This window comes from Panthera tigris, chromosome F3 (assembly GCF_018350195.1).
Source record: "Panthera tigris isolate Pti1 chromosome F3, P.tigris_Pti1_mat1.1, whole genome shotgun sequence".
NCBI lineage: Eukaryota > Metazoa > Chordata > Mammalia > Carnivora > Felidae > Panthera > Panthera tigris.
In genome coordinates this window covers 14,109,899-15,263,331 of record NC_056678.1, presented here as the reverse complement: position 1 = coordinate 15,263,331, position 1,153,433 = coordinate 14,109,899, and the positions used below count along the sequence as shown (strand labels likewise).

At 39.8% G+C, this 1,153,433-nt stretch overlaps 10 protein-coding genes, 3 long non-coding RNA genes and 2 other non-coding genes across 44 annotated transcripts; 6 read left to right on the top strand and 9 right to left on the bottom strand.

Moving 5' to 3' along the window:
• Window positions 1-21,169: 21,169 nt before the first annotated feature.
• Window positions 21,170-29,708, bottom strand: FASLG (Fas ligand). The gene is made up of 4 exons (XM_007084017.3): window positions 29,084-29,708; window positions 27,989-28,034; window positions 23,333-23,389; window positions 21,170-22,109 (listed from the first exon to the last, which is right to left on the bottom strand). Exons 1-4 carry the CDS (start codon window positions 29,432-29,434, stop codon window positions 21,715-21,717), a joined length of 849 nt encoding a protein of 282 aa, XP_007084079.1. The 5' UTR covers window positions 29,435-29,708; the 3' UTR covers window positions 21,170-21,714.
• A 38,775-nt stretch (window positions 29,709-68,483) lies between these two features.
• SUCO (SUN domain containing ossification factor) lies at window positions 68,484-159,480 on the bottom strand. 3 transcript variants are annotated; one of them, XR_006213788.1, is made up of 25 exons: window positions 159,319-159,480; window positions 132,449-132,557; window positions 128,853-128,963; window positions 126,296-126,450; window positions 124,389-124,526; window positions 124,013-124,163; window positions 121,120-121,243; window positions 120,301-120,437; window positions 119,193-119,260; window positions 111,917-112,024; window positions 109,715-109,820; window positions 107,370-107,390; window positions 107,128-107,183; window positions 106,552-106,643; window positions 105,815-105,880; window positions 99,668-99,736; window positions 98,788-98,878; window positions 95,143-96,303; window positions 92,352-92,439; window positions 89,415-89,519; window positions 87,255-87,409; window positions 86,683-86,774; window positions 86,309-86,399; window positions 71,692-71,747; window positions 70,504-70,521 (listed from the first exon to the last, which is right to left on the bottom strand). XR_006213788.1 is itself a non-coding variant. In XM_042975631.1 (24 exons), exons 1-24 carry the CDS (start codon window positions 159,378-159,380, stop codon window positions 70,078-70,080), a joined length of 3,753 nt encoding a protein of 1,250 aa, XP_042831565.1. In that variant the 5' UTR covers window positions 159,381-159,480; the 3' UTR covers window positions 68,484-70,077. The 3 variants fall into 3 exon arrangements, 2 of the variants coding, with proteins under 2 accessions (XP_042831565.1, XP_042831566.1); XM_042975631.1 differs by lacking the exon at window positions 86,309-86,399 and having other exon boundaries at window positions 68,484-70,521; window positions 120,301-120,425; XM_042975632.1 differs by lacking the exons at window positions 86,309-86,399; window positions 107,370-107,390 and having other exon boundaries at window positions 68,484-70,521.
• A 15,517-nt stretch (window positions 159,481-174,997) lies between these two features.
• On the bottom strand, window positions 174,998-195,864 carry LOC122235753. Of its 2 annotated transcripts, none has more exons than XR_006213793.1 (3): window positions 195,444-195,864; window positions 176,503-176,696; window positions 174,998-175,778 (listed from the first exon to the last, which is right to left on the bottom strand). It is a non-coding gene; the product is annotated as an uncharacterized LOC122235753 (long non-coding RNA). The 2 variants fall into 2 exon arrangements; XR_006213794.1 differs by lacking the exon at window positions 195,444-195,864 and adding an exon at window positions 177,394-177,550.
• Window positions 195,865-204,454: 8,590 nt separating this feature from the next.
• CF3H1orf105 (chromosome F3 C1orf105 homolog) lies at window positions 204,455-260,558 on the bottom strand. 6 transcript variants are annotated; one of them, XM_042975652.1, is made up of 8 exons: window positions 260,204-260,554; window positions 253,233-253,356; window positions 246,333-246,418; window positions 242,444-242,531; window positions 235,243-235,317; window positions 229,030-229,097; window positions 226,076-226,143; window positions 204,455-204,746 (listed from the first exon to the last, which is right to left on the bottom strand). In XM_042975652.1, the coding sequence occupies exons 2-8, from the start codon at window positions 253,326-253,328 to the stop codon at window positions 204,469-204,471; spliced, it is 759 nt and encodes a 252-aa protein (XP_042831586.1). In that variant the 5' UTR covers window positions 253,329-253,356; window positions 260,204-260,554; the 3' UTR covers window positions 204,455-204,468. The 6 variants fall into 6 exon arrangements, with proteins under 6 accessions (XP_042831586.1, XP_042831587.1, XP_042831590.1 ...); XM_042975656.1 differs by lacking the exon at window positions 204,455-204,746 and adding an exon at window positions 211,122-211,265 and having other exon boundaries at window positions 260,204-260,557; XM_042975654.1 differs by lacking the exon at window positions 204,455-204,746 and adding an exon at window positions 222,487-222,858 and having other exon boundaries at window positions 260,204-260,552.
• Window positions 218,130-218,236, bottom strand: LOC122236035. The gene has a single exon (XR_006214244.1). It is a non-coding gene; the product is annotated as a U6 spliceosomal RNA (small nuclear RNA).
• On the top strand, window positions 247,405-250,143 carry PIGC (phosphatidylinositol glycan anchor biosynthesis class C). Of its 3 annotated transcripts, none has more exons than XM_042975651.1 (2): window positions 247,405-247,501; window positions 248,792-250,143. In XM_042975651.1, exon 2 carries the CDS (start codon window positions 248,967-248,969, stop codon window positions 249,858-249,860), a length of 894 nt encoding a protein of 297 aa, XP_042831585.1. In that variant the 5' UTR covers window positions 247,405-247,501; window positions 248,792-248,966; the 3' UTR covers window positions 249,861-250,143. The 3 variants fall into 3 exon arrangements, with proteins under 3 accessions (XP_042831585.1, XP_007084082.1, XP_007084081.1); XM_007084020.3 differs by lacking the exon at window positions 247,405-247,501 and adding an exon at window positions 247,526-247,789; XM_007084019.3 differs by lacking the exon at window positions 247,405-247,501 and adding an exon at window positions 247,526-247,833.
• Window positions 260,559-262,276: 1,718 nt separating the features above from the next.
• Window positions 262,277-827,346, bottom strand: DNM3 (dynamin 3). Of its 19 annotated transcripts, none has more exons than XM_042975642.1 (22): window positions 827,034-827,346; window positions 736,997-737,070; window positions 681,858-682,007; window positions 680,531-680,734; window positions 627,142-627,240; window positions 626,389-626,549; window positions 622,269-622,411; window positions 619,069-619,204; window positions 616,709-616,776; window positions 613,318-613,456; window positions 598,086-598,172; window positions 591,873-591,943; window positions 571,229-571,280; window positions 570,386-570,415; window positions 527,997-528,110; window positions 423,672-423,781; window positions 376,471-376,582; window positions 368,503-368,514; window positions 303,032-303,196; window positions 294,412-294,638; window positions 293,491-293,730; window positions 262,277-262,386 (listed from the first exon to the last, which is right to left on the bottom strand). In XM_042975642.1, exons 1-22 carry the CDS (start codon window positions 827,192-827,194, stop codon window positions 262,374-262,376), a joined length of 2,568 nt encoding a protein of 855 aa, XP_042831576.1. In that variant the 5' UTR covers window positions 827,195-827,346; the 3' UTR covers window positions 262,277-262,373. The 19 variants fall into 19 exon arrangements, 17 of the variants coding, with proteins under 17 accessions (XP_042831576.1, XP_042831572.1, XP_042831582.1 ...); XM_042975638.1 differs by lacking the exon at window positions 262,277-262,386 and adding an exon at window positions 263,286-263,463; XM_042975643.1 differs by lacking the exon at window positions 262,277-262,386 and adding an exon at window positions 267,064-268,287.
• On the top strand, window positions 399,330-407,128 carry LOC122235752. The gene is made up of 3 exons (XR_006213792.1): window positions 399,330-399,748; window positions 404,545-404,930; window positions 406,395-407,128. It is a non-coding gene; the product is annotated as an uncharacterized LOC122235752 (long non-coding RNA).
• On the top strand, window positions 511,160-517,327 carry LOC102953524. The gene is made up of 3 exons (XR_001510520.2): window positions 511,160-511,564; window positions 513,690-513,783; window positions 515,331-517,327. It is a non-coding gene; the product is annotated as an uncharacterized LOC102953524 (long non-coding RNA).
• Window positions 827,347-870,614: 43,268 nt separating the features above from the next.
• On the bottom strand, window positions 870,615-884,495 carry METTL13 (methyltransferase 13, eEF1A lysine and N-terminal methyltransferase). Its single transcript, XM_042976693.1, has 8 exons — window positions 884,067-884,495; window positions 882,000-882,759; window positions 880,501-880,700; window positions 878,365-878,560; window positions 876,602-876,769; window positions 875,118-875,333; window positions 872,403-872,534; window positions 870,615-871,087 (listed from the first exon to the last, which is right to left on the bottom strand). The coding sequence occupies exons 1-8, from the start codon at window positions 884,217-884,219 to the stop codon at window positions 870,813-870,815; spliced, it is 2,100 nt and encodes a 699-aa protein (XP_042832627.1). The 5' UTR covers window positions 884,220-884,495; the 3' UTR covers window positions 870,615-870,812.
• Window positions 884,496-938,131: 53,636 nt separating this feature from the next.
• VAMP4 (vesicle associated membrane protein 4) lies at window positions 938,132-984,412 on the top strand. 2 transcript variants are annotated; one of them, XM_007088730.3, is made up of 9 exons: window positions 938,132-938,528; window positions 943,936-944,067; window positions 960,717-960,836; window positions 967,628-967,674; window positions 971,236-971,286; window positions 977,962-978,062; window positions 978,995-979,074; window positions 981,721-981,772; window positions 983,689-984,412. In XM_007088730.3, exons 3-9 carry the CDS (start codon window positions 960,771-960,773, stop codon window positions 983,715-983,717), a joined length of 426 nt encoding a protein of 141 aa, XP_007088792.1. In that variant the 5' UTR covers window positions 938,132-938,528; window positions 943,936-944,067; window positions 960,717-960,770; the 3' UTR covers window positions 983,718-984,412. The 2 variants fall into 2 exon arrangements, with proteins under 2 accessions (XP_007088792.1, XP_042831850.1); XM_042975916.1 differs by lacking the exons at window positions 938,132-938,528; window positions 943,936-944,067 and adding an exon at window positions 957,579-957,741.
• A 17,327-nt stretch (window positions 984,413-1,001,739) lies between these two features.
• On the top strand, window positions 1,001,740-1,001,878 carry LOC122236073. The gene has a single exon (XR_006214274.1). It is a non-coding gene; the product is annotated as a U4 spliceosomal RNA (small nuclear RNA).
• Window positions 1,001,879-1,016,915: 15,037 nt separating this feature from the next.
• On the top strand, window positions 1,016,916-1,031,418 carry MYOC (myocilin). Its single transcript, XM_007088729.2, has 3 exons — window positions 1,016,916-1,017,559; window positions 1,027,753-1,027,878; window positions 1,029,830-1,031,418. The coding sequence occupies exons 1-3, from the start codon at window positions 1,016,998-1,017,000 to the stop codon at window positions 1,030,612-1,030,614; spliced, it is 1,473 nt and encodes a 490-aa protein (XP_007088791.2). The 5' UTR covers window positions 1,016,916-1,016,997; the 3' UTR covers window positions 1,030,615-1,031,418.
• A 9,564-nt stretch (window positions 1,031,419-1,040,982) lies between these two features.
• On the bottom strand, window positions 1,040,983-1,043,181 carry MYOCOS (myocilin opposite strand). Its single transcript, XM_042976868.1, is given in 3 exon segments — window positions 1,040,983-1,041,124; window positions 1,043,085-1,043,112; window positions 1,043,115-1,043,181. Coding segments are annotated over 3 exon segments (237 nt in total).
• Window positions 1,043,182-1,058,203: 15,022 nt separating this feature from the next.
• On the bottom strand, window positions 1,058,204-1,153,133 carry PRRC2C (proline rich coiled-coil 2C). The gene is given in 36 exon segments (XM_042976750.1): window positions 1,058,204-1,060,173; window positions 1,062,264-1,062,500; window positions 1,063,403-1,063,529; window positions 1,063,915-1,064,018; window positions 1,064,661-1,064,879; window positions 1,065,920-1,066,027; window positions 1,066,248-1,066,479; window positions 1,068,723-1,068,859; window positions 1,069,225-1,069,337; window positions 1,071,023-1,071,226; window positions 1,074,048-1,074,249; window positions 1,076,981-1,077,082; window positions 1,080,796-1,080,888; window positions 1,082,265-1,082,516; window positions 1,082,645-1,082,722; window positions 1,082,724-1,082,834; window positions 1,087,582-1,087,667; window positions 1,088,070-1,088,850; window positions 1,090,170-1,090,324; window positions 1,094,345-1,094,553; window positions 1,096,600-1,098,849; window positions 1,100,816-1,101,026; window positions 1,102,013-1,102,271; window positions 1,102,725-1,102,894; window positions 1,108,332-1,108,953; window positions 1,113,552-1,113,605; window positions 1,115,364-1,115,508; window positions 1,116,785-1,116,872; window positions 1,116,953-1,117,086; window positions 1,117,749-1,117,831; window positions 1,121,416-1,121,639; window positions 1,123,368-1,123,493; window positions 1,124,582-1,124,691; window positions 1,126,406-1,126,583; window positions 1,127,933-1,128,094; window positions 1,152,905-1,153,133. Coding segments are annotated over 35 exon segments (8,574 nt in total). The 5' UTR covers window positions 1,128,045-1,128,094; window positions 1,152,905-1,153,133; the 3' UTR covers window positions 1,058,204-1,059,915.
• Window positions 1,153,134-1,153,433: the final 300 nt, after the last annotated feature.

Below are 1,153,433 nucleotides of genomic sequence, written 5' to 3'. Positions count from 1 at the left end.
CTGGAGTTCTTTTTCTTTCTTCATTTCCTCCCTGCATTTTTTGAAAGGTTGTCTGTTTCCCTCTCCCCCATTTACTCACTACTAAATCTCTCCCTAATCACAGGCACTCAGTTCCAGTTCATGCCAGTCCACTGAAACTAGCTTCTCAATTGTCCCCAGTGGTTCCTGGTCACCAAGTCAGATGGCTTTTGCTCAGCTTTCATGCTCCCAGTCTCTCATTAGCCAGAGACACTCACAACTACGCCTACACTCGCAGAATTCTATCCGCCTTAGCAGGCAAGAGACTGTATTGCCACAATTTCCCTACTACACATGCTCATCTTACTCTTTCATTGGTTTTACTTCCTCCTTCCTTCTGCTAAATTGGGTACAACCCAAGGCTCAATCCTCAGCCTTTGCTTTTATCAGTCCATGTGTTTCTCTACCACCTCTCAGAGCTTTAAAAACAAGAATAACACCCAAATCTGTAACGGTGACCCTGACGTCTCCCCTGTGTGTCAGTCCTGTCAACTGGACACCTCTACATAAAAGTCCCCCCAGACCTCAAATTCAGCATGCTAAAAGACAAACTAATACCATGCATCCCAATACTAGTTGACCTCCATAGATACTGAAATTCAGTGTTTCTAAAATTAAACGCATCATCTTCTCCATAATTAGCTGTCTGTCCGAACTTCCCCCTTTCTATTAAACGTCTGACTTAAATGAATGAGTGTCAAGTCATAATCTCAGCAGAGGAAATGACACTCTCTTTTTTCTGTCTTTTCTGCATAAAGTAATTCATTCGGGTTTGTTCCTCATGAGAACAGGAAGTTGCTCTGAAGGGTTGTCTGGGAGAAAGAGCATCTGCAACCCACTTCATGAGGTTGGTTTAAATATAATTCTGTGTCTGTCTCCATCAAGACTTGGAGCAGAGGCTCCAGGCCCCACCAGAATAAAAGCATTTTTGTGGTCAGTGATGCTACGGTGGTTGTAGCAGTTAACAGGAACTGTGGTATTTAAAAGGAAGGGGAACATTATATTACTGGCAAACAATAACAACAAACAAACAAAATCTATGTACCTGTAGAGTTGGTACACAAGAGTAAAAACAACAGTTAATCCTCTTCATAGTACCTGAAGGAATCAGAAAATGTCATTACCAATGGCAGCGAATGGCAGAGTTGGGGGGTGAGAGGGTAAGGGCTTAAGGAGAAGAAAAGGAGAGAAGAGGGAGTGGGGAAGCGGGAGAGGGGAAAAGAGAGCACTAACATAAAAATGGAAACTAACCCTTGAAGAATACAACTGACTTTTCAATGCCATAAAGGAAAAAAATAAAATTTTCTCAACTGGCTATTGAGGAAAGATGGATAGAAACTGACTAATCAGTCTCTAAGACTGACATACAGAATGGTTTCTGATGGAAATAGACCTACAAGTCTGAAGAGATGTTTTGCTGTGGAAGCAGAACCCCGCCAAGAAAACAAGCTAGAATGGAAAACCAAGAGAATTAGGATCCATTTCCCTACAAAATCAAATGAAAGACCTACCCTGGGAGGGAAAGTGTTTTATTCAGGAAGAAATGTACAGATTGCTATTTTATCTTCTCTAGGTAATCCAGAGAATCCATGTGCATATTATAGCTCTAAGTGATTGGGTGGCATATACAGGGAATTATTATAGTAATACATACCCTCATTTATATCCTAAAGTACATAATATCACAGAATAAAGAAATACCTTCAATACTCAGAACTGAGCATGTCCAAATGACAAATGGTCAGTATGTGAATATTTACCTAAGGTTCTGTCTTTGGCCCTTATTCATTTTCCCTTTGTGATCTTCACTTAATTTTGAGAATTGCACATAACAACTCCCTACTACATATTTTCATTTGTGTGACCCTCAGGGTTTTTGTTTCCATCCTACTCCCAAATAACACACTACCATTCAATAACACATAACACATTCAATGGCAAAAAACACTGATTCTCATGCTCATGAATTTGCAGATTGACTGCAATTCAGCCAACCTAGACTGGGCTCGACTAGGCAGCTCTGCTCTAAGCTGTGGTTTTGGCTCAGATCCACTCCGTATGTGTTTGTTCTGAGTCCCAGACTGAAGGGACCTTTTATTTTCATGGTAGGGATTGGATGCTCCTTCCCTGAGTAGAAACACAGAGTTCCTCTTATGGCTTAGCCTTTGAAAGGGCACACTATCATTTTTATCCGTATTCTGTTAGTGAAAGCACATCATGCAGCCAAGCACAACACCAAAGGCTCAGAGAAGTAGTTTTCTCATAGAAGCTAAGAAAGAGGAAGTGCAGACCTGCTGAATGATCACTTCATCTACTACACTTCTCAAACTCAATGTCTCCAAATCTCTCATCTGCCTTGTTTTTCTCTTTTAAATGACTGGCATTGTCATCTACCCAGTGAGAAAACCAAGAGTCATTCTAACTTCTGCGTGCCCTCAGTAACTCTTTATTGCCAAATCTTATTGGTTCTCATTCCTAAATTATGCAATTATCTATACTTAATTTAGGCCTGCAGAAAAAATTGTAATGATTCCCTGACCTCCTACTGACCCTTTCCATAGCTAGTTATTCTATTACCCTAAAATGAAAATGTTAGAATAATCAAGGAAACCTAGATAATGACAAACTTAAAAAAAGTTCCTTTATTAAAAACAGAACTCCAGCTAATAAATGTGGACACAATTATAGAATGTGTACACCCTAATGAAACAGTTAATTCATAAATATTTGAACTCATCAGATCAGGGCTTCTAAACCTCAGCATTACTAACATTTTGCATCATCAGACTTAACTGTCTTTCTTCAGCACTCGGCCATCTAAGTCCATCATCCTAATGATTTCACATCCCTTGAACATTTCAAATGCTTGAGATACTGCACCTGCCAACACATTCCCTTCAACTGCTTTCCATCCCAGTTCCCCACCAGCAAAAGATTTAACAACTGCACTACTATGACATGCCAGGTCTTAGAACTCCCCTCCCACTGGTCATGGGATCCTTAGTGCCAGCTGGCTGGTGAGCTATTCCACTCTAAAATTCTACTTTATAGTCTGCTTCCTCAGACCGACTCTCTTATGTTGAGTTCACTGGGAATAGACATTAAGAGAGAGACGTGTGGAAGATCTATTTATTGGGGTTTGCTCTCAGGAAGAACACTTGAGTGAAAGAAGCTAGACTCTACACAGAGAGAAAGTGAACTGCAGTGAAGTTGCAGCAAAGGCCACTGCCTATCCCGCGGGAGCTCTGGAGATAGGATGGCCCTTTAAAGTTGTTGTGGCAAAGAGACAGCATACTATCCTATTAAGCGGTCACTAGATGCAGGTGCCTACAAAGAGGGTGTGAAACCCTGCACAAGGCAGCTTCCTTCAGCTGAGGGCAATCTTCTTCAGCTGTGAACCCTCCGTGGCCAACATTTTCAGATGCTGGGAAATGATTACCTCAGTCCTGAAGGGAAATGTGGGCAGTGCACTACATTACCCACTACACCTGTTAAATGTGTTCTAAGGTTTGAACAGAATCAGGTTCACTTTTTTTTTTTTTTTGTATTAGGGGAGAGGGCGGAGGGCATATGACATCAGGACAGTTGAAGCACATAACACCTTGCTCCACCCTAACAACCTTTTATCTCATGCAGTGGTTCTCCACAGGGTCAACTTTGCCCTCATGAGCAATCATTTGGTAATCTCTGGAGATACTTTTGGTTGCCACAACTGGGGAGAAGATGGGGTGCTACTGGCTCTGGTATGTACATGCTAGTGATGCTACTAATCATCCAACAGTGCACAAGACAACACCACCCCCAACAAAGACGGATCGTGTCCAAAATATTAATAGTGCTGAAGAGTGAGAAAGTCAGGAGGCCTCTTGGCAGCATCAAAGAGACTCTAACCCCTAAAGTTGGAGGACAGAGCCATCTGAACATCAGGTCTAAGTTAACAGGCTCCAGAGAAATTTAATCTCAACTCTGGCAAATCCACTATGCCAGAGCAAGGACCCAGGTTGGAAAAAAATGGCACCCTGAGACTGGGAAATGGGACACTTGGGTTAAGGCATTCAAAAACCTCAAAACACCAGATTCCCAGGCCCGTTCTGGGCCTAAAAGAGGCCTACTCCTCCTTATTAAAAGTTAACATTCCCCTTGCTTGAAGATGACACAGAGGCCTCTGCTTTGCAAGAAAACACTTGCAAATATCAAAATTTACTTCCACCTCCCTCCTAGCCACCTGACAGATAACTAGGGTCATTCGCAACCTAACACATTATAGTGGGGAAGGCCAAACTCCACCACCAATCACCCTTCAGCCAAGATAGTAAATCAGAAACATTACTGCATGCTGGGAACAATGGCAGGAGTGGCAGTCCTCATCATATCTCCATTTAATTCACCAGTCTGACTCTTGAAGGAACCATGTGGATCCTGGAGGATGACAATGGACTGCTATAAACTCCATCAATACTACCTCTAAGTGCAGCTGTGGTGACAAATGTGAGGTCACCACAGCTTTGTTAGAGCAGGTTAGTGCTGTCTCAGCTACAAAGTACAAGCTGTTGATCTGGGCAATGAGTTCTTTTCTGTCTAATCAAGACAACAGATCAGACACAGTTCACATTCACATATGGAAGGGACAACAGTCTTTGTGTATGGCCTTGCCCCAAAGCTATAACTCTCCCTCTGTCATAATATACTCTGAATGGGCTGGCACACCTGAGCACACCACAGAATATCACTTTAGTCTATTCTACAGATGGCACCAAGTTAATCAGCCAAGAAACGGCAAGTATTTTGGAAGCCTTGGTAAGATACATGCACTCCAGAGGGTGGGAGAGGTATCTCATGAAGACAGATCTCATCAGTAAAGACTGTAGGGGTCTAGTGGCCTGGGGCATAATTTCCCAGCATCTCCATCTCCCCTTGCAGTTATCCTTCCACCAAATTTACGCAGACTTCTAATCACCCCATTCTTTATGTCATGAATGACACCAAAAAGCACATATCTAAAACTCAACACCGTCCCCAGAGACCCTGCTCCTCTCCTGGTTTTTATCTCCTGTCAAATGTCTCTACCACCCACCCACTGCCCTAACAGGAAATGTGGCTATATGCCCAGGCTTTAACTCTCCCTTTATCCCCACATCCAATTAATCACTGAATCCTAAATATCTCCCACGTCAGGCTTCTCATGTCCTTCTCCACTACTACTCTCATCCAGGCCTTCAGCATCCTTTTCCTGGGCTGACAGTGGAGACGAATATTTGAGTGGAAAGGATAACAATTTTGGAAACTTGTTGGTCATCTGACTCGTAGGTCTAGCCACCCCATAAGGCTGGTATGAGGAAAAAAATGGAACAAATGTGTAAGGTGCCTGACAAAAAGGTAGAAGTTCATAAATGACAGCAATCTGCAACATGGCTGTAAGTACTAGGGGTCCAAAAGCCTTCCCTGCTGATCTCACTGCCTTTAATTTCAAGTCTGGTTTACCTTACCAAAGTGATTATTTCAACAGGTAGATCTGGTTACGGTGCTGTGTTGCCCCCTTGCTGAAATTTTTTCATTGATTTCTATCTAACGAAATGAAATTCCTTTGCGTGATTAACAAGTTCATTTATGACCTGCCCTGTATTGTCTTTACACATTCCCCACCCTGTGCTACCACCACAACATCTTCATTCAGACAACACTAAAACATTTGTACATCTCTCAACAACCAATACTCTCTCGCGCCTCAGTGCCTTTGCACATGCTAGTCACTCCACCTAAATGTTCACCTGCCCAGCTCCTACTCATCTCTTATGTTTTGGCTAAAAGCTCTTTCCTCCAAAGAGCCACCACTGAATCCCTCGAATAGATTTAAACACTATCTAAAGCTCCCATGAAGTTTATACTCTGCTCCACTCTTGCAAGATCCCATTATATCCCCCTGTAACTCTATTCATGCTATTCTCCCCAACTTTACTGTGCAACCCTTGAGGTCAGGGAGTCTGTCTTATTCATATTTGTACCTCACCTCACTCTCTACATGTGGTACCTAGTAAAAGCTGAATGAAGGAATGATAGCCACCATCTTGTGCATAAGTAAGTCCATATTTAATAACATAATAATGATAAAAATAGCCTAAAAATGCAGGAGTGTGCAAATACACCTTTATTTTATCATTCATTTCAATGTTTATTTTGTGTCCTCATTCCAGTGCTGCAGGAAATTTAGTTTTAATTTAACTCAGGGTTTTCTTAGTTAATTCCAGATTTCTTTTCCCACCCTTCCACCTGGATACATCTAAGTATCTCAGGTTGTAAAGTGTACCAAGGCAAGGGTAAGCGAAGGAGAAAAACCTGGCCCTTGGTGTTCACTTGGGTCCTTTAGCATCAGCTCAGACACCATCAATTCCAACTAATTTATAGTTGCTGGGCTATAATAGGACACAGCTACATTCTCCTTGCCCTACCGATTATGTCTCCTCAGGTTGGTGTCCATCTGTCTGTCAGTATCTCTCTCTCTCTCTCTCTCTCTCTCTCTCTCTCTCTCTCTGCTACATCCAGAACATATGTAGTTGTTTCACATGCTTTATGGGGCAAAAGGAAATTCTACACGGTCTTTCTGCTTAACTATTGCACATGGTCCTGTCTACTCCACTACACCCATACTATGCAGAGTGGAGGGAAACTTCTATAAAACTGTCACTACTCCTGGCTCCATTGAGATTATAAGCACAGTTATCATCTGCTCTCTGACCCCCCTGACTTCATATAAGATTCTTATCATATGTTCCTCCCATCTCCAGACTGTGCCTGAAGAGGGGTATGGAAAAGGTCCCTTTTCACAAACACATATCAGCATTTAGTGTTCCAGTGAACATCACTGCTTTCCATCAGGGTACATCATTTCCTCAAAGGTAAAACAATCATCTAGTCTGGTATACAAAAAACTATCTCTAACTGACTTCTGCTTTTCCAAATCTAGAATATTTGTCTTTAACTTGATGACCTGTGCCTTTGGGACATGAGCTATTGAAACTTCAGAACATGGGTCCTTAGAACTCAAAATAAGCTCTTGAAACACAACCACCAAGAATCTGATTCTTTTCTTCATCAATTCAACAATCACTGATTAAGTACAAATAGGAACTATTGCAGGCTTTGGGGACACCTGGAGATAAGTCCTTTCCTTAAAGAGATTAGAGTCTGGTGGAAACTTATTTTCCTGTTTCTAGAACAGCCTGTCCTAGGGCAGTAAACATAGACAATCCTAGATGATTGTAGCATGGAAGGATGGTTCCTAGGCTCTAGAAAGGGGGGAAGGTAGCACATCAGTTAATGTGTAACTAAATGCTATCTCACTATACTATGTAAAGCCCTTCATGAGATACCCTACTTCTAGACTACCTTCTGTTTACCCCCACAAATATTCTATACTCCAGCCTTACACAGTGCTGACAATAACCACAATGGGTCATGCTCTCTTACCTCTTCATGTTTTTACCCTTTCTTTCCCAAGCAACTTTTTAAGTAGCTTCAACTGGACCTCCCTATTAAGCCTTCCCTGCCCACTACGACTAAGTTAGGGGCCCTTTACTGGTGCTGCTACAGTATTTGTGTTTACTCCTTTCCCAGCATTTGTCCCAAGGAATTAGCTAGGTGCTGGATTTTAATTTTAGCACCTCATCATTAACCTGTGAACCCCTTGAGAACAAGGGCAGTTTCTTTTATTTCTGTATCTTCATGCCTAACACACTGTAGATGCTCAAAGCAGATCTGTTGAATGATATGTAGCTTTTAAAATTAACATATTTTCCATGTAAAAATTTAATGTAGGTTGAAATTAAAAAGAAAATCATTGCAATGGTTTAGGAAATGGACAAATAGAGATAGGAAAGGGAAGGTGTCTGTTAAAGCAAAACTATGACAAAATCGGGAGATGGACTCCTTCACGAGGACTGCAGTAGCATCACAGGTAAAAACAAGTAACCCATAATGACTTCTTCCTTCCTCAGCCCTCCCTCCAGTCTCTCACCAGTGCCCCAGAAGCCTGGGCAATGCAGCCTGAAAGGGTCAAGGCAAAGCAGAGGAAATGAGCACTCAGCACGAGGGCAAATAGGGTAAGAAATGAATGCCATTATCTAACTTCCCAATTATCAGCCAACACCTTAGTTAACGGCTAATATTTTATTATGTGTTTCTGGATAACAGCCTGAGAGCAGAACCTTTCAGAAAGCAGTATTGGATGGTTCTAGCTTTGACAAAGCAGTATTGGGTGGTTGCGGCTAAAGGAGATAAAAGCATCAAAGAGTAAGAGAAAAAAAAACTAATTGTTTTAAGTCTAGCCCATTGGGAACTAAGGTTTCAATAACGTAGCTGGATATAAAACTATAAAACATATAGAAGAAAGTTGAGAAATGCACAAGCCTATATAAAAAACCTGCAGTAATTATAAGACATAAACATATCTGTATACAACTCAACATAAAAACAATAACAAACAATCCAATTAAAAAACGGACAGAGGACCTCAACAGACATTTCTCCAAAGACACACAGATAGACAACAGACACATGAAGAGGCACTCAACATCACTCATCATCAGGGAAATGCAAATCAAAACCACAATGAGATATCACCTCACACCTGTCATAATGGCTCTTATTAAAAAGACAAGAAATAACAAGTGTTGGTGAGGATGAAGAGAAAAGGGAACCCTCGTGCCCTGCTGGTAGGAAAGAAAGCACAACAATGCAACCACTATGGAAAACAGTATGGAGCTTCCTCAAAAAAATTAAGAATAGAACTACCAACCAATCCAGTAATTCCATGACTGGGTAATTACCCAAACAAAACAAAAACACCAACTTGAAAGATATATGCACCCCTATATTCACTGCACCATTATTTACAATAGCCAAGATATGGAAGCAACCGAAGTGTCCACTGTTAGAGTAATGCATAAAGAAGTTGTGATATACATATACATATGTGGTATACACGTATGGTATACATATACATGTACAATTCCAATATACAATGGAATATTATTCAGCTATAAAAAAGAATGAAATCTTGCCATTTGTGGCAACAAGGATGGACCTAGAGGTTATTATGCTAAGGGACATAAGTCAAAGAAAGACAAATACTGCATGATTTCACTTATATATGGAATATAAAAAACCAAACAAAACAGAAACAGACTCATAGACAGAGAGAATCTGGTGTTGCCAGAGGTGGGTGGGGAGATGGGCAAAATGTGGGAAGGGGATTTAAAGGTACAAACTTCCAGTTATAAAATAAGTAAGACATACGGATGCAATGTACAGCATAAGGAATATAGTTTATGATATTGTAACAACTTTATATAGTAACATGGTAGTGGTGATCACTTCATAATATATATACTAAACACTGAATCACTACATTGTACACATTAAAATAATATAATACTGTATGTCAGCTACACTTCAATAAAATAAGTAAATATCTCAAATTAACCTGTTCTACACCTGAAATTTACACAATATGACATGTCAAATACGTGAGAGAAAAAAAAAAGAAAACTGTAACTTTCCTGAAGGAATATAAAAGAATCAGTAAGTGCTGAGCCATACCATATTTTCTTATAAGGGTAGACTACGTAGTGTAAAGTGGTCAAATTTCCCCCCAATTAAACTATAATAAATTGTATGTAATTTCAATCAATTCCAACACTTTTTCCAATTCTACTTTTCGATCCTGGAGAAAAATACTAGCAGAAATGCACAGACACATATATAAACATGACCTTCCAGCATTTTTTTGAAATAGCAAAACTCTGGGAAGGAACTACATGTCCCTTAGTAGAAAAATGACTTCAGCAATGTGGTGATGGGTCTATGTACACAGCCACTAGAGAGCAAGAGGTAGGACTGTGTTACGGGGTGAAGGGAGTGTTCATTGCGCTCTGTTCAATCATTTACTCAACACATGTTTATTAAGCACCAGAAGAAAAAGTAGACATGGATCTAACTGGAAAAATACACAAAGGAAGAAAAAAAAGACTAGGAAATAATTACAATAGATGCTGTAAAGGAAACAGTAGAAAACAGTGGGTGTAATCCTTGATTCATCTCTTTTCCATGCACCCAACACCCAATCAACAGGCCTGAAAATTCTTACTACCAACGTGTAGATCAAATGTTTCCACTTCCCTCCAATTCCCCTGTATGATGCTTTTCAGTGGCTTCTCATAGTACTGACCAGAAACTCCACAGCCCCCAGCCCAGTTCAGAGAACCCTACCTGATTCGGGCTCAGTCTACATCTCCAGCAGCTCTCCCGCCACGCTCTGCCTCACAGGCCGTCGCTCCTTCTGTGCTACACGAACTGGCTCCTGCTTGGAGGTCGGCGCCTGCCTGGGGGCTTTCAACACGGAGGGATGAAAGAGCCACCCTCAGTGGCAAGTTTGGAAATGTATGTGGGACACATCCGGCTGCCTCAAAGGATTTCAGCCCGAGAGGACTTCGAAGTCAAATTGAACCGAAGAATAGAAAAACACGGAATCTCAAGCATGAGCCCTCAGGAGGCGGCTAAGACCACGCGAGACTGAGGTTCGTAGATGCGTGATTTGTAGCAGACTGACGCTTACTTCTTGACCAATGAGCATCCGCCCAGAATCTCTCCCCATCCTTAAGCCAATGAACGTACTGCTTGGACTCTGACTGGACTTCCCGCTCTTTGCACTCTGCCCCATAAATGCAGCCTGACTCAAACTCTGAAAGGACCGCTTGGAGCTTGGTGCGGCACGCCTTTGACAATAGCCATTGCTCTGCAGCTCTGCAATCAACTGTATTTCTGCAGACTTGAATTTGTGTGAGTTTACCTGTTCAGTTGGGTTGACAGTTGTCTCAGTAATGAGGGAACTTAACGGCCCTTAAGCACTTAAAACTGCTATGCATATTGCTATGTGCATTACAGTCCTGCACAATAATGCATTATGCATTGTTTTGTCCAAAATAACATGAACAGGCTGTCATCGCTGCCCGAGACCTTCTTAGCCTAATCTTTGTATTCCTGGCTCTTGTCATTTCATATATTTTTATATTTTTTTTAATTTTTTTTTTTTTTTTAGGTAATCTGTATGCCCAAGGTGGAGCTCAAACTCACCACAGAGATCGAGAGTCACTTTAAATGGCACCTCTTGTGTCTCTTGTCATATTAAATGGCACCCCCTCAGAGAGGCCTTCCCTCTAATGTAGTTATCTAGTCTCTATCTCAATAACTTATTTTAATACCCTACATTGTGTTTATCAAATGATAATTTGTGTATTTTTTTGCTTGTTTTTTTTTTTTTTTTTTAATTTTCTCCACTACCACCACCATCCCTGCCCCTAACTAGGACATAAGTTTAAAGGAACAGGGAACTTACCTGTCTTGTACACCACTGTATCCCCTAAACAAAGCATGGCACCTAGTGGGTGCTTAGTAAATGTTTGTAGAGGGGCGCCTGGGTGGCTCAGTTGGTTGAGCAGTAGACTCCTGATTTTGGCACAGATCATGATCCCAGGGTCCTGAGATCCAGCCCCCAGTAGGGCTCCACACTGAGTGTGGAGCCTGCATGAGATTCTCTTTCTCTCTCTGCCTCTGCCCCTCTCGCCTGCTCATGTGCTCTCTCTCTTTCTCGATAAGATAATAAAAATTTGTAGAATGAATGAAGAATATTGACATTATCAGTTCTGTCAGAACAGAATTCTCCACCTGCTGAAAAACAGGCATACAGTTTGTGATAGTTGCCTATTATTTTTTTAAACATTGCTATATAAGCATATATATTTATAGAAAATTAAAAACACAAATGGGAGTAAGACAAGTTATTGTTATAGAATTAATCATCATAAATTGTGAAGTGTCTAATATCCATCTCAAGCTTTTATCAGGAAAAAAAAGGATAACAGTACTGGGCAACTGGGTGGCTCAGTTGGTTAAGCACCCAACTCTTGGTTTCAACTCAAAGTCATGATCTCAGGGTTCATGAGTTCTAGCCCTGCATCAGGCTTCATGCTGACAGTGGGGAGTCTGCTTTTGATTCTCTCTCTTTGTCTTTGCCCCATCCCTGGCCTCTCTCTCTCTCTCTCCAAATATAAATAAATAAACTTTTAAAAAAAGAATAACAGTACTGAATTCATGATCTTGGTACCTATTCATGAAAGATAGTCACTTTTTCCTATGAAATAAAAAATGCATTGATTCAATTACAGAGTCTTAAAAAAAAAAGAATATTGACATTATAATGGGGGAGTATGAACCTGATTTAGGTAAGTTTCCTTGGTTCAGAAAAAGCCTGGTATTGAATTCTGTTTCTGCTACCCTGTGACCTGGGGAAAGTTACTTAACTTCTCTGAACCTAAATCAGTTTTTTCACTTACCAAATGGAGTTAGTAACACTTGACTTACAGAGTTCTGAAGATTAGTAAAAATAAATCTAAGATGCTTTGCATAATCCTTACAAAAAGGGAGTCAATAAATTGCAACTATTATTGTTATTTATTGACTTCATGGATTGGCTTAGGGCAGGAATAAGTCCTGTAATAAATGTCCCGTTTTTTTAAAATAAGTTGATATTCTTACCCATTTTGTAAGCCATAAAGTATGGCAACGTAGGCTTGGAGGTAGGGCAGAAAAAAACATACCCCAAGTTCACCTTCCTTTCAAATGTGGATCCAGCCACCTCCTCTACTGACTGCACCTCCACTCACTTCCCAGAGCAGAGAAGTCTTTTCACATTCTTCTGGAAAGTTAGAAAGAGCCAATTTGCTATACCAGTCAACACGATCAAGTAACCCAAGAACAGAGTGCTAAAGTTCCCTGCATTGCAGTCTTTTCTTTGCCACCTTCCCAGAACTCTGCAGCAGCCTCCAGACTTTCTTAGAGACCAGAACACAACCCACCCAAACGATGCAAAGAGGATGCTGAGGTTTGAAATATCTTCCCTTGCAGCTCACACCTTAGAGTTCTGTTTAACACTTCTGTGTCTCTTGCTCATTACTGAGTCAAAGCTGTTTTTTCTTCTCAATGAAGACACAGTGAGGAGAATAGAACACATTTCATGTTACTGGAACCTCCAATTTCTTCAGTCTGCAATCTTTAATCTCTGTTATGAAGCTCTAGAATCGTAGTTCATTTATTTAAAGCCAGAGACCTTTGTAACTTCCTGAATCTTCCACCTGCCTTCTCTTCCAATCAGGAACAAGTTCTAGAACCTTCCCTTCCAGAAAATGTGCACCAAGTTCCCTTCCACAGACTGGAAGTGGTGCGGGTGTGGTGTTAGGGTTGTGTGTGTGAGAAAACTAAGACCTAAACCAAGTGAAACTAAAAGATCCTTACCCAGAGAAGTATTCGAGATAACAATAGATGCCCATCTGACTCTCCAGTCTCCTTTGCAAAGGTGCTTATCTAGTATATGGTGCCTTACATGTGTGGACACTTTCAGAGTTCGATAACATCAAGGGTGCCTCTTACTAACTCACACTCTTTGAAGTGGTTTACCCACAGAAAGCCAAGGCTATGACATGAGAACCAAGAAGTTCTATCCCTTCTGTAATGAGCAGCTGGAGGAGGGGGGATTCCCTAAGCAGCTCATATCTCCCAAGACAAGCCCAGGTTAAGCTGGGGGTTTTAACTATATATAAGGACAACAAAGAACATAAAGTATTCTCTCTCCCCAGGCAAATGTTTAAACAGTACCCTATTTAATTATATGTCATGATTTAAAACATAGGCACCAAAATGGCATCACACAAGGCTGTAAATATAATGAGCACAGAAGGTATTCAATATATTTAGTTAACATTTCTAGAGAAGCTGACACATGCCAACTGCTTTCATGTGTATTACATTATATGTTTAAAAAAAATAAAAGCAAAAGTCATGTGAGAAAAGTTTTAAAAGCTATGAAAATGTAAGATATACTTTTATTTTTATACCTCAGAATCGTTATCTGTTGTTTCTAACTGGCGTTTTTATGTTTGATGGCATTCATACATAATATTATAGGATTATGGGTGATTGATTTTGTACAAACTAAAACAGCAAGTAAGAATTTTTTTTTTTTTAACAGTGACTTTATCAGGGGATGGCTGACTGGCTCACTCAGCACAGCATGCGACTCTGATCTCAGGGTCATGAATTCAAGCCCTACATTGGGCATGGAGCCTACTTTAAAAACAAAACAAAACAAAAGGTAAAGAGTTTATCAGGAGAGTTGCTGAGGAATATAACAACTCCACTGACCTATTTTCAGAAGTACCATTCCTCACAAAGTGGCTTCATTCCATTTAGCATTAACAATATTCCTATAAAATCATAAGAATAGGAATTGGTGTCCTCATTTTAAGAGGACACAACTGAATCTCAAGATATTCCCTGTCACTTACTCAAGGTCACACACATAGCTAGTTGAGTAGCAGAGGCTGGACTCAAACCCAGGCCTTCTGACTCCAAGTTCAATCTCTTTCCTTCTCACTTTGTTAAAACTGAGGCCACTGATGGCAGATGAGCAATAAGGGTGATTCAGATAAAAGACAGTAGAGAGAAGAAATGAAAGAAAAAGAATCTAAGAACAATTTCAACTATGACCTCTTTAGGGTTGTGGTATCAAAGATGTTTTATATTATATTTATTATATTATGCAGAATGTGGGCATTAACCAAAGTGAGATTTAAACTAAAATGCAAAGTGATAAGGAGTCACTGAAAATTAATAAGACTCATCTTGGGTGCCATGATCAGTGCTAAGAAATCTCTCTGCATGTGGAAAGAACGTAAGATGTAAGGTTTTAGATGACTGGGATTTAGTCTCAGCTCCACCACTAATTGGTCATGTCACATTAAGCAAGGCTCATAACTTTTCAGTGTCTCAGTTGTTCTTATGTATAAAATGAAGACAACTATCTACCTTCTGAAGTTGTAATGAAAACGAAACAAGATAAGGTACATGAGAAACTTTATGTTATAAAATACTATAGGAATATTAAGCAGGAAAGAACTGTGACCAATGTGGGGAACTTACAATGCAGAGGATTTCAACTAAATCTGAAAAAGAACTTTCTAAAATGTAGTATAGTCCAGTGCAGTTATAGGCTCCCTTACATTTCAGCAAGCCCCTTACCAGGAAGTTTTCAAATTAAGGATGTGTTAGAAATGTGTTCCACCTGTTGGAAATGTGGCTATGAAAGCTTCTGCCTTGAAAGAGCAGTTGCTTTATATTATTCGTAAAAGACTTTTTATAATGTGGGCTGCCCAAGACAATGCCTCCCTGAAATTCTCGGAAAACTTGGAGAGAAGATTTGACTTCCCACAGAATGTGATATTGACTTCATGTTATTCAATTGAGATGTAGAAGAAAAGATGATCCCATAGAGCTGAAGGAGCTTCCAAATGGGATAGAAGAGATATCTGCCTTGTGTTTCTCTCTGAAGATAAACAGTTGGAAGGAGGAAGTTTTGGCAACAGTGAGAAAGTCATCACTGAGGCGATGCTTTCCTATCTTCTGGGTGAGCTGTAAGGAGCAGAATACCCACTTAGACGTCTGTATTTCCAAAACTGGTTGGCCCTTAGGTGAATCCCAAAGGCTCCTGGCTACCATCAATAGTGTAAATATTTCTGGGGGTGCTTAGGTGGCTCAGTCAGTTAAGTGGCCAACTCTTTTTTTATTATTATTTTAATGTTTATTTATTTATTTTGAGAGAGAGAGAGAGAGAGAGAGCAAGCACTTGTGAGCAGGGGAGGGGCAAAGAGAGAGGGAAAGAGAGAATCCCAAACAGGTTCCAAGCCCAATATGGGGCTTGAACTCACAAACCACAAGATCATGACCTGAGCCAGAATCAAGAGTCAGATGCTTAACCCACTGAGCCACCCAGGCGCCCCAAGAGTCTGACTCCTGATTTCAGCTCAGGTCATGATCCCAGGGTCCTGGAATCCAGCCTTGCGTTGGGCTCTGTGCTGACAGCATGGAGCCTGCTTGGGATTCTCTCTCTCTCTCTCTCTCTCTCTCTTTCTCTCTCTCTCCCCCCTCCCCTGCTTGTGCACTCTCTCTCTCTCTCTCAAAATAAATAAATAAATAAATAAATAAATAAATAAAACTTTTTAAAAATTAAAAAATATATTTCTGTGTAAGGTTCATTTCTCAGTCTGAAGACCCTAAAGAATGGGGTTCTAATTCTACTTTCCTAGGATCACCTCATTCTGTCTGGATGACTCAAAACCCTGGCAAAGGGGAAAATAAAACAAAACAAAACAGAAAACCAGAAAGTAAAAAATTTATCTCTACTAATACCAGAACTAAAACAGACCCCTTAGTAAAATGTAATTTAACATACAACTGGCACACTTTCAGATAAGGACCTGCAAATATCTGTGGCTTAACCCTACGGAAATCTTACAGTCTGGCTCGAAGGAGTCAGGATTCTCTCTCTAGTGCTCTTCTTCCAATGATCTATCAGTTCAAATGAGCCACACTAAAAATGATGGTCCCTGGTAGAGCTATTTTCCTACTAAGCTGTGGTAAGTCAAAACCTACTTCAGAGAATACAAGGTCACCACTCTGGGGGGCTAAGGAAAAACACGGGTTTTGTGTGGTTTTGGTTGTTTGAAAAGAAAGAAAACCTCAAACTACTGAACCAGAAGTAATCTTCATCTTCTCCTTTTTTTTTTAAGTGTTCTACTTTGAGTCTATCATTTCACAAAGTAACAATGGCAGATCCCATTTTAGTGAGCTAATAAAATATATATATATATATATATATATATATGTGTGTGTGTGTATATATGCATATATATACACACACACACACACATATATATATATTGGCATTCTTATGTTCCTACAGAGGTAAAGAAAAATAACTCAAGATTCCTGAAGGAACTGTTAGCATCTCTTTCCTGGAACAAGTACTTAAACCATGGTAAGTTATGGCTTTATCTTCAGAAAATCCCAAAGGCATCCTAATAGAGCTTAGACTTGGAGGGATAAAAGTGCCAGTAATACCACTACTAGCTGATGGCCTTATGTTTTCTCAGGATGCCCCAGTGCCATTCCTACTTCCTTTTTGCTCTGGTACCATTATCTAGAAGGGTCCATTGATTTCAAAAAAAAAAAAGGTCCAGTAAATTTCCCATTACGCTTAGAACTGGTGTACTTGATGTTTGGAGCCAAAAGAGGAGAAAAGGGATAAGGAGGGTTTCATCATGAAGGCTAGGAATACAGACAAGCAGCCAAAAGAAGGGTGAATATATACCTCCCTGACTTTCTCCATGACATACTGGTCAGGAAGCAGATGAATCAACAGAAGAGTTTTGTTTTTTTGTTTTTTTTTTTTAATTTTTTTTTCAACATTTTTTATTTATTTTTGGGACAGAGAGAGACAGAGCATGAACGGGGGAGGGGCAGAGATAGAGGGAGACACAGAATCGGAAACAGGCTCCAGGCTCTGAGCCATCAGCCCAGAGCCTGACGCGGGGCTCGAACTCACGGACCGCGAGATCGTGACCTGGCTGAAGTCGGACGCTTAACCGACTGCGCCACCCAGGTGCCCCTCAACAGAAGAGTTTTAAGGAGAGCAGGTGACACACTTCAGCATGCATCTTTGGTTTTGTTCATTAATTTATTCAACAAATATTTATTGAATATCTTCTAAGGGACAAGTTCAGCTCTAGTTACCCAGCAGTTTTCCCTCAACAGTCTCCTGAATAACTCCTGGTAATGCCACACACCAAATAGGTTTTTCTCATTTTCCAGTGCTAAGAATTAGGATGCACGATTTCTTCCATCTGTAGCCTCAAATTCCCATTAGATAACCTACTCAAAGCTGGATAAACACTCACATACATTCATGAGACAATACTACGACTAGTAGTGAATATATTCATTAGGCTGAGAAACATACACATATGCCCCAAACTGAGAAATATTTGCTTTATAATTAAGGTTATTGAGTCAACAGCTATCTATTGAGCTCTTAATATATGCCAGGCACTGGGTTTGGTGATGAGGTTACAGTGGTAAACAAAGCAGAAAAGGTCTTGCTTTTGGAACTTTTATTCTACTGGAAAAAACAGATATTTTGAAAGTTGTCAAATAAAGAACATAACCACAAGTTATGCTAGTTACTAAGAAGGAACTAGAGAGCAATAAAATAATGAGAAAAAGATGAGGCTCTAGAAATGGTCTGAGGAGGTGACATTTAAACTAAGGCCTGAACGATAAGAAGTCAGTTACATGAAGAGCCTGAAGAAGGCCATTCCTGGCTAAGGAAATGGAGCCCATGTATGTGGAGACAACCTTCTCAGATGTTTGTCTCTACCAGGAAAATGAGAAATGCAGCCATCACTGGAGAAGAGGAAAGGTAAAGAAAGGTTTGGGATCTTTTTAGTTTGGGTTGGGCTGTCTTTTATTGAAAAAGGATACTTGAACATATGTACATGCTGATGGAAACCATTTCATAGACAGTGATGGTTTGAGAATCCAGAAGAAAGAACAATTTTAAAGAGGCAAAGTAGGGGAGAGGAAAAGGGTCTAGTGCACAAATGAAAAGATGGCCCTCTTCCTCCACTATAAGGATAAAAGAAAGAGATCATGCAGATGTGGGTGATTTGTGTTCTGGTGGTATAAGTGAGGTTCCATAGTGGGAGAAGGTGATATGGCAGGTTTGCAAGAGGAAAAGATAAGACATAATTGTTTCAAACAGTGGAAAAATGTGCTTGGCAGGGAACAGAAGAAAAAGTTCTAGGTAGGATTAAATGATATGTGACCACTAATACAAAGCAGTGTTCTCAATCAAGTAGAGCTGATTATGTCTTCCCACCCCCAGCTTGGGAACATTTGGCATTGTCTGGACATATTCTTGTTATCACACATGGAGGAGGGAGCAATGCTACTAGCATCTAGTGGATAGAGGGCATGGATACTGCTAAACATACTACAGTGCACAGGAAAACCCCCACAACAAAGAATTATCCAGCTCAGAATGTCAATAGAACCAAGGTTGGGAAACCCAGATAATAAAGTGATGTCATACTTACATATAGACCATCTCCAGAAAGCTACAGAAGGAGACAGTGATACACTCTGTGGGCAGAAATGGGACCATGGGGCACAATGAAAAGAGGGTTTACTTCCATTCTTATACCCTTGTGTGCCTTTTAACATTTATATTATATCCATGTATTGCTTATTCAAATCAATCAAAAGATAGAAATAAATCAGTGATAAAGAGTAATCTATTTAAGTAGACAATAGATAAAAAATAAACCAATCTGTCTGTTTGGGTAATTTTTCTCCAGCAATGTTCAGCTTTTAGGATGCCAGCTTAAAGAAAATGGGATTTTTGCAAGGAGAATACAGTGAAGGAAGCAGAATATTCTGGAGTTGAAAATTTTTCCAAGATAATGATTGTCCTGATAAGGGTAGAATCTAAGCTTATCAGAGAGAGGAGTAAAGATAAAGAAGGAGCTGATGGATATGTAAGGAATGATAGTTTATTGGAGGTCTCAATATGGTAAAAATATACATATTTTAGGAGAGAAAACGTTGAAGCAGTTGAGCTGTAATAGTAAGAGGTGATATTGTGAAAATAAGAAATCAAATTGTAAAGGAAAACCATGATTTTTTTTTTATTTTTAAAAGTGGGTTTTTTTTAATGTTTATTTATTTTTCAGACAGAGAGAAACAGAGCACGAACAGGGGGAGGGTCAGAGAGAGGGAGACACAGAATCTGAAACAGGCTCCAGGCTCTGAGCGGTCAGCACAGAGCCTGACGCAGGGCTCGAACTTGCGACCACAAGATCATGACCTGAGCCGAAGTCGCACGCCTAACTGACTGAGCCACCCAGGCACTCCAAGAAATACCATAATTTTTAACAATAACAAAGTCTAAGGAGAAGCCATGGTAGTGAATAGTTGAAAAAAAAATAGGGAAAAGTCATTGTGAGTGAAGAACAGAACAGTGTAAGAGACCAGGGGTTTGGATGGATCCCTCAGGTCAATGGCTTCTTCTGGAGCATGAAGTGCCTCTCACAGAGTGGCTTATTAATAAAGATAGATGCCATTGTTTAGACAGATGCCATGTATCAATACTTTATGTACATATCAGCCATTTTTGTCCAAGAGAGGTCAAGTGACTCGCCTAGTGATTACACAGTAAGTAGAGGAACAAAGATTGAAGTTCAGGTTTTTCAGTCCAAAGTCTTGCCCCTTCCACTCTGGTATGGCTCTGCCCCTTGGGGGGTGGGGGGAAATTGTCATCAAATCTATTGCAAGTTGGATGAGCTTAATACTGGCAATAGCATAGGTAATGAAAACTTTGGATAATGGGAAAGAGGCTGAGGGAGAGGGATGTCTGGCAATGACAGATTTGCTCCACAGTTCTTCTCACCCCAGTGAGTTCTTCTTAACTTGGCCTTAAGTCAAAATAAGTGAGGAAGCCATGGAGGAGAGAAATAATAAGGAAAAAATCCAAATCTTAGTGATTTCCAAAAAGCACATTCATAATGTTTACCTGTATTCTAAAATGTAATTTTTATTACATGTATTCTTTTCATTAAAATACACAAAATGTATATAAATACTGATTATATTATAGGAAAACAGCATCAACAGCTGACAATCAAAGAGTCTTGAGGACTATTTTGAGGACAGCTGAGTTCGTTGCCGAGAAGTACTCAAAATCTACCACTGAATGCGACCCATGTTTTCCTAACATATCCTTCCCAATCTCCACATTGTCCCTACTTAGGTAACTCTTCTAGTCACATGCATGTGAACATGTGCACATGCATGCACGCACACACGCACGCACACACGTGTGCACACATACACACCTCTACAATTGCACTGAAAATGTACATGCTGTGTAGGGAAAGGACCAACTTCCCAAAAGATCCCCCTTTCTACTCTGTTAGCATCACCTGGTAGCTCAGGCTATGCATTTAGAAATAAAGATGCCGCTGGGGTGCCTGGGTGGCTCAGTCGGTTAAGCGTCCGGCTTCAGCTCAGGTCACAATCTCGCGGTCCATGAGTTCAAGCCCCGCGTTGGGCTCTGGGCTGATGGCTCAGGGCCTGGAGCCTGCTTTCGATTCTGTGTCTCCCTCTCTCTCTGCCCCTCCCCCGTTCATGCTCTGTCTCTCTCTGTCTCAAAAATAAATAAACGTTACCAAAAAATTTGAAAAAAAAAAAAAAAAAGAAATAAAGATGCTGCCAATGGGACATTGGCCTTTTCGTCTCTTTAGCTTATCATGCAAGCCTAGTCTTCTTTTTCCATCCCTTATACACTCATGTCACATCCATATATCTGAAAGGCGGCCTCCCCTGAGGTAGACAGTAAACTCACGCCAAGAGGTGAGTTAATTGTCCTTTCCAATGGGCCAAAATGCTTTTGGCCACTTAAGATGAGTGTAGAACACCTTGGTAGCTGCTTCTCCCTGCCTCTGCATCTTCACATGGCAGCGAGAGTCTCACGTTCTTCAGTCATATTCCCCCTCCTGTCTGGCACATGGACCAGACAGATGGACATCTACAGTGAGATGAGGAACTGTAGACCTGCTGGACCCTGTAGTCTCAAGGTCTACTTGGCTCATGTCTTCTCACTTGACCTCAAGTGGGCTTAAGAAGACTCTCATTCAAGATCATATTCTCAGTGCCTGTAACAAGGAACCATATGGAGAGAATCCCAAAGTGCTTTTCTTAGAGCTTATATAAGCCAAAAAATGTCTTAGATTCCTCAAAACTGACCAGAGATAATTCAGATACATTGACATATAAATGGTCAGCACTGGTGAGATTGAATACTGCCCCCAGGTAGCTGCTGCGGGCCCACATCTGGCCAGTAGTGCAGTAGTTCATGATCTTCCCTTCCATCAGCACCAGGTCCTGGGGATACTTAGAGTTCCTCATATAGACCTTGTGGTTCAGGGGTTGGTTGTTGCAGGACTGACCCCTGAAGTTCACTTTGGAATATACAAAGTACATCCCAGTGTCATTGATCACAAGGCCACCCTTCTTATACTTCACCCCAGAGACAAGGGCAATTCCATATGTGTCTTCCCATTCCAGAGGGATGGATCTTGAGTTGGGCTTGCCTGAAATCAAATCAGAGAGGAGTGTTCAGCCAGGAATGCTCATGTATCCAACAAAAGAAGCTTCCAAGGCAAAAACTGTGGGCCTTTCCTTGAGCATATGACCAAAGTGATATAGCCCATATAGAACAGGCCAATGGGTCAGACTTGATCCATTACTGAATTCCTTCAACACCTCCATTAAATTGCTTGCCTCAGCTTATCATCTATACAACTGGGACAATAATATATATGCTAGTCAATTACAATGGGACATTATTGAGATTATTTTAGCTCTCTGGAACAAAGATTCTATAGTCGTCAGAACTAACACCAAAACTTCTAGGCTTCGAGGTCCCCCCAGTGAGGAGGAAAGCCAAACCCAAGGAACTCTGAAATCCTAAAGTTGGGAAGAATCTTTAGGGATCACCAGGTCCAACTCCTTGCCTACACTAAGGAGTCTTCAGTCCCCTACTTTGGGCTAAAATTCCCTTTCTTTTATGTCCCCACAGCTGTATATACATACCTTCACCAGAGAACACTCCCCAGTACTTAAATTACTGCTTATGTACCTGTCTTTCTCTATTAGACCTTAAGTTCCTTGAAGGCAGACACCATGTGTTATTCATCTACATGTCCCCAAGACTTGGCACACAACATGTGTTCAATGAATATCTGTTGGTCCAAACTGGATCATTCTACAGCCTCTGCCTAAATAATTCCAGGGGCAGTGGCACATCAGTTTCTGTGATACTTTTCCACTTTCAGATGTTAGTGGACTATACCCTGGAAATGCCCATACCACACTGTTATCAAATCACTTCACTCCACTACGTGACCACATGCAGGAAGTCCCGCAGTGCCAGGACTGGGCCTTTCTCTTCATTCCCAGTTCTACTCTTGCAGAAAGCAGGGTGAGGCTCTTCCAGAAAACCAGAAAAGCACTTACTCCCCACCTTCCCAGATCTCACCTCTTATGCCCATGCCCCAAATCTCATACAGTTCTTTGGAATTATTGAAGAGTGGGCTCCTGGTTGAGCTCCATTTCTCTAGTTCAGAATATGGCCTAGACCGCGGTAGGGGTTCAGTCTGCGTGTGAGGTTGACTTGACTAGAAACATAGGACCATTCTTGGGTGTCAATACTGTCACCAGAAAGTAACAACTCCCTCAGAGCACAGTACCCAACCAGCTATCCAGCTTTCTGTCAAAGGCTTTCCCAAACCCCATGTACCTTCCAGATACAGACCTGTTAAATGGGCCACTTTTCTCAGCTCCTTTTTTTCAGAGGGTGGATTGAGTTGACCTGTATCATAGACAGATGAAAAATACATGTAAAAATGAGACACCAACCATTCTTTTGTTGGGACTCTGAACAGATCATTTAAATAAAAGTGATTTTTTAAAAAACATAAGTGACAACAGTCTGACATATACTAATCATGCAAATCGAAACCATAGAACTCACAGGAACCTGTATTTCAGAAACAAAGAGGTCAAAAATAAACCAAATTGAAATAGACATGTGCATAGTTATAATGTCACAATAAAACAATAAAAAGGTTGATTTATAAAGAGCTATCAGATCAGTTACTGCATTTGAACTTGCCACAACCCTTTGAAGCAGACGTTATTGTTCCACCTTATAGATGGCTAAATGAGCTTAGAACTTGGGTGGCACTGACCCAGCTACTCAATATCAGAGAAGGATAGACACTCAGGTCTCCTGACTCCAAATTAGGATTTTTCTACTCTGGTTCTGCTGTCTGTAGCACTCCTCAGGACAGAGGCCAACGAAGACTGTGATTTCACCTCCTGGCCATTAGGTCTCCCCCCAGGTGGCATTTGACAGTCTGCCCAAATTAATCATCTTCAGATCTCAAATGCCTTGAATAGCTCCTCATTGAATATATAATTGTGTAAAAGTTTCCCCAGCCACACGATCTCTGCCTGTCTGACCAGCCTCATCTCCTCTACTTGCTCACATTGGCCAAGGCTGCACAACACGAGTTCTGATATAACCTGAACACACCCAGCTTCCAGCCCCTGTGCCTTTGCTCATGCTGTTCCGTCTGCTCAAAACGCCCTCCAAACAGATCCTTCTGGAAAATTCCTATCAATCCTCTAAATACCACCTACAACACCTCTTTCTTTGGGAAACCATCCTAGGCCTTTTTAATCAAATATTTCTCCCTCCTTTGAAACCTAGAATCACTCTGTCTTTACCTCTCTTGTCAGTTGTGACTCCCCGTTTCTGAGGTGCCTGTGTAACTTGTCTTATTCCCCTCAGATAAAGGGCAAATTTCTTACTATATATTTAATCTACCAGAGTACTTAGCTCATTTTCTGACACAGGGCATATAGCCAGTAAATATTTGTTAAATTTAATTGGAGGAGTTAAAATAGACAATAGTTCCCAAAGTAGACATTGTGTCTCTGACTTCAGGTATTTTCATCAAACTGAGCTACCACTTAGCTAATGAATTCAGCTAAGGCATTCAAGAAAGATTCATAGAAAGGCACTCATCCACATCAAGTTCCTTGTGATTAGCCTGTAAGACTCACATATGGCATGAGAATGCCCCAGTCAACTCAGAATGTTACTTGACTAATCATTACCTCTCTAGCCACCCAAGACCACCCACAATGAATGAGGTGTTAGTGAACAGGAAAGGCAAAACTGAGTCTCCTCTACATTCCTATACCACAAACCATCTGTGCAACTCGTCTGACATTCAGCCAAGTGCTGACAGGAAATGGAACAGAGAACCACATGTTGCGTATCTTTATATCCCTCACAGAGCCTTGTACAGTGTTATTCTCATAAAGGGTACTCAATAAAAGTATCTTCTGGATAAATATTGAAATAAACTGGAAATATGTCCTACGCTTCAGTGATGAATGTTTCCTGCCCCCAGGGTCTTTGCACATGCCATTCTCACTGCTGGAATGTTTTCCTCTATCCTCCCACTGCACCCGACACACATGCACACTCATACATACACATGCACACACACAGACACAACGCCTCCTTAGAGGGGACTTTCCAGACCACTCTATCTTATGTTGCACTTAGTACAATTTGAAATTATGCCGTGGCTTGCTTGCTTTTGTTTATCCTTTCCAGCTTGCTGAAAGCTCTGTGCAGGCAGGACCCTTGTCTCTCTTGTTCTCAATCATCACCCAACACCCAGCACCCAACCTGGCACATAAGAAGCACTCCAGGAACATTTGTGAATGAATAAAAGACTTAATGAGTTAACTGTGGGAAAATGGAAAGTGAAAAAGGAGCAAATAAGAATGTTTAAATAACTAGTCCTTCTAGTTCTTTACTAAGAATAAAAAATATGCATATGCACTTATATAGCCAATATTAACCTAAGCATGCTGTTTTATAACTTGTTTTTCTAACATAGAATGCACAGTCTCCATGACATTAAATGTCCTTCTAATATATGGATTTTAGTTGCTGCGTATTAGGACCTCTGAATACACCATAATGTATTTAATCTCCTGTTAAGAGGCATTTAAGTTTCTTCTGACTTGTTTATTATAAATAGCCTAATAAGGAAGTGATGAACATCCTTATCTATGAGATTTTAGGTAATATCTCTGATTATTTTATCAAGATAAATTCTTTTTTTTTTTAATTTTTTTTTTTAACATTTATTTGCTTTTGAGACAAGAGAGACAGAGCATGAACGGGGGAGGATCAGAGAGAGAGTGAGACACAGAATCCGAAACAGGCTCCAGGCTCTGAGCTGTCAGCACAGAGCCCGAAGCGGGGCTCGAACTCACGGACTGCAAGATCATGACCTGAGCCAAAGTCGGACACTTAGCCGACTGAGCCACCCAGGCGCCCCTCAAGATAAATTCTTAGTGATGAGGTTGCATGGCAAATGAACACTTTTAAATTTTTGGTACATTTTTCCAACTGCTCTTCAGATAAGGTATAGCAATTTACCTGTTCCCTGGCTGTCAACTAATGTTTAAGCAAACTTTCTCTCACATTTTGCCAATCTGGTTTTTTTTTTTTATCTTTACTAATTGGATGGATGAAAATGGGTATCCTCTTGTTTTAATTTGCATCTCTTATCTTATTAATAAAGTTGCTAATTTGATTTCCATGGGATAATTCACCAATCTCTGGCCCATCTGGGTTGATGTAAAGAAGATACTTGTTTACTGGAAAAGGTAGACCTGACTCATCTGTTCACTTAACTTTTAGTTACTAAAATGATCCCAGAGAGTGGGTGAAAGATGAGTAATTAGGGACCTGTTTCACCAGCCACATTCCACTGATTTTCAAAGCTATTTTATTTTAGAAATCCTCCCAAGGTTTCATTTTTCTAACAAATATTTCTACTCTGCTTGAATACACCTGGACTTTCTAACACTTAGGGACTTGGACCTAGAACTAGAGACCAGAGCATCCAAAGGATGGCTCCTAAAGAGCCTGCATTCTGGAGCAGTAGGATGACTTGGGTCACCTACGATAGGCACATAAAATTTGGAAACAGCCTCCCCTCATTGGATGGCCAGTGCTGTCTTCTGTTTGCTTCCCAATTTCTAAGGATGAGATTTACCTATTGTCTTTGCAGACACATCTTGCTTCTCATCTTTATTTCTCATTCCATGGCCATCATAGACAGATGGAAGTTTCCCTATTTCCTAAGGCACCAGTCTATATACTGGAAAGCCCTGTAGTTGACAAAGCATCAGGAGCCTGTGTTCCTTTCCTTCAACCCCAGTTCTACACCTGTGGTTTTGGGCATATCCCCTAATCTGTCTGGTATGTTGTTTCTTTTCTGAGAAGTGAGATGACTGGACTAGATTTGCTCCAAGCTCCCTTCCAACTCTTACCAAATCCAAAGTTCAGTGAACTTGGTTTAATAAACCAGAGCATCCTAAATCTACCTGTCCATAGTTTCCAAACTATATCCCAAAACTTCACAAGGTCAGTGTTCAACATTTTCATCTTCTCCCTTGCTCTGAATCTCACATAAAGGACTTTCCTTTATTATTGAAGGTAGCTCATGATTGCCTTTGTGGGGGAAGTTGGACTAGCCTTAGAAAAATGCCTAAAGTCTTTCCCCAAGTTTGCCAGTGAATGCAAAAGATCAACCCCAATGTGGATAATTAATTGCCTACTTTTTAAAAAACTTAAGGGCGCCTGGGTGGCTCAGTTGGTTGAGTATCCGGCTCTTCATGTTGGCTCAGGTCATGATCCCAGGGTCATGAGACCAAGCCCTAAGTCGGCTCCATGCTGAGTGTGGAACCTGCTTAGGATTCTCTCTCTCTCCCTCTGCCCCTTTCCCCTGCTCACACTCTCTCTCTCTAAAAACTAAAATAAAAATAAAAATAAAAATAAAAGCTTAATTATATAATATATCCTATAAAATGTATATCCTATATATATCCTATAAAATATATCCCCAAAATTTTTTTAAATAAAGCTTGACTCTTGAGTAAACTCTTAGAGAATTTAAAGAGGAGAAGACTTTTCCCAGAAACATCTGTCTGTTCCCCCACCCTGCCCCCCTCTCTCTACGAGTTATAGCCACTGCCCTGTTCATGGAAAGCAGGAGCCCTGAGGAAGGGGACAGGCCTGGAGCCAGCTGCTTAGGGGACAAAAGTTGTATATGTGTGTCTCTTTCCAAAGCCAAATGGAAATTATTTTGAATTGTGTGCAATATTCAGTTATATTGGTTTTGAATGATTAAATTCACTTCATGTTTAGGGCAGCTCAAGGAACCAAAATGACTAGAGATTCAGAATTAGCCAGGATTCCTTTTGTAGTATACAATTATCCAAGAATGAGATGGAATTCAAGGCATTCCACCAACGTGGTTCAGCAGTGAGGGCTGTCTTTAGAAACTCAACATACATGCATGAAAGAACTCACCTATTTGTTTCTCCAAAGATGATGCTACGTGCTTTTGGCTGGTGGACTGGCAAAAGAGAGAGAAAGAGAAAAGATATATAATAAATATGAAGTTCTTTATGCTTAAGGAGGCAAAATTGTCAAATAAACCAAATAAACCTGAGAAGGGAATCTAAACACCTCAGAACCTTTCCTAACTCAGACTTTGGCCATGCAATTGTTCTTACCATGCCTCCATTTGTGTGTGTGTATGTGTGTGATTTGGAATAGTTCTAATATTTTTAGGTATTTTCAAGGAAATTTAGTTTGGTCATTTAAACGAATTCACTTCTAAGCAAGACCTCAAAGTTCCTTTTCTTTTTCAAATCACTAAGCTCTAGGGAGGGAGGGGTTCAGCAGACTGACTTGCCCACTGAGAAAGAAAGAACCAGAACTGCCAGTCCTATTTTGGCCCCGATCCTTTCCAATATAGAAAGTATTCCTTTCACTCGTTGGAGCTTCCATTTCTCTGCCTACAGAATAGAATCACTGGAATGATCCATTTCTTTTTTTTTTTTTTAAGTTTATTTATTTATTTTGAGAGAAAGAGAGAGAGAGAGAGCATGCACAAGCAGGGGAGGGGCAGAGAGGAGAGACATAATCCCAAGCACGCTCTGCACTTTCAACACAGAACCTGACATGGGGCTTGAACTCACGAACTGTGACATCCTGACCTGAGCCGAAATCAAGTTGGACAGTTAACTGAGCCACTGAGGCACCCCTAGAATGATCCATTTCTAAGACAAGAAAAAAGGATTAAAAACTACTTCGCGGGGCACCTAGGTGTCTCACTAGGTCAAGCGCCTTCCTCTTGGTTTTTGGCTCAGGTCGTGATCTCAGGGTTCATGAGTTCAAGCCCTGCATTGGGCTCTGTGCTGACAGCACAGGGTCTGCTTGGGATTCTCTCTCTGCCCCTCCCCTGCTCATACTTTCTCTCTCTCTCAAAATAAATAAATAAACTTAAAAAAATTTTTTTTAAATACTTTGCAAGTGAGACCATGATCCCTGTGGGCCCCTGTAGTCCCCCCCACCCCTGCCCCGTGGCTTCAGGGCACAGCCATCCACACAGCAGCTTACCTCTCTGAGTTCAGCCAGCTCCTTCTGGAGGTGGAAGAGCTGAAACATCCCCAGCCCCAGTCCAACCAGGGCCACCAGAACCATGAAAAACATCACAAGAAGACACAGCCCTGTGTTGTGGTCCCTCCTCGTCTTCAGAGGTGGCAATGGCAGTGGGGGCAGCGGTGGTGGCGGTGGTGGTGGCGGTGGTGGTAGTGTTGGTGGTGGTGGCGGTGGCGGCCTCCTTTGTCCAGGCCTTCCTGGCACAGAGGATGGACACGGGAGGACCGACCCAGGAGGGCCCCAGGGAGAGCTGGCCCTGCTGTCCACCCAGTAGATTTGGGGGTATGGGTAATTCAGGGGCTGCTGCATGGCAGCCTGTTCCTCGGGCTGGCCCCCAGTGAAGATGTCAAGGCCAGGACCGCTGTTTCTGAATGCTCCAGGGAAGAAAAGCCGGCTCTGTCTTTATAGAGTTTCCATAGGCAAGGGAAACACCTCTCTCGTTCTCTCTTTCCTTCTGTCTTTCTGCTTCTCAAAGAGACACCCACTCACTTTGCGTCTGAAGCTGAGAAGCCTCAAACCGGCTCAGAGCAAACCCCGGGAAGTTTCCGCCCACAATTTTCTGGTGAAAGCCTGCAAGGCCCCAGCAGCTGCTGCTGTGTTCCCTGAGATGCCTGTAGAAGAGCCTTGTCTTCCTTGGGCCCTGCGAGAGCAGGTGGTACTGGGTGTAGCCCCATGGGCTTTGTCCACTGCCCAGCACCAGGGAGAGTAGCCAGTGGGGTCTGTCCAGGCCCCCAAGGGCAAGACTGTGGAGCCTCAGCCAGAGGAATTGCTTGCACATCTTACCTTTCGCATGAGGGACTCACTCCCTTGCTGCTGTCCTTTCCCCACACCCAAGTACTCACACTGCAAAGCACTGTAACTCATGGGGTAAAAGTCTGCCCCACCCCCTCCCTAGAGATTAGACCCCAGGTGGCAACCCAGTGGCTGATATGCCTTTTGGACCCCATTGACCTGCTTTGTTCATGCCTCAAAATGTTTTTTGTTTCTTTTCACTGTTGTCCCCTTTTAAAACCTGGGATATTCCAGGGACACCTGTGTGGCTCATTTGACTGAGCAACCCACCTCGGCTCAGGTCATGATCTCCAGGCCCATGGATTTGAGCCCTGCATCAGGCTTTGTGTGGTCAGTGCAAAGCCCGCTTCGGTTCCTATCTCCCTCTCTCTCTGCCCCTCCCCAGCTTGTGCTTTCTCTCTGTCTCAAAAATAAAAACATCAAAAAATATGAAATAAAATTGGATATTCCACATTAAAATCTACATTTTTTTATTATTATGTTTTGAAACATTACAATACTGGCATCCAGACCTGCACTGCTGCGGTCCTCTCAGAACAGACAGAGCTGCTCTAGGCTGGCCACCTGCTCCCCTCCCCACCATGCTTCACACCCCCCTCGCCCTGTGAAATGGCCTTCCTGGCCCCTGCAGGCATGTGTTTGCAGCCTGTGTTATGGTTGTCAGATGTAGTACTTGGTGCCCAGATAAATTTGAATTTCACATAAATAATTTTTAGGATCAGTATGTCCATACACAATGTGGGCAACACACACAAAAAATTATTTTCTGTTTATCTGACATTCAAATTTAACCAATTGTCCTGTATGTTTTTTTACTAAAGATGGGAACTCTACCTGGACTGACATCACCCTTTTCTCTGGCTTCAAATACTATTTATTTATTATTTTTTAATATATATTTTAAAGTTTATTCATTTAGTTTTGAGAGAGAGAGAGAGAGAGAGAGAGAGAGAGCAGGGGAGGGGCAGAGAGAGAGGAAGAGAGAGAATCCCAAGCAGGCTTTGCACTGTCAGCACAGAGCCCAATGCAGGGCTTGAACTCATAAACCGTGAGATCATGACCTGAGCCAAAGTCAAGAGTCAGATGCTTAACCGATTGAGCCACCCAGGCACCCCTTCAAAGACTCTTGAAATGCCAGTAACTCCCAAGTGCTTGGCTCCAGTCACAATCATGTTCCCATATAACCCATAAAAACCTCTCACAAAACCCATTTTCCATTTTACCAGAAGGCTCCACGTTTCAGATCTCATTAGCATTTATATCATGCTTTGACATTGCTGTGGCTATTCTGACTCTCCACCTGTGCCAAACCAATACCAAACTTATTTCCCGGCCACATTCTGCCCACCCACCTGGGTTCCCATACTACCTGTTTCACTTGAAACTTGTTTCAACTTGTTTCACTTGAAGTTGTCTTTCTGGTGACAACTTCAACTCCTCTCTCTTTCTCTTCTGCAACGTTTAAGCCAGGACTATTGATTTTCCCCCCAACCTCCTTCTCACATGGGCACACCCTGTCCTGTATTCTTCCTGTCATTGCCTTAGGTCACACTCTTATTATCTCTCACCTGCAATAGTGCAAGGGCACCCTGACTGCTCTCCCTCCCACCAGCTGTCCCAAGCACATATCACCCTGAAAACTGAGGCAAGAATCATGCTTGTGACAACAAACTCAATTATCTCACTTTCTTGCTTAAAACCTTCTGTTGGAAGGTTTGATACCAGAAGTCGTCCAGATTCCCTAGCGTGACACATGCATGGACCCTTTCCAGTTAGACTCCAACAGCTGGCACTGCCTCTTCCCCAGACACTTCTGCCCACATCCTACTCTCTGCCCACGAGACAGTGTGACAGGTAAGAGCAGAATTGACCGCACAAGGTTCTCACTATCTTTCAGAGGTGGGTAGGGTTAATGTGCTTTCAAACTCACATATGGCTTTATTCATAGTCATTAAAAATGGCAAGTTTAAAGTTCATAATCATCAAAATATATCATTTTAAGAACTCCACCGTATACAACAAAAAACCCAACAAACAAAAATGTTGAAAGTATCCTGAAATAACTCAAACAAAAAAATTGTAGAGTCATATTTTTAAACTGTAAAAATTTTACTGAAAATGGCAAAGATTCAAATAAGTGAAAAAACACACTTATTTTTCTGTCCTCTGGGGAGGACAGAAAGTGTTGCATGATGCTTAGAGCTTTGTAGTTCTACCTGGGTTCAAATTCCAGCTCTTCCACTTATTAGCTGTGTGAACTGGACAGGTCACTGTCCCTCCTCTGTGCCACAATTTTCTCATCATAAAAATAGGCATGGTCAGCAAGCTGGTGCAGCCACTCTGGAAAACAGTATGGAGTTTCCTCAAAACATTAAAAATAGAACTACCCTACAACCCAGCAATGGCACTACTAGGCATTTATCCAAGGGATACAGGTGTGCTGTTTCGAAGAGACACATGCACCCCCATGTTTATAGCAGCACTATCAACAATAGCCAAAGTATGGAAAGAGCCCAAATGTCCATCAATGGATGAATGGATAAAGAAGATGTGGTATATATATATATATATATATATATATATATATACACACACACAAAGGAGTATTACTCAGCAATCAAAAAGAATGAAATCTTGCCACCTGCAACTACGTGGATGGAATTGGAGGGTATTATGCTAAGTGAAATTAGTCAGAGAAAGACAAATATCATATGACTTCACTCATATGAGGACTTTAAGAGACAAAACAGATGAACATAAGGGAAGGGAATCAAAAATAACATAAAAACAGGGAGGAGGACAAAACATAAGAGACTCATAAATATGGAGAACAAACAGAGGGTTACTAGAGGGGGTGTGGGGGGGAGATGGGCTAAATGGGTAAGGGACATTAAGGAATCTACTCCTGAAATCATTGTTGCACTATATGCTACCTAATTTGGATGTAAATTTAAAAAAAGTAGAATTAAAAAAAAAGGGGCATGATCAGGTGTGCCCAGGTGGCTCGGTCAGTTAAGCATCCAACTCTTGGTTTTGGCTCAGGTCATGATCTCACGGTTCAGGAGATTGAGCACTGAGTTGGACACCATGCTGACAGCCTATTTGGGATTCTCTCTTTCCCTCTCTCCCTTTCTGCCCCTCCCCCACTCACGCTGTCTGTCTTTCTCAAAATAAATAAACACTGAAAAAATTGGGCATGATCACAACAGTACTTATTTCATAGGGCATTGTGGGCACTAAATGAGCCAAAGCATTTGATATGCTTAAAATAGTCCCTAGCAGCAAAGTAAGCTCTTATCAAATATTATTGTTGTAAATGTAGGAAATCTTCCCACATGTAATTCATCTGTAGACTTAAGAAACTGATGGTCTTCCACTAAAGATAAAAGAAGGTGGAGACAGGTTGCAGGGAAAAGCACAAGTCGATGCCCAACAATCAGTATCTGGATATTCTACCGGTGGACTGACTGATGGACTGATGGAACCCTCTGTTTCAGACTAAGATCCCCCTTGCTCTTCTCTCTCAAACTCCCACAGAAACTTCTAGCATTCTTCTATCAGAATTATGCTATACTTTCACATCTCCCTCTGCCCTGCTTCTTGATTCATTCTGTAATCGGAGGAGGAATAAAAATCATAATATCTGCCCCCGACCCACCCAATGACCCCTAATCCTGGGAGAACCTGAACAGAAATAGAGGCCGAGAGCAGTCTTTAAACACCACTATTGCTCTTTGATAATGCCACCAAACATCGTATGTCCGCAAAATCATGGAGAAATAAAAACCATAAAAAACAAGAATAGGGACTCATCACAGGGAATACTATTAGAACCTTGCTAATTAGCAGAAACAATCTTTTCAAACCAGATTGCTGGGGCGGGGGGGGGGGGAGACATATATATTTGCGTTTGAAAGATGCACTGAGGGCGCCTGGGTGGCTCAGTGTGTTAAGCATCCGACTTCAGCTCAAGCCATGATCTCACGGTTCATGAGTTTGAGCCCCGAGTCGGTTTCTGTGCTGACAGCTAGGAGCCTGGAGCCTGCTTGCGTCTCCTCTCTCTTCCCCTCCCCCGCTTGTGCGTGTGCGTGCTCTCTCGCGCGCGCTCTCTCTCTGTCTCTCAAAAATAAACACTAAAATTAAATTAAATAAATAAATAAAAAGGAAGGAAGGAAGGAAGGAAGAAAAGCACTGGAGGGATGCCTGGCTGGCTGAGTCGTTACAGCATGCAGCTCTTGATCTCAAGGTTTGTGAGTTTGAGCCCCATGTCGGGTGTAGAGATTACTAAATAAATAAACTTAAAAAACAAAAGGTGCACTGAATAAATAAATCAAGGGGCCAGCATGCTGGCAGCTCCCATGTGTGGGAAACTAATTGAGGAACTTTCTCATCCTCACCTTATCCCTCCTACTTCCTCTGGCAGCATCTCTGATTCTGGAACCAGGGTTCCTTGAGGATGGACGGGGCAGAAAGATTCAGAACTGGGATTTCTTTCAGAAAAAGGTAAAATTGCCAGTTGTAGAGATTTAATGGGACGTGGGTGAAACTTGAGAGCAAGTTTAAGTGCAGAATCAAATCAGAGAACGCTCCTTGTACAAGTTGTTAGAATTTTATAGGCATCTTACCTCATTAGATGAAATTCAAATTATTTTTAATGATGGTCCCTCTAGCGTTGTAATTCTCTTCAGAAATTGTCCTGACTCTTTAGTAAAAGAATTCCAATGATCTTTCCCCAGTGTGCCATGTTAGCTACATGGAGGTTAAGAGGACAGAACAGGAAGCAGAAGGGACCCTTCTTTCTGGCCTTCCAGTGTTTAAGCCAGAGAGCTGACTCAGTGGACTGTGGCCTGAAGCTCTAGACGTGACTCAGCAGTAGCCCAGAGAGCTCCATGGTGGACAGCAGCTAACTCTTCCCTGGGGACAGGGAAAAGACTAAAAAGACAGGGATAACTGAGTACTAACAAATTACATGTGGTACACGGTCTATACTGTTCACTATCACTGGGTGAAAACTCAAGAAACATATGTTCGCTGAGCTAATAAATACAGAAGAGTCTGAAGTCAGAAACAGGACTCCTGTGGGAATTAAGATTCTTCTGGAACCTCACTCAGTGATGCTGTGTGTTCCTTCTCCTGATGATACTCTTCAGGTGTGGTTGGCCTGCTGTTGACATGGGGGAGCACAGCAACATTGTCCTTTCCCCTCCTTTCTCTGAGGCCAGCCATGTCACTCCTTCAGTTGCCATTGATGGAAATGTAATTCAGATTGTGTCCGTCTGTTTTTAAAATAACACTTCAGGGGGTGCCTGGGTGGCTCAGTCGTCAAACATGGGACTTCAGTTCCAGTCTTGATCTCATTTCGAGCACCACAACAGGCATTCTGCTGTCAGCACAGGGCTCGCTTTGGATCCTCTGTTCTCTCTCTCTGTCCCTCCCCACTTGTGCTTTCTCTCTGTCTCAAAAATAAATAAATATTTATAAATAAATAAATAATAATAAATAAATAAATAAATAAAATAAGACTGAGCCTGGATGGCTCAGTCTGTTGGGCAGTCGACTCTTGGCTTCAGTTCAGGTCATGATCTCAAGGTCGTGGAATTGAGCCCCAAGTGGGACTCCCTGCTGAGTGTGGGGCCTACTTGGGATTCTCTCTGCCCCTCCCCTGTGCTCTCTTACTCTTTTGCAAGATAAGTAAACATTAAAAAAAATAAAAAATAATAGTAAAATAATACTTCAGTGGCTTCCCATTGTCGTTAGAATAAAGTCCGGTATCTTTAGATTGACTTCCAATCCCCTCGTTATCTGGGCTCTTCCTTCCTCTGCAACTCTCTACTCTCTTCCTCTCATGACACACTGTGGCCACACAGGCCTTTCAGTTCATTAAAAGTTCTTGCCCACCTCAGGGCCTTTGCCTGAGATGCTGCCATTGGCTGGAATGTTCTTGACCCCACCTCTGCCCTACTTTATTTATTTATTTATTTATTCACTCATTCATTCATTTAGAGAGCACAGGGAAGGGGCAGAGAGAGAGAGGGGAAATAGGGAGAGAATCCCAAGCAGGCTCCGTGCTGTCAGCACATAGCCCAACTTGGGGCTTGAACTCGCAAACTGTGAGATCGTGACATGAGCCGGAATCAGCCACGCAGGCAGCCCACTTCTGCCCTACTTTTATATGACCAGCTCCCAGGATCCTTCAGTTCTAAACTGAATATTACTTCTTCAGAAAGGTTTTCACTGGTCATTCCATTTAAATGAGAGAATCCCAGTAGTATTCTCTCTTATAATACTCTGGGCTTTTTAAACTTTTTTGGTACTTATCCCATTTTCATAAATAGATACAGGTACAGAGTCATGTCTATCTTCTGCACTCTATTGTATATCTAGCCCAGCATGGTGCCTGATGACTAATGTGCATGCCATAAATAAACGTTGAAACAATTCTTACCAGACACCCCCTACGATAGTTGATAGCACTCTCAAATTACAACTCATTCACTTTCTCAATTTCTCATCAAATTTTGGCTCTTAAACCCTGAGACAAGTCAGAAGGCATTAGAAAAAAACCACACAGGCTTACACCAAAGCCATCCATCCTGTTAATAATCCAACTGGATCTCAGAGCAGCCGTTGGTCTTTTCTGCCTCCAGATGACTTCCTTGCCACCCAAATCATGTCCCAAGAAGGCAGGGAAAGTCTGTCTTCCCTCCTGACTCAAAAGTTTTAATACCATCCAGTGCAGTCACTGTTTCTTTCAAGAGACTTACCAAGTTGCGTGCAGTTAGAACCCTGTTAACCCTGACATGATAAAGTTTAGGTGGCGGCTCAGCAGATTGACCATCTTTTTTTTTTTTTATAGTTTTATTAAAGGGTAGTTGACACACAGTGTTACATTAGTTTCAGGTGTAGAGCATAGTGATTCAACTTCTTTATATGTTATGCTGTGCTCCCTACAAGTGTGGCTACCCTCTGTGACCATATAATGTTGTTACAATACTACTGACTATATTCTCTATGCTGTACCTTTTATTCTGGTGACTTATTCATTCCACAACTGGAAGCCTATGCCTCCCTCTCCCCTTCACCCATTTTGCCCATCCCCCCATCCCCTCTCCTCTGGCAACCATCGGTTTGTTCTCTGTATTTACGGGTCTTTTTTTGCTCTTTGTTGTTCATTTGTTTTGTCTTTTAGATTTCCTGTGTAAGTGAAATCATACAGTATTTATCTTTCTCTGTCAAATTTATTTTACTTAGTATAATATCCTCTAGGTTCATCCATATTGTCACAAATGGCAAGATCTCATCCTTTTCATGGCTGACTAATATTCCAACACACACACACACACACACACACACACACACATACACACACACACGGGAGCATGTATCTTTTCAAATTAGTGTTTTCATTTTATTTGGGTAACCAGTAGTGGAATTACTGGACCATGTGGTATTTCTATTTTTAACTTTTTGAGGACCTCCTTCCTGTTTTCCACAGTGGCTGCATAAATTTGCATTCCTACTAACAGTGCATGAGGGTTCCTTTTTCTCTACATCCTCACCAACACTTATTATTTCTTGTCTTTTTTATTCTAGCCATTGTGACTGGTGTGGGGTGATATCTCGTTATAATTTTAATTTGCATTTCCCTGATGATATTAAGTACCTTTTCATGTGTATGTTGGCCATTGGTATGTCTTCTTTGGAAAATGTCTATTCAGGTCCTCTGCCCATTTTTAATTGGATTATTTATTTTCTTGGTCTCACATTTAGGTCTTTAATCCATTTTGAGTTTATATTTGGGTATGGTGTGAGAAAGTGGTTGTCCATTTTCATTCTTTTGTAGGTAGCTGTCCAATTTTACCATTTATTGAAGAGACTGCCTTTTCCCTACTGTATATTCTTCCCTCCTTTGTTGTAGATTGACCATAAAAGTGTGGGTTTATTTATGGACTCTATATTTTGTTCTATTGATCTATGTGTTTATTTTTGTGCCAGTACCATACTGTTTTGATTACTACAGCTTTGTAGTATAAGCAGACTGACCATCTTTTCTTCTGAGTCCTTGTATGCAAGCGCAATAATACATTGGAACCACTGGAAATATTGGTTACTAAATCATATGAGTGACTAAATTGCCTGGGTTTCTGACCATTGGAAAAGGAAATGGCTAATGTAGAATCTAGAATAGAACCTGGTATTAAAGGCACTCAATAAATAACTGTTGATGAGATTAAAAACTAACACAAATAAATTAAGTGACTTGCCTAAGGTCACACAGCTATTGGTATTTGAGCCAAAATTCTAACCCCAAAATTGCAAAATGTGAAAGTGATTAGGAAACAAGAATGCTTGAGACTACTCCATGAGTAGCGCCCCCAGGTGCATAGGGCTGGGAGCCAGCTGCCTCTAGGGCAGTGAGGAGGTGGGACAGGGTGTGGGACACACCCTAAACAACATCTATTAAGATTAAAAACACCGTCCGATGCCTGGGTGGCTCAGTTTGTTAAGGGACTGACTTGGGCTCAGGTCATGATCTCACGGTTCATGAGTTTGAGCCCCGAATCAGCCTCTGTGAGGACAGTTCAGAGCCTGGAGCCTGCTTCGGATTCTGTGTCTCCCTCTCTCTCTGCCCCTCCCCCACTCACACTCTGTGTGTGTGTGTGTGTGTGTGTGTGTGTGTGTGTGTGTCTCAAAAATAAATATTTTTAAAAATATTTTTTAAAAAAAATTGGAAATGCCTGGGTCTTGTGGGTTCTTTTATGAACCCCTTATTGATGTTTGAAAAGCTTCATCACAAAAACACATGTCATGGTGGGTTTGTGGGAAAGGCAGATGCACCAAAGACTGACTCAAATGTCAAAGTCGTTGTTTTTGTCACCCACTGCTTCCTTTGAGTGTCTAGCAGATGTTGGGGAGGGCTGTGCAGCTGGATGCCTCGAGAGCCTTCCATCCTCAGGGTCTCATGAGGGGCAACCTTTGGCACACAGCCTCTGAGTCTGTAATATGTTTGCTGCCTGGGCCTTCGGACAACAGGAAGAGGTCAACCTCAGTCCAGTGAGTGAAGAGCCCTGAGTTCAGGACCAGTGTGTCAATCTACAAATGAGGCTCTCACCTCTGAGCCTTGTTTGCAAACCAGCTGCAATACTGTCGTACCAACCCCAAGCCTTTACACGGCTCTCAAATCGCATGGCTTGAATAATGTGGCGGTCATCCTGCTATGCCCTTTATTTCACTGATGTGGGCCTGAGCTCCAGAGGTGAGAGGATTCTCCCGAGACTATAGCCAGTGCATGGAAGAATGAGGGTGCAAACCTGTCTTGTCTCCTGACCACTGCCCCACCATGTTGTAAATACCTGGACAGGAAAAAACAGCATTTATTTCTGTCCAATTCTATCTCTACATTCCTGAGCACCAGTTCATGCAAAGCACCATGGAGGGTGCATAGACATACCTGTGACCGTGGCACAGTTCCTTAAGGAGCGCCTCGGTGGGTGGGATGTCCCTGCTGTCTTCATATGCCCTCAAATCCCCACCAGCCTTTCCTGGCCCTCGTAGTCAAAATGCTGACCCACTGTTGTGTTGGGATGGCTGGTGGGGAAGAGGAGAAGGAAAGGAACATTCATCTCGAGACTACTATATTCCAGGCACTCTATACATTCTCATATTTGCCTCTCAAGCCACCTTCTAAGATAAGTACCGTTACTTCCATTTCCAAATGATTAAGAAAAGTTGATGGACCCAGGAAGTGGCTGAGCTTAGATTTGAATTCAGGTCCTTCCACCACACCACACTGTCACTCTTTAGCCTTCTCTTCTTCCCTGAGCCATCCTCCGGTCCCCTCAGATGCTCACACGCCTTAAGAACCTTTGACAAGAAAGTTCCCCTCCCCCAGAACATAACACCAAAATCCTGCCTTGTCATTCTAGGGAACCTGGATTCTAAGCTGAAGGTCTTCCTTCTCACTTCTCAATCTCCACACTACCACCCACCCCACCCTTCCATGCCCCTCCTGTTTTTATAACATCTACTTTCCTGTGAAGCCACACTCTCAACCATTAGCTATACCCCCTGCCCCCGCAAGGCACTGTATTCCAGGCACTGAGGCTTCCCAGACCCCACTTTCCCCTTCTCCTCAACCTCACCTCCAGACAGGCAGCCCAGGTATTGTCAACTCCTCTATTGACAGAAGAGGACATGAGAGCCCAACAAGGCTGTCCTTCCAGGAGGATTTCCCTGCCCAGCCCACACCTCCACTCTTCAGGGTTCCTGCTGCCAGACCTCACTGCACCACACTGTGTGTGGTTCCCATATCATGTTGCTTGGGTTGTTCCCTTTCATTCACAGCTAATCCTATTTTATCTTATTCTAGCTGCTTAGCTTAGCCCAATATTTCCAAATTACACCTGGGAATATCCTCTGCCCGCAATGTCCTTTTGTCTTCCTGGTGAACTCTTCCTTCCAAAGTCAGTTCAGACAATAGCCAGTTTGTGAAAGCCTTCCCTGGGTACAATGAATCCCTCCATCCTCAAGGTACCCACAGCCTGTCTATTGTAACACAACACAGAAAGTCACTGGGAATCTCTCCTATTTCCTAGACTCAAGTATCTTCACTAATGGGACACTTTTTTCTTTGTCAGTTTTGCAATCTGCAATCTCTAGCCTAGAGACTGATGCACAGGAAATGTTCAGTAAATATTTCCTGAGTATTGCTTGTCTATATATACCTGATGGGGTAGAACTAGAACCAAACAGTGGAAGGTTCTGCTCCACTAGACTCCAGGTTCCTCAAGGGCAGGGAGACAACTTCTTCCATCAGTGGATTGCCACTGTGCCAACAGTCCAAGTGCTACAAATGCAGAATGAGCCACCCCAGGCTATGATCAGTTCCCCATTCCAGGGGATGTCTAAGCACTGGATGCCTTAACAGAGTCACTGATGCCTTGACAGAGATTTGGGTCAGGCAGCTGCACAAGGTATTTCTGAGCTCCCTTTTAGCCCCAAAGACGATGCTTCCATGGTGAGCAAGAGGTTGGTTTATAGATCAAAAGACGGACAGGAAAAGTAGACGCAGAGGAATGGAAGAGAAAGAGGCACAAAGGTGGAAAATAAAGGGTCCGTGAGGAAAGGGAGGCTGAACACTGGTGAAAGGGAGGAGATTGGAAAGATTGGATGGAAGAACAACGTAAGAGAGTGGGGGCTCATTAGCCACAGGGAAGTGCTTGCACACCATCATGACCAGCTGCATGAGACCCCTGCTAGTCCAGAGGCAGGAGTCGTAGAGAATGTTAAAGCTGACATGCTGAAAGCCACTGCGACAAGAAATCAGCCAGAAATGGATTTCATGCCCATTCCACCGAAACAGGAACCTGAATCCTAGAAAATCAGTTGCAATTGACAAAAACCAAGCCATACAGGAACACAGGGAAAGCCCTTACTGCCCAGTGCCATCCGGCTCCTCTTGACGTGCTGCAGCCTGGCCAACCCTGAGTCGACACGCCAGGAGCACCAGGCCCGGTACAACAGAATTTGCAGAGGGCAACCCACCCCCAGCTCTAGTGACCACTGGCTTCAGAACCCATCCCTTTCCCAAAACATATTGCACATGACAGGCGGTGAACCGTAGGCTGAGCTCTGGGACCAGTCCACCTGCCAGACATGAAATAACAGGAGACCTGTACTCATGTGACTTCCGCTGCAGATCCTGCTCTACCTTCATTCCCTGTTCTTACCAACACACAGCTACCTGGTGCCCCAGGACCGTTTACAAAGTATCTGAGTAGTCATGTTTATAGAGTACCCATTATGTCCAGACACTGAAGCAGACCCTTATGTGGATTCTCATGCTGACTCCTCAAAATAAGCCAATAAATATCATCACTGGTAGATAAGGAAACTAAAGCTCAGAAAGGTTAAATAATTTTTCCAAAATTACACACACAACTATTAAGTGGCAGAGCCTGGATCTAAAGTTTATTTATTTACTTACTTATTTTTTGAGAGGCTGGGGAGAAGGGGTAGAGAGAAAGAGGGAAAGACAGAATCCCAAGCAGGCTCCACACTGTCAGTGCAGAGCCCAATATGGGGCTCAAACTCAGAAACAGTGAGATCATGACCTGAGCCGAAGTCAAAGTCAGATGCTTAACCAACTGAGCCACCCAGGTGCCCCCCCCTCCCCACCCCAGTTCCAGATTTAAACCAGTTCCAGCGCCCATGACCCAGTGCCATCCAGGAATGGAGACTTGTTCCCCTATCCCCTATCCCAGAATCCCTGCCCACATGTCCCCTCCTCTTCCGCTCAGGCCCTGGTTTGCACACTCCTGTCTTCTAAGTCTCACTCACCTGCCCCAGGCTCTCCTCCCTGTGTCATGCCCTGGCACCTGTGCCTGAGCCCCTGAGGCAGCCGGAGGACAGGTGCCGGCGAGCCTACCCAGGCACCTCCCAGCTGTCTCCTGCCCGCCGTCTCACTGCTGTGGGGGCGGGCCTGCCTGCCCTTTGATTGCCAGCTTCAGAAACCCGCCCCCATCACCACTACAGAGGTTAACCTTTGCATCTTGCTGTCCACATCTCTTCGGTCCTTCCCCCCACAGAGCTGGTTTGAACACACACTGAGACCTGAATGCATCCCCAGGCAGCGACTGACAGATGGCTGAATCAGCTTCTTCGCTGTAATCGAACCCAGGAGCGCCCTCCGCCCTACACTGAGCTTACACTTGCATGGCTCCCTTACCACGGTTACTTGACTGTAAAGAAAGGGAGATCTCAGCCCTGGGTCTGGCCCTCCTCGGACTCTGATCCTCTAAGTGGGGGCGGGGGATGGATTTCAGCTGCGGGATTAAAGGCCTTTCACTGTGCAGCTCTGAATTCCCTTACCTCACAGCTCTGCACCTTCCTCATGGCTGTGAGGTGAGTGCTCCTCCCACACCTGCAGCCTGCCATGTGCGCATTGTGTGTGTGTGTGTGTGTGTGTGTGTGTGTGTGTGTGTAACCTCTTGCCCGGATGCGCTCCGGTTAACCGCTGCACCACGCAGGGCAGGGGGGAACCTGTGGGGACAGGCGCAGAGAAGAAAGACGCCGATGAGCCGGTACCTGTGGTCACTAAAGCAGCTTCGTTTTCCCAGCACTCCCTGGGTTGATTCACTTCCAGCTGCAGCTCCACAGGGTGAAGCAGGTCCTGAGGAAGTGGTCAGAGGGCAGCAGAGAGCGCTTCCTTTCACACAAGGCCTCCAGGGCAGAAGCGAAGCCTCGTGACATCTCCATCCAAAATCTCTCCTGCCCCACAGCCCCTGTCTCCGGTTTACAGACGCACATTTTCTGTGTTGTCCATTTTTTCAGATCCTCCTATACCTGTGTAGAGTTTTCCTTCCAGGTGGGAGATCCCTGTGTTTACAGTCATGGGAGCTGGAATACCTCTTAGCACTCAGCTCTCTGCTCGCCCACGTGTTCATGTGTTCACTCGGCATCCACCATGTGCCCTTGGCACAGACCCTGCCCTTGGGCTTCACACAGTGTGACCATGCAGCATGACCTCCTCATTGTCTGTCCAGCTGGAAATCTGAGGAGAAAGACCTTCCCGAGCCACACTGAGCATCTCTTGGCTGGCGGCATAGCATTTCCAAAAATAAAATCTCACAGAGCAATTACATATTAAAAATGTTATAGTCACAGGTTTCTCGTGCATGGATGTCTCCTTCCCTGCCTCATGTTCTCGACGCTTCAGGCACGCGGGGGGCATCTTCTTGCATTGGTAGGCAGCTTCGTGCACAAAGTCAGTGGACACCTGATAGTTGATTGTGTCCCAAGAAACTAAGTCCAGGCCACGCTAAAGATATCCATGTGCCATGCGGCACCTCTCATCCTGAAAGGAAGGTTAAATGTTATTGTCACTCTGACACTCCTCTTGAATCAGGCAGAAAGCTTCTTAGTTTTATTTTAATCCTAAATTCTGCCACCTAAAACTTGGGGAAGGTACAACCCATATTATTAAGGATTTGAACTATCAGCTAAAAATCAGCTGCTACGAAGGGAATGGACTATACCAGAGAGAAAACACCTTGCCCCAAACCTAAGGAGAACACTGAGAACCAGGGAAAAAAGTGAGTTAGCCTCCTTCAGGTTGCTAGTGGCAGAGCCAGGGCCAAAACCTCTATTCTCCCTATATCAGTCAAGGTCAGCTGTGTCCCACAGCAGGCTGAGAACACCCTGACCTCTCTGGCGATGTGGCTCAAACCGTGTGACATTTTAGTTCAATTCAGACAAATCTATCATGTTTTTTTGTCCCCAAGGTAATTGGTTTTAGCAACTTTACATGTGTCCCCATCTAGGAGTAGAGATTGGATTTCTTGATTATTTTGCTGGACTGGAAAAAGTGAAATGGTATTTGCCCTCTGGATGATTTCCCTCCACGAGAAAATATCCAAATTTCTAACAAAAGACAAAACAAAACAAAAACCACCAACACCCAGCTCTTATAATGGAACCGTGAAGGGAGTGGAAATGAAGAGACCCAATTTAGGAGCCCAGCCCTTAAGGCTTAGGCAGAAAGAAGGGTTTCTATAGGAACACTTACATGTAGGAAGGATGCAAAAATCCTTATAGAGTGACTGTACTTGCCCACTGAAATCTAAACTTGCCCCCCCCCCCACTGCCCCATAGTTGGTAACAACAATCCAATTTTCTTCGAGGGACCACCTGCCCTCCCTCTCTGTCCAAGTGGTTCAGTTGCAGCTGATCCCACCTAGATGCCCTCCTAACCAGTCATTAAAACCATGAATCCCACTGGCCCCAGTGATTGGAGCTGAGAGATGGGCCAAGACAGATTCTTGGTGATATCATCATCTGAGTATCTGAATCCAGCAGGGCCTTAATCTTGGAGTCCTACTCCTATGTTTTACAAGTTATGGAAGCCATAACATTTCCTTCCCTTCCCTTCCCTTCCCTTCCCTTCCCTTCCCTTCCCTTCCCTTCCCTTCCCTTCCCTTCTCTCTCTCTCTCTCTCTCTCTCTCTCTCTCAGTATAAGCCCATTTGAGCTGGATTTCTGTCACTTGGAACCAAAAGAGACCTACCTAATGAACCCACAGCAAGGACACTGAGTGGGTGCTCAAAGAGAATGAGAGCTTCAGTGAAAGGGTAGTGACAATATTTTGGGCACCTGGCCTGAATCCTGCTAGCTCCTGAAAGAAGGAAAATTCAGCACCACCCAAATGGGGGTGTGGTGCAGGCCCTAAGGAGGTGCCCTGGTGCCACAGCACAGCTCACCAAGATAGCAGAGCTCATCCTGAGCTGACATCTAGTCCTCCACCCACCTAACCTTCCAGTGAGATTCAGGGTGAGAATATGAAACTGCTTTTGATGAGGTTTCACCCACTCTGACTCCTACAGTGCTTTCCGGGTCCCCAGAATATAATTTTTCATTTAGAGGCACCCAAAGATGCCCAAACTAGAGTTCATCATCAGCCACACTTTTTTCTATTGCTGAAACCCAAGCTTCCTCCATTTATAATAGACATCTATCCCAAAGTCCTTCTTTCTCTGTGACTGCTGTCCCTCCCCGTGTTCGCCCGGCACAAATAGGGTGGACATCGGCCCTTTAACAAAAGTGCAGTATTAGACCTTCATGACTTACTGCAAATCCTACCTTTTGAGTAGATGCTTTGATTTCTTGTTGCCTTTCCTGGTACATTTCCTGCTGATCCTTCCTTCCCATCTAGAGTCGGAAAGAGTAGGTACGTTACAGACTAATGTGCCACCACACAGCCATGAGCTAATCAGTCATTCTACCAACCTCTGCTGATCATCAGGCACCACACACCACTGCGAGATACAGTGGAACACACCATATCCCCTGCCCTCAAGGATTTTACCCAGCAAACCATCAGAGGGGAACTTATTTCTAGCTCTCACATTGCAAAATGGGCAGGCTAGAGACACAACACCTCTTTGAAGCCCATGCCATGCTGTGTGTTCTACCTATCTGGCCTCATCTATTCAAAACACATTTACAAGATCTGGCAAAATTCCCTTCCCAGAGTGTGACCAATGCAGGTCGCCAGTCACTGGGAGTGGGCAAGGGGAAGGTGCGAGTGTAGGCGTCCTTGGTTCTACATTTGATCTTTGAGACCCTTGGGGCCAAGCTCTGTGCTGCCTCCAGACCTCAGAGCAGGTGGCCCAATCAGAACAGGGCACTGAAGCAACGGAGTGATCACGTGACTGTAACTGATTTGCAAGACCAAGGATGGCAAGCACTCTAGATGCCTCCAAATTAGCCCTGGGGTGAAAGGGAGAGAAGTCCTATTTGAGTGAGGTTGGGGGAATGGACAGAGAGGGGGATTGAAAAATTTAGCTCTTCTTGTTTATTTCAACTCTATGTTTAAAAACAAACAAGTAAGAAATTGCTGCGGCTGAGGTCAGAGAGGTTTTTTCCTGTTTTCTCCTCTAGGGTTTTGATGGTTTCCTGTCTCACATTCAGGTCCTTTATCCATTTTGAGTTTGTTTTTGTGAATGGTGTGAGAAAGAGGTCTAGTTTCATCCTTCTGCATGTTGCTGTCCAGTTCTCCCAGCACCATTTGTTAAAGAGACTGTCTTTTTTTCCATTGGATGTTCTTTCCTGCTTTGTCAAAGATGAGTTGGCCATACTTTTGTGGCTCTAGTTGTGGGGTTTCTATTCTATTCCATTGGTCTATGTGTCTGTTTTTGTGCCAATACCATGCTGTCTTGATGATGACAGCTTTGTAGTAGAGGCTAATGTCTAGGATTGTGATGCCTCCCGCTTTGGTCTTCTTCAAAATTACTTTGGCTATTCAGGGCCTTTTGTGGTTCCATACAAATTTTAGGATTGCTTGTTCTAGCTTCGAGAAGAATGCTGGTGCAATTTTGATTGGGATTGCATTGAATGTGTAGATAGCTTTGGGTAGTATTGACATTTTAACAATATTTATTCTTCCAATCCATGAGCACGGAATATTTTTCCATTTCTTTATATCTTCTTCAATTTCCTTCATAAGCTTTCTATAGTTTTCAGCATACAGATCTTTTACATCTTTGGTTAGGTTTATTCCCCGAAGTCAAGGGAATTAAAAGCAAAAATGAACTATTGGGACCTCACGAAGATTAAAAGCTTCTGCACAGCAAAGGAAACAATCAACAAAACTAAAAGGCAACCAATGGAATGGGAAAAGATATTTGCAAATGACATATCGGACAAAGGGCTAGTATCCAAAATCTATAAAGAGCTCACCAAACTCCACACCCAAAAAACAAATAATCCAGTGAAGAAATGGGAAGAAAACATGAATAGATACTTCTCTAAAGAAGACATCCAGATGGCCAACAGGCACATGAAAAGATGCTTAACCTCACTCCTCATCAGGGAAATACAAATCAAAACCACATTCAGATATCACCTCACGCCAGAGTGGCTAAAGTGAACAAATCAGGAGACTATAGATGCTGGCGAGGATGAGGAAAAACGGGAACCCTCTTGCACTGTTGGCGGGAATGCAAACTGGTGCAGCCACTCTGGAAAACAGTGTGGAGTTTACTCAAAAAATTAAAAATAGACCTACCCTATGACCCAGCAATAGCACTGTTAGGAATTTACCCAAGGGATACAGGAGTGCTGATGCATAGGGGCACTTGGACCCCAATGTTTATAGCAGCACTTTCAACAATAGCCAAATTATGGAAAGAGCCTAAATGTCCATCAACGGATGAATGGATAAAGAAATTGTGGTTTATATACACAATGGAATACTACATGGCAATGAGAAAGAATGAAATATGGCCTTTTGTAGCAACGTGGATGGAACTGGAGAGTGTTATGCTAAGTGAAATAAGTCATACAGAGAAATACAGATACCATATGTTTTCACTCTTATGTGGATCCTGAGAAACTTAACAGAAGTCTATGGGGGAGGAGAAGAAAAAAAAAAAAAAAGAGGTTAGAGAGGGAGAGAGCCAAAGCATAAGAGACTCTTAAAAACTGAGAACAAACTGAGGGTTGATGGGGGGTGGGAAGGTGGGTGATGGGTATTGAGAAGGGCACCTTTGGGGATGAGCACTGGGTATTGTATGGAAACCAATCTGACAATAAGTTTCATATTAAAAAAAAAAACAAGCAAGCAAAACCTTTGGGCCCATTCCATGGAAAGATCATTTGAATGAAGCTAGCAAGCAATTAGCAAGAAGTTGTCATCAGGTGTGTGACTGAATCTCCGCTGCTCAGTGTGCTCAGAGTACCCCCTCCACCCCACCCCACCCCCAGAATTGTCCCTGAGCCCAAGCCCCACTGTCCTCCTCCTCCAAGCGACCCCCAGGGCTGCTCCATCCGGGAACACACTCCCCAGCAGCTGCCTGCTGCCTGGGGCTTTTGTCTCCTGGCGCGGCTGCAAGCCTGGTCACTTTGTTTGGGGGAGGCTCTGACACAGCCTGAAAAGTCATGGTTTCCAGAGTTGAGACACATCAGAGGCTGCTGTGCCCACACGGCCCTGTGCGGGCTGGGCTGAGATCTTGCGTGTTCCGAGCGCAGTGGAACATGTGCGCTCCCCAACCACCGCCCCCCCGCCAGTGACAGCCCTCACCTTATTCCACAGGGCGGCCGCAGGGGCATAGAGGGAGCCCCAGCCATGGGTCTTCTAGAAAACCGAGCCAGCCTCCAGGCCGCTGGTGTCCTCAGAATCTTAATGGAAGCGAAACACCCCTGAAAACGCAGGCATCAGGAGCCAGAAGGAAGCCCTGCAAACAGAAAAGTCAGAGATGCTGGTCTGTGATCAGGCTGTGCCAGGAGCAGCTTCTGGTGTTTGATGCTTGTCAATTGTGAGTGTGCATCCTGTTTGCCTAAGTTGCCTAGAGCAAGTGCACGTGGTTAAGTCTGTACACACAGGGGATATATTCTTCATCTTGCGTGCATGAATGTGTGCATGAATACGCAAATGTGCATATATGAATATGCAAATAGAAAGTATATCAGCATCTTCTCACGACCAAGTAAAGTAAGCTTTGAAGTTAGCTTTGGCTCCTTGACTCACTGATAATCTAAGACAGTATTTCACACTCATTAATAACCTGTCCCTAAACCAAAGGACATAAACAACATCCTTTACCTTCTTCATTTTCCAAGTCACCAAAGCACAGTTCTGTGCTTCAACAGCAGAGGGAAGCACTTTTCTTACTGGAAAGGGAAAGAAGAAAACAAGTCAGGAGCATTTGCCTCCCCCCCCCAGCAGCTTCCTCAGGAAAGATCTTCACAAAGAGGATGTTCCATTGATCAACAAAGATTTATAGAAAATGTAAAGAAATACAGAACCCCCCCAATTTACTCACTGTCTGGTGGGAGATACTGAAAAGTAAATACCAACTTAAGAAACAGTTATAACCTCACAGTAAGAGCAGGCACAAGTGCCCTGGGAGCCAGGAGGAGGGTCACCAGTCTTATGGCACAGAGAAAATATTGCAAGGTTGTAATGCTCAAGCTAAGTCTCCAGTGAGAGGTAGGAAGCAACTAGGCTACAAGGGAGGGAGAGTCATTCAAGGCAGACAGAAGAGCATGACAGGAAAGCAAAGGCATGTCCTGTAACCAACCATGCTGGAGCTCACCCTGCTTTATTTTTCTCTATGACACTCAGTGCCATCTGACATTTTATACTTTTATATGTGTATTGGCTGTCTCTGCCAACTAGAATATAGAATAGTCCCCTGAGGGCAGGACTTTGTTTTGTTCTCTGCTATATATCCCCAGCATCTAGAACTTGCTTAACATGTAGTACGAATCAATAGATGTTGCTGAGTGCATGCATGCTGGAGAGGAGTGAGAAACGAAGCTGGGAAGTTCAGGTAAAGTGGCCCCCACGAACACTGGGGCCTTGTGTGTTACGCTTGCGAGTGTGACCATTACCTTGGAGATCCAGCACAGACAGGGTTTACAACCTGGCAGCACACAGACAAAACACATGCGTGTTTTGCTTGACTGTGTACTGTGGTTTGAAAATTGGGATATTTTGGGGTGCCTGGGTGGCTCATTCTGTTAAGCATCTGGCTTCAGCTCAGGTCACGATCTCACTGTTCATAAGTTCAAGCCCCACATCATGTTCTCTGCTGGCAGTGCAGAGCCCTCTTTGGATCTTCTGCCTCCATCTCTCTCTCTCTCTCTCTCTCTCTCTCTCTGCCCCTCCCCTACTTGCACAAGCATGCTCTTTCTTTCTCTCTCAAAAAAAAAAAAAAAAAAAAGGATATTTTATAAATATATCTGGCTTCCCTTAAAATGCAGAAATTTGGGACCTGAAGTCTTGAAAGACAAAGTTGCTAGTGCCGACAGCACATGGTCCTTTAAATAAGACCTGTGCTGTCTTGTTCACCTCATCTTCTCCTCCAGCACCTGTCTTGCATCAGGGCTTCCTTCCTCATATGTCACCTGCCTCCTCCATTTAGATAAATGGGTTTGCAAACTGATGTGGGAAACAAAGGCAAAAAAAAAAATTAAATGTCCCTATAACATACAGCCCATTAACAAGTCCTTGAAGCAGGCAGAGTGACCTTCCTCTGAGAGCTCAGCTTCCTTGAGGTTGACACTTTGCAAGGCAAAAGGCCATTTTAGCTTAACATTATCCTGACATCCCAGGATCCTGTGAGTCTACTCTAAAATATAGAAATTCCTTTGGAAATTTCCTTTATCTCTTCATCCCAAGATATATGTTAGCAATCATCCTCTAAGCATATGGCCCACCGATACACATCTGAAGGATCTTATGACTGAGGGTTTATTGAACAGTAATAAATGACATTTTCCTAACAATAGCTAGCCCCCTCAGGGTCCTAGAAACCTTGTTTCCAAATACCTTGGAGGCTTGTGCAGTCTCTGACCCCCTCCCAACCTGAAAGTATATACTGTAAAACCTTGGATTACAAGGAATTTGTTCTGCAAGACAAGCAAACATTTCTAATACATTTTAACTTGATAAATGAGTGATGTCTTGCAATGTGAGTAGTATGTGACACCGAATGTCACATGATCACAACCAAGCCAATGGTTCTTGAAATTCACTTTGATATATGAGTGCTTTGAATGGAATGAATTTCATTCCATTTCATTCCATATCTGGAATTAATTATGCTCGCAAACCAAAGTTTTATGTAATCAGTTACCCCTCACAGTCCCAGTGCAGCTCTTTCTACCGCTGGATCCTGTCCCCGTGCTTTAATAAAACTACCTTTTTCGCACCAAGGATGTCTCAAGAATTCTTTCTTGGCCGTTGGCTCTGAATCCCAACATCTCCACATCACAACCACTAGCTTAGGTTCAGAATATCTGGATAAAAATCATATCATGATAGGGACACCTGGATGGTTCAGTCAGTTAAGTGTCTGACTTTTGATTTCGGCTCAGGTAATGATCTCACAGTTCCATGAGTTTGAGCCCCACATAGGGCTCTGTGCTGACAGTGCGGACCCTGCTTGAGATTCTGTGTCCCTCTCTCTCTGCCCTTCCCCTGCGCTCTCTGTCTCTCTCAAAAATAAATATTTTTAAAAATCCCACCATGATAGTGAGTCTCCAAAATAATCCCCCAATGAGACACGCCTTCCATTATTTATGTCCTCCACAGTGAATCTGAGCTGGTCCTGTATAGCTAATAGAATGTGAGGGAAGTGACACTGTGTGACTTCCAAGGCCAGTTCATAAGACGCCAGTCACCACAGTCAGGAGTCTGAGTATGCCAAGGCCACCATGCTGGAAGCAACCCTAAACTAACAGTGTGGAGAGGCTGTATAGACAGAGAGAAGACTGGGCAGTCCCCAAGTGTTTCAGGCATCCCTTCTGAGATGCCAGACATGTGAAAGCCATCTGGGACACCCAGGTCAGCTGTCACCTACCTGCAACAATATACAGTCATATGAGAGACTCCAAGAGAGCCATCCAGCTGAGCCCATTTGACCCACAAAATCATGACAAACAATAACAAATTATTTTTAGCCACCATGTTTGGGGTGGCTTGTTACACAGCAATAGAGAACTAAATATCTACATTACTTACCACTTACTAGGGATGTGGCTTGGGGCAAATTATTTAGCATCATTAAGTCTCAATTTTTTTCATCTTTAAAATAATGGTGATAATAGTACTGCTTCAGAGTTGTTTGAAATTCAAATTCGATCATGAATGGAATGTACTTAGCCTTGAAGCTAGCATGTCATGGTGCTTAATAAATGTTAATCATTATTTTGTTTCAGTTCTCATCAGTATTGTTGTTGAAGACTCTATGGTGGGTAGTTATCTCTCAAAACCAGCATGCCAAAAAGGGAGCGGAGGCAGGGAAGTTACTGATGGACAGATGACAGTCAAGGAGGGTATACATGTAGAAGACAGGGTGGTGTGTATATTTTGATATCCCAAACTCTGAAACACCAGGCAGTTGGCTATTTATTTCATTTTGGTGTCTGTACTAAGGATTCTGGTGAGTCCTATCAAATCACAATTCATTAATCCAAACTCATTCAAAAATATTTATTGAGCACTGACTGTGTCAGGCACTGTTCTAGGTGATCTGGGAATACAGCAGTGAACAAAACAGATAAAGACCCCTTTCCTCATGGAACTTCCATTCTAGTGTCGAGGGACACATACCAAACAAATAAGTAAGTAAAATATATAGTATGGCAGATGGTGATACGTACAATGGAAAAAAAGTTAAGAAAGGTAATGAGTGTGGCATGGGAGAAACTAGATTGTAATTGTAAGTAAGTAGGTCAAAAGAAGGCCTCCCTGAGCATGGTGGAAAGTGAGCAAAGAACTCTGGGGTGGGGAAGGACCATCATATAGAAGGATCCAAACATAAAAAACAGCTGGAAGCTCATATTGTTCTATCTACTGATTATCAATCACACTGGTGGATATATATGTTTTCTCCCAATGATTCTGTAAGGCAAATGTTATTATATGTTATCTTTAACTTACTCAGACACTTGTTTATCCTACTGTACAATACATCTCTTTCAGCTACTTTAACTTCTTTTTGGGAAAAGGGAAGATGATGTATTGGTCAGGTTAAGTTAGGTTAAGTAACAATCCCCAAATCACATTCACTTATCACAATAATAGTGTATTTCTTATTCACAACAGCCCTTAGTGGCTGGACTCCATAGAGCCTTCATTCAGAGATTCTTCCAGCTGAGGCACACCATTCACATTGCCAATCACAGCAGCAGGGAGGAGGAAAGATGGAAAATTGACACCCTGTCTTAAATGCTGGAAGATACAAGTCACTACTTCTCTCCTATTTCATTGACCATAGCAGGTCATGTGTAGCTGTGTGTGTGTGTGTGTGTGAGCACGCACACACACGCATGATCATCCTAAATGCCTAGAAGTAAAAGGAAATAGATATTAATGAATACTTTAATGTCTACCATAGATGGATACATGGATAGATAGAAATGATAGGTGACAGTAATGATAAATAATAGAGATAGATAAAGTAAATAAAAGGAAACAGGCTTAGAAATGAAAAATAATTTGCCTACTATCAAGCAGTAGGTACAAACAGCAGGTACTTCCAAACAGTTTGTAAATAGCCAAGTCAAGATCATAACCCGGATTCATTTAGATTTCATTTTTTTTCATGTTTACTTATTCTTGAGAAAGAAAGAGACATAACATGAATGCAGAAGGGGCCAAGATAGGGAGACACAGAATCCGAAGCGGGCTCCAGGCTCTGAGCTGTCAGCACAGAGCCCAACATGGGTCTCCAACCCACAAACCGTGAGATCATGACCTGAGCCAAAGTCAGATGTTTAACTGACCAAACCACCAAGATGCCCCTGTAATTCCTCTTATAGGAGGTCCAAAATAGATTAGCAATAATGTCCCTCAGTGGAAATCTTGAGAATGAGGAATTATTTCCTTAAATTTCATTGAATTGTCTTTTAGTTACGTGACTTCCCTTTCACAAATATTGCAGAATGGAAATACAAACCATAATCGGTTTTCAAAGATGGGCTGACGATTAATTTGTCATAAATAAAAGTTTATGAATCAATATAGTCACCATAGGACTGACTGGCTTGGACTGTCACTCCTGATAACATCCAAAGAGGCTCACTCATCTTTTCAATCAAGTAGCCAGTGGAGACAGCTCTAAACTGATCTACACTATGGTGTAGACCATAATAAACATTCTAAAATGCCCAGCATTATTTATTTGATGTAACTATAATTAGGCAAACAGCAATGTGCCAGAGTGAGCCTTGGATAGGCAATATGGCCCTTGGTAAATATTTCAGGTATTTCTGAGCAACTCAATGAGCCGAGTGGCTCTGGGATACAGAGACAAACCGATCAGAGCTCATGAGGCCGGGGTGGGGATCATGTGAAGGGTGTTCTGGGGCAGTGGGGGGAGATCTTAGAGTCTTGGGGGAAGAGGAGAGCCACAGCTTCCGTTCTCTGCTGTGCTAGTAGTTGTTATTCTTAAAACAGAGCCTCTTTGATGTGCTGTACATTAGCATGTCATGCTCCCTCAAATCAATATTCTTTTTCATGTGGGGATTTTGAGTCATTTTTATACTTCCTCTTTTAAAGTTCCTTAAACCCCAATAAATAAAAATACTGATTGCCTGCTCTTGGAGAACACAAAATTTCTATACCAATGATACAAATACTCCTTGTTTCTCCTCATTGCCCCCTGGTTCTTGGAACTGGATTGTGTAGACTTCCTGACCCCTTGAGGTTAAGGGCTGTGGCCATTCCCACCTAATCAATAGTGTTCATAAAATATTTATTTTACCTCACTGAACAAAGCACCTCTTTGGTTTTTTTTTTTTAAGTTTATTTTTGAGAGAGACAGAGACAGTGTGAGCAGGGGAGAGGCAAAGAGAGAGAGAGAGAGAGAGAGAGAGAGAGAGAGAATCCTAAGCAGGCTCCACACCATCAGCACAGAGCCTGATGCAGGGCTCAAACTCACAAAGCCACAGATCATGACCTGAGCTGAAACCGAGAGTCGGATGCTTAACTGACTGAGCCACCCTGGTGCCCCCAAAACACATCTTTGAAAGAAGGATTAACATATTTTTATCTGATAACTACCTGCTACACATATTTCTGGCACATTTTTTTCTACACTGGACCTTTTCTTTTAAAGAACATACTTCAGGCTCCCCATTCCCCAGACTAAACCAAAACTTTTTTTAAACCGAGGTATAATTTACACACAACACCATATTACTTTCAGATGTACAGCATGATGATTTGATATTTTTATGCTTGCAAATGAACACCACAATATGTCTAATTAATAGTCTGTCACCTTTCATAGTTATAAGAAATCAAAATTTTTACCACTTTTCCATAAGAAATTTGGTACCCATAATTTTTTCAAAGAGTATTATGGGTTTGATTCCCCCCAAGAACTACTGGAAAACATAACTTTGGAACTTTTATGATAACTAACTTTTTTTTATTTAAAGTAATACTGAGACAGATACTAAATGTGACATTCTGTCCCAAATAGGTGTAGAGAGTATAAAGTTAATGCGTTTCTGAGTCTTAGGTCTCACCAGGCTGTGAGTACAAAATAAGAACTTTACAGGACAAGTCCAACCAGCCTGGTGCCAGAAAGGGGTGCTTCAGTGAGTGGTCCCCACCTTCTGGGTTCCTCAGAGGGTTCCTCAGGTAGTGTCCCCCTGTCTCCACCAGGAGGCGCTGCAGTGTGGTGGTTAAGAGCCTAGGCCTTGAAGTCCTACAGACTGATGGGCTTGAACCCTGCTCTCCCACTTACTGACTTTGTGACCTGTGCCTCAGTTTACTCATTTTAAAACTGGCACAATAACAGTACTTACAGATTGTTAAAGAAGAGGATATGTATACAGGATCTGGTGTTGGCACCCAGTAAGAACAACTCCTATCACATGGGAGACTTTTGGCAAGATGTAACACAAAAACCAGTTGAGAATGGCTTAAACATGAGGATTTATTCTTTCAATTAACAAGGAATCCCCAGATAGGATGGCTCCAGGACTGGTTGATTCAGTGACTTAGAGTGATATCAGGAGCAACTTCTTTTTTCTACTCTTCAGCATGTCAGATTTTCCTCAGGCTGCCATCGTGTATGAGAAATTTACGTATATCATCCAGACAAGAGATTGCCCAGAGAGAAAATGTCCTGCTTTTACTACAACTTGATTTTTAACAGCAAAGAAGCCCCTCTCTTGGCAGACTTCATTTACCTACACCAGTTGCTAGTGAGGAGAATGGGTTTGCCATGATTGATTCACACTAACCAAGATTTACCTCTAATCTGGGAATAAGATCACTTCCCCCAGGAGTATGTGCCCCTGAAGTTGGGGGAAGGAGCACAAAAGACTTGTGACTGAATCCCACCTAGAAAATTAAAAAGTTGAGAAACTGGCTTGCTAAGGGCTCTGACGGTGTGTGCAAAGTGTCCGTGACCTGTTAGGATACAACAGCATTCCCAGGGTTTGTGGCTGAGGCATGTTTTCTGGGGACAAAATATGAACCACACATGACCGCCATCTGGTGAGGTTGGGTTGGACGCTCTCCAAAAGGCCTGCAAAGAATAGAGTTAGGGTGTGAGAGGAATGAGCTGGGAGAGTAGTCAATGCGGGTCAGAGCTGGATGCTTAAAATTGGTACCCAGGATTATGGATATTGGTAATGTCAAAAACTAGGATTGAGGGGCATCTGGATGGTTCAGTTTGTTAAGCTTCCAACTTTGGCTCAAGTCATGATCTCACAGTTTGTAGTTTTAGCCCAGTGTTAGGATTCTCTCCCTCCCCCAATCTCTCTGCCCCTACCCAACTCATGTTTTCTCTCTCAAAATAAATAAATACACTTAAAAAAATCTTTAAAACAAACAACTCTTAGGGTTTAAGTGGAAATAAGTGGCCGATATAGGCTGGAGAACAAGATCATTGGAGAAAGAAGGCAAGGACCTGAGAAACTAGAAAAAAATAATGTAAAGTGGACATTGAAATCCTCACAAACTGTGACAGAAGCAGTCCTGGAATGACAGGAACCCCAAGAGTAAAGATGAGAGAGGGCAAGTGAAAACGGGTTCATTTGCAACCAGGAGAAATAGTGGATGATATGGTTTGTTGATGTAAGATTCAGAGAGTGACTTTTAGGGCATGGAAGATTAAGGGGACTGTCTAGTCTCTCTCCAGGCTGAGCTGTGTGAGGGGTGCAAGAGAAAACTGACCTGGAAAGGATTCAAGGGAAGTAGTTTTGGCTAGAACAAGGAGGTGAAAGAAAGGTGGAAACAAGTTAAAGATTTAGGAAATTTTATTGTTGATTGATTTTGAGTCCAGAGGGCATAGTGGAAATGATTGGGAGTGGGTGAGGGAATATGGAAGAATATTCCAGAAGGAAGAATGTGAAAAGCGATATGGAGATTTTTTTTCCAAAGGTGATTTATTTATTATTTATTTTGAGAAAGAGAGAGAGAGAGAGTATGTGTGAGCATGAGCAGAGGAGGGGCACAGAGAGAGAGAGAGAGAGAGAGGGAGAGAGAGAATCCCAAGCAGGCTCTGCACTGTCAGTGAGGAGGCTTGAACCCACAAACCGTGAGATCATGACCTGAGCCAAAATCAAGAGTCACACAGTTAACCGACTGAGCCACCCAGACACCTTTATAGGGCTTCTTGCAGTGATAAAATTAACAGGAGTCAAGGGCATGTGAAATTAGCCTTAATGGTTTTGAGGAAGAAAGTTGTGGCAAGGCTTTATACCAAGAGGTAGAAACAGGTGACAAGGCCTTTCCAAGAGTCCTGCAGAGTCTGGAGTGGCTTACTGACCCCTGTGATGAAAGCATTGAGGGCGTTACTCCAAGCACATTGGGCTTAAAGTTCCCTGCTGATCCTGCATTACACCATTAGGTGGTGTAGACTGAGGCTGGAGATGGTAATTTTAACCAAGCATAAGCTCCTCTCTTGACCTGCTGGTAGATACTCAGACACCAGGGAAGAGATAGAACTTTGAACATCCAGACGTTAATAGCTAACATTGAGTATGTAGTATATACTGGGTACATGATAGTTTTACATGTATTAGCACACTTGATCCTCAGAATGATCCTCTCAGGGAAGTGCTATATACCTATTAACAGGTGAGAATTCTGATGCTTAATGAGATTGCAACTTATTGTGATCTGTCCAGTGCCATCGTGAGAGATGGAGAGCAAATATGAAACCAGACAGTCTGCTCTTAAACTGCCTCACTTACCTGGGGAACTTTTTAAGCCATCCTGGGTTTAAAATTTATTTTTTATCCCTTATTCATTTAAAAATCACAAATGCAGTATTTACCAAAACAAAAAACAAAAAAATGCTCATTCAAAAAGATACCATGCACCCCTATAACTATTATGTTATTAACACAAAGATATGCAAGCAACCTACATGTCCATCAATAGAGATGAATGGATAAAGAAGATGTGGGACAGATGAAGGATGAGAGATAGATAGATAGGCAGGCAGACAGGTAGACAGATAGATACATATACATACAATGGAATATTAGTTATAAAAAAAAGAGTGAGATCTTGCCATTTGCAACAACATGGTTGGGTACCTAAAGGGTATGGCACTAAGTAAAATAAGTCAGGTAAAAACAAATACTATGATTTCACTTATATATGAAATCTAAAAACCAAAACAAATAGGCAGAAACCTATAAATTAAGACTGATAAATAAAGACAACAAACTGATGGCTGCCAGAGGAGCTGGGGGTTAGGGATTGGCGAAATGGATGAAGGGAGTGGGAGACACAGGCTTCCAGTTACGAAATGAGTAGTCACAGGGATGAAAAGTACCACACAGGGGATGTAGTCAATGGTGCTGTAATAGTGCTGTGTGGTGACAGATGGCAGCTACACTTGTGGGGAGCACAGTACATGGAGTTATCCAATCACCATGTTGCATACCTGAAACTGACATAACATTGTGTGTCAAGTATGCTTCAATAAAAAAGGGGGAAATAGGGAGGAGCCAAGATGGCAGAACAACATGGAAGTTTTTTGTGTGTCTCATGTCCATGAAATACAGCCAGACCAACACTAAACCATCCTGCACACCTAGAAAACGTATCTGAGGATTAACACAATAATCTTCACAACCTGAACCACAGAACTCAGCAGGTACGTGGTGTGGAAAGGTGAACTGGGGGAGAGACAAGCCATGGAGGGCAGGGAGCCACTTTTGCATGAGGAGAGAGGGCTGAGATGGGGGGGAAGAATACAGGAAAAGTATCCCCCCCACCAAAGCAGCTGGAGAGAAAGTGGAAACAGCCACAGGGACTGAACTAAAGAGGGAGAAAGGAGAAAGGAGAGGGTTTAAATTCCATTAAGACTATAAACAGGGGAGCACAGAGGCTGAAACTCTGCAGCTCAATAGCCGGTGGCGCTCTGGTGGGAAGGGTGAATCCCCAGGAGTAGAGTGGAGTCCAGGGGTCTTCAGGCCACACAGGGAGAGGCGGTTCCCTTGCTGGGAGGACACGTGGTAGAGGCTGTGTGGCCCCTGCACAGGCAAAGACCCCAGTGGACCCAGGAGAAAACCACATTTGCTGGTGCTGGAACGAGGTCACTGAGGGTGAAGCCTGGTGCCAGATGTGTGATGTGATTTTCCATATTCCCTGAAATGCTGCTGCTACACAATTGTGCAAACTTTTTCTGGGATGGGCTGGCACCCAGCCGCAGTCTCTGGGTGTCAGCAGCAGCACAGTCCCACGAACGTTCCTGGGTGCAGCCAGCACCCGGCCATTGCTCAGTGAGACCTTCCACAGAGGGGCAGAAAGGGTCAAAGCCACAATCCCTCAGAAGTAAGGGGTCGAGAAGCACAGCCTCATCTGAGACAAAACTCAGGAGGAAGGTTCTACCTAGGGCTTGGTCATGGACTGTGTAAAAGCGAGGAGTGGAAGGAAGCTGAAGACAAAGGATGGGTGCACGATTGCTAATGAGGGAGAACAGAGTTCAGATACTAGAGACTGGGTAGCTGGGTGACACCATTTTCACCACTCCCACGCGCGCGCACACGCACCTACGAGCGCCACAACAATCTGCCCCAGGAGGGTAGCAGCACCATCTAGTGGGGTACAGAGCCATTACACTAAGCCCCACCCAACTGGGCCAACCTCGCTCTTCAAGAACACAAGTCTCCACCTGCTTAGTTTATGGACTATAAAAGGCTTCATAGTTTGACTTCTAGGGGAAAACCAAGTAATTTCAGTTATATTTCAATCTGTTCACTGGACCATCTATTCAATTTTCTTTCTTTCTTTTTCTTTTTTCTCTTTTTCATTTCTTTTCATTTTCTTGAATACGGAAAGAGAAAAAATTCATTTTTATTTTCAATTTTTATTAAAACTATTTTTCTTTAATTTTTTTCTACTATATTTTCTACTTTTGTGTAAATTTTTTTCAAATTCTATTTTACTTCCATCATTTCATTTTAGTCTACTTTAGTGTCAAATTTTCAAATGATTTCTTTCCTTTTTTTTTCTTTCCCCCTTTTTCTCTAATCAAGCCCCTTTCAACACCCAGACCAAAACACACCTAGGATCTAACAACATTTATTAGACTTTGTATGTGTGTGTGTGTGTGTGTGCTTGTTTTTAATTTTTTAATTTTAATATTTTTTCAATTTTAATTTTTTTACCTCATTAATTCCTTTTCTCCCTTCAAAATGACCAAATGAAGGAATTCATCCCAAAAGAAAGAGCAGGAAGAAACGACAGCCAGGGAATTAACCAAGCAAGAGGCAGAATTTAGAATCACAATAATAAGAATACTAGCTGGAGTTGAAAATAGAATCCCTTTCTGCAGAGATAAAAGAAGTAAAAGCTAGTCAGGATGAAATAAAAAATGCTATAACTGAGCTGCAATCTTGAATGGATGTCACAGTGGCAAGGATGGATGAGGCAGAACAGAGAATCAGATATAGAGAACAAACTTATGGAGAATAACGAAGCAGAAAAAAAGAGGGAAGTTAAGGTGAAAGAGCACAATTTAAGAATTAGAGAAATCAATGACTCATTAAAAAGGAACATTAGAATCATAGGGGTCCCAGAAGAGGAAGATAGAGACATAGGGGTAGAAGGGTTATGTGAGCAAATCATAGCAGAAAACTTTCCTAACCTGGGGAAAGACACAGACATCAAAATCCAGGAAGCACAGAGGACTCCCATTAGATTCAACAAAAACCGACCATCAACAAGGCATATCATAGTCAAATTCACAAAATACTCAGGCAAGGAGAGAACCATGAAAGCAGAAAGGGAAAAAAAGTCCCTAACCTACAAGGGGAGACAGATCAGGTTTGCAGCAGACCTATCCACAGAAACTTGGCAGGCCAGAGAGGAGTGGCAGGATGTATTCAATGTGCTGAATCAGAAAAATATGCAGCCAAGAATTCTTTATCCAGCAAGGGTGTCATTCAAAATAGAAGGAGAGATAAAAACTTTCCCAGACAAAAATTAAAGGAGTTTGTGACCACTAAACCAGCCCTGCAAAAAATTTTAAGGGGGACTCTCTGAGGGGAGAAAAGATGAGAAAAAACAAACAAATAAATAAAGACCAAAAGCAACAAAGACTAGAAAGGACTGGAGAACACCACCAGAAATTCCAACTCTACAAGCAACATAATGGCAATAAATTCATATCTTTCAGTACTCACTCTAAACGTCAATGGACTCAATGCTCCAATCAAAAGACATAGAGTAACAGAATGGATAAGAAACAAGACCCATCTACGTGCTGTTTACAAGAGACCCACTTTAGACCTAAAGACACCTTCAGATTGAAAGTAAGGGGATGGAGAACCATCTATCATGCTAATGGTCAACAAAAGAAAGCTGAAATAGCCATACTTATATCAGACAATCTGGACTTTAAAATAAAGACTGTATCAAGAGATGAAGAAGGGCTTTATATCATAAGTAAGGCGTCTACCCACCAAGAAGACCTAACAAATATAAACGTCTATGCGCCAAATGTGGAACACCCAAAAATATAAATCAATCACAAACATAAAGAAACTCATTGACAGTAATACCATAATAGTAGGGGACTTCAACACCCCACTCACAGCAACGGACAGATCATCTAATCAAAAAATCAACAAGGAAACAATGGCTTTGAATGACACACTGGACCAGAGGGACTTAACAGATATATTCAGAACATTTCATCCTAAAGCAGTGGAATATACATTCTTCTCCAGTGCACATGGAACGTTCTCCAGAATAGACCACATACTGGGACACAAATCAGCCCTCAACAAGAACAAAAAGATCGAGATCATACCGTGCATATTTTCAGACCACAATGCTATGAAACTCAAAATCAACCACAAGAAAAAATTTGGAAAGGTAACAAATACTTGGGAGACTAAAGAGCATCCTACTAAAGAATGAATGGGCTAACCAAGAAGTTAAAGAGGAAATTAAAAAGTTCATGGAAGCCAATGAAAATGATAACACCACAACCCCAAACCTCTGGGACGCAGGAAGGCGGTCATAAGAGGAAAGTATATAGCAATTCAGGCCTTCCTAAAGAAGGAAGAAAGATTTCCTATACAGAAGCTAATCTTATGCCTTAAAGAGCTGGAAAAAGAACAGCAAATAAAATCCAAAGCCAGCAGGAGACAGGAAATAATAAAGATTAGAGCAGAAATTAATGCTATTGAAACCAAAAAAACAGTAGAACGAATCAATGAAACCAGAAGCTGGTTCTTTGAAAGAATTAACAAAATTGATAAACCACTAGCCAGTTTGATCAAAAAGACAAAAGAAAGGACCCAAATGAATAAAATCAAGAATGAAAGAGGAGAGATCACAACCAACACAGCAGAAATAAAAACAATAATAAGAGAATATTATGAGCAAGTATATGCCAATAAAATGGGCAATCTGGAAGAAATGGACAAATTCCTAGAAACATAAAAACTATCAAAACTTAACCAGGAAGAAAGAAAATTTGAACAGACCCATAACCAGTAAAGAAATTGAATCAGGAGACTATAGATGCTGGAGTGGATGTGGAGAAACAGGGACCCTCTTGCACTGTTGGTGGGAATGAAAACTGGTGCAGCCACTCTGGAAAACAGTGTGGAGGTTCCTCAGAAAATTAAAAATAGATCTACCCTATGACCCACCAATAGCACTGCTAAGAATTTACCCAAGGGATACAGGAGGGATGATGCATAGGGGCATTGTACCCCAATGTTTATAGCAGCACTTTCAACAATAGCAAAATTATGGAAAGAGCCTAAATGTCCATCAACTGACGAATGGATAAAGAAGATGTGGTTTGTATATACAATGGAATACTACTTGGCAATGAGAAAGAATGAAATCTGGCCATTTGTAGAAACGTAGGTGGAAGTGGAGAGTATTATGCTAAGTGAAATAAGTCAGGCAGAGAAAGACAGATACCATATGTTTTCACACATATGTGGATCTTGAGAAACTTAACACAAGACCAGGGGGAAGGAGAAGGGGGGAAAAAGTTACAGAGAGGGAGGAAGGCAAATCATAAGAGACTCTTAAATACTGAGAACAAACTGAGGGTTAATGGGGGCTGGGGGAGAGGGGAAAGTGGGTGATGGGCATTGAGGAGGGCACCTGTTGGAATGAGCAATGGGTGTTGTATGGAAACCAGTTTGACAATAAATTATATATATATAAATGAAAGAAACCGAATTAGTAATCAAAAATCTTCCAAAACACAAGAGTCCAGGGCCAGATGGCTTTCCAGGGGAATTCTACCAAACATTTAAGGAAGAGTTAACACCTATTCTTTTGAAGCTGTTTCAAAAAATAGAAGTGGAAGGAAAACTTCCACACTCTTTTTATGAAGCCAGCATTACCTTGATTCCAAAACCAGAGACCCCACTAAAAAGGAGAATTATAGACCAATTTCCTTGATGAACATGGATGCAAAAATCCTCAACAAGATATTAGCCAACCAGATCCAACAATACATTAAAAAAAATATTCACCACGGCCAAGTGGGATTTATACCTGGGATGCAGGGCTGGTTCGATATCCGCAAAACAATCAATGTGATTCATCACATCAATAAAAAAAAAAGGACAAGAACCATATGATCTCTCAATAGATGCAGAGAAAGAATTTGACAAAATACAGCATCCTTTCTTGATAAAAACCCTCAAGAAAGTAGGGATAGAAGGATCATACCTCAAGATCATAAAAGCCATATATGAGTGACCCAATGCTAATATCATCCTCAATGGGGAAAAATTGAGAGCTTTCCCCCTAAGGTCAGGAACAAGACAGTGATGCCCACTATCACCACTGTTATTCAACACAGTATTGGAAGTCTTAGTCTCTTCAATCAGATAACACAAATAAAAGACATCCAAATTGTCCAGGAAGAAGTCAAACTTTCACTCTTTGCAGATGACATGATACTCTGTATGGAAAACCCAAAAGATTCTACCAAAAAACTCCTAGAACTGATTCATGAATTCAGCAAAGTTGCAGGATATAAAACCAATGCACAGAAATTGGTTGCATTCCTATACACCAACAATGAAGCAAGAGGAAGAGAAATCAAGGAATCGATCCCATTTACAATTGCACCAAAAACCATAAAATGCCTAGGAATAAATCTAACCAAAGAGGTGAAAAATCTATGCACTGAAAATTGTAGAAATCTTATGAAAGAAATTGAAGAAGACAAAAAAAAAAAATGGAAAAAGATTTCATGCTGCTGGATAGGAAGAACAAATATTGTTAAAAAATCAATACTACCCAAAGAAATCCACATATTCAATGCAATCCCTATCAAAGTAACACCAGCATTCTTCACAGAGCTAGAATAAACAATCCTAAAAATTGTATGGAACCAGAAAAGACCCCGAATAGCCAAAGCGATCTTGAAAAAGAAAACCAAAGCAGGAGGCATCACAATCCCAGACTTCAAGCTGTATTACAAAGCTGTAATCATCAAGACAGTATGGTACTGGCACAAGAACAGACACTCAGATCAATGGAATAGAATAGAGAACCCAGAAATGGACCCACAAAAGTATGGCCAACTAATCTTTGACAAAGCAGGAAAGACTATCCAATGGAATAAAGACAGTCTCTTCGGCAAGTTGTGCTGGGAAAACTGGACAGTGACATGCAGAAAAATGAACCTGGACCACTTTCTTACACCCTACACAAAAATAAACTAAAAATGGATGAAAGACCTAAATGTAAGACAGAAAGCCATCAAAATTCTCGAGGAGAAAGCAGGCAAAAACCTCCTTGATCTTGGCCGTGGCGACTTCTTACTCAACATGTCTCCAGAGGCAAGGGAAACAAAAGCAAAAATGAACTATTGGGACCTCATCAAAATAAAAAGCTTCTGCACAGTGAAGGAAACAATCAGCAAAACTAAAAGGCAACTGACAGAATGGGAGAAGATATTTGCAAACGACATATCAGATAGAGGGTTAGTATCCAAAATCTATAAAGAACTTATCAAACTCAACACCCAAAAAAACAAATAATACAGGGAAGAAATGGGCAAAAGACACGAATAGACACTTCTCCAAAGAAGACATCCAGATGGCCGACACATGAAAAAATGCTCAACATCACTCATCATCAGGGAAATACAAATCAAAACCACAATGAGATACCACCTCACCCCTGTCAGAATGTCTAACATTAACAACTCAGCCAACAAACAGATGTCGGCAAGGATGCGGAGAAAGAGGATCTCCTTTGCATTGCTGGTGGGAATGCACACTGATGCAGCCACTCTGGAAAACAGTATGGAGGTTCCTCAAAACATTAAAAATAGAACTACAACCCAGCAATTGCACTACTAGGTATTTATCCAAGGGATACAGGTGTGCTATTTCGAAGGGACACGTGCACCCCCATGTTTATAGCAGCACTATCAACAATAGCTAAAGTATGGAAAGAGCCCAAATGTCCATCGATGGATGAATGGATAAAGAAGATGTGGTATATATATATACAATGGAGTATTACTCGGCAATCAAAAATAATGAAATCTTGCCATTTACAACCACGTGGATGGAACTGGAGGGTATTATGGTAAGTGAAATTAGAGAAAGACAAAAATCATATGACTTCACTCATATGAGGACTTTAAGAGACAAAACAGATGAACATAAGGGAAGGGAAAAAAAAATAATATAAAAATGGAGGGGGATGAAACGTAAGAGACTCTTAAATATGGAGAACAGAGGGTTGCTGGAGGGGTTGTGGGAGGGAGGATGGGCTAAATGGGTAAGGGGCATTAAGGAATCTACTATTGGAATCATATGCTAACTAATGTGGATGTAAATTAAAAAAATAAAATTATAAAAAACATTTTAAAAAGGGGAGAATAATAAAAATCACAAATGCTTATGTTTGCTCAGATTTACCTACTTTATATATGTTAACAATTGGCATTTGGTGGGTTTTAATACATGCTTTATTAAAAAATGTAACACTCAGTTGGTAGTCTAGGGTGTATGACTTTACAGTCATCACACAAGTGATTGTACTTTAGAGTACATCACACAAGTGATGAACTCTGTTGGAAACAATCTAAAGATTAATTTTGAAAGTAACCTATTAAGTGGGGTATGATGCAGTGGTCATGAATACATGTTCCCGTAAGATATTTTTTAATGTCTTAATGTTATACAAACGGATACTTGTGGGTTGGGATAAAATTTAGCAACAGTATGAACACATCACTTGAAAAGCTCTTAGTGCCCACTTTGGTAGCCCATACACTAAAACTGGAATGATTCAGAGAAAATAAGCACAAGGAAGACATGCAAAGTCATAAAGCCATCTGTATTTACTTAAAAGAACCTAAATAGGGGCACTTGGGTGGCTCAGTCAGTTAAGTGTCCAACTCTTGACTTTAAGGCTCAGGTCATGATCTTGCGGTTTGTGGGTTTGAGCCCCGTGTTGGGCTCTGCCCTGGCAGTGCACAGCCTGCTTGGGATTCTCTCTCTCACACCCTCTGTCTCTGCCCTTCCCCTGCTTGTGCTCTTTGTCTCTCAAAAATAAAATAAACTTTAATTAAAAAAAAAAAAAAGACCTAAACAGACAATACAACCAAATGAACCTTGACTGGACCTTGGACCAAAAAAACAAAAGTGTCCACAGAAGACAACTGGAAAAATCTGACTACAGACTGTGTATTAGATTCTGGAATTATTAACTTTCTTAGGCATGATACTAGTATTGTGGCTACCTAGCTGAATGTCCTTATTGTTAGGAAACACATGCTTAAGCATTTAGGGGTGAAGGGTCATAGTGTCCCGACTTTCAAATGGCTCACCCAAAATAATGTTTTGTGCATGGCTGTGTATGCAAATAGACACACACACAGACACACGCACAGAAAAAACAAACTAAAAATGTTAACTGCTAGATCTGGGTAAATGTTAACTGCTGGATATTCAACTTTTCTATGGATTTTAAAATTTTCAAATTAAAAAGCTGGGGAAAAGCATGAGGTTTTTAATAAATTTGTTCTATGAAATGCAGATTCATTCATTCATTCCTTTTTAAGTAGGCTCCATACCCAGCGTGGAGCCCAATGGAAGGCTTGAACTCAAGACCCTGAGATCCAGAATTGGACACTTGACTGAGCCACTCAGGCACCCCCTATGAAAATACAGATTTTAGAAAAGCAGTATTTCTAAATTGACATGTTACTTCATATACTGCAATCTTACGTAGGTTTGTCCAAGTAGGTTAACAAATAGATCTACTTCATATTCATGTATGTAAGCTTATATATTCAAACTGAGAACACCTCTTAAACTGGAAAACCATTAAGTGGGAAAATAAGACAAGAGCCGAAAAGGATGCTGTTGCAAAGCAAACAATCCTTGGTGGGGAAAGGCAGTGGTGGGGTGGGGGTGGGGGTGGGTGTAGTGGCAGAGAGTAGAGAACCGCTGTTTTCCCATACAAGACTTACAAAAAACTAATTCCTCAAATTGTATGTATGTGTAACACAGTGTTTTTAAAAATCCAGTTAAAGGAACCGCTTTACTTGGCATCTTTGCTCTTAAAATCCCCCAGTTTCCTTTCATTGTATGCTGTTTTAATGCCTAATGTTACAAGAAATAAAATAGAATGAGGTTGACTCTCAACGACCTCTGAGAGCATATTATGTATACACTGCTTCTTACCAGGTGCAAATCTACAAATGGCAAGAACTTTTTTTTCTCCTCATGTGGGCCTAACCTCAGAGAGGAAAAATAAACCCCAAATTGCAAAATGTGGGAACAACGAAAAATTAATCGTCCTCAAGATGGCACCTGGTAAGAGGAAAACACAGACATGTATTCCCCTGAATAAAGATCAAAACTGTCCTTTTTGTGTTTCAAATGGTGAAATTTTGATTGTACAGGGAACAAAATGTTTATGTGTAAGTTCAGTCAGTTTAGAGTTGCCTTAAATGTGATCAATTATGTAATGGGATGTTGGTGTATTTAGTTTTCAAAGCGGCAAAACTTCAATCTGTGTTCAGAGTGAATACATTTGTAAGTTCTCCTTCAAAGAACAGAAGAGCCAGTAATTAATAAAGACAAGTGTTCGGATTTATTTGGAAATTCACAGTTTCTAATGGCACTACAGCTCTGTAGTTACATATTGAAAGTCATCTTTCCACAACACTGGGTGCTGACACGGATGTGGAACTTCCCGCCCTCGCTCCGCTCCCCTCTGGACCTCTTTTCAGTGAGTTTCTATACAATCAGGCCCTCTTGCTCTGAATGGCTAATTGTACAGACTGGAAAAAAATTTAAATCATCTAAAACATACTGTTAACCTAAAAGCAGCAACTTAAACAAACAAAAAAGGCTTTAAATAGGTCACATTACAAACAATACCCCCAGAAAGGTATTAGACAGATTTAAAAACAGTTATTACTAAAAGTGCTCAATAAGTTATAACTTAAATCTTACAACACAAAATGGTCAATTCGCTCCCTTTCAAAAAGAAACTTTCCACTTTCACTCATTACTGTACAAACACACACTAAGAAATCATTTTCTTCAAATACAGTCGCTGCCAATTATTTTTAAAGAAAAAAAAGACAAAATGAAGACAGACACATTGACATCGCACATGTATACCTCTGCACATCTGTAGCCAATACAAAGCAAACATCAAGGAATAATAATCCCTTTAGACTTGACCAATTAGACAAGGTTTGACAAACTCACTAACTGGTTCCGGGTATATGGACATAGGCAGTGATTATATCACATGAGACCTGGGCTCATTTGACAAACCTTCAAATGTTCCATCTGCAGTAACAGGAAACACTGACCAGAAAGTCTGGAGGATTAGTGCTTATTGTGAATGTTTAAAATGTAATGTAGCTAAAGAAATCCTTTACAAATGGTTAAATGTGTCTAAAAGGTGAATTTATAAAAAATTTATTTGCAAATACCAGTCACTTGCAAGAAAAGATCTTGTAGGCTTTTTTCTCATTTAGTAACTAGAGAAAAACTAGTGTGAATAAGTTAAATGAAAATACCAGTATCGCCATTTACCGAAAAGAGTAAGACTTAAAAATTCCAGCAATTTTTTTGTTTCCAGTGAGTTTGCTAAACAGAAGTCTAGTCGGCAAGTCTGTAGGACTTTACACTGTCTGACCCACATTACTGAACTTCAGGCACAGATCACCTTAAAGCCTTGTAGTGTTTGCAGCTTCAAAAAACTAACAAAGTTATAAAAGAAATCAAACGACAGAAAAAGTTCTCCCTCCTCTTCCAGTGGCGTTATAAATAGACGAAAGGCACATAAATATGGGAAGGTGCAAGAAATAGGAACAAAGCTAAAGGAAGAGGTTTAGGCTTTCATTCCTATCCCACCCAAAGGAACTGGGCTTCCAAATTATGTTTGTCCCAGTAATTAATCTGTGAAAAAACATCTTTATAAAATGTCTACCATTGTCCCTGTAGGAAGTGATCAGCCTTGTAAAACTGCAGCTCATTAACCAAGATTGACACAATCCCACCTACTGTTTTAAAAAGGCAGAAACCATAATTTCGGAATACTTTTCCCATTAATATTTTCTCCCTCCCGCAAACCCTTCAAATACCACAGACTGTTCTTCAAAGAACAACAACAAAAAGTCTCCAGTATGAAAAGTTCTCTTCATTTTAGATATGTCCCGAGACTGCTGTGACACCAAATGTTCCCACGGTGATCTCTTTGTTTCCTTTGATTATGTCATGCAGGCTCGGCAATGATCCTGACTTAGTCTGTATTAGAGTTTTTATCAGTTTTCCTTGGTCTTGGACTTTAGATCGCCTTCGTTTTAAAGCCCTCTTCTCAGTTTTTGTCTTTTGGGACTGTCCATTGCACAGACTTGTGCAAGCTGAAATGCCACAAAAATAAGACTCTTCAGACTGTGATGATGTTTCTGAGCTTCCTTCAGATGGAGGGCCCTTATAAGAAGAGTGATAAACTTCGCCCATATTAGAAAAGTCTCTCTGGTTCATAAAGGGCTTCCTTCCTCTTAGGTCTCCATTGGCTACCGGGTGCAGTGGGTCTGCCGGCTTTATGGTTTCAATTTTTTCAGTTTTGTACTTGCAGCGTTTTTTCTAGAACACAAATTTTTAAAAAGGGTAGTTATTAGACTTCCAATAGTTAACCTCTCAAAACACCTAGAGAGCTGAACTAATGGAGGAAAGTGCCAGCTCCCAGTGAAAAGTGAAACAGCATTATGAACAGCGTGACGCCCTGTTATGTTCTGCATAGATACCACCATCACCTTCTCATTTTGTAAATATACTCAGTCAAAACTCTTTTGGGGTGCCGGAGTGGCTTAGTCAGTTGAGCGTCCGACTTCGGTTCAGGTCATGAGCTCACGGTTTGTGAGCTCGAGCTCTGCACTGGGCTCGCTGCTGTCACCCTGTCATGCTTCAGATTTTCTGTCCCCCTCTTTCTCTGCTCCTCCCCCACTAGCACACACTCGCGCAGGCTCTCAAAAACTAAACACAACATTAAAAAAAAAAAAACCCTCTTAGCTGCCACCTCTGACAATAGATTTAGGGGGTGATAACTAACAGCTGTGTACCTACTAAGCCCCAGGTACCACACAAGTTGCTTTCAGGTGTATCTTCCTTACCAACCCTGAGAAGGGGGCACTTTATCCCTGGTTACTAAATGAGAAAACCAAGGTCCACAGGTTTGGTTCTCTGCTCAAGTTACAACACAGCAAGTGGCCAGGTTGGGATTGAATCCTGGGTTTATTTGTCTCTCAAGTCCAAGTTCTTTCACCTAGAGACCATCACCTCTAATCAAAAAGAGTACAACTTACTTTGAGAGGCAAAACAGAAAAAATCATAGTATTATTTTGAGTTTTGCTACTCATTTAATGGATCATTCCAAGACGACAAAATCTCCGAGTTTCAGTTTTCTCACATAACTTGCTTTCTCACATAAACTTGCTTCACAGAAAAGCAAACCTTTTCTGTAAAGGGCCAGGCAGTAAGTATTTTAGGCTTTGTATTTCACATACTGTCTCTCTTGCATATTCTTTTTTTATTTTACAACCCTTTAAAGATGGCTCCAGGCCCATACAAAACAGGCCACAGGCCAGATACAGCTTGTGAGTCATAGTTTGCTGACCTTTGTGACATTTATTTGTGTTATTACTATAACTGAAAATAAACAGTAGAATTTAAGGACCAGTTATATCAAACCTTTCAAGCTATTTCCTCATCTAGTACCAAGCAATACAATATACTTAAAAAGGATCAAAATATTACCTTTTTTTCTGGAGAGAACTTGAGGGGTTCTACGATGTACAAATCATTTGGGTCTACTATAAGAAAAAATTTTAAAAAAAGATTTAAAATGTAGATTATGCATGATAAACACTATAAAATATTATATATTATCCTTTAGTGATTACTTTCCTAACAGATCCAATGAATTTATAATTATACCAGATTAAGCATATATTTATGCATTTTAAATTAGTGAAAAGTAACAAGGTGGGAGATGGTACCATTCTTATTTTGGGCTTGACTGGTCACCTTCAAATAACTTCCCTAAGTTTCTAACTGACAGACAGCTAGCTATCAGCCAACACAATAAGGATCCTTCCCTGGGCCCAGCCCTAACCTCTTACCTGATGAGAAGTATAACATCACCAGGTAAGCTAATAACAAACCTACAGATCATTTGAGTATTTCCCTAAAAGACTAAACTACACTGTGTCACAAATGTGGGTTAATCATGTACAACAAGCAGTTGTGACCAGGTATGAAAGCCAGTTAAAAGAGCATACACACAAAAAACAGATTTAAGACGCTTTTTCCACTTGTATTTTACTGTGACTGAAACTATGAACTCCAAAATCTAAAAATAGCTTAAGCATGCAATATAAATTATAAGCAATAATGAATACATAATTATAATTATAATAATGAATATAATCATAAACAATAATGAATAAATACTTCTGGCAAGGTGAGTAAATTAGAAATATTCATTTTAGGTTTCTAAGATTTCATTACTTTAAGCACATTCAAGACAGCTGTATACCATTCTGACACTGACAAGATACACATCTTGACAAGACATTTGACTGACAAGATAAATGAGATTTCAGACTCATTCATCCCATTAAAAGTAAACAATGTATGGTCTGACAGAGCCAGAAGTTTGTAAGTTGCAAAATTCCCTATAAAACTTCATATACTGCAAATTAACTAATGACATGATTCAACCAATTCGTTTTTTTACATTATGTCTTAGAAATCTGTTGACAAAGTCATCAAACACATAAAAGTATCAAAACATATAAACTATATCAAATTCATAAAAATATACCAAAAGTATAAAGACATTCCTCTTTAGTCATTTCTATCAGATTACTAATCTTACTCAAGTCAATTTTTTTAAAAAAATGACACCTACTTCTAGAAATGGTTGTTAACTGTTACTCAGATCACCTTCTCTGCTCAATGCAGCTAAAATATGGATTTTAAAAAACAAAAATCACTAAAAGCTCTGAAGAGCGGCCAAGATCAAGTAGGTAATCTCCATCCCAAATGTGAATGAAAAATAGGAATCCCGATAGTCAAGTGGAACACAAAAGTCACTTCTGTCCTGACGGCATTTGCCAATGCAAGAGTATGTGAACTTCAGGTCTAATGGTATCAAGGTAATGAATCAGAAATCAAACCTTAGGGCCCACCCAAAGTAACAGTCTAGTAAGATACCCTGACTCTCCTCACAGTAAGCTGGGCCTCTAAAGAACTATATACCCTCAGAGAAAGAATTAACCCATGCGATGCAGGGACCACCTGGTGGTCCAAGTAACCTCATGGCATAAACATAAAGTATTGTGAATGTAAAGCAAACATAAATTCTCTCTGGAATAAAGATCTACCTTTTAGCTCTCAAATTATCCCTACAAATAATTTTTCAAAGAGAAGGACCAACACAAAGCACAGAAAGACACTAAGCACCTGAGCAAGAGGCTGCAGAGACAATTAATGAACAGACTCACAAAGATTTAAGATATTAGAATTATCAAACACAGACCACAAAGGCAGTTATACTTACTATGTTTAAATAAAAAACAAGCTTGAAAATATCTGCAGGAAACACAAAAGGGACCTAGATGTTCAAAAAAATACTAAAAGAATTCCTAGAAATGGAAAATGTAATAACTGAAATTAAAACCTCAATGGAAGAATTTAACAGCAGACTACAGATAGCTGAAGAATGTGTGGCCTGGAAAAGAGATCAGAAGAAATCATCCAAATATAGCACAGAATGGCAAAAAGAACAGAGTTTAGGAGACAAGGGGGATAAACTGAGAAGGATTTAATTAAATGGAGACTCTAAAAGAGAATGAGGTAGAGGTAATATTTTGGGGGGAAGTGGTTAAGAATTTTCCAGTATTGGGGTGTCTGGGTGGCTCAGCTGGTTAAGCTTCTAACTCAATTTCAGCTCAGGTCATGACCTCACAGTGGTGAGATTGAGCCCTTTGTTGGGCTCCGTGCTGGGCATGGAGCCTGCTTAAGATTCTCTCTCCCCACTGCCCCCCGCCCCCACCGCCAACTCGCACACAAGCACAGGAGCATACTCTCTCTCAAAAAACAACAATAACAACAATTTTCCCACTATTGATAAAAGATACTGAATGAGAGATTCAAAGAACTGAAGAACTAAGAAATCAGTGTATCTGTGGATAAATGTAAATGAACGCTAGTGTAAAAAATAATAATTGTATACCAAGCAAAACAAATAGAATTTAAATACACAAAACAGTAACATATATATCAAGCTGGGGATAAAAGATCTTTGTATTATCCAAGAAAAGGTAAAAGAACGGGTTAACTGCAGACTTCGATGAGTACTTGTAAATTCTAAGGTACCAGAAAATGTTAAAAATAATGCACAACTTCTATTCTACTGATAGCAAAAAAGAACGTCCTTCTTCTCCAACAAAAAGTTTCAAGGAGAGGGAGGAATAATAAAAAGTCACTAGATAAAAGATACATGAATACCTTTATGCTAATAAATTTTAACATTTAGACGAAATGGAAAAGTTCATGGAAATTTTTAATTTAAATTGACAAAAAAAGTCAGGTTCCTATAACCTGAATTAAAAGCCTTTTACAAAGAAGATTCTGGACTGGACCTATGTGACTAATAATTCAAAAAAGAAATAATTATAATTTTAAACTCTTCCTGAGAAAATAAGAGAGCACTGGCCATCTGGTTTTATAATATAAGCTTTATACACAACAAAACCCAACAGTCTGAGAAATAAAAAATTATATACTAATCTTATTCATGAACAATAGACAGCAAAATTCCTAAGTAGTATCAAACAGAATTACATGAAATTAACAATACAGACACAAAAAACACACATGTAAATAACATATCATGCCAACTTGTATTTATTAAGAATGTAATAAGAGTATGACTCCAGAAAATCAATTAGTATAATTAATTTTAATAAGAGATTAGAAACGATCATCTTAAAAGAAGCTGAAAAAGTATTTGGTAAAATTAAACAGAGATTCATGGGGGAGAGGAACTATCAGCAAACTAAGAAAAGAGAGAGGGAGGTGCCTGGGTGCCTCAGTTCATTAAGCCTCTGCCGCTTGATATCAGCTCAGGTCATGGTCTCAGAGTTTCATGGGATCGAGCCCCACATCAGACTCTACGCTGACAGCAGAGCCTGCTTGGGATTCTCTCTCTGCCTCTCTCTCTGCCCCTCCCCAACTTGTGCTCGCGCTCTCTCTCTCTCTCTAAAATAAACTTTAAAAAAAAACAGGAGAGAGGAACTTCCTTAGATGATAGGTATCTACAAAACACCTATGACACACATAATCCTTAACACTAAGAGTTTTCCCTTTAAGAATGGGAACAAGACAAAGGTGCCTACCAACCACTTCTATTCAACATTTTAAAAATGCCAGCCACTGCAGTTAGGGAAACAAAGGAAATAAAAACTATACGGATTGGAAAGGAAGAAACAAAATTCTCTTTAGTCTCAAAAGGTGTGCCTGTATTCACAGAAGTTGCCACTCTGTCATAACAACAAGTATAAGACTGAACAAACTGAAAAATAACTCTTCTTAGATACTTCAGAGAAATGAGGTCACAAGGAAAACTACTGTCACAAAACCTGGAGATAGGCAGATACAGACAATCACAAATTGCCTGGGCAGAAACCTCTGTGGGAACAGTGCCCAGGTAGGAAAACCTGAACTACAATTGATAAATTGCTGGATGTTCAGTGTGGATATATCTGTAAGTTAAGAAGTCCCAGGGGGGATGGCACCTGGGTGACTCAATTGGCCAAGCTTCTGACTTTGGCTCAGGTCATGATTTCTCAGTCTGTGAGTTCGAGCCCACATCAGGCTCTCTGATGTCAGCTTGGAGCCTGGCGCCTGCTTCGTATTCTGTGTCTCCCTCTCTCTCTGTTCCTCCCCTGCTTGTACTCTCTCTCTCTCTCTCTCTCTCAAAAATAAAGATTAAAAAAAAAAAATTAAAAAAAAAGAAAGTCCAAGGGGGACTCCAAGAGGGGAGCCCTAACAGTTTTGTGAGGTTTTTAATTTTTTAATGTTTATTTATTTTTGAAAGCGAGCCAAACAGAACACGAGTGGGGCAGAAAAGGAGACACAGAACCTGAAGTAGGCTCCAGGCTCCGAGCTGTCAGCACACAGCCCAACATAGGGCCAGAACTCATGAACTGTGAGATCATGACCTGAGCCAAAGTCGGACACTTAACCGACTGAGCCACCCAGGCACCCCATCTGTTTTTCTTAACAAGGTCTGACTTTAGGAGATCTATTTCAGTAGAGTCGCACCTACTGGTGTTTTATTGGAGCCTAACCTGCCTAAGGGAAAGGGGAAGGCTGAGAAGCACTGGTGAAGTTTACAGTCAGGAACAAAAGCTCACCAAAAGCCTGAGGCCTAATCACAGGACTACAGAATGCTTCCTTTACCACCACACCTCACCACTATGTTATATCCCACCTTTCAACAAATAATTACACGGCATTTTAAAAATAAATAAACAGGGGCGCCTGGGTGGCACAGTCGGTTAAGCATCCGACTTCAGCCAGGTCACGATCTCGCGGTCCGTGAGTTCGAGCCCCGCGTCGGGCTCCGGGCTGATGGCTCGGAGCCTGGAGCCTGTTTCCGATTCTGTGTCTCCCTCTCTCTCTGCCCCTCCCCCGTTCATGCTCTGTCTCTCTCTGTCCCAAAAATAAATAAAAAACGTTGAAAAAAAAAAAAATTTAAAAAAAATAAATAAACAAAATTAATAACTCAGGCAACAACAGATGTTGGCAAGGATGCGGAGAAAGAGGATTTCTTTTGCACTGCTGGTGGGAATTTTTGCACTGCTGGTGGGAATGCAAACTGGTGCGGCTCTGGAAAACAGCATGGAGGGTCCTCAAAAAATTAAAAATAAAACCACCCTACGACCCAGCAATTGCACTACTAGGTACTTATCCAAAGGATACAAGTGTGCTATTTCAAAGGAACACATGCACCCAAACGTTTATAGCAGCACTACTGACAACAACCAAAGTGTGTTAAGAGCCCAAATGTCCATCAACTGATGAATGGATAAAGAACATGTGGTGTATACATACAATGGAATAATACTTGGCAATCAAAAAAGAATGAAATCTTGCCATTTGCAACAATATGGATGGAACTAGAGTGTATTATGCTAAGCAAAATTAGTTGGAGAAAGGCAAATACCATATGACTTTGCTCCTATGTGGAATTTAAGATACACAACAGATGAACACAGGAGAAGAGAAGGAAAAATAAGATAAAAACAGAGAGGGAGGCAAACCATAAGAGACTCTTAAATACACAGAACAAACTAAGGGTTACTGGAGGGGTGTTGGGTGGGGGGATGGGCTAAATGGACGATGGGCATTAAGGAGGCCACTTGCTGGGATGAGCACTGGATGTCACATGTAAGTGATGAATCACTGAATTCTACTCCTGAAACCAACACTACACTGTATATTAACTAACTTGAATTTAAATAAAATCCTGGAAAAAGAAACCACACACACAAACACAAAAAGCAAAGAAAAAAAAGACAGAAAAAAACCCCTAGAATTGAATATCCAAAAAGTGCAGGACAACTACAAAATGTGTAACATGTGTGTAATGAGAATACCAGAAGGACAAGAATAAGAGAAAGGAAAAGAAAGATCTGAAGTAATAAAGAATGAGAATTTCCCCCAAATTAATGCCAGACACCAAAACACAGATCTAGGAAGCTCAGACAACACAAGGCAGAAAAAATGCCAAAACACTACACCTAGGCATATCACATACAAACTTCAAAAAAATCAAAGATACAGAAAAACTCCTGAAAAGTCAGAAGAAAAACACACCTCACTAGAAGAGCAAAGACACGTTACATCTGATTTTTCCTCAGAAATCATGCAAGAGAGTGGAACGAAATATTTAAAGTATTGAGAGAAAAAACAAACCAATCTAGAATTCTATATCCTATGAAATTATCCTTCACAAGTGAGGGAGGAATGCCTTCTCAGACAAGCAAAAAATTGAGGGAATTTGTTGCAATAAACCTGCCTTAAAAAAAAATGTTAAAATTAGTTCTTCAGAAAGTTAGAGAACAATATAGGTCAGAAACTGCTATCTACATAAAGAAAGGAAGAGCTTCAAAGATGGAATAATTAAAGGTAAAAATCAACCTTTTTCTTAATCTTAATTGATCTAACAGATAACAGTTTGTTCAAAACAGTAATAGCAAAAATGTACTTGAATATGCTTATGTATATATATGCTTCCATGGAAGTGAAATGAATGACAGCAAGGGATGGATGGGAGAAATTACAAATATTTTGACAAAAAAAGAAAAAGAGAAAAAAAATATTTTGTTATTATAAAATAGTTGTACTACCCATGAAGTGGTATAGTGTTATTTGAAAGTAGACTTGAATGAGTTGTAAATGTATATTGCAAACTCTAAGGCAACCACTAGGAAAAGTAATAGAACCGAGAAAATATGGGATTATGTACAACGCTGAATTAAAAGCACAAAAGGCAGAGAAAGTACGAAAGACAAAACTGGTGGGGGGGCACCTGGGTGGCTCAGTTTAAGCGTCCGACTTCGGCTCAGGTCATGGTCTCACGGTTTGTGAGTTCGAGCCCCACACTGGGCTCTGTGCTGACAGCTCAAAGCCTGGAGCCTGCTTCGGATTCTGTGTATCTCTCTCTCTTTGCTCCTCCCCTGCTCATGCTATCTCTCTCTCTCAAAAATAAACATTTTTTTAAAAATTCAGAAAGACAAAATTGGAACAAAGAATAAGGACAACAAATAATAAACATGGTAAATATTAATCCAACTATATCAACAATCACTTTAAACATCAACAGTCTAAATACACCAATTTAAAGACAAAGATTGTAAGAGCTGATCAAAACACAAGATGCAACTATATGTTGTTTTCAAGAACCTGGTTTAATTTTTTAAAACATTTATATACAGTGTTATATAAGTTTCAGGTGTACAGTATAATGATTCAACAATTGAATACATTACTCCGTGTTCATCAGGTATACTCTTTATCCTCTTTACCTATTATACTCATCCCCCATACCCATCTTCCCTCTGACAACCACCAGTTTGTTCTGTATATTTAAGAGTCTCTTTTTTCTTTCTGTTTCTTAAATTCCACATGAGTAAAATCATAGGCATTTGTCTTTCTCTGTCTGATTTATTTCACTTAGCATCATATTCTTCAGGTCCATTCAGGTTGTTGCAAATGGCAAGATCTCATGCTTTCTTACAGCTGAGTAACATTCCATGTATATATATATATATACTCCACATCTTTATTCATTCATCTATGGATAGACACAGGTTTTTTCCCATATCTTGGCAATTGTAAATAATGCTGCAATAAACATAAGGATGCATATATCTTTTCAAATTAGTGTTTTCATTTTCTTTGAGTAAATATCCAGTAGTGGAATTACTGGATCATATGGTAATTCTGTTTTTAATTTTTTGAGGAACCTTCATACTGTTTCCACAGTGGTTACACCAGTTTGCATTCCCACCAACAGTGCATGAGGGTTCCTTTTTCTCCATATCCTTGCCAGCACTTGTTGTTTCTTGTGCTTTTGATTTTAGTCATTCTGACAGGTATGAGGCAGTTATCTCATTATGGTTTTGATTTGTGTTTCTCTGATGATTAGTGATGTTAAACATTTTTTCATGTGTTTGTTGGCTATCTGTAGGTCTTCTAAGGGAAAATGTCTATTCAAGTTCTCTGCCCAATTTTAATTGCATTATTTGGGTTTCATGGTGTTGAGTTGTATAAAATCTTTATATATTTTGCAAATTAATGATCACTTGGAAATATCTTCTCACATTCAGTAGGTTGCCTTATCATTTTGTTCATGGTTTTCTTTGCTGTACAATAGCTTTTTATTTTGGTGTAGTCCCAATACTTTAATTTTGCTTTTGTTTCCCTTGCCTATCTAGACTATCTATCTAGAAAAATGTTTCTATGGCCAATGTCAAAGAAATTACTGCCTATGTTCTTTTAAAATATATTTTTTAGGAGTTTTATGGTTTCAGATCTCACATTTTAGAACTTTATTTTCAGTTTATTTTTGTGGATGGTGTAAGAAAGTAGTCCACCTCCATTCTTCTGCATGTAGTTGTCTGGTTTTCCTAGCACCATTTGTTGAAAAGACTGTCTTTTCCCCACGGTATATTCTTGCCTCCTTTGTCATATATTAACTGACCATATAGGCATGGATTTATTTCTGGGCTCTCTACTCTGTTCCATTGACATGTGTCTATTTTTGTGCCATAACTATACTGTTTTGATTACTATGGCTTTGTGGTATATCTTGAAATCTGGGATTGTGATACTTCCAGCTTTGTTCCTCTTTTTCAAGATTGCTTTAGCTATTTCGGATCCTTGTGGTTCCATACAAATGTTAGTATTATTTGTTCCAGTTCTGTGAAAATTGTTGTTGGTATTTTGATAGGGATTGCATTAAATCTATAGATTGCTTTGGGTAGTATGGACACTTTTACAATATTGGTTCTTCCAACCCATGAGCATGGAATATCTTTCCATTTGTTTGTGCCATCTTCAATTTCTTTCATCAGTGTTTTATAGTTTTCAGAGTACAGGTCTTTTAGCTCCTTGGTTCAGTTTATTCTTATGTATTTTATTATTTTTGGTGCAATTGTAAATGGGATTATTTTCACAAGAAACCCATTTTAAATATAAAGGTATAGATTAAAAGTATAGGGATAAAGAAAGATATACCATGCTAACACAAATAAAAAAAAAGCAGACTTAGGTATATTAATTTCAGACCGAGCAGATTTCAGAAAAAGGTAATTATCAGGGATAAAGACCAGCATTTCATAATGATAAAGAGGTTAATACTGCAAGAGGATATAGGTAGAGGCTTTAATACCTATCTATCAGAAATGGACAGATCCAGGGAAAATGAATAAGCACACAGCTAATCTCAATAATACCAAAATCTATTGTATTTCTACATACCAGCAATAAACACACACACACACACACACACACACACACACACACACACACACACACACACGATAGCATTTACCAGCATCAAAAAATACTCTAGGAATAAAGCTCCCAAAAGTTTGACCTTTTTAGAGTAAACAGAGATAATGCTTATATCCTTCCCAAACTGATATTCAGTTACTGTAATCTCAATTAAATTTTGTTTGTGATGAAACATTTAATAGATAATTCTGAATTTATATGAAAACATAAACAGTCAATAATGGCCAAGAAACCCAAAATAAATGAATATATTTATATAAAATTTTACATTGGAATTCCTACCGAAGGTCACATACAAAAAAATCAATTCTAAGTAGATTAAAGAACTAAAAATAAAAACTGAAGTAAACATTTAAAAGAAAATTATAACAGTATCATCCATAAACCTGGAGAAAAAAATTCTGTTTAATAGGAGATAAAAAGCACTAACCACCATTTTTTGAGGAATGGGGGGCAAAACCCATATATTTGATTACATTGAAATCAAGAGGAGCTTCTCTTATTTAAAAGACTCCAATTACAAGACAAATCTCAAAGTGAAATAAAATATCTGCAACATATTTAACCAACCAATGAGTATGATTACAACCTTAAAAATTATAAACCAGTACAAAAGAGATAAACAATCTAACAGAAGAACAGGCAAAAAACTTACAGTTGTCCAGGAAAGCCAAATGACTAAAAGGCATAAGTAAAGTTGTTCAACTTCATTAGTAATCAGGCAAATGCAAATTATAACTGTGATAAGATTAACGAACACTTTACAACCTGGGAATCCGGTGTTTGTTGGCAAGAATGTAGAATAATGGAAATTCTCAAGGCACTAGTAGAAGCATACTCTGTTATGACCACTTTGGAAAAGTCTACCATTATCTGTTCACTTGCAGATAAACATGACCTACAACCCAGCAGTGTTAAATATAAGTAATATTCCTAGAGAAACTCATACAACTATGTTCCAGTATACAAAGGAATGTTTACAGCAGCATTACCTATAATAGCCCCAACTGTAAGTAGCAGTAGAATGGATAAATACACTGTGAACTGGTCAGTTACTGAAATACTATACAATATTGAAATGGGATGCAATCATGTATATGAATCTCCTTCTCTCTGCCCCTCCCCCACTTGTGTTTTCTCTCTCTCCCTCCCTCCCTCAAAATAAAGAATAAAAAAAAAAAAATTAGAATTAATAAATGGATTTAGCAAAGTTGCAGGATACAAAATCAACACAAAAATCAGCTGTATTTCTATACTTTAATGATGAACAATCCAAAAAGGAAATTAAGAAAACAATTCCATTGATAAAAGTATCAAAAAGAATAAACTACTTAGGAATAAGCCTAAGAATGTGTAAGAAAAGTACAAAATATTGATGGAAGAAATTAAGGAAGATACAAACAAATGAGAAGACATCTCACGTTCATGACTGGAACACTTAATACTGTCCATACTAAACAAACTACCAAAATAATCTACAGATTCAGCCTAATCCCCACCAAAATCCCAACAATATTTTTTTGTTGTTGAAATAGAAAAATACATCCTAAAATTTATATTGAATCTCAAGGAACCTCAGATAGAAAAAGCCATTTTGAAAAAGATGAATGGAGTTTGAGGGCTCACGCCCCTGATTTCAAAATGTGTTACAAAGCTACAGTCAAAACGGTGTGGCACTAAGAGAGATAAGTAGACCAATGGAATAAAGAACGCAGAAATAAACTCTTACACATATGGTCAAATAATCTTCAACAAAAGTAACAAGACCAGTCAATGGGGGAAAAAACAGTTTCTTCAACAAATGGTACTGGGAAAACTGGATACTGACATGCAAAAGAATGAAGTTGGACCTTACCTTACACAATATATAAAAGTTAACTGAAAATGGATTAAAGATCTAAGGTGTAAAATTATAAACTTCCTATAAGAAAACACAGGGGAAACTTCATGACACAAGACTTGGCAATGATTTCTTGGATATGACATCTAAAGTATAGGCAACAAAAGCAGAAATAGACAAATGAGACCTCGTCAAACTTAAAAACATTTGTCCATCAAAGAACAAAATCGAGAGTGAAAAAATGATCCAAGGAATGGGAAAATACATTTGCAAATCATGTATCTCATAAGGGATTAATATCCAGAATATATAAAGAAATTAACAAAAAATCCAAATAGAAGGAAAAATAAAATAAAAACAGAGAGGGAGGCAAACCATAAGAGACTCTTTTTTTTTCTTAAAGTTTATTTATTTTTGAGAGAGAGAGAGAGAGAGAGAGAGAGAGCAAGCTGGGGTGGGGCAGAGAGAGGGAGACACAGAATCTGAAGCAGGCTCCAGACTCTGAGCTGTCAGCCCAGAGCCCAACACAGGGATCGAACCCATGAACTGTGAGATCATGACCTGAGACGAAATCGGCCACTTAACCGACTGAGCCACACAGGTGCCCCTAGACTCTTAAATACAGAGAACAAACTGAGGCTTGCTGGAGGGGAGGTGGGATGGGCTAAATGGGCGATGGGCATTAAGGAGGGCACTTGCTGGGATAAGTACTGGGTGTTACATATAAGTGATGAATCACTAAATTCTGTTTCTGAAACCATGATTACACTATATGTTAACTAACTTGGATTTAAATAAAGTTAAAAAAGAAAAATATCAAATAAAAAAGTTTTTTAACTGGGCAAAGGATAGTTCTCCAAAGATGATTTACAAATGTCCACCAAGCACATGAAAAGACGCTCAACATTTCTATCTGAGAAATGCAAATGAAAACCACAATGAGAATTCACCACACCCATTAGGATGACTACTATCCAAAAAACAAAAACAAACAAACAAACAAAAACAAGTGTTGGTGAGGATGTGGAGAAAATTGTAACCCTCGTATACTGCTAGAGGGATTGTATAATAGGCAGCCACTATAGAAAACAGTGGAAAGTTTCCTCAAAAAATAAAACTACCAGGGCACCTGGATGGCTCAGTCGATTAAGTGTCTGACTTCAGCTCAAGTCACGATCTCACGGTTGTGAGTTCGAGCCCCGAGTCAGGCTCTGTGCTGACGGCTCCAAGCCTGGAGCCTGTTTCCGATTCTGTGTCTCCATCTCTCTCTGCCCCTCCCCTACTTGTGCTCTCTGTTTTCCTCTCTTAAAAATAAGCATTAAAATAAATATTTTTAATAAAAAATAAAAAAATAAAACTACCAGATGATATAGCAATCCAATGTCTGAGTATACATACAGAAGAACTGAAAGCAAGGTCTTAAAGAGATATTTGCACACTCATGTTCGTATCAGCAATATTCACAATAGCCAAGAGCTGGAAACAATCTAAATGCCTATCAACAGATGAAATAAACAAATTGTGGTGTATCTGAAAACAGAATATTACTGAGTTTTAGAAAGGAAGGAAATTTGGTCGCATGTACGTGGATGAACCCAGAGGACATGATGTTCAGTGAAAAAAACCAGTCACAGAAAAACAAATACTTTATGATTAATATATTTCCATGAGGTACATAAAGTAATAAAATTCATCCGGCACCCTAAGTTCTCCATCTTAATCTGGGTATTGTCATACAGGTGTGTTCATTTGGTTTATGAAAATTCATCAAGCTTTGGCTAACAGACACATGAAAACATGTTCAACAGCACTCATCATCAGGGAAATACAAATCAACACCACAATGAAATACCACCTCCCCCCTGTCACAATGGCTAAAATTAACAATTCAGGCAACAACAGATGTTGGTGAGCATGCGGAGAAAGAGGAACGCTTTTGCACCGCTGGTGGGAACGCAAGCTGGTGCAGCTACTCTGGAAAAGTGTGGAGGTTCCTCAAAAAATTAAAAATAGAACTACCCTACAATCCAGCAATTACACTACTAGGTATTTATCCAAAGGATACAGGTGTGCTGTTTCAAAGGGGCACATGCACCCTAATGTTTATAGCAGTGCTATGGACAATAGCCATATGGAAAGAGCCCAAATGTCCATTGACTGATGAATGGATAAAGAAGATGTGGTATATATACACAGTGGAGTATTACTCGGCAATCAAAAAGAATGAAATCTTGCCATTTGGAACTACGTGGATGGAACTAGACTGTATTATGCTAAACAAAATTAATCAGAGAAAGACAAGTATCACATGACTTCACTCATACGGAATTTAAGATACAAAACAGATGAACGTAAGGGAAAGGAAGCAAAAATAATATAAAAACTGGGAGAGGGACAAAACATAAGAGACTCTTAAATACAGAGAATAAACTGAGGGTTGCTGAAGGGGTTTTTGGTGGGGGATGGGCTAAATGGGCAAGAGGCATTAAGGAAGGCATTTGGGATGAGCACTGGGTATTATATATAGGAGATGAATCACTGGATTATACTCCGGAAATCATTATTGCGCTATATGCTAACTTGGATGTAAATTTTAAAAAAATAAAGTAAAATAATTAAAAAAAAAAGAAAATTCACCAAGCTTTACATGTAATTACATTTTCTTACATGTAACACTTCAATAAAAAATTTCAGTTATAGGGGTGCCTGGGTGGTTCAGTCAGTTAAGTGTCCGACTCTTGATCTCGGCTCAGGTCATGATCTCATGGGTTTGTGAGTTCAAGGCCAACATTGGGCTGCACACGGTCAGTGCAGAGCCTGCTTAGGATTCTCTCCCTCTCCCTGTGTCCCTCCCCTGCTTGCACACACACACACACTCTCTCTCTCTCTGTCTCTCAGAATAAGTAAATAAACTTAAAAATAAATTAAAAATTTTTTTTCAGTTATAGTAAAAAATCAGCCAACAGAAGAAAAAGAGAAAAAGGCAGGAAGAAAGAAGAGGTTTACTAATCGTAAGTAAGCACATATGTAATGGGTTAAATCAGTAAAGCTTTGTGATAACAGTAAAACCAGTGATGCTCAGCAATGATCACTCAAATGAGTTAGTCAGCTGAAACATGCTGCTGCATACTAAGTCCTAAAGAAAGGGGAGCCAATAATTAAGAAAGCATTCCTAACTGAAATATATAATTAATTTGGCTATTTTAATACTGCTATAAATATGTCTCTTAATAACTACTAATTACAAAAAATAAGTACAAATTACAAAAGAACGGATACAGAAAAACAGCCACTCAGTACATATTCATTCATTTGAATTTAAGTATTGAGTGTCAGACAATGGAACGCTATTATAGACCCTGGCCTATAAATAAGAGGTAGACTAGATTTTTTTTCAGAAAGTGCCTCATGGTCCTAAACTAGAGACAAAAGGGGTCCTACCTGTACAAGAAGAGGAGGCAGATAAGCACAGGATGCTATGGGAGCACATTCAGGTTTTCCAAATCTGTTGAACTTTCTCAAACATCTCTTTCTAAAAAGAAATACTTCTAAACAGGAGCAGGTGCAAATAAAGCTACCAATGGCTAATTAAACTAAGCCCCCCTTCCCCACCCTCTAGGCTTTTAGGAATAAAGATATATATATATATATATAAAGTGTGAAAATGATAAGGCAGCTTTGACACAGCACAAACACAAAGGTTACTTGTACCCACTATTCTGTTGCAGATGGTTTCGAACACAACACTGACATTATACTTACGCCAGAAGTAAACCACATTCATGTGTATGTATACGTATTACACAAAAATCTACCTTCTTTGCCAGTTAACTGTAGAGACTTGGATCTGATGAGTGGGAATGAGGTTCTCCTTTTCAAATTCATATCATCATAGGAAGAGAAACACCTAAAACATGAAGAAAAACCAACACTGAGAACAGGGTAAACTACATATAATTTACTTTGCGGTTGGGGCTTGATGGAAGCTATTGAGAATTAAACACGCCCCAGAATGCTGATCTCTAGTGTAACACTCCAGTTATTGTTTATTATGTGTAAAAAAAAACAAACAAACTTTAAAGGTCATTCTCTAAAAGGTGCTATATTAAAATATCTATTATCCTCTCCCTTTGAATTCCACATTCGAGCATCCTTTACAACCAAAACATTTCAAGGGTATGCACTTCCTATTAGTGTTTTCTCTTTAATCCGGGCTACAGAACCTTCCAGGTATAGGACCATCTCTCTAGTTCCAATGATGTTTTAACACTGCAGTTGTAAGACAATCATATGGGGGAAAAATTATCTCAGTATTCCTTTATTCTGTCAAATTTCTCAAAAATGTAAAAAACACAGTAAAAAATGTGAAATAAGATGCTGATATTACCTTTTAGGGCTTGGATATTGATTACTTTTAGGAAGTTTTGAAATATAATCTCCATCAAATTGAGAGGGGTTTCGACAGCGCTGCATACAAAGCATCAGTCCCAAGACAACACAGAGAACCAAAGATATGACAAGATAGCTCTGTCGATCTGAAACCTGATGGAAAAGGATTTAATAATTATTACATAGTTTATATATTAAATATTATATTAGCATTAAATTTTGTTATATTATTATTATAGTATAAAAATTATACTAGGAAAAAATATAGTGGCATATAAAAATCAAAAGACAAATCATTTTTAACATTTTTAAAATGTATTTCCAAATGATAAAACGTAGGGCATGTTCTTAGAAAACGTACTACTGTGAGGCAACGTCTTTTTCTTCTTTTTCCCCCCCAATTCTTTGAACGTTTTCAAACCTAACGAAAACTTTAAAAATTAGCACAATGAACATATTCATGCCTTTCACTTTATGTTCACCAAAGTTAACATTTTGCCACATCTGCTGTGTCTTTCCATCTGTACTATTTCCTCAGGGAGGGAAAAAAAAATCTTGCTCCTGCCCAGTCTTTGCCGTCTTACAATACTGAACCAGCAATCACCCAGTTATTTAAGCCAAAAACGTGGGGATCATCCTTAGTTGCTCATCCCACACATCCAATCTTTCAGTAAGGCTTGTCATTCTCTTAAATATTTCCTGAACACAACTTCACACTGTTATCCACTTCCAACAGCTCAGTCCAAACCAACATCACCTCACTCAGGTTACTGAAACTGCATCCTGACTGGTTTCCTCCTCACTTCTGCTCTTGCTGTTCCCCAAGAGGCAATTCTCCACAGGACAACAAATGGGGAGCTTCTCAAAGTGTTGTCAGTGAGACGACCCATGTCACTTCTTAATTCTTTCCAATGACTTGCAATGATCAGAATAAAATTTAAACTCTACATTGCCTACTAAGGCCTACATGACTGGATCCCTGACCCTCCTTCCCCTCATTCACTCCGCTCCAACCATGCCAACTTTCCTTCTACCCTCAGACACATTACACTATTTCTTTCTTTTTTTAATTTTAGTTTATTTTTTTGAGAGAGAGAGACTGATTAGGGGAGGAACAGAGAGAGAGGCAGAGAGGATCTCACACAGGCTTTGCACTGTCAATACAGAGCCCAAAGCAGGGCTTGAACCCACGAACCATGAGATCATGACCTGAGTCGAAATCAAGAGTCAGACACTTGATCAACGGAGTCACATTACACTATTTCTAATCGTGGGTCCTTTGCCCTAGTTCTGCTAGTAACAGGTTTGTTCGGACCCTAGGCCCATGTGGCTGCTAAGTCTTCTTGAGTACTCAAGTTCTAACACCACCGCCTCAGATAAATAAGCCTTCCAAAATCACTCTAGCTAAAGGAGCAACCCTTACCATGCCACTCCACACACACACATTTCATTTCTATCCTACTGTCCCTAACATGTATTTACTATATATATTCTCTCTCTCCCCCAGGAGAGAGGCACTTATGTGGCCAGGGACTACTCACTGCTGTATGCCCCGAGGACTACACAGCTCACACTTCATATGCACTGGATGTTCAATAAATACTTAACAATTCAACAAAATTTTTGCTTTGTTAAGCAACTGAAGAAGACTTTTTGAGCTGAAAATGAAGTATCGGTGGTCTGAAAAAGGCCTAACAGAATTGACTTATAACCGTATTTTAGGTAAGACCTAAACTATGAATGCCTTGTTTTCCAAAAGATTATCATTATTAATATATAAACTTTAAAATGCCACATCCTGGGGGCCCCTGGGTGGCTCAGTCGGTTAAGCATCCAACTTTAGCTCAGGTCATGATCTTGAGGTTCGTGGGTTTGAGCCCCATGTCGGGCTCTGTGCTGACAGCTCAGAGCCTAGAGCCTGCTTCGGATTCTGGGTCTCCTTCTCTCTCTGCCCCACCTGTGCTTGTACTCTCTCTCTCAAAATAAATATTAAAAAAAAATTTTTATAAAATGCCACATTCTGGTGTTGTGAACAAGTTCTCTATAAATGACAATTTTGTTTGGTTAAAGATCTTAGACACTACATTCTTAAGAATCTTGTCTTTATGACAACCTCTACATATGCAGTTTGTCTTACAACACCAGCAATAACAATTACCTCACGTTGTAATTCTGCTACTGTTGTCGATAGGTTTGAAACAAGCTGTGTCATGTTGGTCAATTGTGCCTGTAGTAACTGGATGGCTTCAGTTTGCCGCTGATCCTATGATAAAGAAAGAAATAAGTATTATTTTTGAGTGTGTGCAAGTCTCATCTGTACTTTAAATATGCTGTAAATTCAAGTAAAAACACCTGGAAAAATTACTAAGTTCCTCAAGAATTAAAAAAAAAAAACATATTAATAGCAAGCTCTTAATGAATGAATATGGTAAAGTGTAACCAGAAATTTAAAAAACAAAACAAAACAAAAAAAGAATCTGAGACTGTTGAACCCTCCTTCCCCTCTCCCTCCAAGAAATCATGTTGCCATTTACTGCTACCATGTAGAATACTGTCTAATAGAAGTTAATAAAATACTTTTCAAGTTAATTTGGGCTCCATATGTATAAACCAGCATATACTCAGCTATATGCAAAACATTTTGTCAAATACGTGTTTTTGCTTTGCTTTTCAACCAAAGCACAAAAACATGTTGAAAATTTTTTGAAAAATGTTTTTGTATATAAAGCAGGCTCACAGAAAGCTTTTAAAAGTTCTATTTTATTGCACATTAGGATGGAACTTAGGATGTCACATAATCAAAAAGCCACAACTGATGAGCTAGTCAATGCTAAACTAATCCCCAATGAAAATAAATCAATCAAAACACCATCTTTCCAGCTTAGATAATCAACAAACATGTCTTTATTTAAAATATCATTTGCATGTATATTTTAGGGAAATATGCATCATACTCATGGTCAGGAACCTATATTAGGGACACTGTACTGAAAATTTCAAGTTACTAATGAATTTGGGGAAGAGGAAAACAGGACAGAAAGTAAAAGAAATCTAACACTCTGTAGGATGCTGTATGAAATAGCCATATAACCATTTATCATTCCAGAGTAAGTTTCTCGAATTTAGATTTAAATAAATTTTTCGAGGCACCTGGGTGGCTCAGTCAGTTAAGCATCTGACTTCGGTTCAGGTCATGATCTCACAGCTCGTGGGTTCGCGCCCTCCGTTGGGCTCTGTGCTGACACCTCAGAGCCCGGAACCTGCTTCGGATTCTGTGTCTCCCTCTCTCTCTGCCCCTCCCCTGCTTGTGCTCTGTCTCTGTCTCTCTCTCAAAAAAATAAAACAATAAAAAATTAGATTTAAATAAATTTTAAATCTCAACTGCGTTGGGGGGCAGTGGGGGTTGCTTGGGGGAGATGGATGTATACAACTGCAACAAAAAGTTTCACTTCCCTTACTGTGATACACTGATACTTTCTATCCTACTTCCATCTTCTTAAGATGCTAAAGGTAATTCATTAAACTGTATCTTCTGACTCACATTTGACAAATACTGATAAATTCCTGACAGTTACAAACATTTAAAGAAAAAAAAACTTTGAAATTTAGTAAGTTGATTAACACTTCTCATCAAGACTGATCTTTAATACTGTTAATAATACACAAATTATTTACAAGTATTTAAATAAGTCTTTGAGACATAAGGCACAGATATTATATATATTGTAAAGAGAAAATACAGATGGGAAATCATTTCAACCATTAAAATCAATGAACAACTAAATAAATACTGTGTTCATGGGTCAGAAGACAGTATGTTAAGATGTCGATTCTCCAAACTGATCTATAAATTCCAACAAAATCCCAGTTAAAATGTAAACATGTTGTTTTTGTAGAAATTGACAAGCTGATTCTAAAATCTGTATTAGCCAAAACAATTTTGGAAGAGATGAACAAAGTTGGAAGATTCACGCTATGTGACTTCAAAAGTTCCTATAAAGATACAGGAATAGTTAACAGTCTGGTATCAGCATAAGGACAGATGAACAGAACAAAATAAAGGAATAAAGGAATAAAGGAATATTCATGTTTTTCCATCCCCATCCCCACCAAAAAATAACTTTGATCCTTACTTTCCAACACGTAAAAGTTAAAATCAATCATAAACCTAATGTAAAACAAAAGCTATAAAACTTTTAGAAGAAAAGAGAGGAAAAAAATCTTTATGACTCTGGGTTAAGGTAAGATTTTATAGAGCAAAGACAAAATGGGTAAATAGGCTTCAACAAATTAAAAACTTCTGCTCTTCAAAAGATACTTTTAAGAGAAATGACAAAACAAATAATGAACTGAGAGAAAATATTTGCAAAGCCTATCTCTAATAAAGGACTTGTATTCAAAATACGTAAATAACTCAAACTTCAATGAAAAAAAACCGCTAAAGGAGGAAATTTGTATGGAACCACAATTGTAATGTGTCAGGAACTGAGAGTAAGATGCTACTCAATTCTGAAACCTCAGGCCTCCTCACCTCATCTCATCATCCCCTAGTCCGGGATAAACTTTAGAAAAGTATAGTGTTTCTTCATTGTAGTAACACACTGTAAAAACATTTAATAAACATTTGAATACTGCAATACTGAAACTGTTTCCTTAAAATCAACATGACAAGGCAATGGCCACTATTCTATGGCATCAATGCATAGCTCCAGGCAAGAGATAGAGAAAAAAAGAAATGAAAAGATATGAGGATTAAAAAGAAGCAACACAGCTGTTCTCATCTGCAATCAGTCAGACTGTGTAGAAAACCACAGAAGATTTGAGTTTAACAAAGTCCACTGCACTTCTACCACATACACACACACAAATTTTGAAATGTAATAGGAACAATGCTCAAGAAAATTCTCTCTATAGGAGAGAGATGCAGATGCTAATAGCTAGGTAATTTCCCAAACATGACATCCTCTAACAGGCTTAATCATCACCTATCAGGGGAAGAAATGAACAAATACTACTTATTCTTCTTACCAGCAAGGGCCTACAGAATTCGGAAGAAATTTATATAAAAAGTAAATAAGGCTTGAAGATGACCAACCTGCTCCTCTGCTATTCTCGAAGTATTCTGAAGTTTTACTATTGTTTTATTGAAAGCCTTCTGCATTTCTTCCATTTGTTTTCGGTACCTGTGGAGTAAGAAATGATTTAAATTAGCTTTAATTTCTTATTTATTAATTTATTACTGCAAACACACTTCTGATTTCAATATTTGAGATAAATCTACTTTTTTGAAAATGACTTTGTTGAGGCCTGAAACACTTATAAAAGTAAAATAAAGAAGCTCCTTGAGCTATTTGCTACCTTAACATCAGTTCTATGCATCTCACTGCTATCCAAGATTAGTCACGTTTTTGTTCAATTAATTTATGACAAAGGAACCAAGAATATACCATGGGGAAAGAACAGTCTCTTCAATAAATGGTGTTGGGAAAACTGGACACCCACAGGCAAAGGAATGAAAGTGGACCACACTCTTACACCATCTACAAAAAGTAACTCAAATGGATTAAAGACTTGAATGTAAGACCTGAGATCATAAAACTCAGAAGAAAACACGGTGGTAAGCTCCTTGACACTGATCTTGGTGATGGTTTTTCGGCTTTGACAACAAAAACAAAGACAACAAAAGCAAAAATAAACACGTGGAGTCCACATCAAACTAAAAAGCTTCTGCACAGCAAAAAACCCCATCAACAAAATGAAAAGGCAACCTGCCAAGTGGGATAAAAAATTTGGAAATAATGTATCTGATTAGGGGTTAATATCCAAAATACATAAAGAACTTCTACCACTTAAATAGCAAAAAATTAAACAACCCAATTAAAACACTGGCAGAGGATCTGAATAGGCCTTTTTCCAAAGAAGAAATACAGGTGGACAACAAGTACATGAAAAGATGCTCAAAATCACTAATCATCATGGAAATGCAAATCAAAATCACAATGAGAGATCACCTCATATCTATCAGTATGGCTATTACCAAAAATATAAGAAATAACATGTGCTAGTGAGGATGTAGAGAAAAGGGAACCCCCGTGCACAGTTGGTGGAAATGTAAATTGGTACAGCCACTCCAGAAAATAGTAGGGAGGTTCCTCAGAAATTAAAAATAGAACTACTATATGATCCAGTAACTCCACTTCTGAGTATTTATCTGAAGAAAATGAAAAACACTAACCTGAAAAGATATCTGCACTCCCATGTTCACTGCAGCATTATGGACAATAGCCAAGACATGGAAGCAACTTAAGTGTTCACCAAAGGATAAATGGATAAAGTAAATGTGGTATCTGTATACAATGTATTTTTCAGCCATAAAAAAAGGAAATCTTTCCACTTGCACAAATGAAAGGATGGAACTTGACGGCATTGTGCTAAGTGAAATGAATCAGAAGAAGAATATTGTATGATCTCACTTATATGTGTAATCTAATAATAACAGTACCCTCAAACACATAGATACAAAAAAAAAAAACAACAAAAAAAAAACCCACATAGATACAAGAGAACAAACTGGTGGTTGCCAGAGGTAGGAGATGGGGGATGGGAGAAATGGATAAAGTGGGTCAAAAGGTACAAATTTCCAGTTATAAAATGAGTAAGTAATAGGGATGTAATGAAGAGCATGATGACTACAGTTAATAATACTCTACCGTATATCTGAAAGTTGCTAAGAACAGATCTTAAAAGCCCTTATCACAAAGAAAGAAAATCTTGTTAACTATGTAGTAAGTGAACGGTAACTAGACTTAATGTGTGGTCATTTCACAATATATACAACATTACATTGTATTAAATGTACATTGTATTAAAACATTACATTGTATACCTGAAATTAATGTTAATTATATCTCAATTAAAAACAAAAAAATTATTAGTAATTTCTGTGGTTCCCTTAAGGCAGCTGATGGGTCAGGGAGAAGCAGGTGTGAGGTACCTACCTATGTGGGCATGCATGCACATGCACAAACAATTTGCCAATAAATTGTATATATGGATTAGGAGGAAACACACTGGGACAGAATGATGACCTCAGTGACATCTCATTAGAGGCATCTTGATTTAAAAGGAGTAGGGAAAGGTGGTGTTTCAGATACTCTGGACATTTATTGCCTAGGTGTTTATAAAATGTTGGAAAAGAAGTCCTGAGAAAACCAGACAACTTAAGGGATAAAAAAGAGCAAACAAGTACAGGGAAAAGGGAGAACTATGACTGGGGTTCTAATCACTGCATAAGCACACTGGCACTTATGAGCACAAGAGCATAAATTATCACAACTAGAACTAAGATTCTAAGACATATGAAAGACTGCAAATGTTGCCTAATCATCCAGTTCAGTCCACTTTAGTCTTCACTTATTTAAACTCTTAAATGACATCTTATCTAGTTTCACTAAGAACTGCAACATCCATAGTTTATATAGGTATTACATATACAGTATAGATACACATGTTATAGAATACTATAATGTCCCCATGAGTACTGTGGGAACCAAACAGTAAAAGTGGCTGAAGTTAAACAGAAGAAAGGAGAAACTGATTAAATTCAAACTTGTTGTCACCCTAATATATATATATAGATAGATAGATATAGATGATATAGATATAGATATAGATATAGATATAGATATTACATCACTTAGTACTTCTAAAAATCAATTCTTTAAGTTCTTGATCAATATCCAAATAACTTTCTTTCTCCAGCTAAAATGGCACTGACTACTATTATATCATGAGATAATTAATCCTCTCCTCCTCTAGTCACAGATCATACTATGCCTCTTACCTCACAGTGCAAAGTGGACTGTGCTAATTATGATAAAGCTTACCTTTGGCTAAGCTCCTCCAGATAGCGACCACTGAGAGACATGTTAACTTCTAAGGCTTTTATACGATTATTAAGTCTCATAAATACTGACTCCTTTTGGTTTGATCCATGTACAAGATTTCCATTAGTGTATCCTAGATCTGTGGAATTTTGCAGTTCAGCATAAAAGTCTGTAGCCGTCCTCTGTAACCCTCTTAAAAGGGCATCTTCCGGAGATTGTTCTTCCTCTTTCACTTCAGGTAATGAAGAAGAATCCGTAACGGGAGTCAAAATTTGCTTTGGTGTGTCAGCTATGTTCATTTTGGCTTCCCCATCTTCACCGTCTGGCATAGTAGCAGTGTTTACAGGTGGCACTATTGTTTCAGATAGCTTTGTGATAATGTGCATGGAGTTTATATCTTCTTTTACAATATTATCCATTACTTCATTAAGTTTATTTGTTTCATAGATCACAGTTGGCTTCTCTATAGAACTAAAACTCTCAGACTTTTTTTCTGTTTTATTAACAAGCTCAACAGAACTCTCCAGGGGGATCACTTGAGATGGTGTAGGTCCTGTCTCAAATTTAATAGGCTCAGATACTTCTATTTTAGATAATGAATTGATTTCTGGAGTAACATCTAAGAGAAGAGATTGAGAAAGAGTTTGAGGATGGCTTGGTTCAAGTTCAATTGCATCTGCACTGTGATTAATCAAATCACCTTTGTGCATACTACTTAAGTCACCTGGAACAATAGTTTCAGCTTCCTTTTCATTATTCTTGCTGTCCATTTCTCCACTTGGAGGTGGCAAGACTAAAACATCCACTGATTCTGCAGGTAGCAGTAATGGCTGAGCTGACACAAGATGATCTTTTTCTTTCTTTACAGCAGTTCTGCTACGTTGCCGATAAAGAGCAACTCTAACTGAACACCATTTATATATATATTCAGAAAAACTAGAAATACAACAAATTGTAGATAGTTCACTGCAAAATATTTGTGTCTCTGACTCAAACCAGGGTGATGATTCATCCTCCTGTTCACCACTACCCAGAAGGGTCACTGTAGATGGACTTGCCTCTTCTTCTTCCTCTTGAACTAGCTGTACAATGGGACTCTCTTTTGGAGTCTCTGGTGATGATAGCTCTGTATCGTGTATGTGTCCTTCAGTGGTTACAAACCTAGAAATATGTATCATAATTACACATCACTTTAATTAGAAATCTAAAGTTAAAACTGCATTAAAAAATCAATGTTTCATACATAAAATAAAAGGAAGGCTGAAAATACAGAAGAAACCAAAAACTTTTTTGGATGAATTTTTCCCTACAAATCATTTTCATTATAAAAAGAAGTATTACTCACAAATGGTGACAGAAAGGCCATTCATTTATCAGAGATCAGCCAGATGACTGAAATGACCATACTTACTAAATGAAACTTACTTTTTAAAAATATCTATTTAAGAATTGCTTGTACGTGGATTCTAGAACTAGAATCCAAGGTTCTAAATACTTATGAACGCACTTTGTGTTTAGGTATCATACTTTTGAAAGGTAGCTAGATTTCTCAAAGAAAATTTTTCTGTGGATGATTAGGGGATTTCTAAGGTAGCATTACACACACACATACATACATACACACACACACACGATTATCTGCATCCTTCCCTCCCCAACTCCCCAAAATGATCTTAATATCATCTGGGCTAATTATCTATTACTTAAAGGCAAATACTTAATCACTCTAATGAAAATCCTGGCTAATAATAATAGTGCCCCATCTGTAACTCAATCCCATCTCTAAGCCCTAGAGTATGTATGTAAGGCAGGGGAGTGTGTGGGGTGGAACGGGTGGGAACAGTGTTGTAAATTATAATCTCTGTGGTTCATTCCAGGAAAAAAATAATGAATTTCCAGGTGTAGCCCTTACAGCACAAAAGGTACAATCTTTTTTTCAAATAACGCAATTTGAATACCAAAGAAACATTTTCATATACAATCTTCCTACTTTGAAAAATTACTAAGAATGACAGGAAATGTTTTTGAATAAAGACTAATATCACAATAGCAAAGGTAGGAATGAAACAGTACCTAAAAAGCTAGATTTTCATCTTGTTGACAGTGAAACAGTAAATTAGATTATGTTCCTTTAAATAGACGATATATAGATATATAATCTCTAAACATCTTCTACTGCTTACTATGTACCATATAAATTATGACAGTGAAAATGAGCAGAATCTGAAGAAGGGGAGGAAGAAAAACTAAAGTGAATTAATTTGGTACAAATTAAATTATATACCATCTGTACATGCTCTAATCGGAGCTATACTTTAAAAAACTCAAACCTGGAAAAAGAAAATCAGTCGTCTTTTCATAGTAACTCAACAATGACACCCTATCATGGATTCTTTCATTTTCATTTATTTTCTTCAAAGAAATTGCCATATAATCATCAAAAAGAATTTAAAACAAATAAAAAAAACATTTAAAAGCAAATAGATTTTATACAAAAAAATCTATTAAAATCAAACTCTAATATAGAAAAGTAAAAACTACTACATTAGTGTGATGTGGTATCTTTCAACATTCATGTGTGTGTGTGTCTGTGTGTGTACATATATAAAATGAAATCGGTTTCATTTAGTTTTGAAAAATAAAGACATACTATATGTTATTAACTGAAGAAGTCTAGTTACAAAATTAGAACTAGCAATCACAGTAGATTTCTTAGTATCTTCTAGGAATCAATGACAAGTAAGGCTATATTTTCTCTCTAGTCATCCAATAAATAAATATATTTAGTCTCTTTCAGAATGAACACAGGATACAAATTTGTCACTGTGCCCTTCAAAGCACAAAAAATCTCATTTCTGTATCAGTATGGTGTTTAGGAATTACAGCTCAAACCATACGCACTGCAGGTTTCATTACATAATTCCTGTTCAAAAATCTTATCCCGTTAAGCAGAGTTCTGAGAGAGTACATCTACTGAAATATACAAAATTTACAGAAACAATGCCCAATTATCCAGTCATTATGAGCCTATCTGTTACAGATAAGAAGCAGAGGTGGCAAAAACCCTTAATCATCTTTGGTAGAAAAGACTAAAAAAATGAGGATATTTTATGTTAACTACATGACAGATATTCCTGCCCAAGGTGCCCCACTGCAACCTGGGGAAAGACCTCTATCAAATTCAATTTAAGAAACTAAACACTCTTAAGAGTTTGCTGTGTGACAAACACGTAATTTAAGAATCACGCTCTAGGTATTTCAGGGTACCCTTTATAGCTTTCTAGGCACAACACATATACTTAATCAATGTTTTTAAATTTGAACTTAATAAAAGCAAGCTTTTAAAATTTGTCCTCAAACCTATACCTGTGGAATTAGGCCAATTATTTGTAATAAGGAAAAGATTTAGTGTTGTGAATAATAAAAGTAATACATAATTTCAAAACAACAAACATGTGGTCTGGGGTAAAGTGCATTCCTAGTACCCAAAAGGCAACTCACAGATATTTTAAGTGGTTGTGGAATGCCTGCCCTCTGATTCAGAGCTTTCTATAGATTATCATTTCACACACAAATCCAAAGTATCTTTCTATGTATACTTAGCTCTCCATTTTAACAGAACTCTAATATCACAATAGAACTTACTCAGGTGATGGAACAGGAGTTGAAACAGGAGCTAAGTCAGGCATTTTAGGTGCAGCTGTGGCAGTGGCATTCTCAGATATACTTTTATTTCCTATTTTAAGAAAGATACCCACGTTGAGTTTAAAAAAGCTATACCATGAAGATATTTCACTATAACAAGTAAAGAACTTTAGTTTCCGGGGAAGAAAAAAAAAAAAGTCAAACAGGTTTGCTACTGCAGACTTTATTTTCTTCCATCAAAGTTCTTTTAGAAAGAAATGATCATACAAAGTCAGAGCTACAAATAATGCATATTCTTTCTCAACTTCTCAGATAATTAATGCAAGTCAAATGACTATTAATTTCATGTAATCTTATATGATTAACATGACTTCTAGACACCTAAAGGAGTTACGAAAGAGAATGAAAAGAAACGTATGGGTCATTTTAAGTTTGCACTTGGAACTAAGTACTTTCTAAGAGCAAAAAAAAAGCAAGATGGTTTCTCCTTGTTACTGACATTCTTACTTGGCATTCTGTAGGGGAAAAAAAATCACCTTCTAAATTGGGTAGTTGTTTGATAAATAAAAGAAAAGCATGCATGAAGTACCACTGGGCCATCAAAACCTCAGGAAAGAAATAAGTGGTAAAATTATTACTTCTACAGCAGGGAAGAGTCAAAAAATAAATTCATGAATTTCATATAGACAGGAGGATCCTTATTGTAAGAATTTGTGAAACTCATATAAACAATGAATAACAGAAGACTGGTAAGTTCCTTTGCATCATCTCTTTATTTCTAAATGAAAAATCACACTGCTTGGCTTATTAATTAATTTTCGTAACGAGAATGACCCCTTGAGTATCAGAGATTTAAAAGACCCATAAAATGATGAGGTACCTTCTGTCAGGTCTTCAGTTTTTGCTCCCAGAATATTAGCAGCAATATTCACCATATTTAGAATGGCATCTAAAACAAAATTCAATCAGAAAAAATACCAATACACCTAAATATTCTTATAAAGCTTAATATCAGATAGTCAAAAAACCATTTTTAATGGTCTTTTTGCATTTTCTGGACTAATTACCTTTTTGTCCAGCTTACTATAGAAGTCCAATATAGGACACAAATTTCAGCCAGAAAGTATAAATCTGAATTTTTATGTTCAGAAACTTAATTATACTTTTTTGGTAAAGCTTCCCCGAAACTTCTGCCAAAACACTATCTTTAGCATATTACAAAATTCAAGTAAAATTCAACATACAGCCTGGATTTGGACAGGGAAAAAAATGTGACAACCAAAATTAATATTGTACAGAAAAACTTACTTTTTTAAAGGCTTTTACAGTTTAGAACAAAAACAAAAAAAAAAAGCGTGAAGAAGCAGTTTCCCTCAACAGGTGATTTTTACAGGTATAAATAAACAAAATGGGAAGATTATTATCTGAAGGACAGCAGAAAAATTTTATTTTCAACTATGAACATATCTATTGATAATATGGTTAAATCCCAACATGACTGCTTTGAAACAAGTGTCTTTGATAACTTTTAATAATAGATAATAAATGGTACCAATTCTTTTGTGAATTGGGTGGGTATGGGAATTGGCAGGTGAAGTCAAAGTCACAACACCTTCAGCATTATACATAAAGCAATCTGCATACCTGCCAATTCTGCCTCTCTTTCTAAAGAGGATATTTGGATGATGAGTAAAGTGGTACAAACCTTAGTACCTGAATAAGCAGCCAAAGGTACAGGTGTACCACAAAATACCTAACTCCATAAAAAGCTGGTGCTGAGAACAGGTGGCTTCCTTCTATGATGTAATTTTAAGGAACATTAACTTCCATTACCAATCTAATCTTGGATATTCCACTAGAAGTTAATTCACCAGTATCAGGTATTTCTCCTATTAAAATATTAAGATCTGCAAGGGCTACATATTAAGACTCATCAGTTATTTCTGCCTTGGTTTCCTTTCCTAAGAGATGCAAAGGGTTTTCATCACACTTTCAGCGAAAACCACAGATGTAAGCAGGAAAGGCTGTAAGGGAAGAAAGCTGGCACACGATCTAGAAAGTTGAGAAGAAGCCAAGCACTGTCATCTGGAGCTGATCCTATGTAGATACATGTTTTAAGGCAGGAGAAAGTAGTAGGAAATTTCAGACAGTTTGAAAAGTGATGACTAGTAGACAGTCATAAATTTTGAACTTTACATAATTATGGTTCTATATATGAAAGACCATAAAGGAGTGGTACTTTGTTTCCAATCATTAGTATAACACACAAAAGCTTTGTACTTGCTTCATACATGTCTAGGATTATAGGTTGCCCTTGCCCTTCGACCTGACACATTGGTAAACAAAGAAGCAGGGTTGATTCTTAGGCTAACGCATGGGAAAAAACAGGAATGAAAAAACCGTATTTCCTCACAAACGAAGGTAAAGTAGCAATGGAAATTCTGTTATTTCCCATAAACCCACTTTTAACATCAACCAATATTCCAACAGTAGAAAAGATTTGCAAATCATATATCTGATTAGGGGTTAATATCCAAAATACGTAAAGAACTATCGCTCAACAGCAAAAATTAAAAATCCAATTAAAACGCTGGCAGAGGATTTGAAATAGGCCTTTTTCCAAAGAAGACCTACAGATGGCCAACAGACCACATGAAGATGTGCAACATCACTGATCCTCAGGGAAATACAAATCAAAACTGCAATGAGATATCCCCTCACACCTGTCAGAATGGCTAAAATCAACACAAGAAACAATACGTATTGGTGAGGATGTGGAGAAAGGGGAACCCTCTTGCAAACTGGTGAGAAAACAAATTGGTGCAGCTACTCAGGAAAACAATATGGAGGTTCCTCAAAAAGCTAAAAATAGAAATACCCTATGATCCAGTAATCACACTATTGGGTATTTACTCTCAAAATACAAAAATACTACCATCAAGGAGATACATGCACCCCAATGTTTGTAACAGCATTATCTATAATAGCCAAATTATGGAAACAGCCCAAGTGTCGATCGACTGATGAATGGATAAAGATGAAGTACACACACACACACACACACACACACACACACACACACACACACAATGGAACACTACTGACCCATAAAAAAGAATGACATCTTGCCATTTGCAACAACATGGATGGAGCTACAAAGTATTATGCTAAGCGAAAAAAAGTCAGACAAAGACAAATACCATATGATTTCACTCATATGTGGAATTTAAGAAACAAATGAGCAAAGGGAGGAAAAAAGAGAGAGGGAAGCAAACCAAGAAAGAGACTCTTAACTATAGAGAACAAACTGATGGTAACCAGAGGGGAGGTGCATGGGGGGGATGGGTAAAATAGGTGACGGGGATTAGGTACACTTGTTGTAATGAGCACCAGGTGTTGTATGGGAGTACTGAATCACTATATTGTACACCTGAAACTAATTACACTGTATAGTAACTGGAATTTAAATAAAAACTTAAAAAAAAAAAAAACACCCAGGAATGGAAACACCACATTTCCTCACACACCAAGATAAAGGAGCAATGGAAACTCTTGTTATTTCCTCATAAACCCACTTTTAACATCAACCAATATTGCAATAGTATCTGATCTTCTACTTGGTCTGCCAGCCAAAGTTCAGTTAAAACTGACTGCTTCACACATTCCAAATTTTGGAGTCAAATCTATACTCTAAAATCAATCTTAACTCAGATACAAAATTTTGGGGGCACTGAAATCTGGGGGCATTTATTGTTACAGAATTCATTAACAAAAGCAAAATTTGGCAAATTTCTACATTCTCAGCCCATCCAACCATAAGAAATAATTTTGCTACATTCACAGAACACTGCCAAATGTAGTCTTACTTTGTCTTTTGAGAGAAAGCAGCTTTGTGAATATTCAATTCTGACCACTCCCAATTTGTATCCAAACACGTGACAGCTTGTCACAATGATAATCTGACCACTAAAAATCCTTCAGAATAGGCTAAAGTAATAATTTGGAATACAGTACCAAACTAGATACCTGTCCTTAATTTCTCCCAGATTAGCCAACTCCTTTATCTTTGAGCTGGGCACTATTCATCCAATCTCATTCCCTCAGGAATGAAATTCTCCCAGGGATCATCAACATGTTATCCTTAGTCTCCAGCACACTCTGGCTCTTTTGGATGCAGGAAACAAACTACCTATGATACCACATAACAAGACAAACCAACAAAATAACTATTTCCTCCCATGTGAATTCAGATACCTCTGCTGCATGTCCACCTTCGTTCTCTCTTCTCTTGCTAGGTCCTTAAAATATATACATTCATAAAAATACTTTGATGTAAAAGAAACCAAAAACTGTATACTATCTTAAACATACACACAGAAACCTGGCCTTTAAGTGATTCTAACAAAATGCAGACCGTATTTAGGAGTAAAGGCAGACTTGCAAGAATATTAAAGTAGAGAGTGGTCTGGAAAGGTCATGTGACAAAATACAAAAAAAGCAGAGTAATGTGAAGAATTTTTGTTGATGTAAAATATTTAAATGCTCTGGTTCAAAAATGTAAATAAAAGAATCAGGCAGAAGAGCTGCCTAGCCGGCATATACACAAAATCAAGAATGTTGCTCTAACATAGTAGTTTCTCCCTTTTTGGCAATTAAGAAAATTATATCAAGAATGTCCAAATATATGGTATGTATGTTCTTTGATAACCAAGTCCTAATAGAAGCAATGTACTCTGGTGACATGTATTTCCTGTAACTACTAACTAACTGTTCAATACCAAAAGGAAAAAGGAGTTTCTATTAAGATTAAAGCCACAGAATTCTGTTTTGGAGACGCTATGTAAATATAAAAAGTAAGTCAGGCCAACTTCAAGCTAATTCACAACGTGTGATGAGAACAGTTAAATTCAGATATTCTAGTGCCAGAGACTAGCTCTTTGGCCTGATTCCATTCTGTTATTTACTCCTTAAATGTTATACCACCTTGGAGGTAGTAGCAAAGTCAGGCTCAGAAATAGTCCCAGACTCTTCACAGAAAACTAGGAAGAACAGGTATAGACGACAGCAGTGTTAGGTCATGTCTATAAGCTTTATGACACCAAAGTCTTATCAGTCAGGTACTATTGCCTCTCTTTTTTCTGAAACATCAAGAGATGGACATCTTTTTAAACTCCATTTTCTATGTTTAGGCTTAGCTGACATCCTCCCACCCATCTTGTCTCACTAAACAAATTCTTTCAACACTAGAACACGGGAAGGTAAATAGACTACCTTTCCAGAGATCCATAAAAAGAAAACTAAATATGTTACCAAGTAACACATCTTCAAGGAAGAAGATCCCAAAGTAGGATATAAATAAAGAAGATTCTGTATCTAATTAATTCAAATAATACCTTGGTCAGAGAAGTGATTACAAATAGGGAAATGTCCTCCATTGAGATATAACTGGGCTTTAATGGTGTCTAGCAGTTAATCCCCTAAGAATACAGAAAAAGAAACCAAGAATATCAACAAGATTTCCTTTATCTAATACTATGGTAAGGTACCCTAAGGTGCCCCTTTCCTTTCCAATAACCATCAGAAGTGAGAGATCTTTCAGTCTGGGGCTATTTTCTGACTCTATAAAATAATAACGCTGCCTCATAGCTAATATAGCATCACTGAGCTATGATGATTACTACATATCAGAATTTTTCATATGAATTTAAGGACATGAGTATGAATATCCACATAGATAAAACAGCATCATGTTTTTCACTCCTAAAAAACTATGTCCCACAGCAGTGAATGAAGCACCTATTTTTAATTCCATCATCAACTAGATAGCTAAGTTTTCTACTTAAAAGTAGTTTCTAATATCTAGAAAGTCAATTGACTAGCAGTAGAGTGAAAAAAGTATATTGAGTTAATATGCAACAAAGTTAAATGCTACATAAAAGGATTCCTCTTATGCAAGTATTTTTAACATTCTTCTTCCTATGCCTTAAAAAGTCTACTGAAGACTACAGTTTTCTATGGAGAGCATAAGGGGAAGAAGGGAGAAGAAAAAAGATAAAAACAAAACAAAAAAACCGACGTGACTCCTAGCTTCCTATACTGGAGCTTACAAAATATCTACTTAAGTATATAAATTACTGGTTGAGTATCCCAAAAGGTATAAAGACAACATACACCATAAGATTGGGATGCAAGGAACTCTACTTACTAAGAGCAACAAGGGAAATGCACAAGAAACTAGTCATCTATTCTGCTAAGATTTACTTTTACCATATTAATCTCCAAATAAAAAGAAAACTCCTTCCAGTATTTTATATTCTTTAGGAATAACCAAAAATAACAAGCATTAAAGTATACCTACCTGCATTATAACAGTAAAAATAAAGTGTCAGTTGGTAATGGTCTTTCCAAGAGTCTCCTTAGCCAGCCTACCACTAGGCAGGCATGACAAAAACTGAAGCACTAGTATTAGTCATTATTTCTTCAGTTTACAAAGAGTATATTATTATTACTATTATTGTTACTGCTTGAGAATCTTTATTATTATGAATAAGAACAGCTTTTACATTTTGTAATTACATCAGAAACTATATCCATAGATAGATAAACCCTTGTTTGCTAGGATTTCACTCATACATACTACCTCTGCAACTACCATTCGAATTCCCTTCCCATCTAGCATGACTATCCAGATGCTTCTACGCATATGGTCTAGGATCTCTTTAATAATTCTTTCCCCCCATAAATTCACAGCCCATTCTTCCAAGGAATCCGCTTATCAACATAAGCACTTAGGGTAGAAGAAACAACTTGTGCTTGCATTTTTTTTCTCTTCTCTTTCTTTTCGTCCACGTTTATTTTATTTCTATGGAAATATATTTCAAAGGCAGTATCTTTGATTTCAACTCAAGTTCAATATTGGGACTAGGAGCTTCCTAAACTATACCACAACAAAATATCCACATATTTCAGGGGAAAAAAAAGTTGGGAAATACTTTAGTAGTGTCTAGGAAAATCCCCAAATACTCACTTGTAGCAGAACCAAAAAGATTTTTTGTGGATTTATCCTCCCCAGTATTATAATCCAGTGGATAATCTGTTCAAAGAGAAAATGAAGGTCATTAACTAAAACTATCCCTATCAAAGTCAGCTGACATTTAAAGCATATTTTATTATAAATATTCACTATAATCTAAAATATATTCACAAAAAGTTTATGAGATTCAGAAGCTGTTTATCAAACAGATGTAAACTAAGGAAAATAATTCCAATGCTTACCAAAATTTTAATCACATTTATAAGACTTTTTATTCAAGCTTTCCATGTACTTTACCAACCCTTAGTAAATGTTTTCATTTTGCTTATAGGAAAATTAGGGAAGGGAAAAATTCAGTTTTTCAGACTATGGTTTAAGACATCTTAAAACAAGGACTTGGGGCTCCTGGGTGGCTCAGTTGGTTAAGCATCGACTTCAGCTCAGGTCATGACCTTGCAGTTCATGAGTTTGAGCCTTGCGTCGGCTCACAGCTCAGAGCCTGGAGCCCGCTTTGGATTCTGTGTCTCCCTCTCTCTCTGCCTTTCCCTTGCTTGCACTCTCTCTCTCTAAAATAAACATAAAAAAAAGAAAAAACCAAAACACAAGGACTTGATAAAGTAGAAATGGAGGGTGTCATAAAACCTTGTCCTACCCCTTCAGGTTATTAGATTTTAAAAAACAAACAAACAAAAAAACCATATATAATAGTCACATGTCTTAAAGCCACTTACCATAGTCTTCATCAAACAGTTCTTGACGTTCTGACTGATACTGGGAATCGGCAATCTCTTCATATTCTTCCACCATGCTGGTGCCAAATACCCTATTAACAACAATTTCATTAAAGACTTTCAAAACAAAACAGAGTTAAGACTCATCTCTTCATTACAAATGACAAAATACATTAACTTTGGTCATTTTTTGAGGGTCATTAGCTTTTAGACTTCAAAATAATGGCTGTTTCTTACACTGTAGTCATCCATCCACTGTGTCCATTAAAATGCTTTTAAGACATTTATAAATGTAATCAACAGTTTTGATATCAGTCTAAGATTTTCCATATATTATCATCATAGCAAAATAGCAAGCAAGCTAAGCCAGACGCATATAATAGTTATTTTTTCTCAGAGCAAATTTTTACATTTTTCTAAAATGGATTTAGGAACAAGAAAGGTTTAACAGCTTATATTTCTATAGTATTAACTTCATAAGATAGGAAATTATTTCTTCACTCTAAATATACTGGGATTTTTGTGTATCACTTTCTTTTTTTAATCACTTAGTAAATGTATGTTGTTCTTTAATACCTTATAAGGCTTAATGGACAAAAGTGCTCTGATCCAAAATGTGATACCAACTCCACCTAAAGAATAAAAGCACAGTGCATGTGAGATTATCTAGCAATGTATTCAGTTTCTTTCATTATAACATTTCTAAAAATAAAGTCCTCATTTCCCCAAAAATCAATAATGGTAAAATTTTGCTTTTTTGCCATGCAGTAATATGCCATGCCTTGTTATTCAATATTGCAAAAGAGAAGGTTGCTAACCTTTATGTACTTGATGAACATCTGAAGCAAGAGAAAGGAAAAGAAAAAGAAATCAGTTCCAAAGTCTGGATAACATGCCATAAGCAACATTTAATATTTGTAAATTATACTGTATAATTAAAGTATAGAAAGCAATGTACTGTGATGGATAACATTGTAGTACTCTTATTTCTCTGCAGAAATCAAATCAATGATTTAAATTCTTACCATCACGACTAGAAAGTATAATTGAACTGTAATGAACTAAATTAACTTTAAGGTTATGTTGCTTAAGCTAAAATTCATTGCTGTTGTTTTATTTATCTGTCAGAAATAAAAGCATTCTAAAAGTAATAAAGAGAGGAGTCTGGGTGGCTCAAACTGGTTAAGTATCCAACTCTTGAATAAGGCTCAGGTCATGATTTCATAGTTTGTGGGATCCAGCCCCACATGGCACTCTGCGCTGATAGCATGGAGCCTGTTTGAGATTCTCTCTCTCTCTCTCTCTCTCTCTCTCTCTCTCTCTCACTCTCTCTCTCTCTCTCTCCCCCTCCCTCCCTCCTTCTCTCCTTCCCTCTATCTCTCTCTCAAAAATAAATAAATTTTAAAAAATACATAAAATAAAGAGGATCTAGAAACAGCCTGTGTCTTATATTAATTCAAAATTATAGATACGTATCATATATGTATCTATATATTATTTATATACTGATACATATGTGGATATACACATATACATACATAATGATAAAAATATTAGTAAATACAAAATAATATTTATTCTTATATAATACCGTATACAAATTTTTTTAGGGAAAGCATGAATTTTTCACATGCTATGTTATTTCAAGTATAACTTACAGAACTAAAAGATATGTATAACCCACTGTTAAAATACAAACTATTAAAAAGCAGTTTGTACATCTGGGTTTATTTGGGGATAAGGAAAACCCAGGTAAACTTACATAATATTTGTTAACATTGGACTTAGAATTAAATGTTTTTTGCTTTTAGAATACTACCAAAAAGAGCATTTTAGACAGCTAATCATCAAAATGCTCCATAGTGTCCCACCATAAAAAACACAAAGTAGGGGCTGGCATTTTTTTGCCACCAATAAAATGTTCTGCCATTATTAATAAAGTAGTTGGTATGAAGAATGATTCTTGGAACTATTTCATAACATGTGCATTGTCTTAATTATAAAATTAAATGCAATTGTATCACCTGCCAAATAATTCTTACAATTTTTCCTTTTCCTAGTATAAAAACTGCTATAGGAAAAGGCCATTAAACAATTATTTCAGAATTCACTTTAAAAGAAACTGAAAATATACCTTCATTTTTCTGAACACTGTTTAACTATTTATTAACTATATTTTAAAAATAGAATTTAGCATTTTTAGATTGAGACTAGGAATACTACAAGTTTACCCATTCATAGAAGCCAATTTAATACATGCTTAAAAAAGATACACATTTAAAGAAGAAAAGACAGAAATTAGAGCTGCTGTCATTCCAAAAGGTCATATTACAAACACAATGGTACTTTAAGGTGTGCTATTATTTTAAGGAAAAAAAAGAGAGGAAGAGAGGTATAAGAAATTCCCATAGGTTTGCCTAAAATCCAATTCAAGAGTGAGAATTCTATTTGGTAGAGATTTCCACCTCTACATTGTGGAAGAAGCAGCAGGAATACTGAATATAAGTGTTTTTAAAAGTTTATTTAAAATTGACATTTGGACACAAAATAGTTCACTTGAATATACAATAGAACAGGCAAAAGTTATAATATTAAAATTAAAATAATCTAAGAATCAGATTCTAAAAAAGAAAATCAGACCTGCTTAAAGACTTCAGTGACTAACAATAATCTGGGCTTTGAAATAAAGATATGATACTATAGGGTGCCTGGTTAAGCATCCAACTTCGGCTCAGGTCATGATCTCACAGTTCGTGAGTTCAAGCCCCACATCAGGCTCTGTGTGGACAGCTCAGAGCCTGGAGCCTACTTTGGATTCTGTATCTCCCTCTCTCTCACACACACACACTCTCAAAAATAAAGATATGATACTATGAAGATGACATTTTACATAAAGACTCAAAAAAAATACTGATACAATTTTAAATTTCATCAAAGCTGCAAATATCAAAAAATTGGCCTAAGTTTCCAGGTATACAAAAGGGAATGTATTAATATTTGTCTCATAAAATAACATCCATGTAAGAATTTTATCAAAAAGAATATTGCATTAAATTTCCTCTTAAGTTTTATGATTTCTAAAAAGGTGGGGTGAGGAACAAAGAAGTATAAGTAATAGGTATGTTTTCATTAAAAAACATAGTCCTGTATGTATAAACTTTACCTTCACATATTTTGCATACATCTGTTCATCCAAAGGGAAACTCTGGACATTCCTCTCATCTCTTCCATGGAAAGTACCCAGCTTAATCCACTTATTTGTGGGATATCTAGGAAATAGAAACATTTAAAAAAAAAAAATCATAAACCACATATTGAGAGTTCCATCACATCTTCAAAATACATCCTGTTTGGCTTTTTGTCCCCTCTCTGGGTGAACATCTCACTTAACATAGTTTAAATATGAGTAAAATATTGGGTTGAATAAATACATTTCCTTTTCCAACTAAACTCTGACAGATTCCTCTTTACAAGGGAAGAGTATCTTGAAAATCACACCATTATCAAACAGAAAGCAAGAAAAGGAGAAGACAAGGTAGAACCAAAACTGTTTGTTGGGCTTCTATCCAAGTACAATGGAGGTTTTAAAATAAAGAGTAACCAAGAGATTATTTTGGAAGAAGGAGGTTCTACTCTTCATGTACTGAAACGTATGTGATGATATAAAGTCTAAGTAAAAGTACTGGTGGAAAGGGAATCAGAAAAAATCCTTTACCATTAGATTGGAATTTCACAGATCTTACATAGCTGTTCCCCCTCTTTAAAAGGAAATCTAACATAAAAGCCTACAGGTATTATTTTTTATTATTACAGCATTTTAAAAATCCCTCCAAGTAATGAATGCTCTTAAAATTACAGCTTAGAGAAAAAGAAGGGATCAGAGCAAGGTTATTATATGAAAAATGGTTGGAATTCAAAAGGTCTTGAGAATTAACTTCAATAACTGTATATATGCAGTGCTGAGTGTGAGATGGGAGAAGAAACAGCATGGAAAATAAAACCACTAATGATCAACTACAGAAGAATGTTTAAATGAATAGCATTCTACATGTCACATTGGGGACACTCAAAGTATTTATGGAATTAACAAATACCCCTGGGGGGGGAAAATTTAAACTATTCATTAAAAATGGTATATTTAATGTATAGAATTATTGAATCAATATGTTGCACACCTGAAACTAATACAACATTGTATGTTAATTATACCTTAATCAATCAATCAATCAATCAATCAAGAACTTTAAAATTTTCTTTTTTCAATTTTTTTTATTTATTTTTGGGACAGAGAGAGACAGAGCATGAACGGGGGAGGGGCAGAGAGAGAGGGAGACACAGAATCGGAAACAGGCTCCAGGCTCCGAGCCATCAGCCCAGAGCCCGACGCGGGGCTCGAACTCACAGACCGCGAGATCGTGACCTGGCTGAAGTCGGACGCTTAACCGACTGCGCCACCCAGGCGCCCCTCAATCAAGAAGTTTAAATGGTGTCTTTAAAAGACAAGGATATTTATCAGGATGTAAGCAGTAAAAACTCATTTTTTAATACAATTAGTAAATATATAAATATATAGAAAAGACTGGAAAGAATAAATTAAAATGCTAATAAGTTATCTCTGGTTGATTGGATTGTGGTTCTTTACCAAATTCCTTATAATACATGTTTATTCTTTTATAATCACACACACAACACAAAGTTTTTAAAATATACTTTAACAAAAATACATTTCATGATAAAAAATGAAGCACTCATGAATGTTTTTAATAACTTTTTAAAGAAATGTTTGGCAGCAACAGGTTAAAATTAAAAATAAGGGCTCTGGGGGCACATGGTGGCTCAGTTGGTTAAGCATCTGACTCTTGATTTCAGCTCAGGTCATAATTTCAAGGTTCCTGGGTTCGAGCCCCTTGTTTGGCTCTGCACTGTGACAGTGGAGCCTGCTAGGGACTCACTCACTCACTCTCTCTCTCTGCCCCTCCGCCTCTCATGCTCACTCTCTCTCTCTTTCTCTCTCACTCAAAATAAATAAATTAAAAAAAAAAAAAAAAGGACCTTGAAGTCATACACATCTAGGTTGGAATAAGTCACCTGACCTAGGCAAACTACTTAACCTCATCTTATAAAGGAATAAGATCATAGGATGATTATAAATAAGATCATAGGATGATTATAAAAACTATATGAGTTAATGAAAGTAACCTGATTCACAAGTGCCTAATACTACGGTAGTAGTATTATTGTTCTTACAAACTGATACATTAAAATAAAAGAAAGAAAATTAAAGTTTTTTAAAAAGTGACTCATTTAAAAATTTTTATTCTGGAGATCTAACATAAACTCTGTAGAAGGCAGCTTTAGAATTTACCTGTCACTGATAGAAACCAGAAAGTCTTTCGGAGTAGAAGAAAACAATTCATAATTTGCAATATCAAGCTGTTTTACTTGAATTGGTTCACAAAGTTCAATAACAAACCTTTAAAAAGAACACAAGACAATTATTGAGATAAACCAACCAAAATAACAGTTCATATGAAACATAAAGAGTTTGCATAAAATAGACTTTCACTAAGTTACTCATTATTTCTCTAGCATATCATTAGTTGGGGGGGTGGGGTAACTATAAATAACACAAGATATTTATATTGACTATAAATAACACAAGACATTGATAACAATATTTCAATGACAAAGCACATTCTTGGAGAAGGAATGACTTCACAAAGGACAGTTAGTAATAGTGTCAACTGACTAGTCTAGATGGCAGTTTGGCATATACGTGGCTTCAAAGGGTAACACAGCCTTTGATCTAGCAATACACTTTTAGAAACCTATCCTAAGGACACATAGATCCAAACATTCACCCCTGTACGTATATACAGTGTAACATAAAGGCACAGTTTATAAGAACAAGGGGAAAAAGTCAACCTAGATGTTTAGCATAGAGGATTCAAGTATGGTCCACCCAAACAATCAGATACCAACAGGCATTAAAAATGATACTAGAGGGGCGCCTGGGTGGCTCAGTCAGTTGAGCATCCGACTTCGGCTCAGGTCATGATCTCGTGGTCTGTGGGTTCGAGCCCCGTGTCAGGCTCTGTGCTGATAGCTCAGAGCCTGGAGCCTGTTTCGGATTCTGTGTCTCCCTCTTTCTCTGACCCTCCCCTGTTCATGCTCTCTCTCTGTCTCAAAAATAAATAAACGTTAAAAAAAAAATGATACTAGAAACTATACATACCATTTATATAAAAATCTAGGAAATGTAAACTATAGTGATAGAAAACTGATCTTTAATTATTGTGGGGGCAGGGTTTAGGAAGGAAAAGTTACAAAGGAGCATGAGAAACCTTTTTAGGAAGGTGGATATGTGCATTATCTTTATTGTGGTGATAATTTCACAGATGTATAAATGTCAAAAATTATCATATTGCATATTTTGACATGTTGCAGTTTATTTTACATGTGTATATATATTTTTATGTCAATTACGTCTCAATAAAACTATTCTTTAAAAATGATGCTAGTGACCTGTACTTATAAACATGGAAGAATCCCATAAAATACTGCTTCTTAGGAAAAATTAAAAGTATGGTGTCATGTGTGTAAAATAAAACTGCATACAGTATGGCATTTGGGGAAGAGAAATACTCATGACATCTACACTCTAATCAATACTAATTACTATACTATAATTACTATATTACTATAATGTAGTAACTATACCAAATGTTATTATATATATTGACAGTGAAATAAATCAAAAACATTAAAATTAACATATTGTGTTTAATTTATGACAGAGCAACAGAGCCAAGTTCTAAGAGATGGCAAAAGCAATCAGGTTTTAGAGAAAAGCTCATGAAGAGAAGCAAACTAACTTGCTAAATGCTTACTCTGGGTCAGATACTATGTTAGAGGATTTACAACCATCCTTTAATTCTTACAACCACACTGCAAAGAATATCATCTCCATTTTATAAAACAATTCAATAAACACTAATTGGTTACTTCACATTCTTCTCTTCTATCTTTTAATAAGAAACCTCTCCTCCAAGATGTAGCTGAGCTCTTACGGCCACTGTATTTCTCAGTCTTGGCCATACTGCTTAGTTGTGGAGGATGGGCTGTGAGCAGAAGTGTCAAGGGCAATTTTCAGGTCAAGCCTTTAAATGGGAGCTGCTACTTCTCCGATTGCTTTCTACTGCCTTATAGGCTGTAATGAGAATGTGGGAGGAATAAATCATTTCAGCAACCCAGGCAGGGTCAACACCTGCAGGGGAGGAAAAGGAACATGACAGAAGGTGTGTGGGTCCTTCCATTGTTCTTTTACACTCCTGTACTACCTACCAGCTCGAGCTTTTACATCAAAGAAAATTAAATCTCTTATTTAAACCACAGTTCCACGGTCTCTGTTAAAGCAGCAGAATCAAAAGCCCTAACAGTCATGCAGCCAACAAGCAGTGAAGCTAAAAGTCAAAATCCAAATCCACCTGCTTCCAAAGCCTAAACATTTCCCATACCACCAAAACAACCTTGGGAGAGGGAACTAAAGAAAATCAAACTGAGACTTTACTTGTTATTTACAATGACAATACTCTGAAAGACTATTAAGAAGAAAATAAAAAGTTAATTCTCCCCACTTCTTTCTTTTATATACAATGTTCTCCACTTCTGAGAAGACATGAGCTATATATTAATATCAGAAAAAATAAGCTTTCAAACAAATATATTACCAGGTATAAAAAGTAAATTCACTGCTTTGGATTCTGTGTCTCCCCCTCTCTCTCTCTGCTCCTCCCCCACTCACGCTCTGTCTTTTCTCTTCTTCAAAAATAAATAAACAATAAAAAAAAAAAAGTTTTAAAAGGGGTGCCTAAGTGGCTCAGCCAGGTAAGCATCCGACTTCAGCTCAGGTCATGATCTCACATGTTTGTGAGTTTGTGAGTTTGTGAGTTCGAGCCCCTCATCAGGCTCCGCGCTGACGGCTCAGGGACTGGAGCCTGCTACAGATTCTGGGTCTCCCTCTCTCTCGTCTCCTCCCCCACTCACGCTCTTTCTCTCCTTCAAAAATAAATAAATGTTAAAAAAAAAAAAAAAAAAAAGTAAATTCACCAAGAAGATTTAACAATTCTAACATGTGTATGCACCTAATAAATAGCCACATGATACATAAAATGTAAATAGGTTGTAAGTACTCCTCAGTTGATTTTAAAATGCTTTTTCATTTTTCTGCCTCATCTTTTATGTTTTCTTAGAAGCAGAGAATATTCTGCACAAATTAACAGAACTACATATAAAAGTTGACAAATCTAATTTCAACATGCTTCTTGTAATTATTTATAGGTCAGGAATTTTAAAAGATCTGAGATCTAAAAAAGAAAAATTAAAAAAAAAAAAGATCAGACATCTAAACACAAAAGCAGTGTGATAAAACACCATGTATCAAGATTTAGTTGATATAATTAAGAAGGAAGTTTTATAAACTTAAATGTGCATATCTCAAAAGAATTTAGTTCAATAGATTAAACTTAAAGAAAATATAAAATAATAAAGTTTCAAACAGAAATCCATAAAATAGGAAAAAATAAAAAGGTAAGATAGAAGTAAAAGTAGACTGTGGGGATTAAATAGGAGGGATAAATTAAAATATTAGGATTTAAAAAAAAATTTTAAAGCAGTATACTACAAATAACTTTATTATAAAAACTTTAAAAATGTATTAAACCAATTCCTAGAAAAGTATAATTTACCAAAACTAATTTAAGAATAAATAGAAAACCTAGTCATATAACTATTTGTTTTAAATGTAGTTTAAACATTTAAACTACATGCCATCTACTCACACCAGTACAAAATTGTACATGCACAAGTTTATTTACAGTAACACTGCAATGGCAAAAGATTATAAACAACCCATATATCCAACATCAGAAGACTAGTTAAGTCATGGTACAACCATATAATGAAATTTTATACAGCTATCAAAAAGAATGAAAACGTTTTCTATGAACAAAATTGAAAGATGACCATATACTAAGTTAAAACTTAACTCAAGGTGAAAAATAGTGTGCATAATATACTATGTTCTGTGAAAAGATGTATAAAAATCTATATTTGTATATATTTGTCTATATTTGCATAAAGAAACTGAAAAGATATCTAAAAATTTAACATTGAATAAGAAGATGGATGACAGAGGTTGGAAGGATATTTCTCATTGTAACTCCTTTATCCTTTTTGGGTTTGAACCATGTGAATGTATTACTTAGTTTTCAAATCACATGCTTGAAAGAAAATTAGTATCTTCCCATAGGCCCAGATGAGTTTATAGTTGAGTTCCAAATGTATAATATATCCAATGGTACAAGGTTAGATGCAATGCCTTCAAAATAAGGAGTAAGAGGATACTGCCTACTATCTTTCTATTCACAATTTTCTCAAGGAACTTGCCAGCATGAGATGACAAAAAGAAAGTAAAATACAATGAAAAGGATTAAAAAAATTTTAAAGAAGAAAAATTTGCAGAGAAGCTACAATTTTCTATACAGAAATCCTAAAGAATAATCCACATATTATTAAAAAAACAGAATATAAAAAGGTAGCTGGGTGTAAGATCCACATATAAAAAACTGGACATCTATACACAACAAAATATAATTTTTAAGATATATTTACAATAGCAACAAAAAATAGCTTCCCAGAAATGAACTTAATAAAAGATATACAACCATGAAAATTTTTTAAAATAATCTTACTGAAAGACATTAAGAGACAATGAAAAATACGTCCTATTTATGGATAAGAAAACTCAAAATCTGAGTCATCTAAAGATTCAATAAAATTCCAAACAAAATTTGACATGACATTTGGGGAACTCAACAGGATAAGTCCAAGATTTATAGGCAAAAGCAGAGCAGAAGAATAGCCAAGTCAGTCCTGAAGAATATGAGGCAAAAACTTACTCTACCAGGTACTGAGATCCATAAAGCAAAAGGAAGTGTGGTGTTGCTACAGGCATCGATCAACTGGCCAAAAGAACAGAACAGGGAATAGAGAAACAAACCCATGCTTAGAAGGAAACTTTGTGATAAAGGTACATTGTAAATCAGAGGGGAAAGTGTGAACTACAGAATAAACAATTATCTAAAGAGCAAAATGGTGAGGGAAGAATGAGTCCCTTCTCCATACTATATTAAAAAAAAATCCAACTGGGATTAAAAACCTAAATGTGAAAGGCAAATATTTTGCAGAATTTTAAAATTTGAGTTATCTTTTTTTTTATGCCAAAGAAATCTGACATATAACAAATCCAAAATTGTATGACAGGTAAGTACAACTACATTAAAATTAATAGTTTCTATTCATCAAAAGACACTGATAAGAAACTGAAAGGATAATTCACAAACTAGAGAAAAGATGTGCAACATATATAATTTATATGTTCCATCCAGAGCTAAGATAAAATGTTACATTGTATCCATTTTCTAAGATAAACAACTGCTAAATTAGACTTCTACTAACCAGTTAAAAAAACAAAGCTTATCAATAGAAAACATAGGATAAAATAAGCATTTCAGAGGAGAGGAAAAACGGGTACATGAAAATATGCTCAATCTCACTGGTGATCAGGGACTGACATCTTTCTGGATAAAAACTCCACAATGGCAGAGATCTCAGTCTATTTTGTGAAACAATGTTATTCCAGCACCAGCAGCATCACTTAACATGTTCAACCTAACATGCTCAGTAATCGAATGAACAAATGAATAAAGACTCAAAATCCTAGAATGTCAATTATCCTTTAATTCATCTATAGATTTGATACAACCAATAAAAATGCCAGCATTTTTCACAGAACTCAAGAAGATGACTCTAAATTTTAAAATAAAAAAAAAAAGAGAGACAAGAATAGTAAGGTATAACCTCTATAAATGGAGGTATAAGCTTATTCTACCAGATATTAAGACTTCTAAAACTACAGTGAGACTGTGTGGTCTTAATATACCTTAGGAGGAGTAACCTACTTACAATCAGGTGAAATCAGTTAAAGGTGTTCTAAAGTTACATGAAAAGACACATACGTGAATGAGCAAACACAAAATATGCAATAAACACATATACCTCAATACATGCTGTTTGGCAGAAACATTAAAATACAAATGGGTAGCTATGACTACTTCATACAACTTCATCCCAACATGTCTTTGCTTGAAATTCAAAATTTTGGAGTATAAACACTTAAGCTGTCTGTTACTGACTACAGAGGCTCTTACAAATAAAAACAAAACCCCCAAATAACATTTTAATTACAATTGCAGACAATCATTTCCTCAAATTTAATATATGACATAAGGAAAAATGAGCTTTTAAAATTATCCCTTAAAACACTTTAATAATCTGGTGTTCATTTTCAAAATGAACCTAAATGTACCAAAAGGAGCAAAGGCCGACAGTAGAAAATAAGCACTCTCTTTAAAGTTTAAAGAGTTTTTCCTTAAAATAAGAAAAAAAAGAATATATTTTTAGTAAATCAGTATGATGGTGATTTACTCAATTCTTTTTTGAACAGCTGCTTTTGAGCAATTAAATAAAAAAATCTAATGAAACTATTGGTAGAGCACACCTTATTTCCCCCCATAAATCTGTTCCTTTGCCTATGTTCTTAGTTAACAGCAGAATTATAGAACCAAGTAATAGTCAAAATCCTGGGAGATTTCCGAGATAACTCTCTCCACATCCAGTTACTAACCAGGAGCTGCCAATTTTATCTGCTATATTTTTCATATCCCCCTCTCTTCTGTATCTAAACTGCCAATGCCTTAATTAAAGCAGGTTCCTAACTGGTTTCCATGCTCCCAACTGCATTCTGCTGTAGGCCATCCTTTGAGGACAAGCCTTCTTAAGACACCACTGATCTCACGTTACTTCCTTACTTAAAACAAACACTGACCTCTGTGGTCTTTAATAAACTTCAAAAAATTTTAAGCTAAGGGGCTCCTGGGTGTCTCGGTTGAGCATCCGACTGTTGATGTTATCTCAGGTCATGATCCCGGCCAGGGTCGTGGGATCAAGACCCGTGTTGGGCTCTACAGTCAGCGTGAAGCCTGCTTAAGATTCTCTCTCTCTCCCTCTGCCCCTCACACACACTTGTGCTCTCTCTCTCTCTCAAAAAAAAAAAAAAAAAAAAAAAGAAGAAGAAGAAGAAGAAAAAAGAAATATGCTCCTTTTAGCATGTCTCCTTATTCTTACAGTTCCTGAATGCCTTTGCCTTCCTCATTTGTGACTTCTTATGAATCCTTCAAGATTCAGCTCAGGAATTACCTCTTCTAGGAAACCCTCTCATCCTCTCTCACAGGTATATATCATCTCTGTTCCTACAATAATCTTTCAGCAATACTTCTTACACTATTTCATAATTGTTTAACTAGACTTATTTTTGTGTGTGGGTGTGACCTTAAAAGGAAAGGCATTTTATCTTCAATTCTGTATCCCAGGACCTAATGTAATTATACTACCAGCACCTGTCAATCATAAATGCTTTTTAAGTGACTACATGAACAAATTAATCCTAAATAAAAGCTTACCATAATATATGTACATACATAGATTAAAGTACATAATTTATTAAATTTTATATTACTTACCAAATTTTAGTGCTGCAAGGATTCAACATATAAAGATCCATATTTTCTATAAGAATAGCAGATGTGCTCTGTTTTAAAAGGGGGGAAGGGAATAAATTACTTATGGAAAAATATTTATTTCAACTCTAAAGACTTCTAGGATTTCTACATTTTTAGATCTTCAAATACTAAGACTCTAAAACATTCATTTGAGAAGAAGGCATAAAAATGGCTGAAGTTTACCAGTTATGTCTGTAAGTGTTAAGTTAGCCTTATGACAAAATGTTTAAAATTAAATGTCTGTTACCATAAAGGAAAAATGATTTTCTATTAGCTATTTCCTTTTTAAAATCTCAAACAGGTTTAAAAGTTAAAAATAAGATGAATGCCCTTCAGTAGATGAACAGAAACTGTGGCACATCCAGACAACAGAATATTATTCAGTGCTAAAAATGTGAAGTCAATCTGAAAAGGTTACATATGGTATGATTCCAACTATGTGACATTCTGGAAAAGACAAAACTATGAAGATACTAAACAGACTGGTGGTTGCCAGGAGTCAAGGGGAGGAGGAATGATAGGTGGAGCACAGAGGATTTTTAGGGCAGTAAAAGTACCCTACATGATACTATAATGGTGGGTACATGTCATTACACATTTGCCCAAACCCAAAAACCATATGGTAAGATGAACTCTAAGGCAAACTATGGACTTCAGCTGATAATAATGTGTCAGTGTAAGTTAATCAACTGTAGCAAATGTTTCACTCTGGTGGGAGGTATGTTGATAATGGAGGAGACTAAACATGTGTGGGTGTAAGGGGTATATGAGAAATCTCTACCGTTCTTTCCATTTTGCTGTGAATCTATAACTGCTCTAAGAAAATAAAGTCTTTGAAAGAAAAAAAAAGTACAATGTATCAACCAACAGAAGAATTCATACAAGAAAATGTCTCTAAAAGCATAATCCTGCATTTATTAGTGAATCAGAAAAATAGCTCATGTTAAAATATAGTTCTCAGCAAAATAATATAGATATAGATAGATATTTCTGAGCAAACAGTTGCCTTTATTTAATCAAGTTAGTAGTTTCTTATATATACATATATAAGAAATTTATAGTTAAGTACCTTGGCTTCTGGATTAGCTGCCAAAATTTTGGCACCACATTCTACTGAGGCATAATTATTTCGATTTTTCTGGACTTTTTTTGTCGCATGTAGACCTCCATTAGAAGATGGATGCATTGACTGACCTGCAGACAAACCTTATTATAAACATATATATATGATGATTATGATTAAAAATACTCCCAGGAAACAATGATCACAAAAGCAGTAAGTTGCTGTCTAGTGAAGACCAGGTTTTAATGCTTAAGAGAATATTTTCAAAACCCACTAAGCAATTCAAACTGCTTTAATACTTTAAAATATTTCTAAAAAACAAATTACAAAAATCCACATTACTTGATTTATGTCTACTCTCAAAATGAAACTTATCCATGAGAATCAAAATACTGTGCATACATATTTTATTAAGGATGAATGTTGTCCTTCTATCTCTAACATTAAGAATTTTTAACTCTGAAATAGCCAAAAGAAAGTGTAATATCTTAGTCCAACTCCATTTACAGTTTAAAGCTTTATAACTCAAAAGTTTCCATGCCTCAAATTTCCTTATAAATTGAAATAACACCACTGCTCTGCCCACTTTATCTTATTTTATCCTCATTTAGTAATTTACAAGAATGGGTTTTAATTAAGATTAAAATTATATAATTATACACAGGTAAATTATATATGTGAAACCAACAGTATCTTGGTAAGTTTCACCTTTAAAAGGCTTTCAAAAGCTTTATTTTAACAACTGTAGACAGAAATGCACATTTAAATCAGTCCTCCCCCTTCAAAAAAAAAAAAAAAAGAAAGAGAATCACAACGCTTCCATACTTTTTTCTTTTTCTACTTCCATAACTTTCTTCTTCCATTCATCAAATGTTGGTATATCTTCTGGGTCTTTGGGACTTGTTACAGATGTATGGTCAATTTCCCCTGGTTTTGTATAATCAGAACTCTGAAAAAAAATGCAAAAGAATACACAAAAAACAGTAAGTCATAAAAGAATATACAAATGTTTTTGTGAAATTAAAGTCCAATTTTATATTTGATAGACAGTATTTCAAAAAAATCAAAAATGTAAAAAGAAAAGGTTTGGTTTACTTAAAAGTTGAGTTTCTCTTGAAAAAATTGAAATCTTTTACCAAAGCATCACAAAATATATTCTTCACATTTGCAATATAAGCTAGGCTGTAAAAAACTTTATAATATACCCTAAGCAAACAATTACTTCTACATAAACCATACAAATTAGTAAGTACTATAGTTGTAATGCATCCACCTTAAAATCTAAGTTAAAATAATATATGCATTAAAGAAAGCTAACTAATTTTAGATATAGCATGTTGTTTCTAAAAATTCCTTAACAGGAATTACCACTTTTATAAAAATTTTAAGGTGGATTTAAAAACAAAGAAACACACAAAAATCTAAAGAAAAACAAAGCTTTTTAAAGAAACTATAGAAAAATCTTCATATAAAAAAGGATTTAACAAGATGAAGAAAGAATAAATCATTAAAAAAAGGCTGATACATTTGGCTGGATTAAAATTTTTAAATTAAACGTATCACAAAACCATAAACTACATGGTACAATAAGCTGGAAGAAGTATTTGCAATATATGCAACCAATAAAGGATTACTACCAACTATAAAAACTACCTACAAATCAATAATGGAGGAGAGGAACAATAAATACAGCAAAGAAAAAATATAAAATAATCGATAATCAAGGAATGCAAATGAAAAGCAGAGACAATAAATTATACCAATCTGATGGAGGTTCAAGTGTGGCATGTCTGTTGAACCATAAGACACCTATTAGACTGCTGAAGGGAGTTCTAAATTTAGCAGTACTGAGGGCACGTGGCTGACTCAGTTGGAAGAGTATGTGACCCTTGATCTCGGAGTCATGAGTTAAGAGCGCCACGTTGGATGTAGAGATTACTTAAATAAATAAGTAAACTTAAAAAAATTTTTAGCAATATTAACTGAAGATGTGCCTACTCTATGAGCCAGTAATTCCACTCCTATATATTAGTATCAGTGAAAACATGCGCATGTGACTAAGAAAGTATGCAGGAATGCTTATGGCAGCACTGTTTATAATATCCAGAAATTAGAAACAACCTAAATTAGAAAAAACCTGAAGAACAGATAAATTGTGGTAGTGAAATACAACAGTGAAAACAATTAACAGACAAATCTCAAAAACAATGTTGAGTCATATAATAGTTAAGAATGAGACCATTTTATACTGCTTCAAAATATGCCAACTAATAGTATGTATTGTTTATAATAATACAGTTTTGGAAAAAGTTTAAAAACACATTCTTAAACACACACACACACACACACACACACTGAATTTTAGATACGTGTTCTATCTGAAGGGAAGAAATATAACTGGGGAAAGGCAAAAATTCAATTTGTAATTTTTTTCTGTAAGCTGAATAATGTATGCAAGAATGTTTATTCCATTATTTATTTCTGTATTCCTAAAACAATGCATAACATATTTACAAACAGTTCCTAGAGAAGTGCACAATATTTATTTAGACAGCTTACTCTGCCAAATAGCACAAGTCTCATATAGTACACATGTGCTATATGGTATAGGGCACATTTTCCCTAATACGAATACTCACTATATTAAAGCCAACTTTTAAGGACTGACACTAGTATATTAGAATTACACAAATACAAATACCCATAATCTCTTGATTATTTTAGATATTTTCTTTGCTGAATATATTGTTCCTCTCCTCCATTACTGATTTGTAGGTAGTCTTTGTAGTTGACAGTAATCCTTACCGGTTGCATATATTGCAAATACTAAGGAAGAGTTAGCAAATTGGTTCCCATACAACCTCTGTGTTGGAGTGTTTTGCAGAACAAACTAACTGACTAATAAAGTATGTGGCTATTAAAAATATATATAGCAGAAAAGTATTACCACTAATTTAATTTAAAAATTAAATAAAAACCTACTATGAACACAATTTATAAAAATGTACCTAGCTGAGACACTTTTTTCCAGGATATTAATTTATTTAGGAGGTAATTAATACAGTTAAAAATTACAGCCTTTTATCGGTTAAGCGTCCAACTTCGGCTCAGGTCATGATCTCACGGTTTGTGAGTTCAAGCCCCACCTCAGGTTCTGTGCTAACAGCTCAGAGCCTGGAGCCTGCTTCGGATTCTGTGTCTCCCTCTCTGTCTCTTCCCCGCTTGCACTCTGTTTCTACCCCTCCCCCGCTCATGCACATACACGTGCACTCGCTCTCTCTCTTAAAAAGTAAATAAATATTAAAAACAAATTTTTTTTGATAATTCTCATTGAAGAGCCTAAATTTAACACTGTATATGGAGTTAAGCTTATATACTGAAGATACTCGAATTTAACAATCATACCTTCTTCTATATAGCTCTCCAAGAAAATGCTTAAATGAGGGCTTTATATAGCTGGTATCAAACAGCTGATGGTAGCAGAAAACCACTTAATTATAAAATACCAAAGACATTTCACATTTGGAACAACTTCATGTATGAACAATATACTGAAGACCACTTGCTCTCAGAAAGCACAGCTCACTCCTCAGTTCCATATTCCTCATTAACTACATAATCCCTGTTTTTATGGCAAATATGGTTAGCAAATTGCAAGATTAACACAAAATGAAAATACATATAATAAAGTAGGAAATAGTGCAAGTTATATACCTACCTCATTTTTTAAATTATCTGAAGCATTCAATGCAGATTTTGGATCACCACTACCCTGCTCACTTGCTGAAACCTTTGATTCAAATTCTGATTTTGTTATTTTTCCTTTGCCATGTGAAGATGACACATTTTCTATATGCTGGCCAACAAGGCTATTTGAAACCAAAAAGACATATTAAAACATTTCAGCTGAATAACAAGTTTATGCAATCTAATCTGTTACAACTATCATGTACAAAGTAAACCAAGAAAGGAGCACAAAGGGATTAGCTTTCTCTCAATCATAAAGTGGAATTAAGTACGCACCAAAGTCCATTCAAACATGACACTGCTATTATTACAGAATTATAAAAGGGAAAACAATGGCTCACACCCACCTTTCAGGTGGACTAACAAAGGAAGGCTGGTCAACTGGAGTATTTGCATCAAGAACCTCACCAACATCGCAATCAGTTTCAGACTGCTCAGTTTCACTCGGCTTGGTTATAGGAATAGTACCAGACTTTTCTATTTCACTAAAAATAGAAACAAAAAATACAATCTGGCAATTCAATGAACATAATGTGGCATAAGTTAAAAATGGTATTAGTGATTTTCAAAACATAATCTAAGACAGGAGAATTCTTTACAGTTTGGCAGGCTGTTTTCAAGAGTTCACTTATTTCAAATCACATAAAGTCAACTGCTGACTCTTGATCTGTTAATGCCCTTGGCCTTTAAATAGCTAACTGCTAAGTTTTAAAACAAAATATCATACATTAGTGTTTGGTCTCATAAAAAATAAGATTTTAAAATTATTTATTTTAACTGCATCTTCCTAATGGGTCCTTTCCAGGTTAGTATATTCTACCAATATTAGTTGTTGCCTATAGTATCAAAAAATAATCTATTATCTCTATTAACATTTCAACTGAAGTTCTTAAGACACTTTTAGAATTTCACTTAAAAAACACATACCCTAATATGTTCTGCTACTCACTTCCAATTCACGAAGCAGTCATGTTCAGGATAAAGGGAAAATAAGATGTACTGTCTATATATATAATATTTAGCCTTAAATTCTTTCTGGAATAAGTATTATTAAATACTGTCCATTATTTCTAAGCCTGTCTTCTGTTTATTTCTTCCTTACCTAGGATAAACACCTAAATGAAAACTCTAACATCTTTAAGTAAAACTCCTTCACCCCAGCCCCCTAAGTTCTTGAGAAGAATAAGTGCTTTTAAAAGTACTTGTGATAGGGCACTTGGGTGGCTCAGTCTGTTAAGAGTCCGACTTTGGCTCAGGTCATGATCTCGCAGTTTGTGAGTTCAAGCCCCATGTCAGGCTCTGTGCTGACAGCTCAGAACCTGGAGCCTGCTTCAGATTCTTTATCTCCCTCTCTCTCTCTGCCCCTCCCCCACTCCCTCCCTCTCTCTCTTTCTCTCAAGAGTAAATAAACAGTAATAAAAATTTGGTGGGGGGGGGGAACCTGTGGCTCAGTCAGTTGAGCGTCCTACTTTGGCTCAGGTTATAATTTCACTGCTCGTGGATTCGAGCCCCATGATGGGCTCTGTGCTGATAGCTCGCAGCCTAGAGCCTTATTTATATAAATAAACATTTTTAAAAATTTTAATATTTTTAATAAAAAAATAAAAATAAAATTACTTGTAGTTAAAAAAAAAGTAATGATAATAATATTAACTGACACACATATTTTTACTATGTACCAGATACTACCCTATCCAATTTTTAAATATATATTAATTCATTTGATATAGGAAATGATTAATGCAGTATGAAGGGAATTTGTGCTTTGTAGTGTTGCTGTAAGGAGCTAGAAGAGTACATAATCGATTTTCTAAATTAAAGAAACCTTAGATCTACAAATTCTGAGTATTTACAATCAAGTTTGAACAAGGGAGCTATTCGCAAAAAGACAGACCTACCAATGGAATGCTGCAGTAATACTTGATGGAAGTGAATAATCTGACATTTGAATCTTTGATAATTATAAGGAAGATTACTCAAATAAGCAGTTACTTAAACAAGTAGAACCTCACTTTATGGGCTATAGATTTCATAGCTAGGATCTACTTCACTGAGTTTGGAAGCAGAATAAACACTGGTTATATCATAAGACCATTACATTAAAATAAAATTATTATGCAAAACAAGGCATCATAACTTAGGTCTGCTACATAGCCTAAACTTCAAATCTGAATTTCAAGCTGCCTTATGTGATAAAGACATTTTTCCATCATTAATCTAATGAGAGTCTCTTTTTTTCTTTGTAATGACTTACTCAAGCTTTGAGATTGGAGTGATCTCTGAGGTAGATGAGCTGGAAATATTTTCAATGTTTTCACTGCCCACAGTTACACTGGAAGAATCTTCATGTAGATCAACTGGAGGGAGTGTCTCAATCACAGATGGACTTAACTCTTCTGACTCTGCATTCTGTTTAAAAAAAAAAAAGTTACATTAAATGTGGAGGTTAATAAATTATCTCTTTAGCTATACGGGATTTTATAAAATTATGTCTCAAAAGTGACAGTACCAAGAATGTACTTTTATAAAAATCCTTTCTTCTAACATTACCCCCCAAGGAATACATTTCATATTAAAATACAAGCTCTAGCCATTTTTCCTGGCATTTCACAAACTAGGACAAAGAAACCTGTCTTCCTTCTTTCCTATTTTCTATCAGGACCCACATATATTTCCCTCTTACTGTAATTAATGCTAGCAGCAACACAGAAATCATATGTAAATATGAAAAATAGTACAATACATACTTCTTGCCCTACAGCAGTTTAGAAGATAACGTGCATATAAGTGAAATAAGTCATACAGAGAAAGACAGATACCATATGTTTTCACTCTTATGTGGATCCTGAGAAACTTAACAGAAGTCCATGGGGGAGGGGAAGAAAAAAAAAAAAAAGAGGTTAGAGAGGGAGAGAGCCAAAGCATAAGAGACTCTTAAAAACTGAGAACAAACTGAAGGTTGATGGGGGATGGAAGGGAAGGGAGGGTGGGTGATGGGTACTGAGGAGGGCACCTTTTGGAATGAGCACTGGGTGTTGTATGGAAACCAATCTGACAATAAATTTCATATAAAAAAAAAAAGATAACGTGCATAAATAAAGAACAACACAGAGCATGTACACACAAGTACACAAGTACAATTACAATGCAATACATGATTCTCACTGCTCCTTCAGTGAGCAATGATGCTCTGGGCCATTCACCCCTCCAAAACACAATCTGAAATGTACCTAATACCACTCATATTTGAAACCTCTATCAGCACATTCTCTCCCACAACCAATACTAAATAGAATTAGCCTTTCCCTTTCCTCTATGCCTCCACTATTCTCTTCTATACAGCACCTCAAACACCTCAATTGCCTTATTTATGTCTCTTCTTCTTCAAGTATACTATAAACATCTTGAGTAAGAACTGTGTTCTCTTGATCTTCATGTTCCATAGCACACAGTAGACATTTAATGCTTATTAAGTGTCAAGTGAGAGGTACTCAAGCTCAGTTCAAAGAAAACAGAAACTATGGACTATTACAGACTAGAAGAAAGAGGACTGTAAAGAAAAAGAGGACCAATATGGGAGCAGAAAGGAAACAAACGGTATAGAGTCCAAAGAATACAAAATATGATCATTTGGGGAATTATTTACACTGAAATGAAAAATTCACAAAGGAATACAAATAGTTTGTATTTTATGGTGGAGGCCTTGAGAAAAGGAATATTAACATTATCATTTTAATATGTATTCAATGTAAAAAAAAAAATCAATGAGATAGTTTATACTTTTTTTTTTTTTAATTAAGTCTCCAAAATCCAATATGTATTTATAACAAGTCTCTATTTGGACTGGTTGCATTTCCAGTGCTCAAGAGCCACGTGTAGCTAGTGGCTACTATACTGAACAACACAGGTCTATAAGACGCAGTAAGCACTTCAAAGTATTTGAACATGATTACACCATGATAAAAATTCTAGAGAATGAACAATGGCAGGACTGTTCAGGAATAGTCATATAACCAGAAGGGTAACAGAGAACACTTTCTTACTCTATTGTACAAACATCTTCCAGAATCCAATAAAATGAAACACTATTTGTACTTAGTCCAATTAAGTCAAAAAATAACTCTAACTGTATTTTTAAAAAAAAGAATTCTCCCTCATTTTGAGCTGAAGTTTGCTTTTGTTACTACTTGAGATACTTAGTTTTTCCTTAGTCTTTCTTCCTCCAGATCAAATATCCCTAGTTCCTTCAGCTATTCCTGATATTAAATGGGTTCCAGATGCTTCAGCATTCCAGTCAGCTTATATTCTTGTCTAGTTTTTCATATCTTTCATAAAATCTGGCATATAAAATAGAAAATAATATTCATGATGTAATATAAAAGGAAAAGGGAAAACATATTTTAACCTATAATTAATTCATATTCCACACTGAGTGACAAAAGTTTGGTATAAAAACATTCTTTGTTTTATATACAAATACTTCCTTTTAAGTTAGAAAACAATTTCCTGACATCTAAAAATCTAAAGAGACAAAGATACATTACAGTGAGCCAAAATGGAACCTAAAAAGAAATGAGAACTTATTCCCAAACTTTTACTACAAAGAAAATGGTCACATTTATTATTAAATCTGCAATTTTGCATTTTCTCAAAAGCAGTACTCTTAGCAGGTGAACAGTATTAAGGCCAACAGCACAACAGTTCAGAAAGAAAAAATAAAAATTCACAATATGATGACCAAACAGAAGTTTTCTACCTTGCAAAGTAGTTTTAAAAGACACATCATCAAAAATCAAAGCAACATAGCTTACTTGTACATCCACAGCAGAGTCATCTTTCAATTTATGTTCTTCTGGAGGAATAGGTAAGTTTGAACCCACTTTTTCCGATAATTCGGCATTGATAGGTCCCTCTCTTTCATCCTATATCGCAACAAAGAAAAAAGGCTAACTGATAAAATTGTTTCACAAAACAGTCCTAAGCAATATTATATACTTTACAACCACAACACTGTCTTGTATGCGCTTGACTGTAATTACTTTTATTTGTTTACACAGTTATTGTCCATCTTCCTGCATCCCCTTCCTTGCCACCACAGTGAAAACGTACACTAAATGAATTCAAGACCCTCATTTGATTTCTTAATAAGCACTTTAGTCCTACCACCCAGCACTATGTATGTGGCAGGATCTCTAATAAGTGAAAGTACATACAGCTCTTTGTGCCATCTCTTTTGACACTTACTTTCAAGTTAGGATTTCAGGTTCAAATATATTTTCTAGCTATACATTTCATAAAAGCAAAGTTCATATTCTTTGTTTATCTAAACAATATATACCAGGTACCTAAACGTTTGCTGAGTTATGTTTCCCCCCTAAATGTTTTGCTTATATTTACTCTCACAACATTTAAGTCTTCAAATTTCTTGTCAGAGATTAGATCGAAGTCTCATAGACTGTGGGTGAAAGTATGAAATTATACTCTTCTTAAAGAGATACTCATCATTTGACATATTCAGCTTAATACAGAAGAATTGAAAATGAGGACTGGTAAATAGTTGTTTTTCATAAATCTTTGACAATTATAACTTCATCTATTAAAAGGCGTATAACATTCTGATATAGCGTTCTCAAACATCACTCCATCACACACACACAGACACACACTCTCTCACACAGAACAGGATATTTGGACACAGAAGTCCAAGGTATGTTTTTAGTTAACTTCAGCTACTTTACCTCTTATTCCTCTATGAAAAATCATCTCCTTTTTCTTCTACAAAATTTTAGTTCCATTTTTTCCTAATAATTGCTACTAGACTCAGAAAACACACATAAAAAATAATTTTGCCTCAATTTTATTTTTATTTATTACAGAGAGAAATAAGGGAATATTAGCATTATTATTTTAATTTGGGGCGCCTGGGTGGCTTGGTCGGTTAAGCGTCCGACTTCGGCTCAGGTCATGATCTCACGGTCCGGGAGTTCGAGCCCCGTGTCAGGCTCTGTGCTGACAGCTCAGAGCCTGGAGCCTGTTTCAGATTCTGTGTCTCCCTCTCTCTGACCCTCCCCTGTTCATGCTCTGTCTCTCCCTGTCTCAAAAATAAATAAAATGTTAAAAAAAAATTTTTTTTAAGGAAAAATGACTCCCTTTGTCCTCCAGTGGCTCTGTTGAGAGGTCTTTTTGGTTATACCAATGTATGAAAAAGGGCATTCATTACTCTGGATGAGTATGTAATAAGAATTTTTGTTTTTAGTATCTTAAAAGGTTGCTTGGCCCTATAAAAGGTAGTCTTCAGAGAGGAGACTGATCATTCTTGGGTGAATATAGGCTCCAATACAGGAAAATACCGTGGGACTATGGAGCAACAAGTGTGAAATGCCAACTTGGACGGGGAGAATGGACTCTCATTCGTGGGCTCAGATTAAAGTTATCTTTAAGAATCATTAGAAAAATGACTAAACATGAGAATATGAAATAAAACAAGCATGTCTTTAATATCCAATTCACAGGGAACAGTGACTGTGTGGCCAGACACTCTTGTAAATACATCTATCTCCTCCAGAGCTCTCCTCTTACCCCTCTAGTTAACTGGAGGGACTAACAGCATTCAAAATAAAAACATTTACAATTTAAAAAAAAAATAGAGAGAGATTCAGCAGCAGTCTTCAGAATTTTAAACGCTCCACCACAGAAATATATCCTCGTTAACTCCAAAATTTGCATAATCCACTCTAAATGTCATGCCAACCATCCAGGCATGTAATTATAAATCTGTATTTCCACACACACACGCATACACAAGCACATGTGCATATACATAGCTGAGAAACAATGCAAAAGTTTGTCAATAAAGAAATATTTAATAAATTATGAAATATCTATATGAATGAATAAAAATGTAGCCATCATAAGAATATAACATAAAAAGGAGTCCATGAGATATTACTGGGGCAGAGGGAAAAGTCAATTTGTAGAATATTTATAATGTGACATTTCATGGAAAATAAAAATATTAATCTGTGTGCCATATAATGGCATATAGATAACTACAAAAAAAACTGTCTCAATCTTTTCACAAGAAACAGTAAATTATGGCTCCTTTGGAGAGGAAAATAGAATATAAACATAAATATTTTATAGTTGGTATAAATGACTTCTATACAGTTGATCCTTAAACAATGCAGGGGTTAGGGATACCAAGCCCTAGCACAGTCAAAAATCTCTCTATAACTTTTGACTCCCCCAAAACTTAACTTCTCATAGCTTGTTGTTTACCAAAGCTGTACCAATAATATAAGCAGTAAATTAGCACATATTTCGCATATTATACACAGTATACATTTTTACAATGAAGTAAAAGCTAGAGAAGGGGTGCCTGGGTGGCTCATTCGGTTAAGCATCCGACTCTTGATTTTGGCTCAGAGGTCATCATCTCACAGTTTGTGAGTTTGAGCCCCATGTGGGGTTCCACACTGTCATCTCGGAGCCTGCTTGGGATTCTCTCTCTCCCTCTGCCCCTTCCCCACTCACACACAAGCATGCTGAAAGAAAGAAAGAAAGAAAGAAAGAAAGAAAGAAAGAAAGAAAGAAAGAAAGAAAAGAAAGGAAAGAAAGAGAAAGAAAGAAAGAAAGAAAGAAAGAAAGAAAGAAAGAAAGAAAAGAAAGGAAAGAAAGAGAAGGAAAGAGAAAGAAAGAAAGAAAGAAAGAAAGAAGAAAGAAAGAAAGAAAAACTTAAAGAAGCTAGAGAAAAGAAAATGTTAAGAAAATCATAAGAGAAAATACATTTACAGTACTGTACCATAAAAAATCTGCATATTAGTATGGACACACACAACTCAAGCCCATGTCATTCAAGGGTCAACTGTGTTTTAAAATACATATATATTGATAGGGGGAAGCCAAATCTAGTCAATACTCACCTTTTATCATTTAAAATGATATAATAATAAATGATTTAAAGATCTGGTCTGGTTTTTTGGACTCTCTATTCACTCCATCAAATTATATAAAAAACTACATAACCACTGACTGCAGACTCTCCCTATAATCCTGATTTCTAAGTTCTTATAATAAAACTGGTGTTTCTTTTGAAACCTTTAACTAATTAGAGCATTCAAAAGTGAGCCACTGGTTTTCAGTTTTCTGAATAGGTATTATTTTCCTCCTTACTCTAGGACTAAGGATGTTAGAACATTCTAAACATAAGCAAAAAGAATAAATATATAAATATTTCAGAGATAGCTTACTTTCATAATTACCTGAGTAACTCTTCAGATTACAGTGAGAATTACAAATCACCAAAAATTATGACATAGTATTTCTGAAATTACTTTTATTCCGAATATTTTGAGGAAGTCTTAGAAAGCTGACACACAAATTACATTGTCAACTTTATTTAAGGTACCTTTTTCTGGAATTGTACATCTTCATTTTCTAGTGCACAATTGTCATCTTGAGAGTAATATGATGAAGCTGAAGAACTCTCTTTACAACATACACGCCAACTGGGAAGCCTGTAAAACATCCACCACCACCAAAAGAAAGAAAGAAGGAAAAGTTGTTAAGCCAACACATTCCCTACCATGGGCTAGAATTTGAGGCAATAAACAAATAGATGGCTCTTACACTAATGCCCTAAAGAACTTAACAATTTAATGAAGACAAATATACATAAGACGAGGGTTTTTATTTAATGCCCTGAAAACAAAAACCATAAACAGTGTGTTATCAGCATCCCAAATTAAGGCATTATGAATTTCATAAAGGTGAAACAGTAAAGCCTTCATAAAAGGAGTGTCTGAAAATTATCACAAAAGGAACAGAAAAAGTTGTCAAAGGGCTAACACCCTCAGAAAGTACCAGATGCCAATAATATTTGAAATTTTACTAAATACTTAAGAAGAGATAACTCTAAGCTACCTAAACTATTTCAAAGCACAGAAGTACAGCTTCCAAAATATTTTTATACAGGAACATGGTAGTGATATCCAAACTTAAGAGAAAGAGCACACACAAGTGAATACTACAGGTTAATACAACTTAGGAAATAGGACACGAAAAGTCTAAATGAAACAATAAAAAAAAAATAGTCTTTAAGGACATACCAAAGAAATACCATTGTTATGATCAAGTAGAGTTTAGCTCTGATAGTCAAAAGTGGTCAAAATAATAGAATCTGTTTATTTAGTTTACCATGCAAAAAAATATCAAGGAAAAATACGATTATCTTCATAGTCACTGAAAGACATCTGATAAACTTACACATCCATCAAGATTTTTTTAAATAGGAAAAAGCAGATGTTTACCATGGAAACATATATTCATAATATACAAGCCTGAAAGTCAGTACCAAACTTAGTGAAGCAACTTAAAAATAACCCTATTTATGGGGCGCCTGCGTGGCTTGGTCGGTTAAGCGTCCGACTTCGGCTCAGGTCATGATCTCACGGTCTGTGAGTTCGAGCCCCGCGTCGGGCTCTGTGCTGACAGCTCAGAGCCTGGAGCCTGTTTCAGATTCTGTGTCTCCCTCTCTCTCTGCCCCTCCCCTGTTCATGCTCTGTCTCTCTCTGTCTCAAAGATAAATAAATGTTAAAAAAATAAAAAATAAAAAATAACCCTATTGAGATCTGAAACAAGACAAGAATGTCCATTATTGCTAGTATTACATAATATGATAAAGGATATAAAAATGGTAAAAGAGACAATAAAATCATCATTAATTGCAGATAATGAGTTTATACAGGTGGAAAATTAAAAAGAACCACCTATTAAAAGATATCTTGGGTATAAAAATTATATTCTTAGGTATAAAATTAAGAATCGGGGGTGCCTGAGTGGCTCAGTAAGTTGAGCATCCAAGTCTTGATTTCAGCTCAGGTAAAGATCCCAGTGTCGTGGGATCTAGCCCTGCATCAGGCTCTGCACTGAGCATGGAGCCTGCTTAAGATTCTCCCTCAGTCCCTCTCCCCTGCTCACATGCTTACTCTCTCAAATAAATAAAATAAACAAACAAACAAACAGAATCAACTCAACTCTACTAAAACCATCACAACCAGTTACAAGATGAAATAGAAGAAAAATACCCATTTGTAAAGAAACAATACTAAAATATACACTTAGCTACAAATCAAAACCACAATGAGATACCACCACACACCTGTCAGAATGGCTAAAATTAACAACTCAGGAAACAACAGATGTTGGTGATAAGCAGATGCAGAGAAAGGGGAACACTTTTACACTGCTGGTGGGAATGCAAACTGGTGCAGCCACCCTGGAAAACAGTATGGAGGTTCCTCAAAAAATTAAAAATAGAGCTACCCTATGACCCAGCAATTGCACTACTAGGTATTTATCCAAAGGATACAAAAATGCTGATATGAAGGGGTACATGCACCCCAATGTTTACAGCCACACTATCAACAATAGCCAAATTATGGAAAGAGCCCAAATGTCCATTGACTGATGAATGGATTAAAAAGATGTGTATACACACACACACACACACACACACACACACACACACACACACACACACACACTGGAATATTACTTGGCAATCAAAAAGAATGAAATCTTGCCATTTGCAACAATGTGGATGGAACTAGAATGTATTATGCTAAGCAAAATAGAGAAAGATAAATATATGATTTCACTCATATGTGGCATTTAAGAAACAAAAGAGATGAACATAGGGGAAGCGAAAGAAAAATAAGATAAAAACAGAGAGGGAGGCAAACCATAAGAGACTGTTAAGTACAGAGAACAAACTAAGGGTTTTTGGAGGGGTACTGGGTGGGGGGATGGGCTAAATGGGTGATGGGCACTAAGGAGGACACTTGGGATGAGCACTGGGTGATATCTGTAAGTGATGAATCACTAAATTCTACTCTTGAAACATTACACTGTATGTTAACTAACTTGGATTTAGTAAATTTAAAAATAAATAAAATAAAATATAAACTTAGCAAGAAATGTTCTATTAAGTAGAACTGCTTCAAATTGCCAATATTTGACAATTCTCTGACATGGAAAAGTCAAATTATATGATTCAAGTTAGTATATACAGAAGATTTGAAAGATATTTAAGAGCTAAAGATGTTTTTAAGGAGACAGGCTGACTCTAAAATTTATATAAACAGTTAAGAATAGTCAAGAAGATTTTAATTTGAGGAAACTAGATGTCTGTGAAACCACAATGGTTACAACAATATGGTACTGAGATTAGAGGGGGAAAGGGAATCCCCAGGGTGACTGGAAATAGAAATCATAGGATGACAGCTATACACAGAGAACAGAGGGCAATCTGTCTAAATTGGAGGTAATGAGAAACTCTTAGAAGAACCTTCTTTCAGAGGATGAAACTGACAGCATACCTGACAGGTCTTTGAAAATCTTAACTACAGATTTATGTAACTGGCAGACAGTTTGTAATTAAATAGAAACATAAAGGGTGCCTGGATGGCTCAGTCAGTTAAGCATTGATTTTTGCTCAGGTCATGTGATCTTACAGTTGGTAAGACTGAGCCCTGAGTAGGGCTCTGCGCTGACAGCTCTAAGCCTGCTTGAGATTCTCTCTCCTTCTCTATGCCCCTCCCCCACTTGAGCGCAAACACATGAGCACTCTTTCTCTCTCAAAAATAAACATTTAAAACATAAATTCCTTGAGAACCAATTCCTAACCACTTTAACCTCACCCCACAAAGCCAAAACTTGCAAATATAAGGTGCTTAATAAATATTTGTTAAATGAATGAAAGGTCTGTGGAGAACTGTTTTGTAGCACACACCAGAGGGAAATTCAGTCATTTTTTATTCCTCTCCCATCACCATGTCACCTCACCACTACCACTCCCCAAACTCATCCACCCACCACTTCATCACACACATAAACTCAAAAAAAGAGAGTCTGGAGACTAAGAGGATATTTATCCTTTTTTGTCAGCTTCTCCCTACCAATGTGGCATGGATTTGCCATTCATAAAGAAAGGTATTAACTGTATGATTAAACAAAAATCACATTTGAGTGCCATTTAGGATACCAAGCTTTACACACTTTAGTGAAACAAGAGTATCATACATGCTAGTTATTATGCTTACAGAAAATACTAACATCCAGTCTGAAAGCCTTACTAGTCACAAGTACCAGTAGTTATAAAGTATGTGTGTGTGCATGCTTTTCAAAGAAAAATGACCATCTGACATCTTGAGCAAGAAAAATGTTTAAAGGATTAAAAACAGTAAATCTATAACAAAATCAACCAAAGTAGAATCTACATGGCTGAAAAATCATCTTTTTTTTTTAATTTTTTTTTTAACCTTTATTTATTTTTGAGACAGAGAGAGACAGAGCATGAATGGGGGAGGGTCAGAGAGAGAGGGAGACACAGAATCTGAAACAGGCTCCAGGCTCTGAGCCATCAGCACAGAGCCTGACGCGGGGCTTGAACTCACGAACCACGAGATCATGACCTGAGCTGAAGTCGGACGCTTAACCGACTGAGCCACCCAGGCGCCCCGAAAAATCATCTTTTTTTTTTTTTTTAAATTTTTTTTTCAACGTTTTTTATTTATTTTTGGGACAGAGAAAGACAGAGCATGAACGGGGGAGGGGCAGAGAGAGAGGGAGACACAGAATCGGAAACAGGCTCCAGGCTCCGAGCCATCAGCCCAGAGCCTGACGCGGGGCTCGAACTCACGGACCACGAGATCGTGACCTGGCTGAAGTCGGACGCTTAACCGACTGCGCCACCCAGGCGCCCCACCAAAAAATCATCTTTAAAAGAAAACTTACGTTAAGCAGATTTTAAATTTAAAATTTTTCTTTACGCAAACTTGGAAAAGGAATTTTTTTGGTAACTTTATGTACTTATTATCTTATCATTATGGTAGTATCACAAATGTTCTGCCAATCAAACTGTCATTTCCTTTTACATGTAGTTGATGTTCTAATCTAAATGATACAACCAATCAATATACTTAGAAAACCTAGCAAAGGCATATGGCAAATAGTCAATAAATACTCAAGTGATTTCTTCTTCCAAACTTTTTAAAAACCATTTTCAACTAAAAATATGTGTATGAATATGTTCACATATATATATACATACACATATGTATGTGTGTGTGTGTATATATATATGTATACATATATACATACATATATATACACACACACACACATATACACTGAATATGTAGAATATTCTTATGGAAAACAAATCATTTTCTGGGTAGGAATTTTGAGGGTGAGGGTGGGAGGGGTAAAAATACCCCAAATCTAGCTTTGTGTTCTCTAGCTTTAGGTTATCTTTAACAGAGAACTACACACACACACACACGCACAAACCCAAACAGCTTCTCAAGAACTAAGAAATATAACAAATCAGTTTTATCTATACAAGTAACTGTACATTAAAAAAAAAAAAAGTTTTGCAAACAGGGGACCAAATTACCAAAGATTAGTACTATTCTCCAAAACTTAAAACATGAAGAAAAACTTACAGGAACCATTAAATCAATCAACAAATTTCATAAAAATTTAGTCAAAACCAAAATGAGATCAAATTTCAGCTGATAGTTAGAATGACCTAATTTTTAAAATTTTATTTAAGAGCTGAAATTGCCACATAATTTCCTCAAGACCTTTAAACATCAAAGAATTCAAAAGCTCTGGACTTCAGCAAATAATTATTAGGGTCTGATGGGAGGTGAAAAATAATAGAAATAAAATTTAAGTTGGGATAGCATTCCTGTTAAGAACATGCCTAGTGTGTGTGTGGCTATCTTTCATGGACCTTCTTTTATTAAAGTACTTCCGGGGGCAGCTCAGTCAGTTAAGCATCCAACTCTTGATTTTGGCTCAGGTCATGATCTCAAGGTTCGTGAGATCAAGCCTCGCTTCGGGCTCTGTGTTGACACTGTGGAGCCAGCTTGGGATTCTCTCCCCACCCCCTCTGCTCCTACCCTGCTCATGTTTGCACTCTTTCTCAAAATAAATAAAATGAACTTAAAAAATAACTTCCTGGTAAAGGGCCTAAAAAAGTCATAGCCTTGATAGATAGATAGATAGATAGAGCAATAGATTGAAAGATCTCCACTACATCAGTTATGTTATGGTGTAAAATTACAATTACTACTATAAGTTACAGGCAAGGTTTCAAGTCATGACCACCAATGTTGAATTTAATACTCATTATAACTATTAGTGGAGAAAAAAAAAATAAAATTTCATAGAAGGGATGTAGTAATGGAAATCTTTCCATTCCTTCAGGAGGTCATGATAATGGAGGTATACAGCAAAGATGTGCAGAGGTGCATAATATTACAAGATACATTCGACTGTGACAATTCGCTAGTTGGCCTAGCATAATGGTTAAAAGAATGAGGTCCAGAGTCACACAGCCTGTATGATCTTGGGCAAGCTCATTAAATAAACATTTATTTCTCTGTGCCTATTTCCTCAAAATAGTATTACCTATTTGAGGGGACTGTTATAAGGATTTGATGAGCTAGCTTAAAGCCCTTAGAACTGTGACAGCACATAGTAAACACAATATTAGGCATTATGCTTACTAAAACAAAAAATATTTTAATTCTAAGAGAATAAAAACAGGTATTTTGGGGTTGGAACATGGTTCAGTAACAATAACAAACTGATGTAGAATGTCAATTTTTACTTTTGAACTATCCCTAACATGTTCTTTCATCTCTTGCCCACAGCTGATCAGATATAAAATTATTACAAAATGTCTTTGACACTCAAAATTTATCCTATCTTCTAAGTTCTATAACCTTGAATAAATAGTTAATTAAAAAAAAAACCCTTTGGGGTACCTGAATGGCTCAGCCTGTTAAGCATCCAACTCTTGATTTCGGTTCAGGTCATGATCTTACAGTTTGTAAGTTCAAGCCCTGTGTTGGGCTGGCTCTATGCTGACAGTGCTTGGGATTCTCTCTCTCTCCCTCTCTCTGCCCCTCCCATGCTTGCTTCTCTCTCTCTCTCTCTCTCTCTCTCTCTCTCCCTCTCTCTCTCTCAGAATAAATAAACTTTAAAAAATTGTCAAAAAAACACTTTGGAGATTTTTTATCTATCTGCACATGATTTCTTGGTCAGTTCACTTGATTATGTTGTTAAATGGTGGGTTCTTTTTTTGTTAGGTTTATTTATTCTGAAAGAGAGAGAGGGAGAGAGAGAGAGCGTGCTCACAATGGGCTAGAGAGAGGGGGAGAGAACATCCCAAGCAGGCTCTGCACTGCTCGTGTGGAGCCCGACATGGGCTCAAATTCACCGACTGTGAGATTATGACCTGAGCCGAAGTAGATGTTTAATGGACTGAGTCACCCAGGCGCCCCTAAATGCTGGGTTCTAACCAACATGAACAGAATTACACTGAGGAATTTAAATCAGTGTGCAATTAGGCTGGCATCCTGCATATGGAAATACCTCCACACAACTGCCTTCAAAAAAATGTGTTCGCTTTTATTGAAGTATTTATAAGTACAATTGTAGAACATTTTAGTTTAATACTATTCCACTACTTGATCCTCCCCACAAAAAATTGCTAGGCAAAGAACTTTTATGTGTGATGTAAAAAGCATGGTCCATGTGCTGTACTAATTTCTTTCGACAAATGTAACATGATTACATGTGATGTTAATATTCAGGGAAGTTAGGTGAAGTGTATGTGGTTAACTCTCTGTACTACCTTTGCATATTGTCTATAAATTTAGAATAATTCCAAAATATAAGTTTCTCTTAAAAATAAGCACAATCCATGAAAGAAGTAATTGATAAACTGACCATCAAAATTAAAAACTTCTGTAAAACACACTTATGAAATGAGAAGGCAAGTTACAGACTAGGAAACAATATTTACAAAGCATATACTTGATAAAGAATTTGTATCCAGTGTAAAGAACTCTCAAAACTCAATTAAGAAACAACCAAATTTTTAAAAAACAGGCAAAAGATTTTGATAGTCATATCACCAAAGGAAACCTAGGAATGGCAAATAAACACGTGAAAGATGCTTAACATCATCGTTATTCTTAGAGAAATGCAAATCAAAACCACAATGAGATACCACTACATACCTAATAAAATGGCTTAACATTTAAGAGACTGAACATACTAAGTGTTGCAAACAATATAGAAGCACTCTTATATGGTGGGAATCTAAAACGGTACAACCACTTTGGAAAACAATTTGGCACTGCCTTAAAAGTGAAACAGACCCAAATAATCCAGCCATTCCACCCTTAAGTATTCACTCAAGAGAAAGACACAAAAGGTCACAGCAGCTCTATTTGTAATAGTCAAGAACTGGGGGAAAAAAAACAACCTCAAATATCCATGAACAGGTACATAGATAAACAATTTATACTATAGACATGTAATGTAATACTATTCAGCAATAAAAAGATATTAATCTGAAACACAACATCCTGGACAACTCTCCAAATAATTATTTTCTGTGAAAGAAGTCAAACCAAAAAAAAAAGTATATAATGCATGATTCCATTTATACAATGGAATTTATATAATACAAAATATAATGCATTTATATAATACAAAAAATGCAAACTAAACTACAGCTACAGAATGCAAATCAGTGGCTGCCTGCAGGAAGGAGGCCAGAAGGCAGGGATTACAAAGGGACATGAGAAAATTCCTGAGGGTAAAGGATATGTTTGCTAAGTTGCTTTTGGTGAGAGTTTCATGGATGTATACATATACCAAAAGGTATCAAATTGTCCAATTTATGTAGTATATTGTATACCAATTATGCCCCTGAAAAAGCTATTTTAAGAAGTGGAGCAGAGAGAAATAAAACAAGAATGACAAGAGATTGATCATTATTGAAGCTAGGCAACAGGTGCCTGCCTATTGCACTCCTTTCTACGATTTGATGTCTTTAAATTCCCATGAGAACAAGTTTCGGAATTCTGCCCACTTTTAAACAGGAAGAAAAAAATAATTCAATGTTGTATCTATTTGCAACATATATTATTGTAATACCTGCCTGGGTATAGTTACCAGAATAAAATTCTTCAAAGTGGACAAAAATCATATGCATAAATTATAAGCTGTATAGAGCTCAAAAGCAACAGAAACATTACAAATTGTTGAGCACTCCATTTTAGTTTCTTATTTACATCATTAATATGTGTATCTTTTTTTGTTCACTCTCAAAAATAGGCTGACCATATATTAATAGATTAAACATATATCCATCTATTTTAATGACAAATATTTGTTATTTGCCTATAATTTCCACAAAAGCTCTTTTAGATATGGTCTTAATGGTTATAGATTAAAAAAAAAAAGTACCACAATACAGAAGGAATGAATGTCTGCATCCAGATGACAGTACATAGTCTTTTCTTAATGGACAGATTCAACCTGAATATGCAGTGGGTGAAGTTTTTCTTGCAGTGGGAACCTACAGTTTAATGCTGCCAGGCACTGTACTATTTTCAAGGGTATGTTACAACTATAGATTTCAAAAAACAATTGTTAAGATTTAAATGTTAGGGTAAAGGAACATCAATTAACTCTTAACAAAGGGAACAGGTGGAGGACTCAGGAATTTTTTTCTGTAGGATACAGCAACTAAATTAAGCCTTGAAGCTTGTTTTACAACTGCCTAGTTTAGAAATACTGAACTAGCTACCTTTACAATTACTTTTTATAATCTTATCAAAGAAATCTAGCAAAATAATGTAATAATGAATTCCAGGACACATTAATGTGCAATAAAGAATATGCTAATATGCAAATGAGCCAAGCCTAATAATTGCAGAGGTAAGGACAAAACTAAACTGAAGTCTATTAAACTTTCAAATGAGTTCATGTCGTTTCCCTCTGAGTTATACTGAAGAAACTATATAAGCACTTAAGACTACCAATACATACCAGATATTATGTTAGATACAGAAGCTTATTAGAAAATGTTAGGTATAATTTTCAACTCATTAAAAATTTCAGTAAAGATACATTGAGAAAACATTAAAAAAAAACAAAGCAGACAAAACTGAATTAAATTGATAAACATGTCACTAACAGATTTATTATTTATTTTAGTAAAAAGATACAATGATTATAAACATATATGCACCCAAAAATATCATTTTGAAATATATAAAACCCCCAAACCTGCATGTGGAAACAGAATAATCAAAAATTATGGTAGCCTATTTTAAATTATCTCTTACAAAATAATACACGGACAAAATCTAAGAAAACATGAGATTTACATTATATATAAGAAACAAGCTTGACCAAATATATATAACTTTATAACAAATACAAAATAAACATTCTTTTTCAAGCACACATGGGATATCTCCCAAATACTAACCATACACTAAAACTTCAAAAGAAGACTCAAATTCCAAAGGCTGAAGATCTAATAAACTATACTCTCCAACTACCCTGCAACAATTTTTGAAGTAACAAAAAGATTCCCAACAACATCCTAAGCCTGGAAACAAAAATTATGCAGCAGAATCATCCTTCCATTAAAGAGGAAACAATGAGAAACTTTAGGAAATATTATAGTGGAAGACTACTATTGGTAGGATGAGATGCAGATAAGACAAATTGGTGGGATGCAGATAAGACAACGGCAGGAAAACTTTATTTCCAAAGAAGAGCTAGTTTCAAAACAAGAGCTAATCTTTCAACTCAAAGAGATAATAATGTAAATCGGAAAAAAAAAAATTACAAAAAAAAAAAAAAAAGAAAGAAAGAAGGCTATAAGGACAGAAATCAATGAAATAAAGACCAAAGGCAAAGATTAAGAAAAACAAAACTTACTTCTTTGAAGAAAATGTTAGAAAGATGAATTTCTGGCAAAACCAATCAAGGAGAGTTGGTGATGTGAATTAACATGGCACAAAAACATGAAATACCACAGACAAAACAGATTTTTTAAACTGTAAAATATTACAAACTATATAAATACCTATATATTTTAAAATTTACAAGAAATAGATATTTCTAGAAAAACAGCAAAATTGGCACAAAGTAATAATTGTAATAAACTAATGATAATTAAGGAAATTTGAGTGGATAAACCAATACTGCACATAGGAAAGGGAAAAATCCCAACCCAGGGTTGTTTTCTTCTTCTTTTTTTTTTTTTTCACTTTTTATTTGGAAATAATTTCAAGGCTTCCAAAGAATTGTCAGCACAGTACAAAGAACATCCACAAACTCATTACCCATATCAAACTATTGGTAACATTTTGCCCCATTTCTTCCATCATTTGTCACTTGCTCATGGCATACTCTCACAACCTCCTTCCCACACTCTCCTTTCTCTCTCTCCATGTAATTTATCTCTAAATACCTTAGTATGTATTTCCACAGAATAAGGATATTCTCTTACATAAACACAGTGCAGTTGTTAATTTCAACAAATGTTACATTGACATAATACTTTAACCTATCATCCATATTTGCAATTGTGTCAATTAATCTAATAATGTCCTTATAGCATTTCCCCTGTATTACACCGAAGTACAGAATTGAGTCTAGGATCATGTCCTGCACTTATCATGTGTCTTCAGAGTCTCCTTTACCCTGGAATAGTTCTTGGCCTTTACCTTATGTGGCACTGACATTTTTGATGAACACAATCCTTTTATTTTTAAATAATAGGGTCCTTATTTGAGGTTTGTCTGATGTTTCTTCATGACCAGATTCAGGTTATGTATTCCAGGCCAGAATCCTCCATAATAAGTGATGTTGTGTCTTTCCAGAAGCATACGATACCCATCTGTTTCAGCACTTGCAATTCCACTTTTAGGTACTTCAAGAGAAATGAAAACTACATCCACAAAAAGCATTATACAAAAATGTCCCCAGTAGCTTTTATTTCTAATAGCCAAAAACTGGAATCAGCCCAGATGTCCAAAAGCAGTGAAATAAACAAACTGTAGTATATTAATACAATGCACTCCTAATAAAAATCTAAGAGTTACTGATTAATGAAACAACATGGATAGATCTTGGAAACATTATGCTTGCTGAGTGAAAGAAGCCAGACACAAGAACATACTGTATAACTCCATGTAGATGAAGTTCCAGAATTAGCAAAACTAATCCACAGTGACAGAAATCAAATCACTGGTTGCTTCAGCTGATTCGCTAGAAAAGGACATGGAGAACATTCTGAGGTGATACAAATGTTCTACATTTTGATGGGGTGCGAGTTACACTAATATCTGGATTTGTCAAAACTGATCCAACTATATACAGAGTTAATATATGTGCATTTCACTATAAATTATGTGAATTTCACATAATATATGTGCATTTCAATGTAAATTATCTTAACTTAAAAATTTAAGAAACAGGGGCACTTGGGTGGCTCAGTTGGTTAAGTGTCTGACTCTTGATTTCAGCTCAAGTCATGAGCCCACACTTCATGAGTTTGAGCCCTGCATTAGGCTCCATGCTCACAGTGTGGAGCCTGCTTGGGATTCTCTCCCTCTCTCTCTGCCCCTCCTTAGCTCACACACAAGTGTGCTCTCTCTCTCTCTCAATACACTTTTTTTAAAAATTTAAGAAACAAAAAAGTCTGTATTTTCCTCCCAGCAAAAACCAAACAGAAAATAAGCTATTAGCAAGAACAAATATTATAAAACAATTTAGAAATTAACTGAAGAAAATACACAATCATTTACAGATAAAAATGTTTAACTCTAGTAATGATCATAAATACATGAGGATCCAATATGTTCATAAATGGAATGCTGGGGACAGCAATGTAAAGATAGTAATTCATCACTCAAATATGACTCCTACCAAAATACGTGAGGATCCTATTGCTCTAAATATGATATGGAAAACAACTGGCCCAAGAATAGCTAAATTAACAAAAAAAGCAAAGACATGTGGTTCACCCTGCCAGATAATTAAATTTATTACAAAACCACTTTAATTAGACTACAGTACTAGGATAACAAAAGACAGGCAACTGGAACAGAATACTCCTAAATGCATTTGTTGATATATAGTCTCTCTTTAGAAGTCTACACACAAAATGCACAATGAATGAATGGTAACAGGCTTTCCTGAGGACATCTGCCACAACATTAACTACTTAGAATTCATTTTAATGATGACTCTAAGAACTAAAGCAAGTAAAAATAAAAGTGTTAAAGGACAAGTAGAAAAAAGAATGAGATTAACAGCATCATACCATACCATTTGGTATCATACCATACCAAAATCTGTGTGAATTTTATAATATACAAGCAAAACAAGACTATTTTGGAAGAAAACATATCAAATACATGAAGGCTGACTGGAAAGACATCATATATACTCTAAGGTAAATGGCTAAAATGGGGGGAAAGAGGAATGAAACTGAAGGAGTAATCATGTAAAATAGAGTAAAAAAGGGATCCATGCAGAACTCTGTATAAACAGAGTATAAGCAATCCAATCCTAAGCACCTGATGTCTCGAGAAAAAACTCATGCATTTGTTTATTTATTTATGAGAGCGTGTATGCGTGAATGGGGCAGGCGAGGGGCAGGAGAGGGAGGGAGGGAGAGAGAGAGAGAGAGAGAGAGAGAGACAGAGAGAGAGAGAGAGACAGAGAGAGAGAGAGAATCTTAAGCAGGCTCCACACTCAGTGCGGAGACTGATGTGGGGCTCAATCTCACGATCCTGGAATCATGACCTGAGCCAAAATCAAGAGTCAGATACTCAAGTGACTGAGCCACGCAAGCATCCCTGGGTTTTGTTTTGTTTTGTTGTTTGTTCAGACTTTTAGGTGAAAGTAGTAGTCTAATTTTTACAAATAAAGAAGCTAAAGCTCAGCAGTTAAGCTGCCCAGTTATTCAATTTGTCACTGCAAATCTCGATTTCTCCCTCTCCAAAGCCTATCATCTTTCTTTACTGCTGTATTTCATATTTCATATTCTCTGGTCAACAGATAAAAGAAAAGTGAGATAACAATCTATTCACTCAACAATTGATGGTATTAGTCAAGGTCAGTTATAGCATAACAAAAATATAAGAACTATCCCAGAAGAGGAATAATGTTTACTTCTCTTGCCAACAGGAGATAAATATGAAGTTTTGCAGCACAGTGACTAGTACATGGACTTAAGAGTCAAGATCCCCAAGTGTTATTCCCAGGTCCTCCATTTATTAGTTGTATGTTCTTTGGCAAATTATACAACCTGCGCGCCTCAATACTGATACTCTAAAATGGAGTTATTACGAGGAAAATTAAATGATGCATGTGCTATGCTTAGCCTGGCATAAAATATGCACTCAAATGTTAGCTACTGTTATCAGCTATTGTGCTCCTGTCCTATCTATCTTCTTTTACTTATCAAATTCCAGAGTCGTTTATACTTGTAGTCTCAATTTCTTTACCTTCTACTTAGCCCTCGGCCAGGTGAATTCTAGTTTCTGCCTTCATTAAACTACTGAAATGAGTATGGTAGCAGCAGAATTTACCTTTTTTGATTTCTCTGCTGCTTCCATTGAAACCCTCTTCTCCTCTGGTTTGTCAAATTACACGTCTGCTTCTCATCCCTCTCTGAAGACTGCTGATATGCTGCTTCTGCTGACTACAGATTAAAGTCTGGTGCTTCCAGGGTTCCGTTCTCACTCTTCCCTTTATACTCTACTTCATTTCTAGGGATATTGCATTTACTCTCATAGTTTTTGGCTAATGGCTACTTTTATCTTGAGCCCTTATTATCTTCTTCAAACTGGTCCTTTTCTTAAAAACCCTTCAATGATGCCTATATTAATGTTGCAAAAAAATTAACTTCATTTAAAAATTGAATCTCTCCCCCTTCATGTTCCAAGACATCTCCAAAACAACTAAATCCAAACTTGAACACAAAAATCTTCCTCTTCCAAATCTCCCCTTCATATATCCTTAATTTCATCATGTGATACTGCTATCCACCCAGTTCTCAAGTTAGGAACCTGAAAAACAGGGGTGCCTGGGTGGCTCAGTCGACTTGAGCATCTGACCTTTGATTTCAGCTCAGGTTATGATCTTGCAGTCGTGGCAATGAGACCCACACCAGGCTCTGTGCTGAATGTGGAGCTTGTTTGGGATTCTCTCACTCTCTCTGCCCCTCTCCTACTCATGTGCACTCTCTCTCTCTCTCAAAATAAATAAACATTAAAAAAAAAAAAACCTGAAAAACATCTATACTACTCCTTTTCCTTCACCCTGACTCCACTATCCCCAGTTAATTTTACCTCAAATTTCTATAATCCATTCCTCCATCCGTTATGACTGCCTTCAGCTCAAGCCCTCATGTCTTACTTAGAGCAACCTCCTAACAGAGTTCCCTAACTCCGATCTTACCACCTCTGCAAATCAACCCTTCAGAATGCCAAGAACCTAACACTAAGTTGTCAGACTACTGTTCTCCTGCTTAAGATCTTTTATTGACTCTCCATGACAAAATTCAAGCTTCCCTGCTTATTTTTAAATATCTAAAATTCTTCTATTGCCTAAGTCTTCAGCTTCATACTTTCTGCCACTCCTTGCCTCCCACATCATGCTTCAGTGATACAGAACTACTAGTAGTTGTTCCTTGAACACATGCCATGCTGCCTCATGCTTCCAAGTCTCTGGCTCATGCTGCTCCCTCTTCTAATACTGTTCAGCCCCTTCGCCCACTCCTCACCATCCAAAACCTGACTAAATTCTTATTCTCTTTTCTGGGGGCAGGAACAAGTTAGGGATTGGATTAGGACACGTTCGTGCCTTCGTCAATCTAGGGTTTGGCCACAACCCTTTGGCGTATCTCTGTCTGAGCACTTTCTACAGCCCTGAACTGAAATTAACTGTTTACATTTCTATTCCTCACATGACACCGAGCACCTCAGGACAGAGAACTTACTGCCTTGTTCTCAGCACAGCAATCTACTGAGCTCTTCCTTTGACCGTGGATTGGAACAGCTTTTGATAAGAGCTTAGAAAAGGGAGAGAGCCCAGTAATCACAGAATTTATGGTGAAAGAAAAAACAGAACTGGGCAATGAAGAATTGCTTCTTAAATACAGAAGTATGTATTTAATCCCTAGTATGAAAACATAGTGCCAGCCATTCAATTATGGCAGTGTGGTTAAAGTAATGCCCTGCCCACATCCTCCTTCACAAACAAACCAAAAAGGCATTCCAGGAAAGATACCTATGAAACAAATAGGTGGGAAAGTAGAACTTAACTTTCAGGCAACAGTGAAAATTGTGGTTTTTGGACATTACTGCCCGGAAATTTGAAATTCTAAATACAGGGAGACTTGTGGGCAATGGGTAAATATTATAGAAGCCATTTTGATCAGAATCCAAAAAGACCAAAAGATCACTGGGCCTCCAGTGCTTTTGCTTAATAAGCCTCATACTTTCTTTCAATTACAACGTATTAAAAGACAGATATTCTTCTTAATCTGTTATCAGCTTGGGAGTTCTTTTAAGGTTGCTTCTCTTCTGCTAGGTCTACCTGCTGATAGGAAGAAGTCAAACTGTGTGTGCCCCTTTCTCCTCCCAATTTTTATTCTATTTGGCTACCGCAGCAATCTCCAATCATATCACATGGAACTATAGAGCTTAGCTGAAGAAAACTCTATGTTTGCTTCTCATCAAACCTTTGAATTTCAAAAGTTCTGATCTTTAATCTTCATTCTGATGTAGGATTGGTCTTGTATTCTCTTAGCTTAATTATCCCATGTATCAAAATCTATTAGAGGACTGTTTCACTAAAATTGCCTGTACTTTCATGGATCCAGCATGGGATAGCACTTATTAAACAATATAGTATGTCCTCTTTTTACATCTTAACATACCATTAGAAATTCAGCCAGTGCAACTGTCCTCAAAGCTGCTGAAAATAATCATATACTAAACGTACTTGATAATGATATATTTTAAGAAACTTTCATCGGGTATGTATTTAGCCTATAAAACCAAGTCACAATACCTTTGCTACCTTAATTTTCAACTCAAAACTACAAAGACAGTTGCCACAGAAATTACTACAAAGCTAACAGGTCAGCCACGCTATAACAGAAAGCCTATCTAAGAACAGTGAAAAATAAAACTACAAAAGTAGATTTGGGTCAGACTTCAGGCCTTTCATGTAAGGGTTAACATTTCAATGTTTTACTCTTCAGGAAAACGGGAGCCTTTGAAAGATGTTTTAGCAAGAGACTAACATAATCAAAGTTGTGTGTTAGTAAGATGAATCTAGTGGCTCTGTGTAGAATGGGGTGAAGCATACAAGCATGAGACTACTCTAGCCTATCTCCCTGGCTGCCAAACAAACGCGTTGAGAACTCACGCCTACCACCTCTCCAAATGTCTTTTATTTTCACTCCCATAAACTTTTACCAATTACTTCCCTCTTTTGAAAACAAGACCCTTTTCTTAGTTTTCAAGCTTTTCAGCCTTATCTGAGACATTTTATATTGCTGACCACTCGAATGACCTCCTTAAACCTCTTTCCATCTTTCATTTCAAAGTAAAGCTCTAAAGAGAAAGGAGGAGCTTTACTTTGCTTGGCAGTTTTCTTTATTCTGAGTATCTGCAGAACTCCATGTTTAGTCAACTGTGCTGTTTCAATAATGATCCCCTCTATGAGGACAGCTCCAGCCCAAACCTTATCCGCACTCAAGTCTACATTTTTAAGTGCCTATACAATGTCTCCACTTGGATTATTCCACTCTGTCTCAACAGTTCCTTCTCCTATCAAATCTTTTGCAACTCTTCCATTTCTTTTTGACCATGTCCAATTATTCTCGTTGCCCCAGTTTAAAAAAATCAATAACTTTTCTTCTCTCTTTGAATTTTATTGCACAGATTTGTAATTTGAGATCCTAGCATTTATTCTCTCAACTACAGTATGCTCTAAGAAAGCAGCTACTTTGTATTATCCACCAGAATCCTGCACAGAACTCACCACATAGAAGCCTCAGTAAACTTATCTCTTGACACTAAGGATGACAGAAAGGGGGTACTGAAGAACAAGAGCTTGTTAGAGGCAAACTAAAACCCAGTTCTCTTCTGAATCCTAGACCAATGCTATTTCTACTAAACTGCACTGCCAATGGCCAATCTACCACCAAACCAGATGATTTACTTTCTCAAAAATTCTGCTCAATGCACCCTCTTCGTTTTTACTACCAAGTCCCTGTTGTGACAAACTTCAATTACTCTAACTGCTTGTTTTCAGTATTCATCCCTCCAACTCACTCTTCTCTGAAATATATCTAGCACAATGATGTCGAAATACCATTCTTGGAACTCCATTTCTCTTGCTGAATCTTTAGTGTCAAACTCCTTGGGTTGGCTTGTAAAACCTATCACAATCTCCGAAATATAGCTTTTAGTTTCTACTCAGGTTTGTCTGCTTACTATCATGCCCACCTATATCAAGTACATTATCTCATTTATTCTCTTTCTCCTTGACAATTAAGTAGTATCTACCCACCACACACACACACACACACACACACGGAAAAGACCATAATTCATATTAGCAGCACGAGTACTTCTTATTTCAGTTCATGAACCACCTACATTTGACAGAAGCAAAGTTTATAAGCCACACATCATATTCTCTTAAACCCAACTCAAGTCTTTCCTGACAACTCCAGGCCTAATTTTTCCCTTCTTTAAGCACCAACCGAACAATTCAGCTTTATGTATTGTTCGCAAATGTTCAAATCAGATATCTCAGAATGTTAAAAGTACAAAACAATCTCGGAATTCATCTAATCTAGCAATAATGACTGGAATGAACAAAAATATCCCAAACCTACTGAGACAGAATCCCCAAGGTAAGAATCCTAGGCATGTGTATTTTTTTTAAGCTTCATGAATAATTCTAATGTCCATTCCTAGTTGAGGCAATCCAGTCAGCCCATTTTCAGATAAGAAAACTAACACACAAAGAAAAGGTAGAGAAACTTACTTAAGTCCATCTACCAGACTACCTGCAGCACAGTGTAGTGGTAAAAACACAGGCTCAGACTCCGCCTACTCAGGCTTTGGCTCATTGCTTAAGAGCTGTGAGAACTTGGGCAAGTTGGTTAACTTTTTTGTGCCTCTCTTTCTTCATGTTTAAAATGGCGTGTCTATCTTAAAAGAGTTGTAATAAGGATAAAATAAGTTAGTGGATATTAAACACTTAGAACAGAAATAAACACCCAAAAAAGACTCACTATTAATAATGCAAAAAAGTATTACAACTGAGGTCTAAGTTAGTTTTATTCCCTCTCCACTACACTAGTATGTATGTATGTACGTGTATTTTGACAACCAGCTTGTAAACTCCCGAGGGCAGAGCTCAGGTCTCCTGCCTCTTCAGTATTCCCCACCACACCATATACACTGTTGGTAACCAAATAACACTTTGAATGAATTTATGGATTCCTATTTCTGAACCCTGACACCTCTGCCCTTCTAACTGTACCAAAGCACCCAGACAGAATGAATAATAAGAACTCCTATAACAGTGCTTACTATGAGCAAGCCACTGTTTTAAGCACTTTACATATTTTCTCCTGTTAGATTACAAATATCCTATAACAAGAAATACAAAACTAGCTTATTACCTATGAGCCATAAAACATTTCTATGTAAAGTATAAAGTTACTTCTATGTAAAGTATAAAACCATTAACCATGATTCATTACAAAATAAAGTCCTAAAATAAAATCAAACTTTCTTTCAAAAGAATTTGCATTTATGAAGTAAGTTTATCCCAAGGGATTAACATTCTGATACTGCAAACACTCAAAAGTAATTTCTCATTTCTCTGTAACATGAACAATTTTATTTTTTGAAACTACTTTAAAATATGGCCTTGAAAAACAAAACAAATAACATACAATTGGCACTAAAGTGTAATCTGCAACGTATTATGTTTCAAATAAAGAGTTCCAGTTATGTATAAACTACTGAAGTATCCCATACATGTTTCTACTTGAAGAAGGCTTGAAAGAATAAAGCACTAAAATTTTTTATAAAATGTTCTCTCCCCTTTCATTACGTGCACTAGAATGTTAGCTCTATGTATTGACCTATTTCTCTATTCAGACAGTTAAAAAGGGGAAAGAATAATTTAGGAGTTCATGAACAATGGAAAAATGAAATAACCAATGTCCAAAGATAAGTTAGGTGTATCTTTTGCTTGTTTTCACTGCCAGCCAACTCAACTACCTGCATCCATTCCAATATATCCTCAAATATTTAACAATCTAAAGAAGTTGTTATAAAATGCATCCATCTCTTTTAAAACTAATTCAAAGGATATTATAAATAAAGTATTTGCCATTTTTTATTGGACACAAGTGTTGGAGTTTTACACAAAGGTGTTGTGCCTCCCTGTCACATCTTCTTTCACAGATTTTTTCCCTTAGGCAATCTGGATTCATCTAAAAACTTGTCTGAAAAGATCTGACACTGCTTTTAATAACCCAATACCTCTTTTAAGTGCCAGACACTTTCTTTGGAATGTATATCCCAGAGCAAAGATAAACTTTACTTCCCAAAGTTTACCACAAGAGAGACTTATTTAAAAATTGAGATACAGCTGGCATATCATATTATGTTTGCTTCAGGTATACAATATAGTAAGTGATTCAATATTTGTATAGACTGTGATATGATCATCACAAAGTACACCCACAAAACACAGTTACAATTTTGTGTGTGTGTGTGTGTGATAACTTTTAAGACCTATTCTCTTAGCAGCTTTAGGATATAGAGTATCATTACTTAGAGTCACAAGCAAGAAAGACTATTAAAAAAAATGTCATCAAATGATTTAAACAGGGAGTTTTTATTATTTATTTTGAATATTTATTATTTTATTCAGAAAAGACTTATGGTCTTAAAAAAAAGTTACAGAAACAAAACAAGAAAATAATTTCTCTAGATGAAAGACAGAGTTGTGATTTTCAAGGGTATTTGTAATCATTATCCTAAAAATGATAAAACTGATTATATATTTTTCTTGTTTCTTGTATTTCTGCTCACTTATGCATATTAACAAATGAGCAAGAAACCAGCAAAATTATCAGAGAAAAAGCAAGATAAGAGGTACAGAAAATCACAAACCAAGAAATATCACCTCTAAAGTCTATGAAAACTGGATGACACACTCAGAAATATTTCTACTAAGTCCAAAAAAGCCACCGAAACAGACAACCTTGATTTAAATATTTATCAAGTCTCTCCAGTGTGACTGCCACATTAGGGCTCCCAGTCTCCACAGTCTGTCACGTCCAATCTACTCTATCTCCACAGCGATCTAATTAAAAGATCAATCTGACCTCCTGCTCTTGTTTAAATTACTACACTGGCTCATCCTCTTAGCCAGTTTAACAGTAAGTTCATCTACACAATAATCAAATCCCACCAAAACCTGGCCTAGCTTCCCTTCCCATCTGGCCCCACATATACTGTAGGAATCTTCCCTCTGCCTGAAACAAAATACTCCCATCTTGAACTATCCATCTCGCAAACCATTTTTACAGGTGAACTGAGACTCACAGAAATAACTTGTCCAACGACATACAGCTAGTGATAGAACCATATCTAGAATACAAATTCTACCCTTGGTGTTCCTAAAGACCTTTGTAACTATTTTTTGTAACTATTATATATGTTAGATGCATGTTAAAATGTCAGATTTTTCTCATTAGCACTAAATATGAACTTCTCCAAGAAGATCCTATTGGGTGCAAGAATAGATTTTTTTTTTTTTTTTTTTTTTTTTAGTCTTAAAAATAAATCAGGGGTGCCTAGGTGGCTCAGTTGGTTAAGTGTCTGACTCTTGAATTTGGTTCAGGTCATGACCCCCCAGGGCTGTGGGATCGAGCCCTGTGTTCTGCTCTGTGCTGAGCATGGAGCCTGCTTAAGATTCTTTCTCTCTCTCTTTCTCTTTCTCCCTCTTTCTCTCTTTCTCTCTCTCTCTCTCTCTCTCTCTCTCTCTCTCTCCCCCTGTGCCCCTCTCCCTTGCTCACACACACACACTCTCTCTAAAATAATAAGTAAAATAAAATAAAATAAAATAAAATAAAATAAAATAAACCATTCTGGTAAGGGATGTTGATTAATGGAAGAGGCTATGCATGGGTGGGGACAGAGTATATAGGAAATCTCTGTAACTTCTACTCAATTTCAATTTTGCTGTGAACATAAAATGGTTCTATAAAATAGTGGTTTTTTTAATTAATCAAGATTTACTAAGTTTAATATAAGGATTCACACTTGTTCTGAAGGTCAGCTGGTCACACATCAATAGCAGCAAGGATTATGTAGTCAGAAACCTAAGGAAAAAACAGAAGTTCCACAAACAGTGGGGTTTACTTCCAACACACTGTGATGCACTGGTGTTTACATGTGCCCAATTAAGTACAGTTAGGGATTATATTATTTAGTTTTAACTAAACTGACTCTCACAACATGGAGAAGTAGCTTTAAAAAAATTCCTGCAAAGACTGCAACGATAATAACTACACAAGTACAAGCCAACAAATTGCAGGGCTAAGACTCTTAACTAGTACAAGCTATTCTTCAACCACATCACAATGTAAAATAATCTAGTCAGTCAATCACAACGCTCTGACCAGAAATTATTACTTGAGAATAAAAAAGTACTATTAACAGAAAATATTAAGATTGTTCATTTTTCTCATCTTTTTTAAACATCTAATTTATGTAACTTATTAGTATTCTATTATACTAATATCATACTGGCACACGCATGTAACTTATAAACATTCAAGCACATATTAAAGGTGCATGCACATGGTTTCACTGGGAGAGGGGCACACTAAAAAAATTTTGAATATCCACTGCTTAAAGCACAGATTAAATCTTTTTCCCCTATAGGACAATGATCAATCTTCAGTTTGCCAGGCCCAGTATATTAGGCTGCAAGATGCCTCCCAGAGATATTCCAGTCCTAATCCCTGAATATGTTACTTTACGTGCTAAAATAGTCTTTGCAGATGTGATTAAATTAAGGATTTTGAGATGGGGATATAATCCTGGATTGTCTGGGTGGGCCCAATGTAATCACAAAAATGCTTGAAAAAGGAGGCAGGAGGATCAGTCCACAACAGATGTGAGGACTGAAGCTAGAGGTTAGGATGATATGAGGAAGGAGTCATAGAACACAGGTAGCCCTGGAAGCTGAAAAGGTTCAAGAAACAGATTCTTTTCTTTTCTTTTTAATTTTTTTTATTCTTTATTTTTGAGAGAGAGACAGAGAGACACTGCGAGCAGAGGAAGAACAGAGAAGAGAGGGAGACACAGAATCTGAAGCAGGCTCCAGGCTCTGAGCTGTCAGCACAGAGCCCAACACAGGCCTCAAACTCACAAATAGTGAGATCATGACCTGAACCGAAGTCGGACGCTTAACCCACTGAGCCACCCAGGCGCCCCAAGAAACAGATTCTTTATCTCAAAGACTTAAGAAGGAACCAACTCTGTTGACACCTTGACTTAAGCCCAGTTAAGCCTTATTTTGGACTTCTGGGGTGCCTGGGTGGCTCAGTCGGTTGAGCATCTGACCTCAGCTCAGGTCATGATCTAGCAGTCCATAATTTCGAGCCCCGCGTCGGGTTCTGTGCTGACAGTTCGGAGCCTGGAGCCTGCTTTGGATTCTGTGTCTCCCTCTCTCTCTGCCCCTACCCCACTCATATTCTCTCTCTCTCTCTGTCAAAAATGAATAAACATTAAAAAAAAATTTTAATATTAAAAAAAAGACTTAATTTGGACTTCTAACCCCAGAACTGTAAGATAATAAATGTATGCTGTTTTAAGGCACTAAATTTTTGACAACTTGTCACAGCAGCAGTAGGAAATCATACAGGGAATTCCTGGGACATAGGACTTTGAGAAAACCAGGATTAAGTTGGTTACCCTATTTTGAGGTTTTCAATGCCCATAACAATGTATGATACATAATGAGCATGAGAAAAATCTTTGTTGAATATTTTATGATGAAATATATAGATAATATACCCTTACTATTTTATAAAGATCTGTCATACATATGATCTCATTTCATCCTTCTAACAATCCCATGAGGCGTGAATGAATTATTTTCCTACTTTTAGGATATACGAATTAAGGTTCAAATAAATTACATACAATGTGTAAGGACACATATCTAGTAAGCAATGGAGCCATACCTGGAATACAGGCCTTCTGACCTTTGACAACAGTCAGGATCCTCTACCGCGAGTCAGGCTGCCTGGATTCCAATCTAAGCTCCTAAACTTTGCCAAATTACTTAACTTTCCTACTTCCTTAACTATAAAATGAAAAATGAGGTTTACAATAATACTTACCTCATAGGGTTGCTGTGAAGAGTGAATGTGCTAAAATGTGTAAAGTACACATCATAAACTAGACACAGAGATAGAGGACAATAAATATCAGCTATCATTATAACTCTGTACTGCAGGTACAGTGCATTTATACCTAAAATACTCTGTAGTACTTGATAAAGAACCACATAATATATGCAAAAGTAAAAAAAGAGCAACCAGAATGAATGGTAAGATGGAAGGATGGCTTTCGTGTGAAAGTACTCTAAGGTTAGGACTCCAGGCTGAAAAGACAAAAGGAGAAGGGCGACATAATCGAGACCTATAAAAATGTGAGAGTATAAACAAGGAGATAACAAAATTCAGTTATATTGGAGAAGGGAGGAGAACCTTAGAAACTAGAGTACTGTAGTATGAGCACATAGCATTCATAAATTACAAAACGATACAATGTAAAAACGAAACGAATCACAGAATTTGAGACAATTTATGAATGACAAAGAAGACAAAAATGGCTACTAAGAGGAGCTTAACTCTTCTGTAAACATCTGTTGAACACCACAATGGCTTACCATATCTATTACTGGTAAAGGGGGAATAGAGATGTTGGGAAATGACATACAGACCACATGGTAGCAAGAATTAGACCTTCAGTTGAATCAGTGCAATAATTTCAATATTTCATTATGTCTCAAAGACAACATACCCTCTGCCCATCGCTACCATGTACCACTGCTCTTCTCCAATCGCATCATCACCCTACCAAGAAAATCTCAAGTCTAAATGTCCTCTTTTCAATGCCCTTTTAATGGCTTCAGTAAAGAATAATTAAAATATCCCTAAATTTGGCAGTCCAAACTAATCTCAAAATATACTACCTCAATTGTTTCTTAACCTAAAGTTTCTTAAACTTTTCACTCTTTATTGAAACCCTCAACATCTATTCTTCACTGTGAGAGTCAACACACTTTACAGAACTTTATGACTACTACTTTCAATACTAAGCTGACTGATTTTTTTCCCCCCTGACAGGTCATGATATTCTCAGTACTGCTAATGAATAAAGCTGAGAAACCATACTTAAGTAAGCCTAAACAAAAGACAGCCAGAAGTTACACCAAGTAACAGAAGCATTGTTAATTTAAATACACAAACGACTTTAGAAAATACATTGTAATGTTTGATCTCATCTCTACCATCCATTAAAATTGAAGAAAAAAAAATCATGTTTAAGGATACAAACTTGCAACTAATAGATAACTAAGTCCTGAAGATTTGGTGTGGGATATAGTGCATGTAGACAATGATACTGTATGACAATCATTAAACTTACTCTGAGACTAGGTCTTAACTACTCTGACCACAAAAAAGAAATGATCATTTTACAGGACAGGATAAATGTAGTAACTATCACTACAATGGCAATCAAATGACAATATACAAACGTACACCTTTACACAATGCTACATGTCAAATATGTTTGAATTTAAAAAAATCACAGATACTGATACATTTTTAAACTTGAATGAAAAGCATACCCTTTGTCCTAGGAGCCTTTTCAGAAAGTGCTGGCGAAGAATAACATGGTATAAAGATGGGCAAAATCAAGGACAAAGAGGAAAGAAACGACGTATAACCCATACACTACCAAGCAGCCCCCAGGAAAAGGTGGATAGGAGCAAAAGGGCTTGGTATCTCACCTGCAAATTTAAACTTAAAATGCGGTGAGTGGACTCATCTCCTGCGTGCACTTCTTCATACCCAACATGATACTAACAAGCAGAAAGAGGGAAGGACAGTGCTCCTGTTAAAAGGGTTTGGAATTAAAGTCAAAAGGCCAAATGTTTTATTCTGTAAAACTTCTATCAACCTTCCAATCAAAATTCCTCAGCCAGGCAAGGGCTTTCCTTTTCCTCTTATTTGTTTTTTGATGTGAGCAACAACTCTCCAACTTCAGAAACTTTGGAATCCATTGGGCACCGGTAAAAATGAAGACATTGTTGGTGTTTTCCAGAAATAAACAACACAAGGAACTTAGTTTATCTCGACTTTAATATAATAAACAGCAAACCACTGACTGAAGAAGCATCTTTCCAGTCAGCTAACGTCACACATCTCTGAAGAAATTCCGTCGGAGGGGGGAAATGTCTTTTCCCAGTACGATGACAGCAACCCTTTTACTGACACGCTCTTCGCGCCTCAAAGACGCCCCAATACGCCAAGGATCAACAGAAACTCCACAAACTTCAGGAACAAAGCACCCTTCCCGCCTTCAAAACACAGGGCTTATCGTCCCATTACGAGGGGACATCAGCAGAAACTGCCGTACACACGACACCTAAGACACTCTACTGAACCAACGGCTTTCCATCATCTACCTCTTGACAAAGTGCTTCATAATGTCCCCCAAAGTTTCCAGAACAGCAGCCCGAAGTGCACCCGAGGCCAAAGACAGCAAGAAACGGCCCAAACTACTGCTTGTACATTACTCTCACCCTCGTGACAATCACGTTGTTTTAAAATCGCTCGTCGGGAACACACCACATCCGACACGCTTTCTGCCCTTCTCACACTACGAAGGCGAGTGGCTGGCAGGAAAGCCGAGCAACTTACCTGGCGTCTGTCTGAGAACTGCCCAAACGCCCCACCGTCTCCCAGCGGCACCGTCACTGAGTACAAAGGCACTCAGGTGGTCCATTCTGCTCAGGCACCTTTCTCCCCCACTTTGCACATTCTAAAACACACCGTGAACATCTCCCAGAGCACAGCCAGGCCGGCCAGCGGGAGAGTCGCGAAGTAATCCGTGTGTCGCTCCGTAAGGGCCTTGGAGACCCGCACCCTAACAGCCAAGACGATTGGGGGGGAGGGGGGGGGTGTGACCCGGGCTGCTCCCCTCGCCCCTCACGGGAAACTCCCATATCGTCGCGGCAACTCACCAGATCAGGGAGCACAGAGACAGGCAGGAGACCAGGGCCAAGGCCCGCCGGTACTTCTTCATCTTCTCCTCCTTCTTCCCCCTGCCAGAAGGCGGCACATCCTCCCGGCAGCCGCCACTGCCGAGGCCAAGATGGAGGAGCCGGAGCAGGAGCGCGAGGATGGGACCGAGAGTCCTTAGGGCTGCGGCGCTCGGGGAGCGGCTCCTCAGCGGCTCGCGTACTGGCCGCCCTCTCCGAGGGGCCCACGGCGGCGCCGACAGGGGCGCTTCACAGGAGGACTCCTGGGACCGCCGCTGCTGCCGCAGCCGCCGGCTCGTCCGCGCCCGCCTCCTGCAGCCGCCGCCGCCGCCACTGCCGCCCCATATCCCCCCCGCCCGCCCCGGCTCTCCCTCCGTGCTGCCGGCGACCAACGGCCGCAGCGTACTCGTCTCCCAACAGCCAATCGCCGGCGGGGCCGCGCCACCTCACACACCGCTGAGCTGGAAGAAGACGCGTCACCCACGTCCCGCGGCGCTCGCGCCCCCACCAGCCTCCGCGCGGGCCACGCCCCCTCCGACGTCTCAGGCGGAGCAGCCGGAGCGGGGAGGGCACACAGCGCGAGAGCCGGTGTTGCCGCCGCCCCGCCCACCTCAAAGTCCGCGCGGTCAGTGGCTCACATTCAGGAAGTCGGAGAGGACCCTCGTGACCCTCAGCTGTCTTTTTCGCCTTGGTCCGCCCCTTCGCCCAGGGCGTGCCGAGTCCGCGCAAGGCGCCTTGGGAGTTGTAGTTTGTCCTCTGGAACGCTCCTTTCCCATTCTCTAGTCCTCATAGAATCACAGTTTTGATGGAGAGGTCTATAGTTTCACTTCTCACCGCCAGAATGACCAGCTTTGGAATTGTTACACTCAGTTTTCCTCTTTTGAGCACAGTTCGTGGGATGGCCTAGAATGACGGAGGGGAAAAAAAGCTATACTAATAAAATTTAAAAGGTGTTTTCCCGGTGTCGATGGGCCCAGCCCATCGAGTTAGGTGCTGATTGGTAGGAAGAAAGGGGTGTGCCCAGATCCCCTCTCACCTGATTGGTTGGGCGGAAAGTCTCTCGCTTCTTCTATGCCTCAGGGAAATTTCACCGTCCTGGATTCCTCTTTTGGGGCCGGTGGGGTTGGTAATGCATTCTGTTGGATTCGTGCTTCGGGTGCACAACGAAGGAGCCTGAAAGGAAAACGTGGGCTCCTGTTGAGGGAGTTGGAATTCACCGAAAGCGAGGAAGGCGGTCACGTACACACGCGTATTGCTACTGTGCGGAGCAAAAAAGTGTCTGGTTCTCAATCTTTAGTAGGGAGCAGTGTGGCCACCCTGGATTTTTATGCCACTGGGGTCCCTAAAGATCTCTCGGTAGCTGGTTTCTGCCTGAAACTTCAAAATGCTTGACCGCCTTTCGTCTCAAGACCCTCTTGTAGCTCTCTTCTCTTACATGGCAGAGAGTATAGAGGAAGAGGTATTAGCTTCTGCAAAGGGGAGAAGACGATGTTTGGCCGCTGGCCTAATGTGTTCCTTCATCTCTCAGGTGATATATTCCTTTCAGACTGACACTGACAGGAAGTTAGTCTCTACTGAGGGATACTTCTTTTATTAGATAAAGACATAAAAGTATAACTCAGTAGTGTTTTCCTTTTTATTGTTTTGGCTGTCAGAAGACTCAAAACTGTTTTCCCCAGAAAGCACCCAGACAAATGCTCTGTCTGTGCTGTGGATCATGGCATAAGGTTTAGTGTAAAAAAAAAAATGTTTGAAGCAGATATTACTTTTTAATGTTTGTTTACTTATTTATTTTGAGGAGGGGGAGGGGCAGAGAGAGGGAGACAGAGAATTCTGAGTGGGCTCTGCACACTGACACTGCCGAGCTTGAGGCAGGCCTCCAACCCACAAACGGTGAGATCATGACCTGAGCAGAAACAGAGAGGAGTCGAAATAGAGTCGGATGCTTAACTGACTGAACCACAGAGGTGCCCCTTAAAGCAGATATTATTAAAACATGGGCCACACATATTGCCATGTGTCGTAGGGGAAAACATGAAACACCTTAGTAAAATGCCCTTCTGATGCTTAAATTTGAGCCACGAAATTTCCTTATAAACCTTTTAAGTTGAATTGTTGTTAATTGTATTCCAGGGACCTGAATGATTTAACCCATTCTAAGAGACGAAATAAGTCAACTGGATGTATTTAAAAAATTCTATAAATGGTGATTTGCTTCCAGAGGAGTTTACCCTAAACTAATTTTCCTGGCAATAATTAGGTGGCAGTTCCAATGATCTATTGATACCACTCTTAGTATATAACAATAAGATCCTTTCGTCTCTATTTCTCCTTACAATAGGTGTGCATTTATTTGCTCAAGAGCAGTAGCAAATGATGATATGAAAGTTAAAAAGAAGATAGGGACAACAGAAAGATGGGGATTATTTGACATTCTTTACCATGTTAGGCACCCTTTTCCTTTCGTTCCAGGAATTACTTTATTCAGGATAAGGAACAGTTGCTCTTCAGGTGATCCTCAGTAGAGTACAGCCAAGGAAGTCCTATGAGAATACATGCTTATCTTGGGGCGCCTGGGTGGCTTAGTCGGTTGAGCATCCGACTTCCGCTCAGGTCATGGTCTCGCGGTTTGTGAGTTCGAGCCCTGCATAAGGCTCTGTTCTGACAGCTCAGAGCCTGGAGCCTGCCTCAGATTCTGTGTCTCCCTCTCTCTCTGCCGCTCCCCTGTTCATGCTCTGTCTCTCTCTCTCTCTCAAAAATAAATAAACATTAAAAAAAAAAAAGAATAGATGCTTATCTCAAGGCTGGCAAGTTATCAGGCACCTTTTCAATCCCCTTTCTCCAAACCACAAGCCCACCCACTACTTTTCCACAGGTCCCTACAATGATCTTTTCTTTTTTTTTTTTTTTCCTCTTTTTTTTAAATGTTTTTATTCATTAATTTTTTTTGAGACACACACACACACAAACACACACACACACAAAGTGTGAGTAAAGGAGGGGTAGAGAGAGAGAGGGAGGCACAGAATCTGAAGCAGGCTCCAGGCTCTGAGCTGTCAGCACAGAGCCCAAAATGGGGCTCCAACTCTCACGACTGTGAGATTGTGACCTGAGCCGAAGTCAGATGCTTAACTGAGCCACCCAGGCACCCCCCCTAGAATGATCTTCTAAAATATACAGCTGGTAGACAGAATTCTCCTCCCCTTCTTTCCTTCCTTCCTTCCTTTGTTCCTTCCTTCCTTCCTTCTTTCTTCCTATTCCTACTGTTGGGCTTTATTGATACCCCTGTGGTAGGGTTGCCTTTCACCTATTCAATCATTAGCTTTATTTCAATCAATAAATATTATTTTTTCTTTCTGCCTGTTTCATTTCCATAGCTCTGTGGTAAGGCGTAGTCTTCAGTTCTCTGAGCTTTTTCTTTTTTTGGATACTTCATAATTCCAGTTATTAGCTATACTATTGACTCCCAGGTCTATAGCCAACCTCTCTTCAAGTAGTTGCTTGACATGACATTTAGATATTCTACCATAACTGCAAATTTCCCTCAGTAAAATAGAACTCATCTTCCCCATAAATTAGGTTCTTCACCTGACTTTCTATTTATGATAGTTTGTCCTTGTTTTAAGACTGCAGATAGTGAGAATAAGTGAAGTTCCATGGAGGTGAACTTTGAAAACCTGGATGTTTTCTACATGGTTGTTAAATAAAGGAAAAAAATATGTTATGACTCAATAGATAAATATAACAAGAAAATTAACTTGAATTACAAAATGAATTTAGTATAGAAAAATGCTACCATATTTAAAGCACAACATATGCCAAAGAATGGCAAAGAATATAGAAAACATGTATGTAATCTTTAAGTCGTGGGCTAAGTAACCACCATCTACCACCTCTTAACTATACCACAAGGGTACTCAACCAGGGGCAATTTTTCCCCTTGGGGTGGGTGTGGGGGAATGGCAACATTTAGAGACATTTTTGGTTGTTACAAGGGAGGAAGTGCCACATCTAGCGGATAGAAATCAGAGATGCTACATCCTACAATGCACAAGACAAAAAATTATTTGGCCCAGAAAGTCAAAAGTGCAAAGCTTGAGGAAACTCTGCCATAACAGAATCTCCCAAGTCAATAAAGCCTGTAACTAACTGACCACGCATGTGCACGGCAGATCCTAGGATTATTCCAGAAGTCACCAAGGACTAAACTGCCTGATGAACATGAGTTCTTCATTCCTAAACATGGTCGGAAAAACTCTGGACAGCTCAAGTCTCTGCCCTGATAAAAGATCAGATACTCTGCTGATAGTGAGAAAGAACAAGCAGATCTCAGAAAAGGAGCCAACACCTCTGGCCATCTCCCTTTACCATTATTCACATGTAAATCATATTTAAGAAGCCCCTGAGAAAAGATATTTGTCCAGTTTAAGTTGGTGACATTCGATAGGGGAGCCATGGCATATTTTGAATTGAAATGCTGTCTGCCTCTTTCAATGCTGAGATACTATGTATCTCTAAGAGGAACAGGTGAGGCTCAATGATATCAGCTGCTTCCAGAGTGAAAGCCAGTTAGGACAAAAGTCCCCTTGAAATCAGTGAAAGAAAGGTCAGGGATTTGAGAAAAGACGAATAGGCAATAAGGGGGACTAAACCAGTTGAAAAGAACTATGAATGTGGCAATCAGCACTTAAGATGTTAACTACATGTAGATACAGTACAGAATTTTCTCCCTGTTTGTCCCCACTCCATTTGTTGCTGCTTTCTTTGAGTGTGTGTAGCCATGAGCACAAAATACCTTATACCTGTTTTATTTAGTTACTCCTTATTTAAAGAGAGCCTAAACTATTTTGTCAAATCTATCTTAACAAAGCACTGACAATGTGGCCGCTTCAGGAGGTAAAGGTAGAACTAGGAGGAAGATAAACTAAATAAACTCCTTCTCTAGGACAGCCTGAGAACTCAGTCCCTTAACAGACAGAGGAATCAAAAACTGCAATGTTGGCTTGTTCACTTCTGTTTATACTGCAAGCAACAGAATATAACATTTCCCTTTAAAAAATATTCTACTTTATGATCCCAAATTTAATCTTCTATCACTGGCTAATATGTGTCTATTTTGAGGGTACATGAGTTTCAGTAGGCTAATAATGGAATCAGCCAGAGGAAGGATAACTCAGGAAGTCGGTGATAGAAAGGAAGAAATCAAAGATGGTTTCTAGGACAGAGTGCGGTCTTCACATAAATAGGAAAGTGGGGAGTTGCAGGTTTGCAGGGAAGTTTAGTTTGGTAGTTTAGTATTGAACATTTGGAGTTCTGGTACAGTATTTAGCAAGAGTTTACAAATACAAGGGGCGCCTGGGTGGCTCAGTCGGTTAAGTGTCCGACTTCGGTCATGATCTCGCCGTCTGTGGGTTCAAGCCCTGCGTCTGGCTCTGTGCTGACAGCTCAGAGCCTGGAGCCTGCTTCAGATTCTGTGTCTCCCTCTTTCTCCACCCCTCCCACGCTTGCGCTCTGTCTCTGTCTCTCAATAATAAATAAACATTAAAAAAAAAAAAGAGTTTACAAATACAAGATTCCAAAGAGGGAGAGAAAAGCAGCAACTGAAGACAACATATTGGGGGCTCTCACTGCTGTGTCCTTCAGTACCTGCTGAATACGTCTCAGATGAAGCTTCCTAAAACATTACCTACATCAGGTCCTTGTTTTGATAACAAAAATCTCCCTTAGATCTTAAATATCTGTTGAATAAAGTCTTGCCTTCTTGGCCTGGCATTTGAAGCTTTCCATAATCCAACTCAGCTGAGGGTTCAAGACTTATCCCCCACTATTTCCTTTTGTGTCTCAACCTTCTCACCAAAGTCTACTGCTTGCCATCTCCTGAAACACCTGTGTTCTCTGTTCTCATGACGTTCTGTCTCTCTGAACAGTGTATAAATTCCTTATGCAAGAGGTCATGTGTTATATATACATAAAACACAACGATTTTTGTTTTATTACAGGAGCCCAAGAAATACGTTTTAACTTCTATTACTTCGTGTGTCTACTCATACTGAATTACAATTTGCCCTGTAGTTGGAATTCCTGTGAATAGCAAGCCCCTAGGATGGGAAGGTTGAGGCAACTATGTAACAAACTAGCCCCTAGCCAACTATCTCTTCCACTACAAATAGCCAAGTTATTTTTTTAGCATAACACTGTTTGATTTGTATGGGGCTAGAATTTTTCAGGTTTAAATTACCCCCTGAATAACCTGGAGAAATAATGTGTTCAACAAATATTTATTGAGCCTTTCTCTTGTGAAAGGTACTGCAACAGTTTTTGCCTCCAGGAAATTCACAGTACCTTAGCAGGTTTCTTAACCTTCTGGTGATGCCCATGGATTCCTTTTCAGAATGCTTATAAAGATGTAAAATAAAATAATAGATTACAAATGAAACCAATTATAGTGAAATATAATTATCAAAATATTACAAAACAAATTTGTGACATGGCAACAATGATGCTTTTTAAAAATGCTAAATAACAAGACCTGGCGGCAGGTCTAGTAACTTCAATAATTCCAAAACACTGATGAGTATAAAAGATATTTCAAGCGTCCTATAATATGTATAATGTGATATGAAAATATGTGAGTTTTTATTAGTGACAAAGCTATAGATATTGTTAATACTGTTAAGATTACTTATCTTATATATTTGTAAGAGGAAATTCTAAATTTCAGCAAGAAGTCACTGAAAATAAAGATGTAATTATTTTTCCACCCAAGTTCATGGACCAGTGAATTGTATACATGGATCCCAGGTTGGGAAGCACTCCACTAGGGCAAAGTTTTTGTTTTTGTTTTAATTAAAAAAAATTTTTACTGTTTATTTTTGAGAGGACAGAGACAGAGAGACAGAGTGCAAGCAGGGGAGGGGCAGAGAGAGCTGTCAGCACAGAGCTGGATGTGGGGCTTGAACTCACAGACCGCGAGATCATGACCTGAACTGAAGTTAGACACTTAATCCATTAAGCCACCCAGGGGCCCTTAGGGCAATGTATTTTAAATTGTAGTTCACAATTCATTAGAGAGTAAAGCAATCAATTTTTAGGAAGCCCATCAGTACTTTTTAAAAAGTAAAAGACAATAATTTAAAAAATATCAGAGTGTGTCTCAGTAAGAGGAAGTATTTTTTCAGGTACTCTTGCTTCAATGATATATATATATGTGTGTATAATATAAATTGTTTATAATATAAATTGTGAGTGTCACAAGATTTTAGGGGAAAAGAAAACTCCTTTTTTTTTTCTTTTGAGGAAATTATAAGAGGGACTTGAAGGAGAAGGAAGATTTGAGGTGGACCATGACAGACGACTAGAATTTTCACAGATATATGAGAAGCTATCTCAAGTATGGAGAACAATACATCCTAGAATCTAATTAAAAACTATCTTAACAATCATCATATGTCTTCTTTTTTTTTAATTTTTCTAATGTTTTATTTGTTTTTGGGTGTGAGGGTATGGGTGGGGAGGGACAGAAATAGAGAGGGGAGCAGAAGATCCAAAGCAGGCTCTGCACTGACAGCAACAAACCCGATGCAGGACTTGAACTCACAAACTGCGAGATCATGACCTGTGCCAATGTCAGATGCTCAACCAACTGAGCCACCCAGGCGCTCCATATACCCTCTATTTTTGCTTTGCTTGACACTTACTTGGTATTTTGTATGATATAAACAATGATGGTGAGCTCTAATCAAATCAAATAAATAGATATTTGTTAAACTCATATAAAATGCCTCACTTTAGGTCATGTGATGATTTTAAAGAGAAGTCAAGGCATCGAAGAACATTAAAATAACAAAGTATGGTGCAAGTACAGAGTGCAAGTGAGTTTAAGATAATTAACTTGGGTAGAGATAATGCAAGTGAGCCATTATTTTTACTTTCAAAACGCTCATAAAACAACAGGAAAAGGTTTGTTTGTTTGCAGATAAAGCCATAAGAACAGGGCCAAGCAGATGAAGGGACTAGAAGAACAAGGCTTTGAAGCTGGAAAGCAGATAGGAAACGACTTCCTAAAGTAGTCATATGTTCATCTTCCAAGAACAATCCTGGTTTACCCGTATTAATAGTCCTGGAATAATTAATAATAGTATCAGCTTTTACTTTCAAATGTGTTCTGGTTTGAACAATAAATAATATAATCATTCTCAACACAGAAGACATGAGAAAACTGAGTCCTAATTTAGCAATAGGAAATGACAAAAACTGACCCAACTTGTGATATAGAATCCCCAAAAAGCTAATTTGGGAAATGATAGCACCAAGTACCACTGGAAGTGAGGTTAAAGGTGTATGTGTTTGTTGATGGTGGTAGTGGGGAAGGGGTTGCAAATTAAGAAATAGAGAAATAAGTTCCTTTTTAAAATGTTTTAATATTTTTCCATTCTGTCCATCTATACTGAATATATGGAACAGAGGACACAAGTCTGCTATGATGTTTCCATTTTCCAGTTGTTCCATTCAGTCACTAGACTTGAAAATTGGAAGAGAATGTGAGAAGTGAATAAAATGTGGAGATGTGGGGCAAATGGACACTTCTCTAAGGATTACTTGTCTCTTTCAGAATAAGAGAGTTTCTAGAACTTTCTTTGCTGCCCCTGCCTTCAGAACCACCTATTTAATGTTTAATATGTAATCTTTTCGTTGCCTGATATTTTCTTCTTCCCTCTGTTATTTACATCTATTTTAAAATCATCTTTCTAATCATTCTATAAAGTGAAGCAATTATCTGGATAGTTGAGGAACACTTACTTTGCCTCCAATTGTTCAGTCAATATCCTGTTTTGGGGCTTGAACTGTGAATATATGGATCAAGTCATTTTTACCCTTCATTTTGCACAGGGAGAGAATGTGATATTAAAGTGTATCAGTCTGGAAACCGTCAAAGGACCTGCATGACTGAGATTTTAGGTAAACTGCTATCAAAGAGCCTCTGCTGTTTCCTTCCATTGTGCAACTTTCAGTTCCTTACACTGAAATCACGCAAACAATTGAACACTTTGGGAAAGTCCATCCCATAGGAAAGCATTAAACATTAATCATTTCACATCACCAAATAATTAATGAAGGGTAACAGTGACGTTTCTAGGGAAGGTTAAGAACCTGTTGAGAATATAGAATACAGAAACTTTGTGTAAGCTAACTCGAAAGTCAGTCTCGAAAGTCAGACTTCCCTATGAAGTCTGATCCTGTTGCAGAACCCTCCTTTGCAACCCCTCCTTTTTGTGAACTTCCGGAGCATGGATTATTATCTTCTCGCTTGCACTACGGTTAGTGTGTCCTCCCCTGGAGGGACAGGAAATGTATCTTCTTTCATCTCTGTATCCTCCACAGCATTTGGCATTATTCTTGGCACAAAGGAGCCATTCAATCAAATGTAACTGCGAGGATGATCATGATCGTGATGGCGATGATTCAAGAGACGGGATATTTAAGTGTTTTGAGCATCTTCTACACAGAATTAAAGCTTTTATGTGCATTCTTTCATTCAAAACTAAAACCAAAAAACCCCAAGTCTAGAATTGAGCCCTGCAATCCTTGTTATATAACTTGTGAGATGGGATATTGAAGTCTGACGTATTTGAATGCTTAGAAACATTCAGCCCTAATTGGACTTTATCAGGATTGTCAGTAGTTATAGTCCAATCTCCCAAGATGCAATGGGAAAGAAAAATTACAGCCTAAGGAGTTTGAAAGGAAAAACAAATGCTTATTTTGAAGAATAAGGATGGGGAAGAAGTGATTTGTGATCACTATAAGTAGAATTTAAATTTTACATCCTTTAAGATAATTTTGTTTAACCTTAAACATTGCACGCTTTTATTTTTTTTAAAGTGATCTCTGCACCCAACATGGGGCTTAAACTCACCACCCTGAGATCAACAGTCAGATGCTCTACCAACTAAGCCAGTCAAGCGCCCCTAAACATCACATATTTCTAATTTCACCTTTTTTCAGAACCTACTAATAAGCTAAAAATTTAATGTGATGCATTTATCTGCACAATTACAATAAACTATATCTACTCTTCAGTCAGAAACTCATGCTTGCTGGGAAAAAAACCCTTAATAGATGGACAGAATATTTTAAAGTAGTTTCTTTTTTATTAATTTTATTAATTTCTTTTTTTACATTGCAATGTGGCCAGTGTAGATTTAATCTGTGAAAGGTGCACAAAATACCTAATTAACTATTAGCTAATAGCTAATTACCTATTTCTTTTCTTTTACCTGCACGAGTAGTTCTTTGGGCTTTTGCTCCACCGTGGTCAATTGCAATTTCTCCTAAATCTCAATTTCCCATATTTTCCTTATAGTAGAATCCTCTGTAAAAGTATAGTTTCCTAACCCCACCCTAGATCCACAGAATCAGAATCTTCAGGAGACTGGGAAATCTTTACTTAACAGGTGACTTTTATGGTCAGATGAGTTAGGAAATACTGTTCTGAAACATTCCTCTGGTCTCCTTGAGACAATATTTTCACAAGACTAAATAAAACATCTCCATTGTTCTGTACTAAAAGTGTGGCTACAGGAAAGTTCAGTAAACACTATTCTGCACCACTGCTCTGATTGACAACTCACATTCACGTTTTAGGGTGAAAAAATGAAATGTATTATATATATGGATCTCTTCTGACTCCCTCAACACAACAAGGAAACTTTGTGAGAGCAGAGTATCATTTTTTTATTTCACCCGTGCTCCTCACAGACCTAACATAGGCACATAGTAAGTGTGAAATACGTATTTCTTGAGTCAAAAATAAATCAAATTGTATATTATTGACAAAGCAGGAAGCTAATGATAATTATGTTGGCTGAATTCATTTTGTTGTTGCGTGAAGGTCACTCTGCTATCTTCTGCCCACCAAGACCCAACTACTATCATCCAAGATTTCCCACTTGGTAAAGGTGAATGGAAAATACTAGAAAAGCTCTTGCCATCAGTCCTCTCTCCCTCATGCATTCCTTCTCTCCTGCTTTTTTCCCCCAATCTCCTTCTGTTGAGTCTGTTTTGTCCTCTCACACCCAAGTAATGGCTTTATTTACCAATATAGAATGTCAACTTCAATGAGACAGTCACTCTCTCAGCAAAACTTTCTTGTCTTGGTCAGCATATTAATAAAATAAACAGTATTTCTCAATCTATAAACCAAACCATTTCAATGATGAAGGTGGGACATGTCATTCTCTAGTGGGAAAGCAACTTGCAGCAGATACTGGGTGTCACTGAACCAAGAGGTCTCTTGCCATCTGAAACAGCTCTGGGCCTGAAGATTTGTGGCTCATCTGGCCTTTCCGGCAATCACTGGGTGCAACTGGCCTAGTTGCAAGAGAAAGTGTGACAATGGCTGTGGTAGATTGTGTTGTCCGAAAATTCTCACCAAAATTTTTCCAGTCCCATATGCTCTTCTGGAACCTTGTCACTTCCCCATCAAGAGACAGTCTGTCTCTCCTCCCCTTGAAACTAGAGGAGGGGCAGCATGGGCTTTGTGACTCCTTTGACAAATAGAATGTGTTGAAAGGTTGTGTGATTTCCAAAGCTCAGTCATAAAAGATCATAAAAGGAGATACGGCTCTGCCTGGATATGTCTCTTTCTTGGACACTCACCCTTCAAAAATGGCCTCCATATTATAAGTGAGCCCAGGTGATATGGAAAGGGCACATGTACATATTCTGACTGACAGCCTCAGTTTCTGTTCCAGTCAACAGCCATCATCTCCTGCCAGAGGTGAGGGAATGAGCCTTCAGATAATTCTGGCCTCCAGCTGTCAAGTTACCCCAAACCTTTTAATCTTCCAGCTGAGGGCTCAGACATTATGGAGCAAAGACAAACCATCCCCCTGTGCCCTCTGTACACCTGACCCACAAAACCCTTAAGCATAATTGTTTTACACAACAAAGTTTTCGGATAATTTTATCATACAGAAGGTAATGGGAACAGTGGCTAATTTGATAAAAGGAACAGAATACAAAGGTTACCTAACCTTTGCCGAACAAAGTATTAATCATGGAAATATGCCCCCACATTTCTGTGAGAAAAACAAAAATAATAATCCAGTGCTGTGTTGTAAGCATAAGCTAGGAGAGATAATCCTGTCTTCCCGTCAGAAGGTTTATGAGCCAAATGCTGATAGGAAATTGATACATTATTTCAAGTTTTATTAAACACTATTTTTTAAAATTAGCGATACTTAATTTGGAAAATACAAACACCAAGAAAACAATAATTCCACTGCTCAAAACCATCCACAGCGAATTTTTTTCTGTATTTCTTTTCTTTCTCTAAGCATCTGGTTTTAAACATGATCAAGATTCCATTACTGATGCAAAATTTTAATAACATATACAGTCTTTTCATCCTCTTCTTAGCTTAGTTCCTTCCGTCAGAAGGGCCCTGTGCTTCTCTTTCCTGCACAGCTGGAGATCCTCCTCCCCTGGGAAGCCTTCCAGGACCACCCAACCCACAGAGATGTCTACCTCAAAATTGTAGCACTAATTGCCAGCACTTATTGCTGTATAATCACATATTGCCTCATTAAATTGTATGTATGTATCTTTACATGTCTGTTATCATTCATATAATCTATTCCATTATACCTTATCTCCCTAATTAAATTGAAAGTGACTTCAGGGCAGAGGCCACTTTTTTAATCTTTCTAGTCCCTACACCATTAAATATATACTTACCAGACACTAAATATTTATTGAGAGAAAAGAGGAGGAAGGTTTTATTTCTAATACTTTCAATTTATTTCAAAATTCTTTCATCTCAAAATAACACTAGTTATTGTCATATATTTGACATGTGTATGCCTATGTGTGTGTATATATATATATATATATACATATATATATATATTCATATCTCTCAGATTTTATCTGGAAAAGGTATTACAAGGTCCACAATTTTTCCATTATCTTTCACAAATATGCCTTTATTATAGATGCCAACTCAGGTATTCACAATTGCTTTTTTAATGCCCACATTTTATTTACAGAGTATTTTATTACAACATTCTAAGAGTATGCACATACGTGATTAGAAAGTGAAGGTTCTTGGAGGCTTTGTTTGCTGTGTCAAAGGTTTTGGTGTACATGCAAACTGCAGGATGAGATGGAGACTGTCTGAAATTGTTTTCATACCAAGTTAGAACTTTCAGGAAAGGGCTGGAGAAGGGAAGGGAGATTATAAACTATTCAGTTTTTTGTTTTGGTCAAGAGCATACAGGAGGAGCCCAAAGCAACACTTAGGAGGTTAAATGCAATTTAGGGGACATTTTGTCATTTTGGGGAGAAAGAGAGAGAGAGAGAGGTGGTGATCTCTCCAAATTGAAGAGATGTTTTTTAAATATTGAACTGGAGTTTGGGAAGTCTTGGTGTGTATCTAGCCTTTATAAGACTGACAGTTACAGGATGAAGGCCAAAGTGGAGAGAGTGGAAAATTAACACAGCTGTGTGAGAAAGCTCGTGGAAATGGGTTCTGTAGGATATGTGATTAGGACCAGAAGGTGATATTTTATGTTCATCACCTCACTTAATTATTCTCTCCGTGGTTTTTAAAAAAATTTTTTAATGTTTATTTATGGGGAGTGAAAGCAGGGGAGGGGCTCAAACCCACGAACCGTGGGATCATGACCTGAACCGAAGTCAGACACTTAACCGACTGAGCCACCCAGGCGCCCCTCTCTGTGTTTATCACCTCTGTTCACCACCCTCTCAGCCATGTTATCTGCCTTTAGCTCTCTAAGACACAAACACATACACACATACACACACACACACACACGCTTTTTCAAAGCCTGGTAAATTTTATCAAAAGCATCATATCCAGTTTCAGCTCCAGTGTGTTTTCTCTTTTTTGTTTTCTTTTTTTTAAGTTTATTTATTTTGAGAGAGAGAGAAAGAGTGTGCACACATGCACACGAGGGGGCAGAGAGAGAGAGAGAGAGAGAGGAGGGATGAGGGGATGAGAGAAAGAATCCCAAGCAGGCTCTGTGCTGCCAGCATGGAGCTGGGCACGGGGCTCAAACCCACCACCCACGAGATCAGGACCTGAGCCCAAACCAAGAGTCTGATGCTCCACCAACTGTGCCACCCAGACGCCCCTCCAGCGTGTTTTTGTGATGGAGATTAATTCTTGCCTGACTCCTATAGGTGTCGGGAGGAGAAAGGGAGGGATGGAACAACCCGAACTCCTCAAGGGAAGCAGAGGAAGGACGGGCCTGGGCCTGGACCACTAAAGGACAGATGCATTTTTCTCACACAGGAGGCGGCAGCAGGGGGCAGCTGACCCTCCCTTGTGTGCCAATCGTGGTTCAGGTGTGGGATGGTGCTGTAGGCCATGGGAAGGGCAAACAAGCTAAGGTCTGAGGCATGCCCTTTTACGAACAGAGAAGAAAGATCAATTTACCTTGAGAGAAGGCTACATACAGGTCAGGGAGTTTTAGAAGACAAGGCTGAAAAGGCAATTTGGGGCAGCGTAAAGAAGGCCTTGACTGCCCTGTCAGCTCCCCACACTCGTCCCGCTCTCTCCTTGTCCAGGAGCAGCGCCCTGGGCAGAGATGCTTCTATTTCCTTCCAGAGAGGAGCCGACACAGATTCTCAGCCTTCATCTTGAAAAAAGCACCTCATGAGTCTCTTACGTCTCGAAGACCAGCAGATGGTCACTGCACTGGAGGAGAGCTAATTTGCCTGACTGACGAATGGTTTCCTCCCAGAGAAGAAATTAGTCATCAGAGAACTAGGAAAGCCAACGAACCACACTCAGATATGATTTCCTTAAACATAATATTCTCACCACCTTAAAAACCTGTCCAGATAAAAGGGGTGGAGGGAGAGTAAGAGCAAGGGGCAAGGAGAGAGAAAGAGGAGAGAAGGAATTGCTGGAGAAGAGGAGGGAGTGATAGAGGAACATGACAAGTCCTGCTGCTTTACGGTCATCGTGCTGACCCCTTGAAGCCACGTCTCTGTCCTCCCTCATGGGCCAAGAAAAGCCACATTTGAAGGGTTGACCTATAGTAAAGGAAGCCCCAAGAATGGTGGAAGAGATCCTCTATCTTTCTCCTTTCTCACTGATTTTACTGGCAGCATTGAATGTGCAGTTTTTGGTGTGACTTTTTTTTTTTTAAGAAAAGAGGAATTTATTAAAAATGGAAAAACTAGAAGCTGAGTTGTGATAGGGGCAGTGGGCTGATAAACACACTGCATCGGAGGAAATAAGGCCTAGTCCCAGCCTTCCTCTTGCAGTTGCTTAAGAAACTGAAAATGTATAATCAGGAAGCATTCCCTGGGTTCTTCCTTCTGTACCAGAAATGACTGGGGTGAGCCAGGCGGCGGAGAGATGGTCTTCCTTGGCACACTTACTTTGTTCTTAGTATGTTTGTTTGAACACCCAAACACCATCAGGGAGTACACAAAAGGACAGACAAACACCATGCAATCATGCTCCTGAGGGCCACAGTCTTGCAAAATAAAATGCAAAACGAGGTTATTCCAACTCTTGCAAATTGCCACTTGCCAAGAGACCACAGGAGCCAAAATGATGCATTCTAAAGACAGTGATGTCCTCAGGAAGGTCTACACAAAAGTGAAATTAGCCTTATTAGTAGGGTGATGTATTAGGGATAATTGATTTTTGTTCTTTAATAATGCACTTGACTATTTTAATGTTAGATAAAAATAACAGCATGGGTCTATCCTATGTTTCCCTAAGAGAACCTTTGTATTTGCCAAAAGGACATTTCATGTGAAGCTGGCACATATTGTATTGACTGGGACAGACTATGCGGGAATATTTCTTATCTTTAGGTCCCACGTGGGTGCGTGACTCCCTGATATCACCAATGTGACGTGGCTTCTGCCGAGACACTGTTGTCTTTGGACACATGCTACATAGGACTTTCGATGAAATCCCATGAGCTGGGGGACAGCCCACACCTATATACTCTGTAATTCAAATCTGCTGTGTTCACCTTTCACACCTTTCTATAGCATGGAGATCTTGTTTACACTGTAAAAAATTGAACACACACACACATACACACACACACACACACACACACACACATAAAGACATGGGTTTAAACAAGATCATGATTCATGACTACTCAAATTATGGGTTGCTCTGTTCTCTATTATCTGTATGCAACTGCCTGCTTTTTGTTTATCAAATTGAAGTTAGCAAAGAAGAGTATTTTTTTTCTTACCCTCATTGCTACTTAACATCTAAGTGTTGGTGGGTTTCACTGACTCTGATAACATGGAGACAAGGGTCGGTAGAAGCAACACAGGCCGTGATATCAGAAAAGAAACCCAGACGACCACGCCAGAAACCCAGCTCCTCACTCAACACTTAGGAGGTCGTAGGTAAGGCTCTTCGTTTCTCCAGGTGTCTGTAAAATGAGACCAGTTAGACTCTTCTGAAGGAGAAGCAGGAATCAAATGAAGTAATAGGAACAGTCAGCAAAGTGTCCAGCACAGGGCAGGCACTCGTGAACATTAGTTGAATCTGATTCTGAACCAGTGAGTGGGAAAGAACACAAAACACCCATCAGGACTATTTTTAATCCTAAGAGCATTTCTGTTAGCTGAGGAACATGTTTTGTGTGTTGTACTTACTAATCTGGAGGTGACTAGTCAAGTCCCTTCATTTTCTCAACAATAAAACAATGAATTGCTGAGCTTTTTCCATTGAATCTTTTTGGCATTCCAGCTAAGATTTGCACACAATAAATCAGACACAAGCATTATTCTTTAAGTTCATGTTGCCTTCCTTCCATGTACATGTACTTCCAAGAACATTGCCTGTGTGATCATCCTTATGTTCTGCTTTACTTCTAAACATTCAACGACTACTTTTGCAAATTCCTTTCATTAATGAGAAAAATATCCTTAACCTGGGGGAAATGTGCTAATTCCTTTAAAATATTTAAAGTTGAGAGATACCAGTTAGACATATGATGTCTATGTTTTAGGATGTCTAGATGTCCCCATTCTCAGGGCTGGGGAGGAAGCAGGTCCTCACTTTCAATGAGCCGTGGAAGATGAAATGATAGCTCAAAGGCTGTGTCAGCCAACCAGTTGGAGCTCAAGCTTCCCGTTCCTCAGCTCACTCACCATGACTCTGCAGGCAGGGCCTCCCGCGATCACCATGAGTAATCCAGGTGAAGACAGGGCTGAAGCAAGCACAGTCTTGCTGCTCCAAGGTAAATTTGTTCTGAGTATTTCCCTACCACTTTGTGTGGGGAGGAGAAGCTGCGTCTTGCGCGTGTACCTGGAACACCCCTCGTCTCAAACTGCTATTGGTTTGTCTACAAAGAACAAAATTGCAGAACAGCAATAATTACACCAGAAACCAAATCCAATTCTTAACACGGTAACTAGAATAATTTAGTACCAAGATTGGTAATAGAACCGACTCTATTAGTTCTGACTCACACAGACTGAGTTCATCTAATGTCTCTGTGTCTCACTTTCCCCATCTGTAAAAGAACTGACTGCACTTACGTAGACTCTTATTTGTTTCTGACCATCAGTCCCTCTTCCTCCGAAATAGCATTCCCTTGTCAGGAAACTGAAACCCCCCACCTTGCCCCAAGTGCAAGCTGACCACATCCTCCTTGGGAGTGATTGATCCCATGTGTGGGCACAGGACCCAGTTGGTGCTTTCTGAGTCTTTCCCTGGGATTTTCAAACTGGAGTTTGGGAGAAGTTCTGTGTGTGTGTGTGTGCGTGTGTGTGTGTGCGTGTGTGTGTGTGGTAAAAAAGGGACGGAGACTGACATAGGGCTGCTTGTAGCCTGGAGTAGGAGCAAATGAAGTCAGCAGCAGACAGAAGAAGAGGTAAGAGAAAATCCTATCAAGTCAAGACTGGGGGTTCCAGTTTTCCCAAGGTGGTTACATCTCTCTCCTTCCTGAGGTCTGTCTGTGTGAGACAAGGCAATCTTCTCTTACCTAAGTAGTTCAAGTTGGGTTTCTGACTCTTGAAATCAAAAGAATTCCAATTTACCTGCTTTATGTATCCAGAGACAACCTGAAGAATTCCTCAGGCGAAAGGAGCAATGTATATATTTTACATGATGGAGCACTGATAGATAATTTTTTTCAGCATTATAATCCATTTCTTGAAAGTAATTAGAAATGACAAGCAATGCTGTTGCTGACTCTATTTGACAGGGTGCACAACTCATAAGAGAAAGAACCGAATATTTGTTAACAACCGACTTCCTCTGCAAAATCCAAAAATTTTAAATTACTTCAAACAAAATTATTTCCCAACCATTGAACCCAGTGACTGTTTTCTTCCTTCTCTTATGTCTCAAGTTAACTTGTCCAGCTGTGTCTATAGAGCCCTTTCTGTTCCTTGGGAAATTTTACCCCATTACTTGCAAGTTTCCATCCGTTAGATTCATTGTTTCTATATTCTGCCTCCATTTCCACTGCTCCCTTGCCCTCTGCTCCCGGTGTCCTTATGCCTTCCCTGCCTTAATAAAAGCTCCCCCTACCCACATTCTCTTCCTGAGATACAGATAAAAACTATTTCTTTCCGCTGAATCAAACAAACCTAGAGTAAGAGGCACAATAACCTGAACAGATCTAAGTTTGATCGGAGTTTTATCAGTTTCAGATTATCAGTAATGTGACATAGCAAATTAATGTGTACAAATTACAACTGTCCAGTCTCTGTTGCAATTTGCTCATCTGTAAAATGGGGATAATAATACTACCTACTTAATAGGGTCTGTGCAAGGAGGTAAGACAGGCCAAGTGTTTCACAGAATTCTAAATGCACAGCTACACTCCCCAATAAACATTGGTTGTCATCAGTATTATCATAACCTGGTCTCCATTTCTTCCCAGGCTTCTTTTTCCCCTTAACATGCTGCCCTGTGTCTTTTCTCCTCCCAGTCTGCTCTGCCCACCGGTTCTAATCCCTGAACCCAGTTCTTCTCAGCTGTCACAGACCTCTCTTCAGCATTTGGCCTCCTGGTTCACCATCTCCTGTTGGCATCTCACTCCTCCTTTAGCCTCTCTGGCTCTCTTCCTAGCTCTTAAATTCTTCTCTGTTTCTTGACAAGCTTCATTTTCTTCTCTAATGGAGGCTTTACTGCTGTTGATTCATTGGTCCTCTTCATCAGTGGAAAGCAGGGCCATGTTGAAACTGGAGCCAGAACCCAAGTGCTAAAGGCATGTGTTGGGCAGGTTTTCAGACCACAGATTTCTCTCACCAAGATAGGCAGATTTTGTTTGGTGCTCAAAGATATAGTGGAGCAAAGGGCTACAAGGGTCATAGAAGAATGTAACAGACAAGGCTTCATCCATTCAGCGTTTAATATCACCAGACTTAATCTTGGCCAAATTATAACTAGATATTATAAAAGAAGATTTAAATAAACTTAATAACACAATGGTCAAAAACTTGAGATCCATCTAGATGTTAGCTTTTTAGATTTTTTTGTTTAGATTACCTTTACCCTGATTAGTAACATAATTGCTGTAGAATGAATACCTAGGTTATTTATTTAGTCGAGTCCTCATTTGTTGATCTGCCATATGTCTTCCATTACAAATCCTCCTGAAGTTGTACATCCATTTCTGTTATTTTCCAGTGTCTCTCTAAAATTTTCTATTTTCTTTTTTCTTTTTTTTAAATATTTGTTAATTTTTGAGAGAGAGAGACAGAGTCTGAGCAGGGTAGGGGGAGAGAAAGAGGGAGACACAGAATCGAAAGCAGGTTCCAGGCTGTCTGAGCTGTCAGCATAGAGCCTGACATGGGGCTCAAACTCATGAACCATGAGATCATGACCTGAGCTGAAGTTGGACGCTTAACCAACTGAGCCACCCAGGCACCCCTAAAATTTTCTTTTTTTTTTCTATGTCTTACTGCAAACTCAATTATTCTTGGAACCTCACATCTAAGAAAGTTTGGGAATGAAATTCAAGACATCTCCAACGTGAGCAAGGAGCTCCTTTATTCTGGGTGATCTATTGTTTCACTCTACAAGAAATGAGGCCTCACACACGTCGTTGAGTGATGGGAATAATTATTCAGCCTTTGTTTAAACTTGTCATCTAAAGTTTCTTCATCCTGATACAATTAACTAATAAAGATCTCTCTTCCTTCATTGTCCGTCTTGTGAACTGTTTTCTCCTTGAAACCTCTGAAAGGGGTCACTTCTCTGCAGTTTTCCTTGAGAGTAGGGACTGTACTTTTTTTATAAATATTTATTTCTTTCTTTCTTTCTTTCTTTCTTTCTTTCTTTCTTTCTTTCTTTCTTTCTTTCTTTCTTTCTTTAAATAATCTCTACACCCAACCTGGGGTTCAAACTCACAACCCCGAGATCGAGAGCTACATGCTCAACCGACTGAGCCAACAAGGTGCCCCAGGACTATGCTTTTTTCATCTTAAAAAAATTTTTTTTTAATGTTTATTCATTTTTGAGAGAGAAAGAGAGTGAGCAGGGGAGGAGCAGAGAGAGAGGAAGACAGAGGTTCTGAAGTGGATTCCATGCTCAGAGCAGAGATCCCAATGGGGACCTCAAATCCACAAACCATGAGGTCATGACCTGAGCTGAAGTCAGACGCTTAACCAACTGAGCCACCCAGGCTGAAGCCCAATGTCTTTCATGAGATAATTACCTAATACATGTCTGATGTTCTGGACAGAGGCAGGGGAATATGCTATGGGGCTTCTTTAAAAACCCACCTTTGTAACCACCGAGCTCGTATTTAGTGGGATGCTGAGCCAGTGACACCACATTACCTACCACTTCTTCCTCTTTCTTCACAGGACTCACCAGAGGAAAGCAGTCTCCCTCACCTCGCTTCCCTCCCTCTAAACATACTTTCTGTGAACTGGGAGATGGGGACACTGATTATGGGGTAAGGGGGGAAAGATAGCGTCTACATTGTCAATTCTCATTATCTCATTTGGTCATCTCTACCACTCAGTGAGGTAGAGAGATTAGATCTAACCCCATTTCACAAGCAAAAGTCTAAAGCTTAAGACAGTCAAGAAAATTCCACAAGCTATTTCTAGTGGCTGTATAGTCGGCCTCCAGACTCCTATCCAATCACATGAAATTCTCATGGCCATAGATCTTTAGAGGTCAGTGTGTAACAACAGCTATGCTTTCCCTTTACAAATGTAAAGGCACTTTCGTAAATATTATCTGCTGTCAATACAGAAATGAACCACCAAGATTCCATGCACCAACTCCACCAGTTCTTTCTAGTAAGTAGAAAGATGTAACTAAAGCTTACCTGATGTATTCATTCTGTATCTCAGTAATTGCTTTATACTTTCCCTAAGATTTTAGGGGAACTTCTTTTATGAAAATAAATGTATTTGTATCCAAACCTCACAGCAGGAATTTGATCGTCCAAGTAGGCAACCTCAGTCCTTGGATGTATTTTGATTTAAAACGAAATCAAATTACTTTTTTTAAAAAAATTTTTAAATGTTAATTTTTGAGAGAGTGTGCACGCATGAGTGGGGTAGGGGCAGAGAGCAAGAGGGAGACACAGAACCCAAAGAATCCAAAGCAGGCTCCAGGCTCTGAGCTGTCAGCAGAACTCAAACTCACAAACCATGAGATCATTACCTGAGCCAAAGTTGGAGCTTAACTGACTGAGCCGCTCAGATGCCCCTCAAGTGAATTATTAAATTGAAATATGATTGATATTACACTGTGTAAGTTTAAAATATACAATGTCTTGATCTGATGCATTTATATATTGCAATATGATTACCACCTTAGGTTACCTAACACCTCTATTATGTCACATAATTATTTCTTTTCTTTTTTGTGGTGGGAAAAATTAAGATACAGATTTTTAGCAACTTTGAAGTTTAAAAAATTGCACTGTAGGGGCTCCTGGGTGGCTCAGTCAGTTAAGCGTCTGACTTTGGCTCAGGTCATGATCTCGCAGTCTGTGAGTTCAAGGCTGGCGTCGGACTCTGTGCTGACAGCTCAGAGTCTGGAGCCTGCTTCAAATTCTGTATTTCCCTTTCTTTCTGCCCCTCTCCCGGCTCATGCACGCGTGTGCTCTCTCTCTTTCAAAAATAGATAAACATTAAAAAAAATTGCACTGCAGTCTACAATCTCTATGCTGTGCAATAGATCTCCAAGACTCATCTATTGGTTGTAGGTTTGTACCCTTAAACAACATCTCCCCAATTTCCCCACTCCCCTGCCCCTGGTAAGCACCAAATGACATTTGAAGAAACTCCACTAAAGTTTCCAGTAGGCTACTGATGAGGTTTCTGGGGTGACAGTGGGGTTTGTGGGGTCCAGAGCTGACGACCAAGAAAGAATTCTTGAAGACGTCTTTGGTGCAAAAGGTGATTTTATTAAAGCATGGGGACAGGAACCGTGGGCAGAAAGAGCTGCCTCGGGATCATGAGGAGAGACTGGTTATGTACTATGCAGTTGAGGCAGGTAAGGTCCAGGGGAAGTTTCCAGTGAGATTTTCATATGCTAAAAGGGACTCCCAGGATAGTGGAGGCCTAGCTATTGTCAAGCTAAGGTTGTTTTTCCCTCTAGCAAAGCATTAACATTAAGACAGTAGGGAGTTCCCGGAGAAACGTTTTACTCTGCCAGCCTCAAGTATTTGTCACTGGGCTGCAGGTTTATAAAGAAACTTAGTTCTTTTTGCCATTTCTTTCTGCCTTTGTTTCCCACATTACTGTGGATGGGGGGATGTCGCAGCTCCAGGATTGCCTTTTTCTTGTGATTTACTATGATATTTTCAAATAGATGGAGACTCAGGTCCTGCAGGACTATGATCAGTTAACCCTTTGTTTTCCCCTTTCTTTTGTTCTTGGGAGTGCCCTAGGAATATCACACATATCCCACCTGGGAGTGGGAGCAGGGATGTTTGTGGCCTATCAGCTTCCCTTATGTTTCCTCATCAGCTACAACCCCTTAAGGGCAGAGAAATGTTTTATTTACCTATATACTCAGCCCTGTAGCACTCTGCCTGGCATATACTATATACTCAATAAATATTGAAATGAATGAATGAATTCATAATTTTAGTTATCATCTATAGAAGTTCACTTCCAGATCCACCAGTTAACTACCTCCTAACTTCCAAGCTTGGGGTTTTATAATTGCCTGTAATTTTGGAACCCCTATGTAAATAATTATAATTCAGTAAGGAAAATCTAAGAGCAATACAATGGCAAACTTAGGGGGGTAATAGATTAGAACATCAAGATAGATTTAATCTCTAACAAAGACCATAGTCGCAAATACACGTAGGCTCAGCTATGACTAGAAAACATGTAATGTATCTAAAACCAAAGAGCACCAAGGGAAGAATTCTGCCGATAGAGAAAATTGGAAAGAGAAGACAAGCACCATAGCAATTGGTATGCTCTGAGATTGGTGTGTATTTTCTGCTCAAGAAGAATTAGGTAGTTTTAGTACATCACCTCTTATTTTGCCCAAGTGGGGAAGATTGCACTTTTGTGAGTTTTGTAAAGACCTACTTGTGCTTAGGGGTGCCTGGGTGGCTCAGTCGGTCAAGCACCCGACTTTGGCTCAGGTCATGATCTCGCGGTTTGTGAGTTCGAACCCCGCATCAGGCTCCGTGCTGACAGCTCAGAGCCTGGAGGCTGTTTCGGATTCTGTGTCTCCCTCTCTCTCTGCCCCTCCCCTGCTCATGCTCTGTCTCTCTCTCTCTCGAAACTAAATAAAACATTAAAAAAAAATTTTTTAAAGACCTCCTTGTGCTTAATTTTGATGGAAGTCAGTGGTAAAAGGAGGCTCAGGACCCAGCCAGGATGGAAATTCAAATTCAATGAAGAGTCAATAATGGTATATTTCTCTTGTATAGGAAGAATTTCCCCAAGGAACAAGAAGAAACAATCTCTTATTTGCTCAACAAGGAAGTTCAAAGATCTTGTTCCTTGAGGTCTGCTCTCTACAGAGGAGAACCATTGTGTGAAGCAAGGAGAATGTGGAAGGTTCTAGTACAGACTCTGCCATTAATCTTTTGGTGGCCAGGGATGGTTTAACCTGGGACGGCTGCATGATGTAGTGGAGAAAATCAGACCTGTGTTCTAATCCTGACCCTGAGTCCTAATAACTGTATAAATGTGGACAAAGCCTTTCTAGGCCTGTTTGCAGGTTTTTTGAAGAAAGTGACCTATTCTTTCTTCCTACTCCAACAGAGAAACTGCTTCAAACTTGTTCTGAGCCCCAAACCGCTTTCCAAGCAGCTTGCCTGGCTGAGGTTACCTTGTACTGGGGACCACTTGTTTATTGTGCAAATAAGGCCAAGGTATTTGCCCAAGGCCTTGCCTCAGCAGAACGCTAAACTCTGTTAAGCCCTTTGTGGGAGTTTTGGGGATAAATACAATTTATTTGTAGCCATTTCATCACTGCATGCTTGACCTGCTTTATATAACTATCTATCCCAGTAACTCATGCAGTCCAATCATGTCTAATATATTCATAGCCAAGTTACAAAAAATTCTCTTGCTGCTGTCCTTGAAATATCTTTTTACTTCAAACTTAACTGACTCTCTCAAATGAATATCCAGGGCCAGGAAGTAAATATTGAGATTATCAGGAACAAGTTAAGGCTGACTGCCTCCATTCATTGATTTAGCAAACATGTTATTGAGCACTGTTACAAAGGAGACAATAGGCCTGTAATGGAGTCACTTGTGCTAAATCGCATGTTTGCAAATCAAGACTCAGTACCTAACCTAAGTGCAGTTTCAATCCCCACGCCCAAATGTAACCTATAATCAGTCCACATGGAAAGACTTGGTCAACCCTAGTGAGATAATCCACCCGATAGACCCCTTCTGTTCCTGTAGGAAGGCAACTTTACCTGAAACAATGCACTGTGTGCTAATAATTTCCTTTTCCCACCTCCTTTCTGCCTTTAAAAACCTTTCCTTCTCTACAGCTTTGTAAAACTTCTTCCTTTTGCTAGGGAGGCTTCCTGATTCATGAAGTGTTGGAAAAAAGCCAACTTGATCTTTAAAATTACTCAGTTGAATTTTTGTTATTTAACGGCAACTACACAGAACTACATCATTCCAGGCATTGTGCTAGACACAGGATACAGAGATGGAAAGTGTGACCCGTGCCTTCACACTGGGTCATGGTGAAAATTTTGGTGTAGGGGTGAAAAATCAGATTTCGAGTCAATAGACCTGTGTTCTGATCCTGACTCTGCCTCTTATTAATTGCATAAATGTGAATAAAGTCTTTCTGAGCTTCATTTTTCACATCTATAAAATGGGAATCATACTACTTCACATGGTTGGTGTAATAATTAATGACATAAAGCTGGAACATAGGAAGCATTCAATAGATGGCATCTGTATTGTCATTGTCATCACCATCCTGGGGACTGTCAAGTAAATTAGCAATTACAGTATCACATGTGACATATGAGGATAGGGAGAAGGTACTATAAAGCAATATCTGGGCCAGTGATGAGGAAGAAGACTCATGAAAAGAGAGGAACTGATACCAAGCTGAGCCCCCAGGATAAGTAGCAGGAGATCGGGCAGGGGAAGACATTCTAGGAAGACAGAGTATTAGCATCTATACAAGCCTAGAGGCAGAAAAAAAAAAAAAAGAAAAAAGGCAGGCACTTCAGGAAACTGCAAATAGTTCTGTTATGTGTGGACTTTGGAATATATGTAGGGAAGTGGTGGGAGAGTGGTGAGAAGAGAGGGACCTTGCTGTCACCCTTGCAGTTGCCACAGGCCCTTGCTCCCCACCTACATACCAGGTGGTCCCAAAAGACCATTTCATTTGGCTTTAGGCTTTAGAGGTATGGGTGTTTTGTTGTTGTTGTTGTTGTTGTTGTTTTGGTTTGGTTTGGTTTGTTTTTTTGTTTGTTTTTTCAGCTTTCCATTTCTTCCTATGCTTCCTAGGTCAATGTAGGTGTCATAAGGGAGGATCAGAGCTCTGATATAATCTTCAGGGGTTTCCCTAAGAGATGTGACCCACCTTCCAATACCAGAGCAGCCTATAAGTTCATTCAACTCCAGATTTAGGAGGAAGTCTTTACGTCTGGGAGAACAGTAAGAAGAAAGAAGTATCAACAGTATCCGGCTACTGCAGAAGCCATTCCTATGGCCAGTATCTTTCCATCAGTGATGGCTTTGACCTAGATATAGCTTAGAGGGATGGGTTTTAATCTTAATAAAATGTCCTATGGGCAAGTTCAGTCAAATGAAGTCAACGGGCACTAACTTAGCATTTACTTTTTGTCTAGGACTCTACTAGGCACTGGAAAGACTAAAGCAGTGTACTGAGACTCAAAAGGATTACCTAAAGGCCAAGTCCATGGTTATAAGCAAGCAGGCACAGCAGAACTGGAAACCCAGGTCTGTAGAACTCCAGAGTCTATGCTGTTTCTTATACATTATGCTGCCCTTTTGGCACTAAACACAGCCAATTTAGCTCAGAGAGAGCTAGGAAGTAAAGTACAAGCCATGGACAATCATGATTTTGCAGATCTGAACCTGAATGAGCCTGACACAATAGACATCTACATCCAATCATTGGAAGAAATATTGATTGGCCTTGGAAAGGAGGAAGAAGTACAATGTGACCTGGAAATGCTTAACAAGCCCAGGCGACCTTGAAGAAGTCAAAGCATAAGCTGCTAGTCAACTGAGCTCTGGGAAAATCAGTTGAAACCATAACTGACCCTTGCATCTGCCTTCAGGGTAAGTAAAATGATCCCTAAGGAGCTCTGGGGCAGGAGATCAGTCTGTTACAGTGGGCCATGAAGAACAAAAGGAAATAGTAGTAGTTGAGGAGGTTTGTGAACTATTCAGTTGCCTTCAGTAATCATTATCTGGGACTATACATCGTGTCTTATTGGTGCATGTGGTGGGGAGAGGAACAGAATAAAGAGAGAAATTGATGGAATCTGAAGGCAGAAGAATCCAATAGACAAATGGAATGAACTTATATTAGACTAGAAATTCACTTTAAGAGCCACTTGTCATTTGGCTCTGCTACCTTTAGACACAAAGATTTCATTTCAGGCATCAGTGAGAAATATTTGTGTAACACTAAAAGGGCAGATATAACTGGTCCATCTTACCAAGGAAAAAGGTGAAGTAGTTTGAAATCCAGTTAGTTCCCTGAAAGTGATAAACATGTACAGACTTACACAGAATGGGAATTGGGGCAGATGTTAACAACAAGGATTGGCTCTAGAAGAGATAGCTGAGGTAGAGAATTCCAGCTAGTTCACTAGTGGGATGTGGAATTAAGACACTCTCACTCCCTCTATTTTGGTTTTCCTACCTATATAATGGAGATGATGATAGCTTCCCTGAAGCTGCCTCATAGAATTATCAAAAATATGAACAATGCAGCATATTAACATACTTTGAGGTCTTTGAAAGATGCCTTTTGTACGTACTGGACATGATTTTGTCATTATCATTATTACCTTATCACTGCAGAAAGTCATGCTTAGAGAATTGTGTTGGCCATTTGACATCAATTTATGGCTGAGTTCATCTTCCTCCCTGATTTCTTTCCATGCTGATGGACATTAAGCCAATCTAACTGGTCTACTCAACCTCTCTAATATATCACGAGGATCCTAACCTTTGATTCTCTGCTCACGTTGTGCCTTCTGAATTTTCTTTCTGTTCCTCTCCATTTTTCTGAAACACTCCTTTCAAAGTCTAACTCAGGTTTCCTCTCTTCTGTTTCATGACTGTCTCTTTTTCTTATTCAGCACCATGTTAGTTAGGCTTCTCTAGAGAAGAGCACCAATAGGATATACAAAGTATATAGAAAGAGATCTATTACAAGGGACTCGCTCATGTGATTACAGAGACTGAGAAAGCCCACAGCCTACTGTTACAAAGCTGGAAATCCAGTGGTGGAGTTCTAGTCCAAACCCAAAGGCCTGCAAACTGTGGGGAAATAGGTTCTAGTTACATAAATGGGTTGGAAAAAAGCTTAGGGCAGAAAGCTGCCACCACAAGGTGAAAGCGTCTGAGGTTAGCTAGTGAGATATTGTAATGGGATCATGAGTTACTTGTTATATCACCTGCAGGAAATTACTTTCCATCTTGTGCCAATGTACCTTGATCACAAACTCCACTTGCCCCCCAGACCCTTTGCTTCTTATACACACAAGTTAATGATTACTGTCTGATTGTTTTTGCCATGTTCACATGTGTAAGATCTTGTTTTCTTTACATTCACCATGTGGGTAATATCTTGAGAGCTCAATAAATATGGAGAAGAAACCCCTGTTCAGGGATTTTGTCTCCTCCCAGACATTAGCCTCTCTCGTATTCAATTCTGTGTCCACTCTCTTGCTGGACAAGAGAGAACTCCAGACTCATAGTCTGTGACAGTAAACCAAGGGAGCCAATGGTGTAGGTCCAGGTCTGAGTATGAAGGCCCGAGAACCAGAGATGCCAGTGTCTGAGGACAGGAGAAAATGGATATCCCAGTTCAAGCAGAGACCAAATTTATAACTCCTCCACTCCTTTAGTTCTATTAAGGCTCTGAATGGATTGGATGATGCTCATCCACACTAGTGATGGAGATCTTTACTTAGTCAACCGATTCAAATGCTAATGACTTTTGGAAACACCCTCACAGAAATACCCAGAAATATTTTACAAACCATCTAGCATTCTTAGTCCAGTCAAGCTGACATGTAATAATAACCGTCTAAAGCGCACATCGTCAATAAACACTTATTGAGTCCCTACATGTAAGTAGGTAACTCTCTAGGCACTGAGGATGTAGCCCTAAGAAAGGACACTGCCACTGTCCTCGGGAAGCTCCTGGTCTCCCTCAGTTTCAAAATTTCTTGAGGTAAGAAATATATTTTACAACATAATCCATCACACAATTGTATATTTGTGTCTTTATACACACACACGCGCACACACACACACACACACACACACGTTTCACAATACAATGTCTATGTATGCTGCCTTCTAATATCTTCTATTTTGTCTTAAATGATGCTGGTTGTGACCCACTGCTATGATTTTAACATTCCTAATGAGTCTTGACTCACAGTTTAAGTAACACTAGTCCCACTGAGATATAGAAGAGGAAATAGTCATATAAATAAATAATTACAGTATTGTGTTAGAAGCATATACTTTTTATTGTTTGCCATTGTATCTATGAGACTCACATTACCTATTCCAGTAGGGACTGTGGCCTATATCTCTTTGTATGCTTCCTCTGTCCCTCAACCTTTGTATAGTACCCTCCACAGAGAATGCAATAGATCTATTCTTGTTACTGAGAAGAACATATTGCTTTTGCTAATGATTATGCTAGTGCAGGTCCTCTTAGAAGCAGATCCAAGGATGAATTATATGTGCAAGAACTGTGTCGGGGTCAATGCCTATGAAGGATAAAGGGGGAGGTGCAGGAGAAGGTGGGGAGAGCTTTCAGGCCATGATGCAGATCTGACTGCAACACAATTCCAGGGAAGTTTGGCCAAGCTGATAGGGTGTCCTTGAGCCAGAGCCACCTATTGGGCGAGTCCCAAATCTTGCAGGAATAGGTCTGTGCTTCCTCAGTGGCTAGCAACAGTCTGTAGGGAGTGCAGCCTCAGTATGAACATGGTGGGGGATCCAGATGGGCAGCAGCTGGGGTTGTCGGTCAATGATGCTCCCTACACAGTTATGAGTGATGTTAGTTTTGATATCATAGGCTAGGTTTCCCTTTTCAACTGGAAGCAAGTGGTAAACAAATTTAAGGCAAGTATCTGTCATTTTCCAGCTATACTTTGTTGCAGATTCCTCCCTCATACCCCACTTTGGCTGTAGAGATGAGGCCCTCTCCAGCTGGCCCTTCACTCTCTAGCCACCCCACCCTGGGAGAAGCATTAGGGGTTTCTTCTGACCCTGTTGTTCCAGGTTAGTGTTCCTTAGATGTGAGGTGGGGAAAGGGAGTTAGTGCTCAAAGAAGCATGGAACAGAAGACACCTGAGAAAAACTGCTGACACCAGCAGGTCCTACACAAAGATGCTGGATCTTTATAGCCTCAAACCCAGAGACTCAAATGAATTATTCCCTATTAGTGACTCAGTTTCCTCCCTCCATCCCCAGTCCCTTATTTCCACGGCAGCCTACATGGCCAATTTAGGGACCTTGAAGAGGCCTCTCATCACATTTTAATTGAAACACTGCACTTTGTGCAATAAAGCTTTCTTACATCTTCAACAGGTTGTGAAGTTCCTGGGAGCTGGGATCAGTTCTATTGCTTCTAGTCTTTTCCATCATCTTGGGACAGAACTTCCCAGGCTGGGTCACTGCCTGGACACCCTCTGATGGCCTCTCCCTATCCACTGGAAACAGGACCTCTTAGTGATCTGAACTTAGACGTGACATAGCTTATTCATAACTGTCAGAGCAGATTGGCAAGATCTACGTCTGTGATCACATTTTTAGGTAAAGGAGCACCCACTGACTTTCATGGCTCGATAGCTCATAGCGGTTCCAGTTTCGGGACTGGTTCTCATGATATCACTGCTCATGAGTAACAGTGAAAAGAAATTTCAGTTGAGTTAAATAATTACTATACTCTGTTTGTCCAGTGTTCCACTTAGCAGAAACTCAAGCCCTGTACAAGCAAAATCTCATTAATCCTCACAACAGTTCTGGGAAAGAATTGGCGATAAGCCCATTTTGCCAGTCTGGGAATAGGAGACTTGTAAATTAAGACTGACTCAATCAGTCAAATAATAGTAAGGCACCATTAGTGACAGTGTGGCACTTGGGAAACCAAGGAGACAGAGACCGAGTCTGTGAGTACATCCTCTCTAGGCCCAATCAAGTTGGCAACCTCTAGACATGGCCTCTGGTCATTTAGAAGACCATCCAACTGAAATCTAACTTATACATTATTCACTTAATTTTGATGGAGAATTACAACCTCTGTCTTTCTATCTCCATGGAAGGGTCAGAATAGAAACTACATATACTGTGTGTACCATTGTGATAGTAGTGGGGTGGCTTTGGGGAAGCCAAGCTTCAGAAGAATGGCTGATCTTTTAGGTACAGGTAATGGCTGCTACAGAGTAGAGAAACCATCTGAGCTACCTTCTTCCTGACGTTGGACAATACCCTGATTTATTGTACCCAAGAAGTCTGCAAGGGCCTGATTTAGCCCAATCCAACTAAATCTCAACTTAGACTTATGGGAAATAGAGTGATTTGACATCAGTGGGCTAAAAGCCTCTATTCTATTCCTTCTTTTCTCAAAGATGGCTTTCCAGTTTAATAGCCATGGGCTTCCTAAAAAAAAGAAAACATCGGGGCGCCTGGGTGGCGCAGTCGGTTAAGCGTCCGACTTCAGCCAGGTCACGATCTCGCGGTCCGTGAGTTCGAGCCCCGCGTCAGGCTCTGGGCTGATGGCTCGGAGCCTGGAGCCTGTTTCCGATTCTGTGTCTCCCTCTCTCTCTGCCCCTCCCCCGTTCATGCTCTGTCTCTCTCTGTCCCAAAAATAAATAAAAAACATTGAAAAAAAAAAAAAAAAAGAAAACATCCTCATATTTCCTTAAGACCCATTCAACACCACATCGACTGCAGCATGCAAGGTGATTCCCAAACAGCATGCTCCAGAAACATGAGCCTGAGCTAACTGTCATCATACCACCCATTGAGGAATTTATTGTTGGTTCTGGTTTCACAACTCAGAAACACTTGGGCTTTGCCCAAATGCCACTGAAGCTTCTACAATTCACTGTCCTATGCTCTTTCGTGTTTTTTGCTGTCCACGTGGCAGGCAGTGTGGTGTGAGCTTTTGTCAGTCTTAGATGACTTTTTTATTGCCCCTGAAGAAGGTGACCTTTTGACTTTGTACCCAAATGTCATTTTGAAAGGTGCTTCCCATCTATCTGTCACTTTTGGAGGAAATCTCCAGCCGTTACATGGAGGTGCTAAGAAAGGATCATTCAAGCCCACAGGACAAATGCAAAGATGGGGGACAAGAATGAGACATTGAGAGGGTGGTCCATCTTTTAAAATCCTATGCTTCTCCCAAGATCTTTATTATTCTTAACTAAACGGATTTTCCTCTCCTTTGTATTTCTATACACTTAGTACTACTCTTATGACATTTACCAAATTTGTTGTGTCACCAAAAATTTCATAATTTATTAGTAAGTATGAAAACCTTGCATTTACATAATCTTTTATGGTCTCTGAAGCTCATTAACTCATTAACAATGAGTTAGCGCTGCTGTTTTGAGTCAATGCTATCTCATTTTGAGTCACATGCTATCTCATTTGACTCTTCCAACACCTTAGATAAATTACTTAATCTCCATAAGCCGCGTTTTCTTCCTTTATAAAAAGAGTTGTATCACCCTTTCTTAAAAGGATTGGCATATTTTGTCAGTCTAGGAAAAGAAGACTCATCCAAATGAAGACTTATAAATCACTTAATCAAATAATGCTCTCCAGGTCATTGTGAGGAGCAGATTAAACTAAGGGATGTGACGACTGATTTGTAAAATGCAAAGACACATACAGGTATAGAACAGCAGAGACTATAGCTTCTAGCTTTTGTGACTGAGTGCCAAAACAGAGACTTGAAACAATGCATGAGAGAGGGAAGATTTATGTGTTGTAACTGAATATTTGATAAGATAGTTGTCTGGTCAGTTGGACTTTTGGGCTGGTGCTTAGAGGAAAATGCCAGGCTTAATGAGTGTGAGAGTCAATGGCATGGAGGCAATAGTTGAAGGAAGGACCATGGATGACACTGCCAGGGAGTGGGTATAGCATGAGAAGAGGCCAAGAAAAACCTATGGAAGGTCTTCTATGGAAGACCTTCTATGGAAGGTCTACATGAAGGTCCATGTGGAGTCCATGGAGAGAAGACAGCTGAGGAGAAGCTGGACTGGCAGGAAAGCCAAAGGGAGGAAGAAATTCCAAGGCAGATACCAGGAGCCAAATGAAATGAGAAGAAACTTTGTGTCGGCAGCTTAATAGGCCACTGACAGCTTTGAAGGGGGTGGTTTCAGTAGCAGGTTGAAGGACGAAAGAGACATGAGGAAATAGAGGCAAGTAATGGAGAATGTGCATTGGAAACCATCCATGTGACAAGTTTGGTGACGAAGGACAACAGACAGATCAGTAGCTCTAAGAAGGAACAGGACCAAGGGAATGAAAGAAATAATAATAGATAATTCTTAACATTATTCATTTTAATTAACAAACACTTCCATAGCATTTATGTGTCAGGCACTGTCCTAAGTGGCTTACAAAAATGCACTTATTTAATTTTTCAACTCTACGTGATGAGATAGTTATTATTATTATCTCCACTTTTACACATGAGGAAACTGAAGCATAGAGTGGTTCAGTAAGTTGTCCACAGCCACTGTTAACAACAGCAGAACTGGCATTCAAACTACAGGCAATCTATGGCACCTGGCTGGCTCAGTCAGTAGAGTATGTGACTCTTGAGTTCAAGACTCATGTTGGGTGTAGAGTTTACATAAAAATAAAAATCTTAAAAAAAATTAAAAGTAAATATTTCCTGAAGGAATCCTTGACATTAAAAACAAAACAAAACAGGGGCGCCTGGGTGGCGCAGTCGGTTAAGCGTCCGACTTCAGCCAGGTCACGATCTCGCGGTCCGTGAGTTCGAGCCCCGTGTCGGGCTCTGGGCTGATGGCTCGGAGCCTGGAGCCTGTTTCGGATTCTGTGTCTCCCTCTCTCTCTGCCCCTCCCCCGTTCATGCTCTGTCTCTCTCTGTCCCAAAAATAAATAAAAAACGTTGAAAAAAAATTAAAAAAAAAATAAATAAAAACAAAACAAAACAAAACAAAAAAGCTGTAGGCAATCTGGTTCAAAAGTCCTTATTCTAACTCACTTATTTCTTTTTTGGAATGGTTTGGTAGTAGCTTGAGGAAGAAGCATCAGGACTTTTTCTTATTTTTAATGGAGAAGACTTCAACTTGATTGGGTGCTAAGAAGAGGAAGCCAAGACCTTCAGAGAATAAACAAGAATTTCTGAAAATTTCCAAAAAAAAAAAAAACAAAACAAAAACAAACCACCCCAGGATCTGAGAGCCTGTGAGTGGCCATGATGAGCAAGTGTGTTTTGGACAAGAGTTAGCATGAATTCTTCTAAAGTAGGAGGGAGATGGGGAAAATATTCATTACATTTTGAAGTGATAAGAGATAAAAATGAGAAAATTCATTTCAGATGGATCCTAACAAGGTTTCTACTGAGAGAATGGGGAGGGGAGGTGGTTCATGGCTCAAGAAGAAAAAGCTGCAGCTTCCTGGAACTTCCTGGAACCAAGGAATCAGCTCTTACCAAACAGCACTGAAGGTTGCCGGTGTGATTGCCTGGTATGAATACTGGCATCCTAGATTCAGAGCCGCATGCTGAGACCTCAAGCCTCCTCTGTTGAGGTCTAGGTCTGTTCAGAATGCTACGGGAGATAAGATCAGTGAGCACTTGTATGGTCTAATGTTTCTATGGCGCTCAGAGGAGAAAGAGCTCTGTATACCTCAGAGGACCCGGGAAAAGGCTGACTTGAGCTGGACCTCAAAAATCAGGAGAATGTGAAGGACAGAGGAAGAGACACAGTTTTTGGTGTTAGAAGGAGTGAGAGGAACAGAAGGATCAAAAGAAGAGAAGTGGGCATTAGAAGGAGCTCTTGGTCAAAGTGTAGAGGCTGGGCATGAGGGGAGCAGTGGTGTTCCCATCAGAAGACAACCCTACCCAGGGCACCTGGGTGGCACAGTTGGTTAAGCATCCAACTCCTGACTTCAGCTCAGGTCAAGACCTCACGTTTAGTGGGGTCAGGCTCCGGGCTGACAGCACGGGGCCTGTTTGGGATTCTCTCTCTTGCTCTGCCCACCCCCCTCAAAATAAAGAAATAAACATTAAATTAAAAAAAGGAGAAGGCAACCCTACCCAGTGACCTTCTCCTGATTTGCGTCCCTTTGGGTCCTCACATCTCTATCAGCCTTCTTGGTTGTCTCCTCCCTTTGTTTCGCTTTTTTTTTTCCCCATAGCAATTATCACTTCCCAAAATGTCATATTTAAAATTTGTATTTTATTTATTTATACGTGTTAGGATACAGGCAGGTTTCCTGAGAGCAGGGATTATTGTCTGGCTCACTAGTTTATCTCCAGGACCTAAATCAGGCCTGGTCGATAGAAGGCACTCCCTCAAGATTTGCTCAATGAATGAGTGCACCTGCAGCTTCAGGGTTAACCGAGGGTCCTTCCAGGTGTAGGCTGGGAATCAGGCCTCGCAGCCTGTGAAGAAAAGCCTGACCACCTCCTTCTCCAATGGGCAAATGGGCGTTCTTTAACACCCAGGTGAAAAGCAAGCTCACAAGAATTAAAGGCAGAGACTGAGGACTGACTGAGGAAAATATCCTCTCACAAGGAGGCAGGAGAGGGGAATTATAACAGATTTTAGGCCAATTGACCCAGAATGGTTTTGGTGGGAGGACAAAGCCCCTAGTTGGACTTGACAACTTTGGAAGGCCTCACTGGTTGTGTGGAGCCCTCAGCTCCTAGTAATCTGTTCCTGAAGCTCTCAGAGGCGACCACGTCAGCCCTGGTCAAAGGGACAGTTGTATTCCAGAGTCCTCTTGTGGGTATGGAATCTTTCCTCAGATCCTGGTCTAGGGAACAAGGGTTCTTTGTATCCTTGCCAGGTTTTTTTAGATTGTCTAATAGGGAAAAACATGATCTTTTTTTTTCTCCTACATACGTTTAAGTTTAAAGCTGGCCTCAAACAAGGCAACAAAACACACTCTGTTCAGAGGCCAGGAGTTACAAGCCTGGGCCCTGCCCAACTGTGGAGCTGATCCATCATAGGTATTCCCACGTGCAGAAGCATCAACAGTCACCACAGGTCCTGTGCCCACCTCAAGCTGCCAATTCCCTCGGGCATTCGCATGGGGGTAAAAGTGAGTCAGCTCCACTGTGAAGGGGTGACCCAACTCATCATATTCCTGCATCTGCAGAGGGAAGGAGATCGGATCCCACATATGAAATACCTTGTGCTTTTCAAAAAGAGGCAACTTACTTTTCGTCAGCGGCGCTGCTGTTTTGAGTCAATTGGCCACTTGTCAGGAGAGGTTATTTGTCAGGTAGGCTGAGCTGGCAGTTTCCTGGGAACCCTGGCGGGTGCCTCCACTCTCCCAGGGAGAGAGACCTGTTGGCTTTTAATTTCCTTCCCCCAGAGAAATCCAAAATGTGGTCTTCTCTCCCTCTGATTGTCTGCTAGGAAAGGGTGGGCACTGGGGGAAAACCCGGTTACACCTGTCGACCCAGCCTCCTTAGCTGAAATAGGCGTCAAGGAACAACCAGCCCATCCCTCGGGCCGGGATGCCTGCTCAGAGCCCGTTGCCTACTGAGCAGAGAGGCAGGCAGGTCCTGAGCCAAACTCTCCATGGCCAGGGAAACCCTGCTGGTGTCTTCTGGAGCTCTGGTCTCAGCTGGGTCTATGCAACACAGCGCTGGAGGGCTGGACTTTGATACCTATATCAGGATGCTGCCTGGCAAAGGCCTGGATGTGTCATCGCTGCTTGGCTCTGATAAACAGGCTGTGGGTGTCACCCTCCGGGCCAGAAGACTGATAGAGCAGAGTTGGGCTGAGAGGATCTGGCTCCAGAATGAGCCGAGAGCCTTGTGTTTCTGACAACGTCCTCCCTACTCTTCCTTTTTTCTTTCTCTTGTGCCATGGACTTAACCCCTGACAAAGAGGCAGAATGCATCACGAGACTTGCTCTGTTCCAACAAAGCCAGGGTTCTAACCCCGGGTCCACCACTGGGTAGCTCTTTGTCCCTAGGCAAATTGCTTAATTTCTTTGTGCTTCAATATCCTTAAATCCATCTATAATAGAAGGATGGCGAAATGATATGAACTCCAAAACCTATGAGAATTAAGAGTTAACACACGCAAAAGGAATAGGGTCTGGCATAGTGCTCCATAAATGACAGTACGACGGTACTTAGTGGCCACAGGAAGGTTCCTGTAAGGCCTCTGGAAAGTTGCTGCCACAGACTGAGCCAGGGAGAAGGCATTAACAAACATTAAATTGCTAAAATATGTTATTCAGTCCCGTTCCCCGTCCCCACCCACGTGCCATTCTTTCCGCTTGGTGATCCTTGGGGGAAATTGTGTTACTTTTGTAACTACCTTTATGAACCCTCAGAATTGTTCTCTGACCTTGCAGATCTCCTACTTGACCCAGCACTTAAGGCTATGGTGACCTGATATGTACCTTGACAACCCCCACACCTCACAGATACACACTCTAAAGGGCAAAATTCATTTGATTGCTTTTTAGCTTTTCTGGCCCTTAAACTCTATTTTCGGTGGATTTTGGGTGGGTAGGTGGGGACCATTAACCACCACCAAAACCCAGGTACCAAATCTATTTTTTCTATCCATGCATGACCTAGTGTTTTCAAAAACTGAGGTCTCCAAATAATGTAGCCATGAGGCTGAATCACTTCCATTTTTACATGTCTGTTTCTTCAGAGGATTGTTTCTTTAACCAGTGGAGGGAATATTAGAGAAGGTGAGACCCCAGAAAGTCCCATCTGCTCCCAGAAAAAACGTTGAGGGCAGCCAGGAGGCCCTCTCCTAATTCTTTTCTAAACCTCCCTCCCCAAGTTGTGTGAGAGAGGGGTTGAAGAACATCATAATGTGGTGAAAACAACCTGCAAATCATATTTATCTGTGGAGCCTGAGCACATGGTAGCCAAGAAATAATGAGAGCTGAGAGCCAATGCTGGTGCTCCTGGGATCTTAGGGTACCTCGGAATCACTTAGACGGCTCCTGCTAACAGTATGCTGGGTCTCATCACAGAGTTGCAGCTTCGGGAGGACTGGAGTGGCCCTGAGAATATTCCTTTCCATTCCTGGGAAATGCTGAGGATGCTGCTCTGAGACCCACTGGTTTCTCCAAACCAAAGGGATTCTCCAGCTTCTCTCTAGCAACCCAGAGTCACTGGTTCCTTGCCACTACTTCATTCCTCTGCAGAGCTGAGAGGCTGGGTGGATAGTGCCGCCATTAGGAGGAGGTCAGGCTGCCTGGGTTTGATTCTCGGCCGCCGTTTATAGGTTGTGTAATCCTGGTCAAATCACTTAACCTCTGGACCCTAGATTCCTCCCAGTAGTAAATACAGCCGATGCTCGAACAATGCAGGGGCTAGGGTTGCTGACCCCCCACACAGTTGAAAATCCAGGTATAAATCCCCAAACTTAATACTAATATCCTACTGTTGACCAGAAGTCTTATTGGTAACATAAACAACACATATTTTGTGTGTTACATATATTATGTACTGTATCCTTACAATAAAGTAAGCTAGAGAAAAGAAAAACGTTATTAAGGAAATCATAAGGTGGGGCGCCTGGGTGGCTCAGTCTGCTAAGCGTCTGACTCTTGATTTTGGCTCAGGTGATGATCTGATGGTTCGTGAGTCTGCTGATGGTGCAGAGCCTGCTTGGGATTCTCTCTCCCTCTCTCTCTGCCCCTACCCTGCTTGTGTTCTCTCTCTCTCTCTCTCTCTCTCTCTCTCTCTCTCAAAACAAATAAATAAACATAAAAAAGATTTTTAAAAAGAAAAGCATAAGGGAGAGAAAATACATTCATTGTATGGTATTGTCAAAAATCCACATATAGACCGGCCCGTGCAGCTCAAATCTGTGTTGTTCAAGGTCAACTACTAATATTTCCTGAGAGCTTACTACGTGCCAGGCACGGTTCTAATGTATTCACTATTTATTTAAATTCTTATAAGACTATGGGGTGTTACTATTATCCCCAATTTACAGATGAGTAAGTTAAGGCACAAAGAGGGATAATAATAGTAAATGCCTCATGAGATTATTATTTGCATTCAGTGAGATAATTCATGTCAAACTGTCATTTGAACATCGAAGAATGTTAGTTACTTTTATTATGGAAGCAAGGATCTGAAGGTCCTCTCCTTTTGAGAGTTTTAAGGATTTGCCCAAGACAATCATATCCGTCAACCTATCCCACCTTGAGGTTTTCCCATAGGAGATCGTGCTCCATGCTTGCAGACTGTCTGTCTCCTGAGAGCTGCCCCAGTCCTAAGGGCCCCAGGGCATGCGTGGGTGGAGAAGTGGGAATGAGGGGGGCAGTGAGGAGGAAGTCTACGTGAAAGCAATGGTGTGTGTGCGCCTGGGTAAGCAGGGAGTCCCGTATGAGATCTGACAGGGATGGCTCTCGGGAATGCAGACAGTTTGCAAGCTCACCAGACCAAAAGAGGAGAGCAAGAGAGAAGAGAGAGAACGCCCCAAGCTCCTGAGCTGCACCAGCACATTCCAGCATGATTGACACTTGCTAGTGGCCTTTGTTTTCGCACCAGAGCTGGAGGGGAGGGGACAGAGACTGGGCCGTTGCTTTTCCTGACCTCAACACATTTTAAGCTTTCTTTTCACAGGTCAGGACAGAGGGTTTTCATTAAACCTAGGCCGAATATGAATACGAATTGGTATTAATCATCATTGTGAAATGAAGGGACAGGTGATGATTAAACCTTTGGAACTTTCCAGCAACGAGAAAATATTCTGAGATACAAGTTCTCATCATTTAGTTCTAACCCGTGATCTATGCCTCCCAGTAGTTACACGGGTTACTGAGCCTCCCCTCTGACCTCACACTCTGGCCTGTCTCTGGAGCAGCTCAGGCCCGCTCAACTCTTGCCATGTCGCCTCTCCTGGATGGTTCCTGATTCCCTTTCCCAGGCACCACCCTGGCCCAAGCTGGATGCAGTGCCCACTCTCAGCCTTGTCACAGACCCACCTCTTATCCCATTATTGCCCTACAGCTCCCTGACTTGTCTGCCTCCTTCCCTCAACACAAAGACACGTGCATCTCACTCGCTTCGATTTCCCAGTGCCGTGCACAGCACCAAGCTGTAATAGATAACCATTAAATATTTACTCATTTAAATATTTAAATATTTTGTGCACACCCACCCTCTCCTTGCCGTGCTAAGTGCAAGGGGAAGGATTGATTTCTTCACTCTGAGAGAACAATGAAAGGCAGGAAACGATCTCTGACTAATCCAGTTTGGTTAGCGGTAAACACTGAGGTGGAAACATGTTTGACGTGCACCAGCCTGGACCGAGGGAGAATTGGTTGAGTTGAGCAAACAAGAGGCACCTGCCCAGTGTGTGAACCTTTCCTAAGTGGACAGATGACCGAGAACGTGTCTGAGCTGAGACGAGAGAATGCAAGGTCACACAGCAGGCCTCACTGTCCAGTTTGATGGCCTTCTAGATACCTAGTTTCTCTTGTGCTCCCAAATCTAATAAGACCAGCCTTCCAGAGAGCCTTCACCATGATGAAGCGGTTAGGAGTGCCACAGGCTGGCTAAGCAAGGCACTATAGGACTTGCCATCTTGTAGGGGCTGGTCTAAAGATATCCTTGGCAGACAGAGATCTCTGGACCCACTTCTCAAAACCCATAATTGCAGACTTTATTTCCTCTTCCAGTTGTTTGGTCCCAAATATTAACCCTTGGTCATAAGGGGAATCAAGATTAAAAAGGTATTTGGGTGGGTGGGGTACACGTCTTTGCAACTGGACAGATACCTCTAAGGTCATCTCCTAATAAGTCAGTAGGGCCCTCTTGTTGGGAAGGCAGATAGTCTGCGGAGGGGTCCAATGTGTGCACTTGCTACAGAAGGACTCTGTAGTCTTTAGCACTGCCCCTCGTGACTGTCCAATCGTTTTTGACTCTCTGTCTAATCAGTTTTGCATTCTTACTTCATTAGGATGAATACATGTTCATTGAGGGCAGGTACAGGTTCTGGTGCTTTAGCACAGTTCTGGGGACTTGGGAGAGAGGGAGGAGGAGAGACAGTACTTACTGAAATACAATAAAAATCAAGAAAGGCATTGGACACAAAACCCCTGGTCTATCCATCATATTTCCAATCCAAAAGCAATGCTCCTAAATTTAGTCCCCTGATTTTATAAACTTCGAGACACAAGCCTGTGTCAAACTTCTATAATATGGAAACGAGCCCTAGCAAAAAATGTGTTGCAGTCTATTAAGGAAACTGGTGAAGCTTCTCAGAGGCTGCTAGGGAGCTCAGGCATCCGCTGAGGGGAGCCCCCTTTTCCCTCCCCTCAGGTGACAAACTTAACCAAGGTCGGATCTACTTCTTCATTTTGGAGTGAAATTTGGCTCTACCAATCAGCACCCTTCCCTGAGCAGTGGAAGCCAGCCAGATTCAGCAAGCTAGCACAAGGCAAACTCATCCCCGGGAACACTTCCTTTTTTCCACAAACACTAAAATTACTTTGCTTTTCCTCCAGCTCTTCAAGCTGAGACACCTGACATAGCAAATGACCTATCTGGCATTCAAGAAGAAATGACTGAAGGAAAAGAAGTCGGTTGTCTTGAAACATCTGAAAAAAAAAAAAAGATACTGGAGAGGGGTGGACTTGTCCTGCCCTACTTACTGTGCAGGAGGGTTAAGAGGCAGAAGCCTCATGGAGAGCGATTTCAGCTCAGCGGGAAGGCCAATTTCTACAAATCCCAGCCATCTAAAATGGAATGGGCTGCTTTGTGGGGTAATGAGGCATTTTTGAAATATTTAATACTTTTTTGAACAGGTAATAAATGCCACAGGATGGAATTCAAAATGAGTAAAACTATATGAGTGTTAGTCTCCTTCTTCCCCGTTTCCCAGACATTCCTTTCTTCTTCTTCTTCTCCTTCTTCTTCTTCTTTTTTGGCTTACTTATTTTTGAGAGAGAGAGAGACAGAGCTCGAGCAGGGGAGGGGCAGAGAGAGAGGGAGACACAGAATCTGAAGCAGGTTCCAGGCTCCGAGCTGTCAGCTCAGAGACTGATGCGGGGCTGGAACTCACAAACTGTGCACAAACTGTGAGATCATGACCTGAGCAGAAGTCGGTCGCTTAACCGACTGAGCCACCCAGGCACCCCGTTTCTTTTTTCTTCTGAAGAGGCAACCTCTCTTACCTGGTATTTGACCAAAGGCCAAACAACTCTCCATAGGGAATACTGTAAATGGGCCATAGTTTCTGGCACTGGGCAAAATGACTTCGGAGAATCTTCCATCTCTCAGATCTTACCGTTTGTGTTTCCAGCTCATACTCCTTAAGGCGATACCATAAAGCTGAATTTGAAACAGTGAAATACACATTCGCTGCTGGAGGGTCAGGTGGAGGACTTAAGACTTGGCCATGGGAATATTGGACCAGCTCTGAGCAGCCCTTATAGCAACAGGCAGATCCCAACATGTGACCAAAGAAATATCAGAGAGAAATGGACCACAGACCCTGTGTCAAGCCTGTGGGAACCCTTTGCCAAGTGTACTCCTTCCCCCATTTGGTACTGAAGAGAACAGAGTGTCAGGAGATTGAGGAAGGGTCATGACTTAGAGGAAGGGCTGGGTGTGGGACAGGGAGGAGATAGGCTGCGGGCTGAGAGCAATGAAAAGTTCACAGTGCTGCAGGGACTGCTGGGAGCCCTCACACTGGTGACCTGGGCAGTGACCTTTCCTGCCATTGGAAAACCTCAGGTGTTCCTGTTGGCCTTTCTTCCTGGCTGTCCCCTGCCTTCTCCAGTCTCTCAAATGCCTCTCGAGTCTGTTGTCAGAGTACCTAGAACGTATGGTTTCATTCCTGACATACAGGGCTATACACGACTGCGTACATGGAATCTCTTTTCATGTACTTGGAAAATCCAAGGGCATTTTCGATCTTGAAGGTAAGCTCAAAACTCTGCTCCTGACAGATGAGTCCGGCTGCAGTGTTCAAGGGCATCCAGATCTGACAAATCCAGGCAGCATCTGTCCTATTTTAGGAGCTTGGCTATTTCCCCAGAACAAATGGAGAAAAGTAAAACAGGTAGGGCTTTCCAGCAGGGCTCTAGACTCCTTTAATTACAAGAAGTATAAGAGGCCATCTCGCCTATCCCTAATTCAGCTTCTTACAGGGGAAACAAATAATAAAAACATTCATTATTGTCATTGTTATAATGGCCATCATTCATTTTAAAGTCCAAGTAGTCAGTGTTTATTGGGGCGCCTGGGTGGCTTGGTTAGGTGTCCAACTCTTGATTTCGACTCAGGTCATGATGTCATGGTTTGTGGGATCGAGCCCCACATCAGGCTCTGCACTGGCAGTGAGGAGCCTGCTTGGGATTCTCTCTCTCTCTCTCTCTCTCTCTCTCTCCCCCCCCCTCTCTGCCCCTTCCCCACTGTACACACACTCTCTCTTACTCTCTCTTTCTCTCTCTCTCTCTCTCTCTCTCTCAAAATACATAAATAAACTAAAAAAAGGGGGGCTGCCTGGGTGGCTCAGTCAGTGAAGCGTCCGACTTCAGCTCAGGTCATGATCTCATAGCTTGTGAGTTCGAGCCCTGAGTCAGGCTCTGTGCTGACAGCTCAGAGCCTGGAGCCTGCTTCAGATTCTGTGTTTCCCTGTCTCTCTGCCCTTCCCCAGCTCATGCTCTGTCTCTGTCTCTGTCTCTCTCTCTCAACAATAAATAAAACATTAAAAAAAAATAGAGGGGTGCCTGGGTGGCTCAGTCAGTTAAGCGTCAGACTTTGGCTCAGGTCATGATCTCACGGTTCATGAGTTTGAGCCCCACATGGGGCTCTGTGCTGACAGCTCGGAGCGTGGATCCTGCTTCGGATTCTGTGTCTCCTTGTCTCTCTACCCCTTGCCCACACACTCTCTCTCTCTCTCTCAAAAATAAATAAACATTAGAAATAATAACAATAGAAAAAGAAGTCAGTGTTTCTCAAGTATAAATTGAAGAAAAGGCTTCTATTTTCTAGACATACTTTCATATCAGCAATAACAGAGCACAGGGCAAACAAAATAAAAGGATCATTAAGGATTTTCGTATCTAAAATAAACTCGCAGAACATCTCAAGGGACAGATTATCACACAGCTCTGTGCTTGGAGGTACACTTGGCCTCCATTCTACAAGCTCGGGGATGTGAGCCATGGGAATCTCTGGAGGTAGAGCCAGGCTAGGGCTGGGGTGTGGGTCTCACCCAAGACACTCGAGGCAACGTTGTGCCATGAAAACTCCACTTCTACCAATGAGAACAATAGTGTCAAGGACAGAGGTAACATCATGAAGGGCTGACATATTTAAGTATCTGCCACAGAGATAGTTGCTAGGAGTTTGGCACATGTGTTCTCACTTTTGCTTAGCACCACTTGTAAGAAAAGGGCTCATAGCGACCTTGTTTTGCAGATGAGGAAGCTGAGGCTTAGAGAGGTCAAGTCGCTTGCTCAAAGTCACACAGCTGGCAAGTGAAAGGGTCAAGGGCCAAACCCATACCCCTTGACTTCTCAGATCCTTCTGTTATCTCTTTTGCCAAACTGAGAAGAGCCAACCCAAACGTGGCAGGGGGATTCCAAAGAATGATCTTCGGTAAAAATGAAAGGGAACAATTAGTAAAGTGAAGTCTAGGAAAACCAAGGGTAGATCTCCAGGGATCAAGTGACATGCAAAAAGTTGATTGAGATGAGGGATGTAGAAGAGAATCTGTAAAGAGAAAAGTAGTCTGAGACCTGTCCAGTTTTATTTTCTTTTGTTTCAACTGAAGCATAGTTGACATGAGACCCGTCTTTTACATGATGCTTATTTGTGTGGTAGGGAAGGTATGTGCCTTAGAGAGCCTTGCTGGCTTGGCTCTCACCTTTCCCACCCCATCCAGGGCTCCCACCTCCCAGACAGGACAGAACTGGGGAGGAAGTACACGTGCTGCAGGTGGAACGTGGGCCCAGGGGCATTTGTGCACTCCATAACCAAAACCCCTGCATCAGGCTCCAGATCCATCCAGTGGGCAGTGGAGAAGATGTATTGGCTGAAAGGACTCACAGTGGCTGACTATGTGTGTCTCTAACAAACACATCCCACAGAACACCCATCCTAAGCACTCACAAGCAAGGAGACCTATTAATTTAGCAACATGGGAAATGGAAAAACTTTTAACAAAAACTCTATGAGTGATGTAAATTGTGGGAGAATGGAAATAATGATCTATTTGTCTTAACGAAGAATGTTTATTACCAAAGAGGAAAGGAAAGTATTCCTGGTATTGATACACTGTTTAAGTAATAAGAAACAACCCTCTTTGGTCTATCCTCCACATTACAAAGACATTTTAAGTTGGTGACTGTGATTTGAGCACACTCATACCTGGATGAGGGTTTCTTACTTGTTCGCATGAACCTTAGCCCTGTTGAAGAGGGTTTGTGAATTCTCAGGTTCCTTTCTTCTTTGCTTAGAGGAGGAGGCAGGCAGCGTGCAGAGTAGGGGTCGATAAGCACTTCTTCAATTTTTCCTAGTAGGTCGAGACAGAAAACTATTCTGACCCCTGGCAATTTCCACAGGACACCACCGATGTGCTTTTCTATGCAAGATGCATCATCATATTGCAGAATTTCTGTTTGCAAGCCACCCCCAACTTAATCCAGGACCCTCTTTTTCCCCTCTGAGAGCCAAATACATTGAAAACACTCAGTACTGCCCTGCCTGTGTGTACAAAGAGAGCCAAGAGCGTACTGCCCCAAGTGTGCCGGAAACAACTCCTATTGGTCATGAAAGCTGATGGTTAAATTTTTAGAAAATTGATAAGCTTGTTGTTAAGCTTTAAAATGGCCATGTGTGAGGCACCTGGGTGGCTCAATTGGTTGTGCATCCAACTTCAGATCAGGTCATAATCTCAGTGCGTGGGTTTGAGCCCCGCATCGGGCTCTGGGCTGACAGCTCAGAGCCTGGAGCCTGTTTTGCTTTCTGTGTCTCCCTCTCTTTCTGCCCCTCCCCCAATCCCCACCCTCAAAAATAAATATACGTTAAAAAAAAATGATTTTTAAATGGCCATGTGTGAGGTGCCTGGGTGGCTCAGTCAGTTTAGCGTCTGACTTTGGCTCAGGTCATGATCTCGCAATTTGTGGGTTCCAGCCCCACATTGGGCTCTGCACTGACAGTGGGGGGCCTGCTTGGGATTCTCTCTCTTTCCCTCTCTCTCTGCCTCTCCCGCCTCATGCTTTTTCTCTCTCACACAAAATAAATAAACTTTAAAAAGTTTTAAGAATAAAATGGTCATGTGCGGAGTATTTACACCATTGGCAAATTCTACAATAATTTTTTTCCCTTTGAGAACTGAAAATAAGAGACCATGATTCCTTCTCTGGACATGCCATGCATTCACAATTTTTTTTCAGCTAAAGTTGGTGAACACCTACTAAACAACAGATCTTGTAGTAGTTATAAGAGCCCTAATGATAGGTGATACATGATCTCTGGATCAGAGAGACCTCATTGAACCACTTCCTGACCATCCTACTTACTGCTAAGACAGATGAGAAGCTTTGGGTCTATCTGCACTTGAGATTGAAATAATTTTTTTTAACCTTATTTATTTATTTTGAGAGAGAGAGAGGGAGAGAGAGAGGGAGAGAGAACAAGCAGGGGAGGGGCAGAGAGAGAAGGAGAGAGAGAGGAGAAGGAGAGAAGGAGAAGGAGAGGAGAGCCCGAGGCAGGGCTTGAACTCACAAACCATGAGATCATGACCTGAGCCAAAATCAGTTGGACACTCAACTGACTGAGCCACCCAGGAGATCCAAGATTGAAGTATTCTGAAATCTCTCCCATTTGCCATGATCAAACATCCTAACAAAGGTATTTCAGAAGCTTGTAAGCAATTCATCTGAAAATGAAATCTTTACTAAATGACAGAAAAAATCAAGTCCTTATCTCTTTAGAAATACTTTTCTTCCTCTATCTCTTTTCCTAACTTTTACCCTGCATCCTTGGGGGGTTTCACGCCAAAGAAAGGAACATAGTACAGAAATTCCCTTGGGTAGTGCAAGGCATTTTGCTTTTGCTAGAACCTTCTGGATTTCTGGGAACAGGTTCACAGAGATTTCATAAATGCTACTAATCTTTTGTTTATTTTTTAAATCTTGTTCAAATATATGATTTTCTCATCATTATCTTGCCTCCTGTTTCAGTTGAATTCCATGGTTGTGTCCAGAATGAAAAATGCCAGGAAAAAATAGACTGACTTGAGTTACGACAGCCTAGTTCACCTGTGGCTGGAGCTGGTATGACCCCTTGGTTCTGCTGAATGACCTTGAGCTATCACTTTCCCAATAAGTGTGCAACAGGATGGCATTTCTAACCACAGGAACATTTAAAGGATTAGCTGTGGCCCCCGAGGCTTTTTAGAAAAGGTAAAGGCAATTAATTCTTACTTATCCAGTACTGGATAGTTTAAAAGACAGACTCTGCATTGTCTAGATTATGGAAAGCCTTGGATCCCTTACTTCTTAGAACCATAATCAGCTTAAAAAGGCTTGAAGCTGTGAGTGCTCAGAATTTCCTGTTGAGGATCGGCGCTGACGCTGTGGTTGCTCCCAGGAAATGAAGCAGGGTCAGGTAACAGCCTCAAAGACCTGGGTCACGGAGAATGTGACTCCTGACAACATTCCCTTAAGGGGAACTTGAGAATGGAAAACAATAAAGGAGAATCCTGGGCCCTCGCGTGTGAGGGTACAGAAGTGGGGTGAGAGGTAAGGGCATTACATAATTTTGTCTTCTCGATTTCCATCTCTCGTGGCTTCAGTTCTTTATCTCTGCTGATCTTTCTAGGATATTTCATTTGTAAGCCTCCTCTATTATAAAGATACTGAGCATTTTTTGGAATACCTTCTCTGGGATACATGCTGGAGATACTCTGAAGAACAAGATGTCGTTTCTTCCCCAACAAGGAGCACACAATCCTTGGTTGGGGGGGGGGGAGCAGGGGAGGTGGGGAAGAGAAGCCAAGATGGAAACGTGATGCACTAGAACTCAGGGATTGTGGGAGGGGTCCCTAAGCCACCCTAGTCATGGTAGTGGGGGAGCTCCCTGGAAGAGATGGGATCGGGGCTAATTTAGAGACAAATAGACACGATCCAGACAAGTGAATGGAGAAACAATATTTCGAGCAGAAGAGAGAGAAAATGTGTAGAGATGTAAAGGAACAAAATACTTCGAGGAGCTCTAAGTAAAACTGGAGCTTAGGGTTTGATCAGGGAGGAGTGGTAGGAGATGAGTAAGTAGAGGCCAGCCCTGGAATGTTCTGTAGGACATGCTAAAGGACTTGCAATTTAGCTAGGGGAATAACGAGAAACCAGTGAAGTATTTTAGCAGTATTTAGCCTTATTACAGCTGTGACTTAGAAAGCATTTTAAAATAAGAATAATAAGATTCATTGATAGTTGCTGAGCACTTATAATGTGCCAGGCAAATTTGGGGTATTTTTCTTGATGTGACGCATGTCAGTGCCACAACAGTCTTGGCTCAAAGCCACATGGCAGCAGTAAGGTGTAGTGTCAAGATACAAATCCAGCCAGAACACCACCAGAGACTCTGTTTTCAGCTGCCAAGCCACAAACATATCTTATATTGCTTTTTTTCAGTCACAAATGCAATGTAATTCTCATTGTTTATCTTCTTCTTGTTTTTCAACTTGAAGCCAGTTTACCCCAGCAATCCCCATGCATATGCAAGGGGTCTCTCCTTTTGAGAAACCCCAGATTTCTATTACATAAGGCCTAGGGAGTTTACAAATTGGAAGGAATGCACAGAGAAGTCCACATTGACTAGACTTTTTGCCCTTCTATGGTGATCACATAGTTCCTCAGTGAAGATAACTCTGCAAGACATTTTTCCATTGTTTCAATCGCAAGTTTTGCTGGGAATCCCCAGGAATCCCTAGCCTACGCTCAGTTTCTAGATCCCAGAATAAGTTACTCCTCCTTTTCTCTATTTCACTTGGGGCCAGTTTTTTTAGAACCAAATTCCTTGTTAACGAGGAGCACAATTAAGAAAAATCAAATCAGAGTTAAATGAGGGATAGTTAAAAAAAAGCAAAAAGGATTTCTTTCATTCCTAGAGGGCCAACCTCGTATCTTTAGGAAGGCCCAGATTATGCACAGCACCTTAGATATGCTTGCAAATAATCAAACGTCACTTTTATTCCGTCATCAACCCAAATTACCAAGTACCTGCTATGTGCCAGACACCATGCTGGCTAGCTATACAGAGATGGTTAAGTCATGGTTTCCTCCTTCGTGCCTAATAGAGTTGCCCAAAGTCAGTCACTGATACTCGTACAATGTGGGTGTTTATTGTCTTCATTTCCCTGAATACCTCCATCTCCTCCGTGATTCTTGCCACATGCATCTTTTGACTTGTAGGACATCCTAAAACACATCTTCCCCTGAAATGGTCCAATTCTACGCAGCTACTCTGGTCCAGGGAGATGAGAGATGGCTCCTGATGTGGGTCATCTGACTAAACCAGTTCTCACCAATGCATTACTTAACTTTCCCATTTGACTAACAAATGACTAGGCACACTCTAGCCTGTGATGTTAAGGCCTATTTGGGAGTTGTTGGGCTATGGTCATTTTCTTTCTTTCTTTTTTTAAGTTTATTTAATTTATTTTTTTTAGTAATCTCTACACCTAACATGGGGCTCAAACTCCCGATCCAACGATCAAAAGTCACATGCTCTTCCAGCTGAGCCAGCCAGATGCCTTGGGCTGTGGCTATTTTCTAAAGGGAAAGGTGAAGAGTTTTGATTTCAAGTCATCAGGGAAGAATCACTATTACTTTAAGCACCGAACATGGAAATATCTCTAGAAGAAATGTCAGCCCTTTGGAAAATCTCTGAAAAGCCCAGCTATGTGATCATAAATCCATTCCATCCCTTTCCGAAACATACAAATTTCTCCTTGGGAAATTGTAAGTTTTAAGGGCCTAAATGCAATGCCTGAGGATCAGTCGTCATGGAAACAAAGCTAGGGCATGAATAACTCATTCAGTCTCGTACCCCCTTTCACACCAGGCACTGCTCTGGGGGATATGCTGGGCAGACAGCCGCAGAGCAAAAGGGACAGTGTGCGATCGGAGAGTCCCGGATCAGAAATCTTTATCTCTCAGTATTTTTGGGGAGAGCCTATCGTTCTCATTTGTGAATGGCGGAAGACATGGAGAGCTGAGAGGAAGTGAACTTTCAAATTCATTTTACATTAATTTTTCATTAACTCCATTAACAGCACTCTTCTCCTGTTTTCTCTTTCTTTTCTTTCTTTCCTTCGTCCATCTACTCTGCTTATTTCCTACTTCATCCTGGCCATCCCCAGGCAGTGTCATATTGACCTCTTTTCCAGACGCCCAAGGGTTGACAAACCAGTTCCCCAAGTATCGCCTTCACTTCCACAGTCATCACTAACTGTAAGTGACAGGTGAGCCTTCTGAACTGTACAGACAGCATGTGCCTTGTGCAAAGAAAACGAGGGCAGCCTTGTCAAAGAGATGCCAGTTTCCGCTGCTCCTAGACACAGCATTTCATTCAGACTCTCTGAGGAGATCATTGACGGCATCTTTGTGCAGTGCAGCAGTTGAGGACACCAGCTTTTACAGGTATCAGAGTTTAGTCACCTTTGTTTCACAAGCGGCTAACCAGGACCTAATACAGTGACAGGACCTGATGAGCGAGTATGGTATTGCCTACTGAGCCCCACCCAGCCTTTGAAAACTGTGTCTCTCTCCTCCCACCGCTTTATCTTTATGGAGTTCTTATTTAATCTTACCCCAGTGGTCATAACTGATTGCTTGATGATAAGATTCCTTTCCAAGTTTGGTTAGGTGCCTTGTCCTGGATTTTGGGGCTTGGAATTACAGTGGCTAACAACTGTGAAGGTAAATATTAGAAGATGCGTGTAGTTATTATTATACCATTACGCATGTAGTGGTAAAAGATTTCCACCACATGGAAATAGATGGTCTGCAACAGCAGAGGGCGAGAGACCCAGGAAGAAAGAGATGGAGAAAGAATCCACACCGTATTAGGTCCCTCCCTTCAATGGTTCCTGAGGTCTGCTGCATCTCTGGCCTTTTTGTGGTTTGGTTGCTCTGGGAGAAAGCCCAGGATCCTTCGAGTGTGCTTCCATTTTCTCTTAAGGTATACATTGAGTTTTTGTCACCTGCAATCAAAAGGATCTTGACTATTCCCTGGAATTTAGCAGCACTCTGTAAATGTTTGCTGAGTGATGAATGTGCAGATTTTCAGACTCCAAATTCAGAACGCCATAAGACTTGAAGATGTTAGAAAGGCCCTTTGGTTTGTCCCTCATTCTGGGTGCCAATTCACAGGCACCACAGCCAGGGAGAAAGTGCTCTTGGTTTTAAAGCCCCCTGGAAGAAGATTTTATAACCTCCCTTGATGATTTAATAAAGCAGATGAGAAGAACGTGGATAATCGTGACACCTTGAACATCTCCTTTTCCCTTAAATTCCTGTATTCCATTCCTAGTCTTGACGATTTTCCACTTCTCATTTTTAAGCTATTATTTTAAATCTTTAATTCTTTCATCTCTTTCAATTTTTCATACCATCTAAAATCTATTTGATTTCCCAAACTTTTTTTTTTTGGTTAATAATATCACATTTATCATTGTCCCCTGATGACTAGCCTTCTCCCTTTTCCAGAGAATTCAAGCAGCTCATCATTAAGAGACATATGATGTACACTGTTCCATCCAGCAGACATTTACTGAGAACCTTGTATAAAGCAGGCACTATAGAAATATCACAACTAGATCCCTCGTGGAAAGAAATTACTTAAAGTCTAGTCGAAACCTGATAATAGAATTTCATTTGTCTGAGATTGAAATTATTACAGCTATTGTCCTTATTTTCTTCATTGATTCACTGTTCAGTCATTCAGCACACAGGTTTGAGTTTCTATTCGGGGCTGGGTACTGTCCTGGCTCTGGGTTTATGAAGTCGAACAATGTTTCTATATTCTGGTGGGAGGACAGAAAGCAAGCAAATGCACAATTAACTAATTATTTCAGATGATGATGGATAGTGATAATTGTTATGACTAAAAGGAGCAGAATAAAGGATTAAGCATCCTGGGTTGTAGGTAGGCTATTATAGATGATGAGATAAGCAAGGGGTCTTCTCTGAGGAGGTGGCATTTAAACAGAGACCTGAGTTACACAAAAGGTTGAGCCATGCAAAGATCTAATGTGATAGCAGCCCTGCCAGATGGCCCAAGGAATTGGACTGGATGGTCTCTGGGGTTCCTTTCAGCAGAAACACTTAGAATTCTACCCTCTCCGCCTAGTTTCTCTTTTACAACAGTTTTTATGTTTCCTCTCAAAACCTTTGCCAACATGCATAACTTCTGGTTGTAGAGCCCAGGGTTAGTCCCTAGGGAGGTTCTGTCAATAATTAGGACTCCTGGCCCCAGCGGCTTATGATACCATCTAGCCCTCCCTCATTTCAGAAAGAGCCCAAGATGCCAGACAGAGACAAGTTCTGATCTTTCAGGGAAAAAGAAATGGTTTTGGGGAGCACTAGATAGCATCCTGGTGCCATGGTTAATATGCTATGTAAACCTTAATTTCTCCATCTGTAATTTTTTAAAAAATTTTTTTAATGTTTATTTATTTTTGAGACAGAGAGAGATAGAGCATGAACGGGGGAGGGTTAGAGAAAGGGAGACACAGAATTCGAAGCAGGCTCCAGGCTCTGAGCGGTCAGCACAGAGCCCGACGTGGGACTTAAAATCACGGACTGTGAGATCATGACCTGAGCCGAAGTAGGATGCTTAACCGACTGAGCCACCCAGGCGCCCCTCTCCATCTGTACTTTCGAAATGGTCACAGTATACACAATATTGTCTTTATAATTTAAATTCATAAGAAAGAGATCAGAGGCCAAATTCCTATGCAATGAAGTATACCAGATGCCTGGTGTCCTTTGGTCACATTAGAAATGTACTGACTTTGACTAATGCTAGAATAGGTGGGCCGTCACACGGGCATTGTGAACCTTGGTTCTGAAGATTTACTTTTGCTTCCGCCAGTCACCCTGATACCACTTCAGATTAAATTCTCAGATTGAGAACATTTGAGCCACACTAGTCGTGTGAACTTCGACCACTTGTGTGAGTGCCAGCTTGTAGTTTAACTTCTCAGATGAGATGTTTCTCACCCTTTCTCCACCAGTGCCACGACAGAAACATGCCAGATTGTTTTTGCTGTCTCTCCCTGTTTGGCGAGTTTATTTCTCGTTTACCTCTATAGTGAAGGTATAGCCCCCCTTTTAAAAAAGTATATTTATTTATTTTGACAGAGAGAGAGAGAGAGAGAGAGAGAGAGCACAGGAGGGGCAGAGAAAGAGGGAGAGAGAAAGAATCCCAAGCAGGCTCTGCACCGTCAGCATGCAGCCCGATGTGGGGATTGAACTCATGAACTGTGAGATCATGACCTGAGCCGACATCAAGAGTTGGGCACTTAACCAACTGAGCCACCCAGGTACCCCTGAAGGCATAGCCCTTAGATGTCTCAGCTTTATGTAGGGGTCCCCCCATTTGATTCCTCATCCTGGACATTTTTTTCTTAATTAGTGCATAAAATAATGGCACATTTTTAATTGATGGCATTCTAGATTGAGTAGCATCTAGTAATTAATTAGAAAGCCTAGAACTTTGGGAATAAAATGCAAGATGGGTATGTGGAATGAGGGTGGCACAGAGGGAGAAAGCCACTGAAAAGGGACATGGGAACAAACAAAGAGACTAATTCATCATCTACGCTCAGAGAAGAATCAGAATCTGACTTCACTAATAAAGCACTGTGATTATTGGCTACCATTTGGGGCCTGAGTGCCTGAGGATGTGCTATGACACCAGTGAGACCTTGGACCTTAGGGTAGCACATCAGAGTCCCAAGCACAGCTAGGAGAGGGGATCCAAGAGTTTACACTCTTATGGTTCATTGGGTTGGGGGGGGGGGGCGGCAAGTTCTTTTTCTGAAAGAAAGGTGACTGGGAGCCCTTGCCCATCATTTATTTATTCTTTATCTCCCTACTATCTGTAAATTCCAGCAAGGGCAGGCACTTTGGCTTTCTTCTACATCAGTGTCTTCCAATGCCTAGACACGTCTCTGACTTATACCCGGGGCTTAACAAATATAGGTCACTGTTGGCACCTGCTAGAGGTGATGCAGGGGCTCAGGCCTGCGTTCACAGTGACAGACCCAAAGCAAACAGGCAGAGGTACAGAGACACTAGAAGTAGGAGCCAAGATGTGAAGCCAAGTGGGTCAGAAAGGAGAGGAGCTGATGTGTGAGGCGGAGTAGAGCAGGCAGAGGAAAGGATACTGGAGGAGTGCCCTGAGCTAGAGAGCAGGCTTCTCTTCAGTCTTCCTTGTGGGCCCTGAGCCTCTGGTGTGGGTGTGCTGAGGCCAGGGAGAAAAGCGAGCACGGGGCGAGTAGCCAGGTTGCAGGCAACACAAGAAGATACATTTTTAAGATGCTGCCCATGAAATTCCTAAACCATAATTTTTTTTTTTTTTTTTTTTTTTTTTACAAAATGTCTTATAGTAAAAGCAACTCAGAGACAAAGCAGTAGAATGCTCAGGTGCCCATGGGCTTGGCTCCACCTACACTCTTTTCTCTCCCACATCAGAGGTATCTATTCCTCATCCTCGCCTCTGCTCCTCATCACCAAACTTCCTTCTTTCTGCAACTCATTGCAATCCCAATTCTTCTGGAGCCCCCAGTGCTGTGACTGGCTTACTAGCATCTTAATTATATCTGGTAACTCTTTTTCCCTCCTTTCCTGTTGGACTTCCCTGTGTTATCTGGCACCCCCTGGGAACCTCCTATTTCCTAAAACTCTGCCCTTGGTCTCTGGGACACTTTCTCCTGGTTTCTTCTCAGTTTAATTGTCAACCTTCTCTTTCTAATCCTTTGTTGACATTCTCCAAGCCTACCCACTTGGGTCCCTCTCTTTACACACTGCAGCACAACACCGTCTCCTTGAATTATCTCATTGATATCATTAGCTTCAAATACCACCATCAGACTGTTGACTCCTAGAAATGAACCTCCAGTCTAGTCTCTCTTCATAGGGTCCAACTGTATATTCAGCTAGAAGTTAAAAAGATTTACCAACCTTGCCTGGATTTTTGCAAAAGCCTCTACCTGGTCTCCCTCCAACTGGTCTTTCCTCCTTCCACTCAGCTGTTTGTTTCTCAAACCCAGTTCTGGTCATGTTTTTCTTCAGCCTGCTGAGTAAGTATTGCACATCCACATAATATCATAGCTGGTATTTTGTACGTGCCTTTATGATTACACCTATCATATGGTGTTGTAATGCTTTGTTTGCATATCTGTCTCTCTCATTAGACTGTGAGTTCTAACTAAAAACTATTATCTATAAATCATCTTTGTAAAGCTTCCATGAAGCATAGAGTCTGGTATGTTTTAGGAACTCAGAGAATGAATGAAATAGTTAATGAATGAAAGCAAATGTTGGGTTGGGCTGAGATCCCTTCTTGTTAAACATTAACTCCTTTTAAAACCAACACTGCCACATTTCTTACTTCTTTGTCAGCTCCTTAATACATTATCCCTATTGACTCTTGTGTAATATTCTACAAGTGGAGACACAGAAAACCTTAGACCAGCTTTGGAAGGGAATCTCTAAGCATAGAAAGAACCCTAACTAAAAGCATTCCAAGCACAGTTTCAGATCCGTCAGGTCATACTACGTTTACAGCTAGTTAATAACTAATATTTACTGAGAGCTATGTGCTCAGGTGCTGTACATAATCACTCCACTTAATCCTCACGGCAACCCTATGTGGTAGGTATACTAGCACCATCTTGATGGACGTACCGTCTTATCCATTCTTGTGCCCTGGTACCATCATGTACCAAGATGGAAGTACCATCCCAAGGGAACTCCGCCAACATGAGCGCAGTGCCCATGCTTGTATCCGCTATGGTTCATCCCCCGTAGAGGCTGCCCCTTTGCACTAAAGACAGTAGCAACGGCTCTTTAAAATTAGCTTATGGACAATTGTTCTAGGAAACCCTGTAGCTCAGGCTAGAGACTCCTTCCTCTCTCCTGTGCATACCTCCATCACAGCACTTCTAACATGTCATTGTGATTATCTGTCAGCCTACCTCTACTGTCCAGTTAGATCACAAACTTGTCAAGGACAAAAAATGATTATATTAATTGTTGTATCTACAGCACCCAACGTGATGCCTGTTGCTTGGTATGTTTTCAGCAAATATTTATTGAATTAAAGTAAATCAAATGGAGAAAAGCCCTAAGCTAACTGATGGCCCTAGGGGGCACAGAGGCCTGCTCCCAGAACTGGACACCTTCTATTTCTCTTCTGTTTCTCAATACTGAAACTGATGCCCTCTTTAACATAAAAATTTTACAGCCCCTCTGATAATCACTAATATGGAAAAGATAATAGTTTTTAGCTACAGTCCAGTTTCTGCACATCCTCACCAGCTAAAAAGACTTTATTCAGATTGACTTTCATTATTTTCTACTATTAACGTAGTTATGTTTGTTTTAAATGCATGTGTATATATGCAAAATATTTCAATATTGAATGCAACTTCTTCAAAAAAAATTTTTTAAATGTGTATTTTTGAATATTAAAAATAGATCTACCCTATGACCCAGCAATAGCACTGCTAGGAATTTACCCAAGGGATACAAGAGTGTTGATGCATAGGGGCACTTATGCCTACTTTCAACAGTAGCCAAATTATGGAAAGGGCCTAAATAAATGTCCATCAACTGATGAATGGATAAAGAAATTGTGGTTTATATACACAGCGGAATACTACGTGGCAATGAGAAAGAATGAAATATGACCTTTTGTAGCAACATGGATGGAACTGGAGAGTGTTATGCTAAGTGAAATAAGCCATACAGAGAAATACAGATACCATATGTTTTCACTCCTATGTGGATCCTGAGAAACTTAACAGAAGTCCATGGGGAGGGGAAGAAAAAAAAAAGGTTAGAGAGGGAGGGAGCCAAACCATGAGAGACTCTTAAAAACTGAGAACAAACTGAGGGTTGATGGGGGGGTGGGAGGGAGGGGAGGGTGGGTGATGGGTATTGAGGAGGGCACCTGTTGGGATGAGCACTGGGTGTTGTATGGAAACCAATTTGACAATAAATTTCATATTAAAATAAATAAATCAATGTTTATTTTTGAGAGGGGGGAGGGGCAGAGAGAGAGGGAGACAGAGGATTCAAAGCAGACTCTGCACTGAGAGTGGAGAGCCTGATGTGGGGCTCAACCTCACCAACTGTGAGATCATGAACTGAGCTGAAGTCAAACATTGAACCGACTAAGCCATCCAGGTGCCCTGAATGCAACTTCTAAATGCACCTCCCTACCCCCAGAGATCATGATATGGCCCCACTGAGAATTCCTGGGTTTCCCAGTTTTGCTCTGGTCAGCCCCTTCCTCAGGCAGCCCCTTGGATCTCGTCTCGTGACTGGGCTTTACCACAGATGACCAGACTTCCAAGATACTGAACTCCTGCTCTTGACATTTCCAAGTATCTCTTTCCCCATCTCCACACACATCTCTGCCTCCCTCTCTACTGCTGCACTCCACTTTGTTAGGACTCCAATTGCTGACCAAAACTCTAGGGCTGACAGGTATAAGACTTGTTCACTGCCTTTGCCACTCTCTTGGGTCTAGTCTGCCTTCCTACCCTCTACCACCCACCTTGGAAGCCTTGTCTATCCCGGTGGGCAAGCTTCACACCAGGACCTACCTCCTCTGGCTCCTCTCTGCGCTATCAGTCCACAGACATGACACAATCCAGTAACCTCGAATGTCTAACAGGCTAAAAGAAGAAAGGCCTCTGATGCCAGCACGTGTCATTTCCCACTCTGGGAAAACCCAACACGATGAGGCTGGGTTTTGTTTGGTTTGAAGCCAGTTTTATCCCTCAGATGGTAGAGGATTCCATGGAGAGAACTGCTATTTTGAACATAATTCTAACAAGGTTGAGGTGATCGGTTGATAGGAAATCTTAGATATTGTGTTGACCAAGAGATGGACACTGTTCACAATCAGAGGCAGAGTAGGATAGAGGAAGGAGCTTCCGATATGTGCTCAGAAAGACCCAAGTTCAATTTCCGACTACATACTCAGAAAGACCAAGTTCAAGTTCCAAAGTGTGAGTTATTTAGCCTTTGTGAGACCCAATTTCTTCACTCATATTTGGAGATAATAACCCTAACCATTCTGAAGGGTTATTGTAAAGATAAAATGTGAACTCACTAACAGTGTTGACCATGTAGTAGAGAACACAGTAAAAACTTATCTGATTACCCTCTTTATCAGCATCCAGTATGAGGTTGGTAAATGTTAGTTTATCAGATTTCCAAATGTTAAATGAAAACACGTGTTTGCTCCTGTGGTCAGAGACTCTAAGTGGAAACCTTGAGCACAATTGTATCATTTCTTATAAGATTTTTTTTTTTTTGCCATCTGAATAATTAAACATCTTATTCTTTAAAAACTAATGGGTCATGATAGAAAATGGGTTTAAAAGCTAAACAATCACAAAAAAATATATATGAGGACTGTTAAGCATATGAAAACAAGTTCAGTCTCATAATTAGAGAACTAAAAATTTCAATGACACAGAGATATTTTTCATCTCTAAAATTAGTTTTAAAATAAAAATTATTACAGTCGTTGTTGAGGCTGAGAGTAATAGGCACATGCATGCATTTGTAGTGGTAATAGAAATTAGAAAACTCTTATGCAGGGACATTTTTCAATTTCCAATAAATGTACATATGAGCTTAGCTTAAAAAATATGGGACACTTCACAAATTTGCATGTCATTCTCATGCAGGAACCACGCTAATCTTCTCTCTGTCCTTCTAATTTTAGCACATGTGCTGCTTTTACTAAGACGGGGATACGTTTATCCTCATTATGTGGCACAGGAAACCAGGACTCAAAGAAGTTAAGTAACTTGACCAAAATTATACAGTTATAAAATATCACAATTCTGGGTTTATCTCTGCAATTGCATCAACCCAATATGGTAAGGATGTTATCTCATACTTATCAGAAGGTCTAATAGGTAGTTACATACAAATTTGATGAACAAAAAAGAAAAAATAATAATTACTCAGTAAATGGCCTTTACTTGATAGCAGCAGTTGAAACGAACAACGTGAAGAGGGGTGGTATTTAAAGAGGTTTTGGTTTTTTTATAAAACAATTATCTTGGCCTTTGCAGCAGGTCAATGTCATGAAAAAGAAAGTTGGGGTACAGTTCGCTTAGATTAAAACAAGCAAAATTGCAAAGTGTCCTCCCTGATTTTTTTTGGCTTTGAGAAGACCAGCCATAATAGACATGTTGGGAACAAACTGGGGAACTTGAATATGGACTGAGTGGAGATAAAAATAAGGAATTATTATTCACTTTTCGTTGTGTGTGATAACAGAAACTGTCCTTTAAAGGAGAATTTTCTTTAATTAAAAAAATAATTTTTTTAAAAAATTCTTTTACTTTGGAGCTACATGCTGAACTATTCAGTGGTAAAATGTCATGATGTCTTTATTTTAAAATGGTTCAGTAAAGCGATTTGTAGATAGAGGGAATGTGGAAAAATATTGACCACTGCAGACTCTAGGTGGAGGATATATAGGTGTTCTTTGTGGTATTATTCTATTTCTCTGTCTGCTTGAATATCCTCAGAATAAATTACATATGAAAGAAGAGGCCCTTGGGAAGCTCTGATCCAAAGGGAGGGCTCTAGAATTGTTCCACGGGGCTTGGTTCCTGGCCCTGTTCCTTACAAAGACTGGGAGGACTAACACTCACTGAAACCTAGGTTTGGCAAGATGGTCACTGGCTGGAATCTGGCTAAAGGAACCTTAAGAAGAAGAAGGTAGGGTCGTGTGTACGGGCTTGAAAAAATGAACAGCCTGAGAAAAGCTGTTAGAACAGCAATTTTCACCAAAAGGGCAAAAAAGCGTTAGTTGGTGGCAAGTCATTGTGAGAATGAAGTCACACAGCTGCCAGGAAAATGAATTTCAGGTCAGTCTGCATTTCTGGAAGCAGATAATCCAGAACGAGGGGGGTTGAGAGTCCCTCAGGCACATCGGGCCAGGTGTATCTGGAGTTTGAGATTCCACTCTGAGAGCCTTGTTTTGAGTGGCCCTGTGTGGGTCCAGAGAGGTTGACCGGGTCGTGTCATATTGGCCAAAGAACCTCAGGATCAGAAGTTTAAAAAAGACTAAGAGGAACATGGGTGGCGCCATCAAATATTTCATGGGTTTTGTGCAAGACGGACTAGCCCTGTGTAGGCAGCTTCATAAAAAAGAACCAGGTACACTTGTTACACTAAAATGAAGACTTTTTGTAAAGATGCCAGGGAAGGACTGCCTTTGCTAAATGGAGAGCATTGTGTGCACCGTTCATCGTTCATCGCTCTCCTTTTACGCTAAGAGAACAATGGTAAATTTGAGACAAAGAGAGAGGAAAAACAAGACAAAGTTCTTCAGAAGTTTGAAACGCTACATAAGCTGAAGCAAGGTTTCTATTTGCCGGTACTAGCATTTTGATAGCAAAATTTCCAAGGGCTGGAGATAAAATTTATCTTTGCGCTGGATGCTTGCCTAACGTTTGCCGTTTGCAAGCACGGTGTTGTCCATGTTCACGAAGACAAATAATTACATTGATAGTTTATCCAAAGCTAGATAGCCCTGGTCACTTTTCAAAGTTTTTATTTGTTTGCTTGTTCCATCTTGTTTTGTTTTTGAGTCAGTGAAACATTCATGTGGTTTAAAATTCAAAGAATAGGGGCGCCTGGGTGGCTCAGTCAGTTAAGTGTCTGACTCTTGATTTTAGCTCAGGTCGTGATCTCACGGTTCTTGAATTCTAGCCCTATGTTGGGCTAGACAGTGTGGAGCCTGCTTGGGATTTTCTCTCTTACTCTCTCTCTCTCTCTGACCCTTCCCTGCTCATGCTTTCTCTCTCTTAAAATAAATAACCTGAGAAATGAAATTTAAAAAATAAAAATAAAATTATTTATTCAAAGAATAAAGGAATACTATGAAATATCTCCTCCCTCTGCCAATTTCTGTGCTCCAGCCATACAGTCCCACTCCTCAGAGCCAACTAATGTTAGCCAAAATCTTGTTGTTGCATGCATGCCTTGCTCTTTACCTAATTTTCTCAATGTGAGAGTCTAGGAAGCAAGGGTTTCCTGACTCTTTGGCTATGTGACCCATAAGATGCTTTCTGTTACACAGGACCAAGTAGAAGCCAATCCCAAGGGATTTAGGAACAAGTATTCCCTGAAACAGCAAACACCAGCAAATGCCTAACTCCACTATTCTGCAGTTTACTGGCCAGGAAGTGAAATGCCTCGCCAAAGACTTTGCAAGGGAAAGATAACATCTGTGGGGGTAAATATGGCTATTTCTTCTCTGACCAACTTTTCCGGCAAAGTTATACAATTGCATCTTTGTTCTTGTCCAGAGAGCTGGGCGGCTGGTGCTATGGAGCACCATATTATGTGTCATATACTATTGTTGGTATCACTGGGGATTTATAGTGGACAGTAACTCATGCTTATTTACATATTGGCCCATCCACATGCTCTTCATTTATGTCTCTCTGTGTTATTTCTCCAATGGAAACAAGTTCCTAATACCTAATACCACTGCCCCCAATTCAGGGAACTCAAGCTCCTATTTTCTCATATTGCTTGGCAACTGGGAATGGACTTTTCTTGTAAATATCTTTCAACTATGCATCTGGGAGGCTCCTGTGGGGATATGCTGTTAGTATGAGATATCATTCTCATCCTCATTAAGTGATACATTTTTCTAGAGAGACAAGAATTACATGTATGAAACAGGGATTGTACTTAGGGCTCTCAGTCTTTAAGAGTGTAAAAGTTTCCTACGATGAAAAAGTTTGAGAACCACTGATATAGACTATTGTTCTCAGTCACCACACTAGAACACTGGCAAACACCAGAACGTTATTCTTCTTGATGAGATTTTGGAAACACCCTTGTACTCCAGATGGGGACTTCTTGAGACTTAGGAAGCAGTCTATCTGACTAAGCATATAATATTCAAATTACCTCAAAAACTCCAAATAATTGTGCTTGGGACATGTATTTCTCCCTAATTCAGGGGTACAGATACCCCAAATCCTTTTACTGGATATGTTCATTTGCAAAGCAAAAAAGAAGAAAGAAACATTTTTATCCATGGTTTGTCTGTCCTTTGGCAATGATCTGAAGTGGAATCATGATTCATGTGTGCTCTGAGAGGAAGTGCGTATTACTTCCGGAATTACTGACCCCTAACTGAACTGAAACCAAGAATCATAGCCTACCAGAAACATAGGGCAATCGATCAAGTTTTACTGGTTTTGGGGGGGTTTGTGTGTGTGTATAAGAAATGAGGTCAATTTAGGTACCAGGCCATTTGTTAAAGATTCCTGAAGCCTGTTCTTCAAATACAGTCAGCACAGAGGTTGGTTCTCGCATGTTGGCCCAGCGTCCATTTAGCCAGGATTTGGGGATTCTACAAGGCTATTGCACCCTAAAGAAGGGAAGGGACCTTTTATATATGAGCCTGAAGGTGGGTATGGACCACTTGTGCCTATAAATACAATATTTGTAAGCCTAGAGTTTTCTTCTGTCTCCCTCACACTGCTGACACATGGACCAAGACAGAGCTGAAGGTGTACATTCTCAAACCAAAGTAACAAAATGACAAAATACAAGCACATGGTTTAGATACGATGGAGCGAAGATTAGATGAATATCTGATTACACACAGGGCGCTAAATGACATCACGTGAGCGGGGCAAGGCACGGTTCCTGTCCTTGACGGTTGCAACCACTAACCACTTGCCATTTTCCCCATTGCATCACAGTATCCTCTTGTCATCTGCCAGTTAACTGACAGAGATAAGGACAGAAAGGTGACCTCCATTTCCCTTTCATTATGTATTCATAATAGGTTAACCCCCTGAGGGACTTCCCAGAGCCATCTCCAGCCGTCTGCTCTGAAGAAGAGCTGAAATAATTTTCACAGGAAATTCACGTCTTAGAAACAGAAGGGTGTTGTCTATGACACCACAATTATGAATCCTAAAAAAATAAAATTAATGACTCTTGAAATGTTCCACTTGAATCAGCAAGTCTTTATCATCTTGTAAATGAGACCACTTGTCTTTAGGAAAAGTGAGAAGAAGATTGTCAAGAGCTAGAATTCTAGCAACTCCCAGGAAGGCAAAAGTGAGTCACCTTTTTGGCGACAGGTGGGTATTTATGAGAATGCGCTAGCGTCAGAAACAGGCTTGGTTAACTTGTTTTCTCTTGGTGAGTCTGGAAGAGGATGAGCTCCAGCCACTCATTGCCTCATTGTCTTGCCTACCGGCTCCTTTCCGGGCAAGGAAGAGAGCTGTGTCTCCCGCAGAGATTTGTAGGTATCTGCCAACAGTCCGTGGAAGACAGCTGTCCTGGGGCCCAGAATGGGCAGTCTGTAGTGAATGCTCTCTGGGGGATGGTGCAAGAAGAAGGAAAAGCAAGGGCTTCTTAGAATCTATTTTTAAAGAAATTCAAAGTATCTAAAGGTCACCAAAGGCTTTTGTTCAACCTTATAAAACAGATTCAAAGTTCACATAAGAATTCCTTTTAGGAGAACCATCTTTAGGCTTCTACAAATCTTGTCAAGGAGGTCAGAAAAGAGTACCTAGAAGCAAAACTCAAGTATTAAAAGTCGTGGCCAATTAAATACAAAGTGAATATAAAATGTGTCTGCAGTGGTAATGTGAGTCAAAGGGAAAAGAGGATTCGATGCTTAGAAGACTTTTCAGGGACACTTATATGGTTCTGTCTTCAAACAAACAGACTCACATGATCTTACAAAAAGTTGCAATAGTACTTGCATGTCAAAACGAACCTTCATTTTATGAAATGATTTAATTTAGCGTTCCTTAAATTCCTCATCATCCTGGCCTCTTCTTCAAACGTGATTCTAGTTACAAAAAAGTTGGTTAATCTTCAACTTTTCCAAAAGACACATTGCTTGAAGGAGAGTAAATTAGTGCATGAAATAACATCTTTCTATTGGAAGTCACTGAATGTAAGGGACTTGGGAGTCCTGAATTCTCTGGAAAGCTCCTCGCTCCAGCTGAGTGAGAGCTAAGAGATGTCACAAGACCACAGACCTAGGATCCGGTTCAGTCTCGTCACTGGAATGAGGAAACAGAGGTCCAGGGTCACAGGCACTGATGGACTGAGGACCAGAATCCAGCTCTCTTTAATCCTAGCTCAGTGTCCCCTCACTGGCCAGGTGGTCGGCCAACTCAGGGGGTTTGCATCTCTACCGATGTTTACCGACAACAAGAGCCTGTGTCATGAAACGCCAGAGTCAATGTAAGTGAATCTAGAAGAAATCCCCATCACTTCCAGAGATAGGCTCTTTCCGTTTACTTGGTTCTTACCAATAATTACTGATAACACATAAAGGTTAGCTGACTCCAGAAAAATACTAGAAGTCGCGGTTGTCATCGATGAGAAGAGTCAGGCAGTGACCGGCAGGAACGTTCACGGGGATGAGTCAGCCGTCTGGCACTTGGAGCGTTTCCACAGGCGGTGTCACACAGGCGGGCGGCAGCTTCGGCAGCAAGCAGCAAGCGCTTTGGCAGGGACGCATCTCAGCTTTACAAACCGCTGGGGCCAGAGCCCTGTCAGCAGTTGTTCTGGGCTGATCAAAGGTGAAGGCTGCTTGTACTGAGTGTCTGACTCTCAGGCGCGGGGGCGAGGTGGTGGGCAGGCAGAACGCTTCTCTGGTTTTACAGGTGGGAACACGGAGGCCCAGACCGTTTAAACAATTTGGCCAGTCCTGTACAGCAAGCCGAGGCTCTGAAGCCAGGCCTCGTTGCTTCTAGGCTGGTGCTTTTACAAACACCTCGGGGAAGGTTAGAATAACCGAAGTGAAGCTTAGAGATGTCACAGTAGGTCCACCAGGCTTTAGCTCATAGCCAGCTCCGTAAGCACTCTCCCTGAAATCCTCCTCCAAGACTGCTGCCCTTGGATGGACTCTAGGGGCAAGAGCCATAATACGTCCAAGAACATAATGTGCTCATGTTATGTACACAAAGTCTGGCTCTTACATCGGTAATTGAAATACACTCCCAGCATTAATAAATTGATGAAAGGCATCTTATCGCACTGCCCTATAGAATTACAAAATAAACATTCTTGCTGAGGGAAGGGCATGTAAGTGTGTGTGTGTGTGTGTGTGTGTGTATTACTCCTTTGTGAGGCAGGCCTGAAAAAGTCCAGGTTCAGGGTAAACTCAGAACGAGTGTGTGACTGGAACAGAGAACACTGTGACCGGACGCACATGTCGGTCACCCAGTGTTCTTCTGGCTTCAAGAAAACGACGTGGTTGCGAACCGGTGAACAGCAGAGTGTGCTCTTTCCTTGGGTGGATGCTCTTAGCTCGAGGCTCTTCAGACCCTGAGGCTAAATGAGAGCCATGACCAAGGCCGGTATTTGTGGCTACCTAAGAAGGGGTTCACTGGGACTTGGCAGCCTTTGGCTGCACTCACATGAATGTCTCCAAACCTCAGCTGTTTACCTTTTACCATCCCAGCAGGATACCCCTTCTATCTTCACATTTCGGCTCTGGATGCCTTCTCAGGCAGTTCTGGCTCTAGTGCCCCTGAAGCCTCCCAAGATGGAGCTCAGACTTTTCCATTTGAATAAGCAAAGAAAGTGATCCTGATTCGCCTTACTGTGTGTATCAAATGAAAGAAAAATTGGAGGTGGCTTCAGTTAATACGGGAGCATGTGAGACGATGGATAAAGTCGCTAAAATGATAGCCTATGCTGCACTAAACCCCTGAGTTGTACCACCCCAAGGAATGACCCACCCCCACCTTCACCAACCCAGTGTTGGCTTCTCTAGAAGATGAGACACAGGTCAACACTGAAGCTGGAGTTAGATGGTATCCTTTTTTTTCTATTAATAGCAAGTGGACATAAGAATAACGCAGGGCTGCTGCCAGGAGAAGGCAGGTGGTTTAGGAAGCCTGTGGGGTGGAAGGTTCAGGCCTTCGGCGAGGCCATTCCAGGGTTGTGGGCATGCAACTCCTTCCCCACATTAACTGGTACTGTTAGGACTGCCTGAGATGGGATGATCTACTTTGTGCCCCATTTCCATGAAGATTCTTCAGCAAGTAGATTACGGGGCTCTTTAGAAAGAATGAGGCAGGGCCGTATGGCATGGAGAGGACCCAGGAAGGAAAATGGCATAGATAAAGCCAGTGAAGCCTGGGGAGGGGACAGGTGGGCTGGTGTGAAGGGAGCATGTCAAGGCCATAAGCAGCATGTGAAAAGAGAAAGGGGCAGACAGTGGGAACGTGTTCAGATAATTTAGAACCTATTTTAGGGATTAAACTTTTCATCCTACTACTGTGGGGGTTGTATGTCCCCCAATACAAGTACTCTAAAAATGCAAACCTGGGGCGCCTGGGTGGCTCAGTCGGTTAAGCGTCCGACTTCGGCACAGGTCATGATCTCGCGGTCCGTGAGTTCGAGCCCCGCGTCGGGCTCTGTGCTGACAGCTCAGAGCCTGGAGCCTGTTTCAAATTCTGTGTCTCCCTCTCTCTCTGCCCCTCCCCTATTCATGCTCTGTCTCTCCCTGTCTCAAAAATAAAATAAAAAATGTTAAAAAAAAAAATTTAAAAAAAAAAATGCAAACCTGTTGAGATGTCATTACAGGAATGTTTGGATTCAGTCTTGGCTTTTGGTGGAGGAAGACTCATCATTCTGTTCGGAAGAAGCAAGAAAACACATTAGTTATGTGACCAAAGCTCAGTGGAAAGGAATGTACCTTTACACATTTTAAAACACAGATGCTGTCTTGAGTCTGGCACCTGTTAACCTGGCGCTTAGACCACTTGGCCGCAGTGCGAGATGACTGGACCAGAGGCTGCTGCATCTCAGGTTCTTCTTGCTTTATGGATTTTGATAAAAACTTCATTGAAGAAAATATCTTATTCACTGTCAGAACATGTATGGTCTAAAAACAGAAGGAACCAAGAATCCTCCAGTGTCCAGAAAAACATAACAACTCTTCCAGATCAGTAATCTACCCTCCAAGTGCAAAACAGAATATTTTGGTTAGAACCTTCGTATTTCATCTCATCTCATCTCATCTCATCTCATCTCATCTCATCTCATCTCATCTCATCTCATCCCATCTCATCTCATTTCATTTCATGTATTTTTGCTTTAAAAATCCCTTTTTATTCCCATCAATATAATTCTGTTTGACTAATTTCTCTACTTTTGAGTGTTACTAAAGCAAAACAGAAACCATTTGGAAACACTTTGTTGTTAATCCAACTTCGATTAAGTAAAATTTTATACAGATTTTTACAGTTTTTTTAGGTTTTTTTTAAAGTTCTTATTTTAATCACCTGGTGCTCATCACAACAAATGCATTCTTTAATCCTCATCCCCTATTTCACCCTCCAATTTTACAGAAAATGTCTTCACCACATCCTATTTCTCCCGGCAGCTAAGGCTGTGGAAGTGACCCTCGACCAAAACTCATATGAGCCCAAACCATTTCTATATTAAATTGCTTAATTTCTAAAGGCTGACAAATCTGTAAACTTTGATGGGATATCTAAGTCTCTACACTCATTTCATGGTTTCTATTTCTACAAAGATTTTCCAAGATTATTTTTACTTTGTTACCAAAAATATGGCCCATCTGGCCAGTTTATTTTACTCAACTGTCATTAGAGGATTCAGTGGGACTAAGAAAAAAAATCCCTTCTATCACCCATGTTGAGCAAACCAGAAGGTGGTATTTGTCAGACTGAATAATTTAAGGTTTGTTTGCACTATAATTCAACAAATATATATCCCTCCACTAATATTTCCTCTCTGTCTTTCTTTTTCCCTCTCTTCCTTCTTTCTTTCATTCCTTTCCTTCATTCCTTCCATTTTACACACATCCTTTAATTTTTACAATGGTTACAATTTAAGTCACTTTTGTTTTGAGAATGAGAGAGAGAGAGAGAGAGAGAGAGAGAGAGAGTGAGAGAAGCGGGGCTCACTCAAAGCAGGACTCAAGCTCATCCCATGTGGGACTTGAACTCATGAACTGTGAGATCATGGCCTGAGCCAAAGTCAGATGCTTAACAACTGAGCCACCCAGGCACCCTAAAGTCACTTTTTAAAAACTATTTTTTCAGTAAGTACAATTCTACCTGAGACTCATAAACTGTGAGGACCAATTTAATAAGCTACAGACAGAACCAGGATCTTACTTTATAGTCACACTAGCTAAATCTCAAACAGAAGTGGTCTGTTTTCCTTCAATACATTGAAAAAAAAAATGACCAACCTAATAATACTTCAGGTTAGTGTTGACATGATTTTAGGGTTGGCTCAACCCTTAGTCTAGCTCAAAAAGAATAAATCGGCTAATTGTTTAAAATCAACTAATGATTCTGGAATTTGGGACTTTATTTAAAATACCAAACTTGCAAGATAAATAAACTGGGGCAACAAATTTCAAAAATTCTTTCATTGGAGCGTGAAACTTTTGCTCAGAAATCTCAGACTTTAGATATTTCAGTTTTCCATTTAAAGTTGATAAATAATATTTAGTCGAATTCCTTTTATTATGGTCTCATAGGAGCCTTTTAAAAGTATGGAGTCAGTGTAGGTCAATGTTATCAGTGCTGGAGCCTGTCGAGTTCAAATACACTACCCATTTCCTCCCTGACCATATCTCTTGGGGCCAGGCACCCAGGACATGGGCTTCGTGCCTCTGAGTCCACATCTCAGCTTGGAGTGAATTTCATAAAAGGAATCATAGCATCTACTGCTGTCCAACATAGGGTTACCAAAAACAAACAAACAAAAAACCCAAAAAAACCCACAACTATTTGTTTTCCCATATTATTTCCCTCTATATGGGGAAAAAAAGTTGAAGATTGTCATTAGATCACATATAACTTTTTTGATTAGTCACATTAAATCTGACTATGACTGTAAAGGAAGTCTACCTATATTGGTGCCTTATCCAGGATGAGTTTGCAGTTTGAGTTTTTTAATGAAGTAAAAACGGAGTCTTTCTTCCCTTTCTGACAGCTGAATACAGAATAAAAAAAAACATCCTGAAATCCAACTCATCAAAAGTCTGACTGGATTTTATTTTTTATGTACTTGACCTTGTTAAGAAAGCAACAAATGACCACCACACAAACTGATGACAGCAATTTTTTTTTTTTTTTTTAGTAAAAAGTAGCAGAGGATGTCCTGGACTGAGAACAGATTACGTGGGATCTCCCATACCTTCTCAACACAGAAGTCATCTGCATGGAGAATGTGTACTCAGTTCTGCCTGAGTTACCAAAGGAATCTTCTTTCCTCCCCCTCGTACTGTTCTTGGGGAGGTGGAAAGGCAGATTATACTTTCCACCATAATTTCAATAGTTGTTCAAGCAAAAGGATGAAAACAACGATTTTGGTCTAACTATCTTGTTTAAACAGGAAATGAAACCGGTCAAGAAGCCTATTCTCTAAGCATTCCCTGAACATTCTACTTCCTATGTTTCTCAATCCACTGTCCTGTGTCCCCAAACTGATGTAATAAGAATTAAAATGATGTCCACATTGAAATCTTAGACTTACCTATGACTCATTAAATTCTCAAAGGATAGCTTCAGATTATGAGGGATTATCAAAGTTCTTGGTTGTACCTGAGGAAGAAAGTCTCATTTAGAGCAGTGCCCCAACCTGTATTCCAATTTAAATAAATAATCCACCACCTTAGCGAACTCAAGTTGTATCTAGTATTAGAATCATTCACATATTCTTTTGTGACATGAATGAACCAGAGGGGATCACCTACCCACAACTCATAAGGTCTATGCTCTTCCCAGGTTATCAGATTTTAAGGTTAGAAACCTCAAGATTGGTAAACCCTCCCATTCTCTTCGTGGAGCTCACCTCCAATATCCTTCAGGTCTCAGAGCACCTGTCAGCCCCTCACAGCCCCTCACAGACACCACTGACTCCCGGACCACTGTTAGGTAGTCCTCTACCTTCCATTCTCACTGTTCCCTAGGCTTCCTCTATCAGAATATTCCTAAGGTTTTTATTGTATTTACTTGCTTGATGTCTGGTTTCCCTCATAGACTTTCAGCCTCACCAGGGCAGAGACCATGTCTCTGTTTTTGTACTTCCAGGTTCTAACACAGTGACTGTTTAAGAAGTATTTATTGATCAAATTTGTGAATGAATGAACCCCCTTTGAAGCACACTGGAAAGTTTTAAGTGTGTCCTTCACATAGGACTAAAATAAATTATACGGTTACAGTATTCCCGATTAAGACATTATTTTCTTGAACTTTTCCAGGTTTGTTACTAGCACTAGACATTGGTTTTCTTTGGGGGCTCAGGCTTTCACTGAGAATCATATTCCCCCCTTATTTCTCAAAAGGTATTGTAGCCATGACAATGAAAAGACAGTAACAAAATGTGAGTGCAGATGTTCAGCTGGGCTACTCATTGAGTGACTTGCGATTTAAATTCATGACAGAGCAAGGGTGCCTGGTGGCTCAGTCAGTTAAGCGATTAAGTGGTAAAGTGGTTAAGCATCCACCTTCGGCTCAGGTCATGATCTCAAGGTCTGTGAGTTCAAGCCCCATGTCTGGCTCTGTGCTGACAGCCCAGAGCCTGGAGCCTGCTTCAGTTTTGTGTCTCCCTCTCTCTCTGCACCTCCCCTGCTTGTGTTCGTTCTCTCTCTCAAAACTAAAAAAATAAATAAACTTATGACACAACAAAACTGCAAATTAAGGACCTTCAGAAGTGCTTGCAAATAGAGAAAAATCTGAATATTAAATCTATAGAAATGCCAAGCACCTACTGTATTTAAGCAGATTGTTGTAACTCTTTAGTTGAGGGAAAGTGAGGGGAGGGGTAAGAAGGAATGATCTGGTAACAGGAGCATCTGGGAGGGGTGAGGGCAGCAAAGACTTCGGTGAGAACCTGAGAAGAGGTTTCTAGATACATAGAAGGGATGAGAATGAAGGAGACACACTGCTTTTTTCCAAGTTTCTTCTGAAGTTGGCTCCGTTCCAAAGAAATATGGGGGAAACTCTCTACCTTCTCCTGATTAGCATGACCCCTTTTCAAAAGCCCCTAAATCCAGCTAGTACTACTGTATGCATGACTGGGCTACAGGGGCTCCCCCAGAACAAAGCTACCATTTTGTCCCTGAGAAGAAGTGCGTCATGTGGTCAACTCCTATTCAGTCTTGAAAACCCTGCATGGTCTTCTTGGAAGACTTCCTGGATATCCACTTTCCATGCTCGGCCCACCGGGTCCATTTCTGTTTCTATTCATCATTTTATTGTCATTATTTGTTTATCTGTTGGCTCCTTAAAGGCAAGGCTTATGTCTTATTCTTTTATTTACTTATTTTGCCTTCATAGCCTAAGCACCTGGCCCATGGTAAGCAATCAATACATATTTGTTTCAATGAACTGAATTACATAGACTTTTGAAACCAGTTAATTTACATATGTTAGAGAATGCCTCTAACTTCCTACAGTATGTTCACCTTGACATCCTACTCTGAAGGGGCTTGAAAGTGTGTATTAGAGAACAACGCAGATAACAGAAGGACTACAAAATAGATGTTTTAAGGGGAAGCTCAGCTGTTTGGAGCAGAGAAGTGGCAAGAGACAGTTTACATAAAAGTTAGGCGGATACCCCTGGTGACTCACAACCATAACTTTCAGTAGGCATTACTTCCACACTAAATAGTTGAGCTCCTGGTGTGGGGTACTCATGCAGGTATATTAGTAGTTTATACATGCCAGGTCCTGTTTAGGATTTTTCTGTTTTCGGTATTCATCCACTTTATGCTTTTATTTTTTTAAATATTTTTCTAGTGCTAATCTTTTTGTAAATCCAGACACCATAAGATTCACCATCTCAGCGTACAACTCAGTAGTTTTTAGTAGTGTCACAAAGTCGGACAACCATTGCCACTATCTACTTCCAGAAGATTTTCATCAGCCCAGAAACTCTGTCCTCATTAGCACTCATTCTTCAAGTCCTTGGCAACCATTACCCGTTTTCTATTTCTATAGATTTGCCAATGCTGGACATTTCATATAATGAAATTAATATAACACGTGGCCTTTACTGCGTGGTTTCTTGTACATAACGAAATGTTTTCAAGCTTTATCCAGGTTGTAGCATATAGAAGTACTTTCTTTTCATGGCTGAATAATATTCCATTGTATGGATTGAATCACATTTTGTTTAAGCATTTATCAGTTGATAGACCATTGAGGTATTTTCATTTTTTGGCTATTATGAATAACGCTGCTATGAACATCCTTGTACAAGTTTGTGTATGGACATATGTTGTCAGTTCTCTTGTGTATATATCTAGGATGGAATTGGTGGGTCATACGGTGACTCTACAGTTTGAGGAATTGCCAAACTGTTTCCTAAAGCAGCTGCATTCTTTTACATTCCTGCCATGTGTGGGGGTCCCAGTTTCTCCATATCCTTGTCAACACTTGTTGTTGTCCACTTTTTTAAATTACAGCTGTTCTTGTGGATAGAAAATAATATCTCATTATGGTTTTGATTGCATTTTCCTAAAGGCTAATGATGTTATGGATCTTTTCATGTGTTCATTGGCCATTTATATATCTTCTTTGGAGAAATGTTTTTTGAAATTTCTTGTCCAATTTGAAATCGGGATGTTTGTTTTTTATTGTTGAGTTGTAAATAGGGTTTTTTGGGGTATATTTTGGATTCATTTTTTTTCCCATTCTGTGCATTGTGTTTTCATGTCCTTCATGGTGTTCTTTGCAGCAAAAAAGTTTTTAAGCTTGATGAAGTTGAATTTATGTATTTTTGTTGTTATTTGTGCTTTTGGTAACATATCTAAGAAACCATTGCCTTATTCAAGGTCATGAAGATTTACCCGTTTTCCTCTAGAAGGTTTATGTTCCAGCACTTACAATTAGGTCTTTGATCCCTTTGTAGTTATTTTTTGTATATGATGTGAGGAAGGGCACAGCTTCACTGTTGTGCATGTGAATATAGAGTTGTCTAGGTACCATTTACATTAATTTATGTAAATGTAAATTACGTTTATATTAAATTGTCTTGACACCTTTGTTAAAAATTAGCTGTTTGGGACCTCTTATTCTAATTCTTCTGGAGACCCCGGATGTATGTAATTAAATTTGATTTTCTCCTGTTAATTTTTTTAACTGTTCAAAAATGTAAGGTTCTATTTCTGGACTCTCAATTCTGTCCCCATGATCTATATGTTTATCCTTAGGCCAGTACCACAAAGTCCTGATTACTGTAGCTTTATAGTAAGTTTTGAAATCAGGAAGTGTGAGTCCTGTAACTTTGTTCTTCTTTTTCAAGATTGTCTTAATTATACTGCATCTATTGCATTTCCATATGAATTTTAAGATCTGCTTGTCGGTTTCTTCAAAAAACTCATATGAGATTTTGAGAACGATTGTACTGAACGTGTAGACCAATTTGGGAGTATTGCCAGCTTAACAATGCCAAGCATTCCAATCTGTAATTATGGTTTTTTTTTCCATTTGTTTAGGTCTTTTAAAATTTCTTTATATGATATTTTATAGCTTCTGATGTACAAGTCTTGCATTTATTTTGTTAAATCTATTCCTAAGTATTTTAATTTTGTGATGCTATTGTAAATGGAATTGTTTTCTTAATTTCATTTTTGAATTGTTCATTGCTAATATATAGAAATAGAATTGATTTTTGTATACTATCTTACATCCTGTAACTCTGCTATACTCATGTATTAGTTTTAATTGTTTTTTGTGGGTCCCTTAGGACTTTATGTATATAAAATTATGTCATTTGCAAATATAGTTTTATGTCTTCCTTTCTAGTCTGGTTGCCCTTTATTTATTTATTTTTTTTCTTGTCTTAACTGCCTTAACTGGAACATGCAATACACGTTAAACAGAAGTAGCAAGAGCGGACATCCTGGTCTTGTTCCTGATCTAAGGGGAAACTACCCAGTCTTTCTTCATGGAGTATGACGTTAGCTGTGGGTGTTCCAGAGATGCACTTTATCAGGTCAAGGAAGTTGCTTCTATTTCTAGGACTCTTTCTCTATCTACCCCAGCATCTATGTCCAACCCCCTCCTGAGAAAGGAGGGTGGGGGTCTCAGTGACTCCAGCAGCTGTGCAGTACCCCCAACCCCAGGAGGAGCTTGAGGCTCTATTGCACATAGTGAAGCAGGGATATTTCATGCTCATTTTCTAACTTTCTATAGTTTCCTACCAGATGTGCGTGCACTGGTTCTGACTTTCGTGTTTGAGGTCCTTCTTTTGGGGATCTGCAGCAAATGGTAAAACCACAGCGTGTGGTTCTACTCCAGTCAGGTCCGGGCAAGGGCAAAGGTCAAAGAGGTCTTGAGAAAGAGAACAGTGCCGAAGTCCCAAGTGAGCCAGCTGGCCAAGCCGGCTGGGGCCCCAGGGTCAGTGCATTCTAAATGTGGACACAGTGATTCCAGGAATAAGACCAGGAGAAGTCCCAATCCCAGTCTCCCAGATTCTGGTGGTGCTAACATTGAACACTGTGATCCTCATGAAGTAGAACATGAACACAGATTGTAACATTCAGATACACTTCTGTTGGTAGCTCAGTTACATTTCCGAATCCCACACAAAAATTTCACAAAACTGCAGGTCTCTTTCATATCCCAGTAGTCAAAGCACTTTCGCCATTAACATGTCGAAGGAGCCTGTCACCTGTTTGTCTTCCACTCCTGGCCCTTCCTCTTGTTGCACATCAGCCCAGAGTCAAAGGAGAATCATCGGATATCAGAATGGTAGAGACCCTGCTCAACTCCTACCCTAAACCTAACCATTTAGTGAAATTAACCTTTGACCCAAGCCGGACTGGCCCTAACCGTAACCCTTAAACCGACCCAAGTCCTAACTCTGACCTGTATGGCATCCGTGCGGACACGGTGCGGACACAGGCCTCTTTCTGCGGCAGCTCTGACAGATGGTAGGGCTTTGTCCTTGTGTCCTCCATTTCCCCTTGCTGTCCTCTTTCTTTTCTTTTTAATTAAAAAGATTTTTTAAGTTTATTTTTGTTGGGGGGGGAGGGGCAGAGAGAGAGGGAGAGGGAGAATCCCAAGCAGGATCCGCACTGTCAGCGAGTAGCCTGACTCAGGCCTGGAACTCACGCACCATGAGATCATGACCTGAGCCGAAATCAAGAGTCAGATGCTTAATGGACTGAGCCACCCAGGTGCCCCTCCTCTTTCTTTTCTTAATACTCCTTCATTCCCCACCATTCTGCATCCCCAGTTACAGACACCTCCCACTAGCTAGAAAGTACTATAGAATCTCTCCTTAGCCTTTATGCTGAGGTGCTGGTTGAACTGATAGACCCAAAGATTAAGCTGCTTGTTTCATGACTGTAATGGTAGAGGCAGATTGTGTATGTGTGTGTGTTGTGTTGTGTTATGTTGTGTTGTGTTGGGGAAATTTGAGGGGGGAGAAGTTCCATAATCTCCTGAACCACTATAGGTATGAGGTTACCTTAGGATCTCAAAGTAAAGTGACTCATCTCATCTCTTTCCCTCTGACTCATCTGCCTTAATTTATCTTTTGGTTTGTTGAAAATGGGGAGGGTTTATCATATCGTGTCAGGTAATAGTGCCCCCAGGGCCAACAGGTACTTATTTGCAGCCCTTATCAAGCCCTTCCCTGCAGAAAGCATGGTCTCGCATCACTGGGCTCTGGTGGGGAAGGGGTATTGCTGTGCCCTGGGATGCCCCAGCTCCTTCTGTCATCCCACTGACCTACCATTTTTATTTCTTGACATGTGGAGCATAGCTGCTTGCTTCTGATCAGCATGGGGTTACTCTTGTCCCTCCCGGCCTGAGGAGAGAGAGAAACAGAGAGAGGTAAGGAAATGGTGGGGGTACCTGGGGCAGCAAAGAAGGGGAAAGGGGTGGAGGAGTAAGAGAGGTAATAGTTATTCCTTCCATAAAACAGAGAGGGAGCCTCTGGTCTCAGCCCCATCCCGGGTGGACACAGAGTCCAGGCTTGGCTGCAGCTGGTAGGTTCAGAAAGAGTTGAGGCAGGGGGATGAGCCACAGACTAGTCAGTGACCTCAGGACCCCTGCATACAGTAGTACAGGCACAGCTTACCCTTTTTCACTCACACTGACCTCAGAGTCACGAGGCAGGTTCATAGAACGTGTATAATATGGGGGAGAGGGGTCACAGGGACAAACAGAAAATGACTATGAATTAACACCCTTTCCTGTCATTTGATTGTCTGTTGACCTGTTAGTACGTGTGTGTACACCGTGCCCTGACCCCTTCCTGCTGCCGGGAGGGATAGGAAATGGGAAGAGGAGGAATACACCTATGCAGCATAGGGGGGTACCTGGGGTGCGCTCCTAAGACCCTCAGTGGACTGGTCCACAAGTGGCTTCGTCCTCTGAGAGACATAAAGCGTTTGGACAAGGCATTATTACTGAAGGTTTGAGGACTGAAAACTAGGTACAAAGTTGGATTCTTTTGACAAATATTTAAAATACATTTCATTTTTATAGGCCATTTAAAAAGAATCAACTGAGTATTACAATGTTGTGGGTTGGTATGTTAAAGCATGAGTGTGAACAACTCGACTCATTCATTCAACAACAGGCATTTATTGTGAGGCCACCCTGTGGAGGGTGCTGGGCTGGGGCCACAAAGATGAATAAGACATTTTCTGGCCCTAAGGAAGGCCAGGGAAAAATACAAATTCATTCATTTGTCCATTCATTAGGTACCGGGGTCCCTGAAGCAAATAACACACAGCTTCTGACCTCAAGGGGCTTACCACTTGGCAGACTGTGTTCGAGGAAGCACACGGTGTGGAGGGTGTGGTGACAAATATGTTGAGGCCACCGTGAAACTGAAAAAAGCCATAGAGCTCACCTGGATGGGGGTGGGGTGGGGCATAGAGGGAATGGCTGAGACGGGCTAAAGGAGCAGGCAATTCTGGGGTAGGTGTTGGTGGGTGAACAAGGTGTGGGGAGGGCATTCCAACCCAGGAAACGCCACAACAGCAGGGAAGAAGGACCCATCAGATTGGTTCGGAGAACTGAGGCTAGCTGAGAGTGGACTGTTGTCTGGTATGGGGAGTGGGGAGTGAGAGAGGCCAGAGACACAGAGACTTCTGGGCTTCTGGCAGATTCCACCTTCTGCCAGATCTTCCCTGAGACCCTGGGGGTGGTACCTCTGGGGGCTCCTCCTTCCCTCCCTCCCATCTGTGAGCTCTGAGACTAAGATGCATCTCTGAAGCTGTGATCCAAGGTTGGACGCACTAGATATCACAGAAGCAGTGATGATACTCCTGGGCCTTCAGAAAAGAGAGACCATGTCCCACAGCAGGAATGGGGAAAGGCTTCAAGAAGTGGCATTTGCACTTAAAGGGTTAGGGAAGTATGCACAGGTGGGCATGGGAAAGGGAGAATCCTTGGGCAGGTTTGTTTTTGGTGGCGTTATAAGCAGACTCTTGTCTTTCCCACAGGACATTCCTTCCCCTTTTCCAGACTTCTGGCTTCTACATTAGAGTTCATCGCAAATCAAGCAACAAACATATTTGAGAGATCTCAAAGGTGCATAGCAGGGTCTTGCCAGGTTAATGACGACTGCAGATGTGACTGCAGAGTTCCATAACCATGATGACTGCCATCCCCTAGAATCTGAAGACAAAATGGTTTATATATTGTCCTGCCCAGCCTTGTTAGCTCCTCATCCATTAAGACATAGCTTCGGTGTTACTTTCTCAGAAAGTCTTTCTCCTGACCCTCTTACCATTTTGCATACCCTAATCTGAGTTGGGTGCCTGCCTTTCTGATTCCATCACAGACTTGATATAGCTTTTTTTTTTTAATGTTTTTAAATTTATTTTGAGAGAGAGAATCCCAAGAAGGCTCCATACTGTCAGTGCAGAGCCTGACGTGGGACTTGATCTCACAAACCGTAAGATCATGACCTGAGCCGAAATTAAGAGTTGGACACTCAACTGACTGAGCCACCCATGCACTCCGAGTTGGGTGCATATTTGCTTTTTGTTGCATTTTGTGCTGTTAGTCTTTCTTTCTTTCTTTCTTTCTTTCTTTCTTTCTTTCTGCTGCTTCTTCTTTTTTTAAATAGGCTTATTTCCTCCACCAGACTGAGAGTTCTTGAAAAGCAAAAACATGTGTCAAAGATCTTTGCATCCCTAGAGCCCATCACAGAATCTGGCACACAGTAGGCATTCAACACAGGATGGCTGAATGGATGAATCACTGTAAGCGTTTTAAAGTATCACCTATACATACACACATGTGTGTACAAGGAAGTCGATGCAAACAATTTGGGATTCCATGCCCTGTAGGCCCCAGCTTCCTCCTTCCTGCCGTGCTTTCCTTCCTAGCCCTGGAAACTTCTGTAGCATCTGCTTCTCACTCTTGGTCTCCTTAAGGCCAGCTCAGCAGCAGTAGCAGGACTGGAGAGTGAATTGTCTGGTGGTTCGGAGCACAAGCCCCTGGTTATGTCATCTGTGGAGTCAGAGCCACCAAGAAAAGCAGCTCTGAAATGTTAATGGGGTTCTCATTTTCCAGGCAGCTGCCCCAGGATAGCAGATGGAAGCTGTGATGAGAAAGTGAGAGAAACCTTCTGTAGCCCGGCTGAGGAATGAAGCACCCTTGGGCTGGGGCCCAGAAGCCCCGCTTCCCATTTCACAACCGGACACATCCTGATATTGGAGGTTAATATCTGGTGAGTTTCCTAAGCTCTGGCTCATCCCCCAAGTCCTTGGCCTCCTTGAATCTTTGATAAAAAAACAGAAAAGTATGTTTCCCTTCCTCTCCCTCTCTCCACCTCTCTCTCTCTCTCCCTCTCTCTGTGTGTGTCACACACACACACACACACACACACACACACACACACACACCTCTCCACATAACAAAAACCAAAAATGTAAGCACCCGATGGTCATTTTAGAAACAGCTATCAGAAGCATGTCTGAGGAGCACTGACAAATTTGCCTCCAACCTTCCTGCCTTTTGACACCTCTGTTCCTTTTCTCCTTTCTGCTCTTGCCTTAAATGAGAGACACCTCATTGGTCACCTCTAGTTCAACTCTTTCAATGGATGCAGTGAGGAAATTGTGGTCCAGAAGGGTTAAGAGACTTGTCAGCCCATGTATTTAGTTTCAGTAAGTCAGAATTTCCTTAGATAAAGGGTCAAATGAAGACCATCTTTCCTCAGGGACAAAGTGGACTCTTAGGACCCATATGAAGGCATAATGATTCCTACATCTCTTTGAAAAAGGTGGTGATCAGAGAGGTATTTTCAATATTAAAAAAAAACCTATGATAATTACACATTTTCCTGCTATCTGATAATAACAGCCATCTCAATTAGAGAATAAAGCTGAATATGGTTTTTAAAAATTTTTTTAAATGTTTGTTTATTTTTGACAGAGAGAGAGACAGAGCATGAGCGGGAGAGGGTCAGAGAGAGAGGGAGACAAAGAATCCGAAGCAGGCTCCAGGCTCTGAGCTGTCAGCACAGAGCCCGACACGGGGCTTGAACTCACAGACTGCGAGATCATGACCTGAGCCGAAGTTGGACGCTCAACTGACTGAGCCACCCAGGCGCCCCCAAAATAAAGCTGAATATGGTTTTTAAAACACTCATATGGTTGACTAGGAAACATTTCAAACATACATGAAACATTGTCAACAACTGTGCACCTACTGTCCAGACTTACTAATTTTGGGTTTTATTTCAGGTCAGTGGTGTCATTTTTAAAATCATTTTTTGTTGTTACATGTGCTTGATCAATATAAAGAGGAAAAGGACCTAGGAGTATGCAAAGTAGTTTCTGTGGTGATCACAAGCTTTCAAAATTTAAGATTCAGTGAGAAAGAAACACTCAAACGAGTCCTTGGTGGTAAGAAAACCGTAAGTTGCCCTCCTATACATTCTCCCAGCTGAGTCTCTGCTGCTACAGTGTCTTTAACGGGGGCTTTTTGTCACAGGTCCGCTAAAAGCAAAAGAGGTACTGCTCTTGTCTGGACTCGGACTCATTAGGCTAGAACAGCAAACCCAGATCAAAGAGAGGAGACAGGGAGTGGGGGGCAGGCACGGAGAGACTGGGGTGGCATTTTCTGCTCCATTGGTAACCAAGAACTTGAGCTCGGTGACACCCAGCCCAGCAAGTAGGCCAAGGGGTCCCAGGGGGACCCCAGCTGGAGTCCCCAGATGGCCCGATCCGTCTGCTCTGCCTTGCAGGGAGCTCTGAGCAAGGACCTCTCGGCCTCAGTTGTCCAGCTACTGGAATACCCTTGGCTGCCCACGGCACCTGGAGAAGTCACGAGTGGATGCCTGCAAATGGCAGGTGAAAGTCGTGCCTTGTAAAGACCCCGCTCCAAGGAGGATGTTTACATGGGGCCGTGTGGAGGCTGCTTTCTTTGTGTTCATTTTCTACTTTTCTTCTTTATTAGCTCTGCCTCTCCTCTTGTGGTTCCTTTTTCTGGTATTTTGTCCCCCTCCCTACCTCTGTTTCTGTTTTGCTGTTTGTCTTCCTCTTCCCGGGTCTTTCACTCTCTGAGCCTCTGTTTCCTTTCTGTCTCTCTTTAGTGAGAACTGCTCCAGACACACAGACCACGGCATCTGCTCCAGGACTGCCCCTGGGCAGGGCAGGAGGGCCACTTGGAGTGTGGATGTTCAGGGTTCTGCCCTTTGACCTGTGACTGGAAGAGGAAGGGAGCCAGTTGGCAGGACCTTTGCACCTGTGCCCAGAGGCCAGGGCCCCTAGCTGGCTGTAAGGCCACCGCAGCCTCCTGGCGGGTCCCTGATTTAGAGGATAAAAGAAGCCATAGAGTGTCCACAGGGCATTCCACTCCCACCAGATACTTTCTTTCCAGAAAGGAGCAGCTGCGGGCTGAGCCCAGGTTCACCTCACAGGGGACACGTGCTGGCCCCTCCCCCCCCCCCCCCCGTGGTGGTGGCCAACTCTGTACAATCCTGTGCACACAGACCTCGTTGAAATAATTTTTATCTTCCTTTAGCCTCCCCGTCTATTTTAGGTACTTTCCCGCGTTTGGCTCTCTCTGTTCAACACAGCACAAGACATTCAGGTTTTGCCACTTCTTTGGGTCTTCATTTCCTTGTGAGGTCTCCTGTTTCACGTAAAACGTATATTAAATAGATTTATATGTTTTTCTCCTATCAACTTAACTCTCAGGCGCAGCCAAAACCCCTAAGACGGCAAAAGGTCCAATTTGTCTTCCCTACACCTACTTGCCTTTCTAATCTGTAGGGGCAACTGGCAACTGTGTTTCACACGCAGACACAGGAGGAGAGCGGGAGCAGCGGGGGCGTTTTGCTTTCACCGCAGGAGTGATGGATTTGTGATCCCCCAGGGCTGCCTGAGACCGGCCTTCTTGGCTCAGCCTGCTCTTGCCTGCCTCCTAGTGGCCACTTCTGAGTACTGCAGGCACGAATTCTAAGCCCTGCGGAAGATTGGCCTCCCACCTGCCCCGGTCGTTATCAACGCCTTCCTCTCCCGCCTTTCCCGGCCAGCGGGTCTGGGGCTTAGAGTCTTAAAGCCTCGGAAGAGGCTCAGAGCAAACGAGGGATGAGGAGGCGCTCGGTGGCCGGAGAAAGGCTGTCTACATCAGAGGTCCAAAGAGACAGTGACTGAAAGGCTTTTTGCCGGTTCTGCAGCAATTGTCAGGTGGATCCTGTCCCCGCTCAGAACCCCCGGCGCATGTCATGGGGTCACTCGTACCTACATGCCTGTCCAGCGTATTGGGGGATTAGTGCCGTGACTCTCAAGCACAGCCCTGTCCCTGTCGGTCACGCGCCGAAAACCTGCAACGTCTCCTCGCTGTTCCTCGCCCTGGGCCCCGCTGCCCTCCCGCTGGACCCACCCGTCTGCTTGGTTCCCTTCCCTGCAAGCCCGCCGCTGCGGCCTGATTCCTTGACGTTTACAAGCCCTTCCTGCACGCTCAGGCCCCGCGTCTTTGCTCCCCGGGCGCTTCCCTCCACTGTGGAAGTACCTTCCAGATCGCATGCGGACGCCACTTCCTCTGGAACCACTCCCTGGCGCTGTCGGCTCACCCCTCCTTTCCCTCCCACCGCCTCGCCTCTCGGGGACTTTGCCCGCCTCTGCTGGCGGCCGTGCACCTGTGCGGTCCACGCACCGTTCGCGGAGGCCGTATCTGATTCACTCCTCTCCCTATCTGCGCTCAACCACAGAAGGGCTCCGTAAGCGGCTGTCTACCTCTTGACACGAGGGCCGACCCAATGGTGGCTCGCAGAGCGGAGCTGTCACCACGGTGGGCGTCACCACGAGTGGGGCACTGTGCCAAGTGCTCAGGAATCCCGCCCTGGCACGCTAGCAGCCGCCCCGTGGGTACGTGTACTTTTCAGCTGAGAAACTGTTGGGACGCCAGGGGAGCTCTCTCCCTGGGTCTCAGGGCGCCGCGGACTTCACCCGCATCTTTAAGATAGGAACCCTCTGGGCGGTGGCATATAGGAGTGTCGCCTGGCAGCCGGTCATAGTTGATTTCTGTGAGGTGGAGGGGACATGAGGACAATATGAAAGTTCACGGGTGTAGGTTGTTGTAGGTGGGACACATGAGGGATCCAGGGCGGTGATGGGACAGTGTCAGAGGCTCCAGACACTGGGACTGGCTCTGGACACCAGCTGAGAAGTCCTGAAGGCGTTGGGGCATATTTCTCAATAGGATTTGCCCCGCCCCCCGTCCCCCCCCCCCCCCCCCGCCGCCGCTTTTTGATGATTGTAACCTTTATTCTCAGTGCTGGTTCACTTAAGGTGGGGCGAGTGGGTGGTGCTTATTTGTTTCATTCGGCGAATATCTATGGGACAGTGATGACATTCCAGGCTTACGATCTGCTAAGGACACAGGAAATGCCTTTACATTTACATTCTATGTCATCCTAGAGCCACTAACGGTTTCTTTTCAATTAAAAAAAAATTGAGTACCTTAGATAAGACATCTGGAACTTGAAACAAAATAGGCAAATGCGTATCCTTCTTAGATGAAACCAGAAATGCAGAGGCGTGAGGAGACCTGAAGTAATCAAAACAAGAGCTAGTTAGATCATAGTCTCTGGTTTGAAGAGTCAAGCTGTTGGTTGTTTCAGAGATGCCGGGGTCCAAATGAGCAGCCCAAAATGTGCCACTTTGGCACGTAGATTATTTTGAGCTGTTAACAGTCAAGGCCCAAAAGACTCAGGAAGAAACTTTGACTTTCCCCCTAAGCGCCTAAAAGAGTTTAGATAGAGACCCTGCTCCAGGAAGAGCACAGTCACCATAGATACCTACAGTATAATATGAACTAAGGGAGGCAGACAGGCAGGAACTTGGCAAAGTCTGTTAAAATTCGTCTCCGTGTCTCATGGTTTCTGGACGGCCCCTCAAACATTTGTTTACTAAACATTTACTCTTTCCATTCTTCCTATGAATTGTCTTCCTTCCCTTTGAAATCCCCAACCCCTGCCTCCTTCTCCTTGGTTCAGGATGACATATATACCTCATTTGGCGTGACTGTCTTTGGAATCTCATGTGGGTTCCTGAATGTAAAAAATTAAGTTTGATTTTCTCTTGTTAATATGTCTTATGTCAATTGGAGTCTCAGACCAGCCAGAAGAAACTTGAAGAATAAAGGACACTTTTTTCCTTTCCAACTGAGATAAACCAAGGGACTCCCTGAGAAGTTGTTTTCCATCCCAGTCCTAAAGGGTGCAGGCCAGTTGGCAGCTTTTAAAAGATGGCTTTGCCCTTTTAAGTCACTCTGGCTTCTCTGTCCCGTTTGTATTGAACTAACCAATGCCACTTGTGGACTGTCAGAGACAGTGTACAAATTAAGGCAGAAAAAAAATTGTTCAGGGCATCTGGGTAGCTCAGTCAGTTGGGTGTCCAATTCTTTAAAAAAATTTTTTTAATGTTTATTTATATTTGAGAGAGAGACAGAGCGCAAGTGGTAGAGGGGCAGAGGGAGAGGGAGACACAGAATCTGAAGCAGGCTCCAGGCTCCGAGCTGTCAGCACAGAGCCTGACGTGAGGCTTCAACCCACAGACCCATCATTACCTAAGCCGAAGTTGGACGCTTAACCGACTGAGCCACCCAGGCGTCCCAAGTGTCCAATTGTGGATTTAGGCTCAGGTCATGGGTTCTGGGATCCTGCCCTGCATCGGCTCTGCTCTGGGCATGAAGACTGCTTAAGATTTTCTCTCTCTCTCCCTCTACCCCTTTCCCTCACTCACACTTGCTCTATGAAATGAAACAAAATGCTTTAAAAAATTGTTCATCAAAGCAGATGTGTAATGGGTGAAATGCCCCCAGATCTCCTTCCTGAAAAGACCTATGGAGAAGTTATTCATGAGAAGTAAGTGCAGGGTTTTTTCATGCCTGGACTGCTTCCTTGGAGTCTGTGTCCCTGGATGCTGAATCCACTCATTTCTTCCCGTGGAACATATTCTTCCATCAACCGCTCTGGAACATTCTTTCTTTCTAGTCAGGGGGTGAAGCCGTGAAGCTGCAGGGATAGTATCTGTTCTCTTCACAGGTGTGACCTGCCTTGCGGCTGTTGTGGTTCATTTTATTACAGTGTAAGAGGCCAAGGCCAGCAGGGGGCCTGCACATCATAAACTGCCTGTGTATGCAGCGCTGTGCATGCCCCTGGCATTCCAGAAATGGAAACTCGGAATGCCAGGAACACCTCTCCTCTCTAATGAGGAAAGATTTCATTGTTCATTGTTCATTTACAACATGGGCACGTGAAAGGAGTTTGGGGTCCCCGAGGCATTTATGGTTTCATTTCTCCTCACCATTTCCCTGGGCCCTGGGAGAGCAGGGGAGGTGGGTCTGACCCAGCTCCTTTGCTGCCTTTTGTTTGATTTGTGAACAGCCTGGCTTGAGCTTGACACGCAAATGCTGACCAAGAGACACCTTAGAACTGCTTTAGCACTCAATCTCAAAGAAGTAGGGGCTCAGTGTGACCTGAGGGCTCTCGAGACTGACGATGAGTTTGGCTTCAGGTCAGGCACTGGTGCGGGGAGCCGGGCCTCACCCGCTGCAGCCCTGCAGGTGCGTTTCAGGAGTTTGCGGATGGGGGTGCGCTGAGTACATTTTGCTAGCTGTTTCTGCCTCTTTTTTAGGCTGTTCCATGTTAGAACTGCTCGTCCCAAAGTAGGTTAATACTTAAAGCACATGTGTAACTTTCTTACCGAGATCTTAGAAGAGGGTTTTGCTGGAAATAAACAGCTTGGAACCCAGGGCTTTAGCCAGAGAAAGAGTTGCTGATCTTGAAGAATTGTTTGGTGCTACTCAAACCAACCATTCTTTCAAAGACTTTGTATTCCTGTTGTCTTCCTGAAGGCTCAGGGCACCACACCGCTGTTGTCCAGTCAGCGTCTTTGGAGGTGGGGAAGCATCATTTCTCTTCCAAAGGGCTGAGATTGCTGCCCAAATACTCCCAGTTTAGAAATGAGTAGAGCTTCGCTGACCGCTTAGGTCATTTTTCCCTGTGACTAGCTTGAGGTTAGCTGGCCAGAGGGAAAACTGACCCTTCCCTTCCCAGCTGGCTGCCAATAGTCTGGCCCTTCTGACACTCCAGGACCCGGCTGTGAAAGGGAATAGGCCCTGGGGGGGTACACAGCTGTATTCTGGGTCTGCCTTTTTCAAGCCCCCTTCCTGTCCCCTACCCCTGTAGGTACCCCAAACTGTACAGTCAAGGACTAAGACAGCTGGGGTGACAGAGCCCCGCCAGGGAGGCTTTACTTCTGGCTGCAGGGGCAGGTCTAATGAGAACAAGGAGGAGGGTGGGATGGAAATGGTGGACTGCTACCCTAATCAGGTGTCAAACACGGGCCATTTCACATGAGCAAGACACGAGCTAGAGTTTAGATACAAAGTAAAAATAGCAGATCGGAACAAGCACTTCATAGGTGCTCTGAAAACACACACATCTGTCTCTTTGCGGAGACTGTGGCTTTGAAAAAGGGCAGCAGATAAAGCAAAGGTACATGTTATTGAACAGGGGATGTGGGGAGAATGTCCCTCATGGCGGTCGCTTATCTCTGGGCCGGAAGGTATGTGACCCTTACCAACAGGAGGAAAAACTCCTTTCGAGACTCCAACCTTCCTAGCCAACTGTCGCACGTGCCAGAGAGCCGGCCCTCTTCACCTACGAAGTGCTTTCGAAGTTGCCTCCTGACCTGCTCTCTCCTTACTCTCCCTCTGATCGCTCCCGTTCACTATTCAGCCCCACATTACCTCACGCTCCCCCTTCCCCTCCCCAGAGCTGGGTATATCACCACACCCAGGGACCAAAAATGCAGGAGGAGTGAGGAAGCCCGCTCATTCCGCGTGTCGGCACTGAGATGCTGCTAACACACAGGCACCTCCTATTTCGAAAAAGAGAAACATGTTCCATAGCAGTTTGTTGGGACGTGTCAGGCTTGGTGAGATTGGAGAGTGTCTCAAAGTTCTACACAGGCAGCTGCTACTCTACAAAGACAGGAATGTATGGTTCTAGAGTTTTGGTGGTTAAAATTAGAAAATTCCAAACGAAAGCTGAGGAGAAAAAGTAAGATGCCGAGGGGGAGGGAAGTGTGTGGAGAACGCTATCCACGGGCAAAATTCTTCCGTGTTGCTGCGTGATGGTTGCAGAGAGGGAGGTTAATTAAGAGCTCGTCCCCCTGCCAAGACTATCCTCAGTGCCCACTTTTGTCCGAGAAACCCAGGCCATTTCTGGTTTTAGAGCTCTCATCTTGGGTTTCTCAGATTTGCCCCTCTGAGAACTGCCCCAGCAATCACCTTCCGTGAGGACTTTGTTGAAACCTTCGCCCTCAGGGGCTGGGCTGTTACCTTTTGGGAAGGCTGAGCACCAGTGGCTTGTTGCTGCGGCTGGCCTCACTAAGCCAAGGGATCTTGTCAAATTTTGGCACAGAAACCTGGAGGGAAATGGAAAGAGATCGGTTTGCAGAATTTATTGCGTTCGAGCATTGCCATCAAAACCAGGACCAAAGTCGGCTAATGGCAGCTCTACAAATGCCAGCACTTTCCAAAACATTTTTTATGATTTATATTTGAGTCTTTTGAGTCTCCCGTAAAGTCTCCAAGAGTAAATAGTGTTATCTCCACTTTACAGATGAAGAAAATCAGAGCTCAGGCATTATGATTTGCCAAGTCACACAGCTAGTAAGTGGATTCGGGTTTTCTGACTTTGGTGCCCCCTATATCTTGTATTCTACTATCTCTATCCCTTTGCTGTTTTATTACTTCCATCTGTTTATGCATCCTCTGAGAGTTCTACGAAGTCAGCTGAAAATCAGCAACCTCCTCTTCAGTCTCCGGCTGTTTTCAGCCACAGTGTCCTCCACCCCAATTCCTTCTAGGCAGCAAAGAGGAGAGAACCACACTTGGAAGCTACAGACAACTGGATGTTAATCTTGACGAACCCGTTTTTCAGCTGTGTGGCTTTGGACGCATCACAACCTCTCTGAGCCTCAATTTTGTCCTCTGTGAGGAGATCTATCATCACTTTACAGGTCAATGCACAAGACACAAAGCTCCAGGAGAGCAGGGATTTTTGTCGTCTTCATTCACTGTTGTATCAGGAGCACCTAATACAGTACCTGTATGTGTCCAGTGAATTCACGGATGCATGGGAAGTCTCTAGTTGAGGGACTTAGTAACCGGAGCTCAGTAAAAGTAGGCTTTGTAATCTCTCGTTACCAGCCCAGCCTCTACCCCTGGCGTTGTTCGGACGCCAAATCCTGTCTTTCTGTTGGGGACTGGCTTTTTCCTGGACTCTGAGCGGTGCGTCCTCAGAGGGGAGCCGGGAGGTCCTTGAGCAGCCAGGAGGGGGCAGCAGCGACCTCGCAGTCTCTCTAGCCGGGGAAGGGCGCTCTTGCCGCGGAGGCTGTGGAGGACCCGGAAGCGCTCGGCCGCCGTCGCGACCCCCGGCGCCCCGGATGGGGAAGGAGGCGGGCGGCCGCCCTTCCCGGCCGCGCAGCCCTAGGAATTGCGGGCAGGTGGGTTCCGAGCGGGAGTCCGTGTTTGCGGGCCTCTTTCTCCTCCGTCATCCTCACCGGCGACGGGCGCGGGAGGCCCCGGAGGGGGAGTGGGGCGCCCCCGGGGACACCTGCCCGACCCCCGGCCCCACGGAGGGGCGTTGCCCTTTCCGGCGCCGCGGATCCTCCAGCCGGGGCGAAGCAGTGAGCTCCTTGGGCCGGGGTCCTTGCTGCAGTGAGAGGGGCTCCCAGGGTGTCTCGTCTCGCTTGTGAAGCAAAACCTAGCGCGGGCTCTATGGAAGAAATAAGGTCGGCAATAAGAATTTTCTTCGCAGACTTGCAGCATGACCCTGGTATTTCTCTTAAATTTTCATTGTGAAAAAGGGGTCGCTGTGTTCGAACCTCCCAAGAGTTTTTCCGTTATAAGTGGAGTGATAACTTTTTAAAGGATGTTACGCTCAGTTAATGGATTAAGAATCTTTGAGTCCTTGGTTTTGGTTGAATGAACCTTGGAGCCCATACCGTTTTGTTTTGTGCAGTTGTCGTTAGACTGGTACCTTCTTTCTTTTTTCTTTTTTCTTTTCTTTTCTTTTCTTTTCTTTTTCTTTCTTTCTTCCTCTCTCTCTTTCCTTCCTTCCTTCCTTCCTCTCTTTCTTTCCTTCCTTCCTTCCTTCCTTCCTTCTTCTTTCTTTCTTTCTTTCTTTCTTTCGTTCGTTCGTTCTTTCTTTCGCTCTTTCGTTCTACACATGCCTTTGAGAACTCCGTAAATAAAAGCTCTGGATCCTATCCCTAGAAATTTGCACCAAGTGCAGCTACAAGCATACAGCGACAGGGAGGGCTTTGGGTGAAGCCTCAGGGATATGTGAACCCCTGAGCTAACTGGTTTAGAGGGAGACGTGATGTGAGGCCCAGGCTTTGGGGTCAGACATTGGTTTGAATCTGGCTCCAGTGTTTATCACTGTTAACTTGGGCTAAAGTTACTTTAAGCACTTCGAATCTCGGGTTTTTTCTTGTTTACTAACTAAAGTGGAGCTAATGCTAACTTGAAAGCATGCGGGGATTAAATGAAAGAAGCTCCAGAAGGCACTTGACGCGGAGTAGACACTCAGTACGTACTAGCTACCAGATGTCTGTTATCATCCGTGGGATTATAACTTAAAATCTGAAACAGAGGTTGAATGTCCACGGTTATTAAATGGCCACCGCACACATGTTGCTCAGACTTCTAATAAACTGGGTTGCTTTGACTTTAACCCTATTCTTCCCGGACGGTTCACAGCTTTCCGAGGTTCATGGTGTGTCTTTTTCCAGGAACTTGGCCTAGCCTGGGTTGCCGCCTTTGCAAGCGAGGCAGGTCGGTGCAGTGTCAGCCACCACCCGGCATGGGATTTCCAGAGAGGTCTTATTTCAGAACTTTGTAAGGAACGAGAACCACGTGGACTTCTGCGAGGGAGACTGAGCTGGCCTGAGCTTGAGGGAGAGGATCATGGGGACCCAGCCTGTAGCTGACACTGAGGAGGCCAAGTGGCAGAAGGTCCTGTACGAGCGACAGCCGTTTCCCGATAACTACGTGGACCGGCGTTTCCTGGAAGAGCTCCGGAAAAACATCCACGCCCGGAAGTACCAGTACTGGGCCGTGGTGTTCGAGTCGAGCGTGGTGATACAGCAGCTGTGCAGCGTCTGTGTGTTTGTGGTCATCTGGTGGTATATGGATGAGGGCCTTCTGGCCCCCCAGTGGCTCTTTGGGACCGGCCTGGCCTCTTCACTGATTGGCTATGTTTTGTTCGATCTCATTGACGGAGGTGAAGGACGGAAGAAGAGTGGGCGGACCCGGTGGGCTGACTTGAAGAGCGCCCTGGTTTTCGTTACTTTCACCTACGGTTTTTCCCCAGTGCTGAAGACCCTGACGGAGTCTGTCAGCACTGACACCATCTATGCCATGTCAGTCTTCATGCTTTTGGGCCACCTCATTTTCTTCGACTATGGCGCCAATGCTGCCATTGTATCCAGCACGCTGTCCTTGAACATGGCCATCTTTGCTTCTGTCTGCCTTGCCTCGCGCCTGCCCCGTTCCCTGCATGCCTTCATCATGGTGACTTTTGCCATCCAGATATTTGCCCTGTGGCCCATGTTGCAGAAGAAACTGAAGGCATGTACTCCCCGTAGCTATGTGGGTGTCACGCTGCTTTTTGCATTTTCAGCCTTGGGAGGCCTGCTGTCCATTAGTGCTGTGGGAGCCATCCTCTTTGCCCTTCTGCTGTTTTCCATCTCTTGTCTCTGCCCTTTCTACCTCATTCGCCTGCAGCTTTTTAAAGAAAACATTCATGGGCCTTGGGATGAGGCTGAAATCAAAGAAGATTTGTCCAGGTTTCTCAGCTGAGTTAGGGACTTCCATTCGGTTCTTAAGGGAAGCTGATAGACTAATCTCCCGGCTCATACAAGATTTGAAGGCAGAATCCCATTCTGGAAGCAACATACTATTGTGGGTAGGGGAACAGAGATCAAAAGAAAAAGCTAACCAAGGGCGTGAGTGGTGAAGGTGTTTTTCTTTCTGTTACTCTGTGGATGAAAAAGCTTTCTGGGACCCTCTTGAATTACTGCCTCATTATTGCTGTAACAAAGGAAGTGATGTGGTTTCTATTAAAAAAATAACAACACATCCATTAAGTTGTCCCATGATTTTTCTGTAAGCAGAAGGCTGACAGAAGGGGCATGAAGAGAATGAAAGTATGTGTGTGTGTTCAAGTCACTTCTCTCCTTTGGTTATCTGGAGCTCGAATCCTAGATGCTGTGACAGTTTGTCGCCTAAGATCACAGAATTGGTTATTTAACCTTACCTCAGAGTTTCTACATAGTTCTTAGTGAGGCACGTGCACACTGCCTGGGACCCGGATGTGATGTGTCGCAATACATAATCAGAATGCTGAGGGAATTCAGAGGCTGGAGGCCAAACTGAATTGGAGAAACTAGGAAATAGTTATTAGAGGAGATGGCATTTGAGCTTGGTCTTGGTGGTTAGGTGAGATTTCAGTAAGTAAAAGATGCTTTTAGGGCAAGGTGGCAAAGGCCTTTAGGAATCAGGTCAGTAATATGAGCAAGGCATACAAGTCACACGAGTCATACTTTGTGTGGCTAATGGCAGCTGAAAACTGGATGGAGCTTGGCCCCGACCAGGGAGGGCCATCACTACTCTGCTCCAGCTGAGTGTTTCTAATCAGAATGTAGGCCTGGCTGCAGAGCTGCAGATTTCTGATGACATCTAATGATTTCTAAATGAAGTCTCAGGAGCTGTAATTGTGATTTTTAATGTGAAATCTGACTTGTAAATTCTGCCAAATTTAAATCTGGACAAAAGCCACACTTGCATGCAACATGTGGCTGCCTTTGGGCCACGTCTGTTTTTTAGGACAAGCACAAAAGTGGGAAGGTGTTTCATGGGAGATCAGGGTTCTGGGGGTTTGAGGGAAAGTTGGAAAGGAAGGTTTGAGTAACAAGTAGGGGTGTGAATGTTCAGGAATTTGGGCTTTAACCACAGGTCATTGGGAGCAATCCAGTTTATCTAAGGAGGGAGCAAATGCTTGGATCTTGGGTTATCCAACTGCTCTGTGTTTCAGTTTTTCCATCTGTAAAGTGGGAATGGAAGTATTTACCTCTAGAATTGTGATAATTAGATGAGATGTATGAGTGCTTTGAGGAACTCTGGGCGCGTAGCAGAGGAACGGTAATGTTTGCGGTTACTGCTGTATCAGGTTGATCTCTAGGACGACTTGAAGAGGGACAGAGATGAAGTATAAGATGCATCGGGTGCCTCCCAGAATATCTGGTAACTCATGACATAACTCATTTGGGGCAAGTCCCTGCACCATCCCTTCTCACTAGAAATTAATTTCAAGTCAGAAACTAAGTAATGCTTGTATTTCTCTGAACATAGATTTCTCAAAAAATGTCTTGAACAGGACTGTGAACTAGTGTCTTCAGCTCTTTGGACTGATAAGAACAGTGTTTCATTAGGATGGGTAGTTTTCCTTAGGGCCAATTAGATTGCTTTCCTAGTCCCAAGGACACTGGCCAGAGGGGAGAGAAGGATCTTGGAAACTGACTTGTGGAGCTCAAAGCATCGATCCTGCATTGGGTGTGGCCATTTCACCCCTCGTGAGTGGGCAGAACTGGCTCATAGTTACTGTATAGTTCACATCAGGAACAGAGCAACAGTGGTCGGAGGTAGTAAAGAATTGTATATGATTGTGCTTTTTTTTTTTTAGTGTTTTAGTACATTTGCCCTATTTGAATAGGTATGTGATTATCAGCTTTAGGGAACTCACGTAAGCAGCAACATCTGTGTCAATGAGCAGAAAGTTCCCCAAATTTGAGCCACTTGCAAAAACAGTTTCAGTGGGACGAATTAATGTGCCTGTGCTGTCATTTTTCAGCTCTTCTCTGTCACACTGTGTATAGTATTTGGAGCCCCCCCAAGACCTGACCATATTTGGTTTGGTGGTTGTAGAAGTTTGGTGTGGAAATGGGAGGGGGACAGAGAGTTGAGGGTTGGATGATGTAGAGTGGGGCTGCCAACTCAGTTCAGGTGGAAAGATGGTGAGAAGGATATTCCAACCAGAGTGAACAGTATGTTCAAAGTGCACGGGGACCTGATTTATCCTGGCAGTGGACAGAAGCACAGGATAGATGGGCTGCAGGGAGAGGGTATGGGGTCTGAGAGTGCTGAGTACTTTGAATTCTCGTATCCTGTAGTCAGTGTCAATGTAAATTGAGGTTTTGAAAAGGGAGACAAGATTTCCACCACACACACTTTCATGAGTGTGTATATCTATGTATGTGCATATATATGTATATATATAAATACAATTCTGGCACCAGTTTTCGGGCTGAGCCTGGGGAGCTCTGTGGCAATAGTGAAGAGTGAACGTCTGGACTAAGGGTGTGAGGCCGATGGGTGTGGAGATGAGAGGCCTGATTAGAGAGGCTGTCAGAGAACTTGGTAGACTCATGTTGGGAAATGGAAGGGACTGGAGGATGACCGGCTTCTGCCTTGAGTGGATTTGTGTACCATGAAAAGACAGAAGTGAGAACAGGTTTGGAGGTGAAGTAGATAAGAAAATAAGAATGGGACACATAAAGTTTGAGGTGCCTGAGATGGTGCACTCAGGCTAAGTGTTCCAATTGTAGTATCTGGAGGACGTTGGTTCTAAATTCTGGGCGTAATCTGGAAGGGTATTGAGATCTAAACAGAATCTAGTGCTTTTGCACTTGGAATTCTTTGTACAGAATTGGTTGCCTCATAACCAGGAACATAGTGGAATTAGAAATGGATCACAGAAAGATAATTAAAAAATCAAAATGGTAAGAACCAAAGGGAAAGACTGGCCCTATGAAAACAGATTAGAGAATAGAACACCACAGCCCGGAAGGAAGGCTCAACAGAGATACAACATCATCACCTATAAAACTATAAAGGGTCGAAGTGAATCTTGATTTGTTTACCAAGTCATGAGTTACAAAAGACACCCTTTGAAATTTGAGCAAGGCAAGTTTAAGACAAATGAAAATACAATTTTATACACTTTCTGCAGTAACTCCAAGAAGTTTCACAGACCGAGAATGTAAATGGATTCCAAAAAGTTTTGGGGTAAAATGCAAATAAAAAAGCCATAAATATTTTGTAAGAAAATGTTAAGAAACTCCAAGCTTTTAAGTGGTACTAAGAGCTCACTGCGGGATGATGAGGCTTACTTACGGCACGCTGCTTTGAGTTACTGCTGGCGGCATAGGGAGGCAGGCCTAGATAATGATTGGTATGACCTGTGTGACAGTTGTTGGGAAAGTTACTCATCACTTAAGTAACGTGATGCGGTCAGTCTCTGAAATTTAAACAACACAAAGTGTGCAAGCAGAATGTTAATGATTTAGACTTTTAGAGAATACTATGATGTGTGTGTGGGAAGGGAAGGGGGAAATGGAAGGAAAAGGCATTACAGTAGCATTGGAATTAAAATCCCAAACAAAATCTCGTTTGTGTAGGAAACTGTCAGCCCTCCTCACTCTGCACCCCTTCCTCCCGGCTCTGCTTCCTGTCAATCTTCCTTTCAGTAGATATGCTGGACAGTGGGTGGTGGTGGTAAGTGAGGGCAAAGAAGGAGGAATGGGGAGGCAGCTTTGCCTGTCCTTCCAAAATGGTGCCAGGGATTGTAGTTGGGAATGGAAGGGATCAGGGAGAGGTAGAGCTGTAGAGCAGCAGGTGTGCTTTGTTTTGTGGCCTGATGTGGCTTCTGGGTGATTGGCAGGCAGCTAGAAGGCTGTGCAGGGATCTGAGGACAGCAGCACATTGGTTCTGTGTGGTGGCCAGATTGGTGTCAGTGGGATGCCTGCATGCTGTGTCGGTACTATAAACTTTTGAGTGAGGCTTTGGGCAGCTGGCTTAAATTGTGGATATAAGAATCCATGCTGAGCATTTTCAAGGAAGCATGGAGCCATTAAACATCTTCTAAGCCAAAGGCCCAAGGTCAAGAAAAACAAAAGCCAGCAGAGGGCATCAGTCACACAATTTTACAATATTTCAAACCCATCGAACGCAGGGAAACAGGGCTGGAACACAGTGCCGTCCTGTGGAAGTTATCGATACTCCTTTTTGTGATGAAATTCAACAAAGTCTTGGAATTCTTGATGAGTTGTGGTTTGAGAAATAACCACACCGTTTGAAGTCCCCATAAATTCAGGACACAAATAGTACATTGGGATTTGATAAATTATAATTGCTACATTTTCAAGCACCCAGTGTGTACCAGGCACTGTGTTAGGCACTTTATATACACTATCTTATTTACTTCTTATAACAATCCTGTAATTCAGGTATTATTTTCATTTTACAGTTGAGGTGACTGAGACTCATAGTGAGTCAGGAACTTGCCTCATGCTGTATTGCCAGTTTGGGCTGATGGTTTGCTTTTCTGACAGCCGAACTGGATCCAGGGCCAAAGGCTAACTGGTAAGCAGTTGCTTTTAATGCTTTCTCATATCCCTCATTATCTCTTTTATCCCTTATTCCTACCCCCAACATCTAGCAAAATATTTATTGTCCACCCAGGCTGATCTCTAGTCTCTACCATTCACATTTTATGATGTTTGGCCTCAGGAATTTATTCATTCAGCAAATATTCATTGAGCACTAACTATAGGACATAGTGTTCCATATATTTGAAATATGTCTATGAACAAAGTGGACAAAGTTCTTTGACCTAGTAGAGCTTACCTTCTAGCAGGAGGAGACAGACAACATAAGTGGAAGTAAACGCTATGGGAAAAAAGAAAAAAAGTAGCAATGATATTAAATAAGGGGGTCAGGGTAGGTCTCATGGAAAAAGGAGCATTTGACCAAAGACTTGAAGGAGGTAAATGAATAATCCAGATTTCCCAGGGGGAAACCATTCTAGGCAGAGGCAAGAGCTGCTGTAAAAGTCCAAGCAGAAGACCCCAAACTGCCTGGCATGTTTGGGGTGTCGCAAGAAGTGGCTGAAGTGACCAAGGAGAACAGAAGATGAGGCCAAAGAGGTTATGTGGGAGCTGGATCATGTGTGACATTACAGGCTATTAGAAGGACTCTGGCTTTTACTCTGAGATGGGAGCCATTAGAGGGGCTTGGAGAAAAAGAGGGGCATGATTTGACATACCCTTTGAAAGGCTCATTGTAGTTGCTGTGGGGCAAGACCAGAGCAGAAAAAAGCATTCAGAAAAAAAAAAAAAAAAAAAAGAAAGAAAGAAAAAAAAAAGCATTCAGAAGCTCTTGTGATAATCCAAGCAGGGAATGATGGTGTTCAGAACAGAGTGATAGCAGAAGTGGTGGAAAATAGTCACATTCTGGATATAATTTGAAAGTTTAGTCAAGGGCTTCTTGACATATCAGACGTGGGATATGAAAACAAGAGAAGAATCACAAATGACTCTTCAGGGTTTTGACCTGAGCAAATTGAAAGATAGAGATGCCATCAATTGAGTTGGGTGCAAAGGGGATATAGGTGGAGATTTGGGGGAAGAAAATCAGTTTGAGGCATATAGGCTATGAAATGCTTTGTGGATATCCGGGCTGAAATGTTGAGCAGGGGGTCAGAGAGGGGAGTTAGGATTTTAGGAGCAATGTATGGGATGGGAATGTAAATTTGGTAATCACTGGTATTTAAATGGTATGAGACTGGATGAGATCATCCAAGAAGTTGATATAAACCAAGAGGACGGAGAACTCCAAATTAAAAGGTTGGAGAGAAGAAGAAGCAAAAAGATTTGGAAGGCACGGCCATTGAGGCAGGAGGAAAATCAAGAGTTGGGAGTTCTGGGAACCAAGTGCAGAGGACTCGGGATGGGGGGGAGGTGGTCAACTGTGATCAGATGAAAATCTGGTCAATCAGGGGAGCCTGGGTGCTTCAGTTGGTTAAGCATCTGACTCTTGATTTCGACTCAGGTCACGATACCACAGTTCGTGAGATTGAGCCCTGCGTTCGCATTTGTGGGTTCTCTCTCTCCCTCTCTCTCAGCTCCTCTTCCTCTTGTGTTCTTTCTCTCAAAATAAATAAATAAAAAAAGAAAGAAAATCTGGTAGATCAAGTAAGATAAGGGCTGAGAATTTACAGTTGGATTCAGCGAGGAAGCAGCCATTGGTATCCTTGAACAGTTTTTGGTGGAGTGGGGGGCATAAGAACCTATTTCGGGTGGGGTTAAGTGAGAAAGGAGAAGGAGAGTTGCAGAGGCAAGTATAGGCAACTTTCTGGAAGTTTTGCTTCAAAGGGGAGCCAGGAAACCAGACAAATTGAAAGCAAGAGGTGAGGACAAGAAACTTTGTTTCCGGGGGAAAGACGGGGGGGGGGGGGGGGGGGGGGGGGGGGGGGGGGGAATGATACCATGTCTGTAGGCTGATGGAAGTGAAACAACAGGAAGTAGTAGTTGATGTGGGAAAGGTAGGATTACGAGTGAGCATTTGAGAGGAGAAGGGGTCTAGTGCACCAGTTGGGGGGCTGGCTTCAGACAGAGGACAAGATAGTTACTATGGTAACAGGTGGGCGGCAGAGTACATAAGATACAGACGCTTGTGGAAGGGTGGCTGCTAAGTGGGTAGAGGAGGTGATGGGGATTTCCAGAAGTTCTTTTCTGAGTGCTTCAATTTTCCTAAGAAGTAGGAGACAGAATCAGCTGAGAGTGAGAACGAGGGATGAAATGATGGGGGAGTGAGGAGAGAGAAGGTAGGAAATAGTTTAGTACTTCGGGGCAGTGAATGAACTAGGGATGGCTAGTGTCATTGCTCAGCAGGATTAAAGGCTCACTTGAGCATGGAGATCATGACTTTAAAGTGAAACCAGTTAGGGTGTTGTGTGTGTTTTCCAGACCATGTGCAAACCAGAGTGGATGGAGAGTTGAATGTCTCTGGGGTGGTGGTTTTATCAAATTGAGAGAAGGACAAGGGAGAAAAGTATATGTGCATGGGCACGATTATAACGATTGACCGTGGCATTTTAGTTGGGTAAGAAGGAGAGTGAACCTTAACAGGGGCGAAGGACACTCGTCCCTGAGGAGGGACGGGGAAGGTCGATGAATTGGAGGTTCAAGCAGCTAGAAGGATAGGAAGTGAAGATCAGAGAATAAAGACAAGGTTTTAACTTTGGGAGTGAGTAGCTGAGGTAGAGTGAAGGACAATATCAATGGAGAAATTAAGACCAAGAGAAAAGGCGGGATGGATGGGGTGGGATGTTGCAAGGATAATTTACACACATGTGAAATCCCCAAGAATGAAGACAGGAAGAGTACTGGAGACAGTGGCAGGGCAACAGGAGTTAAAATCCTCAGGGAATCGGGGAAAGCGAACTAGGGGCTGGTGGGTCAGAGGAACAGTGAAGGGTAGTATGTGCGATAGTCTGATGCCATGAGGTTCAAAGCTGAGGGTTTTAGGGAGGAGGGAGGAAGATGGTGAAAGAAAAAGTGGACAACAGGAGTGCCTACCCCACTCGGGTTCAGCAGTGTGAGGGGCTGTGGGAGACGAGAGGGCTGCAGGGGGAGCCGTGCCCTGAGAAGAGATTCTGGTTGTGTTAGAGCAAGGAGATGGAAGGCACATCCACACAACAGGTTGAAGATACAGGGGATTTTGCTGACCGTGGCAAGCAGATTACAGAGGGCACGGTGTAAGGGTTTCCGAAGTTGAGGAGGGCGAGAGGGCAGCACAGGATGGGTGTGTACGGAACTGTGTTGAGAGTGCTGGGGAGGGGGGTGACCTGGCCGTCTTGGAAGACTGATGTAGGCTGGGTAAAGGACCCATAATGAGAGTCCTCGTGGGTTCAAGACAGATGGTGTGGAGAATGCATGTGTTGGGGGTGGGGGCTCCTGTTTACCTTGAATGGGGTGCGGTCTTAGTGCACAGGCTTCCTCATGTCATCGTGAATATGTTAGTATTGCTTGCTAATGGAGTTAATGTGCAAATTCTCCAGGTAATGGCACATTTTAGCAAGAGCCTTTTGGGGGTAATGACACGAACCTCCTGAGAACTGGGTCAACTTCCGACGGTGGGGCGGTGCCATTTGTAGTGTTCTAGAAAGTTTGATTTTGGGGCGCCTGGGTGGCTCAGTCGGTTAAGCGGCCGACTTCGGCTCAGGTCACGATCTCGCGGTCCGTGGGTTCGAGCCCCGCGTCGGGCTCTGGGCTGATGGCTCAGAGCCTGGAGCCTGCTTCCTATTCTGTGTCTCCCTCTCTCTGACCCTCCCCTGTTCATGCTCTGTCTCTCCCTGTCTCAAAAATAAATAAAACGTTAAAAAAAAAAAAAAAGTAAGTTTGATTTTGGGTAAAGTGAGCAGAGCGTAGATGAGAGCCAGAGTTTGATCAAGGTCCTGTGGACAGTCGGGCCTGAGGAGGCACCCTGCTGTGACCACAGGGAGGGCTCTGGACAGCTGAGCAGCGGGGCAGAGGCGGAGCAGAAACCACTGAACACCTGTAGGAGCAGCTAGCTTCCACCAGGCTCATGCTTCTGGCCGGTGTTTTTTTTCTTTGCCAGCTCACAGGTGTGATTAATGGTGGTTTGTTTACCTTGGGAGACCACAGCAATCACCAACCAAACCAAAATACCATTTCCTTCCCAGATACATCACTGTGATTGACGAGGGATCCCCCAGAGATGAGGTAGTTAGGAAGCATCTGTTTCCCAAATGCCCGGCATCTGCTCAGCACCAGGGGCCTGGGACCACCGTGGTGCCCCTCACTCCCATCAGGTGACACAGGGGCAAAAGTGCCCGGGGAAGGGGCTCACACGGGCAAGTGGTTTTTCCTGCCACCATGTGGCACCAATTGGCACCTGGGTTCAAATGACACCCAGGATCAGCCTGAGGTCCTGTGCCCTACACAGACTCGCTCTACAATCCCTTGACCATATGTTGCCGGGACAATGGAACGGATTGATTTTGCCAATGCCGAGGTCGACGGAAACTGTGGTCCCTCGGGTCCCCGTAAAAAGCTGGCTCGGTGGCTGCCTCTGCTTTCCCAAGCTCTGCGGGCTCCCCGGTCCCCACTCCGGGCCGGCCCTGTGGCCTTGTGCGGAGCCCAAGTAACATTTGGACTCTGCTCACTGAGAACACTGTGGGCCTCCCACTCTTTGTAAATTGCAAAATAAACAGATCTTCAGGCCCCGGGCGGCTTTTGTGTATGCAAGCTGAGAGTATTTTTGTCTTTAAAAGAGAAAAAGGCGCAGGCAGAAGGAGCTGTCTCCTTGGCTCTGACTTGCTCTCGATGCCTTCTGAAACGCACCCGCAGCAGAGACAGGAGCTGGGAGAAGATACAGACCCGAAGAGCCAGAACGCCTGGTTTTTCAAGTGTCATATGAAGCTTCAAAAATATACTTTGTTAGCAACTGTTTTGAGAGAGAAAACCCACATCAGTGTCTTCCCCATTACTGTCTTGAGGATCCTTAAGTCTCATTGACGCCCCGGGGAGTTTGCTAAGGCTTTGTTTGCTCTCTGCCTGCCCAGGGCTCTTGTTCCTGAGGTTCACTGACGATGTAGACTGGGGCTAGAAATCGGGATCTGGTATAAAGTACTGTGAAATTCGATTTGATTAGAAACAGTACGGGAGTAGCAGATTAGTCTCGGCTCATCCCACAGCCAGCCATCTAATCCGCTTCAATAGTATCTTATAGTATAATAAACCAAAACTGTGGGTCTAGTATGCTGGCTAACGTGTCCTGTAAACGGGGGCGTCTGGTAGTGAAGTGTTACCAGCTCCATTTGATTTATGCAGATTGAGACGCTGTAGTATTATAAAGGGATACAGAAGTTACTATTTTTTTTTTTCCAGCAATCTTTATCTTCCGGTGGGTGAGGTTCATGTTTTTAAAACGGACTCGCAGTTGTAAAGGTTTACTTCAGAATCTCATGGAGCTGGATGAGAGACCCCAGTATCAGTTGAGGGTTTTATTTTTTTTTTTAATCCTACTTCATGCCGAGTTATGAAACAGATGTTAAAACAATTTTCAAACTCTGTGTTAAAAGAGGATCAAAATGTATCCTGCTCCAAGCCCACCGAAAGTATCCGTGTCTGTAAAGGAAGAGTAGACGTTATTTCGTCATGTCCTTTCGGCTTCTAGTGTCAAGGCCATTTGGTGAAATACCCCTCCGTGTATATGTGGTCTGCATTTATTTACCAGTGAAACTCCCCAAGGGAAGGATTGCAAGTTTTATTTTTTCCTACCTTCAGTTCTCTTTTCTCCATCTCTCAGATGTCCTGGATTCTTCTAGCTGGAGACTGGGGGGACCTCCCTCACTGCTTCCAGTAAGGGTGCTGCCTTCTGATTCTAAAGCCTTTCTGTCAGAAGCCAAGGCAAAGGGCACGGACTACTTCAGTTTCAATTCCACTGGCCTCTCCTCAGCCAACACTTAGAAATGAAAACTTTGGTTTCTGATTGGCCGAAATGAGTTCTGTTGTTCCTTTCTTTGTCAGAGGTCAGAGTCACCATGTTCTGGAATGTTAGCTTGCACTGGATAATTTCGGTTCTAGAACCTAAGTGGCTTCTTCAGCACTGAAGTCAGTAACAGTTCTCCCTGGGAAAATGACTCACATTTTCTCCTGTCATAGCACCATGCAGTAATAGCTTACTGCTATTTTGTAAGCTGCTTTTATCCTGTTACTTCGCTGGGTGCTCCCAGACCACTTAATAGGACACTATTATGAATCCAAGGAATGTTTGACACATAAATATTGGGACGAGAACATTTAAGAGATGGTATGTTTGTAAAAGGTAAAACGTCTTCTCATGATGATCCCGAGTTATGTTCAACTCTGAAGAACGCAGTACTTTTTAAACCCTATCAAATATTGAGGGTGGTGGTGGGGGCCGGGAGAGTTGGGGAAGGGTACATCATGAAACACAGAAACACTAAGGATAGTAAATAAATATGAACAAACCTTACCACAGTTTAATGTTACTGCAGGCTGCTTCTGCCCCCAGCCCTACCCTCTACTCACCCCCTTTTTTCTTGCCTATTCAATGTGAGGAAGGGACTGCACTTTTGTTGAGACTGTGCAAGATTCCTAGGGAATCATTTTATTCTGTAATTTGGGTTTTCCTTTCTCATTGTTCATCAGGTCAACTTAAGCTTTAAACATCTAAACTGTGTAACACTGTACATAAAAGTAAGATCATGCTTAGGACAAAGTGGAAAAGTACCAAATAACCTAAAAAAGATGAATTGGTGAAAAACCTTCCCGTTGCCAACCTCTTTTTTGTTTGTTTGAGGAGGTGATATGAAATAATCAGGGAACATTGTCTCTGTTGGGATGGGGATGCTGGCCAATATTATTTAAAAACTCAAATGGCTGGGCTGGAGGTGGAGGCTGGAGTGGAGGCAAGGCCAAGGGCTGCACACTGTGCTTCATTCTGCAGCAACCCAGTCACCCCCAGGAATACTTGAGCCTCAGTTGATTCCCTGTGTGGGGGCCTTGGAAGTTTCTTAGTTGCCAGTGCTTCTAACTCACAGTCACTGGACCTGGCGTATCAGTAAAAATTGATGGAATGTGCTTTGTGCAATTTTAATCAGAGAAACTAGTTTCGCATTTTTGAGTGGAGCGCATCGTGCTTATAAAAGATTTTCACGGTCCAGAGGGAGAGCACTGTGAGTGAGGGGTCTCCATTTTCTAATTGGAGGGTCCTGTCCACATCTACTTTGCCTGTCCTCGCTGGGGCCTGCCTAGGTCAGACACAAAGTACACGGAAACCCCCATTCCTGACGAATAATTTTTTACTTTCCTGTCCTGCATTTTTCTGTCTTAATATGGTAAAGTGAGACATCTACAGAAGTGATCTCACCTAGTAGGAGATAGTTGTAAATTGTAATTTAGAACATATAAATCTTCGAAGAGAAAATTCTGAATTAAATCTTAAATCTTTTTTTAAAATCTGAGATCACAAATTTGGCAGATGTATTTATTACCTTAATAACAAACACTTTATTTGGATAATTTTTTTTAATGTAGCTTAAAATTTCAGTGTTGGAATCACTATTTGAGGATTAATATATAAAAAAAGTTCTGTTCCTCCAAACTCATACAGATTCCATTCTTCCAGTACTTTACTGACACATTAAGAAATCTTTCTTCTCAAGGTGGCAACATTTCCTTGCACTTTTATTCTGAAGAATATATTTTTTCCCTGAATTTGCTGACTAGAATGTTTGAGATTTTTGTGCTTCAGACCTATAAAATTTTCCATGATCTTACATAATTTATCTCCTACAAAGAGTGTTTAGAAAAATAATAAAAACAGGAAAAAATGTTTTGGTGAATAACAATTATTAATGAGATACCTGGAGGCAGGTTGCAATTATGTCTTCTGTGTCTTTTCTAGATTTCTAGAAGTTTTACTTCATTTTTTTGCACTTAAAAAAAATACAGTATAGTTAGCATACAGTGTTGTATTAATTTCAGATGTACAATATAGTGATTCAACAATTCTCTACCTTACTCAGTTGCTCATCACAAGTGCGTTCCTCAATCCCCATCCCATATTTCACCCACCGCCTGCCCACCTCCCCTCTGGTAACCACCAGTTTGCTCTTTAGAGTTAAGAGTTGGTTTCTTGGTTTGTCTTTTTTCTTTGTCCATTTGTTTTGTTTCTTAAATTCCACATGAGTGAAATCATATGGTATTTGTCTTCCTCTGACTTATTTCACTTAGCATCATACCCTCTAGGTCCATCCATGTTGTCGCAAATGGCAAGATGTCCTTCTTTGCTATGGCTGAGTAATATTCCATAGTATGTATGTATATACCATATTTCTTTATCTGTTAACGGACACTTGGGCTGCTTCCATAGTTTGGCTATTGTAAATACTGCTACAATAAACAGGGGTGCATATATCTTTTCAAATTAGTGTCTTCATATTCTTTAGGTAGATATTCAGTAGTGCAATCACTGAGTCATAGGGCAGTTCTATGTTTAGCCTTTTAAGGAACCTCCATACTTTTTCCACAGTGGCTGCACCAGTTTGCATTCCCACCAACAGTGCACAAGGGTTCCTTCTTCTCCACATCCTCGCCAACACTTGTGTCTACCTTTTCATGCTTTCATTGGACAGACATTTCAATTGAAGATAATTATTCTCCACCAAATAGCATCTTAAATAACCATGCTTTAAGAACTTAAACATAAGTATTTTTCAGTTTAAGTTCCTTACAAGATCAAACTACATATTTTCACCTTACCTGGTTTTAGTTGAAAATTATTTTCATCTGGGTCTTCTTTAGAAAATGAAACAGAACACATTTCATTTTTATATAGAATACACTTTGTTTTTATTATAGACATGGATCAAAAATAAAAGTTTTTATGTACATATGACATGTAGTGCAAATGAAAGGCTTTTAAATACCACAGATAGATATGTTGTTGGAAACAAAAGGAGATGAATCATGGGGGTTAGGATGGTCGTCCTGGAACGGCAGGAGGGGGTCGCCTAGTGAAAACAAAACAAAACAAAACAAAATAACAACAACAACAACAAACAGATGCAGAGGAAGAAAACAATGTTTAAATTAAAAAGAAATCCAAATAAGAGCATGCAAAATTATCCCACAAAAGTCAAATTCAAGTCAGACAAAAAACATGCAGACGTGCAGGGGAAATGAGAAAACACCACACGGCAGAGTTCGCGGTTCCCAGGACTTTTCCTGGCTCTTGACATTGTGCTAGGTACGAAACATTTGAGCCCACCCCCAAATCTGATGATTCTGTACCATGGGATGATAAACCCATGCAATCATATTCAGGAGAACTGGAAATAGTACCAGAGCCAAATACCTTTATAACCTTGAGTATTTTGTTTCTGAGCCCTGATTTTGTGACATTTGGTTCCTTCTAAAGATTTCGGTAAATGTTATAAAATCTCCATAGGGAGAGCAGAGTTGGTATAGAAATACGATAGGTAAAAAAAAAAAAAAAAAAAAAAAAAAAAATTTTAAGATGAGGGAAATTAGAAGGAGTCACAAGATCAAATGAGCCATGTAATCATAATGCAGAAAATGTCAGGGGTTGAACTTGTAAGTAAGAATCTGCTCCCGGTGAATATCCTGGTATGATAGCCTTTCCAGGCGAAGGGAAACTACAAGGCTGGGCCTGGTCCATGGGACCCTGGGATTCCGTCTCAGAGTTGTATACAACTGAAGTTCTGATTTATTCTGAACTGGGTCCAGGGTAAATGAGATGGAGTTTGCCAGATCTTTCTCCATATCCCTAGCCTGACTTGCATCTTGTCAGGCCTGCGGTTGTGAAATAAGGATCCAGAGTTGTGCTTCATTTTGACATCAGCCTCTCTGGATGATTTGCTGCTAGAAAGTAAACTCTACGTTGCACTGAACAGCCCTGTAAGTAGGAAAACAGCAGGCCAAATGAAACTTTCCCACTGGTTTCCAGCAGAAATCTGTACTTTAATTTCCTCTTTCTAACCAAATTGGTAATGAACTCAACATTCCGGCAAGTCATGGACCTGTGAGGTGAGCTCCGTACCCTACCCGCTGTGGGACTTCTCTCTGGCTATTCATCCAGGTGTCGGACAACACGCACACTTCCCTCTTACTCTCATAAGACTTCAGTGAGTGGAGCAATGAATTCTACAAAAAACAAAAACAAAAACAAAAACTTCTTTTTCATCTCCTATGAAATGTTAATGGAGCAAAACTGTTCTATTTCTGAGCAGTGGTAAAAAATCTTACCTTCCCTGAAGTCTGAGACCAATTTTTCTTTGGTCCAATTTAAGCGGGCTACGCTAAGGAGGCCTCTCATCCATTTAAATGATGAAGAACTTGTTTTTGGTAACCTTTCAACTGCGGGGGGTCTGCAAGCCTTTAGCTTTAGAGATCCAGGTAATGGGTATCCCTGGTGTTTTCATGAAGAAAGTGTAATTAAATTCCTGTCAGGCTCAATGAGATTTATCACCCGCCCAGCAAACAGAAACTATTTTTGAGTTCCGAAGGGGCTTTAGAACACTTTAATTACCTCAGCAGGGTGGGGAGGTGAGCCATTAACCTGAACAGCAAGTCCATAGTGCTCAAGAGCCATTCTGTTAACATATGCCAAAGCACTTTCCTGTTTGAGCTCGTTTGGTGTTCTAATCCAGAAACAGGATCAGAAACTCTATGTCTTGGAATATATTTCACCTGACAGCTAGGATGTTGGCTTCCAACATCAGAGTGGCATTTATTCCCTCAGGCAGCTCCTTTCTTTTCCTCTTTACTTTCCAGGACCAACTTCCCTCTCATTGCCAAAAATGCACTGTCAATGATGACAGATGCGGTGGCTCAGTGAGTTCTATCACGGATCGTGGCGGTTTGGGTTTTCACTACCTTTCCAGAATTGTCTATATTACTTACACAATGCTGAAGTGCCTGAAGGCAAGCGCTGAACGTATTTGGGCTTTTTATATGAAGAGCTTTAAACATAGTACCTCACACTGCTGCTGCTTCTGACATGGACGTTCGAATACTGAATTGGAACACGGAGCTGAAATACTGTGTAGCTAACAAATTTTAAAGGTCAACATGCTACTAGTCACCATACAAGCAAATCTGCCTGAGATTGTAGTCTCAGGTTATACTTTACGTTTTCTGAAAAATAACTTCAAAGAATTGAAGGAACAGGAGGGTAAGGAGGCAGGAAAGTATGTATGAAACATGGGCATAATTCATATATGAAAGACTCAATTATCAATAAGAGTGATGAATTACCCACATCCTCTTGGATCCACCTACCTCAACCCTACAATCCTTTCCTAGGGTGACATTCCTCTGGCGGGGTTCCTGGGAAGGTCTTAATGACTTTTTTCATTTCTGTTACAATCTCACCAAACATTCTCTGCTTGCTTTCTTTGCCTGTCATTTAGATAAACCTCGTATCTGAGATCAGTGGGTGAGTCTGAAGCCTTGGGAAAGTAAGACAGGAAAGTCAAGAAGGACAGCCATTCCTATTTTTCTTTAATCTTTAATTTTAAATCAACCTGGATCCATTCCTTTATAAGAATATAATGGGGTAATGTAATTAATTTAAAGGAGCTCTTTTTTGGAGAGTGAAAGAGAAAAAAAAGCTGATATGGAAAGTTAGCTGCGTCCTCCACAGGCTTACCAAGACTTGTTCCATGTATGTCTCCAATCTGCCTTCACGCCTCCTGATCTGATGGGACCTTCCTCTTTGGGTCCAGTGTACTGCTCTGACCAAGTCCAGAAAGGTGGTCATGGGTTGGGAACTCTGGTTGCTCTTACATTTGATTTTACCACCTGACTTTGTGTTAGTGACAGTCTGTACTGGACTAATCTCACTCAGTGCCTTTTCTCTCTCACCTAAAGCCCCTGAAACAGTCCTCACAACACTAGTCCTGTGAGGTGCTTTATGAACAAAGCATTGATGGTCAGATAAGCCTGAGAAACCTGTAGACACTGACACTCTTAGAGATTCACAATGCAATCTGATACTAAAGCTTCTGTAAAATCTTAGTAAAGAAACATTTAATTTTTAATCATCATTTCCCAAGTATATTTAACCAAGAAACCCTTGTGTTTGTGTAATGCCTACTAAAATCCCACGGAATGAACTTTGGGAAGCTCTGAATTAAGACTGTAGTTTTAGTCAACATCTCTTGTATGTACTCTAATTATTAGGCTGCCACAGTGTCAAAGAACATCAACAAACGGTCTTAAAAGTGGCAATGCCAGGTATGTGTTGAAGTACTAGGAAGTAGGGTATGAGATCCAACCCAAATACCAGATAGGTTTCTCAGTATGAAATTTAAAGATTCTGCTAATAAGCAGAAAAACAATCTTGAAAACTGAGGAGTTATTTACACTGATGCCAGAGCTATTTAAAAAAATTTTTTTTTTAACATTTATTCACCTTTGAGGGACAGAGAGAGACAGAGCAGGAGCAGGGGAGGGACAGAGAGAGAGGGAGACACAGAATCAGAAGCAGACTCCAGGCCCTGAGCTGTCAGCACAGAGCCCGACATGGGGCTTGATCCCATGAATTGCGAGACCACGATCTGAACCAAAGTCGGACACTTAACTGACTGAGCCACCCAGGCGCCCCTGTGCCAGAGCTATTTTAAGACTACAAATGGTAATTTGCCAAATAGTTACCAAATAAGTAGTTCGCTAAATCAGGTCCTTTGGTTTTGATAATTTCCAGTTAGAAATGATTCGGAATAAAGAATCATGCAGTAACACACACACACACGCACACACCACAAGTGTACAGCATGATTCTCATCCTCTCTTTTCCAGTAAAGAGTTTCCTTTGAAGGCACTAATGTCTCCATTCATGCAAGATGTACAGATATGAAAAAGAAATTACAACAGGAAAGCATGAATTAATACAACAGCTTTTGCAATTCATCTTTTCACAATGAATGTATCCTGAACACAGAGAGGAAATAAACCAACATTCCTCTTCTCCCATTCCCTTCTTGTCTTCTGTTTTTGGGCGGATGGTTCAATCTGGGACTATGTACGTTGATACAGGACATATCATCAAAACTCTGTAACAAAGAGTCTCTATGCTCTGGAAACTGAAGATGAGGATGAGTTTAGTAACTACTGTTTAGTACTCTCCTATTCCATTTTCTTAATATTAAGGAAACTTAAGGGGTAACTTCTCCTCTCAATGCCCAATGAATAAACAATGGAGGCCAACTGTTGAGTCAAGAGCTCATTTTTTTTTCTGGTAAGAAATGCCTTCTGTGGACCTAACATTTGGGCAGAATATTTTCTTTCCTTCTGCATCCCAGGGTTTTTCATGAACATTTCCTTTTGATTAGCAAAATAAGATGGTGCCTCTTGTCAACGGTCACATTGCATCCTCCAACTGTCTAAGCCTTGTGTCCTTTTTTAACCTAGTTCAACACTGACTTTGAATCAGAAATAAAATGTCTCTTACTCTCCTGCCTTTGATTTGTCCAATTTGCTCTCTTTAAAAATCTTGTCCTTCCCCAAATTACTGACAGTAATGCCAAATGCTATTCTCCATTTTGTTAATTTTGGGCCAATTTGACCAAAAGGGTTATAAGTATTTAGAAGCCTCACATTTTACTGATTTGCATGGATATGACTCAAATATATTATACAAGAATGAGGAAGGGGGGAGTCCTTCAAATGTTATCATTTATTTCAGGTTCAGAAATAACAGCTTCACATTTTCACAACAGGTACATATGACCTTCAAGAATGATACAGGCTTGAGAAACTTGCTTCAAAAATTCCATTCACAGAGTCCATCCATATATCAGCATTAAGAAATCCTGAAAGTGCCAAGAAGACAGTGGAAAGTATTCTGGCTCAAATTAATTAAAGAATCAGTAGAGAAGGTTAAGATTTTGCTTCTATACACTGCTTCTTCATAAAAAAGCAAAAGAGGAATTTGATTCAGAAGAGGGAGAGAAAAGAAACAGACAAGCAAAACAAAGGCTATACATAGGAAATTAAACATACATCAAGTAATGGTGAAATTTCTGGACAAGAATAATAATTTTTTTTTTTTTATCAAACAGGCAGCAGACAATGCAAGAGGTTGACAAGTAATTTTTACCATAATTTTTAAAACATTACACAATGAGCAAAGTTTAAGGAATTCCAAGGGTAAAAATTAAAAAAAAAAAAAATGAATGCCTTGAGCTGAGCCATGTGTGAAACTCCAGACCAGAGAGGTGAGAAGTCTCACCAGTATACCAGTATGAACAGGTCTTACGACAAACAGGAGACTCTTGTTTGAGTTCCCTCTCTCTTGCTCTCATACATATGCACATTCTTACACATATATACAGATAGCAAAGCATATACTACGTATGTTTCAAAATATTCTTCAAGTTTCACGATACAGAGCACCACGCAATTTTAAGCATACCAACTAGACAGGATGACTTAAGATTATCTAGAAGACATATTTGAGCTTTTAAGAAAGGAATGAGTGATCTAGCAAACTAATTATCGTTTCTCTACAATCATCTAGTTTTATTCACATTAAACTCTGAGCTCACAGGTAGCAGTCCTCTTGGTGGAATGATTTAAAACACTAGGCTTGAGTCTCATATATTATCTCCTTTCACTGGGTTCCTCAGTTCAGAGACCTACTATTTAGGCTTTATTTTCAGTGGTAAGGACATTACTGTCAATTTCAAATACTTATCTCGTTTACCAAATGAGAAATGTTTACCTGAAAGAGGGGGTGGATGACCTATCTCTGAAGTATTAACTTCTTCCCTGCATTTCTAGAAAATTTACTCAGAAAAGTCCATTATTTTTATTATATTGCTGTCCCTCCACTTTATTTTTTGACATTTACTATAGAGAAAAAATGACTGTGTAGACCAATTTAGCTTTTTTTAAGGTTCAGCTCAGCAATCCAAGAATAAATTTATAATTTCAATCAGACTTTAAAAGTGGGTTTCCAGATCTTACACTGCATTTGGCAAAAGTAATTTCTTCTTAGATAGCAGTGCTGTGGACTTAGGTCCAAATGTCTGTGGATATTACTCTACCGTGTTATCACAGTAATTCTGAGCTTTGTGCCTCTCCTGGACAAAATTTTGTAGACCTCATGTATGTTATCACAGTTATATGAACCGCTGTCATCACATATTACGGCAGACCCTCCAAAGCGAGCTCTTGTATTAACACAGTTTAAAAAATATATTCGTACCCACACACACAAAGCACGTGTACACATATTTACACCCATACATAGCATATATACACAATGCACAAACAACCACACACATGCTTGTGGCATTTTAACAAGTGCTCTTAAACCTACCCACCCAAAGGGGCACAAGACACATGTACTTACAGAAGTGAATCTACCATGTATATACTGTACACACAGAGACACATGCATAGAAAATACGTTTGTACACAGAAAACATCAACATTTATCACATACTGGTATTAGGTCCCATTTCATATTTGAGAATTATGGCTACAGTCTATACTAAAAAGTCATAAAATTAATCTACATGACTACTTTTCAATTCTAAGTTTAGAAGGCGTACAGTTATATCACAGGAACTGGTTTCCTTAGAATGTTTTGGAATAGAACAAGTTTGTATCTGAACAGGTAGGCAATTTGCTAATAACAGACCCTACTTGCTCTTCTGTGTTATAAATGACAGCTAAGATTAATATTCAGAAGAGTAATCTTGGTAGACGACTTCTGGAAATGCAATGTATCTGTCCTAAATCAATACTATTTCAATAATCTGTCCACAATTGAGTAAACGGTTATTCCAATGAGTCAATAAGCATGCAATGTTTAGCGTGTGACAAGAAGTGATAGACCTATCAAACAAACATACACAGTTCACTTTTCCAAATCCTAAAAATACTGTTATGTTTTATCTGATTATGCTAGGCATCTACTGTGTAGACAACATCAGAGCAATCAGTTAGGAGGAAGCTACACAAAAGATGAGGGGTGCTACGGAAAACTCTCAGAAAGCTCATTAGGCTACATTCCCACCTTAAGGCCTGGTATCAGTGCACTTTCCCCACCTCTTAGAGCTTCCGACTTCATTCACACTGACATCTCCTTTTAGCAGGATGCAAACCTTGGGGACATGGTATTCATACTAATTGTATGACACAGTACTGCAGCAAACTGAAAGTATTCTCCAACATGACTTCTGAAATTCCAAGGGAAGCTGGGTTCTGTTAGAAATAACTCACAAGTAAAAGAACAAAAATGTGCCTACAAAGAGAGACAATTGGGACAGTGAAACTGTAGGATTATAATCTGGGAGCAAAAGCCAAAGGCGACAAATGCCATTGTTTATGACTATATAAGATCAGTGGAAAGAAACTTGGAAAAACATCTCCAATTTTCTTTGACATGGTTTGTGCTGATCTAAGAACACACCAGTGGTTATCCACAATATTTTCCTTTAACAGAAGGAAATTTTTGAAATACAGCAAAATGCAAAACCACATTTAGCACAAAGCCAAACCCTGAAGTATATAATCCGTTAGCTGCCTATTTTAGAGAATTCAAAGGAAGAAGCAAAGGAAATCCTAAAAAGAGGGAATTTTATGAAAAGACCTCACTGTAGATAATTTGTTTTACTGTGGACATTTACTTAACACATTTCCATTTAGCTGCAGCTATTTTAAAAATACATTATGTATCTTGCACATCTGTTCCATTCACAAAAGAGTTAAAGAGTTAAGATTTTTTTCAAAAGAGAAAAAAAAAGATGTCAGAAGATTTAGGGTGGTGTTCTTTATACAATCACTTGTAACTTAAAAGTTGAAATGTTCTTTTTGTAAATCTTGTATTCTCTGATTTTTCCCTATTGTAAGTGGGCTAGCTGTAACCCTTTAGAATAACCTCAGAACAATGCCATTCAACTTGGCAAGTTCTCTTTTTAATAATGGTTGAAAGTTTTTACTTCATAGTTTATGGGTGTCTGCTTTGGGTATAAACTACACAGGAAATTAAAGTTAAGTTAACATACAAATCATGTTTGCTGCTTTCAAAGGGAGACATTTCAGTTGGTGAAATCTGATTTACTTCTGTAGAATATGAAATAGTGTCATGGGACGCCACTATTCAGTGAGTACTTGCTCTGCTGTCTGGGAACAGTTAGCAGACAGAATTCCACTTGGCTTCTGGCTGTTTCCTACATGCTAATCATCTGGTCCTACATGGTCCAAAACTCAGCCTCAAGACTGAACTATTAACCCCCAAGCTAAACTGATTTTGTAAATTTTAGAAATGTTATTAGCATTTGCCAAGTTGCTTTAGATTTCAATGTCTTAATACCATTTGAAAAAAATTTTTTTTTAGAATGACTGGTATAGAGACTCTGAAGTTGTACAACTGTAAAAGTGTGAGCTCTGCTCTTAAACCATGGCATCTCTTACTAAATGACTTCTATTTTCATTCTAGGGCTCCCTTTAAAAATGGTTATCCCAGATAACCATATCTCAAGATCTATTGAGAAAGCCTAGAATGGATAGGAAGTTACATTAAACAGGTTTTAAAAGTAGGATAAATTCTTACACGGGGGAATTACAAATTAGTATGGAAAGAGAAATTTTTGCTCCAACCAAGTAAATAAATAAACAAACTGGAGTTAGTGTCAAAGTGTAGTTAGCCATGCCTAAAATGAGATCAGTACAAAAATTAAATATTTTCCATGTCAACCTTCACTGTAATCTATAAAGAGGTGAATATATTAGTGAATGAAAAAATTACATATTTCCAGACACTTCTAGAGATGTGAAATTTTGCTTCTTCCTTGAACTCTGAAACTAGCCAAATCTACTCACTGACTACCAAAAAATTAAGCTTCGATTCACTGTTGAATATGCTTCTAGCATGAAGCAAAACACAGTGGTATGAGGAAAAGCTCTCTAGAGCAAGCAATGCATTAACTTTTCCTTTGCAAACTACCTTGTGCTTCTGGAAAAGTTTTATTCTTAAGGAGTCCTAATTAAAAAAAAAAAAACAAAAAAACAACACTTCCTAGCAGTCCTATGAAATAAAGCAAAAGGAAAGAGGATAGATCTATAATGGGTAATTATAGAGTAGGAGGAAACATTAATAATAGACAACATAATTTTTGTCAGCCAAACAGAATGTGGGAAAATAAGTATGTATGGCTTAGGTCTAAGCCCACCATCTCATAGCTCTTAAGAATTATACTTAATGGGCTACCTGGTGGATAACCTGGGAACTTGTCCAAAGCAATTTCGATATATGCCAGGGTAGGCAAATGGTCTCCCACTACTGGGCTGCTATACAAACCTACCCTTGGTCAATATACGACATATAAAGCCTCGAAGGGTTAGCAGTTTTCAAGAGTCAAACTCCAAAGGTCCGATACACCATGAGCAAAGAAGATGAGCAATAATGCATTAGTAAAACTGGTTACTTGCCTACTGATGTCCACACATGCGACTACTCATGATTTACTGATCAAATATGTTGCTTTCGCATAATTCATTAGTAATTAATTGCCATGCCAGACACTTCATTTAGTCTAACAGGGAGGATTCTAGTGGACGGATTATAGTGGGACGAGTTGGTGATGGGGGTGGTCTCCGGCTAGAAAGAGAGAAAGAGAAAGGTAAAGAAACAAGTAGAATATCTAGCAGAAGGCTGTCCCAAAGACACTGAGAGAGTCATGGCACACATGCTCATGCACAGACAGGCCAGCAGGAGTGGTTGCCATCTGTAATGATTTTAACAGTGTCACCTCAGTCATCGAGCATTTTTAAGCAAAAATAAGCTAATTTTTTCATATGCAAATCTTTCTCAAAACTGAGGCTGTCCCTCCCAATACTCAAATAATAATTAAATCATTTAAAAGCTATCTGAAATATACTGCACATGTCTTCGCCAATAGAGAATGATTACATAGGGTGAACTCTGTTAGGTTATGCCGACTCCGGGAACGTATAAGATATACTAGGCTTCAGGCTGGGTTTTGAATTTTTATTTCCCTTTAAACAATATTCTTCCTCCTTTTTCTCACTGTCAGAATGTTAGTTATCACTTCTCATTGCCTTTAGCAGTAGAATTCTCCAATTTATTCTTTTACTTCTAATTTGCAGGGACCTAGAAAACCAGAGAATCAAGGTTTTCGAGTTCTCTACAATAAGTGTAAACAGGCTCAGGATGAGTATCACTCAGTTTCTGGTCAGTAACGGTGTTTCTGAGGTCAGCTGAGGTTGCTGAATGAACTCCAGAGAATGAACTATTACTGTACGTGAGAATCTCAAATTTACCATGTAATATTCTTTATTTTCTGAACCCCTACATTTACTTCCTAAGTGTATTAGTAAACTTCGTGTGGACTTGATTTTGTATGTAGTATCTTGGGGAGTAGTTTTTGTAACCAGCAAAATTCAACAAATTCTCCAAAGCTAAACCTTTCTTCTTGATAAAACTCTCCCATTGATTTTTTCAGAAAGATTCCTTCTGAAGTATAGTCATGTCTTGCAGTTGTTTCCGCATTGGAAACACTAGCATGATTAAATCAAACATCCCTTCTCAGGTATGAAGAAGTGAAGATAAAAAAATTAAAGAAAACAATCATAAAATGTTTAAAAATCACAAAGCTATAAAACAAAACTAGACGGTCAAGGAAAAAATAAAAGCAGAAGAGATATTGTTGACCAGTGGTATAAATACCATTTAGGCACAAACCCATAGATATTGGCAGATATCTATGGTCCCTGCACCTGAAAAATGTCCAAGAGGCTTTAGAGGAAAGATTTCCTTGGGAAGGTGCACTCCAATTTAACCTCTTATGCTGGTCTTATCATTAGGCAGGCACTCTATTTTATTTATTTATTTTATTTTATTGTTTATTTATTTTGAGAGAGAGAGAGAGAGAGAGAGAGAGAGAGAGAGATGGGGAGGGGCAGACAGAGAATCCCGAACAGGCTCCGCGCCACCAGTGCAGATGCGGGGCTCAAACCCATGAACTGTGAGATCATGACCTGAGCGGAAGTTGGACACTTAACTGACCGAGCCACCCCGGTGTCCCCAGGGACTCAGTTTTTTAAAGTGTAACTGGAGATTCCTTACAGGCACAGTAACCAAATTAAACCGTTCAATACTAGTTGTTTAATTTGAGTAAACAAATAAGTCCTCTTTTTTCCAGAAAGGCTACTGGCTACCATGACCACCTGAAATGTTTTGAGTATTCCCTGCTAGGAAAAGTCCTCCCAAACCATGCGAAAGCACCTGCCTTTCCACCACCATACTGCTCGTTTTCATTTAAAAGGACCATATTTATTTAGCTTATGTCCTGAATCTTGAACCTGAATCATTTTCTCCTTTGATGTGAAGTTTCTAGAGGCCAGAGGTCACATCCACTTAACTGGCCTCATACAGTGTTGAGCGTGATATTACATGCAATTACGTCCTCAGTGCTGTTTTGTTCATCTGCTAGGCCTGCTCTCCATCCTTCAAGACTCACCTCTGTGATGTCTTCTCTGACCTACTTCCCCCATCTTGATACAGTTGCTTCGAAAGCATCTCAGCATATTTCTATTACAACCATCACACTGAATCCTAATTAGGTTTGTATGTTTACCTCCACTGATGAGAAACGGGCTGTATCTTACTCATCTTCCTATTCTTACAGGGTGTGCTTATCATTCAGCCACTGAACAACTGACCACTGACAATTGAACAAATTAAAGTTATCCCCAGAAGTAAGAAGCAATTGATGAATACAGGGTGCCCAGGTGGCTCAGTTGGTTAAGCATCCAACTTCAGCTCAGGTCATGATCTCACAGCGTGTGGGTTCAAGCCCCACGTGGGGATCTGTGCTGACAGCTCAGAGTCTAGAGCCTGCTTTGAATTCTGGGTCTCCCTCTCTCTCTGCCCCTCCTCCTGCTTGCACTCTGTGTCTCTTTCTCTCTTAAAATAAATAAACTAAATAATAAAAAAAGTAAAAAGAGAAGCAATTGGTGAGTATTCACTGATCTTTACATTACATAAAGATATTTGTTAGTCAATCATTGCTGCTGCAGAAAGAAAAAAAAAGCTACAGTGACATGTAGGATTTTGACCTTTGGAAATGTTACCTATAACATACATACTCAATTTTTTAATAGATGTTTGGAGTAAGTATTAAATAATAGGCCTCCTGTCCTCAGCGAGTTTGATAAATAGTCACATAACCCATAGAAATGTATTCTTAGCAATTAAGCAGTTCTGGGAGGTGAGGAGGGAGTTGGCCAGAATTTGAACTTGAAGGAAGGAAACTCTACCAGAAGATTCAATAATGGGTTGGACTTAATTAGGGGATTTTTTTTAAGTGGATATTAAATTACAAATTCAGTGAGAGGCAGGATACAACATGGCATGGTGGGTTGGTAGCTGTTTCCTGCATGCATGATAGCTTGCACCAAGGATTGTAGCAAAGGGAGAAACGAATACAAACTAAGTTCTCTTCTGATCCTTTTGTTCTTGGCTGAAATGTCATTCCCCAGTGCTTCCTGACCATCCTATAGTTTCCAACCACCCTGCCCCCAGTCACTTCATGGTATTTGTGTATTTCATAGCACTTAATCCTGTTTGTAATTATTATTTATTCACTAGATTATTGCCTATAGTTTCTGATAAATTCCTTAAGAGCAGAGACCACATACATATTGTGTATTTATTATGTATATTCAGCATTTAGCATAATGTGATTATGCAGTGAATAAAAGAAGGCAGTGAATAAAAATTTATTAAATAATGTACAAATGAATGACTGAAAAGTGTCTAAACAAAGATGTTTGGCTAGGTTAGAGTACAGGCCAGATCAGAGGGGACAGATCCAATGGGGCCAAGAATAGTTTTGAGGTGTTTATCTGCGAGTTTCCGCTGATAGAGTACTAGATCTGGAGTCAGGAGACATGAATTCTAGCTCCAACTGCCAATTTGTACCTTCACTAACCACCGGAAGTTCTTTAGAGAACTTCCTGAGTTTCCCCATCACAGGCATAGGAGACTCAGACTAGATGATCTATAACATGCTTTCTAGTTATACGTTGCATGCAAAATTTATTGAGCGTCTACTATGTGAACTGCATTATGATGCATGATTTTTAAAAACTCAGAATCTATTCAGAGTGGAAGATGAGCAGGATAGACAAGTATGCAAGTGGTTTTTACTATCGCACCTCATTTCAAGTGGAAAAAGCAGGGGCAAATATGATTTCAACTGCAATATATAAAACTTGGAAGATGTAAGAGAATGTAGGTCTATAATGAGGTTATAAGAAATTAGAAATTATGTGATGAGGATGGGAGGGAGGAGGTCAATCATGGGGATAGAGAAGGGAGAGATTTAAATGTTCTGATGGCCCAACTGCTGCTCATTAATCTCGTCCCCAGTTTTGGATCATGCTGATGGACCAAGAAAAAGACAACGGTAATGGGCAAGTGCAGAAAGGAAGCAAGGCAGGACACTAGGGGAACGTAACTGTCTGCTCTGTGCTGGCACTTTTGTCTTTTCTTGTCAAACTTGCAAGATCTTTGGCTCGTGGCATGGTTTTTAATAAAGAAATCAGGAGAATCTCTCCATTATGAGCTCTTTAAAAGCGTCCCTTAGGGCCTTGCATTAAATAGGCACTGCATACCTGCGTGGTGAATCAATGACTAAAAGGATAAAGGACAAAATTTCCATCATGTACTTTCAAAATAATTGTGACATCTTTAAAATATGCGCCATTTCAGGTTAAAGTAACCCATATATATATATGCTTAGTAATTAAAAATCCTGAAAGATCCCCCTCCCCACCCTCCTAGAAGGAATAGGCATCATTTTGTTTCTAAAACAAGAAAACTCTACTAGGAAGCAATTCAGGAGGAGCATTAAGTTGTTCAGTGTGATTTTCTTAATAAGCGATGCTGTTTGCCAACTTGAAGACCAGAAATGCATTTAAGGTTTACTGTTAAGACCATTTCATTGGTCTACTTCCTAACCATTCAAAGAGTTTCCAAAGACATTCACCTCATAAGACAGTTTGTTTTGGGCAAAGCAAAATTGTTTTGTACCAAATTTTGCTCAGTTGCTTTGTTTAGTGATGGGCTTCATTAAGTAACCCATTACATGGAACTGGAGCATCTTGCATCACTTAGTGTTTATTGAAACACTGTGTTGTGTGTGGGCGGTTTATGGTTATGATAGAAGAGCCATGTTTCTGCTTCCAAATCAAAGGGAAAGATGTAATACTTGCAGTTGCATTTGTAGCTGCAGGGATGAACCTTTTACAGTCTTTTGGACAATGACAATTTTTGTAAGAAAGTCCAATGCTCATGCAGGGTGGGTGGCATTGAGGGCGGGGGTGGGGTGGGGACTGGCTTTACTGATAAGAGAAAAATGCATTATTTGTCTTACTGTCTCTTTCAGTTCTCTTCTAAGAAGGGAAGAACTAAAATTTCATCTGCTCTGCTTTGAGTTAGCTGGTTTTGAGTATTCATGATGTGAGGCCTATCTTAACAGGGGTTGGGGGAGAATTCTATAGGGCAAATTGCTTTAGTGTGGGGTGGTGGTGGAAATAAATGACTGTTCCTCTAGTTTCTTGCCGCCAGGTACCATAACACTGATTGTTGAAATGGCTTGGTCTTTCTGCCCCTGCCTTTATTCCTTGTTGGGTGGGAAGTGGGAATTATGAGACTGGTAAATGTATGAGCCAGACTGAGTCTACGCAGCTCAGTTTCCTTCCTCCTCTATGTTTAAACTAAGATTTCCTGACTCCCAGGCCAGGATTCTTTCTACTGGACAGTTACATTAGCATGTGCTAAGGCAATGGTTCTCAAATTGGACCATAAGTCAGAATTCCCAGGTGGGCTTGTGAAAACTGAGATTGCTGGGCACCACACAGTGTTTCTAATGTGGTGAGACATTTCTAGCAAGTTCCTAGATGCTGCCGATGCTGCTGGTCCTGGGACCAGGCTCTGAAAACCATTGTTCTAAGGTATAATAAGTGATTTTGGTCTTACTTTATTAGCAATTCAATTCACTTGCAGATAAAGTATGAGCAAAAAGAGAAAGTACCGAAAAAAAAACTCTTAAGAAGGATGAAGAAATGATTATAGAAATACTTTGACACGTTTGAGAATTAGATGTAAGATGGGTCAGAGAGGTGTTAGGTTTATTTTGTAAAGACCAAGATACTATATATCTCTGGTAGTTTTCTTGTTAGTCATCACCAGAAGAATATACTTGCTTAGGGAAGCTTGTATTTGCTTACGATAATGTCAGTAAGTACAGAAAGTAAGTATCTATGAACATGCATTCCAAATTGTCATCTTTGGAGAGGGTTAAGACTGAAATCCAACCTGAATTAGCTAGGTGAACCACCCTCCCCCCCCCCCAAAAAAAAAGAAAAGGAAACACTCAAAAAAGATATACAAACATTAACACATCTAGAGGAATGAGATATACCTACCAGGGTAGTATTTGCCTAGAAAAGGATATGCAACAGGCTTCTTTATACCACAAGTTCTCCTTATTAAAGATAATTGAGGCTTTAAAATACTTCTGTCTCAAAAATTCAATTTACATAGAATTACATCAGGATGATGGTAGAGTTACACATCCCAGTTTCTAGGAGTCTCAGGATCTGATACCAACTTGCCCAACTTGTTTATCTTATTGATGAAACAGGTAAAAAACAAAACAAAAACAAAAACACCCTTTTTTAAATGAAGGGTTTTGTGTACTGAACCATAAGAAGTAAGGCTACATCTGGGGAATTTCTTAGAAAACAGAACAAAATAGAACTAAAACAAAAACTGCTTCTGAGTTTTCTAAAATCATAAAGAGCACCTCCCACAGTGGGCTCTGCTGGGCTTGTCTCGAAAGCAGCCCCAGGCAAACATGGCCCTGGTGGATCAGCCGAGTCGGGGGTGCCCATAGTCTCTCTCCCTTGGGAACTGTAATGCCTTGTCTCTCCATGGTCCTCCTGAATTATGTCATCCTTGCATTGTTTTTCACAGTTTAAGGCATGTATATATAGTTTATACATAGTTCATCATCTGAATGACATTAATAAACTTCCAGTGAACCAAGATTATTATTTTTTTTTTTTTCCAAGATTATTCTTTATCCTGCTGACAGTCCTCCACAGCACCTGCAGAGGGCAGTGTCCCAACCAGTAGTTCAGTGGATGGGAATGAATGAATATGCCAAGGACAAATCAGGAGAGCACCTCTGGGTGAAATGGAACAGCAACTAACTAAGACCTTCCTCTTGCAAATGTCTGCTCTACCAGCTTATGAGACAGTATTTTGAACACAGTTGCATTTGTGCTTTGCTTCTTATTTTGAGCATTTATTAACAAAACAGATTTTTGCATATCTATAAGCTATGAGGCTGTTTTAAAAAATGCTATGACGGTCAGGATATTGACCACATGGAAGATAGTAGTTTGTAATTTATTATAAAAAATAATATAGGCTGCTATCCAGCATATTTTTGGCCTTTTCAGCGTTAGTAACACAATGAGCCAATACTGTCCAAGAATAGTTTACAGTAGATGTTGGAAAGAACAGAGAACTTGGAGTCCACTTAAAGGGTTTAAGAATTCTCTAATATGATTCGTGCTACATATTAGAGCCAGTTTCTTTCCCCTGTGAAAATGAACCCATGATTTTATAACATATGTCATTGGGAAAGTATGAATCAGTTGATGGAATCTGAAGTAAGAACATAAGGGGAAAAATAGTCCACAACTGTTATTTGATGATATAAACATCTAATATCCTGTATAAATTAGTCCCTGAGATAAATGGTAATTTTAATTTCCCTCCCCACATGGATTTCATTCATAGGGACAGTACAGATATACCCACTTCCGTGACTCCAGCAAAAAAGTAGCTTAAAGGATGATTTGCCCACATTAACTCTGCTCACTTTGTGATTTGTACAAAATAATTTTAAAATAGCATTCAGGCAGGCAAGCGTTTGAATAGAACAGAACAAGAGAGAAAGTATTTGTGTTTCAATTCTTAAAAAAATTTTTTTAAAAATATTTATTTACTTTTGAGAGAGAGAGAGAGAGAGAGAGAGAGAGACAGACAGACAGACAGAATGCCAGCGAGGGAGGGGCAGACAGAGAAGGAGACACAGAATCTGAAGCAGGCTCCAGGTTCTGGGCTTTAGCACGGAGCCCGATGTGGGGCTCGAACCCACGAGATCATGACCTGAGACAAAGTCGGATGCTTAACCTACTGAGCCACCCAGGAGCCCCTAAATTGTTTCCTACAGTACACTAAATATTGGGTTAATTCCGAAATAAATTTCGATTAAGTGCTGCACATCAACTCATTTTGTATTCTTTCATTTCCCAGTAAGCCCTGTTTATGTGCTACGTGCTGTGTTAAGTCAGAGGTACGGAAACATAATCACTGCCTAGGAGTTTCTATTCGAGATGGGGCAACAGTGTAAGTGCTCTGACAGGGCTGTGCCTCAGGAGTTTCAGGGACACCTGGAGTCTTAGCCTGGGATTGGAAGGTTAGGGGGTTAGAAGGACTTCCAGAAAGCAAGGGAAGTTGAGGGGACTGGCAGCCCAAGAAATAGGAAATAGTATGTGTGAAGGAAGGAAAGCTAGAAAAAAAAAAAAGCACTGTCAGTTTGAGAAACAAAATGTTGTCTTGTTCTTTATCACAAGTGTCAAAATTCCTTGTTTTGCTCTGAGTCCTAATTCATAAAACGGAGAACTTAGAGGGTTTGGGGTTGTATTACAATATGATTCCTTAACAGCATTATTTTTGAGATTAAAAAAAACCCATGGTTTAGCCTCTGGACTGTTATCACTGACAACAGAAAAGCTGGGTGGAGGGAAAGACTCAAAGATCCGCAAAGAAGCAGAAGGTGAGAGGGATACAGTGGTAAAAGAAAGGATGTGGTTTGAAAAGAGTTTTACACGCACATGGCTATTGAATGAAGTTAGGCAGTGTCCCTTCCGATGATTTTCTTCCATTTCTCTCCCTTTCTCTCTCCTCTTTTCTCCCTCCCTCCCTCCATCCCTCCCTCCTCCTCTCTCTCTCTTTTGAGAAATCCCCAAAGAGATCTCCAAGAACTTACATGATGTAGAAACCTAGTCCCATTGATGTTGCTGGGGCACAACTATGTCTAACCCTCTTCATCTTCTTCTGTCCTCTTCTCCCTGCCCTCCCCCTCACTCCCACCCCAGGCACCAGGGGAAGGGGTTGGCCAACTCCGCCATTTGGGGGAAGGAGGAGAGGTTGGGAAGGAGGTGCTAAGAACCAGCTACTGGGAGAGGAGATGCACATTCCTTTGTCATCTCAAGTTAGTGAGAAGAGGAAAAAGAAGCAGGGATGGGGAGGAAAAAGGCTCCCCTTTGAATCTCTACATAGAACTGGAATATTCGTTCCTGGTTTGGAAAGACAGAAAAGGCTTTTTGTCCCTCTCTGATAGAGGGCAAGAGCCTTGCAGCCATGAGTATCTGACTTGGGGCCTTACCTCAGACAGGGCAAATATGTGACTAGAAATATTGATGGAAAAGTTAACTTTCTAATTCCTTTTATTTTAGTAACAAAAAAACAGAGATCAAGGAATTTGAAGACTTAGGGAAGATTTATGTTGCACCAGTGTTTCACTTCTGCCTGACCGTGATACCTGGTGAATTAAAAGGCCAGTTTTAAAAGCACCACGTGATATTTTTTCTGGCCACTTACACCTATAAGTCCAAGTGGCAGAAATGGAGACAAAGAGTTACCGGTTTACTAATTACAATCCCAGTGATGATTTAAAAAAAAAAAAAAAAAAAAAATCCAGCAGGAGGAGCTCTAACATGCCTTAGAGCTCAAGTTTTAAAAACAAAAAAGTTTAAAGCAAACAGGAAAACAGAGAGGCAGTGTGCCTCACAAGCTGCCATGTGAGTGAACAAATATGTGACTAAGTCCAATTAAATGCTTAGTGCATAGCCAGGTGATGATCCTGGTGGAGACAGAGTGGCCAACATTCCCCCTTCCACGAGTCTCCTTGTTCTGATACAGCTAGACTGGGATTGAGCCATGGCGTTAGCTCTCACAAAAGAGGGAGCAAAAGGCCGATTTCTAGGCAAGTCTACAAGTAATTATTTTCCTCTTAAAGTGTCATACTGTTTCTAAACGAGTCTTTGATGCTGGCTCAAAAACTGCATTTAAAAACAGAATTTTTATCAGTGGCTGAAGGTACTACAAAAACTCCCAAATGTTCCATCTCCTTTACTCGACGGCTTGATGGGTGCTTTTATTTTTTTTTTACTTTTATTTTTTTTTAAATGAGGGAAATGCTGTGTTTGTAAAAATTGGTGCTAAAAGGGCAAGGAATCATATGTCCCCTGGGCCATGTAAAGAGTCTGCAGAAAGAATTATAGCTTTCTAACACACGCACACACATCAACTGGAACACAAAGAATTTACTCAAGAAAACTGAAAAGTATATGAATTTAACAGTTATAGGATTTGAGGGGTAAGCCTTTCCATTCTGGACAGTGTTGTGGGAGTGGAGTGGACGAGTGGGCATAGAGGATGGTCAGAATTACTTAACCTGAAGGAAACTTTCAACCAATCCCTTTTAATCTATTGCCAATAAGAAGTCAAACTTTTTGTTTTACACCTTAATGGTATGCCCACATTTAAAATTTTTATACAAGCTTCTACAGAAACTTTAACTAGACCAATTCAGACCAAAAGTCACTAAATAAAGCTAGTCTAGACGGAAAAATCTATGAAAACCATATGTCTTTTAGGCATCTGTCTTACGAAAACTGCCATCATCCTGGAGGAATAGTTCACAAAATATGCTTTTAGGAAAACACTGCTGTAATGACCACGGAGCTGTGCTTAAGAAGACGGCTTGACTTGGAGAAAGTGAAGCCAACATGTTTACAAGTGAAAGGCTCTCATTTCTACATACATCTGTCTGTAAACATCATGGAAAGGACAGGCAAAGGAAGATATAATTTATATTTCCATTATCTTAGAAGGGATCAAAAGAGTTAGTTTGTTCCTCCACACTCCTACAGAACCTGTTAGGCCAAGGGATCTCAAAGCCACTCTGTTCTCACTCACAGAAAACTGTTTTGGATAATGTTGTACGTGGATGAGGCCAAAGAACCAGAACATTTTCTTCTGATTATTACCTCATCCTGCTGGCCTGCCAAACACTAGAAGCTAGAAGGCAGGTGTCCGACATAAGTAACTAAAGGAAGACTGTCTTGTTGGCTGTAGGGCTCACCTGAGGGACAAGGGAACTCAGGATTGGGGTACAAAGCAAGAGTGCAATGAGAATGCAGCAAAGAGAAAGGTTCTAAGACCTCGCTTTTCTGATTTAATATTGCTTTCTCAACTGGAGACAGTGGTCAGTGCTACCTTCATTGTTCTGGCTTCGTATTTTTACCTCTCAAAATGCACACTTAATAAGCAGCATGAACTCCGTAGGAAAAAGTATAGAAAAGCAAGCTTTACTCATAAAAAGAACAACACTTTAACTGAAAGCTGAACAGTCTATGGAGATTATGAAAGTATTTACAAGTTGCAAGGACTCCTTGTGACGCTCACAAATATTTTCTTCTTGCTCAACAGGGAAGGGGACTTTGGAACAGTACAGTAACAGTGGCTATTGGCACGAGTGCCCCATGTGTCGTTCAGTCACCTAGAGGACGGTGAATGAACAACATACATCAAATAGCTACATATGGAGAAAAGGTCCTGGGTTGGAGGAGGCAAGTATGGTAAAAAAAAAAAAAAAAAAAAAAAAAAAGAAAAGAAGGAAATTTATAAGATGCAGTCAATTATACACCAAAGTTTTAAGCAAAAAGGAGAGGCACTATTTCAACATGTCTATTCAAAGATACTGTGCTTTAAAATGAGTTTTCAAGTATTAAGATGGTAATGGGATAATTTAGAGTGTCTGGAATATTAAAAAAAATCAAGTAATCATATCAACATGCCTTGTTACAGATTCCTACACTGAACAATAGGGCATTTAAGTAAGTTAATCAGTGTCTAATGATGAGTCACAGGGATTTTTGTGGTCCATTAGTTTCAATCCTGAGTACTCTGACACTGCTATTGTCGAGCTAAAACTAGACGTTTGCTTTCTTTCAAATAATATGTGTGGCATGGGTTTTATTTTGACCTTAGACTCAGATATGTGGAGGGAAATTACTGTGGTGGTTTCTCTAGTTAACACATTTACTAATGTTTCCTTAATTTTCCACCCCAAGAGGCAATAATTAAGGTAGAATTTGCCTCACATGAAGTTTTATTATTTTAGTTACTAAAATATTTTCCAACACTACCAAGAAGCAAAAAAGAAATTCTAGTTGTTTTAAAAATAAGTAGACATTTTCCTCAGGTTTTATAGCTTTTCCTCCGTGAATGGTGGTCTAAAGGTGGAGCAGTGTATAGACTTTCTGGCAAAGTCCCTTGAGCATGATGCTAAGGGTAGATTTATTTGAGGGAAAAATTTCATTCACTCTTAAAATTGGCTTTGAGAACAATCCTAATATAACCTTAAAAAAATACACATGGTACAGAATATATCTTATATAAGCATCCATGCCCAAGTGAAATAATTTCATTTTAGACTTTCTGGGCTGCAAAATACCTTTGAAAGTCTTTTCTCATCTACTCTCACAAGAGGTCTCATTCTAGATCAATGTCATATATACTGACTAAAATAAATTTAGATAATGCTGCCTCATGGAAATCTGAAACCAAATATAGGTAATATTTACATGGTGGAGACAACTGCTATATTTGACCATAAAATAAAATCACTTCCCAGATCATATTCAAAACCACCTGAAGCCTTCTTCTCACACAGTCTCACTTCCTCTTGGTTCTCAGACCTGCCACGGAAGCCTGGGGACTCTTGTGTGGCGGTGCGGCTACTTTGTCCCAGGTCTCGTTAGTCTCCCTCTCCGCTGGGTTGTCAGCCCTTCCGCAAAGGAAGCAGGGGAGGAATGGAGCTTATTTCTGTTTATTTTTATTTAAAGTTTATTTGTTTACTTTGAGAGAGAGAGAGTGCACGCGGGGGGGGGGGGGAGGGGGAAGGAGAGAGAGAGAAAGAGAGAGAGAGGGAGGGAATCCCAAGCAGGCTCCACACTGTTAGTGCAGAGCTCAGTGCGGGGCTCCAACTCACGAACTGTGAGATCACGACCTCAGCTGAAATCAAGAGTCGGATGCTTAGCCAAATGAGCCACCCAGGCGCCCCGGGAATGGAGCTTATTTCTAAATTTTATATTAACTTGCACATTTACTGGGTTCCCAGTATTTACACTGTTTCCTAATTTTTGATGTGAAACTAATTCCAATGGGGGAAAACATTGACTTGATGAAGGTTTGGAACTCTCCTTATGTCTGAGCAATTGAAGTAAGTCAAGAAGGCCCAGCCTTGACATTGACCATGAGTGATTGAGAATTTTGCCATTTGCCATTTTGATTAACCATTTTTTTTTTTTCTGATCCTTGGATGGAATGTGTTCTCTCTACAGTTCATGTGAGCTGATCATTTTGGCTGGAACACTAGGAACACATTTCCTAGTGTTTATGGGAATCATTAAAAAAATAATTCCAGAAATTAGGGTACCCGCTATTTGTGGGTTTGCTTATCACGTGGCTCTGATGCCTAAAAAGCAGCCAGAAGGAAAAGAAAGTACCATGCCATGATGAGGCTGCCTAAATACCTTGTGGCTTTAGACTTTGCCCTAGGTAGGAATTCTTCTATTTTTGATCAGAGTTGCCAAGTGATCTCAGCTTCATCCACGTACAGGTAATAGGGCATCAGTACACATACAGATTCTCTCAAGCCAATGCCCTCCCAACACTGTCCCCCTCCCCCCACACTTAAAAATACCGGCCAGACCAAAAGTGTAATATTCTTTTGGCAACAGCATTTAGTAAGCCAGATGGATTTCATTTGGCAACTAAAGGGTGGAAATACGTGTTTAGCTTCAGAGGTTCCCCCAGACAATGGTTACAGTATGTTGGCTCTAGTGAGCTAAAGGATTTCGGTGTTGGGCATTTAAAAATTCTGTGTTTAAGCAGCAATAAAGTTATGTCAGGCAGACAAAAGCCATCAAACCCTCAGCTAAGTCCTCAACTCCCTTTCTCATACTGCTGGAGGTAAGCATTTAAGGCACATTCTGAGTGAAAGATGCAGTGTTTACAATTTCATGTTTAATTTCCTGGCTGTTTATCAGCTAAAGCAACTCTTGTAAGCTAAATTTCGCCTCTAGTCTTTCACAGTAGCTGATAAGTCAGAGGGGAGGAAGAAGCACCCGGCAGCTCAGGGCCATGAATTGTGGCTCTCTCACCTCTAAATTTTATCCGAGCAGCACACTCCGAGAATGAGCTGTTCGTGCTATGGATCTCTGAAGTCACTGAAAAACATGCCATCTAACCAGAACTGTCTGCGTGTGAAGGATTTCCCTGGAAAACCACTCTTCTCTCACAGCGAAGGAGACAAAAGAGGGCACGATGAAAGAGCAGTACTAGCTTGTGTGCGCCCGTCTGCTTACACCGGGTGCAGTTCGCTTTTCTTTTCCTTCGCTCTTCTGCTCTGTTCTTTTCTTTTTTGAGCTGACATCAACTTGTATAGAGGAACATTCAGCAGATTCCAACCGGTGACAGTTTGCTGCCGACTGGCCACAGGAAGAATAATCATCATTTACTGTGCAGTTTTCACTGGTCAGTGGCTCTTGTGCCAGACTCCCGTCTTGGCTGTCTTCCTCTATCAATCAGGTGAAGCCCAGGGCAGGGCTGGGTATCTTGAAACTCAGAAGGGCTTTCCCTGCAATGGCTGAAGCTTAGCAACTTAGAACCCCAGAGAGAACAATGACAGAGCTATTTGCTATTATTTGTCACGGGACGTGGAAACAGTTGTATTCCGTTAACTTAATGCCAGTTACCACTGGGCTAACAGCGGCATATTGTTATATTTACCACTGCCTGCAGCCTGTCTGCATTTATGTTGCCTGTACTTAGTTTGATGTAGATCGTTCCTTCTTTTCTTTTTTCTTCTATCCTCCTGCCACATCGGATGTTTGGAAAAGTAAGATAGGGGACACATCGAAAACAGAAAGGCAATCTGAAGTCCGCCTCGACACCTCTGCAAAACTCCCAGATTCTGACCTTCAGAACCCTTGCAGTTCTGTTCCCGGGCCTCACCTACACACGCTGCCCGTCATTCGCACTGTGGCAGGATGGAGATGTTTGTGTAAAGGAGACTCAAGTTTGCTAGACCCAAGAAGGAAACCACCAGACTAATTTTACCTTCACTTAAACCAGATTGAAACCGAGACTGAAGAATGAAAAACTTTGCCATTAACCATCGATTCACCTCAGTGCAATATTATGTTACGACCAGAATCGTTGTGGAATTTGAATGATTTTGATGGGATAGTTAATTGAGGGGCTTAAATTAAATTGAATATTTTATTTAGTGAACAGTTTATGGCCGCATTTCTGTTTTCATTAAAATATATGAAGCATCATGACAACTCATGTTAAACCTGCAACAAATTATTAATTACATTTGGGATTTCAGTAACAAATTTTGTGACACAGCAGCCTCATGAAATGCATTAAGTATTAAGAATCGGAAAGAATACCTCAAAGTTGTTTCTATTCTTGGCATTTATACTTAAAAAAATTTTTTTGCTTAACTTTTAAATCCAGTCGCTAAAAATAAAAACTGTTCCCTGAAAAATCAGACTACCTAATCATAAATTTATTTATTTGTTCTTTAAAGGGGAAGGACAGTAAGGAAAAAAAAGAAACCTCATGGCTGAAATCAGAAATCACAAGGAGAATTCATCATTTGTCCAAATGACACTCAGCTGCTAAGAGAAGTCATACTTTTAGAGGGCTCTTGAAGAGGGAGCAAATCAGGATGTTTCCAGGACATGATTGCGGGAGAGTCGGACACAGGCTAGTCCCCAAAGTCGCTTAATTGTCCATGTACCCTGAGCCCATGACTTCAATTCTCAGCAGCTTCATCCTTCATGGCACCAAACCTTCATGTTAGGGATGCAAAGACACACTTATAAGAATCGTGGGTTTGTCCTTACTCAAAATTTGGGGGACTGGCTGAAAAACAAAACAAAACAAAACAAAACAAGGAGACCTTCTCCCTAAGTGAAAGGGGTTCCGTGTCAACTGTCAATTAAATCAACATATAAAATATGTAAAAGAGATATAGCACAGCAGGGTATCAACGTCAAATGTCTGAAACAAGATTAAATTGTAAAGAGAACCAAATGGATTTTACTTCCTTAAAGAAAAGACCACGAGTGCAACAATTATCTCCTTGTGTGGAGGGATTTATGTATCTTTTGCCATGGTTGGTTTAGCAGTAAATTATGGAGAATGGGGGACCGGAAGGTGCCATAGCACAAGGGTGCCATGTCAAGTCGGGGGAAATGAATAAGTCACGGAATGGGTCCGAGTGGGAAACCCTGTGGCAGTGCTGATGCCCCTCCGGGGCTGCGCACGCAGAGCAGGGTGCCAGCTTTGCGATGGCACTCATCAGAGAGTCCTCCGATGGAGCGTTTCTTGGTTTCCATCTTGTGTTTCTGTCATGTGGAGGAGTTGGGGTAAAAGCCAAATCCTTTCCTATGATTCAGTTTTGCCATTTTTAAAAGACACCATCAGACTTGGTGACAAGGGTAGTTAAAAGAACATACTTCAGTTTTTCAATATATATTTTTTTAAAGAGAGGATTGAGTGACGAGGCAAATGAAGTTTGCTTTTCCTTGGATACAGACCCTTCCTCCCACCCTTATCCCCTTTTGACTGTTGCAAAATAGCTTAGTCCAAGGAGAGGGGAGAAGACAAATGAGTAAAATAATGCCAGAATCAGCTGTTGCCAGGAAAAACACGCTCTGCTTCAGTTAATTTGTTCTGTTAATGTCAAAGGCTGTGATTCCCAATTAACTAATTTTAAGAAGCTGTGACTGAAAATAGCTACATCAGCCCCAACGTTAGTATTTGATGAAGATTGGGATCTTCAAGTAAGAGAATAGGGCCCCTAAAGAGGTGGTGATGTCTGCTTAAGATCATCTTGCTAAACAAGAACAAAACTGGCTGGGATTTTCAAACTGGGCTTTAGCCCCTTCAGAGGAGTTGAGTGGGGCGAGAGGGGAGGGGCACGTCAGATATTCTGGCGGTAGAAAATGTTCCACAAATCAGATTTGTGTACACTGAACTTACTAATGACAGGAGCATCCCTACTGGTGAGTCTCTTTGGGACAGAGATGCCCCCCCAGCTCAGGTGGAAGTAATTAAAACAGGCATGTAGCTCGCAGTATTTCCAGCTTCCTCACCGAAAGCCTCCACGCACATAAACCAGAACAGCTTGAGCAGCTGAGAAAAGTGGGGCCAAAAATGACTCCACCCGCCTCTCTCCTTCCTCTTCCTTTACATTGGAATGGAAATATATAATAATTAAAAAAAAAAAAAAAGCAGAACGCTCATGGTTTCTGTCCAACTGCAAGTGCTTTCATTACCTTTGAATAGGGTTAAAAGTATATATGCTCTTAAAAGTCAAAATCATAACTTGCTAATGAAGTTGCAAATTATCCAGAAGAAAGCTACGTGCAGGCACATGCCGAATGGCGGAATATTTTGCCTCTAAAAGTTCAGTTACTGCCTCTGTAATATTAATGCCCAACAGGGAGCCGGCGGGACATGGTTTGTACTGTCTTGTCACGTTATGAGTTTCTGGTTTCAGATAAAGGAAGAGAAAGGGCCCTTAAGAAAGTAAAGAGCTAGGGAAAAAAAAAATCAAACTTCCTTCTCGGAAAGCTAAGGGTTGTTTTCCTGGAGATGATGGATAATGGCATTTCATTTTTTTTTTTTTTAAGTTTTTAATAGAGAAAATGGAGGCAACTCATAGAGGGAAATCAGAATATATAAATAAACAGAACAAGGTGAAGTTTCAACAAAAGCTTCCTCAACTTTTTTCTTTCTTTTTCCATCTTTGTCGTCTCTTTTTCTCTTTCTTTCCTTTTTTTTTTTTTTTTTTTTTGAAATCTTAAACCCCATTTCTGGCTTGCATTTGGTAGGATTCCTGCTCTGGCTTTTATTAAAAACAGACTTTATGTGGTCAGAATTCTTCATCTAAAGCTAAACTTTAATAGGCATAAAGATCCTGACAGAGTCTTTCTTGCTCCCTCTCAGGTGACCCCCCCCACCCCCCCCCAGAGGGGTTTCCCTCCCGTTGTGCTGAACTGGCGCTGAAACTTGAAGGCTCAGCACAAAAACCAACTTTCCTCTTTTACTCTGAACTCTCATTTCTGTTTTACATTTGAGACTCTTTTCAAGGCCAGGGCAAGTTAGATCTGGCTCCAAGCTGAGAATATTCTAGAAATTTTGAATAACATAACTGCTGTCCTATAAATTCCCCAACACAGATGCATTAAAGCTGGTGATTCCCCTTCTCTAGCGCAAGCTACCAATTCCTGCCTGCTACCTTGTGCGCAGGAGCTTGGGAATACCAAGGGCGACTCCATCCCACTTAACAAACCGATTCAGCATTCAACAGAATCTCTGAAGGGTATTGGCAAGCCAGCTTATCTGAAACAAAGAGGTAAAAAAGCCAAGCAAGCAAACAAAGACATGCATGTTCATTCCTGAGGAAAGGCACCACCAGGTTGCTCTGGTTCCTTCTTATAGCAAAACAGACAAAACAGCCGACTCTTTATGGGACTCCTGTCTTCCCACTCTCAACGCCCTTGCCCAGTGGCCTCCATACCTTCCTGGCACAATGGCAGACACTTTCCCAGTCAGTCTGAAGTTTCCTAAAACAGTAATTTAATCTGACTTGCAGTGAGACTCAACAATGATCTTTTAAATTTATTTTTTACACGGAAGGGAAAAATCTCTGAAATACCGTAGTGCAGTGGTTCTCAAGGAGAGGGGGATTTTACACCCCACTCCCCACCTCCCCAAACACGCTGGCAATGTTGCCATTTTTATAGTTGCAACTGGGGGGGGAGGGGAGGAGTACGACTTGACATCCACTGGGTAGAGGCTCCGATACTGCAAAACATACTGAAGTGCGTGGGACAGCCCCCCACAAGGAAAATGCCAGCAGTGCCGAGGTTGAGAAACCCTGGTATTGTGGTCAGGAGACTGGGCTCTGGAGTCAGACTGCTTGGGATTAAAGCCCAGCTCCATTCGGATCTGGTCGAGCAGCCTTGGGCAAGTTGTTTAGAACTCTGTGCCTCATCTGTAAAGTGGATAATAACCTATCCTTTTGGGTTGCTGTGCGCAGTAAACAAAAATGTACCTGCAAAGCACTTAGGACAGTGCCTAGCATACAGTGAGAGCACAATAAATATTAGCTATCACTTTTACTATTATTACTAGAAATTTAGCTGTGTTCCAAATGAGTTATAAACTGAACCTATTTTTAAGAAAAAAAAATAGGTTTGAGAGTACATATATCCTTTCTGATTGGGACCAAAGTGATGATAACCCTAACAACCACAGTGCCTTGCAGTTTATCAGGCTCTTTCAAACACCTCATTTCATATGACGTGGGCAACGACCTTGGTGAAATCGTTCCTCTTTCATTGATGGGGAACCCCTAGCTCAGAGTTTAATGAGTTGTGCGAGGTCTGTGACAAACAAGGTTTTCTGATTTCACATCCTCTGCCATTCCTGCTACACCACCCGTTGTTTACATGTTTAAGTTGCCCCTTCTCTTCATTTCACCCAAAAGTATGAAGATCAGAATAAATGTAAGGCCCGCAATCAGAGGGTGAGGTGACTCAGGCTTCGTGGGCCGGAGGAAGTCACTTCTGTTTTATGGTACATGCATAGTAAGGTTTTCCTTCATTAAGCATACAAATATTTTAATCCTCTGAATTGAATTAAAAAAAAAATTAAATTTCTGTATGGGCTAATGTTCTTTCCTTTGAAAATTTATGATGTTGAGGACAAAACCTCCTAATTCCTTCTATTTTTAAAATCTCTATGGGGCGCCTGGGTGGCTCAGTCGGTTGAGCGGCCGACTTCGGCTCAGGTCATGATCTCGGGGTCCGTGAGTTCAAGCCCCGCGTCGGGCTCTGTGCTGACAGCTCAGAGCCTGGAGCCTGTTTCAGATTCTGTGTCTCCCTCTCTCTGACCCTCCCCCATTCATGCTCTGTCTCTCTCTGTCTCAAAAAAAAAAATAAACATTAAAAAAAATTAAAAAAACAATAAAATCTCTAATTATACATATTGTACATATTTGACTGTAAATGCACAAAAGTGAGAATATAGCTTCAACTGTATACGTTTCAAGTTTCGTTTACTTATTCAGTATTTTGTTTCACAAGCCTGAAAAATCTGCTTACACATGCCAAGGTGTATTATTCAAATGTACAAAGTTCCATCTCATGTATGGTTAGTGACTGCACACAGCAATCATCATGTGCGTGTTAAAATTTCTATGCGTAGTTAAAAAAAAAAAAGGTTGCAAACTAATCAGTCCGGTTTTTACTCAGGCTACATTAAAGTTAATAATATTGGGCTTAAGGGTTATAGTTCAGAGGGCAGATGGATAATATTCCTTGAAGTTAGTGGTTTTCTAGAACTCCTTTGGTAATAGAGAAGGCAAGGCCTTAGCTCCTGATACTCTCGGGACCTATGGCGCACACAGCTTGCAATAACCCCGCCACAGCTCTTTCTTGCCTTTCAAAGTGCTCTCTCAGATTCTACGAACAGCTGCCCAAATGTCATTCATTTGGACCCAGTTTTCTGTGGTCTCATTAAGTGTGTGCCAGTTGGTAAAGGAGAGGTTTGGACCACATATTGGTTTTTAAATGGTGTCACAGGCTCCACCATTTGCCCACAATACCCTTCCCGGGTGAAAATCGCAAATGTGTAGGATAATATCTTTGCGATTTTCTTTTCCAAATAAACTCTGTCTGTCATGCTATGAGAAGAGAACCGAAGAGCACACACCGGCTTGCGCTGCGCGCAGAGCACTCACCTGGGGACACTGGGCGGGGCCCTGGTAGGCCGGGAGGGCACTTGCGGGGGCGCTCCGGACCAGTCGCTGCTGCTGCTGGGGAAGGGGGGCAGCGGGCCGGGCCGGAAGGGCACGGGGGGCGCCCCCGAGTGGGGTCCGGGAGAGGGAATGGCCGGTGCGGGCCCTCTGCCGGAAGCGGGCCGCGTGAGGGGACCGCTCAGGGTCAGCCGCCTCTGGGTGGTGGGGCTCGGAGGGGGTGACCTGGGGAGAGACAGAGCAGTTTCTGTCTGAATTCATCTTTAAGAGAGTATTTTATAGCTTCCTGGTTGCTTTGTAAAAATTACACTTTGACTGCTTGCTGGCTTGGTGGGAAGACTATGCCGCTCTTGAGCTTAGGGTCCTGGGTCGGATCCCCATGCTGGGTGTCGAGATTACTTTAAAAAAAACTTAAAAAAAGAAAAGGTATACAAGGAGTCAATGGTGGAGAGGAGGTTCCCTCCTTCCAACCGTGCACTCTGTGGAGACAACCAGTAGCTGTTTCTTGTGTATCCTTTTCAAATACCTTCTATAATACAACACAATAAAATACAGTGCCATATAATGCAATGTTCTCTCTCTCTCTCTCTCTCTAAATTCCTTTTTTGTACATATTAGAACACAACATTCTACAACTTACTTTTTTTTTTTTAAAGCTTCACATTAATTTGACTATCTTTTCATTTCAGTATAGAACTTATTCTTTTTAATGACCACATAACATTCCACTGTAGGGATGTTTTGTGCTTGTTTTTGAAGGGGGTTGGGAAAATCTGACCTCCTCTTTCACTCCTGGACTTACATTATCCTTTTTCTTCAGGTTCATATTGGTTTAGGGAAGCAAACTCAGAAAATGATACCGGATGAGCTTGGCAGGCCTCCGGTGACATGGGGCCATTTTCCTACCTGCGGGAGTGCTGTATCCAGGAGTCATCCACAGGAGGCGGTGCAGGGGTGAAAGTGGTGGCGGTGTTGATGTCACCAATGATCACGAGGGCCTCTTTAAGGGCTTGGTACATTCGGAGCATCTCATCCCGGCGCTGCGCCTGTTCAGCAGATTCCTCCATCAGAGTGTTCTGGTCCTCCGAAGAATATAACTGTGCTAGGAGCTCCGAATTGATGAAATCTTTAACCTGTCAGGTCACCACAGAAAAATAAAAATGGGAACACACGTGCGGTCAGATGGCATAAACTGGCTCAGAGGCTGTGGACAAAGTCTACAACAGCCCACTCTGGGAAAAGGTGCATGATGCGTGAGGTATGCAAGATGTACAGTGTGTATGCATCTATTTACTCCTAGTTTCCTCCTGTCCTCCCAGTTCTCAGCACCAGTGCAGGAACAGTTTTTCCCTCTGTCTCATGGCTGTGGACTAAAGGAAAACCTACATTAGTTGAAAAGAGGGCTAAACCCTGCCATCGCCAGAGCAGGGCCTGTTGGCTACGTAAGCATTTCCACTATGTTGTCTGAGGCTGCTTGGCTTAGAGACGAGGCAGGTACCAGGAGGGAAGAAGCAGTGTTTTCAACAGAAAACACTGATGTAAGAAACCTATATAATACCACAAGCCATCCACTCCTTGGTATTCCTAGCTCTTACCAAAATCACTGAAACACTAGCAAGATCCCAGGATGCAGTGTCATCTCAAAAGTGGAATTAGGACCAATAAGTGAATTTTTATTAAACACAGAACCTTCTATAATTATGCAAGTTGATTTACCAAAAAAAAGTGAGAGTCTCCGCTTTCTAGAAGTTTCCAATAGAAGCTACTTAACAGTAATGAGAACTGGCATGAGTCTCCATGGTTAGCAGATACATGAAAAAAGACTTAAGTCCCAACAATACGTATGAGTCTTAGGGGAGTGGCATTTTGTAGCAGAACGAGAATGGAGAGGATGCATATACTGCACCACCCTGCGGGAGAGAGCACTGGCCACCATATTTCTCCAAGTCTAAGATACCAGTAATTTGAAGACACTATAATTTTCTGGGCCACAAAGAGAACACACCATCAAGTAAACTATGACAGAATGCCAAGATGCCATTGAGTGTGACATGCATCTTCGGCGTCAGAAATATTAAATGTGAAGTGAATGTGAGGATCGGTGGAATATGGTGTGTCCCAAGTGCCTTCAGAAGTCTTCTGATTTAATTCTCACCACACACTTAGGAAATGTATTATGATCCCAATTTTTTTAATGTTTATTTATTTTTGAGACAGAGAGAGACAGAGAGAGAGCGAGCGCACGAGCAGGGAGGGCAGAGAGAGGCAGAGAGAGAATCCCAAGCAGGCTCACGCCTGTCAGCACAGTGCCCGATATGGGGCTCGAACTCACCAACTGTGAGATCATGACCTGAGCTGAAATCAAGAGCTGGATGCTCAACTGACCGAGCCACCCAGGGGCCCCTATGATCCCAATTTTACAGATAAAGCAATTGAAGTTCAGAGTTTAAGTACGTTGCCCAAAATCACATAACATTAGGTTGAATCCCAAATCTTTTGACTAAAGGTCTGGTGCTCTTTCCATTACCGTCTTCCCCACTTTGAGTGCTTAGAAAAGACAATTTGGGGGGTGCCTGGGTGGCACAGTCGGTTGGGCGTCTGACTTCAGCTCAGGTTGTGATTTCACGGTTCATGAGTTTGGGCCCCGAGTCGGGCTCTGTGCTGACAGCTCAGAGCCTGGAGCCTGCTTCGGATTCTGTGTCCCCCTCTCTCTGTGTCCCGCCCCCACTCACACTCTCTCTCTCTCAAATATAAAGATTAAAAAAAATTAAAAAAAAAAGACAATTTATGTTTAAGCATCATTATTTTAGAGTGGCAAGGAAGTATGCTAATTGACTTAAGCCTAGAAAAATAAACCAACCTGGATTTTTCAGTTTCTCTGTTAAATGAAACTAACCCTTATCTAGAGTCACTGGGTCTTTCTAAGAAAGAGCAAAGGCCAGTATATTTAATTGTTACAAATTCAGGCAGACAACGGAATAGCTGTCAGATGCTCAAAATTCCTGGGTTGTGGTTAAATACATAACCAAGAGATAAGAGTCTAAAACACATAGCTTTATTATTTTTTAAAGGTATCAAACTATGTAAATAGTTTAGAAAATTCAGGTAAATCACAGCTTCACTGTGGTGAAATAAAAAGTATTCTTTGCACATATTTTGTAAACCAAGAGTGACTCAAATATGGAAGTAATCTAGTAGACAGGATGTATTTGGACAACTGTCTAGTAGGGTAGGTTTATGTGTGATAGTTGTGGAAGGTAAATGTGGCCAGGTCACCTAGGGCCAGATGTGAAAGCCTTGAATGCCAAAGAAAACTATTTGAACCTTATCCACTTGGTAATGGGAAGCCACAGAAAACTTGTAAGCAAGTAAGTGAAATGATAAAAGAGAGATTAGGGAAATTAGTCTGTGATTGGAAAAGAATTTGTAAGGGTGGTAACAGCGATAAAGAAATCTGTTATAAGACTAATAGATCATTTATGAGATGGTGAGGGTTTAATCTAGCAAGATTGCAGTGGAATAGAAAAGATGGGCACAGCTAAATTACATTATAAAGGAAAAGCCAACTCGACTTGGTGGTGTTTTGATGTGACAGGGCAAGAACGAAAGGAACAAGGACACCTCAACCACTGAGGTTTGGGTGAGTCGAAGAGCAGAAAATCCAAAGTCAGGAAGGAAAGTTAGACTTCGAGGAAAGACAGTAAAGTTAGCTTCGGGAATATTTCATTCCCCCTTTTTTGGAGAATTATTCACTTTTCAGCACACTTGCAGGAGTCCCAAGGAGTACCCAAGGAGTCAGGGACATTCACACAAATCTTCCACGGTTGGGTGTGTGTGTGCACTCAGATACATGGCGCAGCTCAGAACTCAAAACCAGACAATTTTCCTGGCATTGAACAGCAGTCGAGTTCAGCTAGTCTGAAGCTTTACCTCTAACTGGAGCATCACTTAGAATCTATTAAACGTAATTTAAAAGAAGGTCCTTCCAAGAATAGATTTAAAGCAGGTCTGAAGTAAGAAGCGGCTGTCAAACCACGAAATAAAATAATAAGGGCTTGTTTCAGCATTCTGATAAAAGATCTGCCTTGAATCAACTCTTCCACATCAAATGTTACACACCAAAACTTGCCTACTGTCCCAAAGATTTGGCAAAAGCTCTGAATTCATAGGAGTATGATTAGCATGGGAGAAAACGGCGGTGCAGCACAGTGGTCAAGAGCTCAGGCTCTGGGAGCAAACAGCTCTGAATCCGAGTCCCAGCTCCCACGCTTCCCGTTCTTGGGCAAATAGCAACCTCTGTCAGTCTCAGGTTCCTGATCTGCAGAATGAGGGCAGCGGTTGTAGCTGCGTCAAGGGCTGTCCTGAGGATCATAAACTGCCTCGCACAATGCCTCGCATTTCGTTAGTGCTCAGCACACAAAAGCTATTCTTGCTAAAGCACATAGGCCAGACTGGCGTTAGGTGAGCAGACACGCAAGAACAAAAGAGCAAGCTATCGCAATAGTGCAGGCATCAAGTGACATACAGAGTTCAATACAGAGCGTATGCAGGTGAACATTTTATTTTGCACTGGAACAAAACTTTAGCCTCTACTCATGTGCTAGCTTAGCGCGGTGATGCTACAACTGGAACAAAGGTAGGGGGGACTTCAGGGAATTTCCAGACACTTCAGGGACTTTCTGAGCAGTCCGTGTGTCCCTGGTACAAATATGTAAATCAAGGATTCTGCACGACAATTGAGGCCAAGTAGATCTCTTTGAGATGATGGCATTTGGAATGTACCTCACGGAAGGTGACATAGACGAATTATACTTGGATGTAAGACTTGAAATAATATTTATGTTTTTAATTAATTGTAACACCTTATAACCTATACATCTTGGCACGGTCCACAAAAAAAATCCTCATACGCAAAACCTCACTGCAGCTCAGACTCCACATGCTAGATAAACAGGCATGACTGTGCCATGTCGTTCTGCTCAGTGTAGAGGAATGTGAGGTCATTAAAAACCTTCCACATGTTTTCCCCTCTTTCTTACTTTAACCCTTCTCTATCAACCTGTGATAGGTTTGCAACTTAGACCTTTTTTTGTCTTCATAACTAAGACCATTTTAAGGCCTTCACAAATGGAAGGGACATTCCCAGAATTGTCACACAATTCTGTTACTAAGAAGACCGTTTCCTTAAGGTCTCTCCGTCTCTAGACGGGAGGGCTGCAGTCTGTGACTGCTCGCGGTCACACGGGTAAGTATGTAAAAAACGTAACTGAGAAGTGTAAACGTGCTTACTTTGGGAAAAGGGCTTGGTGACAAGCTTGTGATTTTTTAAGCTCTCACAGTTCTTTCACGTCTGCTTTAGCTCCCTTTCCATTTCTCAGGGATTTAGTTCTGCTAGAGACCAATGACGTTTCCCTTCTTTAAAAAGCAACATCCTTTGACTCACAAACATAACGTCAAGCAGAAGAAGTTAGACACCAACAAGCACGCACTATATATGATTCCATAGTTCTATGGAACTATGGTTCCATAGTTCGAGAACAGGCAGCACCCTGCTATGCTGTAAAAAATCAGGAGAGTTACCCTTGGGCGGGGGGGGGATGTGTGGGGGTGGGGGGGAGGGGAAACACGAGGGGGACTTCTGGACCCTGGTCCCGATCTGTTTCTTGAGCAGGATGCTGAGTTCTTGACCCACAGAAACAAACTCAGTGTCCTGGTATTTAAGGTGTACTTTCACCTCAAATAATGAACATTTGAAATAACACTCTACTTCATACACACGAAAGTTACAGTGAGTTCTGAAACTAGGGCACATGTTACTAATTTTCCAGCAAAGTGCCAATGGCCAAGGAGAGTGGATGTGGATCTCCGGGGGTCCAGGAGCAGCACACACTCCAAGTGTGAAACGCCTCTAGGCTTCATATTTGGTTCTTAAAAAGTTTCATAAAAACTTTATGTTCTATTTTGTATTATCTGGGTTTGCTTGAATTTCTAGTTAATATGTAAAACATTGCTTCTCATATGCAAACAACCTAATGAAATCTTTGAGTAAATGAACCTTCTGGGAAGATACACCAGGTATGTGCTGTGGGGATAGGAGTCCCCCAGTTTGAGAAGGTTGAGCTGTATTTAGTTTTCCTAACCTCGCCATATGCATTAACGGACGTTAAAATGGACAGACCCTCAGACTGCAAATGGGAGGATCTGGATTTTCATCTGGACCCTGCCAGCCCCAGCTGTGTGACCCTGGGAAAGTCACTTAACCTCTCGGAGGCTCAGTTTCTTCATTTATAATCTGGGCAAAATAATGGGTACCCAGTGGGTGGCTGTCCTATGGGTCCCAACACAGAATTGTGGACCACTTTGCCAGTCACACTTTTACAATCAAGCTGGATCCCCTTTCTTGATTTTCTGATGACGAATCTTCCGGTGGAGTGAGCTGCGGAGGAGAGGCCATCAAACTGTGCTTGCCATGGGGTGTTAATGTGTGTCCTGAACAAAAGTCTGCTGCTTCGACTGTAGCCTGACCAGAAGGACCGGCTGTCATAAACGTGCTATTTCTTTGTGCCGCTGTTACCTAGTATGCTTAAGCAATGAAACAGCTGCTGCCCTTCAATAGACAAAGGCTTACAGTATGTCTGAGGCAAGGCATTTATTGCTGGCTTTAAACTTCTTAAATAATTCCATATGGAGACTTGAGTGGCAGAACACTTAATGTAAACTTTCAAAGGAAACTGCCCACCAAATTCTGAACTTTATAAAAGTTGGCTGAAACATATTCTTTTTCAGAAGGCAGAGCAGCCATTCGCATTTCAAAGAGGAAAGGCCACAGCACCACCTTCCATGGTGACTGTCCACAGGCAGAGGACCCCGTTTCAGGCATTTATCGGTTCTGGAGCGTCTACCCAGAGCCATTTCCAGAAACAGCAGGGTTAAGTGAATGGAATTTAGAATGAGCAGTCAAGGTATTTGTTTTCTAGCTGTGATTCTATGATTAATTCTCTACCTTGAAGACCTCTGCACCTTAAAGTGAATAAAAAATCAACACATGTGCACGACACGGTGCTGGGCGTCCACCATGTTTCTCTTCCCTGTACTCAATAGAACACTTCCAGAATGAACAAAAAGGGCTCAGACATTCTGCACAAAAAGATGCTATGAGAATATGGCACTTAAAAATAGCCATTTTTTACATTTTTACATATATAATGATCAAATATATAAAAAACTATATATTCTTATATACACAGTAAAAACATAGATAAAATAATACTCAAGGAAAAGTGGTCATCTGAGATACGTAAAACTATTTTCTGACAGATACAAAAAGTTAAATTTCAAAGAAAGATAACCATAATTTCGTAAGAATCTGGCATTACATGATGTTTCCGTTTTCTCCGCATTCCTATTTAATCTCCATGTCAAGGTCTGACCGTGCCGATCAGGTCGGAATTGAAGTCTTCGTTCTCATCATTCTGAAGGTCTCTCTCAAGACAGTTCCAAGAGCTCTGCCTCCATGGATTATGCCCTGGAGGTGGGGGGTTAGCCATTTCATTAAAGCCAACAAGCACACCGGTGAGGGGTGAGGGCAATTACTCCCACATTTCTTTGTGTATGTGTGTGTGTGTTTCTTGAGAAGGTGAAAGTAGGATGGATTTGTGAGAGAGTCATTTTTTTTCCTCCTTTTAACTAATTAGTGTCAGGCTACTCCTTACAGCTCTAGACAGGAAGTGCTATTTCCTGTGCTGATGATTTAATATAGCGCAGAGCAACCTAGCGTTTGAACTGATGGCAGCACTAATGACTTACGATAAAATCGTGAAAAGATAAATGATACTTAATCAGGAAAATGTTTAAATAAGCAAGTGCCTGGATATACCACGGCAAAACAACCTGAACTCATTTAAGCAAAGTTAAGAGGGTAATTTTAAAAATACACAGACTATTTGTTTACTACTTTATATTTTTCAAAATGGCATATAGTTGCATTTATTATGTTCTCTGACAATACAGTGAGGCAGCTCCTTGTTCTTACCGTAATTTTAGAAGTGACTGACTTCAGTTCAGTGGGCCCAAATAATTTGCTTCAGGTCACACAGTAGGCTGCTGACTAAGCTGAAGAATACAATTCATAGTTTGCAAATTTCCAATATATTGCTTACCAACTGCTGATACTTCCAAGTATCCTACTAACCTTGGTTGAATATGCAAAAATGTGTCTGGGAATGGAGTTAGGTAAAAACCATGGGTGCTTAGGGTTTCTTCAAGAAGGGTTTCCTTCAAGGGGTTTCTTCAAGGAAACCTTTATTCAAGGAATGAATAGACCATGAACAACAACAGAAGGTCATATTTACAAACACAATTTTGAAATAAATCCTGAAATATGGATAAAGGCTTTTTATAGTTCTTATATAGGCAGCCAGCCACACTGCTTTCTTACAAGTATATTTTTCATCGTATTTCCATATATATTATCTTCTGGAATAAAGCCCTAAGCCGGGTACTTTTTCTATGATTAGTGTTTTACATATGGAGGACCTAGATGCAAAGAAGTTAACTGATTTGTCTTTAGGTCAATAGAGTTCGTAGCAGAGCCAGGCTTAGAATACAGGTTTCTCCTAAGTTCTAGCACGGGGTTCTCTTTAGTACCTTTGCCAGCTAATTTTTATTTGTTACAAGCAAATGCTCATAATATATCATTGATTTAAATAAAAAGGTGCCCCTAGAAGATTGCTAGAACTAAAAATGCTGGTATCTCCTTTTCAAGAGTCAGAAAAGCCTGTTATAAGGCACCCCATTACAGCCTATCTTATCTAAAAGATAATTTCTCAAATAACTTGGGATATAACTTGTACTTTAATAAACTAGCTACCCAGAAAACCAAACTAGACCATAATTTAAGTATCATATCCTGACTACTATAAAAATAACCATGAAAAAGGAGAGATTCTACATGATACAGATCGATCGAGGGCTAGTGTAGCAGGCACTTTAAGATCTGTGGCAATATCATCATTACTTTAGAAAAGTTGACTGACTTTTAATCCAAGGGGATAGGGCAAAAAGCCATTTCCCAGGTTAAAATAGCATTCCATAGCTTTTAGAAGGTGAAAAAATAACCATGTTAATATATTTTATGTCTATGTGTGTAGAAAAAAATAAATATCTTTTGCCTTTAATCTCAAAATCTAGGAGCCGGGGCATCTGGTTTTATTGTTGCCTTTGCAATTATCTTACACCCGACTATAGCTACAGTATTCTTGCTCGGCTTTACTGTGAGCAAATGCATACTTTTCAAGAGATAGGCAGTAGGAAATACCACAGCACTGTGGCTAGAAGTTTCATGTTTGCTTTCCTGAATCCTCTTTCTCTGGGTAGTCACTTAACCAATTGTAATAGAAAATGATGAACCCGGGTAATAGGTATTTCAACCATCCAGAAAATAGCATAAAGAAACTGATGAGACTATGAGCAGTTTCCATACTAAGATAGGTTAGAAGTTAAAATGAGACAGTTTATAGTCACTTACATTGTTGATCATAAGGTGCATTATTGTTTTTGGAATTAGATCTCGGATACATTTGTTGATGATAGACATGTAGGAGTCTACGAGGTTGCGAATGGTCTCCACTTGCCTCTCCAACTGTGGGTCCATGGAAAAGTTTTCTGCCTGGCCATTCTCATCATTTTCAGTCTAACAGAAAGGAAAGAAAACATGGATTGTTTCACATTCGTTCAGAAGAAAAAAATACCATACATTATCAGATGATCAATTTCTGATGACTATATTTGGAGTTATATTACTAGATGGTAACATCTTTATCTTAAACATACCCATTAATTCCGAAAAAAGATCAGAACCAGGAAGTTATTATTCTACTTTCGGCGAGCCACAGCCTAGGAAAAGCAACTATTCTAGTTCTGAGTGAATACTGAGATGAATAACCAGATAAACAGTGCACCTAACAACATACCTCTAGAGAACAATCTAATCTTCAGCCATTTGCAAGCTGGCCAAAGAACTGAATCCAAGTGAATGATGCGGATGTAAACCTCTGGGAGCGGTCTCTTAGGGATTCAATAGATTAGAAATAACCTTGGTGTTGTTCTGGAACTCCTAGGTCTGTTCTGGGATGGATCAGCATTTGGATCGGCCCAGGTTTTAAAACTAAATCTCCTAAGCCTGGCCCGGGGCCAAAGTAAGAGATATAGAGAATAATTCATTTTTCCATGCACTTGCTGGAATTTGTTCTGTAAATTCATGCTTCTGTCATCACTACTAAAGGCTGGCTCCATTGTGGAAAACTTACAATTTTAACTTCCAACTTGTTATTCTTTGAATAAAACAGAACACATCTATACACAAAGAATTTACTTGTGCAACATGAGAGAAGCATCTGTTTTCTATACTATGGGACTTGAGTTAATTAATTTTGGCTTATCCACCAGAGGCTGGGCTGAAATGGCATCTTCATCATTAAGGGCTGACCTATTGGCTTGGCATTGAAATCAATTTAGAACAAATGGTCTCCATTTCAAGTCAGGTTGGAGCATCTAAGCCCCAGAACATGATACAAATATTGTTAGTGGTCTGGGTACTTTCTAACATTTGGAAAGATTTAATTACAAATGCAAAAAAAAGGGGGGGGGATAATTTATTGCTTCCATTGTAGACACGAAGTACTTTTCTTTGGAAATGTACATACTTTGATCTGCCAGGTTTTCAATCATCCAATCAGTTCTACGCAAAGCACTGTGCTAAATGGCTTAAATGGATGTATAAATGACAAACTTTATTTTTGAATCAATAAGCATGTGTGAAAGGCATATTTGTACACTACAAAGTCAACAATAACAAAGATAGAAATTGGTTCTAATCATTTATATAGGCTTCTCTGGCTCAGAAATATCCAGTACTTTTAAAAATTATTAAAATAATGTACTCAGTCTAAAACACAACAGTCATTTTTCCAGTCCTGAGAGTATGACCCCATGCTTCCGGGTGATAGTTTGAGGACATTTTTGAGGCATCCGACTCTACTACAACAAGGTAGAGGAAGTTTCAAAATGGACAGTTGTTTTAAATGGTCTTTGATCAATGAAAGAAAGAACTAAATCAAGTCTTATGTAGTTATTTTTATTATTAATTTGCGATATGCAAGCACAATAGGATCTGGGATAAATAGGCAAAAAAAGGCCATAAAGTGATAGAGGGCCGATAGAGGGAAGGTTAGCCATGGCAGTGAAAAAACAGTCATGTTCCCAAACTTCTTTCTAGGGTATAAAAACCACTGCAAATGTGCTCCATGCTGAGCTCAAACTGTCAGAGTCAGTGGTAACTGCAATGTCATGTTAAGGATATTGTATGTGAAAGTGAAAACTGTAGGTTCAAATTCAGGCTCTGTTGTGTACAGGTTGTGTGGTCACACTTCAGTTACTTGATGTAATTAAAACCTGGCTTCCTCCCTGTCTTTAAAATGGGGACCCACATCCCTGGAAAACTTGTGGAAGCTAAAAGAGATAACACATATGAGATGACCTAGCCAAGGGCCTCAACGAATGTCAGCTTCTTTCTTTCTTTTCTCAATATTCATGGAATAGAGTTAGAGAGCTGCTGGACTCTCAACATACGTTATGAAAATTCAAGGTGAAAAATTTGAGCATAAAACATTTTCAATTCAAGCAATATAAAAATGGAAAATGTATTTTTCTTTTACACCTCCATGTGTTCTGCAAGCTAGTGCCCTTTGCCTGGAACCCTCCCTGCCACCTGTGAAGAACTTTCATCTTTCAGAGCCTTGCTCCATCATCACCTCTTCCGGACAAGCTCCTGATGGCCCCCAGACCCCCAACACTCCCCTGCTCTGTGCTTCCTCTGTGTCTTGTATTCACTTTTACTATTTAATATCCAGCCTAGTTTTATGCTCCTCCCCCTACTGGGCTCTGGGGTCTTATTCATCTTTCTCTTCTCAGCACCCGGCACAGAGCCTGATGCATGGGAGGAGGAGTTAACAACTGCAAAAGGGTTCACCGAAACCAAGGAGGCTGCTCTGGTGCATTTCAGGGTATCCAAGTGTGCCTGCCCATGTGTCAGAGGAATTGGAGACCAGAGAAACCCCAGGGTGATGAGCTGGGATCCATTATGACTTGATAACAGTGAGAATGATAAAATGATTATGAAAAAAATATAATTATAATATAATATATACTATATGTTATATATAATATATACTATAATTATATATTATATAAATATATATAATTGTATATAAATATATATATATATATATATATATATATATATATATATATATGAGAACAGATGACCAACAGCCTTGTGAGGAAAATACCTTTTATACAAAACAATACAAACCTCCATAATGGATAAAATACAATTCAGTTTGTCTCTCTGATCTGAAGTATACTGGGATTTTGTTATGGTATTTAACAGTCAGAGGTGATGACATTCTAGCCTCAATATTCCACCTCTCCCAAGAACATTTATTGAGCACTTGCTGTGTTCTAGGTACTATGCTAAGCACTTTATATAGAAGACCCACACTGCTACCTTAGGAGGGAGGGGCCATTGTTATTGTCAACCTATAGAAGAGCATGGTGAGTCTCTGAGAGCTGAAATTTGTTCAATAAATGTCAGAGGCATTCAATTTTAACAAATTTCTTTTTTTTCCTTAAGTATAAAAAAATCAAGAAGTATTATGAAACAGTGAAACATCCATAGTACATCAACTTAGTTTCATAGATAAAATAATAAATGTAAAAAAGAGTTTCTAGGAAAAAAGGTGTCAGTGAAGTAGTGATATTTATTAAAAACCAAATTATTGAAACAAAAGAGGAAAGTAGAATAAGTAGTATTTTTAGAAGAACCTGCAGAAATATGAAACACTAAGAAAGTTACATCATCATCCATACTTTTTTTTTTAATATATGAAATTTACTGTCAAATTGGTTTTCATACAACACCCAGTGCTCAACATCATCCATACTTTTATATAGAAACACTGAATTTTCCCATTTCACACTTTTTTTTAACATTTAGCTTTACTTTACTCTTTACACATCAAAATATGCACAAGACGTTCACTTTCACTTTTTCAAACCAGATGCACTTAATAAGGGAAAGTGTCGGAGTGAATGGAGAACACTGAATGGTTTAATTCTCAACACGGGAAAAAAAAAAAAAAAGAGAGAGAGAAGTATTCCAGAAAACCCATAAAACAATTTGAAATTCTCTTTTGCTTTTGGAAAAACATGCGGTCACATGCAAACCTGAACTTCTCTGATAATACCACGGACATGATGGGAGTCACGAAATTCACAAGGCAAACTGAATTTCTTTCCTGAGTTTAGAAAGAAAGAAGAAACACTTACCCTCTCTAATATGTCTAAGATAAATGGGGAAAATGTGCATACATGGCCTTTCTCTTCTAACTGAGTAATTTCAGACAGCAAATACTCCCTCTTCCCTGACCCAGTTCTAATCAAATTCTCTGTTGTGCTCTTTTCTGTATGTATACTGAGTATGACTATGGCTTTTCTCTTTGTTTAAATTATAGGATTGCAATAGGATTCTTTGCAGTCCAAGCACTGAAGTGACAGCTGTTTATCATTATCCTCATCAAGGGAATGTAAAATAAAAATAGTAATTTGTCTCTGATCTTTGAGGCAAAAAAGAATGGTCTGCAAACATTTAACCTTTTATGTGCAGGTTCATTGATGCTGTTTACAAAATGTGAATAATATTGTGAAAACCAGCTTTCTTCTGAAAAATACAATGGACAGGCCTTCCTATTACAATTTTTTTTCCAAATAGCTTTTGTGAAATCTAATGCAACTTAAACAATAAAAAAATAGCAACTCAGCACTGTAAATTGTTTATAAACAATACTGTAATTTTCTTTCTTATGAAACTACTTGCACAGTATTCAAAAAAAGTCTGTTTTACAAAATTTTAATTTAAAAGCTTTTTCCTAAAGACTTCCTACTTTAACAGGTGAGAGGACTAGAAATAGTTGAATTGGAAATAATTCCCACCATACCTTAAAGCAGCCATTATAGAAGATCTGGGCTTTATGGCTTTAAGGGGATATTTATTTTTCATGTGTTTTGTTTTTGTCTCTTTCCTTTCCTTAAATTTCTTACTGAATTATGTGATAGGTTCCTTGGAAGATCACTGAAACCATCCATATAAGATTATTTTCTTAAGGTGACTGCAACTCTTTAAAGTGGAACGACAGAAACGCACATTATCCTGGCAAAAATATGCACATAAACATACTGGCTAATTGCTCAATCTCTTCTCGCCAACGGAGAGCATTGTACAATGCTACAGATCTACACAAGCGATTTTTACAGGTAAGCAATGCTTGCCCCTTTCTAAGCATCTTACTTTTGTTGTACAATTCTCTACTACCTTAAACAAACAGTAGAAAATATCGTTTAACTTTTTCATAGTGAATCAGGTCATCATTATGAAAATAGGGTTACCATGGTAATGCAGCTTTGAATTTTCCAGCCTCACATTATGAAGAATGTCTCACTGAAAACCTTTCCCCACTTCCAGTCATGCACTTCTTCTCATTTGCAGAGGCTAATTAGAGGCTAATTTGCAGAGCCAGGCAACCAAACTTGTTAAAAAAAAAAAAGTATCTATGGGAGAAGCATGCTCTGGAAAGCCTTTGAGAGTAGTACAGATTGCAGTTTGGTGCCTGGTGACAGGTATTTCATTAATTAGTTCAACAAATACTTGTTTAGTGTCTCAGGCGAACTGTGCGAGGTACAAAGGAAGTCTAAAAACACAGGGCTTGCCTGTGAGCTTATCCTCTGATGGGGAGGATCCAGTGTAAGATGCGTTGGTAAGTCAAAGGATGAGTTCAAGGGCGGTGGGCTTCATGGGGAGTCCTCAGGGATGGTCAGATGGTCACAGTAGAGACGAACCGTAAATGTTGGGTGAGATTTCTGACTGAGACTGAGGGGATATGCTCATTGTTCTATCCTTAGTACTTAGCACAGTGCCCTACTTATAGCAGGAGCTTTGTAAATATTGTGGAATTAATGAAGAAAAAACTAACCCAGGCCACCTCCTGAGGGATTAGGTTTCTGTTTTGAAAGAACCTAAGAGACTGAGCTCCAGGTCACTGAGGTGTTGCTGTATGGTGAATGTGAATAATTGCTTGGATTCCTAGAACTGAGTTCTCCATGTAGAGCTTCTTGGTCTGGGCAGGATAAATGACTATCTGTATCCAGAATGATTTTAGTTGCTATAAAGATGTTGATGACTCTGTCGAAGGATGTCTACAGATTGGAGCTGTGATTGTAATCAAATGCTGGCATCTATTTACATCTGCACTCTGTAAGAAATATCCATAATACAGGACGAAACACTGAAGCTTGGGGCGCCTGGGTGGCTCAGTCGGTTAAGGGACAGACTTCGGCTCAGGTCATAATCTCACGGTTCGTGTGTTTGATCCCCACATGGGCTCTGTATGCTGATAGTGCAGAGCTTGCTTCGGATCCCGTCTCCCTCTTTTTCTGCCTCTCCCTACTCATGCTCTCTCTCTCTCTCTCTCTCTCTCTCTCTCTCTCTCTAACACTAAATAAACGTTTTAAAACAAACAAAAAACCAACCCACCAAACAAAACAACAGTGAACCTCATCTGATCCAGTTAGTGGTGATCCACTAGCCAAAGCAGGCAGGACCCAACTTTGTGTGCTTAGGTTATTTTCATTTTTTTTCTTCCTTCCCTCTTCTCCTTTACCTGTTACTAACTTTTTATTCTCCCTACAGCTTTTACTCTCCTTTCATCTCTACATGACATCATAATAAATTACAAAACTATGTAATATTGCAAAATTAAACAGCCATTAAGAAAAAAACACACACACACAGGATTTGAAAGATACTTACTTGATAACCAACAACAATAACAACCCTATCTTAATTCTGATGTTTCTAACTCTCATTTAGCCCAATAGCTGCGAATAGTATATTTCTGTGTGGTACCAGTGTATGTCCACATCTCCAATAAACAACTTGGATGATAACAGCAAAGAATAACTGGGATCTGGAGGAATAAGAGGAAGTGCCTCTCCTATAACTGACAGGCACTGAATTTGCATTTAAGATGCACTGAAACAAGAGCTTTTATCTGCAACTGTAAAAACAAATGTGGATATGAAGATTCTTAGAGAAATCTGAAAACTTATGTACTCTGTCCTGATGTCCTCCTAGAAGTTATAGTAACTCCAATCTAGTTTGTAATCTATCTAAAGGCCTGTACTGCCTGCTAGCAGATAAGTTCATGAATATTAAATATTCATATATTTTAAATACATTATTGAATATTGCTATTTAAACAATCTTAACTGAGAATTTTTTCTAGATTTATGAATATTTATTTTTGAAAAATTTCCATCTTGGGGCGCCTGGGTGGCTCAGTCGGTTAAGCGGCCGACTTCGGCTCAGGTCATGATCTCGCGGTCCGTGAGTTCGAGCCCCGCATCGGGCTCTGTGCTGACAGCTCAGAGCCTGGAGCCTGTTTCAGATTCTGTGTCTCCCTCTCTCTGACCCTCCCCTATTCATGCTCTGTCTCTCTCTGTCTCAAAAATAAATAAACGTTAAGAAAAAAATTTAAAAAAGACAAATTTCCATCTTTGTATACTGAGTTTTGCATAACAACCTTTTGTGTAAACAATAGATGGGCTAAGCAGAACAATTAAATGGGTTTCTTTAAAAATAACCACTTGCCTCACCACAGTTTTTGGTTTCAGATAATATTAGTAATTTTGAAAGGGCCAAAATTATTTTGCAAGTATTGACTACTGGCAAAAATATTTGTTTAAAATTTAACTTTGTTAATTAAAATAAAAAGAAAACCCCTTTTCTAAAAAGAACTATAATTAGAATCAACTGATACAAATGTCCTTTTTAGTGGGAAAAAATCACAACATTTCTTTGGAGTAGCAAAACAAGCAATAGAATATTTCCAGAGAAAAAATTTCCAGAAAATAGGATCAAATAAAATAAGGATAAATATAAAAACAACTTGTGATGGTTAATTTTATGTGTCAACTTGACTGGGCCATAGAGTACCGAGATATTTGGTGCAAACATTGTTCTAGGTATTTCTGTGAGAGTATATTTGGATGAGATTAATACTTAAATTGGTGGGCTTTGAGTAAAGCAGATTGCTGTCCATAGTGTGGGTGGGCCTTATCCAATCAGGTGAAGGCTTGACGAACAAGAAGACTGGCTCTCCCCAGCAAGAGAGAATTCTCTTTCAGACTGTTTTTGGACTTCATCTGCAATGTGGCTCTTTCTTATTCTACAGAAGACTGCCTTTGGACTTAAACTGGAATGTTCAGCTCTCCTGGGTCTGCAGCCTGTCAGCCCACCTGCAGATTTTGGGCTTGCCAACCTCCATTATTATGTGAGGCAATTACATATAAAAAATCATTACCTATGTTATCTATGTATCTGTCTATACACACAGACACACACACACACAGACACACACACACACACACACACACACACACACACACACACACACCCTATTGATTCTGCTTTTCTGGAGAAGCCTGACTAATAAATACACAGCCCCTCTATAGATCATAAAGCAGTATGTGATTCAATGTTACATTGCTTAGTGGAGTTCACAGGTGCTGTAAGAGTTCAGAGAAGCAGAGGATCAGGAAGGGCTGTGATGGAGAGTAACACTGGTCCTACTCTAATTATTTACCTTTACTTCACAGCATTCTCTAAAGGAGAGAGAGGTGAGTCAAAAGAGAATCCATCTTTACTCTCCTTATTCTATCACAAGGTCTTGCTATGCTTCCCCTGTGGGTAGGGGGAAGACACATTTAGACAGCCTCCTCTCCCCCACTCTCAGCCCTGTTGGTTAGATGGAGCTTCAGAGATCAGGCTGATCTATCCACCCACCCAGGCTAATCTCTGTGATGACACAGATGGCACGTGACCAAGCAAAGCCAATCACAGCACATTTGTCAGAATTCTTAGGAAGGAGAAGCTTCATTTAGGAATGAAAACTTTCTAAGTAGGCCTGAGTGCAGGCTTGTCTCAAAATGAAGAGGAGTCAAACCTGTGTGCAAATGAAGTCACCAAAGATGCATTCGAGCGCGTGCATCTGGCTGTGCAGACGTCTCTGCCTCTGGCTCGTGCAGTTACACCAGCCAGTAAACTGTTTTCCGTTGTTTCTAAAAGTTGGGTTGGCTTGAATTTAATTTCTGTTGCCGCTATCCTAAAGAGCTCAAATGAATAAATCATTTATTCAGGACGTTCTTGCAACCGAAAACTTTTTTCCAACTCCATCTGTTCGTCCTTCCTGGTTTAGTGCATGGAGCACAACTTTGGATGCCGCAGCTAAAATACAGCCCCTGTTCTTCCTGCATCTGAACGTTTCCTTTGTCTTGCATCGTAATTAGGTGTACACATGTCCATTTCCCTAACAAAAACGAAAGGCTCTTGAGGTAGATAATCCTTCAAAGTTCGGTGCAAATACAGTATCACTTGCTTTGCATGCCAAAACTTCTTAGTAAAAAACAAAAGAATGCAATGGCTTAAAAACACACAAGGGTAAAACTCTGTGGGTAGAATCATTACTTGTTTCATGAGTAGAGAAACAAAATGAAGCTTTTAAATAAGCAGCTATATTCAAGGGTTTTAATTTTTCCAAGGTCCTCTGAGCACTGTAGTTGACAAAGCTGTCATCTGGATTCAACTGCAGAATTCCCCAAGTAATTCTCAAAATAACTTTTTCAGCCATCCCTATACATGAATTCGTGAGTACACCTTTGTCAGGCTTTCCAGGGCCCAATGGCCTTACCAGATGATCCAGATAAAAAATATAAAAACTGTTTTAGAAAATTTAGGTTCATTTCTGTTAATAAGAAAGATTAATGTAAAATCGGAACAAATTTGCCAGGTTGAGCTGTTGTTTCTAAACCTCTTGTTTAGAATATTCAACCTCTTATTTCTAATATTCAAAGAGAGAATATTTCTGGTGATAGCACTGGACCACATCTGTTCTGGGTCACCAAACAGCCAGCATGGATATGCCCCAGAACTGGAAATGTACTTCCAAAGCTGCCAGAAATAGAATTTCTGTCTTCATAATACTCATTCCCAATTAAGAGAGAAACTAAAATGTAAAGGAATTTGTTTCACTATAGGCAAACTTTTAGTTTGCAGAAAATAGAAATTCATGAAGATGGTAAGATCAAAATATACTGAAGATGAGTTTTGAAAATAAGATTGATAGGACAGAGATCTACATGCTGGAAGTAATAACCATTGGGTCTGGAGTTTATTTTTTTACTTCTTTCTATTCTTTTCTTGAAATTGTGTGTGTATGTATGTGGGGTGTGTATGTGTGTGTGTGTGTATTGCCTGTTTAACAATATGGAGGATGTAATATATAGAAAACAAATATATATATATTGCTTCAAATTATGCCCACTTCTCACAATGTGGTAAAAATTAACAAAGGCAAGATTGCTTAAAGACCAGCAACTTATGGCAGCATTTATAATAAAAATCAAAAGTACTCTAAGGTAACCTTGGTAGGTGCAATTATTATTAGAAGAAAATCTGTAGTATTTTAAAATTTATATACATAAGACTGTACTGAGGGCTGTGTTAATAAAATTTGTAAATATGACTCGAGGTATAAGAGAAAAAGTTGACGTGGTTTCTTAAAAACTTTCTTCCTCTAGACTGTTTTTAAAGTAGTTTAGATGCAGAAATCAGACTATAACCACTACTAAACACTGATGAGATTATAATTTCAAATAATGCTTTTTATGACGAGATCAAGATGTTCCTGTATAGAATAACAAGGTAACTTTAGATTGAATATGTAAATATTGTTAAGAAAACATATTACTGCATGTATTCACAATTTCCCCCAAATTTCTTTTTTCCTAACCATGGCTTCAAAATTCCTAGAAATGTTATTATTAGTGAGGACTATAATACTGTCCCTGGCAATTGTTTATGTCTACTCAATCCACAGAAATTCTTTCAAATTAAAATAGGTATAATGATTTCTGAATTAAAGAGTAAAACCTCTTTGAAATTATCATCATGAAATTTCATACTACACTGGTGGCCAAAGGCATCAAAAAGAGATGTGGCAACATTATCCATCTGATTCAATACAATTTCTAGCAATATTCCACAATTGCTTATAAAATATCTGGGAATATGTATAAAATGGAAAAGGCATGATACCAATTTTTGGAGGGCGAAAAACTGAATGCACATGGCTTAAGGTAGCATCTAAAGATAGCTTTACACAACATCAAGATGATATGTGTGATTAAGATTTAAAGGGCATTAAAATAAATGAAATAATTCTGAATAATAATTCCTGCCATTTCAACAAAACTTTTTTTCTGATTTAACCATAGTTTCCATGTGACTGTAAGTAACACATTCTACCAAGTCTATAGAACTCCCAAATCAAAGGAACCACAAGAAAAATATCTGGATCAAACACATGTTTGTAGCATTCCTCAAATACAAGTTTAAAAAAATCTACCTGACTCTCGTAGATTACCCCGTTTCCAAACCACTTCCGTTTGAGCAATGATTTAGAATCGCAATTAAGACTATAAACTATGGAATCAGATGCCCTTATTCATATCTTGATTTTGTCACTAATTAGCTTTGTGACTTCGGTAAAATTAAAGTTAAGAAGTTAGTCATCCTCTCTAGGCCTTAATTTCTGTTCCATGAGAGGGGGTAATATTAGCATCAAACACATTTTATAGGGCAGAGCAGGTGTAGAGACCAAATAACGTAACATAGAAAAGGTACTTAAGCATGGTGCCTGACATACAGTTAAGTGCTCAACAGAAATTAAGTGTGTAACTTGAGATAATTGATGTAAATGACATAAATTACTTACATGAGGTTACAAAATTCATAAATATGAGCTTGGTTAAAAAAATGCAGGGGTGCCTGGGTGACTCAGTTGGTTGAATGTCTGACTCTCGATTTTGGCTCAGGTCATGATCTCACGGTTCATGAGATCGAGCCCCACATTGGACTCTGTGCTGGCAGTGTGAGGCCTGCTTGGGATTCTTTCTCTCTCTCCCTTTCTCTCTGCCCCACCCCTGCTCGTGCTCTCTCTCTCTCTCTCTCTCAATCAATAAATAAACATAAAATTTTTTTAAAAAATTCAAAAATTGCCCTGCAAACTCTTTCTTTGAGAGTGTTTTCTAAAACAGAGAGAGAAACTGGGCTACAATCTTACCAATAAATATTTATCGGCTTATTAGACTAAATGCGCCAGGTCCTTCACTGCCTACCTGAGTATGAGAATCACTGACTTCCTCTCTGGAAGCCCTTTCAGCTCTAACATTCTGTGACCATAAGGAAAGAAAGGTGCACGTAAGCTTAATATAAGCAGTCAGAGCCATTCAGAAATGTCATGTGACTGGGGAGCACCTATTAACTACAAAAATTCGAGCAAACTCTTCTGGGCATGCTGGAAAAAATCAGAGCTACAATGAGCAAGGTGAACTAGAATGGATGACTTTTGAGAATCCTTCCAAAGATTCTGTGATTCAATAATGTGTCAAAAACACAGACACAGTCACTTCTTTTAGCTCTAAAATTATCAGGCAGTCAAAGAAGATAAGTAGATCTGCTAGTCAAAAGAGAAAAACAATAGCTTTTTCTGTAATATTTCCATGAAAAGGCAAAACAATTAATGGCCAATAATTTTTAAATGTGCTCGCACACACCATCTCAACTGGTCCTCAAAAGAATCTTACAGAAATAGAAGCATATGAGGGAATAAAGGATGTGACAGAGACCACTCGGTTCCATTACTTGTTAACCCTGGGAACTTGGATAGGTTGATTAATCTCTGTGTACTTCAGTTTTCTGTCAGATAGAGTAATAATTGTACCCATTATAATTATTTCCTCTCAAGGAGTATTGAGTGGATTAAATAAATTGCCAGTGTAGAAATTCAGAAGAGTGCCTGGCACATAATAAACACTCAATAAATGTCAGCCATTACTATTATTTTTCTTTAGGAAGAAGGAATGAAAATACAGAGAGGGGAAAGGATGTGCCTAAAGATAATAAAGACAGTAAGACTGAAACAGAACCCTGTCCTAACTTCCCCTGTGTACATTTTCTGCTGTTTATACACCACCTCACTGCTTTTGTTCATTAACAATTTCTCAGTGAAACTGAGTACTAAAAGTGAAATTAAAGATAAAGTGAGAAATTTTTAAAAATTAGAACTTTTTCTTACTCCTCCAACAGGTAATGATAGTGTTTTAACATCCCAAAGAGATAAAATACAGCACTGTCCAGTAGAAATAACGCGCAAGTCACATTTCTGTAGCCGTGATAAAAAAAAGTAAAACAAGCAAGTGAAATGCATTTTTATAATGTTTATTTTTTTAAATATTCATTTACTTTTGAGAGAGAGAGAGACAGAGAGACAAAGCACGAGCAGGGGAAGGGGCAGAGAGAGAGGGAGACACAGAATCTGAAGCAGGTTCCAGGTTCCAAGCTGTCAGCACAGAACTTGACGTGGGGCTCGAACTCAAAAACCGCGAGATCATGATCTGAGCTGACACTTAACCAACGGAGACACCCAGGTGCCCCTTTTTGACATATTTAAGGGCTGAGTTGTATCCACCCCAAATTTGTTAGAATCCTAACTCCAAGTCCCTCAGAATGGGACTATATTACGAAATATGATCTTTTAAGAGGTAATTAAATTAAAATGAGACCAGTAGGGTAGGCCATAATCCACTATGACTGGTGTCCTTATTTGGACACAGGCGTACACAGAGGGAAGGCCATGTGATGACACAGAAAGAAGTTAGCCATCTACAAACCAAGGATGGAGGCCTCAGATGAAACCATCCCTGCTGACATTTTGCTTTGATCTCAGGTTTCTAGCTTCCAGAATTGTGAGAAAATAAATTTCTGTTGTTGAAGCCACTTTGTGGTATTTTGTTACAGCAGCTCTAGCACACAAATGCAACATATAATTAATATAAAAGTCACTGATGTGATACATTCTTTTTTTTTTTTTTTTTTTTTTTGGTACAGAGTACTGAAATCAAATAGGTACTTAAAGCACATCTCAACATGGACCATCCATGCTTCAAGGGTTTAGTAACCATCTGTAGCTAGTGGCTATTGCCCTGGACAGTGTAAGTACGGAGTAGCAACATGATATTATATCTTTTACATAAAATGGTTTTTTAAGTTCTAAAAAAATACATGTTTATGTTTAAAAACTTTATGAATGATTACTTAACAATCTTATTCTTAAGTTCCAATTCCACTGCTAAAACAATATTGCTGATTCATTCTGATAAAAATGTTTACATTAGATTCATATTCTCAGAATGGCTACCTGATAAATCCTATGTTTCCTAGGTAAGTGTTCAGATTTGTATTTTCCTTTGGTCTTGGCATCAAATGAGATATTGAGAGACCATAAAATGATCTCATTAATAGGTTGTACAGAGAATTTTAATTTTGACTGAGATATTGTCAGTATAAGGACAAACTTCAGTGAACATTTATGACTTTAGGATGACAAGAAGATAGAGTTATATGCTCTACAGGAATCCACCTGAAATGACGATGGTGTTGGTAGCACACGTCATTCTTCTCCCTGCACAAAGGATTCTTCTAACTTATAGATTTTCCAGACCTTCAGCTGGGATCTGATATTAGCTTAATGATCATTTTGTTGCTCATGAGTATCTTAATCACAGAGACAAGATCTCCTTCTTCCCCAAATCAGATAAGTTTGCTAATAATGCACGGTTCATTGAAAATTTTGTCAGAGGGCTAAGGATGAACTGGTATTGGGGAAAGCTTGAAGGTTTTAAAAACCGTAGGACTGTTTACGCATGTCTCGATGCACAGCCATTGAGGGCTGCTGTTAACTGGAAAAAAACCAAATGGTTTTGAAAGCCACTACTCTTGTGACAAATCCTGTACCTTTAAGGACTATGAGTACTCGCAACCCAGTGTTTGGTTGTTTTTACTCTTCTGTATGTACTCATCTACAGGATGCATAACTCATAGTTTTATTTGGAAATAGGTAATCTTTAGGTAAAAACAGGACAGGCCTTATATAACCTAAAGGATTATTGTTTCTTGACTTTTGGGGTTTAGGGATGTGTTCCTGGGGATAAGAAATTTTTTCAAGGGGCACCTGGGTGGCTCAGTCAGTTAAGCATCTGACTTTGACTCAGGTCATGATCTCACGGTTCACGGGTTCAAGCCCCTCGTCAGGCTCTGTACTGACAGCTCAGAGCCTGGAGCCTGCTTCGGATTCTGTGTCTCCCTCTCTCTCTGCTCCTCCTCCACTCATGCTCTGTCTCTCTCTCTCAAAAATAAATAAACATTAAAAAATTTAAAAAAATAAATAAAAAAGAAATTTTTTTCAATGACAATGTAAACATTTTGTGTTTTTGTTTACTATATTTTTTAAAAACCACAGTAACTTATGAATATATTTCTATCATTTCACACATTGATATTTCAGTTAGTATTTTTTAAATTTATTTTTATTAAAACAAAAAAAATTTTTTAAATGTTTATTTATTATTGAGAGGCAGAGAGAGAGAGACAGAGCATGAGTGGGGGAGGAGCAGAGAGAGAAGGAGACACAGAATCCGAAGCAGGCTCCAGGTTCTGAGCTGTCAGCATAGAGCCCAACACGGGCTTGAACTCATGAACCCTGAGATCATGACCTGAGCCAAAGTTGGACGCTTAACTGACTGAACCCCCCAGGCAGGCCTTCTGTTGGTATTTCTAAAAGATAAGGACTCCTTTTCAAAAAACAACCTTAATACCATTGCCACACAAAAAATATTTAACAAGAATCATTTAACATCAGTGACTACTTTTTAAACCTTTGATTTGGGAAAATTTAAATTTATGTAAAAGTAGAGAAAGTAAAGAGAATAACAGAAATTAACTTCTAGGTGCTCATTACTCAGCTTCAACAATGAGCCACATGGCTGTCCTTGCTCCCTCTATATTCCCCAACTACTCTGAGGTAAACTCCAACATCGTGTCATTTTATCTGTAAATATTTCAGTATGCATTCCTAAAAGAAACGGACCCTTAGAAAACATAACCACAATACTATTATCACACTGAAAAATATTAATCATTTCTTAACTTTACGAACATAGTTGACCCTTGAACAACACTGGTTTGAACCATGTGGGTCCATTTATACACATTTTTTTTATAAACACAGTATAGAATACTGTAAATGTATTTTCTCTTCCTTATAAATAATATTTTCTTTTCTCTACCTTACTTTGTTGTAAGAATAAAGTATATAATACACAGAACATACAAAATATGTGTTAATTGATGGTTTATACTATTGATAAGGCTTCTACTCAACAGGTTATTAGTAGTTAAGTTTCTAAGGAGTCGAGAGTTATACTGCACAGGGTGCATGGTTCCCCTAAGCCCCACTTTGTTCAAGGGCCAACTGTATTTGGTGTTCACAGTATACTTCCCCAACTGTCTTTGAAAAAACTGATTTAAAGTTTATGTGTTGGAACTGGAATCCAAATAAGTCCATATACTATGAGGGATAGATATATCTCTTAGGTTTATTTTAATCTATAGGCTTCTCCTCTAACTCATTCTCTTTCTTTTTGCCTTGAAATCTATTGTTTTTGTTCAAAAAGGCGGGAGGAGCGGGAGTAGGTCATTTGTCCTGTAGATTCCACTCAACTTCCCGGTTTGGATTTGACATATTTAATCCACCTGGATATCATTTCATGGGTTCTTCTACCCCCTGTATTTCCTATAATGTGGTACTTTGATCTCTAGACTCAATTATTACTTTTTTAAGAAGTTTTTTTAATGTTTATTTATTTTTGAGAGAGACAGAGTGTGAGTGGGGGGAGGGGAGAGAGAGAGAGAGGGAGACACAGAATCAGAAACAGGCTCCAGGCTCTGAGCTGTCAGCATAGAGTCTGATGCAGGGCTTGAACTCATGAGTCATGAGATGATGACCTGAGCTTAAGTCGGACGCTTAACTGACTGAGCCACTCAGGCACCCCTACTCAATTATTACTTTTTAAGTGACTCTTTTTGAGTTAGGGAGAGGCAACTACATCAAAATTGATATGCAGACTAGATACTAATATTGTAGAGTAGAAAATGAGCCCCTTATACACAGCATAAACACTATTTCCTGTTGTCCTCTTTGTAGAGTATTTATCTTGGTCTAAACTGGTTTATTAAATAGATAACTGTTACACTTAATCTATGCTATATATTAAGCATATAACATAGGATGAGAAATGTACTAGGTGCCCTGAGAAGTTAAAGGGAGGAACACAACACAATTTGTTCTCTTAAGAAGTTTACCATCTATTTGGGGAGGAACAGATTAATAGGCAAGACACAAGGTGTCGTAATCACAGCGTGCAATAAATGCTAAGTGCTAGGATAAAGCCTCTTAGTGTAATCAGTTTTCCAAGAAAAGAGTGATTATTCTAGAATTTTCAGGAGCCAGACAGAGAGAAAGCATGTGAGACTTGGCCTGGTTGTATTGGGACATGCAGACATCCAGAAGACATGCAGGCAAGGGGAACAAAAGGAATGGAGGTAGACATTAGCTTGATATATTTGGGGAAATATTTGGGAGTGCATGGTAAAAGCATGTTGCGTGGAAGGAGACATATTTGAATTGTGAAATGAGTGGCCTGTTGTGGAGAGTTCAAGTTAGGCCGAAGAGAGGAGATGCGACATGGTGGGCATGCAATGTCACCAGAAAGGATATGATCAAATGGTGTTTTAGGAAGATTACTATGGCGGCTGTTTTCAGGCTACATTTATGTAAGGAGGGAAGGACTGGAAGCAGGGAGGCCAATTACGGTCTACGGTAGAAATGGCATGGTATATATCCAGGTACCTGGTCACAAAATGTTTCTTATAGGGGAGGAAAGACATGTGTTTAACATGAAGTTAAAAAAGGGAGCCAGTAGACAAAAGGTGAAAGATACCAGAGAAGGCAGTTGTGTACATGAGATTTTAGATGGTGTCAAAAGCAAATGAGATTTAGTGTATTGGTAAAGGAGGAATATTTAGAAAGATCTTCCTTCTATATCATATTCCAGCTATACCTAGCCATTCACTATTTCCAGATCAAACCACGCACGCCACAACCTGGTGCCTTTGGCCATGCTGCCCCTTGAATGTGAATGCCCTTTTGCCCAAAATCTGACTGCTAAAATCTTTCTATTATTCAAGGTCTGGTCTATATGTCACCGCCTGTGTGATATAACCTTCCCTAGAGAAATTAATTAAAATTGATCTCTCCTTCCTACATATTCATAGCTTATTTAAATGTTTCTTCTTCTTAAAAATTCACATTTTTCCCCATGAATATTATTGATTGCTTTCTACTAGGCTTTTTCCACTGTATTTTAATGCACTGCAGTTACTATTCTACAGTGCTCGATAAATGAAAGCGGCATCTTTCTTCTTGAAGGCTTAAGGGAAGGTCAAGAAGAGAATGGGGAAGAATGAAGATAAGGGTATTGGCAGCTTCATCCGGTTCACCTCAGTGCTCTCCCAGAGAAAGAGGCGACATGCCTGCCTAGAAGGAAAGTGAGGGATGGATGTGAAGGGAAGATCGGATTTGGAGCAGGTGCCAGGTGAGTCAAAAAGAGGTAAGAGGAGGAAAAGTTCCTTTAAATGTTGGGTACCATAAATTTGTAAGGACCAGGTTTTTGCAGCAAATTTTCTTTTAGTAGGAGTTCATAGTTGGAAGGACAGAGAAAGAAGACAGCATAAAGACCAGTCCACAATGCCAGTCCACAATGCCTATGAGCGTTACCATATTCAGTAACAAACATTTAACATGGGAGGGTGGGGGTGTGGCACAATGATGCCTCAGAGGACACTGAGATGATGAGCCGGCGTTCAGGTTGAGGAAAGAAACTAACACAAGCTGTCAGGCCAGGTTCTCAGTTCGGTTGCCAAGAATAGCCTGGTATGATTTTGAAGGATACTGATGCCTGGGTCCGGCCCACAGAGACTGTGATTTAATTGATCTGGGCTGAGGCCTGGAGCATCTGTGTTTTTAAAAGTGTCCCCAGGTGAGCAACCCTGCAGTAAGGAGATACAGATGGGGAAAAGCAGAAGGGGTTAGGGGACTGAAGGTTCTACTGAGGATAGAGTACAGGATGAAGTAAAAATGCTATTTATGGTCTCAGGTCTGAAAATTCCCAGGAAAAAGAAGGATCTGACTTTACATAAAAGAAAGTATCTATGTTTTAGGATCCAAATGTGATCTCAGCTAGTTTCCACTGGACAGACGTCATTATTCCCTGACAGTCATAATTGGCACTGTGGTAGGCAGATGGTTGAACGGTAAAAGAAACTTTACAAGAAAAAAAGTTATTTCAAAAAGAAAGTTGCCTACCCCACAACAGACTTGCAGGGTCTTTCTGAGGCCAAGTGCGACAGAGGAGAGACAAGTGCCGAGAGGACACAGGATGCTCAGGAAATCTCATCTTGGCCAGACCCAAGGTCAGTCATTTCAGCTGATCACAAGAGACCTCCTGTGGGAGGCCTTGGAGCACCTCTCTGACTCCAACTGTAGAAATCAGGCTTAGCCCTGGTTTTCTTAGTAGCCATTTATGGCTCTCATTCATAAATTTGGTTAAGAGGTTTTTGAATTCATTTACATTTCCTGCCAGCACCACCTTTTGGGACCAAAGAGCTCCATAAGTTTATAACCTGCTGTGTGAAGTAGATTTCCTTTCATTTTCCCTAAACTTACTTCACTGTGTTTTAAAGAGTGCCCTCCTTGTCCTAAAAAGAAAAAGTAAACAGGATTATAAGATGAGGACAGATTGGCTGAAGTAAGCAGGGCAGAAAAAGAGCTAGGTGTTATAAGGAACCACAGACTACCTTAAATCCGAAGTATAGTTTTAAAAGACAAACATGGCTGGAATGCGTGACCAAGAGGGGAGCTGAGTGTGCCACACAACAATGGCTCCATTGTTCTCAGAACCCCCTAGACCCTTCCAGGGGCTCTGCATCCTGTTTGGGGCACCACTGCTCAAATGAAAGGGAGAACTTGAATGTTTAGCAGATATCAATAATACTGATTAAATCACTGGAAAAGAAAGAAAAATTCAACAAATGTGGATTTTTCCGGTTAGAGAAAAGAAAACTGTTCCATACAAACGGATCTAGGATATGATGTATAAAATGGAAAATAGTTGTTCTACCTTTGAGTTAAAACACAAAGAGAAGGAACCGGCACGCATCAGATGGTCGCTCAGCTTTGCCATGAGAAGGAAGCTCCCGACACTGGCAGTTATATGTAGGACTGAGAAAACTATGCATTTCTTAAAAATTCCTATTTCCAGAGTGATTTGGGGCTCATCTTGTCTTTGCACTTGCCTCAACGGATTTTAAAGACAGCTAACTGAGTTATTTACCTAAGATGCTTAGGAAATAAGCACCTTAGAAAATAAAGGAATTTGTGGTTAAAATATTAATATGTGTAATTTTTGGAACTATAAGGAAACAACAAGTATTTAAAAAACATATTAATTTTAGTGGGCCGAATAGTAAACCAAACTATCTGTTGCATTTTTTCCTCCAAGGTCTTAGTACGAAGTTGATTAAAGGAAAGTTTTGTGTTTTAATGGAAAATAGGGCAAAGGTTATGTGTAACAGGAATCCAGTCATGTAAAGCTTGCAGAACGCAGGTTAGGCTCATAAAACTGCTCATTAAAATGCTCTGTTCTGAAGCAAAAGCAAATAAATGAGCTCAAGGAAAAGAGCCACAGAAATCATCTAGAAATATTTCCATGAAAGACTGTGAAAATAGTCCTCCCTAGTCATAAGAAATGTTCAGTTATTGCTTATACAAATAGCCACACTTAAAAGACTTTTAAATACCTTCCCTGCAATGCTGGTTTTGACCTTCTGCCAAGAGCTACTTAGTGTTTTTTTTTTTTTTAATTTTCTGAATAGACCATATGATGAGCAAAAAATAAAAAGGCACACACACCAGAAGTTTTAAAAACAGCATTAGCAGAATAGTTTAGTTATTAACCCCACCCCCAAATTCTGGTTTAAATTTAGCAAATTTACAAGTTCTACACTGGTTTAAAACCCCAATCCCAAATTATAGAAATGAAGACCAAAAGAATCTTGAAGATTTACAGAGCTAGAATTCTCTATAGTTCATTATCTTCTAGTACAGAAAACGTAGATGGAGGAATTTAAATTAATAATGGTAATGTCTTGCCGGCAGAATAATGAGCAGCAAGAGAACTTCTAAGAAGGCAGTTAGCCCCAGAGCAATTCAGACAGACCGTGCTTACACAACGGCTGGCCGGTCTGTAAGGCCTCAAGCCAAAAACAACACCGACTGCCAGCAGTGCCCATCACTTACAGAGGGAACGGCACAACTTGATGCTGATGAAGTGTGTGTCGGGGTGGGGGGTGGGGTGTCCAGACACGTATCTTATTTTTAATGTAAATTCGGCGATGCCCTCTTCCCTGTCTGAGTCACAGAGGGGCGACCTGGTGCAATCCCAGCATGTCAAGGGATCAACCGGAAGGAGGCCAGCTTACCGAAAACAAAACCGCTCCAGAAAGCAGCATCAGTAGTGAGGCATGTGGTCTGAATTCACACCCTACTGCTCTATCTGTGGCTTTTCCTTGCACCATTTCCATAGCCTGATGCTCCCGGGAGGGAGTCAACAACAGCATGGATGTTCTGCCCACTCATTTTCTGTTTTTGTTTTTTGTTTTTGTTTTTTTGAAGTAGAAGGAATTACCAATGGCAATACTCTTTTTTTCACTCCAATCTATCTTAAGAAAAGAAGTCTGCAGCTCACTGGTGAGACAAGACGCATCAAACTGAGAGATTCCTTTTAAAAAGCAAGGCTGGATTGCAACAGGCTTCCTGCCAACATTCAATCAGGTTTTGTTGTTGTCCTCCTCGCTGCTGCCGCCGCTGCGCCTTTTCACTTTGGTGGGGAGGGAGCTGACTGAGAGCCTTGGCTAAAATAAAAATACAGAACTATTTTATGCAGCTAAACCAACTCTCACATCCTGTGAGATAGCCTAGACATTTGATAAACACATCTTGGCAACAACAGCTCATCTCTTCAGAGTTAGCTATGAAAAGGGTATTTCCTAATTCACCCCATGCTAAACAAAATCATCTGCTCTCTTTTTTCCCACTGGCCTCTAACATACCTTATTCTGGAATGACGCTTTCCTTTGCTTGGGTAGATTTTGAAAATCAGCATTATCCTTTCCACAGTGGTAGTTTACATTTTACCTACACACACACACACACACACACACACACACACACACACACACGCATTCTTGCACAAGTTAGCAAGATTTAAAGCCTCTCATTTTTTATTCTTGAAACCCCGAAAGGGAAACTGTTCTTCATGTGCCAAGGAATACAGCCATTCATTATTTTTTCTTCCTTTCTCCCTGTATATCCTCCCAATAGGATTAAAAGCAGTCTGGGGAGTGGAGTATGGAGGTAGAGGGAGAGGGGGTGGGAGGGAGGCACTTTAATAGCCTCTACTACACGGATTCAACACAGTAGGGACCTTGTGCTTCAGACTCCAACTGTTTCCTTCCTTTTAAGCCTTGCACTTGGCCCTCTTCTACTGAAGCCATACACTGATATCTCTGGACAGAGGAGGTAACTAATAAATGGCCTTTCTGAGAATGAGGGAGGATGGAGAGGCCTAGGAAAACTATCACAACCCTATCTTTGATTTTTTAAAATAAATTTCATCTTGAAAGAATTTGTTTTACAAAAAGGTTGCAAAACTAATACAAAGAATTCCTGTATACTCTTGACCCAGATTCCTTAAACGTTAACATCGTCTGAAACCACACAATCATGGTCAGTCAGGAAATTTTGAGAAGTATTGGCCAGTTATTTTATGGGGTCTCTCAGTTCAAGTTTATCTGATGTTTCCTCATAATTAAACTTAGGTTATGCATTTTTTTTCCCTACTAAAGCCACATAAATGATGTATCCTTCTCAATGCATTACATCAGGAGACACGTGATATCAGTCTGTCCTGTTGCTAGTGATAGTTAAGATGGTGTATACCAGGTTTCTCCATTGTAACATTTCCATTCTTTTCCTTTCTAGAATTAAGAAGTATTATTTGCATGCTACTTCGAGAGTATGTAACTATCCTGTTTCTCATCATACTTTCACCTACTAATGTTAGCATCCATTGATGAGTCTTGAGAGAAACAATTACTACTACGGTGTTTTGCAAATGGGGATTTTCTAGCTTCTCTTCTAATAGTATCACTTGGAATTATACGTAAGGAAGAGCTTTCCCTTCTTCATTTAGTTATTCAGTTATTGATTTACAGAAGTATAGTTTCTTATTTTATTCTACGGGTTATAATCCATTACGGTCATAATTTTTGTTGCCGACATTGTCCCGGATTTAGTCACTAGAAGCCTCCCTCAAGTTGTCTCCTGTATCCTTAAATATGTTCCCATCATTTTTTGAGTACTTCTTTACTTTCTGACAACATAAGGTATCCTGTGGACTTTTTGTACTTTCTCCAGTCCTGAATTTCTCCAAGAAGCTGTCAGTTCCTTTAATGGGAAAATAGGATAGGGGTGCCTGGGTGGCTTAGTCGGTTAAGCGTCCGGTTTCAGTTCAGGTCATGATCTTGCAGTCCATGAGTTCAAGCCCCACTTTGGGCTCTATTCTTACAGCTTGGAGTCTGGAGCCTGCTTCAGATTCTGTGTCTCCCTCTCTCTCTCTGCCCCTCTCCGCTCATGCTCTGTCTCCTCTCTCTCAAAAATAAACATTGAAAAAAATTTTTTTTAATAGTATAAAATAATTCTACCTTTGCTTGTCAGTCAGAGTGAGTCCATAAGTCTCCTAGTGGTAAAAAGTCACCACCATGTGGGTTGGGAGAAACAAAGGCTCTGAACTTCCAGTGTTTTGGGGGATAAAATTTTCACAACTATAAACTGCAATAAAATATGTCTTTCCCACTTCACCCTAAATTGGAAATCCCTGGTAAATAATAGAACTCACATAACTGAATGCTCAGGATCAACAAGATATATATTTTTTGAAATCGGAAGTATTGTGAAATTGTGATTTCTAATAAAAAATATACGTTTGGTCTTGGTCTTGTTCTTGGCACAGAGCTCCCAAAACCCTTAGAATTTTCTAAGGGATAAGAGTTAGACACAAAAGTGTCCTTTGTTATTGACAACAAGCCCCTTTCAACCACACCTGTGTTTATATTAATGAGGAGGCTTTTGGAAAGCACCTAAGGATGGGGGCTGGTTACCAGTGGAACGAACCGTGATTGATTACAGGGTTGGAACTTTCAGCTTCATCCCCCTCACCTCCGGGGAAGCGGGGGGTGCTGGAGATTGCGTTCATCGCCAATAGCCAACGGCCAATGATTTAATCAATTGTGCCTCTGTAATGAAACCTCCATAAAAAAAGGGGGTGGGGTTTGGAGACTTTCCAGGTTGGTGAATACGTGCAGGTACTGGGAAAGGGGCATGCCCAGAGAGGGCAAGGACACTTGGTGTCCTCCCACATACCTTGCCCTGTGCATGTCTTCCATCTGGCTACTCCTGAGTTAAGTCCTTTTATAGTAAACCACTAATCTGGTAAGTAAACTGTTTTCTGAGTTATCTGAGCTGCTCTAGCAAATTATCAAACCATAACAGGGGGTTGTAGGGACTTCTGAATTATTTGGCAGGTTGGTCAGAAGCACAGGTGACAACCTGAACTTTTGATTGGTGTCTGAAGTTGGGTGAGAGAGTGGAGCACTCTTAGGGAACCGAACCCTTAATCTGTGAGGTCTGACATGCCATCCTCTGGTAGATAGTGTCAGAATTGAGTTAAATTGTAGGACCAATCTGGTGTCACAGAATTGCTTAATGGGTGGAAATTGCACACATCTAGTTTCAGATGCAGTGATGTGCAGCAGAGTTGTGTGAGAGTAGAGGACATGCACAGAGGAGTGTGTTTTCTTCTTAGAGATACTTATGGATATTTCATTGTAAACTAAAAACCCACCCCAACTTTTGTTATGCTTACCACGGTATAATTTGGACTAAAACAAGTAAATCTGTTACTAAAGTGCTTTAACATTGTTTTTCTGATTGTTTTACAAGGCACAGGTGAACAAAAGACAATTAAAACTAAGTGGTAATATAATTAAGTACATAATAAACTGTTTAGTTTTGTGGGGAAATAAAACTCACTATTCACATGGCTTTTAATTACCAGACATTATTATTATTATTGTTTTCATGTTGGCTTAGATTTACCTAAATGTTTATCCATTTCTTTGTCCATATTTTCTTTTTTTTAACAATTAGTTATTTTTGACAGAGAGAAAGTATATGTGAGCGAGTGAGTAGGGGAAGGGCAGAGACAGAGGAGAGAATCCCAAGTAGAGAAAGGGAGGGAGAGAGAATACCAAACAGGTTCCACACCATCAGTACAGAACCCAACACAGGGCTGGAATCCATGAATCGTGAGATCATGATCTGAGCTGAAATCAAGAGTTGGACACTTAACTGACTGAGTCACCCAGGCACCCCATTTTGTCCATATTTCTTATGGATCATTATCCTTCTTCCTAAAATACTTCTTTAAGAAGTTCTTTTCGTGTGCATATGTTGGTGGTAAATGCTGTTTTGTTGTTTAAAATGTCTTTATTATACCCTCACTTTAAAATAATGCTTTAATTAGGTTATTCAATTCTAGGTTAACAATATTCTTCTCTCTATACTTTGAAAATTATTCCAATATTTCTGGTTTCCATTGTTGCTCTTAAGAAGCCTTCATTTTTGTTCCCTGGAAGTTTATCTCTCCTTTTTCTCTGGATGCTTTTAAGATCGTCTCTTTGTCTTTGGTGTTTGGCAGTTTCATTACAACATATAGCTGTATGTTATCTGTGGTTTTCCTAGATCTTAGAATTCACGACTTATATCAATTTTGGAAAAATTTTAGTTACTCTCCCATTCTCTTGTAGAATGACGATTAAACATGTGTTAGACTTTCTCATGCTATCTTTCATGTCTCATATCTTTCCTATCTCTCTGTCTCTCTATGCTGCATTCTGGGTGATTTATTCAGTTATGCAGCCAGTCGTGTGTAGGAACTAGCATGTGCCAGCATATGGGAACCAATTGACAGCATCTATTCCCAATTCTGCATTCACTGTCATCACACTGGTGATTTAAATTGGCCATTGTAGGAGTAGACACAGAATAGAAACTGGCAATGTTAAATTACAGGGACTTTTTTCTACTTCCCTGGAGAAATAATTATTAAACATTTATCAGCATGCTACTGTATACAATCTATTTCACTTAGTCTCTCTTGAGCTGTTTAATCTACCTGTGAAGTTTTAACTTCAATCACCATTTTTCATTTCTAAAAGTTCTATTTGGTTCTTCAAAAAATATACATTGTCTTTTTTTTTTTAATTTTTTAACATTTTATTTATTTTTGAGACAGAGAGAGAGCATGAACAGGGAGGGTCATAGAGAGAGGGAGACACAGAATTTGAAACAGGCTCCAGGCTCTGAGCTGTTAGCACAGAGCCCGACGCGGGGCTCGAACTCCCAGACCATGAGATCATGACCTGAGCCGAGATTGGATGCTTAACCAACTGAGCCACCCAAGCGCCCCTACACTGTCTTTTTTTAAAAGTTGTTCTTGGGGCGCCTGGGTGGCGCAGTCGGTTAAGCGTCCGACTTCAGCCAGGTCACGATCTCACGGTCCGTGAGTTCGAGCCCCGCGTCAGGCTCTGGGCTGATGGCTCGGAGCCTGGAGCCTGTTTCCGATTCTGTGTCTCCCTCTCTCTCTGCCCCTCCCCCGTTCATGCTCTCTCTCTGTCCCAAAAATAAATAAAAAACGTTGAAAAAAAAATTAAAAAAAAAAAAAAAAAGTTGTTCTTTCCTCAAGTTTGTGATTTGCTCTATTTAAACATTTAAACATAATCCAAACTCTTTTCTATTGTTTGTTATTCTCTCTTATTTTAATAGATTTTTTAAAGTTTATTTATTTTGAGAAAGAGCATAGGAGGGGCAGAGAGGGAGAGGGAGAGGGAGGGAGAGGGAGGGAGAGAGGGAGGGAGAGAGGGAGGGAGAGAGGGAATCTCAGGCTCCGTGCTTCAGCACAGAGCCTAATGTGGGGCTTGAACTCATGAAACGTGAGATTATTACCTGAGCTGAAGTCAAACACTTAACCGACTAGGCCACCCAGGCACTCCAGTTTGTTATTCTCTTGACTCACTCATGATGGTTTCTTTTTCTCTTTTGTCTTGTCTTGTTTTTTTTCTTTTCTTTTCTTCCCTTCTTTTTCTTCCTTCCTTCCTTCCTTCCTTCCTTCCTTCCTTCCTTCCGAGTACTTTTAAATGCTGGATTGTGTATTTAGGTTCAACTGGGCTTTATTTGTGTGAATCCTATTAGGACTGGTGTGAGGCTGTGTACCTTCAGAGAGTATTTATGTTTCTGTGGGCTCCCAGAATGGCTTCCACTCAGGGCCACTTTACGTTAATATCTCAGTTTTCATTCTGCTTGACCACTTAAGTGGTACAAACTTGACCCCCAAATCATATGGATTCTCTAACAATGGATTCTCAAAGATGTTTGTTTACCCAGAATTTAGGGTGAGATAAATAACTTTGTTTTCTTCCATTCCTGGCAGGTAGATTCTTCTAGCAGGGGTATATCTTGGAGGGTCCTGCTTACTGCAGAAGCCTTGTTTTCAATTTTCCGACTTGTTCTGGCTGACGTCTTTTCCCCTATCCCCATACGACTGTGTAAACCCAAAAGCTCTTGAGTACAGTGATGGCAAACACCCCAAGGGCAGCTGTGGCCTCACCATAGTCTTAACCCTCTACTTTCCTGTTCCCTCTTTATTTTGGCCACCACAGTGTTTTCTCATCTTTCTAGTGCGCTCAATTAGAAATTTAAAAGAGCACTTCTCACACTGTCCTCAAAATTTCTAGATGTTTTGAAGTCAAGACAGCTAGTCTAAAAACTGCTGAAATCAAAGTCCACATGCCTGTAAAAAAGATCCTTTCCTAAGCTTAGAAAAATTTAGAATTATAAAGATTTGAGAACTCTGATTGGTGCTAAGTCTTTTCTTTTACTTCAAAATATTCTATAGCAAAACATTTATATCCCACAGACAGACACACACACACCCATCGACACACTATACATTAAGTACTACGATGTGCTGACACTATTATTAGCTATTCAGAATAGCTACTGAGACTTGCAAAACACTTTGTAAACCATGAATAAGTGGAATCAGAGGTTGATACTCAGAGGAATTTACATCCTAACCACCAATTTTTTTTTTGCCAAATTTTACTTGGGTTCCAAGTACTTTAGACCCCTAGATTCATTTGATGCTAGCAACAATCCTGTGTACTATTCCTATTAATATGAATATATACTTTGTATAGAGTAGAGGTATACAATTTTCAAATTGTTTTACTTATATAACTGGTTTTGAGTTGTTTTTTTTTTTTTTTTTTTGAGAGAGAGAGAATCCTAAGCAGGCTCCACACTCAGCACAAAGCCTGACGTGAGGCTTAATCTTGCAACCCTGAGATCATGACCTGAGCTGAAAGCAAGAGTTGGACACTTAACCGAGTAAGCCGCCCAGGCACCCCAAGGTTTTGAGTTTTCACATAGACAGACTTACTTAGACTTATTTCCTTTTTCAGAAACCAAGAGTCAAAACAGATGCATGATTTTTTCCAAGGCCATACAATATAAGTTGAAGAGGTAGAATAGAAAGTCAGTTTTCAAAGCTCTAAGTTCAGTGTGATCAGCACAGATCAATCAGAAAAACTGGGGCATTTCCCAATCTCTATGGGGAAGAAAATCCTATTGGAACAGAGGACTCTGGGACTAGGTCGGGGGGCCACATGGATATACATTTGTAAAACATGGTTCCATTTTAGTTCAGTTTTAATCGTTTATATGTTTTTGAGGTGTTTTTTTTTCTCCCCTGAGGTAACCCTCAGGAATGCTATAGTGATTTAGGAAATGTTTAGTTCAAAGAAGTTCTACAACAGAGATACTGGTACAGAGGACTGGTATGCTAACGGCCTGCTCATTCCCTGCCTTTCGATTTCCAATTAACATTCACATAAAAAAATCAGTAGTTCACTCATTAAAATGACTTTTTCATTTTGAATGCAATAACAATTTTCAGACACTGTCTCTGTACCTTCATAGGCAAATCCTTACAAACCAGTAAACTGGGACTCTTCATGAATTCTTGCACTCTCAGTGAGATTTGTAGTGACAGTTTTCGGTTCAAAAGTGCATTCTTGTAACTAGACTACATGGGATCATCCAGTGGAATGAAGTCCAGTATCACATACACAGCTGTACTCTGAGAAGTAATTTTAGACGTCAAGATAATGTATGTCGAAGCTGTGCAAAACCACAACCCACCAGTGGATCACGATGCCTTTTGGCAAATGCTGTTTATTGTGTTAGTCTCTGGCTGTACAATGATCTGGAAAGCTGAACGACTGGAATTTGTCACTTAAGCCATTCATCCTCAGCTGCCAAGAGGTGGGCACATTCTGACCTCTGGAATTAAAGTTGGGCAGAGTTCCATACACTATCCTACTAAGAATGTGGTCACTATAGCTCCAATAAAGACATCCTGTTTCAGCAATACGGTGTAAAGAAAACTTCACAGCTATCAAATGGTTTGGATGTTTTCCATTCATTTTTAGTTGGTAGACGTCCATTTTCTTTTTACTTATGTCTAAACTAATTGTGTGTCTTGATGTTACATTTTTTTCTATAGCTCTAACCTAAAAACAGCTGAAGTTATTTTCCTGAATACACATAAAAACTCCTGAGCTGAGACCTGATATATCAAGTTTCAGCCTGAAGAATTTTTTTGAGCCGATGGTTTATGCTGAAAACGCTGACAGATGTCGAACAGCCTCAGCAAAGCAATCTTTAAGGGAGTTCTGGGCAACAGCCCATGTGGCTGCTTTGAAAGTGCTAAATTCTTGTTGCTAAATAATTTTATTTTAAAAAAAATCCTATGATTTATTATATTAATATTTTAACAGATATTTGGAGAAAGCCATCAATGAATTACTCTGTCGCTAAATTTTGGAACTTGTTAGTTCTTATTTTGCATTTTCTTTGGGCACAAGAAATTCTATATTCATCATTCTAAAGGGCCAGATAAGAGCCAGGCTTCAGAAATTATGACCTTTAAAGCATAAAGTAGATACAGAAAATTTTAAAACTGCTGCAAGAAGTCCCCGAAACCAAGAGAATCTAGATGGTAAACATCTGCTAAATTTGTGGCAGTGATTTTTCTTTCCTGGTATTTTCAAATATGAGTCAGAGGACTCAAACTATAAACTACATACGTCTGATCAGAAGCAACTGAATGTTTATAAGTATTCTACAGGGGGTTCGGACTGTCCCAGGAGGGTAATATTTTAAAGGACATCAGTGGATGCAAATGAATTTCAGCCATAAGAAGGAAGAAGAGGTGAATAGTACTTTTGTCTCTGGGAGACTTGGAATTTCAGACAGGCTCCATTTTGGAGAATTCTATTTAGCTTGCCTGCATTTGCTGATGTTGTTTCAGTTGGGAATGGGAGAATGATATTCCTTATCCCTGCATCCTGAACTGTTCAGCAGTGTTATGCTATGCTGTTAACAGCTGGCAAGTTCCATGGATATGCAGATGGAAGAGTTCCCCGCTGATATAAAAAGATCTTATGAATTGTGTCTTGTGTAAAAGAGAGCAAAATCCTTTTTACAAAGTAAGTATAACATGAGTAAGAACTGCAATTTTTTTCTTCCCCTGTTGGTCTCTAGCAAACTCTCATCTCTGACAGTCTAATACACAATCTAGACACTTTACCGCATTGCTGTGCCCCTTGGAAAACTGTTTTTACATTTTTTTTCTCCAAAGCTAAGCACTTCCTTTCTTCCTTTCTAGTTACGCCATGGTAGTTAGCAATCTTCTAAATGTCTGAATGCTGCATAAATAATTAAGTGGCACAGAATGTGTTGTTTTTCAAAGTAAAAAAAAAAAATCCACCCATCTAGATTCATGAGCATATTAAGTCATTAGCAAGAGGAATATTCCACCTACAAGAAATACACTGAGGAAAAAAATGGAAGGGTGTGAAAAATGTGAGCAACTTTACAATGTTACCACCATACCAGAAAGCCATAAGAATGGAAAGGCCAAGTCAATGGCCACTCAACATGCAGAAGAAAAAAGATATTCTATAACAGCTTTTATTTATCTTCTTTGTTTGAAAAAAAATGATGGAGTGATTATTTGTAATGTAAAATATAAAAATATCCACTAGGGTTATCATTTGGACCATCTGAGAAAACAACAGGCCTTTTTATTTTCAGAAATCTATACCAATTTAGCATTTTGTATGTATCATGTACATGCATCACCCGATGTACATGTTTACTGATTTAGTACAGTGTTTTTTCTGCCTCTTCTCCTCTCTCTTCTGGCCTCAGGACAAGTTGTCTACATACATGTGGATTTGGTGCTTTGTGTTTCTAACTGCTGACACTATAGTACTCCTCTTAACATATCACTCTACCATTAAAATGATTGTGCACAATCACTTAATTCAGTATAATAAATCCTGAATGCAGAAATACTCTTTGGCCAAAATGCCCTAAATCACATGTGTATTCTTTTTTTAAAAATTTATTTTCTAATGTTTATTCTATTTTTGAAAGAGAGAGAGAGAGAGAGAGCACGCACACGCATGAGTGGGGTAGGGGCAGAGAGAGAGGGAGACACAGAATCTGAAGCAGGCCCCAGGCTCCAAGCTGTCAGCACAGAGCCTGACACGCGGCTCGAACTCAAGAGCCCTGAGATCATGACCTGAGCTAAAGTCAGACGCTTAAGCAACTGAGCCACCCAGGCGCCCCACATGTGTATTCTTTAGAAGTTTAATGAACACTGTCTTCATTTATTCCATTCTACTGGATTTGACTCAGAAGATGAATGTTTGGGAATTTTTTTTTTCATCTCAATTTAGAAAATGGGTATTTAGTAATGTATTACTACTATATCTATCTATATTACCTTTATATGAAATTCAAAACAGAATATTTTATGATTATTTTCTTGTTAAAATGATCTACAATTAATAACAACTAGGTTCGAGACGAAATCAGAACACAATCAGCAGACTGAATAAAGACGGGTCACTTACTCTTAGGCAAATGAGGAAGGGAAAATGAAATGACTGAGCTTGTACAAGCTCTCACTGTACCTGTAACAGATCTAAGGTTGGCAGCAGCAATCATTTACAGAGAACTTCTAAGTGCCAGAGATGGAACTAAGGGCCTTACTGATTTTATTTTCTCATTCAATCATCACAGTAATCCTCGAGGGGTGTGTGTCATTTCCCCATTTGCATATGAGGAAATTGAGGTTCAAATGTATTTGGTAATTTGTCCAGAAAGTGTTAAGAGCCAGCAGTCAAAACCTTTGCACCACTAGAAAATAGCCAGTCTACTTTAGATGGATAACCAAACATGTGGTGGAGGAACTGGTGAAGTGTCCAAGGGGAAAGGTGTAGAGAAGGGCAAAGGAAGAAATGATATCCCTTGGTGTGTGTGCAGGGTGAGGACCCCCAATATTGGGAGTGGTAGTATTGGAGGGCTAGCCAGAAAGTGTTCTGTTTGGAGACACCAAACAGTTAACATAAATGGCATTATTCATTTATTAAAAATGCTACTGAGAAGATGGGAGGGTTGGGCAGGGCTGATGGTACCTCTCCAGAGTTTGAATTTAGCATTTACGAGTGCTGTGAATTCGGGTAAGTTGTTTCACCTCTCCCAGCCATGATCTCTGACACCACATATCTGTTGTGATATCATAAATACATTGTGAGGACTGACGACATTTTAAAAACACTAGCACAATGCTTGGCACATATTGAGGCATTAAGCAAATGTTGCTTCCCTCTTCTGTACTTAGTTAAGTTTTACTGAAATTTTCATATGTTAAACAGATGACTAATTTTTTTCCCAGCTTTTAAAATTTTTGAGTTCCTTGATTTTGTTATTTTTCTGGTTTGCATTAATTACAGTGAACAAAATATTCTATACAAGGATGTGTGATAAATTTGATAAAACATGATAAAACATGAGAATAATAATCAGAAGATATGAACCTGAGTCCTGGCTTTACCATTTATTTATACAATGATACTTACAGGTTAACTGATCAATAGACTAATTTTACTTCCTTTGTAGGGGATCCATCCTGGTTTCTTTTCAGATCTCTTTCTCCTTGGTGTACCATGATTTCACTATGATATGCCTAGGTATGTATTTGTTTATTATTTAATCTTATTTAGGACTTGTTATGTTTCCTGAATTCAAGAATCAGTGGACTTGAACAATTTAAAAAAATTCTCAGCCTGCCTTGTCTCCCCCCAGGGTACTTCTAGTATACAGAATTGGATGAACCATAACCCTTGGTTCATGTCACACTTTCAACATTGGTCAATGTACAGACCAATTTTATTTACTTATTTATTATTTAGATTTTTAACACTAGTTATTTTTAGAATGAGATAAGCACCAGTGAATGCATTATCAAACCCCAAAGCTAGGACTTTTAAAATACGCTGCGTCTATTCGTATGGTACCTTACACCAATCAACTCGTCATCTCCCTGCCTTTGCCACCACCTGAGGTAAGGATCAGTGAGAATAAACATCATTACCTTACTTTCCTTCTATTATTGTTTTATTGCATCTATATGTAGTTTTAAAGAGTTATTTTATCTTTTATTTTTAATTTCATAAAAAAGAGTAAGCAATATACAATCTCTCTCACTTATATTGCTAATTAGTTAATCGCCTGTGGTGTAGAGCTCAGCAAGATATACCACCTGTCTAACACCCTGTTTCCCTCAGCCTCCCCTACACGTCTTCAAACAAACTTTATGTAGTCACCCTCATTCACCTTCAGTTACTTCAATACACCGTCATTCCTCTGAATTTTTACATATATCGTTCCTTTGCCTGGGATCCGCTTCCCTTTCCCCAGCCTTCTCCCAGATTTTTACTTCTACCCTTAACATTTACCTCAAAAGTCACTTCCTTTCCAAAGCATTTTCTGATCTCCATTCTTGCTTGTCAAAAAAATAATTAGATACCTCTCATCTTTACTTCCTAACATAATTATTATAGTAATTATCATACATGGTGATGATAAATGACTTTCTTATAAGTCTCCCCTACTAGATTGGGACCTCTTTGAGGACAGGGACTCTTTCCTGCTATATACCTAGCATTAAGCATAGTGCTTAATTAGCACAAAGAAGGTGCTAATTAAATGTCTGCAGAATAATAAGTGAATTAAGTGGGCACAACTACACTTAAAAGTTTGGTAACTTTGACAAGGAAGACTTATTCTAATGATTAACAGCCTGTGTGTGTGTGTGTGTGTGTGTGTGTGTGTGTGTGTGTGCATGCACACACACGTTATGTGTGATGCGTGGTTTAGATGATCTGCTCTCTAAAATTATACACGATTTTCTGACTTCCCATTGATAAAGAAAACTGAGGGCTAAATTTCCATTCACTGTGCCCTATAGATTTTGAAATGCTTAACTTACTACCATTCCCCCCGCCCACCCCCAAATGCTTTTGGAACCAGATTAATAGGGAGAAAAGTAATTCACTTAGAAAGCCTTCAACTCACAGTTGTCTGAGATGGTTTTGTCCACAAACATTATTTTCTCTAGCATAATCAATTTCTCTTTCTGAAGGAACCTCAAATAAGAAAGCAAGATTTAGCTGAGAAATTACTTTTTGAGAAACAAACATTTTTAAACTTGATGAAACTAAACCTTTGTGTTCAGGTTTTTAAAGGATGCCAGTTTAGCAAACATTCTAGACACATCTGATTTGGACATGAGACCCTACACATTAGTCATCAATAGACAATGGAATAAAGCCTTTATAAGGATATAAAATGTGAAGTAATCTGAAGGCTTTTGGTGGAATATAATGAAAAGAATGCTAACATCTTTGGAAAAACACATTTTGTGGTATGTTTACATGTATCCTTTTGTGGGCTCACACACACGGGCAACAAAATTAGAATTCCATGGCTATTTTGTTTCAAAATTTAAACCATCAGCCATTAATATTTTGAAGTAATTCCTATTCTATTTCCAGTTTGAGCTGAGTCCATCATAACAACACTGTGAGAAAGGAAACAAACTGCATAGATTCCATCTGGCAAATCAGAGGCCTGTAGATCTGACTGTGGTTCAGCCTCTGGCGCCATCAGTTGGGCTCAAAATCAAAAGCTGTGGAAGGAGGTAATTAGCAGGGACTCTAGACCACTCAGTTGGCAACAGCAGGCTTCTTATAGCCACTGGGAAAGTGGGTGGGAAGGGGTTCAGAAATATTCTCTAAAATAACATTGTTCCTTTAGAATGGACGATTGCAATTATAGAGCTATTTTCATGAAAGAAAAGTTGATTTTGATTAACATTCACATCGACACATTTGTTAAGGTGTCAATATTTAATTGGAAAGTTCGACTACCAGCAAAGACGATTATTACAGATTTTTATTTAATAAGAAAACAAGTAGAGGACAACACCTTCTAACTCACTCACAAAGGTAAAAGGGTAACCCACCACCAATTCTTGGTAAGAAAGGGTGACCTTTCCCATCCCATTAATTTCAGCACAAATTAAACCGAGGAGAGGCATTTTGCCAAAGCAATGAAAATATAATTATGTAGGTCACATTCAGAAGATAGTGTCCTCTGAATCTTGCCTGACCAGGCTGTTGATTTCTTAAACTTCAGTGTTAAATGGAAAGAAATTGGCTACATTTAAGCCACTCGATTTGGCTATAGACATGATCATTTACAGATGAAGGCGAAGCAGCCCCGAAATGAACAGAAGATGAGAAGACTGTGTTCCAAATTGACCAGCTGAAGGAAAGTTTATATTTTAAAAAAACAATCACTTGGTCAGTGACTCATGGGGAAAGAATTCTTAAGCTTTCTTCAGGGAAACCCCAGTAAATAACATGTATAATAAAATGGAGATGGTGTTGTCTGTTTTGTTGGGCCGTTCAGTCCACATAATAAACCATTTGGCAAAAAAAGGAACATTCTGAACACGATTCTCTCTGGGAAACCCCCAAACAGCAAGAACTACTGTGGCTTCCTTACAGTTTTACAGAATATTTTGTATCTCAGACTCGCATGTGAAATAAAAACTTGGAAGAAATGTGGAAAAAAATCTGCTTTTTGTTACAGAGTTGAGGATTTTTCAGCCGGGTGCTTCCATGATTCACACTGCACTCCACTCTTCTGAAACTCAAAACCACATATCATAAAAAGCAACACTGGCTCGGTTAATTCTTCCTGCTTTATCCCTAGGAGAACCAACCGCTCTAAGTGTGCCCCACATGACACACAAGAGAAATGAATGAAAAGTTTTCGGCCTGCATCAATTTACTGGAATATGGTGTAAATCATATACTTTCAAAGAGATCTGGAGTCTGAACGTTTTTTTTTTTTCTAATTTGGGGTTTAACTGACATAATCTACAACAGTTTCAGTTCCTCTCATTTTAATTAGCAAAAGCTTTTGGAATTTTGTTGTTTTGGTCTCCAAGAACATCATGGAAGAAAAAAAAGTTGAGCAAAATGAAATGTGCTTCTAAATGATTAAAGAAAGCCCTGTTTGTTGGGGATAGGAATGGTCAGAGTTCTCTATTCTCCAGTCCCCTGCCCAGAATGCTTTGTTCAAGCCACACGGTGCCTAATCAGCATGTCTTTAGATTATTTTATGTTAATTAAAATTATGGTTAGTTTCAGAGGTTAATGTATACATGTTCATGTGGCTTCAAAGCCTTCCCAAATTACTGGCTGAGCTCCCTTGCCTTGGGCAGGCCTGATCTGTGATAAAACTGACCACATTAAACTAAGTTTATTGCTATGGAGTTTTTTTTAACTCAATGGAGAAATTACATTTTGCAGGTTTCTTAAAGAATTTCCCGTTTTAAAACACTCTCTCCTGATACCCCAAAAAGGTAAGAAAAAAGAGAAGAAATGTAAAAGGAAGGGAACAAAGGAACTGGCTTACATGGGCTGGTGGGGGGGGGGGCAGCTTACTGAGACAATAGATAAGACACAGAACACGACTGATAGATCGCAACTTCTCCATGCTTGCTTTTTGTTGTTGTTGTTGTTTTTTAAACTACAGAAATGCTCCAATTCATTGATTTATTGAGGAAAAATCCCACCAAAAATTCATCAAAAATTGGTTAAAACAATTTCCTCTAATTTATTTGTCACTTTCTGTCATATGGATGGTAAGCCCATTAAGTGTTCAATGTCTGTCAGTGACTGTAATTAGGGAAAGTGCATTAAAATGGACAACATAATCCCTGATGGTCATAGCTATAGGGCAGCCTGGTGATGCTAGGCAGGACACCATCTGGGAGCCAGGAACAAACAGAAGTTGGGACCAGAAATGGGGACAGAGAGGTGCTTCTCCTGTGGAGGAGAAGCTGGCAACCCATGACTTATAATGCAAGTGATTGTGTCAACCTACATCTCGTTCTGATCACACACTAAATCCCCAGGACGAATCTAACCCAAAAGATTTGAAAGGGGCACATTTTTCATTTATATCATCATCTATTCCTTAAAACTCTCCTTTGTTCAGGCCCTTGCCACCTTTCTCCTTAACTACCATGAGAATCTCTTGACAGGTCTTCTGGCCTCCCGTTAAATTCATCCTTCACATGCTGCTAGACTAAACAGTCTAAAACACTGCTCTGATCTTTCATAGTGTTTTGATGGCATAGGATGAAGTATATCATCCTCGGTGACCTATCCCTTGCCTGATTAGGTAGAAGTCCCACCATGTCTGATCTAAACAAATCAGGTGTTACCCATTAGGATGCCTTCCTCACCCACCCACAGGCAGCCAGGTGCTCCTTTTGAGCCACTGAACCCTGAACATACCTCTTATCACCCTCTATTATAAGCTTCTGTTAGATAGTGAGCTCTTTAAAAACAGAAATCATGGATCACTTAGTAATTTTTGCATTTTTGGTACCTAGCAAGTGCTTAATAAAGGCTTGTTGAACTGCACTGAAGTGAAATGAGAGAAACAATAAAGAACATCAAACTCCAACAGACAGGACAAGCAGGAATAATGTATGAAAGAAGTCGGTCTCACAGATTGCATTCACCTATCAGAGACTGGGAGGTTGCCTGGGAAAATCCAGGAAAGTAGAATGGCTCCCTAAAGTGGGGGAAGATTCAGGAAGCTGTTGCCCTAAAATGTTGCTGAACATCAAGTGTTTGTTGTACCTCTGGGTGCTTTGGCCTATAAGCACGGCATGGCATAATCAAACCACAGTATTTTGATTGAGCAGGTAAGCTGCCAGGCCAGGTCGTCATTGGTTTCTGAGCAGATGACTAATGCTGCAAATAGGGAACGGGCAAGGGTGATTGACGGAGATGAGGTTTCCAAGGCAGTATGAACCAATGCAAATGTTCTAGAAACAGAATGGTGGCAAAACAGATGGAAATAGATAATATGGTTTGGGTAAAAATGTTCAAGAACAGCATCTTTACCCTTTCCCTATTGCCCAAGGGTCGCAAATGCAAATTTTCAATACTGTCACAAGTCAGGAAGGAAATTTAGTTAAAGGTAGACTCTAAAATAGTCCCAAGAATGAAGTAGTCTCTTACACAGTGAAAGGGAACAACTTAACACCAAAATATTTCACAGCCAGAGATTACCCTCAACTCTCCTTTAAAAGCAACCAAACTTTATTTTCTATTTAGAAAGACAAATGTCAATGAACACCATGGTCAAACTTGGCAGAGTACAACGTAAGAAAATCACCAAACAAGGAAAATGTGAATATACCTTTTAACAAGTTAATATTATAAAGCAGAATAGTTCTAAAAAGCAAAAAAGATGGAAAAAAAACCCCTAAAACTATAAACCTGTACAAATAAACCTTCTACCATTTATATGTGTCAAGTTCAGATCTACTTTCACTCTGGATTTAAAACCAAAATAAAGTACTGGCTATACACTGAGGCTCATCTGAAACACTCCATGGAAGTTTTCAGAGCTTCTTAGCACAAAAGTACAAAGAGATATGGTAATGACTTCCCAGAACAAACAAATATACAGAAAAAAGTGAGTTGGTTTGAGCTCTCAGGGCACACCCGGTGGCCTGTGGCTGCTCTCATCCTGTGCCATGAAGAAATGTATTAGGCCTCTCTAGATCATCCTTCCAGCCTGGGGACCGCCGACAGTTGTTTTCAATGAGGAAGGAGAATAATTCCCCACCACTAGTGTCAGAGTTGCAAGCTGAGTCCATTCACAGTCTCCCTCACTACCAGCAAAATGATTTGCTATTGATCATGGTTGACAGGGACTTGAGAAGGGGGGATGGTTAGAAAGCTGAATTCTAGTAAACCCAGACCTAAGGCAAGATTCTTAGCATTCCCTCAGTCTATCTCACAGTACAGTCCATGGCTACAGGTGTAAACTCTCCCTCAATGGTGACAGAATGGATACATTAATAGTTTTTGTACCTTATTCTATGGCTACTGTTAGTACCGAGAGTAGTAGTTACAAATCCTTCAGGTTATCAAAATTACCCTGGCAGCTTACTTGAAATGAATATTCCCAGGATATTCTAATTTAGAAGACTTGGGGATGGACCAGGAGTTTGCATTTTTAACAAGCAACCTGGGTGTGTCTCGTGCAGGTCAAATGGACCATACTGAGAAACCCAGAGCTAGAGGCTGCTCCCCTTCTTTTGCCCATCCTGCAAGAATGTTTCCCACTGAACACTGATACTACTAGATGGTGACAGAGATTGTTTAAAAAATAAGGCAGGGGGAGGTGTTATTATTTGAGAAAATAAATTCAAGAATTGCAGTGTCAAACACATTCACATTCCAGTACTCTCAAATTTTAAAAAAGGCTAATGTGCTGTGTCTAACCAGAAGGGAGATACAGAGTACAATGGAACCCAAACATTTCTGATAATTGAATCTTCTTATTTAAATAGGCTGAGCATACTTTGGAAATATTTCTATCTAGAACTTTTATGCCACAAAATATAAAAGCAGAGAACTACTGAGGAGGATAATAATACCTAGATTGACATGGGTACCTAAGAATGCTCTGGAGCAAAGATGCCAGGCTATACACAAATCCTGAATGTAAAAGCCAAGCAGTGGCTCAGCAATAGGTAGCTTAATTGATGCCTTTCAGACTGTTGGCAAGTGGTAAGGCCCTTGGTAAACACTGAGCTTGGAAAAGAGATGATATTTGGGGAATGAGGATGATAATTGGGAATCAGAGCAACTCTGGGGTCCAGAAACATGGCACTTTAACAAAGCTTAAAAGACCATGCCAATACAGAAAATAATGATAGTGAAGACAGCCAACACCTTTTGAGAATCGACTTTGTTCCTGGCACTATTCTACATACATCACAAGGATTGCCTCATTTAGTCTTTGTGAGGTAGAGATTATTATTTCACAAATGAAGAGAGAGACTCAGAGTAACTTGCACAAAGTCACCCAGCTAATTAAGTGGCAGAACTGGGATTTGAATTCAGACTGGAGTTTTAAAACTCTGCAACTCCCTCTAATCAGAACGGTTAATAGGTTTGCAGCTAAAGGAGACAACCTGAGCAGCAGATATATATATCGATATATCTATATAGATATAGATATATCGATATATCTATATCTATGTATATATAGATATATCGATATATCTATATCTATATAAAATATATATCTATATATCTCTATAAAATCTATCTATCTATCTATCTATCTATCTATCTATCTAGATATATTTTCCCCCCCTTAGGAAAGGCAAACTGGCAAGGATTAGAGAAGCTAATTGAAAACTGTAACGCTCATTGTTCCTCATGGTTAGGGGAGATGTGAATTGCTCTGGCTTTAAGGAATGTACTCTGGTGGCATAAATCAAAAACTCTATTCATTCTATTTGATACCAATTCTACTTCTATAAACCTACTTTAAGGAAATAATCAGAAGTGCATAGGAATAATCACGCACAAAGATGTTTACTATAAATCTGCATATAACAAAAAATTTGTTGGAATTGAGCATATATTAGAAAGTTCACCAACTCTAGATTCACCACTAGGTTTGAATTAAATCCCGATGCCTTCACGTATTAAATGTGTGATCTTTGGCTACCTTGCTAACTTTACTAAGCCTCATATTCTCCATCTCCAGAATGGAGAAGATAATGTTTACTTTATAGCAGGGATTCTCAACAGCAGGAATCTTGACATTTAGACATTTAATTCTGAGCCTTAATAGGATTTTTAGTAGCATCCCTGACCTCTACCCACTAGATCCCAGTAGCACCCCTCAACCCAGTTGTGACAGTCAAAAATGTCTCCAGATATTGCAAAATGTCCCTAGTTGAGAATCACTATCTTCCAGAATTGTTGTGAGGATTCAATGAGCTAATTTAAAGATACTTGATGGTGAAAGAGAGAAATAAACAGTATTGAATGAGAAAGCCATTAAGAGTGTGTGTGTGTGTGTGTGTGTGTGTGTGTGTGTGTGTGTGTGTATAAGCAAAGGAGATAAAGCCAGTAGGAGACAGAATGAAATCCAAGAGCAAATCAAAAACAACAATGAGGCATCACCTCACACCCATTAGAATGGCTAGCATAAAAAAGATATGAAATAACAAGTGTCGGTGGATTAATGTTTCCTATCTAGTACTAAAAACTTAAATACTGCTTTTTCACCATTTGGGAGGCCTTCCTATTTGTTAAGCAGTTGTAATACAATGTGTTTGTTAAAGATCTTTTCTGGGACCACAACCACTATGCCATTTTACAGAATCCAAGCTGAAATTTAGACATCCACCACTCCCTGATGTGATACTTGTATTCTATAAATCTATATAATACTATAAATTGTATACTTTAATACTTTCATAATTTTACTTATATAATTTTATATAATATATAATTATAACCCTCTCAGCACTTCCCATGAACTAGAAGTATAAAATTGTTACTAGCCTTCATAAGACTTGGCTTCAACAACTGACTTCAGTAATTTTGTCACATTTGAAGAAAATCAAAGTATCCAAGTTTATTTATCAATGACTGAAAAACTCTACTTCTAAATGGGCTGAGAAAATAGATGTGGGTGGCTTTATCTTCGGGTTTAGGTGTACTGGCCACCTTAAAGTGACTTTTAAAAAAATCTTGATTGGAAGACAATACACAATACATTCCATACTTTGGTCAAGAAAGTTTTCTCTTTGACAATGTGTGAGTTGAAACATTGGACCACGTGGAAAGGGACGAATGATGATGTTTAGGTTGGAACATTAGAAAGGGGTTTTTTTTTTTTAATAAAGGCTCATTTTTATATCTTATTTTTATATCTTATAATGCTTAAATATAGAAATACTTTAACTTTTCTGTTTTCATGGAATTCTAATTTTGAAATTGGATTTTAGTGGAAACACATAGTTACCCAACTTTATAAAAATTGGGTTTTACTTATTTAATGAAAGACATACATTCACCAAAAAAAAAAGTTAGGAAAGGCAATTCTTTGTAACACTCACAATCCTTGACCCTGAACCTCTTGACCAAGTATGCAAGTCTAAGTATGAAAATCTCTTCAGTTTTTGTCATACTTTCTAAGGCAAACCAGCAAATCAAAGGACAGGGAATATTCTTCACATGAAGCAGATACTGCAGAGGCATAATGGCAAGTGTGGACTGCGTACGTTCAGAGTTTGCAGTCTGAACAGACTCCAGTTCTTCAACCAATCCTAAGTAAACTGGGCTCAGTTGAAGATCATAAGTTCAAATCTTCACAGGTTAGATTTTATTATAGGGGGATCTTGCATACTTATTTCAAGATAGGTCAGGGTTTATCAACCTTGACATTATTGACACATTTGACTGGAAAATTCTTTATTATGGAGGCTGTCCTATAAATAATAGGCTGTTGGTTTCTACCCACTAGATGCCAGTACTACCTCTCCAATCTGACAATCAAGAAGGTCTCTAAATATTGCCAAATGTTTCCTGGGGAGCAAAATCATCCCTATTTGAGAACCAATGATCTAAGTGGAAATAATACTTTTTTTCCGGTTTTTTATTTGAGGGAATAATTACAGTGATAGAAGGACTTCAACAGGTTAAGCCTTTTTTTAAAGGTATATTATGTTCTTTGCATAAGATTGTCTTTTTTTGTTTGTTTTGCGTAATTCCTTGAAGTGTCACCAATTCTTTGAAGCCATGTGACACAAAATTAAAAAAAAAAAATTATGAGACTAATGGCTAATTACTTCAAAGAGGAAAATGAAAATGTCCCAATCAGAACTTTTCTTCACTTAAAACTTGGTCAATAACAATAATTGTGCTGCAGAATATGTGTTGTTTTTATGTAAAGTTGGTATTTAATATCCTATTTTGTTATACAATTAGATATTCCTAAGTAATATTAGTCTTCGAATTTAGGGCTGATTCAGTTTGTATGCAACTAATTCAGTTAGTATACAACTAAAAACATTTCCTAAAGCCTTATTTAAATACTATTCTGTTTTCTTTTTAGAACTTTGTATATTAGATTTTGCTTATCCTAATAATTAAGAGAAATCCATTCCTCACTCTGGACTAAAATAATATGCATCAAATTGGGACAAACACAATGAATATGCTTTAGAAAAGAACAATTATAAATTAAAATATTCTAGTCCCCCTGTGCAGTTTCTTTAAAAAAAAAAAAAAAGAGTCCTAAATAAGTAACTTATTTTAGGTTTTGTTCTGGGATACTTATCTACTGGCTCTATCTATTCAGATTATTTAATTTTTAAATACAAGTGTATGGCTTCTATGTAACAATTATCATTACCAACTGGGTTCAGGCATCCACTCACATGGCCTTCTAGCTTCCCATAAAGGGCCGTATACCTGCTTGTTCAGCCTACTTAAATGTTATTGCACCTCCCCCAACTTCAACACACAGTTTTTGTATAAGTATCTTCCTTACCTTATTGGATTTCCAAGTTTATAAAAATAATATGAGTACATTAACAAATCAATTAATACATGGGTGTCTAAAAAGGTTACAAATAACCTATAACTTTTCTTCAAGTCCATTTCCTACACCTTTCATTGTGCTCAGATAAACGCATGCAGAAACACGTGCACATACACAAGGCTCATCTTTCTCAGTCTCCGCAAACGGTTTCTCTTCCTCTACTATTCTTTTAAAAGGACAGATAATTCTGTCCTCAGCAATCTTCTTTTTGGTTTCTCCATTTAATCCCTACCTGCCAAATTTTAAATATCTAACAACTTTCAAATCTCTGTCTGAAGCTCTCTCCTCTCAACTTAGATTTACATATTTAACTGCCTAGAAGATATCTCTAATTGGATGCTGAGATAGTCATTCAAATATCCAGTTCTCCTCCAAGGACTTGGTAACATGGTACTTTCCTGCCCATTTGAGCTTAGATGTGGCCATGTGGTTCACTTTGGATAATAAAAAGGGTATGGAAATGACATATCACATTTAGACAGAAGCATTAACAGCTAGTGTGTGAATCTCCACTCATTCTTTTCCTGTGATCAGCAATAATATGACCAACCTGAGTGCTAAAGTGAGAATAACGAGGAGTGGAGGCCCAGACAACTTGAGATGGGTATATAGCATGATGAAGAAATAAATCTTGTAGTCTGAAGCCACCAGACTTTGAGGATTGTTTTTTGCAGCAGTATAACTTAATCTATCCTGACTAAACACTGATATGTCTGAGGCATCCTAAATTAAACATGGTCAAAACAAATGACCCATCTCATTTTCTCCTTTTCCCATATTGCTCATCTTTTTATTTTATTTTTTTTATTAAAAAAAATTTTTTTTAACGTTTATTTATTTTTGAGACAGAGAAAGACAGCATGAACCGGGAAGGGTCAGAGAGAGGGAGACACAGAATCCGAAACAAGCTCCAGGCTCTGAGCTGTCAGCACAGAACCTGAAGTGGGGCTCGAACTCACAGACCTGAGATCATGACCTGAGCCAAAGTCGGCCACTTAACCGACTGAGCCACCCAGGTGCCCCTTGCTCATCTTTTTAAATGGCACTAACATATGTATCTGTTTTGTAAGACTCAATCACCTTTTTTATTTTACTCTTTCTGTCACTTTCCATGTCTAATCCATCAGTAAATCTTAAAGGATTGGCTTTACCACCAAAGTACATCCCAAATTCAACTGATTGTCAGTATCTCCATTGCTGTGACCCTAACCCAAGCCATCATATCTCTCTGAACCAACACAGCAGCCTCCTGACCTTCCTTATAAACCCCACTCCCATTTTTTGTTTTTATTATTGTCTTTTACTATTAATTTGTAAAAACGCTTTAAACTTTGGCAAATAAGATATTAACTCTGTCTGTGATAGGTATTATATAAATGTCATTTTCAATTTTAACTTTTTAAATATAAATCTGGCTCAGTCTTCAGAGTCAGATTAAGTCACTGGTTTTAATTGCCATTAGCCTTAATCAGATTAGAGTGCCCAGTAGACTAACTAGTAAACACATTACTGTTCAATAGTCAACATGACTCTCTGAAACCCAAGAGGAGTATTTTCTCCCCAAGAGGAGTATTTCTTGAGACTCTAATTCTGATCTCAGTACTTCAACTGTCATCCTGCTTTTCAATTTTCAGATTATACATTTTGTTGCATAAATGAATAAATTCAAGGCAAATGAATCAACTTTTAAATTTAAGTTTTACAGAATTCTTTTCATTAGCTTAATATTATATATTATCATTTTTAAACCTCAATTAGATTCCTAAAATAGTAGAAGATAAAGGGTTAGAAATTAGGCCATGAAATGACTCCCTGACAATCCTCGGATATTATATATTTTTGTACATTACACACAGCATAGTCACAGTGGGCAATGGTGCTGACAGGTATAAACATGGAATTGAAGGAAAAAAGATTGGTCCAGAAAGATGGGGGAGGGTGGGTACCATGGAATTTGAACATCTGAAAGAAAGACATGATTGAGGGTCGCAGGCAATGAGGGAATGTATCAGAGACTCACAGCATGGTCCTTCAGCAATATGTAATTTAGTGAAAAAAATAACATTGCAAATATAATAACAGACAGGATTACATAATTATACCACATTTGTAGAGTTTCAGATGCTTAATTTCCATCATTTATATTATCTTTGACTTTCCTATAAAGTTTAATCCATTTATATTCAGTATTTTTCCTTCTGAATATTATTTTCAATATTTTGTATTTGTTTCTTTCTCACCATCCTCCATTTAAAATCTCTTTCTCATTAAAAATATTTTATTGAAATAGTAGACATACAGTGTTATAGTAGATTACGGTGTGTTTAAAACCTTTTTTTGAAAATTGCACAGAAGACAGTTATCAAGGAAAATGAGAAAATGATACAGGAACAAAATTTAAAATTGCCCATACTATTAACATTTTGGTGTGTATCTTATCAGGATTTCTATGTGCAAATATATAAATATAAATATCATCCTGTATAAGTTTTTTAAAGCAAAAATGGGATTATGTTATCCATGGTGGGTTTTTTTCCCGCTAATTTATCATGAAAATTTCCAATGCAGTTGATATATACTTTTTAAAAATGTGCTTCAAAGCATTTCACTGATATACCATACTCTACTAAACCAATTATTTATGACAGATATTGATGCTGTTTTTAAATACGTAATTATGAACAGTGTTTTGAAATGAATTATGAACAGATACCTTTGTACAATTATTGAATTATTTGACAAAAATACATTTTTAAGAGCAAACTTTCTTGGTCAGAAGGTTGGCGCATAACCAAAGCATTTGATACATAACACCAAACTGGCCATCTTCCAGGAGGGCCGTGTATACACTCTGCCACGTGTAGTGCACAAGGACAGCTTCCTCAACACTACATATCATGACCATTCTTTCACATTTCTCATAATCTAAAGGGTCAAAAATGATGTATGGCTGGCTATGTGAATTTACAATTCTTGGTTGCTAGTGAAACTGGACTTTATAGCAGTCTTTTTTTTTTTTTTTTTTTCTTTTTGGGTATTAAATCAATGTCTATTGATTTGGCCAGCTTTCTTTCTTCTTAGGTTTTTGTTGTGTTTTAAGTGAATCAAATAGAAACAGTTCTATTTTGAAGATATTTAATCCCTTCAATGTCATACATGCTGAAATATTTTACTAACTTTTAATTGTTTACTGTCTTCTATTCCACACAAAGTTTAAATTTGTAGGTAGCTTAAGCTTTCATATTATTCTTTCATTATTTTCAAGTTCATTAATTTTTACTTTAATCATTAATTCTTTCTTTCTTTAGATTTTGTGTTGCTCACTTTCTAATTTTTTTTTTAATGGAGAGAGAGTGGGGGAGGGGTAGAGGAAGCGGGAGAAAGAGTATTTTTTTTATGCCGGCTTGTTCCCACAACCCTGGGATCATGACCTGAGCAAAAATCAAGAGTCTGACACTCAACCAACTGTACCATCTAGATGCCCAATCTCTTTCCAAACTTTTAAATTAATTCACTTCCATTAAAAATAATAAATCCATTTAAAGTTACTAATTTTTCTCTGTGTATAGCATTGGGTATACCTTATAATGTTTCCTGTTTAGTGTTTTCATTGTTATTATATTCCAAATAGTCTGTTAATTAAGTATTTATTTCCATTTGGATCCATTTTGGAGTGTATTTTCTTATTCCCAAAAAGATCAGCTTTTACATTTAAAGTTTGCTACGGGGGTGCCTGGGTGGCTCAGTCAGTTAAGCATCCAACTTTGGCTCAGGTGCCCTCCCCTGCTCACACTCTGTGTTACTCTCTCAAAAATAAATAAGCATTAAAAAAATTATTTACAATTTGCTATGTATACATAGTTTTCTGTAACCTATTAGATAGCAAATATTTATATATTTAAAAAATACACACACACACATATCTTTTGAATCAATCTTATTTCTTACAGTAATCATATTCTTTGTAATTTTAGTTTTTGTCCAGTTGATCTGCCAAGGATAGGGAGAAAAATTTTAAACTCTTAGAACTACAATGATTCTGGTATGATTTCACTGTCCAATATGATAATCACATAAAGATAAATAAAAAATTAATTTGTACTTTTTGATAAAAATGCTTCTGTAAGGTCTTAAATTTCAAAATAAAACTAACCACATTGGAACTTCTAAAATCATACTTGATCATAACATGTTTTCAAAAGAGAGGCATAAAAACTTTCTTTTATTTTGGGGCAGTGTTAAATCAATTCCATTCATATGAGAAGATATTTAAAACACTGTGAGAGACACTATTGGGGGGGGGGCACGGTGGCACAGTAACAGGGCCCTAGGATCACCTCACCCCATATATACAACTAGGTAACACTCACATTGGTGCAAATAACCCAGAAAATGACCTGAAGACTGGCAGAACAAACTCAACAACTAAAGGTAGAGTTGAAGCCCTATCAAAGAGAGTAGTAAGGATGGACATGTGGTAGGGAGCTAGATGGACTGCAATGGGACCTTCTGTGGGCAGGAGGGAGCCTCAATCAATAGTGGAAAAGGGAGAGAAATGGATTATCACACCAGGGAGCCCACACAGAGAAGATGAATCACCAAGAAATTTGGCTTTGAAAACTAGAGCGGCTGAATTTCATGAGTTCTTAAAACCAGTGAGCCATAAATCCTGGAATTTTAAAAATCAGAGTGCTTGGCTTTGGGAGAGCCCAGACTGGTGATAGGAAGCTGTCTGAGTCCCCACCCTTAAAGAGACAGGACAACAAATAGCTTGTAGGGATACAGCATGGAAGCAGCAGTTTGAAAAATGCTTGGTGCATATGGGAGAGAGAATTATTTACTCACCTCAGAGCTTGTCCCAGAGAGGCAGGAATTGCAGGGAGAACCCTCTAGGAACAAGGGAACTGGAAGGTGCCATTTTCTTCCCCCACCCAGCATAACCCCAGCACAAACACCCGAGCATAAACACTCAGCCACCTCACTATCTAACTTGCTTACACCAAGCCCTGCCCCACTGCACTTTCGGCAGATCGGCTCTTCTCAGTCACCTTTGTCTCAATTTGGACTGCACGGTCCCCTCCCCCTAAAGACTGGTGCAAATCTTGCCAAACCAAGACCTGACCAGTGTATTTTACAGGGCCCTTGGTCCTGGAAGCAGCTGTGGTGGCTGTAGGCCCTACAGAAGGGTGTAACTTGTTAAAATTGCTTGCCTTTCCCACATAGCCCCAGTCCCTGCAGCAGCAACTACAGGTCTCATTTTGAAAACAGGCCAGGTCGTACCTTGTTAAAACTACATGCCCCACATGGCCTGGGGACCAAACACTGACCACACAGGCAAAGAAAGCCTCTGCAGATGACTGGACTGAAGGAAAAAGTGGCTAGGACACAACAGTAGGGAACAGGCAACACACATAGGAGACACCTCTAAAGCATGAGGTTCTGGTGAATAGGGGGACATTGCACTGAGGGGCACTACAGGACTCCTTCATAAGACCATTACTTTCAAGAGCAGAAAATGTATCTGACTCTCCTAACACACAGTAACTGACACAGGAGTTAGACAAAATGAGACAGAAGAGTATGACCCAACTGAAAGAACAAAACCACAGTAAGAGACCAAAGCAAAAATAATATGCCTGATAGAGAATTTAAAGTAATGATCATACAGATATTTACTGGATTTAAGAAAAGAGTGGAGGGCATCAGTGAGACCTTTAACAAAGAGACAGAAAATGTAAAAAAGAAACAGATGAAGAACAAAATAAATGAAACTAAAAATACACTAGATGTAATAAATAGCAGACGAGAAGAAGCAGAGGAATGAATTAGTGACCTGGAGGACAGAGTAATGGGAAGTAATCACGCTGAGCAGGTGAGAGAGGAAAAATTATGCACAATGAGAAGAGACTTAGGGAACTCAGCAACTCCATCAAGCATTATAACATTTCCATTATAGGGATCCCCGAAGAAGAAGGAAGAGAAAAAGGGACAGAAAATTTATTTGAAGAAATAAATAATAATATAAATAATAGAAACTGAAATAATAGAAGAAATAATAGCTGAAAACCTCCCTAATCTGGGGAAGGAAACCGATATCCAGACACAGGAGGCACAGAGATCCACCAACAAAATCAACCCCAAATCAACCAAGGCACATAGTAATTAAAATGGCCAAAAGTAGCAATAAAGAGAGAATTTTAAAAGAAGTAGGTGAAAAGAAGACAGTTACATATAAGGGAAACTCCATAAGGCTATCAGCAGACTTTTCAAAGTGCTAAAAGGAAAAATCTGCAACCAAGAATACTCTAACTAGCAAAACTATTAGTCAGAATAGAAGGAGAGACAGTTTCCCCGACAAACAAAAGCAAAAGGCATTAATGACCATTAAACTAGCTCTACAAGCACTATTAAAGGGGACTCTGAGTGGAAAGGAAAGACCACAAGTAAAAGTAAAAAAAAGTAGGAAGTACCAAAGTAGTAAAAATAAGTACATCTGTAAAAATAAGTCAAGGGAATTATAAAATAAAAGGATGTAAATTATGACACCATATACCAAAAATGTGGTGGGGAGAGGAGTAAAGAATGGGCACAAACTTAAGTGACCATCAACTTAATAGACAGGTATATGCAGAAGATGTTATATACAAACCTAATTGTAACTACAAATCAAAAACCAGTAATAGATATGCAAAGTAAAGAGAGAAAAGAATCCAAGTATATCATTAAAGAAAGCCAACAAACCATGAAAGAGAGCAAGAGAAGGATCAGAGAACTACAAAAACATTCACAAAACAAGTAACAAAATGGCAATAAATATATACTTAACTACTTTGAATGTAAATGGACTGAATACTCCAATCAAAAGACATGGGGTGACAAAATGGATTAAAAAAACAACACCCATCTACATGCTGCCTACAAGAGACTCATTTCAGACTTAAGGACACATGCAGACTGAAAGTGAGGGGATAAAGAAACACTTATTATGCAAATAGATATCAAAAGAAAGCCAGGTAGCAATACTTACATCGGACAAAATAGATTTTAAAACAAAGACTGTAACAAGAGACAAAGGACACCATGTAATAATAAAAGGGAGAATCCAATAAGAAGATGTAACAATTGTAAATATGCCCCAAAATGGGTGTGCCCAAATACAAAAAACAGTTAACAGGCATAAAGATACTAACTGATAGTAATACAATAACAGTAGGGGACTTTAACACCCCACTTACATCAATGGACAGATCATCCAAACAGAGTATCAACAAGGAAATAGTAACTTTGGATGACACATTAGACCGAATGGATTTAACAGATACATTCACTGCCGCCTGGGTGGCTCAGCTGGTTAAGCGTCTGACTTTGGCTCAGGTCATGATCTCACAGTTCGTGGGTTTGAGCTGTGCTGACAGCTCAGAGTCTGAAGCCTGCTTCAGATTCTGTGTCTCTTTCTCTCTCTGCCCCTCCCCCACTCCTGCTCTGTCTCTCTCTCTCTCTCTCTCTCAAAAATAAATAAACATAAAAAAAAAACCCCAGACAAATCCACAACATTTCATTCTAAAAGAGCAGAATACACTTTCATTTCAAGTAACATTTTCCAGAAGAGATCACATATTGGGCCACAAAACAAGTCTCAACAAATTTAAAAAGAATGACGTCATACCATTCATCTTTTCTGACCACGCTATGAAACTAGAAATCAAGAAAGTCTGGAAAGAGCCCAAATACATGGAGGTTAAACATGTTAGTGAACAATGAATGGGTCAACCAAGAAATCAGAGAAGAAATAAAAAATTACATGGAGGGGTGCCTAGTTGGCTCAGTCAGTAGAACATCTGACCCTTCATCTTGGGGTCATAAGTTTGAGCCCCACCCACATTGGGTGTAGAGATCACTTTAAATTTTTTTTTAATTACATGGAGAAAAATGAAAATGAAAACACAATGGTACAAAATTTCTGGGATGCACCAACAGCAGTTTTAAGAGGGAAGTTTATAGCAATACAGGTCTACCTCAAGAAATAGAATAATCTGAAATATACAACCTAATCTTACATGTAAAGGAGCTAGAAAAAGAAGAACAAACAAAACCCCACATCAGCAGAATGAAGGAAATAATAAAGATTAGAGTAGAAATAAATGATACAGAAAGTAAAAGAAACAATAGAACACACTGATGAAACCAGGAGCTGGATCTTTGCAAAGACTAACAAAACTGACAAACTACTAGCCAGTCTCATCAAAATAAAAGGGGGGGGGGAGGAGGGAGAAGGAGAGAAAGGACTTAAATAAATAAAATTACAAATGAAAGAAGAGAAATAACAACCAACACCACAGAAAGGATTGTAAGATAATATTATGAAAAATTATATGCCAACAAATTGGCCAACTAGAAGAAATGGATAAATTTCTTGAAACATAACCTACCAAAACTGAAGCAGGAAGAAGTAGAAAATTTGAACAGACCGATTACCAGCAGTGAAATTGAATCAGTAATGAAAAAACTGCCAACACATGAAAGTCCAGGACCAGATGGCTTCACAGGTGAATTATACCAAACACATAAAGAGGAGTTAATACTTATTCTTCTCAAACTTTTCCAAAAATAGAAGAGGAAGAAAAACTTCCAAATTTATTCTATGAGGCCAGACTTACCCTGATAACAAAACCAGATAAAGGTACCACACAAAAAAGTAAACTACAGGCCAATATCCCTAATGAATATAGATGGAAAAATCCTCAAGAAAATATTGGCAAACCAAATCCAACAATACATTAAAACAAGCATTCATCAGGATCAAGTGGGATTTATTCCTGGGATGCAAGGGTAATTCAATATTCATAAATCAATCGATGCGATACATTACATCACTAAGAGAAAGGATAAAAACCATATGATCATTTCAATAGATGCAGATAAAGCATTTGACAAAGTACAATATCCATACTTGATAAAAACTCTCAAGAAAGTAGGTTTAGAAGGAACGTATCTCAACATACTAAAGGCCATATATGAAAAGCCACAGCTAACATCATACTCAATGATGAAAAAATGAGAACTTTTCCCCTAATGTCAGGAAAAAGACAAGGATGCCCACTCTTTCCACTTTCATCCAACATAGTACTATACCTCCTACCTACAGCAACCAGACAACAAAAAGAAATAAAAAACATCCAAATTGGTAAGGAAGAAATAAAACTTCCACTATTTGCAGATGACATGACACTATAGAGGGAAAACTTAAAGGCTCTGCCAAAAAACTAGTAGAATGGACAAATGAATTCAGTAAAGTTGCAGGATACAAAGTCAATGTATAAATATCTTCTCCATTTCTATACACTAATAATGAAGCTTCAGAAAGAGAAATTAAGAAAAAAATCCCACATATAGTTGCACCAAAAATAATAAAATACCTAGGAATAAACTTAACTAAAGGGTGAAAGACCTGTACTCTGAAAACTACAAAACACTGATAAAAGAAATGGAAGATGACACAAAAAAATTAAAAGGTATTCCATGATCATAGATTGGATGAACAAATATGGTTACAATGTCTATACTGCCCAAAGCAATCTACACATCTAATGCAACCCTTATCAAAACACCAACAACATTTTTTACAGACTAGAGCAAACAATCCTAAAATTCGTATGGAACCACAAAAGACATGGAATAGTCAAAGCAATATTGAAAAAGAAAAACAAAACTGGATGTATCACAACACGAGACTTCAAGTTATATTACAAAATTATAGCTGCAGTAATCCAAACAGTATGGTACTGGCACAAAAATAGACACATAGATCAATAGAGCAGAACAGAAAGCCCAGAAATAAACCCACAACTATATGGTCAATTAATCTTCAATACTCTTCAATACTCTTCAATTAACCTTCAATAATGTGCGAGAGAGACAGGAGGGAAGATGGCGGCGTAGGAGGATGCTGGGCTCACTGCGCGTCCTGCTGATCACTTAGATTCCACCTACGCCTGCCTAAATAACCCAGAAAACCGCCAGAGGATAAGCAGAACGGAGTCTCCGGAGCCAAGCGCAGACGAGAGGCCCACGGAAGAGGGTAGGAAGGGCGGCGAGGCGGTGCGCGCTCCACGGACTGGCGGGAGGGAGCCGGGGCGGAGGGGCGGCTCGCCGGCCAAGCGGAGCCCCCGAGTCTGGCTGGCAAAAGCGGAGGGGCCGGACGGACTGTGTTCCGACAGCAAGCACGACTTAGCGTCTGGGAGGTCATAAGTTAACAGCTCTGCTCAGAAAGCGGGAAGGCTGGAGGACAAGGGGAGGGAGAGCTGCTGAGCCCCCGGACGGCAGAGCTCAGCTTGGCGGGGAACAAAGGCGCTCGCCAGCGCCATCTCCCCCGTCCATCCCCCAGCCAAAATCCCAAAGAGAACCAGTTCCTGCCAGGGAACTTGCTCGCTCAGCGCAAACACCCAACTCTGTGCTTCTGCGGAGCCAAACCTCTGGCAGCGGATCTGACTCCCTCCCGCTGCCACAGGGCCCCTCCTGAAGTGGATCACCTAAGGAGAAGCGAGCTAAGCCTGCCCCTCCTGCCCCCGTGCACCTTGCCTACCCACCCCAGCTAATACGCCAGATCCCCAGCACCACAAGCCTGGCAGTGTGCAAGTAGCCCAGACGGGCCACCCCACCCCACAGTGAATCCCGCCCCTAGGAGAGGGGAAGAGAAGGCACACACCAGTCTGACTGTGGCCCCAGTGGTGGGCTGGGGGCAGACATCAGGTCGGACTGCGGCCCCGCCCACCAACTCCAGTTATACACCACAGCACAGGGGAAGTGCCCTGCAGGTCCTCACCACTCCAGGGACTATCCAAAATGACCAAATGAAGAATTCCCCTCAGAAGAATCTCCAGGAAATAACAACAGCTAATGAACTGATCAAAAAGGATTTAAATAATATAACAGAAAGTGAATTTAGAATAATAGTCATAAAATTAATCGCTGGGCTTGAAAACAGTATACAGGACAGCAGAGAATCTCTTGCTACAGAGATCAAGGGACTAAGGAACAGTCACGAGGACCTGAAAAGCGCTTTAAACAAAATGCAAAACAAAATGGAAACGACGACGGCTCGGATTGAAGAGGCAGAGGAGAGAATAGGTGAACTAGAAGATGAAGTTATGGAAAAAGAGGAAGCTGAGAAAAAGAGAGATAAAAAAAATCCAGGAGTATGAGGGGAAAATTAGAGAACTAAGTGATACATAAAAAGAAATAATATACGCATAATTGGTATCCCAGAGGAGGATGAGAGAGGGAAAGGTGCTGAAGGGGTACTTGAAGAAATTATAGCTGAGAACTTCCCTGAACTGGGGAAGGAAAAAGGCATTGAAATCCAAGAGGCACAGAGAACTCCCTTCAGACGTAACTTGAATCGATCTTCTGCACGACATATCATAGTGAAACTGGCAAAATACAAGGATAAAGAGAAAATTCTGAAAGCAGCAAGGGATAAACGTGCCCTCACATATAAAGGGAGACTTATAAGACTCGTGACTGATCTCTCTTTTGAAACTTGGCAGGCCAGAAAGGATTGGTACGAGATCTTCAGTGTGCTAAACAGAAAAAATATGCAGCCGAGAATCCTTTATCCAGCAAGTCTGTCATTTAGAATAGAAGGAGAGATAAAGATCTTCCCAAACAAACAAAAACTGAAGGAATTTGTCACCACTAAACCAGCCCTACAAGAGATCCTAAGGTGGATCCTGTGAGACAAAGTACCAGAGACATCACTACAAGCATAAAACATACAGACATCACAATGACTCTAAACCCGTATCTTTCTATAATAACACTGAATGTAAATGGATTAAATGCGCCAACCAAAAGACATAGGGTATCAGAATGGATAAAAAAACAAGACCCATCTATTTGCTGTCTACAAGAGACTCATTTTAGATCTGAGGACACCTTTAGATTGAGAGTGAGGGGATGGAGAACTATTTATCATGCTACTGGAAGCCAAAAGAAAGCTGGAGTAGCCATACTTCTATCAGACAAACTAGACTTTAAATTAAAGGTTGTAACACGAGATGAAGAAGGGCATTATATAATAATTACAGGGTCTATCCATCAGGAAGAGCTAACAATTATAAATGTCTATGTGCCGAATACCGGAACCCCCAAATATATAAAACAATTACTCATAAACATAAGCCACCTTATTGATAAGAATGTGGTCATTGCAGGGGACTTTAACACCCCACTTACAGAAATGGATAGATCATCTAGACACATGGTCAATAAAGAAACAAGGGCCCTGAATGATACATTGGATCAGATGGACTTGACAGATATATTTAGAACTCTGCATCCCAGAGCAACAGAATATACTTTCTTCTCGAGTGTACATGGAACATTCTCCAAGATAGATCATATACTGGGTCACAAAACGGCCCTTCATAAGTTTACAAGAATTGAAATTATACCATGCATACTTTCAGACCACAATGCTATGAAGCTTGAAATCAACCACAGGAAAAAGTCTGGAAAACTTCCAAAAGCATGGAGGTTAAAGAACACCCTACTAAAGAATGAGTGGGTCAACCAGGCAATTAGAGAAGAAATTAAAAAATATATGGAAACAAACGAAAATGAAAATACAAAAATCCAGACGCTTTGGGATGCAGCAAAGGCAGTCCTGAGAGGAAAATACATCGCAATCCAGGCCTATCTCAAGAAACAAGAAAAATCCCAAATACAAAATCTAACAGCACACCTAAAGGAAATAGAAGCAGAACAGCAAAGGCAGCCTAAACCCAGCAGAAGAAGAGAAATAATAAAGATCAGAGCAGAAATAAACAATATAGAATCTAAAAAAACGGTAGAGCAGATCAACGAAACCAAGAGTTGGTTTTTTGAAAAAAATAAACAAAATTGACAAACCTCTAGCCAGGCTTCTCAAAAAGAAAAGGGAGATGACCCAAATACATAAAATCATGAATGAAAATGGAATTATTACAACCAATCCCTCAGAGATACAAGCAATTATCAGGGAATACTATGAAAAATTATATGCCAACAAATTGGACAACCTGGAAGAAATGGACAAATTCCTAAACACCCACACTCTTCCAAAACTCAATCAGGAGGAAACAGAAAGCTTGAACAGACCCATAACCAGCGAAGAAATTGAATCGGTTATCAAAAATCTCCCAACAAATTAAGAGTTCAGGACCAGATGGCTTCCCAGGGGAATTCTACCAGACATTTAAAGCAGAGATAATACCTATCCTTCTCAAGCTATTCCAAGAAATAGAAAGGGAAGGAAAACTTCCAGACTCATTCTATGAAGCCAGTATTACTTTGATTCCTAAACCAGACAGAGACCCAGTAAAAAAAGAGAACTACAGGCCAATATCCCTGATGAATATGGATGCAAAAATTCTCAACAAGATACTAGCAAATCGAATTCAACAGCATATAAAAAGAGTTATTCACCATGATCAAGTGGGATTCATTCCTGGGATGCAGGGCTGGTTCAACATTCGCAAATCAATCAACATGATACATCACATTAATAAAAAAAAAGAGAAGAACCATATGATCCTGTCAATCGATGCAGAAAAGGCCTTTGACAAAATCCAGCACCCTTTCTTAATAAAAACCCTTGAGAAAGTCGGGATAGAAGGAACATACTTACACATCATAAAAGCCATTTATGAAAAGCCCACAGCTAACATCATCCTCAACGGGGAAAAACTGAGAGCTTTTTCCCTGAGATCAGGAACACGACAGGGATGCCCACTCTCACCGCTGTTGTTTAACATAGTGCTGGAAGTTCTAGCATCAAAATTGGCAAAGATGAAGTCAAGCTTTTGCTTTTTGCAGATGACATGATATTATACATGGAAAATCCGATGGAATCCACCAAAAGTCTGCTAGAACTGATACATGAATTCAGCAAAGTTGCAGGATACAAAATCAATGTACAGAAATCAGTTGCATTCTTATACACTAACAATGAAGCAACAGAAAGACAAATTAAGAAACTGATCCCATTCACAGTTGCACCAAGAAGCATAAAATACCTAGGAATAAATCTAACCAAAGATGTAAAAGATCTGTATGCTGAAAACTATAGAAAGCTTATGAAGGTAATTGAAGAAGATATAAAGAAATGGAAAGACATTCCCTGTTCATGGATTGGAAGAATAAATATTGTCAAAATGTCAATACTACCCAAAGCTATCTACACATACAACGCAATCCCAATCAAAATTGCACCAGCATTCTTCTCGAAACTAGAACAAGCAATCCTAAAGTTCATATGGAACCACAAAAGGCCCCGAATAGCCAACGTAATTTTGAAGAAGAAGACCAAAGCAGGAAGCATCACAATCCCAGACTTTAGCCTCTACTACAAAGCTGTAATCATCAAGACAGCATGGTATTGGCATAAAAACAGACACATAGACCAATGGAATAGAATAGAAACCCCAGAACTAGACCCACAAACGTATGGCCAACTCATCTTTGACAAAGCAGGAAAGAACATCCAATGGAAAAAAGACAGTCTCTTTAACAAATGGTGCTGGGAGAACTGGACAGCAACATGCAGAAGGTTGAAACTAGACCACTTTCTCACACCATTCACAAAAATAAACTCAAAATGGATAAAGGACCTGAATGTGAGATAGGAAACCATCAAAACCGTAGAGGAGAAAGCAGGAAAAGACCTCTCTGACCTCAGCCATAGCAATCTCTTACTCGGCACATCCCCAAAGGCAAGGGAATTAAAAGCAAAAGTGAATTACTGGGACCTTATGAAGATAAAAAGCTTCTGCACAGCAAAGGAAACAACCAACAAAACTAAAAGGCAACCAACAGAATGGGAAAAGATATTTGCAAATGACATATCGGACAAAGGGCTAGTATCCAAAATCTATAAAGAGCTCACCAAACTCCACACCCGAAAAACAAATAACCCAGTGAAGAAATGGGCAGAAAACATGAATAGACACTTCTCTAAAGAAGACATCCGGATGGCCAACAGGCACATGAAAAGATGCTTAACCTCACTCCTCATCAGGGAAATACAAATCAAAACCACACTCAGATATCACCTCACGCCAGTCAGAGTGGCCAAAATGAACAAATCAGGAGACTATAGATGCTGGAGAGGATGTGGAGAAACGGGAACCCTCTTGCACTGTTGGTGGGAATGCAAATTGGTGCAGCCGCTCTGGAAAGCAGTGTGGAGGTTCCTCAGAAAATTAAAAATAGACCTACCCTATGACCCAGCAATAGCACTGCTAGGAATTTATCCAAGGGATACAGGAGTACTGATGCATAGGGGCACTTGTACCCCCATGTTTATAGCAGCACTCTCAACAATAGCCAAATTATGGAAAGAGCCTAAATGTCCATCAACTGATGAATGGATAAAGAAATTGTGGTTTATATACACAATGGAATACTACGTGGCAATGAGAAAAAATGAAATATGGCCTTCTGTAGCAACGTGGATGGAACTGGAGAGTGTGATGCTAAGTGAAATAAGCCATACAGAGAAAGACAGATACCATATGGTTTCACTCTTATGTGGATCCTGAGAAACGTAACAGAAACCCATGGGGGAGGGGAAGGAAAAAAAAAAAAGAGGTTAGAGTGGGAGAGAGCCAAAGCATAAGAGACAGTTAAAAACTGAGAACAAACTGAGGGTTGATGGGGGGTGGGAGGGAGGGGAGGGTGGGTGATGGGTATTGAGGAGGGCACCTTTTGGGATGAGCACTGGGTGTTGTATGGAAACCAATTTGACAGTAAATTTCATATATTAAAAAAATAAAAAAAAAATAATGTGCGAGAATATGCAATGGGGGAAAAAGACTGTCTCTTCAACAAATGGTGTTGAGAAACCTGGATAGCTACATGCAAAATAATGAAACTGGACCACTTTCTTACACTGTACATAAAAATAAATTCAGAATGGATAAAGGACCTAAATGTAAGACCTGAAACCATAAAAATCCTAGAAGAGAGGACAGGCAGTAGTTTCTCTGACCTTGGCCCTAGCAATATCTTTCTAGATACGTCTCCAGAACAAGGGAAACAAAAGCAAAAATAAACTCTTAAGACTACATCAAAATAAAAAGTTTCTGTGCATCAAAGAAAAACCAACCAAAGTAAAAAACAACCTACTGAATGGAAGAAGACATACAGATGGCCAACAGACACATGAAATGATGCTCAACATCATTCATCATCAGGGAAATGTAAATCAAAACCATGATGAGATATCATCTCATGCCTGTCAGAATGGCTAAACTCAAAAACTCAAGAAACAACAAGTGTTTATGAGGATGTGGAGAACAAGGAATTCTTGTGCACTGTTGGTGGGAATGCAAACTGGTGTAGTCACTGTGCCAGACAGTATGAAGGTTTCTCGAAAAATTAAAGACAGAATTAGCCTACAATCCAGTAATCGCATTATTGGGTATTTACTAAAAGAACATGAAAACACTAATTTGAAGGGATATATGCACCCCTATGTTTATTGCAGCATTATTTACAATAGCCAAACTATGGAGGCAGCCCAAGTACCCACTGATAGATAAATGGATATAGATGTGAGATATATATATAAATATCGCACATCGGAATTCAGCCATAAAAAGAATGAGAAACAAAACAGCAAACAAAATGAAACCAAGAAACAAACTCCTAACTATAAGAGAACAAATAGTTAGTAGAGGGGAGGCAGGTAGAGGGATGGGTGAAATAGGTAAAGGGGATTAAGTATACACTTAAATTGATGAGCACTGAGTAATATATGGAACTGCTGAATCACTATATTGGATCTCTATACTATACACCTGAAATGAATATAACACTGTATATTAACTACACTGGAATTAAATTAAAAAAAAATAAAATACTGTGAGAGAAAATATGTCAAAGCTGTGAAGACAAAATTATTCTCATTCCTCATTAACTAGAGTGAAATCACTTATTTTGGACACAACAGAGGAAATAAAATATATAAATAAGCCCCAATAACACTTCAGAAGTCCCTGTTCTATCTGTGAGCTTTCTGAGCAACGGAACAATTCTTGCTTTTCTGTGAGTCTATTTGGCAAAATTAATAAATTTGGGAACATAACATAGATTCCAACTCACTTTCAAAGTCTTCTGCCTCCAACTGAACTGCCCTTTTATCCAATGGATTAAGATTAAAGTCATAGAGTTCAAAAACTAAGCATTAAGCAATGCTCTTTTAAGACAGGTTTGTCAAAAAGAACCAAAAGTTTATTTGTGTTGCGAAGGTTGAAACAGACAATTCATTTTTAGATGCATATGGAACTGAAATTAACACTTTGAGGCTAGTGAGTTTTCATTTGTTCTTTTCATTTTAATAATATTCTTAATTGGGTTATGCATAAAGTAAGCAAATTTGATGGGCTCTCCTTAAATCCTAGGGAAATACATTCGCTAATCAGCTTCTCTAAGAAAATCAAGGAAAGCATATACATTTTTCAAAGAAAATAAATAGCCCTAATTGAGCTGACTATATCTACACTTAGAGTGTTCTGATTTGCACTTATGCATTTTAAATATTAGAAAGGAAATGTACATTATGATACTGTACTGTTTGCTTCTTTACAGGTTTGGTAATGGGTTTTCAGTGCCTATCTACGGTCTCTCACATATGACCTATGGCAAAAATTTAGGAGTTGAAGGTTGGCACAGGAGACGAGACAAATTATCTTGGATTTAATATCTATGTTCTTCAGTGTGATATATTTTGGTGACATTTGATCTGGCACACTCTATCTTTGTAAATGACTGCTAAAATCCAGTGGATCACCAAAAGAAATACTCTAGGTAGTAACTACTTTTCCCATTAATGGAGACCAACAATGTCTAGACATTGTCTACTTGTCTTCTGAATGTTTAGGAAATCACTAGACAAAGTACTTAAATGTAAAACAAGAGTTTAAATCTGATTTTTCTTTCTTCTCTTCTTATATAGCAAAGCCCTCCAATGTGTACAACATTATTGCATTTAACCTAACCAGGAGTTAATAAAGAGTTTTTAAAAAATTGTTTTAGCATGTTTGGTTCTATTTCTCCTTTTCAAATACTCCTTCTCTCTAGTCAAGGCAGTCAACTTAATACTTATGCTCGGAGAAATTTAAGAATCCTTTACTTTAAGAAGACTGAAGTAAAATGGGAGTAAATTTCTCTTTCAAAGGTAATAAAATATTCATAAGAGAAGAGATTAAATACAGTTTCTCCACATAACTTAAAATTTTTTGAAGCATTCATTGCTGAACTTAGGATTCTTTTGATTAGTTTTCATTTATGCTTCTGTACCAACATCATTAAAAAACTTGAAAGCTTTTGTTATACAATTTTATTCTTTATTATTTCTCTACCTTCAATTTGCCTAATATCATAGATATTTAACAAAGTTTTTAATACAGAAATAAAATTTAAGTCTCTTAAATTCCTTGAAATGCCTGCCAAGACAGCGCATCAAATTAAAGAAGGAAATTAAATGTCTACTCTCTAGGACAAACCATGGAGATTACTTTTTACCTGAAGGCCTCTGTTCTGCAAATGACATTCTGACTTACATTTGTGTACAACAAATTAAGAAAAAGAACAAAAAACGACCCCCGTTAATGTATGTATTTCTTCACATTCCCAAAACTGACTCAGGAAATCCTAGACTCTTGTCTCCCTCATGAAGACATGGGCTTGGAATCCATGGTTCAGGGAAACCCCTCTAAGGAGGAGACAGACTCTACCCTAACCAATGTAGAGTATCACTATGCCAACAGGAAAACATTTTCGAAAGGAAAAATAAGTAATGGGCCTGGAAGGAAATTTTTTTTAGCAACTGTGATCTCCTCACGAAAGGAAAATTTGCTTTGCTTTTTAAGGAAAAATAACAAAATACATATAACTGTTCAAAGAGAAATGTGAACCTTGGTGTTTCATTCCATCATGATATAAATCTAAATGTGCATCTATTATAAAAGTTTGTTTCCCTGGAGTTTACAGGTTTAGCTCCCAAATTCTAAGCATAATCTAAACGTGGCTAAAGCAGATCAGTCTAGTTGTTATTGAGAAAATGAATAGTAAAGTTGTTCCATACACCTCAGAATATACATGTGTGGATGTGTGTGCATTACATCTAATGTACGTGGGAGGATGAATCCATTCATCCTGTTCATCTAAAGAAACATTAATTTAGCAGACTTCATTCTCTTCAGAGTCTGGTTAATATGATAAATAATAAAATGCCATTCCATAAATAAACAATTAGCTATTGTGAGTCTAAAATGAGTCACCTTTTGCAGCTGGCTCACGTATATGGCAGGCAACAAGTTAGGTATGTTGCCTTGGGGACAATTCAGAATAAGCATTCCAGAATTAGAGGGAAAAAAGAATCTCATATTCTCCTTTTGAAGACTCCAGACCTATACTCTGGAGACAGCACAGCTTGTATTCCAGTGTTTTCCATTTATACTGAAACTCTAAGCTAAAGGAAAATAGCATGCAGATGTGCTGTTTGTGATTCGAGGAGGCTCTTTCGTGCCAGAGTACATGGTCAGTATAATGATCATATTTTAAAAGTATTAGCATTACATTTTTTCACAAACTATCACTTATTCCTAACATAAACAATGAAAAATTAAGGCCTAAGGGCAATAAATACCAGCACCTCCAATGTAGCCACTCTTCAATTAAAAATCAAAACAGTCAGGGCTTGCATCTTTAATGCTCTTCAACTGACACTCTGGCACCTGAAGATACTCCCTCAGCATTAGACCAGGTTTTCATGATGCAGGTGGTGGCTCCAGGTGCCTGAAGACCCTCTAGGATGAAGGCGGCTTCCTCCTAGAAGCTCCCTTATGAGCAGCAGCCTTACAATTTGGGGGTTTTAGTGCTCACTGCATTATAATTATTTGAAAATCAGTAAACTCAATTAAACTGAACACTGCCCAGAAGAACTTGACCAAGCAAGACACAATAAACGGAGAACTCCTGCTATGGAGAAGTGTTTTCTTTGGGGAATTTTACAAATGCCTTTAAGTCATCAGTGAGTCACTAGTGAAAGAGGCAAATCATAAATGCTTTTCCAGTGGTCTAAGGGTTAGCACCTCCCCCCAAATGTCAGCAGCTGGTTCCCTGATCTTCAGCATGCACAGGCTGGGTATTCGTGCACTCACAATTAGCTCGTGGTACTTAACAAACAAACAAGAAATGCAGCATATGAAATTCTAGATAGAGACTCAATGTAAGTGAACAGACCAGACCAGACATGGTTATTACTCAAGAGCTGAAATACATTATATGGTATAAACACTAAACTGGGGGGTTTTATATTTTGTCCAAAGGTTTTTTTCTAGTAGTGGTAGTATTAGGTAGAATATTATCCTTAACTTTGTGTAAGAAATCTCTAATTAATTTCGTAAGCTACCTGCTATATTTAAAAAGTGACCTATTAGTGAGCTGAGTTCACCACCTTGCTTCTTCACAAATGTCTATCTTGTACTTTGCTTGTATTATTTTTAACTTTATTAAATATTATTACTTGGGCCATAAGTAGTTATATCCAGATATAAATTTATAAAGTGACACATTTTCAGTACCAACCATTTACTTCAACGTATTCCATAACAGCACATTCCATCAAATTAAGCTGCAAGATTTCCCACATTTGTTTTACATTCTATATGTATGGCTTATGAATAGCAATTTTGATGAATTCCAGCTGCTTTAGATATGCAGGCAGCCCCTTATAGAACAGATCTTTTCAATTCTTATTGTATTCAATGAGGCCCATTTTATTAAGTGGGCCACCTGGTAGGATAAAACACTAATAATTCTCCACAGAAAAAATGAAAAACAAATCACCCGGCTAAACTTAAGACCATCTTCCCTGACTATGTTAGTATCATATAACTAATATAAGTGAGAAGGAGTTCTAATCCTTTGGAAGAACTGAATTTAAATTTAAACAAGCCAGCAACCTTATGAATCACTCAATTGCTCGTTTATCTAATTACAATAACAACATTAAGATAATTTTCACCATTGGTGTGTGTTGCCTGGTCTCACAAATCTATCATGCACACTCAGTCTCCTCCTCCATCCCCCACACCCTCCCACTTCCGTCCAGCTGGAATACATCAGGGTGCAGAAGCCAAGTCAAATGTGAACCCCACCCTCCTCCATCCATTTTAAGGCACCTTCAAAGCCAGAGTACTGATCTAGTTCAGTTTCACCAGCAAAGCCAGCCATCCTGCTATTTAAGACTCCAGTTTGGGGTTTTTATAACTGCACATTAACATGAGAGCTTTGATTTTTGGTCAGCAACTTCAGCTGCACTGGGTTTCATCAGACTGTTGTACCCTTTCTGCAGAAGAGTCCTTATTATTAAATCTTCATAATCTTTGCTCTCGATGTCGACCTCTTTCCTCATACCATCAACCTTTCTGAACTACCATTCAATAACCAACCCTAAAGAGCGTAACGTTTCCCTTCCAAAAGGTCAAAACGGAACCGCCATTATGCATGTTTTCTCCTTTGCACACCCTGTATCATTTGTGCACTGTCGCAGACAGCAGTCATTTCAATGTGCACAGAAACGCTCTGGCCAAGATACATGCAGCGGGGGAGGCGGGGTTGGAGAGAAAGAGAAGCTGCGATAGGACAAAGAACTTACTTTGTTGTTCCCCTGTGCACGTAGCCGCAAGGAAAAAAACAAAAAAGAAATACGTTAAACATAAACTTATTTAAAAATTGTAAGGTTTTTCATGCTAGAGCAAAATCAAAACAAATAATTTAACTATTCACTGACATCCCAGACACACACACAGCACCCCGAGCTCATGGACAAGTCAAAGAATCCACTTATATTAAATGAAATCATGTATTTATAACAGCAGAAAATTATGACAGAGATTTCCTCCCTTCTTTCTGCTCGGAATCCTTGGAGTATGGGGACCTGGCCAAAAAGCACTGGTTTGAATTGGTAATAAGTGAACTGTTAGCATGAACGGCAAAATAGTATGTCAGCTTGCCCTTTCCTGACAGCCCCTCCTCCAACATGCCAAGCAGTGGAAAATTTCATCAGCCAATGCATTTTTAAACAAACACTGCATCCTTGGTTTCAAAGAAGGTGGAAAAAGAAAGGAAAAGAGAGCAGAGGAAAGGAGTGGGTGGTTCTGGGGAGACAGGGTAAGCAGACCAAGTTACGACCTCCATCTGTACCATTCCTCTACTTCATAAATTATGCGTTTTGTCTTGGGTTGGCATGGGAAGTGAAAGCTGTATAGTGGGGATGTGGCCAAAATAAACACTGGTCCACATTCAAGAAAATGGGTCTGGAAAGGTTAGTTACAAAAAATGTAGTCGTTTCTAAAAGAGACACTCTGGATAGAGACACAGAGAGCAGCCAGCGACAGGCGGCGGGCAAATGGGTCTCCTGTTTCAAACCGGAGCTGCAAGAGTATGATTTATATCAAACAATTTAACGCACATATGGCTTAAAAAAATAAAATGGTGATTCATTACTCCCAGGGCAGCCGAGTCCTTGCAGGGTCAGATCCTGTGGGGAAGACATGATGGGATATGGGCAGGGAACAGATCTGAATTCGTCTCACAAGGGGCCCAAAAGGAATTTCTCGCTGAGATGCGGAGTTGAAGAGAGCTGGTAGTAAAGTGTGTGCATCTGTGGAGGAGGCTTAACACAGGGTGCAGTAACAGGTTGGGCTGGAGATCTGGCATTTACTTTTAAAAGAGGATGTGGAGGGAGAAATACTCCACACAGAAATTTTCGGGAGAGGGCAATGCCAACTGGTGACCCTGGGGAAATGTCTAATCCACGGACCATCACGGCCATCATATTTAACAATGATATCAGTTTAAAGACACCGATACAATAGTGTAGAGAAGCTTCTTGGCATTGTGAGTTGCCATGATATAACTGTTAACATCACTGGCTTCTACGAGACATAAATAACGGTATAAGAATGAATGAAGGGGGGAGAAAAGAGTCTGTAAGGAATCTGCCAACCGTTCAATAATACAGTAAAGATCCCCACAGGGAGTTTTATCAGGAATAAAATACTATTTTAGAGAATAACAAGACCCCGGTTCTCCAAAGAAGTGCAATATTGCTGAAAATACCTCAAACAGATGGAGTTTATTGAATTCCACAGCAGTGCAGCTTTTGATCTACCAAATAAGTTTCAGGAGTTCAACCAAGTATTTTTGCACATTAGGGAATGACTGGCTTCTCTGCTCGATGGCAGATGGTTCTGTTTGTGGTGGCAACAGTGATGTCACAGAGTAGGGGGCCTTGATCCTTAAATATGAGAAACATCCAAGTGGAGGACATGGTGTGGCTTTGCCATTTCTTGTTTCCTTCAATCATTTCCCAATTGTCTATTCTGAGAGAGGCATAACAGTCATGAATGGTGAACCATAAATGTTTTATAATTCCTTCCACTACACTGTGTGGCAGCAGTTTATGTTTAGATCACGGCAAGTACCTCCACTGAAGAAAAACTAAACTCTTCAGAATTGGTCATGTGGCCGCTCGATGTTCTGTGGGAAGCACTGCTGAATAAGCTAAGAATAAAGTGATGTGTAGTCGGACTCAGCACGGGCATCGTCAGTCTTGTGTTATTAGATGGCTGAATAAATAAATGCATAGGAGTGGTCATCCCGTACTAATAAATATTTACGGAGGTCTGGAGGCATTCCTCTTCTCTCCCTAGAATGACACAGAGACCCTCCCCCCAGTTGTTATTTGCCACAGAGAAAAGTTAGTTTTAGAGTCTATCCAAAAGGAATTTCTGAAGTCCCCAAAGACTTCATTTATTGAATGCTTTCAACTTCCAGAGCAGTCCTATTAATTATAACTGGGAAAGTCTTGAATTCAGGGGTATATGAAGTTTCAGGTGTTTCACTTTCTACTGCCATTTTTCATCACTTAAGAAATCATACCCTACAGGAGCCTGGGTGGCTTAGTTGGTTAAGCTTCTGACTTGGGCTCAGGTCATGATCTCACGGTTTGTGAGTTTGAGCCCTGCGTCCGGCGTAGGGTCCGTGCTGATGGTGCAGAGCCTGCTTGGGATACTTGCTCTCTCCTTTCTCTCTGCCCCTGCCCCACTTGTGCTTTCTCTCTTTCAGAATAAATGAATAAACTTTAAAGAAAGAACAGAGGGGCACCTGGGTGGCTCAGGTCATGATCTCGTGGTCCGTGGGTTTGAGCCCCGCATTGGGCTCTGGGCTGACAGCTCAGAGCCTGGAGCCTGCTTCGGATTCTGGGTCTCCCTGTCTCTCTGCCCCTCCCCCACTCACACTCTGTCTCTCTCTCTCTCTCTCTCTCTCTCTCTCTGTCTTTCAAAAAATGAATAAATGTTAGAAAACATTTAAAAAAATGAACAGAAATCATATCCTCTAGGGGAGGACCATCTATCTATACAGTCAATGGAAGTCTCTTAAGAAGCTCTGCAGTATTTAATTTAACAAATAGGCAATACTGAATTTGCACCAAATTTATTTCCAGGGCATCCACTACTCTACAGTTGGCTGCTTTCAGATAGCCAGCTGGCCACTATCTGAGGGCAGGCTTGTGAATTCTCACTTTCCCTGACAGCCCCTCGGGCTCACTCCTGACTGACAGATTTCTAAGCCAGCCTGTCCACAGGGCAACATGACCCCTGTGGACAACAACTCTGCTTCCTTAACCAACAGGTAAGGAAATTCTCCCTCATTTGCCTAAGTCCCACTAATCCTTTGCAAAGAAAAAGTAACTACTAAACTGGGGAGTGCAGCTTCATGGACCATTAATGATTTTCAGCAATAATAATAAAGGCTACGTGGCATTGAACACATTCACTCAGTTGCAGGCACCAAGCTAGATGTTATATGCAATAGTTCTCATTCAATCCTATAAAATCACGCAGAGGAAGGTATCGTTATTTTGAGTTTAAAAAAGAATACACAACTGACGAGTTAAGTAATTTGCCTGAACCACAGGGCTAATAAATAGAAGGACTGGGATTCAAATATGAGATAGATCTGACTTAAAATCTACTTCATTTCACTGCACACAAAATGTTCCAAAGAATTTGGAATCCTTTAATGTTTATATATACTTTAAGTCCTACTATTAGCTGACAAAACTGTGCCAAAAGATCAGTCATTTTTTATACCTTGTTCTTTAGATTTTAATCAAATTTCCATTTATTTGTATTCACACTTACTGATGCATGCACATAAATTTTTACTATAAAATAACTTTTAAAAGTTCTTTAATTGTAGCCTACAATACTGATATACACACACTTTTTATCTGTTTCATCAGTTTAAAAAAAAGAAACCAAACCAAAATACTATTAACTAATTCCATTAGAAACATCTTTAATTTGAAATTGTAGAACAATTTAATTATTTAACAATATAAAATTTTATAGTGGTTATAATTTCAATTTAATGGCCAAAGGAAATAGAAGTTAAAGAAATAAAATTCCGCTAAATCCAAATTCAGATTTACATATATCTTTAAAGTATTGTGGCTTCTCAAAAAGATCAGGTGACTGGTAGAATGCTAAATTTGTGGCTCAGAGAGGTTATGTGTAAGTTCAGTGTCATATTGGGAAACTGAATCCAGGATGCCTCATTGAGGGTCACATATTATACTGTTCAAATAAGAAGTCTACATTTTGCTTTGGATCCAGAACGATTAAGGGGCAAAAGGTAATTAGAAAATCCACATGGGAATATAGATGGGCTGTTGCATTTTATACATTCGCTATAGTTTCTACCACATTGTAATTATTTAGTTGCATCCCCCATTTCCACTAGACTTGAAACTCTTATAAAGTAAGAACTGCATGTTTTTTATATTCGAATTTCTAGAGACCACCATAATGGTGATGGATGAAGGGAAGGAAGAAGGGAGAGAAGAGAGTGGAAGAGGAAGAAAGAAAGAAAAAAAATCTGTAGAAAACTCCAAAAGAAAAAAAACAGGTAATAGAACATTATGATATGAATGACATAAAAATATTCTTCATGTGGACATGATAGAAAAGATATGATGGGGAAAAGCGTGTAATAAAAAAGTGTGCAATCTTAGTTGGAAAAAAAAATGTGTCCAAAAACAAAATGTGGAGGATGGCTGTTTATCTAAATGAGGCTGAAATTACACAATTTTTAAAAATAATCTTTGTAGATTTTTTCCAATAAAAATCTTGTATAAAAAGCAGAAAGTTTTGAGTCTTGATTTATGTCCATGTATGACAAATGTTTCATTATTAGAATAGAGATTGATTTGCTGTCAACTCAATGGTTTATTGATACAAAACCCAAATGACCCTCCAGAAGTCCTAAAAATTTACTTACAGAGAGACATCTGTTACTAGGTTAATCTGACTTTTTCATCAAATCTTTCTAAGTTAGGAATAACTGTAGCTAAAAGTATCCGTCCCTCCAAATCTAAGCATGTTCACAAAATGAATGTTTACATAAGCATTCTACTTAGATTGCTTTCAGTAGTTAGCTGCCATTTAAACATCTGAAAGTCAAGCAATCGTGTAATATAACCTCTACAACTACATGGTGCGTAAGAAATGCAAATGTTGTTTATGATGAAAACTGAGAAAAGCAATGTTCATGGCACGCTGCCAAGTTTAATTTCCTGTCATGTCTTTGGCATACAGTAAAAAACCCCTTTGTCTTGATCGTCCAAGCAACTGTACCAAAAGTATACTTATAAACAGAAATGATATTAAAACAATCAAACAGATCATGTGGGACAACCCTAGCTTTGCTTAAAATTGAGCATTCTGATAAAAAATAGCAAATGTTTCATTGAGCATCTTCTTTCTGTAGAGCTATGGATACATGAAAATCCCAATTTATAAAAACAATTCACCAGGGATAGGTAATTTTGCTTTGCAAGACAGTTTTCCCTCATAAGAGATGTATTGCATAATTTCTTTAAATACCAAAATTGTCTAGTATATTTAAGATAAGTTTGGCAAAATCATGACTGAAGAAAACATTTTCACAAACATTACAATTGCATGGTAGGAAGACACACACACACACACACACACACACACCACTAATATATTATATAACCAATATAATATTTTATATAACCAATTTTCTATTATTTGGTAGATAGAAAATAGCATAAACTATTTATGATCTCACTGGGATACATTATAATATTTACAGTGTTTTAGCTCTCATCTTAGTAGGCTGTGATGAAAATGATAATTATCATCATCATTATAAATATACACTTATTTATTTTAAGAAGAGGGAGGGGCAGAGAGAGAGAGAGAGGGAGAGAGAGAATCTCAAGCAGGCTCCATGCTGTTAGCACAGAGCCCAATCTCAAGAGTCTAACACTTAACCAACTGAGCCACCCATGTGCCCCACCATCATTATTATTATAAATAAAAAAAGAGTGCTTGCTTGTGTCCACCATATTCAGTGCTTTCCCTGCATTCTCTCACTTTATCCTGTCAACAAGCTATAGGGGACTCTTGCTATTTCCATTTTAGAAATGGGAGTTTTGAAACCTAAAAAAGCTAGGTAACCTTCCTAAGATCTCACAGCTTCTATGTGAATTTCTGGAATTTCAGTCTAGGTAGTTTGACCCTAAAGCCTGTGCTTGAACACACATGCTCTACACCTTCTCATAATACCCAGCCTTATAAGACTTTTAAAAATGTAAATCTTATGTCAGTAACTGGCTTGAAACCCTCTAATGGCTTCCCATCTCACTCAAAATAGAATCAAATGCTCACCACTTCCTTCAAGGCCAATACAATCTGCCCTTGACCACCCTCTTGGAAACTATCAACCACTTCTGTCCTCCCTCATTGTGTTCCGGACTCACTGATTTTTTGCTGCTCCTCTAAGACACTGAGCTGGCTTTGCACTTGTTAGTCCTCTCCACAAATATTCTTCTTCAGACTTCCATTTCATTTACTCAACTCTTCACATGGGGCCTTCTCTAATCATCTTTACTAAAATAAAGCTTGCCTGCCCTTTTCTCACTGTTTGTCCCTTTAATATTCTTTATTTTTTTTACAGACTGTATCGTGCTCTTAAAATCCCACTATATAGTTATACAGTTATCCATTCACTTGTTTAATGTGTGCTCCTTGGGGGTACGACCTTACTGTTCACCTCTGTTGCCCTACTGCCTAGAGTGGTGCCTGGCAAAAAGCGTGTGCTCAATACGCTTTTGTGGAATGAATGAATTAAAAATTAAGTATATGTCCATTTTTAATACAGAATGTTTGTGAAATTGAACACACTACCATCAATGGATAGGGAAGAGTAATAAGAAATGATCAGAATTAACAACAAAAGTAGAAGTGGTACTCTGATTTTACAAATGATTTCTCATGTGCAGTTTTTAGAGTAGCATATAGCTATGTAAATATGTACGTACACAACTGATAAAATTTGGACAATTATGGAAATCATATAGATACCTCTGTACTTGGATATCACTAGGAAAGGGGCTTGTTGCACTTCACATGGGAGAGCATAGGGTTAGTGTGGGGGAGGGGTCATTGTTTTAGGTGCTAATCAGACAAAGGTAGGTTGGGATAGGGTTAAGAGGTCTATGTGTGAGCTAAATAACATCAATGAGAAGAACATTTTGGCATAAATCCTCAATCACTTACCTCTGGAACTTGGTTAAATTCCAATGTAACCTCAGGGATGTGGTCAAGTCTAAAGTTCCCCCAGAGACGCCTCATTTCCGCCCCCCCCCCCCCCCCGGCACCGGTGCCCATATTTCAGGCTCTCCTGAGAAGACTCTTCGTATTTGGGGCCTAGAAATGACCTGACTTGTCCTATAAACTGATCTAGAGCCAAGTAAGCACCAAAAGGTCAAGCTGGACTAAATCCCCAAGGCTGAGTCTCTGAACTTTTGTTCTGAGCAGACACCTGGATAGTGCAGCATCTCAAGGGGAACAGTGAGTAAGCAGTGAGAGCCACTCATTCGCAGAGTCTGCTTAATGGTGTGTGTACATATGTTGGGTGGGACTTTTGAAATTTAAATCCAGACGTTTTCCAAACAAATTCTGTTTATTAACTTGAACAAGAGAAGTGACTTCAAATACTTGAAGTGTATTTATAAAGATAAGTAGGAATTGCAATATAATGTTTTTCTTCTTTCACACTCCAAATGCCATTAATCAGAATTTGAATGCAGATATAATTTTGGATTCAGGTACTATAGACATATTGAAAGGAATTTTATAAAAATAAGTATATTTTTAAGGCTATGAAATAGTGTTATGGCATGATATATATGCCATGGCTATATGAAGAATGTTATAATCCACTGTATGACTACTGGGACAACTGTGGAAAACCATAAAAAAGCCATATAAGGAAAATAAAATTTTAAATTAAAACAGAGAAACTCTCTTTGTCTGAGATTGGATATATTATGTTTTATGGCAGAGTAGGACATTTTCTCTAACAAGTATACTGATAAACTTCTTAAAATAGAACCTAAGGGAGAAAAAGAAATATTAAGCGAATTAAGTCAAAAGAGAACTAGTTTCTCCAGTATATAGTATGTAGAATTATGTCTTCTTAAACATGGTTAATAATTGTAAAATAATAGTTATATGCAACTTACTAAAGATTTATCAGGATAAACCCCAGCTCTTAGTAGAGATGCCTTCCAGCTGTCCACATCCTCCTGTGAGTCACATGCCAGCTCAAGGAAGCGATAGTCTTTGTATACATTCCTGGAATTAAAAAAAAATCATACTTTGAGTTCTGAACCAAATTCAAAATGATTTTATACCGCTACAGACAACGATGATACAAATGACAGTCCACGTGGATACTTCTCTGACAGTCACTGGAGGAAAACAAAAGCAATTCACTGTGTTTAAAATAATTAGCACATTCCTATATTATTATATAATCCTTTTTAAACTTTAAGGAATTCAGAGCCCCTTGTACTGCTAAGCAATAAGCAGTGAAGGAAGCGCAAATGCTCTCAATATGACACACTGGATGCCAAGTGAGAGGTGTTCCAGGGGAATGGATTTGCTGTTGCCTAGTGATTAATCGATTTTCTCAAACTATTTTATAAGTCTAAATGGCTCATAACACTGTAAAAGGTATGGCAATAATCTTACAAACTTAAAACACTAAATTTGATTCAAAACAGAAAGGCTCATCGATACTGTGAAAAGAAAAAACAAAACATCAATCAGTATTTAACAGACTGAAATGCCTATAAAGTGCATATTTACAACTGGGACAATCCTGTAATTTTCTTTCTTTTCCTAACAATAAAAGGATACATAAGATGAAATACATGCCCATTTAGAAAGATTTGGAAACTGGATAAAAGTCTAAAAATGGTGACAATCATCCATTTTCCACTGTTGATAGATAAACATTTCTTTATACTCTTGTTCTATCAATGTTTCACACAGTTGAGGTCTCCCCTACCCACTTCTGTCTCCCTTTCTCTCTCTCTCTCAATTTTGTGTCCTTATTACTATTATTACATTATGGCCATTTACTTATGCCATTACATCTTCATAAACATCAAATTAGAATGGTATAATATTCATTAATATAAATGTATGATAATCTACTTAACCTCTTTAAATATTAGATAATTAAGTAATTTCTTTTTTTATAATCATAAATAATGCTTAAGTGAGTATTTTTATCCATAAGCCTTTCACATCTACTAATATTATTTTCTGAGGATGGATTCCTATAAAAAAGTTACAGGATCAAAATTACAGTCATTTTTTAAGATACTCATATGCATTATCAATCACCTTTCCAGCAGAGATCATCCAATTTACATGGATATTAGTGGTATACAAAAATTTAAAGTCTTTTTCTCTTCTTCTTATTCTATCCCAAGGTATTCTCACTTATGCCTAAGAGCGTTAGTTTATACTGAAACCCAGATAGCTAACAAATTTATCTCTTTTGCCCAGGACTGCCCTAGATTCACAGTGTTTACTGACTCCTCCACTTGAGTATCTCAAGGGCACTCAAGGGCACATTGACATGAATGACTGAATTGGTGATTTTATTTTTTTCAACGTTTTTTTCTTTTTTTTTTTCTTTTATTTTTGGGACAGAGAGAGACAGAGCATGAACGGGGGAGGGGCAGAGAGAGAGGGAGACACAGAATCGGAAACAGGCTCCAGGCTCTGAGCCATCAGCCCAGAGCCTGACGCGGGGCTCGAACTCACGGACCGCGAGATCGTGACCTGGCTGAAGTCGGACGCTTAACCGACTGCGCCACCCAGGCGCCCCTGAATTGGTGATTTTAACTTGACTTCCCTACCTTCCACACTCTTATATCCTCTTTCATAAACCACCTAAAAGTGTACTTCCTGTACGCTGACCACCATCTCACTGCCACCCTCCCTCAAACATTACAGTAGCCTCCTCACATGGCTCCTTTAAATTTGCTCTCCACACTTGGGGTGCCTGGGGGGACTCAGTCAGTTAAGTTTAAGTGTCAGACTTTAGCTCAGGTCATGATCTCACAGTTCGCGGGTTCAAGCCTGAGTTGGGCTCTGTGCTGACAGCTCAGAGCCTGGAGCCTGCTTCGGATTCTGTGTCTCCCCCCTCGCTGTCCCTCCCCCACTTGTGCTCTGTCTCTCCTTTTCTCTCTCAAAAAACAAAACAGTGTGGAGTGCTCCCCACACTGAATCCTCGTGATCTCCTGAAAATGTGAATCAGATATTTTTACCCATGGAGTAAAACGCTCCATTAGTCACCTGCTTTTAGGGAAGGACTATACTCTATCATGGCCTATAAAACCCTGCAGTCTGGCCCCTTACTATTACCTTCCTTTCCAGCTTCTTTTCACACTCTGCTCTCCTTTGCTTTTTCTGCTCCAGCCATGCTGACTGTCTTTGGCTTCCTCAAATGTGCCATGCCTACTCCCAAGGTCTTTGAATACACTGCTCTCTGCCTGTAGTTCTTTTTTTCTTCCCTCCTTGCACGTTAAAGCTTATTCTTTCTTGGAATCTCAGATCATATTTCTATTCACCTTTCCTTCATAGCATTAATTACAGTTGTGAATTCAGAATTATAGGAGTTTCTTATTTATTTATTTATTTATTTATTTATTTATTTATTTATTTATTGTCTATCTTTCCAACTAGCCCACAAGCAACATTAGGACAGGGAATGTATCATTTTCATGTTTATTATTTTATTCCCAGGGGATTCTGGAAAGATGATGACTTAATTGTGCTCTGCTTCCTCTCCACTTCTAACTTAGGTCAAACACATCCTTTTTTCTTAAGTCGAGCAGATATCAGGACTGGTACTCAGGTAGAGGGTGTGAACTAGATAGTTGTACTTTCTTGCTCTGTGCTGAACAAAGCTGTGGGGCCACAGCAAGAAAAGTCTAAGGCAAGGACCAGCACGTAGGAGCTCTTTGGTAGGGCTGTCCTTCAATGATCACAGGATCCTGGGTGTGCCTGAGTTTTCTCTACCCTAATGTAGAAGAAAGGCTACCTCCTGGTGTCTCAATGGGTAACTGGCAACTTGCATATTTTGGGCCATGATGACTGAGATGTCTGTGCCCTCCCACCTTCATAGGACCAGTCCACTTGAAGTATCCAGCAGTTGGACCTGTGCCACAATGAACAAAGGAAAATAAAAGGACATCTAATAAGGAGGTATAATAGCCAGAGAAATCATGAATGAAGAGAGAAATCAGAACAGTATATCAATACAGAACTGTCAGGGGAAGCAGAAGAATAGTATTTGAAGAGGTAGAAGTACAACATTAAGAAAAAACTTCCTGGAACTAGACAAAAGATTTTAAGTTAAAATATTTAGTAGATGGAGGAGAGGATAATGAATGTTGAAACCAGAACTGGTAGAGTTCACGATCTAGTAGGAGAATTTTAAAAACTGAAAAGAGAGAGAAGTTGTGAAAGTGTGGAGGAAAGACCCAGAACATCTAACCTGTAAATAAAAGGAGATTCAGAAAAAGAAAAGGAAGGTGAGGGGAGAAAAATAATTAGAAAAAGAAACTACTGTTTATAAAAGAATCTTATCCTGGTTTTTAGAAAGATCTGAATCTACACATTTTAAGGGCTGTTTCATGTATACTTGATGAGCAAAGATACCACATGGACATATGTTAATACAATTCTTGAGCTCTGAGATAAAGAAAACATGTTCAAGTCTTCTGTAAAGAGACAGCAAGTTGCTTAGAAAGAAGAAAGAATTAGACTGGCACTGACTGAACGCTCAAAAGGTAGAAGGCAATGAAGTAACACTCATGGACTCTTAAGAGGCTGCAGAGACCTACAACCGGCTGGGCTATCACCACACACCTCACCTGTGGGAGTTGCCTAAGCAGGGATGAAGTTACAACAGCACCAAATGAACTCGCAGAGCATGTTCAAGATGAGGGAAGACAAAGAGGAGAAAAACAGTGGTGAGCAACAGCACTGGCGACATCCACAGAGTCAAATAAAAATAAATAATGATAGCCCATCTGAGAATATGCAGTGTAAGGGCTAACGAAAGACTCTTAAAGTAAAAGAGACACATTGCAACAGGAATTCAAATAGTCTAAAGGTTGGGGGAGGGTAGGAGGAAATCAAAAATGCTCCCCAGGTCTTCTCTGATGGGTGCAGGCTCAGAGAGTAGGGCAGCAAAGGGGTCCCAGGGGTCTCATTGTTAAAAGTGGGTGTGGGGGGAAGTAGGAGAAGGAAGGGTTTGGAGGAGAAATATTTGGTAATTTACCTCATGGAATAATAGGACTATGCACTGGTGATGAATGTAAATGTTAATGAAATAAAAAGTACAGAAAAAAAGGAGAAATTAATAGCCTTTTGATCAAGTAAAAAAAATTTAAAAAAAAAGAAGTAACAAAATAAGAAATTTTAATAAGATGGCAGGAATAAATTTAAGTATATTAATTACGAAATTAATGACAGACTGAATTCTTTCAGCTAGTCAGTTAAATTAGGTTTATAAAAGTTACATATTATTTGGAAAAATAAAGAAACAGGCAAAAAGAAACCAGGCACAAAACAAAGAAATACAAATTCAAGAATGGCAATATTAATAACAGACAAGATGGAATTTAAAAGTACTGAACAGGATAAGTAGTTTAAAAGCACTAAACAGAATTAATAGAAATATTATTATACAATAGTATAAAATACAATTTGTGAAGACTGGAAAATACTCATAAACCTTTTTTGCACCAAGTTACATAGTAGGTAAGGAAAGGAAGCAAATGCTATTAAAATTGCAAGATGAACTTGTAGTTATTATATGTATACAATTAGTTAAAATATAAATATAGAAAAAAAAACTAATATGACTCTTTTCAAGTTGTGCAAATGTAATGGACCAAAGTAAGTAAGCAGATAGAAGATAAAGATTTTTCATTAGCCATAAAACATTTACAAAAATCACTCTTACACTTGTACCTACACACATACACAATACCAACCTTAAGAAACTTTTAAAAAGAGAGATTATATAGATCACATTCTTTAATCAAAAAATAAAAAAAAAGAAAAAGAAAAAAAAGAATTTCTAAAAAAAGAGACCAAAAAAAACCCCTTAAAACATATTCTTAGATAATCCTTGTATTACAGAAGAAACCAAAATTAAAATTACAAATTATTTAGAAAGCAATAAAAAATATAAACGCATTGTATGCAACCAATGGAACACAGTGAAGGCTACAGGAAAACTTAAGGCCTTAAATATTTTCATCAGAGAGAGGAGGAAAAAAAGTCAATATTCAAAAAAGAGTTGATATTCATCTACGGGGATTATAAAGTTACGATAAAAAAATAAGCCAAGAAGAGGAATTAACATAGATTAAAACCAAAATTAATAGAAAATATAAAAATAACATAAAGGATAAAGACATCCACAAGAATTTTCCCCTTAGAAATAGATAATATAACACTAATTAAGGGAGAAAACAAAAGTATACAAGATCACAAATAAGAAAGGATAGGATACATAATCACAAATAATTGAGGAGATGGAAAAAATCAAATATTATATGCAAAAAACCTATGGCAAAAGTAAGAGCCTAAAGGAAACTAATAATACTCTAAAAAATATAAATTACCAAAATTAACTCAAAACCCAAGTGGCTTTTACAAAACACTACTAGGCTATACTTCCAATAACTTAGATATGGGAGAATATTCCATTCATGTTAGGAGAAAGCCTATAGAAAACATAGGAATACATTTTTTAAATTAAGAAAATGGAAAAATCTTAATGAATAACATAAAATAAGATCTTCATAAATGGAAAGTCATATTTGACTGTATTGTTTTGATTACTCTATGTTGTTAGGTCTTACAAAGTGACCAGTGCTAGTAGGTATTCAATTAGTATTTATTGAATAATGAGTATCATCACACCTATAAAAATACTGACCATCATCCTTAAAATACCTTTACAAATTTTATAATATAAAAGTGATTTTCCATCAAGGTTTAATATTTTTGCAAGGGGGTGGGCATTTTTACACATTTATGCCAGTGATATTCTTTGTTCTGATTTCATTAAGACATTTTTTTGTATATTATTGGAATGATTTCTCACTTTTAATTTCCATTTACCTGACATATCTTTGCCCCTTCTTTTACTTTTATCTATTTGCTTTACTGTTAAAAAAGATATATTGGTTATAAATGCCAACAGTATAGTTGGGTTTTATTTTTCATCCCAATCTGAAAAGCACTGCCTACGATTAGGAAAGTTTGAATCATGTTTATTTCTTGCCATTGTTGTATGCTTGGTTTTAGTTTTGTCATTTTGATAAATGGTCCTTACTATTTCCGTTGCATATGTTGATTAATGAACTGTCTTTTTGGCTTCTATATTTTTTTAGTGGCTTTCATTTCTACAAGTAAATGATTATTTTCTTTCTTTCTTTCTTTCTTTCTTTCTTTCTTTCTTTCTTTGGAAAATAATTATCTTTAGGTCTTCCAAATCATTCCTGAGTTCAATTATATATATATATATAATATATATAAATTATATATAATATATAAATATATAAATATTAATATTAATATATAAATAAATATAAATATAAATAAATATATATAATATATATAAATTCCTTTTTGAGGAATTTAGAAGTATTTACTTCCTGCCACTTTATCTCCTGCATTTGCTAATCTACCTAGAAATACTGACCTAGAATATTATTTCTGAATTATTGTTTTCACATCTCTTTAAGAATCTTTTTGTTTTTGTTTTAGTATTTTATTTTGTTACACTTAAGCAATTATTTAAATGGAGCTCTATATGTTTAACTTGAATAAATATTTATCGTCAGGCATTTTCCACCTGGACTTCCCCATTTGTAAATTCTTACTTGGATTCACTTTTGAATTGGCTTCAAAGTAGAGTTGGCTATTTGGATTTTGTGTTGGCACAGTATCCACATTTCTTTCATTGATTCAGTAAGGAGAATAGAAGTTTCTTTTCGTTATCTTCCTGTTTAGCTCCATTTTTCTTAATCAAGGTAAAGCATGCAGTGGTTACTCATAACATTTCAATCCAGTTTGCTCCCATGAGTTTTGCAAATAGTTGATTAACATTGCTACTTTCCATCTCCGTTGTATATGATCTTTTGGATATAGCAATGGATGGAGAAGGGTAAAAGAGAAGCTTCTAATTTTTCACTGTCTTAAAAAGAGAAGTCATCTCATTTAAACTCCATTAGCCCCTGCAAAGTTGGTAACAGAGCTGTTTTACAGTTAGGAAACTGAGATTCAAAGAGATTAAGTCAAGATCACATAGCATACAAAAGGCACAATGTGGGCCAACCACAGTCCTTGGCATATGGCCTCCGCAAAACAAATATTTGTCAAATGAATGGAATGAATGAATAAATGAATGAATGAATGAACAAATGAACGATGGAATGAACTTGGACTGTGCTTATCTTTAAAACTAACTTTTTTATGTTTGATAGAATCCTTACCTTTCCACAGAAAACCTAAGATAAAAAACTTTGAAGGGACAAAGCACAACCAGCAGAATGAGTACTTTTAATTAAAAGTGGGACATATTTAAAGGAAATATAGTCTCCAAGTACGAAGGTTTATTGTTGAAAAATTTGAAAGGTCGTATCTTTGCTACAGGGCAGAAAGGGTAATAGATTATCTTGATAGAAATCAAAATTCACCAGTTTTTAATTTTCTAATTACCTCTACCATAGCTTTTAAGCTACTACTTAAGTTTCCATTTGAGGCATTTCAACTGTACAGTATGACTCCCTTTAAGATGTAAAAGGTATGGGGAAGGCAAATCTGGACAAATGCCATGGGGGTTCCTGGCCAGCTGGAAAGCACAGAAAGTAGCAAGGGTGCAGACTTTCCACATTCTCTAAGCAGATCTGAAGAATTCAGCTTTGGCCCATTGTCATTGACCTTTCTCCAGAGTATTTTCTTTCAGGGGCTCTTCACATGGAAAAATCTTGATTTTTTTTTTTTCCCTCAAAGGATAGCCAAATTCTTGAGAGGGAAAATAATTATCTGGTTGAAACATTAGAAGAGGGTCAAAGGCTTCTGGTGGCTTTGGCTGCTTCATTTTTACCCATTTTTGAAGCCTCATGTTAGGCTGTGTCTAGACATCCAAGAAGAGTTGGATACAGGTCTAAAACACTGAACGGAGCTGATTTACTGGAAGTCTCATAAATTCTGTGGATGTAGCTTCCAGGTTCTCACCACATGCTGTAGCTGTATAGATAACCCACAGCAATTTGTACTGACTGAATTTTTTTGTTTAGTCTATTTCAACTACCATCATGCAGATATGAGCTTCTGAATGATTTCGCTATGAAATCAAGCTTAACTATGTGTTTTATAGTTTGAAAAATAAAAGTTACCTCAACATTAAAAATGAGCATGAGAAATTTTATCCCATAGGTAAAAGGTTTTTAAGTGCTACACTGAAGAGAACATGACCACATGATGGGTCCGTGTTTTGATTAGATGTATAACTTTCATTTACATGTCCTAAGAATGTCTTTAGGTATTAAAAATATAAAGTTTAATTTGTTTACCTATGGCAGCTCTTTAAACATCTGGGACCAGATATTATCTGTCCCTCAAGTCTTCTAAGTCTCCAAGCTGACCTTTCTGCCAATTTTTTCAAATGTTTCTCATATGAAGACATTTCTAGATAACACAACACTCTTATTACCCTTCTGTGGATTTGCTCTATTTAAAAAGGATTTTCTGAAAATGATGTGCCCACAACTGATCACAAATCTCCTGATACAATATTATCCAGATGGAAGGAAGAAATTTGGTGGAATTTTCCCCTACTTTCTGGACAGTAAACTTTTACTAATGTAAGCAAATAGCATGTAGTAGAATATAGTAAAGACCATGAAAACACCTGCTGAAATCCAGACTGTGCCATTAATTATCCTATACGACACTGGGTAAGGTAACCTCTCTAAGTTTTAATGTACTCATCTATAAAATGGGGAAGATAGCATCTATATCAGGCTTATAATGATAATAAAATAAGGTTACAAGTGTGACATGCTTATTTACACAGTGCCCAGAATCAGGTAAATATGCAAGCAAAATATACACAATACAAAAACTACTATTATTCATTATTCTCACGGCCTTTAGGTCCTTTGGGCTTGACCTCCTATAAAACCAGACTTCTCCTGTACTGAATACGTACAGACTTTAAAAAAAAAAAAACCATAAAGTATAATTTATATTTGGCATTATTACATTTCATTTGGTTAGTCTGGCACATTTCCCAATTTGCTCAGATGTTCTGAATTACAATTCTGGCAACTATCAGACTCACAATTCTTCCGGTTTTGTATTATCTGTATATTTATAATAACATAATATTCCCATGTCATTATCAAAGATATACTATAGAACTAAACAGACCTCAAAAGATCCCATGCCAGAGTTAATGTTCTGCTAACTGGTACCCATTGGTATCAACAGTAAAATGACACAATCACAAATCCATCATATTTGTACTACACTACCAAGTCATGTCCCTCTATTTTCTCTCATGTATATTCCAAAAGAGTATACCAAGATCTAATTACATATCTGCTAAATTCTATTAAAAAATTGAAGTCAGTTTGGCTCAACTTGTTTTTTAAGATTCGAAGCAAGTTCCTACTGATCACTGATTTCCTTTCTAAATATTTAACTATCAATTTTACAATTAATTATCAACTTACAGAGCAGGGCACTGATGACAAACTCATCGATCAAAATTTCCATTTGGTCATCCTTTTTGAAAATCTGAAAAACCACCTCCATTGTGGGCTTTTACTGACCCACTGATCTATCATGTTCCCACTCATCATCATGTTCCTTATGTCTTCTGTGCAGACGCAGTTCAGTACTATAACTACTATCTTGCAAACCTGTAACTCCCTTTCCTGTTTTTCCCTTCACCATTTTACTTACCTAATAAAACTCTGACTGAATTATTTCCTTACTGAGTTCCTACATCCAGGTTTCTAAATAATGCAAGAGAAAAACTATACAGTTGTGCTTATTGCACTCCAAATTTATAACTACAAATATCAAACGGGCACCTAACTTTCCCAGACCTCCCTACTATAATTCTGTAGTCAAAATGGTTTATCACTATACTAGATAATTACTACATAACTTTTCTTCCATTAAATCTATAATATGCCCTTTGCCACTAACACTTGGCTGATAATCTTGCTTCATACTTCATAGGAAAAACATATACAATCTGATGAGAATGATCTATATTCTTTCCACCAAATACATCCGACTACCTGCATTTGCAACCACAGACTCTGTCTTTCTCTTGTACAAGGAAAAGCCAAAACCTCAACTTATATACTGAGTTCCCTCTCTTCTAATGTCTTTATGAACATCCTACAATCATTCCCTTTTTCTTTTACTTCCACAATTGCCTCTTTTCTACTATTGGATCATTCATATGGCATAGCAAACATCTTAAAACACACACACACTTTCTCTTGACCCTTTCCACACCCTAAGAATTGCCCCCATTTCTATTTGCTTTTACAGCAAAACTCCTTGAGTTATCTTGAATCATTTTCTCTATTCTCTCCTTTCTCATTTCCCCCTCAATTCCCCCCAGTGAGATTTGTGATCCTACTACTTTATAGATACAGGTCTTTTCAAGGTCATGTGATCTACATCTTCCCACAGCAAATGTTCAATTCCCTATCTTCATGTTACCTTGCAGCAGCTGATATATTGACCACTCCCTCTGTCTTCAGTCATTTTCTTCTCAAGACTTCTGTAATACCACACTTTCCTGACTTCCATACTTCTACATCACTGACTATAGCTTCTTAATCTCTTCTGATGTCTCCTCTTCTTTTGTTACACTTTTAAATTCTGGAGTGCCCCAATCTCCTTCAGTGGTCTACTTCCCTCAATCTGTGCTTTTGCCAAGGTGATCTTCCCTATCTGGGAACCTTAAATACTATTGACATGAAGATAACTCCAGATCTTTACAGACTCCTATATCTAAGCCACCATCTTCTCTCATTTGGATGACATCTCTTTGATATCTTTCTTGCTCCACTCTCCACACAGAAGCCACCATGATCATATATTATATCCCCACCCTGTTTAAAATCCTCCAATGACTGTGCACTGTAAGTAGGAAAAAATTCAAACTTTTAACCACTGATTTATCTTTCCAACCCTCATCTTCCCTTGTTTATGTTCCTCCAACTACAATATAAGTTCAATAATGGGACTTTAAACGTTCATCAGTGTATTTCTGGCACTTACATCATACAGTAGGTACTTAATAACATTTGTTGGCTGACTGGCTACTATTTAGGCCTTTTGTCAACATCCAAAATACTTCAAAGACTGTTGACAATGAATTAATGATACCAAGATGGTATATTATCATAAATTAATAATTAAACCTGTAAATTCAATAATACTAGTTTAATAAACTAGGGCTCAGAATTATTTTTATATCTTACAGAAAATATTCCTGATTTCTTGTACTGAAGATAAAAAAGTGCTGCACTAAAACTAGAAATTATGATAAAAGTTAAATTATGATAAAATTTCCAGTTAAAGTAGAAATTATGATAAAAGTTAAACCACAAAACCACTTAAAATAAAGTAAAGCTTCCCCCAAAACTTGTGTCAAATTGGAACTCAAAATTATAATAGACATTATTTACTAAACACACAAAATAACATTACTCACTGGATTGAAACTCAGAACATGCAGCCAAACTTTTATTCAGAGGCAAAATCACGGTCATGTATGTTTTATTATTTTTAAAAAAAGACAAAAATACATAGCATTGACTTTAAGGAGTTAGAAAATTGGAAAACTAATCAAAGCAGAATACAGGATATAGTTAAGTTAGGACCTAATTATGGAAAATTAAACTATCATTGATAAATTTAAGAGTCTATTCTTTGATTAATCAATGAAACAGCTCTGTCATATATAGTAAATATAAGATAAAAATAATCAAAATTAGAGATGATACATATGATTTAACAAAGAGAAGATTAAACTTTTTAGAGATGTTGAGTATACTTTTATGATAGTGGATTTATAAAGTATCAATGTTGGATATAATTTCTAAAACAATATGAAATCATAATTATAAAAGCTTACCTGACCAATATCCACAGGATAAATTGGAAACAAAATTAAAACTTTTATTCAAAATAGTTCTGATCTCAGAGAGTTTTATTGGTCTTTCTTTCCAAATTTTAAGAGAAAGATACTTTTATGAAGGTCATGTCAGAAATATTAACAGACCAGTACACATTATAAATCTCCAAGAAATAAACCTGTTATGCATGACTCACCAAACTCACTTGACCCTAGGATCCTTTTTTCTTTGAATTTATCATATGTAAGACCAAATTTTGGGATATGTTCCTATAAGCCAATCTCACTTATAAATGAAAATATAAATCTTTTAAAAAATATATTTGGAAATCGAATGTCACAAAATTTTTAAAAATATGAACTTGAATAGCCAAAACAATCTTGAGAAAGAAGAACAAAGCTAGAGGCATCACGCTCCCTGATCAAAGCTATATTAAAAAGCTGCAGCAATCAGAACACTATGGCATTGGCCTAAAGATAACAGAAATCAATGGAACAGAGGAACTGAGATCCCAGAAATAAGCCCACATATATATGGTCAATTAGTTTATGGCAAAGGAGCTAAGAATATACAATGAGGAGAAAGGACTTAACTAAATGGTGTGGGTAAAACTGGACAGCTGCATACAAAAGAATGAAACTGGACCACTATCTTGCATTACACACAAAAATTACTCTGAATGGATTAACACTTGAATGTAAGACCTAAAACTCTAGAAGAAAATATAGGTTGTAGGTAGCTATTTGACACTGGTTTTGGCAAGGATTTTTTGGATTTGACAACAAAACTGTATCAAACTAAAAAACTTCTGCACAAAGGTAACCATCAACAAAATGAAAAAGCAACCTACTGAATGGAAGAAAATATTCACAAATCATATATCTGGTATGGGATTAATGTCCAAAATATACAAAGAACTGATAAAACTCAATGGCAATAAAACAAAATGATAATCTGATTAAAAAATGACCAGAAGAGGAGTACCTGGGTGGCTCAGTTGGTTAAGCATCCGACTTCAGCTCAGGTCATGATCTCGTGGTTCATAGGTTAGAGCCCCACACAGGGCTCTGTGCTGAAAGCTCAGAGCCTGGAGCCTGCTTTGGATTTTGTGTCTCCCCTGCTTTCTGCCCCTCCCCTGCTTGCACTCTGTCTCTCTCTCTCTCTCAAAAATAAACATTAAAAAAAATGATCAGAAGATCTGAATTATTTTCCAAAGTAGACATACAGATGGCCAGTAGGCACATGAAAAAGTGCTCAACATCATTAATTATCAGGGAAATGCAAATAAAAACCACAAGGAGGTAACGATTCACATCTGTTAGAATGGCTATTATCAAAAAGACAAGAAATAAGTGTTGGCAAGGGTTTGGAGAAGAGACAACCTCTGCGTATTGCTGGTGGGAATGCAAATTGTTGCAGCCACTATGGAAGACAGTATGGAAATTGCTCAAAAAATTAAAAATAGAACTATCATATGATCCAGAAATTTCACTTCTGGAATTGATGCAAAGAAAATGAAGACACTAACTCAAAAAAGATATATGCACTTCCGTGTTCAATGTAGCATTATTTAGAATAGCCAAGATATGGAAGCATATATTCCTCTGCACAGGGAATGGGTGTAGGGGGGACAAAAGATACAAACTTTCAGTTATGAAATAAACAAGTCATGGGGATGTAATGCACATCATGGTGACTATAGTTATAATATTATATTGCATATTGGCAAGTTGCTAAGAAAGTAAATCTTAAAAGTTGTCAACACAAGAAAAAATATTTTGTAACTATATATGGTGACAGATGTTAACTAAACTTATGATTGCTTTGTTACATAATATCAAATAATTATGTTATACACTTGAAACTAATGTAACGTTATATGTCAATTATACCTCAAAAGAACAAAAATCCAGCTACCACGACTATGTAGGGTTTTTCCTAAAAAAATGTTCTATAAGGAGTTCTATCAAGAGACCACTTGCATTCAGCACCATGTATAAGCTGACCACCCACAAATCCCAGAGTTCCCTTCTAAGCTATAGTTGCATTCTGGATATTTCTATTTCCGGATCTTGGTTTTCTCTTAGATCTTTTCCTCTAAAGTTTCCTGGTATTAGTAAATGGTATCTCTTCCCACCTAGGTGCATGTGCTGGATACCTAGGTGTCGTTTCTGACACCTCTTTCTTTCCCACCTCATTTCCAAGCAATCATTTCTGTCAGTGCACCCCCTAATAAACCTCCTTTACTCCATCTCCACTACCTCTGTATACGTCCAGGTGACCATCACCTTTCACCTGGATGGCTGCAAAACCTCCTAACTTATGTATTTGCTCCATTCCTCGTCTCCATTCTACAGTCAAACATGACCTCATCAGTGGCTCCTCACTGCATTAGGATAAAGACCACCAACCTCAAAATGGCCTATAGGGTGGTAAATGACCTGGACCTCTTGCATGTTAGACTCTAGCTGTCAGTTACATGAGCAACACAAAGCTTCTTCCTACTTCGGGGTCTTGGTATATACTGTTTACTCTGCCTGGAACAATCGTCCCTTCTCCCTTCACCTAGTCTCTATTTTTAGTCTTCTAGTGTTAGCTTTAACCACTCCTAAATTCCCCAAACGCTGGGGTCACTCTATTATAAATTCTCACAGCAGTTGTCATTAACAGTTGTAAGTAAGTAATTATTTGCTATCAGTCTCCTTCCTTGTACTGTAAATTCCAAGAGAGCAGAGAACATATTTCTCTTGTTCACAGAACTTAAGTATAGCACCCAGTACATAGAATATGCTCAGTAAATAATTGTGAATGCATGAAGGAATGAATGACTGAAGCAACCACCAATGACTGAACAGCTTAGAGCCCTTCATTTCCTTAAAATATATTTGTCTTATAAATTTCATATATTGAAAAATAAAAATAAAAATAAATTACTTGAGAGAATTCCAAAAAAATAAAATAAAACATATTTGTCTTTGGCTTTCAAGATCAACCTCGAAGATCAGAAACAGGGAGGCAGAGAATCTCAAGCAGACTCCCCACTGTTAATGCAGAGCTTGAGCTCACAAGGTTGAGATCATGACCTAAGCCAATACCAAGAGTCGGAGGCTTAACGGACTGAGCCACCCAGACGCCCCTCAATGCAACAATTTTAAATTGGAGTTTGGCTGTTGTCTATTGACTCAAAGTGTTATGATTCATTGCCAAGGGGACAAGTTCCTTTAGCCTGACTTGACTTGATAGTCTTTCGATACTTCCTTTTCTTGACGTAGTAAAGAGCTAATTAATTAATTAAAATTTGAAAAAAAATTTTGTTTTAGTTTTTAAGGAAAAAAATATTTTAACACATAAGAGCGTTGCAAAACACATTTACTGTAAGTGCAGCTGCAGAATCAGCTGAGTCACCACCAGTCCTGACTTTCTCTGGCTGCCAATGGCCACAGCGCCAGGTCTGTGTCAGCGTTAATCACAGTCATGAGCGAAGAGCTAAATGTGTGAGTTTTGGTTGTAAGTGTGGGGTCTTATTTATGATGAAAAAGATCATAAAGAAGGCAGATTACAATTTAAGTGGTGGAAATTCTTACGATGCAGAATATTTAATACCTAAATATTCTTCCTCACACCCAGATGCTAATGTAATGCTGATGTAACATAAATTAAGAAGGTATTCAAAGTAAAAATAGGAAGGTTTGCAGTGACGCGTTAGTGGGAACTTGATCTCCTGGCTTCTTGTAGGGCTTTTGGCTCCTGGCCTCTTTTCTCCAGACTTCATTGTTTCCTCCCCAAAAGAGGAGGAGAACTGACTGATTTGATTAGTGAGTTATAAAAGAGAAATTGAGCAAGCTTGCGCCCGCAGGACACATACATTTCTCTCCCGTTCCAAGAAGCTGTGCTGAGTGCTGCCCTGTGGTGGAGGCCTGTGGTTGCTCCGCTGGGGCTGTGATCGCTGGGGGCTGAACTATGAGCAAGACATGTGGCCACAGATCTCCAGCCGTTTGTTCATGCCTTATCTGTTTGTTTCCTGGGCCTCTGAGAACAGCAACAACAGCACATTTTAACTAGAAAGGGCAAGAAAAGTGTGCGGTTTATTGACCCCTTAAAATTCCAACAGTGAGGAGTGGCTTTGAAGAAAGGGTACTGGATTTGGTTTCGGATGGGTTAAACAGGAAGTGACAGAAGGCCTTAGGAGTGAAAATGCCCAGTAGGCAGTTGGGGATGTGGAACTGGTGTCTCGGGATAATGAATACTAAGCATACTACATGTGGCTGTGATGCTGGGTGCCATGTGAGTTTGTTTATTTTATTTTAATACAGCTTATTAGCTTCGTTAAGCCTTTTCCCATAGGAGAACAACCAAACAGCCACAGGTCCTGTGTCCACTTGGGCATAACCAATAGCAGGCAAATGAGCCAGTATTACAATATCATTGAAAAAAAAAATTGTTGTTGCAATCCAAACTTCATTTAGCCCAGAGCAACGAAAGACTTTAGAAGGGAATAAAAGGCAACTGGTGAAGAAAGCAGAGAGAGAACCACAATTATTCTCAGTCTGTCTCATTTATTAGGTCAGAAGAGGTTGTGGTAATGATCTGCTTAAGCTCAGCATTTCTAAAATCTGAGGAATAAGTATAGAGTGGCTATTGACCCCTCCACGCCATGCCTTATCATGCGCTAGGAAAGATTGCTGCCCAGTCTACATTAGCCTGGACTCATTCCCTTCAGCATTTGTTATTTGAGAGTCACCCCCTGTGGGACCTTTCATTTGAGTTACTGAATAACTAATAATAATTATTATTATATGAATTTTTTAAGAACTCATTTTGAAAGACCTAAAGAGTAAGATTTATGAGGAACCAACAACACAGGAGAAGTGACACCCGATTCCAGAAGGCAGAGTGTTGATCAATAAGCCAAAAAAACAAAAACCAAAAAACCAAAAAAACCCCCAAAAACCAAAAACCAAAAACCAAACAACCCCAACAACTAGGAGATAATATGGAGTTCTGAATTCATGTTAGCCCTGTAACACCTAGAGAGAGTTTGATGAGAATTCTTAAAACCTAGGATTAGGCTGAGGATATTGGTGTAAATTTATCAGTATGGGGATACTGCGAAAGTGAACAGGGTAGAAGGAATTTTTAAAAAAATGAAAGGGGCTGGCATGGTTGTGGTATGAATAACGTTTTACACAATGGCTCTCCACAAAGTTAGCCTTTCAAATTATTTTTAAATGACTATTTGTTGATATGATGATGATGATGATGGTGATGATGATGTCAAGTTCTATCAAAGTCAGTTCCTTGAAGTTATTTTGGAAAGTTTTATATGTATCTTTATCATGTAAAAAAAAAAAAAAGGTTTTCAGGCCTCTGTTCTGTCTGAGTCTAAAAAAAGATGTCCTGGTGCACTGGGGAAGTTTGGGCTGCTCTGTGAACAGGGCCACGGGAGATGGGCTCTGACACCCCGGCCCTCCCCAGGCTATCAGCACTGCCCACATTCTGGCTCAGCAGCACCTCACTGGTTCCCCCTCAGTGAGACCAGGATTGGGGTGAGCAGTGTACAGTGAAAATCAAATACAATTGTTTAAGTCCCCAAATCCATTCACACACGTCAGTCTTCTTATTGCAAACAGTTTGTAAAGATCTGGTCTGCAGGAAGCTTGGCTATTCAGTGACTTGTTTGTGGATGCCATTTTAGGTACACTCAGCATAATGGATAGAAGTGACTCTTCAAAGAAAATAAATCAGACTGGAAAAAATCTAGCACTTCAATGGCAACCTGTATCTTGAGTGAAAGAGTAACGTTTAAGCAGAAAGTAGTGGTGATGATAATTTTGCCAACAGTGATGAAGGTGATGGCAATGGTTCTATGGCCAGGGGTTCATCGCATGCCATTTCACCCTTCGGGCCTTCCCACGCATGTTACCACTGCCCCCTTGGCTTCATCGCCATTTGGAGAACTTCCCCCATCTTTGCAGCCTTGACTCATACGTTCCCTCCTCTGAGTCTTCTCCCAGGTAGCATTAATTGCTGACATTACTCTCTCCTTTGTGCTCCCATAATGCCCTACTTATCCATCCTTTGATTTGAACTATAACTGCCTTCTATTTATGAAAGTTATTACTCCCAAGAGTTGGCAAAAATATAAACAATGTCAGAGGTGATTTATATCACAACATGGGTGAAAGATCCATAACGGACTGATAATAACAGGAGAGATTTTTTAAAAAGTTTTTAAGTTTATGTATTTATTTTGAGAGAAACAGAGAGAGAGGGAGAGAGAGAGACAGAGAGGGGACCCTAAGCAGGCTCCACATCCTCAGCGCAGAGCCCAGTTTGGGGCTTGAACTCACAAATCATGAGATCATCATCTGAGTCGAAATCAAGAGTCGGACCCTTCACCAACTGAGCCACCCAAGCGCCCCAGAGAGACTTTAAAATACACCTTTCAACCTCAAAGTCTGTATTAAGGAAAACTTCCTTTCCAGGTATCTCCATAAAAGATAACAGAAGCATGGGTGAATTATGTATCTGGTTGCACGACATGTCATTCTATATAATGGTACTTATAGTATTCATTTATTGATTGACTTAATGAACCTTTGTTGAGAAGCTATGTGCCAGGAATCGTGCTAGGCCCTGAAGGACACATGATGATTAAGATGGACAAGTTCCCTTGCTTGTATTCTGGCACTATGTATAAAAGTTGATAGTGAACAGAATGCAAAGACACTAGCAATCAATTATTTAGACTCCACTGTCAAGGTATCAAGTAAATCCTAATGTCCCGACGGCATTTCCCTCTTCCCCCTGAACAACAAAACAAAAAACAGACATCTGTTTTATTCTAGTCAGTGTCATCACTTTAACAATTACTCAAAAGACCAAAAATAATTCATAACCCAGATAAAGGAAATCTTTACAAAGCTCCTAGTGGTTTTTAAAAAATTGCTCTTTAAAAATGTACACTACAAAGAAGTTTTTGACCAGACAGCTGTTTCAAAGAACCATGATTTCATGTTCTAAGACTAACTTTAAAATTGAGATGTCTTTGCCTTCCAGGAAAACTCAGCAGCTGTGGAGATTATTGCACTTCTCTTTCTTTCACATTTTACTGGATTTAATTTTAAGGGGGAAAAAGAGATAAAAAAGAGAAAATTGCATGCAACACAGAACAAAACCTATTGCAAAACAAGCAACTGTGCTTTTTTTTTAACTACAGGAACACAAAGGCAACCCCAGATCTCTTTTTAGCTGGCAAAGAAGACAGCTTAGCTCTTTCTCAGTGAAATTTACCTCTTTCTTTGCTAAACTCAGAAAATGACCCCCTCCGTCTCAATAAAAACAAGGTGAACCTGGTTTCCTAGAAGAATAGAAAGTATAAACTAAAATGGCTTCAGGAAGTAGCAAGAGGGAATTGGTTATGAAGAATATAAGTAGGTGCTGCCTTGTACTCTTTACTGGTCAAGTCTTGCCAACCACTGTGCCCAATTCTGGAATCCAACTAAAGAGATGTGGCCCATTCATGAAGGAGCTGGGGGGAGCCTCCGAAGTAACTAAAAGAGAGGCAGATGAAGTTAAAAGGCCAGGGAAGATGAACCTAATAGGCAAAGCACTGTTGGCCAAAAGCCCCTTCCTTTTAGCCATTGCCACTGAGGGAAAAAAATGAAAGGAAACTAACAACAAGGCCCAGAGACATGAGGAAGAATTTTCCGGTAATTCAAACAAACCTCTGATAATCAGATCTCCCTAGGTGGCTACCAAGGATCTAAGGTGGCTAGTACCTGGGAAAGAAGCAAGTCTGGAGTAAACCGATGCAGGATGATGCCATGCTGCTGGAGCTGAGTAGGCATAAAAACAGGTCTGACCCAAAGGTGAAGGCTAAAGCCTGAGACAGCCGCAGAAGCTCTTGGGGTACAGGGGCTGGAGGACTATACTTTTCTTCTCCCTCCATTTGAGGGACACATATCGGTTTCCACTGGGGGTGAAGTTACCAGATAAGAAGGATGAACTGTATTTATAAATAAGGCATCTGAGACTATCTCCAAGTAGAGTTAAGCCTAGCACCCCAGCGGTCTAACAAAAGATGCTTCCCAATAAATTCAGAGAGACTTTTAATATGTGGAGTAAGTTAGCAGCTATGTCCTACCCATAATATCCTTATCCCTTCTCAAAACTTTTACCAGTCAATGTTTCTGGCAGTTTCATTCTTTGGAGTCTTGAGAGCTTTAGGTTTCTACAAGAATCTGCACGATGTGACAGAAAGAGCATAGATTTTGGAATCAGAGAAATTCAAACTCTGGAATTTGTTAATTATGTTTTAGTTTTGTGACTTGGCCAAATTACTCAAGTTCTCAGAGCCTCAATTTACTTGTTGATAAATAAGGGGAGTACTACCTGAGAGGGTATTTAGGGATTTGATATATGCAGAGCATTTAGCATCCTGCTGGGTAGGAATTACTATTCAAATGCAAATGTTCCTGGAGAAAGTTACTAGCTCACAAAGCAATTTCCCCATGATGTAACTGAGAAAGTAAGTAAGAAGGAGGTGAACAGAATTTAAGCAATGAGGATGAACAATGGACAGGATCAATCACAAACTCCTGCTTCTCCATCTCTGTGCCCTGAGCTTGGTAAAAACCCTGGGATAAATAGTCATGGAGGCAAGTAAAACAGATTCTCATCTTGCTAATATATTTTAGATATAGTTTTGCGTAGAGGTGAAATATGATATCTCTTGGTCCCTTTCAATTCCAACATTATGTAATTCTAAAATTTCAGAGCAAGGAAATGGGATGATCAAAAAGCACATTAGATTTTCAAAGTATCAGTGAGGAAGAAACAAGCACAATACTGCCAAACAAAAAAAGCTAACATTTAAGAACAGAACTGTAAATTATGGAGTTGGGTCTGCAAACCAGCTTGACTCATAAGATACTATGATGAAACTTGTTAATGTATGTTTAAGATGAATAGTAATTGTGGGGCACTGCGTAGCTCAGTGGGTTGAGCATCTGACTCTTGATGCCCTTGATGACTTTTGGCTCAGGTCATGATCCATGGTTGAGAGATTAAGCCCCATATTGGGCTTTGCGCTGTGTGGAACTTGCTTGGGATTCTCTCTCCTTCTCTCTCTGTCCCTTCCCTGCTTGTGCTCCCTCTCTCAAAATAAATAAACATTTAAAAAATCAATAATAATTGCTTATATTAAAGACAATAGCTGTCTACAAATTAATTTACAGTGCTAAACAATATGCACCAACATTTTGGGCTCCAAACCACTTTGTGGGAGCAAAGAGCTGACCCAGGGAATGTGTCACCTTCTAGCTTGGCATGTTTTAAGCATGCTTACATTAAGGAAAATGGGGATGTTGACTAACATTAGGGGGCTTACCGAATCTCAAATTGGGTACCATTTTCCTGGTGACTGTCCTCTTGAGATTTGCTATTTGTGGACCACAGAGAAAAGAAACCCAACTTCAAGTGGATGGTTCATCTGGGACCCTGTCATTTTATCTTCTCTGAACATTTCTATAACCTCCCCGGCTCCTTTCTGTGTATCTCACCTCACCTCCTTTTGGTCCCATTGTGGTTCATTATAGATAAATTCCTCTCCATACGATTGCCAGCTCCCTTCTAAAAATCTGGAGGAGTTCCTTGCTCCCTAGCTCCAAAACTCTTCAGATCAGCTTCAAAAATTCCCATTACTTACTTCTGCTAAAACATTCTCCCTTTCCATCACCACACACAGAGAAAATACTAAGTTTTCAGAACTTCTACGTATCAATCACCTCTGTCCAGAGAAAAAAAAACTTGCAATTTTTGAACACAATTTTCTGTCTTTGACTATGACGTCCAGTATTCCAGTCTTCGTATGTGGAATAACACTTTCATGTCCTTTCAGCCCATTCACAACAGTATTTCAGGAGAGCTTAATTAATGCAGCTTGGATTGAACTACTCCTCTTGTCTCATTCTGTGTGTGTGTGTGTGTGTGTGTGTGTGTGTGTGTAAAACTTGGATACTATTAATTTCCATAATTTTGAGTTTAGTGGCTGTCCTTATAAGCTTTCATGAATGTTTTTCTTGTTCCCTCCTAATATTAACCTGGAATTTCTTTTGGATGGCTTCCTAAATGTTTAACACAGGAAGATAATATATGTAAAAATGAACTGTAAAGTACAGTAGTCTCTCCACTTCATATGCCCTGTGGAAGGCATATGTTTCAAGACCCCCAGCGGATGTGTAAAACCACAGAGAGCACGGAACCCCAGATATACTATGTTTTCTCCTATACATGCATGCCTATGATAAAGTTTGATAAATTAAACACGGTAAGATACAACCACAATAACATAATGAAATAGAACAATTATAACAATATACGATGATAAAAGTTATGTGAATATAGTCAGTCTCTCAGTCTCTCTTTCAAAATACAGTACTATACTCACTCTTCTTGTGATGATGTGAGATGATAAAATCCCTTTGTGATGAGATGAAATGAGGTGAAGGATGCAGGCATTGTGACCTAGCCTTAGGTTACTATTAACCTTCTAATGATACATCAGAAGGAGCGTCATCTGTTTCCAGATCGCAGTTGACCGTGGGTAACTGAAACCATGGAAAGTAAAACCATGGATAAGGGGGGACTACTGTATGAAGTTCTATATGATTGTTCAGTACCATTTTTTATATCCTTACAGAACATGCAGTTACCATTAAGTAAATGTTGAGTAAGCTTGAGCCTGAGGAAGAAAATCCATCAAGCAGCAAGCTCAAGGATATTAATAAGCCATGCCAAAATTCATTCACTCATTCACTCACTTTTTTCACTCACTCATTCCTGAATAGCTCCTATATGCCAAGCGCTGAACAAATGAGATTAAGTTGCCTTCACAGAACTTATACTTAAACAGGCAAGAGAGAAAACAAACAAAAAATAAACAAACATATCAGGAAGTAATAAGTGTTACGAACAAAACTGAACAGGAGTAGGGGACAGAATGGCAGAAGTGCCTCTTTAGAGGGAACAGTCAGAAGATGAAGTGGTGACATTTGAAAAGAGACATGAAATGAAGACAGAGATGATTCATGAAAATTTCTGGAGGAAGGACATTTCTGGCAAATAAAAAGGCCCTCGGATAGGAATAAGGTCAACATATTTAAGAAACAGTAAGGAAGCCAATATCACTGGAGCAGGGTGAACAATGAAGAGTTGTCAGAAATGAGTAGCTGGAAACCAGGTAATGGAGGGCCTATATGACAGAATAAGTTTGGACTTTGTCCTGAGTGTGCTGGAAAGACACCGAAGCAGGTTAAGCAGAGGTGTGTAATAGGATCCGATTTACTTCTTTTGAAATAGTTGTCTGGTTCCTGTGTGGAGAGCACACTCACAGTAGCATGTAGTGTAGCAGGAACAGAAAGGGCCCCCAGCCCGGGGAGGTGGAGGCAGCAGGAAGAGGTTGAATTCTAAATATATAGCTCTCTTCCGAGCACGGGCAATCATATTTTTCTGAGGAACTGGTCACAGAAAGTGACAGTAAGAAAGGAACCAAGGGTGATTCTGAAGTATCTGGCACGAGCAGCTGGGAGATTGGAGGAGGGGAGATCTGGAATTCAGTTCTAACTTGGGGTAGGTAGGTAGACTGGATACAAATCTGAAGCCCAGGACAAAGAGTAGAGTTGGATGTGTACACTTGGGATCCCCAGCATATAGATGGAGCAAGGGCACTCTCTTAGTATTTTCACGTGGTGATAGTGGTGATCAAGGTATTCAGGGTCTCACTGAAGATGGAGCCTGATCTGACAACAGCAATAGGAATGGGCCAAGGTAATAAGTTTGCTAACGGTTTTGTGCTGATTTGGGAATTATTCGAGTACAAATACCCACACGCTAAACTGTGCATATGTGGTGACAGAAAAGGCCCTGCACTGAGTATTTATTACACTAGTCTACTATCCAAAGTTACTCAAATATTTTATAAGCGTGTGTATTTAAAGTGTGTGTATCTTAGTATACACATCAGTGTAGTAAAAGGAATTAAAGATGCTCCTAATTTTTTTCAAGCCAATATAAAATGATTATGTTCAAGCTTTCTCATAACTGAATTGCATCCTTCAAAGGTGACAAAGCATCAGTCCTTTCCTGCACACACACACATTCATTCATTTCCTACCCCAAAGGGAGAAAAATGACATACAGTCTGGCAGGATTATGTTTATAAAACCAGATTGCTAGTGAAAATAAGCAAAGCAAATTTCAGCCATAAGAAAACTGCACCACCTCCCTGGGTTAAGCACGGGGAGACTGATCTCATAGCTTAGGAAAAGTCACAGTGATAGCAGAAACTACCAGAGAAAGAACATTTTAACCTCCAAATTAAATCAGTCACTACAGTCTGCTGGGGTTCTAAGCCAGTCAGCATGTGCTGGGGTTTACTACGGAAACACGGGAGAGCGTTAAAGGCAATGAAGTCAATGGTGCAATGTGACACAGGCTGTTTGTATACTTATGCAATAAGTCACATGCTGATACTCCTGATTTTTAACAGAAGGCAGGACAAAGCAGGGGTGTTTATGAGGAAAAGGATAATGAATCACAGAAACATGGCTTCTCTTCCATGGCATGTCAAAGAATGAGTAGTGAACATCTCCCTGAAGGCAGCTGTATTTGCTACCTCTTATAAAACACTAATGTCAACAGGCACCCATGCAAAATGGCTATAAATCATGAACTGTGATAAAAATTTAGGAAATATTCACCCTTAGCAAAGAACAGAGCCATTTATATATCTAAGGAAAACAGACTACAGAGCACTTTTTTGAGAGCACTTTGCTGTTTTAATTCTATTTTACTTTCAACAGGGTAAAAAAAAAAAAGTATAATGTTGGGTCAAATCTTAGGATCCATCACAACAGTATTCCGTATGTGAGAGAGAAAGCAGGAAACACATGAACAAAGGAAAAGAGGTCTTCCTTGCAATCAGTCTCTGAGCTCAGAGATGCTTTCCTTCAGGTATATGCTAATTTCATATAGATAGCTTGAGGAAGATCTGCACCACCTCTCAAGGTTAATGTAGGCTATTAAAGTCTGTAGTTGACAAAACTGCAGTGCATCCTCTATTTTTATCCAAGGGTCCCTCCTCATTCTAGCAGTTTAAAAGTTCATGGGGCAAAATCATAGTTACATAATCAAATGACATTAACACTTCAAAAGCATCTCTCATTTTTTTTCATAATGAAATATCCTAATCCTTTTTCTACGATCATGCAAGGTAATTCTCTTACCATATCAGTTGTTTTAATTTTCACCTTCAGAATCTGCTCTGGTCATATTATGCCTCTTCTTGCAATTGACTGAGGGGTTTTTAATGTAATGTTCTAGGTGATAAAACACCAGGCAGGATTTTGTATAAAAGCACGATGTTTTCTATTCTTGATATGTCCACTTGACCACATCAACACACTGGGTAGATACTTTCAACTGTACACTTCAACTCTAGTATACAGAGACCCTGAGATCCTTTTCACTCAGTGCACTTAAGCAGATTCTGAGTCTTTTTATTTAACATTTATTTTTTAGAGAGAGAGTGAGTGAGGAAGGGGCAGAGAGAGAAGGGGACAGAGGATCCAAAGCAGGCTCCTCACGGACAGCAGCAAGCCTGATGTGGGGCCCGAACTCATGAACCGTGAGATCATGACCTGAGCTGAAGTCGGAAGCTCAACCAACTGGGCCGCCCAGGTGCCCCCAGATTCTCAGTTTTCAATAGAGTTTGGACCATTTTCCTCTAAATATATGACACCTTATGTTTTTCCACATTGCAATTACTTGCTACTAAAAGACCTGTGAAGTGTTCTGAAGATTGTCTTTTCCCTGCCCAAAGGAGACAGACCTTCAAAGTATGAGTTTTTGTAATGTATTTCGGATTATTTACACAGATGTTAAGACTACTTTGTGCATTGGGTATTTAGGAAAATAAGATGCTAGGAAATCTCATTTATTATACTATACCATTGACAGAAATGCCCATCTCTTTCTATCTCTATACTATGAAAATCGTAATGCAGACTAGCTCTATCGCAGACACAAGCACATAATAAGTTTTCAATAAAATACTTACAAGTTGGATAATTTCTACCCTCTACCTGCTTTCTTGGAGAGAGCATCCTAACTACATTAAAAAAGAAACTCAATTCTATTAACTTCATGGTAAAATTCTGCTAATGGAAATTTGAAAACTTAAATATGTAGATATCCATTGATTATTCTCTATTGCCATATATTCAACCTCCCAAAGGTTTCTGGAAATATTTCTGGAAATATGCTGATCCTCCAATTCATAAGAAGAATCCCAGAGACAAGTTGAAAGTGTCAATAATAAATAGTAGTATCACATTTGAGACTGTCTTTGTAAATAACACAAACTCTCACTCAAGGACAGTTGGGGAATGGGATGTTATGTTAAGCAATTTAGTTTATGTATAAATTAGAATGTGTGTGTTTGAGTGTATGTGTAATTTGTGTTTACAACATTAAAAAATTATAATACAATTTACATATTGTGAATCTTGCCAAACAAAATTTAAACTCTAATGCTTAATAATGCACTTCAGACTTCACCCTATTTGGGGAATATTAACAAAATAAGTAATCATAAAAAAGTATAAAGAAATAGTTGTGCATAAAACAGGTTTTATTTGGTTAAGTTGGGAGGTACCATAGAGGTCACCCAAGCCAAATTCCCCTCAGCAGGACTCTCCTCTATCATCACTAGCAGGTAAAATTCATCCTTTTTTGCCTGGATCATCTCTGTTTATTGTCAAGTGTATCAGCATAATCATTAACAGTGGCCCCCTTTTATCCTCAAGAGTAAATGACAAGTCATGATTACCCTGTCAATACAATGATATCTAGCTTCTGCTCAAAGTGCTCTGGCTGATGGAGTGGCTCCATAACCCACAAGTTGCCCATTCTAGTTTTGAAAAGACAGAGTGGAAATACAGAATCATTAAAATATAAAATCTTAAAAACTCATTCTGATGATGAGCTTCCATCTTTTTGAGTCCCTTGTACCCATTACTAATTTGATCCTCTGTAAAGACACTACAGAATGTGAGTCCTTCAACTCCATAAGACAACTGCCATGCCTTCCTTAAACATAAATAGTTCAACATAAAATGGCTCAGTAAGGAAACACTCTTTGAGAAGAAGTGTGTAGGAGAATAAATATTATGATACAATAATAGATGATTTTTAGGGAACTATGTTACAGGTGTTTTCATGAGAGCTCTAAAGAAATAACAGCAGCTGATCATTGCCTTTCTCAGGTCTCTCACTCAAGTGCACTATCTGGGTTTCCATGGGTTGGAAACCAATATATATTTTCATAATTTTATACCAGCCAAGTCACATGGAAGAAAAAAAAACTGCTCTGTAGAGAGAGGCAAAAGAAATCAGCAGGGTAAAGTGGTTTGAAAAGAACTAGAGGGATGCCTGGGTGGCTCAGTCGGTTAAGCATCGACTTTGGCTAAGGTCATGATCTCATGGTTTGTGAGTTCGAGCCCCATGTCAGGCTCTGTGCTGTCAGCTCAGAGCCTGGAGCCTGCTTCAGATTCTGTGTCTCCCTCTCTCTCTGCCCTTCCCCTGCTCACACTCTGTCTCTCTCTCTCTCAAAAATAAATTAAAAACATTAAGAAAAAAAAAAAAAAAAAAAAGAACTAGATAGTTGAAATATCAGTCACTGCTTCTTTCTCAGGTTTTCTCCTCAGCAATTCAGGTATAAGAAGAAGCCATACAAAAAGGGTAGAGATTCCGCACTGCAGTAAAATTCAGATATTTTCCAGGTAGCAGAAGAAATTAATTAAAATTAATTAATTACTTTGAAAAGAATTAATGGTAGTGATTACATGTTATAGGGTCTGTATACTCTTGTTTAATAAATACTCATTCAGATGATAGTTTCTTTGTTAAAATGGAGATGGAGTTAATTGCCATGCATGTGATCTAGCTAAGAATTTAATATCCTTCTGTATTTTATAGGAAAGGCCAAAATCAGTATCTGGACCCTGGGTACTAATCTGAGATGTAAATGATTCGACCTGTTGAGCCCACACAACTGTAACCAGCTCCACTGTGGCATCTGGCAACAGCTACACAAATGACAGGCCATAGTTGTCTAGGAACAATTACCCACTGCTGGGAAGTGTGTTTGACAAATTCAACCCTATGTTTGTAATGGCCAACATCAGAGCAGTACTTGAGGTCTGAGAACTGCTCGTTACCAGTCTACAAGTATGTAGGTATAGAAACTGACAGAAGCCGCTGGAAGCTTTTATAGCAGTCTGACACTGTATGACATCGAAGCCATGAGATACCAGTCTAATGAATAGGGTTTGGACCAGTTTAGGTGGTGTTGAACTCGTAAGGTGAGTCACGTGTGGCTCAGGTCATATACTGGTTGCACAAGGGATTGAAACAATTGAAAAATTTGAAAAATTTGAAACATTGAACAATTTGAAAAATTAAAAAAAAAATCTTTACCATAACAGTTTGAAAAGCAGTGCTTGAGGAGAAAATTCTCCACTTTAAACTTCTGTTTTGATTCAAGATGAAGGCTATTGACCAAATAACCCTTTCCATTTAGTAAAAACCCATCTAACATAGTTCAGGAGTTCCTGTCTTTCATCACTTCCCAAGCCTATCACAGTGGAGGGGAAGGTAGAAGAAATGCATATATCTTTTCCCCAAACTATTAAAGGGAAGGTCTCCCATTTGAGATTGAGACTCTGTATCCTTTCCCCTTTGTTGGTGAAATAGGGTTGCTCTCTTTAGTCACATCTGCATTTCCATACTTGCTTTTTGGAAATCAACACATTTCCAAAGTTTTCATCTCTTTTCCAACTCTAAGCTATTTGATGATTTCTCTTGCTGACACCCATCTACAATAGCATCATCAATGATAAAAGAATAATAAAAGATAAGGTGGGTAAACAAATGCTTGGGAAATTCCATAACTGTTTTAGATTTTATTCTAGGTGTAATTAGTACAGGACAGAATGACACGGCTTTTATTGCTAGAATAAATCTATCGTGCCCCCAGATGAGTCTGTCTTTCCAGATGTGTTCTGTTTGCACCTTCTACTTTAAGACAGTGTGTAGAACATATAAAAATCTAATATGGTAATCAGTAGATTCTTGGTTCTTCAAAACCAAGAGATGCAACCAATAGACTTACTGGTGCAACAAGTATCTCCATCATTGCATGAAAATAAACCTTAAACTGATGCCACACCAATAAATCAGCACATCATGTGTTGCCTAACTGCTACAGTTCTCAAATCATTGTCTAGGGACTCCTGGAATCCTCGAAACCCTTTCAGGCGGTTCTCAAAGTCAAACTATTTTCGTAATAATATTAGTTTGCTCATTTAGCTTTCATTCTGTTATGAGTCTACAGAGGAGCTTTCTAGAAGTTACATTACATGTAGCTATCATCACTTAGGCAGTTAATGGAAAGTGAGCTTGTGCACTGTCATGTTTCCTGGAGTTTTCAAAGGCGGCTTGTACATTTTCAGAGATTAACTCATTCATTCTTAGTATTTCTACTGTGCTCCCAATAACTATTTTCATTTGTACCTGCTGCCATCATTTCTGTAACCTCATCATCATCTAATAAATCGCTACTTGAAATCCTGAAGTTTACCTCTGCTCACGTGGAGACAAACAAATGTATAGGCATACATTTTTGTCTTGTTTTGCAATACCTCACTCAAAAAAAAAAAAGACTTTTTCTAAATTTAAGATTTTTTATCTAAAATACTATTTTAGAGTTTAATGATTTTTTTCTAAAATAGAAAATGTATTTGTAACATACTTTTCTTATGTTTAAGGATGGCTCATTGGCTTAAAAAAGGGAGACATTTGAAGATTAAGTTTCTCAACCTTTATCTGCAACAGCTACATCTAAAGATGCTAAAAAAGATGAAGACTCACACTTCACAGAGCACTCTGACTCCTGGAAGGAAGGAACCTGATGCAAAGAAACAGGACAGAGCTACAAATATGAAACAAAACTAGGATGAAAGGTCTTCCTTTCTCTTGGCTTTACTTATGTTTATAATTTACCTTCTTTTCTAGTGCAACTGAATACTTTTGAGTAGCATTATAATGCCAGCTAATCACACCACCCTTTGAGAATGTTCATTGAACACTTAAAGAAAAAGGAATCATATGTCTTAAACGTAATTATAATGCATTCTTTGGAAGCCAAGTACTCTTTGTTAGAGCTTTCCAAAACAGAAATGAAAAAACCCTTGAAGCATTTTATGGGATAAGTCTTTGTATGCCAATGGCTGGAGAAGTGCCCTGTAGCTAAGAGATTAATAAATAAAGACATTTTACACTTCACAGTAATGAATACCTGTTGGATAAAAAGTCAGTAAAAAGAAATTACACTGTCATTTTCCCATGATAGAGTAACTTGTCTAATTAAAGATTTAGCTGTCGACATGAAGCATGAGTTAAAAATCTCGTCTGCAGAATTACACTCTTGCCTTAAGATGGGACAAATCTAAAGAATTACCATACTTGTCTTGATTATATTTGTCCAGTATCAGTACTAAGTAATCCTCAAAGACCTTCACTTAAACGAATGCTTACCAACAAACAAGTGTTGCTAAAATAGTCAAAGTGTAGAATAATTTTTTTTTAGTTTCACAGTTTCTCTTGCAGCAAATGTGTTAACATTTGCACTGATGGTGCAGAAGTAAAAGTGTCTTAGCATCAATCAAGACAAAGTCATAAAGCTGGATTGATAGTCATTGTATTCTTCATTGCTATGTACTCACAGTTTTTCGAAAAGCCACCTTCACTTAAGGGTATCTTGATGAAGCAGTATAAATATCAATGTTATTAAACCTAGAGGCTGAGTACATGCATCTTTTGAATGTTCTATGTCACAAAGCGGTAAGTACACATTCGCACTTGTGCTGCCTACTGAGGTGACTGTCCTGAGTGAAGGCACTTGGGCCATTCAACTGCAAGTTAGAGTCAATTTTTTTACATGGGATGCTATTCTACTTGAAAGTCTGACTGATAGTCCATCTATGCTTATGGAAGCCTGAGTTTTTGGCAGAAATCTTCTCAAAAATGGACAAAATGAGCCTGTCACTTAAAGGAAGACAACTGACAGTGTTTATGACCCATGATGAAATTCGGACTTAGAATTCTGGAAACTGTGTATTTCCACCATGGGTTTGAAAGCTTCCCCCTTTCTGATGATATTGGTGGTAATATTAGGAATGCAATTTTTAAATAGTATATAATAAAATGTGTACACATTGAGAAGATCAGTGAACCAATATTTTCAAATGACAAATGCATGATGCTGCGAAATCACTCATAAGTAAAAGATCCCCTTGAATTGCATGAAAAGGGCACCTGGGTGGCTCAGTCTGTCAAGCATCCAACTTTTGATTTCAGCTCAGGTCACGATCTCATGGTTTGTGAGATCGAGCCCACATTGGACTCCACACTGACAGCATGGGGCCTGCTTAGGATTCTCTCTCTCCCTCTCTCTGTCCTTCCTCCCCCCTCCTCTGTCAAAATAAATACACTTAAAAAAAAAAAACTACAAAAAATGCTTGGAAGACCAATGGATTAATGCAGCAGAATATGAAAAGTTAATTCCTATGATTTCAAATTCCATACTGCAACTAACTTTTTGGAAACTATCACTTGTCAAGTTTTGGTGAGGTATCAAAGAAGAAAATCTATAATTATCTGAAAATACTATTAAAATACTCTTTCCTTTCTAATTACATGTCTGTGTGAGACCAGATTTTCTTCATATACTTCAACCAAAACATATTGCAACAGATTAAAAGCAGAAACAGATATGAGAATCCAGCTGTCTTCCATTAAACCACACATTAAAGAGTTCTGCAAAGTTATATATATATAAAAAAAGAGCCACACTTCTCACTGATATTTTAAAATGTATATTTTCCCCATAAAAACATACTATTTATGTTAACATGAAATAGATTTACTATTACTTTAAATGATTTAATAAATAAGTATTTTTTAAAATTTCTCATTTTAAATTTCTGACAATGGATATAATTGGCAGTATGCTAATAAATATTTAACAACTAGCTATCCAGGAAAAAAAAAACATGGTTTGTAGAATTTGTCAATTTCCATGGAATAACTATCTCTCACTAGCCAATTTTAAGCAAGAATGTGAAGCCAACTAGCTCACAGAATTTCTGATATAATGCACACAATCCACATAAACAAAAGCTCTTTAAAGGTTTCAACAACTTTTAAGAGTAGAAAGAGGTCCTCAAACCAAAAAAGTTGAGAGCCACTGGGTATGGATCTTATGTGGCCAATTTATTTTGAAATTCACAATATAACCATCAAATCACAGAAATATTTTAACTACCTTATTGCGCTGATAGAACAGCATTTACCAATTTCCAAAGCATTTATCAATTGATTTACTGTGCAACCAACAGTTGCAAAGCATTTACCAATTTCCAAAGCAAAATCATCCTATGATATTAAAACAAGTACACGCTAGTATCTCTAGAACTCATACTTTGGCCTATAAGAGATTTATAGGTATGGAGTGAGGTATGGGTGTAACAAACACACTGGCAGCAAAGGCAGATACTGTGTTTGAGTAGTCCAAACTACTCTCTGCAATCGCATTTTTTTGGGACTGTACCTTTTTATGAACAGTATTTTCCTCAGATTCTAAGAAATAAACATAGGCAGTTTCAAAATTAGAAAAAGAAAAGAAAAGGAAAAACTCGCTCCAGTTAGTCTCTGCAAATATTTTCTTTATGAAACCATGCATCTGCTCAGAGTTAGTTGCAGAGTGTGACTAACATTTTCTACCAAACTTGTGCCGTGTCAGTTCTCTTTACTGATGCTGCATGTGTTAATTAAAATTAATTACACATGCCAGTAAATAGTTTCCCTCTGAATGCAGCAAATAGAAGCAGAATAATATAATTCATAACTTATATGCAAGGTATATAATTAAAACCTTCATAATATTTTCTCTCAGCAGGTACAGTCACTAAGGACATTCTTTATGGGTAAGTTGGTTGCACAGTAAATCAACTGAGGAAAAATAAAAATATGTCACACATGCAACATTGGGTCCCCCAAAGACTCCTGATTTGTAAATTGATATTGTAAAAAGCCAGGCTTGTAATTAATATTCTTGAGTGCATGATTTGAGGGAGTTCAGTGATCTTCATAAAGCTTTATATATCTCTGTGTTAGTTTGATTTAAAGGCTTTTTTTTTTCAGACTCAAGAACTCTGAGACAAGGTGTTACTGCTTTAGTAATAAATCAGGATAGTACATGGTGACATTGGTAATAATGGAAAACACTGTGCCTGCCAGAGAGTGCCATGGATAGATTCTTCAGTATAACTGGATTTAAACAGCAACAGATTTGACTAATAACCCTCTTTGGACTTATTTCTATTTATTCTCCTATTTCACATAGGGTTTTTTTGTGTCAACATGCAGATTGTTTTACAATATTCTATAAGTCATCTCTAAAAACCTGATTATTCCAATAGTTAGTAAAACATACCCTTAATTTTCTTTATTTTTGTTCTTCGGAGGCCTCTAAGACTGCCAAGTGAAATTTAGGTGTTTAGAAATTTCCCTCAGGCTCGACCCAGGGAGGGAAATTTTCACACCCCTGCTTATTCATTTCCTAAGAGCTCTTCCCGGCAGGTTGCTGACTGAAAGACCGGCACTCTTGGCTCTCTCCCTGCTGGCTTCCACTTTGGGGGGGGGGGGCGGTATGCTGTCACAGAATCACCACTTTGCAGTTTAACCCATAGCACACAACTCACTTTAATTTTATTCTTACCACAAAAAATGAAACTGTAAACTCACTCTTTAAAATAAAAGCTTGAGACAAACCAGTCAATATCTTGAATACGGTGATTTAGAATGACTAATTAGTTTTCAAAAAGAAAAGCTAATTTTTCAGCCAAGACTAGCAATACAATCTTATTTATAAACAATCACATGTTTAAAGATATTGGATCATTAGTACCAATCTCTTTTAACGATGATCTGTCAGACTTTCTCTTGCAACCTAAACACTACAGCGTCTCATTTAAAGACTGTAGCATAGAACAGAGCACATATTTTTCTGTAGCATGTTTGTAACCAGTGATTGTTCCCTATCATTAATGAACACAGCTGGGGCCATTTTATGGTCCCCAAATGGAGGCTGTCCCAAGCCACAGTGTTTGTGTGAAGGGGTGGGAGGGGGGAGGGGATTGCCCATCAGCAAATAGTTATTCCAGGAAGTAGGTGGGGAGCAGGCAATGTATTTGTTCTGAAATCCTAGAAGAAAAGTAAACTTGCAGTGAAGGACATAATTTCTTTTTGTTCTTGAACTTTACACAGCCGTAGTGGGCTCATTCATCACGAGTGCCCTTGGACACAAACCTCCAGAACATGAATGCCTCAAACACTGAGCAAGATCCCTGCTGGCGCTACTAATGGCTTAAAATACAACCCCAGTTTAAATCCTTGGGAAGAAAGGAACTGAATGGAAGTTTGCTGATTTTATCCTATCAGTCCCTTTGTTTGAAATACTCAAAGGGAGCACAAAGTCTAATTCCCCTAGAAAAATGGATATGGATTACACACAGGTGTTTTAAGCATGAAGAATGTCTCCAAAGCCTTTTAATGACATTTGAAAAAGCTAAAAAGCACCAACTTGTTATTTTTCTCCCTCAGAAAAGGCAAAAACAGTCATCCAAGTAGGGCATCATACTTCTATTTCACTTGAGAGTTTAATTTGAAAACCAATAAGAGACGAATTTAAATTGATTGCTTCAAGCCACAGACATTTCATACCCAAGCAATTATGTTGGCTTTCATGAGAATTTATCTTAGCTGTGAAATCAATTGTCACAGACTTAGTTCACAAAAATATTACTAAATCATATTTGATTTCTGTCTTGGTGTAGTCGGTGAATCAAATCAAATGGGCAGACAATGTTAGTTCTCTAATCCAACTCTCCCCAGACTCCCCCTTTGAAAACATTTTCACCACTCCCCTCTGGTGTACCTAGGATTTCCTAACAATGCTATTTCACAACCAGAGAGACACTCAAAAAGGGAAAAGATGCAGTAGCAAGAACTGGGAAACTATTGTAATATGCAGGATCAGAACCATATGACAACAAATATCTTTGCAGTGAGAGACTGGAACAAAGGAAGAGAGCAGACACAAAAACAGAGTTCTCTGATTCAAAGATTTGCATTTAACAGCTTTCAAGATATAAAGTTTCCTTTTATTGACTTGCTAAACATGTATTTCTATTCAACTCCTTGACAAGGAAAGCATAGGGTTTACCTTTTTAGATTTGTAGTGGGAAATAAACATTACTGTCATTTATGAACTCGCAATCAGTAACTCTGCAAAAGGCCTCAAATCTCTGTGTGACCCATGTGAACTTAATAGATCTAGCAGAACCAAGAAGGACCAAAAACCTATCAATAGAAAACTAAAATCCTATCTTCTGGCTCTCTACCTTCTTTACTTTCCAAAGTTCTATACATAATAGAAGACCTGGAATTTGTTAAGACCTTGCTCCAGCTAAAGAAGTGAAAATTTATAAGGCCAAATGTAGATATCTACAAAACATCCCTGAATAATAAAGGTAACACGGGAACAAAGAATTTACAATAAGACATGTATTCTATTTTTTTCTTACAGTACAATGACATGGAATATTGTTCTACTAAATTCAAACAAAACTTATTTATATAGTTTGTATAAAACTGCAAATTCTCAGGGTTTTTTTTTGTTTTGTTTTATTTTGTTTTTGTTTTTGTTTTTTTTGTTTTTTTTTTTTGTTTTTTTTTTTGAGAGAATGGAAGAGAGAGAGAATCCCAAGCAGCAGGCTCCATGCTGACAGTGTGGAGCCCGACTCGGCACTCTACAAGGGTGAGATCACAACCTGAGCAGAAATCAAGAGTCTGATACTTAACCAACTGAGCCACCCAGGCGCCCCTGGTTCTTACTTTTTAAATGAAAGATTTGTGTTCATTTTCTCTAGGAGTTTTCCTTCATATTTCCATTTTCAGCCCACCCAGATCTAAGGTGCTAGGCTTCTAGGGCTTAACTACAGAATACTTTTTATTGGCAATTGGTGTTATTTATATCTTCTCCATATAACAGAGAAGAAAAGTTTAATATCCACACATTTATTCATTCACTCATGTTATTCAGCTCCCATAATTACCAGGTACCCTAATAGGCCCTGGGGATAAAACAATGAACAAGGCAAACAGCATCTCTCCCTCATAGAAAGCAGTCTAGCACATATCAGATAAAGGGTTAGTATCCAAAATCTACAGAGAACTTATCAAACTCAACACCCAAAAAACAAATAATCCAGTGAATAAATGGGCAAAAGACACAAATAGACACTTCTCCCAAGAAGACATCCAGATGTCCAACCGACACATGAAAAAATATTCCACATCACTCATCATCAGGGAAATACAAATCAAAACCACAATGAGATACCACCTCACACCTGACAGAATGGCTACCGTTAACAACTTGGGCAACAATAGATGTTGGCAAGGATGCTGAGGAAGGGGAAACCTTTTGCACTGTTGGCCGGAATGCAAACTGCTGCAGCCACTCTGGAAAACAGTACGGAGGTTCCTCAAAAAATTAAAAATAGAACTACCCTACGACCCAGCAATTGCACTACTAGGTATTTACCCAAAGGATACAAGTATGCTGTTTCGAAGGGGCACATGCACCCCAATGTTTATAGCAGCACTATCGACAATAGCCAAAGTATGGAAAGAGCCCAAATGTCCATCAATGGGTGAATGGATAAAGAAGATGTATACACACACACACACACACACGCACACGCACACACACACACACACAATGGAGTATAATGTGGCAATCAAAAAGAATGAAATCTTGCCATTTGCAGCTACATGGATGGAACTAGAGGGTATTATGCTAAACAAAATTAATTAAAGAAAGGCAAATATTATATGACTTCACAATCATGAGGACTTTAAGATACAAAACAGATGAACATAAGGGAAGGGAAGCAAAAATAATATTAAAAACTGGGAGGGGGACAAAACATAAGAGACTTTTAAATATGGAGAACAAACAGAGGGTTGCTGGAGGGGTTGTGGGAGGGGGGATGGGCTAAGTGGGTAAGGGGCATTAAGGAATCTACTCCTGAAATCATTGTTGCGCCATATGCTAACTTGGATGTAAATTAAAAAATAAATAAATTATTTAAAAAAAAGGAGAAAGCAGTCCAGCAGTGGAGACAAGTATCAGTCACATGATTACATTTAAATTAATAAATTTATTTGTCATTGTGTTAAAATGAGAAAGTAGTATAAAGTGTTAAAATGTTGACTTAGCACATTCCATTACTTAAACACATTATTTAAGTGTTCTCACAGCAATATCACTGACATCTGATTCATACCAGTTTGCTCTATGTGCTTCTCAAGACAATGCATCAGACTTCAGTTAGTCTCATATCGAGTGGCATTGTTTTGATACTAAGAATACAGTATGGGGAAAATCACACGTTTATATCCTACCTGAAGTTACAGAGAGAATGCAATCAACTGGCTAAGATAAGTGAAAGTGATAAAGAGTTTTTAAGTATCAAATTGATTTTTTTAAAATCTATCAGGTACTCATAGAGGGTATTACAAACACACCTACACACAAAGATGACCCACCAACACTGCATGGGGAAAGGTAGGATAACACACATTTCATTACCCAGCTTGGACTGGAAGACTGGTTACTAACTGACTGAATCTTCACCTGACAAACAAAAATTTTCTTGAATCAGAATATTCAGAAGATAAACAATTCTCACTTAGTATTCTATGAGGCAAGAAGAAATGCCTGGAACATTCTTTTGACAACTGTGGGGTAAAATGAAATAAAGTAACTTCTTCGGGTGTCAGGCTTATGTCCCAAAGACAAGCTTCATTGCACTGTATTCCTTATGCAATACTTTATTTCCCATTATGAAACACTGCATATTTTTACTCTACTGAATTTCCAATAAATTTGAGTCTCTGCCATCCCTATTTACAGAAGAGTAATTGTTTGCCTTTTAACATAGATGTGACACTCCACCACATCCAAGTGAGACATGACCTCTTAGACAAGGCATTGTGTACCACATTGTGCCCAGCGTATTTGTCTAATTAAGTACTTTTTGAAACAACTTAAACTCCAAGCACATCTTAATATAGAAACATAGCTATAAAGGTATATAAATGGAAAACCTGACTCCAATTCCTTTCCAGCTAACAAGTGGAAAAATGTACCACTCAACAATGAGAATAAAGAGCCATTCTTTACAGAATGCCTAAAGTGCATACACTAGCTACGGTGACGTTTATTGAGTGTCAGCAACGTGCTGGAGACTAAGTGGAGCAGTGAGACATCCTAAAATCACTTTCTGCAGGAAAACGGGGGAGGAGGTGAATTGGAACACTTGGCAATGTTGATAAACCATATCCTGAAATGAAGCTGCAAAGCAGCGCCAAGTAAAAAAATGCCTTATGTTAAAAGAAAACAGAGCTGGACAACCCCAAGGGGTACTCAGAAAATACCATGTGGCTGCCCTACAAGCCCCCTGGACAGACACAGATCTCTGCTGGTTACCGGAGCTGACATACCTTGGACCAAATGGGCCTTAGCATGACCTTAAAAGTGAAGGTCTGCCTGGGGAGAGCAAAGACCAGCACAGTGAAGTCATTATCTAGACATGCTTCTACCAGAGAAAACATGACATTTCTAACAGAATCAAATGGAACAAAAACCTGGGGGGAACATTCCAATCTTAGTTTAGATCCTGCCACAAAGAAGTTTAGGAATCTTATGACTTAGATTTCAAAATGATTTGGCGATGTGATGAATGTGAGAACAAAGTATTATAACTTATCAGTCTTCCCAGGTATCTGGGATATGCTCTTTGAAAGCCCCAGAGGAGGGCTGGGGGCTGCACACTCTTACCTGGAGTTTTTGGAGGCTAAATCAGTCTAGGTGTGAAATTCACTCTCCTCAAGCGCTGAAGTCACTGCAACTAGTAACAATTCCTTCCATTTATAAAAATCTAAGCACTAAAACACTGTTTAGAATGGCTCAAAAATCTGGTCACCAGACTCATAAAGATCATATTAATTCACCAGGACACTGAAGGCTTTTTAAAGAAGGATGTTAAATGTATCAATTCTTACACACCTGATGACTGGGAATTACAGAATAACTGTTTTAAAACTTTATAGTGGAAAATTGAAATAGCAACTGAATGAGCTCTTAGGAATAATGCTGTGGTACAAGTAGCAATGACTAATATAGTTTTTTAAGAACTATAGCAAGGGTACTGGTCAGGTCTATGTTGGGCTTTGCAAATGAGACTAAAAAGCATTCCATGGAAATTTGTAAGACCTAAGAACAAATTGAAATACCTCCACGAGAAGTTAAAAATCTCTTCATCCCTGCTCTTTTGGGAACAATTCCAATTAAAATATTAGGTAGAATTCCTGTTCCATAGTTAATATCAAACTGTGGTATCAGAAAGAGCCCTGGGTCAGGAGACACCTGGCCTGGGTTCCGGTTCTGTCTCTGTCATTAACGGCTTCTGTGACACGGGGAAGGCATTTAACTGTTAAGGGTGTCAACTCTTTAACCTGTGAGATGAGGACAGACAAGATTATCTCTAAGGTCTCAGAGAACCCTAGAAATCCACGACATTTTATAATTACATTGGTGATAACCCCAGTGTTCACACAGGAGCTCTTAGCTCCAAGCCAATACATCTCCCATGGGTCTGCTGAATGGCTGAATAAATTGATCCAAAACACTGCAGTGGAAGACAGAGATGAAGCATACAAATCAACAGAAGCATTTACAAAATCTCTTCTAAAATCTCTTGTACATCTCTTCTGAAATGGATAAATTACCAAAAGCAAGAATAGAACTTTCCTTACAAGATCATGTCTCAGAAGAAAGAAAAAAATAGGAACATAACCTCAGAATCACCCTCAGTGGTGAAAAGAATATCGTTTAAGTATAGCTGATAGAATTATGCTAAGCATATGGGCTTTTGAGAGATGCAGAGTTTTCCATCTACATAAAATATTAAAATACATAAACTTACATGGGAAAGTCCAGTTCAATAAACTCCGTGGAGGGAAAAAAAAGAATGTTTTTATTTTTTAAACTAGGGCTCATCTTGCCTTTGAAATTAGCTTCTTCTCCTCCAGAACAGTCTGGCAACAGATTAAGCAACATTTCCCAACCATTTGCTTTGACTAATACTATTTCCTCTTTGGGATACTCTGTTCAATTTCCTCTCCATCAATTCATGCCAAGACCCAATAGGAGTCACCTGCCATGCTGCTAACTACTGCTTGTGGGACTTCAGTACTAGAATGAAATATGCTTTCATAGATCTGGTTAAATGTTTCCTTACACACTATAACCCATTTGTTTCATGTATAATATTCTTTCAACTAGACTACCTTTTCTTCCTCCCCCCCCCCTCTTTTTTTTTTACTTCTTCATTGATTCTTAAATTTTCTGTCTTAAGATTAGTGAAAAGTGAGGGGTGCCTGGGTGGCTCAGTCGGTTAAGTGTCCAACCTTGGCTCAGGTCATGATCTTATGGTTCGTGGGTCTGAGCCCTCTGTCAGGCTTTGTGCTGACAGCTCAGAGCCTGAAACCTGCTTCAGATTCTGTATCTCCCTCTTTCTCTGCCCCTCCCCCACTCATGCTCTGTTTCTGTTTCTCAAAAATAAATAAAAATTAAAAAAATTAAAAAAAAAGATTAGTGAAAAATGAATGTTGTATGACACTCATTGGTGATTACAAATGTCATGCAAAACAAGATCCATCTTGTATTTCATTTAAAATACCAATACTGACATGTATAGCTGATAATGTGGAAATGCCTAATAAACACTTTGGAGTGAATAAAAGAACAGGTATTTTTTTATTGAGAGATAAACAGGAGAACAGGAGAATAACAGCTGCTTTTCTCTAATTGGTTTGTAAAAACATTCATGTTTGTAAACACAGGGAATTCTTCCAGGTTCACTTTTATCATAATCTTTACTTCTTGAGGGATTCAGAAACATAGTTTTGTGTTTCAATGTAATGGTAATGAAAGGCCATGTCATTTTAACCAAAATGGCAGAATACGAAATTTTAAAACTCTTTCCTACAAGAAATCAAATATTGCTGAAAAACATTATTTTAAGTGCGTAACCTATTTCTGAAATGAAAGAAGTCCTTAAGAGGAAACAAAGACTGTCACTTTTGACGCTAGGTGGTCTCATTTTCAGTAACCAAAAGGCTTGGACTATGGTAGCCCAAAAGAATGGGAAACAAGATCTTGGGATTTATGTGACAGCCAGCACTCTCCAAAGGCCACATTCTCAGAAAAAGAATGGACTGAGAAAACAAAATCTGTCCATTAGCAAAGATGACAGACAAGTTGTTTTGGCCTGGTCACAGATGAAGAGTGAACTGGAAGATGGCACTAAAGAAATGACCCAAAATGAGGTACAAAGAGACATATATGTATGAAAGAATAGGATAAAGTGGCTTAGTATATGTCTAATAGGTATTTTTGGAATAACAAAAAGGAGCAGAGAACAGACAAAAGAGAATGATATACAGTTTTTCAAACTTTATGAAAATTATGAATCCTCATTGGGAAACACAACAAATCTCAAGCAGAAGATATAAAGCAAAACACATATAAACACATCATACTGAAACTTCAGTATACCAAAGGCAAAAGGGATATTGAAATCATTCAGTGAGAAAATACAGATTAACTATAAAAAGGAGCAACAGTTAGATTATTTCTTAAAAGCTGAAGCCAGAATACAGGGGGAAAATGACTTCAAAGTTATGAGATAAGAACCATGAATATACAATTTAATATCCAACAGAAGTATTATTCAAAAATGAGAGCAAAATAAAAACATTTTCAGGAAAATAAACACCTGAGAGTTATAAGCAAGTGGCACACACTGAAGGGATTTCTAAAGGATGTACTTTGGCGTGAAGGAGAATGAACCAAAATCAAACGCTAGGATGCAAGAAGAAAAGTGAACAAAGGAATTGACAATTGTGTTAATATATCTAAACAAACATTTCCTATATGAACCAATTTTAAAAAGGTGGTAAGAAAGTAAGATGGAATTCAAATACTGGGTAACAATAATGTGGAAATCAGGAGAGTTAGTGGACTTAAAGAGTTTCAAGGTCATTTTGGAAAAAGAGTAGAAAAGACTAACTTCAAACTCAAATAAAAATGAGGTATAAACAAAGAATTAAAATAAAGAATATAACTACTAAGGTAGGCAAGGAGAAAAATAAATTAACCTGAATTTAAAGAAAAAGACGTCAGGGCGCACTTGGGTGGCTCAGTCAGTTAAGTGACCCACTCTTGATTTTGGCTCAGGTCATGATCTCATGATTTGTGAGTTCAAGCCCTGAGTCATGCTCTGCACTGACAGCACTGAAGTCTGCTTGGGATTCTCTCTCTCTCCCTTTCTCTTTGCTCCTCCTCTGCTCACCCACACACACATGTTCTTTCTCTCTCTCTCTCTCTCTCTCTCTCTCTTAACAAATAAACTTAAAAAAATAAAGAAGAAGTCAGGAAAAAAAAGTGGGGAGGGTGGAAAACAAGTATAGAAAAGGCAGGATAAGAGAAAGACTAAAATAAGATGTTCAAATAAATTCAATGAGTCAGTTATAAAGATATAAATGGACTAAATTCACTAGTTAAAAGAAAAAGATCTTACATGAGATTAAAAACAAACAAATACAGATACATGCTAGTATAAGAGAAGACTTAATAAAAATACAAAATGGTTGGTGGCAAAAAGGTAAAAAAGATAAACCAAGCTGGGGTGCTTGGGTGGCTCAGTCAGTTAAACATCTGACTTTGTCTCATGTCATGATCCCATGGTTCGTAAGTTCAAGACGTGCAATGCAGAGCCTGCCTGGGATCCTCTGTCCCCACATGCTCTCTCACATGCTCTCCCTCTCTCTGAAAAAATTGATAAACATTTTTTTCAAAAAAAGGATAAACCAAGAAAATATTAACTAAAATAAAGGTAGTATAGTTATATTAAGAGTAGACAAAATAAATGTTAAGGCAAATAGCACTGTTAGGAATAAAGAGGGTTGTCACAAAATTATATACATAGTATATATATACAGTATATATACACAATATATATATATTATATACACATACATACATATATATGTATATATAAAGAGAGAGAGAGAGACATCAGGAAGATAACACAATTCTAAACTTGCAAGAACCACTAACATAGATTGGCCTCAAAATACATAAAACAAAAATTGACAGACTACGAAAATAATCAAGCTCATAATCACAAAGTGAGATTTTTAATACCCCTCTGATAAAGTGAGATTCTTTATGGCTTTCTTTTATCTGTCTCCCTGCCAACACCCTTCTCTGGAACATAATCTACAGTGTACCATCTTTTTTGTCTATTTTATTTGCAATGTATTTTAAGTACATAGAAAAGTATCTGGCACATAATGGCTGCCAAATATAAACTTGCTGAGTGTTTTAATTAATATGAAAAAAAGATAGTAACTATAGAGATTGAATAATGTAATTAACAAGCATAATCCAGTAGACTCTCATGGAACCCCACACTCCCAAATCAATACATTCTTCTCAAGCACACATGGAATATTTATGAAAATTCACCATGTGCTAACTGTATTCTCTGACCACAATACAATTAAGTTAGAAATCAACAACGGCAAACCAATAAAAGTCCATGCACTATAAAATGTAAACATATTTCTAAATGATTCAGAGAAGAAATCATAAAGAAGAAACAGAAGATTGAAGAAAACAGAACTTAATGATAATAAAAAATATTATACCACAAAATTTGTGGTAAGCAGCTAAAGACTACCTAGAGGAAGATCTATAGATTTACATACATATATAAGAAAAAGAAAGGACAAAAATTGATGAGCTACACATCTAAATTAAGAAGTTAGGAAAAAATACTACAAAATAAACATAAATACAAGGAAGAAAATATTGAAGAAAGGAGCAGAGATTATAGAAATCTCTGTGTATGGAAAAAAATCTATGTGTATAGAAAAAATATACACAATAAAGGATCAAAAGAGTCAAAAGCTGCTTCTTTGAAAAAGTAAAAGTCTGGCGAGAATGATCATGTTAAAAAAGACTTAATATTAGAAGTAAAAAGGGGTCAAATTTCAGATACAGCAGAAATTTGAAAAAATAGAACCTTAAGAAATACTTGAGGCTAATGGACTGAAAAATGAACAGAATGGATGATTTGCTAGGAAAAATACAGTTTGTCCAAACTGACCCATGATAAAAATAGAAAACCTAACAAACCCATAAGTATTAAATACGTTAAATCACTAGTTTAAAGCTTACTTACCAAAACTGTCCACTAGGCCCTGATGATTTTATGGGCGAGTTCTACCACATAATCCATTAACAGTTAATCCCTATCTTATACAGAATGTTCCTAAGAACAATGAGAACTTCATCCCACTTCAATTACAAAGCTAACACAAACTTGATATGAAACCAGGCAGGGACAGCACAAAAAAGGACATTTACAGGCCAATATCACTTACAACCATAGTTGCAAATGCTAGCAAACAAGCCAGGAACATATCATAAAGAACACTACTTCGTGATTTAGCTAGTTTAATCTCAGGAGATCAGGATGGTTTTTTTTTTTTTAAATTTTTTTTAACGTTTTATTTATTTTTGAGACAGGGAGAGACAGAGCATGAACAGGGGAGGGTCAGAGAGAGGGAGACACAGAATCCGAAGTAGGCTCCAGGCTCCGAGCTGTCAGCACAGAGCCCAACGCGGGGCTCAAACTCACGGACCGCGAGATCATGACCTGAGCCAAAGTCGGCCGCTTAACCGACTGAGCCACCCAGGCGCCCCTAGAATGGTTTAAGTATATTAGAAGGCCTATTAGTATATTTCATTACATGAACAGATAAAGAAGAAAATCATACAATCTCTGTAGAGACAGAAAAAGCGCTTGATAAAATTCAACATCCATTCATGATAAAAACAGAAACAGAAACCAAAACCTTAGCGACTAGGAACCCAAGGGGTCTTCTTTACCTGATATCAGTTACCTATCAGAAAGTACTTAATTATAAAATTATGAAATAACTTTCCCTAAAATACGAAACAAACCAAGGATGCCCAATTGTATTCAACATTGTACTGGAGGTCCTGGCCAGTACAAAACTAATTGAAAATAATCAAGATTTCAGGCCATAAGACAACAGCAAATATGCCTGTAGATGGGACATCCTCGTACTCACAGAGGTCTCTGAGAAGTGGCTGAAGAATTTAATACCTTCCAAGAACCCTAGGATTCCAGAATACCCAGAATTTTAGAGGTCCAGAGTTATCTTATTTTGGTGTCTTTTGCTCTCTTTAAAATATAAGTTGCATTTCATCTAAAAAAGCTACTCTACCATTGTCTGATTTTTTTTTTTTTAATTTTGTACCAAGCCCTTTTATAACCTGCACTTTCCAGGTTGATGAAGACCTCAAATTGACCTCCTATATAGTAGTCACACTTCGACTCTGCATCCAGGCAGGAAGGCCGAGCACTTCTGTAAAGATTCCTTCAGGACCTCCCAGCTACCCACTGTGAGCAAAGTATGTAAACAGTACTGTTTGGCCCTAGTATGAGGACACCCTACTGCTCTCTCCAGGAAATCTTTTTATTCTTTATCATCACAGTGTTTTTTTTCATAAGCTACTCTCAAATAATACTAGGTCTTTAAAAACTCCCATCTCAGTATTTGGTAGGGGAGTTATATTTAATTTTCTTTCCCCTTGATCCTTTAAATGACTAGCTCTTGTGGTTTTTCTAGGTATTTTTGTATAATGAGTCACTCTGAGCAACTGACTGGGAATGTAGGAAGAAGACTTCTTTTGCTATTTTAATGTACTGTGTGATTGACCCTGGGACGGTCATTGAACCCAATCAAGGAACTTCATTCATTGCTAAATAAAGATAAAAGGCCTGAAGAGATAGGTTAAAATTAGACCCTGCCACCTAATGACTCAGTCTCTTAATAACTGACTCATAGAAATTAATTAGCTTTTTCCTATAACATTGCCATTTGGAAAAGATCTCCTTGTTATCCTTGTCTCTTTGTAGCCCTTTTACATCTCTCTATTCCATCCTCTGTTACCTCTCCATTTGTTTATATTTAATTTTACTGCTTAACTTCAGTGAGTAACCGTGGCACTCCATGATAATCAGCCCCAAATTAAGTTTCGATGTTGTAGGTGAGTGGCAGTAAAAAACAACAATAATAAGACACAAGTGGAAGGAAAAGTGGATTTAGACACAGTAGTCCTACTTCAGTTTTAAGCTTTCTCATATACTAATTTTATGATCTCAAGAAAGTCAGTTAACCTCTCTGAACTACAGTTCTACTTTATGAAATGGTAACCACACTACTCTATCTTTCTACCTTATAAGAAACTGTTTTTAAAAAAATCAAACAATGAACATGCACAGTGCTTTGAAAAACTGGGAAGTACTACATATCTGTATTTACATTAAGTGAATCATTCTATTCACCAATGCAAAAATGCCCTCCCAAAATATATAAGGTCTTGAGTAATATCCATCCATGCTGGACAGACACTATCAAAAGTTTTAACTGAGTAATTTGCAAGTATGTATGCAATAAATTGAGGACAAGAAAGACTTTAAAATAATAAAATGTACTTTAAGAATGAAAGCAGCATGATTTGGGTGCCTGCTAGAAGAACAGGGAATACTTGAAGATCCTTCTTATTCTAAGTTTTAATCCTGTGAACCCATAACCTATGGTGAAAGCTAAACATACAAAATAAAAGGAAAACTAAAGAGTTAACAAGTTTCCAGGTGGGTCCAAAGGAACTCTTGTAAACATGGTCTCTAGGTGACACAGAAATTCAAGTAAAAAAAAATCTAAAGACAGAAGCTGCTTCATTTTCTTACCTTTGTTCTGTATTAAAAAGTGCAAAGATGTGCTTGCTAGACATAAAGCTTTTTTCCACATCCCGAACTTTCAGGTTGTCCAAGGGAAGCATATACTTCTTTTCTTTTTCCTATTGAGAGAGAAAGAGATGGAGAGAGAATTGGCTTTAATAAAAGATCCTGAAGGCTGCCAAGGGCAACTCATCACCTGAGTTGTCCAACATTTGATTACAATATTTTGATACCAGCTACCAAGGAATAAAAGCTATCTGAGAAAAGAGACTCCAATGATTCTCAACACACGGGTTGCAAGGATGAGGGGAGGAAAAGTGTGGAGGAAGGAAGGCCTCAGTGATAGAGAGAACACATGGTCCTCCACCCTTTCTTCCTCATGTGGGTCCCCTTAGATGTTTTAAAATGTTAGTTTGATATTAAGAATTTAGCCATCTGTTAATATTTAGCAAAAATGTTCTGGTCCTAATTCAATGAGAAATGCCAGATGGATTTCATTTCATATTTTATTTGCAGCCTAAGCAGTTTTGATAGCCAGTGCTGGCAGGGACGGGAAGCACAGGACCCCAGTATGAAATACCCCCTATAAACTAGATAAAGCACAGCAAAATATTTCCTTCATTTGGGTCTACAATAAAATGTGGGTCCAGAAAAAAGTGATTCCATTAAATTGTCGACCTCTTTGAGAAACGAAAGAACCCATTAGAAGTAAACTGATATTAACTAGAATAAATTCTCTTTTAAAATTAACAATTCTTTAGGAAGAAAATGGACATTGGGTGGGGAGGAAGGTCTGCAAATGGGGCCAAACTGGTCTTAGTGAAACATACTGGATGCTAAAGAATTATGAGAAACATTTACATTTAGGGATTGGCCCAGGGGCAATATTATCATATGTATAAATGCCTAATGATCAGTCTAGGAGGAGAGAGCCAAACACTCAGCTGAAGAAACCTAGTCAATACCTATTACCAGGGGTATTCTAGCACAGTCCTTGTTCAACAGTAGCCCTGTGTATGGCCCCAGCCTATATCTCTTGTGCTGGTCCTAAGAAAAAGCAGGACTAGACTCCAGAGGAGGGAAGCATAGAGACTTACTCACAACTTTTAATAAACAACTATTAACTGTATTTCCTGTCGAAAAGTATATGTGCTGTACAAACATGTTTGACATAAGTCTTTTGGTTCCTACAGCACTAGGCTCTGTAGTGTGGAGAAGAACTCTGTGTGTGTGTGTGTGTGTCTGTGTGTGTGTGTATGTCTGTGTGTGTGTGTGTGTGTGTGTGTGTGTGCTTGCACATGCTCTCTAGCCAGCTTGTGGTAGCCATGTTGTCTGCAGACCCCACAGAGAGTTATTGCCAGGAGAATCAGCTTTGCCACTCATTACTCTCAAATTAATTAGAGAAAATCTGGGCAGAACACATCAGATTAGTGAGGCAGAGAGAAATAGATGACTAAATCAGTTGAAGGAAGCTTGTTGGAGAACAAAATGGCTGTCCTGGCAGACAATGTCATGTCTTCAAAGAAGATCAAAAAAACATAAAAGAAACTAAATGGAAGTGAGAGAAGCCTAAGAATAAACATGAAAAAGCAAAGCGCTGAAAGAAAATTCCAACATATCTTGTACAAAAATTAATAATATTTCAGCAAACACAAGTATATTCTAAATAGCAAAATACATAATTTAAGTTACTGAAGTATCATAGTTGAGTCTAACTTCTTTGAAACACTTGTCAGACTATTTTAGGATAGAATTCTAACAGGCAAGATCACAGATTGAATGAAAAGCTATCCAATACATAATCAAATGAAAATGCTTGAAACCCAGGGAACATTTTTTTATTGGATGTTTTTCAATGCCCTAAATTTAAGCAGCTGGACTTTTTTAACGCACCATCCTATTCAACCTTTTGAAATGATGGATTCGCCTTTTAATGGGAAATCTGCATTTCATTGTAAAGAAGGAACACAATGTCCTTGGCGTGTTTTCTATAGAAGTAGGCTCCCTTTCATATTGCGTTCTTTAGCCTATAGTGAAGACCAAAAATCCAGCAAGTTTACGTCAGACATTAAATGCTGGAGAAATACACACATATGCAGACAGGGGGACATGAAAAATGTAGCTTCATTTCCAAAATACTAAGTGTCATTTATCCATGGTTTTTGAGGACATATTGCTAAATTATTTCATAATCAAGAGTTTTAAGACTGACAAAGGGAGATGAAAAAGAAGATTCAGACTGATTTGTTCAATTAAAGTTGTAAGTCAGGTGAAGAACTACAGCCATGAAAAACTCTCTCTCATGGATATTTCTAAAATTCTTGGTGCTCTGGGGAAAGAATGATGTTCTGTTAAAAGAACATCTTTAATACGAAGCAGCTAAAACAAACAAAAGGAATTGAGGGGGAGAAAGAATAAACAGAATTATAATTTCCAAAATACAGTGAGTCTTAGCACTGTGAGTGCCAAAATACAGTGAGTCTTAGCACTTAGCCTAATTGAGACATTTGCTACGTAATCTTTGTTAGTTCTATTAAACTGTCTAATAATACACTGTGCAATATGGTAGCCACCAGTTACAGGTCACTGTCGAACACTTTAAATGTAGCTAGTTAAATTGGGATATGCTCTAAGCATTAAACACATGCCAGATTTCAAAGACTTAGTGTGAGAAAAAGAATGTAAATGATCTCATCAATATTTTTTTAATGTTTATTTACTTATTTTGAAAGAGAGAGAGAGAAAGAGAGAGTGCGCACATGCATCCAGAGGAGGGGCAGAGAGAGAGAATTCCAAGCATTCGATCCCACGAACCATGAGATCATGATCTGAGCCAAAATCAAGAGTCAGATGTTCAGCTGACTAAGCCACCCCAGATGCCCCCTCAGCAATGTTCATACTGGTATATGTTGGGGCGGCTGGCTTAGTTGATAGAACATGGCTGGCTCAGTCGATAGAGCATGCAAATCTTGGTCTCAGGGCTGTAAGTTTAAGCTCCACTTGGGGTGTAGAGACTGCTTAAAAATATATTGATTATATGTTGAAATGATAATACTTTGAATATATTAGGGCAAATAAAATATTATTAAATGCAATTTTATCTGTTTTAGTGTTTTGCATATGGCTGCTAGACTATTTAAAATGATATATGTGGCTAATATTAACTTTCTATTGATGGCATTGAGCCCCATATACTTATCATCACTTTCCTTCCTCTCATCCACCCAATTTTTCTCCTCTAACCTCCCTGGTTCTGCCATTAGGTATATTTTTCATTCTCCCCATCACCCAATCTGAAACCTCACTATCATTTCTGACATATTGTTTTCCTTCACCCCCTTTATTACATCAAGACTATGTTGCATTCTGTTTGAAGCATTTGTCAGAGCTCCACTTATATGACATTCCCATCACATTAGTCCAGGTCTCCGACATTTCACAAGCATGTGGTTTTACATGGTCTCCTATCCAGTCCCCTTGCTTTCTAATTCCTCAAATATCACCAATTTTATAAAACTACTCTGTCTAATTCATTACAGTCCTTCCAAATGCTCACATCTCTCTATCATTTATGGGAGAAAGTCCATGAAACTCCTTAACGTGACATTGGTCATTTTTGTCACATGAAACACCTACAAATTGGTCCAATCCTGATTTGTGAATATTTCTTTTATGCTTCCATAAAAGTCTCCATTTCAACCAAACACACCTTTGTCAACAGTCTTTTCCCAACTTGAGATACACTTTCAACTTCTCCCAAACACATCAGTTTATTTAGAGTCAAGTTCAAGTTCAACGTTCTGCGCAAAAAGTTTTCCAAAGTTTATGACTATCTCTTTCTCACTCCCCAACCTCTCTCCTTTCAATTCATATAATAGGTATTGTTTATTCTATTCATCTTGGGTTTTTTGTTTCTTTTTTTAAATGTGTACTCAGTCGCCCAGCTAGCTCAGTCGGTAGAGCATGAGACTCTTAAATGTGTACTCATTTTTCAGAGAGAGCATGAGCAGAGGAGCGGCAAAGAGAGAGGGACAGAGGATCCAAAGCAGGCTCTGAATTGACAGCAGTGAGCGTGCTGTGGGGCTTGAACTCATGAACCATGAGATCATGAACTGAGTCAAAGTCGGACACTCAACTGACTGAGCCACCCAGGTGCCCTCTACTCATTTTGAGTTATATGTTATATAAGGTATGCTCATCTTATAAATGCATATTACATAAGAAATCTGTGTGAAGGTTATTCATTTGGAATTTGGAACGTTCAATCAATTCTATTGTTCAAGTAGGTTACGTTTACAAAGAAAAATAAAAAGCAGAAAATGTTTTGCAACATTTGTAAATAAGATGTAATTTGATACTTTAAACATTTTATCTTAATAGACATTTTTGGAGGAAGCACCTGTAAAATTTTAGAGAAAGGTTTTTCCCATGGAGAGTCAGAAAGAAACTTCTGCAAAAAAAGCTTTAGAAGCTGATGTCACTAATTCAACATACATTTTTTTCCTTTTTAAACATGGTAACTTTGCTCTCCTCCATACAAAATGGTTACCAGCACTACTTGTATGGGAGGCATCCGGGAATTCTTTGTTCAAAGAGGGGACATGAGAGACGATGTGTTTTTTCCTTGCAGTAACTTGACAAGTATTAGAAGAAGGAGAAATAAGACAGACCCCCAAAAGGATGCATTAAATATGTGAAAAAGTGTTGTATGAGGTGGAAATAACTGAACTGTGAGCTGTGAGTGGTAAAAGGCAGATGAATTAAGGTAGAAGGAGGTGGTAATTATATGATGGCTACATGATATGTTCACTGGCCTTGAAAGGAAATGAAAGGATCGATGAGGGACAGATGGGGCCATTGATGGGGATCTAGCTGGCAGAGCACCACCAATATAACTCGGTTGCTAGAAGGAGCTACAGTGGGTATGAGGAGAAGGTTGGGCATGGGGAGGAATATCTCCTGAGGATGCACAGCATTACAAAGTCTTTATACACTGGTGGTTTATATGTAGGGAGTTTCATAACTTGGGGAATCTTTGTGTGGCCTTGGGTTGACGAACTACCTTGAATCTTATTTGTACATACATTTTCTCACTAGCAAGGCAACAAAATGTTCAAGGATAAGACAACGACTTCTTCATTTGTATGCATTACAGTGCCTAGTAGAGTGTTGGCCATTGAAATTTATACACATATTATAAATACTTGTTGAATTAACTCGAAAATGTCTGATAACCAAAGCCAAATGTTGAGTAAAATATGTGATAGTCACATATATTTGAGAATCAAATAAAAATTCTGTGGGAAAGAAAAAAACCTGTAAAAGATGCTTGACTGATTGGCACTGCTTTTCTTTCCTTTTTTTAATGTTTATTTATTTTGAGAGAGAGAACATGCATGGGTGCAAGCAGGGGAGGGGCAGAGAGAGAGGGAGAGAGAGAATCCTAAGCAGGTTCCGTGCTCTCAGTGCAGAGCCCGACATGGAGCTTGAACTCATGAAGCATAAGATCATGACCTGAGTCAGACGCTTACCTGACTGAGCCACCCAGGTGCCCCAGCACTGCTTTCAATCATTAAATGTTTACAAAGTTTAGATTGATTGCCACGTTTTTTACTCTCTCTGCCTCTGCTTGTATGGCTGCTACCTGTTAGGAATGTCTTCTTTTCTGCAAGAAGGCACATATTCGTGGCCTTGAAATTTAGGTCAAGTGCCATCTCTTCCACGAAGCCTACCCTGATTATGGTATGTCATACATGTCTTTTTCTGAGAGCGCCCACATTTTCCATGATTTTTGTCCTAGGCTACATAGGATGCCGTTTCTTATTTATGCTCAGATGCCTCTTCAAATAAGTTGGACACTCCTTGAGGGCAAGGTTTATGTTAAAATCCTTTTGTGTTTACACTTAATAGTAACACACTGCTGCATATACACGTGCTGTTTAATACACTTTTGACTTAAGGATGCAGCAGAAACAAAATGCCAACATGATGAAATTCTACAACTATGTTGTATGTATACTGTTTTGCTACCGTGTCTACCTATTATGTCTACTAATGTCGATACTATTATGTTAAAAATTAAACAGATGTGATATTAAACACTTATTTTTAATGGCTGAAAGATTGATTTTGAATGAATTTGCTATAGCATATAGGGTGAAGCTTTACTAACCTAGACCAGGCCAGAATGTTTATAAACAGGGAAACTAAGGACATTATCCTGGGTTTGGGGGTGGGTACCTGGGCCAAGAAAAATATGATGCTCCCGTAAATTAATGCTAACCTTTCATCCTTTGAGTAACTTACACAAGAGTTATGTAAGCATACATATTCATCATGCTTCTCACCCCCACCTCATTCTCCAAGATGAACGGTACTGCCATTCAGAGTAAATTCAAATTTCTCAACATGCCCACTGCGCCAACCTCAGGACTCCTGCTTTCCAGGAAAATCAATGCATTTTTATTTTCCATACAGAACACATCTAATCATATCTCCTTGGGTTTTTTTTTTCTGTACTATTTCTTCCACTAGAAATACCTTTGCCTACTTGCCATTCTGCTTCTCTTCCTCACAAAATTCCTGCAAAAGATTATTCCACCTAGTTCAGACCTAGTGCACATTTTTTTTTTCTTAAAGTATTACAGGTCTCATTTTTTCTGTCTTCTTTTCCTTCTCCATCCCACTTGCAGACTTATTATTTTTAAATCAGTGGGATCCTTAAAAAAAAATCTGACACCAAAGCTAATTCTATTGGGTAGATTAAAAAGTGAAGTTCCTCTGATTAAGGTCAGAATGGGGCTATGAGAAAACCTGCCCATTAGACTCATCTTCTAGCTCTGATGTCACCTCTATGAATTGCAGTTGAACACCTAAGGGCTCTGGTACACAGGCCTGGATCTCCTTGCTCTCCTGGTGTTCCCATAGCTCTGCTCTCACCCCAGTTTGTCTGGAACTCGATGGGCCTCATCTGTCTAAGTCTCCTACACCAAGTAGCTCTATCTAGCTCCCTGTGACTTTTTAAAAAGTTTTTTTTTTTTTTTAATGTTTATTTACTTTTGAGACAATGCGAGAGACAGTACAAGCAGCGGAGGGGGAGACAGAGGGAGACACAGAATCCAAAGCGGGCTCCAGGCTCCGAGTTGTCCACCCAGAGCCCGACCCGGGGCTCGAACTCATGAACCATGAGATCATGACCTGAGCCGAAGTCAGACGCTTAACCGACTGAGCCACTTGGCGCCCCAAGCTCCCTGTGACTTCTAACTCAGTAAACAGATCTCTCAGAACCATGGATATGATTTAGCAAATCCTTCCAGTTCAAACCACTGTCATACCCTTGTCTGACTAACTGGGCACTGTGATGTGCCCAGAAATTCACTCAAGGATACAGTGCTCTCCAGCCATCAGAAATCCCTGCTGTGGCCAGGCATAGCACTCAGGAGTCTTCAACCATTACCAGAATTTCTCTGCCCCCAGTCTGATCGCTTGACAGCACTTGTGTGCTTGGTTTACTTTCCCTCTTATTTTCCAAGAGGAAAAAATAAGTTTCCTGACTGTTTCACCTAAGTGTGCCTAGACCCTGCCTTTCCAACTACAAGGTAAGTGCCCAGGGAAAGAACAAACCTGCTACTATTGCCATCATTTCTGTGGTTGTTCATCATTGTGTGTGTCTTGCTCTTCTGCTACTCTGTAACTATTTCCTGACTTCCCTGTCAATGCATCAGCTCTTTGAGGGAAGCAATTGTTTCCTTCTTAGCTTTAGTTGCATAGTTGACATTCATCACACACAGTATTTAATGAACATATGATTGAATCCCCTTATGGCCTAGCAGAGTGCTTTACTTAGATTGGGGATTCAGAGATGATGATTGACTTATAAAATAATCAAAATATCAAAGAAAAAAAGAAAAAGCTATAAAAATATTGAAAATACCAGAATACTAGTTCCACATGCTTTTGAAGAGTCTGGTGTTTATTGCTATTAAGATGTTATAACTAGAGAGATGTACACGTATGAAACTCATAATACAAACTACCCATCTTTTCATTTGAGCTCTAATTCCCGGCTTTAATCAGAATTACATTTTGAGTAGTAAACAGCATCTGTGAGCCAGGAGGCTGCTAGTAAAAAGTACTTCTTTATATTTTTCCCTTGGACACTGAGGAAACTGCCTATGTGTATGTAGACTTTGATGGGCTGTCAGAGTAGGCCCAAGAAAACCCGATGGCTATGCCACTGGCTTCATGGCTGCCCCCTCTGCACTCACTCAGATCCGTAAAGGGAGCTATATATTGGCATATCCCCACTAGGTAAGAGAAAAATAGTAATGCTCGCCATTACCCAACTGGAGACCCTACTCTTCCTGGCCCCTTCTGTCTCTTCAGAGTCCAATTCAATTTCCACCTCCTCCAGGAAGCCTGCCTGGCCATAAGAGCCCACTGGAGGGCTCCCTCCTCCATTCTCTTGTCATTCCTGGGCAATACCACTTCTTTTTTTCTTTTGCACTTGCTAACATCTTTCTGATATCGTTATTATGTTGCCTTCTTGTTTCTCACTTTGAGATTCACTGTTTGAATGTGCTGGTGACTGCTTTGCTTGAGCAGAGCCAACAGTACCATGGCCCAGCCAGATGAGTGCTCTGTGGACTGCAGCCTCAGCTAAGTGTGACCCCAGAAGCCATGCTGAGCTCCGTATCCAGCAGAACACATTTGGTAGATGGAGGAAACATCTACGAATAAGGGCATGGCCATTACAGGGATTGGGTTAACTTGCTGTTTTGTTTTTTCCTGCCAGGTATTGTATGTATGGTAGTTTACATTTCAGTGGACTGGAAACTTTCCACTTCATTAAAGAAATATGTTCCATGTTAAAAAGCCTTGATTAAAGAGGAGGCAAAAAAGTATATATTGTCCTACAGCTCCAGGTACCTCTAATATCCTCAAATGTGGACTCCCTCTCCTCCCCAAAAAAGGACTTTTGTAATTGTAAAGTGAGAAAACTAAACACTATATCTCAATTTTTAAATATTTAATCTCTATGTAAATACTTTTCTCTTTTCCCTCCCCCAAACCCATTTGATAATAGTAAAAGAATAAAATGATATTGATCCACAAGGACAAAGAAAATGAGAAGGGAGAAAACAGTAGACAAGAATTTCCTGAAAGCTTTCAAAGAGAGAAGGCAGACAGAAAAGCATTCATTGACTTAGCATACAGAAAGGAGTTATTTCCCCAAATTCCTACAGCGGGAGAGAATGGAGGAGAAGCCACCCAACTGCATCCTGTCCTGTTCTTTGGAGGCACCTGAAGGGGGTAATTTGGGGGCTAAGACAGCAGGATCAGATAGTGTGTATACACAAGTACAAAGAACAAATAATGACACAGGGTCACCTCCTTGACGCAGAGCAGCCCATTCCTACCCCCAGCAGGAGATCAGAGACTTTTTCCCTAGAAAGAAATTATACACGAGAAGTTTGGGGGCCCAGAGATACGAGCAGGTTGAACAGCAAAAGTGGGACAAAAAGAAGAAAACTTAGTAAAAGTCTTCATATGGAAATGTCCCTCGGCCACTTTCGCAGCCTTACTCCAGAGGGCTAACAACCAGATGTATTTCTCGGCCCCCACCAAGCAGGATATTGGACTGCTCTTCTCTGGGGAGCTAAATAGTTTCAGAGAAAATGCCCTATATTCTAACCTTTCAATGAAAAGAGAAGCTTGCTACCTGTTCACCTTACAGAGAGGTCCTATATTCAGCAAGCTTCACACATACATAGAGTTTCCAAGTAGCTGAATGGTACAGGCTCTTAATAGATTAGAAATATCACAGCTATTAAGTGGATTCTGAGAATGGGCTATCTCTATGACCAGTCCCAACTCCTTATAATGTTTGAGTTCAATTCAAAACTCTCTTTCCCTGCCCAATCTTGCTTTTGTAGCTAGGGCTCCAGATGAGATATAGTTTCAGCCAATCCGATGTATTCATATCCATACCAGACTTTGGTTCGGAAGTGAGTCCCATCGCTGAGCTGCAGAGGATGTGGCACCTGTTTTCTTGGCCCTGGATCCAGAGGCTAGAATGTGGGGTGGCTTCCTGACTGCAGCCTCCAGTCTGGTGGAGTCAGCAGCTCCCTGGCAACCCCAATTCTAAACTTCATTTGGAGAACCAGTCCAGGGAAGCCAGCCTAATTCTGTAATTTTGCCCTCCCAATGGTTCTTCGAGCAATTTATACCCCTCAGTAAATGTTTTCTACTTAAAGCAGCTACAGTAGATTCTGTTGTTGACAACTAAGAACTCAGAAAATACAGTAGCTGTATCTGGTCATTATATATTATTGTGTCTCAGAAAAAATGAATCGTCAGTAAAGCAGAACAATAGCATTTCTCAGTAATTCATCATTTTAAAAAATGAACTGCTTATTAGCATGTGTGTGTGTGTGTGTGTGTGTGAGAGAGAGAGAGAGAGAGAGAGAGAGAGAGAGAGAGAGCAAGCGAGTGAGCGGGTTGGGGGGAGATGGTTTGTGCAGTTATGAATTTCCTGGACTTTGCACTTAAGGAAACAGTCTTTAACCAGAACAAAAAATTTTATACCTAAGAAATTTTAAAAGGGTAGGTAAGAAGGATAGAATTTGAGTGGCTTTGCAAGAAACAAAATAAGGCAACATGTGAATAAAACAGAATTAATTCCAGTGGCATATATGTTCAGAGACTATTATAAGCTACCACGGTAATAGCAGTGTATTTCATGGGTTAAATTTTCTCTACTAGTAAGCAAAGCACAGGGACTTTGTGTTTTATACTTTCTTAGTTACTAAAGCAGGAAAAAATTTACTCAGCACGGCAAAACATACGGCAAGCACTTTAAAATGAGCATATTTCAAATGTTTAATGGTCTCATTTCCTCATTTCTTTCTGTGTTCCAAGGCAACACAACTTATATTTTTTTTTTAAAAAGAGAACCTTTCAAGTTTGGAAGAGTGACTGGTTTACTTGAAAAGGTGTGTGATAGGATACAGATTTCTGGTAGTAATATCCCTCAACTCTGGCTTCGGTGGCTGCACATTAAATTACAAAGTGAATTTAAGAGACCCCACAAACTCTGAAATTATGCTTACTTTGTAACAGCTTTCAAGTGCATATTAATCACACAAAATTCTACACGCATAGCCCTTTGAGTGTACTTGTGTGAAATAAAAGTGTTATTTTGGCTAAGTATACCATGCATTTGTAAAAGTTCAACTCAATAAAAGTACCTTGTTTACAAATGCAACATAATTTTTACTTATCTGAGAAAATGGGGGTCAGCAAGGCATGTACAAACAAAATCCTCTGGCAATTCCCAGAATTCAGCAGATGAACAGTTTTAAATTTTACTCCCATCATTTGTCACAAAGCTAGGAATAAAAATCAAAGCTGAATTTTCCCCTCTCTCTCCTATCATTTCAGTGAAGGAACACTCAAAAAGAGGCAGCACTATGAAGAAAAGCAACAAGACTGAGCATTCAAACAAATTAGTTTGCATTGACTAGTAAGCTAGCCACCTCCCCCGCTCCCCACCACGATAGTAACATAATTCAGTGAGGGTCTTTCTGAGACCGCTGTAGTATTTGCAAAGGAGAGCTGAGTACCATGCCCTTTGTACTTGAGTCAGCGCCCTTCTCCTTGTGTTCCAAAGAACACGGACTCAAGATGGAATAGGGAAAAAGGGGCCCCTTCCATGCACCTTCTGGGACGCAGCCCTGGACTTGAGATGACATTTGGCTGAATTGCTCTAAGCACAGCTGGTGGTCTGTGTACCGTTATTGGCTCAAATGCAGGTTCACACAGAAACAGGGCTTTGGATAAGGGAAAAAGACCTGGAATAGTTCTCCATCAATCCTAATCATGTCTGCTGACTGCTTTCTGTGGAAAGGGTGAAGAAGAAAAAAAATAGCACAGGAAAGGATAAAGGAGGGGATAGAGAAAGACAGAAAGGAGTGAAGTGACCTATCTATAAGGGGGAAAGAACTACAGCTACCACACTAAAAGTACCCTCTGCTTTCATTGCAAGTTCAGGTGGCCCTATCCCAGTCTCCTGGAGACAGAGATCACTGTGAGGAGACTCCCAGGACAGGTAGTGTGGTAAGGGGAAAGGACATGTAGTTTGGGGTTAAGACATGGGTTCATATATGAGCTCTGACACCAGCTGTGTGAACCCAGGTGAGTTACCTGATTTCTCTGAGTCTTACCTTATCTTGGTATAAAGTAATAATTCATGACTCTTAGGGGGTATTGGATTAAATGAGATTATGTGCATTCTTCTTAAATGAGAGGGCTGTGCATTCAGAGACTTCTGATAAGTGTTCCTTTGCTTTTCCTTGGGGAAAACCTTTTTTAACCATCTACTTCCCACCCATAAACACAGTAAGGTGTTCTCTCTTCAACATAATTATAACAGTAAGCTTTTATACTTGTAAGCTATAGAGCTATGAGGGGAAAATAGGAAGTTAATTACATGCCCACCAGATAAACACACATTAAACATGAACAATATCAAGCCGGGAGGGTGGCAAGCAATGAAACAATATAAACAACTTTAAACTATGGCTTCCTATTCAAGGGAGATTTGTAAGAACTCCAGAATTGTGGAACTGTGTCCATAGCCATGGAAAGAGAGAGAGGAAATGTGACGGGCTAAGAGGTGGTATTAATTCCTCTGCCTCACTCCCACAGTGGATTGCACAGAATAACCTCAAGGAAAGTATTTAAGGAGAGATAAAGTTTTGAAAGAAATATACAAATGAAAACTCCATAATTAAAGAATCATCTACTTTTTATTATAGATATGTTTTTATACTTTTAAAAAATAAGCCAGAGTCTCAAGACTGGCTAAAAAACTAAAAGGCAGAGAAAGTTTGTTTTCCTTCTCCAAACCTCTTCCATTCGGGCAGTTCCGCTTTTCTGCTGGCTCCAAACCAAGATGGCCTTGAGTTGGCGGCTTTTGCCACTGCCTGGTTTGTAAGTTTCTCCCTCTACTGTATCCAAGGAAAGCTCCCCTTCTCGCTCCATTCGTTCTGTATTACCAGCTGTGTTTTAAAAACCAAGAATGGGGACTCTGTTTACCTGTACAGATGTCTGATACTAGTAGGCATTTAAAAATTTTTTTTGTAATGTTTACTTTTGAGAGACGGAGAGAGACAGAATGTGAGAGGGGGAGGGGCAAAGAAAGAGAGGGAGACACAAAAGCAGGCCCCAGGCTCCGAGCTGCCAGCACAGAGCCCAATGAGGGGCTTGAACCCACGAGCCCTGAGATCATGACCTGAGCCGAAGTTGGATGCTAACTGCCTGAGCGACCCAGGCGCCCCGACTAGTAGGCATTTAATACATGATGACTTATGATGATATCAAACTTACCTATGCTATGTCCCATTCTGCTAGGCTTTGTCTTCATGCATGATTATGTTTATAATAAATTAATGTCAGCAAGAGAATCAATTGTTGTTAATTATTGTCCTCAGGTAATATATTTGCATTTAAATCAGGTCCTTCAATCCTTCTGCCTGAATTGACCGAGTCACCCTCCTGCTTTAGCAAACTGGTAGGTGTGAGATCCTCAGGTTGCCCTTAAATCATTCCAACAGGTATCTAGTCCAAAGCTGGACTTGAAAACTCTGACTGCTTCTCCAAGTCTTAAAGAAGTAAGTTTGGAGTCCCCTTATTCCCAGAGTTTGCAAGGTCTTGTGAGAATTAAAAAAAAATTGGGGGGCGCCTGGGTGGCTCAGTCGATTGAGCATCCAACTCTTGGTTTCACCTCAGGTCATGACCTTGTGATTTCGTTGGGTTCAAGCCCTGTGTCAGGCTCTGTACTGACAGTGGGAAGCCTGCTGGGGATTCTCTCTCTTTCCCTCCCTCTCTCTCTGCCCTTCTCCTGCTCGTACTGTCTCTGTCTCTCAAAATAAATAAACAGACAAATAAATACGAGAAAAAGAAATTTTGTGTAGTATTTAATAAAATTAGTATAAGGGATTTTCTGAGTTGTCTGGGGAACCACTTTATAAGTAAGCACTGGCAGTCAAAACTTTTAGTGCCCATGTTTGTGTTTGCACTGAGTAGTAGTACTCTGTTCATGGCAGACTGAGCAGAGAAAGAGACATCAACGCATCAGTTATGTACTCTCCTCTAATGACATCACAGTGCCCTGGGTGGATGGGTGTTTCATTCCAATAGGATAAAAGTGGAAGGAGGATGGTGAGGTCTTACAGCACAGTTAGCCCAGCCATGCCAATCTCAAAAGATCCTATGCTTGGGAGCCAGAATATATTTTCCTGTTGACTAGTCAATTATGTTTCCTTAAAGGACATCATCTTTCACATTAATGTTGATCAGTTGAAGTTTTTGGTAGTACAAATTTGTTTGACTTTGACTTTTTTTTTATGTAGAATGACAACAGTATGACGTGTTTACATATTTGTAGTTATGTTAAATATAACAATTTTCTGTTTCTACATATTTAAGTACTATTATGAATTAAAATAGTTTGCATGTGCTCATAATTGATGAGGATCCTTTTCCTTTAAAGGTTGTTTGCATATTATCTGGGTTTGAGAAACATTGGTATAGAAAAAGTGTATCTGGAATTTGAAACGGTTGACATAGTCAAAGTAGGTAAAAACAAATGACCTTGACTTATAAATAATTTGGAGGAGAGCTTAGAAATTGCTTCAACTTCTAATTGCCCTCAGCAAGACCAGGAGAAAAAGCACAGGCCTGGCCCTCAGCACCTGGGAGGCCCAGTCATGGCTGGAGCATACATCGAGTGTCCTTGGGGGGGACTGTTTTCCTGCTCAGTGCTTCAGTTTCACCATATGTAAAGCAGGGATAATAATACCCAAACTCAATCCTTAAATTGAAAAATGAAAAAAAAATAAACTTAACTTTACAGGAATAAAGAAGCAATAGATGGAAAAGCATTTTCATCTTTTGAGGAAAAGAAGGTCTATTTAAAGGGGGAACTCTTGAAAATATCTCAACAATATGTGTCTAATTCATACTGACATGTGTAATTGAACCTATGTTTAATTTTTGCTGCAAATTATCTACTTCCTTTAAGAAGCCAGGGTGGTAAAATGCTGAGTTGTGTGGTTCAAAAATGGAGCTGTGGAAGAATGACGGATACATGGGATAAAACACAGTAAGGTTGGGCCCTGAACAAAAGATGAAACAGAAAAGGGAGAGCTGCAGAAAAAGGCTGTGCCAATGGGAAGAAAAAATATCATGAAGCTGATGGAAAAGAATAGCAAGGAAGTAGGGATAGTGGGAGATTTTCACACCCAGATCTGGCTAATGACACAGAAAAAGTTGAACATAGGATCCAGTGAGGTCCCCAGTGCTTCGCCAGTTAAGAGCCAGAGCAGCTCAAAGAGATAAACAATATAAATGTAAATATTGAGCTTTATCCCATTTCAGATGACAGAGCTTATACTGTCCTCTTTCCTCTCCCCTTCCTCCTTTTCTTACACTCCATAAGCTTAAACAACTTACAATTAAATTTAATCAATTCCTGTTTCATTATTCAGAATAATTAGATTTCAATATGAAAGCCGTCACAATTATATAAAATGATAATTCTCAGATTCCATTTTTATGTTAACTGCCCGCATTAGCAAGTAATAGCGTGTATTTAAAATAAAACCAGAATGGTGAGAACCATACTGGCCTTCCAAGAGCATCAGCCCTCCCGGCGGCTCCCAACCTCAGTTTTTTAAGTGTAACAGATGTGTTGCAAGATACTATATTTTGTGGGTTCATCAGGGGAACCTTCCTTGATATAAGGAGTGATATATATGATTTAAAAGATCACCTGGCCACAGTGTGGAGTGTGAATCAGGGAAGGCCAGGAGTAGGAGCAGGAACCCAACAGGAGTCGAATGCAGTAATGCAGGAAAGAGACAGTGGTCATTCCACCTAGGATGGTAGTTGGGGAGAGAAGTGATTGGCTCAGGAACAGGCTTTGGAGGAGAGCAGTGGTTAGCAAACTATCGTTCTGGGGGCGAACTCTGGCCTTCGTTTATGTGTTCCTGGCTCATATTGCTAAGAATAGTTTTTACTCTTTTAAAGGATGATGAAAAAAGAACGAGAAAAGAAGAATAAGTGAAAGAAATTGTACATGGCCCCTCAAAGCCTAAACTATTCACTATCTGATCCTTACAGAAAAAGTTTGACAACTCCTTGGAGTAGAGTCAGCAGATGGTGAAATCAAACTGGCTGGAGGGAGGGATGAGGGGAAGACAAGAATGAGGGAAAGTACCTGTGTTTTTAGCTCAAGCAGCTGTGTGATAGACATGGCCTCTCTTTTCAGCCAATCATACCTTCTTGGGTACCTCCACTTTATCTTATTCATGCTTTGTTGTTGTATTTCTTTCACTATCACACTTATTTACCTCTATATGCCTGCCTCCCCTCCTTGGCAGTGAATTCCTTGAGTAGCTCTAATTTTTCTCAGTATTTATGGCACCCAGCTTTGTACAAGACACATGCTCCATAACTATTGGATATGATTGAATAGATGATACGTTAAATTCATTTTCAGTGGTGCTAGTAACATCAACTTCTTAATAAATACAAAATTATAATCACTGTTTTTTAGTGTATAAGAGTTTATAAACCATTTTTGCAACCCACCTGTTCCTCCCTACAACCCCGTATATTGATATTACAGTAAACTTCAATTATAAGTTCCTCTTACAAAAACTTATATTTTATCTTGATTTACTTATATTTAAAATGTTAGGAACTATAAGCATTTTGAAATCCATCTCTTTGGGGGAATGATTAGAAAAAGGACCGAATGAAAAGAAAAACTTTGCAATGGAGCATTATGAAAAGCCAACAATAGAGAAAGAAATCTGGGTATTACAATGACAGTTGGGGCAACTGAACTGGGTGTGAGGGGGCTGGTGAGAAAAAAAAAAAGGAATCAAAGGTGGGCTTTCATATTTTGAATGTAATGGTAGTGCCTGTTACTAAGATAAAGAAAACTATGGACATATAGGTTGAGTTCTGTCTTGGAAAGTTAAATTTGAGATGCCAATTAGACATTTAAATATATAGGTTCAGGTCACTGGATATCTAAGTCTGCAGTTCAGAGTTGGAGATATAATTGTGGTTGTCATAGACATAGGGCATACAGATGGTATTTAAAGTCAAAGAACTATAGATGAGTTCAGCTACAGAATATGCGTGTAGACAGAAGAGGAGAAGGCCCAGGCCACTCTAATGTTTAGAGGTAAAAGAGAAGAGAAAGAACCAGAGGAGACTAAGGAGGGTAAAAATGTATTCCAGGATGGAGGGAGAGGTCAATTATATCTACTACTTCTAAGAAATACAGGATGATGTGGATATAGGAGTAACCATCACATGTGTCAAGGTATAGGAAATAGATAACCATCATAAGCACTGTTTTGGTGGAGGGAGAGAACAGAGCCTCTTGAAGTATGTTGAAGTGGGTTAAAGAGAGAATGAGGAATTACTATAGACATGCCAAGAAGAGATATTCCCACAGAACATTAAACCCTCGAGCTGTAATAAAAAAGAAACTGTACTAAGCAAATAATATTCACTGAAAAAAACATTCAAACTGTTAAAACACTCTGTTAGCACGTGTATTTTTCCCACTTTTCAAATAGCACGTGTTCTAGAGGATAGTGGGGGTGAAGCGGTTAAACGAAGGGTCCTTTCCTGGAGTCAACACAGCACCAGGGGCTCCATGAAAAGCAATCAGTTTCCTGAAACAATATACCGTGAGCTCCTGCTATGGTGAAGAAGAAGGGACTATAATTCTTCTTCTTCTTTTTTTAATTGAATTGTGTCATAGCTGACACACTATGTTACATTAATTTCAGTTGCACAACATAGTGATTCAACAACTTTACATTACACTATGCTTACCACAAGTGTAGTTACCATCTGTCACTATACAATGTTATTACAATACCACTGACTATATTTTCTATAGTGGAGACTATAATTTAATGGAATTTTACAGGCATGTTATCACATGCACAATTTTGTCCAATGAAGGAAAGGTGTATTTTTAGCTTGTATCCCAATCAAGAGCTTTGGTCCCAACAAAAAATCTGGCTCATTGTCACATGGGGGCAGAGCTCAGGAAACACAATATTCTCAGAACAGAGACCAACCAAGAAACATCACAACATGGTAGAGCCATCACCAGGGTTACAGGTTAAGCAGGATAACAGTTTTTACTCCCCCAGTGAAGGAATTAAAGGGCAAAACAAACCTCTAATAACCCAGAGAGGGAGCTTTGAACAGTGCAAAAACAAGTATAAGAATTTTCTGTACAAGAATATGATGTCCTAGCACAGACAAGTATAGGATAAGAACACTGAGGCACACACAAAAAAGAATCCACACAACTTGGACAGTGAAAGAAGCATTCTCCTTACTAGTTTCTTAGTGAGGAGAAGCTGGAAGTTTACCTAAGAACTCAAACATGCATGCTGGAGTGTGTTTATTATACCCTGCTGTAATATACATATATGTGTATGTAATAAAAAAGGATATATTTCTTATTCCATACCATGGACTCAATCATTCTCCTATAATATTTTCATTAATCACTTAAGTTTTAAAACTCCAAAAGTTAGTGCTAGAGTTAGAACTTAATAAATATCATAGGCGTAACCTGATTATTACTGACAACATTTTTGTACATAGACAGAAGAGTTAACAATCACACCTTATAGAAACCTGCCTTAGCCAGACATATTTCTGTGTAACTGTGCTATTCATTACAAAAGAGTGTTACTGATGCAGGTTGACACAGACAGACGGACAGACAGATACACACACACTCATTAGGTGTTTAATTGCCATTTGATTGTGAGCTTTTATTGCTTTTGTCAGATTTAATTGTTTTAGAACATGTATTTCAATTATTTTATTCAAACATATCTTTCCTATAGATAATAATATTGTCACTGGTGAATAGGGAAATGTGTCTACTTCTAGAACTTTGAACATAATAGGGCTCAATAATTGTTTGCTGAATGAATGAGAATTAAGCATAATGGTTGTTTGAATTTGGAGTATTTATTAACCCTGGTGAGTTTGTATACTCCTAGACTTCAAATTAAGTGATTCCCTTCTTTAGGTTAAGACAAGAAAAATAATAAAAAAAAACTTGCTCTTTGAGTAATTTATAGTAAAATCTTGGCCAAACAAACTTTTTATGGAAACTGCATAAAGGTGAGAGATGTTATTCAGAGATGGTCTGTATTTTAAAGGATTCTGAGGTACAGTTTGAGCTGTGTTTAAAAACTGTGCTCCACTCTCAACAATAGCCAAATTATGGAAAGAGCCTAAATGTCCATCAACTGATGAATGGATAAAGAAATTGTGGTTTATATACACAATGGAATACTACGTGGCAATGAGAAAGAATGAAATATGGCCTTTTGTAGCAACGTGGATGGAACTGGAGAGTGTGATGCCAAGTGAAATAAGCCATACAGAGAAAGACAGATACCATATGGTTTCACTCTTATGTGGATCCTGAGAAACTTAACAGAAACCCATGGGGGAGGGGAAGGGAAAAAAAAAAAAAAAAGAGGTTAGAGTGGGAGAAAGCCAAAGCATAAGAGACTGTTAAAAACTGAGAACAAACTGAGGGTTGATGGGGGTGGGAGGGAGGGGAGGGTGGGGGATGGGTATTGAGGAGGGCACCTTTTGGGATGAGCACTGGGTGTTGTATGGAAACCAATTTGACAATAAATTTCATATATTGGAAAAAAAAATAAAAAAAAAAAATAAAAACTGTGCTCCATATCAGCTATTGGCAAAGGGAGAGATCTTCAGTGACAGCTGTTGATGGGAAATATTCAAAATTTATATTCACATTGCACGCTCAAGTTATGGGATTGTACTCCAAATCAATCATTAAATGAATTTAGGGGATTCAATAGAAAATACTTGGGAATAAACTAACAGGAAATGTGCAGTGCCTATATGAATAAATTTATAAAATTAGGCTAAGGACAAAGCTAAACTGAGAAACAGATCTTGAATAAGAAACCCACTCTTTAAAGCTGTAAATTCTCCTAAGATTAAATGACTATAATATAATCTCAGGGAAATTTTTCAATAAAATTTTATGAGAGGTAACTTGACAAAATAATCCTAAATTTTATTTAACAGAACAAGCAGGTGAGAGTAGCCAAGAAAATAAACCACAATGACCTATGTAATCAGAAAGATTAAAAAATTTAAATGTAATATTATAAAAATGACACATCAGAAGCCTGTTGTAAAAGTCCACTGACAGATCTGTTGAATAGAAAACAGCATAGAAATAATGAAACAAAAAATGAGAATTTAGTTTGTGATAAAGGTAGCATTACAAATCATACTTTTGAATAAATAATTTTAGGAGAATTGTCTTCCATCCCTCCTCCCCCCCCAAAATCGATTTTAGGTGGGTCAAAACTCAAAATCCCAAACTATAATTTAGGTGATAGTTTTGGTAATATTGGGGTTAAAAAAAACTTTTGACATTTCACATAAAAACTTACAGCTATAAAAATCTCATGGATATGAGATGCTTCACCACAAAATAATGGACAAAACTGGGAAACAGATGGCAAGTGGAGAAAAACTGCTGGCAGAATACATGGCTAAACATTAATAACCATAATATCTAGAGAGCTTTTTGAAACTCTGCTTAAAAATACAAATCAACACTAATAGAGAAGTGCAGTTTTAGCAGTTCTCAGATAATAAGAGACAATAAAACATAAGACAGCAAACTTCACTAATAATCAAGAGGAATGCACACTCAAATTGCATGTGTGTGAATATTTGCACATAAGTATCCCATATTGATCATATATGGAGAAATAGATACTTTACACATTCTTGACTGGAATGTTAATCAGCACAGAGTTGGGGAATGTGAAAATATCAAATTTTAAAATATCAAAATTTTAAATATGTCCAACCTTTGACTAAAGTAATTCCATTTCCTTTTTTAGGAATATAGCCTAAAAAAACACTTGCACAAGTGTACATGTATGAAATGTTACTTGCTTCATTATTGTTGAAAAACTGAACTGCCCATCAACTGAAGACTAACTAAAAAGTTATGGTACCTATTAGTAATAGCTAATATTTATCAGGTGCTTATTTTTCTAAGCATTTTATCATATATTTAGTCATTTAATCCTCCCAATATTATGAACTTACTCATCACAGTTTAAAAATGAGTGTGTATGATAAATCCATACAAAAGAACAGTGTGACTATAAATAAAGGGACACATCTAAATTCAGTGAAAAAGGGACTAAGGTTTTTCTTGATTGAAAGAATCAAGTTGTAGAATAGCATGCATGGTATAATTATATTCATATTAAATGATATAAAATTCATATATTTTACATTCAAAAGAGAGATATCTAAAGGAAGGGTTAACAGTGGTTTTTTCTTAAAAGTGAGATATTGGATTTTTAAAAAACTTCCTATTCTTTAACTTTTTACAAAAAATTGCTCTTCAAATGAAGAAATTAGGTGCCTCATATAGGTGTAGTCATCCACTATCTGTCCCTCTATTTCACTTAGCATAATATATTCAAGCTCATCCATGATATTGGATACTGGATTTCCTTCTTTTTTAAGGCTGAATAACATTGCACTGTATGTATACCACATTTTCTTTTCCATTTATATGTCAATGGACGTTTGGGTTATTTCCACATCTTGGCTATTGTGAATAGTAACTCACTAAATATTGGGGTGCTAATATCTCTTTGACATCTTGACTTCAATTCTTTTGGGTACACACCCAGAAATAGGATTACTGGATCCACCTATATAAGGAATGTAAAATAGTCCAAGTCATAGAATTAGAGTAAAATGATCAGTGCCAGAGGTTGGGCAGCGAAGGATATGGAAATTGCTAATCAATAGACATTATACAAGATGAATAAATTCTAGAGATCTGCTATACAACGTTGTGCCTAGAGTTAACAATATTGTACTCATAAAATGTGTAAAAAGGCTAGATGTTAGGTGTTCTTACTGCAATAAAAGCAAACCTAAAAAATGAAGTATTTTTCATTTTGAGAAATGAAAAGCTAATAAGGCTTTTTCTAAGTTCCATTTGATTCTCCTATACAAGTCCTATATATCTCCCCTCTTTTTAAACCTCTATATTTAGGCTTCAAAATAGATTTCTTAGCCCTTTACACTTATTTACCTTTATTATCCCAAGGTTCCCTAAATGTGGGATGAAGCAGAAATCTTAGAATTGCCAGTCAACATGCTACCAACTTGTTAATGCATTTTTATGTGAAAATACAGTGATATGGCCATTTAGTAATAGTTGCTAGTTAGAGTTGAGAGTAGAAGCTATCAAAACACTCAAAGAAGTTCAGAAAGCCTTTTTGTTCATAACGTGATGCACTAGAGAAAAAGAAACACTAAGCTGAGGTGACTAGAAGGAGGTATGTGAAACCAAAGAAAATGGCATGATATATATAATGGCAGGAGAACACTAGACTAGACGGCAAGAAACCCAGGTTCTAGTTCTGGCTCCGTCACTGGCCAGTACTATAATTCTGGGCATGTTATGTTTATTCATGTAAGAAACTAAAGGTAAGATGTGATCCTTGGTTTTCAAACTTAGGTCACCAGCATTCTAGGGCTTTTCCGGATGTGTTTCAGGGGTCCACAGAAGCTGGAGGGCCCCGAGGCAAGAGGGCTGGATCCTGGGCTCCCACCCTGCTTTCACTAAAACAACTCCATTTTTCTTCATTTTATCTAACGGGATTTCAAGGAAGCTTTTGATTGAATAAAGAGTTATAATGCTTAGAAACAAAAAAGAAGAGAGAAAAGTTTGAAAACCACAAACTAAAGCTGATGTCTGAGGTTCCTTATAGCTTTAAGTTCTTGTTTTGAAATTAATCTATCCTTCACAATGTATGTAAGTAAGCAGTGAAAATGCAGTTTGCCCTGAAGAGAATTTCCAAGTCACTGAACATCAATCATGAAGAGCCTCTGTTGCTAACATGTGGCAAGTTGATTTTTTTTTTTTTTTTTTTTGCTTCCCTCGGGTCAATTTACCATCTGCCTCATCTTCATCAAAACATTAATTTCAGCTTAATCCCCTTTCTTCCTCTCTGGTGGTAAAAGGACCTGGTTCACTTTGAAATAAAACAAATAGAGTGCAGCTATGCTTTCAAATGCAGGGTGTTTTCCATCTGATTATTATGGAACTCCAGAATACTAAAATGAATAAAGTAATCTAGCTCTTTTCAGAGACTCAGAGTCTAAAAAACCACTCAATTAAAATAAACTAAAATTCATTAAACATATTGAGTTTTTACTATATGCAATGGACAGTGCAAGGTGTATCTGGTGATAGAAAGACCGACCCTGCTCTCAAATCTAGATTCTCTGGGAAGAGCATCAGAGCTATGTGACTTCAAAGGAAAGAAGTGCCTCATCGGTGGAAGGGATGTCAGGAAATGTTTTCAGAGTCTTAAAAGGTGGGCAGGATTTTGATAGGCATAAGTATGAGGACACGGTAATTTCTAGTTAAGAGAACGCTAGATGAAGAAGTTTGGAATTAACTCAATAAGCAATGTGACAGTTGGTGAACATGTATGTTTTATTAAGATTAAGCTGGTATTAGAACCGAGTGTAAACAGAAGGAGGCAGACACTAAAAACTGAGAAGGGAACTAGGATGCTGGGTGCTTCACTATCCTGATAAAAAGGCGATGAAATAGGATGATGGCAGTGGAAATATCAAGAAAGTGATTAAGGGAGCGACACCTAGAGCAGACTTCCAAGAACTTGGAGAATGGCCAGATGTACATGGTAGAACAGGTAGGAAGCAATTTTTAGAGTCAAGGAAGAAGACAACTGGGAGCTTGGACTAAGGTAGTTAGAAAGTGGAAGGAGAAGAGCATGCATTTCTGAAAACTATCTACAGGTAAAACTAATGGGGATTTAGTGATGGATTGGACATGGAGATGATATTCACTGAGATAGGGAACAATAGACGGAGATGATTCATAGGTTCAGAGAAACTGTGAATTCCATTTTGGGTATTCTGATACTGAGGAATCTGAGACATCCAAAAGGAGCTAGGGTAATGGGGAAAAGAGTGTTCTCTATTTGAGATATGGTTTTCTCAGAGGAAAGTTAGATTTTTTAAAAAATGTTTATTTATTTTTGAGAAAGAGAGAGAGAGGGCATGTGGAACTCGAACTCACAAATGGTGAGATCATGACCTGAGCTGAAATCAAGAGTTGGATTCTCAACCAACTGAGCCACCTAGGTGCCCCAGAAAGTTAGATTTCAATGAATACAAAGAACTGTAAGAATTAATGGGTTAAAATTATAGAATATATGGTAATTTTTCACAAAAGAATAGGTATACAGTGTGGCCTGCAGAGGTGTCTGGAGAGACACAATTTAAATTAGATAATTTGATTTTACTCTGGCTGTTAGAAAAAGAAATTGATACTTAATATGAAAAAAAAAACCCTCCACAGAATATGAATAGGTCTTTTTCTAGATCTTGTTTGTTTACTAGTGCTTAATGAATGAGTGAGTTATGTCTCTTCTGAGATCTTTGACGAGTGGAATTTTCTCCCCATCACATGTTTGAATGTTTAGAACTCTGTTAATGTTCTATTTAGTTCAAGTGGTTATATGTTGGTTCTTTGGCGCCATTGTCAATAATAAAATTCAACAAAACAAAACCCTAAATATGGCTTTGTTTTTCTCTTTTTAAACATATCTGATTCTCAGCCCAAACCAAATTCCAAGTTTTTCTTCTCATGTGGGAGACAAGTGTAAGTGACTGACTACCATTAAAATTACTTTACTCACTAGACCCTGCTGACCTTTTGCTAACCTATCTCTCCACTGTGCCTTCCAAATCCTTGCCCTTCCTTAATATCTATTGTCAATTTCCTTTTTTACAAACCTCTGTCCCTTCACTAACTGTCTACTAGATTCTCATTCCTTCCCAAGTAAGAAGCCAGGGAATCTGTATTTTTAATAAGTGTCCCAAGTAATTTGTGAGAGTAGGTAAATTTGAGAAAATCTGTGTAGAGCCTCTTCAGGGACTATCTTAAAGATGCAGGAAAAAAGCAGGCTGAGCCATGTTCTTTTCAACTGCTATATGCGCATTAGGTCTGAGCTTTATTCTTTTCATATGAGGCTTCTATGTATTTTCATCTGAAGCAACACATTGCTCAAAACACTTGAAAATTGTGGTCATGGATCCATTACCACTTCCGACTTTCCCAGTCTCCTTATCCATTCCCACATCGACAATACACTCACAACCAGACTAGAATCCCTCAGCTACTTGATGATTAAGAATTGAGTTTTGGGGCACCTGGGTGGCTTAGTTGGTTGAGCATTCGATTCTTGATTTTGGCTCGGGTCATGATCCCAGGGTAGTGGGACTGAGTCCTGCGTTGGGTTCCATGCTGAGCATGGAGCCTGCTTGAGATTTCTCTCTCTCTCTCTCTCTCTCTCTCTCTTTCTCTCTCCCTCTGCCCCTCCCCCCTGCTCACATACTCTCTCTAAAAAATATGAATAAATAAATAAGTAAATAAATAACTGAGCTTGATTGAGGGCCAAATATGTGATAAGGCCTATTTTATGTGTTAAGTATACAACACTGAACAAAACAAAATTCTTGCCTCGCCTTACTTTCTAAGTGGAGAATATAAATAACAAAATAAATAAGTTGTATTTAAATCTGTTTTTCTCTTAGAAGTTCCAAAGAAAATGGAGTTTGTTAAATTAGTGGAAAATAACACATAGTATAATGGAACAACATTAATAAAGGGCCAGGGAAAAGTTTACTTTTGATTTATTCTCTAAAGAAAGTATTTTCTAGGCAAAGTGAAGAGATATATAAGATATAGGAAAGAGATTAAATGTCTTCAAATAATCTTCCAGTATGTTGAAAGTGCCATTCTAAACAACTGATATTCTTCCTAGCATGCACGTTGAGGACTTCTAGTAGGAAATACTTTGTTAGCCTAGATCTATTTACCAAGCACTCTTCAAGGTAAATAAATAAGTAAAATTTTTAGAGTATTAGAAAATAATGACTGTCATGGAGAGAAATAAAGCAGGAAATGGAGAATAGAGAATTCCAGAGAAGAGAGAGAGAGAGAGAGAGAGAGAGAGTGAGGTTGAGAGAGAGAGAGAGAGAGCGAGCACAATTTTAAAAAGGGAAGACAGGGGCGCCTGGGTGGCTCAGTCGGTTGAGCGTCTGACTTCAGCTCAGGTCATGATCTAACGGTTTGTTGAGTCCGAGGCCCATATCGGGCTCTGTGCTGACAGCGCAGAGCCTGGAGCCTGCTTCGGATTCTGTGTCCCTCTCTCGCTGTGCCCCTCCCTCATTCATGCTCTGTCTCTCTTTCTCTCAAGAATAAATAAAACATTAAAAAAAGGGGGGGGGGGGGAGACAAAAAACCTGATAAAAAGATGATTGAGTGAAGACCTAAAGGGCACAAGGAAATGAGCAATGTCGATACCTGAAAGAAAAGCATTTCCAGACACAGGAAATCACAGTAGATGTGTAATCAGCATTAGTAGAATGAACGAATGAACATGTAGGAAGTGCTCTACCAAAGTGATTTTCTGTCTTGGAACCATCCCTTCTCTTCCTGTTACTATAGTAAATGTCGTGTGCTTTAATTAGAATCACCACTTAAGACAACCACCAAGAACATTCATTCTTGATATGATCTAATGTCCTCTCTACAGCTGAAGAAACTGAGGTAGAGGAGAGCATATGACTTGCCTCATGTCAGAGTGCTAATTACGAGTAGGCTGGAGCTAAAACTCAGGCCTTCTAAACTCCAGCCTTAAGTTCTTTCAGCTGAAAAGATCTTTAATATGTGAACCAGAAATCTAAACAATTACATTTTTTTTCAAATTACATTTTTCATATAAATGTTTTATTAGTGAATAAGTACTCAGACTAATGGGGGCAATATCCTTAACAGTAAATACTGCTTGTGAGTTCCCACACTTCCACATGTGCCAACAAAGAGAAAAGATGATGAAATAAAGGGAGAAAAGAGAAGTGGAGGGAGGGAGAGAAAAAATGGATGAAAAGTAACATCATGTAATCCAACCATCTTTCACATATACCCAAATCTTTCTAAATCCTAGTTCTTTCCAATACGTTGTAACAATACTTTCAATTTCTCACCAAAATTCTGAAATGGACCGATCACATATCCCAAAATTAAAATGTTCATTTTTGTCTTCTCTATGGCACTAGTTTAATAACAAATAAAGGAAACATCCATCATTGTCATCAATTAATGGAATCTCAACCAGCTATACTGTGATAGCTTGATGTTTTAATATGATATCTCCTCAAACTTCAGATCCAAATTCCACCTGGCCATTCCATCCAGTCCCACTTAGACATACTACTTTCCTTTCTCGTCTTATTTGGTAATGCGATCTCCATTTCCTCTACCATTTAATCTTCCCTGAGAAGCACTGCTGTTTCTGACATCTGTTCCTTTCCCATCCATCTCTGTGAACTCTGAGATAAAGACAAAGTTTTCAAGAAATGTAAAGCTCATCTGTCAACGTACTTCCCCTGCCACCTGTCAGAGGCCTCACTGCCTTTCCCATGTGCACTCTTAACTCTATACCAACTTCTCTTGTTGAGCTCTCTTTGGAGAGTTCTCCTCATTCTCTATTTTTTTTTCCTCATTCTCTATTTTTTTTTCCTCGTAAGTCTTTGTATATTGCATTTATTCACAATGTATCTGATTACTCCCCATTGTCATCATTTTGCATACAGCTCCTATGACATCATTTCTGCTGCCAACTGGGTATTTCAAGAAACTTCTATCTAGTCCTAAAACTCAAAGGCTCAACTTTAGGGTTTAACCTATAATCTGGGTATTTGAAGAGTTACCACAGCTGCTATAGCTGCCAAGATGAGTATGGAAGCAAACAATCCTTTCTCTTCAATGACCTCATCATATTTGTTCACGCCCTTAAAATAATTAGGCTGGATTAGTGCAATGAATTCTGGGTTTAGGGATATCCTTAAAGACCACCTGCGAGATTTAGTTAGCCCATCTACTTTAGGATCCTGGTCAGATGAGCCATGTTCTACTTACTCCATACATCTAATTTGTAATCTCGAAAAAGTTAACTTTATGCTGAATTTCTAGAAAAAATTTCTGGCTCATGTGTATTTTCTCAGGGTCTTCTATTTCGAGAGTAAGATTAAGACATAGGTTTTTCACATAAAATGTACCTTCTTCCCCCTCCACCCTTACCCCCTAGGAAAAAAAAAAAAAAAAAAGAACAAAAACCAAAACAAAACTATCTGAACAGCTTCCTCTTTGCCAGGGAAAATAGGCCAAAATTAAGGAGCTGCAGGTTGGTTTTCCCTGACAACAGGGAGGGCACAGAAAAGTGTTTTGTTATGAACTCTTCTGTATCTTCGCCTCCATTCCTATCTCCCTCTTATTTCTCTTGGATTGAGGCCATTGGGTTTTGACCAGAGACAGCACCACTGTGAGAGGATTTTTCTCATTTGAGGCCCATCACCTCCATATACACATAGACACACACAGTCATTTACATCTACTTATGCTCTCTCTTAGTTCTAGAAAAGAGTAGACACTCTATTCTCTGCTTGAATAGATGAATTATCACTTTTTTTCTTGCATTATGCTTTGTTGTTCACAGTCTATTTTCTATATTACAATTCATAAACGTTTTAATTTTTATATTTCCATATACAGTACCTAGCACACTGTAAACTCAAAGGAAGTTTGTTGAAATAATTAATTTAGTTTATTTAAACCAGAGTAATATATGCATGTGATAACAGTTCAAAGAGTTTTGAAGAGCATGTGATGAAAACCACATCCCTCTCCACTTGAAGAAAAAATTTCTTTGAATTTCTAATATAGATCTTCTGGTGCATAACCCTATATAATATGCTTAGAGTTTTACCTCTTGATTTAACCACTTTACAAACTTTACAAAGTAGGTACCAACTCTTCTTATTAAAGGAGGCTTTAGCTCACTCATAATCTCCCTTATAGTTCTCCCAGTGCTTGAGGGTTGTGCAAGCTCACAATTCTGGAAGTCCTTGGAAGCACATATGTCTCAGAATTGATTTTTTTTCAGAATTTACAAAAGTAAAATTGCGTATATATTATAGGCTGCAAACCCACACATGAGTGTTTCCACAGTTAATTATGAAAACAGTCACATTACGTGGAATATATAAAGATTAGAAATAACTTCGTATTAGTGCAAATCAGGTTTTGCCAACAAAAAATTTGCTGAAATTTGTGTTCTTCAGCTTGTTATAATGAATGCAAAGTTTACATCAATTGCTCAGTCCTCCTTACCCTTATTCAGATTAATAAATATTACAAGAGTAACAAAATTCAGTTCTCTCACTTTTTAAACTTTTTCATGTACTTAATCCAAAGCCAAAATATCCAATTATTTATCTTCTATCAATCTTGCTATTTAATTCTGATTGGGCTATACCACTGTTCTCTTTTTAATTGCTCTCTTAAGTAAGAGCTGGCCCCATATGCTATTGTCCTTTTTTTTTTTTTTTTTACCCTCCTCCTACTTGATTGTTCACTAAGGACCTCTGTAATGGTATGCCACTGTGATTGTGTCTACAGAATACAAAGAAACTTTCAGAGGTTAAAGGATACCTATGATGCCCTCAAACATAAAGGAATCATTTCAATTTCAATCAAGCAGACAACCAGATGTTATAATTATAGTTCACAATGTGTCTCAGGCATAATAAAAATACTCTAGAGATTTTCCCCAGCCCAATACCTAAAAGATGCTGAACAAATATAAAACACTATTCACTAAATAACTACCTTATTATAGTTCAAGCAATATATAGCTGTTGACTATTCTAATTTAAAATATGACAAAAAAAACTCATCTGAAGACAGGTAGTTTGTGTATTTTTCCAATGCAGTACTGTGAGCTCATCCCCCATCCCCGCACCGCCACCACCTCACAATTTCTTTTAAAAACAGTTGTTTCTTTCCCTCAGAATTTTTCTCAAGGAAGAGTCAGCAACAGAATAAAGTTTGATTGATAGGCTATGGGGGAAAAAAGCAAGGGAAGAATAGAATACTGCTGGGTATACAGTATATTCTAAAATAATTGAATTGAATTTTCCGAAACAAAATTAGTCAGGAGAAGGAAAAGAAAGAATGAAAACAAAACCAACAAGTGATGTGTAATAGGCAGGAAGCAGAGGAAAATAAAGTGTGAAGCCCAGATTCAATCAGGCAACCCCTCTGTCATAGAATGAGGTCTCCAGCATATTTAAAGCTCTGTCCTATTGAACCTGCACTGGCTTCTACACCCAGGAGCCACCAGAGCTTTCAAATATCTCAGAGAGTAAAGGACTGTGCACCATTGGTTGGCAGGCCCCAACCGCACCAAACACGTGGTTTCCCACCAATCACACTGGCTGCGGATATTCAGCAACGCTGCTCCTGTAAGACAGAGTAGCAGCAGCAAAGGAAGGGTCAGTGGAAGCTCTCAAGCTTAGAAATAAATCTCTCCCTCTCCATATTTCAGTGGTGATGTTTCAAGAATGGGTGTAAGGATGCTGGCATCAGAACATCTAGAAGTATCACCATACGGGCGAGAGTGCTTACGGACTGCAATCCTAATCCAAACATTGTTTTTCTTAGAAGGAGTCCATTTCTGCTGGAACAAATAATCATAGATGTGTCACCTCGGTTAATAAAGTGAGATTCTTGTGAATCTTGGAAATGAGCTGATGAAAAAAAAATAAATTATGGCTTTTTAATAGCGAAATGACATTTTAATGTCATCTTTAGAATCCACTGCTATATCTAATTACATATCTAATTACAGACGGAAAATATTTAGATGGGAAAGTTGGCTTAGCCTGGACTTGAAATCTGAGTATAACCATGGTGACAGACAAAGGCTTCATCTCATCAGACTATATCTGAAGCTGAAAGTTTATCTTCTTGGTCTCTAAATTCAGAGGTTAAAGTTACTCAGAGGTGCTCAAGGTCAAATTAGAGAAAGATGATTAATTCCTGTCAATAAATGTTTCTTTTTTATAAATGGAACTTAACCCCTTGGGCAAACGTATACACACACACACACACACACACACACACACACACATACACACACACAATCACATGTACCAACCATATAAAGCAGTTACTGAATATGCTCTTTTACAACTTCAAATGAAGACCATTACAAATTTGAATGAAGAAAAGCTTTAACTCTAATTTAGAATAATTCCCATAGCGTGAAGACATGGTAAGCATCCAATAGCCTTTGTTTTTTAAAATTTTTGTTTAATGTTTACTTATTTTTGAGAGAAAGAGAGAGAGCACAAGCAGGGGAGGGACAGAGAGAGAGAGGGAGACACAGAATCAGAAGCAAGCTCCAGGCTCTGAGCTGTCAGCACAGAGCCCCACGCAGGACTCGAACTCACAAACTGTGAGATCATGACCTGAGCCAAAGTCAGACGCTTAGCTGACTGAGCCACACAGGTGCTCCATCTCATAGTCTTTTTTTTTTTTTTTAAAGGATTCTTTTAAGTAGTTACGCAATGTGAAGGAAAAGACCCAGGATCCAGAAAAACTTTCTACCTAAAGGAGGAGATTAAATTTGCTTTACAATAAAAACTGGTCATGCCAAACAATGACTGTTTTTGTTTAATAGTTTGTTTTAAATTTTAAAAATAAACTTGCAAAATAATTCCTAGAGGTACTTAATTTCTTTGATGCCAACACGCTTTCCTTAACAATGAATTTTTAATTGTTCTGTAAAAATTTTAAAACTTTTCTGAAGTATCCCAAAATGCACAGCTCACAGAATCTTCACAAACTCGACATTCCCAGGTAACCAGCACCAGATGGAGAAACGTCATCATCAAGCACCCCAAAAGCCCCCCCTCCTTGTGCCCTCATCTAATGATGCCTTTTAATTCACCAAGTCAAAGTGGTTTCTACAAAAAGCAATACTGGAGCAGGTATAGACTGAACCAGGACTAGCCTGCCATTTCTAGTTCTGTTGGCCTGAAGCATAGCTATTTTGTACGCAACGGGCTGCCTCTACAAGTGAACACTGTCCTGCCTGGTTGACCGTTGAGTCATCAGCTTTTGCTCTCTTGTCGTTCAGGGGAAGAAGAGCTAGGTGAAGGGACACTGTGTGGGAAAAGAGAAAAGAACATTGGCCTTGGTAGGCGGCAAAACCAACTTCTTGAGATTCAGACTTTCTTCCTCCAAACAGTTATTTGACCTAGAGCAACCTAGCTAACTTTTCTAGACTTTTGTTTCCTTTATCTACCAGAAAAGATGTTTGACTATGTGGTCTCTAGGTTTTGTTCCAAAGCAAAAAATGTTATGATTTCATATGGAAGGAGGCTTGGATGCACAGATGAGGTATAAACCCATCAGAAGGTAAAGAAGTGAGTATGCTCTCTCTCCATCAGGACCGATCTGTCTGTCCTTTACTTTCCTGTTCCTAGAATCATTTTATTATCCCCTCTTATGTAATTTATGATGTTAATAAATAATTCCTAAGACCATACATAAGTTAAATCCACAAGTCTACTGTTTCTTTTTCAGTCTCCCATGACAATACAAAGTAAAAGGTTTGGGCTTCTTAAATAGCATCTCACACCTCTTCCTGTGGTAACCTGTGTACCACAAGAATAGGAATTTCACCACACATATACATGAAACATGAAATGCTCAAAATGTGATGCCTGTGAATGACTAGATAACTTCTGAGGCGGGCCTTGTTCAAATATATGGCGCAAATAAATTTTTTTCGGAAAGCTACGAAATATCTTCAGTGACTATGCAACAGAAAAAGACACACACTGGCTTCTCTTTAAGAACATCAAAACCTCTGAAAATTGGCTCACATGAATCACTGTCAGCAAGAAATCTTCCAGCAGTAGTGACTAGCCTCAGTTTGCTGTCTGGATGAGATAGGATTGATATCAGGATCAGAGCAACCTTTCACCTTCAAGCAAGAATATAGAAACTGCCATGAGAACAAGAAGTAGAAATCTCGTAAGTGATGTCCCTTCTGTCCTTTCTTTATTATGATTCCAATATCTTCCCTGCACTTTCCCTTCTCTGATTCATCAGACTTTTTCTATGTGACATTAGAAACAGCCTGGCAAGAACCCTGCTGCAATAGTTTGCATGAGATGAACCAAAACCAAACTGCTGCTTGTTAACTACAAGTTCACTCCTTTGCTTCACTACAATGAATAAACAGAATTAAAGAATGTGAACAATTTGATCTCAATTATGTAGAAATATTACTACAAGTCCTCCAACCCCCATCCCTAGCCTCAAAAATACCATCCCCATAAGGCAGAGACACTCATAAAACTCCAGATTCCATTTTCTTTTCAATTTCCACCTGTTCGTTAAAAAGCCCTTTTTTCACGTTAATCCTCTGACCTTATTTCAGTATCTACTGAAATAGACAGAATTGGACAGAAACTCAAGTTTCAGTAATGAGTATACAACTTTGTATGTGTAGTCTCCATAGGTCCAGAGTTTTTCCTTTTTTCAGTCACCTAACCCATCCATTAAAAAAAAAAAATTGTTTAAACTGGACATTGTGTGTCAAACTCAGAGCAGCAACTTTCTCCTCCAGTCATATTCAGTCCACATGAGATACTTAAGGATGTAATAAAATATAAAAAAGCACATTTTAGCAGCTTGCTATTTTGAAAAAGGAAAAAAAAATCCCTTCAGACAGTAATCAGTTGCATTGTGGTGGAGATTTCTGCAAAATGCATTAAGCAGTTCGCGCCTGTGGCAATGGTCACTGCACATATTTTGGAATGTCTCCCAGACTCTAAGACTTTTTCCAGACATCCAGGAGGAACTTTAGTATGACAGAGATCCTGCTCTGGGCCTTGAAAAAAACTGTAGAAGGAAAACTTTTGAAGGTTCAGTTTCAGCTGGATTTTGTTTCTTAGACAGCCGAGTTGCCTAGGTTATGGAAAATACTAGTAATTATAGAGTGACGATAATCAGAAAAGTGCCCCCCGTCTTTTTTTGTCTGCAGCTTTAATTAGTTAATCATGGTTTTGGTTAAGCAATAATACAAATTTGCTTCCTAAGTGTCTTTACGCGCAGGGTAGAGTCTATCCCATCCCAGATACTGAAATCACCAAAGGATATTATGATAATATTTTCTAATTTTTAGAAATAAACAATGAGATGTATCCCTCTTTACTGCCCTTTTGCTATATGAGCAATCTTAAATTTGCTCGGGAGTTATGCCTTAAGGGAGGAAATCACTGGATTTAACAAGCCCTCTTTAACCACTTATTTCTCTGTCGTGTTTAGATTTAAACTCTTCCCTCATGAGGGGTTTTTCCTGTGTCTAGAAATGAAATCCGAGTATAGAAACTGACATAGTTTATATATGAAAGGACATATTGATATATGCTACAGCCAAACATTTTCCATAGACATATATTACCCTCTTTCTTCTCTGTCTCAAAAATATAACTTTGCGGGGAGCGGGGGGGAGGGGCACATTTTGTGCCTCCTATAAACTGAATTCATCTTACCAATGAAATAAATACATGAAAGAAAAAGTTTTCCTTGTCTTTTTGTTTCATGTTATATCATGGTTCCCTTTATAGCTTCCTGATTTGCTCAGATGCAACTTTAAAACTTTGTTATTTTTATAGTGGCTTAATATTCCCTTTTTGCTTAAGTTCCAGCTCAATTTTACTCTGTTCTCCAATCCATACAGCTCCTGGTGTGAGAAACAGGTGCTTCTTGGACTCCATTCTTCAATTCCAATCATTCCTGCAAGGGGCTAAAAGTCAGTGGTCCTTTAGGGAGGCAACTGTCATTTTCCCTATCTTACTGATTCTTACATTTATTTGTTTGGAACCTAAACAGGCAAAGAAAAGCATGCTTGCTTGCCCATGATATAAATATTTTACATTGTAATATAAAATACAGTGTAAAATATTTACATATATTTTACATAAATATTACATAAAATTACATAAATATTACATTTTATATATATATATATATAATACAATGTAAAATATTTTATGCCATTTACAAGAGAGGTGGTTTTGAAAAAAGCACTAATTTAGGAATTGAAGAATTGGGTTATGCTTCAAACTTTGCCATTTATCAGCAGGGTGACCTTGAGAAAATCACTGAACTTCCCTAAGTTTCAATTTTTTCATTTACAAAATGGGAATAATATACCTTGTTGCCTAACTCAGAGCTTTATTACAAGAGCCAAATGAGATAGTCTATGTCAAAATACTTCTAAGGTAACATCTGTAAAGAGCTCAGAATGGTGTTTGGTGCATGGTAAATACTATATAAGTGTTAGCTACAATATTATTATTATATAATTATTATTAAAACTGCAAAGCATCAGACAAATAAGTAGTCTTACTAGTGCATTTTTGATGGTTGTGTCATATACCATCTCATGATTAGTAACATTTTAAAAAACGTTATTTCATAAATCTATTTAGCTATTTAAAACAGACTTCAGTAAATGCATTTTCCAGGTGATGAAAAACAGCCTTAGAAACATTAGGATGAAAAAAATCACTAGGCTGTATGAGATGCTGTTGCCTAAGATGGCAAGACTTTTCTGGAATTTCAGGCAAGGACTCAGGCAAGAGCACTGCAAATATAGCATTAGGCTACTGTGGGGCTCTTGAAAGGGGTGTCAGGGTCTCCTCCTTGCTTTAATGCAAATAGCAACAATACACTGGCCTCTCTTAAGCCAGTAAAAGATGAATGAGTCCAGCATATCCAAGGCAGTTCTACAGATCCACTGCCTTGGCTTCTGGATGAACAGAAATGTCTAATGTACCACAATCATGTCCAGCCCCAGGCAGAGTTGAAAAGTCATCACTGCTCACCCTTGGTACCTGTATTAGTTTGCCAGAGCTGCCATAACAAAATACCACAGACGGGGTGCTTCAAATAATAGAAATTCATTTTCTCACAGTTCTGGAGTCCAAGTCCAAGTCCAAGTTCAAGATCAAGGTATCATCAGGTTTGATTTCTCCTGAGGCTCTCTCCTTGACTTGCAGATGGCCACCTTCTCTCTGTGTCCTCACATGGTCTTTCCTCTGCATGTATCCCTAGTGTACCTTTGTATGTTCAAATTTCCTCTTCTTATAAAGACAACACTTGTATTGGATTAGGGTCTGCCCTAATGGCCTCATTTTAAATTAATCACCTCTTTAAAGACCCTATATTCATATATAGTCATACTTGGAGTTACTGAGGGCTAGGGCTTCAAGATTTTGGTGGGGTTGGGAGGGACACAACTCATCTCATAATAGGGCCTTCTCTCCTGGTTATTTCTCCCACCAGTTACTTCCTTTCTACCAGGATCTATGTAGTTCAACATATTTTCTTTTCCCCATGGATCCATAGTGCTCATTGCTTCTGAGTACTTCTAGAGAAACAGTTAATTAGGCACAAATGTGCAGGTGCTTTGAAACCTATATGGTGATATGAAAATGTTACATTATTATGACTTCTATGAGCATAAGCTTGCAAAAATGTGATCGAGTCAGTTACATCAGTCAGGGTTCCCTATGAAAACAAAACCAATAAAGTATGTGTGTGTGTGTGTGTGTGTGTGTGTGTGTGTAGTGTGTGCATGTGTGACAAAAACCAATATATGTAACCGGGTGAACATGCTTGCTGCTCATTAATAAATCCTGAGGTCTACCAGTGATTGTAGGATGGTGAAGAAATAAGACTCCACACCTACCAGTAAGACTTCATGGACAAAGGTAAATATGACACAGGCTATCACAGGAACCCAGAAAAGTGACAAGTTAGCCTGGGGTACTTTGGAAGGCGTCACAAAAAAATAAGTAAATAAATTAATTAAATTTAATTTAATTTAATTTAATTTAATCTAAAAAAACCATACATGACTTTTGAGCTTGATCTTAAGATTTGAATATAAATTTTCCAAGCAGAAAATGAGCTTAGGGAAGATTTCAAGTCAGCAGTTCCCAAAATGTGGACCATGTTCCCCTGGGAGTCAGCAGTACCTTTGCAGAGGGCCCACATGATAGATACATGTGGTCAAAATTATTTTTATAATAACAGTAATGCAATATTTGTCTTTTTCACTATGTTGACATTTGCACTGATGATTCAGAAGTAATGGTAGTAAATCTGCTGGTGCCTTAGCACAAATCAAGGCAAGGGCACTAAACTGCAGTAGTAGTTATATTCTTCGATGCCAAGCTGTTGCAGTTAAAGAAAAAAAAAGTCAGATTTGCTTAAGAATATCCTTGATAAAGGAATAAAAATTATTAATTTTTTTAAAAATTGCCTTAAAAATTTTCTTTTAATGTTTACTTATTTTTGAGAGAGAGAGAGACAGAGAGAAAGCAGGAGAGGGGCAGAGAGAGGGAGGGAGACACAATCTGAAGCAGGTTCCAGGCTCTGAGCTATCAACACAGAGGCTGATGTAGGATTTGAACCCATGAACCATAGGATCATGACCTGAGCTGAAGTTGGATGCTCAACTGACTGAGTCACCCAGGTGCCCCTAAAAACATTGTTTTTTAAATACTGTATATGATGAAATGGAGAAGTACACATAAAACACTTTTTCTATATCCTATAATTCAATGGCTGTTTCAAGGAAAAGCACTGATGTAATGTTGGAGCTGTGCTTATTTCATGGAACCCCATTTTTACTTGAAAGAATCACAGACAAACTATAGAAATTCTAATGTATCGAATGCTGTGAGGCTACAGTTCCACAGAACTCTGATTCAGGAAAACAACCAACCACCAGATTAGCTGCCAATCATAAAATTAGAGCTTTTATGTGAAAATTAAAATTTTGGAAAACTTGCCAGCTTCCCAATGCTTATAGATTTATTTGATGCAATCCATGCCAATATTAAGCAATGTAGTTTTAAATATTATTTGATGACATTGATAAACATTTGGAAGATCTACACTACATTCAAAGAACCAATATTTCCCAAATGGCCAGTGCATGATATTGCAAAATCATGCATGGGTAAAAGATCTATCCAAAGTGCAAATAAGACAGAACATGAATTTTAATGTTATAGATTATTAAAACTTAATTGGTATGATTTCAGATCTACATTGTAACCAATCTTTAAGAAATTTCTACTTGTTGACTTTTGGTGTAGTATTAAAGGAGAATATATACACAATTATCTGAAAAGTTTATTAAAATACTCAATCCTGGGGCGCCTGGGTGGCTCAGTCAGTTAAGCGGCCGACTTCGGCTCAGGTCATGATCTCATGGTCAGTGAGTTCAAGCCCCATGTCAGGCTCTGTGCTGACAGCTCAGAGCCTGGAGCCTGTTTCAGATTCTGTGTCTCCCTCTCTCTGACCCTCCCCCATTCATGTTCTGTCTCTGTCTCAAAAATAAACGTTAAAAAAAAAAATTAAAAAAAAAATACTCAATCCTTTCCAACTACATCTCTGTTAGAGTCTGGATTTTCTTCAAATCCTTCAACTAAATAGCACATCACAACAGATCATAGAAGCAGATACAAGAATCTTTTTTCAATCAAGCCAAACATTAAAGAGATCTGAAAAATTGCAAAACAATGTCACTCTTCTAATTTTATTTGTTTGGGAAAATACAGTTATTTCTCACAAAAATATATTACTTAGGACAACATATAATGGGTTCGTTATAATTTTAAATAAATTAATACATATATTTTTAAATTCTCCATTTTTAATTGTATATTATAGTATTTTATATATACATATATTACTAGTGTATTATATATCAATATGTATAGTCTATAGTCCATATAAATAAAGGCTTTTTGGAAGTATTCAATACTTCCTTCAGAATTTAAAAGGATCCTGAGACCAGAAGTCTGAGAACTACTACTTTGTTTAAAAGAACTAGTTAGTATAAGAGCAAAGATCATGCAAGAGAAATATGGTGAGTTCCTGAAGTGGAAATCAGCATAGGCTTCTCTGAAGAGTTGGTGAGAGAGGATGGTAAGAAGTTTAACCAGGCAGATTATAAATGAAACTCCATGCCCTGAAAAAGTTTGAACTTTATCCTTTATACCAATGGTTTTCAAACTTTCATGACCATAACCCATGGGCAGACATACATTTTACATAAAACGGTACCCAAACACATCTATGTTTTATAGATAAATATAACCAGAGCAGACCTTCACAAAACAATACCTTTACAAACTGTGATGTACTCTATTTTATTTTCTATTAAACTTTTAAAAGTTCAGTGCAAGTCACTAATTTGAATATACTACTTGTTAATAGCTTGCAACCTGTAATGTTTAAAGTACTGTTCTGTGTAATGGAGAATCAAGGGGCAACAGATGTTTTGTCAAGGGAAGTGACATGATCACATTTGTGCTTTTAGAATCACAATGTGGCGTGGAGGGTGAAACATTCAGGAGGCTGTTGTAATTGTCCAGGAGAGTTATGGTAAGGATATGACCTTAGCCAGAGGATTGAGAGGAGGGACAATATTTGGGAGAAAAATGACTATTAGGATTTGAAGACAAGATGATATAGGGCTTATATAAGAAGATATATCCATGATGACTCTGAGGAAGTTTGTAATTTGGGAGAATTGTGCAGCTGCTGAGGCTAGTAAGTAAGATCCAACATGCAGGAGAATAACAGGTTTTCAGGGCATAGAGGTGAAGGCAGAAATAAATAAATCGAATTTAAGATGGGCTGGATTTCAAGTTCATTCAAGTAGTGATGTCCAAGAAGGGAACAGAAATTTGATGCCATTGAAATGGAAAGGATTCAAGTCTGAAAATATAAAAATAATTGACCTTAGGTTTCCATACTGCCATTTCAGGGGCACTGTGTTAGTCCTTTCAGTCCTGCATTAACACCATCAGGTGTATTCTTTATGAGTACAAATAATACACTGTATAAATTTATGAAAAGTAACTATGATCCCAGAAGACACACTGTCACTAAAAACAAAAATTTAAAAACATATGCCAGTTTTAAGTTTCAAAATAAATTTGCAAAGGCCATTATGTTGTGAAGTTTCCTCAACATAGCTCATTATACCAAAAAAAAAAAAAAAAAGGCAGCGCATATGGTCCCTGTCAACATGTGCCATAGCACTGGGAGATGTTACATACTGCTAAGAAAATCTTTTTCATGACAATAAAACCTCAGCATGCAAAAGGATATAAATACTTTATGATACAACTGTAGGAAAGTGCTATGCTCATTTTTTGTAGAGATCTAAGGAGAAAGGACACAAATGCCCATAACATCTGAGTGGAGAGATGTTAAATTTATAAGCATTCAAAATTTGGCACACAAGCCCCAATTCAATTAATTTATTTTTAAAAGCCTCATGTCAAACTTATTTATTATTACTAAATGCATGTTTGATGGCAACAAAACCCTTGGCACAGGCATTTTGTTGAAAAATATCAAAGGTCTCTGTGACCATTAAAAATGTGGCAGAATATTTTATCCAGTTTATAGTGATGGAAATCAAGAATCAAATTGGTCAAGCAGCCTTGCAAATATCACACACCACATAAATAACCAAGTTAGTAATCAAACTTATATCATAATTTATCCATTAAATCACACAGTCTTGCAACTGAGGAACTGAACACATTTTATTCTGATACCAAACCCATAGAGATCCCTATTATTTAATAAATCACTGGAAGTAAACATTTTTTAACATGCACGGATTATTAAAAATAACCCGCTGTTATACAAAAGCAAACTTCTCAGACTATAGAGAAGAAATACAGATAAATAATGTGGTAAATTCTATTAGAAATAACACAAGAGTCAACTTCACCAGGAAATCTGATTGTTTACCATAATCATCAAAAATCTCAAAAACAGATTCATATAGTGTTAAATACGTGCAAAACGTCTGAGATCAGATATCATATAAACAACTTGCTGCTGCTGCTACACTGTTGTTCCCTAATAACCTGCTTGGGCAGTTCAGCGACCAAAACCGCTCCATGACCCGGACTTGTCAGCACAATGTTTATGCTTCGGTTTCACTGACCAAAAGAGCCTGAACACATCAATGAAATGCAACACGGAATCTCAGCGGATGTAGCACTTGAGGGCTTGCAAGCAATCTAAACATGGGGTCTGAAGAAAGTGGCCTGTGGCTCACCCTTTGGGGAACACGAGGTACCTCAGTTACACAATAGCAGTTAGCAGATCAGAGCAGAGATTAAAGAGACCCTCCAGCTCATTCTTTGTCCTGAACATAATATTTAATCATAGCCGAAGACTAAGCAGAAGTTTAAATTACAAGTCTAACTTCCTGTTTTGTAATTTTTAATGATCAGTTCTCCCGAGTGGGGCTCAGGTTATATGGTTATTGTCTTTAGTCAGGTGTGTTCTGTCTTATGCACCAGATAATTTCTAGAAATAGGAAAAGGGATAAATCACATTCTTATAATTCTATTAATACTTTCTCCAATGACAAATGTCATCATTTTAGGTTAAAATCCTTTAACTTCAGATTTCTCTGACTCACGATTGGTCAGCCTTCTCTCAAACAGTAAAGTGCTTATAGTTCAACATTAAAATTCACCAAAGAACCAAACCAGTTAAAAGGACTAGGTGGATTAGTCCTTTGTAAAGTAAAAAAGTTTATATAACATTTATAAAAAATCTCATGTTCTTCCTATAGCTTTGATGTTGCCATAAATATATCCATCTGATATTCTGAACAACTTCAGGTCCTATCATTCAACTTCCATGAAATATCCCAGTCACTGTGCAAAGTCTTAATAATGCGAAATTTTAAAACATGGTCTATCCTCTCAAAAACTCCACCATTTAGTAGAAGAAAACACACACAAATAAATTATGAAATATGCCACATAAAAGTAGATGTATGGTTTGGAAACAGAACATGTAAAAGAATGATGAACCAATGTTTTGAAAGACACTATCTAGAAAAACTCACACAAAGAGATAATCTGATAGGCCTATTTCTGTTAAATCAAATGAGTCAATAATGAATAACCTTCCAAAAAAATTAAAATACTAGACCTTGATGGTTTTATTGGTGAATTCCACCAAAGGTTTAAGTTAATAATGATATTAGTTCTAAAATCTCTTGCAGAAAATAGAGGCAGAGGGAACACTTCCTAACTCATTCTATCAGGACAGCATTATTCTAAAATAAAAACCAGATAAAGCCATTACAAGAAAGGAAAACAAAACATCAATATCACTCACTAACATAGATACAAAATCCACAACAAAATGTTAGCAAATCAAATCTAAGAATGGATTTCAAAAAATGTGCACCATGACCAAGTGGGATTTATTCTAGGTATACAAGGTTGGTTTACTTCTCAAAATCAAGTAATATGATCCTTCACATCAACAGGTTAAAGAACAACAACAACAAAAATCATGTTATTATATAAATAGATGCAGAAAAATATTTGACAAAAATCTAACACCCATTCATGATAAAAACTCTCAGCCAACTAGGCATAGAGGGAAAATTTCTTCAACTTGGTAACATGCACCTACAAAAAACTTTAAAAAAACCTAGAGCTAACATCATATTTAGAAATGAGAAACTAGATGCCTTCTCCTAAGATCAGAACCAGGCAAAACGTCCCCTCTTATTACTCCTTATTCATTATAATGCTAGAAGTCCTAGATAATGCAATAAGAGACGAAAAGAAAGAAAAGGCATACAGATTGTAGAAGAAGAAATAAAACTATCTTTGCAGATAACATGATTGTGTAGAGAATGCCAAAGAACTAACCCAAAAAAACTTCTGGAACTAATAAGTGACTAGAGCAAAGTTGCAAGATAGGAGGTTAGTATACAACAGTTAGTTGTGTTCTTATACACCAGCAATGAATAATTGGAGTTTGAAATTAAAAAGACAAAACCATTTACATTAACACCAAAAAGAGAGAGAAATACTGAGTTATATATCTAACAAGATAGGTGCAAGATCTTTATGAGAGAAACTAGAAAACTGATAAAATAAATCAAAGATCATCTAAATAAATGGGAAGATATTCCATGTTCACACACAGAAAAAATCAGACTCATTAAGATGTCCATTCTCAATTTGATTTATATATTCAATGCAATCTCAATCAAAATACCATTAGGTTATTTTGTGGACACTGCAAAACTGATTCTTAAATTTATATGGAAAAGCAAAAGACCCAGAATAGCCAACACAATACTGAAGGAGAGCAAAGTTATAGGTCTGACACTATTCAACTTCAAAATACTATAAAGCTACTGTAATCAAGTAAGTGTGGTATTTGTGAAAGAATAGGCAGATAAACAGATCAGAGGAACATATGGAAAACCCAGAATATAGCTAACTGGGAGCAAGGGCAATCCAATGGAGAAAGAATAATCTTTTCAACAAATGGTGCTGAAATGCCGAAATGAGTGGACATGCACATGATGAGAAAAAATGCATCTATACACTGATCTTACACATTTCACAAAATTTGACTCCAAATGGGTCATAAATTTGAAAGAAAAACATAAAACTGTAAAACATTTAGAAAATAAGATAGGAGAAAATCTAGTGACCTTGGGTTGGCTGATGAGTTTTTTAAATTAAGTTAAAGACGTCTGCTATGTGAAAAGACACTGTTAAGAGAATTGATGAGTCACAGGCCGGAAGACAATATTTGCAAGCCACAAATCTGATAAAGGATTAGTATCCAAAATATACAAATACCTCTTAAAACTTACCAAGAAGAAAACAACCCAATTTAAAAATGGGTAAAAGACATGAACAGACACCTCACCGAAGAAGATAATACACTTGGCAAATCAGCATCTGAAAAGAGCTCCACATCATATGTCGTTAGAGAATCACAAACTAAAATAACAGTGAAATACCACTACACACTAATAGAATAGCAAACATCCAAACAAAGCAAAACAAAACAAAAACCGACAATAACAAATAGTTGTGAGGATGAGGAACAACAGGAACTCTCATTGCTGGTGGGAATGTAAAATGGAACAGCTACCTTGGTGATTTCTTACAAAACTAAACATACTCTTACCATATGATCCAGCAATCATGCTTCTTTGCATTTACCCTAATGAGTTGAAAACTTATGTTCACACTAAAACCTGCACACAGTGTTCATAGAAGTTTTTTTCATAATTGCCAAAACAGGAAACATCCGAGATGTTCTCCTATAAGTGAACTGGAAAACCTACTGTGGTGCATCCATACAACAAAATACTATTAAACGATAAAAAGAAACTTTTAATTAAGCCACAAAAAGACATGTGAAAATTTAAATGCATATTAAGTGAAAGAAGCCTGTCTGAAAAGGCTACATACTGTATGATTCCAAACATATGACATTCTGGAAATACAAAACTGTAAAAGTAGCAAAAAGATTAGTGGTTGTTGAGGGTTTAGAGGAAGGAGGTGGAGGAAGGGTAAACTGGTGAAGCACAGGGATTTTTAGGGCCATGAAACTATTTTATATGATATTTTAATGGTGAATACAAAGCATTATGCATTTGTCAAAACCACAGAATGGCATAACACCAAGAATGAACCATAATGTAAACTATGGACTGTAGTTAATAATAATAGTTGTTAATAATATAGCTGATAATGTGGCGCCTAAGTGGCTCAGTTGGTTGAGCATCCGACTTCGGCTCAGGTCTTGATTTCACGGTTCGTGAGTTTGAGCCCCGCGTCGGGCTCTGTGCTGACAGCTCGGAACCTGGAGCCTGCTTTGGATTCTGTGTCTCCCTCTGTCTGCCCCTCTGCCGCTTGCACTCTGTCTCTCTCATTGTCCCCAAAATAAGTAAACATTAAAAAAAATTTTAAAAATATATAGCTGATAATAATAAATCAATATTGGTTCATCAGCTGTAACAAATGTACCACACTAATGCAAGATGTTAAAAATATGGGAAACTATGAGCAGGGAAAGTGGGTATATGGGAACTCTGTATAATCTGCTCCACTTTTTCTATAGATATAAAACTATTTTTAAAAGTCTATTTTTTTTTTTTAATGTCAAAACATGGTTCAGAGGCAGAATCTCTACCAGAGTGTTTAACTCTTTGGGAGAGGGAAGAAAGAGAACAGACTGCTGAGCAGGATTTTGAAGGGCGAACTGGATTTTGCTATTCATTTGGTAAAGGACATTCCAGGTCAAAAGAATAAGAAACTGGACTCTAAATTGGAGTAAATATTTCTACATTTATAACAAATTAGAAGAATTATACTGCAGAAGAGTTTGGAAGCATAATGAAAAGCACACCCACTTAGGAGATGTGAATCCTGTTTCTGCTGGTGGGAGGAAACACATGGATTCTGGCACCGGGCTACTGGGCTTTTAAGTTCCCTCCGATATTTCCTAGCTGAGTGATTTTAACCAAGTTACTTAACCTCTTTCAGTCTCACTTTCTTTATCTATGGAGTGAAGATATAGAGTTTGTGCCCCAAAATGTAATCATGAGTTAATTTACATAAAGTGCTTAGACCAGAGCTTGGTACCTGATAAGTGCTAAAAAAGTGTGAGCTATTATTGTCATTATTACCAGGAGTAATTACTAGCTTGACTTTAAAAGAATTCCTTTTACCTTTCTGAGCCTCAGTTTGGGTAACTGTAATACAGGACAATAAACCACCTAACTTAAGTTGATTATAAGAATTAGTGGAAGTGTAAAGTGACCCAAAAAATGTCCAATCATCCAATAAGATTAATAGCTGCTATTCTTTTTTTTAAATTTTTTTTTAACGTTTATTTATTTTTGAGACAGAGAGAGACAGAGCATGCACGGGGAGGGGCAGAGAGAGAGGGAGACACAGAATCGGAAACAGGCTCCAGGCTCTGAGCCATCAGCCCAGAGCCCGACGCGGGGCTCGAACTCACGGACCGCGAGATCGTGACCTGAGCTGAAGTCGGACGCTTAACCGACTGCGCCACCCAGGTGCCCCATAGCTGCTATTCTTAAAATCATACGATAATAATGCATAATGGTGAGGTGAAAAGAATGGAAATCTAGAGCCCTTTGCCCTAGCTCTGCGACCTGAAATGCTGTTTGGTCTTCCTAGCCCTGGTTTCCTTACCTGTGAAACAGAGGGTGATATCAGGACTGCTAAGATGGACAAAGTGATGAATCTTTCAAGTGTATAAATACATCAAATGACAACATTTGGGGGGAAAACGAATTTGCCTTTTACTCACATATTACACATATATTTTATACTACCTGAATAAAGTTCAAGGTTATCTAAAGCAAGAGTATTTCCTCAAACCTACAAATAAATGAACTGAGACACAAGGACTAAGAATTGTTTCTGTTATAAGGAAATGGGAGAAATGAAGAGCAACAGAATATTTAAAGGAACATAAAATTTAATATAATTCTGAGTTTTCTTCCATGGAAAGAAGAGAAAAAATAGAAAATGAGAGTAAATGGTCTTCTGCATTTTGGAGAAAAGATACAAAGGATCTTTGAGGGACAAGAAGATGGAGGAGAACTTTAAAGTCAAAAAGTACCAAAATGCAAGTAACCCCACATGCATGCATCTAGAGTCCCTTTTTTATTTTATTTTATTTTATTTTTAATTTTTTTAATGTTTATTTATTTTTGAGACAGAGAGAGACAGAGCATGAATGGGGGAGGGGCAGAGAGAGAGGGAGACACAGAATTGGAAGCAGGCTCCAGGCTCTGAGCCATCAGCCCAGAGCCTGACGCGGGGCTCAAACTCACGAACTGTGAGATCGTGACCTGAGCTGAAGTCGGACGCTCAACCGACTGAGCCACCCAGGCGCCCCTAGTCCCTTTTTAAAAAAATTTTTTTAATGTTTATTTATTTTTGAGAGAGAGAGAGAGAGAGAGAGTGAGTACAAGGGGCAGAGTGACAGGGACACACAGAATCCGAAGCAGGCTCCAGGCTCTGAGCTATCAGCATAGAGCCCAACGCAGGGCTCAAACTCACAAACCGCAAGATCATGACCTGAGCCAAAGTTGGATGCTTAACCGACTGAACCACCCAGGTGCCCCTCTAGAGTCAGTTTTTAAGGATTCCTGGAGCACTGAGTCAAACACTGTGGGACAAACCAAAAGAAGAATACGGCTATTTATTATCTGTTCTCAAGGAATTATGGTCTCATTGGAGGAATCAGATCTACACTGAGGGGGAAAATTTTTTTAATAGTAAAGTACCATGCCTGAAAGTGACAGTGGTTCCTGCTGGGAGAGAAGAAGAGAAAGGGGTTCCAAGGCAGTGTGGAAGATTTTCATTACAACTACAATTATTATTTTTAAGGATCTGATGCAAGTTTGTCATGAGGCTAAGATTTTGTTAAAACAGGTAGTATTTCTATTCTCCATTCACAGGTGTACATTAGAAATATTTCATAGTAAAAAAGGATTTAAAAATAAGCAGAAAGAGAATAATGAACATTATATGGCTGGTACCAAGTGTAAGTGGTATTAGAAATCACTAGGAGGGTGGTCACTCCGGGCTGCTGGTGAGGGAAGGCAGGTGGGAGAGGAGAGTAGAGCAGGTTATGAGGATGGGTAGGATTCTGATGTAAAGAAAGGAAGAAGAAAAGATCTGCTCAAACTTAAAACTGGACACTGGAAAAGACAGTGACATAAAATAGTTAGGTCCCTAGGTACAGGTCTTCTGTCACCTCAGAGCTCTTCTCTAAGATGGGTAGGATATGAAGAGAATAGATTACACTGGACTGATGTTTGCTCTCTCCATACAGTGACTTAATGGCCAAAAGGAGTAGCTCCTTGCTTAGAGAGGACAACTTGGACCGTAATGTTTTCAGAACTTAGGGAAACTAACCCTGCAGAGCTAGGGTTTGTAACCCATGGTCCATGACTGGGCCTCTGGACTGGAGAACTTTTGTAAGCCATTTTGTGAATGTGTGCAATACTTCTAGAAGAGGTCAATAACTCTACCATGTTCTTACATGGGTTTATGACTCCAAAAGTTTAAGAACCACTGGTATAGACAGAGTACATTTCAAGGTTGGCAAAAGCTGCCCTGAAAACTTTTATCAACAACTGATTCTGATTCCTTCAGCTGGCTTGACCATGACTAGAGGGCAAGAAGTCCCTTGGAGAGGTGGGAAGTAGCAACATTTGTATCAAAAGACCCAGATGCCTGGACCTGGGCTCTCAGAAATGGCTGAAACTTTGCTCTAAGCCCATATCATCTTCAGAAGAGGGAGGAATTGTCCTTCCATATGATTCCCCAGGAAAAGAGAAGTAAGTATGCTCCATTTTTATCTGTGTTTGGTACTACCTTAAGGGGGTCAACAGAATAGAAGCTGTATTTCATCACTACAAAGTTAAAAACAAAAACAAACAAAAAAAATGACACAAGGTCAACATCAGAGTCCACATTCCCAAACCCCTGTTCAGGTCATGTTGTCTTTCTGGTTTATATCTCCACATTTCTTGGAATTTGTAACCGACATTTAAATGAACTCTTATGCACTCTGCACTTTGAGGTAAATTTGGTTGTAAGCAAAAACAACTTCAAAAGTCTGAAGTCCTTACTCCCTTTTGGACCCTAAGCACCCAAAAGATGTTCTGTCAACCCCCAAACTCTGGAATGTCTTCCCAGAAAGTGAGTTAAAATGACATTTCTGCTTATTCCTATTTTTATTGTAATTGCTGATGAACAACTTTTGGTTTCCTTGCTTCTTACATTTTGCCCTTTTACCTCGCAAATGAGCTTTATTAAAGAGCAGAACTAATTATAAAACAATGTAAAATTCAACAACTGTTCATAATAAGATGCCTTGGAATTAAAGCATAATTTTTATATGAGGATGGGCCAAATTCCTCAGACCAAAAAAAGAAAAAAAGCAAAATATGGTTTCTTAGACATTTCTACAAATTGATTATGATAGTGGACTAATCAGTTAAGTCCTTCCACATTATTTTATTTTCAGTTTCAAAAGTAGCTAGAAAATCAACTGACTTAACTTGATTAAATTATTTGACAGTCTTTTTTATCTAGCTGTGAAGCAGTGTTGGTAATACATTTCTAACAGAACCTCACAAAATGGCTAAACAATTACAATATTCTAGAAGAATGATTCCTAAGTGTACAAACACATTAAAAATCCTCTGTTCAGGCCAGGTTGCTATATAATTCTGAATGCAGTGTGACCTTGCTTCCCTCAGAGACCTTTGGAATTTGGCTCTTATTTCAGCCTTTCCTTTGCCAAGCATATAGAATGAATTAGGTGAAGCTCTGTTGCAAATGCTCTCCACCCACAATGGTTTCCAATAGAGAGCTGAGTGTTTTAAACCCACAGTTTAACTTAATGTAAAAATGGTTCTACTCTCAAAACTGGGTTTCGCTTCCCTCTTGCATCTGCTCGCCTTTTCCCCCTTTATGCCAATTTTACTTCCCAGTGAGAGAATAAAATTGGAACAAATGTAAACAGGAAACCTAAAGTAAACAGTCTAAATGCATATTTGTAGTCTTTTAATTTCAGGTGTTCACATACCGAAGGGGCCTGTGGACTTCGTTGCTGATGCAAATAAAGAAGGATGCATTAGGAGCTTCCTTCAATATCACTTTGGCTTTGGTTCCCAGTCCCTCCAAACCTCTTGAGGCAGGAAGCAAATCTATGGATAAGCGAGGCCCAGAGAAGCTACTCCCTAAGTACTGCCTGAGGAGCTCTCCAGCCTCCTTTTCCTGCTCTCTTGTCCTCTCTTTTATCACCACTTCTCCTCCAGATTCTTAGCACACTTTTATGCTTCTGATCCGCAGCCTTTACGAGAAAAGCATCACGTTAATTAATGACTGTAAGATGCAGATCACGTTAAGGAAAGAACGTGGGTTTACGGGTAGACCAACTGGGAGGTCAGATCTCAGCTCTACAATTCATTCACATAAAGGAGAGTTACTAAACTTCTCTGAGACTTGCTTTCTGCATCTGTGAAACAAGGAAAACACAGGACTGTAAGGAGAATGCACATACCAAGTCCCTGACCCAGATTCAGTGAATTCTAATATGCTTTCTCCTCCTTTCCTATGTCCAGACTTAACACCTCCCTGAAGGGTTTGTCTTTTAAAGTGGACCATATGAAGAGAGCAAGGTTTAACCAAGAGAACAATGAATTTCTAAAAGAGGGAGTTTAAGCCCTCAGCACCTCGCCTGGGGGGGTGTCCTGGGGTATTGCCATGTTCTCCCAAACATGCTGCTCAATACTGTGTTGAGGGTAATCTTTAGAAGGGAGAATAAACATTTCAAAATTTCTCCACTTCTAAACAAAATTAATTATAAATTCCTATTTTTCATTGACCAGCTTCCAAATTGTGGCAAAAACTGCTGCACACCTGCCATTGGGTTTTATTTTATGTGGTAGGTATGTTTTAGAAAAGCTTTGCAATTTAAACTGTTACAAATGTAATGGTATTTGTCATACTTGTTTTGGGACCATTTTCTTTATTAATAATTCAGGTTGGGGCGCCTTGATGGCTCAGTCAGTTGAGCGTCCGACTTTGGCTCAGGTCATGATCTCGCGGTTTGTGGGTTCGAGGCCCGCGTGAGGCTCTGTGCTGGCGGCTCAGAGCCTGAAACCTGCTTTGGATTCTGTGTCTCCCTCTCTTTCTGCCCCTCCCCCACTCACACTCTGTCTCTCTCTCCTTCAAAAGTAAATAAACATTAAAAAAAATTTTTTTAAATAATTCATGTTATTTCATGCTAAATTTGGACTGCATATCTAACTCCCTCATCCGTGTGGTTAGAAGCATTTGGGTGCTTAGACATTCTTAACATCCTTTAATGGGAAGATAATGTAAACGGTTTCAAAGATCTGCATAGCTTTGCCCACTTCCCTCTATACATACTCTATATTGGAAGAGATGACCCTTTAATCTATTCCTTCTATCTATTTCTATATCCATATGAGATTGCAATATCTCCCCTTATCTCTGCATTCCCCTTTGGTACTCTGCAGAGATTCTGGAAGCCAGAGAAACATTCACCAAAAAGGATGTTTTCCCTCTCACAGGACGGACCATTCTAGATAGAAATTTTATACACAGTGGATACATATATAAATGTACATGTAAAAAATGAATAAATATCCAGAAATTCTTAATACAAACTACCAAAATTTCTGGTTTAATTGTAGATTCCACTCTAAATATATAATGAAGCTCCTGTCTATAGCAGTAGCAACCCATTAATAACCTGAAGTGTTAACGCCCCTGCCAACCTAAAGAATTCTAAGTTAGGAGAATGCTTCTGTATGATCACTTCAACTACAAATTCTTTTCCCTGATCTTAAAAGTCATTTAAAAAAAATCTCTCTGGAAGCGTCTAAGTGGCTCAATCAGTTAGGTGTTTGACTCCTAGTTTTGGCTCAGGTCATGATCTCACCATTCCTGAGTTCAAGCCCCACATCAGGCTCTGTGCTGGTGGTATGGAGCCTGCTTGGGGTTCTTTCTCTCTCTCTGCCACTCCCCCACGCATGCTCTTTCTCTCTCTCAAAATAAATAAACTTAAAAAAATCATATATATATATATAGAGAGAGAGAGAGAGCGCTATAGAATTTTTGTTCATCTTTCTAATAAAGTGACTGTAAGCAACTTGAGGCTAGGGACTGTGGCAAAATTAACTTCACATTATCAAAATTTGGTAAAGTGCCATTCAAGAGCTTTCTATATGCCAAGGAAATATGTTTATCTTCTAGATTCAGCAGTGAACAATAGCAATACGGCTCCTGGCCTCCTGAGTCTTATATTAGGGAACAGATATAGAAATAAATATGTAACTATATATTAGAATAAATGCTCCAAGGAAAAAGAAGAAGATGCCATTACCAAGTATGACAAGGGAAGGTAATTTAGACTAGAAAGGGAAGTCAGAGAAAGTGTCTCTGAAAAAGGTCACATTTATGTTGAATCCTAAGGCTGAAAGGATACAGGCCCTGACTGGAAGGAGCCCTCCTCAAAGGAATAGTAGAAAAAGGAACAGTGTGGCAAGAGGGGAGTCCTCAGCGTGGGGAGGGGGAGGAGCAAAGAAGGGAATGAAGGCAAAGAGATAGGAAGGCGCCAGGTAGCAGTGCATTATGGCCATCTGGATTGGCTATGATGCTGGCTTAGACCGGCAAGTGGCCATGGGACTAAAGAGAAGGAGTCAGGTTAGAGATCTATTTTGAATTTTTTTTAATGTTTTTATTTTATTATTTTTGAGACAGAGAGAGACAGAGCATGAGCAGGGGAGGAGCAGAGAGAGAGGGAGACACAGAAGCCAAAGTAGGCTCCAGGCTCTGTGCTGTCAGCACATAGCCGGATGCAGGGCTTGAACTCACAGACTGTGAGATCATGACCTGAGCTAAAGTCGGACGCCTAACTGGCTGAGCCACCCAGGTGCCCCTAGAGATCTATTTTGAGATGGAATTAGCAAGAATTGGAGATGGATTGGAAAGGCTATGATGAGGGGAGGATGGAAGACTATTCCTAGCTTTCTGACTTAAATAAAAAGGTAGATAAAGGTGGTCTTTTCCAGATGGATAAGATTAGAGAAAGAGCTGGTTTGCAAGAGAGTAGTGGGGAGGAGGAGGGAGCACTGCAGGAATGTAATGACCTTCACAATGACCTTGTTGTGGTCACTATTGTTTTAAGTGCTAGTCTAGAAATTCCTACTACATGGCTTTCATTTTCTAGCAAGAAAACAAATCTATTACCAAATAATTTTAAGCAACTGATGAATTTTGACATTCTAGTAATTAAGGATTTTATCATCTGTTGGACCAAGCACACCCTTTACTAAAAAAGTCGATAATGTTTACTGTATTTATGCCTTGAAATCCAGAATCACTGTATCTTCCTTAAATGACCACACAAATAATTCTAGAGTATTTGTTTACCAAGTTTTTGCTTAAGACATCAAGGTTTAATTTATGTTAATTTAACTTTTTTAAACTTTGGATAATATAGATTATTTCCAACATCATGAAATTATATATTCATAAGTGGGTAAAAACCAATATATAACTTTCTCAGAAGTGATTTGCACTTGAAATTAGAACTGGCTAATTGAAATACAATTCTATTGGGCATTATATGGAGACAAATAAGGAAGGGAATACCAGCCATCGCACAGAGACACTGCTATCTGTGTATATATATTTATAAAACAAGTGATCTTCTCATTGGCTATCCTTCTCTGCATTCATCACTTCTCATTAATACCCTGGCATCTGGCACAGGAAAATGCCTCTCTCCACCCAGTTCCCTTTGGAAAAGGAATTGGGAAAATAGACTAATTCCTTTTTTTTGTGGGAATTATGTCCAACAATTATGGTACTAAAATTAGGCTTTAAATTGAGTAATTATCTTCACAGTTAGAAGAGTGCAATTTGCCACCAACTGTAGGAACATCAAGAATTGGTGTCCTTGGGGCACCTGGGTGGCTCAGTGGGTTAAGCATCCGACTTTGGTTCAAGTCATGATTTCACGGTTTGTGAGTCTGAGCCCTGCATTGGGCTCGGTACTGACAGCTCAGAGCCTGAAGCCTGCTTTGGATTCTGTGTGTGTGTGTGTGTGTGTGTGTGTGTGTGTGTGTGTCTATCTCTCTCTCTCTGCCCCCCCAACTTGTGCTCTATCTCTCTCTCTAAAAAAAAAAAAAGTGTAAAAAAAATTTTTTTTAAATCAAAAAAAAAAAAAAAAGAATTGGTGTCTTTAATCCTTCCTTAAGTGGGATAAAAGATTGGGCATTTAAAATGTTTCTACTTTTGTTTCTCCCCCAGCATAAAAACAGAAATCCAATCTTGAGACTTTGCCTAATAAGGCTCAGAATTCTAATCCCAGGGAAAGTCTCTGTAACTGCACAAGCAGCATAAAGGGAGGGGCGTGTGGGGCAAGAGGTCTTGAGTATTTCTAAGCTGGTTCATTAAAATTTAATTTCATCTTTATTTTTTGTTTTATGCAGAGCAAGAGAAAAGCAAGTCTATGGAGAAAACTCCTTTGTTGAAATTATTTGGATGTTATCGCTGGACTTGGTTACCTTGTTTTCAAGGAAGTACTTCTTGACATTTAAGTAAATAATGTGCCTTACTGTTTCTTCTCTGGTACATTTAAGATATTTGTGATGGTTGGGGGCACCTGGGTGGCTCAGTCGGTTAAGCGGCCGACTTCAGCTCAGGTCATGATCTCGCGGTCCATGAGTTCGAGCCCCACGTCGGGCTCTGTGCTGACAGCTCAGAGCCTGGAGCCTGTTTCAGATTCTGTGTCTCCCTCTCTCTGACCCTCCCCCATTCATGCTCTATCTCTCTCTGTCTCAAAAATAAATAAATGTAAAAAAAATTTTAAATATTTGTGATGGTTCGACACCAACATGGAAGGTTCTTATTCAGCACCCAGACCTCTAGTTTCTCATATCCCAATGATGCCAGGTCCAAATTAACTTTATACATGCAAGGTCAATATTACCTTGATTTTTAGGTTTTACCTAGTGAGCTAAGCATCCTAGGAGAAATTCTTTTTTTTTTTTTTTCTTTTTAGCACCTGTAGCTATCTTAGACTAATTAAACAAACAAACAAATGCTCTCACACTTTTCTTCTCCCTCTTAACCGGACCTCACTTCTCATTTTAACTTCCTCCACACCGGACAGTTTAATGTCCATTTCTAATAGTAAAACTTTACAGTTCATGACAGCCCAAAACTCAAGAAAATTGACATTCTTGAAAACCCTTCTATATTATCTTCAAGTGGAGTGTGTAACGTTGTGGCGAGAGCCATCAAGAACAGCCATAAGGCAGATTGATTCAGCAGCACCCAATGAGTTAATTAAAAAACAAAGACACCAAGAACATATACAATTATGTTCAGTCTGGCTTTGCCTATTCAGTTTCAGTCAGAGTCCACTGCTTCTTTCAAATAACCCATTTATTTTTGAGGAAAAAAAAATCCTGTCTTCAGACAGGATATGGGGGAGGAGTTAAGGGGTGATGTTTTACACATGCACATCTGGCTACAGTCCAATTATTTCCCTTAAACATTCCCCCAGTTGTTTTCATTTTGCTCCATGCTTTGGCATTCATAAATTTGTGAGATTAATTGTGTGTCAGCAGTCTCCAGGCCTGGAGTTGGGCACTACTTTAATAGCAATATAGCTACAAAACAACTCTATAGAGAAATATATTCACATTTTTTGAAAAGCACAGCCACATATTTCATTTCTGTTTAATATTGTGGCACTGACATTGTACATAAAGAAAGTAGTGTACTCTTTTAGAGAATTGCCCTGCTCTCAAGATATATATATATATATATATATATATATATATATATATATATATATATATATATATATATATATAAACTCAACAGCTATAAACATAAGAAAGGATTCATCAAGAGTACAATGGAGAGTTCGTGTGGCTGGGCATATGTGTTTCTTGTTTTCATCTGATCACTCTGAGAGGCGCGTCAATAGATTGTTTTCCTTGTCCTAGAAAGTGCCAACAATTAAAATCACCTTTGCCAAAGAACAAATTTATCTCAGACATGGTATAAAAGCATTTTTTAAAATTATTTATACTTTGAGAAGACTCACATGCTTTCCAAACTACTGTTTTAAATAAAATGTTTGTGTCCTCTAAAATTTATATATTAAAACCTAATCCCCATGTTATAGTATTAAAAGGCGGGGCCTTTGGGAACTGATTAGGTCATGAGGGTGAAGTCCTCCAGAATGGGACCAGTGCCCTTATCAAAGAGACCCCAGAGAACTTCCATAGCCCTTCTGCCATGTAATGATACAGAGGGATGGTAATCTATGAACCAGGAAACAGACCTTCACCAGACAGTGAATCTGCTAGGCCCCGATCTTGGACTTCCAACCTCCAGAACTGTGAGAAATAAATTTCTGATGTTTATAAGCCATCCAGTCTATTGTTTTTGTTCTAGCAGACCAAACACACTAAGACAACTGCTATATATGAAAAATGAAACTGGAAACTCCTTGCCTTGATGTTTGGACCTGACAATCTAGATTATGAGCCGAGTGAAGAGCTGTGTTCTTCAGAGCTTGGCACTGCAGCTGCGCTAGGTAAGGGCTTGATAAACGCTGGGTAGCGATGAAAGAACTATTGTTAAATGTTGGTAATGAGACAACTTATTCTTGTTTGACATAATCTTGCATTACATACGTGACTAGGAAACAAACCTATCAGATGTTGTGGCTTTTTCACAAGTAAACACCACAAGCCACCACAAGGCAAATTTCCATATACATAACCCAGCAGATTGTTCCGGGTCAAGATTCTAGGATGGGCAATATCGCTGTGGGAAGGATATGGGGAGCTTCTTTAACTCTCCACAAAAACACACAGCCAGTGGAGAAGCGTACAGCACTCCTCCGCGTAACAACGGGGGCTAAAATAAGTGGTGTGATATCCCCGCAGAAGAAGACAGAAGGAAAATTTGTATCCACCTATTTATCTCCAAATATGCCATACGATGGGAAGTTTTACCTAAATCAAACTATAACCTAGCAGTAAACTCCTCATTACATAAGCAGCAAGATGTACTGCGGTTATTGCGTTGGACCCGCTTGCCCTTAGACTATTTATCAGAATCTTTTTTACATCGATAATATTTGAAGTTTGCTGAAAAAAATTACACACTCGCCTTTGACCTTGATTTCTTCTCCTGAAAAATGAGGTGAATAACATGAGCCCTATCTACTGTGCAAGGTGATGGTGAGGATCAAATGGGTAAGATAAAGAATGACTAAGCAATCAGCAAACCATGAAGTTCAAACAAATGTTGGACTCCATAAAACATTATTCACCATCTTCTATCCTATTGACGGCTCAACACTGAAAACCCAAAATACATCACAGCTTATGCTTTATATAAATTAGGTTACCAAACTCAAGACAAACTGGTAACACATTTGCATAGATTTCTACCTGGCAAACTCGTGGGTTCATGCTAACATAACATGAGAGAGGCCTGTTAACAGAAGGCAATGGCTGCTTTGAAAACAATGTAAATTTGACTCAGAGACATAATATGAATATTGACACAGTACTTATAAATGCAATTATATTTTATCTAAGCAAATTTATTTTCATTGCTGAGCTTATATCTAACTGTGGTGCTCTAGCTATTTACTCAAATCCTTGCTACGCACACTATGGGCAAAAAGCTAATAATATCTCAGAGCCATAGTTTCCTTTTACATAAAAAGATAATAATACCTCCTGACATGGTTTTTGTGAAGATTAAGAGATATGAAGAAGTATTTCTCACATACTGGTGATCCTGTTTTTACTGGATATATCTTAAGAATTATTGAATTCATATTTCCAAAACTATGCTGGTAAAATAAGCCCAGAGTTAAATAAGGCTATAAACAATCCAAGTGATTTAAGTATAGCATCATTAAAACACATGTATATTTATATATATTGCCTGTGCACATATTTTTCTCAGAAAGCTCACAGGAAGTTATACAGAAGCTGAAATAAACCATAGCAAAATATTTCTCCCTCTCTTTTTAATGTTGAATTCAGAAGTTGTAGTATTATTTTAATATAATAACAGTTCCAATCATCTTAATAATGATGATAAATATACTTACTACTTACATGTTCCTTTAACTTTTCAAGGCATCTTCATATCTATCATTTTATTTTGGTTTTCTGAATGACACTGTTAAGAGTACTAACATCACCTTACATTCTACATCTGATTAAAACCTACTGGGAGAAACAACTTGTCAAAACTGAGACCCAGCAGGGCTGGTCAGAAAAGTTTTGGGAGACCACCATTTACCAAATTCTACCTCCTCACATATAAACCAAAGGTCACAAATGACAATCAGGCACCACTAGCAATAAGCGAAAATTTTGAATTCCAGTCCAGATAGGGGATGCTTTCTATAAATACAAAATTAGAGGTGACAATCTGAAAGTAGGCTCCATAAACTAACCATGTTGGCCATCAACCCTCAAATTCAATTTCATTCATATTACATACTGATAACTGCTGTTAACATCCTGGGTTTACACTGAATTCTTAACCAGCAGCTTAAAGCACTCTTTATATTTTAGGCTAAAAAAAGATCACTATTTTTGCTCTACTTTATGGACTGAGATATAGAGTGATATTGCCCCAGTGAGCTTGAAGAATAACTTAGATTCTGCTGGTTCCACTTTATCTCCAGAGAAATCAACCTCCTGCAATCTTGCTTATATCCTTACCATCATATCGACAGTGAAATCCTAAATATCACTGATGATCAGTTAATAATAAAACCCAGTGGCCTATTTTTACCTCTTCTCATTAAAATTATAGTACTCACCATAGGGTAATGCTGAGAATGTGTGTACTTAAGACACTAGGAAGACATGTTTTAGTCTTACTGGTACTGAAGCCATGTTATTGTCAGCATTTCCTCTGTGAGGACGCTTAGAGCCAAAGTGTACAGGGCTCTATACACACAATTATGTATCCTGTAACATCACATCTCATACTCTTATTGCCCCACGTCCCAATTTCATCCCTCACTTATATTTCTAAGTGTCCACAAGGAAGATAATGAAGTCTTTTATCCTAAATTTGTTTTGAACATTTTCACTTATGCAACTAAATTTCAGAGAGTATAAGAAATTTTTGAAAACTTGTTCTTATTGTAAATGTCCCATTTTCAGAACTATACCATTTTTCTTTCAAACTCAAAACACCAGCTTCCACTTTTCAATTACCCTTTCCCTTGAGTCCATTTGGTCACCTGGTCCTGTTGAGTTTCTTTTGTAGTTTTACGTATATCCTCTGCTGTCCCTCTCTATATTCACAGACCTAGAGCAGGTTTTCAGTGCTATATCTAATTTTACTATCCCTAATATTACATTTGCTTTCCTTCCCTCCAATCTCCCTGTTCTCTAACATATCAAAACAAATAAAACTTGTTATTATTTTGAGTTGGTTACTTCCCAGATCAAAACTGTCAAGGGTTCCCTACTGAGAGGTGAATTAGTTTAGCTTTCAAACCTTCTACAATCTCCTCTAAAACTACCATTTCAACTCTGTTTTAGTCATCTTTTGCTGTATAACAAATGGCCCCCCCAAAACAGTACACACTTATTATCTCACAGTTTCTGTGGGCCAGGAATCTGTGATTGGCTTAGCCAGGTGATTCTGGCTCAGGGTCCCCCATGAGTTGCAATCAAGCTCCCAGGTGGATCTGCAGTCATCTGAAGCCTCATCCAAGGGGGAGATCTGCTTTTAAGTTTGCTTACACGGTGACTGACATGTCTCATTTCTTTGCTGGCCATCAGCTGGAAACCACAGTACCTTGCCACACGGGCCTTTCCCTAGGTTGCCTGTGTATCCTTATGACATGGCAGCTGGCCTCTGCCACAGTGAATGACCTAAGAAGGAAAGAGTCGAACAGAGAAGCTACAGTCTTTTATAATGTAATTGCCTCAGAAGTGGCAAACCTTCATTTCTGCCATAGTCTGCTGGTCACTGTGCTGGTTTCCTATTGCTGCTATAACAAGTTACCACAAACTTGGTGGCTTAAAGCAACACAAATTTATTATCTTATAGCTCTAGAGATTAGATGTCTAATATGGGTTGGAGGTGCTGCATTCCTTTTGGAGGCTCTAGGGAGAATCCATTTCCTTTCTTTCCCAGCTTCTAGAGGCCACCTGCATTCCTTAGCCTGTGGTCCCTTCCTCTATTTTCCTCCAAAGCTAGTAGGGTAACATCTTCTCTCCTCTCTGATGTTTGCTTCCAATCTTATAGATTTTTTCTAATGTTAAATCTACTATGTCCCTCTATAGGGACATGTGATTACGTTGGGTTCGCCCAGAGAATCCAAGATAATCTTCCTATCTCAAAATCTCGAATTTATTCACAGATCACACACTCAAAGTCCCTTCTGACATATAACATATTTACAGGTTCTGGGGATCAGGACATGCACATCTTTGTGTTAAGGGAGTGGGGCACTTATTGAATTTACCAGTCACACAAACCAACCCTGGTACAATGTTAGGGAGGGATTATACAAGGATCCGTGGAGAGATATTTTTGGGGGCTGGCTACCACAAAACCTATCTTTCACATTGTCCCAATCTTGAGCACGCTTTGATCCTTTTAGCTGGACCTGTCCAAGTTTTACTTATACATGATAAAGCAAGTATAGTAAAAGGTCAATTGTTGTTACAAAGGATAACATTTATCCTACTATTCACTGTAAATTTCTTTCACCTTTTCAAATGCTTTTCAAAATAAAATGGGAGAAAATGAAGCCTTAGCTTCATGAAATAGTTCTATTAGTTGTCAGAGGATTCTCTTTCCTTCAGTCTCTTATTCATACTTATTATGTACATTACTCATTTGGTTTCAAATAATATGACTTTTCTAATGTCACTGAAATTAAATATATGAATGGAGACTTCCATATGATACTGTTAGATCTTCAGGAAATGAGGACTATACCTTACATCTTTACTCAATTTTTCTCAAGACACAACCAATAAGTACTCAATAACTATTAATGAATAAATCATTATCAATGAGTTTTGAGTCAGTGAAATATAAGATTTCCCTCCTACATCAGTTTACTTGTAATCACTTTTAAAAATTAAAGACAAAAATCAAGGTGCACCCACATGGGTAAGAGAGTTGTTGTTTGCAAATAAAGATAGTACTGATTTACAGCCAGTCTATTATTATTCCAAAAGTGGAAATATATTTGTGCCGATCCAGTCATGCTCTTTACCCTGTCTCCTGTGCAAACAATGACAACAATTTGGAAGATACCTGAGCAAAGACAGGAGAGAGTGTGTAGCAATGAAACAGATCAACTGTTATTATAAGTAAATATAATTCCCCAGTACTTGTCTTATCAGAACACAGCATGCTTTAATTAACTAAATTTACTCCATATAGGAGAAGATAATTTTTTAAGAACTAGTACTTCCACAAATTAATGATGATCTTACTGTGTAAGTGTCTTTTTTTATACAAAAAAATTTTTAATGTTTATTTATTTTTGAGAGAGAGAGGGAGACAGAGTATGAGCAGGGGAGGGGCAGAGAGAGAGGGAGACACGGAATCTGAAGCAGGCTCCAGGCTCTGGGCTGTTAGCACAGAGCCCGACGTGGAGCTCAAACTCACAAACCGTGAGATCACGACCTGAGCCAAAGTTGGACGCTTAATTGACTGAGCCACCCAGGCACTCTGTATGTCTCTTCTTAAAAGATATAAAGCAATTTAGACAAATGGCACCTTCCTGAGACTTCTTGTGATATCTCATTCAGAAAATGCTTCTTAATATTGATAATGAATGCTTATTTTAGGTACCTTTAATATTAGAAAATAAACCTGAAGCACAGCTATATCCTTCGCCATTTATGAAAACACAAAACAATAAAATAAATTATCTATTTGCAGTCTACGTGCCATCCATAGGATAGTCTACCAACCTTTCCTCATTAGACACTGCTCTTACCAGAAACTTTAGCGGCCTTTCTCTGATATAAGGTACATTAACAAGTTATATTAAACAGTAAAAAAAGGAAATACTAAGTACGACACCAGCTCTAAGTAAAACACTAAGGTATTTGTTCAAAAATGTCAGCCAAGGAAGATAAATTACCAAGGTGTAACTTGTCAGGCCCTTCTAAACCAAACAGTAAAAATCAAGAGTTGGTGTCCAAGTCTCAGATGCTGCCAAGGAAAAAAGTGTTTTTGGTCTCAAATCTTCTCTATTCACTTATGGACACATTTATTTCAAAACAGAGCATAGTCACTTGACAATGGACCCACAGTTAAGCAGGAAAGGTCTTAAAACCTTGTATTTAAAACTTAAACTTACGCTCCATTAATTTATATTTCCTTCCTGAGTTGATGGACTCAAGCCCAGGAAAAAAGAAAAAAAACTCATCCTATATTCAATCATTAAATATATTTAAGTTTCAACTATAGTACTTGTGACAAATATTCTCTAATATTTGAAATTATAATAGTCTCCCTTCACTTCCCATGAAGCATATGCTATAAGGAATTGTATCACTTTCAATATTTTTAGTCAGTTAAATCAACAGATTAGGTTTTTCTCAGAACATAGCTTACGGGCGCCACTATTGCCTCATCATGATTTCAAATTCAGCATTTAAGATGCTCATTTCCTCTTAGGTATGTGGACTCTAAATACTGTTGTGCTAGCTTGGTCCTGGCCATAAGATCCAGAAAACTTAGTCTGCAGGTACCTTCACTTAAGCATGAATCCACCTTGATACTCATTTTGTACATAAAACTGGAAACCTAGCAAAATTAATGCATGCTAAACCTGTGACAGATAAACATAAATGCTATAATCATCTTAACTGTTAACCCTAAACTTTACTACTTTTAAATACAAGTAAATCTAGCCATAGTTTTATTCCATTTTAATTTATCCTGAAATCATTCTTGGTATAGACTTCTCCCTGGTTAACTTCAGGATTAAAAAGGTCTCTTTTGAGATCAAGTCCTATATTTTCAATTAGACATCTTTGTCTGCATGGCTCACATACTTGTGAATTTCACTGTATCCCAAACTGAAATGATTATTATCCCTAACATTCCTATTACCTGCACCTTCTCCTGGATCCCTTGTCTGGTTATTGATACTGTCATTCTGCCCACTTGCTTAAACAAAAACCTTGGGATCATCCCCCTCTCTCAATTCTCTCATCAAACTGCTCAATCAAAAGTTTGTCAAGATTACCACTTTACCGTCTTCCTTCTTCCACTTTCTCTCCGTCTTCACTGCCAGTGCCTTAGTTCTGGCATCCATCATCCTTCACAGTTTTCCTCATTTTAAGCCACCCTTCACACCTCTACTAGAATAATGTCTCTAACACACAAGCCCATTGCCTTCAAGAACTCTCCACCACCTATAACCATAGCTCACCATCTTTCTCTGTACATAGCTGTACTCTTCTCTATATTGCATCATATAAACCTAAAACTCAGCCTAACGGTGACAGGTATCAGCAGACAGCATGCATGGACAGATGTAACAAAAATGAAACAGTGAAATCTTGGAAGCCTGCCTGTGAAGGGCTTGGTCTTCCTTACAAGGCAGCAGCAATATCCCAATTATGAACCACTTACCAGAAGGACCAAGTTTCAGCTCCTTAGCAGTCTCCCTGATCTGCGCCCTTTTACATTCCACACACATTTCCCATCATTCTTCTCAAGGACCCTGTTTATTCCTTCAACAAATATTTATTCATTCATAGATAGTAAGTACCTCTTATTCACCAGGTGCTGTTCTCTGGTCACATGTAAAAGTTCCCTAAATACATCACTCTTTCATGCTTTCAAGCCTCTATACTTGACATTTCTTGTGTCTGGAATACAATTCCACATCCCCTCTTCTAGATCTCCCTCAACAACAGAGTGAATAAAAATTCAAGGACTGTTATTTACAGAGTTGGGTTTTTTTCTTTTTTTTTTTTTTTTTTTTTTTTTTGGCACTGTTCTATTTATTTATATCTATCATCTGGATACAGAAATCAGCACAACCCAAGATGACTATACAATAAATATTAGTTAAGTCAATTTGACAAACACAGTTCAATATTGTCATCAGCCTAACTCTTCTGTCTAAGGTTGAAATCAGCACATTTTGCAAAGAATGTTTGTATCCCCTCACTCACCACCAAGGAGAAGCTGGCCCTGAGGTCTTGCAGAACAGGGTAGACAGTATACAGCTCTACTACTTGATTATTTTAAATGGAAAATAAGAAGTAAATAAGAATTTCAGACAAAATACACATCTGATCTACTTCCCTTCCTTCTGTGAATTCATACCTCCCCAGGAGGTAAATTATGACTCAAGTAATCTCATTCTTATATTCTCCTCTTATACTTTTATCATATGACATTAAATTCTATTTATTTATTTTTTTAATTTTTTTAACATTTATTTATTATTGAGAGACAGACAGACACAGAGTGTGAGTAGCGGAGGGGCAGAGACAGGGGAAGACACAGAATCTGAAGCAGGCTCCAGGCTCTGAGCTGTCGGCACAGAGCCCAACGTGGGGCTCGAACTCACGAACTGTGAGATCATGACCTGAGCTGAAGTCAGTCACCTAAACAACTGAGCCACCCAGGCGCCCCAAATTCTATTTTTTTTAAATGTAATAAATTACTCACTAACATGCTCATGGTGACTAAAGAGAAACCATTCTATACTTATTTGTTCCCAAACAAAATCCCAAATCAAAAGAGCTGAAGATGAATAAGGAAGACAATATAGAATAAGTATGGTGGGGGAAATAGTCAATATCACTAGTTAATTCATACCAGTTACAAACTCTCCTCTGCTTGAAATTATGTGCTATTCCTCACAGTTTGTTTTGGAGTTATTAGAACAATTGGAGGTATGACCTTTGAAGTACAAAACTAATCCCTATTTGATAGAAGTTATGTTGAAAAGGAACCAGGATATAGAAAGAGATTGTGAATTCAGTGATGGACAGAAGTTAAAATTCAGGCTGAAGAAAAATAGTATCACTATCCAAACAATGTGGAAACATCACCTTGGTTAGATTTTTTTTTTTCTATTTTTAGTTTAACATAAATGAAGACAGGGCTGACATGATCCCTACAAACTCACAAATTCAATTTTCCTTCTTTTGAGAAAAAAATTTTGTTTTAAGTTTATTTTTGAGAGAGAAAGATACAGAGTATGAGCAGGGTAGAGGGAGAGAGAGAGGAGACACAGAACCCAAAGCAGGCTCCAAGCTCCGAGCTGTCAGCACAGAACCCATGGGGCTCGAACCCACAGACCACGAGATCATGACCTGAGCTGCAGTCGGATGCTTAACGGACGGAGCCACCCAGGTGCCCCTCAATTTTCCTTCCTTATGATTTGGTTACCAAAAGGTACAATGCACCAGCTTTCTTCAAACATGGACTCTAAGAATTCATGTCAGGGTAGTTAGCCAGACTAGAGGAGGTCAGACATAGAGAAGACAGACCCAAATGTTCCCTGGCTCTTGCAGCCAGAAAACAAACAAACAAACAAAAAAACAAAACTAAAACTAAACATACTCTGATGTACCATCCATAAACTCTAAGAAAATTAGCCCAAGCGACCATCTTTAGAAAAGAATTATAATAATATACTGACAATGACAACACCAATTAACACTGAAGTCCTTACCATATTCCAGGTGCTATGTTATGAGCTTTATAGATATGAATTCATTTAATCCTATTTTCATTCACTGAGGAGGCAGAGAGAGATTAAGGCCCCAGGTCTCACAGCTAATAAGGGGCAGCCTAGCTCTAGAGTCTCCCCCATTCACTACAGCCCTCCCAGTTGGTTGTTAAAAGCTTGAGTCCAACACACCTGTGTTCAAATAGCAGCTTTGGCATTTATTAGCTGTGAGATGTGAAGCAAGGTACCTGACCTCCCAAGCCTGCTTCCTCATCTATCAAAGAAGAATATTAATGGTACTCCTACTTGAAAAGGTTGTTGTGAAGATGTAAAAAACAGTGCATTTAACATAGATCTCATACTTAAAGTATGTGAATTTAAAGCTTAACGAGAACAAAACCAAAAACTCTGATTTCTCTTCATGTGATATTCTTCTATTGTGTGATCCTTTCCCTCAAAAACATTTATGTAAAAGCTAATTTGCTTTTATAGTGCATAGATTTCTAGCTCCTTCCAAACTTGCTTCTTAAACATACTCAGAAAAAATGCAGCTAAGTTTATAAACAGAGCTGCAAGGGATTTTTTTTTCACATACTGCAAAACCCAACATTTTGCTATGAGTTTTGCTCTCAGTTCTTTGATGATGCTACTAAAACTGGAAGTCAAATTTCTGCAAAAGAAAAAAAAAAAGAAACAAGATAATGGGTATTTCATTTAAATATCACAACAAACTGTTTCCCGGTTACAGAAACTGATGTTCATATCAAATAACTAATCCAATGTCATCCGGCCAGAAAATGGAATATGAGTCCACGTCCATAGCTGCAAAGACACTTTCTAACAAGTCAAGTTTGCTTGGGAAGTTTTCTTTTAAATCACCTAAGATCTTTCTAAGGTTTCTTCCTATCCCTAAGTTCAAGTTAACTATCTCCAAGTTAATTTCCTGTTCCTAAGACTCAAGCTACCAAAATATTTTTTACCAGAATAGTTTAAAAAGACTACTTGGTCAAGACTCATTGGCCATTAGTGGTCACATTTAGAGAGCTTAACAAGCCAGAAAGTCAGTGGATGGCTCAACCATTTGAAAACTAAATACCCTTAGGCAAAAAGTTGTTTTTCCTGAAACCTAAAGCCCAGAAGAGAGGATGAAAGGATTATATGATTCTTCAGGGCTTAATGAAAATAACACAATTACTATTTTTCTTCTGAGAAGCAGCAGTCACAGAAATGTAGCTAGGAAGACTGGACTTTGAGTAGCCCCAGAATCCAGATGACACATAGAGGAAGGAGTATTTGAACCCATTCAAGCTCTGGGAGTGCCTAATCTTAGCCCACTCTGGTTGCTGGAAAACTGGAAGACACTTTTCTACTAAGAAGTTTCTGGAGTGAAGGAAAATGCCACTCAATACAGAATACTACCCAGACAACATGCAGAAACAGAGAAGGAATCTGCCTTGTAACAGGAGTTGGATGGTGACAGTAACTAAAACAAACTATGGTGAAACCTGAACTATGTGAATAATTGTTTAAAAGAAAAAGCTAATGAATATATCCAAAGACTAGTACAATTTTCACAATCCCTGACTTTATCAATCACTAATAAACATTTACACCACTAGACCTATGAAAATTTAAATGCAAAAGAACCATATTCATCCCAAAAATGTATGCCAATTTTCATCTCTTGAAGCAATAGTGTAAACCCCTTCTTTGTGGATCCATCCACCTATCATTATTGCAATTTGGCCTGCAGGACTTGATAATCTATACCTAATTTTAAAATGTCTAAGAAGTGGGGCACATGGGTGGCTCAATAGGTTGAGCATCTGACTCTTTATTTCAGCTCAGGTCATGATCTCACAATTCAGAAGATCAAGCCCTGCATTGGGCTCTGTGATCCGCTGATGGCATGGGGCTGCTTGGGAGTCTCTCTCTTCCCCCCTCTTTCTGCCCCTCCCCTGCTTGTGCTCTCTCTCTCTCAAAAATAAATGCATAAATATTTAAAAGATAAAATGTCATCAATACAGGTTTTGACAAGCAATAAGACTGTGGGAGGGGCCTATGTCATGTGGAGTCGGCCAGGGACACCTTGCAAATTTAATGTCTGCATTAGGGCTTCCTGTGCAGAGATCTGCTGTGCATTTAATACTTCCAATGAGGGAAAGAAGGCTAGAACAGGAAGAGAATACTTTCAACTAAGCCATGTCTCTCAGGGATCCCATATACTTCAATTGCTTTGTGGAGACAAGCCAGGGCATTTGGTTGCTCATGAGCAACTCTAATCACTCCAGCACCCTGTGGTACTCCAGACACATACTTGGAATGTTTCCAGAGAGCTGTTCTCAATCAGGCAATGTCTTGATAACAGAACAACTGTATACTCAGTCCTGTTTAAAGCGTCTATCCTGCCATCACCATTGAACCTTTTGTTAAAATATGCAAGGTTCCTTCTACCCTCTGTGTTAACTCGTACAGGAAGAAGTAATGGACCATAATGAAGAAATAGATGTGCTTCCATATTTTCCCATTATTGTGCAGTTAACCTTTCAAAAAAACGCTGATACAATGAGAGGGAGACTACATGGAACAACTAATGGAAAAGACATTCATTCATTTAACAAGGATTCACCTCCACCCACTCCAAACTATTGTAAAGTAAATTATAATATAGGTAGTTAAAACCATAAGGATTTTTTTTTTATTCTGAAATAGAGCAAAGCTGTGCTAATGTTCAGGAAAACTACGTAACACCCATGAAATCTAACAAGTATAATTACTCCCGGAGATGGTATGTTCATGTTTTCCCTTTGTAGTCTTTTATCTAAAGAACCCAAACTCTCAGAGCATCAGGAATTAATCTCCACTTTGCAGGAAATTGCACTTAAAAAAAAAGTCTTATTGTGGTAATATAAGTTATCAAGACAAGTTTCAAAACTTTAGAGTCTCTCTACTTGAACTTCTTATGAGATATTTTGGAAAAATGTGAGCTGAATAACTAACTGGCTTCAAAGTTTCAGTATGCTGATTTTGATAAATTCTTTGAAGGTAAACTCTGTGCCTGTTTGTTCTGTGTAATATAATTGAGGATCTCAGTTACGTAAAAGAATCATGAGGTTTTCTTTCTGAGTAAGTAATGAGCAGTTTTCAGTTTAAAATTCTGTATGAAATCAATTCTCTGCCATTCATGGACCTGAAAATGAACTTCTAGATGACATAAATCTTTCTTGTTCCTTTTTGGTCTCAGAGCTCCCACTGTTAGCCATGTCAGGATTGTAGAGCATGAAGGTAGGGGAAAGTTAAAAAGAAATTCAAATCAGTGAGTTCTATTTTTTAAGCAGCTCTGATAAAACTGTAAGAGATTAAAAATGGCTCGCAAAAAAAGATGCTGGGTGGGGAGAAGAAGCGTGATTATTCCTATTATTAATTTCACAAACATATTTTAAGCATATACTCTGTCCTAGGTACCTTGCTTGTTCCAGACACTTGAAATACAAAGATGGGTCAAAACTTTGAAGGTATTCAGGTCTAATGCTGACTTGATACCTGTTGCTAGAGATTACAGAGTTGGCAGCACATATTCCTGGAACTCAAAAAACTTTCTATATGTGTATCTGTAGATTCTGTATGTGAAATAATTACTATGATAGCAGACAGTACACACAAATCCTTTGTTATAACATGTGTGATGATTCATACATACAGCATGATTAAAAGTATCAAGTGGAGAAGAAAAAGAACAACAACAACAAAATCACAAGAATGTGATTCTCAGGCAGCTAAAGACCTCTCTAAGTGACGGCCTCAGTCATAATTGTCCCACCAATCAACCATAATCTTCAGCTGCAGTATTTTAGCATTTGTCTCATTCGGCGCACATATATCGAACACTATTCTGATTACTGGAGATCTGATGAAAAAAGACTGAATGCCCATCCTTAAGGAGGAATCTGACACACAATCCAACAAACAATACAGCAGAATATGGCTCAGGCCGTGATCTAGGGGTTTATGAGATCGAGCCCTGTATCAGGCTCTGTGCTGACAGCAAGGAGCCTGCTTGGGATTCTCTCCCTTTCTCTCTGTCCCTCCTGTGCACTCTCTCTCTCTTTCTCTCTCTCTCAAAATAAATACATAAACTTAAAAAAAAATCATTTGATTTTGTTCCATATTCCAAGTACGCAGCACATAAAATGTGCCTAGCACATACAATGTAACTGATAAAAGTTTGTGGAATAAATAAATATTCTTAGCAATGGGAAGAAATCACAAATATATAAATGCTGGCTTGGAGCAGATTAAAAATTTTAGTAGAGAAAAAAATTTTAGTTGAGAAATGCTACAAAGACATATAAAATTAATATTAAAAATAGGGGTTTTACTAAATAAAAGCACTGAAGGTTTACATGCAATATTTGCTTTAAGGCACACTACCCTGGCCTGGCAGTGGTTAGGAAAGGCTTCGTGGAAGAAACAAGGAGCCTTGCAGGATTGCTCTAAATTTCATGAGATAGAAGAATGGTGGGCATCCTGTAGGGAAATCACTTTTGAAGGTCCGTGAGGATACCAGTTTAGCTAGAGATTTGGAATGGGGCAGATAACATAACTTATAGACCAGGACTGGATTTAAGAGATTTTACATACTAAGGCTCAAGTATTTGAACTGTATCCTATAAATTATAGGAAACCACCAAAAGCCTTTGAGTAGCATGGTAACATAAAAGCTATACATATTTTTATATATTAAACATATTGAAATATCTTTATTCCCTTACAAACATACACTTTAACTTATTTCTTTTCTGAAATGCATTATAGTCTTAGGTCTTTTGTTTTCTACTTTTTTTGAAGTTTTTTTTTTTTAATGTTTATTTTTGAAAGAGAGAGAGACAGAGCGTGAGCAGGGAAGAGGCAGAGAGAGAGGGACACACAGAATCGGAAGCAGGCTCCAGGCTCTGAGCTGTCAGCACAGAGCCCAATGAGGGCTTCGAACTCACAAACTGTGAGATCATGGCCTGAGCCAAAGTCGGATGCTTAACCAACTGAGCCACCCAGGCACCCCTTTTGTTTTCTACTTTTTAAAAAACTTTTTACTTTGACATAACGTTTGAGTTACCAAAGAGTTGGGAAGACAGTACAGAGTTCCTTCCCATCTACCCTTCACCCAATAAAGCTGTATCTTTGAAAGATTAATTGGGTTAAGGACCAGTTAGGTCTTTAACACATAGATACATATAACCCGATTTACTAAGATTGCTTCTTTGGATAGACTAAAAATGGCCAACTGCCGAAACTAGATCATGAACCTACATTATAAACTTGGTTGAAATGACTCGCTTGCCTCTGTGCCAAGTCCTCAGCCTCTGGACAAAGAGTTGCATGTGCCCTCATCATACCCACAAGGGACACATGCCCTGGGCTTTGAAACCAAAGCAGAGCAGAGCTTCAGTGTGGCTCATCCACTTTCCACCGTGGGTCGGCGCTGACCTGTCGGTGGTCCTCGGCAGAAAGCGCCCTTCAAAGACCATCTACCCACAATCTTCCTCACACACCATCCTCACCCCGGGAGGAAGAATTGTTGTGGTTCGGTAGATTGGGCCACCCTTGCTAAGTGATGGATAGGGATCCAGCAGCATGCACAGGTGTGGCTCCTCCTCTGGTTTATGTCTTCCCTATGCTTGGCATTTCCAGAGCCAAGGCTCATTTCTCCCATCCCCAAACACGTCACTCTAACTTGAGTCTTTGTTACATGTGGTAGGAGTGAGATAAGAAGGAAAAATCGTAGGTATGGATGTGAGTATAGAAGAGGCCCCTTTGGTTTGAAACTATCTGGGCCTCATCACCTCAGGAGAAGTGACTGCTGCATATAGGTGGTCCGGCCCAGGCAGCTAGAGTTCTTTGCACTGGGGTGTGGGGCCAAATCCCCAGCAAATAATGAGGTGCTATTTTCCTTTTCTTTGCCATTATTCCTTCTTCAGAAACCACGAGGAGAGTGGTTGCTCTAGTCTCCAGAGGATATGGGTATTTCTGGTCCTCTGGCCATAATACTTAACAGCACCCTAAGCTAATCACAACCCTTAACACTGGCTATTGCTTTAACTTGCATTTTATTATATTGGTACATAGTAGCACCAAAACAAAACAAAACAAAACAAAAAAGCTAATTCTCTCCTTTGATCCCTGCATCAAGATAACAGAAAGTAGGGAGCTACTATTCAGTTGTTTCTAATTGTATTTTCTTTTCTTACTTGAAAAAGTAGTTAATTCAATATGAAGTCTCAAGGATACCTGTTTGTGTGAAAAGGCAGAATCTTACCAAATACTTGCTTATGTTAAGTGCTTTAAAAAAGATTCATGCTTCTGTATCAAAGGAATATTTAAAAGATTAGACAGGGATTCATTCTCAAAACACCCTCTGCATCCATTACTCAAGGTCTCCTTACTTGAAGCCCTGAAAACAATGAAAAGAGTAACTAAACATTCTCATCTAATGATCTCAGACTAGCTTTAAAAGACTGAAGTAAATTATTCTGGGAAACCTGACTTTCTTTTTTTTCTGTTCCAAAAAAAAAAAAAAAAAAAAAAAAGGTTTAGTATTCTAAGGTAACATTTATAATGGTTTCAATACATTCTCACATAGTTCAAAATTCAAAAAATATAAAAAGGTGTTTGAGGAAAAAGTCTCTTTCTCACCGTTGGCTGGAATATTTTTAAAGCAAGAGAAATACATTAGAAAGTCATCTCTCTCTTTCTCTTTTGTTTTCTTGTCCTGCATGTTCATTTATGTTTCTGAGTAGTTGTCACCATGACAACATCTTATATTAAGCTACTTAACATTAATCAGATCAGAATTTATTGCTAAATGTTTGGAATGATACTTTTTGAGCTTAAAAATCATGAATTCTCTAAGGGAAATCTCAAAGCTGATAATCAAGCAACAACAGATATGCCATTGTATTATACCAGTTTTGAAGTATGTTCTTTATATAAAACTCCATGTAAATAATCAAAAGCAGAGGTTAGGCAAGAAATTATGCATTGTTTTCAGTGACAATGATAGCATATGTTGCTGTTTCCTACCATTATAAAAACATTTACTAACATAAGCCCATGCCCTATATATATATTTGTTGAGTAAATTCTTTGAAGTACATGAATAGCAAGAAATTTCACAAAATGATGGAGACAGACAAAACTAATTTTTCAATTCCTTTGCAAATATACTTAAACCAAAAGATTGCCTTAGAGAATCATGCTTTTAGGAAATAAGATAACCAATCATCCAAACAAAGTGGATAAATCCCATTTTTATAAAATAATCACTGAGAGAAAATCCACAAGCTATCATGGTAGTACCCCCTGGAGTTTAACAGCAATCAATTCCACACAGTACTCTCTTTTGCTCGATCTAGGTCTCTGGTAGCAATTTACACTAATTTATCTTGTTTACTTTCCCTTGGAAGATGAAGTGTGGCTGAACATCCTTCTTCCACTGAAATCTAATTTACTTAAAGACAGTTAAGTTGATTTTAAGCTTCTTCCTCTGTCAAAATACCACCTTCTTTCTTAAACTCAATCCCCCTCTTCCTGCCCACCATACTGCCACATTCCAACCCCGAATCATTTTAGTTGCTCATCTATCGTGCCCTCCTTTACTTTTTCATATCTTTCATAGAATCTGAACATGTCTCCTTAAATAGATATGACTAACGCCAAGCACGGGGGAAACATTATTCTCAGGTGATACTTATTGTGTCTTCCCCTCACATTCCAGCAACACTCTTGACTTACTTCACATCTCTATTTTTTTATTCGAATGTGAAAAAAAAATTTTTTTTTTAAATTCTTAATAAGAGTCCTACAATACTGAAGTTAAGTTGAGAAATGGGTCATGGTTAACATTCAGGTCTTGGTTTGTTCTCTTTAGCCCCGTACCATTCATTTGTTCTTCCTGAGCTGTATTCTACTTTTTATTCATTGTTTGACTGCACAGCAAGTGCCACTTTGTATTTGGATCATACAGGGAGGTTAACATCACCGCCTAATTTAGTGTCATCCAAAACTAATGAACTTATTCTGGAGTCTGTCATCAAAATCACTGATGAAAAGAGTAAACAATCCAGTCCCCAAACCAAACTTAATACATTCATACTGTTTTAAACAGAGTGTTTCAACCTATTAATAGAAGAATTGCTAAGATTTTTAAAAGTAATTCACATTTTATAGCAAATACCAGACCAATTACTTTGTATCATCCCTCAGCGAAATTCTACTGGGTGCATTAGCTGATATTTTGCATCTGTTTCACAGAGACACTCAGGAAACTCATCAACAGGGAGCCAAATTCCTGCTGCAGGAGAATGGTGAAGTCAGAAATAGAGTCTCAAGTTTCCTAATAGTATTCTGGGCTGTATCACTCAAGTGATGAGTACATCATCTATTTCTTAAAATAGATCTCATGAACATCAACTTAAAACTGAATCTTGTTCATGTTTGAAGGTAAAGAAACATGTTTATTTGTACATATTGCTCAATTTCTGAAGAGGATGAATTCACGTGAAAAATAAGTTTAGTTCCATGTGAGACAGGCTATAGTCAGCACGGCAGTCTTGGGCTGTACCTCGCTGTGAGAGGAGCTGTCTGGCAGAAACACAGCAACAGAAGTCATTTGATGATGGAAACTTATTTTCAAGTAAGAGCTCGTCTTTTGAAGAGATTACGTTGAACACAGCATGCGCCAACGCGGACACGTGAGAGTCTGATGACTCTAGCAGGGTGCTTGTTCTTTCCTTTTGCCCCATCCTACTACCTCTGTGTGCAGCTTGACAGGGAACAGAATGCTAAAAAGGGCAGAAATGAATGAAAAACTAGTGCCGGTACATCTCAAACTGCAAGATAATTTTCCACAGGCAGTGTGCGACCGCTGAAATGACTTGAGTCACTTGTCTCCTTTATTTCTGTACCGTGTTTGTGAGCATGTCATTGTGTACACATAGCAGCCCGCAAAACAACCCTTCTGTTTAAAACTTGATCAGGGGCATAAAGAAGAGAACCTTTAGGACGAGATCCCTGGTTTCTATCAACACCAAGATTATTCATTCAAAGGATTATGATTTTAGTATTTAAAACAATATTTAGTTTATCAAATCATGATACTTATAACTGTACCTCACATGGTTGAATGCTAGGAAATCTTTTATTTTCTAGTCGGCACTTTTTAAAAGAAAAATATTTTTTTCTTTATTATACATCAAAACTCTCATTTACATTTTATATTTTTTATCTATCTCTGAAAACAAACCTCACAGAATTTTATGTACATAGTGTATCCCTGGATTTTAAATTCGGACTGTAATATCTTACCATTGATTTGCTTCCACTGACTAGAATTTTTTTTTTTTTTTTAAATCAGCAGAAATGAAAAGTCCTCTCCCTGGCTCTCGAGGAAGGATGTCACCCAACCCCACTCTATCCAATCTTGTGTCCCTCCCTCCCCCACTGCTCTCTCTCTGTTCTGGACAAGCTATCCTGGATATGTTCCAAGCCCACCTCTTCCACTGTCTGTTCCTTTTGTGCATGTTGTTGTTCTCCTTAACAGGAATGTTCTCCTTTTTCTATGTGTTTCTTCATAGCCTGTGCACTTTCAAGGTCCACCTTCTCCTCTAATAAGCCTTCATCGGTTGGTCCCTGATATCCCTCTCTGTGTCTGTCATTGTATCACTTGGATCTTAAGCAGGTCTCTGGCACCAATCTTACCTTCTCCTATTCTTCCTATCACCCTATCCCAGCCCCACTGGCCTCCCGGCATACGCTAGCCTCAGGGCCTTTGCATATACTATTCTCCCTTTCTGGAAAGGTTCTTTAGCCAGCAGTCTACATGTTCATATCCTTACCACTTGCAAATACTTGCTCAAACCTCTTGTTTCCTAACCACCCTATTTAACATTGCAACTTCAGATTCCCTACTCTCTTTTCTTGCTTTAATTTTTTTTCATTGAACTGGACAGTCACGAAGACAAGAGTTTTTGTCTTGTTATTCACTGTTGTATCCCCAGTGCCTATAATAGTGTTTGGCACATATAAGTGCTTTAAATATCTGCTGAATAAATTCATGCCAATTACATCCTAAGAGCTTAAGTATACAAATTAAATAAATTCATTGAAATTTATGTTCTTAGTGCTTAATAAGTAATATGTTATTTAATCCTCCCAATACCCTATGCGAAAGGTTCTGTTATCATCCCAAGTTTACAGATGGAAAAATGGAACACACAGTCAAGTAAATTAGCTATGTAGGTAAGTGATTAGTAAGTAGTCGCACTGGGACTCAGGTGTTCTGACTACAAAAGAACAAAACTCTTTCACACCTCACATGTTTTTTAACTTCCTCCAAATGCTCTTATATAGGTTCTATCCTTACCACAAACTGCTGACCGCTTACTGTAAAGAGTGAATTTATGTATGGTATACATCTCTTTCTAAAAAAGAATGTGAGGCAATTAGCTTTAGATATTATTTTCTTATAAGCAGGAAGAGGACAAGGAGGGATGGGAGGGAGAAGAGGAGAGAAAGAAGAAAACAAATGAAGAAATTGTTTACTATCTTTACTATCACAATTACCAACCAACATTAGGGGAAAGAAATTGAGAACCCAGGGTTTGGCTCTAGTGTCTTCTAGAAGGTATTAGTTAAGAAAAACATCCTGAATGATCTGGAACACACAAAAAGGTCCATACTAAGTCTAGCTACTTAAAAAGATTTCAAAAATACAAATTGCAGGCACCCAGGTCTATGAGTGCCACAGAGCCCGGCTCACAGGATGAGGTAGGAGTGAGGCATAAAGCTTGGTTCAGAAATTTTAAGTAGAAACAATAATACCAATGAGGCTAACTGAACTGACATTCAGACCATACACTGATCAGATTTTTACAGCCAATAGCAGTTCTAATTGGTTGGTGCCCCTACTGTACTTATTGTGAAGTATCTTGAAAATCATCCCTGAAGCTAACATTTATAAAGCACTTAATAAATGCCAGGCACCATGCTGAGAGCTTCCACAAGTTAATTCATGCAATCCTCATAACCACACCCAAATCACAAGGGTGACAAGTAATGCTCCCAAGGCCACACAGCAAAATGGTAGAACCAGACACACACCCAGGCCTTCTAGCTCCCTAGTCTATTACTGTTAGATGAACCTGAGCATCTATACAAGTATACATTTATCCAACTCATTCTTCTCAACAATAGTTTTTGCCCCTTAAGTCATCCCAAACAAACTTCTTGAAGGCATGCGTTTTGCATTATTTCCGCCTCTAGCACAGTGTCTGTGACATGGTAGGAGTCTGACAAACGTTTAGGAATGAATGAGTGAATGGGTGAACAAATGAATGGAGTGGCCAGAAGTTTATTTTTTATGTGTGATCTGAAAAATGGCACTTTCCAAACACACAGGACACCTTGGTTATGAATGCAGGCTTAGACAAATTATGTATTAGTTATTAAGAGAAGCCAGCTAAAAGTTTGCAGATTGGAAGTTAAAATGGTAAAACAGCAGCCACAAACAAACAAACAAAACCACCATGTTAAACAAAAGTAATCAAAATAAACCTTAATAATTCTGCCTTCCTTTTCTACCATAAAGTAGGAATTGAGCTGTGTGAGGAAAAGTTTTAATCCACTCAAATATATGATGAACTTAATGTTATAATCTTGATCTCACGGGTTTTTTCAAAGCACAAGGCCCCCCTGAATTTAGAAATACATGTCTGTTACTCCCAAACATGGGAAAGCACAATCTGGTTACGTTTATTAAAGGGAAATCACAATTGGAATGATTGGTCTTTATGTTTTAAATGCCAACATTTTTATTATTCACAATCCATTTTATCTTAATCGAGTTTATTCCTTTTTAAATACCAACTTCAAAACATATTTAAATTGTATGAGGGCCACTAATAAGAAAAATAAAAAAAGAATCTCCAGACTATTTTTCTGAAAATAAACAGTTCAATCCTTCCCCTTTGATCTGCCCCACACATATACCTTTTCATATAGAGTTTTAAAAATAGCTAACTTAAAACGTTAGAGTAAAATTCTGCCATCTCTAGAAGGGATGATTTAAAACCAACCCCGAAAAAGGGAGTTTTCCTGCTTCCTTCCCTTTTCTCACTCTGAAAATAATGTCTGCCTACTAAAGACTAGCATGAGACTTTCGTTTTAATCTCAACTGAAGCAAATGTTATGGCTGTATTACTACTCATCAACAGGAAGCAAAATTACTCATCCATTCCACTGAGATATCTAAAAGTAAAAGACTCAACACATTTTCTCCCTTCTTAAAGGATCCTATGTGATGGGATTAAATTTCACAAATTCCAGAATACATTTACGATACGGGATTTTAAAATTTTAATCCCTTTGCCATTCACTTTAGTTTCAAACAGCTTGTTTATCTTCTTCCTGCTAGCACAAAATGCAGTGCAGAAATGGAAACCAGATTTCTTTATGTAGTGAATTTCATGTGGTTTCCACATTTCTCCTGGCAGTAGTTTCCCAGCAGACATTCAACTAAAAAATTCCTCCTTGTGATTTTTAAGTAAGATGGCATCTGTAGCATTTGTAGCACATTCTAAGCACACTCTCAAATGTACTACGAATGGCCTATGTATTATAGCATTCTAATTGTGGGTTAAAGTCTAAAGGCATAAAGGTAAATAGAAATGCTATGTATGTAAATTAGGAAGAAGATATTTAGTGGTCTTGATTCTTACTTAAGAAGGAATCCCCTTTTTTGACTCTTCACATTCAGGATAAACTCAGATTGATCACTATGTATTTATTGACCTGATTGAATATGAGAAGCCATTGTGCAGCCGACAGAATCTACAGTTGTAGCCCCTGCCTTCAAGGAGCTTAGAATCAAGTGTGAAAGGAGAAATATAAATATCAGAACAAGCGAAACAACAGTCTGAGAAGAATCAGCAAATGGATGAAAGAATGAATTGACTGCACAATAAAGTCTGTATGGTTATCTGAAAATATTTGGCATGCAATATTCTTTGGAGCCATGAGAAAGCTGATTTAAAGTATAACAGTATGATCTATCTAAAGCTCTAACATTCTCTCTCTTCCATTCCAAAGGCATTTAATGTTTTGTTTTATTTTGTTTTAAATGAAAAGTCACTGGCTCATAAGACAATTATTTTAAAGGCCACAAGGAAGTATAAAGGCAATGTAATTTAGTTTAGGAATTACTTGTTTTAAGCAATGCATACAGAGGGTTAAATTCATCTGATTGAAAAATTAAAGAGAAAAAACAAAATCTTTTAAAATAGTTGAATACATATTTTCACTGGTTGCTCAATTCCAATCCCTTGTTCTGAAGAAAAAGCAGGAAGAGTCGAGGCTGGAGAGAAGAGGGGAGAGCAAGAGAAAGTCTCACACTGAGCAAAAGTGGGGTGGAGAGGGAAGATGGAAAAGTAGAAACGAGGAGGAGAAGAAATGAATAAAAATGAGCAGTAAGCCTATTTTACTGAATGCCTTTTGATCACTTGGTGGAGATACACTGGCACGTAATCATGGAGGGACATTGACACCTATCACTGCCTTTTGACACAATGACTAGTTGAATTTCCTCCTTTTAAACATGCAGGGCCACCACATAAGTCATCAGGTAGAAACAGTTCTGCTAGAGCACTGTAACCACCTGCCCCAAGGTACCACCATGACAACTCTCCAAACCATTGCCATATGAATTATTGCAGAATGTTTTCAAAAGTATCTCAGTTTGTTTTATCCATATCATTTAATTCAGGCCTTCTCCCAATAACCTCCTCCCAACCATGCCTCATTTGACAAATAAGAAAATAGCAGAACTGAGCTAGACCCAATCAATTCTGGTGCTCCTTCTCTTATACCTCAGTTGTATCCAACAATACAAAGATCTAACTATATTGTACACCTGAAACTAATATAACACTGTATGTTAAGTAACTGGAATTAAAACAAAACCTCTTTTAAAAAAGGTTTAACTTCAAAGAAGTGAAATCTCTTCCAAAAAGATGAAATTTTGAAATCAAATGCAATTAATTAAATCTGTACAAAGGTTAAATCACCAAACATCTTCTGCCCTAGGCACTGAGTGACTTGGCTTTAGTGTTTTCACTGTGAATGTTAATTCAAAACCTCTATTTCATGGTCACGGTATACAGCGGTAAACAAGGGAACCGTACTGTGAAAATTATCGTACACTGTTAAAACAGTCTTCAGCATGGCCTTTCCAGTTTCCATCAGCACGCACATACACAAAAATTCACCGAAACTCTCCCACATTGAATGTGAAGGAGGTATGTATCATGTACCGTGGGAATGGTAGTTTTAAGTGGAGAACATTTATACACTCAGGAAATCCTGCCTATGTATAAGACACAGAGAAACACACTGAAAATGATCCAGTAGAGGGATGCCACAGAAATGGCTCTTCATCTAAATAAGTCTGAATGTACAACATACAATCTAAACAAAATCAAATTAAACAATAATAAAACACAGTTAGAATCAACATCAACAAATTAGATTCAACCTAACCAGTATTAGCATTACTGCGTGACCAACACTGATTATTTTATGATGTGAAGGCAAAGATGGAACTAAAATTAAGGCTGATTTAGAAAACAGATAGGACAAAATTTAGTGGAAAATCACCTCCCACTAGCTTTCTTGTACTGTTAAAGGTTAAAAAAAAAAATGAGGGACTAAACTTCCCAAAAATTAACCAATTGAAATGTGGTGCTGAAAATTTCATGGTCTGGAATCACGAAAAAAGGGAGGGAAGTCCACTATCCTCAATCTGGCTTCACTACTGACAAAGGCAATTCTACAAAAGTCAAAAGGTTCTTCTCAGGCCACTTATTATGGCTCCTGTTGTTTTCTCTGTTCAGAAGACTTGAACTTCTTTAGTAAACTTCTCAATAATAGAATTTCAGTAGGCCCTGAAAATGCAAGTTGAATTCTAGGCATTCGTTCCAGTAGGTGACACAAACACTGGGCCAGGTAGCACCTAAGGCCACCCCCGAACATTTTCAGTGGGGTCCAGATCTCTTAGAGAAAAAAGAAAAAAAACCAGAAAACTATTTAAAATTCTACTAGTTCTCCAGCAAAACAAGCCAGCATTTCAAAAGCAATCATCATCCACTCTGGCCAATGAAATCCAAGACTAGTTCTCTCTTGAAAAAACCAAGGTGAAACGGAAAGGAAATAAACTGGACCAGAGGAATACATTCTGTTACAAAGCAGAGGTTGGGGGTAGACTTCTCCCTAACAAAACTGAACCAGGAGTACACAAAGTGGGTGTGCAGTTTTCAAATACAAGCAGCAATAGCTGCGCCTCTGCAGAAATCAGTCCCCTTAAAACACTGCATTTGCAAAATTATGAATGCATTTCCCATCTAATTTACACTTGTTAACCTTCAATTATTCCTGTAAAGCTCTGATGGGCACAATTTTTAAAAAATGACTGAAACGTGCACACACTAAAACTAATGTCTAGGATTACAAAAAAAAATTGAACATGCTCTAGCCTTGAAAAGAATAGGTTTCTTTAAAAAGGGAAAGAAGTGATTCTGATGTTGGTAATTCTCATAAAATCTGGTTTAGTTTAAACACACACACACACACACACACATCTGTACCCACACATCCATGCACATTTAGATACATATGTGTGTTTTAACATACACATACAGAACTATAATAAAAGTGGATAAACTTATGGGTTTTTCAAAAAGATTCTCCAACAGGCTATCTTAAGGAGCCAGCTACCACTGCAGTGTTTTCAAAACAATCCTATCATCTTTCTATTAGAATCAAGTATTTAGTTCTGTTTTTTACTAGTTCTACATGTACATGGTTTAATAACCTAGCGAGATTATAAACACCTTGAGGAAAATAATACACTTTGTTTCTGAACAGTACTTGCTGTTGCTTGGGCTTTGGAGTCATGGTACCTGACTTGGAATCAGGGGTCAGTAACTGAAGCCACGTGGGGGCCTGGCTTGCCCTCACAGCAGCACCCAACCTGAATGAGGCCCACCTCTGGGCCAGGCCCTGTTCCAAGCTTTTATCACACGTTAGCCTTTTTAGTCCTAAAAGAAACCCTATCTTACAGATAAGGAGACCAGAGCCCAGAACAGTTAAATAATTGCTGAGCTCACATAACAAGTTGTGAAGCCAGGATTCAAACACACATGGTGTAGCTCTGGAACCCTCACGCTGCATTGCCTCCTGGAGCTCCCACTTCCTCATCTGTGACCATGGAGAAATCCTACCATCAGGGTTGTTGGATTATATTATATTACATGTGAAAAACCCCAGCACAGGGTGCCTGGGATAAAATAAGTGCTCAAAATAGGTATTAAAGAAACAAAACAAACCTTTAAAAATGGAAAATGGTATACTTCCCTTTCTCTACAGCTTTTCCACTATAGGCCTGGATGTCAGTGAAGTTACATAATCTGATTCTGTAAGGCAAACTGAAGCCATTTTTGGTTGTTTACTATGCAAATAATATAAGTGTTTATAAACATATGCGATTAATACTCATTGGCAACATGTAAATAACCTTTCAACATGAACTAATTTATACACTAAGTGCTTTGGTAGGGGGGGTGGGGTGGGGAGAGGGCCTGTAAAAGTAAAGCACATTCCCATGGTGGCATGAATAGAAGTATTTTAATATGGGCTCATATGTCGCTTGAATAAATTCTCTGGAGTCTGAACAGAATCAAGAAGCTAGCGATTTTACAATATACTCAACTAAACAGATTTATGTTGGATCAAACCCTTTTAGCAATTCATATAATTTGTATTTCCCCTTTTGAATATACCAGAGGATTATAAATCCTAAAATAAAGACACAGTGTCCTACATTACCCAAGTATGCCTATCATCACTTAAAAACGTGGAGCTTCTAAAACGACCTACTACATAATTGCAGGTATTTGGGGTAAAGGAGAAAGTTTCCTTTCACACACATGCTTCCTTGTAGCCAATATGCTTCACTAGACCCTCTGGCCACAGAAAGGACACTCTCTCTACACCTGCAAAAAAGTGGTTTCTAAGTCTTTATGTGATGTATACAGAGATTTTTTTTCCTTTTTGATATCATACATGCTCGTTTCTGAGTCATACTAAGGAAATAAAATATTGGTGATGCCAAAAGACATCAGGAGGCAATATTCTAAAATTGTCAGTGACCCTAGGACACCATATTTCTCTGGTCCAAGTGAGCTAGCTCTCATTTTAAAGTCTGATTGTAACGTGGAATTCAATAGAACGCTTCAATAGATAGCACATAGCATTCAGATGATGCTCATCAGCTTTTGGGGGTTGAAGCAGGCAGCAGACTGCATTCCTAGGACGCTCTCACTTAAAATCTGCCTAGAAAGGCCAGCACCAATTTTCCAATCCCTTTATCTTGCCTTCCCCTGAAGATTTCAAGACAGTGCTTCAAATTTTACTAGAGTCATAAATCATATATTTACCTTCCTGCGACTGGTTTTCAAGAGAGCCAGAGTTTTTAAGGTTTGTCTGCCGGATGTATTATGTTACTGAAATATAGAAATGGCTGCTGTGCACGCCAGTGGTTAGTAAAACTCAAAGGCGTAACATTATCTTTCTCAATTGATTTGAGGAAAGAATGTTCATAAAATATATACTGCTTTTGGTTAGACGCTGATTTCTAAATAAACAGACTCAGCAATGGAAATTCTAGAGACAGGCAAAACAAAACATGCATTAGTAAATGTACGCTTTAAAATCAACTCTCTCACAGTCTTCGCCTTTCGTAAGCTTTTTGAAGATTGTAAAGTCAGTTGCATTAAATTTATGATTTATAGCTGTTCTAATTTCACTTCTTTTTCGGTTGTTGAAGGAAAATCTGTGAACTCTTCTGAACTATTTCTCCTCTATTTCACAGCCTCTGATTTGCATCTCTCTGCCTAAAAGGGCACTTCACTGCAGTGATCTGAAGGCAGCCATTTGAGAGTCAGGGAAGGACAGAAAGGGGAAAGCTTTGCTACAACAAATCTCCCAGTCCTTTTGGGCCCTAACAAAATAGGAAATACTGGCAATTAGGGGATTGCATTGCCTCCAATAAAACAAAACAAAACAAAACAAAACAAAACAAAAAACAAGTGCTAATCCACATCACATAAAGCCAAACTAAGTGGGGCTATCTTGTCTAATTTGCAACGAGCTGGGGTCAACTAGATTTTTATCTCAAATACAAACTGAGAAGGAGAAAACAACAAGAAAGGAAACGCCACAACTTGGTTAGATCCTGCTTTTCACACAAGATTATATGACCGATAGCTACACAGGATGCTTCCAGAAGATTACAAGGCCAAAAATAAGCAAGGAAATATGGCTGGCCCAATGTTCACATTTATTTATAAAAGAATAGCGCTATCGGATACACAGCTGCAGTACACCAATAGAAATGTTACAATTGCATCCATATTTTCCATTTAAATTTAGGAAATAAGATGCTGTAATTCTTGAATTATTGTCCGGATAAATGTTTGATCAGAAACCACCTGAATACTATGTAGCTTTTATTCATTCAACAGTTTCTTGAATGGCCTACCACAGGCAAATTGAAGTATAAAGATACCGTCCCTGCCTTCAATCAGCTTATATTCTATTTGGGGAAAAATCCATATATGTGAAATATTTGGTAACATTTCAGTACAAAACGAAGAGAAGGCAGCAGATAATTAACAAATGAATCACAGGCAATATAAGTGCTATAAGAATTCTGTAGGGGAAAAAATGGTCTCTGAGGGCTGACAATATGCTTCGGGGCACAGGTGTTTGAATTAGAAAAAAGATGCGTTCTGTCACTTAACTGTAATTCCACAAAGTAACATGCTTAACTTCGAGCCTCAATTTCATCATCAATAAAATGGGAATGATGATAGTATCTGCCCCATAGGATTATTATAAGTAACTGACACATTGTATGTGAAAAGATTTTGTAATCTTTAAAGAAGCCATAAATGGCCATTGAGGAAGGTGGTAAAAAGAATCACCCAAAACTGTTACCATTAATTTGGGAGAGCAGAAACGTTAGGAGGTTGGAAGGGAACATGATTAACTTTTTCTTTACATACTTTCTATTGATTGAACTTTTATAGTGCCCATGGCACTAATTTTGTAACACAAAAATTAAAGCTATATAAATACTATCTGAAGTAGAGAGTATAAATACTATCTGTGACACCATATCTGGATGTCACAAAATACTCTATTGTAAACACTAGTAACCCCGTTCGTCTGTAAGTACAAAGAAACAAAACAAGTCCTGGTTTCAATTTGAGAATTTCTAAAGTCATAAAAATTTGCCAAGCTTGGGAATGATAACCAACTGAAATAGTGTTTCCTTTCATGACATTTTAAGATAGAACAAATTTTATAGTCACCCCAAACTATCCACTGATTCAAACAATCACTTTGGTCCATGTGCTTTGAAATAGCAAGTTAAATAACATTAATTCTCAAAGGCGAGTCTTTGTTGTGCGTAACTGTGCTTTCTAGAGCCCATCATATTTCAGGTATTTAACTGATAACTTCACAGACATAGAAAAAGTCCTCAGGCCATTTCCAAATGAATACCAACAGACTCTCCACAAAGGCATGAAAGATTTTTTTTTTAGATTGAGTTTGATAATAGATTAGCATTCTTTTTTTTTTTTTTTTTTTCCTGGAAAGGAACAGATTAGCATTCTTAATATTGTAAGTAAGTGTGAGCTCTTTGAGGGCAGGAATCATATCTTCTTAACCCTTATATGCCCAGTCCCTGGCATTGTGACCAGCATATGAGTCGGCAATAATATATATTTGTTGAGCTATTTGAAGGAAAGAGAACTCTAAAGCGTGTTAGTCAACTGGAAGCCCAATGAGACAGGTACATGTGCGAAGAAGGGCAAGACCTGTATAGTTGTATTCCACAAGAGATCATTTAAAATGCTTCAAAAGCTGTAAAGACAGTTATAAATTTGAGTTCCTTGAGTAAAACTTCATAAAATCCCCTATTCAAGAGAGGATCTCTCTTATATTTGAGAAACTATAGATGTGCGAACTAAGATGAAATCATGGAGCAGTACGATCAGAACCACCTTTCCTCCGCCTTACCTAAAATTTCCAAGGCGTGTGTCATCGATATAAATAGAAGAAGGCAGAGGAAAGGCTTTCACTGTATGTGGCAGAAACAAACCCACACCTGGAATGCTGGATTCCTGGCTGACTATTGTCCCATTGGCTCGTGACTCCTCTATGATGACTTGTGAACAAACATATGGACACTGAACAATGGCAGAGTTGGCATCCACATGTAATGAGACTATTAGGTTGCATGAAGTCACGCTTGCCTGTTTCCAGTATTCTACAAGCAGTGACGGGGGGAAAAGGAGTTGAGGCATCCTGGACTTGCTCAAACACTACAGGAGAGGCCCTGGAGACACCAGTTTGGAAGTACAAGTACAGGGATAGGAAGCAATCCCTCTGATGTCCACTGATAGTTTCAATCCCTCTATGAATGATGTACCCAATGCTAATCTCTCTGTTCCATCCTAACCTGCTGGATAATTCCTTTTTTATCTTATTTAATCTTCCTCCCCAGGTGACCAGGGCTTGTCATAACTGTAGATCCCATTAATGGTATGTTAATTCACGAGAAGACATTTCACGATAAGCGAAGGCTTTAAGGCAGTTCTCTCTCACTTGAAGCTTCTTAAAATATTTAACGCAATCTATTTAAAAAAGAGGTAGATTTTTCTGCCTCTAAAAAGTATTGCATAAGTCCAGTAGAAATGAATTGCTTTAGTAGTAATTCTTTAAAGATTACTAAGTTTCATAGTTTGGCTACTCAAATTATATTTGGAAGCTACCTAGGAATTTTCTCACATTTTGATCTCTGGAAGGGCAATTAATCAAGCTCTTGTTTGAAGTAACTCAAACTTTAATCAGAATTCTATGGAGGGAAAGTCACAGGGCTATATACCCGGAATATTCAACAGTATATATAATTGAAAACAGCAACAACAAGAAAAGAGAAGTAGATGCCAGTGGGCTGATACGTTATAACCTTTGGTCAAGCGGTACTTGGCAAATTTCAACAGACTTAGTTAACCAGAGATAAAACTGAGCAATAGCATACCATTAAAACAAAAGTATTAACACAGAATCAAGAATTCCCAGTGAAAAAGAATGCTGGACCTCAGAGGATGGATCTACCAGAGGCAATTTGTTAGGAGACTGAAGCTGTTATTTCATAGCGGAGGTTTGAAATCAAAACTTTAAAGTTTCTTTAGGTCGGACTATATAGCACGGCATTCCGAGAGCCAGCCAAAATCGCTGAGGGAAACGAGGAAGGCCACATGTGGAACTAATTACTCATGTAGAGGCCATGACAAAGAACATTTCTCCAGACTTTTCATGGGGGCTTCACTTTCAGGAAGTTGCTATAATTACTGTTCAAGTCTAGAGCAGCCTGCAAGCCGCTGACAGATCCAACAGACGAGGAGGAGGAGGGAAAGAGAGAGAGAGAGAAAAAAAATGAACTTATCTGCCCTTTTTGACGAGTGAAATACCAGAAAATAAAGTGCCACAGGGCAGCTCAAAAAAGTTTGCAAATGAGCCCTCCCTTCCAGTGCTCAACTTTCTGTTTACTTTTTTTTTTTTTTTTTTTTTTTTTTTAATCTACCCTCTATCTTCAAATTACTTTTCTAGTCTGGATCGGACAGCAGATTTGTACTTCTCCACTAGCTCACTTTCAGTTGGCCACAGCAGAACTGTACATCTCGACTCTTTTTTTACAGCTTTTCCATACTGAGGCCCACTTCCTGCCCAGTTGAGGAAAAAAATCTGGCCTGAAGATGAAATGACTGCTTAACATTACACTAAAACATCTGGTACCATTTTATGCACAGACCCATGTCTGAGAGCAGGCGATTCTAGCGGTCTCTCCAGCGGCACCGCGCATACCCAAACCTCCCCAGGGTGACATCATCCCATATATGGACTCTCCAGCCCAGCCCTCCCCCTTTTCCTGGTCCTAAATTCATTGCCAGTTCCCCAGTCTGCAGCAAATGTGCCACGTCAAGACTGGAAATCACAGCCCTTGAGTGTGTCTCAGTCAGTGCAGCAGAATTCAGGGGGGATAGCCGAATGCAACCCCTGGTGCAGGAAGGGAGGCTTTTCCCAAAGACCGGGACAGGATTTTAAGTACACAGATGGAAGCTTCTGGAGATCCTGCTCCGTCGCCCCAGTGTTCAGACTACCTGTTCAGGACAATGCCGTTGTACAGTAGTCTGCACATTGGTTAGACTGGGCAGGGGAGCGCAACGCCACGGACGGCTGGGGACAGAAGTTGCTGTTTCCAAGGAGAAGACTTCTGTTTGCTTTTTCAAATCTCATACCCAGTGTTTTTCTTCACAGGTTTTGCACACTAGGGACCAAGAAGCCCTCGGGGACACCGCTGAGAAAGGACTGTTGGAAAGAAGACCTGTGGGTAAGGCCTCCTTGACTGCTCACCTGGTCTGTGCCCAGGAGAGCCGAGGTGGGGAGCCAATGATTTGCGTTCACATGCGAGAGAAACAGAGGTATATGTGTCATGCGAAGCAATGCATTTAGTTTTGAAAGAGTAACAATATGTGGTATATAGCGATTTACTGTATGTTAGTTGATTTCTGAAGATCTAGAAGTCAAGTATATTTTTAAGTTTAAAGTTTTTCTTCCTTTAAAATGAAATATGAAAAGACTCCAGACACTTAAGAATAACTTAATGAGGCTAGTTGTTAATTGTTGAAATTAATAATACAAAGACCTAAAAACTTACTTGAATAAGGGCTGTAGTAGAACTTTTAACCTCCCCGGGACTGAATCCATTTTGCTTCAAAGTAAAGAATATTGGCTATTTTTACAATGCTATCTGAAGAGTGCTTTTTTTTGAAAATTTACGTACATGATAATATCTAACAATACAAGAAGACGCTGCCAAGTTCTTGCCCACCAGACAATACAAATGGGACTGACCCAGAAAAGAGCGCCAACCCAGAACCTAGTGAGTCAGCAACTGATTAAGTCACAGAATAGAAGAAACCTCTGTCTTCGGATATCCCAATATACATCTGTGTCACATTTTTTTTTTAAATCAAAAAATGGTTGATAATTGCTGGTCAGCTGAGACCTCATGCCTATATTTTACAATGCTTCTATTTCTCTGAGCATTTAAAATGATAAGGTACTTTGTCTAGAAACCCACTGATAAAAAAGGAATTTGTAAACGAAGGCAAAGTTTTCTTTGGTCAGTTTCCAGCTGTCCTGGAGGTGAAGGGGGATGGGTGGGGAAGGTGGGAGGGAGGAAAACCCTTAAGCTGAATGAAATCCCAATAGAGAGAATAATAGAGAAAGTCTGGGTTGCAATATGATCCTTGCTGAACTTTAAAGGTGGGTCTCTTAAAGAAAGTTCTGGAAAAATGTTACTGCCTCACCCCTAATTCCCTCAACCCCCATTTATATCTACTCCCAAACAATTCTATATAATGAAAACATCTGTTCTATAGTTTTTTATGAAAAAGTGGATGTGATCCCTTTTTGTCCTCCTTTAAATTTTTTAAAATTACAGTGATTTCTGAACAAATCCTTTTCTAAATTACACATTTTGCAACAATTCAAAATTATCACAAGTTCTCTCTTGCGACCCATTTTATTAAACAAGGTTCCCCAAGTTATCTTTCGTGAAAACAATCTACTTTTTTAAATGACCCTTTTGATCATCCTCAAACTGGTGTAAAGTACATATAACCTTTTATTCATGGTTTTTAGTTAAAATATAAAAAGCATGGATAAATTTAGTTATCTTCTCCACTTAGATGATATAGTAAAGTCTTCCTTTGTTTTTTCTATTGTGACTTAGAGGCTTCCATATTAATTATTTTTAATAGAACAAGAGATATTTAAAATCTATATAGTTTCTTTTACATAAGAAAACAAAAAAAAATCCTATTAGGTAAATACAGAAGCTTATTTTCTCCGATATATATTTTTACTAACTGAAGCAGTTACTAAAGAAGAAAGATAGCTATAACGGGCTTTTTTTTGGTTTTCGGTTTTCGTTTTTTTACTCTGTAGAAATGACAGAATTTCATAACTTGCCTTCATTCACGTATATTCAATTTAAATGTCTGTCTTCATCTTAAATCGCCTTTTTGTTTCTAAGAAACCAACCACAATTGGTCGCCCACCAAATTTCTCCCTAGGATGACTTTTAGTCTGGAGACAGAGGGGACTCGATTGTGTCCTTGGCATAAATACAGGAATAGGAACATAAGAATTAATTTGTAAGGGGGTAGCCGAGGAGTGCCTGCAAGTGCTTGGTGGACTCCTGAGGACCCATTTTTGATGCAAGCTTTAAACAAATGAAAAGGAATCACACTTACTTTTAAATTGCATGAGCTAAATTAAAGATCCAAAGTAAAACTCACTTTATAAAGTCCTGCTGACTGAAGGCAAGGATGGTAGTTTAAGCAGTGGTATATATACTAGCACGTATACACACATATCATAAAATAACCGTGTCTATTTCCAGGGTAATTAGAACAATGTTTAACTTTATTTTGATATTACTTTATAAGGAGATATACAAATATTTTAGAGGTCATGGGATCTATTCCAGAGGAAACTAACCAACAGTGACATCTTCAAGTAAAACTACCCCTGGATATGATGGTGAGTATTAAAATTAAACACTGTACATTGTCAGAAAGAGAAAAATGTTTTCAGGGGTCTGTCCGAACTGCAGTTCATTAAAGCTGAGTAGTTGTTTTTCGTTTTAGTGCGTGGATGACTGGTAAGTTAGGCTAGGTACTGGGTTAAAAGGAAAACTTTTTCTAGTATCTAAGAGAAAGGAAATTAAGGGCTTTAGACTCAATACCATCAATTCCTAAGTGAAAGAGGATCAATATAAAAGTTTATATTTTCAAAACCTCACTCCCTTTTTTAAGCCAAAGATCTCAAAATCAAAGAAAGTTTGTTTACAATGGGACCAAATTTCACACTGATCACTTTCTTGCAATTAGTCAATAGGTTTAACATCCTTCCTGCTTGGCATTTCTGTCTTTCGGCCCAGATAATGTGTTTATGTTTTTAAAAGACCAAAATATACTGTCTACCCCCACCTCTCGCCTTACAGACCACCCAAGTTTTTCACGCCGTGGGAAAAAGTTTAGGCATAAAACTTCTAATGAAAGAATTTTTCCTTTTTTGTTCTTAAGGAAATTTAAAAAAACTACAACTTGATAATGAGAAGAAGTTCACTCATCCACCAGTGTCTATCCTTAGTAAAGAGAAGCCAAAGCTTTCAATTACTCTACAAGAGATTTTTCTCTATAAAAACAACCCTTTTCCTCTTTTCTAAAGAGAATATCCCACCCATCACAATAATGTCCAAATAATAACTAAGCGACCATCACTCAGAAATCTCAACTTAAAATAATTAGAAGGTCAGGCTTTAACCTGAGAGGAGACAGGAAATTGTCTTCAGTGAAGACAGAAACTTTCTTACTTGGTTTCTTCTATCTTTTTACCTTAATGTGCTACAAACTATGTAGATAGAAATATTTATCCATTTTTGAAAGTTTCTTATTAACAAGCGTTATCAGTTTTAATAAATAGAGATGATGAGGTAAATTAAAGAAAATAATTAAATATTCATTTTGAATTTCCTGACCTATCGTGACAGCCAGTTTCCTGAAGCTGCTTTGGCTGAATTTTGCTGTAAAGGACTTAGAAGATAATTCTTTCAATGCATTTTTTTCCCTTAAGATAATAAATAGAAGACAAAAGAAAATGAGGTGTAATAACCATATTAAAAATTACATGTTATGATAATAATGTAAATAGCGCTTTTATATTTTAGCTAGTATTTTACGTGATAGTGGATTGATATTCACTCTATTTGGAAGATTGGAAAAAAGTCTTAAATGTTTTTTTCAGCCTTTCATGTTTTTAACAAGGTTAAAGACAGGTCCAATAGCACTATAAAGTGTGCATATGCAACATACTTACTACAATTATAGTTTAAAAATCTATTAGAAACATGAATTATCTAAAAGTCTTATGAATAGAGTACATATTTTTCAGCAAGATTTTTTTTCTCCTTGAAAAATAGTTACGGTTTTTCAGGCTCAAATATTTTGGATATCTTGGTTTAATAGAACTGTTTCATATTAAAATATAGCATATAAACTCACAAATATTTCTTTCTATTTTTTCAGGTTGCATGCATCATTCCTTTAATTGAGCAGAGTTAACTGGATCAAATTATTTATGGGAGAGAGAGGGAAAGCTATACAGAATTACAGTAATTTTTAATTTCCACCAATATATTCTTTGTAAGTGAATCACTCTAAATATTTTCTGTTACACTGAATGAAGCAACAATAACAAAATAGTTTCTTAAGGTATTTGTTTTTGCATACTCTGACCTTGTAATTATCTAAATAGCAGCCAAGTTTACTGACATTTTCGATTCTATCAGAAAAAAAAAATTCTCTACTCAGAATGATGACCAGAAACAGAATCAGACATTTATTTTCTTTAAATCAAATAAATGGAAAATTTCACTTATCAACTAATTGTACCATATCTAATTAATGCATAAAAGTTCAGATGTGTAGAAACTGTGATTTTTTTTTTAAGTCTCTACAAACATCTTCCTCTCCATAAAGCTTCTACTTGCTATTTTCTCATAATTTTATCATTAAAGGGAAATAACAAACTATGTGTTTTCTTTAAAATTCTTTGAAAAAAACTCCAAGGCACATACTCCTTGACAATAAGGTTTTGTTTTGTTTTTGAAGAAATCCCACTTACTGGAATTTTGACTATCTAAATATTTTGGTTTTTAAAGGGCAGGGGAACTTGTTAAATACCTCTATGAATGTGAATTGATCATTTATATTAAAATAGCCAGAATTATTCTTGAGTCATCAGAATTACATTTCTCTGTTTAACACCATTAACTCTTTCTTACACAAATTATAAGAAAATTTTCCAAAGGGTTTGGTTCTACTTTTTGGATATGAAATGAAGTTTCCTTTTCTGTGTTTAAGGTATTATTTTGTAACTGTATGGTACCATCAATGTCCACAACACATTCTGAGCATCACTGTGTGTAACAACTTTTAGTTTATACCCTTTTGATTCATGGCATGGCGCTGTAGTTAATTAGGAGAAGCACGTAAGCTCACAATGGCTTTTTATCTGGTTTTCACATCCATACTTAAAAACTTTACATTAAAAAGAATATGAGAAATTTAAATAAGTTCCTGTTGCTTTATGGAGTATTGGCAAAAATACATTCCCATGTAAAATCCCACTCTCAAAGCATCAGATACCAAAGTTGGCTGGTTGAACTGCCAGATACATTAGGCTCATAAATTATTTTGAAAATGGCTGCCGTTTCCATGTAAATGACAAGTTTCTTTTTCATGGGCTATGGTACTTATCTACTACAAGAAACATGTATAAACATAGTCTTTATCTTTAACTTCAGTATTAAAATATGCAGAGTTTTTGTGAAGAGGAAAAACATCTGGTTCAATTACTCTGAACTCTGACTGCATGTGGGCCAGTAATAATAATATGAATTGGATTTAAGAATAAACCTTATATTTAATCTTTTGTTTTGTTTTTCCTTAAAATTTCGATGTGAGTTTTCTGTCACGTCAATTATCCATGTTAGCACATTTGGAACAAATGTAAAAATGTACATTCTGAATAAAGTCAAAAGTCTAACTTGTTTTAGTTCCATAATGTTTTAATGTTTAATTCTATTGTGTGTTTCTCTCCCTTTCCCCTGACCCTCCAAAATCACCAAATCTGGAAAACAGACTGATTGTATCTGCCCATGAGCAAAGGAAGCCCGAAGGAACCAAGGGCCTGGCTGGACGGAGTTGTCATGTGACTGCCTGTCTACACTTGCTGTGCAGAACATCCGCTCACCTGTACAGCAGGCACAGACAGGCAGTCACACGACAACCCAGCCTGAATGACAACCAGCCATTGAAAGAAAGCAGCCCTCACACCATAGCATCTACACCAAGAACTACAACCAAAATGAGGGGCGCGGGGGCCTGGGGTTTTAATCTGTTGGTTTAATACTTAATTCGTATGTATTATTATTATTATTATATTTTGATTCAAATATTGAAACCCACCAAAAGTAAAGTGAGTGGTGCCTATGAAATATAATAAAACCCATTTTTGAAAATGTTCCTTTGCTTTCTATAGTTCTCTTTTCCTAACTGTTGTCAGTCACTTACTACCCTTGACATTTATTGTACACAGCTTTGCAGCACCCCATAATCAATATGACAAAACAATATAACTTCAGTCCGATGCTTGACAGAGAGCAAATGATTCTAATAATCCTACTCCAAGAACTAAGTTTAGTTTTCTATATCATGACTTTTTAAGAGAGAGAAGGAGAAAAGAAAAAGAAGAAGAGGGAAGACAGAATGTTCTAGGGAATCATGTATTTTGAGTTAATAAACTACCAGTTTGGGTCTGGGCAAAACATAGTGAAAAGAGTATTTCCAACATAAGAGTTGCTTCTCCTCTGCCGATATATTGAAAATTGAAATTGAAGCTCTGATATTCCCAGGTGTCATGGCACATCAAGATTTATTACTGTGTTATTGTTTAATTAAGAAGGAGATTACACTACAGTTCGAAAGGTGGAATTTACCAGACCAACACATTCACTTGGAATACATGCTCCCATTCACTGTAAACTCTGAAACTCTTGAGATGTTCAGGCAATTCAATTATTTTCAAAAAGAGCAAGCAAAGGGATTAATGGTGATAACAATATTTTACCATGTCTTTTGAGGAAATGCCAAAACTTCAGTTTACATACTGTGAACTGCAGTGAAATGATCAGGGTTGTCTTATGTATATGAATGTTTCAAACACTGCTGGGCAAAATGGTGGGAGATAGATAAAATTAGAAAATTGTTAACTTTGATTTGGTTCACTTAAATGTTTTTAACTTCAGTATTTAAAATTAATTTTATTTTCCTTAGATTCTGGTCAAACTTTTTAAAATGTGGCACCAGGCTACATAAAATTTTTAAAAAATTTAACTAAATATTTCAGGGATATATTTTGGACTAAAAAACTATTTTTTTTTTCAATATATGAAGTTTATTGTCAAATTGGTTTCCATACAACACCCAGTGCTCATCCCAAAAGGTGCCCTCCTCAATACCCATCACCCACCTTCCCCTCCCTCCCACCCCCCATCAACCCTCAGTTTGTTCTCAGTTTAAAAAACTATTTTTATTCAGCTATTTCATTTTTAAAATAAAAGACTTAGTCTTAAGGCTAAAAATCTCATGAGGTTAAAAATTTACAGGATTTTGTGCTATTTTACTAAACATGACACTATAGTTTCTTTAAAAAGAAAAGAAAAAAGTGGGCAAAACTATGAAGTAAAAATATAATTAAGGCTAAATGCAACGGGCCTTAGGAAATAGGTCATCTGCAAAATATACTTATGCTAAACACACTGAGCAATGAAGGTTTTTACCTTAAATGAAAGTCCTATTACTAGCAAATAAAGTACTAACCAATAGTTCACAAAATGTAAAATATAAACAGGAAGACGACAGAAAAATGTCTCACAAGATATTTACATATTACCGCCCAATTTTAAATGTTTGATATGACAAGCAGCAAATGGCGAGAGGACTCCACATCTGGATCACTCTACTGGACCCTTGCAAGGCAATCCCAGGACAGGGCTTGGGACCTCTCCAGATGAAATGATATTAGGTCAGAACATAAAGAAGACTGTTCCATTCCAGCAAACTCCAAAGGGAAAGCTAGGAGGCCAGTGGAGTCATCCTTAAGTGAGCCACTCCAGGAAAACATTTCAAATAATATTCCCTTAAACTTTGAGGTTAACATTTTAGTTTTACATTTCAGGCTTTCAAAAAATGCCTGAAATAATGAAAGAAGGTTATATTTATTTAAATTCATTAAATGAAGCACATTTAAAAATTGCACTCTTCTGGTAAAGAGTAATATTGTTCTTCTAGAATAAACTTTTAAGTCAGATAAAAAATACATTTAGGGGAGTGGGTTTGGGTCTATTAAATATACTTAATAAATTTGAAATAGCATTTGCCATTATGGGTTGTTGTATATATTTTTCAAAATTATAAATCTTTGGATAATGCCAAAATGTGGAAATGTTTGTATGAAATAATCCTACGTTAAAAATCTACATATGTGAAAAAACACAACTAAAATCATGAAGAATTTTAAGTAACATAAATGTTTTAAAGTTCAATATTTATTCGACTTCTTTTTTTGGTAAAAAATATCTAAGTTTTAGCTAACTAAAACAACTCAGCAAGGAGTGTAAATAGTGTTCACAGGGTTAATCCTGACCTCCTCATCGCGAGGATCATGCAGACGTAGAGGAAACAGGCGGAATCTTGAAAGTCTAAGTGAAAATGGAAATAGCTGAAGATTTCTGTGACTTCTTGGTCTCACAACTTTGGCCATCCAGGGATATAGCTGTCATTTTGTTTTCTATTACCTAAGTTACACTTGTCATCTGTTACAGCTACATAATAAAAACAATACTAAGTAATTATCCCTATAAAGGAATTATGTAATCTCTTTATCAAGCAATCCAAATACTTCAACCCACAAAAGTGAGGCCTGTAATTTTTTAAGAGTCCAAAGAATGTTCTTATTTCAATGCAGAGTTTGGATTTTCTTCAATAGTATAAGGTTAGCACATTTTCATTGGGAACACTTCTGTTCAATTACCCTAGCTTCCTCTGAGTATTCCGTTATGATTTTAATCTTCATGTTGGATGATAAAAATGGAATAAATATTGGCTACACACTACCATTCTACATAAACTAGCAATCCCCTTCAGAGATTTTAACTATCATTCATATATTTCTCATTGACATTAAGAGAAAAATGGCTTTTTTCTCCCTTTATCAGACTCTATTCTTCTAAAATTCATATTTTATACATATTTTAAATAAAAGCCACCCTCTTTTTCCAGATCTGATTTTAAAGTATTCTTTTAATTATTTAAAAAAATTTTTTAACATTTATTTATTTTTGAGAGAGAGAGAGAGAGTGTGTGTGTGAGTGGGGGAGGGGCAGAGAGAGAGGGAGACAGATTCTGAAGCAGCCTCCAGGTTCTGAGCTGTCATTACAGAGCCTGACACAGGGCTCGAACCCATGGACTATTAGTTCATGTCCTGAGTTGAAGTTGGATGCTTAACCAACCGCGCTACCCAGGTGCCCCTGGTTTTAAAGTATTAATATAAAACTATCTAAACCCAAAATCCTTTTTGAAATGAAAGTTTCCATGTAAAAATTTTTTAATGTTGATTTATTTATTTATTTTGAGAGAGAGCATGAGCAGGAGAGGGGCAGAGAAAGAGGAAGAGAGAGAATCCCAAGCAGGCTCCATACTGCCAGCGCAGAGCTCCACACAGGGCTCGAACCCACTAAATGTGAGATCATCACCTGAACAGAAACCAAGAGCTGGACACTTATCTGACTGAGCCACCCCAGCGTCCCACTTTCTATTTTAATTCTACACCTAGCCCTTTTCTAAATCATTTCTAAGAATTGTACAAAATATATTTATAATGTTTTAAAATAACATTAGGAAATTTACTTTCTGCTTAAATGATTTCAGTTCAGGAAGCTATATAGTCAGAGGAGGAAAAAAAGTCCATTAACCTTCAATGATGAAAATTAAGAAAATTTTAAGACAACCTCAAATTCTAAGTTTACTCTGTAATTAAATAATTTAGTTTAGGTACCTGAGATAAGAGGACAAGATGAATTATTAGGCTGTACTAAATAAATATTATTTATTTGCTTAATCACATCTTCACTCAACCGATATTTACTGTCACCTGCCAGTGCCATGTTCATGGTGGTAGAACAGTAAATAAGACAATGGCTCCTGGTCTCAAGAGGCTTACAATTTAGCAGGAACTTAAACACTGAACCACTACATATCATGGGTGAGGAGTTGTCAATTTTCACCACCTGAAATAATCTCTTAAATCTATCTACTTCTATCAATTTCCATCAACCCACCCCAACCCAAGCTATTATCTCTTAGATAGTCCATAGCCATACCTTCCTAACAAACCCCCAAACCAGTTTTGTACTCCTCCAATCCATTTTTCTACAAAGCAACCAAAAGGATTTGTAAAAAAGTCAGATCTTATTATGTGACTCTCCAGCTTACAAACTTCCAAGGCTTCTCATCATTCTTAGGGTCAAAATCCTTAATCTTTTATAGAGTTCTTTTCTCTCTTTGCTCCAGTTACACTGGCCTTAATTCAGTTTCTTAAATTCAGCAGGCTCAATCTTGCCTCAAAGCATTAACATAAACCTCTGACCACCCAATTCAATGTCCCCCCAGTGATGTAATCCCCATCCCAGACACCTTTTAAGTCAAACATATCACTGGATTTATTTTTTTCATAGCTTGTAATCTACATCTGATAGGGTTCCCTGTTTTGTTTTGTTTATATGTTTTCTTTATTGGTAAATATCCTTCATGAGGGCAGGTACCATGAATTCCTTGCTAACCATTTTATCCTTAGTGACTAAAGGATAGAGTCTAGTGCATAACAGGTGTCCAGAAAATGTTTGTTAGGAAGTGTTCAGGCAATTAAGAGCATAGCACCAATATTGAGTAGCTTGCTAAATTACTCATTCTCTTTGTGTCTCAGTCTTCATCTCTAAAATGGGGAATGTAAAAAAAAATTAAAAATAAAATAAAAATAAAATGGGGAATGTAAATAAAATACTGACTTAGCTCAGTGCTTGGGAAACTATATATACTCAATAAATGTTAACCATTATGATGACAATGATCATCATCAAGATTATCATTCAGATTGAAAGCTGGCCTTCATGACTTTAAACAGGGAGAATAAATAGTGGAATACAATTTACAACCACAATTACTGTCAAACCAGGGAGCATCTTGCTAATTGGAAGTCCATTTGGTTTGGTTCAGCATTTTGACTAGTTTGGATATACAAAAATGAGGCTGGAGCAAAGGCTGAACTAGATTCTAAGAAGAGCTGAATGGATGTATATAACAGAGGGAGAAGTGCCTTGATTTTGGGGCAATCCATATTAACAGCATTGAGGGAAGAAATAGGAGGCGAGACTGAAAGAGAGAAGCCAATGTATTGTCATTGGGCTAGGCCAGCACAGGGTTAGAGCAGCCAGTAACATACCCGTGTGTGTGTCCACTGGATAAAAACTGTTGTACAGAGGCATTTGAGGCTGTCTGAATTGTTGTATTGCTTCCCTAAATCCTTAGTAAAGTACTAAATATATCCTTATGTTGTTATTTTGATAGAAATCAAAGGATCTAAGTATCATCCATCCCAAATACAAGGGAATATATGTGGACATACAAGCCTGCATGCCCAAACTATCCTTACCCCCATAAACAGATCTTTCTTGATGTGTTACACACATTGGCAGAATGCCCTGGGGAGGATGAAACCAGGAAAAGGCCTATGAGCCCCCTAGAAAAGAGCTCAGGACCACCTGTATCAGAAACTTCCAAGTCTAGGGTACTGTCCTTTTAGAACATGATCTAGAAGGACAGCCAGGTTTGAGCAAATCCCCTTGGTGATTAGTTATAAACTGTCTAACCCTGTATGAAGATGGTTTATTTCTTTTTGTGTTACAGAAAGCCCCAATCTTAGAGTAATGTTAGAGGATAACATACAGTCATATACATAGATTAATCATGCCTACTATAACCACATTGTATTGTAAAGACTCTTTGAAGGTAACATGTGGGAAAAAACACTGCCTGGGACACAGGTGGAAACCTCTCTGTTAAGCTCATCTATCAGTAACATTGCAAATAACATTATTATAATATAGAGTAATGGTTCAAAAAGTGCAGTCCACAGATGCTTGAGAGTGTTCGTGATCCATCTAAAATTCAAGGGTAGGGTGAATAAATCTGTTCAGCATAGGAAGAAAGTAAGAAAAATACTGGGGACTTACCATTACAGTCATGCCAACTCTAGCTTAAAATTATTACACAGGGTCATTATGCTATTGCCTCTGCCAGCTTGGATAGGAAATCACATGGTTTTGTATCATCAGCTCCAATTCTTGGCTGAGGTGTAAGAGAATCCATAGGCTAGGGGGCAGGCAGTATACCAAGTCTCACTGAAGAAATGGGATATGAGTTCCCTCTAAGAATCCAAACCTTACCATTCTCTGCTAAAATAAATAAATACATGCATGCATACATACATACACACAACAACAACAAAATCCAATATTATACATCCTATCTCACAATATGAAATGACAAAAAAATTGGAAATTAGAAGACACGTGAGTCAAAGAATGGCTTTACAGGGGAGGGCACCGTTGTTACTTGCAATGGCAAGCATAAATATATAAATGTGATAGCTAAAAGTTTATAAAAGTATGTATTAATAAATGATTTCTTAGAACCCTAGAAAATCTCTTTCAGGTGGTTTGCTCGGCAAAGGTCCCCATGCAACAAGTGAAAAGAAAAGCAGAGGCCCAGAGAAGACGGACTTGTTCCAACACTGGCATTAGCCATTGCAAATCCATGTCCTTCAAACCTCACTGCTTTTGTTGTACCAAGCATACAGTCTATAGGGTCTTTTGTTCAATTAACGTGATCCTGGAAAAAGTTGGAGTCATTTTTCTTCATCTCAAATGTATTTCATAAGTCATTTATATTATTACAAACTTGTCATGGCTTAAATAAAATCATACCTATAGCATATGGCATAATATGCTATTTATTCAACAGCCAATTAGATATAATGAAAACATACTAGTCTAATTACACAAGAAAGTAGGAAGATGGCAGAACACGGAAAAAACAATGATAATCCTCTATGAAAATTTGAATGTAAATTTGTCATTGAATAAATGAATGAATCTATAACTAACTTAATGATATTTACTGTGTCACACTTGCTTGACTAAGAAAGATAAATTGTCATATAACAGGATTTACAAGTATGCAGAGGCTGATGTGGGTATAGAGGGATACCACGGGAATAAAGAACGAGCATTTAATTTACCAACAAATTGACTCCAAAAGTTGAGTTAGAATTTAGGCTTATTTTCACAAAGCAATATTCTAAATTGGGGTTTTCGAGGTTGCCCAAAGAATCATGTTAAATTTGAAGGATGGCAGTAAGACTTCTTTGGAATCTAAGTATCATTTAAAACACTGCTGCTAAAAGACGGTACAAAGTCAAGAGGCCAGAGACTCGTCACTACTTCTAAGCCCAACCCTCCTGATGTTTCTTCTTGGCCTCCTTTCCCCACACCCTCCCTTCCAGCTTCTGCTTCCAGCTGACACTAATAACTATTTGTTGAATACAAGCAGAAATCAAGGAACAGTGCTGTACTCTCCCTTTAACCCTGACAGCAAGCTCAAAGGTGGTCTGCAATGGTAGGAAACTCTCGCAAGAGAAATAAAGCAGAGTAGAGGATGACAGTGGTGATGGTCAAGGAACGGTGAGGTGGGGATGAATGAGGATGGCTCCAGTGGAAAAACGCTCTGCCCCACTGACACAAACAATTTAAAGATAGAGGCCATTTGTGAGTCAGGCATTAATATTTTGAAAACATTTTATGTTGTTTCTGGAGCAGAGTTCTAATGAGTAACAGTAGCTAATGGCTGCAGTATGTGGCCCATCAATTTGCCACCCTGAATTCAAGAGCTCTTCTCAAGCCACCCAGTATAAGCCACCATCTTCTCTTACGTGGACCATTGCTACAGTCTCCTAGCTAGCTGGTCTCCTGTCTTCCATTCTTACCACTCCCCTCCTTCCACATACACATTCCATCCCACGCATTATGCCCAACCCAGCAGCCAGAGTGGTCTTTCTAAAACATAAATCCAATTATGTCACATCCTGTTGGAACAAGCCAATAGTTTTCAATTATCCTTGAAATAAAATCCAAATTAGGGGGTTCCTGGGTGGCTCATTCAGTTAAGTATCCGACTTAGGCTCAGGTCATGATCTCGTGGTTCATGGATTCGAACCCCACGTCAGGTTCTGTGCTAACAGCTCAGAGCCTGGAGCCTGCTTCAGATTCTGTGTCTCCCTCTCTCTCTGCCCCTCCTCTGCTCATGCCCTGTTTCCCTCCCTCCCTCTCTCTCTCTCTCTCAAAAATAAATAAACATTAAAAAAAATTTTTAATCCAAATTAGTGCATGGGGTCTGATAAGACCCCACCCACTGGTACCTCTGATTTTATTTCCTACCTCTCTCTCCCATGCTATCACATTCCAGCCACAGTATTCCTGCTGGCTGCCACCCTGGGGTGGGGTGGGGGTTTACTTATGATGCCCTCTTGCTGGAATTTTCTTCGATAAAATCTTCTACACAGCTCATCATCCCAGCCTCTAATTCGATGTTACTTCCTCCCCCATCACTTTCTAGCTCACTACCCCATTTTATTTTCTTCAGAGCACTTACCATTGCATTATTAGTCTATTTGTTCATTCCACAAAGCAGCAACTTTGTCACTTTCTCTTTTTTGCAATCGACTAAACTAAGAAAACAACCCTTTCCTAAACTTTCTTCATCCAGATCACTCCATCATATTTCAAGAGTCATTCCCATCCCACCGCCCCATGCCCAAATACCCTCCAACATATAACTTTAATAAAATGTCTCCAGCACTCAGTTAGTATTATAATTGCACACATGTATTTTCTATTTGTTGTAAGCAAATGCTCATGAGGGAGCTTCAGCAGCAGAGATTTTGTAAAAAGTTATCTTGAGTTTCTAGAGGAATGGAAGGGATGACTACTGATCATTAACTTACAAAGCTCTCAAAGATTCTTCTTCCCTACAGGGGGCATCACGTGCCTTCCAATGGCCTTGTTTCAGTGCCCACATAGCCAGACAAGAGAACCCCAAAGCCATATTCCAATAACAGTAGCTACTCCTATTATCTTCAGAGCCCCTCATACTAACACCCACAAAAAGGTCAATGCCAATATGCCTGGAACTTGTCTAAATAAAACCTCTGTGGGATAAGGTTGACTTGGACAACTGCAGCATCTCTGGGATTCTTGCATACACTTGTGATTGAAGACATGAGCTCAGAAGCCAGATAGCCTGAGTTTGAATTTCTGCTTTGCCACCAACTAGCTATGTGACCTTGGGAAATTAGTTATGCTCACAAACACCAAGTATTCTGCAATAAGGGAAACTGAGTCCTACAGAAAGGACTTTTTGAATAGTTGGGGTTTTTTTTTTGTTTGTTTACTTTTCTCTGAAAAATGGGGATAACAACAGCACTTATCCTTAGGGTTACAATGTGGACTGAATGAGTCCATATAGGACCATATATAGGTGTTTTAACTTATAAAAAAACACCAGCTATTATTATTATGAATCCTCAGCAAAATCTTTTGCTTTTAAATTTTGCTTATGAATTTAAATGTACATAAATAATCCTCTAAGTCCTTGGAAACAAAATGTATCTAAGAGAAGATCTCTTAAGACAAATGAACACAAAAGAAGAAGACACTCTATTTACTGATTTTTCTATCTAGACAGGCATCTCAGAGCTCCCGAAGCTGTGGTCTTTGAAGACTGGAGCTTCCCACGGAATGACAGGGCTATCTGAGCAGCCAGCAAAGGAAAGAAACCATTGCTAATTCTCAGACTCTTACAACAACCACTCCATGTTTGACTGAAGTCAGTGAAATATATGACATAAAAAAAATATTGTAAAGCTTTTGTGTAAAATTGTCTCTGTACATTTCTATAATATTCTATTTCCCTTACTGAAGAAAACTTAGTGGCCATCAACTGATCATCTGATTAACATACTATTGTTCACAAAGTACTTAGGAAGCAGAAAGAACTATGCAAGACATGAAACTTGAACTCTAACAACTGACAAAGGCACCTTGTAGGACTTTCAAAAAGAATATCAAGCCAGGATTAGAAGGACTTTTAACTCTGAAATACATACCCTTTACAGCCAAACAAAATTGAGGCAATCTTACCTGTAAATAGCTTTCTAAATCACAAAGTATTCTTATCTAATGTTTGTGGACTGCATTATAAGCACCAAAAATAGCTCAGGTCAGACCAGAGCTCTTAAAATTTCCAAAACATAGTTTAATTTCATCCATGACCTCCCAAATTTAGCAGTATCACTTGATAGCACTCTAATGGGTCCACAAGATTGATAGGACTTTTTGCACTTTTAAAGCTACCAGATTAAAATGAGTAGTAAGTCACAGGGCCAAAATGATTAACATCTAACATGAGCCAGAGAACATAATTATCATAATTCAGGCTTTTACATAGATCAAATTTTCAAACAACAAAATTCATATAAACAATTACCTGGGGCTTGCTTGAAGACTATTGATTTGGACATTTTCAAAAGCCTGCCATTTGAAACAGATGTCACAGCCAACAATTCCAAAATTCTTTATTAACTCTGCATCAGTGCTATTAATTTCATTCTTAAGATGCTCTATGTCCCTGGGTTTTTTCAATACATTATTTAATGAAAATTGTCCCTATATCAGTATCTCATCATTATTACAAAGAAGGAAATTTCCAACTACTGACCCCTAACTCCATTTCTTCGGGTTAGCAAACATGTGACTATACCAGAGCAATAAAAGAAATTTGAGGGGAATATTATAAATTAAGAATCTATGAAGAAAAAACAATGCTTCTTCAAACACCCCAAGCTATGTCTTACTGAAAGAGAATCACTCATGTCTTGGAACTGTACATCACAATAATATCAATTAATTGGAAATTGGAAACACTTTAATAAAATAATTGTGATTCTCTGTGACTTACCTCATCATCTTTGTACCAGGACAAGCTTTCAGCAGTAAGGACGAACCAGTATCCCTTAGAGCCTCCTTTCATGATGCCAATGTTGCTGATGGTTAACCATCCCTTACGAATCACCTACAAGACAGCACAGATTGGCAGAGATGTTGAATTTAATGTGAACCAATGGAGAGCATAGGTCTTGTACTAAGTGGAGTTAAAAACAAGATATAAATTGCACTAAGAGCAACATTGTTTCCCCAAGGCTCACCCTCTATTGAGCTATTTAAGACAATTTATCTTCCCAAACTACAGATAACCAGAGGGAAATCTCTCCCATCAAATGGACAAAACTGAAATTGCAGACTTATATGGATGGTGGAAGCAAAGCAACTGAAACAGAAAAGAATTGAATGAGGCAGACTAATAGGCTTGTGCTCAGCCTATTTATGGCATTGCTGCTATAATTAAAACATATTTAGTTGATTGGGTGAACAATAATAAACTCTCCAGGCCCACTGCCTCTCTCCCCCCTCCCAGTCCATTGGTCCATTTGTTTGTCTGGTTTGCATCTCATTAGGATTTTCACCAGAGACTGGCCACCAAATGGTAAAAGGAAGAAACTCAAGTCAACCAATTAGTTCCTTGTTAACAGTTCACCACTCTAAATAAAACTGAATGAGGTTCAAGAAAGCTGAAACAATAAGCAAAAACTAAAAGTTTGGAGCTTCTTAATGGTCTAGATTTATCCATCTACTTCTGGTTGTTATTTGTCATGCTAAAAAGCATGTAGCATCCTCATAAAAATCTATAAACAGCTTTTAAATTTTAAAACATATTAATAACTTAGATTATAGCTCTGATAGAAATTATTCATAAATGGCTTTTAAGTGAAAATCTAACTTTTTCTCAGAGTTGCAAAGTTAAATTCTGCTTTTTCACAGGGCACAGATAACCATCTCCCCTCTGCCAGATAGTTTTTGTTGTCATAGAACCAAAAATGAAATACTGTATGGAGTTACATGACACTGTTCTAAATATCAATAATCATCCTATACCTAAATTAATCAATATCCTAGAGACACTGAAATAGCAAAAAATTTACTTATTTAATGACTACTGAGTGTCAGTTCCTAAATGAAGATGAATTACCTGAATAGATTTTTTAAAATTATTGATAATAAGTTTTCTTGCTAAAGAAGAAAAGCCAATCCTAGGGAAAATTGTGAAATAAGCCAAAGTTGTTATTCTTGATCTTCAAGACTCTCTCCACACCCTCAGTCCTTGCCACCCTTGATTCCCTGCTTCAGCTTTCCCAGGTGTCCATTCTCCTTTCTAATGCTCTGTAACTTCTGTAAACCTCTACACAGAACCTCACTCCATCTCTGACTAAGGCAGTTCTCTCAATTGTTCAAAATTACTCCTGCCTCTTACTCTCTACTTCAGAAAGAAGGAAACAATACTTCTCAAAGTATGGTTTCTACCGACTATATTATAACCATCGGGATGCTTTTCTAAAACACAGATTCTTGGGCCATCCCCAGTCCAAATGAATCAGAATATGTACATATGAAACCCCAGAAGTCTACACTTAAACATGTGTCCAGGGTGATTATTATTCATAGTGAAGTTTGATGGCCACTGCTTGTACACATACAGTCAAAACTTCACTCTCCTACAGCAAGTAATCTCATCTAATTTCTAGTAAGAAGCAAGTGGTCAAATTATTTCACACTAACAGTGTTATCGACCCTATGAGGTTCTTACAAATAGCATACTAATCGCAGGACTAAAATGAAAGTATGTTTTCGTGCATCTTTGGATAGAATGGAAGTCTTTCAGTTACTCCATAAATTGCAATGAGCAAATCGCTATTTCACTCCTGGTAGGACAGGCTGGAACCAACAAGGAAAGGCATGAAAGTAGTTCAGTGAACATTTCTAAAGAACCTATCATATGTCAAGATGAAAAAATATGATGATGCCCACAATCCTTGCCTCACGAATCTTACAGCTTAGTAGAGAAGGCAGATCCATAAAGATTTAATTTCAATCTAATAGTATAATAAGAAATGTATGTCAAGCAAGGGAAGGGGCACTTGACACAATTTAGGAAGTTGTCATAGGCTTTCTTTGAAGAAATGGTATCTCAGAAGAGCCTGGAAGAGAAACAGAATGCCAGGTCAGGGAGTACAGTAAAACCTTGGATTGCAAGTAACTCGTCCAGCAAGTATTCTGCAAGATGAGCAAACATTTCTAATAAATTTTAACTTGATAAAGAGCAGTGTCTTGCAATACAAGTAGTACGTGATGCTGAATGTCACATGATCATAACTGAGCCAACGCTGCTTCTCTCTCTCTCTTGTTGTGGAATTGTGGGTGATCGTCTCCCATGCTCAGATGCTCGGTCTCAGGCCATGGTGTTTGGCAGAAATCAGTGATTTTTCAGAACATTAGAAGGTGCCCACAATTGGCACTAGTGTATTTTTTGTCACTTCAAAGGACCTATAGAAGGTCCTTTGCTTTTCCATACAAGAGTAAGCTTAGGGGTACTTTGCTTCATTCTAGGTCAGGTTGCCTGCAGACATAGACCCTTTCCTCTGCTGCCTTATTGCCAGTTACATTAAATACAATATATGACAAGAGTTTATTAATACTGTACTGTAGTCAACATCCATGCAAACGTATGCAATGGCCTCCATGCAGGAAAAGGTGGAAAAGAAAGGCGGTAAGAAGATGATTACAGTGGAAGTTAAGTAAATCATTGAGCAGTACAAATGAGGTGTGTGAGTGGCTAAAATTGCAAGATTTTATAAGAAGTCTACATCTGCATCTCGTCTGCAGAGGAAGAGGAGAAAAAGATGGAGGAATCCCTCACTTCAAATGAGATTAGGGAGATGTGTAAAATGTGGGGAACGGTGCAAAATTTTGTAGAAAAGCACCACCCAAATAAAGTTGGAGCAGTGCGAGCGATGAACCCGTTTAATGACAATGCAATGTCACATTTCCGTGAAATCCTCTAAAGGAGGCAAGAGCAAGTGTCATTGGATAGGCTCCTTGTTAAAGCTGCACGAAAAGAAAAAGACTCCATTGAACCAACAGATAGCACTGATCTGTTAGTGATAGTGAAAGTTGTCCTACACAATAACCCTCCTCTCTCTTGTCTCCCTCACACCAGCCATGAAGGTTTTCAAAGGTAAGCACAGGTTAACTTGTTTATTTTTCTTTACATTTTGTATTTTCTTTATTATTTTGTATTATATTATGGTATTGTAATAATTTTTATGTAAATACTTTTGGGTTGTGAAACGAATTACCTGGATTTCCATTATTTCTTATGGGGAAATTCGCTTTGATACATAAGCGCTTTGGATTACAAGCATGTTTCCAGAATGAATTATACTCACAAACCAAGGTTTTACTGGATTTGTTTATCTGTATGAAGAACAAACAGGAACAAAATATGAAAGAGCCACTTAATACAGAAAATGTGTGGTGGGGATGAAGAAGTTGAGGTCGGGGAGGCAGGTAGGGTAAAGTCAGAGTGGATCCAGTTCCATGAGACTCTAAATTTTACTGATCTCACTCCTCCTGGCAGTACTAAAATAAATTTCAAGTACATATATAAATTTATTTTTAAATTATATGTAACCATTGTATTAATAAATTATGTACATCATATAGAAATATACAGAGAAATTTGAAAGTCTGCATGAAGATAAAATCAACCATACTAAAAGTTTTTTATTTTGTGGGGAAAATGTACTTTATGTCTTACCTTTCCATTTTATTATTACTTCTCAAAAATACAGAGCAAGGGTGCTGGCATCAATATGTATATTAAATATTAATAGGTCCGAATTGCTTTCTTATTTTCTAGATAAAAGTACATATAAGGAGTTATTCTACTATATCCTCCTTCATTCTAGTGGATGTGCACTCTCTCCAAGACAGAGAAACTAGATTATGTAAGCTATTGCAATAACTCAAATGAGAAATGACCAAGGTGTGAACTAAAGCCATGATGTAGTAAGGATGAAAATAAATAAACTTACTGGCGAAATACCCATGAAATAAAATCAACAGGAATTATAACTAGATGAGAGAGAGATTAGTGAATGTAAAGACTCTAGAACCGTACTTTACAGTAGCCACACATGGTCATTGGGCCCTAGTGACTAGTTTCAATTCAGGTGTTCAAGAAGTGTAAAATGCAACCTAGATTTTGAGAACTTAGTATCAAAAACAAAAACAAAAACCTCGTAACTGTTTTAAGATTTATCATATATTGAAATAATATTATGTTGAATACATTAGGTTAAATGAAATTGGTTTTTAGTATTCATTCCACTGTTTCAGTTTATTTAAAAAAGTTTTTTCAATGTTTATCATTTTTTGAGAGATAGACACACGGCGTGAGTTGGGGAGGGGCAGAGAGAGAAGGAGACACAGAATCTGAGGCAGGCTCCAGGCTCTGAGCTGTCAGCACAGAGACTGGCACGGGCTTCCAACTCATGAACCATGAGATCATGGCCTGAGCTGAAGTTAGATACTTAACTGACTTAGCCACCCAGGCACCCCTCATTTTATTTTTTAATGTGGCTGTCAGAAAAGTTTAAATTACATATATGGTTTACATTATATTTTTATTGGATGTTGTGCTGTTCTAAAATGATTTTGAAACTCTTGGGGCTACCAACCTATAAGGAACAGAGGAGAAGAACCAAGTGTTGGAAAGTAGAGGAGTTGAGGATAAATTCTGCCAAGGTCATGTTGAATTTGACGTACCTCTAGAAAACACACATAGAAGGGACCCGACCTCTGAAGCAAAATGGCAATGTTAGGACTAGAAATGAAGACTTGCAAGTCCTACATCTGGATATAAATACAGATATATAGATATAGACATAGATAGATGATATAGATATAGATATAGGCAGATATAGATAGATATAGATATGTCAGTTAAAACTTTGAGTGAAATAGCAGTGGCTCACAGTGGAATCCTGGAGAAATACCAACAATTAAGAAGAGGTCAGAAAAGAGCCTGAAAAGGAATGTCAGAGAAATAATAGCAATAAGGTCATGGAGGCCAAAGGCAAGGAGAACTTCAAGGACAGTGTAGTTGGAAGTGTCAAATTCAACACAGACAGGGATGTGTAAAGTGCAATGCAGACATCATAGTGTCTTCAGCCATGCCGGCTGCAGTGCTGTGACAGGATAAATCAGAGTTCATTGGATTGAAAGGTGAATGGGAAGTAAAAAATGGAGACAATAATTGAAAAGAGCTCTGTCCAGAGGAGGATGAAAGACAGTTAAAATCAGACACAGGAGCAAAGGAGGTGGTGGCATTGTTGCTGCTGCTGCTGCTATTTTATTGTTGTTTTGGATTCTTTTTTTTTTTTTTTTTTTTAAGGATAGTCAAGTACTGAGCATATTTATTGATTGAAGAGAAATAACAGTACAGAATAAGAGATTGGTGATATAAAAAAAATAATATAAAGATAAAGAAGAGGAATGAAGCATAAAGAGTACAGAAAGGGACTGTCCTTGAACAGAAATGGGACTACCTCATCTTGTGAACCTGGAGAGGTTGGGAGAGTAAGGGCAGATGTGTGTCCTTTGTAAGGAAAAGAGTAGAAAGTTTGGGAAGGTTATATTTGATCTTCCCATTTCTCTTGATAAGAGCAGAGACTAAATTATCTGCAGGAGAGTGAGGGTGAGAAGTTGGAAAGAAGGCTTAATGAGAGCATGAAACAATTCCTCAGTAATTGAAAGAGAGTGAACATAACAAGAGTTAGTAAAATATGGCTGACAAAACACAGCACTACAGAACTCATAAAAGATAACATAGGAGAAAAAATCTAGATGATTTTGGGTATAGTGATGCCTTTCTAGATACAGCACCAAAGACATAACCCATGAAGTAAATAACTGATAAGCTGGAATCATTAAAATTAAAAAACATCTGCTCTGCAAAAGACAATTTCAAGAGAATTAGAAGGCAAGTCACAGATTGGGAGAAAATATTTGCAAAAAACCTATGTGATAAAGGACAGTTATCTAAAATATACAAAACTCAAATATTAAAACTCAATAATAAGAAAACACATAACCTGATTAAAAAATGGGCCAAAGACTTTAACAGATGCCTCATACAAATGGCAAATAAGCATACAGAAAGATCCTCCATATCGTATGCCATCAGGGAAATGCAAATTCAAACAATGAGATACCACTACACACCTAATAAAAATGCCCCAAATCCAGAAAACTAACAACCACAAATGCAGGATGTGGAACACCAGGAATTCCCATACCTTTGCTGGCAGGAATGCAAAATGGTACAGCCACTTTGGAAGACAGTTTGGCAGTCTCTTATGAAACTAAATATATTCTTACCATGTGATCCAGAAATCGTGATCCTTAGTATTCACCAAAAGGAGTTAAAAACTTATGGACACACATGCATGTTTATAGCAGCTTTGTTCGTAATTGCCAAAATTTGGAAGTAATTGAGATGTCCTTCAGTAGATGAGTGGATAAACACACCATGGTACATCTAGATCGTGGAATTTTATTCAGCACTAAAAAGAATGAGCTATCATGCCATGAAAAGACATAAAGGAAATCGAGATGCGTTTTACTAGGTAAAATAAGCCAATCTACAAAAGCTATAGACACTGGCAGGAATTTTCCCAAGGGATACAGGAGTGCTGGTGCATGGGGGCACTTGTATCCCAATGTTTATAGCAGCACTTTCAACAACAGCCAAATTATGGAAAGAGCCTAAATGTCCATCAACTGATGAATGGATAAAGAAATTGTGGTTTATATACACAATGGAATACTATGTGGCAATGAGAAAGAATGAGATCTGGCCTTTTGTAGCAACGTGGATGGAAGTGGAGAGTGTTATGCTAAGTGAAATAAGTCATCCAGAGAAAGACAGATACCGTATGTTTTTACTCTTATGTGGATCCTGAGAAACTTAACAGAAGACCATGGCAGGGTAAGGGGGAAGGAAAAAAAAAGTTAGAGAGGGGGGAGCCAAACCATAAGAGACTCTTAAAGACTGAGAATAAACTGAGGGTTGATGGGGGGTGGGAGGGAGGGGAAAGTGGGTGATGGGCACTGAGGAGGGCACCTGTTGGGATGAGCACTGGGTGTTGAGTGGAAACCAATTTGACAACAAATTTCATATTAAAAAAAAACATGTTAAAAAAATAAAATAATAAAATAAATTAAAAGGCTATAGAGTATATGATTTCAACAATGGAATATTCTAGAAAAGGCAAAACTATGGAGACAATAAAAAAAAATCAGCTATTGTCAGGGATGAGGGTAAGGGTGGGGGAAGTGATGAATAGGCAGAGCACAGAGGATTTTTAGGGTTAAGACGAATTTGTGTGCTATTATAATGAAGGATATATATATCATTATACCTTTTTCCAAACCCATACAATGTACAACTCTGAGAGTGAACCCTAAGGTAACTATGTATGTTGCGTGAGGATGTACATTCATCCCTGGTTAAAAAAAAAAATCTGATGAGTTATATGGTAATAGGGGAGGCTACGGATACGTGGAGGCAGAGGGTGTATGAAGAATCTCTGTACCTTGACTCCATTTTGTTGTAAACCTAAAAGTTCTCTAAAAACACAAATTCTTGGGGCGCCTGGGTGGCTCAGCCAATTAGGCATCCGACTCTTGATTTTGGCTCAAGCTGTGGTCTCATGGTTTGTCAGTTTGGGCCCCACATCAGGCTCTGCACTGACAGTGCAGAGCCTACTTGGGATCCTCGCTCTCTCCCCTCTCTCTCTCTCTCTCTCTCTCTCTGCACCCGTATCCCACTCACTCTCACTCTCAGAATAAATAAACTTAAAAAAATTAAAATAAAAAATAAATAAATAAACATTAAAAATTTTAAAAATAAAAATAAAAAAATAAATTCTTTAAAACAAATGGTGGAAAGCTGAGAATGAAGGCCATAGATTGCAGGGATACAATGTGCATAGTTGTATTATCGTCGCCAGCAGTGCTCTACACACTAGAAGTAGAAAAAGAGAAGATAAATGGAAATTGATCTAGTGTTCTGAATTTCTAGGTCCACGTAATCTAAGTACATGGGTGTAAAGATGTTGAAGATTTGGGGCAAAGGACTACTTCAGGTGATCATCCATTCAATCCAGGCCAGGCAGAGAAATGAGACCAGGAGAGGCCTAATAGAAAGGTAGAAAATGGAAAGATGAAGAGACTGGAGGTGCTAAGGAGGTTTAAAAAAATGTGCACACCATGTAAGTGAAGACAAGAATGGAGTTTTGGGGACTTAAGATGATGTGAAGTAATAACTGGCCTGATCCTACTGGCACCATTGGACTAATCTCTCAAGGATGCACCACTATTTCTAGAAGTGCTGAATGTTATAGCTAAATAGGATACTTAGAAAACATGATTTGGTCCAGTGGATATATTCAATTGTGCTATATGGATATTATGAGTTACTAATCACAGTTAAAATGAAATTTGCAAAGAATTGACAAAAATAATTAGATATTACATTCTATGAAATGACAGTCATTGCATTGCAATAGGCTTTCTCATTTGGAGAAAAAAAAAAAGAGAGAATGACAGCTAGCATGTTGTGAATGCACATGGCCCACATCCTTTCACAGGCACCCATGGAAGTGTGTCAGTACCGAATGCTGTCAGCAAGTTAAGTTGCTGTCATAAAATATTTAAGAAGCTCTGGCCCAATTCCAGCCCTTTCTGGAAAAGGAAGCATATTTTCCACAAATGGGCTTTTTGTCTTCCCAATGACAGTTCAAAATAAGAATCAAGGAAAGGCAATTCCTAAAGTACTCTTTCACAAAAGAATTGAGGGGTGAGAGAAATCATGAAATCAAGGTAAAGCAGCAGAAAAAGATAGGAAAAGGCAAGCATTCAGGAAAAATGGTCAGAATATAAGAGGTAAGAATGTGAGGGGAAATTAAAAGAACAAGACAAAGGAAAATATGGGAGAAAAAGAAGACAAAGACTAAATAAAATAATAACATTTGAACCGAATGACAAGACAAATGGGGTTGATTGTAGATTATTTTCATAGAGAAAGATACGTTAATTTTGCATTCAAATTTAAAATTACAAAAAAAAAATCTACCAACATTCAGTAGAGTAACCATTTTCAGCCTCTTGGTGTTTGAACATCAAATTCTGTTTTGAGCGTCCAAGTAAACAAGAGCAAGAAGGCTCATAATTACATGACTAGAAGGGACCTTCAGAGCTGAAAGGGCGTGTTCATATTTGTAAGGCTTGAATTCAACCATTTAAAAAAATTGTTGCCGTAAAATATCACCCAAGCTCCTTTTGCCAAACACAGAAACTGTGAAAGCAACTGCAAGACCAGCAATGGGGAGAGAAGAACAGCCCAGGCCCTCTCTTAGCGGCAAGCCTACTCTAGAGAGTTCCTACTCTAGCCAGTCCCCTCCATGCTATAAGAACTCAGGCTTTGTCAGGGATGGCAAAACTTGTATGTCAGGAATGAGTTCGGACCTCAGCATCTGACCAGCACCCTGGATCATAAAATTAATACACAGACAAGGAATAAAATTATGGGGAGAAAAAAAAGTACATGTGGAAAACTTCTAATGTGGCCAAGGCTTTGGGCCTTGAACTTTTGTGAGCAGGGCATTTTAACCTTGGCCTTGGCTTATGGTAAACCATACAAGTTTTTCTCAGCTCTGCAGCTGGCTTTTAACTGTTGCAGCCTAAGAAAAGTTTGCATATCATCAACTGTTCCATATTTTGATGTTGGCAGATTATAAAAGCTTATATATAGGCTTTACCCACAGAGGAGTAGCTGCTTCTGTAAGGGTAGTGTATATACACCGCAGGGCCTATCTGGGTAAATGCTGCACAAACGCATGGGCCCAGCAAAGGCACAGGCCAGGCCAGTTGCTCAGCTGGCTGGAAGAGACATGCCTTTGCAAGCACAGGCATCTTCAGGATATAGTCTTCCTGAATTTGGCTGGCAGAGATTTTTCTAAGCAGGTGTGCCTGAGGCAAGGATTCAATATTAGGGAAAAGAGTCTTTCTGCATATAGGCCTTAATAGGCCTGAAGAGGGAGAATTCAATTTACTACTTCTAAACTGTAAGGCAGCTGAGGCCCATGTGTATCACAGAGCCCTCTTGAGGTTCTAGCTTTAATTTACCAGGTTCAGGCCCCAGGTGGGAGGTAGGAAGTGTTCAATGAGCTTCCCTCAATGCCATTCTTTATCTGAGGTCAGGGCAAACTGTAGAGAACTAACCTTGACTCGTGTGGCTTATTTACAGACTCAAGGGTCACCCTTCATGGCAGCACAAGTTCACAAGCCTGCTCTGGATTAATTATACAGGGAGGAGAAAGTCTCCTTACAAGGCCGGGGCTTTGATATCAAGAAATGATGTAACAAGAGGCAGGAAGGGAAACACAAAGGCATAGGAAAAATTCTGAGGTTTTGAATACACTGCACAGTAGAGGGAGGGAACTCAACTAAGACCTGGGGACTAGGGTTGCCACCACTGCAGAGTCCTGAACACTGCAACAGACAGCAATGTTTCAGTGCCCTTTTCTCAGACTACATGCACAGATGGCTTTGCCCTTGGTGGCTAAGTGCACAGTGGCAAGAATAACTTCTTAGGGAGAGAATCTACCCCCAGTAAATTTATAGGTTCACAAACAACTAGAAAAAAAACTGTTTGACAGCCTGGTAGGGCTGAAACCAGAAAGGTTTCCTCTGTCTACCCTCTCTCTTCCCGATACCCCTAAATGTCTGTTGTAGTTAATGGCCACAGCTACAAAAGGGTACAGGAAGTAGTAATCAAAACAGTATGGTACTGAAACAAAAATAGACACACAGATCAGTGGAATAGAAGAGAGCCCAGAAATAAACCAATACTTTTATGGTCAATTAATCTACGACAAAGAAGGAAGAATACCAATTGGAAAAAGACAGTCTCTTCAAAAAACGGTGTTGGGAAAACTAGACAGCAACATACAAAAGAATGAAACTGGACCACTTTCTTAAACCATATGCAAAAATAAACTCAAAGACCGGGGTGCCTGGGTGGCTCAGTCAGTTAAGCCTCCAACTTAGGCCCAGGTCATGACCTCGGGGTTCATAAATTCAAGCCCTGCATCAGGCTCTGCGCTGACAGCTCAGGGCCTGGAGCCTGCTTCAGATTCTGTGTCTCCCTTTCTCTCTGCCTTTCCCCTGTTTTCTCTCTCTCTCTCTCTCTCTCTCTCTCTCTCTCTCTCTCTCAAAAATAAATAAATATTTAAAAAATGAATTAAAGACCAAAATGTAAGACCTGAAACCATAAAAATCCCAGAAGATAGCACAGGTAGTAATTTCTCTAACATTAGCCATAGCAACATTTTTCTAGGTATGTCTCCTAAGCCAAGGGAAACAAAAGCAAAAATAAACTATTGGGACTATGCCATAATCAAAAAGCTTCTGCAGAGCAAAAGAAACAATCAACAAAACAAGACAACCTACTGAATGGGAGAAGATATTTGCAAATGGTATATCTGACAAGAGGTTAGTATTCAAAATTATATATTTTGAACTTACACCACAATACCAAAAACCACAAATAATCCCATTAAAAATGGGCAGAAGACATGAACCTTCAAATGGCCAACAGACACGTGCAAAGATGCTCAATATCACTCATCACCAGGGAAATGCAAATCAGAACCAAAATGAGCTAACACTTCACACCTGTCAGAATGGCTCAAATCAAATATTAAAGAAACAAGTGTTGGTGATAATGTGGAGAAAAAGGAAATCTCATGCACTGTTGGTAGGAATGCAAACTCATGCAACCACTGTGACAGTATGGAGGTTCCGCAAAAAATTTAAAGTAGAATTACTGTATGGTCAAATAATTGCACTACTGGGTGCAAAACTAACAAAACACAAATTAAAACAAAAACACTAATTCAAAAAGATATACACTCTGTATGTTTATAGCATCATTATTTATAATAGCCAAAATATGGAAGCAATTCAAGTGTCCACTCATAGATGAATGGATAAAGAAGATGTGGTGTATATATATACATAGGTATATATATATATATATATATACCTATGTATATATATGTATATAAATATACGTATATATATATGTGTATATATGTATATAAATATACGTATATATATGTGTATATATGTATATAAATATACGTATATATATGTGTATATATATATATATATACACACCACATCTTCTTTATCCATTCATCTATACACACACACACACACACACACACACAAAGAAATATTGCCCAGTCATAAAAAAGAATGAAATCTTGTTATTTGCAACAAGATGGATGAATCTAGAAGGATAAATGCTAAGTGAAATAAGTCAGTCAGAGAAAGACAAATATCACATGATTTCACTCATCTGTGGTATTTGAGAAACAAAAGAACAAATAAAAAAAAATAGAGAGAGGAGAAAACAACAAGACTCAACTATAGAGAACAAACTGGTGGTTACCAGAGCAGACAGGGAGGATGGGTGGAATAGGTGATGGGGATTGAGAGTATAATTATCATGAATCACTATCACTGAATAATATGTAGAGTTGTTGAATCACTATATTGTACATCTCAAACTGATATAACACTATATGTTAATGATACTAAAATAAAAAATATGAAGTACTTAGCAGCTTCAAACCAAAAAGAAAAGAAAGGGTAGAGGAACATAAATATAGCCTGGGATAACTGCTTTAGACCAAGGAATCTATTTGTCTTAATAAATCTGGTTGATTTGGAGCTAGTGCTGTGATTATCTTTCATGGCCCACCTTTGCTCTATCTCTGAAGTAAGGGCCACAAGAGATGATTTCAGCTTCAGAAGCCCAGTAAGAACAACCCATTTTTGTGGAGGCTGGCTCAGAGTGTAGCTTCTGGAGGAACCCCAACTCCACTGGGGCAAGACCCTCCTAGTGTGAAGCCCAGAGAGTATGCACTGGGGATGTACTTGAACTTGATGTTCCACAAGTCCCTTAGACTTTACAAACTCTTGCAGTGATGTAATCTGTGGACTTTAATTTCTGACAACTTCATAGCAGGAGCGAGTTCATATTTGCATTAAGGACATGTCTATTTTGTTGATGTTTTATTACTGAGTGTTAATACATTATAATACATTAAGATGCTATATGATCACGGCAGAATCTCTATAGGCTACAATATGACTGGATGTAATTTGAAACAGAAAACAAGATGAGGAAGAAACATTTAAGTACACACTGGTCCAGGATTGAATTTTACTGATGTACTGTTTTGACCCATTTCAGAGCCTTCTATCCACTAGAGGTGCTTGGAGGACGCCAAAGGAGTCATGGTTAGTGTGGGAGGACTGGCTTTAAGAAGCAGGAGCAGGACTAGTAGACTGTTGATCTCTTCCCACAAAGGGGGCTAGCCACACTCCTGGTTAACCACTGACCTACCCCTTTAACCCAATGGAACAGAAGATGAAGAAAGCTAAAGAATACTGCAGAGTAGGGGGTAGGGTGGCCCTCCTGTTGTCTACTCACTCATCTCCATCCCCCCCCTCCCACACACACAGGAGTAAAGTGACTTCTCAGATTGCTTAATCTAGAAGGACAAATAGGGAAGTGTAGTCAGGACTGTTCTCTCTCCCACTCTCTCCCCTATTCATCTTGGGAGCTAACCAGCCCACAGACAACACACACCTAAGAGAGAAAAAGAAGGGGCTTATGCTTGTAGTTTTAAGAGGAAGTTTAAGTCAGGAACCATGTTCAAAGGTCTTTCTCACCTAAGACACTCCATAAGTCAGTCAAGTGGTATTTACTGAATACCTTTGATGGCCCAGGCACTGTGCTAGGTGCCCTGCCCCCATGATCACAAATGAGGACCACGGTGACTATGCCAGATGTGTCTTACCATGGGCTGACAATGTAACAAACTGATTTTCACATCCGGTGAACTAATCTCATGACTGGGATAAAGAAGCTGTGAAACAAGCAAATAAGGTGGAGCATACTGAAAGAATAATCAAACTGAGACATGAAATTATCAAATATTTTACGATAAATTGTTTAGTGACATTTGTATGTTTGGATGTTCCTTTCATGGTTTTAACTTTCTAGGAAATCAGAACAGCATTTCACAAGTATCTAAAATAGGCAAAATTAGGAATACAATTTGACTCCATTTCTTGGAACTCCAGGATAATAACAATAATAACATTTACTAAACACAGCCAGGCACTGTGCTAAAAGTATCACGCTTATTATTTCTTTTAATCCACAGAATAATCCTTTGAGGAAGGTAGTATTTTCCTTATATGACCGATGAGGAAACTGCACTCAGGCTCCTGTTTTACTGCCAAGCCCCTCCTTGTAGCCAACAGGCCTTCCTCATAGGAGCTTAGGCACTATTGTCTATTTTGCTCCACTTGATTCAGCCTCTTAATGTTTGCATAAAAGAAAGTCTCTCTGGTGGTCTGATCTCAGAGCCCCAGCCTTTAACCCACAACGTATACAGGGATGTTGACTGGCAGTTGTTTCTAACAGCAGGCAAACGGAAACAACCTATTTGCCTAAATTGAAACTGGCTACTAGAGTATGATCTAAACATCTGATGTTAAACTGAGGGAACTGGGCAAAATGGGTGGAGGGGAATGGGAGATATATGCTTCCAGTTATGGAATGGATAAGTCCTGGGGATAAAAGTTGCAGCATTGGGAGTATAGTCAATGATACTGTAATAACAATGTAATAGGACAGATGGTAGCATAATGTATAAACTTGTCAAATCACTAAGTTGTACACCTAAAAGCAATGTAATATTGTGTGATGACTATACTAAAAAAAAAAATAGGAATAGGGTCAAGGTCAAAGGTTCAGTCCCTATTTCAACCAATGGCTTCATCATTCTGTTCTGTGGTTGCAGAATGTACCCAACCCTGGTTAGTCACATTACAAAATAATAATAATAATAGTAATATATATATACATATATATACATATAGTATATGTATATGTAGTACACACATATATATGTACTGTATATATAGTATATAGTATTATACTATATATACTATATAGTAATATATAGTAATTATAGTAATAGCAATATTTTTTGCACTTACTCTAGGTGTTAATTAAAACCAGATAAGATGATATTTGAAGTTTTTCTATCCTCCATTGTTTTAGGAATTTAATAAATTCTCAAGATTTCTTATGGTTAAAAAAAAATAAGCTGAGCAAAAACACTGAATGCAAGACATGAGAAAATAGTTTCGTCAAAGAGTGCTCATATGAGACAGGACTCTGTATAGTCATACTGTTCAGGATTGTCTTCAGGCTCCAACACCTGCTGGCCAGGTAACATTGTGCGAATCTCTGCCTCAACTTCCTCACATGTAACATGGGATTATAATAACAACCGTAACACAGTTTTTGTGAGAATTATGAGTTAACAAATGTAAAGGACTTAGATCAGTACCTACTAATATTATTATATGTGTATTATTTCATTTATATTTGTTAATGTAAGGACAGAAAAAAGACTTATATATACCATATGTTAACTGTGATTGAAAATTAGTGGTAAGATATAAAGTTATATTTATTTCCTCCTTCAGTCTTCCTATATTCTCCATTTGTTCCTACAGTATTCATGCTATTAAAAATGCAAGTTGCAGGGGTGCCTGGGTGGCTCAGTTAAGTGTCCAGTTCCCCATTTTGGCTCAAGTCATGATCTCACACTTTCGTGGGTTCGAGTCCCACATTGGGCTCTGCGCTGGCAGCACGAAGTGTGCTTGGGATTCTCTTTCTTCCTCTTTCTCTCTGCCCCTCCCCGCTTCCACTGTCTCTGTCTCTCTCAAAATAAATACACTTAAACAAATATAGTAAAGATGCAAGTTGCCATCACATGTTGCTTGCTTAAAAGAGGCAATTTCTTGAGATTCCCTTTAATGTTGGAAAACTGAGGCAGATGATAAACAAGTGCGTAGTGAAATAACTATAGCACAACTTAAAAAGAAGTAATTCTGGAATATTATATGGGAAATCACCATGATGAAGGAAGCTTGACTATTTTCAATAAGGAACTGATTTGATTAAGAACATATTAGTAGTGTACAATAAAACTGATTGAAAATAAGGAAATGTCATTTAATATCTGTATCAAATCCCTCTTTTATATGAAGATAAAGGTGTCAAAAAGATAATGACTTTCTGGTTTCTCTGTAAAATCCAACCTTTACCTAACAAAACTGGCATGAGTTTGAATTTTAACCACGTAAAAAAAAAAATCTTTTTTTAAGTTAAGCTGAACTCCAAGTTATTGTTTTATGAAATAAGCTCACAAAGATAACCTTGACGATCCCCCTTTCCATTTTGTTTCTGGACCCCCCAAACCTACAAGGACTACTTCTACGGTGCCTCCATTGGATGGCCTCCATGAATCTTCCATTCATCTCACCCCATTAAAGCACCTTAAACTTCTTCTCACTGAGTCTCACTTCCAGAACATTAGCCTTTGCTCACATAATGACTGCATTTTTCATGCTTTTGTGGCTCAGCATGCTACTGTACCTTCTTGATTCTCAAAATTACTCATGAAGAATTTCTTCTCTTCTCATCATATCCCTGGATTTTCTCAGTTTCCTGTTTATGCATTGTTTCTGCAACATGCACTACTATTTCTGAAGAGTTCACTAAGAATCAGCTGTTTATTCTCAGAGTTTACTCACCTAAACAGAGCTCTACAAGATCTAAGCCATTAACCATGATGAAAATCAGGGCACTACTTTTTTCACTTTTTTCCTGCGTATTTTTTCCATGTGCAGAGCCTCCTTTGAAGTTAATAGGAGCCCTCCATGTGGAAAAGATTCCAAATGATACAAAACAGAATGGGAACTAAGCTCGTCATCTATTTCTCCCATTCAAGGACAAAAATATACACACATAAAGGAAAAGATACCTCATAATTAGCAAGGTCTGAGTAGAATTAGGGATATTTTACTAAAAATAATTCAGAGAGCTTCTTTAAGAGAGAAAAGAAGAAATCACCTTAGTAAATACTGGGTCATTTAATAGAAAGTTACTGAGTAATTTATATGTGTCAGCACACTGAAAATATAAGGATAAGCCCACCCCCAATATAAAAATAAAAATAGGCACAGTCCCTGAACTTCATGGAGCTTATACACAAATGGGAGAATAGACACTAAGCGAAGACTCGTACGGGCACATGTACAATCACAGCTGTGGTTGGTGCTGCCAGGAATTGGTTCAGTACTTTAAGAGCCCTGACCTTCACGGGGTATGCGAGGAGATGAACTTGAAAATTTTAAAACTTACACTAAAATCTGAAGAGTTTGGGGTGGGAGCATGGGATCAGGTGGTCACAGCACAGAAAGCAAGAGCGGGCCCTTGCAAAACAAGCCTGGAAAGGAGGCAGACCATGCATGGTTGTGTGATTTATGTGAAGAGATTTGGTCTTTATTCTGAGAGGAACGGGAAGCCTTTGAAGTGTTTCAAGTAGGGCAGCAACATAAGATTTGCATCATGAAAATTTCCCTTCTAGCTCTGGTTTGGCGAAGAGATTAGAGCGAGGAGAAAGGAGGCAAGGAAAGTGGATAGAATCCTAAGTTCTAGACAATGGTAACTTTGATGACAGTGGCAGAAATGGGCATAAAGACAAGTGGGCAGATTTGAGGAATATATAGGAGGAAAAGGCAATGTGACAATGATAAACTGGAGATGGAAGATGAAAGAGAATAAGGTGTCAAGGGAGAGAATAAGGTGTCGAGGACGACACCCAAGGTTTAAGTTTCTGAAACTGGACAGCCTGTGGAGGCAGGTTCACTGAGAGAGAGTAAAAGAGCCATCTTTATGGAGGAAATAAGTCATGGGTTCAGTGTGGGCATGTCAAAATGTGAACATGTAAAATAAACCATTTGCTATAGAGAAGTCTTGATCAGATACACAGAGTTGTAATTGTTGACTGTGGGTGTGATTGAAGCTATAGGTATGAAAAAATGACATAAAGTGTAAGTTTGAGTAAGAAAAGAAGAGGACCCTGGACTGAGGCTTGAGGAAAACCAACATGTAAAGTCTGGGAGGGGAAGATGAACCCACCAAGGAGACAGTGGCTAGAAGCTGGGAGAACAAAATAGGGGATACTGCACCCACAGAAATCAAATGAATGATTTAATATGACAAACGGATGGAAAAGGTCAAATGCCACTGTGAGAGAAAGTGAGATTCAAAATTTTTAAAATACTCAGAAAATACCCCCCAAAATTGATTTGGGTAACGTGGAGGTTACTGAAGAGATAATACTCAAAATATTTAACAACCAGTATGGGATCATTCTGACCAATGTGAAAAGGTGTGGGGGTCACAGTGCTGGAGCACAACACTGGAGACCTCCTTCTGTACCTGATCTTTGCCTCTAATTTCTTTTTTTTTTTTTTTTTTTAATTTTTTTTTTTCAACGTTTTTTATTTATTTTTGGGACAGAGCGAGACAGAGCATGAACGGGGGAGGGGCAGAGAGAGAGGGAGACACAGAGTCGGAAACAGGCTCCAGGCTCCGAGCCATCAGCCCAGAGCCTGACGCGGGGCTCGAACTCACGGACCGCGAGATCGTGACCTGGCTGAAGTCGGACGCTTAACCGACTGCGCCACCCAGGCGCCCCTCTAATTTCTAAATAAAGAGGAAAGTTGGGGGATTCTGAGAAAGAAGCCTCAGTGTCTCTGATAATAGACAGGCACTTGGGGGAGCAAGCAGCGAAATAACTGGTATAAAAGCTTTCAATATTTGAACAACCACTGTGGTTCCACTAATAAACACATGCTGGCTGCACAACCTTACCCAGCATTGTTTGTGTGGCTTGGGGGAGAGGGGAAGCTGCCAGACTGAAATGCATGAGTGATGGAGTAGAAAGTCTCCCAGGCAACCCTGATTTCATATTGATAAATCATACCTTTACAACATCTTCTAAATGCAGAAAAACATTGTTCCAAAATTAAAAAAAAAAAAAGAATTGTCCAACGAAGAAAACATATTATCAAAGAGATATATTAAAAAGCTCCTGGTGGGGTGCCTAGGTGGCTCAGTCGGTTAAGCGTCTGACTTCAGCTCAGGTCATGATCTCACAGTTCATGAGTTCAGGCTCCACGTCGGGCTCTGTGCTGACAGCTCAGAGCTTGGAGCCTGCTTTGGATTCTGTGTCTCCCTCTCTCTCTGCCCCTCCCCTGCCCTCCTCTGTCTCTCTTTCTTTCTCTCAAAAATAAATAATAAAACATTTTTTAAAATTACAAAAAAACCTCCTGGAAATTTTCTCATAAAGAGAAGCAACAAGATGGATTTTATTCAACCAGTCAGGCCAAAGTGTTTTGAAGAACAAAGCCCCTGACACACTGCCTTATACAAAACAGCCATTCAAAAAGTGTTAGCTATTATTATAATAAGATTATAAAAAAATATGCCAGAGAGTGATAGGTAGAAGTATAACAATTCCTGGGTAATATAACACTCTAAGAAAAAGAAATCAGGGGGTGCCTGGGTGGCTCAGTTGGTTAAGCATCTGACTCTTGATTTTGGCTCAGGTCATGATCTCATGGTCTGTGGGATCGAGCCCCTCATTGGGCTCCATGCTGACAGTATGGAATCCTGCTTGGGATTCTCTCTCTCCTCTCTCTCTGCCCCTCCCCTGATTTCATGCTCTCTCTCTCCCTCAAAATAAATAAACTTTAAGAGAAAAATAAAAAGCAGTCAATCTATGATACTATTTTAGTGAATAATAAAGAAGTTCTATTAGAATCTCTTCTTCCCTGGACATTTATTTTGTTCATTATCTGAATTTAGCACTTATAGCATCTTGTCTTGAATTACTTGCGATCGTGTTTACCTTGCTTCCATTTTCCCAGTTAGATTACAGCTTGGCTGAAAGCATGGATGTTCTGGGTTTGTGTGTCAATTCTGCTGTCTACTAGCTGCATGGACCTGGGCCACGTACTTACTCTAACAAATCTTTTTTTTCATCTGAAAGTTGGAGCTAAGAGTCCTAACTCAAGTAGGTACTGTGAGTACTAGATGAATATACATAAAGCAATCAGTAAAATGTCTGGGATCTGATAAATGTTCAATAAATGGTAGATATCATTGTGAAGTAGAGATTGTCACTGGCCTGACCCCCAGAATTCAGGAAACTTCTAAGTAGAAGCTTCAACCTCACCTTTTAGAAACAAATTAACTGCTATAATAGAAAAAGAAATATTTGAGGATGACACCTGTGCAGATGAATCAGGAGGTGCCAGAAGTGCCCAACAGTTATTTCAGACTTATTATAATAAAATCCCCCTCTGGATGTTGAGCCCAAACCCTAATAAAAAGACCCTGCTTTCCCCTGTTGGGGGAGTTATGGCTTTGGCCATGATTCCCCATGATTACCTTGTTTGTAGAATTAAAGTACTCTTGGGAGGTAAATTCACCTCATATAGTCTATGTCTATATCTATAGTTCACCAAGGAGAACACCCACTTTGGCTGACCCAGTAACATAATTTTGCTTTATGCTCCTTTGGAATACTTATACTTTCCTCAGATCATAGGTTAGTTAATAAATCATTGGTACAATAGCTCTAAACCAGGGGCAAACCCAACACCAAGGGCTTTTTGTAAACACATAACAGGTAGACAGTGCAGTCTGGGAGACATCTACTAAATAAAGGTCAAGAATGATAAATGAAGAGCTCTTCCATCTAAAATGACAATAGCACCTGCTGGAGTCTAAACACAATCCATAATTGGGTGATTAGCTCTAAATGTTAATCAAATTTAAATCATGCATTATTTTTCTGGTGGCATATTTAGGTGGGAAACTTGAATGGTCATTGTAGGCAAGCCTGAAGTGACAACTGTGAGTAACAACTACATTCTTAAGATCCATTTTCCCCGTCGGGATGACAAAAAGTGATGTTTAAAATTAATGAGCAGTTTGGGGGCGCCTAGGTGGCTTAGTTGGTTAAGTGTCTGACTTTGGCTCAAATCATGATCTCATTGTCTGTGGGTTCAAGCCCCGCATCGGGCTCTGTGTTGACAGCTCAGAGCCTGGAGCCTGCTTTGGATTCTGTGGCCCCCCTCTTTGCCCCTCTCCTGCTCATGGTCTGTCTCACTCTGTCTCTCAAAAATAAATAAATGTTAGCAAAAAATTAAAATTAGTGAGCTTTAATATATTCTACATGTTCTCTTCTGCATGTCAACCTCACCGTTTATGTCATTATTTTATAGGTAATTTACATCCCTGACCATTTACTTCTAGATTTTAAAACATGTAACTTTTTCTTTCATTCAACATTTTTTGGATACCTATAATGAGCAGTCTCTAAGTGAGACACAGAGAATTTAGCAAAGAAAATGGCAACTACAGCCCCTGATCTCAGGTTTTAAGGGCAAGTGAGGGAGAAGATTAAACAAAGAAAAGTACAGACACTGGGTGAGAAAAATACATGTTCTTATGGAAACATATAGGAGAGAACTGAAAATAGTGCCGAAGTCAGGCAAGTTACTCCTAAGGGAGCGATGTTTAAACTAAGGAAAATAAGAAGATATTATTCAGGCAAAAAATGGAAAAGATGTTCCAAGTACAGAAAAAAAGCACATCTAAAGCCCCACCTGGGATACAGTCAGAACCACTGAGGGCACTGACTGAAGGTCACTGTTGCTGCAGCACAGAATTCGGGAATGCTAGTGGCAAGAGAAGGAGCTAGAAGTAGTCAAGGGATAGAAAAATGGATGCTAAAGTTTGGACTTTATCCTAAAAGTAAAGAAAAAGTACTTTTGAGTGGTTGTAAGCAAGGGTGTGACATTTTCAGATGTTTTTTTTGTTTGCACCAAAACAAAACAAAACAAAGCAAAACAACATCTGATGTTTTACTCGTTTGTCATTTCAGCAAAAAGTTTTAGGAGAGTGTTGGATTCTGGTTAAAGTGTTTTAATTATAATTATTTGTGGATTTTAATTAACTCATATTATTCCTGATCTCCTTAAACATGGCAAATTGAAAATTGGCTGTAACTGAAGATACTCTGTGAGAGAACTTAATAAAGTGAGCTTCATCTAACAGATGAAATGCTGATTTCTACTGAAAACCAAAGAACATATAAGTAACAGGCATTTTGATTTCTGATGGGAAATGGAGAGGCCCTGGTAAATATCAGTCATCCAGAGCAGCTATTTTGCTTAATCCCGTAAACTAGTTGCAGATGTTGGCTCAAACAGCTAGGCTTTGCATGTGTAATTTAAAAATTGTCTCATATTTCTAAACCTGACTCCGTATGCACCGGAAGTCGGTGACATGAATTATGAACTTCAGGAAGAGGAGAAGTACAAGAAATACCAGAAGTGATAGGAGATAATATTCGGAGCAGTGGTCGAGCTATGTGCACAGGATAACTGAAGGATGACACGGTTCCTTCCTCTAGGACGTGGATCCTGCAACCAGGCATTTGAAAATGAAACCCTGCAAGTGGATGTACCAAACAAGAGGAAGTCATTTATAGATAGTTGAGTTCTCAAAAACAAATCCTCCTTTTCCTTTCCCCTCCTCCTCGTTACAGCAGGTCAACAGGAAGACCAGAGTTGCTGGAGAAGTTAAAAACTTTTGAAGAGAAAAAAACTGAGAATACAAATTTTGCTAACACTTTCTTACCTTAATTAAGAAGATCATTTTTAGTAGACTGGGGCAGGAAACAAGAAAGTGAGTTACTATTATACTAAGGTTTTATTTATGTTAGTGCTTACTCATAAAAGACATTTATGAAAAGTCAATAAGGACTTGAATTAAAACTTAGAAAAGGAGCTGGAGGTGGTAGAAGTCCATATATAAAGATTTCATATTGCATTGTAGACCAAGAATAACCATAGGTATTAGAAATGACTTAAATTATGATGACGACATCATTTCAGATTCATATTTGCATTTCCCAAGCTCATTTTTATTTATGTACACTCTTCCCAAGCAGTGCTCCATTCAAGCAATAGAAAAGGCAGTGCATCAAAAAATCTACCCACAGGAATAATCCATCACGCACTAACAGTGTAAATAACCTCACCAGAGTCAGGACCAAAACTTCGGCCAATTATTTGGTGAGGCAAACGCACAGTGCAAAGCTTCAAGGAATTCAGATTCATTTATGAAACTAGGACACTCATTTCGTGAAGAGGGAACATTCACCCTGTAGAATTCAGCCTAACAGAACTCCCTACTAAGGACAGGAATGGGTTGGTTGTTGAGTCAGAAAGATTTCATAGGAACTTTAGGGGTAAGACATTTTATTTCTTAGTTTTGCTAAGATTCTATATGTTTACAATTTGGTTAAGAGACCACCTCTGAAAAGTCTTACATAATTATATACTTATATAATTAGGAAATATATACTGCTAAACAAATAAACCACATTGATCTTTCCAGGATTTTTCAGATAAATCTGAGCCCAGCATTAAGTCTTTCAAGCTGTTAGGACCACTGCAATTAAATCACAAGGATGAAAGAGTGTATTAGGAATTACTATTAATTTTCTTAGGTGAGAAAATAGTGGTTTGGACATAAAGCAGAATGACTTTTTTTCTTAAGAAATGTGGGGGCTGGAGTATTTGGAGATGAATTGTCATGATGCCTGCCACTTACTTACAAATAGTACACACACACACACACACACACACACACACACACACACACACAGCAAACATGACCAAGAGTTAACCTCTGCTAAATCTAGATAGTAAGTATATATGGACATTCACAGAACTATCCTTCTAGCTCTTCTGTATATTTGGCAATTTTCATAATGTCATGTCAGAGTAAAGACCCAGCCCTATCATTTGCAATGAAGTAACCTTAAGAAAGTCACTTTAAGACTGCGACTCTACGTTCTTCATCAATCAATGGGGACAATGATAACCAAACTTTCATAAAGCTCTTGAAAGTATTCAACAAGAATACTTTGGTATTTCAACATAGAAGCCTTGGTTTTAATGCTTGGCCCCTAAAAGCACTCAATAGATGCTAAACATTAGCATCATTAGAAGACACTGAACTGAAACACCTCCTGGTCTTTAAACAGACAAACAAACAAACAAACAAACAAACAAACAAAGTTATGCCACATTAGTGTTTAGAATTGCTCTGGCCTTTCACATAATACAAACTAACATGAGAGACCAATGTATGCTATTAAACCTATGTCCACTGACTTTATATAAAGATGAAATTTCAATATTAAAAAAAATTACAATCACCATGCAAACTACTCCCAAGGGAAAGTTAATATGATTCCACAGAAGCTTTAAGAGACCTGCTCATTGAAATGTCTGGAGAGAGAAGAAAAGGAGGGAATCCATAAAGGGATAAGGGATTTACGGCAAGTAGAATTTTGAACTGACGTGTATAGCTATAATCTGGGAAATCTGAGACCCTAAGATCAGAAGATATATACTTTTTAAAAAATATAATTTATTGTCAAATTGACTTACATAAAATACCCAGTGCTCATCCCAGGAAGTGCCCTCCTCAATACTCATCACCCATTTTCCCTCTCCCCCAACACCCCCCATCCACCCTCAGTTTGTTCTCTGTATTTAAGGGTCTCTTGTGGTTTGCCTCCCTCTCTCTCTGTTTGTAACTACTTTTTCCCCTTCCCTTTCTCCATGGTCTTCTGTTAAGTTTCTCAAGATCCACATATGAGTGAAAACATATGATATCTGTCTTTCTCTGACTGACTAATTTCACTCAGCATACCTTCCAGTTCCATCCATGTTGCCACAAATGGCATGATTTCATTCTTTCTCATTGCCAAGTAATATTCCAAAGAACCACATCTTCTTTATCCATTCATCTACTTTTTTGAGAAAAAAGTAAAATTGTTCTCACATGGGATTATCCCATGACAAAACAACATTTTTTAAAAAATTACAATAAAATGTCCCAGCAATTTACACTAATGCTGGGATTAATGCTCTGACATTTAGGTAGCTTGACAGAGGTTCAAGATAGAGCAAGTCTGTACTGATGCCTAGAAAGGAGCCCACAGGCTGATCACAGATCCTCCCGTATCTAAACTGACATGGTCAACATCAGCTTTCTTTCCTAGGAGCATTCTCAGCATTCCTCAGCATTCTCTTGGTGAAATATCTTGAGAATGTAAGGATGTCTCTGTATTTTGAGGATCTTGGGCTAAACACTAACTAAGGAAAAGTTCTATAATGTTATTGCACTGAGTATGAAAAGATTCGTGCTTCAGGGACAGAAACTACAATTTGTCTTGGTCATGGTGAATTGGGAGCACACTTATGTTGAGCGGATTTGATTTCAATATGGGAGGCAATGAACGAAAACAACAAAAGAGCTCTATTGGAAATATATACAAAAATTTCTCAACTTCTTTTTCTATTTTCACTGTGATAGCGAACCAGTGACATCCTTTCAAAAAGACCTTCCGGGAAATGGGCAGAAAACATGAATAGACACTTCTCTAAAGGAGACATCCAGATGGCCAACAGGCACATGAAAAGATGCTCAACGTCACTCCTCATCAGGGAAATACAAATCAAAACCACACTCAGATATCACCTCACGCCAGTCAGAGTGGCCAAAATGAACAAATCAGGAGACTATAGATGCTGGAGAGGATGTGGAGAAATGGGAACCCTCTTGCACTGTTGGCAGGAATGCAAACTGGTGCAGCCACTCTGGAAAACAGTGTGGAGGTTCCTCAGAAAATTAAAAATAGACCTACCCTATGACCCAGCAATAGCACTGCTAGGAATTTACCCAAGGGATACAGGAGCGCTGATGCATAGGGGCACTTGTACCCCAATGTTTATAGCAGCACTCTCAACAATAGCCAAATTGTGGAAAGAGCCTAAATGTCCATCAACTGATGAATGGATAAAGAAATTGTGGTTTATATATACAATGGAGTACTACGTGGCAATGAGAAAGAATGAAATATGGCCCTTTGTAGCAACGTGGATGGAACTGGAGACTGTTATGCTAAGTGAAATAAGCCATACAGAGAAAGACAGATACCATATGTTTTCACTCTTATGTGGATCCTGAGAAACTTAACAGAAACCCATGGGGGAGGGAAAGGAAAAAAAAAGAGGTTAGAGTGGGAGAGAGCCAAAGCTCTGTCTTAAAAACTGAGAACAAACTGAGGGTTGATGGGGGGTGGGAGGGGGGGGGTAGGTGATGGGTATTGAGGAGGGCACCTTTTGGGATGAGCACTGGGTATTGTATGGAAACCAATTTGACAATAAATTTCATATATTGGAAAAAAAAGATCTATAAGAACTTGGGCATGTTGCATCACAAAAAACAACAACAACAAAAAAAAAAAACAAAAAACAAAAAAGACCTTCAGGTATAGAACATGGCCATCATCACTAACAGAATATCCCATGACAACTTGGTAATCAGTGAAGTTTTCTAATTTGTCCTTTGCTAACCTTAATTGGCTAAAATGAAGGAAATGGGGCTCTCTCACTATAACAAATACAGAAATTAGCGTCTCTACACTAGAGTTTCAGCATGTGCGCTGGCCAAAGGATATAAGCCCTTTTGCTCCTCTTAACAATTCACTTGGTAACTGTACTGAATTTCACCATCTTCTTAAAGCTCCCAAGTAACTCCCACTCCCCAGGCAGTTAACAACCACCCCAGCTTCCTGTTTTATCAAGCAAATTGAGATGATCAAGAATAAGGTATAACAACCTTTCTCCTCAATTTCTGTGACATTTCTGTTTCAGTAGGAATTTCTGTGACATCTTTTAGTAGGAATTTCAATAGTATTGCATATTCATTCATCTTTTTCATTAATTTCTAAACATATTCATTTATTTTTTATAAAGGATAACTTTATGTCATAGGCAAAATATACTAATCTTTAATTAAATAGCAGGAAAACTAATTCAGTGGCAAAAGAATCACCTCCTAATGATGAAATCATGTTTATGCTAGAAAAGCAAGGATGGTTAGTAAATCTATCAATATAATAAATTACATAACTTGTTCAATATGTAAGAGCATAATAATCTCAATTAAATGCTCATTTCTGAAAGAGAATGTCAGATACAGAGAAAAAGATGAATTCATTTCTTTATCACAATAAATCTATTTTAAACTATAAGCTAACATCAAATGATAACAAACATTCATTCCTATTAAATAAAACATTTCCATTACAAACAGGTAAGATAAAAATTATAATTAAATGAAAAATTATTAGAGAATCCAGTCAATTCCCACTGATACACAATAAGTGCTTAAAAATCAATAGTATCACATAGCAATAAATAATTAGTATACTTAAAAAACATTTCCTTCATAATCACAGCATAAGGGTATTTCTACATTATTTTATATTTTAACAATAAATGTGAATTTACCTACATTAAGGGAAAAAACAGGAAATTATAATAATTAACTGAAGAAATCACCATCTGATTGGATGGGATAAAAGAATGTGAAACAACAGGACTTCTTCTCATAGTAATTTATAGGCTTTACAAATATCTTATCAAAATTCAAATAGAATTGTAGTTGGAACATGACAAGATTTTAATCTTCAACTGAAAGAATGAGTAATGTACAAAAGGAAAATACAGTTTTTAAAAAGAGGAGTAATGAAAGGAAATGACCTAGCAGATATTAAAATGTATTAGACAGCTGCAATAATTTAAAAGTGGGTCACTGTACGAAAATCAACAAATGGCGGGACAGGATACAAAACCCAGATACAGATCCTAGGATAAGAGCTCATCTATGACCTGGACTGGGGCCAGAATTCTGCCATTTATCCACTGTATGACCTAGAGTGGACTAGTTAACTTTTCTAAGCTTGAGTTACATCATTTATAGACAGAAGAAACAATGCAACCTACTTTATAAGGTGCTGTAGAAATGTAAGGATTGCACTTAGTGCAATACGTAGCCATAGAGGAAGCTCTCAAGAACTATGAGCTGCTATGATTATCCCTATTATTATTGACATTATTATATGATTAAGGAAGTGTTGCAAATCAACAGTGATGAGATAGATCATTCAATTATATTTGGACATCTGCTACTCTGGAATAAAATTTTAACAATAATTATTATATTATTATTGTCACTGTCAATAATAATAATGTATAAAGCACAGTACTCAGTGCTTTACATACACAAATCCGTTTAATCACATTAATTCTAAGAGGTAGATACAATAATCACATCCCTTTTGCAAATGGGGAAACTAAGGCACAGAGCTGTTACGTAACTTGCCCATGGCTGGCAAGTAGCAGAGCCAAATATTGAAGCCTGACAATCAGGCTTCAGAATCCATCATGCTTTTAACACCTACACTCTGCTCCCCAAGTTAGTGCCTTACTTTCTTTTAAAAAAATTTTTTTTGGGGGGGACCTGGGTGGCTCAGTCAGTTAAGTGTCTGACTTCGGCTCAGGTCATGACCTCGAGGTTTGTGAGTTCGAGCCCCATGTTGGGCTCTGTGCTGACAGCCCGGAGCCTGGAGCCTGCTTCGGATTCTACGTCTCCCTCTCCCTCTGCCCCTCCCCTGCTCACGCTCTGACTCTCTCGTCTTTCGATAATAAATAAACGTTAAAAAAACATTTTTTAATTAAAAAAATAAATTTTTTTAATGTTTATTTAAAAAATATTTTTTAATGTCTTATTTATTTTTGAGACAGAGAGGGACAGAGCATGAGCAGGGGAGGGACAGAGAGAGAGGGAGACACAGAATCCAAAGCAGGCTCCAGGCTCTGGGCTGTCAGCACAGAGCCCGATGCGGGGCTCGAACTCACGGACCGTGAGATCATGACCTGGGCCGAAGTCACACACTTAACCAACTGAGCCACCCAGGCACCCTGTTCTTAATGCTTATTTTTTAGAGAGATAGACAGAGTGTGTGTGTGTGTGGGGGGGGGGGGGGGGGGGAGGGGAGGGGAGGGGCAGAGAGAGAGGGAGACACAGAACCTGAAACAGGCTCCAGGCTCTGAGCTGTCAGCACAGAGCCCGATGTAGGGCTTGAACTCACAAACCGCGAGGTCATGACCTGAGCCGAAGTCAGACACTAACCGAATGAGCCACCCAGGCATCCCCTGCCTTACTTCCTACTATGATAAATCCCAAGTGAATTACAGGGACAAATTACAATAAAGACTTCATAAAAATGCTACAAATACATGGGTAAATATTTAGCTTCTCTTGAGGTGGACACTACCTTCCTAAACATAAATGCAGTAGAAAAAAGAGAAAAAAAAAGAGCAATAGGTATTACTACAAAACATGTTTTTAAACTTTACCTCAAAAACTTTGTAAGTAAAATTAAAACATACAAGAGTTAATGACAAAAATACTTGCTAATCAATACCACAAATTATCAATGTCATTTTATATAAAATTTGTTATGAATCAAAAAGTATAAAAACTTTAAAAAAGAATGTTAGCAAAGGCATGAACAGCTAATTACAAAAAAGAATACTAGTGGTTAACACATGAAAAATATTTCTCTCACTAGTAAATTATAGACATAAATGATTAAGGTTTAAAGGATAGAAGTATGTGAGCGGTAAGAAAATAATTTCATTTTCATATAACCATCAGAAGAAAATATAAGCAAGTTAAATATAAATGCTGCAAAAAATTGAAAAATTTGTCCAGATCAAAATTACAATTTTTGTTTCATAATGTATAATAAAATCAAATAACACTCAGAAAATACTTGCACAATAAGAAAATAACATAACAGTCCCTTCAAAATGGGCAGAGACACAATCAGACATTTCATTGGAGATGGGATATAAATATCTCTTAAATATCTTAAAGGATGCCTTACAAGCTTCAATAAGTGAAATGAAAATCAAAATAATACATTATTGTTCCCATCAAATTATCCAAAATTATATAAAATATAATTATCCAGTGTTGGGAATTCAGGTACTTGAATATATAGTTGTAGGGGTCTATAAACTGGTTCAGCTGTTGTATTTTTTTAGGAAACACTGGAAATAAAACAATCCTATCCTCAGGGGAATCATTAAATTAACAATGGCACATCTACACTGTGCAATATACAGTAATACTATATACCAGTTAAAGAAGTTTAGTTGTCTTCTGTGTGTTTACATGGAAAAATCTCTAAGACATCATTAAGTGGCTAAAGTTACTTCAAAAAAAAATCGACTAAGCGTCTACCATACACTAGGTTCTAAGTGCTACGGATCTATCAATGAACAAAACAGACAAAAAGTCCTTGCCTTTGTGGAGCTTGTAACTACAGTGTAAAAAACGTACAATATTTGCGACCACTTTTATTTTTTAAAATCCCAAACCATGTATGTGTGTGTGTGTGTGTGTGTGCGTGCATGTGTTTGGGTGTGCGTGTATGCATGTATATGTACTCTAAAATGACAAGAGAGGTTATATCTATGGAAGTGAGTGGGATGGGGTGAGAGTCAAGCATATATCTACTTGTTCAGCACTATGTAATTTCTTCACAATGAAAATGTGTTCCTATATTTCTTATGTAACAAATGAACATTATAACTTCAAAATCAAACACTACATTGAAACTTTTACAAATTAGCTATGTAGTGCACACAAGGGAAGGCTTGAAGCAAAAAATAAAAAAAAAAAACACTTCAGGAGCCATTTCTGCCTTTTTATTTATTTTTTACTTTTTTTAAAAGTTTTTTTTTTTTGTTTATTTACTTTGAGAGAGAGAGAGCATGAGCAGGGGAGGGGCAAAGAGAGGGAGAGAGAGAAAATCCCAAGCAGGCTCCACACTGACACTGCAGAGCCCGATGCAGGACTCGAACTCATGACTCATTAGATCATGACCCAAACCGAAATCAGGAGTCAGACGCTCAACAGACTAAGCCACCCAGGCACCCCTCTGCCTTTTTAGAGTTACAACTCTATCCTGACAAACTACTTAAAAAGTGTCTGTGGCCAAGGGACTAGATGATGATCTAACTGGTGAGGAATGGAAACGAGAGCAACCTGAAGCTGCAGCAGATGTGGGCGAGACACCAGGAGCAGGAAGGGGTGTGTGTAGGAGGGCAGGGCAACCAGTGTGCATCCATCACAAGCCTGTATGTAGGAATAAAGTGGAAACTTCTCTGAGATGTGGAATGGAGATTAAAGAAGTAGAAATTAAAACAGTGAGAGCTACTTGTTGAGAACCCGGGAAATGATACAACCCCAATGTCCATAAATACTGAAATTAGTCATAGATGGAAAGACTCTAAGATGTCATTTATCTGTTAGTTCAGGGGAACATTCAGATCTGAAATTATGGTGGTTGATAAAATAATAGTGAGAGAAAACAAAATGTTTAAATGTTACAAAAATTCCAGAGAATTCAACTCACCCAGGCACTGAACTTACCTGGAATCAAACACATCATGCTTTGCAATAAAACAGGAGAAAGAGGAAAAAAAGAGGCAGAGGGAGGAAAAGAAGGAAGCAGGGAGGAAAGGGGTAGCTGTGAGCTAGCTAGTAGGAGAGAGGAAGGAGAAGTCCTTAGTTCTCCCAGGTACCCTTTTCCCTGGAAAAACAAAACCAGGCCTCTTCTGCCCCAAGAAAAAAACCATAGCTGATGGGCTGCCTGGGTGGCTCAGTCGGTTAAACGTCCAACATCGGCTCAGGTCATGATCGGGTTTGAGCCCCATGTAGGGCTCTGTGCTGACAGCTCAAAGCCTGTAACCTGCTTCGGATTCTGTGTCTCCCTCTCTCTCTGCCCGTTTCCTGTTCACTCTGTCTCTCAAAAATGAATAAATGTTAAAAAATAAATAAATAAATAAAATTCTTAAAAGACCACAGCTGAAATGCAGGGCTAGATTCTGTCCACTGAAGGCATTTTTCAAGGTAATTTTGAGTAGATAGGATTTGCTCCTCACTGATATTAAGCCCTATACCTTCAATTAAAATGCAACTTGGCCATAAAAATATAGTAAGCACCTCTGTGTATGTTCTGGAAAAAATCATGAGGCATACATTAAGTGCTATTCCAAATAGAAGTCGAGATTTTAAAAGATACAGAACAATTTAGAAGGCCATACATTTTGCTAAGTGTGGCTTTCACAGATTCCATCCTCTATTTTATTAAAATAAAGATTGTTGTATTTTATAAGCTGTTGATTGGCCTCTCTGGAGATATTTCCATGGAATTGAGGGAAAAAAGGAAACACGTTCTAACAGCTATTACAGTTTTTCATTGTTAATCAGTGCCATGACGTGAACATTATTATTCCCCCCAAATATATATACATTGAAACTCTAATCTCTGATGGGATGCTATTAAGAGGTGGGGCCTTTGAGAGACAATCAGGGTTACATGAGGTCATGCAGGTGGAATCCCCATGATGGTATTAATACCCTTAGAAAGAGAGGAGGAGAAGGGCGCCTGAGTGGCTCAGTCAGTTAAGTACCCAATTCTTGATTTCAGCTCAGGTCATGATCTCACAGTTTGGTTCTGGTTTGTGAGATTCCAGCCTACTTGGGATTCTCTCTCTCTCTCTCTCTCTCTCTCTCTCTCTCTCTCTCTCTCTCTCTCTTTTTCTCTCTCTCTCCCCCTGTCCCTCACCCGTGCACACCTGGGGCCACACTCTCTTAAAAATAAACTAAAAAAAAAAAAAGAGAGAGAGAAGAGGGGCACCTGACTGACTCAGTTAGTAGAACATGTGACTCTTGATCTCAGGGTCATGAGTTCAAGCCCCACATTGGGCCTGGGGTCTCCTTTGAAAATACATACATACATAACTAAGAGATGACACAGGATCTCTCCCTCTCTCTTTTCCTGCACCAAGGAAGGGCATGTAAGAATATAACCAGGAAGAGGGCCCTCACCAAGAACTTGACCACAATGGCACCCTGGTCTCAGACTTCTAGCTTCCAGAATCGTGAGAAATAAATGTCTGTTGTTTAAGTCACCCAATCTACAGTATTTTGTTACAGCAGCCCAAACTGACTGCCACAATCAGATTGATTTATACAAACCTAAGTTCATTCTATTCAGGATCAATCAGATTTAGATTAAGAAACAATTTAAGTAATAAATAAAAATGACAGTGAATGGATTTAAGTAATGTGATTTGCCACAACTGAGACTGAGATTCTTGACGCAATTTACAAACTATTAGAAGCCGTGGTTTAACAGTGTAATTAAGAGAACAAAGATTAGAATCAAATTGCCTGGATTTGAATCCTGATGCTGTCATGTATAAACTGTAAGACTGGACACATTACTAGGCCTATCCATGCCTCAGTTTCCTTATCTGTAAAACTGAGATACTAAGGGCACCTATCTCACAGGGTTCTTGGGAGGAGTTAATGAGTTAATGTATGAAGTACCTGAAACACTGTAAGTAATCAATGTTAACTGTTAGGATTTCTATAGAACCGATGGGAGTGGACAGCCATTCGTCCCTTTATCCATTTATTTATTTTTTTAAGTAAATACTTGATAAAAACTTTCTTCTTGGTAGGTTTTGAAAATGCAAATTCCCAAATCTAAAGATGGATTTATGGCTCCACACCATATTTGTCTGTCTGACTCTTGGTTCTCTCTCTCTACCTCTCCTCCCCCAACTTCTTCCCTCTCTTGAGGGGGTAAGACTGGAGAGAAGACTAGATGAGGCAGAACATGAATGAGGAAAAAGGGAGTTTGTGTATTATCACTTAAAAGTGTTCAGTGTTTCCTTTTTTTTCCTCATGATGTATTATCTGTGTGCTACAAACTTTAGAGAAACAGATAAATTCTCAAGAAGCAATCCTAAAAAAAAAAAAAACAGCAACTAATCAAAAGATTTTAATGGTACCATGCAGAAGAATAGCACCACTTTATGTCAATAACAGAAGGTATTAGTCTTTTCTCCAAACAGAATAAAGAAAATATCTTTTAAAGCTCCAATGGTCCAATTTATAAATTCTTAGTTTAATAAACCATTAAAGTACATCAGCATACCATATAGCTAAACTCCAGATAAAGTCTTATTATAGTAAGCCATTTTTTAAAAAAGGAAAGAAAAAGAAAAAATCTACAAGTGGCCAAGGTGTAGTGACTTGAATCCAGTCTCCCAAAATTCACTTCCATCTGGAACCACAGAATGTGACTCTATTTGGAAATAGGATCTTTGTAGATGTAATTAGTTAAGATGAGGTCATACTGAATTAGAGTGGGCTCCACATCCAATGACTGGCGTCCGCACAGAAGCAGACGCATACAGAGCATAAGCAGCCATGAAAAGACGGAGGTGCAGATTAAAGTCAAGCTGCCACAAGCCAAGGAATGCAGAGCCATGAACAGCCAGAAAGAGGCAAGAAAGGTTCCTCCCTAGAACTTTCACAGGGAATATGACCTAAAGACACTTTTCAGACTTGTAGCCCTCCAGAACTGTGAGAGAATGTATTTCTCTTGTTTTAAGCCACTCTGTTTGTGGTACTTTGTTATGACAGCCCCAGGAAACTAACACATCACAGAAAATGGCAGTCTCAGAATTCATTTATAAACTTGAAGATTTAAATGTCACACTAAGTGGCAACAAACAATGCTGTATTCTCCTAACAGGAAAGAAACACAGCTAGGAACAACAGATCTCATTTTACACATATGATACATGCGAAAGCAGTTGTGATATATGCGTGTATTGGCATAACAAATTATATTCCCAAATGACTTGAATTGCACAATTTTAAAAATGTTTCCTAAAATGCAATCCAGTATACTTAGTAAAAATCACATTAATATTTCTTTGCTGACAGGGGCATCTATGTAATGCATAATGAATACAGGTATGCATCATACATTCTTAAAGGTATATATTCTACCTTCCTACAAATATTTGATAATTTTTAATTATTCAGTTATTTCTATAAAAACAACAAGAATAACAACAAAGCACTAGTTATAGCACTGACAGAGTTTTCACTAAAACTGGCCACCTTGAAGATCAATAGAGAGGTAGAACAAAAATTCAATTCTTCCTACAAATGTTTTTTTAGTACTTTTAATGACAATTTGATAAAGAAGTGTTGACTGGTTTAAAAAATTATAATATCTATTTAAAAATACATTTAACTGCTTATTAGAATATTGGGGTAGGGAGTTTTTTCTTTGTTCTGTACTCAGAAATCTATCCTCAAAAATTAATCCATGAATCGTTACTGGATATACAGAATTCATTGTTGTTTTGTAGCAGTCTTCCCACTTCCAAGGGAGGAAAAGGATCAATTAGAAAATAAAAACAATTATTTTACTATCTTTCTTGAAGACTAACAAAATAATATAGATATACAACAACAACCATTATAATAGCAAGCACTTTATATAGGACTTATTATCAGCCAGGCCCTGTTGTAGGTACTTAACTTGTATTATCTCATTTAATACTTACAAAAATTTCATGAAGCAGTTACCATTTTTTATCAGCTTCTTTAGATACCTAAGGAACAGGAAATTAAATAATTTGCTCCTGGCCACACAGTGGCTTCTCAGAGCTCCAGCTCTGAAAAACCACTGCACCACCTCTCATCTTAATATAGTTCCCAGAAATGTATTTTCAAAAGAAAGGAAGAGGAAGGTGAAGTGGGGGGAGAAAGTCAAAGGATGAACTGGAAAAAAAATCATTAATCAGTAAATGAACCTTAGGGTTTTAATAAAGCGGTATTAACCATTTTATATTCCTTTAAGAAGACAACATACATTAAGAATCCTATTATCCAAATTAAACTTTTGTGAAGACAAACAATGCTCAACAAGCACCTGTAGCCATCATCTCTGATACACAACCTCCAGGGTCTATTTTCTCTTCTTCCAACAACAGCTCTTTGAGGTGAAGAGCCCACACCCAGAAGAAGCCCAGGTGGTCTGGCCTAAGGCAATCAGTACACTTCATTCTCTGGCCATAGTGACTGGCTCAGGAATAAGCACAGATCCAAGCCTATTCAATCAGAGTGAACCTCAGGAGTTTTTTTGAAACCTCCGGGAGGAAGATTAATTTATTTCTGCTGGATTCAAAGTAGGAAGGAAATCCCCCAGGGGCTGACAGCTGTTATGTTGCAGTCCTCTGGACTCTAAGAGTAGAGCCAACAGCAAAGAAACAGAACCAAAAAATGGAAAGAGTTCATCTAGTTCATTCTGACACTGTTTGAACCATGGGTTAAAGAGTACTTAACTTTATTTCTGAAATATTCAAACATGTAAACGAATTAATTCATTTTTTCCCCAAGGTCGTGTAAGTTAATTTTTTCCGAAATTTACACCTGAAAGAATCCTGATATAGATAATAGTACCTGGGAAGTCAGGTGACGGTGGGAAGGTGACGGTGGGAGTTGAGCAGCAGACCCAGAAAGGTAGAATAAGCTGAATGGAGGGATGAGGAGGAGGGGCTGTGCAGCGCCCTCTACTGTAGCCTAGGAGTTGTCAATCTTTCTTAACCATTATAAAATAGCTGAGTAAACTCTCACCTCTTGTAACATTGGTCTCAAACCATGTACTTATAGCAGCTGAATAACTAGGGGACTTAGTAGGCAAATTTCAGGATGTTGGGGTGTGTGGGTAATTTTTTGAGACCTGTAGAGGGTATGTCGATAATTTTTTGAGACCTACAGAAAAGAAGCTAGCTTTCAAGAAAGTAGGGAGGGATGAGATCATCATCTGTTCTGAGGAGAAAGGTCTTTTCTGCTTGTGGCCAACAATTCAAGAAGTTTGCGAATCCAGTTATCCAGAGCCTTGTAGGTTTGGGAAAGCTAAATTTCATACTCCAATCTAAAGCAATAGAAGGCACATTGGTGGAAAACAAAACAATAAGCCCAGGACCAGAAAGTGCCCTGACATGCAAGCCCCTGTAAGTAGCTGCCTTGCTTCCTGCCTAAGGAAAAATTCCTTCTAATTGTACAATCACAGTTGGGTGCAGTCTGGACCAATGAGCATGTCAGCTGTGCCTTCCTGTCCCAGATTCTTATAACTAAAGGAATGGATTAACAATCATGTGATCCTCCTGGCTTCAATATATCCTAGACCTTAAATCTAGGAAATTTCGTCTCCATTTCTCTTCAGCTGCCCACACCCTCTGAAGACAAACAATGCTCTACAAATATCTGTAGTTATCATTTGTTCTTCCCTTCTTCCAGTGTCTGTTCTTTCTTATTCCAATAACATCTCTGACTTTCTTTCAGGTACCATTCTCTTGCCCACCTTGAGATACAGCATCCCACTCACAGACTTCAACCATCAACCTACCACCTTTTCCCCTTAATCCTGGTGTGTTAGTCCTCCCTTATCTAAGGTTTCACTTTCTGTGGTTTCAGTTACCCGATGTTCACTGCAGCCCAGAAGCAGATGATCCTCCTGAGTTATCATCACAAGGTCAGTAGCCAAACGCTATGCCACAATGCCTGTGTTGTTCACCACACTTCATCTTATCATGTAGGCATTTTATCATCTCCCATCGTCACAAGAAGGATGAGTACAATAAGATATTTTTAGAGAGGTCACACTCACATAACTTTTATTACAGTATATTGCCATAATGGTTCTATTTTATTATTAGCTATTATTGTTAATCTCTTGCTATGACTAATTTATAAATTAAATTTTATCACAGGTATGTATGTATGTACACATGTATGTATAGAAAAAGACACATATGTAGGGCTTGGTACTATCCACAATTTCAGGCATTCACTGGGGGTCTTAGAATGTATCCCCCATAGATAAAAGGGGACTACTGTACACATTTTCTCCAATTTCAGTAAACCTCCTCCCCCCCACCCCCCAAGTGCTCTGGCTTGCCCATTTCCTTTCAATTTTCAGTCAACACCATCTCTCCTCTTTTCTTTATCCTGGGCGCAAGTTCAGATTATATTTTTCTGTTTCCCCTGCAGTTAGGTGAGGCCAAATCACTCAGTTCTGGTCAATCAATGGAATGGAAATGCAAACAAATGTGTGACATTTTCAGGCTGGTCCTTAAATCTTCCCTCACTCAGGCTTCTTTCTCTTTCCCATCTGTTAGAAGGATAAAGAAGATTCTAAAGTCCATGACTGACCATGTAAACCAGGGATGGATGCCCCTTACTCTCACCACCAGCATCTCAATGACCTTCAGTGGATTGTTACAGCAGGGTCAATTAAACTGTTACTGTATTAAGCTACTGAAACTCTGGGGTTGTTTGTTACTTGGTTGACTTGTCCTAATACATCAATCAAAACTATTCATATGAGATTATACAATCTTTTATTTCAACCTGTCTTTTCAAAATTGTAACCCTTCTGTTCTCTTGACTTTATTTGCTGCCTTCCTGGAAAAAAAAAACTCAGCTCAGGATATCAATTCCATTGTCTGCTTTCTAAGCTTTATGCTACCTTCTAGCTATAAGGTAGAAGAGTAATTCATAAGACCAAAAGAACTGGTACTACCTCAGGTGATCCCCAACACTACCAGTCCACCTATTTTGACAACCTCCCCTGTTTCTTGAGCTCTAAGAAACATCTAATACTAATCAGCATTCCCTCCTTGAAACCTTCTCTTTCATTGGCTCTCATTGTACTGCTCTCCAAGTTTTCCTACCTCTTTCACTTCTTAGACTTCTTTTCAGTTCCTCATCCTGCCCTAACTCTTATTTCTCCATTACCCTTTAAATCCCTTATGTTCTTCTGTTTTTATCCATTGGAGACAACCTCATTTACTCCCATGACTTCCATGACTACCATGTACATACATTGACAGCTGTAAAACATATCTCCAGTCTAGACAAGTCTTGAACCTCAACCCTCCTGATATTTCCAATAGGCACAAAAAATGTATCTGGCTGAAGTCACCACCTTCTCCCATCTCCTCTGAAATCTGCTTTTCCTTCGCCTGCACTCCCTTGGTCAATAGATCCCCTTAGCCATAGCCTGGAAAGATGACTCCCTCCTTCCAGCTCCACAACTATTTATAACTCTTCCCATCCTCTAAATATAATTTGAATCTGTCACTTCCACATACCTATTGCTACCAACATTTGTATTTTCTTACCTGAATTATTTCAAAAACATCTCCGCCAATTTCCAAACCTCTAGTTTTACTCCTCCAAATCATCCCATATGCCTGACACACAGATCGTTCTACCATACAAGTTAGATGACATCCCTTTCCTACTGGATATCTCAATGGCTCCCTACTACCTTTGGAATAAATAATTCTCCGTCTCTTCTCAACTCTAGACACTTTTATCAAACGTCCCTCTGGACATTTTTACTCCTGTCTCCCACAGTGACTCATATTCAATATATCTACCCTTCCTAACGCTGAATCCAAATCTGAGTTTCTTACCATATTTCTTTCTCCATGAACAGCATCTCCATTCATCTGTGCCTAAATCAGATATCTAAACAGCATTGGGGATCATCCCCGGCCCTCTCCTCGACATCCAATTCATCGTAAATCCTTTAGACTCTTCCTGTTTATTATGTCCTGAATTCATCAGCTTCTCCTCAAACCCATCACACATAGCTTAGCCCAGATCACCATAATCTCTTGTCTGCAACAGCCTTCTAACTAGTCTTTTTCTAATCTCATCCTCCCTTCAAAACCTTTCACATGTAGGCAGAATAATCATTCTAAGATGTTATGATTGTGCTTAAAACCTTACAATGATACTCCACGGCTTTCAGCAACACACACACACACACACACACACACACACACACACACACACACACAAAATAGCTGCAATGGAGCTTAGGTCCTAGTGAAGGAATATGAAAAAATAAATAAGATAACAAGATAATAGATAATGTCAACAAGGAGGGGCGGGATGGTGATTTTAGATCTTCGTGCTCAGGGCCAGCCCATTCCAGAAGTGGTATTTCAGTGAGACCTGAAGGATCAGAAGGAGCTAAGCTTGAAAGAGGAGGCCAACTTCAATTTGCTTACTTACCATCATCCCCACTGGGCTGTGAGCTCCTTGAGGATAGGACCCATGATTTATTCATCATTCTATTCTAAACATCTACCACAGGTTTGGGTACTCTTAAGTTTTGGATACATATTTGATGAGTGAAGGGATGAATGAAGGTTACAGTTAAATTACTGGGCAGTGCAACTTTAGGCTAATTGTGTGCTCACATTTTTTTGTACATATGTTGACATCAACTTGTGGAACTTCCAAGATGACAAATTTCTAGGAAGCCAAAAACTAATGGGATTGACTTTAAAGAGGAGTTTTACTTTCCTTAAATCCTTCTAAAATATTTCAGAGCAGATTCTGCACAGAAGAATCTTTTACAACCAGGAGCCTGAAGGGAATATCAGAATGGATAAACACTTGCTAGGATAGCACAGGATATTTCAGCCCCATCAACTCCAGGATCAGTTAACAGTCTGGGCTCCAATGGCCCCTGACTTTGAGCTTTTTGATAGGCCAAAACTTTTTGTAGAAACTGAAATCAACCCTCAGACATTCAGATTCATAAAGAAATGATTTCAAGTAATCATGGTTCATTTCTGCTCAGCAGCTAAAAACAATAAAAGATTCTCTAAAATACACTATATTGCATTCAATGACTGAATTTGATCCTGATATATAAGATATACAGGTTCATAACACTTTACTTGCAAAGTAAAAGGTTTTTCTTTTAAAACAAACAAACAAACAAAACAAAAATGAAGCAGCGAAACCTAACCTGACAGAAAAATACGTTTATCTTTCATTTAATCTACTTAATGGGACTATTCATTTGTTTTACTGTAGAACCGTGATGTGTTTAATTAAAGGGTGCTGTCTCTGACCCCACAGAGATATTGGGTAATATAGGAAATATGCAATATACTTTTTTTCTAAACTCCAAAAAGTTCTGGCATTAAAGGTGCATCTGACCGTAAGGATTTTGGGTAGGGATCTGTATTCTATTATTACACTCACTCAATTCTATTTTCTTGAATTTTAAAACTTCCATAATGTATGGGCTTTTAAGTACTCAGGGAAAGTAAGTCACAGAAACACAATTAGCATTATTTTAGCATTTGGAAGCAATCTATAATTGAAAACTCTTTGGAGTTTCCTTTCAGATCTGATTTAAAATATGCATTTATGCCACTATACTCTCACTTTTCCAATAAGTATAAACTTCTACGAGCTAGCGCTTCTGACCATGAGGAAGGTTTTATGGATAAATCCTTTATACCACACATCTAGCCTTAATCTGGGCATTGCAAGCTTCAGAACAATTTGCCACAGCTTCTAATTTTCCCAAGTGTTTAATTGTTCTCATTTTATAACTTTTGTAATTTTCTTAGATTTTATATTTTTTCTCCCTGAAGTTTCAAGAACAGTACCTACCTGCTAACAGCAAGGTTTATACTGTTTGCAGGCATACACCCAGTATCCAGCTGCAAACCTCATTAGGTAAATTATTTCTGATTCTCATCAGAATCAATCATCCTACAGAAATGTTTTCTATTTTTCCCATCACACAACTGAGCAAACTTGGGTTCAGTTTGTCCCAGGCCACATGGCTACTAAGTGACAGAGCAGAATTTAAACCCTGGAATGTCTAGTTCCAAAGTTTGTTTCTTCCAAAACATCATGAGGCAAATAATTGGCCCACGCTCCAATCTCAGTCTCAACTTGAGCACAATTGGAAGAAAGACTTTAAAGCTGCTTCATCCATGGTAGAAATAAGAGTGTAATTTTTTTGGTCTTTTTTAAATGTCTATGCCAGAAATTTGACAGTATCTTTACACTTCCATAAAATGAAGATACAATATCTGGTTTTAAAAGATTCAACTTTAAAGCCATGTAAGATAGGAATTGATGTAATTTTGGTTTTGTTTTATTTTTTTAAATAAATACAAATAATTATAATTAAGTTGACTTATAACAAATACATCGAAAACCAGGGGTTTAATACCCACCTTTTACAAGTACCAACTACATTTATTGGAAACATTATCATACAAGTGGTAGAGAAAGGCTTACACCTTGTAACAACAGAGCATAAAGGGACAGAGATGAAGATCATTAATGATTTTAATTATTTTAAGTCCCATTAAAATTAGAGAAATAATCAAAGCACCCACAATGTTAAGGGTTTATTATTACAGCATTTTAGAGTATACTAGTTCATACCTTTCAATCACAGCAAGTTATTAGCAGTGAAGGGATGAACCCTCTTAAGAGGATTTTTATATCAATGATAGAGTGTTACGGACAAGACAACCTAAGTTAAAAAAAAATTAGTAGCAAGCGCTAGTTGAGTTAATCAGTTAAAGACAAACTCTGCCCTTGGGAAGCTAAATGAAAAAGCAACAGTAAAGCTTACAGAACTTAGCTCGTACAATTTGCCTTGAAGGCGGAAGATTGGTTCCCTGAAATAGCAAAGAATTATATGCTTTAGTTCAGAAAAAAGTTTTTAAAATAAAGTCTGTTATTACCTCTTCTCCTTTCAAAACAATGGAAAAACTTCTAGAGCAGAGGTTTCAATTTGTTCAATAATTGTACCTCTGAATTAAAAAAACCTATAAAATCATCATTGTTTTGACTTGAAAAGAAATAACAATGCAAATATTCATTATCACATAAAACATAAAAGAAACAGCAAACTGTCAGAGTTAATGCAATCTCTGCAGAGCGCTATTAGTCAGAGACAGCTGGTCAGCCCAAAACACAAAAACTCAAAAGATCAGATCTTCTTAGGAATTAACATCTTCATTAACCAACAAAAATTTGGTATGGCAGCGATAAATCCAACAACTGCCTCCTTTTATGAGCTGTCCCTTCACTGTTACCAAGCTGTGCAAATGTGTGAACTAGTCAGCAGCATCAGAAGCTCATGCAACTACTCACCATATTTTAACCTTGAACTGACTCACAGATTCGATGTTAAATCAAATTTAGGGGTAACATAAGCAAGCAAAGTAAGACACAAGGAGTCAATTTTGAAAAGCAGAGCAAGTAGCAGAAAAGTTATTTAAAATAAATCAATAAAGTTAAGTGCATAAAGTAGCAAAAAAAAAAAAAATGCAACACACTCCAAAAACCTTAAAAGCAAAAACAAAACAAAAAGCTGCATTTTCAGCAAGATTTGCACATGATTAATTTGCATTAAAAAGCAGTCAATCAAGCGACTGAGTTCAAACTTTGGGGAGAGTGCATGCACTGATTATTTTAAAAATTCCTACCTGATTTCCAATTGTGTTTTTCTTGTGAACCTGACTGCTCCTCTGCTGAGCACTAAGAAAAGCAAAGGAGAAGAGCACTGAAGAAACTTTGGGAACAAGTAACAGATATTAAAATATATACAGGCTTTCAAAATATATCAACAACTGAAGCAGAGCAAACACCAAAACTCCGGGAAGGAAATTCTGGAAGCAGTTTAATTCTGGAAGCAAAACCAACTAAGGGGAATTAGTACCAATTAACAAGCCCAAAACAAAAACATAACACCACAGGATAAAAAGCTGTATTGCTACATCAGTGACAGGAGTTTGTGCAAGTATTTGTGATGTCCTAGTATGTATACAGAATAGTTGTACTGAAAATTAAGTTAATACTTATTGAATATACATATCAAATAAATGTCATGTTCTAAGTGCTTTGTAGGTATTAGTGATTTTGATTTAAATTTTAATTTTAACCCATGAGATAGTTACTATTATTTTTCTCATTTTACAGATGGAGAAAATGAGTCACAGAGAAGCAAAGTGGCTTTCCCAAAGTCACTCAGCTAATAAGTACCAATTAGTCTGATTCCAGATCCCAAACTCTCTGTGAAATTACCCAAACTCAATGCTTTGAATTCTACATTCCGACAACTCCTACAGTGATCTCTAGCTTGGACCTTTCTCCCCAGCTCCAGACACATAAATGTTTTTGACAACTCATGCTTTCCACTTGATGTCTAATGCACATCTCAAACTTAATGTGCCAAGACTGAACTTATGATCTCTTCCCTAAAACCTGCTCCACCACAGTTTTCCCCTCCTCAATTAGTGGCAATTCCATATTTCCAAGTGCTTAAGCCAAAATCCTTGATTCTTCTCTCTCTCACTCCATATCCAATCACAAGCATATGCTATTGACTCTACTTTTTAATATGTATTTAAAATTCAACAATGTATTAAAATTCAACAGCTTGGGGTGCCTGGCTGGCTCAGGCGGTGGAGCATGAGACTCTTGATCTTGGAGTTATAGGTTGAAACCGCATGTTGGATGTAGAGATTACTTAAAAACAAAAGTCTTTTAAAAAGAAATAAAATAAAATTCAACATCTTTTTACCACCTTCATTGCTAGCACATTGGTCCAAGCCACTGTCATCTCTTACTTGTGTGGTTGTGATCTTACTCGGGTCTCTGTTTCCACACTTGTCCCCCTAACACTGATTCTCAACACAGAGGCCAGAGTGAGTGATCCTTTTAAAAAGGGGATCCTTGCCACTCTTCCGCTTGAAACATTCTATACTACTATGCAATACCATTCTACTCAGGGTAAAAGTCCTTACAATGGTACAGGCCCTACTCAACTGACCCCCACCCTCTGCCTCTTTGAATCATCACCTCTCCCCACCTTGTTCACTGGAGAGGTCCAGCCACACCGACTCCGTTCTTTTTTTCGAGCCCACCAAGCATACTCCCACCTGAAGCCTTGATATGCTTCCCCCATACATCTGCATGGCTCTTGATGGCACCTCCTTCAAGTCTTTGTTCAAATTTATCTTTTCAGTGAGACCTACTATGATCACCCTATTCAAAATTGCATGCCTCCCTCCTCCAGGACTCTCATCCTCTTTATACTGTTCTATTTTTCTTTATGGCACTTTTCACCTTCAAACATACTATATAGTTTACTGATTTGTGTGTCTATTTTCTGTGTTCTTCCATTAGAATGTAAGCTTCTTGTAAGCAGAGGGTTTTGCCTGTTCCATATCCCCAGTGCCTAGAAACTACTTTGGCTTCAACAAATATCTGCTGAATGAAAAGTCCAATGAGACTGATATCATTATAACATGAGCAAAGAGGCGTTAAGAGCCTGATATGACCCCGACAATTTAACCCCAGAGCCCAGATATTTATATGTGATGTTACTGTTTCTGTCAAAAGAATTGAAGGCTTTCTTTTCAGCTAATCCATGAGTAAACACCTATTGATACAAGAAAACACAAGTCATTGGTGGTAATTCTGAGAAGACTAGTAATAACTGAATCCTCTCACTGGTTGTTTAATAGTTTATAGAAGCTGTTTTGGAGATTGATGAAATAGTCTAAAACAGAGAAAAAGTAGATTAAAGTCATTAATCAACAATTTATTTAAAAAAATTTATGTTTATTCATTTTTGAAAGACAGAGACAGAGTACAAGTAGGGGTGGGGTGGAGAGAGAGGGGGACACAAAATCTGAAGCAGGCTCCGAGCTGTCAGCACAGAGCCCGATTCAGGGCTCGAATTCATGAACTGCGAGATCATGACCTGAGCCCAAGTCAGACACTCAACCAACTGAGCCACCCAGGTGCCCCAACATTGTTTTAAGTTTATTTATTTTTATTTTGATAGAGAAAGTGAAGGTGGGGGAGGGGATAAGGGGGGGAGAGAGAGAGAGAGAGAGAGAGAGAGAGAGAGAGAGAGAGAGAGAGAGAGAGAATCCCAAGCAGATTCTGCACTGACAGTGCAATGCAGGGCTCGAACCTACAAACTGTGAGATCATGACCTGAACCAAAATCAAGAGTCAGACCTTAACCAGCTGAGCCACCCAGGCACCCCAAACAAAAAATTAAAGTGATGGGATATTATGATTCAGGAGCACAGCACAAATCACACATTTAGAAAAGTTGTTCAAAATAGCAATCTTTTATAATCTCCAGTTCTTCTTAAGCTGCTTCTCCTTACTCAAACTCGTGAAGAAATATATACTGCATTCAAATGAGGCTGGGGAAGGCACCAGTGATAAAAGGTCACACAGCATATGATTCCTTAAGATATTATGTGTGTATTTTTAGCTGTTTTTCAATTTGCTAATTTCAGGGTTTCAGCTTCTTCTTTCCTCATTATTGTTATTTTACTAGTTTTTAGTTAAATGCTTGCTTCCCTTAATCACTATGAAATTCATCTCTCTCCAACCATTTCTCTACATAATCCAAATTTAAATTATTCAGGTTTTTATGGTGAAATTTTAAAGGAGACAAAGTTTGTGTTAGGCTGTGGCCAGGGGTCCGATGCTTCCACACTGACTCCTGGCTTCTCACCAGGCCCTGAAGCATGGAGTGTGTCTGAACGTATTATTCCTCTGGGGCTTCAGATTTTGGCCATGCTTTCTTTCTCTAGGGACTGCAGGTTTCTCCTCTTCTGGGAAGAACTGGGACAGCTACTATTGTAGTATGACCATGCCATCTTCCTGGCAATGGTCATCCATTCCAACCACCATAATTCTCTTTTAGGGTTTTCTTAAGGGGAAATGTTTTAAAATAAATCACTGACTATTATGATCATTTCAAACTATGATAGATCCATGGGTGTTTAAAGTAGGCAAACTATCGGGGACCTTTGAATTATGTGTAGGTCCCCTTAAATCACATAAGAGAACAAAACAGAACATAAAGCAAAAGCCAGAGATTGCTGATGACTCCCTGTGCTACCTTAATAAAAAAAATATGGCTCTTATAGTGTGTGTGTGTGTGTGTGTGTTTGTGTGTGTATTTGTGTGTATAGATAGAAACAAAGGGTGGGGGGACTGGAGTAGCTGTTTCTTAGGTTCCTTTTATTTATCATTATTTCTTTTAATGAGAGAGGGAGAGTACGTGTACATGAGCAGGGGAGAGAGTCAGAGGGGGAGACAGACAGAGAGAGAGAGAATATCTTGAGCAGGCTCCACACTTAGCCCAGAGCCTAACGTGGGGCTTAATCCCACAACCCTGGGATCATGACCTGAGTCAAAATCAAGAGCCTGACACTCACCAGACTGAAGCCACCCACGTGCACCTCTTAGGTTCCTTTTACATCCAAGATTCCTTGAGACGCAAAGTTATTTTCAGAAGCTTATGACCGACATTAGGTGAAGAGACTTTGCACTGACAGAAACTTTATCTACTCTGCAATCCTAGTTAGGATCTACCATATTCCAAGAATATGCAAAAAGAAAAAGAGATTTATCTTATAAGCCAATCTCAAATATTAGTGTTAAAACAAACACTAAATTAACTGTACTTTTGACCTAAAGAATAATCTTTTCACAGCAACTGGCCCCATAAAAATACTTATTAATGATGCATTTAGGTACTTGAAGTTACCCCATAAACAACATAATAAAAACCAAACTGTCTAGTTAGAAAACATTCTTTATCTTAACTCTTATATATGCAATGATGATTGAACTGAAAGCATTTCAAAATATTTATTTAAAAATGGGAAGACTTCTGGGAAAATGGCAGAGGAGGAGGATCCTAACCTCACCTGGTCCAACTAACACACCTAGTAACAGCCACATCAGCACAACCAAAGCAGAAAATGACCTGAAGAATGGCAGAACAGACTTTCCACAGTTAATTGTAGAGAGGAGGCCACATCAAAAAAAGGTAGGAGGGGCAAAGACATGGTGGGGAACCAAACTCCCAGTGAGACTAATCACAGATGGGAGAGACACTACAAGCACGGAGAAGGTAGAGAAACAGACTCCATCCCAGGCACCCCAGGCACAGGGGACCTGCGCTAGAAATACAAGTGCCCGTAACATTTGGCTTTGAAAACTAGTGGGGCTTAACTTCATGAGTTTTTTATAACCAGTGGGGCTTAACTCCAGTACTTTAAAAGTCGGCAGGCTTAGTTCTGGGAGATGTGGAAAGCAATAAGAAACTGCGTCTCTGCCCTAATGAGACAGGACAACAAACGATCCCACCAAGATATAGCACAGAAGCAGCAGTTTGAAAAGTGCATGGGGTTTATGGGCAGGAGAGTTATTTAGTAATCTCAGAATGCATGCTGGAGTGACAGAGAGCTTTAGGAGACTTCTCCAAGAGCAAAAGAGCTGGCAAGTGCCATTTCTTCCCACTGCCCCGCCAACCCCTGGCCCAAGCCTAGGTAGCCAGACACCTGTGAAAACCAGCTTGAGCACCCTCCACCTATCTTGTTGACACCGTGCACTCCACCCCTGCATTCTCCTGTGGATTCAGCCCATCCAACCTGCCTCATTCTGCCAGAGTCCCTCCAAAGTGGCTCCTCCTGCGTCTCATCCTGCAAGCGGCCGCAAAAGGGGCTGGCAACACTCCAAGGTGACGCCTGCCCTGGTGAGAGGGGAAGAAACTACACACACCAATCCCACTGCAGCCCCAGCAGCTGGCCTTACCCCTGGCAGGCTGGACAGAGTGCCCTGCTGATCAGTGCATCTGCAGCCCCAGCAGAGGGTCTTAGTCTCACTGCCAGCCCCACCCACCACAGAAACCTCCAAAGAGGCAGCTCGAGGAGAGAGCCCTGCAGTTTGAGGTTACTTTGCAGCCCTAACAAACAGTCCTCTGGCCTGACTGCTGACGTCACCCAGCTACAAGTCCACGGGGACCTCCAACTGGCCTCCTAACAGCACAGGGACCAAATCTTGCCCACAACAGGTAAAGTGAGCCACTGCAGCTGACTGGACTGAAGGCAAACAAGGTTTAACCACAACAGTAGGGTGTATGGAACCCACACAGGAGACACCCCTGAAGCTCCTGGTTCCGGTGAACAGAGGGTATTGTGCCACAGAGCACCATAGGACCTCTTCCTCATAATGTCACTACTTTCAAGATCCAGGAAACATAACTGCCTTTCCCAATACATGGAAACAAACATAGATAGTGAAACAAAATGAGGAGACAGAGGAATATGTCACAATGAAAGAACAGACGAAATCACAGCAAAAGAGCTACATGAAACAAAGGCAAGCAATATGCCTGATTAAAAAAAAAATCAAAGTAATGGTCATAAAGATACTTACTGGACTTGAGAAAAGAATGGAGGCTCTCAGTGAGACCTTCAAGAAAAAGATAGAAGATAGAAAACAAATAGAACCAATCAGAGATGAAGAATTCAATAAATAAAATTAAAAATACACTAGAGGCATCAATAGTAGCTTTGAGAAGGCAGAAGAATGGATCATAAAGCTGGAAGACAGAGTACTGGAAAGCAAACTGAACAGTAAAAAGAAAAAAGAATAATAAAACTGAGAATAAGTTAAGGGAGCTCAGCAACATCATCAAGCATAATAACATTTGCATTATAGGGATTCCAGGAGGACAAGAGAGAGAAAAGGGGGCAGAAAATTTATTTGAAGAAATAATAGCTGAAAACTTCCCTAATCTGTAGAAGGCATCAGATACCTGATTCCAGAACGCATGGAGAGCCCCCAACAAAATCAACCCAAGAAGGTACACACCAAGGCACATAATAATTAAATGACAAAAAGTAGCGATAAAGAGAGAATTTTAAAAGCAACAAGAGAAATCAGTTACATACAGGGAAACCCAGAAGACTATCAGCTGGTTTTTCAGCAGAAACTCTGCAGGCCACAAGGGAGCGGCATGATTTATTCAAAGAGCTGAAAGGAAAAAACCCGTAACCAAAAACACTCAGCAAGGCTATCATACAGAATAGAAGGAGAGATAAAGAATTTCCCAGACAACAAAAGTTAAAGGAGTTCATCACAACTAAAGCAACCTTACAAGAAACATTAAAGAGAATTATTTGAGTAGAAAGAAAAGCCCATACTCAGGAGAAAGAAAATTGTGAAAGGAAAAAATTTCACAGTAAAATATAAACATAATAAAAATTAATCACTTATAAAACTAGTATGGGGGTTAAAGCACAAAAGCAGTAAAATAAATTATATCTATAAAAATCAGTTCAAGAGATTCACAAAATAAAAGAAAGTAAAATATGGCATCATATACATAAAACATGGGAGGGGAGAGTAAAAATTTAGTGCTTCTAGAATATGTTCAAAATTAAGTGACCATCAACTTAAAATAGACTACTATATGTGTAAAATGTTCTATGTGTGCTGAAGAGTAACCACAAACTAAAATCCTGGAACAGATATGAGAAAAAGAGAAAGCAATCCAAGCATATCATTAAAGAAAGCCATAGAATCACAAGGGAAGAGAGCAAGAGAAGTAAGGAACAGAGAAGAACTACAAAAACAATCATAAAACAAGTAACTAAGTGGCAATAGGTACATACCTGTCAATAATTACTTTGAATGTAAATGGACTCTAATCAAAAGACACAGGGTGACAGATAAAAAAGCAAGACCCATCAGGGTGCCTGGGTGGCTCAGTCGGTTCAGCTTCCGACTTCAGCTCAGGTCATGGTCTCACAGTTCGTGAGTTCGAGCCCTGTGTCGGGCTCTGTGCCAACGAACGGCTCAGAGCCTGGAGCTTGCTTCAGATTCTGTATCTCTCTCTCTTTCCCCTTCCCTGCTCATGCTCTGCCTGTCTCTGTCTCTCAAAAATAAATAAATGTTAAGAAAAAAAAAAGTAAGACCCATCTATGAGCTAACTACAAGAAACTGGCTTCAGACCTAACGATTCATGCAGATTGAAAGTAAAGGGGTGGAAAAAGCATTTACCATGCAAATGGAAGCAAAAAGAAAGCTGGGGCAGCAATATTTTTCTCAGACAAAACAGACTTTAAAACAAAGACTATAAAAAAGACAAAGAAGGACACTACATAATGATAAGGGCAACAATCCAGCAAGAGGATATAACAATTGTAAATATTTGTGCACTAAACGTAGGAACAACTAAATACATAAAGCAACCATTAACATACATAAAGGAAAAAAACTGACAATCATACAACAATAGTAGTGAGCTGTAACAACCCACTTACATCAACAGATCACCTAGGCAGAATATTAACAAGGCAACAGTGTCTTTGAATGACGCATTAAACCAAATGGATCTAAAAGATATATTTAGATTACTCCATCTAAAAACAGTGGAATACATATTCTTTTCAAGTGCAAATGAAATATTCTCCAGAGAAGATCACATGTTAGGCCACAAAACAAGGGTCCACAAATTCAAAAAGACTGAAATCATATCATGGTTCTTTTCTGACCACAATGGTGTGAAAATAGAAATCAATCACAAGAAAAAATGTGGAAAGCACCTAAATACATGGAGGCTACATAATGATGAATGCATCAACCAAGAAATCAAAAAGGAAATTAAAACAAAAATACATGGAGAGAAATGAAAATGAAAACACAACGTTCCGAAATTTTTGGGATGCAGCAAAAGTGGCTCAAAAAGGGATGATTATAGCAGTGCAGGCCTACCTCAAGAAGCAAGGAAAATTTCAAATAAGCAACCTAATCTTACACTTACAGGAGCTAGAAAAACAAAGCTCAAAGCTAGTACAAGGAAGAAAATAATAAAAATTAGAGCAAAAACAAATGAAATAGAGATAAAAAAAAAAACCAATAGAATAGATTAATGAAACCAGAACTTGTTCTTGGAAAACACTGACAAAACACTGACAAAACTGATAAAACTTTACCCAGACTCATCAAAAAAAGAAGAGGATTCAAATAAATAAATAAAATCAGAAATGAAGGAGAAATAACAATCAATACCACAGAAATACAAAGGATTATAAAAGAATATTATGCAAAATTATATGCCAACACACTGGACAACCTACAAGACGTGGATAAATTCCTAGAAACATATAACCTTCCAAAAGTGAATCAGGAAGAAATAGAAAATTTGAACATACCCATTACCAGCAGTGAAATTGAATCAAAAACCTCAAAACGAACAAAAAAAGTCAAGACCAGATGGCCTCACAGGTGAATTCTACCAAACATTTAAAGTAGAGTTAATACCTATTCTTCTCAAACTATTCCAAATAATAGAAGAGGAAAGAAAGCTTCCAAATTCACTCTGAGGCCAGCATTACCCTCATACTAAAACCAGAAAAGGGCACTACAAAAAGAGAAAACTATAAGCCAATATCTCTGATGAACATAGATGCAAAAATCCTCAACAAAATATTAGCAAACCAAATTCAACAATACATTAAATTCACCATGATCAAGTGGGATTTATTCCAGTGGTTCATACTTGCAAATAAATCAATGTGATACATCACACTGACGAGAGACAAACAATATAATCATTTCAATACATGCAGAAAAAGCATTTGAGAAACTACAACATCCATTCATGATAAAAACTATCAACAGAGTAGGTTTAGAGGGAACACACCTCAACATAATAAAGGCCTTATGTGAAAAACACACCGCTAATATCATAATCAATGGTGAAAAACCAAGAGCTTTTCCTCTAAGAGCAGGAGCAAGACCAGGATGTCCACTCTCACCACTTTTGTTCAACATAGTACTGGAGGATGCCTGAGTGGTTCAGTTGGTAAGCAGCTGACTCTGGACTTCAGCTTAGGTCATGATCTCATAGTTCATGAATTATAGCCCCACAAAGGGCTCTGCACTGACAGCACGAAGCCTGCTTGGGATTCTCTCTCTTTTCTCTCTCTGCCCCTCCCCTGCTCTCTCTCTCTCTCTTTCAAAATAAATAAATAAACTTAAAAAAAAAAAAGAAAAACATAGTACTGAAAGTTCTACCCAAACAAAAAATCCAACAAAAAGAAGTAAAAAGTATCCAGATTGTAAGGAAGAAGTAAAACTGTCACTATTTGCAGATGACATGATACTATACAGAAAAAGCCTTAAAGAATCCACAAAAAACTACTAGAACTAAAGATGAATTCAGTAGACACAGGATACAAAATTAATGTATGGAAATCTGTTGCATTTCTATCAACTAATAATGAAATAGCAAATAGAGAAATTTAGAAAACAAGCCCATTTATAATTTCACCAAAAAGAATAAAATACCAAAGAATAAACTTAACCAAGGAGGTGAAAGACCCATACTCTGATTATTATAAAACGCTGATGAAAGAAATTAAAGATAACACAAACAACTGGAAAGATATTCCATGCTCATGGATTGGAATTTTGTTAAAATATCCATACTACCCAAAGCAATCTACAAATTTCATGCAATCCAGATCTATCAATACAAATAGCACTTTTCACAGAACTAGAACAAATAATATTAACATTTGTATGAAACCACAAGAGACCCTGAGTGGCCAAAGTAATCTTGACAAAGAAAAACAAAGCAGGAAGTATCACAATCCTAGGCTTTAAGATATCTACACTACAAAGCTGTAATAATCAAAACAGTATGGTATATGCGCAAAAAGAGACACATAGATCAATGGAACAGAAAAGAAAGCCCAGAAATAAACCCATGCTTTTATGTTAAATTAGTTTACAACAAACGAGGCAAGAAAATACAAAGGGAAAAAGATAGTCTCTTCAACAAATGGTGTTGGGAAAACTGGACAACTACATGTGAAAGAATGAAACTGGACCACTTTCTCATAACATACACAAAAATAAACTCAAAATGATTTAAAGACCTAAATGTGAGACCTGAAACCATAAAATTCCCAGGAAAATAACATAGGCAGTAACTTCTTTGACATCAGCTATAGAAACATTTTCTAGATATGTGTCCCTTGGCAAGGGACACAAAGGTAAAATTAAACTGCTGGGACTACACCAAAATAAAAAGCTTCTGCACAGACAGTAAACCATCAACAAAATGAAAAGAAAACCTACTGAATGGGAAGAGATAGTTGCAAATGATATATCTTATTAAGGTACATATACAACATACATAAAGCACTTCTACAACTTAACACCCCAAAACCAAATAATCCAATTTAAAAATGGGCAGAGGAACTGATTAGACATTTTTCCAAGGAAGATATACAGATAGCCAACAGACACATGAAAAGATGCTCAACATCACTAATCATCAAGGAAATGCAAATCAAAACCACAATGAAATATCAGTTTATACCTGTCAGAATGGCTCCAAGCAAAAACAGAAGAAATAATAAGTACTAGTGAAGATGTAGAGAAACAGGAAGCCTCATGCAGTGTTGGTGGGAAAGCAGCCTGGTATAGCCACTGAGGAAAACATTATGGAGATTCCTCAAAAAATTTAAAATAGAATTACCATATGATCCAGTAATTCCACTAAATGGTATTTGCCCAACAGAAACAAAAACACAATTCGAAAAGATATATGCACTTTTATGTTTATTGCAGTATTATTTACACAAGTCAAGATATGGTAACAACCCAAATTTCCATTGATAGATAAATGAATAAAGATGTTTTACACACACACACACACACACACACACACACACACACACACACACAGTGGATCATTACTCAGTCATTAAAAAGAATGAAATCTTGCCATTTGCAACAACATGGATGGACCTAGAAGGTATTATGCTAACTGAAGTAAGTCAGGCAGAGAAAGACAAATACCATATGATTTCACTCACATATGGAATTTAAGAAACAAAACAAATGAACACACAAAGATAAAAGAGACAAACAATAAAAAACATTCTTAAATAAAGAGAACCAACTGGTGGTTGCCAGAGAGGAGGTTGGTGGGGGATGAGTGAAACAGATAAAGGGGATTAAGAGTACACTTATCTTGATAAGCCCTGAGAAATGTACGGAATTGTACACCTGAAACCAATATAATACTGTATGCTAATTATACTTGAATTTTAAAAAATAAACTAAAAACATAAATTAAATTAAAAATATAAATAAATAAAAATTAAAATGTACTCATGAGAAACCATGTAAGGACTTGTAAGTTAATTTAAGCCTTTGGAGATATTCTTGGTGATAGGTACCTTAATTGGTTATATCTGCAATACTGAAAACATACCTATATATAATTCTTTAATTTGACGTAAGTCAAAAGTTTTAGGGCACCAAGTTATCTTCAAGGCACTCTGTAGAAGATATAAACATGAAAAAGCCTCCAATTTTCCTAGCGTAGGTAGGGAGATACATACACAAAACACAAATAACATAGAATAAGCTCTATAAGAATAAATACATGAAGTATTGGTACTGCATCAAGATAAAAAGCTTCTGCACTACAAAGGAAACAATCAATAAAACTGAAAGGCAGCCTACAGAATGGGAGAAGATAATTTGCAAATGATGTATCTGATAAAGAGTTAACATCCAAGATCTGTAAAGAATTTACCATACTCAATGTCCAAAAACCAAATAACCCAGTTAAGAAATGGGCAAAAGACATGAATAGACATTTTCCCAAAGAAGACATCCAGATGGTTGGACAAAATAAATCAAAACCACAATGAGATACCACCTCACACCTGTCAAAATGGCTAAAATTAACAACACAAGAAACAACAGTTGTTGACAAGAATGTGGAGAAATGGGAACCCTCCTTGCACGGTTGGTAAGAATGCAAACTGGTGCAGCCACTCTGGAGAACAGTATGGAGGTTCCTCAAGAAACTAAAAATGGAACTACCTTATGATCCATCAACTGCACTACTATGTATTTATCCAAAGGATACAAAAATACAGATTCAAAGAGGTACATGCACCCCAATGTTTATAGCAGCACTATCAACAATAGCCAAACTATGGAGAGAACCCAAATGTCCATCAACTGATGAATGGATGAAGAAGATGCGTGTGTGCATGCGTGTGTGTGTGTATGTGTGTGTGTGTGTGTATATAATATATGATATGGGAATATTACTGAGACATCAAAAAGAATGAAATCTTTCCATTTGCAATGACGTGGATGGAGCTAGAATATACAATGCTAAATGAAATAAGTCAACCAGAGAAAGACCAATACCATATGATTTCTTACATGTGGAGTTTAAGAAACAAAACAGGTGAACATAGGTAAAGGGTGGGGGAGAGAAGAGAGAGAAACAAACCACAAGAGATCCTTAATGATACAGAACAAACTGAGGGTTGATGGAGGGAGGCAAGTAGGAGATGGGCTAGATGGGTGATGGGTACTAAGAGGGCACTTGTGATGAGCAATGGGTGCTGTATGTAAGTGATGAATCACCAAATTTTACTCCTAAAACCAATATTGCACTGTGTTAACTAGAATTTAATTTTAAAAAAAGAATAAATATATGAAGATATAACAGAAAGCTAAAAAAAAAGAGCTTCTGTTCCAAATGTAGGATATTAATTACCTTATATCTTCTTACTCTGTGTGTGTGTTTGTTGTTAATTATATAAATTTCTATTACACACAAGTCATTGTGGAAGGTTTTGCCAAACATACACATTAGGTTTATTCAGTTTAATTTTCTAAGACCTAATGATTTTAAAATGGTATAATAAGAGGTTTAAATTTTTGTAAAAATAAGAGTACAATGAAATTCACTGAAAGAAAAAAACCCATATTACCTTTTAGCTCAAAATTTATTCTGCATATTCATTTCTATACACATACACATACAATAAAAGATTCAAATAATAAAAGAGAGTGCCAAGGGGGCGTGTGACCATTTTCCAAATAAGTCCTATGCATAGTAATTGCTCCAAATGTTCAAAGAAAAGAAAGATTATTTTGGTCTAATGTGACTTAAGATTTTCACAGAAAACTTGAAAAGAGGTTAAGCTGTAATAAAGGAAGACAACCAAATGCATTCCAAGAGAATGGAGTAGTATTAGCAAAGCCAGGAGGTAGAAAAATGAGGCATGTAGGGAAGTTGTGGAAAGTAAAACTATTATGGTGAAATTATATAATCATAGACTCAGGTTTGTAAAATGACCTTAAAAGCCATCTAGTACAATAACTGTATGTTGAGGCCAATTATGAAGAACTTGGCCACTACCTTAGAGGCAGCAAAAATATTCAAAGTTTCAGAGCCAGCAAATGGCATGATCAAAGCAGTTATTTAGTAAAAATTACCTCCCTGAAATGGGTAGTATTGACTCTTAAGCAAGGAAGACAGGAAACAGCCAGCTTCAACCCCCTCCCTCTGACTGTTGGAGTCCTGCCCAACCTTCAAAGTCAATCAGGTACCATTTCTGGATTATGCCTTCTTAGAAGGTTCCAGTTATCTTTCTTTCCCAGGAACTCCGAAAGTTCTTGGTCTGTGCCTGAATTACATAAACAGGACTTCATTATAGGCAGGTCTCTAACTCGCCTCCAACAACTTATGCTCCTTGATGGCTGATGGTGTGTTGCATTGATCTTAGTATCTTTACCTCTCTCACCACTGACATTACCTAGCCCAGTGTTTATAGAGGTTTCTTAGGAAATATTTACGAAATCATAGTTTGATACCAAGGTTATTTTTAACTAGATTATTAATGGTTTTCTGCCACAGGGTATTTAAATAATTTGACAAAGTGTGCCACAGACATGTGCTGCAGCAAGAGTACAGTACACAGTGGTCAGTCTGGCTAGAGCACAGAGCTAGGGAATAGGATAGAGAGAAATAGTGACGATAGAACAAGCTCAAAAGGTAATCAGAAGATAGATTCCACAGGACCTTGGAAACCACACCAATGAATTTAGACTTTATTCTGAAAATAACAGGGCGACCCAGAAAGAATGATAATGAACAAGACGAGAGGCAGGGAGACTGTTGTAGTAACCCAGGCAAGAGAAGGCTAACTTTAGTACATTAGTGATGATGACAGGAAGAAATAGACAAATTCAAAAGCTATTACAGAGGCAGAATCAAATGGTAAAGATGGTGGGAAACAAAGATGAGAAGAAGGAGTAGAGGATGATGCTCAGGTTTCTGGTTTGAACAACTGGGAGGTACCATCCACAGAGAGAAAGAACAATGGAGGAGGAGTAAATTCTAAGATCACATGATGAGTTTAATTTAGGAATATTTGGTTGAGGTTTCCATAGGCTATACAAGTAAAGATGCCTAGTATGTAGTAGAATATGGTACACAGTCCAGGAAAAAGCTCTGGAATACAGTTCTAGATTTAGAATCATCAGAAAAAGGTGGTAAATGAAACCAATGTAGTGGGAGGTATCGGTCAGGGATGGTGCAATGAGAAAAGAAGAAGATCTATTAAAAAATAGTGATAAAAAAAAACCAGTTTTTAAGCCATGATCAGAGGATAAAGAGCTCCAAAATAAAACTGAGAAGGAGGGGCACCTGGGTGGCTCAGTCGGTTGAGCGTCCGACTTCGGCTCAAGTAGTGATCTCATGGTCCATGAGTTCGAGCCCCGCGTCGGGCTCTGTGCTGACAGCTCAGAGCCTGGAGCCTGTTTCAGATTCTGTGCCTCCCTCTCTCTGACCCTCCCCTGTTCATGCTCTGTCTCTCTCTGTCTCAAAAATAAATAAACGTTAAAAAAAAATTTTTTTAAATAAAAAAATAAATAAATAAATAAAACTGAGAAGGAGTGGCTAGAACAGAAAGGGAAACCAGGAGCCAGTGGAAGGGTACTGAAGCAAAGGGACAGACCTCAACAAGAAATGGTTAAGGTGTAAAATGACTCAGAATTGTCTATTGGATTAACTGTTTGTCTCAGCCAAAAGCAGTCTCAGTAGAGTAGTGTGGTAGAAACAGGACTGCAGTAGGCTGAAAAGTGAAAAAGAAGTGAGAACGAAAAAAGGGGAGTCGCAGTCAAAGATTGACTCTAAGTCAATCCATACAGGGTTCAAGTGAATCAAGGAAATGGAGTCCCTCAGAGACACAGATTCCATGGCAAATGTTAGGGTATGCCTCTCCCTGCACCACTATGCTTAGATTGTAGAGGAGACTTGGAATTAGATGAAACTTTAGTAGTAATGACGATAGAAAAAATACTAGTAAAATGGCAACATACGGACTAAAGCAGTTTAAGGGAAAGGCCCATCCTTTACACTCTGGTGACAGAGCATTCAGAGTTGACTGCATACTCCTAAAACTTTGGATTTGCTTAGCAGCAGCTAACAAAGTTATCTCCTTCTTCTCTTCCAGTAGCTACCACTGTACCACCACCAACCCACCAGTAAAGTATGGCTCACTGATGAAGGACTCAGGGCAATCAGTTGGATTCACCATACTCTAGGACTATACTATCCAATAGAGTTGCTGGTAGCCAAATGTGGCTATATAAATCAAAACTTTAAGTAATTAAAATTTAATTTAATTTTCATTTCGTTTTATTTCTTTTGTTTTGTGAGCCACATTTAAGCTATGCAGTAGATACACGTGCCTAGTGGCTACTGTATTGGACAGCACAGATTATAAAGTATTTCCACCCGTTCAGAAAGTTCTATTGGACAACATCACTCTGGAGTTAAGAAGCTCTTTCAGAATGTTCTTTTACATTATCCCAAGAAGATTATGAACACTTGCTGAGAGTCCCAAGAGTGCAGCTTATCACATGCCGGCCTGGCTCCACCCAATCGGATTGAAGCCAAAAGGAGAAGAAAACTACATGATGTCAATTCCCCCTGCAGGGTATTTAGTGAAGTCATCACAAGCTAAATATTATGCAAGAACACCCTCCAGAACCTGGGGGCTTATCAAAGAAGGATGACTCACTTCTTAAGATCCATTTTAAGGATGAAGATAAAGTTCAACATAACAGATTTGAGAATGAAAGAGCAAAGTTGAAGTCTGCTTATTTTTAAAATGGTCCTTGAAACAGAATTCATGACTTATTTGAATTGGTGATACTAATGATGCCCTTGTGAGTTGTTCAACCCTGTATTTCTACCTGGTACTAGTCCCAGTAAGCAAGCAATTCCTGAATTTGCATAAGAATCAAAAGAACAATCTTGCTACAATACCCAAATTTTGATTCCACAAGCGAGAGAACATTCTCATGTAAGAATAGGAACTAGAAACCCTATTATGATAGAATGCAGTTATGTATTGGAGGGGAAAAAAAGAACAAAAAAGGAAAAACCCAGATTGCTCTGGAATTTGATGCCAAGGTTCCCATATACCACCTTCAGGAAAATGGCAACAGAGACATTCCAGAGGATCAAGAAAGAGATAAAATGAATATTACAACCAACAGAATTTTCATGGTACTCATGTAACAAGAACTGAAATCTGCACACTATATCATTTCAACCATGAAAAAACAGGTGTTGAGATCTACCCACCCAGCAGATTGAAAAACAAACCTTGGGCTGTTGCTGGTGGCATAGAGATACTACTCTAACGGTCTGTATCTGGAGCCCATTTTTCTCTTAAACCACTGAACTTCATAAGTCTCAGTAACTCAGAAAGGCAAATTGTGCCCATAGAACAAACGAAGAAGAACACAAGAACGTGAAAGTTCACTTCCCAAGGCATTCTGCTAACACGTTTGCTTTTCTACTCAAATATAGCAGGATAACAGAAAATGAGAAGAAGTGAATAAAAGAACAACTGGACTAGCTTTTGCTTTCTTAAATAACAAGAACTAGTATTGTGTAAAAAAAAAAACAAAAAAACAGAATGTAGGGTTGGTTTTTTTTTTCCAACAGATAAGAATGATAAGTTAAAATCTTTAAGTCATGAGGAAAGTTGACATTTTCTCCTGAAATATAGGACTTTTAGGTTCAGAAACTATATTACAGTTGAAAGATCAAGCTTTCAGAAATCAGGAAATTCCAAAGCAAGCCTACAGCAGTGCTTACTTGGACACATTACACATGGTACATATTTTACGGTCCACGTTTAACAAATAGCTGGGAGATGAAAAAAAAGTTCCACACATTCAGCAGAGCAGAATAAGGTCTATAGCAGAAGGGAGAAGTTTGAGATGTTCTGAATGCTACTCTGAGAAGTAATATTCTGTTAATCTAGTTTTAACAATTTGTTTTTTTTTTTTTTAATTTTTAGAACAACAGTCATCCCAGTTGAAAAAAAGTATATGTGTGTGTGTGTGTGTGTGTGTGTGTGTGTGTGTGTGTGTGTAAAATGCTATGTCTATCACCATCCTATAAATCTGAGAGGTGCCCCCCCTCTTTTGGCAACTCTCTAAAAATCTCATGAAATAAATGCTTATTTTTCCTCAACTCCAGACCTTAATTTTCTATCTTTGGAACTTAAAAATACTTACATAATTGTCTTCAAATATGGCTTGACTTTTCTTCTTTGATGGAAACAGCATTCCTGCCAACTTTAAAATTTATAGCTACAACCATATTTTTTTAATTTTTAAAAGTACAAAAAAATACCACAACCTCTTAAGTGATTTTGAAATGAACATTTCTTCATATTCATAATTATCCCATGTCACACTGAAATATACTCCAGCTCAGCATACAAATGGAAAGAACATTTACCTCTGAGTCTCATTTGGAGACAATATCAGCAACTAAAAAAAATTCCAGTAGCAATCATACTCCAGGCATCATAAATTTCATAATAAAGTAAAATGGTACAACTAGTAATCAAATTCCTCTGTGTATCTCTCTCTCTTGCTCTCCTCCCTCACTCTGTGTGTGTGTGTGTGTGTGTGTGTGTGTGTGTGTGTAACTCTCACTTTTACAGGCTACACCACAGTTTTCAAAAGCACTTTCATATAACTTCAATAATCTGATCTTCCAACAACCCTCAAAGGTACACAAGACAGGGATTATTTATTACTCCATTTGATAGGGCAGTAAACTGAGATACAGAAAGGCTAAACGACTTGCCAAAACCCAAAGCTCACCAGTGACAAACCCTGGGAAAAATATCCAGACTGTTGATTCCCAGATCAGTCCCTTAAAAGAAAGTTTAGATGTGCAGTTTAAATTAGATGAAAAATGTGCAAAGTTGCTAGGTTTCTAAAGCAGTTTGAACAATGCTTCTTTTTTCTCCATCATAAATGTTCATAGTCTATGTCACTGCTGGAAAAGTGGGGCAGTCACCTGGATTACAGAGAGACTGCATCAAAAGGCTGAATTTGAAAGTATTTACATTTGCAAAATTACATGCCTTTGAAAATCCAGTCCATATAATACTGTATTTGAACAGCTTCTGAGGTAGAAAATACTGAAATTTACTGGAGAAAATAAACACTGGACCATTTATCTTTAAAAATAAATAAAAGAGTAATCTAGGGGGAAATGGTTCCAGAAGACTATAGGGGTGAAATTTAAATCATAGTACTGATTACAAAACTTGTTCAAAAAAACGTGAATCCTTCCAAACTCATTATGATTTTTTTTACGTTTCCTCCTTAAATCAGGTACCACAACAGGGCAGCATTGCAACATCCTTTTCACTTTTAAGTTATGGTGTCAAGTTTACATCTACATCTGCTACATTTTCATAAGAACCTAACTGGCATTTGTAACCAATAAAAATCAGTATTAAAGGCAGCATTCTCATTATTTCAAATGACTCAAGGGTTTGCTGTTCTTTTTGATTCCTCAAAGAAGCAACTGAAGTAAGTGGAGAATGTGTCAGCGTAACTTTTTACATGTGTTTCTCTCTACTTTTCAATTATTGGGCAAGCTCCTAAAAACAAAAAAAAAATTATTTTTCTTTTTCTTATATATTTTGCCCCTGGCAACTAGTGTAGAGCTTGGCACAGGCCACATGGAGTTCACAGACTATGCTGGAAACCGGGCAGAAATTCTCAGGTTCCCCCTCCAAGCCCAGGGATAGAGAAGCGTATCAGAGTCTCGATTTCTTCCCACCAGTGATTTCACAGAAGGAATTGAGCAGTACATATGGTGACAGCCACAGGGGTTAAAAGGGAGGGAAACAGGTCTGTGTGAAGCGCCTGTGGAGAAAATACCTATCTCGAAGCTGGAGTTGGTAGTGTGGCTAAAAAGACAACTGACCAAAGGAACATATTAATCACTGTGTTCTAACAACTTTACACACAGGTCATGGACAGAAAATAGTTGAGAAAAACTAATCTACCACACAATGGATGCAAAATATACATAAACCCTTGGTTAAGCCATCACAAGGACAGCCAAGTTTAGAATGAGACAATTGTCTGTTGGATAATTAGGCCTTTGCTCCCTAAAACATGTCTATAAATTATTCCTCAGGCCAATGTTTAGTTTACATCACATAATCTACATAGCGTTGCTTCTAAGTCAGAGTGTAATTAAATAAATTTGTTTTACATTCTGCTGTGTTGTATGTCTTATTTGTCCTTATTCTTAAATATATGGTTCAAGTAACAGTACATAGGCCCCTTTGCCTTATATTTTATATAAAATAGACGTTTTATGTACCTGAAGTTGGAACCATGTACATGCCACAAATATAGTTTAGAGTTAGAATCAAAATTCCTTAAAAGCCAAGAAAAACTTGTTCCACTAAAGGGCAGGAAAAATGGTGAATTCAGGGTCTTGAAAATGTCACATGATGAATAACCAACCCTGAATAACAAAGCATATCTACATGACAGTATCTGTGAATACAGCAATAGAATATTAGAATATAATAGAATACACGTATGATAGAATAGCAATATATAAACAAGTTTATATAAAGTGTACACAGTTTGTAGAAAAGAGAATGTTCATCTAAAAAGATTCCATCTAAGTTTACAAAGGAGAGTTTAAAAAAAAAATAGGCCTCTATATTCTGAATTAGAGATGATAAAATAGCTTGTATCCTGTGACTTGCATTTGATGTTTCAAATTTATGTGAGAAAGTGTTCTCAAACATATTTTAAATGTGCATCTGTTACTGCTTATCTATGAGAGTTCAAGTACAAACTGCAGATCACCATCCAAAAACAATGAATATCTAAGACACATATGACTTCACATGCTGCACAATGAAGCAGCCAACTACTTTATCGAGAAAACATGGCCTCATGGCCATGAGGCTCAGACCTCCTACGTGGTTGACTCAGAGTTAATCCTGACACAGAATGTGCTCTCAAAAAGAGATATGGTTGTAGTAGGAAACTCACAATGTGTGACCTAGACAAACCATCAGGAGGAAAGCATGTGGCAATCAACTGTTTTACGTACTTTGCAAATCCAATGAAATCTTCGTGGTTGGTGTTGATGTAAGAGACTTGGATGTCAATCAGTAGCAGTACCTATAAGTTAAAGAGAAACCCTTCAGTGAAAACTGATCGTAAATATTCTCAAACACAAAACTGAGTAATTGCCTACAAATTATTTATCTTTATTTAATTCTTAAAAGGATGCTTCAGTTAAAATGAGAAGTTGCATCAATTTTTTTTCATTAGACTCACAATTTTTACTCTAAATTCAGAAATTAAAAATCTACATGAAAAGTCTGAGTCCCACATGAAGACAACATGTTTATAGTTTATAGGCATGGACTCTGCTAATTTAACACAGAATGTAGGATTATTCTAGTCCTCTAAAATGTAGGCATAATGTTCAAAAGAAGGATACACGTGTACCAATGACGGGCTGCTCAGAGCTTCCTGTTCCTGTAGGCACTATATATTAGCCATGAAATAACAATATTATCTCTTGTTTTTCCTCTTCTCTTCTACCTCTTTAAGCTCCTTCTAGGCAAGCAGGAGTAACATCTCATCAACCAATTCAAAAAGGCAATATACAAATAAATAGAAAACTTCCTCAAGATCAACAGGCCTGGTTATCAAAGCAAAACTTCAGTCAGGTCTCTGCTAAAAGATCACTTCTTTAGAGGGATCCTCCCTACTATCTAAACTAGCACTCGGGGCGCCTGGGTGGCTCAGTCGGCCTGACTTGGGCTCAGGTGATGATTTTGCAGTTGGTGAGTTCAAGCCCCATGTCGGGCTCTGTGTTGGCAGCTCAGAGCCTGGAGCCTGCTCCAGATTCTGTGTCTCCCTCTCTATTTCTCCAGCTCCCCTGCTCATGCTTCTTCTGTCTCTCTCAAAAATAAATATTTAAAAAAATTAAAAATAAATAAACCAGCACTCTGTACCTTATTATACCGCCTTATTTTCCTTTGTAGCACTACCGCTAGCTGACATAGTAAGTTTTTACTTATTCAGTATACAGACCCCATCTGCCGTATCCATGCTCTATCCCCAGTGCCTTGAACTTCATGGACAATCAAGATTTGTCAAGGAATGAACTGAATGCATGTTCCCATAAACATGAAACATGAAAATGTTCTAATCATGAGATACTTAGAAACTTTAAGTCAGAGGTTTGGAAAGTCCCTCTGTAGAAAATATTCTTCAATAGGAGATAAGAGAGGGTAGAGCAACCAACCAGACACTGTAAGAGAGTTTTATCCCAGAGATACTCAAAACTGAGTTCCCCTTCCTAAGTTTCCTTTTGTTCTCCCAACTGTGTCCCTTCTCTTTCTAGAATGTTTGTTAATAGGGAGAAAAAAAAAAAATCCAGAATCCCTGCCTACATACCTCCAGAGCTCTGCACCTTGACTTTGTTGAACGAACTTTTGATAAACATGATGAACATATTCATGCTGCCTCCCTTCAATGAAGATGACATTTGAATGCATCAGAGCCCTCAGGATAACAGTTCACTGACCAGGTCTATGTAATGTTCCCCAGAGGGTACTTCCTCAGGAAAGGCTTACCAGATCCTCACCCTATACGCTCACCCCAAACCAGGTTAGATAATGCTAACACTGTCATATAGACTATATATTGTATTATATTTTATATGTATATTGCACCTTATACTTTTTATTTGTGGTATATACCACAAATGTAATTAATTCTTTGTGTATATTTTGTTTGATGTTTTGCTTCCTCGCAAGACTGTAAGTAAGCTCAGGGTGCCCGGGTGGCTCAGCTGTTTCAGTGTCTGACTCTTGATATCGGCTGAGCTCATGATCTCGCAGTCATGGAACTGAGCCCTGTGTCAGGCTCCACATTGGGAGTGGGGCCTGCTTAGGATTCTCTCTCTGCCTCTCTCTCTGCCCCTCCCCTGCTCTCTTTCTCAAAATAAATAAACATTTTTTAAAAAGACTGTAAGTAAGCTCCATGGAAGCAGGAGTTATATTTGTCTTGTTCACCTCTTATCCCCAGAACGTAGCATGATACACGTAGTAGGTGCCCAGTAAATATTTGTGGCTATAAATTGATAACTGTCTACCAGCCTTGAATAAGACTTTGCTTTAAAGGGAGCAATTTATTACCACATAATCAGTAAATGGCCGCTTATTGTTGTCTCTCTGTCACTACCCAATGCTATGGGCTCTGAGGGTTTGCTTTTATGGCTAATCTCAGCTGGTCGTCTTGCTGTGAATCCCAAGGGGACCTGGCCAAAAAAAATTAATGCATCACCCAAATCCATCCTTACTACCAAATATAAAGTCACAGTACAGGCACTATTAGGTCAGTAACGTCATACTTTTATGAAAAAGTTTCGTATCCTCAGATACAGTTTCATTTCTTGTCCTAATGAACAAAACTCTAGAGTTAGGAGGGGTCATCATTATTACTTTGTCTGTGGTATTGCCTCTATTCTCCCGACAATAAAGCCAGATTCTGTTAAATGTTATACTCCCAAATCCATTTGGCCAGGAGTTTGCATCAATAAACCATAATGTTTAAGCACAAATAAATTGTTGCCGCCATAAAGAGCAAAATATCTACATAATTCTCAGCATTGCCAAAGGTTGTCACGAATATCTTGGCCGTTCATGCACATTAACTTGGACTGCAGTATAGGAAAAAAGTGGGAAAAAAATAAAAACTATGGCTGCTCTCATTCATATTCCTGGAAACTGGGAGTCTGTGTTCATCCTAGGAAAAGAGCCAGGTCGCATGTGGGGGATGAAAAGGAAAATAGTACATTTTTTTCTCATTTTTTCACTTTCTCAGAGTTTCTCACTGCCTTTCCACCCACAGTTATTGAATATTTAGTTAAAGAAAAAGTAAAGCTACCCCTGCTAGCAATAATCACCCACAAAGTCAGTCCCTTTAACATGCAATTACACGTGTGGAAGCACCTGGAATGATAGCAGGCACACATTTTAAAAAAACCTATGTCTTAGAAAAAAGCTCACAGATTTATGGTTGTCTATATGTTTAATATTGAAGAATTCCGCCCCCCCCCAAGGCTTCCAGAGCAGAGGTCAGTAATAATTTCTTAAAAACTTTTAAAACCTGGGGCTCCTGGGTGGCTCAGTCAGTTTAGCAACTGACTTTGACTCAGGTCATGATCTCAACCGCTTGTGGGTTTGAGCCCTGCACTGGGCTCCGTGCTGACAGCTCAGAGCCTGGAGCCTGTTTCAGATTCTGTGTCTCCCTCTCTCTCTGCCCCTCTTCCACCTCCCTCCCTCCCTCTCTCTCTCTCTCTCTCTCCCTAAGAATAAAAAAAAAAAATCATTAAAATTAAAAAAAATTTTTTTAACTAAAAAATAACTAGAAGAACACCTCAAAGCATTTCTGGTACAAAGGCCTGGGAAAATGGGTCACTCTCTGGCCAGCTACTTTGGAAGCATCATACAACCCAAAGCAGCATGGAGTTCAGAACTCAAACCTGAGATCTATGCAAACTGCTACCTTCACATGTCCAAGAACATGAATGTTTTTACCGCACAGGTCGTACTATAGGTGCCAAGCACCAGCTTCTTCAAGTGGTTGGCTGATGAACTGTCAGACTAGGACACCTGAGATGGCCACTTAGTAGAGACACCTGCTCCATCCCTTATCTCCCACTTGGGGAATGAAGTGATCACTACATCAGAGTTGCAGGTGAAAGACAATTTCTCTTAAAATCAGAAAAAGGCAATTCTTTCTCACAGATACTAGGTACCACAGCTCTGTAGGAAAAACAATGAAAACAACTAAAATTAATGAAGAACTCAGAACTGCATTTGGATGCTTAATTTCATCCTCATAAAATTCCTATGAGTTAACTACCATTATTATCTCACTTTAAGATGAGGAAACTGAAGTATACGATGTCAAGCACCTTATTATTTGCACAGAAAATAATGGCAGAGGTGGAATTCGGACTCAGGCAGTCTGAACCTGAAGCCCACAATCTTAACAACAGTGCTAAGTTTGATTACATTGTTTCAGTAAAGCAAAACTGAAACAGGAAACATGAAGCTAACAACTGCTTAGATAGGAAAACAAAGGTAATTAAGATAATAATTGTACTACTTCAATATTGTTTTTACATAGGATCCCTAAGAGTTAAGTAGGATAATATTATCCTTTGAATTTTATAAAATATGGACACTGAATTAAAACTGTTATCTTATTGACTTAAGGTCAGGAGTACAGTTGATACTAGAACTTCAGTTTTCTTGGTCCAACTGCAGCCATGACATTAGATGTGTGGGGGAACTTCTGGTGTCAGGATTTTGTATCTGGCCCCAGGCTTGATTTCACTGGCTCGTGAGTTAACATTGATTTGTTTATCTCCACTAAGTCAGAAAGCCTATTTTCTCCTCTTTTTGGCTACTGTAGCTATCCAAGGGTGTGGAAGCTGGAAAACAAGTGAAAACTATGAATAATGGTTAATTAACTTCCAAAGCACAACGATAAAAAGTAGTAGCAATGAATCCCACAGCTCAAGCTGATAGTCAAGTTTTACTGAGTCACAAATATCCCAACCTACTGGGCCTCCATCCTGTCTCTTCACTTTCTCCTTCCACCCTCCCCACCCCGCCCCACCCCTACACGCACCCTCTGTGGCAGTTTGCCTGTGTCTCTCTCCCTGTGGTTTCTCTCTCTTCTATTTTGCCTTCTCCTTTTTCCCTGGCTTTCCCTCTCCGCCTTTCCAAAATCTTGGAATTCTAAGAGGCACAAAATCTTGGAATTCTAACTTAGAGAGACTTCTGAGATGACATAGACCAACATCCCAAAGCTGTACATGAGAAAACAACAGTCCTGAGAAGTGATTTCCACAAGAACATGCTGTTATTTTGTAGAGAACACATGGCCTGAGTCCAGTGTCCTCTACATGCTGTCACAGCTGTGTCCTGGAACTGAAGAGCATTTGAAAACCTTCATGCCTCCCATTATAACATTTTTGTAAATAACTAAGAATAAAATCCACCTAAATTTAAGAAGCTTTTACTATTTACACACAGTCCTTAGCTTTTTCTAATGAATTACCTTCGCATAAAATAACCTTTTGAATTAAAAGAGCTAAATAGGATTAGAAGATAATTTTAAGGTCACTCCTTACAAGCCATATATATATATATATATATATATATATATATATATATATATTCACTAAATAGACATGTTTAAAAGAGCTGTTTTTTTTTCAATGTTTATTTATTTTTGAGAGAGAGAGACACACACACACACAGTGAGAGCGGGAGAGGGGCAGAGAGAGAGAGACAGACAGAGGGAGACAGAATCGGAGGCAGGCTCCAGGCTCTGAGCTGTCAGCACAGAGCCCAACATGGGGCTCGAACCCATGTCATGACCTGAGCCGAAGTTAGATGCTTAACTGACTGAGCCGGCCAGGTGCCCTAAAAGAGCTGTTCTTAAACATTTTTTTCTCTAATTATTTTTATGAAAATGAATGTAGATGAAGGTATACTGAAACACTAGCACAGTTTAAACTTGTTGAAGAAGTGACAATGAGAATAATCTTTCGGGAAAGCAATCTGGCAATATGTATCAAAAAAAAAATCTTAAAACCCTCTGTATATCTGTCAACCTAATTATTTCACAGGATTCTGAGATTAAATAATAAAGACATTCATCACAGAATTGCTTGGGATAGGAGCAATAAGACAAACAAATAAACTGTTTAAATAGTTAGATACTTAAGTATCTAATCACAGGTTCCATGGATAAGTTGATGAATAGCTTTCTCCATTCACCTAGGGGGAAAAAAACTGACATTCTTCATAACATTTTAGGAATTTATGAATATCCTGATACCCATCTGTCGGCCCATTAAAAGCTAAGAACCTCTGCTTAAAGAAAACATGTGGAATGTTTCTGGATTATTGGCTTTCAGAGTGGAGTGTATACATGCCAGGGGTGCACATGACAATCCATGGGGCACCAAGAGTAAAAGTAATTCCTATTACTGTTTTCTAAACGTCGTCCTTCAAAGCTTTTACACTCGTTTATATTCTCAACATACACAAGATGTTAGTATAGCAACACATGTATAAAATTCATAAATAAGTAAAAATAAACATATGTGGTTGTGTTCTTTCTTGCCATTCAGAGAAAGGCCAACTGTTGGAGACCACCAGACAGCCTTGGAGAACTTCCACTTCTGACAAAGACCCTGCCCAACAAGGAAGCCTCCCCTCACCTGGTCCTTTGTCTTCCCTTCTCGCTCGCGAATATGGTTGGCAACAATCCTTTCTGTTTCCTCGCAGAGTCTGGGGAAGTTTGCCAGCTGTTAAGAGAAACATCTGAGTTAATACACAAAAAGTTATACTGCAAAAAAAGAAGCAAAGATATGTTATCTTATAGAAGGTACATATTGCAAATCTAGAAGCAAAAGTAAAATATCCTAAAGAAGAATGGCAGAGTGACAGAAAGGGCTCCACAAACAATCATCAAAATAACTACATTATCTGATAGGAAACACTTCAAAACCAGTAGAGAAATTCCCTGCAAAAACAAAAACAGAAATCCAAATACCATCTAGTACTATGCTCTACAGAGTTGGCACTTAATAAAGTTCAAAGATAAAGAAGATAGAAATGAGGATGAAAAAGAGAACAATGACTCACATTTAGAGAGTACTTACCATGTTCTAGGCTGTGTGCTTAACACCTCATGAGTTATCTCATTCAAAATCCACAACAATCATAAAAGATAGGTTTTATTATTAATTCCATTATATAGAGGATGAAAATGAAGCATAGAGAAGTTAAGCAACTTGCCCAAGAGTAAACAGCTCAGAATTGGTGGGCCTAGAATTCCAACCCAAGCCCTTGGGACTCCAGAGCCCATTGTCCTGTCCACTACTCTTTGAGAATGATTTATTCCATGAACCACAGAGGTCAATTTTTTTAAGTTTTAATTTATTTATCCTGAGAGAGAGAGAGTACACATGTGCATGTGCACTTGAGTGGGAAGGGGCAGAGAGAGGGAGAGAGAGAATCCCAAGCAGGCTGCACGCTTTCAGAGCAGAGTCCGATGACAGGGGGCTTGATCTCACCAACTGTGAGATCATGACCTGAGCTGAAATCAAGAGTTGGACACTCAACTGATTGAGTCACCAGGCACCCTGACATAATTTTTTTAATTCTTCCCTAACAGATATGTTTGCATGTACATACTTTTTGGCAAAACTATAGAAATAATACATTTCAATCACTTATCCCATTATGCAGGTAATTGTCAAAAATTTAATTTGCAAAAAGGAATGAATTAATCATAGTTGTTTTCAATGTAAGAAAGAAGAAGAATGGGATTCTACGAGAATATTCAAGGAGGCCTAATCCAGAAGGACTTGGGTAAAGTTGTGTAGAACAGTTGTGGGGGAAATGAAGCTTTCCACGCCCCAGAACAGTGTGAAGGCAATGCGGGACAGGGACAATGAATGGTAAAGGAAGTAAAGAAAGATCAGAGCAGAGAGTGAGGAGGATGGTCTTGTGGTGAAAGTAGAAAGGTAAACAGAGGTCAGATCAGAAGGATCCTTGCAGACCTGCAATGAATTTTGGCTCCTGAAGCAATTCAGATGAGAAATGCTGGTGACGTGGACTGGGATAGCAGAAATAGAATGGAGAAAAGTGTGCAAATTCATGGCATATGACAGGCAAATGCTAATTCAATGATCATTTAAAGCACCTGAAAATAATAATAATATCCCACAAAATAGGCAAAGGACATGATTTAATTAAAAAAGAAATTTAATGATCAATAGCAAAAGAAAAATATTAAACTGCATAAATGATCCAAGTAATGCAAAGAAAGATAATAACTCTCATGTTGTCAAATGGTTCTAATTATTTTTATGAGACTTAATCTAGATGAAGGTATACTGAAACTAGCAGTTTAAGCTTGCTGAAAAAGCGACAATGAGAATAATCTTTCTGGAAAGCAATTTGGCAATATGTATCAAAAAAAAATCTTAAAACCCTCTGTTTATCTGTCAACCTAATTATTTCACAGGATTCTGAGATAAAATAATAAGGACATTCATCACAGCATTGCTTGGGATGGCAACAATAAGATAAACAAATAAAACTATTTAAACCACCTAAATATGTAATGATATTAAATAAGTTAAGGTAGATCCACTAATGGGATATAATTACCTGTTCAAATAATATCCATTACCTAATTTTTTCATTCTAATTTCTAAATAATATCTAAAAACATGGTAAAGTGTTTATGACAGTAAGTGAAGAAAATCAGGCCACATGTATATAAATGTGATTACACATAAGCATACACACATATACACGTAGTCATAGGCCACCATATACCCTTGATATCCTTCAAGGATACAATCCAAGATCTTACAAATCTCAAAATTCTTGGGTAATATTGTAGCACCTAATATGTCTCCTAATTTTTAAGCAGTTGGAACTAAACCTCCCTGAAATATAGCTGCCCCATGGTCAAACAAGGTCACTGTACACAGCAACTTTATAGTATGCATGATGCACATTAGTGTCTTAGCTAGACAACAAACTGTAATTCTTCATGGAACCATCATAATCACAAATCATACATAAATATTCAACCTCTAAGGCTGCAAGTCTACTGTCCACACACAGAAAAAGGTCTATAGAAATACTACAAAATGTTAATAGGAATAATCTCTTGGAATCATGGGTTATGCATAATTTCCATTTTTTTCTATCTACATCTCTACCTTCTCCAAATTTTTCTACAGTGACCATAGAGCATAGCATCATAATAAAAGCATAGAGACCTGGCTGCCTCGTTACTTTCAAAATTCACAGCCCAGTGTCTCTTCATGAGATCACCAAACCATTACTCCCTTTTTGAAATCCTTAGCTGAATCCTGAGATGTATGGCTCATTTGGGGGATTATTTCATGAAAAATTGAAGGTACAAATGAAACTTCCACTTCAAGTTTTGGAGACATTCCCCAGGAAAAGTCTATTATCCCAGTAGCCCTTTTATACTCTGAGAATATCGTAAGTTATTTTTTGTGAATCCTGTAAAAAGTTTTAAGCAGAGAAGAAATAGCTGATCAACACCAGTTGTTCTTCTTCACTAGTGCAAACCCGGGTGGTATATGTGACAGTCACCACTAGCCTGTCCTAGGCTACCAGAGCAACTGTTTCTCCTCTGCACTCAGAGCATCCCAAGCTAACGGCACACCTTTGCTTTTTGACAACAGCTGCACAAATATAGAATTGTCCTCCTGCAGAAAAGCGACAACACAAGGAATAGTGGTCTACTGAGAAGGAAAGTCAAGCCTCTAACAACATTTAGAAAATGGATGACAGCAGAAGGTTATTTTTAACACACCAAGGAATGGCACTATAAATATTTTTTTTCAGAAACAAAATACTTGATAGCTGAAGGTTCCCAAGCTAGTATGCAGCCATCATTAAAGTCTTGAGAAAGGCCAAAATGACAAGAGTACTCCAAGAAGCAGAAACATCTAAGAACCCTCCCAACTACTGGCCTTGTGGGGAGGATTGATTTTTTATGTGTGTGTATCTCCTCATCTTTCCAAACTTACTACCCATGGGCTTAACTTCACCAGGAAAGGAGCCCACCAGAGCCATAATTTGGTACCTACAACTGAGACAACTGGAAGTAAATGAGCCTAATTTCTAAGTGGAACAAAAGGGAAAGAGAACACACTGTAAGAACCGCCCCCATGGAGGCAAAGGAGGAGAAATATTGAAGGAGACACTAAGCAGTGCAGGACCTAGCCATGGCTGAAAGGCAGTAATGAAGCTGGTATGGTTTCTATCTAGCTGGTTGATCTGGAAAGACTGTAGGAGTATAAAAATCAAAATGTTGGCTTGAATTGCTGGCTCTCAAATGTAATACTCCAGTCCCAATTCTTCTCATAATATATAGAGGAAGAAGTTAAAAAAAAAAAGTCCCACTCACATTCTGAATCATTTCTGATTTCTGATCAGGCTTTCTGTCACTCATTTCATTAGCTCATTCAATGGCAGTTCCTGCTCAGTTTGCATAACCCTTTTCTTTGTTTTAAAAAATACTTCACTCTGATTGCCCAGTTCAGTTCCTCACCTCTCTTCTAGGTCTCTTATTTAAGGCACAATGTTTCCTCAACCATATTAACCATTATAATTTCCTATCTCTTTTGCTCTGAATACCAAATTGAAAGCTTGCATTTATAAGACTATATTTACTTTGTCAAATCATCAAAGTTGTAATTATGTATGCCAAAATAATATTGATTTAGAGGATGCCATTTTTATGCATTTACTCCCCTATTAACTACTTAAATATTCTAGAAATTGATTAATACAGAATCAAGGAATTAAGGCTTTGCTACTGATTATATTAATTTTATATTCCTGAATTTATTTCACATCAGTCATTCATTTAACAAAGATTCATTGGGAAACTGCCATAAGCCAGCCTGACACTCAGTTTTTGTCAAACTACCTGATATTAAAAACAGTCTTGAGTGGCAGGTTGACTATAAAGGTATATTGTCACACCAGAGAGAAATATTTTATAAAAATCAAGAGAAAACACATGAAAAATAAATGGCTAAACCTGCTCAGAGAAGGCCTCAGAGGATCTGATGCTTAAAATCAAAACAATGAAACTTCCAGACAGAGCAGGACATTAATCAAATGACAAATTATTTCTAAACAGCTTACTGTTTTGTTATTTTTAAATGTTTATTTATTTTTGAGAGAGAGAGAGAGAGAGAAAGAGACAGAGTTTGAACAGGGGAGGGGCAGACAGAGAGGGAGACATAGAATCTGAAACAGGCTCCAGGCTCCGAGCTGTCAGCACAGAGCTCAACGTGGGGCTCAAACCCACACACTGCGAGATCATGACCTGAGTTGAAGTTGGACGCTCAACCCACTGAGTCACCCAGGTGCCCCTAAACAGCTTATTGTTAAAATTACACGGAATAATCTTAAGTAATAAGGAATATCCAATGTGGAAACAATGCAGTATATATGAAGTAATTCTGAGAGAAAATTTTAGTTATGGTCTGAGAGAAAATAGCATCATATATTTTTTAATACAAAACATGTTTTAATAAAATTCAGTATTTTAAGTGTTACTTATGGCAGCATTTAATTACTTTGGTGGCATTTCAATATAAAATTTGCTTTTAAGCATGGACCACATTTTTCCCCTAAAGGAAAAAATATTACTTGAATGGCCTTTCTATGCAATAAAAGTTACACACTTATAAAATTTACTAACAATTGATTAATCAGACCATGAGAGCCATGCTATTAGGTTTCTCTTGGAACAGACACAGGATGAGGCAAGATTTCTACATCGTCAAGAGTAACTAGTTTGCTGCCTTAAGCAAAGACTCAGGTTATTAGGTAACCATCTGTTCATAGTTCCATACCAAACACAAACGGAGAAAATAAACTAAAGACCAGATCAATTTTTTTTTAATGCACATGACTTGAGTTGATTGGTTTGGCTAAACTAAAGGTATGGACTCTGTTTTGATACAAAAGCTATAAACCTTCCAATGTTGGCCACTGAGTAACAGTAATGATTTTACTGCTCATGAAAGCATATAATAATTTTATTCCATTTCTGTGAATTAAAACCTGCCCCCAAGTCCCTAGAAATCCTTTATTTGTTTATAGCATAACACTGGATTCATTCAGGAAAGGAGAAAATATTTATTATTATGAAATAAGACATTTATTATGACAAAAGGTAAAACAAGCAGTAACATCTACAAAGGTGAGAAACAATTCTAGTACAGAGGTCAAGAGATTGCACAAGTGTAAATGGGAAAATTTTTTTATCAAGTGTTCTGTATTTTATTTTATTTTATTTTTTAATGTTTATTTATTTTGGGGACAGAGAGAGACAGAGCATGAACAGGGGAGGGGCAGAGAGAGAGGGAGACACAGAATCGGAAGCAGGCTTCAGGCTCTGAGCCATCAGCCCAGAGCCCGACGCAGGGCTCGAACTCACGAACCGTGAGATCGTGACCTGAGCTGAAGTTGGACGCTTAACCAACTGAGCCACCCAGGTGCCCCTCAAGTGTTCTGTATTTTAGAAGTGGCACATGGGAAGTCTTAGAAGACCTAAGTAAAGTTGTTAGAAGGGGAAGGGAGCCAGGTCCCATTGAGGTGGCCTTGGGTAAAGTGGTCAGAGAAAAAGAAATGCTGCTGGCCCTCCTTCTCCAAGTGGGCAAATCCCAAATCTTTACACCTCAGATACTTTCTACAATTGGTGCATATGTGATAGAAGAATATGTAAGTTATACTGGTATGTTCTCACCATAACATTTCATCTAAGCAGAGAAATGAGAACTTCAATGTTAGCAAATGCTGAAGAATAAAAACAAAAGTCCAACCTTGAGTGAAATAAGGCTGAAAGATAATCAGAAGAGAGAGCCTCACGAAGTAATTCAGAGCACACCCAAACAGGAGCCCAGGGTGGGGCTGACACTGTCCCCAAACAACACCTGAAGATAATAATCAGATTTCCTTTCTTTCCAAGTTTATCTCTGGTAGACGTATTAATGAACAGCTTAAAAAGAAAAATCAGGGTGCCTGGGTGCCTCACTCACTTGAGCATCTGACTCTTGATTTCGGCTCAGGTCATGATCCCAGGTCATGGGATCGAGCCCCAGGTCACGCTCTGTGCTGAACATGGAGCCCACTTAAGATTCTCTCTCTCTCTCCCTCTGCCCTTCTCCCCCACTCATGCTCTTTCTCTCTCTCTCTAAAGTAAAAAGAAAAGAGAAAAACAGAAAAATCAAGGGGAAAAGCAGAAGCCAGGGCAAATTATAAATTAAGAATTAATTATAAAGATCATAAATTCTTTAGTGAATTATGAGATGAAAAGGTGAAATTCCTGGAATATTATTCAGCCATTAAAAAGAGGGAAATCCTATCATTTGTGACAAGTTAGATGGACCTTGAGGGTAGGGGCTAAGCAAAATAAGTCATACAGAATCTGCATGATCACACTCATGGAATCTTGTAGAATCTAAGAAGCAATAATAACAACAACCAAGCTCATAGATACTGAGAACAGATTGATGGTTGCCAGGAGCAAGGGGCGGGCAAAATGGGTGACAGTGTTCAAAAGGTACAAACTTATAGTTAAAAAATAAAATCCTGGGGATGTAATGTACAGCATGGTGACTATAGTTAATAATACTGTATGCATATTCACAAATTGTTAAGAGAATAGATCTTTAAAGTTCTCATCACAAGAAAAACTTTTTAATACTATGTGTGGTGATGGCTGTTGACTAGACCCAATGTGGTGATCATTTCACAGTGTGTACAATATTGAATCATTATGTTATATACTGGGAACTAACATAGTATGTCCATTATGCCTCAATAAAATAGGTGGGGGTGGGGTTAAAAACAAGTAACAATAACAAAAAGGTGAAATTCCTATTCTTTTTTTTTTAATTTTTTTTTTCAACGTTTATTTATTTTTGGGACAGAGAGAGACAGAGCATGAACGGGGGAGGGACAGAGAGAGAGGGAGACACAGAATCGGAAACAGGCTCCAGGCTCTGAGCCATCAGCCCAGAGCCTGACGCGGGGCTCGAACTCACGGACGGTGAGATCGTGACCTGGCTGAAGTCGGACGCTTAACCGACTGCGCCACCCAGGCGCCCCCGAAATTCCTATTCTTTAAAAGCCAAGTCCCAGGCCTGAATTCTCTACAATACCCAATGAGAGGTTCAAACTTTAATAATCAGCCTGATTTGACACATGAGTTATGTGAGGCATCTATTATATGCAGAACATAGCAGTTTGTTAGACTGACAGCCAACTGGCAGAGAAGGTGAAAAGTGAGTCTTTTTGTTCATAGAAAACCACAGCAGATCTATCCAGACCTAAAAGAGCCCTATCTGAGCATGATGTTTTGCAGCTATCCTCCTTCAACCTATAGACTTTCATGGAAGGTAATCAAGTGGCTACTTCAGTCAAACTCATCATTATCTGCCACATCAATAAGACATGATTCACTTATCCTTTCAATTATTCATTCAATAATTATTATTGAAAATCTGGCTGTTTTAAGATTGTGAATAGAGTGCTGAATAAACCAAATCCCTACTCCCATGGAGCTTATATTCTCAAAGTCCCTTTATTGTCCAACAACAAGAAAAACAAAAGATATACATAGTATAATTCACGTGGTCATATGTGCCACAAAGAAAAATGAAGTTTGGTAAGTAGATGAAGACTTCCGTGTATGTGTGTGTATGTCTCCGTTTTGAAGGAAGGCATGTACAACTGTAGATAGGAAAATCTGAGAAAGACTGATTAAATGGCATTTGAGGAGAGACTTGAAAGGAAGCCAGGGGGTGATCTGCACAAGTATCTTGAGGCAGAGCATTTCCAACACTGAGAATGAGAAGTACAAAGGCCCTGCCATCATATCCCCTTGACATGTTGAAGAAACGAGGAGACCAGTCTAGCTGGAATGGACCAAGGGAGGGGAAAGTGGGAGGAGCTTAGAGGTGAAAAGGAGTAAGATCATGTAGGCCTTGAAAGCCATGCTAAGGACTTTAGATTCACCTGATTAGTTATGTGTACTCAAAGCAATATTGAGTCACCTAACATGCCACAAAATTCAGCATTTCTTCTAATAGCACTTTTTAATGAAAAAATTTTCCTTCTATTTCTAACAGCCAACTAATGCATCTTTTCTATTTCTTTGCAAAGCTTTTCTTTTTTTTTTCTTTTTTTTTTCCTTTTTCTGAACAGGGTAAAAAAAAAAATCAATTAATTGGTATGATGGCAATCCAAGAATGTGGTTTCCCAAGAGGCCAATAAATGGCACAGTTGTTAAACTGTGGTTAAAAAAACAAGATGTTCCTCTCAGTGCTTCCTGAAAGAAACTCAGGACCCTGCAATGGTGCACTGGAGAATTGGGGGTAAAGAAAAGCAGCTGAGAGCTAATACCCACCAGAAAAATTCTGAAATTGACACGTCTCTGGAGTGAAGCCAAACACTCATAAAGCTCTAATGTTCTTGTCTTGTCCTCCAGTGCCCCAGAGACAACAGTGAGAAAATACATGAGAAGACTGCATTTCCCCAGGTTAGAAGTCTAGCTTTGTGTTTTGTTACTTGAACACACATAAATCCCATGTTTTCCACTGATGTTTATTTATGTGGCTTAAGAAAAAAATTAAGTATTTTACACATAAGACATTCAACATGAGAAACGTTGTAAATGAAAATACTGTTTTAAGAATACATGTGAATATATACATTCACAATACAGCTAGAGTAACTATGGCTTTCAGATGGCCTGGGGAAGTCTTGCTTTACTCCTACTATTCCAGTGAAAGTATTAATAGCTCCCCCTTTCAATCTCAAAAGAGTCCTATGTTGGATGACAAATAATATATAATCACATTATCTATGGCTCATATTCAAAGGGGTCAAAGTAATAAAGCCCAGGTATCCTCAACTTTAATCAAGATTATTTTGCTTGTAAAAGAACTTGAAAGTAGACATAACAAGGGCAAAAGTCAAGAACATCAAAATGAGAAATAAGGAAAAGAAAACCTGCTCAAATTTTATCATTTTAAAAGGAATGACTAGGGGGGCCTGGGTGGCTCAGTTGGTTAGGCATCCAACTTCAGCTCAGGTCATGATCTCGTGGTTTGTGGGTTCGCACCCCGTGTCAGGTTCTGTGCTGATAGCTCAGAGCCTGGAAGCTGCCTCGGATTCTGTGTCTCCCTCTCTCTTTGTCCCTCCCCTGCTTGTGCGTGCTCTCTCTCTTTCTCTCTCTCTCTCTCTCAAAAATAAATAAACACAAAAAGCTTAAAAAAAATAAAAATAGAAGTCATGACTAAAATATTCTTTTAAAGTACAGAGTTCTTTAGCATCAGGATAACTTTAGAATATCTAAAATTTTTTGTAAGTTTATTTATTTGTTTTGAGAGACAGAGTGCACATGTGCAATTGGGAGAGGGGCAGAGAGAGAGAGAGAGAGAGAGAGAAAATCCCAAGCAGGCTCCACAGTGTCAGCACAGAGCCCGATGCAAGGGCTTGATCTCACGACCATGAGATCATGACCTGAGCCAAAATCAACTTGTTTACTGACTGAGCCACCCAGGTGCCCCTAGAATATCTCAATTCTTAATTTATAAAGTATTTATAGAGTGCCTCTTCTGTAGGGTTAGTCATTATGTTAGATACCAAGAATAAGAAGATAAGACATAGCTCTTTTTTATTATTACTTTTTTACATTTATTTATTTTGAGAGAGAGAGAGAGCAGGGGAGGCACAGAGAGAAAGAGAGGGAGGGAAGGAGAGGGAGAGAGGGGGAGGGGGGGAGAGAGAGAGAGAGAGAGAGAGAGAGAGAGAGAGAGAATGACTATCCCAAGCAGGCTCCACATCAGTGGTGTTGAGTCCTACATGGGGCTTCAACTTAGGAACCATGAGATCATGACCTGAGCTGAAACCAAGAGTTGCACACCTAACCAACTGAGCCACCCAGGCACCCTGACATAGCTCTTTTTTAAAAGGAGTTTAGAATCAACAGGAGGAGATTATAGGTTATTTAGGTTATTTACCCAAACAAATAAATTATAAACAGCTACAATCCCATATCATAAATGCTCTGATAAAAGTAAACATAGGGTGTCAAGTGAAGCACTGAAAAGGGAGCAAGGATGGAGATCAGGGGAGGATTCAGAGGCCGTACAAGATTTTTTGGGAAAATGATGATGATTGAGCTGGATCATAAAAAATAAGAGGGGATGGAAGGTGAAGACAAGAGGAAAAGGAGACATTCAAAACAAAGGGAGTCACATGTGCAAATGGTAAAGGCATGAAAAACCTGTGAAAATGGTGCAAATCACTTAGAATGGCAGAAGCAAGCACAAAGTGACAACGGATAGAGCTAAAGAAGGATTCAGAGATCAGATGTGAAACTAAAAACAACCATAAATGATTTGAACTTTATTCTCAAGATATAAGGAGCCATTGCATAATTTTGAGGAAATGGGCAAAATAGATGTATTTTAGAAGGGCTACTTTCACAGCAGTGGGGAGGATGAATTTGATGGCGCCCAGACTGGAGGTGGAAAAACCAGTTAGGAGTCCTCTGGAGTAATTTAGTTTAAAAAATATCTGCGGGGACATAAGTAAGAAGAGTGTAATGGCAGCAGACTGTGGAGTAGATGGTTTCAGTAAAGAGGCTTGAGCTGAAGCTATAGATTTGAGGATCAACATTTTAAGTGGTAGGTGAGCTATGGGAGATATGATCTGGCAGGGAGAAAGGACAGTGCAAAGAGAAGAAAGCCAGGAGCAAGCTCTGTGTGACTCTAGTGTTCAGAGGCAGGAAAAGTGGATAAACTCCTGAAGGAGATGGAGGAGGGATCATGAGAAAGATGAAGAGAACCCATGAGAATGGGGTGTCAGCTTCAAAAAGAGGGTAGAATACAGCACCAGGCTGTTACATCTGGCAATCAGGCTTCTGGTTGATCTTTGCCATAATTACTCAATAGAGTGGTGGCATGGAAGCCACATTTTAGAGGGTTATGGATTAACCGGAGATAAGAAAATAAAGATAGCAAGCATAGACTACTTTTTTCCCCAAGAAGGTTGGACATGAATAAAAGGAGAATAAGGTAGTAAATAGGCTTTGTTATTGTTGTTACTACTTTTAACAGTAAAAGATTATTGAAAGATTGTTTTTAATGTGATGCAGAAAGTCATGAAATAGAAGAAATCAAGAAATTTTAAGAAATGGAAGAATTTAAGAATGGAAGCAATAGAAGAACCAAGAGTAAGTTCCTTAAGAGGGCAAGAGTACAGGCAGGACCCCAGCCCTGGCCAGGGAATCCACCTCAAGAGAGACAGGGACAAGGAAGGGCAGAGTTGGGAATACCAGTGAGTTTGGGAAATTAATGTTCCCATTTATAGCCCCTATTTTCTCTGTGAAATCATTACTGAAAATAAGAATGAAGTTGATGAGCAGAGTGGTTATAGGGAGAGCAAAGGAGAGAGAGAGCGAGCTGGAAAGGTAGGAGCTTGTGATAGAATATTAGGTATAAAGAAGAACTGTCCCCTCACTTCCTTCTCAATAGTACTCTTCATACCTCACTCATAAAGTAGGAACTTTCACCAACTTCTGCCCTCTTGGGGAAGTCCTATGGAAGAAGCTTCTATTATTTTCTCCAGCTCACAGTAAAAAAAAGGGGGTGGGGGTGGGGGGAGACGTGTTGATTGATAAGATGGTGAGCACCTATCATGCATCAGTCCTCAGCTCTCTGTTGGGTAGGGTGGGTACACTATGTCATTGCTCACATGTGGGTCTCTGACTTTTACTGGTTTACATTCCTACAGATGTAAGGCAAGCCAAAATACTCTGTATTGCTCATGGGTGCATATCTAACTCTCTCCAACACTGCAGGCTTTACGGTTTACTATTGGAAGAGGAAGTAACAAGAGTCTCCCATTTCAGCAGCAAGTCCCAGACACATTTTCTGATCTAGATTTATCAGCAGCAAAGTGGATACTAAATTTCAATCCTCATCTAAGCTCTTCTACTAATTTTCTAACTGACTTAAAACCTAGAGAGGTTGGGAAGGGAAAACCCTAGATTTAGAGTCTGAAATTTCTGAAGGATCGCCTGGTAGAACATTTGTCAATGATGACAAGGACCAGAAGAGGTCATGGAAGTATGATGCTAGTATGGAATGAATAGAGAGCCACTGGAGTCAAAGATCTCAAAGTAGCTGTTGGGTGTTGGACATGATCTCTACATGGATCTCTACTGATATCATCCAAGTTGAAGGTGAATTTAGGATGAAGAGGAAAAATGTAAGGAATGTTCTAAATATCTTGACAAATGCAAAGGAGTGACCAGGATGTGATGGTGATGGTGAATAGAAGGGAAATGCAGAGCTTGTACCACTGGGGCCTTAACTGAAGACTTTTATAGGAAGTTGAAGGCATGATGTTTGGAAGCCACAAAAGGAGAAGTAGGCAGATGTCAACCCGGATCCAGGTACTTAGATTCTCTGGGTTTGAGCCAATAAATATTCTTCACTGAAAAGAGCTGCAGGGTAAGCAATAATCTCCAGGAGAAAACGAGATTTTAGTTAAGACAAAACATACAATGGTTTACAAAGACAGTACAGATATACAACTACCACTGATCCAGAGAGCATAATGGAAAGGGAGGTTCAAAGGATAGAGAGCAAAGAATAGAAGCCAAAAAGTGTCCAGGAACAAGCTGTCTCTTCCCATGCCATCGAGACTGACTGTTGGCTTTCCTGCAAGTTGGATACAATGGAAAACGATAAAAAAAAAAAAAAGATTCATACATCCCATAAACACTCTATATAACTTAAAACATAAATGTACACACATGTGGCAATCTTCTGATGTAAGGCCAAGGCCTATTCTCTGCATATGGATCTGCTGATTGGAGTTATGCATCTTCTGTCTTACATAAACCACATCCCTCATCTATGATTTCCAGTTTGGCTTTCTTTAAAGTAGCAGGAGAACTTGAAGACACTTGGGAAATAATCTGGATGCAGAGCCCGTCTAGATTTTTATAACTCCCCCACCTTCTTTCAGCATTGTCCTGCCTACACCTAGCCAACAGCAAAGCTTTTATAGCTAGCGTTTATCAAGCCTTTCCCAAGTTGTGTTTATAGAAACAAAACTCAAAGTCTTTTCTGTATTTGATCAATTCATTTACTCTTCATTTAAATTACATGATTAAAATGAGAAGTGTAACTGGCTAAACAGGCTTGAGGTCAGACACAACACAGTGGATCCTTGGAAAGAAGACAGTTTTACTGGTGGGAACAGGAGATCATGGGCAATCTAAAGAGGGGTTTTGGGCTGAGAGTGGCAATCATGTGGTTGATAGAGAAGGCAGGATCAGTTAATTCAGTGTCACTTATGAGGCGGCCAATCAGGAGAGCTTTACACAGGTGGCAAGACTGACTGCATGTTGAAGTATAGGCAAGGACAAGAGGAATGTGTAGTATTATCAATGGGCTTCCAATGGGCTTCCAGTTTTCAAATGGAGAGCTGGTATAAAGTTTGGCTTTTTTTCTTCTCCATGTACGTCCTCTTCCCTTTCCTCAGTCCCTTAAGTCCTATGGCTTTCCCCGTTTTGGAGAAAAGGAAGTAGGATATTAAGGAACAATGTGGAAGAATAGCAAGAGGTCTAGAGAAAAAGTCTGAATCTCAGAGCCACTTCTGGGCCCCAAGCTACTCCCCCCTTTTCTCCTTTTCTTCTAGCATTGGCATCCAGGGATTCAGCTGGCCCTCCTCTTTCCCTACTTACATCTTTCTTCATCCGAATTTTTGTCAGGTAACTAGAAACCAAATTCATATTCATCTACGGTCTCTGTCCCTCTCATCCCCTCTCTCTTCCCACTGGTTGTTCAGGGAGGGTACTCACAGTAACCATACAGAAAGGGAAGGGAACTCTCTATACTTTGAAGAAATTATCATAAGTACCAGTGTTAACTGCCATGGGGCCAGGCCTGCCCTACCCTAATCATCATCTCTAACTCCCTTACATTTTCTAACACAAGGTACCCCTTTCATGCTCTCATGGAATGGATGGAATCCAGCACAATTCCTCCACGTTCCTCAGTGAGGAGTCCCCTGGCGAAGAGTGTCTCCCTCACCATTCTACATCATAGATTCAATAAATATCACAAGGTAGAGAATATTGGATGCTACTAAAATGGCCATTTATAGATTAACCATAGCAAGTGCTCAGTAAATGGTGGCTAATCAATGTGCAAAGTGCCCCATGGGTTTGAGGCATCATCTTGTTTAATTCTCATGGAGGTGGTAGTATTATTATCATCACCCTCATTTCACAAATAAATTAACAAGACTATAAGGGATTAAGTATGATACTCAAGGTCACATAGAAAGTAAATAGCAGAGCCAGGATCTGAATCTAGGCACCTGGACCTCAGAGCCTAAGGTCTTAACTACTATGCCACATTGCTGCTTCCCAGAATGTCCAGGTTCAAGTGGTATTCATTTACAATTTAGAAGAATTTTTTCATTGATATACACAATGTCAATAATTCCCTTCCCTGGCATTATCCCCATCTACACACGGTAAGAAAAATTAGAGCATTCACCTAATTATTCTAAAGTGATGTTTACCTGTTTAAGACAACGAGGAAGAAAATAGCTGACTTAAATATACTCTTCCTGGCTTCGGCAACCCTATCGGACATGGGTGATAGAAGACAATATCTCTGCCAATCAATCATGAAAGCAATTCCCACTCAGTACTTTTCACATTCCTTCCTCTTGGACAAACACAATGAAGTGAGGGTCAGGAAAAGAGAGGCACGTAGCAGGATAGGAAAGATGGGTAAACCAAATAGTTACTTGTTGGAAAGTTAAGTAATTCAAACTTACTTTTTTGGTACACTTCTTGACGGTATTGATTAATTCTTGTATTACCAGATCTACACTCTTCAAGGATGGTCCTTTAAGCTTTACAATTTGTTTTTTGACTATTGCTTCAAATGCCATGTCTGGAGTAAACAACCCCGTCCTGAATGTAAGGAATAAAGCAGCACATTAGATTTTTTAAATTGAGTAATATCCAGTACTTTTTTTAAAAAGGTTTCAATTGGCATGCCACCTAAAGCAAGCATGTAATGCCCAACTTTGAAAGTTACATAGTGATTTATTCTATAGACAGTATCATTTGTAATAACATGTTCAATACTACAATTCCTTAATAAATCCCAATCTATAGATGACTAGCATTACCTAAAAACAGTTTCCAAAATGTTTTCATGGACTCTAATAATACGACTTCTAACTAACACTTGACTGTAATTTGTCTCATCTCACAGTTTCACAAAAATAAAAAGCACTGCTACAATAAAAATGGTCCTAAATTTACATTTCTATTCCTAAAGTATTCCAAAAGCAACCCTCTCTTGCCCTTCAGAGAGCAGAAAATAATCCTCACTTTGTGAATCCTGAAATGGTAGCGTTCCTGACTATGCAATCTATTGTTCCTAGGAGAGCTGTATTATAGTGAGCTCAGTGGTTCCCAGTCTGAGGTCCTGGGGTGCTAGAGGAAAAGGAAGACAGTTAAGTGCAACTAACTTTGGGACACAGAATGCCTAAATCATGAATTTACAAAAATAACAAACGATAACCAAAATAGCAAGTATCTTTTCACTTAGCTGGAATTAATTCAAATTGGTGTCCTAACAATGCTTTTCTCATGCTCGTCTCACTTCTTCTTTGATTAACTTCTCCTCCTTGACCACTCAGTTCTGTGGTACCTCTTTTGGGAAATTTAACACTTCCCCTTACAGCAGCTTTATACTGCCCCTCCTAACCATTTACTTAGCACCCTATGTTCGCCTCTATTTCTAACTGTAGTGATCATACTATACAGTAATTTGAAATCTCTCCACGTTGGACATAGAATAAAATCCACACCGTTTGGTCTAATATTAAACATTTCCCCCATCTGACCCTGATTTTCCATTGCAGTTATTTGCCTCCACCCTTTCATGCACCCTAGGTTCCAGCCAAACCCAACCATTTGCCTTTCCACAAACATATCCATACCAACGTTTCCTGTCTTTGCCTTCGTCCGTGATGTTCATTTCACCCTCCCCACAATTTCAGCCTGTCCCGAATCCCACCTGTGCTTCAAAGCCCAGATCAAAAGCAACCACTTCCTACAGCTCGCCTTCTCCAGTCCTTCCACTGACAAGGCCTTCCTTCTCTGAACCCCAGCATCCCATTTGGCACTGCAGTGGTCTGAGCACACACAGTCCCATTACCACACGGGTAGGCAGGGCATTAATGCATTTATCTTTGTTTGCCCCACAAGGGCTGTCTTCTTCCCTTGCTCGCCATCGGCACACGGCGCTTGCAGAACAAAGAAGGACCCACAGGTCTGCAGTGGACAAAGATGGCTTCTATTCAAATGTCTAACAGAATCAACTGGAAACAAAACTTGTCAAATGAAGTGTATTTAAGAGGCTAAATAATCATGCCATCAGTGTGTCTTATTCTCAGGACACTGTGTACTTCTTATCATCCTATAGGCAAATTAACTCCAGAATAATAACAATCTCTCCTTTTGGTATGTAAGTAAATCAGAAATTTTCAAAACGGAATTACTGAGCTTTTGCAGTTACATTCAACAGAAATGTATGTGGTAAGGAGTTTGGGGGTTTTCGTTTTGTTTTATTTATTTTGAGAGAGACAGAGCACATGCGTGCACACAGGGGAGGGGAAAAGAGAGACAGACAGACAGACAGACAGACACTGTCCCAAGTGGGCTCCACGCTGAAAGCGCAGAGCCCAACATAGGGCTCAGTCTCACTACCATGAGATCATGGATGACCTGAGCCGAAATCAAGAGCTGGACACTTAACCAACCGAGCCACCCAGGCGCCCCTGGTAAGGAGTTTTAAAAGCCAAGTAAAAGTACTATGTCTTACTTTTACAGTAAAGTAAGTATAAAAATACTTCATGACCCAAAACATGTGATTTGGTTTCACTGCACCTAGCAGATTGACATTTTCGGATACCAGCTCTGCCCAGCTCAAGAGTAAGACATAGTTTCTATACCAAATGCATTCTAGATTTGAGGGAGACAGAATAGAGTTAATAGGGAACTTAGAAATCCTGTTGATAGTAACAGAAAAATACTGGATTTGGTTATAGAATGTTTTCTCCCTTTTACTTTGTGAATGCATATTTACCTATCCTATTTGCAACTTTTAGAGCAGATGTCTGAATTTTAAAATGATAAATAATTCAAATGTCATAACTCCTTTTACATGTACACTCAGCGTCAAGCTTTGCCCTCTCAGGCTCTGTTCCCAAAATAGTCTCAACTCAACCCTGTGGCAGAAGCTGAGATACAGCTGCCAATAGACAGGGGACACCTGCTTCACAGGAGATAATCTATGAAGTAGGCGTCCTAAGTTCAATACCTTAAATTCAGGACACTTACTATATGTGCCATTAAATTTTGTTTAGCCTTCTGTACATAAACTCAAGAAAGGTGTGTTTTGAGTTTCTTTAAAGAAACTAAATGAGAATAATCCCATTGCATACGAGGGAAACTTCCACACAAGGTACAAGCTCTACTCCCAGCCTCAGATCCCACCATGCTCCTGTCTACATCCCTGACTCCAGTCAAAACGCAGGCCCTCTGCTCCATAACTCCACACTGAGCTTTACCACCTCTATGCCTCTGTTCACAATACTCCTCCCACTTTCAGTACTTTCTTTAATCCTCCTGCCTCGACAACCTCCATACTCTCAGGTTTTACACACACTCACGTGTAAACACACAGCACACCGTTGCCTGTTGAAATCATTCTTGTTCTCTAAACAGGCAAGGTTCCACTCAAAAGTCACCACTCTTCATTAATCTTTCCCAATCTTACTCTACAGCTCCAGCCGAAATGTATCTGTCCTGTCTCTGTGTACCTAACGATTACTTCTGAGCATGTCAGGACTCCTTCCCCAACATGCCAGGCTCTGGAGAACAAGATCTTGCTCGGTAAAATCCCTGTGCAGAGCACAGTGCTGTGAGTGCAGAAAGCGTTTCTGCTTTTTTAACTGAAAAGTCTTCTTTTGTGAGTATGACAATACAGGAAATTAGCACGAAACTCAAACTAGAGTGTCTTATTTCTTACTCCCACCTCTGTATTCTACTCTGCTCAGATGATGAAAAGCCTACTTCACTAGCCATTTATAAACATTAATTTTCTCTTAGTAGCTTGAACTGAAGACAAGGGAAATGTGAATTACTTGCCTGATACCATGTATGTTTTTGATTGCATAGCTTATTTCTCTTCGTAATTCTTTCTCATTGAACTCCATCTGCAGAAGCAAAATGAGCCACAGTTAAAACACTTAATTCCTTTGAATAATAATATTGTTGAATATTAAAATATGAGGATAACTTGACTTAGTTATTAATAAATGGATACTATGTCTTTCCTAACCTAAACCCAGATGGTCAAAACATCTGTTTATATAAAGTTCAAGGCAACGTAGAACATTGGAGATTTCTGAGAGTTTTAGTGCAGTGGATTTTAACTCTCTTATAGATAGGAGTACTATGCATAAAAGATGCCTTCTGCACATAAATCTGGCCATTCATTTGAAATATACAATACTTCATTCTTTTGCTGAATGTAGTAAATGTATTCACAGACAAATGCATAAATAAGTGTCACCTGACATGCAACAGCAGTCCAGCTGTGCTGAGATTAACAATGGCTGTCTTTTCTCCCTGGCCATTTTAACCACCTGCATTCAAGGCCTCTTTACAAGAGGAAATTAATAATATTTTACCAATCCAATGCAGGACAGATTGCTGCATAAAATTTCCCAGAAGCTTTAGGTACTTTAAATTTACTTGGAATTAGGATCAAAGTGTCATGGAGCTTAGCCCTAAAAGGGATATCAGAGCACATTTGGTTCAGCCTTTTACTTCTCAGATTTAGCTTCCCCAGCCTGTCTATCCATTTCCCCCCTCACACTTTATACCACAGAACGATCAATTGCTTTAGTTCCCTACCCACACCCTGTGGCCCACAGCTCAGCCTTTACCGTTCCTCCCTTCTGTCTGGAACAATTCCAGCCCCGAACCTTCTCCTGCTTCACTAGTTGCTCATCCTCCTAAACTCAGCTCAGAAGCCAGGCTCCGTCATGCACTCACGCAGGGATTCAGGTCCGTAGGCTGTGTTTCCATAGCACCTTGTACTGAAGTTTATCACTTTACTTAGCACATTTTAATGAAACTATTTACCCATTTCCCTCCCACACCAAGATATAAGCACCCTCCTCTGTATGTGAAGCAAGGAGCATAGTCTCTAAAACTATCCAGCTGCCTATTGGGCAATCCAAACTAAACATATCCAAAATAAAATTCTTGGTTCATACCTCTACACAAACTCAGCTTTTATTCAGTTTCCCTCATCAGATGGGCACTAACATTTGCTGTTGTGCAAGCCAAAACCTTAGGGGTCATCCTGAATCTTCTCTTTCTTGCATCCCCCATATCAATCCAAGCCCTACTGACCCTACCACCAAAATCACAAATCCATCCACTTCTCTCTATCCTCTCTTCTGGAGCATTTTGACTATGAAGCTAAGAAGATTAAGTTTCAGGGCTTGTCTCTTGCATAAGCACCTTCCAAGACCCTGTGCCTGTGTATTTATAATCTTGTATTCTTCTTCTTCAACATCCCCCCCAAAAAAAACTGTATAAACGTTAGGCCCCACAGAAAGTGGATTCCTCCCGCTCTGGCCGTACTGGTGAACTTACCTTACTTGTCTCCCTGAATCAACTCTTGCCCCTTTACAATCCAGCCTGCAAAGCATTCCTTTCAAAATCATCAACCAAATAGGGTCACACCTTTTCTTAAAACTCTCCCCTAATTTCTCACTGTTAAATGTAAATGCCTCACTGCAACCTGGAAGGCCCTACGTAAACTGGGAGCTTCCTTCCTCTGAATCCGTGGCATACCCGCTCCCCTTCCTCAGCTCTGCCCGAGTTTCATCTATTCCTTACCTACTGTACAGAAGCTTGCTTTAGGGCCTCATCCTCGGCTGCTTGCCTTGAATGACCCTCTTCCCCGAAGATCCTTACAGCTGACCTCTTCATGCCATTCTGATCATGCTTTCAGTGTCCCCTACTCAGAGAGACCTTGCCTGAAACATCCCATCAAAAGTGGCTCACCCAACCCCTCTAACATTATGTTACATAATAACACTTGATGTTTTCTTACCTTGCCTATCTGTAAAAATTTTCTGCCACTCCCCACTAGACAGTGCCTCTGTCTTGATCACTGGCACCGAAAATTTTGGCACAGAATAGGTGCTCAAGAAATATTTTTAAATTAGACAACAAACAAATATCATAGGAACTCAATTAGTACTTGTTGAAATAAGTTGAAATGTTGCTAGATTCCATTAAATACAATCAGAACCATCAGTAAGAAAATACTTCTGTCCTAAATTTCATCACCTGAGTATGGAGATTTTTGTTCAAAAAAGCTCTCTTAGTCCCATATCACTCACATAACATTTTACAAATAGTTATATAGAATAGAACATGGAAACGAAATGAAGTGAAAGGGAAAAAAAATAATATTTGGTACAAACCTTTACTATCTCAAAAGGAAAGCGTTCATGGAAAATACGGTTAATTTTAGCCCCTCCTGAGAGCTCCAGCGTATCTACTTGATCCCCTGACCCTTCAATTCTCTTCTCGAAGTCCACAGCAAATTGCTGAACCATCCTATAATTGTAAAAGAGAAATAAATTCAAGTTAAAGTTATAAGGCTTTGCATTTCTCATTCCAATTTGCTGTGGTTATCCCTTAGAGTCCTTTTCCTAGTGTTCTTAGTGGCACCTACTGGCAGAATGATCCCTGCACTCAAAAATGTAACTATATGAAATACATGCTATCAAAATTTATTTTAAGTGTATAATTAAAATATATCTTAAATATCTATGTCATTAGATGCATTCTGTCCAATTAGCTGAAATCATAAAATGGTATTTAAAAATACTTAAAATAAGTATACTTAAAATACTTAAAAATACTTAAAATAAGAATTTAAGTTAAACAATAAAACTTCGCACAGAAGAATCAAAATGAATCACACTCACCTAATGTCCTAACTGCTCCAGCTGAGCCCCCTCATTACTCTGTGAGCTACTCTCTTCCCCGCCCCCAGGATCACAGACCTCTCGAAGCCAGAACAATGCAAATTTGTGACCACCATCCCCTCCACAACTAGCTCTAGCCTTGTTTTTCAATGATTCCCCACATTTTAATAATAAAAGTAGAACTCCTGAAGTCATCACCCAAGATTCTCCGTGGTCTGACCCTGGAGCTCCATCTCTCACTACTAATCCGCATTCACCTCTAAGCCAATCATAAAGAAGCAATTGGCAGCTGCCTACATGCACCACGTCTCTGTGCTTCTACACCTGTTTTCCTTTCTGCTCAGAATACCATTTTCTCTGCCGCTTGCTTCCTTGCCTGGCTTGTTTTTCTGTCCCTCAAGACTCAGGTCAAGCATCATTGTTTAGGAAAACTTCCATGACCCTATCCACCACCCCTCCTCACTGCCATCAGACGAAGGGCCTCTCCTCTGTTTCTTCAGCTTATTTTCAGCATAGTGCTTAGCAGAGAACATCACCACTGTTCACTTATCAGTCTCTCTCCTAAGGGCAAGGACCATGCATTTATCTCTCCCTTCTCCATATATGAGAGGTACTCAATAACTTAAATGAAGGAATGAATTAAGGTGGTTGGTAAAAAACAAAGAAATATAGGGAGAAAATAACCACTTATATTTGTGATTACGAAACTAATTTTGATATACTAGCACTACTTCCAAATTTAAAATTTCATAGGAAAAAATTCAAACCATCTAAAACTCGTACTTTTTATTCTCTTTTAACGAAATCCTGGATAAATTAAAATTGCAAATTATTCAGGCCAAAAAATTCAGAATGTAATTTGATGTAGCTATGTTTACACATATGCCAACATTGCCAATGTTAAGCTAATTTTTAACCACCTGAGAAGGTATAGACATGACACATGCACTGAAACCTTGGGAACTTTTAGAAAATTTACCTCCGGCCACTCCTTTCCTCATACCCTACACTCCAGCCCCCTGGCCCACTAAAACAAACCATACCGGAGTTCACACTGTTCTCTGGTCCTCCTCTTCCACCTGACAAACTCTTCCCATACATCAGTGTCTCATTAAAGTATCTTGTTCTCTGTGAACTCACAACCTTCCTCACCTGTAACTGCTTCCTCATCTGGGCTCCCTTAACATTTTATACTTACCAGAAACATGGCATTTATCAGATTTTAACACAGTTAGTTGCTTATAGATCTGTTTCCCTTTTTCTATTGTGGCCTCTTCTTGAGGGCAAAAGTCTTTCCAGTAGGTATCAGAGAATCAGACACCAAGTGAAACACAAAGAGATGAGAGGAAAGCAAGAAGAGAGGTAGGCAGAAAGGGGAGAACGAGAGGAGAAAGGGAGAGAGGAAGGAACTGATTAGCTCCCTACAAGGGAAGAATCTAGATGTAGAAAAGTCTGTAAGCTGAGTCCAATGGAGTCAGAGGCAAGACCAGCATTTGTAAGGAGAATAGTTTCAGGTGGATGTTAAGATAATGACCTACGGCTTACACAGAAATAGCTTTCTTTTCTCTGTAACTTGAAGAGTTTTTATAGGAGCTTAACCAAAGCCAGGAATTAAAAAAAAAAAAAAAAAAAAAAAAAAACTAGGAAAGAGTTGAATCCACTCTTTCCTCTGTATGATCCTATAATATTTTTAAATAGGGAAACATAGATTGTTGCATTAAAATTTTACTTAAATAATTTGAGCATTTAGAAATATCTCTACAAAGACAGGAATTATGTCATGAATTTTAAACATCAAATGAAGGGGGGGGGGTGTATCTTGATCAAGCCTGCACAGGAAGAAGGGGGCCATAAGAGGTGACAAGCATTATCTTTGTAAATGGACTTAGGATGTTCTAGAATGTCAGCTGGGCAGGAAGTCTTCTGGTCGAGAGGAACCTGACCTAAGTTGCAGCACAGGAATAAAAAGGCAGGTGAGGCTAGGAAGGGCCAAAAAAGAGAATAAAGATAAAAGGCACAGGAGCTGGCAATTCTCTCACAACTCTGCTGCACCACCTGAGACCTCTCAGGGATAAACCTAGTAATCCAAGGGTAAGATGGAAAGATCATGAAGGAGTAAAAAGATACTTGGCAGTTTTCACATTTGTATTTTTAAACAGCTACATTAAAATCATAACCGAAAAGGAAAAAGAAATCTAAATGTGCCCTTATTGTCCATACTTTATTATTAAAGCCTTAGTTCTCATTCCACTGAAAAATGAACACGGATAAATCACGTGAAATGACTAAAATAATAAAAAGATAATAAGTACGAGTGACATCAATAGAAACAGTTGTACAATACAAATGACATTTTCAACAGGACCTTTGTCCACTTCTAAAGACTAAGAGGAAAAACTCTGCTGAGTTATCATTATTGGTTTTACTCATTTTTGGAATCCAGTTATAAAAGTACAACGAAATTGGACATGGGGATGAATAATTGGTAAATTTATAGTAAGAGAGGAAGATCCACAATTATTCTTCAAGACCACATAAAGACCTAAGGCCCATTGTCTAACATGCACCAAGTGTCATATACTTGCTTCTTCTGTTATACCTAGAAAATAGCATGACAAACAGACGGAGGCAAGAGCAAACTGAAGAAATTAGTTTCAAATGCTGAACAAGGGAAGGGAAAGGTGACTCACTGCAACAACGCTTTGGTCTTCCTGGTGGGGTCTTCGGGCTTGAAGTTTTTATGGGCTTCCACTTCATGTTCAATGGAGAGCAACTGTCCCTGTAGTTTGTTCCTGAAGTTCGGCAGGGTATCTCGAATGTGGTTGGTAAGTTGCTAAATAAAACAAAACAAAATCGTACAGATATAACATATTAAAGATTAACTCATGAGATAAAAATTGACCTTTACTGTTTCCCTAATCATTCAAAACTTAGAAATCAATTACGTATATACACTTGAGACTAACTCTGTAGGTAAATAATGAGAAGAAGCTCCAGTTCTCTCCTCCATGGCCTCAAGGACATGCTCAAAATGCCTTCAGTTGGAGTCACTCACTTGGGCTACCTCTTTATGCCTGGAAACACCCTTGTTAAAATGCACACAATGTTAATAATAAGGCTGCCTAATAACATTTTTGCATGAATTAATATATCAGATGGAACCTTAAGTTAGAATTTAGTTAGAAATGAAGGAATTGAAGACTTCTAGGTGCTGCTGGATGTTTTCAGGACCATACTGGTGGAACTCATAGGTACCTGTCAGTTGTTAACTTCTAAACTCTGCAGCTCAGACAGTGTTTCCTCTTGCCCTGCCTCTAGCGCCAGTGCAGTGGTGGGTGTTCAGGGGCTTCTGCCTTTAGCGGTTTGCATATTAAAGCTCCATGACTAGCAAAGGAAAGCTCTCTGTGCTGCTGCTGCTGCTATCTCTACCTAACCATCCACTTGGTTTCGCCGCTGAAGGTCATCTGCTGGCACCTCCAGCTCAGCAGGGTGAAAAATTCTCTGAGAGATTGTCTATGAGTACATGATTAACTAAGAAAAAAGCTTAATTAGGAAAAAAGAAAATTAATTAAGAAAAAAGGGCACCTGGATGGTTAAGTCGGTTAAGCATCTAACTTAGATTTTGGCCCAGGTCATTACCTCATGGTCGTGAGATTAAGCCCCACATGGGGCTCTGTGCTGGGTGTGGGGCCTGCTTAAGATTCTCTCTTCCTTTTCCTCTCCCCTTCCCCCACTCATGTGCACCCACGTTCGCTCACTCTCTCTCTCTCAAAAAAAAAAAAATGTGGGGTATAAACCCAGATTGGCTAGCTCTCTGCCTCATGTTCTTTCTATTACAATGCAGTTAAGCAAAAATCTGAATTAAAAGAAAAAAAAAAGATAATCTTCTTGAATCAGTTAATAAACTTGGAATTAAAAGAAAAAGAGAATGTAAACTTCACAGAAATGCAGGAAAAAGACTAATAAATTAAAAGTAAGAGGAATTGGGGAGCCTAGGTGGCTCAGTCAGTTGGGTGTCCAATTTTGGCTCAGGTTATGATTTCACATTTTGTGAGTTTGAGCCCCACTTTGGGCTCTCTGCGAGGAGCCTGCTTTGGCCCCTCTGTCTCCCTCTCTTTCTGCCTTGCCTCTCTCTCTTTTTCTCTCAAAAAAAAAAAAAAAAACATTAAAAAAAGTAAGGGGAATAAATATTCCCAGACTGACTGAAGAAACCATCTTAATCATTTTTTATGTTTATCTGAGGTTACTATACTTACTTAATTGTTGATAGTTCGTAACTATATTATACCTTTGGGCACAGTATGATGTATGTTATTACCCAGCATATGCTATTGTTATAGCTCTGAAGCAGAATGTAGAGGACTGCATTCCCAGTAGCAACATCACAAACCCCCAAGTCTAAGAGTAACAGTAACCATGAGAAACCAGTAGCCACCTGTCTGCCATGTGAGTGGTAAATGATAAAAACACATGGTTTCCACTTTTTGCTTCTTAGATATCTCAACAGCAAAGCAACACTGTGGACCACTCTTAGATTCCTAAAAAACTTCTTTCCTTGGCTTTTGTGGCCCTAGATCCTAACATTTATGGATGTACCTTCTCCATCTCCGTTGCCAAGTCATCTCCCTCCACCAGACCTGTAAATACCAACATTCCTCAAATCTGATTCCTAATCTTCTTTGTTCACACTCTGTTCTTTCCTAAAGGAATCTTATTCCACCCATAGCTTTAATAAATATCCAAACACCTGTGACTACCAAGGTGTTATCTACAGACCAGACTTTTTATTTTTGCTATAGGCATATGTATTAGACCATGGACTTTACTTCTCTTAGATGTGTCAATGACACCTCAACCCCAGCATGTCTGAAATCAAGCACCAAATCTTCCTTTCAGAGCTCTCCATCTTGGAGACCATAACAACCTGGGAACTTGGAAGTTATCTTTGACTTCATCTATCACTCACCAAAGCTAATCTACCACCAAGTTCTTGATTTTCCTAAACATTTCTCAATTCTGCTTTTTTCATCTTCACTGGCCCTAACACCAAGACCAAGCTACTATCATTTCTCATTTTGACTCCTAACTTCTCATGTCTAGTCTTGATCTTCCTACCTGCAGCTTCCATGATCATTGTTAATCCACAAATACAACTGTGTAATTTGCCTATTCAGATGTCTTAAATGACTCCCTACTGCTCTTAGGATAAGAACAAAAATCTTTAACTTGCCTACAAACATTACAGGATCCAGCCTCTGCCTACTTCTCCAAATTCATCTCTTATAACTCACTCCCTCATTCTCTGCCCTCCAGCCATAATGACATTCAATTCTTCAAAAGTGTCATGTTCTGTTCCAGTTTTTCACCATAGAAACTGTTCCCCAGGGCCCAAGGTACTGGTGCACACAGTGAATCAGCCATAAAAGTATCCTATTTTCAAACAGTTTGAAGATCCCTGAAGCAGTGAAAAAGAAGGTGATTATCCAAGAAATGAGAGATCTTCAGTACAAAATTCATTCAGTTTTCAGTCATCCAGAATCCAATTATGTCATAATTTAGGGGACATTTGTAAAACAAAATGGCCAATCATATTCTTTCTATTTTTCTAGTATTCACAACCTAATTTATTTCCAACCTTATCTTCCTAATCATCCTAATGATTTTTCTCTAAGATTTTTTTCAGTTTATTTGTGTTTTTTATAGATAAATCCAGGCATGACAGTAATAATCTAAAGAGAGTTTTACCAATACTAAATATATTTGTGGACTATTAGGGTTTTTGCATGACAAACTAATGTTCTTTCTCTAAAATACATTCATTCATGTTTGTTAAATGACACAAGCACAGCACCACCTCATGGCTTCTAAATACTCATCTACCCGTAAGTAAAAAGCACAAATTTTACATTAGTCTATGCTATGTCACAAAAAATAGAAGTATACCATTGCCTGTTTTTTTTTTTTTTTTCCCAAAACTTGTTCAATTGTTTTGCCTAAATGGTTCAGGTCCAATGTCACAAGTAGCCTGCTATTGTGTTAGTCTCTACTGACACCTTCTAGGAGCAAACAATCAGAACATGCAATAATGACTTGATTAATTGACTGTTAAAACTCATAAATAAAAGTTAAAGCATATCTTATAATTCTGTTGGTGAGAACAGCTACTCACCATTTGGTCAATGTAATCAAAACTCAGGGAGGAAGACCTGCACTCACTAAGGATGATGCTTAACTTCCCCAGGAGATGGAGAATATATGGGAAAAAAAAAGTAAAAAGTATGTACTGAGGTTTTATGGAAGAAGTATGTAAGTGCATGGAATGTTGGAAGATGGGGACCCAAGTCTATCTGTGCAGAGAAAGGGGTTAATCTGGAAAAACTTCTTAGATGAATGGAGATCAATGAGCTTACAAGGATTTCTAACTTAGGGAAATCTAAGCTAACTATTACATGCTGACATTTTGAAACCAGATCCCAACAAATCAACCTTTCAGAAATATACAAGTTTAATTTCTTAAGATAACTACATATTGTGAGTAAAATGAGCGCTGATGTATACCCTTGTTTACTGTTCCTAAATAAGTATATACTTCTGCTTTGAGCAGTATTATCTGAATAACATTAAAGCAGATTCTACTCACTGAGAACAGTAGGAGTGTGGAACTAAATATTCACATTCGTTTTTTAATTCATATCATTTAAGCTGAATGTTTTATTTTGGAAAAAAAATGAATATTAAAATGAAATACAAATTCTAATAGTGACTTACATATTTCATAATTGTTCTTGTTGCTTGAGAAAACATTTTTACCTGATTAAGGACCTTCTGCAGGTGTGGGGTCCCCATCCTATCAGCAATATGTCTGTAAGCTGGGTGTGAGAGGAAAAATTTCCTTTCCGCCAACATGGCAGCCTTAATGTCCTTCTTCCCATCTATGTCCTTCTGGCTTCTGTTTACCACCCCCACGTAACCTGAAACACAACACATACAATGGGGTTTGGAATACTTTTTGTTGTTTATTCTGGGAGGATTTCAAGGCTCTTGAAGAGGCTGAATAAGCCAGGCAAAATTATTTTTAAGGACTCAAGAATTGAACCCTTTACGAACTCAGTTTGAGACACCAGTATTTAACAAAGGCTGATTCGTGTGGCTAATGATAATTTCTTAGCATTAACACAATAATGTCTTTTGCCCTTAAAAGCTCTGTACATTTTAATACAGTGTGTCTCTTAGCAGTTTTGTCATATGGCGGGCAAGTAAATAAGTCACACTTAAAACAGAACAGTATATATTTATGCAGTCAATGATGAATATTTATACCCCCCTTCAAACCCTTCCTTTTCCTGTTTTCCTATTCCTATTATTTTAAGAAATAGTTCTCCTATTGGATCATTTTTAATATATCACTTGGGAACATTATGCCACTCCATAAAAAGTATAACTAATCATGAATACATTATTCCTCACAACTGTGAAGGCATAAAGCCAAGCTTTGCATTGGTTTCCCAATCATTTCTCTGCTACATCATCAAAGCAAATCCTGTATAGGACACAGTACATTACCCCTGCGAAGAGGCAGAAGCTTGTTCTCCAGAACATCCCTGGCATCTGTTCCTTCATCCATAAGATCCAATTTGGTGATGACTCCAATGGTTCTTAAACCTGTATCACAAACCAACCCACTTTATTACACAGTATGCAGAAGACTAACAAATTTTAGAGACATATATGTCCCAAGACTAAATGCAAGGTACTCATATTTCTGGTCCTTTTCCTGTTCCTCTCTCTTATTTTATTTTCTGATCCACTGCTATCCCAGTCTGGTAAATTTTGATGTGATGAGCAGGAGAGTTTTAAAATTACCCATCCAAGGGGCACCTGGGTGGCTCAGTTGGTTAAGCATCCAACTCTTGGTTTGGGCTCAGGTCATGCATGATCTCACAGTTTGTGAGTTCGAGCCCTGAATAACAGGCTCTGCGCTGGTGGCACAAAGCTTGCTTGGGATTCTTTCTCTCTCTCTCTCTCTCTCTCTCTCTCTCTGTCTTCTTCTCTCTGCCCCTCCCTCTATCTCAAAAATAAATAAACATTTAAGATAAAATAAAATAAAACCACCCATTCATAATATCACCACAATAATTTTAAATATATGAGTTTATTTTTGTACCATGTATATATGGAAATTATACATTTAAAATTTTCCTCCAAGGTCCTACACATGATATGGGTGCTTTAATTTTTTTATGTATTACTTTACTGAAAACAAACAAGTAGGGTACACATGGACCAATGAAGAGAGTGTATCATAAATCAAAGCTTATTATTGATCCATTTCTGAGCACTTGACACACAAATTATAAGAAAATTAGGTATAGGATAGTGTCATCACTAAAAATAAAGTTTCAAGTCTCACAGCATTCCCTGTTCCTCAGAAAAAAAAAATATGACTTAACGGAAAGAAGACCAAACTAGGAATCCTGAGGCTTGGATTCTAGTCTCAAGGAAAGTCATTTAAGTCATTTAACTCTCTTCTCTGGGTCTCAGTTTTCTTCATCTATAATATAAAGAGTTGGAAACTACAATTTCCAAGGTATAGAATAAAATAATGTGGGGTGCCTGGGTGGCTCAGTCGGTTAAGCGGCCGACTTCAGCTCAGGTCATGATCTCGCGGTCCGTGAGGGCTGTGAATTCGAGCCCCGCGTCGGGCTCTGTGCTGACAGCTCAGAGCCTGGAGCCTGTTTCAGATTCTGTGTCTCCCTCTCTCTGACCCTCCCCTGTTCATGCTCTGTCTCTCTCTGTCTCAAAAATAAATAAATGTTAAAAAAAAAAATTAAAAAAAAAATAATGTAATAAAATAATGTAAAAACCTAAACATTTTACGTAGCACACCAGATACATTGTTTTTGCCCATTGCTCCCTTCACTAGATAAAATAAACAATATTTGCCTAGTGATTCAAATCTTTAAGTGCATTCTTTGGACTCCCAGTTAAACATGATAAAGTGAACACACACCTTTATCTTTTTACCTGAAAGCACTCTAAAATGGCTAATATTTATTAGGTCAGCTATGGTTTTACATGCTTTATATGTCTTAAATCATTTACTCTAAAAAAAATCATCTAATCTTAAAAAGGACTCCAACTACTATTTTTTTAAGATGAGGAAACTAAGGCAGGAAGAGGTTAAGTAACTTTCTCAAGGTCATACATGGGTCTAGGCATCCAGAACCCATGCAATATACTGCCTCTCACAATAAAAAGAATTTTAAAAATAAAAAAGGTTTAAAACAAGAAAGTAAAAAAAAAAAATGGGAGAGAACTGAAGAAAAATTTTGAAAATGGAAACCCAGCAGGATGACTGCTAACTAACTTAACAGACTAGCCTAAGAGGAAAACTGCATCCAAGAAAGCCAATGACAGGAGAAGCCCAGAAGCAGGATAATTTACATCACAGCCTCTCAGAAAGGTTCAGGGAAACGAATAGCTCTGACAATAATGGAGAGCAGTGGTGGCAGCTGAGGCTGAAAACAAGAGCTCTGGATGAAAGCAGTAAGATTTCCATGGATAACACAGCTAAAAGCCACCCTGGTCCATCTTGGCAGGAGAGTGCAGATTTACTCTCTGGAAACACTGAACTATGGAAAACTGAACTAATGGGCACCTGGCCCAGTTCGAGGGCGTCAGGTATTAAAAGAGGGTGATTAAAGTGAAATTCCACATACTGAATGGCGAGACCTCTCTCCTCAGTCCAGTTTAGGAAAAAGCTGGATGGCAGAATTTAACCCCCCAAGCAGGAAACTGGAACAACTCGGTCTGGGGAAATTTACCATTCTAAGAGGAAAACATAGATATTGAAATTCAGAGGAACTCTGATCAAGACAGCCCAATAAATCATCCTACTGCAAAGCCTCTAACTCCTTTGGCCAAGCACACCCACAGAGAGTGGGTTGCCAAGCACACCCAATCACCTAGTACTCTTTCACTTTTGAATATAAATCAGTAAGTGTAGGCTACCATCTGTCATAATACAAATTTATTATATTATTGACTATTCTCCTTACACTGTACTTTTCATTCATGTGACTTATTTTACCATTCTGTGATATATATAATTGTAGAATCGCTATGTTGTACACCTGAAACTAATATAATATTGTATGTCAACTATGCTTTGATAAAAAATAAATATTAAAAAAAATAATTTTATTTATTTTTTAAAAAAATTTTTTTAACGTTTATTTATTTTTGAGACAGAGACAGAGCATGAACAGGGGAGGGGCAGAGAGAGAGGGAGACACAGAATCTGAAACAGGCTCCAGGCTCTGAGCTGTCAGCACAGAGCCTGACGCGGGGCTCAAACTCACGGACCGTGAGATCATGACCTGAGCCGAAGTCGGACGCTTAACCGACCAAGCCACCCAGGTGCCCCTAAAAAAAATAATTTTAAACGTGAGTGGATAGCAAGGAGAGTCTTTGAGACCAAAACAAACAAAAGTTGTAAAACAGAACAGGAGAAAACAAAGATAATGCAAAACATGGAAGAAAACTTTATTATTTTTATTAATATCCTCAGAAAGAAAGGAGAGGTCATTGTATTCATTGAATAAGAACAGAATGTCATAAAAGGAAACATTCAAACAAACGAAAGAGATTCTCAGTAACTAAAAGTATGAGTAGAAATTTTAAAAAATGTTAGTCACATGGTTGGTGTACCTAGTTAGAAACTCTTCCAGAAAACAAAAGAAATAGAAGTAAATAATAGAAAAAGAAAAACTTCTTTAAAACTAGAGAAATAATCCAGAAGATCCAATATCTGAATAATTGGCATTCCAGAAAAACAGAGAAGATGAAACAGAAATAATTGGTGGGGTGGGGACATACTATTGAAGAAAATATCTTATAAGTAAAAGATGAAATTATGCATTGAATGAACCCATCAAGTGTCCAACACAATATGAAAAACACACACAATACGGCATATCAGTATAAGATTTCAAATGCTGGCAACAAATGAAATATGCTAATAAGCTCATAATGAACTTAAGGTGAGAGCATGACAAAAGAAAGTTTGGGAATTATTACAGCATCCGACTTCCCAGCAACAAATTGGAAACTAAAACTCAATAGAGTGTTGTTTCCAAAATTCTGAGGGTAAAATTATTTCTAGCCTGGAATTCTAAACTATCAATAAATGTGACAGTAGAAAAAGATATTTTCAGACTTGCAGAATATCAAAATATTTTACTTCCCTTTCTCTTTTTCTTTGGAAACTACTAAAAGGTGTGGTCCACCAAACATGGGAAACAAACTGACAGAGAAGTAAAGAGATCTAGGAAGGAAGAAATATAATATAACCAAGAAAAGAAGGGACTTTTCAGGATGGTGTGGATCCCAGTACTAGGCTAGAAGAACAATCAGTATCTTTTAGAATGAGAGGGCGCAGATTACTGAAAAAATGTGTTTCCCCACCAAAAAAAAAAAAAAACAATGAAGGTGATAGAATACCTAATGCCTACAATGTTTTAAGGTATTAAAAGATATAGACTCCTGAAGGAGAGGCTGAGAAAGCACTGGTGATGGATATATAGAAGACTATGCAAACAAACAAAAAGAGAGACAACCATCAACCTTGAAGACAGCAATATCATGTAAGAAAGGAAATGTAATCATAATTGACACATGGCTCAGCTGCAAATGATATTTTCAGAATCATAAATATTTAAATATAATTATATTAGTAGAACATGGGAAGGTAAGTGTATATGTGTATGGTCAGTATAAGTGGGTACGGGAGAGAGATATAGGACAGCTAAATCCTTCTCTACAGTAAAGAGTCAAAAGTGAATATCTAAAAATAAAAAATGAAGAAACAGTAGTACAAACAGATTACACAGAAATATGGATGTAAATACCAAAAGAAAGCTAAAAGGATTGAAAGTGATAGACTCTACAAATCAGTAATCAAGAGTCATGAGGAGTGGGCAAGGGACTAACAGTTTTTGTTAAGTGTGGAACTTATTTTTGGAACTTATTTTTTTAATTATGTATATTTATAATGTAATAAAAATAAAAGTGAAAGTTTAAAAGTTTTTTCTTTACTATTCCTTTATTTCTGCAAAGGCAGAGAAGTCTATGCTTAGCGGTGTACTGCAAAGGAGATACCAAAGGAGATTATTTCTTTTCACATTTAGTTATACAAATAGGCAGCTTAAAAAATAATCAATGAACTCCTGCTGGTGGACTCAAGACCTACACTCAAAAAGCCATTGCCAAAAGAGATTCAAAGGCAGCATGTTTCCAAAGCACTTCACTGGGAATCTAAACACTCAGATAAAAATAATAATAGAGACCATGAATTGAGTCTTGATTATGTGGTGGACATACACTTGAAACAACTCTATGAGATAGGTACTACTATCTCAATTGCACAGATGAGGAAGTGAGATTGGGAGAGGAAAAGCACACTTACCTAAAGGCTTACAGACTGTAGGGTGTGGAATCCAGGCAACCTAATTTCATTTTTTTTAAATTTTTTAAAATGTTTACTTATTTTGAGAGAGAGAGAGAGAGAGAGAGCAAGAGAGCATGAGCAGGGGAGGGGCAGAAAGAGAGAGAGACACAGAATCCAAAGCAGGCTCCAGGCTCCGAGCTGTCAGCACAGTGTCTGATGCAGGGCCCAAACTCATGAACCGTGAGATCATGACCTAAGTCTAAGTAAGACACTTAACCAACTGAGCCACCCAGAGGCCCCTAATTCCATTTTTAATCACCATATTTTTCTGCCTCCCGGTTCTTAGCTAGTTTCTACATGTGATGAGCTCTGTTATTTGGCAAGTTAGTTATATCATCTATGCCTACATATCTGGATGTAGAACTAAAAGATTACCAGCCGGAAGGGGCCAACATGGCGGAGAAGTAGGGGATCTGAAGTTCCCTCATCTCTCAAATACAGCAGTGTTGAGGCCAAAGGACTTTGAACTCCAAGAGTCCAGGCAGCAAAGTGACTGAGATACCTCCAGGGACTCACTGGGACAACCTGATGGGCCACAGGGGCATGACTGAGAACTGGGAGAGATAAAACGGCAGAGGAATGGAGGGGAGGGATCTCTCTCTGTGGAGAGACAAAGGGAAGAGAAAGAGGCTGAGGAAGCATAAGACTGCATCTGGACAAGAGAAAAACTACGGACCGGGATGGAGAAAGATCCACTCTCCCAACTGTGGGGCTTTCTCCAGACCGGGGCTGGCTGCCCTGATCGTGCACCTGGGGAGGAGGGGAGCCAGCCCCGGCTGGGTAAATAGTTCAGAGGTGCAGTCCACAGTGGGAGAAAGCAATCCCCTCCCTGGAGTGCTGTGGGAAGAAGATCTATATCCATTCAAAGGGCAAAGGCTGTCTGCACCAGCCAGCCATAGACCATATAGTTGGCGGCGCAGAGTGGCACTTCCTCCAAACCGGGGTCAGATGGAGTAGGAACCTTAAAGACATCGGGGTTTAAGTCCCAACTGAGTGCCAGGGAGGCGCGGGAGTCAGCTGAGGGGGAAAAAGGCACTGTGAGCCCCAAACTAGGAATCTTTAAGACCTCCGGGTTTAAATCCCATCCAAGCAATGGGGAGGCGCAGGAGCTGGTGGAGGAGGACAAACTGCGTCCTTTACGCCTGCAGCACAGTGAGGAAGGCCTGAACAGAGTGGTTTGGGACACTGGGTCCATGAAGGAGACACTGGGATGTCGCCATTTTCCTCCACATTCTCGCTGACACTTGTTTCTTGTGCTTTTGCTTTTAGCCATTTGATAGGTATGAGGTGATATTTCATTGTAGTTTTGATTTCTATTTCCCTGATGATGAGTGATGTTGAGCATCTTTTCATGTGTCTATTGGCCATCTGTATATCTTCTTTGGAGAAATGTCTGTTCATGTCTTCTGCCAATTTTTAATAAGATTATTTCTTTTTTAGGTATTGAGTTGTATCAGTTCTTAAATATTTTGGATACTCACCCTTTATCAGGTTTGTTGTCTGCAAGTATCTTCTCCCATTCCATAGGTTGACTGTTAGTTTTGTTGATTGTTTCCTTTACTGCAGAAACTTTTTATTTTGATGGAGTCCCAATAGTTTATTTTTGCTTTTATTTCCCTTGCTTCAGGAGACATATCTAGAAAAATGTTGCTACAGCAATGTCAGAGATTACTACCCATGCTTTCTTCAAGGATTTTTATGGTTTCTGGTCTCACATTTAGGTCTTTAAACCATTTTGAGTTTATTTTTGTGTATAGTGAAGAATGTGGTCCAGCTTCATTCTTTTGCATGTGGCTGTCCAGTTTTCCTAACACCATCTGTTGAAGAGACTGTCTTTTTCCCATTGTATATTCCATTCCTCCTTTATCAAAGATTAATTGACCATATAATTGTAGATTTATCTCTGGGTTTTCTGTTCCATTCCATTGATCTATGTGTCTGTTTTTATCCCAGTACCACACTGTTTTAATTATAACTGCTTTGTAATATAACTTGAAATTTGGAATTGTGGTACCTCCAATTTTGTTTTTCTTTTTCAAGATTGCTTTGGCTATTCCAGGTATTTTGTGGGTCTATACAAATTTTAGGATTGTTTGTTCTAGTTCTGTGAAAAAATGCTGTTGGCATTTTGATGAGGATTGCATGAAATCTGTAGATTGCTTTATGTAGTATGGGCATTTTAATAAATATTGTTTCTTCCAACACATGAGCATGGTATATCTTTCCATTTCTTTGCACCATCTTGAATTTCTTTATTCAGTGTTTTACAGTTTTCAGAGCACAGGTCTTTCATCTCCTTGGTTAAGTTTATTCCTGGATATTTTATTGTTTTGGATGCAGTTGTGAATGGGCATGTTTTCTTAATTTCACTTTCTGCTCCTTCATTATTAGTGTATAAGAATGAAACAGATTTGTGTACATCGATTTCATATCCTGCAACTTTACTGATTTCATGTATCAGTTCTAGTAGTTTTTTGGTAGAGTCTTTAGGGTTTTCTACATATAGTATCATGTAATCTGAAAATAATGACAGTTTTACTTCTTCCTTACCAATATGGATGCCTTTTATTTCCTTATGTTGTCTAATTTCTGTTGAGGACTTCCAGTACCATGTTGAATAAAAGTGGTGAGAGTGGGCATCCTTGCCTTATTCCTGACCTTAAGGGAAAGTCTCTCAGCTTTTTTACCATTGATAGGATATTGGCTGTGTGTCTTTCAATATAAGGCTTTTATTATGTTGAGGTATGTTCCCTCTAGACCTCCTTTGCAGAGGGTTTTTATAATGAGTGGATGTTGTACTTTGTCAAATGGTTTTTGTGCATCTATTAAAATAATCATATGGTCTTTATCCTTTCTCTTATTGATGTGACATGTCACATTGATTGTTTTACAAATATTGAACCACCTTTGCATCCCGGGAATAAATCTCACTTGATTGTGATATATAATTTTTTAAATACATTGTTCGATTCACTTTGCTAATATTTTGTTGAGTATTTTTTCATCTATATTCGTGAGAGATACTTCACTGTAGTTCTCTTTTTTTGTGAAGTGCTGTCTATCTGGTTTTAGTATCAGAGTGGTACTGGCATCACAGAATGAATTTGGAAGCCTTCCTTCCTCTTGTATTTTTTCATAGTTTGAGAAGGAATAGGTATTAATCTTCTTTTTGAATTTTCTTTTTTTTTAAGTTTATTATTTTGAGAGAGAGAGCATGCAAGCAGGGGAGGGGCATACATAGAGGGAGAGAGAGAGAATCCCAAGCAGGCACTGCACCATCAAGCATGGAACCTGATGTGGGGCTTGAACTCATGAACCACGAGGTCATAACCTGAGCCGAAACCAAGTGTTGAACGCTAAACCAAATGAGCCACCCAGGTCCCAGGTATTAACTCTTCCTTAAATGTTTAGTAGAGGGGTGCCTGGGTGGCTCAGTTGGTTGAGAATCCAACTCTTGTTTTTGGCTCAGGTCATGATCCCAGGGTTGTGTGATTAAGCCCCATGTTGAGTTCTCAGCTAAGCATGGAGCGTGCTTAAGATTCTCTTTCTCTCTCCCTCTGCCCCTGCTTGTGCTCTCTCTCTAAAATAAAAGAAAGAAAGAAGGAAAGAAAGAAGGAAAGAAAGAAAGAAAGAAAGAAAGAAAGAAAGAAAGAAAGAAAGAAAGAAAGAAAGCAACAAAGAAAGAAAAAGAAAAAGAGAAGGAGTGTTTGGTGGATTGGTAGCTGTCTGGTCCTGGACTTTTGTTTTGGGGAGTTTTTTGATTACTGATTCAATTTCATTGCAGTAATCAGTCTGTTCAACTTTTCTATTTCTTTCTGATTTAGTTTGGTAGGCTACAGGTTTCTAGGAATTTATCCATTTCTTCTAAGTTGTCTAATTTGTTGGCATATAACTTTCCTAATATTCTGTTACAGTTCTTTGTAATTTCTCCTCTTTCATTAGTGATTTTGTTTATATGGGTCCTTTCTTTTTTGATGAGTCTTCCTAAAGATTCATCAATTTTGTTGGTCTTTTCAAAGAAACATCTCCTGGTTTCATTGATCACTTCAACTGTTTTTTAGTTTCTATTTTGTTTATTTCTTTTTTTTAATATGAAATTTATTGTCAAATTGGTTTCCATACAACACCCAGTGCTCATCCCAACAGGTGCCCTCCTCAATACCCATCACCCACCCTCCCCTCCATCCCACCCCCCCATCAACCCTCAGTTTTTTCTCAGTTTTTAAGAGTCTCTTATGCTTTGGCTCCCTCCCTCTCTAACTTCTTTTATTCTCCTTCCCCTCCCCCATGATCTTCTGTTATGTTTCTCAGGATCCACATAAGAGTGAAAACATATGGTATCTGTCATTCTCTGTATGGCTTATTTCACTTAGCATCACACTCTCCAGTTCCATCCACGTTGCTACAAAGGGTCATATTTCATTCTTTCTCATTGCCACGTAGTACTCCATTGTGTATATAAACCACAATTTCTTTATCCATTCATCAGTTGATGGACATTTAGGCTCTTTCCACAATTTGGCTATTGTTGAGAGTGCTGCTATAAACATTGGGGTACAAGGGCCCCTATGCATCAGCACTCCTGTATCCCTTGGGTAGATTCCTAGCAGTGCTATTGCTGGGTCATAGGGTAGATCTGTTTTTAATTTTTTGAGAAACCTCAACACTGTTTTCCAGAGTGGCTGCACCAGTTTGCATTCCCACCAACAGTGCAAGAGGGTTCCCATTTCTCCACATCCTCGCCAGCATCTCGTCAGCATTTCCTGAGTTGTTCATTTTAGCCGCTCTGACTGGCATGAAGTGGTATCTGAGTGTGGTTTTGATTTGTATTTCCCTGATGAGGAGTGACGTTGAGCATCTTTTCATGTGTCTGTTAGCCATCTGGATATCTTCTTTGGAAAATGTCTATTCATGTCTTCTGCCCATTTCTTCACTGGATTGTTTGCTTTTCGGGTGTGGAGTTTGGTGAGTTCTTTATAGATTTTGGACACTAACCCTTTATCCGATATGTCATTTGCAAATATCTTTCTCATTCCATCAGTTGCCTTTTAGTTTTGTTGATTGTTTCCTTTGCAGTGCAGAAGCTTTTCATCTTGACGAGATCCCAACAGTTCATTTTTGCTTTTAATTCCCTTGCCTTTGTGGATGTGTCAAGTAAGAAATGGCTGCGGCTGAGGTCAGAGAGGTTTTTTCCTGCTTTCTCCTGTAGGGTTTTGAGGGTTTCCTGTCTCACATTTAGGTCTTTCATCCATTTTGAGTTTATTTTTGTGACTGGTGTAAGAAAGTGGTCTAGTTTCATTCTTCTGCATGTTGATGTCCAGTTCTCCCAGCACCACTTGCTAAAGAGACTGTCTTTTTTCCATTGGACACTCTTTCCTGCTTTGTCAAAGAGTAGTTGGCCATACATATGTGGGTCCAATTCTGGAGTCTCTATTCTATTCCATTGGTCTATGGGTCTGTTTTTGTGTCAATGCCATGCTGTCTTGATGATTACAGCTTTGTAGTAGAGGCTAAAGTCTGGGATTGTGATGCCTCCCACTTTGGTTTTCTTCTTCAATATTACTTTGCCTATTCAGGGTCTTTTGCGGTTCCATACAGATTTTAGGATTGTTTGTTCTAGCTTTGAGAAGAATGCCAGTGCAATTTTGATTGGGATTGCACTGAATGTGTAGATTGCTTTGGGTAGTATTGACATTTTAACAATATTTATTCTTCCAATCCATGAGCACGGAATGTTTTTCCATTTCTTTATATCTTCTTCAATTTCCTTCATAAGCTTTCTATAGTTTTCAGCATACAGATCTTTTACATCTTTGGTTAGATTTATTCCTAGGTATTTTATGATTCTTGGTGCAGTTGTGAATGGGATAAGTTTCTTGATTTGTCTTTCTGTTGCTTCACTATTGGTGTACAAAAATGCAACTGATTTCTGTACATTGATTTTGTATCCTGCAACTTTGCTGAATTCATGTATCGGTTCTAGTAGACTTTTGGTGGAGTCTGTCGGGTTTTCCATGTATAATATCACGTCATCTGCAAAATGTGAAAGCTTGACTTCATCTTTGCCAATTTTGATGCCTTTGATTTCCTTCTGTTGTCTGATTGCTGATGCTAGAACTTCCAACACTACGTTAAACAACAGCGGTGAGAGTGGACATCCCTGTCACGTTCCTGATCTGAGAGGGAAAGCTCTCAGTTTTTCCCCATTGAAGTTGATATTAGCTGTGGGCTTTTCATGTATGGCTTTTATGATGTTTAAGTATGTTCCTTCTATCCCGACTTTCTTGAGGGTTTTTATTAAGAAAGGATGCTGAATTTTGTCAAATGCTTTTTCTGCATCCATTCACAGGATCATATGATTCTTATTCTTTCTTTTATTAATGTGATGTATCACATTGATTGATTTGCAAATATTGAACCAGGCCTGCAGCCGAGGAATGAATCCCACTTGATCATGGTGAATAATTCTGTTTATATGCTGTTGAATTTGATTTGCTAGTATCTTGTTGAGAATTTTTGCATCCATGTTCATCAGGGATATTGGCCTGTAATTCTCCTTTTTTGTGGGGGTCTCTGTCTGGTTTGAGAATCTAGGTAATGCTGGCTTCATAGAATGAGTCTGGAAGTTTTCCTTCCCTTTCTATTTTTTGGAACAGCTTGAGAAGGATATGTGTTTGCTCTGCTTTAAATGTCTGGTAGAATTCCCCTGGGAAGCCATCTGGCCCAGGACTCTTATTTGTTGGGAGATTTTTGATAACTGATTCAATTTCTTCACTGGTTATGGGTGTGTTCAAATTTTCTATTTCTTCCCATTTGAGTTTCAGTAGTGTGTGGGTATCTAGGAATTTGTCCACTTCTTACAGGCTGTCCAGTTTGTTGGCATATAATTTTTCATAGTATTCCCTGGTAATTGCTTGTATTTCTGAGGGATTGGTTGTAATAATTCCATTTCATTCGTTATTTTATTTATTTGGTTCCTCTGTCTTTTCTTTTTGAGAAGCCTGGCTAGAGGTTCATCAATTTTGTTTATTTTTTCAAAAAACCATCTCTTGGTTTCATTGATCTGCTCTACAGTTTTTTTAGATTCTATATTGTTTATTTATGCTCTGATCTTTATTATTTCTCTCCTTCTGCTGGGTTTGGGGTGTCTTTGCTGTTCTGCTTCTAGTTCCTTTAGGTGTGCTGTTAGATTTTGTATTTGGGATTTTTCTTGTTTTTGAGATAGGCCTGGATTGCAGTGTACTTTCTTCTTAAGACTGCCTTTGCTGCATCCCAAAGCATTTGGATTGTTGTATTTTCATTTTCATTTGTTTCCATATATTTTTAAATTTCTTCTCTAATTGCCTGGCTGACCCATTCATTCTTTAGTAGGATATTCTTTAACCTCCATGCATTTGGAGGTTTTCCAAACTTTTTCCTGTGGTTGATTTCAAGTTTCATAGCATTGTGGTCTGAAAGTGTGCATGGTATGATCTCAATTCTTGTATACTTATGAAGGGCTGTTTTGTGACCCAGTATGTGATCTATCTTGGAGAACGTTCCATGTGCACTCGAGAGAAAGTATATTCTGTTGCTTTGGGATGCAGAGTTCTAAATATATCTGTCAAGCCCATCTGATCCAATGTATCATTCAGGGCCCTTGTTTCTTTACTGATCCCTGTGTCTGGATGATCTATCAATTGTTGTAAGTGGAGTATTACAGTCCCCTGCAATTACCACATTTTTATCCATAAGGTTGCTTATGTTCGTGATTATTTGTTTTATATATTTGAGGGCTCCCGTATTTGGCGCATAGACATTTATAATTGTTAGTCCTTCTTGATGGATAGACCCTGTAATTATTATATAATGCCCTTCTTCATCTCTTGTTACAGCCTTTAATCTAAAGCCTAGTTTGTCCAATATAAGTATGGCTATTCCAGCCTCCTTTTGACTTCCAGTTGCATAACAGATAGTTCTCCATCCCCTCACTTTCAATCTGAAGGTGTCCTCAGGTCTAAAATGAGTCTCTTGTAGACAGCAAATAGATGGGTCTTGTTTTTTTTATCCATTCTGATACCTTATGTCTTTTGGTTGGAGCATTTAGTCCATTTACATTCAGTGTTATTATTGAAAGATATGGGTTTAGAGTCATTGTGATGTCTGTAGGTTTCATGCTTGTAGTGATGTCTCTGGTCCTTTGTTGTCCTTGCAACATTTCACTCACAGAATCCCCCTTCGGATCTCTTGTAGGGCTGGTTTAGTTATGATGAATTCCTTCAGTTTTTGTTTGTGTGGGAAGACCTTTATCTCTCCTTCTATTCTGAATGACAGACTTGCTGGATAAAGGATTCTTAGCTGCATATTTTTTTCTGCTCATCACATTGAAGATTTCCTGCCATTCCTTTCTGGCCTGCCAAGTTTCAGTGGATAGGTCTGTCACTAGTCTTATGGGTCTCCCTTTGTAGGTTAGTGCATGTTTATCCCTAACTGCTTTCAGAATTTTCTCTTTATCCTTGTATTTTGCCAGTTTCACTATGATATGTTGTGCAGAAGATCGATTCAAGTTATGTTTGAAGGAAGTTCTCTGTGCCTCTTGGATTTCAATGCCTTTTTCCTTCCCCAGATCAGGGAAGTTCTCAGCTATGATTTGTTCAAGTACAGCTTCAGCCCCTTTCTCTCGCTCTTCCTCTTCTGGAATTCCTATTATACGGATATTGTTCTGTTTGATTGCATCACTTAGTTCTCTAATTCTCCCCTCATACTCCTGGATTTTTTTTAATCTTTTTCTCAACGTCCTCTTTTTCCATAATTTTATCTTCTAATTCACCTATTCTCTCCACTGCCTCTTTAATCTGTGCTATGGTCGCCTCCATTTTATTTTGCACCTCATTTATAGCATTTTTTAGCTCCTCATGACTATTTCTTAGTCCCTTGATCTCTGTAACAATAGATTCTCTGCTGTCCTCTATGCTTTTTTCAAGCCCAGTGATTAATTTTATAACTACTATTCTAAATTCTTGTTCCGTTATATCACTTAAATCATTTTTGATCAATTCGTTATCTGTTGCTACTTCCTGGAGTTTTTTTGAGGAGAGTTCTTCTATTTCATCATTTTGGGTAGTCCCTGCAGTGGCTCCCAACTGCAGGGCACTTCCCCTGTGCTGTCTGGAGTAACTTGTGTTGGTGGGTGGGGCCACAGTTAGACCCAATGTCTGCCCCCAGCCCACAACTGGGGCCACAGTCAAGACTGGTGTGTACCTCATCTTCCCCTCTCCCAGCAGCAGGACTCACTGTGGAGTGGTGTGGTCCCTGTCTGGGCTACTTGCACACTGCCAGGCTTGTGGTGCTGCTTTGATGGGATCTGGCCAAGGGCGTATTAGATGGGGTGGATCCACAAGGTGCACAGGGGCTGGAGGAGCAAGCTTAGCTCACTTTGCTGTTGGCAGTCCCCTGCGGGAGGGGCCCTGGCGGTCCCCACCAGGAGGGAGGGAGACCCATCGGAGGGATGGATCCACAGAAGCACAGCGTTGGGTGTTTGCACGGTGCAAGTAAGTTTGGTGACAGGCATTGGTTCCCTTTGGGATTTCGGCTGGGGCATGGGAGAGGGATATGGTGCTAGCCAGCGCCTTTGTTTCCCACCAAGCCGAGCTCTGTCTTCCAGGACTCGGCAACTCTCCCTCCTGGTGCCCTCTCGCTCTCCCCGCTCTCCAAGAGAAGAGCTGTTGACTTTTAACATTCCAGATGTTTCCCACTGGCTATCAGAACTCACGCAGTCTGGCCCCTCTGCTTTTGCAAGCCAGACTCGGGGATCTGCCTTGCAGGGGGGGCTGCCCCTCCATCGCCCCAGCTCTCTCCCGCCAGTCTGTGGAGCGTGCACCGCCTCTCAGCCCTTCCTACTCTCTTCTGTGGGCCTCTCGTCTACACTTGGCTCCAGACAGTCTGTTCTGCTAGTCTTCTGGCGGCTTTTTGGATTATTTAGGCAGATGTGGGTGGAATCTAAGCGATCAGCAGGAGGAGGTGAGCCCAGCATCCTCCTACACCGCCATCTTCCAATTGAGAATTCTGTTTATTTCTACTCTAATCTTTATTATTTCCTTCCTTTTGCTGGGTTTGGGTTTTATTTGTTCTTTTTCTAGCTCTTTTAGGTGGTGTAAAGTTAGGTCATTTATTTGAGATTTTTCTTGCTTCTTGTTATATGCATTTAGTGCTATAAAATTCCCACTTAGAGCTACTTTTGCTGCATCTCCTAGATCTTGGACTATTATGTTTTCATTTTCATTTGTTTCCATGTAATTTTTTATTTCTTCTTTGATTTCTTTGTTGACCCATTCATTGTTTAGTAGCATGTTATTTAATCTCCATATATTGCTGCTTTTTTGAGACTTTTCCTTGTGGTTGATTTCCAGTTTTTTAGCATTGTGGTCAGAAAAGGTGCATGGTAGGACTTCAATGTTTTTGAATTTGTCGAGATTTGTTCTGTGGCCTAATATGTGAAATTAGGATTATGAAGATTTTTCTGTGTGCACTCAAAACAAATGCATATTCTGATGTTCTAGGATGGAATGTTCTGAATATGTCTCTCAAATCAATCTGGTCCAGTGTGTCATTCAAAACCACTGTTTCCTTATTGATTGTCTGTTGGGCTGATCTCTCCATCTCTGTCAATGTACATGGGGTGTTAAAGTCTCCTACTACTAATGTATTAGTATTGATTATTTCCTTTATGTTTGTTATTCACTGTTTCATGTAATTAGGTTCTCTCATTTTGGATACATAAATATTTTTAACTATTATATCCTCTTGTTGGTTTGTCCCTTTTATTACTGTATATTGTCCTTCTTTGTCTCTTGTTACAGTCTTTGTTTTAAAGTCTATTTTGTATGATGCAAGTATTGCTACCCCCGCTTTCTTTTGACATTCATTTGCATAGTAATTTTTTCTCTGTCCCCTCACTTTCAATCTGCAGGTATATTTCAGCCTGAAATGAGTCTCTTGTAGGCGGCATATAAATGGGTCATATTTTTTCATTCACTCTGTCACCCTATGTCTTTTGATTAGAGCATTTAGTCCAGTTGCATTCAAAATAATTATTGATAGATGTGTATTTATTGTCACTTTGTCATTTTGGGCTTGTTTCTATAGATTTTCTCTGATCCTTTCTTCTCTGGGTTTGTTGGCTTTCTTTAGTGATATACTTGGATTCCTTTCTTTTTTGCACATCTGTTACTAGTTTTTGATTTGTGATTACCATTCGGCTTATATATAACATCTTCTGCATATATCAGTCTACATTAAGTTGATGGTTGCTTAAGTTAAACTCATTTCTTTACTCCTCTCCCCCCCAACTCCCACCACCACAGTTTAGGTATATGGTGTCATGTTTTGCCTACTTTTATGTTATGAGTCCCTTGACTGATTTTTATATAAATATTTATTTTTACTGCTTTTGTGTTTTTTACTTTTCATACTCTCACTTACGGTCTTCCCTTTCCACTCATAGAGTCCCCTTTAATATTCTTGTAGGGCTAGTATAGTGGCCATGAACTCCTTTAGTTTTTGTCTTGGAAACTTTTTATCACTTCTTCTGTTCTGAATGATAGTCTTGCTGGATAGAATATTCTTGGCTGAAGATTTTTCCCTTTCAGCACTTTGAATATATTATGCCACTCCTTTCTGTCCTACAAAGTTTCTGCTGAAAAATCCACTGATAGCCTTCTGGGGTTTCCTTAAATGTAACTGTCTTCCTTTTCTCTTGCTGCTTTCAAAATTTGCTCTTTATCGCTGCTTTTTGCCATTGTAATGACTATGTATCTTTGTGTGGACCTCCTTGGGTTGAATTTTTGGGAGGATCCCTGTGCCTCCTATATCTAGTATCTGTTTCTTTCCCCTGATTAAGGACATTTTCAGCTATTGTTTCTTCAAATAAATTTTATGCTCCCTTTCCTCTCTCCTTCTGAGATCCCTATATGCAAACGTTACTATGCTTGATGAAGTCACTGAGCTCCCTAAGACTATTTATTCTCACTTTGCATAACTTTTTTTACCTCTCCTTTGTTCAGCTTGGTTACTTACTATTATCTGTCTTCCAGGTCGATAATTAGTTGCTATGCTTCATCTAGCCTATTGATTCTTTCAGGTGTATTTTTAATTTCATTTATTATGTTCTTGATCTTTGACTGGTTCTTTTTTTATCTGTGTATTAAGGGTCTCATTGATGTCCTCGACTTTTTTCTCAAGTCCAGTGAGTATCTTTATGATCATTACTTTAATTTTCTATCAGCTTGGGGCACCTGGATGGCTCAATCAATTAAGCAGTTAAGCATCTGACTCTTGATTTCAGTTCAGGTCATGATCTCACAGTGCTTGTGGTCAAGCCCCATGTTGGGTTCTGTGCTAACAGCATGGAGCCTGCTTAGGATTCTCTCTCTCCCTCTCCTTCTGTTCCTCCCCTGCTTGATTACTCTCTTGCTCTCTCACTCTCTCTCTCAAAAAAAAATTCTCTATTAGGTATATTATTTATATCCATTTCACTTTGGTCGCTTGCTGTAATTTGGTTCTGTTCTTTCATTTGGGAGATATTTCTCTGTCTTTTCATTTTGTCTGACTTTCTGAGTCTATTTCTCTGTGTTAGGAAAGTCAGCTACTTCTCTTGCTCTTAAGGATAATAGCCTTATGAAGAAGAGGTCCTATAGTGCCCTGAAGTGTAGTGTTTCTTGTTCCCTAGAGCCTGGCACTTCAAGAAGTGTCTCCTATGAGTATTGCATATGCTCCGCTGTTGAGTCTTAGCTTTTTCTTTCAGCATAGTTGTCTTCAGAGGCTCTCTCTGCCTATTGTGAGCAGTGTTTGGTTCCCAGCAGGGGTGGGGCACATTTTTTTTACAAGGTGTATTGTGGTATGCTTACTAAACAAGACCTGCCCCCACTGTCAGAACTGAGGTCCTGCAAAACACATGGGTAGAAAGATGTGGGGTTTATGGGGGAGAGGGCCTGCAGTGCTGGGACTGAGGCCAGCATGACTGGTAAGGGTGGATCCAGTGAAGTACAGTAGGGCAGGCATTGGTACAAGCAAGTTAGGTAAGGAGTGATGAGGCTGTGCTGGTTCCTACAGGTGGCCGTTGTTTATGCTGGACAGGGACGGGAAATGGCACCTTCCAGCTCCTTTGTTCCTGGAGGGGTCTCCCTGTGATCCATGTCTCTCTGGGCCATGCTCTGAAATGAACAAATCAGTCTCCCTCCCATCTTCCCCCAGCATTTTTCACACTGCTGGTTCTACACTGTATCTTCACAGGTTGTTTGCCATGCTCTCTCTTTAAGGGCAAGGACTCTGCTTCCTAATACCCTCCAGGCTCTCCCAGAGCTGAGCCTGCCAATTTTTTTAAATTCCAGGGTTTAAGTCCTGCTGGTTGCAAGAACTCGTGAAATTTGGCCTGTCTTCCTTTCAAAGGCAAATATTATAGGGATTCATCCTCCCCATTTGTGGGCTCTCCAGTGTGAAAGTCTGTTTTCCATCCTCCTCCATGCCACCAGCTCGCTCCCCACTGTGGATGGCCACAGTCTGTTTGTTTCCAGACTGTGTCATCATCCTTCCTACCTTCTTCTACGTGGCCTCTTCTCTACTTTTAGTTGTGGAGTTAGTTTTGTCAATCTTTAGATTGTTTTCTGGGTTGCTTAGGTTGATGCAAGTGTTATCTAGTTGTATCTGTGGGATGAGGTAAGCTTAGGGTCCTCCTACTCCATCTCCCCAGCCCATGACTACTACCTATCCTTCAAAATATCCTACAGGCCTGTCCTGCAGATCCTTAATCAGCCTCCCACATGCGTAAGTTTGGAGCCCTTTCTCTGTGCCTTCAAGGCTCTCTGTATACACTGAAATTATAGTTCTTATATGAAACTAAGGATCTGCTTCTTTGTCTCTCTCACCCAGCAGGTCATGATCTCTTTATGAACAAGGATGACGTCTACTCTACACATTCCAAGCAATTCATATAGGTGCCAAACACAGAGTGGAAACTCAGCCAATGTTTATTTATTAAATGAATAAATGAGAGTAAAAATAAGCATATTTATTTCTCTTAGGTTCAGACAAGAATTAAAATACAAATTTCAAAAAAGAAATATGATAACATTCTACCATGTTATCTAGGTTTGTTGTCAACATGATAATTTCCCTATAAGAGCACTGCCATTTCTTTCATTTATATATGCAACTAAATTTAAGTAGTGTGTTGTTTCATCTAATGGAGAAATGGGAAAACACCAAGCCACAAACCACATTAGCAGTTGCCAGAAAAGTAATCTAGAACACAGTGTACACTGAAACAACAGCAATGAAAAACAAAATCCATGAAAAGCTTAGTGTAAACATATATATGGCAAAATTAAAAACAGACTTAGGAAATTACATGTCCTTCAGTTAATGCATTTCTTTTTGTTGTTGTTTTGGGTTTTGGTGGGATTGGGGGGAGTTTGAAGTAAATGTTTTTGTTTCTGTTTGGCAAAGATTATGGAATCTTTTATTTCTGAAAGCAATCAGTGATGAATAGGAATAGTTTCATCTTTTTCTCCTATAAGTTTCCATTAACATTATTGGATTGTTACTTCCAACAATTCTGAGTAACAGTTTTCATTTTTAAAGCCATCAGGTAATATTATTGCATGTGATACTAGGTAAAATATTAAGTTAAAAATAGAAAACATAAAAATTACTATTGCCATAATAGCATAAACTGTCTTGCTCACCAATGTGTATGCCCAGAGTTTAGAAAAACACTTGAAAGTTTTAGTATTTATGGAAGGAAGGGAATAGAGAAAGAGAAGGCAAAGAGAGAAAGAAAATAAGGAGGAAATGGGGAAGGAATTACTCCAAAGACAAGAAAATTTAGAAATAGAGTACTGCAAAATAGACTAAGGCATGAAGAAACAAAAGAAAAAGAATCCATATATTTTTTGTCTATTTAAATCCATTTCCTTCTTCCTTGGCATACAGCTTAACTATATTTCCAAATCCCCCTTTAAATTGAGTTACTACAATCTCCCTTACAATCTGCCTGTGACTGAGTTCTAAGCAGTGGAATATGAGCGGAAGTGATATGTGCCACTTCTAGACTTGGTCTGTATAATTCCTCACATGTACGCCTGCCTGCTCTATCACCTTCCACTCGATAGATCTAACCATAGTAAGCACCTAAAGGTAACAAATGCAAACCAGCAAAAACCTTGTCCCGAAGGATAACAAATGCAAATATCCGGGTATCTGAATTATCTCATAAACAAGAAACACCACACTACCCTGAAAATCTGCCCAGGATGGACCTTTCTACTGTTTGCACCATTACATGTTTCATTGTATTTATTTCTGTATATTAGAAAAAATAGTGGTACTTTGCAGAAGAGAGTTGCTGTAATGAAAACTTAACTTACCAAGATTAGGTAGCAAGGAAACAAATATAGCAAGTCCAAAAGATCAAGACTCATGTCATGCAATAGTTCTATGTTTTGTAAGGCTGCTTCATGTGATACCTTGTGAGGCAGACTAAGTGCCTACTGAGAGGAGAAGCTATTAGAAAGAGCCAAAGTGTTAACTCATATTGATTGTTCCTTGTTGCTTAAAGCAAGGAATTTAAGAAAGATGAGTTCACGTAAGAAATTTATCATTTTGCAAGCAGAAACAGCATGGATTAGAGAGAAGGTAGAGCTTTGGGTCTTTTAATGTTTGAAAAAGCCAACTGTTCTTGTAACTTGAACAATAGAATAGACTGAAAAGGCTCAGGAAAAAACGTCACTAATAATTTTCAGTTAAGCTAAGGAGCTCAGTGATTTTTGTTTCTTGCTATAAAAGAGGTAACAAGTTCAGACATGACTTTATCCCAGTAAACTACTAGAAAACTGATAAAATATATGCAACAATTGTTTTCAGACAGGAAACAATGGGTTGCACAGAACTGTGATACCTGAGAGTAGAGACACAAATAACATAACCATAAAATTAATCAACTTCTGCTTGGAGAAAATTTCTGGACTGTAGTTCAAGGAGGAAAACTCCAAAGAGAGCCCAGCAGTCATGCATAGTTGAGGAGACACAGACTGGATTTCCAGGAGACCAAGACAGCTAGAATATACATAACAGTGTGCCAGATAAAAGGGGGCTATGAAGAGAAAGAGCTCTAGAAATGGGCTTAGGGGTCTCCTTGAGTCTTTGAATGCATGCATGCCTAAGGTAAAATTCCACCTGGCTGAGCAAAAAACAACTTTCAGGGAGCTCTAAACCAAACAATTCCAAGAGTTCACACAGGACTGAGAGTCATTACAGTCCCACCAGCTAGAGTGGAGAGATCTGCTGGATTTGAGGCACCAAAAGGGTCAAACCTCTGCACAGGTTACTCCAGACTCACTTTTTTAAAAAACCTAAAAATGAGCTTCAAAAAAATCTGTCTGCAAGTAATGTAACCTATTCACTTAAACAAAGTCCAACACATTTTAAAGAATAAAACTCAGCACTCAACGAAGTAAAATTCAAAATATCCAAATTCAAACAAAAATCACTAGAAACACAAAGAAGAAGGAAAATGTAACCACAACCAGGAGGGAAGAAAAATCCTCCAACAGTATCTCATTTTGAAACAGTGGAATTCACAGGCTATGCTAAAAAAAAGCTGTTATAAATATGCACAAAATGCTGAAGGATATAAAATAAAATGTGAAGATAATGAGTAAATAAAAAGAAGACGTCTATGTGAAGATGTCTATAAGACTTCTATAGAACAAGCCATTCAACAACAGTAGAATGCACATCCTTTCTAAATACACATTGGTCATTCATCCTAATGGAATGTATGTGCTACAAACAAGCAAATCTCCACAAATTTAAAAGGAATAAAATCAGGGGTGCCTGGGTGGCTCAAGCAGTTAAGCATCAAACTCTTGATACTGGCTCAAGTGGTGAGATTGAGCCTCACATTGGGTTCCACGCTAAGTGTGGAGCCTCCTGGGGATTCTCTCCCCCTCTCTCTCTCTCTCTCTCTGCCCCTCCCCTGCTCATGTGTTCTCTTTCTGTCTCTCAAAATAAATAATAAACATTTAAAAAATGATAAAATAAAAGCAATAAAATCATATCAGAAAGTTAATTTCCAAAAAATTAGGAAATTAAACAACGTATTTCTAAAGTACCATGGGTCAAAAATTAAGTCCCAGGGAAATTTAAACATATTTTAAACTGAACAAAATAAAAGCACAACGTGTCAAAATTTGTAGTACGCAACTAATTAAATAGAGGGAAACCTGTAACTTTAAAATATTACTATTACCAAATAGAAAAGGTTTAAAACCAATAATCTAAGTTTCAACCTCAAGAAACTAGAAAGAAAATAGCAAATTAAATCCAAAGTAAGAAGAAATAAGAAAATAATAAAAGGTAGAAATAAATTTGATAGAATACAAACAATAAATATAATCAATTAAGCTAAATGCTGGATTATTTGAAAAGGTCAATAAAATTGTCTACTTTCACTCTTTGACTCAACCTTCTACTGGAAGTCCTAGCCAGTGAAACAAAGACAAATTGATTCAATTGCACAAAGGTTATAAAGAAAACAGTAAAACTATTCACATACAGAAAGACTGTTAATGTAGATATTTTTGAAAATCTATAAGGCAGGGAGAATGGGTGGTTCAGTCAGTTGCGCATCCAACTCCCGATTTCAGTTCAGGTCACAATTTCATGGTTGTCAGATCAAGCCCCACATAGGGCTCTGCACCAAGCACAGAGCCTGGCTGGGATTCTTTCTCCCTGTCTCTCTGCCCCTTCCCAGCTCACACTTTATCTCTCTCAAAAACTATAAAAGGCTACCAGAAGTAATAAGTGTATTAGCTTAAATCACATTTCTGCCATAATGGAAATGTTCTTTATGTAGGCTTTCCAATACAGAAGCCATTAGTCACATGTGGTAATTTAGCACTGGAAATGAGGTGTGACTGAGAAACTAATTTATTTTCTTTTGTTTTAATTAATTTTAACTGTAATTTTAATAGCCACATGTTGCTAATGGCTAGCATATTAGACAGCAATACTATACATTTAATGTAACACCAAATAAAATCTTAAGTTTTTTGTAGAAATTGACAAGCTGATTTAAAAATTTTAACGAAAAGATAAGGTACCTATTATAACCAAAGCAGTGATGAAAAATTTTGCACTATCTGATTTCAAGGCTTATTATAAAGTTACACTAATTAAGATACTGTGATATTGGTATAGGAATAGACATATAAATAAATGGAACAGAAAAGAGTCCAGAATTAATGATTACACACACACACACACACACACACACACACACACACACACAACTGGTTTTGGATAAAGATGCCAATTTAACTCAATGGAGAAAGTATAGCCTGTTCAAAATAAATGGTGCAGAAACTACTGTATATCCATATGGAAAATAATGAACTCTGACCCACCCTTACTTCACACCATCCACAAGAAAAGGTTCACAGACCTAAATTTGGTCTTTCAGACCCAAATTTAAAGGTAAAACTATAAAACTTCTAAAATAAAACATAGGAATAAAAATCTCTGCCACCCCCAGTAAGATGAAGATTTCATAGAAAGGATGTTTTATCCACAAGATAAAAACACGTAGATCATGTTTTAAAAATTAATAAATTGTACATCATTGAAAACTTGTTCTTTGAAAAAATAAAAATAAAAAATCTCTAAGAAACAAATAAATAAAACTTATTCTTTAAAAGATATGGTGAAATAATAATTTACAAGCAAGCTATAAACAAAGAAATGGTTATAGTACATGGTAAAAGATCTGGGTCAAAATATATTTTTTTAAATCTCATAATACTAAGAACACAGATCATTTAAAATAGGCAAAAGATTTGAACGACACTTCACAAAAGAAAATCTATGAATGGCCTATAAGGACATGTAAAGATGCTCAGCATCATGAGTTATCAGAGAAATGCAAATCAATACCATGACACAGACATTACAGTGATTGCAACTAAAATAAAACTAAAAATACCAAGTGTTGGTGAGTATGTGGAGCAACTGAAACTTTCATATGTTGCTGCTACGAAGAAAAGTTGTACATCACTTTGGAGAAGAGGTTAGGGGTTTCTTGAAAATACTAAACATACACTTACCCAGCAATTCCACTCTTCTGTATTTTCCCAAGTGAAATGAAAACATATGAATAGAGAAAACTTATATATAAATATTTGTAGCAGCTTTATTTGTAATCACCTATTAGGATATAAACTAAAATTCCATCACAGGTGAATGGATCAACTAAATGTGACATGTCCATATAATGAAACAGTATTCAACAATTTAGAAGAATGAACTATTGAAAAATGCAGCAGCATGGATGAATATTGAGAAACATGCTAAGCAAAAGAAGTCAGGCACCAAGAGTATTTTCCATATGATTCCATTGTATATGAAACTCTAGAAAAGACAAATCTAATTTATAGTGACAAAAAGCAGATCGGTAGTTTCCCGCAGCAAGGAGTGGGGGACCAGGCTGAGATGATGAAAAGGAATATAAGAAAACCTTTATAGGTGATGGAAATATTCTTTATCTTGGTTGTGGTGGTAGTTATGTGAGTGTATATATTTGTCAAAACTCATCAAACTTTACACTTAAAATGCACACCTCCCCTTCCAAGCCTATAGTCTCAGGTAGCCTCAAGGTAACCCCAGTAAGTTGAAAGAGAAAGAAAGGGGTTGGGGGAAGGGTACTGGTGGCAAGGAAACAAAGAAATAGTATATATTCAGGATTTATGTCTAGGAAGAAGTTTTGTACACAGAATTATTTGTACATGGAATTTAACTAGAAACAGATAGTGAAGCTGACTGAATGTTTAAAGAAATTATGTTCCCAAAGAAACAAAAAGCTTGGCCTAAAAGAGATCTTTTTTTTTTTTTAATTTTTTTTTCAACGTTTTTTATTTATTTTTGGGACAGAGAGAGACAGAGCATGAACAGGGGAGGAGCAGAGAGAGAGGGAGACACAGAATCGGAAACAGGCTCCAGGCTCCGAGCCATCAGGCCAGAGCCTGACGCGGGGCTCGAACTCACAGACCGCGAGATCGTGACCTGGCTGAAGTCGGACGCTTAACCGACTGCGCCACCCAGGCGCCCCGGCCTAAAAGAGATTTTGATAGTATTCGTCTTTAAAGCAATATTTATGGCCCCAAGTTTTTACAAGTAGACAGCAGGATGTAAAAGCTGTGCACTTCCTGAGTAGGTCAAAATCCCTCATTTCCACTTCAGATTTGTCAGATTTGTCATAGAGGTTAACAAACAAAGAACAAACTCCCAGAAGGAGGAGTCCTGGGAGAACAATGGACTACCTCCCAGGGCATTCCTCCAAGAAAGCACACTTAGGATTTAATCAAGAAACTTCTTTCACTGCCAGGGTAGGACCTGAAAGTCTTCACAGTGTCTGCCCAGCAGGATTTTGTCATTGCATGGTCCTGGGACTATTATGTATTTTCTACTCTTGCCTTTCTCATACGGTTTTTACTGTAGACAACAACTGATCAGGCTCTGCACACAGCCCTTAGTAATCTATCTGGCATCCTGAACAGATAACTCAAACTGCTGACTGCTGACTGGTGACCACAAAATGATCTGGCCCAGAACACCATCCAGGGACTCTGTTGGCAACAGCATGGACACTCTTTTAACTGGAATCTTAGCTGGCTAACTTCGGACTAGTTGAAAGCACCAGATCACTCTTTTTTAATGTCACCCTTCACACTCAAACCAAATCCAAGCTCCTCTGAACAAGAATTTCTCCCACAGCAAAAGTTTCCATTAAGTCCTTCTGCTCTGCTGGGATCTACTAAACAGGGAACATGATTTGCATTATACAGACAGCTAGAGTCACCATTACCAAAAACTGTGGTTTACACACATGCACACAGTTACATAGGTAATACAACTGTTTTTTGAAAGGGTGGTGCATCATAATGGGTTATAAAGATAACAACACGTGAATGCAAGGAACCTTTGACAAGTGATAATGTTGACAACCATAAGAAAAGACAGGCAAGAAGGAAGTGGACAGCAAGGGTTAACTTTGTTGAGTGAAATTTAAATTTAGCATCTATACACTTCCTGAAAATACTACAACTATCTATGGATTTTTAAAGGTCTTTTATAACAGAAATTCCTGCAGTAAAAAAATGACTTTGCAAGCCTGAAACTCAACAGCCACAATCCCACTTTTTAATCAATGAAAGAAATTAATTTTATGTAATACTTCTATAGAGCTTAATATGTGACAGGTACTTTTCTAAGTACTTTACAGACATTTATTTATTAAAATGCGTAACAATCTACTAAGGAAGGTATTATTATTATCCCCATTTCATAGATATGGAAACTCAGACATGGATAGATTAAGAAATTTGCCCAAGATGGCACAGCTATTAACTTGTAGAGCCAGGATTCAAATCCAAGCAGCTTGGCTCCAGAGTTTCTGCTATTATCCACTAGGTTGCACTGTTTTAAAATATAATTGCATATGTCTTATGCTTTTATTAATAATTTCTTTTTAAGGCAAAGTTTCTTAAGGACATTTCTTGGTTATTTCAGCAGAACAGCATGTACCTTCATTCCAACATGCTTCCCGCTTCTTCCCCTTGCTGCCTTTCTGCCAATCCTTTCCACTGTGCCATCTGGAACCATCTTTGTCATCAAATTACTCCAACACACTTATGCTCTGATCTAAACAATAGCTCTCACCTCTTTGCTTTCATTTAAACCCAGATCTCTCCTTCATGTGTCTCAGGTGGAGAATGCAAACGGTATATTCTTCCAGGCTTCACGGAGCCCAGGGTTGGAGAAGAGAATGAAGGTTAATAAAGTTTTCTTAATCCTCAGTGCTGCTCCAAACCAAAATCTTCTACCTTCACATAAAAAACATTGCTTTGGAGCCTTACATCATCTGGTTACAGCACCCTCTACTACACTTTGTTGCTGTCTTCTACCAAATGCCGAGACATCCATCTTACACACACACACACACACACACACACACACACACACAGACACACACACACACTTTATTGAAGGTTTTAGAATCATGGTACTTCTTACTACCCTTATGTCCACCATTATCTGGGCAGCATCAATGTATGTGAGGATGATGTAGCTAGTTCTCTTGCTGTATTGAGTCTCTTGAGCTCTTCTTTTCAATGATTTTCACCTGCATGCCATTTTAGCAATTTCCTCCCATGACCACCTCCTGGACATTTATAACCTGGACTTGTTCCAGCTGTAAATCATAAGCTCCAATACTCTAAAGACCACAAACTCCTAGTCTTCCAATTCTTTTATTCACCTACTATGAATAATGCATTGCTATTCTCCACTCTCATCCAGAATTCCATCACTGAACCACCCAATTCCCCCCAAATTTACAGGTCTTTTTGGCTTCGTTTTCTTCCCTTCTTGCAAGGATTTTACAGTCTAGCTCCCCAATTATTATTTTTCCAATATCCTTAACTCTTTTGCGCATTTTGTCTTCCATCCAACTAACACTTCAAAATTCTAACTCAAAAGTAATCAAAATATTTGCCTCTTTTGACCCCCTTGCTCTGAGTGTTTCTGGGAATCACACAAGCCTGAAGCTTGGTGCAGATTGACTCTGGCCTCAGTGGAGTTCTTTACTGTTGGCCCACTTTCTCCTTTTCCCTTTCTCCACAGTGGCTGTTCAAAATACCTCTCTTCTCAAACATCTTACACAACCCCGTCTCTCCTAACCTCCTTCCTCACCCCACTCCCAGTTCTTTCTCAGCCAACAGGCTTGTTCTGACTTAGAAAAATCTATGTTAACAGGCAATAAATTCTTCAAATGCCTCTCCAGATATAAATTAGCCTCTATCTGCGTGTACTTTCTTATTTCACTCTTGTCTCTGTGGAAGAAATAGTTCTCCTACTCATGGATCATAGGAAGCATTCGAGACAGGTTGCAGAGGAGGAGAAAAAAAGGAATGAAGAGAAAGGATGGGAGGTAGGCTAGAGGGAGGAAGGAAAGGGAAAGACAGGGAGAATGAAATTCTTAAAAAAATTTAGAAGAATTTTGTTTTTATTTAATGGTCATATTTTATTTATATTGCCCACAAAATAACTATATAGATCTGGTTTAGATAAACATTCTGAGAATGGCTTATAGAATATGTTTCTATAGCAATTTAAAAAAAAACTACTATGCTACGAGAATGTTAGATGCTCATGATGCTATCAGAATTCGGGATTCAGATTTAATTGTACAGGTTACTATTAATTGTGTTTTAAATGTCTTTGAGTTTTGGAACAAAGAAGACATGACTAGCAATGCAACATTCATCCATATATTAATATGAAGAGAATTCGTGAGAAAAAAAAGATTCAGATCATGAGTATGCTATTATAATTAAGGGAAAAATATGTTTTATTGCTTTCTTTTTTCTTTTTTTATTGAGGTATAACTAACATGCAGTGTTATATTAGTTTCAGGTGTATAATATGATTCAACAATTCTATATATTACCTAATACTTACCAGAGTCAAGTATAGTCACCATCTGTCACCAAACAACATTATTATCATCTTATTGACTATATTATCTATGCTATACTTTTCACCCTTGTGACCTATTTATGTTGTAACTGGAAGTATGTATCTCTTAATCCCCTTTATCTATTTCATTCACCTCTCTCCCCAACTACCCTCCCTCTGGTAACTACCAGTTTACTCTCTGTATTTAAAAGTCTGTTTTACTGGGGCGTGGGTGGCTCAGTCAGTGAAGCATTCAACCTCAGCTCAGGTCATGATCTCTCAGTTTGTGAGTTCGAGCCCCACATTGGGCTCTGTGCTGACAGCTCAGAGCCAGGAGCCAGATTTGGATTCTGTCTCCCTCTCTCTCTCCCCCTTCCCCATTCATATTTTCTCTCTTCTACCTCTCTCTCAAAAGTTAAGAAACATTAAAATACACAAATAAAAGTCTGTTTTATTATTTGTCTCTTTTTTCTTTTTTTTTAATATATGAAATTTATTGTCAAATTGGTTTCTATACAACACCCAGTGCTCATCCCAAAAAATGCCCTCTTCAATACCTATCACCTACCCTCCCTTCCCTCCCACCCCCCATCAACCCTCAGTTTGTTCTCAGTTTTTAAGAGTCTCTTATGCTTTGGCTCTCTCCCACTCTAACCTCTTTTTTTTTTTTTCCTTCCTCTCCCGATGGGTTTCTGTTAAGTTTCTCAGGATCCACATAAGAGTGAAAACATATGGTATCTGTCTTTCTCTGTATGGCTTCTTTCACTTAGCATCACACTCTCCAGTTCCATCCACGTTGCTACAAAGGGCCACATTTCATTCTTTCTCATTGCCACGTAGTACTCCATTTTGTATATAAACCACAATTTCTTTATCCATTCATCAGTTGATGGACATTTAGGCTCTTTCCATAATTTGGCTGTTGTTGAGAGTGCTGCTATAAACATTGGGGTACAAGTGCCCCTAGGCATCAGCACTCCTGTATCCCTTGGGTAAATTCCTAGCAGTGCTATTGCTGGGTCATAGGGTAGGTCTATTTTTAATTTTCTGAGGAACCTCCACACTGTTTTCCAGAGTGGCTGCACCAGTTTGCATTCCCGCCAACAGTGCAAGAGGGTTCCCGTTTCTCCACATCCTCTCCAGCATCTATAGTCTCCTGATTTGTTCATTTTGGCCACTCTGACTGGCATGAGGTATATCTGAGCGTGGTTTTGATTTGTATTTCCCTGATGAGGAGCGATGTTGAGCATCTTTTCATGTGCCTGTTGGCCATCTGGATGTCTTCTTTAGAGAAGTGTCTATTCATGTTTTCTGCCCATTTCTTCATTGGATTATTGTTTTTCGGGTGTGGAATTTGGTGAGCTCTTTATAGATTTTGAATACTAGCCCTTTGTCCGATATGTCATTTGCAAATATCTTTTCCCATTTCGTTGGTTTCCTTTTAGTTTTGTTGATTGTTTCCTTTGCTGTGCAGAAGCTTTTCATCTTGACAAGATCCCAACAGTTCATTTTTGCTTTTAATTCCCTTGCCTTTGGAGATGTATCAAGTAAGAAATTGCTGCGGCTGAGGTCAGAGAGGTCTTTTCCTGCTTTCTCCTCTAGGGTTTTGATGGTTTCCTGTCTCACATTCAGGTCCTTTATCCATTTTGATTTATTTTTGTGAATGGTGTAACAAACTGGTCTAGTTTCATTCTTCTGCATGTTACTGTCCAGTTCTCCCAGCACCATTTGTTAAAGAGACTGTCTTTTCCCCATTGGATATTCTTTCCTGCTTTGTCAAAGATGAGTTGGCCATACTTTTGTGGGTCTAGTTCTGGGATTTCTATTCTATTCCATTGGTCTATGTGTCTCTTTTTGTGCCAATACCATGCTGTCTTGATGATTACAGCTTTGTAGTAGAGGCTAAAGTCTGGGATTGTGATGCCTCCTGCTTTGGTCTTCTTCTTCAAAATTACTTTGGCTATTCGGGGCCTTTTGTGGTTCCATATGAATTTTAGAATTGCTTGTTCTAGCTTCAAGAAGAATGCTGGTGCAATTTTGATTGGGATTGCATTGAATGTGTAGATAGCTTTGGGTAGTATTGACATTTAACAATATTTATTCTTCCAACCCATGGGCACGGAATGTTTCTCCATTTCTTTATATCTTCTTCAATTTCCTTCATAAGCTTTCTATAGTTTTCAGCATACAGATCTTTTACATCTTTGGTTAGATTTATTCCTAGGTATTTTATGCTTCTTGGTGCAGTTGTGAATGGGATAAGTTTCTTGATTTGTCTTTCCGTTGCTTCATTATTAGTGTATAAGAATGCAACTGATTTCTGTACATTGATTTTGTATCCTGCAACTTTGCTGAATTCATGTATCAGTTCTAGTAGATTTTTGGTGGAGTCTATCGGGTTTTCCATGTATAATATCATGTCATCTGCAAAATGTGAAAGCTTGACTTCATCTTTGCCAATTTTGATGCCTTTGATTTCTTTTTGTTGTATGATTGCTGATGTTAGAACTTCCAACACTATGTTAAACAACAGCGGTAAGAGTGGACATCCCTGTCACATTCCTGATCTGAGGGGGAAAGCTCTCAGTTTTTCCCCATTGAGGATGATATTAGTTGTGGGCTTTTCATAAATGGTTTTTGTGATGTTTAAGTGTGTTCCTTCTACCCCGACTTTCTCGAGCGTTTTCATTAAGAAAGGATGCTGAATTTTGTCAAATGCTTTTTCTGCATTGATTGACAGGATCATATTGTTCTTATCTTTTCTTTTATTAATGTGATGTATCAAGTTGATTGATTTGCGAATGTTGAACCAGCCCTGCATCCCAGGAATGAATCCCACTTGATCATGGTGAATAATTCTTTTTATAAGCTGTTGAATTCGATTTGCTAGTATCTTGTTGAGAATTTTTGCATCCATATTCATCAGGATATTGGCCTGTAGTTCTCTTTTTTTCCTGGGTCTCTGTCTGGTTTAGGAATCAAAGTAATACTGGCTTTATAGAATGAGTCTGGAAGTTTTCCTTCCCTTTCTATTTTTTGGAACAGCTTGAGAAGGATAGGTATTATCTCTGCTTTAAATGTCTGGTAGAATTCCCCAGTGAAGCCATCTGGTCCTGGACTCTTATTTGTTGGGAGATTTTTGATAACTGATTCAATTTCTTCGCTGGTTATGGGTCTGTTTAAGCTTTCTATTTCTTCCCATTTGAGTTTTGGAAGCGTGTGGGTTTTTAGGAATTTGTACATTTCTTCCAGGTTGTCCAGTTTGTTGGCATATAATTTTTCATAGTATTCCCTGATAATTGCTTGTATTTCTGAGGGATTGGTTGTAATAATTCCATTTTCATTCATGATTTTATCTATTTGGGTCATCTCCCTTTTCTTTTTGAGAAGCCTGGCTAGAGGTTTATCAATTTTGTTTATTTTTTCAAAAAACCATCTCTTGGTTTCATTGATCTGCTCTACAGTTTTTTCAGATTCTATACTGTTTATTTCTGCTCTGATCTTTATTTTTCTCTTCTTTGCTGGGCTTGGGGTGTCTTTGCTGCTCTGCTTCTATTTCCTTTAGGTGTGCTATTAGATTTTGTATTTGGGATTTTTCTTGTTTTTGAGATAGGCCTGGATTGCAATGTATTTTCCTCTCAGGACTGCCTTCACTCCTATGAAAGCATTTGGATTGTTGTATTTTCATTTTCATTTGTTTCCATATATTTTTTAATTTCTTCACTAATTGCCTGGTTGACCCATTCATTCTTTAGTAGGGTGTTCTTTAACCTCCATGCATTTGGAGGTTTTCCAAACTTTTTCCTGTGGTTGATTTCAAGCTTTATAGCATTGTGGTCTGAAAGTATGCATGGTATGATCTCAATTCTTGTATACTTATGAAGGGCTGTTTTGTGACCCAGTATGTGATCTATCTTGGAGAACGTTCCATGTGCACTCAAGAAGAAAGTATATTCTGTTGCTTTGGGATGCAGAGTTCTAACTATATCTGTCAAGTCCATCTGATCCAATGTATCATTCAGGGCCCTTGTTTCTTTATTGACCATGTGTCTAGATGATCTATCCATTGTTGTAAGTGGGGTATTAAAGTCCCCTGCAATTACCACATTCTTATCCATAAGGTTGCTTACGTTTGTGAGTAATTGTTTTATATATTTGGGGGCTCCCGTATTCAGATAATAGACATTTATAATTGTTAGTCCTTCTTGATGGATAGACCCTGTAATTATTATATAATGCCCTTCTTCATCTCTTGTTACAGCCTTTAATTTAAAGTCTAGTTTGTCTGATATAAGTATGGCTGCTCCAGCTTTCTTTTGAATTCCAGTAGCATGATAAATAGTTCTCCATCCCCTCACTTTCAATCTGAAAGTGTCTTCAGGTCTAAAATGAGTCTCTTGTAGACAGCAAATAGATGGGTCTTGTTTTTTTATCCATTATGATACCCTATGTCTTTTGGTTGGAGCATTTAGTCCATTTACATTCAGTGTTATTATAGAAAGATATGGGTTTAGAGTCATTGTGATGTCTGTAGATTTCATGCTTGTGGTGATGTCTCTGGTACCTTGTCTCACAGGATCACCCTTCGGATCTCTTGTAGGGCTGGTTTAGTTATGATGAATTCCTTCATTTTTTGTTTGTTTGGGAAGACCTTTATCTCTCCTTGTATTCTAAATGACAGATTTGCTGGATAGAGGATTCTCGGCTGCATATTTTTTTTTTCTGTTCATCACATTGAAGATTTCCTGCCATTCCTTTCTGGCCTGCCAAGTTGCAGTGGAGAGATCCGTCATTAGTCTTATCGGTCTCCCTTTATATGTTAGAGCATGTTTATCCCTAACTGCTTTCAGAATTTTCTCTTTATCCTTGTATTTTGCCAGTTTCACTAAGATATGTCATGCAGAAGATCGATTCAAGTCATGTCTGAAGGGAGTTCTCTGTGCCTCTTGGATTTCAATGCCTCTTTCCTTCCCCAGATCAGAGAAGTTCTCAGCTATTATTTCTTCAAGTACACTTTCAGCACCTTTCCCTCTCTCTTCCTCACCTGGAATACCAATTATGCGTAGATTATTTCTCTTTAGTGCATCACTTAGTTCTCCAATTTTCCCCTCATACTCCTGGATTTTTTTTATCTCTCTTTTTCTCAGTTTCTTCTTTTTCCATAATTTTACCTTCTAGTTCACCTATTCTCTCCTCTGCCTCTTCAATCCGAGCCATGGTCATCTCCATTTTATTTTGCAGCTCATTAATAGCATTCTTTAGCTCCTCCTGGCTGTTCCTTAGTCCCTTGATCACTGTAGCAATAGATTCTCTGCTGTCGTTTATACTGTTTTCAAGCCCAGCGATTAATTTTATGACTATTATTCTAAATTCACTTTCTGTTATGTTGCTTAAATTGTTTTTCATCAGCTCGTTAGCTGTCGTTATTTCCTGGAGGTTTTTTTGAGGGGAATTCTTCCGTTTCGTCATTTTGGATAGTCCCTGGAGTGGTGCAGAACTGCGGGGCACTTCCTCTCTGCTGTCTTGAATAACTTGCGTTGGTGGGCGGGGCCGCAGTCAGACCTGATGTCTGTCCCCAGCCCACTGCCGGGGCCTCAGTCAGACTGGTGTGTACCTTCTCTTCCCCTCTCCTAGGGGCGGGATTCACTGTGGGGTGGCGTGGCCATCTGGGGTATTTGCAGACTGCCAGGCTTGTGGTGCTGGGGATCTGGCGTATTAGCTGGGGTGGATCGGCAAGGTGCACGGGGGCGGGAGGGGCAGGCTCAGCTCACTTTTCCTTCGGAGATCCGCTTCGGGTGGAGCCCTGCAGCACTGGGAGGGATGGATCTGCAGAAGCACAGCCTTGGGTATTTGCATGGTGCAAGCAAGTTCCCTGGCAGGAACTGGTTCCCTTTGGGATTTTCGCCGGGGGATGGGCAAGGGAGATGGCGCTGGCGAGCGCCTTTGTTCCCCGCCAAGCTGAGCTCTGTCGTCCAGGGCTCAACAACTCTCCCTCTCGTTGCCCTCCAGTCGTCCCGCTCTCTGAGCAGAGCTGTCAACTTATAACCGTTCAGATATTAAGTTCCGCTTGCTGTCAGAACACACTCCGTCTTGGCCCCTCTACTTTTGCCAGCCAGACTCGGGGCTCTGCTTGGCCAGCAGGCCACCGCTCCGCCCTGGCTCCCTCCCGCCAGTCCGTGTAGGGCGCACCGCCTCTCCGCCCTTCCTACCCTCTTCCGTGGGCCTCTCGTCTACGCTTGGCTCCGGAGAATCCGTTCTGCTAGTCTTCTGGTGGTTTTCTGGGTTATTTAGGCAGGTGTGGGTGAAAGCTAAGTGATCAGCAGGAGGAGGTGAGCCCAGCGTCCTCCTACGCCACCATCTTCCCTTCAGATTCTGTCTCTTTTTTTTTTTCTTGTTCATTTAATTCTTAAATTCCTCAAGTGAGTGAAATCATATACTTGTCTTTCTCTGATTAATTTCACTTAGCATTTTACTCTCTGGGTCCATTCATATTGTTGCACATGGCAAGATTTCATTCTTTTTTATGGCTGAGTCAATTTCATTGCATATATATATACTACATTTTCTTTATCCATTGGTGGACACTTGGGTTGCTTGCATATCTTGGCTATTGTAAATAATGCTTCAATAAACATAAAAGTGCATATATTTTTTTTCAAATTAGTGGTTTTGTTTTATTTGGGTAAATACTCAGTAGTAGAATTACTGGATCATATGGTAATTTTATTTTTAATTTTTTGAGGAAACTGAATAACATTTTCCACAGTCCCTGTACCAATTTGACTCCCACCAGCAGTGCATGATGGTTCATTTTTCTCTACATCCTTGTCAACATTTGTTATTTCTTGTCTTTTTGATTTTAGTCATTCTTGCAGGTGTGAGGTGATATCTCATTGTGGTTTTGATTTGCATTTCACTGATAATTAGTGATTTTGAGCATGTGTCTGTTGGCCATCTGTATGTCTTCTTGGGAAAAGTGTCTATTCCTATCTTCTGCCCATTTTCATTTGGATTATTTGGTTTTCTGGTGTTGAGTTGTGTAAGATCTTTATACATCTTGGATATTAACACCTTATCAAATGTAATATATGCAAATAACTTCTCCATTCAGTAGACTGTCTTTTCATTTTATTGATGTTTTCTTTTGCTGTGCAGAAGATTTTTATTTTGGTATAGTTCCATTAGTTTAATCTTTGCTTTTGTTTTCCTTGCCAGAGGAGACATATCTAGAAAAATGTTTCTATGGCCAATGTCAAAGAAATTACTGCCTGTAGTAATTTCTTCTAAGAATTTTAAGGTTTTAAGTTTCACATTTAGATCTGTAGTCCATTTTGAGTTGATTTTTGTAGGAGGTAATCCATTGAGTTTATTTTGTATGATATGAGAAAGTGGTCCAGTTTTATTTTTTGTATGTGGCTGTCCAGTTTTCCCTACAGTATTTGTTGAAGAGACTATCTTTTTCCCACTGTGTATTCTTGCCTCCTTTGTTGTAAATTAATTGACCATAAAAGCATGGGTTTATTTCTGGACTTTCTGTTCTGTTTCATTGATCTATGCTTTTGTGCCTGTACCATACTGTTTTGATTACTACAGTTTTTAGTATATCTTGAACTCTAGGGTTCTGATACCTCCAGCTTTGTTTTTCTTTCTCCAAATTGCTTTGGCTCTTCAGGGTCTTTTGTGGTTTTATACAAACGTTAGCAATATTTGTTCCAGTTCTATGAAAAATGCTATCGGTATTTTGAGAGGGATTGCATGAAATCTGTAGATTGCTTTGGGTAGTATGCACGTTTTAACAATATTGGTTCTTCCAATCCATGCACATAGAATATGAATTTGTTTGTGTAATCCTCAATTTCTTTAGTCAGTATTTTATGGTTATCAGAGTATAGGTCTTTCACCTTCTTGGTTAAGTTTATTCCTAGGTATTTTATTCTTTTTGATGCAATTGTAAATGGGACTTTCTTAATTTCTATTTCTACTACTTCATTATTAGTGTATAGAAATGCAACATAATTCTATATATTAATTCTGTATCCTGCAAACCTTACTGAATTCATGTATCAGTTCTAATAGTTTTTTTTCATGGATTCTTTACGGTTTTCTATATATAGTGTCATGTCATCTGCAAATAGTAACAGTTTTACTTCTTCTTTACCAATTTGGATGCCTTTTATGTCTTTTTCTTGCCAGATTGCTGTGGCTATGACTTCCAATACCATGTTGAATAAAAGTAGTGACAGTGAACACCCTGGTCTTGTTTCTGCTCTTAGAGGAAAAGCTCTTGGTTTTTTCACCACTGACTATGATATTAGCTGTGTGCTTTTCATAAATGGCCTTTATTATGTTGAGGTATGTTCCCTCAAAACCCATTTTGTTGGAAGTTTTCATCATGAGCGAATGTTGTACTTCATCAGATGCTTTTTCTACATCTAGTGAGGTGATGACATGGTTTTTATCCTTTCTCTTGTTAATGTGATGTATCACATTGATTGATGTGTGAGTACTGAACCACCTTTATGTCCCTGAAATAAATCCCACTTGATCATGGTGAATGATTTTTTTAATGTATTGTTGATTTTGGTTTGCTAATATTTTGTTGAGGATTTTTGCATCTATGTTCATCAGAGATATTGGCCTGTAGTTTTTTTGTTTTTTGGTTTGTTTTTTTTTTGTAGTGTCTTTATCTGCTTTGGTATCAAGGTAATGCTGGCCTCATAGAATTAATTTGGAAACTTCTCTTCCTTTTCTATATTTTGGAGCACTCAGAAGACAGGTATCAACTCTTCTTTAAGTGTGTGGTAGAATTCACCTGTGAAGCCATCTGGTCTTGAACTTTTATTTGTTTGGTTAATGATTCTATTTCATTGCTAACAGTGGGTTCACTCAAATTTTCTATTTCTTCCTGATTCAGTTTTGGAAGGTTATATATTTCTAGGAATTTATCCATTTTTTGTAGGTTGTCCATTTTTTTGGCATATAATTTTTCATATTCTCTTCTCTTATAATCCTTTTTATTTCTGTGGTATTGGTTGTTATTTCTCCTCCTTCATTTCTGATTTTATTTTTGAGACCTCTTTTTTTCTTGATGAATCTGGCTAAAGGTTTATAATTTTGTTGATCTTTTCCACGTACCCGATTTCATTGATCTTTTCTATGTTTTTCTAGTCTCTTTTTCATTTATTTCTGCTCTAATTTTTATTATTTCATTCCTTTTACTGGCTTAGGGCTTTGTTCTTATTTGCTTAGCTCCTTTAGGTATTAATTTCAATTGTTTTATTGCTTTCTTATTTATTTTTTAGTCATTCTCATAAATAGTGTTTTTCTCCACATTCAAATTTCATTCAAATTTCACAAAGAGCACCTCTGGGAAATTTGAGATTTGTTCAAGCAATGTCTTTACAGTGACCCCCAGTGGCAAAAGGGATGAACGTGTCAGTTTTAGGAATCCATATCTCCATGGTTTGTTACACTGATAATATCTTGATGACAATAATAACATTTTAACAGTGTATTCACTTTTGCCAAAATGCCCTCTCATTTTTCTCTTTTATTCCTATTTTTTAAAAAGAATTCAAATGTCATCTATACATATGCATATTCAAGTTCTAAACCTATTCTTTTGGATGGTAAGTTTTATAATCCAGGCCATTTTATTTTTCCTAATAAAAATACTATATGAAAAATATACACTTTTATAAAAAAGATTTTTTAAGCCTTGTAAGATAAGTATTTTTGTGGTCATGTTTCCAATTCTAAGATTCAACATACTTTTTATTTCTATACATAAATATAGATATAAAGAATTATATGTAATATATATAAATGTAGATAAATCTTAGATATAGTTCTCAGACTCAACAAACTTTTTAAAGCTCAGATGGAAGTTCTGGACACTTTGGCAAGCCCATTTAACCAATCTACAGATGCACGATTCTCTCTGCAAAGGGGCTGATTTCTAACATAAGATTGGCAAACTTACTTGAATTGCATATGCATGTAACTTTTAACATTGAAGTACATACAATGCAAAATAGTAACATGCATTTGAAATGTGCATCTGTAATTCTCAGACTTCAGAGTATAATATTATGATGATATACTCCATAAGCCTCCTATCAAAGTTTTGATCAGGACTGCAAGATCATGTGTACTTGAGGGCCCTGCTTTCTTAAGAGTAAATTGTCAGGGGTGCCTGGGTGGCTCAGTCGGTTAAGCGTCCGACTTCAGCTCAGGTCACGATCTCACGGTCTGTGAGTTCGAGCCCCGCGTCGGGCTCTGGGCTGATGGCTCAGAGCCTGGAGCCTGCTTCAGATTCTGTGTCTCCCTCTCTCTCTGCCCCTCCCCCGTTCATGCTCTGTCTCTCTCTGTCTCAAAAATAAATAAACGTTAAAAAAAAAAAGAGTAAATTGTCTAACTTAGACATTGTTCAAGCCTAGTACCTAGTGCTTCTCAATTTAAAAGATTTATTGAAGAGAACTGATATAAATCAACTTTTTCAAAGACCACAGATGCTTTTGTTTTTAGCCTCTGTTCTTAGCTCTTTGTCCATTTAAAAAAAAAAAAAAAAACATTGATTGATTTTAGGAGCTGCATTCATGTTAGAAATAAGCTCAAAACTATATCCCTTAAGAAGTTAAAACATGGCTTCTATGAGATACACATTGAGTTATTTCTTCTTAAAGAGTGATATCTTCACACATATTAATTGATTCAATTAGTATCAGGTGGTATTTGGACTCTTAATGCAATTATTTAAGATCTATTAGTTTTTTAATATGGTCAAATATTTATGCTAAGAATTTCAAGGTAAAATGAGAATCCAACTGGGGAAAAAGAATACCTACAGAGAAAGATACACTGCCTGAAAAATGGGTTTTTCTCCATGGATTGCTCTTATACTTGTATTTTATAAACACAGTCACCATACTCTGAATGCTGATTTAATGCCTGGAGGCTTGAAGCTTCTGTTCAAGTTAACAGCACCTCCATGACCAGACAGAAAAGTAAATGTCTGCTAAATATTGCTAAAGGTCAATCAATATCAGCTTACATCACCCATGGACTTTAACTTTTTCTAGGTTGAAGACAGAGACTTGTTGAATGGCACAAGCTTAAAGATGTTGGTTGAACACACCTCCAGAAAACAAATAAAGAAGTCTACCTCCAGCTTCATGGTAAATTCTGACCCAATTCACAAATTTCATCTCAAGAGAAAACGTTACTCTCTTCCCAACCAGAGGTCTTACAGTCCTCGTGGAGTGTTTTTATACTCTAGGAAGACCTCTGGTCATGCTAGATTTAGAAATGAAATTCATTTGCTGTGAAATAAATCACCATGAAGGGAATTTCTAGACACATTTGCCTCCCTAGTGAGGCCTTTGAACAGCGCTCTATTGTAGACGACAAACTTGATGGGTAATGCTAAAATACTGCTGTGCCCAGAAAATAAAAGGCACAATGAGAGTCTTCATGGGTAATGAACTCATGCTCAAGTAATAAATCAATACCACTGTTGGGACTGACTCCTCTGCTTTCTTTACAGGAAATGTGAGTGTCTCTTTATGATGAACTGTCAGCTAGGGTATAGCAGTGTCTATAAAAATATGCAGATGTTGAACAGCAGTGTAAACATGGTGTCTTTATTATAAGACCATTAAAACCAACCAGGATAGATGGGTATTATACCACCATAAATAAACTCAACATGAAAAAAGTGCTCTCCCTACCAATCAATCTAACCAACTAACCTCATCTGCATCCATATCCTCTACCTTCACTACGATTAAAATAGAGAGACAATCTAATTCTCTCCTATCTATGGCACCCACAGGTGCCCTACATTATATTCCCACTCCCTGAGAAAATCAAGGATTTTTCTCATCTATTTATCCTATCTTTATCCTATTTCTTCCACATTTATCTCATCTCTGTCCTTCACCAATTTTATCTGTCTTCTGCCTCATTCTTATCAACACACAAGCATGCTATTAATATCTCCCATCTTTCAAAAACATTCTTTTGAATTTATACTAGTATCCTACTTTCCTGCTTCCCTCTACAGTGAAACTTGAAAGAGCTGCCTATATACTATCTCTACTTCCTCACATTCAAGTCCCTTCTGAACCTTCTCTAAGGAGACTGCCCTACCAAGCCCTTGTTATCAAAGCCACCAATGACTTTCATGTGGCAAATCCAATGGTCAGTTCTCTACCTTTGTCTCTATTAGATGAAAACATAAAAGTCTGATTTAGATACAAAGATTGGAGGTAATGATGATTTAGACCCAGTTCAAGCTGCTTTCCTTCTGTTTACTACTGAATCTTCCAGCAACAAGTTTGAAGAATTCAGGGCTAAGAATACAAGTGACTGAATGGATGCAGCTTTCCAGCACCTCCCTGGTTCCTCACAGAGGAGCACGATAAGGTTCAAGTTGAATATAGCCTGTAAGGACTGGGTAAACTGCCAAGCCAGAGAGGCAAAGACATATGGGTGCCCTGCCTTTTATGCCATTAGGTTGGGTGTACCACTTCATTACAATATAAGGGAAATCTCACTACCCCGTAGTTACCAAGTCCTGTGTTCCATTTCTGACTGTGTTATTGGGCTTCCTCACAGTAGGCTCAGCTTTGACCTACCAAATCATTCTCCTTGATCTCTCAGCAGCATTTAGCACATCCATCACAATGCCCTTCTCAAAACGCTCTTTTCCTGTACCTTCTGGAGTACCATGTTCACTTGGCTCTCTATCACTTCTCAGTGGCATCTGCTTTTTCTCCTCCCTTCCAACACTACTAAAATAGACTTGGAGAGCCCCAGAGCTATTTCCTTGACCATGCTTCTCTTCCCTATCTATATTCATCTCCTACATGATCTTAACTAGTCTCAAGGAATTACTATCTGAATTAGTTCCCTATGACTCTTGCAACAAATGACCAGTGGCTTAAAACAATAGGAATTTATTTTCTCATAGTTCTGGAGTCCAGAAGTCTGAAATTTAAAGTGCTAGCAGTGCTACAATCACTCCCATAAGAGGCTCCAGAGAAAGATCCTTCCTTGCCTCTTCCAACCTCTGGTGACTCCGGGAGTTTCTGGGCTATGATAGCATAGTTCCAATCTCTGCCTCCATCTTCACATGTCCTTCCTTGTGTGTCTCTCCCAAATCTCCCTCTCTTTTCTCTTATAAACACACTAATCACTAGATTTAGGGGTCCACCCTCAATCTAGGATGATCTCATCCCAAGATTCTTAATTACATCTGCAAAGATCCTATTCCCAAGTAAGGACACACTCACAGTTATGGGAGATGAGGTCTTAGACGTATCTTTTGGGGGATATAGTTCAACTCACTACACCACCTCTAGGCTGATGTTTCCCAGATTCTTAAATCCAGCATGAAACTCTCCCTTGAATTCTAGTCTCTATCATCACTACTTACCTGTCTAATAAACATCTCAAATTTTACATGTTCATAATAGAACTCTTGATTCCCCCAAACATCTTCCTCTCTCTTAATAACCTCCATCTTAGCAAGTGGCATTACCATTTAACTTGTTCCTTCGTTAAAACCTTTGAAGTCATCCTTGACTCTTTTTTTTCCCACAGAAAACCATCAGGACACTCTCAGCTCTACTTTCCTTCTTTCTTTTAAATGTTTATTTACTTTTGAGAGAGACAGAGAGCACAAGCAAGGGAGGGGCAGAGAGAGAGAGAGGGAGACACAGAATCTGAAGCAGGTTTCAGGCTCCAAGCCATCAGTTCTCTCAGCTCTACTTTCAAAATATATCTTGACTCTGACAGCTTCTCCACTCTGTACCATTCCTCTCTATTCCAAGCCACATCCTCTGTCTCCCCACAGGATCTCTTTATAGGAATAATCTAAGTGATCTCTTTGTTTCTATTCATGCCCTTCTTTTAGTCATTTCTTCTCATAGCAGCCAGACTGACCTATGAAAACATAAATCAAATCTTGTCCCTCTACACTCAAAACCATCCATTAGCTATATTTTGAACAAATGCGAAGTCTTTGTGATGTAAAAGAACCCACATGACAAGGGCCCTGCCTTACCTCTCCGATTCTAGAATCTGCTGCTCTCTTCTCACTGAGCTCCATCCTCAATGGCCTCCTGGTGGCTCCTTAACACATCAAACCAGTTCCACCCCAGTCCTTTGTGCTTACTCTTTTCTTTGCCTGGAATGCTCCACCTCCAGATATTCACAAGGCTTGTTCCCTCACTTAGCAGTTCTCTGCTCAAATGCTTCTTCCACAGCCTAAAATAGCATTCCAAATCTCTCTCTCTCCCCTTATTCTGATTTAGTTTTCTTCATAGTACTCATCAGTGTCTGGCATTATATTAACCTGATATTAAAATAATTGTTTATCTTTCATCTCTTCCCTCTGTTAGCATATAAGCCCCATAAGCCTAAAATTTTTGTTTTGCTTACCAATTTTCTCATGATGCTCAGAATGGTGCCTGGCATATAGTAGTTGCTTATTAACTATGTGTTGAATAAATGAAAAAGCAACTAAAATGATCTCTTAAAATTAAAGCAATATAGCCATATTAAAAACTGGTATGAAAAATGAAAATCTCATGAAACCAGTTGAAAATAATGCTCATTAATGCTTTTGGGAAATAATGAAAAAGCATTCACGTGATAATGTAAACATGAACTCTTCCAAAACAATTCTTTCTCCAGCATTTATAATATTTGCTCTAAGAGTTCAGTTTTTAAGTTTGCCAAGTGGTCTATTTCTTACACATATTGATGCAGAGATATTCCAATAGATACCTGCCTTACAAAAGAACTGTAAGGCAAAATCTAATTCAATGTAACTTTGGCAATGTTTTACTGTGTTTACTACAATAATACTTCATTAAACAGGTTTCACTTCAATTTTATAAAATTCTAAGAAGCATTCATGATTACCCTTGAATACAGTGTCTATAACACAGTTGGTGTGAGAAAGATTGATGATACATTGGCAAACCAGACCTGCTGTTATCAGAGATATGTGGGCTTACATCATGCTTCGGCTACTTACCAGCTGTTTGATTATGAGCAAGTTCTCTAAGCTCAGTTCCTCCTATATAAACTGAGTAATGCCACCTGCTTGACAGGATACTTGTGGTTATAACATATGACATGGTGTTACTACACAACTCATTTCACTTGAACTGACATATGCTGTGAACCAAATTACATCCCCTAAAATATGAAAATGTTCAGTTCATAAAGCAGATCTTCTGGAATACTTTTCCCTGGGGATTTTTATGACCTCACACATAAGAAAAGATGCCATGCAAACAAGTAGCTTTTTTTTAAATAGTGGAAAGTACAAAAATTATCAGAAATACATACTGAGGGGCTGATATATGTATCAGAAATATGACTGAGTGGCTCAGTTGGTTAAGCGTCTGGCTCTTGATTTTGGCTCAGGTCAAGATCTTATGATTCATGAGTTCAAGCCCCGCATTGGGATCTTCACTGACAGTATGGATCCTGCTTGGGATTCTCTCTCTCCCTCTCTCTACTCCTCACCTGCTTGCACACACCCACACGCTCTCTCTCTCTCTCTCAAAATAAATAAATAAACATTAAAAAAAAAGAAATATATACTGAGCATCTATATAGTCCAGTTTCCTACCAGGTGGTCCTGCATATAGAATATATACTACTGACCATGAGCACTTTACCTAGCTCAAAAGATGAATTATAAACGTCTGTTGAACAAGAAATTAGTGAACTAACAAAGGCAGTGACTGAATTTTTAATGTAGCTGAGTAGAAATTCCTAATAGTTAGAGGAAGTGTTCATTAGAGGAATCATTGTGAGACTGTGCTGAGAATCCTAGTCTGCCCTCTAACTCTAAATCTATGAGCGGTAGCTGGCACAGTGCCTTAAACCCATCAAGCCAAAGTAAACACCCCTCCTTCCACCCTACCCCAGCTCCAACCTGACCCAGCTAAAATCTCCTTTCACCTACAGTTAATCTAACAATTTGTAAATGAATCTGAAATTATTTTTATTTTTATGCTACAATATTAAAATATTCAAAATAATTCTATTATAATTCTATGTGTTATCAAGCTTCATTAATTCATATTAGTACAGGCAGCAGTTTGGGTTACAGAAGGCTAGTGATTGTTTTATAGGTTTCTCATCCCTATAAATTACGTACAATAAAATAACAAAGTCATGTCCTTTGAATCTTTTCAAGAGGAAAATAATTTCTAGCATTTGGTTAATAGCTTAGAGTTATCTTTACAGATACATTTATCTTATTTAATTATTACAGCAACTTTTTGAGGCAAGGTTTATGATAACTTCGTTTTACTTTCTGGATGAGATAATAAGGCTCGAAGAAGTTGAACGACTTGCTCAAGAACATACAGCTGGGAAGTGACAGGCCTTCCAAGCTCTGTGTTCTTTTATGTACACCACTGAATAAAATAACTAATTGAGAAGTGGTCTAATGAGGTAGAGGGGCTACCTCTAGATGAGGAGGGAGGGGCTACCACAAGTGCACTATGTGGTCACGGCCATGTTATTCAATAGTGTAAAGCACCAACATCTGCATAAACTTCTTCACCCCAAAATGGGACCTCTCAACAAACGAACCTCCCAGTATTCTGGTGAAACGAAGAGTATGTAAGAGCACTTTAAAATAATAAGACAATGATACAGGGAAAATTATATGTAAAACATTTAATTCTACTGACTAGGAATTTGACCTTGTAAATAGTATAGCCAATCCCCTTAAAGTTTTACTAAAAATCCTCATTTAGTCAGTAAATTATTTTTCACAAATGATACAAAAGATAAGCTTGAGCTTTCTCTAGCCACAAATGTGTTACATTCTACATATACAGGGAGAATAATTCACCATTACATTTGTTTTAATATAAGACATATATAAATACATCCCAGCATTATAGTAATATTCATTTTATAAAAGCTTTTATTTTTAATATCATTAGGCAAACATAAACTTCCCAACTATATATTCAAATATACCCAAGTCCTGCCCAGTTGAAAATGGCCTATCTATGTCAAAGAGGCTTAATTTAGTACAAAATCATGACTGCCTAAATTAGACCATCTCTCAGAAAACTATATAATTATGTACATCGGTGGATAAGATTATATTTCAGGTACCTTGAATAAAGAATTGCCCTCTATTATCTAAATAGGTCACCCTCATTAGCTATGGACAAAACTTCAGGAAAGCTGAAGATGAAGTGGTGAAAATAGGCTACTTGCATAGGCAGTGAAATCAATCCTAATGACCAACAGGGTAACAGATGTCACAAACAGATTTCCCTCAGCATCCCAATTCAAATGTCTTTTATATGACAATTTCCCAATTATTAAAGTTACATAAGATCAGAATGAAGAATAATGGAATGGAATAAGGGGGAAGCCTATTTCTCCATAAAAGCAACAAAAAACACTGGCAAAAAATTGTCAAAATCAACTTTTCAGAACTCTCAAATTAACGAAATGCTTGTAACAAACTGAGGAGCATTTGTTCAACAAAAATGACTGAATCTCAGTAAGATCAGCAAGATTTGTGGTGTTTGAACTTTTCCAATTCCCATTCCCCTCTCCTTAGCTCTACAGTAGTCTTGAAAATGAAAATCCCCCCAAATCACAGTGAAAACTAGCAGCCAGAAGCCACTGGAGGGGACAGAATAGGATTGGAATACACCAAAAATAACATTTTCAGTGAACTGTAATTATTTAACCTCTCTAGCAATCCTCTAAAAACACCTATTTATAGAGCTTTTCTTTATTTGATCTGACTCAGAGTATACTCAGCACAACAGCCTTTTACCCAGGAAGCATGTCAAAAACAATCAGTGGTAATATTTAACATCACAGCTACTTTAAGCAGCAATAAGAGTTGGGGCAGAAGAATCTGACCAAAAAATTTAAACGAAAAGCTGGGAATGAGGTGGCGATAAGAATCATTGAGGTTTGTATATATGTACAATTTAGCATCTAAAAGGCTACATGCATGCCTGGGGCTGTGCACATTCTCAGGAGAGATCTGAAAAGACCCCAAACTCTGGCTAAACTTAAGCCTCTACACAAGCAGGAAGTGAAAGTTAAGGCAGAATTGTAAACTGCCTGCTATTGAAGGCATATTCCAAAATTCACACCAAGACCTTCACCAAATGCTGGGAGACTTATTAGCCCTGTACACTTAAGAAAATCTCTGTCAAGTTATTAGCTGACTAATAAGAAAATTGAGCAAAGGCTCTAATGCCCACATACAACAAAGAATACAGACTTTATAGATTTAGTTCAGGAAAATTACTAAGCAAACAAATACCAACAGCAACAACAACAAATGGCAACAAAAACAATCATTGGAAGAGGAGAGGAATCTGATTTTTGAGTGTTACCACATTATATTACTTAACATGTCCTATTTTCAATGAAAAAACTATAAGATATGCAAAGAAAGTATGGCCCATACACAGGAAAATAAGCATTCAATAGAAACTATCTCTGAGGAAGCCCAGACATTGAACTTACTAGCCAAGGACTTTAAATCAGCTATTTTAAATATGTTCAAAGAACTTAAAAAAAGCCGTATCTACATAATTTTTAAAAGTACAAGCATACTGTTATACCAAATACAGAATATCAATCAATAGATGGAATTAGTTTTAAAAAGAACTAAATAGAAATTCTGGAGGTGAAAATTAAAATAATAAAAATAAAAAATTCCCTAGACAGATTCAACAGAAAATCTGAGTAGGCAGAAGAATCAGCAAACTTGAAGATAGGTCAATTGGGATTATTCCTCCCACCCAAGAAACAGAAAAGAAAAACAAAAGAACCAATAATAAAGAAAATAAGTGAGGGGCACCTGGGTGGCTCAGCTGGTTGGGTGACCAACTTCAGCTCAGGTCATGATCTCACAGTTTGTGAGTTCGAGCCAGCATTGGGCTCTGTGCTGACAGCTCGGAGCCTGGAGCCTGCTTCAGATTCTGTGTCTCCCCTCTCTCTACCCCTACCCTGCTCACGTTCTGTGTCTCTCTGTATCTCAATAATAAAAATAAAACATTAAAAAAAATTTTTTTAAAAAGAAATGAACAAAGCCTCAGAGACCTGTGAAACACATAAAGCATGTTCACATACATTTCATGGGAGCCAGAGAGGAGAAGAAAAGAAAGAATAGTTGAAAAAATAATGCCTGAGAATGTCCCAAACTTGATGAAAAACATTAATCTACACATCTCAAAACCCCAACAAACTCCAAATAGGATAAAATCAAGGAGATCCACACCTACATATATCATAATCAAACTCTCAAAAACCAGGAGAAAATCTTGAAAGCAGCAAGAGAGAAAAGATCCATCATATTCAAGGGGGTCTTGAATGAGATTAACAGCTGATTTCTCATCAGAAAACCACAGAGGTCAGAAGGAAATGAGATGATGACATACTCAAAAAGTGGTGGGGGAGGGGGAAGACTATTAACTAAAAATTTTCCTTCAAAAATTAAGGATAAATTAAGACATTCTCAGATAAATAAAAACTGAGAATCCCACACTAGGAGGCTTGCCCTATAAGAAATACTAACTGGGAGCGCCTGGGTGGCTCAGTCGGTTAAGCATCCGACTTCAGCTCAGGTCATGATCTCACGGTTCGTGGGTTCGAGCCCTGCATTGGGCTCTGTGCTGACAGCTCATAGCCTGGAGCCTGTTTCAGATTCTGTGTCTCCCTCTCTCTCTGCCCCCCCCCCCACTTGTGCTCTGTCTCTCTCTGTCTCAAAAATAAAATAAACATTAACAAAAAAAAGAAATACTAACTGGAGTCTTTCAGGATGAAAAGAAAGGGCACTAGACAGTAACTCAAATCCACACAAATAAATAAAGAACACTGGTGAAAGTAGCTATGTAGGTAAAAGAAAATATAAATGTGTTATTATTGGTTTGTAACTCTTTTTTCTCCTTTCTGATTTAAAAGACAGCTGCATAAAGAAATAGTTATATGCCTGTGTTGATAGGTAGTGATTACAGCACATAACAAAGGGAGGAAATGGAGCTACATGGGAGGAAATTTTTGTGGACTGTTGAAATTAAGTTGTACTAGATATAAACTATATTGTTAGAAGTTAAGATGTTAATTATAATTCCATGGCAACCTGTAAAAAATAACTTTAAAAATATTAAAATAAATGACAAGGGAATTAAAATGGTATAGCAGGAAATATATTTTTAACAAAAAATTATTTCTCTACTCCTAATAAAGAAATAGACAAACAAAAGACATAATACATACAGAAACAAATAGCAAACTACAGATATAAATTCTGCCTTATCAGTAATTACATAACATGGAAATGGATTTAACACTCTGGTCAAAAGGCAAATATTGGAGAATGGGTTTTAAAAAATGATCCAACCACACACTGTCTACAAGAGACATATTTCATGTTCAAAAACACATATAGGTTGAAAGTAAATGATGGAAAAAGATATATCTGGAAAACAGTAACCAAAGGAGAGTTGGAATGGTTATACTAACATCAAACATAAATTTCGAGACAAAAATTGTTACTGGACACAAAAAAAGACATTTTGTAATGATCAAAAGGCCAATCCATCAAGAAGACATAACAAGTATAAATGCACCTAACAACAGCGTCCCAAAATACATAAAGCAAAAGCTGACACAATTGAAGGGAGAAATAGATAACTCATCAATAATAGTGGTAGACTTTAATGTCTCAATTTCAATACTAGAACAGCCAGACAGAATACCAGTATTTGAGTAGTACTATAAACCAAATAGACCTAACAAGTATCTACAGAACACTATACCCAACAAAGGCAGAATACACATTCTTCTCAAATGCACATAGAACAGTCTCTAGGACAGGTCACATGTTAAACCATAAAACAAGTCTCAAATTTTAAATGAATGAAATGTTACAAAGTAAGTTCTCTAAGCAAAATGAAATGAAATTATAAATCAATGACAGAAAGAAATTTTGGAATTTTACCAACATGTGGAAATTAAGCAACACATATCTAAACAACACATGTCACTGCTTTTTTACCAAAGTGGTAATTATAAGGAAAACTAGACCTCTGAGTCAGATATTTAAAAAATACTCACAGAATGACTAGAAAGGCACAGAAAGTAAATGGAAGTCTCTATTTGTCAATCCCAATACAACATAGCCCTATTCACCACATTCTAAGGCCTTTCCAGCTTCTTCCCTTCTCTATTAATTCTTCTACCACTGATGAAAACATAGAATTTGAACTCTATTGGTTTGGGAAAGAATTAACCCTCTTCCTTTGGAGCTTCAATGATGTCCAGGACCAGTCAAAGCCACAGGTTAGCAACACACCAAAATGGATCTCTGAGGGAGACATGATCATCATGCAAACCCTTTGGATAGTTCTCAGGGTTCCTGAGTGTAACAGTGTTACAGAATTTAAAGAGGGATGTGAAAGCAAATTATAAGCCTTGAGGCTAGCAAGGAACTTTTAGTAATTAACCCAAGAATCATACTTATTAAGAGTCTTCAGGCAATGGATTAATCTGTCCTTCTTAGCAATCACCATGAAGGAATCAGTCAGACAAGTAAATGGCACACAGTAGCACTGAATGTTTTCTCTTTTCTGAAAAATTATTAATTACTTGCAAAATTATCTTCCAATTATCTGCAAAACTTACAAAAATCTGTCCTCAGAACTACCACATATAGAATATGAAAAACTGGTATAAGGAAGGTCTGTCTTTGACAAAGCAGGATTTCTACTGATCCATAAGAAATGACGCTCATTTTGGTAAGTCCATGAACATTCAGATGGCAATTTCTAAGTAGCACCTAATAACAATAGGCTTATAAAATAAGCCAGGCCTAAATTAGCAAAAAATTTCAAATTTAACCTTCTGGATACAGATTTGTAGCATACTATTACAAATCCATGACTAAAACTCGATGTTGTATTTCACTTATGCTGTAACAACATGTTGTTAATACTCTCAGTGAGATTGTAAAGACTGATTTCTTTCTGGTAAACTGATGATTCCCTCCACCAATATTAATTGCTCCTACCTAATGTTATGCCATCACATGAGAGTTATTGCTTTGGGTCATATATGAATTTTCTTTTGAGGAGGCTGAGGAGTGAGATATAGTCACTGCCATTAATAATCCCTTCTACACAGGGGAGCCTGGGTGGCTCAGTCCATTAAGCGTCTGACTCTTGCTTTCAGGTCAGGTCATGAGGTTGAGTCCAGTGTTGGGGGCAGCTGTCAGCACAGAGCCTACTTGGGATTCTCTCTCTCTCTGCTCCTCCCCCCGATCGCATGCATGCTCTATCAAAATAAATAAACATTAAAAAAAAATAATAATCCCTTCAATACAAAAGGAGTTAAATAGAACATGAATATGTTAAATGAATCTCAAGAATTGAGGACACTTTACAGGACATATTAGTTGGCCAATTTTCTTTTAGTTTATACTTCTCATAAAATTCAGAATTTGTAAAAACAAAAGATTCTCCATTGGCTGTTCTACTATATTTGAAGTTGTGAGGATGTAAGGCAGAGGCAACTGCAAGCATCTTGCCGCCTGTGAGGAGAATAGATCTGAGAAAAGAACCACCTCCAAGGAGACAAAACCAAAGACTGACAAAACTAGAATCAGAGATTGGGGGATATCATTTGTACTCTCCATGAAGTTTCATCTCAACTTCGAGGGGACTTTTTAGGAATGCGATTGTGCTGCACTTGCTAGAATCCACCGATAGAATTGCTACCTCTGCTCCCATAAGATATCGATGGCTTTGTCTCCTGTGAGACAAGAAGGTTGCTGAGACAGGGCTGTTACAGCATCATTTTTATAACTAGACCCCAGCCCCACTCCTTAGTCTGGCTTTCCCGCGCCACTGATTTTGGAGAGCCCTGGTGATGGTCCCCATCTAGCCACCTGTAACCTCCACCTCCTTGGTTGCAAGCACCAATGTCAGAGATGCTGAAGGAAGCCACAAAGAAGTAAAACAATCACTAATGAAGATTGTGGAAAGGTTTAAAAACTAAATGCACCAAGGCCAGGGTGCGAGAGGAGCTAAAAATGGAAGAATTTGCTGAAAATGTCTATACGATGTTGTTAGACCTCCAGACCCTTTCCCCCATCTTGCATAACCACATAGTTACTCCTCCTTAACCTCAGCAGAATACTGAAGATTTACTTTCAGAAGAGGATAGAGGGACTGTGGACTGAGGAAGACCTTTAGGAATGCCATTATGAAAACGGAGGGATTCATTAGGAGTCTACATGCTAAACAGCGAGAACCACCCCATGTCACCATGACAACAATTCTTCCTCTTCCATCTGAGAACACTGGACATTAGGTTTACATCAGACCAGCTCAAGTGGAAATACTTGTAGCATCTAGTAGCAGCTGAGGAAGGCTCCCAACAAAATGGCCAGCCCAGTCACCCTATGATAATGCCCATTAGTCAATGAATCTCATGCAGACACATAAAGAATTTCTGTCAGCTTATTAGTGCTCTACTCTTGTATCTGAGCAAGCAGCAAAAGATCGCCAATCATTTGAAAAAAGGGTGTGATATCAAAGACAGTGACCAAGAAAAATGACCAGAAAAAAATGGACTCAGAGACATTGTAAATTACAAAAGGAAAGCTTCAAAAGACCTCTCATTAAAATCTTTAGAGAAGATAGTGTACTTGCAAAACCAAGAGGATGATGCTATTTTAAAAAATAAAAATAACATTCACAAAATGAGAAAATGCTGTTGGGACTTCTTTAAATGATATCAGAAACGAAAAATTAATTAGAGGAGCTGAAGATAAAGTTGAATAAATTTTGCAAATGGTAGAACATAGAGACAAAGAATAAAAGAGGAGTTTTTTTTTTTTAAATAAGGTTAATCCAGGAGTTCTAACATACTAATAATATGAATTCCAGATAAAGAGAACAGAGAAAGTAGGGGCAATTAGTTATCAAAAATAATTCCTAGAATTGGGGAACATGTATCTCCACACTGAATAGACAGATCATTGAGTGCCCTTCCATAATGACTTTAAACACACACACACACACACACACACACACACACACACACACACCACACACACACACAGAGCCCCATTTTGGGGTCTCTGAAGATAAACTATTGTTAGCTCCCAAAAAGAAAAAAATCAAAACATCAGCACAAATAAGATAAATCTCTGCTTTTACAATATGTGCTTATTTCAAATAATTGTAAGCTAAATAATATTTTACATGCATTAGGGACACCTGGGTGGCTCAGTCCATTAAGTGTCCGACTTCGACTCAGGTTGTGATCTCACGGTTTGTGAGTTCGAGCCCCACGTTGGGCTCTGTGCCATCAGTGCAGAGTCTGCTTCAGATCCTCTGTCCCCTCTCTCTATGCCCCTCCCTCCCTATCTCTCTCTCTCCCTCTCTCTCAAAAATAAAACTATTTTACATGCATTAAAAGGGTTTCCTATTTTAAAGAAACAAGACATACATGAAACAGAAAGAGTTTCACTGGGAGTATATTCAGGTAACTCTTTCAATAACTGAGGGGACTATCTGATTTCTGTACCAGCAGTTTATTTTATTTGCTTTTTAAAATAAGTAGTTCATAAGGATTAGAAATATCTGTTTTCTTAGATCTCACTTAATCTTACATTTATTTATATAGGTTTAGACTATATCCCCTAGTCATTTTTCTTTCAGCATCTTAAGTTAAAAAAATCTAACAATATTAATAATGGCTAATTAAATTATTAATGAAATTAAGTTATGAGAATTTGTGTTACCTTGAAATATACCCAAACTCTTGACATGTTAAACTAATTCTCTTCCATCCTAAAAGCCACACACTCACCTTGAGGATCAACTTCTTTAGCTAGCTTCAATGCATCTGAGTTTGCAAGATCGGTGTTGGCTGGAGTAACAGCCAAAATGAGACAGTTCTCCCGCGTGATGAACTGCATAATCATTTCTCTGATCTGATACTCAATATCTGGTGGCTGATCTCCCACGGGCACTTTAGTAATTCCAGGTAGGTCGATAAGTGTGAGATTTAGCACTGTGTGGGAAAAAAAGGAGTCTTACATATACCCTCAATGCTAAAAAATATCAATAATGAAAAATCACCAGTCTCTTTAGTAGAAGTAAAACAAGCTCAGCTTTATATACTGTGTGTTGAGTTAACTCCAACTCATGTGTGTAGAATAGAAAGCACAGAATACAAAATGGCTTTGTTAGTTTTCTTTATTTTTATGACATGATTGTCCTATGCCAAATAATTATCTTAACATAATTTGAAAGGCACTGATTTGCATATCTAAGAGAGAGCTGTCATATCTGTAACTAGTGTGTTATAATTCAAACACTGAACAATAAGTGCATACGCTGGCTGCCGGTCTTGTACAATTGCCTTCAAATAGTGTAAAAATTCTTAGGGTAAGATTTGTCCTTCCCTTCAAAAGCATTATGTATTATCTAGAGAGGGTTAGCCGCTCAGCCTACTGGACAGCTGTTAGTCATTTGTGGTCCCATGAGGTTACGGTGCAGGCTATGTGCCCAGACTCATGGAGTACCACCAGGAGGGCAGGAAACTACCCCTGAGTCAGTGACTCCAGCAGCAGCCTGGCTATCGTTCTCCGCACACGACAGGGGTGGCACCAGCATGAAAATCTGCCCCACTGAAAATTTAGTCAGGATAGAGGTTATTCCATATCATACACCATGAACTGGTTATCTAATTTATAAGTTTCTTCTGATAGTCTGGAAAAAAATCAGAGTTGATGCCTCAGGAAGAGAATAAATAGAAATATATAGCACTATAAGAAAATCCAATAGGAGAAGACTCAACTACAGTACCATCCATGTACCTCTAAGATTCTTGCTAAAACTGAAGATATTAAAAAATAGAAGTTTTCACGCATACCTCTTACAAAGTCTAAGAGTTTAAAATAAAGAAAAAATTTTAAGTGACTTACTCAATTCTGATCTTTTTAAAAGTCATCTCCTGCTTTCCCATAAATCTGTGAGCTCTTTGAATCATACCATTTATGGCAGTATCCAAACACTATCCTAGAAACCCGGTATTTTTTGAGAGAACAAACCATCTTCTGCACAAATAATGTATGTCAATTAATGCAAAGATTTTTGAGGAAAAAAATTTAGAATTTTGTTATTTTACTTACCATGTGGAGAATAGACTCGTAAATTAATGGGTATGGAGGAAATGCCTTTATTCATTCCAGTCACTCGATCTGTTTCTGCTTCAATCTCATGGCGAACTTCATCAAAATCTGTAAATTTTTTTCCTTTGCAATGTAGAAATTCAGCATACTCTACAAAAGACAAATTAGCACAACTTAAAATCTATGCATTCTTGCAATAATTATAAGGAAACAATGTTTCTTTAATTACAAGGCAAAGTATCCAATATTGTCTCTGCAGCCATTAAAATGAGAGAATATAGCAGTTACTAAGAAACACAGCTAACACTTTAGAAATATCAAACATAGTACAAATGCTAAGAATGTTAAATTTGCTAATTTTCAGATAAGCAATTAAGCATGACTTAAAGAGAATGTTGGCCCTCCAAATGATAAAGCAAACAGCATCTGATTGTCAAAGAAATTAAGTCTAGGGTACATACAAAGCCTACCTAATCTTATTACTAATCTTATTAGCATGTCCTTTTTCATATCACCACTTTATTAAGAGGGAATGCTAAGTTATATAAAGATACCTGTAGAAGGCAAGATGGTTTAGAAACAAAATTTACTTAATTCTTTAAAGATAAATAATATATGGAATATCTTAGCTTTAAAATATACTATTCAAGATACCACACCAACTTGTGTAATTGAAAAGACAATTTCTCAAGAAAAATAGTTTTAGATCAAAGAAAATATTTACCTGCAATCTAAAAAACAATTAGTAGGAAGTAGGAAAAACTCTAAACTATACGTAATAACAGAAAATTGGGTTAAGTTTCAGTAACATCTTACTAACTGCTGTGCTATTGATTTCTATTCGTACCTCCAGATGTGTCAGGTATATGATAGCACAACTCAAAAAGGAAGCTGACACTATTAGACTTTTAAAAAAATTACCATTTGGGGGCACCTGGGTGGCTCATCTGGTTAAGCACCCGACTCTTGATTTGGGATTCTAGACTCACAGTCATGAGATGAAGCCCCTCCTGGTGCTCCGCACTGAACGTGGAGCTTGCTTGGGATTCTCTCTCTCTCTCTCTCTCTCTCTCTCTCCCTCTCTCTCTCTCTCTACCCCTCCCCCGCTCACACTGTCAGCACAGGCTCCACACTGTCAGTGCAGAGCCCAATGCAGGGTGCAAACTCACAAACCATGAGATCATGACCTGAGCCGAAATCAAGAGTCCATCATTTAACCAAATGAGCCACCCAAGTGCCCCCGGAAAACGTTTCTTAATGATGGTATGAAATCTGCTTTCTAATCGTATTTCCTTTGTCCAACTTTTGCCCCCTGGAGCTAGCTATTCAAAGTCTCCTCCCTGTAAAATGGCCAGGATTATTCTGAGCTCTAGCACCAGGAGTTCATCTTCTTCCTGAGCTTTTCTTACCACCTTCCAAAAATGCTTGTCTGATCATTGCTCAGGCCTCCTGATGTCAGACATGGGTTTCCCAGAGCCACCCCTGCTACTCAGGACTGGAAAGGTCATGGCTCCTGAATTGGACCAACTAGTTTAAGTTTTAATTTCCCAAAGAACTGTAATGGCCTAACGTTTCAAAAGTTAGAATGATAATCAGAGACTTTACTTCATTTCAGACTTTACTGTCAATGTAGGTGGACATGAATATTTTTCTTTCTTACTTTCTCCATATAGTATGTGTCACTTTTGAAAAAATGGCCAGCTAAGGCTTGAGTTCATTCCTCAATGGTTGAAGTATACACAGTAAAGGTTGAAGAGGCCTCAGAGTTCTGGCCTGTGGAGATTACTGCATCACTGGGCATGTTCTCTCACATGTTTGCCCTCACAGGTACCATTTTTATTAGCATATAAATTCCCAGAAAATTGAGCCTTTATTTCATTTATCTACTCAGGGGATTGGCCAGTATCATGTGAACATAAGAGGTTAGAGATAAGTAGAGGATAAAACAATAAGAAAAATAAAGAGGAACAGAGGATGTCAGATCTCAGAAAACAAAAATTAATATGTAAAAATGAGTCATAAATAATTTATAAGAAATGGAACTGTAATTTTTCAGTTCAACATATTTTGTGTTAAATGCACACTTGAGGACTTATAGCTATCATAATTATTACTATCATAAAATTAATAAGCTTCTGGATCAGGGACTATATTTTCAATTATGTTACTACCAAGAATTCAAGTGACACAAATGTAGATTTCTCTCGGTGCCACTAGAGGGCACCTACCTGCTTTCTCCATAGGAAACCAGTGCCCTTCCAGAAAGAAAGAGGCAAAATCAATGCAATTTTCAAATTATATTTAAATTCATTCTTGGACTCCTATAAAAATGCTTTTATTTTGAAATTTGGAGATTAGAATTGTGCAGGACACTCTCAAACCTTTGTGTCTTTTTAAGGATAGGGTCCCACAGAAAGATTTAGAGATGCTGGTATTCATTTATTTATTCAAGTAATATTTTGAGCTCTTACTACTCACCAGGCACTATTTTAGAAATTGCAGGAGGAAAAAAAATAAGTGTCTAACCTCACAAAGTTTAAATCTGCATGAGATGAAACAGTAAACAATGTGGGTGTGCCAGATGATAAGTCTTATGGAGAAAAGTGAAGAGTAAGGGAAACATCAAATGCTAGGGCAGGAGGATTGCTTCGTTATATGCTTTGGTTGAGGAAAGTTTCTCTGATATGACAAAGTGATATCTGAGCAAAAACTGAAGAAAAGAAGGGAGCAAGCAATGTTTTATATAGGAACATCCCAGCAGAATACGTGAAGTTGGAAGCATCTGGGAACAAGAGCAAGTTCAACATGCCTGGATCACAGAGCATATGGGAGAGAGAGAAAGGAGATGAGGTCAGAGCTGTGGTACAGACCTGGTTTGTGTGAAGCCCGTGAGACTTTAAATTTTACTCTGATTGAATAGTAGACCACTTGAAGGGCTTGGGGTAGAGGAGAGACCTGATGTGACCTTGGTTGGTTGGTTGGTTGGCTGGTTTTATTTCATATTAGAGAGAGAAAGCATGCACGTGTGAGTGGGGAAGGGGGCAGAGGGAATCCCAAGCAGGTTGTGCACTCATCAGGGAGCCTAATGCAGGGCTCAACCCCACAACGCTGGGATTATGACCTGAGCCGAAATCAAGAGTTGGACACTCAACTGACTGAGCCACCCAGGTGCCCCATGACCTAGGTTTTAGGTCTGTGGCTACAGTGTTGAGAATAGACAATAAGGACTCAGATAGGAAGCTGGGATACTACTGGGATAATGGAGGTGAGAGATGATGGAGCTTGGACTAGGGAAGCAGCAGTGGGAGGAGTGAGAAGTGGCTAAATTCTAGTGTCCTTTGAAGGAAAAACAATAGGATTTGCTGATGAATTAAAGGTGGGGTATAGGCAAAAGAGAGAAATCAAGAACAACTTCAAGGAGTTTGACCTCAGCAATGGGAAGAATTTTGAAATAGAAAAGACTGAAAGGAAGAGGATAGGGAGATGGGGGCTGGGAATCAGGAGTTTGGCTGGGGACCTATTAAGCTTGCATTGCCCACTATACACCACCCAAGTGGAGAAACAGAACTGCTGCTAATGGTTGAGGATTACACCGCTGTAAGAGATACCACTCACATTTGCAGTCATGTGTTAAGTGTTTATTTATTCTGAAAATTTTCCAGAAGATGGCAGTCAAGTGCTTGAGGAAAAGAGCAGCTTTTTCTAATTAGCACAAAAATGCCTTTGGGGCCAGACACATTAGTCTTTCATCTAGGGAGGAGTCCAAAGCTAGAAATATATATTTGGAATTCATTAAAGTCAGACAAGAGATGAGATCACTAAGCGAGAGTTAGATGGAGAAGGGGCCAGAGCACTAGGCCCTGAGTGTTCCAATGTTTAGAAGTCAGGAGATAAAGTGAGCAGGAGTGGTTAACAAGATAGGAGGGAAATTGAAAAAGAGGTGACCCAAAGCTAAGTAGAAAGGGTTTTTCATGAAGGTAAGAGACCTTCCACTCCATCAAATACTGCCAACATGTCAGGTAAGATGAGAACTAAGAATGGATCACAGAATTGAGCAACTTGAGAGTCCTTCAGGAGGTTGACAGGAGCTGTTACAGTGGAGTGGGGTGGCTGATAGCCTGACTGGAACAGATTTAAGAGAGAAGGGGAGGAGAAGAAGTAGAGACTGATTGTAGACAATTCTTTTCGTTTTTTGTTGTAAAGGAGAAGGAAGAAGTGAGGGGGCAACTAGAGAGGGATGTGAGGTCAAGGGAGGGTTTTATAAAGATGGGTAGACTAACATGTTCATAGATTGATGGCATTAATCCATACCATGGAAAAGTTGGCAATCCAGAACTGAGAAAAAACAAGTGCTGATGTGATATCTTAAGGAAGGGACAAAAGGAATTAGAAACAAATATGCCAATTCCTCCAAGGGAACAGAAAAGAAACAGAACAATGAGAGTTGACAAACAAGTAGAGGTGATGGTGGTGAAATTCATTAGGTGAGAGTAGGGACTTACCATATTTGTGTAAAATCCTTTTATGTCTTAAAAAAAACATTTCTGTATATATTCTTACTGGTTAAACTCTACAAACACTATTATTTCTACCACAAAATGTAACACACACACACACACACACACACACACACACACACACACAGTGATCCAAAATGAGTGACCTAAGAGTAACCATAACAGGGATGTCAACTGGGTCTAATCTATGTCCATCACTGGGATTCATACCTGCCCAGCATATCAGAAGAACCAGTGGGCAATACCCACAAAATCCTCTTTTCTATGGGTCCCCAGGAACCTCTTAGAAGGCAATTCATCCTACAGGATGGAATTCAGGCAAAACCTACTCTGAGCTGCCAGAAGGAAGCTACCTGCAATCCATCTCTACCCAGTTCTGGAGACTCCCAGGTCTATGTCCCCTTGCATCTAACAGTATAGTGATAGTCAGATCACACATCCTAATTCCTCATTAGAAAAATATGTTACAATTCATAGCTACAGGTTTATATTGCCAATAAGGTATGTCTTATTAGAAACAAGATAAGCCAGTCCTGTCATGGGATCCCTGCTCCCTACCAAGCGGACCATAAACAGGTGGATAGCAGAGGTGGCATGAATGTTTTTGAACAACTGACCATAGTTGCTATTGAGGAGGATTATCAGTCAGCTTGTATCATCACAGAATCCTAAATAAATCTTTATTAGCAATGTAGAATTTAAAAGATGACAGCTTTACTTCTCTGCTGTCCAAAAATACAATTGTAGATGAAAATCTTAAAAGGATTATCACATGAGTAATGCATCACTTACTATACTCACCTCTAAGAGAATGTTCACATGAGTTTGGGGATGAAGAAAATTCTAAACCTAAACCAAAATCTACAGAACAGGCTATACTAGCTGATCAACAGCTAGACTTTTTAAGAGCTAGTAAATGTGTGTCTCCTGAGACTTTTACACTATGGCAAACTAATATGTCGGAAGTCCTAACAATTTTATCTTATGGTTGAGATATATTCTTTTTCAGAGAAAGATACGGTGTCCAGTGGTACACCTTCTCTTGGCATGTTTTCAGTGTTCCTTTTATTCTAAATGCTTGGTAGTTGGGTACATGAAATGGTCTCTTCCTCAAACAATTCCAGACTTCAGCCCAACTTAGCCACAGGCTCATATAAAGGATGAAGTTTATGTGCATATTATCACTGAAACCCTGATAATGCATCCATGAAATTCTATGGTCTCAGTATAACCTGTATTGCTGAAATTCATAGTATGTTTTCATTTTGCAGAATAAGACTCCTAGTTTTAAAAATCATTCCTGTCTACCCAGTGTTAAAAATAGCAAACATTTAACTAAAAGACAACTGACAGAATGGGAGAAGATATTTGCAAATGACATATCATAAAGGGTTAGTATCCAAAATCTATAAAGAACTTATCCAACTCAACACCCAAAAAACAAATAATCCACTGAAGAAATGGGCAAAAGACATGAATAGACACTTCTCCAAAGACATCCAGATGGCCAACCGACACATGAAAAAATGTTCAACATCACTCATCATCAGGGAAATACAAATCAAAACCACAAGGAGATACCACCTCACACCGGTCAGAATGGCTAATATTAACAAGTCAGGGAACAACAGATGTTAGTGAGGATGCGGAGAAAGAGGATCTCTTTTGCACTGCTGGTGGGAATGCAAACCGGTGCAGCCACTCTGGAAAACTGTATGGAGGTTCCTCAAAAAATTACACTACTAGGTATTTATCCAAGAGATAAATATGCTGTTTCAAAGGGCCACATGCACCCCAATGTTTATAGTAGCACTATCAACAATAGCCAAAGTATGGAAAGAATCCAAATGTTCACTGATGGATGAATGCATAAAGAAGATGTGGGGTGTGTGTGTGTGTGTGTGTGTGTGTGTGTGTGTATACACACATACATACACATACAATGGAGTATTACTCAGCAATCAAAAAGAATGAAATCTTTCCATTTGCAACTATGTGGATGGAACTAGAGGGTATTATGCTAAGCGAAATTAGTCAGTCAGAGAAAGACAAATATATGACTTCACTCATATGAGGACTTTAAGATACAAAACAGATGAACATAAGGGAAGGGAAACAAAAATAATATAAAAACAGGGAGGGGGACAAAACATAAGAGACTCTTAAATATGGAGAACAAACAGAGGGTTGCTGCAGGGGTTGTGGGAGGGGGGATGGGCTAAATGGGTTAGGGGCATTAAGGAATCTACTCCTGAAATCATTGTTGCACTATATGCTAACTTGGATGTAAATTTAAAAAATAAATTAAATAAAATTTTTTTAAAAAAGAAAAGAAAACAGCCAACATTTGAAGCAAAGGTTAAGATACATTTTTATATCAAAGAATGTGGGGAAAAAAGAAGAGTATTAAAAAATCAGAGCTATCACTCTTTTTTATTTTTATTTCCCTGTAAAACATTTTAGCACTGTCATTTCTAATGGTCATGAAAAACAAATTATGCTAGGTTAAACAACTGACAAGTTGTTTGGGGGAAGGATGAGATGGTTTATGCCGGGCAGCATTCCAATCATCTGTGAAAAGCACAGCATGACCATAACAATTTAAATATTTCCAATATGCCCCTTCCATGTGGAAAAACATGCATATGTTGCAATTAATCAAGGTTAAGTAAAAAAGAATAATTATGGAACACATGAACATAACCTCTTGTCAATCTTTATTCTAAGAACTGGTGTCCTCAATACTTTAACTGGGTCTTACTTCTGAAGGGTTTTAATAGCAATGTTTTGTGAGCACAGGGCTCCACTGAAAATAGAGTACATGGGTCGCATAAACAGGGAATAGTTTTCAATGTGACTAGCTGAATTCACTGGCTGTAAAGTATCTATGTAGGACTATATTTAAAAACATATTTCCTCAAGAAAAGAGGCTACATTTTACTCATCTGTGTTTCCCTAATGCCTACTTTATTTAGAGTAAAGAACATCTGTGGATTCCTTCCTTCTTCTTCAAAGCAGTCCACTTTGCATACCATTGGTCAGTATCAGTTTTGAAAAAAAAAATGCTTCCATTAACGCTTCAAGTCATTCCAAATTGAAGACAAGATCCTAAGAAATGTGGTTAAATAAGTAACAGGGTGAATTAGATATGAATTATATAGACCCAGATTTGAAGCAAAATTCAATTGTGTCCCTAAGGTAAACATGGAAAGTCTAGCAATCAGGAAAAAAAGGGAAATCTAAAATAAAACAACCTAAGAGAGTCCAGCAGTGGGTGAAAGGTGGAAGTCTCAGGAGAAGGGTTAAGAACAGGCACCTGGGTGGCTCAGTTGGTTAAGTGTCTGACTTTGGCTCAGGTCACGATCTCACAGTTCCATGAATTCAAGCACCACATCGTGCTCTCTACTGTCAACACAGAGCTCACTTCAGATCCTCTGTCCCCTTCTGTCTCTGCCCCTCCCCAGCTTGTTCTCTCTCTCTCTCTCTCTCTCTCTCTCTCTCTCTCTCTCTCTCTCTCTCTCTCTTCCTCTCTCTTCCTCTCCCTCTCCCTCTCCCTCTCTCTCAAAACTAAATATTAAAATAATAAGAAGAAGAAAAAGAGTTAACAACAACTCTGGGGTGGGATGGGAATAAATAGGGCCAAGATTTCATAGTAGAAAAAAAGGTGGGTGCCGAGCAGGTATCAGAGATGAGATGCAAATCTACCCTTTAGGATCAGGGTTCTGGTACTTCCAGAGGCAGAGGAGATCAAAAGAGAACTCCAGACCCAAGTGAGCCAGAGGATACCAGGTAGAAAACCAAGACGCAAACTCGAGACTTTTTCGTAGGATACAAAGCCAAAGCCACTTACACAGACCTCAGGGTGAAGACAAGTTAATATCAATGCTGCCTTGATATTTACAGCTCAATAATGGCTTTTACAGTTTTCTTGCCTAAGAGCAGAGCTGGTTCTGAAGCCTGGGTTAGGCTGAGCCTGCTAGTGAAAGTTAAGTGGCTCCAGATAACTGAATTAGTGCTGGCACATGAAACCAAAGCCAGCCAGCACTTGACAGAAGTCCCACCAGCAATAGGAATCTATACGACATATTCCACCACAAGTGTCCAAAATACTCAGAATCAGCAGCTGTAATAGCTAAATAGCCCAATTTAGTTCCATATTTTTTCAAAGGATCTCAAAGAGTAATACCAAAAATCAACTCTATTTCATCCTCATAGTTTCCATGTAAAACACACAAGAGATAAACTGTATTCCAAATACAGAAACCCAATAAGAAGCATGTGAAGCCCTTGGCCAAAAAATTGCAAAGTGATAATTATTCTAAGTGTCAGCAGCCTTTGACATGATTTTCCTCTTCTACCTCAAAACATCCTCTTTCATGGACTCCCATTATTCCAACTTTCCTGACTTTTCTCTTTCTTCACTAAATGCTCTTTTCCATGTTCTTTGCTCATTGTTCCTCCTCTTCTACATTTCCAAATATCAGGGACTGCCAGACTTCCTTCTAGACCTTCCATTCTTCGTTGTCATCTGTATCTTCTCTCATCTACTCGTACATATAAATTCAAACTCATCTCAAGCACTCATTTTCCCCCTGAACTTCTTGTATCTAATTCTAATTCTTAATTAGCATTTCCACTTGGATGTCTAATAGATATCTCAAAATTAGCATGTCCAAAACCAGACTGTAATTCCCCACTGAGTTCTCCTCCCGTCATCCATACCTGCTCCTCCTCACAGTCTTCCACATTTCAATTATTGATACTACCACTGAATCGGGTGCTCAAGTAAAAAACCAGAACTATTTTTGCATCCTTCTTTTCCTCGGCTCTCTCCCAAACATCTTCTCACCGCCTCCACTGTGGCCATCCTCCTACTAAGCTGGCACCACCTCTCACCTGGACTACCATAAAAGCAGCCAACACGTTTTTCTGACACCAGTCTTGCTCCAGTGAATCCCTTCTCCACCAATCAATTAGAGAGAGCGTTCTAAAACCCTGTGTCAGATGGTGTTTCTGCCCTTTTAAAACCTTTTGTTGGTTTCCTAGTGCAGTCAGAAATAGTCAAATTAATTACCCTGGGGTCCCAAGTCCTAGACAGTCTGGCCCCTGTCGACCTCCATACCTAACACTATCCCCACCTGCCACGCTCAAATCACTACAGCGGCAACAGCCTCCTTTCTGCTCAAGCACACCAAATCCATTCCCAGCTCAGGGCCTCTCTACGAACTGCTCCTCTTCTTGAGTGCCCTTCTGCCAGACCTCTGCATGTGTCGGGTCCTCCCTGTCATTTACTTCTCATTCAGAACATCACCTCTTTAGTGAGGCTTCCTTGACCAGGCAGGCAAAGAAAAGCAGCAGCTCAGTCACACTCTAGCACATCATCCAATTTGTTTTCTTAGTATACATAATAATGAACTGAAGTTTTTCTTGTTTTTTTGCTGCCTCTCTTTATCCACTGGAATATAAGCTCCATGAAAACAGGAACATTAGCTGCTAAACTCCCAAGTGCCTAAAACAGTGAATTGCATCTACTAGGCACTCAATACGTATTTGTTGAATTAATGAACAAATAAAGAGAATGAGTAAATAAGTGAATGAATCAACATATAAACACTGGAGGACATGAGGTTTGAGAATGCGGAGAAGAAAATGATTGTAAATAACTTATGACATATTGAGTTTGACATCTTTGAAATATTCAAGTAGAGTGTCAAGAAGTCAGCTGGAAACATGGGTTTGGAGTTTAGCCCAGGAGCTATAAATGTGAGAGTCACAGGTACATAAGTTGTACACATAAGAGATTGTCTAAGGGAGTATATGAAATGACACAGAAAGGATCCTTGGGCAGGTGCAAACTTTAGAGGCCAGGTAGAAGCTAATGCATCCAATGAAAGAGACAGAGTGGCCAGAGAGATAGACGGAAGACCAGAAGTATGTGGCATCATGGAAGCCAAAAGAATAAAGTATGGTTCAAGGAAAAGGAGCAACTGATAATGCTAAAAGCTGTTGAAAGGGCAAGGTAAGTACTGACAAATGGCTACAGAAATTTACAGAAATTGAGCATGTGTTATATAGTTTCCTGTACCCTTAAACAGTGTTCTGTAAGTCATTTGGGATATTTATTATTTCAATGATTTTTGCTATAGATTGCTTAGTTAAAAACTGTTTTACCTTTTTTATTTTACTGAGTTTCTAATTTTAATTCTAGTGAAGTTAACATACAGTGTAATATTGGTTTCAGTGTACTCTTTTATCTTTTTTATGATTCTTGTGTGTGTGTCTCTTCTCTTGCTATCAGGTCTGTCATTGTCACTTCTTACTGTTAGCAATGCTCTGCTTTTAAGAATATTCCCATTCTAACTTGTAGCTTTGTATTCTACTCTAGACTGAAAAGTCCAGTAACTCAGTATATATGGTCTGAGTCTAAAAAACAGAAAAGCCCACAACAAGGCCATGACCCTACAATGCATGAGCTTTAGATCACAAACTTTGTAGTACTACTTTTGACTACCAAAGGCTCTTTTTGCCTCCTTCCAATAATCAGCAAAGTTTAGAAATTGAAAATACAAAAAAGAGGTTTTCAAATAAATGTTATTACAATGATATTTAAGAATAATTGAATATAAAAATTCAGAAACAGCAAATGATGCAATGTCATTCCTTGTTTTAATAACACAAAAAATAAAGTGATCTGCCAAGTAAAAACCTGTAGAGTTATTAAAAAGTGAAATGACTAGACTTTATCATGAAAATTCAAATAACTGGATTTCAATGCAAAAAATACAATCCAAAGTCTAATTTACAAAATGAAAACATTATTTTCACATAAAATCTTATACACAAGGAATGAAGCTTATAAATGAGATTTTAGTAGTAATCACACCAGAATTACAAGTATATAAACATGTAACTAAAAAAATATTCTCCAAGAAAACATTTGAGCTATAATATACATTGCTGGATACATATTATAATATCTTAACTGCTTGACCAAAAAAACCTTTTCCATAAGTATACACTTCTATGCATAAGTTGTAAGCAACAGTATTCCATCTAAATATTTTGAAATATCTTAGCGTATTAAGTAAGCACTTTAAATGTCTTCATGAGGTCAGCTAGAACCACAGCCAACTTAACTTTTGCATATGGTAAAGGTATGAATAGTAGTTCACTTTTTACATATGGATAGTCAATTTACCCAATGCCATTTGTTAAAAATACTATTCTTTCCACTGAATTGCTTTTATATCTTTAACAAAAATCACTTGTCTATTTATCTGTAGGCCCATTTTTATTTATTTTTTTAAATGTTTTTATTTCTTTCTGAGACAAAGAAAGACATAGCATGAGCAGGGGAGGGGCATAGAGAGAGGGAGACAGAATCCGAAGTAGGCTCCAGGCTCTGAGCTGTCAGCACAGAGTCTGATGCGGGGCACGAACCCACGGACTGTGAGATCATGACCTGAGCTGAAGTCAGACACCCAACCGACTGAGCCACCCAGGCGCCCCTCTGTAGGCCCATTTTAGACTTTGTTCTATTGGCCTCATTGTCTCTCTTTAATGCCAATGTCACACTATCTTGATTATTGCAGCTTTATAATTAGTATTAAAATCAGGTAGTGTTCATTCTCCAACTTTGTCATTTTTTTTAAGTTGTTTTGGCTATTCTGGCTCCTTCGCATTTCCTATGAATTTTAGAACCAGCTTGTCAATTTCTACAAAACAATGTAATATTTGAATCTCTGCCAATTAGCATTCTTTACAACATCACTCAGAAAAGGTTTCCTCCTCTGTCCCAACCTTGTATATACATACAGCATGTATAGCTAAAAGTATAAGAATTTTCCTTTGAACGCCTGCTCTGCTAACTGCATTTAACTTTAGTAAAATAACAGATTCTTAAAACAGGGAGGTGCATCTCCTCTAAATTCTGTCTCACTACAGCAATCACTTCAATGCTACTGGGGGGCCATACAAAAATATTTATCAGCTATGGCCCAAGCACTATCTAACTAGTCAATCTGGTATAGCTTGAGGATGATAAGACATATTTTTACAACAAAAGTCTGAACAAATAAAAATAAACATTTTATTTTGAATATATGAAAATTCCTCATTTTACTATGCTTTGCTTTACTTCACATTGCAGATGATTTGCTATTTACAAACTGAAGGTGTGTGGCTGCCCTCTGTCAAGCATGTTCATAGGTACCACTTTTCCAACAGCATTTTCTCACTTGTGTCTTTGTGTCACATTTTGGTAATTCTCACAATATTTCAAACTTTTTCTTTATTGTTATGTTTGTTATGATGATCTGTGATCAGTAATCTTTGATGTTGCTATTGTAATTGTTTGGCATGCCATGAACCACAGAAATAAAAGATAGCCAACTTAATCTATAAACACTGCATGTTCTGACCGCTTCACCGTCTAGCCTTCCCCTCCCCCCACCCCGCCCCCATGTCTCTCTCTCTCCATGAGCCTCCCTATATCCTGAGACACAACAATATTGATATTAGGACAATTAATAACCCTACAGTGGCCTCTATAAGGGTTCAATTGAAAGAGTCAAACATTTCTCACTTTAAATCAAAAGCTAGAAATGATTAAGCTCAGTGAGGAAGGCATGCCAAAAGCAGAGACAGGCCAAAAGCTAGGCTTCTTGCCCCAGACAGCCAAGTTGTGAAGGCAAAGGAAAAATTCTTAAAGGAAATTAAAAGTGCTACTCCAGTGAACACATGAATGGGAAGAAAGCAAAACAGTGTCATTGCTCATATGAAGAAAGTTTCAGTGGTCTGAATGGAAGATCAAACCAGCCATAAAATTCCCTTAAGCCAAAGCCTAATCCAGAGCAAGGCTCTCTTCAATTCTGTGAAGGCCCAGAAAGGTAAGGAAGCTACAAAAGAAGAGTCTGAAGACAGCAGAGCTTGGTTCATGAGGTTTAAGGAAAGAAGCCGTCTCCATAACATACAAATGCAAAGTGAAGCAGCAGGTGCTAATGTAGAAGCTGCATCAAATTATTTAGATCAAGCTAAGATAATTAACGAAGGTGGCTTCATTAAACAACAGATTTTCAGTGTACACAAAACAGTCTTCTATTGGAAGATGTGATGTAAGACTTTCATAACTAGAGATAAGTCAATGTCTGGCTACAAAGCTTCAAAGGACACACTGACTCTATTAGGGGCTGATGCAGCTGGTGACTTTAAGTTGAAGACAATGCTCATCCACCATTCTGAAAATCCTAGGGCCCTTAAGAATTATGCTAAATCTACTCTGCCTGTACTCGAAAAATGGAACAACAAAGCCTATACAACACTATATCATCTGCTTACAACATGGGCTACTGAATATTTTAAGCCCGCTGTTGAGACCCACTGCTCAGAAGAAAAGATCCTATCAAAATATTACTACTCATTGACAATGTACCTGGTCACCCAAGAGCTCTGATGGAGATGTTAGACAAGATTCATGCTTTTTCTATGACTGCCAACACAAAATCCATTCTGCAGTCCATGGATCAAGCAGTCATTTTGACTTTCAAGTCTTATTATTTAAGAAATACATTTTGTGGGAGCGCCTGGGTGGCTTGGTCGGTTAAGCGTCCGACTTCGGCTCAGGTCATGATCTCACGGTCCGTGAGTTCGAGCCCCGTGTCGGGCTCTGTGCTGACAGCTCAGAGCCTGGAGCCTGTTTCAGATTCTGTGTCTCCCTCTCTCTCTGCCCCTCCCCTGTTCATGCTCTGTCTCTCTCTGTCTCAAAAATAAATAAACGTTAAAAAAAATTAAAAAAAAAAAGAAATACATTTTGTGGGGTGCCTAGGTGGTTCAGTCAATTAAGCAGCTGACTCCTTATTTCAGCTCAGGTCATGATCTCACAGTTCCTAAGATCGAGCCCTGTTATCAGTCTCTGTGCTGACAGTGTGGAGCCTGCTTTGGATTCTCTCTCACCCTCTGTCTCTTTCTGCCCCTCCCTGCCTCTCAAAATAAATACACAAACATTAAAAAAATACATCTTGTGAGAGCTGCCATAGATAGTGACTCCTCTGAAGGATCTAGGCAAAGTCAATTGAAAACCTTCTGGAAAGGATTCACCATTCTAGATGCCATGAAGAACATTCATGATTCATGGGAAGAAAACAAAGTATTAACATCAACAAGAGTTTGGAAGAAGCTGATTCCAACCTTCACAGACAATTTTGAGGGATTAGAGACTTCAGTGACAGAAGAACTGCAGATGTGATGGAAATAGCAAGAAAATTAGAATGAGAAGTAGAGTTTGAAGATGTGACTGAATTGCAGCAGTCTGATGACAAAACTTTAATGGACAAGGAGTCACTTCTTATGGATGAGCATAGAAAGTGGTTTCTTCACTCCTGGTGAAGATGCCATGAAAACTGCTGAAATGAGGAGTGCTGGGTGGCTCAGTCAGTTGAGTGTCTGACGTCAGCTCAGATCATGATCTCGCGGTTCGTGAGATCAAGCCCCACTTCAGGCTTGCTGCTGTCAACATGGAGCCTGCTTGGGATTCTCACTCTCTACCCCTCCCCCACTTATGCTCTCTCTCAAAAATAAATATTTAAAAATAATAATAATAAAATAAATATCTTAAAAAAAAGAAAATTATTATTGAAATCACAACAAGGGAATTCACAACTACTCAACATCACTCATCATCAGAGAAATACAAATCAAAACCACAATAACATACCACCTCACACCAGTCAGAATGGCAACAATAGGCATTAGGCAACAACAGCTGTTGGCGAGGATGCAAAGAAAGAGGATCTCTTTTGCACTGCTGGTGGGAATGCAAACTGGTGCAGCCACTCTGGAAAACAGTATGGAGCTTCCTCAAAAAATTAAAAATAGAACTACCCTACGACCTAGCAATTGCACTACTAGGTATTTACCCAAGGGATATAGGTATGAAGGGGGCACATGCACCCCAATGTATATAGCAACACTATCAACAATAGCCAGAGTATGGAAAGACCCCAAATGTCCATCAATGGATGAATGGATAAAGAAGATATGGTGTGTGTGTGTGTGTGTGTGTGTGCATACACACACAATGAAGTATTACTCAGCAATCAAAAAGAATGAAATCTTGCCATCTGCAACTACATGCATGGAATTAGAGGGTATTATGCTAAGCGAAATTAGTCAGAGAAAGACAAATATCATATGACTTCACTCATATGAGGACTTTAAGATACAAAACAGGTGAACATAAGGGAAGAGAAACAAAAATAATATAAAAACAGGGAGGGGGACAAAACATAAGAGACTCTTAAACATGGAGGACAAACAGGGTTATTGGAGGGGTTATGGGAGGGGGCATGGGCTAAATGGGTAAGGGGCTTAAGGAATCTGCTCCTGAAATCATTGTTGCACTATATGCTAACTAACTTGGATGTGAATTTAAAAAAAAAATTAAATTAATAGTAAATAAAACATACAGTAAATAACATTTTTTTAAAAAAAAGATATGCACAGATTAAGATATGGGTTTTTTTTAATATATAATGCTGCTGCACACATAACAGACTATAGTGTAGTATAATAGTATAGTGCAGACCTAACTTTTATATTCACTGGGAAACCAAAACATTCATTTGACTCACTTTATTGTGATATCTGCTTTATTATAGTGCTCTGGAACCAAACCCTGCAATATCTCTTAAGATATGCTTGTACTTCCAATTGATGGCATAAAACTAAACTGAAAAGTAACTTCCACTGACAAGATGCCTTTCTTTCATAAACTGCAGAAATTATTCTACAACTCAGACAATAGTCAATCCAACAAGTTCTTGAAAACTTAAAAAAAGAAAAAGGAAAAGGGAAAAATTGTTCCTAGTATGAAGAAAACTTAATAAAACAGGTTGATTAGTGTATAAATTATCTAAATGAAGATAAATAAATTTAAACTATTTTAAGGCTTTCCTTAAGTGATTTTTTTTAATCCTAAGGGATTTTCTAAGATCATCCAGCACTTAGCAAAACTCAATGCATTATGTGGTCAGCTAAAATGATGCTAACAGAAATGTACCTACAGAGAAAAACAAAATAAAGTTCTGATCCAAAATTCAGTACTGTGGTTTTTATAATTCAGATTGCACATAAACTAATATTTAGCTACAACAGTCACCAATTATCTCAATAGGAACTTAAATAATAGAAAACTTTCTCACATCCTTTAAAAATGAGTTCAAACATGGGGATAATCAATTACTTTTGCCAAACAGAAAATTAAAGGAGTTGAAAAAATGACAATCAGTAAAAAAATATGTGAGGAAAAAAAATTACCTGGCTTGGAAAACAAGTGCACTCGTTTTAGAGGGTCTTGGAATATGAATACATTGCATGGATCACAATGAACAATACAATATCAATAACAACGTATTGACTATTTGACCATCCAAATGTGTCATCATACTGAAAACTGATTTGAAATATGCTATATTATTTGACAACCCCTCTTAGTAATTCCATTATGGTAGAAGAGCCCATCCAAAATACCTGTATCCTTCCTCTTTAAACCAAGCAATCTACATGTAAACCATCCCTAAAGTAAAGTAAGTTTCCCCCTTGTTAACATTCTTGCAGAGTTAGCTATGCCTATACAGTATTCTGTAGTCAAGAACATGACTGATTAAGACTTTTTGGAGTCAGACCTGAGTTTGAAGGTTCTACCATTTCTTTATCACGTGACTTGGAAAGTCACTTGAACTTGCCCACACCTCAGTTCCCATCTCTATAAATGGAGTCTCTTTCACAGGTTACTGTGAGGAAAAGAGCATGGCCATTTCTGCTTCTTTCATCAAAGTTCTCCCAGTGGCTGGTTATATGAGCTCAACAAACTTATATTACATCAAAGAATAAATGAATTAAAGGATTTAACACATAGTAACCTCTCTTAAAAATATTCAAAGAGGGGCGCCTGGGTGGCTCAGTCGGTTAAGCGGCCGACTTGGGCTCAGGTCATGATTTCACGGTCCGTGAGTTCGAGCCCCGCATCGGGCTCTGTGCTGACAGCTCAGAGCCTGGAGCCTGTTTCAGATTCTGTGTCTCCCTCTCTCTGCCCCCCCCCCCCCCGTTCATGCTCTGTCTCTCTCTGTCTCAAAAATAAATAAACGTTAAAAAAAACTAAAAAAAAATATTCAAAGAAATTTTAAATGAATATGTAACAGCTAATCTAGATGGCAGAGGTCTTAGTCTAGAGATTAAATAAATTCAGGGTCTCACAGCTAGGAGTGGCAGTCCAGGATTTAAATCTAAACATTCTGACTCCCAAGGACAATCTGCTAACCATCCTATCCCAATTGCTTCTCATTATTTTAAGTTCTCTCCTCCTTGGAGCTTCCAATTGTCAGATTTTCACAGCTTCTTTATTCTCAACAGTTCCTTCTTTCCACCTACCACCCCCCTAGGTGGGCATTTCTCTAAGTCCAGAAATTACATGTGCTACCATGGTTCATGTTTCTCGGGACCCTGGAACCTTTGCTGATGAAAATGTACAAATTTACATATACACAAAATTTGGGGATAATTTTACAATATTCACAGATAACTCCACCCTCTTCCTCACAGGTGTACTTAAAGCACCTAGTATTAGCTCCTACATAACAAACAATAAATGGTTTGTATCATTCTCATGATTATAATCTGTGCTTACCTAACAAGTCCCTACTTAAAAATCACTTCTACTAAAAACTCCCTTTGACTACTTCATTGACTATGAGAAATGCTTTTCTCCTCTGAAATTTTTAGGGCTCTCTGAATGTACTACTACTCATGTGATTTTGCAGGCAGAAAGAACCTTAAAGAATTTCCATTCAATGTTTAAGAACATTCACATAGCATGTATGACATAGCATAGTCACTGTTTATATATCTTATCTCCAATGCAACAATGAAAGTACTTACAGAGTAGGGACTGTACCTTCTTTTTTTTTTTTTTTAAACGTTTTATTTCTTTTTGAGACAGGGAGAGACAGAGCATGAACAGGGGAGGGTCAGAGAGAGGGAGACACAGAATCTGAAACAGGCTCCAGGCTCTGAGCTGTCAGCACAGAGCCCAACGTGGGACTCGAACTCATGGACCGCGAGATCATGACCTGAGCCGAAGTCGGCCGCTTAACCGACTGAGCCACCCAGGCGCTCCGGGACTGTACCTTCTATATCTTCAGTGTAACATCCTTTAAGGATACAGAAATAATTTTTCAAAAATCAGTGAAAGAATGGATACTTTTGACTTTAAACTGCTATTCACTATTTTTCAAAGACTCATGAGGACTTGAATGTCTATTTCAGCATTTTAGAATGTCTAGTATTTTTTCCGCATTCAGCATGAATCAGCACTGTGGAGCAAAATCTTTTTCTGCACATTCTCTGTAGGACCTTTTTATGAGCCATCTCCTCCCATTCTCTAATCAGTTAGAGAGTAGCCTTGGATAAGACTCTGGAGAGTATGTTATTGCTCCCTGGAATTCATTTTAGTAAGAAGTTTAATACCATGAAAATATTATATTTTCAGTCTCCCAAAACATGTTCTGGCTTTTGTGATAAGGTTTCCCATTTCCTTGTGAACAAGTCTTCAATTACACATTGTGCTTCTTAGGTTACAGAACTGTGACTGTTTTCCATTCTGTAATATAATATATCCTTTCAAATAAGAGTTGATTTTTCTGGCCAGACAAAAATCTATTGCTTATTAAGAAACTGTAGGGGACACAAAGTGTTAAAGCTGTCATTCACAATCTTGAACAACTGACCCAAGTTAGAAAAAGAAGACAAAGTTACGAAAATTAAGCAAAAGATTTAAATAAAATTTCATATAGAAATTATCTAAAAAGCTTAAAATTTAAGATAGAAAACACTGTCATAATTGGTAAACAATGGAGTACTTAGATGCTATGAGGATTTACCAAAAGGAAGGGTCTTTGGGCTGGGGTGGTCTGTAAAGGATTTATGGAAAGAACTGAATCTGAGTAGATTTAGGGAGATAGACAGAGTTGGGTTTTTGACCAATAAGAGAAAAGAGAACATTTAAAACTACAAACAAATGATAACAAAACTACCAAAGTGAAAAGGCAAATGGGAATTGGAGACAAATCAGCTCAGCAAATAATAACAAAATATCCAGTTAAAAAAATATTTGTGGAATGAATGAAAACATAAAGCACTTATGGAGGAGTATAAGAGACAGAATGCACACCTCTTTGTGGATAAATGTTGAATGAAATGTTCCACATAAAGCATTTTGCACAATGTTCATTCCATACTAAGCATGTAAACAATGGAGGCTATTAGGAAGGAAAGATGGTGGCAGAGTAGGAACATCCTAGGTTCTCCTCATTCCACGAACACAGATAACTATCAAATCATCCTAAATTCCCCAGAAATCGATCTGAATACTGGCAGAATAAACTCCACAACTAAAGGTAGCGAAGAAGCCACACTGAAGAAGGTAGGTAGTGTGGAAACCCTGTTTGCCAGAGAAATGGATTGCGACTGTAGGAGTTGGGAGGGAGCCTCAGTCTGTAGAAGAGCAAGAGACAGACTAGCACACAGGGTAGTGCTTGGGGAAAACAAACCCCCATAGCAATTTCTTGGAACGCAAGAGGGCCTGGGTTTCATGAGTTCTTATAACCAATGGAGCTTAAAGCCTGCAGTTTCAAAACTGCTCTGGGAGAACTGAGGACATTGGAGCTGCTCTTGGAGAAAAGGCAGAGCAAACAGCCTGTGGACATACAAGGTGTAAACAGCAATCTGAAGAGCACCTGGGGCACAGGGTGGGGAGGTTATTTGCTCTTCTCAGAGCATGTCTCAGAGGCAGCATTCACAGAGAGACCCCCTGGGAACAAAGAAACTGGCAGGTGCCTTCTCCCTCCTCCTCCCTCAGCATAAACACAGAGCTACCTGTGAACCAACACAGCACCAACATTCACTACTTAACTTGCTTACATCAAGCCCTGCCTCCTCACTCCAGAAGAACTGCCCCTCCCAGCCACACTTGCCTCAGTCCCTGTGAGGCAGACCCGTCCCCCAGGAGACCAACCAAACCCCTTCCCACACTGTGTCTCAACCCAGGAGTTTTGTAGGACCTAAGTTCTGGCAGCAATTATGACAGTTCTCATTTTACAAGCAGACCAGAATGTACCTAGTTAAAACTCATCACATACAGGCCAGAGACTAAACACTGCCCACAATAGGCAAAGAGAGCCTCTGAAGACAACTGGCCTGAAGGATAAAGTGGCCAGGACACAACAGCAAAGTGCATACAGCACACATTAGAGACACTCCTGGAAGCACTAGGCCCTGGGGAACAGGAGATACCACATTGCAGGGCACTTAGGACCACTTATTCATAAAGCCATTACCCTCAAAAACAGGAGACACAGCTGACTTTCCCAACACAGAGAAAAAGACACAGAGACTTAAGACAAAATGAGAAGATTGAGGAATCTGTCTCAAATGAAAGAACAGGACAAGGTCACAGCCAGACATTTAAGCAAAACAGAAACAAATAACATGCCTGATGGAGAATTTAAAGCAACGGTCATAGGTCCCTGGCCTTGAGAGAAGATGGGAAGACAGTGAAACCATTAACACAGAAATAAGGCAGAGATAAAGGGCTCAGTAAACAAAATGAGAAACTCACTTGATCAAAAGAACAACAGGCTGGAAAAAGCAGAGGAATGAATTCATGGCCAAGAAGATAGAGTAATGGAAAGTAATCAAGCTGAACAAAAGAGAGAAAAAAGAATTACACAAAACAAGGAGACTTAGGGAACTCAGTGATTTCATCAAAGGTAATAACATTCATATTACAGGAGTCTCAGAAGAAGAAAAGAGAGAAAGGAGGCCAAAAACTTATTTCAAAAAATAATAGATGAAAATTTCCATAATCTGGGAAAGGAAACAGATATCCAGATACAGGAGGCACAGAGAACCCCAAACAAAACCAACAAAAGCAGACCACACCAAGACATATTGTAATTAAAATGTCAAAATATAGTGCTCTCAAACATATTAAAAGCAGCAAGACAAAGAAAGACAGTTACATACAAAGGAAACCCTATAAAGCTATCAGCGATTTTTCAGCAGAAACTTTCCAACCCAAAAAGGAGTGGTATGATATATTCAAAGTGCTGAATGGGAGAAACTTGCAGCCAATAATACTCTATCCAGCAAGGTTATCACTCAGAATAGAAGGAGAGACAAAAAGTTTCCAAGACAAACAAAAGCTGAGTTCATGACCACTAAACCAGCCCTGCAAGAAATATTAACGGAACTCTTTGAGTGGAAAGGAAAGACCAAAATGACAGTCTGAAGGTAAGAAACATGAAAGCAGTGAAAAAGAATAGTTCTGTAAAACATCAGTCAAGGAACTCACAAAGTAAAAGGATGTAAAATATGACATTATATACCTAAAATATGGGGAGGAGAGGAGTAAAGAATGGGTTCCAGTTTAAATGACCATCAACTTAATATAGACTTCTATATGCAGAAAAGATTATATACAGATCTAATGGTAACCACAAATCAAAAACCACTAATAAATATGCAAAGAATAAAGACAAAGAAATCCAAATATATCACTAAAAAAAAACAGCAAACCATGAAAAAGAGAAAGAAAAGAAAGGATCAACAGTATCTTCAGAAACAACCACAAAACCAGTAATAAAATGGAAATAAATATATATCTATCAATAATTACTTTGAATGTAAAGGGACTAAACACTACAATCAAAAGACACAGAATGACCAAATGGATAAACAAGACCATCTATATGCTGCCTATAAGACTCATTCCAGACCTAAAGACACCTACAGATTAAAAGTGAGGGGATGCGGGGCGCCTGGGTGGCGCAGTCGGTTAAGCGTCCGACTTCAGCCAGGTCACGATCTCGCGGTCTGTGAGTTCGAGCCCCGCGTCGGGCTCTGGGCTGATGGCTCGGAGCCTGGAGCCTGTTTCCAATTCTGTGTCTCCCTCTCTCTCTGCCCCTCCCCCGTTCATGCTCTGTCTCTCTCTGTCCCAAAAATAAATAAAAAACGTTGAAAAAAAAATTAAAAAAAAAAAAAGTGAGGGGATGCAGAAACATTTATCAGGCAAATAGAAGTCAAAAAAAAAAAAAATCCAACGTAGGAATATTTACCTTATATTGGACAAAAAAAGATTTTAAAACAAAAACTGTAACAAGAGACAAAAAAGTACAGTATACAATAATAAAGGGACATGGGCACCCAGGTGGCTTGGTCAGTTGAGTATCCGACTCTTGGTTTCAGCTCAGGTCATGATCTCATGGTTCGTGGGTTCGAGCCTTGCATCGGGCTCTGTTTTGACGGTGCAGAGCCTGCTTGGGATTCTCTCCCTCGCCCTCTCTCTCTGCCCCTCCCCTGCTCAATCTCTAAATAAATAAATAAATAAATAAATAAATAACTTTAAAAACTTTTTAAATAATAATAAAGATACAATTCAAAAAAATGTAGGCTATTGTTATGACTCTTACAGTTCTTTTTAAGAATCAATATAAAACTAGTGCCTGAAATTTGACTCATACTTCATTTTATTTTTAAAACCTGTTGGGGAAAGAAGTTTACACAGAAAACAAAACTGAATTCTGATAATGGCTACCAAATTCTTTTCTGTTAACATCCTCAAAATAGAAATTCAAGAACTAATTGAAAGCCATTGGTAAAAACTGAGCGGTGAAGGTTAGAAGAAATGATAATTGTGTACACAGAACTATATATATAGGATTGCAATTTATGGTCCTAATAGTGATTTTGACTAAAACCTGTCTTGGCCTTAAAACATGATTTTAGAATGCAGTATCGGTGTAAGATGGAACTGTGTATTGGCACCCACTCCAATGAAAATTTGGAGGATAATTACACATCTTTTTTTCCAAGTTTTTTAATGTTTATTTATTTTTGAGAGAGAAGGTGTGAGCAGGGGAGGGGCAGAGAGCGAGGGAGGCACAGAATCTGAAGCAGGCTCCAGACTCTGAGCTGTCAGCACAGAGCCCGATGTGGGGCTCGAACTCACAGACCGTGAGATCATGACCTGAGCCTAAGTCGGACACTTAAGGGACTGAACCACCCAGGCGCCCCAAGTGTAATTTATACATCAACAAAAATATTTTCATTTATCACATTTAAAACAGAATTTGAATCCAAAACTTATATACATATTCTTAGGACATATCTGTTGTACAAGTTAAGATATGAATTAACACACATGAACTCCTATTAATACCCATGACAATCTTGAGAAGTGTGTATTACTAGGGTGCCTGGGTGGCTCAGTGGGTTAAGCATCCGACTTCAGCTCAGGTCATGATCTCACGGTTCGTGAGTTCGAGTCCCACGTCGGACTCTGGGCTGACAGCTCGGAGCCTGGAGCCTGCTTCAGATTCTGTGTCACCTTCACTCTCTGCCCCTCTCCTGCTTGTTCTCTCTCTCTCTCTCTCTCTCTCTCTCTCTCTCTCTCTCAACAATAAATAAACATTTAAAAAAAATTTTTTAAAAAGAAGTCTGTATTACTATCCCAGCTAAACTACAAGTTCTCTAGGCCTTAGTTTCCTAACTAAAATGATGAAGATGATGATGATGATAATGATGATAATGATGATATCCCTTAAAGGCTACACAAAATCAAGGTTTACTAAAAGTGCTACCCTTAAAATCTTTAATATATATTAGCTTATATTTACTATTCTTTAATAATTCTGAGTTTGTTATTAGATTCCTTTAAATAATTAAAGATGTAATGATTTTTATTTGTTTCCACTATAAAGCAAAAACAGGAGGAGGATGCAGAAAGAAACTACACAGGCCGAATTTTAAAAAGTACTTATTTTCACTTGTTTCAGTATAAATCTATGGTTTTGCCCCAGTGCAAGCCCCAAAGATTATACTGATGACTGTGTAATCAGTAGCTTTTAACCCTTGCATTCAATTTTAAATGACCTGAGAATTTGTTATACACCAAGCTTTTATTAATAAGCAGACACACATATCACAGGTTAACACCCACAACAACCCTGGGAAGCAGGTATTATTATCCTGGGTGAACTATAGCTTCTCTGTGCCTCAGTTTCCACTATGTACAATGGAAACAATAATAATATCACCTACCTCATAGGATTAGATAAGTCAATATATGCAAAGTACTTAGACAAGCAGCTGGTAAGTATGTACATGCTAAGTGCCATATAAATACTGCCATTAAACTAATGATAGGGGCACCTGGGTGACTGAGTGGATTAAGTGATCAACCTTTGATCTCAGCTCAGGTCATGATCTTGTGATTTTGAGATCAAGCCCCATGTCAGGCTCCATGCTGAGCCTGGAACCTGCTTAGGATTTTCTCTCTCTCTGTCTCTCTCTCTGCCCCTCCCCAACTTGCATGCACGCATGTACTCTCTCTCAAAATAAATAAACACCTAAGAAATATACAAGATAAAATAATTATAATAAAAGTTATTATTTCTGTATAACTAGAAATAAAGCTTTTCTCTATCAAAGCTAAATGACCCAAATGCAGGCAGAATCTGAGAAATGTTCCTACAGGCACCAGTTGTAACCACCGAAGTTCATGCTTGGGCAACACATCAACAGCATCAGTTTGTATTTGGTATTTGAAACTTACCTTGATATAGCAATCATTTATTTTCCCAATAGAAAATTAAAAACAGTATTTAAATTGACACTTATTTTTCCTCAGTGTAGCTTAGTAAACAAATGTGACATAAGAATGGACTTTCATTCCAACATAACAATCCTTTGAGACTGATATTTTTAGAGGAAAAACATGGTAAGTTCTGAGTTTCATAATGACAGCATCATTAGAAGCCTCAACAGTAGTGAAGGTCCTTTGAATTAACAACAGATCATTTTGCATATGTATAGCACACGTATAGTGTTCAAAGCACCTGTATGTGCACTACGTGATTCGATCTTCAAAACCATTTTCTGGAAAGTGATCATCAAAAAACCTAAGTGATTTCTTTATAAAGTCACAGAACTAAAAAATGGTGGAAATACAAAATTTAGATGATTTCACTCCTGGTCCCTAGTGCATTTCACCATACCACGCTGCCACAGTCTCGTGGAAATCTTCAGGAAGACATTGACATCATGGGAAGAACTGACATAGAAAATATCTCAGAAGTTATTTTTGACCTCTTGGGTCCCCTTAACACTTCTGAAAATACAACCATAAAAGGATAAGAATAACTGATGCCATTTATAAAATCTCTTTGAAAAAATTAGTGGCCAAACCCCTAGTCCCCACATTCTTGCCATCCATTTATTTTCTACATGGGTTTCTTTTTCTCCTGACATTATGCTGGTGCTTGTTTTGATGCCCTTCTTATTCACTGTCTTTCTCTAGATAAAATTTCTAATTTTGGGTTTGAAACACAACTGTATGTTTATGACTTCCAAATCCACAGAGCTAGCCTAGATTTCCCCCCCGCCCCAGGCTGCACACTTGAATATCCATCTGCTTGAATATGCTTCAAGCACCTAAGCTCATCATTTTATCTGAATAAACTTTTAGTTGTCTCTGTTTACTTGACATCACCATCACTGACCCAGTAATTCAAACTAGAAATCTGGAAATACCTTGTTCTTATTTCTACCTGGATATCTACTTTTTCCTTTATTATCTTTTTACTATAATGTTTAATAATATAGAAGAAAACATATGAATGGCATCCATATAATGACTGACAATAATAATTCTAGCACCCATACACCCACTTGCAACACAAGAACCAAAACCGCCCAATACCATTCTATCCTCCTATGTACTTCCCCATTCCATATCCCTTCTTTCATCTCCTCCTCCATGGAAGATAACCATCATCCTTAATTTTGTTTTTAATTTTTCCTTTTCAATATTGGTTTATTTCATATGTATGTATCTCTAAACATTATTCGGTTTTGCTTGTTTTTAAGCTTTATAAAAATGAAGTCACTCCCCTGGGACTTGCTTATTCATTCAACATTACACTTATAAGATTCATTCATGTTAATGCAATTAACCATGTTAATGGTGATGCAATTCGCCAGTTCTACATACTATTTCATCGTGAGAATTAATTAGGAAACATAATTTTAGAAATATATAATTTACAATATCATCAGAAACTATATGATGCTTAGAAACAAACCTAGCAAAAGATATGTCAGATAGGTATATCTGACTTTACATTCTTAAAATTTCTTGACTACCCTCAAATCCCTACCACCAATGCCAAGTGAGGGAAGCCCTCATCAACTCTTACCTGGGCAGCTTACCACACAGTTGCACCCTGAGTATTGCTCCATTCAGTCCACCTTCCCCATCATCATCACAGCAATCCATTTAACATGGAAAGATGACTATACCATCCCCTTGCCCAAATGCCTTTGAAAATTCTCTTTTGTCCACAGCTCCTCATGTACCCCACCCCAGTCTCTCACTCACACAAACACTATACACTCCAGCAACTTCAGTGTGTTTCTCACCTCCAAACTTTTATTCCAACTTACTTCCCACCCCTTTTCTTTGTTCTTCCAAATATACAGGCATCTCCACACACATTCACACACATCACTGCACAACACACACACACACACACACACACACACACACACACACACATTCACCTGGTTAGCTACTATTCATTCAGATTCAGCATGAGCATCTACTCAACAAAGTTTTCGTGTGATGCTACCCATGCCCCTCGCCTGTGAGATCAGGTATCTCTCCTCTAAAATATCATGTTAGGTATAGTTATGATTATTGTAATGATTGTGCTTATGATAGTAGCTTTCTCATTTCATTGGCCACATTTGCTATTTAAGTTTCAGACTCCCCTTCTGGTCTATGGGTTCCTCTAGGTCCAAGACTATCTTGCTTTCGTCTCTGATTCCTCTCTATCTGCCATAGAGACTAAAATAAACATTACACTCAGTAAATACTGAAAAAAATATTTTTCTTTTTTTTCCTTTATAAAAAGGTATTTATTTATTTTGAGAGAGTGCACAAGCCAGCAGGGGAGGAGGGAGAAGGAGAGAACCCCAAGAAGTCAGTGCACAGCCTGATATTGGGCTTGAACTCACAAACTGTGAGATCATGACCTGAGGCAAAGTCAAGAGTGGGGTGCTCAACTAACTGAGCCACCAAGGCATCCCAAAAATTGGTCCTTTCTTAATTGTTCTCTGTAACTATGAAAGTTAGGGTCTTACTTTATTTTTATTTTTTTTTTAACATTTACTTATTTTTGAGAGACACAGCATGAGTGGGGGAGGGACAGAGAGAGGGAGACACAGAATCTGAAGCACACTCAAGGCTCTGAGCTGTCAGCACAGAGCCCAACGCAGGGCTCAAACTCACGAACCGTGAGATCATAACCTGAGAGTCTGACACTGAACTGACTGAGTCATCCAGGCACCCCGGATCTTATTTTAGAACATTATCTTCTTTTGGAAATGATCGGATTTATCATGTTTTATAAATGAATATTTGTCAAATTTTCTTTTTTGTTTGTTTTTTGAGAGAGAGAGAAAGAATGCATGCACACTTGAGCTGGAGAGGAGCAGGGAGAGAGAGGGAGAGAAAATCCCAAGCAGGCTCTACACTCAGCATGGAGCCCAACGCAGGGCTCGATCCCACGACCCTGGGATCATGCATGACCTGAGCTGAAATCAAGAGTCAGATGCTCAATCAACTGAACCACCCAGGCACCCCAAATATTTGTAAACTTTTCTAAAGCACAGCGGTACATAGCCTCCATGTTTTTAAGCAGTTCATTACCCAACGTATTCATGAAAATAATACATTTATGTTAACATCTCCCTGATTAGGAGATAACATTTATTCAGCAATTCACCTATTCAAGAGAGTAAAACCCAAGAGTCCATCCAGCTAGAACTTAAAAATTGAAGGTTGCTATCACATAATAGTATATTCATATATGTACTTTAAAATGTTATTTTAACATGCTGAACCATGTGTTTTAAAAAGATCATATCAATTTAAGCTGTTCTAACAGAACTTCTCTACCTTCAAATTGTGGTGACATTTTATTAGTAAGCTAAATATCCCTAATTAAAACCAATCTGCTTAGCATAAAATCACTCTAATTCATTAATTCTCTGCTGAGAATATATTTTTAGCTATCTCAAAAAAATTGCATAATAAAGTGTTGCCCCAGTTTCTTCAATTGTAGTTATCCTATTTGAAATGCCACAATATGAGAATGTTTTCATTAAAAATCATCCTTCTTCTGGTGGTGTTTTCTACTGGTGTGGCTCAGAATTTTCTGGGCTCATTACCAAGGACTAAACCTCCCCTTGTAGAAATGAGCAAGCACACTAATTGAAATAAAAGGTAATCAGATATAAAGTGTCACTGCCCCCAGAGGGAACTGAATTTCAACAGTGAGAATACTAAGCAGCACAGTGATTTAAGAGCATTAACATTGACAGTCACTTTGCTATCTTAAGAAGATTTCAAGGAATAATACTAGGCACCCAGAAACCAAAGAAGGTTAAGAAATGTATGAGGAGAAACAAGGTTCTTTGCTACCTCAGAAGGTTCCAGACCCAGTTCTGAGAAGCATTGTTTTCCCCTGCCATTTGAGCAAAGTAAAATGGTAACCTTATTACGCAGAGGAAGAATGACACAAGCTGGAAAAAAGAATCAGGACCCAAAATTCTCAACAGGCTGAAATCATCAGTGAAATGTAACAAAAGAAATTTATTATCATAATAAATATAAAGTCCTGCTCTTAAATCAGGACTGCAAATAGAGAATCCAGGCAAAGTACAAAAAAGAAGAGTTGGCAATCATAGCAGATGGCAAATTCAATATAAACCAATAATAAAACACCCCTACCCAGAACGTGCTGTGATCTAAGACTGCATTCATTGTAGTTCAGTGTCCTAAACACAGGAGCAGCTGTCCTTCAGAATAATGTGCTGGAATAATGTAGACCACACAGGTATCACATACAGTTTTGGATATGATCCTTCAGGGTGTTTACTGAAAACATGGAATGTATGAAAAAGGATAATGACCACAATAGTGAAGAAACACAACCTCACATCCAAAGCTTTCCTAAAGAAAATTAAAACAAAAACTTAACAGGGATTCAACGCCTTTTATTCTGAACACATTTCTTTCAAAACTAAACTTCTCGACACCACTCCACTCCCAACTATTAGCATTCCTCTAGTTAAAAAATTTTTAAATGAGGTAAGAAAAATGAAGATGCAGAAAGGTACTGTAAATTAAAAAATAGAGCACAGGGTACACTGAATGCTTCCCTAAGTTCCCATCTACTTAAAGCTCAGATAACTGCTTCACTGAAAGTGCAAGATAATTTGCCTAAACTTCTAAAACCACAAATAATTGTCAAAATTGAAGATGTGAATATGGCATATAATTACAAGGGAAATTAATAGTCAGGTTTGTAATCTGTAGATAATAGTAAATATCGCATTCAGCTAGGATATGAAGTTTGAAAGAAATACATCTTCAGGAACTAGAAATGAGTGTAAGGTCATAAATTTGCTAGTCCTCTAGATATATGCATCTAATACAAACTAAATAAGCAGATCATCTCTTATCTGGTGATCTTTATTAATAAAAACTTGAATGTTTTAAAGCTTTGGAGTATTTTTCTCCACAAAAGGACTATTATTAAATGCCTAGAATCAATAACCATTTATATAATTACCATGATATAACTACCTCTGTGAATGAAGAAAATAAAATAAACAGGACAGTGTTTTATTAATATTTTGACTATAAAATCAGTGCTATTAATGATGATAAATACAAAGTCTAGCTCCCTAAAAGAAACATAATTTTTAAATGTAGACGTATTACTATTATAGTAGAAACTCCTTTGCTTTCTACAACAGCAGCAAAGAAACAACCAAATATTTTTTTTTGATAATTCACATTGTAAAATAACTCTTCAAAATAGCAAATAAATTTACTGGTCTATCCATTTAACTTGCCCTTGCTAAATTTCATGACATTAAATTTTTGTGGAATACAAACTTCTACTGTATTTTCACCTATTAAAGTTTATACTGGTAAGATCTCACAAGATCTCAAAGTCTGCATTCAGTGGAGATGGAGAAGAACCCATTAAGTCATTCTAGGAGCACTTAAATGATTGTTTACCATTTTACAGGAGTTATACTTAGGTGCTTGGCTACAAATCTAATCATCTCTGCCTTCCAGAAGCTTACTGATTACTAGACAAGGCAGTCAGATAAACACCAAGTTACAGCACAAAGTGATGGGTGTTATTAGAGAAGTCTATGCAAAGTGCTGGGGAATATTAGGAAAAGCACAAATAATTAAGGTAAGGAGGGTGTTGGATAAGGTTTATAGAAGAGGTGGCATCTGGCTGAAGCCCTTTTCACAAGAGAACAGAAGTACATCAGAAAAAGAAAATGACTGAAGGAATTCCAGACAGAAAGAACAGCCTGAAGAATGCCATATTTACTGTTGCTGTAGAGGACTGAGTGAAAAACACCAGAGAAAATGAGACTGGAAAGATGAAACAAAACTTGGAAGGCTTTGGGGGAAAATACTAATATCCAGGAACCTAAGCAATCCTAAATCCTAAATTATATTTACATTTTAGGTAAAACAACTTCCCACTGCCTTGTCAACCCTTCTATTACTTGAGCTTGCATTGCAGTAAGTCCTCTAGATAGAATTCTTTTTCTTTTAGTATTTATTTATTTTGAGAGAGAGAGAGAGGAGAGAGCACCTGCATGCCCAGGGGAGGGGCAGAGAGAGAGGGAGAGAGAGCATCCCAAGCAGGCTCCATGCTAAGCGCATCCCAAGCAGGCTCCATGCTAAGTGCAAAGCCCGATGTGGGGGTTCGATTGCATGAACTGTGAGATCATGACCGGAGCTGCAATTGAGAGTCAGACACTTAACTGACTGAGCCACTCAGGGGCCTCAGTCCTCCAGATAGAATTCTTAAAACATTTTCTTAACACAAGATACTTCCCTGCTCAGAAATCTAGAATGGCACTCTGTCTTTCACCACAAAATTCCAAATTCCTCTATCAACTTTTCAATGTTCTCTCTAATCAGGCCTCACCCTGTACCAACTCAGCCTCATCACCAAAGCGGAAGGAGAGGTCTGCTCACTGTCTCCTGTGTATCCCATTCTCAAGACCTAACTTCAAATCTGACTCTCCACCTAGATCATCACCCAGTTTGCCTTCTATTGTTCTGAAGTTTACATCACATCAGGGCCTCTACTGTGCCTTCTCCACCTCCTCAAACCCACTTTGATCTCTCCTTTCCTTGAACTCCTACACTGAAAGTCACAACTACACAGCTTATCACTCAATTGTCAATTCCACCCTGTGCCTCCCCATACAGGAACTAAGACTTTTACTTCAACTATATGCCCATCAGACCTTGCAAGTATTATGCAAACTGTACAAGATGGAGTTGGTAATGTGTCAAATAAATAAATAAATAGTTTTGGTTGGCATTGGGAGCAGAGAACAACAGTTTTTTTAATCTTTTAAAAAACATGAAAATCTTGATTCTTCTAAATTTTAGAGCACATCAAATTTTTATTTTAATGTCTTACTTCTAGTTAAACATTACTGTCATTATCACCCAAGCCATCCTTGTATGGCACAACACGAGAAGGAGAGACCTGTCCAAGTGAAGAATGCACAATCCAGCAGTGAAAGAATTAAAGACTTTAGGAAACTACTGCCTAGGGATTCACAATGTCAGCTTATAAGTGCTATGCTTAGGACACCATATATATGTCAGAGAAGAGAAAACTAAAGACCAAATAGGCTATGCATTGGCCAAGGCCATACAATAAATCATTTACTGACACTCAGTTTTGCTGCCTAAGCAGAAAATCTGCCTCTTTAGAAAGTTGATTATTCAGAAATATATTCCTTGACTAATAAATTAAAACTTTAGAGCATAAGAATGTTTTTCCCAAACATAAGCACACTTCGGGGGCAGAAAAGCCATGTGGATGACAAATTAGGCTTTTATAATGCAAAGCATTAAAATATTTCAAAATCTGGTTTCTATTTTAATACTTTGCCACTTGATAACCAAGTAGGCACCAAGTCCTACATTTATCAAAAGAGGTCGAGATATGACCTGCCTTGAGATCAAAATGTAAGTTTTATCAAAGTTATGATCACGTTTTAAGTAAAAAAACAGGAGGGCACAACAGTCACCAGGATCCTTACAATTGATAGAGCAACCACCAAGTTTCATTACCTGAACTAAGAACTCAGGAAATATGAGGCTAGTAGAGTTTACAATATCTTAAAGAGAATTTAACCTCAGGAAAATGTGTATGTGATTAGTCACACTGTTTATTATCTAACACCTTTGGGAAACAGAGCACAAAAATCAAAGCATGAGCAAGATGGTATAGCACATCCTCATTCCCCTGCCCCCAAAATAAGCAATAGTTTCTATATATAACTAAGCCACAATTCATAGCAATTAGGTAGATGGACAAATGGTATTTTAACAGCTTTATTGAGGTGTAATTGATACAGAATTGTATTACTCAGGGTTTTCTAGATTATAAGAACCAGTAGGATGGATGGATGGATGGATGGATGGATGGATGGATGGATGGGCAGGTAGGAGGTAGGTAGGTAGATAGAAAGATATAAAGATATACATGTATATACACATATATAGAAAGAGATTTTTTATGAGAGATTGGTTCACATGGTTATGGAGGCTGAGAAGTCCCTCAATCTGCCATTTGCAATCTCGAGACCCAGGAAAACCACTAGTATAATTCCATTTAAGCCTGAAACACCATGGAGGAGAAGGTAGTAAGTCCCCATCTGAATCCAAAGGTTCTACTACCAGAAGCACCAATGCCCAAGGGCAAAAGATGGATGTTTCAGCTGAAGCAGTGAAGGCAAACCCACCTTGCCTCTGCCATTCATTTGTTTGTTCATTCATTTAAATTCAGGCCCTCAACAGACTGGATGATGCTCACATGCATTAGTGAGGGTGATTCTCTTAGTCTATCAATTCAAATGCTGATCTCTTCTGAAGACACTCTCATAGACACACCCTAAAATAATGCTCTACCAGCTCTCTGGACATTTCCTTAGCACATAAAATTAACAATCACAACAATAACACACACATACTTAAAACATTCAGTGTGGTAAGTTTTGATCCATGTAAACCCTGTGAAACCATCATTGTGATCAAGTACATAGCCATCACAATCCAGAAGTTTCCTCATGCTGCTTTGTAATCCCTTCCTCCTGCCATTCTCCACCCTTCCTCCAAAGCCACTGATGTGCTTTCTGTCATTACAGACTAGTTTCCATTTTCTAGAAATTTATATAAATAGAATCATACAATACATATATACATATACTCCTTTTGTCTGGCTTTTTTAACTCTGTATAATTATTTTGAGATTCATCCATATTGCTCAGTGTGTATCAGTTGTTCACGCCTTTTTATTGCTGAGCTATATTCCATTGTATGTAATATTCCACAATGTTTATCCATTCACCTACTGATGACCATGTGCAATGTTTCCAGTTTTTGGCTATTTGTGTACAAGTCTTTGTGAAGACAAATGCCCAATTTCTCTTAGGTAATGCCTAAGATTAGACTGGCTGGTTATATGGTAGATGTATGTTCAACTTTCTAAGAAAGTTCCATACTGTTTTCCACAGTGGTATACCATTTTACATTATATATCAACAGCGTATGAGCATTCTAGTTCCTCTACATCCTATTCAACACTTTGTAGAGTCACTCTTTTTGATTTTAGACATTCTAATAGGTGTATAGTAATTACCTTGTTGAGGTTTTAATCCACATTTCTCTAATGCTAATGATGTTGAGCATATTTTCATGTACTTATTTGTCATTTGTCATTAGCTAAAACTAGGGCAAATTATTATGAGGTAATGTTCTTCCATTAGGGTACAACAGAAATATTTTGCTTATAATATTTAAAATATTTTCATTTAAATAAAGACAATTCTATAATTTCCCATATTAATAATATTTTACAAATGGCACAGCTATTTATTTCATAAAATCAGTAAATTCTTGAGGTTTCCCTATAATTACAAAGATAACATAATTCATCTTTTAGTCACTTTTATACTTTTCCCTTATGGAAAAAAAATCATAACAGATAAGAATATTCTCCTTAGTAGAACAACAGATAAAATCTGAGAGAGCTATATTTTCAGTTCCTAACCAATATGCCTAAACAAATTACATAATTGAGGAAGTCACATAATACTGCATTTTTTGCAGAGCTCTTCAATGCCTGAATACTAGGAAGTGGAATCATCTTCACAATTTAGTTGTAGTTTACACATCTTGACCTTAGTGCTTCCTCTTATCTAGATTCTGTTTTAAGAACAAGAGTCACTTAGTGTTTTGGTTAAATTATCATTTAGGAATTTGGTTCCTTCAGGAAACTCATCTGTTTGAGGAAGTATGTTAACAGGGGTTCCAGCAGAACCGGCAACATGTAGTAGCTGTTTCCCTTGGCAGCGCTTCTTTCAATTGCCCGTGTTATCAGCGAACAAGTGCCTTCCTTCTTCCCTCCAGAAGTGATCAGATCAATGAGAAGCTCTTTCAGATGTGAGCCTATGTATATGTATATACATATATTAGACATTTTCAACTTGGCATTAGCCATTTGGCAGTGTATAATATTTACCCTTCCATGCCAAACACCAGAACCCTAAAAAATAAAAATGACAGTTTAACTTAGGTATTCAAATTAAGAAATATCAGGGTTCTTAATGCAGCTCATTCTGGTTTTTTTTTTTTCCAGTTTCCTCGTTTATTTTTTAATTTGCATCCAAATTAGTTAGCATATAGTGCAATAATGATTTTAAGAGTAGAATCCAGTGATGATTCATCCCCTACATATAACACCCAGTGTTCATCCCAACAAATGTCTTCCTTAATGCCCCTTGCCTATTTAGCCCATCCCCCCTCCCACAACCCCTGCAGCAACCCTCAGTTTGTTCTCTATATTTAAGAGTCTCTTATGTTTTGTCCCCCTCCCTGTTTTTATATTATTTTTGCTTCCCTTCCCTTATATTCATCTGTTTTGTATCTTAAATTCCACATGGGAGTGACATCATATGATATTTGTCTTTCTCTGACTAATTTCGCTTAGCATCTAGTTCCATCCACATAGTTGCAAATGACAAGATTTCATTCTTTTTGATTGCTGAGCAATACTCCATTGTGTGTGTGTGTGTGTGTGTGTGTGTGTGTGTGTGTGTATCACATCTTCTTTATCCATTCATCTATTGATGGACATTTGGGCTCTTTCCATACTTTGGGTATTATTGATAGTGCTGCTATAAACATGGGGGTGCATGTGCCCCTTTGAAACAGCATACCTGTATCCCTTGGATAAATACCTAGTAGTGTAATTCCTGAGTCATAGGGTAGTTCTATTTTTAATTTTTTGAGGAACCTTCATACAGTATTCCAGACTGGCTGCACCAGTTTGCATTCCCACCAGCAGTGCAAAAGGGTTCTTCTTTCTCCACATCCTCACCAACATCTTTTGTTGCTTGAATTGTTAAATTTAGCCATTCTGACTGGTGTGAGGTGGTATCTCATTGTGGTTTTAACTTGTATTTCCCTGATGATGAGTGATGTTGAATGTTTTTTCATGTGTCTGTTAGCCATCTGGATGTCTTCCTTGGAAAAGTATCGATTCGTGTCTTTTGCCCATTCACTGGATTACTTGGTTTTTGGGTGTTGAGTTTGATAAATTCTTTATAGATTTTGGATACTAACTCTTTATCTGGTATGTCATTTGTAAATATCTTCTCCCATTCTGTTGCTTGCCATTTAGTTTTGGTGACTGTTTCCTTTGCCATGCAGAAGGTTTTATCTTGATGAGGTCCCAGTAGTTCATTTTTGCTTTTGTTTCCCTTGCCTCCAGAGACGTGCTGAGTAAGAAGCTGCTGTGGCTGAGGTCAAAGAGGTTTTTCCCTGCTTTCTCCTCGAGGATTTTGATGGCTTCCTGTCTTATGTTTAGGTCTTTCATCCATTTTGAGTTTATTTTTGTGTACAGTGTTAGAAAGTAGTCTAGGTTCAATCTTCTATATGTCACTGTCCAGTTTTCCCAACACCATTTGCTGAATAGAATGTCTTTATTCCTTTGGATATTCTTTCCTGCTTTGTCAAAGATTAGTTGGCCATACACTTGTTGGTCCATTTCTGGGTTCTCTATTCTGTTCCACCGATCTCAGTGTGTTTTTGTGCCAGTACCATACTGTCTTGATGATTACAGCTTTGTAACACAGCTTGAAGTCCAGAATTGTTATGCCTCCAACTTCGGTTTTCTTTTTCAGGATTGTTTTGGCTACGCAGAGTCTTTTCTGGTTCCACACAAATTTTAGGATTGTTTGTTCTAGGTCTGTGAAGAATGCTGGTGTTATTTTGATAGCAATTGCATTGAATATGTCGATTGCTTTGGTAGTATCAACCTTTTAACAATATTTGTTCTTCCAATCCACAAACATGAAATATTTTTCCTTTTTTTGTGTGTGTCTTCTTCAATTTCTTTCATAAGCTTTGTACAGTTTGCAGTGTATAGATATTCCACATCTTTGGTTAGGTTTATTCCTAGGTAACACAGCTCATTCTTAAAACATCTCAGTATTAACTTCTACTTCCCTTATCCATTATAAATTAGTACCTTCATTAAAAATTAGTGAGACTGTTTAAATTGGCAGGTATTAAGTGATTTACCAATAAAAATTTGCTCGTATAATGTATTAACACTTTCCAAAGTGTTTTCAAGTACATTATTTTATTTCTCTACAATACTGTATTTGTTTCATCAGCTGTCAACAGATTGAAATGCTGTCCATTACAAATAGAGGGTTTTAAAGATTACAAATAATTTATAAAGAACTTGGAACTTACTGAAGATGGAATTACCTTAAGGTGCTAACTTTGGGTAGAAACAAACTATAGCCACCTAAGTGGTATGGTTTTAAGAGCTTGAAAATCCCCTACAGATTAAAAATAATCAAACAAACACCATCCTCTTTCCAATAGAAAACTCAAGTAATAGAGATTAATTTCTGTAAGTAAAGTTTCTCAATTTTTTTTTGTTAATATTCAAAGGCCTATGGGATATTAACACTTTAAACTGTATCAATTACTTATATCTGAGTATAAATGAGCTTACTAGATATTCTTGGAAAGGCTTTCGAGCTACTAAGTGTATATGAAAATTCAGGGACCTGGGAGAGATGAGATAGCACAAAGAGTAAAAATGAATATAGACACGGCAGGTCAGGGCCAAAGGAAACAAACTTAATTTACTTAACTACTTCTGATATATCCTATTTTAGAGAAACTCTGAAATTCTATATAAATACTAAGGAAAGTTATTGCTATTAATATACCTGAAATTATTTTTTTTTTTTACAGAGACAGAACATACAAGTGGGGGAGAGGAGCAGAGAGAGAGAAGAGAATCTTAAGCAGTCTCCATACTCAGCACAGAGCCCAATGCAGGGCTCGATCCCATGACCCTGGGATTATGACCTTAGCCAAAATCAAGAGTCAGACACTCAACCAACTGAGCCACCCAGGCACCCCTGAAATTATTATTGATAATCTTTTGAAAGTGAAGTCAAATAAAAGTGTTTCATTATTTGCTGTGAAATACTGATTTTTCTCAGCCTGTTATGATGAAATTTAAAACATTTAAACCCTGAGCATTGCTTTTGAAAAATATCTAAGCCCAGTCAAATTAGAAGCCTTGATGGATAATATACAACCATTTCCCCAACATGCATACACACAAAACCTGCTGGGAGAAATTAACCTAAGGACAGTACAGTACACACACACACACACACACACACACACACGTCCTATAGATTATAACTCTTATGAAGCTCATTATAAAGCTAGAGGCTTAAAGAGAAGAAATGAAGACTCAGTCCAAATGCAGCCACCTGATCCACAGGAATCACAAACCTCACTAGGTCTACCTCCATGCTACCAGCAAAGTAACAGATAGCTGCTCCCTATTCTTCTTGTCTGACTTCTGATATGTGTCACTGCATGGTAATCCCACCACTCTCCCCAAATGAAGTGGAAATGCAATGGATACTTCACCAAACTGCACAGTATTTAGCATATTCACATACACACTTACCACAACTTCACAAATACATTATCATCCAGCCAAAAGCAAGTCAGCAGGGAAAGGATGCTTATCAATCTTCATTAGCTTAGCACAGCTCCACTAGTCTCCCTCAATTCTATGGAAATATACGGGTATCAACAGCCTATACAAGTTGGCTCTTATGAAGTCTGAAGGGCTATCCATTTGCTTTCTCAGTTTATTATTTAATTACAGGCATTTAGTTAAGGTAATTGAATTTTAACTTAAAAATTATATATCTGAACCCACACTTCTGTAATGTGTTTACACCTTTAAACAACTATCCTTGTGAGGTTCTCAGACTGCACATCATCTAACATTTAACTCCCACCAGTTGGAATAACTGAGGCAAGGCCACTTATTTTAGGTACATGTATAATCCTTACAGTAAGGATGGCCTCATGAACTAATTTCTCTTTCCTTATTATCCTTGCCATTGTTCTTTCTAAGACCAACATTGGGATTTTTTTTTTTTTTGCAACTTCCAAGAGATGATGAAGCAAGCAAAAGCAAACAACAATAAACAGTCCTGACAAAATTCTTCTTAAGATTCTTGTTGAGAGGCACCTGCGTGGCTCAGTCAGTTAAGGGTCCGACTTCAGCCCAGGTCATGATCTCATGGTTTGTGAGTTCAAGTTTCATGTCAGGCTCTGTGCTGACAGCCTGCTTCAGATTCTGTGTCTCCCTCTCTCTCTGCCCCTCCCCTGGTCATGCTCTGTCTCTTTCTCAAAAATAAACACTAAAAAAAAAAAAAAAAAAAGATTCTTCTTGCGAAGAGGTCATATTAATGGTAACCACTAGTATGGTGACATTGCCATATCAGTGGGAACCATCTGCAGAGTCTAATGGAGGTAGATTTTAAGGTTAAGTTCTAAACGTGACAACTACAAACCCAAGTCCTATTAACTCATCCACCTGGCAGCCAGGCAGCCTCCTCTGTCACCTAAAAATGTCTGAATTTCACATCCCTATAGTAGCTTGAAGGCACCATCAAGATTTTAGCAAATTGGTGTTTTTAACTTGAAAAAAACTGCCTCACTCATCTGGTATTCTATATTTCTTTGGGAGCTTCTATAATGGGGAGACATATTACAAAAAGAGAGAGATGTGAAAGAAATAGTTTAAGGCAAACTCTTTCTCTGGGAGATATAAATGTTAAGGTTTTTTCATCACCTCAGAGCCATAAGCCAATGCCCAAAAATGACCCTGGAAATGTTTTCATGAGCAGTGAAAACTACTGTGATCTCAATGTTGACCATTATCAGAGTAAAAGGTTAGCAAAGTCTTACCTCCACTTCCAGCCATGATAAAGTATCAGGAGTCAGATTTACCCTCCCACCTTAAAAAATTAGAAGATAGGACCCAATATATAAAAGAACAGGGTTTCTACATTGAACAACAGGCAATGCAAGACAGTAATTCCTGAGAGAAGGGAAATCAACAAGGTGAGTATTTCAATTGCCTCAAGAAAATGTCAATGTGGCAGCACAGGAAGGGAGAATCCATACAAACCTCAACAGTCTCACTGAAATGGAGGCACAGAATTCAGGGTTCAAGGAAGCCAGGATGTGGTAGGGTCCCCTCCCTTTGGAAAGAAAAAAACCTCAAGGCAACCTGGATATATGCATACGCGACAACATCCCTCATGACCTTGTAACGTGAGACCACTTAATCAGACTGCATATTTGTGTGTTACCATATATGGGAGACAAAGAAATGAAAAATACATAAGAAACTACACCACATGGCGTTCGGGACTCAGTTCTTTGGGTACAAACCCAACTGAGCGGTGCTGGCAGGAATAAAGTTGCTTCCTGGAAAGAAAAGCCTCCGTGTCATGACTCTCTGCGAGCATCCTGCTACAAAGGCAGGTAGAATTTATTTTTTTTAATGTTTATTTATTTTGAGAGAGAGAGAGAGAGAGAGAGAGAGAGAGAGAGAGCCTGAGTGGGGAAGGGGTAGAGAGAGAGGTAGGGAGAGAAAGAGGGAGAAAATCCCAAACAGGCTCCATGCTCAGCATGGGGCTTGATCTCAAGACCATGAGAGATAATGACCTGAGCTGAAATCAAGAGTTGGGACACTTAACCAAGTCACCCAGGTGCCCCATCAGGTAAAATTTAGTGGAGCAATATTCTTCAAATATTGAAGAAAAAGGGGCTGCAAAGAGATAAAGTTCCGGAGACTAGTGAATGCATGTGAGGAAACTATTAAGGCTGGGAGAAAGAACCACCAGAAAGGACTACTCCAGAGCTCACAAGCTTGGAATAGTTGGCTTCCAAGAAGCCAGAGTGGATACTTAGTAATACCTGGGGCTTCAAGTAGAATCAATAATGAGGTCAAATTTGCCCTGATTTAAAGGCTGCTCTGGAGCCATGCCAATAAATTCTAAAAGCGAACCTCAAAGAGATCAAACTGGATGCCTATTAACTTAATTGCATATCAGAATGAAGCCCAAAATTATTAAGACAAAATCCAATACAACATAAAATTCACACTGTCCAGTGTTCAGTCAAAATTACTAGGCATGCAAAGAAGCAGGAAAATATGAGCCATAATCAGGAATGATAAAAGTCATTCAGCAGGAACAGACACAAAAACTACAAAGGGGATGGAATTTGCACACAAGAATTTTTTTTTCAACACAGGGAAAGTTTTAACATAGTTCATGATTTAATTAAAGTATAATCATTTAGTGATCATTTTGATCCATTTTATCTTCTTATTCCCGAAATTTTCAAATTGAGGTATAGTTGACACATAATGTTACTTTTCCTGTGCAAAGTATTCTCCAGGACCAACCTCTAAACATTCACTTTCATTATTCTAGATCATTTGGCAATTGCAGTACGTATACTTTCCTCAGTCTTATAATCGCTTCACATCACTCCCATAGTTTTACACTCTGCTATTATACTGTCCCAGAATTATTTAAGGGTGTGGCTCTTCTCACCTATCCGACACTACAGCATCACCCTTTTAGTGTAGGGACTCTGTCTCATATACATCTTTGTACACCCTTCAATAACCTAAAGAAATAGCTTTTATGAGTAGTGAAAAGGCACTCAATAAACTGCTGAATAAGCATTCCTTGCCCATGTACATTTCTGAACACCCAACTTTAACAATCTTGATAGCATAGATACAAAATAACTGAAAGATTTACTTAAAAGGTTAGCAGTAATTTAGACAAAAAACAATTTAGACATCTCAAGATTATACCTACCTGGTAAATCAAAATAGACCTGAATTATATTTAAGGTCATTGATGTTTATTCTGAATCCTGCACTAATACTTGGTCAAGGAAAAGTCTACATAGAGCCTAATATGAACACTGGTAGACATGTACACAGAAAAATGAAAACTTAAAATAATACAATGATGAAGAGTCAGATATATCATGTACATGCCAGGAAAAAGGGTTTTGATAAGGAATAAGAACAAGAGTAAATAGATATTCAAAATGGAGGGGGGTGGGGTAGCTCTGTTAATTAAGCATCTGACTCTTGATTTCAGCTCAGGTCATGATTGTGCCTTAATGAGATCAAGCCCCATGTCAGGCTGTCTACTGACAGCATTGAACCTGCTTAAGATTCTCCCTTTCCCTCTCCTTCTGCCCCTCCCCTGCTCATGCACTCTAAATAAATAAATAAAATTACAAAATGGAAATCACAGTTGACATGCCTCAGATTTGAGACCCTCCAAAGGACAGAGGCTCAAATGGCTTTTGACATGCCTTAGAGAGATATGTGCTTCTAAGCCTGAATACTTGTAAAGTATTGCATGACCCCAAATTCCTATATAATGAAACAATAAAAACTGAAGTTAAACGAAAGAAAATTCCATCCATATATCCTCTGTACATATGCAGAGGTTTAAAAAAAAGGGCAGGGTCTCTTTAAATATTAGCCGAAGTAATAGTAACAGGAAGACAGTTGAAGGGACATGATGTCCTGTAGGACACAAACTGGCAACTTCTCTGTTGTGTGGCACACTGTAGGCATTTAAAATCTATTTAATGAACAGGTGAATGAATGCATGAATGAATGAATGGATGAATGCAAAAACAAAAAGATAAAAATTTACCAAACAAATACACTTTGGGAAAATAATGAAAAGAAATTCTACCAGGCTTTCAGGATATTGTTTTTTGTTTTTTGTTTATTTTTTTATGTTTATTTACTTTTGAGAGAGACAGAGACAGAATAGGAGTGGGAGAGGGGCAGAGAGAGAGACACAGAATCTGAAGCAGGCTCCAGGCTCTCAGCTGTCAGCACAGAGCCCAACATGGGGCTCGAACCCATGAACCATGAGATCATGACCTGAGCCTAAGTCGGATGCTTAACTGAATGAGCCACTCAGGCACTCCAGGATATTGTTAATATTAAACTAACACGATCACTTTAAAAGTACTTAATGTGAATTTAGCTCACTTTGCAAAATAAACACCTTCAGTTAGTACAAAATCATCTTGTAAACCAGCAGGGTAACTCAGTGATGGTCTACTGTATGCCATTCACGCAACAGAACCACCGATTTCTTAAATTTGTGGACCACGTCATTCAGTGAGATAACTCATTGTGCCCTGCTGGACTAGTGGCTGCTGAAGTGAATGTTTCACAGAAAGAAGAGTGCAGGCTGTGGCAGTAGGGAAGACTGAGCATGACACACGGAGGAGGAGAAGGCCAAGAAAATGATTTCCAGACTATTACAACTCACCCAACAAATGCAAATGCAGGGGACATCTGTGATCTACAGTTTCTATTGTTAGAAGCCCAAGGGGAAACAATGAGAGTGGGAAGAGGTAGGTAAACAGTAATTATTAGTTGACTACAGTCATGGGTATGATATAAAATACGTCTACTCATTTTCTTACAATAAAAATCACATCTCCTTCTCTCAGATTTAAAGAGATATTAACAACTACACAGTTTATCTTTTAGTCTTCTTAATCTCAATTATTTCAAGACAACTCATTTTTTAAAAACTGGGAGTACGATGGGGCATAGAAAGAAAGAGAAGTCCCAAAATGAAGGAACTTGTTGTCTCCCTTCCATCCATCCTCTTTAAGCAAACATCATAGTCTAAGGTCAGATAACTATAATTTCTGGCTAGGAAATGAGGCTGAGAAAAGCCTCAATGCCTTCTTTTAAAATGGAATAGAGACAAAGAGACCTAAAGAATTGGAAAATAATTGGCAAATTATTGACAACTCAAAAGTCATCTTAACCTCACAATCAAGAATGGAATTTTATTGAAATATATATTTCTTCATTTCCTTTCAGGAGAAATATAATACCTTTAATTTAGTCATTTCCTTCCTAAATGGAAACATATGTAGCATTAAAGGGCAGCCATCTACCTGTGAAGAAATAAAATTTAAGTCAGGTTTGCTTAGAATAGCTTTTTGACTTCTCTCAAAATTTTGAGAGTTGAACTAAAATTGCTGTGGACTTCATAATGGAAGATACATAACTGGAAACTAGAACTTCTAAGTCTATTAATCAATGTGTAACCAATATTTAAGCTAAGAAAAAAGGACAACAAAAGAAAAACGGTAAAAATGGTTTTAGAGTGTTGTCAGCAAAAATAAGAAGAAACAGGCGGGGGCAGGGGGAGGGGAGGGGAGAAAAATGAAAACCCAGTAATTCACAGTGGGATCCCAATACCCAAGCATAAAATGAAGACAGTTAAATTTCTTGAGTTATACAAATATTTAAAAGAGCAGTGATCTGGAAAACACAACCAAACCAGATTTAAAGTAGGTCTGAATGAAAGTGCACAAATGACCATTTTCCTCCCTCATGAATAAGGTTTGTAAGAATCCTGAAAGAGAGCCATTTGACCTCTCCATGAAATAGATTACAAATGTGAGAATATGTGTACTAAGTCTTGTCGTAATATATGTATAGAGTCTCTACATGTCTATCCATTTAACAAGAATGTTATTTTACCTACAACCTTTGGGAGTTCATTTATTTATTACATTGTGTCCAACATTCATGGAATAATAACTCAAAGCACCCCCCAGAAAAACAAACCCTTTAATCCCTTCTATGCCAGTGATCCTCAAACTTCTTAGAAAAACCAACATCCCCACTGTCCAATACCCTAATATATTCTAATGTATTTTTGATAGTTATATTTTCCAGAATTAACATTGGATGCTTGATAACTGTGACAGTCCAAGGGGTCAATGGGACTTTCTGGGCTTATCAAGAAATCAAGGAAGACCCCAGCTACAAGGGGTGAGTGGATATGCTCTGCTGTTACAGAGATTTCACTTGCATGGTTTTTTCCTCTATATATTTATGACTGGAAAGTAAGTGAGTTATGCAACAACAAAATTAAATGTTATTAGAATCTCAACCTCTGATGAAAATCCTGAGATACACATATATCAAATTATGATATCGTACACCTTAAACTTACACAATGTTATATGTCAATTATATCTAAATAAATCTGAAAAGAAAATATCCTCGGGCTCTTCAAATACCAGAGCCAAATATGCTGGTGTCTGAGCTAGATGCCCTGGCAGCAGGAAAATACCATCAGCAGTGAATGAGTGCCTGTTATGTTCAAAGCACTGCACTTAGACCTGTCTAAAGACTCTATGACCAAACATTTAGACAATTTAAAAAATAATAATAGGTAATACCTAAAAAAAGAGCCTATTAAAGGGAAGAAGGAAAGGTAGTTAGGAAAAGAAAAGACCAGTGAAAGAATTAGATGAACCTATTATGAATGTTTCCCAAAGTGTTTATCAAAGACCAACAGCTTACAGAAGAACTTGACAGTAGTTCTTTAAAATGCATCCCATTGGGGCGCCTGGGTGGCTCAGTCGGTTAAGCGTCCGACTTCAGCTCAGGTCACGATCTCGCGGTCTACAAGTTCGAGCCCCGCGTCGGGCTCTGGGCTGATGGCTCAGAGCCTGGAGCCTGCTTCCGATTCTGTGTTTCCCTCTCTCTCTGCCCCTCCCCCGTTCATGCTGTGTCTCTCTCTGTCTCAAAAATAAATAAATGTTAAAAAAAATTAAAAATAAAATAAAATAAAATAAAATAAAATAAAATAAAATAAAATAAAATATATCCCACTGCTTTGCTCCAGACCTACTGAATCAAAACTTCTAAGGAAGTTTCCAGATCCTTAGGAATCTTATGCACATTAAAATTTAAAAATAGCTATATTCAAGGGACTTTCAACTATGAATCTGCATATGGTATGCATTTGGTAACTATATGGTAACTTGCATTTTGTAAGGAAGGCAGTAGGGAACCAGCAATGGAGCAGAACAAGGTCAAAGCTGTAGTTAAGAAAGAATGTTTTCAGAATCACATTTGTTTTTACATGAGGCTAACTTGTTACAATGAAAAAAAAAATAAACATTTAATCCTCTGCAAAAACAGACTATCTTATTCTAAAATATCAATTCAAATCAAATTCAGATATTTAAATATAAAATGAATGAGACATAGTTTTAAAATATTTTCAATGTTGTTATTCAAAAAAATACTTGAGTGTATCAGTCTAATTTATGAAGTGAGAAAACAGGTCCTGAGGCACTGTACGTATAGCAGGACTCAAAGTCTAAGTAATCTGTAAAATCCTTCAAAAAGCTCACCTGTGAGAAGGTGACATTTCTCTCTACAATGAACTATTCCCTGACTCTTGTGGTAGGAGGCAATACCCTTTGGCTCAGTTCCACCTAGACTCGCAGTGCTGTTCGAGTGGCCCTGGAGAGGGGCCTCAGGGTAGAGCCCTCACTTAGAACATGGGGATCTGTGCCTGCTGCTTCTCAGGCCTGCTGCCTGAACTTTGTGTCTCCACCCCATCCTGTTAGTCATCTGGTGTCTCAGAAACAAGTTCTCTGGCTTCTGTTACTGAACATCTTTATTAAAATGGACACTTAAAGCAATTCCAAGTTCCCCCAAAAAACTGAATAGTAATAATTCTCTAATAAATTATAAGTCATATGCAATTTTTGAAACACAGACATGTTACATTGTGCAGTAAATGTAATACAAAGGTGGCAAATCAAATTTTGATGAATTAGTAATATATTTGACATGCATGAAAGGAGGAAATACCAAGGAAATCTTTCACAAAAGAATATTTCTGTAATTTGAACAATTAACTTTAATTTATCCATTTTGAAAGTTCTAATTTGTAGTATCTTTCTTTCTTATACCAATGTCATTGAAATAAAGGAGTATGAAGCAATATAATAGCATTTAGAGAAGCATTTTAACATAAAAAAGTTCTCCAGATGACAACACCACTTATCCTTAACCATGACCTACAGGCTTTACTTTTGTAAATTCTTAACAGTAACTTTTAATGCAAAGAGTGATGGATTCTACTGTCTTAAAAACCCACCCCTCCTGAAGGAAGTATATCAAACTCCAAATGGATCATTTCTCTTTTTTAAATAATTTTTTAATGTTTATTTATGTATTTTTTGAGAGAGAGAGCCTGAGTGGAGGAGGGGCAGAGAGAGAGAAGGAGAGAGAATCCCAAGCAGGTTACACACTCAGCACAGAGCCCAATACAGGGCTTGATTTCACGACCCTGAGATCATGACCTGAGCCTAAATCAAGAGTCAGACGCTTAACCAACTGAGCCACCCAGACACCCCCAAGTGGATCATTTCTTAAAGGAGTGACACTTTCAACACACTCAGCAGACCATCAAAAATATTATATTCAGACACATTTGTTTTCTCAGTTTGACATGTCATTAAACCAGTGAACAGCAAGACTCATTATTGAAAAGAAAGAAACCAGTGGCATGCTGGTAAATGTTTAACAATAGCTGGCACCCTAAGGAGGAAAAAGTCTTGATTCATAGCATTTGCCAATTTCCGTAGTGTAAGTACTCCTACCATGACCAACTTCAGGTTACTATCATGATTTCACCGAATACAGAAATGAAAAGAGAGTTGCATAATCAGATCTCAGGAGCTGGCAAAAGTCAGTTTCAGCATGGCACTGGAAATGTCCACAGGCATTGAAAACTGTCCCCTTGTCTTAGCAAGACCCCCTACCTACTCGCTTGCCCTTGACACCCCAGTCCTTACCCAACACTTCATCAGTGCTTTGTCCAGCTCTTGTCCTCCCAAGCCAAACCTTCAGAAATCCCTCTCTCTAAATCCAAACTATCAAGACCTTATCATTTAAAAATGTTATCTTTGTTAATAAAACAGAGATGGTATTTTTTTCTCACCTTCCTCACAACACTGTGTGATTTCTTAGAATGCTCTCCTGTACTAAGTACTAAATTTCCCAAAACAAATTACACAGAATAAGGCTTAGGGTCTGTAATTAACTTTTTGGCTTTGTTTAGCAACTAATACGTAGCAGGTGGAGACAAGCAGTCAAATGTTAGTAAATGAATTATGAGTTAATCAAATAATTTATGTATTTACTATTCACATATTTATGCTTCCTTACATAAAAAATAGCCCAATACAAATATAAAGTGTATCCTGTAATTATAAAGGGAGCGGCTCAAGGGGCACCTAGCTGGCTCAGTTGGTAGAGCATGTGACTCTTGATCTGGGGGTCATGAGTTCTAGCCCCATGTTGAGCATACAGTTTACTTAATAAAAAATAAAGCAAACAGTTCAAGTTTCCTATTTTTAAAATGCAATATTATTAGTGTCAGAAAGACATTAGTAACAATCCCTACTCCTACCAACAGTGTGGCCTCTGACAAATCGCTTAACTTTGCTGGGACTCTTTTTCTAAAATGGGAATCATAGGGGCGCCTGGGTGACTCAGTTGGTTGAGCGTCCATCCGACTTCAGCTCGGGTCATGATCTCACAGTTCGTGGGTTCGAGCCCCATGTCGGGCTCTGTGCTGACAGCTCAGAGCCTGGAGCCTGCTTTGGATTCTGTGTCTCATCTCTCTACCCCTCCGCTGCTAATGCTCTGTCTTTCTCTGTCTCAAAAAACAAATAAACATTAAATAATAATAATAATAATAAAATAAAATGGGAATCATAACATCTATCTCAGAAGATTCTTACATGATAATAACTAACGCTCAAAAAATGGCAACCACTAAGTGTTATAGCTTTCTAAATAGTAACTGTCTAGGGTTTAGCTACACTTTTATAATAGTTTCTTAGAATTACAGCAGGAAAATCTCTGCATTAGAACAGGAAGTATCCACATGATGTTGAATACCCCCTGTGTGCTCTGATATCCCATGCCTCAGGACCCAGTGCAACCACAGCCTCAGGTCTACCTCTCCCAGGCTCATACTGCCCACAGCTGCTGTCTCTGAACCCCTGAGTCTAAGACACATTCCTTTGTAGAAAAGCCAGGCTAGCAGCCCTCCTTAATTGGAAACAGAAACGAAAATGCATCACTGGGTTTTTAAGAGTTTCAAAGCCTAGTAGAAAAAAATCAAGAGACAGAAAAAGAGTTACTCAATTGATTTTGATTTTTTTTTAACGTTTATTTATTTTTGAGACAGAGAGAGACAGCATGAACAGGGGAGGGTCAGAGAGAGAAAGACACGGAATCTGAAACAGGCTCCAGGCCCTGAGCTGTCAGCACAGAGCCCAACGTGGGGCTCGAACTCACGGACCACGAGATCATGATCTGAGCCAAAGTCGGACACTTAACCAATTAAGCCACCCAGGTGCCCCATTTACTCAATTGATTTTATGCTGACCAGTACAGATTTCATTTGATAACCTGACGATAGATATGTGTATATATAAATAAATGTAAATAACCTAAGATAAATTGGTGAAATTACTTTAATAGTACCATAAAAGAATAAGTTACTATAGTCAAATGTATCTTAGGAATGCAAGAATGCTTAAATAAGAAATCTATAAATGTAAAGGTGAACATATCAAAGAGTTTTTTAAATGATTATATCAATAAATGCCAAAATGTCACTCATTAAAATTATATATCTACCTATTAGGTTTTAAAATATTTTTAAAACTAGGAATAAGGGGCCTCTGGATGGCCCAGTTGGTTGAGCATCTGACTCTTGATTTCAGCTCAGGTCATGATCTCTCACAGTTTGTGAGATCGAGCCCCATGCCAGCTCTGCACTAAAGTGCTGAGCCTGTTTGGGATTCTCTCTCTCTCTCTCTCTCTCTCTCTCTCTCTCTCTGCCCTTCTCAAAATAAATAAATAAACATTTTTAAGTGTTAGGAATAAAATAGTTCTTTACCAGGAAAAACAAATAGTAAATAGTATATGCATAATTTAACACAAGACACACACCACTGGGAGCAAAACATGGTTCTGGAGTTCCTGGTTAATGTGGTCAGACATTAAAGAGAAATAGCAGACATATTAACGGAAATGAGAACAAAAAATGATCATTATTAGCAAATATCTTATCTCCTTTTGGAAAAAATAAAGTCATCACACGAGGAATCTCACAACTCTACCACTACAAGTACAGACTTACTACTAGTTTCTCCCATAGTTTCTTCTTTCCATGTGGTTGCAATAGAAAAGGTATCCCTTCATCCTCCTCATGAGTAAAAGAATTATCTCAACCCAGTAACCAATCCCTGAGTCACTCTATTATTTCATTGTCTTACATTCAGGGGCACCTACTCTAAGGCCCTAATCCTACTATCATGTTCCTTCAAGGCACCGGGCTCACAAGACCCTACCCAAGCAACTGTTTCAGCAATGCTGTCTCTCTTTACCCCATTTTCTCCCCATTACCTCCTCTCTCCACTCTAGCCCTACTGGTATTCTTTTAAACTTCAACCACACAAGTAGCTCCTATCTTAGAATCTTCTAACTTCCCTCTGCCTACATAAACGTCGGCATGGATTGAATGCTCACTTTCTTCATCATCTAACATTCTATGGTGTTGAGTTTTTTTATTTTGTTTTGTTTTGTTTTGTTTTTCGGGTGGTTGTTGGTTTCTCCCCAACTAGAACATAAGCTCCATGTTGCCAGGGTTATTTGCCTGATAGACAGGAGTCATTCAATAAGCACTGAATGAATGAATGAATGAATGAATGAAACTATCAAGATAAAGTAGTATTTATGGGGGCACCTGGGTGGCTCAGTCAGTTAAGCATCCGACTCTTGATTTGGGCTCAGGTCATGACCTTATGGTTTGTGAGACCGAGCCCTGCACTGGGCTCTGTGCTGACAGAATGGAGCCCGCTTGGGATTCCCTCTCTCCCTCTCTCTGTCCCTTCCCTGCTCATACACATTCTCTTTCTCTCTCTCAAAAATAAATCAACTTAAAAAAACAGTAAGTAATATTTATAGAACTGATCCCAATTAGGATCCAAAGGCACAAGTAAATTACAGCAGTGACATCTATCCCAGCTTGCTTCTTTCAGCCATTGTTAGCCCCCATCAACCCAAACCTATAGTCATACATGGGATTCCCCTATGAACAATTCACTTAGAGTGGAAAAAAAAATAAGTAGAGTTCTTAGCAGGCATCAGCTAGAATATAGTGTTGCAATATAAAAACCCCAATTTGGGGTTCATGAATGATTGTGAAAACAGCAGGTTTTCCCTAAGGGAAGAATTTCTAGTCTACTTTGCATGAAAAGAGAGGTGGTGTGTGAAGTATGATCCTCACTAACTAATGACAGAATGGTCAGGGGCTTAGAAGTGACAAGATGGGGAGACTGTTAACAAAAAGGTATAAGGAAAAAGCATGTGAGGTACCTTCTCAAAAAAGCTCAACATGTAAGTACTCACCCAAAAATCCCCAGTGCAAAGGAGATTATCTATTATCTCAGCTATCTCAGTATTTGCATGGTAAGCATTTATTGAAAAAAATTAAGAAATTCTATATATAACTAAATAACTATATATATATAACTATATATAGATAGATATAGATATATATAGTTATATAGATCTATATATAACTATAGATCTACATATCTATATAGCTATATATAATTATATATCATATATATATGTATATGTATATATATATATATATATATATATATATATATATATATATATAAAACTAAAATACACAAGAGAATCAATTAAAAATATTTAATGTCAGGGCACCTGGGTGACTCAGTCCATTAAGCCACTGATTCTTGGTTTAGGCTCAGGTCACGATCTCATGGTTCATGAGTTTGAGCCCCACCTCAGGCTCTGCTCTGATGGCGTGGAGACTGCTTGGAATTCTCTCTCTCCTTCTCTCTCTCTGCCCCTCCCCTACTCTCTCTCTCCTCTCTTTCAAAATAAATAAATAAAATTAAAAAAATGCTTTAATGTCAAATGTAGAGTAAAATGGTTAATTTAAAAATTAAAAGTAAAAATAGCAGTGTTAACATAATCTGCAATGAGAGATTAGAAAATATAATGTAGGGGCATTTGAGCGGCTCAGTCAGTTAAGTGTCTTGACTTTAGCTCAGGTCATGATCTCACAGTTTGTGAGTTCAAGCCCCACATCAGGCTCCACGCACTGACAATATGGAACCTGCTTGGGATTCTCTCTCTCCCTCTCTCTCTCTGCCCCTCCCCAGCACGCAGACTCTCTCTCTCTCTCTCTCTCTCTCTCTCTCTCTCAAAATAAATAAATAAATATTTTAAAAAAGAAAAGAAAAGAAAAGAAAATGGGGGGGGAACCCTACTCAAATGACAAGAACAAAATGAACTAAATATGAATACCCTAACTAGAAATGCACGGATGCTATATAAAGATAATCACGAATTTTACTAAGGAAAAAGAATATTTGAGCAAATGAAAGGATATAGCATGATCTCTGGACTAGAAAAAAAGTGAATATTTTAAAGATATCAATTATTCTTTATGAATCTATAGGTTTAAAATAATTTTAGTGGCAATAGCTTTGTCTTTATAAAATTATCCTAAATTTTGCCAAATAGAAAAGAGCTCCTAAATAAAAATAGGTAATGGCAGAAGACTACAAACATGACAGATGGATATTAAAGCAAATTATAAATCCACAAAAGTAAAACACTGTGTTATTGGCACAATAAAACAGAAAAGATCTTCATAAATAGATTGCAGTAGGAATGTGATAGAAGATAAAGGAGACTGAAAAAAATAGTTCAGTATACATGAAAATAAATTTCAGATAAAAAGAGAACTAAATGTTAAAGATAATTTTACATATGAAAAGGAAGAAAAGTGTGCGAAGTATTTACTTTTTGTGAAAGATACATGTATAGATTTTACAACCATAAAGAGTAAAACTTCAATACGTCAAAAATTTTATGACAGAATTTAAATCACCAGAAGAACAGGGACTTTGTCCTAGTTACTGCCATATCTCAGAGCTTAGAATAGTGGCTGATGTATTGTAGATTTGTAAGTAACTTACTTTTATCAAATGATAGCATGTAAGTCCATTCCTTTGGATCAAACTTAGTACAGACTTTTTTTATATTAAAAAATGGTTAAAAATATCTACAATTTCTACCCCCAAAAAAGTCATCTGGGATTTTTATAGGGATCGCATCAAGTCAGTAGGTCAGCTTGGGAAGCACGGCCATCTCAACATTCATCTTCCAATGAATGAACACAGGATGCTTGTCCAATTATTTAGATATTCTATAGTCTCTTTCAACAATGTTCCATAGCTTTGAGAGTACAAATTTCACACTTCCTTTGTTAAATTTATTCCTAAGAGTGTATTATTTTTGATGCCATTATAAATGAAATCATTCTCTTAATTTCATGTTTTGAATGTGCATGACAAGTTTATAGAAATACAATTGATCTTTGTACATTTGATCTGGTATCCTGCAACCATGCTGAACTCATTTACTAGTTCTAATAGTTTTTTGGTGGATTCTTTAGGAATTTCTACATATTTTATCATATCCTCTATGAATAGAGATCATTCTACTCTTTCCTTTCCAATACGGATGGGGTTTTTTTCTTTCTTTCTCTTGCCCAACTGCCCTAGCTAGAACCTCCAGCACAATGCTGAACTGAAGTGGCAAGAGTAGATATCTCTGCCTTGTTCCTAATCTTAAAAGGAAAGCATGCAGTCTTTCACCATTAAATATGATGTTAGCTGTGGGCTTTATAGTCTATGACCTTTATCAGGTTAAGGAAGTTCTCTTCTATTACTATTTTGTTGAGTGTTTTTATAATGATGGGATGTTGGACTTTTTCAAATGCCTTTTCTGAATCTGTTGAGATGATCCTGTGATTTCCTGTTTTTAATTCTACTGATATGATACATTACATTAATTGCTTTTTAGATGTTAAACCAATCTTGCATTGCTGAGATAAAACAAGCTGATTCTACAATTCACACAGAATTTCAAGGGACCCAGGGTAGCCAAAACAATCTTGAAAAAGAACAAAACAGGACTCACATTTCTCAATTTTAAAACTTACTACAAAACAAGGGCAATTATGACAGTGCAATACTGGCACAAATATAGAAATACAGATCCGATGAATTGAATTGAGAGTCCCAAAATAAACATATGTTTATGGCCAACTGATTTTTGATAAGAGTGTCAAAACCATACAAATGATGCTAGGACAAACTGGCTATTCACATGCAAAAAATGAAGTTGAACCCTTTCCTCATACCATATATAAAAATTAAGTCAAAATGGATCAAAGACCTAAATGTTAGAGGAAAACTATAAAATTCTTAGAAGAAACATAGGGGTAAAACTTCATAACTTTCGTTTTTGCAATTCATGAGGTGTGGTTTTTATGAGTACTTTCAAAGAAATTGGTAAGAAAAGTAGTAAAAATCCTCAAGAAGAAATAGGGAAAGATAAAAATGCCAATTCATAAAAGAAATATAAACACCAAATAACACAAAAAAATCTAACATCACCAGTTGCTAAGAAATAAGAATGAAAACAAAGCTCATTTACCTACCAAATTATCATGGTGTTAAGGAGTAGGGGAAGCATAGCACATTAGACGTAGATATAGATACACATACACTTGTACATATGAATACAGATATTAGATGGATGTTGAATTGTTACTTAAAAAAAATTCCCAAACACACACACTTGTGGAAGAAAGTAAACCAGTAAAGTATTAGTAGTTAAACTGTATTATAAAATTATATAAATAAAAATTATATATATACATAATTACATATACATTATTTTCTTGGCATAAAAAATAGTAGGTGTTTTAAAAGCCTACACACAAATAGTAGGTGTTTTAAAAGCCTACACACAAATAGATTTTCCTTGTGATGTAATCAAAGGAATTAAAGGAACAATGAAGAAGAGAGCATTTGGAGAGAAATGCAGGCCACTACCCAGAGCAGAGGGTTCACAAAAACATTTCTGTTGCTACAACCCAACACCCAGGAATGGAGGCAACAGGTACTACAGCAATGTGCTCACTCATGTGGCAAACATCCTTATTTATTACCTGCTTTGGAAGTAACAAGCTGCAGCACAAGAGGCCGTCTGGTTACAATGCCCGACCCTCGAGGGAGAAAGTCCCTAAAAAAAAAAAAAAAAAAAAAAAAAGAGAGAGAGAGAGAGAGAGAGAGAGAAAGAAAGAAAGAAAAGAAATAATAGATTAAGGCATTTTACATAATTCTGATTACCTACAGATTTATAAGTCAAGTTCCACAGTAATTCCCCTAATTCCCAACCTGTCAGTGCATCACATGTCCAAAGAATGCTAGGCCCACTTTATAAAAGAATCATGTGCAATGTAAAAAAAAGGGAGGGGGGAAGGCCCCTTATATTGAATATTAATCCAGGTGTATTATCATAATGACCTCACTAGAATATGTCACTCATTCATTTAGCTGTAATCAATAAAAGTTTACATTAAATTACTTTGTATTTTCATTTCACATTCATTTTCAGAGAGTCAGTATTTATAAAAACATGTGATACAGAAAACTCCTTTTGGTAATTAAAAAATCCAGTGAGGCACCTGGGTGGCTCAGTCACAGAAGTGTCTGACTCTTGATCTCAGCTCAGGTAATGACCTCACAGTTCATGAGATAGACCCTCACCTTGGGCTCTACACTAACAGCTGGGAGTCTGCTTGGGATTATCTCTTTCTCTCAGTGCCTCATTCACTCTCACTCTCACCTGCACAGGCGTGTACACACTGTCTCTCTCTCAAAACAAATAAATTTTTAAAAAAGATCAATATTAGCACCATCAAACACTGACCATTATTAGAGGTAAGAAAGGCATTTTAGACCATGCCTTCTAAATATCCTGAAATTTTTTCCAATAAAAGGTCACACATAAAATGCAAGATTAAGTAGAGATACATATTGTGTATGTAGAAATTAACAGCAGAAAAAACACTGAAGCTTGAGGTTTTTTGTTCTCGTTCCTGATAGGTGAGAGTTTATTTAAAATGGGAGTTTTTTAACAAATAATAATTGTGTTTTAAGTGCATGTTAATATACACTAGACCAATAAAAAAAATGCAGCTAAGAAAGTATTTTATAATTACATCTGCAATGCCACATAAACCAGTACTGATTGTGCAATGTCAAATTCATTAATATACCTATAACACAGCTTTTAAATGCATTTGGTTTTTTAATGTTTATTTATTTTTGAGAGAGAGAAAGACAAAGTGGGAGCAGGGGAGGGGCAGAGAGAGCAGGTCACATGGAATCTGAAACAGGCTCCAGGCTCTGAGCCATCAGCACAGAGCCTGACGCAGGGCTCGAGCCCACAGACTGGGAGATCATGACCTGAGCCAAAGTCGAACGCACCGACTGAGCCACCCAGGCACCCCTAAATGCATTTAGAATGCCTCACAACTTCTGGAAGATTCATCATTTTAAAAGTCACAAAATTCCATTCAAAATAAACTTCTGACTCAATGGCAGTGTTTCTCAAAAATGGTTCCAGGACCACCAGAAAGCATTATATATCCACAGATGTCCAGGATTCATCCTACATCTACAGATTCAGAATGCCCAGGGGAAGATGTGCAGTATCTGCACTTTGTTTTTTTTTTTTAATGTTTATCAATTTTGTTGAGAGAGAGAGAGCAAGCAGGGGAAGGGCAGAGAGAAAAAGGGAGAGACAGGATCCCAAGCAGGTTTTACAGCTGTCAGCACAGAGCCAGACACAGGGCTCAAACCCATGAACCATGAGATCACGACCTGAGCCAAAACCAAGAGTCTAATGCTTAAACCAACTGAGCCCCCCAGGTGCCCCTGCAGTATCTGTACTCTTAACAAACTCCAGGGGGTTCTGATGTCCACCATGGTTTGAGAAACACTGACTTCAAGTCAGGATACATTACTCAACAATTCAGTGGGTGATAATAGCATAGGTCATACTATGAGTTTTGTAAAAATCTGGCAGAACAGAGCTTCAACACAGTGGGATTTCAAGGAACAACAGCTTATAAAAATGGCAAAGTCCAGTGAGAATGCTACAGAACCCAAGACTTTAGCTCTACTGATCTTTTAGAATTGGAGAGATAAAATTAAAATTTCCCCTACTACACATAATTTATTTTGCAAATGCTCGTGTAAAGTCTAACAGAGGAAATGACACTGAACAGCCTCTTAACTAAATTAAAGCTTTACTTGATTCCAAAGGACTGTTTCATTTGGAATACCATATGTGACTAAAATAAATAATAGTGAAATTACAAACTTGCATTGATCCCGAAAATGGCAATCTGAAATAAATAATATTATTTATTCATTAAAAAAATTCACTGAGAAACTAAAACGTGCTGGGGAGATGCTGTGGGCATCACCCTACACTAGTTTCACACCAGAAGTTTGAAATCTAATGGGAAGATAAAGACATGCACGTAGAAGACCATTAAAGAAGGGAACAGATTAACTACACTGGAGTTCAGAAAAGAGAGACCAATACTCTCTAAATACATATAATGAAATACCCTTTTAATATTCTCCAGGAACTATATTAGAATATTTTCTAGTTTTTATGGTTTCAATAATCACTTAAAATTTAATCAGAACAAGGACAGCATCTACTCTGTGTCTAAAACCAAAACCTAGAAAAAAGAAGTTAACTTGAGAATCAATATGGATAAAGGGAAAACAAAACAAAAGTCCATAGCACAGAGTGGGAGGGAATCTGTTTGAGCTATTAGGACTCTGAATGAGATTTTAGGATGTATAGACAGATGATGCCAAAGACAAATAAATATTCACATCTTAAATGCCTGAATAATGCCATTTAATGAATCAATAAAATATTTTCTTAAAAAATAAAAAGAGGTAAAGAAGAAGGGGGAAAAGGCAAATGGAAGAAAGAAGTTTAGTTACTTAATACCTTCCTGCTGAGATCTGTTTCAACTCATGTTTATGGCCATCTATTTATAATGTAGATTTAGTAACAATCCCTTTGAAACATTATTAAAGCAAAATATAATGTATCAAATATTTTAAATAACAATTACCATGTGTTTGACTGAAAAGTAAGCCCACAGATACATCTAACATTTTTCTCTACTTTTTTTATTAAACAAACAGAACTTTGCATGAAAAGTAATAAATGGAGGGGCGCCTGGGTGGCTCAGTCGGTTAAGCATCCGACTTCGGCTCAGGTCATGATCTCACAGTTTGTGAGTTCGGGCCCCGTGTCGGGCTCTATGCTGACAGCTCGGAGCCTGAAGCCTGCTTCAGATTCTGTGTCTCCCTCTGTCTCTGACCCTCCACCTGTTCATGCTCTGTCTCTCCCTGTCTCAAAAATAAATAAACATTAAAAAAAATGTTTTTTTTAAGTAATAAATGGATTCAGGTATCCAACCTCCCTTCTTACTAACTCATACTTACTGGCCCCCTGCCATCCTACCTCCGATACATATATTCTCACCAAAAATCAAAAGATTTGGTAACCAAATCCTGCTATTTGGAAGTCTCTCTGGACCTCACAAGAGTATCTAAGTGCAACAAAGCACTGGAGAGAAATTTCTCTCTTCTGACGACTACGTGACTGATCTGGCATCCTGAAAATCCATGTCATTCTGATGATCCAGCAGCATGAAGACCATATGCCCAGCACACTGCTGCTGTGAAAAGCTCAAATGAAACCCAGAGAGCCTGGCTTTGAGCCCCAGTTCTGCCAATGAATGCACAAAATTCTCTTTAAACCTTAACTTCTTTTGCTACTAAACTGAGACAACCCTATGGATCAAATGAAATGCAACATATGACAACTTTTTTAAAAATTTTTTTATGTTTATTTTTGAGACAGAGAGACAGAGCATGAGTGGGGGAGGGGCAGAGAGCAAGGGAGACACAGAATCCGAAGCAGGCTCCAGTCTGTGAGCTGTCAACACAGAGCCCGATGCGGGGCTCAAACTCACCAACCGTGAGATTGTGACCTGAGCCGAAGTTGGATGCTTAACCGACTGAGCCACCCCGCACCCCTAATATAGCAACTTTTTAAAAACCAAACCACTATAGAAAAAAGTAGTACTATTACCATTATTGTTGCTATAATATAGCCACAGCATGTTTTCCCTGATGTTGCCGTATTCTCTCATCTCAAATAAATAAATACATAAAAAGCCTCCACACATAATATTTTAACATTCATGAATGGAAGTTAAAGATGAAGAGCCACAGACCCCACTTGAACTGTACCCTTGGTGTTGACTAGCTGCACTGGTTCAGAAAGCTCAGTTCCTTATAGCTGCCTCCAGCAGGGAGTCAAGACACTGATACAAACAATTATGAATAATTCATTAGCCATTGCATGCAACCATCCACTTGAATTTTACTATTTTCTATGCAATAGGTTGGTTCTCCTGTATGTATACCTTATGGGAAAATTACTTTGCTAAATTAATGCAGAAAAAAATGACTTGCTTTTAGTTACTGTGGATTTAAACTATAATTTCTATTTATGGTCATGTATATAAAAATATAAAATTTGCATGCCATTTTTCTCCAACGTGAACCTTCAAGGTAAAAAATAAGAAGAGTAATCTGAAGGGGTGCCTGGGTAGCTCAGTCATTAAGTCTGCAACTTGGGCTCCCGTCATGGTCTCCTGGTTGGTGAGTCCAAGCCCCACATAGGACCACCTGCTGTCATCACAGAGCCTGCTTCAGGTCCTATGTCTCCCTCTCTCTCTGCCCCTCCCCCGCTCTCTCTCTCAAAAAGTAAATAAACATAAAAAAAAAGAGTAATCTGAAGACTAAGTACCATTTAACTAACTCTACTCTATTGACTGAGTGTCTTATTTATGTACTTATGGTTGGATTGTACAGATTTTAAGGCAGGAAGAGCACTTCGCTCTCGATGCCACATACCAGCTACAACTCAAATGCCTTCCTTCTCTCTCAACCCACCTTAATAAAGCATTAATCTGCACAGTCTTAATAGCTGCTCTTCGGACAATAAATAGATGTTCTTTCATGGTTTCCTGACTTATGCACAAAAAGTAGAGAACAATTCCCACTCTATGGCCTAAGAACCATGTTGATAATATTTCTTATTGGCTCTCCCAGAAACTTAGTTTACCAAGAAATATTGGTACTGGACCACTACGAAATGACTGACCTCTGGAAGCCTAAAAAAAGGAGAGCAGACTTGCTGTATCAACCAAGCTAAAAGAAGTTTTCCCATTAGCAACAAAAAGTAAATACAGAGAATTTTTTCTTTAAGATAGATGTTGAAATGATCATTAACCAGATGATTTGCTTAATAAATACATGTTTTAGTATCTGCCCAGACTGAAGACACGAGGCATAACTTACACTGTGCAAGAAGTTAATTCATATAGTTGATTCATTCAAAGATAGATAAGCTTAGTCTTAGAAGAGAATAGCACGCAAATGATACAACAAACACGACAGGTATATGATTAATTAAGCTCCACACAAGGTGAGATATTGACATAGATCAGGCAATAATCTATTCTGCTTGGAGGAAACGATTTCAGAGAGGCACAAGGTAGGAGGCACTCACAGGGGATGTACAGAGACATGGAAGAGAGAAGTAACACAGAATATCAAGGAACTGTAAATATTAAAGAGAGGTCACAATGAGGTAGAAAAGAGTCTGAACAAGAAGGCAGGACCAGACCTCAGAGGCCTCCACTTGTATATTTTTTTTTCTTCCTCTAAGGCACTAAAGAGTTTTAACTGATCAGATTGGCATTTCAGAAAAATCCCTGGGGGACTGTATAGACAATGTTGAAAAAAAGAAAAAGACAGGGAGACCAGTCACTAGCTTGTCCAGGTCACTGAGGATGAAGATAATAAAGGTTAAGCTCAGAGCAGTAATGGCAAGAGACAGAAGACAACAGAGAGAACGGACAATTGGCAGGACGTAACGATCATTTTGATATGGAATGACATGAGATGGAGGAGTTAGAATAAATCTCACAGTTCTGGTTCGGTTAGCTGGCTGAATAGTGGTGCCATTAACCAGAACAGGAAATACAGTAAGGTCCAGTTATAGCTGTTATTTATATAGTATTTATCATGTGCCAAGCACCATTCTCATTTGATCCTCAGGTAGACGCTATTGTTATTCTCACTTCACAGATGAGGAAGCTGAGACACAGAAAGGTCACATAATTTTCTCAGGGTCACAAAGCTACTAAGTGACAGATCTAGAACTCGAACCTAGGGAATCTAGTTCTGTGCTAATGTGACCATTAGACTACGCTACACTGTAAAGGAATGGGGAAGAAGATAAGGGGATATATTTGTACATACTGATCCACAGATGTCTGGAGAATATCAAAATGGAGACAACTACTCAGACTGAGCAACTGGAGCTTAGAATAAAAATCCTGTCTAGAGATAATAATCTGACAGAAATCCATGGGGCAGGTAGTTAAATCCAAGAGAAAACACAAATAGGAATGGAATAGAGAAGAGTGATGAATATGGACTAAGGAAAATACCAACATTTAATGGACACTGAAAGAAACAGAACTGACAGATTGAGAAGGGGTCTACAGAGAGGCAAGCCAAATACTATAAATCAAAGGTATCCCTAAAGTCACACTAGCCTCTTAGTTACCTCCACCTAGATGTCTCATACTCAAGCTCTACAACTCATTATCATCTACCCAACATGCTTTTCTTCCTTCATTCCCAATCATATTCCACATCATCAGTATCCACATGTTAGCCAAGCGAAGTACATGGAAAGCATCCATCCTTCATTTTCCTCTGTCTTCATGCTCTTAATTGGTTACCAAGTCCTGCTGATTCTACCATCTTGATATCTCTTAAATGCAAAAAAGCTCTCTTCTCTATTTCAATAACCACTTCAGGTACCACCAATGCTCATATACACTACTACAATAATCTCCCAATTAATTTCCCTGCACCCAAATTGAGCATACTCTAACCCAATCTAAACCAATCAACAATGACATGCCCCATCACATCATTTCCAACTCTAAATCATTCAATCATTCTCCATTGTCTTTAAAACATGAAATTCAAACCATCAACAAAGCAGATAAAAAGTCGTGTTCTTCTGTGGTAGTCTCCACATGCACCTGCAATCTCGGGCTCAGTGCATCGGCACACTCCATATTCGCCTCCTGGGATGCCCATCTCCCACTTTTCCCTCTAGCCAACTTCTACTTGATCTTCAACACTCACCTCCATATCATTTTCCCTTAGAAGCCCTCCTTGAAATCTCCCATGCATACCTCTATCTAAGCTCTTAACATACACATGTTACACTGGTCTATTTACATGTCTGCTCCCTCACGCCTGTGTTCTTCCCAATGCCTCCTTCAGTGCCCAAGCATTAAATATTTCTCATACTTTCTACCTACCCATTAAGGAAGATTTCCAATAGCCCCATATATTCATATCATGGAGGGAAAACACTGTCCTATCTGATTCCACAACCAGCAGATTGCTAAGTGGCATTTTACATGTACAGAAAGAACAGATAAGAAAACTCTCAATTTATAATTTATTGAGGTCATTTAAGTTAACATTTTTATTATGAACATTAAGGTCAACAATACTGGGGCATCTGGGTGGCTCGGTTGGCTAAGTGTCTGACTTCAGCTCAGGTCATGATATCATGGTTCATAAGTTTGAGCCCTGAGTCGGGCTTTGTGCCGACAGCTCGGAGCCTGGAGCCTGCTTTAGATTCTGTGTCTCCCTCTCCCTCTGCCCCTCCCTCACTCGTGTTCTCTCTCTCTCTCTCTCTCTCTCTCTCTCTCTCTCTCTCTGTCTCTCTCAAAAATAAACATTTTCTAAAAAAATTTTGTTTAAAGATCCAACAGTATTTCCCCAAGTAAAAAATACAAAATACCAGATGGGCCAATATTACTGACTACCTAAAGATACAGAATAGAATTTGAAGGAAACAATTTTTTAAAAAAACTCCCAGAGCCAATATACTTTTAAAAATTATTCTTTAAGGGGTGCCTGGGTGGCTCAGTCAGTTAAGCGTCCGACTTTGGCTCAGGTCATGATCTCATAGCTCATGAGGTCGAGCCCCATGTCAGGCTCTGTGCTGACAGCTCAAAGCCTGCTTCAGATCCTATGTTTCCTTCTCCCTCTGCCCCTCCCCTGCTCACCGTCTCTCAAAAGTGAATAAACATTAAAAAAATTTTTTTAATTATTTCTTAAAAACAGGAATGCCTCTTCCAAAAAACTTATCTTCAAAATATAATTTTATGCATTCCAAAATAATCCCTGAAGGATTACTATCTTGTAGTCCTTTAAAATGATAAAACTCAATTAAAGTCAATTAGAGGGAAAAGAAGGAAAGAGAGGTGAAGAGGGAAAGGACAGATAGAGAAAGACACAGTGAGAGAAAAACAGACAGGTCCCTGCCAAATACTGCCCACCTCCTGCCCCAAGAAGCACTGAGGTCATGTATTCCACATGCTAAACACAATGGTGCTGTTAAAATCCCTGTGTGCTTCTATGCCTAATCCCAGAGCTTTGCCAACCACTACAATGCCACTTTAACTGTTGAAGGAAATAATTATGCCAAAATCTACAGATTTAATTGGAAATTTTCCAATGAAGTTGTCTTTTTTTTCCCTAAATTCTTAGCACAGTATGAATATTAGCATTTACAGATTTGTAAAAGATCACATTTTTCTGTTATTAGTTACTATATAATTTGAGGTATTCAATAAATACCACCATCATTTTGTTTGAAAAACATAGTTACAAATCCATATGCAGGAAACACTGTTTTTATTTTTTTTACTAGCATTTATGAAATTTTAATTCAAATTTATCTTTCATTCACCAAACTCAAAATTTCTAAGCAAGTTTTTCATTAAATCTAATTAACCAGTAATGAATGGTTTCCACTGCAATATCCAAAATGCAAAATTTCTGAGTCCAAGATCTATAAACTGAATGAAGACGCCAGTTTTTAGTTCACAAATACCATGCGTTCTCTCCAACAGGAAACTCTCAAGAACTTAATGCCTTCATATTTAATCCATTTTATTTGCTTTTTCACAAAGCCAGCTTGCTCAAAAATTAAAGCATCAGATTAGTGAGTCCCAGCATGAAGGAGAGGCAAACGGCTCTTGCTCTGCTCCACATCACATGGATGGATCTATTGCCACACAAACGGATGACAAAAGGGACAACCAAAGAGGCTGCTAGTTGCCTGACCAGTATCTATTTATACCTTATTCCTTATTAACAGAATCCCAATTTTGTTGAGAATGGCAATGGGACCAACTTTAAGGTAAATAAATAAATCTGTATTTCCCAGCCTCCCTTGCAAATGGGGTATCCACATAACTAAGTTTAATCAGTAAAACATAAGTTAACAAATAGTTCCTTTAAAAAGGTCTGATTTAGCTAATCTATACCTTTTGTCCTTCCCTCTTCTTTCTTCTCCTTGTCAATTATACATAATAGCAGAGCTACAGAAACCATCTTAAGCCACAGGGCAACCTTGAAGATAAAAGCTATGGACTAAGGATAGCAGAGCAAAAGAAGACTGTCTAATACAGCGATGGCATTATGAGTCACTAACCCAGACTGGTACATACTGCCTAACAAAATGAGTAAGAAAAAGAGAGAGACAAAGAGACTACGTTTTAGAATAGTGTTTCTCAACCTTCTTTATTTTATTGCCCTCCTAAAGAGTCTTACTATACATTTTTCTCCATTAAATTTTCCCCCATTAAATTTAATACCACAGACACACTGTATATCAGTAAATGTTCTGCATGTACATATGTGCTTTATACATGAGAAGAGTAAGATTACTTTTGTCCCCCAAGAATCAACTTTTGCCCCTTGGAAGCAATCTCACCCCCACTGAGAATATGTGCTATGGATCAAAGAGGAATAAGAGAACCCAGAATGCTAAACATTCATCCTGTCAGTCATCCTTTCCTGCAGGGTTTCTAAGAGAGATATGTGGCAGAAAGAAAAGGTCAGAGAGCTTTTGCCTCAAACCCCTACATATTCTCCTCTGAATCCCGGAAACATGGGTTGGACTGTAGGGAACCCTCATCTGGCCTAGTTATGAGGCAGGCTTAAGGCCTAGTACCAAAAAAGGCAAAAAGGCCTCCTTTGCCCCTTTTCCATGAAGCCCATATATGAATCTCAGACCTTTGTACGTTGACACTATAGTGGGTAGGAAAGGCCCAAGTGTAGATGACCACACCTCAAGAGAAGAAGCTAGGACAAGAGAACACTTATCCAATGACAAGGGGCAGGACTAGTGTAGGTAGCCACTTCAATTGACCCTGCCCCAAGACTGGACTTGGAGAAATATGACCCAATTACCGTCCTTGGTCCTGATTGTTTATTAGCAGTTCCTTGCAGGGGACTGGAAGAAAAGAGTATGGATAAGAGTAGATGGAAACTTCTATAGTCAATACTATGCTCATCTGTTTTCGCTCTTCCTAAGATGTTGGGGGAAAAATTAGGTATTTAACTTAAAGCCAAAAGAGTCTGTTTTTCCACTAAAAAATAATGGAAAGCCATAGCCTCTAACTTCAGTTCAGTTAAGCATCCAACGTCAGCCTAGGTCATAATGTCATGGTTGGTGAGTTCAAGCCCCCATAGGGCTCTGGGCTGACAGCTCAGAGCCTGGAGCCTGCTTCGGATCCTGTGTCTCCTCTTCTCTCTGCCCCTCCCCTGCTTGCTCTCTCTTTCTCAAAAATAAAAAACATTAAAAAAAAATTTTTTAATAAAAAATAAAAAGAATGGGAATCTGATTTTCTAATTACCAAAGAGGGATTTAACTAGATCCTTGGATCTAAATCTCCCTTAATACTCTAGAAGCCTCATCTATTATTTACCCAGGCATACCTTTTATTCCCAGAACATCAGGTTCCCAAGTGACTTCACACTAATTTCAGGCCTTTATCTTGAGTCTTCTACCACAGAAGCCCTTCCCCAAGACATCACCTTTCTTTACCCATCTCACTCTAAAGACAGAAACCTCAGACCTTTTGTACTTGTACACTACAGTGTCTTCAAGAAAGCATTTCTTGAAATGTTAATATATTTAAATGTTTCACCCTCTTTATTCCAAGGTACCATGAACCCCCATCACATCCCCTCCCCTAGAGAAGCTATCTTAGGACAAGGACCTCATTTCTAAAAGGCCAGTGTTTGGCACAACACTTGACACAAATAAAGTCATCATTATAGGAATTAAAACTGTGAATTTCTTGGGAAGACAAATTTTAAGAATTAAAAAATAAATATGCAAACATTTATAATTAAAGATATAGGTATCATGTATGTGATCTATTCTTTTATTTTTTTACCTGAAAAAGATTTTTTTTTTTTTTGTCTATTTAGTTGATTCTTTTTTCTGTGATCCTGTACCATTGACTTGAAATTTTAAAGATCAAAGGAAAAAGGAAGAAGGAAAAGCACTTAATATCGAATAGATAGATATCTAATAATATCTAATAGATTCATATATATTTATAACATACATATTATAAATATTTAGCTATTTCTTATCTTAAAGGTTACCCTTGAAATGATATTCCCAATGAAAGGTTCAGAAATATATGTTTAATAGCTCCAAGTCCTAAAATGTACTAAAGGTAGCCAGTGGAAACACATAACAGAGTCCAATAAATTCTTGCTTACTACTTAATACATCCAGCTGACTACAGAAGGCATACTGATGAGTAAACTTAAAGAATTACTTTCTCTATCTACACCTCTCTGAGTACAGCAATTAAACTATATCACCCAGTTGTATATATGAAGAATAATATGTAAACTACACATCCATCAACAATCGGTAAACTGATAGTGTGTGACTGAAAAGACACTTTATTTACAGTCCAAACTACCTGTTGTGCTAAAATGATTGGGGTGGCTCCCTGTTTGTTCAGAGTGGAGAGCATCACAAAGCACATATGCCTCAGCAGCAATGTTTTCTCATTCTCCTGAGACCTACTAGCATGCTTTATAAACAAGCACAGAAGCTTTTGAAAATTTAAGAAGTCCAAAGGAAAACAGACCATTAGGTTGAAAAGAAAATAATCAAGACTGGCAGGATCTACTAATAAATTATGGCCATGAGAGTTTAAGATAGTATTTAACATGGGAAACAGAAGAAAGAAATATTAACTCTATTCAAATCTGAATTTCTCTACCTTTACTAGAATTTTATTAGATAAATATGTAATATTTCTATCTGTGAAGAGCTTTTAAACATTTCTTTTCAGTAAAGCATGGTGGTTAAGAGCACAGATTCTAGCACTGAAATTCCTGGGTTTGAATTCAGGATCCACTACTCTTTGGCTGAGTTTCCTCATCTGTAAATTGCAGGTAGGTTGGGGATAGAATAATAGGAATAATACAATCCTTTATCTTTGGGTGCACTGTGACATGCAACTCAAATTTTCTTCAGATTTAAGAAAGGTAAAATGAGGTCTGAAACTTACGCTGTGTAATGGAATCTGACTCAGCACCTGGAATCAAACATACTATTTCTGTAGCAAAACAAACGAATATTCACAGTAATAGAAATAAAAGCACGCTATGAATAGCCTCACATCAATCAGGTCAAGTTTGCCAGTAAATGGGTTCATGTCAATAGAAGTTTTGCCAAATGAGTTACAAAAATAATACTTAATTTTCAGATAATTTTGCATTCTGAAATTGTAGAAGACTGAAGTACATACTAGGCACATAGTATGTGGTCAAAAATTTCAGCTGCCATCATCATCATCACCTCATCATTAGGATTTTTAGAAGAAATAGTAGTAAGTTATGCTAATATTTATTTAATTAATTAATTACACAAATTTGTTTCAGAATATATCTCCATAGCAACAAGTAGTGATTATCTTTGGCTAGCCATAAGCATGTGACTTTAGGGCAAGCTAGATCTAGTTTTTCATAGCATATCTAAAGTTTTGAGTGATATGAAAAGGAAACTATATCAAAATAAACACCTGTAACTTTAACTTTTTCAACTACTTCCTAGAAAGTCATCAGCTACCTAAAGGCTTCATTGTCTAAGAACCCTCACCACTGTTCTGCTTTTCATGAGAAAGGTTAATACAAAACAAGGAATGAAAGCTTAAACCAACAAAAGAATCAACACACATTCCAACCACAGTGTGCTCAATTCAAATACAGAATGAAATGAACCCCCTGGCATCTAGAGTATTCACACAAGCGTGTGGCAAGTGTTATTTCTAGCCACTTAAAAGCACCAGTGAAAAGAGCTCAAATACTTAGAAAAGAAAAGATCTCCAATCCCATGAGGAGAGGCATTTATTAGCACTTAATGGCCCTCTTTCATTGCCTTTCCACTGACGCATCTCTAATTGTTCCAATTATAATTTCAAGTAACAAAACCAATAATGGTAAAAGCCTATAGTTCAGTGTATGCATTGTGAAAAAAAAGGTCTTTAACAGCACAAAGCACATATAAAAGTACATGACAACATCGAATCTGGGCAGGCAATGTCACAATAAATAGAGAAAGGAGGTGGTATAAAATGAGCACTGGTCAAGAAACCAGTTTAAGTTCCAGCTGTGACCTCAACAGGCCATTTAATCTATAAGACTCAGTTTCTACATCATTAAAATGTGAGGACTAAACTAATGTCTTCCAATGCCTCTGCCACTCCCAAAATTCTACTAATCCCTGAATGCTAGAATTAAATCAAGATACACAGAATCTAATCTCACCACTGGCTTTCTAAGCAATCTAAGGCTTCTTGTTTTTACTTCCATAACTGGGAATGTTAGTATCCAGTTTAAGTCCAGTGAATGCAAGGACTCTGTCTTATATACTCCCCACTACCATGCATGGCACATAGCAGGTACTAAACATATTAGAGAGAAGAAGAAAAAGGGAGGCAGGCAGGAAACAAGAAGGCACAAAGACACAAAGCCAGGAAGGCGAGACGAAATTGGCTTACTAATTTAATATGGCTACAGCACTGCACATAAGAGTGATGGGGCTTGGGGGTGATGGTGGGGGTTCAGAGCTGACACCCAAGAAAGAATCCTTGAAGACATCTTTGGTGCAAAAAGGTGATTGTATTAAAGCACGGGAACAGGACCTGTGGGCAGAAAGAGTTCACTGGTGTTGTTAAGAGTGACTGATTATATACCTTCGGGTTGGGAGGGGGTTAGGAACAGCATAAGTCTTTAAAGAATTTTGGAAGCAAGGTTTCCAGGACCTTGAGGGGCTAACTGTTGTTAGGAAAACGTCATTCATTACTGCTTAGTAAAACCTCAGTCAGGAGACCCTTCAGATGTGTATCAGGGGCCATACACTTGGAGTATAATTGCCAACATATACTTGGGGGTTAAAGATGAAAGAGGTCTGAAAAGGAATTTTTATGTGTTTAAGGAGACTCACAGGATCCTGGTGGGGGTCAGGATAATGTTAAGCCAAGATCCCCTTTTGCCCCCAGCAAAGTGTCATCATCAAGGCAGCTGAGCTCCTAGAGGAAGGTCACTCTGCCTGTTTCAAGGACTTGTCACTGGGCTGTAGGCAGTAAGGGAGTTTAATTTTTCATTTGCCTTTGCATCCCACATCACCATGGCAAGCAATTAAACCCCCTTACATCTTGATGAGGATGATATTAGGGCTCCAGGAAACAGAGTCTATAGGTTTCTGGAGATTAGGCTATGGATAAGATTGCATTTTTCTTGCAATTTACTAAGTTATCCATGAACTGAAGGAGACTCTTGTTGTGCATGACTGTGATCTCTGTCAGTCAACCATTTGCTTTCTTTCCTTTCCCCTGTTCTTGGGCAGCCAGGAGTGTCTGAGGAACATCATACATATCCTGCCTTGGGGGGTGGGGGTGATGCTTTTAGCCTGTACTTTGCCCTCAGCTTGCCCCGGGTTCCCTCCTCAAGAGGACAGTGATGAAAGACAGCTTGAAATATGGGTTTCCTGCTTTTAAGAAAGAGCATATTAGGAAATTTCAAATTCAGAGAATATATTATGTTAAAGAATATTACAGTTATAATATCTATTAAATGTTTTCTGTCCTCAGAAATTAAGATGCTAAAAAACAAATGTGTGATATATTATGCAGGCTTACATATTAATTATTGCCATACTTTAAGAACGGAGAAAGCATAAATTATATTTTCTATTCTTGAATATTTTTCCTCATTGTTAGTATTTAATATTAATACAGGTAAAAAAATAAACACCAATCAATTAAAAATGAAAATACTGAGATTTGGAAGTGAGAGAGGAAAAGATAGAAATCTCTGGATAAAAACCAATTTTCTTTTTTAATTTTTTTAAATGTTTGTTTACCTTTGAGAAAGGGAGAGAGAGTATGCAAGCCAGAGAGGGTCAGAGAGAGAGGCAGAGAGAGGATCCAAAGCAGGCTCTGCTGTCAGCACGGGTCCCAATGTGGGGCTCAAACCCACGAACCGCAAGATCATGACCTGAGCCAAAGTCAGATGCTTAACCAAATGAGCCACCCAGGCACTCTGAAAAGCAGCATTTCTAACACAAGATTTCAAACATTAGCAAACAACATTAACAAAATAGCAGCACTTTAAATTAATTATATATTTATGAAACTAAATCTATATTACTTTTGTTAACCTGAACATGAATACTGTAAATATTCACTAATAGCCATAGGTCAATAGTCAAAAGTAGAGTGTAATTTCAGTTGTCATTGCCCACAGTTTATATTTTCATGAAGTTAACATACAAGATTCATATCCCATCTCCTGAGTCAATGAGATCTGAGATACAATAGACCAATATTTTTTTAAAATATGGGATGTGACCAATAAATACATCATGAAATCAATTTTGTAGATCATGACTAATATAGTTTTTATAGTAAAAAGGAATAGAATTCCATAGAAAATATCTGAGCATATCACATGTGGAAATGTTAATTATTTCATAAAACTTCTGCTTGTTTTATAAACATGCAGTGGTTCAAAATGTAAAATATATTTCTTACAACGAGATACAGTCAATGTTTGAGAAACACTAGGTGAGTCTTCCCCATTCCATGTAAGATTGTTTGTAGTATTTTAGATATATTATAATTTTGTACTTCAATATAAAAAAATTGTTATCATTTAATATAGAAGCAGAGAATTTTAGAGTCTTAAAGAGTTTTATCAAGAGCTTGAAAATCCTAGATTATTGTATTTTAAGTCCCACAGGGGTGCAGTTTTAAATAGTGGATTAGTATAGGGCTCAATGAAAAAAAATGAGATTTGAGCAATGACTTGAAGGGGTGAGTGAATTAGCAGATCCCTGAGAGATATGTGCCTGGCATGCTAGAAAGAAAGGAACAAAGGGAAGAAATCAAAGATTAGGTTAGAGGGAGAAAGAGGGGCCACTGTAAGGATTCTGGCTTTTCTCTATGTGAAGTGGTGAGCTACTGATCTGACTTACATTCAAGAGGGAACAGACCTCATCATAATATAGGCCACATATGACAAACCCACAGCTAATACCATACTCAACAGTAAAAAGCTGAAAGCTTTTCCTCTAAGATCAGGAACAATAAAAGAATCCTTATTCTCCCCACTTTTATTCAACACAGTATTGGAAGTCCTAGCCACAGCAATTAGGCAAGAAAAGAAAAAAAGACATCCAAATTGGAAAGGAAAAGATAAAACTGTCACTATTAGCAGATGATATGATACTATATATATATATATATATATATATATATATATATATATAATCCTATAAACATTGGGGTGCATGTGCCCCTTCAAAACAACTAAAGTGTATTATGCTAAGCAAAATTAGTCAGAGAAAGACAAATATCATATGACTTCACTCATATGTGGAATTTAAGATACAAAAGAGATGAACATAAGGGAAGGGAAGCAAAAATAATATAAAAACAGGGAGGGGAACAAAACATAAGAGACCCTTAAATACAGAGAACAAACTGAGGGTTGCTGGAGGGGTTGTGGGAGGTGGGATGGGCTAAATGGGCAAGAGACATTAAGGAGGACACTTGTTGGGATGAGCACTGGGTGTTATATGTAGGGCATGAATCACTGGGCTCTACTCCTGAAATCATTATTGCATTATATGCTAACTAACTTGGATGTAAATTAAAAATAAATAAATAATAAAAAATTAAAATAAGTAAAAAAAATGTTTAAGCCCTACAGACTTCACCAAAAAACTTTCAGAACTAAAAAATAAATTCAGTAAACTTGCAGGATACAAAATTAATACACAAATTCTATTGTGTTTCTGTATACTAATAACAAAATATCACAGAAAGAAATCAAGAAAATCCCATTTACAATTGCATCAAAAAGAATAAAATACCTTGGAATAAATGTAGGAGGTGAAAAACTATATTGAAAACAATAAAACATTGATGAAAGAAATTGAAGAAGATGCAAATAAGTGAAAAGGTATTATGTGCTTATGGATTGGAAGAATTAAAATTTGGGTCCATACTACCCAAAGCAATCTACAGAGACAATGCAATCCCTATCAAAATTCCAATGGCATTTTTCACAGAACTAGAACAAATAATTCTAAACTTTGTATGGAACCACAAAAGACCCTGAATAGCCAAAGAAATCTTGAGAAAAAAGCAAAGCTGGTGGCATCATAATCTCAGATTTCAAACTATATTACAAAACTACTGTAATCAAAACAGTATGGTATTGGCATAAAAACAGACACAAATATCAATGGAACAGAATAGAGAGATTATAAATAAACCTACACATATATGGTCAACTAATTTACAAACAGGAGGCAAGAATATGCAGTGGGGTAAGGACAGTCTCTTCAATAAATGGTGTTGGGAAAGCTGGACAGCTACCTGCAAAAGAATGAAACCAGACCACTCTCTTACACCATACACAAAAGTTAACTCAAAATACATCAGACTCGAATGTAAGACCTGAAACCATAAAAATCCTAGAAGGAAACATAGGCAATACGCTCTTTAACACTGGACTTAGCAATGTTTTTCTTGGATCTGACTCTAAAGACAAGAGGAACAAAAGCAAAAATAAACAAATGGGCCAACATCAAACTAAAACCAACAAATCAACAAAACGAAAAGGCAAACTACTGTATGGAGAATACATTTGCAAATCATACATCCAGTAAGGGATTAATATTCAAATATACAGAATTCATACAGCTCAGTAATAAAAAAAAACAGTGAATCTGATTTTTAAAATGGGCAGAGGATCTCAATAGACATTTTTCAAAAAAAGACATACAGATGGCAAACAGACACATGAAAAGATGTTCGACATCACTATTCAACATAGAAATGCAAATCAAAACCACAATGAGATATCACCTCACACTTGTCAGAATGGCAATTATCAAAAAGACAAGTAAAAACAAGTATTAGCAAGGATATAGAGCAAAGGGAACCCTTGAGCACTGTTGGTGGGAATGTAAACTGGTGCAGTCACTATAGAAAACAATATGGAGGTTCTTCAAAAAATTAAAAATAGAACTACCACATGATCCAGCAATTCCACTTCTGGCTATTTACCCAAAGAAAACAAAAATGCTAATTTAAAAAGAGAAATGTACCCCTGTGATCATTGCAGCATTATTTACAATAGCCAGGACATGGAAGCAACCAAGGAATCCACTGATGGATGAATGGATAAAGAAGATGCGTGTGTGTGTGTGTGTGTGTGTGTGTGTGTGTGTGTGTATGATAAAACAGTACTCAGCTATAAAAAGGAATGAAATCTTGCTGTTTGCAGCAGTAAGTATGGACCTTGAGATTATTATGCTAAGTGAAATAAGTCAGAAAGAGAAAAGCAAATACCACATGATTTCACTTACACTCTATGTGGAATCCAAAAAATAAAATAAACAAAACCAAACCCAGATTTAATAGATACAAAGAACATATTGGTGGTTGCCAGAGGGGAGGAATATGGGGGTTTAAAATGAGTGTATGAGACCAAGAATACAAACTTCCACTTAGAAAATAAACAAGTCATGGAGATGTAATGTACAGCATGGGGAATACAGTCAATAATATTGAATTAACTTTGGTGATGAATGGTAACTAGACTTATTGAAGCAATCATTTCCCTTTTTATAATAGTATATTAAAGTATAATTATTTTATTTTATTTTAGAGAGACAACAAGCGAGTGGGGGAAAGGGGCAGAGAGAGAGAGAGAGAGAGAGAGAGAGATCTCAAGCAGGCTCCTCACTCAGTGCAGAGCCCAACAAAGGGCTCAATCTCACGACTGCAAAATCATGACCTGAGCTAAAATCAAGAGTTGGATGCTTAACAGGTGTACGAGGCAATCATAATTTCAATGTACGTGTACAAAGGTCGAATCACTATGTTGAGCACTTGAAACTAATATACTGTATGTCAATTATATTTCAATTAAAAAATAAATAAAAATAAAAGGATTACTTTGACTATTAAAAATAAACTGTAGGAGTCAAAGATGGGAGGAGGAAAAACAGGAGATGTTAGACTAATAGACGCAAAATATCATGGAGACTTGGACCAGGGTCATAGTGACAGAAGTAGTGAAAGGTGGTCAAATTTGGGGCATAGTTAAAAATAGAGCTCACCTGGAAATAGTTCTGCCCTGCAGCACAATGTGGTAGGATATTTTTTGTTGTGTCCAGAAAGACTTGGGCTCAAATTCCAGCTCTATCGCTCACTGAGTCTGTATTACCTTGGCTATTTTATTTCACCTCTCTAAATCTCAGAGTCTAGGTCTGTAAAATAAAAATAGTGTCACATGGAGCTCCTGGGTGGCTCGATCGGTTAAGTGTCCAACTCTTAATACTGGCTCAGGTTGTGATCTCGTGTGCGTGAGATCAAGCTTGGGCTCCTTGCTTGGGCTCCTTGCTGAGCATGGAGCCTGTTTGGGATTCTTTCTCTCCCTCTCTTTCTCTGCCCCTCCCCCCACTCATACTCTCCCACCACCTCAAAATAAATAAATAAACAAAAAAAATTTTCAATGATTTTAAAAAATAGCATCACATACTCTAAAAAGTTGCTGAAAGGATTAAATAACATGTATAGAGAACATAGTAGGACTTCAATAAATGTGAGCTGCTTTTCTTCCTTCCTATTATAATAATTTTGTTAGAGACATACTTAAAATACGGAAGGCCCAGGAAGTTACATCCACTGAACATTTCATGGAAATCAAGAATTTTTGATGAAAATGATAACTTTTACAATATAAATTATATATCTATAAAATAGAATAGATTTGTACATTCTTATTAAAAAACAAAAACAGAAGATTCAGGCTCATGCCGGATCCTTCACGTTGGAGGACATCAGCAATGAGATTCTGTACAAAAGTTTCTTGACAATCTGGTTCATCATTTCATTAGAAGACCACTTAATGGTAGAACACCAAGAACAGCTCGCAGGGGCAAGAGAGCCTGTTGGTCTCTGAAATGAAAAAAAAATGTTACTTAAAAAGAAGTTGTCCTAAAGAAGGACAACTTTACAGTGCAATTGAACTACGGTTTTTCTTTACAGTGCAATTGAACTACAGTTATAAAATCTTCGTAATGTTTGACAAGCTACTTCACTCATTTCTTCAGCAAATCTTTGAAAGCTATGAGGGTGAAGGCACTGTAAAGATATTGAACAATCTAGAATAATCCTTTCCCTCAGAGGGTTCACAGTCTAGTACATCTACCCTTCATTCAACCATCACATACTGAAATCACACTCTACCTGCAAAATGAAGAGGTAGGTCACCTCCTAAAATTAAAAACTCTCTATTTCCAAAACAGCCCATTATATTTTCAGTCTTAAGACTCATGTTTTGACCCTTACAATTTACTTGTATCCATGTTGATTTTCCTGTCTGTGCACCCTCTTCATTCTTCAATAAAATTAATTTTGTGTACCACTCCCAAGTTAAAATCAACTCGAAATACCTCCCTCACCTATTAAAAAACTGTTTCTCAATAACCACCTCATTATGTTTAAAAGTCCTCCTCCTGATTCAAGATCTTTCCCTAAACCCAGCTCGCACTGAGTAAATGTTTTATGGCTATTCTCCTCCCTATCACATGCACCAAAAAATTAAAAATAAATCTCAGCTCCATCAAGACAGTTCTCCTTAGGGATCCTGCTTCCGTGTATACCAGAGTCCCCTGCTCAAGGCTTTTGCAACTGTGGCTCTCCCTCCCTTAAATATCTTCTGTCTCCTTAATAAAAGTCATTTCATTCAACTCTCACAGTCTGTGATTTAAGCAAGGCAAGCATTATCTCTATATTGCAAATTAGGAAGCCAAGAATTATTTTTAGACTCCCTACTCTCTGCTTATTCAAAAAGGAGAGGTGATATTTGACATGAATTCTTAATAATGAGTAAGCATTTTCCAGGTGGTTAGACAAAGATGAGGACATTTTCAAGACAGATGCATAAAGGCCAGGGAGGTATGAAAGAGAAGCACATATACATGAATGTATACATGTGTGTACGTACACATTCATATATGCACATAAGCTATGAATTGCTCCACTACACTCAGATCAAGAAATGTCACATCTTTTTGTTTCTCAAATTCAAACCAGTTTAGATTTCCAGGCCAACATTCATTCATATCAGTAAGAAATCTAGTATCACACACGTTTAAGGACTCTTCTTTCACCCTTTGATTTGTATCAGACCCCAAAGGTGATGCAATGAAGAAAAACATAGTCAAGGCCTTTAGTCAGTGGCCCACGGTGACCCCTGCAGGAGATGCTCATTGTTTATACCCTTGTGCCTTGCTGATTTAGCTCCTTTGGTAGCATTCAGTGCTTACCCTCCATGCCACCTTCCCCAGCCTCTATACCAAGTTAACCATGGGGACCTTCACAATGTATGTTCAGTCCTCCCTAGTACCCATATTACCACATTCACTTCAGAACCTCCAAGGCACTGCTTCAACTAGAGTACCAGCTTCAACTATCCATAAAAATGAACTGTCTCTGATTTCCTCTCCCTGGAGATTTCTTTTTTTCTCTGGGAGAAATCAGGCAATCTTCTAAAGACAACCAGCATTTCTTTCCCAACCTTTTAATAATAATGGGGTTCAGTTTTTCTCTCAAAGACTTTAGACATAGGATAGTCCTAAAAGCTTGTACCATGGAATCTAAGACCACAAAGAATGTTTACCTTCCTTGGGAATAAGGAGGATTCCATCTTTAGCAATGGAGTAGAGAGTCTCCCATTCCCAAGAACAGAATGTATGCTTCTTTCAATGATGAAGCACAAACATTAGTGTTGTATTTTCCTATCTTGCTACAGTAAATTCTTGATAAGTTGCCCTGTTACATATATATCTAACTAATTTTATTTATTTTTTGACTTTTTTTGATGTTTTTTTTTTTGAGTGGGGGGAGGGGCAGAGAGAGAGGGAGACACAGAATCCGAAGCAGGCTCCAGGCTCTGAGCTGACAGCACAGAGCCCCATGCAGGGCTTGAACCCACAAACTGTGAGATCATGACCTGAACTGAAGTCAGACACTTAACCAACTGAGCCACCCAGGCACCCCTTCATCTAACTAATTTTAAGTCTTTTTCACCAAAGAGATCACAGGCACCTGGTATAATTGTCACTGTAGGCATGCATAGTTGATTATTATATAAGCCCAAATATATATTATATATATATTTGACAATCACAAACCAAACTGTCCTTAAGTATAGCTAGGTACAGCAGATACAACAAAATTTATCGAATAGATATAAGGATTATCTTTTTAGTCCAGCATTAAAAGGCATCACATTATCTCTAATTAAAAATTAAGTCTGTGTTTCTGATAGATCCTAAACTTGGTCAATAAAATATTTTCCACAATTACTCTTCTACCAAGTACCAGTCTGTCACAATAAATGTAGGACCCACAAACCCAAGTCTAGTGGAGAAAGAATTCTAACTCTGAGATTATTTTGCTCACAGTAGAACATTTAAAACAGTACAACATTTAAAATTTTCCAGCTATTACCTCTTTTTAAGCTCCCTTTTCTAACAGTATGCAACATGTCTACAAGTAAAATTTTTAAGTTCCAAGCTCACTTAAAACCTCCGATGAAAATGTCTTCTTCAATCAATTCCCACATCAACAAAGTGCTGCAATTAAAAGATAACGGATTACAAAGAGAAAGAGTTTGGTCCTGACACTAGTTCTAGGGCCTTGAACAAGTTACTGAACCCCTTTTACCTGTTCTCTCATTTGTAAACAAACAAAACAAAACAAAAAATAGCAATAGTATGCTGGCCTTCCTCCGGTATAGTTGTGTCATGTTTTATTAAATAAGACAGCACTTGGGAAAGCTCTGTAAAAACTGTAGCATGAAAAAAATGCAAGGCAGTATTATTGTCAACATCCATCTTGGAGCATAAATTTAACAAAAAAAGTTACCCCCAAACACAAGAAAATTCAGAAAGACAGAACCAAGTACAAAGGAAAAATCAACAATAAGTTGATTTTTAAGTTACAGTATTTGCTACTCTCCATTCTGGGACATCAAACTATATGTATATAAGACTTTTCTTAAAAATTGTCACATTATACATCTTGTTTCTCTCAGTGAGAATTTCTCTTTATGGTATTCCCCTATTTTTACCCCAGTTCAACCCTTTAAAGAAGTTTTCTTAACAGAACTGTTGTAGAAAATTTTCAGTCAAAACACAAAAAAACACAAGCACTTTTTACCAATAAGATACTTTTATATTCCCCAATCCCTGATAGACCCCTGAACCAATTGTTCCCTGTGAACCCAGTCACTGAACCAATTGTTGATAAAATAATCAGAGATTTAAGTCTTTGATCAATTAAAAAAAAAAAAGGTTTCTCATCCTAACAAAGAGTATCACTCCTGAACACACTTGCACAGAGTCAACAACATTCCAGGTCATTACTTTGATTTTAAGCCATTGTTCAGATTTCAGACTTTTACTTATAAGACAAAAACATTACTCAAGTCAGGAATTTTGGATCTTAGAAGGTTTCAAGGTTTGTCCTTCCTGAATGTCAACAGGGCTACTGCAATTCAGTAATGAGCATTTTTACTTCCAATGTACCATAGTCTGATTTTGTTCCCTGGCAATTCTCAAAGTATAATTAAAATACTCATTTCTTTTAAGTGGTAAAAGAAATATAATGGAACTTGCATATTTGATTTTTAATCATTTCTATTTCAGATTACCATTTCAATTAAAGATATTAAATGGAAAGAACACTATATCTCAGAATAAAAGAGATGAATATTTGCTATTCCAAAGCTGATAAAATTAATGTAATCTTGAGGATCAAAGGACAGTCTGGGATAGGTTTTTTTTTAATTTTTAATGTTTATTTATTTTAAGAGAGAGCACAAGTGGGAGAGGAGCAGTGAGAGATGGAGAGAGAGAACCCCAAGAAGGCTCCACACTGTCAACACAGAGCTCTATGTGAGGCTTGATCCCACATACCGTGAGATCATGACCTGAGCCAATATCAAGAGTCACATGCTTAACCGACTGAGCCACCCAGGCACCCCATGATAGAGTTTTTTTAATCTTAAAAAACCCTGACTATTTACTAACCTTTCTATGATCCCAGAAAGCAATAAAGACTTGGAATGTTTTTAAATGTGCTAGAAATATAAACTTGAACTGACAATATGAAGCTTCCTTGACATTCCCTTCATCTAGCACCAGGTTTTCTATACCAGCCACACATCACAGCTCTCTCTCAGCAATTTCTCTAAGAAACACTAACTCTTGGGCATCCTATACACAAATAATAACAGAGTGAGAAAGGCCTCAGCTAACCCTTTAAATGCCAAATTTTATTTTATTTTATTTTATTTTATTTTATTTTATTTTTTTTTTTTTTTTTTTTATTTTGAGAGAAAGAATCTCAAGCAGGCTCCTCACTGTCAGTGCAGAACCGGACACGGGGCTTGATCTCATGAACTGTGAGATCATTACCTGAACTGAAATCAAGAGTTGGACGCTTAACCAACTAAGCCACCCAGATGCCCTGCCAAAATTTTATTTTAATGGAAAACTATAAAATATAATTAATATTTTCTTGTTGGCATTCTTAATACACAGTATATCAAGTATTAAACATCTCTTAATAAAGGCTTCATTTAAAACATCAATTATTATTACAGTAGGCTAAAACATAGTGATACCCACAGTGGATATTAAAGAGACCTGAAAACCCTGCACAAACTGTGAGCTTTTATTATTATTATTATTATTATTATTATTATTATTATTGCTATTCCCTTAGGAGGCATTTACAAGGTGCCTGTCTTCTCCTTTGCTATCAGAGCATTAGGTGCTATCAGAGTATTCTCTGCCACCAGTGCACCTGCTCTTAACCACTCCTACTTGGTAATGTGGGCGTCAAGGTCAGATGTAGGAAAGTTGTCTGGAACTGATGTGTTCTAAGCAACAGCCTGCATTGTTCACCTAAGGATAACCCAGAGGGACTTTGCTGTATCACCTTGGCTACTCACAGCCCATTTAATTCACCTGTCTCCCACAGCTGTCTTTTTTTCAGGGTTATATGGAAAATCAAGGATGTAAAAAGCTTTCTGCAACATAATATACCATATTGTTAAACTGTCAAAATTATAAAATTGAAAACAAAAGCATTTTTTGAATTTCTGAGTTCCGGCCAGGTGAGGTGAAACAACAATAATGTCATCTTTTATACAGCACTGAACTCTCTATATGTTTCAAAGCATTGACAATATACATATACTATGGCCTTCAGTTCTCCTCGCAGTGAAGAAGCTAAGTAATGGCTCTTAGTGCTCACCTGCTACAAGTGAAGAAAGAGACAAGGAGAGGCTAAGGGACTCGTGCTGTCACAGGAGTTCACTAGTGACAGAGCTGGGGCTATAGTTTGATATTCTGATACCCAGTCCTAAGCTTTTTCTAAAGAAAAAACTGCCTCCCAAAGAAGTTGCCTTACACATCAAGTTCTCCCTCTGGGGATCTGTACTACTTTCAAAGACCACATCCCTAATAGGTTAAAAGGAATATATCAAGAAATTTTATTCTCTACTTTTTACAGAGGTTAATCAGTTTACATAAGGAAAGGAAGTATTTGTTTAGACCATAGGTTAAACTAGAGAGATGAAGGAAGTTGGGGTGAGAGGGAAAATTAAAAGGCTCAGATTTTATATTTTGGGGGGCAAAAGAGAAAAAAGTAAAGACTTAGAAAGAGGATAACACTACAGGGGTGCCTATGTGGCTCAGTCGGTTAAGCATCTGACTCCTGATCTCACCTCGGGTCTTGGATCTCAGGGTCCATGAGTTCAAGGCCTGCATTGGGCTCTGTGCTGGACATGAAGCCTACTTAAAAAAAAAAAAAAAAAAAAAGGGGGGGGGTACGCCTGGGTAGCTCAGTCGATTGAGGATCCGACTGCAACTCAGGTCAGGATCTCTCAGTTTGTGGGTTCGAGCCCCACATCGGGCTCTGTGCTGATGGCCTGGAGCCTGTTTTGGATTCTCTTTCCCTCTCTCTCTGTCCCTCCCCCACTCATGCTCTGTCTCTCTCTCAAAAATAAATAAACGTTAAAATTAAAAAGAAAGAAAGAATGAAAGAAAGAAAAGGAAGGAAGAAAAGGAAGGAAGGGAGGGAAGAGAGAGGGGAGGGAAGATAACCTTACAAATGCACACAGAGTTAAAAGCCCACTTAGAATAGAGTCTGCGTGCTGGTATATATCCATGTAACATCACTCTGACAGCTTTGAAAGTAAGATCTTTGTAGTTATGCATTTGTGCTCAGGACCCCCTGCCTTCCTGCCTGCTCTGAGACCTCCTTGCCACCATTTACATCCTCTCAGACTCTCTCCCACATTTTCAACCTCCCCTCTTTATGTGGCTCTTAGAAGAGTATTCCAGTTCTCCATCCTTGGGGGGGAAAATAAGCAAGGAAATGACCACCCCTCTCTTCCTCCATTCCTCGTTTCTCTCACCCCCTCCCACTCACTCTCACCCCTCACTGCCTCCCTACAGCCAGGTTTCCTAAAAGAGGATTCTAAAATCATGCATCCTTGACTTCTAACATATGCCTCCACCACTAAAATGTAGGCCAATCTCCTACTTTCCCCTTGAAGTTGCCCTCACCAAGATCAATGATGACCTTCTTATTTCTAAAAGCAATGGTACTCTGAGAATTGATCTTCCTTCTTCTTTCAGCAAATCTGATATTGCTGACCTCTCTCTCCTCTCCTCTCCTGATGCCTTTTCAGCTAACCTCCCTCCCTCTACCCCCTCCCACTTTTCCTCCCTCTCTTCCTTCTCAGTGTCTTCCCTTGTCTACTCCTTAGGTCTTTATCAGCCATCTTCTCACTCTACATGTTCTCCCTTGGTGGTTTCATACACTCCCTGCTACTGGCTGCCACTCATGAATCTGCAGTCCTAATCTCTCTTCTGAGCTCCAGACTACTACTTGTTACAACGATATATCACGAGCACCCCAAACTCATCCTGTCTCAATCTGTTCCTCCTTGTTTTTTGTTGTGGATTTTTTTCTCCTATAATAGTGAATGGCACCACCAACCAAGTAAAAATCTGGAAGTTCTCCTCGATTTCCTCCTCAACCTCTTTGTCTATATCAAGCCCTCATAAAGTATTTATTGCCAATCTTCCTGCATTTGGCAGTCTCTGCTTTTTCTGTACACTGAACTCTTTGTAGTGCCCTGCAGATTCCATCTTCTTTCTTGCACCCTTGCCTTCTTGCAGTTTCCTCTACCTGGAGTACCCTTCCCCTTGCTCACATGTCCTTCAAGACTCAGCTCAGCTATCAGCTCCTACAAGACTTCTGTTACTCTGCCTAGCCTGAGCTATGATATCCCTACTCCGAACTCCATAATATTCGTAGAAACCTATATTATAGAGCCAGCTATGATATGTTTGTCCATTTTCCATCTTCCCAACCATTCTGTCAACTCCCAGAAAGCAGGAACCATGTCTAATGCATTCTCACATGTCCAAATTTTAATATAATTCCTGGTACATCACAGGCCTTCAATTGATGTTCAATGAATTAATGAATAAAAAATCAAACCTGGGTATCTTCCATTGTCCACATTTCTGTGCTTCCTGTCATTTGTTATGATTATCAAAATCCTACCCATTCTTTATTGTCCCAAATATTTCATTTATGAAGCCATCCCTGATTCCCACCCCACTCTCTTACTTCTCACATCTCTTATGGTGATTAACTGCAATGCAAAGTAGACAAAGAAAGATGAGCACTCACTTGTCTATTCTGCTACTGTTCTGCTACAGAAGGCTCGAAGTAAAGGATAATTACTTTATCTTTTAGTTGCCTTAAAACCGGGGCTTTGCTTACTTTAGAGGAAGGCACATTCACATTTGAAAGAAACCAAAAGCAACACACTAGCAAAAACCTCCTCTGCACTAAAACTCAGCAGCATCTCACAATAGAGCTTTCAAAAGGAGTTACAGATCCTGTGTGTAGTGCTGCTTACGAGCCATCACATGGCAGCAGCGGGGACGGCACACCAGCACCAAACCCGAGACAAAGAGCAGAGATGAAGCCCGCTCTGTTCCTGCTGACGCTTACTGAGGCCACTGCTCTCTCAGCTGGGCTAATGACACACAGGCCCAGGCCAGCCCGCCGCCCAGCTAGGCAAGCGGGCAGAGAAGCAGCCCAGAGCAATGGTTCCCAGCCTTTGAGGGCTCTGCTGCCCTACTTCACTTTACCTTCAAATACACCTCTCATTACCCCCTTCTCCTAAAAAGTGAATAGCATGAACTCCTCTTCAACTAACAAAAGTTAAAATGAAATTGTGATTGAAAATAATACATTAGTCCCTCCCTTACCCGCAGGGAATACACTCCAAGACTCCCAGTGAACGCCTGAAGCTATGGATAGTATGAGACACTATATATACTGTTTTCCTATACATACATACCTATGATAAAATTTAACTTATAAATTAGGCACAATAAGAGATTAACAACAATAAGCAGTGACACAGTAGAATAATTATAACAACATACTATAATAAAAGTTATGTGAATGTGCTCTTTGTACTGTACTCACCCTTCTTCCTGTGATGATGTGAGATGATAAAATGCCTACATGACGAGATGAAGAATGTGAATGATGCAGGTATTGTGACGTAGCATTAGGCTACTATTGACCTTCTGATCTGTCAGAAGGAGGATCATTTGCTTCAAGACCACAGGTGACTGTAGGTAATGAAAACCACAGAAGCGAAGCCGTGGATAAGGGACAAACAGCCACAAAGAGGGGACCCATCATACAAGGGAACACTAGTAATCATTAAGAAGGGTGTAACAGAATAGTTAATAACATGAAAAAAATCACTCTACTAAGTGAAAAATCAAACCAACAAACCTAAATGTACAATATATCTAATACATATATACATTACATTTTTAAATCATATAGCACAACAGTATGATGCGAGGTAACATAAGATAAATCTCTGCCTATTAAAAGTGGTTGCCTTCTATGTGACTAGATTATGGGTGATTTTTATCTTCTTATCATTTTATCTGTGTTTTCTAAATATACTTTAATGAATATGTATTTCTTTAATAGGGAAAAACAGGTTTCTGAAAATGAAATGGGCATCTCTTGATTAATTTCTATAAATCTCTAAACCTTCATAAGTATATTCCATGTTTTATTTATATCCTAAAGACTTAAAATAGTTTTTTTTTTTTTAATCTCAGTCTTACTGGATCTTACACATGTTGGTGCCAGATTTGTAAGATCACTAGGTCCACAAAATGTCATGGTATATTCAATAAAATGCTTACTTGTAAGACATGGTTCAAAATGAAAACAATAATAAGAAATGTACTGATTTTAAAATAATTTCTTATTCAGAAAAAAGGTTGTAACAAAGTCAGAAAACCAAGGTTTAACTTTACCACTGGCCAATTGGAACAAAGATCATCTATAAAATGTAGAAAATGCCAGATTGTTAACATTAAAGGAAGTTCCTGCCAGATGTTAGATTCTATATATCTTCACATTAATGAATTAGATGATTTGAAAAGATTCATTTTTTATTCATTTAGCAGATATTTATTAAGCATTCACTATGGAGTAGCATGTGCTAATTTAGGTTTTCAACCAAAGAACCAATTCTCCACAGCATTTCCCTTACTTAGAATCAAAAGACTGACAAGAGATAGACATGATTATTCACTACTGTCAAATCTCTGACATCTGTTCTACACATTAAAGGTCTACCCTTAAAAAAATAAGAAGTAAAAAAATAAGTAATAATAAAGGTCTACCTTTGACATCTGTAGAATAGGATAATAGCTTAAATTGTTTAAGAAAAAGAACTCTTCAAATAAAGGACTGGGGGGAGAAGCTTATATTAATTAGAGAAAGGAATACAGTATGAAATTTGAATTAAACATTCGGAGGGGGGAAAACAAATCCTACTTCACGAAAGTCTTATTTGTTCTTTCTTTGTTCATCGTTAATGTACAGACTTGACAAAATAAAAAAGGTGGCAACTTTACATCCACTGCCATGTTTTTTTTGTTTATGTTTTGTTTTGTTTTTTAAACTAATAAAATTCAGCAGTCTGGGAGCCACGGGTTTCAAGAGCATTTCGGCCACAGACAAGCGGGCTAATCCACAACCTGGAACTTTGTCACTAACACAATGTTGCACACATTGAAATGCTCAAAAAATATTTGTTCAATGAAGATGTAGCCTTGTTTCATAAAGAAGGTGCGGCTTGGGGATGACTCTAAGATGGCCCAAAAGAACTAAGAAGATTTGAAAATGAATTAAATGAAGCAATACATTACGGTAGAATTAAAAGAGGTTGGCCCTAAAGAGTAAGATTTCCCTACACTGCCTACTAGTTTTTAATTCATCATTAACACTGCCTAAAATCCTAACATTGGGTAGAATATATTTGGATGAATATCTATTCTTCTTTGAAAATATAAATAATCTAGAAAGGATTAAGGAACATAACCTTTTAACATGAATATTGTATCAGAAAAATTATAGGAATTTTATCATAGTGTTTACTAAATATATAAAATATAATTATATATTTAAGATTACCAGATATCTTTATGGCAACTTAAAACTTACTTAAGTTTTAGCCACTTCATGTACTTGCCTATAAATAATATACTGGCTTACATTTCAAGTTATATTAGATTGAATCACCAAAAACTGATGGATTTTTTTGTCAAAAATGGTCAAATATTAAACAATTAAAAATAATTAGGGGTATATGACACCATAGCAATAAATACATGACACTGTGCATTGTCAAAACCTATAAAACTTTACAGCAAAAAGAGTGAACCTGAATGCATACATTTTTTTTAATCATTAATGGTCCCAGAATGGAAGGCAGAATGTGACAAAAGAGTCTATCTGTATTACAAATGTGTGAAACAATCTCACTGAAAGGTGGAGAGGGGAAATGAGTGAAATCTGAAAGACCAAAGACAAAAAGGAATTATATATAATCACTGTAGCTGAGAAAGCTGTAACCTCCCAGGGATACAAGTTAACAATTCTGTTACTGCTATACAAGTGTCCTGGATGAACAGTGAAGTAAATAAACGGATGGCATGAGCCAAGTTTCTTAATGTTGGAATGAGAAGTTACAGATAAGCAAGAACAGTAGGCTAGAATTACCCATGTGATAATAGGTTAGAGTTGGAGATATCAATATGAACTCACGCTTAATTTAACATATAGATGTCATATACAGAAATATTTATATATATGTATATATACTCAGATTAGTATACACACATATATATTCCTTCTCGGTCAGCTGAGAGGTCCTAGAAGTAACTACATACCACTAGCAATGATTATACCATCTGGATTTTGGTTTCTTTCTTTTTTTTTTTTTTTTTTAATTTTTTGAAATATTTTTATTTATTTTTGAGAGAGACAGACAGACAGAGTGCAAGCAGGGAGGGGCAGACAGAGAGAGACAGAATCTGAAGCAGCCTCCAGGCCCAGAGCTGTCAGTACAGAGCCTGACACAGGGCCCCAACTCATGAACCGCAAGATCATTACCTGAGCTGAAGTTGGATGCTTAACCAACTGAGTTACACAGGTGCCCCTGGATTTTGGTTTCTAATACTATTCTCCATAAAAGGAACCAGGGCTCCTTAGAGAAATTGCTGATTCTGGAACTAGGGCAGGAAATATAAAAGAAGATCCTGGAGCATCTTACAGTGACAGAAAGAAAGAGCTCAAAACATACACACACACACACACACACACACACACACACACACACACACACAATGATGGAAGTTTGTCAAGGGGATACAGGAGCCAAATGAAACAACTCCTAAGGGAACAGTATGAGCAATAAAATAAAGTAGTGTTGGATTACAATCCAGAATATAGAATACATATCCACAAGGGGTACCTGGGTGGCTTAGTCAGTTGGGTCTGACTCTTAGTTTTGGCTCAGGTCATGATCTCACAGTTCAAGGATTTCAGGCTCACTTTGGTCCTGTGCTGACAACACAGTGGCTGCTTGAGATTCTCTCTCTCCCTCTCCCTCACTCTCTGCCCCTCCCCCGTTCCCCTGCTCTCCCCTCCCCCACACCACCTCCCTGACTCCCTCCCTCCCCAGCGCAGACACTCTCAAAATAAATAAATAAACTTTTTAATAAATAAATAAATGGAGAAGAAACAAATCTGCTCTGCAGAATTTCAAGTAATTTAGGTCAACAATCTACCTTCAGGGAAGAGGAGCAGAAATCCCACTCCTTAAGTATAGCTTGTGCATAGTGACTTCCTTCCAAAGAGTACAGTAGGAATAGGGACAAATCTGGCAAACAATACCTCGGTCAGATGCTAATGGTCAACATCAATACTAAGTCATGTCAATAGTACATACCTCCAATATGATGGGCAATTTCCTTCTGTGGTCTTTAACCCAGAAAACATATAACTCCATGATAAACATCAGACAAATTCCAATTAAGAGAGATTCCACCAAATACCTGATCAGTACTCCTCAACTCTAACAATATCATCAAAAACAAGAGACATCTGGGGCGCCTGGGTGGCTCAGTCGGTTAAGTGACCGACTTCGGCTCAGGTCACGATCTCGCAGTCCGTGAGTTCGAGCCCCGCGTCGGGCTCTGTGCTGACAGCTTAGAGCCTGGAGCCTGTTTCGGATTCTGTGTCTCCCTCTCTCTCTGCCCCTCCCCCGTTCATGCTCTGTCTCTCTCTGTCTCAAAAATAAATAAACATTAAAAAAAAAAATGTTTAAAAAAAAAAAACAAGAGACATCTGATAAGTTGCCACAGTCTGAAGAGCCTAAACAGACATGACTAAATGGAGCGTGCTATCCTGGACAAGATCCCGGAAGAGAAAAAGGCCATGGGGTAAGAGCCAAGGAAGTATAAATATAATATGAACTTAAAAAAAAAAAAAATATATATATATATATATATATATGCATACTGGTTTGTTAATTGTAACAAATGTACCATACTCGTGTTAAGATTTTAATAATAGAGGAAACTGGGTATGGGGTATATATATGGGAGCCCTCTGTACTATGCCATTTTTCTATAAATCTAAAATTGTTCTAAAATTAAAAGATATTTAAAAGTAGTTTGGGAAGAGTTGAGATATCTACTGCATATGATGATTATCCAATTTATACGTCCAGCCCTATCCCTAAGACCATATTTTGGCATCAACCACCTCCAGCTTGGGAAATGGGAAACTCTTACATCTTATGTTTTGGTACTGCAGCCTTTTCACTTTGATATTCTTCCTCTCTTGGGTAGACTGTTGGTCATCCCAGCAGTTTGGATGCAAAACCAGAGAAAGTCAATTATACAGAAAGACTTTCAGAAACCAATGTATTTTTAAGAACCAGATTTTTCAACAACCACATGCAGTGACTTTCAGAAACTGTGTCCATCGTTATTTTAGAATGCATGACTGATTTTTTTTTGTTTTTTGTTTTGTGTGTGTGTGTGTGTGTGTGTGTGTGTGTGTGTGTGCGCGCGCGCGCGTTTTGCTGTTGTGATTAGTGCCTAACAATCAAGACCAAAAAGATTTATACACACCCTCTCCCAAATTGGGAGTTAGCACTATTCTAACATGAACTATGTCACCTCTATAAATCTCAAACTTATTTTGTAGAAATGGTGTCAAAAAAAAAAAAAAAAAGGACCAAGTTAATGATTTCTTTTTCCACTGGAAGTTGCTTATAAGTTAATTCAAGTGATACCTAAAACTTCATATGAACTCTTTAATTCAGAGAGTCAAGAAGTAGCTGACAGCCACTGTTCTAACTTTAAATATGTTATGTTAAATGCATATTTTAAAGCCAGTTTTACTACAGAATAGTCACCAAGTCCATTTGAAATAAATTTGATTATGTTTTATCTCTAGGAAAGCATCTGCTAGGTTTCTAGGAAAATGAATCAACTAGTCATTTGTTTCCACTTGGCCACAAATGCTACTTCTATATAAATTCATAGAATAAGTACTTCCATACAAGACTGAAAATAGCTTTAAAAAGCCAAATCTTAAAATAAAACTGAAAAACAGATTCACTGAACATTATTTTTAGCATCCCTCTTACAGTATAATATCAAACTAAGCTTCAAATATGGCCTCACAAAAGGCTTGGCTGCCAGGCTCTATTCTTCTCTTTTGAGGTGAGCTATAAAGAATTTGAACATAAAATGTAAATGAGAATGCATAGCCAAATAAATAGCTCATTTTAAGGTACTACATATCATATCAGCTTTGGAAGAGAAGTTTGATAAGGGATCCCCAGGCATTATAAGGTGCTCTTAATGTTCAATGCTCTCTCTTCCTCTGGTCCTGTAACTGATAGATCTCCACAATGAGAACAGATCCATGAACTGTATCCATGATCATCGTTTGGTTCATTGATCTTATTGCAAATAATTAGGGATGGTTTGTAGACTAGAGGCTGGTATACATGTAGTTTTTCTCACCAATTTTTTTCTTATCTCTTCATTCTTAGCATTCACTATCACTAGAAACTGCAACTGGTAAGTCCTACTCAGAGGAACACAAAACAAGGCTTAAACTCAGATTAGGATGGACTACAACACATGTAGACACCTACACAAGCACTGCAGCTACACTTGATACATTAAATAGTAATGCTCTTAAGAAAGACACTTAAACTCAAATGTTTCATGTGATGAATGTTCAGTCAGTCTCCGCAATGTATTTCATATTTCTGGTGAAGAATAGGGGTTTTTTGGCAAAACTAAAAGGCAACCTACAGAATGGGAGAAGATATTTGCAAATGACATATCAGATAAAGGGTTAGTATCCAAAATCTAGAGAGAACTTATTAAACTCAACACCCAAAAAACAAATAATCCAGTGAAGAAATGGGCAAAAGACATGAATAGACACTTCTCTAGAGAAGACATCCAAATGGCCAACCGACACATGAAAAACTGCTCAACATCACTCATCATCAGGGAAATACAAATCAAACCACAATGAGATACCACCTCACACCTGTCAGGATGGCTAACATTAACAACTCAGGCAACAACAGATGTTGGCGAGGATGCAGAGAAAGAGGATCTCTTTGGCACTGCTGGTGGGAATGCAAACTGATGCAACCACTCTGGAAAATAGTATGGAGGTTCCTCAAAAAATTAAAAATAGAACTCCCCTACGACCCAGCAATTGCGCTACTAGGTATTTATCTAAGGGATACAGATGTACTGTTTCAAAGGGCACATGCACCCCAATGTTTATAGCAGCACTATCAACAATAGCCAAAGTATGGAAAGAGCCCAAATGTCCGTTGATGGATGAATGGATAAAGAAGATGTGGTATATATACACAATGGAGTATTACTCGGCAATCAAAAAGAATGAAATCTTGCCGTCTGCAACTACATGGATGGATCTAGAGGGTATTATGCTAAGTGAAATTAGCCAGTCAAAGAAAGACAAGTATCAGATAACTTCATTCATATGTGGAATTTAAGATATAAAACAGATGAACATAAGAGGAGGGAAGCAAAAATAATATAAAAACAAGAAGGGGGACAAAATGTAAGAGACTGTTAAATGCAGAGAACAAACTGAGGGTTGCTGGAGGGGTTTTGGGAGGGGGATGGGCTAAATGGGTAAGGGGCATTAAGGAGGACACTTGTTGGGATGAGCACTGGGTGTTACACATAGGGGATGAATCACTGGATTCCACTCCTGAAATCATTATTTTACTATATGCTAACTAACTTGGATGTAAATAAATAAATAAATAAATAGATAGATAGATAGATAGATAGATAAATAAATAAATAAAAGAATAGTTTTTCTGTTTTTTCTTCTCTCTTTTTTTTTTTTTTTTTTTTTGAGAGAGAGAGAAAGGGCACAAGTGAGCAAGGGGGAAAGAGGGAGAGAATCCCAAGAGGGGCAGAGAGAGAGAGGGAGAGAGGAGCAGGGCTCGTGTTTCTTACCTGAAGTTGGGGGGGGGGGCTCCACTCACCCAATGCAGGGTGAGATCATGACCTGTGCCAAAGTCAGATGCTTAATGACTGAGCCACCCAGGAACCCCAATAAAGAATAGTTTTAAGGAGGCTTTTCATCTTCCCTAATCAGCAACCTTATCCTCTACTCTCTTCTCGAAGGAGTTTTAATTTTAAAAAAACAAACAAGAGTCCTTTCTCCTGTCTTAATGCAAGGTGAGGGCAAAGTATAGGCTAACAGCACTCTTCCCACCACCCCATAGAATATGTGTGATATTCCTTGGACACTCCTGGCTACCCAAGAACAAAGGAAAGGGGTTCAAGTGCTTGCCATGGTGATGTGGGAAACTAAGGCAAATAAAAAATTAAATTCCTTTACTGCCTACAGCTCACTGACAAGTCCTTGAAACCTGCAGACTGACCTCCCTCTAGGAGCTGAGCTGCCACCATGGTAACACTTTGCTAGGGGCAAAAGAGAATCATTATCCTGGCCCCCCAGGAACCTGTAAGTCTACTTTAACATAAAAAAATTTTCTTTGGGGGCACCTGGCTGGCTCAGTCGGTAGAGCATGTAACTCTTGATCTCAGGGTTGTAAGTTCGAGCCCCACCTCGAGTGTAGAGATTACTTAAAAACAAAATCTTAAAAAGGAGAGACAGAACTACAGGCTAATATCTCTGATGAATACTGCAAAAATCCTCAACAAAATATTGTCAAATCAAATCCAACAATATGTTAAGAAATCATTCACCATAATCAAGTGGGATTTATTCCTTGGATGCAAGGGTAGTTCAATATTTGTAAATCAGCATGATACAATACATCAATAAAAAATTTTCTTTGGAGGGGCTCCTGGGTAGCTCAGTTGGTTGAGCGTCCAACTTTGGCTAAGGTCATGATCTCACGGTTTGTGAATTTGAGCCCCACATTGGGCTCTGTGCTGACAGTTCAGAGCCTGAAGCTGCTTTGAATTCTGTGTCTCCCTCTCTCTCTGCCCCTCCCCTTCCGGATGCCGTGCACTCTCCTTCTCTCTCTCTCTCTCTCTCTCTCTCAAAAACTGAATAAAACATTTAAAAAAATTTTTTTAATTCCTTTGGAAACTTCCTTTATCTCAAGGAATATATGCTAGAGATATATGCTGGCAATCATACTCCAAGCTTATGGCCCCCTGATATACATCTGAAGGGTCTCATGACTGAGGTTTTACTAAATGGTAATAAAGAGCATTTTCCTAACCTACCCCCTCAAGGTCCTGGAAACCTTGCTTCCAAAATACCTTAAGAGACTTACTCTATCCCTAACCCCCTCCCAACCTAAGGATACACAATCAGTTACCCACCACAACCCCAGCGCAGCAATTCCTGCCCAGGGGTCCTGTCCCATGCTTCAATAAAATCACTTTTTTGTACCAAAGACATCTTCAAGAATTCTGTCTTGGCCGTCGGCTCTGGACCACCCCACCATCACCCCAAAACTTCATCATTTTCACAAACTTCAGCTAATTCTTGGGGCACCTGGGTGGCTCAGTCAGTTGGGCATCCAACTTCAGCTCAGGTCATGATCTTGCAGTCCATGATTCAAGCTCCGCGTAGGGCTCTGCGCTGACAACTCAGAGCCTGGAGCCTGCTGCAGATTCTGTCTCCCTCTCTCTCTGCCCCTCCCCTGCTTGCACTCTGTTTTTCTCTCTCAAAAATAAAATCAAAACATAAAAAAAAATTTTTAATAAAAAAAAAACTTCAGCTAATTCTCAGTTTTAGTCTCCCCAAAACTATCCTATCTAAACTTTGATACGAATTCTTCTCCAGTCAGGAAGTAACTAGTAGTGACTGTTCTGACTTTTGAATATATTGTTAGATACATATTTTAAAGCCAATTCTACTATAAGAAAGTCACCAACTACATTTTCAATAAATGCTTCTCCTGTATTCTTCCTTAGTTACATGTTCCTTCCTTGATATTTTGTATATTTTCTATGGCCTTTGTTTTTTGTTGTTGTTTTTTTCTTAGAGTCCAAAGCCAAGCTTGTTCTCAGGACCCTGAGATCAAGACCTGAGCTGAGATCAAGAGTCAGACGCTTAACCAACTAAGCCACCCAGGCACCCCATATTTTCTGTAATCTTTGTGCTCAGAAAGTTGTCTAAATAGCTAGCTTTGTTATATAAACCACCTTGCTCATAAACATTTCTCTCCTGTTTAGATCATCTCATGAGTAAAACCATCAGAATTTCATTTTTTATTATCAACCATCTTCATAGGTCACAGTTCCTTTAAACACTTTTTTCTTTAAACTTCTTAAAATCTACTTTTTGGGGCACCTGGGTGGCTTGGTCGCTTAAGCGTCCGACTTTGGCTCAGGTCATGATCTCACGGCCCGTGAGTTCGAGCCCCGCGTCGGGCTCTGTGCTGACCGCTCAGAGCCTGCAGACTGTTTCAGATTCTGTGTCTCCCTCTGTCTCTGCCCCTCCCCCATTCATGCTCTGTCTCTGTCTCAAAAATAAATAAACGTTGAAAAAAAAATTTTTTTTTAAATCTACTTTTTAAAAATGATAAACAGTACCACCTTGCCTTGACATTATAAATTCTAATAAGGTTACCTTTCCAAGAATTCCTTTTAAGGCCATATCACCAATACATTCTTTATTAGTCATTAAAAGATACAGCACTATCATTCTCTCCACTGGCTTCTTCCATCTTCAAAGAGATGACACCATTGGCAAGATAAAAGAAGAATGCATCAGAAGCTCTGGCTTCATGCTAACTCATATCTGTGCAGGACTGCTTTCATAATATTTTCAAGTGCATTATCACATTTGATTTCTCACAATAAACTTAGAAGTTTGGAAAGACGGGTGTTATCACTTGAAGGCTGAAAACAGCTAAATTATTTACTTAAGGCCACAGGCCAAATGGAAATTGACACATATTTGGGGGTCCTTCCCATTATAATGCCTTCCTCTTCTTTTAGCAGAATCAGACTTCCAGTCAGTAACAGGATGGTAGAAGTTCCAGGTACCTATTATTTCTTGCATCTATGCCAGTTTTACAATCTATGTTAAGAACTCTTAATTGTTTCTAATAGCTACAGAATTTGTTCTCTGGGGAAGTGATGTTATTTCCCCATCCACCAAGAAAAATGCATTTCATATGACCTTGGTTTTATTCCCAGCTCTACTATCTTTTCACTGTATAACCCTGGGAACTGGCTTCAAACTCAACTGCAAATATAACATTACTGTACTTTTTCACATTTCACAAGCAAATTTTTTTCTTAATCATAAAGAAAAACAAAAATTCCTCTACATCTTAACATATAATGATAATAACCAGCCAACTTCTAACTATGGAAAATATAATAAAAAAAATGAATACTAGAGAGAAGATAACCAAGAATTTCTTGACCATATGAGTATTAAAATAGAAGACAGGTCACAGAGAGCATAATGGAATCATAGCCCTTTTTGACCTCTAAAAATTAATCAGATTGTAAATATTGGTTGTATATATATCCTAAAGGTTCCATTTGTATCCTTGGGAAAAAAAAGAAAATGGGAAAAAACTATACAACAGATGACACCTTAAAATCACAATTTGGTTATAAAAAATTAGCAGAGAATGAAATAAATCTTAAATCTTTTCTAATATTGACAGGACACATACACATTTGTATATCTGGGGGTTACATAAATGTTTTTATAAATTATCAAAGTAATCTCAAAATACGGTAGAAATCTTGTGAAAGAATCATGTATTTAACCTATTTAACCAAGTAAATAAAGCACCACAAAAATAAATACAAGATTTACCTTTTTTATGGATCCCACAATTCACTGGGGAAAGATCCATAAAGAATGCAATGATTGTTACAGCATAGGGAATATAGTCCCTGGAACTGTAATAGCATTGCAGTAATAGCACTGCATGGTGACAGATGGTAGTTGATAAGAACAAAGGCAAGAGAAATGTAGATAAAATTAAATTTCCTTACAACTTGCAGCCAACTGAAATGTACTTGAGACACACTGAGTGACATTCCTCAAGGGAACTCACAACTGCCCTAATGTTAATGGTTTGCTAGAGGCAAGAAGCAACCTCAGCTAGACAATAGTCAGACCTCCAGGATCCTGTAAATAAATCTTCTTTAACATATCAAAATCCTTTCGGAAACTTATCTCTGCTCCTTCAACTTAAAGGTATATAATCAATTGTTCCTCATAATCCACGCCCCCCCCCCCAACTCTTTCTGCCTACTGTCCTGTCCTGGTGCTTTAATAAAAATGCCTTTTTGCACTGAAATCAAGAGTTCTTTCTTGACAGTTCCCTCCCAGTCCCACATCACATCAGTAGCTACACTTGTGGTGAGCATAGCATAACATATAGAATTGTTGAATCACTATGTTCTCTACCTGAAACTAATGTAACATTGTGTTTCAATTATGTTAAGAAGAGAAGATTTTGCTAAGGTGTTATACCCTGACAATAATCAAAGAACTTTTAAAAAGGCTAAGAATTGGCTTCTAAGTTTATGCATCCATGAAAACTATAGAAAACCTTTTGAGAGGCTAAGAGAAAAATTACCAGGTGTACTCACAACTGCAAAGAAAAGATCTTTCCCCTCCCCTGCCATTCCCGAAACCAGCCAGGGCACGCCCGGTGGTAGTCTGACATAAAGGTGGGAACCAATCAAGTTCTGCTGAATGGTTTGAAATAAAGGCGGGAACCAATCAAGTTCTGCTGAGCATTCAAATTTAAATGTCAACCTATAACAGCTCTGTAACCTCAAAAAAATCCCTAACTTGTTTGTGCCTGTCTATAAAAGAAGCTGTAAGATCCTTGCTCGGGGCCTCTTAGCGTCACCGGAAACGAGTGCTCGGAGGACCGGGTTCGAACCTGCAATAAACGACCCTTGCCGCTTGGCTTTGACTCTGGACTCTGGTGGTTTGTTTTCGGGGGGTCTTTCGAATTGGGGCATATCACTTTTAAATATTACATGTAAACAAAATTTTAAGAGATTCAGCCTCCAGAAAATATACCCCATACAAACAGAGAAGGAACACTCTCTGTATTTAGAAGTAATCGTTACTAGTTCAGGGATATTATGGTCCTTGGTTCCAATTACAGTGTGTGCTTGGATAAGAAAACTTTCACCCGAATATCCTTATTTTTTAAATGAGGGTGTAGGATTATTTCTAAAGTCCTAATATCTCTAGAATCCTGTGACTCCAGGAATAACAGCACAAGTCTACTAGCCTGAATGTAATAAGTTTAGATCTCCAGCAGGAAATATGAAGTTCACTTGTCCACAACCCACAGGTAATTGGGTTTTCCCTCACAGCAATAACATCTCCAGTAATTCAATTACCTGATAAATCTACCTTCTCCTGCTCTTGACGATAATATGTTATTATCCAATCATATCACATTAAAATATAATTCCACTATAACCAATGAGAAATAACTTTCTAGTAAGAAGATGCATAATGAGTCTTTCAAACATTAAACCAGAAAAGATTACTCTGTGTGCAGACTTGCAAAAACAATTCAGCTTTAAGAGAGCTATGTGAATCTGAAGAAATGTTTATAGCGTAGTCATTAATCAAATGCCTTATAAATAAAATTACTAGACACATGTTCAATGCTAATGACTTCTTAACTTAATCCTCAGATTAGAAGACTAAAATTTTTATGTTTGCCCTTTCTTATTTCAAATTCAAGCCACAGCCAGAACACAATAAGCTCGGATTCTAACTCTTCTTTAAGGCCTCCCATAACATTCCAGAATTCCTAAGAGTATAATGTGAATAACAAAGGCAAGGGTAAAATTTTCCAGGTAAGAAGGTACTGACCAAGGAGATTCTTTAAAAAAGGAGGGGGGAAGGAGAGTAGCGGAAGGGAGGAGACAAAAGAAAGCATCATTAAAATTCATTTCAGCCACAGTAACACCAGCCCCACCCCAGTTGTTTCTTATACAAGCATACCTCCTTTTATTGTACTTCACTTTGTTAAGGATATTGTATCTTTGCAGATATTGTATCTTTTACATAGTGAAGGTTTGTGGCAACCCTGTCAAGGAAGTCTATCAGAGCCATTTTTTCCAATAGCATTTGCTTACTTCATGTCTCTGTCACATTTTGCTAATTCTCAAAATATTTCAAACCTTCCACTGTTACTATATTTTTTACAGTGATCTGTGATCAGTGATCTTTGATGTTACTATTGTAATTATTTGGGGACACCATGAATTACACCCATATTAGATAGCAAACTTAATCCACAAATGTCATATGCATTCTGACTGCTCCATTGACTGACTGTTCCCTGTCAATCTCTCTCTCTTCTGGCCTCCCTAAAACAAAACAATACTGAAATTAGGCCAACTAATAACCCAACAATGGTCTCTTAGTGTTAAAGTCAAAGAAAGAGTTGCACATTGCTCACTTTAAATCAAAAGCTAGAAATGATTAAGCTCAGTGAGGAACTCTTGCCCAAAGCAGAGACAGGCCAAAAGCTAGGCCTCTTGCCCCAGGCAACCAAGTTGTGAATGCAAAGGAAAAATTCTTGAAGTAAATTAAAATTGCTACTCCACGGGGCGCCTGGGTGGCTCAGTCGGTTGAGCCTCGGACTTTGGCTCAGGTCATGATCTTGGGGTTTGTGGTTTCGAGCCCCGCGTCGGGCTCGGAGCCTGGAGCCTGCTTTGTATTCTGTGTCTCTCCATCTCTTGGCCCCTCCCCTGCTCATGCTCTGTGTCTCTCTGTCTCTATAATAAATAAACGTTAGAAAAAAAAATTTTTTTAAATAATAATAAAATTGCTACTCCAGGGGCACCTGGGTGGCTCGGGAGGTTGGGCATCCGACTTGATTTCATCAGGTCATGATCTCTTGGTTTGTGAGATCAAGTGCTGCGTCAGGCTCCATGCTGGCAGCTTGGAGCCTGGTTAGGATTCTCTCCCCCTTCCTCTGCTCCTCCCCCGAGTGCTTGTTAGCTCGGTCTCTCTCACTCTCTCTCAAAATAAATAAATAAACCTTAAAAAAAAAAAAAAAATGGTGCCACTCCAGTGAACACATAAATGATAAAAAAAAAGTGAAACAGCTTTATTGCTGATACGAAGAAAGTTTTAGTGGTTTGGAAAGAAGACCAAATCAGCCATAACATTCTCTTAAGCCAAATCCTAATGCAAAGCAAGGCCCTAACTCTCTTCAATTCTATGAAGTCCCTGAGAGGTGAGGAAGCTGTACAAGAAGAGCTTGAATCCAGAGGAGGTTGGTTCATGAGGGTTAAGGAAAGAAGCCATCTCCGTAACATACAAGTGCAGGTGAAGCACCAAGTGCTGATGTAGAAGCTGCAGCAAGTTCTCCAGCAGATCGACCTAAGACAGTGAAGGTGGTTACACTAAACAGATTTTCAGTGTAGATGAAACAGCCTCATTTTGGAAGATGCCATCTAGGACTTTCATAATTAGAGAAGTCAATATTTGGCTTCAAAGCTTCAAAGGACATGTTGACTCTCTTTTTAGGGGCTAATGCAGCTCATGACTTTAAGTTGAAGACAGTGCTCATTTACCATTCCAAAAATTCTAGGGCCCTTAAGAATCATGCTAAATCTACCTGCTTATGCTCTAGAAATGGAGTAACAATGCCTATATAAGAGTACATCCATTTATAACATGGTTTACTGAATATTTTAAGCCCACTGTTGAGACCTACTGGTCAAAAGAAAATATTCCTTTCAAAATATTACTGCTCATTGACAGCATACCTAATCACCCAAGTGCTCTGATGGAAATGTAATACAAGATTAATGTTTTCACACCTTCTATCACAACAGCTATTATACAGCCCGTAAATCAAGGAGTCATTGTAACTTCCAAGTCTTACTATTTAAGAAGTACATTTTATGAGGCTAGAGCTGCCATAGATAGTGAGTCCTCTGATGGATCTAGGCAAAGTCAACTGAAAACCTTCTGGAAAGGATTCATCATTCTAGATGCCATTAAGAACAGTCGTGATTCATAGGAAAGGTCAAAATATCAACATGAATAGGAGTTTGGAAGAAATCAATTTCAGCCCTCGAGGATGACTTTGAGGGATTCAAGTCTTGAAGACTTCAGTGGAGGAAGTAACTGCAGATGTGGAGGAAACAGCATGACAACTAGAGTGAGAAGTAGAGCCTGAGAATGGAACTAAATTGCTAGAATCTCAGGATCAACCTCTAACAGATGAGGAGTGGCTTCTCGTGGATAAGCAAAGAAAGTGGTTTCTTGAGATGGAATCTACTTCTGATAATGAAGCCATGAAGATTGTTGAAATGACAACAAAGGATTTAGAACACTACCTAAACTTAGTTGAGAGGATGGACTCCAATTATGAAGGAAGTTCTGTGGTGAAACGCTATAGAACAGCATTACATGTTACAAACTGTCATGAAAGTAAGATTCAGTCCATGCAGCAAACTTCACTGTTGCCTTATTTTAAGAAATTGCCACTGCCACTCCCACCTTCACCAACCACTACCCTGATCAGTCAGCAGCCATCAACATCAAGACAAGACCCTCTAACCCTCTACCGGCAAAAAGATAACTTGTTGAAAGCTCAGACAATGGTGAGCATTTTTCAGCAATAAAATATTTTTAATTAAGGTATGCACATTTTTTAGACATAATTCTATTTCACAGTTAATAGACTACAACATAGTGTAAACATAACTTTTATATGCACTAGAGAGCCAGAAAATTCATTTGGCTCACATTATTGTGATATTCACTTTATTGCAATGGTCTGGAACCAAAACTGCAATAACTCAGAGGTATGCCTGTATCTGCTCTGCCCTCGAGTTTTCCATCTCTTAAAACTATTTTAAATGATGCTGAACTTCTGTTATCATTCCCTCTAGTCTATATCCATTAAATTTATAAGTGCTAAAGTCCCATATAAATTGGTACTCACTTGGGGCGCCTGGGTGGCTCAGTTGGTTAAGCGGCCGACTTCAGCTCAGGTCATGATCTCGCGGTCCGTGAGGGTTGTGAGTTCTAGCCCCGTGTAGGGCTCTGTGCTGACAGCTCAGAGCCTGGAGCCTGTTTCAGATTCTGTGTCTCCCTCTCTCTGACCCTCCCCTGTTCATGCTCTGTCTCTCTCTGTCTCAAAAATAAATAAATGTTAAAAAAAAATTAAAAAAAAATAAATTGGTACTCACTTTTCTTTTCTTTTAAAGATTTTATTTTTTAGTAATCTTTACACCCAACATGCGGTTTGACCTCACAACCCCAAGATCAAGAGTTACACGTTCCACCGACTGAGCCAGCCAGTTGTCCCAGTATTCATTTTATTACTATCTGGGAGGCTCTATAGACTAATCATTTAAATTAAAAATAAAATACTCTACCACTTATAGAGAAAAAGTAGCTTAACAACTTGACATGTTTCCTAAAAGAGATTACAATCTCAAAATTTTGCCACATATTAACATGAACCCAATATTTCAGTTCATACTCTCACAAAAGCAGCACCAACTTCATTTGCTGCCCTAAAACATAGTAAGTTAAATAGCTATTTAGCAGTTTTTTATTTAATTATATTCCTGAAGTCATTTGATTTAATCAAACCTCCCAGAATTCAGGCTAAGACCAGTCCAGCCTGTACTCCCCTAGCAGAGTCCCACTACTGTCAATAGCCTTTTAATATCCCAGATTAGGCTACCTCCCAACCTTTGCAGTCCAAGGCAAAGGGGCCCCTAGCCTGGGGCCTATCTACGTCTCATCCTACCCCCCGTTCTGTTCCACACCCTCAGGAACCTCCAAAGCAGTGTAACAGGCACCATAACCCAAGTCCAAGATCCATCTACTCTCTAACCCTTGGCCACCTCTTGGACCTAGGAGGTACACATTGGTGCAGTCTCCCTTCAGAAGAAGAAGAAAAGAGACCTACACAGGTCCTGAAAGTTAACTCAAGGCCATCTAGGTAGAGAATTTTGGAGTCCGTTTTACTTGGAACAGGATTTAGAGGAAGGTAGAGCGTAATCTCTAGGTGGGACATCTCTGGCCCACTGGCACATCCTTGACCCCTCCCAACTCCTAGCTAGCCAACAGCCATCTCCTAAGCTCAGCATACCAGAGCATTGCCTTAACACTCTCCCTGGATCCTAAAGATTACTCAAGTTTGGGGGCACACTAAAGGAGTCAAAATAACTGTACAGATCAGTTCAACATTACCCAAGCACCTACCTCATGCCAAACACATGGTATGAGCTAGGGTTTCTACCCTGGATGGGTATGATGAAATCCTAACATCAAGGAAACTGTGGTGGATTGACTAGAGTAATGGCTCCATTTGCTCACATATCCTCTACCCATGCCCTTTGATAGTTCTCTCCCACACTGACCCTGGGGCTGGCCATATGACTTGTTATAGACAATGAGACAGTAGCAACCGTATCAGAAGCAGAAACTTGAAAAGTTCCTGCACATTAAAGTTTGCCCTCTTGATGCTCTTGGGAACCCTGTGGCTGCCATGTCAACAAGTTCAAGCAGCCTATTGAAGAATGAGAGCCCACAAGAGTATAACTAAGGTGTCCCAATCATCAATCAGCCAGCCTCTTCTGACCCAGCAGTTGTCCATATAAGTGAGTCCCAGCAAAAACCAGCTAAGCCCTACTCAGCACAGACCAAACTGCTGATTCCACAAAATCATTAGCTACATAAATGGCTGCTGTTCTAAGCCACAAAGTTTTGATGTGGTTTGTCGCAGTGCAAAGTCTAACTGATATAAAACTCAAAAGCTTATAGGGAAGCCAGACTTGTATACAAGAGAACACAGTCCAGTATGAGGGCTGCAATAATGCACCTAAGTACAAGATATCCGGATAATTCAGAGGAATGGGTGATTAACCAGGCTGGGTCCTGTGTGGAAGGCTGCAAGGCACTGTCAGGAAAAGGATCACAGAGGAAGATGATGTATATTCTTCTCCTTTATTCTGAGGAAAAGAACCACTGCAGGAGGTGACAGACTTAACCAAGCTCTGCTTCTTGCATCATTAACACAAATCCCCTAGAGGGTACATCAGGACCAAGTCAGAATCCATGGGCAACTGTTTCCACTGAGAAACCACAGAATGTTCATTCAACCAGAAAACTCTCTCTCTCAGAGCCCAAGAAGCTTCATCAACACCGAAACCAAATAAGACCTTGAAGATGCAGCCAAGTTGAACATCTGTTTAACTCAGCTGTATGCAGCTCCCTGTGGTCTCCCCAAAGTCAGGCTGAGAAAATGACAATGCACTGTCACTGCAGATGGTATGACAAGCACTCTGAGCAGACAAATAGATTGGCACATTGAGAGAAAGCAAACCCTTACCTAGAAAGAGGCCCCAAAACTCAAGACTGGAATGTCCCGAGCTTCTGAAACCATGCAAACGCCCAACATATATTTAAATATATTTAAATATGTTAGTGTAACTATAATAAGGAACATTAGGAAGCTACTAAAAATATGCTTTCAAAGAGCCTTCAATGAGATGGCAAATTCTCCTAAAATCAGATACAAAAATTGCATATACAATGCAGAAAAGTTATGTAGAAAAATTAATTCAAAGGAGAAAAAAAGAAAGTATGCCTAAATGTCAACAGTATCCTTGGGTACCAGGATCATGGGTGAATGTTTTTCTCTTATATATTTCCATGTTTTTCAAACTAAAATATAAAGTTATTTGTTTAAAAAATTGAATCATACAAACCAAAACTAAGAGTCTATAAAACAACTGGCCTGTACTCTTCAAAAATATCAATGTCATGAAAGAAAAGGAAAGGCTAGGAAAGTGTTTTAGATTAAAGAAAATTAGAAAGACACAGCAACTAAATGCAACATGTGATTTTGACTTGGATATCTAGTCAAAGGGAAATATGTTCTAAAGAATATTATTGGGACAATTGGCAAATTTTGAATATGGACTGAATGTCTAGGTGGTTATATAATAGAATGTCCTTGGGGATGCCTGGCTGGCTCAGTCAGAAGAGCATTCAACTCTTGATCTCAGGGCTGTGAGTTTCAGCCCATGTTGAGTGTAGAGATTACTTTTAAAAAATTAAATAAGGGGTGTCTGGGTGGCTCAGTTAAGTGTCTGACTCTTGATTTCAGCTCAGGTCATGATCTCACAGTTTGTGGGATCGAGCCCCGCATTGAGCTCCATGCTGACAGCATGGAGCCTGCTTGGGATTCTCTCTCCCTCTCTCTCTGACCCTCCCCTGCTCCGGATCTCTCCCGTCCTCTCTTTCTCTCAAAATAAACTAAATAAACTTAAAAACATATATTTTAAAAAATTAAAAAAATAAAATAAGAGAATGTCCTTGTTTTTAAGGAAACACACTCTGGAGTGTTTGAGAGTAAAGGGGCATGATCTACCAGCAACTCTCATCGTACAGGAAAACACACATCCATGTGTACAAAGCATTAAAAATTGGTGAATCTGGGTGAAAGGTATGCAGGAGGTTTTTATACCATTCTTGCAACACCTCTATATTTGAAATGATTTCAAAATACAGCCAAAAATATAACTCTAGATCTAAAAAAAATCAATTTAAAGACAAAAAATCTTTGGTAATTGTAAATTTATTATCATAAAGAAAATTCTGAAAAGATTTGGTTCCTAGAATGTTATGTAACATTTTCATGCCAAACAACAAAACTGTCTCCTTGGAGAAACTGAGGTAGGAAAAGGACAAATCCCTTCATTAACCCAGTTCATTAATCCCTTCATTAATAGATGTCTTGGCTGACGCTCGAATCTCTCCCACTCAGTACCCACTAAAGGCTAAAGGTGCTGGCAACACATCAAAGTCAGGCACTCTGGATGCTTACATTTGCATATCTACACTGCAGAAAGAAGGCTACCATTTCAGTCGCACACACATTATAATATTTCACCTACGGCCTTCATCCCGACTCGCCAGCTCTCAGACCCTGCTGGGCTCTATGATGCCACTTGTGGCTCGGCCAGGCCCTCTGCCTGGAGTCTCCTATGACCTCATCTGAAATTTCCCAGTCCTATAAATTTTCCCAACTGCTTAACTGTCAAACGCACCCCTTAAGCCCTCTGCCTCATTCTAAGGAAAAGACAAAACTAGACAGAAGAATTTTCATATTAAATAGCATTATCCATACATTATCCATTTCCTCAAATTTTAAATTCCTGAAAGGGCTATATCTTAAGTATATTCTGTATTATACTTAATGTATATTCAATACCATGATCACAAAATTAAAGAAGTTTACATCTCAGAAAATCCGCATCATTAAAAATTAATTCCATCTTACATATGAATAATATTTTGTTGTAGAAGTGATAAGTCAGTAGAATAAACAAATATTTTTTACAGAACTGGTTGAAAAATTAAATAAACCAGTGTTAATGTGAATGTAGCTTTATTATTACATAAATACTAAGAAAAGTCACAGGACATGATTACAACTGCTCTTAATAAAAGAATTTCAATAATCATTATTATACTTGGAGATTTGGGCAGTTTCCAACAAAATTAATTTTGCTCACAACCAAAACAATACTTCCCAATAAATTATCCACAAAATAATTCAAGATACCTTGTCAAATTTAGCATATTTTTTGTACTTCTTTGTACTTTACAATTTATTCTGCCTGTGGATTTTGAATAGAACACCCAGTAGATAACTCATGGAATTAATTTTTGGTAATCATTTTCTTATAATACAAGTACTATGTGCTCATTTGAATAAAAAAATTTTAATATAAATAAAAAATCAATTCCAATTCCACCACCCAACAATGTCTTAATATTTTATCTTAGACCTTTCCAGACATTTTTACACATATATTTTCATAACAACACTGTCACACTCCACGTATTGTTTTATACCTTCTTTGTCCACTTAACAGTATATATGATTCTTTGGCACTAAATATACCTCCTTACCATCAGGTTTACAGGCTCCACATTAGTCTATTGGGATATACCAAATGTTTGACATCTAGTTGTTTCCATTTTCCTCTAACATACACAATTTTATAAGAACTAACATCATTAATTATTTTCATGGGCAAGCTTTCTTTTTCTTAAAAAAAAAAAATGTTTATTTATTTTTGAGAGAGAAAGTACAAGCAGGGGAGGGGCAGAGAGAGACAGAGAGAGAGAATCCCATTCAGGCTCTGCACTGCCGAGCCTGATGCGGGGCTCAGACTCATAAATGGCGAGATCATGACCTGAGCTGATCAAGAGTCAGATGTTTAACCGACTGAGCCACCCAAGGTGCCCTATGGACAAGCTTTCTTAAAGGAAGAATGATCTCCTACAATCACAGAGCTGCCACAATAGGAGCATCTGAACTAAATGCCCGCTGAAGGCATCTCTTCCTACCGTCCATGGGCAACCATCTTCAACCAACTATAGTACAGCTGGAGCAGGCCACAATGAGGACCTTAGTTTTCAGGATAAAAATTACAGCACACGGCATGGCAAAGCATTTTTTTCCTCTGATTTGTGATTTCTATAAATAAGAAATCTTGTAAAAGTATGAGATTAACTCACCATATAAATGTCTATTTAATAAATTGTGCTTATAGAGAAAAATAAAGTACTGTCCCATTCAAGACACGTAGTCACTATACATTAAGCATATATTGTTAATGTCAACATTCTTGAATGAAGGCAAATGTTATGTCCTTAATTAATTCATTTTATATAATAGAAATCATGGAATGCTTAACTTGCTCAACAGAACAGACCACAGAAAATTTTCTCAGGGAGTCAAAACAAAAAACAAAAAACTAAAAGACAACTAACCTAACCAAAGTATATAGATATAGGATCACAGAATGTTAAATCTAAAAGGAGACTTAAAGATTATCTGATCAGAGCTCTCCCATCATTCTTAAAATAAGGAAACTAATGATAAGAAAGGTCTAATGGCCAAAGTCATGGTTAATACATTTATTCAACCAATATTTATTGAAATTTTACTAGGTGCTGGGTCCCATGCTCAGTTGTGCACATATAAGGCTCAGCAGGACAGATATTATCTCCCAACAGCATGGAGCATACAGCCATCGTGCTGGTGGGCAGTTAATTTCCTATTGAATGACACACTGGATCTCTGATTGCTATTCCAATGTAGTTTGACAATTCATTCATTTAACCAAACATTCAGCACCCACTATGTGCCAGTCTCTGTTGTAGGTTCTGGGGGCAGGGAACACAGCGAAGCACTTATCCTCATGCAGCTTGCATTCTGATGAGGTACAGAGACAGATGCATAGCCAAAAATAAATAAGATCCTGCTAAGTGCTAGGAGAATACTTAAGGATGATTAACAAAACAGAAATAATAAAACAGAGGTACCCCCTAGCACCTTTAGCAAAGGCAATCTGAGAAGTCCTCTCTAATTCCAGAGAGGAAGGTAATATAGTAGCTACATTTATAGCAATTGAATCTACAAATCTTTTTCCTCATTTATAAATAAGATATTTAATAGATGGCCTCAGAAGTCAGGACATTGCATAATGTTGGGGTCCCTAGGTGGCTCAGTCAGTTAAGCTTCTGACTTCAGCTCAGGTCATGATCTTGTGGTAAACGAGTTCAAGCCCCACATGGGGTTCTGTGCTGACAGCTCAGAGCCTGGAGCCTGCTTCAGAGTCTGTGTCTCCCTCTCTCTGCCCCTCCTCCATTCATGCGCCCGCTCTCTCTCTCTCTCTCTCCTTTTCTCACTCAAAAATAAGTAAGATTAAAAAATTTAAAAAAATAATAATAAGGCATGTTCATTTCAAATGTTTCTTTTATCCTAGTTTGTTCTGCCTTTCTGACCTTGGGTTAGGCCAGTTATTCTGACAGTATGCACCATGGAAAGGAAAATTCACTTCATAGAATATTCAAGAGTATGCTATTTAACCTTTACAGACTCTTTAATTTATTGTTTACTCAACCAATGTTGCTTATGCTCCATTTGCTCTACTTAATGCTCTGTATGCCAAAAAAAATAATCTCAATTAAATGCACTAGCATAATTACCAGTGGGAAAAGTTATAATTTCAAAAGATAGCCAAGTTCTGAAGAGAAGACATATGGGATTTAAACTATAAATACACATAGATACCTGAATTATTCCAGCTGGCACATCTGACCATGTAATTAATGATTACTAGATGTTCTTCTGCACTTGGATAACAAAAACAAAAAAGTCTATTTTAAAAATATACACGGAGACCTAAATGCAACATACACAGTCTGTATCCGAAAACTGTTTTTCATTTAATCAGTCAAATTCTAAATTTAAGATTATTTTCTAGCAATCACAGGGAATAACACAAGAGCATTTGTGGTAGATACAGCAAGTGGCTAGCTCAACTTCTGTTCTGGTTCTCTTTATTTGCCTTCCTATACTGCAGAAGCTAGAATGTTAAAAACAAACAAACAAGCAAAAAACACCAAAAAGACAACTTCACTTCCCAGACTCTCTTGTAACTAGCATTCTCCATGCAGTTTAGTTTTCACCATAAGATGCACTTCTGTAAGACCTGAATTCAGCGTCAAATTATGCAGGAGAGAAGCAGTGCTCAAGGCGTTGTTTTGCTGGTGTAGATCTAGAAGGCAACAAAGCTTTGAAGCTAACAGTGCTGACAGCAGTCTGGTCACAAATCACAGCCACAGTAGAATATTCCAGAACACAACAGTTGCTTCAGGATTCCTGGAACTGGTGAAAGTGGTGAAAGCAGCAGTTGGCATAAAGATTTCCCAAGTCTCCAGCTTCCCAAACATAACTACAGTAGTAGTTCCCTTGACAGCCAGTTCTTGAGGCCCAGCATAGGGTCTAATCCTCCAGCCCTTCCAATGATTAGCAAACACCTAATTCCTTAGGTTAAATCCCTTTTGTCATTGTTTTTTTGGCTTAAATAGCTAGAGTGGTTTCCATTATCTGCAACCACACCCTTGAGTGATAGGTATTAAGACAATTACGTGAAAACATACAACTGCCTCAACACTTTCATGTTTCCAAATAGTCAAAGTAATCTAAAGTGATCTAGACTCTCAAAAGATAGCAGTGACTAAAATATATCATTAATTCTTCATTTTTTTTCTGAGCGGTAACAAAGAGAAGCCTAGATTTTAAAATCAAAGCTACTCAACATGTTAAGTCATTTTTTAATCCAACTCATTATGATTTGATATTTGAAAACTACACCAAACAAAAAACGTCCTAATTGCAACCCTTGCTTCTTCGAACAACAAAGCAGCACCTTTCATAAGGTAGACCCTGAATATATGTTAGCAAATGAGTATGGGTGGAATGATATAAATGATTCAAACTAACAGATAAGCCAAAAATACATTCATTTTGATTTGGGGCAACAGGTTTAATTATGAAAATGTCACAGATCAAATTAAATACATTATCATTAAATCCACTAACTTTATTGTACAACTGCACATACTCTGACAGAAAATATAGGGGAGGCTCCATGTTAAAACTTTAGGAAATTTCTATAAAGGATGGAATAGTATAATAATTTCCTAGAGTGACAGAGAATCTAATCAGGTAAGTAATTTCTTCAGCATATTTCTGTTTTTTCGTATAATTATGGTTCTTCCATTTTTAAAAAAACTGACCTTCAAGGTCAGAAATCTATTCATTCAGGTAGATAGAATCTACTTGATAATAGGTCCCAGCAGTAACCAAGTACCTCTAGGACTCAAAGCAATACTCTTTTTCCCGAAGGGTACTAATGACATACTTTTCATGCAAAAATATGATGACTTTCCCCTGAATAATGAATAGTACAGCCTCGGTTCCCATCTATGCAGAAAAGTAGTTTGATAAACTGAGGTTTACTTTTATCTCTGTCACTTAATACAAGTTTGTTCTCCAGTTCATGGGAAAAACAGAAATGCTTCAGCAGATCCTTCTACCAGGAGCATCACTACTATAGGAAAGAAGTCAGACTCAGCTGCAAGCCTTTTTCACGAATAAATTCCCACAGTCCTATCAATGTGCAGATTCAAGTTTTTATCAACTTCCAAAAAAAAATTAAAGGGATTTTAAATTAATGTTTCCTGATTATTCAATTTGTGAAAAATGCATTATTAGTTGCCAAGGAAAGATACAACAGCATAGAAAACAAGGTCCTTATCCCCAAGGAGTCTGAGGGAGGAAAGCGCTCACATCTTTTTTTTTTTTTTTTCCTCTCCAATCTATGTAAAAAACAAACAGAAAAGAAATCATTAAAGCCTCTGGAAACTATTAGTGATCCTTATTTGGGGGAGTTGTTAGACAGCTTTTCTTTAGTACCCGCCCCCTCATTCTTCTCACTAATTCCATGCAGCATATTTTTAAATGAAAATTTTACTTTTTTAAAATTCTCTCAGAACTTCATTAGTCAGCCAAAGATGGCACGATGTGTCACAATGACTACATGGAGAATCACTGCCTCGGTGCTATGGAAAAGCTAACTGAGGAAATGAGTGAATGAAACAATACAGCTTAGCAAGTGCTGATCCTCACTAAAGAACATCCACTCTCACGCCAGTTCATAATCAAAGGCCCCGCCTAAAATTTAACCATGATTCGAACCTTGCAGATATGAATGAGGCAATTCACTTCTGTGAATTTGAATTCTTCAGTGTAGTAGCTAAAGGTCAAGAAATTGGGTTAATGAGAGCATGAAGCTGGGGTGGTGATGGAACAAGGGAGCAGAGAAAGGCAGAGACCATTCATTCTCCACTGCAAGTGAGAAAGTCATGGCAATAGAACCCTGCTGTGATTTTTTTAGGAACTTGAATCGTTTAGCTTATAGATTATCTGTGTCCTTTAGTGTTTCTTTTTGTTTTAGTATCATCTCTTAACTATTTCACTGGTGATTACACCTCTATAGAGGATGTAAATGCAAAGGAGATTGAAGTAAAACTCAAGGTAGGCCAATTTCATTACGAGGCAACAAGTTAAGGAAAAAAGATTTATCATGAAAAAAAGACTAAGGTGAGTGGAGTCTTCACCTTGGATAAGTTCAATTTATAACAAGCAGATTTACAAAATACTTAAATAAGAGGTTGATTACAATTCTTTGCTCTAAAACAGTCTTTCTTCTTTAAAAATATTCCGCTTACTATTATGTTTAATACACATAAAACTCTTGGGTTTAAAATGCTTTTAGGGGTTCCTGAGTGACTCAGTCAGTTAAGTGTCCGACTTTGGCACAGGTTATGATCTCATGGTCTGTGGGTTCAAGCCCTGCATCAGGCTCTGTGCTGACAGCTCAGATCCTGGAGCCTGTTTCAGATTCTGTGTCTCCCTCTCTCTCTGCCACTCCCCCACTCATACACTGTTTCTCTCTCTTTCTCAAAAAATAAACCTAAAAAAATTTTTTTTAAATAATGCTTTTAGGGGAGCCTGGGTGGCTTAGTTGGTTAAATGGCCCATCTCTTGATTTCAGCTCAGATCATGATCTCATGGTTCATAAATTCAAGCCCCGTGTCACACTCTGCACTAACAGCTTGGGATTCTCTCTCTGCCCCTCCCTCACTCATGTGCGTGTGCTCTCTCTCTCTCTCTCTCTTTCATTCTCTCTCAAAAATAAATAAATATTTTAAAAAAATAAAATAAAATAATGCTTTAGCTTACCAAAATGTGATTTACATATGGTTCCAAGAAAGCTTAGCTGTGCTATGGGGGAGGGTTGGATGGCTAAAATTATGGTTATTTAAATTTATGTCTATGGCTTCAGAGCCTATGCAGAAGCGAAACAAAGTTCTGTAATTTAGGTTTTCAGTATAGACTTTTTTTATTTTATACTAGACTCTTTAGAGTCTATAAATGGAAAAAAAATAATGTGGGTCCCCAGAATAGGAAGAAAATCTTACTTTCCATAACCATAAAATAGAAAACAAGTATTACACATGTTCAGACTCCAAATATGCCAGGATTAGATGGATAGTTCAGTAACTTAGCTAATAACCTCAACAACATTAACTTTCCAAATGAAGACTTTGAAAGGATAAAAGGAAATGCCTAAACAGCAAAAATACTTCAATATAAAGCCATAAAATTGCCACTACAAAATCTTAATAATGCTCTTTCATTCAGAAACATGGTACATTAGTAACAACTGTGACACAAAAAAAGGAATGCTGTTTTGTTTATTTTGACTCTTTCTAGATTATAGTCAACAAATGCCATTTATTCAACAAAGATTTGATGTGCAATGTGTTTGCTATGAGATTTACAAAGATGGCCTAGCCCCCAAGGAGCTTATGCCTGGGAGAAGTAAAAGACACAAACGGGAATAACCACAAAGCCATACAGTATGCAGACAAGCCCAAAAAGGACCCAGGGGGCTAAATTAGTCACAAGAAAAAAGATGGGATGTGGCTGGGGTTATCAAGGAAGACTTTACACAAGGTGGCATTTGAATAGCAAAAAAGACAGAAATCTTATGCCAGATTTAGATAAGGAGTCATAAGGAACAAGAGGAAGGAAGGAGGGAAGGAAGGAGGGAAGGAAGGAAGGAAGGAAGGAAGGAAGGAAGGAAGGAAGGAAGGAAGGAAGGAAGGAAGGAAGAAGGAAGGAAGGGAGAAAGGAAAGGGAAGGAAGGAGGGAGGAAGGAAAGGGAGGGAAGGAGGGAGGAAAAAAGAAAGAATAAGAAGGGGAGAACTGTCCCTTTTTTTGTTTTGACTTTTTATTTGGAAAATGTCAAGCTTACATAAAAGTAGAGAAAAGGAGTGTCTGGGTGGCTCAGTTGGTTAAGCATCCAACTTCGGCTCCAGTCATGATCTCACAGTTCATGGGTTCGAGCCCCATGTCCAATTCTGTGCTGACAGCTCAGAGCCTGGAGCCTGCTTTGGATTCTGTGTGTGTCTCTCTCTCTGCCCCTCCCCTGCTTGTGCTCTCTCACTCTCTCAAAAATAAATAAACATTAAAAAAAAAAAAAAGTAGAGAGGAGGGTGTAATAAATCTACATGTACCTGTATTCCACCCCAACAATTATCAGCCCACAAGCAATTTTATTTCACCTCTCTTCTCACCCACTCCATCGCCCACTCTCCTACCACATTATTTTGAAGCAATCCCAAATAGCGTACTATTTTTATCAGTAAAAATTGAACTATGTTCCTTTAAAGGTAAGGGCTCTTTTTTTAGACTTGCTGTGGTATTTTTTTTTTTTAATGTTTATTTATTTTGAGAGAGAGACAGAGAGCTCCAGCAGGGGAGGGACAAAGAGAGAAAGAGACAGAGAATCCCAAGCAGTGCAGACAGAATCTGACGAGGGGCTCAATCCCATGAACCTTGAGATCATGACCTGCGCAGAAATCAAAAGTCAGATGCTCAACCGACTGAGCCTAACACACACTGTCCTAATTGCTTTACAAATACCAACTTAATTTACCCTCTAATCAACAATAGTAAAAGAATGATATTATTATCATTTCACAGATGAGGAAACTAAAGGCCAGAAGATAAAAACGTAACTTGCCCAAGATGGCCCACTAGTAATAAGTGGCAAAACAGGATTTGAACCCAAGGGTTCAGACTTAGCTCAATGGTCTTAAACACTATACTACATTATGCTGTCAGTAAACATTTGGTTTACTCCTTCAGAGTCCAAACATAACTTACACAGTGTCATTTTTACATGCTATGTTTCAACTTGACTTTAAAAAGAGATACTATTAGCCCTGCAACCAAGAAAGAAAGGTACAATTGCACACATTCCAATGGAGTAACACTGGTTTTTTTAGCAACCTTAGCACACCCAATTCAGGCAAAATAGTCATGAACTCTAGAAGTTCCTGAATAAGTGCAAGTACTCTGGGCTCACAAATCACACATGTGCATTTGACAACTAATGAACTACTCAAATGTCATATTTTGATGATAAAAGCAGAGTCCTCAAATTATTTTCAAGAACTCAATTTCATCAACCAGTGTATACCTTCTGACTACAACATATGAACGTAAGAACTATCATAGACACCAGTGAAACACTGAATTATTTTGACCTGCACAAACACCACAAATTATTTAACTTAAATTAATATTTAATTATAAAAACTGCTGGTTTCCCCAATTCTTTCAATTAATTAAGAAATTAACCAAATTAACTTAATCACTAAAATATGCTTATGTATGTATAAATATACATGATATATACACATATTTTAATGGCATCCAATTTTAATATCTGAAAACCTAGATATCTGAAAAATACATGTGTTTGTATATATGCATATGGATTTGACATCCAATTTTAAAATATGGAAAAACAGGGATGCCCAGGTGGCTCCGTCGGTTAAGTGTCTGACTTCAGCTCAGGTCATGATCTCACAGCTCCTGAGTTTGAGCCCCACATCGGGCTCTGTGCTGACAGCTCAGAGCCTGGAGCCTGCTTTCGATTCTGCGTCTCCCTCTTCCTCTGCCCCTCCCCCACTTATGCTCTGTCTCTCTGTGTCTCTCAAAAATGAATAAACATTAAAAAAAAAAATTTAACTATGGAAAACAACCATCTCTGATTAGGAACTGAAAAAGCTGAGCTTACATTACAGTATGTTTTCAAATGAGTTCCAGGAAAAGAATTATCTACCATTTATTAAGTAATATACTTTAACAGACACTTTAACTGTGGCAAGAGGCCCTCTCACATTCATTCCTATCGTATGGTCAAGTGACACTCAAAAGAAAAACAGAAACATTCTTACTTTTGAAAACACAACAATAATGTCACATAATGAGAGGCTCAACATAAATGTGCCTCTGGTTTGGATTACAGCTATACCCATTAGGAAGTAACGGAAATAGCTCCTAAGGAAAGATTTGATAATACCATTAGGAATGCTTATTTTATTGTCATTGAAAGAAAAGATAAAAGAACATCATTTACTTACTTTCTGAGGAGAGGAAAAGAAAAAGCATATACCTTTTCATATGTAAGCCTCACTTAAGAGTCTCAGGCATTTTCACAGCTTCTAGAGCCTAACAGCTGTTCTTTAGAATGCTTCCTTGGGGCGCCTGGGTGGCTCAGTCGGTTGGGCATCCGACTTCGGCTCAGGTCACGATCTCGAGGTCCGTGAGTTCGAGCCCCGCGTCAGGCTCTGGGCAGATGGCTCAGAGCCTGGAGCCTGTTTCCGATTCTGTGTCTCCCTCTCTCTGCCCCTCCCCCGTTCATGCTCTGTCTCTCTCTGTCTCAAAAATAAATAAACGTTAAAAAAAAAAAATTAGAATGCTTCCTTAAGGGATGTCTATTTCTCACCCCAAAAGTTACCTCGTCCTTTGAGACAAATTTCTCCCAATTTAAGTAATTTATCTTTTTTTTTTTTTTTTTTTTTTTTTAAGTAATTTATCTTGTCAGCTGAAATGCCAACTCCTAACTAGGAAGGAGAGACACAATTAATGTTGTCATCTCCAAGTCCGTGCCTCTTCCCCCTGAACAGTCCTGATCTGCCTTGACCTGTTTTATCTTTTCTTTGGTCCAAATCCCTAATCATCCTGCACTTTACCATATAATTTCCTTATTTATCACGTCCACTGTTTATTCAACTCCCCAGTTAGAATATGAGCTCCTGGAGGACAGGAATTTTTTTATTGTTTTATGGGCAATAAATAAATAAATAAATAAATAAATAAATATTGAATTTGGAGTTTTAAATAATATTTTTTTTATTTTGTAAAAATACTTATCTTTGAGAGAGAGAGACAGAGTGCGAGCAGGGGAGGGGCAGAGAGTTGGGAAGACACAGAATCTGAAGCAGGCTCCAGGCTCTGAGCTGTCAGCACAGAGCCTGCCGTGGGGCTGGAACCCATGAATGGTGACCCAAGCTGAAGTCAGACGCTTAATTGACTGAACCACCCAGGCACCCCTTAAATAACCTTTTAAATGTTAGTAGCACTTCACACAAAACATTAATGCTGTATCCTTCATATCGATTTTAAAAAGTCACAACAGCCCTACAAAATACATAATATTTTACTGATGAAAAATGCGTCACAGAAATTACGTAGCTTCACAGCAAGTGAAGCTTATTCAAGATTTTTTCATCTTAATGTATGATTTGACTTGACTTTTTAAAGTCAAGACCCTATTAGATCTTCAAATATTCAATCCCATCCAATAACTACAACAATAAAATGTGAGTTAACAAAGTTGATCAAGTGTCTTTACAAATTATGTGAAACACAAAACTCAAACCCTAAGAGTAATTATGGAATGATTTTCGTCCTCCTTGCTATGATTATACTCCTACCTTAATCTTAATAACAGAAAAAGAATAATAATTTCTATAATACTTTATACTTCATAACATGCTTTTATAAACATTATCAAATTTGACGTAAACTATAAAAAAATCCTGTTCTTCAACCAATTCCAAAGACAAAAAAATATCTTGTCCAAATTAGACCTGAATGAGACACAGATATTTAGAAAAAGACCTCCTGATGGCAACTTCTAGAACTTCCAGAGCAGATATTGGCTTTCCAAATGTTCTCTTCCCTAATAAAAGGGACTGGGAGAAAAGCAACATGGTTTTAAAAATTCAGAGCACAATTGGGCCTGGCCAGCATGCCAAAAGTGGAGGAAGCTGTCCTCTTAGCCCCAATTACTAATATCTTGACTTCACTTTTCCTAGGAAATGCTAATGGAGAATATACAGAAACAATTCCCAACTAAGAATCATTCATTCATAAATTATTTTGACAATATGTAAGACCTAATATTCACCAAGTGGCTACTCTGTGCTCAACACTATGGGAGATCCAATGAAGTATAAGACATAGTTTCTATGCTCAAAAACTAGCTGGAAAAAACAGAAAGAAAGATGTAAAGATAAACAATAGAAAAGTAAACTACACAAACAAAAAAATCTAGAGACTAGGAGACAAAAAAGAAGCTTTATCATCTCAGGAAATACTTGGCATTTCGTAATTCATCGCAAAGTCTGTATAATTAATACAACTTGGAAGTTCATTTCAAATTCAACTTTCTGTTACAAAGCAGTGCACTCTTAAAATCCTGTTAAAATTATATTTGTTCTTTAAGACCTAACTCAAATCTGACAAGCTCTGTCATCTTCCCTGACCTTTCCTCAATGCTCCCAGGTTTTTGTCATCTCTTAAATTTTCCGCACACTCTCTATCATACATCTGACTTGCCTGATGAGCTATTAGCCAGCTACGTGAGAGCAGAGGTCATAGCTCATACCCGCATGGTAGTACCTGGCAGTTGGTAGGGGCTTAGCAACTGTTGGCTATATTGAATGGAGTAAAAAAAAAAAAAAAAACTACTCTTAAACCCACAAGATCTATCTTCCTAGAGAAAACAATTAATACATAATCTCTCACTTATTAGGGAATTACATTTTAAATGTTCTCTTTGTCAGGTAAGAAACAAGCAAAAGAACAACCAAACATCTAAACAAAAAGAGGAAATTAGGCTATTTAAATTACACAAGTCACTGATAGAATAATAGAGCCGTGGTTATCAACGGGTTACTGAGAAATCTGTGGGGGTGTTTCACAGTGATTGCAGAACCAGAAGTGTTAAACATCCTGAATTCTTAGAAAAGTCCTATACACTGAACAATTATCCTGCATCCTGCATGATTTTCCAATCTTTTGCTACATATTCATGTAAGTAAAATTATCTGAGCTGAAGCCTAACTCTGTTTTATATATAAACAAGGATTTAGGCAATACATGGAATTTTCAGCGAAGAAAACTACCATGTGAGTGGAGAGAAGACTGTACTTTGTTTTGTTTGTAACTTTATGAAGAATTGTTCAGCATTTTGAAAAATCAGGTCCCCGATGGCAATGTATCCATCCACTCTTGTAGTTCTAGGCACTGAGCATAGAGTGATGAGTACATACATTGTTATGCATCAGGTCGCTCCATTTCCCAACAATCTATACTGGTTCCTCCCTGATCTCCCTCCACCCTAAATGGCCCCCTCTGCCCCATCACTTGTGACAATGTCCAATGCAAAATTTTGACTTACAGCATTTGAGGTCATTTAGAATCTTCCCTTCTTAGCACGTACTTGACACTGTGATTAAGCTATTCCTTATACATGCCAGACTTTTTTCATGTTTTCAAGTGTCTGTTCATGCCATTCCTCCTCCAGATACACCTTCCACCTTTCTCTGTCTTCCCAAATCCCATCATCCTCTAGGGTCCACCTAAGTGATCCCTCTTTGATAAACTCTCCCTAGATATTATCTTTCTAAGTGGTCTATTTCCCCTTAAATTGCCTATTACAAGATAGGCTGTTTTGCTACCTGATTGATTTCAGTTTAGCATTTTATTTTATAGTCTTATGCTGTTTTCTCACTGTTTCATGTCTTATCTTTCCCCCAACAGAACATAATTTTGAGGGCAGGAACTCTTCTGTACAGCTTTTTGATACATAATCTATTTTGCAAAGTGACTGGAATATAGTAAGTGTCCAACAGAAACCTATTTAACTGAAGATCAACTTCACGTTTTATCTCAGGGAACTGAACACTGAACATGCATAGAGACTTCAAAGGCTTACAAGTCCCAGATGAGCAAAAGACTCCCTGATCATCAACTAGTTCACAATGAAAAAATAAACACATTAGTTTTAAAATTAGTTCCACCTAAAGTTTGTCTTCTTAATGAGAATATAATGAGAATCCATAAAAATTATATATGTTACCAATTTTACTTTATATCACTTACCAATTTTATATGTTACCAATTTTCCTTTTATCAGGGAATACAAACCAGCATTATTTCTCAATATTTTCACAATAATGGAAAACATAATAACAGGATACTAGTATTTAAACAGGCCCTGAGACAAGCCAATTGAACCCTGACTGCAAGGCTAGTTCTTCAATGGGCATTTATATCTTCCTAGGCACTACATCTGCACTTTCAGTAGCTCCCACCAGTGGTGCCTAATTATGGCTTTACAACCCAAATTAGTGGTGAAGAAAACTGAATGTGAGATATGAGTTATAGTTAAAATTATAGACAACAGCAGAACTGGGGCACCTGGGTGACTCAGTCAGTTAAACATCTGACTCCTGATTTCAGCTCAGGTCATAATCTCACAGTCATGGGAATAAGCCAAGCTCAGCACGGAGCCTGCTTGGGATTCTCTCTCCCTCTCTCTCTCTCTGCCCCTCCCCCACTCACACATGTGCGCTCTCTCTCTCTCTCTCTCTCTCTCTCTCTCTCTCTCAAAATAAATAAATAAATAAAAACTTAAAAAAAATCAGTACTTCCCGGGGCGCCTGGTGGCTCAGTCGGTTAAGTGTCCAACTTCAGCTCAGGTCATGATCTTGCAGTTTGTGGGTTCAAGCCACGCATTGGGATCTGTGCTGACAGCTCAGAGCCTGCAGCCTGCTTTGGATTCTGTGTCTCCCTCTCTCTCTCTGTCGTTTCCCCTGCTTGCGCTCTCTCAGTCTCTCAAAAATAAATAAGCATTAAAAAAAAAAGAATTTAATAAATAAATAATAAATATAAAAATATCAGAACTTTCCATATTTAAAAATTAACTTGAGTCCATGTAAAAGTTATCAGTCCCCACCTTTAACTGGTTGAAGGTTAAAGTAAACTGAAAGTGGGGCATCTGGGTGGTTCAGTCAGTTAAGTGTATGACTTTTGATTTTGACTCAGGTTCATGAGCATCAGGCTCTTCACTGACAACCCAGAGCCTGCTTGGGATTCTCTGTCTCCCTCTCTCTCTGCCACCTCCACTGCTCACTCCCTATCTCTCTCTCTCTGCCAAAATAAAGAAATAAACATTCAGGCACCTGGGTGACTCAGTCGATTAAGCCTCCGACTTCGACTCAGGTCATGATCCTGTGGTTTGTGAGTTCGAGCCCTGCATTGGGCTCTGTGCTGGCAGCTCAGAGCCTGGAGCTGCTTCAGATTCTGTGTCTTCCCCTCTCTCTGCCCCTCCCATGCTCATGCTCCGTCTCTCTCTGTCTCTCAATAATAAATGTTAAAAAAAAAATTTTTTTAAAGAAATAAACATTTAAAAAACGTAAACTGAAAGTAATTGGCAATAAGTTGATTTCTGTCTTGAGGTAGCATGAAATAATTATTGCCTATGAGCATTAATTTTTTGAGCAATAAAAATAAGGCAGAGCAATAAAATATTTTAGTAGTAATAACCCAGCATCATACTTCGGTGAAAACTAACGATCATCAGTCATGATATGAATCCATTTGCAATTAAGTAAATGGAAAAAGAAAAAAGTGAATGGCCAGAAATTTTCAGGTCAAAAGCTTACGTTTTTACATGGATATAGGTACAGGAAAAACATGGTTAGTATAAGCTAGAGAAGAGGAATTCTAGAGTAAACCAACACAATTCAACAGTGAGTTACAAATGACAGCTACAACTACCAGCTTCCCTCATGAGGAAATGCCTCTGAATAGACAAACTGAATCAAGAATGAAAATCACACACAAAAGATCTTAGGAAAGTTGAACTCTGCGAAAATCCTCTGGGACCAAGCTCTGAGCAAGCAGGTGACAACTCCTCAGGCACGTGGAAGGCACCACCCACAGGGAGGGCAACGGGAATTGCACTTGGGCCATGTGCCAGCTGTCTTTGCATACCTTAATTCAGAGGGGAAAGTAACAGTTTGTGCCCAAAAGCATTCACAAAATGGCTTTTCCAAAGATCAAACATATCATGCTCAGATACACAGCCTTAAGAAAAAAAAGTACATGCAAGAACAATTAGCCTGGCAACTATAAGTAACTGTATAATGGACACCAAGAAGTTTCTTTTGTTCCTTTTCACATTGCAAATGCTCTATCAGGGAAGGAAAGAAAATAAAAACCTAAGTTTCTCAATATACAGAGGCTACTTCTTGCTTAATAAAACAAGCCAGAGTTAGAAGACAGCTAATTCTCCTTTCTTTCTGCCTGAAAAATTGTCTAGTGTGACATCACTAACTCAATTATGCATGTCTGCAAAGATCCTATTAAATAGGTGGATTTGAGCATTTCAAATAGATCTGGCGTGAAGCTATTTCTTGCTCAAAAATTTCCACTCATTCACACAACACACACATTGCAGTGCTGAGGTTGAAAACAGGAAAAATCACTTGGCTTAACACCAAGTACTTCAGGGCGTTACAGTTTCTGCCCCTTGGCCTGTGCAGACCACAGAGAAAGACGGATGCCTGAAATGCCATGAGCTGTGCTCAGGACACCACTTGACACCTTCACTAGGGAAGGTAGGTCCCAGGGCATGAACCAAAGAATTGCAAAAGTGGTCAGCTCTAAGAGATCCTGTTTCTTAAAAAATAACACTACTATCGCTCAAGCAAGAAGTACCTTTTTAAGAAATGCCTCACCACTTGGGGCACCTGGGTGGCTCAGTCAGTTGAGTGTCCTACTTTGCATGATCCTATGATTTGTGAGTTTGAGCCCTGCATCAGGCCCTCCACTGTCAGCGCAGAGCCCACTTGGGATCCTCTGTCCCCCTCTCTCTGCCTCTCCCCTGCTCATGCTCTCTCTTTTGCAAATAAATAAACATGTGAAAAGAAAAAAAGAAAGAAATGCTTCACCACCAACACTCTTAATGGCATGAGGATGATTCTGGGTGGAAAAACACAGATGTCAATCAATGCATTGAAGAGTAATTCATGAGTTGAACCCAATGTGGACAAATTTGGGGAATAATTATCAATTTATTTCATTTACATCTTACAACTTATGTATGCATATGAGTGACATATGATAAAAATCTATTTCTAAAGTCTGAGAGCTTTTCCAGGAAGTACAAAACAAAAATTCTAAGTGGTAAGAAAGCACTGTGTTTAACTGACAGTGGTTTTCTTTTTCTTTCTCAGCTATATATAAAATAATGGAGCATCTTAAAATTGTGGATAAAATTGATGGATAAAATATGGTAGGATATGTTAAAATACAGTTATATAAACATGTATTTATGATACATGACCAAAGATACCACTGAAGTAAACTCCACAAATGCCAAATACTAGAATAACAGGGATTCCCTTTGACACTCAAGCATGTAACTGCGGGTCTGTTAATAATTTTTAAAGTAGATTATAAACATGAAGTATATACTATTCCAAGAAGAGGTTAGGTTTAAATAAAAGTAGATTCAAAGGAAATGCAGAAAAACTTATGTGACAATATCATAAATATATGAAAAATACTTTGGGAGCATCTAACCTTAGTTTAGAATTAACATCTGAAAGGAAAACCATCTGCCCTGCATCTCTCCATAACACATTACTTGGGTGCCTATTAGCAGAAGAGTCATGGACTGGATGAACATGATGTGACCTGTCAGAGCTTAGTACAGACAGGACTTCTATATTTGAAGTTCAGAGCATGAACAGCCACATGAAATACAGGTTTTCTAGTGAAATCATCATGATAGGGACAGTGAGAGAAGTATTTAATTACTTAAGCAGTAACCACTTCCACAAGACTAGACAGAATTATATCTAATTTCAAAAGCCATCACCTCTCACATGGATATGTTTGTTTCAAATCTGTTCCAAGCCTGCTCTTCATCCCACTTATCCTTTGGGGAGGCCTGCACTGAAGGTCTGACTCCTATCCCTGCCCAGACCATTCCATGAAGACCATTCTTCATACACCGTGCGGAGTTCCTGCTAACTTCAAAGGCTGTGCTCCATGTGCAGCTATACACAAAGCTTAAAAGACTTTATTGGAAACTCACATGCACCTAAATTTTTTTTAAAAAGACCTTAGGAAGGCTTCATAGGGGAAGCAATATGTAAACTTCAACTTACCAACAAATTCCTCTCTATACTTGTGTGAGATCTTTGAGAGAAAGGATCATCATTCGCATCTCTGAATCTACATTAGCTAGTACAAACCTTTGTATACAGCAAACAATAAAGTTTTAATAAACTGAATTAAAATGGGGGGAACAAGGGGCACCTGGGTGGCTCAGTCAGTTAAGTGTCCAACTCTTGGTCTCGGCTCAGGTCATGATCTGACAGTTCCTGAGTTTGAGCCCCACACTGGGCTCTCTGCTGACGGTGCAGAGCCTCCTTGGGATTCTGTCTCTCCTCTCTGCCCCTCTCCTGCTTGTGATCTCTTTCTCTCTCTCTCTCTCTCTCTCTCTCTCTCTCTCTCTCTAAAATAAACCAAAAAAAATTTTTTTAATAATAAAATAAAATGGGGGGAACAAGAAGAGCAAAAAGCATTCTAGATGGAACAAGCAGTATGAGTAATGACACAAGGGGATGAAACTACAAATGTTCCAGAAAATGGTACCTATGATGTGTGAATGAAAGGAAGAGAAGACACTGCTGAAAAGTAGTTGGTGGCTGGGTCATGGAAAGCTTTAAACACCATGCCAAGAAGTTAGGAGTTTATCATGTAGAAAAAGGGAATGGTGGTAATTAGGGTTGTGCAAGACTATTTAAGATGACTTAGAAGGGAGTTGACCAGACACACTATTAAAATAAGCTACTGTGGGGGCACTTAGGTGGCTCAGTTGGTTAAGCATTCAACTCTTGATTTCAGCTCAAGTCATGATGTCACAGTTCTTGGTTTTGAGCCCCGTGTCGGGCTCTGTGCTGACAGTGTGGAGCCTGCTTGGGATTCTCTCTTTCTCTGTCTGCCCCTCCCCTGCTCATGCTCTGTGTCTCTCTCTCAAAACAAATAAATAACCATTGAAAAAATAAGAAGCTGTTGTGATAGATCAGAGAAGAGGAAAGTAAGTCCTGAAATGGGACAGTAGCAACAGAAATAGAAAAGCACCATCAGGGAACAAAGGCATCACTCAAGTAGAACCCACAAAATTTAGTAGATACAGGGAGAGGAGAATTGAAGAAAATATGAAAGTTTCAAGGTTTATTGACTGTGAGAACAGCCAAGTCCATCAATACACATAGGAAATGAGCTATTTGGGAAATATATGAATCTATTAGTAAAACTATGAGTATTTAAGTTGAAAGAAATTGCAGCATGTATCTGAAAATATGAGAATGGGATCCAGGCTCAAAGTCCCAAAGTCACTTACCCAGCTCAACCCTGATAATGGGTGAGATCATAGAGGAAAGAAAGTACTATTTGTAGTTATAAAATATGAGAAATTGTTTTTGTTCTGCTCTAGAGGAAACTATATGAATATTCTTCTTCCTCTTTTTCTGATAACAAAACTATCTGACTGATCCATATTTCTCTTTTTCACCTAACTACCAGGGTGCTTACATGTATCCAATTCTACTATTATGCTAATCTTTATGTTTGGAAATTTTCTATTCTTCATTTCTTGGTCTTAGTTACTTCTTTTTCTTGGCCCTGCCTCTTCACTTCTATTTTACTTTATTGTTTTATTTTATATGTCCAGTACCTCCATAAATATTTGTTGCAAGAAAATGAATACATGAATGAATATGATTTGTAGGATGCCACCTCAAATCCTTTATGGAAAAGCAGGATATAAATAAATTTAAATTAAAAAATGGTTTTATTTGCAGGGATGATAGCTAATTTCTTATGAATTACAGAAATGTTTCTCCTCAATTAAGAAAGCCTGCTAGATATTAAATGCTTGTGTTTTAAAAGGCAAATAAAGGGATGATTCCTTTCAATTATAAAACAATTTAGGCATACAAAAAGATTCTTGCTCTAAATTAGAACTTCAAGCAACATAATAAAAAAATTTTTTTCAAGCAAGAATTAGAAACTTTTGGCAAGCAAAATCTAACAATTAAAGCATCTCTAATATAATAATACAAACCATTAAGAAAACACTTTTTAAAATATTTATTTATTTTTGGGAGAGTGCAAGCAGGGGAGGGGTATAGAGAGGGGGACAGAGGATCTGAAGTGGCCTTGCACTGAAAGGCTGACAGCAAAAAGCCTGATGTGGGGCTTGAACTCACAAAACACAAGATCATGACCTGGGTTGAAGTCAGACACTCAACCGACTGAGCCACCCAGGTGCCCCAGAAAACATGATTAACAAATGTTCAATTTTTATGCCTTTTTTTTTTTTTTGAAAGAGAAAGAGAGAGAGAACAGGGGAGGGGCAGAGGGAGAGAGAGAGAGAATCTTAAAGCCTGACTTGGGGCTCAATCTCACAAAGGAGAGTATGACTTGAGCCAAAACCCAGAGTCAGACATTTAACCAACTGAGTCCCCCAGGCACCCCTGTATACCACTTTTTAAAGAGAGAAGCAGGGTGCTTGGGTGGCTCAATCAGTTAAGTGGCTGACTCCAGCTCAGGTCATGATCTCATGGTTTGTGGGTTTGAGCCCCGCATCAGGATCTGTGCTGACAGCTCAGAGCCTAGAGCCTGCTTCCAATTCTGTGTCTCCCTCTCTCTCTGCCCCTCCCCTGCTTGCTCTCTCTTTCTCTCAAAAATAATAACATTAAAAAAAATTTTTTTAAGAAAGAAAGAAAGAGAAAGAAAGAAAGAAAGAAAGAAAGAAAGAAAGAAAGAAAGAAAGAAAGAAAGGAAAACTACTGAGGGGTGCCTGGGTGGCTCAGTTGGCTGAGCACTGGACTCTTGATTTCAGCTCAGGTCATGATCTCACAATTCGTGGGCTCTGCATGAACAACACAGAGCCTGCTTGGGATTCTCTCTCTGCCCCTCCCCCCTTACTCTTCCTCTCCCTCTCTCTGCCTCTTTTCCCTTTCTGTCTCTCTCTCTCTCTCTCTCAAAATAAATAAACCTTAAAAAAAGAGAGAGAAAGAGAGGCCACTGAATAAAACAAGCCACACGATGACAATTGAAATAAATGTTGTACCCCATTCCAAATAGAGGTGTTTGTTGTATGCATATCATGTATCCAAATTATAACCTCTTTGTGCTTGTCTTGGTTCCAGCCTGATATGAAAGACCCTTTTCCAAGCTCAGGGGACTCCACTTAATACACTATGCTTCCACAAGTCCTGTCTGCTCTATAGACAACTGATAGTTGGTTCTCTACCCTTGCAAGTCTTATCATAAGCTCTGTTAGTTCCTTTTTTTAAATAAAATGTTTAATGGTTTTTTAATTTTTGAGAGAGAGAATGTAAGCAGAGGAAGGACAGAGAGAAAGGGGGACTGAGGATCCAAAGTGTGCTCTGCACAGACAGGCAGACAGCAGCGAACCCAATGTGGAGCTTGAACCCACAATCTGTGAGTTCACGACTTGAGCTGAAGTCAGACGCTCAATCAGTTGAGCCCCCAGGTCCTCTGTTAGCTCCTTTTAATCACAAGACCAGTTATCAGGTTCTTGTCCTCCTCACTGGCACAGCTCCTTAATGTTCAGGCAGCTGGAGACCTTAATGGAAGATGTGCAAGATAGGTCTAAATATGCATATTTCCCTTCTATACCAAATATATCTCTCCATTCACCCACCCATGGGTCTAAACCAAGAAGCATACACATCATTCTGAAGAAATACTACCTTTTAGAAAAACAGCGTTCAGTCATAAGTCTTCATAATTTGTCTTAAATATGCAAAAAAAATGCAGCATTTTAAATAAAGCAGGTGTCTGCAATTCTTGAAATGGAGATCATCTTTTAGGCATGTTTTGCTAATATTTTTTAAACTATCATTTATTGAGAAGTCTATGTACTAGATGTTTAAAAACCACTTTTTAGACTTTGTTAAAACAATTGAGATCATGTATATTATTTCTGTTCTGCAGATGAGTAAACAAAGTCAGAGAGCCACGTAAATACAAAGGCCTTTGGCTTTTTGTACATACAAAAATTATCCTCTCTGGATAATTCTTCTGTGTTCAAAGAGCTCATCAGTTCAACAGGGCTCTGAATATCCCCAGTCTTTCAACACATATTAGTGAACACTTTCTACCTGTGAGCTTAGTGAAGGCTCCCAAGAAAGAGGTGATAGCTGTATCTTGAAAGGTAAGTAGGGGGGACACCTGGGTGGCTCAGTCAGCTAAGCGTCTGACTTTGGCTCAGGTTATGATCTCACAGTTTGTGAGTTTGAACTCCACATCAGGCTCTCTGCTATCAGTGCAGAGCCCACTATAGATCCTCTGTCCCCTTCTCTATCTACCCCTCCCCCACTCGTTCTTGTTCTCATTCTCTCTCTCTCTTTCTCCCTCTCTCTCTCAAAAATAAACACTAAAAAAATACTTTATAAAATAAAAGAAAGAAAGAAAGAAAGGTAAGTAGAGTTAGGCAGAGAGTTATTCCAATAGGGAGTTGAATATCAAGAGTATAGATTTGAGCATGTTGGAACCTATAAGACATTCAGGTGGTTGGGTATGAGAATCTGGAGTACAGAGAGTTTAAAGATATTAAACAGTAGTTGTCAGTATTTCATTGATATTTAAAACTTTACGATCGAATAGCAAAAACTACAAAACATCACTGAAAGACTTTAAAGAAGACCTCAATAAATGGAAAGGCACCTTCTATTCATGAAGTGTTGGAGAAATGTCTATTCAAATCCTTGCCCATCTTTAAATTGGGTTATTGTGTTTTTATTGTTGAGGTATAAGAGCACCTTATGTATTCTGGACACTATTTCTTTCAGATGTATACTTTGCAAACAAATATCCCCCATTCTCTGGGTCGTCTTTTCATGTTCTTAATAGTGCCCTTTGAAGCACAGAAGTTTTCAATTAAAAAAAAATTTTTTTTAAATTTATTTTTGAGAGAGAGAGCGTGAGCAGGGGACGGGCAGAGAGAGAGGGAGACACAGAATCGGAAGCAGGCTCCAGGTGCATCAGCACAGAGCCCAACATGGGGCTTGAACCTGTAAACAGTGAGATCATGACCTGAGCCACCCAGGGATCGCATAAGTTTTCAATTTGGATGAATCCCAATTTATCTAATGTTTTTGTTGTTGTTGCTTGTACTTTTGATATCATAGCTAAGGAACAACTGTTGAATCTGAAGTCACCAAGATTTACATTTGCTTTTCCTTCTAAGAGTTGTATAGTTTTTAGCTCTTACATTTAGGTCTTTGATCCCTTTAAGTTAGTTGTGTATATGGTTTGAGACAGAGGTCTAAATCCTTTTGCATGTGGATATCCTATTGTCTTAGTACCATTTGTTGAAAAGGATGCTCTTTCCCCCATTGAATTGTCTTGGCACTCTTGTCAAAAATCAACTGATCATAAATATTTATTTCTATTGATCTCTATGTCTATCCTTATGCCAGATACTACACTGTTTTTGAGTAGACTGACTGCAGTTTTGTAGTAAGTTACGGAATTAGGGAATTTTTATAGAGATTGTATTGAATCTGCAGGTTGATTTGGAATATATTATTATTTTAACAATTTTTAAGTCTTCCAATTCATAAATACAGACTTTTCATTTATTTAGGTCTTTTTAAATTTATTTCAATGATGTTTTATAGTTTTTACTGCACACTCTTGAAGTTTTAAATATCAATGAAATACTGACCACTTCTAATTAATATCTTCAGTTAAACTCTCTTCTGTGCTCCAGACTCTCATATCCAACCATGTGGATATCTTACGGGCTCTTAACATGCCCTAACCCATACTCTTGATATGCAGCTCCCAACTTTTTCTTCAGTCTTCCCCATTTCAGGAAATGGCAACACTGCCCATCTAGTCACAAGTTAAAAACCTCTAAGTAATTTTTTATCCCACCCTTCCCTTATCTAATCCATCAACAATTCATAATGACTCCACTTCCAAAATACATACAGAACCTTGACATTTCTCTCCCTGTTCGCTGCTGCCACCTAATCAAAGCTGTCATTATCACCTACCTAGACAACTGCAAAAGTTTAGTAACCCATCTCCCTGATGCTACTTTGCTTGCCTCCAGTCTATTATCTTCACAGCATCTACCAATAATGGGAATATACTTTGAGTCACATAAATAATTCTGAATTTTCTGGTAGCCACATGTACCAAAAAATGAAAAGAAACAAGTCAAGTTAAATTTGACGGTTCATTTTAATTTAGCCCAGTCACTCCACAAATATAATTATTTCAATATATGTAATCAATATAAACAATTAATGAGACAATTACATCTTCTTTTCATACCAAGACTTTGAAATTTGGTATGTATTTTACATCTTATTGCACATCTCTACTTGGAAGTTTAATTTTCATCAGAAATACTTGATCTGTATTTAATGTTATAAACTTATGGTTGAAAAAGTTTCAAAACACAGAATGAGTTATCCAATAACTGAATCAATTATGCTTTTAAATTTAGGTTTAAAATTACATAAAGTTGTAAATTCAGTTTCTCAGTAGCATTAGCCACATGAGGTTATGACTAAAGTCTTAAACAGCACTTTCCTAGAGTGATCTTTTTTAGATATAAATCAGATATAAGTCACTATCCTAATTAAAATCCTTCCTTCCGTTCCTTATCATTGCACTCGAGACAAAATGTAAACTATTTTTGACAGCAACAAAACCCCCTAAACTCCCTTCTGCCACTTTTCCTTACCACACTTTCCCCTAACCCAACTTACCTTAAGCTCCCCCAACACACAGAGCTCTTCAATGCCACAGAGACTTAGCACATACTTTTCCTTTTACATGGAATGCTTTTTCCTAACTCTTCCAGGGCTGACTCCTTTTCCTTCAGCTAAAGTGTCACCTGATCCGACAGGCTTCCCTGATAAACCTATAAATAATATTCTTCTCTGTCATGCTCCAGCATTGTGTTAAGATCATCTCTATCATGGCACCATACTGATTTATAATTATACTTAATTATAAGCATATAATTTATATAAATTTATAATTTATAATTATTTGTTTGTTGTTGATCTTTTCACTGTTCCACAAGCTCTATAGTGACCAGGAGTATGCCTGTTCACTTATTAATGTCTTTCAGCTGCCTAAGAGTGCCTGGCACACAGTGAATGTTCAATAAACAAGATCATATGCTGCAGATAAATCAGTATGACAAAAGCTGAAACCTCTCTATTGTATTTGTTGACTCATTCACTCAGTATTTATTTATTCAAAAACTTACTATGCACCAGAAATGAAAGTAAACAAATAAAAGGGGCTCTGCCCTCAAGAAATTCACATTTAAAAAAAAATTTTGTTTAATGTTTGTTTATTTTTTTTATTTTTTTTTTTTTAATTTTTTTTTCAACTTTTTAAATTTATTTTTGGGACAGAGAGAGAGACAGAGCATGAACGGGGAAGGGGCAGAGAGAGAGGGAGACACAGAATCGGAAACAGGCTCCAGGCTCCGAGCCATCAGCCCAGAGCCTGACGCGGGGCTCGAACTCACGGACCGCGAGATCGTGACCTGGCTGAAGTCGGACACTTAACCGACTGCGCCACCCAGGCGCCCCTAATGTTTGTTTATTTTTGAGAGAGACAGAGACAGAGCGTGAGCAGGGGAGGGGCAGAGAGAAAGGGAGACAGAATCCAAAGCAGGATCCAGGCTCTGAGCTGTCAGCACAGAGCCTGACACAGGGCTCGAACTCATGAAACGTGAGCTCATGACCTGAGCTGAAATCGGATGCTTAACCTACTGAGCCACCCACGCACCCCCCAAGAAACTCACATTTTAATGAGAGAAGTAGATAAAATAAATTAACACAGTGCAAGAAGTATAACATTAGAGAACTACTCAGAGTTATGATGCCTAGAAGGACAAGTAACTTGGGAAAGGTAAGAAAGTGGAAGCTAGCTGAGACATCCAAGAAAAAAAGATAAAGATAACTTGAGTTACAGATAACAGGAGTTAGTCTGGTGAAGGATCACATTATTCCTTATAAAGAGATCTACATGAAATAGGCAAAGAAATGTGAAACATTGGTAAATGTGTGCAGGGCAAAGAATGACAACAGATAACCTGGAGAGGCTGGGTCATGCAGGTCCTTTATGTCATGCCAAGAAGCTTAGATTTTATGCTGTTGGCATTAGAGGTTGAAAAGTTTTCACCAAGATAGTGACATCATTTAATTTTAATTCCATATCAATCATGTGACGACTGTGCAAAAGTTAGGTTGGAGGGTTACGGATAGAAAAATCATTAAGTCCATTGCTGTTGTCCAGAAGATGAATGATGCCAACTTGAACACAGTGGTTGTAGGAATTAAGCAGAGGTGATCAATTTCAGAAATACTTAGTAAATTAAGCTGTTTAAAACTCATCAGCAACCTTGGCAAGGGCAATGTCAGTGTACTGATGGGAATGGAAGACACATTTCATTCCTTATCCACAGCTGCAGAAATCACAGGAATTTTGAAGATGGTGATTAGGAGCTCCCAAATCTGGTTGCTTATTAGGAGTAACAGGACAACTTTAAAAAAATACTGATTATGCTGGCTTAATCCAGACCCACTGAGTCAGTCACCACGAGTCGAGCCCAGCATCCCTTATTTTAACAAGTCCCTTAAGTAAATCTTACAGAGATATCCACATACTTGCATTGGGAAATGCTAGGATGGACCAGTCTCTCAAGTATATTTAAACCTTGTAATTCAGATTTGATTCTTGGGTTCAGACAGCAAGAATTCAGATAGTAAAGGTTGTAAAGACAAGGAAGGAGCTAAGCCAATGGCTGAAGAGGGCAGAGGTTAAAATGGGAGAATCCTAAATAGATTTAGATCATTAAAAAAATGGATAGAGAAGTATAGATGAGAGAAGGGATAACTAAAAATCTAAGGCACATGAGATAAGAACATTAGTTTATCAAGCTAAGAGCATTAGTTCATCAAACACAATTTTATCTCATAAATATAAAATATAAATCTCTTGGGGTACCTGGCTGGCTTAGTCAATGGACTGTATGACTCTTGATTTCCAGGTTGTGAATTCAAGCCCTACACTGGGTGTAGAGATCACTTAAAAATAAAATCTTAAATATATATATACATATATATACATATATACATATATCCTATGTGTATGTATGTGTATATGTATATATGTATGCATATATGTATCCTATGTGTTTATATATATATATATATATATATATATGTATACACACACACACACACACACACACATACATATATATATATCTTACTAAAAGCTGTAATTTTCATTCCTAGTCCCAACCCATCTGAAGTTGGGCCAACAATTTAATCAGTGAAAACTCAATAGAAATTAGTACCTAAAACAGAATTGTTCACAATACTGTAGGGAATACCAATAAGGAGTTTGCAGTCAGCCTCAGAGACCAAAAACCAATGTAAATCAATCAGAAACCTTAAAGTGTCGAACAGCATGGAACCTCTAGAGTCATCAAGAGGTCAGAGAAGGCTGCAATCTGTGACCTCTCCCTCTGGCCCTATCTCAACTTATCAAATTCTTCCTCTCTAATGTGCATTTCAAACTCTACCTCTTTCATGAAATCTTTCCTGGACTCTCCAAAGAGATGAGATATTTCCTTTGAATCATCTAGAACACTCTAATTCTAAAGGCACCCAAATTCTGCCTAAACTTCCATCCCCAGTAAAAAACTGTTGCTATGTGATAGGCACTGTCCCAAATGCTTTACATGTATTAACTAATTTAATCTTCACAACTACTCTATGAGGTAGGCCCTACTATTACGCCATCATACAGATGAGGAAGCCAAGGCACCAAGAGGTGAAGTGATTTCCTAAGATGAAAGAGCTATTTAAATGGCAAAGCTAGGATGGGGATGCATGCGGCCCAGCTCCAGGAACTGAATGTTCTTTACCACAACACTTCAAAAGTTCTGGAGGACACTCTATGTTAGTCTACATCAGATTCTGTTGAGGGCAAATACTTTTTAATTGCCTTTTCATCCAAAGTAAGCTCTCAAATATGTGTTGATTGTTGGAATTCCTTTTGGTCACAAAAGATCATGTTCTGCCCAGCCATGCTTGTTCCTATGTAGTCAAAAATGACCACTTTACACACAGAAAAGATGAGAAAAGTGAGAGGAAAACACATTGCAGAGGAGTGGAAACAAAAGCCAGATAGGTAGAATGTTTTAAAAATCACATAGGTTTGAAAAGGTGAACGGTAACTGCAAGTTCTTGAGGACACTGATGTGAAAGTTGCATGTTGGAAAATTAATCTGACAGCAGCAATGTTAGCATGGGAAGGATGAATGAGAAACAGAGGAAAGGAGAGAGCAGGATACTTGAGTTCTCCAGGTACGAGGGCAGGACCTGGACTAGAATACGAACGTTCTGAATAAGGAAATTATAATATGTATTAGATTTAGGAAGACGATTTTAGAAATGAAAAAGACTAAGTGTAAATTTTTAAAATGGGTTTTTAGACCAGTACACCACTGGAAAAAGATGGATTTTTAAAGCAGATTTTAAAATCAAGCTGTTATTCCGTTTTTTTCAAAGAATAATACAATTTATTACTAAAACATTTTTATTCATAACTGCTTCTGTGAGAGATTCTAGTTTCTTTACATCTACAACTGATTTTTGAAGTCCTAGAAAGACTGGACCCAGGGAGGAAGTCTTAACCCTTTTATATGTCTGACACTTTTTATCTACTTAGAGATAATCTATCAAAAACATACATTTTTAAAGCCAGGCTACTCTCTGATACCCAGCAAGCCAAATCATAGACTTCAAGTTATAAAGAACCTTCAAAGTCCTTTTTCTCAACCTGTCTCCCATCTACACCATGCCAAGAAGCTAGTCAGTCTTTAATTCCCAGTCTCCATCCTTCTGGTAATGGAATACTTACTAGTTCACAAGGAACTCATTCCATTCTTCACTCTTCTGTTGAGCACTCTCTCTTATGTTTAAATCTGTCTGCCTGTAACTGTCACTCATCTGTTTGTGGCTTCTAGGGACATACAGAGTCAATCTAATCCCTCTCCAATTAACAGCTCCTCAAATATTTGGAGACAACATCGTGACACTACCAACTACTTTTTAACAAATGCCTCACATAAGAATCATTAGCCTGGTTACCCTAACAATAACAGCACAGTGCATATCAACCCTTGTAGTCTCCTGGGTCACCAAGTTTTTGAAGGAGCTCTCAATACGTACAGCCTCACATAGTTTCTGGCATAGAGGAGACTCTCAAAATAGGACTGTAAATGACTCAATGAATGAATAAACCCATCTGCAAATAGAATTTTCAAACATATTCTCTCTCAATGGGTTTTATCATCTACCTACAACCAAACAAATATATTAAACTCTCTCTGCCCTCAAAAATCAAATAAATGCCATATAAGGAAAATGTAAACCCAGAAATAATCTGGCAGGTATTCAGGTAAATGAAACATCTTGACAAAGCAGAAACCTTAATGAGGGAGACAATTTTTACTGTAAGTCCTTTAGAAATGTCTGAGTTTTTAACATATGTACCTATTCTGTTTTTCAATTGAAAGACAGTTAACAAAATAAAAATAATAAAATTATCTCTATTTTAAGTCACTTAGTGGAATAGTATGGTATAGTGTGAAACATGCCTTCTATAATAAAAGGATCTGTCCTATCACATATATAGAATCATCAAATAAATAAACTAGAAATAACATTAGATTTAATCTAGTCCAGAGGCATTCAACAATTTTGAATACAACCATAGTAAGAAATACATTTCATATTGCAGTGTGATATACATAACAAATATATAACTAATACAAAAGTTTCCAATAATGTACACTACTTACCATTACAACTCAGAATGTACTGATATTTTTTTTAAAGCTGCCACAACCCATTATATTGATATCCTGTCCTGCTAAGTCACACCCACAGTTTGAAAAACATGGATCTAGTGCAACATTCACCCTCAACCAATTTATTAACAAATCAGGTACACTTCAGCTTGGATAAGTGACATGTACAGAATCACATAGCTAATTCGGACAGCATTAAATGAAAATGACAAATAAAATGTACCTCTTGACTTCATGCAAGCTGCAAACAGTTGGGCAAACAGATAACGCAACCAATTGTACAGTAAGACCCCTGTGCAAGAAGTATGAACAAGGACCACCAAGGAGGGGCCTCTAAATCAGACAGGAAGAGCTGAGGAAGACCAGCAGGGTGATGGTTATATTGGACTAACGCCAGTTTGCATTGCCTTCCCCCATGATACCTCAGCTTACCTGAGGCAATCCTTTAACAAACATCCATCTCAAACTACATAACTCATGAATACTCCTAACTCCCTCAGCTGTTTTTTCTTCATCTCTCCCTACAATATAGTAGATACTCAACTAAGCAAGGCTTCCTCCTTCCCATTCCTGCTCTTGTTCTTGAAGCAAGAGACTCATGATCCTTCTACCATGTCCCTTCTTCACCAACTTGGAAAGAAATCCCTGGGGATATTATAATATTCATAGTAGGTAAATCAAATCAAGTACCCACTCCCCCCCCACAATTTCACATGATTTGTTAGAATTAGGTAAACAGATCATGTAAAATTTCTTAAATTGAATCTACCAAGAACTGCAGTCAATATTCAAAAAGTTATATTGATATTTCCAGATGAGAATGCAAAAATTTCACCACACAATGGTTACTGTCCAGGAAGTAGGATTCAGAATCATGAATGCTAGGATCCGTGAAAAAAGACTGTGGGCCTTTTCCCTTCTCTTAAATATATGAAAAGAATGAATCTCAGTTTTATTAACCAGAAAACAGACACACGGAGTTCTAAGCTTCCTCTAGGTAAGACACCCAAAGCTATTCTTACACAAATATTCTAAGGCACAGTTAAAGGTAACACAAAGATACTGTAATTCCAAATAAAACCAGGTAACTAGCTCAGAGCTGAAATTGGTGGTAAGTTGTAAGAATGCCAATCAGGTCAGAGTATGAGTTTTTCCACTGAAAATAGTCACTGGATAGTACTTCAACATTGACTACAAGAATTACAGTACTTCTCTAATGTCTAATAACACCAGACACAACTATTTTTCTGACTTAGCTCCTGATCTCTTGGCTGTAGAACTTTTCTGTTACTTGGGCTTAGCTTATGCTCTTGCTAAGTAGTCCTGTTTCTCCAGTTGGACTCCGCTGTTTTTCTCACCTCTACCCCTATCTTTGCCTAAATTTCACCTAATATTTCCAAAAGATAAAGATATACTAAGAATGGTTTATTCCATACCATAGAATCAAATATTTTCCTTAAATTTATTCTCTGGGAGAAGGAAGAAAAATTTCAGCAATATTCATTTTTAATTCTATTATCACAGTGTTATTAATTCTATTATGTTCATTATCTCTAGTATTACCACTTAAACTCTAGCATGTCACTTAACTTTTTTCCAGCTCAATCTTCCTCATTTCTAAATTGAAGTTAATAAAACAAGACTTTACTCTCTTTTCAGGGATATTGTAAGGATTAATAAAAGAATAAATGGAGAATTACTTTGGAAATCTTGGAAAAAAAGAGCATACAAACTGGATTTATGTTGTTTCATGCTGTTTAAAGAAAAGATATACTATGGTAATGCTAAATGTGGGCAATGCTTTCTCTAAAGAAGGCCCATATATACTCTAAGTCAGTATGATCTAAAAGTTAGTATTTTGATGCAGCTGTAATTTTCCAACATGCACAAAAAGGAGAATTTGCAAATATGCATCACTATCTATCATCTCTCCTAAATTTATTATTTATTGTACAATACAGTATTAGTTAAAATTATACATACCATACAACTTCTGTATAATTGTAAAATTATGTATTGTATTCAGAAAAATTCTAGTCCAAATTAAAGAGTTAGACTAACAGCCATTAAATGAGTTCTAGTACCAATTCCAATGTGGGGAGTGGGGGTTCCCAAACCAACAAGCATTGCTCTGGACACCAGCTGGGTGCCCTACAATTCAACTCAATTCTGACACCATATCCAGAGATAGCATCATATTCCACAGGTTGAAGGCTCACTCCCACAAGACTGCACCCCCACACTTCAGATGCCAATCTGAACCTCCTTGGGTTCAATTAATTTGCTAGAGTGGCCCACAGGACTCAGAGAAACATTTAACTTACGAGATTACCAGTTTGTTATAAAAGTATATAACTAAGGAACAACCAGATGGAAGAGATGCATAGGGCAAGCACCTCGTGCTTCCATGCCCTCTCCAGGCAATCTAGACTCCCTAAATCTCTACGTGTTCACCAACCCAAAAGTTCTCTGAACTTTGGGTTTTTATACAGGCTTCATTACATAGTCATGATTGATTAAATCATTGGCTGTTGGCAACTGATTTAACTTCAAGGCCTCTCTTCTCCCAAGAAGTTGGGGGATAGGACTAAAAACTCCAACCCTCTTACTGAAGGGTTAGTTCCACCAGCAACCAGCCCCCATCCTTAAATGCTTTCCAAAAGTCACCTCATTAACATAACAAGAAGCCTTTATTACTCTGAACACTTAGGAAATTCCAAGGGTTTTGTGAGCTGTAAGCCAAGAACCATGGATGAAGACCAAATAAATATGAGAAATATATTTTGGTCGTATGAACAACCAAATATATGCTTTTCTTATGAATCATAATATCACAGGCATCATTTATTGAATGCATATTATGAGCCACACACTATATACATTATCTTACTTAGAACCCACATGCACATTAAAAAAAAAAAATAAAGTCTGGGACACTTGGGTGGCTCAGTCAGTTAAGCGTCCGACTCTTTGTTTCAGCTCAGGTCACGATCTCACGGTTTGTGAGTTTGAGCCCCAAGTCGGGCTTCTCACTCACAGTGTGGAGCCTGCTTGAGATTCTCTCTCTCCCTTTCTCTCTCTGCCCCTCTCTCACTCGTGCATTTTCACATGTGCCTCTGTCTCAAAAATAAATTAACATAAATAAAGCCTGTATAATTATGTCTATGCTGCAAATGAGGAAATTAAGTCCCAGAGAGGTTCAACGCCTTGCTGAGGAGTCATGCTACTAACAATAGTCAGAGGTGGGACTGAAACACCAGTGAACAAAGCCTGCACTCTATCATTAGGATATGACAAGTCCTTTTCAAATATTGGCTTTTTGAGAATCTAAGAAAACAAGTATCATAAATAAAATGAGTCACCCATCAAATTACTTCTTTAAATGAATTTGTCCTTTTAATTCCAAGACACTGAAACAAAGAGGTCCTTCAGAAGCCCTACCCACTTCTAATAGGTATGTATGTGTTATTCATGGGTATATCATAATCTTGAAACAGTGGGAAATGAAAATGAGATGCTGTCACCAAGGAGCACTGACACACACTTGAAACTTCTAAAAACAGAGGACTTTCAGCAGAGATGCTAGAGAAAAACAAGATCTAAAACAGTCCTGTATCATTCACATAATTCATGGATTAAATATACCATCCTTTTCCTCAACAACTATCTTGCCTTTCTAATCAATTAACGTTAAGGATTTAACACTATATTGACGCTTGTTGAAATTAATTATTAAAGTAATTTCTACGCTATGGATGGGCCTTCCTCTAAGGATACAAAATACAAAAGGAGGAGGCAGAGTGAGTTAAGAGGGAGGCACTTTAGAACAAACAGTAAGAGGAGGAAAAGAAGATGATGAGCTGAACAGGGCTCCCAGTTCTGAACACCAAGTTCCAAACTCAACTCTGATTCTGTTTCCGACCTTGGGCAAATCTCTTGGTCTCTCTGTATCCTGATGTAGCTCCAGGAAGTTAGCAAAGAAATTAAGACAGAAGAAAGTTTCTTACAGAACCTTGTGGAATGCCTGCCCTTGCTACTGACAAAAGCAAAGCTAAGCTACCCATGACAAAAAATAATAAATCACCGATTTGGTATTCATAAACCCTCTAATTTGTTGGAACAGTATTTAACTCAAGAAAAGCAAATCATTTAGTGCTAACCCTCTTCCTTTATCCTCCCCCACTTCTAAACAATAAACAACACATTCCACTCTCAAGTTTGCCTTTAGAACATTTCCCTGACATTCTGTCTTCAATTTCCTTCACTACTTTAACTAAACACCATTTATTTATTTATTTATTTATTTACTTACTTACTTACTTACTTATTTATTTAGCTAGCTAGCTAGAGCAAGAGGGGCAGGGCGGCGGGGGGGGGGGGGGGGCGGGCAGAGGAGAAAGAGAAAGAAAGAGACAGAGAGAGAAAGAGACAGAGAGAGTGTGTGTGTCTGTCTCAAGCAGGATCCATGCTCAGCACAGAGCCAAATGTCGGGTTCCATCCCATGACCCTGGGATCATGACCTGAGCCAAAATCAAGAGCCCAATGCTCAACTGACTGAGCTACCTAGATGCCCCTAAATGCCTTATTCTTAAAATTCTTAAAAAAGAAAATAGAGGCACCTGGGTGGCTCAGTCAGTTAAGCATCTGACTTCAGCTCAGGTCATAATCAGGTTCATGATGAGTTTGAGCCCCGCATCAGGGGAGCTCCACTTCTCTTTCTCTGTCTCTCTGTCTCTGTCTCTCTCTGCCCCTCATGGGATTCTCTCTCTCTGCCCCTCACTCACTTGTGCCCTCTCTCAAAAAAAAAAAAAAAAAAAAAAGACAAGAAAAGAAAAAAGAAAGAAAGAAAAATAGAATTCCACTCCCTTCAGCATTAGTGCCTTGGAGGTCCTTATAAAGCAGTTGGTTGGCCTGATCCATCCCACTCTTACTTAGCCTTCACTGCATCCAGTTATATTTTTAATCTCCCCAACCTTTTTTCTTTCCTCCTACTCTTCTCTCAGGCCCTCTCCAATACACAGTATCTCTTTGGGATAAGGTGATAGTCTAAATTCAATGCTTTGTTGTCGAGCAGACACTGAGACATAGATAGCCACTCCCCACTTTGACATCGATACTTCAGTACATGCAGCCTTGAGTTAAAATGATACCAGCTGCCAAATGACACTGGAAACTCATATATTGTTTACTTTCCTCTTATATTCCAATTCAATTTCAGAAGTATGGATTTTCCAAGTTGTTTTCTTTTTCGTAAAAATAAACTGACATAGTATAAATTATTTTGTTCCAGTTTGCATTACACACAACTGCATTCATTTTACAAAGCCACTTGAAAGTTGAGATCTCATATCTTATGCTGTCAGTTCTCTTTTTATACATACATCAGCTTCTATGTATTCATACTCCCTTCTATATTTACCCACAATAGTTAGAACTCAATAAATACATGTTCATTGACTTCGTTTGATCATATTTCTCAAGAGTACCAATAGAAGTCATATCCAAGGCTTAATCTCAGGTTGGCCACTTACTAGCCATGTGACCCTCTGCAAATTACTGGTCTCTCTAATCCTGAGATTCCTCCCCTATTGACATGGAGATGTGAAGACAGGTAAGATAAAGAAAACATGCAAAGTACATAACAGTGTCCATGCTTGCAACACAGTAAGGCCTCCTTCTTCCTTCCACTTTATAAAAATGTGTTCAGTATTATGTTGCCCACTGGGATTTTAAGTTAATGCTGACAATGTGAGAAATTACAAAGCAGACTTAGAGGAAGGCAAAACTTTGGCCAAACAGAAAAAGAAATGGATTATTCTATACAGTACAGTAGTTCAGGGCTCTCTTGACTTGGCTCTGGTGGGAGAGAAAAAAAATCATCTGTTGTAGTCCCCTCAATGTTAAATAAATTATAGTAACAAGTAAAACATCATAATTTAACTCCACTTATTAGCCCTAACAAAAGGTAGTAAGAAAAACACCTAATATACTAAATGTATGTTCCATTGGTAGATAACCCAATAGCCTAATCTCTAGCTATTAAGTTTTCCATTCCTCCAAAGTTCTGGAAGGCTTTCTGCTCAACTTCATTCCTAAAGAAGTTAATCAAGTGCACTTAAAAAAAAATTTAATGTTTATTTATTATTTTTGAGAGAAAGAGAGAGAGACAGAGCGTGAGCAGGGGAGGGGCAGAGAGAAAGGAAGACACAGAATCTGAAGCAGGGTCCAGGTTCTGAGCTATCAGCACAGAGCTTGATGTGGGGCTCAAACTCACGAACTGTGAGATCACGACCTGAGCTGAAGTCAGACGCTTAACCAACTGAGCCACCCAGGTGCCCCCACAAGTGCATTTCTTAAGTAACTGTTAATGATAAGCAAATTTCAAAACAGAGATTTTCTATCCAGTCAAGTTTGTCTAGTTTTACTGCTTCTCTGATACTATTAATAAAAAAGAATTAAGTTGACTGTGGTAATTAAATCTTACCAACTGTGAATTTGTGATAAGCTAAAGTACATTATATATGTTAATTCAGCAGAAATACCTTCGTAATTTCAGGTTTTAGCAATTCATTGTTGGATGAAAAAAGTTCATGTGTCTGGAACTTTATTTAAATAGACTCTTGAGAACCATGAAGCTCAATTTTCAAACATTATCGCATTTTAATTGTTAGCACCCATTTACCTAATAACTTTAACACTTGGAAGCCATTTGTTGAAAAATATTCACTAATTCAGATGCTTTGATATTTAAAAAAATACTTTCGTCAGTACAAACCCATTTCTGAATTAAGTTTTACTAATATAAATGCTTCTGTGCCTAATCCCATTTGCAATTAGAGAAGTCTTACCCCCTCAATTTTTAACTACTCTCTTGAAATTAGTCAAAAGATTTAAAAATAGATTAGTGTTGATCTCACAACTCTTGATCTCCGAATCGTGAGTTCAAGCCCCATGTTGGGAGTGGAGCCTACTTAATTTTAAAAAATATATTTTAAAAAAGCTTTAATTTAATAATCAACATCCATCTTTAAAACATCACAACTAAATAAATATACATTTGACACTTCCACATTGAAACACACTCCCTCAACACAGTCACTTTTTAAAAAATCTTCTTTTAATCATTAATCAGAAAACCTATTCTATTTGTACAAAATTAAAAAAGTCTATTTACCACTCAGACTAGAATAAAATAATGTGGAATTCTCTGCCTATATAATTAGCATTGAAGAACTAAAATTTCCAACAAGTATATCATTAAAAAACATTTGCACATTAGCAACTAGTACAGTTTTCATTTAACACCTCCATAAACAACTTATATGCACTCTAAACACATACTTAAACAACCCAATTACATGCTAGAGCTCCCTGCAAGAATGTCTAATACAGTAAAGAAAAATACTTCCCCTTTAACTAATGTTGCTTCTTCCTAAGGAAGAATCTTCCGTGAAATGAGGCAAGGTAGACATAAATAAATATGATTAATACTATTAATATGGCAGCTTCTTACTTATTTAGGTGGTGCTTTTAAGCGTGATCGAAGAAAGAAGTTAAAAGTATTCATGAGAGGTTTGGTAAATCTAAATTCAGAGGGGGCAATACGACACAGAGGTTTTAGAGTATATGTATAGAGTCCAGATACCTCAGGTTGAATCCTAGCTCCACTGTTTTTATGTTAAATTAAATTAGCCATCAGCAAGTTACTCAAACTCTCTAAATCTCAATTTCCTCCTCTGTAAAATGGAACTCATAAGAGTACCTTCTTTTGTGAGGTTTTATAAGTATTAAATGAGATTATCCATTACAAGCCCTTAGAATAACACTAGACGCATAGCAAGCTCTCAGGATATGTTAACCACTATCATCGTCATCATCGTCTCACCGCACTGTAAAAAAGAAAAAAAAATGGATATGAAAGCAGTTGAGTAAATTCAATTCTTCCATACACAAACCAGACAAATGGGCAGACCCCACAACATTTAATGCACCCCTTTATTCACACCATGAGTCTCAGCTTCTACTCATTAGACCTTACATTGTCTCTCATCGCCAGCCTATATTTCATCTGAACAACCAAAAAGAACAATCTGGTTACTCACACTATATTACGTTAATATGTAAACTCATCACTTCAGGAAGAAAGTCACAAACAAGTAGTTCATTCATGACTCATTTTATTCATAACAATCTCAAACTTGTCACCCCAAAATTGGATTTTACAGCTACAGTTAAATGAAGTAAACACATTCACAACCAAAGTCATTCAGTGGTGTAAAAAAAAAAAAAAAAAAATCAACGTAAATAAATAGTCCACTAAACACAGATTGTTAAATACTGAGGAAAATGCATCATTATTTTGAAGAGAACAAGCTTAAATGATGAGTAAACAGAACTCACACAGGCAATGACCCCTTGTTTTATGATTACATTCAATAACTGCGCATACACCAGAGTCTTAAAATGAAAACAGATAACATATAAAAGAGGAACGTTTCATCCTTAAAGGATCTTATCTTTATTGCAAAATGTCTGGATAATAAAAAGATAAAAGGTTATAGTGGGGTATGAGTAGTTTTTTTTCTGTCTAGGACCAATCTCCTTCCAAAATTGAGAACTCCTTTTTCCCTAAGGTTGGTTTATAATTAGAAATTAGATTCCTCAATAATTCAATGACTGAAACCTTTATTAAAGTCAAATGACCTTTTTAATTAATTTTTTCCTAATATATAAGCTCTGCTAGGCAGGTGTCATCTCTACAGATAATAAAGCCTTTATATATTTATTAAATGAGATCTCCCTCTCTGTTCATCCTTTCCTTTGATTTGATATTCTAACAGCAATTAACTACTGGCACAACTTTAAAAAGTATAACAATACTAATGTATTCTGCTAAATGCTCTGATTTGTATACTTGTAATGTCCCTAATTTTTGCTCTATCATGAAAAATGTTTAAGCTAAAATATTTTACTCTCCCATGTCTCTTTTTTGGAATTCTCATTTTAAAAGAATACAGCTAGTAAAGGGAAGTGTGTCAGGATTTGAAACCTGGAGAATGGAATTGAGATACATGCATAAAACTGACATATTCAAAAGCTCTTGACGCAAACAGTGCATTTATGACACAGGCCCATCCCAGTAAATACGTGAAGGATGCATAAAAATATGGCCATTGCATTTGAATTACTTACAATTTTAATCTTTAAGTATTTGTTTAAAAATAAAAGTAGTTAAGTGACAAGGCACCATGTTAGATGTCCTGGAGCCTGAAAATTCAAAGTATACTGTCCTCAATCCTCACTGTCCCTATGGATACCACTATAAATTTAGTGACAATAAATCAAAAACAAAGTAAAACCCTTAAGTGTATGGCTGTTGTATGTGTATGTTTGAAATCACACTCATCCTTCACTTCACCATTAGTCTGAGATGACGTATGCAAAATGTTTCACCATGACTTTTCCCATCACTCAAAGTGATAAAACCGAAGTGAAATGATGAAGAGATTTACTCAATTGTCAGTAATTTTACTTTTTTGCTGGGGTCCTAAGCTTTCTAATTCACAGGAGGAAAAAAAGACGAGGACGAAGAGTATCATCAGACAGAGCATCGTCTGAGAGAAAAGACTATGCACTTTACAGATACTAACAATTCCCAAAGGAGATGTAGGAATATCGAAATTTTACCTATCACCAAACACTAACCAAAAAAAAAAAAAAAAAAGGTGCGGGGCGGGGAGGAACAGGAGCCTTCCGAATCTCAAAACAGTCGCCAGCCCCATACAAAGAGTAAAGTACCAGCTCAGGATTGTCCCCACTCCGGCCCACCGTCTCGCCGCTGTCCATTTCTACCTGCTTTACTACAGGAAACAGATTTCAGCTTTCGTAACGCTTTAAAATGGGCTTTTCTTGGCAAATGTCTGCACTCCTCAGGCGAGGCCGTTACGGTAACTTAATCCCCCACGCACTGCTCGCTGGAGGAAATGCTGATTCCCAATCCAAAAATTAATTCTCTAGCTTTTTCTGTGTTAAAAGAGCCACGAAGAAACCCGTAACTCTCATTTAGGCTCAGCATATTCTCTTGAAGACCCGCCGGACAGATGAGAGCTCAGGGAACGGAGGATGATGCTGGGGGGAGGGGGCACGCGGGGAGAGTGCGAGAAAGACGCTGGTCAATCCCGAGATGATGCAGGAATGACATGGCATCTGGGCAACACGAGTCCACGCTCACCCCCCTCCGAGAGTGTGCCTCGGTTTCTCTGACATAAGCCTGGCGCTGTGAATAGGTGCACACGCGAACACACCACCTTTTATTCTCCGACTCCCAGGGAGGAGAATGGTGGGGAAGCATGGCTGGGTAAAGCTTCACCACAACAAACGGTTTCTTTCTCCTCGCACCCCGCCTCCCCTGCTAGGAGCAGGGGACGACTGTCTCGAACAGTAGACAGCTGAGCGGAGAAGCGGGGCGCGAAGGACAGCATCTCCCGGGGAGTGGGGGGGGGGGGCGCGAGGCCGGGGTGGGGGGATAAAACCCCGAAGCCTCCCGGAGAGCCTCCCGGAGGCTGACAGGAAAAAGAGGGGGATGAGGGGCCGGGAAAACAGAGGAGACGCGGACTGGGAAGCTCCCGGGCGCGCTACGCATCCAGGCTGCCCGAGGCTTGGCGCGCCGGGCGGGGCGGGGAGGGGGGGGGGGGGAGTCGATCCCGGGCGGACCCCCTCCCCTGACTCCCCGGCCGGAGGACGCAGAGGAAATGGCTTTGTATCGCAGGATGAAAGGCAGACAGGAGGGCCACCGGGCGCGGGGGGGGGGGACGGAGGATGCCCGCAGCCGGGACGACCCCGCCCGCCCCGCGGACGCCGCGGCTCTGCCCTCCATTCCTCCTCAGCCCCGGGCCGGCCCTCGGGCTCCCCGCCGCCGGAGCACGCTCCAACGGCCGCGAGCGAGCGGGGTCGCCAGCCCCGCCCCCCGCGCCCCGCGCGCTCACCTGCCCACGAAGTTCTCGAGCACCGAGCTCTTGCCGGCGCTCTGGCCGCCCACCACGGCGATCTGCGGCAGCTCCAGCAGGCAGCTCTGTCCCAGCGCCGAGAAGGCGTCCTGCAGACGGTTCACTAGCGGGATCAGCTCCTCCATCTCCCGGTTCCCCATCCTGCCAGCGCCGCCGGCCGCCCGTTGGTCCCTGCTCTCCTCTGCGACCTGGCGGGGGGAGCCGGGGGCCGCGCCGCCCTAGCCGCCCCTGCCGCGCTGGGTTCTGTCAGCCGCTTCCAGCGCAGACGTCGGACCCCGCCGCCCGCCAGCCGCTCGGCTCCTGACAGCTAACGGCCCGCAGCGCGCCTGCGCGGGCGAGAGGGGGCGTGGCCTGTCTCGTCGGCCGCCCCCTCCGCGCCCCGCCTGGCTGTAATTTCGCCTGAGGGTTCCCGGCCGGACACCCCGGCCCCGCGCGCGCACGCACTGCCTCCCAGCTGCAGCCAGATGCCACGACCTCCGTCCTCTGCTACCAAGGCTCAGAGGCAAAGTTACAGCACTTGGCCAGGGAGTCAGCAGCAGCTACAAAGCCAAAGTCTAGTGGAAAGCCCTACCGATTACCACTCAGCCCTGTCACCAGCAGTAGTAGCAGCATCTCCGCCACCACCACCACTGCGCCGCCGCCACAGTCACTTCCCAAAAGCAGATCTCATATTCTCACGCCCTGCTCCAGAACCCAGCTCTTCTCAAGGGGGCCGGCCTGTGGAGTCTAAATTCTTCCATCTGACATCCATTTCAGGACCTGCGTAGTCTGACCCTACCTAATTATTCGACTCTAATGATTCCGTCTCCCAGCCCCGTCTAAACAAAGGTGGAGCCGGTCGTGCTTACCCCGTACCACTCCCCCTTTTCAATCTACCACACTCATTCTGTCCTTTGCGACTCCTCGTGCCATTTCTCCTACCCATCTGTCTCCTCATAGGGTCTATATAAGCATGTACTCTGCACATTTTCTGTTATATTTAGCAGACTGAGACGGGTCCTGTGCCGGCTGATGGAGACATGAAGATAAATGGTCGTGTTTTGCTCAGCCTCCTTAGACGGTTCCTCTTTACAAATAGGTATCGATGCTTTCCAGGATTTAATTCATGGGCCTTGTCTCACATTTTAAGGGCTACCTGAGGACTTTCCAATGGCTTTAACTCCACAAAATGACTAGTGACTACAAGAATCTAAATTGCTAACCCACCTCTCTCTCCTTTACTGTTGACTACTCCCACTGGTCCTGGACCTCATTACCTGAATGTCCACAAGTACCTCTGACTTAAATTCAAAACTGAGCTCATCTTTTCTAATTTCAGCATTTAATGCTATAAAGTTCCCTTGAAGCCTAGAAAGACTTGTATAAAAATGTCCAAATAACCAAAACACTAAGAACAGCCCAATCATCAATGAACAAGTATGATTTGGGCATACTTCTAAGCAACAAAAAGGAGTGAACATTCAATACAGCAATAACATAGTTGAATCTCAGATATAGTATGTTGAATGAAAGCCACTAAAGAGTACATATTGTATGCTTCCATTTATGTGAAGTTCTGGAATAGGCAAAATTATCTGTGTTGATAGAAATCAGAGCAGTGGTTGCCTCTGAGGTGTAAGGATTGACTGCAAGAGGCACCAGAGATCTTTGTAAGGTGATGGAAGTGTTCTATGTCTTGATTTGGATGCGAGTATGTATTCGTAGACTCATTGAACTAAACATTTAACATCCGTACATTTCAGCGTTGCCTGGGTGGCTCAGTCTGTTGGGCATCCAACTTCAGCTCAGGTCATGAGCTCCCGGTTTGTGAGTTGGAGCCCCACAATGGGTTGTGTGCCGACAGCGCAGAACCTGGAGCCAGCTTCAGGTTCTGTGTTTCTGTCTCTCTCTCCTTCAAAAATAGATAAACACTGGGGCGCCTGGGTGGCTCAGTCGGTTGAGTGGCCGACTTCGGCTCAGGTCATGATCTCGCAGTTGACGAGTTTGAGCCCCGCGTCGGGCTCTGTGCTGACAGCTCAGAGACTTGAGCCTGCTTCCGATTCTTTGTCTGCCTCTCCCCTGCTCATGCTCTTTCCCTGTCTCAAAAATAAAGACAAACATTAAAAAAAAATTTTTGATAAATAAACATTAAACAATATTTTTAAAAAGATTTGTGCATTTCACTGTAAATTATACCTCAAATTTTCTGAAAAGCAAAAGAGAAAGACAAAAATGAATGTATCATCCCCTCCACCAAAGCGTATCCCTAGTAGGATGTCTGCCTAACATGCCTTCTTCAGGAATCACCTTTCCATCTACCACATGGCTGTAGCCAGAATACTTATGAAGATACAAGGGCATGAAGAGCAACTAACTGTGCCCTCCAGTGTGCTCCCTATCTCAGCAAGAGGTCTGCCCAGTCCCAATCCAGAATCTGGAAATCATCCTCACTCCTTTTCATTCTCTCTCTCCTTCATCCCCTACATCAGGCTGAATCCCAAATTATGCCCATTCTACCTCCCTACAACCCATCTCATCCTCTTCATCTTTGCTGTCAGTGTCTCATTCATAACTATCATTTGTTGACCACTTTCTTCTATGCTTCCCATATATATATATGTAACCTGAACAGATTTTCATTACTGCACTTGACACATTGCATTGAATCTCTGATTTATATGTCTCTCTCTTCCACTATAAAGTGATAGCACAATAATGCCCCCTACCAACTATGTCCACATTTAAATCCCCAGAAACTGTGAATATGTTACCTGACATGACAAACAGAAATTTACAGATGTGATTAAACTAAGGGGACACCTGAATGGCTCAGTTACTTAACCATCTGACCTCGGCTCAGGTTATGATCTCTCAGTTCATGACTTTGAGCTCTGCACAGGGCTCTCTACTGTCAGCACAGAGCCTACTTGGGACCCTCTGTTCCCCTTTCTCTCTGCCCCTCCCCTGCGCACATACTCTCTCTCTCCCTCCCCAAAATAAATAAACAGTAAAAGCAAATTAAAAAAAAAAAAAAAAAAGCTAAGATCTGTGTGATAGGGAGATTATGCTGGATTGTCTGGATGGACCCAGACTGATCACAGGGATCCTAAAGAACAGACAGCCTTACCTAGCTATGTCAGAGGGATATGTGACTACACAAGAGTCATCACAGAGTTGCAACTTTGCTGGCTTTGAGACGGAGAAAGAGGGACCACAAGCCAAGCAACGTTGTCTGCATCTAGAAGCTGGAAAAGTCAAGGAAACAGACTCTCCCTGGAGCCTCCAAAAGGAACACAGCTTTGCTGACACCTTCATTTTAGCTCACTGAGACCTGTGTCAGACTTCTCTGACCTACAGAACTGTAAGATAATAAATTTCTGTTGTTTTAAACCACTAAGTTTGTGGTAATTCATTAGAGTGGCCATGGAAAATGAACACAACTAACCATAAGTTCCTTGAGGGCAAGACCCTTCTCTGTGACTCTCAATGCCTAGCACTGTGCTTAGTACCTAAGGACACCATAGTCTCCAGGGAACAGGCATAAACAAATTATCACAACACAATGTAATAATTGTTCCGATGGTAGTATGGACTGAACTGTGTCTTTTCAAAATGCATATGTTGAAGCCCTAATCCTCAGTGAGGCTATATTTAGAATAAGGTTAAATAAGGTCATAAGGGTGGAGCACTGATCCAATAGAATATCCTTACAAAAGCTTGCTCTATCTCTGCCATATGGGGACACAGTGAGAAGCCAGCCATCTGCAAGCTAGAACAAGAGTCCTTACCAGGAATCAAATCAGCACCTGAATGTAGGACTTCCTAGCTTCCAGAATTTTAAGGAAATAAATTTCTGTTATTTAAGCCACCCAGTCTATAATATTTTGTTATGGCAACCTGAGCAGATTCACAATACCACGTTTGTTTAAAGGAAAAAAAAAAAGGAAAACAAGATGGGAATCTGGGAGTAACCATTCTGTCTGGGGAGGCCTTGATGAGTATATCCTGCACTCTGCTATGTGCTGTGAGGAATATAAAAAACTCAGAAGCACTAGCCCTTGCCCTGAGTATCTTGCACTCTAATGTAAAAGGCAATGCTACCATGCCTTAGAGAATGTGTAATCATTATATAAATTTGAATTTCAAGTGCACTGAAGCAATGCATGTCATCTGTGTTTTCCAGAACTTAGGTCAAATCAGTCCCACCCACCTACGTCAAGAAACCAACCTGAACTACTTTTGCTAATTGCTTTCTTTCTTACTTCCCATTTCCAGAATCAATTCTGCAATAACATGCAACCTGAGAAATTTAATACTCACACTCAACACCCTTTTTGCATAAATTAATCTGGATAAAACAAATAGCAAGGAAAACTCCAAGGGGAAAATCTGAAAGGAACTCTTGACAAGAAGACAACCTACACCTTTGAGGGTGGGTGTAAAGCTGAAAAGGGGAGCCCGGTCAGCCGCCCCTGCTTCCTGACTGCATCATATGATCACCTCAGCCCTGCTTCAGCACCAAGTGATGAATGCCAATTCCTGCTCCCTAACGCACTTGTTTCCACATCACCTTCTGAAAATGCAGAAGATTCCTAAAGGTTAACAGTCATTTTCAGGTGTGGCTCTCTAGCTAGGAAGTTAGAACTTTTTATGAACACATCAGAACTCTTATTGAAAAGAGGATTTTCCTTCAGAGTCATTGTGAGAAGCACCAATGCAATTGCAATTGCAATTCTACTGCATTTCACACAGTATCAGTGGAACCCCTCCTTTGAAATTAATAAACCTTCTCCAAAAACTCAGACTCTGGTCCACAGTCACACATCATTTCAGGTAAACAAAATATTATCCATGTTGACCTCCTACCACATTCATAGGACTTGGTACCAAATAACTTCTGGCTAATTCTAAGAATTAAACATATATACTTAAATAGATGTATCTTAAGTATGCATATATTTTTTAAATATCCTACAGGCTGAAAACAAGCTCTAAGGAGGTAGGAAATTTTTGAGCAGAGAAAACATCTTTGAAAAACACTTAACCTCTGAAAGAAGAGCACATACTTGAAGATATGATTTAGGAATTCATAGTTTTTAAAAATCAGTCACATTACTGCAGAGCCACATCTCCCACAGTGCCTCACTCAGTAATCAGTAAATATTTATGAAGCAGATCTGAACCAAAACTGTAAGCATTTGTCATGTCAAAGTACCTGTTGGTACTTTGTGAGTACCAATAGTAAATGATAATGTTACTCTGTGTACAATTTAGGACCTATTCAAGCCTTACAGTTCATTCCCCAAAGGTTATCCCTTGGATGGATTTTAGATCTTACTGCAAATCAGTTTGTCTGCAGGCATCTTTTAAGTTCTGTTAAACCCAGTGAACATCCAACATAGACACACAGACTTTCAATACTGTAGCCATCCTGGTTGACACTTAGGTCTCCCAGAGCTTCTCTCCTTCAGCTGAGAGCAGGGGTCAGAAAGTAAAGACTCTCAATTTTGTTGCCCATATTTTTCCTTCGCTGTCATCAAGACGCAAAATAACTCTGGAAGAACTACTCCAGTCTCCTACCCTTATCACTTCTGTCAATTTGAGATCTGACAGATGGAGTGTCACCAGTAGTCTCATGGAAGCGTGGCTGAATCTCAACACCTGCAGGGCAGAAAATACCAACAGGCAAGATTAAGGTGTTAAAACAGAAGGGTTAGGAAGAAGTCTCTGTATCACTTCTATTTGACTTAGCAGTTTGTGCCTCCTTCTATCAAGTAGGTATAGCCTTTTTTCTGCTGTAAGCAAAATCCATACATACTGAAGCGGAACAGAAAGCACATAAGATTCCTTTTAAAAGGAGGGCCCCTAGTGCTTTTTAATTCTCATGTATTGAATTATGAATCTTATACATATAGAGATATATAGGGATAATTGTATATTAATTGCATATTATATGTAATTCTACAGTATCATTAATAACATACTAATATCTTTATATATAGGTAAGCTACAATGGCCATTTAAATATGTTTATGAAGATTTTTCACTGACAGAGAAATTATATGACTAAAATATTAAATGAAAAATGCAGGTTATAAAATTTTACATATGGATTATCATATCTGCATAACAGCCTGTCTGGGGAAAAAAACTAGAAAGAACCGTGCCCCAAAATTTAATGATATTCTCAATGAGAAAGTATCGAAAATCTTTATTGCACTTTTCCATTTTTTCCCTCAAAGTTTCTACAATGAATGTGTATTACTCTTACAATTTAAAAATTGAATAAAAATGCTGTTTGGCTGACCCGTAATTGGTTTACACACACACCAGCTTGTCAGCCACAAAAGTGTTGTGTAATATAAGGTTAAAATAACACTGCAAATAGGAGCAGGAGAGGCCACGAGCTCCTTGACCCCCAAGCCTTTGCCACTCACTGGCAGCTGGTAAGTGGCAAGTGATAACTAAGATTTTAAAGTGGGAAACATTTCTTTCTGGCTCAGGGAGCAGAAGTGTTACAAGCCCTGGCCACTACGGTCACAGGAAATATTACTAGCCAAGCACCCCAAACTGCACACCATCCATAGCTATAGAAAGGAGGTATATGAGCTGAATTTTGTGTGCTTAAAGCATATGCCATAATCTATGGCATCAATAAGCCAGACATAAAAGACTGCATCCTGTATGAATACATTTATATGACATCTAGAGAAACCAGAACTAATGGATGATGACAGAAAGCAGTCTGGGGCTGAGGGTGGGGACAGGGGATTGACTGCAAGGGGCATGTGGAATCTCTATCTTGATTGTGCTGGTGGCTATGTGGTTGAATATGTTTGCCAAAACTCATTGAACCATAAACTTAAAAGGGTGCATTTTTTTTTGCATAAATTACACTGTAATAAAAACAACCTATGGCATTTATGACACACACCTATATGACATGTAATGGTAACACAGAGTATGATCATCTCAGTCTGGGGATAACCTTAGTAATGTGCAGCCATAATCATGCTGGGTTTTGAAAGGACAAAATTAAATATACATACCCCCAAGAAGCTTGCAATGACTCCAAAATTCTGCCAATACAGAGCCATTCTTTCGGGATCTCTGAGTATTATGTTGCTGGGGGGGGGGGGGGGAAATCACTTACAGAAGGGAAAGAAACAACATAAGCCATTAAAAACTATCTCTTGGAGAAGATTACATTCCAGCAGCGTCAGCTCAGGAAGGGGGGTCTAGGACAAGAGTGGAAAGGGTATCATAAAGACACCAGAGTGAGAGTGTCCTAAGCAACTTTCCCCATTTCATATGGTCTCCTCTCTTTAATTTTACAGGAAAAATGTAAACCTTGGAAAAGTCCAAGCCCTGAGCATACCGGTGAGGTCCAATTGAACCCCAACTCCCTCCGTCCTGGATCTTTTGCCAAAGACTGTGGTAACAAACAACATTGACAGCTTTTGATACTGCTTTATACCCACAAAACATTTTCATGTCACAGCTACTTTTGGAGTAACAACTAACAGATGGCAATACAATTCCCACCTCATAGTTAAGAAAATTGAGAGAAATCGAAGAGGTTAGGTGACTCGGCCAATGTCACGCAGCTAGAACTACTAAAGATGCTGCCTGCTGTGCTACAGCATACCATACTTGGATCATCCCCTTAAAGAAACCTTGAACCTTGCGATATATAGTACTTACATTTGCCAAACCTATATTGAGACTGAAAAGTGTTCTCACTTCTTGGCCTTTTGGCTAAGATCAAGTGGAGACTGAAAAGTTCACGACGAATTCCTGTTTGTGAACAAAACCACGTTTTATCTTCATACAAATTATTTCAGTTGTCATCACCTAGAGTCAGAAGATTGAGATTAAAGATCCTATTGGCTCTGTGATTCACCCTCCTAGCCCTTAATTTCGTCTGTAAAATGGGTATATTAATGTCTGTTCTTCCTAATTCATAGAACTATTGTGAAATCAAATAAATAATGAACACTAAAATATTCTAGAAACTGCATGGTATCAAATGGCTATTAAATGCTTTACTTATAATTATCCAAATCTACCCATGGATTGTAAATATATTTTATTAATTACCAAAAGGGTGTCTTGATTAACTATAATTTTTACGTGATTTATGTGATAAATATCTATGTGATAAAAACATCTTCACATATCTTACTATTCATGTATCTCATCAATTTTAGGATTCCTTCATCTGGTAAATTAGGATTGTGGAAGAGTTCACTGTTAAGAAGAGCCCAGAAATAACCAAACAGAAAGTGTAATTGAAAGTAACAGTTCAAATTAAAAGCAAAAATGAACTATTGGGACCTCATGAAGATAAAAAGCTTCTGCACTACAAAGGAAACAATCAACAAAACTAAAGGCAACTGACAGAATGGGAAAAGATATTTGCAAATGACATATCAGATAAAGGGCTAGTATCCAAAATCTAAAGAACTCACCAAACTCCACACCCGAAAAACAAATAATCCAGTGAAGAAATGGGCAGAAGACATGAATAGACACTTCTCTAAAGAAGACATCCAGATGGCCAACAGGCACATAAAAAGATGCTCAGTGTCACTCCTCATCAGGGAAATACAAATCAAAACCACAGAGATACCACCTCATACCAGAGTGGCTAAAATGAACAAATCAGGAGACTATAGATGCTGGAGAGGATGTGGAGAAATGGGAACCCTCTTGCACTGTTGGTAGGAATGCAAACTGGTGCAGCCACTCTAGAAAATAGTGTGGAGGTTCCTCAAAAAATTAAAAATAGATCTACCCTATGACCCACCAATAGCACTGCTAGGAATTTACCCAAGGGATAAAGGAGTGCTGATGCATAGGGGCATTTGTACCCCAATGTTTATAGCAGCACTCTCAACAATAGCCAAATTATGGAAAGAGCCTAAATGTCTATCAACTGACAAATGGATAAAGAAGTTGTGGTTTATATATACAATGGAATACTACTTGGCAATGAGAAAGAATGAAACCTGGCCATTTGTAGCAACGTGGATGGAACTGGAGGGTACTATGCTAAGTGAAATAAGTCAGGCAGAGAAAGACAGTTACCATATGTTTTCACTCATATGTGGATCCTGAGAAACTTAACAGAGAACCATGGGGGAGGGGAGGGGGGAAAAAGTTACAAAGAGGGAGGGAGGTAAACCATAAGAGACTTAAATACTGAGAACAAACTGAGGGTTGATGGGGGTGGGAGAGAGGGCAAAGTGGGTGATGGGCATTGAGGAGGGCACCTGTTGGGATGAGCACTGAGTGTTGTATGGAAACCAATCTGACAATAAATTATATTTAATAATTAAAAAAAAAAGTAACGGTTCACTAGGAATCAGGCATGACAAAGTAATGGAGAGCAAAATAAGTTTTCACAAATAAGCACAAGTCAGAAAATCCAGAAAGCAATGAGTTAAGAGGAGGCAAAAATGGGCTGAGATGGAATTTGATGGAGAAATTACACTTAAGCTTAGCCCCTTTACAAGTTTTGTTGTGCTCCATGTACAGTTTGAAAAGAACTTAAAATAGAATAAAGGTAGCCAATGACACAAGTATAATTTCCAGGTTCTCCGGAAAAATTATGCAAAGGAATGCAGTATCTCTGGAGCCAAGGATCTCCAAAAATGTCCACTCCCTGCAGAGTCCTCTTTAGACTTTCCTTAGTGACTGTTCAGGCAAAACTCACTCCTACCCTCTTCCCCTCAGCCTGCTGACCCTCCTCCTGGCTATCATCCTCATTTGCCTCGAAAACTTTTTGTAGATCTAAGAGCTTGTCCTCTAGCAAGACTGCCAAAAAGCAACTCATTCTGAAAAGTCAATACCCCAGGGTCTCATAGAAAAAAGGCCAAAACTGAAGACCTTTAATTTTACCACTGCATCACTATTCCATCGACCTGTCACTCTGATAAAATGGTTCCAGTGCTTCCCTACATGATCTTCCAAATGTTCTCCTTGTAGAGTAGTTTGAGGAAGTTGTTTTCTTTTCTGTTTTTCTTCCATCCCCACATAAATTATTTCAGGAATGTAAATGCTGGCAGACATGCACTGAGAGAATAGAAAGAGAAAATTCACATAAAAGGTGATAGGCGGGTTCAACCCCAACTCCCTTTTATGCAATTTATTTTTTTATTGGTGAAAATTGCCAAATGCCTTATGGCTGAAGAACTATGTTCTGAAAAATAAAAGTTCAGCTGTGAAGACCGAGCTGTAACTCCAGTGTAGAATGCCTCTGAATCCATTAGGGCATGCTCTACTTATATCCTGCTGCAGAACAGGAATTTTTCACACACACACACACACACACACACACACACACACACACACACACACACTCCCCTTCAGGCCACTGATTTCTGCAAAACAACATCTCCACCAAGAAGGCCATGATAACAGCAAAAAAACAATTATGTTTTCTATGAATGAATGTGCACATGTGTCAGATGAGCCATTTATCATCTATCCTAACAAAAATGAATTTTCTTGTTTTCTTCTTTCTTCTTTTTAAAAGCAATTTTTGGCAGTGGCTGGTTTGAGAAGGATCTGGTTGAAATGATGGTGTTGACTCTCCATTCACTGATACAAATCCCTCACAATCCAAAGGGGCTAGATACTGCAGTGAGACAGAAGTTTCCCATTGCCAGGTCTATTATGCAATTGAGGTGCACTCTTCAGTGATTTTTCTGTCCTATCCAGATGTCTCAATCCAAACAGAATGAGAAAATCAGAGAAGTCTCTGTTAGGGCAATCAGTTAGAGTTGACTGACAGTTATGTCTAATCTTGAAATATTGGCTGAGGGCTCCTTTATTACCTGCTTCTCCTCTCTGTTCCAGGAGCTAGATCCATTTTAGACAGCTGAGAACTGGGACACACTACTTGCTGCAGGCAGAGCCCCAATATGTGAAAAAGTCAGTCCGAGGCAGGCAGGGGAAAGGACTAATACCATTGCTAATAGTGTGTGCCTCACACACGGGGCTTTCATTATTTTCATAGGCTGTGTATCTCTTCTGTCTCCATCCCCCCAATCCTGAAACACCTCCACTGTGCTCTCTGCACCCCATGGTCTATTACCAATAGAATCTCTTGTATTCTCAACTTTTTTTCCGAAGTTACTGTATAGAAACCTGGTTCTTCCCTGAGGAGACTTTTTCTACTGGAGTAGTCTCAAACAGTAGCTGTCATCTCTCTCATGCCTCCTGAATCCAGGATAAAAGTAGACTAGGTTTCCTCAGTGCTCCTCATTGCTGCTTCTAAGCCACTATCTCTAAAATTCTCCAGCTTTAAATCTGTATCATTAGTCTCTTATCACCCCTGCCTCTCCTTGCTGTAAACATCTACCAGTCTCTTGTTCATTTTCCTCAAGTTTCAAAGATTCTAGTTTGTGACTCACTCTAACAACACGCTTGTCTTAATTCTTAGTGATTTCAATTCCATGTGGATGATACTTTCAACACTGCCCTCTTTGTCCTTCTAACCTCTCCAGTGATTTTGTCCTCCGCCCTATCTCTGCCTGTCTCCCCAGGGTCAATCCTCAGTCCCTGTCATTATTATCACAATATACAACCATCCATGATCTCAAATCCAAACATCCCACACTCTGTCCTCCATCTACTCTCTTTCAAGATCACTCTCTATAGAGGCCACCTGCAATAATCCATCAATCCCACTAGGACCTACAATCAATTAATTCCATCATCTGTTTACTGTCTCTCTCCCTCCATGTCCTCACTTCCCTCACCTTATTTAAATGCCATGATCTATCATTATAAACATACCCTCCACCTCCCGCTTCTCTCTCAATTTATCATATTTAGCAAAACCCAGCCTTGGAAAAATCCAATTCTCCTCCTACTCTGTGCCTGCACCCAAGAAGTTGAACATAACCAGGAAAACAAAAAACAAAAACCACTATTAGGCTGACAGGAACCATGTATTTTTAAAAATGTTTTTTTGAGGGGTGCCTGGGTGGCTCAGTCGGTTGAGCGTCCGACTTCAGCTCAGGTCACGATCTCGCGGTCGGTGAGTTCGAGCCCCGTGTCGGGCTCTGGGCTGATGGCTGAGAGCCTGGAGCCTGCTTCCGATTCTGTGTCTCCCTCTCTCTCTGCCCCTCCCCCCGTTCATGCTCTGTCTCTGTCTCAAAAATAAATAAACGTTAAAAAAAATTTTTTTTAAATGTTTGTTTGTTTATTTAGAGAGCAAGAGAGAGAGAGAGTGGGGTAGGGGCAGAGAGAGAGGGAGGGAGAGAGAGAATCCCAAGTAGGTTCTGCACAGTCAGCATGGAGCCCAACTTGGGGTTTGACCTCATGAACCATAAGATCATGACCTGATCCAAAATCAAGAGTCAGATGCTTAACTGACTAAGCCACCCAGGCACCCACTGACAGAAACCATTTCAAGTTAACGATACTGGACCTCAAATAGACCCGGTAATACTACTGCTTTTCCATAGTCCATTCAATCTTGCATTCTTCTAGATGACGACTTCAGACCTCCATGTCTCTTCCCTCATCCTCATTCTCAAATGGTGAATTGTATCCTATTTCATTAAGAAAATAGAAATAATCAGAAAAGAAATTCCCTTAGCTCCTATCATCTCAAATACCAGCCTACAGCTTCTAGATCATATACTCTGCCTTCCCTGGTGTTTCTGTAAATGGACCATCTAAACTTCTAAGACAGGATCTCCACATAGGCACTGGATTCTACTCTCTTCTTTATTTGATTACAGCAATTCTCTCTTAACAGTATCATTAATTTTTACCTCTCAATTGAACCATCCCATCAACATATAAACATGCTATCTTCCTTCTAGCACTTGATCTATTATTTTTTTTCTTACCTATCTCAGTTAGTGGAAAGTCCATTCTTCCAATTGGTCAAGCCAAAACACATGGTCATTCTCAACTTCTCTCTTTCTCTCACACCATACATTCAGTCCATCAAGAAATCCTACTAGCTCTATTATCTTCAAAATGTCTCTAGAATCAGACTGCTTCTGACTACCTCTGCTATTATACCCGTCTGCCACCACCACCCAGCACCTAGATTATTACAATGGCTTCCAATGTGGCCTCCCTACTTCCATCCTTACACTCCTGTTAACTATTCCCAATACAGCAACCAAAGTAATCCTTTTAAACATAAGTCCCATCATGCCACCCCTTTGCTAAATAAACAAATAAATAAATACATAAATAAATCCACCCACCAGTTTCCAATCTTACTCAGACTAAAAGACTTAGGAGGCCCCTGATTACTGATCCTCTCTGCCAGCTCCCCATCCTGCTCTTACTCTGCCTTTCTCTCCAGCTCTCTACTTCATGCACTTTGCTACAGCTGCAGACTTCTTTGTTGCTTCTGGAAAATAATCAACAGGTTCCTTTATGGGAGCCTTTTCACTTGTTCTTCCCTCTGCTTGAAACACTCATCCTTCAGATGGTCACGAGGCTGAGCATCCTTCAGATGCTCACCTTCTTTAAAAGTCTGTGCTCAAATGTAACTTTCTCATGGACTCTTGGCCTGACTATTCTACTTAAAACTGCACTCCTACAGGGCACCTGGCTGGCTTAGTCAGTAGAGCACTTGACTCTTGCTCATGGGGTCATGAGTCCTAGTCCCCCGTTGGGCATAGAGCTTACATAAAAACAAAATTGCACCCCCTCATACACAATTTCTGTTTTCCTCCCCTTAGTTTTCTCCATGGCACTTATCTTCTAATAACCTATATAATTAAAATTTTAATTTGTTTGCTATCTGTTCCATACACGCATGCATGCGCGCCTGAAAGTGAGCTCCATGAAGAAAGGAATTTGTCTGTTTTGTTCATAGTTACAAACCCAGTGCCCAGTAGAGTACCTGGTGCATTAGTACATGCTTAAATATTTGCTGAATAGATGATTTTAGCAACATAATTAGGGGTTTTATGATTTTGAGCCTATCCATGTGAGCAAGTCTAGTAGTACTGTAAGCTTCTTAATGCTCAGCATCATGCTATCTACTTTCCTGACTTCTCTCCACAGCACAAATCATGGCTTCCACAAGATGGGTTTCCACATTAAATCGCTACTGAATTGAACTGCACTGTAATATTACCCCGTTCAGCTACATCCTTCCCAAATTCCTGATTTTTGGAACCTCAGAGAGATAATAGGAGGATTGGTGTTATATTAAACTACTAAGTTTCAGAGTCACTTATACACAGCAAAAGCCTATTGGGGCACTTGTAGAGTATTGCTCTTGAAATTTATAAATAATTCCCACCTTATTAAGTTAGCTGTCTCATGCTAAGTTTTCTCCCTATCTAGTAATTTAGTTACCAATAAAAATGACTTAACCAACCGACATAGTTATTGGTTAAGTAAACTACTTACATAACAAATATAATAGATCACAAAATGCATAATAGCTCAAACACAGTAAATTTTTTTTTTGCTTGTAGAGTACAGAAAAGTAAACAAATTAATAGGGGTAGTCTTTCACCAGGCAGTCAGTCTAACAGAACTTCTAACTTCAACATGCAGCTTCCACAGTTACCCTAGAAGTTGTCTCCATTCTAGCCAACCACAAAAGGACAAGAACATACAGGAGCATACAAGAGAGGTTTTTATGGGCCAGTCCTAACAATGATACATCACTTCCACAAATATTCCACTGGTAGAACTCAGTCACACAGCTACATCCAACTGCAAGGAACACTAGGAAGTATAATCTAGCTAAGTGCCCAGGAAGTAGAGTTGCCAGATTTAGGGAAAACAAAAACAAAAACAAAACAGGTCACCCTATATTTACCTGCAATCCTACCAGGAATAAGAGAACATTTCTGTTGAAAAGATAATATCCAAATAAGAAAGGAGAATGAGAGTTCATTATATATTCTTAATATGTCCCAGTAGTATGATAACATCTATCTCAGAGTACTCAAGACCAGTTTCCAACAACTCAAGATCGGTGTGATTGTAGATCACAGTTGAGGACCTTGTAACTCATCCATCTAAAGTAGATTCATCCAATGACTATTTACTGACCTAATTTATTTCTCTGGCAAAATGACCTTATATGTTGCTAACAGGAGATAGAAGATGGCAGAGAAGAGACAATAGATTTTAGCAACCTTTTCATGACCTTCCACCTGAATACCATCAACTCTCCTTAGCTATCTTCTCTCCCTACTAAGATAATCATTTTGACATACCTTTACCCCCAGGAAAAATAATTATCCTGACAATTTTTATACAGGCAGGCACTGTTTATCTGCAAGGGGCCTCCAGCTAGGATCCTACTGACTAGGTAATTCAGGGAATGCTAAGTATGGTTGACATAATGAGAAGAATATCACTGTTCACAAGAGTGGGACTAAATTTTTTTTGATAGATTCAGTCTCAGCTCTCAGTTAAAAACATTCAAGTTACGTATTAGAGATGGGATGTTGAGATTTAGCAGTAAGAAAAAAATTACCAGCAAGCAAAACCTAATCAGGGCCTGATCACAGACATGACCCCAATACCCAACCTAATACCAGATCAGTCAAAGAATACTGGACTACATTATTTAGTTTCTTATCTCTTCTAAACTTAAGAATTCTAGAGAGCTAACCTACTTATCAAAAAAGGTAGTGCACAATATGGTTTCTATTTTCATAACATTTTCCACATTTCTCTATTTTGATGTAGATCTATTTTTGCAGCTAACAAGCCTAACTGTGATATGAGACTATTCTGGGGACACTCAGTTTTCTCTTTCTCTAATTGGAGACACATTACCCTGTCCATTTGCCTCAAGAAGTTGGCATAAAAAGGGCCATTAATGGCCTTAATGAAGGAGGAAATCCAGTCTAAGGCAGGTATATCAAAATGGATGGCTTACTTAGAAGCTCCTCACAACGTCATCACCCCGAGTTCACTCGTGGGTTTCTTCTTAGAATTTCCCAAGAGCCCTGCCAACACTGGTAGGAGTTCATCATCATCCCCCCAACTAGAGCCAGTGGAAATGAAACACAGAGGGATGTCTTAATATAGTATATAAGTGAGGAGTCTTCTAAAACGTCAGAGGTCATCCAGCAACAAAGGCAGTATTGAAACGCATGAGTTTTGGCTGCTCCATTTTAAGAGATACTCAAGTCCATAAAGTGGGAGATTTGTTATTTGTCTCATTTGTTTTTCTGGGACAGATTTTTTTTTTTTTAGGGCAGATTTTAAAATAAAACTTCAGAGCAAAAAGAAAAAGAAAAAAATCAATGTCCTATTAGTAGCATAGTTTTAATAAATACTGCTTTTGAGAAAGTTCTTCATCTATTTCCATATCCACACCATTGTCCAGGAGTGTTTATTAGGCTCTACTTGCAAATACTTCTATTCCATCTGACTCATAGAGAGTTAAGCAAATCTACATGCAAGAATTTGCTATCTAAATCGTACTACAGATCCACTCATAGGCAGAAAGGTGTAGCTTTAGAATATTTCCACTGAGTTAAAATTCAACAGGGAATAAAGAAACGCCTCGCATCATTTGTACCAGGGACATGCAAATCAAAACCACAGTGAGATAACACTGCACACAAACTAGGATGGCTAACATTTTTTTTAATGGGAAATTATCGTTGGCAAAGATGTGGAGAAATTAGAACCCTCATACATTTGCTGGTGGGAATCTAAACTTGTGCTGTTGCTGTGGATAACAATTTGGTGGTTCTTCAATAAGTTAAACATAGAATTAGCATATCACCCAACAAGCAATTCCTCTCCAAGGTATATTACTCCCGCCCCCCAAATTAAAAATAGGTATGCCAAAAAACCTGGCACACAAGTTCCATAACAGCATATTCACAATGGCCAGAGAGTGGAAATGACCCAAATTTCCACCACCTGATGAATGGATAAACAAAAGGTGACATATACATAGACTGAATATTACTCAGCCGTAAAAAGGAATGTACTACTGACATGTGGCAACATGAATGAGCCTCAAAAACATTGCGCTAAGTGAAAAAACCTAGATATAAAAGGCCACAGATTGTATGACTCCATTTACATGAAATACACAGAATAGATATATCCATAGAGACAAAACCCAGTTGCCAGGAACTGGGCAGAGGGAGGAAATGGGGAATGACTGCTTAATTGGTATGGGGTGTCTCTTTGGGATGATGAAATATCTTGGAACTAGATAGAGGTGATGGTTACCAACATTGTGAATGGACTAAATACCACTGAATTGTACACTTTAAAATGGTTAATTCTATGAAACCAATATTGCACTACATATTAAGCAACTATAATTTCAATAAATAAATAAATGGAATAATAAAGCAATAAAGCAAATATCCTATCAGTTTATGAAATAAAACATTCCAATTGTCTTTGAAAAAAAATGGTTAATTCTATGTTATATGGATTTTACCTCAATAAAAGAAAGTGGGGAAAAAAATCCAACAGGGAGGGCACACCTAGGTATATACACACCCCATCACCAACAGCCCTTGTCAGGGGCTTGGCAGTCTGAATTTCAGGTTGAGATGGGGCACAGTTGTTCTTTGGCCTTGTCAGGGCCTTGGTCAGCTTTGTGCACCCACAGCCCTGAGCCTGGAAAAGAGCAGGGTTGAAACAAGCCTTCTTCTGTGACCCTCAGAGTTCTGAGCAGGTGATGTTCTCTTCTGCAGGAAGCTGATACTAGATGCAGGCTGTGCTTTTTATACACAACGATCAGCCTGTTTCAAGAGCTCCTACCATTTACGTATTCCTCTCAAAGCCCAAGAAGCCTCAGCATTGTTCCAGGGCTCTCCTCTGGGCTATTCCCCACGGGAGTAAAGTCTTGATTTCTGCATCCACAGCAGTGTTTCTGAGCAGTCCCACGCCTATATCATTTCCACTGATATTTGCCCAATGTTTAGACGATGTTACCTTAACATTCCCTTTCATTGTCACACTCTTGAGTCCTTGACTATTAACATTTATGCAACAGTACTTGAATTCCAGACACTGTTTTTAAACTTTGCAATAACCTGACAACTATTGGGGGAGATTAACCACCCTTATTCATCACTTTATACTGAGCCCAGAAGCAAAGGATTGAAGAAACATGTCTGGCATGTCATAGGCTCTTAATAAATGGAACATCTTCCAGAGAGCATTTTCTGTCTGGAAATTTCTAAGATTGCAGTCTATGCACAGGCTAATCTTATGCAAATCACTTATCAAAAGCGTATGCTAAACTCATTCACAGGGACTCCTCTTTTGCATGCAGTGCTACTTCAAACACCCTTGGAAGAATTCTCATAGGGACCACAGCTCAAGGGAGGCACTGTTATCATAGGCATTCTCTCACTTAACCTGGTAGCACTAATACTATATATATATATATATATATATATATATATATATATATATATATATTTTTTTTTTTTTTTTTTTTTTTTTTTTTTTTTTTACTGATTCATTTAACAAACATTTCCTGACAACCTTCAGAATACTATGCCTGGCATTAGGAAGAAGAAGAAACAAAGACGTAAGTTCAAAGAACTCAGATATTTCATCCTCTATTCGAAAAGGTCCATTCCTAAACCTGGAAGAAAAATAACAGAAGAAACTCTCAATAGGTCAGTAGGCTGCCATCTCAAGGCTCAGTTTCCAAGTCAGAGTCCATTTTTCTAGTGTTACCTCTTCTGATTGTCCCTGTTCAACTCTAATCAATGAAGGTGATGCTTCATTTGCATCTGTGACTTCATTACTTTGTGAGTGTGCGTGTGCATGTACTCACAGAGATACCTTCATAACTTTCCATACATTTCATATGTAGGTATGGGAATATACACATACCTTCTTATCTTTCTTTCCAACAAGCTTTTGAAGGAGTAGTGGTTACACCCTGTATCACCTTTTTTTAATATAGCCTACCCACCTTTGTTCCCATGCTCACACTCAGCATCAGGTATGGACTATATACCTACTAGGGTCTCAGGAAGGGCTGGTGGAGGTGCCTGGATGGCTCAGTCAGTTAAGCAGTAAAGTGTCTGACTCTTGACTTCTGGTTCAGGTTGTGATGTCACATTTTGTGTGATCCAGCCCCACATTGGGCTCTACACTGTCAGTGTCAGCAAGGAGCCTGCTTGGGATACCTTCTCTCTTTCTCTCTCTCTCTCTCTCTCTCTCTCTCTCTCTCTCTCTCTCTGCCCCTCTCCCACTCATACTTGCACTCTTTCAAAATAAATAAACATTTAAAAAAAAGAAGGGCTGGTGAACTAACTGGGAAGTAAGGGATTAATGCTGGTCACGTGACATTGTAGTTCCTTCCTCCTTGAAAAGTAGTAGCTATTCAACAACTTCATACTCAACATTCACGAAGCCCTTCATGGCTTTTCAAAACCTTCTACCTATATTATCTCATTCCATTCTCACAACAATGGGTAGCCAACAGTGGGTAGAGTGATTTCTCCATTTTATGATGAATGAAACTAAGAACCAGAGAAGAAACTAACCTGATTAGTAAGCAAGTTGTGCCACAAGTTTTTTGTTTGCCCCCTGATCCCATCTCTACCTTTTCCACTCTGCCCTTTCCCCTAGGAGGCAATCTCTATGGCCAGCATCAAAAGCTCCTTTGCTCTCTGCCTTCCAGTTGGATTTGGCCAGTGGAAGGACATAAGGAGGGAAGGTAGAAGGAGAGTGAGGTTGGGATTTATTCCTCTAGCTCCCTTCCTGTTGGTTAACTATAATTTGTTTGCACTCTTTAAGTGATGGCCACAGATCCTCCCAGGTGACCTCCACATATTTCTACTCCCTCCTACCCCAGTAACCACTCCTGCCCCTGCTTTGTCAGTAATGGCTCCCCACTCTGGTTTTCCTGGGGACTCTTGCACCATCACTTGTTTCCCTGAACCTACCCACACCTTTGTAAATAGTCTATTAAGCATTCTTCAATTGCCCAGTGTAGATTAGCCACTAGCCTTGCTAAGATCCTAAGCAATATATATCAGTCCTATTCACACCTTCTAACTCTTGCTCAACCCTTTGAAGTCCCAATCTAAACAGGTGCTCATTTTGAGGTTACCAATTTTGAGGAAAGAACATTGTCACATCACACTGGGCAGCCCCTGCCTGCTACACTTCAAGACCTTCCAGGAATACAAATACTCCCAAACCAAGCATGCTCACTCTGCTGGTGAGATGTGGAGCACAACAGTCTGTACCTGCAGACAGCTGTAGCTTTCTCTCAGTAAACAAGTCAGACCCAGCTGCTGGGACATTAGTGGAGGCAAGACAATGACTCATCAGAGAAGCTGCAGTCACTTGACCCCCTGTGACTCAGACACATTTTGTTGTCAACAGGGCGCTTAGCTGAATAAAAGCTGAATAAACCATTGCTCTGCCTCAGCCAGGTTCCTGGCAATCAATGAGTTACAAGGCACTAGGAATATTAGTCCATTTGGTCCTATCCTCAAATATTGTCTCCAACAGTCCTCCAGTGTCCCTCTGCCATCCCACCTCTTTCCACTTCACCCAAAACTAAAGCGTATTTGCTGAAATGACACAGAGAGAGGTGCACATGGGCTGTACTTCCAAGATAACAAGTACACGACCACAAGCCAGCACTGCACTTTGCTTTAATCATTTTGTGCTGCATGGTATCTATGACTCCAAAGTCTCATTTCTCTTGTCTTCCAATTTTAGCTTTAGCCAAGAACTCAATTTGAGAGGCAAGTACCCTCAGCTGACTGCCTTCTAATCCAGACTCTTCCCCAATTTCTTTCTTAGTTGAGATTCCTTCAGGTTTTGTAAGTTTAAGACCTATACTATTGACGGGGCCTTAAAAAATTTTTGATATAATAGCTAGATATCGTGTTGAACAAAAGCATGCTCAATGAAACAACACTGAGTAAATTACAAGGTGACAAGCATGTGCTAAGGCCTTTGCTTTGGTTAATTCATTCAATTATCTTAGTAACCATCTGAGATTGCATGTGTGTGCATGCGTGCATGTTTTGCAAGTGAAGACAGGTTTAGATTTAAGTGATTTAGCCAAGGTCACACAGTTACTGGTGAAAAAGGAAAAACTGAGCCGACATCTACCTGTCCTTCAGTTCCATACACAACCATTTTCCTGCTTCTGTATATATTTAACCATTTAATTTTCAAAATTCATAGCTCTTCCCCTCCAGATAAAAATTCTCAAGAGAAGCTAAGACATGCCCTGTTATTTTTTTTTTTTTCAATTAAGTTTAGCACTCATTTATTGAGTACCTACTCTGCACCAGCCACTATGCAAAGTACCAGGGGCAGGCACAAAGGTGGGAAATATAGTCTCTGCTTTTCAAGAGATCACAATCTAATCAGAGAAACTTCTGAATTTCTTTTAAGGCTCTTGGTTTCCCTTGGGCCTTGGTATTCTATATGAGTGGATTTTTGCCTTTGTTTATGTTAATCTCATAGGTAAGGGATTTCTGCTTCATATACAGCAACTGCAACTGAGAGACCAGGATAGGTGACAACCTGTGTATTTATTCAAGGAAGAAAGAAATGAAGGAAAGAGAGGAGGAGAAGGAAGAGGAGAAAGAAGAGAAGGAGACGGAGATGAAGACGAAGAAAAGAAGGAGGTGGAGGAGGAGGACGGGAAGGAAGGGAGGAGGTGGGAGAAGGAAGAAAGGAAGGAAAAAGGAGAAAGCAGAGGGGAAGGAAGGAAGAAAGGAAGGAAGGAAGGGAAAAAGAATCAGTGCATTGGCCTAATGCCTAATGTTTGAAATAGGAACAATCTCCAAAAGTCCATGGCATGAGATCATTACACATACATTGCAAAATCATTCAATAAGCATCTCTTGAACACTTATGATAAGCTATGAGTAGTGTCTGATGCTGGTGATACAGTTACGTAAGACTCTTCTCACTCTCAAGGACTCATGGTATAATGGTCAGAAAGACAATAAATTAATAATTACAGCCCACTTGAAGAAAAGCCGTGGTTACAGCTATCACAAGATCCCATGGGAAAACAGGAGAAGAGAATCTAATGAAAAGGGGGTAGTAAAGAAAGAGCTGTAACAGGAATGAACTGATGCTTGAGCTAAGACCTGAGGTGAAGTGGGAGTTAGAAAAGAAAAGAAGGGGAGATTTAGAAGAAAATTCCAGGACAAAGGTCAGGTCTACAAAGGCAGGGAGGTAAAAAAGCCCCAGGACTTTTGGTGGAAACCACTGAACATATGTCTGATATTCACATCATTAAAGTCACCCCAGGACTTACTTTTTTTTAATTTAATGTCTTAAAAAGATAATACAAACATGGTTCAAAATTAAAACAAAATGATACCTATTTAAAAATCTTGTTCTCATTCCTATGTCTATCCTCCTCCACTTCCCATATTCCCATCTCCATCCCATAGGTAACTAAAGATCTTCCTTGACTTCCAACGGGGTTACACCCCAATAACCCATTGTAAATCAAAAATATTGTAAGTTGAAAATGCATTTAATACACCTACCCTACTGAACCCCATAGCTTAGCCTAGCCTACCTAAATGCCCTCAGAACATTTACATTAGCCTACAGTTGGGCAAAATTATCTAACACAAAGCCTTTTATAATAAAGTGTTGAATATCTCATGTAATTTATTGAATACTATACTGAAAGTGAAAAACAAAATGGTTGTACAGGTACAGAAAGGCTGTTAAGTGGTGTATTGGTTGTTTGATCGTGATTGTGTGGCTGTCTGGGAGCTGTGGTTCACAACTCAAAATTCAAAAATATGGCCAAGTACATACTCAAAATTCAAAGCACAGTTTCTCGGGGCACTTGGGTGGCTCAGTCAGTTAAACATCTGACTCTTGATTTCAGCTCAGGTCATGATCTCATGGTTTGTGAGTTCAAGCCCCATGTGGGACTGACAGCACGGGGCCTGCTTGGGATTCTCTCTCCCTCTCTCTTTCTGCCCGTGCCACCCCCCCTCAAAATAAATAAACTTTAATTTTAAAAAAGTTTTCTCCTGAGGCACCTGGGTGGCTCAGTTGGTTGGGTGTCCAACTTTGGCTCAGGTCATGATCTCACGGTTTGTGAGTTCGAGCCCCGCATCAGGCTCTGTGAAGACAGTTTGGAGCCTGGAGCCTGCTTCAGATTCTGTGTCTCCCTCTCTCTCTGCACCTTCCCCGCTCACACTCTGTCTCTCTCTGTTTCAAAAATAAACAAACATTAAAAAGTTTGTTTTAATTTTTCTCCTGAATGCATAAGGTGAAAAAATCATAAGTCGAACCATCATAAATCAGGGACCATCTTGTACTCATATAATCTGGTATATATTTTTCCACTGCTTCTTTATGAGATAAAAAGCCATACAACCAAATATACACAAATAAATAAGGACTTTCTAAACACACATGCACTTTTTACTAAAGCATTGTATTACTTGGGAAAGGTAAAATATTATACATTTTAATATCTGAAGAACTGGTTTTCATGGATTATTATTATTAGCCTTCATGGATGAAGTGCCTCCTACATACTTTACACCTAATGGTCATACAGTTTCATTTTATAGATGAAGAAAAGTGAGATTTGGAAAGGTCAAGTAACTTGTCAAGTTCAGATTACCAGAGAATGGCAGAACCAGGAAGATGTCCCCTCCTCTAGCATCCTATTTTGGGAAAATGGTGCTACCATTCACCTAATTACTTAAGATAGAAACCTGAGTATCCCTCACTGCTCATATCCAGTCAATCACCAAGTCTTATTGGTGTGGACCCCTCATTATCTTTCAACTCTATCCCCAACACCAGCTTCTTTATGGTCCTCATCATCTCTCACCTGTCAATGACACTGACTTTCTAACTAACCTTTTACTTTCTAGGCTGATGTCCCCTCCTACTTATCCTCCATTCTGCTGCTAGAGCAATCATTCTAAAATACAAAAGTATGCTAAAAGTTGCTAAAAGTATGAAACCTGACTCCTGTGTATGGCATGGTTGGGCCTGGCCCCTGCCATATTCTCCTGACAGTCCCACTACATAACTTATGATACACAAAAACCAAACCACTCCAAGTTTCTAGAACTTTCCAGCTCTCTCCTGCTCTGGGCTTTTGCCTAGCTGAGTCCTCTTGTCCAGAACACTCTTTCTTGTAAAACTCTGCATCTTTCAGCTCATGTGATACCTTTTCTGGAAGACTTTCTTGACTCTCCCAAGCAGACCTGCACATTCTTCTCCTGTACTCCTAGTGTTTTTTGTTTATACCTGTACAACAGCAGTCACTTCACAGTAATGAATGGTTTATGTGGTTTCCACACTAATCTTCACATTCTTTAAAGTAAGAACCACTTACCTTCTAATTTTAGATCCATAGTGCTTAGCACAATGCCTATCATATAAGACTTCAATATATATTTATGAGCATTTGTTGTATAACAAATTCCAAAACTCGTATCTTTTCATTCATAATTCCATACTGTCTCCCTAAATAGCCCATCACTACCACAGGGAATTACTTGAATTATAGCAGCATGATACAATCTCAGCAGAGGGCAGTAGAGGGAGCAAAGGAGGGTCCTGTGAAACTCTTGAGTTATTATGAGAGCATAGTGAGTCTTCTGGAATAGGAGACTCTAGTGACCCTGCAACAAGGGAAACAAGATCAAAAAAGGTAAATTTTACCTACTTCCTTACCATGCCTTTGCAGTTCCAGGCTCAGGCAGATGTATTTGAAATTTAGGCTTATCTACAGTCTGAATATGCCCAATCTCGTCTGAAATTTAGGCTTAATAATCTTGAATACTAATCATGAGTTCACTACTCTTATGCTACCATAAGCAGTTAAAAAAGGAACTAAACATTAAGGGCCCTAAATTCTAGAAAATATTGGCACCACAGGTTTGGGTTATATAAGGAGAAATTCCCCTATTCTAAACTTAGGTTCCAAATTAGGTATAGTTTTACATTTTAGGTGAATGTGAAACTCACCTAGGCAGTTTTTTAAATGCAATTTTCAGTCCCACCAAAGAGTTTCTGATTCATGGGGCCCAGAAATCTTTTCTGATGATGTAGGTTATACTAGGCAGTGGTCTCCAAACCTTTTTTATTATGTACCCCAAGCATTTATTTTATTTATAAATTATATCATGTATTTCTACACTTACACATAAAACGTACTCAAAGTAGAAATGTTAAAAAGGTTAAGATGAAAATAAATCTAAATAGAATCTGTAATCCTGTCTTTCCACACATCTATGAGTCATTTGTGCATCCCTACTACAGAGTCTGCCCATCAATAACATGAGCATCTTTTTTAATCATTTCAAGGGCCTCCATTGGGAAGATATCCAACTACAAAAATCAAAGAAACATCTATTAAGGTGTACCTTCTGCGTACCGGGGACTATGCTGGACCACTTCACCCATATTATCTCTAGTCCTCCTCCAAACCCCTGTAAGATTCATGCATTATTCATGTCAATTACATATGAGATTGACATTCCATGAGATTCATGTAATTTGCCTAATTTCTCCTTGATCATAAATGATGAAAAAGCAATTTGAATCCAAGTCATGTTTTTCACTATATTGTGTATATAAGTTAAGAGTATATTTGGCTGCAAGTAACAGAAATTCAATTTCAGTGATCTAACTAAATAGTGGTTTATCTTTTCCTGTAACAAAAAGTCTGCGTGTATGGAATCAGGGCTGGTAAAGAGAATCTAGGATGGTACCAGAGATACAGGTTCCTTCTCTTTTTCTGTCCTACTATCTTTAGCAAAGGGTTTTTGCTAAAGTCACAAAATGGCTATCCCATCTCCAGGCATCACAGCCAAGTTCCTAGCAGAAAATAAAAACTGCAGAGGGGACAAAAGGCAAAATGTGAAAGCTGAAAGAAACTTACCAGATGACTCAGCTTTAACAAGAAGCTTCCCAGAAGCTCCACTTGGTGACTTGATCTTACATCTCACTGGTCAGAACGGTGTCACAAGGCTACCCTTGTGCAAGTTGCAAGCTGAGTATTTTAAGCTGTACATAATTGGGACAAAGTTGGATTTCTCTTACTTGAGAAAGAGAGGACAGATTTGGGGGAGGAAACCCGGAACATCTGCCACATTGCTTCTGTTGCCTTAACCCCACAACCGCCACAGCACTGTAACTGCTGCATAAAATAATACAGCCTTAGCATTCCAGGAAGAGAATATTTTCAAATCATATAGTCAAGACATGGTCCATGTCAACATCCATGTCAACATCCAGTAATCCAGTCATGACCAGGTTATTATTCAGAGTCTGCTTGAAACTTCCAGAGATGGGAAAACTTGTGACTTTGCTTTGTAATCTATTCTAATTGAGGGAGGCTTTAATTGTTGGAACTTCTATTTCTAGTCATAATCACAATGTATCACATTTACATTTTCACATTAGCTCCTTAGGACTAGGGGCTTATTCATCTCTGTACCTAGTACAGTTGATCACCACAAAGAGGTGACACAAGAAAAAATTTGAGGAATAAATTGAGAAATCTCTTCTTCATATTGAAATTAATGATCCTTCTAGCCATTAAAAAAAAAAAAAAAACAACTTTTCACTCACAGGCCCATCCCATTCAACTACACTGTCATGTTAGGTTAATAAGCAGCATCAAGAGTGAAATATTAGGGTCACATCCCAGGAGATGGTCAGGATATACCAGAAGCCCTGCAGAGCTCTGGAAATAAGCACTGATCCAGGAAGAGGTGAATGTGCTTCAGGGAACAGCTTGTGATCTTGAGCCACACTGCTGAGAAGAAATGGGGCTCCTGCAGGGCAGTCCCCAACCGAAAATTCACCACCCTCCCCCTTTCCTCCATTAACCTGAGTTTCCGTCACTGCCTCTGGTAAATTTTTGCTGCCACAATGACCAGGAAATCAAAGAAAATGAGGTCTGCGCATATGTGTCTATGTGTATCTGTCTCCAGGGCAACGCTTTCTCTTCTCCAGGGCAACAACCTCTCAACCTGGACCGAAATTGCTGCATATCTTGGTGTGTTCACATACACAACTAGTTTTTACTCCAAAGTGAAACGTTTAGAGGTAAACAGACTAAGTGGTGATGTAAGTTCACAAGTTTCAAGAAAGTAGGACGCAATGGCTGAGAGGTAAGATCTGCAGTCAGGCAGGACAAGAGCTGGTCTTGTGATGACTTACCCTCCCTAAGCTTATGTTTCTTCACCAGTAAAGCAGGGATAGCAGCATCACCTACCTCATGAGATACAGCCTGTCAAACACCTACCACCATGCCTGGAATAGGATATGTCTGGTAAATATCAGCTAATCTTGTCACCATCACCCCCTGGGCCCCTGGGCCCCTGGGGTTGACACCAGTTCTGATCCTTCCACAGGCACTTTCTCTAGTTCTGACCCTCAAGATCATACTTGTCTCTCACTCTTCCTCCTCAGATCCCTCCAACCCATGCTTAGCTGACTCAGTGTTCCAGGCCTTCGGAAAAGGAAGGCCCCCTTTTTTTTCTTTTGACTGGGGGCCTTGTCTGCACTTGGCTCATAAACTTACTAGTATCCCCAGGTTCCCTTCTCAGAAATTATCTCACTGTTTCCCTGACTCTGGATGAGCACTGTCTGGGTACCTCCAAATTGGCTTTTTGCTTCCTTTGTTTTACTCTTCTCCAACTTTTTCATGTGGTGAAAACAAGGATCCAATTCTTCTTAATAAAAAAGATTAAAAAAAAAACCATTTTATAGCATGTTACCACTTACTAAATCCTTCCACCTAATAAATCTCATTTTATCTTTGCAATAGTGCTGCAAAGGACTATTATCCCCATTTTAAAATGTTTATTTATTTATTTTTGAGAGAGAGAGAGAGAGAGAGAGAGAGAGAGAGAGGCACAGAGAGAGGGAGACAAAGAATCTAAAGCAGGCTCGCGCTGTCATCACAGAGCCCGACACAGGGCTCAAACTCACAAATCGTGAGATCTTGACCTGAGCCAAAGTCAGATGCTTAACCAACTGAGCCATGCAGGCACCCTATCCCCATTTTAAAGATTAAAGAAACAGATTCAGACTTGCTCAAGGACCCAAAGGCAGTCAGAATAGTTGTGAGATTGAAACTCTGATGCTTTGAAACTCATGGTTTGGTCTCTGTGCCATCTTGACTCAGTGCATAGGCCACTATGGGTTGGGTAACCTGGAGAAGAGATACATTACCAAAGTCTCCTATCTTGCCACAAACAGGTGTGCTGAGACCTATAAAGTCTGCCTTCTATCTTTTCACTGTCTCTATAACAATATGAGATAGACATGTTAGTATAAGCTGATGGCAATGGAATAGCCCAGCTTCTTTTCTACCACAAGAATTACTCCCCAAAGTATGCATAAAGTATGTATTGCATACCCAGAATATATTGAATGCCATAGAGAATATACAGAGAGCTCAATCTAGTCCACGGCTCCCCAAAGCTTCCAATCTAGTCAGGGACTAAGAACATAGAACAATACATAGTTAATTGTTAACTAGGATACTGAGGTTGTAAATGCTATAACTCAGAGGAAAGATAGATTTACAAAGTCTAAAATAATAAGGGAAGGATTGATGGAGGTGAAGCTTCAACTGGAATGAGAGGCTGCATTATGAAAACAATGAGACCTGTGTGGATGGTCATAGATAATTCAGTATTTATCGTGCCAGGCATTTAGATACATAATCTCTCAGAATATTCAAAACAACAACACTGGAAGGCAGGTGCTTTTATCCTTCCTTTATAGGTAAAGGAACTGAGAGTCAGAGAATTTAAGTAGTTTGCCCAATGTCACAAAGCTTTTTTTTATTTTTTTTAATGTTTGTTTATTTTTGAGAGAGAGAGAGAGACACACACACTCGGAGTGTGAGCGGGGGAGGAGCAGAGAGAGGGAGACGCAGAATCTGAAGCAGACTCCAGGCTCTGAGCTTTCAGCACAGAGCCCAATGAGGGACTGCAACCCACAAGCCATGAGACGACCAGAGCTGAAGTCAGACACTCAACCAACTGAGCCACCCAAGGTGCCCCTTAATGTCACAAAGCTTTAAGCGATGGATCCAGGACTTAAAATAAGGTTAATCTAATGTCACAAAGTTAGTGCTTTCTCTTCTACCTATGCTGTTTACCACTGACAGGTAAATCCAAAAGCTAAACAAACAAACAAACAAAAAACCCCAATGTTATTGGCTCAAAAAGAGGTCCCGTTGAGAGAAAGCAACGGTGAAAAGAGCAGTGGAACTAGAATCAGCACACCAAATGTTACTAAAAATTCAGTTTCTTTTTTAAATTTTTTTTAACGTTTATTATTTATTTATTTATTTTTGAGACAGAGAGAGACAGAGCATGAACGGGGGAGGGGCAGAGAGAGAGGGAGACACAGAATCGGAAGCCGGCTCCAGGCTCTCAGCCATCAGCCCAGAGCCCGACGCGGGGCTCGAACTCATGGGCCGCGAGATCGTGACCTGAGCTGAAGTCGGACGCTTAACCGACTGAGCCACGCAGGCGCCCCTAAAATTTCAGTTTCTGATTTGTCTGGCAAACGCCTAAATCCTTTCCAGTTTCCACATCTGGGGAAAATGGAGAAAATGCTAGCATCGATCTCCAAACTATTATAAATATGAAATGAATAAACATGTGGATGTGACTAACACATATTAAACACCCACTCTAAGAGTGAACTTTAAAAAGCAATTAAAATGCACATGACTCAGCACCTATATCATATTTCATCGGATTTACCTGAACTCATTTCAAACATTGTAGCATCTCCAAGTATTGCAGGGGGTGGGGAAAGATTTAGAAAGGGCAAAGAACCTTCTGGCACGCCTATCAGAGGTCCATAAGCCTTCAGAGCTATCAGTCTCTCTCTAAAGCTGATGCACCCAGGCTCCAAAGTGTCACCTCTCAGTGTTCTCTCCTCAGACCTAGGAGTTCAGGGGTGAGACCTCCCCCAAACAGAAAGCCAAAGACCACCTCCGTAAGAGCACCAAGCTGGGAACACAGCATATGCTCCATAAACAACAGTTAAATTTAACTGGATTCCCAAGGGCTCCAAAAGCAGCCTCGAAGATTAACCATTCTGTAGAATCAAGTAATAAATGGGGATGTCACCATGCCTGAAAGACATAGGCTCATAATGTGCGGGACTAGGGCAGAAATTCCTATTCTGGCTCCTCCTCTGCGTTCCACGGCCAAAGGACTGCAAAGGATTTCCTAGGAGGAAAGTGCTCGGGCTTCCTGGTCATGGCTGAGTGTGCCAGAAGGGGCCTCTCATCACCTGGCCAGCGACAGCTGTTTAAGCTGGAGGTATCTTAGGAAGAAAAGTGTCCTTTTATGAGATACATGGCTTTCTTACTAACAGGTTACATTTACTAGTCCAAAGCTAGTACAGAATTTTGGTTTATGACTTGAGGGAACAAAAAAATTACCACTTTCTATTTATGTAATTATAGCTCATGCTTTTTTTTCCCCAACAGCTCAAAGTATTTGTTAGTTATTCTCTCATGAATTCTTAAAAATTTAGAAATGCTGTTACAGAGTGGGGCAAAGAGTTTCAAGAGGCCTAGAGGTCCCGCTTGAGCCAGCAGAGCCAGACCCCGGATCGCTGATGCTAATGTGATTTCATTGGTGTCCAGAGGCCTGCCACGCTTGTGCTGTGGTTGTTGGGGAAAAGGCAAGGAAGGGAACTGCGCCCTTCTCTTCAGCCAACCATACCTGCACTCATTTATTTATTCATTCAATGATCATTTACCAAGGAACTTTGTGTGGGCCAGGTACTGAACTGAGCACTTGGAAGAGAACAGAGTTTTAAAGACAAATAACTTTATAGGACAAGGTTGTTGCTTTAAAGGAATTGCAGCCAGGAAATCAGGCTGGAAAGTGTGACCTTTAGGAAGAAAAGTCAGTCACGGCCTAACGAGTAATAGTTGAAAGTTTCCCTTGAGTTCCCTGGCAGAGTCACCTTGCATGACTGGACTAAGCTTAAACATCATGGAACCCAGGATGCCTTTCAGACAACTCCATGAGCCCAACATGGTGAAAAGAACACAGGCTTTGTAAGAAAACATACTTAGATTTAAACCCCGGGTTTACCTTTAATTAGCTTAGAACTAAACCTCTCTAAACCAAAATTTTCTCATGTGAAAAACAGATGTAAAAAATACTCACTGGGGGCACCTGGATTGCTTATTCAGTTGAGCATCCAACTCTTGGTTTCTGCTCAGATCATGATCCCAGGGTCGTGGGATTGAGCCGCACACTGGCCTCTGTGCTGAGCATGGAACCTGCGTGGGGTGTTCTCTCTCTCTCTCTCCCTCCCTCCCTCTGCCCCTCTCCCCCACTCATGAGTATTCTCTCTCTCAACTAAAAAATTAAAATTAAAAAAAAAATCACTGAACAACAAGGTTATTAGGATCAAATTACATGCTATGATTTCCACTTCCAACAGAACGGAGTAATAGGGATCAGATTTTCTCTCCCACTTGAAACAAATAAAATGCAAGACAAAATACATGAAGCAATAATTTTCAAGACACTGGACATCAGGCAATAAAGGAAAATGAGCCCTGGGAGATGGGAACCAAATGAGGTGGGCTCTATGATTGAGCCAGTTTACTGTCTTGAGAGAGTTTCTGGGCCATGACACTGATAGGTAGATATTGTGAGTTAAACATACACATAGGAGAGCCCAGACAAATCAAGGGACTAGAATGTGCAAGGCAGAGGGTCTCCTCATGTATTCAGTAGAGGACTATAAAGATCAGAAAATAATCCCAAGAGCTCACATGGATAGGATCAGGAGTAATTCATCCAAGTGGAAAACCATAATTCATGGGACATTAGTTAGACTACTCAGAAGGATTTTGCCTCAATAGTGGGGCATAAAATCAACCTTACGCTAAACACTCCTGTGTGTTTCTGACTAACAAAACTCCAAAGCAAGACTCAAAAGGAAGACACTGTTTCCAAGTAACTTAATTACATCCTGGAATAAAGTTCAAGAATACTTACAGGTATGCAAATGTATCCAGCACCCTAAAATTTTAAATTTACAATGCTCAGCATCCAATCAAATACTAACAAGCAGGCAGAGAAGCAGAAAAAAGCAACCCACAACAAGGAGAAAAAATCAATCAAAACCAACTACAAAAAGTAAAGATGGTACAAGTAGTAGATAAGGACGTTAAAAAGTCATTATAACTGTACTTCACACATTAAGCTAGAGATTAAGTATATGAGATTTGTATGATATAAAAAGACCCAAAACAAACCCCTAGAAATGAAAACTAAAGATGAGGGGAACCTGGCTATCTCAGTCAGTAGAGCATGTGACTCTTGATGTCAGGGCTGTGAGTTCAAGCCCTACGTTGGGCTTAGAGCTTACTTTAAAAAATTAATTAATTAAAAATAAATTAAAACAATAAATAAATAAAACTCCTGAGATGAAAGAAAAATACAGTGGATGGGATTAATGGCAGATTAAACGTGGAAGAAAACATTAGTAAACTTTTTTTTAATCTTTTTAACATTTATTCATTTTTGAGAGACACAGAGAGACAGAGTGTAAGTGGGAAGAGGGGAGACACAGAATTCAAGGCAGGCTCCAGGCTCAAAGCTGTCAGCACAGAGCCCAACGCAGGGCTCGAACCCACAAACCACGAGATCATGACCTGAGCTGAAATCTGACGCTTAACGGACTGAGCCACCCAGGGTCCCCTATTAGTAAATTTGAATATACAACAAAAGAAATTATTAAAAATAGAACACAGAGAAAAAGAGGTTGAGGAAAAAAATGAATCGAGCATCAGTGAACTGAGGAACAACCTCAAGAATTCCAAGTTATATATCACTGAAGTCACCAAAGGAGAAGACAGAAATTCCTTTAAAGACAGAAATTATCAAAGCTCACTCAGGTGGAAAATTGTTCTGAAGCCTGAATATCCCTACATCTATTAGAGAAATGAAATTAAAATTAAATTACAGTTAAAACTGTAACACGTGGAAACTCAAGACTCAGATGAATTCACCAGTAAGTTTTATCAAAGATTTAAGAAGGAACATTTCCAATTCTTTTATTTATTTTTTTTTAATGTTTATTTATTTTTGACAGAGAGAGAGACAGAGCATGAGCGGGGAAGGGGCAGAGAGAAAAGGAGACACAGAATCCGAAGCAGGCTCCAGGCTCCGAGCTCTCAGCACAGAACCCGACGCGGGGCTCGAACTCACAGACTGCGAGATCATGACCTGAGCTGAAGTCGGACGCTCAACTGACTGAGCCACCCAGGCACCCCGGAACATTTCCAATTCTACACAAATGCTTCCAGATAATTAAAGGCGCAAGAATATTCCCAACTCATTCTACAAAGCAACCATTACACTGATACCAAAACCAGCAAAGACATTTCAAGGAAAGAAAATTACTGGGATGCCTGAATGGCTCAGTTGGTTTAAGCGCCAACTCTTGATTTGGGCTCAGGTCATGATCTCCATATTGGTGGGATAGATCAGCTCTGCACTAAGCATGGAGTCTGCTTGAGATTCTCTCTCTCTCACTCTCTCTCTGCCCCTCCCTCACTTGCACAGGTACTCTTGCTCTCTCAAAGTAAATAAACAAACATTTTTCAAAAACGAAAATTACTGATTCAAATTCCTCACGAACATCAATGCAAAAATTCTTAAGAAAATTTTAGCAAATCTAATCAAACAATATTTTTAAAGAATAATGCATGATTATGTGAGCTTTTCTCAGAAATGCATGATTGGCTTTTTAAAAAACAACTAATGTAATTCACCATATTAACAGAAAAGGGAAAAAGGGGGGGAAATCTCAATAAATATAGAAAGCATATTTCAAAATCCAACAACTTTTCTGATTTTATATATATATATAATCAGAAAAAATATATACATATATATATATATAACTTCAGTAAACTGGGAATAGAAGGTAGATTCCTCAATCTGATAAAGGGTGTCTATGAAAAATTTACAGCTAATATCATTAATAATAGTGAAAGGCTGAATGTTTTCTTCCCCTAGACAGGAACAAGTAAGGATGTCTGATCTCACCATTTCTGTTTGACACTGTACTAGAGGTTCTGGTCAGTCTAATAAAGCAAGAAAAACACACAAAAAGTATAAAAGTAAAAAGGAAAAAGTAAAATTCTTTATTCACAGGTGACATGATTGTTTATGAAGAAAATCCTATGGAATCTGAAAAACCAAATGCGTCTGGAATAAATGAGTTTAGCAAACTTTCAGTGTATAAGATGAATGAATAGAAGTATTTCCCTATCCTAGCAAGAACCGCAAATTGAAAATTTTAAATACTATTTACAATTGCATTAAAATATGAAGTACTTAGAAACAAATCTTACAAAAGATGCATCCTACTTGTACATTAAAAATTATAAAAGGTCACTGAGAGAAGTTAAAGAATACCTAAATAAATGAAAAGATATACGGTGCTCATGGATCAGAAGATTCAATATTTTAATTATGTAAATTCTCCTCAAATTAATCTATAGATTCAATGCAATACCAATCAAAATTCCAGCAGACTTTTATGTGAATATTCACAATCAAATTCAAAATTAATATGGAAGCAAAAGACAGAAGAGCAAAAAAAGAAAATGAAGTTTGGAAGACAACACTATTTTAATGCAAGACTTATTACAAAGTTAGAATCATTTAGACTGAGTGGCATTGGCATAAGGATAGACAAGTAAATCAATGGAACAGAATAAAGAGTCCAGAAATAGACCACACATATTTGAAGAACTGATTTTGACAAAAGTGTAAAGGCAATTTAGCAGAAAAAAGATAGTCTTGGGGCACCTGGGTGGGTCCAATGGTTAAGCGTCGACTCTTGATTTCAGCTCAGGTCATGATCTCATGTTTAGTGAGTTGGGGCCCCGCATAGGGTTCTGTGCTGACATCACGGAGCCTGCTTGAGATTCTCTCTCTCCCTCTGTGTCCCCCTTCCCTGCTCGTGCTCTGTCTCTGTCTCAAAATAAATAAACATTTAAAAATAATAAAAAGAGGGGTGCCTGGGTGGCTCAGTCAGTTGAGCATTCCACTTCAGCTCAGGTCATGATCTCGCGGTCTTTGAGTTCGAGCCCCGCATCCGGACTCACTGCAGTATTTCTAGTGCAATAGAAGAGTGCGTGGCTCATGGCACTGAGTGTTTATCCATAAAATGTTTATCAGAGAAAGAAATCACTTAATAAGATACTTGGGAATTGAATCTATATGCAATGCTTTGGAGAATCACCAGATGTATGTAACCTTCCTTGATCAAAATAATGGTAACTTCATTTTGCTATAACAACTTTCTGTGAATACCTTCACATTTCCTAATTTATTCCTTCAAACGGTCTGCTAGCATCCTCCGGAGACTGGTAGAGACCCAAGCCTTATTTTAAAGAAGAAAGCTGGAAACCCGTTATTTCAGAGCTGTGGATTAAATAGCAACCTAACCAGTACTCTGCCCACAAGACGGTGCCCGGCAGGCTCCGCCTGCAGGTCAATAAGGCCCATCAACCATCTCTGCAGCTTGTCCCCGCCCACCATTAAAACAGAGAGAAAAAAGTTTTTATGAGCAGATTGCCTAGATAAGTAAGATATATCACTATAATACTAATTGTGTGTTCATTTCTATGATTTTATTAAAGGAACTACCTGGTTTTGATGCTCTTGGTTAATGGATATCTAAATAGGAAGAACCTAATGAATTCAAACCTTGCCTTCATAAAATAAGGTAAATCATTCCAATTTTCTTGAGAAAAGACTTCACTAGGAAATGTTGTATATTCAATTGTAATTTTAACTTTACATTCTAAGAAGCTGTCCTACAAAGTTGAGCTTTGTTTTTCATGCGTAATATATAAATTTACCTTTTTGAATATAATAAATGCTTTCATAAAAAAAAATAAAAATATACTTCAAAGAGTTCCAGTGGGATAACAAACTCACATTGGCTCTTTTTCTTAGTCCTAGAAGATAATGCCCTCTGGCAGCTGTTCTAAGGCCTGTTTATTACCAGAATTGCTCCAGAGCTCTTAAAAATGCAGATTCTAGAGCTCTACCATGTCCATTCCGTCACCCCTCACACATACCCAAGATTCTGATATAGGAGGTCTGGGATATGGTTTAGAATCCATATACGGATAATGGTCCGCAGGTGGTTTTCTTGAGCAACCAGAAACCACCTTGTACACTGTGCTGCCATATATACAAATCTCCCCAAACTGCTGACTATAAAATCAGGGGCTCCTTTCCCCTTATTCTAAAACAAATCCTGGTGCCTATACAGGAGCTACAAACTCTAATGCCTGCAGGGCCAGGCAGGAAGGAGACAGAAAGGGAGCACGGGGGACCGTAACAAACATGGCTATATGAGACAGATATTTACCAGTTCTAACCAAGTGTGAACATGAGCTCAGCACCGCCAGAGTTCCAAGGTTTCAAAAGAAACTAGAAACCCAGATTTTACATGAAATGTCCTATGAAGGCTAAAGACCTCTGCAGGTAGCATGTGGCCCAGACGCCATATAATCTCTGGTTCTGGGCAACAGCACAGATAAAACCCTTTTAGGCAGTGCTTTCATTTCCTAAGGCTACGGAAACAAATTACCACACATTAGGTGGCTTAAAACAACAGAAATGTACTCTCTTACCATTATGGAGGTCAGAAATCTTCAGTCGAGGTGCTGTTAGGATTGGTTCCTTCTAGAGGCTCTGAGGGAGAATCATTCCATGTCTCTTTCCTTGCTGCTGGTGGCTGTTAGCTATTCTCAGCTCATGGATGCATGTCTCCCATCTGTCTCTGTCTTCAATAGTCTTTTTTCCTATGTGTCCTACCTCTCTGTTTCCCCTACTAAGGTCTTGTCTTTGGATTTAAAATTGCCCTAATCCTCAGGGCTTTTGGGTGGCTCAGTTGGTTAAGTGTTGGACTCTTGATTTCAGCTCAGGTCATGATTCAGGGTTGTGCGATTGGAGTCTGCTTAAGATTCTCTCTCTGCCCCTCCCACGTGTGCTCTCAAATAAAAGAAATAAAAGAAAATTGCCCTAACCCAGGATGATTTCATTTTAAGATCCTTAGTTATACTTGCAAAGACTCTTTTTCCAAATAAAGTCACATTTACAGGACCCAGGGGTTAAAATTTGGGCATTACTTTTTTGAGGCTACTAGTCAAACCACTACAGGTAGGTTGGCACTTAAAAAAATCCAAATCAATTATTTCAATCAAATTATATTTTTTCCAACCTTTCCCACATGTACTATTTTACTACTAAAATGGCTTACCTCTTGGCAGAAAACTTGATATGCAAGCTCAGGTATTTTTATTTCTTATATGCTTCCTAGATTTAAGCTCTTTTACATTCTATTAGCAGCATCCCTTTGCTCCATTTCCACCAATGCTTCTAAAATCAGGGATGGGAGGCAAAATGACCCCTGCCTCCATGCAGTGCCCTCCTTGATTGGAAGGAATCATCTGTCCATATGGATGGGAAGACAGAAAGGGTGATAGTGGAAAAGCAGAGTGGATAAGGTATTGAGTGAAGAGAGAGAAAAATAGGCAAGGTAGGAATGTGGCTTCAGGCACAAGAGAAAAAAAACAGGAGATACGAGGATTCTCGAAAGAGTTCTGCTCTCCGGGGGCCAATTCAGAGACACCCCAAACTTCTGTGTGATCTTTAGTGCCATCTACTGGAAAGCATAGGAACCAGCTCAGTGGGAAAACAAAACAGTGGGTCCAAAACATGTGGTTCCAACATTCATCATGTGTTGCAACTTACCTCCCAAGCTAGTCAGTGTACTCTGTAACATCAGGAGCTGTATCTCTTTCCTAAGCAAGGTGTCTGGCACAAAACAGCCTCGGGGAGGGGAGCGGAGGGGAGGGGAGAGGAGGGGAGAGGAGGGGAGGGGAGGGGAGGGGAGGGGAGGGGAGGGAAAAGGGAAAAGAAAAGAGAAAAGAGAAAAGAAAGAAAAAGGAAGGAAGAAAAAAAGAAGAAAGAAAAAAATCCTATTGAATATAAAAACTCAAAAATTCTACTTCTCGACCATTACTTATCGATAGATTTGTAGAAACCAAATGGCAAGACAAGCCACAAGAGAAAAGAGAAAAGCTGGGTTACCTATGGTTTACTGAAGCCTTTGGGTTTTCTTAGCGGTCCTCAGGATGTTCACTCAGGGCCCAGTTATAGTGGGGACTGGGCTGCTGTGCTCTGTGGAGAAAACCACCCTATGCAGCAAGCTGACCTCCTCACCCTACTGTCATCCACTCAAAGGGCAAAGAGCTGAGGTGTGCACAAGTGTCCAGGTGTGTGAAATAATACAAAATACAAATTGGTTTCGGACTCCGGTTCCTGACACATGGCTCCTAAATCTCCTGAAATTTCCTGGGTGACAGAAGCATCTTTTGTTCTGATGAGGTGGGCTCCTGGATGGGAACTGTTCACCAGAAAGACAAAGCCATGATTAGAAACTTGGCACTTTCAGCCCACCTCTCATCTCTGGGGAAGGGAGAGGGGCTAGAAATTGAGTTAACCATCAATCATATCTATTACCTGTATGATGAAGTCTCCACAGAAATCCCGAGTGCAGGTTCTGAGAGCTTTTGGGTGGGTGAACCCCTGGAGGTGCAAGGGTTGGGGGAACATGCAGAAAGGGCATGGCGGCCCCATACCCCTCCCTCACACCTTGCCTTGTGTGTCTCTTCCGTCTGCTCGTTCCTGAATTATACCCTTTTAAAATAAATGGGTAATCTAAGTTAACTGTCTTCCTGAGTTTTGGGAGCTGCTTTAGCAAATTATCAAACCTGAAGGGGGCATGGGAACCTCTGACTTATGGCCAGTTAGTCAGAAGCACAGTTGACAACTTAGACTTATAATCTTGAGACTGGCACACAAGGAGCGGGGCAGTCTCTAGGTCTGCACTAACCCCAGGCAGATAGTGTCCAATCCGAATTGAACTGTATGACACCTCATTGGTGTTGGCGATTTGGAGCATTGCTTGGTGTGTGTGTGTGGGGGGAACCCCAACACATCTGGTAGGAGAGTGTTATGAGTAAAAGCAAACACAATGTGTTTTTCTTTAGACAAGGTGGGAGAAGAGCATTTCCCATCAAGTGACTGTTACTGGTTGCATGTCAGAGCTAAGCCAGAAATGGGAATAGCATAGCCGATTAACATAGCCACTCACATAACCATCACCTCAGTGCTCCTCAACTTTGGCTGCATGTTATCACTGGAAAACTTTTGCTAAGTCTGATGCATAGGCTGTACCCCAGACCATTTAAATCAGAATCTCTGGGGGTGGGGTCTAGGCCTAAGTATTTTTTTAAAGTTTTCCAGATAGTACACTGTTGGTGGGAATGTAAATTGGTGCAGCCACTATGGAAAACCGTGTGGCGGTTCCTCAAAAAATTAAAAATTGAAGCACCTTGCAATCCAGCAATTCCACTTCTTGGTATTTATCTGAAGAAAATTAAAATACTAACTCAAAAAGATATATGCACCCCCCCCCCATTTATTGTGGCTTTATAATACCAAAGGTATAGAAACAACCTAAATGTCTATCATTGGATGAATGAATAAAATGAAGACACACACACACACACACACACACACACACTGGAATATTATTCTGCCATAAAAAGGAATGAAATCTTGCCATTTCAGACAACATGGCTGGACCCTGACAGCATTATGCTAAGTGAAATAAGTCAGAGAAAGACAAATACCATATGCTCTCACTTACACCTAGAATCTTAAAAACAAACAAGAAAACAAAACACTAAAACCAAGCTCACAGATACAGAGAACAGATTGGGGGTTGCCAGAGGCAAGGGCTGGGAAGGTAGGTGCAATGAGTGAAGGGGGTCAAAAGGTACAGAATTCCAGTTATAAAATAAGTCACGGGGATGTAATATACAACATGGTGACTATAGTTAATAATGCTGTACTGCATATTTGAAAGTTACTAAGAGTTGACACACAAAAAAGCTTCACAGGTATATTAGTTTTCTATTACTGCTGTAATGATTTACCACAAACTTACTGGCTTAAAACAAAATAAATTTATTATCTTATACATCTATAATGCATTAGTCCAAAAGAGTTCTCAGTGAGCTAAAATCAAGGTGTTGGCAGATTTGAATCCCTCCTGGAGGCTCTACGGGACACTCAGTTCTCTCAACTTTTCCAGCTTCTAGAGGCTGACTTTCCATCTTCAAAGCCAACAACCATCAGTTAAGTCTTTCTCATATTGCATCAGTCTGACATTGACTTCTCTGCCTCCCTCTCCTACATTTCAAGACCCCTGTGATTGTGTTGGGCCCACCCAGATAATCAAGAATACTTTCCTATTAGTTGATTTACAGTATCGAAATCAAATGCATCTGCTACGTTAATTCCCCTTTGCCATGTAATGTAATATATTCATAGGTTATGAAGATTAGAACATGGACACATGTAGGGACCATTATTACCAGATCAGATGACTCCAATGTGAAGCCAAGAACTACTGGTTTACCCACAAGATTGGCTCAAGAAGTGGCCCAGTTAGCAAGCTGAGCCATGATGGAAGACTGGAGGCACACTGAAGAATTGTTGTGTTGGGGAGGGTGGAGAAGGGGCAATAGCCAGCGTCACCAATTTTACATTGTTGCAGAACTGGTCCTGCAGGAAGGGGAGAGGGTTGTTAAGGTGATTTATTATCATTCAGCCTCCAATAGATCTGGGAAGTTAAATTGTACACTATCCAGGGGTACCTGGGTAGTTCAGTTGGTTAGATGTCCAACTGTTGATTGACCCTTGATTTCAGCTCAGGTCATGATCTTCGACAGTCGTGAGGCCCCACATAGGGCTTTGCACTGGGAGTGGAACCTGCCTGAGATTCTCTCCCTCTCCTTCTGCCCCTCCCCTGCAAGCAAGAACACACACATGATCTCCCCCTCTCTCTCTCTCAAAAAATAAAAATAAAATTATGCACTACTTCAAGGATGGCAGTTGATCTATACTCAGGAGTAGCCATTACAGAAAATGTAGGTCATAACCCAAAATGGGAATTTAACAGACTTTTGAGACTGGTAGCTATCATCTTCCTCCTTTTTTCATGTTTTTTTTTTTCATGTTTTATTTTATATTTGAGAGAGAGGGACAGAGAGACAGAGCATAAGCAGAGGAGGAGCAGAGGGAGAGGGACAGAGACAGAATCTGAAGCAAACTCCTGGCTGTCAGCACAGAGCCCAACGTGGGGCTCAAACTCACAAGCTCTGAGATCATGACCTGCGCCAAGTGGGACGCTTAACCGACTGAGCCACCCAGGCGCCCAGCTTGTTCCCTGTTTTATGCTCTCAGAGCTGGGTGTATGCCAGATTCTCAAGCGCTCTGTAGACGCTCGCCTAGAGTGGAAGACGCAAATTACCTGCCCATGGGTTGAATAGGTCTTGAAGATACTTCCTGATTGGCCAACATTTTAAAAATCACACACACAGATACATTCAGGATTTCTGCTTGTCTTAAAAGATCTAGCAGTGCTGGCACAGCGCTCCAGGACAGTGCTCACTCAGAACAGCTGCTGCCTTTTGATGGGGCACTTCCTCTCTGGTTTGCCGCGGGCTTCTTCCCAGCCTTTATGTTTTACGTCTCACTTCACTTCATGTTACTTGCCTAGTCTGGAAGGTGTCTGAGTTCACGGGCTTCCCCCACTCCAGAATTCATGTGCCTAGTTAGGCAAAATTCTCATAAAGACTCATCTGCCTGTCATCCGTGTAAAAGTGAATAGCTCTTAGATGTTAACTAAACTTATTTTGGTGATCATTTTGCAATATATACAAATAATCATGTTGTACTCCTGAAACTAATTAATGTGGTATGCCAATTACATCTCGATAAAAAAATAAAAAGAAAATGGAAACTCATCCCCACCCCCCTAAAAGAGGGGATAGCTCTCCATTGAGAAAGATGGGATACAGGCCGAGGGCAGTGCCTGTACACAGAAGCCCCTTTCCTCACAACTTAGGGAGCACAGTGAGGGGAGTCAGGACTAGTGTTTGAGTAAACGGCCTGAGCCACCACGTGATCCAGTGAGCAAAGTGGTCTCCATTGGCACAAGGCTTTTTGTAGGAAATTAGGCTGAGAGCTGCACAACTGTGATTTCTGCCCACTGGTCTTTCTTCAGCCTTTGGAGGCACGCATCAGCCGCTTCACTCTTCTTTCACAGCCAGACTTCCCCGATTTTTAACACAACTATCGGCACACCTGCAGTCCTTTTCCCACCTCCAAGGAGGCTTCTCTCCAACAAGCCTGCCTAACTCCCAGGACGACTCCCCTCAGACATAGCTGAGATCTAATCTTCACTCTGGTAATTCCCTAGTTTGGCTGTGCCTCCCAAATGAGCTATTCAAAAGTCAGCACAGCTAGAAAGAGAGGACTGAAGGGCAGTCAGACTAGACCCTTTGACTCAGACCCTGTTCCCCTATCACCTATCCTAACCTTGCATGAACTTACAGAGTAGAAAACAATGGAGGATTCCCAAACTAGGGCCCTTTGAGGTGCAGGGGCGTGACACGGGATGGCTCCAGGGTAGATCATCCCCTAAGGAACACCAAATTTTTATAATGGGTAAAATCCAAAAATTCTACTCTGTCCTCACATCCTTCTTCAATGGGCTGACACCATTCTGTATGGATGACACCCTGTCTTTGAAATATGCTTCACCTCAAGAGCTCAGAGTCCATTTTAAAGGGCCTGTGAAGCAAGCTGGGGTGGTGGAGGGCGACAAAGTATACTTTCCATGGCACTGCTCATTAAGTCAGCCCTGGCATCATTAGGAGAGATGAACTTCAAGCCAATCTCGGAACTGCTGGTTTCACAGTTGTACAAGCTTGATGCTTCTGGCTCCAGTGAGATCTGGGATTAGATGTAGTTTTGGCTTAACTTTCCTTTATCTCATTAAATAAGACAGCTTACGTAAATCACTTAAGGAGTTATTGGAACATGTTAATTTTTATTGCTAATCCATGTTTGCTGCCCGTTCTTAACCACCTTTCCTTCCACCACAGCTCTCTACGCTGGGTCCCACATGCAGCTGTCACTCAGCGAAGGTGAGTAAACCGACTTTAGTCGGTTTAGACAGACTTTAGTCTCTGTCTCTGACATGCACAGTTATGGGGGCCACTTATATCCACCCCTTCTGCCGAGAACAGAACAAACAGCTTAGGCTACAAGGTTTGGATAGCTGGGGAAAGCTGCTTAGTAAAGCGGGTTAGCTGGATTCTTAAAACTCGGGATGTCAGCGGCAGCTCTATCTGGAGGGAGGCAGAGTGGATGTTCTGTCAAATCTGTCTCACATCTATGGGAATCCTGCTCTTTTTACAGTCTTTTGGCACAGAATGCTGTGCTATCTCCCTGGAGATCATTCCTACAGAAGCAAGAGGAAGATAAAGCAAAAGCAAACCAGCACTCAAAGTTGATTGTCTTCCATCCTAAGGAGCTTGCTGTATAGTCGTTAAGGCATCAGCTGGGAATCCTGCTCCAGGACACAGTACAGGGAAGCAGAGGGGGTCAACCAAGTGGAACTAAAGAGGACAAGACGGGAAGGACATTTTTTATTTTCCCAGATCTTCAGGCAACCTCGCTAAGCTGGAGGTCGCATGCAGCTGAGTATGAAACCAAGAAAAATATGAGGCTTAAAAAATATGGTGCATTATATCTCTTCGATCTCTCACAGGCCAGGAGCCCAAGGCCAGTCCGGCACGAAGCTGAGCAGACTTCCCGGCCTCAGCAATCACACGATCTTCACGGTCTTGAGCATCTCTGACAGTATGTAGGTGTCATCCCACCCCCTCCCAGGCTTCCGCAGGGTCTGCTCCAAGGCCTGGGCCATTTCCAAGAGCTCTGGCGTGGAAAGTTTCTGCTCCGGGTGCAGCTGACAGAACAGGATCTCGTTTACTTCACCTTCAATTCGCCGGACATACAGGAGAGGGAACACGGCCTTGAGCCCGGTCAGCACTGAGTCCTTCAGCCCCAAGTCTCGGCACACAAGGTTGAGGATAAAGACACCTAGGGTGTGGCAAGGAAAGAGTCACATCCTGCAGATCAGGGGACACGTCGGAGACAACGTTCCGCGCTTAGAAATATACCAATTCCTGCCCCAGGGACACTGGTGGGCTAAGAAAACACAAGTGCTTTGAGTTTGCACAGAATACACCACATAAAAAGAGAGAAGAGCGTGGGGAATATGTGAACTATGAGAAAACTTCAAGTTAATTTTTTCCTCTTCCATGCTGCTAACAAATTATTTTATCATTCTCTACACCTCAGTTTCCCAAAGAATTGCTTTGAGAAAGAATTAATATCCCCAAGGGGAAAAAAACAAACAAACACAGGGATGTTACGTTCTTGGCATGTACCTTATGGAGTACATAATGAGAGGGCCAATCAGAGGGCCAATGTTACCTGACTTGTGACAATTAAGGTTCTGAATATCTCTGTTCACCCAAGTACCTGACACCAAAAAAAAAAAAAAAAAAAAAATCTTGGAGGCTGTCAACATATGGATGGAGAGCTGCAGTATCCAAGTCACAAGGACTTGGGCTGAAGCTCCAGCTGTCGCTTTGTGTCACCTTGGCAAAGTCTCTTTACTTCAGTTTCCTCATTTGAAAATGGGCTGCTATGAAGAGGAAATACCATTCTGCCTAGTCCAGGGCATGTGGAAAGAAATCAAATGGTAGCTAACGTGACCAAGCTGGTGGAAATGTGAATTGCTACATTCACTTTGTAAAACTGTGTGGCAGCACCTAGAAAACTCGAGCATACACGTGATCTATGTTCTAGCAACCACAAGCCTTCATATATGCCCAACAGACCTGCAAATCTATTTCACCAAAAGGCATCTACTGGAACGTTATGGTCAGTACTACTTATAAAAGTCCCAAATAATCCAATACAACCAGGAGAATGGAGACACGAATGTGTCACACGATGACACTACACAGCAATATAAAGGAACAATATAAACACAACACCATAGATGAATCTCACAAACATCATATTGAGTGAAAGAAAACAAACACTTAAAGATCACATTCCATAAGATTCCATTTATATAAACAACAAAAATGGGCAAAACTAAGCTGTGCTAACTTAAGTTAGGATAGTCACTATCCTTGAGAGGAGAATGAGTTACTGGAAGGAAGTAAGAGGTAGACTTTCTGGGGTGCTGGAAATATTCTGTGTTTGATGAGAATAAATAAGAGTGTTCAATTTGGGGCAACTCACTGAGCCACACACTTCTGACATGAGCATTTTTCATTTGAAAAGAAAAACAAATTTAAAGGACCCATCTCTCCTCCCTCCCCAACCTTTGTCTTCCTACCTTCAGGAGTCAAGATGCTTTTGACCTTCTGCAGGAAAGGCTGGTCCACAAAAGCCGGCGGCGGACAACTCATCCCCAGTGTCGGGTCCTTACTGTCTACGTCAAACATGATGACGCTGTAGTGGGGCCGCACTGGGAAAGAGAAGCAAACAAGTCTCTGCCTGACACCACTTACACGTCTACACCGCATCTCCCCTGTGACCTGTGGGGGCCGCAAGCGGCTCAGTTAGGATGACGTGGAGGCTGTGGTTCGCCTGTAAGGGCACTGATGTCACTGTCAGGGGAGTCATTGTCAGTCAGGGTTTTACTGTGAGCACCCCACCTGAGAGACAGGGCATTCATCTCACCTTCTTCCACATTTGAAAGCACTTTCCAGGGGCGCCTGGATGGCTCAGTTAAGCATCTGACTTCAGCTCAGGTCATGATCTCATGGTTTGTGGGTTCAAGCCCTGCGTCTTGGAGCCTGCTTCAGATTCTGTGTCTCCCTCTCTCTGTCTCTCCCCTGCTCGCACCCTGTCTCTCTCTCTCTCTCTCTCTCTCTCTCTCTCAAAAATAAACAAACATTAAAAAAGAGGCACTTTCAAAAGGCTTCCAAACACATTAATGGTGTCCTCTAGCTTGATTACTACTTGATGAAGGGTCCATTTGTACCAGTATTTTGACGTAGCAGAACATTAGAGACTGAGAATGTTCTAAACACTTAGAAACCTGGGCTCCGTTCCTAATAAACTGAGTCAAAAACACTGGACAGGGAAGGAACAGATGGGGAGGGGAGATGGGAAGCTTCTGGTATTTTTCTTAAACTGCCAGGTAATTCTAAATACAGGCAGAGTTGAGAACCATTGATCTAGGCAAAGCAGCTGCCTAAGCCTTTAGGGACTGACCCAGCAAATGTTTGCAGGACAAAAACATTCTCAAATTAAAGTTGGTATATCTTTTCTAGTTAATTGAACAACAGGTGACTCAGGAAAGATAGATTTGCTAAATGGGTGAGAAAGACCTGATTATGAACCAGATGCACTCCTTTGTATGATGGGAATGTCTTTTACAAGGGGTAAGTCTGCAATGCTACTGACTTTTAGCAAACTTTGAGACTATGATAATGATTATTCATTAATTAATAAATCTTGACTTAGGACTCCTACAAGCCTGTTAGTATCCACAGCACAGATCTCATTTTGGTTTCTTAGCAGAACATGTTGGCTCATCAAAGTCCAAGGACTACCATTGCCCACATTTGTAGCACTGAGCCCTCCAACAATCTGGAAGGTGGCTGTTAGACATGATCGCCAGGCTGTTCAACACTGACCGACAGGCAATCACAATGGCAACACATCACGCACGAAGTGCCTGCCAGGAGCCTAGCACGGTTTTAAGTGTTTCCCATGTATTGGCTAGGTTGGGCCTGGGCCCCCACACTGGCCCCAGACTCAGACAGGTAACCTGTGAAACTCTGATATAGTTCAGTTCAGTTTGCAATGACCGTGAACGCACCATCTGTCCACCCAGCACCAAAGGACTCACCCCCGGCATCCTGATTTGCCACACCCTCCTGGGAGCTACTCTAATCCAGCGAGAGCCAGAGTATCAGGTATGGAACGGGCAGGCCAGGAAGGGTGGGTGGCCTAAGCTCCCCAGGTTCCCTTAAGCCTGGACCAGCCTGACTGACTTCTCCCTGAGGGACACACACTCCGGAAAGCACCAGTCACGGGAGCCTACATGTAAAGTAGCAGAAGGACCAGAGGAGCGACTGCAGAACATTAACATGCCTTTTGTCCTCCGTCTGGGATACGAATCATTAGAGCAAAATGGAGCCTTCACTCCATCAGAATCCCCGCCGAGTGGCATCTATATCAGGGTTTCACATCCTCAGCACGACTGCCATCTGGGGCCAGACGATTCTTTGTCGTGGGTGGCCATCCTGGGCACTGTAGGATGTTTAGCAGCATCTTCAGGCTCTACTCACGCGCTGCCCGGAGCAGCCCTACCCGGTGGTTACAACCACCAAACACCCGTCTGCAGCCACTGCCCAGCGCCCTGCAGGTTTAGTCACCGGGCTACACGCACGCTATCTCTGGCTTCACCTCCAGCTGAAAGATTTACAAAACACCTCCTGACACACACCCCAAATCTTTTTCCCCTTCTACTCACCTGACTACAGACGTTAGGTTCCATGGGAAAGTGAGGAAGTGGCAACGACACAGGGTCAGAAGAGAATCAGGAGAGAAGCCCACTGATCTGTTAGTGCCACAAGGGCAGAAACGGTGTGGGGTTTTTCATTGTTGTTGTTTTTATTATTTATTTATTTATTTGGGGGAGAGAGAGAGAGAGAGAGAGAGAGAGAGAGTAGGGGAGGGAGAGAGGGAGATAGAGAATCTTAAGTAAGCTCCACGCCTGGCGTAGAGCTCGATGTCGGGCTCGATCTCACAACCATGACATCATGACCTGAGCCAAAATCAAGAGTCAGACGCTTAACCAACTGAGCCACCCAGGCGCCCCAGAAGTGAGTTCTTCTATCACAGTGCTGAGCATATGGCTAGCACTCTATATGTACTGAATCAATATGTCCACCAATGAATGAAGAAATGAACAGGTGAAAGACTGGGACGATCCTAACGCTGCTCTCTTACAGAGGAATTCTAGAAGCCCTTGCAGGTCTGCCAAGCTTGGATTACTCTTCCCTCAACATCCCTCCGAGTTCTCCAATTGCAGTACCTTCTCTTCCCGCCAGGCTGGTAATATAGTCCAGGCCATCTGCAATGTGGACCTTCATCCGGTCGCTCTGGGAGAAGCCAAACCATTGGGTGGCCACTTCCAACATGGAGGGGTCGATCTCCACAGCATCAATGCAGGACTTCGGGAAATGATCGTGGACAAACAGAGGGAGGCTGCCCCCGCCCAGGCCTACCACCAACAATGCCAGTGGGGTCTCTGCAATAAAGGAAGAAAGCATCATTTTACTATCTTCTCATGAACAGTTTTGTACCAGCCTCGGGGAGAGTAAAGAGGGCAGGGGGAGTCGGATCACTGGCTCTGCCCAGAGGATACAAGATTTAAAGGCCTAGCTTCTCCGTCTCATCCCAAAAACGCAGGAACCAATCTGACATCTACATCTGAAAACTCAACCTTGGCCTCACAATCCTTCCTTTACTAGATCCAGAAGAGGAACCAGTACATGGTTCTTTGGGGACCCTTAAAGTCCCAAGGCACTCAGCTGACATCATACCAAGAGTCCCCACCATGAGCATTATTAGATTCCCCCCCTAGGAATTGAGAGGGACAACAGCCAACATCTTGCTCATGATCACAAGACAGTGTAGATGCAATGCCCTCTGCCCAGCTTTCAACTCAAAGGCCACAACTGCCCTCTCAGACACATCAACCAAGTGAGGGCAATAAATCCAAGTTCCAGAAATCACAGGAAAACAAAGGCCCACATCCTAGTCCTAAGTACAGAGAAACCACAGAAAACACAGGGGGATAGAAGTAGACAAGAAACAAGAAAGAATCACTAAAAGGAGACGTTAAACATAGATCGACGTCTGAGGATTAAACATAAGAACTGACACTCTAGGGACATAGAATACCGAGACAGGGTGTTTCAACAAGACATAGTCAGGACTCTTGGTAAAGACAGTGACAATCTAGACAGGAACATGAACATTTTTGCTACTGTGGTCAGATCCAAACCTGTTATTAGTAATACGGCTATTACTGTACTACCAACAACATGGCTTTTTGTTTAAGTAAAAATTTAAGAAAGAACTGCATCTGCTGCTCAAATGATGCATTACTGATAACCCAGAAATTCTCCTAAAGTACAAAGGCCATTTCTGGAGTCATGATTTTTAAATGCTCCACTGGTTGCAGGAGTAGATACATATGCAAGCACTCAGCAAAACTGAAATACTTATAATGTGTACTTTATGTATCTCCCCAAATATATGTTATACCTTAATATTTTAAATAAATGAACAAAATAGAATTCTAATAGAATTCTAATAGAATTTAGACATCAACACATGTAGCCATTTCAAGATTACAATTTGAGTTTGAGGGAAAAGTGACTGATAAACTTAGAAGATGGTCAGGAAGAAGAAAGATATAAATACACGTGCATTTGTTGGTCTGCAATGGCTGCTGTCAGACTGGTCTGTAACCTTACTTGCCCTGACTGGGAGGCAGTGCACCCCACTTACCTAGGAGCAGCTCCGGGCTTCTCAGCAGGGCAAGGCCAGCAATCATTGCTTTGTGGTGTTCACAGCACAAGTAACTCTTGTCAATGGATTGCCCCGGGGCTGCAGGGAGGTCCTCCGGAGTGTCAGCGGGCCGCTGCTTCTTCCTGTCCTTTTTCCGTTTCTTCTGGGCTAAATGAGAGACAGAGATAATGAGGTACTATGCTTAGCACCCCAGTCCGGGGAAAGCAAGACTTACCAGCAGCATTGTGCTGTAGCTAGCTTGATCCAACTCAAGAACCCAACTGATAAATATACACAAATTTTGTGACACGGTTGACATGTTGGTAATTTGAAATCTGCCTGTGGTGGCCTTTATTATGCCACAGAAATTGGCAAACAGTATACATCAGGGCTTTTTGCCCCCAAAATACAATTGTTAAACATTTAACACATACCATTGGATACCAGAGACTCAAAAAAGGAAAAGTGGCAAAAACACACCCAAAAACCTGGGAAAACTAAACTGAGGAGTCCTAGCCCCTTTGCCCTGAGAGATATAAGGCCACTAACAGGGTAAGTCTACTCACAAATCCTTTTAGAGAAGGACTTAAAATTACTAATTACCTCCTCTATGACTCTGCTACAACTTCTAATTATTTAACTCTTATAACGACCTTATAATTCCCATATTAGGCAGATGGAAAAACTGAGGATCTGAAGAGTTAATAATTAGTCCCAGTATCAGTAGGAGGTGCAGACAGAATGTGAACCCGGGACTGCCTGTCTCCAACGCCTATCATCCCTCCACTGTACCATACAGACAGTAATGCACACTGCCCTGCTAGACGAGGAAATCACAAGTGCTCACCAAAGGGAAAAATCCTATAAAGGCCCCACTCCTTCCCTCTGGTATATAGTAAATAGATGCTCATTTTTCACTGTATACATTGATTTTCGAACGGATTACACTGAGCAGTATTGCTTTTATAATACAAACATACACAACTGGCGAACATAGCAGGTGAAACAAACTCTTGTTTTCCCCACCAGTGGGAGTTTCTGAGTGGCATCTGGGAGACTGCTTAAAAGGGATCCTAAAGGACCTGGCCTGGATCTTCACAGTCCAATATTGTAGCCACTAGCCACCTGTGGCCATTGAATTGTAAATGTAACTTAATTACAATTAAATAAATTAAAGATTCGTTCCTTAGTTACCCCAGCCACATTCCACATGCTCAGCAGCCACATATGGTTAACGGTTACCATTTGGGCAGCTAAGTGGATATTAAACCCTCCCTCCATTTCAGAAAGTTCTACTGAATAGCACTGGACTAGATGACCTCTAAGTACCCACCAACTCTAATGCCCTCTCTAAAACATGCTAGGGGGTGTGCTGTGAAGGAGGGCAGGGTTCACCTGTACCCTCCATGCTTGTGGCTCCCCTCACAGAGCCTTACTGAATGAATATACAGATGCATAAGGAGCAATGTGCGAAACAGATGGCCTCTACGCTGAAGGCATTAAAGTGACGATCACATTTATTTCGTAAGCTACCACCCCAGCTCCTTATCATTTCAGAGTCTTTGCTCAAGAACAAAACATACCTCTGTTCTGTTTATTGTCACTTAGACTGAGTCCAGATGGTAATAGGACAACTCCAAGAGCCTCTGATCACACGTACCCAGGTCTGTCCTACAACTCGGCCAAGCTCCCAACACTTTCTGACCACCCCAAGTGGAGAGTCCATGCCATGACCGCTTGGGTCATGTGTGATGACACCTCACCTCTGTGGGACACATCCTTCAGCAACCTAGCTTCTGACTGCACCACATTCCTGTTGCTGAGGAAGATCAGCCGCCGGAAGTAGCGCTTGTCATCCCCCTGCACGTCCTCGACGACATAGTTGCCACTCAAGGGACTGCAGGCTTGGTGCTGAACGGTCCGGACCCCAATGTCCCCACCCACAGACAGAAAGGGCACCTGAAGATGTAACAGAGATACGGTCAAACACCAGCTCAATCAAGAAACAGGAGAAATTTTAATCCTGTCATGGAATCCTCCTATCAAGCTTCTGGGCAGCAAGAGCCTAAAGACTTGCCTTTCTATTAAAGAACTTTTCTACAGCTTTTCGATAGATCACAAAAGGCTTAATTCACTTTTTTGAAAACCAGTTGAACACATAAAGATCCCTGAAACCATTAGTGAAATCCAATTGGTTCTCCCTAAGAAGACAATGAGTTTCTCAGGGCACCTGGGTGGCTCAGACGGTTAGGCATCCAGTTCTTGATCTCGGCTTAAGTCATGATCTCACAGTTCGTGGGATCAAGCCCCGTGTCAAGCTCCACGCTAACAGCACAGAGTCTGCTTGGAATTCTCTCTCTCTCTCTCTCTCTCTCTCTCTCTCTCTCTCTCTCTCTGCCCACCCCCTGCCCATGCTCGCTCACTCTCTCTCTCCCTCTCACTCTCAAAAATAAATAAATATACTTTAAAAAATTTAAAAAAGAAAAAGAAAAACATGAGTTTTTCAATAGGAATCCTTAAAAGGGCTTTCCATAAATGCTAGAGGGAATGCACAGCAGGGGGCTAACTATGAAAGAAGGAATCAGAACAGGGATAAAGATAACAAATCCACAGGGAAAGCAACCATTCCAAGTTTGAATTAATTTCTCCCTTCCCTCAATTATTCACATCTTTTCCCCCATTTTTCTAAACAGGAGAAAAAAATTAAGAGAAAACTATATTTTCCCCCTAGACTTTTCCATAACCTTTCCCAATCTTTACATCTATTTCTTTTTAATTTTTTAAAAGTTTTTATTTATTTTGAGAGAAAGACACAGCACAAGTTGGGGAGAGGCAGAGAGAGAGAGAGAGAGAGAGAGAGAGAGAGAGAGAGAGAGAGAGAGAGAGAGAGAGAATATGAATATCCCAAGCAGGCTCCGCACCATCAGCACAGAACCCATGTGGGCTCAAACTCACAAACCATGAGATCATGACCTGAGTCAATATCCAGAGTCATGCTTAACCAACTGACCCACCCAAGTGCCCCTACAACTATTTCTTTTTAAAGATTTCCAAGAGAATCCCAGGGACTGCTGACTCTGCAGACATGCAGGCCCTGGAGAGAAGGTCACAAATGAACCTCCTTACAGGATCTATATCTCTGATGGACCAATAGCAAAGTCTGCCAGGAAGAATCAAACACACATTCATCTGTAAACACAAGTCAGCCTAGTGAGCAGAAGCACAGGTGAGAACCAGGGGTCTAGGTTCATCTTTTCAGATCTGTCACTACTGCAAAGGGCCTCCAGGCACCTTGGCTTTCCTGTCAAAGATAAATTCCTCACTATAAAGTACCTACAATAAAGTCACCTTTTCGCTACCCTGAGCAGGATGGAACAAGACAGTGTCAATGGACAATACCACATCACTCTTTTGGCAAAAACCTTCAGTTTCCTTACCAGCAATGTTAATATCCTGAAAACTAACCTAAGCTGTATGGCTCTTTTCCATTCTCCAATCAGATAATGAGGATTCTAAGAAGGAAAATGGTCAAGGAAGGCCTGCACAAAGAGGGAAAAGAGAAACACAGTCTGTACAGTCCACAGTAGAAAGAGCTGGAGCCTGCAAGGTGGACAGCATTTCCTCTGTGCCATCTATGAGGAGTCTCGAGGCCCCACACACACAGATGCTACCCTGGGTCTCAATGGTCTCAAGAAAAGCCACCGCTCACCTTCCTCTCACTGCCCGGGGCAAGAGAACATAAGCTCTGCCCACTTAGCTCGCAGCTGTTGACATGCCCTCCAGGAATAGACAGGGGCACAGACACTGGTCCTAGCTCCTTCCAAGACACCCTCCACCTTCCTGGCTGCTAATACGACTTGTCTAGAGATCCGTGTATGCTGCTGCCGAAGCTCTGTTACCTGCTGCTGGGTGGGCATCCCGGCAGGGGCCAGCTCCAGGACTCTGGCTGACAGCTCGGCCTGGATGCTGTCCATGCCTTCGTACTGCTGACCTCGGTGAAGGGCCACTGTGATCAGCCTCCTGAAGCCTGCGCTGGCTGCCAGCTGCTTCCGACCCTCCTCCATGCCAAAGAGCCACTCGGTCTCGCGACCCTGGGGGACTGGAAAGAGGCACCTGGTGACACGAAGTCCCGGGAAGAGTTGTTCAAGCCCCAGCCAATAGGAACTACAGGGCAGAGAGTCAGGCCCTGCACAAGACAAGCAACCCTTCCAACTGTGACCCAGTGAGGGCTATCAATTCCCTAGTGCACAATGCCCAGAGCAAAGAAGCCATCAGACACATGGTAGGTCCCACATTACATGTATATAAGGGGAGAGAGGCAGGTACCTAGTGCAAAAAAAAAAAAAAAAGCAATGATACTAACGCTTGTTACATGCCAGGCATTATTTCAAGAAATATATAAACAGAAACTAATTCATTACTCACAACAGTCTTAAGATACAGGTAGTATTATTACTCCTAGTAATATTACGACTCCAAGGAAACTGAGACACAGAAGTTAAGCTATTTGCACAAGTTCACACACTAAATGGGGAAGCTGGGATTCAAACCCAGGCAGTCCAGCCCCACCCTCCATGGCTGTATCCGCTGTACTATTATTTGTTTTCATTGGTGGACAGGTAGAATTATGGAATACTTGGGAAAATGGCTCAGTTGTCAGCAAATTACCAGCATGATGACTTCAAAATCTTGCATTTTGTCCACAATTTCCTACTTCTGAAGGCATTTCCTCATTCTCTCTTCTGATCATTACTGAGCCAATCTGGTATCACTTAACACCCTTCAATAATGACACTGATGTTTATAAAGCACTTACCATGTGTGAGGCACCGTTCTGAGAGAGTTTACACTTCTCAAAACTACACAACACAGTTGACCTTACTTTAGAGATGAGGAAACTGAGGCATAGAAAGGAAAGGAATGTCCAAAGTCACACCACCAGGAAGTGACCGAGCCAGAACTGAAACCCAAACAGTCACTTCTTTAGCTACGACTCTCCCTATATTCAACAGAGAAGCACAGAAACGTCCCCAGGTCACACAGCTCACAGGCTCCAGAGCTGGGACTCTGTCACTCCCATGACTCCATGTGACAAAGTAACTCCTATCTCTACAATATGAGACGTACCTATACTTAACTGTGTCACTCTCTGTCCTCCCTACCAAATCCATTCTCACATGTCATCAGGCCTTTCCAAAGGGAGATGTGAAGAAATAAGCCCCAAATCTAAGCAGGTAGCCGGATAGCTGCTGTGCCCCCTCCCTCACGCCCTGGCTGGTCTCACTTCTTAAAGTGCCACCCCCGGCAAGATAAAACCAGCCAAGCCACACCCACCACCAAAGCCCCAGCCCCTCAGAGCCAGCCCCTCCAGGGAAGAGAGGGCGCAATCCCAACTCACTGATGAAAATGGCAAAATGATTGTCCCGCGATGGTTTCACAGCGGGGCTGTCCACCACGTGGAGGGTGTAGCGTGGCTCCCCTGTGTCCCCATCGCACAAGTCCAGAGAGACACTCCCCAGCCCGGCCTTGCGGTACAGCTGGCCGCACAGCCAGGCATACTGCTGCCGCTCCCGCACCGCCTCGGCCAGCCGCTCGGCACTCTCCAGCCGCACAGGCTTGCCCTGCTCCTGAGCACAGAGCTCAAAGATCTGAAGGGCAGAGCCAGGGCCCGGCCTGAACTTGGTCATGATGAAGGCAAACACAGGCAGGGAGAACCGAGGCTCTGCTTCCAACACCTGGTCCTGGCTGCTGGCCACCTGGTGCACCCTCACCATCCACCCCTCCCGAGAGAAGTGACCCACTGCTTTCTTCAGGACGTGAGCCTGAGCCAGGGAGATGCAGAGGTAGCGACCGCCCACCTGCAGGACACGGCCAACCTCAGCCAGCATCCTGTCCACTTGTTGCAGGGTCTTCTCCTCCTCATCTGTCAGCACAGCGTCCAGGGTGCCCTTGTCCAACACCACCTGGAACGAAGCGTCGGCAAACTCCATCTGGGTCATGTCCATCTTCAAGAAGCTCATCTGGGGCCGGCGGCTGGCATTGCGTTCCTTCATCTGCTTGATGACCACCTCACTGATGTCAATGTTCACTATATCCTGATAGCCCACATCATACAGCTGTTCGCTTAGCTCTGAGTTACCGCACCCAATCACCAGCACCTGAGGGAAAAAGCCAACAAGACGAAAGTGATCAAGGCAACGGAATGACCTGCACGTACTTCCCGGGATCAAGTCTCGCCTTGGCTGGTGCAAGTTTTCAGAAGGTGCGGATGCTATGCACAGGACGGAGCACCGTTACAGAGGTGATTCTAGGCTCTATGTTGAAACACTAATGGTTAGAGAAACTCACAAGTGAAAACCACATTCAGCCACAACAATGCAAGTTATGTATAAATAGACTTTCCATACTGCAAAAACAAACAAATCCTGTTTGTTCTTTTCTCTGAAGAAAGCATTTATTACTCAAGAACTGATAGGAAGTCACACAATCAAAATACAGTAGAGTTCAAATCTCCTGTTTTACTACTGAAAACCTAGTTGTGGCAAAATCCTATTCCACTCATGCCTTCAGGTCCACCTAAGGTATTCCGCTATTTTCCAAAGCCAAGCTTAAAAGACGGATCGTTGCCTCCCTCTCTATGGAGCAATCGCCCACTCATCCTTCAAAGCTCCATCCCAATGTCACCATCTCTGGAAAAGTTTGGTGAGAAGTGCATACGCTGGGACTAGATGGGCCTGAGTTTAAACTCCCATGTGACCACACACTACATGTATGATCTTGGGCAAGAAACTGGATCTCAGAGCCTCAGTTTCCATGTCCTACATGAATGAACCTGACAGAGTTTATTATGAGAATTCAACTCCTGGACACACACACACACACACACACACACGCACGCAGCACCCAGCATGTCTGGCACATCCTCCACGAAGGTTAGTTTGCTCCCTTCCTTTTTTCCTACCTCCAGTACAATTCCATCTCTATCCACCCCGTCGTTGCATTGACCACTTGTCACTTCCGGAAGGTTTACGCCAAGGTTTACGCCTTGCTGCTCTTGTTGCTTATGGGCTGAGCACAGTGCCTGCAATTCAGTGTGCCCACAACAACGATTTGGCTAACAGATTCCTGTATCAGTAAAGCCACAGGTACTGTCTGCTCTACACGGATGGACGGTGACAGAAAAGCACAGGGTCTCTCTAGGAGGCCATACCTAGGTTGCCCAACTAACGAAGTCACTGTCCCAATGAGCCTATTAGTTCAGCGGTGAGCTGGGCGCCGCATGTCTGTTATCCGAAAGCCTTTACAAGAACATTTTGAAATTGCCTACTTTGGGCCGGAATGACGCGGAGAAGCCTGAAAACATGGGCCCAATTAGCGCCCTCACGCCTGTCTCTATCCACCAGGAGTAAAGTTATCATCTGCCACGTTCCCGAGCACACACTCAGGACCGCCAGGCCGCGCGTACCTTTTCCCTGGGTTTGATGTATTTGTGCAGCACGCCGCACAGTTCCAGGTAGGTTCCGTACCACTCGAAAGCTTTCTTTCCTCGCTGCTGGAAGAACTTCTCCCAATAGTCCACGGAGCCAAACTCCTTGGAGCTCTTAGGTAAGAGGTTCATATTCCCACTGTCCGACCAGGCTCGTCTCTCCTAGTCCCGGTGAGGTACCATCCGATGGGCTTCCACGCACGCTGGTCCCGGCACCCTGGGTGGAATTCTTTCCACGACTAATGACCACATTGATTTCTCCCCCGCTCAAACCCCAAGGAGACGACGCTTACACACCACCCCCACGCACGACACACTGAACCAAACACACACTCAGCCCTCCTGCCGGCTGCCAGCCCCAGCCCCAGCCCCAGCCCCACGTGCGGAGCCCCTCACACTTGCCCACAGATGGGCTTCAAAACTGGCAAGCACATCCGGGTGCGCAGCGTCGCGATTGGTCGGCCACCCGGGCCCTCCCAGCGTCTCATTGGTCACTGCTTTTGGTTCCTGGCATCTCATTGGTTGCGAGTTGCACGCCGCACGCCTGCGGCAGCGCCGCAGTCGCCCAGCGTTTATCTACGCGCGGCAGCAGGGGGCGGGGCCGCGGGCGTGAGGCCGGGTGGAGGCGGTGTCTGGGTCTCGGTAGCTGGTTTGCGTCCGAGCGCCGCGCGGGGGCAGCCTTCCAGGGTCCCGGCTTCTCCGCTGACTCTGAGAGAGCGCGCGTCCGGGGCTGTGTGTTCGCCTTCTTTCCGAGCCGGCGCGGTGGCCACTTCTGATGTTGAAGGGCCGAGCCGCCTGACCGAGGGGACGCGAGGAAGAGGAGGCCCCAGGAGCTTAGAGGGAGTGAGGGAAGGAAAGAGTAGAGCCCGACCTTGGCAAAAGAAAGTAGTCCCAACCAGGTTATCTGCTGCATCTGCCGCCCCGCCCTCCCTTAGTTTAACGACTTTACTTGTGTCATTGAGGTTTAATTTGGAGAAAATTGGCACTTGGCGGTACTTTTTCTGCACCAAAATGCAGGATCCCACTACTAATGTAATGACCTGAAAATTCAGAAGAGTAACAAGTATGTATTGAGAGGTGCCGGCTCACCCTGTACTCCCCCGAAAGCACGGTATGCAAAATGTAACCCTCCTTTTGAGAAACAGCCTTCTTAGGTTGTCATTCTGATGTCATCTATCAGTAGGTGCTACTGCCTACTTGGTGTGTTTAATGAATAAACTTTACTTTCAGATGCTCATCTTACTGTAATGCCCCAAGGATGTTCCCATAAGGGCACAGGTGCCAAATATGTGCCTTGCTGGGCTTTCCACAACACTGTAAATTGCGGGGGGGGATATACAGGCCAGGCAGGGCATAGGGCCATGGAATGAGCATCTAATAGTCTGGGCTTTACTGTCACAGGTAGCCAAGTAGACTCTTGATCCTTAAAGTGGACTTAAACTTTGGTTTGAGAGAGTAGTTCTAAAACTTCGGCATGCATCAGAATCACCTGGAAGACATTAATTCACAGGTTGCTGAGCCCCAACCCCACGGTTTCTGATTCATCAGGTGTACTGAGGTCTAAGGATTTGCATTTCAATGATGTTGGTCCAAGACCACACTTTGAGAACTACTGTTTTAAATATAAATAAGAGAAAAGTCAAAACGAATTTAGTTCCCTCTCCACAACTTTAAATGGTTAGTCTAAAAGCCCTCTACAAGGTGACATCAAAGAAAATCTATTTTCACGTAGCACTTGTTGAGTTCACATTTAAGCCTAGCAAGAAAAGAAACGGAAGGCGCCTCTCAGGTGGCTTCAGCTACTCCATCATGCAGGGTTCCTAATGAGTGAGGTATGGGCTCTTTCAGAAAGGACTTAATTGAGTGTTGAGGCTGCTGATTTGCTTCAAGTGCTACACAACACCAAAGGAAAAAACAGACAACAAACAAAAAACACAACCCTGCCCTCTCCCCTGAGGATTTACACAATTCATCAAACATTTAAATTGCCTCATATGAACCAATCTTTGTGATAAAGCTAAGGATGCAGTGGTAAGCAAAGCAGTCACGTGGAAGACACGCATCGAACAATGACAAAAACAAACTGTCGTGAGGGTGTGATGGATGCTGTGAAGGAGAAGTATAAGATTCTGTAACAGCAGACACCTTCCAGACCTCTGTTGCCTGACCAGAGAAGGCTTTCCTGAAGAAGGGACAGAAAGTTCCTATCATCTGTCAGTTTGGGTACCACCGCACACCCCAACTAGTTCCAGTAGTACCTGCACGACGGAGGTCAGAACCAAGCATCTTCACCCTCTGATGGTCTCTTCCCTCTGGTTCTGTTGTCCTTCCTGTTCATGGCTTGCTATTGGAAAAGTTGGTAAGCAGTGATTTCTGTCGTAGCCCAGGCACCAGCCATTTATTGAATGCCCTAAAAGTACAATTATTGTTCGCAGTATGTTGCAGACCAAGAGGATAAGTGACTTACCTGTCCACCCCTGTGCCAGCTCCCTTCTTAGAGCCTAAGAAAGCAGTAACCACCCAAAGAATTTAAGCTAACACTTGCTAGAGGTTTCCTGAGAGTGTATGAATGATTAATGCAGAAATACTTCAGATACAGCAGTAGAGTCTGTCCTTTAAAATACTTACATTTGAAACTTATTTCTCTCAAGGTTTGACTATAAGTATAATTAATAGCTATGTTATCATTAGGATAGTTAATTTAAGCCAGGTAGATATTATGGTTTGTGTTTTATTAGGATCTCCAGAGTGGTTACCAGTATGTTTTAAAATGCAAATTGATTGTAGGGGTGCCTCGCTGGCTAAGTTGAAAGAGCATGAATTCTTGATTTTAGCGTCATGAGTTCAAGCCCCACATGGGGTGTTGAGTGTTTATTTGTTTTAAATAAACAAACAAAATTTTTTAATGCAAACAGTGTAGAAAAGTCACTCAATATTGTGGGTTTTTTCCTAAAAGTATAAATCTAGACCTCTGAATATATAATTTGCAGCTTGTAGTCTTACTTTTCATTTAACATGAGGTTTTTGGTACCATTAAGCTAATTGATTGTTGCTAACAAATTTGGAAAATGAGGCATAGATATTTAAAAGCAGTTCTCATAATATGGGGCCCAGAGGATGGGACTGAGCATGTGGTAGGCAGAATAACATTCCCCCGAAGACGTCTATGTCCCAATTTCCTGAACTTGTGAATAAGTTAGTCTACATGGAAAGGGGAATTAAGGTTACTTGCCATCTGAAATTAAAGTAGGATTATCCAGGCATGCCCAGTGTGATCAGAAGGGCCCTAAAAGTGGAAGAGGGAGACCATAGATTGGAGGCATGAGAAGGATTGGTGCAGCATTCCTGGCTTTGAGATGGAGGAGGGGTTGTGAGCCAAAGAGAGGGCCTTCCAGCCTATGGGAGCTGGAAAAGTCAAGGCAATTCTCCCTTAGAGCCTCCGGAAGGAACTCAGCCCTGGAGACACCTTGATTTTAGTCCGGTAAGACCCCATCAGGCTTCTGACCTCTAGAACTGGGAGATAATCAATTTGTACCGTTTAGGTTCCTAAGTTTTGGTAACTTGTACAGTCATAACAGGAAAGTAGTACAGAGCACACCCATGGGAGGACATGTGTGGTTGCGCAGAAGGTTACAGTGTGTGGATGCAGCAGAAGACAAAACTGGGAACTGAGGTGAGCAGCAGGTTTTGAGAAGTCTTCCACTTTGAGCATTTAGATTAAAGCTGTCAGGCCAGAAGATGCCAGCGGAGAACTAGGGTCATGACAGTTAGAAAGAACTAATACAAAAGATGTTCTCGGGAATGACTGAAGCATTTGATGTCTGATCCTATAGAGGGGGTATAAGACCTGAGGACTGAAAATGGCTTCCACATTGGCCTCTGGATGACTGGGGAAATTGCCTATACAAAGGAACAGGGAAGGAGCAAGGAGGTCATGTGGAGAACTGTTGCTTGAGAGGAATTCAGAGGTCATCGTGCTAGCCATGACTGGGTAGAAGCCAGTATCCCCACCCTGCACGCCTATCCCAGGGCTCATACCCTTCTCGAATTCTGGCAGAGGTATCCAGTTGGACTTAGTGGCCCAAGTAATGAAAATACTTCATGAGTAGGGCATAAAACTATTTAAAGGGAATCTCTCCTTGGTGTCTAGGGAGTGACACATATAATCCTGGAAACAATTTCACACTGGAAGTCTTTGCAAATGAATTTGTTTTTCACATTTGAGAAAATAAAAATTGAATGGTCTCCTATGTCTTAGAATAATGGAGGCAAGCATGACTTTCTTAAAGGTATTATTGACCTGAGAAGTAATTCTCAAGCTGACATTGGATTTGTAAGATTGGGATAATCATAATAGAATTTGTTAGTTTGCATAGCACTTGGGACTTGCCAAGAATTTCCTCATACAGTACTTGAATTCATGAGATGGACACACACACACACACACACACACACCCATAATTGAGACAAAATTCTAATTGATTAAAAAGAAATTTAAAAGTTAAGTATGATGGAGTGAATTCAGCCATGCCTGGCTCTGAGTATTATATTTGATTCCCAGGTTTCTCCTTGTTCAATAGTTTCTTCTGTCACTGTGGACACCTGTAGGGGCACTAGTTTCCTGGCATGGGTGGACTGCGTATCGACTTTGGTGGGGGAAAGGAAGGGGCATAGCATATAATGCAAGTTGTTTGCCTTTGGGGCCAGTGGGCAATAACATTTTGAAAACTAGAAAAGGTGAGGACATGGTGTTAAGGATGATGGCCTGTGCCTGGTGCATGGGACCTCTACGTGAGGAGGCTGACCAGGCCTCTTTCTGGTCCTCATCTTTGTTTTTTTGCAGCCTGGATACTGAGAAAGATTACAAGGGCACACTATTACAATGTTTTCTCCATTATTCTATTCTATTCTAAACTTGAGTTCCCTTGCAGGGAAAAAAAAAAAAACCAACCTTGGAAACCAAGTTGTTTTTTCCACACTCTAGCACTCAGCACATCTACCATGAGATTCTCACGTATCCCATTTTTATTGGATATTCTCTGTCCTCCGCCCGTAACAAAATATTTTTCTCCCACCAAAGAAAAGGACATTAAAATAGCACTTTATGAATAAAAATCCCTTAAGTGTCCCACCCTAGATAATTTTTTTTTAACATTTAGGTTGAGATCCTTGAACAAATCCAGGAGAACAAAATTCCCAATATTCCAAGAAAGAAGTCCTCTGTAATCCTTCTGTAAAACTGAAACACTTTTCTTGCCATGAGGGTGCAAGAAAGTTCTTCTCCTAAGAAGAATCCCAACTTATGGTGCCAGAACTCTTTACTGCCCCTGATCTATCTCATCTCTGATCAGTAGATCTTCATGCTGATCGTTCTGATTTGAAGAAGGAAAGGAGATTTCCTCAGTCTGTCGCAATTGCATCCAAACAGCAGCTCTAGTGCTTGAAGGCTCAACAGAGAAATGGCCTCAGGAAACATGGTGTGAGTACTTCTGGAGATAGATGGCATGAAAGGGCACCTAAGTGGCTTAATTCAAGGCCCTTTCCTTATGTCAACCTATACAGCATAGAGGTAAGAACGTGGGATTTGGAATCAAACATCTAACAGGTTGTCAGTGTGTGAATTTGGTCAGACTTCCTGCCTTCAGGTCCTTTGCCTAACAGCCTCCACTGTTCCTGCCCAACACAATCCATTTGCTACTCAGCGCCCACCGTGAATTTTCAACTATATATCTAATGGCATCTTTTCCCATTGAAATATACCTCACATAACAAAATCCACCATTTAAAAATGTGCAGTTCAGTGGTTTCCAGCATATTCACAATGCTGTACAATCATCACCACTACCTAATTCCAGAACGTCTCCATCATCCTGAAAAAAAATCCCCTCCCTATTAGCAGTTAGTTGTATTTTCCTCTCCCTGCACCCTCTCTCAGCCACTGATCTACTTTCTGTCTCCATAGATTTGCCTATTCTGGAGATTTCATAAAAAGGAGTCATATAGTATGTGGTCTTTTGTGGCTGGCTTCTTTCAATTAACATCTGTTTTCAAGGTTCATACGTGTTGGAATGTATAACAGTAGCTCATTCCACTTCTTCACTGAATAATAAATTTTCAGTGTACATACAAACAATATGTAGTGTATCTATTCATCGAAAGATGCACATTTGGGTTTTGGCCCATTTTGGCGATTATAGTGCTGCTATGAACGTTCATGTACATGCAAAAGAATAAAGCTGGACCCTTGTCTTCACCATTTGCAAAAATTAACTCTAAATGCATTAAAATCCTAAGAGTAATTAAAATCCTAAGAGTAAGACCTTAAATAATCAAACTGGAAGAAAACACAGGGGTCAATCTTAGATTTGTCAGTGACTTCTTGGATATGACACCAAAACCACAGCCACAAAAGCAAATATTTACACAAGTGGGTTTATTCAGATTTTGGCACATCAAAGGAAACAACAGAGTGAAAAAGCAACCTATGGGATGGGACAAAGATTTGCAAACTATGTGTCTGAAACTGGGTCACTATCCAGAATATGTGAAGAACTACAATGTAACAACAACCACAAGCCCCAAAAATACATGGGCAAAGGACATTTCTTCAAGGAAGATGCACAGATGGCCAACAAGCATATGAGAAGATGCTCATCATCACTGATCCCTGAGCAATGCAACTCAAAACCACCTTTTACCCATTAGGATGGCTGCTAACAAAAACAAAGTAACAACAAGCAACAAAACACTCAGCCAGGAGCAGAGACTTGAGAGGGAAATGAGCCCACCTCCTCCCTGAAAATCACCCTGATGCTGTGCTTCAAATTGGCAGCAGTCAGTCCCCATTTGGACTTGCCCCTTCCAGGTCTAGGGTTTCTACTGCAGTCTGGGACTCCCAAGGAGTCTTTTGTTTTTGTTTTTGTTTTTAAATTTTTTAATGCTTATTTACCTTAGAGAGAGACAGAGCATGAGTGGGGGAGGAGCGCGCGCACACACACACACACACACACACACACACAGAGACAGACAGACAGACAGACAGACAGACAGAATCAGAAGCAGCCTCCAGGCTCTGAGCTGTCAGCACAGAGCCCAACACGGGGCTCGAACCCACAAACAGTGAGTTCATGATCTGAGCCGAAGTCGGATGCTCAACTGACTGAGCCACCCAGCACCCCCAAAGGGGTCTTTTATTGAAAATTTCAGCTGCCCTGCCTCACTAAAGCAGTCTAGTATTCTCCAGTTTTGTGTTCGGGGGAATACGCTCATCATATTATGCATAACAGGTCTTGTTCACCAAAGCTCACTTCCATTCTGGGCCTCTCTAGACCCTTGCTCTGCTCCAGATCCCTGGGAACCCTGTCTACACTGCATGCATATGCACAATAAACACCCCTTCAGCAAGCCTGGGCAGTCCAGGCACTCCAGGGTGGGGAGCTAGGGCCTGGGCCACCTGCATACTTTCCAGGGCGGAGGGAGCCCAGCCCTGCTAGAAGTCATTCCTTGAACAGCACCTACAAATTGGCAACACTCATTCACCAGTTAGACTTGCTGCTGATTGAGTCCCTCCCAGGTGTCTCTTATTGGAGGGTTCCACAGCCAGCCAGTGGCTAGAAGTGAGGCATCCTCCAGCCCTGCCTTCAAGGGGAATATGCACATTTGTGTTCCCTACAGCTTGCAGTTAGGCATAGGCCTTGTCCCCCAAGAGCTTGCTTCTGTGACCTGACCTCTCCAGACCCTTGCCGTCTTCTAGATCCAAGGCAACCCTGAGCTGCTCCGCAGAGTGTGTGCACAGTAACATTCTTTTAGGAAGACTTGGGAAGCTGGGGCCCTCCAGCTGTGGAGCTAACGCCCATTCAGCACCACCTGCATAGACTTAAGTGTGGAGGGAACCCATTCCTGAAATCTCTCTTAGGCAGCCACTGTAATGGGTGGAAGTGAGTCCCCCTGTACATTGACTGCCTGTTCAAATCCCTGGCTTGTACAATGTGGAACAAGAAATGAGGTAGAGCTAAAATAAAACAAAAACACTTATTTGGTGTCTCTGGATTGTAATTCAGGGAACACAAATTAGGGCAGCACCCCAAATTATGTCCTCCACCAGGGAATGAACGTTAAGGTTTTTTAAGACAAAGAGAATGGTTTATGTGTTATTTATAAAAATTTGGATTGATGTTGACAGCAGAAAACTAATCTTGGCTGAATAATTGTTTGCTAAGGCTATCACTAACAAAAGCTCTTACTGTAGCAAGTTGCAGGTGTTGGGCCGGAGTCCTGGGGACGTTTGCAGTCTGGCCCAGTTCAAAATTTATGGTTTCATTCCATGAGGACATGGGTAAGGCCCATTTCCTTAATGATCTCCCATCTCCATATTAAAACCTGTCAGCATAGTGACTACATTTAACTTCACCTTTCACATTTCCCCTTTCGATCAAGACCTTTCTCTGTAAGTATCACTGACCAACTATTGATTTTCTTGTCCCATGTCATTGAAATGGACCAGACCCAGCAAATCAGGTCCCACATCAGAGGATGTTTTAAGTCTCTGATACTGTTTCAAAGAGTCACTGTCGTTAGGGTTAGGCCACATTCAAGTAACAAGGCAGCAGTCGGGAAATGGTTCTTAGACAGTTTCCTCGTCTGGGAACTTTATTAAGCCACCTGGAGTTCAGATGAATCAACCCATTGAGTGGTCATAATCTTGGTGGTTGTAGAGGCTCTGGATTCCAAAACCACCAGCCCATTAAGTGGACCTTTCTTACCAAGGTGATGAGCCTAAGAGAACAATTACCAATTATAATGTGTAAAAACCTCATTGGCATTACACATAGTAATCTAAATAACTAGTAAATTGTTAAGAATGTTGAATTAAGTCTCTAAGCAGCCTAATAAATGTGTCAGTGCAATAGAGCAGATCTAAGGAACTAAAAAGAAACTTACATCAGTTTATCAAGAATTGAGATTGGAGGGTACATTTATCTGTTACTGTTCATTGGTTCATCAAGGTCATTTCATTCATTACTAGGAAAAGCATGGTTTGTACAGTACTCAGAAAGTCCTTCTTCAGGAAATAACTTTTTTTGGTAAGTCAGCAAGGAAAGTACAGTTCCATATTTTTAAAACAATGGAATCCAAAGTACGAAATGCAAGTCATTGCTGACTGCTCTTTTTATAAGGTGTATGTAGAGGCTGCTTTTAGGCAACCAACTTGAACGATGGAAACCTAAGTAAAGTAGAAGGGCCCACAGTGACCCCCTGGCTGGATACAAACAGGCCCATTAGGTGACCCACCTCACATCCTTATATCCATTAGCCCTAACTGACCAATGGGTTACTTACACCTGGACATAGGTACCAGGTACCAAAGAAGGACAATTCCATACCTTCCCATAGCTCCTCACTTTCTCCCTTACCTGCAGCCACCCACAACTGCCTCATCGCAGGCAGCCTCTCCTTTGCTCTCCTGCCCATTGCTCCCTTGCAGAATATGCAATAAACTTCTATCTTCTTTCTTCTGCCTTGGGTGAATTCTTTCATCACCCACACTGCTGGACTCCACCTGATTGGGTTGCCCCACGATGTACAGTTAAGCTAGCATGGTTATGACTAGGAAAAATTGAGACAAGGTATAGGAATAGCTTACTGTAACAACTAAAACTGATAGGTAACATCTATAGGCTTGTGGATCTAATCAGCAGTAACGTTTGGGACTAAAGTTATAGGTAAGACCTATAACTTACCTAGTTATAGGTAAGACCAAGGAGTTTCAAACATCATGAACAGATTGGAGTTTCTGGTGGCAGATGTAACACAGAGGTCTCCCCTTTTTTAATCTACTGAGAAATGCAGATAAGAGTGTTGTCTCTACAAAACAGAGAAACAAACAAACAAACAAAAAGTAACAAGCAGCAGCAAGGAAAATGTTCTGCAGATCTGGTCCAGTCATCTTGGGAACATTGTCTCTTTCAGCTGTTGTCTGCTTCAATTCCCAAAAATCTGCTTTCAGGTCAGTTGGTGTGCAGGTCCAGTCAGGGGTCAATACTTTCCTTAAATGTGACACCTGAATCCCAGAGTCTGTTCCTTGGAGTTTGGTAGCATGAGGATTGTTTAACAGCTTGAATAGGGTCTTTCCACTGGGGTTGAAGAGAGTCTTTCTGAAGATGCCTTTTCCAGTAGATGAAGTCCCCAAGTTATAAGGTGTGGTGTTTAAGGTCTTTTTCTCCTGGAGGCAAACTGGAAAGACTGCTCTACCAAAGCATGGTTATTTTGAATAGAAGCAATTAGAAGCAATAGAAGCTTTCATAAGGTCAAAATATGTCTCCTTTTATCAACTATGGATCAAAGAAGCAGGGGTTAGGTATATTGGACATGCTGTTACAAGAGGAATAGATTCTTACTGAATTATGCAAATACATACATTGTCATGAAAAATAAGGATATTTAGTAAGAGTTTCAGAATTCTGGAGGGATCAAGTAGGAAAAAAAAGATAAATGTTTCAAACTTGGTTGTGAAGATGCACTTTACCAAAGTAATGTAGGTTATAAATAACTAAGGGAGAAGAGAAACAGGGATCCTCTCAATCTGGAAAACAAAACACTAAAACAATTATTTTTCCATTCATGTCTTAGAAGTTTTTAGTTATGTGTTTATAACTAAGTTCAGTGTTATGATCCTAAATTTATCAAAACCTGTGTTTTATTGTATTTTTCAAAATCTTTCTCATGAATCTCTTTGAAGATGAAGCACTTACAACAACTACCTATAAAAAACTGAAAATAGCAATGGTTAGGGGCACCTTGGTGGCTCAGTCTGTTAAGTGTCTGACTTTGGCTCAGGTCATGATTTCATGGTTCATGGGTTTGAGCCCTGCATCGAGCTCTGTGCTGACAGCTCAGAGCCTGGAGCCTGCTTTGGATTCTGCGTCTCCCTCTTTCTGTCTCTCTCTGCCCCTCCCCTGCTTGTGCACTCTCTCTCTCTCCCTCTCTCTCTCTCTCTCTTTCTCTTTCTCTCAAAAATATATAAAAAAACATTTTTAAAAATAGCAATGGTTAGAGATCTAATGAGAATTCACTACGATGTAATTGACAAGGAAATTTGGTTATTTCTGTGACACATAACATTTTAAGATAATAACTAAAATTGTGACTGAAAACATTATACCAGGACATATCCAAATTTTAGGACTTTTATATACATTTCTAGAACACTTATATACTTATACAAATACATCATTAAGGCTTAATATCACCTTTTTTTGGGCTTAGTATCACTGCTTGACAATGTTTCCCATGTAATTTCACATATCAAATAACCCCGATTCATGTAAGATCTCCATTTTTATGAGAGAACAAATCTTTTGAGAAGTTCCAGGAACCCTCTGAGAATTCTTGTTTACTTTTAGGTCAAAAAGAATTCATTTAGAATTTGATTGTGGAAAGTTTGTCAAAAATCAAAAGGTTTTGGACACTTGATCAAATAGGATTATAGATCATTATGAAACAATATTTAATTATCTATTTGGCCAAGAGACAAGAAAAGATTCTGGAGGCAAATACAAAGGGTCACATGGTTGTAAACAAAACTTAGCTCTCTAAGTACCCAGAAGACGCAGTATGTGAATAATCAAAGACCTGATGAAGACAAAACATAGAATCTTTGTTTTACAGGTAGATCCCCTAAAGGTAAATAAAAATCATTTACAATTTCTTATTTAGAGCAGACCAATAACCCAAGAAAACTTGTCCTTTTAGCAGAAAAAAAAACAAATTTTGTTGAAGCACCAGTGTACTTCTGGTATTAAAACTCGCTCTTTAGCTTAAATAAATCCATTCCAATCTTAGCTTGCCTATATATAAAATTCCCTTCTCAATATTCTGTTAACCTCCCTCCTTGGAAGCTACAGTATGAGATTTCGTTTGTCTCTAGATTCATCCTGCTCTGTTAGTCTGAGAATAGAACAGACAGGCAACGTTCCTCACGGTATTGGTGAAGGGGGTTGGTTGGTCTAAGTGGGGTAGGCAGAATAAAGATTTGAAAAATGGGACAACTTCTGAATTGATGGCAATATGGGAAGCTATCTTAGAATTCCCAGCTTTGCAGGTAGTTACAAGAAGTTGAAGTTCTTTTAAATAAAGATTGCTGCTTGGATGGGGCACCTGGGTGGCTCAGTCAGTTGAGTGTCCAACTCTTGATTTCGGCTCGGGCAATGATCCCAGGGTTGTGGGATTGGGATGGAACCCCACATTGGGCTCTGCACTGAGCATGGAGCCTGCATTCATTCTCCCTGTCTCTCTCTCTCTCTCCCTCCGATCTCTCTCCCTCTCCCTCTCTGTCCCTCTGCCCCTCTCCCCTGCTCTGCACTCTCTCTCAAAAAAAAAAAAAAAAAAAATTGCTGTTTGGCTGCAAACCTGAAAAGACAAGGCAACAAAGTATGTATGAGCCTATCATAGGGTGATTACAATTTAGCCTTCAGAAGCTATCAGTGTGCATACAGAACAGAAAAAGTGGGGTTTTTTTTATATTGGCCTTTTCAGTTGGCTATACAGACTCTTTCGTCCATCAATGTATGATGATATAAGAGCAGCGGCTTTTAAGCATGTTGGATCATTCCACAGTAAGAAATACTGTATATTCCTAGCACACACATATACACACACATATGACCATGTAAGTAACTGAAATAAAAGTGTGAATTGTGTTTCTGGCAGATGGACTAAGTTAAACTTACTTGCTAGATGGGCAAGTTATTTACTAACGACTTTATTGTATGCTGTAAAGATCCTTTAAAACTGTTCTTGAAGTCATTTTGTTGATTACAAGCTTCTGCATATCAATCAAAGAATGTATTCCACTGTATCCAAAAGATCTGAAATCCTCTTGTTTCGAGGCACCCCTTCAGGGCGAATGCACTCCAATGTTTACAGCAGCACTATCTTGGCAATAGGCAGAGTATGGAAAGAGCCCAAATGTCCATCGACGGATGAATGGATAAAGAAGATGTGGTATATATGTACCATGGAGTATTACTCGGCAATCAAAAGGAATGAAATCTTGCCATTTGCAACTACGTGGATGGAACTAGAGGGATTATGCTAAGCGAAATTAGTCAGTTGGAGAAAGGCAAATATCATATGACTTCACTCATGTGAGGACTTTAAGATACAAGACAAATGAACATAATGGAACAAAAATAATATAAATACAGGGAGGGGGACAAAACATAAGAGACTCTTAAATATAGAAAACAAACAGAGGGTTGCTGGAGGGGTTGAAGGAGGGGGGTTGGGCTAAATGGGTAAGAGGCATTAAGGAATCTACTCCTGAAATCACTGTTCCACCATATGCTAACTAACTTGGATGTAAATTAAAAAATAAATGAATTATTAATTTAAAAAGATAATAAAATAAAATAAAAATAAAGGTGCCCCTTCATGTGGGCTCATCAAAGTTAAAGCTTTCCCAGCATGGCCTTCACCTACAAGCATATGAATAAGTTGGTAGAGGTCAGAATAACCAGGTTGACAAGTTTGAGTGATCGAGTTAACTTCTTTAGCAAAGCCTACAGAGTCCTCCAGGGCATTAGGAAATTCCTTAATAATACTTTGCACGTCAGCCTTAGTACAAGGGTTGCAAGAGACAGGGAGTTCCTAAATCTCCTTCCTCAGGTTTTACCTTAAAGGGTGCTTGAATGACTGGGGGGCTTGGCGGAACTTCAAGGTCCTTGTTACAGTTTCAGATGCAGCTAAGCTGGGGTATAGACATGGACAACAGGGAGAGGTGGAGAAGGAGTAGTGAGTTCTCAGTGGCTGGTATCTGAGAAAGGTCAGAGTTGGCTTTAGAGAGCCTGTAGTTCACTTCCTGTAAGGAAGCTGTAACAGAACCAATGTGCGTTGCCTCCTTGGTGAGTCACAGAAACTGCATCAAGTTTGAGATGTCACACAAAGAACACTTCATTTGCAGCAAATAAAGAGATCAAGGGGAATGGCTTCCACAGCCGTGACTCCCAGAGCAAGGGTGGATGAGTTCCTTTTATTTAGCTTCAGGATGAATATTCAGATAGGGAAGGCCTGTCATCTGATGCAGAGCTGGGCATAGGGCCCCACAGGCGCCTTAAGGAAACAGGCCTGTACACATTGTACATTATGTGAATGAGGCTCGTGCTCTTCCCTGGGCCAAGATTTTAGTATTATAATGAGGTACAGGTAGTTGTCTGTCATTCTAGAGGTCACTCCATGGTCCATCTGCACAGGGTGAGTCGGGGGTTATGCTCACACTGGTCTGGGTGGCCTGGGCCTGCTGGAGGTCCTGTCAGGGCAGTCACTATGCCTTAAGGGGTGGTTTCACTTTCCATTTGCCTGAGTTAAGAGCTAAGCTGGGGGCACCTGGGTGGCGCAGTCGGTTAAGCGTCCGACTTCAGCCAGGTCACGATCTCGCGGTCCGTGAGTTCGAGCCCCGAGTCGGGCTCTGGGCTGATGGCTCAGAGCCTGGAGCCTGTTTCCGATTCTGTGTCTCCCTCTCTCTCTGCCCCTCCCCGTTCATGCTCTGTCTCTCTCTGTCCCAAAAATAAATAAAAAACGTTGAAAAAAAAATTAAAAAAAAAAAAAAGCTAAGCTGGAAGGAAGAACTTAAGGAAAAACATAGGACAAAGGGCAGTGAGTATAAGCAGGTGGGCAGTGAAGTTCAGGTCTTAGAGTCTAACTGGTGACAGAGAGAGTTTCCAGAGAGTTTCACATCATGAGAGTGTTTAGAGGCCTGAAAATACCAATGAAAATATGCTTCCCATTCATTTTGCTTGGTTTTGTATTCCTGTTTTTATTACACATGCAAATAAGTAAATTTTAGAATTGCGAAGGATCCCCAAAGTGGCCATTGTCATTCAAAATATTTTTAAAGTTTATTTATTCATTTTGAGAGAGAGAGAGTGAGCACACTGGACCGCAAGAGGGAAGGGGGCCAGAGAAAGAGGGAGAGTGAATTCCAAGCAGGCTCCCTGTGCTGTCAGTGCAAAGCCTGATGTGGGGCTTGAACCCATGAACCTTGAGATCAGGACCTGATATCAAGAGGGGGATGCTTAACAGACTGAGCCACCAGGCACCCCAGCCATTGTCATTTTAAATCACTCTTAGTAATATAGGTCCATCGTGACAAAAGCTCACCGGAGGAACTATAATATTTACACATAAAACCACCTGGAGTCCCAGATGGGGGCTGCCCTTTAGGTGGCGATTTTTGGGATTAAAAGTTCCAGAGAATCCTCACTAGATAATGCCAGACACGAGAGTGTTAATCCCCTATAGAAACTGTAAAGACAGAGAAGTGTCAGTCTTTTATGAGAAGCCCTTACAGGTTAGAGTCTGGACAGAGAAGTGTTAATCCCCTGTGAGAAACTGTGTGGAACAGAATCCAGGCACAGAAGTGTTACTCCTCTATCAATTCGGGCGCCAGAAAGATACCCAAAGAAAGGTGAGAACCTCAACCAAGGAGGAAGACTCAGAGCCTAATGGAGTCTCCACAGGATCCGGAGCCACGGCCACGGAGCACGGAGCATAAAGCACTCGAGCAGGTACCATGCTTGCATCGGGCGGTGGCCCCAAATTGACACGGTGTGTAGCTTTGGATGCCAATCCTGCTGACATGAGAAAAGTCCACCGAGAACCGAGGCAGAGCTAAAGTAAAACAAAAGCATTTACTTGGAGTCTAGAGTCGCAACTGAGAGAACAGATCTGGACAGTAACCCAAATCGTAGCCTCCCCTGGGGAGCAAAAGTCAAGGAGTTTCAAAGACAAACAACAGTTTGTATGTGTTCTTTACAAAGAATTCTGATGTGTGGTGATAGCAGGAAACTAATCTTGGCTGAGTACAACTGCTTCCTAAGGTTGTCACTAGACAAAGACCTTACTGTCCCAAGTCCCAAGTGTTTGGGCTGAGTCCTTGGAATGTTTGTGGATGGGCACAGTTCTAAGCTCATTTCGTCTGATGAGGACAAGCATAGGGCCCATTGCATCATGGCCTCAGGTTTACATTTTAAAACCACTTGACATACAAAGTACACCATTTTGCTTTACCTTTCACAGCAGCAACAAGGCTCACAGGGGTCTCTTACTGGAGGATACCCGAGCCAGCCTGCCTAATCCAGCTCTAGAAAGGCGGTGCAGATTGCTTTCAGGGGGAGTATAAACACTGTGTGGCTCAGAGCTTGGAATCAGGATGGCCCTTTCCTGAGACCAAGCCGCTTGGGATGCAGGTCCTGATCTGTACTAATCTACACAAATACATACAGTTCTGGGATGCCTAGCTGGCTCAGTAGGTAGAGTATGAGGCTCTTGATTTCAGGGTCGTGAATTTGAGTCCCATGGTGTGTATATATTACTTAAAAAATAAAAATCTTTAACAAATGCACTTAAAAAAATAAAATCTTTAAAAAATGCACATAATCACTGAAGAGAGAACTGAGGACTCTGGAAACGTTGCGTGGGTGGACGGGAATTGGGGAGTGGTGCACAGGATGGTCAAGGTATCTTCCATTAAGAGATACCCAGGAGACTTGGTGGCTGGAGAAGTCCAGAAACCCATCAGGCAGCCAGTCCAAATGGAGACTAACAGCTGCCAATTTAAACCTGTCACTTCAAAAATATTTTACCAGTGTGGACTCTCTCCACCCTGAGGCCATTCAGGTGTTCTTCTCAGAACCACAGGGGCCCTGCAGTGTGTCCAGGCTGTCTGACCAGGTATGGTGACACAGGGCATGGAAGGGGTACTACAAGGAGAGGCTGGGTCATTGGAGCTAGTTATTTGGGTCCTGGCATCTGCCTTATTCCATATCAAGTGTGACCCCACCAGGCAGCCAGTCCAAAAAGAGACCGGCTGTCGCCATGTTAAATCCTTAGCCTCAGAAAGATTGCAGAGCAAGGATTCCCTCCAACCTGATGCCACTCAGGTGGACAAGGTCCTCCTGGAACCTCACAAGCCTGCCCTGCCTCCTGCAGGCCAAGGCTGGCTAAGTGTGGCATACATCTGCATGTTGAGCGTGGACCAGGAAAAAGGCAGCTCAAGTTCGAGGCTCTGTCAGCGGAACAGGATATTTAATTAAGGTCCCTTGCATCTGCCACATTCCAAGCCATATACCACATTCCCCGGAAGGAGGAGCTGGAGGAAACTGGTTGCCTTGCCAGCCTCAGGTGGGGTCCTGGCGACCCCTGCACGGCCCTGCTGGCTGAGGCATCCTCCACCAGGGGACACCTGGGAGCATGGATGCTGGAGAGGCCAGGAACGGGCCAGGCAGCCAGGCCAGCAGTGGAATGGCCGCCCCCACTTTAAAGATGCCACCTCAGAAGATTTTCTGGTGTGGGACTCCTCCACCCGGCAGGCTGTGCAGGTGCTTTGGCACCAGGAGAATCTCTACAGGCCTAAAGGGCCCTGTTTGATGTACGAGGGGTGCGTGCTGCGCATGTGCAAGCCCAGGCAGGGACACGGGGAACATGGGACAAGGCTCAGTAGGTGCTTGCACACCGCCAGGAGCTCACCAGGCCTGGAGGGCCCGGGCTGATGTCCCTGGGCCCGGGGGGTACATGGTGCGCATGTGTGAGCCGCTCACGTCAGAGGAGCCAGGGACCCAGACTGGGGCAAGGGTCTGCAGAGGCCGGGTTACTGGTTCCCGTGGTCAGTGGCCAGGAGGCATGTGTGTCATTGCAGATACCTACATTCCCAAATGCACAGGTTCCTCCTGAGCCCTGACATGGAGGAATCTGGGGGGTTCCTGGGGGACTGGGGGGAGGTGAGTGAGATGTCTGCCACTCTCTGATAAGGGACACCTGGGGACACTGACCGATTTCTGGAGGAGTATGGAAACCATCCAGCAAGCTGGTCCCGTTGAGCACTGTAGGTCCCTTGTATCCAAAGGAGTCTCCGACAAGGTTTTGGCGGGTGGATTTGCCACACCATGAAGCCATTGTGTTGGCCCTGGAGGTGCCAGAGTTTTCTGTGCCCTGGGTGCTCCATGCAGGGTGAGGGCAGCTCAGAAGCTACAGACTGTGTCTGCAGGGGCAGACTCATGCTCTGGGGATGCAAACAACAGTCCTGGGACAGGGCTGTATGGGCTTGGGTCATTTCATGGATTGGGGGCCATGGTGGATGTCTGGCATGTGCCTCACCCCAGGCTGCTGCCTACACGGGGTGCATATTCCTTCTGTTGGGAAGCCTGGACGGGGTCTGGACTGCTTTGTCAGGGCAGCGCTGCTACGGATGATCTGGGTGTTCTTGGAGAAACACCCGAGGGCTTGTGTGGTGGCCATGCTTGTGACCCAATCAGGCAGCCAGCCCGATAAGGGACTCTGCGCTGCAAATTTAAACCTGTCGCCTCAGAAGGAAAGTTTTGCTGTGGACTTTCCCTTCTCTGAGCCCATTCAGGTGGTTGGGGTTTCCCCTGAAGCCCACAAGCCCTGAGCACGTCTTGCAGGCAAAGCCAGCTGAGGTGCTGAGGCCTGCTAAAGCTCAGGCCCCTCGGTCTGGGGAGCCCCCGTACCTGGAAAAGGGCAGATGTAGGGAGAGGCTGGTCACCTGAGCCGGCTATTCGGTGTCCCTGGCATCTGCCTCATTCTAAGCCCTGTCCTACATTCCCTTTGAAGGCAGAGCTGCAGGAAATTGGGCAGCCTGGCCAAGCCGTGTTGTGCTGGTGATGTGCCGGGCTAATGCAACTGGCCTGGGCATCATTTCATGAGAGGCACATGGGGGCGCTGATTCTGGAGTAGTCCAGGGCCGGCTCAGGTAGCTTGTCCAAAGGTGGACTGACTGCCTAAAGTTCACGGCTGCCATCTCACAGGTTTTCGGGGATGGGATCCCGCCCACCAAGGAGACTATGACGATGTTTCAGCATCTGCAGGGGCTCCATTAGCCCGGGGAGCCCTGGCTCACCTCCACGGCTGAGGGAAACACACTGAGCATACACGAGAGCCACAAGGCAGGGGAGTCAGGGCCACAAAAGGCAAGTGTCTGGAATAGGGGCTAGGGGGTACACACATGCACCTGATTCCAAGAACTAAGTGACACCCATGTACACATTCCCCCTGTAGGTAAGGCTGAGGAGTCTGGACTGCCTGGCCAGCATGGGGCCTACGATGCCACCTGTGTGTCCTGCACCAAGAGACACCTGGGAGACTTGATGCCCGGGAGTCTGGGGCACCATGGGCAGCAGGTCCAAGTGACTGACTGCTGTTCATTCAAAGCAGCAGCTTCAAAAAGGGTCCTTGGAGGTGGGTTCCCTCTGGCCTGGAGCTCTGCGGGAGTCATGGGACTGACCCAAATTCCATAGGCTTTGAAGCACCCTCAGTGGGTGAAAGGTTGCTCGCTTCACCCCCCAGAGCGGGGCAGTTCAGGGGAACCAGGGATCTGGAACACGCCAGCGTATGCTCTTCACCTGGGTGTCCTTTCGGGGTTTGATGCCTCTGCTCGGTTTTAAATGCTTACCTGCAGAAACGGGCACCTGCCTTTGCAGGCTGTTTTGTCTGGGGAAGCAAATTAATGCTTAGAGTGGTAGTTTCTCTTGGCTGGCAATTATTCCCTCTTTCACAAGCCATATTTGCAGGCAGGATATTGTCTTTTGATGAGGCGGTAAACAAATAACGCACTCCAAACCCGTGTTTGATTAACCACTATAGAGGTTAAGACAGTGGAGATGGAAGGAGTAAAATCCTTGTTAGGTTCCTGTATCATTCCGTGAGTTAATACTGGGGAGACGTAGCTTAGCCAAGTAGCACTCACGTCCAGCCGCCGGTACAAGAGGAAAAGTGGCGTGCTGGTGAGGCTCGCTGCTATGGGACGCGGGAGCTGGTGCTGGGGGACAAGTTGATCTTTTCAGGAGGCGGCTGCTGGACAGTCACCACTGCCAGTAAGAGGGTCCCCTTCACCAGGGTAAGAGCGAATAGCCCCAGGGTTTTCAGACAGCTATTTTAGAAACGCAAAATGTACCCTTGCCCAGACTGAACCTTCTTGGAGAGTCCTCAGATGCTCCCGGTATTTATGGTCTACGTACATTTGCTTCTACACGTTTCCATTGGTAAGCTCGCAGTGAGGCCTCTCGGCAGCTGCAATACTGAGTTCTCATGGGGTAGACCAGAGGGGATGATGGCGTCCTGACACACCTTGCTTCCTATATCCGAGCAAATTTACTTTTAAAGACCACCCTTTTCGGTCTTTGTCTGAAAGAAGTGGATTTGGAATCACCAGTGTGAGACACATCCGCCTACCCTGGGACTTTACTTACACCCTAATGAATAGTAAGTTAACTCCCTACACAAATCTAAGTTCACGGAAGTACCACTCCTGTGATTCTACATCACGTGCGATCTTAATCATAATCATATTTTGCGAGAACTATTCCTTTGGTGCCGATTCTTTTATACCATAATTTAGATGCCAGCTTGTTTAAGCAACCCTATTCCTAATAATATCAGTATGATCATCACAAAGACTCTTAACGAGGTACCATATCCAGTCACCAAATGACCAAAATTTAACCTCCTTAAGTCACTCAGTTTAACTTCCTTGTCAATGACGTTTCCAAGGAAAGATCATTTTCATGAGGAGCTAGGGGTACGAGCTTGCGCAGCCCTATCAAGCACCTGCTAAACTGCCTTAACTGCAGAATTCAAGGCTGTCGCTATTTTAGGGAATGCATGTGGGGTTTTTTTTTAAGGTTTTTTTTTTTTTTTTTTCACTTTGAGAGGGAGAGCATGCGCGCATGGGTGTGCGATTCGGGGAGAGGCAGAGAGAGAGAGAGAATCCCAAGCTGACTCTGCACTGCCAGCACAGAGCCCAAAGCAGAGCTTAACTCAGAAACCATAAGATCATGACCTGAGCCGATACCCAGAGTCAGACCCTTAACCGACAGAGCCACGCAGGCACCCAGCCTGTTTTAATTCTCTTTCCAATTCTTGCAAACTGATTTTGACTTTGTCTCATTTTCCAACTGTTTCTTGACTTAGGATTTCTAAGGTATGATTTCCATTTATTAGTTCTAAGAGGTTCACTGTGAAATGTTTCTCCCATTAGTTTAATACATCCTTTGTCTTCTCTTGACCTTGAATAGCATCTTTTCCTTTTAGTGACCCTTGCATTACCTGGTCTGCATTTACTGGTTCCCTCACGTTGTGTGCCTTATTTTTCCCTTCACTCCAATGGGTTAGGCTGAGGTTTGGCTTAGAGCACACTGTCTTGGTCCAGTTTCCCATATTATAGGTCACTGGCTGAGGAGGCAAAAGGCCACAGTCACAGGTACTTGTATCCTAGATTTAGACAAGCTTCTACTAATAAAGACATTTTGGTTCCATTCCATGAAATATATCCTCAGGAACACGTTTTCCTGCTAGCATAGGGGGCTTTCTGTGACCTGTCGGCTCCATTCTCTCTGTCTCTTTTAAATATGTATTTGTTTTTGAGAGAGAGAAAGAGAAAGAGAGTGCCTGATCTGGGGAAGAGCAGGGAGAGAGAGAGACACACACAGAGAGGCACAGAGAGAGAGAGAGAGAGAAAGAGAGAGAGAACAACAACAAGGTGCCAAGCTCAGAGTGGAGTCTGACGTGGGACTCAGTCTCTCAAACTGTGAGATCATGACCCGAGCTGAAATCAAGAGTCAACGCTTAACCAACTGAGCCACCCAGGCACCCCTCTACTCTCTCTCTAGATACCGGGGAAACTTAAGTGTGGGAACCCAATGGCATGTTCCTTCCTTTAAGTGCCAATGTCCATTTCATAGTTTCCCAAGGAATCGCAGTCATCAGGATGTGTGGCATCTACTTCTGGTAAGGTTGTTATCACTGGTGATCAGTATTGACCTGACGTTACAGCTATTTCAACAGTATTCCACGTATCAATCAATCTGAAGTATACCGTTGCACAATCTACAGACAGAGAAATCCTGGTTTTTTGATGTTTCATTATCTTTAGCATTTTCTCCAATGGCTTTATGTCGAATTCCCTGTTTTATTTATTTCCATGTGAAATTCATTGTGCATTTTATTGCTGATCTATGCATCTGTGTACCCAGTGATGACAAAGGTGCCATTTCATATCTGTTAAATAGAGATTGCTTGGTCTCAAAAATTTTATTTTAATGTGATTTGATCCATTTGTTATTGAGAAAACATGGCTGCCATTGTTTCTCCAGTTAAATCATCTGCCAGTCCAGCAAGGAACTGTAAATGTTTCCTTCCTTTTGGCAAATCTCTTTTTGGCATAGGTTGTAAATTGAGCATCAGTAAGGATGGATAAAATGAAGCATAGTTTGGGCATGATATCTGGCTTGAAACAATTAAATTTCAAGGTATATGCTACTATTTTAGGCTCCAGTATGACCAGGAGAGGTTTACTAACATAGGTTCCCATATTCGTGTGATAGAGATCTCTGGTGCAAGAGAGAAGCCTGATATATACTGTGTACTATGAAAGATAATAATGTGTCCTAGACTAAGTTTCCTGTATGTCCTCTATATACCTTATATGTGTCCTTGCTCTTTCAAAGTCTGGACACGGGGTCCATGGATCTATGTTCATTTTCTAGTAGGGAGTATGGGTTAAACAGTGTAATTTAGGAGTGTTGAAAGCAACATAAATTTTTGCTTAAACAAGCCATTACACCTTTCAATTGATTCAGAGGCAGCTGGGTTGTAGGGTGAATGGAAATTCCACATTGCACCTTGTTCTTCAGCCCATTCTTGTATTAACCTTCCTGTGGAGTGGGTGCCATGTTGTGTTTTTATGATAGTTCAGATACCATTGTAAGCCATCCACAGTTCTAATGCTCTGATTATAGATTTTGATCATTTTTTTCTCCAAGAATAGGATAATCCTATTCCTGACCATGTGTCTACAATGGTGCATACATAGTTTATTCTTAGATACAGGTTCTATATAATCATTTGCATAATTTGGAAGGATCTGTCAGCTTTGATATAATCTGGATTATTCATTAATGACTCCCAAGACTTAAACTTTCAGCAATTCTCATTTTTAAATTTGAAATTGGATGTATTTGGTATCTACACAAGTGGATTTATTAGCCCTAACCTACTCCCTGGCTTATGTTCCACCTGAATGCAGAGCTCAAATATATGGACTGCATTGGCAGGGTGGGGCCCCCAGGCTGGCCATGGTATCATCAATGAGGGATTCCTAAGAGCAAAGGTTGCTGGAGCAGCCCCACAATCCTCAGAAATTGAGTCCAAATGGGGACTCCCTCACTGTACCCAATATGCAGCTGGTGCTTCAGGGTGATTTTAATGATGGACCCACTCCACACTGGAGCCTATGCAGGTGTTTGGGACCAGGTGGCGGCTTCACTAGCTGTCTCAGGCAATCTGAAGGAGGCTGAACTGTGCACACTCAAGCAACACAGTTCAGAATAAAGAGGAACCTGGAACGGGCAGGGATCTGGGGAAGCCATGTCGAAGGGGCAATATTTGTGCATGTAAAGCATCTGCTTTCTTCTAATCCCTACCATCTACAAATGTGCATATGCCCCCAGAGGCATGGCTGGAGGACTCTGGAAAGGCTTCCAGGTCAGGGCCAGGCTGGGTGGTCAGATTTCCACCCGCCCCCTGCCCCCCATTCAGTGACTCCTGTAAGCCATCATGTATCCTGCTTCCAGTTTAAAACTGCCTCATCAGAAAGATTTTGGCAGGTGGGCTCCTTATGCCCAGGAGGCCAAGCAGGTGGTTGGGGACCAGCCTGAGCTGAATAGGCCTAGAAGGCCCCAGTTGCCCAAGGATGCCGCTGGGTGTACGCTGTACATGTGCGAACCAAGCAGGTCAGGATCGCCAGGGGCCCATTAAGAGAAAGTGTCAGGAGAAGCCTCATCATGAGAGTGGGCTGCTGTGGGTACAAGGCATCTGCTTAATTCCTAGACTAATTTAAACAAATGTCTATAATCCCCTGGAAGGCAGAGCAGATTGGGACCAGGCTGACTGGCCGAGCATTTTACAATAAGTAAACCTGGGAGCCTTGAGTGCTGAGGAAGCCCCAGACCCTTCAGCAGTCAGTCCAAATAGGGACTGATTGTTCCATTTTAAAGCTGCCACCTTGGAGGGGGGAGGGGCGGGGTTGGGGGGAGGTGGACTCGCTTTGCCCTGGAGCCTATGGAAGTAGTTGGGGATGGTCCCTAGCTCCACAGTCTTGGAATGCTGGTGTTGTCCAATGGTGTCTGATGGGGTTCATGCTGCACGTGTGTGAGCCACACAAGTCCAGGCAGCCTGGGACCTGGCAAAGTGTAGGAGAGGTCAAGTCAGCAGAGCAGGCCATTGGATGTTCCTGGCAGCTGCCTAATTCCAACCTTTATCTACATAAATGCACATATTCCCCCTTGAGACAGAGCTGAAAAAATCTGGACTGCCCTTCCAGGGCCGGGGCTAGCCGAATAGCCAGAGTTCCCTTTTGTAAGAGACACTTGGGAATCTTTATTGCTGTAGAAGCCTGAGACTCCAACAGGAAGCCAGTCCGAATGGGGGCTGACATTTACCAGCACAACTGAAGCCTCAGAAAAATTTTTGGTGGTAGGCTTTCTCCCCCCAGGAGGCTAACAGGTTTTGGGGGACTGACCTGAGAACCATAGGCTGCTGGGGATCCAGTAGCCATGGGCCAGGTGACAGGGTCCAGACTGTGCTTATGGTAGCCATGCAGGGCAGGGTAGCTAGGGTATTTGAGGGGGCAATGTTGGGCAGGCCTGGGCATAGGAGGGGTCTATTGGTAGTACCTTACACAAATGTGCATGTTTCCCTTATAGGCAGAGCTAGAGGAATCTGGACTGCCTTGCCAGAGTGGGGCCAAGTGGATTTACCAGGTTACCCTCCAATATGAGATTCCTGGGATTCCTCCAGAAGCCCAGGACCCTATCAGGCAGCTAGTCCGAGTGGTAAATCACAACAGTTGCCAGTTTAGCCTGGAAGCTCAGAAATTTCTGTGGGTCAAGTCTCTTTACCCTAGAGGCTAGTGAGGGTTGGGGTCCTACCTGAACTCCACAGGTCTGGAGGGCCCAGGCAGCCAAGTGTTACTGACAGAGTGTGGATGTGTGTGCATGGGCCACACAAGACGGGGTAGCCAGGAACCTGGAACAGGGTGATGTTAGGTCACATGACAGGGCGGGGGACCTGACATCTGCTGAATTCTAATGTTTATTCTACATAAATGGGCATATGCTCTTTGAAGCCAGAGCTGGAGGAGTCTAGACTTTTCCACGGTGGGCCCTGGTGGGATGGCCAGGTTACACTCCAATAATAGACACTTGTGACCCCTGAGAGCTGGAGAAGCCCAGGGCCCCCCAGGCAGCCAGTCTAAATGGGGATAAACTGTCACCAGTTATACACTGCCACCAGAAAGATTGATGGGGTGTAGTCTCCCTCTACCCTGAGGCAATTCAGGTGGTTGGGTCTGGAGTGTCCCCTGCAGCCCAAGAGTGGCTGAAGGCACTCAGGACATGATAGCCAGTGGTCTGGAACAGGGCAGTTTCCTGCCGGGGAGGGGTGGGGGGTGGGGGTGGGCACAGGAAGGGGCTGTTAGGGCTGTCAACCTTAAAAAGAAAGCCACTTATTCTACTAGTAAAATCAGTTTATTCAGGAACAGGAGAAGAATTACAATTTAGGACAGCAAAATATGGCAAACCACAGGTATGTCTGAAAAGACAATTTATTAGGTTTTAGGAGGAAATAGGAGAGGGTTGTTTTGCACATAATTCATTGGAGAACAAGAGTTTGAGGTTGTGGTGGTTTCTCATGGCTCTAACTGGTGGTTAGTGCATTGTTGCTGGGAGAGACTTTCCTTTTCTCATAAAAAGAGGAGACAGGTTCCTATGTGAAATGTGTCCTCCCTTGTCAAGATAAGAATTATCTCCCTTCTTCCTGCCGGTTGTGCAGGCTGCAAGGAGTGGTAAGAGCATGGGAGCACCCCCGTCAGGCCTTCCCAACTCCATTTTATGAGGTTTCCTTTCATTTTCCCATTTCTCCCCTTGAAAAAATTTTTTTTAACGTTTATTCATTTTTTGAGGGGGGGGAGGGGCAGAGAGAGGGAGACACACACACACAGAATCCGAAGCAGGCTCCAGGCTCCAAGCTGTCAGCACAGAGCCCGACATGGGGCTCGAACCCATGAACTGCAAGATCGTGACCTGAGCCAAAGTCAGACGCTTAACCCACTGAGCCACCCAGGTGTCCCCCCCGTCCCTCTTTTGGCCAAGGGCAGGGAAGGTGTATAGACTGGACACTATGGAGCCACATTTGAATAACAAAGAAGGGAAGGAGGGAGGACTCTTCAAACAAACTACCTGATTTCTTTTTCTTTTTTTATAAGACATTTTTCCTTTTTTTATTATTTTTAAAATAAATGTTTATTTTTGAGAGCGTGCATGTGAGCGGGGGGAAGGGCAAAGGGGGACAGGTTCCAGGCTCCGAGCTGTTAGCATACAGTCCAATGTAGGGCTCGAACCCACGGACTGTGAGATCATGACCTGAGCCAAAGTTGGATACTTAGCCGACTGGGCCACTCAGGTGCCCCTGATGTCTATTTCTCATCAAGGTGGTGAGCAGTGGAGATCATCTCAAAGCACCGAGCCAGCATCGCCCTATTTGGTGCATCACTTCTGCAGAGATTTGGCATGTAGCAACGTTTAAAATGGGTTATACAAAATGAGACAAGGAACAGAATAATGCTCTGAAAGTAGGAGCCCAAACCTGAAGGTAACCAGCTAAATCGAGAAAAAGACCATGGATTGGGATGGAATTTGTTGTAGCCAATATGCTTGTTTTTTGATTTTATGCATTGGGTTTCTTCTTCCTCACAGGAATTTACCCATGTGCGACAGTGGTATTTGCTGTCACACCAGCACCTTCCTGTTCAGTAAGTGGGTAATCAAGGGCCATGTGATTGTCTGAAACTGCTTTAACCAACAAGTGATCACTGTTAGGCTGTTACTGTTGGGTTGAGGCTAGCTCCCCTAACGTTAGGGAGAGATGATTTATCGTGCACTCCTTGGCCCTTACTCCAATCTGTGGGAGAAAGGCTCTCCCTATGGAGGCAAACCCAGAGTCGTGTGCCTCATGGAAGTTCCCATTTAAGGCAGCTGTAGAGGCTCGGTGAGGTGGACCAGTAGGAGATTTTTGATTTGTTATGGATTTTAACAGGGATGATTAAATATCCCAATATGCGTTGACCTCTGATTTGACAGCTGTCTAAACATTTGTACACCCCTGGGAAATGCTGTCCACCACAAACCAAAATGAACTAGATGGAGCATAGGAGCCTCCAACTTTGGTCTAGTTATTGTTGGACTCACAAGCTAGAATTTTTTTGAACCGCTTCTAGCCATGGTGAGAGCAAATGGGATGACATTCCATAAAAGGCTATTACTTCTTAAAGGAGTCTTTTCTAAAATCCTCACAAAAAGGTGTCACCCTGGTCGTATTTACCTTGGGTTGAGTGGAACAGATTGTATTTAGGAAAAGAATGTCCGGGAGGCACGGGTTATCCGATTGACAGGGGCGGAAGTGTTCGGTTGAGGCAGTACGGGTTGTGACTGAGGAAAGGTTGAAACGAGGTATGGGACAGCTTGGTTGTTAACAACTTAACCTGACAGGTAATATCCATAGGCTTGTGGGAATAATAAACAGTGGCATTTGGGACTGAAAAATTAGTTATAGGGAAGACCCAGGGGTCTCTGACACCGTGAACGGATTGGAATTTCTGGCGACAGATCCAATGGTCAGAGAGGTTTCCCTGTTTTGCAGTAGGCTGACAAAGGCAGACAGCAGGGTTTTCTCTTAAAGAGGGGGACAAGTGTGAGGCTGTAGTCACCAGTGGGGGTGCAGATGTCAGTTCACAAGCTCCTCAGGAGCGTCCCATGTGTAATCTGAAGCTGGCCCCCACACTGAGGGCAGCGAGGGACCAAAGAAAAAGGCAGGGCGCTGCAGGTTGGTAGGAGGCAGTTTAATAAGCAAAGGGAACTGGGGGCACCTGGGTGGCTCAGTCAGTTAAGTATCTGACTTCAACTCAGGTCATGCATGATCTCATGGTTTGTGGGTTTGAGCCCCGTGTTAGGCTCTTTGCTGACAGCTCAGAGCCTGGAGCCTGCTTCGGATTCTGTGTCTCCCTCTCTCTCTGCTCCTCCCTGCTCTCTCTCTCTCTCTCTCTCAAAAATAAATAAACATTAAAAAAAAATAAGCAAAGGGAACTTACACACAAGGCTATCCTGGGCAGCAGCAGGACCAGTAGATCTCTCTACCCACCCCGCCCCCCTCAAATCATAAAAGTTCATATTGAAGACTTACCTGGCTTCAGTCACATATACCATCCACGTGGTCCCAGCACCACATCCCTATCTCAAGGCCATGTCCTTGGAGCTTCTGAAAGTGGGGAAAGCAAGTAAAAACCACATTCCAAAAATGAGGCAGGCGGGCGGGGGGTAGGGGGAGGAACCTCGGATCGCCCGGGTCCAGCTCACGGGTTGCCTGACAGTCACATCTTCTTGGTGAACTATCCCAACACTCCACCCCTCATGACTGACTTTTCCAATTTCACGTGAACTTCTGCACAGTGCTGTGTGCATTACCAGGAGGTGGCTTCTCTGGCTGCATCGGAGGCATATGGCACAGTAACAATGTAGGCACATGCAAGAGAAATCACAGTTTAAGACAATGACTCACAAAACCAACCACAAATTTTTCATCAAGAGCACCATGATCCAAACCACGAATTAAGTCCACTAGGCCGGGGGTTGGATCACTTGTGTCCTCATATAATTTAATAAAGACAACACATGAACAGACCCATCAAGTATGAACAGACACATGATTCTGTTTGGATAATGGCACAGGTATCTCCTTGTGAGGCAATAACAATGTCCAAGGCCATCCTATTTTGGAGGACACTTTTTCTCGTTAGAGACATTTTAATGATCCATAAGGACTGGGTTTGTTGCTATTATTCAAGGCTTGCTGAGTGAATTTATGTGTTCTTCTATATGTGCTATAACATCCTCCAGGCAAATGAAAGAAACAAAGACAGTGGCCAAATGATCATCTCAATGGGAAATAGAATGTGCCCACCTGGCCTTGAGGCATGAGAGGTTGGCAGTTTTAGAAACTTGACCCAGTTGTGTATACCATACATGTTGGCCAGTAGAGGCAGCACTGTCATGGGTGAGGAGATGGACTGGGGATGCGATAATGCCAGACAAGGACCCCTACCTTCTCCCCTCTTTGAATGCCGCTTATTTCATTCCAAAGATTGTATGCTTTCACAGGTCCAGCTTGCAGCAGGACAACAGATCCCAGTGGTGATTGTGTACTTCCCCAGGGAAGTGCGCCCTGGGGTGCAAAGTAACTCACAGATCCCAGTGGAACATCCCATTGCAAATTCCAGTGGATAACTCCTCTCCCAGGTGGGATGGGGGCTTGGCGCTCTCAGCAGTATAGTGCATTGATCCACGGTGAGAGTCAGGGTTATGGCTGTTTCTCACAAGGTCCATACATTTCTGGTATTGTGTGCCTCAGTGGAGGTTCCAGGTCTGGCATATTGGCAACAGGCCCTACTGGATGATCATTCAAGTGTATCAAAGCCCAGGACAGCACGGTAGTCCACCCGGTCAAGGTGATTTTACTTGTTAGTAATTTTTTTTTCAAGTTTTATTTAGTTTTGAGAGAGAGAGCATGAGTTGGGGAGAGGCAGAGAGAGAGGGAGACACAGAATCTGAAGCAGGCTCCAGGCTCTGAGCTGTCAGCACAGAGCCCGATGCGGGGCTCGAACTCACAGACTGTGAGATCATGACCTGAGCTGAAGTCAGACACTTAACCGACTGAGCCATGCAGGCGCCCCTTACTTGTTAGTAATTTAATCTGTTGTTTCATATTCCTTATTTACTTATTTTTTAACATTTATTTATTTTGAAAAAGAGAACACGAGTGTGGGAGCAGGGGGAGGGGCAGAGAGTGAGAAGAGAGAGAATCCCAAGCAGGCTCTGTGCTATCAGTGCAAAGTCCGACCCGGGGCTCAGTCTCATGAACTATGAGATCATGATCTGAGCTAAAATCGAGAGTCGGGCGCTTAACCGACTGAGCCACCCGGACACCCCTCAAAAATTTGTTTAAAGTTTATTTATTTTTATTTTAGTAATCTCTATACCCAGTGAAGGCAGTGAACTCACTACCCCAAGATCAAGAGTTGCATGCTCTTCTGACTAAGCCAGCCAGGTGCCCCTATGTCAAAATTTTTAGAAACATATTTTTAAAATAAATTTTTCTCAATGTGGCATAAGACATATTTATTATGTGTCTGTGTAAAAAAATTACAAAGCCAAAAGTAGATAAAACATATTAAGCATTTAATGTTTGCCTTATTTGGTAATGATTTAGATATTCAACAAATATCCATTATTTAGTTTAACTTAGTATATTAACTTGGATCTCATTTATATTTATGTAAATTATTGCAATGAACAGTTATACTTGGATTAGACATTAAATAGCTGTCATCTTAGTTCCTTTGTTGCCAATTTTTAAATATAAAGATAGTATGAGTTTCTTTGATTAGTAAACCCAGGTAGAAAAACTTGCTTACCTGCATTATATTCAATGCTGATAACTCTAAAGACATGCCTGTTTTTATTAAGCCAGTAAATTTAAACTAGCATTTAAAAAAATTAATGTTTATTTATTTTTGAGAGAGAGACAGAGCATGAGCAGGGGAGGGGCAGGGAGAGAGGAAGACACAGAATCTGAAGCAGGCTCCAGGCTCTGAGCTGTCAGCACAGAGCCCGATGCAGGGGCTCGAACTCATGAATTGTGAGATCATGACCTGAGCAGAAGGCAGAGCTTAACTGACTGAGCCACCCAGGCACCCCTAAACTAGCATTTTTTTTAAAAATGAAATCAGACTATATCTCAGATCACACGAACTTGAAAACATTTGTGTCAGTTGATGTGGGGTCGGGAGCAAATGGTCAAGAGAGAATTCTTGAGATTTTTTTTTGGTGCAAAAAGTGCTTTTATTATAGCATGGGGACAGGATCTGTGGGTAGAAAGAGCTGGGGCTCTCTTTAGTAAAACTCTTGCAGGCTCACCTATGGAAACCTCCTTACGACTTTTATTACTTCAAGGGCCACTGTCTTCTCACACTTCTCCAGGGCTAAGGTGGGGCTGATCTCAGGGCCTCACTAAACCATCCCATCAGTATTAACAATGTACAGTGTAGGGGCGCCTGGGTGGCTCAGTCAGTTAAGTGTCTGACTTCGGCTCAGGTCATGATCTTACTGTTCCTGAGTTGGAACCCCACTTCAGGTGAGCCCCACTTCTCTCGCTCTCTCTTTGCCCCTTGTGGGATTCTCCCTCTCCCTCTTTCTCTCTCTGCCCCTTGCTCAAAAAAAAAAAAAAATCAATGTACAGTGTATGTACAAATGGCAGGGACTTAATGCTAGCTTACGACACACGTTTATTGGGAATTCCTCACTCACAGGGAAAAATTGCAATCCCCAATCCCCATCCCCAACAGGGTTCGACAGGTTACCACATCTGCCAGCCGAGGGGAGGTGCATGCGGGACCAGTCACTGTAGCACATGTGCAGTCCCAGACATCTAAGGGCGTCACCAACCTGCTGTTGCTAAATCTCGGATAGCTGAACACCACTTGTCCCTCTCAAGAGTTTGAAAATGCAGAGTTGGGGCTCATGTAACTAGTTAGCATGCCAGAGTCTCATTCGATACTGGAATTTATCAGACAAATCCCTCCACCACGTAAGAATGGCCACACACCAACACCCTTGGAATCAAGAAAGACTGTCAGTTTATCAGTCCTGTCTGGGCCCAGCCAGGTGATGTTTTCCGTGTTTAGTCAGATTGAGCCCCAGGCTCTACTTCCTGGTGGTGCCCTTCCATCAAGTCCTATAAGTTTCAGCTCTGCAACCAAACTCCCCCACAGAGCCCAAATACTTTGGTTTCTCAGCAGCTGCCTGGTGCGTCAGGGGAATAATTCTGCCGTTTTGCCAGTCGGCATCCATAGTGGTCAGAACTACGACAGTATCTGACCAGCTCTGAACCTCTGGACTGTCATTCTTGATTAATGAAAATATTCTGGGCAAATGCTTTTGCTCTGGTCTGTTTTGTGCAGGTTCAAGAATTTCACGTCTAGCGGTGCAATACAAATCCCCGTGCTCTCCCTCTGAATCATAGCCTCAGTTCTGAAAACCAACAAAATAGGCCTGCGGTGACCATGGTAGGCATGGGAACTACCATCAAAAGTTGATAGGGCAGATGTTAGAATGGGTTGTCGCCACGGGGCTGGGGGTGGGGGGCAGTCCTATGCCATTATTCCTAGCTGCAGTACCCAGGCAGCTCAGGCCTGCTTTGAACCCTCTAATTTTTTCCAAGTAAATGCTTTAGGCCCCAGGGACACTCAGCTAAGAGCACTGACGGGGCACTGAGAGGCAAGTGGCAGGGACAGGGGGTGGCTCACCTTGTGGTAGACCGCCCACCCGCTCCCAAGACCCAACTATGAGCTTTTTAACTGTAGCAACTTTAACATACACTATTAGAGCTGGAATCACTCCAGCTGCCGGCAGCAGATTTGGATCCTAATTAAAGGATTTAAAGTGGACTCACTCCAATTACAAGGCCTGGAAAGAATCCTGTATTACCTTTCATCACTACCTCCCCAGGTCAGGTAATTTGTGTACTGCTGCCCTCCCTGGATGTGGTAGTCATTTCTCAGGCTCCCTCTCTGGACTCAAACCCTGATGGTCCATCACCAGTCAAGGCAGGGAGAGGCAGGGTCGGTGGTGATGGGGGGCCACACTCAAGGTGCGGGCCTTTAGCGTGCTGGACGGTTCAGGGAAAGGCTCCAGTGGAGACACAGCTGGGCCACCAGGTAAACGTGCCCAAGATCCCCCTGCTACAGGCACAAGAGCAGTCCCTTGTGCTGGGACACTCGCTGGCCAGCCTCAGGAGCCTTGGTGAGCCTCCCTCCAACTGACCCCATCGCTGCCCTCCACCCTGAGTGACCCTCACTGTGGGGGCTGTCTGAGCCTCTATCTGTTCAGTCCATTCTGCAGTTATGTCCAGGGGAAATGCTCACCATTGAGGCGGCCTGACCTGTGCCTGGGGCCACCGCCAGCTGTAGCTGGGACAGGAATGAGTGGAGAGAGCTGCTCAAGGTGTGAGTGGGACAGGGCACACCGGGACAGCCCCCCTTTGCCACATGATGTGGGCAACCCTCGCATGTGCTCCCGTGCAGGGGCCCTACACCTGACACCAGGCCCGGAGGGACCAGTGGCCACTACCCGGGGAGGAGGGACAGGAGCTGGGGGTTCCAATACCCCAAGGCACCCTCTGGGATTGCTAGACAAGGCTTTCTCACCGAGGGCTCATCATCCCCACCCATTCATACCCCCACTGGGCCTGTAAAAATGCCTTCAAAGGCACCAGGGCTTGGGGGATCTGCAGCAGGTGCAAGCATAGGGCATCCCAAACATTCACAGTTGGGGACATACGGCCTGTGGTGCCACAGCCCGGCCCATTTGCTTCACTGAGCACATCAAAATTTCATGAGAGCAAAACGCTTGTGTTGCCTGGGAGGGCTTGCGCTTCTAGTAAGCACAAGGGAACAAAGGCTCACACATGCGCCACATCACTGGCTTGGTCTCCCATGATAACTCACACACCCGTGCGCGGCTTGGCTAAGGGAACACACAGCATGGGCCCCGCCAAGTCAGTCCCCCTGGTACACAGTGGGATGAGGCATCCGCCCCCAAAAGGGGGCAGGAGTGCATACCTTACCAACTCCACCATCTACTCTTTGGAGATGCCACCAACAGTGTGGCCCAGGTGGAAATAGGAAATGATGCCACCACTTAGCCTCAGGGACCTGAGTGGACGACCCAGGGAGGGGGACACCTGTCACATGGCAGGGAGCCTTGCAGTGGATCATCAGGATCTCCTGGGGTCATGGCCCAGCTACTAGCCCCCAGCCCTGCCCCATCACCGCCAGCCTTGGAGCTCGCAGGGCCGTCTGATCAGCCCTAGGAGTGTGGTGGCAGATAGGACCCAGGAGGCCTTTCCTGCTGGTCATCTCTGAATTGGGAACAATTCCGCGGAGGCACCTCCAAAGCCCCACAGGGGACTGCGGCTGGAACTGGGGACTCTTCTCCCTGGCCCTCGCAGGATGGCCCATGCCAGTCCAGACTCAGGGTTGGGACTTGGGGAAAAAAAAAATTCCACAGAGGCAGCTCCGGAGGACTGGACCTCATGGGAGATCCTGGGTGGGCGGTGTGGCACCCTACATGGGCCTCCCTTCAGGGCCCGGCGGGTCCCCACCTCTGCAGCAGGACTTGGAAAACTTGATGAGAAAACCAAGTCTCACGTCCGAGACCCCATGCGTGCGCGCTGCCTGCCTGGCCTATTGCGTCCTCCAGGGGCCTCCCCTAAAAGCTCAGGCAGGTCCCCACCACTGCAGTGGAACGCGGTGGGGGAGGGGGAGGAACAGGTGGCCTGGTAGGTCCGACAACCAGGGCCACAGGCAGGATGGCGCCTAGACGCCGGACACTCTCTTCCGTTCCTCCGAGGGGCCTCAAGTGGTCCCCGCGGGTGGCGGGGGCACCAGCAGGTGCTGGCCCACCCCTCCAGGTGGCCCCACAACACTCCTTGGGAGCGTGGCGTATCGCGACACCGCTCCCTCGTAACCCTGGACATCCAGTCTCTGGCAAGCATATGACTACCCGACACCCTGGCACGAGCAGAATTATCACCCTAGCGTCTCCGGTCTCCTGTAATTTCAACTGGTGCACCACGGCCAAACCTCATCCCTTGCCGACTTCACAGGCGCTCCAGAGGGGAGAAACTATATAAAAGTGGCCACCAGGTGGCGCCCGACAAGTGGCAGGAACATCATGGGACAGATCTAGATCGCGGGCCAGGGAGGGCGCGCAGCCTGCGTCCGGACTCCGCCCTTGCCCTGGCCCATCTCAGAACTCATCTCTCGGCCTGGGGCAGGTGAAGGGCATCGAGTGCAGCTGTGGGGCGGCTGCATTGGGAGCTCTCAGCTGGCACAGCGTGACAAGGGCAGCCCAAGGGAGACTTGGAAAATTTGGGCATCAGCCGGGCTGAGAGTGGACTCTACATGACTCCCAGGCTGGCCAGTGCGGACGTGTGCAGAAGATTCCCCGGGGACATCGGCGGGCCCTGAGCTTCCGGAGGTGGGGGGGGGGGGGGGGGGGGGTTAGAAAAAACTTTTTTTGCAGGCAGGGACTGTAAAATTTAAACCATGGAAGTACTCACAGAACAGCAACGGAACCGCGTTTGTCCTACCATCTCAAGGGAAGGTTTTTCTGAAGCACAGAAACAAATTTGAGGAGACAGAAAGGGGGGTGACTGATAAACCTGACCACAGAAAAGTTTAAACAAAATCCGTCTCTGCATATACCACAGTGAAGTCTAAAGACAACAAACAGGTATGGGGAACATTGGTGCAAATGCACCTGTAGTGATAGAAATATTGATTTTAGCATTACTTACCTTAATAAAACTATCCAAAAAAAAAAAAAAAAAGGAAGGGAGGAGGAGGTTAATAGCCACTTACTAAATAGATCCAGTTCCAGGACATCTGTACAGTTCAGTGCTATGACTTTGTGTGTATTTTGAGAAGAGGTAAATGTCGATGATGAACTGTTTCATGAAATTAAGGACAAAGAACAAACCAAGATGTAGCACTTCCTTTGGTGTTAAAAAAAAATTGTTATTTTAAAGTACACGTATTTCTCTTTAAAGAGGTATATGGACAGGCAAAGGAACTAGAATTGCTACAGCAGTTTAAAAAATGGTCGGGGCGCCTGGGTGGCTCAGTCGGTTAAGCGTCCGACCTCGGCTCAGGTCATGATCTCACAGTCCGTGGGTTCGAGCCCCGCGTCAGGCTCTGTGCTGACAGCTCAGAGCCTGGAGCCTGTTTCAGATTCTGTGTCTCCTTCTCTCTGTGACCCTCCCCCGTTCATGCTCTGTCTCTCTCTGTCTCAAAAATAAATAAACGTAAAAAAAATTTTTTTTAAATGGTAATACAGTCACTTCTGGTTTAATGTTTATAGAGGTAATAGAGAGCGTGTGATGTTGGCAGACAGAAAGACATCAGTGGAACCTAACTGATAACCAGACTGTCCGAGCTCAACTAAATTTTGGCAAATGTGCAAAAGCCATTCCTGGGAGGAAAGATGGCCTGCCTCTTCTCTCCATCAAACTGGAGGATGGTAATCGGACATCCACAGGGAAAATACACAAGCAGACAGGCAGACACACCGATTGACGAAGCAACGAAAAAGCCTTTACCGAAACCCCCACACCCCATACAAGCGTGAACTCGAAATGGACCACACGCTTCTGTGGAAAACAAAACTAGAACACACTTTAGCAGGGTGGGGGGAGGATTCTAAGAGAAATAACTGGGGACCTAGAGCCAGGCAAAGAGATTTTAAGACTTGATGCCAGACGTATATGATCCATGAAAAGAAATGCAGACGCTGGAAGGCATCAAAATTAAAAACCTGGACTCTGTTGGGGCCACTGGGTGGCTACGTCGGTTGAGCGTCTATGTCTTGATTTCAGCTCAGGTCATGATCCCAGGGTTGTGGGGGGATGGAGCCCTGTGACAAACCCCGTGATGAACCTGGTGTTGATCCCTGCACTGAGCGTGGAGCCTCTTAAGATTCTCCCTCTGTCCCTCTTCCCTGATCGTGCCCTCTCTCTCAAATTAAAAAACAAACAAAAAACCCAACCAAACAACAACAACAAAAATGTAGGCTCTGCAAAGCCACCTCTGCAGAGGACCAACCAACAAACGACAGACAGAGGCTTGGGGGAACAAGCAGGGGGGTGAGACAGAAGGCTGAAAAGGGAAGAAAAAATGAAGAAGTGCTTTCAGAGGTTGGGACAGGGTCACTAGGTGAATAAGGTACAATCTGTTCAGAGAGGAAGTCTGGTGGATGGCCAAGGCAAGGAAGATGACGACCATGATTCTAGGTCTTTGTTTAGACTTTGTTTTTTTTTTTAATGTTTATTTTTGAGACACACACATACACATACACACACACACACACACACACACACACAGAATGAGCGGGGGGGGGGGGGAGGGGGAAGGGCAGAGAGAGAGAGAGACACAGAATCCAAAGCAGGCTCCAGGCTGTGTGCTGACAGCTCAGAACCCGACACAGGGCTTGAACCCACAATCCGTGAGATCATGACTTAAGCTGAAGTCAGACGCTCAACCGACTGAGCCACCCAGGTGCCCTAAGGGTTAGACTTTTTTTTTAAATTTTTTTTTTAATGTTTATTTATTTTTGAGACAGAGAGAGACAGAGCATGAACGGGGGAGGGCCAGAGACAGAGGGAGACACAGAATCTGAAGCAGGCTCCAGGCTCTGAGCTGTCAACACAGAGCCCGACACGGGGGTCGAACTCACGGACCGCGAGATCATGACCTGAGCCGAAGTCAGACGCTTAACTGACTGAGCCACCCAGGCACCCCGGGTTAGACTATTTTTAATGTCATGTCTAGAAAATCAGCTGGGCAGTTTTATATCTAATTGCGGATGGACAGGAAATCTGGGGTTTATAAGCATAGAGCTCATAACTGATCACCCACAGGTTATCAAAAAAAATTATAACAACAGTAGACACTGTAGGACCCATTAAATTAAAGAAAATAATATGATGCTCCCATAAAAATTTCAGACATGAAGAACAGCATCTTTTATTTTTATCAACACTAGATGCCTAATACATAGCCTAGCATGTTGCAGGCAAATTATGCTTGGGGCAATTTTGACAATAATGCCCATCATAACTACAGATTTCCCCAAGTGGCAAGAACAACAAGAAAGAATTAGAATTTATAGGACATTGTCTTTAGTTTACAGGCATGAATCTGCTGCATCTTTCACCCTGTCCATATCTCTAAGTGGGTCAGTGCAGCACGCTGCCTGCTGGCCATACCGTTTTGCCTGTTGCTCACTATTGGATACCATACTCATTGCAGCCACGGACATTCTTCAAACAGCTGCCGCAGTAGAAATTGTGCCAGCGTTCTGAATGAAAATGCCGCCTTCTGGTTCAGGTACATCTCCACTGTCTGTGACATCCTCTTCTTCCTCTATGGATCATCACCCTGATCGCCTTCTTACGACTCAGGACTCACCAGCCATCACTAAGCCCAACCGCACGGCCCCACCCTTCCATATCAGCACCATCGAATCTGGGAGACCTTCAGTCAATGGAGAAATCAGATACTTCGGGAACCTGATGAAGCAGTGGAAATCTTCACTTCAATCTCCACAAGAATCAATGAGGGTCTCGAACAACAACTGTCCTTATTAGACACTGACTTAGAGGATGAAGATTGGCCTCAATTACTAATTGGCGCTTGGTATTATAACCCAGCATATATACCAAGACACCCAGGTACTAACCTTTGTATTTTTCTCTTACTGAATTGAGTGCAGCATTGGACATATGGCAGAGGCTGTGAAAATAACCCAACATAATTCTTGATTTACTTTGTGTTCTACCATTTTGAAAGACCAACTGTCTAATGTGCAGAATGGGCAATTATATCTTTGAATATAAATAGGCCCCAAATTGATCAGTTACCACACTCTCAGTACATGATTTAATCCATATTCACCTATTAGAAAATGAACAATAGACCCTATATCCAGACTTTAAAATAACAGGGACACTTTGTAAGGTGTTCAGAAGCCATATAGGAAACTTAGCATAGAACACAAAACATTATCGTTCATGGTATATACATGAGCTTCTCTCTCAGATCACATATTTCTACCTCCAAAATAAAAAACTCTCGAGGTCATATTGGAACCTACAATAGTAGCCTATACCTTGAAATTTACTATGCAGGTGTTTCAAGACACATATAGGTCCCCAAATTGTGCTCAATTTTACCCATTATCGTCAATGCCCAATTTACAACCTATGCTAAAAAATTGTGTCAAAAGGAAAGACTGTTATAGTTCCTAGTTGGACTGGAAGTAGGATTATTGGAGGAACAATGGAAGCTGCTCTTTCTCATTGCAATTCAATCAAATCACACTAAACTTAAACTCTTTGAAGCCAAACAAGCTCAATGAATCACACACGCAATGGCAGCTTTGTCACCCTTTGGTACATAAATGGATAAAATCAGTAGTATATTATAAAACATAAATGAATTTCACATAGAAGTAAACAGAGCAAGGGAAGTTTGACATTAAAGCAGTTGAGAAAATGCTAAAAATAACATCAAAAAACATGAAAGATGCTTCTCTATAGACTGACAATTGTTGCAGTTAAAATTGGTTGACATATGGAATACTGTCGAAACAGGTCTAATGTCAGGGCAATGCTGATCACCCGAGATAACAGACAACCTTACCGGAAGTAGATGCCAACATCTTGGTGGCTGTGATTCCTTGGACAGCTATGAAGTGGACATTGGCACTTGAAGGAGGCACGTAACATTGGGTTCACACACTTCTGCGGTTCCCCAATATCAAAAGAGAGAGTGGAGCCTACAGGTCACAAAAAACCCCCTATGCTAGCAGGAAAACATGTTCTCAAGGATATATTTGGTGGAATGGAACCAAAATGTCTTTATTAGTAGAACCTTGTCTAAACCTAGGATACAAGTACCTGTGACTGTGGCCTTTTGCCTCCTCAGCCAGTGACCTATAATATGGGAAACTGGACCAAGACAGTGTGCTCTAAGCCAAACCTCAGCCTAACCCATTGGAGTGAAGGGAAAAATAAGGCACACAACGTGAGGGAACGGGTAAATGCAGACCAGGTAATGCAAGGGTCACTAGAAGGAAAAGATGCTATTCAAGGTCAAGAGAAAATAAAGGATGCATTAAACTAATGGGAGAAACATTTCACAGTGAACCTCTTAGAACTAATAAATGGAAATCATACCTTAGAAATGCTAAGTCAAGAAACAGTTGGAAAATGAGACAAAGTCAAAATCAGTTTGCAGGAATTGGAAAGAGAATTAAAATAGGCTGGGTGCCTGCGTGGCTCTGTCGGTTAAGGGTCTGACTCTGGGTATCGGCTCAGGTCACGATCTTATGGTTCCTGAGTTAAGCCCTGCTTTGGGCTCTGTGCTGGCAGTGCAGAGTCAGCTTGGGATTCTCTCTCTCTGCCTCTCCCCAAATTGCACACCATGCGCGCATGCTCTCCCTCTCAAAGTGAAAAAAAAAAAAACCTTAAAAAAAAAACCCACATGCATTCCCTAAAATAGCGACAGCCTTGAATTCTGCAGTTAAGGCAGTTTAGCAGGTGCTTGATAGGGCTGCGCAAGCTTGTACCCCTAGTTCCTCGTGAAAATGATCTTTCCTTGGAAACGTCATTGACAAGGAAGTTAAACTGAGTGACTTAAGGAGGTTAAATTTTGGTCATTTGGTGACTGGATATGGTACCTTGTTAAGAGTCTTTGTGATGATTATACCGATATTATTAGAAATAGGGTTGCTTAAACAAGCTGGCATCTAAATCATGGTATAAAAGAATCGGCACCAAAGGAATAGTTCTCGCAAAATACGATTGTGATTAAGATCGCACGTGATGTAGAATCACAGGAGTGGTACTTCCGTGAACTTAGATTTGTGTAGGGAGTTAACTTACTATTCATTAGGGTGTAAGTAAAGTCCCAGGGTAGGTGGATGTGTATCACACTGGTGATTCCAAATCCACTTCTTTCAGACAAGGACCGAAAAGGGTGGTCTTTAAAAGTAAATTTGCTCGGATATACGAAGCAAGGTGTGTCAGGACGCCATCATCCCCTCTGGTCTACCCCATGAGAACTCAGTATTGCAGCTGCCGAGAGGCCTCACTGCGAGCTTACCAATGGAAACGTGTAGAAGCAAATGTACGTAGACCATAAATACCGGGAGCATCTGAGGACTCTCCAAGAAGGTTCAGTCTGGGCAAGGGTACATTTTGCGTTTCTAAAATAGCTGTCTGAAAACCCTGGGGCTATTCGCTCTTACCCTGGTGAAGGGGACCCTCTTACTGGCAGTGGTGACTGTCCAGCAGCCGCCTCCTGAAAAGATCAACTTGTCCCCCAGCACCAGCTCCCGCGTCCCATAGCAGCGAGCCTCACCAGCACGCCACTTTTCCTCTTGTACCGGTGGCTGGACGTGAGTGCTACTTGGCTAAGCTACGTCTCCCCAGTATTAACTCACGGAATGATACAGGAACCTAACAGGGATTTTACTCCTTCCATCTCCACTGTCTTAACCTCTATAGTGGTTAATCAAACACGGGTTTGGAGTGCGTTATTTGTTTATCGCCTCATCGAAAGACAATATCCTGCCTGCAAATATGGCTTGTGAAAGAGGGTGAAAATAATTGCCAGCCAAGAGAAACTACCACTCTAAGCATTAATTTGCTTCCCCAGACAAAACAGCCTGCAAAGGCAGGTGCCCGTTTCTGCAGGTAAGCATTTAAAACCGAGCAGAGGCATCAAACCCCGAAAGGACACCCAGGTGAAGAGCATACGCTGGCGTGTTCCAGATCCCTGGTTCCCCTGAACTGCCCCGCTCTGGGGGGTGAAGCGAGCAACCTTTCACCCACTGAGGGTGCTTCAAAGCCTATGGAATTTGGGTCAGTCCCATGACTCCCGCAGAGCTCCAGGCCAGAGGGAACCCACCTCCAAGGACCCTTTTTGAAGCTGCTGCTTTGAATGAACAGCAGTCAGTCCTCACTTGGACCTGCTGCCCATGGTGCCCCAGACTCCCGGGCATCAAGTCTCCCAGGTGTCTCTTGGTGCAGGACACACAGGTGGCATCGTAGGCCCCATGCTGGCCAGGCAGTCCAGACTCCTCAGCCTTACCTACAGGGGGAATGTGTACATGGGTGTCACTTAGTTCTTGGAATCAGGTGCATGTGTGTACCCCCTAGCCCCTATTCCAGACACTTGCCTTTTGTGGCCCTGACTCCCCTGCCTTGTGGCTCTCGTGTATGCTCAGTGTGTTTCCCTCAGCCGTGGAGGTGAGCCAGGGCGCCCCAGGCTAATGGAGCCCCTGCAGATGCTGAAACATCGTCATAGTCTCCTTGGTGGGCGGGATCCCATCCCCGAAAACCTGTGAGATGGCAGCCGTGAACTTTAGGCAGTCAGTCCACCTTTGGACAAGCTACCTGAGCCGGCCCTGGACTACTCCAGAATCAGCGCCCCCATGTGCCTCTCATGAAATGATGCCCAGGCCAGTTGCATTAGCCCGGCACATCACCAGCACAACACGGCTTGGCCAGGCTGCCCAATTTCCTGCAGCTCTGCCTTCAAAGGGAATGTAGGACAGGGCTTAGAATGAGGCAGATGCCAGGGACACCGAATAGCCGGCTCAGGTGACCAGCCTCTCCCTACATCTGCCCTTTTCCAGGTACGGGGGCTCCCCAGACCGAGGGGCCTGAGCTTTAGCAGGCCTCAGCACCTCAGCTGGCTTTGCCTGCAAGACATGCTCAGGGCTTGTGGGCTTCAGGGGAAACCCCAACCACCTGAATGGGCTCAGAGAAGGGAAAGTCCACAGCAAAACTTTCCTTCTGAGGCGACAGGTTTAAATTTGCAGCGCAGAGTCCCTTATCGGGCTGGCTGCCTGATTGGGTCACAAGCATGGCCACCACACAAGCCCTCGGGTGTTTCTCCAAGAACACCCAGATCATCCGTAGCAGCGCTGCCCTGACAAAGCAGTCCAGACCCCGTCCAGGCTTCCCAACAGCAGGAATATGCACCCCGTGTAGGCAGGAGCCTGGGGCGAGGCACATGCCAGACATCCACCATGGCCCCCAATCCAAGAAATGACCCAAGCCCACACAGCCCTGTCCCAGGACTGTTGTTTGCATCCCCAGAGCTGAGTCTGCCCCTGCAGACACAGTCTGTAGCTTCTAAGCTGCCCTCACCCTGCATGGAGCACCCAGGGCACAGAAAACTCTGCACCTCCAGGGCCAACACAATGGCTTCACGGTGTGGAAAATCCACCCACCAAAACCTTGTCGGAGACTCCTTTGGATACAAGGGACCTACAGTGCTCAACAGGACCAGCTTGCTGGATGGTTTCCATACTCCTCCAGAAGTCGGTCAGTGTCCCCAGGTGTCCCTTATCAGAGAGTGGCAGACATCTCACTCACCTCCCCCCAGTCCCCCAGGAACCCCCCAGATTCCTCCATGTCAGGGCTCAGGAGGAACCTGTGCATTTGGGAATGTAGGTATCTGCAATGACGCACATGCCTCCCCGCCACTGACCACGGGAACCAGTAACCCGGCCTCTGCAGACCCTTGCCCCAGTCTGGGTCCCTGGCTCCTCTGACGTGAGCGGCTCACACATGCGCACCATGTACCCCCCGGGCCCAGGGACATCAGCCCGGGCCCTCCAGGCCTGGTGAGCTCCTGGCGGTGTGCAAGCACCTACTGAGCCTTGTCCCATGTTCCCCGTGTCCCTGCCTGGGCTTGCACATGCGCAGCACGCACCCCTCGTACATCAAACAGGGCCCTTTAGGCCTGTAGAGATTCTCCTGGTGCCAAAGCACCTGCACAGCCTGCCGGGTGGAGGAGTCCCACACCAGAAAATCTTCTGAGGTGGCATCTTTAAAGTGGGGGCGGCCATTCCACTGCTGGCCTGGCTGCCTGGCCCGTTCCTGGCCTCTCCAGCACCCATGCTCCCAGGTGTCCCCTGGTGGAGGATGCCTCAGCCAGCAGGGCCGTGCAGGGGTCGCCAGGACCCCACCTGAGGCTGGCAAGGCAACCAGTTTCCTCCAGCTCCTCCTTCCGGGGAATGTGGTATATGGCTTGGAATGTGGCAGATGCAAGGGACCTTAATTAAATATCCTGTTCCGCTGACAGAGCCTCGAACTTGAGCTGCCTTTTTCAGTTACTTATATGGTCATATACACACACATGCATCTCACACACACGCAGGTATGTGTGCTGGGCCATAAAATATACAGTATTTCTTACTGTGGAATGATCCAACATGCTCGAAAGCCACTGCCCTTAAATCACAGTAAATTGACCCACGAAAGAGTCTGTGCAATCAGCTGAAAAGGCCGATACGATGAAAACCACCCTTTCTGTTCTGTGCATACCGGGTGATAGCTTCTCAAGGCCAAATTGTAATCACTCTGATAGACTCATACTTTGTTGCCTTGTCTTTTCAGGTTTGCAGCCAAGCAGGAATCTTTATTCAGTGCTTCCTCCACTTTTTGTAACTGCCTGCAAGGCTAGGGATCTATGGTGGCTTCCCAAAGATTTATAGCTTTGCCATCAATTCAGAAGTTGTCCCATTTTTCAAACCTTTATTCTGCTTACCCCACTTAGATCAACCAACCCCCTTCACCAATACCGTGAGGAACATGTTGCCTGCCTGTTCTTCTATTTTCAGACTAACAGAGCAGGATGAATCTAGAGACAAACGAAATCTCATACTGTAGCTTCCAAGGAGGGAGGTTAACAGAATATTGAGAAGGGAATTTTATATATAGGCAAGCTAAGATTGGAATGGATTTATTTAAGCTAAAGAGCGAGTTTTAATATCAGAAGTACACTGGTACTTCAACAAAATTTGTTTTTTTTTTTCTGCTAAAAGGACAAGTTTTCTTGGGTTATTGGTCTGCTCTAAATAAGAAATTGTAAATGATTTTTATTTACCTTTAGGGGATCTGCCTGTAAAACAAAGATTCTATGTTTTGTCTTCATCAGGTCTTTGATTATTCACATATACTGCGCCTTCTGGGTACTTAGCTAAGTTTTGTTTACAACCATGTGACCCTTTGTATTTGCCTCCAGAATCTTTTCTTGTCTCTTGGCCAAATAGATAATTAAATATTGTTTCATAATGATCTATAATCCTATTTGATCAAGTGTCCAAAACCTTTTGATTTTTGACAAACTTTCCACAATCAAATTCTAAATAAATTCTTTTGACCTAAAAGTAAACAAGAATTCTCAGAGGGTTCCTGGAACTTCTCAAAAGATTTGTTCCCTCTCTTTATAAAAAAGGAGATCTTACACTAATTAGCGTTATTTGATATGTCGAATTACGTGGGAAGCATTGTCTAAAAATGCCAAAGAAAAAAGTGATACTAAGCCTTAATGATGTATTTGTATAAGTGTATTTGTAAGTGTCCTAGAAATGTATATAAAAGTCCTAAAATTTGGATATGTCCTGGTATAATGTTTCAGTCACAATTTTAGTTATTATCTTAAAATGTTATGTGTCACAGAAATAACCAAATTTCCTTGTCATAATGAATTCTCATTAGATCTCTAACCATTGCTATTTTTAAGTCTTTTGAAGGTAGTTATCCTTTTAAGTGCTTCCTCTTCAAAGAATCTCATGGGAAAGACTTTGATAAATACGGTAAAACACAGATTTTGATAAATTTAAGATCATAGCACTGAACTTAGTTATGAACATATAACTAGGAACTTCTAAAACACTAATGGATAAATAATTGATTTAATGCTTTTATTTTCCAGATTGAGAGGATCCCTGTTTCTCTTCTCCCTTAAACCATTTATAACCTACATCAGTTTGGTAAATTGTATCTTACGACAAAGTTTGAAACATTTATCTTTTTCTCCCTACCAGATTCCACCAGAATTCTGAAACTTTTTCTTAATGTTTATTTATTCTGAGAGAGAGAGAGCGTGAGCACAAGCAGGGGAGGGGCAGAGACAGAGGAGGACAGAGAATCCCAAGCAGGCTCCGCACTGTCAGCGCAGAGCCTGACATGGGGCTTGATCCCACACACCATGAAATCATGACCTGAACAGAAATCTAGTGTCAGATACTTAACCAACTGAGCCACCCAGACGTCCCAGAATTCTGAAATATTAATTAATATTAATTAAATACCTCTCTTATTAATTAATTAATTAATATTAATTAAATACCTCTCTTATTAAATACCTTATTATTCATGACAATGTATATATTAGCTTAAGTTCAATAAGAATTGATTAAATTCATTGATTAATTGATTAAGTTCAATAATAATAATTAATTAATTAATTAATATTAATTAAATACCTTTCTTATTAAATACCTTATTATTCATGACAATGTATATATTAGCCTAAGTTCAATAAGAATTGATTAAATTCATTGATTAATTGATTAAGTTCAATAATTAATTAATTAATTAATATTAATTAATTAATATTAATTAAGTGCCTCTCTTATTAATTAATTAATATTAATTAAATACCTCTCTTATTAAATACCTTATTATTCATGACAATGTATATATTAGCTTAAGTTCAATAAGAATCTATACTTCTTATAACAGGATACCCAGTACACCCAACCCCTGCTTCTTTGATCCACAGTTGATAAAAGGAGAGATATTTCGACATTATGAAGGCTTCTATTGCTTCTTAATTGCTTCTATTCAAGATAACCATGCTTTAGGGGTGCCTGGGTGGCTCAGTCAGTTGAGCCTCCGCTCTTGATTTGGGCTCAGGTTATGATCCCAGGGTCATGGGATCCAGCCCCACGTTAGGCTCCATGCTGACAGTGCAGAACCTGCTTAGGATTCTCTCTCTTCCTCTCTCTCTGCCCCTCCCCTGATCATGTTTATTGATAAACTGATGTGAGTTTTCTTTTTATTTCCTTAGATCTACTCTAGTTCACTTTAGATACTTAACTCAATATTCTTAACAATTTACTAGTTATCTATATTAATATGCACGATGTCCAGGAGATTTTCAGCCATTATAATTGGTAATTGCTCTCTTATGCTCATCACCTTGGTAAGAAAGGTCCACTTTAATAGGCTGGTGGTTTTGGAATCGAGAACTTCTACAACTACCAAGATTATGGCCACTCAGTGGGTTGATTCATCTGACCTCTAGGTGGTTAATAAAGTTCCCAGATGAGGAAACTGCCTAAACCATTTCCTGACTGCTATTTTGTTACTCAAATGTGGCCTAACCCTAATGACAGTGACCCCTTGAAGCAAATATCAGAGACTTAAAATATCCTCTGATGTGGGACGTGATTTGCTAGGACTGTTCCATCTCAATGACATGGGACTAAGCAAATCTACTTTCACCCATTACAGTGGCTGCCTAAGAGAGATTTCAGGAATGGGTTCCCTCCACCCTTCAGTCTATGCAGGTGGTGCTGAATGGGCGTTAGCTCCACAGCTGGAGGGCCCCAGCTTCCCAAGTCTTCCTAAAAGAATGTTACTGTGCACACACTCTGCGGAGCAGCTCAGGGTTGCCTTGGATCTAGAAGACGGCAAGGGTCTGGAGAGGTCAGGTCACAGAAGCAAGCTCTTGGGGGACAAGGCCTATGCCTAACTGCAAGCTGTAGGGAACACAAATGTGCATATTCCCCTTGAAGGCAGGGCTGGAGGATGCCTCACTTCTAGCCACTGGCTGGCTGTGGAACCCTCCAATAAGTCTAACTGGTGAATGACTGTTGCCAATTTTTAGGTGCTGCCTGAAGAGTGACTTTTAGCAGGGCTGGGCTCCCTCCACCTGGAGGCTAGGCAGGTGGTTGCAGCCAGGCCCTACCTCCCCAGACCTTCAGGACACTGATGAACCAAGACTTGCTGAAGGGGTGTTTATTGTGCATATGTATGCAGTGTAGACAGGATTGCCCAGGATCTGGAGTAGAGCAAGGGTGTGGAGAGGCCCGGCATGGGATCCAGCTTTGGTAGACAAACCTATGCCTAAATCACAAATTATGCAGACATTTGTATTCTCCACATCGCAAACGCGCGTGCGCGCGCGCGCACACACACACACACACACACACACACACACACACACACAGAGCTGGAAAATACTAGCCTGCTTTTCTGGGGCAGAGCAAGGGCAGCTGAAATTTTCAATAAAAGACTCCTTGGGAGCCCCAGACTGCCATAGAAACCCTAGACCTGATAGGGCAGCACGTCCAAATGGGGACTGACTGCTGCCAATTTGAAACACAGGTTTGTGGCGGGGAGGGATTTTTCTGGGAGGAGGTGGGCTCACTCCCCTCTCAAGTCTCTGCTCCTGGCTGAATGTTTTGTGCTTGTTGTTATTTTGGTTTTTGTTAGCAGCCATCCTAATGGGCTATGGTAATATCTCATTGTAATGTTGAGTTGCATTTCTCTAGTGATCTGTGATGATGAGCATCTTCTCATATGCTTGTTGGCCTTTTGGGTATCTTGTTTGGAGATGTGTCTATTCTAGTCCTTTGTCCATGCTTATTTGGGTTTTTGTGGTTGTCATTACGTTGTAGTTCTTTGCATATTCTGGATAGTAACCCCTTATCAGACACATAAATCGCAAATATTTGTCCCACCCAAAGGGTGTCTTTTCACCCTGCTTATGGTTTCCTTTGACGTGCCAAAGTTTGAATAAATCCATTTATGTATATTTCCTTTAGTTGCAGTGGTTTTGGTGTCATATGCAGGAAGTCAGTGACAAATCCAAAGTCATGAAGATTTCCCCGTGTTTTCGTTCAGTTTGATAATATAGGTCTTACGCTTAGGTCTTTAATGCATTTACAGTTAATTTTTGTATATGGTGAAGGATCCAGTTTCATTCTCTTGCATTGTAGATATCCATTTTTCCCAGCTCCAGGAGTCTGGCATTTTTGAGGATGAGGGAGGAAGCCAGTATGCCCGGGATTTGGCACAAGGGGTGAGTGGTGGAAGGGGAGATTGGAGATGCAGGCAAAGCCAGGATCATAAAAAATCTCTGTAACACTTGCAGGGAATCTCCATTTCATACTTGGGGGAAGCCACTGGAGAGTGATATAAACAGAATCACATGTTTGAATGATCGCTGTTTTCCTCAAAAAGTTAAACATAGAGTGGTCATACGACTGAGCAATTCCACTGCTAGGCAGATATCCTGGATAACTGAAAATAGGCACATTCATACAAAAACTTGTACATAAGTATTGATGGCAGTACTATAATGCAAAATGGGTCAATGACCCAAATGGCCATATTTTGATGAATAGATACATCACATATTGTTCATCAAGAAATGAAATATGTATTGTTCAGTGAAGTGGAATGAGCTACTGTTCCATGCTCCAACATATATGAACCTTGAAAACAGATGTTAATTGAAAGAAGCCAGCCACAAAAGACCACATACTATATGACTCCTTTTTATGAAATCTCCAGAATAGGCAAATCTATGGAGACAGAAAGTAGATCAGTGGCTGAGAGAGGGTGCAGGGAGAGGAAAATACAACTAACTGCTAATAGGGAGGGGATTTTTTTTCAGGATGATGGAGACGTTCTGGAATTAGGTAGTGGTGATGATTGTACAGCATTGTGAATATGCTGGAAACCACTGAACTGCACATTTTTAAATGGTGGATTTTGTTATGTGAGGTATATTTCAATGGGAAAAGATGCCATTAGATATATAGTTGAAAATTCACAGTGGGCGCTGAGTAGCAAATGGATTGTGTTGGGCAGGAACAGTGGAGGCTGTTAGGCAAAGGACCTGAAGGCAGGAAGTCTGACCAAATTCACACACTGACAACCTGTTAGATGTTTGATTCCAAATCCCATGTTCTTACCTCTATGCTGTATAGGTTGACATAAGGAAAGGGCCTTGAATTAAGCCACTTAGGTGCCCTTTCATGCCATCTATCTCCAGAAGTACTCACACCATGTTTCCTGAGGCCATTTCTCTGTTGAGCCTTCAAGCACTAGAGCTGCTGTTTGGATGCAATTGCGACAGACTGAGGAAATCTCCTTTCCTTCTTCAAATCAGAACGATCAGCATGAAGATCTACTGATCAGAGATGAGATAGATCAGGGGCAGTAAAGAGTTCTGGCACCATAAGTTGGGATTCTTCTTAGGAGAAGAACTTTCTTGCACCCTCATGGCAAGAAAAGTGTTTCAGTTTTACAGAAGGATTACAGAGGACTTCTTTCTTGGAATATTGGGAATTTTGTTCTCCTGGATTTGTTCAAGGATCTCAACCTAAATGTTAAAAAAAAATTATCTAGGGTGGGACACTTAAGGGATTTTTATTCATAAAGTGCTATTTTAATGTCCTTTTCTTTGATGGGAGAAAAATATTTTGTTACGGGCGGAGGACAGAGAATATCCAATAAAAATGGGATACGTGAGAATCTCATGGTAGATGTGCTGAGTGCTAGAGTGTGGAAAAAACAACTTGGTTTCCAAGGTTGGTTTTTTTTGTCCCCTGCAAGGGAACTCAAATTTAGAATAGAATAGAATAATGGAGAAAACATTGTAATAGTGTGCCCTTGTAATCTTTCTCAGTATCCAGGCTGCAAAAAAAACAAAGATGAGGACCAGAAAGAGGCCTGGTCAGCCTCCTCACGTAGAGGTCCCATTCACCAGGCACAGGCCATCATCCTTAACACCATGTCCTCACCTTTTCTAGTTTTCAAAATGTTATTGCCCACTGGCCCCAAAGGCAAACAACTTGCATTATATGCTATGCCCCTTCCTTTCCCCCACCAAAGTCGATACGCAGTCCACCCATGTCAGGAAACTAGTGCCCCTACAGGTGTCCACAGTGACAGAAGAAACTATTGAACAAGGAGAAACCTGGGAATCGAATATAATACTCAGAGCCAGGCATGGCTGAATTCACTCCATCATACTTAACTTTTAAATTTCTTTTTAATCAATTAGAATTTTGTCTCAATTATGGGTGTGTGTGTGTGTGTGTGTGTGTGTGTCCATCTCATGAATTCAAGTACTGTATGAGGAAATTCTTGGCAAGTCCCAAGTGCTATGCAAACTAACAAATTCTATTATGATTATCCCAATCTTACAAATCCAATGTCAGCTTGAGAATTACTTCTCAGGTCAATAATACCTTTAAGAAAGTCATGCTTGCCTTCCATTATTCTAAGACATAGGAGGCCATTCAATTCTTATTTTCTCAAATGTGAAAAACAAACTCATTTGCAAAGATTTCCAGTGTGAAATTGTTTCCAGGATTATATGTGTCACTCCCTAGACACCAAGGAGAGATTCCCTTTAAATAGTTTTATGCCCTACTCATGAAGTATTTTCATTACTTGGGCCACTAAGTCCAACTGGATACCTCTGCCAGAATTCGAGAAGGGTATGAGCCCTGGGATAGGCGTGCAGGGTGGGGATACTGGCTTCTACCCAGTCATGGCTAGCACGATGACCTCTGAATTCCTCTCAAGCAACAGTTCTCCACATGACCCCCTGCTCCTTCCCTGTTCCTTTGTATAGGCAATTTCCCCAGTCATCCAGAGGCCAATGTGGAAGCCATTTTCAGTCCTCAGGTCTTATACTCCCTCTATAGGATCAGACATCAAATGCTTCAGTCATTCCCGAGAACATCTTTTGTATTAGTTCTTTCTAACTGTCATGACCCTAGTTCTCCACTGGCATCTTCTGGCCTGACAGCTTTAATCTAAATGCTCAAAGTGGAAGACTTCTCAAAACCTGCTGCTCACCTCAGTTCCCAGTTTTGTCTTCTGCTGCATCCACACACTGTAACCTTCTGCGCAACCACACATGTCCTCCCATGGGTGTGCTCTGTACTACTTTCCTGTTATGACTGTACAAGTTACCAAAACTTAGGAACCTAAACGGTACAAATTGATTATCTCCCAGTTCTAGAGGTCAGAAGCCTGATGGGGTCTTACCGGACTAAAATCAAGGTGTCTCCAGGGCTGAGTTCCTTCCGGAGGCTCTAAGGGAGAATTGCCTTGACTTTTCCAGCTCCCATAGGCTGGAAGGCCCTCTCTTTGGCTCACAACCCCTCCTCCATCTCAAAGCCAGCAATGCTGCACCAATCCTTCTCATGCCTGGTCTCCCTTTTCCATGTTCAGGGACTCTTGTGATTCCATTGGGCACACCTGGATAATTCAGACTGGTCTCACTATTTTTTTTAAAGTTTATTTATTTGTTTTTAGAGAGAGAGTGTGCGCACATGTGGCAGAGAGAGGTAGGGACAGAGAGAATCTCAAGAAAGCTCTGCACCATCAGCACCAGCAGCACGGAGCCTGATGCTAGGCTCAAACCCACAAACTGCGAGATCACGACCTGAGCTGAAATAAAGAGTAGGAAGCTTATCCAACTGAGCCACCCAGGGTGTCCCTATTTTAATGTCAGATGACAAGTAACCTTAATTCCCCTTTCCATGTAGACTAACTTATTCACAAGTTCTGGGAATTGGACATAGATGTCTTCCGGGGAATGTTATTCTGCCTCCCACATGCTCTATCCGATCCTCTGTCCCCCACATTATCAGAACTGCTTTTAATTATCTATGCCTCATTTCCCAATTTTTCCAGCAACAATCAGTTGAAGATGGTATCAAAAAAACCCCTCATGTTTAAGTGAAATAAGACTACAAACTGCACCAATATCATTAAAATGCAAATCCTTAGACCTCATTAGACCTGATGAATCAGAAACTGTGGGGTTGAGGCTCAGCAATCTGATTTAATGTCCTCCAGGTGATTCTGAGGCATGCCAAAGTTTGAGAACTACCCCTACCAAAGTTTAAGCCCACTTTAACAAATTAACAGTCTGCTTGTCTGCGGTGTCAAATGCCGTGTCTCTTGGCCTCCAAATATGGGGCCATGTTCAGGTGAAAGCCAGTGGCTTGGGAGGTAAATGAATTCACCTGAGCCAAACTAAGGAGATACGAGTTTATGGAATACACCGCAGGGGGGCGTCGCAGGACAGTAGCGGAGAAGCAATCTGCAAGGAGGCATTGGTAGGAAGCTGCTTTTAAGGAGGGAAAGTGAGGAGGTATGATGACAAATGGAATTTTCCCTTCTTTGGTAAGTGTGCCTAGTTGTAAGTAATCCATTGGTCAGTTAAAGCCTAAGGATATTTCGGGGTGGGTTGCCTGATGGTCGGTTTGTATTCAGCCAGGTGATCACCATGGCCTTTTTCTGCATTCCATTGCTCAAGTCTGTTTGCCTAAAAGCCACCTCTACCTTGGCCACCTATGCTAGTAAGGTCTAGAATAGCCCGGGCTATAGATGCTCATTCCAAGCCTATCTCCCTTGCTCAGTCTGTTTTCCCGGCAATTTACAGCGTTGTTAAAAGCTCAGCGATGCACATATTTGGCACCAGTGCCCTTACAGGAACACCCTTAGGACATTAGGATAAGATGAGCATCTGAAAGTAAAGTTTATTCATTAAACACACCAAGTAGGCGGTAGCACCTACTGATAGATGACATCAGAACGACAGCCTAAGAAGGCTGTTTCTCAAAAGGAGGGTTACATTTTGCATATCGTGCTTTTGGGGGAGTACAGGGTGAGCCGGCACCTCTCAATACATACTTGTTGCTCTTCTGAATTTTCAGGTCATTACATTAGTAGTGGGATCCTGCATTTTGGTGCAGAAAAAGTACCGCCAAGTGCCAATTTTCTCCAAATTAAACCTCAATGACACAAGTAAAGTCGTTAAACTAAGGGAGGGCGGGGCGGCAGATGCAGCAGATAACCTGGCTGGGACTACTTTCTTTTGCCAAGGTCGGGCTCTACTCTTTCCTTCCCTCACTCCCTCTAAGCTCCTGGGGCCTCCTCTTTGGGTTTTCTTTTCCCGGGCCTCCTCTTCCTCGGGTCCCTCGGTCAGACGGCTCGGCCCTTCAACATCAGAAGTGGCCACCGCGCCGGCTCGGAGAGAAAGCGAACACACAGCCCGGGACGCGCGCGCTCTCAGAGTCGGCGGAGAAGCCGGGACCCAGGTAGGCTGCCCCCGCGCGGCGCTCGGACGCAAACCCGCCCCCGAGGCCCCGCCCCCGAGGCCCCGACACCGCCTCCACTCGGACTCACACCCGCGGCCACGCCCCCTGCTGCCGCGCGTAGATAAACGCTGGGCGACTGCGGCGCTGCCGCAGGCGTGCGGCGTGCAACTCGCAGCCAATGAGGTGTCAGGAACCAAAAGCAGTGACCAATGAGACGCTGGGAGGGCCCGGGTGGCCGACCAATCGCGACGCTGCGCACCCGGATGTGCTTGCCAGTTTTGAAGCCCATCTGTGGGCAAGTGTGAGGGTCTCCGCACGTGGGGTTGGGGCTGGCAGCCGGCAGGAGGGCTGAGCGTGTGTTTGGTTCAGTGTGTCGTGCCTGGGGGTGGTGTGTAAGCGTCGTCTCCTTGGGGTTTGAGTGGGGGAGAAATCAATGTGGTCATTAGTCGTGGAAAGAATTCCACCCAGGGTGCCGGGACCAGCGTGCGTGGAAGCCCATCGGATGGTACCTCACCGGGACTAGGAGAGACGAGCCTGGTCGGACAGTGGGAATATGAACCTCTTACCTAAGAGCTCCAAGGAGTTTGGCCCCGTGGACTATTGGGAGAAGTTCTTCCAGCAGCGAGGAAAGAAAGCTTTCGAGTGGTACGGAACCTACCTGGAACTGTGCGGCGTGCTGCACAAATACATCAAACCCAGGGAAAAGGTACGCGCGGCCTGGCGGTCCTGAGTGTGTACTCGGGAACGTGGCAGATGATAACTTTACTCCTGGTGGATAGAGACAGGCGTGAGGGCGCTAATTGGGCCCATGTTTTCAGGCTTCTCCGCGTCATTCCGGCCCAAAGTAGGCAATTTCAAAATGTTCTTGTAAAGGCTTTCGGATAACAGACATGCTGCGCCCAGCTCACCGCTGAACTAATAGCCTCATTGGGACAGTGACTTCGTTAGTTGGGCAGCCTAGGTATGGCCTCCTAGAGAGACCCTGTGCTTTTCTGTCACCGTCCATCCGTGTAGAGCAGACAGTACCTGTGGCTTTACTGATACAGGAATCTGTTAGCCAAATCGTTGTTGTGGGCACACTGAATTGCAGGCACTGTGCTCAGCCCATAAGCAACAAGAGCAGCAAGGAGTAAACCTTGGCGTAAACCTTCCGGAAGTGACAAGTGGTCAATGCAACGACGGGGTGGATAGAGATGGAATTGTACTGGAGGTAGGAAAAAAGGAAGGGAGCAAACTAACCTTCGTGGAGGATGCTTTACGTGCCAGACATGCTGGGTGCTGCGTGTGTGTGTGTGTGTGTTCAGGAGTTGAATTCTCATAATAAACTCTGTCAGGTTCATTCATTGTAGGACATGGAAACTGAGGCTCTGAGATCCAGTTTCTTGCCCAAGATCATACATGTAGTGTGTGGTCACATGGGAGTTTAAACTCAGGCCCATCTAGTCCCAGCGTATGCACTTCTCACCAAACTTTTCCAGAGATGGTGACATTGGGACAGAGTTTTGAAGGATCAGTGGGCTTCAAGAGACTGATCACCGTGGCCCTTCACCGAGGTCAGCAGTACGAAGGCATGGACAGCATCCAGGCCGAGCTGTCAGCCAGAGTCCTGGAGCTGGCCCCTGCCGGGATGCCCACCCAGCAGCAGGTAACAGAGCTTCGGCAGCAGCATACACGGATCTCTAGACAAGTCGTATTAGCAGCCAGGAAGGCGGAGGGTGTCTTGGAAGGAGCTAGGACCAGTGTCTGTGCCCCTGTCTATTCCTGGAGGGCATGTCAACAGCTGCGAGCTAAGTGGGCAGAGCTTATGTTCTCTTGCCCCGGGCAGTGAGAGGAAGGTGAGCGGTGGCTTTTCTTGAGACCATTGAGACCCAGGGTAGCATCTGTGTGTGTGGGGCCTCGAGACTCCTCATAGATGGCACAGAGGAAATGCTGTCCACCTTGCAGGCTCCAGCTCTTTCTACTGTGGACTGTACAGACTGTGTTTCTCTTTTCCCTCTTTGTGTAGGCCTTGACCACTCCTTGACCATTTTCCTTTTTAGAATCATCGAGTGTAGAATGGAAAAGAGCCAAAACAGCTCAGGTTCTTTTTTATGACATTCCATTGCTGGCCTGGTATTTTACTGGTAAGGAAACTGAAAGTTTTTGCCAAAAGAGTGATGTGTTGTCCATTGACACTGTCTGTCTTGTTCCATCCTGCTCAGAAGGGTAGTTGACAGGTGACTTTTTTGTAGGCACTTTATAGTAAGGAATTTATCCTTCCTGATAGGAAAGCCAAGGTGCCTGGAGGCTCTTTGCAGTAGTGACAGATCTGAAAAGATGAACCTAGACCCCTGGTTCTCACCTGTGCTTCTGCTCACTAGGCTGACTTGTGTTTACAGATGAATGTGTGTTTGATTCTTCCTGGCAGACTTTGCTGAGACTTTGCTGTTGGTTCATCAGAGATGCAGATCCTGTAGGGAAGATCATTTGTGACCTTCTCTCCAGGACCTGCATCTCTGTGATATAAGGGGTCCCTGGTGATTGGTAAATACTCTTGAAAGTCTTTACAAAGAAATGGATGTGAGGGATGCCTGGCTGGCTCAGTGGAATGTGCGGCTCGTGATACCAGGTTTGTGGTTGAAGCCCTACTTTGGGTGTAGGGATTAGTTAAAAATAAAGTCTTTAAAAAAAAAGAAATAGATGTGAAGATTGGGAAGGGAAATGGAAGTCTATGGGGAAAATGTATTTTTCTCCTAATTTTTTCTCCTGTTTAGAAAAATGAGAAAAAAAGATGAGAATAATTGGGGGGAGAAATCTGTCCACACTTGGAATGGTTGCTTTCCCTCTGGATATGTTATTTTTTTTCCCTGTTTAGATTCCTTCTTCATAGTTATAGTCCCCTCCTGCGTATTACCTCTAGCTTTTAAGGAAAGTCCTTTTAGGAATTGAGAAATTCATGTTTTTCTTAGGGAGAACCAGTTGCATTTCACTAATGGTTTGGGGGATCTTTATATGTTCACCTCATTTTCAGAAAAAGTGAATTAAACATTTTGTGAGCTATGGAACGGCCCCAGGAGGTTCTTTAATAGAATGGCAAATCTTTGACGTTTTTGCTGGCCAGAACCCTGGTATCGGGACCCTCAGTTAGAAAAGGATTATAGTTTCTCATATGCCACTGCCTCCGACAGTAGGGGCGTGTAAAATTACAGAAGTCATCAGCGTCAACTGTCTTGTGGTCTGAGAACAGTGATTACAGACCAGCAAAGGCACATACATTCTTATCTTTCTTCTTTCCAACCATCTTCTAAGTTCATAAGTGTCCAGTTACTTTCCCCTCAAATTGTAATCTGGAAAAGGCTGCATGTGTTGATGTCTAAATTTTTTTTGTTCGTTTATTTAAAAAGGCGATGAAATATATTCAATGAGATAGGTGAAGTACCCGGATTTTAAGTATTTCAGTTTGGTGAGTGTTTGCATATGTATCTACTCCTGTAACCAGGTAGAACACTTAAGAATCATGACTCCAGAAATACCTTTGCACTAGGAGAATTTCTGGCTTTCGGTAACACATTATTTGAGCACCCGATGCAATTCTTTCTTGAATTTTTACTTAAACAAAAACAAAAAAAACCTTATTGTGGGTAGTATAATCATAGCTGTACTACTAATAACGGGTTTGGATCTGACCACAGTAGCAAAAATGTTCATGTTCCTGTCTAGATTGTCACTGTCTTCACCCAGAGTCCTGAGTATATCTTATTGAAACACCCTGTACTTTTGGCCCGTCTTGGTGTTGATGTGTGTCCCTAGAGTGTAAGTTCTTATGTTTAATCCTCAGACATTAATCTATGTTTAACGTCTCCTTTTGGTGATTCTTTCTTGTTTCTTGCCTACTTCTATCCCCCTGTGTTTTCTGTGGTTTCTCTGTACTTAGGACTAGGATATGGGCTTTTGTTTTCCTGTGATTTCTGGAACTTGGATTTATTGCCCTCACTTGGTTGATGTGTCTGAGAGGGCAGTTGTGGCCTTTGAGTTGAAAGCTGGGCAGAGGGCATTGCATCTACACTGTCTTGTGATCATGAGCAAGATGTTGGCTGTTGTCCCTCTCAATTCCTAGGGGGGAATCTAATAATGCTCATGGTGGGGACTCTTGGTATGATGTCAGCTGAGTGCCTTGGGACTTTAAGGGTCCCCAAAGAACCATGTACTGGTTCCTCTTCTGGATCTAGTAAAGGAAGGATTGTGAGGCCAAGGTTGAGTTTTCAGATGTAGATGTCAGATTGGCTCCTGTGTTTTTGGGATGAGACGGAGAAGCTAGGCCTTTAAATCTTGTATCCTCTGGGCAGGGCCAGTGATCCGACTCCCCCTGCCCTCTTTACTCTCCCCGAGGCTGGTACAAAACTGTTCATGAGAAGATAGTAAAATGATGCTTTCTTCCTTTATTGCAGAGACCCCACTGGCATTGTTGGTGGTAGGCCTGGGCGGGGGCAGCCTCCCCCTGTTTGTCCACGATCATTTCCCAAAGTCCTGTATTGATGCTGTGGAGATTCTGATGGAGTGAAGGCTCCATTTTGCTCTAATGATTGGTATCCCAGACGGAGGACAAAAGGCATGTTAATGTTCTGCAGTCGCTCCTCTGGTCCTTCTGCCACTTTACATGTAGGCTCCCGTGACTGGTGCTTTCCGGAGTGTGTGTCCCTCAGGGAGAAGTCAGTCAGGCTGGTCCAGGCTTAAGGGAACCTGGGGAGCTTAGGCCACCCACCCTTCCTGGCCTGCCCGTTCCATACCTGATACTCTGGCTCTCGCTGGATTAAAGTAGCTCCCAGGAGGGTGTGGCAAATCAGGATGCCGGGGGTGAGTCCTTTGGTGCTGGGTGGACAGATGGTGCTTCACGGTCATTGCAAACTGAACTGAACTATATCAGAGTTTCACAGGTTACCTGTCTGAGTCTGGGGCCAGTGTGGGGGCCCAGGCCCAACCTAGCCAATACATGGGAAACACTTAAAACCGTGCTAGGCTCCTGGCAGGCACTTCGTGTGTGATGTGTTGCCATTGTGACTGCCTGTCGGTCAGTGTTGAACAGCCTGGCGATCATGTCTAACAGCCACCTTCCAGATTGTTGGAGGGCTCAGTGCTACAAATGTGGGCAATGGTCGTCCTTGGACTTTGATGAGCCAACATGTCTAAGAAACAAAATGAGATCTGTGTTGTGGATACTAACAGGCTTGTGGGAGTCCTAAGTCAAGATTTATTTTATTTATTTAATTTTATTTTTTTTTATATTTTTATTTATTTTAGAGAGAGGGAAAGAGAGACATAGGGGCAGAGAGAGAGGGAGACACAGAATCCAAAGCAGGCTTCAGGCTCTGAGCTTTTAGCACAGAGCCCAACGCGGGGCTTGAACTCATGAACCACGAGATCATGACCTGAGCCGCAGTCAGACGCTTAACCGACTGAGCCACCCAGGTGCCGATTACGTCATGATTTATTACTTATTGAATAATCATTATCATAGTCTCAAAGTTTGCTAAAAATCAGTAGCATTGCAGGCTTATTCCTTGTAAAAACCATTTTCTTCATAGCAAGGAGTACATCCGATTCATCATCAGTACTTTCTCACCCATTTAGCAAAATCTTTCTTTCTTGAATGTTTTTAGAATTACCTGGGGGTTGAAGAAAAACACCAGAAGCTTCCCATCTCCCCTCACACCTGTTCCACCCCACTCTAGGGTTTTAACTCAATTGGTCAGGAATGGAGCCCAGGTTCTCAAAGTATTTAGGACGTTCCCAGGGTGAATCTAATGTTCTGTTGGGATTGAAAATTGCTATATAGATAGACTCTCAACCAAGTAGCAATCATGCTAGGATGGGTCCCGTTAATTTATTTGGAAGCCTTTGGTAAGTGCTTTCAAATGTGGAAGTAGATGAGATGAATGCCCTCTCAGGTGGGGTGCTCACAGTAAAACCCTGACTGACAACGACTCCCCTGACAGTGACATCAGTGCCCTTACAGGCGAACCACAGCCTCCACGTCATCCTAACTGAGCCGCTGCGGCCCCCACAGGTCACAGGGGAGATGCGGTGTAGACGTGTAAGTGGTGTCAGGCAGAGACTTGTTTGCTTCTCTTTCCCAGTGCGGCCCCACTACAGCGTCATCATGTTTGACGTAGACAGAAAGGACCCAACACTGGGGATGAGTTGTCCGCCGCCGGCTTTTGTGGACCAGCCTTTCCTGCAGAAGGTCAAAAGCATCTTGACTCCTGAAGGTAGGAAGACAAAGGTTGGGGAGGGAAGAGGGGTGGGTCCTTTAAATTTGTTGTTCTTTTCAAATGAAAAATGCTCATGTCAGAAGTGTGTAGCTTGATGAATTTTCCTAAATTGAATACACCCACTCTTGGGCACCAAACACGGAACATTTCCAGAAGTCCAGAAAGTCATCTTTCGTCCTTCCAGTAACTCATCCTCCTCTCAGGGATAACAACTATCCTAACTTAAGCCAGCACGGCTTAGTTTTGCCCATTTTTGGTTTTTGTATAAATGGAATCTTACAGAATATATTCTTTGATTTCTTTCATTAACATGATGTTTGTGAGAATCACCCATAGTGTCGTGTTTAAGTTGTACCTTATATTGCTGTGCAGTGTCATTGTGTGGCCATACCACATTCATTATTCATTTCTCCATTCTGCTGCTGGTATTTCGATTGTTTCCTTTTGGGGGCTTTTATAAGTAGTCCCTGCCCTGGTGTGAAGCCCAGATTCCTCTACCTCTGCCCCCAGGAGGAACCTGCACGTTTGGGAAGGTTTATGTTTGCCAGGAGCATGAGGCACGTGCCTCCCCGCCCCTCAGAGCCTGCACTGGCGACCTGGCCTCTCCAGACACTGGGCCTGGTCCAGGTCCACGTCCCTTCTGCCTTGGCTGTGGGTGGCTGGGGCGCAGTGTGCTCCCAGGTTGCTTGCGGAAGGCAGTTTGGGCCCTCCAGGCCTGGGGAGTTTAGGGTGGTCTCAGACCACCTGCCAAGCCTGCAGCCCCGAGAGAGCCCACCAGCCACCACAAATCTTTCTCAGGGAGCTGCTCTCAACAGGCAGCAGTCAGTCTCCCATTGGACTGGCCGCCAATGGGGGCCGCTTGGGGCTTACCAGTAATCAGGTCTCCAGGGGTCTCTTGTTGAACACTGCCCCAGGCGGTGGCCCTGAAGTCTAGAAGTCCTCTAGCTTTCCCTTTAGGCGAGTCTGCACACTGGAGTAGGCTGCATCTGGGATTTATCCACATACCTGTGGCCGGGACAGCCTGCTCCCCTGTCGCCTCTCCACACAGTTGCCCTCCTCCTGGCTTCTGGCTGCCCATGCACAGCCACCTGCTGAGCCTCGTGAGCGCAGGGATCCCAGCCCAAAAAGGCCTTCTGAGACAGCAGCTGGAAATGGAGGGCAGACAGCCCAATTTGGGGTTAGCTGCCTGACGGCATTGCTGGCTTCTCCACCACCCAGTGGTGCTACGTGTGTCCCACTATTCACAATAGCTAAGAGGTGAAGCAGCCCAAATATCCACCGATGTGCAAATGCATAAAGAAAATGTGCTATTTACATACAGTAGAATACTAATCATCCTTTAAAGTGAATGAAATCTTGACATATGCTACAACATGGATAATGTTTGAGGATGTTGTGCTAAGTGAAATAAGCCAGTCACAAAAAGACAGGTACTATAGGATTCCACTTGAGTGGGGTATATGAAGTAGTCAAATTCTTAGACACAGAAAGTAGAACTGTCATTGCCAAGGTTTTGAGAGAGAGGGAAATGGGGAGTTGTTCAGTGGCCATAGAGTTTTAGTTTTACATAAAGTTTTAGAGATCTGTTGTAATGTGGCTATTGCTAACACTACTGAACTGTACACTTTAAAATAGTTAAGAGGGGGGCCCTGGGTGGCTCAGTCAGCCAGTTAAGTGTCCAACTCTTGATTTCAGCTCAGGTCATGATTTCAGGGTTCATGGGATAGAACTCCATGTTGGGCTCTACACTGACTGCCCGGAGCCTGCTTAAGATTCACTCTTTCCCTCTCTCTCTGCCCATCCCCCCGCCCCAAATATAAATAAACATAAAAAAGTGGTTAAGAGGGACAGCACCTGGCTGGCTCATTCAGTAGAGCATGTGACTCTTGATCTCAGGGTTATGAGCTTGAGCCCCATGTTGGGCGTAGAGCTTACTTAAAAAAACTTTTTTTAAAAATCAGGAAATTAAATACACACATGCATACACACACATACTAAACTTTCCTGCCTAAGAGCCTTTGTTCTTGCTGCTTTTTGCATGACTGATTCCTTCTCATATTTCTGGTTTCAGCCTAAATGTTACCCCCCCCCACCCCGGAAAAATCCCCCCCGACAGCCCTATCTTTTGAAATAGCCACTTGTTTGTTCTTTTCAAAACATTTATCACAACATATAATTTATTTCTGCCTTTCTTTCCTGCTATACTATAAAGTCTGAAGACAGCAGCTGTGCTTATATTTAAGGCACACAATTTAATTTAGTAAGAGATATACAATAAACGTTCAGTATACTTTTTGTGAGTGAACAAATGAGTCTGTATAAGCTGGGAATAATAACATGGGATTGCCGTGAGAATCAGATGCAGTAACATATTGGCAGAGGGCCTGGCACATACCTCTAGTTTCTAGGGACAGACATTTTTATTGTCCCAGATGACCTTTCAAGTCTGATCTAACTCCAGGCTTCTCAGGGATGGTACAGGACCCTGGGCAAGGCAAGTATGTGCATGTTAGTAAGCAGAACCCCTGTATTCTAGTCAGTAAGAGCAACCTTACCAAAAAGTAGGATTTTTCATGCCTGGGACAAACAGGTACAGAAGTAGTTGTTTGTTTTTTGCTCAGAACTCATGATATCCTTAGGGCCATCCATGCCTTATGGGAGAGGGTGGAATACTTAAAACAGGAGTTCTGAATCTGGGGACCCTTGAGGACCCATGAATAGAATTCAGAGGGTCTGTGGACTTCGATGGGGAAAAAATTATATCTTTATTTCCACTAACCTCTAACAAATTTAGCATTTCCTTCAACTATAGACGGAGACCCCTCTCCACAAAAGTAAACCCTGTCAGTAGTACTAGCTGTACCTGTGATTTTATTACCAATTGGAATCACTAAGATTTTTGTATCACATTACAATCATAGATATCTTGAAATATACTCATATGTGGAATTAAGGTACAAAACAGATGAACAAGAGAAGGCAAGCAAAAATGATATAAAAACAGAGAAGGAGACAAACCACAAAAGACTCTTAAATACAGAGAACAAACTGAAGGTTGTTGTCAGGGTGTTGGGTGGGGGGTTGCGCACTTGTTGGGAGAGCACTGGGTGTTATATGTAAGTGATGAATCACTAAATTCATTCCTGAAATCATTACTACGCTATATGTTAACTAACTTGGATTTAAATTAAAAAATAATAAATTATTTAAAAAACAAAAATAGATATCTTTAAATATTGTTTATGCTCGTTACTAATTCAAAATCATGGTAGATGTTGAGTATGACACTAGATTTTGTGGTTTAAGGAGTTAATAAAGCACATACCTTAGTGTATCAGAAATTTTACTTTTAAAATATTTTATAGCATTATAAATTGCCTTGCTTTGCAATTCTGTGTAGTTTATTATTTGAAAAAAAATTTTTTTAATGTTTATTTATTTTTGGGAGAGAGAGCACAAGCAGGGGAGGGGCAGAGAGAGAGGGAGACACAGAATCCGAAGCAGGCTCCAGGCTCTGAGCTGTCAGCACAGAGCCTGATGCGGGGATCTAACTCACGAACTGTGAGGTCATGACCTGAGCTGAAGTCGGATGCTCAACCAACTGAGCCACCCAGGTGCCGCTGTGTATTTTATTTTGATGCATTTAGAAATGTTACTGTGGGAAACCAATTTGACAGTAAATTTCATATATTAAAAAAAAAAAAAAAAAAAAAAATGACAAAAAAAAAAAAAAGAAATGTTACTGTGATAAGAGGTCCCTAGACTTGACCAGATTGGCAACGGTTCTTGGTGCACAATGCCTGTCACTTAACAGGAGCATTGTGAATGTTTCTTCGTGGTTAAGAGAATTTCTCCTATGCTTTTGTTACTGCTTTGAATCTATAATTATGCAAAGAATAAACCAGAAAGGCTTGCTTGGTCCTTAGCGAAAACCTGATTACATTCTTTTAGAAAAACGTTGTTAGAGATTTATTATTTCACTTTAACTTTTCATTCTCTGAAGAAAGTTTGAAATACATCTATTAAAGGTGTTTGGATGATATAATTCCATTCCTTCTACAGAACTGTTCATGTATACTTGTGACCATAGCATCTAAAAATTTTTTTTTTTTTTTTTTACATTTTATTTATTTTTGATAGAGACAGAGCACAAGTCGGGGAGGGGCAGAGAGAGAGGGAGACACAGAATCCGAAGCAGGCTCCAGGCTCGAGCTGTCAGCACAGAGCCTGACGCAGGGCTCGAACTCACAAACCGCAAGATCATGACCTGAGCCGAAGTCGGACGTTTAACCGACTGAGCCACCCAGGCGCCCCAATGACCATAGCATCTAAAGTGGGGAACTGTGATTTGTGATATTACTTTAACTCAGTGAAGTGTGACTGTGATTCTAAGACCCAGCTTTTCAAGGATCGTGTCTTAAGCTTAGAAATGAGTGTGAGCAGTGATGCAGAATTTTCTTTGCTTAAAAGAAAAAGATTAAAAATGAAAATAATATTCACAACTCTAATAAAGGAAAATAGGAATGATAAATGCATATATATCATACATATAGAGGTTTAGATATACCCTACATACAGATAGAAATATGAAGTAAAAGGAGATTCTTCTTGTCTAAGAAATCTGTGATCTATGGCAGAAGGGGAGCTGGTTCAAGGATCTCTGATTAAACGTGCCTTCATTGCCAGAAGAAACCAGAATCCTCTTCTCACGCTCGCTCTCCCCCAGTCAGAAGCCATGAAAAGTGATGACTTCTGAGTACTGAGGTGTGTCTGGGAGGACCTAAGAAACTCTCCCGTTTAGAAAACCCTCTCTACTTTCTTGCATAGTTGCTAGCAAATGAGCTTATCCCTTTACAGTACTTTAAGCGCAGCTTAGATAAAGTTCCCTTTCAGGTATGATGCAGTAAATTGAGACAGACCATTGCTCCCTCTAACAATTAATAGAAAACCAGATAAATACCAAAAACATCTCTATGAAGCAGTCAGAAGACTGTTTAAGCAGGAAGACAGAAAGGGCCAAGATTCCAGAGAAGGAACTGCGAAAAGGTGGTCTGCGTTTGCCCTGGAGACGCTTACAGATTTCGGGTGCAGGGAAAGCTCCTGAGCAAGCATCTGGGCTTTGCCTGGGCCGAGGACTGTTGTGGGGACAAAACAAACAAGCAAACCAGTGACACTTTGGGGTTTCCCAGGACCAGAAAGACAAAACTGCAATCTTAGAGAGCCAGGATCTCAGGGAGAAGGAAACAGTAATGAATTGAGGGACTCAGATATTTTTCTCCTCAAAATTTTGCTGAATTCTAAAGCTGTTTTGGGGTGGGAGGCTGAGATGATCAAACCACTGTTTTTCAGAGGCTTTTTGCTTAGCATCTTTATCAGCAGAGATGAGAGTGAATCTTCGTTAGAAGATTTTGGAGGATAATATCACATACATACACAATATTTCTTACATTCAGTATTTTATATTCCATTTTTAATACTCAATTATTTTATACTCAATAATCAGTACTGAATATCAAAAACTATTAGGTTGGGTGCCTGGGTGGCTCAGTTGATTGAGCATCTGACTCTTGATTTTGGCTCCAGTCATGATCTCATGGTCATGGGATTGAGCCCTGCATGGGGATATGTGCTGGGCGAAGAGCCTGCTTGAGATTCCCTTCCTCCCTCCCTCCCTCCCTCCCTCTCTCCCTCCCTCACTCCCTCCCTCCCTCCCTCCCTCCTCCCAAATGCATGTGCTCTCTCTCAAAAAAAAAAGAAACAAACACAACTATTAGGTATGCCAAGATAAGAGTCTTATGACCAAAAACCAAGAGAAAAATAGACAATAGAATCCAGCCCATAACTAATCCAGGATTAGATTAACAGACAAGGACTCTGATTAAAATGTTCATAAAAATAGATGAAACACGGACAATTTCACTGGAGACTTAGAATCTACTTTTTAATGGAAATTCTGGAACCAAAAATACAGGAACTGAAGTGAAGGGGGCCTGGGAAATGAGGAAGCAGGAAATCTGTCTGTGCCCGTGGCTGCTGCCATTGCTTTGGGGCATATGCCTCAGCTGCAGCTCTGGAGCCCTGTTGTCAGTGCCAGAGCCCTAAGAACTAGTGCAGACTCAGAGGATTTATACACACATTTTAAAAAACCAAACTTCTATTTTTTTTTTTAATTAAAAAAAATTTTTAATGTTTATTTTTGAGAGGGAGAGAATGCGAGTTGGGGAGACGCAGAGGGAGAGGGGGACAGAGAATCTGAAACTGGCTCTGTGCTGACCACAGAGATGGAGAGCTCAAATTCAAGAACCATGAGATCAAGACCTGAGCCGAAGTCAGATGCTTAACTGACTCAGCCACCCAGGCACCCCAAAAGACCAAACTTTTAAAATAGAAGTTCATACACTTGTCTTCAAGAATATACTGTTGAGGCACCTGGCTGGCTCTGTTGGAAGAGCTCTCGGGGTCCTGAGTTCAAGCCCCACTTCGGGTGTAGAGATTACTTAAATAAATAAAACTTAAAAAAAAAAAAAGAGTATACTGTGTTGCAGTAAATAGGTTCCAGAACATAAAGATGCATTCTTTTTTCAAGAATAATATCTCAAGAATTCTCCAAATAATTCTAAGCACAAGTATGTTTTCAGGTATACTATCATGACATTTTAGAAAGTAATTGGAAAACTTATTGCTCTATCTATGAAGGATGGGGACAGGGGTTCAGTGACTGCCAAAGAATTTCCTTAAAACATTCCATAAGGATGGTTATCATTGAGTTTGATCCCAGACAGATATCCTATAGTTAATCCCATATGCCATGTTCCAGTCCTGGGACTGCTTAACATTAAAGTATACATTCCAAGCAGATGTGATGAATTCAGAGTCACAGAAAAGATACTGTGAATTTTTCTGTTAATTCTTTTTTTTTTTCTTTTCAAGTGGGGAGAGTTGGATGCTCAATAAACTCAAACAACAAGCATAAGTAGAGCCAGAAGGAAAACTGCTTTATTATTTTTTTTAATGTTTATTTGAGAGAGAGACAGAGACAGAGCATGAGCGGGGGAGGGGCACAGAGAGGGGGAGACACAGTCTGAATCAGGTCCAGGCTCTGAGCTGTCAGCACAGAGCCGGATGCGGGGCTCGAACTCACAAACCTTGAGATTATGACCTGAGCCAAAGTCAGACGCCCAACTGACTGAGCCACCCAGGCACCCCAAAACTGATTTATTATTAATGATGAAAAATAGACATGCAGTCTACCACAACATAGGGGAAAATTGGATAGGATATGGCAAGCTATGGATGATTCAGAAAGTTGTTTTCTAGTTAACGCTAATTAAAATTAAAGTATTTTGTTTGTTTACACTTTATAAGTAAGATACAAAGATAAAGTGTCTCCAAGAAATGCATTTTGAAATGCCAATGAAGTTCAAGTGTAACTTGACTTGAATAATGAGCTGAAATGACTGTGGAATCCCAAAATCAATATTTATTTAAATATTTAAAGGCAATGATATTGACTAAGGTTTAAAGTAATCACGTTGCCTCTGTTTCATTTCTTGATTTTATTTTTATGAGTCACAAACTTACATTGCTCATATTCTTTTTTCCCCTCCTGTTACCTTGAAATGCCAAAAGAAAATCAGTGCCAATAGGCCAGACTCTTGCTAGTCAAGCTATAATAACAATGAAACAGTTCAGAGAAAAGCAAATCTGTAAAAATGGAAAAACTCTATATTGTTTATAAGGTGACAAGAATGTATAAATATTATTTTACTAAGAGCTTGTGATATTCTTAGAAGATAATAAGGAGGCAGAGATTACTCCTTGTTTGCTGCCTGGGAAATGAAACTGGTATTGAAAGTTAGTGACCGTGAAGTCATGCAGCAGGTTAAGTGCTTGTAGGATCCCCATGCCCTGGGAATGCTAAAACTTTTCTCTATCACTTCTCTTATTTTCTTCTTTCTTGTGTCTTTTTGCTCCTTCAAAAGGAAACTTTAAAAAGCATAACCCACTCAATAAATTCATTGTGTGCTTGTACTGTGCAAGATATGATGGAGGATAAAAAGGAATCTAAGTCCACATCCTTGATTTAAAGGAGCAGTCAAAATGACCATTCTAGCCTGGATCTTCTCAGCTGCTGAGCCATCCTTTTGTTCACTGTGTTAAGTTCCAAAACTTCTCCATTTTCTTTACACTCCCAACTGTAACACTGCTTCCTTGACCCTTCACATTGACTCTTGAGTTTTACTGAACATTTCTAGGTGATCTTGTGAGTTTCCCTAACTTCTTCTCTTTTCCATTTCAAAATTTCTCTGTATCTTTATCAGTCACTTCCTTTCTTCTTGCCTCCAAGAAAGGATTCTCTCTCCATCCTGCCCAGAACATACCTCTGGTACTCTTCTAACCCTGATCCTCCCACCTCTGCAAGGGACATCACCCATCCTTATTTCTGTTTTGATTTTGCATTACAGTCTCACTCTCTTTGTGGCTCCTTACTCCCCATTCCTATGTATAACTTGGTCATTTCTGATAGTACCTTGATTGTGCTGCTGCTCGAACTGCAATTTAGTGTGCCATTTCCCTTTACAATTAAATTTCTTGGAAGTGGAATCTATAATCTGCAATTCCACTAAAAAATAACTCTTACAAGATGCATTCCACATCCACAATGTTACTGAAATACTTCTTGAAAATCAATAATGTTCTGTGAGTCAGCAAATCTAATGGCTTTTTCTAGCCTTCATTCCCACTTTCCTCCACCCCCCACCAATTTCTCTGAAGTCTTTTTATTTTTTTTATTTTAGAGAGAGAGATAGAGAATGTGCGTGAGCTGGGAAGAGGGGCCGGGGGAGAGAGACAATCTTGAGCAGGCTCTGCACTGAGCCCCAGCACAGGGCTCAATCCCACCACCCTGGGATCATGACCTGAGCCAAAATCAAGAGTTGCATGCTCAACTGACTGAGCCACCCAAGCACCCCTGAAGTTTTTATTATTTTTTTAACGGGGTTTTTAAGTTTTTTTTTATTATTATTAATCTCTACACCTAATGTGGGGCTCAAACTCACCACCCTGAGATCTAGAGTCCATGCTCTTCCAACAGCCATCCAGGCACCCGTGAAGTTTGATGCTAATAACCCTTCCTCTTTCTTTGACACTGCCCTGTCTTGTCACGTCTGCTGCTCCAACCGCTTCTCATGGACTGCTCTCCCTATCTGTAACGTCTACCTTCTCCTAAGTGCCCTTTCCCTTAAATACATTCTTCCTTGGATTCTTCTTCGTAGAGATAATAGTTGAAGCCGAGGAGTCCCATGCTCTGGGAATTATAAACAATTTAAGCAGTGCAATTTATAATAAAGACACTGGGGCACTCCAACCAACAGATTCATTTTCAGATACAAGGTCTTGGCCCTATTTCAAAGATTAGTGAGTAAATGTATGATGATAACCTTTGAGTCAAAATAAAAAGATTAAAGTATATCTGCTTTTTAAAATCCTTACCACTTTGACTTTTTAAAATGTTTGTTTATTTTTGAGAGAGCAAGTGAGTGGTGGAGCAGCAGAGAGAGAGGATCCCAAGCAGGCTCTGCACTGTGGGCCTCAAACCCACAAATCATGAGATCATGACCTGAACCGAAGTTGGACACTTAACCGACTGAGCCACCCAGGTGCCTCCTGACTTTTTAAATTAACCAATGAACATCTGGTCTCAATTTCAGTGGGAAAGAGAATCTCTCCTGTAGTATACAAATGGTACAAAATACCACACAATGAGAAAAGGTTTCCTTTCTGTGTTAGTCCGTTGAGGTTGTTAAAATACCACAGACCAGATGGCTTAAACAACAGAAATTTTCTAGAGGCTAAACGTCCAAAACCACGGTGCCATCAGGATTGGTTTCTGGTGAGACCTCTCTTCCTGACCTTTTCATCTGGCTTGCAAGCCACTTTCTCAATGTGGCCTCACGTGGCCTCATCTCCATGCCCACACACACATGGACACCAGCCCTATCAGATTAGGGCGTCACCCTTACGACCAACGTCATTTAAACCTTATTATCTACCTAAGGCCCGGTTTCTACATACAGTCACATTGTGGGTTAGGGCTTCAGCGTATGAATTGGGAGGGGTTCGGGAGGACACAATTCATGCCAAATTCCATGCCAGATTCTCAGCCCTTCTGGGTTCTTTTGTATGTGATGCTCAAATGGAAGCAGAGTCCATGTACTGTTCTGCACCTTTTCTCACTTTACGGTAACATACAGAGAGGCACCTGCACGGCTCAGTTGGTTAAGCGTCTAACTCTTGATTTTGGCTCAGGTCATGATCTCACAATAATGCCGAGCCTGCTTTGGATCCTCTCTCTCCTTTTCTCTCTGCTTCTCCCCCACTCATGCTCACATGTTCTCTCTCCCTGTCTCTCTAAATAAATAAATAAATAAATAAAATATTTTAAAAACCACATAGAGATATTCTAAGTGAGTGCATGTATATCTACTTCAGTTTAATCACTATATACTGTTACCTTAAATGGATATTCCAAACTTATTTCCTATTGCTGGGCAGTTAAAGCTTCTTTTTTTTTTTCCATGCTTGTTGCAAAAATCCTTTGAAGAATATTCTTAGAAAATGCCTTTATACAACTTGGGTAAGTATATCAGTGGGATAAATTTTAGAAATAGAATTGTCAGGTCAAAAGGAACTTAATATAATTTTTGACGTGTTTTACCACCCTGAACTTAAAAAAATTTGTACCAATTTATACTTCCACCAAGTGTTGAAGAAAGCTTGTTCTTCCCACCTCCCACACCACAATACCGCGTGTACACATCTCCATCACTGTGTTGTCAAACTTTTTAATCTTTGCCATTGAGCTAGCAAAAGGATCAAATTTTCAAATTAGACTCAGAAATCAGAGATCTTACCATTTTAAACTCTACTAATTTCAAAGATACCACTGACCAAGAGGCACAAAATAGGGAGAGGTTCAGGACTCAGTGCTGTTTCCCAGGTCCTTTCTTCCTGCGTTGGGTGCACCTCTGCCTAAGATCATAGATGTGGTTTCTAAATAAGGTATGTAGTCACCTCAGTTACGCAGAAGCAACCAACTCAGTTTTGGAACATCTCCATTACATGCTGAGTTACATAAATTACATGATATTTTCCAGTCATGCACCTCAAATCCACAGATTTCGGGGGTGTTTACCATAAACAGTCCCAGCCCAGGAATATCTTACTGAAGGAATTCCATACATATCAACTCTCCTTACTAGCAAATACTATTAGTTTGTTTGTCAGGAGGTCTGTTATTCCATATTTCTAAGAATTACATGCTTGCTTGCTTTTCTAGGGGTATTCCTCTATAAGGGGAGAGGATGTATTGCAGATCTGCTGCTAAATTCCTTCCTTCCCGGTCAGTGATAGATGAAAAATGGTATTTGATTTACATTTTGGCTGATTTTGAACAGTTGTTCACATGCTTAGAATTGTTTTGTACTTTTTTTTCTGCCTTATGGGAACAGAGACAACAACAACAAAATATTGAAACCTGCAAAGTAGATGAATCAGTGACAATTACTGTAGCAGACTTAAGAAACAAGAATCCTAAGCAGGCCATGAAGCAACCTGATTTACACGGCTAAACCCTGCATAAATAAGGCTCGGGAATTAGAAGTGCTAGGTAACTCTGAGCATGATGTGAGCTAAAAACAGGAGGAATAATAGAAAGTTTAAGAATCAATCAGATGCTCAGGGGCACCTGGGTGGCTCAGTCGGTTAGGCCTTCCACTCTTGAATTGGGCTCTGGTCTTGATCTAAGGGTCATGAGTTCAGGCGCTTTGTGTTCCGCTGGGTGGGAAGCCTACTTCAAGAAAATAAATATATCAGATGAAAGAGAAATTATAAGAAAATTGGAAGATGAACATCTGAATAATTAATTGAAGCTCAAGAAAGAGAAAATAGGGTAAAAATAACCAAATAATTCAAGTTGGTGAGCCTGGAACCCTGTTCTGACCTTACATCCAGTGCTGTTTATATCCTTTCAGGCTTACTGGTATATCTGATGCATAGTAACTGTAAAGTGACATTTTCTACCCTTTCCAAAATATAGGGGAGAGTCAAAGGGACTTTGTTCAGGTGATTAAGGGGTGGGACTGGCATTACCCCTCCCCTAAGCAATCTTACCAAAATGGTTGGCAGAACTAAAGAATTATGGTTAAAACAAAAAGAATTAGTTATACAAGTTACACAGTGAGGTGCTCCTACAGCTCAATCACACTCTTAAGTTGTGTAAGTAAGAAAGGCTGATGCTGTAAGTGCCTCAGACTCTAACTGGCTAAGGCACCAAAGGAAGGAGACACCCCATAACAAGCAGATTTACAGACGTACAATCACCTGTGGAAGAAGGAAATAACTTTTGGGTCATCTGTGGGGTCTAGGGTAGTGTCACCATTATGCCTAAGCAGAGAAACTGTAAGAAGCTTTCCTTCTAGGTGGGTGGTGTCTTTCCAAGTCAGCCTGGGTGTGAGTAGTAAACTCACAGCGAGTCTAACGCCAGGTTTTCAGAAACTTCAACTGACAACCCACGGCTGTTTCTCAGCATCCCAGGATGATTGAATCAGAATCTCAAAGTAGTGTTTGGGCATTGTAGTTTTTAAAGCTTTCCAGGTGATTGAACTTTAGATAATCAGAGTCATCCCAGCCAGGGCATCTTCCAGTTAGGTACGTTTTAACTGGAAAATGCCTGCAACGCTGTATCAACAAGGGACCCACACGTATTAAGTGAAAAAGATGCGTAGTGCACAAATGATCGGGGTGGGGGGAATGAGTAAAACAGTCCAGCAGCGGCGTGTGTGGGAGGAATGGCTAAGTGAAACAAGGGACCGTAAAAGCATAGTCTGGAATGGTTTTGGATTACTATGCCCACCTAATTCAGGCTTGGAAGTTTAAATATGATACTGAGGGGGTGAAGGGGAAGGGTGAAAAGAACAGTGGACAGGCCATACAAGGGTGATTTCCTACCTGAAACCTGAAGGCTCCGGTGTCTGGACCTAGTTATTTTAGGTTAAAAAGAATACAGGGGAAAGAGCACTGAGTCCTCGTCCTAAATCTGCCCAAACTAGCTTGCAGCCGCAAGTAAATCTAGACCAGAGATTCCTAACGTCTAAAATGAGGTGGGATTCGCAACCCTCAATATCTCCCTGCTAGTCTAACTGCAAAGATAAACAAGGGGTCACTTAGAGCTTCCGGAAAGGCCCAGACAATCCGAAGTAGTTCCGGGGCTGCGAACCATCCCCCTTGTTTTCTACTCGGTTTCTTTAGCCAAGGGTGATGGGCTGCGCCTAAAGCATCTCCTAAAAGCCTCTTCCACCCCCAGTCCCGGGCTTGTACAGCGCGCGCCTTGAGGGACTTCTCCCAGCTTCCTCCGCCTCCCCTAGAGGCGCTCCACTCACTCGATTCCTTCGACCATCTCTGCCGCCTGGGCCCGCCCCCTCGCCCGGCGCCAGGCCGCGGAGCGCCGATCGGCTCGATGAGCGGGGGCGCAGCTGCGGCGGAGCGGCCGACGCCGAGTCCGCGTCCACTGTCTCCCCCTCCCCGTTTTCTTTCTGCGCTTCCCACTCCTTCCCCCGCCCTCCCAGCGCTGTCGGCCCCGGAGAGCTGCCCGGAGCTCCCCGGGAGACTCAGGTACTGGCGCCGGCCCTCTCGACGGGAGGGGCTGATGTGAGGAGGAAGGAAACGGAGACGACGCCCCTGTTCCGCCGCGTCCCAGCGTCCGCGTTGGGCGGCGAGACCCGCCTGGGGCGGGGGTGGGGGGTCGGGGAGGGACCCCCGACTGGGGAAAGGCTGGATTCGGGCCAGGTGTCGTGGAGGAGGACGACCTGGACGGGGGTGTGCGGGAGGGGGGGAGAGGGGGAGAAGAATGGCAATTGAAGGGTGCTCTGGGAGATGGAACGGTGGAGGGCGTGGGGAGGGTTTGAGAAGAGTGGGAGGCACCCTGGAATGTGAGTGGGTATCTTGGGGTAGAAAGGACCAGAGTTAGGAGCAGATGTCGGAGGACGAGGCCTGGTGCGACAATTGGGGTGGAGGGGGGGCGGGGAACCGAGCTACTTGCTGGAGGGGATGGATTTGTTTCATTATTTAAAGTCAAGGGAGAAAGAGCGCCAACGCTGCTGGCGTGTTTTATATCGTCCTGGTGACGTGAATCATTACAGTTTGATAGTTTTTGTAACATCTCCAAGCTGTGTCCAAGTCACATATTTCCGTGAAACTGCACCAGTCAAGACTGTTGATGGAGATAAGGAAGAGGAGTCAGAAGGGAATGGAGGCGGGGAAAAGGGAACCCTCTGCCCAGATTCAAGCTTTGTGTGAAATGAAATACATAGGGGTTTTTGTTCTGTGCCTAAAGCAAAAAAGAGGCCAACGTTTGCTAAACAAGTTAGAGGTGTATTACATGTAAAGACATTGAATAGAAAACTGCTGCCTCTTAAAAAATATATATACACGAAATTGTAAACGTATGGCCATGACATAAGCATATGGCGATGTGACATTTTTAGAGTGAATTGAGTATTGCTCTTCCACTCTCAGTATGAAATGCATGATGAAAGCCCTCTTAGTTACATATTTACCCAGACACAAATCCCTGAATTCATGTGTAATTTTTGCAGGGGAAAGTGTAGGTAGAAATATATGCCTGATTTCTGAGCATTCTTTATTTCTACTAGTTATTTGACACAAATCATCAGTTGCATAGTTAATCTTGCCTGATGCTTTGCTGATGGCTTTTCTGTTGTCAGACACTTTTCTTGTCTCCGTGAGGTGGTCCTTGGATTATAGGACCTGATTATGGTGTTTGCTCATCATTAAACTTGTAGCTTTACTGTATATTTCATAAAGATGTAAGTCTGCCTGTTTGGGGGGTATTAAAGAAGCACCTTTGTTGGGTTTAAAATATAAATAACATACAGGTATAATTAAAAGCTCAGATTTTTCACTTGCTTCCTGTTTTTTCCTGGAGTCTGTAATATTTCTGTGTGAATGAATTATTCTGAAATCAAAGTATGAGGAATAAAATGGGCCAGATGTACATGACAGAAATATTGTGGGATGAACTCTAGAACTGTTACTTAGGTAGCAAGAATTTGATTTTTGTTACAAGTGATTAGGTTTCTGATTTAGAAGCATTTCTTATCAAAGAAAAGTGTATCAATTTGTTTTGATAGGACACTACCTTAAAATGTTACTTTTACTTGATTTATGAAACTGGACTCTGGGCTTGTATATGTTAACTAGCAAACTGATGCCTAATTAAAGATCTTAGAGGTGATTTCTTATGGAAGGGGAAAGAGGGCTGCTGGGTTGTTTATAGGGAAGTGGTCTTTCTAGAACAGAACTGTGTAACTTGATAGGCAGCTAATTGAATAAATATTAAAAGTGATCATGCATAGCCATTGGTTAATTTGGGTCTATGTGTCTGCTGTTTCAATTGGTAGAGGGAATATTACTTACTTTTCCTAAATTAAATTCTCTTTTAGCTTCTTAGTGCCTACATTAAAGGAGTATCATATAGACTAAAAGAAAATACATGTAAATCACTGAGCACAGTGCATACCACATAGTAAAAGATTCAGTACTTTAGCTAGTAGCTATTCTCATTTTTTATCCATCTTCTAATCCAAGAAACTGAAAACTCATGTTTGCATGTCAGCTTTTTCTCCAGAAATTTTGAATAAGCTGCATACTCAAGCATTTTCTTGGAAAACCACAATGCATATTAGCATATGAAAAGCTGTGAAACTTTCTGTAGGAAAAAAAGAAATAAAACCAAAACCAAAGAAAACCAATAACAACAACCAAAAAAACCCTTCAAAACAGCATCCTGGCCCTGTTTAACACAGTATTTAATAAACATCCCTTTTCTTAGAGCCTAGTTCTGTGCTTTAGAATAGGGTGTTATAATTTACAGAATGTTTTTGCATGAATTATCTGATTGACCGTGCCAACTCCATGCAGAAGCCTAGAAATCACTATTTCACACTTGAAATGGAATCATGGTTTAATCAACTAACTAAAAATTAGAGAACTAGGAGTGTTCTGTCTTCTAATTCCAGGTTAAACTCTTAAAGCATTTAATGCCTCATTTTCTCCAAATTTCCCCCACTCCTAGGCAATCTGCTCTTTAATTTTATAAAAACTTTCACTAGGGGCACCTGGGTAGTTCAGAAGTCGGTTTAGCTTCCGAGTCTTAATTTTGGCTCGGGTCATGATCTCTCGGTTCCTGAGATCGGGCCCCGAATTGGGCTCTGCACTGACAGCAAGGAGCTTGGGATTCCCCCTCTCTCTGTCCCTTCCCTGCTCGCACATGTGCTCCATCTCTCTCAAAATAAATATTAAAAAAAAAAAAAAAAAATCACTGATTTCCCCCACATGTTCTCTTTCACAAGTTACAAGTTACATCCATTTTCTCACAGTTTTTAACTTTTTTATGTATCAAGGCCTGGCATGGAGGACAGCATCACCCAGAATGAAGCAAGTGGGAAGGCAGTGGTTGAAGTCAGAGAAGTCAAGGAGGCTCCACCATACAAGGCTTTGAACACTATTTAAGTACTTTAGCTTTCACCCTCAAGTCTCAAATATGATGACATGCATTTTCCCTTAAGGTGGCGAATACTTGTTCTGCTGGGAAACAGAGAAGTACCTCTTGAGTAAAAAATATGCCTCCCAAGTTCAAGCGCCACCTAAATGACGATGATGTCACTGGTTCTGTGAAAAGTGAAAGGGTAAGTTCAGAATCTTCAGTTTTTAAACAGATTAAAAATATGCTTTCATTCCTTTTGTAAATTGTTTTAGAAAAATCTAAATTTTATGGCTGTATTCTACTTTATATTTTTTTCTTCATAGTAAATATTTAAAAGTGCATGTTCCTTAGATTGGTGATTCATTTGAATCCTGCATCCATTGATCAGATTATGCTCACCGCTTCTTTCTGGTCTTTCAAAGAGAATGTTAAATACGCAGGATCTTATTCAGAACTCTGGGCCAAAATTGGTTGGAATTGAGAGTTTTTAAGATTTTAGTAAGGTAGTTAAGTGCATTTTATATAACAGCCTTTTTAGTGTCTGGACCAGCACCTCCAAGTATGTTAGTATTTCTCAGAGAAATGTCTGATCAGTAAGTAAAGCTGACATCAGTTCAGGCCAGGTTTTCCTCCAAATGAGTTTTGGCTCTAACCTTACAAAGCCTCTTGGTTTTCAGAACTTTTTAGAGTTTTGAAATTGCAGATAAAGAATTCTTGTTCTGTAAATGTCCTCGGAGTCCAGAGTAGTTTTTATATAATGTTCAATTTCCTATTTATCCCAGAACATTCTATGCAGATGTGTATAAATCTGAATTTTGGAAGACAGCATTTGATATGAATGTTGTAGATAGGTTACTTTTAGAATAAGCACTCACTAAATATTTATTAGGGAAGGAATTAGTGGTATTCTTTTTTATCCAGCAACCTAAAGCCCTTGCTCACTTCCTATCTCATTGCTATTCCTTCATTTACTGATTCATTTATTGACCACCTGCTATTGTGCTAAAAACTGGAGGGCCCATATAGAGCTTATAGTCTACCTGACTTCATTTTACACGTTCCTTTTTTGTACAAGCTCTGAACCTCCTATTATTCACTCTGCCCAACATCTTACAATTTAAAAGTGTCTTTTAGTATAATACAGGAAATGTGTCTTCCCTTTATCCTAACTTTCTGTAGTTTTTACTTGAAGGAGGTATAATCCACCAATAGACTAATTGCTTGTAAAATAAACTTTATATATAGACTTAAAATTATAAAATACAGAGTCTCAATCCACCACTGAGACTTGTAACTGTAACTGTTGTTGATTACTACTATGATTTATTGTAAAAATAGGGTATTGAATCAGAATTGAACAAAATTGGCTGTTTAAATAGAGACCTCCTTTTGAATAGTTACCAGATGGTGAAATTTGATAACTGGTTCTAATAATCTATAAATTACTTTTTAAAACTTTATTTAAAGTTTTATTCCACTTGCCCATTCCACTTTTTTTAGTAACAGGTTTATTGAGATAAAATTCATATGCCATACAATTCACTCTTTTAAAGTGTGTGCAACTCAATGGTTTTTAGTATATTTGCAGAATTATGCAACTATCACTGCAGTCAATTTTAGGACATTTTCATTATTCCGGAAAGAAACCCTGTACCTTTTAGCAGTCATCCCCCATCTCTTCATCCCCTCAACCTTGCAACCACCAATCTATAGATTTGTCTACTCTGGACATTTTATATACATGGAATCATGCAATATGTTGTCTTTTGTAATTGGCATTTTGGACTTAAATCATAATGTTTTTGAAGTTCATCCATATTGTAGCATAGATCAGTATGCCATTCCTTTTTATTGCTGAATAATATTCCGTTATATGGATATATCACATCTGTTCATCACATCTGTTCATTACTTGACGGACATTTGGGGGTTTTTTTGTTTTTTTTTTTAATATTAAGGACTTCTTGCATACTGCTTTTGACTCTTGGCTATTTGACTATTAAGAATAGCAGTGTTATGAACATTCATGTACAGGTTTTTGTGTGAACATGTTTTCAGTTCTCTTGTGTGAATACCTAGGAGTGGAATTGTTGGGTATTATAGTAACTCTCTATTCAACTTTTTGAAGAATTGCCCAATTGTTTTCCAGAGTGGCTGCACAATTTTTTACATTCCTACCAGCAGTGTATGTGGATTCCAATTTCTCTGCATTTCTTCTACCAACCAGTTTCTCCTCACCACCAATTTTTCCTCCTAACACTTGCTATTATTATCTGCCTAGTGGGTGTAAAGCGTTATCTCATTGTGTCCTGTTCTCTTTTTTTGATAGTGTCTCACTAGCCCTTGTGTTTGTTCAATGAATGGGTGTAAAGACATTGATTTTCATGTGTGTTTCTTATAGTACAACTATAATAAATATATTTTATCATTAGTGTCATTATCTTTTAAGGCACATAAACTGTTTCATAAATATAGTGACTGTTAAACTTACTAGCTAGAATAGCATTCAAGAAATATTTGTTGAAGGAATTAATTAATGCATCTCCCTGACTGTTACTGACTTTCAACATCTTTTCATGTGATCATTGGCCATTTCTTCTTCTGTCTGGAATTGCCTATCTCTCTCCATTGACTGTTTTTCTCCCTTGCCGTCTTTTTCTTACTGGTTCCTCAGAGCTCTTGATATAATACAGATGTCAGACCTTTTCTGAAAGTATGTTGCAGATTTTTTTGCCCAGTCTGTTACTTGCCAGTTAACTTTGTTTATGATAGTTTTTCATGTTTAACATTTTTATGTTATCCATTAATCTTTTTCTCTTAAACTTCTGGAGTTGTGTGTTGCTTAGGAATAATTCAACCATCTTAAGAGTTAAATACTTATATATATTCGGTTTTTGTGATTTCGTAAATAAATGCATTTTCCTTTAAGTGCTGCTATGACCCATAACCTACAGATTTTGTTCTCTAGTGTTCCCCGTGTCACTTATTTCTAAATAGTCTGTTAAATTTCCATTACATTTTAATGTGTTAATTAGAAGAGTGTTTTAAAGTTTTACTCTGTTACTTTTTTTTTTTAAGTTTCTTTACTTATTTCTGAGAGAGAGAGAGAGAGCGAGCGCGCGCACACGAGTGAGGTAGACAGAGACGGAAAGAGAATTCCAAGCAGGCTCTGTGTTCAAACACACGAACTGTGAGATCATGACCTGAGCCTAGATCAAGAGTCAGACACTTGATCGACTGAGCCACCCAGGTGCCCCTTCTGTTACCTGTTTTAATTTCCACTGCATTATGCCTGGAGAATGTGACCTATGTAATTTCTAGTTTTTGGAATTTATTAAAATTCTTTTGTGGCACATCTGTTTCTTGGATATTTGAAATTAAAATTTGCTAAATATAAAGTTCTAGATTATTGTTTGTCTTCTTAGTTTCTCTATCTCTGAAGGGTATGTTAAATCTTCCCTATGATTTTGAATGTATCCATTTCTTTCTTTATAATTTGAGCAGCTTTTGCTTTATATCTTTTGCAACTATGTTGTTATATATGAACATTCATTGCTGTTAAATCTTTTTGTTGGACTATGCATTTTATCATTATAAAATCTTAAATTTGATTGTTTAATGCTTTTGTCCTAAATTCGTCTTTGTATTAATATTGCTAACTCTAACATTCTTTTTGTTAGAATTTGCTGATGTATTTTTTCCCACCTCTTATTTTCTTCCTTTATTTGATAATTTGTTTTAAGTGAATTTTTTGTAAACAGATATTGGCTGGAATTTTTGAACTCCAATCACATGTAGTTCTTTTTTTTTAATAGGAGCATGTCGTAGACTCTGAGTCTAAAGTTCTCTTTTGTCTAGCAAAAGAGTGAAGCAGGATTAAAACAAGAGATGGCTAATGTCCGGGAAAAAGGCAAGAGCCCCGAATAAGGGTCCTTGCCCCATATTTATTCAGGTCAGAAGGCTTGCAAACGTGATGGGTGTGTATAAAGAGACAAACTAGGAACATTAACTTGTGGATGTGAGGGGGAAAGGGGGATTTTAAGGATACACAGTGTTTGGGGTTTGGCTCAATATAAAATAAATTCCAGGTGCCAGGCAGATGGGTAGATGGTTGTTAACAGCAGACAGGAGGCGCTGTGCCTGTTTATCTTTGCCAGCCTAGGAGATGAGACAGATAGGGGGAATAACCTCAGGGTTAATAAGCCACCTTGGGCTGCTTTGCCTGCAGTGCAGTGGTCCAAAGTCCAATTCACCAATTTACCTGCCCTGGCCCTATTCTATGAAAGCAGCTTTCTGCTGTAGTACTAAACTTGGGGTGCTTTCACCCTGAATATCTAATCTTGTTATTCCTATGTATTGGGCACCTTTGCGCTGATTCTATTTCAGGCCTTTGTCTCTCTATATATATTTTTGGGGGTTCAGCACCCCTCCCTATTTTGGGGTGCCTTTGCACCTCCCTATTCTTGGAGTGCCAATCTGGTTATCCAAACTCGGGTGTGAGCATTTTATGACTTTGTGTTTCTTTGTGCCTCGTTAACCCATTGGTGTAGGCCCAGGGAATTCCTAAGCTTATCCCCCACGGGAGCATTCATACCATTCACATTTGTTACAACAACTAACGTATTTGGGCTTTTTCTATGCTAGCCAGTCCCGCTGATGCCAGTGAATGCCCTTCCCCCTGATTTTTGGTTGGCCCTTTGTTATCATTTGGATCTCAGCTTAAGTTTCACTTCTTGAGAGTGATTTTCCATGACAACCTAATCTCATTTAGTCACCCTGTCACTTTCTATCCTATCTCTGTTTCAGTTCTCTGCGTAGCATTTGTTTTTTGGGTTTTTTTAAACATTTATTTTACTTTTAGAGAGACAGACAGAGTATGAGCAGGGTAGAGGCAGAGAGGGGGAGACACAGAATCTGAAGCAGGCTCCAGGCTCTGAGCTGTCTGCACAGAGCCTGATGTGGGGCTCGAACCCATGAACCGTGAGATCGTGACCTGAGCTGAAGTCAGACACTTAACCGATTGAGCCACCCAGGCGCCCCTCTGCATAGCATTTGTTACCATCGAATATTTTTCTGTGAGAGCTCAGACTTTGTCTTGTTCAAAGCTGTCTTGGTACCTAGAACAGTGCCTGACACATAGAAGATGCTCAGACATATTTATTAAAAAAATATTGAATACATCCTATTTTCATTTTTTCTCTCTGTGATATGTTATATATCATTATGCATAGATCATTATATTTCATATATTTTTCCTCTTTTCCCTGACTTCTTTGGCAGATTGATTGTTTTTCCTCATCTCCCCGGCCTCAGTATCACTAGGCAGTTTAAAAGTATCCTTCCTTTCTTCCTTTGTATCTCTTTTTTGTTATTAACTTCATATTTTAACAGTGATGTTTAAATCTGTTTTCTCTGTCAACATACCAAACACCACGTCCCTTCCATTGTTTTACCTCCTCATTCTGGCCCACTTTCCCTGCCTCCACTTGTCTCCCCAGCAGGTGCAACTGTCATGTTACTTCCTTGCTTCACTCTTCCGCTCCCAGCTTCTAGGTTTTGTTAGAATGGTTTGGGGCTCTTTTAAAGTTTCTCCTTATATTATACCTTTTCTTTTTCAGTAGCTATAAGTAGTTCACAATCACATTACCATATTTATTCAAAATTGACCACACATTTTATTAGGTTCATTGATTGTATCGATCTCTGTCTTAGAATCTTTGCTCTGATTTAATTCGGTTTTGTTGTTGTTTGGGCTGGTGCAATTCCTTGAGTAATTTTCTCAGAAAAGGCAATAGGTGATGTATTTGTTTCCTATTGCTGTTGTAACAAATTACCACAAACTCAAAACAACACAAATCTATTATCTTCTAGTTCTGGTGACCAGAAGTCCAAAGTGGGTTTTCCTGGGCTAAAATCAAGGCTCTGGCCAGGCTGTGTTCCTTCTGGAAGCTGTAAGGGAGGGTCTGTTTCCTTGTCTTTGCCAGCTTCTAGAAACTTCCCATCATCTTTGGCTCATGCTCCTTCCACCGTCTTTAAAGCCAGCAGTATAACATCTTCTATTCCCTCTCTCTCCCCCACTCATCTGTCCCTCTTTCCTCTCTCTCCCTCCCTCTCTCTCTGGCACTTCTGCCTCCCTCTTTTAAGAACTCTTGGGATTATGTTGGGCCCACATGAATAATCCTTATTGATCTTCCCATCTCAAGACCCGTAACTCAGTCGCACCTGCAGAGGCCCTCTTAGCATGTGAGGAAACAGTCACGGTTTCTGGTTTCTGTCTTGGGGAGCTGTTATTCTGTGTACAAGCTGTGTACTATTGAAGTTCTTCCATGCGGGAAAGTCTGGTTGCTGCTCTTCATTAGGCTCCTTTTAGAACTTTCTATCTTCCCCTTTTGGGGAGAGGGTGAGATCATCTTCATTTTAAGGAAAATAGTTGCATCTTATAAAGTAAAACTATAAAGTGGTTTTTGTTTGGAAGTTCACATATGTGTAGAAGCTTATTTGTGAACTGTGAGGGCAGTAGGTGGACTGTGCCAATTCTTAAACCCTTGTGTCTCAGCTCCCAACCTGTCCTCTATACCCTTCTGTCTGATGCTAGAGTTGGACTCAGCAACTGCATTTCTCCTTTGCTGCGTGGCTTCCTACTAGGGTCTGCCAGTGGAGAGAGACTGGAAGGCAGGGGAAGGAGACGGGACTTAATGTCTTCCTGACTGTCTACAGTTCCTCAGTTCCCTGCTGGTTTCAGTGACCTTTCTACCGTGTTGTCAGTGATAGGATTCTGGTATTGCAAGCATTTTCTTCGGAAAGTTGGCAAATGTGGTTCTTTCAGCTTACGATAAAGCACATGTAACCACTCTTCCCTCTGTCTGGAAGCTTAGAGTTAAGAAATTTCACCAGAATAGAACTCCTTTCATTACTCCTCCCTGACAGTTTGCAAGACGTCTGAATCTGAAAACTCACATCTTTTTTTTTTTTTTCCCCCTCTTTTTTTGACAGAGGAATCTTTTGGAAGATGATTCAGATGAAGAAGAAGACTTTTTTCTGTAAGTTTTTTTTAAATAGCTTTATTGGAGTATAATTAACATCCAGTAAAATGCATATAGAGTATATAATATGAGTTTTGGTACATGTACTATACGCCTGTGAAATTATCACCAAAATCAAGTAATGAACATGACCATCACCTCTGAAATTTCCTCATACCCTTTGTAATCTGTCACTCTCCCAATCCCCAGGCAACCACTGGTCTACTTTCTATCACTGTAGTTTGTGTTTTCTAGAATTTTTTAAATGGTATCCCACAGTATGCCTTTTTTTTCCTGGTATCATTCCCTTTGCATAATTATTTTGAGATTTATCCACACTACCCCATGTATCGATAGTTTATTTCTGAGAAGTATTCTATTGTGTGAATATACTGTAGTTCATCCATTCACTTATTGATGGATATTTGTGGTGTTTATAAGTTTTAGCTATTGTGAATAAAGCTACTCTAAATGTCTATGTGCAAGTTTTTGTGTGGATTGATGCTTTCAGTTCTCTTGGGAAAATACCTAGGAGATAGTCGAGTGGCCGGTATATATTTACAGCTGTTTTCCAAAGTGATGCACCATTTTATATTCCCACCAGCATCGTATAAGAGTTCTAGTTGCTCTAAATCCTCGTCAGTACTATATATGGTCAGTTTTTAAATTTTAGTCATTCTTGCAGATGTGTGGTGGTATCTCACTATCGTTTCAATTTGCATTTCCCTAATGACAAGTTATGTTGGACCTCTTTTTTGTGTATTTGTCATCCCCATATCTTGGATTAAGTACATGTTAAAATCTTTTGTCCAGGTCTAAATTTGTCTTTTTATGTAGTTGTTTATGTATTCGGGATACAAGTTCTTTGTCAGATGTGTTTTACAGACATTTACTTTTCATCTGGTGACTTAATCTTTTCATTTTCATGACAGTATCTTTTGAAGATCAAAGTGTTGATTTTGATGAAATCAATTTATTACATTTTTCTTTTACTGTTTTTGCTTATTTAAGAGATCTTTGCCAAATCCACGTTTACTAAGATTTTCTCCTATGTTTTCTTCTTCTTTATTTTAATTTTTTAAAAGTTTGTTTTGAGAGAGAGAGTATGCATGAAAATGGGAGGGACAAAGAGAGAAGGAGAGAGAGAATCCGAAGCAGGGTCCGTGCTGTCAGCACAGAGTCCAGTGCGGGGCTTGATCCCACCAGCCATGAGATTGAGACCTGAGCCAAAACCAAGAGTCGGATGCTTAACTGACTGAGCCACCCAGGCATCCCCTCCTATGTTTTCTTCTAGGAATTTTCTAGTTTTGGCTTTCACATTTAGCTCTATAATCTGTTTCAAGTAAATTTTTATGTATGGTTGAGGTAAGGATGAAGGATAATTATTATTTTTTTATTCTTTTATTTTTTTTGGCATATGGCTATCCATCCAGCTGATGAAAAGATTATCCTTTTCCCATTGAATTGCCTTGATACTTTGTCAGTTAATTGATCTGATCAGTCATCTACAGTTATAATTAGAAAGGGCTGTCATCACATAGACCTAAGTTGTATTTGCAAAGGCAGGAAGGAGGACGTATGTGGCAGGAGTTTTCTCTAGAGATTGGTGTAGGCAGATGTGCCCCCTCCTCCCCCAAACATTTGTCTCCCTCTTTGTTATAATTTTGTAAGATTTTTGTAGAGGCTTTTCCCCTACATAAAAACATTTTATAAAAATCATTGACAACCATGAAGCAGTGAACAACATAAGAAACAAATCCATTAATAGGAAATAGTATCATTTTGGCAAGGTCAGATGATGTGGGAAGATACCTCCTACATGTGACAAGATTTCCCAAGAGTCACAAAGCTAATTGCCACAGTGGCAAATATGGTAAAAAGCCTTAGACCTAGAGCACTAGCTACCCGTCAGAAAGGACCTCGTATTGAAAAGGCCTCGTATTGAAAAGGTTACATAAATGATTCTCTCAATGTCAGCGAGATACCTTGTGAGAAACACTAATTCTTCAGACCTGCAACGTACCCCTGGAAGTCCACTCCCAATAATGTACCTTTTGCAGAGGGCCTGACAAGCAGCTAGCACACTTGCTCAAAATACAGCTTCCACACACTGTGGGTCTGTTTGGGTGTTGAAGAGGAGACAAACCAAATAAATTTTTAAAAAAGAAATCAAAATCCAGGTTTATCACCCAGCAGTTTATCAACACCCAGCAATATTCTCAAGAGCCAAAAGATGGAGCAACCTAAATGTCCATCAGCAGGTGAATGGATAAGCAAAGTGTGGTGTATGGATATAGTAGAATATTAGTCTTAAAAAGGAAGGAAGTTCTGGGGCGCCTGGGTGGCTCAGTCAGTTAATTGTCTGACTTGATTTTGGTTCGGGTCATGAGCTCACGTTTCTTGAGATCGAGTCCCACATCAGGCTCTGTGCAGAGTGCGCAGAGCCTGCGTGGGATTCTCTCTCTCCCCCTCTCTCTGCCCCTCCCCTGCTCACACACGCACACACACGCACACACACACTCTAACTCTCTCTCTCTCTCTCTCTCTCTCTCTCTCTCTCTCTCTCTCTCTCTCTCTTTCCAAATATTAAAAAAAGGGGGGGGGAGGAAATTCTGACATATGTTTACAACATGGATGAATCTCCAAGAACCTATGCTAAGTGAAAGAAGCTGTTCACAAAAGGATAAATTTTATATGATTCCACTTATATGAAGTACCTAGAGTAGACAAATTCATGGAGACACAAAGCAGGATGGAGATTGCCAGGGGCTAGGAGGAGGAGGAATGGGGAGTTAGTGATTAATTGGTAGAGATCTTTTTCTTTTTTGTAATTTTTTTTTTTTCTAAGTAAGCACTATGCCTAACATGGGGCTCAAACTCACAACCCTGAGATCAAGAGTCGTATGCTCCACCAACTGAGCCGGTCTCCCCAATTCTATTTTTTTTTAAAGTTTTATAATTTATACCTTATTCTCGATCATCAGAGGAATGCTAATTACTCAAAATGGATTATCCACAAGTTTTTATTTCCCCAATATTAAAATGGATTGGTTGAAATGATACAACACTTGACTAACAAATAACAGTTTGAGAAATGTTGGTATTTTCATAGACCTGAATTTCCCGTTAGCTTTGTTGATAAATTTAAGATGAGCAACAAAAAAAGAGTGTTTTGAATGGATTTTTTTCTGTATTCATTTTTGATAATCAGCATTTATTATAACCTAATTCAAAGGTGAATTTACTTTTTCTGTCTATAACTGATCAGAAAGCTATTCATAGTCACTGGCACTCTTGTTACGATGTTTCAGAGTTTAGTGATTACAACAACCTGTGTGTAACTTAAGGTTATATAAACTCTATTTTCTCTGAAAGTTTTAACATTCAGAAGAATGAGGTTAGTTGTGGCCAGTGAAGTGCAGATGTGATTACACATCACGTTCCAGCAATACCAGTTATGTGTGGTTCCTTGGGGTAAATTACTGGTCCATGTTTAGAATTAAGCCTGATTGTGTGTATGTGCTTTCTATTTTTTATTTTAATGCTCTCATTAATATGTACTTGGTATTTTGTTTTCAGAAGGGGACCATCTGGACCAAGATTTGGACCTAGAAATGATAAAATTAAGCAGTAAGTTCCTGAGATACTCATTTGTTTAAGTGATTTTATCATATTTCTGTGTGGACTCAGGGTTGGCAAACTACAGCCTGGGAGCCAAATCTGGTTACTGCCTGTTTTTCTAAATAAAGTTTTATCGGAACACAGCCATGCCTATTTTCTTATTGCCAGTGGCTGCTTTCAAACTACCATGGCAGATTTGAGTAGCTGTGACAAAGACCTTATGGCCCACAGAATCTAAAATACCTATTGTCTGTCTGGCCCTTTACAGAAAAAACTTTGCTGAGCCCAGATGTAGACTGACTATAACTACAGGATTGTAAAAATCCAGTAACTTTCTATTTTCACAAGGCTACCTCTGAATCATAGCTAAGGAAATCTGGTGCCTGTTTGTTGGTTTTCTTAACTTGATTACTTTATGTCAGATGCATTTATTTAGCATCATCTCAAGGTCAGTTTTGGTTTAAATCTGTGCTTGAGTCCCATTTTCAGAATAATAGATGTAATATCATAGGTTTGGTTTTTGGAAGTGCAGTTGTTTTTTGTATCCCTCCAGAATGTTGTCATATCTGTTACTTATTCTAATACATATATTGATCTAAGTTTTATGGGTAATTAATTTTCCGTTTAAACCTTTATCTGTATATGTTGGTGGTGGTGGGTGATGGGTAATGCGGTAGTAAATGTATCTAATGTCAGAAGGATCTGAGTCCTGACAAGAAGGGAGACAGAATGGGCAGAGCAGTGAAACAGCTTTGGAAACAGACTAAGTTTTGAATACTAACTATGGACAGTAAACTAAATGGATTCAGGATCTCAGGAGGGATAGCCACTGCTCTAGTTCAGGCTATAGTTGGCACATAGTGGGAAGGGTGCTGTGATAGGAAATCAAGTTACTGTTAAGATACTTGGGCTTTAGTCAGGTAGCCGTTGGTATGAAGAAAAAAATAGCCACACTTCACCTAATCCTAGCTAATGGATTCTGAAATCAGAACCAAGGTTCCAACAAACTGAGTTCTGGACAGGACGTTTTCATTTTCTCTTACTGTCTGACAGATTGCCCTGAACTTAACAGTCTAAAACAATACGTATTTATCATCTCACGTTTTCCATGGGTCAGGAGTTCAGTCACTGCTTAGGTGGGCTGTCTGCACAGGGTCTCACAAGCCTGAAATCAAGGTTTTGCCAGGGCTGTGATCCGTTTACTGACTGAGCTCAAGTAGTATTGACAGAATTCTTTTCCTTGCAGTTGGAGAACCCATGATACTTGCTTCTTCAAGGCCAGCAGAAGAGTCTGCTGCTCCAAGTCTCTGTTGGCCAGTAAAGATACAAAGGACTGCTTAGATTCAGGCAGTCCATAACATGTAGGCAGTAAAAGGAAGAATTGCCAGACCCTCTGGGTTCTCGGACACACCAAAAATGACGATTCCAAAACAAAAGGGGCCACATGGCTGTAATAGGAGTTGCAGGGTACCCTGTTACAGAGGAGCCGGTTCTGCACTGTAGCTCGGCGGTTTTATAGTCGGCAGATACGCCCTGCAGAAAGCCTCATACATCATCAGAACCTGGGAGGTGGTAAGAAATTGTCTGTGGACAATCTTCGAGGGAGATGAGTGGGAGATGGCTTCACAAGCCATCCATCTTCTCATGTCCTGGGAGGGTTACAAAACATTCAGGGTCATCAGGATGCCACAGCAGAGCTGTTCCTCTACACTGAGCCAGAGTGACTTCTGTTCCACCCACGTAGTTCTCATACCTAAGCTGCTCTAGAGAAAAGGACTCCCCTGATGACACACTTGTTTTTTGTCCTGCCCATATGCTTGCTTTTGTCTCTGATATCCTTCTGCAGAGTGAGCCTAGTACTGAGTATGGCCTATTGAGTCTTCTGAATATGATTTTCCAGCCGAACCCCAAACCGCTGCTGGTTGTACCAAATAGGCATTGCAAACAAAGCATATGTCTATGTGAACAAGTGCCAGGCACATACACATGAATATGTATATATACACATATTAATTAGCACAATATCTTTGGTGATCACAGAATTTTAGAAAAGTAAGGAATTGTTGAGTAAGTATAATGGTTCTCACTCTAGAGCTAAAATCTTGCCAGACTTAAAAGGTGGTCAGTCATCTAAACCTTGTGGGCACAGACTCATGGATGCTTATTTAACCAGGGCATGACTCCATGTGTGTGCCCAGAATGCCCCAAGATGGCAGAGCACAATCTACCAGACAGCTTGCCCATGGACAGATACCTGGCATTAGTCGAGTAACCAAAATTGTTAGCGCTGTTAGCGCTGGTGAGTTCTTTAAGCTGTTATCACCATGTAATTTATAACATTTTAATACAGGGTGTTTCTTGACCTCATGGATCAGCAACATTATTACTTTGTTTGAATTCGATTGGCATGTTGCCACCAGATTATTTTCACAAAAAAATATTCAGGTGTTTGAGGGAAGATTTTTTTCTGGTTAGATTTAAAGTAATCACTTGCCTGTATAAAATGTATGATTCTCTTTGGAATGTTTTCTTTGCTTTTAAGTTAAATAATAGCTTTATAAATGCAACCCTAATGGATTACAGTCATTCTCTGTTCTGGGTAGAGAATTTCCTAACTATAGTCTTGGTCCAATCAGTTTAACTTTATAAAAAGTCCCCCAAGGAATGTTCCATGATGTAACAGCAATATAGTTGCAAAAATACAGCATAACTTTAAACCTTCTTTTGTTAACAGTACCTTAAAAAGCCACAAGATGGGGGTGTTAACTGTAAAAATAAATATTTTCTTTATAAAATAAGGGAAAAGTGTTGCTGAGCACTTTTCTCTTCTTAATGGAAGAACACTGACAGTAAGCACAGGCTAAGGGTTAGGCATTGTGCTAAGCATTTAAACATTATTACATCTAATTCTCACACGTGAGAGACGATCATGTGGGAAAATATGAGGCTCCAAGAGGTTTGTGACAGACTCCACAACACCGCAGCTTCCCTGTTGATTAGAATAGGGACGTTTCAGGAATACAAGTTGTGTCAGACTCTAAGGATGACTTAAGTCAACGTTGAAATACCTTTTCCTTTCTGCATGTTTTATCCTTTCCTGGGTATGTTCTCTCTTGTGTCCTTTCTTCTACCATCCGACTCTCCTTTAACTGGAAATGATATAAATCTCCACACCCTCCTATACAAACTTGCTTTTCCTTTGAGTTCTTAATTTTTTCTTTCAGTCAATGCTCATCATCTACGGACGCTCAGTTGCTCAAATTATAAATCTAGAAGTCCTGCACCCTTTTCTTGCCCCAGCTTCTTCACCAATGTCCAGTGAATCACTCGATACTTGAAATATCCCCTCCTCTTACCTAGAACTTTCCTACCATCAACCACTTTCATTACTCTGCCCAATTCATACTTCTCCCCTCAAAACTCAGTACCAGGATCTCGACGCCATCTCTCTCTGATCCAGGCTGAATTCATCTAGGCTGCATGACTGGTACCATGGGCTTCCTTCCATTGTGGCACTTAACACATGTAGTATAATCATGGATACCAGTTTTCCCCAGTAGACTGTAATCTTTCTAAAGACTGGACTTAAAACCTTCACATTGGTGTCCTCAACAAATAGTATCATAATAATTCCTTAATAAATGTTTTTTGAATGAATGAGATATTTCATTCAGATCCGAAAATATTTGTTGAATGCCTACTGGGCACATTTCACATGACCTAGGAAATAAAAGGACAAGTGGGACAGTCTCTGCTTTGAAGGCATTTGAAGTGTAATGATGAGGATAGGATCAACATAAAATACAAATAGAACCCAGTACTGTTAACTGCTGTGAAAATGTAAAAGGTAATTGCAAAATATGTTATTGCTTGTTTTTAAAAAATTACCCTTTATATTAAAACAAATAGATAATTTTCTCTTCTATGGAAGTTGTGTTCTGGGCATGAGAACATCTTAAAATACAGAAACCCAATTATGAGATTGTCCATTATTAAATAAGGGTTTTATAGTAGCTGGATTGAGTGTCATACCAGTGGATGGTGAACTTTATTTTGCTTTAGAATCGTGTAGTGTATTAAATGTCTATAGGAGCCATCATCTGATCATGTGTAGGGCTGCAGCACATGTTGTCCATTCCTACCCTGCAGAACCGCCTTACTTTAGGCTGTTGTCATCTCCTGCAAATGTTGAAGATAGCTACCTGGGTATTTCAAAACTAGTCGTTGATGAACAATAGCTGTGTTTCTGTTACAGTTGTCACAGTGAAATGGAGACCTCCAGGGGCGCCTGGGTGGCTCAGTCGGTTGAGCGTCCAACTTTGGCTAAGGTCATGACCTCACAGTTCGGTTGAGCGTCCAACTTTGGCTAAGGTCATGACCTCACAGTTCGTGAGTTAGAGCCCCGCATTGGGCTCTGTGCTGACAGCTCAGAGCCTGGAGCCTGCTTCAGATTCTGTATCTCTCTCTCTCTCTGCCCCTCCCCAACTCATGCGCGCCCTTGCTCGCTCGCTCGCGCTCTCTCTCTCTCTCTCTCTCTCTCTCAAATATAAAAACATTTAAAAAAAATGAAGACCTCCAGGTATACTGCCTCATTATATCTTCCTCAGGTAACTGGGTATGCTTTTGCAGGATTTATACTCAAATTGTTTGCTTATTCAACAAATGTTCATTGAATGGGTACTCTGCTCTGAGCACTGTGGCTGGTACTAGGGCTGCAAAAGTGAACAAGATAGGCACGTTTTCTGCATTCATCGAGCTTAGTGGGGGAAAGGCAGAAAATCGGTATGTACTTTCACTTAGTGTTAAATGCTCTAAATGGAGAAGTGGGATGGGGACGGGCTGTGTCACAGCTCTAAGAGTTAATGCAGTACGCTCCTTGCACATTTGAACTTAAGTTCCATGAGAGCCAGAATTGTCTGCTTTCTTCAGTACTATCTTCCCAGTGCCTGAAACAATACGTAGTGGGCTCTCATTAATTATTAGATATATTAATTAGTTGCTTAAGTATTTGTGCTATTGTTCTTAGATAGGGTGAACATCTTTAGCTCTTTGTTTAGATAGTTAGGAATTGCAACAAGACATCTTAGGGATTCAGGGACTTGTTAGATCTTTTTGGGCAGAAGAGAGCTTAGATCTGCTTGTCCCAGCTTAGATCTGCTTCAGTCTAATATTCAGTAGAATCTGAGGCACAGAACTCTGGGGAGCTGTGGTGAACCCTGAGTCTGTGGATAGTCAGTGGGTATACCATAAGAAGGAAGGACTGTCATCACACATAGCAATTGCTACTTGAATCTGAGACTACTTCTGAACCCACCTGTCTAATGGGGCCTCCATTTTGATTTTAAAGCAAATTTTTTGAAGATACAGCTCTGTGATAGGGAAGAGATAGAACTCTTTTTTAAAAATTACACATCCATGCCTTACTCCTGACTCAATGGGTTAGTTTGAGGGGTAGTGTGGAATAGAGGACAGAGACAAGAGGTGTATTGTGAGTTTTTTTTAAAAAACCTTATAATTGTGACATTGTGATAATTGACACAGTTCTTTCTTCCCCAACTAGAAACAACAATTACATGTCCTTATATATGCCATATATATAATATATATGTATATACACACACACATACACACTATATAGTGTATGTACATAGTATATATAAAGAGATATATAATCCAATGCATTTTAAACGTATTTTGAGTTGTAAGAACCGTGAGTTCATTTTATTTCTCCTTTTAAATATTTCACTGGTATGACAATTTTAAGAAGTAATTTAAGGTAATTTTTGTGTAACAGAACAGAGGAAAACTAAACACTGTAAGTTACTTAATGCTTCTGTGTTTGTGTACTTGAAGCTACTCTTGAGTGAGAGCAGGCAGCTAAGAACCAGTGAAGATGAATCCTGACACGGGGCTCGATCTCCCGACCCTGAGACCATGACCTGAGCCGAGAAATCAAGAGTCGGATGGATGCTCAACCGACTGAGCCATCCAGGCACCCCAAAGATTAAATCTTTATTAGACAGTCTGAAATTTGGTTAGAACAGGCCCTCATCACCTGACATAAAGGAGGAAATTATATTTTCATTTTGAAAAACAGCAAAACAATTTTTCCTTTCTGCTCTCTCTTGGCCGCTTCAAAACCTTTCCAGGTGTGCCAGTGTCTTAAGCCCTGTTTGTTTATGAGAAAACTGATGAGCAGTGAATGGTTATAGCCCCTGATTATCAGTGTACATTTCCATTTTGGAAACTGAATATTTTCATAAGCTGATAACATCCTAGGCAAACTCCTTTGTTAGCCTTAGTGTATAAACACAGCAGAAGTACGTTATAGCTGTGTCTGTGATGCCCCAGTAGCCTGTTGAAAAGCAGATTAAACTGGATTAGAGTCAAGCTATTTGACTAAATTCTAAAATCACTGGACATTCTGGCAGTACATTTAATTTGCAGGAACAGGGCTAAAAACAAACCATCTTTAAGTTAAATATTACTTTTACTTATCTTTAATTGTGTGGGTATTCAAGCCCACAAATGGAAGGATATTGCTACATAACCTTAAATGTTTTGAGTTGAATAATTGTCTGAGAACTTGCTATTTTCTATCATGGAAGTTTTCTAATGAAAGTTTCAGCAATTATAAAATTCTTAAAAGAAAAAAATAATTTTTAAATCTTTCTTTTAAACTAGTGTTCAGAATCAGGTGGATGAAGTTATTGATGTCATGCAAGAAAATATTACAAAGGTAATTGAAAGAGGGGAGAGACTAGATGAACTACAGGACAAATCAGGTACAGCTACCTCATATATTTCTTGATATTGTTAATCTGTGTTTTGATAGTTTTTTTCTCCTCACATCCCTCTAGCCAAAGTTTAGGAATCTTGATTTAGGACAATGATATTTGGTCCTTAAGTTTGTGATTTTAGTACTTTAATTTTAGCTCCCTTTATTTGAATCATCTTACTGCATTATTTGTTTGGTTGAAGATGGAAATTTTTTAAATTTATTGTTGAATAGAGTAGAAATTTTTTTGCCTTATTATGTTGATATGCTTTGTGTTTCTCATACTCTCAGGGAGGAAGTCTAATCACTTATTTTCAACACTTATGTCAAATTTAATCTGATGTTTTTATCTTATGCTTTTTCTGGCGACTCAGCAACATTTCTTTACTGACAAACGTTAGTCTCGTAACAGTTGCTGTCACATGTTAGGTATTCAAATATTGTTTCAATGATGAATAGCTAAATACCTGATTAATCCTGGACAGACTTGTCTCACCAAAAAACTTAACCACTTTTAAAATTCATTGTTTTCCTTCAAAGTCAGTCTCTTTTTGTATCTTCTAAGAATCTAACCTTCTCCACATGTAGATTTTTTTTCTATAGGTGTATCAAGTACTTGAATTTTTAAAGAGTATTTTCTTACCAGAACTCATATGTTTATGTGAAAACATTGAGGGCCCTGGGAAGACTTCTCTTAATCTTACTGTAAAAATGGGCTGAGCAAACTGACCTGTACTTTTGTGCACTTTTTGTGCTCTTTCTTTTCTCCCAACACGGATTGCCAGTTTGTGGGTGGAGGAGAGGGAGGATGTTGTTTTCGTGCTTAAAAGGGAATGCATTTGCAGAAGTAGAAATTAATATTTTCTTGTCTTTGTGTGACTAGATAAAAGAATCCTGTTATGTCGTTTAATCCTTCTCTCCATCCTCTATGTGATATAGAAAGCTTATCGGATAATGCAACTGCTTTTAGCAACAGATCGAAACAACTTCGAAGGCAAATGTGGTGGCGTGGATGCAGAGTAAGTCAGAAGCTATTGGATAAGTGGCCCAGCATCTCAGGTGGTCTTCGAAGAATATAGGGCCTCTAGATTTGAAGCTCTAGGGGGAGGGCAGGGACCACCGCTGCCTTGCTTCTTCTATCTCCTGAACTTGGGATGTGCTGGGAGTCAGTAAATATTTGTTGAATAATTGATAGCTTTGGGGACAGGAATACCTAAAGGAATCAAGCAGTTCCCAAAGGGATGTTTCCATGGATCTCGTCACAGAAAGTAACCCACATTTTATTAATGATTTAGCTTCTTGTGGACTTATTACCTTATAAGAAATATAAATTTTTCATCTAATTTATTATTAGTACCTTTTTGGAGCCACTTCTAGCATTATATAGAAATATTTAAAAGATGGAGTGGAAGCTAGAGAAAAAGAATTTTCTGTTGAGAAAAATAAAAGTAGTTTATATGTCAGAATCCATTATGACAAATGGGGCTTAAAAAAAAATCTCACTATCCTTTATTATTCCAGAGAAATAAGAAATAAAAGAGAAATGTTTAACAAGGGGAAAAAAAATGAAAATCAGTACATAATAATATATTCTTAACAAAAATTTTATAGGAATGAATTTACCTCTTAAATATGGCTGCTAATCATTGAACAGAAAATGCTTAAGATTTTATAGAGAATTTCATGTCATGCGAGCAGTTTTCTTTTTCCTCCCAATTCCACGTGTCATTTTTGGCTTTGTTGAAAATCTTAGACATAAACTCACTGTTTTTAATCTCTCACTTTCAAGTTTAGTGATAACTTTCTAAACTTGGCTTTGCCATATGCTAAGAATTTCTTCCCAGGGTTGTTGTGGAGTTACTTATTTTTGTCTACCTGTTAAGTCATCTTAGTTTCACAAATAGAACTGAGGAAGGGAACATGTTTCATTGTTCCCCTTGTCTGGAATTTTAATTTTGTTGTCAATTTGTATCCTTTGAAGAATAAATTTTCCGTTTTCTTTTAAGTTTTCCATTTTCATAGAAATTCTCTGTTCTATAACCTGGTTTGGAAGAGCAAAGGGTCCATGAGCCACTCACTTTCCCCATACGTACACAGGACCCATTTGTGTAGCCACAGAAAGATGATCATAATGTGCATTGTGACTAGCTTTTTTTAGCCATATCTAAATATCTAAATTGTGGTTTTGTACTTACTGGATTTCAGATCAGAAGATCAGAGGAACAGTATGCTTTTAGGGAGAAAAATGAAATTATATTTTTAAATTATATTTCTGAATGGTCCCTATGTCACTGCCATTTTCTCGATTAACTTTAGGAAAGGCTGAGAAAAGGGATATGGGGACAGAGCACAGATCAGAAGTTGCCAATGTCTCAGGGCAGGGAGGTGGATACTGACTATAACTGGGTATGAGGGAATTTTGGAGTGGTGGAAATACCTTATGTTTGACTGGTGGTGGTGGCTGACAACTATATCTTTGTCAAAACCCATCACAGTGAACTTTAAGGGGTGAATTTTATTCTAGAGAAAGTGTATTTCAATAAATCTGACTTTAAAAATAAGTGAGCAAAATTAATCCAACAGGTGGGGAGGGAGAATTTCTACATCTTTTGGTTATCATAATGTTGATAGGCACCTGGTGTCCAAATTGCAGAGCTTCCATGGCTTCTCTTGGTCACTCTGCTTTTCTCATAAGTGTAATGCCACTAAAATGTTACCAGAAACATGTTTCAGGAACATAACAATAGCTACTTCTTGTTGCTATTTCTGATACTCCTAATGTTTCATGTGTTTATAGTAGCTGGGCATCTTTTTTTTTTTTATTAATGAACCATCTTTAATCAACTATCTGAGAAAGTTTGATGAAAACAAGACTTTCATTTGAATTCATCAGGAAAATCAAACCAATTTATAGCTTATGCATGTTAGGATTAAATGAGGAATGTGACCATTTTATAGAGAAGTGACCTGAAAATATTAAGCAGATGACTGTGGACTAATCTTAAGAGGTTTCTGCTCTTGCTAATGAATTTGGATGTAAATTAAAAAAAAAAAAAAAGTTTCTGCTCTCAACTGAGAAACTGGCACACAGAGTGCCCTTAGGCAAGCCACTTATTAAATGAGGTTATTCATGAAGAATTGAAATTATATTCCTCAGAATGGAGACAAAAAATGCCAAGAAGAGAGTAAGGGAACAAAGACCAACAGAATTCTCATATACTTTGAGTATAAGTGTCATAAAAAACGCTGCTTTGTATATAGTGAATCAGTTGTATTAAATGCCTTTGTTATTCACCATATCCTGACACTTTTGAACAGAGTTGCTAAAATTTCATACTTTTCCTGGTCTCATATTAGAAAGAAGCATGAGAAATCATAGACAAATGTTCAGGCTCTTGAGGGCTTTGATTGTTAACTGTTTGCTGTGCAGTAAGTACCGCCTTGGACAAAATCCAGTCAAGCAAAATGCTTGAATTTGGGAACTCTGGCTATTTACAAAAAGATGCAAATAGCCAGCAAGTTCACATGAGAAAAAATGTGAAAAGCTTTCAAGGATTGAGCCTGTTCATTGATGAGTTAGTATCATAAATAGCACTGCAGATAATCTTGACTTTATTAACAAGTCAAACATTAATATCTATCTTATGCCTTTTTGTGTGTTGTAGATAAAAGCCATCATGGCTTTGGTTGCTGTTACCCTTTTGCTAGTGATTATCAGTAAGTATTTATTGGACTAGTAATTTTGTGTGGGGCATTATTTGTTTTAGAGTTCATTTTAATTTCCCTTTTAACTTATTTTCAGTTGACCCAGTATGACTAATGTCAGGATTGAGTAATGACTTCTGACCCAAGTCAGGACCTCTTAACCTAGGATCTGTAGCTCTGACAATGTTTGTAAATTGTATGTAAAGTTTTACATTTTGGCATATGTACATTTTTATGGGAGAGAATCTATATCTTTTATCAGATTCTCAAAGAGAACTTTCTACCCCCCACCCCCACCCACAAATACAGGGCTAAGCTCTTTGTTTGAGGCCAGATATGGCTACTCTTACACCGATTTTCTATTACTAACTTTAGGTATGGAAGCTTGTATTTTGTACTATGTTTGGAAGACAAATCCAGATAAATTTTCACCATATGATAGTTTTTTGTTTTGTTGCTTTTTGTTTTGGATTTGAACTTGATTTCAGGCATTTAAGCATTAGTCTTCTCCTTCCCTTTGTATTCTTATTAAAGTCGGGTCATTTTTATTATCTCTTTTTCTCCAAAGCCTCTTTACCTATGTTTACAGGGATTTTTATGAAGATTTAGAAAGGGTCTCAACCACTTGAAAAATTCCATGGTGATACCCCTTTTAAACAGAACAGTTTGTCCCAAAGAAATATTGCTGATCCTCGTTATTCGTGGATTCTGTGTTTGGGAATTCACCCACTGGGTGACACTGATTGGTAAACCAGAAATCAGTATCAAGGTGCTTTCCCAGTCATTGGCAGCCGTGTTGAGAGCAGAGAAAAATTTGAGGCTTCTGACGTGCACGTTCCCAGCTGATGTCCAATGAGGCCATGGTCTGCCTTTCTAGTTTCAGCTCATAAAATAAGTATTTAGTGCCACATTTCTCACATTTTTGTGCATCTTGTTGATTTCACTGTTCAAAGTGGCCCCCAAGTGTAGTGCCGAAGTGCTGTCCAGCCTCAGGAAGGCTGTGATGTACCCTATGGAAAATACATGTGTTAGATAAGCTTCACTTGGGCATGAGTCATATAGTGCTGTTGGCCAGGAGCTTAATGTTAATGAATCAACAATATATATTAAAAGGTACAGAAAACACAAGGTTATATATTGATTGGTTGACAGAAATGTAACCAGGAGCTTGCAAGAATTTAACCCTGCATGTTCCCTACCAACAACGATTCAGTCAGTATTCACTGATTCGATGTTTGTGGTGATTTTATAGAACGTAACTACTGTAGATACCAAGAATGGACCATATATTTATGGTGGATAATTTGGAAAATATGGAATAAAACATTAGTAAAACTCAACTGTAATCTTACTACACAGATAGCTACTGTTAATATATTAAACATGCTTTTCAAAAATATCCTATATACTTTTTTATAAAGTGGATAATATTTATAATATTTAAATTAGCAGCTGTATGCTATGGTAATACTGCCATAACCTGCTTGATCAAAATGCCAATATTAGGGGTACCTGGCTGGCTTGGTTGGTAGAGCATATGACTCTTAGTCTTGGGGTTGTGTGAGCCCCACATTGGGTGTGGAGATTACTTAAAAATAAAATCATTTTAAAAAAATGCCAGGGGTACCAGTCGGTTAAGCATCCGACTCTTTTGATTTCGGCTGAGGTCATGATCTCAGGGTCGGGAGATCAAGCCTCTCAAAATGAATAGATAAATAAATTTTTTAAATGGCCAATGTTAGACATTTACTTTGTTTTATGATGTTTTTGCTTATTCTCATTTGTTACCTTTCATCTCAGATCATCTCGAGTTTCTTCTTCATTGCCTATTTCCAAAAGTGGACACAGCTACATTTAGGAGCACTGTTGTTAACATAGCATGTGAATCTGATTTTGATATGTTCCTTTCCCATTTCTTTCTTTTGCAGTTCTTATAGTCATGAAATACCGTACTTGATTTGGTGACAGAGATCTTCATTACGCAAGATCTGGGACAACAATAATAAAAGATTGCTGCATAATTTAAATGAAACCCATGTATATAACTTTCAAAACTTCTTTTTCAAGAAACTAAGAGGCAAGTATCACTTCAAATTGGAGCATTGAGAATGTCCAGTTATCTTCTTCCCTTCTAACAAAATGTGTCTTTAAAAATTATGTTTAAGGCAAAGATAGCCAGCCTCTATTTTGCCATATTCCAAGGATCTAATTTGAAACCGGATACTTGCCAGTTTATTGTTTGTATACATAATTAAACAGTGATGGCGATACTGCAGACTGTTAGTAGAAGGACCTGCATTATCGCATCAACCTGGGGTCAGACCGGGAGTCCAGAAAGAAGCCCATGGAGAGCACCAGATCATTGTGCTAAGACATGCACCGTCGTTCCATCGGTATTTGCGAGATTCTTCACACATTACAGTTGCTTTGCGAGCAATTTCCACGTTTATGGGTGTAACAAAAGCTAAATGTTGTAAATGTTGCTGCCTTCAGCTATAACTAAAACATTCCAGTAAACCTATTTTTGACTGTATAAGGGAATGTGTAGTAATTTTTTGGCATTTGGATTATGGAACTGGAAAATTTAAACAATATGAAAAGCATAGTATGGCACCATAAAACTGGAGATAATAAAATTCTTGGAGAACATCATTGGAGTGTTTGAACATGAATAGCATGGTTCAGTCTGATTCCAGTTAGCCTGCAATAAGGAGGGACAATCCTGATGTGAGTAAATGAAATCCACAGGTAACTTATTCCTTAATTTTGTTTTCTTTGATAGCTTCCCTCTTTAGTCCTTCTGCCAGAAGTGCTAAAAGTAGCAAAATCATCTTAGAACTTGCTACTTTTGCATTCCTGATCATCCCGAGAGATGCATGTTGTACAATCAAGTGTCAAATTAGCCACCAGTAATGATTATAAAAAGCCAGGAGAGTTATCTATCAGTCACTAACCTAATAGCTAGAGTCATCATTAATCTAAGACTGTTTTTACAGCAATAAACTGTATTGTTAACTTTAAAATGTGCCCACAAGTCAAAGTGAAAATGCATAGTTCTCTATCAGGGAGGAAGCTTTATCATAACATTAGAGGTTCTGCAGACACTGGTGCACATGGATATGTTGACTGTATGTATGTAACTAAATCTGAGATAGGGCTAATAGAAGAAGCAGTATTTAGGAAAGAAAAATGGTCCTGTGTAGGTTTTATTTCTTTGGTCATTTTAATTCAGGATGTATGAAACACAGAATCTGTTTTTGTTTTAATTCTGTAGGCTCAGTACTAAGAGGCAAAATGTTCTGTTTAAATGGAAAGAAATATGAAGGGAGGAGGCATATTAGGAGATACTCAAGGGGCACCCGAGTGGCTCAGTCGGTTAAGCGTCCGACTCGATTTCAGCTCGGTCCTGATCTCACAGTCATGAGATGGAGCCCCGCATTGGGCTCTGCACTCACATCACAGAGCCTGCTTGGGATCCTCTCTCTCTCCCTTTTTTGCACACACTCTCTCTTTCTCACAAAATAAACACTAAGACAACGACAACAAAAAAGAGATACTCAAGACACCTACAAGTTACAAAGATGTAAATATAATCACTAAATTTTATAGTCCAGTAAGAATATTTTAAAAAAGGTAAAAGTCTTACATACTATAGGGTACTGTCACTGGTCTCTCTTTGTAAATGTCAATTAATGTAAATAACATAAATACTAAATCCTTTAATAAAATAGGGGATATCCAGGAAAATGAGCATCTTAGAATTTTAGTAGCTAATACAGTTCAGGAATGGAAATGTTTTAACAGAGTGGACAGAATCATTCCTAACATATGTATGTGTCTCTTTTATTTGGGATTGGAACTAGATTCATCAGTGGTTAATTTTCCATGGGTAGGTGTAGAAATCTGGTTTCTATGTGATTATTTCTCAAAAAGAATCCACATCTCCAGTGTTTTCTTTTAATAAAGTATGCCACTCTTAAATATAAAAAAATTATAAAACTATTTTAAAAAATTTTAACCTTAGAGGATTTATGTAATAGCGTATATATTAATTCTCTCTGTATTTAAATATGTTGCTGCCGAAAATACTGGTGGCAGGTGTGTCGCTCTCCATACTAGTGGTGGCCTGGTTCACAGTTTACCATTTTGTCTTCCTTGGTCCTGATTAATCCTGAGACTCTGAAAATAGCTGGCATGTTTATGATAATCTTAGACACGTGAGCCTTTTTAAAATCAAAAACAGAAGCGAAATATGTTGTTCAAATTGATGCCAGACCTGCCTGCCTTTCTTCCCTTAATCATTCTTTTTCTCATTCAGCTCAGATCATCCTGCACTTGAAAAATGCAGTTTTACCACTATCAAAAATACCATTATTTAACAGCAACAAAAATCAACAGAAAAATTCAGGTAGCTTAATAAATACTAGTTGATGCCTAGTGAAATCAGGTCATTATTTTTATAATGCCTGAATCATGCCCTTATGATTTACATGTAATTACCAAAGTCTATCGCCCAGAAGCAATTTCATGATTGTAATACTGATTAACTCCCTCTGATTATAACCCAGTGTTACCTGTGGTCTTTGGCTTCTCTATACTGATAAAGCTCACTGGAAGTTGCACTTAGAGTTCATGAACTTGGGGGTTCCTTGATGAGAAGAAAGTTGAATATTGGAAATGGAACATTACCTAAAATGGAAGAATAATTAGTATACATCAGATATAGAAATACATTGTGTTAGCTCTCCTGTGGACCACTTATTACATTCTTACTGTACAATCACTCTGCATTAGGAAATCATTTTTATAGCAAAAATTGACATCTTTCAATTCTGTATAGCATAGGGATTTCCTGAAAATTATACTTGTATAGATTAAGGAAGCCAGAATAAAAAGAAATAGAAATTTCTCACTGTTAGTACACTCTTCAACACGGTTGATGCTTTGTCAGTGTTGTTGCCCACACTTAACTCTACATCTGTATGTGTATACACTGATTAGAAGATACGCACGAAATAGGGGTGCCTGGGTGGCTTAGTCTGTTAAACGTCCGACTTCGGCTCAGGTCCTGATCTCACAGTTCATGAGTTTGAGACCCGCGTCGGGCTCTGTGCTGACAGCTCGAGCCTGGAGCCTGCTTTGGATTCTGTGTCTTCCTCTCTCTCTGCCCCTCCCCCACTCGTGCTCTGTCTCTCTCAAAAATAACCACTATTTTTTTAAGAAAGATAGTCAAGAAATAGTTTTTCATGTTGAGAAGGGATGCCGTTAGAAGAGGTCCTTAATTGTATGGAGTCAGAGTATCACTAGGTCAAGGAGAGCTACCTGCTGTTTTACTAGTCTAATTTTGTGTTTTGACATGGAGATGTGATTGAAGTCCATTTTTCTGCGAGTGTGGAGTAAGGGCAAAGTCAGTCCAAAAGCATGTATACATTTGTTGTAGAATGCATTGCATGCTTCTGTTTGTGCAGGAAATTGTCACAAAGCAATGTAAAGACAGTCCTGTGGAGCTGAGATACTGTCTCAATCTGTCCACTGCTGTTTTCATGTTGTAGGCAAATGGAACCACGCTTTGGACTGATGTAGGGCTTGGGCCGTCTTTTTAAGTTTGATTTGGTCTTAACTCTTTTTCTGAAAATCAAATAGAATAAGGGATGGGGACACAAACTCTTTGGTTCCTGTTTTATTAGAAGAAACTGCTTAGAACAAGGCAGTAGGAATTGAAAGCATGACCGACCCATTTGAAGTGGGTAAATGTCGTGCTCGCTTCGGCAGCACATATACTAAAGTGGGTAAATGTAAGCTTGTGAGAGCACAGATGATAACCATATTTCTGTGTCTCCATGGCACCCAGCACAATGCTGTGTACATGGCAGTTTCTAGATCGTGTGCCTAGGAAGTCACAAAGACACCACCAGTGTGCTAGTGAGAGTCGGTTCCTGTAGTCCTCACTATAGAGAGGACATGATTCGCATAATAGTGGCCTTTGGACTTACCAGGAAATATTAGTGCTCTTTGATAATTGGGTATAGAAGAATTCCAGTTTTATGGTATTCCATCAGGTTTTCATTTGAAGAAGTCTTAATGATTAGATTTCAAGGCTACAAAGTAAATTGTGTATCAAAAATGTTAGTAAAATGTTAAAAATCAACCCAAAAGAAAATTCAACCACTTGATTTTTATGCTTTGGGTATGTATCATTGTTTGAAATTCCACACTCTTATTTACCCATTTTGATAAGTGCCTTTGATGTTTTAAGATGTATGGTGGAGATGAGCAAATGTAAATGCCATGTGCCCTGGTCTCTAGCTTCTGAGTTCTTCCTCACCATTCTCACCAATGTTACCCAGTTTAGGACATTGTGTTCATATCAGATCTGTATTTGTAGCCCCTCCATAGTAAACAATAAAGTATTTCGTAGAAAACAAAATTAAGCACTTTGGCTTATTCAGTATGTGTTACTTGTTGCCTTACCTTCAAAGCATTTAAAATAACATCTGGTTGGGGCGCCTGGGTGGCTCAGTCGGTTGAGCGTCCAACTTCGGCTCAGGTCATGATCTCACAATCCAGGAGTTCGAGCCCCGCGTCGGGCTCTGGGCTGATGGCTCAGAGCCTGGAGCCTGCTTCCGATTCTGTGTCTCCCTCTCTCTCTGCCCCTCCCCCGTTCATGCTCTGTCTCTCTCTGTCTCAAAAATAAATAAACGTTAAAAAAATAAAATAACATCTGGCTAATCACCCTGATTTAACCCATCCCAGCTTTCCAACAGAGTACCTGGAGGGGAAAATGAGAGACAAAGTGTTCTCTAAAAACCATGCCCAATGCACAACCTACCGATGGAGTTCAGGGGGAATTTCTCCATGTAAAATCACAGAGTCTCAGCTGTGGTGGAATACTCACGATGTACCTCCGTCACGTCTACTTGAAAGGACGGAGGAGAAATTTCTCTCAGACGTAAATGTCCCGGTCAGAAACCCTGAGGTATCCCTCAGCCGGCCGGTCTCTAAAAGTAGAAACAACCAGAGTAGTGTTCATTCTCTTCAACCTCCATCCACCTACACACTAAATTTACTCTTTTTAATATTCCAAAATTGTGTGGGAGGGGGGTGATATTTGGGGGCACATTGTGCTGGGAGATCTATAGTGTCCACAAGTAAAGTGCTGTAGTTAGGGAGCCGGGGGGCACCCTGGCAAGTGCATTCTGAAAACGATAGTATTTAATACAATTCAGTCAATGTGTGGGAGAACCAGTCAGGAAGGTCGTATCGGAGGACCTGAATCCAACAGCCACACTTCGAAAATGCCTATTAAGTGCTAGAAAGCACTGTGGAGCAGGTGAACGTCAGCCTGCTCTTCAGCTGCTGGTATAGGAAGAGTTCCGACTAGTAGCCAACTGAGCGGGGCCACGGGCAGTGCGCTTACCCATGTGCTGAGTGAGGGGACTGTCAACTGAGGAGTCTTCCAAGATGCACGCAGGGTCTGCGAGCACAATGCAACAAGGGACAGGGACAGGGTGTCCTCTTGGATCCTCCCCAGCAACATACAAATCGGCTGTTGCTTCTTCCTTCTTAAAAACCCCAACCAGCTCTTCTCCCCACTGCCCCTGTCAGCTTCCACCTCGTCCCTTTGCTCCGCTTTCTGGCAACAGTCTTTGGGAGAATTCGCCCATATTTGCTGTGGTTCTTCACTCATTCTCTTGAACAGGACAGCTGAGCGTCTGCTTCCACCCGCCACCAAACTTACTCTTGTCAGAGCCACCATGACCTCTGCACTGCTGGACCCAGCAATTGCACTACTAGGCATTTATCCAAAGGATACAGATATGCTGTTTCAAAGGGACCCATGCACCCCAAACTTTACGGCAGCACTATTGACAATAGCCAAAGTATGGAAAGAGCCCAAATGTCCAATGATAGATGAATGGATAAAGATGTAGTGTGTGTGTTTATGTGTGTATACACACACACACACACACACACAGGACGGAATATTACTTGGCAATCAAAAAAGTATGAGAAGGAGAGAAAGGCTCTTGAATGCCATTACCCACTTTCTGCATTGGAAGCAAGGTCTGGTTCTAATGGAAAGAGTGGCCTCTGGGGCTGTCAACACCCCTGCTGTTGTAGCTGTGCTGATTTGGACACAAGCTCAGAATTCCACTGGGCCCAGGATACAAACAGTGATGAGGGATCGTAAGGCAGGCTGAGGGCAAAGCGCAAGCTAACAACCCCACCCCCACCATCACCACCACTGGGAGATTATTATGACATCCCTCAGGCACTCCTGGCTGCCCATCAAAGGAAGGGGAAAATAAAGGGTTAACTGATAGAGATCACAGTCATGCAGGACCTGTGTAGCCATCAGTTTATAAATGTCTTAGTAAATTACAAGAAAAAAGGCAATCTTACCAATAGTCTAATCTCCAGAAACCTATAGACTCAGTTGCCTGGAGCCCTGCTATCACTCTCCTCTCCATAGCGATGTGGGGAACAAAGGCAAGAAGGAAATGGTAGGCAAAATTAACTTTCCTTACAACCTGCTGCCCACTGACAAATAGTTGAGGCAAATACAGAGTATAAGGTTTCTCCAGGAACTCCTTACTGCCTTAATGTTAATGCCTTACTAGAGAAAAAACAACCCTAGCTTGACAACAGCCAGGCCCCCAGTATCTTAGGAGTCCTCTTTAGCATATCAAAGTCCTTCTGGAGGCCTCCCTTTTGCCTCTACCTCCCCCAACTCCATAGTATAAACCAGTCACTCCTCACAACCCCAGTGCAGTTCTTTCTGCCCATGGGTCCTGTCCCCATGCTTTAATAAAATCACCTCTTTGGGGCGCCTGGGTGGCGCAGTCGGTTAAGCGTCCGACTTCAGCCAGGTCACGATCTCGCGGTCCGTGAGTTCGAGCCCCGCGTCGGGCTCTGGGCTGATGGCTCGGAACCTGGAGCCTGTTTCCGATTCTGTGTCTCCTCTCTCTCTGACCCTCCCCCGTTCATGCTCTGTCTCTCTCTGTCCCAAAAATAAATAAAAAACGTTGAAAAAAAAAATTTTAAAAATCACCTCTTTGCACCAAAGACGGCTCAACAATTATTTCCTGGTCGTCAGCTCTGGACCCCCACACTCCGCAACCCCATCAATGGGAGTTCAGGGAGACTCAAAGCAAGTGCAGGTGGAAGTGCTGTAGAAGCCAGGTAGCAGTACCAGTCATGAATGCTGTATGCAAATGCATGGCAAGGCGCGGAGATCCACGCATGCCCATTTGGACTTCGCTTACAAGCACAAGTTCAAAGATAATTATTAAGGATTTCAAGACAGTGACAGAGCTTTTAACCAAGTGTAGCGCCCTTCAAGAGCACATGGTGTGACTGCATGTGTCACGTGTGAGAAATAAGCCCGCCAACCCAATCAAAGGAGGGACACAGCGATTTGGAGTACAGTGAAGTGAACCTTTGATCAATGTTGTTGCAAGAGCAGATGTCTGATCAATAGAACAGAATAGAGAACCCAGAAATGGACCCACAAACGTAGGGCCAACTAATCTTGGACAAAGCAGGAAAGAATATCCAATGGAATAAAGACAGTCTCTTTGGCAAGTGGTGCTGGGAAAACTAGACAGCGACATGCAGAAGAATGAACCTGGACCACTTTCTCACACCAGACACAAAAATAAACTCAACATGGATGAAAGACCTAAACATAAGACAGGACACCATCAACATCCTCGAGGAGAAAGCAGGCAAAAACCTCTCTGACCTTGCCCGCAGCAACTTCTTACTCAACACGTCTCCAGAGGCAAGGGAAACAAAAGCAAAAATGAACTACTGGGACCTCATCAAAATAAAAACCTTCTGCACAGCGAAGGAAACAATCAGCAAAACTAAAAGGCAACCGACAGAATGGGAGAAGATATTTGCAAATGACATATCAGATAAAGGGTTAGTATCCAAAAATCTATAAAGAATTTATCAAACTCAACACCCAAAAAACAAATAATCCAGTGAAGAAATGGGCAAAAGACATGAATAGACACTTCTCCAAAGAAGACATCCAGATGGCCAACCGACACATGGAAAAATGCTCCACATCACTCAGCATAAGGGAAATACAAATCAAAACGACAATGAGATACCACCTGACACCTGTCAGAATGGCTAACATTAACAACTCAGGCAACAACAGATGTCAGCGAGATGCAGACAAAGAGGATCTCTTTTGCATTGCTGGCGGGAATGCAAACTGGTGCAGCCACTCTGGAAAACAGTATGGAGGTGCCTCAAAAAACTAAAAGTAGAACTACCCTATGACCCAGGAATTGCACTACTTGTATTTATCCAAGGGATACAGGTGCGCTAGTTTGAAGGGGCACACGCATCCCCATGTTTATAGCAGCACTATCAACAATAGCCAAAGTATGGAAAGAGCCCAAATGTCCATCGATGGATGAATGGATAAAGAAGATGTGGTGTGTGTATATATATATATATATATATATATATATATATATATATACACACACACACACACACACACACACACATATATGCACACACACACACACACACACACACACACAATGGAGTATTACTTGGCAATCAAAAAGAATGAAATCTTGCCATTTGCAACTACGTGGATGGAACTAGAGGGTATTATGTTAAGTGAAACTAGTCGAAGAAAGACTTCACTCATATGAGGACTTTAAGATACAAAACAGATGAATATAAGAGAAGGGAAGCAAAAGTAATATAAAAACAGGGAGGGGGACAAAACACAAGAGACTCTTAAATATAGAGAACAAACTGAGGGTTACTGGAGGGGTTGTAGGAGGGGGGATGGGCTACATGGGTAAGGGGCATGAAGGAATCCTGAAATCACTGCTGCACTGTATGGTAACTAACTTGGATGTAAATTTAAAAAATTAAAAACAGAACAGATATGTATGAGCGACAGGCACACTGGGGCACTCACAGCAGACAATTTATCTGCTCACATACAAGTCCCTCCCTTGCTTCCTCATTGGCTGAGTACTACAGAGCTTACAGCCTTACCCAACCGGTCGCCTGTGTTCAGGTAAGGCAAAAAGTAGTCTGATTGGAACACATGTACATTCCTTGAGGGGACGCAGAGACTTTCACTACCTCCTCCATTTGTCCTTTGGCACATGCTCAATGCAAAGCGCGTAAAAATAAGCCCCTAAACAGAGAGGGGAAGAAGAACCAGGAAGTGAAGCGTCTAAGGGTTTGGGACTCCATTGTTGAGTGGGGGGAGGGGGGGGCGGGGTTCATACATACTTCCAATAGGTTGTAAACCTATTGTTAACTAGACAGCACAGCTTTTTATTTGGTATTTCTGAAAATGAATCATCTCCCTTAGTTCTCCCATCACACACCCGTACGAAGCCATCCCTGCTCATCCGCTATATTCTTCTGGGGCATTTATTTACATGGTATCAACATCTGTCTTTAAAGATGGAGCCCATATAAGTTTGGTAAGCTGCAGTGGTGTAGGAGGATTATCTCAGAGCCCGGCTGTTCTACTCCTCTTAATACCAGTGTCATGCTAACTTTATTTTTTTTATGCCACTGCCCTGTTACTGATTTTATTCTCTGTTCATTAACTTTCATCTCCTTTTTTAAAAAAAAAAAAAAAACAATACTTTTCTCTGGCTCATGATTTCCTTGCTGCAGATAGTTTCTCATTTCTCAACCTTCTGTTTCCCTTCTAAATTGATTAATAGTCTTTGATTGGATTCAACCCTGGATCCTCACCCAAACCTGCCAAAGAGCAGGTGTTTCACATTTGTCGCATTGACGATTATCTTATTTAACCCTCAGAGAAACAAATGTCCAGTAGTGACTTCCACTTGTCACTCAGTCATGTTTTCAATCGTTCAGTCACAAATATTTATTGAACACCTACTCTATACCAGGCCTCCTCTTTCTCATGTCTCCACTCACTCTTGAGATCAAGGAGGAGGAGTGATGATGATTGTCATAAATGTCAAGGCACAAGGAAATTATTACCAAATTTCCATCCCACTCCTTTGAAATCTCTTCCCATTTGTTATTGGCCATCCATCCCATACAATTGACAAACCTGTCCCCTCAATACTCTATCCATCTTGGTATGACCTGCAAGCTCAATGAAAACAATTTTAGGGGCACCTGGGTGGTTCAGTCGGTTGAGCGTCCGTCCGACTTCAGCTCAGGTCATGATCTCCTGGTTTGTGAGTTCGAGCCCTGCACCGGGCTCTGTGCTGTCAGTGCAGAGCCTGCTTGGATCATCTGTCCGCCTTCTCTGCCCCTCCCCTGCTCGTGCACCCACGCACACGCGCACACACACACACACTGTCTCTCAACTATAAACCTTTTTTTTTAAAATTAAAAAAATAAATTTTAAGTAAACTGTGTGCCCAATGTGGGGCTCGAACTCACAATCCTGAGATCATGAGTCACATGTCCAGCCAGGCACCCCTCAATGAAATTTTTTTAATACAACTCAGTCACTAGTTGAAAAGAATTGAAAGCACTAGCTTGGGCAAGGCAATATTCAAAATATTTTTAAATATTTGGTAATACTAGGCCCAGGACCAGGGTGGGGACCCTCCAGAGCTCAGGGCAGTGGCTATTTGCCAAAGGGAAGGAAGTATATCAGTAATTTCAAATCAGTACAGTTATACTCACATGTACCCATGGGCTGGTATTAGCCTGGCCCAGAGAGCAAGATCCTACCTACTGCCACCCCTTAGGGTCCCTCTTGCTCTCTGGGATTGGTGCAAAACCAACATTAAATCACCTCTATTAGAACGTTCGGGGCACGCCTGGGTGGCTCAGTCAGTTGAGCATCCAACTCTTGATTTTAGCTCAGGTCATGTTCCCAAGGTCTTGGCATTGAGCCTGGCGTCAGGCTCTGCGCTGAGCGTGGAGCCTGCTTAAGATTCTCTCTCTCTCTCTCTCTCTCTCTCTCTCTCTCTCTCTTCCCTCTGCCCCTCTCTCCCACTCACACGTCCTCTCTCTCTCAACATAAAAAATAATAAATAAGCAAACAAACAAGAACATCGTGAATAGCTGTACCTCAGTGCAGAAGACTGGTCCGAGTGGAGCTCTACAGCAACCTCTTGAACTCTGGCGCCTTCAGAGGAAGAGAGAAGAAGAACGAGAGGCGTGAGGAGGAAACTTGCCATCTGCTATCTCTCAGGAGCTACGAGTCTCCCCGGGTTGAGCCGTAACACCCACGCTCATGAAGAGAACCTGTGGCAGAGCCATGGGTCTGTGGGAAGAAAGACCTGCGCTCACAAGTGAAGATAACTCAAGTTATCCTAGACTCACTTAGCCTAATTAGCCTAACTCACCTGCTTACCATTCTGAGTCTCCTATTGGCCTCAGGAGATCCTTGCTACTGTTCACTGCGGTTAATAAAAGTGCAGGCAATCAGCATTTATTGAGTGCCTCCTAGCCAATAACTGGTTTTTGAATCTGTATGCAAAACGGGTGTGGATTTCGAGAAATCTAAATGTAATAGGAGGAAGTTTAAAGCTTTACTTTATCAGTGATTAGCATAAGATCTACTTTCTCTAATCTGTCCTGGAAATAAATCCTGCTTGTCTGATGGGTATGCATCACTTGGTTTTCTCACAAAACCAAGTCAATGGGAATTGGGACCGGAAAATGCCCTGTGTGAAGGAATTAAGCCTTAGAGATCGTTGTAACTAGGAAAAACACTAGTTTGATGAAACACTCATCAGATCTTTTGCCTCCCGCCTGATGGTGCCCTCACCTACCTCCTTTCCTGTTCACAGGCTCCGAGCCAGTGGACGGTGAGAGGTGAGCCGATTCTGCCCATTTCCAAGCAAGGAAAGCATAGCAAGTCCTTCCTTCACCGTCTTCTCTCTCCCCTCCTTCCGCCTTCTCCCCTCCCCGCCCCCACCCTCCTACCCTCACTTCCGCTTTGGAGCCATCATCATCACTAATATGTTTAAGTACCAAACCAGAGCCAGGCCCAGCCCAGGTGCTTTATTATTTTTTTTAAGTTTATGTATTTATTTTGAGACAGAGAGAGAGAAAACCAAGTAGACTCCACGCTGTCAGCACAGAGCCCTACTCGGGGCTGGAACTCATGAACCCGAGATCATGACCTGAAACGAAATTAAGAGTCAGGTGCTTAACTGCACCACCCAGGTGCCCCAACCTAGGGGCCTTATAGGCATCATCTTAACACCAGTTACTTTGTCAAACTCTATTATGGAGGATGTGGAAATGTTGGGGCTCGGAGCCAAAGGTCAAGAAAGAATTCTTGAGTCTTCTTCGGTGCAAAAATGTGGTTTAATTAAAGCACGGGGACAGGACTCTTGGGCAGAAAGAGCTGCCCTGGGGTTGTGAGGAATTGGGGGAGGTAAAGTCCAGGGGAAGTTTCCAGAAGGACTTTCATATGCTAAAGGAGACTCCCAGGATCCTGGAGGCCTAGCTATTGTCAAGCTAAAGTTGTTTTTCCCTCTAGCAAAACATTAAGATTGAAAGAATGTCTTACCCTCCCGCCCTCAAGTATTTGTCAATGGCCTGTAGATTATAAGGAAATTTAATTTTATCTACATTTTGTTCTGCCTTTGTTTCCCATATCAGATATCAATTAAGCAAGTGAGCTTACCTTATTCCTACTTTAATTAGAAGGTGAATCTTTTTTTTTTTTTAATTTTTTTTTCTTTTTTTTCAACTTTTTTTAAATTTATTTTTGGGACAGAGAGAGACAGAGCATGAACAGGGGAGGGTCAGAGAGAGAGGGAGACACAGAATCGGAAACAGGCTCCAGGCTCCGAGCCATCAGCCCAGAGCCTGACGCGGGGCTCGAACTCACGGACCGCGAGATCGTGACCTGGCTGAAGTCGGACGCTTAACCGACTGCGCCACCCAGGCGCCCCAGAAGGTGAATCTTAAATGGTTTATCTTAACACAGTTAAACTAACCAGTGACTCCCAGCTGGGAGGAATTTGGGGTGACCTCCCCCGACACATCTGTCAATATCTGGACACATTTTCAATGGTCACAGCTCGCTGCTGGTATCTAGTTGGGAAAGGTCAGGGTTGCTGCTATGGAAAACAGCCCCCTACTTCAAAGAGTTACCTGGGTCAAAATGTCAAGAGTGCTGAGGTTGATTAACCCTGAGATCAGTTATGCTTTTATAGGGTTTGGAAACCATGCACCATTAAGAAAAACTTAGGAGACCACTGATGTTTTTACATCAAATTATATGATTTTAAAAAATCATTAATATCCACACCTTGCTGCAACACCAGAACTGTTTCAAAGCATTTTTAAAATAAGTCAAAGTACTTTATTTTCCATAAAGTGAAGACCAAAAAGGATATCTTTTAGCATCATCTAAAATATAATTTTCTTATATTACTGTTATTAGCTCAGCAGACAATGGTTTCCTTTTTTTTTTAAGTTCTTTTTTTTTTTTTTTTAAGTAACCTCTATACCCGATGTGGGGCTCAAACTCATGACCCTGAGATCAAGTGTTGCATGCTCTTCTGACTGAGCCAGCCAGGCATCCTGAACCCTGGCTTCTAAGAAAATTGGATTTAAAAAATGGGGCACCTGGGTGGCTCAGTCAGTTAAGCGTCTGACTCTTGATTTCCGCTCAGGTCACGATCTCACAGTTCGTGATTTAGAACCCCGTGTCAGGTTCTGCGTTATCAACTTGGGATTCTGTCTCTCCCTCTCTCTGACCCTCCCTTGTTTGCACTCTTTCTCTCTTTCTCTCAAAATAAACTTAAAAAAAAAAAGAAAAAAGAAAAGAAAGGAAAATTGGAGAACTATCATAGTTTTGCACCTTTTCCCCTTTAAACTTCAATCTTGCTGGTAAGCACTAAACTGAACCTGTTTACTTTCTGTTAAGGTAAAACTCATTTCTCAACTTACTTTTCATCAGTGGATAGCAAAGGTGGATTTAAAAGAAAAGTTTTAAACGCTCAGACAAGTGTCAGCCAACAACAACGAAGTCAACCATTCTCTTCATTTTCTTTTATCTCTGGTGTTTAACCTCATATTCTTCTATCCATTCAATGGAGCATTTTTCTTATTCTGTCTCTTAAGTAGTCTCAGTTTTTTTCCTAAAAAGCTTATGTTTTCCCCCAAAAGTTTATATGATCCTGCTTTGCCAAAAAGCTTACGTTGTCCTCTAAAACTTGTCTCTACACACGCAGTTCGATTCCCACTTGTTGATGCCTTTCACACTTGAACTTTCTTCAGGTCTACAGTCAGCTCTGGGCTTAGCCAAGTTGGCTTCATATTTATTATATGTGCCTAAAATTGCCTGGACAAGTACTAGCGCCAGGAACAAAATCCAGGCATTTTGAACCTCATCATTTCTTGTAACGTCCACATTCCTTTTATTTAACAACCCCTTCTCCTCTACCTTCACCCCAATTTCCAAACTAAATCAGCTTTCAAGACAGGACTCCTTCTAGAGCCACAAAGTCTTGTTTATCCTAAAAACTTGGCCATCAGGTTTCGAATTCTGAACAGTATGCCCTACTTAAGGGGGAAGGTTAGGGGAAGAGAAAATAGCTTTCCCAGAAGTATGCAGCTAAAATATTTACCAATCTACTTTTACAATTTGGAATGATTTCTCCCTTCTTTATTTTATTACAAGAAAGACTGGTTGCAGGCCATTGTTGCTTGATGACTTCCCAAAGCAGCCCCGTCCTATTTTTGTAAACAGGTTGTCTCTTGCTAAAGGTCTTCATCCTCTATATGGTCCTCAGCATCTCCTGCCTTTGTCCATTCACCATTAGTTTATATTATTTCTGAGAGGAAATCAGGATCAGATACTTGTTGTACTGCATTAATTGAAAGTACAAGTCAGCTCTAAAGAGACTGGTGATTTCCTTCTTGGCATTCTGCTTGTGATTATACTTGATATTCCCAAGTAAATATTGGCTCCTTGTATTTGGCAGTGGCCCCCAATTGTAAACTTGCTCCAGATGTGACTTAATCGGGATGATTTAAGAACAAAAAGAATAAATATGAATCTAATTTTCCCACTTTCCCCCTAACCATTTGGCTAAATATAAATAAATGTTTGGAGGAAGACTTAAAGAAATATATTTGCCAAGGTTTGCATTAGGCTCACTTCTTTGGTGAAACTCAAACATTAAGTATTACCATTTAACTATTATTTCTCCCATTTTCCCATAAGGAGTTTTTTAAACTTCTTCCACTTAAAGTTGGGATATCAAATGCCTCATCAGAGCTTCTGTTTGCCCTCATTACACCTGCCTTCACAAGAACTATATTCCTTTTTTTTTTTTAATTTTTAAAGTTTATTTATTTATTTTGACAGAGAGAGAAAGAGCATGCATGGGGGAGGGGTAGAGAGAGAAGGAGAGAGAGAATCCTAAGCAAGCTCCATGCCGTCAGCACAGAGCCCCACTTGGGGCTCGATCCCACAACTGTGAGATCATGACCTGAGCCGAAACCAAGAGTTGGACGCCTAACTGACTGAGCCACCCAGGCGCCCGGCAACTATACTCTTCATTTAAACATCTTGCTATTAACTCTAATTCTCTAATAAGAGACCCTTTGGGTATTATGTCTTGACATCCCTTAAGTCCAGCTCTTTTGTTTAAGAGTTTTCCGAAATGAAGAGATGAAAATGGGGAACACTAAAGAACTTATCATTTTGTGATGGTCTCTTTCCTATCAAGAAAATCCTGCTAAGGAGCCACATTTTGAAAGAACATGTCAACTCTTCCCGACCCCCTTAATTTTTGTCACATTTTCTATCTCTATTTTCTGTGGTGCAAGCTTGGAATATCTTTCGATTTATCTTCCAGCTCATCAGCTTTCTTGTCATCTATATCTAATTACTGTTTAACCTATATAGTTGAGTTTTTAGTTTGGCCATATTTGTCATTTTAAGAAGTGATACCTATTTTTCAAATTTTCTTCAAATAAATGTTCTTTATTTGAAGAAAATTTGAAAAATAGGTATCACTTCTTAAATAATAGCATCTTATATGTATATATAGGTATCACTTCTTAATATAGCATATTATATATTATATGCTATATTATATATTATATTATATATATTATTAATATATAATATATATATAAATATGTATATTAATATATAAATATATTAAATTATATAAATATATAAATAGATACCGCTTCTTAATACAGCATCATATATATATATATATATATATATGTTATATATATATATTATATATATAGCATCTTGCTACTGGGGAACCTGGGTGGCTCAGTTGGTTAAGTGTCCAACTACAGCTCATGTTATGATCTCGCAGCTTATAAGTTTGGGCCCTGCATAGGCCTCTGTGCTGACAGCTCAGAGCCTGGAGCCTGCTTCCAATTCTGTGTCTCCCTTGCTCTCTGCCGCTCCCCTACTCATGCTCTGTCTGTCTCTCTCTCTCTCTCTCAAAAAATGAATAAACATTAAGAAAATTTCATAGCCTCTTGCTATTTTCTTAGGATTTCAAGTCCTCCTTCTGAGTCTTCAATTATTTTTACAAAGCCTGTCCTATGTTCCTGGGCTCTAATTCCCCCTGTGGTGTCCCTGCTGGTCCTTGCTGATGGTAGATGGTTCTGGGGGCCACTGCAGCACACAACTCCAGCGGCTCTGTTCTCATCACCATCCATGTGTAACTCACAACTTAAGCAGACATTGGTGGTGGGCCTAATGGGTTCTTCCTTGTTTTATACATTTTCATTGGTAAGTTATCTTTAGTAGGGATATATTTTTCCTGTGGCAACCCCATAAAAGTTGCTTTCCAGTTTTACATAATTTCTGCCAAGCATTCTGAGAGTATTGTCAGGGATTGATTTCTAAAATTATTTCTCACTTTGGTGGATTCTGGGCCACTTAGGTAATATCAGTTCAACCCTCAAATATGTGCAAGGTTCAAGATTGTTTCAATGTCTCAGGAGATTTCTCAGGAGACAAACTCAAGCTTCCTTTCCATTTCCTTGTGTTAGTGAATGTTTTGGTCACTTTTTTTCCCCCTCTTATCATTCTTTTGCTGTTAGAGGATACACTTCTATTGTTTAAGCCATCAGTTTGCAGTACGCTGTTATGGCACCTAGTCAACAAATACGTTACTATTCATCCAAAATTTAAAACAACCGGGGCACCTGGGTGGCTCAGTCAAGCATCTGACTTTGGTCATGATCTCACAGTTTGTGAGTTTGAGCCACACATCGGGCTCCCTGTTGTCAGCAGAGGGCCCGGTTCAGACCCTCTGTCCCCCTCTCTCTGTCCCACCCTTGCCCCCTGCTTGCGTGCTCTCTCTCTCTCTCAAAATAAACATTAACAAGTTTTTTTAAAATTTAAAACAACCTGAGTGTCTACCAACTGGTAAAAGAACAAACACATTATGGTACATTCATACTATAGAATACTACTCAGTAATAAAAAGGAATGAACCACTGATTGATGCAACATGAATGATCTCAAGAGCATTTATGCTAATTGATAGAAGCCAGAAACTAAAGGTCATATATTATCCTTTATATGAAATTCTTTTATTTAAGTTTATTAATTTATTTTGAGAGAGCGAGCATGCATGCAAGAGGGGGAGGGGCAGAGAGTGAGGGAGAGAGAGAATCCCAAGCAGGCTCTGTGTTGTCCATGCAGAGCCCCACAACAAGCAGCCTCCAGGCTCTGAGCCGTCAGCATAGAGCCCAATGCAGGACTCAAACTCACAAACTGTGAGATCATGACCTGAGCTGAAATCAAGAGTCAGACGCTTAACTGACTGAGCCACCCAGGAGCCCCTATATGATATTAAAAGGCAAAACTGTAGGGACAGAATCAAATCAGTGATTGCCAAGGGCCAGTGAGAAGGAGGAAGGGATTTATCACAAAAGGGCCTAAGGGAACTTGGTGGTGCAAAGGAAATATTCTGTATTTTGAATCAAGTGGTGGATATATAACTGTTATCACACATATTAAAAAAGGTGAATTTGGCTTTGCGCAGTGGCAGTATCGTAGCCAATGAGGTTTATCCGAGGCGCGATTATTGCTAATTGAAAACTTTTCCTAAAAAAGGTGAATTTAATTGTATGTAAATTATACTTCAATAAACCTGACTGTAATTCTTTTTTTTTTTTTTTCAAATTTTTTTATGTAAGGTCTACACCCAATGTGGGGCTTAAATTCATGACCCCAAGATCAAGAGTCACCTGCTCTACTGACTGAGCCAGTCAGTCACATGCCCCAAATCTGACTTTTACAAATTAACTTATATTGCAAAAAATGCGAAGATGAGGGGTGCGTGAGTGGTTCCATTGGTTAAGTGTTCCACTTCAGCTCAGGTCATGATCTCACAGTTTGTGAGCTCGAGCCCCACATTGGGCTCTGTGCTGACAGCATGGAATCTGCTTGGGATTCTCTCTCTCCTTCTCTCTCTGCCCCACCTCCACTCATGTTCTCTCTCAAAATAAATAAAATAAACTTTGAAAAAAATAACGTGCTCATATCATTTAATAAAATATTGTAAATACCAAAATTCTTTGAAACTTTATCTCTGACTATTCTATTCCATGGCATATGATTTTTTTTCAACCAATCCCCTATTGTTGAAAAGGAAAGTTTTTGGGGCGCCTGGGTGGCTCAGTCAGTTGAGTGTCTGACTTTGGCTCAGGTCATGATCTCATGGTTTGTGATTTCGAGCCCCGCGTCGGGCTCTGTGTTGAGGGCTCGGAGCCTGGAGCCTGCTTCGAATTCTGTGTCTCCCTCTCTCTCTGCTCCTCCCCTGCTCATGCTCTGTCTCTCTCTCTCTCCTTCAAAAATAAATTTTAAAAACATTAAAAAAAAAGAAAAGTAAAGTTTTCCCCACAGTGTCTTGCAATTATAAACAATGCTTCAATCGATATCTTTAAAGCTTAGTTGTTACATACATTTGTAAAAATGCAATAATGGGTTTTAAACAATAATGATAAAAATATCATATGATGATGGTTTAAAATCAATCCACTTAGAATATATCCCCGTTACTATACAATTCTGTGGATTGTTCCCTTCATGACATATACTTTCCCATAGCAGAATTCAGAGGCTGAGTAGTACAGTGGAAATAACATGAGTGCTAGAATCAGTCGATCTAGGTTTGTGACCCAGCTCTGCCCCTTTGTGACCAAGTCCCATTATGTACGTTAGTTTCTCATCTGTAAACCGGAGATGGAAACAACACTGTGCCGCCCACTGTTGGTTGGCTAATCAGACCTCCCTGCCAAAGTGCTTTGCTCTTGCTCACATCTGCTATAGAGAGGCTGGAAAAGCCACATAATTTCCTGGCCACTCTTTTTCTTTAGTTAAAAAATTTCTTTTAATGTTTATTTCTGAGAGAGAGCAAGCATGAACAGGGGAGGGGCAGAGAGAGAAGAGGACAGAGGGTCCGAAGTGGGCTCTGTGCTGACAGCAGAAAGCCCGATGCGGGGCTCGAACCCACGAACCATGAGATCAAGACCTGAGCCAGAGTTGGATGCTTAATCTACTGAGTCACCCAGGTGCCCCACTTTCCCACTCTTTTTTGAAGCTAGGATAGCTGGGTACACCAGTGAAAGGTCTGTTGGGAAAGCTTTTACTTTTCTCATAAAGCAAAGATATCCCTGGTGCCCGTTCCTTCCCTTCCTCATTCCCGACTTGAACACAGATGTGGTGACTAGAGCAGCTGTCTTGCAACCATGGGTGACTTTTCTGAGAGGTCAGCATGGTAAGAATGGTGAAATGGAAGGTCAGAGGAGCCTGGATCCTTGGTGACACTGTTGGGCCACCATAGCAGGTCCAGAATGCCACCTCCGGGCCTCTTGTTAAGTGGGAAAAATAGCCTCCATCTATTTAAGCTGGTCTCCTGCCACTAGTAGATGAAAGCATTCTTAACTGATGTGCCAGCTGTTGTGGAGGGCAAAGGAATACAGATGGCACTGTGCTTTGGAAAATGGGAACCAGCATAAACATCTCAGGTGACATTTGCTGGTCAGTTAAATACGAAATTCCGAACACGGTGGCTGTCTTTCGACTTGTGATCTTTGTCTCTCTCTCCAAGCTTCCCATTCATCTTACATTTCCTGTACTCTGTCATGTTTTCAATGATTTACTACTAATGGATTATCTTCAGAAAGTGTTTGTGATCACACCACACTATTCGGCGCATGGCATTTTTAAAAAAAGAAACACAAAAAAATCCGTTCTTTACTCAGTGCAACGAGTATTGTAAACAGTACCATGGCTGTGTCATTGGAAGTGGGACTAACAGTTCCAGTGTCAAAAGCAAAGGTAGAAATTGCCAGTATGGTCCCCATGGCGGTAGTTGAGTCAAGCCCTTGTAGAAGGGCGGTGTCTCTAACTGCTCTCCAGAGCATCATGTCCCTGGGCTGGGAAGTCTCACTCGATGAGAAGTGTTGGAAACAAATGCTGATGATGATTTGAGACTGCAGAGCCCCACACTCCTCATAATACATGACAGAGTCTTTAAAGAGAAAAGATGAAGACTTTGATGAAGTCAAAGAAAAAGTCAAGAAAAGATGAAGTCAGCAGCCAGAGAGCCTCTGGTTTCTCACTTGCAGAAAGGGGCGATACAGCTGCCATCCCGCAGGGGTGCGTAAGCATCAGAGTTAATGTAAACAAAGCCCCTGGCATTTACTAGGTGCTTGGGAAACAGAAGCTTGGCTTTCATACCAGGAAAGGCCCTGACTTCTGCATTCCAGAGCTCAGCGGGGCAGAACTCCCTTTACTTAAATCACCCTCGTTGAGCGGTGTTGGACAGAGACTCACTTTTCTCATCTGTTAAATATCATGCTAATAACAGTACCTGCTTTAAAAATGCGTTATGAAAGATTAGTAATAGAATCCTGGTGAAGCGCTTAGCCTGGCTCCTGGCACACGGACGGGCTTCGTAAATGTCTGCCCCTATTATCGTTAATACCTCCACTGCTGCCCCGCTGGCTCTTTCCCTTTAGCATATAAACACATTAAGTTTTTCCATCTTAAAAAAAGTAATAGACTTTCAATAGTACTTTTATTTATTTTGTCCAGTTTTTTTTTTTTTTTTTTTTTTTCCCCTCTGTTCATATCCTCCACTTTGCCCCTGGCTGCATACACATAGCCTGGGTCAATGCTTAAGGGGTCAATAATGTCCACCTCATCCCAGCACAGGGCGATCCTTGACAGGGAGGGGGTGGGGGGAGGGAGTAGGGAGGTTGACGCAGGATCCACATCTAAGCTCACCCATGTTACTCTCAGCAAGAGGTCTAGTTCCTCACCAGGTAGACCTCTCCATGGGGCTTCTCACAACATGCCTTCCCCCCAAGTGAGGGATCAGAACAAGGGAGAAAAGCCTGAGAAGCCCAGGAAGGAAGCCACAGTTTTGTTTTGTTTTTTTAATTTTTTTTAACGTTTATTTATTTTTGAGACAGAGAGAGACAGAGCATGAACGGGGGAGGGTCAGAGAGAGAGGGAGACACAGAATCTGAAACAGGCCCCGGGCTCTGAGCTGTGAGCACAGAGCCCGACGCGGGGCTCGAACTCACAGACCGTGAGATCATGACCCGAGCTGAAGTCGGACGCTCAACTGACTGAGCCACCCAGGCGCCCCAGCCACAGTTTTGTATAACCTAGTATCAGAAGTCACATATCATCACTTCTGCCAGTGCTATTGGTCATACAGACCAGCCCTGGTACAATGTGGGAGGAGACACAAGGGTGTGGAAATCAGGAGGCAGGATCTTTAAGAGTCATTTTTTTAAAAAGTTTATTTATTTATTTTGAGAGAGAGAGAGTGCAAGCAGGGGAGGAGCAGAGAGAAAGAATTCCAAGCAGGCTCCACGTTCTCAGCGCAAAGCCTGACAAGGGGCTCGATCCCACGAACCGTGAGATCATGACCTGAGCCCAAATCAAGAGTCAGAGACCACTAACTGAGCCACCCAGGTGCCCCTTTAAGAGCCATTTTGAAGGCTGACTACCACAGATGAGCTTTCCGGGTGACTATGTATATTGTGGGAAAGGCAGGGATCCATGGAAGGAGCAGTGGGCCACCCCCAGGTATGGGGAGGAAGGAAGAAGAGAACCCAGCTGAGATGGAGAAGGAACAATCAGAGGGGCACAGGAGACCCCCGAATGTCAGTGTTGCTGCAACAAGAGTGAAGCAAGATTCCAGAAAGGGTACAGAATCAACACAAAATGCTGCAATGATATACACTGTAAAAAAAGAAAAGAAAAGAAAATTTAAAAAGAACAGTTATATTTAGCTCGGGCTGCATAATGTTCTTGGTCTTTATGTGTCTTTGTTTTCAGGAGATTGACCTTTTTATTCAGTCTTGCTGGTGCTAAGAGTAAAATCATCCTGACCTCCCTGACCACAGGCTAGCTAGATTCTGTGGAAAAGTTGCCTGGGAGATTTAGTCTGTCAGGGAGCTCGCTGGACCTGGACCATATCCACACATAATCTTCAATGCACACAATTTCCGGCAACATATTCGGGGGCCACTGACATAGGTCATCTCCTGATTTTCCATATTTGATGCCTTTCCACTTTCACATGGGGCAAAAAGCCACAAAGATAGCTCTTTCTTTTGAGACGATTTTCCGCCCTGAGCTTTGCTTAGAACCTACCAGAATGGGGATTTTGGACAGGACAAACTGTTCTCACTTAAAGCCAAATTGCCGACTTTCAGTGAACGTGTGTTTCTGCCTCCTTGGCGTTCTCTCTCCACTTAATTTTGCCGGTGGGAGTTCGCAGGTCCATCTTTTAAAATGAAATACATTGTAATGCTTTCTTAATTAAAAACCCTTTGAGTCATGCTTACTGAAATCTGTTACACGGATTTAACTGATCACCAGGAAAGAGATTTTCTGTTCTCTGTGGAATAAAAGCATTCAGAAAGGAAATGAATAGATGAAAATGTTCCAGTAATGAAATCCCTCTCCTTAATAATACATGTCACCCTGAGGTATTATCTACTGGTACTTTTGCTAAACTTCAGTAAAATAAAGAACTAACCAGTCACTCGGGAAGCCCGGGCCCTGGGGAAGAGGTGGGTTCACATCCCAGCTCCCATACTCACCGACATGTCTTTCTTTGAGACTCAGAAACTCAGTTTCCTCAGAAGTCATGTGGGGAAACACCAGGCATCTGGGTGGTCGGAAGGATAGATAGACTCTATATGTAAAACTGCTAGTGTATAATCAGGGCCCAAGAAATGGTGGCTCTTTTATCAGGAAATGATTCCTAACCTTGTATCACCCTCCCCTCCCACCCCGCCCAAAACACACACACAATGTCTTGTGAAGTGAATTCAGGAGAAATGTTTATCCACCAGGGGCCCCTTTGCTCCGCGAGACGGACTGAGGAGGAGTAGCCAGCGTTAAAGCTTCTGCTGTCACACCCTGAGAACTATGACACTCGTTTTGTCATGCCATCTTCACACGAACTTTCAGGGGCATTTTATTTGTTTATTTTTAAAGTTTACTTACTTACTTTGAGAAAGAGAGAGAGACCATGAGCAGGGGAGGGGCAGAGAGAGGGAGAGAGAGGATCCCAAGCAGGCTCTGCACTGACAGTACAGAGCCCGACGTGGGCCTCAATCCCATGAACTGTGAGATCATGACCTGAGCCAAAATCAAGAGTTGGACACTTAACCAACTGAGCCAGCCAGGCGCCCCTCAGGCGCATTTTAAATCTGGAGAGACTTGGGCATGGCCAGAGACACAAGGAGGAAGAGACTGGAGAAATCTAGGTCCCATCCTCTTTCTGCTCTAATACACCAACCCCTAAGAGAGTGGAAATAAACGGAATAAGTAAAAAGTACAGTTGGAAGAAGCTGAATAAAATTTTAAGGTAAGTTATTTAATAATGACTCTAAACAAGTTCAGGCTGATTATTAATCTTCCACTCTTAGACTGAACACAATAAAATGGGAATATTTTAACAAACTTTCATCATTGTCTATGGAAAATATTCTACTTTTCTGTGAACTCTTCATAGATAGCATTTTTTTTTTTTTAAAGTAGGTTTTACACCCACAGAGCCCGACGTGGGGCTGGATGCCACAACCCTGGGATCGTGACCTGAGCCAAAATCAAGAGTAAGACGCTCGACCAACTGAGCCACCCAGGTGCCCCTATAGATATCATTCTGAAAGTAAAGCCTCTACTTAATATTTGCCAGGAAAACAAATCAGTATGAATTTAATATAGATTAGGGCTAAATTTTTACAAATTTTATGTCACCTTGATGAGGTGGAAGAGGGAGGGTAGTGGTGTTGGACGTGCCGTGGGGGGCTCTGGGGGGGGGGCGATACCATTGAGAACTTGGTAAGTACTTCATTTCCACGGTTTCCTCCTTTGTAAAATGGGGTTAATGGTACCGCTCTCTCAGGATGGCCATAAGTATCAAAATAAAAATGACTTGGTGAGTGCAAAAACATGTTTAGGTACGTGGGACTATCCAAACAGATAAAGCAACAATGGATCTACTTGGGAACTTCCTCAAAAGCCAAAAGTTTTTGGTTTGTGTGTTTTTACACGCAGAGTTCAGTCCACAACGGGCTCTGGTTTCGGTGGATTTCCCACCGTGTCGCCCTGGTGGCATGGGCCTCTCTGAGGCCCTCACTGTCCCTCCACTGCACACCGACCCTTTATTCAACTGACCATAGACCAAAATAGCCTTGACTCCACACCAAAGATCACCAGTGGATTGTGCTCGTAATTCATAAACGTTTAGCTTGTGAGAAACTGTCGTAAGCCCCCACGTGAACAGCTGCTGGCTCTCTAATACGTATCGATTGAGAAAATGCCCACTGATGCATGGACCCCTGGGCAATAAAGGCCCCACGTGCTAACTCCTCTTTATCTCTCTTTCTCCCATTGTCCTCCAGTGTAGTCTGGGAGTACATTTCAAAAGAAGTATGTTTTTCTCCTTTGATGCAAGCCATGAGAAGCAGTTTCCCACAGAAAAGTGTAAGTAATAAGTAGGGTCCCCCAAAAGCCCCATAAAAGTCTGTTTTACCTATGCTGTTGCTGCATAGCCACTGTATATATGATTTCTTTTTTTCTATGTGTGGGTAAGAAGAGAAGCCCAAGTCATCTAGAAGTTGTTTCCATCTTCACCTTGGCCCCCTCCGCCCCTACAATCTTCACCAACAATCTTTGAAATATCTTTCTCATGGCCTAGGACGGTGCCAGGCACACAGCAGGCCCTCGAACAGTTCCTGTATGAGTGTCCCACAATTTTTCCCTCCTTGGGAAGAAACACTGCCTAAACCTGGCGAGGAAGAGATTACTTTGGGCCACTTAACTAGAGTTGCTAAGTAGTTCTTAGCTGCTGAGTAGTTCTAGTAGTTCTAGAGTTGCTAAGTAGCTCAACCCACATCTCCTTCTATGGGAATCTTCTCCCGTAGGCTGTTCCATTCTGAAGAGCCCCCTCACCCCCCTCCACAACACACAACCGAATGAATTATGGTTGAGTTTCTGTCCCAAGAACAGAACTTCTGTTGGTCCCTGGGCAACCTCTGAATGGTGTGGTTGCTGGAAAGAAGGAGCTCAGCCAATCAAATCTCTCTGGAGAACGTGCTCTCGAAAGGACACCAAGTCGGTGAGCAGGCTTGACGGGTGTTAGGCTGGGAGGGAGGCGCGGGCCTGGGGCCACCATAAGGGGCCAGACCAAAGCTGAGGTCAGCGGGAAGATAAGCGTTGAAGTGGAGGACGGAGCCGGTGCCTCAAGAAGCAGAGCTGGTGGGGCGCCTGGGTGTCTCAGTTGGTTGAGTGTTCAACTCTTAATTCTGGCTCGGGTCATGATCTCACAGTTGGTGAGTTCAAGCCCCGCATGGGGCTCTGTGCTGACAGTGCGGAGCCTGTTTGGGATTCTCTCTCTCCCTCTCTCTGCCCCTCCCCGATTTGTGCTCGCTCTCTCTCTCTCTCTTTCTCTCTCTCTCTTCCTGTCTCTCTCAAAATAAATTTTAAAACGTTAAAAAACAAAACAAAACAAAAACCAGAGCTTCCATGAGTGAAACTCACAGCTTCTGAGAAGCAGGGAGAGCAGTGCCCTTGGCCATTTTTTAAAAGGCCAGTTTTAGTCTCAGTTTAGGAGAATATTTACCATATTTGGCTTCCTTCCCCCAACCCCCACCCTTTTTTTAAAAAAAGATTTTATTTGGGGGGCACCTGGGTGGCTCAGTCGCTTAAGCGTCAGACTCTTGATTTCAGCTCAGGTCCTGATCTCACGGTTTGTGAGTTCAAGCCCCGCATCAGGCTCTGCACCGTCAGTGCAGAGCCTGCTTGGGATTCTCTCTCTCTGCCCCTCCCCTGCTCACTCTCTCTCTCAGAATAAATAAATCAACTTAAAAAAAAATACTCCTTCCCTTTAAAAAAAGGCTTTTATTTTTAAGTAATCTCTACACCCATCGTGGGGCTCAAACCTACAACCCCAAGATCAAGAGTCTCGGGCTCCACGGACTGAGCCAGCGGGGTGCCCTCCCACCCTTTCTCCTTTTGCTTTTTGCCTCAAGGAAACGTGAAAGAGAATCTGTACCTTGAACGTAAGACAGGAGAGTCTCCTTGCTCAGGCTCATGAAGATTATGCCAGCAGCCCTCACACCAGCCTCAGGATGAGTCTCCCACTGCCCTGAGGGCTAGTCCTGGACTTCCCAGTGACACCCTGGCTACAGTGCTCCTCATTTCTGCTCTGGTCCCACACAGTGGAGGTCACATAATCCTCCTCCACGGGGCCAACCCAAAGCAGACATCCCCACATACGTTTGGGCTGATCTAGCCCCCAGGCTACTAGTCAGTAGATTGTGTGGAAGAGAAACACCTTGTAAAGTTCATTCTTGAGGCTTCCCTGTAGCAGGAGTAGCTGCAGAAGTCAGATGGAGTGAGAAGGCAGAGCGCTCGGGTCATGGTCATACCAGCTGTGTGACCTTGCACAGATCGGCCAATTGCTCTCATCCACAGTGTCTTCATCTGTAAAGGAGGGATTACAAACTTTGCCCAGCTTACCTCGGGGTTATTATGAGGGGGTGCAACGAGCTGGGGTTTATGGAAACGCCCTGGAAGCCTGCTGGCCCTTGTTCAGACGTATGTCTTTGGCAGTGTGATAAAGAATCGGGAAGAAGTTATGCCAGCTATAGGAAAGTTTCCAGGCTGTGTCTGCTCTTATTGTAGTAACAAACCCTGTTCCCGACAGAAGCATGAGATCCCATAAGGTAAGTTCATGGGCGTTGGGGGTGGGGGGGGGGGGAGTTAAGAAACTGGAAAACGACTCTGCCTTATGGCACTTGTCCAAGTGAAAATTCTAGGAGCGCAAATAATGATGGAAAATAAACTTCCCCTTGCTTTTAATTTCAGGAAAAAATGATGAGAACCAAAGGTCAATGAATAAGGAAAACAGACCAAAAAGACATTTCCAAATGGGTATATATCTGGTCCTTAGGAAGAGACTTCTACATGAACTTGAAAGAACAATGAGAAAAACAGTGTGATCTCATCAGATCCCAAAGTGGATCATTATTTTTTTAAAAAACCAACAACAAACAGCATCGCCGTGTGGGGGTGAGCTCAGGAGGGTCAGGCTAGTAGAGAACATGAAAATAACAGCAAACCCCCAAATCTCCAAATGCAGGAAGCAGGTGGGGACTACTGGGTAACATCGGAGGCCAAGTAGTGGTAGAACATGTTCAAAACATCGCCCAGTCTCTGTCAGGACACAAACGATTGACGGGATTAAGCCTGACCTTTAGAGAAAAGAAGAAAGGGGGCACCTGGAGGCCAACTCTTGATTTCAGCTCGGGCCATGATCTCACGGTCCCGAGATCAAGCTGGGCGTTGGGCTCTGTGCTGGCAGCATGGAGACTGCTTGGGATTTTCTCTCTCTCTCTCTCTCTGCCCCTCCCCTGCACGCACTCTCTCTGTCTCTCAAAATAAATAAACATTAAAAAAAAAAAACCCTTCTAAAGAAAAGATGAAAGAACAAAGAGTAAAACAAAAGATCTAGTTAAAAAGCAACTAGGGGCACCTGGGTGGCTCAGTTGGCTAAGCATCCGACTCTAGGTTTTGGCTCAGGTCACGATGTCACAGTGTCGTGGGTTGGAGCCACGCATCCGGCTCTGTGCTGGCAGAGCTAGACCCTGCTTGGGATTTTCTGTCTCCCTCTCTCTCTCCCCTTCCCCCACTCACTCTGTCTCTCTCAAAATAAATAAATGAACTTACAAAAATTAAAAAAAAAAAAAAAAAGGCAACTAGAACATTGCACGTATTTAAATCAGCCCAGCCTGTCGGCGTGGACACTACGACCCTCTTCTAAGTCCACTTTTTCTTTGGAATCTCAGGAAACTCTTAAGAGATAACTAATTTGGATCATTTTAAGAATAAAATGAATATGGGATACATCACCAGTTCAGAGATGGGTGACAATTTTGTAAAGTCAGGCATACAAGGATACTGTGTCCCAGCTCCCAATACGTTAGCAATCACTGCTCCCCCCAACCCTGGCTCTTCCAGCCGGATCTAGGACAGTCCCGGGGACACAGGCCTGGTGCTCTTTCTCAAACAGGGCTGTTCTTTGATCTTTTGAATAAATCTCACTTTTTCTTTCTGTGCTTCTTCTTGTATCTCCATACCCTCCCCCCTACCAATACCCCGTGGAAATCCTACCCATCAATAGCTGTAGCGAAGGAAAGGTACCCACGAAATAATCCCATTTGAGGCTATCTGTGTGCATTTGGGGGAGGGGAGTGTGCCCCCGGCAAAGTTCCCTCTCCAGCTGGGGGATCCCTGCCAGCAGGGAGCTGCCCAGAGTGTCCTGAACAGCCTACGGGACGGTGCCACTCGCTTTGTGTTCCTTCCTTGGAGCCCTCTTGGGGCCCTCTTTCTCTTTATGCCGGCTTGAATTTTGCATCCATCCATGCATCCACTGAAAACGTATCGAGTGCTTGTATCCGGCAGACACCGGGGACAAAATGGTGAACAAAGTGGTCACCGCCTTACTTTCATGGGGGTTACGTTTTCTCCTGGAAGAACTGCAGGAGAAAATGAGTAGCCAGCCTGCCGAAACCCAACACTAAATGAACAAAAATAGACACAGCCTTGAACGGAACTGAAGGAGGCGCCTTACTAATGCCGCTCCCTAGCGCCCCCTGCTGCCTCCGTCTTGCACAGGAGGCCCCCGGCCCACACCTTCCATGCCTGCTCCAGCAAAGGACACCAGTTTGCACTTGGCGGACACACCCCATGAGCGTCTTCCTGGCTGCTGGCAGCATCTGAGCTGGAGGCTCCCTGGCTCCAGGCTCCAGAAAGGAAATGGCCATGGAACACAGTCTAACAGCGAATCTGGAGTGCACAGTGTTTCCTCGGAGGAAAAGGGGCCTCAGGTCCAGGCCAATACCAGGAGGTGGGGGCGGTGGGGAGTGGGGCGCTGGCCCCGAGAGGGTGGTGACAGGCAGGAGGGTGAAAAGAGCACACCAGATGTTTATTGCTGCTCATGGGCCGGGACTGTGCTTGTCTGCAGTGAGCCCCTTTCTCTGCTTTTAGGAGAGTAATTTGATTTGATGAAAGACTGCAGTTTCATAACGTCAGCTGTGAAAACCGAAGGATGTGCATGAGTTTTCCCTCATGAAGGCCTTTATTTAATGTGAATATAGGAAGCTAGCTCATTTCCTAGAGCGTCAGTTCCTGGAAGAAGTGACTGGAGTCTTTCATACATTCTGGCCAACTCCTGGGCACTTGGGTGGATGTGGCTTATGCAAGACGGTGGAAAACCTCAGAATCAGAAGACCTCAGGTTCCTTTCTGGCTCTACCGCTCGTTGGTAATTTGACCCCGGGCACATCTTCTCCTTCCCTGGGCCTTAGTTTTCTCATCTGCTAGTGTCCTTGTGGCTCAAGCCCCATGAAGGCTTTGAAAAGGCAGGCAGCCAGGCAGAGCTCCAGCAGCTGAAGCCCAGTGGGGGATGAGGGGGGGTATGTGAACCCCACAGCCACGTTTTCTTTTCCTGAGCATTTGCCAGGGCCCATAAAGAGCACTGGGGAGGGGGGGGGGTACCGATGGTAGCTCTCGCCTGGCGTTCAAAACCTGGGTTGGACCAAGTGAAAATGCCGGGATTGTTCAACTCTTCACCCCGACCCCCCCCACCCCGACTGGCACCCACGAGGCTCCTCAGCGACTGTGTGACACGACTTTTGTGCCATGGACTGGCCTGCAGCGCAGGGGAGATAAAGGAAAGGAGAGGATGGAGTGTGGGCCAGAAAGATGAAGCTGCAGTGAAGCGCAGTGGGAGGTGACCAGTGGGAAGAGGCACGGGAACTTTGGGCTGCGCGCTCCTGGGTTGTACCAGGCAGTGCTGTCGCCCGGAAAGGAGCTCAATCCAAGAGAAGTCAGAACACGGGACCCGACGTCTCTATTGTTTCTTTACAAGCAGAGTAATCCTGAGCAAGCTGAAGGCAGGAAAATTACTTAATGTTTTTCTTTATCCAGAACTCCTTTCCTCTGTGGATTGCTCCCCTAAGGAACAATCTTAGTTCTCTTAACAGGAAGAAAACATTCCTGAGAGTAGAGCCGAACAGACTTGAACCAGTTCTCGCTGACTATTTTGGTAATGTTTATTATCGGATTCGGGAACCATTTTGGTAATGTTTATTATCGGATTAGGGAACGGAGAATAGGACCATCTAATCAGCAGTAAACAGGCACCCATTTGTAAATGTCTCAAGTTCAAGTCTGACTCTAGAACCAGGTAAGAACAGAATCTTTTGAGCAAAATGTATTCTCCCAAACTCGAGGTGAATCTGCCAAACACTGAAGATGTTTTTGGTATCAAACCACAGAAATCGCTCAACGGCAAACATTATTTTTAAGTTACCGATGAGGCTGCTACACACGTTCTCGTTTGCACAGACCTCCTCTTAGCACATTCGGTGGGTTTTGTCATGTTATTTGTTTGTTTTCTCTTTAGGTTTATTAATAAAAGCAGGGAATGGTTAGCCTAGGGTAGGAAAAAAAAATCTCATCTTTATTTTCACTACCTTCTAATTAAATTTTAGGTTTAGCATTTCATTCCATGATAGAAATAGCCATAAATCCAAAGTTGTAATAGCAGTACCTGTATTATCATTACTGATAGAAATCACAGGCATTTTATGTTACATTGCGATTGGTGCAGATACCATGCGATAAACAGCATTTACACTCAAACTACTTTGAAATTAGACATCCCTTCCTATTTTTAAAGTGTTTAAAGACCAAGCTTGTTTTCAAGGTGCCTGGGTGGCTCAATTGGTTAAGGGTCCGACTTCTGCTCAGGTCATGATCTCACAGTTTGTGGGTTCGAGCCCCGTGACAGGCTCTGTGCTGACAGCTCAGAGCCTGCAGCCTGCTTCGGATTCTGTGTCTCCCTCTCTTTCTGCCCCTCCCAATTCATGCTCTTTCTCTCTCTCAAAGATAAGCTAAACATTAAAAGATAAAGGCTTTGTTTTCAATTTTTTTTAGTATGTGTTTGTGTGTGTGTGTGTGTGTGTGTGTGTGTGTGTGAGAGAGAGAGAGAGAGAGAGAGAGGGGGGGGGGGGAGGGAGAATGAGTAGGGGAGGGGCAGAGAGAGAGAAGGAGAGAGAATCCCAAGCAGGCTCTGGCTGTCAGCACGAAGCTTGACTTGGGGTTCGAACTCATGAACTGCGAGATCATGACTTGAGCTGAGATCTAGAGTCAAATGCTTAACCTACTGAACCATACAGGAGTCCCTAAAAGACCTTGTTTTTATTTTTATTTATTTATTTTTGAGACAGAGAGAGAGAGCATGAACAGGGGAGGGGCAGAGAGAGAGGGAGACACAGAATCGGAACCAGGCTCCAGGCTCTGAGCCATCAGCCCAGAGCCTGACGCGGGGCTTGAACTCACGGACCTCGAGATCGTGACCTGAGCTGAAGTCGGATGCTCAACCGACTGAGCCACCCAGGCGCCCCAAGACCTTGTTTTTAAAGCGTCAACAAAGATGGCTGGCTGGCTGGCTCAGTGGTACAGCATGTGACTCTTGATCTCAGGGTTGTGAGTTCAACCACATATTGGGTGTGGAGTCTGCTTAAAAAAATTAAGTGTTAATGACATGCATATTTCAAATTTTCAAAATATTTTGATAGTATTTCAATATCTTGTGCTTCCTTTGCAGTCCTATAAATTTTACACATTTAAAAACATCTTCCTGGGGGCATGGGTGGCCCAGTCGGTTAAGCATGCAACTCTTGATTTCGGCTCAGGTCATGATCTCATGGTTCTTGAGATGGAGCTGTGCTGGGCTCTGCACTGACAGCCCAGAGTCTGCTTGGGATTCCCTCTTCTCTCTCTCTCTGCCCCTCCCCCACTCGTGCTCTCTCTTTTCTTTCAAAATTAATAAATAAACCTTAAAAATAACAAAAACATCTTCCTGAGAAGGGTTCCATAGATTTTATCAATGAGAATTGAGGTGCTTTTGCACACACACACACACACACACACTCGGTAAGAACTAGTCTAGAGCCTATCACTGACTTAGGTGCCTGATGTGCTGAGACCAGAATTAGGAGGTTCTCCCAAATACACACCCACACTTGTTGTAAAGCTCGGGGCAAGGGAGGAATTCTGCTTCCAACTGCTTTTACAGGATCGCTGCTCCCTGAAGCTGGGCGGCATGCTGCCCTCGTGTTCTGGCTGGCTGTTAGGTGTCTCTGTCACTGCCACAGGGACAGAGGGACTGTGTCTTAGGAACGGTCTGCATCCCCCGTTTCTAGCACAGTCCGTGACACAGAGCAGGTCTCAATAGAGTTTGCAGAGTAAATGGAAATACAAACTAGAAATAAATCCTTATTGAAACTGACACACAAGTAGTTCCCGTTGGATGAAGTAGGCGCGTGTGAATGCGTGGGCACAAGACAGGGTGGGGATATGGGGGAGAATATCAGAGGGATACGGGGTGCATAAAGCGAGACGTTCTTTTTTCAAAGAAATTCAAAACAGACTTCTGGAGTGTCATATTCTAAGAGTTTTGCTGGCCGTGAGAAAACAATTCCCCTGTGCATGGCCCCACCCAGCCTCACGTGGCCACCTCCCCCCTCCAGTGCAGGGGTGGCTCTCCAGTATATATAAACCTCTGTGAAGCCAAGGCGTGAACCGGCAGGGCCGCCCGTCCAGACACCTCCCAGAGGAGGAGAGCTGTCCTGGGGAAGCCTTGCCCGGTCTCTGCACATCACTGCCGCTGCAGGCCCGAGATGCCAGCCATCCAGCTGCTACTTCTGGCCTGTCTGGTATGGGGTTTAGGGGCCAGGACAGCCCAGCTCCGGAAGGCCAATGACCGGAGTGGCCGATGCCAGTACACCTTCAGTGTGGCCAGCCCCAACGAGTCCAGCTGCCCCGAGCAGGGCCAGGCCATGTCAGCCATCCAGGACCTGCAGAGAGACAGCAGTGCCCAGCGGGCAGACCTGGAGTCCACCAAAGCCCGGCTCAGCTCCCTGGAGGGCCTCGTCCACCAGCTGACCCTGGACGAGGCTGCTGGGCCCTCGGCGACCCAGGAGGGGCTGCAGAGGGAGCTGGGCGCCCTGAGAAGGGAGCGAGAACAGCTGGAAAGCCAAAACAGGGAGCTGGAGGCTTCCTACAGCAACCTCCTCCGGGACAAGTCAGCTCTGGAGGAAGAGAAGAGGCAACTGAGAGAAGAGAACGAGGATCTGGCCCGGAGGCTGGACAGCAGCAGCCAGGAGGTGGCAAGGCTGAGAAGGGGCCAGTGTCCCCAGGCCCGCGGCACCCCTCAGGATGTGCCATCAGGTTCCAGGGAAGGTAAGAATGTGGGGTGAAGGGGTCCCCGAGTCCAGAAGGTGGCATGGCTCATAGTGACCTGTTACAGGTGGCCCAGGCTTGCTCTCCCGCCCTCCCCTCTCTCCCGGAGGCTGCACGTCCAGCACGAGGCAGACGAATCCAGGGGAGCAATCAGCCTCACAGGTTACTAGTCATCTCGCTCCTGGGAGCTCTGTTCGGGTCAGCGGTCCCGAGCTCTTGTGGCTTCCGGGACAGTTCTCACAGTGACGGTAAAATGAGAAATGGGAGACCAGGTGAGACGTATATGTAGATGATCAGTAGAAGGTTCCCAACTAGGCTTTTTAGAAAACTACCCCTTCGGTGGATCTTTCTTTGGAGACTGTGATCCTGCCTCTTGTTGTTAAAATGACCTGACAATCGATTTATGAAATCATGATAGACGGTGGGGATTTTTTCATGTCCTTTCTTGGCAAAACAAAGAGGTGGTGACTCTTTGTCGGGTTCCTCAATATGTTGTCTTTGCGAATTTTCGGCCTTTTTGCCCAATCCGAGGACCTCCGCTTTTAAGTCATCAGGCAACTCCTCGAGGTGGCTCTTTCTAAGATGCTGGGCTGTTCGTCCTTGTCCCTGCTCGAAGGTGAGTCCGTGAGTGTTGGCTGCAACGGGGGGCACACTCTCCCCATTAGTTGGGAAGATAGTATTTGTGTCACTTTTTTTGAAGCTGTGCTCCCAAATATTCACTGTTGGAGAAGTTTTCCAGTCGGGAGGAAACAAGCAAGCAAATCCAGCTGTGGGACAGTTAGTGCAGACTCTTCAGAGATGTCACCATCAAGAAAGAAAGGGGACAGGTGGATTGTTCTAGATTGAAGGAGGCTAGAGAGATGCGGTGGCCAAATGCAGTGCCTGGCTCTGGACTGGCTCCTACATCCGGGGTAAAAAAGCTACAAGGGACAGGCTTGGAATCACTGATGATATTTGAATATCGGCTGCTTCTACGGTCATGCTATTGATGACTGCTCAGTTTCTTGGGCGAGAGATGGTGTGGTGGTTAGGGAGAGTATCTTCCGAACGTACATACTCGAGTCCTTAGGGGGAAGGTGTCAGAATGGTTGCAATTTCCTTTCAGGCGGCTCAGCAAAGACTGTAAATATGAAAAGAGTGACAGAAAGAAAGGTAAAAAAATGCACCAAAGTTTTCACAACTGGTGACTCTCTGTGAACAGCACGTGGTGAGGAGGGGGGGACTTATTGTACTATTCTTTCAACTTTTCCAAAGGCTTGGAGATCATCAGAATAAAACAATGGGAAATTATTTTCTAAAAAGGCTTTCTACATAAAAGGCAAAGTCTGCAAATAAGCGAGACTGACAAACATCAAAGCCTGTATGTGACCTTGGGCAAGTTCTTTACCCTCTGGACCTTGACTTCTTACCCCTTACGTGCTAATGAGATTGTCTACCGTGAAGGATGTTTGTGGGGCTCACGAAATAACTCTAAGGTGGAAAGGATTTTTAAAGACCCCGTATTGCTGTAGTTGGAAGAGATTTGATGCTAAATTTTACAACAAAAGAAAATGAGGCCCGAAGGGCCCCGGGTTGCTCGGTGATCAGTGGTCGCACTAAAACTTGAGTCTTTGAGCACAAATAAAAGAATTAGTATTAATAGGAACATTATGAAGATTATTTATTTCAGACTGTTCAGTGAATGGAGTCACATTCTCAACAAAAACCCGTGTGTGTGTGTGTGTGTGTGTGTGTGTGTGTGTGTGTGTGTGTGTGTGGAAACAGAGGCAAATAAACAGCCTTTTATTGTCCTGTGGGGTCATTTAACAAGCCTTGGGGAATTTATGAGATGTGTTCTCTAATTTTACATTTCTTTTTGTTCTTTCCAGCTACTCTACTTTTGAAATAAGGACAACAGCCCATTAGAGTGAACTCCAAACTTGGAAACTCTTTTTAGCCATGGGCTTTTTTTTCATGAGCAGGAAATTACATTAGCACAAGAACGTAAAGCTGCAAAGGTGGCCTGGAAAGCATCTGATCCACTGGCTCATTTGTGCAGATGTGGAAACTGAGGCCCAGAGCTGGTCCATGGCCACCTAGCCAGCTAAAGGCAGAGCCAAAACTCAAATTCAGTTCCTCCCCTTCCTGAGGTCCAGCGGCCCTTCGGGGACCCTGAGGTGACCCCTGGTTTATAGAACCTAATGGCAAAAAACAGGAAGTGTGCATTTAAACATCAGGGAAAGAAATGTTTGGAACCAAAGATAGGCTTCGAGGTCTTAAATCTGAGGGTAAAGAAAGGGCTTTCTGGGCAGCTGGGGGTTAAGTGTGGCTGTGCTCGATGCAGGGGCGGCAAGAACTGAGGGCGAGGGCAGGGGAGGCTGTGGGAGCCCAGCCCAGGGAGGCCACAGAAGGTGGACTTTTTCTTCGTCTGCCATTCAGACTGTCACCACCGCTGTCTTTATGGTGTAATTGTTACATAGAAAAAAGATCTTCTTAGAATCACAGAAACCCCTTGTTCGTGTGTGTGTGTGTGTGTGTGTGTGTGTGTGTGTGTGTGTGTGTGCGTGCGTGAGAGAGTTGAGATAGTATATATACAACTTTGTCGTAATAATTTTGCAGCAAAGTGTCTGGAAACCTATTAAATAAGCCCCAAGAGAAAAACACAGATTACCACAAGATCTCTCAGAGTCAGTTAGCAGTGTCCCAAGAGAAGCCAACTTTTCCCTTTACTTTGTGTCTGCTTCAGTCTGTACTTCCCAGAGAGAAGCCTGGGGTGGGGGCTTTTATGCAGTGATTTACGTGGGTCTAATCCCAGGGAGTTCAGGAATCAGGGGCAGGGGAGACTGAGTCAGAGAAGGAAAGCGAGCACGTAAGGAGGGAGGGGGCATTCCCCAGTGGGTCCCCACAGTGGGTGGTGGAGTCTTGACCCCACCAAGCCCTGCCGGGGAGCTGTGTAGAATGAGGGCACCCGGGTGGTTCAGTCAGTTGAGTGTCCGACTTCAGCTCAGGTCATGATCTCACAGTTCGTGAGTTCAAGCCCCGCGTTGGGCTCCGTGCGGGCAGCGAAACTCCTGCTTAGGTTGGGATTCTCTCTCTCCCCGTCTCTCTCTTTCCCTCCCCACTTGTGCTCTCTCTCAAAAATGAATAAACATTTTAAACAAAGAAAAAAAGAATGCAGCCGAGGGAGGGAGCATTCATTCGTGGATCCCGCTCCCATGATGCACAGATGTGGGCACCAGACTGGCTCTTGTGGAGTCAGAGAAGCTGGGGCAGGGCAGCGGAGGCCAGGTCCCGGCAGATGACACCTGCACACGACAGGTTGCCACGGCAATGGCTGGGAAAAGGTGGGCAGGACATGGAGAAGGAGCACCAGAGGTGTTCAAGGCAAGGGCTGCAGATAGCAATCCCCTGTGGGGGTGACCACGCAGATGAGAGGTAGCGGGCAGAAGCAGGCAGCACGCTGAGCGCAGTAAACGCGTCGTGACGAAGGGCTTCTTGTGCTCCTGCTGCCCTACTGTTTTAAAACGCCGTTTAATGATTATAACGTTTACCCGTACATAATATTTTGGCATGCACATTGATCCCAGAGACAGTACGTGTTGGCGTAACACCCGGGACATTAGTCTGCTGGCTAATCTTCGCTTTCCTGGGAGTTTCTGGCTTAAGCTCCCTAGAATGTGTCTGCAAAGCAGAGGTAAGGGACAAAGGGCAGAGCATGCAGAAAGTTTCCAGAATTTTGCAATAAGCATGAACTTTTCAACCATGGAAGGACTGAATCTTAAGAGAAACAAACAAATAAAAGCCCTAAAAATTTTTTAGCTATTGGATACAATACAGTCCTTAATATTTTCATAACCTCTTTTTGTTTTCTCCCCACGTTCAGAAGGAAATATGAGCGATTTTTCAACATTCCAGAGAAATTTTGATTTTGACACATTTTTATCGAGGACATTTTGTTTATAGTTTGAACTAAGAATACGGAGGCTCAGAGAGGTCGAGTAACTTGCCCAAAGTCACACAGCAGGGACATGGCAAGCCCGAACTAGGAAGCTACGACTCGGGCCCAGTCCCGGCTCCTTCACACAGCTGCTTCCCAGCCTTTGCCCCGCCACCCCCCCCCCCCGACCCCATGCATCCTCTCCCACAGGCCTCAGTCCTCATGCCAGACGGCTCTGCCCTGGGAGCTCACCATTGCCAGATGCTCCTGGCTGAAACAAGCAGGAAGCAGCCAGCTGACTTGTCAGCCTACCATCTCACCTGCCAACCGAGAAAGGGCCTTGCTGTCGTTCTGGAAGCCATTCCCTGACTTAATGCTTCACTGTGGTTCTCGTTTACTGCTAAGAAAGCAAGTGAGGTGTGGTTCTGGCAAAGAGGGAGGAGAGGCGTGGGGATGGGGCAGATAGATGGGGGGGGGGGTAAGGGGGGGTAAGGGGGACGGAGGAAGAAAAGGGCCCTCTACTCAGAGCTGTGAGGCCCTCGGGGGGACCAGGAAAAGAACTCAGCAGCAGCCACACACTGGGGCCACCTCTTCTTTGGCAGCCGGCCAGAAGCCTGGGCTCCCTAGAGTATGCCACCTGGGAGCTGTGCGTGCCACCCACTGGCATCTGAGCTCGGGTCCAGGAGTGAGTCACTCCCCCCAGTTCTGAGCAGCTTGTCTGAAGCTGCTGGAAAAGTCTCAGGTACGGGTCTGCATCCAGTCAGGGCATAGACTCCACGCTGCGGGTTACGTCATGGCCTTTTAGTTTTTATTTTATTTTTTAATTTTTATTTTATTTTTATATGCTTGAGAGAGAGAGACAGAGAGAGAGACAGAGAGAATTAGTGGGGGAAGGGCAGAAGGAGGGAGAGAATCCCAAGCAAGCCCCATGCTCAGCTCAGCTGGAACCCGACTGGCGACTGAAACTCACCGCCGTGAGATCATGCCCTGAGCTGAAATCAAGAGTCAGATGCTTAACCAACTGAGCCCCCACAGGCGCCCCAGGGCCTCTTTTTTTTTTTTAATGTTTATTTTTGAGAGAGAGAGACAGAGTGTGAGGGGGAGGGGCAGAGAGAGAAGGAGACACAGAATCCGAAGCAGGCTCCGGGCTCTGAGCTGTCAGCACAGAGCCCGATGCAGGGCTCGAACCCATGAGCCATGAGATCATGACATGAGCAAAAGCCCAACATTTAACTGGCTGCGTCATCTAGGCATCCCCGCGAGGGCCTCTTAATAGAAAGAATCAGGTAGAATGAAAGCACAATATGAGCTGAATAAGTAAGCTCTACCTGGCACCCTCGGGCTGAGGGAAGGTCCCAGAGGAAGGACAAACTTGGACCGGGTCAGGCCTCACAGAGGAAGGTGAGGGCCAGCCCATCGGATAGCAGAGAAGCTGGCCACTTTGTCCAGGCTGGAGCCGAATGGCCGGCTCCGGAGGGTGACCGTGATGTGGGACAGTGGGGTCAGGGACGGCTGCGGAGCCGGCTGGGGGCCTGTAGAGGAGGCCGGCAGAGCACGGGGGGCCTCTGCAGGGACTCTGGGTTCTGTGTTGACAGGGCTGTGGAAAGGTCATGGTCGGGCCGAGGCTGCAGGGTCGCAGAGGAACCGAGTCTTGGCTGGGGCAGGACTCCACCAGATGTCCTCACCCTCACAGGGCCAACCCAGCCTCCCTCCACACCCCCCCAACTTCCTTCCACAATCTCCCCCCAGCGCCCTCTACTGAGGAAGCCTGACATCGTGCTCACTTGAAAGGAGAAATGCCTCATTTTTCAGAAAGCATATATGGAAGTGTGCATTTGGCACCGAGGGGCCATCAATTTATAACCGACCAACCTCCCCACCGCAGGGAGGAAAGGTTCACAATTGCCATGGCCTTGACAGACCCGGGTTCAAATCCTAGTCCCACCACTAACCAGCTGTATGGCCTCGGGCAAGTTACTTAACCTCCCTGTGCCTCAGTTTCCTTTCCTGCAAAACGAAGAGAGTATCGTCCGCATCAGGACTGTTATGTGGAAGAGAGGCAATGACAGCGAGCTCCTAGCACAGTCCCTGGCTCGCAGGAGGCACGTAATAAGTGGTGGCAATAATTACATGAGGTGCGGACTGCAGCCCTAAAGCCTTCTTCCATTTTTTTTTTAAAGCTGTGAAAGTATCAGATCACATAAAGAATTTATATGAAACTGCTTCAAAAGGTGGAAAGAGCTATAAATACCTGTTAATCATCCCTTTCCCCAAAGCATCTGTTTTCAGTATTTCGGGGCCAGTATGTCAGCTGTCTTGGGGCAAGTCTCCTGGGAGAATGCCTGTTCGGGTTTGTTTCCCCCACTTTCTCCCCTCTGTGGGTAAAGAGGGCCTTTCTCTTAATTTTCTTCTCATTGATCTGCAGGCGTGTCCCTTTCCTTTTCTCGGCCTGTGTCTATTTCTCAGTAAGTCGCTACGCCCCGTGATCACCCCGGTCACGTTCACAGGATAAGGCACTGGGCACCAGATGCACAGAGGAAGGGGCCGGCACAGGGGCCGCGTGGCTCACAGTGGCCCTAGTATGGCAACCGTGGGTCCTGGAGCCGAAAGGTGGGGACCTGCGGTGGGGCAAGGGAACTCTCTAGAAGTTTTGTACAGCTGCCACTGCAGTATTTGTCTCTCACCTCACACTGCCTACACTCGCTCCGGTGTTCTGAGAATGAATGGAAACAAAAGAAGTTTGGAATTGTTCTGAGGAATGGTCCGTGATGGTCCAAGGAAAGGTACAGAGGAAAAGCAAACAGCTCACCTCAGGGAGTTTGCTGATTTTGAGAAGTTGCCTCTGCTCAGCCTGAGAGGTCGGCCAGGCACGGCAGGGGCAGGGGGTGAGGGGAATGGGGGGGGGGGTGCTCCCCATAGCCAGGGGTCAAGGCTCCCTCGCTGTGTTTTAGGCCTAAGAGAGCAGGCGTGGGGGCGGGAGAGGCAGACGGAGAGCAGGGAGGCCTGTGCTCCAGGAAGAAGGAATAGTTACGAACCGCTCTGCTCTTCCCTCGAAGAGGAAGAGGTCCCTCACTCTTACCTCCTCCTGGCGGCACAGAAGAGCAGGGAACCTCAGACACCCCGCCCCTCTGCCATGTTGCCCACAGGCAGCACCAATTCCCTGGCTCAAGTGTGGGGGTCGCCAGCCCTGGACAGGAAGGAGTGGCTGGTGACAGTCCCCAAGTTGGTCTGGGAAAAATACCCGTGAGCTAGTGAATCAGCCTCTGCCCTGTCAAGGCAAGCTGGGAGTAAAGAGCAGAGGAGATTCTTCACCTCTGTAGATCTTCAGGCAGACAGAAGGAGATTCAGGGAACCAAATTCATTTCCTAGGACGCTCGCGGAGACATTTGTATCGTCCAAGGGGACCTTGTTCCCAAAGCAGCGTGGAGTGAACCCATGTGACTCCTCAGCCAGCCCATGAATTCCTCAAGGCCATGGACAAGTGTATCTCATTCACCCTGTATCTCCACAACCGGCACAACCTTACAGTGTAGGTGTCCCGGAGGGGCTGGCTATTTAGATGGATGGGCAGCTCCCCGAGACTGGGGACACTGAAGACCTGCCATGTCCTTGGGGGTGTCCCCACTCGCCCCTGGAGTTTGGGCTGCATAGCTAGGATGCCCTCAGTTGGCCACACATTTTGGCTGAAGGCTCTCAAGTGCTCACACAGCCCACTCTGGACTGGGGGACACCCAAGCAGGAGGATGCAGGCCCTCAGGACAGTCACAGGCCTGCAGAGAGCAGGGCAGGCGGCAGCCAGAGGGGGGCCACGGCTCAGCTACACAGCCCCTCACAAGCCTGAGAGCTTTTTTTTTTTTAAAGTTTGTTCTTTTATTATGCATGTGCACGCGCCTGAGTTGGGGAGGGGCAAAGAGAGAGGGAGAGAGAGAATCCCAAACAGGCTCTGAGCTGTCAGCACGGAGCCCGATGAGAGGCTGGAACTCACAAACCATGAGATCATGACCTGAGCCGAAATCAAGAGTCGGATGCCCAACCGACCGAGCTCCCCAGGCGCCCCAAGCCTGAGAGCTTCTAGGCTGGATAGGAAGTGTTCCTCACCGCCTTCTGGTACTGTCGTTCACAGAAGAATATGTGGCTGAAGACTGATGAAATGTGGCAGAGCCAGAAGGGTTAAGCATTCCATTGTAATCTGTGCCTGAAAGGCAACTTGAGCTAACAAGTGACAGAAGACAGAATGTCTGCCTGACCTTCTCCGCTATGCAGGAGCCCAGCCCCAGTCACCACACTGACTGCCCTCGGGGCCAGTGGCGTGGGAGCCCCGAGTGGGGCGGTCACCCCGGGGGCCGAGAACTGACTCAGATGGCCAGCAAGAGAACAGGCCACTATTCTAAGCATTTTATTCTGATGCTCTGATGTCTGGGCCTCGCAGATTAGCCAATTCCTAGAGACAGCATTTGACCCACCTGCCAGCTCGCTTCTCACGCGCAAGCCCACCCACCCAGCGTCCGTGCCCCACCCGGCCTCTATCACAGTCAAGGGCAACGTCCGCCTGCCCTCATCTCCTCCTAGCCCGGTACCAGACAACCAGGGACAACCCCTATGCCCCAGGCCTGCTGAAATTATTCACACCAGCCAATCCTAAGCCTGTTTACCTGGCCTGGCTCATTCCTTCCCTCAGGAAAAAACAGTAAAGGCTCCTGCCCATGTTCCCCTCCCTCCTGAGTGACCCCTGGCGCTTCCCCCTGTGGGCCTTAGGGTGTGGGTGTGCCTTCCCACTTGGGATCAGTGCCTTCCCCTTGGGATCAGTGTCTTTTCATCAGCAATCAGCTCCTGATCTGCTGGCCTCACCAGATGTACCTGCGGTGGCTGCTGCTTTTTTGTCCCCCAGGGACTCCTGTATAACACTGACCCTAAGGCAGAGTACCAGTGTGTGACACGGTGTGGTAACTTTAGGTCTCACCAGTGTCTCCCACACACACCCCTTCCCTTCTCTATGCACAACCCCCGCCCCCGCCCACAAATTCCTATAGGAGCCCTGCATACTTTCTCCTGGTCCAAAACTGGTCTCAGAAAGGGTTCGGACAGCATATTTCAATCGGCCATGTAGAGCTGAATGTATTACTTCTTATAGGAACATTTGCATCATGACCAGGAAGAACCTTATGTCATGCAGGGAGTTGTTAATTGTTGAATTTCAGGCATCCCAGAAAATGCTAAGGGCCTTCTGAATATCCCGGAATCACACTTCACCTGCTAATAAATTAGACCCACTAGTGGGAATTATTTTAATGGGCACGAGCTTACTTTATTTTGAATACCCTACTCTGTGCTAGGCATGTCGCTATGCAATGTATTATTTGTGAGCTTTTTATCATGGAAATCTTCCACACATTCATAACAGTAGAGAGAACATGAACCCCAGTTCTGACAGCTGTCCGATGAGTCTTTTTTTTTGTTTAATGTTTGTTTGTGAGAGAGAGAGTGTGAGCAGGGGAGGGGCAGAGAGAGAGGGAGACACAGAATCCGAAGCAGGCTCCAGGCTCTGAGCTGTCAGCACAGAGCCTGAGGTCGGGCTCCATCTCATGAACTGTGAGATCATGACCTGAGCTGAAGTCGGACGCTCAACCGACTGAGCCACCCGGGTGCCCCAGAGGGAGAGAGAATCTTAAGCAGCCTCCATGTTCAGTGTGGAGCCGACTCGGGGCTTGATCCCATGACCCCGGCTGGGGTCATGACCTGAGCCGAAATCAAGAGTGGGATACATAACTGACTGAGCCACCCAAGCGTCCCTTGTTATCTCTTTTTAAAGTTTTATTTATTTAATTAATCTTTACACCCAGCATGGGGCTCAAACTCATGACCCCGGATCAAGAGTCACAGGCCCTCTGACTGAGCTAGCCAGGCACCCCTATGTATCTATTATTTTTATTTTTATTTTTTTTAACGTTTTTATTTATTTTTGAGACAGAGAGAGACACAGCATGAACGGGGGAGGGGCAGAGAGAGAGGGAAACACAGAATCGGAAGCAGGCTCCAGGCTCTGAGCCATCAGCCCAGAGCCCGATGCGGGGCTCGAACTCGCAGACCGCAAGATCGTGACCTGAGCTGAAGTCGGACGCTTAACCGACTGAGCCACCCAGGCGCCCCTGTATCTATTATCTTAAAACAAATCCCAAACATCATCTTATCTCTGGAAGCCTATTTAAATACCATCCTCAACATAGTCATTGGGCCATTCTTCCTCATAGTACGAGTTTGTCTCTTTCTTTTAATATAGTTTCTAAATGGAACGTGGAGACCGTCAACTTCCAGGAACTGAAGTCAGAGTTAACTGAGGTTCCTGCTTCCCGAATCCTGAAGGAGAGTCCATCTGGCCATCCCAGGAGTGAAGAGGGAGACCCTGGTATAAAATTAAATTTCTTCCCTTTTGTACACACGTGGTCTTGATCCGTGACTAGCTCTGTGCTCAGAGTTGGTCAGCCCACTTTGGGGGGAGGGCAGGTCATCAATGAGTCCGGGCAGAGAGGAGGGAGGGGGGAGAGGAAGAGCCCCTCTCTGCCAGCTTTCCAGGGCATGCCGGCAGGCGTCCGCCTTTCCCTAGCAAATCCTTACATCTCATCACCCACGTGGGGGGTGGTGGGCTCAGCTGGGCTGCAGAGGGTGGAGGCTTAGGGAGGGGTGAGGGGTGGTGGGAAGAGGAGAGATATGTTTATTTCACCCACTTGATTGCCACATAGAATTATTTTATTTAAAAATAATTTTTTTAATGTTTATTTTTGAGAGAGACAGACAGAACATGAGCGGGGGAGGGGCAGAGAGAGAGACAGGGAGACACAGAATCCCAAGCAGGCTCCAGGCTCCGAGCCGTCAGCACAGAGCCCGACGCGGGGCTCGAACTCACAGACCGCGAGATCATGACCTGAGCTGAAGTCGGACGCTTAACCGCTTAACCGACTGGCTCTGTTACTAAAGGTATCTTTTCTGAACTTTGGGTCCTGAGGTATTGCCCCCTCTCCCAAGTGGTTCCCTGAAAGCCTGACTTTAAGGCAAACACTGTGGTTTTCAGAAACTGTGACTATCCGTGTCATGGACAATTATTCCAAGCAGAAGAGCATGTATGGTGGTGGGAAGTTTTGAAATACCCAGAGTAGGGTTCCCTGAGACATGAGCAGCAGAGACTTCCCATTTTCTAGAAGGACTTTGAGAAAAGCACAGAGATCCGTTGCATTTATTTCCACTGAATCTAACTTTTCAACCATTTCTTCACTACATTTAAAAAATTATGTTCAGGTTTTATTGTATTTAAATGGTGCCTAAACTATGTGGTCCATTGGTTAGGGCTTGAAGAACTTCATTTTATAGAGTTTATTATAAGGACTTGATTTTTGTTTCTTTTTTTTTTTTTTTAATTAAAAAAATTTGGGGGGGGGAATGTTTGTTTATTTTTGAAGGAGAGAGAGAGCGTGAGCAGGGGAGGAGCAGAGAGAAAGGGAGATACAGAATCCGAAGCAGGATCCAGGATCTGAGCTGTCAGCACAGAGCCTGACGTGGGGTCGAACTCACGAACTGTGAGATCATGACATGGACTGAAGTCAGACGCTTAACCGACTGAGCCACCCAGGAGCCCCTTGTTTCATTTTTCAAAATGAAGCAAATTAGACAGGAAAGTCATAAACAGTAGTATGATGAATACCCGTGAGTTCCCACCCGGCTTAAATCAAATATTAGAAACACAGTTTGAAGCCCTCGGTACAGCCTTCATCTTTACAACTGACAGTGAGTAGGAGAAGTTCAATCCGTACGACATACTGAGCACATAATATTCACTGGGCATTTACTCTATACCAAGCACCTAACACGTATAATTACATTTAAAGTTTACAACATCTCCACTACCCAAAACACTATACCCCTTTACAAATGAGAAAGCCGAGGTTGAGGGGGCTGAGGGACTTGAAAGTCACACAGCCAGCAGATAGCAGAGCCTGACTTTAAAAGTTTTTAATTTATTATTTATTTCTGAGAAAGAGAGAGTGCAAGCCGGAGAGGGGCAGAGAGAGAGAGAGAGAGAGAGAGAGAGAGAGAGAGAGAGAGAGAGAGAGAATATCCCAAGCAGGCTCCATGATGTCAGCGCAGATCCCGACCTGGGGCTCGAACTCACAAAACCGTGAGATCATGACCTGAGGCGAAATCGAAAGTCGGATGCCTACCTGGCGGAGCCACCCAGGTGCCCTGGCGGAGCCTGAGTTCAAACCCAGATGCTCTGTCTCCGGCCTTCTGGCTTTTACCACTTCCACGTGGTGGAAAGGTGGTGGAAAGGTGTTTTATGCGTCGGTTTGCCTTTCATTCACCAGGATGCGGAGAACTGGTTTGGGTAGGGGAGCCGCTCACCCTGAGAAGAGCTGAGACAATCACGGGCAAGTACGGCGTGTGGATGAGAGACCCGAAGCCCGCCTACCCCTACACCCAGGAGACCACGTGGCGAATCGACACCGTGGGCACGGACATCCGCCAGGTGTTCGAGTATGACCTCAGCAGCCAGTTCCTGCAGGGCTACCCTTCCAAGGTTCATGTGCTGCCCAGGCCGCTGGAAAGCACGGGGGCCGTGGTGTACCGGGGGAGCCTCTACTTCCAGGAGGCCGAGTCCAGAACCGTGATCAGATATGAGCTCAACACCGAGACAGTGAAGGCTGAGAAGGAAATCCCCGGGGCGGGCTACCACGGGCAGTTCCCCTATTCTTGGGGCGGCTACACGGACATTGACCTGGCTGTGGACGAGACGGGCCTCTGGGTCATCTACAGCACCCAGGAGGCCAAAGGCGCCATCGTCCTCTCCAAACTGAACCCGGAGAGTCTGGAACTTGAACAAACCTGGGAGACTAACATCCGAAAGCAGTCAGTGGCCAATGCCTTCATCATCTGCGGCCGCTTGTACACCGTCAGCAGCTACTCGTCACCCGATGCCACCATCAACTTTGCGTATGACACGGGCACAGGGCGCAGCAGGGCCCTGACCGTCCCCTTCAAGAACCGCTACAAGTACAGCAGCATGGTGGACTACAATCCCCTGGAGAAGAAGCTCTTTGCCTGGGACAACTTCAACATGGTCACCTATGACCTCAGGCTCTCCGAGATGTGAAAAGCCCCTCCTACCGGGAGGTGATGCGGAGGGCTCCTGAGGGGAGAGCCAGCCAGCCGAAGCCCACGCGGCTCTTCTCTGCTTTCTGAGCTTTCATTACTAATCCAGAAGAATGCGCTTCGTCGCCACGTCTGTGTGGAATTAGCCACCGGGGGGTTTAGACGGTTTCACAATACATATACTTTTCTTCTGCCAGGTTTCACAGGGCTGTTGACCCAAAACGGTTCAAGTTTGGTGGTGATTTGGGGCCAAGGCTCTAACGCATAGTCGTCTCATCGTGAAAACTACAAGGCTTTCTGTAAAAGGCCCTCCCTGGCTAAAAGAGGAGAGTCTGGGCAGAACAGCTCGCCCCGTTGTGGCATCCAGGGTCATTCCCCGCACGTCGCACGGTTACCATTAGCCACGACACAAAGCGGCACTTCTAGAGGAGGGACAGCTCCTGCAACCTGTGCCGAACATATGCATAGTCGGCTTCTAACGCTTCACGCGGGGTCCAGTGGGTGTCACATAACCTTTGCCCTGGGAAATAAAGTGATCTTACACACCATCCACCCTGAACTTTGTGGGATACTTTGCTTAGGAGGAGAGTACGGATTCCAACCATCAGATAATTCCTTTGGGTTGGGAGCTGTGATTGCCGGATGCTAAGGGTGTAGGTGTGCGTGTGTGTGTGCGCGTGCCTGTGTGACTGAGGGGCCTGCACCTGGTTTTGAGGTGCCACCCAGGATGACACCAGGCAAACAGTGGAATTCACCCCTCCCCCCCATCCCATCTCCTGGTGCTCGTGGTCTTTCCCAAACTGTCTTTTCGTCTTTCCCCAGCTCACCCTGTCTTCACCCTGGCTCTTGTTTGCTGTCATGGGCATGGATTTCATAAACCACAGCCTCAGGGGAGCAAATCTTCTGCCACTAATTTTCAGTAACCGAACTTCATTGCCCTCTCGCGGTGCCGTCGTACCTAATGGTAGAACACCCTCTCTTGCCAAATCAGCTTGGACTCTGTCCCACTAGCAGGTCTTTAGTCAACTCGGGTTTTCCCTCTTCCTCCTCCGGCTGGCACCTGTGCTCGAGAGAGCCAGGGTGTGGGCACGGGGGCACGGAGGGAGAGGAATCCAGCCAGGGTTTCCTATCACAGCTGCTTTTAGTCATCAGCGCAGGGTCCAGAATTTGCTGCCCACACGCATGTCTCCGTATCCAGTTCCAGTCCCAGTGTCCTCCACATTCTGACGGCCAGCCCCATCACATGGCCTGCTTCTAGCCTGTTCTTGTCCCATCAGGAGCTCTCCTGCACCCCCGGAAACCCAGGGTGCTCAGGCCCTTTCTCCTAGATCGACCTCAGTTTCCCTTTTGCTCTTCTGTGGGTGCAGGGCCACTTGTCTTGGACCTTCGCCACCTACACAGGATTTACCTGGACACAAGAACAAGTCGCTCTGCCTTCTCATGCCCCAAATCGTGTGCCCCAAAGCCCTGACAGAAACGCTCTAGAATCTAAGCTCTCTTTTGCTCCCCTTTCCCCTTGCTTCCCCCAGGCTTTATGCAGCCGGCAGGGATGCGACAGTCGAGCCCTTTATTTATCTTCTCAAATACTGTTCATGAGACCAGGGCTCAGCCTTTGGATTTCCAAGAGTGCCAGCTCTTAAAAGTCAAAACCTTGACTTTATTTTTTTTTAATAAAAAAAAAATGTTTGTATAGGGGCACCTGGGTGGCTCAGTTGATTAAATGTCCAACTTTGGCTCAGATCATGGTCTCACAGTTTGTGAGTTTGAGCCCCGTGTTGGGCTCTGTGCTGACAAACCTGGAGCCTGCTTCAGATTCTGTGTCTCCCTCTCTCTCTGTCCCTCCCCTGCTCTCTTTCTCGCTCTTTCTCAAAAATAAATAAACATTAAAATTTTTAAATGTTTATTTTTGAGAGAGAGAGAGAGAGCGTGTGAGCACACACACAAACAGGGGCGGGGAGGGGTACAAAGAGTGTGCTTTGGAAAGTAAAATCAAGAATTTAACTTTTCTTCCCCTCTGAGAGTCGATCCTCATCGAGGCTATGCATGCCACGCCTGTGGAGGAACGGGTGTGATGGCTCTCCAAAGGTGTATTCGTCAGCTCAGTCCACCATAACTAAGGGCCACGGATGGAGGGGCTAAAACAGGATTTTTTCTCTCACGGTTCCGGAGGCCAGAAGTCTGAGATCAGCGCGTCAGTGGACCTTGTAGATGCTGCCTTCTCCCTGTATCTAAACACCGCCTTCCTTCTCCTCTGTGTCCTAATCTCCCCTTTTATAAGAACAACAGTCAAATTGGATAGGGTGCACCCCCAATGACCCAACTTTAACGCAGTTACCTCTGTAAAGGCCCTATCTATCTCCAAAGGTGGTCACATTCCGAGGTCCCAGTGGTTAGAGCTTTGACATATGAATTTGGTGTGGGGCACAGAATTCAGACCGTGACAACTAGATATCAGCCCTGCACCCCACTGACAGCAGCCTCTTAATGAAGAGAAAGCCCAGAAGTAGGAATGCATGAACTCATTCACCCCTCTGAGCACCTGCGGCTGCCGGGTTTTTGAGTGAAAAGCGGAATGTGAGGGGACACCTTTGGGTGGGGAGACAGGTGAGGCAAATCCTGCTTGCACAGACCTGCCCAAGACTCCTGTTCTTTCCTTCTCTCAACTCCTGCCTCTGGGATAGAAGGGGATGAACGAAGGAGGAACAGAGGGAAGAAGGAAACTCTTTCTTCACTTAGCTTCCAGGACATTAGACTCCCCCTACATCACTGACTGCTCCTTCTTGACCTTTTTTGCTAGTTCCTCCCTTTGCCCTGTATTAGTCGGGAAACAGAACCAGTGGGAGGTACAGACACTGGTAGGAAAAGAGATTTAGAATGAGAAATTGGCTCATGCCAATTGTAGAAGCTGAGAAGTCCCACGATCTGCCCACGAGCTGGAGATCCAGGACAGCTGGTGGTGTCGTTTGGTCCGGGTCCAAAGGCCTGAGAGTTGGGGGCGGGGGGTTGATGGCATAAATCCCAGTGCAGCAGGAGGGAAGACAGATATCCACACTCAAGCAGGAAGCAAAAGGGGTGAATTCCTCCTACCTCCAGCTTTTTGCTCTATTCAGGCCCTAAATGGATTGGATGACGCCCACACACACCGGGGAGGGCAGCCCACTTTACTGAGTCCGCTGAGCCAAAGGCTAATCTCGTCTGAAGATCCCCTCACATCACACCCACAAATAATGTTTAATCTGGGGACTCTTGGGTCCAGTCAAGTTGACACATAAAATTAACCAGATAGCCTCGATCTCTTAAGATTGAAGTGTGTCTGGGCTCGATTTATGGTCTCCTCATGACCTACTCATTCTTCTGGTCTCAGCTAGCGTCATGGCTCTAAATGCCGCATCTATGCTGATAACTGCCCCCCACCCCCGATTTATACCTTCAGCCCAAACCTTACCCCTAAACTCCAGATTCATATATTTATTTGCACACTTGATCTCTCCACTTAAATGTCTATTAGGCAGGGGCACCTGGCTGGCTCAGTTGGTGAAGCATGCAACTATTGATCTTGGGGTTATGAATTCAAGCCTCGCCTTGGGTGTAGAGATTACTTAAAACCTCTTGGGTGTAGAGATTAAAAATAAAATCTTAAAAAAATTATCTATTAGGCATATCGAATCAGCAAAATTTGAATTTCTAAGTTCCCCTACCCCACCCCTCTCAGTCCTGCCGAATCTGTTCTTCTAGGAGCCGGTGGAAATTCCATTCCTCCAAAATTGCTCAGGCCAAAACTCTTGGAGTCATCCTTCACTCGTCGCTCCCAAAACCCCACATCAAATCCATCAGAAACTTTTGTCGGTTCCATCTTCAAATATGTAACTGTAGAATCGGACCGCATTTCTCACCACGCCAACTGCTAATTGTCCAGATTCCCATTGCCTTTTTCCTGAATGGCTACACAGCCTCTGAGGTGATTCTGTTCCTTCCTCCCAGACAGCCTTCTCACAAAGCAGCCAGAATGACCCCATTAAACCATTAGGCAGATCGTGCCTCCTTCCATGGCCTCCAGACCTCCATGGCCGTCAAGCCTTCCATGGCCTCCCAGCTCAAAGTCAAAGTCAGAGTCCTTACAAAGTCCCCCATGATCTCTCCCACCACTGTGACTTCACCTTTTACGAATGTCCCCAATTCACTCTACTCCAGCCAGGCTGCCCTGGCCTGATTGCCCTCCCCGGAATACTCTAGGCACACACTCTGACTTTGAGGCCCCTGCATGCCCTCTGCCTAGATGTCTGCACGCCTAACTTCCTCATAGGCTTCAAGTCTTTACTCAACTGAACCTTCCTACGGAGGCCAAACCAGATCTCCTATTTAAAACTACAACTTACCAGCTGTTTCCTCTGCTACTTCCAATCCTCCTGACCCTGTCTGATTATTTACAATTTTTCCTTTCCATTACACTTATCATCTCCTGACATGATATAATCCATTGATTTTCAAGATTGTTTTAAACTTTATTTTCATTTTCTTCTAAGAGAAAGAGAGAACAAGTGAGAGAGCATTGAGAGGGAAAGAGAGCAAGAGAAAATCCTAAGAAGGCCCCAAGCTCAGTGTGGAGCCCAATGCGGGGCTCAGTCCCATGACCCTGAGATCATGATCTGAGCCGAAATCAAGAGTTGGACGCTTAAGTGACTAAGCCACCCAGGTGCCCCAACCACAGCCATTTTAAAGTCTTTTGTCATTTGCAGACAGTTGCTGTTTTACTCTGATGCTTTGGGGGGGGAATTATTCCTGTCAAAGTGCTTCGTCTTCAAGGAAATGCAATAAAAAAAATACGCTGACAGGTTTCTGATAACTAAGATCAGTTTGCCTCATGTAGGAGTGATAATAATAAACCTTAAAAATTTTTTTTTAACTTTTTATTCATTTTTGAGAGACAGAGAGAGACAGAGTATGAGCAGGGGAGGGGCAGAGAGAGAGAGAGAGAGAGAGAGAGAGAGAGAGAGAGAGAGAGAGACACAGAAGCTGAAGCAGGCTCCAGGCTCTGAGCTGTCAGCACAGAGCCCAATACGGGGCTTGAACTCATGAGCTGTGAGATCACGACCTGAGCAGAAGTCTGACGCTTAACTGACTGAGCCACCCAGGCGACCCAATAATAAACCTTTTAAGTGCTCTCCCAAGACCACCTGCACAGCCTGAGACCTGTCCCTATTCTCCTTCCCCACCAGTAAAGTGAGCCCATTACATGGATGATGTAAAGACATGTGAGGATTTGCCTCAGCTGTGGGACACCTAGCAGGCTTTGCTGAAGCATTCGTTTTGTGCTGTTGTTTCTTAGTAATCTCTACACCCGACATGGGGTTCAAGGTCACAACCCCAAGATCAAGAGTCAAATGCTCATCTGACTGAGCCAGCCAGGGGCCCCTGTTGGAGCATCTGTGAGAAAAAAAAAGGTGAAGAGTGAAACCACGGAAAATTCAAGGCCCAGGCACTGCCATAACATTCTGGGGGTTGTCTGGTCAGATGAGACTTGGGTTGTTCCACAAGCTGTGATCGGTAAGGTACAAGCATATTCAATCCCTAAGAATGTGAAAGAGGTGCATGTCTTTGTAGGGATTTTGGAATCTGGAGGACTTTTGATCCCCACTTGGCACAGTGCCTCTGATCCTTATGCTCCCTGGGAAAGAGAGGGCACGTATGGGACGGGGCATCAGAGCAACAAGCCATCTTTGAGAAAGCAAAAATACCAGCGAGGCGGATCAAAGCTCTGGACATCTCCCAAGCAGGGCTGTCGCTGAGTTACATGGGTCTGTGACTCCAGAAGGTGTGGGCTGGCCATTGGGGCAGAGAAAAACATAGAAGGGGAAGGAACCCTAGGATATTGGTCTCAGCTCTGAAAGGGGACAGAGCCCCACATACCCCCATAGAGGACCAGCTCCTGGCAGTGCACACAGCACTCCTCCGGGTAGAGCCTCTCCCACAGCAGCCAGTAGGCTGGGCTCAGAGCAGCCTGGCTGGTGATTATCATGAGCCCTGGCCGTCCACTCTTTGCACTGATGGCTCTGACAGTGCACAGGATGGATGACCGTGAATGAGCCTATGGGGTCAGGCTACGTAGAAAGACATCTGGGGGCATCTGCAAGAGCCTGAGGCAGTCCTCACTGTTCCCCATGTCTCAGCTCACGAGGCGTTGACATCCCCTGGCAATTAAGAAGTTGATGCCCTAACTCGGTAAGAACCCCATCTGCTGACTCTTCAGTAGATGCAGCAGACTGGGTGCACAGAAGGAGTGGCCACCACCATGGCCCGGTAAGGTGGCATGTTGGCAAGGATGTCAGGTTGTCCTTGAAGTTCTGTGACGTGGTTAATGCGGTAGAAGCACGTCCTGCCTGTTTTCAATAATGCCCAAGGCAACTACCAAAATAATCTGGGGCCATCCAGCAGAGTTCCCAGCTGATGAGGGATCGACAAACTGGTTATATGGGCCCCCTCCTTCTGCGGGACGGCTCCGAAGATGCCTTGGCTTGTGTGGACACTGCGTGTGGCCTAAGCCAAGCTTTCCCCTGGAGCCACGCCAACCAAGCTGCCACCCTTAGGGGAGCAGAAAAACTAACGACCATGGGTAGATACCCTCATCAACTAGACAGCCATTGGGGGTCACATTTCAAAAGTCGTGACTTGGAAGACTGGGCAATAGAACATGACATTGAACAGCGGTTCCATCTCCCCTATGACACACAGGCAGCAGGGTTGGTAGAGAGAAACAATGGAATATTAAAAGAAGATCACATTACTAACGATGGTCAGGTGGATTAAAGTTCTGTCCCAGTCTTAATACACTCGAATGGTCAACAAGTAGGGCCTTTTGTCCCTTATGCCGGACCAGAGACCCCATGGAGGCACACAACACTGTAAAGGTATGGAAGCCATTATGCAACGCTTACCATGTATGAATGTGCTATGCTGCTGAGAACACCAAGCCCCCTCACACCTGAGGAAGGAGTTATCTAGTGGAATGGGATGTCCCACCAGGATGGACGAATTACTTGGGACTGCTGGGTGATGGGGAAGTTCTCAGTCTCCAATGGGATCTGCTCTCAAGATCTATTGAAACGTACCCTCTCTGATGGAACATGCACCATCAAAAGAAGAGAGAAGGGAGGGGTCCTGGACTGGACTATCTCACTCCAAGTTCATCTCCTCCCTTCTGGCAGTGCTGCCTTCCCTAGCCAGCACTTATGGTAGGTACTAACAGGTTACGTTTCTAAAGTTGCCAACCTCCCTCTCCTCAAGGCCAGGTGGAAATGTTCTGTCTTTGCTTGATATGATCACTTGGCCACCATCTTTGATCCCTCCATAGTCCTGTTGGGAACACATAGAGAAGCCCTTATTATAGTGACCTATCAAGTCTTAAATAATAGCCAACAAAGCCTGTCCTTACCGAACACTGAAATGACTACATTATCCAGACAGATGTTGTGTGTTCATACCTGATGAGTCTGCTAAGGTGTCATCTTTTTTTAAATGTTTATTTTCGAGAGAGAGAGAGTAGGAGCAGGGGTGGAGCAGAGAGAGAGGGAGACACAGAATCCGAAGCAGGCTCCAGGCTCCGAGCTGTCAGCACAGAGCCTGACACGGGGATTAAACTCACGAACTGCGAGATCATGACCCAAGCTGAACAAAGTTGGATGCTTAACCGACTGACCACCTAGGCGCCCCGAAGGTGTCATCTTTACTAAATCATATGACACAAGTGAACACCCTGAATGATCCGACTTCCAGCTTAGGGGACTTGATAAATCAGGGATTCAGCTTATAGACTCCCGTAGAAAAATTTGTCACTGATTTGGGGGAGTCATCGTGTACATCTGTGATTTCCCTTGCATGTACCTGTATTGTTGCTGTGTCATCCGCCTCCAGTGCACCAGATAACTGCCACAGGAGCCACCCCACGCTAGTGAGATCCCTTGCTGACCACTCGGCGTCCATTGCAAAAGAGTGGGGCTTGCGAGATTGTAAGAACTCGTCACGAGGAGTGGAGTGTCGGGGAAAGTCATCAACGAGATGTGACCGCTGTTGCCCGTGAGCTGGCCCCGGCACAATCAGAGGCTCCTCACCTCCTTCCCTCGTGCTTGGAATGTGGGTTCTGTTTGCCTTCCCACTCCCAGAGGCTGCTCCGAGGACACAGCCTTGAGACGGTGTTGTGGTTTTGAAAAGACCCACATGGCAGACGTGACCAAGCCCAGGTAAGGCCCCTTATAAACTTTTCAAGACATGGCAAGTAGTTGCAAGGATCCGTTCGTCTTGCTGCCACCCAAGATGAGCCTTGTGTGCAAGTTCCCTTTGCCCACTAAACCTGCCACCTACCAGCCCAGGGTGGCTGGCCTCTCTTCCCGTCTTTCCCTGCCTTCTGAACGCACAGGCTGGTTTCTGATTTCACCTGGGAAGCTCCCTCGGCGACTGCAAACCAACAAATACATTCCATGGAGTCAGGAATTGATGGCTTTGTTCAGTGATATGCCCTTAGAGCAGTGCTTGGCTCAGAGTAGAGAGTCTTTTTAATTTTCATTTTTTGGTCAGTATTTAAAAAATAGGGAACCGAAGAAAAACCATCCTGGAGTTGGCTCAGGAATAACTAGAAATAAAATACCACAAGGGTTAGTCTTTCTCACTCTTTGCCCTCCTACATTCTACTCTTTTTTTTCCTTTTTCTTTCTTTTTTTTTTTTTTGAGAGAGCAAGAGTGAGGGAGGGGCAGAGGGAGAGAGAGAAAAGCAGGCGCAGCACCGTCAGGGCAGAGCTCAACATAGGGCTCAATCTCATGAACCTTGAGATCAGGAGCTGAGCTGAAATCAAGAGTCGGACGCTTCACCAAATGAGCCACCAGGCGCCCCTCCTGGATCCTATTCTTCATTGGCTGTTTGACCTTAAACAAGTAAGTCACTTAACCTCTGTTCCAGCACTAATAGAACTTTATATAAAGATAGGAACATTCTATGTCTGCCTCATCCAACATGGTGGCCACGAGCCCCACACAGCTACTGAGTATTTGAAACGTGGCTAGTGCAACGGGGTAAGTGAATTTTATTTAATTTTAATGAATTAAAATTTAAGTAGCCACAGGACGTCTAGGTGGCTCGGTCAGTTAAGCGTCTGACTCTTGATTTTCGGCTCAGGCCACGATCTCATGGTTTGTGAGATCGAGCCCCCTGTAGGGCTCTGTGCTGACAGTGTGGAACCTGCTTGGGATTCTCTCTCTCCCTCTCTGCCCCTCCCCCGGCCCATCCTCTCTCTCTCTCTCTCTCTCTCTCTCTCTCTCTCTCTCGCTCTCTCAAAATAAACAAACATGTACAAAAGAAACTTATGTAGGCACAGGTGGCTAGTGGTTACACCATTGGACAGTGTAGGTTTGTTTTCTCATCTGAGGATGAGGTCATGTGTATGTGGAGCACCCAGCTGGCAAGGACAGGCACCCCGTGCGTACTGCCCCCAGCCCCTGCCCCACGCTGCCGTGACAGACCGCAGGTAAGGAACCTGACCGGACCAAAGGCACAGCCCACAGACTATGTGGGTAGGGGGACCAGAGCACGTGTTTAAGGGCAGGCTTGGAGAGACGACACCCACAAGGACCCTATGAAGTGGAAGAACTCAAAGATGGCCCCTCAGTACATTTCCCATACGTGGATTCGAATGATCGCATCGCTGATGCTTTCAAACTGCTCAGAAAAGCCTTGGAAGTCCTCAGCGGTGCTTTGGGGTTGCTGGAGAGCCTTGAACATGGGGTCTAAGCGATCGACTCCTTTCCTACTCTGCACTGGGCTGTGAAAAGCAGTCAGGTTAAGGTTTCTTCTGTTAGAGCTTGAAATTCACTGAGATCCCCTGGAGGCACACTTTGAAAATAGTGTCCATAAATGTGAAACATAAGCATCCTGCACAGGAGATGGGACGCGGCACAGTTAAATCAGTGCGAAAGGCCATAAAACTGTAGCGTCCCAGGCCGAGTTCTGAAAACCCAAATATCTTATGGTTCTCTGGAGCTCAATTCTTTTTAGATTTAAAGTCACAGAGTCCTGGACTTTTCATTCATCCAGATTTAATAACAAATATCGAAGCCTGATTTTTAAAAAAATTCTGATACACTTGACTACCATAAATGCTCTGCAGAATGGCACGAATTAAAGATCAAACGTGTACATATATCGGAGACCTGACTTGAAAAACCAGAAATTGCTCTAATTACATTAGTGAGGATAGCCAACACTCAACGGTGGTTGTGAGAAAAGAAAAACAGGAAAGAAAGAGCAGAGATGTTCCAAGACAGTCTTCAAAGACCAAACCCAAGGACTTGATGGGAACCTTCCTGGAGTGATGTAAAAGCCCCCTTAGCCCTTGTGGTCCTCCACTGGAGGAGAGAGAGGGGCTGGGGGTACCGTAGGGCCTGCCCTGCTAGAATGGACTTGTTCCAAATCCAGATTGGAAAGCATCTCCCTGGCTTCATCACTTTTCTTGGTAAATCGCTCTTCTCTGGGAGGAAAGGCACACTGAATGTTATTTAAACACATAGGATTTTTTAAGAGAAGAGAAAAGAAAAAAGAAAAGAAAAAAGAAAAAGAAAAAGAAACCTCCAGATCCCAGCACCTAAAGAGAACCACTCCACATTCTGAAGGACATCCTTCCTGACTCCTTTACCCAGGCTGATGGAACTATCTATCCTGGCAAGAGGGAGATGCACTCTACACTTTCATTGCGAGTCAGCTCTTCTCAGAGCGCAGTGGTGCCCGCTTCTCCCCCCGCCCCCCCAGCTTTCTGTCATCGTGGCCGAGGGCTCTGCATCCCAGCTATTCTCTGGCCAGCCCAGACAATTTCACTTCGCCTCTCCTAACTTTCCCCCTGCACTCCCCCAAGCCTGCCTTCTGCTGGGGTATACACCAGGGTGTTCCCATTCTTCCCCGGGCTGGGCAAACCCTGCCCTCAAGAGAGTAGGACTAGGCTTGTTGAGGGCTTAAAGATTCAGAGTCAACTATTCCCTGAACACCTGCTCTGTTCCAGGAACTTGGGGCTAGAAACTAATGACCTGCAGATTCTCGGCCACACCACCCAGTAAGCTTGTCCACTGAAAAGCCTGAGACACAAAAGGATGGACCCGGGTCACACGGCCAGGAAAAGGCAGAACTGGAATCCGGACTCAGATCTCCCGACCACACGTCCCCTGCCGCATCCCCCAGTCAGACCTGATCCCTAATGTTGCTGATGGAGGAAGTAAACGGGGAGGGGGGCTAGGAGAGGCTTCAGAGGTGTGGAATCTCTTCCTTTCTCAGTAGGTGCGAGAGCACAGTGACCGCAGCCCCTGGGAACCAAGGCCCACGCTCGCGGATTAAACCAGTGGGGTCAAATTTGCCACGTACCCTTGTCAGTATAGGTTTCTGACACCCCATATATGTGAAGAAATTATATAGAATATTTTTAATCAATATCTTACATCCCCCAAAACTCTAAGGTCAAGAGGCACTGTGAATAATATTGGACGGAGGTCCGTATTTCCAATCAGCAAGCTTTGCCAATTTTCGCTGTTTATGCACATTTGCATGATTAGAAATGACTTCAATCAGGTTTCTTGGCAGAAATGCCGTTAGGCTGCTTGTCCCTTTGGAGGGTTACATTCATTAAGAGCAGATAACACACCGTGTAAATCCACTTAACCCACACACGTTGTTTGCAACATACTGGCATTTGCTGCAAGTGAGCGAAGAAGCGCCAGGACTTCCCCCAGCGTGTGGCTCCCACCCCTCCCCCGGGAAGGTCTCGTGATGGACCCATGACCACTGCGCATTCAGCAGAGGGTGCTGTCCATCCCCCAAACATCAGTTTCAATAGAGCTTCGCTTTCATGTACATGGGAGTCCTAATAATTCTTTATACACCTTCATAGAGCAGCTGTCTTGGGCCAGAGACCAGACCAGACCAGAGACAGGACGGGACACCCCACAGAGGCTGTCACGGGCTCATTAGAGTTTGCAAAGGAAAATGCAAGTTGCCCAGTTAAGTTTTAATTTTTGGATAAACAACGACTGCTAAACACCATCAGGGGAAGGGGTCAGACAGTGGGTCCAGAATTCCCACAGCCTCACAGGGTCTGGCTGCCCCGTGGTGTCAGCGCCTCTTTTAAGGGCTGGCCAGCACAGTCCCGGGCACCAGGCGCACGGTGGCGGAGGGGAGGAGAAGGACCTGCCTGCAGGGAGCTTATGGCCTGGCTGGGACAAGTTTTGGAGGGGGGGCGGGGTCCGTGAAAGACCAGGTTAGTCTGTTTCCCACGGTGGGTGACAAAGCGGTGTCTCAGCCACAACACCTGCCCCGAAGCAGCGGATGAAGGCAGTTGAATGCCCCCAAAGCAATGTTTCCTGCAGTTTCAGGGGTCCCCGTGGGGATCAGCATTTATGCTCCGCCCCACCCCCCACCCCCAACCGAGCCAGAGCGCTCTCAAGTACCTGGGGGCCACGGTGACCCTGCGCCTCTCACCTCGGAGCCTAGGTCTCCTCCGTAAAGTAGGTTATTGTCGTGGTCTGTCGTGCTTTTCCGAGCCATGGCCTTGCACTCAGAGGACTCCAGGAATTTAGATTCACCGCCCCGACGAACCTAAGATACAAGCGCCAGTAAATGTACTGCACGGGTCACACGTGGGTCCAGCACGTTTGCTGCCGCCCCACCCCCACCCCCCTCCCCCAGCCCCGCCTGTCGTGAGGCAGATACCGCTTCAAAATCCAGAGCAGTCGCGCTGACCCCTAGGTGAAAGCTGAAGTGAAAGAGAGGTGGACGGTGTATCCCCAGGTAGCGCAGCTGGGCCCTGTCCCGTTCTGCCTCCCCTGTAACAGGTGCAACGCCCACGGAGCCCCTGCCCCCCCAGCGCTGTTTGGCATCACTGACCCACGCGGAGCTTCCTTCCCAGAGTGCTTACCTTCTAGAGAACAGGAAAGGGACAGGGACAAAGCGGGGGGCGGACCAGGTACTTAGATATGCACGTGGCATAGACCCTGGGGGCTTGAGAGTGAGGACAAAGGTAACAGCGGCCTCCCACTTAGTGCCGGTCCCCCTTGGATGTCCTCTTATGTTATCTTATTTGCTAACCACAGTAACTGTGCCAAGTGCTGTGATCCCCGTGGAATGAATGGGGAAACTGAGCAGTGGAGAAATTCGGTAGCTTCCCCAGGGGCACAGAGCCAGAATCTGAGCCTCGGCCCGGCCGGCTTCAAGGACTCCACTGCAGAGCCAAGGAACCCCCAAGTTCTGCCTCAGGAACAGGAGAGGAGTCTCCATTGTTGGAGCTCACTCTCGAGGTGACACTCTGTTTCCTCCAGGGTGAATTGCGATGACCTGAGCTCAGCGGCCGGATCTGGCTGGAGAAGTTCGTTCCTAGGAGGATGCCAACTGAGTTACCTTCTGATCCCAGATCAGCTCAGCGTGTGACCCCGTCCGCACTTCAGCTCATGGTCCTTGAAGAAATGCCCTTGTTACAGACTCTGTACCCACACGTCTGCTACACCCCACACCCTCAGAGAAGGAAAAGACCAAAACGCCACTGCCATCGGCTCGCTTCTTCCGGTCTTTTACCCCCCGGTAGTCAGGCTCTCTCGGGAACTGGGCTTAATGGGGTTGATTTGCCCTTAGAAGGTAGCAGCTGACCCAAATTTTCCCTGCAGAAGTGTCCTTGATGAGGAATCCTCACAGATGTTGCAGGAGGAGGTGAGTCTTGAGTGCAGAGCAGGGAAGGGCAGTCTGCCGCCTGGGCCACCAGGAAGCGCTGCCCCAGACGCCCTGTAAATGTGACATCTGACGTGTGATCTAATGACTCCATTTTCAAAAGCTAATTCCCGTGCACCCCCCTCCCAGCAGTCACTGCGCGCACCCTTCCTGAGGATCCTGGCACTTCCACTGACGTGGCAGGTGCTCCGGCTTTGGAACGGACGTTGATTTCACGGACTCCCACTTTTGAGCTGAGTGATCTTGGGCAAGTGATTTCACCTCCATGAGCCCAGGTTTTCTTACCTGTAAAAGGGGAGGGACACACTCTCCTAGAGCAGGAGTGAGGGTTGAGAAAATATTTGCAAAAATGCCTCGTTTTTACCTGTTCTTTTTAATTTAAAATTATTTATAGATAGGGGTGCCTGGGTGGCTCAGTCGGTTAAGCCTCTGACTTCGGTTTGGCTCAGGCCATGATCTCACAGTTCATAAGATCGAGCCCCACCTCGGGCTCTGTGCTGAGAGTGCAGAGCCTGCTTGGGATTCTCTGTCTCCCTCTCTCTGCCCCTCCCCTGCTCGCACTCTCTAAATAAATAAACTTTAAAAAAATATTTAAATAGATGCATTTAGCCCCAGGATGAATATATGTGTATACATATATTCCCCCTCATATAATGCCATGAATGTAAGGCTTTTCCTCACAAATATGTGTTTTGAAAGTGGGAGCTCTTTTTTCCCTTCCCTCCCATCCCAGGGCTTGGCAGAGTGCTGAGATCCTCGTGGGAGCCCGACAAGGACTTAAATTGAGTCAGAATCTGTGATAGCATTGTGTTCCGGTTTTCTGGAGCCATAGGATCACCAAAGTCTCTCGAGTGTGAGGGGTGTGCAAAATGTAAACTATCTTCATCGTGTTCGAATATGTCAGAAGCAATCATTGCATGTCGACTTCAGAAGGGACACAGGGACGGTATGGATTTCTTAAAAGGGTCTGTTTTGTGTTGCTTTGCTGCTGTTTTGACACAATGGCTTTGGAGAACAACATCTGAGCTTTAGGTAGGGACCCTTGGGAAGTGTGATGTCATTCAGATACATCTAAAGCAATGAGCTGCGACACAAAGCCAGTCCCTACCTCCCTACGCTAGGCATCCTTTAGGATGGTCTGTACTTATCTAAGACATGTTTCTGAATCGAGACATCTGAACACGAAGTTTACAGTCCAGATAGGTAAGAAGAAGGGCTGGTAATATTAAAGCAAGAGGGTTTTTTCTCTACACTGACCAAAATAGGAGGAAGCCGCGGCTCGTAAACCTGGTGTTCAAAACACCATCAGCCTGGCATCAAAGTTTATAAACGAAACAACTATGTTTTTCCACTCACAAAACACATACATGGGTAAAATAAAATGAAAACATGTATTCTGTAGAAAAACCAGACGACTTTACACTGCCAACATGATTCTTCTTTTAAATGTTTATTTATTTATTTAGAGAGGCATGAGAATGAGCGGGGGAGGCGCAGAGAGAGAGGGAGACAGAGAATCCCAAGCAGGCTCCAGGCTCTGAGCTGTCAGCACAGAGCCCTACGTGGGGCTCGAACCCACGAACTGTCAGATCATGACCTGAGCCGAAGTCGGATGCTTAACTGACTGAGCCACCTGGCGCCCTCGGACTAGGCTTGCTTTAAATTCATGACTGCAAACTTCAAGTGGGTGCTTATCCCAAGCCTAGAAACCTCTCATCTCTCCTCAAACCTTCAACACTTCCTCCCAACTCTCATCGTGGAAAACTGAAGCAATGGTAAGACCTCGCGGAGCATGTCTACCCATATTCTTGTCTCCTTTCCCCCCGACCACAGGAGAACCACTGGCGCCCTGAGTCACCTTGCACTCGGCACCGGATCCCGTCCTCTCGCACCCACTCCAGCCTCTGCTCGGCAGTCCTTCCCTCCAGAACACCAGCTCATCCCTCCCTGTTGGCTCGTTCCCATCAGCGTACAGACATGTTGTTTCTGTTGAAACCCCCTCTTGCACCCACTGTTTCCCACCACAACGCAAATAAGCAAACATTTCTTGGAAAAGAGTTGTCTGTATTCGTTGCCTCCAGTTCCTTTCCTTCTGTTCTCCGTCAAATCCACGCCAGTGACATTTGAAACCCTAGATGACTCCCTCCTTCCTGAGACACTTCCTTCCTTGACTTCCAGGACATCACACTTCCCCTGCTCTGACCTCACTCGTTGCTTCCTCAGTTCCTTTTGCTTGTTTCTTCTCATCTCCCTAAACTCTTTTAACATTAGCACATCCTAGGCTCAGTCCTCAAATTCCTTCGCTTCTCTGTGCCCACTTCCCTGTTGATCTCATTTAGTTGCATCATTTAAATACCATCCGATGGTATTTAAATACCATGGATGATGACATCCATCTTTCTGTCTCTCAGGTTCCGCTCTGTCCCCTGGACTCGAGACTAATACATCTACTGCTTACCTGACATCTCCATTTAACTAATAAACATTTAAGCGCGACACGTCCAAGAACCGAACTCTAAACTCCTTCAAAAGTGTTCCACCACCTCCCCCATTTCTCTGAAGGGCAGCCCCATCCTTTCAGCTGCTTGAGCCTCAAATCTAGTAGTCATTTTTGCCTTTTCTCTCTCTCTCTCTCTCTCTCTAATTCACATTTAATCCATCAGCAGATGGACAGCTATGCTCTTTAAGCTGTACCCAGAATCCAGGCCCTTCTCACCACCTTCACTGTGACCCCCCTGGCCCACAGCTCATCATCATCTTTGGCAGGAGACTTGCATTGCTTCCTAACTGGTCTGCCTGTTGGATCCTTGTCCCTCCGTCAGTCTGTCCCCAACCCACAGCCAGAGCGATCCTTTTAAAATATGTCATGCTACTCCTCTGCTTCAAACTCTCCAGTGGCTTTCTATTTCACTGGGAATAAAAGCCAAAACCCCTTACAGTGGCATTCAAAACCCAGTACGGTCTGGCCCCTTCCCCCATCCCCAATTTTTCTGATCTCAACAATTATTGCTCTCCTTTTTTCTGACTCTGCTTCAATTATCTGGCCTTCTCACTGTTCCTTGAATACCCAGGGACACTGTCTAAGCCAGGCTTTGCTCTTGGCTGCTGCCTCTACCTGGAAAACTCTTGCCCCAATATCTGCAGTTTGTCTCCTTCCTTCCTCCACATCTCTGTTCAGCACAGTGATGCCTTGCCTGAGTGTTCCATCTAAAACGTAGAAAAGAGGGGAGTCCCGTCGGCTCAGCGACCGACTCTTGGTTTCGGCTCAGGTCATGATCTCACGGTTTCGTGAGTTCGAGCCCTGCATCGGACTCTGCACCGGCAGCACGGAGCTTCCTTGGGATTCTCTTTCTCTCTGCCCCTCCCCCACTCATCTCTCTCTGTCTCAAATAAAGACACTTTAAAAAAATAAAACGGAGTAAAGAACATGGCTTTTGTCTGCTGTATCTGAATACCTAGAACAGCACTCAGCGTGTTGTAGCAGATGCTGTGGTTGGGCCATCCGGATCCCTTTCGGACCCGGGCACTTGTTTCCCTAGTGGCTGCGAATGTCGGTGGCTGATGGCTTTCAGCTGAGTCTCTCTCCAAGCATTGCTTTCAGCTGCAGACAGGTGCCTTGGCCAAGTTCACGGCCTTCGCCTAGAGACAAAGGAGAGCGCTCGTCCAATGACTGACCAATGTGGGGGTGTGAATGCCCAGCCCCCTTGCTTCACTTTGACCGTAGCTCCCGAGGCCAGTGTGTAACTGTACTGCAGCTCCACTCCTCCTACCCATTTAGCTCTCCAGCAGGTGCATATGCAGAGGGCATTCCACCAACGAACTTCCTGCACATAAATCTTACTTGTGTTTCCCAGGAAACTCAACCTAACACTGTGCATACCAGCAGTGGCTTGAGGAAGCAGACTCTAAAAGCAGATTTGGGTGGTGGCTCATCCGACAGGGGCAACCCCGTCACTGGTGGCAAGTGGAGGACAAATAGCCCAGCAGGTTGCAATGGCCATGTGGCGAAATTTTCATTGGTGGTGTCTTGGGATGGGACTCTGTTGAAAAGGAATGAACTGGCAGGTTCAATATCTCATGCTTTTGAGAGGTTCGTGGGAAAAGCACTAATTCATAAGGATAGTGCTTCTTGCTCACGGCTACTGATGTTTTTGAGAAAGACCGTGAAAAATCGGGGTTAGAGATCTGCAGTCGAAGGTGAAGGGAGGAAGAGGCCAGCTTGGCTGCACATAAAGGGACTCTCATTTCTCCCCAGCCAAAGGGCAGTGAAAGCTGAGGATACGGCGGTGTAAGACCTAATTATGAGATAAATAGCATCTCAGAGAAGGCAGACTTCTCAGTCCCAGCAAGGCTGGAAAACAGCAGGATCCTGAGATTTGGGATGAAGACTTTGGGGTGATACACTTGGAGACCTTGAAACCCCAGATGCACCCGATCCCCAGGGCCTGCAGGAATGACCCAGCCCTCCCTGCTGGGGGCCAGCACTCCTTTTGGTTGAAGATGTTATAGAGGGCTCTGTCTTGTAAGGCAACACACATCCCTTCAGGACCTCCCTTCTGGCTATGAGACCAATATCGAGTCACCATCAGCAACTCACCAGAAAAGTGCTGGGTTAAGGGGGGTTTGGGAGGCTACTCTCCTGAGATACATAATTCCCCAGCAAGGACCCTAGGAGATAGTGCTCATCTACTCCCATGATGGTTCTTAGAAGTTTGGAGTAAGAGATGGCCCACATTAAATGAAGTAGAAATTCTAGAACAGATGGTGGAAAAAGGGAACCAATGGATCAGAGAAATGGGCATTCTAGACTGGATATACTGTAAAAGGACACAGAACTCGCCAGTTGAGTATGCTCTGTGGGTGAGCCAGGAGAACACTCATTTTACCAAAGGGACCAGGTAAGTACTACACAGAAGGGCCCCAGCATCATCGGGAAGCTCTGTCCTCTGTAGGAGGCTGACAGTACAAGATCCAGTTATTGGAATTGGCCTCACATAGAGCAGTGAAGAAACTAGGTGATAAGACAAGAGGTCAGCTGGTGGTACTCAGTGATCAGGAACATGTGGATAAAATTACCATAACGAGCAGCAAAATCAGAGTGGCAGCTGGGAGGTTTGACCCCCCACAGAACCATAGAGGCGGTTAACAGAACACAGCATTCACAGGAATAGTCAATGGTCAACAAATATCGCTCAGTTTCTACGAGCAAATCAATATGGTGGATGACAAGGAGGTTGAGGGCAGCCACCTCAATAAAAAGCCACCATCTATTATTCTGGTTCTAGACCTGGAACCCACTAAGAGGGAAATCAGATGGATGAAGGAGCCCGTAATACCACGGCAAGCGTATATGGTAATGACGGCCAATAGGGACCTAGGGCCATTTACTCAAGTCACCATACACTGGGGACAGAATATCCACACACTTTGAAGATTTTTGGACACAAGATTCAACCTGATGCTGATATTCAAAGTGTCAACATGGTCCTTCTGTTAGAGTTGGGGGCGCAGAGAGGCCAGGAATAGAGAGTCCTGGTCCAGGTCTAACTCAGCGAGATCACCGGGTCCATGACTTGCCCAGTGGTCATTTCCGTATGTTCTGAGTATACCATTGGAATGGACCAGCTTGCAGGTTGGCGGTATTCTAATAGAGGCCTTGGCCTGAGGTACCAGCTATCGCAGAGGGAACTACTTAAATCACGCCCCTGCCCCCCAGACACTAGAGGAAATACCTTGTGGCAGGTGGGAATAGTGCTGATTGATGTTATCCTTACAAACCTGAAGGGTGCAGGGGTGGTGGTTCCTAGAACATCCGCATTGACCTCGCTCCTCTGGCCTCTACAAAACCACACTGAAGATTACAGCAAACTCAACAGAGTCGCAGCCCCATCTAAGAACAGCTGCCACGTCCAAAGCCACGTGCGTGTTAGAGCAGATCGATGCGGACCTACCCCGTCAGTGAAGTTCGCGGGGATCCAAGGGTCCAGGACACGCCGTTCCATTACCTCCAGATTAAAGGACACAGTATTGCACCTCCCGTCTCTCACCACGCTTCTAAGTGGAGCACATGACTGGCGGGCCTCTCTGGATTCTGAAGCAGCATGCTCCACGCCTAGGAATCCTGCTCCAACGTCAGCCTACGTCCTGGGCGACACGGAGGTACGCCAGCTCTGAGCAGGCTCTGGAGCGAGAAGGGCCCCTGCGGGGCGGGTGGGCTCCCAGCCACTTGGTCAGCACTAACTAGACGACCTCACGGTATTAAAGGCATTGGTGATGGAAAAGCTGTTGTGTGCCAAGCTCCAGGAAGAGGATTACGATGCAAGGCCTGCAACGGTGTTGTATTCAAGGCTCCTGAGAGAAACCGAGCCCCTGACCTTGGGATACGAAGCCACTAAATGGCCAGAACCGCCCGTCTTGAACGGTTTGAGCAGGCCCTGTGGCAATCCATCCTAAGATGGCAACGACACAGCTAGAACCTGAGGGACGAACAGGGGGCCCGGAGCCCCAGATCTTTCACACCAGAACCTCTCCCTAAGCTCCCCCGTACGTGTGCGTGAAGGGTCCCTGATGGTCACCTTAGAAGGAAAAAACTGAAGTGTGGTTCTGTCGGTTCACCATGTGGGTACAAGCCCAAATTGGATAGCTGCTGCTCTATGGCAGGCGGCGGGCGGGGGTGGGGGGGGGCGCAAACGACAGTGATGAGGGAAAATCGTCCCAACACACAGTTTAGGGCAATGCATCTGGACATTTACTGTGTGGGAAGAGAAGTGGTCCAAAGCAAGAATAAATACAATGGTATAGGGCTTGGCTGTTGGTCAGGAGCTTGGAAATAAAATGGCTGCAAAATCGCCCAGCACTTGGGTGACTAGAATCGACACATTCTGTACATGGGTTTGCTTTTTCTGCCTGCAGGACCTCGGCCAGCATCATCAGTGTTTATTCTACCCTGATGGGACCCTCCACCTCCTCGGGCCAAAGAATCTGCACTAACAGCCAAAGAGATGTGCAGTGGGCACGGAGCCCGCAGTCCGCCATTTCTATGACATACGGTATCCTCTGGAAGCTGCCAGCCTGATTGACTGGAATGGCCTTTTGAAGATGCAACGGCAGAGCCAGCTCGGAGACAATACCGCTCAAAGATGGTGTGGCAGGAAGCTTCTAAGAATCCTTGATGAGCCCTGCCTCCTGCCATTCACAACCCTGTGTGACTGTGCCCCTTGAGTGTGGACTTAATTGACTGGCTTCTGATAAACACAATATGGCAGAAGTGACAGGATGTCACTTCCAGACAAAGTTACAAAAAGACCGTGATCTGTCTTGTTTTCTCACTGCCTCTTGGACTGATTGTTTTGAAGCCAGCTGCCATAATGCGAGGCAGCCCCGGGGACAGGCCCAGTGATGAGGGGACAGAAGCCTACCAATGACCATGAGTGATCTTGGAAGAGGGCTGACTCCCTCTGAGCCTTAAAACGGGCTGCATCTTTTGTCAATGGCCCTACGCACTCACGCAAGACCCGGAGCCAGAGGGACCTAGCTAAACTGCACCTGTGTTCCTGACCCACGGAAACTGAGATCATGTTTGTCATTTGAGCCACTAAGTTCTGGGGTAATTTGTAACATAGCGTTAGGTAACTAACATGGAGGACTGCCCTTTTAGAAACCAGAGGTGGAGTTGAATAGTTTAGCGTCACTCCCAGTGACCCACTTAGAGGAGCTGGGTTTCTCATCCCCGCAACTCTGGGCCCCGTGGGTTGTTTTTAATTTTAGGGAGCGCGCGCACGCTAGCAGGGGAGAAAGGCGCGGGGAGAGAGAAAATCTCAAGCAGGCTCTGCGCTGAGTGTGGAGGCCCCATCCCAGGACCCTGGGATCATGACCTGAGCTGACACTGAACCAACTGGGCCACCCAGGTGCCCCCGGTTTAGAGGTTCTTGCTCTGAGAAGAGGAATGCATCTACTAGTGACACAGGGACATACCCATTAAGCTTTATAGCTTAGAGTTACTTCGGGGTCATTTTGCTAAAGAAAAACAGGCAAGGAAAGAAGTTACCATTTGGCAGAGGTGCAGGAGACTCTAGTCCTCAGGAATTGGGCCAAGGAAGAATATGTCTGACTCTCAAGTGATCTAAGGGGGCAGATAAACATGGCCGCCTGTGGCAGAAAGACCCGGTGAACAAGGGCTCAGACTCCCTCGGAGATTAGGAGCGGGTCAAGCCATCCTGACCAGCAGAGGTTCGAGTTGATAGAGCGCTCTAGGAGGAGGAGAGGGGAGGAGGTCACTTGTGGCCGGGACACCAGCTTCGATGGCAGGGTCTGTGTTTTGCCCACTAACCTTCTTCGAAGCAGGAAGAAATGCGGCGGACTCTGAAGCTATTCCCAGAGCTGCTTCTCTGAAGCCGGCGCATCCGAGCGGTGAAAGGATGGCCCACACTGGATGCAATAAGCAGACTACGCCGAAGGTATAAAAGTCTGACCCTCTGGCCTGATGGATACCGCAGGAATATCGTGTTTCCAGAGCATCTCACAGGATCTCTGCACAGCCTTTGTTGCAACAGCATCTCAGTTCAATTCTTCCTCCTGCCCAGTCCTCCTTTTTACTCCCTCACAAATGTTCACCCCACGGTCAGGCCCCAAGAAACTCCCCGTACGCATCTTTTGCAGTTTCCTCTGGAACCCAACACAACAGCTGAACAAATGAATACACGGTTACCTATTTGGTGCTGTGCCGTCCTTAACCCATTTGCACAACCCAAGAACTAGGAGAAATGTGGTTTTAGAATGGCAGAGACCATCCAGAGTGGAGCTCAGGCCTATGCAGCGCCTTCTAATGGGAAGAATTCGAACCACTGAGTTGGAAAAGATGTCAATGGTCTTCCAACGGTTTCTTTTTCATAGAGAACCGCGTTTTTTGAGGTGCAGTCTTACGTGGGACCTTACGTGGAGAGGGAGTTCAAAGTTACCTCCACCAACACGGCTTCTCTTGCCGTGAGACACCTCTGAGGAACGAGATTCCCTCTGTATCATCTGAAATGGGCAAGAGAAACCCTGACCTGCTGCCATGTTTACAGAAGCTATTTAACTCCAGAGAATTCCTGGAGTCTGAAGAGCAGACACCAGATTAAGCGATGTAGATTTAGCAAGACAATGACCTGCTCGTTTTTTTTGCAACCTACCAGACACCAGGCATTCTATTTATACGTATCTTATTTCATTTAAGCATCAGAACCCTGTGAGGAAGAATCGTTTCTGTGTTACGGCTGGCAAAACCGAGAGCTGTGATCTTTCTTAGTAACTTCAAGTCCAGCGCTGCCCATAGCTCAGCGGTCAAGAGCTTGTGCTGGGCACTCAGACTGCCGGGACCAACTCCCACAACTATCGCATAGCTTTGGGCAAGTGACCTGTGCCTCGTTCTTCTAACGCCTAAGGGAGACTGGAAAGTCACCTACCTCGGAAGGACGTTGGGAGGAGTCAGCTGATACGTGTCAATTAGAACAGAGCCTGGCGCACAGGCAACTTCTAAATTTGGCTATTTCTCTCCAGACACGGCAGGCCTGGGAAGAAGCCAGTTTCGGACATGCGAGGCCGGAGTATTACCCTTTGTCACCACTTTTCCCCTGTGACTTCTGGTCAGAACACACTTGGGGAGAGCCTTTGTACCAGAGGTATGGATGGGCACCCGAGGGTCGGAGCGCGGTCTGTCCCATGGGTAACCTTCACCACCAGGGAAGAAGTTCCACCTGTGTCTTTTTCCCTCTGTGCTCCTTGGGAGGGTGGAATCATGCCTCTCTGGGATTCAGGACCTCGCAAGGGTGATGCCTGCCACATGTCCGGTGCCACACAAATCCTTCTGGAATAAAAAGCACTCATGCGGGAGAATGGGATGGCTTCACGTGGGAGGCCTACTCCACCATTCTGTGCTTCCTGCTTGTGTCTCAAAGTACCTTCAGGATGAAGGTTAAAAATCTCAAGTACCTGAACCATGCCCTGAAGGGGCGAGTAACATTTATTATGAGTAACTCCATTTTTCCCTGTGTGGCTTTAAGCTGATAGAAAATCTGCTAACAGCCATTTAAGAGGAAAATTTGTAACATCCTTTTCAATGACCAGGTTATAGAAATCCAATACCCAATCAATCCCCCGCCACTGTGGGTATCACTAGCAGCTTCCGTGGGGGAGTATGGCTTTATATTTGGTATTTTCAGCTTCTCATACTGAAGAGTTGGAGAGCAGCTCCTCCCTGGCACCAATTACCCTTAATTTACGTTAGTACTCATATTCTGTGCAAGCCATGGAATCCCTTAGCCAAACAAATACTAAAAACCACCTCAGGTGAACACTATGCGTACTTCCAGCCCTAAGTCAGTAAACCAGGGATCATTCCCCACAGAACAAGTGGGCTAGTCAACATGGGAGATCAGAAATTATGGATACCTTAATTCCTCGACCTTACGTGTGCACTGATTTTCCAAGCAATCTTTTGGTGAAGTCCTATGCCATTTCTCTGAGATGCCTGCCGGAGTCTTTTACACAGGGTAAAAGAATTGAAATCGAAATCGGGAAGGGCCGGAATACAGCTGTCCCTCCTGGTTTAGCTCCTCTGCACTATTGCCCTTCAACCTGAGGCCCACGCATCTGGCAGCACAGGCCTGCTTAAGGGAATCTCCCCGCTCCGATTCCCCACGGAGCACCAATGTGCTTGCGGGCTGGGCTCCCTTTTCATTTCAGGTGAGGAAACTGTCGACTCCTGCTTTTGCTCAGAAACCAGTTAAGACCAAAATTTACAATCTCACGTATTAGCTGATGTGTCAGGAAATGGTGAGAAATGAGGCCAAGTAAGTACTGCCTAAGTACCTTTAGAAGATCTTAGTCATATTTAGGAAGTTAAGCAGTATAGATAGATGGAAAGAGAGATAGAAAGGAGAAGGCCCCGATGGGCAGCAGATGGCCTAAGGCATCCAGAAAACAGGTCAGGTTATTAGTGGTAGAAATCTGAACGACCTCAAGCCACCACCTGTAGCTCGACCTCCTCCATCAGACTACGTTGAGGTAAGAAACGGGACTTCTGCAGTCCCAGCGACTGATACAGAAGTTGATACTTGACCCCTTGCCTCATTTTACCAGTCTCACCTTTTGCTTAAACTCTCTAGTTCAGGTGAAATTTTCTTCTCCTCTGGTACCTCATTCCCCTGTTGAGGGAAATGTGTTCTTAAAAACAATTCGGGGGCACGTGGGTGGTGCAGTCGGTTGAGTGTCCAGCTCTTGATCTCAGCTCAGGTCATGATCTGTTTGTGAGATCGAGCCCCGTGTCGGGCTGTGTGCTGACACCGTGGAGCCTGCTTGGGATTCTCTTTCTCTCCCTCTCTGCCTCTCCCCCCCGATTGCCCTCTCAAAATAAACTAAAAAAAAAAAAAAAAAAAAAAAAGCTTACATTGGAAGATGGAGTACATTAGCCAGTCTTAAGCACATTCTGACCACTCGTAGATACCAAACTGACTGATGCCCACAGCTAGTAGGCTGTTAAGTCCAGATTAGTTGAATTCTACCAATTTCACTCTGAAAAATTCTTGTCAAATTAGGTGTAGGGAAAACCAGAAAACTGAGGGGAAGTGTCTGTAAAAACTCAAAGGAATTCTGTACTTACCCTGTGTAAAAGACTCCAGCAGGCATCTCAAAGAAATGGCATAGGACTTCACCAAAAGATTGCTTGGAAAATCAGTGCACACGTAAGGTCGAGGAATTAAGGAGGTATCCATAATTTCTGATGTCCCATGTTGACTAGCCCATCAGTCCAGCTTTCTGGATTTTTTTTTTTTAAAGTAATCTCTACACCCAACACGGGGCTTCAACTCACAACCCTGAGACTGAGTCGCATGCTCTACTGACTGAGCCAGCCAGGTACCCCAGATCTGAAGGCTTCTACTTAAGAACCCAAGTGACACCAGGTCATGCTCCCCCACCACAGAAATAAGCTTCATTTCTGTCGTAGTAGGAACATGACCTGCCAGCCCACTGTACCCCAAGAAAGGCTGAAAATCAATAGCACTCTTGCTTGGCCTGGAGCCTGTTGCCACTGTCTTCTGAATTACTTCAGGAAAACGAAACAGAGCCGCTACTTTGAGCGCCAACAGCAGACTCGGCCCTACGCCTGAGGGTGTGAGTGAAGACCAGCACACAAAAGGAGGAAAAGGGACCAGCAAATGATCCCCTCTGGCAATGTGCGAATGCCTGGACAGCCAGTTTAACAGGAAGGCATCACTGTCCAGATCTTTTCTAGTTCATTTCACAAGCAGATTGTTTTATGGCCGAAATTTCTTAATCACTTAAAATATAATCCAATTAAGATGCTTTCCACAAACAGGTCAACTGTGGCTCGCTGTAGCTGCAGGTTACGGGTAGAAGAGACTGGAAAGGGCACGTGGAGATACTGAAGATGCCAACAAGCTGTGGCAGCAGAGGAAGCCCTGTGACAGGACGAACCCGACGCACTCAGTCCTGACAGTCCTCTCAGCTTTGTTTAACCCAAGGTATATGTGGATTCGGATCCCATCTTCCAGCCAAGAGTAGGCTGGAACTTCACTTCCCGTAATTTGTATTGTGAAAATAAGTAGATTTAACCCCTTTTCAAACTATACCCTCCTCTCGGTCCCCAACCCGCCTCCCCCACTTACTCTTCCATCATAATGCACAATTTATGACTAAGGACAAAAACGCCCTGTTCCTCCTTACCAGAACAGTTCAAAGGGCAGAGAATGTTCAAAGGGTTACGTGACCAAAGCCACTACCGATGACTGACCGTAACATCTTCTGGGTAATCTAGTCACACGTCAGAAGAGCCAGAAACAAGAACTGTATGGCCAAACTGTGGAGATCATTTACGTAAATACCTCACTTTCACTGGACACCCTTTTGTTCCCATTTTTAACACTGTATGATCCTACCCGGCAAAGGGCCCAAGGTGTTCGTGGTTTCAAATTCGCACAACCAGCTGAGCAGAACGTACCTGGTTGCTTACAAATGCAGAGTACAGACTACATAGTTCAGTCACTCTGAAGTTCTACCATTTACGAGGACCGAACTGAAGGGTCAGAATATGAAAAACAAAGGCCATCGAGGTGACTTGGTAAGAAGGCAAACAGATGAAGTGGTGACTCCAGCTCTCTTGGTACCAGTCTGTGATCCTAGCCTGACCCGTCGCACCAATTCAGAACATACTTTGAGAAAGAAAACCTTACACAGAAAGCTTGGCTTCACAGTACTTGGGTGTTCTAAGTGATTAAGAATCACAGTAGCCACGAGTAAAGACGGCACACAGGTCATCAGTGACTGGATTACTAGTTTTCCGAAAGCTGGGTCTGGAAGCCATGTGTTCTGGATAAGGGATTGTAGACAATTAAAATCCCTCAGCGCTTCACGTTACAAAAGGAGTAAATGATAAAACAAATCTCTTACAGGCTGCTTGTGTGGGTGACGACGACTATCAGTGTGCTAGGAAAAATATGAAAAATGCAAACGTTTTAAGTACCGAGATCTATTTTGGGTCGTTCAATTTCTGCCCAGAAGAACAGTGAAACTATTTTGCTACGTTCAGCACTTCACACCATGCACAAAGACCTCTCTGCTCCTGGGCAGACTTGTTTTCAAAAGGAGTATGGCTACCCTGGGAACAGAGGCCACGGCTAATATCTTCCATGACAACATCTACTTTGACTGAATAAGCTTTATAGTTCTTAAGCCAAATCAAGTCTTTGGATGAGAATCTCTTCCTAGAGCGCAATGTACCCTTGATCACTATTTTTGGTACATGACAGACCTTCTTGCTCCAAATTTGGGGAATGGATCAGAAGTTCCAAGATTCATTATTTAGAGAATACTTTATTAGTTTCTGTAATCAAACCCATGTAGATAAGACCTTACACATTTAATACAGTGCGTTACCCCTGTACAAATGGAAAAAATTGTGTTTAACATTTCTAGACCAATATGGCTGTTAATTTCTGTACAATGCCAACCCAACACGGTACGACTGGGGTAGTTTTTCCAAAGTTGACAGCACAGCTAAGGTTTCCAAAAATTCAAATTATTTATATATATATATGTATATGTATGTATATATATATATATATTTATTTATTTATTTATATAAAAAGACCAATAGCAGTATGTTATGCATCAATAGCAGCAACAGCCTTTCCAGGTTCTGCGGTCATCTGCACAAGATTATAGACACATCCAGCACGCTCCATTAATAAAAAAGAAAAAAAAAAACAGGTAAAAAAACAAACCCCCAGAAAACAGCAAAGTTCTGTTACTGTTGTGGTACCTGGCACCATTTTTTTTTTTTTTTATTAGCTTCTCAATCATCATCTGGAAAGAAAACATTCTAGAATAACGTCATTAAAAACAGCTCTGAGAAAGCACGGTCACTGTTACGTATCATAAAGCAGGTACAAGGTATTTTACATTCACAGAGGTATGATACAGTACTGTCCTACATCTAGAATACTAGAGGATACAATTTAAAAAGGCATTATTTGAGACTTGATTCTACTTTTCCAGCAGAGGGCCCAAAGGGTGGTACAACACAGCTCTGGTAAAGAAATGCACCTTCTCAGACAGGATTTCCTGTCATTAAGGGCACGGTTCTAGGTATTCACTGCTCTTGATGAACATGAGCTAAAAAACCGTTAAAAAAAAAAAAAAAAAAACACACCAAAACCCAACAAACCCCATTGGATTCATACAAAGATGATGGAGTGGAGGCAAGCCAGACTCAATCTAACTAGTATTTTACCCAATCTGTCGTGTTTGAACGATAAGAACTCCGTGGGAGAAAGGAGACGCCAAGCAGCACTTCAAAGCTTCGGGCCACAACCAAAACAGCATCATTTCAAACAGAAGCGGTTAGCCAAACCCTGCCCTCTTGGGGACGTCCAAGGGTGTGGACGTCAACATTTCATCATCTACTCACTCATCCAGGAAGAAGGGGAGATCAGTTACTGTACTTTGATTGTGTTCAACTCAATCACAAGGTTACAAAAATAGCAAGCTGCCATAATAAAAAATAAGGCTCCTCTATCCAGCACCAGTTACCTTCAGTTCTTGACCACCAAGCCCACAAATGCTACAACCATACCCAAAGCACACAGGGAGCAAAGAGACCACACCTGACACATTGGCTGGAATCACTGTTGTTCGGCATCAGCTGTTCCTCTGCAGGGTTATTTTCCTCTACTTCTGGTGTTTCATCTAACCGTAAGGATTGCAGTTCTAAATTCTGTGCACTCACGGGATGCGTATGCATACCTGTACATAGATTCTGACCGAAGATGCACGGCCGTCAACCGAGTGTGCATCACATAGGAGGTGCGAGCCGGCAAAGCCTCACTTTACTGGTGCAGCAGCTGTGTGTCAGTGTAAATTGCTCCTGTGTCCCCTGTGCACCTGCAAGCTCTGGACAGGATAATGTCATAGACCATTTTACCCCTTTGGCTGCTGGCATTATCCGACTCAGTTCTCCCTCTTTCCCCGCTCCCCTCCCCCGGCCCCGGCAATAAACCACAGCCTTTAAGATTTTGTTTCTTCTGTTTTGATCGCCTGAGGCTTGATTGGTCCAGTTCTAACAGGTTTGGTGGCTATGGTGGGTGCAGGGGGTGGCTTTTCTTCTACTTTTTCCTGACAGACACCAGGTGGGTCGGCCAGTGTTTCAGGAGGTTTACTGGAATCACTGTCCACTTTCTGGGCTTTGCCTCCTATCTGTTTGCTCTGTTGTTGTTCAGAGAAGAACCGTTGCGTGGACTGAAGAACCTCTGCTCTCTGCTTTGCCTTAAAAAATAAGAAACAACAACTGAAAATGCTGCAGCGCCACCAAAGCCCATCCATCAGTCTCAGTTCACACTCTCGTACCGACCACAAATCAGTCTTCCCCTCGCTGGTCTGGCCCAAAACCAAAAGCACCTCAATGATCTTTCAGCTTTTAACTGATAGATTTCTTCCTATCTTTGCAATCATTCCATGTGATTTTTTTTTTTTTTTTTTTTTTTAAGCATTTGGAAACAGGACCACCTCCCACCACCTTTTCAAAGTTTGCCCTCTTATAAGATAAGAAGATAGAAATTGCTGTTGCTCTGTATCTTTTCCGGAACAAAACTTATTGATATCAAATTCTGTTTAGGGAAGCTGCTTGCAAATTTGAAAACATATATATGTAACACTTAAAACTTCTAGTTATCAATATGTGGTCTACAATAAAACGAAAAGGAAGCACTTATATTGTGGCATTACCAACACCTAGGACCAAATGTCTTGTGGCTGAGTCCTCTTCCCACAGCTCTCTTCTGCAGGGGAAGAGCGTCAGAAATTAGTAACTACAACTTCACTTGATCACTAAGTTCTGATAGCTCCTACCACATCCTGAGCTGGTAAAATAATCTCCTACTTTTAATGGCTACGTGCCCCGGAGAATATACTTACGTCAGTCACTCTGTAAATTATACCACTGTAATGTACACAAATAAAATTTAAGTTTCTGTATCTCTTGCATACAACAAAAAAAGCCCTTCGTGTTCTATAGGAAACCTGTACTATCCAAAGATCTAAAGCAATTCAAGAAATTTTTACCCCCCCCTCCCCGTTATAAGCTCTACTGTCATTTCCAACATGGGCATTATATGAAAATCAAGTGCCAAGGAGACAGAAGCACAAGTGGAAACCATGGCCAAATAGTTTCCAAAGATTTCTACACTTGTATTAAATATACAAGTATATTTAATAGTTATGAACAGATGGAAATCCCTAGGCACACAGCCGTAATACAAGTAGATAATATTTAACAAGAGTTTCACCGCAGAGTAGTCTTTAAATTTGATTACTCAGGATGAGAAATGAGGGATATTAATGCAGAAAGAAACCAGCCAGTCAACCAAATTTTCTAAGCGACTGATCATGAACATGTTTCTAATTCAGAGTAGAGCATTACTTTGGACACTGCCCTATTTGAAAGCAATAAACGTTTCTTTGTTCTAGTCTGACATGATAAACACACACACACACATAGTGACAAAATAGGCAGAATTACTAAGACCTCTAAAGTCAAGTCTAAGTAAATATAGAAATCAATGGACTCCGCTGGCTGTACAGGCAGACAGGTACAGTTTACGCTAGAAAAACTGTCCCCACACAGACTCCTAAAGGCACTCTTCTGCATCAGCAAACATCACGTTATCAGTGCCTTTTATCGTGAAGGATCCCAAAGTGCTTCTCCCAGTCCTTCATCTACAGCTGCACCATCTGCTGTGGGACGTGCCAACTCAGGTGGCGGGCAAAAAAACGGGCATGGAAACAGCTTGAGAAGAAAACTGTACATGGATGATTCATGAAGGAAGAAAAATCAAGATAGGTAAAAATCTCTTACCCACTCCAGAGTTTTCACATAACCATGATTTATATCTTAAGTTTGGGGAGGGGGAAAGGATAAAAAAGAAAACCAAACGGGGGGGGAGGGGGGAAGAAAATGGGGAAGCCTATAATAATCCGTATCACTTTTTTGCTCTTCCAAAAAATGGTAGCAGCTAAACTCAGATCTCCCTCAAATATGTATTTTTAAAGTAATTCATTTTGCCAGAGTTTAAAATGTCAACTTGTTTGCTAACTAAAGTTGCAAAAAAAAAAAAAAAAAAAAAAATAATAATAATAATAAAAAAATTAAAAAAAAAAAAAAAAACGAAAAAGTGGGGGGAATAGGGAGGGAAAAAAAGGAAAAAAAAAAAAAAAAACCAGGAGTGAATAAAAGCAGTTAGCTCGGTTAAGTCTGCTAAGACAATGAATGCCTGGGTATGTGGTTATGGTCCAGAGGCATCTTAAGACATGGTTCAGAGACAGATTCTTGCTCTGTTGGCTGTTAACACTGTACTAACCTTCATGTCTTGTTCAGCCTTCAACGCAGCCTGGGCCTGATTACCTCTGACTCCAGATAGTGATCCACAAGGACCCCTGGCTACATGTGGCAAACGAGCATGGCTCATGAGGCCTGTGGTCAGCGGAGGAGGCATCTGACTGGCCAGTGCCATTGGTGGCCTCTGAACAGGCGCTGGGAAGGTGTTAGTATGTGGGGCTCTTACCAATGGAGGGACCAGGTTAGGCTGAGAGAGAATCTGAGTGAAAAAAACAAAACATACAACATTGAACTGTTAAAAAAAAAAATTCTGCCAACTAGACCAAGGTTGGCTTATCTCAGAGTAAATCTGTGCCCATTCTGCCAGTGAAAGGAAGTGTATGGATTTGTGCCATTCTATTACAGGACCAAGAACAAACAGGCCATGCTTGGAGAATCTACAGAAAAATTAGGCAAAGCATGCTATGGCACTTCAGTGGACTCTAGCATTTCATTCAGCTACAAATTCTGAAGGGGAGATAGAAAAGCTATTAATTAGGATATTTTTTTAAAAAGATATAATTGCAGAAAAGGCACACACTTATACCAAACATAATCTGAAGATAAATAAAAACGATACCAATTCAACAAATAAAGTGTTTTTTCAGGAACAAATGCTAGTTTGTGAGAGTTACTATTAATTTTAGTCTTTCCATACGATCAGCAAAGGGAAGAGAAGCCAACGTTTTTACACATATATTAGAACATCTTTTGGAAATTTTACCTCAACTACACATAGTTATCTTAAAAAACAACAACAACACAACAACAAAAAATCTTTAAACCTAGAAAACTTTAAGCACTGGGACCCTTCTCTGAAAAGTCAACTTCTTCAAAAAAAGATAAAAGAAACAGGACTAAAATAAGTGATCAGAGCTGTGTGGGGAATCTTTTGACTACTTCTCTTGTCTGCTTTAGAACTCTACGGATACTACCTGTATCTAGCTAAAAATTGCAGAGAACACAGGTCACAAATTTACTGTTAAATAAGAAGCTGTTTCTCATTAAAAACTCTGTTTCTAAACTAGTTACAATATGGCAAGATTATGAAATCAGAGAATTAGCCAGATTAGCACTCATTTGCAAGGAAATAATACTCATTTCTCACTCGTATCTGCCCACCTGGGGTGCAAACTGTGTAGGAAATGGTTGTGTCATTCTCACAGTGGCAGGGGCTGACTGGAACTGCTTCTGATAGACAATGCTGTTCATTTTGCCGGACTGGCTGTTCGGACTTGTGGAAGTAGCCCTTGGAAAAAAGCCATCACTGGTCAGTACAGTAGTGCCAAATAAACAATGCTGTCAGACTTTTAGAGACGTTGCTCTTGGTAGATTCTTCCTGTGTGGTAGCTGATGAAAATTTACCACGGTGAGTTACCAAATATTATGGCAGTGGAGAGACACTGGAGGGGGCAGAGGTGAGAAAGAAAACTAGCTAGATATGCCCTGTATTTAAAAAAAAAAAAAACTTAAAAATACAGTATAGCAAACACATTCTTAAGAATTTAATAGCTTAACATCTCAGATACAACTATCGGAATGTCTTGTGCTTACCACAGACCTGGTGACATAGTAAGTAAGATCTAACAAACAAATCGTGCTTAAGTATCTGAAAATCCAAATGCCCATTTTACCGGAAGGGACTAGATGTTGGTGTGGTGCTTCTACCGCTGATCGGAGGTGTGCCTGGTTTTATATCAATGCCACTTCCAAAGGCTTTCAGTTCCATTTCAGACATCTGAAAAAAAAGCATACGATAAACTCAGCATTTCTGGAATCCCACAAGCTGAATGCTGTGTTTAGTGTTCTATATACGAAGACTTAATCCAGGAATGGTCAAAAACCTTTAGTACACAAATCCTATAATTAAGTTGCAAATACCATGGAATGATCCAGGCCAAATTTATGGATGGAAAGTCTTAAGAGATTGTGTAAACCCAATTCTTCCACAAAATTTGTGAATTGTTATTAGGCAAAAACCAGAGGAAGCCAAACACATTAAAAGTAAATAGATCTTTAAAAGTATATTGGGGTTTGAGGGGCACCTGTGTGGCTCAGTCGGTTAAGCATCCGACCTCAGCTCAGGTCACGATCTCAGTTTGTGGGATTGAGCCTCGTGTTGGGCTCTGCACTGACAGCACAGAGCCTGCTTGGGATTCTCTTTCCTTTTTCCTCTCCCCCTGCACCTCCCCTGCTCATGCTCTCTCCTGATCTCTCAAAATAAATAAATAAACGTTAAAAAAGTATCCTGGGGTTTGAGACTTCCTGGAAGGTGGTAAAAACCGATGCATTTTGTTTATTTTTATAAACTACACAGACGCATACATCTAAACACATGGCCTTAAATTCTTAAAGAAACTGTCGGTTTCTCTTCACTTACTTTTCCCGTGGTTGCGATCATGCTATGCTGTGTTCCAGCAGGGATTAGTCCTCTAAAAGGCTGGCTTACTTGTGCAGGACGACTCAGGCTCTGGGCCTGGGCTTGCGGGGTGGTATGCTGTAATGGGGGCTGAAGAGTCTGAGGCAGAGCAATTAAAGGCTGCCCCGTAGATCCAAAATTAGGCAACGAAAGCTGAGATGCTGGTAAAGGTACTGTAACCTAGGAAATAAGCAAACAGTAACTGCAGCAATTTACTTATACCTACTGTATGTACATCCCTACAACTACATATACAACCCTTCATAAACTTTTGAATAACATTTTAAACAGACTACGTCAATCTGTTAATGTGTCTCACATATAATCTTTTGCTTAGTGCTATCTCCGTTCTTTTATTAAAGGAGCAACACTAAGACAGATTAGTAGTACAGACGATATAACCAAAATAATTAGGACTATCTTTGAATTAATCCATGGCACATGTCTAACAACGACATAATACAATAAAATCATGGGGTATAACCTAAGAAAGCAGCGTTATTACCACTTCCCAAATAGACATTTCTATATTGTTTTCAGGTCTGGTCAAAATGACCTTTGACAATAAGAAACATAACCTTTCAGTTTTCATATAAACGGTATTTAATTTGAATGTCAATAAGGTAATAAATATATTTATGAATTTCTACCCTCCAAAGAGCCACCAAAATTAGTAATAAGAAAATGACTAATGGTCTGCCTCTCTCCTTCAGTCCTCTACGAACTTTCAAAGATTAGATTTGTGACACTGCTAAGAGACAGTACATGTCTGTCATTTACACTGTCATACTCTGCCACACTGTTCTAAGTATGACATTAACCAGGGTGATGTTCTTTAGAGCCTTCCTTCGCCTCTAGCATAAATGGTTAAAGCACCTCTCACGCTTTTATGTAACTGTATATCCTGAAAATGGTTTTCGAACTTTTATATTCATGGTATCCTTTGTTACAATAAATGAGTACATGGAAACTCTTTTAAAACAAACAGGCAAACAGCTGAACTGACTTTCATGTGGCCAAGGAAAGGGTGTTGTGGGACCGAGCAGGGTCTACTTCCAGTGACCCCATGGAATTCTAGGAAACCTCAGAGAAAAGTCTGACAACTATCGTACCATCTCCCCCATCCTGGTTCTATTTAAAAACTGCCAAGCAACAACAAAAGCAGTAAAAGTAATAAAATAATGAAGAAAATTGAGGAAATTTACCATGCCATAGTTTACCTGCTGGAGAGCACTTGGTGACTGGGCAGTGTTATAAAAATTTGTCTGACCAGGCGGTTGTACTTGTCCAGAATAAAGATTTGAAGCCTGGGTAAGATTTGCTCTAGCCTAGGAGAAATTTTGTAGGAAAACAGCAGTAAGATTGAAAATTTTCCAATTCAGACATCAAGTGTGTAACTTGAAAGCAATTTCTAAGAATTTTAGTATTAGGTAAAAAGAGCTTTCCCCTGCCATTAAGTCTTTTAACCTTTTTTCTTTAAAAACAGTTTATTTAAGTAACCTGTTGCACAGGAATACAATGACAATGTAGGATCCTAGTTCATCTTACCTGGAGAAGATGTGTATCAATCAGCTGGGAACCTCCTAGTCCTGATGCCTGACCCAGCTGATGTTCATACAAGATAGGAATAGGTTGCGTATTTGAGGTCTGTTGAAAGGCAAGACCTGATTGTGCCTTTGCAAGTTCCTGGTGTTGCACAGCTGGAAAGTTATGGATGGCAGTACCAGAAAGGACCACAGATGGTTGTGACAGACTGCTTTGCATAAAGGCTGGCTGAGACCTACATAGGTATTGAAGAGAAAAGACTTGTGTTAGCGAGTGAATTCTATTTTGGAATCTGGGGGTCTTAAGAATGGGTATCCCAAATGACCAAGCACTCTCATTAGCACAATTAAGAAAAGAGAGAATGCAGATTGTGCCTAAGGCACTTGTGTCATGATTTAGAGCCCTGAACACAACAAAGTTCTAGGAAAAGGCTTGCTCTTCCTGAGAAACTAGTAAGATTTTTCTCCTCTTGAACAATGAGAATGATTCTCTTGTCATGTGTTCAATAGCAAGCTCATAACCAGATCTGGTTTTCTCTTTGGTATGGACATCCTTTTCAGATTGATAGCACTAATAGCTGACTTTTATTATTTATATTTCACTACTTCCTCTTATGTATATATTTCTTATAAAAGATCTCAACACTTCTATGGGATGAAGCAGAGTAGTTGTTCAGGATTACCCACAAAGTTTTGGTTTATTTTTATTGCGGTATAGTGGTCATATAACATTGTATTAGTTTCAGGTGTATTACATTATGATTCAGTATCTGGATTATGAAATGATCACCACAACAAGTCTATTTAACATCTGTCACCATACATGCACATAGTTACAAAAACACTTCTTTCTTCTGACGAGAACTTTTAAGATCTACTGTCTCAGCAGCTTTAGTGTTTAATGTTTGAGAGAGCATGTGTGTGCATGAGCAGGGGAAGGGCAAGAGAGACAGGGAAGGAGAATCCCAAGCAGGCTCCGCGCTCAGCGCAGAGCCCAACTAGGGGCTTGATCCCATAAACCGTGAGATCAAGACCTGAGCTGACATCAAGAGTCGGGCGCTTAACCGACTGAGCCACTCAGGCACCCCTCTCAGCAACTTTAAAATGCCCAACACAGTATTATGGCCAAAGGCTGCAAACTGCTACTTGTAAAGTAAGTCATGGCAGGAGAGGGGTGTGTCTGGGCGGCTCAGTCAGACATCCCATTTTGGTTCAGGTCATGATCTTGTGGTTTCTGAGTTCGAGTCCTGCACTGGACTCTGTGTTGATGGTTCAGGGCCTGGAGCCTGCTTCCAATTTTGTGTAACTATAGTTAATAATACTGTATTGTATATTCGAATGGTTAAAAAAAAAAATACAATGCTGAAATCTAACTTCAGACTACCCTCTTACCTCTGGGATAGGGGCCTTCAAGCTGTATTTTTAAAAATGCTAAGATAAAAAGTAACTAGATCAAAGTAGTGGGTTAAAGACAATATTACCCATAAATAATATTACGCTTTGTTAAAGCTGACATATGTGGCAGAAACAAAAGCCATTAAGCAGGAATGCTAGCCTGGAGTCACGACCAATCTTTAGAAGGTCTATGTTTCAAATACAAAATGGGAAAACATAAGCATACTGTTATAAACTGCCCTGTCATGGCAGAAGTTAATTCAGGGATTCCATATTAATAAACATTATGCTGATTAGGTTGAGAGCAAGAAGTAGCAGAATGATGTAGGAATACAAACAGCTGCTTTCAAAGGCTAACCTGTGCCTTCTAATATGGCTGTCATTAGCCACAATCACATACACAGCATACATCATATTTCTATTGAACAGTCCTGGTCTTAAGAAGTACATCTTCCAAGACAGTCGTTAAGACGGGGATCAAGACACAGACCGTCAGTGCACAGCTACTCCAACTCCCACGGCTAAGGACGACATCGCTCATCACCGAACTCTTTTTTGCACAGCTGGAAAGTAGCCGCAAACTTTTCAACAATGTTTCGAGCAACTCATACCAATCAAAAGATTTCCTTGATCAAAAAAACAGTTTCTTCTATATTTGTCACCATTCTCACCACCGCTTCTGTTCTTTGACACTCTGCTCTTCTCTTTAATCACACCCCATCCTAAACCCTGACCCCTTACATACTCCTGTCACCTGCCAGGTCTCGGCTCACACCCCACAGCAGGCGTAGATTTCTAGTTGTTGCAGCAAGATGGAAGGGAGCCTTTTTAGGTCCGTTAGCAGCTATTTTCTGTGATTTCTAATTGTTCTGGGATTGTTGTTATCCTCATCTTCAAGAAGGTTTGAGGTCTCATTTTGTTAGGTAAAGTCTTGACTGAAATTACCAGAGGCTGAGTCTCATGACATATAATCATTTAACGTACTTTGATAACAGGGTCATCCTAGCTTGGGCGGGGGGAGAAGGGGGGAGGAAGGAGCAGTAGGGATATGGCAAGAAGGCCCAGCGGTCACAAAAGCAGGTACCTGTACGGCTGAAGTGAGGAAGTGAACAGCTCCTGAGTCTGGGAAACGGCAGGTCCAGCACCGAGACCCAGCTGGGCCTGATGCTGCCCTTGCAGTGGCGCGTAAATAGGGATCGGAATCTGCTGAACTGAGGCTGGCTGCAATGCAATAAAAAACAATACGTGAGCACCATATACACAAATCACAACACTTGGGAAAATAAAAATTTGAGATATGAAAAGAATAAAAGAACAATGCCATGCATATCAGCTCCCTTTTCAAAGGGAACCAAATGTAAACATCTAAATTTTCCTTTCAATACATTACTTTTTCTACACTGCTAATCACTAAGGTTTGGCAAATTTGGGAAAAGTGTGAAAATTTGGCCAGTACGTATCAAAGTAATCGTGGATTGTCCCATGTTGTCAACAGAAGATTTTAACTTCAAAGAGGCTGTTATTTGTAGCCCAAGGTAACCATTACACCATTAGCATGCCAAGAAACAAACGTCTGTGGTATTTACCTGAGAAAGACCTGGCTGGAAGCCTTGTTGCTGAGCCAAGGATGGTGGGGCCAAGCGTGCATGTTGGGTGTTGAATAAATGACTCGTGTCCATATAGAAAGCAGGGATTTGAGCTACAGACCATCAGGAAAAACAAGCAGCAGTCAGTGTCTGAACTTCAGAATTTTCCAAATAGTAACTAAAAACCAAATCTTGAAGCAGATTTCAAATTAAATGAGCCTTCTGAAAATTACTACAGCCAAGGAAAAACTAGATATGTGGAAAGATGCAAAACTTCTGGCAGACAGGTATATGCAAATTAAAACAACAAAACTCTAGTACGGTTGACCCTTGAAAAACATGGGTTTGAACCATGCAGATTTTTTTCGAATAATTCCATATAGTACTGTAAATGCATTTTTCCTCTCCGTACAATTTTCTTAGTAACGCTTTTTCTCTAGTTTACTTTATTGTAAGAATACAGCATATAATACATATGACATACAAAAATATGTGTTAATCAACTGTTTATCAGTAAGGTTTCTGATCAATAGTAGGCTATTTGTAGTTACATGTGGGGGGGGAGGGGCTAAAACTTGTATGTGGATTTCTGACTGTGTAGGGCGTCAGCATCCCAACCCTTGCATCGTTCAAGGGGTCAACTGTACCTGTGATGATACAGGAAAACAGATATTCATATACTGCCAATGGGGTATAAACTAGTAAAATTTGACCTGATCTACTAACAGTGAAAATGAACCTACCTGCTTACTGGCAAACCTACTCTAATTTTATATCTAATTAAGGAATTTAATAGTTCAAAGAAAGTGATGTTTAATAACTGAAAGAATTTGGTATAGATTCTTAACAAATTTCTATATATTATATAAACTATTTTGTGATTTGCTGTTTTTATATAATAGTATGTTTTGGAGAAGTTCCCATATTGTTTTTAATTTGTCATCATTATAAACAATATTGCAATGAATAAAAACTCTCATACATGTATCTCTTATTAATAGAGAAATTTATTTATATAAGATTCGTAAGTGTGAAAACTCTCACTACAGTTAAGTACATACACATAGAATATTCTGAGATACTTTTCTAAAAGAATTAGGTTCAATTTATACACTCACCAGCAATGAATTAAGAAACTATTAATAATACCTGTGACCTTTAAAGAAATCAATCTTTATACCTTCCACATAGAAAATGCCTTTCTTTGAATAGAAAGAGAAGAAATAGACTGTGTTCATTTATTTTTTTCTTCTTTGCTAATCTTAGTTTACTCTTCCCCAGAAATTTCATTATCAATTTGTCAAGTTTCAGATAACAAACTTTTATAACTTGACTGGAATAACATCTAATGCAGAAGTTATTTTGCCAATTATTAGACACTAATTTGTCTAATAGATTTGTAACATATGTATAAGGAACTGCTAAGAGTCCCAGAATACTTACCAAGGAGAGATAACATTAAATTCAACGAGGAAACAAATTTGCAAAGCAGATCAAAAAAATATTTAAACTTGAGGGCTGCCTCGGTGGCTCAGCTGGCTAAGAGTTCGACTCCTGATTTCAGCTCAGGTCATGATCTCGTGTTTTGTGAGACTGAGCTCTGTGTCGGGCACTGACAGCGTGGAGCCTGCCTGGGATTCTGTCTCTCCCTCCCTTTCTGCCCCTCCCCACCCTGCTGACGTTCTCTCAAAATAAATAAAGCTCAAAAAATTTTTTTTAATTTGAAAAAGAGAAAATATAAGCATTTTAAAAACTCTTCATTTTCTAAATTCCCTATACCCAAGCCCAAAAATCTTACCTGCTGCAGACTGAGACACATAGACTTGTGGACTCTGTTGTTGCTGGGCAATAAGGGAAGGCATACAGCTTAACTGTGAAAAATGACTTGCAGAAGGTAGGCTGCTTGTCTGTAACTGCTGGGGTTTCACTTTACAAATATTAGGAGGGTCTGATGTGGTTGTAGATTTTGTGCTCAAAGAAGAGGTAGTGTATGTACCAGCTCCTATACATGGGAGAGGGGGGAAAGTAGCATATTTTCAAGTGTCACTGTTGTTCACTGTAAAATAACTCAAGCACCAGCTGGAAACTGGCAAATTCATGTTTATGTTCCCCACGTACTTAAGTAACAATCACCAAATGTAAACAAGACTATAAAATTTGGGGAAATATATACAATAAAAAAATACAAAGAGAAGACAATTTCAAAATAGTACTCATAAAATAAGGTGGCCAAGGGCCTACAGGGTTGTTACAGTTTGGTCTCCAACTAATAGTGTTTAATCATCATAAAGAAAAGGAAGGTCAAGAGCTTCATTCATTTATGGCTAGGCTAAATGTAACAAGACAGAAGGATGAAATGCTGCACCTTATGAATAATTAAGGATGTAAATGCATCTCAAGAGATCACAACTGCTCCTAAAAAGTCACGTAAACAAAGGTTAGAGTTTTTCTTCTTTCCAGCAAAATACCTTAAGGGTAATCTTAAGAGCCGCATTCATTTATGAATATTTACAAACATCTACTAAGGTCAAGCATAGACATTAAGAATATAGAAGAACAAAGTGCTGCACCTTAAAAATCATTAATGTAAAAGGAGCCTTTAGAGATCACAAGTGCTCTTAAAAGCCATATAAACTTAAGGTTATAGTCAGTCCCCTCCCTCCTGGTATATATACCAGCAAAATACAGGTATGTGATGATACGTTAAAAACAAAGACAAATTATTAGTAAATAAGTAGAGTTATAAAACTTAAGATCTTGAAGGATCAATTAGTTCTGCAGATCAGTGAGCTTTAATGACTGTAACACTGGAGGAATGACAATACTGGCATTTGATTAAAAAGTGAGATGTAATCATCATTCTTTTCAGACTTCAAAAGATGTTCTAAGAGAGGACCAAGATCAAGGTACGTTTGTTCTTCCTTCCACTTGAGTTTCTAGCAGTAGATAATTGGGCAGGAAGTATAAAAATTTATCTTAATCGAGGAGAGTGTGGGGGAACCAGACCTGGAGGAAAGAAGTACACTTGACCCTTGAACAATACAGGTTTGAACAGTGTGGGGCGGTCCCTCCACTTACACATAGACTTCCCCCCGCCCGCCCCGCAATTAAATACAGTACGGTACTGTAAATGTATTTTCTCTTATGATTTTTTTTTTAGTAACATTCTCTTTTCTCTTACTTTATTGCCAAGAATACAGTATATAACACATGTAACAAAGTATGTATTAATCGGCTACTTATGGTATCAGTAAGGTTTCTGGTCAATAGTAGGCTATTAGTAGTTCATTTGGGTGGGGAGGGGAGGAGTCAAAAGTTATACCTAGGGAAAAGGTTATCCTGGGGTTTTGTTTTGTCTGTTTTTGTTTGTTTTTTGACTACGTGGGGGAGGGGAGGGTCAATGCCCCTAGCCCCTGCGTTGTTCAAGCTGGGTCCAAAGAAAGATGTAGGAACCTTCCCAGTCCCTTTATTTCCTAATCTCCCCACCACACTCCCCTCCTGGTTGCTTTACAGTCCCAACTCCTATCCACCCAAATGACTGGGTACAATGCTAAGTATAATGAAGATGTCTTACAAATTCATGGTAGGGAATGCTTGAAAGGGTCTTAAAGAGGGAAGAGAAATAGAATACTCTATGATTTGAATCTCTATGCTTGTCTTGATACATACTTTTGATTCATACTTTTGATAACACCAAAATAACTGTAGTATATTCTAAAGACCAATTCTTTTGGTATAGAATGCCAGAATATTGAATGGCAGTAGTGCAATCACTAAATGAGAACCAAAGAAAGTAAATTATGTGCTGGATTATTTTATATCTTTTGGAAAGCAGCTTCTGTTGCTTTGGAAAACATTACAGAATAGTGGGAAAGCTTGAAATGAAATTTGTTTTCAATATAAGAAACGTGGTTATACATATGGTAAAAGGGTGTACTTTCCTAGAGTCGAGCATTTTAGAAATGTAATTACTTAAGAAATGTAAAGTCCCCAAATGAGATATAGTTTAATGAAAGGATTACATACTAGCAAAAAATTTAAGGAAGAAAAACACTTTCTAACCTGGGGTGTTCATGGACTCTCCTTAAAAACAGATGAAACAAAAAACAAAACCCACTAGATATCATCTCGTCAAATAACAGACCGGAAATTCTTTACCCCTAATTCTTCACCAGAAAATACACGTCATCACAATAGATTTAGGCCAACAATTCCTTCAAATTAGATACAGATCACAAAAATCTACAGCTCGTGTGATTCTTTGTTATTTCTGAATTGGACTATTAGCTATATATATATAGGTTAAAAACTAAAAATCCAATTGTGTTGGGGCGCCTGGGTGGCTTGGTCGGTTGGGCGTCTGACTTCGGCTCAGGTCATGATCTCACGGTCCGTGAGTTCGAGCCCCACGTCGGGCTCTGTGCTGACAGCTCAGAGCCTGGAGCCTGCTTCCGATTCTGTGTCTCCCTCTCTCTCTGACCCTCCCCCATTCATGCTCTGTCTCTCTCTGTCTCAAAAATAAATAAACGTTAAAAAAAAAAAATTAAAAAAAAAAATCCAATTGTGAATTTTATAGAAAAATTTAGAGGAAAAAGATAAACATCTTTTCGCCAATTACTTATTAGTACCTATGGGGGGGTTGTTGCAAGCACACAGGAGGGCATGGGGGTGGGCAAGAAGAGTTTACAAAACAGCTAATGATCAGACCTTGTGCAGTCTTAAATATTTTAAAAATAGTAGGTTTTGGGGATAGTAAACAGGAAAAGATCATAGGAAATGTTAAATAATTAAGACATTTAAAGGAAAGGTATAAAACCTTCTACCTGATAGTGATGTTGTGGGAGTGACTGAAGCAACAGGAATCTGAGGCATTGATGCACTTGAGAATGAATTGTAATTAGCAGGGCTGGGCCCACTGGCACTACTGCTGACTCCACTTGCAATTGGAGGTGCTGTGGAAGTTACTGGAGACCCCTTTTCCCGTACATTTGGAGAATTCTCCCATGCCTTCCGTGCTGACTCCATCTGTAATAAAATGGACATTTTTTTTTTAAAGGGGGAAAAAAAAGCGAATGCAGAATACACATACCAACATACACATGGGTGCGTATATTTAAATTCCAAATATAAAAAATAAATAAATAAATTCCAAATATAATCCTTCAAAAAAAACTGCAAAAATTTAAAAGATTAAAATCCTAAGGCTTTCAAACCTTTCACTTTCCCCTTTATCTTTGTTCCCTTGCTCTAACTGGGAGGCAGTAGGCTGTAATTGTGTATCTAAAGAGAGCTTGTTGACAGCTTTGGCAAAGAAGTCAGTGAAATATAAAGTCAAAGCTCCTGTATCATGTCCATAGGAGTCCCCACCCCTCCAGATGAATAAAGAAACAGAAATGTCCTGCCCCTTAGGACTGACCTAAGGCTCTGACTCCAGTTGGAAAGGCACTGAAGGCCCTCCATAAATACCTATTCCTTCTGTATAAGGCAGTTGTCAAATGGCAGATGACAGGCACCTTTTGTTTGGCTGTTTTATGTTCAGCGTTTTAAAAGGCAAAGTAACCAGATAGGTTTTAGGCTTGGGTGCAGTAGAAATAGGTCTTGTTTTACACCCAGACCTCAACAAGCATTTCAGATACTGACTGCTGCCATTTGAATTTGTGACTACGGGCTTTACCTGTAGTCTCCTAGTTTCTTAAAATGTAAAAACAGGTTGCATTTTCATCTACCTAGACCAGTGCTACTGAACAGAAATGTAAATGCAAGCCATATATATAATCTTAAATTTTCTAACGTGTATTTATTTTTGATACAGGGAGAGACAGACCATGAACAGGGGAGGGTCAGAGAGAGGAAGACACAGAATCTGAAGCAGGCTCCAGGCTCTGAGTTGTCAGCACAGAGCCCGACACAGGGCTAGAACTCACGGACCGCAAGATCATGACCTGAGCTGAAGTCAGCCGCTTAACCGACTGAGCCACCCAGGCGACCCATAATCTTAAATTTTCTAATAGCCACATTTTGAAAAACTAAAGAGGTAATACTAATATCGATAACATCTTTTATTCAACCCAATGTATCCACAATGTAAATTAAAAACTACACATCAACACAAAAATTGACATGTTTTAATTTTTAAAAATATTAACATTTCAGATCCGGTGTCTATTTTACACTTACAGCACACACCTCAACTTGGACCAGCCCATTTAAGTGCTTACTAACTACATGTGGTGAGTGGATCCTGAACTGGATGGCACAGATGTAGATCTTCAATAGGAAGGAACAGATACACAGATTGTGGTGTTTTTAGACCTACTGGTCAAAATACTGGGCCAAGAAAAAATGCTGAAAGTAATCTATAAAATTTGGCTGTAAAAAATCAAGTAACAATTTTTAATGCCATAGTTAAGATGTTGTAGGTCTTTGAAATACCAACTTAAAAATACTAATTTTTTCCCCTTGACAAAAACTATCAACAAAATCCATGTAATAGAACTTTTCTATACTCATATATTACCCAACTAAAGAGAGATGTCAGAAGAAGTAAAAGTAAAGAAACTAGAGAAGTTTTAAGCTAATGACATTTAATTTAAATTCATTTGAATTTTAAATGTATATTTCTTCTTGGAATGTCAAAAACATTAAGTGAAAAGCAGTGTTGAATAGGTTCTCTGAAGAATTAACTGGCCTAAAGAATTTATGATGATATATTTGCCTGTGTGAAATTAGACTAGCCTTGAATAGCATACAGTCAAAACCACACATTAAGACACAGTATAAAACACAGACTGAGATAGTCCTTCAAGTGGAAAAACAACGGCTGAGTAGGAACTGGTAATAAAGAGGAAGGACTGGGGAAAGATGGGGGCTAACACAAAGCAGAATGGTTACCCCATAAAATTTTAGTCTCAAACTTCCAGAAATGAACATTGGCCAACATGTCTCCCCCTCTCCTGAAGACCATCAAAGATTCGCTGTCAACCAATGCAGCATTAGGAGGCCCCGCTATAGAGGTTATACTTGCCCAAATTACAAAACTGAACAAACAGCACCAATGGAATAAACATACACACTTTAAAAAACCTCCACTTTATTTCATGTCTGTGCTTTTTAAAAAAACCTGACTAATCTGGAGGTGAGTGGAAATTGATTTAAAATTCTCAACTCAACTGTAAAAAAGCGTCAGTGACACAGCTCAAAGTTATAAACACAAAAGAGTTTTAAAAACAAGCCTAAATTTCTTGATATAAAAAAAGCGTGTTGTCTATTATCTTTTTTGCCCTCTCATTCAAAATTATCCAACAAAAATCAAATCAAAATCACTTGTAATTACCTCATCATAAAACATTCTACTTATTACAGTGCATTCATTCAATTCACATGATTTACAGGAAAGATAGAAAATTAACAGTCTTACCATTACTGGTACTTAGGATAAAACACCAAGCTAGTTGGTTTGTTTTGTACACAACTGATGTATCCAAAAACTATGGTCCCTGAGAGGGACTCAGTACAAACACGGAATATAAGTGCTCTCCTATATTTTTAACACAAAATTCGTAACCGTAACAAGCCTCACTTTAAAGTGGATTTAGAAATTAATAAAATTTTAGGGTATAATTTGACATAACTATTTCCTCAGCTTAGTAGTGTTGCTTACCACACAAAACAAGTAAAAATACCAAAAGAGTATTTTTAACATATGTCCCCTTGCATGCACTCATCAAGGACCTTTAGAGAAGGACGTTGTACATACCTTGAAGGTGAGGCTGAAAGTAGTGGGAGGAGCTGAAGTGAGGCTGGAGCTCTGTTGGATAGTCTCCCTCTTAGGGAGGGGGAGGGTGTTGGGCAGGGGCACCTGAAAAGGTAGGCAACACATATCATCATCAAAGTTGCTACAAAAACCCCATTACGGAGAATGCTAAAGTACTCTTTAAGGGTGTTTATTTTTCATCAGAGCCAACAGGAATATTTCATTACTTAGAGTTACATTGTGTCTGCAGTAATTGATATTTTTGGACATCTTAGAGAAATGCAATCTGCTTTTTTAATGCATATTATTAAAGAAAAAGATCTGTCCCAAATATAAGGTATACACTCAAAGGCAGTTAAAATTTTTTTAAATTTATTTAGAGAGAGAGAATCCCAAGCAGGCTCCACACTGGCAGCACGTGGCCTGATGCAGGGCTTGATCCCATGACCAAGAAATCATGGCCTGAGCCGAAATCAAGAGTTGGATGCTTAACCAACTGAGCCACCCAGGTGTCCTGCCTCGCATATTCTAATGTGTATACTAATCACCAGGGGATGTTATTAAAATGCAGATTCTAGTCAGCTGGAGTGAGGTAAGGCCTAAAATCCTGCATTTCAAACAGGTACCCAAGTGGTGATGCTTCCTAGACCATACATTATTACATTACGTAGCAGAGCTCTAAGGAATATAATTTCCATTAAAATTTTCAGGGACCCATGGGTTCTATCAGAAGCATTTAACGTGATAATGTAAATATTAAGAAATTAATCTCCTTCCTGCAATTTAGTCAATACTCTTATAACTAGATTCAAAAACAAAAGTCAAATTGGGAGGAAAGTACAGAATATTGCTACCACCCTGTTACACTGAGCAAGCTGGCTCGCTCTAGTTATAACATGATTATGGCAAATATTGTCAGAAACGTGAATATATTACAAACTCTCTACACATATCTTTTCCCCTCTTAAGTCTCTAGACCTTGAGATTTTATTATGTACTATAGTATGATTGATTTTGATGGTTCACTTATTCAGATAAAATGAGATGCTTAGCGAGCATTTTAAGGTAATCATTTTAAGATCATCACTTTGTGTGTGGTACTATGGAGTACTAACAAATTGAGAATACCATGGACTACTTAACAGAGATTACTTTATACATTTTTTAAATAGCTGTGCTAGGAATATTAATTAAAAAAAAAAAACCAACAAAACAGGGGCGCCTGGGTGGCTCAGTCGGTTGAGCGTCTGACTTCAGCTCAGGTCATGATCTCGCAGTCTGTGAGTTCGAGCCCCGTGTCGGGCTCTGTGCTGACAGCTCGGAGCCTGGAGCCTGCTTTGGATTCTGTGTCTCCCTCTCTCTCTGCCCCTCCCCCGCTCATGCTCTGTCTCTCTCTCTCTGTCAAAAAAATAAAATAAAAACATTAAAAAATAATAAAAACATTAAAAAAATTAAAAAAAAAAAAACCCAACACCTGCATTTAAATCTTCAAGACATTCAAAGATTTCAAGATTCAAAATGATTGTAACATTAAGTAATACTATCCAATAAACACCAGCTAAATATCTTAAATAAGTAGATTAACCCTTATCAAGAATAATTTTTTCAAAACACAAAAGCTCTATGCATAAAACCCTCAAACACACTAAAGAGTGAAAAAGGAACATTTCAAAAGGTCCTAAAATTTTTCCCATGTAGGACATTTTTTTTTTTAAAGTATTTATTTTGAGAGAGTGCGTGAGCAGGGGAGGGGCAGAGAGAGAAGGAGAGAATCCCAAACAGGCCCTGCACTGTCAGTCAGCGCAGAGCCCAACGCGGGGCTCGAACCCAGGAACAGTGAGATTATGACCCGAGCCGAAACTAAGAGCTGGACACTCAACCGACTAAGCGCCCCAGGACCCCCTAGGACATTTGTTTTTAACGCTACGTTAGTTAAGTTCAGAATCACCACTATACTTGGCACAAATAAGCACCACTGTGAAATCACTCCAAACTGATGACCACCTGTAATTCTCCCTGACCCAAGATGATCTTCCTGTTTTCACACATGCTGTGGATACACAGCTAAAAAGCAAATGTAGACTACTTGCTCAGACACAGGCTGGGTCTCTCTCTTTTAGTTATCCTGCATGCACAAGGAACTACACTTTGATTAGCACTGCAGATCACACGGAAACCATGAAAACACTCTCATGAATATTTTCAATGACTTTTAAGGGTTCTGAGAACTTATTCATATTTCATGAACCATATTTTTAGAGGGTGGTCTGGGAGAAAGCATCATATACTTTCTTGAAAAAGTGTCATCTAAAAAATTTTTTTTAATGAGAGAAGACAGTATAATTCAACTTTATGTTGAGGCTTACTGATTCAGTATTTGATAATCAACATAGTGGTATCCACACTTATCTGACAGGGAGTCTTTCTGTCCTTTCCAAATTTCCCATTACTTCTTACAGGAAATTAAAGAAATTTAAGACTATCTCCAAAAAGGTAAGGGAAAAGGGATTTGGTATATCAAGAGAGGCTCTATTACACGGAAAAGCTGGAGACATTACATTAATCAGCTCCTGAGGAGCTCTCCTATCACTAACAGAAAACATGCAACATACTCCTTTCTCTCTCCCTTTTCCTCAGTCCTATGGCCTGACCACTAAAGTTGGATTAAATGGTCCCTAATGCACTTTATGTCTCTAAAATTCTATATACTTGATGCCAGATGGAAAACTAGAAAGCACAGGGAAAAACATCTGTAAGACCTAAGATTTTTATTCTCAGAATGATAGAGTTAAAGCCCTTTGTGTGAAAGGTTTAAATAGATCTGTGAAGGAGATTTTTGAAAAGAATGAGCCTTATTGTATATTTTAAAAAGAGAGCAACTGACCACATTTCCACCACACCTGCCCTCCAGAACAAGGGCCGCATGTGTAACTCTAAAATGCTCTTCCACCGCAGAGGGTTACCTAACTTGTCTGGGCTTATAATTTTTCACCTGTCAATGAACTAGCCAAAATGAGGGACTGTAACGACTTAACATAATCTTGAATTATAACACGGCTGTTCTGGAAAACTACAGCCAAATTTACGTCACTTACTATCACTTAAAAAAAATTTTGTTTAATGTTTATTTTTTCAGAGACAGAGACAGACAGACCACAAACTGGAAGGGACAGAGAGAGAGAGAGAGAGAGAGAGAGAGAGGGAGACACAGAATTGGAAGCAGGCTCCAGGCTCTGAGCTGTCAGCACAGAGCCTGACGTGAGACTTGAACTCACGAACTGCGAGATCATGACCTGAGCCGAAGCTAGATGCTCAACCAGCTAAGTCACCCAGGTGCCCCAACTTACTATCACTTTTTAACAGAGCATTTGAGAGTTTCTGAAGTACAATACTTACACATATGTTACAGCTCAATCTTTACAACAGGAATGTTGCTAAGATACAATGTAATTTTTTTTAAGCTCAAAAAGAAACACAAGGAATCTTTGGCAACACTCTTTGTTTTAATTGAGTGAGCTTTCACTGCATTATGAAAGGTTTCATTTAAGAACAAAATTATCAACCAAATAAATTACTGAATCTGTAGAATGTGAAAGGAAAGAACAAAATTCTTAACCAAAACCAGGTTAACAGGATTGGTACTTACGAAACTAAGCCTAAGCTTTGACTATTTTTGGTACTTATTGTTATGAGTGCCCCAAAACACAAATTGACTAGGACCTTTCCCAGAGAGGAATTAAGTAGCGGTCACACGGTATGTATCAGGTAACAACAGCAGGTCCCTGACCAAACCTGAGCGTCCGAAGTTGATTACTCACATCGTTAACCAAAGTGTCCTCCATCTTTGCATTATTAGTAGCCACAGTGTTAGGCAGAGAAGAAGAAGGTGTAGTATAGTCTGTCACAGACTCCTGTGGAGCAGTAATAGAAAAAAATACGCTGTAAACTAAATTAGTGACTCACCTTCTAATGACAGCCTAACAGATGTAAAGTTGTTTTGGAGAAAGCAGAAGAGATCTTAAGACTCAAATTACTCAAATCTTTAAAAGCAATAGTGTGATAAAACAAACGTGGACTCACCACTGAAGGGGTGACGTTTCAACTACTGCTGGGGTCCTGTACAGTTTTTTTTTTTTTAATGCATTGCTATACTGTACGTCAATTACACTCCAATTACAACTTAAAAAATTTACATGCATTGCACAGTAGGAGGCTGCCAACAGTACCATTTATTTCTGTGGATTACTAAAAGAACTCTATGTGGTTCTCATACTTAATCTATAGCTTACTTTCAACTACTGTTTTTTTTATTCTCTTCAAAATACAACACAGATAAGTGAGTGTCAAGATCTTAGTTGTTGCACTTAGGTTTTAGGATAAACCTGTTTATCTTCATGAATCTGTTCTTTAAATATGGTAGAGTTGGATCATCAGAGTTTTTTGTTTACATGTATTGACTTGTATAGCAATTAAAAGGAACGAAATATTCAAATATGAAAGTTTCCACCTACCTTTCTTCTCACTGAGTATATGAACCAGAGTGAACACAAAAGGGCAGGCATAAATTTTGCCATTCCCACAAGCATTGGTCCATATAAGTCACTCAGTGTATCTTGCCATAATGAGTATTTTTAAAGATCTGCACCTTTCATTCAATGAGGTCCCTAAACACTAGAACACTAGTCAATGATTTCCTCTGGTGCTCAAGCAATGGAAGTGATCTACTGCAACCCTGGAAGAAAACTGGCTATCCTGGAGTCACTAAAAATTTGGTATGACCTACTTCCCAATTTCAGAATCTTACTAGTGGGCAAGGTAAGGCTCCACTGTAACTCCATTAACAAAAACATACAACAATCCTTTCAAAGCCTGTCAAAGCCCAATGAAAAGCATTCGAATCTTGTGTGCACATTTTTCACTTCAACTACTCAGTCCAGAATTAAGAATAAATTTCCACAGAAAGAAATAATTTATTATAAGGAATTTCTTTAGATCACAAATGCATACCATGCAATAAGAGTCTCTGCAGAATAACCCATTCGTTTATAGAATTATATGCCTCAAGCCAAAGAAGAGGAAGAGGAGGAGGAGGAGGAGGAGGAGGAGGAAGAGGAAGAGGAAGAAGAAAGAAGAAGAAAGAAGAAAGAAGAAAGAAGAAAGAAGAAAGAAGAAAGAAGAAGCAGAAAGATGAAGGAAGAGAGAAGAGGAAGAGTATTATCGCTGTTTTCCCCACTCATTCAGACATGGTTTGCATCAACCGAGCCGGTCACCACTGCATGTTGCCTACCTTCACGTTAGTGCCATATTCTGTGGATGAGACTGAAATCATTGTTCCTATTTCAGTAGACATTTCAGAAACTGCTTTGGTTTCCTTTGTTGTTACAGGATCTGTATTTCTGACTGTAGCAGCGCTTGGTTTCTCTTGTCCTTCTGGCTCCACCTGTTGGGCATCTTTCACCTTTCTATTTTTTAACGATCGTTCTTTTCCAATAGGACCTGGTTTGTGTTCTTTGTTTTCTACTGGACTCAAATCTGGAAGCTAAAAATTCAATGTTTATGACAAAAAGGCATCACGACCAAAGACAATTCATTGAAAATTAATTCAACTTTAAAACTGTTAACCGTTCTCCTTTAAATGTTAGTGGCTTTCATATGAATTATATTTACCTTCTGGGCTTTGATAGGGCCTGCCCGAGGCTGCTTCTGCCGTTGTTCTTTCGGTTCAGGTATCTTGTCAGTGTTTTTTTTCCGAAAGCACAGGCACAATTTCATTTTCATTCCCATTTGAAGCTGGAGCACCAAACTGAATTGTGTCAATGCCAATTTCAACTCCACTTTCTTGACCATTCTTTGTTCCCTAGGAAGAAAATATTTTAAAACTTGATTATTATCAAAGCAAACGGAGTTCAAAGATGACTTAATGATGTATGTAGCACATATTTCATAACAGGAGGTTTGAAGCGATCTATGCATTAACTGACACTGATCATGTTTTAAGAGAACTTTCCTTTAGCCACTACTGATCTGTATTAAAAAACGACTCATAAAATGAAAACCAGGACAAGACTTACGTTTTCTAAAGTCCTGGCTTTAAGAGTTAGAAGTTTGAGTGTGGGCAAATCATAGCCTCAAGTTACTCACTCATTTATAACAAATGTAAAAGCGACAGACACACAAAGACAGCATCAGCAACAAATAAACGGATGAGGGAGAGAAGAAAGATAGGAACACGTGTCACATACTTAAGTTTCCTTTAAAAGAAAATGAAATAATGTCCATGAAAATACTCTGTGTTTGGTAATAGAGTGCACACAACTTAGGAATCAAATTAAACTGCTAACTTATGTGGCATCTTTGTGCAAGGCACTAATCCAGACACCAGGAATCTAACTTAGTCTAACTTGCAGAATTCGCATTACAGCATATGGAGAAAATGAACAACTTGAAAGGGATATGCAAAAATCAATACATGGTTAAGCCACTTCAGATTGGTGGACAAAAAAGGCCCTGAGGAGGTCACACCGAAACTTAATCTAAAAGACCAAATCAGGGGGAAGTGTTTCTAGCAGAGAAAACACCCGGTGTAAAGGTTAAGAATTAAAAAAAGGGTAGTGGAGGCTGGAACATAGCAGGTGTTAGCAGCTGTGGTAGAAGATGAACAAGTGGAAAGCTAGACAAAATAGGGTTTTCTAACCTAGAGAACATTTGTAACAATTACTTAATCTTTTCAGGAAGAATGAACAAACAAACAAAACTTGGGACAAGGTTCAACTTCAGGCCTTGGTCTTACAATCAAATCATTATGTCCTATCAGCGTAGGTATCCCTGAACTTAGCGTATCAGTCAATTTCTGTGTAAGGTTACTGTTACATTTATCACTGTAACAATATCAACGGTATGAAAAGAACATGCCATTCAGATTTTATTTTATTTTGTTTACTGGGGAGAGGGGGCTGGAGGAGAATCTTAAGCAGGCCCCAAGCTCAGCATGGAGCCTGACACGGAGCTAGATCCCACGACCCCTGGATCATGACCTGAGCCGAAATTAAGAGTCGGATGCTCAAGTGACGGAGCTACCCAGGTGCCGTCAGATTTACTTTTAATATGTGAATATTCTCTTTCAAATACAGGCAAACATTATTGATGTAACTTAGAATAAAAATCTCTATTTGCTTTAGTCAATGATGAAATTCTATAATCCAGTGTAAATGTACAATTAACATTAGAAAAGCAAAATAGTGCAGAAACTAATCACTGAAAGCTATTGATTTTATGTACAGAAACAATTAAGAACTTATACATAGTTTAATGAAATGCAAAAACAGATTGACAGTTAATAGCACTATTACAGAATGTGAGTTTTAGGAAGAATATCATATCCTTTGAAACAAAAAATATTTATAATGAAACTGAGATCATATTATATCACCAATCTTGATGGGTCTATCTGGTGTATCTAACATTCATAGCACTGAATGAAACTATCGTAAAGAACTGTACTTCGGGGTGCCTGGGTGGCTCAAACCGACGCCAGGCTCCGTACTGACAGCGTACAACCTGCTTGGGATTCTTCTTCTCTCTCTCAAAACAAACAAACAAACAAACAAACAAACAAACAAACAAACATTTAAAGGGAAAAAAAGAACTGTATTTCACTAGAGTCATTCAAGAAATCCCATCAAGGAACACCTTCCATCCACAAAATGAATTAAAAGTGAACTGTAACTTTGCTAGCTCAAAGTTCACCATGAGGCAATATTCCAAAATCATGTGCAATGAACATCAACCAAAAAATCACATTCTATCCAGAAAACATAAAAAGGATAAAGAAAGACGTGAAAAAAATGAAATACCACCAAAGTATCTTCCTCTGCTACCTGTCTGAAGGCAGATGTGAGCATTCTTTCAAGTATGCTTTCTACTGCAGTACTGGAAACCCATAGGAGAACGTCTACAAGAAAAATCTTGCAGCTAAGAGTGCTGAAAAATCATTCCAGTACTTCAATGTCAATTTAAAAACTGGTAACAAACAGTTTAATAAACTCATTAAATCCAGTGTACCCATCCAAAACACAAGAAACACTTTCCACCCCGTCTTTCGTTATCAGTAGGAAATAGCTTGAACTTCCTATATAAAAAATGCTACGATTAATCCTAATGCCTATACCAACAGGAAAAAGAAAAATGATTAAACTGAGGATCTTAAATACTGAATGCAGTGACTCCAAATTATACTTTTCTCTACAGGCATTTTTTCCCTCCCACTTTCTCTTAAATTCACTCTAACCAGGCTTTCATGCCTACTGCTCCACTGACACTACCCTTGTCAAAGTCACCAGTGACCACCACATTATTAGTTTCAATTCTCAGGCCTATCTTACTTGACCTTTCAGCAGAATCTGACACATTCAATTTATCCCTCCTCTTTTCAACTCGTTGTTCACTTAGATCCTCCAGGGTACTTTTCCAATCACAGCTTTTTATGAGTTGGAAAGCCTGAGGACTTAGCTTCTGATTCTCTTCTCTTTTCTAACCACTCTTAGGATTCATTCTCCTCTGGTGGCCTCATCCAACCACATCACTTTAAGTGCCTACTAATGACTGAAATTCATGTCTCCAAACCAGATAATCTCCCGTGGACTACAGACTCTTCCATCCAACAACCTACCCAACGGCTCCACTTAGATGTGTAACAACCTAAATCTAACGTGCCCCAAACCAAATTCCCTCATCTTTTCCCCCAATGCTGATCCATTTTATAGCTTCCCAATCAAAACTGATGGAAACTCTATCCCTCTCGTTCAAGTCAAAAACTTTGGAGATAAATCTCATTCTTTTTCACATACGATATTTAATCCATCAGCATGTCAGCTTTCTTTATCTTCAAATACCTAAAAACCAACCATTTCTCATCATCTTGAATGCCACTCCTTGGTTTAAGTTACCATAGTTTGGTTATTATGATAGCATCTTAACTTCTACTCTTTGCCCCCCCCCCCCCCCCCCCCCCCCACACACACAGACTAGTCTTAACAAACTACTCAGAATAACCTTTTAAAAGTCAGGTGCTGTCATTCTCTTGCTTAAAACTATCTATTATCTTCCTGAGTCTCCCAAAGGCCCTGTAGGGTCTGTCTTCTGTTATGCTTCTAGCTTCATCTGTTCTCTCTCCATCCCTTAAGTTCACTACAGCCACAGAGACCTCCCTGATCTTCCTCAAACACATCAGCCATATCCCTCTCCCCCGGCTTTTGTATTTGCTGTTCTCTGAATCAGGAATTCACTTTTCCTCAGAAATCTTAATAGCTTGCTCTTACCTCTTCTAAGTCTTTAACTCAAATGCTCACCTAAGGAGCATTTCTTAGCCAACCAATTTTAAATGATCTCCATATCTCTTGGGAAATTACTTACATACCTTCCCTACTTGGCTTTTCTCCTCAGCACTGATCACCATTTAACATACTATATGGTATATGTTAGTGGTTCCCTCCCAACCACAACGGAAGCCCCATGAATACAGGGCTTTTTGTCCATTTTTAATCACACTCTCTCCCTGTTTTGTAAACCCATGAGTTAGAACACAGCCTGGTATACCACAAGTGCTCAAGAAATGTTTGTTCAATGAATAAGTGAAAACCTGCTAACCTAAATAGTCATTTACCAATACTGCACATTTGAGAAATTATGGCAAAACTTCTGTAAACACTGCTTCTAAGTAATTATACTGTCTAATTAGTCGAGCAAAAACATGGTAGAAAAGTAAAAAAAACTAGTAACTGCACTTATATTCTTTGTATCACAAGCACTTTTATTAAGACTCAAATTAAAAAATGTTAACCTCAGGGCACCTGGGTGGCTCAGTGGGTCGAGCATCCACTCTTGATTTTGGCTCAGGTCATGATCTCGAGGTTTGTGGGCTGGAGCTCAAGTCGGGCTCCACACTGACTGCACAGAGCCTGCTTGGGATTCTCTCTCCCTCTCTCTCTGCCCCTCCCCACCTCACAGTCTCTGTCTTTCTCTCTCAAAATAAATATTTTTAACAAACCTAATTAAAAAAAAAAATGTTAACCTTATTAGGTCTAAAGATGAGAAATAGCTTATAAATGTAGAGATCCAGCAGCAATATTATCACTTAGGAACTTGTTAGAAACGTATCCAGGCCTGGGTGACTGGGTGCCTCAACTGGTTGAGGATCTGACTCTTGATTTTGGCTCAGGTCATAATCTCAGTCTCGGGATCAAGCCCATGTCGGGCTCCATGATGAGTGTGAAGCCTGCTTGAGATTCTCTCTCTCTGCCTCTCTCCCCTGCTTGAGGGAAGGAAGGAGAGGGAGGGAGGGAGGGAGGGAGGGAGGGAGGGAGGGAGAGAGAGAGAGAGAGAGAGAGAGACACAGACAGACAGAGAGAAGGAGGGAGGGAGGGAGGAAGGAATGTATGTAGGGCTCAACCGACTTAATGAAGTGGAAAACTCTGGGCAGTGGTCTCAGCAATCTCTTTTAATAAGTTGTCCAGGTGACTGTGATGCACGCTCAAAGTCTGAAAACTATTTTAAGGGAACTCCGGTACACTAACCCCAACTAAGGCCATTATTAAGTCTACTCCTACCTCTGATGAAGTAGCTGATCCAAACGATGTTAGGGGCTTATTCCACGCACTGACTGAAGGTGGCTGTGGTGGACTAATGGGACCTACTAAAAAGAAGAAGTCACGGGAAATGAGACCATTAAAATTTAGAGCTCGATAATCCCTATTTTACCTTTTCTTTCAACAGTAGCCTGACAATAAAACAGTGACTTTCACGATACACTTAAGAGAATTTTGTAGACCAAAATAAATAGATGTCCCCCCCAAACAGTGTACTTTTTTAATCAACACAAAATTGTGTCCATAAAATATGGCTGTTAAAAGTATAACACATTTGTTTTAGAAACAAAGCCTTCAAGAAAGGAAGCGAAGAAAAAATTACTATTACTGCTTCTTACTAAGAAAAAAATAAGATGGCTAGGAAAATATACCAAGTGTATAAATGAAATTGAAAACAAACCTAATATTCTCATGCCATACCCCACCCGTCACTTCTCTGTTGAACTTACATTTCTTTGAGATGTCATTCAGCACAGCTGGTGGGGCCACCTTGTTATCCCATAATTCAGCTGTAAGTGTGCCATGTGACTGTGAGGTCTGGATGGATTTTCCCGTGGCTACGTAATCTGTGCCATTAGGTGTCTGAGCTGAAGGTAGTCTGATTGAAGGTGGTGGCTGTTTCGAAGACTGTGTCGTAGTTTGAAGTGGACTCTGGACTGGTTTATGAGTCTGGCCCTGAGTGTGGGCTGGTGCGGTGGGGGCTGGAGCAGAGATGGGGACGAGGGCTGGAGCTGAAGGTGGGGCGGGGACTAGGGTCGGGGCTGGGGCCGGGGTCGGGGTTGGGGTTGGAATCGGGGTTGGGCCGGCTGGGGCTGAGGCAGCTGGGGTTGAGGTTGAAGCCGGGGCTAGGGCAGAAGCAAGTATGGGAATGGAGGCTGAGGCGAGGATGGGCGCTGAGGCTGGGGCTGGGGCTGTGGCGAGGATGGGGACAGAGGCTGGGGCTGTGGAAGAGACGGTAGCTGCAGCTGAGGTGGAGGGTGGGACAGGAGCGGAGGCCGAGGCTGGGAGTGGAGACGAGACTGCAGTTAGGCCTGGGGCTGGGCCTGGGCCTGGGCCTGGGGCTGGGCCTGGGGCTGGGCCTGGGCCTGGGGCCGAGGCTGTAGCTGGAGCTGGAGCTGTAGCTGGAGACTGGGCCTGCTGGGGTCCTGTAGCTTGTTTTTTGGCAAATCTTGGAGGAAGCTTAGAAGTCTGACTTCTTCCCTTCTCATTTGCATTCTTTTTGTTCCAGACCTTAAAAAATTGTTAAGAAACATTTTTGTCAATAATGTAGCTGAAAGTTAATGGTCTATGAATATCTCTAACAAGATCTACTAATTTAGTCCCTTTAGTTTTCAAAATAGGTACTTGATAGAGCAAAAATATCAAAGCTGCAATGAGATTTTAAATTATGAAAAGCCAAGATGTTACTAGGGACAAAAGACAAATATGTATTATACATTCTTGATATATAGTTTCATAATCTCTTTCACAATTCTAAAAGTCAAAAAATTACGGAATTTTTCAGTGAATTCAACTGGCAGCAAAGTCTGCCCTGATCTGGGGCACCTGGGTGGCTCAGTCGGTTAAGCGTCCAACTTTAGCTCAGGTCATGGTCTCGAGGTCAAGAGTTTGAGCCCCGCATCGGGCTCTGTGCTGACAGCTCAGAGCCTGGAGCCTGCTTCGGATTCTGTATTTTCCCCTCTTTCTATGCTCCTCCCGGGCTTGTGTGTTCTCTCATTCTCTCTCAAATTAAAAAAAAAAAAAAAAAAAAAAAATCTGACCTGATCTGACAAAAAACTACTTACTGGCTTCGCTCAACTTACATCTGCCACAGAAATATTAATCTGTGGGTGTGGCCGAGGTCTTATGCCATATAGGATACCATTTTTATCTTAAAAATTAATGAATGAATAGATAAATAGACAAATGAATGAATGACTTCTGAAAATACCTAGTCCCAAGGGCTATATTCAACTGAACTCAATATTACCATTCACATAGAATTTTTACAGTGTTTCTTGTTTTTGGGCCTTCTCATTTGTCAGAGCTTATTATCACTAAGATCTATATGTTTTATTTATTTTTATCGTGTGTCAGCATTTAGCAAAATGGGTGTCTGGGTTGATTTAAATGGGGTAACTTACCGTGATGCATACCGTGTGTTTAAATGAACTAGTTTAGATTATAATCAAAACTTTTACAGGTCAAGAATCTGCAATTTATTGTATCATGGCAGGTGTCTTCAAGAGATTCCTAAGATAATTTAAAATTAACTAGCTCTGCCATGAAGTAAGATGGGACAAATAAGATGACCAGTACTGAAACATGAAACATTCCTGAATGAAAGATGGTCTTCTCTACGGCAAACAGTAAGCTACGGTGATTACATTCTATTTAACATTTACCTCAATTCTGGTTAAAAACAATTTAAAGTTGTGACAATCAAAGCCATTTAGAACACATGAATAAATGCAGCCTTGATATTATAGGTAGATAGAAACCTTTTGATTATTTGCTAATATATTTTGGGCAACAATCTAAGTATCTAGTAACAAACTGAAACACTAAACCTGTATGATTTGTTCTTCCTTCTTTCGACGTTCCTCATCCTGTAAACGTTTTTGTTGTTTTTTGGAAACCACTTCCGTAAAACCATCATCATTCAAATTTGACTGGGGGTCTTCAACTACTGTTACTTCAGGATGGTCGTCAATTATAACAACACCTATGGGTACGGAAAAAGATTTAAAATGATATTTTTTCTGTTTTTCAAATGAAAAGATAAACACATGTTTAATCCAATAGTGAAGAAAGAAAGAAAGAGAATAAAAGAAAGGCAAAGCAAAAATCTTGTTCTGATAATCCACAGTATAACCCAATTCCCAAACCATAAAGTAGCCATTTGTTATTAAGATTTGAAGAGACTTAATAGATACATGATTTCATAAATAAGGTTAATTTTTTTTTTGACTTTTTGAAGTCCCTGAATGATATGCATCTTTTTTTTCCCCAGCAATACAGTGGTGTTATCTTTTAAAACACTCTACTATCTTAGTCAAATCATGTAACCTCTAATTCTCCCAGGATCCAATCTGTATCACGCTATACGCATCTACATAGCACTTTACTTGTATCTAACCATTCTAAGAGGTGGATATTACTATTGTTTCTCCTTTTCAAAACACGAATAAACTCTCGAGAAGCTGACATGCTAAAGGTGAGCTGGTGAATAGCCAAGCTGGTCTTATGACTCTTAATGCCTGTTTTATGTAGACCATTGTCTACAACGTGTAGTTGGTTAAAAACAAACAAAATGTATGTGAAAGTTCTACGTGAATGTAAAGTAGCACAGATGTACGCCAAGTCATAATAACCTTGCAGATTAGTAATTCAAGATGTATTTTCAACTCATTGTCCAACTAACAATTATTTGGGCTATCTTCCTAAAACTATACATCCTAGAAAGTGTAAGAAATCTAGATCTCTTAAGTTTATTTACTTATTATTTGAGAGGGAAAGAGCACGAGTGGGGGAGAGGGGCAGAGAAAGAGAGAGGAAGAGAATCTCAAGCAGGCTCCAACATGGGGCTCAAGTAACCTTGAAATCACAACCTGAGGCAAAATCAAGAGTCGGATGCTCGACTGGCTGAGCCAGCCAGGCGCCCCAAGATCCCTTAAATTTAATATTTAAAAGAAAACTTAAAATAGGTCAGGCAATGCAACTTGTGGTTGCAGGTATGTTTCCAAAATAAATATAAGAAAATGGTGAGGCTGGGAAGCCTGGGTGGCTCAGTCGGTTAAGCATTCGACTTCGGCTTAGGTCATGATCTCATGATTCAGGAGTTCAAGCCCCACATCAGGCTGACTGCTGTAAGCCCTGAACCCGCTTTTGGAGCCTCTGTCCCCATCCCCATCCCCGCTCTTCCCCCACTCATGTTCTCTCTCTCACAAAAATAAACATTTAAAAAAGGGGGAGGGTAAGGCAATTCAAGTAAGTTATGTTAATTTGTAAAACATATACATCTTAATTGGGGAACACAAAACAAAAATATGAATTTGCTTGGGAATGATACATATACAACTCAGAAAGGTGATAACCTGTGAGGGATGGCAAGAGGGTATCATCCGGGAGTGGTTTGTAGGGAATCCACTTGCAAACAATTCTCTTTACATAGCTAAAAATTTCCACTTATGTGAATAGTGACAGGAAAACAAAAATCCTAAGACCGGCTCCTACTTTTTAAAACCTATTACTGTTCTTGTTTTTCTGTTTTACAAAATTTTAAGTAATCTCAGGGACGCCTGGGTGGCTTAGTTAAGTGTGTGACTGACTCTTGATTTCGGCTCAGGTCATGATCTCATGGTTTGTGAGTTTGAGCCCTGTGTCGGGCTGTGTGCTGACAGTTCAGAGACTGGAGTGTGCTTTGAATTCTGTCTTTCCCTCTCTGTCTGCCCCTCCCCTGCACATGCTCACTTGCTCTCTCTCTCAAAAATAAACATTAAAAAAATAATAATACAATAATGTAAGTAATCTCTACATCCAACGAACGTGAGGTTTGAACCCACAACACCAAGGTCAAGAGTTGCACGCTCCACTGACTGAGCCAAACTGGCACCCCATGTTATTTTGCTTTTCTAATAAAACCTTGATTGGCTCTAATTTATCTATGATACTTCTACTATGTGGGGTTTTAAGTCCTTTACAAGATTAACTCTAAAATGGAACAGCACTCATTTCAATGAAAGGTCTTAGACAAGTCACTGGATGTCGTGCCGTCCATTACATCACAGTGGTAAAGAGACCTTCAATTGTAAGTTCATCTCAGTCTCCCACTTAGACTACATCGTGTGTGTGTAAAGCTTTTCTTCATAGCCATGCCATCACTCATTACTTTAATTTTCTTGCCAAAGACCTTTTTTAGAATCCTCTGAAGAGCTCGTTTGCCCAACTACAGGCAACCTCTATAGAAATCTGAATAATACTTTGTTTTCAACACCCTGTTCTTACCTGGTGCTTTGTAACATTTTGGGCTAAAGAGAAATTACTTAAATGTTATTAGGAAAACAACCTAAGGATGAGTGTATCTTAATGAGTTTTAAAGATGAACACCCTGGGTGCCTGCGTGGCTTAGTCAGTTAAGCAGCCAACTCTTAACTTCAGCTCAAGTCATGATCTCACAATCGTGAGACAGAGTCTCACACTGGGCTCTGTGTTGGGAGTGGAGGCTGCCTAAGAGTCTCTTTCTCTCCCCTCGATCGTGTGTGCACTCTCTCTCGAAAAATAAAAATGAATAGCTCAATTTCCAACCACCAATTCAGAAATGCAATGGAGTTCTCACCTTTTTAAGTCTTAAGCCAATAATATAATAGTTCTCTGGAAGACGGAAAACTGATAAACAAGTATTTGGGAAGATAAATCTGCCATGTTTTGTGGACTTTTTATAATCTTCATTTGTCATTTTGCAAATACGGTGTTTAGGCTCTCCTCTCTCTTATGGACCACCACAAGGCTGGCATCCAAACTTCCTGCGGGTCTACTTTGTTCTCTCTGTATCAGTGCTTTTTAACTTGAGTGCTATCAGCATTTTGAGCTGCCCGTCCTGTGCACTCTGGGAAGTTTAGCAGCACCCTGGACCTATACCTACTAAGATGTCAATAGCATGCAGCCCCCCTGCTATGACAAAACGTTCTCCAGAGATTGCCAGACATCCCCCGGGGTACAAAAATCACTGCTGTTGAGAACCACTGCTTTACATAATCTAACTAAAAAAAATTTTTTTAAATATAACTTATTGTCAAATTGGTTACCGTAATCTAACTAAAAATTCTTAAACACACGACTAAACCAAGTTTCTTTCTTTCCTACGTGAATCCTAAAATGGTACTCTAGAACAGTAATTCTCAAATATCTGCTTACATCACAATCACCTGGAGAACTTGTTAAAACACAGACTGCTCCAAGAATTTCTGATTCAGTACATCTGAGGTAGATTTTGTATTTGTCACAAATTTCTAGGTGATGCTGGGACCACATGTGGAGAGCTACTGATTTAGAAACGATAATGCCAAGGGCCTGGGCCCAAAGAGTTTCACAGTTTAAATGACCATTAAATAGAAGAAAAGTCTAGTCTTTATTTTTAATACTGGAATAATAGTACCTAACTTTCCCATTATTACTATGTGGTCTTAGCAGATCTCAATTTTACACAATACTCCCTGCTTAAGTCTCATCTGAATGAATGGCAAATATGGTAAAAATACAGGCATATTCCTTGTTAACTTCCTCACCAAATATTTTCTTATTACTAGTGTTATTCTTCGCACTTGATATCCTTTTACTTCGTGGCTTTCTGAAAGTATTTACCCAGAGCAACACTGCCTCCCATCCTATGATTTATTCTGTATTCACCATATCTTAGAAACCAAATTTATAAAGCATACGGAACAGAATTAAGATCTTTGTTTTCTATGTTTTCCTATACCTGTTTGGCAAGGTAGAGTGGTTAATTTTCCCATTAACCTTTTTTATGAAGAATAGTGAAACCCTATGGGTTATCTTTAACAAGAACTTTGTTAAGTATTCAAGGCTGTGCTAAAACCTGGTGTTACGTTAGTTCATTTTATCAATTAGTGATTCATAATCACCCTCTGTCTCCACCTTGTAGGCCCAATTCTGGCCTCCTTTAATTACAGTGTCCACTTAAACATAGCAGATGATATATAAATAAAAGGAACCTAAGACATACTTGCATAATTGTTGAGATCAAACTGTGACAGTGCATCTGCTTTCTCTTTGGGTTTTTTGGGGCCTGATTTGGGGTCTTCTCTTTTTTTCCCTGTCGAATCTTTGGAGTTCTTCTGTCCTGTACCATTTGGTGCTCCTTCCTGGTGGTGTGCAGAGCTGCCATTGACGGGATCAACAACAGTTGTGCCCGCAGACTGGTCATCAAATGGCCTATAAAACAGTAATTTGAGTTATTACCACCTCCACATAACCGAACAAATGAAAAACGATTACTGGCCGTTTATAAGTTTAATGTAAGAAGAAACAGTGGGACAGAAGACTCTAACTCTAAAACCAGCAAGACTTAGTGACTTTTCTTGAGTACAATGTCACTAAAACTGAGCTTCCCAATAAAGGAGATGGACTAGCTCCCATGAGTTCCTTCCAGGAATTAAACTCTAGAATCCCAATTGTGCCCTGAAGGTTCTTATTGTGTCTATCATGGTATAAATAAGCTAATCAATATTGTTTATAGCAGAAAATTTAAGATACAAACTAGTCCAAAGGATTCACTACTGGATCTTCTCCACAAGAGGGCAGCATATGAAAATTTTAAAAAGCGCTGCTTGCGTGTATTTTTTTAAAAGTTCAACCAGACTTATACATTAATGTAAGTACATAAAAAAACCACTTTTAATTCGGAAATATTTCACAATCCAATGCATCTCTATAGTTTTTGTTTCCTATCAAATTTTATTCTTGGATTTGTTTGTTTAAATTTATGAAAATACACCACAGAAAATGGGTTCACTAATTCATCTTAGCCATTGGTATCACTTGAGATAAAAGCTTACCAAGTGCTTGGCACAAAGCATGACCTCAAATATTAGAAGAAAATCGTTTCTTATAAACGGGACTTGTTGAAAATATTGCCTTTAACTACAACCAACCAGTAACTGCTATATCGGCACATTCAAAGTTGTTACTATCTACATGGCACGAAAGTCTTAAGTTGTTGAGATCTGCATTACACAAAAACCAGATCAAGATTTCCCTTGAGTATTATTACTCAAAACTCTTAATAGTTTGGTTATAGTCAGTAACTTAACTGCAGCTACATATGTTATCCTAATTCTTTTGACCTTTTAAAGGGAGGTTCAAATTCTGTGTTAAGAAAGTACTCAGGAAACACAGTTGGTCATACTATTTCCCTAAAATTTTTCTAAGTTATCAGAAAGCAAAAATATTTTCATTGACGGATGCAGTAATCTGAAATGCTAAGCATATTGTAACTAACCAATGCAGATGACTATAGTAATTACCTGAATAAATTTCTTATCAGCTCAGGCTCCAAACCTAGGAATTTGGTCAAAAACCAGGACATACTATAATAATAGTTGGTTACTATATACCAGATATGTTATGCAATTCACAAATGTCATGTCTGTAATGTTTACCAATGCTTGTAAGTACTATTACTTTCTCTCCATTTTAGTGGAGAGGAAGGAGAGTTTTATACAGAAAGTATCAAAACCTACATTTAAAACTAGGCAAATAAATGAAATCAATCACTCAATCAATAAAGGTAGGCATGCTGCTACTGTAATTTTTCCTAATATTAAATAAACTGATAATTTATTATAAACATTTTAATATTTAAAAGAACAGAAAAAGCTTAACACAGTTTAGGAAAACTGTTTTAAAATAAATCCAAAGATATTTATGTTACTGGTGGCCTTGGTGATTGGGCAGGACTTTGCTTTCTGGGCCTTTATCCAGCTGGATTATTTATTGTAGGTTTGCAACTCAAGAGGAAAATATAATTTATTCTTAAGGTTCGACATTCACTTCCTAGCAACCAGTACAGAGCGATAAAACATATGGTTAAAACGTATTCATTTAAATTGCAGAGGACACCTACAAGCACCAGAGTTTTGCAAAGAAAACCCCAAAAAGAAAGGAGGGCTGCTTGTCATCTAGAAGATGACTTACCAACAGGAAGACAATGTGCAGGCCCTTCTCTAAGTGTGAAGACTCTCCTCCTAAAGCTACAAAGTCCTAAGAGGACTCTTCTGGAAAATAACAACTTAGGAGGCAAAGACTCCGGAGACCATTTAAACCTCTTTTGCTCAAGCACCCTTACGCTCTGAGAACAGACCAAAAAACTGGGGGAGAACAATGTCTGGGTCCTCTGTCTAGACTGGCTCCTTTGCTCAGTTCAACTTTCAGCTTCTTTAAAGGAACCCAAGTTGATTACACTGAAGCCAAAGTACTCACCCTCGCTTCCCACTTTTTGATGGCGGCCCACTTCTCCTTTCATTTCTAGGACCTGAGAAATTCCTTCCAGATTTGGGTGGACCGCTGTTGCCGCGCCTATTCTGGCGATCTACGCCAGGTCTCTGGCTAGAAAAACTTCTCTTTGCTATTTCCCTTTTTGGAGGTAAAGCATTCTCTCCGCTCTTTACAACTGCTTGTGCATTCAAATCAGCATTTTTTTTTTCATCTCTTTCACGCCTCTCATTGAAATCACTGCTTTCAGAAGCTGTTTCCCATTCCTCATTTGCCTGATCTGAAGAGTTCTGATTAGATAAGTCTGGTGTCTTGTTTCCAGAAATCTCCCCAGCAGGATTAACTGGTTCTTGAACGACATTATTAACTGGGCCATTTGTGGGCACTGCCACCTCGTTGGTTTTTGAAGCAGCCTCCCTCTCTCTGAGACGTCTGAATCTAGGTGGCTTGTCTTGTCTCGGTGGCCGGGTAGGACGTTGTCTTCGGGGCCTCTCTCTAGCTGGGTCAAATTTTCGTTCAAATTTTGGAGGTCGTTTATCTGCTGGTATAGGAAGAAACTGCTCATGCCTTCTTGGTGGCTCTTCATCGTCTGGCTTAGGAGCTTCTACCTGCCTTGGGTTCCACTGATTGTCCCGATAAGCAGGTCTTCGGATGGTGGAAGGGCGTGATGGCCGACCTGCAGGATCCCTTCCACCGCGTCGGAATGTTCCCCCTCTGCCTCGCCGTGTAGGCTCTCCCTTAGGAAGGAAGCCTGGTTTCGATTTATCATCATCCCTCACATAAGGTTTTTCTAGAGGTCTATTATCTATTCGGATGTGATTTTCAGGCTTGAAAGAAGACTGAGGCTTCATGGGCTTTTTGTTTTCAGAACGCTCCTCTCTTTTGGGAAGTTTACCTTTGCTTAAACTATCCTTGTCACTTGCACTTTCATGAATTTCACTGTCTGTGTCAGTCTCTGAACCTCGCTGTCGTCTCCTTTTGGGAACGACTTCAAAATCGGAGCTCTCACTTCGTGTTTCACTTTCTTCTCGCTGTCTGAGAGGTCCTGAGGGCACATGCTCTGTCCGTGGCTTACTGTCTCTATACTGAGGATAATCTCGAGTGTGCCCTCTCCCACCACGGCCACGCCCTCCATAAGAACCTCTATAGCTCCGGCCCCTGGAATAGTATTCGCCTCGGCCTCGACCTCTGTACCCTTGATCTGGAAACCAATCTCTATCTCTCGCTTCTTTCCAATAGGTCCTAGGGGGTAAAGTGGATTCTTTTTTAACTGCTGGTCTTGAATCTGGTCGAGGCCTCTCTACAAGGTCTTTGCTACCAACTTTCTCAGGTTGTTTTTCTTCTTTGACTGTTGGTGCTGTGACAATCTGTGGGTTTACAGTTTTAGCCACAGGCTCTACCTCAACACTACTTACAGGTTCTGAGGGCTTCTCAGCATCTTGAGGTGGCTTTTGAACCAAAGTTGAAGTTTCTGTTGAAGGGAATTTCTCTGGTTCTGGTTGAGGTGGTGGTAGAGCTGACTGTGGCTGAGTTGGCGCAGCAGGCGGTGGGACTGGAGGGACAGGCTCTTTCTTTTCCATCTTCTCAGGTTTTACAAGTTTCTCAGGGACCTTTTCTCCCTTTTCCCCTTCTTTCTCCTTCCGTTGCTCTCGTTCCTCTTTCATATCTCTAAGTATTGGTTTTTTAATGGGACCCGATCTTCTCACAGGCCTATCACTACCCTCTTCTCTTCTGTTGGAGCTTGGCCTTGGGCCCCAACGAGTTTCCGATTTGGATTTATATAGTTTTTCAGGTTTTGGTCCTTCAGAAGATCGTGTAAAGCCATCCTTCTTTGGTTTTTCCTCAGTCCTTTCTGTTGGTTCCTTTGGATCAGTGCATCTGCTGGTTACTTTAGGAATGCTTACGGATGGCTCACTTCTTTGCTCCTCTGACTTTTGAGTATGGTTAGAGCCATGGGAAACACTTCTTTTCCGGGCAGGCTGACTTTCCGCTCCAGCTGAAATCCGCTCTTCTGGAGGAGTGGATACAGGTTTTTGATCAGGAACATCAAAACAAGCAGACTGATTATTTGTGTCAGTATGGCGAGCTCTAATGTCTTCCACAGATCTGCTTAAAAACTTTTGTACTTCTGTCTCATTTGATTCTCTGACAAAGTCTGCTTTGGGATGAGCCTCTAATTGACTGTGTTCTACAGGATAAGCAGCAGTAATCGGTTCCGGATCCAGTGAGGCTTCAGGCCTAAAATAATGAGAATTCAGAGGCATCGCTATCAACGCAAAAACTCTTTTGCATAAGTGTATAGCAAAACAACCTCTCTAATTATACATGTAAATGAGGGGCGCCTCGGTGGCTCAGTCTGTTAAGCGTCCAACTCTTGGTTTTGGTACAGGTCATGATCTCACACGGTTCATGAGATTGAGCCCAAAGCCGGGCTCCCCTCTGACAGCATAGAGCCTGGTGGAATTCTGTCTCTCCCTTTCTCTCTACCTCTCCCTGGCTTGCGCACACATGAGCTCTGTCTCAAAATAAATAAACCTTAAAAAAAAAAAAAAAAAAAAGTAAATGGATCCTAATCATAAAAAACATTTAAAAAGCATCCGAATCTTTGTCTCCTTTCCAAGTTTAGTGCAGCATTATTCATAATCGCCAAGAGGTGGAAACAACCTTAAATGTCCACTGACAGACAAATGCATTAAGAAAATGTGGTGTCAGCGTGCCTGGTGTCTTAGTCAGCTGAGCATCCAACTCTTGATCTCAGCTCAGGTCTTGATTTCAGAGTCGTGAGTTCAAGCCCCGTGAAAAGAAAATGTAGTATATACATATATATACATACATGGAATATATATACATACAATGGAATATTCTGTGCTACCAAATGGATAAGAATGTTATGTTAAGTGAAATAAATCAATCGCAGGGCAAACACTGCAGGATTCCACTTATATGAGAATATAATATAATCAAACTCATCCAATCATAAAACAGAATGGTGACTGCCAGGGCGTAGGAGGCAGTAAGATGCAAAAGTTCCTATAAGATGCAAAAGTTCTACAAATGTGCTGTAAAACACTGCACAATATTGTTAACACTGTACTTAGAGTTAACAATGATGTACAAATGCTTAAAAATTTTGTTGAGGGTAGATACAGTATGTTTTTTCCCTCTCATTTGAAAACACATGAACTTCATAAGAAAAAAGAAGTTTAGGCTATGCTGATATGAAGTATTTATTTATTTAAATGATTATTCAATTTTAGAGAGAGAGAGCAAGAGAGAGAGCACGAGCGAGCAGGGGAGAGGCAGTGGGGTGGGGTGGGGGGCGGGGGAGCAGGGAGAGAGAGGATTCAGAACAGGCTCCATACTGACAGCAGAGAGCCTAAGGCAGGGCTCGAACTCACAAACCCTGAGATCATGATTTGAGCCAAAGTTGGATGCTTAACTGACTGAGCCATGCATGTGTCCCATGCTGACGTGAATTCCAAGACTAAGAATTTCCACCTATAATTATAATCGAAGACTATCCCACAGTAGGTCTATCTTCCCTGATTAATCAGAATGATAAAGCATCACAAAATACACTCCCTTAAAAAGGCAGAAGTTCTAACTTCATAGCTATCAATTATTATAGATCACCAACTGTCTGCTACTTCAAAGTATCTTAGTGTTTATTTTTTAGGTAGGCTCCACGCCCAGCATGGAGCACAGCACAGGGCTTGAACTCATGACCCTGAGATCAAAACCTGAGGTGAGATCATGAGTTGGCCATCTAACCAAGTGTGTTACCCAGGCGTCCCCAGGTTCCCCTAAAAGATCTTTGTAAATTAGTATTTATCCTTCTCTCGGCATTAGAAAACTTCCACAAGATACTGATAATCAAATGTCTACCATTTCTCATCAGTGGAAAAACTATATCAACACTTTAGCTAGACTACGTATCAAGTATCTAATCAACAGTAGAAACTTGCCAATTTTAACATTCAACACTGAATTTCAGTATTTAATTCAGTGTACAGAACTAGGTGACAAAATGCTCTAATACAGAAATGACAGAAAAACAACGCATGTCCAAAAATGAAATGACATACACTACATGGGAGGAAATCAGATTTGTGGCTCAGTCCTAAACCAGGATGATTTTCAGGGACACTACCTACTTTTCATTTTACCACAATATTCAGTTTAGTCTGTTAATTTCTACCATTACCTTGCATCCTCAGGTTCTTCTGTTGCCTTGGGAGCAGTGGCCTGTTGAGGCTCCGTATGAGGATAGGGATCCGACCCCCACATCACACGAGGTTCAGAGAGGGACACTGCATGATCTCTTGCAGATCGTGCTATATGGTCAAATGACTCAGAACTGTTTGGTGATCCTTCCATTTGCTCTCTTCTCATTAATGGCTTGGGAGGAATCATTCCTTTACAAAAGATCAGAAAAAGATGGGGAAAACAATCACTATACACACAGAATCTGGGTTATTAATTACTATTGGGACTCTCTATACTTGAGCTACAGAAATACTTTTTGCCAAGTTTAAGTGATGAACTCAAGAAACGATCAGTGAAAATTACACAAGTTTTTCTGTGAATGAGATTCTTATTGTTGCTATTAAATAGATTTAAGAATTGAGGAAGTGAAACAAAACCACAATAGCAGCTTATTTTTACTTTAAAGGAAGAAAAAAAAGCCTATAAAAATCAGGTAACACATGATGCCTCTATGCATGTAAATAAAAAACATAAAGGATTACACCAACAGTGACAGACTTCCAGAGCAAATATTTCCTATAGAAAATTCCATTAATACAGTTTACTCAGTTGATCAATAATGCTATCAATTATTAAATTTTAAAATTGCAGTATATATTTTAAAATTAAGGCATGACTCTCGATATTTTTATATTATGATCATACCCATAATCTTCCTCGGTATCATTTTGGTAATGTACTATCTGGATTTATTCTGATAGATTCCACACAAGACTGCTAATTCACTGGTTTTCAGCTAACTTATGTGAAAAGTCCAGTGTTAGGTGGAGAAAATGGAAAAGCTGGAATACAGAATATATGACAAAATTCAAATGCTTAAGCACTCAAAAGAATGAAAACAATTTAGCGAATAACAGAAAGCATGATTTAAGACTCAAAAAATGTTTAAATAATATTTACAAAACTGAAAATAACTAGTGTCTTGGCCTTATCACACCGTTGATACAGCGTCTGCCTTTAACTCATCTGTGTGCAAAGTTACAGAAATTTTGATTAAAAATCTAGGCACCCTACTTTAAACTCTTACTCTATTATACCTCTTAAAGGAATTAAGGGTACAAATGGGAGGAAGATGAAAACCTCTGGTCTCGCAGAGCTACAAGTGAGCCATGAGACAACCTCAATTTCAACTTACCAGGATGAATGGGCGGAATATCCATAGCAGGTCTACCTGATATCATTCGAGGATCCATGTATGACTGCATCATGAGCCACCTTGGATCAAAACCCATAGAAGCCAAATGCTGAGGGTGAGGCTGCATGGGCTGGTACAGAGGTCTGTGTGGTGGGGGAGGGACCGCACCGCTAGATGGCTGTGAAGGGACTGCCTGTGGAAGGACACCTTGCTGCTGCTGCTGCTGCTGCTGCTGCCACTGCTGCTGTTTCATCTGTTCCTGGAAACGCAGGATCACAAATCAAGATTTTAGGTCCATGTGATAAGTATAATCAATCATATCAGAAAATAATGGGCTTTTTTGAATTCTTCAGGGAAAAGAATTCGAAAGACATTTAACAAAGAGAGGTGGTGACACAAAAGAACCAAAGGTAAGTTAGGACATGTTGCCTTAAACTTAAGAAATTAATCAGGAAGGAAGAAATCACTCATTAATTAGACTGCAGAAATTGTTACCTAGAAAGGAAGATGGGGTCTATAAATGAAGTAGAGGGGGGAAAATGACACAGAAGTTTTCGGTAATACCCATTAGCAACAAACTTTTATTAAAAAGGGAAAGAATTTCAGGGAAAATTTGTGTCCTTTTTGTATTTTAGGTTTCATGTTATACTCAGAGTATTGAACAATAAACCTTTTCAATCACACATACATGATACAATGTTTTTGTTGTTACCTGCTGTCGCTGGAATCGAGGCGGTAAAGACTTCTGAAACTGTTTAAAATAACCAGATAATACAGCAGGTCGAGGCTGAGACCCTGATTCTGGCTCTGTTTCGTGTGCCACTTGTGTGGTCTCTTTTTCACTGCGATTGCTGTCTTGTCTAATGAAAACTGGGTCATCCTCTGTCCAAAGAAAAGGTGAAAAATAACTATACTCATCTATGAGACTTAACAAACACATGATGTGTGCGCTGGAGTGAAATTACTAGATTGATATATTAAAAGGGTTAAGAAGAAAGAATCCTCAACAGTCCAGAAAACTATCCTATACTCTCATACTGGTAGCCATCAATGAGATTTACATTAAGTTAACAAAACCTTACATTTCCTCAAAGCTAGATAAGCAAGAAAGAGATTCTTAAGAAAGAAAACAGGCCCAAATGCTTTACCAAGCAAAAATTTGTATTTGATATTTTGTGATAATAAAATATTTCAAATATGACGTATTTCCCATTGTTTCCATAAATATCAATCCTGTCAGTATTTACCTGTGGCTCACTAGGACTTATGTGAAAACACAAATGGCCTAAACTTAAATAACACCACAATAATTTTTTGATCAACAGACTACTAGGAAAAAGGAAGCCAATCAAAGTCTGACAACAGAGTGATCACCAGCTATCTTCAAACATATAAATTATCATTCTATGTACAGTATATATCACGAATGATACCAAAAAGAACTATACACATACTTACTAAATAAATAACAATTCTGCATTCTAAAGAAAACCAGAGCTATATTTGTTCCAGAGAATGCCATTTGTCACAATTACAAAGCCAAGTTCATTATGAATTCTTTTCTCACAGAACTAGGGATGAATTTTAAAACAAAGTTTATTTTGCCAGTGTAAAAATCATGCTCTAAAGAATCACAAATCACATTTTATTGTTGGCATACATTTGACATTAAGTGTTGTAAAAGGGAAAATAAAATATTGGAGAGAAAAAAAGAGCCAAGTAGATGCAATGCTTAAAACCAAAAGGGTACATCACGCTGAAAAACCTAGCAAAAATTAAATTGCCATCAGAGAATATATATGAATAAAAATAAAAACGCCATTAAATAATGATTAAAAAGAAAAGTATAAATAATTTGTGTCGGTATAGTCCTCACTGACAGTTAAATCAATCGGGTGAATACATGTATTCACTGGCGGAACAAGGACTAAAATATGAATTTCCTTATTTCAAATCTATACTCCTTTCTCATCATCTGTTAATGAGATTCTCTGAGGTTGTTCTCTTTTAGCATCCATTAATATTAAAGTATGCCAATGATGGGGTGCCTGGGTGGCTCAGTTGGTTAAGTGTCTGACTTCAGCTCAGGTCACAATCTCACAATTCTAGAGTTCATGCCCCGCACTGGGCACTCTGCTGTTAGGAAAGCCTGCTTCAGATCCTCTATCTCCCTCTCTCTCTGCCCCTCCCCTGAGCATATGTGTGCACATGTGCATGCACGCTCGCTCTCTCTCTCAAAAATAAATATTTAAAAATAAAGAAACGAAATGTTTCAATACAATATAACCAACTAAACACAAAAGACATGAAATGACAGAAAAGGAGGGGCAAAAATGGAAAGAAGTCATATAAAAAGCCAATAATACCAAAAGATCAGAAATAAGTCCCCTCTAAGCAATATTTACTTTAAATGGACTGAATTGGACTCCAATCAAAAGACTGAGATTGTCAAAAAAGGATAAACATACATGATCTAACTATATGTTATCTATAAGAAACTCACTTAAGATCCAAGGACAAAAAGGGATTGAAAATGAAAGTATCAACAAAGATATTCCATAGAAATAGTAACCAAAAGAGCAAGGTGGCTATACTAGTATCAGACAAGACTGGCTTTGAAATAAGTTTTACAAGACAAAGGATATTACATACAAAGGTTCAATGCAGCAAGATATAGCAATTACAAATATTTACACATATTTAATACATGTGTGTGTCTCTAACAACAGGCCATGAAAATATATGAAGTAAAATACTGAAATAGTTGAAGGGATAAACAGACTGCTCTACATTTACATTTGGACACTCAATAATGAATAGAATAACCAGACAGAAGGCAAGTTAGGAAACCAAGAAACCAACCAGATCTACCAGATCTACAGAACACTCTAACAAACAGTCAACACATTCTTTTCAAGTGCACGTAAAACATTTTCCAAGATAGACCCTATGTTAGGCCACAAATCAATCAACTGTTGAAAGATTTAAAATGATAAATCTCATATGAAGTATTTTCTCTGACTACAATGAGATGAAGTTAGAAATCAAAAAGAGAAGTGAAACAGGAAAAGTCACAAACCTGTGGAAATTAGACAACACACTTTTTTTTAAGTAGGTTCCACGCCCAATATGTGGCTCGAATTCATGACCCTGAGACCAAGAAACAGTTGCATGTTCTACTAACTGAGCCAGCCAAGTGCCCCTAAACAACACACTCTTAATCAACTAAGACATCGAAGAATAAATGACAATGGAAATTAGAAAATACTTAAGATATGAATGAAAACAAAACCACAACATACCAAAGCACACAGGACATGGCAAAAGTGGTGCAAAGGGGGGATATTGATCGGTATAAATGCTTACATTAAAAAAAAGATCTTCAATCCAAAACCTAGTATTACAACGTAAGGGAAGAGAATAAGAATAAAGTAAACCCAAGGTTACTAGAAGAAAGGAAATAAAGGATCAACACAGACATCCACAACAATGAGAATAGAAAAATTGAGAAAATTAATGCAGCTAAATAGTGGGTTCTTTGAAAAGGTCAACAAAATTGATAAACCTTTAACTAGGAAGATTCAACTTATTAAAATCAGAAATAGAAATTGGGACATTACTACCGATTCTACAAAAACAAAAAGGATTATGAGAGTATTATGGACAGCTATATACCAAAATAGGATAACCAAGATGAAATGAACAAATTCCTAAAAACATAAACTTTGTAGTCCCTAGTATACTAATAACGTATGACCTAAAAAAGAAATTACGAAAACAATTCCATTTATAATAGCATCAAAAAATATAAAATGCTTAAGAATGAAGCATGGAGGTGAAAGATTTGCACAATGAAAACTACAAAATATTGCTTAAAGAAATTAAAGAAGACATAAATGGAAACACATCCCATGTTCACAGATTGGAAGACTTAACATTGTTAACATTATCAATACCACCCAAAGCAACCTACTCTCAAAATCTTAATGGCATTCTTTACAGAAGTAGAAACACCCATCCTAAAATTCACATAGAACCTCAGGGAACCCAGAATAGCCAAAACCATCATGAAAAAAAAGGTAACAAAGATGGAAGACTCACATACCTGGATCTAAAAGTATACTAGAAATAAATAAATAAATAAATAAATAAATAAATAAATAAATAAATAAATAAAAGTATACTAGAGGGGTGCCTGGGTGGCTTAGGTAAGTGTCGGACTGCTTTTTTATATGTTTGTTTGTTTATTTTAAGAGAGAAAAGAGAGAGCACTCCCATGTGAGCATGAGCAGGGGAGAGGAAGGCAGAGGGAGGGAGAGAATCCCAAGCAGGCTCTGTGCTGTCAGCATGACATGGGGCTCAACCCCACAAATCGTGAGATCATGACCTGAGCTAAAATCAAGTGTCATATGCTTAACCAACTAAGCCACCCAGGGGCCCCAAGTGTCTTAACTCTTGATTTTGGCTCAGGTCAAGATCCCAGGGTCATGGGTTTGATGGACTCCATCCTGAGCATGAAGCCTGCTTAAGACTTTCTCTTTCCTCCCTCTGCCCCTCTCTCCCACTCACATGTTCTCTCTCTTTGAAATAAAATAAAAATAAAAGCATACAGTAGTAAAAACAGTATGATACTAGCATAAAGTCAGGCAGAAAGGCCAATGGGAAAGAACTGAGACCCCAAAATAAACCATCGCATACATGGTTGAACGATTTTAGAAAAGGCTGCCAAGACCATTCAATGGGGGGAAAGAACAGTCTTTTCAGCAAATGGTACTGGGAAAACTGAATATCCACATGCAAATGAGTAAAGCTGTACCCTTACCTAACAAAATGTACAAAACTGAACTCAAAATAGGTCAAAGATGTAAATTTAAGACAAAGCTATAAAACCCTTAGAAGAAAACACAGCAAAAGCTTCATATTAGATTTGGCCATGACTTTTTAGACTTCATGCCAAAGGCAGAGACAACAAAAAAATAGACGGATTTCATGAAAATTTTAAAGGTTTTTGCGTGAAAAGAATATCCAGAGTGAAAAGGCAACCTATGTAAAGGGAGATGATATTGCCATATCACATATCTGATAAGGGATTAACATCTAGAATGTATAGCCAACTCCTAAAACTTAACAATCTGATTCAAAAATGGACAAATGACTTGAACATTTCTCCAAAGATATACAACTGGCCAACACACACACGAAAAGATAATAATACGTGGCATCACTAACTGGGAAAAGGCACGGCGAAACTGCAATGAGATACCACCTCATACTCATTAGAAGGCTACTATCAAAAAAATCCCAGAAAGTAACAGATGTTGGCAAGGACATGGAGAAACTGGAACCCTTGTACACTGTTGGTGGGAATATAAAATGGTGCATTTGATGTGAAAAACAGTATAGTAGTTCCTCCAAAAATTAAAAATAGAATTCCCAGATAATACAGCAATTCCACTTGAGTATATAATCAAAAGAAATGAAAGCAGGGTCTCAACAAGGTATTTGTATACTCACATTCACAGGAGTATTCAAAATAGGTAAAATATGGGATCAACCAAAGTGTCCATCAACGGATAAACAGAGAAACAAAATGTGGTATACATAGGTAATAGATTATAGCCTTAAAGAGGAAGAAAATTCTGCAATAAGCTTTAATATGGAAGAACCTTGAAGACATTATGCTACGTGAAATAAGCCCATCACAAAAAAGACAAATACTGTAGGGTTTTGTGCATCTGAGGCACTGAGAACAGTCAACATCAGAGACAGAAATCAGAATAGGGGTTGCCAGGGGCTGAAGAGAAAGGTGAATAGGGACCTGCTGTTTAATAGTACAGAGTTTCAGTTTTACAAGATGCAAAGAATTCGGGAGATGGATGGATGGTGGTGATGGCTGCACAACACTATGAATGTATTTAATACCACTAAACTGTACAGCTAAAAATTGTTAAGATGGTAAATTTTATGTTACATATATTTTACCATAATAAAACAAACTGAGGAAAAAAGGATAATAAAGTATCCAATAAAATTCAACTTCTATTTAAAAAAAAAACTCAATCACTCTCATCTGGATTACAGACCTGTATGAAAAATACACAGGGGTGTCTGGGTGGCTCAGGTGGTTAAACATCTGACTCTTAGTTGCGGACCATGTTTATGAGTTCAAGCCCCATGCCAGGCTCTGAGCTGACAGTGTGGAGTCTGCTTGGGATTCTGTCTCCAAAATAAATAAACTTAAAAAAAATACACAAACATCCACACCAGAGGTAATATGAAGCCTCGTAAGTTTCTATAAGAACAAACAAGACTAGCATACCTTTACTACAGGTGTTTTCACTTTCTGGTTTCTCTACCACAGGCTCTAAAGTAGGTTCTTTGTGTTCGATTTTCTCCTCCACTTTCTCCCTTTCTTTCTTCTCCGACTCACATTCTTTGTCCTGTTCCTTGATCTTTTGCAGTTCTTTTTCCTTTTCCTGCTGCCGTTCCAGTTCTTTCTCTTTTTCTTGCTTTCTTTCCTTTTCCATTTCTCTCTGTTTTTCCTGCTCTCTCTCCAGTTCTTTCTCCTTCTCCTGTTGCCTCTCCCTTTCTTTTTCCCTCTCCTTCTCTCGCTCCCGTTCCTGTTCTTTTTCAAGTTCTTTCTCGCGCTCTCTTTCTTTTTCTCGCTCCCTTTCTCTAATCTCCTCTGGAGATGGCTGTTTGTCCACTATGCCAAGCTTTTCGTCCAACCGTTTCAGTTTCTCTGCACACGCTGCCTTCCTTTGCTCTTCCATTCTTCGCTCTTCCTCTTCGCGCCGTTTCCGAGCACGTTCCACTGCGGCAGAAAGTTCTGACTGCTGTCTTCTTCTTTGCTTCCATATTTCATCTTCATCCGGTACTTGCTGCTTGGGGGGGAAAGGGCCTGGTCTTCCAGGTACTGCCTGTCGGTCTGGAGGAGGATGCTGCAACATTATGATAAATTATCAGGTGAATATGACAAATCTATTTCCGACCAACACTGGACTTCTGACATGAAGGGGGCAGGAAAAACTCCACAAAATGTCACAACTATTCCTGGTAAAACACGCACAGTAAAATGCAAACAAGAAGCAACATGGGAAAAATTAAATTCAGAAAATTCCCCAAACTAAGACCAGAATAATTAATCTAGCCATCTAACATTTACTGCGCATGCACCTATTTCTTGTGGCAGACATTACTGCTCACTCAGAATTTGGTGAATAAAATTAGAAGCTGTCACAACATGAATTTCAAAATCTAAATTTAGACACAAAGGAAATTTAGAATGTGAGCACTTTTCAGAGCACCAACTGTCAGAGATGGAATGCCTAAGGAGGGAGAAAAGTCCATAAAGATGCAAAACTGTGTCACATGAGCCCTGAGAATATAAAGGTACCATTACAGGGAAAAAACACACCCAGAGACGCTAGGTGAAGAAGAGGAGACCCCCCTACTGCTGACATGTCAAAGGAGGGAAGATTCCTAGAAATCAGCCTGCACAGATAGAATTTTCTACCTTTAAACTGAAAGATCTAGAAACGCATACCTAGAACCCATAGTGAAATGTGGGAGATCCCGTGAGAGATTTTTATGTTTTAATGATTTACGTTTCAATCGATGTGTTCTAAAACCACTACAGTCACTGCCAGCAACTATGCAGAAATAAGCAAAATAAAAAGAGCACCTGAAAGTCTGAAATATTAAGGAGCTAAAAAAAAAACGGTCTTAAAAATACTGATTTTAGTACCTAGTAGGGTAAAGAAACCTTAAAAACCATGTAACCAGTCAGAATCCTCACAAACGAGAAAATAATGGTACGACAAAAACACTGGGCTATGTAAAAAAAAATATGATCCGGACTCTATCATTTGCTAACAGTGCTGACTTAGGCAAACCACTTTATCTTTCTGGTGTTTAGTTACTTCATCTCCAGCTCAGAGATGAGCTTCAAACATAAAATTATACAAAAGTACCTACTTCACGCAGTAAACTTAAAGAACAATCATTTTTTAAAAAGCAACTTCATTGAAATGGAATTCACATAAAATGTGAGGCACATATTTTAAATGCAGGTCGGAGGAGTAGGGACAAATGATACACTTGTGTAACTACTGTCCCGATCAAGACACACAGCATTTCTGGGGTGCATGGGTGGTTCAGTTGGTTAAGTGTCCGACTTCAGCTCAGGTCATGATCTCACGGTTTAAGTGTTCGAGTCTCACACTGGGCTCTCTTTGCTGTCAGCATAGAGCCCGCTTCGGATCCTCTGTCCCTCTCTCTCTGCCCCTCCCCCACTTGTACACACACACTCTAAAAAATAAACACTGGGGCGCCTCGGGGGGCTCACTGGGTTGAGCGTCCAACTTCGGCTCAGGTCATGATCTCACAGTTCGTGAGTTCGAACCCCGCGTCAGGCTCTGTGCTGACAACTCACAGCCTGGAGCCTGCTTCGGATTCTGCGTCTCCCTCTCTCTCTGCCCCTCCCCTGCTTGTGCTCTCTCAAAAATAAACAAACATTAAAAAATTAAAATAAATAAATAAAATAAAACAAACACTTAAAAAAAAAAAGAGAACATTTCTTCACTCCTCTGTCAGGACAGTGCCCCTGACCCCAAAAAACCACTGGTCTACTTCTTGCAGCATAGAGCAGTTTTACCTTTCCTAGAGTTTCATATATATGGATATATCAAGTTATATTTTCTTTTGTGCCTGGCTTCTTGTGCTCAGGATGATAGTTCTGAGGTGTCCATCAGTAATTTGGTCCATTCTATTGCTGGACAATATTCCATCATAGGCACATCACTTCATGTGGGACGGACACATGGACTGCTTCTAGCTTTTTAACTATGAATAAACAGCTATGGACATTCATGCCTAAGTCTTTGTGTAAATGTATGTGCTTTCATTTCTCTTGGATAAATACCAAGGAGTGAAACTGCCAGAGTCATGTGTTATGTATGTGTTTCACTACATAAGACACTGTCAAAATGTTTTTCAAAGTGATTACAAGATTTTACAGCCCCGCCAGCAACATACGAGGGTGCTAGCTGCTTTATACCCTCACCGACATTTCATGTCACCAGCCTTTTAAATTTTGGATCCATAATAAAATCTCACTGGGGTTTTTTTTTATTTAAAAAAAAAATTTTTTTTTTAACGTTTATTTATTTTTGAGACAGAGACAGAGCATGAACAGGGGAGGGTCAGAGGGAGGGAGACACAGAATCTGAAAGAGGCTCCAGGCTCTGAGCTGTCAGCACAGAGCCCGACGCGGGGCTCGAACTCACGGACCGCGAGATCATGACCTGAGCCGAAGTCAGCTGCTTAACCGACTGAGCCACCCAGGCGCCCCTCACTGGGGTTTTAATTTGCATTTCCCTGGTGGTAAAAGATACTGAACATCTTGAGGCGCCTGGGTGGCTCAGGTGGTTAGGCATCCTACTCTTGATTTCAGCTCAGGTCATGATCTCACGATTGTAAGATTGAGCCCTGCGTTGGGCGTGGAGACTTCTTACTTAAGACGGTCTCTCTTTCTGCTCCTTTGCCCCTCTCCTGCTTGCACACTCGCTCTCAAAAAGAAAAACAAAAAACCAAAAAACTGAACATCTTTTCATGTGGTTATTGGCCATCTGTAGATCCTGTTTTGTGAAGTGAACGTTCGAATCATCTTGTTGGGCTATTTGTCTTATTATTAGTTATAAAGGGTTTTGTTTTGTTTTAAATATATCCCAGTACACGTTCTTGGTCAAATGTATTATTAATATTTTGTAGGACATATTTTTTCATTGTCTTAGAGATGTTTTTCAAAGTCTAACTGACATTATTTTTTTCTTTCTAATTCATGCATCCTGCGTCTTATCTAAGACCATCTTTGTTGGTCCAAGTTTAAAGACTTTCTTCTACATTTTCCTCTAGAGGTTAGTTTTAGCTTGTGTGTATATAAAAATACTATACAGTGGTTCAAAGGAAAATGACTGGTGAAGATGATGGTGACGGTTGTGGTAGATATACCTATCACATAGGGTGATCACGGAAGGCCTCTGAAGTGGTCACACCTGAGCAAAGATTTTGGTCAGAAGAAGAACCTCTGGAAAACATTCCTCTAGTTAGAGGGAACAGCAAATAAAATGTATGTTTTCGGTGCTTCAATAAACCGTGTGCGGCAAGAACAGAGAGAAAAGTAAGTAAGATCAGGAGAGTAGACAGAGACCTTAAAGACCACTGGAAGGACCCAAGCAAGAAATCACTGATCTAACATATATAGTTTTCAAGGATTATATCTAGTATAGAATTTAGGATGGGGGTGGCAGGTAAGCAGGCAACAGGAGTGGAAAATAAGACCTATTAGGAACCTACTGTGGTAGTTCAAATGAAATATAACAGACGGTAGTGAGTACTCAGTGTAGGAATATATTCCAAAGATAGGGATGCCATAATTTGCTGATACATATAGGCTGGATGTATGATAAAAAAGAAAGACGATTTGTGAGTGACTTCTAAGTTTCAACCTGAGCAAATGGGTAAATGATAATGCCATTGCCTAAGATGGGAGGCCCAGGGAAGAAGCAGGGCCGTACGTGTATATGGGGGTGGGAGGTGTTATTACTGTTGTTACAGTTTGGACATACCTATCAGAAACCCAAGTGGTGATGCTGAATTGATCACTAAATACATGATTCTTAAAGTTAGGGTAGAGCTTTAAGGGCTATAGATACATGTATCTGAGTACCACCAGCACATAGATGAGATCCCCCAGGGAAAGGATATGGCTAGAGAAAGGAATGACAACACAGCCCTTAACCCTCCAACACCCAAAGGTACTAAAGGCCCAGAAGAATACAAATTGAAGAGAACAAAATAGTCTGATGGCTCAAAAGTTAAAAAAAAAAAAAAAAAAAAAAAAAAAGTCTTTCAAGAAGGACGGAGAGGTTAACCTTGCCAAGAGCTACGGAGATTAAGTAAAATGAAGACAAGAGAAGTGGATTCAGCAAGATGGAAATCATTACCGACCTTCATAATAATAGTTTCAAAGGTACAGCGATAGATGAAAAAGCTTGACTGTTAAGGGTTAATGAGAAAGTGAAGATATTAAGTGTAAATTACTCACTAAGACAGTTTTGCCATGAAGGAAAACAGGGAAATGGGGTAGAAACTACAAGGAGATGGAGGGCAGTGAGAGTCAAAGGATGGGTTATTTTCTTAACAGTTTTTTTAAGATGAGAGACAATATCACCAGTAAGTGACAGAAGAGGGGATCAAGGGAACAAGTAGAAGGGCTGTGCTTAGTAGTGAGGACAGGAAGGGCACTGAAAAGGGAAAATGGTTGCTTCTCGTTTCTTAGTGAAATTAGGAGCATGCTTATTAGTTGAGAATGAAGAGTAGCGGAAAAAAGAGGAAGAAGATACGTGAGAGCTAACAAGGTAAAATCTGTAACTGTTTCATAAAATTTATACATAAAAAACAAACACTGAAATCTTACCATTAAAATAAGTAAAATCAAATAATTCATACAGACCATTAAGAAGAGTTTAAGATTTACCTGTTGTGCAAGCAATTTTGGAGGTGGCGGCAGGTGTGAAGACGGTCCACGTTCCTATTATAAAGATGAGGACAATTACAAACTAATCAGATAAAAGAGATCTACTGGAAATATTTCTGAACATACTCAATTTTTTCAGGACTACAAGATTGCAAAAAGTAAGCCATTTTCATCCTTTTCTCTTTTTCAATAAAAATACACTACTCACTGCAAAATAACTTTATATTCTATAAAATCACTTTGCTACTTTAACATGATTAGAACCTCAAATGAACTTTGCAGAAAGAAGAATTTTAGTGTATAAATTCTAAAATTCTACCACAAGTGATGTGGCTATGAAGTATGCCTCCAATTTTATCACTTTATTTATGTTAGCCCTTTTCTTTTTCTGAATTTTTTTCCTAATGACGAACTAAATGTATGCGATTTACCTAAAGAAAAGAAACATCTAAAACATATCAGAACTAAATATGATACACAGACTATTCACTTGCTAATACATGCATCAGTGTCACAAACACACACAAAACATCAAGACATCAAGATATGGTATATGACATTCCTCTATTCTTACAACTATCACTCTCCATGTTAAGCCAGTAAGTTAAAAATCACACAAAACACGAATTTTATTAGAAACAGAACAAAAAAAAACTTGAAAAATCCTTTTTAAGAATTCACAAATTTACTCCCCAATGGCTAACCACTGCCTTAAGAATCAAATTCAGGAGGATGGGCTAAATGGGTAAGGGGCATTAAGAAAGACACCTGTTGGGATGAGCACTGGTTATACACAGGGGATGAATCACTGGAATCTACTCCTAAAATCACTGTTGCACTATATGCTAAGTTGGATGTACATTAAAATTGTAACTAATTAATTTAAAGCAGAATAAAATTCAAGCTTCCTTGTATAGCATACACTTATCAACTGTTACACAGCTCTCCAACTCCTCTCCTGTATCAAATTACTGGGGACTTCTAGAATGTGCCAAGCTTTCTCATGCTCCTTTACTCTGAACATGTTACCATTGCTTGAAATGTCTCTCTTCCCTTTGTTTACTGGCTAATTCTCACTTCAAGTACCAAGTCTTCTGCAAAATCTTTTCCAGAGAATTCTCTAAGAGCTCATTATGTACGCTGTCATGCCACTTATCACACTGTATTGCAACCAATGTCTGCTGTCTTTTCTCTTTGTTTTACAGAGACTGTTAACTACCTACTTCTACCTCCTTGAAGGGACCAGATCCTCCATAGGTTGCATATGAATTCAACAAATACGTGCTGAGTACATTATGAGTTAAGTGACTCTCTGGATGACAGCCCTTTATTATTCCCAGCTTACAATGCATTTTTTGCTATGTCTCAAAGTAGGATCAAGTGTATCTGTTTACCCACATATTTCCTTGAACAATGTTCTTTAAAATGACTCACACTTAATAGAATTCTCTACTCCTTATGTGTTATTTCCCTATTCCGCATACTATTTCACATGAATACTGACTAGGATTTACCAAGTATTTAGTAAAGCATAAAGCACTTAGCAATGTTAGTTTGGAAAAACAGTTTATCCCTCCATTTTGATACGGCCAAGCTGTTAGAAGGGAAAAAAAGTTAAACTTTAGTTTCTATTTGATAATTTTAGCTACTATATTGACAATTCCTGTTAAGATGCAAAAAAATTATGGTTTAGATCTAAACTATTCAAGACAAAATATAGTTTCCTTTTCCTAATTCTTCTTTCAACTTCATAATTACAAGATTAATTCAACCAAAGCATATGCAGTGACAAGGATCCTGAGTTCAACACACCTGATTAAATGAGGGTCCCTTCCCGTAGGGACCTTTTGATATTGACGGCTGGGCAGGTACCTGAGAAGACGATTTAGTGTTGCAAGCTTCATCTGCTTCTTTTCGGTTTTCAGTGTTTTCAGAGGCTTTTGAACCTTGATCCTCACTGAGGAATCAAAAATCCAGATGAAATAAAAAAGTTAAGTGGATAGACTATACCATAAGTAAAAGCATTTTATCTATATAAAAAAGACTGTTTCCTATGGTTTTAGTGTGAGACAGGGGGAGTATATCAAAGAATGAGATCATTTTGTGACCTGGTGGTGCTAATTCATTCAATCCGTAAACATACACCGTGTATCTTTAATAGATCTCTAATGTGTTAGTAACTGGGCTTGCCCAGTTTATCACCACAAGGTATAAAGTACAGTAGAGTAGTTGTCAAATACGGACATACAACTTGAAATATAACCTGGCAAATGAATTATAATCCCACCATTTTCTATCACCTCCACCCCAAAAGCCTCTCTCATCTAAATGCAACCAAACAGGGGTGACTGGGTGGCTCAGTTGGTTAAGGGTCCAACTTTGGCTCAGGTCATGATCTCTCAGTCTGTGAGTCTGGGCCTTGTGTCCAGCTCTATGCTGACAGCTCAGAGCCTGGAGCCTGCTTCAGATTCTGTGTCTCCATGTCTCTCTCTCTCTAAATAAACATTTTTTTTTTAAATTAAAAAAAAAAAAAATAAATGTAACCAAAAAATATTATAATTAATTAATACCTGTATTCTAGTTTACTCTGATTTAATGAAAGAGATAAGTCAAACTATGGCATTTTTTAAAATCACAAGTTCCAGGCAGCTCACAACTGATCATGAAACAGGAGTGTATCATAATGCCATGGCTAAAAAACTATACCAATATGTGCATGCAAGCTCCTTATATTTTAAGAGCCTGATTTTTATGTTACATAACCCATATACTTCTGACTGTGATGCCCCTATGTTAGAGAAGAGAGTAAAAGCTCTCATTGTCTTAACTGAAATGCTGCTTGAAATTAAAAACAAAAAAATCAAAGACTTGATTAAAGCAGCTGTAGTAATCCAAGTTATTTTTCTCCAATTTTGGAAATATGAATCAGTTCGAGCAAGTAACAAGTTGGAAATGGTCCCTGATGCTGTCTTTCTAAGTACCTCCGACTAAACATCTTTTTTTCTAAATATGTATTTTATTTAGAAACATCAAAGTTTAATTCCTTCATTAGCTGTACTTTAAAAAAATTTTTTGGCTTGTTAGTCACCTTCCCAGTCAGTATATTCTTGGAGTAGAATGTAGAAAACTTATACAAAAAGAATAAATACCTATTAATGAAGCCTCTCTGCGTGAATGGATGTTGTATCAACGAATTCATACTGTTGCTTGCGGAAGGTATCACAACAGCTTACCTGCTATTTTCTTTAGGGCTACTACTTCCTTGCTCATCGTCATCGCTGAAATTCAGCTGTTCTGTATAATCTACTTCCATCTGAGCACCTATTAAATTAAAGAAAACTTAGACTGACTGTTTAAAAACATCTAAAAACTAAAAATGCTTAATTAATTTTGCCTCTTACCTGCCCAACCTTCATCAGCTTCAGCATCGAGGTTATCAAATTTATCAAGCTCCTTTAGTTCTGATGCGCTAAGGATGGAGGGGCGTTCAGGCTCAGAGGCCCATGAAGGAGGCGGGCCCCTTCCTCGAAGGCCTCTAATGAACAAAAGGTGATGAGGGGAAAGGATACAAAGTTTTAATGCTTCTAAATTAGGCAAATATGAAAAGACTGGAATTTCATTTTAATTCAACATTAATGTTTTCCACACCATGATATACACAAAATATTTTGCACTGGGCATGTGTATGAGAAATTTCTAATGTATGTATGTATGTAAATTTAGGACAATATTTGATACAGTTTTTTTGTAAGTATTTAATATTAGACAGTGGGCTTTTTATCACCAAAAATATTTAAAACACAGTAAATATGTTAAAGAATAATATGTCTAAGACACACTAATATCAAAATGAAGAATTTTAAGAAAAATCATCAATAAGAAAAATGCTCAAGTCTTACGCTTGGCAAAAAAAGGGGGTGGAGAAAATGGGAGGTCATTAATATCATGGAAAGAAAAAGGGATAAATGTAAGTGTCACATCTTTGTGATGATTTCCAGTTTTCAGAATCTTATGTCAATTAACGTTTTAGAAGAATAAAGCATTTGTGTTCTGTCTTATAAAGGTCAATTATTTGTTCCTGGAAATTGTACTGTGAGATCAAAATAATGAATCAATAATCATCACGACTCACTCAAACTACAGAAAATCTTAATGAGCGTATGTGCCTTGGCAACTTTAATCATTTAATAGCCTTACTTGTTCGTTTCAGATAAAGAAGGCGGAAACCTCAGAGGACCATGAAGAGGAGGATAAGCCATCCTCGGATACTGCTGAAACATCTGTATGAAGGAAACAAAATTGATAAATTTTTTAACCAAGTTATATATATGTGTGTGTGTACATAAAGATATGTATACATACATAAAGATCACTCTACCTAAACCAGAGATTATAATTTATAGAAAGAAAGGTTAAAATAAACTATACTGTGAAAAATCAGTTTTATTGGCTAGTATATAAATCATCATTCACTCTTAACAATAAGCCATCTGTAAGACTACTGCTTGCACCAAGGCTTTACAAATAAAGGTAGTAACTAGGGACATATCCTACAAAGAGCTTCTGTTATCCCATTAACAAAATTACATAAATAATTATATACGGACACAAAAAACCTAAAAAGACAACATGCACGCACCCCAGAGAATTGCAAAGCCTTAACCAAGTAGAAATATTTGAAAGGAAACAATGTGAGACTTCACTGCAATGGAGGAGTAGACTTATTGAAGGCCGATTTCTTGGTAAAGGGAAACTCCGTTCAGATAAAAATATCATCCACAACCCAAGAGAGTGAGGAAGGAGGTGGGTAGGGAGCTACTTGGGAGATTTTCTATGGGTAGGACATAGGTGAATTTTGATTCAAGTTATTATATAGTCATCACAAACTGAGGCCCAAAGATGATGCTCTCTATGGGAACTTGGATTTGAAAGCTAAGTTTAGGAAAAGTTGTAAGATAGATTATGAAGACACATCATGAGGGATTTATCTTATGATATGAAAAGGAAGATAAGATGTCAAGGGGTGCTTATAACCAGGTCAAAATATTTATAAGAAAGAAAAGAGGAAGAAAGAGAGATAAAGAGAGAGGCAGGCAAACAGACTGTATTACCTTAAAATATATAATCTATATTCTGAGACATATTAGCTTTTCTTAAAAAAAAAAAAAAGTTAGGTGCAGAAATTACTTTGTACTTGAAGAAAGGCTATGTTTATATGATCATGTTGTCCAAAGAAGAAATTTCTAAGTAGGGTTAGAGCAAAGTTAATTAAGTTAAGCACAGCAGCTGAAGCTCAAATGGAAAGCTTTTTGTCTGGGGAATACTCTGGAGAATTTTCAGTTACATCATCTTGTATTGAAGTTAGTGCAAACACTGCTGGAGGCAAATGTTCATAGGTAAAGTTTTATTAGATCTCTCTTCTGCTAATTAGTCAGGCATAGAGATTAATTTCATGTGGTATTAAATGTTTAAAATTTAGGTACTTGCCACAAAATTAATTGTATAAACAATCTTTAAATTCTCAATATATAGTAATTATTTTTAATGTTTATTTATTTTTGAGAGAGAGAGAGAGAGGGATGGAGCGAGCATGTGCACGCACAAGCAAGGAGGGGCAGAGAGAGAGAGAGAGAGAGAGAGAGAACTCAAATCAGGCTCCAAGCTGTAAGCACAGAGCCTGATGTGGGGCTTGAACTCACGAACTGCGAGATGATGACCTGATTTGAAGTTGGGACACAAACAACTGAGCCACCCAGGCACCCCTAAAGTTATGGTTTTAAAAGCTTTTTGTTTTTGTTAATTAGTGGAAGACATTATTCAAACAAAATGGTTGATGAAACTGGGCACAAAGGCCACATGCTCTCCCCTTTTACTTTCCCTTCTCCCATTCTACCCCCACGCCGGAAAATTCAGGGGTCTCTGGAAGCAGAATTTACAAACTACAGGAGACAAGTAGCCTGGTGTAAATAATTTTTCAAGGCCAGGTTAGCATATGAGACTCATTTTTATCATGCATGCAAATTAAAAACTAATTTAACAAGCAACTGTATTTAGACATTCCTAGAATGGTTACATAATACAAAGAATCAGAAAATACGAACAAATATGGATATTTAGCACAGGAATACTTAGAAATTAAGTCATAATAAAAATAAATATAGGGCGCCTAGGTGGCTCAGTTGGTTAAGTGTCCGACTTCGGCTCTGGTCATGATCTCGTAGTTTGTGAGTTCAAGCCCTGCATCGGGCTCTATGCTGACAGCTCAGAGCCTGGAGCCTGTTTCAGATTTTGTGTCTCCCTCTCTCTCCGCCCCTCCCCTGCTTGCGCTGTCTCTCTCAAAAATAAACAAACATTATTTATATATATATACACATACATATATATGTATATATACATACATACATATATATATACACATACATATATATATGTGTGTATATATATATATATATAAAATAATAAATGTAAGAACCAGACTATTATTCTTTTTGAGACTAATGGTCCCCTGAAAAATGTTAGTTTATTTACTTGGGCACATGTAAACTGCCATAACATTTCATAGGAAGCTGAGAACAAACAAATGTGTAAAGGCACCAAATCTAAATTTTAATTTATAGGAATATATGGATCAGAAGTATATATTAAATAAAACTACAAAAATAGAATTGGCAGAATCCAGGCTATAAAAACTCCACAGGATAACAAATAAATAGTAACAAATAAGCTCCAAAAAAAATCTTAAGAGAGGGAGGATAAGAAGTAACCAAAGATAATAAGATTCCTAAGAAAAATATCAACTAATTTCAAAGAACAGATATTATCTAGATCGTAATTATAAGATAATCAGGGAAATTAGAACACTGACTCGATGTTTTTAGAAACTTTCTTTTTAGGTGTGATAGTGCCATTGTGGATTTTCCTCCTGGTCTTTCTGTTTTAAAATCCAACATAATACACATAGATGAAATGAAGTATCTGGAATTTGCTTCAGTAATCTGAGGTGGTGGGAAATAGGTGAAACAGACCACAAGTTGATAAATACTTAAGATGGACAGGAGGTATGGAATAAGGGGGAGGGTCACTGTACTATTATTTGTTTTTGCATATGTTCAAAATATTCTATAATAAAAAGTTAAAAAATAATAAAGTATGTTTACCAATAAAAACTTTAGAACAAAGCACATATTAACTTTTTTGTGCCATGGACAAACCCCGTAGGCAGTCTGATAAATCCTATGAACTTCTTCTCATAGAAATGTTTGAAAAGTATTATCTAAAACAGAGTACTATGAAAGAAAACAATTATACTAAAATGTTACTACAATGTTTAAAAAACCAATCTGAGATATGGTAATGTATGTGATTCATTACATAACCAGTGAGTCTACCCATGTGGTCTAATACCTTATTTTTTTTTTTTTAGTTTATTTATTTATTTTGAGTGGAGAGGGAGAGAAAGAGAATCCCAAACAGGCTCCACAGCATCAAGGCACAGCTGGATGCGGGGCTCGATCTCCCTAACCATGAGATCATGACCTGAGCTGAAGCCAGAGGCTTAACCGACTGAGCCACCCAGGTGCCCCTACTAACTACCTTTAAGTGTGGCTGAGTATAATTATTTTGCTATATCCAAAACAATATGATGTGATATGAAAATACCTATGATCCCTATTAACGAGAAAAACTAAGGTACTCCTGATACCTCTGTGATTTATTTCCTGCATTCATAAATCAAGGAAAATGCTAAATTTTAGTTAGATGTTAATGCAAATAAAAACCAAAACTTTTCCCCATTTTAATTCTCTCCTTGGAACCCAGATCAAAAGCCTCTAATTTAATGGCCTGCTTCTTCGACGATACTTACGTAAGGAGGCATCATAGCCCTGTACTGGGAAGCCAGAGCAGGCTGCTGCCCGTTCAGTTTAGCCTGTGGAGGGCCACAAGCTATCCTCTTTTCCACCACTTTGAGGATGTCACTTTGTTCTGATGTTCCAGCTGTGCTTTCATCCTGCCCAGAGGGCTTTTCATCTTGGTCAGATGTTAAAGGTGAGCCAGCAGACTTCCCACCATCTCTCCAACAAGCAACATCTGGTATGGAGAGAGATAAGAAATTCAATTAGAACAAAGAAACAAACAACACTTTGGAATTCAGCACCGAAATTAAAAGGAAAGAAAAAAAGGAATAAGAAAAAAACCTGAAAATGGAACACAGCGAAATCAAAATAGGCACACTTCTAAATTTAATAAAGTAACAAGACACACGAAAAGAGCAGTGAAAATCTAATCTAGGCCCTAATGCTTTCAAGGTGTTTAGTATTCAAAAACAGTAGCTTCCAAAGCAGAGCAGATGTACCTCAGAAGGTGCCATCAAAAGCAAATACTGGGGATGGGGAAGAAAATATTAGAACTTCTCTATTAAGCTTTACAGATATGTGAGATAGAGATTAAAATCACTGTTGGATCTGAGGTGCCCTGAGGGAAGGGGAGTTCTATAGTTACAGTAATGCTCAAATTTGTTTTTAGTCTACTATGGCTAGTTACATGTGCCCAAGGAACAAACTCAGTGACTACAGTGTTTGGTAGGTAGCCTCCAAGATGCCCAAAATGCATTTCTATCTCCTGGTATTCACACCCTGTGTAGTCCTCCCTGACAGTGTACCAGGACTGATCTGTGTCACCTACAGAATAAAGCAAAAGTGATGATGTGTCTCTTATGAGATTAAGTTATTAAAAACTGGGCTTCCATCCTGAGTGGGAATAGTCACATCTGTCTTTATCCGGGGAAGCAACACTCTTAGCAGCCCACATACAAAAGAGGCATCGTGAGCGAGCTTGGGACAGTAGCCACGTCAAGTCAGCATCAGATGATAGCTTCACTGCAACTTTCTTGACAGAGGTCCTGAGCTAGAACTCCTGGCTAAGCAGCTCCCAGATTCCTGACCCTCAGATAGTGTGTGAAGTTAAGTCCAGTTCAGTTTCTTGTTTCAAGCTGCCAGATTTATTATTCAGCAACAGATAACTGGTGAAAATCAACTGAACAAGAAAACAGTAAAGCTAACACATCTATTTCTAACAGAAATGCATCAATTACATAACAGCAATTAAAAATAAAAATAAGATGATTTACCCAACCAGACAAGAAATGAGCCATAAGAAATATGAAATATATCAGGTTATCAGAAATATAGATTTGTAACCATCACTGAAAAGAAAAACCTCCCCATGTATACAGAATTCTTTGATACATTTGGTAATGACAATCGGAAACTAATACAATTCATTTAAAAATCTCAAGGATTTTATATTTTTATTTTTAGCTTTTGCTTTATAATGTACACAACTATTTCTCACTATCCAAATTTATTTGGTTCTCTGGTTTGAGTTCAGAAAACAAGGGATCCTTGAATGTTAATAGAATAGTAAATAAATGGATATAATTTATAAATAAATATGTGCATATTAGGGAGGTTGGTCCAAAATTTTTACTACTGTAAAAATGACCATTATTAATGTGCAAAGAACTCATCCAGGCATCTTGTTAAAATGCGGATTTTTGATTTAGTGGGTTGGGTGTGAGGCCCAAGATGTACATCTCCAAACTTAAGTTCTGTCCCCACCCCCACCCCCAAACTTGAGGTCTTAAGTTCTACGAATGCTGTGTATGTGAAAACCACACCGGAATGACAGCAGTTACTGTCTGTCTTTCAAAATAGGCAAGTCACATGTAACAATAATATTGGGCAGGAAATTAGATCATTAAATAAAACACAAATATAATCTCATTCACCATTTTTATTAAATAGAAAGTATTCTTACTTGGTGGACGTAAACTGGGTCCAGGTCCATAGTTGTCATCATTCGTTTCTTTTTCTTTTTTTTCCTGATCTCCAGCTGCCTGTAGGCTGGGAAATTCTTGCTGAAAATGACTATTCACCTGGATTCCTACAGATTTTTTTAAAACATTAAGTGTAACACTTATACTCAAGATAATGGAAACACCCTCCCAGGGTACAGTTCTCTGCTTTTCTCTGATAAATTATTCCACTTTTCAATGATGACTGTTTATATCCATAAAACGTTAAAGTTTATTTAGAATTAGAATCCCTTGGAAAGTTAATGAACAGCCATGAGGAGATAAAAATTTAAGAAAAGATTCTGCCAGACACTGTTCAGAACTCATTAAAGACGACGAGGCGAGTAAGCAGTGTCACTCCTGTTTCTCTTTCATTATGACTCCTCACATTTTCAAAAAGTCAAATTCCTTTACTAGTAACTCTAAGAATCAGTTCAAATAATATTACTGAAATAGAATATATAAAGAAACACTGCAACTATTCACTGTGAGCCTAAAATGCCTTCACTGAATTTACAACTGAGATACTGGTTGCAACCTTCCTAGTCACCCATTCACCCATCCATCCATCCATCTATCTACCTGCCTGCTTGCCTATTTATACACTTCTATAAATTAAAAGATCTGATTGTATTAGTTTAAGGGCCTGGATAGGTTTTTCCATACAATGCTTTATAGATGTTTCCTGGTTTGCAAGTGGAAAATTTAAATTTTTCCGGGGAGTCCATCATTCCTAAGTGGGGGGAATATTACTGTTACTGTGCTTTATGGAAACTGTCTAGCTCTTCTTTACCATGGAATCGGGAGCAGCATGTTTGAAACAGAAGAGGTAATGGGGCACACGTGGTGATGAATATGGTTTATAGCAATCTACACAGTGTCTGGGTCCTTTTATGCCTTAAAGAGCTAAAGGTACTAGGGCAACGATAAAACAATGTGGGACAGAGGGGATTTTAAAGACTCCCTTTTAAATTCCTATCATTGGCTCACACATGGGTTTTGGCACTGAAACTTAACTACCCCAAGAGCTGAAAAAAAGACCCTTTTTAGGGCCAGAGTATATCCTTCAACAATGTTCTCCACCCCTGCCAAAACATAATAATCCACCCCGTATCTCCTGCATGGCTGTTCAGTAACCATCAAACCTAGCCAGTTTCCTCAGCTAATGTCCACTTACCATCTCCTTGCCCACCTTGCTTGTTACTGGCCCAAGATTTGGGAGCAGGTGCTACTTCTGGGGGAGCTGCAACCCCAGGTTTTGGCTGTGCTGGTGGAACTTCTGGTGTTCTTAAAAAAAAATGAATCCATTATTTCAGATATTGTATGTTCAAATAAAATAAATATTGTATTTATAGTAAATCTGTGTATAGATGGTTTTGTCTACATATTTACTCATAGGTGCATTTCCCACAAATGCTTTTCCTCTGCAGCATTCTTTTAAATAAAGTATAGCTATTTTCATCCCCTTTCATTTCTATCTTTTAATAACCCAAGAAGACAGCTTAATTGTTTTTAATTTTGCAAAAAAAAAAAAAAAAAAAAAAGGAAATACTCATTATTGAGCATAGCTACCAAAAGTCTGTTTTGAAAAAGTCTACATTTATATATAATTAGAAATAACATTATAGCATACATGCTGTCTGGACTGGTGGACTTGACCAGTGCTAAGTCTAAGCAAACTCTCCATCTGGCAGTCAACAGGTTCACCACTGTACTTATTAATGTTACCGGAAGCGGTAACAGCAACCTGCCTGGTACCTCCCCTTGAGTAAAAGGTATCTTTAAACAATCTACAGTTTTATTCAATAATTATAATGAGTTAATGCTTGAAAATAAAAAAGATAGTAGTTAAGAAACTTAACAGATGCAATATATTTCTGGTATACTGAGACCCGTAATTAACTTGCTACTACAAAATAATTCTACAACTAAGAAACAGAGAACAATGTCTTTGACAAGCTTTATCCAAGTAAAGTCAAATTTACTATATAAAGTTCCCCAAACAGGAATACAAAAATTTGATAACAGATACAGACAAAAAAGCACCAAGTACCCAATTGCTTGTATTATTTTTCCAAATTACCACTACTTCACTTGGTCATTCAACAAACTTAAGAGCCCTGCATAATCCCTGAAACACAGGATGCTAAACATGCATTGAATAAGGTCATTATTAATTCTATCATAGCCTTCTTGCTAATTCTTTATTCGTTCAAATAACATTACTTGAGCACTTAAAAATGTGCATCAGGTATAGTTTCAGTGAACCAGGCAGACAGGAATTCTTAGTATCATGGAAATTATTTAACAGAATCAACTCCTAATTATATTCAGAGAATGCCAGATATGGTGGGGGTTTGAGGGCACCTGACATGGTACATAAGAAGAGTTGTGATTAGCAATTCTGTCATCTGTTGTTCTACACTGACACATGGAAACACTGCCCCTAAATATTCTCACAAAAACAAATTCATCATGGGAGCCTGGGTGGTTGAGTCGGTTAAGCATCCAACTCTTGATCTTGGCTCAGGTCATGATCTCACAGTGACAGAGCCCTACATCGGGCTCTGGGCTGACAGCTCGGAGCCCGCTGGGAATTCTCTCTCTCCCCTTTCTCTGCCCCTTCCTCACCTGTGCACACACACTCTCGCTCTCTCTCTCAAAATAAATAAACTTTAAAAAATGAATAAAACTTTCTTTAAAAAACAAATTCATCAAAAGTTGGCTATGTAAAAGGTTTTAGATGGCATGAGATATCTAATACATGTAGCATAACGTCTAGCACGTAGAACGAACGCAAATAGAAGCTCTCTCCAGGGCACCTGGCTGGCTGGAGTCGGTGGAGTATTCGACTCTTGATCCAGGGCTGTGGGTCTGAGACCCACGCTGGGTGTGGAGATCACTTAGAAATAAAATCTTAGAAGACAAAACAAGACAAGACAAGACAAGAGAAGTCCTCTAAAGAAAGGGGAATAGTTTCATTCCTTTGACTTTGACTCACTTTTCTTCTTCATGCTGTTCTTGTTTTGATGCCCATCCTGTGCCATCTTTAGGTACAATGTTCACATTAGGGTCATTGCCTTTGTTTTCTGCTTTGAGACTTGGGAGGTTAGCAGGTGGAGGCATACGCCGTGAAATACCAACTTTTCCAAGACTCTGTAATCCATGTCGAGCTGCAACTAAAGATCAATAACATCAACTTTCTTAGAACATCTATTTTATCGCTCAATTTATTCTTAAAACTATATAGAAAGACAACAGGAATTAATGAAATCTTGAACTATTATTTCCTAATATTTTAAAATATGAACTTTATTCATTCATTCATTCATTCTCAAGTTAGTTAACATACCATGTACTCTTGGCTTCAGGAGTAGAATCCAGTGATTCGTCACTTACATATGACACCCAGTGCTCATCCCAAAAGTGCCTTCCTTAATGCCCATCACCCATTTTCCCCACTCTCATCAATCCTGAGTTTGTTCTCTGTATTTGAGTCCCTTATAGTTTGGAGGTGCCTGGGTGGCTCAGTTGGTTAAACATAGTATCTGCCTTCAGCTCAGGTCATGATCTCACAGGTTTTGAGTTCGGACTGCAACGGACTATCTGCTCTCAGCCCAGAGCCTGCTTTGAATCCTCTGCACCCGCCCCCGCCCCCAACCCTCCTCCTGCTCCTCTCACACTGGTGCTCTCTCTCAAAATAAATAAATTTTAAAAACAAAACAAAACCTTTAAAAATGAGTCTCCTATGGTTTGCCTCTCTCTGTTTACATCTTATTTTTCCTTCCCTTCCTCTATGATCATCTGTTAAGTTCCTCAAATTCCACATATGAGTGAAATCATGTGATATCTGTCTTTCTCTAAGAATTTTAAAACTAAGCCACATGCCAGCAACATAACCCACGGTAGAAATATTAAACTATCGAGTTACTGAAAAGATGATTTAAACAGTTTGACAACCCTATTTACTATGAAAAGGAAAAACATGGGTGAAAACAGGTTTTGTAATCTTTTCAGGGAATCTATTTTAAACCCCAAATTTAGTACATATTTAGAATATGCTAACTTCTCATTCATAATGAATACTGCTAACGTACCATACATACGTAACGTCCAGTTTTCACCTTTCACTGTAAACACTGGGTTCAAGTTATCAAGAAACAAACAAAACACCCCAGGACTGTCTTTATTGCGTAACTAAAAGTGGTGGTAAATACCCACTAATTCTATGCCTACCAATCTCATTGAATGAGATTCCCCTTTGGAACCACACAGTTCTACTTATTGTCTGCTGACAACAAACAAGAAAATAAAAAACATATTTTAAAACACTTATAAATTTTCAGCTGTAAGATTTTTAAATTTTTCCCCTGAAAAATGAACACATACACAAAAAGTCTAATGTACAGAGAGCTGCATAAACATGGGGTCTGTCCTAGCTCCTAACAGGAACAGCTCCAGAATACCAATCACGGTAATAAAACAAAACCATGAAAATGATAAAAATATGCCACTTGATTTTACTCACCTGTGGTTTTCTGAGTTTCTAAAGATTTACCCTTGTAAGTATTAAATAAACTGAGTGTTGCATACTTTTTCCCATCCTTTGCTTTTGTGCTCTGGCCTGACTTCTCCGACATTTCGGTGGAAACTCATCGAGTCCAAAACCTCCTGCCACACCCCTTCAAACCTTTAAGACACACATAAAAATGAAAAGTGAGGAAAATTTTAGAATTTATTAGCTAGCTTACTTTAAGAAACTCTCAGTAAATTCAAATGTTCCCAGAAATTGTGAAAAATAAAAACACTGAGAAATGAAATCAATCTTCAATAACTCATATCAACAATAATTTCAGGACACCTAGTTGGCTCAATTGGTTAGGCACCCAGCTCAGTTGGCTCAGTTGGTTAGGCACCCAGCTTGGTTTCGGCTCAGGTCATGATCTCACGATTCATGAGATCAAGCCCTGCACTGGGCTCTGCACTGATAGTAAGTAGCCTGCTTGGGATTCTCTCTCTTTCACTCTCTCTCCCCCTCCTGTGTGCTCATGCTCTCTCAAAATAAACAAACTTAATAATAATAATTTCATACACTCCTTCAATACTGTCAAATTCCAAGAACACACAACCGTATCAATCAAGTAAACTGTCCTGCCTTCAGTAACACATTAGTGGTTTATAACCACTTAACTATATCAGAATAAGAGTTTTAATCCAGAGGCTCCCGGCTAGCTCAGTTGACAGCACATGCTACTCGATCTCAGGATCATGAGTTCGAGCCCCATGTTGGGTATGGAGCCTACTTTAAAAAAAAAAAAGAAGAAGAAGAAAAAGAAAAATTTTAATCCATACTGAAATGAATAGTTTAACTACAGTAAATCTATGGAGACTTTCTATTTAATAAACGAAAACTATTCAATTTAATAGGCTTGAGACGACAGGCATCAGTTCATACATATGGAATGTAAATATGATACGAGGATCACCATCATTCCTCTAAATTGCATGCCTCTGTTTTCAGGCAGTATGTGTCTTAAAAAACTACAGTAATTTAACAATTTAGAATAAAAGAAACATTCTATTTTCTCTGCAAACATTTCCTCATAAACCTAAGGTACATAAAAACAGTATTCTATTTCATGGCTATGGATTTAATGTTCAAGAAGTGGTGTGAACTTGTCAAAACAAGTCTCTCTATATAAAAGAAGTTATTAGAAGAAAATAGTATTTTTATGAACACTCATATACAAACAAAAAGAATTTCATCTTTGGGGCTAATATAACCTAATCTTGTGTGTGCCTTAACTAAAAACCAGTCTATTAGTAAACATGAAAAATACACAAATTAGCTTATACTATTTTCCTTCCATTTCATGGAGTTCACACATATCAACCTTATGGTTTCGTTTCATATTTAAATATGTCTTTAAGTGGTTAGGGTGGAAGTAGGGCATAAGATGGCCAATTCTACTCCCAAACCCTACACCCATCAATAGCTAAAAGCATTGAGAACTGAAGCACAGAGAATAGATACATACATCATGCAAAAAGTATTCCAAATCAAGGAATGCCTATGCAGACCCTAACATCATAAAAATCATTTTGCCTACTGGTTTTACATTTGTCAACTGTAGAATCAGCATCACATGCAGAGGTGTGGTGTTACAGGTATATCAACCACCACATTCAACATGTGTATAGTTCTACAGAATTTACCAAAAATTTTCACATTATCTCATTTCAGGCTAACAACTAACTGTATACTATAGTTAGTATCCTGATTTTACAGATGAAGAAACTGATGTTCACAGGTAAATGGGATTGGATTTGAAATCAAGGCTTCTAGGTCAGTCCATTATATCATGCCACCTCCTCCCCATGTAACTGTAGATAACCAGTTAGCTCTCCAGGTATACATTTAGCAAACAAGCTCTCCTTGATATAAATTGTCAAAAGGACTCACCGGCAACCAAAAGAACTACATGATATATAAATAGCTTGCTATCTGCTACCATATATGTAAGAATGCATACAATTCATTCCATTCCTAAGGTGCTAATGATGATGATGGTGTAAAGAGCTGTACTCCCAGAACCTATCGTGTTGACATATTTTCATCAATACCACGAACAAAGATGTAGGGAAAACATACATTCATCTACAATGACAAAAACAAAAAAAGGGGCAGTGCATATTTACTAGATGATGAAATTAAGATTCAAAGAGATCTCTCTTCAGGTAAGAAAAAGTAACTGATATATCAAGAAAAAAAGTCAGTGGCGACTGGGTGGTTCAGTGGGTTGAGCGTCTGACTCTTGATTTCAGCTCAGTGTGTCCCTTCCTTTGCCCCTCCCCTGTGCTTGCTCGCTCTCTCTCTCTCTCTCTCTCTCTCTCAAAAAAAAAAAAATAAATAAATAATAGTAATAATAAATTTAAAAAGGAAAAAAAGAGAAACAGTCAACTTGTTCTTTCACTCTCATTTAATGGCAGTTTAACACCTTAAACCTCTCAACCACTCCCTGCCACACTCTGTTAGTGGAGACACTCACATGCCTACATCATAGACAAAACAACGTTTTAAGGAACTCCTCAAACACAGGGGCAAACCTACAAGCCCACCTGCATCTACATCCATCTTTCTCAACAGCGTCCCCGTCTCCAACTACTGGCACAGGGGTTCTCAACCATCATGTACAACTTACCAGAAATGCAAATTCTCAGGCCCCAACCCAGACCTGCCAAATCCAACCCTGAGGATGGGGCCCAGCATTCAGTTTTACCCAGTCCTCAGGCGATGCTGAGACACACACAAGTTTAGGATTTGCTGATTTATTAAAAGCAGATATATTCTAAGCCATGGTTCTTAATCCTTGCTGCACACTGGAATCACCTGGCATTTAAAATATGTCAGAATCTGTGGTTTCAAGGTGGGGCCTGGGCATCAATCCTTTGTTTGAAAAAATTCCTCAGCTGATTCTAATATGCAAGCAGTCTTCAAAATCACTGCAGTAAAGGGGATGTATCTTTCTTCCTATTCCTTAAAAAGAAAGAAGTGAAATAAAATATGCCCTTCAGTACATACTTTTCTCAAAAGAGGTTATTAAAATACACACTGGGTGTACTGTGCAGTGAGAAATATGGACAAAGAATCAACTTATTAGGCCACAAGAATACAGAGTAAACATGTGCTTTCATATGCTTATGACCTGCTCTTGTTTTTATGTTTTACAGTACCTACTACACCGAAAAAAATATACATCAGATACACAAGATGGTATGTAAATGAATTGAATGATAATTCCATCAAAAGGACAAACTATCACTTAATGTACCTAACTGGTATAAAAGAATATGCAGCTTAACAGGGGTTTTTTTTTTGAAGTTTTTATGTATTTATTTTGTGAGAGAAAAAGAGGGATGGGGGGGGGGATGGGAGCAGAGAGAGAATCCTAAGCAGTCTCCATACTGTCAGCACAGGGCCCGACAAAGGGCTGGATCCCACGAACCATGAGATCACGATCTGAGCCAAAATTAAGAGTTGGACACTCAACCAAGCCACCCAAGCACTCCACAATATGCATTTTTAAAACCAAAGAATTGGACAGGGTGCCTAGTAAGCTGTCGGTTAAGCATCTCACAGCTTGTGAATTTGAGCCCCATGTCAGGCTCTGTGCTAACAGCTCAGAGCCTGGAGCCTGCTTCACATTCTGTGTCTCCCTCTCTCTGCACCTTCCCCCACTCATACTCTGTCTCTCAAAAATGAATAAACGTTAAAAAAATTTTTTTAAAAACCAAAGAATTGGAGCCATAAGCAATAAAACTGTATAAATCAGAAAGGTCGATTCCACTACAGTGGTTTGCCAGTTGGTATGAGAACTTTTAGTTTAAGGCCAAAGTTTAATTTAGCCTACTTGCTTTTTGGGGTCTTTCTTCTGAAAGACTTAAGAAGATATACCCTGAAAAAGCCCCAAGTAGACTGAATCTTAGCTAACATATATCTGAAAGAAAAGCCAGTGACTTGTTCAAAATTTAAGATTACTTTTAGGACAAAGTATCAAAAGAATCCAACCAATCTAGCCTAAGCATGATCAAGATTTACCTTCACTTTGTATAATGTACTTAAAAAATATTTTTTAAGTGGAATTCCTGTTTGGGTGCCTAAAATAAATCAAAGAATCATAGCTACACAAGAATTTTCTAAGAAAGTAATAATCGGGCCTGACAGGTGTACACTTTCAGCTAAAATGAAGTAATAGGGATCAGATTTACATTCCCCTACTGAAACAATTCAATTCAAAAACTGGACAAAACACATTTTTATATATACCACCCAGTATATATGGACGTGTATCTGTATATACACATGTGTATATGTATAATTTTTATATGTAAGTAACACCAGAGCCTAAGATACTGCACATCAGGCAAGAAAGTACAGTGATCCCCAAAAGACAGAAAAAGTGAATTGAGACCTACGGTTTCCTGAATTTAGTGCCTAGAGAGTCCCCAGGTCATGGCACTCAAGTGGAGGCTGGCAGACTGCCTGAGCAGAAAACTATGAAGCTGAGCTCAGGGTGCTAGGACAGAATATTTGAAAGAGAGTTATACAGAGAAAATGCTACAGACCTGAAGAGGATCCCCCTTGAATATTCAGCACAGTACCAGTGTGCAGATGTGTGTTAGGAAGCTACCAAAGCCAGGAAAGAAACTACTTCTTTTTTTTTTTTTAATATTCATTTATTTTTGAAAGAGAGAGAACACATGGGGAAGGGGGGGGGGGGGGGGGGGAGACAAGAGGGTCCAAGCTGGCTCTGCACTGACAGCAGAGAGCCCGAACTCAGGAACCACAAGATCATGACCTGAGCCAGTCAGAAGCTTAACCCATTGAGCCACCCAACTGCCCCAGGAAAGAACCATTTTAATCAGAGGAACAGTACATGTTATTCACAAAGGGCGGGGAATAGGGTCTGTTCTCACCAGCTAGACTTAAAAAACAACAACAACGAAACTCTTAAATCACTGGGTATTGGATAGAGTATTAACAAACACCTCATCTCAGCAGTGGTTAAAAAAAAAAAAAGTACCCAAAGTAAAAGTAAACACTGATCTGGAAATCTTAAAGCAACACTCAAAAGGATCAAACGGTTGTTCCCCAGTAACCAAGTCTGAAAGAAATTTAAAGAATATATATAAAAAAGAAGGAAAATCCAACACCCAAGAGAGTAAAATCTACACTGTTGCATGCAAATAAAAATTACACAAACAGACACGAAAAGATGAACCACATTAAAGAATCAACTGAAACCAACCCAGGTGACCCAGTGGCCATAAACCACTGTTAAACCAGTTTTTTAAAAGTATAACTGCATTCTATATATTCAACAAGAAGGTTGACTACAAATAGAGACATGAAAGATATTTAAAAATCAAAATTTATAGAAATGAAAAACACACTGGATGGGACTAGCAGCATTTTAGGCATTTTGATAAAAAAAAAAAATAGCGAACTTGAAGTCATCAGTAGATGAAAAGACAATGCGAAAAAAAGAACTTAAGAAAAAAAAGTATCAGTATGCCTTGAGACGACTTCAAGCAGCCTAATCTTTGTGTAACAGCAGTCACTTAAGCAGGGTGAGAGACAGAAAAAATAATGACCAAATGTTACAAATTTGACGAAAACTACAAACCCAGATCCAAAGGACTCAACAAATCCAAGCATAAAAAATATGAGGAAAATCACACCAAAAGCACATCATAATCAAATTGTTCAAACTAAAAATAAAGAAGGGAGCCTGGCTGGCTCAGGCAATAAAATATACAACTCTTGATTTTAGGGTTGTGAGTTTGAGCCCCATGTTGGGTGTAGAGATTACTTAAAAATAAAAAAGTCTGTTAAAAAAATCTGTAACAATAAAGAGAAAATCTTTTTTTCCCAAATTTTATTTTTGAGAGAGAGCGAGCACAGGTGGGGAAGGGGAGAGAGAGAGAGAGAGAGAGAGAGAGAGAGAGAGAGAGAGAGAGAAAGAGACAGGAATCCGAAGCAGGCTCCAGGTTCTGAGCTGTCAGCACAAAGCCTGACACAGGGATCAAACCCACGATTATGACCTGACCAGAAATCAAGAGTCAGACACTTAACTGACTGAGCCACCCAGGCGCCCCCTAAGGAGAAAATTTTAAAAGCAACAAAAGAGGGGCACCTGGGTGGCTCAGTCAGTTGAGTGTCGTCATGATCTCACAGGTTCGAGCCCTGCATCAGGCTCTCTCCTGACAGCTCAGAGCCTGGAGCCTGTTTCGGATTCCGGGTCTCCTTCTCTCTCTGCCCCTCCCCCCACTTGTCTCTGTCTCCCTGTCTCTCAAAAATAAATAAATGTAAAAAATTAAAAAAAAAAATTTTTAGGAATTTTTTTTTTTTTTTAATTTATTTTTGGGACAGAGAGAGACAGAGCATGAACGGGGGAGGGGCAGAGAGAGAGGGAGACACAGAATCGGAAACAGGCTCCAGGCTCCGAGCCATCAGCCCAGAGCCTGACGCGGGGCTTGAACTCACGGACCGCGAGATTGTGACCTGGCTGAAGTCGGACGCTTAACCGACTGCACCACCCAGGCGCCCCAAAAAAAAAAAAATTTTTAAAGCAACAAGAGAAACAAACATAAAAATAACAACAGCAGGGGCACCTGGGTCAGCTCAGGTTATGATCTCACGGTATGCGAGTTCAAGCGTCACACTGGGCTTTGTGCTGTCAGCGCAGAGTCCACCTCAGATCCTCTGTCTCCCTCTCTCTGCACCTCCCCTGTTGGCGATCTCCCTCTCTCAAAAATAAGTAAAGGTTAAAAAAATTTTGTTAAGGATACTTAAAAAAACAACAATTCTTGTTGGAAATGATGCAAGTGAGAAATGTTGCAGCCTCATGCCTAAAAGTATTGAAAGAAAAAGACCCTGATGAACTTAGAATTCTCTACTCAATAAAAATATCTTTCAAAACTGAACAAAAAAGGGGTTAGGGGCTTTCTCAGACACAAGAAACCTGAAAGAATTCATCACTAGCAGGACCTACACTACAAGAAATATTAAATATTAAAGTTCTTCAACTAGGAAAAAAAAATGGCAACAGATCAGAATCTAGATCTACAAAAAAGAATGAACCACACCAGAAAGAGAACTAAAGGAATAATATATGAGATTTTTTTATTATTTAAATATCTTTATCCCAGGAATGCAAGGTTGGTTTAACAATCAAAAATCAATGCATTTCACCATAGATTAGCACAATATCAAAAGGCACATGACAAAGCCAATACCTATCCCTGATAACAATTCTAAGTAAACTAGGGCTCATCTTGATAAAGGGCATGTATGAAAACCAACAAAAAAATAAAGTCTACTAGTAAAATCCAAAAACCTATAGCAACATCATACTTAATGGTAAAAGACTGAATGCTTACTCCTGTCCTCCCAAAGATCAGGAGTAAGGCAAAGATATCAATTCTCTCCTTCTGTCCAACACTGTACTAGAAGTTCTAGCCAGTGCAATAAGAAGAAAAAGAAACAAAAGGAACTCAGAATGGGAGGGATGAAATAAAACTCTTGACTTTGCTGAACTGATCATATTTGCAGAAAATCTAACAGGTTCTAGAAAAAGCTATTAGAACTAAAAAAGAGTCTACCAAGGTTGCACACAAGACACAAGATCAATATATAAAAATCTGTTGTAGAGCCCCCTGGTTGTCTCACAGGTTCGGGTTCCTGTGATCAAGTCCTCTGTGTTGACAGTGCGTAGCCCGGTTGGGATTCTTTCTCTACCTCTCTCTCTGCCCCCCCTCCCTCCTCGCACTCTGTCTCTGTCTCTCTCAAAAAAAATCAACATTAAAAAAAATCTTTTTTTAAAAAGATAAAACTACAAATCATCGAAGAAGACCTAGATACATGATGCTATGCCCTGTGCATGGATCAGAAGACGCAATATATAAGATGCGATTCCTTGCCAAATTGATCTACAGATTCAAAGAAATCCCAAACAAAATCAAAGAAGGAATTTCAGGGGGAGAGAGTGGTAGAATTTGTCAAGCTGGTTCTAAAACTCATAAAGAAATAAACAGGACCTAGAATAATCAAAAGAGCTTTAAAAAGAAAGTCGGAAGACCAAGACATTGGTCACCTGATTTCAGTACTTATCAAACAGTCACGAACACAGTGTGGTATTGGCCTAAAAAAGACTGATCAATGAAACAGTACAGAGTGCAGAAATATAAATATACACAGGCATCTGATTTTTTACAAATGTGAAGAAAATGCAGTGGATAAAGTACAATCTTCTCAACGAGTGGTGGTGGAGCAATTAGGTATACATAATATACAAAAAATGAATTCTAATCCATACCTCCTACCATATACAAACAACTCAAAATGGACCATAGCACAGAGTACAAACTGAAGTTAGAAGACATGAGCATTCTGGAGATCTAACGCACAGCATTATGGTTACAGTCAAAATGATACATTATATACACCAAAGTTGGTAAGAGAGAAGAATTTAAATGTTCTCTCTACACAAAAAAATAACTATGTGATGAAAAGACCATCAACTGATGTTACAGTAATAATCATCTGGCAGTACAGAAATGCATGAAATCAAGTCAACACACACACCTCAAACTTCTACAACGTGATATGTTAATTGTATCTCAATTTTTAAAAAAGGGGGCATAGACAAAATGTAAAAACTTAAAACAAGGGAGAAAGTCTTCGCAACCCTGGGTTAAAGAATTATTTGACAGCACACTAGAATCTGCTCTCAGGGGTCTTTGTGGTGACTGAAAGGATAGATAAATATGAACATTTCAGACAATAACAAATGCTACAAATGAAACCACACAGGATAATATGAGAAAGTAAGACAGAGTGGAACTACTAGTTGATCGCCAAAGGCCTCCCTGAGGGAAACGCTTCTGATTTGGATCTAATGGGGAAGGAGCCTGCTTCAAGGATGAAGAAAAAGCAAATACAAAGGCCCTAAGGTCCTGACATGCTTATCATGTTTGAAAACATAAAAGCTGAATCAGTAGAAACTAGTGAGAAAGAGAGTTGAAAGGGAAAGAGAAGTTTGCATGAGAAAGTCTATTAGAATTTTAAATGTTATCTTTAAAGTAATGTGAAACCATTTGATTCCGAACAGAGACGTGTCTTTGGTTTTAAAAATATCCTGGCTACAATGTGGTGAATGGATTGCGGAGAGCCAAAGGTACAAGGTGGAAACATCGTAGACTGCAACAGCCTAGGCACATATGCAGCTGTGGCTAAAAATTGGAGACTAGATACATGAGGTCACACATAATATCAACACTAAAAGGAGTTTGGAAGAAGTTGATTCCAACCTCTGTGGATGACCTGGAGGGGCTGAAGACTTGAGTGGGGGAAGTAACTGCAGATGTGGTGGAAACAGCAAGAGAACTGAATGAGAAGCGGAGCCCGAAGATGGAACTAAACTGCTGCAATCTCCGCATCAAACTTAAATGGATGAGGAGTTGCTTCTTAGGGATGAGCAAAGAAAGTGTTTCTGGAGATGGATTCTACTCCTGGTGAAGATGCTGAAACGACAATAAAGGATTCAGAATATTACATCAACTTAGTTGATAAAACAGTGGCAGGGTTTGAGAAGAATGACTCTAATTTTTTTTTTTAAGTTTATTTATTTATTTTGGGAGAGAGAGAACATGATCCGGGGATGGGCAGAGAGAGAGAGAGAGAATACCAATTCAATTGATGTGGCAAACTTCACTGCTGTCTTATTCTAAGAAACTGCAACAGCCCCTCCCCCCCAACCTTCAGCTACTACCACCCTCATCAGTCAGTAACATCAAGGCAAGATCCTCCATGAGCAAAAAGATTACGACTCACTGAAAGCTAAGATGATGGTTAGCATTTTTTTTTATCAATAAAGTAATTTTCCTTAAAGTATATACACTGTTTTTATAAAACATACTGCTATTGCACACTTAATAGACTACAATATAGTATAAACATAATTTTCACATGCACTGGGAAACCAAAACATTTTTCATTTGATTTGCTTTATTGAGGTATTTACCTTATTACACTGGTCTGGAACTGAACCCACAATATCCCCAAGGTATGCAAGTATAGCCACAGTTGAGAACCACTGGGGGGATAAAACTAATTTTGATCTGGGATAAGTGGGTTCATGTCTGAGGGAGAGAGGCAGGAGAAGAAGTCAGAGTAGGCAGCAGAAGTCAGATTTTGCAGAGCCTAGTAGACTAGGATAGGACTATTGTACAATTTAATCTAAATGTCATGAAGAGCCACTGGAGGAAAATTAATAAAAAATCTCAACTGCTGAGTAAACGCAGGGCTGCATTCAGCAGATCCACACCTTCAGTAACAGAACAATACCATTTACACAATTAGTAATTTAAAAACTCTTGAAACAGTAAGCTCAACAGGTGCATTTCTTTTCAATCTGCCAGATTCTGACTTCAAAAACTATATTGTCACAGTTACAAAGGAACTATAGCCTCTATAAGGGAACTATATAGTCTTTTTAGTTTTAAAAAACTTTTTGTTATTTGCATGCCATTAAGAATGTATTTTTTTTTAACATTACTGTCTTGCTTACGATGTACCTATAAAAGTGAATCATTAAGGCCTGTGGGTCAGTCAACACATCATCCTTGCAAGGGGCCAGGCTAATCTCTGTTATGGGTCCAATTTTAGTATATGTGCTGCCCAAGCGATCACTCAGGGTCAGTCTACGAAAACAAAGCCTACGAGGGGCGCCTGGGTGGCTCAGTTGGTTGAGTATCCAACTTCGGCTCATGCCATGATCTCGCAGTTCCTGAGTTCGAGTTCCACGTCGGGCTCTGTGCTGACAGCTCAGAGCCTGGAGCCTGCTTCGGATTCTGTGTCTCCCTCTCTCTTCCCCTCCACGGCTCGCTTGTGCTCTTTCTCAATAATTAAAAAAAAAAAAAAAAAAAAAAGCCTACTGAATAATAGTACACCCCTCTTTAAGGGAAGAGAAAGTAATCTTATTTTTTTTTAAGTTTATGTTTTTAGTTTGAGAGAGAGTGAGAGGGAGAGAACATGCACGTGCGTGGGGAAGGGGCAGAGAGTGAGTGAGAGAAAGAATCCCAAGCAGGCCCTGCACCAAAGGAAAGTGCAGGGCTCAAAGTCACGAATCGTGAGATCATGACCTGAGCCAGTACCAAGAGTTGGACACTTAACCAACTGAGCCACCCAGGCGCCCCAGTGATCATATTTCTAAATTCAAGGTTCTAGGACTCTGAGCAATGATGGTCAGAAACTAATATTTTTCACCAAAATTAGATACACCAAAACACGTGCATTTACATTTTCAAGATTTAAACAATGAATATACATATCACCTTGTAAACAATTTTTTTTTTTTTTTTGCAAAAAAGTGTTAAGATGAAATAAGTGAAGAAGGAAAAAAAAGTTAGTATTTCAAAAGCAAATAGACTGTGGGGCACCTGGCTGTTTCAGTCAGTAGAGCATGCTACTTTTTCAAAAAATTATTTTAATTTTATTTTTTAAAGTTTACTTATGAGAGAGAGCAAGGGTGCTCAAGTGAAGGAGGAGCAGAGAGAGGGAGACAGATTCTCAAGCAGGCTACATGGTCAGCACAGAGCCCTACACAGGACTTGAAACTTTGAGCCATGAGATCATGATCTGAGCCAAAATCAAGAGTTGGACACTTAATCAACTGAGCATCCAGGTACCCTTTTTTTTAATGTGAGACAGAGACAGAGACAGACAGAGACAGACAGAGAGAGAGAGAGAGAATGAATTCCAAGAAGGCTCCACACACAGCATGAGCCCTATGCAGGGACTCAGGGCTGGATCCCACCACCCTGGGATCAAGACCTGAAAGCCAAGGAAAGCCACCCAGGCACCCCAGAGTGTGCAGTTCTTTTTTTAAAAAAAAATTTTTTTTAACATTTATTTATTTTTGAGACAGAGAGAGACAGAGCATGAACGGGGGGGGGGGGGGGGGGGTCAGAGAGAGAGGGAGACACAGAATCGGAAGCCAGAGTGTGCAGTTCTTGATATTGGGGTCATGAGTTCAAGCCTCACGCTGAGCATGGAGCCTACAAATATACATATATAATAAAAGCAAACAGACTGTTTCCAAATGGTCTAAGGGAAATTTGGAAGGCAGTAGTTTATCACAATATAAACACCAACCTTTCCTTTTTTTTTTTTTTTTTTTTTAACGTTTATTTATTTTTGAGACAGAGAGAGACAGAGCATGAACAGGGGAGGGGCAGAGAGAGAGGGAGACACAGAATCTGAAAGAGCTGTCAGCACAGAGCCCGACGCGGGGCTCGAACTCACGGACCGCGAGATCATGACCTGAGCCGAAGTCGGCCGCTTAACCGACTGAGCCACCCAGGCGCCCCTAAACACCAACCTTTCAAAATGAAAGGATGACACTCAACACTGGTAACAAAAAGATGGTTTTTATGAAGGACAACCATCATAGGTTGAAAATTATTTGAAAAAAATCTGCGAAAGGTTTCCACATCAAGGCAAGATTAGCTATGATCCCTAAGATTCCTTCAGTCTCAAAAAGTGTAAGATTCTAAGGCTACTCACCATTACATAAGGATTTACAAGTATTCAATACAAAAAAACATTATTTTTAGTGACATTTAAAATCTAGCATATTTCAGTGGTGCCTGAGTGGCTCAGCGGGTTAAGGGTCCAACTTTGGCCCAAGTCATGATCTCATGGTTCGTGAGTTCGAGCCCTGCATCAGGTTCTCTGTCAGCACAGAGCCTGCTTCAGATCCTCTGTCCCCTTCTCTCTCTGCCCTCACCCCCCCATCTCAAAATAAATAAATAATGATTTTTAAAAATCTAGTATATTTGAAAAAACCCATACTTTCACAAATTGCCAATTTGTTAAATTCAACTAAATGCCAATCATCTTTCTGACCACCATGGGCTTCTAAGTATCCAAGCTCTGTTTACCTCTCTTTCCTCATTAATCTTATGGTGAGAATTTAGTTCCTCTGGAAAATGAAGTACAATGTCCCACTGATTTAAATAGTTAACATTAAAAAGAACCTGCAGCCACTTCCAAATAAGCATACTATATACACACAACATATGTTTTATTAAAAAAATAAAGGAAGAATCTCTACTAAGTAATAAGTAATAGTCAGGTATCACATACAAATATAAAAAGTAAACAGATTCTATATAAACTAATTTCTTTGGTCTCTATGACTGACAGTTTTGTCTCTCTTTTTCCTATTTCCCTACATAAATGGTAACATGCTTTTGCCATCTCTCTTTACCAGCTCTCTCTATGCGCTTTCCCGCTGGCCATCTCATCTACTGTTCACTGCTTCGGTAAGGATAATTACCAAAACTCTCCTTCAAACTACAATCTTTAGTGGGAGCCTGGCTGGCTCAGTTGGTGGATGGAGTGTGGCAACTCTTGATCTTGGGCTTCTAAGTTTGATCACCACACTGAGTGTAGAGATTACTTAAAAATTACAAAACAGGGGCGCCTGGGTGGCTCAGTCGTTTGGGCGACCGACTTCGGCCCAGGTCATGATCTCACGGTTCATGAGTTCGAGCCCCGCGTCGGGCTCTGTGCGGACAGCGCAGAGCCTGGAGCCTGCTTCCGATTCTGTGTCTCCCTCTCTCTGCACCTCCCCTGCTCGTGCTCGGTCTCTCTCTGTCTCTCAAAAAATAAATAAGTGTTAAAAAAAATTATTTTTAAAAATTACAAAACAAACTACAATCTGCACGCACACATTTTTAATTGTAGAACAAATGTCTTTACTTAAGTTTCTTGACAGAACTACAACTCAAAATGCTTGATTCCCCTGTTCAGTAATACAAATATTTACCCAGCGCCTACTGTACCACTATTAGGCACTACTAGGAACAAAAAATGAAAAAGGCATGGTGTCCTCATCAACTGAGTGGAGATAACAGGAAACGTAAGAGGGTTGGAAAAGGCTTCCAAAGGACTGGGAGCGAAGAAAGACAACCAGGCAAACGATGCAGTGACAATCAGTGCTGACACCCCAGGAGAAGCTGGCAACTGGGGCTATAGAATGGTCTTCCCAAGCCTGAGCAGTTTGAAGACTCTCATTATTAATGTCCAGCAGCACATCCAGGAGTGGGAAGTGGAGGGAAACACACAGCAGCTGGAATGAAAAGGAACTAGAGCTGTGCCAGACACGTGTAAAGAAAAGCAAGGGAAAGGAAGACGCTGCCAGGAAAATGGTTAGAGTAACATTTCACGGCAGTCTAAGCCAGAGAGTGAAGTAGAAGGTGGAAGAGGATAAGGAGGAAAGCAGAAGGAAATGCCAATTTTAACGACTGATTAAAAGCCCCCCAAAGAGTAATTATTAAGTGCTGAATCAAGCTTACAAGCATTGCTTTGTTCATTTAATAAAAACAAGAGGAGAAAATGTACCACCTGAGTGAGAAAGCATAAGAGCTTGTGATTGGAATTTAAGGTTTCAGGTGATGACAGGATTTAGAACAGCAAATAACCAGGGAATAGGAATGAAGGAATACAGAATTCTTCATGCTACTTTTACAACTTTTCTGTGAGATTAAAATTATTCCAAAAGAAAAAAGGGAAAACAAAAAAGCTCATCTGCTCTCCCAAATACGTTCTTCTCCCCAACTTCACATAACCACTTTCCCTGACCTCTAGATTTAAAACCTTGAGTAATCGGGGCACCTGGGTGGCTCAGCTGGTTAAGCATCCGACTTCAGCTCAGATCATGATCTCGAAGTTCGTGAATTCGAGCTCCAAGTTGAGCTCTATGCTAACAGCTTGGAGCCTGGAGCCCGCTTCAATTCCTCTGTCTCTCTGCCCCTCCCCCTCACGCTCTGTCAGTCTGTCTCTCAAAAATAAATAAACATTAAAAAAAAAAACCTGAGCAATCTTTCATATTTACATCTCCCACTTCTAACACGAAGAGGGATGTTAAGTTCTAGATGTTCTAATGTAGCAATGTCTCTTGAAGCCTTTTTTTTTTTTTTAATCTGAGCTCTAGAGATGTAAAAACACCAAATTGGGAGTAAGAGCTCAGAGCTCAAGTTACCAAAATTTATCAATGAAGGAACAACTTTAAACAAGTAAAAATAACCTACCCAAACAAAACTCCTAGATGGGGAGAGATAGGGCCAAGATTAAGTCGAAGCTTGACGCCAAAAGCCAATGCCCAAGATAACCTCACCATGTGAGAATCATAATTCAATTTTCATTATAACAGAGATAAACATCAAACCTTTAAAATGTAATGATAAATGTTATTTTAGGCTAAGAGATTCTAAAGACTCAAGTGTTTATTTTCAAATTTACTCCATTACAGTACAGAATAAAATATCAAGGACAAAAAATTATAGTAACAAAATACAGTAATAACTATCAACAAACACATTCCATCTGTTATAAAAATGTCATTTTGAAGTATAATAACATAACGTAAAAAGTCTAAGAATCAGTGTACAAAAGATCGTAAATAAGGGGGGGGGCACTCTGTACAGAATTGTTTCCCCTCTCAGAATTCTTACATTGAAGCCCTAACTCCCAACTTGACAGATGGTATGTGGAGATACAGGGCCTGTGGGAGATAATCAGGGTTAGCTGAGGTGATGAGGGTGGGGCCTCGTAACAGAATTAAGCTCTTCCAGGAGGAGACACCAAGGCACTCGCCCAGCCACATGGAGACACAGCTAGAAGGCGGCTGTGTGTGGGGCAGGAAGGGAGACCTCGTCAGAGCCTGATTATGCTTGGTCTTCAGCCTCCAGAACTGTGATAAATTCCTGTTAAGCCATCTAGTCTATGGTATTTTCTCATGGCAGCTGGAGCTGACAAAGACGGGATGTATTAACTCCAGAAGACAGCATTCTGTCTATAAAATTTTAAACTAGATTTTCCACTTAAAATAAAAGGGTCTTGCTCTGGGTAAGAGGTTGAACTAGTAACCTCTAAGTTCACTTCCATCTCCAATGGTTATAACCACTTAGTGATCCTAAAGTTAGAGTGACATCAAATATTTTTAAGATCACATTTGCAGCTATCATAGAAAAGCTAAGAATACTACCATATGTTGAGTGCCTCTACTACAAATAGCACTACAGCATTAAAAATTGTCATTTTTAAAACAAAGTGTAATATAAATAAATCTGTTGGGAGTTCTAATCAGAATGGTAGAAGGGCTGAGGCTGTTCTTAGAAACTGAAACACGTGAATTAAGTTTCTAGGGCAGAATACCCTAAGAATTAGAAAAGATACGCAGCTATTGAATCTTCTGTACCACAAATTACTGTTCTAGCAAAGTTATATATCTGCACATCTACCATTTACTCAATGAAGTGATTCCCAGATCACTCTTTCTGACAACTTATAATATTTTTAAAGTGCTCATATCACAAAACTACTTCTCTTAAAACTGATTTGGTTAAAAAACAAAACTGATTTGGTTTAAATCCCAACTCCAACATTTGGTAGCTAGGTGTTTTCATAGCATAACTGTGGCATATGCATATTATTGGATAAGCATTTCCCTAGTCATTAAATATAATTCTGAACTTTATTTCCTCATCTGTGGGCTATATCCTCTATAGTCTACTGTGAGATTTAATTACCAAAGTGTGTATAAAGCTCTGAAAATGGTGTCTGGCACTTAATAAATGGGTAACAGTGTTTGCAAAACTTACACTTTACAAATAAAAACCAAAGCATAAAAGCTTCTTAATTAACTTTTTTGCAAGCAAGTCTGTTGGATGTTAAGGAGAAAAAGAGAAGCATTCTCTTAAAGATGTTCATTTGACATCATGAACTATCCTAAACTTCAACGAAATGGCACCATAAGGGTTGAAATTTCAAGTTTAAATTTGTAAGTGTAGAGAACCAGTTAGCATCCCTCCCTGCCAAGCACTGGCTCCACTCCTCCACCATTAAAACGTGTATCTTGAGACATGGAAGCCTACACATCTCTCTTTCTCCTAACTTTATTCTTCCGTGTTTCCAATCTGTCATAAATATAACTACACAATAAAAAAATTTTCTGGTCAGGAAACCAAGCAATCAGCACTTGTAGGCCATTACTGACTTTTCTGTTCCTCTTCTTCTCTTTCTCCCTTCCTTCCTCCCTCTCTTCCTTTCTTTAAAATCTCTACACCTATCGTGGGGCTCCGATTCATAACCCCATGTATTAAGAGTCACATGCTCTTCCAACTGAGGCAGCTGGAGGTGCCTAATTCTTAATCCTTATTCAACAGCTCTTTCTTCAGCAGGAGAGATACCTTCTCTCCCCCCAATATCCAAAGAGTCCAAAGACTCTGGATCTAGGGTTGGGAGATATTTCATCTTTCTACATTCTGTATCCTAATTCTTGATGCAAGCTACATGGCTCCACACATATTTAAACTCACAGAGTGGTACACCAAAAGATCCAATTTTTATCTGAATTTCAAAAACTCATACAACAATATAACCAACCTCTACTCTGCCAAAAGCCTCATTTCAATAACACCTCTTTCCTTTGAAAACAAAATTTCTCAGGGCACTTGGGTGGCTCAGTTGGTTAAGCGTCTGACTTCTGCTCAGGTCATGATCTCAAGGTTCATGAGTTCAAGCCTTGTGTCGGGCTCTGCACTGACAGCTCAGAGCCTGGAGCCTGTTTCTGATTCTGTGTCTCCCTCTCTCTCTGTCCTTCTCCTACTCGTGCTCATGCTTGGTCTAAATAAATAAATAAATAAGCAAACATTAATAAAATTTTAAAATTTTAAAGTAAATGGACTCTTTCATCTTCCTAACCTTCAGAAGTTAATTTTATACCTCCTACATTGTGGCTTCTTCAGTTAAAATCCACATATATAGTCTGTTTCCCAGTTAATGGAAACATTTAATAAGCTACAATACTCACCTTTAAAATACACTGGATAAAGTGGATGAGTACTTGCCCAACTACTTAACCCATCTTAAAAAGTTCTAAGCTTTTTGTTCCTTGGTGACCATTTCTCCAGTCTCCCGATTGTTTTTTATTCTGTTCCAAATGTATCCTGAATAGATCTCCCTAGGAACTTTTCAGAGCATCCACTGGCCTCCACTGGGCCTTTGTGCAAATAGAAAAACATATGCTTCTGGGGAGAAACAGGTACTCCTCTGGGTGAGGTGGTGATGCACGGGGAGAGAGGGGAGAAGTGAAAGCACGATTACCCCAGGGAGGCCTAGCCAGAACACAGGACTCTGAAAGCAGAGCCTGGAGCAGATTTCAGTCCTTGTTGTCTCCTTCAGCCCAGCACATTTGTGCAGTGCACAAACGGCACAACCACATAAAGCAGCCCTACACTTTCAGATCATTCACTAGGAAAGAGGGAAGGAAAATCAATTATTAACTTCTCTAGCCACCCATTCTCCAGCTACATATGCATCCATCCTTTACCTTGCACACTCAAATATTTGGAGGGGATCTCTCAACATCAGAAAACCTATCCTCCCTTTACCTTTTTTAACTTTCCATTTTTCGTGGTTCTCTTTTCTGTTTAAGTATGGTGAATGCTCATGAAATATCAAAGAATATTAAATTCAAAAGACACGTGGAAACACATTTAATGTGATCTTTGCAACAATCCTCTGAGATAGGTGAAATGGAGATTTTCTTTATTTCACAGATGAATAGACAGGTTTCCCCTGCTATCAGAGAGCAAAGCTTTCCTCTGAAACCTTGCGTAAGCTGAAATGGCTACAGCAAAGAAACAATTACCATTAACTCATATGGAAAAATTTTTGTAGCATTCCCAGACCCAACAAATAACCTCTCTTAGGCTTTTCTGATCCCTTAGGAGCCATCTTGCTAACAAATTCACACACACACACAAAAATAAAGTACAGATGTTCACAAACACAGTTCAAAGCCATGTCCCGATGCTATGTAGTTCCCGAAGGACATCGGTGGCATCACTCTCACTGCCTCTATAATGGCTCACCACTGAATGCTATTGTCACTTTTTGCTTTCTGTAAAAGTGAAAATCTTCTTCAGAATTCTTTCAGGGTGCCTGGGTGGCCCAGTCGGTTAAGCGTCCAACCTCGGCTCAGGTCATGATCTCACAGCTCATAGTGAGTTTGAGCCCCGCGACGGGCTCTGTGCTGACAGCTCAGAGCCTGGAGCATGCTTTAGATTCTGTGTCCCCCTCTCTCTCTGACCCCACCCCCCCCGCCCCCCCGCTTCTGCTCTGTCTCTCTCAAAAATAAAAAAAATTAAAAAAAAGTTCTTCCGGTTAGCAAAAGCGGGTACTAATGTATGTCTTTCATAAAAGCAAAGTGGGATAGTACAAACTTCCAAAAAGCGGGGAATACCTGTACCTAAAATTTGAAGAAGCCACGTTACTTGCCTCTCAAGTTAACAGCAGGCACAAAGGACAAAACATAGGTGACAAAAGGACTAAAACTAGGTGTTTTAACTCACAGTACAGAGCTCATATTGAGCATTCAAGTCACCTAAAAATCAAGAAGTCTCACTACTTATTCCTCCCTGCTTAACCTTTCACCCTCATTACTCGATCTAAATTCTTTTAGGGTCACCAAAGATCTCTCAGCCAAATCCAAAGGCCACTTATATTTTTCTGAACTCTGCTCCATTTGGCTGTAATAATCCCCTTTTTTAGATTATTCTAAATCCACCCTGATTTCTGTGGTGACTTCCTCACTTATTCATTCTTGCCTTCCTTCTTTTCCCACAGATTGTCTTCCGTATCTTGCTACATTTCAGTCTTAAGCAAATACCTCCACTTTGCAGTTTATAATGGAAATGGCTGCCCCAAGTACATAGTCAAGGCTCTAATTTAGATCTCTTCTCCTGTAATGCTGCCATTCCCTGTGATGAATCCATTCCATCCTAGACTTTCATCACTTCTCGCCTTCATTAATTCTAATTGTTGCCTAATCCTATCCAGCATTCATTTCTTGTTGGGTTTTTTTTTTTTTTTAAGATTTTTAAGTATTCTCTACACCCAACATGGGGCTCAAACTCACAACCCCAATCAAGAACTGCAAGCTCTACCAACTGAGCCAGCCAGGCTCAGTTTTGTGGTTATGTCCTAAACAGTGGAATACAAGACTACTAATGGTGTATTAGATGATTTTAAATGGTCCGTAGAGGAATATTTAAAATTATGTTTATTTGGGGGCACCCGGGTGGCTCAGTCAGTTAGGCATCTGCCTCTTGATTTCAGCTCATGTCATGATCTCACAGTTCATGAAATCAACCCGAGTTGGGCTCCGTGCTCAATGTGGGGCCTGCTTGGGGTTCTCTCTCTCCACCCCTCCCCTGCTCCCCACTTGTTCTCGTTCTCAAAATAAATAAATAAACATTAAAAATAAATAAAAATAAACTTTAAAAAATGTTTATTTTGAAACATGTTGAAGGGGGGGAAAACTAACACCAAGTAATCATGTATATTCTTTTAAATTCACTTATTTAGGGGTGCCTGGGTGGCTCAGCTGGATGAGCGTCCAACTTCGGCTCAGGTCATGATCTCAGTTTGTGAGTCTGAGCCCCGCATTGGGCTCTCTGCTGTCAGCACAGAGCCTGCTTGGGATCCTGTCCCCTTCTCTTTCAGCCCCTCCCCTGCTCACTCTCTGTTTCTCTCAAAATAAGTGCACCTAAAAAAATAAATTCACTTATTTAAAAGACAGTAACTTGAATTAAAGAAAATATTAAAATAGAAGGTTTGAAGATCTTAAAAGACATGAGTGTCTTAAGGTTGGGAAATACTGGCCACTGGGGAATCCATGTTGTATGGAAGTTACACGTTGTATGGAAGCTCTGGGTCAATGATTCAAATCCCATATACTAACTAAGTAACTTTGAAAGAATTACTTAAACTTCTTTAAATCCCAGTTTACTAGTTGTGTAACAAGGACAAAATAATCTACCTCCTAGGCTTACTGTATAGATCGAAAAAGATAATCTACAAAATTACCTTAGCTCAGTGCTTGGCATGGAAAGTGCTCAACAAATATCAATAATTGCAATTATTCTTTTTTTAAATTTCTTTTTTAGTATTTTGTTTTTTGTTTTTTTTTTTTAGAGAGACAGAGTGCAAGTGGAGGAGGAGCAAAGAGAGAGGGAGACACAGAATCTGAAGCAGGCTCCATCCAGGCTCTGAGCTGTCTGCACAGGGCCCAACATGGGGCTCAAACTCACGAACAGTGAGATCATGACCTGAGCTGAAGTTGGACACTCAACAGACTGAGCCACCCAGGCGCCCCAGTAATTGCAATTATTCTTCATCTCTCTTGGCCATCATGCCTTCACTTGTAATCAACTAGGCACCTGATCTATATTATAGACAATGTTCATATATGGATTTTCTGCCCCAAATTTCCCTTTTCTGCTTGTATGTCTTTATTTTTATCTTCTGGTATAAATCCAAAGATCACATGTCAACTTTTAACATTAATCCTTAAAACTGTGAGCATCTTGGCAGTAGGAACCAAAAGCCATATTCCTCTGACTCACTATGCCTTACAAAATTAAAAGAATCTTTAACGTTTGTTGAATCAATCTAAATTTTAGAAAGGAAAATCGGATGCAAACAAATCTCACAACGCACAGTACATAAACATAAGCTATGTGAAAGCATCTTATGCTATTCTCATGGAGAGGTGGGCAGGGTGGGGGGAGGGTATGACAGGGTATTATTTTGCTCTACTAAGATATCTGTCAGTTGAATCTTAGTTGGTGGGTCTAGTCTTCTATTTTCTAATCTCATTCACTCAATAATAAAACCTAGGTATATGCCAACCACCATACAAGGTGTGGAAGATATGGAAACAGTCTAGTAAAGGAAAACACACTAACATTGGAACACAGGTAAAAAGAAAATGACTACATAATATGCTATGTAAATAATACCCAAGTGGCTTTTTTTATACTAGATGTGCTCCACAAATGTTAACTACATCCCATCCTCCCTTAAGGCAGAGCACCTAGGGGTGAGAACATTACATCACATTGACGGTAATAATTTTATTGCTATCTTGTGTTGACTCTACGTATACTAACCATATAAAAGTTTTTGTCTGCCAACTAGACAACTGTTGAAATTCAGTAATTGTTTGATCTGATTTGCCAGCAAACATGTACACACACAGGCCCTAAAACATGACTGGCATTCTGTTAATCTAGAGCAAAATGACGACTAATGTAACTGGTGAAAAGATCAGTTTATATTTAACCTTTCTGGGACTGGGAAAAAACACTATAGAAAATACACTGAAGTTACCCTCTCGAGAATATTTTCACCCACAAAGATGTCCTGACTGACGCATCAAAGGCTTTATTGAGAAATTTAAAATGTTATGACTCAGAAAACTAACATTAATTCTCAAGCTTCTAAACAACAGTTAACAGTTAACATAGACGGAGATAAGCTATCATTGCGTTACCCTATTCATAAACTGATTCTCACTTTGCTGAAAGTGTGTTAGTCATAACTCAGTGAGACACAACTTCTGGATCTCCTTCACTGTTAAGAACAGGCTTTTGTACCAATTTGTGTAACATTTTATCAATCATCAATCCTTGTCTTACACAAATTTGGCATAAACAGCATCTGAAACAGAAGTTACTCAACTGGCTTACAAATTGAAGTGGGGGGGGGGCAAAAGGAAACCACTTGGAGGGAGAGGGGGATATAATATAATCTTCAAAGACATTTTACCAATACGGGTGGCATTAAGGGTAAGGGAGGGAATGAGTCAGAACTTCTGTATTTTCAGCTGTGCTCAACAAACTGAACCCAGGGTTACTGACTGTAGAGCATGAAGAAATCTTTAAGAACAAAATCTAGCACGGAAGTGTAAAAAGAAAGAAAAACTATTTAAATATGCAAAGAATATATACTCCATTCTAAGAATATACAGCTTACTGTTTATGGCAATATTCTGCCAGTCTACTATTAGTTGGCCTTTTACCGTATCCTGAGCACAGTAACAAGCCCTTTACACACATGATCTTTGTTAATCCTGCAGCAAACCTTAGAGGGAAGTACTATTATCATCACCTCCATTTTACAGATGAGGAAATATTCTACCAACAGTATAGGCCAGATCTCAAAATTTAAAGATTATGTCATACTACCTAGTCAAGGGTTTTAACCAACTGGCCTCTACTAGAAAAGGGGAGAAAAATTAGCTTCTATCCCATCCCCAAAGTAGTTACAACCATTTTTTTTAACCTTGCAACACTTTCACCATTGTGTGCAACAATGTTCCTATACTGAAATCAAGCAAAAGAAAAAACTAGGTTAACAATGCTACATCTTCAGTTACCACAGTTCCTAAAATTACAAGAAACAGGGAGGCAGTCTGATGGCCTTACAGCATCCCCTTACGATTTAGACAGTCTGGGTTTGAATCTCTACCGCAACACGGTAACTGCCTGTGACCTTGGTCACATTAATATCTCTGATTTTATCTCATCTGTAAAATGGGGATGATAATAAGAGCACCTCCCTCAAGTACCGGCTGTAAGATGAGAAAAGATAATGTACGTAAAGAGCTCGTTACTGTGCTCAGTACACAGTAAAAGGTCAACTAATGGTGGAGGGAAAACAGCCACATATGTAAGCTCACCAAACCAAAATATACAAGTAAAAAGCCTGCATTCTGACAAGCCCACTATAAAAAATCAAATTATTATTTGACCACACGCCAAAGACAAAATTCAAAGTCAATCCATTCCTAATTTTCTTAGAGGATCAATGCATTTGAGGTGGGCCAGAAACGATGCTGCAGTGCATCTGACACACACCTAAAAATGGCTCCAGTCGGAGTAGCATCTTAATCACCACCAGAGGAGGTTAAATCTACTTTTTAACAAATGCTGGAGTTAGGCTCGGTGGGCGCTTAAGTATCACGCCATCGTGTTTATTTGCAGGAGGAAGCTATCAAGCACTGGATCAAGAATCCTGATTTTTCTGGTGCATTCCAAAGGAAAACCTTCCAGCACAGCCGCCTACCGTACAATTCCAAGGACCCTAGCGAGGTATGAATCTACGAGCCTACGCTGAAGAGCAGCCAATGCAGAAATCCGGGCGGCTTCGGGAGCCAGCAAACATCAGGCATGTTGGAAATCTCAAACAAATCTCAAATCAAGTCAAAACAAATATGCATCCCTTTAAAGGAACTAGACGCATTCCTCTCGGGCAAAGGAACAATTTATCAGTGTTCCCATTGGTCCCCATGCCCTTTTCTGCAAGTCCTGAAGTGGGGCCTTTACCGTAACACCAATAACAGTAACGCTATCTCAAAGAGAGAGAGCTGCAGAGTGGGATTCACTACGCAGGTCAGGGGATGGCGAGGCCTGGGGAACGAAATGACTACCAAACCGTCGTCTGGAGTTGGGGCTGCACGTCCCTAGCGGAAGTAGGGTTGGTCCAGATTCCCCCAAGCGCCTCTCACCGAGTCAGGTCTTTAGCCCGGTCTCTCTCACACAGTGCTCGCTGCAAATTCCACCCTAACTACACACGGAAAAGAAGTAGGCAGTAAAGGCCCCAGATGAGCCCTTGAGCTGTCTGGGGGACGCTTCCCACACATTAGGAAAAAAGCCATTATCCCAAGGACGGGAACCCCCTTCGTTTAGCCGGCTACGCGACTAATCCCCCCGCGGGGCCTGAGCGGGGACCGGGTGGGAGAGAGACCGACGGCTCCGGAACTCCCGCTGCAGACCACATGGGGCGGGTCTGACTCCGGTTTCCCGCTCCCCGACCAGGAGGCCGAGACTTCCCCCCAGACACAGACATGATGAGAACCAAAGAGAAAGCGGGGGATGGCTCGACCCAAGGCCGTCTCCCAGCGGCTCCCCAGTCTCTGCCCGCCAGGGCCGGGGTGCGCTCCCACGCCCCGGGCGGCCCCCCGCCAGCCCACCCCGATGGGGCCCGCTTTGATCACAGCTCCTACGCCCTCGCTTTCCTTACCGGCCAGGGCGAGTGTCAAGCGGAGTGTGTCTGCGCACTTCGAGAGTCTCTGCCGCGCTCTGATCGAGGGAAGGGGAAGGGGAGGCGAGGGGCGGGGGGGATGGAAGGACCACCCGACCGGGGAAGCCGAAGCTGCGGATGGACAAACCGCCAAAGCACTTTCGCTGCTTCCCGAGAGGGAGAGAGCGAGCGAGAAAAAGAAGCAAGATGGCGGCTAGCCAGCCCCTACGTACTACGTCATGCCGCGGCGTACGTAAGGCACATCTCCGCAAGGCCGCCCTCCGGCGCAGAGACGGCCCGATCACGTGAGGCCTCCGTGGCGGCCCAACCCCGGCGGAAGGCGACGGCGCCTCCTGCTGGAAGGAGGGAGTTGCTGCAATCGGGGTTCCCGCCGCGGGGTAAGGATTTGCAGGAGCTCTCTCCAGGAATTCTGGAAGAGGCCACGATTGTACACTGATAGGCCTCAGGGAAGGCAGCGCTCTTGTAAGTGGTGGATGGGTGTGTGAATTGGTTCAACCGACAGTCTGGC

Coding starts and splice junctions, on each gene's coding strand:
- FASLG (XM_007084017.3), bottom strand. CDS start 29,434: ATGCAGCAGCCCCTGAATTACCCATACCCCCAAATCTACTGGGTGGAC. Junction 28,035..29,083: donor AGCTGGCTGAACTCAGAGAG/GTAAGCTGCTGT, acceptor CTCTTTTGCCAG/TCCACCAGCCAAAAGCACGT. Junction 23,390..27,988: donor ATCTTTGGAGAAACAAATAG/GTGAGTTCTTTC, acceptor TCTATGATACAG/GTCAACTCAATCCACCCTCT.
- SUCO (XM_042975631.1), bottom strand. CDS start 159,380: ATGAAGAAGTACCGGCGGGCCTTGGCCCTGGTCTCCTGCCTGTCTCTG. Junction 107,391..109,714: donor TGTATGCAAAATATGTGAAG/GTAAAGTTTATA, acceptor CTCTTGCTTCAG/ATGTTCATCAAGTACATAAA. Junction 92,440..95,142: donor CTGGAGGAGCTTAGCCAAAG/GTAAGCTTTATC, acceptor CTTACTCCACAG/GTACCGAAAACAAATGGAAG.
- PIGC (XM_042975651.1), top strand. CDS start 248,967: ATGGGGACCCAGCCTGTAGCTGACACTGAGGAGGCCAAGTGGCAGAAG.
- CF3H1orf105 (XM_042975652.1), bottom strand. CDS start 253,328: ATGAGTAACTTTCCCAACAACTGTCACACAGGTCATACCAATCATTAT. Junction 246,419..253,232: donor GTAACTCAAAGCAGCGTGCC/GTAAGTAAGCCT, acceptor ATTTCCCTCCAG/GTTTCTGTGCCAAAATTTGA. Junction 204,747..226,075: donor CTGTAATGACATCTCAACAG/GTTTGCATTTTT, acceptor TCGACCTACTAG/GAAAAATTGAAGAAGTGCTT.
- DNM3 (XM_042975633.1), bottom strand. CDS start 827,194: ATGGGGAACCGGGAGATGGAGGAGCTGATCCCGCTAGTGAACCGTCTG. Junction 680,735..681,857: donor ACGAGTCTATTCTCCACATG/GTAAGTAAAATA, acceptor TTTCCCACACAG/TGCTAAATCTCACACTTATC. Junction 376,583..423,671: donor CTTTTTAATACAGAACAAAG/GTAAGAAAATGA, acceptor TTTTAATTCCAG/GAATGTATACAAAGACTATC.
- METTL13 (XM_042976693.1), bottom strand. CDS start 884,219: ATGAACCTCTTACCTAAGAGCTCCAAGGAGTTTGGCTCCGTGGACTAT. Junction 882,760..884,066: donor ACATCAAACCCAGGGAAAAG/GTACGCGCGGCC, acceptor TTTTTCCCTCAG/GTGCTGGTGATTGGGTGCGG. Junction 871,088..872,402: donor AAGCATCTTGACTCCTGAAG/GTAGGAAGACAA, acceptor GCCACACCCTAG/GTGTCTTTATCCTCAACCTT.
- VAMP4 (XM_007088730.3), top strand. CDS start 960,771: ATGCCTCCCAAGTTCAAGCGCCACCTAAATGACGATGATGTCACTGGT. Junction 978,063..978,994: donor TGAACTACAGGACAAATCAG/GTACAGCTACCT, acceptor TATGTGATATAG/AAAGCTTATCGGATAATGCA. Junction 981,773..983,688: donor CCTTTTGCTAGTGATTATCA/GTAAGTATTTAT, acceptor TTTCTTTTGCAG/TTCTTATAGTCATGAAATAC.
- MYOC (XM_007088729.2), top strand. CDS start 1,016,998: ATGCCAGCCATCCAGCTGCTACTTCTGGCCTGTCTGGTATGGGGTTTA. Junction 1,017,560..1,027,752: donor GCCATCAGGTTCCAGGGAAG/GTAAGAATGTGG, acceptor CTTTTAATATAG/TTTCTAAATGGAACGTGGAG. Junction 1,027,879..1,029,829: donor GAGTGAAGAGGGAGACCCTG/GTATAAAATTAA, acceptor TTCATTCACCAG/GATGCGGAGAACTGGTTTGG.